This window comes from Acinonyx jubatus, chromosome F2, assembly GCF_027475565.1.
Source record: "Acinonyx jubatus isolate Ajub_Pintada_27869175 chromosome F2, VMU_Ajub_asm_v1.0, whole genome shotgun sequence".
In the NCBI taxonomy this organism is placed as follows: domain Eukaryota; kingdom Metazoa; phylum Chordata; class Mammalia; order Carnivora; family Felidae; genus Acinonyx; species Acinonyx jubatus.
Window position 1 is genome coordinate 49,758,117 of NC_069394.1, and position 1,153,433 is coordinate 50,911,549.

The following is a 1,153,433-nucleotide window of genomic DNA, read 5'->3' on the forward strand; positions in this document are numbered from 1 at the left end:
TACTGGGTGTTGTATGTAAGTAATGAATCACAGGAATCCATTCCTGAAGCCAAGACTACACTGTATGTTAGCTAACTTGACAAATAAATAAATAAATAAATAAATAAATAAATAAAATTACTTACCTAAAACTCAAAAAAAGAAAAACCATAAAGAAATATACTAGGACTGTATACCAAAGGATCGAAACCTTTTAAAATATTAGAAATATATTTTATTGAAGAGCTCATTAATATGAGAAAATAATAAGCATTCAACTACTTTGAGTTAAAAATTTTTGAGATTTTAACAAATAAAAATTAAGTAAAACCTATATTTAAGGAGTTATAGCAACATTTTTAATGTTTGGAGAATATTAAGGTTTGGAGGGACTGATGTTTCTTCACTGTTGTTGTAAAAGTTCATGGCCAGTTCTGTTTGCAATAGAGAGTTCTGTTTACTAATTTCAGAGTGGATGAAAAGTTCAGAGACTTTTACAACTGGAAGAGACTTTAGAAGTCATTCAGACACATAACTTCAGGAGGTTTAGCTCAGTGGTAGAGCATTTGACTACAGACACATAACTTGAAGTTTTCCAGGCAGATGCTTGTCTTATTTTTTCTTAAACACCTTCAGTGATGGAATATGTTCTACCTCCTGGGGCATCACATTTTATTTTACAGCTCTTGTTACTTCTTTCTTTCAATTTAGTCCAAATCTATATCTGTAATTTTCACCCCATTGCTCCCTTTTCTATCCTTTTCTAAATTACAGCTCAGATCTTCTCATTTTCTAGTGCCTATCCCCCTCTCCCCTCTTTCTGTTCTTTCCATTTGCTCCTTATGTAATTCTGGGTCCTTTTGTCATTATAATGGATTTTCACGGTATATCCTTCATTAAAAAAAAGTTTGTTCTTAATTGTATGGTTCCAAACCAAAGACAATGCTCAAAGAACTGTTAGTAAACCGTAGAATGAAACAGTGCTGTTATCTTTCTTCATCTATATACCATATTTTATGTAAATAATATATACAAAGACTGAATGTGATAATTTCATGCAAACATTGGAAGGACTACTTAAAAACTCTGGGCATTAAACATATATATTTGGGATTTGGGACTGGAAAAAGAGAAGATTAGTGGAATCAGAAAGTAAATTGTTGAAAAGCTTGAGAAAGAGGCTGCTGAGATGGGAAAGGTCTCCCTCGTATACCTACCCGAGTCTTGGGAAAATGTCTGTGAATGTGGTATTACTATTAACATCTCCCTGTGGAAAATGGAAGACATACAAACACTATGTGAGCCACACTGATACCTTGGGACATAGAGAATTAATTTTAATAAATCTGATTGTAGATGCCTCATTTTTTTGCATTTATAGCTGGCACTTGAAGGAATATTTTTCTAGTTTACATGCTTTTTAAAACAGTGATTGTTGGTGTTAGCAAATGTATTCCACCAAACCATTATAGATTCTGACAAGATATGAGGAAATTGTCATGAGAATCAACAATTTAAGAAAGCTGACTAAAATGCACACAAGTAACATTTATGCCAGTTTTTTTTTTTTAATTGTGACAAAATTCTGGAGCCAAGTTCTAATATGCTTTTGCTCATGGGATAAGTTTTGGATTACATCCTGTCACCAATTTAGCCAACTTACAAAATCTACTATCTATTCTTCCACAATATCTTTAAATTTGGAATAAGCCATTACCATGGGCTTCATGGAGATTAGTGTTCTAAGATCAAGCATAGTGCTTTCCTGCTCCAGTCAATTGGTCAACTGAAGTAAGTCTGCTATATAACACCATAACAGCTTAAGCACAGTTAGTTCACCAGGAGACAATATGGGCTTCACCACTGACGATGTGTCTGCAGAGTGCCTAGTGCAACAAGAATGCCCATGAATGGCAACAACTTGTTTCACCGTGTAAGTTTTCATCCTGAACCAACCAGGTCAAAGCAGACCTGACTCTGTTTTTGAGTTTGGTTTTGTTTTTCTCACATTGTTTACAAGTTTACTTGGCTTAAGGGGAAGATGCCCATCTTGATAAGAAGCTGAAAGGAGGACTCAAATCCTTGAAAGCAGGTATTGTCTATGATATTGAGGCATTTTCATGTAAATTCATTTGTGTGGTGTTGTGTTTAAGGCATGTCTGGAAGGCTGAAGGAGATGGTAAGAGACAATCTTGCAGATCTCTAGCTAGTACAATCTAAATCAGAGGAGTGGCCTCAGAAATGTTTATCTCAAATAACCATTCAAGTTTCATAGTATAAAATACATGAATGATGACAATACATTGTAAACATTGGAAGGAAAAATGTTTGTGGATCATTTGTTTTGTTGTTATTATTAGGTTTTGAAATGTATATATATATATACATACATATATATATACATATACACACGTATGTATGTATATATATATATGCACACACATATGTATATGTATGTATATATTTTATTTTTTTAATGTTTATTTTTGAGAGAGAGAAACAGGCAGACAGAGCATGAGTGGATGAGGGGCAGAGAGAGGGAGACACAGAATCTGAAGCAGGCTCTAGGCTCTGAGCCATCAGCACAGAGCCTAACATGAGGCTTGAACCATGATCCGTGAGATCATGACCTGAGCTGAAGTTGGACGCTTAATCGACTGAGCCATTCGAGAGCCCCTGAAATTTATATTTTTATGTGGAAACAATTTAATGAAAATATCTTTACCAATTACAAAATTATTTTCAAGATTTCCAAACACACAAAAGCAGAGAGCATAATAAAACCCATATACTCATTACTCAGCTTCAATAATTATCAACATTTTGTCATTCTGTTTCATTTATTCATTTCCTTCTCTTTTATTTTTCAAAATATTTTAAACACACACACACACATATATGAGAAGATATACATATACATATGTATATCAGATATACATATTTATCCTGTTATATATTAAGAAGATACACACAGATACAGATACACACATGCACAGTGTCTTCTTTAAAAAAATTTTTTTTTTACATTTATTTATTTTTGAGAGACAGAGAGAGACAGAGCACAAGTGGACAGGGGCAGAGAAAGAGGGAGACCCAGACTCCAAAGCAGGCTCCAGGCTCTGAGCTGTCAGCACAGAACCCGAGTGGGGCTAAACTCACAAACTGTGCGATCATGACCTGTGTTGAATTCAGACGCTTAACCAACTGAACCACCCAGGCTCCCCTCACAGTGTCTTCCTGAACGAGTATCAACATGTAGCACTTTTGCTTTGCTCTTGTTGACATGTATGGTTTACATATCTCACAAATTAAGGAACTGGGGACACTCTTAGGTAACATGCTTCTCTCTTCCCAGCCCCGATTCCACTCCTGCACTCCCTCTCACTGTGCTACCTAGGCTATCCTTGCCATGGCACCTGTGTCTTCACATGCAGGCATTCCGTCTGGGGACATAACAAGTCCCTTCTAGTTTATGCACCAACTAGGGTAGGGTCCCACTGACTGGTCCTTTACCTAAGGATCAAGTGTGGAGTTTGAAGAAAGTCAAACATTGGCTTAGAGAAGGAGGGCAACAATGAGAATTCAGAAGAAAGAGAAAGAAACAGATTTGTAATTATTTGCTGTTTGTGTTTGTGAAGGTTTCCTGAATGGAAATCTGGTTTAAATTGTACTTTAAAGGAAATCTATATAACATAGCCCCTTTGATTCTGAAATTTAATTAATCAATGACAATGAAATTTCCAAAGCTTTCAAAGAAATTTTTGAAATTAAGGCAAATGTAAAAAGGCTTTTATGTAAAATATTGTGATTTTACACTTATTCTGAAATTCCCTGTAGCTTATTGTGATATGGAAATTATAATACCGTTTTTTGTTCTGCTCCTTTGTTTCTTTTCCTATGATTAATGGCTTTACAGGGAGAGAAGTCTGTTTCATTTAAATCTTTTTTTTTAAGTTTATTTATTTATTTTGAGAGAGAGAAAGAGTGCAAGTGGGGGGAGGGCCGGAGAGAGAGAGAGAGGGAGAGAGAGAATTCCAATCAGGCTCCACGCTGTCAGCACAGAGCCCCATGTGGGGCTTGAACTCATGAACCGAGAGATTGTGTTCTTAGCCAAAACCAAGAGTCGGTTGCTTAACCAACTGAGCCACCCAGGCACTCTGGAAATGTTTCATTTAAAATTACTTTCTGTAGGGGTACCTGGGTGGCTCAGTTGGTCAAGTGTCCGACTTCGGCTTAGGTCATGATCTCACAGTTCGTGAGTTCCAGCCCCATGTGGGGCTCTGTGCTGACAGCTCAGAGCCTGGAGCCTGCTTCAGATTCTGTGTCTCCCTCTCTCTCTGCTCCTTCCCTGCTCATGCTCTGTCTCTCTCTGTCTCAAAAATAAATAAACGTTAAAAAAAATTACTTTCTGTAAATGGCATTAAATTTTATTTTGCAAATCATTCTGTTCCCACTCAGCTCTATTTTTGCAAAATTATCCTAAAGTTTCCCTGAAAAATCAAGTTAAAAAATTATAGGTACTTAATTAAAGATTATAGCTTAGTTTCATAAAGAATCCAGAAATGACAGGGGTGCCTGGGTGGCTCAGCCAGTTAAGTGGATGACTTTGGCTCAGTCTATGGTCTTGCGGTTTAGAGTTTGAGCCCTGCGTTGGCTCGATGCTGACAACTCAGAACCTGGAGCCTGCTACGGATTTGTGTCTCCCTTTCTCTCTGCCCCTCCCCCATTCTCGCTCTGCCTCTCTCTCTCTCAAAAATAAATAAGCAATAAAAAATGTAAACAATCCAGAAATGACAAGAGCATTTAACATTTTTCCCTGGTTTCTTCTCAAAAACCAATGTAACTTTTGAATTTTATGCATAAAGTTCCAAAATTATGTAATTTAAAAAATAGAGACTTTAGTATAAGGCATAGTAATCACAAAACACAAAATAGGAATAATCAGCATGCTCTTTACTAAGTGTGACATAAAACTCAATTAATAATACAGCAATACAATTGCTCTTCCCTACAAGTGCAGTTTAAATCAAAATTTTTGACTAATTATAGATTAGAGCTTATGCTTAATCATAAAAAAAATCAATATTTTTAAGCTGCATCTGCATTCAGAAAACTTTGATGTTTTTTCCATTATGATTTGTGACTCAGATTTTTCTCTTCTCACTAGTGCTTATTTAACGATTGTCTGTTATGTTCATCCCACCTCCACTGTCTGCTAGGAATCCTTCCCTAAATATTTCAGCTTTGAATGGTCTTCCCCTTTCTTGAATTCTTGTTGAAAATTAAAAATTTTGTCAAAACCAGCAGTTAGCACCTACTATTTAAAATTATTAATTAATTGTTTTATGTCTATTTTATGTGCCATTTACTTATAATCTCAGTGTTTCCATTTCTGAGAAAAACTAAACATTCATCATAAGAGAAATGTAGGACTCAACATAATACTGCTCGGTGGTTTTACAATATAACCTATCATTTAAAAGTCCCAATAATTTGGGTTAATTTTTAACACTTGAACTATGAAGCTTTAATCTTATAACCCAGTTTTAAGCACAATGAGTGAATAATTCTTAATATTAGGAATTCAGGAATTGTTGAATGTTATAGAACAATGAGTTACATACAATCAATTAACAATTCTTCCAGCAAATGAGTATAATCAAGACCCACAGGAATTTATCTTTTGAGTGGTAAATTCATTAAAAGGCAGCCTGTGTTCCCTTCATTGTTTTCAACAAATATATTTATTCAATTCCTGCCAGTAAAAATGATTTTTCCTTAAGTACTCTAATTAAAATTCTATTTAAGTACTTAATCCTTTTAACCTATAAACAATATACTTCCTTAATGTGTATTTGTACATTCAAATTATTCTTCAGTGTAATGTGGGGTTATATACTTTCCCGGTGTAGTTTGAAGTTTGCTTAGAAATAGTACATGTTTTGTCTATGGCAAGATTTCACATGAGTATAAGGCTTACACCCCAGTTAATCTGGAGGAATGTTTATCTTGAGTATGTCTGTTTTATTCACACATACATAGTTCCTTTTTTTCTTTGTCTGACAGATTATCTTTCTTATGAAAAATTTTAGTTTTTGATAAATGTAATTTAACCATTCTGTACCTCAGTTTCTTCATCTATCACGTGACAGTAACAGTGGTTCCTTCTTCATCAGATGTTGTTTGCATTACATGTATCTTATACTTATAAAGCACTCTAAGTGGAGTCTGGCACATGGTGAAGAAATGTAGCTATTATAACTGTTAGTTGTGGTGGCTGATGAAAGTGCTATCACAAAACAACACTAGTTGAAATAATGTGAAATAATCAATATGTCTGATTTTTACCTCTGTAGAATCTACAGTAATGAGTGGTCATTTTGCTGACATAGAATAACAACAATTTGGTGGGTTTTTTTCTGTCTGTTCCATGAGGACCTTTGAGTGAACTAAAAATTCAACCTTATATACAAAAGTATTTGCATTAAAGCACTATCAGGCAGCAAAAATTTCAGCAGGTGGAAATATATTAACAGCAGGAAATTATATTACATCTCACTTTTTTCATATATTTATATATTTTTATATCTTTTTCATTAAAATTTTTATTTCTCTCAATTTGTGGAATTATATCTCAAATAATTCAACATCCTGGTCCATCTGTTGATGCTATTGAATGAAAGGAACATTTTCTAGAGCTATTATACTGTGAACCAATCAGAGAGAGGCTGAGAAGTTATACTCTGGACTGAGAGTCAGTAATGCAATAATTTATTTTTAAAGGAATGAAGTTTCTTCACACGAGCAAAGAATCTTATATTGGGCCCCAGAAATATTCCATATAGAGTGAAAAGCCAAGATATCACGATTTTTTTTAAAAGAAAGGTCTATACTCATTAGGCTGTTTTACATGGACAACTTCTGTACAGTATAATCCAACTACTACTAATTGTAGTGAATGAGTGATTTAATTGCAAATGAAATAAATTATAAACAAAGATGGTATGTTTTTCTCCACCTAGGCTATCACATTCTTCATAATTGCCTTAAAATATTACAAGTTCTGCCTTAGGGAAGATTCACCCAAAAATTGTGTTATTGTATTAGGTTTGTGAATTTAGAAAATGTTAAATTGAGAAACTCCTTGACTCGTTACAGAATATGTTTGCTACCTCTCTTTTAGAGTTTATTATTGTGAATGGGAATGATATTTGCACATTAACCTATAGTTCTGACAATACAAATCAAGACGTGAAATGTCTTTATATTTGAAAAGTGTTTGTTTTTTAGACAGAAAACCAGGGAAAGAATGTACTGCTAATATGCCCATGCCTTCACAGTCCACTACTCTTAGCCAACCAAAAAAACACCTTCCTCCCAGAAAACCAAACCCCATATCTGTCAGGTCTAGACCAGTGTTTGGTTTAAGACTTATAATTTTCTTAACTCTCAAGTTAAGATTTCTTTGATTGTAAGAAATAGACTTCTAAAAAAATTTTTTTTAACGTTTATTTTTGAGACACAGAGAGAGACAGAGCATGAGCATGGGAGGTGCAGAGAGAAAGAGAGGGAGACACAGAATCCAAAGCAGGTTCCAGGCTCTGAGCTGTCAGCACAGAGCCCAACACAGAGCTTGAACCCACAGACTGTGAGATCATGACCTGAGCCAAAGTCGGACACTTAACTGACTGAGCCACCCAGGCGCCCCGTGAGGAATAGATTTCTAAATATAACTCCATAGATTGCCAATGCTTGCTATACTTGGAAACAAATTATTTTTTATTATTCCAAAAATAAAACAACTGCCAAAAACTGAGCAGTTGCTATCATTACATTCATTTAAAAGAATATGTCACAGACTTTGAAAGTAATTCTAAAAAGAATAGAAACAGCTTCAACAATAGAAGTGTTATCAAATTGTGTGTGGTGAGCTGAAAACATCATTCACTCCTGATTTGTGCATTTATATTCTACTTTATGGTCAAAAGGTTTGTGAGAGCTTAACACTTATTTGGAAATACAAGTTCTGATATTTAAAAAAAAATAGTCACACTTTATTATAATATTATCACACCTTTACTACAGGAATTTTTACCACTGTACATTAATAAGATAAGTACAACAAATTCTTTCAATATAGTATTCTTTCTACTTTTGTGTATGGATTTATTAATTTAAATGACAGTATTTTAAATTCTTTTGGGGGAGATAATTAGATGGAACAATTCATCTTTTTATTTGCTTGCTTTCTTCTAAGCCAAAATGGTACATTCATAGAAACATTACCTGTGAAAATCAGCATAGTTTCCTTGTTAAAATATTGTTTACCATAGCTTACTAATAAAGTTATTTAAAATAAAAGTTTTGGAAACAATCATACTTGACTTCAATCATGACTCAAAAATGTTCTTTCAGGAAATTCAGGGATTATGTGTTGCTGTAAAAGAAATTATTTTGTTCTATATTAGCAGTACTGAACTGGGTTTCTTGTTTTTCTGGAATCAGTAAGAGGAAAGCAGTGATTAATGAGCTTCTCAGCCTGCTCTTTGTGTCACCTGTGACACTGAAATAGTGCATTTGCCAAGTGTAAATTGTTATTTTCCTAAGCTCAATTATTAACATTAAATTTCTGTGAACGCTTCAAAGCAACTGAGGTAGGAAAGGGTCATAGTTGTCTGCTGTTTGCCAAATAATAAATGTGTATTTATTGACTAGTTTTAATAGGACACTAGTTTTTATTTACAAACTCCTCAAAATTTTAAAGAATTTATCAAAAGCTTGTGTGTATAGTGAGAAACACTTTTTTTCTTTCAATAAAATAAATATTTATTTATGGCACAAAAAGTGCCATCTCTTTAGAAGTGGATGTTTTTGCATTATTAGTAGGACAAATCACATCGTTAAAAGGTCAACTGATTATTGAATGAGTCCAGGGGGAACTGCATCACTGTAGGCTTACTGGGCTGGAAACATCTGGTGGGAAGTGAGACCCTGAACCCAGTGGGCTGGACCACTGAAAACTTAAGCAAATGCTTGATTCTGCATTAATGTGATAATTTGACTAATACCTGTAAACTTCAGGAGAATAGGGTGTCATTTTCACTCAGCACTGCATTCCAATACTCTAGTACAGTGTCTGACACATAATTAATACTTAACAAATGTTGAATGAATGCGATTGTGAGGAGATGAGACAGGAGCCAGATCACACCAGTCAGAGTGGCTAGTATCGAAAAGACAAGAAATAGAAGTGGGGAGCTAAGATGGTGGCATAGTAGGAGGATCCTAGCCTTGCCTGGTCCATCAAACACAGCCGGATACCTATCGAATCATTCTGAGTACCCAAGAAATCAACCTGAGGACTGACAGAACAAACTGCACAAGTAGAGGGAGAAAAGAGGACACATTGAGGAAGGTAGGAAGTGCGGAGATGTGGCTTGGGCGACAAACAGATCACCGATGCTGCCAAGGGAGCAAGCCTTGGTTGTGGAGAAAGGCGAGAGAGAGTGGAGCGCACAGGGCTACGCATAAGACCACTTCCCCAAAGTCACTGGCTGGGAAAACTAGAGGGGCTGATTGTCATGAGTTTTTGCCACCTGCAGGGCTCAAAGACTGGAGTTTTAGAGGTCCCTAGGCTTGGCTGGGATAGACACCTGAGGATGCTGCCCCACTGTTGGAGAGGAGGCAGGCAAACAACCCTCGGGCAGACTGCACCATCTGAGGACTGCCTAAGTCTCACGGGGAGAGACTGTTCATACTTTTTAGAATGCATCTGTGAGAGGTGGAATTGCCTCTCTTGAAACAAAAGAGCCAGTGGGCACCATTTTATCCCTATGCCACTCAGCATAGGTGCAGAGGCACCTGCTGAGGGTGGCTAACCCAGACACTTGCTGTTTAGACTGCTTTTCTTTAAATCCCACACCCTTGTTCTCTTGGGTGACTGCCTTTCTGAGTCAAACATGAATCAGTCCCAATGTAGCAAGACCCTTTCCCAGAGGACCAGTGCAGGTTCCTATTACAACAGGTCCCTGAAGTTCTGAATTTTTTTTTAATCAAAATATATTTATTTATTGTTTCAAGAATAGAATTTAGTAATTCATCACTTACATATGACACCCAATGCTCATCCCAACCAGTGTCCTCCTTAATGCCCCTCACCCCTTTAGCCTTTCTCCCCATCCAACACCCCAACAGCAACCTTCGGTTTGCTCTCTGTATTTAAGAGTGTCTTTTAAAACAAAATTTTAATGTTTATTTTTGATAGGGAGAGAGAGCATGAGTGAGGGAGGGGCAGAGAGCGAAGGAGACACAGAATCTGAAGCAGGCTCCAGGCTCTGAGCTGTCAGCACAGCTGACACGGGGCTTGAACTCACGAACCATGAGATCATGACCTGAGCCAAAGTCAGCTGTTCAATCTACTGAGTCACCCAGGCACCCCTGTATTTAAGAATGTCTTCTGGTTTGTCTCTCTCTCTGTTTTTATATTATTTTTGCTTCCCTTCCCTTATGCTTATCTGTTTTATACCTTAAATTCCACATATGAGTGAAATAATGTATTTTTCTTTCTCTGACTGACTTATTTCACTCAGCACAGTACACTCTAGTTCCATCCATGTTGTTGCAAATGGCAGGATTTCATTCTTTTTGATTACGAAGTAATATTCCATTGAATATATATACCACATCTTCTTTATAAATTTATTAGTCAATGGACATTTGAGTTCTTTCCATACTTTGGTTATTGTTGATAGTACTGCTAAAAATATTTGGGTGCATATGACCCTTTGAATCAGCATTTTTGTATCCTTTGGATAAAAACCTAGTAGTGTAATTGCTGGGTTGTAGTGGAGTTCTATTTTTAATTTTTTGAGGAACCTCCATATTGTTTTCCAGTGTGGCCTCATCAGTTTGCATTCCCACCAACAGTGCAAAAGGGTTCCATGTCCTTGCTAATATCTGTTGCTGCCTGAGTTGTTAAATTTAGCCATTTGACAGGTGTGAAGTGGTATCTCGTGTTTTTCACTTGTATTCCCCTGATGATGAATGGTGTTGAGCATTTTTTCATGTGTCTGTTAGCCATCTGGATGTCTTCTTTGGAAAAGTGTCTATTCATGCCTTTTGCCCATTTTGAAGCTTGGAATTTTAGAAGTCAGCAGGCCTGGCTGGTGTAGAGCCCAAGATGCTCTGTGCTTCTCCAGGCAGGCAAGCGACCTAGAGATAGACAGCATGAGATCAGCGATCTGAAAAACTTCTGTGACACACAGGGGAAGTTATTTGCTCCTCTGCAAATACTTTCGTGATAGCAACAAACATGGACTCCTGTTTCTGGGGACAAAGGAGCAGGTTGAACCCCACCTTCCCCCACACCTCAGCATATACAGTAAACAGAACAGCACCAACACTGGCTGTCTAACCTGCTGACACCAAGTCCCAACCTTCCCTGCACTCTGCTGGTACTGCTTTTTCTCAAACAAGTGTGCCTAAGGACCAGAGCAGTGAGCTGCTCCCCTGGAAGACCAGTACGGACCCCTGCTTGCACCACAACTGTTGACCATAGAGTTCTACAAAGCTTCAGCACTAGTGGAAATAACATCAGGTCTCTTTCAACAAGCAGACCAGAGCACACATAGTTAAAATTCACCACACTCTGGCCAAGGTCCAAAGACCCCCCACTGCAGGCAAGGATAAACGCTGCAGAAAACTGACCTAAAGGATATAGCAGTCGAAACACAGCAGCAGAGTGCATGTAGCACACACCAGAGACACTTCCTGAAGCGCCAGGCCCTGGACATTATAGGAACTCTTCTTCATAAGTCATTACTCTCAGGAGCAGGCAACATAATGGGCTTTTATTTTAAAAAAAATTTTTTAGGTTTTTATTTATTTTGAGAGATAAAGAACACAAGCAGGGGAGGGATAGAGAGAGAGGGGGACAGAGGATCTGAAGTGAGCTCCACACTGACAGACTGACAACAGGGAGCTGAACACGGGACTCAAACTCATGAACCATGAGGTCATGACCTGAGCCAAAGTTGAATGCTCAATGACTGAGCCACACAGGGGCCCCCATAACAGGCTTTTCTAACACACAGGAGAAGATGGAGACCTAGACAAAATGCCAAGACAGAGGAATTCATCCCCAAAATAAGAATAAAAAAAGGTCACAGCCAGGGATCTAATCGAAACAGACATCAGTAATATGCCTGATGAAGAATTTAAAGCAACAATCATAAGGATACCAGCTGGGCTTGAGAAAAACATGGAAGACAAGAGACCCTTACTGCAAAGATAAAAAGCTAAAAACCAATAAGACTAAAATCAAAAATGCAATAACTGAGATTTGAAATGACAAAATGTATAGTGACAAAATGGAAGAAGCAGAAGAATGAATAAGTGATATAGAAGATAGAATTATGGAAAATAATGAAGCTGAATACAAGAGAGAAAGAAAAATTTCGGATTATGTAAGTAGACTTACGTAACTCAGTGACTCCTTCAAACATAATAACATTTGTATCATAGGAGCTCCAGAGGAAGAGAGAATAAAGGGGACAGAAGGTTTATTTGAGGAAATTATAGCTGAAGACTTCCTTAATCTGGGCAAGGAAACAGACATCCAAATCCAGGAGGCATGGAGAACTCCCATCAAAATCAACAGAAGCAGGCTGACACCAAGACATATTGTAGTTAAATTTGCAAATTTAGTGATAAAGGAAAATTCTAAAAGTAGCAAGACAAAAGTCGTGCCTAACTTACAAAGACCTAGCCTAATAAGGTTAGCTGCAGATCTCTTCAGAGAAACTTGGCAAGCCAAAAGGGAGTGGCATGACATATTCAAAGTGCTGAATGGGAGAAATCTGCAGCCAAGAAAACTTTGTCTACCAAGGCTATTATTCAGAATAGAAAGATAAAAAGTTATCCAGACAAACAAAAACTAAAGGAGTTCCACTTATAGTGGAATCTAAGAAACAAAACAAAACAAAATAACAACAATCCCTGCCCCTGAAATGAACTTACAAATACAGAAAATAAACTGGTAGTTGCCAGATGGAAGGAGTATAGGGGAATGGGAAGAAATTCATTTTTAATTTTCTATTTTGTTTCCTGCTTACCTTTGTGACTTTGGAGGATGTTTCTCAAGGTCTTTTGTTGTGTCTCCGTCCCATTACTTCTTTTTCAGTTTTATTTTATTTATTTATTTTAAAAAAGTTTTTTAACGTTTATATTTTTGAAAGAAAATCACCCCCAGGGTGTGAGTGGGGGAGGGGCAGAGAGAGAGGGAGACACAGAATCCAAAGCAGGCTCCGGCCCTGAGCTGACAGCACAGAGCCCGACAAGGGCCTTGAACTCATAAAGTATGAGATCTGAGCCAAAGTTGTTTGCTTAACCCACTATGTCACCCAAACGCCTGCAGTTTTATTATTTTTTTAATGGAAATGATAATAATAGCAATTTTTTAGCAATATTTTTTATTTTTTAGCAATATTTTTAGCAATATTTATTATTTTAGCAATATTTTTAGCAATATTTTTTAGCAATATTTATTATTTTTTTAATGGAAATAATAGCAATAACCCTATAGGCAGTTGAGCTCAAGATTATAAATTGCTGTGTAATTATGAGTTGTTAGTCATATTACTATGAACTGAATAAAGCAACTCAGTTTATTGCTATTTTTATCGTGGTGTATTTTTATCGTGAAAGAAAGGAGGTTCCAAGTTGTCCTCTCTATTATTCTGCTTTGTCCTAGGTTATTTTTTTTCTTTTTTTTTTTGAGAGAGAGAGAGCGAGAGAGAGAGAGAGTGAGCATATGTGAGTGGGGGAGGGGCAGAAGGAGAGAGAGAATCTTAAGCAAGCTCCATGCCCACTCCAGAGCCAGACACGGGTCTAGATCCCACGACTCTGGGATCATGACCTGCACTGAAGTCAAGAGTCAGAAGCTCAACCAACTGAGCCACTTAGGCTCCCCTGTGTAAGGATATTTTTAAATAAATATATGGTGAATGACCGCCATATTTACCATACATACCATAGGGAACATAAAGGTGTATTGGAATATGAGAGGCAGTTTCATGTAATGAAAGAAACTGAGACATTAAAATCCTGGCTCTGCCACTTGGTTACACTGTGACCTCAGAAAAGTTACTTAGCTGATCTGAACCTCTGTTCTCTTATCTGCAAAAGGGATTAATAAATAAATGCTCACCTTACATGATTGATGTGAAGGTTAAGAGATGTTCATTGAGTCACAAAAACTGGTATATTGCACGTATTCATCAAAAACGAATAGTTATCAATTAGCTATTTCTGTTCCTTTTCCCTTCCCTACCCTGGATTCTGGTCCTAAGCTATGTGATCAAGCATATGTCACTTAAGTTTTTAGGCTTCATCTTGTCCATTTATAAAATGAGCATCTGGGGTAGGTGACTGCTAAAGTCCTTTGCATTCTTACATCTGGTGATTTCAGAAATGAGCAGTGTTTGCTTCGCAAACTTGCTTCAGCAAGACTTTCCCAGACATGTCCTGGAGATACTGGTCATGATTTAGTCTGCTATGGATATGAATAGATGCAGTTGTAATGGAACCCCAGGAATCTGAGGGCCAACAATGAAGGAAGCCAGACGGTCATGACAAAGGGAAGCACAAAGCATTAGAGGCACATTTCTTTACTTTATAAAGAGATTTGGTGCCACTTCTATGCAGAACACCTATAATTCATGGACATGACAACCCTGACACTATCACCTAAATCAGGGAAATCCTGTGAAATTCTCTTTCTCTTCTGCCTGCAGTGAGAGGGGTCAGAGTTTCACATGCCTCATTTATCTCAGCGTTTCCTACACTTTAAAACTTATTACCCAGCACCACTCTACAGATCAACAAATGCTCATTCCTTTGAATTAGTCTGGATGCCTAGGGCTGAGTACTCATTAGGAACCAACAAGAATGGTTACCTTCTCCAATGGACAGATTGCATCCAAAGTAAAGCAGACTTGAACAAGCATAGTGCATGCTTCTGGACAGGCATGTAGATCTGGAGGCAGCTGCATAGTGATGAAAGTTCCAAGTTCTTCTGTGACAAATGACATCGTTAGAAAATGGTGGTGTCTGTGCCTTATTATATGGATATTGCCAATGATTTTCCATCTTGTGCTCTGCATCCAATATTACTGACCTTTTAAATTCAAATTTCCTTGCCTTAGAACTTCCCATTGGCCACTTGATGGTATGTATAATGTATAATGGCATAAAAAGGACCCACAAAAAATCTAAGGCTATTGCTCATGTCATTATTGCTCTGGAAAATAAGTAAAATGTATGAATTTACAATATCACCATTACATTCAGACAAGAGGGACCCTGGCCCTGCTATGGTTTTCCATTGACTGTGATATTCTTAATGGGCCAAGGAGTCTATGGGGCTAGTGGGACATGCCTTTTCAACTCCTGCACCATTTCCCCATCTAGACCATGTTCTGGGTACCTGGGATCCTAGAATTCCATTCCCAATGTTGGACTTATGTGTGAAGTCCAAATTAATATTTTCCTCCAAATTTGGCCTCTGGAATGATTAATGATACTCTATTCTAAAGGGGAAATTGCATCAATGGTGGGGACATCCCTTGGTCCAAGGAGTGGCTAAGGAGTGGTTAGTTGCTGGATGAGAGATATAGATAGAGCTTGGATATAGATAGAGCTTGGATGTGTAAGTTGGGATAGAAATACCTGTGGCATGAGATTCCTCATGGTGAGGGACAAGTCAGGTCCAAGAAAGTAGTGGGGAAGGTGCCAGGGACAGGAGCTGAAGTGAGTGTTGATGTGGGGCTGACTTTCCCTACACCATCACATTCCTGGGTGGCATTTTGAGAAATCCAAGAACTGTGAAGGTAGGAGGATATAACACGCTTTATTTAAGAATTTATTGGCTTAATTTATAACTTTAAATATTTAGATGTGTGCCATGTGAGTCTATGTTGCTCCTGCTTCAAGCTCTCCAAATATTGAGAGGTCTGTTGGTCCTGTTTAGAAATTCATCCTTAGTGTGTAAATCGAGATACGATTCTTCAACTTTCTTGGCTGTCTCATACACTACTCCTGTTTCTTATTTGAAAAGAAATATGGAAACTCAAAGTTGGTTTCACAAGTTTTCATTTACCATTTGTTATGGTTATTGCCCTTGACTCCGAAGGGTTTCTCTAATGACCCTAGAAAGCAAATTTGTAGTGACATAGTTTATCTATTGAGCTAGTCAGAGGAATTGCAATATTGATTATTCCCAATTCCTAGACTTTGGGAAATATCGAAAGGATGTCTCACACTCAACTTTAATATTAATGCCTGAATATTAAATGCCTGGCTGCAGTCAGGGTCTATGGACCTGAGTCAGAGGATTTTAAACATTTAAGTTTCAACCTGATGGCTTTTCTCATACTGGGCCGCTGAAGAAAGGAGAGAATAAGAAAACTGGTTAAAGCACAAAGAAGGATTACTGGCTAACTTCAGAAAGATGCTAGAAAGTGATCAATTTTTATAGAATATATTTGAAAAATTTACAAAAAGTTAATAATAGTGTTGCTATCCAGAGTGGGAACATCTCTTTCAAAAACTCGTTATCCTGGAGTCTTGTACACCAACGCTTATGATTTCCTAAGTACAGTAATAGCAACACCTGTTTATATACCACTTGTCATTTGAGGCTCTCAGAATGGTAAATAGCTGCTGTTTGGAATCTGCCTGTAGTTTGAATATCAAAATGACGGTATAGTTCAGAACTTCATGGTTCACCTAAAGAATTTGTCTTGTTTACTATTTAAGTGCTCTAAGCTTCAATTTCATGGTAATGGAAACTAAAAGGAGAGATAACCTCTTCACCTATGAAGCTGCATTCCTGTCTGAACCATAAAAGGGTTCAAGAAAATCAAGGAGTGACAAGGTTTATGGTTGCTTTCATGTTCTGGGAATTGTTTAGTTTTAACAACTACGGAGAAGCTACTACTGTTAGGAATCAGAATATATTATTTTTTCTTACTTTGCCTAGTATTACTTATTTTTATAATTTGTTGGTCTCTGAATCTAGGAGAAAAGAAACTATCATAATATTTTCTCCTCAGAAACAATAATAATTAGTAGATATCTCAATAATTTATCCAGTTTTTTAAGATGAAAGTGATATATTGGTAGAGTGATTAGAATGATTATATTACTATCTTCAGGATAAGAGAAAAGGGAATTCTTCACCAAAAAGTAGAAATGAGAGGTGAGTGAGAAGAGGGCTGCCAGCAACTCCAAAATAAGCAAGCAATAACCTTTCATAAAAGATTACAAAAAAATCCTGCTTCATTGAACTTACCTATGTTCACCTTGTATTATCTAGTGGGTAATTTTCTCTGTGTGTGCACCCATAATTTTTTCTTTCTATAAATTTCATGAAATGAATGATTCATTTTTTAAAAAACTACATTGTCCAAAAACCAATGTACAAGAAGAAATAAAACTGACTGACTGCTATTATATTATACTATTTCAAAGCTTCTTTATGCATCTGCAAGATAGGTTACCAACTCAATTTTCAAAATAGTGTTAAAAAAAAGAAGGAGGTGAATGTTACCTATTGGTATAACAATAGCAAAAATTGAACAAAGACATTAATAATTATCACTGTAAATTCTTCACTGCAAAATGGAGTAAGAAATGACTACTGCTATCTAATTTTTTTCTTTTTCTTCAAATTATTATCTAAATTCTAGTTAGTTAACATTAGTGTAATATTGTTTTCAGGAGTAGAATTTAGTGATTCATCAGTTACATATAATACTCAGTGCTCAACACTACATGTGCCCTCCTTAATACCCATCACCCATTTAGCCCATTCCCTTCCCATCTCCCTCCATCACCCCTCAGTTTGTTCTCTATTGTAAAGAATCTCTTGTGGTTTGTTTACCTCCCTCTCTCTTTTTCCCCCTTCCCATATGTTCGTCTGTTTTGTTTCTTAAATTCCACATGAGTGAAATCATATATTTTTCCTTTTGTGACTTATTTTGCTTAGCATAATACTCTCTAGCTCCATCCACATGGTTGCAAATGGCAAGATTTTATTCTTTTTGATTGCTGAGTAATATTCCATTGTATATTCCATCCTATTTCTTCTTTATCCATTCATCAGTTGATGGACATCTGGGCTCTTTCCATAGTTTGGCTATTGTTGATAATGCTGCTATACGCATTGGGGTACATGTACCCCACCAAATCTGTATTTTTATATCCTTTGTGTAAATACCTAGTAGTGCAATCCTGGGTCATAGGGTAGTTCTATTTTTAACTTTTTGAGGAACCTCCATACTGTTTTCTAAAGTGGCTACACCAGTTTGCATTCCCACCAGCAATGTAAGAGGATTCCCCTTTCTCCTCATCCTTATCATTATCTGTTGCTTCCTGCATTGTTAATTTTAGCAATTCTGACAGGTGTGAAGTGGTATCTCATTGTGATTTTGATTTGTATTTGCCTAACAATGAGTGATGTTAAGCATCTTTTCATGTGTCTGTTAGCTATCTGGATTTCTTCTTTGGAAAAATGTCTATTCATGTCTTCTGCCCATTTTTAAACTAGATTATTTGTTTTTGAGTGTTGAGTTTGATAAGTTCTTTATAGATTTTGGATACTAACCCTTTATCAGATATGTATGTCATTTGCAAATATCTTCTCCCATTCCATAGGCTGCCTTTTAGTTTTGTTAATTGTTTCCTTTGCTGTGCAGAAGCTTTTTATCTTGATGAGGTCCCGATAGTTCATGTTTGCTTTTGTTTCCCTTGCCTCCAGAAACATGTCTAGTGAAAATTTTCTATGGCCAATTTCAAAGAGGTTGTTGCCTATGTTCCCCTCTAGGATTTTGATGGTTTCCTGTCTCACATTTAGGTCTTTCATCCATTTTAAATTTATATTTGTGTATGGTGTAGGAAAGTGGTTCAGTTTCATTCTTCTGCATGTTGCCATCTAGTTTTCCCAACACCATTTGTTGAAGAGGCAGTCTTTTTTCCGTTGGATATTCTTTCCTGCTTTGTTGAAGATTAGTTGACCATAAAGTTGTGGGTCAGTTTCTGGGTTTTGTACTCTATTCCATTGATCTACATCTCTGTTTTTGTGCCAGTACCATAGTGTCTTGATGACAGTAGCTTTGTAATATAGCCTGAAGTTCAGAATTGTGATGCCTCCAGCTTTGGTTTTCTTTTTCAAGATTGCTTTGGCTATTTGGGTTTTTTTGTGGTTCCATACAAATTCTAGGATTGTTTTTTATAGCTCTGTGAAAAATTCTGGGGGCATTTTGATAGGGATTGCATTAAATGTGTAGATTACTTTGGGTAGGAGAAACATTGTAACAATGTTTGTTCTTCTATTTGCTATCTAATTTTTCTAAAACAAATGTGGAATAAAATATAATAATGTAAGAAAGAGTTGACAGTAAGCTACAAAGAGGATGATCATATTCCCTTAAGTCTAACAGATCAAATATTTGATATATGAGTTACCCATACTTTGCCTGAGAATAGAATTTACATAGTTACAAGAATGTGGAAGGAAAACAAAAAATCCCATAGAAGTAATTCCATGTGGTTATTCCACATGGATGCTAAATTCTGTATTCCTGAGACTGTGGTTCCCTTACAACATAGCTTCGATGATGCTTTTTTTAACCACATGGATGCTAAATTCTGTATTCCTGAGACTGTGGTTCCCTTACAACATAGCTTCGATGATGCTTTTTTAGATGGGCAGAGCTGAGTTAATAGATTGTTCTAGAAGGATAAAAGGGCTCTTCAGATGTGGATCATGTTGCTCATTCTACTCTGTGGCCTTCTACAAACACCAAGGGTGGATGCATTTACAAGGTAAATACGTGAGGTGATGGTTGTGTTAGTTAACTTGGTAGGGGAATCCTTTCACAATGTACAGATAGGTCAAATAATCTTGTACACTTTAAATATCTTACAATTTTATTTGTCAATTGTATATCAATAAAGTAGAAAAAATTTTAAGAAGAAATAGCAAAATAGTAAAAACCTCTGTTCTTCTAATATAGGAGAATAAAACATTTTTCAAATAACGGAAAGATAGAAGAAAGAAAAAGAATGAGAGAGAAGGAAGGAAAAAGCAGAAAAGGGAACACAGAGGGAAATACAATATGGGCTGAGGAAAGGGGGACATTAAAGAGGGGGAGGGACGGGGTCTGTGTCCTTGACAATTGTACAGTTTTTGTGTAGTGGTGGCAGGAGGGTGATGTGAAATTGAGTGGAACATTGCTAACACTGGATGTCAGATGTGTCTCAGTGTCCTTGTGAGATGTGTGTCTGGTGGTGGTTTATGTATTCCTACACAGCTCGCTTCAGCTCTGTTCATTTTCCCTTATTCATCCAGTGGTTATTATTGTTGGAATAAATTCAGGTTTTCACAACAAGCATTAAAATAGAACTGGCTATATTTGTGTAGCTTTTTCAGATAATTGTGGGGTTTTTTTGATATTACACCAAAATTCAACAAGTGATACGTTCTTAAACGTTAGTTGCAATGTAGAATCTAAACTGTATTAATGAGCTTTTCATACTCTTTCATTGAAATCCATGGCCTATGTTGTATTCTGAATGGATATTTTTACCCATGAATGATTTTGTAACATCATTTTTTGGCCACTTGGAAAATGGTCCACTGAGTTATGCAGACTTCCACATAGTGACACATTTCATCATAAAACATTTAAAAATCACATTTTTGGGGGCACCTGGGCGGCTCAATTGGTTAAGCATCCAACTTCTGCTCAGATCATGATCTCACAATTTGGGGGTTTGAGCCCTGCATTGGGGTCTGTGCTGATTGCTCAGAGTCTGGAGCCTGCTTCACATTCTCTCTCTCTCTCTCTCTCTCTCTCTCTCTCTCTCTCTGTCCCTCCCCTGCTCACACACTCTCTCTCAAAAATAAATAAGCATTAAAAATAATAATAAACATTTTTTAAAAATCACAGTTGTTAACATCGCCACTAAGCTCATCAGAAACCTCATTATTAGAGAGCTATACAGTAACAGATCAAGTTTCCCCAAATTCTCAATATTTAATAAAATTATTTTACCATATCATCAAAAACATTCTGAAGTGAAATTGACTTTTTTTTTTTTTTCAAAGGGAGGGTGTGTGGAGGTGAAGAAAACAAGGACTGTTGGTTTAGCTTTAGACCCACTGCCTTATTCAGGCTAAGGTACCATCATTTTCATCCACATTCCTTTGTACCATCGAAGTGCAAATGTCAGCACAGTGAAATAGATCAATAATGTTTTAGTAGTTTTATGAAAATACTTTGACCTTACAATGCTTTTGGCCTGAAAGTGTCTCAGAGTTTGCAGATCATAATTTGGACTGAGCTTCTGTTCTGTACCAAAGGCTCTACTAGACCCATTCTTTACCTTTTATCATATATACAATTGGAAGAAACTCTGAAATTGCAACATTTCTTAAATAGCCTTAAATATCTACAGGAAATTTTCACGGCAGGTTCTAGGTCAGCTCTTTTCAATAAACTGTCTTGGAAAGTGGAAAGGAGGATAATAGAATATTTTTCTTCCAAATTAAAAAAATTATTTCTGGATTTTAAAAAGTTAATGTAGGAAAAATGTTATATATGCATATTTTTTATTTGATGTGAACACTGAATTTTAATGGCTTATAGAAAGTATTTCATTACACTGATGACTTGATCTGTTAGAGTTGATGTTTCAGAATGTTAGTTGTCTTATGGTCTGAGAAAGAGAGTCCTGAAATACCACTCTCTACCCCCACCCCAGGATCACTGGTTATAATGACAATGGACTTCCTAAGACATAGTGTATTGAAGCTGGAAAAAGTAGGAGAAAGTGCCCCAGGAATTCTTACACTTAGAAAGAGGAAAGACAGATGTTCCCCAGTGGCTCAGTTGGCTAAGTGTCTGACTCTGGCTTTAGGCTCAGGGCATGATCTCATGGTTTGTGATTTTGAGCTTTGTGATGACAGCATGGAGACTGCTTGGGATTCTCTCTCTCCGTTTATTCTCTCTGCCCCTCCCCCACTTGCATGTGTGCTCTCTCTACCTCTCTCTCAAAATAAATAAATAAACTTAAAAAAGAAAGAAGAAAGACATACATGAAAGAAAACATTTTAGTAGGCTTCACTAGGTGATCTGGTAACATCACTCTGAATAAGCTTAGCCCATATCTATCACTAGGAAAGCAGGATTGTCTCAGTTTCCATAGTTTGTCACAGAGGTTTGTATGGATGTTTGCTAAAAAGCTAGAACCTGGAAAAAAAATATGCCTTATGTTTTATCACAATGCAATGCATGTATTTGCCCCACATATACCTGATAGTTGTTGTTTAGTGCAGTTTTCTATACAGCCTCAATTCATTGATTAATTCCTGTCTCTTCTTTACACTGGCTGCTGGAGAATTAGAAAAGAGAGACAGAGAATAAGGATTTGAAGCATATAATGTTATCTTAATGCACATGGAACCACTGGTATAACACTGGCAAGAGACATTTTCAGTTGGAAATTAGAAAATTGGTATGCATGATTAGGTTTAACTGCAACAGAAAACACAAAAAAGCCCCATAAATAATAGTGGCTTAAATAAGATTGAAGTTTATTTCTTTCTCTCATAAAACAAGCCTGGAATTTGGCAATTCAGGACTGTACAGAGTGTTCATTATATCATCAGGCATCCTGGTTTTAATATTTCTGTTCTGCGCATCAGTATGTGGTTTTATCTTGAAGTTCACATCACATTTCAGGCAAGCAACAAAATAAAGAAATATTATCTCCTCCCTTTAGGGACATCCACATGGCATTTTTGGTAATATCTCATTGACCCAAACTTAATCACATGTTTTAATTACCTAGCTGCAAGGGGAGATGGAAAATTTTGTTTCTTAGCTGAACACATGGATATAAAGTTAATGTTGAATGAAATTAAAGTGACTATTTTTCTGTCACAGAAATAGTCTCTGCTTTTGTAAACAACCTAGTCTTTTTCATCCCAAATATTCAAATTGGTCATATTTTAAGTGTCAGGAAAAAATATCTTAACATTGCAATTTATAAGCAATAAAATCTCTCTCTCCAAAGCCCAGAATTTGAATTTAGAGCTGAATAATTGAACAGTTTTAAAACTTGAGGTCCACATAAATAGTAAACAGTTGAATTTTAATATTTGGGAAGAATGTCTGTGTACTATCCCCTTCTTCAGCCATGCAAGTCAAAACATATCTGTGGCTTTATGACAGCAGATTATACTTAAAATTCTATTAAATACTGCTTGAATATTAAAGGGAAATTTGAGAGATGCATTAAAGTTCTGATAAAACAATGTATCATCCCCTTGAATGTAGACTACTCCTGGAAAATGGAGGAACCAAAGTTGTTTTTCATCTGTGGTAACATTTGTTTTCTTGTTTTGATTGCATAGCCTTAGTACTAGAGAATCAATTTTTGGAAATGGTAATAAATATTGTTGATCAGACAAAAGGTACGAAATTGATTTCTTCCTTCCCTTTGAAAAGAAAAGTCTAATATCAAGATAAATGCTAACCCTAACTGCAAATGTAAATTACAAGGGAGCTTTAAATAATGAGTATTTTTATTAGAGTAGACTCAATTAAATTTTCTGGATGGTCTTTTAGGACAACAGGGTGACATCTACAAAGTCAAATTTATTTAAAAGCTTGTGGTAAAAGGAAGAGCAATTATTGAAAACCCAGAGAGAGTTGATGATCATTTTCTAGTAGGGACCATAGTCTGAAATGTTTTGGTGTCAATAGAAATGCTGAGAACAATAACATGAAACATAATACAGAATTAGGATGTTATTATCTGCAATCTATTTTTTCTAAAGAATTTATTAATGATACTAAGTGTACAAAAAATTTTACAATTTCATGTATGACCTTATTATAAGTACTTAAACATTACTTACAGGGTTCAATTCTCTCTCTCTCTCTCTCTCTCTCTCTCTCTCTCTCTGTCTCTGTATTGGCTTCATTTTTATAAAGACTCTCTGTGAGGCTGGAAAATGGCCAGCAGAGGCTTTGGCCTCACAAGACCCTCAAAGCTTCAGATCCTGGAGAAAATAAATATTTTTCCTAAGGCTCTGGGGAAATACCAGGGAGAACTCTGATTAGACATATCTAACGGAAGTCAGCCCTATCCCAACAAATGCGTGAATGAAGGGTATTTTCCCTAAGACAGCAATGTTGCATGCCTCTCTCTCTCTCTCTTTCATGCCCACACATATAGTGCACCAGGTCTACTATAAGTATATTTTATTTTAGTTTGTGAGAAAATAATATGCAGCCAATTTTGGAATTACTTTATAGCCATCAAGACGAGTGGAACATCATTAATCTTATCTTTTGAATATTCCAATAACTTTCTATACTCAGAAACGAATTGAGAATTAAGATAATAGTATTTCAATTTATTTGAGAAAATGACTCACTTTTAGGTCATTTTCTTTAATCTACCTAGTAATAAAAGCTTTACTTCAGGACTTCAGAAGTGCTGGAAGAAGGTAAAATTTACTTTGAATACTTCAGAAACTATAAAAATACTGTCTTTGAGTGTTCTCTATTGATTATATATGTAGATTACCTTTTTAAACTGCCTTTCTTATAAGGTATTAATTTGTGCTTGGAATATTTTATGTCCTTGGTAACTTGATTGATTTTGAACCAAGTGAGTAAAACATAGATTCTTCACTTAAGTAAAATTCAATAGAAAGGCTTTCACCTGACATCAATCAGCTTTTATTGAGGGTTTAATGTAATTGTCTTTGGTATAACATTTCATTTCATTAATAATGGAAGTAGGAGTATACTCCAGATCTTGAAATGAATTGTAATCAGAACTATGGATATGATTCCAGATCACGTTCGAGTATAAATTTATTTCAATTCCAGCTAACTTGATAAATGATCATGCCTTACATGTACACAATTCTATTTCCATTATATTTTTCCTCCCAACAACCTCAAGAAGTAGGTAAAATTATATTAGCATAAAACTTGACATAAGAAAGTTATCCACAGTGGTATGGAGCAGTTGAAAGGGGCCCGGACTTCATGGTGGATTGGGACACAAACAGTAGGGATGGGAGAGCTTGGGTTCATGGAAGGATAGGGCTAGGAACACAGAACACAGTTTCATATTCCAGAAAGAACTCGTCAGATGTATGGATTATGGTATAAAATCAAATGGCTGCTGCTGATTCTCCTATATGTTTAGTTCTCATCTGTGGGGTGAGAGTTCACCTGGCAGGAATGTGAGTGGCAGCACCTGTACTACAGAAGAATACTGGGTTTGGGAAGGAATAGACTAGGGTGTCCTCAAGGAAGAGTATGGGCTTATAATTACTGGGAGTACACCTGCAGAGATAGATAAACATACAATATATAGTGTAAGTCTGGTATAGGGTTCCAGCATATTTGTTTCAAAAGCCACAGAAATGATACACCTGGTCCATAGTGAGAACACCAGATAAGTCAAAGCTTAGTCTAGGGTAGTAGTATTTATGACTTATCTGGGAGCCACTGCCAGACTTAGAAAGCCAAGGCAGTGATGTAAAGTCCAAGAGATGAGGGAGGCCATACAGTTTTAAAAGAAAACAATAAAGAATTCCTTGTTTTTTGGGGGGTGGGTGCTGGCCATATATCACAACAATGAGTTCACCTGTCTGTAGGCATAAGGCTTTTTGAGACATGAGGACACAGTTGATACAGGAGCAGCAAAATATTAGTTCGAGGGTGGTGCAGAAATGCAGTGGTCAGCGATGGGCTCAAAAATTCAGACAAGCAGTTAGCTTTAGGAATATCTATCATGAGTAAGAGGGCCTCAACCACTTAAAGGATTAAAATACTTTTATTTTTTTTTGAGAGAGATAAATAGGAAGATAATAAGGAGATTATATATATGATCTACAGTACATAATAATATACAATATCTAATATCAAAAAGGGCAAGGGATATGAACAGATGATTCATAGGAAAAAACACTAATGAAAAAAAAATAAGAAAAGACCAAATTTTCTGATGTAGCAAAAGAAAGAATGAAAGAAAGAAAGAAAGAAAGAAAGAATGAAAGAAACGAAGGAAAGAAAGAAAGGAAGAAAGGAAGAAAAAGAGAGAGAAAGAAAGAAAATAGGCAGATAATTTTTTGAACCATCAAATTGGCAAAAATTAAAAAGTTATAGGATCTACATTAGGTTCCTCGGGCAGCTGTAACAAATTACCACCAACTGCATGGCTTAAAACAACATAAATTTATTCTCCTACAGACCAGAAGCTGCAATCAGTTTCACTGGATTAAAGTCAAGGCATTATCAGAGCTGGTTCCTTCTGGAGGTTCTAGAGGAGAATTTTGTTTCTAGCGTCTGGAGGCCACTTACAGTCCATCCTCACATCACCCCGATGTCTTGCTTTCATCATTACATCTACTTCTACACCAAGTCTTTCTTCTAAAGACATTTGTGATTATATTTGGGGCTGTGATTGTTCTGGGGGCCCATCCAGATAATCTAGAATAATTTCCTCAAGATACTTAACCTAATCAAAATCTATTTTTCACTTAAGGTAATATTTAACAGGTTCCAGGGATTAAGACCTGGTTCTTTGGAGGCCATTTCTCAGACAATCACAGCATCTATTGTTTGCAAGGTTGTGGGGAAATGTTTTTACAGACCAATATGGCAGTACCTAGCAGATGTCAGATATTTAGACTTTTGAGCCAGTAATTTAACTTCTAGAAATTTATCTCACAATAAAGGGTAGAGATATATATATAGAAGGATGGTTACACTTAGGTGTGAAAAAATGGAAAGCATTATAAATGCCCCTTATAATATTGCTTAAATTAATTATAGTATTTTTGTGTAATGGATGCACAATTGGAAGCACACTTTCACTGTAGAAAATTTGGAGAGTACAGAAAATGTGAAAACAGAAATAAAAAACGACTATGCTAATAGTTTAGAGAAAACCTTCCAGTGTTTCAAATGTGTATAGCACATAAAATTGTAACATAAGATTGAGAACCGATTATAAATTCTGCATTGTAACTTGCATTTAAAATATTTTGATTATGAAATACATACAGAACAGTATGGAAAATAAAATACATAGCCTGACATTATATCTCAGAGCAAGCACGTAGGTGATCACAAGGGTCATGAAATCTAACATTATCAGCTTTGGCAGTTCAGAAACCCTCTGAAGATTTCCTCCCAGCCCCAATCCTTCCCAAAGGTAGCCACTTTTTTAAATTTTATGGTGATGAGTTCTTTGATTTTCTTTGTAGTTTTATTATCTAAGTTTTATTGCCTAAGCATAATTACTAACACCAAAATTTAGTTTTCCCTGTTTTTGTATTTTATACATATAGAATAATTAGATATATGTTCTTCGTGTCTGGCTTTCTTCTCTTAAGCATGAATTTTTTGAGGTTTATTCACAGGCTATAGTCAACTTACTTTCATTTCTATGTTGTGTAAAGTTGTATGAATATATAACAACTTAGTCTATTTTATCATTGATGCAAATGTGGATTGCTTTCATTTTTTCTTGACTATTTAAAAAATAATTCTGTTACACTTCTCTTCTGTTAATTGGTGCTTTTGTCCTCTCTCAATCAAGAACTTTAGTATGCTTTAACTCCATGTATCCCTCTCCTGTCTTCTGTCCTATTCTTGCCTTCTTATTTTAATTCTCTTATATTTTAAACCTCTCAAGACATCTAAACATTTTTATACAGTCATTATTCATTTGGGTGTACCCACATACTTATTATTTTTATTTCATTTATTCCTTCTTGTATCTCTTTTTTGCTTAAATGTTATTTTTTTGCCTAAAGAATATCTTTTAATATTTTATTTAGTGTGGCTCAGCTAGTGGCAAATCATCTTAGTTTTATTTATCTGAAAATGTCATTTCATCTTAATTCTAAAAAATGAAATTTCATTATTAAAGATTTCTAGGTTAGTAGTCATCTTTCAGCACATTAAAAATTGCATTTCATTGTTTATTGAGGTTCACTAAATGTGTTGATAAATTAGAAGTCAATTTCACTTTTGCTCCTTTGAAGGTAATCTTTCTTTTCTTACCCTTAACATTTCTCCTTTTCTTTGTTTTCACCAGTTTTACTATATTGGACTAAATGAATAAGTAGATTTTAAACCCTGTCTAGTCTGGTTTGAGCTGCTCTAACAAAAATATGATAGACTGGATAGCTTAAACAACAAATATTTATTTCTCATAGTTCTGGAGGCCAGGAAGTCCAAAATCAAGGTGCCAGCTGATTTGGTGTCTGCTGAAGTCCTTCTTCCTGTTGCATAGATTACCATTTTCTCACTTGTCCTCATATAGTAGAAGGGGTGAGAGGGCTCTATGGGGGTCTCTTTTATAAGGATGCCTATCCTACTTGAGGACTCTGTCCTCATGACTTAATTATCTCCCAAATGCCCCGTTTCTTAATACCATCACAATGGGGGTTAGAATTTCAACATATGAACTTGGGAGGATATTCAGTCCATAGCAAACTCATTCACTGAGTTCTTAATTTTACATATTTTATTTTTGTTCTAGATATTCCAATGGTACTTTTTCAAATATGTGATGCCAGTTGTGTATATTTCTTAGTTATTTGCTATATTTACAATCTCTTAAAAATCTCTGTGAACATAGTATTTTATCTCCTCAACCAAAAGCATAATTAGCTACAAGACTGTGTTTAATAATTCCAATATCAGAAGCCCTTCTCCATTATCTTTTTTTTTTCTGTGCACTATTCTTCATGAACTCTTAACTCCTATATTATCTTAGAATATGTGTCAGACATTGTGTTTGCAAAAAGAAAATGTTTGTAGGAATAATTATTGAGACTTAGTATGTTACCTTTTCTCAAAGAGTTTTTCATTTGCCTCTATCTAGCATGCAGGGCACTAGTTATAGTTGATTCTCATTATTCACTGTGGTTATGTTTCATAAAGTTACTGTGAGCACTGAATTTGCAAATATGGAACCATTGCTCTTAGGTGAAACACAGATATAAGTTCCTGTGAGCCTCTGGTCACAACATTATCATCAACCAAACAATACCTAACCTTGTTTTATGTGTATTTTTATTTAAAGATACCTAGGGCGCCTGGGTGGCTCAGTCGGTTAAGCGTCCAACTTCAGCTCAGTTCACAATCTCGCAGTCTGTGAGTTCGAGCCCCGCGTCAGGCTCTGGGCTGATGGCTCAGAGCCTGGAGCCTGCTTCCGATTCTGTGTCTCCCTCTCTCTCTGCCCCTCCCCCGTTCATGCTCTGTCTCTCTCTGTCTCAAAAATAAATAAACTTAAAAAAAATAAATTAAATATACCTTAATTTTTACACACACACACACACACACACACATTTCTTTCAAATAACTAGTTATATGATCTTTGAATGATTAAAAGCCAGGGGCTTTGGCTTTGGAGGCTATTTGTATCATATAGGTTTATTTGCCAACATCCTTGCAGAATAAGCCAGTCTCATCAGCACTGAAAAACAGCCCTTCCATATAACCCTTTCCTGTCACACCTAGCAGATATTAAACAAATTCTACTGTAGTTTCCTGATCTGCAGAACTGTTTTGCTTATTATTTTAACATTTTTTACCTATAACGACTTTTGAAATGTGGAGACCAGCAGCAGCTGAAAAGAAGGGTTTAACATTTTTCTGATCCTGGGTTACATGACTATAAATTTCTGAGGCTAAAATTTTAGCCTCATGAGTATGCTCCTCAATATACTTTCCTTATGGTTGTCACCTCATGAATCTACAAATGTAGCCACTTTTCCATGGCTTCATCATACGTAACTTTAGCACCTTCCTCAGTGGCCTCATTTACAGATTGACAAATTTTCTCTTTCTTTTTCTGAACATAGTGTATTGCTGACTCACTAACATTGAACTCACAGCCAACAGCACTAGAACTCATGCCCAAATGAAACTTATCTAGCACACATATTTTCTACCTAAGACACATGACAGCCTTCTTGTGCTTAGGAACACTAGACAATACCTCAACACTCCACTTGGAGGCCATTTGTTTTTAAGTTTATTTATTTTGAGAGAAAGAGTACATACTCACACGCACTCATGTGTGTGTGCAAACAAAGGAGGAGCAGAGAAAGAGGGATAGAGAGAATCCCAAGCAAGCTCTGTGCTGTCAATGCAGAGCCTGATGCAAGGCTTGAACCCATGAACCATGAGATCATGACTTGAGCTGAAATCAAGAGTCAGATGCTTAACCAAATAAGTCACCCAGATGCTCCAGAGGCCATTTTCAGAAACAAAATCACCACTAAAAAGCACAAAATAGGAAAAATGTGAAACTAAGTAGACTGCGAAAAGGATACTTGCGGTATGAAAGCTGACATAGGAAGGCAGAACGTCACCTTATTTGACCTCAATTGGAAATATGTATGTTGAGTGACTCAAATTTTTTGCCACTGTGTGCATGTCCTCAAATGACCATGGAAATGCCATGAGTATTGATTTGGGGGTTGCAAATAAATTTTAGTGAATAGATGAATAATCAGGATTGACTTTATCTGGTATTTCCTAAAACCAGTTTCAGGAATTAAGATTTTTGTGTCACCCAGATGGCTAAAAGTTGGAATGCAGTCTTTGTGAAGGCAATTACTTCCAGTACACCCTTATTCCAGCAGTGTAACCTTTTGGGTTCCCAAACCAAAACATAGCTTTAAAATCCAACTTTCCCCCCACTAGCCCTGAGCTGTCAAGAACATTGCTCAGTCACCCAGTTACTTTTTCTAGATGTCTGTCAGCCTAAGGATAAAATATTCCAAGATTTCTTCTCTGAATTTGTCCAGTCCTATACCTTGTCCATGCTTTTAAATTTTATCATATCCTGATCATTTTTACATCATCATCATCAGATGACAACCTTTGAGATTGGATTCCAAGATCTTTTTAGCCTAAAACTTTGAAAAATGTACTATTATATTTTTATGAATTTGTTTTGTTAAAGCACAGGGATAGATCACACACTTGGGACTGATGGGAGTGTAGTTTCTTCTAAAGAGTATAGACATTTCAGTTTTCAGTTATTGTGGGAAGAGGTCAAGATAAGGTTTAACAGATGGGTTTGAGGTTGAAATGAAGCGAGGGGTCATTTTGCTCTGAGAAATGAAGTGTTACTGGTGATGTTTTTTTGGAGAAAGCAGTAAGCTGCTATTAGTCTTGAGCAGGAGATCAAGATTGAGGAAAATATTCACCTGGTAAGGAATCTAGGTTAAGCCTGGGCCTTGGCAGAAGTTGTAAGTTATTCCTTGTATTGACATACCTTTTATTATATCTTTAGCAACATGTTATTAAATGCAATAGCCTAGAATCAATTGTCCCATGGGGAATTATGGATGCATCCATTCAATTCCTGGTAGAAAGAAATACAGTTCTCTTCCTCTAACATCAGAGTATATTAGGCCTTGGTAACAGACAGCTATGACCAACATAGCGGCGGCCTCACAATAGCCATCTCCATTGGAGGTAGCATAACAAGTATATTCGTTTCCTAGGGCTGCCATAGCAAAGAACCCAAAACTGGGTAGCTTAAAACAACAGAAACTTATTGTTTCCCAATTCTAGAGGTTAGAAGTCCTAAATCAAAGTGTCAACAGGGCCTTGCTTCTCTTTCAGCTTCTCTGACAGCTCTACGGGAGAATCCTTCCTTCCCTCCTGGCTTCTGGTGTTCTCTAGCAATCCTTGGCATTCTTAGACTTGTAAACGCATTACTTGTGACACGTGGCTTTCTTCTTCCTGTGTGTCTTCACACCATCCTTCTAGTGTGTGGGTCCAAATTTCCCCTTTTTATGACCTCATCACGTTTACAGGTACTGTGGTTAGGACTGAAATGTATTTTTCTTAACAGGACACAATTCAATCCATAACAAAGAAGAATCCAAGAAAGAAGAATGTTAGGGATCTGATCCTGAACATGAGTGAAGCAGTGTCCTAGGAATGTTTTACATTCCTCATTGAGGCATCATTCTTGTAGGTTTATACTACATTGTAAAGTATCTTATAGCATAGGCAGTGTGGGGTATATATCAGGTAAGTTTCAGTCAAGGGAGCAGAGTACTGTAAGTTTTGGAATAAGATGTTTATTGTGGGGTTTGTATCAACACAACTGTAGGATCTGGGGAAAGAAAGGTCCAGAAAGGGACTTGGAAGTACAGGAAAGGAGTTGTTAACATGTTCATCTGAGAAATCTACCACATGTAGTCACCAAAGTGGAACTGAAAGGGAGAAGGTCTTGGGGAAATGCATGGGAAGCTGTTGCTTCTATTTGGCTCACCCCAGGTGTGTCTAAAGACAAGAAGTTGTTTTGGGCTTAGGACCACTGTCAGTGAGGAATATGAGCAATTAGAAAAAAGGATGGGGTGTGGAATGAAGGATAAAGTGGGACCTACTGGGACTACCTGCAACTGTGTGTCATCATGTCTGATTAGGAAGACTTTCACTCCCACATTCCAAAATTTGCCTGGGCAACTCTGTTGGCCAGTTCTAACCTAAAATATGTAGGGTGGGGGAATCCTAGAAACATAATTTTCCACTCTAACTACATGCCACAAGAGAAGGGCCGAGCTCTTCAGGGAGTCACAAACTGAACATGAAATAAATAAAAATTTATTACAAACTTAATGGAATTATAAGAAGGAGAGCTAGTGAAGTTGCACTAAACGGATTAGATTGTTTTATTTCAGACAAGGAAAGTTAATAACATGAGCTATATTCACATAAGACTTATGAGAAAGAGAGTAAGCATTGTCTATGACCTGGGTATAAAGACTAACTTTCCCTTTTGGAAACTGAATGCAAAATTTAGGAGAACCAAATCATGACTTAATGTATTGAGCCACTGACTAGCACAGTAAAGTTCAACATATATTTGTGTACAGATTTTTTTGTTTGAGTAAAGATGTTTAATCAGGTGCTCCCTTCTTCTCTTCCCTACTTTCTTTCCCTCAAAGACCAGGTCATCTGTATTAGCATTTTCCAGAGAAACAGAATCATTAGGATGTATATGTATATACATATTTGTTTATGTGTGTGTGTGTATATTGTGTGTAACAAAACTAGTAGAATATATGTAAATAAATCAAAAATAAATAAAATATAAATAATATAATATAAATATAAATAAATCATATCTATTATATTTATTAGGAGGAATTTGCCTTATGGCATTGTGGAGGCTGACAAGTTCTAAGATCTGTAGGGTGAGTCAGTAAGCTGGAGACCCAGGAGAGCCAATGGTGTGGTCCCAGTTTGAATCTGAAGGTCTGAGAACTAGAAGAAGCAATGGTATAGCTTTATCCAAAGGCCATCAAGATTGAGATTCAGGAAGCACAGGTGTTTTGATTATTTTAGAAGGCAGAAAAAAGCCAATGTCCCAGTTTGAAGACAGTGAGGTAGAAAGAATTTCCTTGCTTAAGTGAAGGGTCAACAATTTTGGTTTATTCAAGCCTTCAACTAATTGGATGAGGCCCACCCATTTTAGGGAGGTCAATCTAATTGGCTCAGTCTACGAATTCAAATGTTAATCCATCTAGAAACAGCCTCACAGACAAACCCAGAATAACGTTTAACCAAATATCTGAGCACCCTGTGGCCCAGTCAAATTGATACATTAAAATAACTATCACATCACTGTTCTCAAAAATTTTACAGGCTTGGGCTTACTCATGCCCTGGAAAGAGCCTCTGAGTACTTTTGTTATTATCTCAAATTAAGAGATTTAATTGTTTTTGCTTGTTTGTTTTGTTTGATTTTTTTCTATTTGAGTGTGTAAGAAAAAAACCCATATTAACCCAGGATTTCTCAATGGGAGGGGCTGTTTTTATCTCAAAGACATTTGGCAATGTCTGGAGACATTCTTGGTTATCACAGTGCTGAGAGTGTGAGGGGCTTGACCTTGTTGTCTAGATAGAAGGCCAGAGATGCATTAAACATCCTACAATGGACAGGGCAGCCCGATATAACAAAGAATGATCTGGCCCAAACTATCAACATTACCACTGTTGAGAATCCCTAAACTATAATCCAAGAAAGATTTAAATATCAACTTCAGTTTGGGACTACTTAGAAAGCTCTCTTTATTCACTGAATAAGCCCAAAAGTTGAAAGAATAGTTTCAGGAGCTAAAAATTAAAAAAAAAAAATTAGACTAAACAGGACATTTTTCAGCAGGGAAATATCCTGAAAAAGATGACCAGAGTCACTCAGATTTTTTAAAGATAAGTTTTCCTCCGAGGCATGGCTGACTTCTTTTCCAGGCTAGTTTACCAGCTCTTCATTCATTTGCTAAATATGAAAGCTGAGAGATTGTATCAGTGTTGAATAGAAACCGCTTTTCTCCTAAACCAGTGCTATAGAGGAAGGGATCCATTCATATCAATTTGGAAGGTAGTTGGAGCACATATGTGTACATTTTTAGCAATGATGATCCATGATTTTTCAAGCAATACTCAAATACCAAGCGTGTTCTAATGAGGTTATGTAATATTTCTGTTTTGTATTCTCCAAATGATTTCAGGAGTGAGGTGCTAGAACAATGGTCACTTCAGAGGACTGAATGCTATTCCTGGTGGTGTTTCTCATGGCAAGTTTTAAAAGAGGGTGTTTTGTGGGAATGCTGTCATGTTTCCCATCCACACTTTGTTTCACCAGCACCTATATCACCACACACATACCTACACACCAAGAGTAGTGCTTACATTGTGAATGTCTAGTATAGCAACGAAAATGGAACATAAGAACATTAATTTGTATAGCAAAAAGTTATCCCTTCTAGAAAAATAAGATATTTTAAAACCTTGTATTTTGGGAATGCAAAGCAGCTACTCCTTTCTTATGCAAGAAACTAGCTCATTAGAAAAGCTGGCCAATTTACTTTGTATGGCACAGGCAAACTTTTTTCTTGTCAGTTTGGAGGCTCTAATGACCTAATTTGATCAACAGGAGAGAAATCAAGGTTTTCATCTAAGTATTTTATTTATGCTAATAAAGATTTCTATTTTACATTTCATCTAGAATTTAAAGGTATTGTACTTGTGTTTTGATAGAACAGTGTCTTATTTATGTAAATGGTCGTATTGAAGCTTTCTATTCTTGGAATTGGAAATACAGCTAGGCAAGTCATAAAAATAGCAAAGCATTTATTTCAGAAAATACCCTGAATACAGTAATTGGTCACTAAAAAGATAAGGTTGTAATTATGGCTTTTCTGAGAAATGAGAACCTGAAGATTTTATAATGAGATCATTTCTAATATCTGGCAGGCTTCATTTTCACAAATTCTATTTTAATATACATATGGGTTATTTCATTCTAGGTTATTTTATTTCTACTATCTAGGGGACTATAGTCTTTCTTTCATCTGTGAAAGTGAATGTATAATTTCCTGATAAATTTAATATACTCTTTATATTATGGTGTTAGCCATGCAGAAAAGCACATAAATAACTGAAATATCTTCTCTCTAAAAGGAGACATGGTATTATAATTAGATCATTAACTGTAGTATAATTGTTTATATTTACAGAAGTTAAAAATAATGTATTTTTTCTTGGTCATGAACCTCTGGATTATATCTAGATAGAAGAAATTAGACTTCATAAAATTTTCTGACCATTTTGGTGAGAGATTTGTTTTTTCTCTGTTTTCTTGTATACATATTTAATTCCAATGAAGAGATGTTAATAGTTGTTCTTAGGTCACCTTTATGTGAGGCCATGCACTTTATGATGCATTTCCCCCATGAATTATTTACATTTTGGGGCTGAGTTGATGTGGAAATCATTCCTATAACATTTTTTTCTCCTTAACATTATTTTCTTGTTCTATTGGTGTAGTAGTTTATAGTGACAAGATTCAACTGGTGAAAGTAATTTGAAGCAAAAAAATCATTCCCTGAATCCTCAATGTATAGACACTTCTGAACAGGTTCAGCTGCTTTGGAACCCTTTGTTCTTTGTATATGCATCCTACTATGATTGTTGGATGTCAGAGCATCCTGGGTACCTTTATTTTCAAGATGCCATTATTTCTTTAAGTGAGAGAAAGCCTACTTAATTTTTTTAAATTTTTTCTTTTATAAATTTAAGTTTTAGGCAGTTAACATATAGTGCAATATTGGTTTCTGGAGTAGAATTCAGTGATTCATCATTTACATACAACACACAGTGCTCATAACAAGTGCCCTCCTTAGTATCCATTATCCATCTAGCCCATCTCCCACCCACCTTCCTCCATCAAACCCAGTTTGTTTTCTATTTCTCTTGTGGTTTGTTTCCCTCTATTCTCTTCCCTGCCCCCCTTCCCATATGTTCATCTTTTTGTCTTAAATTCCACATATGAGTGAAAGCATACTGTATTTGTCTTTCTCTGATTGATTTATTTTGCTTTGCATAATAAAGTCTAGTTCCATACATGTCATTGCAAATGGCAAGATTTCATTCTTTTTTGATGGCTGAGTAATATTGCATTGTGTGCTTGTGTGTGTGTGTGTGTGTGTGTGTGTGTGTGCGTGTGTGTGTGTACATGTGGATACCATATCTTTATCCACTCATCAGTCGATGGACATTTGGGCTCTTTGCATAGTTTGGCTATTGTTGATAATGCTGCTATAAACATTAGGGTGCATGTACCCCTTCATACCCTTTCAAATCTCTATTTTTATATCCTTTGTATAAATACCTACTAGTGCAATTGCTAGATTGTATGGTAGTTCTAGTTTTAGTTTTTTTGAGGAACCTCCATACTGTTCTCTAGAGTGGCTGTACCAGTTTACATTTCCACCAACACTGTAGGAGGGTTCCCCTTTCTCTGCAACGTCACCAACACTTGTTGTTTTTTGTGTTATTAATTTTAGCCATTCTTACAGGTGTGAGGTGGTATGTCATAATGGTTTTGATTTGTTCATCCCTGACAATGAGTGATATTGAGCATCTTTTCATGTGTCTGTTGGGCATCTGGATGTCTTCTTTAGAAAATGTCTATTCATGTCTTTTGCCCATTTCTTAACTGGATTGTATGTTTTCTTGGGTGTTGAGTTTGATAAGTTCTTTCTAGATTTTGGATACTAACCCGATGAAGGTTGGATACTGACCTGACTATTATTTGCAAATATCTTCTCCCATTCTGAAGATTGCCTTTTAGTTTTGTGGATTGTTTCCTTTGTTGTGCAGAAGCTTTTTATCTTGATGAGGTCCCAGTAGTTAATTTTTGCTTTTGTTTTCCTTGACTCCAGAGACATATCTAGTAGGAAGCTGAATGCAGCTGAGGTCAAAGAGGTTGCTGGGGCACCTGGGTGGCTCCGTTGGTTGAGTGTCTGACTCTTGATTTCACCTCAAGTCATAATCTCACACTTCCTGGGACCAAGCCATGCATCCAGCTGCATACTGACAGTGTAGAGCCTGCTTGGTGCTTGAGATTCTCTCTCTCTTCTCTCTCTGCCCCTCTCCCTGCTTGCTTTTGCTGCTCTTTCTCCCTAAAAAATAATGAACTAAAAAAAAAAAAAAGAGGTTGCTGCCTGTGTTCTCTTCTAGGATTTTGATGGTTTCCTGTCTTACGTTTAGGTCTTTCATCCAGTCTGAATTTATTTTTCAGTGTAATGCATGGAAGAGTTCTCTTACAGAAAAACCTTTCAAACATTTAAAAGTTGAGCTTTACCTTTAAGATGCCTCCTAAGTACATGTTTGATATGAGTTGGCTTTTACTATTGAAATAATGGAGAACCTAGCTGGCACTCTGAACTATGATATTTGAAGGTCTGCTAACAGCGTTTAATGTGACTGTCCAGAATCACTCAGTTCTAATGTATGCAAATCTGAAATTTTGCTAGATATTAATAATTACTTCTCACAAAGGTTTGCTAATTTACACACCAACCACAAATGGGTACTAGTCACTCCCAACATCAAGAGAACTTGGTGCCATCAAGTTCTTTTTCCCCACCCCCCAATATTAGTAAGAAGTGACAATTCCTTATTGTTTAATATTTATTTCCTAATTTAAAAAATATATTTTTTGACTATTCTGTATTTTTGTTGTTCTATGAATGGCATGTTCTTATGTTTTATCCTTTCTTTTTTTAATGTTTATTTATTTATTTTAAGAGAGAGAGGGTGTAAGCAGGGCAGAGGGGCAGAGGGAGAGAGAGAATCCCAAGCAGGCTCTGTGCTGGCAGTAGGGCTCAATCCCATGAACTGTGACATCATGACCTGAGCCAAAATCAAGAGTCAGATGCTTAACCAACTGAACCACCCAAGTGCCCCTGTTTTATCTTTTCTTAATATGAATTGTTGATCTTTTAGTTTTTGTTTTATGGGAACTCCCCACCCCCCACACAATTATATGGATTAAAAACTCATAAATTCATATAGTATGATTTACTTTTAATAATTGTCAGTGATTTTCATTTTTTATCTTCTTTTATTGCTTTGGTTTGAATTGCACAGTGCATATATAGAGGCTAGAGCCTCTGTGTAATATTGACTATGTGAGGACAGATGCTTGCTGTAGATTTTTGATAGATATTCCTTCTCAAGTTAAGATTCATTTTGATTCTCGGTGCTTGGGTGGCTCAGTTGGTTAAGTGTCTGCCTTTGGCTCAGTTTATGATCTTGCAGTTTGTGAGTTTGAGCCTTGGGTCTGGCTCTGTGCTAACAGCTCAGAGCCTGGAGCCTGCCTTCGGATTCTGTGTCTCCCCCTCTCTCTCTGCTTCTTCTCTGCTCAAGCTCTTGCTTTCTTTCTCTCTCAAAATAAAGAAATAATCTTAAAAGAAGAAAAGAAACATCTGTGTTTGATTACCACATCCTATCATTTCTTTGTTTTCTGTTTTATTACTTTATACTACCTTCAATATTTCATTCCTTCTACTTGGATTTAGTGCTTTGTTCTTTTTCTAAGTTCTTAAACCACTTTTGTAAATCAAAATTCTTTTTTTTTTCTTTGTGATCAATTTTATTGCCTCTGTATAAAAATCACATTGACACATCTTAGAGGATACTGACTTAAAAAAACTTGTTAAAAATCTCAGTATAACATACACTCATAAAAGCTGCACATACCAGAAGTATAAAGTGCAATGAATTTTCAGAAGGTAAATACATTCATGTTACTATCCATCCAGATCAAGAAACAGACATCTTCAACATTACACTGACTGCTTTTTTTTAAATTTTATTTTTTTTAAATTACATCCAAATTAGTTAGCATATAGTACAACAATGATTTCAGGAGTAAATTCCTTAATGCCCCTTACCCATTTAGCCCATCCCCCCTCCCACAACCCCTTCAGTAACCCTGTGTTTGTTCTCCATGTTTAAGAGTCTCTTCTGTTTTGTTCCCCTCCCTGTTTTTATATTATTTTTGTTTCCCTTCCCTTGTGTTCATCTGTTCTGTCTCTTAAAGTCCTCATATGATTGAAGTCATATGATATTTGTCTTTTTCTGACTGACTACTTTTGCTTAGCATAATACCCTCTAGTTGCATCCACATAGTTGCAAATGGCAAGATTTCATTCTTTTTGATTGCCGAGTAATACTCCATTGTATATATATACCACATCTTCTTTATCCATTCATCCATCAATGGACATTTGGGCTCTTTCCATACTTTGGCTATTGTTGATAGTGCTGCTATAAACATTGGGGTGCATGTGTCCCTTCGAAACAGCATACCTGTAATCCCTTGGATAAATACCTAGTAGTGCAATTGCCGGGTTGTAGAGTAATTCTATTTTTAATTTTTTGAGGAATCTCCATACTGTTTTCCAGAGTGGCTGCACCAGTTTGCATTCCCACCAGCAGTGCAAAAGAGATCCTCTTTCTCCACATCCGTGCCAACATCTGTTGTTGCCGGAGTTGTTAATGTTAGCCATTCTGCCAGGTGTCAGGTGATATCTCATTGTGGTTTTGATTTGTATTCCCCTGATGATGAGTGATGTTGAGAATTTTTTCATGTGTTGGTTGGCTATCTGGATGTCTTCTTTAGAGAAGTGTCTATTTATGTCTTTTGCCCATTTTTTCACTGGATTATTTGTTTTTTGGGTGTTGAGTTTGGCAAGTTCTTTATAGATTTGGATACTAACCCTTTACCTGATATGTCTTTTGCAAATATCTTCTCCCATTCTGTCAGTTGCCTTTTAGTTTTGCTGATTGTTTCCTTCACTGTGCAGAAGCTTTTTATTTTGATGAGGTCCCAGTAGTTCATTTTTGCTTTTGTTTCCCTTGCCTTCGGAGATGTGTTGAATAAGAAGTTGCTGTGGCCAAGATCAAAGAGGTTTCTGCCTGCTTTCTCCTCAAGGATTTTGATGGCTTCCTGTCTTACATTGAGGTCTTTCATCCATTTTGAGTTTATTTTTGTGTATGGTATAAGAAAGTGGTCCAGGTTCATTCTTCTGCCTGTTGCTGTCCAGTTTTCCCAGCACCACTTGCTGAAGAGACTGTCTTTATTCCATTGGATATTCTTTCCTGCTTTGTTAAAGATTAGTTGGCCATATATTGTGGGTCCATTTCTGGTTTCTCTATTCTGTTCCATTGATCTGTATGTTTTTGTGCCATGTAAATCATAATTCTTCATATTTGTTATATTTCAATATATACATTCAGGCCTATAAATCATCCTCTAAGTATTAATTTAGCTGGATTTTACAAGTAGTTCTAATTATTTAATAATACTATGTTTTTTTAACCTATGAGTTATTCACATGTATTTTATTATTTTTCTGATATATGAGCTTTGGGGGCCCACTTTTGATGTTACTTTCTAGTTGTACTATATTGTGTTATAAGAAAGTAGTTTTTTAGTATTTTTGTTGAGATTTGTTTTGTGGCCTAAGCCCTGGTCAGCTTTTAAATGTTTCAGGACTGCTTTCCAAGCATGCATCCTGATATTTTGGTGTAGACATATGCATATATATATATATATATATATATATATATATATATGTATATACTCACATATTACATGAGCCTTCTAAGTTATACTACTACTCCTTATTAATTTTTTATCTATATGATCTATCAATTACTTGTTTGTAGTGTAGGTTTAAACAAACCTCTCATTTTTATTGTAGATTGTCTAAATTCTCCTTATAATTCTGTCACTTACAAATACTTTGAAATTAGGTTATTGTGAATTTTTATATTTTTGGTGTATTGCTTCTTTCACCATGTATAATGACCTATTTATCTCCAATATTTCTCTCTGTTGAAAACAATTTTCCATGATATTAATATATCTTGTGTTACTTTACTTAGTACTTCTTCTACATATCTTTGTCATCTCATTACCAGTAATAATTTCTGTGTAATTATGTTTTACCACTAGTCTCTATAAAAAGAATTTAGCTGCATATTTTTCCTCTTCAGTTCTTGTTTGCTTTTTTTTTTAATGTTTATTTATTTTTGAGAGAGTGCAAGTAGAGAAAGGGCAAAGAGAGGGGGACAGAGGATCTGAAATGCCGACAGCAGCGAGCCCGATGTGGGGCTCAAACTCATGAACTGCAAGATCGTGACCTGAGCCAAAGTTGGATGCTCAACCGACTGAGCCACCCAGGTGCCCCTGCTTATTTTTCTTTTTAATGTATGCCACTAAGAACATACAAAGTCTAGATTATAAAGTCACCTGAAATGATTCTGCTAAATGGATGTTAATGTTATCAATTTAATATGCAGTTTATTTTGTTTCTTTAGTTAATTGTCACTTTTAGTAATTGTTTTATTTGATTAGTACTGTGTCTCTCTTCACCATCCTCTCATTTGGTTTGAACCAATGGTATTAGCTTTCTAAGTGTTCATCTTTTACTTAGAGGTATATTCAGATTTATTACTTAATTTATCAGTTGATTATATTCTTTGATGCCCACCATGATGTAATTGATGAATTATTTCCTCTCTGTACATATTTCCTCATTTTTTTGTTATTTTGTTATTTCTACATTCCCAAGTCATATGGCATTTATTTACCCCCTGTATTATTTATGTTTTCAAAAAATACTTTTTAGGTGTAACAAATTACCCTCAAAACTTAATCTAAGACAGGGACTCCTGGGTGGCTCAGTCGGTTAAGCATCTGACTCTTGGTTTCAGCTCAGCTCATGGTCTCGCAGCTTCATGGGTTCAAGCCCTGCCTCTGGCTCTGTGCTGATGGTGTGGACTCTGCTTGGGATTCTCTGTCTCCCTCTCTCTCTGTCCCTCCCCCACTTGCACTGTCTCTGTCTCTCTCAAAATAAATAAACTTCAAACAAATTGAGAAAAAAACTTAACCTAAGACGAATATTTATTGTATTAAGTAGTTTCTGAGGGTCAGCAGTCTACCAGTGCTTGGCTGAGTGATTCAAATGCAGGGTCTCTCATGAGGTTGAAGTTAAGCTGTTGGCTGGTGTGGTAGTCATCTGACAGCTTAACTGCAGCTGGAGGATATATTTCGTTTTTTTTTTTTTAAGTTTATTTTTGAGAGAGAGAGAGAGAGAGAGAAAGAGAGAGAACATCAGTGGGGGAGGGCAGAGAGAGAGGGAGAAACAGAATCCGAAGCAGGCTCCAGGCTCTGAGCTGTCAACACAGAGCCCAACGTGAGGCTCGAACTCACAGTGAGATCATGACCTGAGCCGAAGTCAGATGCTCAACCAACTAAGCCACCCAGGCGCCCCTGCTGGAGGGTATATTTCTGAGATGACTCACTCACGTGGCTGTTGGCAGGATGACTCACTTCACTGCTGGTGATTGACCTTGGGCCTCAGTTCTTTGTCATGTGAGCTTTTCTTCAGAGTTGCTTGAGTATCCTCACTACATGGCAGCTGAGTTCTCTCAGAGTGAGTGCTTCAACACAGAGCAAGAGGAAGCTTCAGTGTCTTCTATGACCTAATCTTGGAGTTGCATACCATTACTTGCATTTTTTATATTTGTTAGAAGCAAGTTACTATGTCCAGTTCACAACTGAGGGGAGGGGGAATTAGGCTATACCTCCAGAATAGAACAGTAGCAGAGAATTTGTAGGCATATTTAAAAACAAACAACCAACCAAGCAAACAAACAAACAAACAAAAACCTACTGTTCATCCCTTGGCCACAAAGTATTCTTGTCATATGCAAAACACACTTTCTCCTCCCAGAATTCTTAAGTGTTTCTTACCATTAACACATCACCTTGAAGGTCAAAATCTTGTCATTTAAATTAGCTCTAGGTACTTCTCAGGATCCTTGGGTACAGTTCCTTTGGTACATCTCCTTAAGTACAGTTCCTCTAGATCCGAATGCCTATGACTAAAGAGACAAGTTATCTTCCATCTCATGTACCAACTATATGATGGTAGGATAAGCATTAAGGTAACCTCTCAAATTCCTATTAAAAGAGAAGGGAATTGGTGATGAAAGGAGTCACTCATCTATAGCAATTATAAAAATTAAGCTGAGCAAATGTTGGCAATTTCTAGATTAAGACTCAGTTCTATTCCTGCTAGGAATAATATCCATGGCTCTTGGCTGCCCCTCTGGGAGGTTGGCTCCACCCTCTAAGTCATCCTCCTTTTCCAAGAATGGTGACTCATGTTCACAGCTGAAGAGTTTCTCAGCCATCTTCATGCCAGAATTCTGTGAGTCTAGAGACCTCTTTCATTATGTCTTATCTCTGTCCTTTTTATTCTAAGATGGAAGTGTTTCTGAAAATAGAATTCTATTTAAAACTCTGTGGGTTTCCTGTGAATCTTAATGGGGACTCACTCCATTAGATGAAAGCCATGCTCACAGTCTCTTCAGGATAAGCCTCCTACCCTCTCTCTTAACCTTCTGCTGAGAATGCTGAGGGATAAAGCTCTTAAGCCTCTTAGAAATGCAACTGTTAGGAGATGCGCCCCAGTGAGGCATATCCTTAGGCTCTTTAGAGTGCCTTTGTCTCACTGAATGGTACTCTTAAGCACCACCTTAAAGCTGTCTGCAGTCTAAAGAAATAATTTTAATAAAGATTGAAGCCATGCCTTGCTTCATCTTTAGACCAGGTTTTCCTGGCAGTGCCCTTGATTTCATCTTTACTTGGAAGCCATTTCTTAATTTTAGTATCATTTGTGATTTGGTAAGGCTGGGAATCTTCAAACTATCAAGTCTTGTGCTCACTTCGGCAGCACATATACAAACTATCAAGTCTTGACTCCTTTTAACAGTTATTCTTATTATTCTTTTCGCCTCACCTCTGTTCTTTCCCGTACTATTACAAACATCAAGAATAAACCAGCTTTAACATTACAATTAAACCTTTGTTATATCACCCAGTTCTTTAGGTACATTTTCTAATTTCTACATAGATACTGGTCACAGTAACACTAAACTTTCTGTTACTATATAATGAAGATTCCCCTTCCTTCAGTTTTCAGTAACATGTTCTTCACTTCCCTTTAAGGTCACATTAGAAGACTTTTCAAAGTATAGACATCTACCCATAGCCTGTTCAAGGCATTTTAGGCTTTCACTAACAGCCTTGTCAAAGTCTTTCCAGATTAGCCTACTGCCAAGTTTCAAAGCCACACCCATATTTTCATTAATTTCCCATGAGAACACCCCACTCACAGCTACAAAAATCTGTGTTTGCGGTCTCTGGCTATGTAACAATTTATCTAAAATGTAGTAACTTCAAACAATGAAAACTTATTATCCCATGCAGTTTCTGAAGTCTAGGAGTGGATTAACTCAGTGATTCTAGCTTTAGGTTTCTTAGAAGGTTACACTCAATGTACTGGCCAGGTGACTAAAGTCACCTGAAGGACTGACAAGAGCTGGAGTTTCGGCTTCAAAATGGCTCACTCACATGGCTTTTAGCAGAAGGCTCAATTCCTTATCTTGGAGACCTTTCCATAGAACTGCCTGAGTACCCTTATGACATGGTGGTTGGCAGTTGGTATTCCCCAGAGTGAGTGAGTCCTGAGAGAGAGAGAGAGAGAGAAAGCCATGCTTTTAAAAAATGGCCTAGTCTCCAAAATCATACACCATCATTTCTGCTTTTTGTTTTTTTCCATTTGTAAGGAGTCACTAAGTTCAGCCCTCACTCAACAAGAGGGGAATTAGGCTAGGCCTCTTGAAGGCAGGTGTATAAAAGAATTTTGGACATATTTTAAAGCCATCAATTCCCAACTTTGTTGTAGTCTTAGATCTATAGTTCAATAAATTCACTGCTCACCATCAGTTCTTTTTCTAAAGTTCCCCAATCATTTATTGGTTGAGCAATTTTTCATACTAAATCTTCCAGGACACATGGGTACAATATTTCCTAAGTTCTGCATTTTCCAAATGGTCTCATTACTGAAGGTCAGCTGGGCTAGATAAAAACTTGTACTTACGCTCATTGCCTTGAGTACCTTATAGATATCACTTGACTGTGCTTTGTGTACAATGTGTTTATGTGAAGGTTATGACAATCTAATTTTGTTTCTTTTATATAAGTGACTTGGATGTTCTTTTCTTTTGTTTGTTTTGCTTAGAGATTTTTCTTTAAATTTAAAGTATAATAATTTTATCAGTGTATGCCTCCGAGTTAACATTTTTATCAGTTTACCAAGTATACAGTATCTGCTTGCAATATATACACAGGGATATTTTTTATTTCTAGAAGTTTTCTTGAATTTTGAATTATGATATAAATACTTGCTGTGTTTATTGTTTTAGTTTTTTCATCAGGAAAAAAAATGCACATATTACATGTGTACATGATTGTTATGAGTTGAATTGTGTCCTCGCCCATCCCCACCCCCAAAAAAGATATGTTGGAGTCTTAACTCCCAATACCTTAAATATGACCCTATGTGGAAATAGAGTCATAGTATATGTAATTATTTAAGTTAATACCTTGCTAGAGTAGGTTGGGTCCCTAATCCAATGTGACTGGTGTTCCTTATAAGAAGATGGCTGTGTAAAGATAGAAATAGAAAGCTATGTGGCAATGAAAATAGAGATTGGAGGTATGTAGCTATAAGCTAAGGAACCACCAGAGATTGCATGCAAACTACCAGAAGCTAGGAAGAGGCAAGGAACAACTAAAGGTTTCAGAGGAAGCAGGGCCCTGCTGACACTTTGATTTTGGACTTCTAGCTTCCAAAACTGACAGACAACAAGTTTCTTTTGTTTTAAGCCACTCAGTCTGCAGTACTTTGGTATAGTCACCCTAGTAAACTACTATAACAATCTTCTTTGCCTGACTTTCACTTGTGCTATGTTCTCTCTGATTCTTTTTATTATTTGTTTCCTTTTTTTTTCTTCTGTGAGGATTCTTTCTGTCGCTATGTGAAGAGAAGTTTCTTTAGTATAAGATTCAGGATCCCCCTGATTTTTAGAATCCATCTTGTTTCAGTAGGACAATAAATACTACTATCATCTGCTTTCTTCCTTCCCTGTCACTTATCAGCAGGTGCTACCTCTAAACAATACTGACTCTGCCTTCCAAAGTGTGTCCCTCTACGCCCCAAGATGCAATCTCTGGAACCCTTCATTATAATTCCCCTTTGCCAGTGTTTGACACACCAGACATCAGACCTGCTTTCAGAAGTTTCTTTTCAGTGTAGAGCTCTTTTCTTTGGGAGACTTATCCTGCATTCCACCTCTGCCAAGACACCCCTACACAATTTTGTGTACCTCCTGATGGACTCCCCAAACTGCTCTGGTCTGGTGTCTGGGTACTTTTCTCCTTTTTCATATAAACTGGGGTTTGTGGGACTTTTCCTTTTAGTAACACTGTGAGTAGTGGTTATAAATGCTTTTAATTGGAAGTCTATTTATATGGACAGCTATGATTTGGAATCTGTATTACGTAGAAAATTTCAGTGAAGCTAAAACACTAGGTCTCCTAACTTAAAGGATCTGTATTCTCATTTGTTTGGAGTGTACACAATGACTGTCTTGGTTTCTTGAAAATAGGGATCATTGATGCTGTGACAGTTCTTTAATTTTATAAAGCCAATATGGATTCCACTTCTGTTTTATCAGTTCACAGGTTTTGAAAGTCATAGTGGAATTTATATCACCTGCATAAGATGCAGGGAAGTATGGGTTAAAATAAGAGTTCATAGGGGCACCTGGGTAGCTCAGTTGGGTAAGCATCCAACTCTTGGTTTCATCTCAGGTCATGATCTCATGGTTCGTGGGTTCAAGCCCTGCACTGGGCTCTGCACTGATAGAGTGGAACCTGCTTGAGATTCTCTATTACCCTGTCTCTCTTCCACTCCACTGTTCATGCTCTCTCTTTCTCCCCCCGCCCAAAATAAATAAACTTAAAAAAAAACTTAAAGAAATAAAATAAGGCTCATATTTGACAGAGACTAAGATCCTCAACTTCTTCAAGCTTCATTCCCCATACTTACAAAATGGTTTTATATTAGCTATTTGCATTATTGCTCTTAGTTCTATATTTGATAATTTAAGTGAGCATAATATTTTAGCCTGGAGCCTTGTATGTGAAAGGTATTCAAAAGTTGGTAGATGTTATTATTCAAAATAGTATTATACTCAGTGAACCAATGATATACACACTAGTTTGGCTTATTAGCCATTTTAGCATTCTGAAATTGATTTAAACCACAAAACTCTTTTGAAGTCTTGGAATATATCCACCTGTCAAAGGAGACTGAGAAGGTGATTAAAAAGCACTGGTTAGAAAAAGATACTTGCAAATACATTTTCTCACTTAGCTTAGAATGGCACATGCTGATACATTTTGTTTTGGCAGTCTTGATTTTTATAAAGGCTCAGATTAAAATGAAAACAATTGAATTGGAAACTTTGTATCATCCACTTCAGAGAATATTACAACAACTTCTGCTGTGGACACAAGTGCATTTAAAGGGAATATATACCCACATACATTGTTTATGTGATACTTGGAAAATAATATTATTTCCCTCACATGGAGCCTAAGGACCTTATTTAATTTTTTTATGAGAATTCAAAACTCATAAAGAGAACTGATGGTGTAGAAGACTGAACGTTTTTATTCTGTGGTAAACAGAGACAAGTTGACTTGCTACCCAGTTTTTATGTGAATATTCTGGTGTTACCATATTTGTTTCAACTATAATTTAAGGCAGTGCTTCCCAAACCTGGCTGTCTTTTAGAACTACCTAAAGAACTGTTTAAACAAACATATACCTTACAACTATAGGGCCAACTAATCTTTGACAAAGCAGGAAAGAATATCCAATGGAAAAAAGACAGTTTCTTCAACAGATGGTGTTGGGGAAACCGGACAGCATCATGCTGAAGAATGAAACTGGACCACTTTCTTACACCATACATGAAAATAAATTCAAAATGGATGAAAAATCTAAATATAGGAAACCATCAAAATCCTGAAGGAGAACACAGGCAACAATCTCTTTGACCTCAGCCATAGCTCCTTCTTATTAGACACGATGCCAGAGACAGGGGAAACAAAAGCAAAAATGAACAATTGAGGCTTCATCAAGATAAAAAGCTTCTTCACAGAGAAGGAAACAATCAACAAAACTAAAAGGCAGCCTACAGAATGGGAGAAAATATTTGCATGTCTGACAAAGGGTTAGTATCCAAAATGTAAAAGAACTTATCAAACTAACACTGAAAAACCAAATAATCCAGTTAAGAAATGGGCAGAAGACATGAATAGACATTTTTCCATAGAAGACATCCAGATGGCAAACAGACACATGAAAAGATACTCAACATCATTCATCCTCAGGGAAATACAAATCCAAACTACAATGAGATACCACCTCACACCTGTCAGAATGGCTAACATTAACAACACAAGAAAAAATAGGTGATAATGAGGATGTGGAGAAAGGGGAACCCTCTTACACTGCTAGTGGAAATGCAAACTGGTGCAGCCACTCTGTAAAACAGTATGGAGGATCCTCAATAAGCTAAAAATAGAACTGCCCTATGACCCAACAATTGTGCTGTTAGGTATGTACCCAAAGGATACAAAAATACAGATTTGAAGGGGACATGCAGCCCAATGTTTATAGCAGCATTACCAACAGTAGCCAAACTAAGGAAAGAGCTCAAGTGCCCATCGACTAATGAATGGATAAAGAAGATATGATATATATATACAATGGAATATTAGTCAGCCATCAAAAAGAATGAAATCTTGCCATTTGCAATGATGTGGATGGAGCTAGAGTGTATTATGCTAAGCGAAATAAGTCAGAGAAAGACAAATACCATATGATGTTACTCATATGTGGAATTTAAAAGACAAAACAGATGATCATATGAGAGGCAGAAAAAGAGAGGGACACAAGCCATGATACTCTTAATAACAGAGAATAAACTGAAGGTTGATGGAGGGAAATAGGTGAGGAATGGTTTTAAATGGTGATGTGTATTAAGAAAGGCACTTTCTATGATGAGCACTGAGTATTATATGTAGGTGATGAATCACTAAATTCTACTCCTGAAACCAATATTACACTATATGTTAACTAACTAGAATTTAAATTTGAAAAATAGTAAAAAAATAAGCACACATACCCCTGAGTATTTCCTACACCTACTGAAACATCCTCTATCTCTTACAAATCTCCTGAGGTGATTGATGAAATTGTAATTAGAGACATTTCAGATTAGTCTTTATTTCCTTGGATTTGAATTAAAATGACAAAAAAAAATAGGTTGTGTAGTTAGGGGTGTTAGAACAACATAGACTGCTGCTTTCCAAAGTGTGGTCCATGGATCAGTAGCTTCAGCCTCACATGAGAGCTTGTTAGAAATGCAGCATTTATGTCTAAAGCCATACCACCCTGAATGCAACCCATCTCATCTGATCTTGGAAGCTAAGCAGGGTTGGGCCTGGTTAGTACTTGGATGGGAGAAATGCAGAATTTGTGCCTTTCCTCAGATATGGTGTATAAAATATGCATCTTAACACAATCCCTAAGTGGTTCGTACATATACCAAAGTTCTAAAAACACCGACAGGAATTTTATAGAATAGGTTTTGAACTTTCTATCCAAAAACTGGACGTAAAACACTTATGAACCAGAATGGAGATGCAAGATCAAAGGGGGAAATATTGTTGGTTGTTCTATATACAACATGAAACCTTCACTGTAATTGCAATTATAAAATCCTAGTTCATTGTTTAGTCGGAAGCTAGAATTGAGTTCACCCACTACACTCATTATTTCCTTGTTGCTTATAAACATATGTGGTTAGGAAGGTGAAGGTCTCAGTTTGAATTGTATCTCATTCTTATCTCACTGATGTATGAAATATGTAATAGAGGTAGCAACAACTGCACAAAAGCAAAACCTAAAAGTGAAATACTTATCCTAGCCTCTGAGAAAAGATTGTGCAAAGTGGCACACTTTATTTGGTGAACAGTTTAATTTACTGATTTCTGCTAGGCTTTACTAATTAGCTCCACCTATCATCCGTGCCACACTGGCACTTCTCTCTTAAATTTCCATCTTGTCACAGCTGTGTTTTAGAATTATTTAATTTCTTTTTTCATTCTTCAAATCGTAATTCCTTGAGGGAAAGTTGTATTGTGTAGCTACAAATGTCCTCATCTGCCCCACCCCCCATTCCTAACATAATTCTTAACAGGGTGATGAGTAATTAGGGTGATCGCATATCTTGATTTAACTGGGGCAATTCTAGAATAAATCTGCTGTCCCACAGTAGTTATATATAGCATCCACTTTCACTTTCAGAAATGTCCTGGTTAGAACTATAAATTATATGGTCTTCCTGTCAGTAACGAAGATGAAACTGAGCTGTGCTTAATTTTAAGAAGACCCCTTCCTTCAGAGGAGCCTGAATAGCTGTTGCTACATCAGACTACTAACTTGCCCAGCATCCCTCCCGCTTACTCTATCGCCATTTCTTCCACCTTTCTTTGCGATAGCTATCTTTGATCAGTGTTAAAAAGCCAATGTTCAAAAGATCAGGAATGACTTGACAAACTTCTTTGGTGCTATAGTATACTAGAAATAATTCACTGTCTATTGTAGCCATTTAATTTTATTTGAATTTCTTTTTATGGTTTACTATTTTTAAATTCGATTGTATTATACATACTGTATGTTTTTTTCAGCTTTATTGAGGCATAACTAAAAAATAAGATTTTCAGGTATTTAAAGTGTACAATATGGTAATTTGATATACATGTACGGGTGTAAAATGATCCCCCCACTGAGTAAATTAACACATCCATCACCTAACATATAATTTTTGTTGTTGAGAACTTTAAGTTTTACTCTCTTACCAAATTTCAATGAGGAAATATAATGTTACCAACAATGATCACTATGTTATACATTACATCCTCAGACCTTATTCGTCTTATATTTAAAAATTTGTTTTGATGTTTATTATTTTTGAGAGAGAGAGACAGAGACAGAGAGATAGCAGGGGAGGGGCAGAAAGAGAGGGAGACACAGAATTGGAAGCAGCCTCCAGGCTCTGAGCTGTCAGCATACAGCCCGAAGCGGGGCTCAAACACACAGACTGCAAGGTCATGACCTGAGTTGAAGTTGGCCACTTAACCGTCTGAGCCACCCAGGCACCCCCCTTATATTTAAAAGTTTATATCCCTTTATCAGCCTATCCCTATTTTCCCCACCACCCCCCCCAGCCCCTGGGAATCAGTTTTCTACAAGTTTGACTTCTTCTTCTCCTTCTTCTCCTTCTTCTCCTTCTCCTCCTCCTTCTCCTTCTTCTTCATTATTATTATTATTTAGATTCCACATATAAGCAATGCCATGCAGTTTTTGTCTTTCTCTGTCTAGCTTATTTCACTCAGCATAATGCCCTCAAGATCCATCCATGTTGTCACAAATGGCAGTATTTTAAAATGCGAAATAATATTCCATCGTATATTTATATCGCAACATTTATCCATTCACCATTAATGGACATGCAGGTTGTTACCATTATCTTGGCTATTGTGAAAAATGCTGCAGTGAACATGGGAGTACAGATATCTCTTCAATAGACTGATCTTGTTTCCTTTGGGTGAATACCTGGAAGTGGAATTGCTGGCTCCCATGGTATTTCCATTTCTAATTTCTTGAGGGACCTCCATGCTATTTTCCATGTTGGCCGTACCAATTTTCATCGCCACCAATAGTAGACAGGAGTTTCCTTTTCTCCACATCCTTGCCAACATTTGTTATTTCTTGTCTTTTGGATGATAACCATACTAGCAAGCATGAGGTGATATCTCATTGTGGTTCTGATTAACATTTCCCTTATGATTTAGTGATGTTGACTGTCTTTTCATATACCTGTTAGTCATTTGTATCTCTTTGGAAAATATCTATTTAGATTCTTTGTCATTTATTTATTTGTTTGTTTTAAAATGTTTATTTATTTTGAGTGTGTGTGTGTGTGTGTGTGTGTGTGTGTGTGTGAGTGGAGGAGGGGCAGAGGGAGAGGGAGACAGAGATTTCCAAGCAGTCTCCATGCTGTCAGCACAGAGCCCAACCCAGGGCTCAATCTCACCAACCGTGAGATCATGACCTAAGCTGAAATCAGGAGTTGGACGTTACTCAGTTTTCAATTGGGTTACTTGTTTTTCACTATTGAGTGGTATCAGTTCCTTGTATGGGGGGGGGGGTGGGTATTAACCACAGATAATGTGGTTTGCAAATATTTTTTTTCACTCCATAAGTTGCCCTTTCATTTTGTTAATAATTTCTTTTACTGAGTAGAAGCTTTTTAGTTTGATGTAGTCCCATTTGTTTTAGTTTTTTTTGTTGCCTGTGCTTTTTGTAGTCTTACCCAAGAAATCATTGCCAAGACCAATGTCAAGGATGTTTTCTTCTACGTTTTCTGCTAAGAGTGTTATGGTTTCAGGCCTTATGTTAAAGTCTTTAATCCATTTTGAGTTGATTTTTGCATATGGTGTAAGATAAGGGTCAAACACAATTTGGAATTTATAGCTCTGATGACATCCATTAAATCTAGAGATCATGATGAGGTACAAATTCAGAGCTAAAGTTTTACCTAAACCTTAATTCATCTCATCTCTTTAAAGGCCTGGATTCTGTAATGGTCTTAATTCTGCCACTTTACCTTCTCCTTTTCTATTTGTACTTTCTCATCAACATGGCTAAGTCCCTTTAATTTTGGGGAAAAGTCCCTTATCCCTAAGATCCCCTCTCACTGAAACCCATGAATCAAGCCTTTTGAAAGTGAAGTCAGTGTTCACTGGATTTACTTTCTGATTTCCATAATTCTGGTTACTCCACTGATTACACTCTACCACATGTGATGTCCATTTTCCTCTCTTTCTTGTTATGATGCTATTGGCCTCATTTATATGTCCTGGGGACAGATGGACCTCAGTTCAAATACTGATTCCACAACTTGTTACCTGTTGACATTGGTCAAGTTGGCCTACTTTATCTTCTTGTAAAATGAGAAATACTTGCTTTTAGAGGCATGTTTTCAGGATTAAATAAACATAATATAGAAGAAAGCACATAACACATTGAATAATACTTTTTACTACTTCTTATTGCTTCCCCCCACTTTTTTTGAGTTTTTATCCCTTGGCTTTTAAGACACAATACTTAGCAAAGTCTCCTCTTACCCACTGCCTGCTTACTCCTCTGTTTTGTAATACTATCCTTTTTATAATTAAAAATTTTTTTCCTTAATGTTTATTTTATTTTTGAGACAGAGAGAGATAGAACATGAGCGAGGGAGGGGCAGGGAGAGAGGGAGACACAGAATCCGAAGCAGAGTCCAGGCTCTGAGATGTCAGCACACAGCCTGACGCGGGGCTCAAACTCATCAACTGCGAGATTATGACCTGAGCGGAAGTCGGATGCTCAACCGAGGCACCCAGGCACCCCTGTAATACTGTCCTTCACTTCAAATTCCTTGTTGGTTCTCTTTTCTTCTTCTCTTTATATTATTTCTGGGGGAATTCATCTGTCGCATGGTTTCCTTTACTATGTATATCCTCATCACCCATAGATTCTTATCACTAAGATAGATCAGTCTCTTGCAATCAGACTCAACTGGAAAATTCCACAGATATGTGGAGCTCAACATCTTCAAATCTGAATATTCTTTCCCCACATTTGACGCATTTTTATATTTCTTTATCTAGCTACTGGTACCACTATTCACTCAATCTTACAAGCCAGAAACCTGAGAGTCATCACACTTTATCTTCATTGGAATTTTTGTGTAACATGTTACTCACTCATCAGTTCTATATTTTAAATAATTCTCAAATCAATCCTTACTCTGTAGTAATTTAGCTCTCACTTGTCTCTTAACTGATCTTCCCGTCAGCCCCAGGCCATTGTAATCAGTGTTCCATATTATAGTCAGAATATTTATTTTAAAATACAAATCCCATTGTGCTAGCTTCTGTGTATAGGATTGTTTCAAACTTTTTTGCATGATATACAAGGCCTTCAGTGACCTTGCCTTTGCTTACTTCTTGAGTCCCATCTTCTAAAGCTTTCACCCCTACTCTCACACAATCATGTCAAACCACTGATAATTACAGAGACCCAATCTTTCTTCTCTGTGTGATTTTTTTTTTGTATGTGCCATCCATGTGCATGACAAAGCATCTACTTAGTGTCATTTAAGACCATGCATAAAGCCTAACTCTTTCTGAAGTCCTTCTCAAAAATCCAGATAAAATTGATCACTCCATCCTTTTGTTGTTACCCCAACATAAACCTATCTCTATTTCTTCCATAATAAATGTTTGAGGAATAGCAACATTCTTGTAATAAATTAAAAATGTCTTAACCCAATTGACTATTTTGAGTGGTGACACATATTTGGATGCATATATTCTGATATGCTTATTAAAAAATCCATTTCATTACTTTGTATTCAAAGCGTAAACACAACAAATATGTTATGGGACCCAAATTTGGAAAATTAACTGTTGCATCTTAGAGATTAATTTTATTTGTGGGAATATATTTTCTGTCATTAAATCAGAACTGAGCTCTGCAGTGTCTCTGTGTTTAGACTGTATATATAATAATGTAATGGGTGGTTGCCCATTCTAAAAAAATAGCATTCTCAGAAGAATATGATAACATCCTGCCAATTCTAGTTTATGACTTTTTTATAATATGTTATTTGGTAAAATGATTATAGGATGATTAATGATTTGTTAAATATTTTCTACAGTTGCCTAGTCAAAAGACTTGGGAGAATTAAGTTTGAAAAGTCTATCTCTTAAATTATTTGCTGGTTTTCAGTGAAGCAAATAAAGAAAAAGGCAACATGTATTTTACCTGTCAGAAATGTAAATCTCAAAAAAAAAAAAAAAAGAAATGTAAATCTCATAAGCTCAGCTGGAGCTATAAAATGCATTTTATCCTTCTCAGGCAGAAGTACACATAAGAAAATGATTTGAAATACTGAAAAATAATGGGCACTTGGTTTTTAATCTGGAAGTCTTTGATGCTTAATGACATATGGTAAATATAACTGAATGAATGAATGAATGAAAGAATGAATGAATAATAGGCCAAATAACTTTGCATATTTTCTATGTGTTTAAATCAGATTTATCCTTGAAAATTATATTAATTTTTAATAAAGTATTGAAATGCCATGGCACTTCAGTACAAACTCTGTTTTCTTTTTTGGTCATTAACTTTTTTTTTTTATATGCCCATACTAAGCTGGATGCTGAGGATACATAAAAGAATGAACAAAAAAAGTTCCCTGTTATCTAGAAGTTCACAATCTAGTGTGGGAAACAGAAGTATATACAAGTAATTAAGAGATGTTGTGATAAGAGCTCTGAAAGAAATATGTAGAAGGAATGGTAAGAACTCAGCGGGCTAATGTTCGGTGCCAGGCAAGTGGGGAAAGGAGATGGAGTCTCAAGGAGGCTTGCTTGGATGACCACCAAAAAAGGTTCATTGTATTCAAAACAAGATAGTGTGTATGTTTGGATTCATATGAAGTTAATTCTCAAATTTAATTTTTAATGCTAAGAAATTTTGTCTAAAGAGATTTTTTCCTCAATTAAAAAAAAAAGATTAAAAAAAAGCACAAACTTCTTGTGCACAGAAGACATCTGGCAACTCTGTGATGGGCCTTGGGAGCATCCATGCACTGTGTCACTCCTCACTCTGTGCCCCACTGTTCAGCTCTCCTGGGATGATGTCTGGGAGAAAGAGAGACTCAAATGTCCACTATAGAAGTTACAGGAACCTTCGCTCAGACTTTGGTGGAATGCCTCCTCCCTAAACCTTTTTGTTAATAATGGATTTTGCGTGTGTCTCATCATTAGCTTCTCCTTCTGTTTAAAATATATTCAGATATCTTTTACTTTGAAACTAAGCATATTTCACTGATGAATTTCCCCATTTCCTTTCTACATACTACACATTATTATAGCCATATAAGTAACATATTGCAGAATTAGACTTTTTCCTTTATTAGGAGTTGGAGCATACTGGAAAAGGCAATAATATTTCTAAGATAATACCAAGAAGATCATCTCTTCAGAAAACAAGGAATTAAAATATAGATGTTAATGCCATGAGAAGTACACAGATTAGTAGAAACACATGAATAGTTCACTGACAGATAGAAACTGAAATAGAAGTAGTAAGAAAGTGCTCTGGGGACATAGACAAGACATGATTTTTACTGTGTGGAGAAGTGGCAGGGAAAGCATAGAGAATAAGTGGCATTTGATTTGGGCTAAATAATATAAGTTTTAGGAGTAGAATTTAGTGATTCATCACTTACATATAACACCCAGTGCTCATCCCAACAAGTGCCCTCCTTAATGCCCATTATCCATTTAGCCCTTCACCCAACCCAACACCCCTCCAGCAACCCTCAGTTTGTTCTCTGTATTTAAGAGTCTCTTATGGTTTGCCTCCCTCTCTGTTTTTATCTTATTTTTCCTTCCCTTCCCTTATGTTCATCTGTTTTGTATCTTAAATTGTACATATGAGTGAGATCATATGGTATTTATCTTCCTCTGGCTGACTTATTTCACTTAGCATAATACCCTCCAGTTCCATCCATATTGTTGCAAGTGGCAAGATTTCATATATATATATATATATATATATATATATATATATATATATATATCACATCTTCTTTATCCATTTGTCAGTCAATGGACATTTGGGCTCTTTCCATAATTTGGCTATTGTTAATAGTGCTACTATTAACGTTGGGGTGCATGTGCCCCTTTGAATTAGAATTTTTATACCTTTTGGACAAATACCTAGTAGTGCAATTGCTGGGTCATAGGGTAGTTCTATTTTTAATTGTTTGAGTAACCTCCACATTGTTTTCCAGAGTGGCTGCACTAGTTTGCATTCCCACCAGCCGTGCAAGAGGGTTTCCCTTTCTCAGTATCCTCACCAACATCTGTTGTTGCCTGAGTTGTTAATGTTAGCCATTCTGATGGGTGTGAGGTGGTATCTCATTGTGGTTATGATTTGTATTTCTCTGATAATGAGTGATGTTGAGTATCTTTTCATGTGTCTGTTAGCCATGGATGTCTTCTTTGGAAAAGTGTCTGTTCGTGTCTTTTGCCTATTTCCTCACTGGATTGTTTTTGGGTTTTGAATTTGATAAGTTCTTTCTAGATTTTTGATACTAACCCCTTATCCAATATGCCATTTGCAAATATCTACTGTCATTCCATTGGTTGCTTTTTAGTTTTGTTGATTGTTTCCTTCATTGTGCAGAAACTTTTTATCTTGATGAGGTCCCAATAGTTCATTTTTGCTTTTGTTTCCCTTGCCTCTGGAGACATATCTAGTAAGAAGTTGCAACGGCTGAGGTCAAAGAGGTTGTTGCCCATTTTCTCCTATAGTATTCTGATAGATTCCTGTCTTACATTTAGGTCTTTCATTCACTTTGAGTTTATTTTTACGTATAGTGTAAGAGAGCAGTCCAGTTTCATTCTTCTGCATGTCATTGTCCAGTTTTCCCAACACCATTTGCTGAAGAGATGTCTTTTTTCCCCTGGATATTCTTTCCTGCTCTGTCGAAGATTAGGTGGCCATACATCTGTTGGCTCATTTCTGGGTTCTCTGTTCTGTTCCATTGATCTAAGTGTCTGTTCTTGTGCCAGTACCATACTGTTTTGATGACTACAACCTTGTAATGCTGCTTGAAGTCCAGAATTGTGATGCCTTCAGCTTTGGTTTTCTTTGTCAGGATTGCTTTGGCTATTTGGGGTCTTTTGTGGTTCCATAAAAATTTTAGAATTGTTCTAGCTCTGTGAAGAATGCTGGTGTTATTTTGATAGGGATTGCTTTGGGTAGTATTGACATTTTAACAATATTTGTTCTTCTGATCCATGAACATGGAATGTTTTTCCATTTCTTCGTGTCTTCTTCAATTTCTTTCATAAGCTTTCTATAGTTTTCAGCATACAGATCTTTTTACCTCTTTGGTGAGGTTTATTCCTAGGTATTTTATGGTTTTCAGTGCAATTGTAAATGGGATCGATTCATTGCTTTTTGTTTCTGTTGCTTCATTTTGGTGTGTAGAAATGCAACCAATTTCTGTACATCAATTTTATATCCTGCAACTTTGCCAAATTCATGTGTCAGTTCTAGCAGTTTCAAGTTTTGGGGTGGTGGTTTGCCCCATAACCTGAATTCTCTGATGAGCCTAGGAAAAGTTGTTGATTTGGAGTAGCTGTTTTTCTATTGTAAAGATGGGAGTGCTGACTACCAAGTTCTTCACATGTTAGAACTATAAACAGGAGTTCTCTAATCTCTTTTCTAAGAACTTCTCTAAACCAAAGTAATTTGATCTGTATGGAATTGGTTGAACTATTAGACTATCCTTTCTGAGTCTGAGTTATTAATCTCTCTTTATGTGACTGCCATGCAAATAATGTAAACAGTACAGCACATGTTTTTGTGTGTATGCATAGGCAGAATTTAATATTAGCTCTCAACATGTGAAATGTGCATGTCCCTTTGCTCAGTATTTTTCTCTATTCAGAGAATATTCAGTGATTCAAATTCAAGAACACTCTGCTGTGGAAGGGAGAGTTTTAATCATCATAGAAGGAATGGAAGTCACTACTCTTTGTCCTTTAGAATGTCAGCAGCATAAAGCAGTTCACTGTTGTGTTTTCAGCACCAGAACAGAGACTGACATCACAGAGACTGACATCACAGTACCTTATTCATCATCTTGGAGCTCCATTAAGGCTGGAAATTTGTCCATCACCTTGCTCAGTTGCTATTTCTTCAGTTGTTGTCATGCGGCTTCCATTAACTTGGCCACCATCTCCTCAATGCCATCTTCAGTCTCTGCCCATCAACCCGTCCAAGGATGTATCATTTTCCTCCTGGCCTTTACCATCTTTTGCCACTCTCCTAACCAAAACTGCAGTTGATGGAAGATTGAAGCACCCAGAACTTAGACTATATGTCTGTCAGTGAGTGGCCAAATGCAGCTGAATAACTAGCCAAATGTGGTGCATAAAGGCAGGGAAGAGAGGACATGATGGTGACAGAACAGAATGAAGGGTCAGTTCTGCCTCTGTTTCCCACTTCATATTTATGTTACCTTCATTTGAGATCCAACCAATATAGTTAATTAATTGGCAAAAAGGAAAGGTAGGCAGTTAGAAAGGTATTAAAATACCCTAAAAGACTGTTGGGAGAAAATTTTTCATGGTTTTTTGTTTTTTTGTTTGTTTGTTTGTTTGTTTGTTTATGGATGTCTTACAAGGAGAGTCTGTGTTCTGGACTACCTTTTAAGGGTGTTTTTGTAGGTGAATGGCCTTGGAAGATAGACATGGTTTGTCTCGAATTTCTGGAGCAAAGAGTGGACTTTCTTTCCAGTATAATAAAGATGGCTCCCTTAAGGGCAAAGGACAGGTGTACTTGCAACCCCTGTAAATATTTGGGTTCCCCAAACTTGCAGTTCCTTAGCTGTGACACAAGTGACTATGCATAGCATCCACCAGGGCCCCTACTTATTGCTCGAATGTAGAGGCAAAGGGAACTGACAAACATAAGCTTAAAACTCACGCTGCTTGTTCTGCCATAAGTAATAAAGTCCATTGTCCTTGACCCAGAAGTCTTCCGTCTACTGTCAGTATCAATAAAATGGTAACAAGTTAACTTATTAGAGTGAAACTTGAGACCTTTCACAGTTCGTGACAAAGGTGACTCATCCTGTCATTCCCCCCAAATAAGCTCCCTAATAAATTATGTTTTTATTAACTATATTAGCATTTTTCACTTTCAAAATGTATTTTGAATGCAGAATATTTTAAAATTCAAAGTCTATTGACCTCCTTACAGTTGAAATTAAGAAATATTATTAAATTTACTGCAAGTTTATTAACAATTTGATGTACATAGATAAAAGCACTTGAGCTAGTAAAGCAGGTAGCAATGACTTATTAATATTCAAAAACTCTGGGCTAATATAGTGATATAAATTGTTCTGTCTCTTTTCTTCCTTTCTGTAGTCATCTGAGTTACAGTTGATGATTCTAAGTCTATTTAGTGATTTAAAAGGAGAGATTTATTTTACCCTGGTATTACGTTGTTCTCCCCAGTGAATTGTTCAATTTTTTTTATTCATTTCAGAATATCTTCTATAACTCTATTCTAAATACATTTGCTTTTACATTATTTAAGATAAAATTAAGTATTTAATTTATTGAAGCACCTATCAGTTCTATGTAGGCTTGTTGACAAAAACTGATTTTTAAAAACTGGTTTTTATTAGCAAGAAAATAACTATATGAGAGTCAAGAATTTGGAGATAAAAGATACTTTATTCACTATGACATACAATGTTTCTTGTTATCATTTTCTTGTTTTGGTTTTTGGAATAAATATCTAATCTAAAACTCAAGGATATATTATTACTTAATAAAATTAATAAAAAAGGATACTTTTCAGACCTCAAACAGCATATGGATAGAAATAAAATCAAATGAATATCACACATTCGTATAGTTTTTACTATTTGCCATATTTACCAGATACTGATGAGGAAATTAAAGTACAGAACGGTCAAGCAACTTGTTCAATGTCACATAGCTCGGAAATGAACAGAGGAGTTCTGATTTTAGGGCCCATGTTCTTATCTATCTCACTGTGTTGCCTCTCTTAAATTTCATTCTGTTTCTACACAGAATCCAGAAACACAGAAATCCAACTTGTTTCTGTCTTTCCTTCACCCCCACATTAAATTATGATATTATTATTAACCACAATCTACTTCCCCTTCCTCTAAAAACTATATTTTCCTTCAGTTGTATACAGTGTCAAATAATTGAACACAAAACTGCAGAGGGTATATTCACACAAGACTTTAATAAAGATAAAGTATATGGGGGCGCCTGGGTGGCTCAGTCAGTTAAGCCTCCAACTTCAGCTCTGGTCATGACCTCATGGTTTGTGTGTTTGAGCCCTACATTGGGCTCTGTGGTGACAGCTCAGAACCTGGAGCCAGCTTTGGATTCTGTGTCTCCCTCTCTCTCTGCCCCTCCCCTGCTGGTGCTTTGTCTCTCTCTCTCTCTCTCAAAAATAAACATTTTAAAAAAAAGATGAAGGATATGTCATAGCAAGAGAAAGATAACATAGATAAATATCAGAGAGGTGTGAAACATCCAGGTACAGCTCACAGGGCTCTTTCTTTGCACAAGATGTGCTTCATCTTCAGACTGTGGGCCACCAAGAGAGTACAAGACATCTTGGTTTTAGGGGAACAAAGGCACAAGTTTACTGGGGGTATTTTACAAACCACTGGTCATATAGTTGGAGCCACTGGTCTTGTAGCTAAAACCAGACTGCATAGCTGCTTACACCCGGTGCAAACTATTAATATGTCTTTTAAAATAATATATTGCAAACTATTAATATATATATTTTTATAATATAGAATAGATCAAAGTTTTGTATAGTTTTCATTGATATGTATTTGAATTCACTTATCTTTTCTCCTGTCATGATTCATCTGCTGTTATTCCAATCCAATATATTTTTCATTTCCCACTTTGCATTTTTTTATTTATAGAAGTTTCATTTGGACATTTAAAAATATCTCCCATGTCTTTACTTGGCACATACAAATTTTTTCTAGCTTTTACAATACAATATAGTATAATATTATAATACATTACAATATAATAACAACCATAATGTTCTTGTCTACAAGTTCTATCACCTGTATCATTTTGGTTCAGTTTCATTTAATTAATTTTTCTCCTTACTATGGTCATGTATTCTATATTTTAAATGCCTGATGGTTGGTTCAATGCCAGAAAACAGTTTGGCCTTTTGACTTAGGTGGTACCAAGGCAGCATTTAGTGTAAGGTAATTCTTCCCTACTATTGAGCAAGATCCTTTTTAATACTGTAATGAACATTAAGTGAATTGTGAAGTTTTCCACCATGACTGCTTTCCACTATTCCTGGCACTATGAGATTTCCAGGCACTGTTCCCTTTGTGGGTGGTCCTTCTTTAAACTCAGGTATTTCCCTCATATGCAAGTACTGACCAGTACTCAACTCAGTGCTCAAGGAAGAACCTCTGATGGTCTCAGGAGTTCTCTCTCTGTGCAGCTCTTGCTTGTTCTGTACACTAACCTCTAAATAATAGCCATCTTGGCTTTCCTGAACGCCTAGCTCTATTTCTTCAATTCAGATAGACTAGCTCAGGGTTTTGACTGGGTTCCACCTCATTACCACCACCTAGAATCTATCTTCAGACAGTAAGCTGAGGCAATTGTAGGCTCACCTCATGTACTTCCTGTGTCTCAGGGACTACCGTCTTTCATTATCCAATGACTTGAAAACTGTTGTTTCATATATTTTGTCAGATTTTAATTCCAACCCATGTTAATCTTGGCTAGAAGCAGAAATCTATTCATTTTCAATAAACAATGTGGATGAGCTAAGACAGATTGTCTCAAAGAATTTTAGATTTCAAACAGCATATTTTAATGACTAATTAGTACAATTTATTACTTTCTTGACCAAAGGTCATTACCAGGGTCCAGGCTTCCCTGGAGACAAGCATAGATGTACCAGAGAGACCAAATGCAAGTTATCCTTATTTGCACACAGTTCTCTGGAAATGCCATTGTTGTAGACATGCATATGTTGCTCTGCTGCTTATCATCATCTCCTTTTTTGCCTGGCTAGTCTTGTCTAACTGTCCCATGCCAAACTGAGCTTGTACTACCACTATACCTCATTCGCTCTTGAATCATTGCATTACCGAGCTGTGTTATAATTATGTGTGTACATATCTATCTCCCTATCACCCTAGGATCCTCGCAGGCAAAGACTGTGTCCCTAAAGCATCAGTGCCTGATGGTCTTGGTGCTTCATAATAATACATTGAATGCAATAATGAATAGAATGAATGAATATTTGAATATAAGTTATTTTAACCAATAATTTAGCACAGAAATATTTGGAAATTAATGTTAGAACTGTTACATAGTATTTTTAAGCTGTTATATACAATCATGTTAAAATACCTGTATTGTACGGAAGAGTAGTTTTCATTCCATTTACTGTTACCAAATTGTTTTATAGTTTCAAGAAATCTGGCCTATAATCACCCTTACAGATACTTTGTATTTCAGAGACTGGACTGGCTGAATCTTCTCTGATGATTACTTCACATAAGATTCTTGTATATGAAGCATACAAGACAAGTGGACAAGTTAGATTTTATTATCATAGTGTTTGTGGTTTTGACAGACCGTAAATCTCTGAGGTGAAAAATAGGATTTTATTTTATAACTGAACATATTTTCGTTTGTCTTGACTCCGTATTTCTTCTTAGCAGTAGAAAAATTAATTTTCAACTCTCAGGTACTCAGTCCAGTCCAAAGGTTTTTCTGCCATATTTAAATATTATTATTTAAATCAGTTGGTCTCACAAATGTCTCCCAGATGGGATCTCTGTCTCCCAGATGGGATTCTGTTCCTCTGAATTGCATACAAACCAGGCAGAACATGTGTAGATAAGCCTTAGATAAGTTTGGGTGAGACGGAGTGGAGGAGACATGTCCAAGCCCTTGGACTTACTTGTTGCTGATTCCATGTGGCTTCAGATATCCATACAGTCTGTACTCTTGGCATGGGTAATATGTGATGCAGCTATGTTTGGTGACTTATGCATAATCTACTGCAGCTTTCTAACATGGAAGATTCTATGAAGCTTCCAACACAAAAGGAGCCCTTCCCTTCGCTTAGCGAGTTTGCCTTTTGATTTTAATTTGACTCAGCTAACGTCTTAGTTAGCTTGCAGCTAACGTCTACAGCTTCCTCTGATTAAGAAGAATGCTATGTTGACATTAGTTTCATTCGGAAGATGTTTCAAAAAGCTTGAAGAATGGAATAACTTTCTCCTGATCACAGATACTCCTGAACTTTTAAGAAGAGCCCACTGGGGACTGTCCCAGGAAAGGGTGAAAGTTGGGTTGGGTGGGAAAGGGAAAATAACAGGCTGCTTTGTTCTCCCACTCCCTTGGAATTCCTACTGTGGAATTTGTCTCCCTCTCCTGAAGTCATGTATTAGTGCATTCTATGAAAATACATACCTTTTCAGATCTTTCAGTTTTCTGTTCTCACACTTGTATTGGTATATGTGGACTGGAGCAGCTGCGTCTTTGAGCAAGTAACCAAAAGAAAGTGGTTAGAGCCCAGTCACTATTCTCAAAATATATGCTGGTCCAAGGCATATCGCTTGTCCTGAGGCAGGTGCAAAGAAGGAAAACAGAACATTTTGTACTATGATTCCTGTTATTAATCACTAAAATAAATAGCTCACGTATTATTTTGCTTCACAGTAGACCATTCCACAGTCAAGGCCTCACAGACTACTGTGTTCGAATTATGTGCCTAACCGTGGAAACTTCCAAGGAGTTACAAGACATTTTACTTCATTGTTCCCTAACAGTGGCTCAAATGGTCATTCAAGAATCCTGGGAGATCATAGAAATGAGTTGAATATTATTTAACTGAGTTGTCATGAGCCCTTCCCAGTTGTGCAGTGTTCTGTAATAAATTAGGGTTTTTCGGGAGTGAGAATTCAGACTGGCTCATCTCCCTTTGGCTACTTTTTTGCTTTAAGGTAGCAGCTGGAATTCTTTCCTGACAGATTTATTTCAGGTTATCAAACATTTATATCCTTAGCTCTTCTACTTCTTAGACATAGAAAGGAAAGCCCTTTTTCTAGAAATGAAATTGGAAAAAGTCCTTCTTATTTTCTTTTTGCTTGAGGCTATAGCTTGAATCCTGCTTTGAATCGCTTTTCAGTATTCTTTCATTAGGTAGGGATCTACATGCAACATGTGTTCAATAAATGCTCATTAAAAAAAAGAAAGCCTAGTTGCTCAATTTAAATTACATATGAAACATAAAAATGACAGTTCTATTGGCATATGAAAAAGAGGCACTTTAATATCTCATAACTATCCAAACTTTTGTATGGCGTCAACTTTTGTTGATTATATAGTGAAATAAGTGTCTAATCTAGTTCATTGTATGTGATGAATGAGCTTTACTAATGACATTGATAAGATAATAAATGGAGAATTTGACACAACTTAGTTTCAGAAACATTTTTCACACCTATAGCATTGAAATTATTGGTAGATTTTTGATAAGCCATGTTTTATTCACTGGGTCTGTGTCTCTATGAGAGGTTAGAATCAAGCGTGAAAGGAGACCTTCATCAGCATCTCAAGTAAAGTCACATATACAGTTTGTGTTTAAACTAGATATAAAGGAAGACAGTGAGTATGAGGTCCCGATAAGAGAGTTGAAATAACATCCCTGGACCTGTCACATATCAATCTGTGCACACACAAACCCAACTAGGATATGACTATTCCCTGGGAGCCAGGCTGTGTGCTTCTTCTCTCTTGGTGATTCATGTCTGGCAAGGGAGTGCTGTGCCAACACAAAAGTATCACCAGGGATTTTACTCATTAGTTTATGTCTCTGTCAACCTCTTTAGATTATAAATTCTTAAAAACTGAGATTTTTGTCTTTACCAGCCTTTGTGTCTGAAGGATACACTCAAAATTCATTCTGTACCTGAATGAATGAATGAATGAACAAACAATCGTAAACAGTGCTCACCTTAAATCCTAACGAAATGGGGTGTATATAAATGCATTTGTACAGGCATAGGTTTATTAAATGTAAGTGAGAGAGAGGGGGGAATATGATCACTGGCAGCTCCCAGATCAGAGAGAGGCTTTCTAACCAGAATAGTGTACAAATCATAATGGATATTATGTAAATAATTTTAAATATTTGTTTAATGCTGCTGAGAGAAAAAGAGACTACAGTGTGTTTGTTTTTGCCATGAGCATTTTGCCTACATGGAGGGAAATAGGGAAAGAGCAACTGAATGTCTATGTTGATTTCAGATTATTTTGGACCTTAAATGCTGGATCGAGTGTTTAGATACTGGCAAATCACCCAGGTTTTAAAATATGATGTAATTTTTTTTAAGCAAGGAAAGTGATGCTATCATATCTGTGCATCAGAGAGCTTTACATGGCAGGAATCTGTATTCTGTTTAATGGAGAAGGTTGCAGATTAATAAACTAAAAATGCACTGAAATGATAAAAGGCCTTTTTTTTTTTAAATGCCAGACTGAGTAACTTGCGTTGTGTTGCCGGTTAGTAGAGCAAGGTAAGGGAGAAAGTAATAAAGGTCAGTAAAATGCATTTGGTTTCTGGGAGTTTTTGATAATAATTTTGACACTTTTTAAAAGATAAAGCCTTTTGTATTAACCACAATGAACTAATGTCATTTGAATTGCTTTGAATCCTACAGTTGTCAAGAAGGCATTTAATGCATTAGTAAAAATAATTCAGGAAAGCTAAAAAGAAAGCCAGTCTTCTACATAGACTTAGGATAAATTGTAAAAGACAATGGCTACATAGTTTTTTACTATTTGTCTGTAAAGAATAGATGCTTTCAGCCTTAGAGCCTAACAAACAAAAATCATTAAAAAGTTAATAATACTTTCTTCCAAGTGTAAGGCTAAAACTAGAATTTTTAGGATATCTAAAATAACATAAACAGAACACAATGTGCAAAGAGAAATTATGACTCCAGAGAGGATTTGTACTTCAAAGATTCTTTCACTAGAACAGAAAATTGACAGCAAAGCTAACCTTAGAGAGATGCTCTTTTTGTTTGTTTGTTTGGAGGTGATCAGAGAGAAGTGAAGTTGAGGAGGATGAGTGACTCTAAATGGGACTTCTTTCTAAACTTTTAAAATGCATCTAGCTCAAATAGTAATGCTCTGCAACAAGGGAACAGAAAACGGTGAAATCCATGGATGGCTTTCTTCCAAGGGCTTTCAGCCTCAACTTGAAAAGGAGTTATACATTAGATTACTGGGGCATGGGAAAGACTTGTGGGCAGGATCATATTGAGAAGACATATCTTGGGCAGATTTCAGGTTATCTGGCATTTTATTTGTGACCAAAGTGGGGCAAATATATCTTTCACAGGACTCATCTTACCTGTAGACCTTCTCAGAGGTATATAACCTGGTTCTGTACCTGGGACAGGCTAATAATTTTGGACATTTTCTAATAGGTGATCATTAAGGATTTCTTTGACACAGTTACGTTCATGTGTGTGTACGTGTGTGTGTTTGTGTGTCTTGATGTGAAGGTGAATGAAAGAAGTATAGAAAAGGATATCTGGAGGTTGAACGCTCATTTAAATATTGCTTGCAAAAAACAAAAGATCTGAATTTGTAGAACTCCCCCTCTCCTTTGTTACTGGTATTACATGAGCCAAGAGGCATATCGTAGTAATTCTTCTAACTGCCGACAGTTCTCTTTCTAATACAAGTCATGGTAAATAAAATTTTGTCCTTCTTCCGTTTTCAATAAATCAAGTTAGCACATTTTATTGATTTTCACCTTATTGTCTTGACCCCTTAATTCAGCCCTGCATACCAATGTGTAAGATCTTTTTCTGCCCAAGACTTACCCTGAGTGTTGAATGGGCTCCAAGGGGAAATTAGGAAGTAGGAATTGGGTACTGAGGTTTGGTGAAAAATGCATCATCCAAGAAAGAGTATGAGCTGATGGGTAAGTGGTACTTTGCTATCTATATTAATTGGGCAACATTGATTGCTATGTCCCTAATTCCTGAGAGGGCTTTATTTCAAAAGTTTAGGATACTTGTAACAATTTATAATAAGGTGTTAAAGTCTGCTGATCATTCTTTCTGATAGGTCCCTTACTCCAATTGCACTGGTGTCATAAAATGACCATCTATGGGTTAAATATAAAGGCTTTTGTTTCAGTGAAACCAACATCTACTTCTAATACATTCATGAGGGACACCATAGGTATATCTTTCTATTTCAATCACCCAATTCCTCTGCTTTCTCCATTCTTGCCAGTAAAATTGCAGGAGGTTAGCCCCTTCACCGTCTTTGTTCCCAAATTATTGAAGGTTTTGTTCATTCCTTCAGTTTTTTATGATGTCTCTGTAGACGACTTCCAAAACAACACCTTCAGTCCTGGTCACTTTCATGATATTTAATCCACATGCTAGTTAATTTCATACTGGATGTATTGATGTGCTCTAAAATCCAACATGTCTAAAATTAAAAAAAATCTATTAATCTCTTCTTGATTCATCCATTTCTATAAACAACAGTACCATCTTCCAGTTAACAAGACTTGACTGATATATTCAAAGAGCAGGAAAGTATAAAGATAGAAGAAAAATCATATATAATCCCACATTTTCATCTTAGTTACTTTTTTATAATTTTGTGTATATAATTGCTATCCTTTTTTAATTCTAAATTTTCTACAATGTCATTAGACATTCTACATAATTATAATTTTAATGATTACACAATTTGTGAACGCTCTTGAAACATACTTAGATAGATTGTCAAATTCATTCTCAAAACACTTCCCAGTTAGTACTCCTACTAGAATTCTGTGGGAGTGCTTAAATATAAGAATTTAAGAGTTTAACCCCCACTGCCTGCTAACCACAACTGAATGTTAGTATATTTTAATATTTGTTATTTTTACAGTTGTTAAACAAAGTCTCAATGTTACTTTAATTTGCAATCTTATGTTTATTAGCTAGTCATTGCAGTATTGCACTTGTTATGCATTAGTCAGAAGAGATGACACAAACACATTGCTATGAAGTCCCAGTCTGGCCAAGGATACTGAATTTATCAGAAAAGAGATGGTTACACAAAGTAGAAGCAGATGTGATGTATCTCCATGCAGCTTTTTCATTAATCCTCATCTCCTATGGGGTGATGATTGTAGGGTTTTTCCGAAGGTATGAAAGAATCAGAACTATTATTTCACCAGTTTCTATTATACTCAGGATTATATCACCACTGCTAAAGAATTATACTAACAATGTTCCTGTCATGTCAATGTTCCTAACAATGTCAATGTATTGACAAATATCAAGCTCTCCTAGTTTCTGAGCCAAACACATCATTAGCAAGGCCATAGCCTCTTCCAGAAGGAGTCAGTGCTCAGGTGAATTGAAACGTGGTCTTTGCCTCCAGCTAGTTGATGTTCAAGAAAAGATTGTCAGGTTTTGTTAGTTATCTATTTATGCCATTTTCCCAAGTATCTATTGATGCGCTTGACATTTCTTAGCATTTCAATCTGTTTCTAAATTAAAGATATCAATTTTAATGTTCAAAACTTCTTATAGTTTGTTTGATATTATTAACTTAAGGACATTAATCTTTTTGTAATAAAATCTTTTCTCTTGTGAGTTCTTATTGCTTTTATGCATAGACCGTTCTTCATCCAAATAAGGGATAGTATAGTGTTAGTGAAGATCTTAAAAAGATTGACTCTAAAATATTGATTAAAATATTTACTCTAAAAGTAACTATTTAATTTATTGTGATGAGTAATGCAAGGAGTGGTATTACAGTTTACGTATTTTTAAAAGTGCCTAAATAATTGTCCCAGATATATTTATTAAATATTGTACCATTTTTATTGATATAATAAATGCTTTCATTAAATATTAAGTTCTTTCTTTCAGTCTTTATTTTTTAAATGTTTATTTATTTTTGAAAGAGAGAGTGCAAGCAGGGGAAGGATGGAGAGAGAGGGGGACCAAGGATCTGGGCTCTGCACTGAAAGCAGCAAGCCCAATGTGGAGCTGAACTCATGACTCTGAGATCATGATCAATCTAGGCAGGGCTCGAATCCAGGAACCACAAAATCATGACCTGAGACAAAGTCTCAACCGACTGAGCCACCCACGTGCCCAAATTTTAAGTTCTTTTTAAAAATGTTTATTTATTTATTTTGAGAGAGAGAGCAGGAGTAGGGAGAGGTAGAGAGAGAGTGAGAGAATGAAAGTGAGAGTGAGCGAGCAAGAGAATCCCAAGTAGGCTCTGTACTGTCAGCATGGAGCCCGACGCAGGGGCTCAAACCCATGAAGTACGAGATTATGACCTGAGCCAAAGTCAAAAGTTGAAGGTTTAACCGACTGAGCTACCCAGGTGCCCCTAAATATTAAGTTCTTATATATAAGCAGGGTGATCCATTAAAAAAGGTTAACTGCTGTTTTTTCTTTCTTTTCTTCTCTTTTATTTTGCTTTCTTTAAAAACATTTTTTTTAGTTTATTTATTTTGAGAGAGAGAATGAGTGAGCGGGGGAGGGTCAGAGAGAGAGGGAGAGAGAGAGAATCTCAAGCAGCCTCCGCACTGTCAGCACAGAGCCTGAGGTGGGACTCAAACTCACGAACAGTGAGAGCATGACCTGAGCTGAAATCCAGAGTTGGACGCATAACCAACTGAGCCACCCAGGCACCCCTTTCTCTTTGATTTCTTAACACTCTGGTTTAATTGTTATTGTAATGCAATGGCAAGTTTTTCTTTCTTCATTGCTTTCCTTCAAAATTCTTTTATTCATTATTAACTGTATTTGTTTTTTTTTTTTTTAATTTGATTTGTTATTGGTCCAGGTGGAATTTAGAATAAATAAGAGTTCCATTAGAATACAAGTTTCACTGACATTATCATTGCTTTCCTAGTATGTGCAAGGCGTGAGCTGGTTGTCGGATGATGAAAATCTAGACTAACATGCTGGTCTTCTCAAGACCTGTCATTTAGTCTAGAAGACAGGATGTAAAACAATAAACAGGTACACAAATTATGAATCAGGAAGTACGATGAAACATACAACCAAGATGTTTTGGTAAAGATTAATGGAGTCAGGGCAAAGGAAGGGGAGACCTGCATCAGAATGGTATTTACCCTTAAGCCTGGAAACTGGTGAGCAAGTGCATGCTGGCTTTACAAAGAGATGGAGGGAGAGCATTCTAGACAAGGAACTAGCAAAGGCAAAGCCCTAAAGTACAACAGAGCTCAGTGCATTGAAGAAACAGAAGAGGTAAGTGACCTCAGACATTAGAGCTTCATGGGCAATGACAAGGGCTTTGGATTTATTCTAGGCATTGAGATAGTATTGAGTTTTTAAATAAAGGTGTAGCAATTTATACTGACATTTTAAAAAGATGATATTTAGATTTCAGCTACAGGTAGAATAGAAACAAGGGAAAAAATTAGGAAGTGGTTTCTGGAATATTGGAGACAGACTTGAGAAAAGTAGAGGAATTCGGAGTATATTTGGAGGTAAAAACAACAAAATGTGGTAGATTGAGGATGGGAGTTGAGAGAGAAGAAATCTAAAATGACTCCTAGATTTCTTGGCTAAGTAAATGAGTAGGGAGATGTGCCACTGACAGAGATGGTACTCTAGAAATAGGATTCACTTTAGGTGGAAAAACAAGAGTTAAGTTTTGGCTTATGAGACATCCAAGTGAAAATGTCCAGTGAGAAGCTGGCTGTACAAAGAGAGAGGTCAGGACTGTAAATATACTTTTGGGACCCATCAGCATATAAAAGGGCATTAAAAGCCAAAGGAATGGATGAGAGCTTTGAAGCTTAGGGGAAAATGTATATTGAATTAATGTACAAAGAATTGGTTTATTTATAACTTCATACTTACCATCTAGGAACATCTTATATCTATTCATATATTCATACCTTTTATTCTATGAATAAAATTTTGTGGTGTGTGCTATATAGCTTTGTATATTTCTTATTGATTTTATTCCCAAGTATTTTAACATTATAAAATGCAACATTTTCATTCTATTTCCACAGTTATTATTTGTATATTACAAAGTTATGTAAGTTTTTACTTTTGTTGGAGATTTTAAAAATTGTAAAATTCATATTTGAGCCTAGTAGGGTTTCTTCCTACTTTCTTCAGCCAAGGAGGCTGATAATTACATCCTATCCAAACAAAAAAAAATGTTCTCATCCTTTCTAATGGTCACACTATTCATTTACATTTCTTCTTTATTGCACTAGCTCTGTCTTCTAGGATGAATTAGAAATATTAATTTAAGGGGCGCCTGGGTGGCTCAGTCGGTTAAGCGTCCGACTTTGGCTCAGGTCATGATCTCACAGTCTGTGGGTTCGAGCCCCGCATCAGGCTCTGTGCTGACAGCTCAGAGCCTGGAACCTGCCTCCAATTCTGTGTCTCCCTCTCTCTCTGCCCCTCCCCTGCTCGTGCTCTGTCTCTCTCTGTCGCAAAAATAAATAAAAACATTTTAAAAAAATTAAAAAAAAGAAATATTAATTTAAATAGACAGTATTTTTATTTTTAATGCAAGTTCAATTTCAGTATGAAGTAGAATGTTGTTTTAAGATGCATATTTGTGGGGGCGCCTAGGTGACTCAGTCGGTTGAGCATGTGACTTCAGCCTAGGTCATGATCTCGCCATTTGTGAGTTCAAGCCCCGCATCTGGCTCTGTGCTGACAGCTCAGAGGCTGGAGCCTGCTTCAGATTCTGTGTCTCCCTCTGTGTCTGCCCCTCCCCTGCTTACGCTCTGTCTCCCTCTGTCTTAAAAGTAAATAAGCATTAAAAAAAAATTAAGATGCATATGTGTGTGTGTGTGTGTTTGCATGTATGCACATGCACATGTGTACGTGTGTGTGTTTTGTCATAAAGCCCTACTTGGTCATGGGGCATATTTTATATTTTGTTTAATTTTTGCTAATATTTTGATTTATTTCAGATTTTTACATCTATATTAATGAGTCATCTGTATTAGCTTTTGGGGGTTACTTCTTTTGTCAAGTTTTTGTGTGAGAGTCATGGTAGTTTCATAAAATGCGTTGTATAGATTCATGTCTTTTTATGAGCTCTGAAGTGGATTACGTGGCAAGGAAATGAACTATTCTTTGAATATTTAATAGGTTACATGTATAAAACCTCTAAGCCTGAAGTTTCCTGGGGTGTTTATCCCTTTATTTTTAACTTCTTAATATTATTTTTCTTACGGCTGTCTTCAGGACAACATCACAGATTTTGATTGTTTTGCTACTCAATATGTTGGTTTAACATATCTTCATTTATTGTTTTTAATGGTATTTTATCACTCTGTGTTTAGGCATTAAAAAAAATACTTTGCTTCACTTTCTGTTGCTGCTTGCCTACCTCCATTCCTTCCTCCTTCCCTGCCTCCCTCCGTCCCCCTTCCTTTGTTTGTTCTATTCTTTCTGTCTATTTCTTCTTTCTCTTTTGGGGTGCAGACAATGCTTGATTCTGTTACCTTTGAGGATTTATGGGGTACATAATCTGTTTCTAATTCTATTAGTGATTACCTTTATATAAAATAGAGACTTGACACTTGTAAATTTCACCAAGGTTGAGGGTTTCAGATATATCCTGAGGATCTAGAAAAGTCCTTTTATCCTTTGAGGCACTTACGCTGTTTATATCTGCTGGTTGAAAGGGTAATTTAAAAAGTGCTCCTTGAACCACTTCCATCAGAGCTATAAGGAAAAGGACTTTGGCATAAACTGTTCTTTTTATTTTGTAATGTCTTTCTAAACTTTTTTATTCTTGATATCTTTATTCAGCTATTTCCTAACATTGTTCACTAGATTAAGTGCCATGAGAAAAAAAAATGTGTCTATGTCCACTACTGCATGCCCATTGTCACTATAGAACAGAGTAAGGGCTCAACAAATATTTGATGAGTGGATGAGCAAGTTTCTCTGTTCCGTTCATACCGGGCTATTCTCAGACCAAACTCACGTAGTTGTTTCTCAACCTGGAATGCAGGGATTTTTGGATTCTCTTCTTTATAGTTTATTCAGGACATAATAGCCCAAATGATTCTTCTAATCTTTGAGCTAGACCCTATCATTCCTGAGCTCACAATCTCCTGCTGTTTTCCCATCTAATGCAGCATAAAACCAGTGAACTCCGAATCACTTGTAAGGCTCTATGATCTGAAATCTTGGCATTTCTGTGGCTTCATCTATTTTTCTTTTCCTCATTTATTCCAGTCCGGCTATACTGGCCTCCTAGTTGTTCCTAAATGCACCAAGTACATTCCCACTTCAGGGGATTTACTTGCGGTCCCCTATGCTCAGGACATTTTTCCCATAAAAGGTGACAAGGCTCACATCCTCACCTACTCCACACCTTTGCCTGAATACCATCTTACCAAGGAGTCTTCCCTGATCAGCCTATTTAAAATACCCTCTTTCCTTCCCTGCTTTGCCTTTTCCTCTGTGTTCATCATCATTATCATCTGCAATACTTTACATTTGCCTGTCAATTGGCCTATGAGGCATTACCCCCCCACCCCTGCCCAGAAGAGTATAAGCTTTTCAAGGGCAAGAATTTCAGTCTTTATTATTTACAGCTGGACCCATATTGCCAGTAAAAATATTTGGCAGAGTTGGTACTAAATACAGAACCAATGAATGAATAAATGATCTCTCTTTACTTGGAAACTGGAGCTGACAATACCTATTTTTCAGTTTTCCTGTGTGCCACAGTGATAATGCATACACAGCTGTTAACTCGGCATATTGTGGTTGCTTAAGAAATCACAGCTTTTAAAACTTTTTATAATAAGGTAAAAACCCAGAACACACACTATTTCTTTTAATTCTCCAAACGTTTATGGAGAAGTAACCTGTTATCTACAAGGTACCATGCGTGCACGATATAAAGGTAGAGAAGGCGCAGTCCTTATTCTTACAGATGCAACAGAATAAACATGGGGACTATTTTGCATGCTCAGGTACCCCAAATTCTTGCCTGAATCATAATTAGATCCCTAGAGTGGTTCTAAATATCTCAAGGGCTGATAGGAAGACTTTTGAACAACAAATAAGAGATTCACTTATACATTCCTGCTCTCCCAAAATGCCTTTGAAACGCTAGAGTAGTGCATCTTTCTTTCTCGAAGTCATACTCTTTTCTAGGAATCTGCACATCTCTATAAAAGGTAGATCACAAACTTGCAGACTTCTGATGGATCCAAAGATCTAAATCTCTGCTTTTATATATGCTATTTATACAACTCACATCTCTGTATCATCAATATATATGTACATTTATATCTACCCATGTATAAACATTGAGATATAAATCACATACTTTCATTGTGGAATATTTTAAGTGTACAAAAAGACATAGAGAAAATATAACAAGTACCAGTGTAACTTATACTTTTATCAAACCTTAACATTTGATATTTACTTGATTCAAAATATTTGATTCAAATGTATTTCCTAATAAATTAAATATTATAGATGTTATTTAATACCCCCATTCTATTCTCCCTTCTTTTTCTCACTACAGATAATCCTAAATTTGTTGTTATTCATCCTTGTGAGTTTATTTTTGTAACTTCTACAACTATTAAATCCTGGATATAAATCACAGATATGGTTTCATTGACCTTCAGATTCATATTAAAACAAAACAAGACAAAAATAGGACATACCATTTAAAACTCTCGATGTCTACCTTCTCCTGAAAAACCAGGAAACCTGGCCAATCCAGGGCCATGTTTCTGGATCAGGCAGCCTGCTGGAACTAAGAAGTGGCTCTCTTCTCATCAGCACAGTGGCAATTAATGTATCCTGAGTGGCTTCTTGCCTGTTTCTTTCATTTATATTTATCAGGCCTTTATAGGTATTTGCATATGTGATTTCTGTTTTCTGAACTTTAACTCGTTTAAGATAGTTTCCTTCTTATCTTCTGCTTCATTTCTACCTCAACTTATTTTGTTGTGTATTTCTGCTTTGAAGTTTTGTTTAAAAGATGGAAGCAAAATGTGTCACATTGTCACCAGTGATTAGTTGACCTAACTTCACAAGCAGTGGGCCTATTTCCCCACAGTTTTCTTGAGCTGAATGCAGTGAGTAATGCTTCTTTTCTTTCCCCTAGCATTTCTATAATGGAACTGATGTTATTTAGAGTTAGAAGCCCACACTCCCTTTGTCGTCTCTTAGAAGCTCCCTTTTAAATTATTACACTAAATCTTCAGGGATTATAATCCCATATAATCTATACTTTGTTGATCTGGTATATATTTTATCCATATTTGTCATCAAAAGGAATTCTTAAGCCAGGAATGGGTAATGAATAAAGAGAAAGATCTATGATTTCATACTTCAAGTCCTGTGTGGAGAAAACTACGGCCAGTAACAAAGAATTGTACATTTTAATTATTCATTTTACTTTGAGAATAGTTAATGAACATCTGTGAAGGTACATACTCTCAATTTATGATAATGACTATTATAAATGCTACACTGTTTGTTGAACATTAAGGATAGATAAATGGAAATGAGAAAAATATCCACATGTGGATTCTATTTATTTTAATATAATTTATTGTCAAGTTAGCTAACATACAGTGTATACAGTGTGCTCTTTTGGGAGTAGATTCCCGTGATTCAACACTTACATAAGACATCTCGTGCTCATCCCAACAAGTGCCCTCCTCAATGCCCATCACCCATTTTCCCCACCCCCACAACCCTCTGTGCTCTGTAATTCTTAAAAGTCTCTTATGGTTTGCCTCCCTCTCTGTTTGTAACTATTTTTTTTTCTTTCCCTTCCCCCATGGCATTCTGTTATGTTTCTCAAATTCACCTGTTGATTCTCTTAATAGACAATGCCTGCAATACTGGGCATCAGATTATCTATCCCAGGCAAATGCATCTCTTTGGCAGCAAACCAAGAAATCATTCTGCTGATTTTATTCTCTTGTGGAACTGTATACAGTTTCTATTCAGCTTCAGAATCCAAGTGCAACAGTCGCAAATTCTCTAATACTCATTATGGCCACCAAAAAGAGTGCACCACAGGGGTGCCTAGGTGGCTCAGTTGGTTGAGTGGCCAACTCTTCATCTCTGCTCAGGTCATGATCCCAGGTTGTGGGATTGAGCCCCATGTTGGGCTCTGTGCTGAGTGTGGAGTCTGCTTGGGATTCTCCTTCTCTCTCCCTCTGCCCCTCTCTCCTGCTTGCTTTCTCTAAAAACAAAAAAATAAAAATAAAAAACTGCATACCACATTGTGATTTTCACATTTCCAGGAAAGGTAAGTACATTCCCGATCCAGATCCTAGGTTGTCGTGTGCAAATTTTTAATTTTTGCTTTCATAATTTTATTTTTTATTTACTTATTTTTTTTTGTTTTTTTTCACAATTTTAGTTTTAGATAACTTTTGCAGGATGGGATTATATAATTTTTCATTAGCTTATATTTGAAACACATAAAGAAAGTAGATAAATTACCATAAATAAATTAAAATACAAATATAAGAAAACATACCCAGGTGATTTTAGATTTTAGTTTCTTTGAAAAAAGGAGCCCTTAATTCCTCTAGGTGTCCTTGGTGACATTACATGTACATGTCTCTCTGCTTTTAATGAGGAGCTTCCAGTCATTCGCAGTGCGCTTGTCTGACAGCACAAATGCCTCTGGGGTAGCTTTGCTTTCTATCCTGAAATATTTTCCTAAAATTCCATGTTTGAGTGAAAAAAAAATTCCTTCTAGAAATGTAAACAAGGATGTGACTTCTGTCAAGAATTGAGGGCCCTCTGACTTTCTATTACATGGCAAATTAATGTGTTCTAGAATACCAGTCACTCCATGAAAAGCATGGGTATTTAAAACATATAACACACATATTAGTAAAGTCATGTCACTTTCATTATTGCACTAACTTTATGGCACTGCAGGGACATAAAAAGTCAAACTGAGTATTAAAACTAAGTGCACCCCAAAGGAAAGATACACACCAACTTTGTTTTAAAAGAAACAGTATTTATTAAGAAATTATATGCTGAATTCTCCTACAGTCTGTGAAGATGGTTTCTTCCATTTCCACAGCACAAGACAACAGCAAAGAGCATCTGGAAAACACTTGCAATGCTTGGGAATGGAGCGTTCCTAGTAATAGGAGATGCAATGAAGTGATATGTGCACTATTTAAACTTTTGGGAGCCAAAAACAAGACAATCTTTCCTTGCCAATATAGTTTTCACCTGTATTGGCACTAACCTGTCCAAGGGATCTCCTACTCACACTGAAGTACTGGGTAACAATTGGATCATTTCAGTTGAGTAGAGAATGCTCAATTTAATCACACATCAAAGCAACAGTCCTTTCACTATTGAATCACTGAAATACTTGCATTCTTTATTAATAAAAACGGTGCTTATGGAGGGCAGAAATATAACCTTTTCAAGTATTTTATCATTATGATCTAAAGTACTTTAAACTATAAATTAAAAATAAATTATAAAAACTAGCTTACGATGTATCTTTTCTTACATGACATTGTTGGAAATAAGCTTTAAACATAGAATTGCAATATCACCTGACTTTATATATGATCAACAGTAAAACATGCTAATCATAAAAATAGCTTTTACAAATATACATTTGTATACAGTGTCTCCCTTACCGTTCATAAATGTCCTTCACATTTTAAGACTTTAAAAGACTTAAAAAAAAACACAACATAATTAGCAAAGGGGAAAACACATTTACAATCTAAACCATAAAAACCTGACAATTATATAGCTTAGAACATAGAAGAAGTGGAATTTCTAAAATTGAACAATACTGTCCATTTTATTTATTTGGGTTTTTTTTTTTAAATAAATTGAACCAAAGAAGCTGCAATCCAGTAAGAAACCTCCTTTCACATTTCTGGGGGTTGTCACAGTTTCTCTTTTCTGTTCTCGTGGCATCATTCATTACTTCAGATCACTTTATCTGTAGAAACTGGGAAAAGAAAAAAAAAGTATTTTAAAATATTGAGATATATGCTTCGTTGTTGATAGCATACATATATATAAGTTAGGTTCTCAGGTGAAATCAGGAAATGATAAAAGATCTAGATGTTTAGGAAAAACACTTTTGAGAACTTTAGGTTCTTGGATCCTTTGTGGGAGGCAATGCTAAAATTATTTACATTTACAATATGTTATGAGTTTTAAAGATCCAGTCCATTTATTATTGCCCGAGATCAGCAATTATCTTCCAACCAGAGCCCTTGACCAGGTCAGAGGGCAGCCACTTGAAGTCTAGGCTAGGGGAAGAGATCTGAGTTGCTTTTGCATTTTTGCGGCTCCTCACCAGAGTGACCATGGGACACTTCCCCTGTAACAGGCTTTGAACAGTGTGGTCCCAAGCCTTATGCACCCGGGAAAAGAGAAAAAGCAATACAGATTTCTGATCTGAGATACACAATCTTGGTTATAAGAGAAGAAAGCTAGATGCAAGAAGGGCAGTGAAAGACCCATCGTACAGCCATGAGCCAGAAACACCACATAAGAGCCAAAATTTAATTGGTAGAAGAATTGAATTGAGAAATTGCATATGAATACGAAGATAAAATAATGCAAGATTTCAGTAGCGGGAAAAGGCATGCATTTGTCTTAGAATCCTATCAAGCTGAAGGTTTATATTTAGATAGAAAATATAATTATACTTATTATCCCATCAACCTCAAAGTTTTTGCAGTTAGATGGAAAATCTGTATATATGTTTTAAGAGACAAAGACAGGCAAATCAAGGTATCAATTTGGATGGGAGTTGCTGTTGAGAAAAACACTGTGTGTCAGTTGTCAGTCCTGGGGGAGCAAATACCACCCACCAGTAATCAATCTCAGCGAAGGACTCCAAGCATTTTTGTCCATTGTATTTTGGTATCAGAGTTGGTGAAGAAAACAAAACACAGTCAGCATTGGGTGGAGCAATGTTTTCCAGTTCCAGTAGTGTGCTTTGGTCCCTCATGGCTGGCGAGTCCCCAAGGCAGCTGATTCAGGACAACTGGCCTATACATAACTCTTCCTGGCTGCAGTAAGAGGGCCCTGAACTCTACCCCTTGGAGGCTGAAATACTGAAAGTTGTGTGTGACAATCATTAACATACACATTTAAGCAGAATACAGAAACACTCCTTGAATTTGAACCAGGAAAGATATTTTCATACAAGTGATAAAACTGACAGGCTTTGTGGCTCTCTGTTTCTTGGTAAGGAAGTACTGAAAGCCCAAGGCATGTTCTTATGTGGTGGAATGGGTATTGAAAGACCATAGGCACAGGCTGCCTTTCCCAACAGTTGCTGAATCCTACGAATACCCAGAGGTTAGGTAACTTGAACTTTCATTAAAATTTTGAAGCCTATACAATACAGAGATTATGAAAAAGACTGAGAATGGCAGTTGGGGTGGTGACAATTGCTCTGGATGTCTGTTGCTCCAGATCTCACCTGGCCAAGGTCCCTTGTTTGAAAGTATCAGTGAACTAGTATGGTATTTTCTCTTCCTTCATGAATATGCATTTGTCACTCTCAAAAACATACACATCTGAGTAATTTCAGTTTACTGGGATGTTTTCTTCCTTAGTGAGTACATATCTTAATTCTTGTTAGATATAGAATTAAACCAAAGTACTTGCAAGAGTAGAAATCATAGTACTAATGTTTTTGTGTTAAGAAAAAAATGTTTGAATATTTGAACTGCAAATACTTGTGTTATGTAAGAGAATTTAGCCTGTTAGTGTGCCAGTCCTGTGGTTTCAGTTCTAAATATGCTATTAAAAATTAATTGAGATATAGGATTTCAATTTTATGATTTCAAATCTTATGACCAAATCTAAAGTTTGTACATGTTATTGAAAAGTCTTAGGCCGTATCGATACATTGAATTCATCATATTTTAAGAATTATTTCATTCTCAGAAAGATATGTTAAACTACACAAATGAATTTTAAAAACTGTATAAAATATACTAAATTTACAAATGCCATTTACAGTGTCTGAATGCTATTTAATTAAGAAATCTGGAACAATCATTTTTCAGAGGACTTTCAGTACTTTGTAAACCTTGCTATACTTGATTGTAATAATAAAGGCCTAATAATTTTGATTTTAAAACTTTCATAAATCAAAAGACTAAGAATTAACAAAATATGTACCCTTAATAGTCTAGTCTCTCATCCAAAGCATTTGAAACTTACATCCTTTAAGGGCTAAGTACATTTTGATACTGTGATTCTCTCTCTCTTTTGCTCTTCTGCCCCATTTCCTCTTCCTTTCCTCCTCCTCCTCTTCTTCCTCATCCAGTCTATACTATATGCTTACTGATCACACATGCATGTGTTTTTAAAAATTAAATGTTACTCAAATGTGTTCTTCATGCAGTTCCTAGCAGTGTTCTCGTACATACAGTCAGTAAGTCTTTAAAGCACGACGTTTTGAACTTATGGTACAAAGCAGGTGTGCCATGAGTTGTGTGCTGTAAAGAAGTTTGGGGTGCCTTGGAGGCTCATTCAGTTAGGTGTCTGACTTTGGCTCAGGTCATGATCTCATGGTTTGTGAGTTTGATCCCCACATTGGGGGCTCTGTGCTGACAGAGAGATTCTCTCTCTCTCTGCACCCTCACCCCTCTTGTGCACACATTCTCTTTGCCTCAAAAAATAAACTTAAAAAAAGGAAGTTTTATACATTTTCTATATGCACATACCAAAAATGATCCATTATCAATGTGAAAATGAATATGTGAATAAATAAAATTAAGTTTAACCTGTAGAATGATGCTGACATGTGAACATAAGGCATAGTGGTTTTGGGTTTTGACTGATAACACTTGTGTTCAGGAAGGAACTAAAGCTCTTTCATTTATATGATTGCAGTTGCCCTCTTTCTTGTGAGGCCTTCATAGATCACTCTTATTACACATGCAAGATGCTAAAATGCCACAGCAGCTGTGTATGTGTTGAGTTTCTTCAGGTTAAGTCATGGCAGATAACATTCATTTAGTATATTCTTACACCATCCTGCTTGTCTCAAAAGAGGTAATGAGTGGTTGTTTGGAAACTATCCATTGTAAGAAGAGAAAAACAGCCTGCAGATTTTTTGTGCATATTCCATTATCACTAGTATGATTTCTCCTTGCCCCTTCTTTTGCCTCTTGATTGTGAATGATTACATAAAAATAATTATCCTGGCAAGAAGAAAAGGAGGTTTGAAAATAATTTACTAAAGTCTTACTTCCTTGCCATAAAGCTTCAAAGCATTTGCCCGTCCCTAGTACAAAACAAAAGCTCCATTAACTTTGCATTGTGAAGTGTTATTAACCATATGGATACAAGTCATGAATACAATTCTCCTTATCGAAAAACAGTGGCAAAATATATTCACTAAGCCTTCCATAGAGCTTCCAGTCTGATAAAAGGATTGCTGTTTACTTCTAAAGGCAGGGGAGAAAGGGCACAACTATGACATTCTTGTTTCCTTGTTCTCAAGAATGACAGTCACTTGAGCTGATTGGCTTACTATAATGTGAAACTAATTGTGCTTTCCTTCTCTTGAATAGTGGGTAATTTATCTAGTGGCTATATGGGAGTCTGGATGCTTTTAAAACAAATTATCCTGATGATGAATGCTTTTCCAACTCTCAATCTCTCCCATTTCTGAAAAACAAAAACAAAAGAGCCACTCTGATGGGCCTGAATTGTACTGAACCAAGCAATGTACTTCTACCTGACCAAGTTAAAAAGGAGAGTATTAATCTACAGGGAAAGCACATTTAATTTTAAACCTCATGAATATATATAATATATATATGTTTATGCATTTATTGATGTAAAATTGGTATATTTTGTATTGTAATATTTTGTATTGGTATATATTGTATTGTAATATAATAATACATTATATTAGTTGTACAACATAATACAACATAATAATTCAGTCTTTGTATATAAGGTGATCACAATTAGTCTAGTTATCATCTGTCACCATAGAATTGACTCCCTTTGCTCTTTTTACCTCCAAACCACCTTTCCCCCACTAAAAACCACCAATATATTCTCTGTATCTCTGAGTTTTCTTTTGTTTCTTTTTTGTTTTTAGATTCCAAATATAAGTGAGATCACATGCATGGTATTTGTCTTTCTGTCTTATTTCACTTAGCATAACACCCTCAAGGTCCACCCATGTTGTCTCAAATGGCAAGATTTCCTTCTTTTTTAATGGCTTAGTAGTATTGGATATATATACCATACCTTCTTCATTCATTCATCCATCCATGACACTAGGTTGTTTCCATTCTTGGCTATTGTAAATAATGCTGCAATGAACATAGGGGTGTATATATCTTTTCAAATTGGTGTTTTCATTTTCTTCAGATAAATATCTAGAGGTGATATAGCTAGATTGTATGGTAGGTCTATTTTAAATTTTTTCAGGAAACTCCATATTGTTTTCCACAATGGCTACACCAGTCTATATTCCCACCAACAGTGCATGAGGGTTCCCTTTCTCTACATCCTCTCCAGCATTTGTTCTGTTTGTTTTTGATAATAGCTATTCTGAAAGGGGTGAGGTGGTATCTCATTGTGATTCTAATTTGCATTTCCCTGATAATTAGTGATGCTGAACATCTTTATAAAGGTATAGTAATAGGTAGAATAAATACAGTTTACTAACAGTTCTACCAAAGAAAAATCACATTTTGGGGAACCTGGGTGGTTCAGTTGGTTAAGAGTCCGACTTTGGCTCAGGTCATGATCTTGCAACTTGTGGATTCAAGCCCCGCATTGGGCTCTATGCTGACAGCTCAGAGCCAGAAGCCTGCTTCAGATTCTGTGTTTCCCTCTCTTTGACCCTTGCCCCACTTATGCTATCTCTCTCTCTCAAAAATAAATAAACATTAAAAAAATTTAAAAATCACATTTTTAAAGAAGCCTTGTGACTTTTTTAGTGTCAGAAATGCCTCTGTTATCTTTCTAATTGAGATTTATAACTAATAAATAATGAAAGAAATATAGACAATTCATATTTTTTAGTTAGCATCCATAAAAGCAAAAAAGGTGAAAGAAAACATGTGGAAAATATAGGCTGTGTAACATTTTATAGAAAAGCATAGTCTAACAAGTAGGAGTTACCTAAATTTGTTGTCACCACCCATCATGTTTACTGAGTAACTGTTCAGCCATTCACTTTCTATAGACAATGTGAATACATTTGGCTTTTACAATTCAATTCAAATTTCTAAATAACATAAACATTCCTGGAAGCTACTGTACATTGTAAGTTAAAACTTGTTTTTTATTAATAAGCTCTTGGGGCCAGAATTGTATTATACTTTGCTAAAAGAATCACATCACAAAGACCATAAATGGCATGGAAACTAAGATGGCTACTCACTCACTGGGACGGCTACATGTGAAGGCAACTCCTCCATTATGTAGTTTTTGGAGGCTTAGTCTCCATTCCCGAGCTTATGGCCATTTAAGATCTAGGGGCTGGGGGATGCCGGAAACACAGGCAAAATCGAAAGTGTGGTAGCCCATCAGAAACTTGGAAATAAAGTAATTGGGTTGTCTTCTGAGATTTTTAACTCTAAAATCAAGACTTAAATGATCAGGGTAGAGAATATACAGGGTCACTTAAGAGAGGCAGAATTTTCTAAGTCTTTGAGTCTAGACTAGAACGTAAGTGAAATTTACTAAATCTGCCAAAGAAAAGTGTTGATCTGAGGGAGACTTGTTTGACATTGCAAGTACAGAAAAATAGGAGAGTGACTTCTTGGAGGGTAACTCAGTTGCACCCATTCGGGTGAAGGTGTTCTCCACAGAAGAAGGCATCCAAATCCTGGAAGTGAACCTAGACTATGGTGACAGATGTGGACACATCAGGCAATCTCAGAACATTCAATCAACTCTTTGCTCCAAATCCATGCTCCCCAGGCAAGACTTCTGATTATAATTTGTAACAGTATGCCCTTTGGAAGAGAATGCTCAGGCCAGAGGACACAAGACTGGCCTCCCTTTCAGTGATGGGAACCACCATAAATTCCTAAACAGATCTTCTGATATACCAGATTGGTTACTTCACATTTCTCTGAGGTATTGTTCTACTCCCAGCATGCTGACAAGTAAGTTCTGTGAGCCTGTGAAGCCACATACGGGTCCTTATGGATCTGTGTTGCTGCTATCTCTCCTAGTTTCCCAGTACTTGCCATACATATTTTAAGGTCTTTAATATAGGCAATATTTATACACTACATGTCAAGGAATATAGAATTTCATTGAACTTGAGCAATAAGAAATCAGAAATTACCTGACCCTCTCCTGTTATAATAGGTGAAGATACTAAGGCCCAGACAGTTTGAAAGGCACACCCAGGCAGTTGATAGAAACACTTACTAGACCCAGAATCTTGACTGCTATCCAGAATTCTTTTCCTTACGTGTTTGGTTCTCAAACTTTAATAGGCCTCAGAAGTGGCATAGTAAATTCAGATTGCCAAATTTCTGATTCGCTAATGCTATGGTCTGAATGTTTGTGTTTCCTCAAAATACATATGTTGAAATCCTAACCCCCAATGTGATGGTATTAGGAGGTAGAGTTTTTGGAAGGTGATTAGGTGATGAGGCCAGATCCCTCATAAATGGGATTAGTGTCCTTATAAAAGAAGTCCCAGTAGGCTCCCTTGCTTCTTCCACCATATGAAGACACAGCAAATGACTGCTTGCTTATAAACTAGGAAATGGGCTCCAAGCAGACACCTAACACTGCCATGATCTTGGACTTCCCAGCTGCCAGAACTCTGAGAAATACATGTTTGTTGTTTATAAGTTGCCTAGTCTGTAGTATTTTGTTATAGCAGTCTAAATGCACTAAGTCAGCTAGGTCTGGAACGAGGCCCAGGACGTCACATTTCTGATAAGTTTCTGAGTGATGCTGATTCACTTCGCTGTTGAGCAGCAGTCTTCTGTGAGTGGGCTGTTTGCCCTCCTATGTGTCCAACTGAGAGTAAGATCTCTGTTCTTTCCCCAAGGCTACTTCTTAGAATTATTTATTTGGCTGGCAATCCCGAGAAGTAAGGTAACTCCTCTCTGGAATGAGCCATGTAGTTCTGTAAGAAATCTTGTGTCTGGATAAAGAATAGACTTGCTTACTGCTTATTGGAAAGCTGGATTCTCTATACTCAAGATCTCTCTTTTGTAGGGCACTGTACTGCATGTAGGCTTTACCTGGCGGAGGCATCTTGGACTTCGGTCCTGAGCTTAGGAAACCAGGACAACTATCCTGATACTCCTATGTCTTTTGCTTTGAGTAGCAAAGTCTTTTGTCTTATCAGCATCCATGGAACTAGGGATGTTTAATTTACTAGCTTGAATAGTTATTTTGGTAAGAGTTCTCCTGCTTCAGTTCTCCTAAATACCATCAACCTTACTTAAGTTGGGTCAATTCTGTTAATTCTTTCTTCCTTTTTTAAAACTTTCTTAATGTTGATTTATTCATAAGAGAAAGAGAGAGAGAGAGCACAAGTGGGGGTGGGACAGAGAGAGAGGGGGACAGAAGAGTCAAAGCGGGCTCTGTGCTGACAGCAGAGAGCCTCATGTGTAGCTCCAACTCACAAACCATGAGACTGTGACCTGAGCCAAAGTTGAATGCTTAACTGACTGAGCCACCCAGGTGCCCCTAAGTTGGATCAATTCTTGATCAACTAGAGGGACTCTTAGCAAGTCACGACTCCACTGGCAAACCATCTTCTGGACGTCCTCACTTCTTTTCTCTCTCCATGCCACCTCCTCTCTCCTTACTTTTTTGCTTCTAATTCCTAACAGTTCATTTTTGAAATCCACGCCCATGATTCTGCCCGATAACTCCCATGTTTTTATCCTGTTCTCCATTTGTCTCCCAGTGTTCAAGAAATAAGTATGGCTAAGATACAAAAAAGGTCTTACATGTCTATAATGGATCACAAACATTCAAATAGGTACGCTTTGTTATTCCATAACCAAATAGAAAGATGAAAAGACTGGGGAAATCAGTTATTTGGTATAATATAATAGACTTAAGTTACTGCATGAGTAATGCTGTTTGATTTCCTTTTCTAAAACTGAAGGAAAATATAATACAATATTATAAAACCAGAATAAAATAAAAAATAATGTTAAAATAATTTAATTCTATGTACCAAATCCAAATACACTGTTATTCTACAAATATTATAAAGTGACTGCCAAGTTTTGCATCATTCATATTTTCATTTACTTTATGCGACTGACTTATAGAGAGAATATAAACAGTTTGATAGTGAAGTGACAAGAGTGTGGTAATTAATGTAAAAGTATAATTAGAAATGCCATCTTCTTTATGGATGCTTGGTGTTGGTTCATGGCTTACCATATGTGATTTAAAAAAACCCACTCTTTTCAGAGTTAAATGACATCGTTTCCTATAACTAAATATGGCTCTCTCTAACAAGGACATTAGAGTAGTAACAGTTTTTAACATCTACACGCAAAGAACATTTGTGTTTCTAGAGTGCATTTCATTTAGTTAGTATCACAAATAAAATGCTAATAACGCAAATAGCATGCGGTCTCTTGGATTCATTATAGGAATAATTTGTTTAGTGAAGCAAGATGCAACAATGTCAGGAGCCATATATTGTCTTATCCATTCTCGCTCCAAAGCATCAGAGAAGCAGAGTAGCAGAGTCGTTAATTAAGCAGGTGACCTAGGATTGTAGAGTGATCTTGTCTAACCTCCCAACCAGAGCAGCAGTGCCTTCCATGGTAATCACTGCTGATAGGTACGTAGCTTTGGCTTGTTTACTTTAGGGGATATAGAACTCGTTATCTCACAAGACATTTTGCTCCTTTTGTAGAAAATCGTGGCCAGAAAAGAATTTTCTATCTTGAGTCTAAATCTGCCAAATGGCTAGGTTATATATTGCGCCCAAATCTAAGGAGTGTGGTGACAAGTCAGGCAGGTAGATGGAATTTGAGCATTACAGAAGTACTAGGCGGCTCCCATCTGTGGGGCTATGGATTCAGGTCAGATATCCTAAGATGGCAGGAGAGAGGAAGGCAGAGATCTACTACAGGGGGGAAATGGATTGGTATTAGAACTTAAAAGCTGGTATCTGAAGAATGAGACTTTCTGGTTCTGATTTATTTATTCATTTGTTTTTGGGGACCCTGTTTGTTCCCAGAATAAAGGAATATCCGGTTATTAGAAAAAAGCTTAGAGCAACTGTAATAAGCTTACAGCAAGAGAAACAGCAAGAAGGTTTTAGAATCTGAGGCATTTGAATTACTTAGCTGAGGCTTCCTAAATTCATTCCACGTAGAGACTGGTTTGAGTTATTCTTAGAATCTGGGACTGGGCTAAATCTGTGGGCATGGGCCACAAATCATCATAATAACTCTTATTTGTATAGTGTATAGAAGTTTATAAAACACTTTTGATTTTCTTTATAAACCAGTGAGGTAGATTTTGGGGCAAGAATCATCCTTACGTTATTCATTAATTCTTGAATCAGAGAGTGAGTGTCTTGCCTGAATCAAACCCGGACTGTTTATTTAAGGTCAGTGTTTTCCTTAATATTCTATTCTGCCCAGTTGTGGGAAGGAGGAGAGTAGGGAAGCAGACTGGGTATATCATCAATTTTAGTACAGGTGATCTCAACTGGGATATGAAAGTACACTGGTGCCCTATGAGGAGTGGGAAAAAAGAGATGGAATTAATGGGAATGTACCAGGATTTGCACATAACTTACAACCTGCCTTTCCCTGATTTGTAGCAGATTTGCCTGGATTTTTTTTTTTAATTTCCATCTTGAACTAATTTAAAAGCCATTTTAATTAAAATTTTGCTTTAGTCATCATCTGTCTAAAGGAGAACATTTATGTTATAAAATACATTTGATTAAGAAAAAAGAACATTTAACTTTACAGTAAAATTATCTAATGTGAGTTACATAATTTTATTTAAAACATCTATGTAAAAAATTTAGTTAATACTGAAAAAAAGTTAATTATATTGCTAAATTTTATGATTTACCAGAACGTGGATATTCTGTTATACGTACATTAACACAGTAACATTTCTTTTTTTTCCCCCAAACTCTTCCCTGATACTTTCTGAACATAATTATGATTGTGTTTTGAGTATTCTGGGCTCACTGACAATCACATTTGACTAGCTGAATTGATAAATTATAGTAATTTTATTTGGCACATAACTTGTGTTTGGTCATGCATCAATTTCTGACTTCTCATGCTAATTATATAGTGTCTAACAACCGTTAGTGACTCCCAATGCTGGAAATGGCAATGATAGTTTTAGAATAATACTCCAAATTGTGTAAGTTAATTCCAGTGCTAGCTGCCAAGTGCTGATTAATGCTAAGATTATTATGAACTTTGAAATTTCATATATTTTACTCCTTTCTATAGTTCTTTGAGTAATTTGTTTTGCATCACAAGAAGAAATATTTTAGAAATCATTTTATGTCAAACAGAAAAATGGGATTTAAAATTGATTGATTTAGAGGTATAAATTAAAAAGCCCTTGGAAATTGTATAGTTAATTCCTGATCATTCAGAATAGCTGGGGGAAAGGCTGTCATGGCTATTTAACAATTCTCATTTAATTAAATTTACTGTATACACCAAACAGAATATAAAAAAAAATAGTTTCAACTTTAAAATTGAGTAAAATTAATCTGAGAGATCAAGTGACATAGTAAAGTGATGACATACTTAAGCTATTATTCTATTTTTTATCACCATATTTGAGAAATATAATTAAAAAAAATCTGAAGGCTTAAAGCTTTGGGATAGTTCCTAGTAATAGTATTACTAGAGTATTATCAAAATACTCTTAGCACTCAAATTAAGCTGGACAGAATAGAATCCTAGATGATTCAGAAGAGATTTCAGAATTTTGTAGTACCTAAAACTGTCATGATCATGAAAAATCCCAGAATTGTAATATAGATAGAAGGAATTAGAAATTGGGCTTTATCTGTTTTATGTGTGACTGATTATGTCATATCCTCTGTAGGTGACTTTTTAAAACTAGGTTTTGGATATCACCTTACTTATCTGTGTTTTCATTTTTTTTTATCGTAAGAGACTATAGAATTGAGAAACAGTGTCAGCTATGTGATTCTGTATGGATCAAGATAAACAACAGCTTGGATCATTTAATTCAATAAATTGATGAAGTAATTCAATATAAGTTGAGTTCTCTCCTAGAAGATTTCTATGAACAAATCATCCCCAAATCAAACTTTTTATTTGAAGAGGTTTTTTTCTTTGTAATTAAATTTCTCTAGCAAGTCACACTCAGTGGACCTGAAAGGATGCTGTGACATCATCTGTTCATGAGACTTAGCTGTAAAAATGCATGGAAGACTCATGATGACTACACTCTGTTGTGTGCTAAAGAGGAAGGGCCCTGGGTCTATGGGGCTCTCTGTCGTGTTATCTACACCTGGCGTTATTTTGCTGAGTAAACACCGTGTGGTATTACTTGGCACCTACATATAATGTATGCTACATCTGCACTGCATATCTGAAGCTATAAATTATTTCTATAGCATTTTACAGTCATCTTAATGAAGAGAAGTCAGAGGCACAAGGGAATAAAGTCACTTGCCCAGCGTCTTAATGAAGTGGTAAAAAAAATAAATCCAGCCCAGAATTATATTATTCTGCTCTTACTTGAGGGTCACATTAAGTAAATACTTGATGTGACATAAACATCACAGAATGGACGCCCCATGTCTGCAGGTAGGGCAACATGTTCTCCCAACAAATCTGCCTGTAAACACTTGGGGTGTTGGTGGGAGGTATTAGGGAAACAGTTAGGTGAAGTTTTAGGCAGAATGCTTCCACTGACTTTATTTGTTTGGGCCTTAGGAGCTGCATTTAGACTAATGGGATTTTGGTGGATAAGTGCTGGGAAGCTGATAGGGCAGGCACCTATGAAACTATTCTAAAAATCTCTGTTTTGCTGCAATAAATATGGGTAAGTGGAAAAGCACAGAGAATTCATTTTTGGGTCATAAAGAATTGCTTAATTTGTATTTACTTGTATATGTGTGCATAGCCATAATACATTTTAAATAAACTTTATTAATTTTTAAGGGTTGATAGACAATGATATTTTGTGATTAGATTGCTATATCTTTTTGTTGTCTCTCATTTACTGAACCCATTTAGGCTATGAAATGAAATAACCAATTTCATCACTTTATATGCCATAAGAAAATACCATACCTCACATAGAAAAAAATCAATTAAATAGCTGCACTTTTCCAACTTAATTTACTTCCAGATATAGTTACTCAATTTATGTTTACAGAGATGGCTTAAATAAAAATGTCCTTGCTTAGCATCAGTACATACAGAGATCAAATGTGGCCACAAATATCAGAAAAGAAAATGTATTTGTATTTTAAATTTTGAGACCCCTTAAAGTTATGGGTAAAATTTAAGAAAAATTGGACCTGTTTTTGCAGTTATTACTTCTCATATGACTATTCTGAAATTTCAAGCTATTTAAATTCATATTATTATTATTTTTCTTATAGTAAAGGTTAAGAACAATTTTTAAAAACAGACAACATTCAATACTTTTCACAAGAACAAAGATTGTTTTGGGGCGCTTGGGTGGCTCAGTCTGTTAAGCGTCCGACCTCAGGTCATGATCTCGCGGTTTGTGAGTTCGAGCCCCATGTCAGCTCTGTGCTGACAGCTCAGAGCCTGGAGCCCGCTTCAGATCTGTGACTCTCTCTCCCTCTGCCACTCCCCTGCTCATGCTGTTTTTCACAAAATAAATAAACATTAAAAAAGTTTTAGAAAATTTAAAAAAATTAAAAAGAAAAGAACCAAGATTGTTTCTCTTTAGCACACGGATACATTTCCGAGGAATGAGGTGCAGTCTAGGTGCTGAAAAGGTGAAGGTATGTATGTGATTTAAAAAAGAGCATTTTCAAATTATTAGATGAGCCACTAATTTTTGTGGGAAGGGAAGGTAACAGTTTTTTTGTCTTGAGCTATGAAAGCTATCTTACTTATATATAATAACACATGGCACCTATCACTGTATTTAACTATGAAATGTCTGTATGACTAATTGTGTTTTAGGGTACCTCCACTGATGTTAGATGATTTCTTTTGAGCTGTTAACTTCTTCCAGCCTCTGGGTTTTATGGGCTCACCAACAAAGTGAAAAAGGTAATTCTTCCTTGCTGATTTAGATGCATATTTATTTATCTTACATTCTCTTTATTTCTCTGATTGCTGAGGCTAGGACTTCCAGTACTATGTTAAATAACAATGGTGAGAGTGGACATCCCTGTCTTGTTCCTGATCATAGAGGAAAAGCTCTCAGTTTTTCCCCATTGAGGATGATATTAGCTGTGGGTGTTTATATACCAATAATGAAACAGTAGAAAGAGAAATCAAGGAATCAATCCCATTAACAATTGCACCAAAAACTAGAAGATACCTAGGAAAAAACCTAATCAAATAGGTAAAGATCTATACTTAGAAAACTATAGAATGCTTTTGAAAGAAATTTAAAATGATACAAAGAAATGTAAAATCATTCCATGCCCATGGAGAGGTAAACAAACATTGTTAAAATATCTATACTACCTGGAGCAATCTACACATTTAATGCAATCCTTATCAAACTCGCCATTAAAATTTTTCATAGAGCTAGAACAAAGAATCCTAAAATTTATATGAAAGCACACACACATACACACACACACACACAAACAAAACCACTGAATAGCCAAAACAATCTTGAAGGAGAAAAGCAAGAGTCATCACAATTCTGGACTTTAAGCTACATTGCAAAGCTGTAGTCACGAAGACAGTATGGTACTGGCATAAAAAGGGATACATAGATCAATGAAACAGAATAGAAAATCTGGAAATGAATCCATAACTATATGGACTAATCTTCGACAAAGCAGGAAAGAGTATCCAATGGGGAAAGGACAGTATTTTCAACAAATGTTGTCAGGAAACCCAGGCAGCAACATTTAGAAGAATGAAACTGGGCCACTTTCTTATGTCATACATAAAAGTGAACTCAAAATGGATAAAAGACCTAAATGTGAGACAGGAAACCATCAAAATCCTAGAGGAGAACACAGGCAGTAACCTCCTAAACATTGGCCATACCAACTTCTTACTAGATATGTCTCCTGAGGCAAGAGAAACAAAAGCAAAAATAAACTATCAAGGGGGAGCACCTGGGTGGCTCAGTCAGTTAAGTGTCTGACTCTTGATTTTGGCTCAGATCATGAGCTCACAGGTTCATGGGTTCGAGCCCTGCAATGGCTAACAGTGCAGAGCCTGTTTGGAATTCTGTCTCTCCCTCTCTCTTTCCCTTTGTTGCTTGCTCTCTATTTCTCTCTCAAAAAAAAAATAAACTTAAAAAAAATTCTAATCTCCCTCTCCTACTACCCTCCCCTGCTTGCAAGTGCACGTGCTCTCTAAATAAATAAATAAATAAATAAATAACTATTGAGACTTCATCATGATAAAAGGCTTCTGCACAGCAAAGGAAACAATGAACAAAACTACAAGGCAAACTTCAGAATGGGAGAAGATATTTGCAAATGACATACTGGATAAAGGGTTAGTATCTAAAATCTGTAAAGAACTTATCAAACTCAGCACCCAAAGAAAGAAATAATCCAGTTAAGAAATGGGCAGAAGACATGAATAGACACTTTTCCAAAGAAGACATTCAGATGGCTAACAGGCACATGAAAAGATGCTCAACTTCATTCATTATCAGGGAAATACAAATAAAAACTACCAAGAGATACCACCTTACACCTGTCAGAATGGCTAAAATTAGCAACACAGAAAACAACAAGTGTTGGCAAGGATGCAGAGAAAAGGGAACCCTCTTACACTGCTGATGGGAATGCAAACTGGTGCAGTCACTCTGGAAAACAGAGCTCCTCAAAAAGTTAAATATAAAAGCACCCTATGACTCAGCAATTGCACTACTAGGTATTTACACAAAGTATTTACAAAAATACTAACTCAAAAGGCACATGCACCCTGATGTTTATAGCAGCATTATCAACAATAGCCAAACTATGGAAAGAACCATAGTACCCATCAACTGATGAATGGATAAAGAAGATGTGGTATATATGTACCACATCATAACAAAAAGGATGAATATATATATACACACACACATATATATACACATATATATACATATATATACACACACCACACATTCTTTATATATATACATATATATACACACACATCTTCATATATAGAATATATATATGTATACATATACATAAATAGTGAAATGTTACTCAACCATCAAAAAGAATGAAATCTTGGGGCGCCTGGGTGCTCAGTCGGTTGAGCGTCCGACTTCGGTTCAGGTCATGATCTCACAGTTTGTGAGTTCGAGCCCTGCGTCAGGCTCTGTGCTGACAGCTCAGAGCCTGGAGCCTGCTTCTGATTCTGTGTCTCCCTCTCTCTCTGCCCCTCCCCTGCTCATGCTCCGTCTCTGTCTCTCTCTCTCTGTCAAAAGTAAACATTTTTTAAAAAAGAATGAAATCTTACCATTTGCAATCATGTAGATGGAGCTAGAGTGTGTTATGCTAAGTGAAATAAGTCAGTCAGAGAAAGACAAAGAAATACCATATGATTTCAATCCTGTGTTCAAAACAGATGAACATAGGAGAAGAGAAAAAAGAGAAAGAGGGAAGCAAACTATAAGAGACTCTTAACTGTAGAGAACCAACTGAGGGATGATGGAAGGATTGAGCAGCAGATGGGCTAAATGGGCGAAGGGCATTAAGGAGGGACTTGTTGGGATGAGCCCTGGGTGTTATATGTAAGTGATAAACCACTGAATTCTACACCTGAAACCAACTTTACCATACATGTTAACTAAATAAAATTTAAATAAAAACTTGACTTTAAAAATTAAATAAGTAAGTAAATAAATAAATAACAGCATGCGTTAGATAGCAGCAAGGTAAGGGCCAGCAGTGGGTAGTAACCCAGAGGGCCACCTCCTCCTGAGAGTCTCAGGGCTCTGGGGATATACCACATAAAAATGTTCTTTCATTTTTATCACTTCTGAGACATTAAACTCTGTAAAGTTCAAGGTACTTTTCTACTGTAATTTAACAAATCAATTTGCATGCAGGGTTTCTGCCAACTTCAGGTAGAAAATTGTGCAAAGCACATGACTGCAGGAGGGTGACGGCCAATCAGCATATCATCAGAGTTATCATCTCATCAAGCGTGAAGTGCAGGTCAGCACGACTGAGCTCCGTGCTCCCAGAGTGGTGCACAAACTGCTAAAGGCACCCAAGATAGTTAGGTGGGAAGGCGCGTTAAAAACTGACTCACATAGTGAGAAAATTACCCTTCTCAATGTTCTTTCTTTTGGTTTTCTGACTGCATTAATGATAAAGTGTCTGCTGGTGTAGTTCTTACATTTCTCTCTTTTTTTTAAACAAGATGTATACAGGGGGCGGTATTTGCGCTTGGGGGGCTCAGTTGGTTATGTGTCTGACTCGTGATTTTGGCTCAGGTCATGATATGGTGGTTTGTCAGTTCGAGGCCCACATCGGGGCCCACATCCGACAGTGCAGAGCCTGCTTGGCATTCTCTCTCTCCTCTCTCTCTGCCCTTCCCCTGTTTGTGCTCTCTCTCTCTCTCAAAATAAAAAATCAACTTGAGAAAAGTTAAAAAGAAATTACTGAGCTGAATTTAAAAATAAATGTTTTGTCTTTTCATCATATTTACCTTAAATATACTTCCTATTTATGAAAAAGGATACTTGGTTTTTCATTTACTGGAATGAACTGAAGTTTAGTTTTAAAGATACATTTACTTTAAGTAAAAAAAAAGGGAGTCAATTTGATTTAAAAATTAAGTTAAAAATACTATGAGTCATGTATAAATATGGAAAAAATCATAAAGGTTCAAACAAATTAAAAGTAATAAAATTCGTAAGCACTAATATGTGAAAATATCTAAGGGTGGTGGAATCTTACAGACCCTGGGTGAATCTTGATTCTGCCTTTCATTAACAGCATGACCTCGGAGAAATTACTTAGCCTTTCTAAAATCAGTTATTTGTAAAATATCTATCCCTAAATTCATGTTATACAACACAGGAAATTATGTATATGAAAAAACTCAGTGTTGTTCCTGGAAGGTAAAAAGTATTTTTCCCTTTACTCCTTTTTTTTTTTCAATTTGGAATGAAATAAAAATCTTCTCTTTCCTTCTGTGTGTATATGTGTATATGTGTATATGTGTGGGTGTGTGTATACCTTATATCCTATTTTCTCAGCTTTTCTGCTTTTTTAAAGATAGGCTATTTTCCCACATTTTTGAGACAACTAAGGCCCAAAGTGATTTCCCAACTTGTTTAATTCACACAGACTTATATGTTACTTCCAGTAGACCAGTAGACCACAGACTAGCAAAGTTTGCTTTTAGAAACTGTTACTGAACATTATTAAAATGTATTCCTAAAAATGTGGCAAGATAGGAAATATTAAATATGCATAAGGTATCCAGAATACTTATCAGGTTCCAGTTGATAAGAATTCTTATCAGGTTTCCAAAGGGCTGTACTTGCATTTCATCTCAGGCTACCCTGGAGCTGGTGATTTTTCCATGTTCAGAGCCGTTCTAAAGACAGTGAAGGGTTTATAAGGGAAGAGCCTTAACCATGGCTGATAGTGTGGCCTGGTTTGCACCTGTGAGAATTTTAATGTGTGGGGAATCAGCCAGACACAGTCCCTGACTGCTTTGGTCATAAAGGTACACAGTGCAGATGGGTGAGCTGGAAGATGTCTCTTTGCAACTCGAATACTGCCTGGATTAAAACTTCCGTGCATTCCATGAAATGCATTTTTTAAGCAATTAACTTCTCGAATGTGGGGAAAGAATTGTAAAAGGTCAGCATCATTTAAACGATTAATCTCTTTTCCATTGTGATCCTGTCTGTTGAGCTATGAATAAAACTGAAAAAAAAAAGTGCCACTTTTTCCTTTCTTTCAGTTTCTGATTTAATGAAGAGCTTTCATACCTTTTCCCATTTCTCCTTTCGCAGATTATTAGATTCAGTGTAGCTTGAGTAGGTATAACATTAGTTCCATCAGAAATACTGCTGTTAATGACTTTCTTAGCTTGCTCGAGTACAAGTTTCTTGCACTGATATTTATCAAAGAAGGTAGTCTTTTATCTATTCATTGATTTTTATTCTGAAGAGTTTTTAAAGTTCATTATGCTCAGTAACTTTAAAACTAGCTAGGAAAAAAAAAGATCTGTAAAGTCCTATGCATATAACACACTTGGTGATGGGTCAGCTGTATTTGGAGCACTAACAAAAATCTGAAACTTGAAAAAAAATTGGTAGTCATTTGGCAGATAAAATGCTCAGTCCACTAAGTTCAACAGCCTCTGGAAAAGGCAATGAGAGATCAGTATCTGTAATTAACTGACCCTTCCCCAAAACATCTATTAATCTATCCAGTAAATATAATGTTGGAAAATTGTCTTCTGTAATTTGAATTCTCTTTAAGACTTTGGATGAATGGACAATCTAAGATATAGCTTCTGATATTTTCATATTGAGTATTACTTGTGCTTAACATTTTATATTTAGAATAAAGAAACATAGCTAAGGGTTCCAATGTTTTCATAGATTCAGTATTATAGAAAATAGGAAGTATTACTAACATGCAGATCTGGAAAGAATACAATGCTAATAATTTTTTTTAAAATTTAGTATTACTGGGGCGCCTGGGTGGCGCAGTCGGTTAAGCGTCCGACTTCAGCCAGGTCACGATCTTGCGGTCCGTGAGTTCCAGCCCCGCGTCAGGCTCTGGGCTGATGGCTCAGAGCCTGGAGCCTGTTTCCGATTCTGTGTCTCCCTCACTCTCTGCCCCTCCCCTGTTCATGCTCTGTCTCTCTCTGTCCCAAAAATAAATAAACGTTGGAAAAAAAATTTTTTTTTTAAATTTAGTATTACTATAATGTTAGTGCCAGAAAATTCAAGGAATATATCACTGTTATGTCAGGAATCCTACATCTATTATTTAACAAGATGAATGGATAACTTCTATGTGCATTCTTTGAATATAGAGATAGGTAGGCAAAGTTTAAGACACTAATTTTCACCTGGCTAAACAAATGTGGTGAACACACTCACCTGAGCTGTTTGTGCTTCAGTGTCTGGAGTCTGTACTGACACAATTGTTCATAAAACAGTAAAGAGTGAAAAGGCCCCAGAGAATTTAACAGAATGTGCATCTAATATGCCATGGTGCACAAAGGCAACATTAGAAACCAGGGAGGTAATATAGACAAAGTGTGGCTTAAATTTTATGACCCTTATATTACCATGGTTACAGTGCCATTTTTTATAAATGCCATTTTAACCAACGCAATTTGTAGAATCTTTATGTCTCCCCCTAAACTGGAAGTAATTCTAGCTAAAATTATTCTTTGAAAGTCAAATGAAGCAAATCTACATCTACTAGGCAATCAGTGAATTATTTCTTTCTCGTGAGTGGCTTAGAGAAAAATGGAAACATTTTCAAACATAGGTAATCAGCTTTGCTAAGCATATGCATAAGTACAAGTGTTCATATATTACGGAATTATTTTCTTATAGAAATAAAATTCTTTTGCTTTCTTATTCATTACATTAATTGCTTAAATTATTTTTATTTCTTAAAAACACTGTGCAAATATTAGCATTTTACAATTTCACATATCAGGTGCCTGGGTGGCTCACTTGATTAAGGGTCCCTATTCTTGATTTCTGCTCAGGTCATGGTCTCACGTTTGTGAGATCAAGCCCTGGGTTGGGCTCTGTGCTAGACATGGAGCCTGCCTGAGATTTTCTCTCTCCTCCCTCTGCCCCTCCTCACTTTCATGCATCCTCTCTCCTTCTCAAAAAAAAAAAAAAATAATAATAAAATAAAATAAAACTTCACATATTATTTCAGCACTAATTTCCTTAAAGCTAGAGATTTAGAAAGCATTGGTAAACTAGTGGTAGTTAACAAAATTTACTTTTTACTTATATTCCTATTACTTATATACCCTTCATAGGCCCTATATTTAAAATATCATGTCTATTTTCTTCAGTGAATTCCAAATAGACCTTTTAACTGGCAAATTCAAATTTGAACAATGAAGGGGTACTTAAAAATGAACAACTGAGTAACAATTAATTTAATATTACAGTCACTGTATTAGCTTTACAGAATATATGCAGATTGAAGAATATGTTTTAGAATATAAATCCTTAACTAGAATGTAAGTTTCCATCTGAGAATGAGGCGCCCTCCACCCCCGAAAGAGGCATTTTCTCTCTTATTCACTGACTTGTAACTAGCACTTAGAATGGTGCCTGAGCATAATAATCACACAATTATAATAATTATAATAATCATTGATAAGTATTTGCTGGTTGCCTGAATAAAAATGGCATGAATGGAAAAACACATATGTTGCTAAACTGTTTCTGTTGCTTAAAACTCTTAACATCACTAGGACCCTCTTTGTAGTAGATTTTGCTCTTTGGAATTCTAGAATAATTTACAGGAAGAGAAATATTTGTTTACCTCTCAGAATCTTAGAAGAGTTTATTGATTTAATGTTGCTTGGCTAAACAACATCAGAATTGTGGTGTGGATTTTAGCCATCTGGCACAAAAATAGGCTTTCTGAACAAATCATATATGTGGGCTATTTTAAGAACCCTATGTTATTGATATGAATATGTAACATCTTACTCACCCTTAATAGAATTACTCTTAGGCAGCCAGAATATGACATGTCTACTCCATGGAACTCCCTATATGTGTTTGACTACTTGGATGGGAATCCCTATCCATAAATGATCTAGTCTCTGTGTTCAGATCAATTGTGAGGAGACCAAGATCCCATTGGTGAAGATTAGGAGATGGGAGTAGAGTGAGATCTAAAGACTAAACACAAAAATTTAGAATTTGTCAAGTGTGGTTATGTATGGCTAAGAAGTGGTAGACCAATCTTCTCTCTAAATGAGGTAATTATGTACCTTCTTTTATTCCTTGCCTAGTTCATTCTTCTTACTATACCTATAGAAATGAAAATAATTTCTTCAAAATTGAAATCAGTGTAACTTTTCTCAGAGATTTCAAATGGTTGTGTCAGGCTACAAACTCCTATCCTACAGTTCAACAGAGATTATCTCAAAAGAGTGCCTTGATGTATGACACAGATTGTTAATAAAATATGCTGGGGGTGGTGGTGCCTGGGTGGTTCACTTGGTTAAGTGTCTGACTCTTGATTTCGGCTCAGGTCATGATCTCACAGTTGTGAGATCAAGCCCTGAGTCGGACTCCACAATGTGGAGCCTGTTTGAGATTCTCTCTCTCTCTCTCTCTCTCTCTCTCTTTCTCTCTCTCTCCCCCTCTGCCCTTCTCCCCCGCTCATGTGCGCTTTCTCTCAAAATAAATAAACTGTAAAAAAATAATAAAATATGCTGAAATTTTAAGACAACAAAAGTTGTAAGGGATGTGTATAAACACTGTAATTTAATCATTTAAATGTTTTCCTTTCAAAGTTATTAAAATTTCCTAAAACTGGCACTTCATTAAATTTTGTTACTTGAGGGAAGAGATTAAGTTTGCCATACACATATACTTATAGCAGGGATTTTTATAAACATGATCTTATTTAATCCTTTCAATAACTTGCAAAAACTTCCTTTAACAGATGTTGAAGTAAGCCTCAGGGAGTCAATGATTTGCCTAAGGTCTTGTAGTTATTTAAAAGACTTGCCCATCTGAATCTAAAACCCAAATAACCCTTCTGAATTGCTAAACTTACATCTGGCACTTTGTAAGGGTAAATGGAAATGCTTTTCTCCATTTAAAAAGGCAAAAAGACCAACTTATCCTTGGCTTTTTTCTTAGAATGTCTCTTTGGAGGTCCAGTGAATCTAGATCTTTCCCTCTAACCTTTGACATAAAGATAAATCCCATTAGGGGCTTATCTCATTCTCTAATGTTTACAGTGTAGTGATAGCTCCAAAATCATGGGCCAAATAACCTCTAGGTATGTGATAATGTTGAATTTTACCTGAGCCGGAATCCTGAGAAACAGTGAAGGTTAAGAACAACACTCTTTGCTGTTGCCCCAGTCCACCCTTTGTGTGGAAAATGGTTTACTGCAAGGAACCATCCTTCCCCATTTGACTTAGGTAAGACTTATTGATGCCTACTTGTTTACCTATGACACAGTTAGACATAGACCCTCCAAATTCCCATTCTTGGTCTCATAAAAGATTAGCTGAACTGTTTTATCCCTGTTTGATCAATGAGAATAAAATGCTTGTTAATCAAACTTTGGTTAAGCTCCTCTTCTTCCAGGACTCTGAACTTTGGCCCACTATCAGCCTGAGACTGTATGCAACCCTTCTGGGCAGGGACCTTCTGGGAAAATAGGCTGGCCCCAGGGTAAAACATTACCTGATATATTATTCAGTTTGTCAACTTTTCACCCCATTTCCCCATATCCTGTTAGCTCTAGCTTTGTTTACTCTTCTCCAGAAAAGGAAAAACCCTTTTAGTTTAACTCTTGAGAAGCTTGCAGAGCTTATGGTCAAGGCTCTTTATTGTACTAGCCCCATCCTCCCTTGCAATGATCTTTTCAAGTAAAGCATTTACTTACTAAATTTATAATTGTTTTTAATTTGACATATGTAAAAGGTATCTCTGGATTGGGCTCTGAGACCTCTTAGGAGCTGTACAGGAGATTGTCACGAGGTTCGGCTTTTTGTCTCTAGGGGAGATAACTGTTCTGCTTTGCTGCGTAAAATGCATAAGATTTCATCCTAATGACCAAGACCTTAACATTCTCCCCAGCTTGACTAAACTTTAGATGGATTTCTTCCAGTCTAGAGGCTCCTGACCTTCATTTTCTTAGAGCATTTATTTTAGAGAACCTACATTTGCAAATTATTTTTCTGCCCCTTTGAGATGTAAATCTTCTCCCAGCTTCTTCCCAGTTTTACAATGTAGGTATTTCTTTCTCAAGGATCTGCAAGCCTTTCCTTTGAAATGTACTCATTGAGGAAGATAGCTCCCCCTATCTCCCAGTCTCTTTGAGAGTGTAGGCACCTAACTTAGACAAGTGACTATTAGCTAACATAGGTGGCCTAATCACCTTGATCAACCTTTGTACTAATGTCTTCTGGTACTTTCCACCAACTCACCCAGGCTTAAAAACTCTGCTGACTTTTGTTTCCAAAGAGTTGAGTTCAGTCTTTCTATTCCATTGCCATGGTCTTGAATAATGTCTTCTTTACCTGCTTAACTCCATCCAGTGCAATTTTTCTTTGGTATTAACATTGTGATCACTTTAGTCCTACCTTCTCTGCATATAAATCTGTGACTGCTTACTCAAAAATTCTATTTTCTGTTCTAAACTGGGAGGAAAGGGCCTTTTTGTTGGCAGGATTGTTTTATTTCTCCACAACTTTCATTACCAGCCTTTGAAATCTGACAGCTTTAATGCTTCAGATTGCACTATTTTCCTCTAGAACATTATGGCATTTCTAGAAAAGTAGCTCTTTTTCCTTGTTTTTGTATATTTAAGCTTATTTTTGGACTGCCTCTCATTTCTAAGACTTCAGAACCTTTCTATTCACTTCCTTTTTTGTTTGCCTTTTTTGTATAGATACTCTGGGATGGTGAAAATATTTTATTTTGTTTGGATCTATACTCTCGATTTATTACACTGCCTTTTAACATCATTAGAGGTCGTTTGGAAATTACATGTCTACCACAATAGTTCTAACATCTCAAAAGCCCTTAGCTCTAAAGCCTTCGCTTTTGAATTTGCTATTGACCATGATACAGCCCTAGCTGCATTTGGAACCACAACATCTATCATACTCATCTGGGCATAATTTAGTTTTGAATTCTCTGAAGTTTATTTTCTTATGAACTTGTGACTTTCAGCTTTTTGTGTACTTTCTGGGTTTAAAAATTGCAGATTGGGAATGAGAGAGAGGCTTATTTCTTGATTTGTTTTATAACTCGGTGTCCTAGCTTTGCTAACTAAATTCAGGTTACTTCAAATTTGCATTTTTATCACTCACAGGAGGTAATAATACAGAACCACTGAAAACCAACACAACAGTCAATACTGTTGTGTTGACTTTGATATGTTGGTTTTAAGTCTCCTTCTGTTGTTCCTCCTCAGTGCCTTTAAGATGCACAGAATGCTGCTTGAATGACCTAGTGACTAAGTTATAATGAAAATGGTTTGCTTCTCTGCTTTGTATAATAATCCTCTAAATCACAGAGGGCATGCATACAAAAGTAATATTTAGAACCCAATCTGATTAGAATACACAATAAAATGTGCTTGAAATAGGAGAAGACTCATAGTTTGGGTGAATCTGAGGACATATTCCTCTGTTTATCAAATATTCATTAACATTAACATGTGCTAAGCACCATACTAAGGAAAACGACAAAATAAAATAAGCCCTGGGAAATTCACAAATCAATAAGCCAGAAGGAATGGAAATCACTAATTACAATATAGCCAGTTAAAGTTGATGAGATATGTATGGAGTGTGGTCTAAAGAAAGAAGCAAACTCAAATGTGTCCAGGAAGGTTGGGGGCTTTGTTCAGGGATGGATTCATGAATTGTGACAATAGTCTTGAAGACACAAGATATGTTGATCAGCCAGACAAAGTGAGGAAGAGTATTCAAGTTAGAAGGAATAGCACATACACACAGTATGACGTAGTATGTCAAGGGCCATCAAATAATTCAGCATCCCTCTATCTTATCCACCTCATCCATCCTCCTGTGCCTTGTACCATATGCGAGAGGGATACAAAACCAAAAGAGACCATCTGGTCTGCAAGAGGCTTTAAGTTTAGTTGGAGAAAGAGACTTTTTAAAAAGTAATAGCAATGAACTGAGTGTTCTAATAGAAGTCTGTGTGAGCTGTGGAGAACATACTTAACTCTAACTGGGAGTATCAGGAAGGTTTCTAGAGGGCGTCATATTAGAGCTGAGTAATAAAAGTGGATGTTCACCAGTATGAGGAATAGAATGACATTCCAGGAAAGTTAATTCCTGCCCCTAAGCCTCACCCTGCAGGCCACCTATGTTCATTTAAATGCAATTTACAATATTGTACTTTTTTGTGCAAAGCATCTTTCACTTGGTGTAATTTCAGTAGTTTGTTCCATTTTGTTGCTGAGTAGTGTTCACTGTATGAATATATAACCACACTTTATATATCCACTTTCTGATTGATGGATTGTTTCTAGTTTTTGGATATTATGAGTAAAACTGCTAAAACATTCTCACACAAGTACTTTCTAGACATATATTTTCATTTCTCTTGAATGCTTAGGAGTTGAACTGCTGCCTCATTATATTGAGTTTTATAAGAAATTGCCAGACATTCCTAAATGGTTATTACATTGCGTCTTCCTAGAGAGTTGGAATGTTCCATATCTTTGCCAATATTTCACTACATCAGTCCATTTAGCTGTTCTGGAAGATGTGCAATATTACCTTTTAGTAGCTTTAACTTGTATTTTCCTGAAGACTAATGATTTTAAGTGAGTTTTCATGTGCTTACTTCTTTGGTGAAGTATCTGTTTGCCCTTCCTTCTTCATATACCATGTGCTCTATCTCAAGGCTTCTCCATTCTGGCTACACATTAAAACATCTTTGGACTTTTGCTTTGGCTCCATCCTGACTCTGATTTAGTTGTATAGCTTGAGGCCCCTGTCACTGGTATTTATAAAAAAGCATGCTTGATGATTCTATGTGCACCCAGGTTTGAAAACCTTATCGCTGTGGTCCAGTGGTTCTCAACTTTCTTAGGTATCCGAATCACCTGGAGGGCTTGTTAAAAACACAGATGGCTGAGATCCACTTCCAGAGTTTCTAATTCAGTGAGTCTGGGTTAGAGTCTGAGAATTTGCTTTTCTGAGAATTGGCATTTCTAACAAGTTTCCACATGATGTGATATTGCTGGTCCTGGAACGACCATGTGAGCACTGCTGCTTTAGCCAAACGAACCAACCCGACTTCTCAATAGACACCAGATTCTTGCAAGCCTTTCTTTGGTGTATTCTATTCTCTCGTTGATGTCCTATCTCTTTGTGTGACTTGCACACGCTTTTTCATTCCTTAAGAACCAGCATTAATGTCACAACCTTTCTGAAGTCTGCTCAGATTCATTTGCTCTATCATTTGTCTGCTACACTCTACTGTGATGACTCATGTGATAATAGTACTTATCACACTGTTTGGTTAACATCTATTTGTTCTGGCTGCAGTACTTCCCTCGTGTACCCATTGAGAGTGTTATAAGATCAGAAACCACTGCACCTTGTTCTTTGAATCTTTAGCCACGAACAATATCTGGCACATTACCGAGTTTCCACTATTTTATTTAAAGAATTTTTTTGGTTGTTGTGAGTAGCTGGATAACTAGTAGAAAATGTGACATATAAGGCTTCTCACATGCTGAAGATTCTTTAAAACTACAATTGACCATCTGTAATTAAATTGGCAGCCAGATCACAGGAGCCTGAGAGCAAATGTACAGCAACAACTCAAATGAAAGCCACATATCATCATAGGTTACAGTTAGCATTATCTTAAAAAAAGAAAAGAAAAGAAAAAGCATAAGAAGGGGACTTGAAAGGAATGACTTTGAATTGAACAAGCCAGCAAGTATAAAATCAAAGAAAAATTTAACAAGATGAAAGCAGAGTATGATTTTTCTCAGCATATTATATTTGTTTCCTGAAGGCTTTCTTATCAAATAAGAAGCTTTTTTTTAATAAATTGAATCTCCAGAGACTTTAAAAACACAAAGTTCCATATGAAGATTGTTGTTAGAAATGCTGTAATGTTTTATTGAAAGCTTCACTTGCAAAATGAGATGGTAATGATGATGGCAATGATAACAATAGCTGCAATTTACTAGCTCACCGTGTGCCAAAGAACTTTAACTCATGATGTTCATGAGTTATCTCATTTAATCATTACAAGATCCCTATAAGGTAGGTATTATTATTCCAATTTGACAGATGACAAAACAGGGGCTGAGAGAAGTTAAAGAGTTTGTTCAAGGTCAGTATTCAAACCCATTTTTGGGGAGGGTTACCAGATAAATTACAGGAAGCCCAGGTGAATTTGAATTTCAGACAAATAACAAACTGTTTTTTTTTTTTTTTTTGTTACAAGTATGCCTTGTGTAATACTTGGGGCATGATTACATTAGAAAATTATTCATTGTTTATTTGAAATTCAAATTTAAGTGGGTGTCCTGTATTCTTATTTGCTAAATCTGAAAACCCTGCTTTATTTCATGCCAGAAAAATTTGCATCAGACCCCTATGTTGCATTGTGCCCTAATTCTCTTATATAAAGTCCATTCCCAATTTACTTCCATGAAATTTATAGACCAAACTTCAAACATCAAGGCCCTTTACGATCTGGACTCCACCTTTCTGTTCTTCCATTCAGGGGAGTAACAAGTGTCAAGGCTCTAAGACAGGAGCTGAATGATGTGGGCCTGGAGGCCAGTGTGGCTGCCATGGAATGAGTGGGAGAGAAGTCAGAGCCAGATCAAAGGCTATGGAATGCAGGGCCGTGGAGATCACTGTGAGGACACATGTTTCTACTTTGAGTGAGGTAGGCAACTCTTGGGGTGTTTAAAACAGAATGACATGATCTGACTTAAGTTTTTTTTTTTAATGTTTTATTTTGTTTTGAGAGAGAGTGCAAGCCCAGGAGAGGCACAGAGAGAGGGACGGAGGGTCTGAAGTGGGCTTTGTGCTGATGACAGCAGTGAGCCAGACATGGAGCTTGAACTCAAGTGCAGCAAGATCATGACCTGAGCCGAAGTCAAAGGTTAACCGAATGAGCTACCCAGGCTCCCTGACCTGGCTTGAGTTTTAACAGGAGCATATGGACTGCTGTTTGGAGAATCACGCACAGAAGCAGGGATGTATAGCAGATATTCAGGCAGCAGCAGCTCAAGTGGCTGCTTTTCTTGACGGTGGGTTCAGGCTTCAACCTGTGTGACGCTGTGCTCTGTGTGACAGCTTCCAACTCGGAGCTGGGGAGAAGGGCATCATTCTCTCAGCTTTAACTTGGAACCTGGTGTTTCATCCTGAGACCTGAAGGGACACTACTGGCAGAGAACAATGTTCTCTCACAAGAGGGGACAGCAAAGGCTGTGGCAAGACTGCGCACTGAAGGGGAGAGCAGGTGGTGGACAGGCAGCAGGAGCACATATCATGTGTCTGAGCGTAAATGAGGCATTCCTAGGATCTCTTCCACCTCCAACTGGGAGAGACTTGGGGGTGGGGCTGGCAAGGTACTACAACTGTTCAGGGGTTCATATGAGGCTGAAGGACTTTTATTATTAGTCCTACTGTGACCTAATTTACAGCATACTTGGATACGCATGGAAAAAACGGGGTTAGCAAGATTAAATAAATGAAGTTCAAGGGGAAAAGAAAACACAAAGGGAGATGTGAAAGGATACAGTACCCTACAAAAAACCCACAAACACTTGGCAAATTTTTAACTGAATGTCTCTTTTGTGCCAGGCATGTGCTTTTTAGACATTACCTCATTTATTGCTCACAACAATCCTTGGTCTGGCATATATTATTACTAATCCCCTTTTATAGATGAAAAAAGGTTGAGGCCAGTGAGGATACAGGTAAGCAGCTTGTACAAAGTCATGAACTGTTTCTGTCAAACTTCAGGCAGAGTTTGCATGTTTTTTTTTCTTTTTTTAAAGTAATCTCTATGCCCAATGTGGGGCTCCAACTTATGACCCTGACAACAAGAGTTGCATGCTCTACTGACTGAGTCGGTCAGGCACCCAAGAGTTTGTGTTTTAAAAAAGTTTTAACATTTATTTATTTTTTGAGAGACAGAGAGACAGAACACCAGCGGGGAAGGGGCAGAGAAAGAGAGACACAGGATCTGAAACAGGCTCCAGACTCCCAGCTCTAAGCTATCAGCACAGAGCCCAACACGGGGCTCAAACCCACAAACCGTGAGATCATGATCTGAGCTGAAGTTGGACTCTTAACCGACTGAGCCGCCCAGGTGCCCCAAGAGTTTGTGTGTTTAAAAACAACTAAGCCATCAAGCCTCCTCTGGGGAGGGGTAAAAAGTTTATCCAAAGGAGCCAGGCAGAGTTCTTTAGCTAAAATAAAAATGACTGAAATAAAGAAAGATGCCAAGAAGAGAAAGTCTGAAAATCACTACAAGGAGCACTTATTACAGAGACCAAAGCTCCTGATGAGGCAGGATTCCAGGCTGGAGAGCCAGGATATAGATGTCCACCTGTCACAACTTTTGTCTCCTATCGAGCACTTAGCCATCTCCCATTTCTGTTGAGAAGAGCTGGCCAATTAGCTGTAGTGGCCCTGGTCATTCATATCTCAGCAGTAAGTCACCCAGGCCAGGTCACTTGCAGGACGCATGCACCATGATTGTTCATCTGATCCCTAACTCTGTCCAAATTATGGACTGACAGAATTCAAGACGAAGGTCTCAATGCTGCACTGAAATACAGGTCCAAATCAAACAGGTTAAGTAACCACTTTCTTGCTTCCTTGTGATAAATACCGCTAACTAATTCAGTTGACACTACCTTTGGGAGTGTGTCTTCCAAGTTCTTGCTGGTTCCCTAGCTAGCATTCAGCCCAAATGATGAAAATGAAAAGAGAGAGATGCATGGTTGATAAAAGGGAGCACCCAGGTGAAGGATTTCATTAGGAAAAAAATAAAAAGTTTCAAAAAGGAGACATTTTCAGTCTTGTTCATAAAGACTGAAAACATTGATCAGAGTGCTTTATGCATTTCAGTTTTTCAGGGGTGTATCAGAATGCTTGCTTAGAGGTCTCTTCAACTCTCGGGTTTGATTTGTGGTCCAAACCTTCTCCAATGTGCATAGAAATTCAATTTCTTAAAGCCTAGGTGACTTGCTGCTTAATTTAAATTTAATTTGAGTGCTTTGGTAAATGCCGAAAGATGTATTACAACGTAGTACTCAGCATGCATACCTAAGCATTACACAGTCTAGCTAGGTAATTCTACTGTGGATTCTTACTAGATTTACCTGATTTGATTGTATGTAGTCAGCAGAAGCAAAAGTAATTACAAGTAGATTTCAAAAGAGCTCAAATTCTCTAAAATCCATTTAAATGTTTGGTTTGTCTATAGTTTCCTTCGTGAATTGATGGTTTAGCTTTGTACTTTCAGACCTCAACCTGATAGAAGTACAGATTTCTGGGCTCTTTCCCAGATAATCCATATCAGCATTTTCAGAAAGCACCTTAGGTATTTGTATACAAGTCGACCAAGAACTTTGATTTGGAATACAACGAAGAGCTTCTCTAAGGTCCCTTGTCATATCTGACAGCTGTGTATCGTCCTGGGGTGTATATACATAGAAGCTTGGGTAGAGTTCATTAGCAAGGTACTGAGCACTTACTTTTCTATAGTATTTCCATTATGACACAGACTACTTTTATTTTGGATCATGTTATTTTATAAAAAAGGTGATTACAACTTTGGCAGATTTGAAAAAAATAAAAAGCTTGGAAGATAAACGTCTTATTTGGGAAGTTTCCAGTAGTTTTATAAAAAAATACATTCATAATCTATCTATCCATCCATCTGTCCACCCACCCACCTACCTACTTATCATATGAAGTATCTAATGCATATTGGATATTAAATATTTATTCTATAAAATGGTCTAGGAACAATGAAGGCTGATTTGAATATTTTTTCTACACATATACTGTTTTTTTTTACACATATTTTTTTCTACAACACATACTGTTGCTGTAATTTGGTACCCTTTGACATAAAGTTCCAATCTTACTCCTGCCAGAAGTCTTTCTGACCACTCCAGCTCTATGTGATTCCCCATTAATAAACTATATCTCTCATGTGGTTTCTTACCATAATATACTGCTTTAAAAAAAACACATCTGTAGCCCTTATCCTCAGTCAATTTGTAGACTTCTGGAGGGAAAAATTATGATGGTCCTTCTTTATTCCCATAGCAAAAAACTCTGTGCCATTCATTAGTGTTCAGTCAATAAATATTTGCAAATGGATTTATTCAGAAAGAGGAATACGGTAGTGTGGTAATGTATGTACAATGCATTAATAGAGTTCAATTTTAAATAAATTCAAATATTAATTTCTAAAAATTAATGAAATATATAGGCATAGATGATTATAGAATCACAAATTTTTAGCTTTGGCTGACTTCTCATCAATTATCAAGTACAAGTCTATTATTTTTTACATGAGGAAATTAGATTCTATAAGGCACTAAGCTACTTGAAAAAAAAGGAGCCATTTATGTGAACATTTCATTTCATACATAAAGCAATAGTTTTAGTTACCTTTGCATTTTTTGTAGCACCTCGTTCACACACAATAGGCACCAAATATCAGCTGACTGGATTGCTTCTTGGAAATCAGTTTCACTAACTGGATATTTAGAACTGGATGATGAATAGATAGCTCATGCCTTCAACTTCTCACATGCTTCACAAGGGATACCACCACCTACAGCTGCCCTATTAGCTTATTTTGCTGGATCTCCCTTGCCTCAGACAGAATGCTTGTTTCCTGTTCATTCCTGATTTTCTTTGAGCACCTGCCTGAGCATGTAGATTCTAGCTCTTCTTTCTAACTCCTACTGCGTATGCTAAAAACCTAATTATATTGTATCCTTGCTGAATCTGTAATAATATCTGCCTTTCTAAAAGAGAATATTTATGCTTTTATTTTCCTTTTTTGGGAGCCATGGATTATTTGGTTCATGTGATCTGGAAAGGAGAAAACAGTGGACACCAGATAGAGCAATTTTCTCTAGAGCAATCACTAGGAGGGACTCCCCAGTCTCCATTTAGATTGCTCACCTTCATTCATTGTTTTCCAAGTCTTGGAACCAAAGTGAGATGCTAGAGAAGGATTTAATTCTTCAGGACCCTAAGCTCCCACTTGTAACACAAGGGTTGAGGGAGAAAACCCTAGCATCTCCAGGCAGCAATAGGTCTAATCAGTTACTTTCTGTGTGTTTAGAGTATAAACCATACACCATGGTTTGGATTTATTCCCTTGGCTGCATGATCAACCCTTGCTCCTTCAGATGTGGTGTTCCTGGAACACAGACTCAGAGTAAAGATCAAACAATGGATTTTAGACATATCTGATATAATCTTACTATTTTGCTGATAAGAAAGTTGAGACTCAGAGAAGTTACTTGTTTAAGGTGATTCAGTTGGATTGGATAGTGATAGATCTGGGACTAAAACTGGCCATGCTGCCTCTTTCATGGCTGCTGACATTTGGTAACTGTCTTACTCCTTAACTTCTTTTACTTTATCTGGTATTTGAAGTGATCTCATGCTCAGGTAGATGACCGATTTTGCAGCTGAACCTCTAAGTTCCTTGAAAATTTCATATATGGTGACTTTTCCTCTGAGCCCACTTCCATCACAGTCTCCTATAGATATTCTTATCTCTTACTTGTCACATGTCTGAAATATCTCAGTCTCCAAGTACAATCATCACTTTTCTCATATGCATTTCATTAAGAGAGTTCAAGCACAAACTATAAATGTAAGTCAAAGGATGATAATCTCTGGAGAGTGAGGAGAGACAAGCATGACTTCCCTTTAAAGGAATAGGACTATTATTCCCTTTCTGCCTCTATTTTCTCCTTCTCAACCCTTTCCTGTGTTCCTGTCTTCCTTGCTCAGGTTCCCCAACATGATTCATCTAGTTATCTAGTCTTTACTAATGTCCTCAGTGCTCTTTATTTATTGTTTTTCTTTGCACTTATCTGACAAAAATCCAATTCTGAATATGTTGGCTTTCTCCCTGCTTCTATCAGGGCTGATGCAAGTCAATGGAGGAAATCCCACAGCTGGGCTGACCAATGTCTCTACAACAGTGTTTCTTAAAGTGTGGTCCCCAGACTGGTAACATCAGTATGATTTGGGAACTTGTTAGAAATGAAAGGCCCAGACTCACTCAGTCTACTGAATCAGAAACTCTTGAAATGAAATACAACAATATGTATTTTAACAAGTTTCCCAGGTAATCCTGATACACCATAAAGTTCAAAAAATACTACTGTATCAAATCTTTGTCTTTAACCTCAATTTGCTATTGGTACTAGCTGTTAATCTTTATATGTTTTCTACATCAGTGATCCTCTATGTTTTGCATACTAGCTTCTTTAAATCTCCATTTTCCTCAAATCTGTGGTCCTGCCTGTCTCTCCCCACTCTCCAGGGATCATCACCCTCTGGCTTATATAGTTTGTGCTTGAACTCCCTTAAACACCTGCCATCAAATCCTCAGACTTACTGCAGTTAGTTTCAGTGCAAGAGTGTTCATTTTCTTTGTGTTGAAGGCCAGCCCATACACCATACCTTTCCCTTCAGCATCAGGAACTTTTTCTCTTCATTCAAGTTCTCTCTCTCCACTGGCATCTTCCACCCAACCTCGGAGCTGTCAGCACAGAGTCTGACCCGGGGCTCGAACTCACGAGCTGCGAGATCATGAACTGAGCCGAAGTTGGATGCTTAACTGACTGAGCCACCCAGGTGCCTGGGGGGTTTTGATTTTAAGTGTCATAAAAAGCCCTGTAGGATTTTAAGCAAGGGAGCAACATTACCTGCTATATAGTTTATGAAGATTTTACCTTTCTTGTGTGGAGAATGGAGTGCATGGGCTAAACCAAGAAAATCTGTTCAGCTGTAGTGGAGATGTAACTAAATTTGGGTTATGATTTGGAGGTAGAGTTAATGGGAGAGGATGGAGAGAATCAAAGGTAATCCTAGTCTTTTTGTTTTTAACAACTATGTGGATAATGATGTTGTTAGACTGGAAAGGGTTAAGATGACTGGAAAAAAAAACAAGAATGTTTTGTTCATGTTGAGTTTCAATTGTTTATTGGAGATCTATGAGAAGATAGGCATATGAATGCTTGAGTTTAGAATTCTAGGAAGAGATCAGGGATAGAAATATAGATTTAGGAATCTTTGGCCTATAGATGACATTTGAAGCTCTAAGGAATCCTGGGAAAGTATGTAGAAAGAGAATGTAGCCTATGACAAAGTTCTGGGCTACTCTAATATTTAAAATGAGTAGTAGCCACTTGTATGGCTCAGTTGGTTAAGTGTCTGACTCTTGGTTTCAGCTCAGGTCATGATCTCACAGTTTGTGAGTTTGAGCACACATCAGCGTGCACTGACAGTGCACAGCCTGCTTGGGATTTCTCTCTCCCTCTCTCTCTCTCAAAAAAATATATATTATTAAATAAATATAAAATAAATAAATAAATAAATAAATATAAATTAAATATAAAGATAAATATAAAATATAACTTAAGTATAAATATAAAATATAAAATAAATAAATATAATTAATTATTAATTAAATATATAAAAAAAATATATATCATGGAAGTATGGAGTGAAAATTTCTAACATAAGAAAATGAGAATGAGCAATTGGTAAGGTAGGATATTTTCTTAGAATTCTCCTAATCAATTCTCAAATTCTGCTGAGAAGTAAATGAGAATAAGGACAGAGAGGTAACGAATGGAAATGGGAACATGGAGGGCTCCAGAGACCCTGGCAAGAGCAGTCACAATAGAATGGTGAAATCAAAAGTCTGATTAGAATGGGCTGAGGAAATTAAGTTATTGAATTAGAGTCTGGCCTGAGGAGAAGCTGAAAAAGTTGTTAAGTTCTTCATTCTAGTCCCTCTCAATAGACTTCTGAAATCAAAACCATTCAAAAAGTAACCAAAGCCCTTCAAACTGAGGCAGGCTTTTGGAGAAATAAGGGTGGTTATTAAAGACTCATATTTGAAAAGTTTAAATGAAGGTTCCATGCAATTTAAACAGAACTGGAATGTTAAAAAATCAATACAGAGCTCTATAAATGAAATTACTGACAGAGTGGTTACCATGCCAAAACAACGACCACCATGTCAAAATTAGTTAAGTAACAGTAAGTATTATTAACAAATTGGAATCTGATATTACCTGGGATAAGTCAAGTTTAATATGATCAGTCCACAGAGATATTTGAGAATTGGCAACACACACACACACACACACACACACACACACACTCACACTTGCCCTCTCATCATTTTTATTAGTCAATCCCTTTAAAATAGTATGTTTAGTTTCATGGATGATAAAATATGAGAGACCGCATCTTCATCAGCATAGATTTACCAAGTCCTTGGTGTGAGTATATAGGTAAGGACATCAGAAATGAGTAGTATGATTACAACGTTGGGAAAATAAAACACATAAAGAATCAAGTCTTGGCTAAATCCTTAGCTCATAAAAACTGGTTATCAAGCAGCACTAGCACTGATGATGGCAAACTGGCCATATACCAAGGGTCATCTTAGTCTGCAGACTGTAGAAACAACCGTTGGCCATACAACTAGTAAAGACAATTATCATCACTGAGTGATACTATTGAGTGAGAGAGGGAGCCATGTATCTTCCAGTAGATGGTCATTCATTGCCAGGATATTATATCCACATGTAGTTCACATATAATTGCACAAATGCAAGATTCCTTTTATGATGGAGCATCCAGAAGAGACAACCTTTCATTTGGAACTTCAAATATAACTAATCTCATATATAATATTTCAACTGTCCATTAACTTACTTGGTCATATTTTAAGTTGGCAGAAATGTATTGAGCACTTATTATGTGCAAAGCACTGTAGTGATGTTGCCTTACATATATGCATATAAGAAATAAATAACCCCCAGATATTTTATCCTTATTTTAGAATGAATGAGTGGCTGACATTCTGGTGCTGTTACCAAAGTGTGTGAACACCAAATGTTTAGTTCCTACCAGCTCATGACCCCCATCTTCATCGAAGTCCTCCTCTATCCCATCAGTCATCTCTTCTCCATCCGCATCTGGCCCTCCTTCAGCAGGCTCCTCTGTAGAGTGATCTGCATTCTCTGACACACATTCATCTTGGATCAGCTCTATACTCTCTTCCAATTGCTTCTTCTGAGCTTCTGGTGGGGGAGAAAGCAAATGACTACTACCTTGGGTTGCTCATGAGCCATTTGGATAAACCATGAAAAAACAGTCTATGAAAGGGTAAATTCTGTGTGAGGAGGATAAGGTAATATTATGTTCTGGTTGAATTTATTCAGTCATGTAAATTACGTGCCTAATCTGTGTGCATTTTCATGGAAGTATGTTTACTTTTAAATGGAATTAGCAAAAATTAGGAAATCTAGATGATACTAGTATATAAAGAAATAAATATTTACATAAATAGATGGATCTTTCCAGCTATATATATTCTTTTCTAATAGGGATATACTCTTAGAGGAAAAAATATAACAAAAACAGAGGGTAAAAATCACATAAAACATAGAACTTGTTCACTGAACGAGGGAAGATGAAGAAAGCTCATTGACAAGTTCAAACTTAATTGAAAAAGACAAAAATTCCCCAAGGAAAAAAAGTACAAAAGCACATGTGTTGTCTGAACATGTCTATGTGAACAATAATTTGAAATTTTAGAGTCTAGATTCTAGACTAGACTAGAGTCTGACAGATATGGTTAACTGCAGTGGTTACGAATAAAATTCTGGTGTTAGATTTAATAACTTTGTTATGCAAAGCCAAAGTGGTTAACCTTTCTTGTGCCTCAGTGTCTTCATCCATATAATTAGGATAACTACTTAACTTCCAGGGTTTGGAATAGTGTTTAGTAGAGTTATTTGCAAATAATAAGTGCTCAACAGATGAAGTTACATTCTACATTAACAGAATTCCCTACAATTACCAGGGTGTGCATGCTCCATTTACAGAAATTCACTCTGATGGGAATTATGCTGACAACATAATAAATATTTCCCCTAGTGGTTGGTTTTCATGAAAACATCAAGAAGCATTGGGTATTGAATAAATGAGATCAGTTACTGTACCTCCTTCTCTTAACTTATTCCCATGTATACATGGCTATCTCAAAAGCTGGGTGATTTTCACTCATTTCCATCATTGTAATTTTATCAGATAATTATCCCATTATTTGATTTGAATTTTAAGAGATGCTACCTTTTAAGCTTATATAGTTATATTTTTATGGCAATAAAGACAGTTTATAGAGCCAAATAAATTGAGGGGTGTTCATTCCTAGTCTTTTTCAAAATGTGAGTTAAAGAGAAAGTAAGCATTGATATACATATATTTTGACTCAGCACAAATCTTTTCAAATACAAGTAACATGTAAATCAAGAAACTGATAAAAATGATGTATAAATAAGCAGGTATCCTCTTCTATAAATTGTTTAAAATTGTAATAGTTACTTGTGTAAATACATGTGTTTTTGCAGTTTAATTCTCCAAATAATAAAGTTTATGTATTGAAAATAAGGCAGAAGGATAGGGTTGTGCTCTGGTCCTGCTGTCAGAGGACAGCATTCTAGTTCCAGCTTAGCTACTTGCCAGTGGAATCATGTGCATTGGGCCTGGCCACTCGGTCAGGTCCTTTAAATGTACTAGGTCAACCTTTCCTCATCTGTATAAAAGCTTTGATTAAAAAAAACCTACCTCTGGGGTTGGCTGTGAGGATTAACAGAGCTTCTATTTTGGAAATGTTTTGCATACTATGAAGGACTACATAAATGTGTACTGTTACATACAAAAAGGAGACTGTGTGCTCCTCACTGTGAAAGTGTCAGGATAACAACACCAGTAGGCATGGAACAAGAGGGCTGGTAAGATCAGGAATAACTGAGAAACTTGTGGGGCTGAGGCTCCATTTCAGAGGAGGAGAAGAGCTGGTAGGTCCAAAAAGGCTAAAAATAATTACTACAGGCATCTTAAAATGACAAAACCTAAGGTCTTTTTCTTCATTTACTTCCCATATACAGACACAGACTATACATTTCATGATGTTTTTCTATCAACTTGTCAGTTTTGTTTTTTTCCACAGATCAGCATAACTACTGTAGTGATGATGTAAATTCTGCTTTGAAAGCTACACTTTTTATCTTCATATATGTGAGTGTACTGATGAAAGCAAGTAGCTTAAATTCCTTCTTCTCTGATGTCTTATCTACATCACTTTTAGCATAGAAAGTCTTATGAAGACTTTAAAGTGATTATTGTAAAACTTAACCAAAAAGTTTAATTGGGAGAAGATTACTCAAGTTTCTGGATTAAAAGGAAGGCAAATCAGGCAAGAGACACAGACACAGACCATATGCTGAACTTAACTGTTACTGAAAATTGCTAGTTTTTATTCATCTCACCTTCTTTCCACCTATCACTGACCTCTGTAGTTCTTGACCTTTAACCTATCTACACATTCATGACCAGCACCAATGTAGAAAAAACTGTGATGGGCAGACTAGTTTGAGCACTGAAGTTTTGAATCTCTGCTGTTGATCACATCCCATGCTCTACCTGATAGCCTCTACTATGGCTGACCCTTTGGACAGCACAATGCATCTGGCAACTCTGGTTTCCATCCTTCAGCCTTTCTCCTTAGAGTGATTTTTGTGTTTATCATTTGACCCCTCCCTTTTTGCCACTCTAGGTTACCACTCGTTCAAAATACCACTGCTGTCATGACCTGGTGCGGATATTTCAGGACTGAGAGAGGAATGGGCATTTGGGATTGGACAATTATTATCCTATACAGTGAAAAATGTATCGTATAACTTTTCCTAAAGCCTGACTTTCTGGATTTTAGGTCATTATGTTTATTCTTTTGTCATAATACACAACTTAGGATTAATATTATTTTGGAAATTCATTTGGCTTGACATATACATTTCTTCTCTAATGATTTTCAGAAGTATTTGTTCTCTGGAAACCCTCGCTTTTAATGTTGAAAGTAATATTCTTATTTTCCCCCTCTAGAAAATTTTTGGCCAAAGAACCACAGAAGATTTTCAGAGAACCCATGTGGGATCAGAACTTAAAGATGCCTAGCTCTCATTTGGCTTTGTGTATCAATTTGTTGCAGTTATGTTTGAAATCCATGCTGACTCTCCTTATCTTCCTAAACTGAATGACATCCCTTCTTCCCTGATAACCAAAGCCCAAATCAAACATTGTCTTATAGTTAGTCTACTCTTGTCTTATCCTTCTCTCTGTGGTGTTTAAGTTTCTTTAATACTAGAGCTATTGCCTCAAAAGGTCATTGTCACACTCAAAGGGGATAATATAGATGTTTATCTTCTGTAAAGTGAAAAGTGCAATACAAGTCAGTTATCAAGAAATAGTTTGATTTGCTCTGTACCCCTTACTGAATGCCTTGTGTGTAGAAGAGATAATATAAGCTATTAGAAACGATATAGAATTTAAGATCCATAATTCTGTTAATTACTAATCCTATTAACTATAGCTTTCTTCCCTAAAAGAGGAGCATGAAAATAGCATCTTTCAGAGAGTTGTTGTGTACTCAGATGAGTGTTTTAAAATGTAAAGGCGACACAAACATGTTATCGTAACAGGCTCAAAAATGGTTATTGAGTTGAACCTGTATTATTGCTCTAGGCAAACAGTTTATGTCAAAATCGTTCATTACTATTGACCATTAAGCATCTGCATTACAAGGACAATTTGGGCTTTGACATGGTCCCTTCGTTTCTGTTTAGACAGACATAATGTTTTAAGTTAGTCTCTGCTTTTTCGTGTATGTTATACAACATACATGCAACTCCTCTGACAGCCAATTTCAAAGGCAATAGTGTTCAATGCAAAAAAAAAAACAAAAACAAAAACCTAGGACTCATCTTCATTCATCCATTAATTAAGTTGAAGGCTAAATGCATGGAAGACATTATCTGGTTTGAGAAAAAAAAACTTTAATTACAATGGCAGTCAATTCATAGCAGTTTAACAGAAATACAATCAACCTGTACTTCAGTAATACGTAGTCATCATAGATTTTTGTCATTACCTCATAAGAAATGTTATAATCGGTAAACAATGATAGGTTCCAGGAATAAAATCACACATGAAAGCACATCTTGTTTATTAAACTGTTGGTTCACAGTTTAACAAGCAGTTTTGATCCAGTAATTATTTTGTTGAAGTGGAAACAAAGCAGCTTGTTCTATTTTTTATGAGTAATTATCTAACTTTATTTCTCCTAGAAATGAGGAGTATTTTTTAGTTTATTCCTGCCTTTATAACATTTTCTTCACCTACATAATTATTTTTTCTGTTTATCACTTTTTCCTTTTTATTGTGAGTGTTGAGCGTATATGTACTATGTATGTGTGTGCACGCCCATTTATGTCTCTACCACTAAAGTTCTTTGGGGAAGAAACATTGTTATTCATCTTTGTAGCCCTGATGGTTCACTCAGAGCCTTACATGCAAATGAAATATCTGCTGAATATATTCATGAATTGTGATGGGACCAAAAAATGAAAATAAATGTGTGGGTGTCAAATTCTTTTCATAGAGTCAGAGTGATTGTTGAATTTGGCACCATGGTTGCAAAAAATATGAATCCACAGAGGTTAAAAGAAACATCCTTGTCACATTTTACATGAGAGTCCCATACCATTAAGTCAAATAAAATGTGGGGTCTAAGAGTTTCTTAGAAGATTGTTCCTTTTTACATGATAAGTCTTCAGGAGAAAAAATAAAATGTGAAGTGTGCAAGGACCTATGGGAGGATGGCTGCTTTGGAACACTGGCATCTTTTGGAGTCTCTGCTGAATTCTTTAAGTCTGAATGACAGGTTGGCCATAGGATTTCTTTGGTGGGCAGAGTGAATTTTAGATATTTTTTGAAAGAATGTATTAAGAACCAAAAATCTAGCAGCTATATGCCTAAAAGATATCTCTAATATTACATAAATAAGGATTTCAGGAGGAAAAAAAGGTTATGGCTCCAAGTTAGTGAGTGCTTACAAAGTACTGACCATGCAGCATGCATTAACCACAGGCCTTGAGACATCCTGCAAGGTAGGCCTCTTTATCATTTTCCAGGTGGAGAAAAAAAAGGTGCCTGTGGTCACACAGTTAATGAGTGCAAGTGTTCGAGTTCCTACTTAAGGTTTTCTGTTTCCATAGCCTGGGCTATTTCCTAATATATCTCTAGAAAAAGGCCTAATTTGATAGAGCTTTGAATCTCCTCAGTAACCAGATAATTTCAAATTAAAGAATGAAGAAGTCTGTTTGGTTAGGGACACATGCTCCAACTAAATAATGGTTATCAAAGGAAAAGAAGTACAAGTGCTAGTTAAGTACTTCTGTTTATGGGAATATGCCTCAGGCTTTAAAAAGCCACGAAAGAAAGGAATTTATATTAAATTTCAATCTTCATATTCAAAACATTTTTTGTATGTCTCATTTCTATTTCATAAGCGATATATGATATAGAAAACAAGTTAGAATTGTTGGGATATATATTCAAAGTATTTTCATTAAATTCAGTTTGCTGCATAGCTATTATCATTAATATAACTCTGAAAATTGGTTGAGTTGGCAATTAAGTTTTTTGATGGGCTGGCTTAATTGATAGCTAATTACTAGCTAAATTGTACTTAGCAGATGGTTGGAAAGAATGTTGATATAAAACAGTCACATTATTCATTAGAGTCAAGCTAGTATTCTATAACTATTGTTTTCGCATACCAGTATAAGCTGTATTTAAAAAAATTCTATATTACAACACCTGTATATAGTATGAATTTAACTCAAAGATTTCAATAAATGCTTTTTAAAAAGATACAACGTATTATGCATGGTATTAGTAATAATGACATAAATGAGCATAAAGAAAGTTTCATAGGATAATTGCTTTCACACTAAAATGTCAGTTACAGAAGTACATTCCTGGAGAAAATGATCTCAAAGTTGTTCTCATTGAGTACCCTGGATTGTTAAGGTCACCACAGACTCAATATAAATAATAAAAAAAAATATGTTTAGGTTTGAAAGAGACAGAGACAGAGTGCAATCCGGGGAGGGGCAGACAGAGAGAGGGAGACACAGAATCTGAAACAGGCTCCAGGCTCTGAGCTGTCAGCACAGAGCCTGACGCAGGGCTTGAACTCACAAACTGTGAGATCGTGACCTGAGCTGAAGTCAGATGCTTAACCAACTGAGCGACCGAGGCACCCCCAATATAAATAATTTTTAAAATTACAGACACATTGTGTTTATTTAAACCTCACAATTTTAAGGAATAGATATTAATTTCCCCCATTTTACTTTTTAAAAAATGTTTATTTATTTTTGAGAGAGAGAGAGTGTGTGTGTGAGCAAGTGAGGGTCAGAGAGAGAGGGAGACATAGAATCTGAAGCAGGTTCCAGGCTCTGAACTGTCAGCACATAGCCGGACATGGAACTCAAACTCACAAACTGCAAGATCATGACCTGAGCTGAAGTCAGATGCTTAACCAACTGAGCCACCCAGGCACCCCAATTTCCCCCATTTTATTTATTTATTTATTAAAAAATTTTTTTTAATGTTTATTTATTTTTGAGAGAGACAGACAGAGTGTGAGCGGGGGAGGGTCAGAGAGAGAGGGAGACACAGAATCTGAAGCAGGCTCCAGACTCTGAGCTCTCAGCTCAGAGCCCGATGTGGGGCTTGAACTCACAAACCGTGAGATGATGACCTGAGTGAAGTCAGATGCTTAACTGAATGAGCCACAAAGGCACCCCAACTCCTATTTTACAAATTTCAAAATTTATGAATACCAGGTACCACACAACTAGTAAGTTTTGGGATTGGATCTAGTTCTGTTTGATTCTTAAGTATGGGGCCTTATAGATGTCTTGCTAGTGTAAATCTATTTGCCACAAGGAGGATGAATTAAGGAGGAAGCAAACTAGAAGTGGGGTGACTGGCTACCAGGTGAGGCTTTGGAGGATGAAAATGTTCTAGCTGCTTTGTGGTGATGGTTGTACTGCTCAGTAACATACTAAGAAGTCATTGAATTACACTCTTGGAATGGGTGAGTTTTATGCCTATGTAATAAAGCTGGTAAAAAATAAGATGAGTTCATTAGAGCAAGTGAGAGATGAGGGCTTGGGTACAGGCAATAGCACTGGCAAAACAGAGAGAAGAGGTAAAAATATGCTAAGGTAACATTTTGCAACACTGGTTGTAGAAGGAACAGAAAATGTTAATTTGGCAATTTGATTCACAGGACTTATAGAGTGGTGATGTGACAGAGACTGGACACAGAGAGTATATTTAGATAAGAAAGTGGGGAAAAAGATTTCTATTTTGAAAGATGGTGATTATTACCAAGGACCTTAATGTATCCCTCAGCTCCCTCCTGACTATAGGCTCCAGACCTCTTTTTTCTTAGAGCATTTACTTTAGAAAACTTGGAATTGTAAAGTTTTTTTTATGCCCCTTTGAGATGTAAATCTTTTGCAACCTAGGCCTGTCTTTCTTAAAACCTAGAAGTCATCCCCTTGAAATGTAATCATCAAGAAAGATAGTCTCTGTGGGAGAGTAGAAGCTTATCTTCCATAACAGTCAATTAGCAAACACAGATGGCCCAGTCATACCAACCAACCTCTGTACTAATGTCCTCTAATACTTTTCCATTAGCTTACTCCAGCGTTTAAAAATTATCCTGCCTTTTGTTTTAGTAGCGTTCAATTTCCACCCCCTACTGCACTAGTCTTGACCCCTATTGCAATAGTCTAGAATAAAGTCTTCCTATGCCATGTTAATAAGTGTCCAGTGCAATTTTCTTTTACAGTTCCCTGAGGGATAGCCGTTGGAAATTCTGCAGTAAGCAAAGGGAAAGGTTTTGATCCAACTGCTAAAGACGAGTCATTTTCTTTTCACAACTTTAAATTTAGCTTCTTTAAAACACTTAATTTTTGTAGTTAAATATTTCCACAAGACTTGTTATGAAAAAGAGCAGTCTTCTGTTCCTACCTGCTCACCATTTTCAGCTCTTTTAAAGGCTTTCAACTCAGCTCATTCTTTTAAATATATGCCCTCATATTTCTAAATAGGTGTTTCTGTTGCTGTCTCTTGATCAGTCTTAGGCTTTACCTATTGATATCATACTTAGGAAGCTGAGGACTCAATTCTCTGTCATACAATCCCCACTTACGTCCCATCACTCTAGGGAGTTACACTGTAAATTAGATTAGATCAATGTTCTGTGTTTACTTAATTTTAAGTATGAAAATGCTTTGTGCAGCTAGGTTGTTAGTATATAACACATAATTTTTCTTTCTTGAACAGTATTATTTTCTTTGGTGTTAAAAAGTGCCTTGAACTTTTCATCTTATTTCGTTTTGTTTAATTCAGTTCCCTGTGTACAGATACATATTTGTGCCAACTTTAACTAGACCTGTAAATCTTGTTTCAAACCAATTCACTTACCTACCCGTTAGCCATTCTATCAATTTCATCTTGAAAAAATCTCTCCCGGAGCTTTTGAGTTGTTCGGATTTCGATTTCTTTCTGGGTCTGTTGCACAGCTCATATGCTAGACTCTCCTTTACCACCATCCTGTGATTCCCCTTGCTCTTGCCTCGGGATTTCCCTGCTTTGGGAAAGCCACGTTTCTCCTTTCTTGGTTTACCTGCTGGTTTTTGTGAACTACTTCCTCCGGTCCTTTTCAGGGGAAGAGTGAACTGGAGATACATTTTTTGATATTTATATATCTGCAAATGTCTTTACCCTCACATTTAATAGTTTGGGCATTAGGTACAGAATTGTAGCTTGTAAATGATCTTTCCTCAGAATTTTTAGGGTATGTTTTCATTGCCTCCTGGTTTTCAGTGTGGCTGTTGAGAAGCCTATTGGTATTCTGATTCCTGTTTCTTTATATGAAAACTGTTTTCTCTCCTTTCCGTCTCTCTGGAAGATGGTAGGACCTTCTCTTTGCCCTCATGCTCTGAAATATCACAATGAGATGCTTTGATGTGCATCTTTTCTCGTGCATTGTTTCAGGCATTCAGTGGGTTCTTTCAAACTGATTAATTAATGTTCTTCAGGTTTTTTCTTAAAAAGATTTTTTTTACATTTATTTATTTTTGAGAGACAGAGCACAAGTGGGGGAGAGGGGCAGAGAGAGGGAGACACAGAATCTGAAGCAGGCTCCAGGCTCTGAGCTGTCAGCACAGAGCCCGACGCGGGGCTCAAACCCACAAACCATGAGATCATGACCTGAGCCAGTCAGATGCTGAACCGACTGACCCACCCACATGTTCCCTTCAGGTTTTTTTCTAAAAATTTTTTTGATGATCTCCCCTCTTTCTTTCTGTAACCTTATTATTCAGATATTCATACAGTAATTTTCATATCCTTCCCCTCCTATTTTCCATATCTATTTTCTTCTTCAATTTTTTCTTCCAATACTGAATTATTTGTGCTATCACATGTTAATTTCTAAAAGCTCTTTTATCTGTCTTCTGAATACTCATTTTTAGTTTCATATTCTTATTTCATGAATGCAATATTTTCTCATTCTTTCTGAGTATGTTAATCAGTTTTTTTAACTTTTTCTTTTAAAGTTTTATTCTTTCTTCTGCACAATGTTTCATCCAAGTTTTCTTTTTTTCTCCCTTTTTTTATATCTCCTTTTCATGGTAAGTGTTTGCAATTATTGGGTGATGCTTGTCCATTCATTGAACAGTGAGGTAGTAAAATATCAATGGGCAGCTTTGTAAGCAAAAGGATATTGTTTTTGTAGGGTGATGTGGTTGACCATTTTCTTGTGTGACGCCTATGCCAGCATCTTTAAATCTTTCTTTTTCCATTCATCAGTTGATGGACATTTAGGCTCTTTCCATAATTTGGCTATTGTTGAGAGTGCTGCTATAAACATTGGGGTACAATGGAGTACTATGTGGCAATGAGAAAGAATGAAATATGGCCCTTTGTAGCAATGTGGATGGAACTGGAGAGTGTTATGCTAAATGAAATAAGCCATACAGAGAAAGACAGATACCATATGTTTTCACTCTTATGTGGATCCTGAGAAACTTGACAGAAACCCATGGGGGAGGGGAAGGAAAAAAAAAGAAAAAAAGAGGTTAGATTGGGAGAGAGCCAAAGCATAAGAGACTCTTAAAAACTGAGAACAAACTGAGGGTTGATGGGGGGTGGGAGGGAGAGGTGGGTGGGTGATGGGTATTGAGGAGGGCGCCTTTTGGGATGAGCACTGGGTGTTGTATGGAAACCAATTTGACAATAAATTTCATATATTGAAAAAAAATCTTTCTTTTTAGGATGCTCATCTCCCTAATTAAAACTTCTGGTGTCTTGCCAATAGTCTGGCAGCTGAGGGGGTAGAATGCTTGGAATTTCTACAGTAGTTGTGTAAACTTTCACTTCTCTCCTTGTCTTCAACTGCACTCAAATTTGTTGTTTACCAGCTTTGGGATCTGCTTTTTAGCTATTCTATAGGTAACTTCTCCAGATTTCTAGTGGGTCAGAGACAGTTGGGAATACAGAAATCTGATTCCTTAACAGACTTGCAGCCATGTATATACCTCCTTTTCTAGAGGAACATGATGTCTTTGATTTTCAGCCTTTTGGGATTTCTGTGGTTAAAATTAGACTTAGATTTCTAGGGTATGTATACTAACTCAGGTACCTTCTCCATCTGTTGTCCAGTTTCTAAAATTTTGTTCCCATTCTCTTTATGCCTAGAGGTTTTAAAATTTTTTTTTAAATTTTTAGAGATTTTTAACATCGCTAACTCTTCTAGAGATTTTTTAAAAATCCTACCATTTTAATGCAGTTTTAGGAGAGAACAGAGCTCCATTCATGTATTTAATTCAATATCTGTGACCAGAGACATCACCAGTTTAATCCAGTGTGTAAATGCTAGCAGTAAGGTATTCAGAACAGAAATAGCAGTCACGTTACAGGTGGCAGCAGTCACATCATAACTGGAGCAACATTTTCCATTCTGAGTACCTCAATCTGGGGTTGGCAAACCATACAATGACCAGACAAGAGAGACGACAATGGTGCCAGATGCAAAACCAAATTACACGGGTAGCAGATGAAAGAATTACTGACATCTGTCTAGGGAAAAGAAGGGCTCAAAGATGCCACGACAAAAGTTTGAATGCACCTAAGTGGCACATCTATGGGCCAATTATGTTGACTCTCCGTTCAAAGGTTGGGAGTGAGAAAATTATAGCTCTTTTAAAATATTTAATTGGCTGTTACATTCACAGTGGGTTGGACACTAAACTTGGTTTCAGGGGGCGTAAAACAGATAACCAGACTAAATGAGAGCAAAAGACCTTTTGGTTTGGTGCAGTAGAAGAAGAACTGACCGTAGGAGTCTGAGACGCTACTATCACTAGGGTCCAAGTAAATGACATTAATGTGTGAACTGGCTAAATAAAAATACTAGCATACTGAAAAGAGTATGCCATGTGTAAACTGATAGCAGTATTGGAAGATACTAACTTTTCAAAAGCAGTTATATATTTTTATATTTATTTGTAATATTATAATTCTTGGATATTAATTAATTAATAATTTATTTCTAAATGTTTATTTATTTATTTGGAGAGAGAGAGGAAGGGAGGGAGGGAGGAGGGGCAGAGAGAGAGAGAGTAGAGAGAGAATCCCAACCGGGCTCTGCACTACTCACGTGGAGCCGACGTGGGGCCTGAACTCACTAACTGTGAGATCATGACTTGAGTGGAGATCAAGAGTGGGATGCTTAACAGACTGAGCCACCCAGGAGCCCCTTGGATATTAATTTATTTTTAAAAATTCTGTTCCTTTTACCAAACATCTGGGCAGGATGAATTTTCCTGTGGGACCTGGTTTGTGGCCTCTCCAATGCTTAGGTCAAACTCTGGCTATTATCATTGGAATTGTCCCAGCACACTGGCTGGCCATGTATCAGGCATACCACTGAGAATAAAGCTGAATTAAATAATGTCTATTTGCCTTTTCACATCAGAGACTTTATACCTGAAGTTTGATTTTTTTTTTTTTTACATATAGGTACCTGTGGATTAATTGTGCCCATTATAGATATCCAGTCTCTAGTTTTCCTTCTCGCTTCTTTTATCCCTTTTGGTCATTTAACATCACTGTGCAGACCACATATAAATTGTGCCATTCATATGTGGCCATTTATATGTGGCTCTTTTAAAAGAATCATCTAGGAATGAGGCACAGTTGTAGGTTAAATTGATATGTGTTATTTGTTGTTTTCAATAATCTACATAGTCACTACATTCCAAAGTTATGTTAATTGAATTATTCAGTAGAAAAGAATAACATATGCATTATGGATTCATACTATTTGTAGCTGAAAAGTTGGGATTTATGTTTGAGGTCATAATCATTCCTCTAGTTTACATCTGAGGGGTTGAGACCTAGAGAAGTTAAATGACTTGCCAGGTTGTGCCTGGTACATACTACATGTTGGAAAGACTTAGAAAAGGAAGAGAAGACAGGACCATGTGCTCAGGAAGCTTACAATCTCAAAGAAAGAGACAGGATGCCATACAAATATCTACTAGTCAGTATACAGAATACAAAATCAAGTAATGGTACTTCATTACAATTATTCCTCATAGCTTAGAAATTCACTACAAAGAAGAAAAAAAATGATACTATGACTCGAATACTGTACAATCTCCATGTTGCGTGGTTTTCCCCATCTTTGGTTCATGATCTTCCATTTCCTGTCAGTATTTTATGCTGGAAACTTTCTTTTTTTTTCTTCAAAAGTTTTGGGTAATATTTATTTTTTATCTTTGAGAGAGAGAGACAAAGCACGAGCGGGGTAGGGGTAGAGAGTGAGGGAGACAGAATCTGAAGCAGGCTCCAGGCTCTGAGCGGACAGCACAGAGCCCAATGCGGGGCTCGAACCATGAACTGCAAGATCATGCCCTGAGCCCAAGTGGAATGTTTAACTGACTGAGCCACCCAGGCGCCCCTATGCTGGATACTTTCATTATCAAATAACTAAGACTGGGAATGGGAGATGTATGAAAGAGTAATAATGAAGAGTAAATGTTAGTTAGCCAGCAGATAAAATTAGTTTGCAACAGAGTAAGCATTAAAATGAGTGCTCCCTTAAATTTAGTAAGGAGATATGGAGTATTTTTTAAGAATTTTATCATATTTCTTGCCACTTTCTATAATCTAATCTTGAGTCTTTCCTTACAAGGAAAGACTTTTGTTTTCATAAAGAAAATATAGAAAGTAATCACCTTATCTCCATTAAATACAAATGCTGTTCAGGAGATAATTGCTAAGTGAATGAAATTACAAATTAAATAATTCCATTTTCTTCCTAACATGTTAAAGTAAGAAAGACATAAATATCAAAAGACTAAGCCTATCATTTTAAAAATAAATGTCTCATGACTGGGAAAGTTTAAACACGTACAAAAATAAGGTGACAGCCTCTCATGAAAAGAAAATGCAAGCTTTGAATTTTGGCGTTACATTTATAGATGATCTCCCAAGAAGATAAGTGAAAGGTATTATTCATTGCAGGAAACTGGAAGGTATAATATGATAGAATAAGGATCACATTTTTCTCTTTGAGGTGATTTATATTTAAATGAGTTCTCCATAATCCTTTAAACTGAAGTGCAAATTGGTTATCAAAGTCCTTTGCTGTAAGGGTTGTTTTACATAATAACGAATTTCACAAAAGTTCCTCAAAGGGAAATATTGATTTAGGCAACATCACAGGATAGTTCAGTCACAGAAACACTTTACATGCCATAGACAGCATATAAAAAAACTTCCTAAAATCTAAATTTCTCTATTAAGAACTGTAGGCTGTAGGCAGTGTTTGTTTGTTTGTTTTGTTTTTTTTTTTTCAAATAAATGCTCAGTAGTGTGATTACTGGATAATATGGAAGTTCTATTTTTTATCTTTTGAGGACCCTCCATACTGTTTTCCATAGTGGAAAGTTACAATCCTACCCATGGTGCACAAGGGTTCCGTTTTCTCCACATCCTCACCAGCACTTGTTGTTTCTTGCCTTTTTGATACTAGTCATTCTAACAAGTGTGATGTAATATTACTTTGTGGTCTCGGTTTGCATTTCCCTGGTGATTAGTGATGCTGAGCATCTTTTCATGCACCTGATGGCCATCTGTTTGTCTTCTTTAGAAAAATGTTCACTCAAATCTTTTGCCCATATCTTTTTATAGTAGAAAATATGCTGATAATAGAAATTTTTAATAAAAACAATTCTGTATTATCTATTTTTTCACATTCACATTGGTGAGAATCTGCCACATGCTAGGTATATGGCTCATGTTTTTAAAAAAATGGGTTGCGTGAAAACAGCAGGAAATGTTCTTTGCAGTTATATGCTTGTGTTAGTACCAATGCCAAACAGCTCTAATTACTGAGCCTTTACTCTGTGCTAATTACTGTGCCATATAAGTTACATGTGATATTTTATTTGTTTCTCACAAAGTGAGGTGGGAATTATTATCTTCATTCTATAAAGGAGAAGGCTCAGTCACTGGCATGTGAGAATCTGAACCAGAGTTTATATGTCTCATTCATTATGCTATACCACCAACTCACATCTGGCTTCTTTTCATTCTTGAGTCCTATATGGCTCATTGGCCGGAGGTAAAAGGTCTGGTCGTCACCCCAGTGGTACGGTGAATGAATAGGCAGGTTCCTCTTTGCTGTAGCTCAGGGGCTCCAGGATCCCCACCAGTTCTCATCAATTAAGAGTAATCCAGGTAGCGTCACATCAGTGAGATCCTGGGACCAGGCCCTGAGTGGAACCTGAGATTGAAACTACAAATGGGAAGGGCACTGGATTCACTCACGAGACCTGGGTTCGAGACCTAGGTCTATCACTCACTAGTTAGGTGACTATGGAAAAATCAATTTACCTCCCTGAATCTTTGTATTTTTGTCTCTGAAATGAGGAGGCTGGATTTGATCCATGGCTTTCAAAACTATATTTTTTATTTTTTAAAAAGTGAAGCTCTTTTAGAATATGAAGCCTTATGTTGAATCCCAATATTTAAAATAGATGCAGGTAGAACAAGGGCTGAATTTAGAGGAAGCAAGAATTCATCTACCTCCCGGGCCTCCTTCTAACCTTCATCTTATCTCCAGGGAGCCTCTGAGGCATGTGAGGCCTTGCATAACACGATGTGCACTCGCTCATCTCCAACTTTATCCCAGTTCTCATATTCTGTGATTTAAAAAATATCTGTAACCACATGACAAGGGCATTAGAATTGTATTAGAATACAAATAGGGTCAAGGCTGATAATTCAAAGGAGAGGGGAACATTAAGTTATAAGAGATATAATCAAATGACTTGGCCGTGGGTGGTCAGGGACATGCTCTTGATTTTGAGGATCCTGAAACTGGGTACTGAAGTTTTGCAGGGTTGTAGCAACGCAGGAGCTGGGCTTTATGATCACTGTTTTTGAAATCTGTTATATTTCTGCAGTTTGTTTATTTAAATATGAATATTATTTTAGTCTGACAGTGTTATTCCATTAATTGATTTTATTTTCTTAAAGTTGCTTGATATTGAGATATTGACTTGTAATTATGATATAATTATTATTATTACTATCAAAATATTTTTTCTTTTTAAAAAATGTGAATTTTAGACAAATTGGTTCATGTTCTCCAAACAGTAAAAACTTACATTGCATTGTTGCAACTCTTGGCTCAAAGACTTTATTCACATATCTGTATTAAACTGTTAAACTCAGCCAGTGTCCCGCCGGCCCTGAGCTGTCCCTGTGATTGACAGTGTTTCACTGGTTTAATTCCGACGTGTCTATGGCCACAGATCCTTTTCACTTACCTGCCTCCGCCTTCTGCTGCTTCTCAATTTTCTCCAGGCGCCCTAGCAAGGAGTCAATTTTCGTTTTGATCTGGGTTAATTCTTTCTTGATTGTCTGTAACTCATCTGACTTCACTGGAAAGGGGAAAAGGGAAAGAAAGCAATAGAACGTCAAATGTACCACGACTCATGGAAAACACAAGTCACAGGCACCCCATGTTTTCTCAAGACTATGTCAAATCACATAGGATACTTTTCAGTCTCATTGGTTTCTTGTTACTTCCAGTGATCCTAGAGTACCAGATGACATTGGGAATTACAGTGATTTTCAGTGACGTGAGCATTTGATATACTAGCATTTCATCTTTTCACTGATAGTTAGGCAAAGGGACAGAGTAACCCAGAAACAGCTTATCAAATAACTAAATGATACTAAACTCAGTTTTGGAAAGTAGTAGAGTTAATCTGCACTGTAAAATGGATTCAGCTTGAAGAATGATAAAATCATGACAGGTATGTTAATACTGCTTTGAGATCTATGTTGTAATACATATTTGAGAGGTCAATGACATTTTTAAATCTAGTTCCCTGGTATTTTATTGAAACCAGGATATAATACTTATCCTCTAAAGAAATGTTAGATGCTAGAGAACTCTAACAGAACTCTTGCCACTTCACCTACTCTTTTTTTTTTTTTTTTTTTAAAGTGAGGCAATGGGTTGTACATGCCCCCTTTTAAGCCGTGGGGCTGGAAGGAAGGAGATTCACTAAAGTTCCCACTGGTATTTAGCATGGTTTCAAAGAAAAACAAGTGGGGGGCCCTGGGGGGCTCAGTCGGTTAAGTTCAGGTCATGATCTCACGGTTAGAGAGTTCAAGCTCTGCGTCGGGCTCTGTGCTGACGGCTCAGAGCCTGGAGCCTGCTTCAGATTCTGTGTGTTCCTCTCTCTCTGCCCCTCCCCTGCTCGTGCTCTGTCTCTCTCTGTCTCTCTCTCAAAAAATAAACATTGAAACAATTTAAAAAAAACAAAGAAAAACAAGTAGGACTAACACAAGATTGGCAACCTTTCATTTTACCAAGTAAGATGTTAACAACAACAAACATCCTACTATCAACCTAATAATTATTTTGTAAAGAAAGGGCTTAAGAAAAGGACAATCGTTTCAATAAATATATTTATGTTTATGAAAAATTCATTGCAGCACTGTTCTTATTTTCTCCTTTTTCTGAGAACCATTGGAAAATTTGCCATGAACCCACAAGAACCAGAGTATTAAAGATTTCAAAGCTATCACTACAGAACATCTACATCTGCCTATGAACTTTCAGTAGGTGGGTTTTCAGGTAGCCATGCCTCAGCAAAGATGCTTCAAGATCTGGGGCACAGATCTTGATTTCAGCCTATTAATTCTTCTCTGTCACTTTTGCTTTCAAGTTTATGATGATCTCAGCTTGGATATTTCCGAGAAATTTTGGAAGAAACTGAGTGTTTAGTTTAATTCTTTAGTCTCCAGGAAAAAATTATAATTAATAAAAACTAAATGCAATCTATGCTTGCTTGGAATGGAGATATTTGTCAACTAAGATATATGAGATAATATACATGATAACTTATGCACCAATATACATTAATTGCTCAAAGGAAGAACAGATTATTTCCAATATAAAAATGAGAGAACATTTTCTATTATAAAATCAGACCTTTTTTTATAAAAAGAAGCTTTTTATTTATGATGTAAAGTAGTTTGCAAAATAAAAACTGCAAGAATCCAGGACCCTGTGGAGCGTTCCTATTATAAAGAACCAAACTGAAAGTAGAACACAGTTTAAAATAGAGAATTGCTCCTTATGTCAATTATTTCAGAGACATCAAAGTACCATTGTGGAACTGCAGCTAAATTTGAAAAACATCATCTGTCACAATTGCAAATTGATTCCACTTGGAAGAATGATTTTTATTTCCTTTGATGGAAGCATGTCATGTAGTTTTACTTAAACCTATCAAATTTAATAGAAAATATTTTATCTTATAGCATTAGATTTCAATGCAGTAGAAATGGGACTGTGGCTGGAAACTAATAGAATAGATGTTTTAGTAAGTAGAGCCACTTCTCAGCTCAGAAATGCAGTTGACTAATTTTAATTTATTTATATCCTTAGAAAATAAACAAAAAACCCACCAATGCCCCATTTTTTAGAAACTACATTACAAGCCACTAGAAATCTAGGCTCAGCAAGTAGGAACTTACCAGTGTCCAGGGAGTCAAGGCTGGCTTTAAGTCTGGAGTCAAGGCTGGCTTTAAGTCTAGACTCAAGTCTAGCACTGTAGGAACCCCTTTTAAGATCAAAGTCAGTCCATTATAAAATTTGAGTTTAATTAGTCCATGGTATTTAAGCTCAGAGGTAATAAGGATGTAATCTGGACAGGTTCTGTTTGCTTTTTCCTGTCTTTACCAGGAAATGCTGAACATTTCCAGCCTGTGCAAGTTGCTTGGCTTCAGTCTTGGAATGGCTAGCAGCAAAGGATCCTCAAGGCCTTGAAAAGCAAGGCTTCAAAATCGTTTTGGCTGCTTCTTGAGCAACTGGGAAAGCTGTTTTCTTATTGCATTTCAGTGCTATCCTTGGAAGAAGGCTGCCACTTACCTGGCCTAGTTGGTTATAGTCCTGTTTCTACCTTTCTTCAGTTGGATTCACAATCTATAGATTGGGTGTGGTTCTGTGCTAATGTGTCGGTTTCAGGATGGAGTTCCTGAGATGAGCCACCTCTATAGCTCATGTGATTCCCTCTCAAACTCTTCTCTGCCTTTTTTTCTTGGGGGGTGGGGTGGGCATGGGGCTCCTGTTAACCATTTCTCTGCTGCACCGCAGATTACATTAATCCCCTACTCCATCAAAATAGATGCATATTTTACAAGTATAGATTTCTAAACTTAAAAGTTTAAAATCTCTGCAACTTAGGTTTCTGATACTTTTCCAAAAAATAAAAATGAGTTCAGAATTAAGGGTCCAAAGTATTCCAGTTCATTTTCATTTCTTTTCACATCTTTTTTCCCCCTGTTCATTTTCTGCACACTCTCAATTGGGCTTCTGCCTTCAATTTGCCCAGTCTACTGCATAGTGCCTTCATAGTGATAGTTATAAGTCATAAACCTTTCCTACGGAACACTTCTACAGTGTCCCCATTTCTATAGGAAAAAGGCCAGAAACCCACACACATGTGCACAAACGCTATAAACTGGTATTCAGGGTCTGCTCCAAAGTATATTTCCAGCTATAGATTTCATTTCCTCTCAAAGCAAACTCTTCACTTGAACAGATAATCTTAGTGCTTACTCAAATAGTGCATGGGACCAGATAGACTCTAGTTCACCTCTATGTCCCTTTGGGAAGTCACTCGTAATCACTAGGATTCAGGTTCAACATCTGCAATTTCTGTTCTCTACTTTAGAGGCTTGTCATAAAAACCTAATGAGGTAATTCATATAAAGCACTTAGCACCATGCCCAGAACATCATCAAGCCCAGTAAATGGTAGTAGCAGAAGATACTATTTCTATGACTATTATTATTATTGCTATTATTATTATTTATATGTTTATCCCAGCAAAGACTCTCTGTATCCTGCAAATATATCTATTAAAATCCTATATGCCTTTTAGGGCTTCATTTAAGTCTTGCCTCTCCTGTGGATTCTTCTTTGAGTAATCCTCTGGAGGGTGCATCTCTCGTCTATAATTTATTTAGTGGCATCTCATAATTACCGCTAGACACATACTGTGTATTGATTTTTACTTAGTATGTACACTTTTCATATTAAATTGTGAGCTTCTTGAGAGTAAAGGCCTGATTAGACACTGAAGAATTTCAGGAGTCATGCTTTTGAGTATTTTCTGTGTTTTAATAAATTCCTTCTTCTCTTATTGACTGATGAAGCTCCTGATGCATACCATGAGGTCCTGGGCTTTGAAGTCTGTTTTCCATAATTAGAAAATGTATTAACAGGTTTCAGAAGAGATTGTAAATTATGTTAGTACCTACTGAAAACTTTGTCTTTTCATCATTAACCAGAACCATAAAAAATTATTCAGCCTGCAGATTAAGAAATTATTTTGATCTCTGACAAGGCAACATTTGAAAAAGAAGAAATTTTAGACAGCTGTTTGAAGAAGACATATTAATGGATTTATCACATCATAGGCTCTCAACAACCAAACTGTCTTGAATGGAGAGAAAGCATCCAATTCCTTCTTTTTCTTCCTTCCTTCCTTCCTTCCTTCCTTCCTTCCTTCTTCCCTCCTTCATTTCCTTCCTTTCTCTTTCTCTATTTCTTTTTTTCCCTTTTCTCTTTCTTTCGCTCTTTTTCTCCTTGCATGTTTAAAAGAATTTAACCCAGTGTCTTACACATGGGAAGAAATTAGCAAATTCCAGAAAATTTGTAGGTATGTGTATAAGTAGGTAGGGTCGCTGGATGCAATTTCAACCTAAATAACAAATCTTATTTAAAGCTTTGTGTATGTACCAGACAATAAATTGGAATTGAATGTCTAATGGAGAGATTGCAAGAAGTGCAAGAAGAAAATAAGCGTGGAAACATACTGTTTCTTAATCAGAAGCACTATGATAAAAGGATAAGCACACATAACTTTGGCCACCACACTTTTGCATTCTTCCCTAATTCCACCTTAATTCTTCGAAATCCATAATCCTCATTTTCAAAGATACATTGTATAGACCATAGTGTCTTTATTTTTAGGTAGAGTATTAGATTGTGAGAGTCAGGAGTATTTTTTATTAAGAATAATGCAGAATACTTTTAATCAACTTGCTGTTACATAACTGTTATGCAAAAGCAACCCAATGTAGACAAGTTAGGGGCTTGGGAAAATTAGAGCCAATTACTAAAGGTTATGAATTTTACAATTTAAACTTTATTGATTTGAGAATTTGAGAAAATTGCTTTACTTCCCAATCAGCTCCAAATTACCTTCCCTTGACTCTTTCTAATTAATTTAGGCTTGCCTTTCTAATTAATTTAGGCTCTACTCACAACTGTTCATTGTTTCTTGAATGTATCTTGTGTTTTTAGACATCTATAGCTATGTTTTTGTTGTTTTTATTTGTCTGCCCTACACTCTCATCTCCTCTACCTGGTAAATGCCATTTAATTTTTAAATCCTCAGCTCAAATGTTTCCTAGAGAGTAAAGTCATTATCAAACTTGATCCTCTTCTTTAATAAACTCATCCTCTTTCTTCAGATGACACTTTAAATGATCTGTTCTTTAAAAAAAATCTCTCTTGCTAGGGTGCCTGGGTGGCTCAGTGGGTTAAGCATCCGACATCTGCTCAGGTAATTATCTTGTGGTTTGTGAGTTCAAGCCCCACGTTGGGCTCTGTGCTGACAGATCAGAGCCTGATCTGCTTTGGATTCTATGTCTCCTTCTCTCTCTACCCCTCCCCTGTTCATACTCTGCCCCCCGCCCAAATAAACAAACATTAAAAAAATTAAAAATCTCTCTCCTTGACAAAAACAGGAACTGCTTTCATTTTTGACTCAAGTGTTGAACACATTTATTCAACAATATTCATGAAGATCTGTTATTATCTGGTTCGCTCCCAAGAGCTGGGGATATATTCATAAACAAGAGACAGAAGTCCGTGAAATGATGGAACATCCATCTAGCAGTGGAAGAAGACAACAAACAAATACATTTTATTTGTTTATGAATATAAGATGCATACAAGGGGGCGCCTGGGTGGCTCAGTTGGTTGAGCGTCCGGCTTCAGCTCAGGCTACGATCTCGTGGTCTGTGAGTTTGAGCCCCGCATTGGGCTCTGGGCTGATGGCTCAGAGCCTGGAGCCTACTTCCGATTCTGTGTCTCCCTCTCTCTCTGCCCCTCCCCCGTTTATGCTCTGTCTCTCTCTGCCTCAAAAATAAATAAATGTTAAAAAAAAATTTTTTTTTAAAAAGATGCATACAAGAAGTTAGGGAAGACCTGGCTAGGGAGTAAGTACATTTAAAATTGTTAATTTTTTTAATTTGCATATAAGTAACATACATTGTTATATTAGTTTCAGGTGTACAATATAATGATTCAAGAATTTTATACAGTACTCAATGCTCATCATGACAAGTGTACTCTTAGTCCCCTTTATCTATTCCACCCATCCCCCTATCCACCTCCCCTCTGGTGACCATCAGTGTGTTCTTTGTATTTAAGAATTTTTTTTGTTTGTTTTGGGGTGCCTGGGTGGCTCAGTTGGTTGAGCTTCCGACTTCGGCTCAGGTCATGATCATTAAAAAAAAAAAAAGAATTTTTTGTTTTGTTTTGTTTTTGTTTGTCTCTCTTTTTCTTTGTTCATTTTGTGGTACAGCCCCTCCCTAAGAAATGTGGTGAAAACCTCAAGACAAGGGAAAGCAACCTGGCTATGTGGGCAGGTGTGACCTTCCTCAGGACTCTGTAACATAGACCGTATGTTCAGACTGTATGTTACCATATACGGGAGACAAAGGATCAGAAATTATATAAAAGGCAACCCTCTGCTGAGCTTTGGGTTCAGCCTTTTGGGTCTTAGCCCACTGAGCCTGTACTGGCACGAATAAAGCTGCTTCCTGGAAAGAAAAGCATCGGTGTCTCGACTCTCTGTGTTTGACTCACTGCTACATTTCATGGGGGCTCACCTGGGAGGTGGGGATGGTGTTTCACCTCCCTTGTCGCTGGGGTGTGAATCTCGGGTCACCAGGAGAGGTGACCTCACCTGTCTCCAGCAGACCGCTCAATCAGTAGGAGACTAGCCACCCCTGGCATGCTGGGGCGAGGTCCCCAGATGAACAAAGGAACCTGGTGAGGCCCAGGAACCAGATCAGGGAGTACCACCCATCAGACTGGTAAGAATCTGGGTTTGTTTTGGTAGACCTGCCCCTAAGAGGCAGAAGGGGAGCCTGATCACCTCCCAGAGCTGCCTGAGTAGTTCCATAAGAAATGAAACCACAACTCTAAGGTGCTGGGAGCTGGGCAGTGGGTTGAAGTCACTGTGTGACTGTGTGTGAATGAGACAGACGAAAGATTTTGACCTGACCAATGGGATGAAGCTAGTGTTGAGTCCCGATCCATGGTTCCATGGTGACCTCATATGGCTTAGGGCAGCGCCACACTTCCTCTGGGGTCCCTGATCCGGGTCAGGGCTTGATACTGAACCCACTAATGCTAACAAGTGCCTGAAATATCTCTGAGAGGAGAGCAGCCGGAAATGGACAAAGGGAGTGTGTGTCCTCTCCAAATTAGTCCCTCCCTTCTCCCTTTTCCCTCTCTTGTGTATGAAAGTTGCCTGTTAGGGGGAGGAAATGGGTGGAAAACAGTAAACTGACTCCCCTAGAGTGTATGTTGAGGAATTTCAAAAAGGGATATTCAGGAGATTAGGGTGTGAAATTAACTCCTAGAAAGCTCCGGAAATTCTGTGAAATTGATTGACCATCATTTGGGGTGGGCTGGTCCTCTGAGGGCTCACTTGATAAAGAACTAGTTAAGTGCTCAGAGTCATTGTGGGGGATCCAGGCCACCCCACCCAATTTCCTTACATGGGTTGTTGGCAAGACCTGGTCCTATTCCACCTACCTTGGCTAAAAGTCTGTATTGAAGAGAACTGTAAAGTTATGACGGCTCATGTCACGGCTTCCTCCAAATGCCGGCCAAAAACTGAAAAACCATACTGTTGGGAGAGACTATGAGGGGACCCCACTGCCATATGCCCCACTGTACCCCTCATTGCCACCTGAGCCTCCAGCTGCCCTGGCGGCCAAAACCCCACCAGAGCCAGCCTCTAGTCTTGAGGCCTCTCTATCTCTAGCTCCACTGGCCTCTCCAGATGTGACTGGTTTGCCCAGACCACTGGTTCTAACCTCATACACCCCTCCTGGAAGGCGATTAGAAGATCAGGCCAGTGGAGACAGTCCCTTCTTGCAGCAACACTGGGGAGCCCTACAGATGCCACTGAGGGGAACTAGGGGACCTATTTATCAGGAAGGCTAGATCTGAGAAGGCCAGTGTGTTTTTCTGTACCAATCCTTTACCACTACAGACCTCCTAAATTGGAAGCACCAGACTCCCTCCTATATGGAGAAGCCCCATGCTGTGATTGAGCTAAAGCAGTCCATAATTCAAACCCATAAACCTACCTGGACAGACTGCTGCCAACTCCTCCTGACCCTCTTTGACACGGAGGAGCATTGCCGAATTATCCAGGCAGCCCTAAAATGGTTGGAGGAGAATGCCCCTGCTGCGATGCTAGACACTCAGGCTTATGCTTGGGCTCACCTGCCTGGGGAGGACCCTAAATGGAACCCAAATGACTCAAGTGTAGATGGAGGGCTCGCAAAGAGTGGACGGCATCAAGAAGCCCTTCTAAATGGCATGAAGGAATGGGGGAAGAGGACATGAATATGAGCAAAACATCAAAAGTGTTCCAGGGATCCAAGGAGAGCCTGAGCCAGTTCTATGAGAGACTATATGGGGCATTTCATCTCTACATCCCTTTTGATCCAGAGGCACCTGTCAACCAGCAGACAGTCAATGCAGCTTTCATAGGTCAGGCACAAGGGGACATCCGGCACAAGCTGCAAAAGCTAGAGAGTTTTGCTGGCATGAATGCCAGTCAGTTGCTGGAAGTAGCAACTAAGGTGTTTGTCAACCGTGACCAGGTGGGGTGGAGGGAAGAATGCCAGAAGATGCAGAAAAAGGTAGACTTGTTAGTTGCTGCCTTGATGGAGCAGTTGGAAAGCTCCCAGAAAGGTGCCCCACAGGGACAGGGCTGGGGCCAGAAAGGTATTGCAGGAAGGATCATCTCGCCCAGGATCAAAGTTAGGACGGAATCACTGTGCTCACTGTTGTCAGGAGGTCCACAGGAAAAATTAATGCACTCTGCAGCTGACTAATTCTCAGCAGGGCCCCAAACAGAAAGAAAGAGGCCATATGGCCCAGGGCCAGTACCAACCAGCATCACAACCTCATGGGGCCCCCGAAGATGATTTTGTGGGGCTAACTGCCATGGAGGACTATGAGGAGGACTAAGACAGAGTGGGCTCTATTTTGTTAGCCTGCCAAGAACCTATGGTCCAAATGAATGTGGGGGGCCAACCCATCAACTTCATGGGAGATACTGGGGTGGAACACCCGAGGTGACCCAACCCATGGGCCTCCTCTCACAGAGACAAGCCACCATTGTGGGGGCCATGGGCCGTTGGACATGCCATCCTGTCCTGCTTCCTTGGAGATGCAGGTTAGGTGGGCATGAAATCATCCATGAATTCCTGTACCTCCCTGACTGCCCCGTGGCTTTAATGGGTCGGGACCTGTTGGGAAAGCTGCAGGCCCAGATAACTTTCAACTCCCACAGACAAGCTGCTTTGACCCTACAAAAGCCAGAAGCAAAGATTATGACTCTCATGATTCCCCAAGGGGAACAATGGTGCCTCTACAGTCTCATGGAGGAGCTACAACAGGGACCTAAGCTTCCCTTCAGAGCACTAGGGGTGTGGGGTGAGGACAACTCACCAGAACTGGCCCAGAACATACCTCCAGTAATTGTAGAACTAAAGCCAGGGGCAGGGCCCATCTTCCAAAAATAATATTTCATCCTTTGTAAGGCACACATGGGAATACAGAAGCACCTGGAGAGACTTCTAAAATATGGGATCCTCCAACCCTGTCAGTCATCTTGGAACATGCCTCTCCTACCAGTCCAGAAGCTGGGCACCAGTGACTATTGGCCAATCCAAGATCTGTATGCAATAAGCCAGGCTGCTGTCACCCTGCACCTGATTGTCCTGAACCCATACACTCTCTTGGGTCTTATCCCTGCCGAAGCTGCCTTCTTCATATGACTAGACTTCAAGGATGCCTTCTTCTGCATCCTACTGGCCTCCCAGAGTCAACCGATCTTCACCTTCCAGTGGGAGAATCCTGAAAATGGTGACAAGGGCCAGGTGACTTGGACCAAATTGCCTCAAGGGTTCAAAAACTCCCCAATTATTTTTGGCACAGCAGTAGCCTCAGACCTAAGAGCCTTCCCAGTGGATCAAAATGGCTGTATTCTGCTTCAGTATGTAGATGATTTCCTGCTGGTTGGAAGGTCTCAAGAGGATTACGGCAGCTCCTTACCACCACCCCCCCCCCCCCCAACCATGGGACACTGGCTATAAGGTCTCAAGGAAAAGGCCTGAATCTGTCAAAAGAAAGTCAAGTACCTTGGCTTTCACCTCTCCCAGGGGCAGCACCAACTCGGCCTAGAGAGAAAACAAGCCGTTTGTTTAATCCTGGTCACGTTGACCCAACATCAGGTTCTGGAGTTTCTCAGGGCTGCAGGTTTCTGTAGAATCTAAATACCTAACTTCTCAGTCTTGGCAAAACCCCTTTATGAGACCACAAAGAGGGGAGAGCGGGAACCTCTGTTATGGGAGCAAGTACAGCAAAGGGCCTTTGAAGAGATCAAACGGGCCCTCACCAACATGCCTGGTCTGGGGCTCCCAGACATGTCCAAGCCCTTCTTCTTATATGTTCATGAGCATACTGGAGTCGCAATAGGAGTTGTAACCCAGATGTTGGGGTCATGCATCTCCCGGTGGCATATCTCTTCAAGCAGCTTGACTCTGTTGCCCAGATGATGAGATATCAGGGGATGCTATGTGAAAATCTGTGCATTCATCTAGAAGTAGTGCAGACCCTAAACCCTGCAACCCTACTGCCTGTGGGGCCAGGTCAACCAGAACATGACTGCACTGAAGTCATGGATGAGGTGTTCTCCAGCTGACCAGACTTGAGGGACATCCCCTCAAGGGCGTCCGATGCTGTGTGTTTCACTGACGGTAGCAGTTTTGTGAAAGAGGGAGAACATCTTACAGGGTACTCCATGGTGACCCTGAATTCTATTATATCAGCCAAACCCCTGCCAAGGGGGACTTTGGCACAGAAGGCAGAACTCATCGCATTAACCCCAGCCCTCCAACGGGTGGCAGGGATATGTGTTAATATACACACAGACTCTTAAGTATGCCATCACCACCCTCCACTGTACACGGGGCTTTATGTAAAGAGAAGGATCTAATAACCTCAGGAGGAAAAGACATAAAGTATGGTAAGGAAATCCTTGAACTCTTAGATGCTGTGTGGGCCCCTAAAAGAGTGGCAGTCATGCATTGATGCATGCATCAAGGGAAGACCCCATGGCTGCAAACCCTAAGGCAGACAGAGAGGCAAAGCTAGCAGCCTCCAAAGGAACAGTGGAATCAGCGGCTTTAACTGCTGCACTGTTCCCTAGTCCACTGGCAGAATGGGACCCTAATTACTCAGAACATGAGAGTACTTGGTTTAAGACTGAAAATGGAAGCTACCTCCCAGGTGGATGGGGGAAATTTGAAGATGGCTGAGTAGCAATTCCTGAGGCCCTGTCTCCAGCTTTTGTCAAGAAGTTCCATCAGGAAACACATACTACCGGGACAGCTCTCGAGACTATGTTGAGACAACATTTCTACATCCTTCGACTCTCCAGCATAGCCTGAGTAGTATGCTAGCAATATGAAATGTGTGCCTGGAATAACCCACATCAGGAACCCAAGGCCTACCCTAGGGTGCAGAGTGTTGGGGGAACCCCATTTGAAAATATCATGGTGGACTTCACTGAGCTTCCCCAGGTCCAAGCCTGTAAATATCTGTTGGTTTTTGTGTGCACTTTCTCAGGCTGGATGGAAACCTTCCTACTCGCATAGAAAAGGCACATGAAGTGGCCCAACTTCTTATAAAAGAAATCATTCCTTGATTTGGGATCCCTCTCACTATGGGATCAGATAACGGGCCAGCAATTGTGGCTGAGCTGGTGCAGCTGGTGGCAAAGGGGTTAAAGATCCCAAAGATCACCTGGAAGTTACACATGACATATTGACCCCAGAGCTCCGGGAAGGTGGAACGAATGAATGGAACCCTGAAGCTTCAATTAAGTAAACTATGTCAGGAAACCCACCTACACTGGGACCAGGCATTGCCAATCACCTTGTTAAGAATCAGGTGTAGCCCCAATCCCAAAGCAGACGGGATTCTGCCCTTATGAAATCCTTTATGGCTGCCCTCCCCCCATTATCAAGGGCATAAAGGAGGATCTAAATGAAATAGACAATCTAACCCTAAGGGAACAGATGCGGGCTCTTGACTCTACCCTAACCACCTTATGCCACTGGGTTAGGGAGCGATTAGCTGTGAGTCTGACCACAGACGCTCACCCCTCTAAACCAGGAGATGCTGTATGGGTGAAGGAGTGGAATGTCGAATCCCTAAAACCCCTCTGGAGGGGCCTGCTCACTGTCATTTTGTCCACCCCTACTGCAGTAAAGGTAGCTGAGGTGGGTCCCTGGATTCACCACAGCAGAGTGAAGTCGGCATTTTGAAACTGGGAGTGCGTCCCTGATCCATCAATGCCATGCAAGCTGACCATACGGAAGAAGCAATCTGCAATTCCAGAGGCTCTGGGAGACTGCAGCTCTGCTTTAGTCACTCCAGAAGCTGACTACACACAGCAGAAGTTTGAGGAATCAACGATCTGGTGGAACAAACACACTGTCCTTATTTTCTATATCTTTTTCCTTATGATGATGCACTGTCCTGCTTTGTTTCTTACTGTTCTTGTGATTCTTGCTCTACTTTTCACCATAGGATTGGCAGAGGCCACCCTGGCTGGTTGGAAGTGTGGTGAGAGATTTCTGTTAGCACTCACCTTCCCTTTGTGGATAGGATGCTTTGTTGGTATTGGTTGCTTCTAATCTGGTCCCCTTCTGTAGACCTCGATTCCTTATTAGGTGACCCATGTGGTCACATAACCAGATCAGGCCAGGAAGTCACTTGGATCTTACTATACCATGGCCACTTCTCATGCCAAGGAAAAGTCCTGGGGACTTGCAGACACAATAAGACCACCTATTCTATCTGCCAATGGAAGAGTCAATACACATGCTATGACCCATAATAAACCTCCAGTGAAGACTGGTTAGAAGTCTGATCCTACCAAGTGGGGGGCCTTGGTCAGCTGGACACAAATTGCTACCCCAAAATGACCAATGTCAATGCTGTTTGATGTATGTGTGGTTGTAGGTATTGGCCCAGAGGCATCTGTCATATGAAAAAAGTGGGCACTTGTCATAGAGGGCCCAAGGACTCTTGATATATACCATGTGGAGGGTTAGATTGGGAGAAGAAATACTGACTCAATGACAAATACATGTGTGAGGAAAACAGTTCACGTGCCTATACACGTGAGTTTTTATGCCCCAGCTGGAGCTGTGTTTCATGGGCTACTTGGAAAAAAGAAGGCAACAACAGCACTCCTTCAAAAGGGGGGGTGCTATATCAGGTTGTCAATCAAAGGCCTGTAACGCTGTTAATTTTACCATCATTAACCCAAATGGCAATGGGGCACCCAAATTGGCATCTGGATCTGTTGGCAAGGCAGAGACACAGGGACTATGCTATATTTCAAGAGAGTCACTACCCCCCATCCAACCATGTCCCATCAAGTCTTCCACTCCTTCTATGAAATAAGAAGTAGCCCCCTTCCCATTTCAGTCACAGCAAGGAACTTGTTTCTAGCCCTAGCAGAGACTATAGCTCAGACTCTGAAGATCTCTTCTTGCTGTGTATGTGGGGGAACTAACATGGGGGATCAAAGGCCATGGGAGGCTAGAGAATTAGATCCCTGTGAACCTTGTAACGAAACAAAATACCCCAGTCCTACTAATGGGGTTTGGCTCCTCAAAACCTAAATTATTGGGAAAAACTGCCTTCCCTGGTGGGGAAGAAAGTTCACCATCTCCATTGGAAGCTTAATGTACCTAGGCCAAAGATTTTAGACTCATCTGCCAAGGAAACCCAATGGTAAGGGTCCCCAGATCACATTGAGCCAGATCCCCACCCCTTGTCTAACTCCTCTCATCTCTGAGAGGCCTAGGACAATGTCCATGTGGCCATCGAATGGTGGGCCCCAGGTGGACTATACTGGATATGTGGAAGGACAGCCTATATAGTACTTCCCTCAGGCTGGTCAGGGTCTTGTCTGATAAGAACTATTCATCCATCTTACTTCCTGTTCCCACTTGTCAGAGGGGAACATTTGGGAGTCCAAGTGTATTGGGACAGGGAGAGTCAAAGGAAATGGTGTGCCCTACAAATTGGCAACTGGAAAGATGATGAATGGCCTCCTGAGTTATGTATAATCCAATATTACGGCCCTGCCACCTGGGCAGAGGATGGGTCCTGGGGCTACCGCACTCCCATTTACATGCTAAGGCACATAATCAAACAGTTGTAGAAATAATTACCAATGAAACCACCAAAGTTCTTAACTTACTAGCCAAGCAGCAAACCAAAATGCACAATGATATCTATCAAAATGGCTTGGCCTTAGATTCCTTGCTTGCTTCTGAGGGAGGTGTTTATGGAAAGTTTAACCTGAGCAACTGCTGCCTACAGACAGGAAATGGAGGAAAAGTCACAGAGGAGATGACAGATCGAATGAGAAAGGTTGCTCATGTCCCAGTCCAAACCTGGAAAGGTTGGGGCCCCAGGGAGTTATTTGGTGGATGATTTTCAACTCTCAGGGGATTCAAAACCCTCATGGGGATTATCCTCTTGAATTTTGGGAGCTTGCTTAATCCTACCTTGCCTAGGTCTCCTGGTTATGTCTGTCTCCATCTCATTGAGGTAATGGTCAAAAGGAAAATGGCCACACGTGATGATGTTATGGAAATATAAACTCTCAACCAAGATGATGTTCTTTAAACCAAAATAGGGGGTCTGAGCATCAAAGGGTGGAATGTGGTAGATCTCCTCCTTAAGGAATGTGGGGAAAACCTCAAGACAAGGGAAGGCAACCTGGCTATGTGCGCGTGACCTTCCTCATGACTCTGTAACATAGACCAACGAATCAGACTTATGTTACCATATATGGGAGACAAAGTGGCAAAAATTGTACAAAAGGCAACTCCCTGCTGAGCTAGGGGCTCAGCCTTTTGGGTCTTAGCCTGCTGAGCCTGTTTAGCCTGCTGGCATGAATAAAGCTGCTTCCTGGAAAGAAAAGGCTCTGTGTCCCGACTCTCTGTGTGTGATTCACTGCTACAATTTGTTTCTTAAATTCCACATTTGATGAGCATCATTCTGAGTCTGTGATGTGAAAAGACTTAAGGGGCAAAGGTAGAAGCAATGAGATCACTAAGGAGACTGTGGAAATAATTCAAGGGACAGATGGCAGACTGGATTGGACCAAGGAACTAGCAGTTGGGTGGTGAGAAGTAAATAGATTCTGCATATATTCTAAGGTTGAGAGGAAAGGATTTGTGGATCGATTGGAGATAAAGTGTAGGTGAAAGAGGAAAGTCAGAGAGAACTCCAAAATGTTTGGCTTAAAAAAACTGGAGGGACGGAATTGCCATTTATGAGGATAGGGGAAGACCTGGGGAGGTTCAGGCTGTAGGGGGATATCATAAGTTTTGCTTTAGACTTGTTAATTGTGAGATGCCTCTTAGTTTCCAAATACAAGTGATAAAGAGGCAGTTGGGTATATGAGTCTGGAGTTTATGGGAGAGATCAAAGGTAGAAAAATAAATTTGGGAGTAACCAGTTAGAGACAGTATTTTATTTTATTAAATAGGCTGAGTTTGCCCTAGTAGTTGAGAATATATACCTAATAGGTGTTTTAGAAGACATCAATAATGCTATCTGATGTGGGAAACAAAGGCAGAAGGAAATGGCAGATAAAATTAAATTTCCTTATAACCTTCAGCCCATTAACAAATACTTGAGGCTGGCAGAGTAAAACGTTTCTCCAGGAACTCCCTACTGTCTTAATGTTAATGCTTTGATAAAGGGAAAAACTGCTTTAGCCTGACAATAGCTAGGCCTCCAGTATCCTGTGAGTCTTCTTTAGTATGTTAAAATCCTTTTGGAACCTTCCCCTTGATTTTACATTCCAACTCCCAAGTATATAATTAGTGTCTCTTCACGTTCCTGAACAGCTTTTTCTGCCCATGGGTCCCATCCCTGTGCTTTAATAAAATCACCTTTTGCACCAAAGATGTCTCAAGAATTCTTTCTCGGCCATCATCTCCAAACCCCACCATTATTCCAAAAACCCCATCACTATTTTCATGGTGCAGCCACTCTGGAAAACAGTATGGAGGTTCCTCAAAAAGTTAAAAACAGAACTACCCTATGACCCAGGAATTGAACTGCTAGGTATTTACCCAAAGGCTACAAAAATACAGATTCGAAGGGGTATATGTGCCCCAATGTTTATAGCAGCATTATCAACAATAGCCAAATTATGGAAAGAGCCCAAATGTCCATTGGCTGATGAGTGGATAAACAAAATGTGGTATATATACAGAATGGAATATTACTCAGCCATAAAAAAATGAAATCTTGCATTTGCAATGGTGTGGATGGAGCTAGAATGTATTATGCTAAGTGAAATATGTCAGTCAGAGAAAGATAAATACCATATGATTTCATTCATATGTGGAATTTAAGAAACAAAATGGATGAATATAGGAGGAAGAAAAAAATAGAGACAGAGGCAAACCATGAAACAGACTCAACTATAGAGAACAAACCGAGGGTTGCTGGAGGGAATGTGGGTGGGAGGATGGGCTAATGGGTGATGGGTACTAAGGACGGCATTTGTGATGAACACTGGGCATTGTATGTAAGTGATGAATCACTAAATTCCACTCCTGAAACTAATATTATACTATATGTTAACTAACTAGAATTGAAATAAAAAACTTGAAACAAGCAAAATAATATTATCTTCAAAGGAAAAATGTCTTTCCCTCTTTTCCTTTACATAAATTTTACAACAAAACCCTGCAAAAGTACAGACAAAAGAAAACACACTGTCATAATAAGAAAATGTTTGGTTGTCCAGAGGCAATACTTTATTTTTCTATGAGTAATTATAGGACTTGAATTTAGAATTATTCTTCAAGATCAGCAAAATGATAAGTGAATAAAAATAAAGTTCCTAGAACAAATTACTTTGGCTTGCTTTTAGGCAAGAACAATACTAGAGAAGCTAGGAGTCAGGTTACATCATACAGATAATCTTAAATATTTTTCCTAAACCATCACTATAGTATTTTACTTTGGAAAAAAAAAAAAAAGAAGCCACATTAAATCATTTCAGACCTGCTCTCTCTAAAGAGTTCAATGATTTGGTGATAAATGTTATTACATTCTGATACAGTCAACAAGATAATGTTTGTGCCTTTTCCTGAGAGATGAGATATAATCCAAAAAGGAAATTAGGCATATGAGATGATACCATCTTTTTATATAAAAAGATGTGTGCAACTCTGATTTATGTGGTGAAAAATTTTCAATTTATTTTAGTCACCTGTGGGTCAAGTCTATTCAGGGACAAATAAAGAATCTTTAGTTAACTGTCTAGATCAGAGCTCTTAACAGAGGGTAATGACCTGCATGGGACATTTTGCAATGTCAGGAGACATTTTTGATTGTCACAGTTTAGAGAGGTGGCAGGCATCTTGTGGGCATCTGGTCTGCTAAACATTGTACAGCATACAGAATAGCCCCCCACACCACACCAAAGAATTATCTGATCAGAAATGTCAATAGTGTCAAGCCTTAGAAACCCTAGTCTAAATAATTATATACTCTCCTTCACCAACACCATGTTTATTAGGAACAATTTTGAAAATTTAAAAATGTTTGCAACCATGTGGACAATAATTAACAATAATTCACATTAATTTGTTTCTCTTTTTATTTTTTAAAAAATTTTTAAATGTTTTTATTTATCTTTGAAGGAGAGAGAGAGACAGAGCATGAGTGGGGGAGGAGCGAAGAGAGAGGGAGACACAGAATCTGAAGCGGGCTCCAGGCTCTGAGCTGTCAGCACTGAGCCAGATGCAGGGCTTGAATTCACCAACTGTGAGATCATGACCTGAACTGAAGCCGGATGCTCAAGCAGCTGAGCCACCCAGACGCTCCTGTTTCTCTTTTTATTTACCTTCCCCAGCCTTTGATAAATTACTTAAATATAAATAATAAGGGAATAACTATAATTTGCATAGAACTTAATTTATCAGTCATGTTTACATACACTACTTCATCAGTAAAGGAATTTGAGAACCTGACAATTTACATGACATTCTCGAAGTCATATAGTGACTTTGTGTAATGTAATAATCTGAACAGGATTCAGGCTCAAACCTAGGTCTTTTGACCATGAATTCTACACTCTTTATTGTGCCATGCAGCTTCATTTGATGGGAACTATATGATTGTCAGTTTTAGTTCTTTCTCTCACTATGCACTGAGAAACCGTGTTAATTTTAATTCAGTCAAATCCAGAAAAAATGAAGACCACTGGTTTCCATAAAGTGTATTTAAGAAATCTTTATCATTATCACTTCAATTTTTCTACTTCTGTTTCTGTTTGTCCCTTTCTTCTTATTCATATATTTGAAGCTAGTTGAACACGCAGAAGCTAATTTGCTACCTTTGTAAATAGTTTTCAAAAGTTAGACCCTAAAAAATTTTGCTACAATAAATCGAAGCAATTTGTGTAATTGTCCATTTATATGTGTAACTATAGTTTGGCAATTACCACATCCATGAATGGAATTTCCTAGAAAAAAGGAATTACCTATTTGTGCATATATGTGAGTCATAATACCTATGCCCACATACATCTACACTAATTCTTTCTATATGTTTTTAGAAAGGGAATATAAAATGGAAAATGAGTGCGTTTTTTAATTAAATTATTCTTCAAATACCTGCTGTGTGCACCCATGTATCTAGCACATCATTACCAGCTGCACTTGTGTCATCATCTTTATGATACGTATACAAAATATGCATTATGAAAATTGTTTTATGGGCTATACAAGTGAATGTTAGAGATGTTACATGTTTAAGACTGCCTAGCAATAACGTCTAATTCCTAACGCTTACCCTAACACTTAACCCTAAACTTAATACCCTGGGGAGGTCTCTGAAGTGCAGGATGCCAGGCACATTCTCTCACCCTGACCCTAAACCTAACACTGGCCTGAACCCAACCCAGAACCCTAGATCTGCATAAAAAACAAGGATGAAGTTGGGGTGCCTAGATGGCTCAGTCGATTAAGTGTCTGACTTCAGCTCAGGTCATGATCTCATGGTTTGAGAGTTTGAGCCCCGTGTCAGGCACTGTGCTGACAGCTCAGAGCCTGGAGCCTGCTTTGGATTCTATGTCTCCCTCTCTCTACCCCTTGTCTGCTCACACTGTGTCTGTCTCTATCTCTCAAAAATATATAAACATTAAAAAATTTTAAAAAATAAGGAAGATGCCGTATGTGTATATATGTATATACATATATATACACATATGTATACATACATATATATAATTGAATATAGAAAGTATGAAATCCTGCTATTTGTGATGACATGGATGGGGCTAAAGAGTATTATGCTCAGTGAAATAAGTCAGTCAGAGGAAGACACATACCATATGATATTTTAGTCATCTATGGAAATTAAGAAACAAAACAAATGAACAAAGGGAAAAAAAGAGAGAGAGAAAGAGAGGCAAACCATGAAACAGACTCTTAACTGCAGAGAACAAACTGACAGTTGCCAGAGGAGAGGTGGGTAGGGGGACGGGTTAAACAGATGATAGGGATTAAGGAGTGCACTTGCGATGAGCACTGGGGGTTGTATGGAAGTGTCAAATCATTATATTGTATATCTGAAATGAATATTATACTGTATGTTAACTGGAATGCAAATAAAAAATTAAAAAAAATTTTAAATCTATTTGTGGGGCATCTGGGTGGTTCAGTCAGTTAAGCGTCTGACTTCCACTCAGATCATGATCTCGAGGTTTGTGAGTTCGAGCCCCACATTAGGCTCTGTGCTGACAGTGTGGAGCCTGCTTGGGATTCTCTCTCTCTCCTCACTCTCTGCCCCTCCCCTGCTCATGCTTTCTCTCTCTCTCTCAAAATAAAGAAATATACTTAAAAATATCTATCTCCACATTCCTAAAACAAAAACAGAAGAAACTCAAAAATCTGCCTAGCAAAAAGGCAACAGAATCAAGTTTGGAGTAGGCTGCCTGACTCCAAGGCCATGCTTTATTTTTGTTTGTTTGATTCTTTCCCGCCCCTCTCCATGCCACGAGCTGCTCATCATAATAAACTGCCTCCTTAACCTCATGGAATTTATAATTAGTGGAGGAGGCAAACGTGTCAGCAAGTTAAAATAATACACATGAACGTGAAATATGTAAAATAGTGGAGGAATAAGTGAAATGTGCCTATTGGTTGATATTGAAGTTATCTCCTATTTTTTGGCCTCCCCCACCAGAATGTAAGAACCTGAAAACATGTTTATTTCATTCATGGAATATTAGTTTGGCAGTTATGTAGTCATGTAGTAGGTGCTGATGAATTGAACTTATGTCAACTATTGGGCAAAGACAACTAAAATTAGTTTTCGTGGGGCTAAAGGGCTGTGAAAATATTCATGAAAGTATGGGTCCCTGAACTGTGACTGGAAGGATGATTTGGATTTCAGCGAGCAAAAATGGTCTTCTAAGTAAAGGAGGTAGGAAGTCTTAAATTACAGAGCTTGAAAATGAGCATCAACATCTTGGTTTCCTTTAGACCCCGGAATATAGGCCAGCATTTGTCCCCTTGTTTTACTTGACTCAAAACTATCACTAATTTTCTCTGAGTTGTAGCATTTCTAAAGATGCAGTTCATAGTCAACTATGCAATATATGAAAAACAAAAAAATAAAGTGTGAAAGATAAAAATAATATTGGTGACAAATATTCCACACCTATGTAAGAGTATACCCTGTGCAATGCAAAAGTAACCTGAAGAATGAATTTGTGATCTATAGTGGAGAGAATAGATGTATATACAAATAACCATAACATGAAGCAACAGGCTTAAGTCCTGTAACAGGAAGACAAACAATTGGTTTGGCTTTATGATGATGCCTTTGTAGCACAGAGGGGTCCAAACTTATTTCATAAGAGTGGTCTTACCTGAGCTGGACCTTGAGAGCCCGGTAAAATTATTAATAATGATTATCTACATATAAGATAGATAACACAGTTGATAACGGATTTCTTGAGATAAAGGAAAGGGCATTCAGGTGGAGGTATATGAATATGTCTAAAACATTTAAATGAGTTCATTTAAGTGAGGGGAAGCATGGGGGCAAATTGGAAATGGAAGTAGCAGATCGGATATATCTTGAAAAGTCACTGAAGATTTTCCATTCTTATTAGGTAAATGGTAGCAATTTTGAGATTTGAGTGAGGAATCCTCAAACTATTTGATTTTGAATAATTCTGCAGTTGGGCATGGAATTAATGGGTTGGGGGACCACATAGAGCCAAGAAAACTAGTCAAGGATGAAGAATAGTCAAGGCTCTGCTTGTCAGCACCTGATCTAGGAAAAAGCAGCAGAAGAAACAGCAGAGGTAAAACATGTTATTAAGAGTTTTGATAGGATTTAATGCCCACAAACTTTTATAATCCCACAATGGAAAGATTAGACCCTTTCTGGAACTTTCAGTAGAGCAAAAAGAAAAACATAACTTGTATAGAAGACCTGAGAAAACCATCTCAAATGCCCACAATCTATATTGATATTAGGATTTTATCAAATGTTTTGCTATTTGCCTTTTTTTGTTGTTATATTAATGAGCCACATTAAAACCTGGTAAAAAAGCCCAGAGGAGATGCTCACAAATACATTTACTTATTTATTATAAATACACTATAATTATTTTGGTTGGGCTGCTTTGTATCTAAATATTGGGTTGTGATGTTAGCAGGGATTTATTACTGTTTATACAAAGTGCTAGTCTGTGTTCAGACAGAAAAGCCATGTGCATCTGAGAAATTCAGTTACGTTTACCAAGATGAGCTAAATGGGCCTGAATCCCATTTTCCTAAATTACTTAACTAAATAATATCCAAGAATTTGGCTCTTAAAATAAGAAAACATCAAAGGATATGCCAAGATCTCCATACTTTGTTTAGGTTTTGTATGCATATTACATTCATGTTATGGGCTGAATTCTGTCCCCTCTAAAATTTACATGTTGAAGTTCTAGCCCCCAGTACCTCAGAATGAGACCATATTTATAGATTGGGACCTTAAAGAGGTAATCAAGTTAAAACAAGGTCACTCGATCCAATATTCCCTACTCCAATATGATTAGTGTACTTATAAGAAGGAAATTGGGACTTGCACACACACAAAAAATGATGTAAAGACCCAGAGAAAGATGGCCACCTACAAGCCAAGGAGAGAGGGCTGACGTAGCAGCTTCCCCCACAGCCTCTGAAGAAACACTCACTACACCTTGATCTCCAACTTCTAGACCCAAGAACTGTGAGAAAATAGTTTTGCTTTTTAGGCCTTCCAGACTATAGTATTTTATTGTGGTAGCCCTAGCAGACAAATATAACCATCATATAAGTTTCCCAAACTATTGTGTTGATCAGGTATCACTTTGCTTAGTCTTTCCCTCAGCTTGGGATGAAATGCAAACTCTTCAATGTTGTCCACAGTTTTCCATTGTCCTGTTACCTAACTTTATCTTTTGTTTTGCTTAATTATTATATCTTCAGTTTCTTTTTTTTTTTTTTTTGAGTTTATTTATTTATTTTGTGAGAGACAGCACAAGCAGACAAGCCAGGAGGAGCAGAGAGCAAGAGGGAGTGAGAGAATCCCAAGCAGGCTCTGCACCGTCAGCACGGAGCCCGGCATGGGACTTGATCCCACGAACCAGTAGATCATGCTCTGAGCCAAAATCAAGAGTCAGACACTTAACCAACTGAGTCATTCAGGTGCCCCAATATCCTCAGTTTCTTAACTGACATATCTAGCAATAAATTTTTGCTTTAGATAATAATAATTAATAATAACTCCTATTATTATGGCTATTATAGTTTATTATTAAGATTTTTAGAATATGAGACACTCTCTAAGAGTTTCATGTGTGTTAGCTCATTTAATCCTCACAAAACCTTTACAGAGACGGCAATAAGATTATCATTTGTACTTCCCAAACTAAGGTACAACAAACAAAATATGTTGCCCCAAAACACACAGCTAGTAAATGGCAGAGCCACTGCTGGATTGCAGTTATAGCAATTTTATATCTCATACTTTTAACTATTATACTCTGTTATAATAATAATGATAGTAGTAGTAGTAATAATAATAATAAACCTCATTGAACATTGACTATGTGACGAGACATGTCCAAGAACTTTATAAGCATAAGTAACTTAATTCCCACAACAACCTAGTGGATACATAGTGTTGTTATTTCCATTTTCCAGACAGAAAACGGAGGCATATAGGGATTGAAAGATTTCCCCAAGGTGAAAAGTGAGTAGGTTGTCTAATAAAGATTCCACCCAAGGCAATTTGACAGCAAAACCTCTGCTCTTCTCCACCTAGGTACTGCGTCCTGGAAAATAAGAGTGTCTCTAACTCTATCTTTCCAAATCCACTTATCCATCTAAACTTAACTCAATATCCTCCCTTAAGCCTTCTCTAAACCCTCTGGCCAACAGTAATTTCGTTCCTTAAAACCTAAAAGCATAATAGGTCTTTTGGCCAAAATTATAGACGGATGGGGATGGTTAGTGATATTTTGCTGGATATTAAAATTGTGTCTCTGGTTGATGCTTTGTCTCCATATTTAAACAACATGCTTTTGAAGAAAACCCCCAACACAACACTTCCTTAGTCTTGGGGATAATTTCTCAACAACTATTTCTTAAATTTAAGTGAACTGTCTTTAATTTCCTGTTAGGTCCTTCAGGGCTTTTGTGTTAAATCTATCACCATTCTGTCATCAAAAGTACATGGAGAGGACCCCAAAGACATCAAAACTTACTGTGGTTTTTCTTGTCAGACATTAGAATTTAAATTATTTTAAAACTGATTTAATATTTTTTTTTCCAGAGGGCACACAATTTTCTACTAAGAAACTACAGCTATCGCTCATAAGTATTTATGTCTTCTTTTCGGCCAAATGCTTGTTAGCAACGTCATCTTTTTATCTTATTCCATGGGACAGGACAAACTGATTACAGTAGTTGGGGGATACACTCCAAGGCCCCCAGTGGAGGCTTGAAACTGCAGATAGTACTGACCCCTGTTATACTATGTCCTTTCCTATTCATTCACACCCATTGATAAAGCTTAATTTGTAAATTAGGCACAGTGAGAGATTAATAACAAATAGAACAATTATAATGATGTTCTCTAATAAAGTTACGTGGACATGTTCTCTTTCTCTTTCAAACTATCTTATTGTACTGTACTCATGCTTCTTGTGAGATGATAAAATGCCCATGTGAGAGAAGTGAGGGGAATGACGTAGGTGTTAGGCTACTATTGACCTTCTGATGAAACATCAGAAAGAAGAGCATCGGTGTCTGCACCCTGGGTGTCCATGGGTAACTGAAACTGTGGAAAGCGAAACCGCGGAGAAGGGGGGATAATTGTGGAGTTTTAGTTCAAGCTGATTTGCAAAGGGACAAATACCTAGCGGTAATTTAATTTTTTAAAAGAGCTATCTATTTTAAACACTTACCCATATTCAACTTTGGCACATTACAGTGTTAATATATTTTTTCCTTATGTGGTTTTTTTCTCCACAGCAGAGTTTAATCAGATTAAAATTATGAAATAAGAAAAGACAAGTTGTCCCAGCTATAACATTAATTTCCTCTTGTGTACTCGCCAAGTCATTAAATACTGGGAAACAGCTATTAATAAAAGAGCAAGATGTACCTCTGTAAATATTCATTCACTTAAGCCAATATTAACATAGCATATTTTACACTTCATTCGAATTTTTCATTTGTGATTTAAATTTGAAAACCATTGCTATTCCCAGGCACCAGGCTAATTATAAAAGTACTATTAATTAATGAATATTTATACACACACACACATATATAAAACACAGTCTGCCAATATGCTTTTAGAGAGAATGTGCAATTGTGATTTTAGTTGTGCTTGCTAGTGGATTATATATATATATTAGATTAGATATATCTCTATGTCTCTATATCTATATATATAGATAGATATAGAGATAGATATATCTATATATATATATAGATATAGACTAGATTCTATATATAGATATATATATAGATATATAGATTAGATTTTATATATATAGAGAGATTAGATTGTTTAGATTTGTATTTTACTAAAATAACACTAATCTGCAGTTAGTTTTTATGAATTAGCCTCTAAAAGTAAAGAAGTAAATGAAACACACATAAGATATTTGCTCCCGTTGTTAGTCTGTTGTTTTTCTATACTAATAATTTTATTAAAATTAATATAACTTGAGAATTAATATGTCCACAGTAAATTTCGGTTAAATATTTTATACAAAATATTTTCATCCCATAATTTATCTAATATTTCTACTTGTTACTTGTGCTCATCTTTCCAGAGTAACAAAGGTACTCTGGAATGCATAGTTCCAAATGATGCTAGAAATTAAAATACACTAAATTTATTTCAAAACATCTGTGGTTTATATTAAGAAGTATAGTTTCACTTAGTTTTCCCTGAAGACGATCACATCTGTCACAGGAAACCAGGAAGAGAAGAACAAATTAAACCAATGGTTCTACCACTGGATTTAAGAAGAGAGTCTTATCTTACACGTAGTTTAGTAACAAACCATGAAGTTAGTTTGGATTATTTTTCCAAGTAGCTGACTTCAGTGATTTGTTTTTCTACAAACTGCCTTTCAGTATTTATTTATCCCAATGTAAGAAGAAAAGTCAATAAATTTTTCAATACTTGGATATTAAGTAGAGGTAGAAACATGAGTATATTCTATGTTTGGGTGACTCAACTCCTAAAAAATAATATTAAATTAAATTCTAAAATAGGATTAATAAGTTATGGTTGATATGGAAACTGGAGGAACATCCATATATACCTAAGGCTTCATGTCTCCTGAAAGGAGGTGGAGGTTTAGGAACACAGCATTTGTACATGTGGGGGTGGGGGAAGGTATTAAGTACACACGTGTTTGGAAAAGGCCTTGCTTGCCTTTGCTAGAAGGCAGGGAAGAATGTTACTGACTGACCCCTGGGTTGGTGGGAGAGGAGAAAGGAGCTTCAGTAAATTCTCCTAGAGCGAACAGAAGATGACACGTAGCACCTTACAGTATTTAATCCTTGAAGAGTTTGAGAGTCCCATTGACTCCAGAGGCATTCCTTGAGGGGAGATGCATTGTTGGGTGTAGACAGCCTATCACATTGTACACCTGAGAACAAAGAGGCCTTCTCACGCGTCAAAAGAGAAGTCCAAGGTAACTACTAGTCAATTTTATAAAAAATTCTATTTTCTCTTAGCCCCTCACTGCCCATGAGACAAAAACAGCTTCATGTGCACAGATGTTGAGGAGTTCTGTAAGAAAGCAAACAATTAACAGAGCACAGCTTTTTCTGGGAGAAGAGGAAAACAGCTAGAACGGGTGGATACTGTGGATGCAAAAACAATGTTAGAAAATGTTGATAAAAATGCATGGCACCCTTAAACAGAAACACCTGACTTACGATGGTTCAACTTATGATTTTTTGACTTTATGAAGGTGCAAAAGCTATATATATTCAGTAGAAATTGTTTCTTGAATTCTGATTCTTGGTTTTTTCCTGAGGTGTGATAGGATACTCTCTCCTGATGAAGGACAACAGCTGTAAGCCATAGCTCCCAGTTGGCCAGGAAGGTAAACAATTGATACACTTACAACCATTCTGAACCCATTCAACCATTCTGTTTTTGACTTTCAGTACAATATTCAATACATTACACGACATATTGAACTTTATTACAAATAGGCCTTGTAGTAGATGATTTTGCTCAACTGTAGGCTAATGGAAGTGTTGTGAGCACATTTAAGGTGCGCTAGGTTAAGCTATGGTGGTCAGAAGGTTAGGTATGAAATGCATTTTCTAATTATGATATTTTCAATTTACCATGGATTAATCACCAGAAATGATAAGATGTTGGAATATTTTTAAAAATGTTGAAATAATGTACATCAGATGTTAGGGAGGAAAGGAAGCATAATGCAAAAATTCTAGATCAACTCAAAATATACATATGTGAGGGAAACAGACTTTTTTGGATGTGTATAGGTTCAGAAATTATGTTATTAATTTACCTGAGAAAATTACTTTATTTTTTTTAAAGTTTGTATTTATTTATTATGAGAGAGAGAGAGAGAGAGAGCGAGCAAAGGAGAGGCAAAGAGAGAGGAAGAGAGAGAGAGTCCCAAGCAGGCTGTTACTGTCAGCATGGAGCCCAGTGTAGGGCTCAAACTCACTCACTGTGAGATCATGAACTGAGCCAAAGTTGGACGTTTAACCCACTGAGCCACTCAGGCGCCCCCAAGAAAATTATTTTAGAAGCAACTTAAAAATTAAGAATTAAATGAGAACAGATGCAAATAATTAATCTTATAAAATTTTAAATTGAGTCCATTGGGTACAATACCCAAATTGTACCTAATGGGTAATAATGATGACAGACCCTGGGAATTGTCAAATAAGAATATTTGAAAAATAAAAGATGTATAATATATAAATATGTAACAGAAGCTGGGAACTCAACCTCCAATGTTTATGTATAAAACATGAGCTTTTTGGAGACAAGGGGTATAGAGGTAAGGTGGTCGGTGTAGAGTCAGTGAGGAAGGAAAAGCTTTCAAAAGTTCATGCTTGGATGGAAGGTAGTATAGCTACATTTTGACTTTAAGAGATTAATAGCTGAGTACAGATTTATCTATAACTTTTTAATATGTTAATATAACCATGAATAAACTGAAAGTCCAGGTAGAACATCCAAATTAAGGTCGTTATGATGGAAGAGATAAGAATTAAAAGAAAATTCATTAAGCAACATAAGGAAAGGTAAAAAAGAGGAAATGATAAATTATATACTTGAAATAAGGATGGAAGGAATATAATCCAATATACTAATTAATCCAATCAATGTAAAAGAATCAAATTTCCCTAACAAAGAATTTCATACTGTTTTCAAAATCAAAATTGAGATATGTTGGTTTTAGGAAATATACAAAAATAAAGTACAGTGTTATGGGTTGAACTATGTTCTCCCCAAAGATTTGCTGCAGTACCTGTGAATGTGACATTATTTGGAAATAGATCTCTGCAGATGTATCCAAGATGAAGTCATTTAGGGTAAGCCCTAATCCAATATGATTAGTGTCCTCACACGAAGAGAAGAGACACAGACACAAAGACACAGAGGAGGACACCAAAATACAGTGAAGGCAGAGATTTGAGTGGTGTGGCTCATCACAGAATGCCAAGGACTGCCGGCGTACCAGAAACTAAGAGCAAGAAATGGAACAGATCTGTCCTCTAGAAATTCCAGAGACAGGGCACAGCCCTGCTGACACCTTGATTTTAGATTTCCAGCCTCCAAATATCTGTTGTTTTAAACCATGCAGTTTATAATAATTTAAAACAGCTGCCCTAGGAAACTAATACACAAAGAAAGACCAAAATATAGGGGCACCTGGGTGGCTCAGTCTGCTGAGTGTCCAACTCTTGATTTTGGCTCAGGTCGTGATCTCAGGCTCCTGGGATCGAGCCCTGCATCGGGCTCCATGATGGGAGCCTGCTTGTGATTCTCTCTTTCTCTCTCTCTCTCTGTGCCTTTCCTCCCCTCTGTCTCTCTGCTCCTCTCCACCATTCATTTGCACTCTCTTTCTCAAATAATTAAAAATAAAATAAAATAAAATAAAATAAAATAAAATAAAATAAAATAAAATAAAATATAATAAATGGATGTATGGGGGAAATGTGAACCAAAAGAAAGCCTTAGCAGTAAAGGATAAAAGCATCAGACAAATCAGAATTAAAAGCTCAAAAATAGTAAATGGGATATTATATAAATGTAACAGTTATAATTCTCCAAGAGGTTATAGAGAGTCAGTACGGAAAAGGCCACAGACTCAAGAGATTATACTCTGGAACCAGATGCTCTAGAACCTGGCTGTAGTTCTTGGTTCTGTTATTGAATGGCTCTGTGGCTTTAGGGATATTACTTAACTTTTCTATGCCTCATTTTCCACATCTACAAAATGAGAATGATGATAATACTTCATTTATAGGGCACTTATAAGAAATGAATGAATATATGTAAAATTAATATTTTAAAATGAATTAACATATGCAAATTAATATATGTGTTAATGTAAGATTGAACAATAGTTGTTATAACCACCAAAAAAGTGTTAGCTATTATTCTTTTTCCTGTTACTAATGTAAAACACTATATAAAAACCACCCAAGCAACGTGGGATATAAAACCAAACCTCAAGAAAAGAAAAAACTTTATAAAGTCACTATCATGGTAGAGGAATTTAAATAATCACTCTCAGAATTTGACATAATTTTCCACAAAAGAGCAAGTCTAGAGAGGACTGGTTAATACGATCAACAAGGTAAAACACACACTCTGGTCTATACGAAAAGTAGAAAATATATTCTACATTTTATTTAGAACATCTGATTATTATGGAACCAAAAGAAGCTCTTATAAGATCTTCAAAAAAAGATTTTTATAATCCCCATGCTCTCTCCATGATCCAGGAAAACTAGAAATCAAAAAATAAAAATGCCAAAAAACAATGGAACAATGTCAATATTAAGATACCTACTTCCAAGCAACTTTCGGACACGACTCCTCTTCTCTGCAACAGTGAGGTGCATGGCAATCAAGTGGCTGAGTCCCACCTAGTTGTGTTTGCCCAAGAATGGCCACCAACTAGTGGTTCCAAACCATTAGTGGTAGCATCTCCTCAGGGAAGATTTAGAAATGTGTAATTGTATGTACAGTCATTACAAAGACTGAGGAGTACTACTGGCATTTAGGGTTTGGGGGTCAAGACTGCTAAAGTTCAACAAAGCTCAGAATACTCTTACACAGGGTAGAACTTCCATGATCAAAGTGCCAATAAAGCCCCCACTGACAAACACCGTTTTAAAAGTGACTACGAGGCAACAGTGACTGCAGATGCTTAAGATACGTGTATTTGAAATTAAATTAGTCTACGGCCATACCACCCTGAACGCGCCCGATCTCGTCTGACATTAAATTAGTATGACCATAGTAAAAAAGTCTTCTATAAAGCTAGCAGGCAATTCAAAGTTCAATTTTTTACAGCAAGAACCAAATTCAAGAACTTTCTTTGCTTTTGACAATAATATGAGAGCATATAAGACTCTGTTTAGAGATTGCTGCAGAAACTAATTTTTCTTTTATTACTAAGACTCAAAAAGAGTATTCATATTTATTCTCAGAATAGATAAATCGATAAATGAGTACATAGGGAACTGTAAATCAATTTAATTTGTTATTTAGATTATATTAGCTAAGTCAGATTCTGAGCAAAACACACTTGAGTCATTTACCAGAAGCATTAGTGCTTCTGGCAACTATGTTTTTCCACGTTCTCATGTAAAAAAATATTTCAACAATGTTCTTTCTTAGTACTTGTGATGGTACTAAGGTAAAAGCAATGTTCTTTTTTCTTTAATTTTTTTTAACGTTTATTTATTTTTGAGACAGAGAGAGACAGAGCGAGACAGAGCATGAACAGGGGAGGAGCAGAGAGAGAGGGAGACACAGAATCTGAAACAGGCTCCAGGCTCCGAGCTGTCAGCACAGAGCCTGACGTGGGGCTCGAACTCACGGACCGTGAGATCATAACCTGAGCCGAAGTCGGACGCCCAACCGACCAAGTCACCCAGGCGCCCCGGTAAAAGCAATGTTCTATAGTAGATGGGATGTGGGGAGGAAAATGAAGAGACATGGGTTCTAGTCTTCGCTACGTGATCTTCTCTATGTTTACCCATCAATTTAAAATTGGGATAATAGTATTTGCCTTACTTGTCTGAAGATGTTGGGATGCAGAACAACTACAAAGTCACCACAATGGCCTGCCACGCTACTCTGGAACTTTCCCTCTCCCTACCTCTCTCTTATTTCCAGCCTACATTTTCCCTCCCTCACGCTGCTGAGCCACATTGGTTTCTCTGGTGTTCCTTGACTGTTAACCTAAGGTCTCAACACCGATATTCCTCTGCCCACAATGCTCTGTCTCTGAGAGCTTCAGGCTCACCCCCCTCACTTCCCTCCTTGCATCAGGTCTCTGTTCTAATGCCACTTTTATCAGAGAGGTAGTCATACACCATCCTGTGAAACTTTCTCTTTTGCTTTATATCACTTTATCCTTTGACATAGCAGTGATCTGTGTAACATTTCGTATTCTAATTTGTTTGCTTACTGTCTGCCTCTTCTCTGCTACAAAGTAACCCCAAAGAATGCAAGAAATTTTCTTATCTTCTCTTCTGAATAATATTCTAATAACAAATTAAAGCTTTTCTGAATCCTTCTATATAAAAATTTAGCAGCGTGTTTAGTCAGAAAGCTTGTATCTCTACTTTTCACTAATTCATGTGAAGTTACATAAACCTTATTTTATTTTTTGTGTCATAATATATGCTTTCAGACACCATAATGATTTAGAATAATATGGCAAGTTACATTTTTAACATCTCTATTATATCATTTGCCTATCTTTATTATCCCAGTGCTCAAATATTCAAAGCATGCACTAATTTTGTATACTACTTCTCTGAAAGGTAGTATATGCACTCTCGTTTGAATTTTTTTTTTTCTTCCCTAAAAGCAACATGTTATATTTCAGGACTGTAATATGTCACAAACCAGATGGGCCGAAAGCATGTTATTTGCTCTGATAAAAGTTTTCAAATTGGTCCTGGGTTTTTGTTATTCATGCTTGTGTCTGTCTCCCCTACTGAAATGTAGCTTGATGGAAAGCCGAGTCCATTTCTCATCCATTATATATTTCCCTAATACTCTGTGCACAGCAGAAACTCCATGATTATTAATTTATTGTATATAGGCATTCATGCAAATGATGAGCAGCCCCTCCCTTTTTGAAACATAAGTAAAATAAGGAAGGTTACTTACATTTGGAGCCTGATGAAGATGACCCACTGACGGTAGATCTTGATCCCCCTTTCATGGAAAAGACTCCTTTACCCCTGCGAGTCGCTGTGACGGCCACTCTGGGACGCTTCAGTGGAATTACTGCACGTGGAGGTGGGGGCACACGCCCATGGTAATCAAATAACCTTCACAAAACACAAGCATGGCTGAAAGTTGGTTTATGCCTAAGTGTTCTATCAAACGTGTGAAATGATTAAGAAAATGGCCTTGTAAAAAGTGTCAGTAAATGTTTCTGTTATCGTTGTTCGCACACAGGTGTTTATTGGAAGTTTCGTTTTCACTGAAGAGATAGGACACTGATATAGTCTGTGCATTCTAGACATTAGAATCTGATCCTCCAATATGAACTCATCTTTAAAGTGTGACAGGTCAAGGAACTTTGCTCCAATGGTACCGTGCAATTTGTTGAAACTATGCTAAACTTTGTTCCTGAGTATTTCTTTGCTTCATTTAACAGATTTACCCTTCTTAGAATAGAAATCTTCCTCTTACACATCAACACTTATTAGCACAGTAGCTTGAAAAGAGGGAAAGATCATGCAGAATCAGGAACAAAGCAAAGGAAATTATTGTTCCATCATAACACAGCTCATCAGGAAAATCATTTTGAAGTAACTCTAGATTAAAGAGAACAGCTGTGAGAGACAAATCAACATGGTGCCATACCTGTCTCTAAGGACTTTTTATGTAAGAAAAGACTCCCCGGACTGTACAAACAAGGAGACTGAGTTTAAATAAAATGGCACCAGCAAGAGGACAAAATTTTGTTGCACATATTGTGGAAATATGTATTGGGATATCTTTTTATTATTCTGACCAGTTGCTAGACATGCAAATTGAGACTAGTGATATTTGTATAGTAAGCTGTTGAAAATTTCTCTAACCAAAAAAAAGTACCAACAAAAATCCTAGAAGCTTTTACCAAAAAGTGAAAAAATGATATTCACCACAATCAATGCATTTCCACTAAACAATGAAAGGAATAAAAGTATGAGAGTATTTACTCAATTTATATACATATGTAATGCATAGATTCAAAAACTTCATATTCTTCATACTGCATACTCAAAAAACAGCAAATTTTTACATACTTAGCACATCTGAGAAGTGTAAAAAGTCAGGGAAAAACATGAGGATGTATTAGTCATTCATTTACCAGTGAACAAGATGCGTTACTATTTATCCAATAGAATGGACTTAGAATGATCACTGATATTACTTTATTGTGATACCACTATATGGATTATATTCTCAAAACTGCTTTAAAACAGTCAGTAAGAATAATCTAATATGGAAGTCAGAAGTGAATTTCTATAATACGAAGGAAAAAATTTCTACAACAGGTTATTTTATAACATTACATCTTATTTACATATACAGACGAATCCCTTTTTAGAAAATAATATATGAAATATAATAAAAATTAAGGTAGGCGGGTGTCCGAATATTCACTCAGAAACATTGAAAACTCTGATACTATGGGGGCAAAAAAGTAGTATATAAACCACACTCGAAGCAGAACTTAGTCCTGTGAAGGTCTCCCGCATCAGACAGCTAAAGTGTTCAAAAACTATTTGGAAGCATGCTGGGGAGAAACTAAGAGATGTCTGGAAAGGAAAAGAAATGGAATGAGACAGAGTGCAAGAGAGGTGCCATCCTCTGTGAATAAGCAAAGTCCATTAGAACTGAAGAACCGCTAGCAAAGAATGGGTCATGGAGGTCAGCACATTATAGTTTACTTCAAAGGGAAGCGTCAGGGTGAAGCTGAAAAGGGTTATGCATATCATCCATACCACTGGGGGCTGGAAAATCAAAAGGGTCAACTAAGCCTGCCCCTCATTTCAATCACAAAACAAGGACCACATCACTTATTTATAAGTTGAATTCACAGAGCACCTGAAGCTAGTGAACCAAAATATGAAGGCACTTTTTAGGAGCTCTAACACCCAACACTGTCGAGGGGAAAAAATATGGCAATTGACTCATCTCTTCCAGGGTAGATGCTGCTGCTTCAGATGAGGGGCAGCCTGTTTTGGAAGGACCATCTCCCCTGGCCATGAAAGTGCAATTTAGCTGGTTCATTAATTAAGCTGATCTATAAATTGGGTTAAGAAAATTTCTAAAGCACAACTAAACTATGCAACAATGGAAGAACGCTATAATGAAAATGCAGGCCAAGTAAAGCCACCATAGTCACCACTACTCCAGTTACAACGTAGCTCAAGAATATTTTACAGGAAAGTGAAACAAATGATTATCACTATTTCTATTGCTTCCCCCGACCAAGGATTGCAAACCTTCCACTGTTGGCCAGGCCTAATCTCATGTGAGAAAACAGAGCTGCATTTGTTCATTGTATTTGTGACATACTTTTAGTATGTCACATACTCAGTATGTGTTTAGAAACATACTCAGTATGCGTGGTGCCCTTTGCCTTCAATTCCTATAAGAGCGTAACCCTTGATGAGTTGCTTCAAAGGGCAATAACTCCTTTCTCGTCAAGAAGTAGGGAAAGTTTTACCAATTCTTTCTGCCATTCTGATGGGAAGATGTGCAATATCAGAACTTAAATTTTGACAAGGGATATATAACAACAACAAATTTAACAACAACAACAAAAGCTAAAGAAGGGTACGGACACTTCACATGTCAGTATAATTTTGAATTTACAAAATTTAATGGAGCTGAGGAGTTTCTTAATTTTCATTGGCTACACTTGCTTTTTCAGAAATAAAAGGAAAGAAGACTGGATATTGTCCGAAGGCACAAAAACATAACAAGAGAAGGATGGGAAGTGGGGCAGATTTTCTAGGATTCAAGATGGGATGCAGGGGTTCTTCTAAATGCAGATGGAAGTAGGTGAAAGCTAACTCACTGGCTTTCTCATCAGAATTCTGTTTATAGCTAATCTAAGAAATTTTGCCTTTACAAGGTATTAGATTAGCAAATATTGTCGAGACCATGGAAATAGTCCACTTAGAATTACAGACTGACAGCAAAGATCGCAAATGCAAGAGAATTAAATAGAATCTAAATTTCAAAGGTCAGTTAAAAGCTTAAAACTTTTTCCTCTCACTTGTTTTGTTCCTTCAATTGTTAGAATTATTTACCCTCTCTTTTTCTTTAATCGTTCTTCAGTTTCCCTAATATGCATAGAATACTGTTTTCCCTCTAATATTTATTGGTCAAATAGATAATTATTTATAATGAAGCCAAACACATAATTTTTCCTTCTTCAATGTCTACCTTAAAATAAGAACCCTAAAAGACCTACTCTCGAGCAGTTAATAAAATAAATGTAACCAGATTTTAATAAAAACAACCCATTAATGAAATTTGAGGATTTAGTTTGCTTTATTTAATAAACATATCTACTTTTCATGTGGTCATTTCTTGTTTTGCATTTTGTTTGCTTTAATAGTATCTGAGATATGTAATTTTATTACCCAGTAAAAGATAAAAACTGGTGAAGAATCTTAATATTTATACACCCTATAAAAATAAACATAGCTTGTTTCTAAGAAGGATATAGATATTAGCTATTTAAAATTATCTGTGTGGGGTACCTGGGTGGCTCAGTGGGTTGAGCATCTGACTTTGGCTCAGGTCATGATCTCACAGTTCATGGGTTCGAGCCCCGCACCCAGCTCTGAGCTGACAGCTTGGAGCCTGCTTCAGATTCTCTGTCTCACTCTCTCTCTGCCCCTTTCCCACTCATGCTCTCTGCCTCTCAAAAATAAAGAAATGTAAATAAATAAATAAATAAATAAATAAACAAATAAATAAATAAATAATTAGTTGTGTTTTGGACAAAGGCAATTTAAAGGCATAGTGACATATAAAATGAATGTGATTTTGAATGTTTGTTTTAATTAAAACCTTGTTAGTATTAAGCTTTAATAGTAATAAAGCAGAATTTTTGAAAAAATACATGAAAAAAACATAACTCCCAACATCATACTCTAAAAGTACTATCATTTTCTAAATATTTTCCACAGGTATCCTTATTTTTCACATAGTTGAGAACCTAATCTATGCATGGTCATGTATTCTGGCTAATTCTCCTTGGTTTATATTAAAAACATTTCTCAAGCCTGGTATGTAGTCTTCCTAATGTTTATTTTAATTGCTGTGGTGCATTTTCTCAAGTAGACATACCATCTTCTAATAATTACCTGAGAAACTTTGACTTATGTTTATTTTTCACTAATGTGATTTTAAAATTTAAAAAAATGTAATATTTGCATAATATTTTGTCACTGAACACTAAATTTTAATTTTAGATAAGTTATTTAGATAGATAGTTTTCAAGAATTGGTAATTACCTGTTTTTTTTTTTTTCTAAATTTCCTTCATGAGAAGAGTTGTTTCATTTTAATTACTTGTGAATCAAAAGTTAATGTGGCTAATGCTAACAAAAATATGTGGTCTGGACTAAGGGCTCAAAAACTAGGCTGCCTAGAGTCAAAACCTGAGAACAAGTTCAGAGCCATGACCTCACTGGGGCTTTTTAGCATATGTGAAAATCAGTAACCAGAGCATCAGAGATCTTCCTCTGTGTCTTGATTCAACCTTAAACCCTCCTCTTCAGCCTGCTTAAGTTCTGATAGTTGTATAGTCTACAAAATCAGATTAAGGTGCCTCTTTATTTTTCAGAAGGGATATATTTGAAATCCACGTGAATGATTCTTATAGCTTATAGTTATATCTATTTTCTATACTGCTTGAACTACTCAAAATTCATAAAATCTGTCTATAATTTCCACCCGACTTCAAGTAAGCCTTTGGTTACAACTGAATCCACAGAGAATTTTCAAAGGCACGCTCCACTGGAGACCAGTAAATGAATAACTTCTGTTGTTTTTCTGTTATTGAAATTTTCTAAGATTGTCAGTGAAGTTGTCTCCCTGGGTCTGGGACATGATTTTAAAGGCAAGGTGGTTGATGGGGAACCTGGTGGCTCAGTCAGTTAAGCATCTGACTTCAGCTCAGGTCATGATCTCATAGTTGGTGAGTTTGAGCCCCGAATCCATAGGGCTCTACTCTGACAGCTCAGAGCCTGGGGCCAGTTTCAGATTCTGTATCTTCCTCTCTGTCCCTCCCCTGCTCATGCTCTGTCTCTCTCTCTTGAAAATAAATAAACATTAAAAAAAAAATTTTAAAGGCAAGGTGGTTGAAATCCTGAGTGGTCTTTTTTGCAATTTTTTTTTGCCTTATATTAATATAATCTTTATCTTTTGCACAACTCTGCTATCTGCTATATTTTGTATACAGCTTTGGGTAATGAAAAAGTTAATATATTCAAACAGCAGTTGTGAGGTTATAAGTGACTAAAATGATGCTCTTATTTAATGCTTATAATTCTGTAATGTGGCTATTGTTAGGTCATTTTGCCCATGAAGAAAAGTTGAAAAAAAAGTGATGAAGTGACTTGGCTAAGTTTAAACAGTCAGCACATGCACAACTAGGCCTGAAATTCATGCCTTCTTACTCCGAATCATACCCTTTGTCAAGTGTACCATGCTGTTACCTCCAAATATTTAAGTGGTATAATATTCTATTGGATGGTAATTTAAACTTGCATGATGAAACATACATTGCCTCTTGCTAATATGTTTTCCCAATATTTGAGAATATATACTGTGCTCTATAATCAATAACCTCAACAACTGCAACTTGAGGTGGAGTTTTTTCATTAACGACAACTGTAATAGCTTCTCTTCTGTTAAGATACACAAGGTCAAAATTGTGGCAGAGTTGAACAATGCCTATTTCACATCATTTAATATGTGTACATGTTTTTTATATGGTAAAGCACTTCAGGCATTTCTTTTCCTCTATTAACAGAAACTTACTCATCCTGGAGGTTATAAATGGCTCAGTATTGTTCCTGATACTACTGAAAAAGGATTGGATTAACACTGCTAATATCTCAGAAATGGAAAACATTCCTTGGGGGGAATTCAATATAATTTTAAATGTATGTATCTCTTTTCACTTAACTTGGAAGGGCATAAATATTTATCTTTAGTTTTAATACCATGTAATGTCCTTCATTTAGAGTCAGACTTGACCTTTTAGAAGAAAATGCCATCTAATGTTGTAAATTATTGAGCAATGCTTTGTGTAATATAAAAAAAGTTTAGGGGCGCCTGGGTGGCTCAGTCGGTTGAGTGTCTGACTTCAGCTCAGGTCATGATCTCACGGTCCGTAAGTTCGAGCCCTGTGTTGGGCTCTGTGCTGACAGCTCGGAGCCTGGAGCCTGCTTCGGATTCTGTGTCTCCCTCTCTCTGCCCCTACCTCACTCATGCTCTGTCTCTCTCTCTGTCAAAAATAAATAAACATTAAAAAAAATTTTTTTTTTAAGTTTAGAATAATCACTCAAGTCTATTATTTAGTGATAATCTTCATGATCCTCGTAGCCATGAACAGACACTCATTTAGTCTTTAGAAAAGTTACTGCTGGGCCAACGTATCAGAACAATGACAATACAATGGTGCTTTACATAAAGCGGTTTTCTAAGCTGAAACTATCTAAGGGTTGAAAATCCCCAGTCAAATTAAAATCCCCAAACCTGTCAGAAAACGGGTAACAGTAGGATGTGGATGTATGTCAGAGACTAAGCTATTATCTCTCAGCTTCAGACCCACCTTTAACCACAGTTGGAGTTGGGACTCTGCCAACTACATTTCCGTGGGGGCCAGCTGGCTCCTTGCTGGGCTTAGCCCACTCAGTTACTACTCAGATGACTTGAGTTTAAGTGACTTTGCAACACATGCAGGACAGTCCCTTCACCTTCCCTTAAGAAGGTCTAGGTTTCAAACCCCAAGTTCCCCCTCTGGGTTCAGATAAAGCAGCACCAGCTGAGCAGAGTTTCTGCTCTGTAACTCCCCTTTTCCACATTAAATTTTGATAATTCCCAACCTCATCCTCTGTTTTCCCAAACTTGGAGTTGGTAGCTGCTTCCTGTAGTGGCTAACTCCATTACACCACAGTGTTTTCTTTTTGCTTTTTCAGTTCCTTAATACCTAGTTAGAAAGTTTTTACATACAATTATCCCTGTTACATATAACTAAGTGATTTCTGTTTTCAGAACCAAAAACAAGGCCGCTTGGGGTTAAAGGAAATAGCTGAGGGTCCTCTCTCTGCAAGTAAGTGTGTTTAGCTCCAACCAGAATGCGCTGGGAGCAGGAAAAGGGAAAACCATAAAACAGAATAATCTGGAGTCATCACAATAGACTGTTTTGGACCAACTGACCCACCAGTTTATTTCTCACAGGGATGATGCTACATGAATATCAGTCAGAGAAATACATTCATCATTATTGTTAATGGTTACTGTTAACAATTATTAGTAGTTAACATTGATTGCACAGTAAAAATATACCAAGCATAATGCTGATCATTATACATATGTTGCTTCATTTAATCCTCAGAACAATCTTATGATGCAGAAATTAATTTCTTGCTCACATCGTGGATGAAACAACATATTTTGTAGTATTAAATAACTTGCCCAAGTTTGCACCACTAGTAAAAAGAGAAAAAAAAATTAACCACAAATTCAAGCAGAGTGTAATTTATGAGAGATTACTGTGGATAAAATTGTTAACACTTTGTAAGCTATTTATATTGTCCAGCCTCTCCATTCTGTTTTCCTTTCATGAGAATCTATTTTCACAGGGAACTCCTGACTCTATCCACTAGTGGCAAATGCTTATATCTTTCTTAGCCAAGTGTGAGAAATGGAAAATAAACTAATAAGAGCACAGATTGCTTAGACAGTTAGCAACACAACAATACTGATCTTTTGTGTACTTATAAGCCAAACAGGTTTTATATAAGACAAACAAATTATTTTGGGAATTGTTCAGGGTTAGCTTTTTTGTGTAGTGGAGAGCCATCTGAAAGCTTCAAGCTCTGTAACTATTTGGCTGATTAAGGCTCTTGCTCTGTGGCAGGTAAGGATAGATTTATCTATCATCTCTATCTCTATCTATCTATCTATCTATCTATCTATCTATTTATCTATCTATTTATCTATCATCTAGCTAATGATTTTTATTGAGTCATTTTAAGCAGAAATTCTTAAAAAAATTTTTTTTGACATTTATTCATTTTTGAGAGACACAGAGAGACAAAACATGAGTGGGGGAGGGGCAGAGAGAGGGAGACACAATCTGAAGCAGGCTCCAGGATTTGAGATATTAGCACAGAGCCCGATGTAGGGCTCGAACCCACGGACTGCGAGATCATGACCTGAACTGAAGTAGGATGCTTAACCGACTGAGCCACCCAGGTGCCCCTAAGCAGAAATTCTTTAAATGTAGAAGGATGCCACAAGATTGAAAACATTCGAGAGATTACAATTCTAAAAAAGTTCTATACTGACAGATTAAAACACAATGTACGTTAATTGAAAACTTTATTCATAGCAATTAGGAAATTGTTCTACATCCTGAAAAAAAGCTGTATTAGAAGATGTCTATAGCATTGTCAAAAACTAAAATTTTCAAATGGTATGCAGACTATTGAAATGTTATCTTTCCTTAATAGTGAATGGGGTTTTTTAATACTGCCAGAACTTCAGGTCATTTTTAGGACAAGTTATTATAAACTATTTAGTATTTAATATAAAATACTATATTTTATAGAAATTATAAAGATCCTTTGAGAAAATTATCATTTAAGATTCATATTTTGTCATAAAGGCATCACTAGTGAAATAACTTGCTTAACTAAGCAGTTGAACATAGTGGTTATGAAGGTATGATTGTGGATCCTATTTCCCTTTAGGTAAGGCTGTCTCCTTTTATTTAACTCTGAATTGTTCTCCTTCTGTTTTGCATATTCACACAGTCATTTATTGAATCTAAAGGAATAGTTTATGATTGTAGTTTTGTCATGAATTTACTCTATGATCTTGGGAAAACCAAAGTCTCTCTAAACAAAGGAGATGAATTAATACAAATTGGGTATCCACTATGCTTGAGCCTTAATGATAGTGCCCGAGGATACAATAATAAGAAAAACTGGGCATCTTTTCTGCCTTCATGGAGGAAGAGAGGCAGACATAAATCAAATACTGTCACCACAAAGAAACGCAACAGTAAAAACCAGAAGTGCTGTGAAGGAACAATACTGGGCACTGAGAGAGGCCCACAGAGGAACCTAATTTAGTCTGAGAGTGGTGTTCATGCTGAGATCTGAGGATGAAGTCAGGTTAACTAGATGGCAGAGGGAGGTATGAGGAGAAGGAGCAGCACAGAGGAAGGTGTTGGGGTGGGAGGGTCCATGGTGTTCTTGTGGAACTGAAAAAGGAGCCGTGTGGCTAGAGCAAAAAGAACAAGGCGCTCCCAAGGAATGGTGAAATTTCTTCCCTATTTAAAATGTCCATTACAAACTCTTATTCTAAATGCAAAACTATTTTGCATTTTTATACCTTGGCATTTTTTGTTATTTTGTTTGACTAGAAATTACAATTAACAGCATAAAAGATATTTACCTCGTTTGTGTGTGTGTGTGTGGTCTAACGACCTATGTACAGTCGGCCCTTGCTCTGTGTATCTCTGAATTTCCATGACCAATATTTAGTTAAATAACACCAGTCTCCACATAGCACAAATCAAATTTCAGTTACCACAATATGCTAACTGTGAGTAATTTCATACAGTCTGAACTTTGCTGCTAGTTTTTCAATCCACAAATCGCTGTAAATAACAGATGTGCATCACGATCAGTGATCAGTTACATCACTTCATTCAAAGTCCGTCTGGTTGTGGTGCATCTGTTATTCAGTTCACACACAGACAGTAACCGTGTAGTTGTATCGTCTCCTTGTTGCCCGTGACAAACCCATGTGGCACTTGACAAAAACGGACACTCCAAAGAGGAAATTGGTCAACAAAGATGAAAGTGCAGCCAAGAACAGAGGAAGGATAGCACTGGAAATGAAATAAAATTAGGTGTAATGGAGAAGTCGAGGAGGAATAGCTGAGTGAGGATTGCTGACGCTCTTCTATTGGAGAGACTCTAGATATCGAGCCTGGGGACCTTATTAAAGCAAACATATTGACATAAATGAGGAAAATTGTTGTCAAGTGGTAAAAAGGGATGAGGATGCCCCAGAAGAAGTGACACTCGCAAAAGAACTACACACTGAAGAACTCTCAGAGATGCTTCACAATACTGATATACTGCTGACGTTGGTCCAGCCTGAGAAAAGAATATGACAACTCACCAAGGCACAAGAGGTATGCTAGTTCCGTGCTGTAAGTTGTACGAGAAAGCAAGCACGGTTCAAACTACTTTTGACAGGTCTTTTTTACAAAGAAGTAAAACACGTTAATTCTCATTTTTTACTGTTTTAAATTATAGTGCACTTAAAGCTATTTTACTGTGTTTCCCTATTATTTATAACCAACAGTAGGAGAGTCTGTAATGTTTTTACATTTTTAGACCTCATGGAAAATTCTGTTTTTTCCACTGATTATTAACATCACTTGGTATGGTTTCCTTTATGGTCCAACACTACCATGCAGAGCAAGAACTGTCTGGTATTTAATTGAATCTAACCAATACAGCATTGCAATGTGTCAGATGAAAGCAGATGTATTTTGGAAGGTTGGAGTCATTTTCTGAGTTTACCAAACTCTCAGTCTTGAAGAATTCTAAGTCAACAAAAGAACCGGAAAACAGTATTGGTTAATTAAATTTTTTGGAATATTATTCAAATATTCAATAACTGAATTTTAGGCTTAAGAACCTCTGAAGTCCTAAAAGTCCAAAATGCACTAGGCTTCAGTAAGCACAATGAAAATAGGAAAATCTGCCTATATTATACTTTTTGGGACTTCAAAGAATTTTCTTTATTTCAAATATCAGTCAAGAATATCTAGGAATGAAATGCGCAAAACTGTTAAAAGATCATTTAAACCAAGAGGAAACAAGAATGAAAAATTTACATACCGATTGTAGAAATCTTCTCTGTAGTAATCATAGTCAAAGACATAACCACTAAGGAGGGAAACAAAAAATTAGTTGACACTTGCTCAACCACACTCATTCTGGCATAAAGTTATGAGGTTATTACTAGAAATTTGTTACTTTTTAAATACTTAGTTCTCAATGTAATTATGTTTCCAAAGGGTTTTACAAGACAATGTCCAATTGGATACAGTGCCATGTCAAATTATTGTATGTCTGGCAATACAAAGACTAACAATGGTATGCATGGTTTGGGATGGAAGATGAGAGCACGTAGCAAAACAAAATTTGTTAATATTTGTAATTAAATATGAATGAAGGCCTTTTTCCAGACCAGATACAACATAGTTATCATTTTCTTCCTAAGGTATGTACAAAAGAGGCTAAACAATGAAAGGCTTAATGACTCACTGACTATAAGAATGCTAAGTAGAAATGTCGTTTTTTAGAAATTTAGCATTTTTCATCCTATTTTTATTTAAAAAATTTTTAATTTCTTATTTTTTTTGAGAGAGGACAAGTATGCATAGGGGAAGGGCTGAGGGAGAGGGGGAGAGAGAATTGTAAGCAGGCTCCATTCCCAGCCCTGAGCCTGATGGGGGCTCCACGGGACCTCCACAATGACAACGATGTGGGTTCCATGCAGGGTTCAAGGTGAGGCTAGACTTGGGGCTCAATCTCATGACCATGAGATAATGGCCTGAGCTGAAACCAAGAGTAGAACGCTAAACTGACAAGCCACCCATGTGCCCTTTTATTTTCACTCTAAAAACCTATGATTCAATCTACAGAGAAAAAAATCCACCTTGGCTGAATCTTGCCAACAATACCTTAATATTTTAGAATACTTAAGTAGCAATAAGTATATTTCAGTGAAAAGATTAAGTTTCTTAAAGGAATACATCATAAAACTGCTCTAATCTACTTATATAAGTGTTGGAATTTACAAAGCCCTTTATATGCATTATTTTCTTTAATTTTAGTACTCAGAACAACTCGGTTGGATACTGTAACTAGAAGAAGCTAAGGTGCAAGGGACCTAAGTGACTTGCTCAAATTCTTTTTGCTAGTGAGTGATGGAGCTGAGACTGGAGAAGGCTCCTGAATCCATGTCTGAAGCATTTTTCCATCTCACTGTACAACCCTCCCCCACCTGCAAGAAATTTAAACTCATGATGAATGAAGTATCTATACTATAAGGGAATGATAATTTTTAACATTTATTTATTAAATTTTTATTGGCATGAAACATACATAACAAAATTTACCATTCTGACCATTTTAAGTATACGATTCAGTGACATTAAGTACATTCACAATGTTGTTTAAAGATCACACAATCCATTTCCAGGAATTTTTCATTATCCCCAAAAGAAATTCTGTACCCATTGAGCATCCTGTCGCTCCCCATCGCCCAGTCCCCTCAACCTCTGGTAACCTCATCCTACTTTCTGTCTCTGAATTTGCCTCTTTTAAGTACCTCATATAAGTGGAATCATACAATATCTGTCCTTCTTAGCCTGTTTTTTTCAGTTAGCATATTATTTTCAAGGTTTATCCCTATTGTACCACACATGAGAATTTCAATCATTTTTTTTTAAGTTTATTTATTTATGTTGAGAGAGACAGACAGACAGCACAAGCAGGAGTGGGGCAAAGAGAGAGGGAGATAGAGGATCTGAAGTGGGGTCGGTGCTGAGAGCAGAGAGTCCGATGCAAGACTCGAACTCATGAACCGCGAGATCATGACCTGAGCCAAAGTCAGACACTTGACTGAGCTGCCCAGGCACAAGAATTTCATTCCTTTTTATCACTGAATAATATAATACTGTGTGTACACACACACACATCACTTTTTGTTTACTCATCTGTTGATAGACATTTGAGGGGTTTCCACCTCTTGGCTGTTGTGAATAGGGTAGTATGAACACTTTGTGCAAGCATTTGTTAGAGTCCCTACTTTCATCCCTTTGGGATATATATAACTAGACTGGAATTGTTGGATCATAAAGTAATTTTATGTTTAACTTTCTGAGGAGCTACCATGAGACAGGCAAGTAATTTTATATTCCCCAGTTGATCCATTTAACAATCCTTTATTTTGTAACTATTTTTTTTTAATCAGGAAAATTGAAAGAACGTATTAAGAAGCACTTGTTATTCCTGGTTTTAGAGATAAAGGTGTTTATATCTTTTTACACTCATTGCATAGCGGGGAAAAGCTGGATATAGCATACCAGGCCTATTAGAGTTAGTTCTGCCTCTAACACTGTCTAATGGAACATGGTGAGTTTGAACTCAAGTTCTGAAACGCAAAGTGCAGATGTACTCTCAGTGAGTGTCTGGATGGAGGGCGATGGTCAGGCCAATGCTGCTGCATTGTTATGCAAAACAAGGAGGTCGTGGAGACTATTGTCTAAAGAGAAAAATAGCCACTTTCGTCTGACAGTCACAGATTGTTAAGGTAGTAGTGCTTTATGCTTCAGTTTGTTTTGCTGATTTTGCTGGTGTAGACACAACTATGATGTTAAGAGATTTTAAAGACCACCTATTGGCTACCACCAATCCCTACCGTGTAAAGTTCACCTCAAAACCTTTCTGATACAGCAGTGCATATGCCTCTTTCACTGCAATTTACTCGCTTCTGTGGAAACAAGGCATATGATGACGCTGGATCCAAACACGTGTCTGGAAGTCTCAAAGTTTAAAGTTATGCTACTTCGACTCACATTTGTCATGAGTAACCATCATATTTTCTTATGTTTATTTTTAAGAATATCTTGGTAGATCTGTAGTACTTACTCATCTTGTAACTGGAAGTTTGTATTCTTTGATTAATATCTTTCCATATCCTCTACCCACCCCCAACCCCCCAGTCTCTGGTAACCACCATTCTACTCTGTTTCTATGAGTTAGGCTTTTTCAGATTCCACATGTAAGTAGTATTACACACTATCCTTCTATGCCTGATTTATGTCACTTTGCATAATGCCCTCAAGGCCCATCCACGTTGTCTTCAAATGGCAGGATTTCCTTCTTTCTTATTGTTGAACACACACACACACACACACACACACACACACTACACCTTCTTTATTCATTTTTCTGTTGACGGACACATAAGAACTAACTAGTAATTGGGTGCCTGGGTGGCTCAGTCGTTAAGTATCTGACTTCAGTTCACGTTATGATTTCATGGTTCGTAAGTTCAAGTCCCACATCAGGTGAGCTCAATCCCCGCCTCAGATGAGCTTAAGCCCCACTTTGGGTAAAAAAAAAAATCCGTGAGCCCTGCTTCGGGCGAGCCCTTCTTCTCAGTCTCTCTCCCTCTCTCTCTCTCTCTCTCTCTCTCTCTGCCCCTCAGTCACTTGCGCCCTATCTCTCTCTCTCTCTCTCAAAAAAAAAAAAGGAGCTAGTAATTGTGTGATGTGATGGAGAAGTTGGCTAATGCTTGGTGGTAATCATTTTGCAATATATTAAGTGTATCCAATCAACACATTGTGTATACCTTAAACTTGCACAACATTATATGTCAATTATATTTCAATAAAGCTGGGAAAAAAGGAATATGCTGGTAGAATACAAATGTATGCATAAAAGCATTTGTGTTTATATAACACAAATGTGTTTATATATTGTGTTTATATAACACAAATGAGGTTCCCAACAGCCAAAGCACAGAAAAAAAGATTATCATTTTAAGAGACTTATCTAGATTTTGTTTAGAAACACAGCATCTGGAGAAGAAAACATATTACTTATTGAAGCCTTATTCTTTGTATTTTAACATACATAATGTTATTTAATCTTAACAACAATCTATAAGATGTAGAGTATTATTCCAGTTTTACAGGACGCTGAGGTCTAGAGAATATATATATATATATATATATATATATTTTTTTTTTTAAATATGAAATTTATTGTCAAATTGGTTTACATACAACACCCAGTGCTCATCCCAACAGGTGCCCTCCTCAGTACCCCTCACCCACCCTCCCCTCCCACCCATCCCCCATCAACCCTCAGTTTGTTCTCCGTTTTTAAGAGTCTCTTATGGTTTGGCTCCCTCCCTCTCTAACCTTGTTTGTTTCCTTCCCTACCCCATGGTCTTCTGTTAAGTTTCTCAGGATCCACATAGGAATGAAAACATATGGCATCTGTCTTTCTCTGTATGACTTATTTCACTTAGCATCACACTCTCCAGTTCCATCCACGTTGCTACAAAAGGCCATATTTCATAGAGAATATTAAATACCCTAGATAACACAAGTCAAGTATTCTAGTAAAGCATATTCATTCATGTGCTCATTTATCAAAATTTGATTAAGGACATGTGTGTCAGGAACTGTACTTGGCACTTAGGTTTAGAAGCAAACGGGTCACCTGCGTGGCTCAGTCAGTTAAGCGTCCGACTTCAGCTCAGGTCATGATGTCATGGTTCATGAGTTCAAGCCCTGCATCGGGCTCTGTGCTGACAGCTCAGATTTTAGAGCCTGTTTTAGATTCTGTGTCTCCCTCTCTCTCTGCTTCTCTCCCTCTCTCTCAAAAATAAAAAATAAACATTTAAAAAAAGAGAAGCAAGGTAGGAGCCTAACTTTGGTAAGCGCCAATTAGCAATCACAGATGACTTTATGATATTGATCCATCTCCCTTCTATTGCCACTAGCTCACCCTGCATCTCACAAACTCCCCTGCATCGTGTTTCAGCAGAACTGAGTTCAACCTCTGTCCTCTAGAGAGCCCTGAATACAGTCTTTCTGTGCCTGTCTAATTTGTGTGTTGCATTTTTTTTCTTTGATAGTGGTGGAGACAGATAAAGAAAACCATTTTACATTGGAAATACTCGGAAGTAAATGAATGGGATAGAGAAAGACAGAAGGGGAGAACTATTTAAAGAGATGAATCAAGCCTGGCCTCTCTGAGGGGGTGACATACAACTGGAGGCTTGAAGGATGAGAAAGGTCCTATGAAGAGCCAGAAGAGAAAAGGGACAGAGGGAACAGAAGGCACAAAAGGTACAGGTCAGGAAAAACCCTGATGGACTCAATGAAGCCAGAGGGTCAGTCCAGGGCTACTGTTATTACTCAGACAAGAACAGACAGTGTCCTCAGCAACACTGCAGCAGAAAACAGGGAGAGGGGTCAACAGGTTCAGGACACGTTTTGGAGGCAGACTCAAGTGGATTTCTCACTGAGTCAGTGTCAGAAACTGGGCAGACTCTGTTATCCTTTCTCAACCTGGGAAAGATTGGGAGGAAGAGGTTCTAGAGGAAAATCTTGAATTCAGTTTTGGACAAGATAGCATTTGGATGCTTCTGATTCAATCAAGAAACACGTTCATGGGTGATTGATGAGTCTTACTGAGGTGAACCCCAAAGAGAGGGCTTGCTGGGAAAGTGAGTCCAGGAGTTTTGAGCATGCTGATGGCAATAAGGCCATTAAAAAGGTGAGATCTTCAGGAGTGAGCATAGAGAGAGAGGAAATGGAGGTCGGTCTTGGGGATCGTAGAATTGTAGAGGTCAGGGAAGAGGAGTAAAAGCAAAATAGTTTGGTCAGATGTTGACAGGAGACAGAGTTTGAAACTATGAAAGCTCTGAGTCTGGGCCCCGGCTTGCCACTGACTTTGTATGACATTTGTGCTAGTTTGCTAGGGTGGCCATAACAAAACACCACACACTAGGAGGCTTAAAGAACAAAAATTTATTTTCTCACAATTCTGGGGGTTAGGAATTCAAGGTCAAGGTGTAAACAGGTTTGATTTCTTCTGAGGCCCCTTTAAAAAAATTTTTTTTACGTTTGTTTATTTTTGAAAGAGAGAGACAGAGAGACAGAGCATGAGTGGGGGGTGGGGGAGAGCAAGGAGAGACAGACTCCGAAGCAGGCTCTAGGCTCTGAGCTATCAGCACAGAGCCCGACATGGGGCTCAAACTCACGGACCAGGAGATCATGACCTGAGCTGAAGTTGGACACTTAACTGACTGAGACACCCAGGCACCCCAAGACCACTTTTTTTTTAAAGTTTATGTATTTTGAGAGAGAGAGAGAGAGAGTGAGTGTGAACTGGGGAGGGTCAGAGAGAAAAGGAGAGAGATGGGGGTAGGAGGGGCAGAAAGAAAGGGAGGAGAGAATGCTAAGAATGCTCCCCACACTGCCAGTGCAGGGCCCAATTCATGAATCTTGACATCATGACCTGAGCTGAGATCAAGAATTGGAAGCTTAATCTGAGCCACCGAAGCTCCTCATGAGGCCACTTTCTTTACTTGGCAGATGGCTACCTTCTTGTCTCTGCATGTGGTCGTCCCTCTGTCTGTGTTGTCTGAGTCCTAATTTCTTCTTCTTATAAGAATACCTGTCATATTGGATTAAGGTCCACCAATATGACCTCCTTTTAACTTTATCACTTCTTTAAAGACTACCTCCCAATATAGTCACATTTTGAGGGACTATGGATTAGGGTTTCAACAGGTGAATTTTGGGGGAATGAATTAGCTCATAGCAACATTGAACAATCTATTTAATCTTTGCAAACTGCAACTGCAAGATGGAGTAGCACAGTTTCTAGTGACAATTTTTAATCATTTTTCATAGAGCTGATATTTAAACCCAGGTTTATCTGTATCGGAAGTTGGTGATTTTTCTTATTGTGTCATGTTGCATTAGATATTTGTTAACTTAATAAACTTAATAATGGTAATGCTTTAGCATATATAACTATTTATCTTCAGATGTTCAAGAGAGCACTTTAAAGATTTATGAACATGATGATGAGAACACTTAAAGATATACAAATTCATCTTAATTTTTATATATGTCTCCTCTCTCTTTTTAAACTCCCCAAGTGCCAACTATGACATATGGACCAATTAATAGATATGCTATTAATGGGGATGACAATGATGATTCCACTCATGTGTCTCATACCATTAGGAAATACTTCAATAATTTAACAGCCTTCTGGAAGTTTAAAAATGCATGGGAAAAAAGAAATCATTTTTATTTTTCTTAGCTGCTGCTTAAATTATCTTGTCCAATCTGCTTATTTTTTGTTCATTCCTGACTGCTAAGACATATTTGCAAGAACAAGTGGTAGCTGAGCATCCTGACTGTTTGATTTCCAAGTCCCACCGTCTGCCATCAGGAACTCAATTTTACCTGTCAAAGTTCAAAATGAAATGAAATGCACAAACAGACCCGTCTTGGTAATCATGACAAGCCTGTTTTTGTCTTAATGGTTTGGGCTTTTAGCAGAAATGTCATGGCTGTAGTCGGTTCAGGTCATAGGCTGCAAAATGAAGCTGGCTTTCCAAGGAAGAAAAAGAGATGCAAAGAGGTGAAAAGAGATAACCACAGGGCAAGTCTGATTTGTGACAATTATGCTTCCCCAGTTTTCCTGCCACTAGCTCCTTATATTTTCTTTTCCCTTCCCCAGCTTTGTCTCTCTTAAAAATCCCTTCCTTTTCTTTCTGTGTGAAACTCTATTTGAAATTAGTTGTCAAAAAATGGCATTTCCAGAAGTCATGTTTAGGTTTTTAAGGTGTTTTATGTATTCTAGGATTTTATTGCCGGGAAAGACTTGTCTTTCAAGTTAAAAAAAGATAGTCTTTCCTTTCCTCATAAATGGTTACGTTCATGAGATAATTTTCTTTTCTCTTCCTTTTCCCTTTTTTTTCTGTTTTTTGTTTGTTTGTTTTTGTTTTTAAAGGTAGAAATTTTGCAACTTGCATTGTAGTAGCTTTGTATGACAATCTGGTTCTTAGTCCACTGAAAACAAAATGGTCACAAATTACATGTTTTAGGCAGTTTCTAAGAAGGAACTAAGTCCAGGAAGTGTCAAGGCTTCTGTTGTTTAAAGGCGTGGTCACTGGCAAGGGGTAGGTACTTGACTTTTAAAAAAGTGAAACAACAGTTTTGAATGTTTCACACAAATAAATAGTGCATTTTTTAAAATTTTTAAATCTGGTACACTTCTATGACTTTTATCCTACTTTTCAATGTGTACCTTTGTTCTACCTGCTCAGATTCCCTCAAAACTTAATGAGAAACTGGAATTAGTAATTGTTTAGAGTTGCACACTCACAATCTTTATTTTATTACTGAAGATTAAATGACACCAAATAGCTTCCCTGAAATTTAATTTAAACTTTTTCATTTATAGAAGAAGAAATCACAACTCATTAGGATTTGCAATATATGAGATCAATTTTATCTAATCCCTTTAAATTCATAAAACCAGCTTCCTCTGACTAGACTAATACACAAAAGTATTTCTTTTTATTTTCCATTGCAAAACTTCATTAAAATATAATCTGAAGAAAATGAATAAACTTCCTAGCACAAGGAGGGAGCTTTTTAATGGTTTCATTACAGACATCCTGCCAATAGTAACTACTACTGGAACCTTCTCAATTGCTATATCTGGCTTCCCAAATTAAATGGAATAATCAATTGCTGAGTATTTTAAGTCAGGCACGATATTGGGAGTTGTGAATAAGAATATCTGCAGAACATGGCTTCTAACTTCAAGGAATGTCAATCTAAGTGTAAGGGATTAGACAAATATACATATGAATATAATTTAAGCAGAATTTGAAAAAAATGCCAAAATAGAGATTAAAACTTCTATGAAGCTTATAGACAGAAGAAATAGGATGTGGTTGGTGGGACACAGATATCAAGCAAGGCTTTAGAAAAAGATGGCATTTGAATTGGTCTTTGTAAAGGTTAGGAATTTGACAAGTGAATGTTCAAAAGGAGGCCATTCCAGAAGGTCAAGAATTGGTGGTAGGAAAACATGGAATAAGTTTGTAAAACAGTGTGTTTTTTTATTACTCTATGTCATCAGCACAACTTTTCTTCAGAGTACCTGTGGAAGTCATCAATGCAGAGGTCATGATGTAGGCTAACTGACTGAATTTCCGGAGCATACTTCTCCATGGTTAAGATTGTTGGTATAAGTATCCTCAGAGGTACCTATAGGATCCTATTTCTAACTTGTCATCAAATCTGGTGTAGGTTTCCAAATGCCAGAGAATATACAGTTGAACAGATTTATAAACTTTGTCAAGATAATATGTATGTGGCCAAAAATCTGTCTATATTCTTTTAGGGAATACACAAAAATTTAATTTTACTTTGGAGTGTGTGTGTGTGTGTGTGTGTGTGTGTAATGGACAGACACACACACATACGTTAAAAATTCAAAAACAGTGAAAGAAGCTACTTAGTCTAAGTTTCAATGACAAAATACTTGATTTACTACCAAGGACTCTGGAATTGAGGGAGGAGGTGAGTGGGAACCTAAAGAATTGTGACACATTCATTGAGTTCCTTAATTGGGGATCAGACCTAGGAGCTTAGCAAGATGCAGTAACTAAGAAATTGAAAAGATTAAAACAATCCAGCCAGCTCAGGTATGAGTTCTGGTCTTTTAGACAATGGAGTCAAGTTCCTGTTTCACACACTTAATGGATAATTACTTTGATTAAAGCAGGTGAAGAGAGTGCATTCTGGGAACAAGAGAGAAAAAGGAGGGGAAAAAGAATTATTTTTCTGTGTTTTGGCTGAGTTAACACAGGGATTGGGATTTTGGAAGTATCTTCCTGAATGGGGTGTGCTTGCTGCTTTTTCTCTATGCCTGGTTCTGCTTACACATGAAATTCCAAAATTGTGTTTAGTTTTTGCTTTTGTATTCTGGTCTAGAATAAATGAAAAGAAAATTATTCTTTTTAATTAATAATTACTTGATAAAGCTATAATGAAATGAAAATTTACTTTTTTGCAAACAGCATGACATACCTGGTAAGAGAGCTATAACCGTGAAGGCAAGAGAATGAAGAATCTAGCTATTGACAAGGTCTGGCCTACAGATAAATAGTCTTGCCTGGACCACTGAAATGATCTCCAAACTGGTATTTCTGGTCCCAAGGATATCTACATCTCTGCCCATGATATACACTGCTAGTGACTTGAAAGCAACCTTTTTACAAAATATCAAAAATAAAGCAACAACAAAAGCTCTTCAATTATTCCCCGTGGCCTACAAGGTAATGTTCATACTCTTTAGTATTCAGTGTTCTCTGAAACACGGATCCTTCTTCAATATTCTCCAATAATTCATTCAACTACTCTTTCGACCATTTAGCATTTCTCAACACGTACTCTTGTGGCAGAGAAACATTCCTTGTGGCCATAGGGAGACATTCTTGTGTCACTACACAGTCTTCTGTATTATCCCAACTGGTTGCTCAACAGTTTCCAATTACAGGCTTTTGCTCAAACTCTCCATCTGTCAACATGTTATATCTTCTTTCAGCTGAATATTATCCATTCTTAAAGGCCAAACTCAACCCCACATCTTCCCCAAGTATAAAGTCTGTGGGGTTACACTGAATTCCATGTATTGTGCTATTCCTTGATTATAGTCTTTTTGAATTGACACTTAATTCTTGCTTGTCAGCTCTCTGCTTTTCCTGTCACTTAGCTAATCTATATAGATTTATTTCTGTTAGCCTTTCCCTTCACAAACCAATCTCTTTATTCCATTCATCATTCTTGTCTTCCTTCTTTGAACTTAATCTAATTTGTCTTAATTTCTTGACATGGAAGTTTCCAGAGTAAAATATTCCTGGTGGATTCATGTCAAAATCCTGTAGAGTATTATCTATCTCTTTGTTTTAACTGAATTCAGCCACAAATGTTCAGATTTCATTCTTACAGCTCCTTATGCATACTTCTATCTGACCATATCATATAAGAAGTGACCATCTATGAGTTTATTGCACTAGATTGTGAGCTCTGAAAAGGCAGAGTGTTTGCACTCATCCATTTGAAATATTTTGAATTGAATGTTATGTGTCTGTGACAATTTCTGCTATAATATGTATTGTTATTACTTTTGGTAGGAAAAAATGTCTATATTAAAATTTTCAAACACCTGAATATTAATATTAGTATGTTTAGACCATTACAATTGCTGTGTTGGGGCACCTGGGTGGCTCCGTCAGCTGAGCATCCGACTTCGGCTCAGGTCATGATCTCACAGTTTGTGAGTTCGAGCCCCACGTTGGGCCCTGTGCTGACAGTGCCCGGCCTGCTTCAGATACTCTGTCTCCCTCTCTCTGCCTCTCCCCCACTCGTGTGCATGCTTTCTCTCTCTCACTCTCTCAAAAATAAATAAACATTAAAAAATAAAACAATTGCTGTGTTGGATTAGACTTTTCTACCAACAATTTTTTTTTTATGTTTAATTACTTTTTGAGAGAGAGAACAAGCTGGGGAGGGGCAGACAGAGAGGGAGAGAGAGACAGAATCCCAATCGGGCTCAGCAATCTCAGCACAGAGCCCAATGGGGCTTGAACCCACGAATGGAGAGATCACGACATGAGCTAAAATCGAGAGTTGGTCGCTTAACCAACTGAACCACCCAGGCATCCTGAGACTTTTCTGCCAATAAATTGATATCTATTCTAGATCCACCTTTTTTTTTTTTTTTTTTTTTTTTTTGCTCTTGCTTTGTGATAATGGAGCTAGATTCTATAAACATCGCCCATTTGTCCGTTGGCACTATGTTAGGGTTTGTCAGAGGGCACTGGAGTAAAACCACAAGGCAAAGAAGAGGAAGCAGCTTCTTTTCCAGGTTTCCATAGGCTTTTCTCCTTGCTCATCTGGCACTGCTGTCGGCAGCATGTGGGAGAGCCAGTGATGCTCACTGGCACCCCAGCAGGAGGGTGCCTACCCATTATCCCAGGCCACCAACACCCCAACTGATTTCTCTGTCATACAGTAGGCTGCAGTCACACCATCTCTTATGGGGGGTGAATCTCAGCCTCAGAGAGAGAGGCTCTTCAAATTTCTTCCTTCTTTGGATACTCTCCCTCAGATTGTAATATAATCTGTACAAGAAGACTAGTGGGCATTAACTAAAGAGTAGTGTATTTAAAAAACTAGATAATAATTCCACTGGACTCTTACTTTTTAGACATCTCTGGGAATAGTTTAGCATATTTCAATAAAGTTTCATAAGGATATTAACCAACTGGAATGCATACAAATGAAAGAAATTAGGATGGCAATAAGTCTCAAAAAATGACTCTGTATGAAAAGGGTTGAATTAAATAAGGATGTTTGGTCTAGAGAAGAAAACCTTTGGGAAAGAAGGCAGCTAACTATTTAATTATTTGAAAGGTTGTCTAGTGACAGAGGCGTTGAATTTATTCATTGTGGGTCCAGAAGGCAAAATAAGTCTTAAAGGGTAGTAATTATAGGGAACAATGTTACTGCTAAATATAACAAAGAAATAGAATAATGAGTTCCGAATATCTTGAGTGTCTAGTAGTTTTGGCAAGAAAAGAGAATCAAAAAAAGAAAAATACCATGACAAAACACTGTATGATCTAGTATAACAGTGTAACAGATACATGTGCTTCAAGAAGAGCCTGAAAATCATTTGTTAGGGATTTTGTAGACAAGAGAATCAATGCATTACATAGTTCTGGGATATCTTCCAAGTTGAAATTTCATGATTTTATTAAATCAAATTACTTTGTTAAAATGTAACATTTAACTATTCACCTACAAGTCTTTGGAAACACGGTGACAGAAACAAGATTTTCTGCTTAGCACCAGTTCCAGTCTCTTTGACTTTTCTCAGTCAAACTTATGCAGAATTAAAGAAATCAAAATTGAACTTTCATATTATCTAGAAATAAATAAAAAGAACGTTTCTTCCAAAACCTATGGGACACACTAAAAACTAGACTCAGAAAAATATATACCTTAAACGTGTTCATTATTACAGACTAAACATGAAAAAGAAGAGAATTCAGTCTTAATCTTACTGGAGAAACAGCAACACGATAAGCCAAAGTAAACTAGGGAGAGGAAACTAATATCGGACTCAAGTCTGAAAATCTATCAGCATAATCTGGCACAAAAACAAATGAAAGGAGGAAAATATGATTTTCATCAGTAGATGCTAAAGAGGTATTTGATAAAGTTCAGAGGCATTCCTTACAATATACTCTAAGTAAAACAGTCCAAAAGAAAACTACATACATATGTGCCCCAAACAAGAAGGAATACTGAATGATTCTTCCATTCCTTATTGACTTGGTTTATACTCCGTCAATAACTACCCTCATGGGTACCATCATGTATAAACATAGCTTATTGTTGCAGTCTGTATTCTACTTTCACTGAATTGCCAGTTTTTATCCCTAAATTACACATTTGTAGAAGGGAGCATCTCCTTCATAATTACTATTCTTCAAGTTTTTTTTTTTTTATATATACTATTCTCAGCTCTAGATAAACTTTAGAAACATTGTCAGTTCTTCCCCACCTCTGTCATTTTTTTCCTAGTCTTTCTTGGCAAATCATTTTGTCCCTTCATGAAGTTTTCAGTTAAAGAACATGACTAAATGGCGGTTAAACATATATTTATAAATTAAGTTGATCCTTCTGATGCTGGTGTCCAGAATCAAAGCAAAGTTAGTAGCTATCTTTATAAAATTCTGTCTGGGTTTGGTACATGGTAAGACATATTATCTCTTGATGTCTTTCTGTTACCTTCACAAATAAAAGATGACATAGCTGAAGACAGAATTCTTGTTACAATCTTTTCCCTCAAAAATATCTGTTATTGACTTCCTAGTATAACATCACAGAGAAAACCGAGTCCAACTTTAGTTTTTCTCTTAAAGTTAGCTTTTTTTTTTTTTTTTTTTGGCATGGATACCAATAGCTTTGCTTACATTTCAAATTGTAAAAACCTCATTTATAAAATCAATAATTATATTTTATCTTTCATTGCTTACTCTTTCGTGCTCTGTAATATTATTTTCTGTGACAATATCTATTATTTCCAGATTAAACTCTATGAACTTACATCCATTTCTTTTTCCTTGTTCTCATTTTGCCACTTTCCTCTATTTTACTCAGGAAATGTTTATCATCTTTTTCCCTAATATCATTTATTGGCTCCCCCCCCCCCCAAGTGGGGTATCAAATGTGCCATTTACTTCTTCCTATGAGGCATTGTAACAAATCTGGAGTTCAGTTAAAGATCAGCTGATATTTTCTAGATTAGTCTCTTCTTACCATCTATGAATATTCTTTAGAGGCACTTTTGTTCTGAGCCTTACTGAGCTAAATTAACAGGCATTTTCTTTAATATTCTTCAGTTCTTAAATCTTTTGTTTTTACTTTTAAACTGAGATAAAATTGGTGTATAACATTGTATGAGTTTTAGGTGTACAGCATAATGATTTGATATATTGCAAAATGATGACCAAAATAAGTTTAGTTCACATCCATCACCACACATAATTACAAAATTGTTTTCCTTTGTGTTGAGAACTTTTAAGATCTTCTCTCTTAGCAACTTTCAAATATACAACACAGTAAAATTAACTATAATCACTTATGTTGCCAGGACTTACTTCTCTTATACCCGGAAGTGTGTGTATTTCAACCACATATTCATTTTGAACAGAATTAAATCTTACTCAGAGGCATGAGGTCCCTTTGAGACCTCACAATATTGCTGGGCTTACTTGTAGTGAGGAATTTTTTCATAAGCTGCCCAGCTTTTTTTTCTCATTAGTTCTTTTCTAAGTCAATATTCAGTGTTTACATTGTTATGACTACGTAAATATTATTTACCGTTGAGCAAATGTGATTACATTTCCTTCTTGTACAAATTGTTTACTTGGCCTTTGTGATGGCCTCATTTTTTATCCTTCCTGGAGTTCTCCATTGTCCTGCCGTAACCCGGACGGGTCCCCTCTGGGTCTGCTACAAAGCTACAATCTTGGTACTTTTCTTCACCAGCCACTGGGACCTTTTTCTTTTTTGTGTTAGATGTTCTTTTGGTTTTTGTTTGTTTGTTTTTTGTTTCTGTTTTTTGGTTCATCAATGATTCTGGTGGAATGAGCATGAGTAAATTTCTTAGAAAGGATCTGCTAATCCTTTGATTTCTGAAAATACAGTTGATTCTCATTATTCACGGATTCTGTATTTGTGAATCTGCAACGATTACTTATAGCCCTCAGATCAATACTTGTGTGCTTTTGTGGTCATTAACAGACATACCCAGAGTGGCAAAAAGTCTGAGTTCCGAGGCAGCACACACAGTTTCTTTGTTCAGATCTGACACTGCAGATAAGTATACTTTTGTGGTCTACTTATGCCACACTTTTTGCACTTTTGTGCTTTTCATTGGTGATTTTCCTGAGTGCAATGGCTCCTAAACAGTATGCCAAAGTGCTGCTTAGTGTTCCTAACCACAAAAGGCTGTGATGTGCCCTGGGAGAAAAGATGTGTGCCAAACAAGCTTGCTTTAGGCAAGAATTACAGTGCGGTTGGCCATGAGTTCAATGTTAATGAATCAATGATATGTAGGACATAAGCTATCTTTAATCAGGAACACACACAAAGCAAGGTTGTGTATGAATTGGTTAACAAAAATGTTGTGACCAGAGGCTCACGGGAACCTAATCCCCTATTTCCCTTAGGAGTAATGGTTCAGTACTTGCTGATGCAGTGGGTGGAGTGACTTTATAGAACCAAACTACCACAAAAATACAAGAGTCAAGTGGATCTTTTCCTTATCTTTCTTTATGATTGACTGACAAAGTGTTTGGGAGGAGTGACAGTCTGGATCTTCGGGTTGGATATCACTTGCAGAATTTGAGGGCATTACTTTGTTGTCTGTCATTTCCTAATGTTGAGAAATTTGATGTCATTTTGATTGTGGGTCTTTGTATGTGACTTTTATTCCTCTACTTGAAGGTTTAAGGTCTTCTCATCTACAGTAATTAAACTGCCTTAGTCTGGATCATCTGTCATTCTCTGTGTTGAAAATATTTCCTTTGAAAACTCCTGTGTTTCAGTTTTAGGACATTTTCTTGCATTAATTATTTGATAATGTCCTATTTTCTTATTGTGAAACAATTACTACTAGATATTGCTCTCTGAGAGTAAGCCTCTAATCATCTTTAAATCTTTACCATTTTCCAGCGCTTTGCCTTTGTGATCTTTTAAGTTTATATTCCAAACTTTCATTGAACTTTTCATTTCTGCTATGTTTTTAATTTCTAGGAATTTTTTTTGTTTTGTTTTGTTTTGAGATTTTTTTTGGTTTGTTTACTTTAGTTTAGTTTATACTCCTTATACTCCCTGTATTTTATACTCCTTATATTTCCTTTACTTTTGTGGAATTCTGATTTTCTCTGGGGTTTTCTTCCTGTCACGTTAGAGTATTTTCTCAAATATCCGGTGATCTTCAGATCACAATTCAGAGCATGGCACCAAAAACCTGGCTGGATGTTGGATGTGTGTGTGTGTGTGTGTGTGTGTGTGTGTGCATACATATGCAGGACTTGCTGACTGGAGGGTCTCACTGCGGTGTGATGGGGCAGGATCCTAGGGTTTACTGGGATTGTAAAATGTCAGTGTTACCAGATCTTCTGAGATGGCCAGTTTTCTCAGAAAAGATAAACTGCTAAGTCTTAATTAAAGAGAAATCTCATCCAGGTCTAATGTTGAAAAATAATGGCACTTTAAGGTTGCCCTAATTTTTCCATAGGCCATTAAGATGGTGGCAGGATTCCCCACCCCACCCCCTGCTCCCAACTGTGAAGCTAGAGCATGGGTTGGAGTGTTAGGAATTAATGTGATTTCTGGCACTCAGCAAACATTTCACATATATTAATTTTCTTCCTCATGGTAGAATATCTTGCAAAGCAAAGGGAGTCACCGAAGACCAGACAGGAGAACATAAACTCCTCTTTGAATGCATACATTTTTTAAATGAAGAAAATGAAAGAGAAGCAGATGGGAGGAGAAGAGGGGAGGAAGAGAAGGGTGAGGAGGTGAGAGAAGGATAATGGGAGGAGAGAGAGGAAAAAAGAGGGAAAGGAAGAGGAGGAGAGCGAGGAGGAAAGAAAAGAATAGCGAGAAGGAAGGAAGGGAAAGGAGGCAGGAGAGGGGGAAAAGGGGTGAGGGGAGCTGAAGAAAGGTTGAGCACAGGGTTTCTCAGTCTCCCGTGATGTGGTTACTGGTTAATTTGCCAGTTATGTCATTCAGTGTCTCTTCTAAGATACCCTTGGTGCAGCCAAATGGCACTCCTAGTTATCTCCAGGATAGAAACTAAGCCTGTCTGTGTCCCATCACGACTTTTTGTTTATAACCTGTCTTTCAAGAATTATCAAGTAATCCCTGACACCACAAAGATATGCTTATTTTTATTTTTTTCTCCTATAGCAGATTAGAGTTTCCAAGAAATGCCTTGTATTATAGATACAAGCTTCTTTGTGTTTATACACTTCATGAGATGACAAGGTCCTTAAAGGCAAAGACAGTCTTGTCCAAAACTTCTCAATTACTGTAGTGAAGGACCAGCTTTTTATTTTAAAAATTTCCCATCCATCACAGACTGATAATTTTATAAAACACAAAATCATACACTTAGATGTCAAAGCAGGATAAAAATGCTATAAAATGTTCTAAATGCTTTCTCTTCCTTTTTGTATTTTACTAGTCACACTGGTTAAAATCAGTTCATGGATTGGCACTGTTTTACTGAATCCACTATCTTGCTTTGATCCTGGAAATATGATTTGAGAAGAATTTTGTACAGAATAAATTAAATCACATCCAAATGTAATTAAATTGATATTCAGAAATAAAGATAAAGATCCTGGATTTGATTAGAATGAAATGGCATCATAATATCCACTTCCCGTTTTTAACTCTTGGTTTGTACTTTGAAGGTTTAAATGTTAAGCAGTTAGCAATGTTCTCAAAAACAATGCAAATTGCAGAAGTTTTTCAATCTACTCGACATTTAAGTCTAAATAATTTGGGGCCACCCTTCGTCTGTCATTGTCAAAAGTAAAGTTTCACCTTACTAAATTTTCCAGCAATGATAAGTTGGTGTTGCGATCTTTGTAGTATGGAAGAAAGCTCAATATTCAATCATACTAATAGGAAACTATTTCTGTCTAGTAGTCTGGTTTTAAAACAGAGTCTGACATTGTTATTACATAATATTTCACACATATACTCACAGTGGTCTTCACATAATGAATTTGCACTTAATGAAATTAGACAGCTATTCATTGAACAAAGGGCAGCAATGCTATCAAATTATTTCTTGTGAACTTCAAACTAACAATTGGTAACTGAAGCAAATAGGAATGAATGTTTGGATTTATTGGGAAGCCCCCTAATTTCTGACTCGGTGGTCTGACATGGGAATCTGGAGTGCTCAGCATGCCAGGGGTCTACTGAGATTCATTTTGGTCATCAAAGGCCCATGATTAAGGAACACATTTTTAAAATCACTTCTTTAGGGAGCCTCACTTTTTAAAAGGCTTTCAAGATTTTTAGTATCCGATAGGGCTGTAATATACACTTCACTGAAATACCACTAGCACGATAAGATAATTTAACCGAAATCTGGGAGAAATATCTCATCAAGTGTTTCATCTTTTTTATGCTTTTCATTGAAGCTAAGAGGAAGCGATAGTCCAGGTTGTCTACTGTTGAATTAAACCAGAGGCACTGTTATGTTATTTTGAAGTTGAATGTGGCCTGCAGGTTCTAATGGTTAAGTTCTGAATGTGGTCTAATGAAAATTTCACCAGAGAAATAATGTTTCTAAAGACATGAAACATTGGGGGTTGATTTTTCATTTTAATATCTACCTTAGTTGGCATCCCAAAATGAAGTTGTTTAATACATTTTTTTTTTTGCCCTGATTAGCTTCTAAAGTGTAAGCGATGCCTGGCTCTTGCTAATATTTGGCAGCTATCGATTTTACTGTGATAACTGATTTGTTCTGCAGAGTTAAGTAGGGAATCTTTTGAATCAGAAGTATTCTGCACTTTGAAAATGTCATTAAAAGTGTTGAAAAGGTCACATTTTGAGATTGATGAAATACAGATCAGTCATTCTTGGCTGGATGAACAGAATTTAATTGGGAAGCGAGGCTTTAAAACTTTTGCCAGCAGTTTCAGAATGCAAATCTGAGATTCACACTGCCTCTGGAAGGAATAAATAACTCTTTATGTACATGATTATTTTCCTGAATAATTAAAGCTATTGTGTGGATGTTCACGATGATTCAAATGAACGTGAAACCCAGAAGAGAGAATGAAGCATCAGTGTGCATGAAATTGACCGCTCTTTAAGCAAAAGCCCCAGCCTGGACTCCATTTTAAAATGGCTACCAATGTGCTTTGTGTCTTTATGGAGATTACATCACATCTCTGTGTCTTAGTTTTCCAGTATTAAAATAATTACAACATCTATTTTCTTTATATGAGAATCAGTATAGATGTATTGAAAAATAGGAAATAAAGGCTAATCAATAATTTGGACCCTTGAGGAAGGGGTCCAGGAAATTATTTAGGTAAGCAAGTATAATTCCACTGGAAAGCCCATTTCAGGTACCTTTATGCAGTTAAAAATAAGAAAAATTAATTAGCTTTCTTTCCTTGGATGTGGGTCGACTTTAATTTAATGAAATCAACACTTCACTTATTTTGAATATTTATTTCTTCTGAGTATTTTCAGGACAGATTTAAAAAGTAAATGAAACTAAGATCTTATTTCCAATTGAATCAATAGCACTATCTTCATGTAGTGTTTCTAAATATGAAACCTAAGTAATCCAAGCCATAATTTATATTTTATTCATATCTATATCCAATAAATTTATCTTTCATTGGTCAAACTATCTGCTTACCCTTTCCAATGTAGCCTGACACTTTAAAAACTCATGTTCTTCAAAGACAGTGCTGGTAGTAATAAGGAAATGGTAGTAATTGTGTAAGTTAATATACTTGTCAAAGCTCTGATTGTTTTAAATTTGATTCCATGATATCATTTAAGACTACTTCTTCTCATGAGTAAGATTTTATGTATGACAAGTTCAGTTATTTATTTTCTTATGTATGGGTATTTGATGTCTACAAATTCGTTTGGCTACTTTAAAATTGTATGAAATGAAGTGATCATAAATCCTTTGTAGACTTTAAAGGACTTCTCATTAGACTTGCCTTTTTAATGTAATTATAGGGTGAGGATTGCTATGACAAAGAGCTTAGAGGATACAGTAAGATTATTTAGCCAATATTACTTACGTTACAATTTTAACAGCATTTTTATCTTAAATGGACATCTAGCCTTTATGATATCAGATTCGTTATTGGGTTGAGTGGATTTAATGATTGAACAGGTGTTTCTCCTGTCTGTCTGTCTGTCTGTCTGTCTCTCACACACACACCAAATGACAGATTGACTTTTAAATACCTTAATTTATTATGATCAAATATCTCATCCAAATTCTGGGGTGGGGTGAGGTTACCTGAGATATATAATGATACCAATTCTCAAAGTAAAACTGATATGAACTGTGACATTTGGCTTAATGTGACACTTTATTATATGGATGAATTAGACACTAGTGGAAGTGCTGATAACACTCTTTTGAAATATCATCAGCTATAAAGTCCTGCACCACTGCTTTCTTTATAAGCAGAACTTAAATAAATCTATTTAATGATCCTATGTATTTTCTTCCCTCTAAGTAACACTATACTCCTGCCCTATATAATCTGCAATTACTTTCTTTTCCCTGAGGAGAACATTTCACTGAAGAAATAAAAGTCGTTTCAGTCACCATGAGTCTCTCTGCTTCCTAAGACATTTTCAAATGGTAAGGACTGAGGAAGACTCTTTTTGATGACTCTACTCTATTTTATCATTGGAGAGTAATGAATTCTTGCTCCTTAAAAATGTGTCCTGGAGCCCATGCATTCAAGACACCACTGTCAGGATATATACATACATGACCGATGACCCAATTTATTGGTGATACTGTACCTGTCATCACAGTGCAGTTTAAATGATTTTGACAAGTACAGAAGAGTGGCATTGACAGGTGCAGAAATAAATAATGGGTTTAAGCTTTCAAATGTTTTTACAGCATTTCCCTGAGTGGCAGGTTGATAAATTAAAATTACAGTTGTAGCATCAGACCTGAGAGCACAAGGCTTTAGATTACAAAAATAGCGCCGTGGAAACTTTGTGTACTCTCCAGAGAAGCAGCCTGGAGGGCCTAGGGAAAAAATGAAACAAGAGCGCTTGCTAAAGGAATCATTAATTTTGTGGTAGCACTGTCTGAGTCTAAACAAATAAAAAAAACAAGATTTTTAGAAGAGGAAAATTGGCTTCATCCCCTTATCCCTTTTTCCCTGGAGACTCACAGAAAATTGAAACCACACTATCAAAAGATAGGCATTGAGTCGCCATTCGTGGTTTCAGGATGTCAGATGGGTGTATTTTGAGCTTCGGGACAGATTCTTGTTAACCTTCCCTTAGTTTTGACGCTCCACCTGGACTTTAGCCTATCATACTGTCACCATGATCCCACAAAGTTCAGCTGAGAAACCCCTAAGACATCACTCCATCACTCACTGACTCTAATACTCTCAAAAATGTTATTTTCATCAGGCATTTCTGTTCCATCATTTTTTTGTTGTACACATCTTATTCAACGAAAATTGTATATATTTAAGGTATACAACATGACATCTTGATATACATACACACTGTGAAATGATTACCATAATGAAGCTGATGAACATATCCATAACATCACATAGTTATTTCTTTGTGTGATGAGAACACTTCAGACCTACCTTTTTTTTTATAGTGAATTTCAAGTATACAATATAACGTTATTAACTAAAGTCATTGTGTTCTAATTCTTATTCATTCTATATACCTGAAAACTCTGCCTCCCTAATTGTCCTATCCCCTGGCAACCATCATTCTACTCCCTGTTTCTGAGTTCAGTTACTTTAGTTTCCACCTATAAGTGAGATCATGCAGTATTTGTCTTTCTATGTCTGGCATCTGTAATGTCCTTCAGGTTATTCCACACTGTTGCAAATGGCAGAATTTCCTTCTTTTTAAAGGCTGGATAACATTCTATTATACAGAATTATGTAATATTTCATAAATACAATATTTTCTCTATCCATTTATCTGTTAATGGACACTTGGATGTTTCTATGTCTTGGCTATTGTAAATAATGCTACTATGAATATGGGGGATGCAGATATCTTTTCAAGTTAGTGTTTTCACTTCCTTTGGATAAATAGAAATGGAGCTGCTGAATCATAGGGTAGTCTTATTTTTATTTTTGGAGGAACCTCTACACTGTTCTCTGTAGTGGCTGCACCAGTTTACTTTCCCCCAACAGTGCACAAGGATTCCCTTTTCTCCAGGTTTTCACCAGCACTGGTAATCTTTTGTCTTTTTGATAAGAGTCCTCCTAACAGGCGCGAGGCGATTTCATTCTGCTCAAGTCATGATTGAGTCTTTTCAAGTCACGCCTGAACCACTACAACAGCTTTCTAGATGGCTCTACTATGAACTTTGGGAAACATCACTCTTTGGTTAAAAACAAAACAGACAAGCAAACATCCAATGATTCCGTTGACTCCACAGAATGAAAGGATACTCATCCTCTTCCCTCTCTCAATATTCTAGGCAATTTTTAACCTGACCTTGAGGATTAACTCAGGTCCTGCTTTTTGGCTAGAAAAATTTCCTGATAATCTGGCCATTTCTTCCAACTTCTCAGTTTTTATTTTTATTAAAATTTTTTAAGGTTTATTTTATTTTTGTGAGAGAGAGAGAGACAGAGCACAAGTGGGGGAGGGTCAGAGAGAGAGGCAGGCACAGAATCTGAAGCAGGCTCCAGGCTCTGAGCTGTCAGCACAGAGCCCAACATGAGGCTCGAACTCACAAACCAGGAGATCATGACCCGAGCCGAAGTTGGCGCTTAACCAACTGAGCCACGCAGGTGCCCCCAACTTCTCAGTTCTTAAGATTAACTCTTAATTCCTAAATGATTGGTGAACACCAATTACTTTACAGCAGTCATATAATTTTGTTTTGTGTTTTCATGCTTTACTGAAACCATACCTAAACTGGTGTTGCTTTCCTTTTTTCATGTTCCTCTCATTAAAGTTTTTAGTATTGTGAATGACATTTTCTATAAATCTAAGTACCCTCTGGAACTGTCTCCCTGTCTTCATGCTATTTTACTTTTTCTTGTCTATCTTCCTCAAAGATCTTCTGAGTATGGCAGTCCTTCATTTCTGTGCCGATTTCAGTCTCTTGTGAATTTCTATTCCCAGAATTCAACTGCATTACTAGGAAGTGAATATTCAGGCTTTGGGGATTCAATTAGTTAACATTTCTATCATTCAGTGGAACTTAACTCCTTTAGGAAAAAAAAAACTATTAATATAATTTTTTGTTGCACAGGATAGTGAAATAGTAATAGGTTATTTATTTTGCTGTTTACTAGGTGTCAGACACTGCTAAGCACTTTGCAATATTATTTCATTCAAGACAGTCCTAAGAGTTAGTGGAGAAGAGCTAAACAGATTGCCCAAGGTACCTAGCTAGGAAGTAACAGAATGGAATTCAAACCAAGGAAATCAAATTACAGAATTTAAGCTCTTAAAATAGGTCGCAAACAGTACATCAATGTATAGCATCTATTAGTAAATGTAAGGTGTCATACAAAACCCGGAAAAAAGTAAAATAGTGTAAATATTGGACCTAATAAGGGTGTCAAGATTTAATAATGTCTTCATAACAACAGCAGGAGTATACTGAAGATCCAAATTCAGTTCCAAGACCGGAAATAAAAGGGGGAATATCCCCCAAGAAAAACTATTAAAAAATATAGATGCTAGCAATTATGTGAGGATCAATTTTTGCTGTCTTGGCACTGTTCGCTTCCCCTTGTTTGGATTTAGTAGAATGGGAACACTCCACCTCAGGGCACACAGGAGACCGAGGATTGACTGGATCATGATTTGTTCACTCATTGAATAGAGAAAAATATGAGAATTTTATTATTTTTACCTTTGATGTGTTTTGAATGTGTCTCAGAGAAGCTTGAGAAGTAAAAATTCTGAGCTTTATCAATATCATTTTTTAAAATTATTCTGAGTTATTTAAATTATGCTAATAGAGTGAAAAGATTCTGAACTTTTAAAAGATTTTTTTACATATTTATTTATTTTAGAGAGAGAGAGAGAGAGACAGAGTGTGAGCAGGCAAGGAGCAGAGAGAGAGGGAGACACAGAATCTGAAGCAAGCTCGAGGCTCTGATCTGTCAGCACAGAGCCCAACAGGGGGCTCGAACCCACGAACTGAGAGATCATGACCTGAGCTGAAGTCGGACACTTAACCTACTGAGCCACCCAGGTGCCCCTGAAATTTTTTTTTTCACCCACGCAAAACATAATTCTCCTCAATAATAAAACCACTCATGCAAAAATTCATCAGCTGAAATATTGGTATGAACAAAAATTTCAATTCCAAAATACAACTGATTCATATTAAAAGTCTTCTTTTAAAAGGTCAACTTCATGCTGAAGAGGCAAGAAGAAATAATTCACATGGAAAATTTCATTTAATGCCTTGAGTATATTTTTAAAGTGGCTCAGTGTCTGCAAAGTGTCAACAGTCACTTGTGCTTGAAGAGAACTCATGCATTGTCTTGACACGCCCTTTTACACTGTGAATCTTAAACGTCAAATGAACAAAAGCTTCCTTTCCCTTCATCTGTATTTTTCATTAAAAAGCTGTAAAATCCTTTTTCAAGGCAACTGGTTTTACACTAAGATTTATATCTTAGAATCTTAATTGGGATGATCACTCAGTTCTTGTTCACTTTCCTAAATGCACACTTGATGCCTGTTTTCTCCCAGCTTATTTCCAAATTCAGAATCTATGTGATGCCACATAAAAGGAAACATTTGCCAGAAGAGTTTTCTTAATTGCTCTAAAATGTAACATTTTGAAGATGAGTAGAATATCAGATGCTTAGTACTCACTTGTTCAGCACTGCAAGCCTAAGCTCCACACTAAAAAACAAGTTTGCTTACCTGATTTTTTTTTACTATTGGGTGAGTGAGATGGGAGGTTTAATTTTTAAATCTATTATTTAAATTCATTTTGCTTAAAAAATAAATATATTTTATATTATATATTTATAATAAATTTATGTATGTAACATATATTACATACACAATATTTATAATGTAAAATATGAAACATTTTAATCATTTAATAAAATTATTTATTAAATATTTAAATGATATTATTTAATAATTTAAAGTTTAATATATTTCCATAGGTCTGGGACAACATCAAAATGAGTTTTTATGCATCTGAGCATAGGTAGTATGTTCTTTGTGTACCATGGAAGCTTCCATGGCATACCATCTGGTCTTTTTACACGTATCCTGGTCTGTGATGGGTGAACTCCAAGGCAGTTCTAGATCAATGTGCCCACCTCCACCATATGCATGGTGGACGGTCTTTCTGATGTCTCTTCTGCCTTCAAAGTCCCCAGACCCAGGCCAGAGACTCTTCAGTTCATAGTGGACATGTTCCACTTTGCTAATGACCTCAGAGACACAATCTATATCACCTGCCATCTGAAGGTCACTCTGGCTAAGTCCTGGACCAGCTAAACAAAGCCTATTCCTTCATGGAGTCCTCCAACAGGTGGTCCCGAGTCGAAGGCCCTGCTGATATCTGTCGTTGTGGTAACACAGGTAGCTGTGGCCTTCTGGGCTGCACGAGGAGGCTGTCCCACCTAGAGAGACGGCAGCACAAGGCCGCTTCCCAAAATCACAATTGCAGTCACGTGACTAAAGAAGCAGATATTTCGGCGGGGCCTCTGAACTTCCTGGGAAAGGCTGGTGATCATGGTATGGAGGGGTCAGTCTCTCCTCACACCTCTGTGATGTTGGGCATAGGGTTGGCCAGGGTGGTATCCCTGACTCTGGCTACCATTGTCCTGGGTTTGCCGGGAGGTATCACACTGCTTCCTTCCCTGTGATAAGCCCTGTGTCTACTTCCCAATAAAAGAAGAAAGTGAAGGAAAAAAAACCCAACTTTCCCAAACTGGGAAAGACTATGGGAAGTTATATTTCAAAGATTTTCTGAAAAAATTCCAGAGACTCTACATGTCTATAAGAGCAATCTGTGCATTCATGTAAGAGAAGGGGTGGGAGAATGAAACCATGATGTAGACAATGGTTTCCAGGCCTGCCTCGTCGGCCTTGGATCACACTGCATTTATTGGCTTCCCCTGGGTAAACAGAATCAGACTCTGGGATGAGCCTTCCTACCTGACTCTAAGCCAAAGTTTATTATTTTTTCCTGACATTATTTTATTAATAATTTACTGATGCATATGGGAGCGCCTGGGTGGCTCCGTCGGTTAAGCGTCCGACTTCGGCTCAGGTCATCACCTCGCGGTTTGTGAGTTCGAGCCCCGTGTCGGGCTCTGTGCGGACAGCTCGGAGCCTGGAGCCTGCTTCAGATTCTGTGTCTCCCTCTCTCTCTGCCCCTCCCCTGCTCGCACTCTGTCTCTGTCTCAAAAATAAATAAAACATTAAAAAAAATAATTTACTGATGCATATGAAAGAAAGCCCCTCTCATATCAATGTATAGTTGAAGGTCTGAGATCTGAGATTTCACTTAACTTCTATTCACAATTCCCTATTCTTTTTCCATAAGCAAATAATTCCTGCGTTATAACTTTCTTTGACAATTTTTTTCCATTGGTATATTCAGATTGAATTTATGTTGTGACATTTAAAAGTTTTATTTCATAAATACTGCAGCACATTTATGAAAGAGTTTTTTCCCTAGTTTATATTAAGAACAGATGCACATTAAAAATTTATCAATATTTGGTTCCATTTAAAAAATTTAAATAAAAATTACTAGTTTTCATCATTTAAATACAAAACAGTATCTGTGTTTATCTTGTTTGATAGTTTACTCCATTCACAGTTTTGTTTTGTTTTTTCCCCTCTCCATTATAAAAATGTTTTTTTGTTTCCACATGTAACCCAAAGCATGACCTGTTAAAGTGGAGTTTTATTCTCTGAACTATTTCTGAGCTCTCTGATGGATTCTTTGGAGCATTATATATGAGTATACCTTCCACATGTGTAATAAAACCGAATTTTTATGAGAAATTATGTGCCAAGAACAGTGTTAAATACTTGATCTAAATTACCTTACTTAATCACCATATCACAAATAAGGACCCAAAGCTTGGGAGTTTAAGTAATTGCCTAAACTAATACACATTGCTTGTAAGTGTCAGAGCCTATGAAAGCAAAAGCAACTTCTAGAAGACATATTAACAAGTGCTTTAAGACACTGGCAGACAATGGACAAGTATGCAATATTTAGCACTGATCTATTCATTAATATGATTTTTTTATTAAACAGAATTAAAATTAATGTGAGGTGTGCAGGGTCCTAGAAAAACTCACTGGTATAGACTTAAAGGTCAACTCATACCAAAGACCATATACTATGTATTATTCCTTTTGGTATGTGACTATGTTACAAGTCACAAATTTGAGTAATGGTTCTCGTATTAGACTACCTGTTGCCTAGTAGTCTCATAGTGTCCATTATGTTCACTATCATCTTATGCTCTTACCAACAAGGTCAGAAGACAGATCCATACAAACTTTGGACAATTTTATTTAAAATAATTTTCCTGGAGAAAAATGGAGAAGTTTAGCTATGTATTGAAATATCCAGTCAGCAGAACCATTTGGGTTGCATGTTCCGTTCCACTTTAAAGACCCATCTAAGGAACAGCAGCATCATTCTTCTTAACTGCCATGCCAATTTTCCCATTATGGGTATTTGCTGAGTTATATGTCATTCTTTTCTGGAAACTTTTTTTTCTAGGCTCTAATACAGAGTTTTAAACTCCTGATAAGTGTAATACAAAGATTACTTAGTCTGCCCTTGTAAAACAGAGGTATGAAGTAAAAAAACGAATTCCATCTCAAGGTAGGAGAACAGGAAATGCTGAAGAGAAACTGCATTAAGCGAGGCATGAAGAGAAGCTATTTCAGCCCTCTTGACTTGAGGGCAGGACACATATGCATTCAAAATAAAAGATTTCTTCAGGCTTAAAGATTTTTAACAATAGGAGCTGATGATCAATGAAGGAAAGAGGCATGCTCTAATGATTTTTTTTTTGGACCAGATCAACTTGACCTTTCATTTTTTCATGAAATCCTCCAATAAATGCATCTACTCCATTTTTCTCTCAGCATCTCTAACAATTATTTTGATTCTCATGATTCAAATGGGTTTCTCAAAAGCTCTTATGAGGAGGAGAAGGAGAAAAGGAACCATGTTGCTCAAGGAGTGACAGACATATTCAAGGACGGCAAACAAAGAAAATTAATATGATCATTTAAAAAATACACTCCCATCCCATGTTTCTGCTCATTAAGCTTGAGTATAGTGGCTGTTTATATGTGATTTTTTTCTCATCAACTATGGCATGTTTCCCTTTAAACTATCACATATTCTTGCACTTTTTGATACTTTACAACATCAACCACAATGCCGAGCATGCCAAAGTCCCCTAATGAGATATTTTAATATATTAATCAAAAGATCATTTGGTAGATCAATAAAAACAATTGGCTGATTCTTAACTAGCAAATTGCCTGGAAATAGTACATGTATATTCTTGTCAACAATACATTATTATTAGAACATGTACTCCAACTCAGAACACTACCAGAGAAGGCAAGTGTTGGTCTTACTCAATCTGCCTCATGGTTCCTTGGCTTTGCCTTCAGAGAAGCACCTGATTTCTCCAATGGAGAAATAAAAGTGAAATGGGAGAAAAGGAGAGAAGACAGTACAGACTTTGAACACAGATTTAGGAAAAAAAGGGAGAAGAAACAGTAGGGGTAGATAAGAGAAAACAGTGCAAAAATGAGAAGACGGACTAGGAACAGTGAAACTGTGGCTCAGGGGAATTTGTGAAACCAATCTGAGTGTATCTTTGCATGATGAGAATATAGAAAATTACCGTATACCTTTTTTGGCTTTTTTTAGAGGATACAGAATTTCATATGCATTCATTTGCTGAATTTCTGAGGTCATAAAACAGCCTACTGAGCATTTTAGTTAAATCTTTATAAAATGTAGATAGCAGTGTTGCTGAGGATATGACCCAATGATGTGGAATGACTCTGAATATGGAATTATGTGACTGAAAACACTATCCCAGAAGCCCTTGTTAAAAATCAATTAAAGAACTAAGATTTAAAATATTTAGACATGTACTCACCCAACAGACAGGAAAGGCTCCTTTGACTCAAGTCTGTGAAAAAATATAAAAAATTTACTTTAACATAGTAATTTGCTGTACACTTAAAAACTGTTTTCATATGAATCTGACAAAATTATTATACTTGTTTAGATGAAAATGTACACTTTAGCACTAATAAAAAGCTACAAATAATATATCAAGATCTAATCTTGACTAATTCAAATTCGGGCTGTCTTAATGCAGAGGCTAAATAAAATGAAAAACTGGAATGGGAATGTAGCATTAAATGATACATTAAAGTAATAATACTGTTAGTCTAATTCTGATTTGCACTCTCTATATCTACTTATTTCTTTTTTTAATAGGAATTTGTAGAAGTTTTGATATATCTATTTGTGGCTGTTGTAGTAGTAAAGACATTTATAATGTATTTGGTTACATACTGGCTGAGTAATTTGTTTTTAGTAAATACTCTGTAGCAAAGAAAGAAGCAGAGTGACATTCATGGTCATTTATGGGCAGGAGCAAGACTGGGGGGTGGGCTGAGGGGAAGTCAGATCAACAGATTAGAGTATTACTGCCTCCTCTGTGTCTCCTAAGAATCAGGTATTTTTGTACCTCCTAACATATTAAAAAAGAATTCTAATTCTGAAGCCTCCGATTAGCTGTGGCATCTTGAGCAAGCCACTTGAAAAGCTTTCTGGGGCTTACTTTTCTCACTATAAAATAGGCTAGTATTGTTTCCAGTTAATTTTCATATTTCACAAATTAATTGTATATTCTTTGCAAAAAGCAAATCAATCAGGAGAGTATACACTTCTAAATGTTCCCTGGTTGATAACTAAGGAGACCAGTGGTGGTTGTATATTGGCCACTTCGTTTTCATACAAGTTTCTTAACATAAGATTATCTGTTAAATAAAGACATTTTTATCTGAATTCTGGTGTTTAAGATCTTTAAAGAGCCTTCGTGTTTTAAAATATTTTATTTACATGTAAATAGCTGTGGGAAAATGGTAGGAAATTTAATCCTGTAACCAACACCACACAAGCTGACTACATATTGAAGTGGACAATTGAAAGGGCTTGTCATAGAATTAGGCCAAAATACTGTACTTTTATATGAACCTACACAATGAAGGCAATAATCACTTTTTGTCTCTATTTTGTTTTATGCTTATAAAAATAGTTTATTATAAATATGCCTTGTCCCACTTAATGGGCAGAGCTGACACAGCTCCCTGCCACTTGTCATGCTGCTTTAAGTGAACAATCATAGCCCGAAGGGCCTCTTTTAGGGAACAGGCACCCTAGCAATCCCTCTGGGCAGTGGCAGGTAGGGAAGCAGAGAAAACCAATAGATTGTTCTCAGAGTTTGGATGCATACATTTATGCAGCCTTTTCATTTTCTGAATTCTGATTTTATTCACACCTCCCTGGAAATTATTTGCCATGTTGTGTGTTTGTTGTTCCCATATATTTAAGATATGATTAAGCAAACAGAACTAAGGGGAAAAAGTTGAAGATAAATAATGAAATATATTTGGATATGCTTGTTTTATAAGACATGACCAGTGCTAAGTGATCAAAAGAAATTACCTGGAAGAAATGAGGGGGATTCTATGCAGTGTGATGCAGGGGACCATTTATTTACTTGTATCATCAACATCATGACAGTAATGATTTTCCATTACACTCTAATCAGCAATACTTAGTAAGTAGATAACATGTGGGTATTAAATGGGATCCCTTTAGCCAATAATTTCAGACTCACACCTGTCAGATCTTAGTGTATGTGTGTAATTTGCTTGTTTGAGGTGCTAGCCCACAGGCTCCTAGTTCCCCGTTCCTGCTCCCTCAGTGTCCCCTTGCTTCTCACGGCTCCCTGTTTCTAAGCGGCATTGAGGAATCCAGTAAAAGAAACACTTAAAATATCTGATTCCTCTCGTTTTCATCCTCCACATCTCAATGAGCAATGCACTGGCAATTTTTCCTTTATGTGACTTTCACATCCCTCTCTTCACTCTATTCCCAGGCTGGTTCTCATTATTTACCCCAGCCTAGCTGGTCTCTCCAAATGTAAATTCTTTGTTCACAGCTGCTGCGACTTCACACTGTTTCACACTAAAACCTCCTTCAGTGTCCCCACTCATATCATGCAGGCCTGGTGCTGTTTTCATTGAAGTTATCACAAACAACATGAAGAAAAGAAAGACCCACCATTTTGCCTTTCCCTGTGCAATTACCGAAACACTGAGTCAGAATGTGTTTGAAGTAGTATTTACTTATTGATTTTCTTTTTCTTTTTCTAAAGGCTTCAGACAAACGGTGGATTGGAGCATTGTAAGGACATATGTTGCCCCACCGGCACCCGTGGTTGATATGGTTAGTCTCACTGGCCGGTGAATTGTCTCCTTCTTTTACTTCAACTATTTCCTCCCAAATGTTCAATGGAAGAATTCAGGGGAAAATTCAAAATTTTCAAAGTGATACTGGATTGAGAGTTCTGACTGATGTTCTATAAACCAGGGATTGGTGAACTCTGTTCTACAGGCCAAATCCTGCTTACCACAAACCTGCAGCTTACCCGACGCGGGGCTCAAACTCACGGACCGCGAGATCATGACCTGAGCTGAAGTCAGCTGCTTAACCGGCTGAGCCACCCAGGCGCCCCACAAATTAGGAAAGACTTTTCCTGTTTTTGTAGAACCCACAAATTAGGAATGACTTTTATGCCGTTGACACACAATGTTACATTAGTTCTAGGTGTACAACATAGTGATTCAGCATCTCTACCAGTTGGGCCATGCTCACAAGTGTGCATTTTTCTTTTCTTTTTCTTTTTTTCTTTTTAACTTTTAAGTGTTTATTTATTTTTGAGAGACAGAGACAGACAGGGTGTCAGTGGGGGAGGGAGAGTGAGACGGAGACACAAAATCTGAAGCAGGCTCCAGGCTCTGAGCTGTCAGCACAGCAGGCCTCAAACCCTCGAACTGTGAGATCATGACCTGAGCCGAAGTCAGATGTTCAACCAACTGAGCCACCCAGGTGCCCACAAGTATGCATTTTTAGATGGCTGAAAAATATCAAAAAAGAATAGTACTTTTTGACACATGAAAATTATATGAACTTTCAAATTCCAGAGTCCATAAATAAAGTCAACTGAGACACAGTCACGCTTATTCATTTACATATTGTTTAAGGCTGCTTTTGTGCTATAGTAGCAAGTTGAGTAGTTGTAACAGAGACTGTACGTCCACAATTTGAAAATATTTACTCTATGGCCTTTATAGAAAAGGTATGTCAACCTGGGTGGCTCAGTCAGTAAGCGTCCGACTTCGGTTCAGGTCATGATCTCCCGGTCCGTGAGATTGAGCCCTTCGTCGGGCTGTGTGCTGACAGCTCAGAGCCCGGAGCCTGCTTCAGATTCTGTGTCCCCTCTCTCTCTGCCCCTCCCCCACTCACACTCTGAGAGAGAGAGAGCTCTCAAAAAAAAATAAAAACATTAAAAAAAAAGTTTTGCCAACCTATTAACTATATTGCTGAAAGAAACTGGAAACAACCTGTCAAAATAGGCACTCTTTATTTTAATATATATCAAAATATTCTCCCAGAATTACAAGTTCAGTATAATTTGAATTACCTTTCTACATCACCAAATCTCTGCACCTACTGCTGACAGATCAACTCTGCTACAATGCTATTTTCACGTCACCATATTTCTTGACAATTTTGATAACCATAGGAAGATGCCCAAACTTTTTAGTGTGTCATTCGAAAGCTTGTGAGAAACATGCCTCACGCTAACTTTCCATGTCGCTCTTTATCACTTCTCTTACCAACCACTTTATTCCAGGATATTTGTCTATTTGTGACTTAAACAAATCTCCTTGATGTCTTTAAGCATTCTTTTTCTGTACCAGAATACTAGTTTTTAATTCCTTTCCTTATGATCTATTTGTCTTATGAGTTTATCTAACTCCTTCATAAAGCTAATCCTGACACCTTCATCTTACAGGGACAGTCCTGTCACTAAGCTTCTATTACTTATTATCTCAATTACTATGACATATTCTCCGGACAATAGTCTTGGGTTAAAAGTCTAGCTTCTAGTTTCAAGATTGTAAGAATGTTAAACTTGCAAGTCTGCTTAGAGAAGAAGCTCATCAAAGTTCTGTGTTAAACCTTCCAATGGTCCAAGGGAGGTTCTGGCTGATGCTCCACCAGCTGAGCAGAAAGGAAAGATTATTGTCCATTAGTCATTCCAAGCCACTGAAAATGAACCCTAGGTACCTGGAGCCCCAAGCATTTTCAGTGGTGATACAGAGCAGGAAGTCTGTGGGGAGCCACCATCAGGCAATCCTATGCCATGTCTCATCCTCAAAATGATGGCACACTGTAGAGGGAGGTGATAACTGGCCCACACTGAACAATGCTCTGCTTTCTAACCAACTGCTTAGTCATGGTTTCATTACATAAAGTCAACTTCCCCAGCCTTGAGTTAATTCAGAGATGTATTTTTCATTCAATGTATCTTCTCATTAATTATATAGCCAACATCAGAAGCAACTTACAACATATCTTGTGAAGAGTATGAGATTATGTACTTAGAGCAACTAACACAGTTCCTGGCACAGAGTAGACTGTGATGGTCATGACCATGCCAAAGATAGGTTGTTAATTCTATGCGCTGAAACTGCCTGAAAATGTGAAAAGCTCACACTTGTGATTTTAGTCTTGAAAAGTGAAAAAAAAATGCAAAAGAAGGAAACTACCAGGAGAAATATCCCTTTGGAGAAAATTGTTTATCAGTGTAATCCTTAGAAACTTTTGATTACATTGTGATATGCCCAGAGAGAACTTTTCTGAGTTTTTTAAACAAGGTAATTGCTTTGTGAAGAAAAGGACTGGTTTTGTCTTTCCTAAGATTTACTTTTAACATGAGCTGGGTAGTGAATTTAATAATACTTCATTCAGGACTGGCTAGAATTAGGAGTATAATAAGATAAACAAACTATAGCCTTTGGAAAAATAGGCACAGTAAAGAAATAAAAATAGAATGCAAAGTGAAGATCAATATTTGGGGTTAACGGATTTATAACACTTTGTATTTAATAACAAAAAAATCTAAGCTGTATTTATTAAAGACCAGGTGTTATTAAAAATGCTTTATAAACACTGATTTATTTAAGCATCATGATATCCTCTGAGATAGATCTCATTTTACAGATGAGGAAACTGATACCCAAAGATGTTAAATGTTTTGCCTAAGGTCACACAGCTAACAGTGGCTAAGCTAGGATTTTAATTTAGGCATTCTGGTTCTAAACTTCATGTGCTCATGTCTCGCATTGTGCATTGTCTTTCATCAATTTATTTCCTTTGTTTTATTTTGCTTATATGTGCCTAACGGCATTATCACATTTCCTTTCTTTATAGTTTCTATACTCCACCGAGAAATCTTATCTGGTCTCACATGTTGTTGATATGCTGGATATTTCCAAACTTAAAAAAAAATTTTTTTAATGTTTATCTATTTTTGAGACAGAGAGAGACAGAGCATGAACAGGGGAGGGGCAGAGAGAGAGGGAGATAGAGAATCCGAAGCAGGCTCCAGGTTCCAAGCTGTCAGCATAGAGCCAGATGCAGGGCTTGAACTCATGGACCGTGAGATCATGACCTGAGCCAAAGTCGGATGCTTAACCGACTGAGCCACCCAGGCACCCCTGATATTTCCAAACTTTTGTCTTTAGTATTACTCTATTTATCCCTCTGTATCTGTCCACCATATATCTCCAATTGTAGATGCCTTCAACTTAACATGTTCCAAACAAAATTCATTGTCTGCCTCCCTCATTCTGTTCTTCTTCATCCTTAACTCAATGGCATAATCAGCCAATCAGATGACCAAACTAGAAAGATCATAATCTCTCTCTTCAACTCCCTTCCAATGGCACGCACTTTCAGTTGACCCTCTAGTTCTGCTGTTTCTACTGCCCAAAGTCCTCTTAGTTCTTTACTTACTTCTTAATTCTTATTATTACAGTTTAAATGATCATCAACCTTTATGTGAGCTATTAGAAAAACCTCCTCATTCACCTTCCTTCTTCAGTATTCTTTGGAATAGCTATATCTACTAGCAAAATCATCTTTCTAAAATAACTATCATGCAATATGATCATGTAATTCCCCTCATTACACATTTGTGAGTGCTTCCAGGAAATGTTTTCTCATAAAGCACCATTGGTTGGTTAGGAGTGCTTTATACTTGTTCTGATAGCACCCTGTAACACCTAATCATGATGTATTCAACATTCCTAGTATATTTGACAAGTCCCCTATTAAGACTGTATACTCCTTGAAAGTAGGAACTCACTGTATTTCAAGTACCTAGAGTCATTCCTACTTCATAGGAGGCTTGCAGGAATGATTTTTTCAAATGAACTTTCCCTGCCTCACTCCCGTACCCCTACTTCCAGGATTCACCTACACAGTAAAGTCCAAATCCTTTAATGTAAGTAAAAGTTTATTCAAAATCTTGTTCTAGTACCTTTCCAGCTTTGTCTTCTGCCACTTCAGCCTACAAATTCTATGCTCCAGCCAAGCTGAGCCAAATGCTCACCGTCAGGGTGGCATCTTGCTTTCTCACTCTCTGTGCTTGGGGAGATACTGTGTTTTTGCAGAAATAACTTCAACTACCTTGTTTTTGTAAAACTGGTGGGTTTTTTATGAGTCCAAAGTGACTCATAAGTATGGTCCCCTATGATATTTATATGGTTTTGCAGTAAAAATTGCCAAGAAGCAACACTATTTACCACCATCTGATCTATTCTATTTAGCAATGGCAACCCAAGCCTGACCTACATTTAAGATGGATGTTCCAAAGAGCTTAAGGACACAGTTCCTAGAATCAGTCAGCCTGATTCTAGTTCTGACATTAACATCTGGCTGTGTGGCCTTGAAAAAGTAAGGCGCTTTTCTTTATGCCTCAATGATCTCATCTGCAAAATGAGGTAATAATAAACTGAACTCTTAGGGCTGTTGTGAGAATTAGATAAGTAAGTAATGAAATAGATAACTAAATTAATTAGATAAATAAATAAATAAATAAATGGATAGGTAAATACTTAATAGATTTCTGCCATCATTGTTATTATTATTTTTTATCGCCAAGTGCTCAGATTGTTCCTGGATTCATAGCCAGTTAACAGATATAGGGAGTCCAGGCTGGGGAACAGGTTGGTGCAGCAGTTGTATAACAGCGGATCACGCGGGGCTATGTTGGTAAAGGTATGTAACAGATGGACATGTATGTCTGGAATGCAGGCAAGACTTCTGTGCTGGAAATACAGATTTGGGAGTCGTGTCATCAAAACAGAGTTAGCATAGGACATCGAGGGAGAGAATGGAGGCCCTCAGATAGAATGTGTACAATGGGAAGAAAAGGATCGAGGAGAGATACCTAGGCTCACTAACAGGCCTCTAGGTGTATAGATGCCAAGTTCAGAAAGGGACACCATGGTGGTCCGTGTCATTGTGAGTTAATGCTTAGCTAACAGATTGCTTATTATTTATGGAATGATTTGACATGCCATTTTATGAACAGCTTAATAGCATTTTTTGAATTATAGGAATCTTACTTTGATATTTAAAGTTTACATTTCATCATCAACCATTTGTAATCTAAACACATCTTCATGACATTTTCATCATTCCAAGGCCTTATGATTTAAACAGGCTTTTTTTTTTCAAGGTAAATGATTAAATTTGAGCAAAAGATGACGATTTTGATCAAAGATAAGCACTTGTAAACTGATTCATAGACGTCTTCCTTTACTGAACATTTTACATACTAAAATATAACACGATTCTATCAGTATTCTTAAAAATTCATCTACTGCCAGAAAATTAAAAAGCAAACAAGAGTCTTCTTTATGTAATAGGAGCAGGATACTCATAGGTGACTGTAGGTGAATTCTCTGACAGCCAGTAAAAATCAGAATCTGTGTGTAGTACTTACCTTGCCTCTTCTCCTCTCCTCACTTAAAGAGAAAAAACAGAAGCAAAAGCAGCCCAGGTTTTTGTGATGGCCCACCAGGGCTTAGGTGCCTAGAAGCTCTTGCCTGGGGAGCAATAAGCTTGTCAGGAAGGACACACTATATTGGTGCGTGGCATGAGAAGAAGCACTGGTCTGTACAGGCACCAACCTCCTCACCTCCCCCTGCCTGAGGAAGTCTGAGTACGACTCAACCTTGAGTGTCTTTGGTGGAACAGGAGTTCAAGACATTTTTGTCTCCGGACCATGAGCAGGCACTCACAGTGCATTCTCGGGCCAACCATAGCCTGTTCCCAGGTGTGGCTCTTAACCGGGGCGTAGTGTTGTAACAGATGCACAAGGATTATCCCAAGTATAGCCTTTTATGGTGTCCTGTCAACTGCACTGAGAAATCTGAGGCAAAGCAGGGCTCTGGGTGAGGCTGTGAGGGGATGGTCTGAGATGGCTAAGAGTGGGAGCAATCATTTCCTTAAAAGCTTCTATGCTCTAAAGCTGAGAGGTCAAATACGTTTTAATTTTTGTGTCAATTCTGACTAATTGATGGTGGCTGCTGGGAACAAGGTGTTGATAAGGATTCTAAAACCTATTCAGGCCTCTGGGTGTAAGAGGGTTGTAATTAACCTATGTCTGCCACAGAAACATAAAAGGAAAGGAGAAGAATGGTGTGCGAATATGTATTTACCAACTCTGTGCGAATAGAAGGTACAGAAATTTGCTCAAACTTATAAAAAGGAATAAAGAGGTATAAAGCCTGCAGTGGAACCCAGGTTTCTGGACGTAGAGTCCATATGGCAATGTGTACAAATAATAGTGTATACTTAATGCCTCATAACGATAATAGCTGATATTTTTAATTTGACATGCTATTCACCCCTGCAGTGAGATCTGTCTACAATGGATTCCATTTCTCTGGAGTAAAAAACAGCTTTCCCCTCAATTTCCTGTGATACCTTTTTACAAGGGCTTTCATGCTCAATTGAAATTTCTGCTTAGAGCTATCATCAGACCTCTTGGTAAGTTCATTTGCAGTTCCCACCATCTGTGCTCCTAACTCCAGGGACAGGTTAATGGATGGCTGTGGTATCAACCAAGAATCTCAGGGGCAGTTTTGGCACGCACGGTCCTGACTTTTGCCATTTTGTAAATTGAGGCTGCAAGGCTCATGTCCCCGCACAGGCTGCAGTGCAACTTCACAACGCTGCTGGGAGGATTGAGCTGCAGCGAGGGGAACGGACATGAGGTATAGAGAAGATCCTCAAGGCAAGAAAGATTAACTATTGGCAGATTCTCCTGGGAGGCTTGGAGAGCTTACTCCAATAGCCCAGGGGTAGGGCTAGAGGTAGGAGTAGTAAGATATTTGGCCAAGGCAGAGAGTATAGAGTCTCACCCTTGTTTTACTCTGATTCCAGAATTAACCTCACCACACCTCACACTGGAAAGGAGCGCATACGTGCATGGAGCTTTCTATTCAAATAAGAAAAAAATATTTTCTGAAAAGAGATATTTTCAGGGGCGCCTGGGAGGCTCAGTCAGTTAAGCGTCTGTCTTCAGGTCAGGTCACGATCTCAGGGTTCCTGAGTTTGAGCCCTACATTGGGCTCTCTGCTGTCAGCACAGAGCCTCTTTTGATACTCTGTCCCTCTCTTTTGCTGCCCCTCCCCTGTTGGTTCTCTCTCTCTCTCTCTCTCTCTCTCAAAAATAAGTAAGCTTAAAAAAAAAGAGAGAGATACTTGCAAATTCAGTTATTTTCATGTTGGATGATTTGCTTATCTCAGTTCCAAACCTAGGTAGTGAAAGGAAATAGATTTAAGGAAAACCAGCCATTGGCTGCTCATCTGTCTCTTTCAATGGTTTTATTTAGTTACTTGCTAATAACTATTAAACTGTGTGTCTGCCAAGAGCACGGACGGGGAAAGCAGGTAATCAGTCACAGAGTTATCCAGTTTCAAATCTCCATCCTCAGTCCTGCTTTTTTTGCAGCCTTATGATGTCATTTATCTTTCTACTCCATTTTAAATGAAGAGATCAGAGGCAATACAATGCTGTACAGTCTTTTGATTGCCTGTCAGAGTAAGTTGTACAGAGTGCGATTGCTGCTAAAAGACATAAAACACACCTTTGCAGGCCAGCCCCCCGCTGGTTGAGATGAGCAGTTGGCTTTTGTCTCACGTGCCTCCCTCAAGCCCTCCCTCCAGTCCCCATGCTTCCTCTGTGTCCCCCACTCTCACACCCATTCAGCTCCGAGATGCAGCCTCAGCGTCTCCTCTGCCTTCTCTTAGTAAAATGCTTGAAACCAATTCAACCCAAGCTGTAGCTGACGTCTGATACGGGCATGGGAAACAACAGTTCATCTCTGCATGTTCTGCTTAACTGTGTTGCTGCCCTCTTCCCAGTGACGAACTTGTCTTGCAGATTAATCTTCCTTCTCGGTACCCTCAACCTCTCTCAGACCCAGAGGTCCCTCCCTCGGATCTTTGAAAACATGAACTCCTGGCACCAAATTTCAGAATTTAATGGCCCAAATGCCACATGCTGACAAAATTGGGTGATGCCAATCATGTGCCTAGAGTACTTAATATTACCTCTTCCTGAATTGTGTAGAAAGCTCCACCTGACTGGCAGGGGTGCATCTTGGCATCATGTTAGTGTCCCTCTAACCCTGCAGCTAGAGCTCTTGTACAAAAGCTTGGGTTTATAATTCCAGGTCCCATCTGTTTCTGGGCTGCTCCCTGAGTCAACTATGCAGGACTGAGCCGAGACCCTAGACCTGGTCGATGTATCCTTTTTGGCTTCCAGCAGTCTCCACAGTGCTGAGTCTAGTTGTAAATCGTTAGTTACCATGAACACCGAAGAACATTTCACCCAACTGATTCCTTCTCCCTGAGGACTTCGTCGCCGAGTTTCATACCACTTGGTCAACCTCACCAGTTGTTTCTTTTGAGTCACCTTTGCTAGATCCTGACTTCAAATATCAGTGTGTTCTTGAGCTCAGTCCCTGGAATTATTCTCTTTTCTATCATTAATTACCCCTTTGGTGTTTGTTCTCATCCAGTCTCATGGTTCTGAATGCCAGCTACACAGTGATGAACCACAAATGTGCACATCCAGCTTAGACCTCTGCTTGAACTCCAGATTATGTATTCAACTGCTCACTTGACATTTTCACTTAGATATCTGATAGGTATCACCACCACTGTAACAAAGAACTAAACTCCTAATCTCTACTGCCTACCTTGGCCGACTTCGATCTCTGCCTTGAGTATTGCTCATCTCACTTAATTGTAATTTCATATGTTCAGATGCTCAGTCCAAAAACCATGGGGGTTTCCATGGTAGATAGTCTGTTCATTATCAATTTTTCCTTCCACCCATTAAGATGTGGAGTCTATGTCCCCTCATCTTATATGTGAACTGGCCTTATACCTTGCTCTTCTAAATATAACATGGCAGATGTAACACTGCGGAATTTCCAACCTAGGTTTTAAGAGGACAGGCAGCTTCTTCCTCCTTCTTGAACTCAGTCACTATGTAAAACTGATTACCCTGAGACCATGGTGCCATAATAAAGCCTAAGCTCACCACATGGAGAGACCATGTGGAGAAAGATGCTCAGTCACCACAGCTGTTCTAGCCAGCCCCAGCTGAAGCACCAGATGTGTAAGCACAGAAGCCATTTGGACATCACATAGAGCAGAACCGCTCGACCGAACCCATGCCAGATTGCCGAATATGACAAACAGTAAGTTTTTTAAGCCAGTAAATTTTCCCCAGCAGTAGATAATAATATCCTTGCCTTCGTTCCTTCCTTCTCTCACAATCCACATCCAATCTATAAGTTTGCTGGCTCCACTTTCAAAATATATCCACGATATAACTGTGTTTTCATCTCAGCGGTTACCACTTTGAATCATTATAATCTTTTGCGTGTTTCCCCACGTTCCTCCCTTGTTCTTTCATAACCTATTGTCAACAAAGAGCTAAAGACTTTTCAGAAATTTAAGGCTGCCATGGTAATCCTTTGTTTAAAATCTCCCAAAGGCTCTCCATTTCACTCAGAGTGAAAGCCAAAGTACTTGAGTGGTCTGCGAGGCTTTACAGGATTTGGCACCCTCACTTCATCTCTGCCTTCTCCTCTCACCTACTCCCGGCCCTCAGCTTTGCTCAATTCTACTCCAGAAACATTGGCTCTTTTGCTTTTTATTAATAGTTGGGTGTGCTTTTGCTTTAAGGACTTAGTGCTGATCATCCCTCTGCCCAGAATGCTTTCCCCTCAGGGGAAACCTTACCTGCTCCTCACCTTCTTCAAGTCTTTGCTGAAATATCACCTTCTCAGCTGGTCTTCACTCACCACCCTGTTCAAAGTCAGATCACTTCTCACCTTCCCACTCCTATCCCTCTTGCCTTCTTTTACTTTTTCCATAACACCTCCTGCTTTCTAACATAGAGCTTAACTTAATTATTGATTTTTCTTTATTATCATTTACCTCACACTTGAAGGTAAGGCCAAGGAGTTTGGTCCATTTTGTTAACTAATGTATACTCAGTGCCCTGGACATTGTTCAGTTGGTGCTTAATAATCGATAAACAACTGGATTAGTGATTCTATGTTTCCTTCTCCTCCACTAAATCTCACTGAGAATCTCCAATATAGGCTGAATTTGGTAAATCCATGAATCGGGTCTGTTTTCTTAAAAAAAAATTTTTTTAATGTTTATTTGTTTTTGAGAGAGCTAGAGAGAGACAGAGCACGAGTGGGGGAGGGGCAGAGAGAGAGGGAGACACAGAATCTGAAGCAGGCTCCAGGCTCTGAGCTCTCAACACAGAGCCCAACACAGGGCTCTAACTCACGAACCATGAGATCATGACCTGAGCTGAAGTCGGACCCACTGACCACTGAGCCACCCAGGCGCCCCTCAGTCAGGTCTGTTAATAGAGGCTTAGAGATAAGTTGTCCTTCCAGGCTGGAGATGGTGTGGTTCATTCAAATTGCTGATATCAGAAATTCTTCTCCAAGTCTCTATCATTTCTCAAAAGACTCTCAGGACTGACCCCATGTGAAGTCCTTCATTTCTCTTTACCAATTTGTGTTGGTAGACAATGTCTAAGTACTGTCTAATTACGAATTGTCTAATTACTGCCTGCCTGCATAAAGCTGTTCTTTCTTGCTTTTTGTTTATTCAGCATTACATTTTTAAAAATAATTATTTAATTTTTCAGTTAAGTGGATGCCTAATATTACTTACTTCTTTCATAATCTCTTTAAGTTTTTTCATGCCATGTGTTTCCACTTTTTTTGACCTAATTTAGCCCATCTTTTCAAATACTGGTTATGTAATTTTTCTTTCTAAACACTTTAAACATGAGATTCATTATCTTGAGTTTAGGTAGTAAAGAGTAAAAAAAATAAAAGGAGAAAAAGACAATCTTCAGCAAATCAAGAAATCAGCGGTTACAATTTGACTTCAATTCTTCTCGAATTCTCATAATATCATGTTAATGTCTCTACCCTGATGCTGTGAATAGTTTTGTTAAGAGTTGCTAAGCAGTCTGACTCCAAATGCTATTTTAGACCTGATTATCTGTTATCTGTGGGTCATCCTCTACCTCTTTTTCCCCTTCTTGATACATACACTCTGATACATTTACCATACTCAGACTCATTACCATTGGTTCTCCTGTACTCATTGATTCTCTCTGTTAAGAGTTTGGAACACAGAACTGTCCCCTCTTTTATTGTCATGTCCCATGCTCTCTATACGAAAGGACAAAACCTGGGCTTTATTCCAAACGATTCTGTTACTATTTGTAGCTCACATACACGATGCCCATTCAAAGCATTGACAGCAGCAAAGCGACTGAATTATAGCTTTAAATACGGAGGGACAGTTATTGTCTGGCAAGCGCCATTGTCTTACTACTGGCTCACTAATCTGTAGTCAGAAGAAATGCCATCACTACGCATTCCTGATTACTTATTTTATTGCATTACTTAAGGGCTCATAAATTTTGACTCTTCATTTTTGAAGATTCGATGACTTCAGCAGCTCTCCTTACACGCCCCCCGCGGTACACTGAGCTCCTAATCCCATCATGGCACTGACAGGCCACTTCCTGCAGTCAGCCCTGGCAGTTAACTGCTTCACCCCACTAGGCTGTGGGCCTGCGCTGAATGCTAATGAAGTTGCCTTTTTTAGAATACTAACTTTTCTAATAACCGCGGTAACTAAAGAAGTGTAGTTCCAAGGATGAAGGGTTATACCTATTGAATTGGTTTTTGTACAACAGCAAGCACAAAAAATCCTCATTGTTGCCTGTTGTGTGTGTTTGTGTGATGTTTACCATATACACTTGGAAAATCTGGCTTTTAAGTCTCTCTCTCTCTCTCTCTCTTTTTCTTTTGGTTATAAAATTCTCATTAAAGAAAATTTGCATTAGGTATTAAAGTTACAAGAAAAAAATCACTCATATCCTTCCTGTTCAAAGAAGTGCAGCTAATATTTGATCTTCATTTTTTTCTCTGCATGTTTGTTTCATTTATTAAATAGTTTTGGTTTTCTGCTTATATATGATGCTTTCATAATTATATGCTGTTTATATAATTTTGCTTTGCTGGTTTTTCTACTCAAATCTTAAATTTTTCCCGTGTCAGTATGAACAATTCATGAACATTCCATCTAATGGATGTGCCATACCCATTATTGTACAACATTTTGGCTGGATCAGTTTACTCAATATTTTAAATAAAACTGCAAAGAACATCTTAAGAATAATTTCACATATTTTTAGTTATTTAAATATTTAGAATTATTTTCTTAGATATACCTCTGGAAATGGAATTGCCTAGTCAAAAGATATGAATACTTTAAGATACTGGATGGGGTTTGAAGGAAAAACATGAATAAACTTGATAATAAAGCCTTTTGTTTCTGGATTCAAAAATAAACAGCAGAATACCAGAGTGCTAGAAATGGGAATCAACGAAGAAACGGTTTAACTCGATTCCTTCATGTTATAAAAAAGTTAGACTTAAAAGAGGTTGTATTGCTTATAATCACCTTGCTGGCATGGGCAGGTAGTAGCAGATACATGATGTGGTTGCAGGTTTCCTAAATTCCAACACAGTGCTCCTTCTAATGACCATGGATATCTTTTCAGAACTGAGTGATTCTGACATAGAAGCAGAAGATATTTCAAACAAATATTAAAGTGTAAACCATGAAACACTGCAGTTTCATTTGCAATGTAATATGTTTAACTCAGAGCAACCCCCTTGTCCTTTTATTCCACCATACACTAAACATAAATGAAGAGTGTTATCACTGTCTGGGTTTGGAAGAAAATCCCCTTGTACCCTAAGTATTCTGATATTTAACAATACCAATAAAGTTGAATTCTTAATTGTGCTATAATTCCATGAGAAAGAAATTTTGAAAGTTTAATAGAGTTAGTTTCCAAAAGAACACATTTTTGTGAGAAGCGTTCATCACACGTGGCTAACTCATGATCTAGTGAGACTATGCTGTCGTTTTTGCCCTCATCTTTCGAGGCATCGAAAAAAAGGGACATTTCAGGATTTGCTTTTTAGCACTTATAACTCAACTTGGGAGAATTATTCTTGCATTTAGTTTATGTAATTTTTATAAGAAAATTTGTGGACTGTTTTCTAATTAATATATTTAAAGCCAAACAAAGTTAATAAACTTATAAACTTCATTTTTTTTTTACAGTGCAAAACTTGTTCATAATTAAAACTTTAAAATATCTTTCTAGGGCCGCTTGGGTGGCTCAGTCGGTTAAGTATCTAACTCTTGATTTTGGCTCAGGTCAATCCTAGGATCATGGGATTAAGCCCCCTGTTGGGCTCCATGCTGAGTGTGGAGCTTGCTTAGGATTCTCTCTCTCTCTCTCTCTCTCTCTCTCTGCCCCTTTCCTCCACTCACACATGCTCTTTCTCTCTCAAATAAAAATAAAAAAATCTTTTTATAACAACATTTTCTATTAGTTTATAATTTGTGATAAGTATTCTCAAACTTTAATTGACCAGGAGAAAATACATTTTTATAAAGATAAAAAAATTACGTTTATAAAATACTTATACGTGATTTTAAAATCATTTACCTTATAAAAGTGAGAAAAGATGACAGAAGCCAACAAGCTGTTTGGCTTCTCATTACTTCAGTCCTATCCATCTAGATTGTGAATATTCATTTCATCTTTTCTCGTCTCCCCATTTTGTATGTACTCAGACTTTCTTCTACATTGTGACACTTCTCTTCTCACTATGTTTTTTCTTATTTACAAGATAAACGGTCCGTATGGTCACAAAGCATCCTTGCATGTGTGATGGGAATGCTATGGTAGAAGCCCTTGCACAGAGGAGCAGTAAGTGAGGTGGTACAGAGCACTAACTTCTCAGGAATGGACATAATATAAAGAAATTCCCATCAATCTTGACACAAGCAAGTCCATAAATATCACTCTCAATTGTACTTTAAGAAAAATGGGACAGGGGCACTTCACTGGCTTAGTTGATTGACTCTTGTTTTTGGCTCAGGTCATGATCTCACTGTTCATGGGTTAGAGCCCAGCATCAGGCTTTGTGCTGACAGTGCAGAGCTTGCTTGGGATTCTCTGTCTGTCTGCCTCTCTCTCTCTCTCTCTGCTTCTCCCCCTCTGTCTCTCTTAAAACAAATAATAAACTTAAAAAAAAAAGAAAAATGGGACAAAACCCTAGAAATTTAAAACTCCCTCTTTAAAATTAGGGAAAATATTTCCCTTCCCTTCTTTTTCTTTGGGCATTTAATTTAGAAAATTTGTCACTGCTTTGGGGAGAGGGGAAAGTGGGTGATGGGCATTGAGGAAGGCACTTGTTGGGATGAGCACTGGGTGTTGTATGTAAGCCAACTTGACAATAAATTATATTAAAAAAAAGAGTGGAAAAAAAAAGAAAATTTGTCATTGCAAAGGGGTTCTTCCTTCTTTGAAATGTATGTAAATTCCTTTGAAAACTAGATAGGTCTGTATGACCCAAGCATATCTTTTTTTGAGGACATGGGAGCCATCTCTTTGAAAGGTAAGCATCAAAAAGTATAGAACCTCTATCTTCCAGTTTGTGGGAGGGTAGGAATCTAACTCTGGTGTTCGTGGTTGCAAAACTACCTGTCATAAAGATATGAGAAGTTTAATTTTTGTCTGGATAAAGCCAACTGCCAATTAGTTAACACAGATGGTCACCCCAATTACAGATGACTTTATGATGAACTACGCATGACAAATGATGCTTTCAAGTCCTCTTACTTGAGGATTAGCTATTATCTATCTTGAGAACATGCATAGAATGGGTTATGTCTGCTTTGCTATATTAAAGGGTGAGATTTCTTTCTGTTTTTGTGAACTCTTAGCAGATTATCTGTGATGTGCATCACATTCTGGGTGTTCATTTAATAAGAAAAGTGTTTTCCTTCTTTACAACTATGTGGAAAAGATTTCTGGGTTGGGAAAAGATTTTTTTTTTAAACTACATTAACAACAGTGTAAAAGGAGGGTACCATTCCCACACTAAAGGTGTTTTACTTTTTGATTTATTTAAAAGTAGGACTTTAGACACATTTCAATTTCTTTTATGATCCTTCCATGTAGCCTTGGGGAAAAGGAAATATATCCTGGAATTTTGAACTTAATATGTAGATTGAGAAGGCAGATGAGACATGAGCCCTTGGTGGGCAAACAAAGCAAATAAATAACCCTTTGAAATGAAAAACAACCAATTTCAATTATCTTAGGTTGGAAGCTCAGGGACCCAAATTCTCTACCAAGGGCCATCCTCAAATAAAAGGTCACTAGATCTAAAGATAATGACCAAAAAATAAAATGATGAAAACATATGAAATCAGCACTGACAGTGAAGACATTCCATCTTGTGAACAAGAAAAACACTGTCTTTTGGAAGATAAAATCCAGAGAGCACCTTCCTCCCAGGCAGAGAGCACTTCTGCAGTGACCCAACAATGAGAGGTGACCACCATCCTCCTACGCTTTGTGGGGACCAGTGGTGCTTCTGCTGGTGCTCTAACTTTAATACCCCATTATGCAAAGCAAGAAGAGCACAAACATAGTAAGACACAAAGAGCATATAGCATAAAAGGCCATAACTCTTGTGTCCTGGTAAGGAGGCTTGGGTTCAACAGAAAATCCTGTCTTCACAAATGAAAGAAAGCAACTATTTCAGGACCCGTTGTAGCTTCTAAAGTACAGTAAATTGCAGCTAGAAGAAAAGAGTTGCATTTCTTCATTTGTACCTGCTAGCTGTGAGGAAGAGGTGAAATGTCAGCCCCTTCTATCCCATGCTAGGTTTCCCATTCCTTTTCCATTTCTCCCCATCCTAGAGGAGTGTTAAGTAACAGATCGAGGCACCTGAGTGAAAAGTTGGAAACAACAAAGCATTGTCTTTTTCTTCTGGTCCTTGGGGCTGCGTAAGTAAACTAAGTAGTCAGCCCCTCTTGCTTTCTGTCTCCTCCTCACATGCAGCTAATACGGGTGATGTGAATCCAGGCTGCTCTGTAAATCTAGCCATCTTGGAACATCACTGTTTTTGACTTTCATGCAATTTGTCGAAGGATGGTAAACTGCCTTGGGAGAAGCAGAAAAAAAGTCTGTGTTGTTATTGACAGACTTCATGAGGAAAGTACCATTAATTGAAAAATATTTCATGTGCATGAGTGTGTATGTGTGTGTTTATTGTATAACTAGTTCTGAGGGTAGTATCTACCAAGCTGTTTAGATACTTTCATATGTGATAAGTTTTTCTGAGAAGGGAGAGTTATGGAAAAAGTTTCTTATCACAAATTGGAGTACTTGCTTTTAATAGATGGTTACATAAATTATCATGCATCCCTTTTCTCTTTGACTGCCAGGAATCCCATAACTAAGTTCGATGCTCACTTGTAATACCTTATTATTGCATAAGTTTTCTAAGTATAATTTGCTTGATCCTATCTGCCACACCCCACCCAATTCCCACCTAAGTCTTGATTCTTATTATTAACCTCTTTTTAAAATTGGTTGCATGATTTTGCTTCCTTTGATTTTATCATAAGTTATCTGAAATCAAACAAATAGAATCATAGTCTTTCAAAAAGCCTTAGTTATGGATTCTCTAAGGAATTATACCATCTAGTCTCCCTTTACAGTTACTGTGTTCTTCCCATGGGCAAGAAGGTATTTATTCATGGATATTTATGCATTAAAAAATAACAAAAACACTGCAAACAGGCCATTCCTTCACCTAGCAGAAAACAGCCTGTAGCAGAACTATTTTAATGGGCATTATGCCCGTATTTCTATAACTGTTTTAAATTAAAAGGTTTATAACTTACATTTGTTTAATATTGAAATATGAGGGACATACTATAAATTAGCATAATCTTTTTCTCCCCCCAAAAGTATCTTTTTAGGCGGTTATAGAAACTGTTAACCTATTTAGCTGACTGTATGGATTTTAGCAACATCATCATAGCTCAAGGCTCCTTTAAAATAACTTCTTAAAATAATTGATCATAGACCTTTCTCTTTGAATAATCATAATAATGAGAATCACTAAAATTTGTAGAGCATCTATAACACTTCCAGTCCTTAAATATGTCATCGTTCAGGAAACTCTTATTCCTCCTTCAAGCAGATAAAGAAGCAAATGAAGAAGAGACGGAGTTCATGTCACTGAAATTGCTGAGCCAGTTTTAGGAGGCAGTCCTGTCTGACACCATTTCCACCAAACATACTCACGTAAAACATCTGCACAGTTTTAAGCCACCCACAAAGTGAGTACTGGGGACCTTTTCTGGTTCAACAGCATTTCATGTTCGCTTGAGAAGTGTGAATTGAAGAGAACTCACCTTCAATTACCCAGATATATATATATACTCAGCTTTGAGTTTTAGAAGTGGACTTTTTCTCTTGTGCATATCTGCGACCACACTTTTCCTTGCCAGTAATTTGATTGCCCAAGACTGAATCAGGAGCTAAAAGAGACTGCGATTGCTACATAGACCCAGAGACAACTTAATTTCAAGTTGAAGCTTGTAGGCATGTCAGTGCTGGGGCTTGTGTCCATTTTAAAAGGGCAAAGGCATCAGCACAGGGGGTGAGAGGAACAGTTCCCTGTCCTCCTCACATTCCATTTAAAAACCACAGAGTCCATTCCTAGATGGCTTTCCGCGTGGGCCCACCGGAGTAGGTAGGTGAAATGGAAGCCTTTACCAGTGCAAAGGGAGGCGCTGATACTGAAAGTATTAAGCTTCTGAAAATGTATGTGTATTATCCTTGATATTATAAAAGGAGACAGAAAATAAATAAAATAACCAATAGCTAACTGGTAAACATTCCTCAGCAAACAGAGCAAGTCAGTGAAGTGGAGATATCCAGGATGCTTTTCCTCCATATTGATTTTTTGCTATTTTGCATTAGGTGAAATTAGCCTCTATTGCTTTCATTTCATATGATTTCATTTCAAGGTCCTAGGGAACATTTTGGGTCACCTGAAGGTCCCTCTTCTCTATGTTGTGCCAGAGTGGCCATGAGGATGGTAACAGAACTCACGTAGGTCAAGTGGTAAACAAATCACCAGAGAGATTTTGCTGCAGAGTCACCTTACTTGGCCCAGACGCTGAAAGTGTTTTGGTCATTGAAAGTCCTATAATATAACCTGCATTCATGTTATCGCCATTAATTGTGGTGATCTTAAAATGGTAATACTATAGGTCATCCTAAGACAATCGTAAGGGAGCCTTAAAGTTACTTGCAGTGGCAATCTGGATGTCCATGGTTGTCTCTGTGAGGTGGGAAGGTTGCTAAGAAAGGCATCTGTATAATAACCACAAAGCCATATTTGGGAATGATACCTAGTAATATCCATGCAATGAATAGGATGACACTGTGTTTATGTGTCTCACTGCCTTGTGCTCCCTGTGACTGGGAGGGCTGCCTCTAGGTGAATGAAAACCTGTTCTTGGTCAGCTATGATAAGTAGTATCTTTGTTCTCTGGTTGTCAGTTTTACTCACATCAGAGAGGAAAGGTCTGTCTCCTTTACAAGCAGAAACAAAACCATCATACAATTATTCTCATTTAGCTATTATTTAGCATTAATTGGGACTTGGCATGCTGGGAAACTCACTTCCTGGGGGAGGATTTTATTGTAGAGCACCATAGATACTGTGTAATGTACATAGCACATTCGAAGCAGCAATTTATTAAAAGTCACAATATTTTCCCTAGAGAATGGATTTGCTATTCACCATTAGGACTAGGTCCAATATTTATGGAATGTTCACACATGATTAATTACGTTTCATTTACAAATAGCCTCTAATGGGAGACATTTTTATTACAAGTGCTATTTTAATGAATTGTCTATCTTTATGAATTCCTGTAGAAGACTGAAATAATTTCTTTTCCTTCCTTTCCCCAACCTTACCCCTGAGCCTGCTGGGGCTTCTCATGTCTTTCTTATGTCTTCTATCAGACTCATGTGATCATCCCCTCACTTGTCTAAGCTGGAAATCTTAGCCATATTTGTGACTCACTCATCCTTCCATCCCATTGCCAATTGCTCACCATATTCAAATGGCTCCTTGTTTTCTGTAGAATAAAAGCTGAATCTCCTTAATCTGATAAGCAGGCGTATTAAGATCCTGACAGCTTGAGCCCCATAGCATTCCAGTTATCCGTTCTTTGCCTTCACCAAGTAGACTATACTAGTTCTCACCATGAGATGCTCTTCTTTAATTAAGTGTCTATTCCCTGGTCACATTTTCTTTTGCCAGCATGCTCTCTTTTTCTTTGCCTATGAGTGAATGCCTGATTGCTCAGAAGTCAGATCAAACGTCACTCAGACTTCCTCCTCCCCTCCCCTTAGGCAGGATAAGTTACTCTCTCATTTGTTTTCTTATAGAACTGTATGTATACTTCATTTATGTTCCTTATTTGTGTGTACATTTAACTCATGAATACCACAGTAAATATTTTAAGGCTTTAGTATGTTTTTAAAATTTTTTGTGGCTTCCACATATACTGTGTTAATTCAGCACATGATAAATGCTTGGTGAAGGCTGTCTGGCTAAACTGAAAATCCTGTTAAAAGAAGTAACAAGGTTAAGGGCTTCTGGGTGGTTCAGTCGGTTAAGCGTCCAACTACAGCTCAGGTCATGATCTCATAGTTCTTGAGTTCGAGTCCCACATTGGGCTCTGTGCTGACAGCTCAGAGCCTGGAGCTTGCTTCGGATTCTGTGTCTCCTTCTCTCTCTGCCCCTCCCCAACTTGTGCTCTGTCTCTCTATGTCTCTCAATAAATAAATAAATGTAAAAAAATATAAAAAAGAAATAACAAGGTTATCCCTCAGTGTGTATTCCATGTAAATACTACTTTGCGGTTCATGACAGAGATGAAATGGATGCAGGTGAAGGAGAAAGTCTGATAGCAAATCATATACATCCCCAACAGGGTAAAGAGATCTGGAGACATAACAGTTTAGGGCATGACGGTAAATCAGAGGTTACCGAGAACCCGAAAAATAATTTATTTTTATTTAATTTTGCTTTCTCCTTGCCTTGTGGCCTTGGCATTTGCTATGTCATTTGCCTTGACAAGCAGTGACCACAGTGCCTAAACTATAGTAGACGCACAATAAATATGTCTTGTATGAATGAATGAACAAATAAACAAAGAAATGAAATTATTCCAGCTTTCTCATTTCATGGATAAGAGACCCAAAGTTACAAAGAACAGGAAAGCAGAAACAACCTCTTTTCAAGCTGCCACCATATGCCTTGCACTAAGATTAGGTGCTTTTGCCTCAACTATTCATTTTATCCTGTCAAGAAAATTCTACAAGTATTATGTGAGATAAAGAACCTGAAGCTCAAAATTTGTGCCCCATGATCACAGAGATTGGTTGTAACTCTGGTTTTTATACTGTGTAGTGTAGTCTTTCCTTTGCTACCTGCTGTCATGGTAATCATGGACAGTGTAAGTATTAGTTTTGCTGGGTAGGAATCTCTGCTTTTTATAATCTCTATGCTTAGATAGGGGCAGGTGACTAAATATGCGGAGCAGTGATCTGGCGGCAAGATCACTAGAATTGAAGGCTGAAAACCAGTGTTCAGTTCCTAATCTTGTTATCTTAGTTTGGGCGAGTCCTTTATTGTTTTGGAAACTTAGTTTTTTCATTTATAATACAAGGCTCATAATACAAACCTTGTGGACTTTTGTGGTGAACAGATAAATAGTGACTCTGAAAATACAGTGTGTCTACATAAAAAGGAGTTATTACTATTATTAAGCTTATGTAAGAATGAGAAAGTGTGTATAAAAGGGTGTTCTTAGACGTGCATCCCACTCTCTTTTGTTCCCTTTGTTACCTCTTTGTAATTTCAGTACAACCCAGCCTTCATTTGAGTAAACAGATGAAAACAGGATAAATAAGCATTTCTCCACCGATGTAATTTGTATACAATATATCAGATTAAATGAACTTCTGCTTTTGATTCTTTTCAATTCACAATTCAACGTAATTTAGTAATAGAGAAATAATAGTTAAAAAGACATCTGTTTCTTGTCACAAGCTTCTATTCTCATAAGAAAATCAAAACAGTCCAAGAACAGGGAAAATCAGAAAATCAACATCACTGCACAGTGGTAACTCTTTGATGAGAAAAAATTTAAAAAGCCACCGACAGTTTGTTTTGTTAATTATTAAAAATACGGCTTTTGAAATGTTCTACATTAGAGGCAGTTCTATACATACATTTAAAAATGAAGCTGATCACAAAAGAACTTGCATTTTTTAAGTTTTTTGTAAAGGTATCCTCTACCTTAAACAAGGTACAGAAAGTATCACTTCACTTTGGCTGGTGACTTCATTTTGGACCTTTAATACCAATATTGTCTTATGATCATTTATCAAATTTGTTAAGGCCTGTCCCTTTCCATTTTTATACAAATTTTTAAATTAAAATGAAGTAAATTCACATAGCTAAAATAATATGAGCAATTAAGACATATTTTCAATATCTGTTTTATGATTTTTAACGGTCATGCATTAGAGAGCCCTGGGGCATTAGCATGGATAAGACCTTGGCACTCATTTAATTCTGATCTTTTTTATTTCACAGCTTGGGAAATGAGGCTGTGAGTGGCTGAAAGAAGGAGATACGCTAGTTCTCAGAGAACCAAGATGAAAAAAACCAGCTCCAAGCTATCTTTTGAGTACTCTTCTTACTGTACTATGTTAGAATATAATCAATTTTGACAAGTAGAACTCAGTTCTCCTTTATCCAAATAATATCAGGTTAAAAAAGGGGGCCTTGCTCAACACTTACATTAGTTCTTTGGATGTGGATACTGATGGAATGAAGACACATATCTGGGAGACGACCAAATAAATTGGATGACAGGAGATCTCAATAGCTTGGAACAATTGGCCAAGTCTAACAAAAGGGGATTTAACAGAAATGCAAAATTGGCACTTAACAGTACAAAAACCAGTGGCAAAAGTTCATGAAGTGGGACATATGGCTTAGCAACAGAACATTTTTTTTTTTCGAAAGTCGCTATTAAAAAAATTTTTTTTAATGTTTTTATTTATGTATGTATTTACTTAAAATTTTTTAATGTTTATTTATTTTTGAGAGAGAGACACAAACACAGAGGGTGAGTGGGGGAGAGCAGAGAGAGAGGGAGACATAGAATCTGAAGCAGGTTTCAGGCTCTGAGTTGTCAGCACTGAGTCTGACGCTGGGCTCAAACCCATAAACTGCGAGATTATGATCTGAGTTGAAGTCAGACACATAACCGACTGAGCCACGTAGATTCCCGTTTTTACTTATTTTTGAGAGAAAGAGAGACAGAGAGTGAGCTGGGGAGGGGTAGAGAGAGAGGGAGACACAGGCCTCAGGCTCTGAGCTGTCAGCACAGAGCCTGACGCAGGGCTCAAACTTGTGAACCCTGAGATCATGACCCAGGCCAAAGTCAGGAGTTCAACCAACTGAGCCACCCAGGCACCCCCAAAAGTGGCTATTTTTAAAGAACTAAAAGTTCTGTGAGCTTACTCTTGTCCTCTTATCCAAATGAACTGAATTTTACTTAACATGATAGACGTTTATACAGAACAAAAGAGAGGCTAAATACAGTTTAATTTTATCTATCGAGCATTGAGATTATAAATGTGGACACTGATAAACTGGGGCAACAAGAGGGGAAAGACTGGAATGTTAAATTGACTCAGATCCAAGTATATTAGGAAAGGTTAAAGGTATTAAGTAGGTCTCTTTGGAGAAGGGAAGGACTACATTAGTTGTTTTAGAGAAATAGGGGTGAAATGAGCATATACTTTGTGACAAAAGAGGCTAAATGATCAGGCGGAAAGAACTCAAGGTATGGCATCAGACAGCATGAGTCTGAATATTGGTGCCATCATTCTTACAAGTTGTGGGACTTAGGGAAAGTCCCCAAGAAAATGTGTATCAGGGTCTTGATCCGTAAGATAAGAGCAGCAGTATCTACAATGCAGGATGGTTACGAAAATTAAATTAAATCAAACTCCATGAAAAATACCTACAGTACATGGCATGCAGTAGTCACAAGGTATTGTCCTTTCCAGCACGTTGGCAGGTAAAGTCATGAAAGATTTTTATTAGATTTTATTTGAGGAATATCTTGTAGAGGGGTTGTTTTAGTGGAGATGGGAAGGTTAGGTGTACAGATTCCTGCCAATCCTGGGTGTCATATCTATATGTTGATTGTCAGCATTTTATTGTACTTTATGCCAGGAAGGATTGTTCTTTAAAACATTTGATTCCTTATAAGGTTATGTTGCTTTTTAAAGTTGCAAGAAGTTTCCACTACTATATATCATAAAATTGCTTACTTACCTATAAAGTGCAGAAAGGGGCCTCTTGTTTCCAGGTTTTGGTCTGTATGGTTTGGGTTCTCCTGCCATGTTGATATCTAAAAGCAAAAAATAATATAGCACTGATTAGGAAAAATTAATCCACTTGAGAAAAATAAATGATGAGATTTTTTTTCCTTTCGCCATTTGCCTATACAAATGTTATATGCTATTCATTTATTCAACAAATATTTGCTGAGCATCTACTTTAGGCCAGGCACTGTTTGAGATATGTCATGTACCAAACAGGTTAGATTTATGCCTTTGTAAAACTAACCTTCTACTGGGAGGAGAAATAGATGGCAAACAACAACAACAGCAATGAAAACAAACAGAAAAATTCGTAACATATTAGAAAGCAATAAGTACTATGGAAAAAGACAATGTTGAATGAGGTAGAGAAATCAGGAATGCTTAGTAAAATGAATAAAGAATGAGATATCCTTCTTTTTTTGAATGTTTATCTATTTTGAGAGAGAGAGAGAGAGAGAGAGAGAGAGAGGAGAGAGAGAATCCCAAGCAGGTTTCATGCTGTCAGCATGGACCCCGACGTGGGGCTCAACCCCATGAACTGAGAGATCACAGCCTGAGCTGAAATCAAGCGTTGGACGCTTAATGCACTGAGCCACCCAGGTGCCCCCCAGATATCCTTCTCAACTGGGTTTTTGCCAGAAATGTCTCAGTTTGCATACACATTTGAATGGATCAGAGCTTTGTTCTTAAGAGGAATTAATTTAAATGATAATATCTTTCATCTATGTAGAAAAGGCGTGTAGAAGAGTGGAACTCTAGAGGATACCAGGCTTACTGAAGGAACAATACAACACACACACTCATAAACTAGAATGTGCAGTTATAGAGTTCCTGGGTAGTCAGAAGAAGAGAGTACAACTTTTGCCTTTGTGAACTAAAATCATGATAAAATCTCTGGGATAAGGCAATAAGATGCTTAAGTACCTGACAGAAGAGTATTTGCATACAACTGCCCAACCTCTGTCTTAAAGAAATGTGTGAAACAGTTAAGGGATTGGAAAGTTGGGTGACAAAGGTTTGGAAAATCACATAAAAACCAAGATTTAATAAAGTTAAAATTTCTAAATCATGATAAGAAGGAAAATCTATATCAAATATATCAAAATAATGTTTGGTTTTTTTGACATTATTTTGATAGAAAAAAAGGAGAATACTTCTCTTTCTTGTACAGTGGACTAAATACACTGGATTAGGGAGGAATGAGTGACCCGGCGGTGAAAACAACCAAAATTTCTAGATAAAATACAGCTGACCCTTCAACAACACTGGTGTGAACTGCACAGGTCCATTTATATGCAGATTTTTTTCAATAAATACAGTACAGTACTGTAAATGTATTTTCTCTTCCTTATGATTTTCTTAACATTCTCTTTTCTCTAGCTTACTTCTATTGTAAGAATACAGTAACAAGAATACATGAAACATACAATATATGTATTTATTGTTTATGTTATTGGTAAGGTTTCCAGTCAACAGTAGACTATTAGTAGTTGAGTTCTAGGGGGAGTCAAACATTATGTGTAAATTTTTGACTGCACAGGGGCTCAGTACCCCTACTCCCATGTTGTTCAAGAGTCAACTGTATAATATATCTCTTTTTTAAAAAATACAACATTGAGGGGCGCCTGGTTGGCTCAGTCGGTTAAGCATCTGACTTCGGCTCAGGTCATGATTTCACCATTCGTGAGTTTGAACACCACCTCAGGCTCTGTGCTGACAGCTCGGAGACTGGAGCCTGCTTCAGATTCTGTGTCTCCCTTTCTCTCTGCCCCTCCCCTGCTCATCCTTTGTCTCTGTCTCTCAAAAACGAATAAATGTTAAAAAAAAAAAACTTTTTTAAAAAGTACAACACTGAGCTAGTAAAAAAGTAAGGAGTTCATAGAAGCCTATGTCTGAGTCAAAGCAGGAAAGGAACTCAGATGGAATTGGAAGACTGGCTCTGGCTTAGTCCTTGAAGACACTTACTGAAACCAGAACTTGAGCTTTAGCTTTTATGTCCTTGTGAATTAGAGGGGACAGGGGACAGTGCCCACATTAAAGGGTATGAACCATATAATTACTGAATTCAATACCCATATGGGTTAAAATCTTTAACTAAGAAAAAAAGGAAACTTCATCCTTCTTCCTAATAAGGAATATCTACAAAAAATTCTCTAGTAAATGTCATAGTTAATAGTGAAATATTGGCTACATGTTCTTTAACATCAAGGTATTTGAGTACTTAATTAGCTAATTTTTATATTATGTCTACACCCAACATGGGGCTCAAACTTATGACCCTGAGATCTAGAGTCGCATGCTCTTCCAACTGGGTCAGCCAGGTGCCCCTCATGTCAAGAAATTTAGAAGGGTATTCACTAGTACCAATTCCGGATTTCATAGTGCATGAAGTAAGACAGGAAAACAGTACCAGAAATGGGAAGGAAGAAATTAAACTGTCATAACTGTTGATAATAACTGGGTCCACATAAAAACTCCAAAATATCCATGGACTATTACAATTAATAAGAGAGTTTAATAAACTTCTTGGGTTCAATGCCAATATACACAATTCAAATTCATATCTCTACACAGAAATGCATGTTTTAAAAATATAATTCTAAAAGATATCATTTGCATAGTATAAAAGTAAAGTACCTAGGGATAAATGCATTATAAAATTTTAAAGTTGTTTATAAGGAAAATTATATACCTATATTGGAAGATTTTATGGTTACCTCACATAAATAGAGAAATTAGAAAACTTGATATTTAACAAACATTTCAATTCTCCTGAAGTTGATTTATTGATTCCATATAATGTCAATAATATCACCAAACATTCTTTTTATATCTGTGTGGAGTTGGTAAGTTAATTCTGAGATTTACATGACAGAGTAAAAGGTCAAAATAACCACTTGGAAAAAAACCCAAAGGTGGCAAACTTGCCTTATGCAGACTTATTTTAAGCTACAGTAATTAAGACTATAGTATTTGTACAAAGATAGAAAATGAAACATTGCAACAGAGTAGAAAACTCCCAAACTGAAACACGCATATATGAATGTCTGAATTATGACAGAAATAACATAGCTGATCCGGGATTAAAGATAGGCTTCTGAGGCTGTAACAACTGATTACATTACTGCGAGGATAAATATGAACTTGAACCTCTACCTTACACTGTACGGAAAAATAATTAATTACTATCAGATTAAAACCCTAAATGTGACAGGCAAAAATATATAACTTTTTTTATTAAATTTTTTTTTAAGTTTTATTTTTCGTATTTGAGAGAGAGAGAGCGAGAGAGCGCATCAGCAGGGGAGGAGCAGAGAGATGGAGACAGAATCTGAAGCAGGTTCCAGGCTCTGAGCTGGTAGCACAGAGCCCAATGTGGGGCTCGAATTCATGAGCAGTGAGATCATGACCTGAGCTGAAGTTGGAAGCCTAACCGACTGAGCCACCCAGGCGCCTTCCCCCCTCCAAAATATATAACTTTTAAGAAGAAATACAGTAAAATATCCTTATGAGATCAGAGTATGAAAGGATAATCCTAAACCAGACATAAAAAGCACTAGCCTTAAAATACAAGATTGATAAACTCTACTACATTACAGTAAAATAAAAAGAATTTCTGCTCAGCAAAAGGCACAAAAAGACAATGCAAAGAAAGGCCACAAACTAGATGAAGAAATCCTTGACAAAGTATTTGTTTCTGGAATATATAAAGACTCATTTATATGAGTCAAACCACCAAATAGAAAATTCGGCAAAGCTCTGGATGAATGAGCATTTCCGTTGTACTCAACTTTTAAATACAAGATTTAATTGTGTCTTCAGGCCAACATGGCTTATTTGGACGCCAAGGCTCAGGTACTCATGACTCAAGAGCTGTTGGCCTTGAAGGGACCATGTAAATAAGGCAAATGACACCGTCACTGTAAAATCTGTGGTCAATGATGGAGAGACATCCTGAGGTTTTCTTCTCTAATTGTCACACATTGTGTGAGTTTCCCATAGGTAGGACTAGAAGAAAAATGACCGAGATTCAATTTTCTGCCATTCTTATAAAGATAGGGGCTTTGGAGTAAAATACCGAGGTACAGAAAATAAAGTGTTATTTCTTAAATTCCCAAATTTAGAAAGAGTCATACCAAATACTAATATTTAGAAATCCCATATTGTCTTCAAGAAGGGATATGGGTTTAATCATTCTCAACAAATTTTTTTTGAGATCATCCAAAATATCCTAGTTAAATTCCTACTTGTTTTACAGAAGTATCTATAAAGTTACCTCTATATCAAGAAGGTGGATTCTATTATCTGAGTATTAGAATTATATTCTTGTAGAGAGAGTCAGTAAAATTAGGTAAGCACCATTAAAAGGAGGTCTCTTGAAGTGTTTATGTTTGGGTACAATATACATTATACTGTGTGGAAGAACTCCCCCAAACCGTTTCCAGGCATAGGGATGAAGCAGAAGGGAGTGAAAGCCTTACCCACGGTTAGGAGATGACTGGAGACAGGAGACCTCCACAAGGAGGGAGATGGGTATCTGCATTTTGTCCTATGACATTATAAGCCTACGTAAGGACCAACTAAGAACAGACCCCATATTTATTTTGAAGTTTCAATATTTCAAGTTAGCATGAAAAAAATAGGTGGAAAAAATAAAAACTTACTCTAAACTTATTCTTCTAGAATTAACCTCGGAATCAAACAAACTGAAAAATATCCTGTTGGGCTAATAACTATATCTTTTCACAGTAAACTGCTTAAAAACATATTAAATGTTCTAAAAAATTTAATCAGTTTTCCTTGCTTCTTTATATTGAAGCTAAATAAGTGATGTCAAAATACCATGACAGAAACAACTATAAAGTTAGAGAACTGGAAAAAGTCAATGAGATGAACCTATTCTGGTTTGAGGTAAATGAGATGAGGCAAATGGAGACAGGTACCGTTCCAAAGTGTCATTCTCAGAAATGATATTCAAAACATGTAAATGCATTTCTTTGACCGATTTTTGTTAGTGTGCGACAAAAGATGATGGTAACAGCATTCTATTAGGTCATGCTTTATGACTCTTGGAAAGATACCTCTACTTCAACACCCAAACACTGCGATCCCCATTTTATGTTATTACATTGCTCCAATGGCACAGACTACTGACTGCCTCCCTTTGACTTTGGACTTTTATCCTGCACGGTGTTATTTATCCAACAGGTGTTCAGTGGGTCTGTCTACTGGTTGATTAAATTCATACAGACCAGAAGGTATATCCTTGCACAGGTTGTAGTGTGTCTAGCCAAACACACTGTCAGCACATTTCCTAAAGTGACATTTATTTGAACTATGTTTTGGAAGATGTTAACAGGTATATTGCCAAACAAATAAATCATGGTAACATAAGTTTTGTAAAAATGCTATAATTTATCTCTCTCTTGGATATTTGTAATGCATATGAAAGGATAAGATTCTGGAAAAAAAAGAAACATTCAGTTATGTTTAACTCAAGTGTGTGTGTGTGTGTGTGTGTGTGCGTGCATGTGTGTATGAACACAGAGTATATTTTGGATGACACACGTGTAAACATTCAGCAAAACGGTGTCCTCCCAGAACACAGGTTTATGAAATACACTGAAATATTTAGAAAACATTTTACATTTATTTTTTTGCCACGTTTCAATTTGGAATATCCTCAGGTGAAAATTTATTTTAATCTTTTCAACTGCGTATATTTACACTACTACAATAAATAGGCCCTTGCTACTTACCTCTACCACTAGTGATCCCTGTTGGCATCTTCCATTTCTAGAGGAATTTAACATTGACATTAAAGTGATGCCTAACATATTCCTGGGGCACCTGGGTGAGTGTCTGACTTTGGCTCAGTTCATGATCTCACAGTTCATGAGTTTGCGCCCCATGTCGGGCTCTGTGCTGACAGCTCAGAGCCTAGAGCCTGCTTTTGATTCTGTGTCTCCCTCTCTCTCTGGTCCTACCCCACTCATGCTCTGTCTCTCTCTCAAAAAAAAAACCCATTAAAAAATGAAAGTGATGTATAACTCATAGTATAATAAAGGTATATACATCATCAATAACATTTTTTAGATGGAAAAAAATAAAAGAAATATTTTTTCTAAAAGAATTACCTATAAGTAATATAATCTTGAGATTTTTTGTTTTGTTTCCTTTCCCAGTTTAAATAAAAGTTTAAATAATTCAGCCATGGCATATAGACTGCTCGGAAAACTCATTCAGAGCCTTTTATTGTTCACATTTAAAAGATTTAGGGATTCATTACTATTCCATTGAATAAAAATTCAGGAGATAAAGAAAATAGTCTGTTATGTTTGACAAGTGAATGCATGAAACCATACATTACCCTAGTATAAGCACCCTATCATTTACGAGTGTTTTTGCATTTATTAGTTTAGATCCTCAAAAAAATCCTGTGAAATAAGCAGAGCAGGAGTCGTTATTCCCACATCATGTACATAGATGTTTGAGGTACCGAGAAATTAAATGGCATTCGTAATAATATCGTTAGCTCAGTTCACTACAACTGTCTCTCTTATTGAGCATGGCCCATGTGCCAGGCACCGACTGATACCTTGCCCCTGTCCCGAGAGAGATGACTGTCTGAGAGTCAGCGGCAGCCTTGAGCCAGAGCTGCACCAGACCCACAGTCTAGCACTTTCCCACTATCACATTGCTCTTAACCGGATTTTGGATGTCACATTTTCTATGCCACTTAATGCTGGTTTGGCTGTGGAAAGTAGCATATAAAGTAATATTCTCAGGAATTTTGGCATCATGGTACAGGATGTATGATGAAAAGAATGCTGTAGGGAGCAATGGGGGAACCATGATCCACCCAATTGATTGCTTGAGATTTCTTGGCCAGGTAGGTTCACAACCCTGTGGTTTGATGGACTGCCTGGAAGTGTTTTTACTCTAAGGAAAAAAAAATGCGCCAGACTTGCAAATGCAAGTACAGCCTACCTTGTGCTCTAAAACATGGACATTTGAAGCATTTTAAGCTGAAAGCTGAAAGTGGAGCCAATAGGGTCAAAAGTACCTGGGTTTCTAATCTTGTTTTTTTTTTTTTTTTCCCCTTCACGGAATCAAAGCTAGTTTTAACACTTGAGAAATGTCCTTAATAGTATGTTAAAATATACACTGTTGTGGGAATGAAACTGTAGTCTAATTTTACTGGGTAGTCACTGAATTGTGACCATTTTAATGAGCCTTTGGACCTGGTTTCATAAATTAGTTCTGACGCAGCACTATGGCATGCTGGCCTCTGGTTATTAGAATACTAATGCGCAGATTGCTGGTTGGCCAGATTCCCATTTGTTACCAGAAAATATTCTATGCTCCCAGGCTCTGCCTGCAAGGACAAATACAAGTGGAAACTTGGACTTATTACTAATTGCTTGGTAAGTCTGATCACCATATGTGACTTAGGCAGATTCAAACTGTGTTTTCCTCAATGAAAACTGAAGTGAAAGAAGTGGGCATGTAGAGTTGATGCCTTTTTTTACTTACTGTCTATTGTGTTCAATGGTTATATTAAGAAGAAAATGAAAATGCCACAAATCATTCATTTTCATTGATCAAATAGTCATCAAACCTGCAGGATGCGCCAAATATGGGGTACATGTGTATGAACGCTGTGTTCTCTAGGATATCACAGAGAGAGAGACAAGCCAGCAGCTAACTACAGCAAATACGATAAACACCACAATAAAGAAGAATACTGTGTGCTTTGGGAACACGGTGCCCCACCTTCTATGGCTGAGAGTGCTCTTAAGGATCCATTCTTGGTGCATAAGGTGGTTTCCTTCAAAGACACCGGTTATAATGTTAGCTGTTTCGCTGACCCACATCAATCAGCAAACTCTTATGAAAGCCTCAGTTCTATCCATTAAGCTGTAGAGACCTGTTTCTGTTCTTTTGTTTGTTTTATTTTGCTTTTCTCATCCAAACTGCCACTGGCTACTCGTTAAAATACTTTTGATTTTCCTGAAGTGTAAGTGGCCATGAAATCTGAGGAAACTTTGTGGCATTGGTGCATATTTAATCAATGTCTAGTTTAATGTTATTTAGCAGAGAATACAAGCACATTTTCACATAGGTATGAAGCAATTTTTTTAATCAAATTTGAATTTACTTAATTCTTAAAACTTTTAACTTGCATCGTTTTGTCTCTATCACTTTATCTCTTATATTACCTTGAGTAAATTTTTTGAGGAAAGTTTTTCTATATTCTATGAATATCTCTAAAAATCTCTCCAAAGGTAAAAATGAAGGACTATATATGTTTTATTAAGAGACAAAGTCTCCAGAAACCAAATGAATCAAATCTAAAATGTGGACAATGTTCACCAGCAGCACCATGAATTTGTTTAGGACCTTGCGTAACAATTTTACAAACACACCTAATGACCTATTGGTATTAATAGTAGAGACAACTGTTGTGATAATAAGAACTACAAATACCTGGTAAAAAATAATCTTAGCCACATGTTCATTATCAGTTCATGGACTTAGCAGTATTAATTTCTTTGTATCCCAAGAGTTTATTTAGTTTCATACTTGAGGATAGAATGTTCCTTAAGGAAAGTAAAATTCAACCACAGGATCTGGATTAACAGTTTCCTTGAGAACACTCAGGTTTCCATCAGTGAAGTACAGCATATCTGAAGATTTGGGTATTGCTTCTCTCTGCTCCCTTCCTTTTGTAATCTTTCTCTTTTCATATATGTATAGATAAATTATTTTCTCAGGTCCTTTTTTGTGTTGACCTTGAATTCAGTGTCTAAAACACCAAAGCTACTGTGTTTAGAGTATTTTGTGATTCATAAATATAATGAAACACCAAAGCAAATGTTAGGTAGCTAAATGCATTTTATGTCGAGATTAGTATACAACTCTGATACTCCAAGTGTGGTTGGCAAACAGACAGCATCTGTATCCTGTAGGAACCTGTTTGAATTGCAGACTCCAGGATCTACCTCAGACCTAATGAACCAGACTGCATTTTAACAAGACAGCCAGGTAACTGCTGTGCACATTCAAGTTTGAGAAGCAATGGAATATAACATATTTAGCTTAAATCCCTTCCTTTAATTATTGAGGGCTTTACTTTTTTTAAAACTGTTTTGAAAAGAAGGTATTAAGAATTTGGAGCAGACAGCACCACTCATCATCAGGAAATGCAAATCAAAATGAGATATTACCTCACATCTGTCAGAATGGCTAAAATCAAAAATACAATAAACAACAAGTGTTGGTGAGGGTGGGGAAAAAAGGAACCCCTGTACACTGTCGGTGGGAATGCAAACTGGTACAGTCACTGTGGAAGAAAGTATGGGGGTTTCTCAAAAAATTAATAATAAAACTACCTTATGATCCAGTAATTCTACTGCTGGATATTTAGCTAAAGAACACAAAAACACTAATTCGAAAGGATATATGCACCCCCGTGTTTACTGCAGCATTATTTACAATAACTAAATTGGGGAAGCAGCCCAAGTGCTCACTGGCAGATGAGTGGATAAAGAAGAGGTGGTGTATAGATGCAATGGAGTATCACTCAGCTATAAAAAAGAATGAAATCTTGCCATTTGCAATAACATGGATGGATCTAGAGAGTATAACGCTAAGTGAAACAAGCCAGCTAGAGAAAAACAAATACCATATGATTTCATTCATATACGGAATTTAAGAAACAAAACAAACAAATGAAGAATAAAAGAGACAAATCAAAAAACAGATTCTTAACTATAGAGAAGAATCTGATGGTCGCCAGAGGGGAGATGGGTGGGGAATTGGTTGAAATAGGTGAAGGGGATTAAGGGTACACTTATCCTGATGGAATCGCTATATTGTACACCTGAAATTAATATAACATTGTAGGTTAACTACGCTGAAATTAAATTTAAAAAATTGTGAGTGGAAAAAATTAAGTATTGGGGTGTCTGGGTGGCTCAGTTGGTTAAGTGTCCGACTTCAGCTCAGGTCATGGTCTCACGATTCGTGAGTTCAAGCCCCGCGTTGGACTCTGTGCTGGCAGCTGAGAGCCTGGAGCCTGCTTCAGATTCTGTGTCTCCTTCTCTTTCTGCCCCACCCCCGCTTGTGCTCTGTCTCTCTCTGACTCTCAAAAGTGAATAAACGTTAAAAAAAAAAAACTTTAAAAAAAGAAAGAAAAAAAATTAAGCATTTAGGGAAGAAGCTTGAAAAATGCTTTTCTAAAGGCTTAGAATGGACGAATGGTATCTCAGTGTCATTTCTGATGATGATAATAGTTCCCAGCATTTGTATATCATTTAACATTTGATCACATTTTCACATACCTTAAAATTTTTTCACAATAAACTTGTGATGTGGGTCTTATTGCGGATTCCCATTTATACAAATTGAAGTTGAGAAAGTGTAAGTTCTTTGCATAAGACAGCATAGCTAATAGATAGTGGTGCCAAGATTCTGACTTCAGGTTCCCACTCAAAATATGCATCATGTTTTATAGATGAAGTTTGACTTTTCAATTAAAAACAAGGCTATCACTTTTGGCAATCCTTATAAAATTCAATGGCAAATTACTAAAATATTTCATAATTTCATTTATTAAAGAGATAAATTTTTCACAAAGTCTTCAGGAGCACATATAAAGTAGAAAACAATTAAGTTAAATCTTATTGCTAACATCCCATGAGAAAGTCAAACTTCAGAACTCCTTCCCTGAAAACTGAAGCCTGGAAGAGCCAGAAATCAAAGAAATACAAAGGACCTAACCTCCTTTACCAAAAGCAGGAGAGAGATTACCTGATATTTAGTAACAAAGCCAAACTAAAATAAAGACAAGAATGTGCAAGACTTAATCAGATCAAAATTCTTTTAGATATCGCAATGCAAAAATAGAGGATTTTTAAAAAATGTTTTATTTTTGAGACACAGTGCAAGCAGGAGAGGGGCAGAAGAAGAGGGAGACAAAGCATCCCATCAGTGCAGAGCCCAACCTCACAAACCATGAGATAATAACCTGCTTTGAAATCAACAGTTGGTTGCTTGCTTAACCGACTGAGCCACCCAGGCGCCCTCTGCCTCTATCATATCCTTTCCAGCCACATTGCCTCTCTTGCCCTTCACACCTCATATCCTACTACATTCCCTTACATTCTTCCCCTCCCACCATCCTGGTCTCCTGTTTCTCAGGCATTTCAGTTCTGTGCCTCTGCCTTTTGTGGCCTCCTTTCTCCCTAGATAATTCCATGGCTAATTCCCCTAATCCCATCAAATCTTTGCTCAAATGTCACCTTCTCACCTATTTAATGTGCAGCATTTCATTTCCTTAACACTTCTCACATTCACAATTCCTGTTACTTTGCTTGAATTTTTGTTTTCCAAAGGATTTATCACTTACTAATTTGTGATAAATCTATTTATGTATTATGCCGTTGTTTATTGCTAGATGATGCCCTTCTCCCCATGCTAAAATGTTGACTCCATGAAGCCAGGATCTTTGTTTTGTTCACAAATATATTCAAAGCACCTAGAATATTTGGCTAATAGATTGACCTAATAAGCGACTGCTGACTTAATGAATTAGTGAATGTTTTATCTGAACTTTCATGACGCAACATGGCTGTCAAAAGTAGAAATTGGAATCAAAAATAAGGTTATAGTTATGGTGACCATACAGGTTAGTATCTAAATGAGTCACTTTTGGGTGTCAATAGGGCATTAAAATTATTAAAATTATATTATTTTGAAAATTTACTTATTGATCAACAAACTGATTTATTATATCACTGGTTCTATAATGAGAGGTAATCAAAAATATTTTTTTAAATCCTTGATCTTCTATTACTTAAAAAATGTTTTTAACATAATTTATTGTCAAGTTAGCTAACGAATAGTTTATACAGTGTGATCTTGGTTTCGGGGGTAGATTCCCATGATTCATCACTTACATACAACACCCAGTGCTTGATTTTTTTAAATAAAGCAAAATTAAAACAAATTTAGGTTCACTATCTGAATATTAAACATAATATAAACTGAATAATTTTTCATGGTGCTTTGATCAGTTTATACTGTGTCATATTTTTCTGTAAAATGTATTTTCAATCATCTTATTTTAAATTTTTCATAAAATTTCACAAGTCTTCTTCAAAGGTGCATTTTATCATTAAGTTTATTCAAATTATTCCACTTTGTAAATATAATAATTTTAATTGAGAAAATGCTTCTATAGGTGGTCAGGAAGATAAGTGGAAAATATTCTTAATTCTATTTTTATGCTGATATGAGTAACTTTATGAGCCCAAATATTTTTATAGGTACTGTCTTTTTTTACTTCCATTTACAGATGACTTTTCTTGACACATTTTTATAAGATAAAAATTGTCAGAAATGTCTTAATATTCTTTTGAATGTCTCAGCAAAGGTAGATGCCATACAACCATGGGTATTCTCAATGTCATTTCATTTTTGTATAAAATAAAACTACCTAATTATAAATAGGACTTCATAAAAGGTAAAAAGACTTTTCCCTCAAGTTGCGATGTTTCAAAGAATTTTAACAGAAAAATTAAAATTAAATCTTGTATATCTCTAGAGCTGTCACTGTAATTTATTTACACCATTCATTGTTTCTGTAAGAATTAATTTGTCCCTTCATTTATGAGATTTGCTTTTAATAATCAAAATTCTTTATTAACTTCCAAATTTGAATCTTGCTGAACATTTTGATTAGAGATTTCCAACTAATTTTGAAAAAAATGTAAGAAAATTTAGAGTATTTACAAAGTAGTTCCTCAAAGGCTCAAACATCTGAAATTCAATCAATGAGAGGTAGCAGATAGAGATTTTGTAATAATATGCCAATATTCTTAGTTCAAAATAAGATTTATCACCAACATTTTTGTAGTTCTGACTGTATAAACATAAAAATATTTATAAAATGTGATACTTACAGGTCAGTCTGTATAAACCAGTAGAATATCATAGCTTGTTTGACGCAATTATGAATTATTTATATACAATAACCAATTCCAAGTACATTTCTGCTCCACAGCTTTCATAATTTACTAAGAACGTTATTTTTCCTACCATGTTGTGTTCTACTCAAATTTGTTTCATATTATTACTGAAAAAATCACATAATTTTATTTTCAATGTTGAATTTTTAAATTTACATTTACAATACCATTCACAAATAATGTCATCAATTTATAGGTTTCATTTAACAGTCAACAATAAGGGTTTTAATTCTAAAATAAACATTTAAAGACACCAGTAAATTAGCTTATGGCCTATTAAAATTTATGAAAAAGTAATTAATCATTGTTATTAAAAGGCTTTTGGAATAATTATTATGGCTAGAAATTGCCCATAAGTTGGGAAGCCAGTACAATGTGACTTTCAAAAAGAATTTTGAAAGAAGTTTCAAAATTTTTGAAAGTAGTTTCTTTCTGAAATTTTTATTTATTTTTTATTGAGATATAATTAACATATAGCATTATATTAGTTACAGATGTACACCATGTTGATTTAATATATGCATATATTATAAAATGATCATGACAATAGGTCTAGTTAACATCTGTCACCACACATTTTTATAATTATTTTCTTGAGATGAGAATTTCTAAGATTTATTCTCTTAGCAACTTTTAAATATAAAATACAGTACTATTATTTCTAATTGTCAAGCTGTACATTTACATCTTCATGACTTATTTATTTTATAATTAGAAGTTTGTACTTTTGACCACTTTGGTTCAATTCACTCACCCTGTATGCCATCCTGTTTCTGGCAACCAACCATCAATCTGTTTTCTGTACCTATGAGCTTGGTTGTTGAGTTGTGTTTTTTGTTTGGTTGTTTGTTTGTGTTTTTAGATCCTACATATATGTGGTATCATATAGTATTTGTCATTTCCTGTCTGACTTATTTCACTAAGTATAATGGCCTCAAGTTCCATCCATGTTATTAACAAATAGCAGGATTTCCTTCCTTTTTGTTTTTAATTTTATTTTAGAGACAGAGAGAGAGACAACATGAGTGGGGGAGTGGGGCAGAAGGAGAGAGAGAGAAAGAAAGAGACAGAGAGAGAGAGAGAGAGAGAGAGAGAGAGAGAGAGAGAATCTTTAAGTAGGCTCCACACTCAGGGCAGAGCCCTAAGCAACACTCTAGTCCCTGAACCATGAGATCATGACCTAAGCCAAAGTCAAGAGTCAGATACCTGACAAAGCCACCCAGGTGCCCCTTGATTTTTATCTCAAAAGAAATTCTTGATGTCTGAGTTAGACACCTGGCTCAGGGGCTCAGAGGTACAAATCACTTGTGGAGGGTCTAGAATATAATTTTAGAGACCTATTGCTTATTGGTGATTTATGAGCATTAAAAGAAAATATTAATATCACAGATATGTAGTGGCATTTAGTTAAAATATACTAGATTTTTCCTGAAGTACAAATTTCTGAACTATAAGCTAATCTGCACAATATCTATGCAATATCAAAACTGCTTTATCCGTTTTACAGAGAGTAAAACTTTAGGCAAGAGATATGAATAACTTGCATAAGGCCATGCGGCTAGTATTCTGGCAGAACTCACGTTCAAACTAGATTCTTTGTGACTCCAGAGGTACCTTCCTCAAACTACTCCAACTACCCAATTACCTTTTCCTGCTTCAAGGGTAGAAAATTTATCCTATTGCTCTTGGCAACCAGAAATGCCTAAGAAAAAGAAAGATAGAGATGTTTATCTCCATTGCATATTGAATGACTACTGCAGGCAGTTTGCCACTTGGGTTAGTGCTTATTAGCTTTTGATGAATATTCTGAAGAGATAGGATCTTGAATGTGTTGTATTTGGGGAAAAGGCAGATCCTAGGAGCATTATTTAATAGTGATTGATTACTAAGGTAGTTTAGAAAATATGTCTACACATTTCCTTCATACATGTAGGAAGCAGAATAATAGTCCCCCAAAGACACACAGAGCCTAATTCCCAGAACCTGTGCATATATTACGTTACATGACAAGATAAAATAAAGTGATTTTAAAATAGGGAGATTATCCAAGGTTATCCAGGTGGGCCCAGTGTAATCACAGTGGTCTTTAAATTCAGAAGTGGTAGGAAGAAGAGAAGGTCAGAGTGACACAATGTGAGAAGGACTCAGTTCACCAGTGTTGACTTCAGAGTTGGAAGAAGGGAGCCATAGGAAAAGGCACGTGGGGAAGCCTTTAAAAGCTAGGCAGGACAAGGGAACAGATTCTCCCCAAGTGTCCTCAGAAAGGAACACTGCCCAACTGACTCCTTTACTTTTACCGAGAGAGACCTATGTTGGACTTCTGAACTACAGAACTCTAAGATACTAAATTTGTATTGTTTTAATCCACTAAGTTTATGGTAATTTGTTACAACAGCAATAGAAAACTAACACAACACCCTCTCCTTCAAGAAGTAGAATGCGATACACCTCTGCTTGAGTGTGGGCTGGACTTGCTTCTAATCAATAGAATGTGTGACTCCCTTCTAAAGAACAGAACGTGGCAGAAAATGGTGTATCATTTTCTAGCTTAGGTTACAAAAAGACTATCTTCCACTTCGGGTACACCCTCCCTTTCTCTGGGACTTCTTCCTCATTCCGAAGGACCTGGGTGCCATGTCATCAGGCACCCTGTGGAGAGGCCACATAGTAGAAGAGCCAAGCCCTGCCAACAATCACATTGGTGAACTTGGAAGAGTATCCTTACCCAGTCAAACCTTTAGGCAGTTGTAGCCCTAACTGCAACTTGATAAGAGCCTTGTGTGAGACTCTAACCCAGAATCACCCAGGGAAGCTATGCTAAGATTTCCTGACCCACAGAAAGGGCACAATAATAAATGTTTGTTATTTTAGGCTATGAAGCTTTGGGAACTTGTTATCGGGTCATAGATAACTAATATAATTACTCTAAAGTTTGTATTTACCTATCAAAAGTGAAGAAATAAATAGAAAAGAAAAAAATGCTAATTAGATGAGTATCGCTCTTTCGATAAAGAAACTCTCATGTGAATGCACATATTTCATTGGAAAGTTGTGAGAAAGTCATCCAATGCTTTTAGCATAACAATGTACACACATAAAATCTGGCATTTCTATAAATATAATTTAGTCAACTTTTATTCAGATTATAAATCAAATTAAAACCTCAACGTTGAGAATGAAATTTCTCAAAACATTTTATTAAGAATACATCCATCCACTTTTACACATATTTTAGTGGATTAGAGCTGTCAAAACTACTCAGACCAACAAAGGCAATTAACCTCTAATTTTTTTCCTCTGTTCTTTCTTCTGTTTTGTTTTTCGCTGATCTATTAGTCTATACCTAATGGAACAAAGCAGGCCATAATTAATGGGCTTTCTTACTTTGCTATATAGAAATATTCTCTAGACTGCAATTTACAAAGTTCAATAACTTCCAACTGAATATATGCATGTGTGTATGTGTGTACACGCACATATATATCCATTAAACAAAGAAAATAACAATTTACTTTGTGATGCTTTTATGTTGAATTTCAGATAGAATATTATTATTAAAATGGAGCTTTTTTTTTCCTTTATGAGTGTAATTTGTCTTAGCTAGCCAAATATATATACTAGCCAGGCTAACCTTACTCCATGACAAGTAGCCAGGTTGTCTTCCCATCCTCTTTAAATTTTGCTAACATTCGGATAACAAATTCTGTACTCACAGCGTCTTTTTTTTTTTAATTTAAAAAAAAAATTTTTTTTTCAACGTTTATTTCTTTTTGGGACAGAGAGAGACAGAGCATGAACGGGGGAGGGGCAGAGAGAGAGGGAGACACAGAATTGGAAACAGGCTCCAGAGCCTGACACGGGGCTCGAACTCCGGGACCGCGAGATCGTGACCTGGCTGAAGTCGGACGCTTAACCGACTGCGCCACCCAGGCGCCCCTCACAGTGTCTTTTAAATGGAAGTGTTGGTTAATCAAATCCATTGCTCTTGCACTGCTAAAATATAATTCCCCATATCCAGCTTAAATATCGACTAGTGTATAAATCATTTCCATGTATGAATATAAAAGAGATACACAAACTGCACACTGGAGATTTTTTTTTTCCAGGAGGCTGAATGAATTTCCTTACTTAAATGTTACAGTAGGGAAAATAGTACTTTTAAATAAATCAGTGTCTGTTTTTATTTTCTCTGTGAAATCAGAACTAGTTTTACCTTCTTGAAACTAATTCCTAAGGAAATGTCTAGTGGATAGAGATTATGTGCTTTTATTTTGTGATGGCCTCCATTGCTCCAGTAATATTTTATACCACACCTGATCTGAGTTTAATTACCAGTGTATCATCCAAGAATTATGTTATCAAAATTATTTCCAAATTTTATTCTTATTCAGCAATCACAGATTAGGTCTATATTTCTACCTAAAGGATATAAAAGCCCTTTCCTCCTTAATTTAAATTCTCGTTAGTGTGTCAAGACATATATCATCACTGCTTAATTAAAAGGGGATGAGATACAGCATCACTGGAAATTTCAAATAAGAATGGTTGAGTTCAAAAACAAATGAGCAAAGGAAAAAAAAAAAAGAAAGAAAGTGAGAGAGGGAAGCAAACCAAAAGGCAGTCTCTTAACTATGGAGAACAAACCGATGGTCACCAGAAAGGAGGTGAGTGGGGGATAGGCTACATAGGTGATGGAGATTAAGCACAGCACTTGTGGTGAGCACTGGGTGTTGTTTATAAGTGTCGAATCACCACCATATTGTATGCCAGAAATTAATATTACACTGTATGTTAACTAACTGAATTTAAATAAAAACTTAAAAAATATAGAATGTTTGAGTTCATACTCATGGTCCCTAAATCAAGTGAAAAATTGGTAAAGAAGAAAAGTAATTTTTGTACATTTTAAAAAGAGAACAATAATTGTGATTTCATTCAGAGTTATCAAAATGTTCTTCCATTATGTAAAGGAAAATGTGCTCGTCTACAAATCCATTAGTTCTGCTAATGAAAAAATAGAAGAGCCTTTTAAAATATATCTACTCAAATGTCTTGGCCTCATATGTGAAGCTTATTAGATAATAGATCACAAGAAAGCATCATCAGCAATATGAATATTAAAATATGAATATAATTAATTATGCACAACTACTTCTTTCCTCAGATTGGGGCCCTAGGATTAGCAGGTGACACCGTATAAATTATTATATTAATAGTCCAGTTGTTGGGAGGCTAGACATGTGTTACTAGTGAGCTCCTAAAATGTACACATAAATATAACGGCATTACACCATCAATATTTATTAAGAAAGTGACAATTCTAATGCTGGCAAGGCAAACATTTCTTAATTATGGGTGTGGTTTGTAACTAGGATTTCACTCTCATCAGAATGTTTTAAGCATGTTTTAGCTTCTATGGGAAAGGGTAGGGGACTGCCACTGAGGGGCTGTTATGTGCGTTACAGGATTCTACTGAATTAGTCCCCATAATTGTATGTACTGACCTCATCTTTTCCTTTCATTTTGAGAGCCGCTTATCAATAAATTGTACCTCCTTACCTAAAATCCCTCTTCTTTGCTTTACTCTGTTTCTTTTCTACTTAGAAAAAAATAAGAGGCACTTGAAAACATTTTATAACGTCATATTTCAAATATTCCTATTGTCTTTTGGGGGGGTAGATTGTGGAAGCTTCAGGGGTAATAAAATCCATGGTATATTAGTCCAGATAATGTATATTCCTGATTCTTTATGGGTATACTACTGATCTCAAAAATTCAGAAAAATGTAGGTTGCCTCTATTTGTTTATCGCAACAAATCATAACACATTTTCTGTAAACCTTTTTGGAAAAGCCCAACTTAACCACAGCTCACATGATTTAGAACTCTGTCTTCAATACTTTTAGCTTAATGGCATTGTCAAATGTCAAGAACATTCAGTAAGAGGCTTTTTTTTTTTACAATATGCTATATTTTACCTTTTTTTATAATAGCTGTCAAGTCATAAAACATTTGCAGTGAAGAATGATTAAACTAAGTGGATTACAAATTCAGTCACAATATTGTAGAACTAGAATCTTCTTGGATTTCTACTGTGGCCACACAGTTCTATTATTACCTTTGTAATAATATTTACAACACTTGTGGTTCAATATTATAAAACAACATAAGACTGGCAGATTACTTTTCATATCTTACAGAGGCAATTTTATATAGACACAATACTCATACACTCATACTCTAATTCAACCGTGTTGCAAAATCTACCAGTTCGGTAGAAACAATTGTTTGCCAATTCTATCAAGAAAATATTTAAACATTTTAGTTTGACGTCACAAGACTGAACTGAAGTCCAGTTTATTTATGGTTATGGCATTTGTTAGACATGTGTACACAGTGATGGACTAAATATAAAGGAGGGACATTTAAGATTTAAAGTCCTTGCTACATACAACAGTGTCCTCCACAACTTGAGAAGGTGCTTCTGTTGACAGCATGTTATTCATGTGTGTACTTGGGACAGAAAAGACTGATATGGGGTCAACGATGATTTTCAGATATGTCTATAAAAAATACTGTTACTTGTTTTGAGAGACACAGCATTTGTTCATAGGAGATATGGTTGCTTCTTTATTTGTTGGGCCACACCAATATTTTATTCTGATCCATTCTCTGGTAACTTTATAGCATACTTATGTAGTTCTGCCATGTTCCAACAGCTCCTTCAAATTGCACATCTACCCTATGTCATCGTGACAATTAAACCTCAATGTCCCATGGTGCCTAAGCATCAATATATTCATAGCTGCTCTAGCACCAGGTTCTGGAGCTACGTGCCTGGGATCAAATTCTACCTCTAATACTCAATAGATTGGAAACTTGGAAAAATTACCTAACCTAATCCACCAAAAAAAAATGTACTACTTCATAGTGCTTTGGGGAGTAATTAAATGAATTAATACATATAAAACATTTGGAGAGAGCCTGGCATATAATGTAATCACTGATAGGCTGTTGTGGTTATTATTATTTTAAACCTTCCTCTCCTTCCTTCTCTTCCTCTTATTCTCCTTCTTGTCCTTCTCCTCCTTCTTGTTCTTACCATTATTGTCATCCACCTTTCTATGCTTACTGGCTGGTGCCATCTGTCTTCGTTACTCCTGATCTCTCTGTCCCTCATTCAATTAAAGAGGACTTGTCGGGATGGGAAGCGTTGACTTCTGGAGTTCATATTACTTGTGAATTATGTGCACTTTCCTTTCCTTTCATCATCACACTGAAAAGGGGGACAGATATACCTAATCGGAGAACATCTCTGAAGCCAAGGACAGGAGATCTTAAGAAAATCATTTTTTTTTAATGTTTACTTATTTATTTTGAGAAAAAGAGAGAGAGTGTGCAAGTGGGGCAGGGGCAGAGAGAGAGGGAGAGAATGAGAATCCTAAGCAGGCTCCATGCTCAGTGTGGAGCCTGATGCAGGGCTCAATCCCATGACCATGAGACCATGGCCTGAGCCAATATCAAGAGTCTGACACTCAAGTGACTGAGCCATCCTCAGAAAATCACTTATAAAGCATGAGGATTTTGACATGAAAGGAAGAATGGTATTCAGATTCACCATTGGATATCTAATTAATCACTAAGCTTGTTTGATTTTGCTGGGACTACCCGCAGAGGGGAAAGGAAACTGGGGAGAAGGTAGAGTGGGACAGTCAAGTAGAAAGGGGCAACAATCACCTATTCAAATACACAATTCAAATCCAGATTCTGCTTGGGCTCACCAACACATATGAGTTATCCATCATGAGTGGTTGGTATTTATTGATATAGGCTTGGGTAAAACTGCCTCAACATGGGGGCAAAAAGATGCATACATCAGAACATTATGGAGTGATTCTACTAATGGGGTATTAGACCAAAGACCTGGTCTCATCAGAAACCAAACTCTTTGTCAAGAGTGCCTGTTACCATACTTATCATAATCACATAAAATAGGCTAAAAAGAAGAATACTGTGGCCACAAAAGGACTAACACTTTTCTAAGGTCACATATGTAAGAAGACAATGTCTAGGGTCCTTTTGTCTCCTCTCCACATGAGTAAAGTAAGTGCAGGAAAGAAAGTGGGGACATCAAAGCAGGTGGATCACAGCCCCCCCCCCCCCCCCACCGGCTGGAATGGCTGGTTGACCATTTTCAACCGTGAGCACAAGGGCATCATTCTAGGGGTAACGTCATAGTAAAAAGGAAAGTGCCTCTGTCCCTACAAAGGCCACCACATCAGTCCTGGATAGATGTGTTCAGACTTCAACGTGTGAAAGTAATTTCTATCTTGTTAAAACCACTGCATTTTGTTATAGTTGCCTGATCTCTACCTAATATAGTATTGATAATGTATTTTTAAAAATAAGTCTTCTCAAACAAATTTTTAAAATGGGGGTCCCTGGGTGGCTCAGTCAGTTAAACATTTGACTCTTGATTTCGGCACAGGTCATGATCTCATGGTTCATGAGTTCAAGCCCCATATGGGGCTCTGTGCTGACAGTGCAGAGCCTACTTGGGATTCTCTGTTTCCACCTCTCTCTTCCCCTCCCTGCTCTCTCCCAAAGATAAATAAACAGTAAAAAAATTTAAAAATGAGTCTTCTCTTTAACTATTTAACCAACAGCTTATCTTAAGCATGTTGACTAAAAAGGCTTTTACTATATTGTAGATGCTATGTGATTATCTCCAAATGCCTTGTCTTTTCTAATTTATGTCCTGTGAATTTTTGCCTAAGTCAAAACTCAATTTCACTATCACTTCTTGTGGGCACTTTTCTCCTGACTTCCTGGTAAAGATCCTTTGTCTATGCTATTTGGCGTTACCTCTTTCATGCTGTATACAGCACAATACTTACTGTTAAGTTTGCCTAAGAGACTGTGCCTAAGAGTTTGTCAGCACATAGTAGGTGCTCCAAAATGGTGTGTAAAATAAATTAACACATGATTCAGAAGAAGGATAACAGATGCAGAATTGCATTTAAGGCAATGTGAGATGGCCACAAATCTACATTTGTTATAAGCACATGCATCAGACAGCAAGACCTGTTAAGAAACTATTAAAACAACATGTATGAAAAAGTAAAAAGGTTATAAACAATGGTGATGTCTAGGGTGAGAAACACTGCAAAAAGGTAATAATACTTACTTTTGTACAATTTCTATTATCAGTTACTGAAGAATTCTGTCTAGATTTCATTCTGCATTTCTTTGAACATTTGGCATATAATTTTTTTTTTAACTTCACTGCCTCACTTAACCAGTTATTAGACAATGGGGAGGTTAACTTATTGTGCAGTTCAATCCTCAGAGCATCCCTGCTACCATTACAGAGAATTATTTTTTCAGAAAGTAGCAAAAACAAAAATGATCAAGTTAATTGCAGAGAAGCAGATGTTAGGGCAACTGAGGATTGCCAAAGAAAGTAGAAAGAAGATGAAGGACGTAAAGGACAGAAAGGAAAACTGGGGGAAATGCCTGCTTATTGATATTTTGCCTTGGATCAAGACCTACGTCAAATCACAATCAATAGGGTAAATACTAACGTCTTGCGTTAAGAGCAATGTTTGGGGATTTTTGAATATGGTTACATACTTCGGTGGTATTAATCAACTATTAAACATTTGCATTCAAGCAGAAGCAGATTCCAGATTCTGATCACAGGATTAAACATTAGCATAGTTTGAAGTCAAGATGCAAAGACGATGTATTTGAAGTGATCCATTCATGTAGAATGCTAACACAAGAAAGAGATGTTTTCCTGTAAGCTACTTTTTTTTTTCCTGTAGTAGCTACTGGCTTCAAAAACTTTTGAGACAATATATTTCTCCCTTTGTTTTTTAAGTAACTCAAAGAATTTCAGATGTAGGAACATGGGTAGGATTATAATAGACCATCTTGACTCTAGAGATTTTTCAAAGAGTAAATAATAAAAGCCGGTTGGAACTAGATCTTCTCCCTTTTCATCTGAGCTGCTCTTCACCTGTCTTTCTCATTTTATATCCATATCACCCAACAACTATTCAAGCTCTACCATGATGACTGAAAAACCTCACATTTTATTTGACAATTAGGTAAACTGCACTTAACATTCCTACATCAGACCTACTGTTTTCACGTGTAAATAAACACTTGTGTTAATAAACGTCATTGCATTGTGGCCAAGGGTTAGGGGAAAAAAATGTATGAAAAGAATGCAGAATCCTTCCAGACAATAAGAAGATTAGATGAAAAGTCGGGTTACAGAGTTAGACCTTCCTACCCAATCAGCTAAAAAGAGTTTAAAGGGAATAAGACAAAATGAGAGAAAGTGATTCACTAAGTTGCAAAACTCATTCTCACCTGAAATATGTGCGCTTGGGTTTTATTTTTAACCAAGCATAGGGAATCCAACTTTGAGAAGAGTTTCAAGGTGTAACCTGGTTTAAACCTGAAAGAATGTAGGGTCCAAGGTTTCTTTTTGGTCTTAAATATGTGATGAAGAAATAAATGTTTATATCGTGATCTTAGACCGTGTCTCGATACGCTCAAAGCTTCACTAAAATTTCAGTTCTCTGTATTTTTTAATATTCATAGTTTTTCTACCTGATATAAAGTACTGTACCTATGCCAACTCAAATAGACAGTCATACGCTTGTGATAGCACTAGTATTTGTTCAAAAAATGTATTATTATGATGATTATTATTGTGTTATTTGAGTGACTTCCCGCATCCTATGAGAGGTGACTATTGCGTTTGGAGAGGATTCAAACTGTTATTGCAGATATGCAAGGGGAAAAAGAGCCAACTTTTAAATTTTGGTATCCAGAGTAAGATTTTTGGTATTGCAGCTAGAAAATAATCTTGAAAGTCTGGCTTTTGTTGAGAGATAAAAGGATTTTCTCTGTGCTTTTACTCTTTCTTACTAAATATTGAGACACCTTGCAGGCTCAATCTTAGGGTCTTCCATAGCCTGGAGTGGTGACTGCTTCCACTAATCTGCTTGAACTATGAGACTTGTTGCCTCTGGAAGAGGAATAACATGTATAAGAAGTCCAAGCCAAGAAAACACAGATGTGGAGACCATGTGCTTTTAGTTCGAAGACAGGGATAGAAGCAGGAGGTAGGCAATGAGATACGTACATCAGAAGTCCAATAACTGGTTGAAGAAGAAAACAAAATTACAGGGGTTTTGCCTAGTTTTGGTTTGCGATTCTGGAAGGAGAGGTCCCAGAAGATGCCTGGGAGGCAGAAATAAGAGATGCCTAATGTGAGGAAAATTCTGTGTGCCACCTAGCAAGTGGGAGCCTCGTGAAGAAAATTGGATAGTTGTAGAAAAATAAAGAAGCTCCATTTTCTTTGCACTAGTGAGCAGCAGACAGTAAATCTTGCAACTTACTTATAATATAATTCACATAATACAGTCAGTTCTCTTATAACACATATATGTTCTTAGAAACCACTGGACTATGCCACATTGCACAATAAAAACTACACGGTTTCTGGGAAATTTCAGGTTGATACACAGCACTCAAAAAATTCATCAGTGATACATTAAAAAAAGTATAAAACGGTAATAAAATAAAAAAATCATAATAAAAACGAAAGCACAGTTTTACACTTGCTGAACCATTAAGAAATCCATAAGCGTTACAGTAAACATGGCACTTTATCTTGAAAAAAGACATTTGCCTGTGCAAGTGGTCCTTGGAAAGGTTGCAGCTTTTGTGTTAATGTGAAGTGGAGGGAGGAGAGGGATCTGAAGTCATAAGGAAGGTTGTACATCAGATATGGATGGAGTAAGGTGACTGGTGAACTGAGACACTTGGTAGATGTTTCAGGTGTGTGTGTGTGTGTGTGTGTGCATGTATGTGGTATATGTGTATGTGTTTCAGGGTGTGTGTGCATACTCCTACGTGGTTACGTTCAGCTGGGTGTTTTCTACACTTAATTGTTTTTCCTAGATGAACTTATGTATAGGCAAACAGAAAATTTGCACTATGCTTAAATTAGCCCTTAGTATATCCATTACTTTGGAATACATTCACAGTTTCAAACAAGCACTATAGTAGAATTGCCTGTACCTTAAGGTTTTTATATCGTGATCTGTCATTCGTCATCTCTCAGGTTTGGAAAAGTTCTAAATCAGGAGTGCCATCCTAGATCTCTGCTTCTCCAACTGAACTGATTCACTGCAATGAGTATCACAAAACAAAAGGCGATTCTGAAACAGTTAGTGACTCTCCTTTAAAAAACCTTGAATAACCTTGATCTTTTTGAGAGTATTTTTTTTTAAGTTTACTTATTTATTTTGAGAGATAGAGGGAGAGCAAGAGGGGCAGAGAGAGGGAGAGAGAGAGAATCCCAATGCAGGGATGCAGGGCTCGAACTCACAAACTGTGAGATCATGACTGGTGCCAAAATCAAGAGTCAGACGCTTAACCCACTGAGCCACCAGGTGCCCTGTTTTTTGATTAGTTTAGATTGGCAATTTTCAAAGTGTGGGTCACAAATAATACTTGGCTGATATACACACTGAACTGCATGTGTGTATGTTTTTTAAGTGTATTCATTTATTTTGAGAGGGAGAGAGGAACAGTGCATGAGGGGGGAAGGGGCAGAGAGAAGGGAGAGAGAATTCCAAGCAAGCTCTGCACTGTCAGTGCTGAGCCCAACATGGAGCTCGATCTCATGAACTGTGAGATCATGACCATCAAGAGTCAGACGCTTAACTGACTGAGCCACCCAGGTGCCTCCTGACTTGTGTTTTTAATGAGACTGTTGTACAATGAAGTGGAATCTAGTTTCTTTTCCCACAAAGATCAGGCAGTTGGTGCTCTGGGTGCACAAGGATAAGTTCAAATTTGTCCCTTTGAAGTGTGGCTTCCTATTTTGCTTGAATGGGACCTAAAGAGAGAAAATCGATGGCAGGAGAGTGTCTGCCTCAATCCAGCAGCACTTTTAGGCAAAAACAAGGAGCACCTTGTTCGTTTGTGGGGATCACATAGTGGGGTTGAGACTACCTCCCTGGCCAGAGTAGGGACAAGAATCTTTGGAGTCAGGGTGATTGGGGAGCTTTGAGCTCAGAGTTATGGATATTGGTATTAAGTACATTCACACTGATGTACTCCAATCACCACCATCCATCTTTAAAACTTTTTTGTCTCCCCAAACTTAAACTCCATATGCATTAAAAGGCAACTCCCCATTCCCCCCTTGGGCCATCCTCTGACAACCACCATCCTATGTTTGTTTCTAGGAGTTTGACCATAAGTACCTCAGATAAGTGGAATCATACAATATTTATCCTGTTGTGACTGGTTTATTTCACTTAGCTTATGTCTTCAAGGTTCATCCATGTAAGAGAATGTGTCAGAATTTCTTTCCTTTTTTAGGACAGAATAATATTTCCCTTTCTAATTTCCTTTGATGTTGACCAAAAAACCACATATTTATTTCTGAATATCCTATGTCTTGGTCATTTTGTTGCAGCATTTAGGATACGTGTGTATTTGGTTGTTCTAATAAGCATCAAGCTATTCAGTTACCCCTCAGGCTTTTCTTGGTCAGATGAAGTGTTTCAGATTCTCTGGCACTAAGATCTATTCAGTAACTCTCCAGCTATGAATAAAATTGGTGACTAAAATGTTGGAACCCTTTTCTTAGACCAATATATCCTCAAATATTGAGCATAAATTGACAGTGTTTGCACTGGAGGCACTTGTAGGAGCTTGGCAGGGGAAGACAATCAGCAAGAATGCTAAACTGAATTTCCTTTTATATTCGGAGGCTCATTGTGGTCAAGTTCTGTTTCAAATGGAGGAATAAGGAGAACTCAAATGCAAACTGACCTCTGAAACAGAGGAAAGAATACGGAGTAAAAAACTTCTCCATTTAGCTTCATCCTGTGTCAAAGAATCACTATCTTATTTTAGAATGCTGTCATTTTAAAGCTTTGAAATGCTTTCTATAGAAATGACTACATTAATCCTGCAGCCAATTTGCCTGAAGTTAGCAAGTGTTACAGCCATCAAAAGTGCTACAAAAATAATTGAATACATTTTTAAAACTAGTAGATACTGTGACTGTAATTTATTTTCTTAGGATTGCCAGGAAAGAGCAGAAAAGAAAGAACTCCATCAGGCACCAAAAAAGGGATGGGTAAATTCAATAATGCCAAACTTAATGCTATTCAATGATCTTGCTTGGTCAATAAGTAGCATCAACTTCTGCTTTCAATTATTTTTTCCTTTAGGAGCACATAGAATTGAGGACAACTATCTGTTCTTTCCTGATTTAAACTATATGTGCACAAGTCAGCCTGATGGATAACCTAATCCGACTGCTGAAGGACAGACTGATTGTCTGTAACACTTCACCAGGACCAAGGTGTAATGGATTAACCCAGCAAAGATATTATTTTCCCTTGGGGGATGTTCCATTACACCTGCATTTCCTTGCTTTTAATGCTTGGTACACATCAAAATCATTGACCTGTAGGAATTGGTGTCTACGTCTCTCAATTTTCTCTAGATCTTTCTCACTCCCTGAAGCCACAGTTAGGACACAAGCAACTGAAGGCAGGGAGCTGAAAGAACCCGAAAAAGGAGGTAATCAATTATTTGGATGCATTCCTTCCCCCCTTTTTTTGCATATAGTTAACTTCTTAGGGTTAGCCTTTTAAAAAATACTTCTGTTCCAATTAACTATACTATACTATACTAATATTAACTATACTATACTATACTAATATTAACAATTTTTTTTCATTTATTGATCATGTATCTCATGTTCATAAGTGCATACTTTTTGCTAAGGACATCTCTCCGGAAAAAAATCAAACAATTTAATAATAGTTTGAAATGTGTCAAAAAAATTTAAAGCACTGTGTTATTTGAACGCTGACTTCTTCTGTCAGCAAAAACTGTTGCTATTATATATATAAACGCTAACCTATAGTCTGTGAGTGTATTGATGTTGTATTGGATATTTATCCATGAAATTCATAAGGCTGTAGACTAATGCCTGTTTAGAGCCTTGTCAGTGTTTCTCTATCTAAACTTGGAATGGATAAGGTTATCAAGCACATTTGAGCTCTTTAAAAAAGTAATCTTTATATGACAATTAAATTCTAGTTTGTATCTTTTCCATTTTTCTTTACCTTCTTTCATCTTTAGCCCCTCCCCCATTCCCCATCTACCTTCATAGATTCCTCTTTTGATTCTCTTTCCCTTGAACCTGAAAGTATGGCTTGGATATAATAGGTTAGTCTAATTTCCAAAACTTGGATAATATCGGCCCACATTTTTAGTTTGTTAGTGACTAAAAACATATGCAGTGTGGAAGGCTGTAAAAATTAAACCTTGTTAAACTAAATATTTTCTTCTGATAATGAGAGACTATGGGAAGGCTTATATGCTGTGGTGCAAATTCTCTTTCTTTTTAAAGTGACATTTTCTTCTGTGGTTACAGAGGCATTCTGGGGAACATGCCCCTGGAGGAGGCTACAACAGGCAGTGCCCCAGAGGGGCTAACAGTGCTGTCACCAATGTGCTTTCCACCTACTACACAAGACATGAGGTCTTTTCTTTTCCAGGCCTTTTTTTGAGTCTCATCCAGGGTATGGTACTCGAGTAGTACATGGCAGGGGAGTCAGATCCCTTTAAAATAACCATTCTCTCACATCCATTTTGGACACTATGACTTGGTAAACCATAACTTCTTTTCTTTTCTTTCTTTCTTTTTTAAACATTTTTTATTTATTTTTGAGAGATAGAGAGAGATAGTGTGTGAGCAGGGGACGGGCAGAGAGAGAGGGAGACACAGAATTTGAAGCAGGCTCCAGGCTCTGAGTTGTCAGAGTGGCTTGAACCTCTGAGCCTGGAACCGACATGGGACTCTTGAACACACAAACAGTGAGATCATGACCTGAGCCAAAGTTGGATGCTTAACCTACTGAGCCACCCAGGAACCCTATAACTTCTTTTCTGATGGCCCCTAACGAAAAAATATCCTCCCTCCTTCCTTATTTCTCTCCCTTTTTCCCTCATTTTTTTTTTTTTGCAAGACTCTTCAGGCCTCAGAGGATGTAATATATTAGTGTATAATCATGTTAGTAGCCCAAATAGGTGTCATCTGGCACTTCAGTTACATTAGGAACATAATCCTCTCATTACATACGCATTTCCAGGTACTTGTCATCACTGAACCATCTAGCTTAGACTAGGATAGCTTTCGATTACTGAAAGCTTGTGCCAGAATAATACAGAAACTTCTCAGCCATTTGGGGAGAGCCATCAACCTTACACACCAGACAATTCATTTTTGTGATTCATTTTTTTTAAGCTCTGGAGTTTTAATGCAAGTTCATAAATGTATTGATGTGTTTGGTGGATAGAAATGAAACCTTAAAATGTTCCCTTTAAATTACAGAGTTTCTTCTTAGCATAAATTATCCTCTGTCGCTTTTGCTCTGCAGCCAGTGAAGAGAGAACTTTGCTCCTCTTTTCTTCTTCTGACCTTAGCAATAACCCTCGGTACTCAGTCTTTTGTTCTTCTTTCTCAGAGCTCCATCCTGCAAAGAGTAACTAACTCTCCAAGTTTCAAAACAGTCTTCCCGCGGATGAATCTACATCTTTCAAAATCTTTCACTCAGCTTTTGAAGGCTTATGTTTCCAGAGGGACATTAAGCAGGTCTAAAGTATAATATAGAAAAAACTAAGCTGGGTATCTTTCTCCGCTAGACACTTTTTCTAACTGCTCTTTCCTAAGCACTATGGCACTTAGTACAATCATTGTTATATGAATATTTTATTGGCTACGAGTTCATCAAGAGAAGGAACCATATCTAATTTGACCATGTATCAACACCTGGCACAATGTCTGACATAGAGTAAGCAATCAATATATGTTTTCAATGAAAATATGTAATCTATTTGTACAAACTAGATCTGAAAATTAGTCTAGTTTTCTTGGAATTACACCCAAGCATTTCATATGGATATGTTCTTTACTTGATATGTGTAAAGTCTATGTATATTATATAAAAGTGTGAAATAACTGTTAGTTCTATAGGGAGATCTGCCAGATGTAGATGATTTGGGTTGAAAGGGGAAAAAAAAGGTCATAAGATATCTTCCTTAAAAGTCTGACTATTAATGGTACATTGGCTAGTGTTGAACAGTGTTGTATAAAGGTAAATATATGTCAATAAATATTTATTTTGTTTACAAATCTTATGAGTTAAGATTAAATTAAGCATTTATTTACCTTTAATTTACTGCAATGAAAAGTTAAGTGTAACTGCTAGTAGGAACTTAAATCGTTTTTCAGTGATTCTGAATTTTAAATATGGTTCCACCTGAATGTGTAGTCATTTAGACCACAGTATTTGGAACCAGACAGAAATTTCATGTCTTGGCTTTCTCACTATTACCTTTAAGCTACTTAACATCTTTAAGCCATAGTATCCTCATTTGTAAAATATGAAAGGCCTAGTATAGAACATGTCAAGTAAGAACTCTATACATGTAGCACTATTTTAGTAGTAATATTAGGGTCTTTCTTTCAAAATTTGCAGTAGGGCTGAATAGGATTTATAAAAAGAAACACATGAAATATTCCTTTTAAAAATGTTTTTGTAGGGGTTGGTGAATGGATAACATGATATCTATCATGAAGGAGATAACAATAAGAACAATAATTATTTAAAGATTTTTTAATGTTTATTTATTTTTGAGAGACAGAAACAAAAAGCGAGCACGGGAGGGTCAAGGAGAGAGGGAGACACAGGATCTGAAGCAGGTTCCAGGCTCTGAGCTGTGAGCTTGAGCACGGAGCCTGACATGGGGCTTGAACTCATGGACCACGAGATCCTGACCTGAGCTGAAGTCAGACGTTTAACTGACTGAGCCACCCAGGTGCCTCTGAACAATAATTATTTTACAGGTCAGGTAAAAGGGCTTTAGATAGAGCAAGCAACTCTGGAAACTCAAAGACAATCGAAGTGGTTGAATATTTTCTTAGAGGATATTTAATTCAGAATCAATAATCAAATTCAATTGTTAATTACATAAGAATTGACCGCTAAGCATGTTGGTTGGAGGAATTCTAGTTCAATGAAAATGGAAATGTTTACCTAACAAACTCATATATGACAATATGAAATATGATGAGACATTTCACAAATCTTATGCCTCAAATGCCTAAGCCATTCTTACATAATTTTCATGTTTATAGATATACATATAATATATATGATATATGTAATATTTGTATATTATATTGTGTTATCAGTCATAATTTACAACAGCATTTTTATACCAGTCTTCTCCAATGTGTTTAATTTGAAGTTAATTTATTTAATGTTGGTTTTTTCCATTTTTCTTGCTAGATATTTGGTGTAACTTATCATAATTACTTTACTGTAATATTTCCCATGCTACCCATGTTTTTACATTTATCTGTACCTTCAGCATTCACATAATGAATTCCTCATGCATCATTTTCCCCTATTTCATGGATAGTGCTGTTTTCATTTAGAAGAGACAAGATGCAGGGACTTAGATCAGACACTTCTTATGAGAATAATCAACATGTCTTTAGTGACTGACAAGAACAGAATATCACAAAACAACCGAATGCATTTTGGCATTCTAGGACTAAATCTATTGCTTCTACAATTCTATTTATATATACATATTGAATGACATAAACCTTTTTGCTCTTGCGGCTGGATATTTTTATCCATAATGCCCAAAGTATAGCTCTGTTATGCTATGCAATCTTAACATAAGGGAATAGAAAATGACAAATTTTTATAAGGCTATACCTTAAAAATGAAAGGCAGATTTATCTTTGGCATATTCTTTCAAGGTAAAACTAATAAATACAGAAACTATAGCCAAATGTATTGTTTTAGCCAATTTTAGTATTTTTAAAAAACGAATAAAGATCTCTTTTTTTCACTCCAAAAACTATTCCATTTAGTAAATTAGTTTGTCAGAGATTAAAATTAAGTGGTGATATGCACAATAGGAATAGAAAATGGAATTAACAATGAAAGCTATTCAAGGATAAGCAGAGATAAATCTGTCTGCCCATTTGCCGATTCAAATAGACTATGCAGAATTTGTATGTTACAATCTGTGTGCATAAATCATGCAGTTCATAAACAAAGAATAAGATTTATTTGTAACAATAATCCCAAATAAAATGATTGTGTATATTTTCCAACAAAAAATTTACTTTGTATGTAGGCCAAAATTCACATTTATTTTACATCAATAGCAAAAATTCATTCTGCCTTTTAAATATTTTTGTTAGTCTCCTTTGAACATTTAATCCAGAGACAGGTGACACCCTATGTACAGACAAATCATTCGCATCTCTGGACTTGTCTGTGCTGGGTGAGTGGTTTCAATGATGACTACTATTGATGCTCATTGTGGCCGATGCACAAGGCTAGGAAAGGATTTTACAAATATTTTCCTATCTGACAAAATAACCATATGATATAAATCCTGTCATCATTCCTAATATATAGATGAACAAACAGGCTTGTGGGGACAGGGAGGGATTCTAACTTTGGCCCACTTGATTCCAAGACTAGCACTTAAAAGCTCACACTAAAATTTAGGGCTTTTTAAAAAAAAATAAATAACACAGTATTATTTTTCCACTCTCCATCTTTAGGATCAACTTCATCTTTCTGCTTCCAGTGCTACCACTAATATTGTATACTTTTTATTGTATGTCCTCACATAAAGTATTATGCAGATAAACTCTACTTGATAAGGCAGATAGATTAGGGATAAAACCATGGAGTGTCAGAATGGAAAGGAATCCTATAGTTTTAGCCTAGTTTAATTTCTTTTTTTCTTTTTCAAGCTTTGCTTTAAATTCCAGTTAGTTAACATACAGTATAATATTAATTTCAGGTGTAGAACGTAGTGACTCATCACTTACATATACTACCCAGTGCTCAATACAACAGGTGCCCTCCTTAATGCCAATCACCCACCTAGCCCATCCCACCACCCACCTCCCTTCCAGCAATCCAGTTTGTTCTCTGTAGTTAAGAGTCTATTTTATGGTTTGTCGCTCTCTCCCCCCTCCCCTTGTTCATCTCTTTTGTTTCTTAAATTCCACATATGAGTGACATCATATGGGATTTGTCTTTCTCTGACTGACTTATTTCGCTTAGCATAATACTCTCTAGCTCTATCCATGTCATTGCACAAAGAAAGATTTCATTCTTTTTTATGGCTGAGTAATATTCCATTATATGTAATATATAATGGAATTAATATAATTAATTAATATAATATATAATGACATAATGGAATTTATATATATATAATATGATAGATATGTAATATTTTATATATATATATATATATATATATATATATATGCCACTGTGGGGAATAAGCTTAGGAATCCCTCGGGCTTACACTAATGGGTTAACAAGGCATAAAGAAGTACAAAGCCATAAAATGCTCACACCCAAGTTTGGGTAAACCAGATTGGCACCCCAAGAATAGGGGGGTGCAAAAGCACCCCAAAATAGAGAGGGGTGCAGAGCCCCCAGAATAGAGAAGGAGAGGCAAAGCCCTAATATAGGAACAGCCCCAAAGGTGCCCAATACATCGGTATATGAAATAAACAAGATTAGATATTCAGGGTGGAGGCACCCTCAATTTAGTCCTCTGGCAGAAAAGTTGCTTTCACAGGAGGATAGGGCCAATTTAGGTAAATTGGTGAATTGGACTCTGGACCACTGCGCTGCAGGCAGAGCAGCCCAGAGCGGAGATGGTTAACAAAAGAAAAGGTGCCTTGTCAACCCTGAGGTTATTTCCCCTACCTGTCTCATCCCTTAGGCTAGCTAAGATAAACAGAGGTGCTGCCTCATGTCCACTGTAAACAACCCTCCTCCCGACTGTCCAGTGCCTGCATTTTGTTTTGTATTAACCCAAACCTCTAACCCCGGATATCTTCAGGACCCCCTTTCCCACACATCCCCAAGTTAATGTTCACAGATTCATTGTCTCTTTTTGCATGTCCATCGCCCGTTTGTAAGTCTTCTGATCGAAATAAAAATGGGGCAAGGACCCTTATTCTGGGCTCTTGTCTTTTCCTGGACATTAGCCATTGCTCGCTTTCAATCCTGCATCCCGCTCTTTTGCTAGACAAGAGAGAACTTTAGACCCAGAGTCCACAACATGCCACTTCTTCATCCATTCATCAGTTGGTGGACATTTAGTCTCTTTCTGTAATTTGGCTATTGTTGATAATGCTGCTATAAACATCGAGGTGCACGTATCACTTCAAGTCAGTACTTTTGAATCTCTTGGATAAATACCTAGTACTGCAATTGCTGGATCTTAGGGTAGTTCTATTTTTAACTTTTCCAGGAACCTCCATACTATTTTCCAGAGTGACTGCACCAGTTTTCTAGCATCCTCTCCAGCAGTGCAAGAGACAACAGGTGTTGGCAAAGATGCAGAGAAAGGGGAACCCTCTTTCACTGTTTGTTTAATTTCTTGGTTTGGTAACATGAAGAAATTTTTTGTATGGTCTAGGTGAATGAGAAAATATATCCTGGGGATCTGAAACCTATAGATGACAGATGACAGGGGTACCTGGCAGGCTCAGTCAGTAAAGCATGTGTCTCTTGACCTTGGGGTTGTAAGTTTGAGCTCCACGTTGGGTGTAGAGATTACTTAGAAAGAAAATCTTAAAAAAAAATAAAGTTTTAGATGACAGATGACAGGATGAAAGCTGAGTATAACACTAGGTCTGTTGCCCTATATTTGCTTCCTGAGACATAAACTAGTGGTTCATTTGAATGTTCTTCATAATATCCTTTTGCCTGATAGCAGGAAGCATCAGCATGCCCCAAAGAAAACTTAATAAAATAGTGGGCCACTGTTTCCATTTTTGTTGGTTTTTCTGACTTTCCCCAAAACATATCTGAATCTGGGCCCCCAAAATGACCAGAATGAAAAGCATATCAATTTTTCAAAATAAGCATTTAAAAGTCAGGATTATAAAATTGGCTTTGTCAAGTAAATTATACATGTCACATCCTTTTAGGCATTACCGAAACATTAAATGTATTTTATTTTGATTTATGTATACTAAAAGACATTCCCCCTCAACAAACGTTCATTTTAGGATCTCTTATGTTTTTGCAGTATTACAGTTTTTTGTTTTGTTTTGTTTTGTTTTTAGTACTTCCTAGATGTTAAGAGCCCTACATGAATAATCTTACTCATTAGATTGTAACTATCCTTTTTTTCCCCCATGGGGAAAGCAAAGCTTATGGAGTTTAAGAAAGTTATCCATTTAGTAAATGGAGAGGCTAGTATTTAAACACAGACAGGGTTATTAATCATTCATGGTTCATTCAGCAAATATTTACTGAACTCCCACTTCATCTCGGGTACCAGTTTTAGGGATAAAACCTTGAACAAAACATGTGATTCCTTTCTCATGGCACTTCTAGACAAACAGGATGAACAGAAACTCAACAAAAAACACACTTGTGAATACATATTTACCAACAGAGGGGAGGATTACATAGGAAAAGCAGAGAGAGCTATGAAAGACTCTACAATGGAAGTCTTCTCTATGCTGGGCATCAAGGACAACTTCTGAAGAAGTTACATTTGACCTGAGGTCTGAAAGACTTGGTGTTAAATAAGGAAAGGATGCAGTGGGCGGTTGGGGATTTAGGAGCATCTTATGAAAGGGAACAGGTGAATGAAGTCTTAGCTTATTGAAGGATGGGAGGAAATGACATCAATGTGGCCGAGGCACAAGAGCTACATGGAAAATAGGCTGACAATCAGAGGTGGACATGCCTGCCTATAAAATACCTTCTAGATCATTGAAGGACTTTGCTCTTTTTTCTAAGGGTAATAGAAAGCCATTAAAGGTATCTTTTATTTATTTATTTATTTATTTATTTATTTATTTATTTATTTGTAGCTGAACATGAAGACTATATTTGCATTTTAAAAATATCACCCTGGCTAGAGTATTAAAAAGCAAATGGTATCCTGGAAAGAATGGATATGGGAGGCACTGTTTGGAAGGCTATTTCAGTAGGCCAAATACAAAGCATTAAATTTTTGCAGTAGGTAGGTCACTGTGAAGGTGGAGAGAAGTGGATGGGTTACAGAACAATTTAAGAGACAAAAACAATGAGATGAAAGATGGAGGGTACAGGAGGCGCCTGCAGGGCTCAGTTGGTTAAGCATCCAACTCTTGGTTTTGACTCAGGTCATGATCTCACGATTCGTGATTTTGAGCCCTGAAATGGCCTCTGTGCTTACAGAGTGGAGCCTGCTTGGGGGTCTCTCTCTCCCCCTCTCTCTGCCCCTTCCCCCACTTGTGCTTATTCTCTCTGTCTGTCTCTCAAAATAAATAAATAAACATGAAAACAATTTAAAAAGACGGAAGATACAGGAGTAAGAGATCTCAGGAGGATATACTGTTTGCATAATCCGTATGTATGCTGTTTCCCTGTACTCCAAAAGAGATTTTTTTAAAGCAGAATACCATACTCTATGCTCTCAGCTAAAATACTTCCTGAGCCTTATCCTTAAAAGAGGATTAACAACCCCATTCTGCTCACCACACAGTTATTGGGAAGCAGGTTTCAGCTTCATATCCTACAGGCTCTGTGGTCACAGGCAAGTCAGATTTTCCAAGTTTTCATGTCCCCTTCTACAAATTAAAGATGATAATAGTATCTAACACATAGGGTTGTCATAAAAAGTAAATCACATATTCCATGTGGCTTACTTGCTTACTTTTTGTCAAATGAGAGTTTTCAACCAATAAAAATGCTCCTGCTCCTCCCTCTCTCTTCCTCTTCTCTTCTGCCCCTGTTTCTTCTGTACGGACTCCTCCTGTACCATCTCCATTTTCTCCACCTCTTCCTCCACCCACCCACCATCATTAGCACCCTGCACCCTTCTCCTTTTCCCTCTTCTTATTCATTAATACACTCGTTCATTTATCTCAATGATTTTTTTCATTCCCTCCTGTTCCCATTCCCATTTCCCATTCCCATTTCTATTCCCATTACCACCACCAACTATTGGCCTTTATTATTTTATTCCTCTACTAACTAATGAACTGTGTCATTGCTTCCAGTCTTGCCACTTCAAATCATGTGATACACCCCTGTCAGATGAATGTTCCTTAACTGCTATTTTACATCATGTCCCATGGTCTTGCTCAGAACCTTTCAGAGCTCCTCACTGTTGGCATGTGGAATGGAAATATAGTGAGGAGTTGCGCCTTTGGAGTCAGAAGCTGTGTTTTGTTTGTTTATTTATTTATTTAATTTATTTATTTTGGTTCAGGCACTCACCAATCTAGGAGGCACTTCTTGTATGTCTCTAAGGCTTGACGTCCTCTTCTGTAAAGTGGAGATAGTAATTCCCTACAGGCTTTGAAGATCAGCTGAGTAATGCAGTCAGATGCTTAGAGCCAAGCCTCATACATCTTAGGACACACTCAGTAGTTGGTATCATTATCATTATGGAATGAATGTCATACTTTAAGCATACAACTCAAAATCTTCCCATCTGATGTCTGTTTATATTTACATCTGATAACCCTCTTCCCAGCAGAGCCATTCAACAGGAATGAGAAATAAATGTAACCCCTCTTCATTCTCAAAACACACTTACTACCTTCCAAGTCTCCTTTTCTGTTTCATTCTATACCTTTCTCCCTACTTCTAATTACCCACAGTCTACCTGTCCTTCAAGGTTTAAATACCATGGCAGAATCATCTTGTTTTCTCAAGACTGAAATGGAATTTTGTACACTACTTTGTGTTGTGTTTGTGTGAACTTCCTGAGAATAAAGACTTCCTCATGTACACTTACAACCCCTATAAGGCCTAGCAGGGTGCATTTTTCATTGAATAAATGTTTGCTAAATATGTGAATGGATTCAATGCTTATCACTTAAAAGCTGAAAGTAACTTGGGCAGGAGCCATGAAAAAGACTCGGTAAATATGACATGAACATGAAAAATTGAGCAAATCCTTGGAAATTGGCTCTCTTATACCATGGGCAAAAAATAGATTTTTTTCTGCATCATATACATGTATTTTGGATATTCTACATGGCATTGCATATTTTGTTTCTAAATACGGATTTAAGCCAATTTCTCTTTTATAAACATTGCTGTTAGAAATGGCATAGTGCTGTCTTATTTCTGTCTTTTTAAAGTCCAAATAGAGTTTAAATCATATATGTAGAGTTATGCAGTCCACAAAATGTCAAGTGACCTGTTAAGTAGTAACTAAAACACCTGTTTTGGAATTTCTCTGATTTTTCAGTGATTATCTGTAAAAGAGACATTACATAAGACTATACTTCCAAAAGGAAAACTTATATAGGTGGAATGTGGATCAATTATGTTAACAGTGAGCAGGTTTGTCTATGTATGTAGTTATTCAAAATAATGGTTATTTAAGGATTTCTTGATTTTATATATTCAAGTTGCCATAAGACCATTTTATGTATCTGGATTTACTTTTACAATAAAGAACTACTTTAGTTGTATTAAAATTTTGTGAAATGGTAATATTTTATTGTTTTATATCCAATGAAAATATAAACCTACTTGCTTATAAAGCATAATTATTTTCATAATCCTCATTTTAAATTTAAAAGAAACTGATGATTTCAAACTAAGATTGCTCAATACTATTAAATGTGTTTGCTACTCCTATATGCATCCAGGAAAAAAAACCATAAAATATATTTATGCAGGTTGTTTACAACTAGATTAAGCTTTTCATCATTTCTAATGTTTATGAGCAGAGTATATAGGAATCTGTATCATTCATTATGAGCTTCACGTATCTGGGTTCTGGCAGTTTTATTATCTCTCACAGTAACTCATATTTCTAAATTGAAGGACTCACAGACATATATTACATAATGTTCACACTCAACTAGAACACGGTGAATGTAAAATTACTGTTATTAAAAGAACTGGAAATTAAGTTTTTTAAAGAACCATCATTCTTTTATGTGTGAACAGATGTATTATCTACTAAAGGACATGACAACACTGCTTTGATTAAAGCATGCATCGAACTAATTAATCTACTTGAGTGGTCCATTCCAGTCTTATCAGAGTTCTTGTTGAATACTATCTTTTTTCCTTGGTAAACTGACTAGATTGATTGGATTCATTGTCCAAAGTAATTAACTACCATTATCACAAATCTAATTTCTACTGTAATGGGAAAAGAAACAAGTGTGGCCTATATCCATTCTTGGCTGGTCTTTTGTCATGACAATGTATCTTCCTATATTATTTAATGACTTTGGCAACTATATTATATCTAGAAAGAAAAAAAAAAAACAACTGTGCTTAAGCCACCTCCTGAAAGATGAAAGTGACATTTTTAATACAACACAATCGAATAACATTGGTCCTCGCATGATTAACAAATAGTACTGGCGTAGGCAGTGGGAAATTTATAGATACTCATTAAATACACACAATTAAAGTATATACATAACTACCTTATTTGCCATGAAACTTAGACCATGATAAAGAGCAGGTTGATCACATATCAAGTAAAAAAATGAATTAAACTATGTTTCATAATTAATAGATGATTGCGAAATGAAATATTCTCAGAGCTCATAATACTATTCCCATTATGAAAATAGCAGTAAAGTGTTCCATTGGGGAAGATTAATTAAACATTGTGAAATATACAGAGTACTTCTACTCCGAGTTTAATTATGGACTATTGATTTGAGAGCTACCTGGTGAAGTTCCAAGCACAAATTCCAGGGAAATGAGGAACTTGCCTATAAAATCTTAAACAACATAATGTGCATAGTGTGGGGGGAAATGATGGAATCAGGTACAAAGGGATACTTGAGAATTTTGGTTATTACATTGATAAAATGTGGAGGAGGATTATTTTTTTCCTCAGTTTTAGAATGATTTGTCAAGTAGCAGAGTAGAGGCCAAAACAAGTTGCTTTAGAAGTCCTCCTGTGGCCCTGGGCCAAAAGAGATAAAAGATGAATTCTAAATGAATGTCAAAGATGGAACTTCTTAAGTTTGCCAGAAATTGGAGTAGTAGGTCAAGGGCCTTGGACATTTTTCCTCTAACACAGATAAATAGATGACTAACTGAATGAAATCTTTAACAAATGTGCTTAGCACTCTGAAGTGGATATATGATGATGAATTATTTCTAATTTAAATACAAAGCCTAAATTTTATTTAACAATAGACCATGTAAAGTTTTTAAATTATGAATCTGGAATCATTATTAGATTAATAACCATAAATAGGAGTTCAAGTTTAACCTTTGTAGCCATGCACATTTTTAGAAACTGCAAAGAATATTATGGTTCCATCACGTACAATTTTATTAGAAAGGTAAATAAATGTGTTCTGATTTACCTATGTTACTAAGTGTAAGCAAAATAAGTCAAATATAGTAAAATATAAGATAAAAAGTAAAACCAAGGACTGCAAAATATTAATGAATGCATTGATTTATTCGTTCATTAAGTGCTCACTGAGATCCTAGCATGAATTGAGTACAGAGCCAGGGAAGGTGATTCAAAGATTAAAAAAAAATCTATTTAGTTATCATAGTTTACTGGAATAAGCTAAACAAAGAAGAAATATAATTTACAAGATGGTAATTACTTTAATAAAGAAAATAAAGGATGATGAGAAAGCATCTAAGAAAAAGTTATGAGAATGGTGAGTACAGAAAAAGTAGCTGTAAATAGGAAGAGGGACTGTTGCAATAATAAAAAGAACTACTTGAAAATTTATGTTAAATATAAGAGAAGAATATTGTGTGTATTGCCATTAAAACTTAACTTTTCGTAATGACTATTTTTTTTTAATGAATTAACTAGTGCTGAATAAGCTCCTACTCTTCCAAAGAAAGTGGGGAGGCACATTTATTGGTCATCATTTCTAATGGGCAATAAAATAAACCCATTCCTCCTCTACGAAATGAGAAAGTTAGGCTAGGTAACTCCACAGTCTTTTTGCTTGATTCTTTTTGTTTTTGTTATTAAAAAATTTTTTTTAATGTCTATTTTTTGGGGGAGAGAGAGAGAGAGAGAGAGAGCGAGAACAAGCAAGCAGGAGAGGGGCAGGGTGAGAGGGAGACAGAATCTGAAGCAGGCTCCAGGCCTGCTGACAGCCCAGAGCCCCATGCAGGCTGGAATCCACAAACCAAGATCATGACCAGAGCCAAAGTTGGATGCTTAACTGACTGAGCCACCCAGACATCCCATGTTTTTTGCTTGATTCTATGTCATTAGTGGGTTCCATTTATTAAAAAATGGAGCATAAAATAATATGAAAGTCCTGATAATTCTGTCTGACCTGATCCAGGTCTATGAACCACTGTGACTGTGATGTGCATGACAACTTTATTTCGAATTGGAAGTAAATCAGTAGTTAGTGGCCTGCACTTTCAGTGGAGGTATAAGATACATGCTTATTAAAAACAAAACAAAACAAAACAAACAAAACAAAACAAAACAAAACAGATGCCATGGCATACTGTCATCATAACTAGGTAAAACTGGAAAATTCCCTACTAATTCTACTCATAGCGGTACCTGAAACTATCCTCAGTCTTCCTCAATGAAAAGAAATCTTAGATTCTTAGATTCTTCCATGGTAATCAAAGGTTTTTTTAGAGAAATCTAGTCTCACTCATACTGATGCCTTGAGAGAGAAGACAACAGCATATTTTATTATTTCAATGTTTTTTAAATTATCTAAAATTTAACATGCCTGATAAAACGAAAACACTATAGGGAAAAATATTGAGACTAACTTCATATCCCGCTGTGAAGCAAGCCTTTTTTGAAATTGTAGATATTTTGTATTCTGTGAAATTCCAAGTGTATGAACTTGACATTTAATTCTAAAAAAGCTGATTTAATTTTACTGCCTTCATAAATTAAAATGAAAACAAATCATGCTTGTTCAAACACAGATGTGTTCTCTTCTGTATACAAAGGTGTCACAAGCAATATCACACAAATTATACATATATATAACATATACATAGATATGTAAAGTGAGTGATATATCCACTTTGAGACATTGCAGTTCTGATGGCTGTATAATGGCTTTAGCCTGATCTGTCTTCCCTCTTTCACAGTGTTTTCTTGGAACCAGCTCTTTCTTTGAAGGATGGTTGGGCAGGGTGACAACAGTGGTCTGTGATCCAGAGAGAAACCATCCACACCACAGAAAGCTCAAATCTCTGACCTTGGACTCATTAGCCTGGCACGCTAAACAACTCAGGTAAAAGCTTGAAATAAATTTATCAAGCACATAATATTTTGCCTTCAATTTTTTATTGAATTTCATATTGCTCCCTTAATAATTTTATCTTTTTTTCAATTACCAAGTCCAGAAGGTAAAATGGCTCCTCAGTAAAAATTCTTGGAAATCTCAATTATACTCAGAAAGGGAAAAAAAAAATGTATAGCATGGAGATCCTTTCAGAGTCCCTGCATTATCCTAATAGCTTCTCTTCAAATGTCCTATTCTAAGCTTTCATGTCAGAAATTTGCCAACGCTGAGAAAAAAGTTTGTGCTCTAACTATTCAGGTCAATTTAATGTTCAGTATTCATTATTGACACAGATTGTATATCCACATTTTAAGCACTGAAAGCCCTTGAGAGGGCTTTCACCCACAGTCACTTTAAATTCTTTGGAAACGAGGTCACTTTTAGTTACAATTCAAGAATGTCTAGTTAATACAACCACTGAGTAGAAAGAATTATGGACAGGACAAGAAAGAAGGGAATTTTAAAGTAGGCAGTGAAATGACTTTATATGACCATTCTAATTATATTCCCAAATTTTAAAGTGGTGTAACAAATTAGTGACATGGATTTATTACATAGGACATGAAGTCTTAACTTGCATATTTTCAGCCAGTATATCTTGGATTTGGTTCAAGTTACTCCTTATAGTCTATGTCTTTGTAATGTTGAGGGTCTGGAAAAAAATCAATCACTGACTTACTGCTGAGATTAATAGCTACAAATCTGAGGAGAAACAAACAAATTGTTCCTATAAGTGGTGCAAAATTGATTTAAGAAATAATGAAACCTAGCAGCAGAGCCAACCCTGGCTAGAAGGAAAAATGAGAAGGTAGAGAAACAAGTTTTAATTCTGAATGTGTTATCAGTCATAAGTCTTGAGTTCTCAAAACATAATGATATAAAAAAATCTGGAAGTTTTTAAAATTTTTTTATGTTTATTTATTTTTGACAGAGACACAGACAGACAGAGCATGAGTGGGGAGGGGCAGAGATAGAGAGAGACACAGAATCCGAAACAGGCTCCAGGCTCTGAGCTGTCAGCACAGAGCCCAACGTGGGGCTCGAACTCACAGACCACGAGATCATGACCTGAGCCGAAGTCGGACACTCAACCAACTGAGCCACCCAGGCACCCCTCTGGACATTTTATATTAACTAACAACTAGTATAGTTGCAATAGAAATGCTTGAGATTTCATGTCATTTCCAAATGTGCCTTAAATTTGGGGGGAAACACTGTTAAATTAGCCAAGACTTAAAGTGTTTTTGATTCCTTTTAATACTCCTTAAGAAATGAGTAAAATAGAGTGGTGAGTAGACAAAATCAAAAACAAAAAAAAACCCTCTAAAATCTGACACCAAAAAGGCCTTAGCACAGGAACATCATCCATGGACACTTATGAATATGAAAAGGCAAACAATATTTCATCAACAGAAATATCATAGTGATTTATTTTGGGGCAAATGACTGCAATTTCTACTTGCTAAAACAGGTACATATCTGTACCTGTTTAGATAGAAAGCTATCTATTCCTTTCATCCTTCAACAACTATTGACTGAAGGCTTTCTAGTGCCAGACCATGCTGGGGATACAGCAGTGAACAAAGAGGTCTGGTTTCTGTCTTCAAGAGCTAAGGCCAAATGACTGGGTACATTACAATTTATACACAGGGCACATGTAGGGTATAAAGGAAAACATAAAAAGATCAATTCTAGTAGCCTCTACTGGCCTCTACTCCTACACAAGGAGTTAGAAAAATGAATCAGTAGCAGGTGACTATCTAAGCTGGAACCTGAAGGAGAAGTAGTTAACTAAGAAAGGAGGGGAGAGTGCTCTAAACAGAAGAAGCAACATAAGGAGCTACTGATGAAAAGAATTCCTCAAACATCAGAAAGAAAATTCAGTATCACCTGCAAAGTGGGATGGCAAGAAATGAATCTACAAAGATGGCACCTGATCAAGAAATGCCTTGTAAGTTTTTTTAAAATAAAAAATTAAATAATGCTTTTTAAACATATGTTTTTATGCAATGATAGAAACATATCTTTCCTATAATAAAGTTTATATGGGAAAATAATATTAAGACTTTCACTTAATACTCATGTAAAAACTGACCCAGAATAACTGAAAGGAAAACCAGTAAAAATTTTAGTTTATAACACAAAGTGATGATGCTTACTTGCCAACTGAAGTTACCTCTAGACTTACTTGGTTTTTCAGGAAATTTGGCAAAGTTTATTAAAAGGAGAACAGGTCATGGGGATATATACAATACATACAACAAAATCTTAACTTCATAACTACTTTCCTGGATATCTCTATTATTTTACTTGTCTAGAAGGAAGACAATAAAATATCCCAGACATTACAACCAATAGAATTCTATAAATGCTAGTCATGACAAATAACCATAGGGAGAAGTTCATAATTTCTCTTAAGTCATATCATTTTATAATAGTCATAAAAAACTCAATAATGACTGAAAGCTATAAATGACTTCATAAAAAGTAACTTAAACTAACTTTATTGCCACATAAGTATGGTGATGGTAAGTATTTGTTATGAAGCTATACTGTTATTAAGTACATGAAAAGCTATATAGCAAGGTATAAAATGTCCACTAGAAAATCTTCAAGGACGAAGAATTGTTTTTCAGTCATATTTTAAGCATTGTTCTATACCAATGATTGGAATGCTAGCTCCAAAGATTAATGGGATATATTCATCATTGTAACATACGTTACATATTTCCAGATTTAGTGATCTGGTCCCAAACTGAAGTTATATTATCGTAACTGATGTGGTTACACTGAATAACAATATTTACAACATGTTTTTGGAAAAAAGAGTATTACAGTCTAATTTGTTTTTAGATACAAATTATCAAACTTTTATTCTATGCTGGAAAGGCAGACTTAAACCCCATTTTGCCATCCAGGTACCCTCTGTGAAGCTGCCGGTGGTAACAGAAGAGGGAAAGGCAAGTTTGTTGTTTTCATGTGGAGCCATAGGGAAACAGTGTTCCGGTTTTGGCTGCCTACCTTAGTAGAATTTAACGTTCTGTCTTTCTTTCCTTGGAAAGCCCTCAGAGAACATCCCCACTGTCCACATCAGGTGGATATAGGATCCTGAGGGCACCCAATGGCATTGGGTTAATCAGATTCTGTCCAGAGCACTCGGGAGTTACACACGAAACCCAAATCAGTCAGAAAATGTTGGCAACTGAAGTTATGAGGTAGCATGCCTTGACTAAGACAGGCAAAGAAGCACAATTCTGGGTCTGACTGATGAGGAGAATGCTTCCCTTCTCTTATTCCCCGGTCACTCCAGAAACCACAAAGACAGTGGAGAGCACCCCAAACTGTCGCTTTTGAGCAGAGAGCAACAATTCTCCCTCCAGCACCCCAGTCAGTACTTTTTCCTGGAAGAGGATCCATGTCTTAACCATGGCAGCGGTGAATTACAGCCAAAAGGACTGCCTTTCCTTCCAGAAAGTCTTATCAGAGGTCAAAGCATTGAACTGCTGGTAAAATGCTTAGCTCTGTCCAAAGAGGCAAGGGAACCGAAGCACAAAATAGTAGTTCCATCTGGACTCAAATTGGCAAGACAGAGCAGTCATTTATACCCAGAACTGTTTCTCTCGCAGAGCCTTTCCTTGGCCCCCAGGCATTCCTGAGGTCATTGAGCCCTCAATTCCAGGGAGGTCCTACAGCTGGAACTCAAGGCAGAACAGCTCAGGGCCAGGCACTAGTCCAGAAGTAAGAATCCTGGACCCTGGGTCTGGAGTGCCCTGCCACTACCTGTGTGACTCTCAGTGGATCTCTGAGCAGCTCCAGGCTTCAGATTTTCTTTCACCTGTGGAATATGTCCTACTCCTCACTGATATGTCAAGGTTTGGGATGTGTTCCCATCTGGACCTGTATAGCATTATAGAATTTCTTATATTAGGGAGGAATTATTTGGCTGTTTGTGTAAAGGAAACCCCAAATAAAGGGCTTAAGGGGGATCAAAGTTTCTTTCCCTCTGATATAAAAGTCTGGATGAAGGCACTTTAGGGCAGAGTAATGGCTCTTTGCTCCTTCCCAAACCAGGCTCTCCAGGTCACCTGCTCAGCCACTCTGAGGGCTTGGTTTTGAACCTCAGGGTCCAAGGTGAGCTATGACTATCATATTATTGCTCCCAGAGCAAGACTGAGGACATGGTAAGGTTCTATAGATACAACTGCTTCCTTTTAGAGATATTGCCCCAGATGTTGCACACATCCTTTTTCACACTTCACAGCTCAGCAGTTACCTGGCCACCAGAAAGCAGAGAAATGTGGCTACCAACCCAGGTAATTATTGATGATTCTATTACTGTGCAAGAAGGAGTGAATGATTATCCAGTCACTGCCACATTTTTTTTTTTCATTAAAATTTCTTTTTTAAAAAAAATTTTTAACGTTTTATTTATTTTTGAGACAGGGAGAGACAGAGCATGAACAGGGGAGGGTCAGAGATGGGGAGACACAGAATCTGAAACAGGCTCCAGGCTCCGAGCTGTCAGCACAGAGCCCGACACGGGGCTCGAACTCACGGACCGCGAGATCATGACCTGAGCCACCCAGGCGCCCCTTCATTAAACTTTCTACTCTATTGATTTTTTTTTCTAGGTTAGGGAATAGGTATGTACTTATTTGCCATTTTGTTAGTTGTTTTCTGGCCGATTTTGTAGCTCCTCTCTTTTATTTCTTCCCTAGTGGCTTCATGACTTTCTTTGGTGCTATGCTTAGATTCCTTTCTCATTTTCTTGTGTGAATTTACTGTAACTTTTTGCTTTGTGGTTACTGTGAGGTTCACATATATCATCCTCTGCACACAATGGTCTATTTTAAGTTGATAGCAACTTAAATGTGAACACATTCCAAACTCTGTATTCTCCCCTCCTCCCACGCCTTAAGTTTTTGACATCACATTTTTACCTCTTTTTGTTTTAGGTTTCCCTTAACTAACTATTGTAGTTATATTTTTACTACTTTCATCTTTTAATCTTCTTAGTAGCTTTATAAGTGATTAATCCACCACTTTTACTATATATTTACCTTTTTTTTTAGTGAGGCTTTTACTTTCATATGCTTTCTTGTAATTATTTACTGCCATTTGTTTTCAGCTTAAAGAAGTCTCCTAGTGTTTTTTATAAGGCTGGTTTAAGAGTGATAAACTCTTTTAGCTCTTACTTGTCTGAAAAACTCTTAACACTCCTTCAATTCTGAATGATCACCTTGCTGGGTAGCATATTCTTGATTAGAAGATTTTTTTTTTTCAGCACTTTCAATATATCATGCTACTACTCCCTTCTGGATGGCAACATTTCTGCTGAGAAATCTGCTGTTAGCTTCATGGGACTTCCTTTGCACTTAACACTGTTTTTCTCTTGCTGCTTTTAAGATTCTATCTTTAACTTTTGTGGTTTTATTTTATTATTATTTTTATAATATTGGCAAAATGTGGGCAACTGGAGTTATGAGGTTGCATGCCTTGACTAAGACAGACAAAGAAGTACAATTCTGGGTCTGACTGGTGAGAATGCTTCCCTTCCCTTTTTTCCTTGTCACTCCAGAAATCACAACGACAATGGAGAGCACCCCATTTAGCTTACTTATTCTTGAGAGAGAGACATGGTGTGAGTCAGGGATGGGCTGAAAGAGAGGGAGGCACAGAATCTGAAGCAGACTCCAGGCTCTGATCTGTCAGTACAGAGCCTGACATGGGGCTCAAACTCACAAACCGTGAGATCATAACCTGAGCTGAAGTCAGATGCTTAACCAATGGAGCCACCCAAGTGCCCTTAACTTTGGATGTCTTAATTGCAATGTGTCTTGGTGTGGCTCTCTTTGGGTTCCTGGACCCAAATTTATGTGTTCCTGGCCCTGGATGTCTGTTTCCTTCCTTAGGTTCTAAGAGTTTTCAGACATTATGTCTTCAAATATTTTTTCTGCCCCCTCTTCCCTTTCTTTTCCTTCTGGGATCCTTGTAATGAGAATGTTATTTCACTTGATGTTGTTTTAGTTATCTTCAATTTTTTAAAGTTCTTTTTTTGGGGTGCCTGGTGGCTCAGTTGGTTAAGTGCTGACGCTTGATTTCAGCTCAAGTCATGATCTTGTGGTTTGATTTCAAGCCCTGCACTGGTTCTGCGCTGACAGTGCAGAGCCTTCTTGGGATTCTTTCCCTCCCTCTCTCTCTGCCCATCCCCACTCGTGCTCTCTCTTTCTCTCTCTCTCAAAATAAATAAACTGAAAAAAATGATTTCTTCTTCATGCTGCTGGGTCTGGATGAGTTCCGTTGCTTTATCTTCCAGCTCACAAATCCCTACTTCTGTTTCATCTAGTCTGCTGCTGAACCCCTCCAGTGCATTTTTCAGTTCAGTTATTGTATTCTTCAACTCTGTGACTTTGTTATGTTTTCCATCTCTTTGTTGATGTCATCACTGTGTTCTTCTATTCTTCTGCTGAGTTTGGTGAGCATCTTTATGAACATGACTTTGAATTCTTTACTAGGTAGATTACTTATCTCCATATCATTTGGATCTTTTTCTGAAGATTTCTTCTTTTGTTTGGAACATATTTTTCTGTTTCCTCATTTTGCTTGACTGTTTGTTTCCATGTATTAAATGAAACAGTTATCTCTCTTAGTCTTGAAGGCATGACCTTGTATAGATGATGACCCTTCTCACGCAACCCTGCCCTAGCTCATGGGAACCTTTGTGATTGTCTAAACTGCCTGATTGATTCTTGATATACCCTCATTGTTGATGGTGTGCCAAGACTTGTTACTAAGTCAAGGGGAGGAATTTCATTATGTACCTAATTTCAGGCTGACTGGAAGCCAAGCCCTCAGGCAGCAGCTTTTAAGATATGAAAATATTTATAGTCCTGTGGATCTGCAATTGTAATACCTGTAGGCCTCCACACCAGGAGATCTGGATGTTTCCAGGGTGACAGTTGTCAAAATCAGGGCTCCAGGTGAGTATGTAAGCTCCTTTCTGAGAAGTCTTATTGGGTTGTAGCAAGGCCAAGGGTATGTGCAAGGATGGTGTCTTCCTGCTTATGTTCCCTGTGGTTGCCTCCTTAGCCTCTAGATGTGTGGGAAACTTGAAGCCTGTCCCTTAGGCTGAAGCTCCAGACTAAATAAACAGGCCATTTTCAGAGGAAGACAGCTTGTTTCAGTCTGCTGTCTGTGCAGTGCCTTGGAATTGGTGGCCTGCCAAGAGCTATCTTTCAGATTGTTATAGTCCTGTAGGGCTCTGGGACACCAGCCCTCTTCACCACCAGGGCCAAGTGATCCAGGGGTATCCTCTGTGTAGACCACACATACCTGCTGGCTTTAGTGAGGCAGCTGGAAAGTGTAGCGGGCCAGGCATATTCCTGAAGCCTTCCTAAAGCCAGTGGGAAAATGTCTTGTCTGCATGTGCTCACAGGCTTCAGCAATGCGGCAAGGAACAGCCCTGTCTGTGTATTTGATGGTGTTAGGCTATGAATGGAAGGATGATCTGACTCCTTGCACCACGTGTCTTAGCAAGGTGGTGGGGAAGTGTCCCAAGCACCTGTCTCCATGCTCTCCAGCCTCAGCAAGTGCCATGACCACTCACCTCACCTGTTCCAGCAAGGTGGTGAGAGGGTGATATGGCCATTCTCACCTACTTATGCTACTAAGCTATGTGGGGAGTGCAACAATGGCATCCACTAATACCTCCATCTCTGGAGAGCACCTCAATTGTCTACCCTCCCCCTGCCCCATGCCCAGCTGATGCCTCTATATCAGATCCAGCAAATGAATCTCCCTCACATATAATTTAGGTGTTTTTCAAACTGCTGGGTTTTTCCCCCCTTGGGTCTCAGGTAAAACAGGACAACATGTAAGCTCTCCACAAGAAATCTCAGTTTCCTATAGCATTTGGGGATGCTCAGACATTGGTTCCACTGCTTAGCCAAGGCAGATGGTCAGGAGCTCATCTTTCCGATATAGATCCCATGAGACGGTATAGATCTTTCTGATATAAGTCACACACTAGGCACCAAAACATTGCTTCTCTGGGAGAAGTGCCTGTCTGGTGAGATCTCTCCCTATTGTGTACTGCTGTGCTGGAGGTGGGGTTTTGTAAGGCCATGTCTCTGCCTCACTACCAGTCTCGATGCTGTCCTTTTATTCTTTGTTGTGGAGGGCATTGATCTAGTTTTCCAATCTTTTCCAGAAGGAAATGATCCATATGTAGCTGTAGGTGTGGGTATGTCTGTGAGAGGAGGGAAGTTCAGGATATTTCTTATGCCACCATCTTGGAGGACCCTTCAACAGATATTGATTATACTCTGCAACCTAAGTCAACATTGGCAAAAATTAATAATGCAGGCAACTTACTGAGAATTCTGGATCCCAAGCCCCTTCATCCTTTAACAGCCAGATAAGCAAGGCAAGTCTTACTTAATTGGGCTTGAAGTATATGGTAAATTAGTACAACTGTTGATTTAATTACTGTCAGTAGTAATCCAGGAGAAATGGTATTACTAACGATTCGTAGCTTCCCCAAACAACTAAATATGTTAGATGGCTGTTTCCATAGGACAAAAGCAACTCCAACTGATTTTAACCTGATGGACAACTGTTTTCAGTATAAATGAACTCGTTAACTTAGCATGATTCCAATTTCCAGAGACCCATTTCCACAAACGTAAAAGAAAATCTCAGCAACAAACATATTTATGAACTTCATGACACAATGTCTTAATATCTTGTTCCTGTGCTTGGTTACTCCTTTCTTAAATATCCAAGTAACAAAGAATATTTTTAAAGTATAATTTTAAATGATTTGTTTTTCTTTCAATTTCAAATAAATTGTCCCATTCGTTCAAGTCAAATCTTCTCTCAAAATCTAGCTTGGTTTGGAAAACTGGTCTGTTAATCTGAAAGTATTTCTCTCTAAATAGTGAATCAACAAACAAATTCTAGAAACCTTCATGTAGTATCATTGCTAAAGCTTCTTTGGGAGATTCTGTACCCATTAGTCAAATTTGGGGGTATCATCTTTGCTAGAAATGATCATTTGAAAAAGGCTAGATTTGTAAAAATAGTTCTGGGAGGACAAATTCAGGGCTAAGAAAAATTTTTTGACCACTTAAAATTTGAGTGGCCATTTTCCCCTTGCTACCTTAGCAAAACCAGAAGTGAAAAAGCAAATGAATTTTTCCTTGCATTCTAATTAAAAGTAAATTGTTTCTGATTTTGTGTGAGTGAATTTTTATTTGTGAGCCAACCTCTCATTAATTACTGACACTATAAATTAGATAGAATTAAATGTTCCAGGTAGTCTGTAATGCGTTTACACGTGCTGTATATTTTTGATATTTTATTTTATATTGCATTGTTATTATATAAAGTAAAATATCAAAAATATTATAAGCGCAGAGTATATGTAAATGATAAGTTATGGCTATATGCTGCACATTTCAAGACAAACTTGAGTTGAAAGATACTATTCAAGTATGAGAGGGAAAAAAGGTATGAAATAGTCAGATACCTACATGAACCCAGTAGAGGTGACTTCAAAGTCAAGATTCCCTTTGCCTGTGGAGCCTATTAAGAAGACAGATACTAGCAATTTGAAGAACAATGTGTGTTTATTTAAGGAAATACATCCAGCTGTTCCTCTAAGGCAGTTTCAAGTTCACTAGGGGTCAAAAGAATCATATAATATAAAATATAACACTTCCCAATGATAAGCAGCCGAGGGCATGAAGCATTACAAATATATATGCCACACTCTCTATAAGGAGTTTCACAAAATAGATGTGGATTTTATCTTTATTTTAAATATAAATGAAATTCTCAAGATAATATAAAGTCAATGATAAAAGACTATTAAGACCTTGAGTCAATATTAACACATATATAATGTAGCCTTATATAAGTAAAGGTGTCAGAAAGTCCATAATCAGAATGGGAGTGCAATTCAGTAAATAATGCCAAGAAGATCAATAACTATAAAAAGGAAAATGAATCAAAAGGTTATGCCAAACAATTTAGCTGTTCTAGACCAAAAAGTGTGTAACTACTCACAGTGAATTACTAAATCACTGCAGAGCACTTCGATTTTCTAAGTTCTGGAAACCTTTTTTTCTTTTGCGAAAAAGACGGCAAATGTATTCATATGTGAATATTTCATTTGCATATATATGTAAAACTTTTCCTCAGGATATTTTTTTCGTTTTTATAGGACTCAAAAAACAGGAATATTGGTCAAACAATATATTTTGCTTTATGAAGTTAATTTCTTTGTTTCCTCAGGGACGTATAAGTTTATTCTTTCACCCTGGTCAACACACATATTTCAATTTAACTTCTTGTGTTCAATTTCCTAGAGATTAGTATCAAAATTATAAATAACATTTGAAATTGGAATGGAAATTAAAAGTGCCATAGATTACTAGATTATTGCTTTTACATGTTCAGTTATAGCTCTACTACATAAATTATATTAGTCATGTGTAACAAAATGCTTAAAACAGTACCTGGCTATATGTAAGAATAAAATAGATGTCAAATGTTATTTTCATTGTTTTTGGTAGTATTATTAATTCATTTCTGCTGTCCCATTTTCTACTTGGATATGAGCAAAATTCTAATCATAAAATCATATGAAGTTAGAACTCAAATTTTTTTAATAAACATTTTATGTTTGGTAGGAGGTAGGCAATTTCTAAAATTCTGATGATCTTCAAAGCCATTTAGTAGAGAACATTTATGTGAACAACTGGGGACAGAGTCAATGTCATGGCTCTTTTGTAGGTCTAGATATAAATGCAGCACAGCTTCTCAGAAGAGAGAAGCTAAAAGAGTAGGGGAGGTAGGATAGCCAAGTTGTTTTCTGAAAGTAGAGAAGTTAAAAGAAAATGTACAAATGATCACCCTCTACAAAAGTGACCTCTGACTTTGTGGAGCACTGCAAAACACAAAACACATGGACCAGAGAGAGACAGAGACAGAGACAGAGAGAGAAAGGAAGAGAGGGAGGGAGAGGGAGAGAGTGAGTAAGTATCCCTCCAGGTGGAACCAGTCACAGGCTGGAGCCTGTAAAAGCAAAGCAAATTATTAAGGATGTGAGACAGACCAATATGTATTTGTATATAAGGTCAATCAGTATCAGGGGTGTTATTAGTCAGCTTTTGTACATCTCTGATCTTAAACTGGTAACTGTGGTCCCATTCGGCATGCAGAATCAAAGAATCCTGAATCTATCCATGCAGACATGATTCCACGAGGAATGTATAAAGTTACAAGTTCTCAATCCATATCAGTTACAGAATTCATATTAGAAACTTGAGAGAAAAAAGACTGGAGAAATTTCAGATGTCGGACCAGAATTCCAAACAAGCATCAACAATAGAGAAAAAAGGATTGAACTTAATAGTGTCCTCCAGAGAGCTTTACTTATCAAGCACAATTTATTTATTTACTCTTAGTGTAAACTGAAGGAATTTTTTGAAACGTAGATCATATGAATCTTCAAATGATTCTGTAATAAATAATGTCATCATTTGTGAATTAAGAGTCATGATTAATTTTATCTTCACAGTGATATAAGGTATCAATATAATATTTGTTTTAAATAAGACTCCATTTTTATCTTTGATATCCAGTTGGTAATAAAGAATTTCAAAAAATACTTAAAGATTTGTATGAGATAAAATGTAGTCATAAAGATGTATTCAACAGCTGAGACAACTCATGTTCCAATAATCGAACATCAAACCTATTATCCATCTTGACCACTGAGATGCCAATTCTACATCAATTAAGACTGGCAGGGGCGCCTGGGTGGTTCAGTCAGTTAAGAATCCGACTCTTGATCTTGGCTCAGGCCATGATCTCACGGTTTGAGCTTGAGCCCCGCATCAGGATCTGTGCTGACAGTGGAGAGCCTGCTTGGATTCTGTCTCTCCCTCTCTCTGCCCCTTCCCTGCTCGCTCTCTGGCCCTCTCTCAAAATAAATAAATAAACTTAAAAAGAAAACCTGCCAGCAGTCTTATTTCTTCCTGCAACTACTTTAAAAAGCCTTACAATTCTATGAAACTATGAACTTATTTTTTCTCATAGCATGATTTTAAAGATATAGAGAATTAATAACCCAAGGATATTTACAGGAAGATAAATCAGAGATATTCTTGTTCAAATAATTTTTCTGATGTCTATATGACCACAATTTGATTCTCCTTCAATTAACAATTGGATGTCTTGCCTAGTATGAAATGTAATGCTTTTTAAAATAACTTTTTTTTATCATTTTCATTTTAATAAAAGCAATGCAAGAGTCACTTAGAAGTATGGATAGTGTTTCTAAAAGTTAACATGCATTATATACAAATTCAGTTACAAATAAAAAATATGGTTTACTTTAATTCTGTGTCTTACTCCATCCATCCAATGCCTCAATGCTTTTTGGATCTATCTTTTCATTAACTCTCTATTGCCTCCTTTGTGGTCCTCTAATATCCCAGCTACCCCAGAAAATTTGCACATGTTATTTCTGCCTGGAACTCTCCAGGAAGAAGCAGAGTTTGTTCCCTCTTTTCCTTCAGGTCTGAGTAAATGTCATCTTAATCACAGTGGCTTTTCCTGACTACCCTATAGAAAATAGCAGCTCTCCAACCTACCTTCAAAAACTCCCCTTCCCTTTTGCTTGCACTATTTTTCACTATAGTGCTTAGCATCACACAGCATATTATGTACTTTTTTGTTTGTCACCTTTGTCTTGAACTTTGTTTTGCTCATTACTACAGCCATAGTACTAGAGCAGTGTCTCGAAAGTAATATAATGGGTGATCAATGAATGAGTTTCACACGATGGCTATGCATTATTATGGACAAAGCATTGCATCATGCTCTGAGAATACTTCAACAAGAACTAAAGTTACCTCACAAGAAAAACCTCAGATAGAACATAGGAAGTACAAATAAAATTATAAAATAGCATCTGAAAAGAGAGAAGAAAAGGATAAATTTGATGTGGAAACTGAAGAGACCTTCATGAAGGATTTGACATTTGAGTGAACCCTTGACTAGAGATGATTTCTACACATGAAGATGCTGGTGAGGACTATCCATCAACAGGAAGATGTATGGGCAAAAACACAGAGATAAGAGAATCTATAGTGAATTTTGTGGATAATTCAGTAGCCTGATAAAGGCTAGAACAAAGTGCTATAAAGGAAAAGTAGGCAGTGAGTGACAGTGATGTAAATATGTGTTTATAAGGTCATGTTTGTATTTCATTTACCAGTTCAGTGATTCCTAACATTTGGGGATATGAAAACACTTCTTCAAAACACTGAAACATGACAAAATCCCTATGTGATATAATTGGTTGAAAAATCATATAAAATATGTGGCATTAAAAGCCATTACAAATTTAGTACCATCTTTTCAATGCATTTTATTTAATTAAACATGTCACTTTAGAAGCAACAAAAATAGTATGTGTGTATATATGTTGTAAAAACATACATGGGAGATATACACATAGGTATATATATATATATATATATATATATATATATACACACACACACATATATATATATATACACTTTTTATCACCATTATACAGGCAATGGTTAATATTTATATGGATTTTAGGGCCTCTTGTAGTAAATCCATGGTCACATGGATTTGGAGCACATGAGCCCAGAGCCACAGTCTAGGCAACAAGAACCCATAAAATGAGTAGGAGAATTACATGATGAGGTCTATGTTGTGGAAACTCTGAGGGTTAGAGACTGAAGATACCTCAGAAAACATCTTCTGTGCACAGTCTGCTAACGTTATAGAAAAAGAAATTGCCACCCATAGAGATAATAGATATTGGCCAAGATTACAGGTAGAGGACTATGGCTAGTATTCAGGTTCCTGAAGTGATCTCATTAAGCATTTCCATAATGGGATGGATAAGATGGATAAGCACCCAAAAATATCACTAGTAATCAAAAATGAACATCTGTTCCTATCTGGTAAAATAAGATGAAATGTTACACACTTAAAATCAGATGTACACTGTTCTCTTTGCTGTGGTATGGGGGTTGTGGTATTTTCAAAATTCAGTATCTAATAGCATATGGATCCTACTCTAGTTTTTCTCTGAGTCTGTATTTAAAAAACACATTCATCTTCAAGAATTTATCTCTATGTCTCTTTCAAAAACTAAAACAATATGTTTGCTCAAGGTCATTTGGAACTTTGACAAGGGAGGTCGTAAGTATACATTGTTTTATACATACTATAACATTTTGAAAATTTAAACATAAACTGCACACCTCAAGATTGATATAGTATGCATGAAAAAAATTCCATGTCTAAACACTAAAGAACAAAGTTATTTACACTAATGATGATTCTTTCCTCCACCTAATGTGTAAAAACAGGTTTACATATATTAGAGTCCCTTAAAGTGGTTTATACCTGTCTGGCTCTGGCAAAATCAACGTTCGACTATGCGAACATTTTTTTATTACCACGCAACAAATTCTGTATCTAATTGAAAGTCATTATGCAGTTGTGCACAGGTAAGACCTGCTACCTGAATGAACACTGAAGCTGTTCCATTTTCCACAGTTACTGCTTCACCAGAAGCAAGGAAAAGAGTACCCTTCCCTCCCTTTCCTTCACCTCTGTAGGGAATTATAAATAACCAATTTAGACATGAGTGAGGAATGGATTTCAAAGTCCCCCATGAATTTTCAAAGGCTTAGTGTCATTTACACTTTAAAATATCTTTTACCAATATTCTGGCTCGCTCACTCCCTCTCTTCAAACCCCTAGCACAGCCACATGCACCTCGCCTATTCCTCTCACCAGGTCCTCTAAAAGAAAGTTGCATTATTTCCACTAAAGGATAGTACAGTAGGTCTTTAGGGAATGAGGAAATTAGAAAGTTTATTTATGTACTTTTTCAATTTTAAAGAAAATCATAAGAACACTTGCCTTCTTTCTCACATTGAGATTTTGTTAAGTGTGCAATTATTGCCTTAATTGGATTACAATTGCCTTGAGGCTAGTTTATGCCTTTTACATCATCAAACACACACACATAAAAGATATGATTGAAAATGGAAATGCACAGGATTTTGATGAAGGGATAATTCAATATTTTTATATACCCATTGGATAGCAAACAATTGCATTACTTTCCATTTTTTAAAATATTATTAGTGTAAGATAGAAATTCATTTAAGGATTCTATTTGCTTTTATTGCTAACCTTTCTATATACTTTAATTTTATTATATTCCTGCTCTCCAATATTTTATATGATTAGAATATAGAAACAGTTAATGCAGTATAATATAGCTAACAGATACAATTAAACATAAGTAATACATTCGATGTTTTTTTAAGTAAACCATTTAGTACACCCTACTGTGTTCATCCCTGTATAATTATACATCTTCTGACTTGTCTCATGTAATTCACAATTTCTTCCTGCTGCTTAATCGCAGACTTCAGCAGGCACATCTTAAAGGAGAGACTCAGTACAATTTGTCTATAATCTTTTATTTGCCATGTGCATTAAGGTGATGATTGCCTACATGGAAAAAAATGAGGGGGTGTATAAAGGATACAGGAGTAAAGGCACAGGACGGTGTTAAAGTACATGCATAATTTAGATTCATTCTTGTGGGAGGAAATCACAAGGAAATTAATCAGCAATGTATTTGTAGACTTTGCACCAATCATTTTTGTAAGAAACAAGTAACAGTTATCCTATGTTATTTCTCAGTCACAAGAAAGAGAGGCATCAAAAGGCACTCAGGCACAGAAAATCAAACTGGCAGTCCCGGCCCTCAGAGCTTTCTGTGGTGCATAAAACTTCTTTGAACAAGAGAAATGTTAGTGTTCCGGGCTCAGGTGGAAATAGACCCAAAACATTATCACACTAAAAAAATATTACATTTCTATCACATTTTGGCCTTTTGATAGAGTAAGTGTTGTCGATAGTCTTTCTGTATTTTATAATATTTAATAACGTCTAAAGACATCATAAGGAATAATGAAAAAGTACAGACTTCGACTAAAGAACAAGTTGTAGTTACCTGTCTAAGGTGGTAAACAGAGTCAGTGATCAGAAACCCTGGGCTGAATACGGGAAAATTTACTTTAGACAATAGGGAAGATGAAGTGGTAACGAAGTGAGCTTACTAGAAAGAGAGGTGATTGGAAAGCTTTTCATGGCAGGCGTATTGCTTTACCATAAAACACAGTTTTATTATAAGACTTTGGTTTTTAGCTAAACCTAGTGGCTTTCAGTAACATAACCGTCTTTGTTCTGGACTTTAGGCCAGGGTAACTGTGCTGCTCCTTTTCAGTCAGAATCAATTCCTTTGGGGTAGATTACAAATGACTCCTTTTAACCCTTTAAAGTGGTGCCTGTAGCGAATTATGTTCCAAATGTGCTCCGGACCAAGAAGTTTGGCAATGAACACCCTGTTACATATTCAGCTTGTCATTCACAATTAACTCTCTCCCTCTGTTCTGAACTGTTTTATTTCTCCCAAGAGTTATAATTGAAATTGGATAAATAAATAGAAGTTTTAGGCTAGCTTCCCAAACCTTTCAATAGACTTCTAGGAAAGGAAATCTACCACTTCTGGAAAGGAAAGGAAAAGAAAAAAGAAAGAGAGAGAACTATCCAGTGATCATGCCTGAATGAAGGCTGCTGAGCTAGACTGAAATTCCATTTGATCTGTTTCTCTGTTGATTTTGTAAACCTTTCCAAAGGTTTCCATAGTAACAAGTGAATTATCCCCTCTCCCCCCAACATTTTCCAAGCATGTAACAGGGATAGATAAAGGTTAGAGAGAAAAAAGCTACAATATTTTTTCTACTACCAGGATAGATCTGAAGAAGTCATGATTAGTCTTTTAAGGAATCAAGTATGTTTCTCCCACTACAGTCATATGAAAAAGTTGGGTCAGAATTTACTTACATCTCTGATGTCTGCGTTTGCTTCTGTACATGGTCATTCTGAAAAAATCCGACTTTCTAAGAAGTAATTGCTTTGACCACGGAGACAAAGAGACCGGTTGGGTTCCTGCTTTGCAGTAAGACTGTTGCTCACTGACAGAAGGTAACCAGCAATCACACAGTGAAAGCCAGGGTAATACCATTCTCATAAAATTACAGGGGAGATGCTACAGCCTGTAACTACTCTATCTAATGCAAATCTTCTAGAGGAAATTGTATTTCCTTCACCTCCCCCCAACTGGTATCAGTTAAGTTCTCTAATAATATCTGCACTATTAAAGTGCTGTGCTGGAAGCAATGTTGAATTAAGAACAGATTCGTGTATTTAGCAAGAACAGTAAAACTGAAAATATAAATAGGAAATATAAAAACCCATGTTTGATATTTATAGAAAGCAAAAACTATCCTTTGGGTTCATATGTCTTTCAGCCACCCTATAGTGCTTAGATGTGTATTTTATTTTTGAAACTCTACTAAATTCTTTGAGCTCTCAATGCACTTTGCATGTTCAATTATTAAAGCAATTATCACTTTTAGTTTGGTCTATTTCTCCAAACAGACTGCGTCTCAGGCAGTGCAAGAGTTGTAATATTTTTACATTATTTCCCCAGGCCTAGAATGGAAGGGGCACTCAATAGGGTCTCAGGCTCAGTGAGTGCCTACTATGTGCTAGGTATCCCCTATGTGCTATGTGCTATGTGTCCCCTCCTGAAAGGAGCTTTTGACGAATCTTTCCCCCGCCTTCATCCTTCCTGCCTCATTTTTGTCCTCAGACCTCTATTTTCACAGTATTGTGGGCATATCCTTATCTGAACACATTGCACACTGTCAACTGGGCAGCATGGAAGCTTTGTCTTCATACACCTTGTACTCTCTGTGCTGAGCACTGCCTGGCACCCAGCAGAAACTCAGGAGTGCTACCTCTCCCAACCACTCCAAAATTGTGTATGATTTCAAATCTCCTCCATGTGCTAATTAGGGTGTTTGAAAAGCAGATTTATTTAGGATACAGAGGATTTATCCACCAGTGAATAATTTCTATGTAATAAGACTTCCTGATTATACATTAAGCTTCATCCTCCAGCTAAAAGCAGAAGACATTTTCAACTGCCAAAATTCTTTTCCAGTGTTAACAAACTCAGTCTACTTATTGATAGGAGGAGATATCAACTCCATAATTCTTAGTAGAAGGATTGTTTCAATGTCAAGAATATTTTTATATTTAAGTGATTACTATATTTCATGATCACAGATATCAAGAATAGCATTTAAGCAGTTTTTTTTAAATAGTATTCCTGTCCAGTTTCTTGACTTTTGACTAACAAGCTGCAGTATTTAGTAAGATTCTTTGTCAAAGACCACTACGGTTGTATCTTCATATAAGAAATGGTCAGTTATGGAACACCAGGAGGATTTTCCTTGTGTTTTCTCTAATAGTGATATTAAAATTTTCAATAAACAGGCCTTTTCTTACTGAGATATAATACACCTTATATTCCACAGCCTTTACCTGCTTCTCTCCATAGCACTTTATAATCACCTGATATAGTCTGTATTTACTTGTTTTTCTGTCTCTGCCTATTAGAACGTTAGCTTTCAGAGAACAAGGCTTTCTTTTTTCAGAGATATATATCCACAGGGCATATCAGTGCCTGACATAAAGTAGGCTTTCGGTAAATACTTGCTGAATAAAGGGCTCTGTATAAACTAATTTAAATAATAAATACAATACAACTATAGATTATTTTCCAGTAAATTTGGACAATAGTCAAATTCATGCTAATTGACTAAATTTACTTTCTTACTTTATGCAAATACTAGTCATTTCATGTCTATCTTTTGGTCCTGAGTTCACTGTTTTGTATTATATTGTATAATATAATAATACAATCAAATTAGTAGTTTTTCTCTTTTCACATTGTTCTGTATTATCTGTAATTAATATCAATCTGAACAATTTTTGTAAAGACCATGTAACAATTTAATTAAATTCATGTACACACACCACAACTCCTGACCCAGCTTCACTCATCACACAGACACAGATACACATTAAAACAAGAATCCTGACTGACACTCATCAATGTTTGGTACACCTTTGCACTCTCAACCTTGTAACAGGGTTGACTTTCTTAGTTCTATGTAGGGATTTTCATCTTGTCAACTCTTTTCTTACATTACTTTTCTTACCACAGGGAATACAGAGACATCCATCCACTGTGTTTCATGCTTCAAACCATCAAAGTTGGGGACCTCAAATATTCCTGATGAATTAAGACCAACTTCATGAGTACCATGTTGCAGTACAGGTAGGAATATGAAGTGGCTGAGGGAGAGGAGAAGGTATTGGCTGGGAAACTTGCAGCCACAAGAACAGGGAGGAGGAATGTGGACACACGGAACAAAAAAAAAGCGGTAAAGAGAGAAGACAGGTCCAGGCATCTCATTCTTTCTTTCCTACACTCTTCAAGAATCCAGACTAAATGCAGTTGTTTTATCTTCAAAATCAGCTTTATGCCTATAATGTCAGAGGTCAAAAGGAGGAGCGCTTGCTTTATAAAACATCTCTCTGTTCCCTGCAACATAATTTCCTGTAATGGACTCAATCTTGATATTCCGTATTTACAATACAAATTTAATGTGTTGATAAATTGGGAAGGATGATTTATCATCTAAAATCAAACGATTCTATCAATGTCTTTCTTCTTTTCAGGGAAGGAACTATCTAAAAAATAAAAGTTCCTGGCAAAGTAAGGGAAGACACATTTTAACATAAAAGAATAACCAGAAGGAAAGAAGGAAGGAAGGAAAGGAGGGAGGGAGGGAGGGAGGAAAGAAGAGAGGGAGGGAGGAAGGAAACACAGAAAGAAAGGATGTGTGTATTGTGGGTGTGGGTGTGGGTGTGGGTTAGAAAGAGGAAAAGAAGTACTATGTGCTGGGTATAAAGCACCGTGCTGAGTACACATCATGTCTCATAATCTTTGCAATTCTATTACTTAGCTACCCCTACCTTCCTTTTAGGAATGAGTAAGCTTTCCCCAGATGAGGGCAGGTGCAGATAATATTCAGGGACACTGCATGACTTACGTAGTTGTGTTAAGATTATCTTATTATAAGATAGATATGATTTTAGGACTGAATAAGGGACAATGCACAGGGTAGCTGCTGGAAAAGACTTATGTAGACGTGTCATGATAATGTCACTAGTAATGTACTGAAATCAAGAAAATGATGTTTGCTGGAACTCGTCACACGGAATGAACACTGTGGTTTAATGACAGCTAACATTCATTTACGGAGTGCGCATTAGGTGTTAGGCTGTCTTCTCAGAGTTTTACAGGACTACTCACTGAATACCAAAAACAACCCTAGGATGGATTCCTCCTCCTCCTATTACTATTATTATTATAGTTGTTGTTGTTGTTTTTGCCCTTTTTGATGTTTAGCAAGGTAAGGCTGAGAGATTAAGTGTTCTGACTAAAGTCTCACAGAGAACAAGAGGTAATGCCCTGCTTTGAACTAGTTGATCTTTCTCTGAAGCCAATGCAGTATAACATGCCATGCATGTAAGGTTGAAGGGATACCTTTGGTAGCTGTTTGGGCAACAAGGGAGGGAGACCCACAGAGACATATTTCCATAGCAAACAGTGGTGTTTAAATTCTCAGAGGGGTGAATGCAGTTAACCGCAGGGCTTTGGCTGCTGGCAAGGACATCCACGTTCAGAAGCACAGTGGACTGCTCGGGACTTTTTCTCTTCTCTTTCTCTTTCTCATGTCACCTCACCCACCTTTCCTCTTGCTACCCCAGCCCTCATCCTTTCCTCCAAATAAGACACTGAAAGAAGATTTAAAGAACACCAAGAGTATCAAATTATTAGCCCATCCAGAGTTCTGATTTCCTTATCTGGTTTAAAAATTACAATATGTATGTAAGTGATGAATCACTAAATCCTACGCCCGAAACTACTATTACACGGTGCATTAACAAACTGGAATTTAAATAAGAACTTGGAAGGAAAAAATAAGTAACAATGATAATATGTGTTAATTTTGATAAAACTTTTAAGGATTTTATCAGACTTAGTATGTGAACTGTGCAGAAATATTTAACTTGAACTGCATGATATTTATATTTCGGAGAATTACTAGAACAATACAATGGTAAAACCAAAGAGGTGTAAGAAGTTAAGTTGCCAGAATTCCTCATTTACAGATGTCTGGTCTGAAACAGAGCGCTCTGACAAATTTGCCGGACTGGAAACCGAAGGGAACTGAGGGGCATGACCTCAAGCACCTTGAACCCTGTACTTGCAGCAGGGGCTTCAATCCAGGACTCCCGGAGTTAGCCTGGAGCTTCTCCCTCTGAACTCCCTACTCTGAAATTATTTCCTGAATTGATATGAGTGATACCTCAACTTTCCTTTGGTCAGTGTTTCTCAGGTTTTCACAGAAAGTTACCCACAATTCACCTTCTCTTTTGTCATTCTTGTCAGTCTACAGCACAATGTACAGATGAGGATCTTCTCTACCTGTCCCTCAGACACATCAGCTGTCCCTGTGGGAACTCTGCCTTTTCTCCCCTCAGATATGAGCTCTGCCTTCTTTATTAAGACATCTCCTTGCTGCTACAGTCTCTAAAAATCCTTTGCTCAGGTACTTTCATGGATAACATCCAAGCATTTTCAACCACAGCGCAATCACTGATCCATCTTTTCAACAATTTAAGAAAATATATCTGCATTCTCTGTACATGTCTATATCAAATGATTTGCTGTCTTGCCTAATGTTCTGGAACTGGATCCATATCTCTTTGCCCAGAGTCAAGTGCTCATCTGTTAGTGGATAATCTAAAAATAGCTATTAATTAAAATATTGAGTGGCTATCATGTTAAAAAATTTTCTTGTCATTTTACCTAGTACCTCCCTTTACTAATAGATTTACCACTGTTCTTTTTTTTTAATCAGAGAAAACCTAAAACTTCCTAATGTTTCATCCAAGTTTTCATTTGTAATATAGGTTCAAATGAATGGGAAAATTTCCAAAATGATGTTTCTCTATACTTGCCTGTTTGTACTTGACAAATAAGTCAATTGTAAATTCCTCAGTTTGGTTCATTAAATGTTTTTTATGTATCTGGAGAAGACTTTTCTAAGATTTTTTTGTAAACTAGAATAGGATTGTATTACTAAGGTTTTATCCATTTCTTTGGACCTTCTCCAGTTTCTTATGGTCTAATATCAAAAAAAATCTTTCAAATCAGTAAATTTTAAAAGTATTTTAATACTTGAAAGTATTCAACACAGTTAAATGTTTCTCTGTTATAACTCACCTTACAATTGATTTTATTTTTACTGAATCTCTTTAGTGGTAATTGTTTTTGAGAATCTTGGTTTTGCCTACTTCCTTTTCTGTATACAGTTTCCATTCCATCTTGTCTTAGTTTCATCAGTCTTTCCTTATAGCTTAAATCTGATTATTCAGCCTTAGTTTTACCTTCTTAGTGGTCTTCTTTTCCCATTCATATTTGAATAAATTTATTTGCATTTTCTCGAAGCTAGTGATATTCTATCTTTTTAATCACATCCTTTGGGTGGGCCCAAATATTTAATGGTTACTAAAAGATTTTTTTAAATTTTTTTAATGTTTCTTTATTATTATTTTTTTGAGAGACAGAAACAGAGCATGAGCAGGTGAGAGGCAGAGAGAGAGAGAGGACACAGAATCCAAAGCAGGCTCCAGGCTCTGAGCTGTCAGGGCAGAGCCCAATGCGAGGCTGGAACTCACAGACCATGAGATCATGATCTGAGCCGAAGTCAGACGCTTAACTGACTGAGCCACCCAGCTGCCCCACTAAAAGATTTTTTTTTAAGAAGACTAAAACATAAGCAATAAAATTAACCTTGAACTTCCTACAGATTGTAACTGGAAGTATGAAGTAAGGTATTTATGCCTGTGTAAATAGTTTATCTCACTTCAACATATTTTAACAAATGTTGACTGTTACTCACTAAAAATGTAGCAATCCTAGATCTAAAAAGTACAAAGTCTCAGAGGGGCGATAACCACATACAGGGTAATATGTCTGTAACAAATTACCTCACAGACCTATGAACACAATAATAGAGTTTACGGGACATGGGCATGGTGTGGAGGAATTGCCCTACCATGGTCCCTGGTGGTGTTTTATTGACGAAAAACACTTCCTCAGTAGCTTAAAACTCTGTCTCAGACCTAAGCATCTTCACTGTGTTCTGAGATGAAGGGATTCTTATGAGTTTATAAAGAATAAGAAATAATGGTGAGACATTGAAACATCCTTAAAATCATAATGGTTCCCATGATTGTGAACATAATGTGTAGAATTTCACTGTAACAGAATTTATAAAATAAGAATTATATATGCTTTATCATATCTATCTATCTATCTATCTATCTATCATCTGTCATCTATCTGTCTATCATTTCCTATTTACCCATTATCTTCCTATCTTAAAAACCATACAGTTGTAAGTTGTAGGGCCACCTAGCAAAACAATGTCCAGGGTGCTTAGAGGATGAACCATACTTCAGTGGCCAGACTCTAGTTAGGAAAGATCTTTAAAGAAGCAGAGTAGAAGGGCGCCTGGGTGGCGCCCAAAGCTTCCGACTTTGGCTCAGGTCATGATCTCATGGTTCATAGGTTCGAGCCCCGTGTCGGGCTCTGTACTGACAGCTCAGAGCCTGGAGTCTGCCTCGGATTCTGTGTCTTCCTCTCTCTCTGCCCCTCCCAGTTCATACTCTGTGTCTCTCTCTCAAAAAATAATAAAATATTTAAAATTAAAAAAAAAAAAGAAGCAGAGAAGATAAAGGGTAAGGGTGGTGACCAGCAGCGGCACCTGAGGCAGAGGAAGGCAAAATGTAGCAAATGTTCACGAGAAATAAAGTTCTAAATGCCCTCTTGCACAAATGTTTGATTCCCCAGCACATTGCCCTTCTCTTTTTCCAGTCAATTTTTATCTCAGTCAACTTCTTCCATCAAACTTGCCCTCTCTTCTTTCTTGCCTTTGAACAAGAGCATCTGGCCTTATCTTTCTATTCTATTTTTTCTTCTGCTGTATTTTATCTATATAAAATTATACTTTTTTGGATATATGTGGTAGTGGAGTATAAGCAAGGGGTAAGTCACCTCAAATTCTTATTGGTATGAGGCAGAGAATAAGTACATTATGCTAAAAAAGCCTGCCTCACAGGATTTAGCACTTTACTGTATGATTTTCTGCTTTGAAGAGTATACTACATTGTGGTTAGGACCAAACATTTTAATTTTATGTCATCACCTGTACAGTTGACCAACATTAGTTTCATAATGCAGGCAATATACATACATATGAGAAATTTTAACTGAAAACAGTTCATTGATTAATTCCAGAAGTCAAATGGAATCATATTTGACTTCTGTAATATTTATTACAGAATTAATTATTAAGTGATTAGTTAGTGCCAAAGATTTTACTTCTATTGTTTTATTTAATCTTGAAACAGCTATGTGAGAAAGGAATTGCTATCTCATTTTACAGGTAAGAAAACTGAAGGTCAAGTGAGGTTGAGTTCACAACGCTGGCAGAAAGTAGAGCTGAAATTTGTATCCAAGTTTGTGAACTGCAAAAGCCATGTCTAATCTATGATACCACTAACTTATATATTAAATGAAGAAATGTCAGGCAATAAAACCAAATTTAGAAAAAGCAGGGAACAGAGACCACCATCTAGGATTTTAATTCAGTTTAAATTGCTGGAATTACTGCTATCCTTTTGGAATATACACCTGCTTTTAATGTGTGAAACAATGGGAGAACAACTTTGATTCACAGAATTTCAATATGGAATACATTCTGATTCCCATCCCAGTACTTCAAATAAAGGATTCTAGAGATGCATGTACAAGGATTCGAAAGATATTTATGTAAAGGCAGCAGAGGAGCCTAATCAATGCATATGATATATATTTGTATTAACTTGAGATCCAGGAAGGATTTGGAGAATGTTCTTCAAGAAAATGAATCAAGTGGGTTAGAATGACTTGGAGAAAGTTTCCAATTAAAATTAGAGAAAATTAGGTCTGAAAGTTCAGTGTACACACACACGCACACACATACGCACACACGCACACACACCCTTGAAAATATTGGGCTAGACATTATGCTAGTTTTTTTGTGATTTAAAAATACAATATTTAAGATGGACAAAGATCAATACCAAGATGTATGATTGTTTATGGGCTTTTAAAACCTGCTAATTAAACATGACTTTCTATTATGGATCACATTCAGCCTATATTGATTTCTAATGATAACATCAAAATTGTTACTTCAAAATTTCTAATCATTTCCAACGTAAAATGTGCATAAAATATCTTAAGTATATTAATAGAGTTCATTTCAGCCTGTCTACAAAAGTGGTATACACAGCAGTCCTGTTCTCTTAATTTCTTTCCTGTTCATATTTAGCTATAATTATCACATTGATGAGCTACTTCAGCCTGCTGAGTTGAATAGATTGAATTTTCAGGTATAATTTAGCATTACATAGCCCAAGGGTATTTCAGGAATCCAGCTCCAATCCTCATTTTGTGTGTATTTGTGTCTGCTAAAGGGCTCAGAACCACCTGGATAGTCTTTGACCTCACATATGTGTTCAAAGACAACTATTTGAATAAACTCTGCATTTGCCATTACCAGCACAGCAGTATGTGAACAGTAAATATGTAAATGAAATTCATGATTCTCTTACTGTTATAAAAACCATTTTTAGATGTTTACTTAAATGGCCTCAGATACAGAAACAGGACTATGCATGGAAAAAGGAGTCTCAAATTTTATTTTCCAAACGCTTTCCTTTGGTTTGATGAACATTAAATCTCAAGTTATCTTTAAATCATGTCTTGGAAAGCTTCAGAAAACCCACCTGGACTGTGCAGTAAATACATAAATGAGTCATTAGGGGGCTCACAAAATATGAATACAAATACAGCATGTGAAAGGTGATTATTCAATTTCAAAAACCTTTGGTTCCCAACTTCTTTTTTTTAAAGTATTTATTTATTTTTGAGAGACAGGGAGAGAGAGCACAAGCAGGGGAAGGGCAGAGAGAAAGTGGGAGACAGAATCCAAAGCAGGTTCCAAGCTCTGAGCTGTCAGCACAGAGCTCGACCCAGGGCTTGAACTCACAAGCTGTGAGATCATGACCTGAGCCAAATTTGGAAGCTTAACCAGGTAAGCCACCCAGGCGCCCCTGGTTCCCGACTTCTAAGACTCCTCAAAGAAATGTTTGTAAGAAAGTAGCAATAGAGAAGGAACTGGGATTTCAGCTTATAACAACCTGATCTTGACTCAATGAGAAAAAACAATTGTCTTTTACCATTTTCTGGAAGACATTATGGTATGTATTTTCAGTAGCATAAATACCTATGTTTCCACCAGGATTAAATAGCAGATGTTTCTAACCCTACCAGGATTAGATTATATTTTTTTCTTATAAATTTAGGATTCTATGTATGATACCTCACTAAAACTAAATTAACTTTAATTTTTTTTTTGTTTATCCAATCCATATACTCAAATTGTGCCATGTGGATAAAGTGATGCTGAGTAAAGATAGACAATACAGCTATACAACTGTTTGTATAGTTTTTATTTTAGTGAAGACATTGAGTGATAACATAAAAAATATATTCTGAAAAATATATATATATTCTCTACGTTCAAAAATAGGTGCTCTAAAAGTAGATTTGTGGCCCTATGACAATGTGTATAAAAACAGCCCCTGACAGTAAGTCAGTCCATTCTTCTCTGAGATTCTGTGGAGGAGAGCTCAAAGAATAGTCACAGGTGGCCACAAGGTGTTGGTGAGAGATCTACCAAGGTTGGTGAAAAGCTTATAGAAATATGCGGTTGTATAAAGTGGATGACGATACATAATTGATATTCAATAAATAATGTTGAAGAAGTTATTCTTTTTTATTTTTAATTATTTTTAGTTTTTTAATTTTAATTTTTTAATTTTAGGAGGGAGAGAGCACGTAAGCAGGGCAGAGGGGCAGAGGGCAGAGGGGGAGAGAGAGAATCCCAAACAGTCTCCACTCTCAGTGCAGAGCCGGACGCAAGGCTCAATACCATGACCATGGGATCATGACCTGAGCCAAAATCAAGAGTCAGACACTCAGCTGACTGAGCCACTCAGACACCCCTGACAAAGTAATTCTTACATTAACTTTGTTACCAATTTATAATGACACTCCAAATAATTGTTCATTACTCAAATTAAGATGATAATAGTTAATAGAATTGCATGCCTCATTACTTCATTCCACAAATACTTATTAAGTATACACTGACACAAGATAGAAGGGGGCACAGGAAGACAAAATAACCATGGTCTTAATCTGAAATTTTATTTACTAATAGACATCATGTGAATCCAAAGATTTTTAAAAAGAGTATTTAATGAAAATACCAGTTAAAGTATTTGTTCATATCAATGAGGATAAATGAATATGGTACCAATACCTAAATGCTGATTTGAGTTTTGCAGGAGTGCAGTGAGTGGTGATAGAAGCTCATGTAATATGTCAGTAAGTATCTGACAAGAGCTAATTCCATGCAGATCACTGGGCAAGACATCTTGAGAAATTTCAGTGGAAACAAAGCAAATTATATCTATGCTGGAGAATATCATAGGAATGTAAGCCAAGATATAGGTATGCGGGCTGGTGTTCATGACCTGAGTGGGTTAATGGCAGCTGCCCAAATATCCTGAAGCAGCTGAAATAAATTGCTGAAAAATATGTGTAAAGGTCTGACACATTCTTAGAAATAATGGTTAACAAATATGACTTCAGAGAATGGTAATAAGAAAAATTTTATAATGAGAACACCAAATCAAGGCATTTCTGGTCAACTGTCATTCCACTTGACATTAATCAACATCTGACAAAATTAATTATTATCTTTCTCTTGAAAACCCTATTCCTTGGCTCTATGCTATTGCTGTTTTTTTTAATTTTCCTTACAAGTACAAAATTAATAACTGTAGATCAAACTTTGTAAAATGACAGACTCATATTCTTAAGTTGCTAAATATATTTAAAGCTCAAGATTTGCAGCCAGACTTGCTTATTTATTTAGATAGTTCTGCAACCCAGCTGCATGAGCTTGGGCAAGTTGCTTTACATATCTATACCACAGTTCCTTCATCTATAGAAGTTTCCTCATCCAGGGGCACCTGGGTGCCTTCGTCAGTTAAGTGTCTGACTCTTGACTTTGGCTCAGGTCACGATTTCATGGTCTGTGTTAGCTCAAGCCCAATATTGGGCTCTGTGTTGACAGCACAGAGCCTGCTTGGTAGTCTTTGTCTCCCTCTCTCTGCCTCTCAAAACTAACTAAATACACATTAAAAAAAAAAAAGACGTTTCCTCATATATAACATCCTCCCAGGATTATTGTAAGAATTAAATGAATGAATATATAAACAGTGCTTAGAACAGCGATTGGCATAAGCATTAGCTGTTCTTACTAAATATATCCATGTAGATGTCCAAAAGCCATATATATCAAATCCAGCATGTGCAAAAAATATGCTTCTTTCCCATTGTTTCTGGCCAGATCAAAATATATCATAAAACTATAATCCACTATATCTGTTTCATTTGTTCACTATATTCCTAGCAGCCAGCTCAGTGTCTGAAACATACTAGCTGCTCTACAAATATTTATAAATAAATGAAACATACTAGTTTTCTGGTTTTACTGCAACAAATTACCACAAACTTAGTCATTTAAAACAGCAAAAATTTATTCTTATAATTCAGAAAGTAAGAAGTTTAAAATAAGTCATTGGTCAGGCAACAGTCTTTCTGAAGAATTCAGATGAGAATCTGTTTGTCTTTTCCAACTTCCACAGTTTGCTTATCTTCCTTGGCTCATGATCTGGTCCACCTTAAAAGTATGTCACTACAACTACTGGTTCCATTGCCACATCTCCTTTTTCTTCCTTTGACCCTCTTGCCTCTCTTAAAGGATACTTGGACTTACCAATGGCCCATTCAGAAAATCCAAGATAATATCCACATTTTAAGATCCTTAATTTGATCATCACTGATCAAAATCCCTTTTGCCATATAAAATAATATATATATATATGTATATGTATATATATATGTGTGTGTGTGTGTGTGTATACACACACACACACACACACACACACACACAAAAGTTCTGGGGATTAAGATGTGGGTATCTTAAGAAAGTCATTATTCTCTCCATCACAGTCTGCACTCTGACTCCGAAAGAGTCGTGTCTATCCCATATACAAAAGTCTCAATACAGTAGAATAAAAACTCAAAGTTCAAAATCTCATCTTGTCACCTCAAAAGTCCAAAATCCAACTGGAAAAACTCCATTATGTCTCAAGGACTGGGAATAATCCCCCATGGATCTTGTTTCCTCCCTCCAGGACCATAGTTCTGCTCTTTGGGCCCATGGTTCCATCTTTTGGTCCTAGGCTCTGCCCTCAGAGTCATCCACAATTTTTCTTGACAATAGTGCATGTTTGTAGTAGAGGAGTTTTGTCAACTGTTTCTTGTCTGTAGAATTTTGTTGAGTCCAGCAGTCTTTTTATTTCTTCATTTATTTTTTTAAAAATATATATTTATTTTTGGAAGAGCACAAGCAGGAAGGGGCAAAGAGAGGGGGACATGGGATCCAAAGCAAGCTCTGCACTGACAGGCTGACAGCAGCAAGGCCAATGTGGAGCTCAAACTCACAAACCACCAGATTATGACCTGAGTTGAAGTTGGTCCCTCAACCAACTGAGCCACCCAGGTGCCCCAGCTGTTGTTTATTTTGTTCTTTCTTTGTCCCTTTCAGATCAAGATGGCAGTATTTCTGCTTGTATAACATCCTTAAGAACCCAGTGGTCTCCCATATATGGCATGGGGATTCACTCCATTAGACCAGAAGATCCTCCATAATCTTTGGGGGGAATCCTCTATTCCTGGATCCTGCCAAGATGGCAGAGAGGACCCATAAGACATATGCCTATCTCTTCAAAAACCCTCTGTATGACTGAACACACTTACCTTTCTATCCTTTCAAAGCATTAACAAAAGATTGGCCAGCCACACATCTCTGGAGCATGCTTTCCTGACAGTGAATATCCTTATTTTGGCATCTTTTGTAGTATGGATAGACTGAGAATTCCCAACATTATCAAATCCTGATTCCTTTTTAGTTAACAGTTATTTCCTGAATTTACCTCTTTCTCTTTACATTTTACAATAAATAGCAAGAAGAAATCAGGTCATACCTTCAATGCATTGCTTGTAAATTTCCTGAGCTAATATCCTAATTCATCACTTACCATGTAAATGCATTACATGTACCAGATAACAGTTCATCTGCTTTCCACAAAACTGTAGTAACAGTTAAGCGAGCTTTCTACCATTATATAACAAAGAAGCCCTTTTTCAATAACATGTTCCTCATTCCTTTTGAGTCCTCACCAGTATCTCCCAACTTAAACATTTAATGTACTTTCTATCAATGGTTTGCTTAGTATGAAGGTAAGTATTCTTTAAGGCAATGTAGATTTTCTCTATATTGCTCCTCACTTTTTTCTGTATCCTTAAACATTCATTTTCTACTAAAAGTTTGTTAAGCGCAATCTAATTTTTTGGATCATACTAAAAATTCCTCTAGCCCCTAGCCATTACCCAATTCCAAAACTACTTCCTGATTTTTAGATATCTGTTAGAGTTACAACCTACTTCTAGGTAAAAAAAAAATCTTTATTTGTTACATATTCCTGAGGATGCATATTATCATAATAATAGTGACTTAAAACAACACAAATTTACACCAAGATACATTATAGTTAAAATATCAAAAGTTAAAGATAAAGAGGAAATTTTAAATGGTAGAAAAAAACAACTTGTTACATACCAGGGGCTATCAGCAGATTCCTCAGCAGAAACTTCATAGGCCAGAAGGGTGATATATTTAAAGTACTGAAAGCAAAAAACTTGCAACTAAGAATTCTCTACCTGGCAAGGTTATCATGCAGAATTGAAGGACAGATAAAAGGCTTTCCAGAGAAACAAAAGCTAACAGAATTCATCACTATTAAACTGGCTTTAAAAGAAATGTTAAAGGGATTTTTAAACTTAAAAGAAGGGTCTCTAATTAGAAACAAGAAAATAGATGAAAGTAAAAATGTCACTGGAGTTAATTTAGCTTTCTAATATGAAGATTAAAAGACAAAAATAGTAAAACTAACTCTAACTACAATAATTAGTTAAGGGATACATAAAATAAAAAGATATAAAATATGACAACAAAAATATAAAATATCCCAAATAACAAAAGGCCAGGACTAGATAACTTCACTGGTGAATCCTATCAAACATTCAAAAAAGATTTAATACCTTGGCAAGCTCTTCCAAAAAACTGAAGAGATGGGAATGCCTCCAAACTTATTTTATAAGGCTAGTTGTTACCCTGATACTAAAACTGGACCAGACAGCACACACACACACACACACACACACACACACACACACACAGCCAATATTCCTGATGAACATAGATGCAAAAATCCTCAACAAAATATTAGCAAATGGGATTCAACAATATGTGAAGAGGATCAAATACAATGATCAAGTGGGAATTATTCCAGGGATGCAAGGATGGTTCAACTTCTACAAATTAATCATCATGATACACCACATTAGCAAAATAAGGGATGAAAACCAATGATCATCTCAATAAATACAGAAAAAGCATTTGACAAGATTCAACATCCATTTATGATAAAAAGTCTCAGCAAAGTCAGTACAGATGGAAAGTACCATAACATAATAAAGGCCATATACGACAAGCCCATAGCTAACATCTTATTCAATGGTGACAAGCTGAAAGTTTTTCCTTTAAGTTCAGGAATAAGACAAAGATGTCTACTCTCACCACTTTTATTCACCATAGTATTGGAAGTCCCAGCAAGAGTAATTATACAGCAAAAAGAAATAAAAGGCATCCATATTGGAGAGGAATAAGTAAAGCCATCATTGTTTGTGGGTGGTATAATTTTACCTATAGAAAACTCTACACAATCCACCAGAAAACCTTTAGAACTAACAAATGAATTCATAAAATTGAAGGTTACAAAATCAATATGCAAAATCTATTGTGTTTTTATATAATAATAATGAACTATGAGAAAAAACTTAACCTCATGTACATATGCATCAAAAAGAATAAAATATCAAAGAATACATTTATTTAATCAAGGAGGTGAAAGAACTTTACACTTAAAACTATAGGACATTGATGAAAGATATTGAAGAAGACACAAATAAATAGAAAGATATTCTGTGCTCATGGCTTGGAAGAATTAATATTGTTAACATTTCTATATTACTTGGGGCACCTGGGTGGCTCAGTCAGTTAAGTGTCCGACTTTGGCACAAGTAATGATCTCACAGTTTGTGGGTTCAAGCCCCACATCAAGCTCTGTGTTGACAGCTCAGAGCCTAGAGCCTGCTTCAGATTCTGTGTCTCCCTTTCTCTCTGCCCCTCCCCTGCTCATTCTCTCTCTCAAAAATAAACATTAAAAATTCTTTTAAACATGTCCATAATACTCAAAGCAATCTATAGATTCAATGCAATCCTTATCAAAATTCCAATGGCATTTTTTCACAGAAATAGAACAAACAATCCTAAAATTTGTATGAAGCCACAAAAGATTCCAAATAGCCAAAGCAATCTTGAGAAAAAAACAAAGCTGAAGTCATCATGCTTCCTAATTTCAAATTATATTACTAAGCTATAGTAATCAAAACAATATAGTATTGGTGTAAAACTTAACACAAAGATCAATAGAACAGAATAAAAAGCCCATAAATAAATCCATGAATACACGGTCAATTAATTTACAACAAGGAAGGCAAGAATTTGCAATGGGGAAAGGACAGTCTCTTTAATAAATGGTGTTGGGATAATGGATAGCCATAGGCAAAAGAGTGAAAGTAGACCACTATATTACACCATACACAAAAATTAACTCAACATGGATTAAAGACTTAAATGCAAACCTGAAGCCATAAAACTACTAGAAGAAAACAGGCAATAAATTCCTGGACACTGACCTTGGCAATGATTTTTTTGAACCTAATTCCAAAGGTAAGGGCAACAAAACCAAAAATGAACAAATGGGACTACATCCAAAGAAAAAGCTTCTTCACAGCAGAAGAAACCAACAACAAAATGAAAATGCTACCTGATTAATGGGAGAAGATATCTGCATATCATATATCTGATAAGAGGTTAATATCCAAAATATATAAAGCTCTTCTACAACCCAGTAACAAAAAACAAACAAACAAAAACAAAGAATCTAATTAAATAATGGACAAAGGATCTGAATAGACATTTTTTCCAAAGAAGACATAGAGGTGGCCAACAGGTACATGAAAAGATGCTCAACATCACTAATCAAAATCAAAATACACAAAATAAATCAAAATCACAATAAAATATCACCGCACACTTGTCAAAATGGATACTGTCAAAAAGACAAGAAACAAGTGTTGGTGAGAATTTGGAGAAAAGGGAACCCTAGTTCACTACCGGTGGGAATATAAATTATTGTTGCCACTATGGAGAATGGTATGGAGGTTCCTCAAAAAAGTTAAAAATAGAACTACCATAAGATCCATTAATTCTATTCCTGGGTATTTATCCAAAGGAAATAAAAACACTCATTTGAAAACATATATATACACCCCAATGCTTATTGCAACACTATTTACAATAGTCAAGATATGAAGACAATCTAAATGTCTACTGATGAATGAATGGATAAAGAAAATGTAATATATACACACACACACACACACACATATACACACACACACACACACACATACATATGTGCATATACACACATATACATATACACACACAATGGAATATTACTCAGTCATAAAAAAGAATGAAATCTTGCTATTTTTGACAACACAGATGAACTTTAATGAACAAACAAAACAAAACAAAACAAAACCAGGAGACACAGAGAACAGACTGATGGTTGCCAGGGGAGAGAGGTGTAGGGGAGTGGGCAAAACGGTAAAAGGTATTAAGAGGTATAAACTTTCAGTTATAAAATAAATAAATCTTGGAGATGTAATGTACAGCATGATGACTGTAGTCAATAATATTATATTCTATATTTGAAAGTAGTTAAGAGAGAAGATATTGAAAGTTCTAATCCTAAGGAAAAAAAGTGCAAGTCTGTGTAGTGATGGATGGTGGATCACTAGACCTATTGTGACTTACACTTTTGTAGTGTATACAAATCCCAAATCATGTTGTGCACCTGAAACTAATATACTATGTAAATTACACTATTATTTAAAAAATCCTGAATATGACGGACATGTGAGAATTCCCTGTAACAATAATTCACTGTAGTATGTACACTATAAAATCTACATTTAAAATTTTTTGTAACAAAAATTAGGAAAAAAAACCTACAAATTTATTTTCTTAATGGCTGTAAATCAAAGTATAAAGTTAAACTGTAGGTCATGTTGCATTCCATCTGGATGCTTCAGAGTAGAATCTGGGGAACCCATTTCCTTGCATCTCCTAGCTTCTAGAGGCTGCTGGCATTTCTTGACTTAATGGCCTCTTTGTCCATCTTCAAAGTACATTATTTCAACAGCTGGTTCCATTTTCATATCTCCTTTTGCTCACTTGTATCATGCTGCCTCCATTTCATAAGGGCCCTCATGATTACACGGACCCATCCAGATAATCCAGGATAACGTCTCCCCATCTGAAGATCCTTAACCACATTTGCAAAGTCTCTTTTCCACAGAAGTTAACATATTCAAAGGTTCTGGGGATTGGTACATGGACATCTTAAGGGGGACATTATTCTGTCTAACACTTTGAGTGAATGATACCCTATACGCAGGTTTCTTTGGCCACATTCTAGGGATCTTTCTCTCATAACTAGTCCTCTTATTACTCCTTAATCAACATACACTTCCTATGTACGTTGCCCCTCCCCATTCCTACTATTATGACTTTTTACCACTCAAACCTCTCTCACTCAGCTCCAATCTTTCCATTGGTCAATACAGAATGCCCTAACTTACTTACATTTTTAATTCCTTGCTTCCAGATGACAATGGAATAACATCTAAAGTTCTTAGCATGATGTTTATGATCTTCCAAACTCTGGCCTCAACTTTTCTTCTTTTATAGTCTTTGCTTCCCCCACCCTCCATAATATGGCAAAGGAACAGCTCTTGGTTGTTTTATAAACCTACCTGTCCATTAATAGCATTTGTTTATGATGTTTATTTTTTGAAAGGTCCTGCTACGTAACTCAAACAAAATATCTGTCCTGAGCTTTCTCCAGTACCCTCATTTTGGAGTTTGTTTTTCCTTGTTCTATACTCACATGATAATTTATTTATAATATTGGCCACAATCTACTACAACAAATTATAGTGATTTGTTTTATAATTAAAGTAAATATTTGTGTCTGCCTCTCCCATAAGATTAATTATGAGAATAGAGTCAGTTTCATGGGTAGCTTTATATCTCCTATAATGCCCAACACTCTGTACTTAGTGGGTGCTCAATAAAATGTTACATGAATTGTGAAATTGTAAATTGAGAAACAATCCATCAAGAGGCAAGCATATACAAAGTTGCTTAACAGTCATTATGTTGCAAAAAATAGTGTTTATTGTGGCTTAATACCATGAGGGAAAACTAAATAAATCACCAGTATCCTCTTTTGTGATTTTTAGGAAAATAATTCTCTACTCCTTTAGCTAAAGAAATGGCCATGATATACAATACTTCATGTTTTGAATAGACCAGATTCTCTCTCCCCCCACCTCTCTCTGTTTCTCTATCTCTCCCTCTCCCACTCCCCCCATCTTCCTCTTTCTCTATTTCTGTGTGTGTGTGTGTGTGCGTGTGTGTATGCGTGTGCTTGCATGCACTGTTATGACTTTTATATTTCTCCTCTATTCCTGTATGGGAGTAAATCAACTCAATGAAATCTAATAAGACAGAAGAACCCTGCACCTACTGATTTCACTAGTGCAGGGAAAATACAACCACATGGCATAATAAGCAAATGGGAAAAGGTAAATTACAACCACAAAGACTCACTATTTAGTAGTACAATGACATTCGTATTGCTTTTCTCGTGTAGACCCTAATGCTTATAATTACATGGAATATCTTTCTGGATTTAATAAAAGTAGAATATGGTATCTTAGAGTTTTCAAGAGTGGTGATGGAATTGAACTGACAACATTTATTTTTAGTTAACATTCCCTGTGATCATAGATGAGAAGGCCAAGATTAAACTCTAATTATAGAGGAGGATACAAATTGTTTATCCATTTAAAGTTTTGTTCCTTGTACAGAATGCTGACTATGCTCTTTTGTTACCAACTAGGAATCAGTTGCAGAAAACAGATTCACTTGTAGGTACTTTGTACAGAAAGGCATTTACTATAAGGCATTAAATAGCTTACAAGATCACTGAAAGGGATGAAGAAAGAGACTTAAATTTAGCTTTCATCAAAGCTCACTCAAAGCTACGCCGCAGAACTGAGCACCCAGATGAGCTGCCACCATTTCTCTTGGCTCAGGAAGTCACTTTCTGAGTAGAAAGTAGGCTCTAGAATCCTGCCACCATTGCCATTGTCACAACTAATCTGCCTTTAGGATTAGGAAACAATAGCTCGCTCCTAAACCACACTGTGCCTATTACAATAGAAATCAACAAAATAAATGACTCATGCTTGGCATTTTTGGTTTCCCAGTTTCCAAAGCAGAGCAAGTAAAACCAGGAAAAGGTTGGAATAGATGCCTGGTCATCATATTCATCATCTATGGTGAGTTGGAATATGAGAAATGTCATAATATGTTCATTTAATGCATTACTTTGCCTTAAATAGCATAAACTCAAAAAATTATGAAACTTCTATGAATAACAATAACATTTTAAAAATGAAAATCCTGTTATGTTTCTCTCCACTTACAATACTTAAGAGCATCCATTAAATGAATTAAATCCATGGGGATGGTACCAATGGATTGCACACAAGGTACAAGTTAGCCTCTGCTCATAAAAAAGTTTACACCTTCAGCTGGAAAGACAATGACTGAAAACATGACACCAAAAGCCCAGACTAGTACTTCTAGATCTAATAATCTACATGTAAAATTTATATTGAAAAATAACACATACAAGTTTTACAGAGGATAAATGTGGAGCTTGATACATTGTACAAAGTGAACACACTATGTAATCAGTACCAAGATCCAGCAACTGCCCTACTCTTACCTCTTCCCAGTCACCTCTTCTTCAAGTAAACACCATACCAACTAATAACATCATAAGTTAGTTGTTTTTGAACTTCATATAAATAGAACCATATGCTATGTACTCTTGTATTTGCCTTCTTGTGCTCAAAATTATGTTTGCGATATTTAAATGCGCTGATGGATACCAGAATATTCTATTCATTTTAATTACTTAAGAGCATTTCATTGTATCAATACACTACAATTTTTCTTGTACATTCTAATGTTGATGGACTTTAGGGTGGTTTCTAATTTGGAGCTACTAGAAATAACATATGAAAATACTTTTATAACTCTTTTGGTAAACATATGTATTTGTTTTTAGGGGGTATATATTTATATCTAGGAGTAGAATTACTAGTTCATTAGGTGATGTATCATCAGCCTTAATAGATGTGACCAAGACTTTGCTTTAATTATTGTAGCTATATAATATTTTCCAAAGTGCTTATATCCACTTTCACTCCCACCAGGAATTCAAGGGAGTTCTTGATGTTCCACATCCTTGCCAACGTTTGTCAGTACATTTATTTTAATCATTTTGGTGGGTGTGTACTGGGATATCACTATAGTTTTTAATTTGCATTTCCCTAGTGATTAATGAGGTTATAAACTATTGTGTTTTTTTTTTCATTTGTATATCCTGTCTTCTAAAGTGCTATTTCAAGTTTTCCTCCATTTCTCTGTTGAGTTTTCTTTTAAATTGATTTGTAGGACTCCTTTATAAATTCTGGATAGGAATTCTTTGTCAGATATATAGAAATACAGGTAGAGACAGATCAAATGATTTCTTCCATACTTTGGCTTGCTTTTCATTCTCTAGATGATATATTTGATAAATACAAGTTCTTATTTTTAATTAGGTCTATATTTTCATTTTTCCTGTTGTAGTTATTAATTTATGTTACCTTTAAGAAAATTTTGTGTTCACCAAGATAATGAAAATATGCTCCTATGATTACGCGTTGAAGTTTCATTATTTTCACACTTTGATCTCCAATATAACTGAAAAAATTTTTTGTATGATGTGAGGTGAGTGGGGCTCAGGTTATCATTTTTAAATGTTACACCAGACTTGCATTTCTAGAATAAACCCAATGTGATCATTATACGTTATCCTTTCTGTAGATCACTGCCTTTGACTTGCTAATATTTTCCTCTTGTTTAGATTTTTGGATTCATGCTCATGAAAAACTTGGACTGTATGTTCCCACTCCACTGATTTTAGCATCGCTTCTTTTGTATGTGCTTTTTTTTTTCTGAGTGGAATCTCCATTCCCTGCTTTTCCTCCAAGAGAGTTAGAGCCAGTCTCCTTTGTGGTTTTCATAGCACCTGGAACAGTCCTCAGTTAAAGGTCTCCCCACTTCCCCAGGAGAGTATAAGCAGAAAAAGAATATGCCAGTATTGGTGGTTTAGAAGGCGCACCATACATCTTTCCTGAATTAAATGGGGCTGTGCTTCATTCCTTAGGGACATAATCAGATAATTGCGAGATTTTAGTTTTCATTTTTGAATCGTATTGTACCCTTTCTCAATTCACACTCACTGCAAAAACTTGATGAAAATACACTGTTCTTACTAAAACGCACAATTTAATTTTCCTCCAGCAAAAAGATTTAGAGAGCCAAAACATAATCTATACTTTCAGCTAACCAGAGATGGCTAGAATGTCCCAGATTCGATCTCAAGAGAGACGTGCAGACAAAGAGAACCCTCCTTGTAATCCGGAATGCCATACTTTATGTGTGACAGAAACCAAAGTCCCTTCTGTTTTCCTTCAGTCACAGATCATCACAAGCATATTTCCCATTTCTACATCTTTTATAAAGTTATCCTGACAAACAATACAAAATGTTTGCATTGCAATAAAACTGAAGAAAGTAATTTTAACTTTTAGGTTTAATAAATACCAGCCATGTGGAAATTCTCCCAACAGTGCTTTAACCTGTCTGTAAAATGTTATAACTGTAAAATGCTTACAGATGCTAGATTTCTTTTCCTTTTAACCTCAAAAATCACTTTTATAAGGATAAGGATTTTGGCAATCACACCTTCAAGAGCAGTTATGTCATTTTTTTCCTCCTGTGGATTCACATTTCTCTTAGCTTCACTGATAAATTCATAAAAATATATGAAATAACAGATGCTATCTCCAAAAACAGAGTTCTCACAATCCAGCATTTTAGGCTTCACCATCTACTTTCTTTCTCTTCATTTTCCCACATTTATTTTAATTATTTAATATGTGGCTGTAGAACTTAGGCTGATTCCATCTTGCATATTATTTAAATGTGATGATGGCAGGCATTTTTAAAGTGCAATAGTTCTTTACATTAGCAATTTATAAGTTGCATCTTATCATTGGACATATATTCGGCTTTACCTGTACCCTGTTATTTTGTCCCCTAACCTTCTCAGATAATTGGATTTCAAGGTCTCTCCCAAATAAATTCTAAATTGACGAACATGGCATATTATTTAAAGCATAAAAGAAGTTTTATCCAAACTCGTCTTGCACTTCAAACATTCTTTCTACAGTTTGAAAAAAAACAGATAAAAACTATGAGGAATGAAGAAGTAGCTCATTTAATCAAGGGCACTCGGAAGAGCTGAATAAATGAAAAAGAGGTCTTTCTTATTTATCCATTTTAAAATTTGTTCTTTAATTCATCCCAATAGAACAGTAGAATTAACTTACACGAATTTATTATCTTTCTCATACTGTTCCCATCTTAGAGTACCAAAATGTGCAAAGTGAGTAAAGCGAATTGCGCGAAAGGGCAAGTGGGAGAATGGAAACAGGAAATAAGAATCAAAGGACTTACATAACTATCCTTCTGGAACAAGCGTCACTACAACTATCTTAGAGATTTCAGTGAAACATTTGCCCTCCAGATGTCATTGGAGAGCTAATAAATACCCAGACACTAAAATGCTACAGAATTTTTGCAGAAAATAAAAGCAGCATTTAGAACACTTCAGCAGCACACTTTATAGGACCCTAAAGGAAACAATGTACTACATGTAGTTTGAATAGGTTCAATGATTTTGTTGATTAAGCAGCACATTTTTCATTCTATCTCAAGTGACTGCTCCATCTAATAAAGATATTTGCCAATATAAAACAGAAAGTTATGGAAAACTTAGAGTGCAGTGTCCTCAAAGGATTTGACTCTAAAATAAATTTGATCATCCATGTGGAAAAACAAGGTCTGTGTCTGTCAGGAAATCAATTAACACAATCATTTGAGTGAATTAAATAATATTGTTGTTTTTCATTGAAGTATTTTTTCCCATTCAGTGTGCATCCCTCAGGAGTATTCTCAGTACAAATTCATAATATACAACACAGGAGGGAGCACTGGAAATTGTAGGATATGAACTGAAATGAAAAAGAAGCACAGACCCAAAGATCGTATTATGCATATGGCAGGTATTAAATAAGTGATTTTAATTGATATGACGGATCTATGTAATATAAGAACACATATTTTATTAACTTGTAATCAACTATGTTAAATTACACCCCTAGAAGCAATACTTCCTTGGCGGAATTAAAAATTCTAACATTAATTTTGGCTAACATGAACTTTAAATTTGTGATATTTCAGAATACAGACAAAATGAAGACATGATTATACCAGGATTAGAAATCATAAAGTTACCATTTTAGTCATTTCAAGTATGTGAGTTATGCTTGCTTATTTTTAGACCTGAAAGGACTATTTGTATATTCAGTTATTAGGAAGAAAGGCATAAAATGTGTACAATGTTGTCATGTTATCTGGTGAATTATACAAAAATAAAAGCACACGTATACAATGGAGATTTCAGATATCAAATGAAAGCAAATCATTTTCCCCCAAATAATACAAAATAAAGAATCAAGTGTGGGAAAAGGGGGGGGGGCAAAATTAGGATAATTCCCATGAGGAAAATAATATTTTTTAAAAAACCCAGGAAATGGGTTAATATGAGAAAATCACACGCCGGGCAGTTTGTAAAACATGACATTCTCTGTCACACCTCGTCCGCTCTATGTCTGACGTTTCTGTTTGTCTAGTTCCCTTCCCTCTTTTCCTGCTAGTACACACTTTTTATGTCTTAAGACTCACTTCACATGACACCACCTTTGTGGTGCTGTTCCCAACTGCTCTAGGCACAATTATACTCAGTTCTGTCACAATGATTGTTTTGAAAATGTAAACTTGTAACAAAGCATTTGGTACCAAGGGACAGTTTGGGATTGCGTATGTGCGATTTCCCCCATGAGAAACATGAGGTGAACGCAAAAAACAGCGCCAGCTGACTGGCAGCGAAAGGCAGCAACTCGAGCTGATGCACACCTCAAACACGCTATTGCAGGTCACTGGCCTAAGTCACATCCATGTGCATCTGCTACAACCTTCCCTCGGATTTCAGGTCACCGTCCTTCCTCTACCCTGCAGTAACACAACCACCACCACTCTTCTGATGCCGGAGCAAACTTCAGATTTTATATTGTGTCATTTATGTATTTCTTAACTATTAGTAAATATCAACAATGCTACCACCTGTATTAGGTTCTTACCACTAAAAAAAAAGTCAGTAACGCAATTTTTGAAAATCCAAACCTTGATTTTCTCATTAGCCTCGTAGCTTCATATTTCACAATTTTGCATAGCGTGTTGATTTGTAGAATAGCAAACATTGCGTCATAGCAGAACTGACTATACTCCTGTTAGTTGCTTCCTCTTCTGATTCAGTGGTACCTAGCGTATAAGGTTGCATTTATTTGTATGCTTACCTATTTTGTCCTCCATAATGTGTAAATGTGCTAAACTGGGAAATAATCAGGTACTTGGAAGAAGCTGCTGAGTATCATTATGGCTGGAAAGTCCTAAGTAGGGTAGTGAGGTGAGGCGCAGCAGTGTGGAAACAGGAGTTGGGTAAGTGCAGGGCAGAGACTGGACATTAGCCTCACCTGGTGGTCTGGAGTTGACGGGTGATACTGGAGATGGGAAAAAATGGACTGCTTTTTCTCTCTCAGCTCCAGTCAATCACCAAAATCCACTGATTTCACCCCATAACTACTCTCTCATTCCTTTTGACCATGTACCTTACCAGTTCTAGCTCAAGCCTTTATTATCTCTCCCTCTTTATTACTATAACAGCCTTTTTCTTTTTTTGCTGTAGACTGAATGTCTGTGATCCCCCCCACCAAATTCATATGCTCAAGCTTTAACGTCCAATGTGATGTTATTTGGAGATAGAATCATTGTGATGTAATTAAGGTCAGATGAGGTCATGACAGTGGGGGACTCATAATGGGATTAGTGCCTCTACAATAAGAGACACCAGAGAGCTCTCTCTCTCTCTCTCTCCCCCCTCTCCATGCTCAAGCACACAGTGACACAGTGTCCATCAAAAAGCCAAGGGAAGAGACCTTAAAATGACATCTACTTTGCTAGCACCTTGATTTTGGCCTTCTAAGCCTCCAGAACTGTGAGAGAATAAATTTGTTTAAGCCACCCAGTCTATAGTAAATTCTTTTGGTAGCCCTAACTAATACAATCTCATAAATACAAACTCTACCCTGATACGTGTTATAAGATTGTATATAAGATATGTATATAAGCTATGCAGAACTTTTGAAACTCTTAACTGGCTTACAAGCTTCTTGGATAAAATTTAAATATCTTAACATGTCATGTCAGTGCTTTCATGATTTTAGCTCTACATACCTCCCCAGACTAATCTCTTGCCAGGCCCAACCTCCCAAATGCCAAATTATCTGTTACTCCTAAAACACATGTCATATACTGTTTTCTCATCGATATCTGCTCACACAACTTCTCTGTTTACAATGTCATTTCTCTTCATCTGTATATTCAAATCTTCCAATTATCCTTTAGTAGTAGCTCAATCCTCAACTCCTTCAGAAAGCTTTGCCTCAAGCTAGTCTATGCTTTCATAATTCCTGCTGCGTATCTTCATCTTTTTAAATATTGGATTATAAGTTCCTTGAGGGCAGTGATTACCTTCCTTTTCCTAATTCCTTCTATGTTATCAGATATATAGTAGGTACTCAATAAATATTTATTGAAAAACACAAATGTGCTCCGTATAGTGATTTTGCTCAATATCATATACGTATTCAATAAATGACTTCTGTTGCCATTATTTCCTGTATGCACTAATGCTAGTTTAGCATTACGTTTCTTTAAGAAATGTGAAAATAACAAAAAAAAAAAGACTCAAGAAATAGCTCCATGTTGAAAGAGATTCAAGTACTTTTTCTGACCTTTTGTAGCCTCCTTTTAAATTCTTTATCACATACCTGTTGTTGGTTGTGTTAAAAAATGCTACACATTGTGTAAGACAGAGGAGGTCTGCGTATGGAAGGAAATTCATAAAGCTGACAATAGGCCACAATAATCAGGAGGTGTCCATTCTCACATAGACCACATTTTAAAAAAAGGTGAGAAAAGCAAGGTGGTCTTGCTTGTACAACTTATGGTATAGTTAAATTTGAAATTTGGAAATAATGATTTTGTTTTTTTCAGTTGGCTGATAAATTTGAGAGAAAAGTAGTATCATTTGACTTCACTCTGAAGAACACATTCTGAAAAATCTACAGCCCTAGCAATCCAAAGAAGTTCAACCTCCCATAAATGGAGAAATGGAAAGTGGTTTTATTTTCCACTTGCACTGTATGTGTTTATTTCTTGAAAAATACTATCTGAAGTGTCTAAAAGGAAAGTAGTTCAGGCTAATAATTTAGACTAGAAGTACATGTATTGAAGGCACACTGAAAATGTCATAAAAAAGTCATCTCATGCGGGAGCCAGGTTAGCCACTGCTATGTTTTCCTTAAAAACTGTTTTAACTGAGAAGGTAGCTGAAGTAATTGCATCTTTTATTTTCTTTTTTATTGCATGAAATATCAATAAATACTGCTGGTTTTAAGCATTTTCCATTCAGAAGCAATCTTGATGAATAATTTAATTAATACTTCAATTAGATATTTATTGTGATCATTAAGAAATAGGCAATTTATTTATTCTTGATACTACAAATTAGTATTTCCTAGTAAGTAATCTCTCCTTATTTTCACATACCATTACCATACTTCATTTTATTTCGTTTTAAGATTATTAGTAGTATCTTGACCAGGTTTCAATTGTTTATATCATCTCTAATCTATATTTAGTACTGTCTGAAAGTAACTGAACCATGTTATTCATAATGCATTTTACTAATGTAACAATTTTAAATCTTTATTAGTCTATTTAATAAGACTGATGAAGATCAAATTTTATTTTATCCAGGACATTCACAGCTAGAGAAAAAAAAGTTAAGCCTTTATGGCTGAATTTAAATGGCTCCACCTTGATGAAATCTTTCTGCTTCTGCATTTCCTTAATTCCTCATTTCATCCTTCAAAATGCAAAAGTGCACGACACTTATCTATGTATATGTAATCAAGCCTAAGCACCTGACAATATTTTGAGAGAATTACAACTTCTACATTCATTTTGTGTTCCCCCATGACTCCAAGCACAGAAAATCCTCAATAATCATTTGGTTGAAGCTTAACTATGGCATAACTAGCTCTTATTTAGCTTAGAATAATCTGTAACACTGTTTTAGGATCTGGTGCAGACCTTAAACTGTCATCTACTATTAATCATAACACATTGAAAGCCATGGAGAGAGATTCAGGTATCTCACGGATTTACTATAAAATCACTCTGTTCACGTGACTAAATGTTATTTGGGATATGGGATTTGGGATATGGTTTTGACTGCAACATCTTCATTAAAAAATAGTAAAAAATAGCATTATGCTTACAATTAAACATTGCACATTTACATGCAAGCCACAAACTAAGACCTGTTTCTGCCACTTGGACATCTACAACATCTCACAAACAATTTGGAGGAAGAAATGGAATGCACTCTAATATTACAGTATAAGCAACCCAAATTCAATATCCATATTTCCAGATCAGTGATTCATTCATTGACTTTGGGATTTCTGGATCAGAAAGACTCCAAAAGGGAAAATATTCTTTCAAGTAAGGACAATAAAAAATAGTATCTCCTATCACGATTGTTTCATAAAGAAAAGACCATCCAGTATGTATACACCACAATGTAAATGCATGGGTAGCATAGCATCTGTGGAAAGTGGCGAGCTAGAGGAGACAGACGTTTTCTCAGTGTCCATACCATGAAATATTAAGGAATTTTACAGTGAAAGACAAAGACTTTCAAAAGAAAAGAAATGTTTGAATCTGGCAATATTTGTATTTGAGGTATGAATATCATCAAATATTTGTTCCCTAAGTCAAATCAACCTCTAGGATTTCAATTCATAATTGAGTTTTGAAAACATTCCCCAAACTTTGGGTGGTAACTTTTGTAGTTATGAAGTGAATTTTAAACTAATATTTGGGGAATCAGGCACTTCCATTCAACTCCCCTATATCTTATTTTTAAGAGGTATTTTGTAAGCCTGTATTAAGATGAATTATTTAAAATCATTAGTGGGAAAACAACAGAATTGGTGAATTGGTTATATTTGAATACACATTTTAAAAAAAAAGAAATTGCTCAATGTGCTCTCTGAAGCCACCTATATTACCTGAAGTTATATTATAATTGAGAAATAAAAACATTTAACAAGTATATCTAAGATGGTTCATGGAAAAATGCAAGTCAGTTTTCAAATGAATATTTATACTGCTTGCAACTGGCATTATAATAAATTTGTTATAGATTTTATTTTTAAAAATTCTTCATTTTAGGGGCACCTGGGTAACTCAATCTGTTAAGTGTCCTACTCTTGATCTCAGTTCAGGTCATGATCTTGTGTTTTGTGGGTTAGGCTGCATCAGGCTCTGGGCTGATGGTGTGGAGTCTGCTTGGGATTCTCTCTCTCCCTCTCTCTCAGCCCCTCCCCTGCTCACTCTCTCTGTCTTTCTTGAAATGAATAAATAAGCTTAAAAAATAAAAATTCTTCATTTTAATTATTCAACGAAGCAGATTTATGTTTTAAGAACTTGGGGCACCTGAGTGGCTCAGTCAGTTGAGCTGACTCTTGATTTGGCTCATGTCAAAATGAGCCAAATGGTCGTGAAATAGAGCCCTGTGAGACAGAATCCCTGCTTGGAATCCATTCTCTGTCTCTGTCTCTGTCTCTCTCTCTCAATCTCTCTGTCTCTCAAAAACAAAAAAAAAAAGAACTCAAAACTACTTAAAAGTAGCTAGAACTGGGGCGCCTGGGTGGCTAAGTTGGTTGAGCGTCTGACTTCAGCTCAGGTCATGATCTCACAGCTCATCTGTGGGTTCAATCCCCATGTCGGGCTCTGTGCTGACAGCTCAGAGCCTAGAGCCTGCTTCAGATTCTGGGTCTGCTTCTCTCTCTCTGCCTCTCCCCAGCTTGTGCTCTGTGTGTCTCTTTCTCTCAAAAATAAATAAATATTAAAAAAATTTTAATACAAAAAGTAGGTAGCACTGAATTTTGTTTTCCTTTTTTTCCCCCTAAAAAATTGGCATGTACCTTCTTATAATCAAAATTTAAGTAAAAATAAGTAAGTTTAAATCTAGGGTACATATTTCGATCAATCTATATCATTTAAAGAACATCTTGTAAAATATTCTGCAATCATAGACTCCTTGCATTACTAAGCAAAGAACAGACCACGCTAACAAGGCAAACAGGGGTCATTTTGTTTAATGCATATTTATTGAGTACCAATTATATGCAAAAAAATATATATCCGCCAGGATTATTCAGTCTTGATGATATAATGATAAAACCTTTTTATTTTATTTATTTTTTAAATTTTTATAAGACTTTAATTTAAAAAAAATTTTAATATGAAATTTATTGTCAAATTGGATTCCATACAACACCCAGTGCTCATCCCAACATGTGCCCTCCTCAATGCCCATCACCCACTTTCCCCACCCTCCCACCCCCCATCAACCCTCAGCCCTCAGTTTATTCTCAGTTTTTAAGAGTCTCTTATGGTTTGCCTCCCTCCCTCTCTAACTTTTTCCCCCTTCCCCCTCCCCCATGGTCTTCTGTTAAGTTTCTCAGGATACACATAAAAGTGAAAATATATGGGATCTGTCATTCTCTGTATGACTTATTTCACTTAGCATAACACTCTCCAGCTCCATCCGCATTGCTACAAAAGGCCATATTTCATTCTTTCTCATTGCCAAGTAGTATTCCATTGTGTATATAAACCACAACTTCTTCATCCATTCATCAACTGATGGACATTTAGGCTCTTTCCATAATTTGGCTATTGTTGAAAATGCTGCTATAAACATTGGGGGATAAGTGCCCCTATGCATTAGCACACCTGTATCCCTTGGGTAAATTCCTAGCAGTGCTATTGCTGGGTCATAGGGTAGATCTATTTTCAATTTTTTGAGGAACCTCCACACTGTTTTCCAGAGCAGCTGCACCAGTTTGCATTCCCACCAACAGTGCAAGAGGGTTCCCGTTTCTCCACATCCTCTCCAGCATCTATAGTCTCCTGATCTGTTCATTTTAGTCACTCTGGCTGGTGTGAGGTGATATTTCAGTGTGATTTTGATTTGTATTTCCCTGATGAGGAACAACGTTGAGTATCTTTTCATGCGCCTGTTGGCCATCCGGATGTCTGCTTTAGAGAAGTGTCTACTCATGTCTTCTGCCCATTTCTTCACTGGATTATTTGTTTTTCGGATGTGGAGTTTGGTGAGTTATTTATAGATTTTGGATACTAGCCCTTTGTCTGATATGTCATTTGCAAATATCTTTTCCCATTCTGTCAGTTGCCTGTTGGTTTTGTTGATTGTTTCCTTTGCAGTGCAGAAGCTTTTCATCTTGATGAGGTCCCAATAGTTCCTTTCTGCTTTTAATTTCCTTGCCTTTAGAGATGTGTCAAGCAAGAAATTGCTGTGGCTGAGGTCAGAGAGGTTTTTTCCTTCTTTCTCCTCTAGGGTTTTGATGGTTTCCTGTCTCACATTCAGGTCCTTTATCCATTTTGAGTTTATTTTTATGACTAGTGTAAGAAAGTGGTCTAGTTTCATTCTTCTGCATGTTGCTGTCCAGTTCTCCCAACACCATTTGTTAAAGAGATTGTCTTCTTTCCATTGGATATTCTTTCCTGCTTTGTCAAAGATTAGTTGGCCATACTTTTGTGGGTCCAATTCTGGAGTTTCTATTCTATTCCATTGGTCTATGTGTCTGTTTTTGTGCCAATACCATGCTGTCTTGATGATTACAGCTTTGCAGTATAGGCTAAAGTCTGGGACTGTGATGCCTCCAGCTTTGGTCTTCTTCTTCAAAATTATTTTGGCTATTCGGGGTCTTTTGTGGTTCCATACAAATTTTAGGATTGCTTGTTTTAGCTTCGAGAAGAATGTTGGTGCAATTTTAATTTGGATTGCATTGAATGTGTAGATAGGTTTGGGTAATATTGACATTTTAACAATATTTATTCTTCCAATCCATGAGCACGGAATGTTTTTCCATTTCTTTGTATCGTCTTCAATTTCCTTCATAAGTTTTCTATAGTTTTCAGCATACAGGTCTTTTACCTCTTTGGTCAGGTTTATTCCTAGGTATTTTATGATTCTTGGTGCAATTGTGAATGGGATAAGTTTCTTATCTTTATCTTTATTTGTCTTTATTTCTTTATCTTTATTTGTCTTTGCCAATTTTGATGCCTTTGATTTCCTTCTGTTGTCTGATTGCTGATGCTAGAACTTCCAAAACTACCTTAAACAACAGCAGTGAGAGTGGACATCCCTGTCGTGTTCCTGATCTCAGGGAGAAAGCTCTCAGTTTTTCCCCACTGAAGATGATATTTGCAGTGGGCTTTTCATAAATGGCTTTTATGATGTTTAAGTATGTTCCTTCTATTCCGACTTTCTCAAGGGTTTTTATTAAGAAAGGATGCTGAATTTTGTCAAAGGCAAACAGGGGCCATTTTGTTTAATGCATATTTATTATTGAGTACCCATTATACGCAAAAAACATAGATCCACCAGGATTTTTCAGTCTTGATGATATAATGATAAAACCTTTTTAGTACTTACAAATTCCTGTTTAATGATCCCAACTGTACAATTTGGCCTGTGGAGGAAGTACAAAGAGCCAGAGAGAACAAGAGGAGAGAATATTTAGACTGATGTTGAAGAATATAGTAGGAATAGAGAGAGGCAGGGAATAGGAAATCCAGGCCTAAACCCAGCCCTCCTCTTGATCCAGCAGTACCCGCCTTTCTGAGTACTTCAGTGGAATCACCTGCAAATAAGAAACCCGAACTGTCAAACCTCTAAGTTCTCTCCCAATTCCTAAAATTCTATAATTCTTTTTTAATACCATAGTCAACTTTGTATAAAGTAAGATCTTTGAAAATTTGTCCAACAGAATTAGAGAAATACATTTCTAGAAACCAGAACTTCTTGGTGAGAATATATTATTAAAATTAATATTTTTTGAGTCGTCTCTTTAAGAAAGATGAGAACCCAGATGTTTCCTTCTTGATGCTCCTTCTAAAGGGAGAGTCCAATCAGAATTGTTAACTGGTTTGCAAGCATTGTGTTCAAAATGAGTTGAATGCTAAGGCAGAAAGTTATGAATAATTCCTTAAATGGTAAAAGCATGAAAACCACACAAAAGATCTTTCAAATCCTTTACGTGTCTTCTCAGGGGAAACAAGTTGGAACTAATCTTGAGCTGAGCATCCATAACCAGGATCCCAGGGGCAAATCAGTGCAAGAGTTGGAAGAAGATGGGATTTTCTTTTTTGGTCTGCAGGAAATAGTTAAAGAAGATGCCTTAAAATGAGAAAATTAAACCCTGCTGTGGAGGAACAGGCTCCCAAGAATTTTGATATCAAATAAGCAAGAGTCAGCACCAACTGCCTAGGGGTGTTTTGAGACTAAATTAAGAAAGATGAATATAAAAATAATGAAAGAACTAAGAATCACTTTCAATGCATGCTTTCAGTTTGCCAACCTCTCTATTTATAGAGATGCATTAAGAAGTAAAATATTTAAAGTCAGTGTTTGATGGAAAAGAAATGAAGTTGTGCTTATTTAATAATTACATAATTTTTAAAATAATTTGTCATTTACTAGTCTAATGTATGGAGCCAGGGGAAAAAATTAGATATACCTACTCTAATGGTGATGGAAACAGACCATTTACTTGAGGCCTGGACTGTAAAATGTGAACTGTCATGCTATATTGAAAGAGTCTTATAAATCCCTAACATTTATTTTACACATATGTGTGTTGATCATAAACATATCCAAAAGCATATGAGTGTTCCCAAATGGTAGAGCCCAAACGGCTTTGCCCAAGTATAGAGACTGATAATGCAAAAGTGGACAAGTACTATGTCACCTTCAGTTTAAAATACAGAGTCCAAGAGTGAGGAGCAGACCCTGTGAGATGGGACGGGCAGGGATGGTGTGACAAAACCAACACTAGATTGGGAGTCCTGGCTTCTACTCCCAGCTTTCTATCACCTACCTATCAGCTATTTACCACTAGCTGTAGGTGATACCTACACTGATTTACCACTGTATTATAACAGCTCCAAGGCAGGACCAAGTTTTTCTACTTTATTTCTTGTATATAGCATGCTACTAGGAACATCACAGTGATCTTAGAGTTGAAAGGGTAGTTGACCTGTATGCTTGCACTATAAAGTGCCTGAGTGGAAGTTTGGATATTATGCTGAGAAGACTGATTCTGGGCAGAAAGTATGTGAATGCATGAATGTGATGATTCTTTCCTTCAGATAAATGAATCAATGAGATGTTGAACAAATCACTTAACCTCAATCAATCCTCCTTTCACATAACTCATTTACTGGCATGTCTCTCTGATTCTCTGTTGTTTACTTCTTGACTTGTTTGCAAGTTCTTTAATACTGTTCTCTGTCTCACCGGCTCCTTCCTGAGCTCCAACTCTAGTTTGGTCTCACTCCATTATCAACCATGTTGTAATATCAATCATCATAAGCAAAATGACTTTGTCATCTTTCAATTCTCCCTCATATTCATTCACCATGATGACTGCTTTATCCATACAGTGTCTCAGGAATCTTCTCTATTTACTTCCCACTGTAATTGCCCAAGTTTAGAGAATAACTTTGTAAAGTGGCCTCCCTGCCTTAACAAACTGACCCAAAGGGTCTTCTCAGCATAATATTTGAACTTCTGCCCTGTATAAACTTGGCACTTAACACTGCAGCCACATGGATCAAATACCCTTTTAACTTTGAAATCACTGGGTCTTTACCCCTGCTGCTCTGTTTTTTTTTTAAAACAGCAGCCTGTATCTTCTTCTCCAACACCCCTCCTCTACACACAGCCCAGAGTTTTATTCCTTTCAAGACCTTTACTCAAAAGCTTCTTACACCATAAACACATCTTTCTTTCACTCAGGCAGAACTTATTAGTTCTTCCTCTGGGCTCTCACGGTAGCATTCAGCACTATTGAAATGACCTGAAGAGACCATGTGAAATAAAGTCTTAATCGTGTTGGAGTCCCCTACACCTAACACAATGACTATTCATTAAACATTTTCTGATCATCGTATACACTGACAGACACAGACTTCCATGGTAGGCATTGGTAGTAATTTATAAGATAATTGCCTGCTAGCATCACATGACTTTTCTTCATCTATGGAGGTAAGCCATGGGAGAAAGGTGACACAGAGCCTACAAATATTTACCTAAAAGTTAAAAACAGTAATGAGAAAGCTTAGGAAAGAATTCATGTCTCCAAGGCATGGTTTCTTCACAGAGCATCACCCAGTCCACAGCCTATGCGGAAATATCCACTCTTCCTAATTAATTCTCAGAGAAGCGCCACCATCGTTTGCAGTGTACTAGGTACAAGGTTTCAGAAGGGATCCTTACACAGCACTGCCCACTAAGGTACTTGGAAGGACTGGCTGATTCTGAGTGCGGATCAGGAAAGGTACAAGACAGGCCAGTTACATTCTATCATACCACAAACAGAGAAGCCATTAGAGATGATTCAGATCATGTCTAAAGTTGGAGCCAACTTGAACTGGTTCTCACCGATTAAAGTTGGAATGGTTTGAGGGGGAAAAAAAAAGGAATAGCTGTAATAGATTGAAAACATTAAATATTTAAAAACATGAGTTCATAGTGATAGTAGGTAAAACGCTTCATTAGTCACCTTTAAATGATACTAAAGAACCAACTCATTGTTTTGAAAACTGATAATCAAGCATTTATCTTGATTTTCTTATATCCACTGCCCTGCAGCATAAATCAGAGGAAGTTTCTTTTCACAGAAATACTACAGCAAATAAATTAAGAATGAATAACAGAAAATCAACATTTTGGAGTCCTTGATGAAATACTAGATTCAGGCAATGATTGTAAATGGCCCATAAATTCCAAAAAGAGGGACAGATAGCGTTAGTGTGTTGATGGAAGTACTCTAATACTATAAAGTATTCTTGTCAAGACTTGAACCTGAACCTGATCAAGTCTCTAGATTTAATAAGCAGTTTACAGGAAATACTTTGGAACAGGAAAGGTAGTGGAACAAGTATTTTGAAGACTCAGAAGATTAAAATTAAAAATTCAATCAGTCATTCATCCTGTTTTCTTCCACAAATGAGTTAAATAAAAAAGAGAGGGAGACCCCATCTCTCTGAATAAACCCACTTCACTTCTTCCCTTTCACCTGACTAACTTAAATTTATCTTCACAAATCAGCACTTAGCATTAGGGTTTATAATCAGATTATTTACCCATCTCTGTCAATAGATAGAGCAGAGACACAGACTTGTTAATTTTGTATTACTAGCCAGTTACCAGAGTGCCCAGTACACGGCACAGAACAGATGCTCAATAAATGTTTGCAGAATAAGTAAATGAATGAACTCCCAGCACCATCAACTTGCCATTTCTCTTAGTTTTATAACTCCTTTTTCCAACTTGTCTGATCTGGGAGTAGGGAGCTAGAGGTACCAAGGAAAGGCAAAATGGCAACAAAAAGGTTTTCACTGATTTCAGATAAAGGTTTGCAAAGCTTACCTTTTATCAGCATTCTCAATACCTGCTACACATAAATATCACATGGGGAAAATTTAAAAACACTTTCAGCTGGTCACATCTTTAGAGATTTTGATTCATTTGATTTTGGATGGGACCTAGGTATAAGATTTCTTTCTTTCTTTCTTTCTTTCTTTCTTTCTTTCTTTCTTTCTTTCTACTCTTGAGGAGATACAAGTGTGGGGCCAGCATGAAGAAATGCTTTGTATCTGTTTTTAATGCATTTTCCATCACACCCTCTCTCTCAAACTCTAACATCTCTTTGAGTAGAGAGTTCACTGTTAAGCCTCAGATCCTAGTCCAGAGCTTAGCTCACAGTGTTAGCGCTCATTCTCTCTCTCTCTCTCTCTCTCTCTCTGTGTGTGTGTGAACACATGCACACTCATTTCATATGTATGTTTTGTTCATGTGAATGAATATGAAAGCCCTTTTTCAAGAGACTGTCTTCACACTGGTGCTTCTCAGAAGTAAGTAATACAGGCCATGAAGCCAATAGAGAGAAAAATGGGTATTTCATAGCAGTGCAAAATGTGTTATGGTGGTGGATACATGCGCTAAAGCTAATTCCTAAAGCAAGAACAGAACCCCCACGGTTGGCAGAATCAAAGTTCTGTTATCTTTGCTTTATTGAGAAAACACACGCAGATCCAGTCTGTCGATGAGTGTGCCATTAAGGGGGCTGCTGGTTCTCAGCGTGCAAAGCCCAAACACATCTACATTCCAAAAAATACTAGATTAAGCAAAAACTGGTCCAGTATTGCTTTCCATTTCTTGTTACCAGATGGTTCTTTTCAGCATGATCTCTCATTTGATGTTATAAGAGAGCTGAAAAATAGCTTAAATCAGATGGCTTAATCAAGACCTGAGCTCTTTTTTATTTTTTACTATGTAAGGTTTCAAACATATGCAGAAATCAAGAGATTAGTGTAATGAATACCACAAACCCATCATCCAGCTTAAATAATTATCAGCTCAAAACAACTTTTTTTTTTTTATCTACTGTCCCACCCCAGGTTATTTTGAAACAAATCCATAGGTTATGTTTTCCATAAGTATTTCAGCGTGCACAACTAAAGAATATGATTTCTTTGTTTAAACAAAACTATAATACTATCTATCATAACATCTACAATTAATAGCATAATTTCTAAATATCGCCAAATTTCCAGGTAGTAGTCAAATTTCTTTGTCTCAAAAATATTTTTCTTTATACACTGTTCAAATAAAGATCCAAATAAGGTCTGTAAACTAATCACAGAGATAAAATGTATATTAGTGTAATTGTAGCATAAAGACCAGTTTACAGAAGGAAGTTCAGAAATGAAAGCACATTCCTATCATGAAAGGCATGATAAACCACGGGAAGGAGTTTGCACACTATCCTGAAAGCAACGAGAAACCACTGAAATATTTTAAGGATTGAGAGACATGTGTATATTTAAGAGGAAAGGAACTAAAAGTTGCTGGAAAAGAGATCACATATGGAATCATGGGTTTGAATAACTCACAAACTTCTTTGTTTTCTGTGGGAACTGAAATTGGAGGTCTTGTAAGATCATGAGGAAAGCAAGTTTTAAATCTGGATAACTACAAGCAGTATGGGTACACAAGAAGAGAACAAAATAAAAACCTGAACATGACCACACAGAGCTACTCCAGCTCAAGGAAAAGAGGGGAAAAAAAGTTTCGCAGGGTTCCTTCCATGCTGCCAGCCCAGATTATCTGGGAACAAAAAGAGCAAAGTCAAGAAATATAAGAGCATAAAATTAGGTGAAGTTCTCTGTTGTTTCTTAGAAAATGTATGTAATTAAAGAAAATATGTAAAAAAAAACAACTATTGCTATAAATGAAATCCATGCCTATCCATGCCTATAACAAAATCACTCATAAAGTCTAGAAATTAATCCCAAATGGCCCAAACAGTAAGAATTTATAGACTATATATATAAAATAAAGCTCATAAATAAGGCATTTTAGATGTATATGAATATATTAAACATTACATCCTGAAAATAAATATATACTTTCTTTTCAAGTTTTCTTGGGAGATATATTCAAAATCTGTTCTATAGTAAGTTTCAATTATAAATCCAGTGAATTCCTTAGTTTACAAATAATATATACGTGGTTCTCTGGTGACAATATCAAATAAAAAATGAAAAACCAAAATCCCCTTCAAAAAATATCCTCAAATAAAAACCTGGACGCTAAGGAAATGAAAAAACACAGTTATAGAATCTAAAATAGAATGATTAAAAAACACTGAGGGGGAGGATCTATAATATAAGTCAAAGTTGTCACCACAAGAAAATTCCTAGTTTTAAACACTATACATCTAAGTATGAAAATATAAATTAAGTGAATTAATTTGTAAGCTAAAAAAAAATAAAACTAAAATAAAATGAGCCTAATGAAACAGATGAGAAAAACTAATAAAGACAGAAATTAATGACATTTAAAAGGTACAAATACAGTATAACTAATACATAATTCCAGCATGTGGTTCTTTGAAAGAAATGATTAGATAAAATACTTAATAAACTAATTATGAAACAAAAAGAGAAATCACAAAGTTAGAAATATTAATGAAGAAATAATTAAAGAAAATAATTCTCCATGTTCTACTCTATTACTCTATGTACATAATTTGGAAAATTTACAACAGGCATCTTTTCTTCAGAAGAAATATTTAACCCAGATAGGCCAACTGTAGTAGAGCGAGTTAAGAAAGTTGTAAAAACACGGGCTTAGATTATTTCAAATGTACTACCAACCAAATTTCCATGGAACAGATGTTTCTGCTATTATTTAAACTGATCCAGAGCTTATGAAGATTAGATAAAACTTTAAAACTCCAAACCTCATTGAAACTAACACCTGATAAAGAGATAACCACACACACACACACACACACACACACACACACACCCCTGATAAAAACTACGAGTCAATCACACTTATGATGATTGAAGCCAAAATTCCAAACTATAACCTGAAATGAATATTTGACTAAATAGCCCCATGTATTTTATTCTTGGATAGACAAACTTGGCATTGTAAGGATACTGATTGTCCTGTGTGCATGTGTAAATCCTACATAATACTCCCTCCCCTCCAAAAGCAAGCAAACAATAAAACTCTGAATATTACTTTGGGAGACTTGAGAGGTGATCCACAGATCAAGAGGAAAGATAAACATGTACAAATATGATTCTGAGTGAATGAGGAGGGGGGCAGAAAGAAAAAGAATACTGAGTGGGAAAAGTCTTATCAGATTTTAAAACATATAAACACATTATAAAGCTATGATATATAAACTAGTTGATATGAGTGTTTATATGGATATATATATAAGTGAAAAGCTAGAGATAATTCAGGAATTGCTTCTAGATAATACAACTAATATTGTGAAAGTAATATTTTGTTTCAGTTTGGAAGAGATGTTTTATTGAAATAAATCATGTTGGGACAACTAAATTGACACAGAAAAATACCTTATTTCTAACTATAAAATATCTTCAAGTGGGTTGTGACTCACACATTAAGGATAAAAATATAAATATAATCGCAATTGCTCTAGAAGGAACATGTTATATTTTCTTCACAATCTTAGATTAAGAAAGGGCTTCCCAATGAGACACACAGAGGCAAACATCTTCAAAGTCTGATTAGTGTAATGCAATTGCATATGTAGACTACACAGTTTTTCCTAGGTATGATTTTTAACGTTATAAATAATAAAATGGTCACATTAAAGAAATAAACACAAATCAATAAGAATATATATTTTTACCCATCATATTGATAAAGGTAAAAAGTTTTATAATACATATTTTTAACAAAGGACAGAAGATGAAACAGATATTCTCATTCACTCTTTATGGGAATGAATATGGATTCAACATTTTTGGAAAACCTACAATGTGTCTACATGTTCCCTATTAGGTACTAGTTAAATATATTATGGACTCTTTATTCAACAGAATATTTTGGGATAAAAATAAGTTAATAAAGAAAAAAAATCTTCATAACAGAATGAGGTGCAGGCAAATACAATGATTATATGTATCTTTTTTAAGTTTCCTTCTATTTATTTATTTTTCTTAATATAATTTATTGTCAAATTGACTAACATACAATGTGACTATACGTATCTTGAAAGTGTATAGACAATTGTGCATAGACAATTTCTAAAAACAGGCACAAGAAACATAATATTTGAAAATATTTTGCATATATAAAAATCAGGAATTTAAATAGTATGAAAAGCTTATAAATAAAAGTAATGATTCTCTGCCTCACTACTCTCTACTTTTGGTATTGATCCTCAGTGACAATTAGTTTTTAACAGCTTAAAAAAGTTTGTCATTTGCGACAATCTGGATAGACCTTGAGGGTATTAGTATTATGCTAAGTGAAATACGTCAGACGGAGAAAGACACATACCATGTGATTTCACTCATGTGTGGAATCTAAAAAAACAAAACAAATGAATAAACAAAAGCAGAATCAGACTAACAGAGAACAAAGTGGTGGTTGCCAGAGGGACGGGGGTGGGGAGGTGGACAAAATGATTCAAGGGGTGTGGGAGATACAGGCTTCCAGTTATGGAATCAGTAAGTCATAGGAATAAAAGGCACAACATAAGGAACATAGTCAGTGGTATTGTAAAAGCATTTTATGGTGACAGATGGTAGCTACACTTGCTGGGTGCATAGCATGATGAAAGTTGTACACCTGAAATTACTGTGACATTGTGTGTCAACTGTACTCAAAAAATTAAAAAAAAGAAAGTGCTCCAGGTAGTTCCTTGCATTTCTCTAAATCATGTGATTCTATGGCTTCTCTCGATTTAGCTACTTTCCATTATGTCTTTTGATTTCCTTCTTTCATATTAAAATATAGGCCATTTATACGATCACTGCTTCTCACGTCCTTTCGATACACTCATGTCATTATTTTTATTTTTCTATAGTAGCAGGTAAATGTGAAAAATTTATTTCTCCACTTCTTGTCTCATTAATACAATGGTATTTATGTTCCCCCTTCACCTTGTTACCTTGTCAACCTTGCCCTCTCTGTCACTCCTCTCCACCTTTCATTCCCAAACAGTTATCTATAATTTTAAGTTTTGACTGTTGGTGCAGAAAGCAAATGCATTTGATCTTATGACCATCAATCTTCCGAATTTCAACATGTTTGATATAAAAGGTAAAAGCAATAAATAATGTTTATATTATCGTGACAACGTTAAGCCAAATGGCTAACTGTATTTCCTTTCTGGCAAAGTTTGCCTTGACCTCCCACCTCCTCCTACACCATTCTTGAAGACTTTATAGCCCTTTTTTCTTGTTCTTGGATTAGCAACCTCTGTCCGTGTCAAGTTGTTCTGATATCTCAAGCATATTGTGACACTGCTTAGGTCACCTGTAAGGAAGAACTTGCCTCAGCAGCTGGAAATGCGGACAGCAAGTGCTGCCTTTCCTCAGTGGACAGCCCTCATCAGATTGTCTCATGTGCAGAGAGCAGCGATGACCATTGCCACACCCTGCTGGGCTGGCGCCCCGCAGATGACTGATCCAGGCAATAGAATAAAAGATTTCCCATTTGTGGCCCAGTAGAGAACAATTCAGTCAGAGTTTCCCTCTCACTCAACCCAGTCCTGCTTCCTTCAACCCTTTTGAAAGGTGTTGATCCCAACAGCAGTCCTCAATAAACATCTCACATGCTAACTTCAATCTCAGAGTCCACTTCCCCAAGAACTCAACCTGCTGTTTTCACGTGACTGGCACCTTGGCCAGGAACCTGGAGATCATGCCAACAAAAAGGATGCCGGGACAACCTAAAGCCACTAGCCCTAAAAGGAAGTTCTCCAGGTGCCAATTCTCAGTCATCCCACTTGTAGTAAACGGTCTTCCCTAGAAACAAGTCTGAGTCAGCGTAGTAAGACCTCCTTTCACTCTTTTCCTACTGGACAGCGCTTATCTCTTGAGGGAGGCCACATCCTGCTGTGAAGGAGGCATAAAGTCGAAAGGAGAATCTGGTTCATACAAGACTGAGACACAGTCTGCTTTTTTTGTCCTGCCCCAGTGCACTCTTCTCCCAGTGCCGCCCCTTTTCAGTACCATGTCTGAACAACCCTTGACACAGGATATCCATTAATTTCAGTTTTCTATTTCTCTTACTTGGTTTGGACTGCTATAACAAAATGCCATACTTATAAACAACAGAAATGTATTTCTTATAGTTCTGGAAGCTGAAAGTCTGAGATCAGGGTACCAGGATGGTTGGTTCTGGTGAGAACTCTCTTGTGAGTTGCAGACTGTTGACTTTTTATTGAATCCTCACAAAGAGGGTGAAAGAGCTGTCTGGGGACCCAGTTCTTTCTGAGTTGTTGGAAATTTTTACCGTGACAGCACATTCTTTTGTTTTTCAGTAAAAGAAAACGAATTTGACAAATGGTAACACATTTAATAAGCAACTACTCTGTACTGTGCACTGCTCTAGATGGTTTTTGAGGTTACAAGAGATGGAGCGAAATTCAACATCAATTATACAATTCAAAAAAGAACTTGCCACTGAATCAGCAGAGCGGTCTGTGGTCTGTGGATTTGTCACTATATGCTAGATGTCTGTTGAAGCCTATAGATTTTTAGTATGCTTTAAAAGTATAGTGAAAACAATATTTTCAGCAGCTGAAATTTCTTGCGCTGTCATAATGTGGTCTCAGAAATAATTTTTATAGGGGCATCTGGATGGCTCAGTTGGTTAAGCGTTAGGTCATGATCTCACAATTCGTGGGTTTGACGCCCACACTGGGCTCTGTGCTGACAGTTCAGAGCCGGGAGCCTGCTTGGATTTTGTGTCTCCCTCTCTCTCTGCCCCTCCCCTGCTCATGCTCTGTCTCTCTCTCAAAAATGAATAAACATTAAAAAAAAAGAAACAATTTTTAACATTATGTAAAATCTGAATCAGCAGCTTAAAGTGAACTCGTGTTTGCCACATAAAACATTTTTCCATTCCATTTCCATTTCCATTGTCCTATGTATTTTAGAATAAGTTCAGCTATAAAATTATAATCAGAAGCAAGCAAAATGGACAAGAAACCTTCCAGGCTACTTCAGATATTAAATGAGAAAATAGTCCATTGATTCATCTCACATGGTTCCTTAAACCCAATGCATTTTAAGACATAATGAGTTTTACTCATTTTATATGCATTTAAAGCATATTTAAAATACACAGATAATGCTTTCTTTAATTGTCACCATTTTCCTATTTATGGGAAATCCACACTCAATTTTAGATACGTTTATTGTTTACATTCATTTTTCAAGTATATAATAGAATGTTGGGGCTTTAAGGGGTGGTGAAGAAAATAAAGGCACTGACACTTTGTGAATGCTTACTAGTTACCAAGCACTGTGAAGCTATTTTCTAGACTGCTGGTTTTCTTGCTATGAAATCAGAATACTAATATCTCTTCTCTTAGGGTCCAAATGAGGACTGAGTGTGTTTAACACACAGTATCCAATCAATGATATTATTTACCTTCACATTCCCATCTTCATGGATTAATTGAAATGAGATTGATCATATTCCTATGAATTGAAAAATCTATTTCAAGGAAACAACTATTTTTCAAGGGTGCCTGCAGAGTCACTGATTAATACTGCCTGTCAAATGAGAACCTCAATAATATCAGAAAGAAAGCTGTGTTGGGCTCCTGGATAGCAACTCTTTAAGGGCATACGGTGTAATTAAAAGGATATGAGGCTGGGTCCACAACACAGTGAAAACCAATCTTGCCCCTTTATATTTGGTTACATAGCAAATACGTCTCATTGCAATAAGAAGAGCAAAACAAAACAAAGAAAAAACACCTGACTTTGGTTTTTAACTCACCCCCCTACACTTTGGCAACTGTGAGAAAGAGGCAAATGATTTAACATCATATCCAGCTTGTGGCATCACATGAGATTGGGTAATATATATGCACATAAAGTGCTAACCATTGCTGGCTCTCAGTGATGGCGAATATCGTAAGAATAACCAAAAAGGGACGTTGTTCCAGTGGATCATACTGCTAATCTCTGAAAAATAATTCCAGCGGAAGTCAAAGCATCACCTTATCCAGGCTGAAATTCAGGACATTCATAATCTATTTCTTCCTTCTCTTGGTCAAAAAATATTTATTGAGGGTCTACAATATGCCAGATGCTATTCTACATACTGTAGTAATAGTGGTGAAAACCATAGACCCCCTGAAATGAAACAAAATAAAAACCTACTCTTGATGGGCTTATCTTTTAGAGGGGGATGATAAAGAATAAGGATAATAAGTAAGCTATGCAGTATGCTAGAAAGTGCAAGTTCTATGAAGATTAACATAGGGGGGAAATATAAGGTATGTGAAAATGGGGCAGTCACTATTTTAATTTTATTAAACAGGTCTCTACTAGGAAATGCCATTTGTGCAAAGACCTGAAGTAGAAGAGGAAGCAAGCCATGAGGATTTCAGAAGGAAAAGCAGTCCAAGTAAAGGGAATGGCAGTTGCAAAGTTTCTGTGGAAAAGAGAGTTTCCAGGAGAGCAAGAATGCTAAACATGGCTGGAGCAGAAGGAGCAAAAGAGAGAGTAGAATGAGATGAGGTCTGGGATGGGGGTGTGTGTGTGTGGCTACAGGACATTTAAGGACTTTGGTTTCATACCCAGTGTGCTTATATCTATGTATAGATAATGATTTTGATGACAATATTCTTAGAACTCTGTTGGCTAAAAAAATAAACTCTTTTGCTCTATATCATTAAAAAACAGCAACAGGGAGTAAAAGCACCTGAAAAAAGAGTATCCTGTATTAATAAATTTTACCCAGGGACACATTTTTTTTTCTAAAGAAAACTTGTTTTCAGAATGCAAAAATTTCTAGTATTAACCTCTGGTACCCACCCACAAGTTTCATACCCTGTTTGTTTTTAGCATTGGACTAATTGGTGTACCCAGTGATATTTATGCAAATGCGCTGTAGACACTAACTTGCGCAGATGTTCAGATTTTCCTTTTTATGGCACTGGTAGTAGAAACAACATTTCTTGCTTTCCAGTGAATCGATGCAATGTCTGAATTCTGATTAAATAATCCTGGTTTCTTGGTGTGATCTAGAGTGGCCATATAATTTATCATCTAAAATAGGACACTTTGGTGGAGGGCAAATGCTAAATTGGAAGGGCATAAATCTGAACTGTCCCAAACAACCAGAATATATGGGTCCCAGAGACAGATCGAACAACAGTTGTAGAGTTAAGCAGATCTAGAATTGAATCACTCCCTTTGTAGATTGAAACACACTCTGTAGGCTGTCTTAGACCCATAATGCAGAGTTATAAATCCCAGCCCAGTGTTGCTTGGGAGGATTTATTCAGATGAAAACACAAGCAGGTCCAGTACAGAGCCATTAGAGGAATGGGATCTAAGCAAACAAGGGAGGTAGGAAGAATTATGTTCAATTATTATAGAAACCATTGAAAGGGGATTATTATAGAACTTCATTGGGCTAAGTTACCCTAAGGCCATAGCAGTACAGAACTATCGTTACTCAGTGACCATCAGTGTAACCAGCGGTGGCTCTGAGCACCCTCTGGCATATGTAATAGTACAGTCCTTATTTCTTTTACTAAAATTGAAGTGATGGAATCATGAAATAGAGTATCCATAGTTGTACAACTATGAACAATGAACCTCATCACAGAAAATAATTTTTAAGTTTCCAGGTAGCAGATTGACTTAAAATGATAAGTTTTGATAACAAAAGTTTCTTTGGCAAATATTTAAAAATTTCCCCTCCTCTTAAAATTATAATACAATACTGTATCTACTTGCGGAAACACATTTGACACCAAATTGTCTTATACTTCAGATTCCTATGGGTAATCACAGGAGACTGGAATCTTTATGGGACACTCTAGGCTCTTGAGATATAATGACATGTTCAATTTTCATGTGAAATACAAATTTTAGTGTACCAGCAAAAGATTCCAAGATGCTTTCTATACAAAGACATCGAAATATTCTCATTTTCTGAAATTAAAGATATCCAGACCCTTTCTCTACTCTTTCAAATTGCCTTATCCAATCTGCTTGCTTTTATTTCACAAGCTTTTTCCACAGAATTTGACATGCTCCATCCCAACTACAATTGGCTCAATCCTACTTTGCTCCCTGAATCTACTTCAGTGGTTACCTTTATTTCATTTTAGTACTGAAATATCTATTTCTATTTTTAACTATCTTGCACACAAGTATACACAAATATATTTAAAACCCAATTAACTACATTAGATACATCTCAAATAACGCATGTAATATTTTTTACTAAATGAGCGATGATGCTTACCGTATGATTATAAAACACTGGAATTATTTTTTTCTCCTTTCTAACTCATTTGAACTTTATATACTGAAATGCTTCTTGAAGAGATTTTAAGTATCCATTTCTTCTATGGTACTGTGAAACTAACAAAAAGTTTTAGATTTTCCTTATGTTAATAATTCATCAAGTATGAGAAATGTGTAATATGGTCAGAGAAAAGAAGAATCCTCACACAAAAGATTATCTCCAACAAACTCATGTTTAGCTTTGCAGTGAGAACCTACCCTCTGGCACCATCTATTGACTGCATTGCTTTCCTTTCTCATCAAACCACATGCAAATCTGTAGTGAATGAATAAAACATAACTTTTCTTCCTCGTTTTTCATTACTGATGAGTAGCCTGAGCCATCGACACTGACAGTAGTTGATGCATTCAGATATGTCAGTAAATTTCATGCTGCGCCCTTGGAATCTGATCGTGCCTTCTCACCACTAATGAAAACTTGCTTTAATGTGTCTGCAGGAGTCCACCTCCACAGGTGCCCACCTCCACAGGTGATATTCATGCTGAAATGTCTAATCAGAGGCCAAAATAATCTTCTCCAGGATTAAATGAGTCTGTCAAATCTCTCTCTGTCTTTTTCTTCTAAGCATTATAATAAAGCTGGAGAACCACAGACAAAATCGTCTGTGGTGCTGGCTTTGAGCCTGAGCATTTAAAAGACAGCTGTGTGAAGAAGACCAGTGAGGTGTTACTCTTTAGTTAGATATTTGGACACACATCATTCAATTTAATATCATAAATAATATCCATTTCCAAATTACAGATGAGGAAACTCAGTGCAGAAAGATTAAACATCTTGAATTAGGCCCTCAACATTTTTCAGGTTTTCAATTCAAATGTCATTTTTTTAGTCTTTCCCTAGCTTTCTTGCCTAAAATTTAATGAGGACAAATTAAAGAGGACACTTCTTATCCTCTTTCACCGTTTAGTAATTATCACTATAATATATTTTACTTACATATCTTGTTTCTTGCCCTTCTCTCTCCACAGGATGTTAACTCCACAGGATGCTACCGAAATTTTAGCTGTTTTGCTCATGATTATCATCCTAGCACCAGAACAGTGCTGGCAAGAGTAGACACTTAATAAACATTCATTAATGAATGAAAGAGTAAATGAATGAATAGCTAGTCAGTGGTGAAACTAGGAATTGAATCCAGGACTCTCTACGAGCTCTTCCTATTGTCACAAGCTATGACACTTTAATCGTTTGCAAAACAAAAATATCTCCAATATCTCATATTCACTTAAGCCACAGAATAGAACAACGTTGTCTTCTCTTTCCACTTTTTCTGAATTAACCAGAACAAGGAAACATTTAAAGTGTTTCTCCATGACCACTCACTTCTCCAATTTTCAATAACATTTCTTTCATTGCTTTATGTACTAAGCATATGCTAGGAAAAGCTCCCTCTCTTTTTGGCATTCAGTTTATATGTGTATGTGTCACTATATAAATATCTGAATCTTTTGACACCTCTCTATACTGCCTTCTTGCAGGATACAAGGAAGGAGATCCACAGCCCAATGATGAGGACTTAAATGGAGTATCGTTCTAAAAAAAGATTCCTTCACTCATCTTTTTTTTTTCCCAGATCCTCCCAGGTGCTCATGATGAGAAAGCATGTACCTAATGAACTACAAGACAAAATAAGAGAGAGAAAAGTTTTCTATCTTTTTCAATGAATATAGTGACTAATTAGAAGCAAAGATATGAGAAAAAAGAAACTGAAAACACAAGAAGGCAAATTTTACAATCTCTGCTAGGTCACTTTAAAGAAACCCACACCCTTACCCAGTTTATTTCCAGCAAGAATTCTACAAAATTTATTTCAGTGTGGATGAAAGGGAAGAACATATCCCTTTGCTAAGGACACGGTATCATATGAGAAAGAAGAATCTATCCTAGTGTCAGTTATCAGAGAGTGAAGACCAAAGGCAAATACTCAGGTAGAGGAAAAACAGCTAGAAGAAAGGGCTTAGCCTACTTCTAAGGGCCCAATAGATTTTGTAGAGATAACATATCTACACTTCACTTGAATGGAGGTCTGGATTCAGGAAGGGGAGTCCTGAGGACAGGTAATCTTTATTCCATAACTCAGATGATCTACATGCCTAGACAGCCTTGGGGAATTTGCTTAACTGCGCCTCAATAGCTTCATCTCTATTTTTTTTTAATTCAAAAAAGTTTTATTTATTTAAATAATATCTACACCCAACATGGGGCTCGAACTCACAACCCCAAGATTGAGTTGCACGTTCCTTTGACTGAGCCAGCCAGATGTCCCTATCTTCATCTTTAAAGGAGGATTAATGATATCACATCTAGTTCTCAGGGTTGCTAAGAACTTAATGATTTAATATGGGTAAAGCACTGACATCAGATTCAGCACACACTGCACTATATAATGTTAGTGTTATGGTTTTTAGCAGTACGTATTTCATAGTTTCCTCTTTGCTTGAAATAAATCTTTGGTTTAGCTGTTGTATTGCTATATTTTTAAAATATCCCTTAGGTAAAGGATTGTCTATTTGTTTTGAATTCCATATTGAAAGGGTTCAGTACTTCCCTAGAATTTTGGTTGTGGTGATAGTGGAAACACATGACAGGTTCAAGGGAAAGGTGACTACGACAGAAGCTGTGTCCAAAAGTCTATACCGCTGCCATACTGGATTATTTTGCCAACACAAAATTGGAGATTTTGGCTTATAGTTTTATTATGGATCAATTTCATAAAACTCCTTATGAATACTAGCATTGTAGTGTGCAAGGGACACAAGGCATGGAGACAGATTTAGATTTGAATACCACCCCCTCAACTGTAATCCTTGGGGCAAGAAAATTCAGTCCTTACAAACACGTCCATCCCTTATTACTCTTTCCCCCCACATCCTTATCCAGATCCATGGTCCACTCCAATCCCCCTCATTTCTATTCTTCAAACATGCCAGACATGCTCACACTTCAGGACCTATGCTCTTTCCTCTACCTGAAATATTTCTGTCCCCAAATCCCTATGAATAACTTCCTAATCTCCTTTAAGTCTTTATTATAACTTACTCATTAAAATCTCTTCTCCTGACCCTATTTCAGATCTTGAAGATCTAGGGGTTTGGAAGACAATGGCTGCCTGAATTAAAATCTCTCCACCTACCTTCCCCTCAGAACCTATAAAACCAACAAGGAAAGCAAATAAAACCACAGATGATCCACACTTTCAGCAGCAGTAGGAAATAGAAAATGCAATAATAACCTTTACATTGTAAGTAGAAGAATAAAATTCGATTTCAGGCATTTCCACTGCCTGCCTTGCAAGCCCATGGGTGTAGAGAGGAAGAGAGAAGAGGCTTAAGAGACTCAGCTAAAAAGAGGAGAGGAGTGAAGATGACTGAGATAAAATGCAAATGAAACCATCAGTAAAGAGACAAAGTTCAATATCAAATGCCAAAATACTGAACACAGGTCGGGACTTGAAGTTATCAGCACTGGGCTAAGGAAAAATGAGTGGTAATGCAAGTGGCAAATACAGGGCATCATTGCTTCTGGGGAGAAGGGAGGAGTGTGATGAATTAAGAGAGGAGTCATAACTAGTATATATGGACATGCAGGAAAAGAAGGAAACAAGGGGAAACTTAAAGAAACAAACAAAAAAAAACCCCATCAATCTCTCCACTCACCACACTGCCATCAAAAACATGATTCATAAAAGAAGTTGCACAGATTAGGGAAGAACTAGGACAAGTGGGCATCCTTACATATGAGGGATACAGGAATAGAAAAGAGCAAACTATATCCATATAAAACTATTATGAAAAATCGGTAAAATTGCATCAAAGCATTTCAGTTGATGAAAACTCTCCCCACAAAACTAAAAAAACAATAACTGTAACACAATACATGAAACTGAATTAAATATCCCCAAACAACACGTTGGAAAATTTTAAAGGATATTTTGAGTTAGAATTACAAAATTGGGAGCAGAAATGGATAAAAAGATGAAGAAATAAAATGACAATTAACTGAACCCAGAAAAGAAACAAGAAACATAATCACAAATGAAGACCAGATTACATGATGTCCAAGGGAGAATGGATTCTAATGAAAATTTATCAAGGGTCTTGATGAAAGAGATAATCAACCAGAAAGAATGAAAATGATATAAAAAAGGAAAATGCAAGGGGTCAGAAAGTGAAATGGAAGAGGAACAAAGGATGTCCGACATTTGTATATATGGTGTCCTTGACTATGAAAATCAAAACCATAGAATAGAACTCATGTTTAAAACCATAGTCCAAGAAAACTTGCCAGAAAATGAAATAAAACCTGAATCTGTGTATTGAAAGGGCCAAGTAAGTATAAAGAAAAATCAAATTCAGACAAGCAACTTCAAGACCTATCTGAGTAAAACTATTGGACTTTAAAGAAAAATAACACATCCTCAGTACCTCCAGGCCAAGAGATGGCAAAGTACAAAGGCATGAGAAGTAGACAGGCAACCAGACTCTCTCTCTCAAATAAAAAAAAAAAATTACAGAACTAAGACAAGACTTGTTTCTATAGATTTACATAACTTAGTTCTTAAACTAAAAGTCTTAGTCATAGGTAGAAAAATAATATGGAAACATGATTATGCACTGACAAACAAAAGAAAGAAACAGAAAATGGAGGAGAGAAGAAAGTAGAATTGGTTCATTGGCTATTGTATCTCACCTGTATTAGGTAGGAGTCAAAAGATATCAAAACTGACAGAAGAGATACTAAAACATTTTAAAAAAGACTTTAAAAAAGGAATTAAGATCACTGTACAAGTATTAAAACAAAGGTAACCACCAGCATTAAAACAGAAATATTTACCAATTATAAAATATAGTAGAAGCAAATCAAAGAAACAAACAATATCAAAGAGAAAGGACACACAACACAGAGAACAAAATATAGTAAAAATAAGGTAACATTTTATATATATGTATATTATATATATAATATATGCATATTATATATATATAATATATATATATATATATAGTAACTACAGCAAAGGATAGTATGACAGAATTGAGATCCACCATATTAGTAAGGTCAATAAATTTGATTAGAGCATACCCATTTAATTTCAAAAATGGATTTTTCAAATTGACTGATAAGCAGAGCCAAACTCTATGCTATATACAAGAGATAAACCTGAAATATAGTGATTCAGAGGCTAAAAACCAAAGGAATGTGTAAGACAGGACGAAACCCAAGAATGCAGACATCGTACCCTGATGCCTGATGAAGTTCAATTTAAGCCAAAAACATTGAGGAAAGAATAAACGTCACAGTGCTGAAATTACCCTGCTATCACTCCAGCAATGCAGATCTCCTTACAACTGACCTACTTTTTCTTTTTTCCAAAGAACGTATGAACTTCTAATATATAATTTACTCAGTTATTATATGTATTAATAACTGAGTAAATTTACGACTATATGTCAGCCCATGAGGAAAAGAATTTTAGCTGTATTTTTAATTTGTATATGTCAAACTTTTAGAATAAAGCCTAATACACAGTAAATGCTCAATAAATAGTTGTTGAATGAATGAATAAATCTAATCGGTTTTTCTCACCTGTGTAATGGGAATAATATGCCCTTGCAGGCCACATATAAGAACAGAAGAAAATGCATATCTTCCAGCAAAGAGTCACTTGATGTTTGTGTACATTTAGTAATAGTAAATAATAATAATAATAACAATAATAATATCAATAAATAATAATAATACTGTCAAATCTAACTTTTGATGTTCTTAAGTACTTAGGAATATTGGTTTGAAAAGAGCAAAACTACTCTAGAGAAAATAAAAACTGAATTGATAGTCCTATCTGATTGTGGTTGTTTATACGAAATGTCTACAATTTGGTGCTCCAGTTTTCTCTATGATATCCATTCCTCATTGTTAGAAACACTGTTATATTGAGTAGTAGTAAAATTTAAGAAAAGAATAAATGCATCTTTCTCAATAGAGTTTTAGTTGCCATGGCATACATCATACTTCTATTCCTGCCTTTCATTTACCAACTCATCGTAAATTAATGAATTAATATAAGAACACATATGTGGTAAGCGACCATAAAATATATTAGTGACCAATACTGAGCCTTACAGTTCTCTTTTTGCCTCAACCATTTCCTTATTTTCATTGTGTGTACGTCTATGGAAGAGTAGAAGTATATATCATTTCAGCATGTTTAGGTGTGTCAGTACATTTAGGACCTTCAGTGACGTGAATTAGTGATAACTAAAATAACAAGTGAAAGAACACTTTTTCTGTCTCACAGGGAAGAATCACAGACTCATAGAATTCTGGAACTTGAAGTACAGAAACCATCAATATTATAATTCAATTTTTACCAAATATATCCATAGCTCTATGTATATTTGGGGGGTAAAGCAGGTTGACTGTATTCCTATTTTAATTTTCATATATGACACTAAACTCAAGCTCCACATGGATGAAGATAAGAAATAGCAGAATAGTTAGAAAGTCAGGACGTACAGCCATTCTGTTTGGGTGAAAAGGTGAGAAACAAGCTGTGAGGATGTTTTTCTTCAAGGAACACAGATATTATCTTATCCTTAAATAGATTTGAAGATGCACTTAAATACTGCTATATATTTTTTTCTTCTCCACACATTCTAAAAAAAATACATGCCACTCTGGCTGAAGGATTTTCTTTGTGCAAAAGAAACCAATTGAAAAAGAAAATGTGGAATAGCACCATTTGTCAACAAGATAAATACTTCTAAAAGATCCAAGAATCAATGGGTGGAAAAGGAGAGGAACATTTTGGTGACAATGAAAGGAGGAAGTGAGGTGCTATTCTTGTGGGAATGTTACACATACAGGCTGGCCAGATGGACAGAGCACATGGTGGTGCTGTGCTGCCACAGGGCACCCAACTGACAAAACCAAGGTGCCACAAGAGGAGAGCTCTGTTAGGGTTTCTTCTGGATACCTGGACACTTACAGATGGAAAGTGTGTATTTTCTTTTTTAATTTTAGAGAAAGCGAGAGAGCACGTGAGTGTGGGAGAGGGGCAGAGGGAGAGAGAGACAGAATCTTAAGCAGGTACTAAAGCAACTTGCTTGCACTTAACTAACTAGAGGAGAAACATGTTTCCACTTTGAATCTATGTGATCTTGAAAGGAGTCACTGATAATAGTCATAATTCTAAATTTAGGAGAGTACCTTACAGAAATTTCAGAGCAAATATCAGAATAATCCGTTTAGACAATACTACTAAGAAGGAAGTTGTTTCTTGGTGGACGTGTGCAAAAGTAAATTTTAGTAATATGATCAGATAATCCTAATCAGTAAGAAAGAAAAAACAGACGTTCTTAGGAAGGCGTGTGATACTACAGGACTCTCAAATCGACTCCTGTTGGAAAAGTACACTCTATATTATAAAAAGAGGTCAAATAAACTGGGAAGAATGGGATGGGATGAAAGAATTGAAAAAAAAAATGGTTATCTGAGAGTCTCAAGTCAGGAACAGGCAGAGGTTCAGAAAGCCAAGAGGTGGTTTTAATCATGTTCAGACTAATAAAGCCAGGGATGCAATAAATCCACAGATGGGGTCATATGGCATGAAGTTAACTGTTGAGAGTGAAGAAACTGTATTATCCCACTTCTTCATCTCTAGAACAGAAAACTAATAGTAACAGAAGCTAATTTATTGAATACCTATATTTCAGGTATCATGCTAAAAGCCTTATGTTGAATAAGGTCTCTCCTATATTTACCATGCCATTTTATTATATCTTGTAGATCTAAAAAAATATCAAATGACCCCCAAATTATTCACATCTAAGGACAAGGTGACATAATTTCACTTTATACGAAAAGACATACAGGCTTTGATGACCTTTATTTAAATCTCTCAACAGTGTATGCAATTGCTAAAAAGCTGAATACAATGTCAGTAGAACTGGGGTTTCCACAATAAGAGAGGTGATTATTGTGCTTGACACACTATACCAAGAAATGGCTAATAAGAGATCATTGTGCACATACAGCATATCCTGATAAAATTATCCAGGAAAACAAAAAGCCTGAAAACTCTGTCATGAAAGGAATAGCTTTTCTGTAAAAATAGTACCTAGAGGGCATGACAGCCACTAGAAAAAAAAATTGGAAAGGATGTAAAGCATAAGATAATTGGATTTATTTTATCTTCACCCAGAATAGCATATCAATGAAATATTCTTTCATGTTTTACTTTGTCTTCAGTAAATATGGGTAATAATATAACATACTTCCTCATAGAATTATTGTAAGAATTAAATGAGAAAACATATATAAAACATTTCACTTATTACTTAGCTCATTACTAATGTTCAAAAAACACCGATCTCAGTAAATAGGATGTATATTTCAAAATGGCAGAAATAAGGAATCATGACTACTTCCCATACCTTTACACCATCATTATCTGCCAAACAGTAGCTTCTCTCTAGTTACATAATTAATATATAGATCTGGACTTTTCAGGGTCAAAAATAAAACTGTAATTATAATTTATAGGGTTAAAAGCTTCAACTCAATAAGTGTAGTAGAACCAAGCTAAAGGAACATAGCGGTATACCATTTTCCCACCATTTGGGTATCATTAGAACAAATTCAAAGAAATTGGAGTAGTTATCAAATTTAATATGTTGACCTCCCCCAAATCCTTGGAGTTCTCTTCTCAACCTGTAATATACTCCACTATGGTTTCCCTCCTATCTCTTTGACCTTTCCTTCCAAAGTTTTTAGTGAATTGTTCACATTGTTTAAACTTAATTCCTAGGAGGTTCCCTGTTTTTGCATTTTATATTCACTCTATCTGGTGATGCCTGTATCTAATTCTATGTATTCAACCATAATTTACATGTGATGACTCCAAAAACTACATCTCAAGTTGATGAACTAAATGTCTAACCATTTGCTAAATTTGTAGTAGTACGCAGTATGTACTGGAATATTGTTTGACCATTATTAATCTAAAGCAAATACCTTCTAGGTCCTGTTAAGTACTTACAGGAAGCCAGGCATATGGTTGGTCATCCTCTTCCCATTTTATGCCATAATCCCAATTCCAGGCTCAACAAATGATACTATCTCAAACTAGAATGCATTTTGGAATTATTCCTAAGTATTGCTATTCTCACTGTTCTTGCTGAACGCATAACTGAATTCTATTATTATTACTCCAACTGATGTTTTTCAATCAGCCTCGGTCTTGATGGCTGAATTTCCCCAACACTATAGAACATGTCTTTTAATTATTTATAAAACCATATTCAGTAAATTTTTATCTTTACCCCCCCAAATCCTTTCCAGGTAGTTATAGGATTCTATTTTTATCTTTACCCCCCCCCCCAAATCCTTTCTAGGTAGTTATAGGATTCTTATTTTGGTAAAGAGACCTTACAAACACATTTGAGAGTGTTCTCAACTCAGAGGTGGTTCTCGGCCCTTGTATAAACCCTGTGGTTCGCTGTCACTGTTTGTGGTCACTTCTTTCTATAGCTGTTTGTCGTGGTACTGCATTCATCTTAGCGGATGCTGAATAATTTTATAGATACAAAGGACCCTTTGTTCAAGCCATGCTCATCCCTGTGATGTTTATTTCTATTCAACATGAACCCTTTAGAGTTTATTGACATGGAAGGAGATAGTCGAAAGGCCCAGTGAAAGGCCCAGCTTGCCATTCTTACTATTATTTATTCTATATCATCCCTAACTACTGACACTTTAGAATATTCTCATTGGGTCTGTTCCAAGTGGTTCCCACTCACTCTGGGTATAATTTATGGTCCTTGGAACTAGAAAGAACTGATGGTTGCCAGGCGAAACCAGATGACTAATTATTTAATCCCTTAACATATTTTTAAATCTATTACTAAGTAAGTCAGTACACTCTGACCTGAGTACTGAGCTTCTTACAGAGTTAGTCATGGTCTTTATGAGAATTGTTTTCAATGGTATTTTGAGACTTTCCCCTTTTTGCAGGTTCACAGTTATGTTCCTCATGGCAGAGGCTGCTGGAAATGTGACAACTAGAGAAGTAAAATCTTTAGTGCATTTGTTTGTTATTATTACCTATTATTACAGATGTCTTGTTTATTGTTGTATCCTCAGTGCTTGCACACAGAAAGTGCTAGAAAATTTTGCGGTCAATGAATACATGTATTGAGTATGGCAGGTTGTGTTATGAGCCACGGAGAATATAAAATTGAGTACATGTAGTATTTTGGCTCCAACAGCTCACAGTGTTATGGGGCAGACAAACATTTCATAAACAGCTATAAAAATTAAATAAATGACAAATCCTGAAGAATGACAGAGAGGGACAGATTTATTTAAACTGTGATATCTGAAAAGGCTTCATGGAAGGTATAGTGGGCCAGCTGGGTTTTCATCAATACATTACAGCCTTGGGAAGGCAGATATGAAGAGAGGGGGAGATACGGCTAGCAGACAGAGGATGTTGGTCGAAAGCATGGAGAAAGAGAAACAAATGAAGGGGATATGTTTAGGGGCAGCACATAAATCTATGTGACTAGAGGATGTTATATTATTTATATACGCACTTCTCATTTCTATTTGAAAATCATGCACAAAAAAGATCTAATAATAACAAATTATAATCTAACCTAATCTTGTGTCAGATTAAAAGTTGACAGTAGGCTGGATCTCCATCTCATCTGCAATCTTTCCAACTACAACTATGACGATGCCACTGACTAATGAGGTATTTTGGTAGGAACTGTGTTAAGTTATTTATATTCATTATATCATTTGACCGTGGGTCAACACTTCTTAGAATTGTTTTGAAGATGAGGCTTAAAATAGTTAAGTAATTGGGGTGCCTGGGTGGCTCAGTCAGTTGAGCATCCGACTTCGGCTCAGGTCATGATCTCACAGTTCACGGGTTCAGGTGCCACGTGAGGCTCCGTGCTGACAGCTCAGAGCCTGGAGCCTGCCTCTGCTTCTGTGTCTCCCTCTCTTTCTCTGCCCCTAACCCACTCTCATTCTGTCTCTGTCTCTCTCAAAAATAAATAAACATTAAAAAAAATTAAAAAAAATTAAAAATAAAATAGTTAATTAACTTGCTCCAAATCCAAACAATTGTAAGTGGGGGCTGTCTCTGACAGTTCTTACTGTAACAAATGCCACGATGCCTCTGTATTAACAGTAAAAACAGTGTGAGATGCACACATACTCATCTGCCTTAATTTGGAATGATTTGATCAGTAAATCTAGCATTTTTGCAAAAATAAGCTGTTTGCTATTCATTTCCCAAACATCACTTGAAATTTAATCTTTAGCTAGTATTGACTCATAGCCTGTTTTTAGGTTGTCATTGTTCTTGTTGGTATCCATGATGTATTACTATCCTCTCTTATGTTAAAAACAAATATTTTTACGCCCCCCAAAAATTTTATCTATGAAATTGATCAAGGCCTTGTTTTGTAAAGTTACTGTATTTCAATCAAATATCAAATACATTTATTTTATTTTTAAAATGCTTATTTATTATGAGAGTGCACATATGTGAGTGGGGGAGGACTGAGGGGAGGGGGGAGAGACAGAGACAGAGACAGAGACAGAAAGATTGAGAGAGAGACAGAGAGGGAGAGAGAATCCCAAGCAGGCTCTGTCTGTACTGTCAGCACAGAGATTGATGCAGGGCTTGATCTCATGACCATGGGATCATGACCTGAGCCAAAATCAAGATTTGGATGCTTAACTGAGCCATCCCAGAGCCACTCAAGTATATTTTAAAATGTGATTTTTGGGGTGCCTGGGTGGCTCAGTCAGTTGAGCGTCCTACTGCTGATTTTGGCTTAGATCTTAATCCCGGCATTGTGGGATAGAGCCCGGTGCCAGGCTCCAAGCTGAGCATGAAGCCTGTTTAATATTTTCTCTTTCCCCCTGCCCCTCCCTCCACCTTTCTCTCTAAAATAAAAATAGTAATAAAATAAAATATAATTTTTTATTGAAACAGCTATCTTTTGTATTTCAAATTGTGCAGCTAAAAATAAAGAACAAGGATAAACAACCAAAGAAAGAAAGATTCAGTCTCTACTTTATTTACCTGATGTGATACATAGTCATCCTCTAACATCCAAACTCTAGGGGTCATCAGTTTGTGATTTATCTAGGTATGAATTTTATTTCTAAAACAGACTATTTTGAAGTGATGCAAATATAGTTTATAGCATATGTCTAGAAAAGTGCATTAAAAGGAGATTCATTCCAAGCCCAGTCTCTAGGATTCTAACAACCACACTTAGTATTCAGGGAAAAGAAGTCCAGTTCTATCAGTTGTAGTGAAGATATTAATTATGCTATCTAAGTCTATGCGTAAACTCTCCACAATTTTATGACCCGAGGAAGTGCATCCATTTAGTGTTACTATCATAAAAATTTGTGAGATAGATATTTACACTGAAATCTATTCCATTTTGAATGGAAATGTGATACACATGGCATCAAGACATTACAGAGTTTTGCTCCCAAAATAGTACCATATTGAGTCAGTTACTTAATTAAGGCTACAGGAGTATGTGTAGTGGGAATTCAATGTCACTGAGATGAAAACACTGTGTGTTCCTCTGGGAAAAGCTTTCCTTCATTCTTATTCAAAATAATGCTTGTTTGGAGATATTCATAAGGCTTTCCACAAACTATCTTCTAAATAGTCTCTGTGCAGTACTTTACAAAATAATAGCATTTAACATTGCTTTTAGCTAGAGTAAGTCAAGGTCACTACTATACTGGAATATACTAAATGTCAAGTTCAGACAGAAAGATAAAGGGTAGATTGTGTGTGTATCTTTATATTATTATATAATATAAATATTATGTGATAGATGTAAATAAATATGAATCCTATTGTATTTTCAGTAATCAAAAAAGAAAATCATTTGGATATTGTTGAAATGCAGAGATGTTAAAAATATGTTAATCTAATTTGTCAACTTAGGGATGCTATCAGAAAAGGAAATGTGGTGTGAGAACTGTGATCTCATCGTCTTATGGTCACCACTTTTCTTCTAGAATGTTCCTAAAACCTTCTATGTCTTTTAGAATTTTACTTGGGATTAGTGTCAAGTTCATCAGTCTGGTGTTTATACAATAATTTTTTATTCCAGTAAGAACACATGAGATTAATCCTCAACATATTTTTAAGTGTACAATATAGTGTGGTTAATTATAAGCACAACATAGAACAGCAGATCTCTAGAGCTTAATCATCTTGTGTAACTAACTCTTTATCCCACTGAATAGAAACTCCCACTTTCCCCTTCCTTTAACCCCCAGCAACAGCCATTCTACCCTCTACTTCAATCTGTTTAGCTATTTTAAATTCTTCATCTTAGTAGAATTTTTCAGTATTTTACCTCTATGGATGATTTATTTCACTTAGCATAATGTCCTACAGGTTCATCCATGTGGCCATATATGGCAGGATGTCTTTTTTTAAAGCTGAATAATGTCCCATTGCATGTGTATGCCCGATTTTCTTCATGGATTCATCCATCAATGGATGTTTAAGTTATTGCCACATCTAGACTATCATGAATAATGCTGCAATCAACATGGGAATTTAAATATCTCTTTGAGATCTGGATTTAACTTCTTTTGGATAAACACCCAAGAATGGGATGCCAAATCATATGGTAGTTCTGTTTTTAATTCTTTAAGGAACCTCCATATGTTTTTAACAGTGGCTGTACCATTTTACATTCCCACCAACGATGTGTCAGGGTTCCAATTTCTCCACATATTTACCTACACTTGTTACATTTTGTTTGTTTGATAACACCCATCCTAACAGATGTGAGGTGATATCTCATTGTGGCTTTAGTTTGCCATTTTCCTGACTTATGAGTTGAGTACGTGTTGGTCATTTGTATGTCTTCTATGGAGAACTGTTTATTTAGGTCCTTTGCCTATTTTTGATTATTTGTTTATTAGTTGTTTTTCATTATTTTTTTTGTCACTCTTGCTGTTCTTGATTTGAAGGAATTCCTTATATATTTTCCATATTAGCCCTTATAAGATCCATGATTTATAAATATTTTCCCTCATTATTTCGGTTGCCTTTTTACTCTGTTGATTATTCCCTTTGCTGTACAGAAGCTTTTAAATTTGATGCATACTTGTTTATTTTTGCTGTTCTTGCCTGTGTTATTGGTGTCTCAGCCAGGAGATCCTTACGAAGACCAATGTCACGAAGCTTCTTATGTTTTCCTCTAAGAGTTTTACAGTTTCAGGTCTTATGTTTAAGTTTTTGATCCATTTTGAGTTCCATTTTGTGTATGGTATAAAATAAGGATCCAAATTCATTCATTTGCATATGGATATCCAATTTTCCCAACACTGTTTGTTGAAGACACGGACTATTCTTTTCCAATTGTGTTTTCTTGGAACTCTTGTTAAAGATGAGTTGACTGTATATGTGTGGGTTTATGTCTAGATTCTCTATTCTGTACAATTGGTTTATATGCCTGTCTTCCTTCCAGTAGCATTTCTATACCCTGACAAGAAACTATCTAAAAAAGAAATGAAGAAAGCAATCCCATTTGCAAAATGTCAAAAATAACAAATGTATAAGAATAAACTTGTGAAACAGTGAAAGACCTACACACTGAAGACTGCAAAACATTGATGAAAGAAATTAAAGGAGACAAAAGTAAATGGAAAGACATTCTATGTTCATGGATTGGAAGACTTAAAATTGTCAAAATGTCCATACTGCCCAAAGCAATGTACAAATGCAAGGCAATTCTTACTATAATTCCAATGACATTTTTTACACAAATAGAGAAAATAATTCTAAAATTCTTCTGGAACCACAAGGGACCCCAAATAGCTAAAACAGTCTGGAGAAAGAAGAGAGTTCCTTATTTCAAAATGTATTATAAAGCTACAGCAATTGAAACAGTATGCGATCAATTTTCATTTGAGCTATTGATAATACAAACATTTATATGTTTCAGACTTCTAATTCTATCCAAAACTCCTTGATTTTAAAAAAAAAGTCTAATCTCACGTGCAAGTTTTTCTTCCTGTATTACAGCATTTAATTCTTTGGAAATGCAGATAGATTTACTAAAATATTTACTTTTTTTCTGATAATATTTGTAGCTCTGCTCTCCTTTATAAATGTGTGTCATGTCTATGCTGCAATAGTCATTGAGCTAGGAACTAGGACTGTGGTAATTATCACTCTCATTTAACACTTTCCAGTTTATTATTATGCATAATACTGTTCCATCATCTGAACCTCGTTTTCACCAAGAAATATAAGCAAAACATTTTTACATCCCAATGACATTTTTTTTGTTTGCTTTAGGTTTACACTGTATGAATGTTCCAGAATTTGTTTAAGAAATCTGCTATTAATGTCCTTTTGTGTCAGATACTTATTCTACATCTCCCCCCACTTTTATTTAGTACACTGCTGGACTTTAGCCTTGAATGTTATAAATCGGGTGATCAAATGAAGTGGGGGGAGGATCATGGGAATGGAGTAGGAAAAGTATCAAATATTCTTCTTTAACATAGTGTTGTTGTTGTTGTTGTTTTAAACACTACCAGATTAAATTGAGGAAATGTTTCTAGCGTGTTTATTTTGTGAGGTTGGATCTACACCTCTCCTCAAGGGGTGCTATTGCCTTTGTCTTCCTTTGCGTGCTGCTGGATGAGGATGCTGTGTTTGGTGCTCTGGCAATGATTGCGCAACTATCAGGGACAAACCAAGAAAAAGTAGTCACACCTTAAAAGATGATCTTTCTGGAAACAATGCCTGTTCCTGACTTTTAACTGAGGTTAACTAGTCAACGGGAACTATTCTTCATTTCCTGACACCAACTATGCCTCTTGGGCCAATGCTACTTCATGACTTGATGGGGAAACAGTAAGTCCAAGAACCTAAAAACAGGACAATCATACATCTGCCCTCTTATATTACCTGTGGCGGTATCTTTTCTTCTTTTGATTTAGTATATATGAGAAAATAATTTAATCTATGGATTTATTTTTTATTGCCACAATAACAAATTGCCAAAACTCTGGCGCTTTAAAACAATGCAGACTTAAGTATCTCACACTTCTGTAGGTCAGAAGTCCAGGTGAGCCAGCCTTGCTCCTCTGCTCCAGGTTTCACAAGGCTAAAATCAGGGTGTCAGCTGGCCTAGGCTCAGGGGTCAAATCTGCTACCAGGCTCATCCAGATGGTTACCAGAATCCAGTAGCTTGTATTTATAGGACTGAGGTTCCTTCCATTCCTTGCTGGGTGTCAGCTGGAAGCCGCTCTCAGCTGCTCAAAGCCTCCTGCATCCCTCATTTTCATCTCTTGTATTTAAACCAGCAATGGTGCCTGGAGTCCTTCCCCCATTTCAGATGTCTCTGACTTCCCCTTCTGTTACATCAGTGCTTCCTCCATCCAGAGAGACTTTTCTGCAGTTTTCAAAAAAATTTTTTATGTTTATTCAGTTTTCAGAGAGAGAGAGAATGACACAGGGCGTGAGCGGGGGAGAGGCAGGGAGAGAGGGAGACAGGATCCGGAGCAGGTTCCAGGCTCCAAGCTGTCAGCACAGAGACTGATGCAGGGCTCAACCTCACGAAGCATGAAATCACGACCTGAGCCGAAGTCATACACTCAACAGATTGAGCCACCCAGGTGCCCCCAGAGAGTTCTCTGCTTTTAACAGCTCATGTAATTAAAAGGGACCCATGACGATATTCCAGGGTAATCTCCTTATCTTAAGGTCTCTAACTTAAATTACATCAGCAAAGACCCTTTGCCAGGGTTCACAGTAACTGATTCACAGGTTCTGGAAACTAGGATATAGACATGTTATGGAGTCATTTTCCCAGTCGCACCATCTATGAAAGGTATTTTGTAATCCCCAAAATGTTCAATGTTCCCGTTTAGCAGTCCCTTGACTTGACATGGAGTAGCTATTAACTCAGTAACTTAAAGTGGAAAATTTGAAGTATTCAAAAAATAAATCATGGAGGGGTGCCTGGGTGGTTCAGTCAGTGAAGCGTCAGACTTCCGCTCAGGTCATGATCTCACAGTTTGTGGGTTCGAGCCCTGCGCTGGGCTCTGTGCTGACAGCTCAGAGCCTGGAGCCTGCTTCAGATTTTGTGTCTCCCTCTCTCTGCCCCTTCCCCACTCATGCTCTGTCTCTCTCTGTCTCTCAAAAATGAATAAATGTTAAAAAAAATTAAAAAAAAATAAAGCGTGGAAACGTTTCATGACTGGCTAATACTCAGATGTTAGAGGTCCAAGCGTGTTGGTGATCACAGGCCCTTCAAACTGCCATGGGATGATGTGTATCAGTTCTAAGGTCACACTTATGATGATGGGTAAAGTTAACAAAATAGAATTTAATAAAACTTGTAAATTAAATACTGTTAAGTACCAAACAGAGCCTACAATTTTGGGTGAATTCTTTCATTAAATGGATTTTTCTTCAACAGGAAAAAAAAGGAATTTGCTATTTTTGAGGATTGCTAGGTCTCATTTATTATATTATAAAAACATTTCAATGAACATCCTTGTACGCTTGCTTTTTTCCCTAGGATGGACACCCAGAAATAGTTTCCAAGCCTAAGTGTATGCACATTTTTGAAGTATTTTTCCCACACTCTCTTAATTATTTCCTCTTTAATATTTTCCAACATGGAGGTAAAATACTGGAGCTCATTTTTATTTCCAGCCACTCAGCAAATGTTTATTCAGCATCTACTATCTAGATACAGGAAATATAGGGCTGAACGAAATAGACAAAAATTCCCGCCTTATTAGAGCACACGCACTAATAGAGCATGACAGACAATGGTAAAACAAATGTTACCTAGTATTAGAAGATGATATGTGCCACTGAGAAAAACCAGGGAAGGGATTAAGAAGTAACAGTAACAGACTAGATTTTTTGTGCAGTCATCTCCAGTAGATTATCATTCTGAGCTAAAGTCCTACACATCATCAAGTGCCCTGCTTTTCGCCGAGTCAATCAGCAATTGGGGTAATCAAGATGTCAATAATTGCAATTATATACCAGTTCCCTGATCTCAGAAAATTACCTTCCATATTTCTCTTACTGGCCAGTCCACTGAAATGGGAACCTTCACCATTCATATTTTTGTTCTTCTCTCTACTTTTGCCAAATGTCCTTCATCTTTCAATCTAAGATTGTGTGCTGTCATGTAAAATGCTATGTCTTTTCCATTAGGCGTCTCTCTCTCCCCCCTCTCTTCACACTTGGGGTTTTCTTTGGCATCTCCGAGCTAACTGATCCTCCCCATCTGCAGCTGACTCTTTCAACGTGTTTGTCAATAAAACTTCATAATCTTGCTTGTCATTTTCCATAGTGATTTCTTCAGAATGTAACTGCCATGTGGGCTGGCATATATATGTATATATGTATATATATGCGTATATGTGCATATGTACATATATACATATACGTGTATATGTACATATATACGTATATACATACACGTATACATATACACATATATACGTATACATATATACACGTATGCGTATATATATGTATACGTGTATATGTGTGTATATATATGTATACGTGTATATATGTATACGTGTATACGTATATGTATAGTATACATATATGTATATACACACGAAAGAACACCTACTTACTCTTTCAGTGAACATTAATAATGACCTATTATGTAGGATTTAAATGTGGTAGTGAGCAAAAGCTGTTGGTCTATCTTCAAAGGCATTTATACTATAACTAGGGAAGAAGACAAGTGCCAACAAAAGCAGGAAGTACTATAAAGAAAACAAACAATTATGTCTAGTGGAAATCGCAGTGGGTACGCAGTGGGTACTTTAGAACAGGAAGGCTGTTCTAAAGAGGTATTACTTAATTTGCAACTTGAAGGATGAGAAAGAGCCACAGGGAATGCATCTTAGTACATCCTGTGCTGGAAGGAAATGTTCTGTGAGCTGAGAAGATGCATCAAGGCTGGTGGCTGTAAAATAATGAGAAGAGGGAACAGCGACTTGAGATAAAGGAGAAGAGGTAAGTACCATTTATACCACACTAATCGGTTAGCAGTGAGGATTTTATTCTGTATCCAAAAGCCATTGAAGGGTTTTTGCTCATTAGGTGGCTTCATGTTTATATTTTTATAAAATTACTTTGAGCTTCTAGAGAATGGAGTGAAAAGATGGGGAAGAGAGAAAGACTTTGCACTAATTAGGAGGTTAACAGTGTAGTCTTAAGTGGATCAATTGCTGGCAATGGACACAGAAAGAAGTTAATTTAGCGGTTGTATAATTTGAAACAGGACTGACAAGGTATGCTAATGGACTGGAGAGGGTGTGGTGTTCAAGAGAAAGGGGAATCAGCTTTCTGACTTGAACAAATGAGAGGATGGATGATGGTACCATGATTCAATTTCAGCTGTAATATTATGAGCTTAGAGAAGAGGTCTGAGTTAGGGAAATAAAACTGTTACTTATGAGAATACAAAGTCCAAAGTGAAGGAGACAGGGAAAGGGACCTGAGAAAGAGTGGCCTGACATGTAGTAGGAAACCTCGGAGAAGACAATGTTTCAGGAAGAAAGAAACGTTATCTGTATCAGTGAGAGATTCTATGAGGAAAACCTAAAAATTATTCACTAAACTGTCAATCTGGCCAGTGGGTGAATTCAACAAGGCTTTCCCCCCACCACCCCACCCCCCACCCCCACCCCCACCCCGCAACCGAGAGCAAGGGAAGGACCTTAGGTGAGAATGAGTTAAGAATGAATGCATTACCACTGAGGCTTCCTCAAATGTCACTTACAAGAGGAGAATCAGAGACCCAAATTCTGAAAACTGGAAAAGTATCCCAGTCTAGGAGAGGGATTATTCCCAAAGAATTGTTCCACCTAAAAAACAAAAAGGGGAACTTTCGACCAGAGAGAGGAATGCTAAATTTTAAGATTTCAGAAGCCCTTTTTAGGTTATTCAATCCAGTCCAGAAATGCAAGAACCATCCTTCTATTGCTGCAATAATTTAAAAGCATTGTAACATACTTAGGATATAATATAGAGATACATTGTTAAAAAACAAGGGTAATGTAAATAGGAAGGTGAAAAGAGGTAATGATACTGATTTTTTACTTTGTCCAGAATCAGTCAGGTGTTTAAATTTTCCCTGGAATAGGGATTTGGTTGGTCCTTGAGCATCCCATGAAATAAAGCTTATGAAAACATAGCAAACTGTAAGGTGCTCACCAATACCAGTAGCTAAGGTATTATTTTATTCTAAAACATTACTGATAAAAGGTCAAAGGCTGATAAACTCAGATAATATATATTAAAACTGGCGGGGTTGCCTGGGTGGCTCAGTCAGCGTCCGACTTCAGCTCAAATCATGATCTAGCGTCCTTGGGTGCAAGCCCCATGTTGGACTCTGTGCTGACAGCTCAGAGCCTGGAGCCTGCTTTAGATTCTCTCTCTCTCTCTCTCTCTCTCTCTCTCTCTCTCTTCCCTTCCCCGACTTGCGCTCTCTCTCAAAAATAAATAAACATTAAAAAAATGTAAAACCTTGGCAGAAACATATATATAATAACTTGATAATATGTGTACAATCATTCTCCTATTTTAACTACATTCAAAACTTAATCCAGACTTGCAAAGTTTGTATTAAATTAATCATTATTAAACAGTACTATGTTCTCAGGGAGTTATATATTTATGCTTTTTCAGTGTCTTTTTAAGGAATTATTAAAATCAATATTCCTGAATTAATATTTTATAGCAATCTCAAATTTCATCTGAAATACTCTGTGGCTGGCATGAATACTCACTGAATTTCATTTTCCTTGTCAAACAGATCCTAAATTTTTAGAGGAATATTCTAGTAGTTTAAAGGTCTTTTATTCCATCTAATATTTACTTGGATAAATTTTAACAGAAACATCAGAATGAGGAAATGTGAAGAAAGGGCTCCATCGTGTGGCCAGAAACTAATACTACAGCAGCAGTAGAGAACGGAAGTCCATTTTCTGTGTTCCTTAGAGGGACAGAATTTTGCTGGCTAATCATTCAGAGGGTAAAACAAGGCAGAATTAACACAATGTAGGCACACAGATATAGCTGCCTGGTGGCAGCTTGGAATTTCCCCACGCAGCTCTAAGTCAGTATGTCCAACACTAACTTATGTTCTGTCCTCATGCACTAACTGAAGTGAATGACAAAAATCCTTCCAAGAGCTGTTTGTAATTCTTGATTCCACGTTCTCACCTCTTGATCCCATGTTCTCACTCTCTCCTTAATGCACTCAAGTTGAGAATACTCTCCCCATACTTTTCTAAAAGAACTATCAAGGTCAGTAATGATCTCAATATTAAGAGAACTGAATTCTGCTTACATTGGTGACTTACCACTGGGCAATAGGGAGACCCCACGAGTAAAATCTTTTTCAAAATACTAATTTAAGGGTTTATTAATTTCACAAACACATCTATCCTCACCACCAAACCTCCCATCCATAGCAAGGAATGCCTTTTAAAGTTGAATATGGGTAATAATTATTATTTCATGTGGTAAAATAATAGCTAGCTCAAAATGATGTTTCATACCTCTAGAATAATATAATCTGGTACATTAATGCTTTTCCTAATGAACAACTTGCTACCATTGAAGATTTAAACAATAAATAAAAGAACAAATCTAACACCATGTCATAGTTGAGGAATGAAACTGAACTAATATTTGAAGACAGAATAAAAGTAAGAGCAAGTTCTTTCTTCAAAGACACACTTAAATTTCTGTTAGAGCTATCACCATTATTAGCATTTGCTTGTTGAGAACTGTGCATATTGTAATTGACTTTTAGTTAGCCATAAGTAACTTGAGTTTAAAAAAATGTTTTTAATGTTTATTTTTGAGACAGAGAGAGAGAGAGAGAGAGAGAGAGAGCGCACAAGCAGGGGAGGGGCAAAGAGGGACGGAGACACAGAATCCAAAGCAGGCTCCAGGCTCTGAGCTCTGACCTGTCAGCACAGAGCCCAACATGGGGCTTGAACTCACAAACTGTGAGATCATGACCTGAGCCAAAGTCAGACTCTCAACCAACTGAGCCACCCAGGTGCCCCAGTAACTTGAATTTTTAGGCATTGTGATGTGTACTCTCCTTTAAAAAGACAAATCTATTTAAAATTTTACCCTGATTATGTCATAAAGCGAAGTGTCTAATTCTTATTTTTCATAAGACTTCAGATCTCATACAAACAAATCAATCCACTTAAAGTTTTTTCCACAGGTCACAACTTGGGATGTAAACCTCAAATCTTATTACTTGAAACATGGATGTCTATTTTTCAAATGAAAAAAGTATTTCTGCTTCCTTTTTTCCCCATTATTTTCTACATGGACTTTTCATGACCCACAGGACTTTATGTTGGGAGAGTCCATCCATATTGGTGTTTTGATCTTTCCCATAGGACAGTAAGGAAATTAGACAGGGACTTATTTTATGAACTTTAAAAGGGATTTTTCTAGAAAAATTATACTAATGCACATGAGATTGTGTTGAGCATATGACCTGACCCCTGGACACATTAACTCTAAGGACATTCTTCCTCTCCCACATCTGTTGCTGCCATTTTTTTCCCCTAGGAAATGATGACAACCCTGTAAAAATCAGCTCAGAGGTCAATGGCCCTGATTAAGTTCTAAAATTTCCAAAGTCTGAACGTAGTCTGGCCCCCCAAAATAATGAATGTTCACGTCTGAGACTGAATTCTGGGCTCAAGGAAAATCACTCTTGAGATTTATTTGACATTACCAATAAAGCAAACACTTCTATATTCTTCCTAGAATAAATTTTGAACAAGCCTTTCACGCTAAAATATAACTTAAGCTTTTCCCTTGCTTCTCTCTAGGATTACCACCCACTGCTCTCTCTGCTTCATGGCATCAAACACATCTTTCCTTTCATTCTTATAGCAACAAAGCTCCAATTTTCACACACTACTACTTTCACCTTGAATTCTTCTCTCCAAATTCTACTACTGATGCAATAATATTAATTCACCATGGCCTCTTCTGATTAATCCTATGAATTTAAGGTTCTAACTCAAACATTTAAATGAACTTATTGATGCTATTAACAATAATTATGCAGATATACCTTCAGGAATAGTAAATGGCTATGACTAGAGAAGCTTTTGCCAAGGGACCAAAGATGATTAATTTCACAGAAAAAGAACCTGAAAATAATGGTTGAATTAGCGCTCAGAGTTTTAGGGATTTACTCAGGGTTGACATTACATGTACCTGTAATAGTCATGCCTTGGTGGGGGCGGGATTTAGAACCCACACTTTCCAGTAATCCTCTTGGCTTCCTTAGGGTTACTGCCCACTATCGTCTAAATTAGTACAGCAAACAGTGACGTAATTAAAAACCCTTTGCTTTAGCAGTGAAATTGGTTTTACAAATTTGTGTGCTTTATGAAAGTTCTACAGTCAGGTTCTGGTAGAACCTATTGACTTCCAAGTAGTTGTAGATTGTTTAAACTAGCTACTACAACTTAATTTAAGTTTAAAAAATTTTTAGTGAGAGTGTAAGCAGTTAGTGTTCTTTTCTGGAACAAAGTAGCATATAAATTCATAGTGACATTGACAAGCTACTTGTGCAAAAGCCCACGCTAACCACTAACCACCTCTCTGGTTTTCCTTTACTTTTCTCTTTCTCTTTTTCTTTTAACATTTTTTACATTTATTTATTTTTGAGAGAGAGACAGACAGACCGACAGCACGAGCAGGGGAGGGGCAGAGAGGGAGGGAGACACAGAATCAGAAGCAGGCTCCAGGCTCCGAGCTGTGAGCACAGAGCCCGATGCGGGGCTCAAACCCACGAACTGTGAGATCATGACCTGAGCCAAAGTTGGATGCTTAACCGACTGAGCCACCCAGGTGCCCCTCTTTTTATTTTTCTAAAACATGTTTAAAAATATGACAGCAGAGAAAGAGGCAGTTGAAAGCTGATGCAGTTGGAAAATAAAAGCAAATAAGTGAAAAAGAATCCGTAACAGTTCTCCAGGACTAGTTAAATCAAGTGAAGTGAACTCAGTTTAATAAAAGAGTATAGGAAAAGAATAATAGTCAATCTTAGAAAATTTCCACAAAATATTACAAAGTACCTTAAAGTAAGAACTTCATAAGATGGTTCTACGTAAAAAGGAAATGTGATTATATTTATTTAATAAGATTTTTGAAACACCTATTAGCTTCCAGGCTCTGTGAGGAAGACTGAAAATATCATAGCACACAAGGAAAGGCATTGTGGCTTCTGCCTCTACTGATCGTACAGTAATTTATGCTGTCATTCTTCAAGGGCAGGCATCACAGAGATGCTGTTTTACCACGGCCAGGAAATACCATGTGCAACACATACTTAGCCTGCTCCTTACCCTCTAAAATATGTAAGTGTTTTCAAAAAAAAAAAAAAAAAGAAAGAAAGAAAATGAAAAAAGGAAAGAAGGGAAGAAAAATCTGGCCATGGACCTCCCTCTTTTACTAAAGCTTGCTCACTCTGAGTTTACAGCCATATGCAGAAATAAGAAGTCGAATTAAAGGCATCCGAGGTCCCTTCCAGATTTAAACATCTAAGAACCTATAAACAATTCTAGTGGTAAGCTAAGAAAACTATTCTTGAGGAAGATGGTAGAGGTAGCACCAGTGTCTACCTGGAGAGATGGGGAAGATGGAAAGAACAGGGACCATTACGTGCCTGATTCCATCTCTACGTGTTTTCCAGATTCTGCAAAGCAATCTCAAGTCAGGGAAGATCTGTGTTGCCTAGTGGCCTTTGTGATTTTATTGCTATAATTTTAGCACAAAATCTGAGAGTAGACAGACTTTTTCTATGTTCTTGTAAGATCAATTCTGACACCAACATTAATACCTGCATGGACGGTAACGCTAATACTAATATTAACAGCAACAGCCACAACTGAGTCCTTATTGTGTGCCCGGCACAGAGAGAGTATTTTAAATTTATTATCTTGGAAAATTCACCCTAACAAACAATAATGCTTATTATATCGATTCTATGTGGGAGGTGCTCCATTAATGGATCTCATTTTACATATGAGAACACTGAGGCTTAACAACCAAGTTAGCTTACAAGAGTTGGTAAACTGTAGAGCTATTAACTTGAAAGGGAAGACTTCTTAACTCAATATCCTATACAATGTAGTCCAAAGACGGAAGTTACCTGGTCGGCCTCAAATTCTGGAGCTGTTATAGTAGAAATAGCAAACTTTATATATGGCATCTCTCAAGGGTTTTGAAGCAAATTATTCTAAGTAAAACCTGCAGAGACTTCTGACCTCCAAATGATTCTGCGTAAATTAGGAAAATATTTGAGAGACCGTAAAACCTATAATGATACTAATATTTTGCTTGTGTAAGGCATTGTAAGTTTTTAAAAGGCTTTCTTTCCTGTATGTTATCGTATGGGGTCAACCAGAATTCTGTAAGTTGTAAGAACGGATACCACAAATATGATAAGATTAAGAAAATGAAGCTAAAGAAGTTAAGGAAGATCTCAAAAGAAAGAAGAATCTAAATTAGGTCAAGTAAATTCTATGAGCCAAGCACAGTAGGTGCGTGAACTTGAGAAAATCTCATGCGAGAGATAAGCATGGAAATCATTTATTTATAATGTATCGCTAAAATTAAAACAAAATTCATTTATAAAAGATATTTGCTCACCTCCCACTACTGCCAAGCACTTATGAAGAGCAGTAGCTAGATCCAGGAACAAGACAGACTTACAAGTCAGAGTGATTTCTGAACTGCTGCTCCCAGTGTGGAGGGCGGGTGCCAAGGTCCTATAACCTGGGCAGTGGCACAGACACTATGCTAAGAAAGACTTGATTAAATGCTCTGCAGTTCAGAAATGACTAACCAGGGGCCCCACACTTTCATTTTGCACCGGACCCTGCAAATTATGTAGTTGGCTCTGACCAAAAGCATTGGCATTGCTTGACGGGTTTGCAGAAACCAGATGTTCAGGCTCCACCCAGACCTCCTGAATGGGAATCTACATTGTAACAAGATCCCCAGGTGGCTGCTGTGCACACAAGTTTTGACAAGCCCTAATACAGACCGGAAGTTCTCGGGCAGACGGCAACTGGTCTACATCTTCCCTTTGTCCATTACTTTGTGAGTCTGAGCAGGTCATGGGCCTTCTCTAAGTCTCAGAATCTTCACTTGCAAGATCGAGAAAATAACAGTTGCTAAATTAAATAATACAGCAAGATAGTGCAGTGACAGGCACGTGGAAGTTATGGTAAATTTTAGCTTAGCAGTGCCATTATTATTACGTTACGGCTTCATTGCTTCGACTTTGCCGCTTCTATAAGTATTGGCAAAGATATTCAGGGGCGCCTGGGTGGCGGTAAGTGTTCCACTTCAGCTCAGGTCATGATCTCATGGTTTGTGAGTTCAAGCCCCACATCGGGCTCTCTCTCTGCTGTCAGCACAGCTTGGGATCCATCCTCTGTCTCCCTCTCTCTTTCCCCCTCTCCTTTGTGCTCTTTCTCTCTGTCTCTGTCTCTGTCTCTCTCTCTCTCTCTTTCTCAAAAGTAAATAAACAGTAAGAAAAGATATTCAGGGGCTTAAAATATTGCCTAACTTGCTCTCAAACGCATTGCCACTTACTTTGACGAATATTGTTTGTCTAATGCTAGCTGTATTTACAAATGAGTTTCTTCTCACGTCTTTTAGTAAGGTAGATCCCTTTTTCATTTTGAGATGGGTTGTAAGCAATTTCCGTGATTTCTCCACAAAGCATCAGTTGTCTCTGACAGCAGACCCCTGGAAACAAAGGCTGCCCAGTCCTGCTTACAACAAACCCACCTGAGAATGTGGGTAATTCCATCTGGGCCAACTAACTTGGGATCTTGAAGACTACAGCCTTGGAAGCTTATTATTTATTTTTCATTTTTGTTTTTGCTAATGATGCTTCTTTTGCTTTTTTGCTTCTAGCACGGGTTGGGTCAGGCAAAGTGTGAGAAGCATGGTTAGTGCTCTGCCAAAGGGTAAAGCAGGGCCATAAATGGGAGAAAAATGGACCCTGAGCTCAGAGACAGAAACGATATATACAGCCTGTCAGGGAGGAGAGTTCAGTGTAGGTCTGGAAAGTGATTCAGAAGGGAGTGAGGGAGTGATGAACGGTGCGAGGGCCTTGAAGCTCAGAGTGCTGGATGCCTGCTGCTCAGTGTAGGGTGACCTGGTCTCTGAAAAGCTCTCAGGAGGATCGGGTAAAATCTTCTGTGCCTTCTCCAGGGTAAATCTCACCTGACATCTCAGGCTTGCTTCTGATTTTTATTTATTTCTTATTTATTTTTATTTACTTTTTTTTTTTTTTGGAGGGGAGAGGGGAAAGAGAAGAGTCTAATTTTCGAGGCAGTGATCTAAGTCTGGACCTAGGTCCATCTACCAATGAGCCCTCTGTGGCTGTGAGCCAATTATTTCTCTTCTTTTATAGTCAGTTCCTGATCTGGAAAATGAGGAATGGGCTTACGGTGTTGTCTGCATTTTCTTCCAGGGTCAATTTTCCATAATTTACAGAGCTGGTAGTTCCCCTATTGTTAGTTACGCAGAATTCAAGTGTCTTTCCGAGATGTCCTTTGGAAACCTAATTTTTAAAAAAAATTTTTTTTGATGTTTATTTATTTTTGAGAGAGAGAGAGAGAGAGAGCATGAGCATGAGCATGAGTAGGGGAGAGTCAGATAGAGAGGAAGACACAGAATCTGAAACAGGCTCCAGGGTCTGAGCTGTCAGCACAGACCCCAATACGGGACTTGAACTCACGGGACTCGAACTCACGGACCTGAGCTGAAACAGGATGCTTAACCGACTGAGCCACCCAGGCACCCCTGGAAACCTAATTTTCAATAGTATTTTTATCCATATTTCTTTTACATTCCACAGTTAAGGAGTCACTGCTCTAGGGAGTATCTCTGCTCATTAAAATGAAGTTTCAATGCTTAAAAACTAACAATAACTGACAAGTTAGGAAGACTCTTTCATAACTTTTTTTGTGTCACACTAGTCAGTGGCTCAGTTAACTGTCTCTCTTTTTTATTATTTTCCAGACTTCTATAGTTGTGTTTACTGAGACCAGTTATCAGTTACTTCCATTGAACTGCTATCTGCTCCAGTTACTGTGTGACTTCCCGTAACTTACTTAACGTCTCCACGTCTAAATTTCCTCATCTAAAATGGCCATAATAATAGCAGCTCCTTCAGGAGATTGTTACGGGGATTTAGTTAATTAATAGACGCACAATACTTAAGAGTCAGTGTCTTGCACATGGCGAGTATTCAATAGGTTCTGCTGTTATCGTGATTATTATCATCAAAAGTCAAGAAAATATCACATGAGCTTTCTGCCAACATTTTGAGATTACATTCAGAATCAGTTACTTCTTCAAAGAATCAATAGCAAGTAAGAAGTTCAGGGATATGTATTTTTAAAGAAGTGTATCTTTTATGTTTCTGCTGTTTCCAACTAAGAGTTTACTGTACTAAAATTGATTTTTTTAAAGGATTCATTTTCAGTTCTTATGAAAATAGAGGCTTTAGGGTTTCAGACCGTAATTCTGTAAGACAAGCATAACTCTTCCCACTTTAAATCTTTTATATTGAAATTATGTGTTTACTCAGATATTTTATATTTTCTAGCATTTGATCAACTTCTTTACCTAAAGCAATTCATAAGCCCCTAATCTTTTCAAGAGCTTCCGCACTCCATGAACTTGGATCACAAGTAAACATGCTTTGCAACCAACCTTCAAAGGGAAGAGTGAACAGAATCCATTCTGCACAGTATATTTTACTACCATAACTAAATTATATTTACTGGAAAATACAAGCAATTTGCATGCAGTGACATTTTTTTTTTGTACAGTGTCACTGTGGATTCATAAGCATGCATTTTAAAGTGACATTAGCAATGCTATTCCAAGCATATTGAACAAAAGTGGTCTTACTCTTTTTATCCGTTGTTTATTCAGAGGACATTTAAATGATTTTTGTAATTTCCCCTTTTGCACCAAACCACACAGAACAGTACTCACAAGTAGCACAGACACATACATTTTCTGAAAGTTTCTAGATTGTTGTCATAAAAAGAAAATGAGATACTTCAAATAAAAGAATCATATTCTCTCAAAAAGAAATATTGAAGCCTATTAATTTTTAGAGTCCCTGCATGTTTCCCTTCTGAGATGGAGTAATAGATTGGATCTATTTCCTTTCTTGTAGCTACCTCCCCAGGCTGGTAATGGCTGTTTATTGGCTTTATAAAATGCATTAGTGGTCTTGTTCTGACTCATAGATAAGCACCGTACAGACTATTAAAAAGCCTACAAATGGGGGACTTTGAAACAGGGACTATGCCTTTTTGCTGTTATTCTGTGACATTTGCCATCCCTGGAACTGGTATGGCCAGGTATTCATGACTTGGGTACTACACGGATAACCACATGGGCCATTTTTGGTGCTGTTTTTTGTAACAACAACAACAACAACAAAACCCACTATTTTTAAGTCTCACAAATTACACCAAAGCCAGAGACAATAGATAAATAAATCCTAAATTCTTTTTACTACTAGAAAGAAACAAAAATTCCTCAAATAAAATCTTCTACATGGCAAGCCAGACAAAGCACTATCTGGGAGAAAAAAGTTCAGTGTCTGCTAGAAGACAGGCTAATAGTATTATTATGAAAAGAGTTCTTATTAGTAAGACAGCTGGACAAATACAAGTTTTTAAAAAATGGGAATGAGTAGAGGCACCTTGCTCAGTTGGTAGAACATGTGACTCTTGATCTCGGGGTTGTGAGGTCGAGCCTCAGGCTGAGTTGTAGTCAATACTTAAAATAAATAAATAAACTTAAAAAATGGGAATAGTCAATTTAATAAGAAATAAAGAAAGACACATAATCAAAAACATAAGAAAAATTGTTCAAGCTCAAAAATACAAATCTCACATTTTGTCTATCAGGATGATAGTACTTTGTATTACAGGCAATGGGAACTGACAAAGATGTGCCTATAACAGGAAAGTCTCTAAACTGTCCTCCACATGATAACATATCTACAGTATACAGAAAATATGCATATACTGAACTACTATATACACATACTTATGTATTTCTGCCTATGTCTCTCTATGCCTAATGTCTAATGATAATTGTTATAACAGCTATGTAGAGGGTGGCCACCTATCACCAGTGCTTGCTCAGGGCTTTCCTGGTTTTAAAACACAAAGTCCTGGGGTGCCTGGCTGGCTCACTCAGTAGAGCATGCGACTCTTGATCTCAGGGTCGTGAGTTTAAGCCCCATGGTGGGCATGGACCTTACTTAAAATAATAAAAAAATAAAAATAAAAAGAGGCCATATCATTTGACAATCAATCAATCAATCAATCACTCAATCAATCAAACACGAAGTCATACATTCTGGAAACTAGCTCAGTCCCAGAAAAACTAAGATGCGGTCACCCTAGGAAGAAAAAGTGTTGGCAAAATGGAAAAAAATGTGTATATCAGCATTATTATCTATAAAAATAATCACTTTACTGCTCTGATATACATAATAACTTCTAGGAAGTTAATGGCATTTTCTACACATCAAACCACAAGATATTTATTTACTAGAAAACGCTATGTGAATAAAATATTTCTAAAAAGCACTCGGTGGTATGTTCTTAAAAATATCACTTCCCATATTCTGCAAGTAGGATAACCTGTGATAAAACAACACCACAAATGTGGACATTAAAACCCACATGCCTATAAGAAATGGCATTCCGGTAGCCACAAGGCACCTAGTACCTAGATCATGGTTTCTGCTGCCATTCTCCATTAACAGGAAAAGCTCTTTGCAGAAACAGCTGAGGCCAGTACTGGGGCAGGTAACAGACAAGATGAGCCTGGAGCATCTTGGACTGTCAGGGAGTTAGGAGGTATCAAAAGAAACAAACACAACACAACACACACACATACACGTACACGCTGACGGGGATATGTCATAGAACACAGAAACCAAATGAAAGAGTTTCCAACGGTCAAAGCTGGAACAACGTGAGTAACAAAATTACTGTTGGATTATAACCTCCAAATAAAATAAGCATCCACGACTCAATACAAATACAGATAAACAGTTGAATAAACTTATAAATTCAGGAGAAAATCTACAATTACATTAGGTAGATACCTCACAATAGAGAAGGGAGGGCCTAACTCCCTACTCCTTAAGTGTGGGCTATGCATAATGATTTCCCTCCAAAGAATACAAAACACAGGGCAGTGGGGGAGAGTAGCTTTACAAGAAGAAGCCTGACAAACACTACTTCAGCCAGTTGATAAAGGTCAGCATCAACAGTTATAAATATGCTGATAGTATGTACCTTTGTATGATGTGATGAGAATAGCATTTTACATCTGTGGTCTTCCTTTCAAAAATCTATAACCATGGATGGGTGCCTGGGTGGCTCAGTTGGTTAAGCATCTGACTTCAGCTCAGGTCATGATCTCACAGCTTGTGAGTTAAAACCCTTCATCTAACTCTGTGCTGACAGCTGGGAGCCTGGAGCCTGCTTCAGATTCTGGGTCTCCCTCTTTCTCTGCCCACCCCCCCCCCCCCCCCCGCCACTCACACTCTGTCTCTCTCTCTCTAAAAAATAAACATTAAAAATTTAAAAAAAACTATAATTATGGTAAAAACATCAGACAAAATCCAATAGAAAGGCATCTTACAATATACATGATCAGTACTCTTCAAATCTATCAAGGTCGTCAAAAACAAGGAAAGTCTAAGAAAATGTCACAGCCAAAAGGATCCTAAAGAGATAAGGCAATAAAATGTAATGTGGTACCCTGGATGACATCCTGGAATAGGAAAAAGGCATTAGGTAAAAATTAAGGAAATCTGAATGACTTTGGTTAATAATAATGATCGATATTGGTTCGTTAATTGGAGCAAATACATCAGATGCTCATAAGAGGGGAAACTGTGCATGAGGGAGCTGGGATCATATGGCTACTCTGAAGTACCTGCTCAATCTTCTGTAAATCTAAAACCATTCCTGCAAAAATAGTCTATTGATAAACATCCAGTAGTCAATCCGGCACCAGTTACAGTGAATCTATACTCCAGCCAATATTCTTAACCATTCACACACCTCATGGGCTCAAGGGTTTGGATTTCAAAAGCTGAACAACAATCAGAAAGGAATTCTCATTTGCCAAGTTCCTAATACAACACGGCCTCAGTGATAGGAACTTTCACGTATGTCTTTATCTTTAATTCTTTAATACTATGAAGTAGATATGATTCCCATTTTACAGGTAAGGAAACTGAGGTTGAGAGGTTAAGCTGATTAAGGAGAAACTGTAAATGAAAATGCTGTTCAAATTTGAGCCCGACTCCTCCCACCACTCCGTGCCTCCAACAAATCCTAATTACATAGACTTCTTGAATGCACATAGTATGCTAAGACTGACACAATTGAGAAGTTTTTGCTAGCTTGAGGCAGAATAATAGGAAAGGTCACTGGACTCTGAGCTGAGATCCTGGTTTGAGGCTCCTCCTTTCACACACTAACTGTGAGATCTGGGGTAATGTTTCAACTATCCTGACTTCAGATTCCACACCTGTTTTCAAAAGGCCAATTAGATGGTACACCCCTTAAGTGGATGGGCTTGGTCTTAGGAAGCATATACTCCCAGCGCTCAATGAATGCCTGCCCCCTTGCAGAGAAGCAACCCCATCTCTGCTGACTTAAATGGAACTGAGGAATTATGGCAGAGCTAGGTCCCTGGTCAAAGCCTTCGAAAGACCTTTCAGAGGCAGCTTTGCAAAGAGGTGTTCAAGCAGCCAGAATTCAGAAAATTTGTATCATTCCTACAAAAACCTTGGGAACTTGTGAATTTAGGATATCGCAAACTTTATTTCCCTTTAAGAACCTCCTAAGAGTCTAACAGAATCATGCTCAAAGAAACAGAAATGACCCTGGATGGAACTATGAAACAACGGCTTAGAACACGAATGCCTGCAGCCCTGGGGAAGGCGGCAGGAGAGGCAGGTGAGGCAGGAGAGCAGACACGATTGCTCCAGCGACACTGGACTCAAGGGACAGCAGGATTGGGTGGCAGCAGAGCCCTCAGGGGCCCAGGGCGCTGACAAAACAGCAATGCTAACTCAGCCTGACCCTAACATTTGCAGGGGGAGGGGCGAGAGAGTAAAAAGAGGCGCTTCCGGGTGCTGGGCCCCTCTTTTCTCATCCTCGGCACAGTCCTGCATGAAGGGCTCAAGGCTTCATGGGAGGACACCTTGGCCCACATACCCAGGCTCCAGCCACAACCCCACAGCATCCACCAACAGCTGTCCCTGGGCCACCCGTCAGTCTGAGGGGTTCGTTATGACCTGAAGAATGAACCTGAAGGAGAGGATGTTGGGGCCAGCTTGGGGCCTTTGGATAGGGAATTGTGGAGTCTTGAGTATTGCGACTGTGGTTTAAAATGGTGCCATTCAACGTGTATCCATGCATGGTTGCTGTCTGTCAACTTTTCCTGAACTCAAGGGGATAGCTACAAAAATTAAGAGTAAAAGCTTAGCAACTTGAGAGCCACTTGCTAGAGTAATTTTAGGTCTGTTGAGGCTAAGAATAAAACACTTCAAGGCTTACAACTTATATATCTTTTAAAATGAATTTGAGATTTGCAGGAATTTATTTTTATAGTATGTTATCAAATTATGTATCCTTAACAGAGTGCGGGACAAAAATGAGCCCTTCCCTCTTCAGCATTTGGGAAACACCTGTTGAGAAGAAGGATATAGGTTGTAAGGGCACGCACCTTGGACCTACACGGTCCTCGCCAAGCGAGGACAGAGTGGATCTCTCTAAAGCTCAGGATCCAGGGCAGGTGAAACAGTTGTCCAAGCTGACTGAACGGCCCTGCTTTCCACAGTTTCAGAGTAGAGGACTGGAGCTTACATAGTGGGGGATTCTGTCAATGGGCTGTGGACATGGAGAAACCCATTTGTGAAAACTCTTGAATACGTGACCCGAGTTCAAATTTTAAATGAATAGAGGCTACTGAAATATCCTTTGTAAATCAGAAAATGTCTTAGCATAAAGAATGAATAGTATTAGTCAAATGTGTGTTTATGAATTGGTTTCCTCCATAACCATACTAAGGAAAAAGGTTTTAAACTGTAGGTCTTAATATGATACCCCCAAAACATTAGTTCTGGATCTAGTAAGTGTCCCAGAATTATACAACAGCAAATGTACAATGTCGTGCCTCTTAAAGAGATCTCTAGACTTCTTCAGAACAATTTGGATAGTGTGTTTGGCTATTGGCTGCACATCTTTAACTGCTGATTTAACATTACTCAATTTTGGCTGAGAAATTATATCACAGATACATATTTTCACCATTTGTATGGGTTTGATGTTATGTGTGTGTGTATATATATATATATATATATGTATACAATTATATTTCCTTAAAATTGGTCTGTCACCAATGTTTCAGTCTCTTAACATAAATTACTTTCATGCTTTTTACAAGGTGATTACCAGTCAGATACTCATTAACTAGGTGTATATTTAAATTAAAAAGAAGTGGCCTTAGGAGGCTTGTTTCTTTTAAATACACAATAAGTTTTATTTATAAAAAACCCTGAAAACAGACATATTTTCATAATCTTTGGTAAATGACATTTTAAGAGCAGGGACTGTTGAGGCTATGGATACATTTTTTTTTGCATTAATAAAAGAGTATCACAGGTTGGCCTCAATGTTATATGTGTTAGGGAAAAAGGAAAGGAAATTGTTAATTTCCCTTAGTATAGTGAGAAAAAGGATCCTGAATTGCACCCTTCTCAACACTTACGTAAATCATTCTATGGCTAAAGTACGTCATAGTTTCTAAAGTCTGCTCAGGTGTACGGAATTTGTCTCCTTTTATTCCCAAAAGAACTGCAACAGAGAGAGCAAAAGGACACCCAGTTTTCCACGGTCCAGGAACAGGAGACAAATGGTCAGCCAGTGACCTGGCCAGCATCCTTCCTCCACTGCTCAAAGGCTCCTTCTCCCTGAACTGTCATTTTGCTAAATCAATACAGAACTGATTTGTCTTTAACCTGGAACATCAGAGATGTATTTCTGCAATTTAAACATAAGTTTGAGGGTCTGAATTAATATTTAATTACTCTCCTTCCAAAATTGCCTTTATAAACGTTCCCAAATTTTAGTACTGAATTACCACAGTTCCTATCTGTACTCTGGCCAGAGACAGTCAAAGGAAATTAAGCAGTTAGTCTGTAAAAAGGTAACGCATATTGCTGCTTCTACAAATTCTACTTCTTTTTAGGAGGAAAAAGAGGGAAGAAAAGAGGAACAGAAGAAAAAAAAAATTAGGGAAGACAAAAGAAAGAACAAAAAAGAAGACACAGAAGTGCTGTTTTTGTTTTATTAAACTGAATTTAAAAAATGAAAATTAAAAATTAAAATTTATAAAAATTTAAAAAATCCAGTATAGAACTAAAAGGTAGCAGTCACATGCATGATACTTTAGATGTATCATCATTACACATGCGTGAGCACGCACACACACACACAAATACACCACTTCTGGAAAGAGAGCATTACTTTCTCAGCTTCCATAAACATTTTTATTGAAATAAAATGCTGATAAGTCATTAATACAGTTAGGCGCAAAGTTAGAACTTGATTCTGTGACGCCATATCTTTCCACTAAAGCACACTGAGTTTTTTCCTCTATATAGTTATAGACCTGAAACATACACACGTACGGTATATTGCTCTTTAGTGACTAGTCATATTTATACCCTTCTTGCAAAAAAGTGCACTATCACAAGACAACATCTATTAACTGTACAAAAACACAGGGCCATGTATAAGAATCCCTGGCTGTGCAAAGTTAGGTTGGATAAACATTTAGAAGCATATACCAACCACATTTGAATTATGTGCATTTAATGGAAAGACTCTTTACTTCTGCACAGAAAAACTTAAAACATATTGGTACCCTCGAGGGAGAATTAAAATGGTATGCAATTAATTTATTCAGTACTTCATATTAAGTTATTTTCTGTATACACAGAATGATACTAGGTTCCAAAGCTATGTTCTTGTGTTTTTTTAATTAAAACAACATTAAAAAACATCTTCAGTCTTTCTCAATTCCAAACTTTTAGGCACATGTGCAACCAAACACTGCATGTAGGAGCTGTTCTCAACAGCAAGGTCATTAGTACTTATGGCATGTTCCTGCTCAAATAATGGAAGGATTTTTTGCTGGCAACGATATATTCTATTTCCTATGATTAAATGTAAACTCTCCACCTCAGGTCAATTTGCAGAGAAATCTTTGTGAAAGATGGAAAGTAGCAGAAGCGTTTTAAAGAAAAGGAGGCTATCTGACATGTGTATGAGGGTGCAGGAGCATGATGGGGATAGGGAAGCACCCAAAACAAGTGAGGGTGATGAACAGCAGGGAGCAATGCAGAAGACGTGGGCCAATTTGTTTGCAAAAGCTACTGAAATCGTAATAACCTAATATGTACTGCGGAGGAGTTAGGAGAGGGTCAGGAGATAAAATGGACACAAGTGTGAGGCCAGCTTATACAGGAACTACTTTCAGAGGAATTAACTCCACAAAAAAGCTCTGGCTATCTAAGCTTCACTCCGGTAGGTTTAACCTGGCAGTTGGGGCATTTCAGGAGAAAGGTTGATGTCAACCGGCCATAAGCATCATAGTTCAGTGTTTTAGAGGAGGTCAGAATCCAGGGTGGTGTTCTTCCCCACTGGGGACACAGTGTGCTAGGTTACTGAGGCGGGACCTCATGCTGGCTGGGCCAACAGAATAGGGAATGAGAATAAGACCACCACATGATCTGAGTATTTACAGGGCTTGTCCCTAGCACAACAGGATCTAGGTTTGGAGCAAAATGACTAATAATGGATCCAATGTACTGAATGATACTGTGGCTACTGACACGGACCCACCTACCCTGGTTGGAATCACCTAAACAACTAAACAGGGCTGAGCCTGTATACTGGGAACATTAGCTGTGAGAGAATCTGCAGAAGGTAGAGAATGATAGGATTGAGGGGCAGGTTAACTATGATAAGGTGCAGTGAAGAGAGGGGATCTACTAGAGAAGAGTGAGCAGAGTAGGGGGTAAGTGGAATCTGTGTTAAGATGGCGATGGTTGCGCTGATAGTCCCTACCAAAAAGCGTTGTCAAGAGGATTAAATGTTACTTTTGTGGATTCCTTAGAATAGTGCCCAGTTCGTAGCCATATTAATGTTTGTAAATAAAAACAGAGAGATGATGGTCTTTGATTAGAACATAGAGATACACATGCCTGAAGTTGTGTACTAAGATGGAAATCCAAGTAAGAGGTATTGATTTAGTTCAAAGATAATGTTCTTTTATTGGAAATACTTAAATGAAACTTGTAAGGTAGGACTTTCCCTCTATTTAGCATTCAAAGGGAGGAGAGAGAGAGAGAGAGAGAGAGCATGCACTTAGGCTGAAAAGTTAAATGTTCTCCAAATCAATTTCTGAGACTTCCCTTGATTTACTTTATAATAAAAATTCACCTTTTCAAGGATAATGGGAGAGCTAGATCTTAGGAAGGTAATGGAACAAAAATTGTGTATGCAGGTAGAATGTTTGAAGAATCCAATTGTCCCAAGATATTTTTGGTAGTACCACATTTTCACCACATGGTGGCACCAAAGTGCTTTCCAAAGATTTACCTCTCTTCCTTTATACATTTCTTGCATTTGCTGTTTTCCTTCATCTATCACATATAATAAGTAAAAGCTACACAGCATTCTTTATCCTCTAAAAGCGAACAGGAAACCTGACAGTTAAGTTTCTCTCGGTAACAAATCCCGAATGTGACACATCGACGGATTTCAAATGGATGTGAGGTTAAGGTAAGGAATAAGAATAGATGGAAAACAACCCTATTAAGATGTGCTGCAATTTCAGAGACAATAACCTCTTAAAGAGTGTGTGGTAAGTCTCCTTGTATTTGAAATACACATGTGGAAACACCTTGAGTGCTTTGCAGAAATTCAAATTAGAAATATGCAGGAATTCTTTCAAGGAACTACAGTACACTCCCCTAGCAGATACAGTAAAATGGAATTATGTTTTTGGTGCTAGGGTACAGACAATCTCAGTGTATTTCACATCAATCTCACATCAACTATCAATTTGCACGTAAGGCACTTGGATCTACCGTACTGTGTGTTAACATGTGTCCTTCATGTAGGTAGAAAAGATTTAACATAAAAGTAGTTGACAAAACAAAAAGGCAGCCAAAATGGATACCCTGCATTGACAGACAATAAGCCTCATCTCACTTAGTGTATTTTTCCAACTTCCACACCTTACAAGCAACCCCAAATAAAATATTTGAATGAGCAGGATATGGAAACTCATTATTCATTGTTAGAGGTTCAAATAGATTAGAGTCATGCTATTAGGAGACGGGGACTATGTTTTATAAAAGGAGAAAAACATCCATCGTATTTCTAATTGGTCGGAGAAAACTTTGTGAAGGACGAAGGAGCTATGTATTAGCCCTCTCATCCAAATCACGGGCTCCATAAAGGTACTGGGCTCCAGGCTCTGCTATTATAAAGAGCAGGCAAATGAATAGAAAATGCCAGATGGGCACAGCTGTTATTTTAAAAAGCCTGGGAACGAGGGTCTAGAGAAGGATGGTGAGGTTTCCCTTAACCTGGGCTCAGGGCATGAGGCATTTTCCACAAAGGGACATTTTAGAAGACACCTGAATGAGGTGACAATGAGCCACAGAGACACCGGATTTAATCAAATCCTAACACCAAGAACATATCTGTAGCCTGTACGTGTGAATGCCCAAGTATGTCAGAAAGTGTTACTTCTTATTTCCAAGTCCAGTTTGCAAGACAGGAGCTTCACTGGTCTTTCAGGCAGCCAGGTTCCTGGTCACATCCCAGCTCCACAACATCATCCAGAGGCGATTTGGGTGACTTCCCACCCTCCCCTATGTTCCCTCTGCCCTAGAGAACAGAATGACAGCCCTCGCCTCACAGTGTGACTGAACCAAGTGAAATATCACACCAACAGCACAGACCTTTCTTCTCTCCTCTTTTATTCCTAATTCTTTTATATGTTTTAACCATCATACAGTTGGAGGAGGAGAATGTCTTTATTCATTCACCCAGTTGTCCAACAAGTGTTTGTTAGGTTCTAAGGAAACAGGGGACTCTGCTGGACATGGTTGTTTTAAGGATGAACGAGTTCCACTCTAAGCCTTTATAGGGAATTGAGTCTGATGCGGGAAGCAAACAAGAAGTCACATTAGATGTGATAATTACTATCAAAGTCATTCACAGTGTCAGATGAGAAGACAGAGGAGTACTTACTCCCGCTGTCCCAAAGGAATTTGAAAGAAGAGTAGAATTTCACCCGACACAGGGGAAAGAAGGAGGATTTTTACATAATCACCATCACCATCATCATCATCATCACCATCAATCTAAAGAAGTGGTAATAGAGAGTGTGCCACTTATTACTTTTTAAATGTTTATTTATTTTTGAGAGAGAAAGAGACAGAGTGCAAGCAGAGGAGGGGCAGAGAGGGAGACAGAATCTGAAGCAGGCTCCAGGCTCCGAGCTGTCAGCACAGAGCCTGATGCAGGGCTTGAACCCACGAACTGTGAGATCATGATCTGAGCCAAAGTCAGACGCTCAACTGACTGAGCCACTCAGGTGCCCCAAGAGTGTGTCACTTTTTGGGGGAATTTACAAATAGTTACTTTTAATACCATCCCTCCTACTACTTTTTCTCTTCCCTCATTGGCTTTCTGACACTTTCTAAAACCTGCTAGACTCTATCTCATTGAGACATTTATAATTTATGTTCCTTATGCTTAGGATATTCTTACCCTCAAGACTTCATGTGGTGGAGTCCTTCTCCTCTTGTAAGTCCCAGTTTAAATATTATCATTTCAGTGAGACCTTCTTAGACCACACAATACAAACTACTCTCCCCCATCATTGTTCTGAATGACAGAAATTTGTCTCTTTTAATGTCCTGATCACAAGCTGATATCGTTTTGTCAACTTTTTAAATTATCTGTCTCCCTTACTCCACTGTACGTGCAATGAGGGTCAGGAAAATTCTGTAATCCCAGATGTTACTGGTTCTCATGTATATCTTGTGCTTAGGAACTATTTATTTCTGTAGTGGATAATTGGAAATGAGTGAAAGAATTAGGACAACTAGAGAATAGATTAAAAAACTAAGCAGAGACGAGGAAATCCCATGTTAGAAGTTTGCACTAGATCTTAAAGCTCTGGAAAGTCCTTGTAGGATCTCAGTAGACAAATGGCACCAGTGCATTTTTAGTACAGAAAATCACTCTGCCAAGGATGTAGGGGAATTGATTGGAATGAGAAAGACTAGAGTCAGGGAGATCCACTAAGGGCCTGCCGTATTAATTCAGGTGAGAGATATTGCAAAAGCTTAGGCTAAGTTAGTAACTATAAGGATGGAATAAACATATTAAAGGTTATTGCAAATGGATAGAATTAGGTGTGTAACTGATATAAAGGGATAATGTAGAAAAAGTCTAAAAGGAATTCTGGATCTTTGACTTAGGCATTTGAGTAGACAAGAAAATAATACTTATATGGAAAAATGAGAAGTTTTGATATATTTAAGTCTGGAGGTTGGGGGAAAGGTCTAGGATGTAGACTGGGGAGTCAAATACATCAGGGCATTAAGGAACTTTTATGGAAACAATACATGGTTATCCGACAACAAGGAGAGGATGGGCTTACTTAGAGAAAGGGTATGCAGTGAGAAAATTAGAAGAAAATAATAGAACCTTGGGAATGACATCAGCATCATGGCTGCAAAAGACATCTCTTATTTTTGTCTCCCTTCAGCAGCAGTTCAGCATCCATCCATGGGCGAAAGTGTCCTTGTGGGAGCTGTGGGATCCAGTACACGTGCCAAGAGATCCAGGCGGACTCCCACACATCTGTGCATCAGGTAATAAGCATGGAGACCTCAGTTCTGGTGTGGACCCTGTAGTGGCCTGTGAACTGGCTCTAGTCCCTCTTAGTTACGGTCTGGGAGCCCCTGTCTTAGACAATTACCCATGGATGAGAGGGCCTTTGTGGAAGTCCTGGTTTCCAAAGAAGTTCCAGCATACCATTGGACCAAAAAATATGAGACCGTGAGAGGAGCACCTTGACTTTACCCACATCTCCCACACTACTCCCCTCCCTGCCTCAAGATGGCATGGCTCAGGGCCAAGGGAGGTATTTGCAGCCTGTGATTTCTCTCATGGGGAAAGTGAGAGCATGTGAATGAGACCCCAGCTTCCCCATTGGTGTGGGATGTTGCCAAAGAGGTTCGTTTCTCTTTGTACTCATCCAGAGTAATGAACCGTATGACTAGGCAGGAAAAGGCTGGGAGAGTGACACACAGGACTCCCAGAAGACATTAAAAAGATGTGGATCCAACTAACCACATTGTGGACTTCATCAAAAAGCCCAACCCCGAGCCACTGGGATCACCTCACATGCAACACATCCCAAATGGCCCACGGTCACCCCCAGCACTGCATGCACTTTACCCACACGATACTCTGCAGCCGGCTCCCTGTGCACTCTTCTGATGGCGGCGACAGAGTGAGCTTTGGCAGATGGCTAGTGAGCACACACACAAAACAAGCCTGAATCTGTGGAGCCAGAGAGAGACTACAAACTTGAGCTTAGTGCCACCTTTCATAGAACAAAAGGGAGGCTATCAGCACCCAGCCTGGTGATGCACTGCAGGATCAATAAAAGGCACACAAGCTTAAGGATCCTGCCACAAGAGGGGGTAAGGAGTGTGGAGAGAAGTGTATCCACAGATAGCCAGAAAAGGCCTCAGAAGCCCTAGTCCTAGGGCTGACGAAAGGCATTTCTGTCCCACAGAAAGGCAGTTAGTTACAAACGCCTGAAAGAGGTGTCTGCTACATCATATGCAAAGACAACAATGCCGAACTTCAAGAAACATGGAAAGTCAAGGACACATGACACATCAAAGGATCACAATAATCTTCCAATAAGTGATCCCTGAACATGGAGGTCTATAATATACCTGGTAAAGAATTCAAAATAGCTGTTTTAAGGAGCCTTAGTGAGCTATCAGGAAACACAGAAAGACAACTCAATGAAACCAGAAAAACAATACGTGGATAAAATGAAAAGTTTAACAGAGACAGAAATCATAAAAAAAAAAAAAAAAAGCATCAACCAGAAATTCTGGAGCTGAAGAATGCAATGAATGAAAAAAAATGCAAGAAAGAGTATCAGTAGAGGGGCGCCTGGGTGGCGCAGTCGGTTAAGCGTCCGACTTCAGCCAGGTCACGATCTCGCGGTCCGTGAGTTCGAGCCCCGCGTCAGGCTCTGGGCTGATGGCTCAGAGCCTGGAGCCTGTTTCAGATTCTGTGTCTCCCTCTCTCTCTGCCCCTCCCCCGTTCATGCTCTGTCTCTCTCTGTCCCCAAAATAAATAAACGTTGAAAAAAAAATTAAAAAAAAAAAGAAAGAGTATCAGTAGAAAAAATGATAAAGCAGAAAATGAATCTGTGAGGCAAAAGACAGGATCCTCGAAATTATCCTGTCAGAGGAGAACAAAGAAGGAAGAAGCCTCTATGATCGATGAGACAGATACCTTCAAAGAACTGATGTAGAAGTTACTGGAGTTCCAGAGGAGAAGAGAGAAAAAAAAGGTGCAGAAAACCGATTTAAAGAAATAATGGCTCAGGCCTTCCCAAATCTGGGGAGAAATTTGTAAATCTTTCAATAAATGGTGCAGGGAGAACTGGATAATCACATGCAGAAGAATGAAATTGGACCCCTTTTCTTAAACCACTCACAAACATTAACATTTTAATGTATTAAAAATTTAAACATTAGACCCAAAACCATAAAACTCCTAGAAGAAAACATCAGGGAAACACCTCCTTGACGTTGGTTTTGGGAACAATTTTTTGGATATAACACTGGAAGCACAAACAATAAAAGCAACAGAAACAAAATTTAGTAACTAGGACTACTAAAAGTCTTCTGCACAGCCAAAGAAACAATCAAAATGAAAAGCCAACCTACAGAGTGAAGGAAAATATTTACAAATCATATATCTGATGAAGGGTTAATATCCAAAGTACATAAAGAATTTATACAACTCAATAGCAAAACCACAAACAATTCAATGAAAAAATGAACAGAAGAAAGAAGTAAATAGACATTTTCCCGAAAAAGACACACAGATGGCCAAAAAGTACACGAAAAGAGGTTTACCAGGAAAATGCAAATGAAAGCCGCAGTGAGAGCTCACCTCACACCTGTCAGAATGGTTATCATCAAAAAGACAAGAGATAACTAGTACTGGTGAGGATGTGTCAAAAAAGGAGCTCTTGTACACTGTTGATGGGAATGTACATTGCTATAGCCATTATGGAAAATGGTATGGAGGTCCTCAAAAAAAATTAGGACCTCAAAAAAATTAGGAATAGAAGTACCACATGATTCAGAAATCCCACTTCCGTGTGTATATCAAAAGGCAATGAAATCACTATCTTGGAGAGGTATTTGCATCCCACCCCATGTTTATTGTAGCATTAGTGTAGATATGGAAGCAACCTAAGTGTCCATCAGTGGATAAATGGTTATGGCATATATATATATATATATATATATATATATATATATATATGGACATATATATATATGGCATATGCATATGGCAGACGATGGCATATATATAATATATACAATAAAATATTATTGAGTCATGAGAAGGAAGGAAATCCTGCCATTTGTAACAAGAATGGACCCTGTGGACATTATGCTACACGAAATTGTTCAGAGAAAGACAATACTGTATGATATTATTTATATGTGGAATCTAAGAAAAGCCATATTCACAGAAACAAACGAAAAGAACGGTGGTTGCCAAGTTGCTTAAACCAGCAGGGCATTATTTTTCTCACTTGGCTCCTAGTGATGGTCATCAATTTACCTGAGCCGAGGTCTATGGAACTCTGGTTTTTGTTTTTGGGTTTTTCTTCTTCTCATGTTGCAAGGTGGCAGCAGCCGCTGTGACCATTGCATCTGTGTTTAATGCCGGGAGACAGAGCAGAGTCGGCCTCACCTGACCTACTTAAAATCCTATCAGTAGATTGAGTTCTGTGCAGAAACTCTGAAAATCACTGCTTCAGGAAGGCTGGGGAGGTGGGTGTTTGGTTTTTCTAATCATCTCTAGTGGAAATATTCATCTGCCTTAGCACTGAAAACATTTTTGATTTTCCTCTTCTTTGTATTTTGTTTCTGTAAGCAATGTAGTTTATTGGTAAATACCATAGGTTTGGGGACAAGACAGACAGGCTCTACTCCTAACTACCTGTCAGACCAGAGGGCACAACTTTCTACAGGTCCAATTCCTTCCCTGCAAAATGGAGATACACCTTGTTATAAGATTAAGTGTAGAAAATACACACTGCAGGGGCTCCTGGATGGCTCAGTCAGTTAAACGTCGACTTCGGATCAGTTTTTCATGGTTCATGAGTTTGAGCCCTTCATCGGGCTCTCTGCTGTCAGCACAGAGCCTGCTTCAGATCTCTGCCTCCCTCTCAGTCTGCTGCTCCCCTGCTTCCACACGCATTCTACCTCTCTCTCTCTCTCTCTCTCTCTCTCTCTCTCTCTCTCAAAAATAAATAAACACTGGAGTGCCTGGGTGTCTCAGTCGGTTTAGCGTCCGACTTTGGCTCAGGTCATGATCCGGTGGTTCATGGGTTTGAACCCTGCACTGGGCTCAGTGCTGACAGCTCAGAGCCTGGAGCCTGCTTCGGATTCTGTCTCCCTCTTCCCATGACCTCCCCTGCTCATGCTCTATCTCTCTCTAAAAGGTAAACATAAACATTTATTTTAAATAAACATTAAAAAATTTTAAAAAGAAAATATACAATGCATTTTAGAGAATAATATACAGTAAAGAGATATAAGTGGTTTCAATATTAATAGGATCCTATCTATATGTATCAGATGCATTTATCTTATTCTCTGACTACATCTTAGCTCTGCCATGCCTAGTATGGAATCTTCTCCAGGGATGGAACTACATCTCAAACATCTTTGCATATTTAAGATTTCATATAACCTTGCTTTACATATTATAGGACATCACTAAATGTTTTCTGAACCTGTTGCTGAGTTTAAGTTCTCTATGATAATCAACAGCACCAGGATGCAAACTGTTGAACAAAAACACATACAGAATTAAATATAACACCTTTCCCAATGTAAGTGGGCCTTTCAACAGGCTCTGCTTGATGTTTATTTCTAATATCATGTTGTCAGTTTGTTCAGGATAGCAGAATCAGGTTCATTCCAATAATCAGGGTTTGCATTAAAAAAAAAGATTATGAAAGTAATTTTTTCAAATTCCCTCCTTATTCCTCTCAAACATATCCAAATCAGCTTGGCATAGGTCTGCTCCAACAGATGGGCTGTGCATGGAGCCCCAAAGGCCTGCAAATTCAGACTGTGAGATCTGAAAGGAAAGCAAATGTCAGCGATGAGGATCCTCCTAGGAAAACATTTTGCCTCAAATACCAACCTCTCTTTACCTATTAACTTCTTAAAGAGCAGCCCTTTCTACACAGTGTGCAAAAGCAAGAGCGTGTGCTCAGCAGGCAAATAACAGAGAGTGGATGGTTATAAGATAAACTAAGTCAGTCAAGCCAAGAGAAAAAGTCTAGCAGAAACCAAAAATGTGGAAACATAGCTGACAATCAGTCTATGATTTGTCTCTACAAAAGAACCAAATGCTTCAGTTCAGCTCAGCCTCTGGAGAGGTGTTACTGTTTCACATGAGTGAAAAAAAAAGTATTACATTTGATGAATACAGGATGAGCCCTACTTAAGGGATAGAGTATAATTAACGTGCAAACTAGCTGTTTTGTTTTTAGAGGAAACAAGCAAAATAATAAAACCGATATTAAAGCAAACTAGTAACAGCAAGTTTTAAAATTAAAAGTTTCAGGAATAAATAAGTCAAAAAGTGATAGAAAACGCAGTGAAAACCCACAAATATATGTGCTTAGGATATTACTCATCAATTTGGCGAAGACTGGCCACCTAAAAATTAGATTCAAAGCCGAAAGTGACCCCATCATCAAATTAGGTCAGGCTATGAGAACGAATGGGGTTGTACAGCCGATGACAGGAGAAATAATACATGTGTATCCTGCTAAACCCTAAACCAATTTCTCACCTCACTCTAGTAACAAAAGCAGAGTGTGCTTGGAACAGTTAATCTGAAGAAAAGCCTTTTTTTAAAAATATATATCTGAAGCCGAGCTTCCTGTGTTTAAGAAACACATACACATATATTTACAAGTAATTCAATCCGTCCAAACACTTATTTGAGGGGAGGGAGGCATATAAAAGGAATGAACCATAAAACATTTAAAACATTAGATTTTTTTCTAATTAGAGATATCAAAGGAAGTAATTCCTTTTTATGTTTTTTTTTAAAAAAAATGTTTATTTGTTTGGAGAGACAGCAAGCAGGGGAAGGGCAGCAAGAGAGAAGGAGAGAAAGAATCCCAAGCTGAAAAAATGCTGAGCATGGGGCTTGGTCTCATGACCCTGAGATCAACCTGAGTTGCAACCAAGAGTTGGATGCTTAACCAACTCAGCCACCGTGGTACCCCCCCCCTTTTATATTTCAATATTTAAAAGATAATTTTAATCACAACAGTAGGTTCAATACACATATCATCTTACATTTTTAAAATGACATTTCACTGGGGTACTTGGGTGGCTCAGTTGGTGAAGTGTCCAACTTTGGCTCAGGTCATGATCTTGTGGTTCGTGGGTTTAAGCCCTGCGTCAGGCTCTGTGCTCACAGCTCAGACCCTGGAGCCTGCTTCATATTCTGTCTCCCTCTCTCTCTCTGCCCCTCCTCACTCAATCTCTCTCTCTCTCTCTCAAAAATTAATAAACATTAAAAAAATTACATTTCACTAATATTTATCTATTTTTTAATGTTTATGTATTTATTCATTTACTTTTGAATAAGCATGCATACATGAGCGAGGGAGGGGTAGAGAGAGAGGGAGACAGAGAATCCCAAGCAGGCCTTGAGGCTGTCGACAGTGAGTCTGATGCAGAGCTCAAACTCACAAACTGTGACATCATGACCTGAGACGAAATCAAAAGTCAGACGCTTAACCAACTGAACCACCCAGGTGCCCTGACATTTCACTAATATTTAAATATGGATATATTTGCTGAGGTCACTTGGCTAACTTCTACAGGAGGAAGCAGTTTATTTTGCAATATAGTTTCTTGACTTAAAAATAAATACAAAGAATCATCTAGAAATTTAATGCTACCATAATAAATCTTTTCTTCTAGTCAAGATTATACATATAAAATATTTCACCTACATGAGGATTTAATATTCTCTATTTATAATCATAGTGCATTTATGAAATTTAAAAAAAATTTTTACATTTATTTATTTTGAGAGACAGAGAGAGACAGAGCACAAGTAAGGGCGGGGCAGAGATAGAAGGAGACAGAGAATCTGAAGCAGGCTCCAGGCTCTGAGCTGTCAGCACAGAGCCTGATGTGGGGCTTGAACCCATGAACTGTGAGATCCTGACCTGAGCTGAAGTCGGACGCTTAACCAACTGAGCCACCCAGGTGCTCCATGAAATTTTTAATGGCCAGCAATACATGGTAATAAGGGATAATGGCAAGCTAGGTCCTTTAAATATTTATTAAATGTGTTATCCATCCCTATGATAGAAAGTTACTTTTGCATATAAAGAAATTAGCTCAGGCTTATGTATTTCTTACTGCAATGCTTCCAAACCAAAAATTACATTTTTTTCATAAATAAAAATTAAATGTTTAAAATAATTTAATGCTATATTGTGTTATAGGATGATATTTTTAATAATTATATATAAAGTCCTGTTCTAAATCTAACAATTGTTAATTATATGTCAGGTATTTTAATTTACTCAACAAACAATAATTGAGTTAATATTAAGCGTGAGACACTGTGATATTCATGGGGGATAGAAAGGTAAACAAGACCCTTCTCCAGCCAATGGGCTTGTAATCCACACTTGCTATTTACGCACATGCAGAAGGCAATATCTGTAAAATAATGTGGTACTTAGGACAACAGAAGTTAGGGAGGACGCATCATTCTTGGGGGGAGAAGTCTAAGGAGACTCCCTAGAGGAGATGACCTCAGTACTCTTTCCAAAGGGATGAGAAACATTAAACTCTACAAAATGTAGAAGTATGGCATTCCAGGGAGGTAAGTGTAGGAACCCAGGCAAGGCACTATGACACAACAGCAGGTAACACTAAGAAGGAGCCTGAGGCTGGAGAAACATAGGGTGCAGATAACAGAGGTCTGTATGTCACATTCCGGAGCCTGGTCTTACCTTGCAGGTGATGGAGTATCACCTAAAGATTCTGAGCAGAGGAATGATGGGGTCATCTTTATGCTTTAGAGCATGGGTGGGCAAACTTTGTCTGCAAAGGGCCTGATAGTAAATATCTTAGACTTTGTGGATGCTCTGGTCCCTGTTACAAATACTCGACTCTGCTGTTGAAGCACAAAAACATCCACAGACAGTAAGCAAAGAAGTGTGGTTGTGTTTCAATACATGTCAATTTACAGACATTGAACTTCACGTAATTCCTGTTTTAAATAATATTTATTTATTTATTTATTTATTTATTTATTTATTTTGAGAGAGAGAGGGAGGAAGGGGCAGAGAGAGAGAGAGAGCAGGAGAGAGAACATCTCAAGCAGGCTCCTCATTGTCAGAGCAGAGCCCGATGTGGGGCTTTAATCCACAAACTGTGAGATCATGACTTGAGCCAAGATCAAGAGTCAGTCACTTAACTGACTGAGCCACCCAGGCGCCCCTATGTAATTTTCATGTGTCACAAAATAGTATTCTCCTTTGATTAAAAAGAAAGATTTAAAACTGCAAAAACCATCTTTTGCTTTGGGTCATCCAGAAGTAGATCCCGGCTTACAAGCTGTTGTTCACTCAGCCCTGCTTTAGAACTAATACTCTGGCCAGATCTATGGAGCATGAATTTGAATGAGACCAAGGCTAGAAGCATAGAGAGCTATGAAGAAGTTATTTTAGGCACTCACTATAAGAACTAGGTGAGTCTGGGCACCTGGGTGGCTCAGTTGGTTAAGCGTCTGACTTCGGCTTGGGTCATGGTCTCACAATTCGTGGATTCAAGCCCCACATCGGGTTCTGCGCTGACAGCCCGGAGCCTGGAACCTGCTATGGATTCTGTGTCTCCTCTCTCTGCCCTTCCCCCTCCCCCACTTGTGCTCTGTCTCTCTCAAAAAATAAACATTAAAAACATTTAAAAAATAAAATGAACTAGGTGAGTCTGAAAAGGATATTTATAGTAGAGATTGCAAAGAAAGGGGGAAATCAAGAATATTTGGGTAATAAATCAGCAGAATTTGGTAATTTAGAGATAAGCATAAAGGAAGTATTACAAAAACCATGCACGTTTCTGAAGTGAATGGCTGGATAGATGTGCTATTTCCAAATATGATGGAGAATTAGAAGAGGGTATAGTCTAGGGCACACAATGATAGATCCAGAGAAGTCTGAGAAACGTGAGTTGTGGAGATCAGACTTCATTCCGCTGGACGACCTAAAGCCATGTTTCACTACTATACACTAGCACGTTCTCTCTGCTTTTATACTTATGAATGCACTTCCCTGTCCTGGGAAACTTGCATTCTTTCAAATTTTCTTATTTCAGAGAAGCTGGTCTTTACAATGGTTCGTTTTCCTATTGAAGTTTATACTCATTAAGTCTGTAGCTTCTCATTTTCTATCTTACAATCGTTATATTACCTTTAGCTCTCATTCTGCTTCTTTAAGTAACCCTACCAATCTCTCCCATTCTGCTCTACTGATACCAGTAAGATTTCCTTTAGTTGCTATATACAAATCAAGTCCCAGGGAAGAAGCTAAGGCAAAAGCAAATCAAAGAAAATCGATGAAATAAAAAAAAAATGCTTGTAAACTCAAGGGTTCCTTTCCTCTATATTTCCCCAACTGGCTGATGCAGCAGTATCCAGGGGAATTGGGACCAGAAAACATTTGTCTGCAGGTATCAAAGAGCAGCTTGGAGAGAAACTAGACACGTTGGAGGAAAATAACCCGCTTCTGTGTCTTTAATGTGGGTTAGGTTGGCTTCACCGTTACCCTTGATCCCACCAGACTGTCTGGTCACACGGGCATCAGAAACAATAAAGCAATTAAGGCCGGTGAATGTAGGGTTACTTAAATCGGCACAAGGCATGAATTAACAAAAATGTAAGTGGAAAAAAGATTTTTTTTTTCTGTGCAGGATTGTTTCCCCTAATGCTGGAAAACGAAAGGCCCTGGCCCAGACGCTCCTGAGAATTTAGAATGAGGTGTCACAGAGGCACACATAATGAGACTTTGCCAGAGAGGAAACACATGGTCTTGAAATAACAGTGTCACTGAGAATAACAACACAATCGAAGGAGCTAAAATATGGATCAGTTGAAAAATAGTAAGTGATGTGAATACAAAGAACGCAAAACTGCCAACAGCAGTAATGAGGACAAATGGACAATGGAACACAACAGTAATTGCGCAGGGCCTGTTTGAAAGGGTCAGTATATTTGAGCTCACCCAAACACCCTGAGTTTTCCTCAGTCTTTATGCTGAGCCCACACAAACAGAATTGTGACTTAGGTGTCACAATTTGCATAGTTTTGTGGGTTTTTTGTCCATATGATAGTGAACTAATAGGATGTCTAGGAAATTATTAGCTGAGCAACTTCTCATGGGATGTATAAGAAATGTGTCATTTAAACTTTGGTGACCAGAAGAAGAGAATGAGTAGTTTGAGAAAAAGGATGTCTGAGTTTCTCCAACCCTGTAGGGTGACCCTGAAGATTCCAGCTGCTCAGTTTACATGGAAATTTTTCTATTCTGAAGGTGCAAGCCTTAAGCATTAGGTGCATAGTGCAAATCCCTCTTGCTTTGATTTCTTGGGGAAAAAAAACCCACAAAAATAAAACTTAAAAAAATTTTAATGGTTATATTATTTCAGAGAGAGAGAGACAGAGCGTGAGCAGCGGAGGGGCAGAGAGAGAGGGAGACACAGAATCCAAAGCAGGCTCCAAGCTTTGAGCTGTCAGCACAGAGGCTGATGCAGGGCTCAAACTCACAAACTGTAAGATCGTGACCTGAGTCAAAGTTGAATGCTTAACCGACTGAGCCACCCAGGCAATCCTAAAACTTCTGATTTTAATTTTGTTCCCTGTGATTTTCTAGCAGGGGGGAAAAACTGTTGCCAAAAGATGGGATTTTTCATGGCTCTTGCAGGTATGTTTCCTATTAATTGTCACCATTTACACAGCGGCTCCTTTTTAGAAAGCACAATTACAAACACTTTGTCTAACATTCACACCCATGAAAGTGCATGTTATCCACACTTTGAAGGGCTTACGGAGGTTAAGAAACTTATCCAAAGACACAAAACTTTATGAGCTGCTTCCAGGATTCAAACCTAGTTCTACTGAGCTCTAAAGCTGCATTCCAGTTACTCTACCCAGTAGTCCCACTGTAAGCCAATCACATAGCTTTCTGGTAGGCGCTCTAGTGCTTTGTGAGCTGCTCGTCCTGTGTCCAGTTAAGTCTGGGCACCAAACTCTGTAAATCAGATACCAACAATGCCCTTCTCATAATGAGTCAAGAGGTAAGACATTGAATCGCTTGTTCAAGGACATTTTCAAATCTTCATCAACATGGTTGAGTAATTTATGAACTTGGAAATATCATAATTTGGTGATTAAAAGTAATCTTTGGGGAATTATCATTTCTCCTGGAGTTTTTTCCTTTATCAGAGTTAGTAGAATGCACTGGTGTCCCAGTACCAATTCAATAGGGCTTACTTCCTACTTAGTGCTCTAGTTTGCATATTTAAATATGTGCACTGTTCATTTTGCTTGTGTGTGGGGAGGTTATATACCACAAAGCCAGTTAGCTCTAATGTCCATACTCTAACTTGTCAATGCTATAAAATGTTACTGGAGACCATTTCTTTTTCTCTCTCTCTTTAAAAGCAACCATGCTCTAAAAACTCAAGGTTAATAAAGGTATGACTGGAAGATCAATTTTCTAAATGGAGGTGGTTCATTCAGGCTGAAACCCCAACTTGATAGACTTCCCTAGTTTAAATACTCCATTAACGAAATAAATCAGTTTTATTTGAAGATTTCAATCTAGGATCAATAGTTGGAATCATTTAGGTTACAAAAAAAGTCTCACAACTGTTAACATGAAAATGTCTCCTCTTTTATGTTAGCCAAAAGCACATTTGGTTTTATCTGAAGTAATGATTGTGGCAGACAGAAGAAATAATGATTTGTGCTATTATAGTAAAATTTATTCTCTTAAAATTTTCAGGTTTTTTGTTGTTAGTACATATTTTTAAGTAAAGTAGAATGCTTCAGCTATTTGCTCCCCAAAGTTATTAATAGCAATATAAATATTCTGAATACTGAAAATGTTTTTACCAAATTATATTCCTAATACTTATAACTGGATTTTAATATAATCTTGTTTATATAACAAACCTTTTAAAGTTTCCACTCAGGACGAAAAAAGAACTTTTTTTTGTCTTAATTTTATAACTTGGTTTTTTTAGTACATCAACAAACATTAGGCAACATGACTATACTGCTCAAACTATCCTATTTTGTCTAATTTATTGTAGACTGTATCATGAATTTTCCCATTTCTGAAAAAAAGTTATTAAATGACCATAAGTATCTCAGAGATGTTAATGCTTTTTAGGTGTCAGATTGATTGACAGATGATACTGAATGTGGGCTGGAAAATAGAAGCCAGGTACATAAACCTAATGAGGATTGGGGTCAAACTATGGATGTAAAAGAAGCTAAGTAAAAAATGTGGAGATCTGTAAGAAGACATTGTGGGAGTTGACGTGGAAAGAGCTACAAAAGGCATTAAAATGGGCCCAAATGCTACCATTAATGAGATGGTGAGAAAAAAACAAACAACAGTGAGCTTTGAGGCACAGTCCCATGGAAGCTGAATAGAAACAAGGAGACAGGGAAGTTCTAAGAAGGAACTGTGCATATAATGGTGTGTTCAATCAGAAATGGGAGACTGGACTTGAATTTAGGCAGCTTTGAAGGAAGATGCTCACTTTGCAATGGAAAGATTAATCTCAAACCAAAGCAAAATATATATGTGGTGTTCCTCAAGGTCTCAGATGAAGAATGAATAAGCCGTTGTGGCCTCTGCTTTGTTTTTTCTTAACTTTTTAAAACATTATTTATTTGTGTTTGTTTTATTTTTTTTTTAAAGTTTATTTATTTTGAGAGAGAGAGAGCATGAGCAGGGTAGGGGCAGAGAGAGGCAGGAGAGAGAGAACCCTGATGCTGGGCTTGAACTCGGGAATTGTGAGATCATGACTTGAGCCGAAACCAACAGCCAGATGCTTAACTGACGGAGCCACCCAGATGCTCCTATTTATTTACTTTTTGAGAGAGAGTGTGTACACATGTGTGACTGGGAGAGGCGCAGAGGGAAAAAGAGAGAGAATCCCAAGCAGGCTCCATGCCCGTGTAGAGCCCATGGGAGGCTTGATCCCATGACTAGGAGGTCATGACCTCAACTGAAATCAAAAGTCAGACACTCAACCAACTGAATCACCCAGGCGTCCTGAGGTCTCTGCTTTAAATGAATCAATTTGGAGATGAAAAAATGCTATCTGTGAAATTATAAATGGTCTGTGCATAGAGGTTTACATTGGATATATAAAACCACAAATGGCTGATAGATCTGAAGCTTACCTTCTAACATGTCCATGATTTCTGCTCTGTGAGAAGGCGCATGGCTACACATTATTAAATAGGTTAAATGTCCATATTCTGTTTCCTATGATCCTCTATTAGAGGGTAAATACAAAAAGCGTGTGCCTTTACTAGAGAAAAGCCAACTGATAAGCTACCATGGATCTTTACTAGAAAAAGCCAACTGATAAGCTACCATAGATCTTTCAAAAGCTCTGTCCAAACAGAGAGCATGGTGTTTAGTGGCAGCCACAGTTTCTTCTGCAGGACTCTGATCTGGAGATTGGAGATGCATGGAGAAAGTTTATTGGTTGGTAGATCAAAAGCCACGGTCTTTAAGACACAACACAGATAACATTAAACAGCTGACAGTTTGTGTTGCAAAAACTATTATCAATCAGAAGTTATGAATGAGCAGAATTCATGAGGTAGAGAAAATCAGATATACAGAGGACAGTCTGAATTAAGTTGTTGATAAAGTAAGAATTATAGAGGCAGAAAGAACAAATTTGGACCCTTACCTCATACCACATACAAAAATTAACTTAAAGTGAATAAAGACCTAACCATAAGAATGAAAAGTTTAAACTCTTAGAAGAAAACATAGATGTAAATCTTCATGATCCTGGATTAGACAATGTTTCATTAAATATGGCACCTAAAGTACAAGTAACCAAAAAAAAAAAATAGATACACTGAAATTCATCAAAATTTAAAAATTTTGTGCTTTGAAGGACACCATCAAGGAAATGAAAAGCCGAGTCACAGAATGGGGGAAAATATTTATAAATCACATATCTGATTAAAGTAGGTATTTCTCCAAAGAAGATCTGCAAATAATAAGTGCATTAAAAAATGCTCATATCATTATCAGCCTTCAGAGAAACACAAATTCAAATATTAATGAGATAAGGCTTCTCATCTACTAGGTTGGCTATAATCACAGGCAGATAATAATAAATGTTGACCAGGATGTGGAGAAATTAGAACACTTATAAATTACTGGTGAACATTTAAAATGGTGCCACCTTGGAAAACAGTCTTACTATTCCTTCAAAGGTTAAACATAAAGTTACCATATGACTCAGCAATTCCATTTCTTTTTTTTTTTTAATGTTTATTTAGTTTTGAGAGAGAGTGAGAGAGAGAGAGAGAGAGAGAGAGAGAGAATGAGCAGGGGAGGGGCAGAGAGGGAGACACAAGCAATCCGAAGCAAGCTCCAGGCTCTGAACTGTCAGCACAGAGCCCATTGCATGCTCAAACCTACGAACCATAAGACCATGACCTGGGCCAAAGGCAAGAGTGGGACACTTAACTGACTGAACCACCCAGGCACCCCTCATTCCATTTTTTTTTACGTTTATTTTTGAGAGAAAGAGAGAGAGAGAGAGGCAGTGTGAGTGGGGGAGGGGCAGAGAGAGGGAGATACAGAATCAGAAGCAGGCTGCAGCTCTGAGCTGTCAGCACAGAGCCTGATGTGGGGTTCAAACTCATGAACTGTGAGATCATGACCTGAGCCAAAGTCAGATCCTTAACCGACTGAGCCACCCAGGTGCCCCTCAGCAATTCCATTTCTAAGTGTGTATCCAAGAGAAATGAAAAGCAATGTGTGCAAAAAACTTGTACATATATGTTCATAGCAACATTATTCATAATAGTCAAATAGCAGAAAAACCAAAATGCAAATCAACTGATGAATGAATAAATAAAATGTTATACATCCCCATGCTGTATCTTGTATGAAACTTTAAAATATTATGCTAAGGGAAAGAAACCCATTATAAAAGACTACACGTTATATGATTTCAATTATATGGAATGTCTAGAATAGGCAAATAAATACAGACAGAAAGTAGATTAGCTGATGCTTAGAACAGAGGGGATGGAGGTGGAATGGGGAGGGGGTCACTGCTAAAGGCCTGGGGATCTCTTTATTTGGGTGACGAAAATGTTCTAAAGTTGATCATGGTGACAGTTTCACAACTCTGTGAATATTAAAAAAATAGTTGAACTGTATATGTTAAACAAATGAATAGTATGGCATGTGAATTATATCTCCAAAAATGTTACCAAAAAAAAGCTGGATCCCATCAGTCTCTTAATGACTTTTTAGTGTCCACAAATTATAGCCATGCCCTTCCCTTGAACTCTGGCTGTGTAATACAAGGTACCTATCTTCCTCATTTCCACATTTTCCATTACAAGAAGTCATCCTTATTATCACATAAGTTTGTCTCCACTATATGAATTTATAACACACTAACAGAGTTCTTACCTGAAGATGTCTGCAATTTCACAGTCTACACTGTCTTAGTGTGTGTCATGAAGCTGTGCCATTGTGCAGAAAGATCATTAATAAAAATTAAAGGGAAGATCCCAAAGTCAAAGGAGCAGAAACCATTCCTCTCTTGAGTGTTAGAAGTGAATGTTTAGCAGAAAATATAGGATTATCTGGGGGGACAACCTGGTTCCAGTGAAGATTTTCTTATTTTTATATAATTTTAAAAATTTACTTAAAAACAATCAATGTGCTCGATATGTACTATAGGTATCTCTCTGGCCTTATTCCTTAACAAATTAAAATTTGAACATCCATAGAAAGGGTTAAGAGACTAGTCTAAGTTTCAATATTCATACTGTCAATGGCATCTACTACAAAATCAAGCGATCTTTCTCTAAAACCTATTAATTAATTGGAGGCAATTTTTCTTGTGTTTGTGACATGTGCTGGGCCCAGTCTCTCTCCTAATAGAAAACTGATATACCAGTGCACATACACGAAAGACCTTGAAACACACAGCAGTGCTTGTTAATACAGTTAAAACTATGAATTTCAAACAGTCTGTCTTTGTTTTTTCTGGTCCTGGAATTACAAACCCTGATTCAACCTTCAAGCGATACCTGTGAGGGGCTGAACTGTGTCTGCGAACACATTTGTATTTGATACAAATAAACCAGTTGAAGTCTTAACCCCTCGTACCTATTTGGAAACAGGGATTTTGCTGATGTGATTAGGTGAAAATAAAGTCATTAGAGGGAGCCCTAATCCAACATGACTGGTTGCCTTATAAGAAGAGACACAGGCACACAGGGAACATGCTCTGTGACAACAAGGCAGAGGGTGTAGCGATTCATCTACAAGCCAAGGAACACCAAGGTTTGCTGGCTGTCACCAGAGGCTCAGAATGAACCAATATTGTTGACACCTTAACGTCAGACTTCCAACCTCCAGAACTTTTAGGAAGTAAATTTTTATTCTTTTAAGCCACCCAGTTTGTGATACTTTGTCACAGCAGCCCTAGGACTATTGTCTTATTATACAGTGCCCACATGTGACACATCCTATATATAAAACAAATCCACTGTGGCCTCAACTTCTTTTTAAGGGAACCAATTTCACCTGGGAACCTGGAGATTTAGTAAAGATAGCACAGGGAAAGGTTTTTATTGTATAATTGTCACTTATGCGAACATTTGAAAGTAACAAAGTAAAAAAAAATTATAAACTTTTTATAATTTGTTTACAAATTTCATAGGGGGTATATGCTCCCTCTGTCCTTATCATACAAATCATTTAAGATTCAGAGACAAATTTTTATTTATGTGGTATGGTAAACAAAAGATATTTTTAGAAGCAGATGTTTTCTACAACCTCATGGTAGTAATAATCAGCCAGTTCTAAGAAGAGCAGAATTATTTTTTTTCCTTTGGGAATAATATAGGGTAATTTTAACAGAGCTTATGGTTATTTGGAAATAATATTTTGTAAGTCATAATTCTTAAAGTACTCCATTCTGTTCATTACCATATGGGCTGGATGCAAGTAGCATGAAAAAGCTCGTGGTTTGTTCGTCCTTTGTAGTCCAAGTAATCTGCTCAATGTATGGGAATCAAGGAGGACATCCTCACTCTGACACTACCAAGAGTCATGGCTGTTGGTGGAATGACATAATCCACAGTTTAACAAAGGAGACAAAAACAAAGATAAGAGGCTATAACACAAAATGATGACTGATATAGCAAAGCGTTTACAAAATACTGTTAGTAAAGAGGACATTTAAGCTAATAGTGTTGAGAATTTCAAGACAAACCTAAAGAAAAGGACATTTTATAAAGCTCTTAAAGAAGAAAGGTGCATTCCCTATGTCTCGAAGAAGAGAAACAGACCAACTTATTTTTCATATAACCCTGAGCAGCTGAGATAGGAGAGTATTTTGATTAAAGCCAAGAAAAAAGCTCTGATGCTATTCAAATGCACCCCATGGGTCCCAACTTAGGAAAACCCTGAAGAACCTTCAGAGGAAGAACGAGTTTTTATTAAAGTAGGTAAAATTTACAGAAATATTTTAAAAGACACTAAGGTATTCATTTAAGAGATGAATATAACTTTTGAAATTTTTAGATAATAGAGAAAATCAAGAGACCGACTTCGTTTTGTTTCAGCGCACACTTATTCATTGGCATAGATGTTGTATCACTGACTAAAATATAGTCCTCTCTAGCTACTAGTAATTTAGGGAGAGGAATAGGATATATCAGATATGTATCATCAATGATCTAATAACATAAGTCTCACATTTGTAACTACATTGACATGCAAAAGAAGCCATCTGAGCTTCTGTATAGTATATTCGCCACAAGGTCATTAATTATTTATATGCATGTGTACACACATACATATAAAACATCTATACCCACCTAAAATCAAAACATCTACGGTTACAACCTCAAAAGATGGATGTACTTTTTGTTAAAATAGGTAATTATTGATAAATATATCCCTCATATAAATTCTAAATTACCTCTCTGGTAACTTTCTTATTAAAGATATGAGAGACACTGCTATTGCTATCTTTCATGCTGAAAAAGACTTTCTAAACTACATTAAGTGTCTAAGGTAGTATCAGATATGTCTAGACTTTAGGAGACAATTGTGTTTACTATCTATTAACATTGGGTCAATTGGCCTTTACAAATGTGGGGCTCATTTCTGCATGTCAAGAGCTGTTCTCAGCAAAAACAGAATCTGCATTCCAGAACTCTAATTCTGTTTGATGCCTATAGTCTCTGTCATACCATATGCCCGTTCTTTAACCATAATCAAAATCTCAGAGTATCCAGGCTGTGGGAATCCTTAAAATGTTCAGTTTCAACCCCCTCCCTGCCATCGTCCCTACCTCCCTCTCTCTCTGTCACTCCCTTTCTCTCTGGTCCTCATCAATGATTTAGTTATCAAAGGTAAACTAGAGCCAGAAGTGTAGCAAGATTATTCATGAAAAATGCTCATATACCATGTCTGGATATTAGATATCTGTCATGATAATATGGAATACATTCATAATCATATATTTGTGTTCTAGTCCCTAGATCTTACTCAGTTGGTTAAAAAAAAAATGCATTAGGAAGATAGCAAAACTGAGCAGAACCACAGGCAATAGCAAATGAGGAACCTGAACAAAACTCCATATAAAGTTAAAGCTGGAAAATCATTAGAGAGCATATAGTCTAATCCTATTTTTAGAGGTGAGGAAATCGAGACCCAGGAAAGCAGAAATCATATGGTGCAATATGTGCAAGAAGCTGTGTTCAGTCCTTTGTATATATCGTATCATTTGATATGCATAACCATAGGTGTCGTCCCCATTAACAGGAGGAAATGGGGAGGACCAAACTGGAATGATTAAGTAACCACCTGTAATCAGCACAAAGAGTTAGGGGTAGACTCAGAATTCCACCCACCTCTCTTTTCACCAATGCCTGTGCTTAGCACTGACTTGTTACACTGAAAGAATAAAGGCCAGTCTGTAGGTTTCTGGAACCTCAGTCTAACCTTGAAATATACCCTTTTAACTTTTCTGAAATGGATATTCATTTCATTATTCTTACTTGAAATTAAAAGGGTACATACATGTATGTATGTATGTATTTTTAAGTACATTTAAAAATTTATTGTAAGCAGATGAAGTGTAAAAGCAGTCACATATGATGATGCAATGTGGAGTCTAATGTCGGTGCTGTTCCTGTAGTTTTAGAGATCACTAACAAAGCACATTTACCCAAAAAGCATGTCTCCGTGTTTCTCAAATATACTATAGGCTAAAAATGTGTATATGATATAAGGCAATGCTTATCTATTATTGGACAATATCTTTATTCTTTTTTGTAAATCAGAGAGTGATAAAGGCAGAAATAAATTTAATAACAAAAATATATTCTATTCTCCTTATGATTATTGAAACATTTTATGAAAATTATAATTTTAATACTTTGTCCTGATAAACACAGTAAGCTCAGTTCAACTAAAGTTATTGGCTCTTTCCTCTGTTCCAGATGCTATTGTGGGATAACATAACCTGTTATAATCACATATTTGATTTGGGGATCACTAATTACCTTTGTTCAATACTATTTAAAGGCCCACATTCAATTAAGAATTTCATTAATGAGGTTTGATGTTGATGATGACAAAAGATTCAGTGACATTAAAATTAGTGATTGTTTATAGCAAAAAGTTCAACGGAGTTTAAAGAAATTTAAACCATACATTTTAGATATCGTGAATAGTCATCTCTGTATCAATTTGCAAACTGCATCTATATACAGAGAAAGAAAGACACACAAAAAGAATGAAAGCCTTGGTTATTTCTGAGTAGAGTAAACACTGGTATTTTTAAAAAGAAACTTGCTATCTCCAAAACTTTAAAAGTTAAAAAGAGTTCTGTCCCTGTGTGTTTTCATGATATTATCTACTATCATCTTCCTATGGCTTTTAAATAGAATTGCTGTTTTGAAGTATGGAAACCAAGTAAATTACAGGAATGTTTACAGAGGACCTGAGTTTTATAGATAGTGCTTTTTCCTCTTTTCTTTTCTTTTTTTTTTTTTTTTAAGTCTCCCATCTTGGGTAGAATCACCAGACACCCTCCCCTACAAATACTCTGGTTAGCTGCTAACCAGTAAAATAAAAGCCAGAACACAGATGAACAAAGGTACAAAAGTAACAACTGAACAACAAAGGAGAAATAAACCATTGTGAAGGTATAATCAGAAGGGTCCTAACAATAAATAAAAGCCACAAAAATCGTGAAATTCAAGAGGTAGTCATGACAGATTCTAGTTTCAAATTATTTAACGATAATTCATAGTCTTGAGGTCACTTCTGACACATTGGATCTGTAAATTTCAGTTTCCATGATTTTTTTCACGTTCTTTTTCTCATCATTATCACACAGTGCTACACCAGTCTGGCTTAAATAGTGTCCTCTTTAACTCACAATGTAGAAGCATTCTGTGAATGATATTGTTGGGAGGCAATTCTCCACGGGTTTCTTGTGTTTCTGTGTGTCTTATGAGAGGTACTAACTGAACTTTCTTTGAACTATCTTTTCAAAGACCTTTGCATATAGCAAACAGCCTAGGAAGACAGGATCCTATTTTCTTCCTCTGGAGCAGGGGAAAACCAGCTTATAACTATTATAAAAAATTTGTGGCTCCCTAAGCAAGCTCCGGTTTCTGTCCTGTAATACAACCTCCCAGGCATTCATGCACAATCTTGGCTCATCTACCTTACTCCTCTGTGCTCTGATAGCTTGAGGAACTCACATATGCTGATTCTCATGCTCTTTGCTATACTGTGAGTAATAAAATCCTCTGACTCTAATCCAGGAGTCTTGGGTCTTCTGTTAACATTTATGAAATTGTGATATCCTCTGACCCAAGAATCTTGGGTGTTCGGATAGCATCCATAAAGCTGAGATAGGCTAACTTGTTAGCATGCAAGCTAGGTAAAACCTCAGACTCTTCACAATTCTTGAATGGTATCTCTCATTAAAATATCATTTTAACACTGTGGTAAATATTGCTCTTGTATGTTGTTCAAGAAAGTCCTATTATACGCTAATTTCATAATATGCCCAAATATTTTTGGTGTGCTTCTAGTTCAAGGCTTCTAGACCTCCTACAGGAGATAAGGATACAAGTAAAATTCGGTTACTAATATTACAGAACTTGTTGCATAAGAAAAAAAATCTAGAAATGAGCTACACACCTACATAAATACCTATACTTAATAAGACAGAATATACATGCCAATGAGAGAGTCGATGGGTCATATAAGTGAGAAAAAAGTACAATCCAGGAACTGTAGAGTTAATGATTTCTTCCAGATTTGATTGCAGATATGCCTTTTATATAGTCTACTTTCATGGCATATACAATGTTTGGAAGTATCCAAGAACACCAAAGAGAAGGCACTCACCACCTTGCAAAACACTAATTTCCATATTTGATAGCTGTGGTTGTTAACACATTATTTCTTGAATTAAAAACTGCCTAAGGAGAAATTCCATAGCCTCATCTGCCTACAGCTCTAATCTTCCTTCTGCAGAAGCCTCCTTCAAATGCTGTGTAATATTCTCACTCTCAATTGGGCTCTTATTCAGCCGTTCGTTTCTCAGTATATGTCTCCCTCTGCGACATTTGCACAAACGATCATTTAAGCCCAGATACACAAGTTTTCATATCCTCTGTTAAATTCTACTTTACTGATATCAACCTTGAATTCCATCTTATTGAAATAATTTTGAATCTTGATTCTGTGTTATGGCTATAGCAAGGCTACAACGTAATTTTAATGATAATAGGACATAACTACAAAAATTACTGAAAGAGCTTTGCAATTATATATTGAACCAATGATTATGCATAGGCTTAATGTTTGTTACCTATGAAGTTTAGCAAAGAGAAAAAAAATTGAAGTACAAAACCTCTGAACACCATTGAAGGGGTTTCATGTGATATTTCCCCTTGCTATTTTTAGGAGGATGATAGATTAATTATCTGACCTCTCTTTAGGGAAATGAACTAGGAAGATTGTGTGTTGCAAAATGTTCAGAGCAGAGGAATTAAACCACACAGTGTTCAGTGTTATTAATGATAATGTATGGCCACTGGAGCTAAGAAGCTTTCATATGTTCCCTTCATTTCTGTAAGTAATTAGATCCTTTCATTAGAACACAATCAATTTATCATGTTCAATGTACAGATAATATGATGATTGATGTCTTTGCCACCAGCTACATGATATAGAAATATTATATACGAATTTTTAATAATTTTCTAAAACAGAGTGTCTGAATTTATTTTATATTTATATGTTTCTTTTCCCTTTTGGCATTCTTATTGTTCCTCTCCTAAAATTTGACATAGATTGTTAATTTAAGTTTCCATTAGCTCTCGGGTTCTGACATTACCAGATATTATCAGCAGAATATGATAAATATAATAATTGGGCTTTTAGCTACGAATTAAAATAATAAAATACAAAGTATCTGTTTAAAAGTATTTTCCTGAACCTAATCTGATGTTCTAAAATATATTTTTTCACAATTATGTTCATTAATATTTCATAAACCATTATATATAAATTATGCACCTGTATATAAAATATATGCCATTTCTAAGTTTGTTGTAGAATTAATCTCATCTGAAGTTAGTAAACTTGTATTATTTTAACTAAATAATACAATAACTTGCTAATTGAACATAAAATTAGTGACATGGAAATTAAACATAATGTCTATAACTGGCATATTGGACAGGCTGAATCTAATAGGATACAATTAGAAAAAAAGCTTTATTTTTTCAAACCCATATGTTCAATATGCTTTTGGGGATTCCCTTTCAGATCCCTTGAAACACCTCCATAAGATTTTGTAGCTTTGTAGTCATTGTCAATGATTAGAATGAGTCCTATACTGGAGAGTGGGGAAAAGGACAAAAACAAAAACAACTCAAACAATTATTAATAATTCCAGTCCTAAGTAAATATAAATTTCACATTTACATCCAGTTAACTGTACTCTTCCCCCTTCATTTTGGGGTTGAACTTTGGGTCTGGAACCCCCAGTGGGGAAGGAAGTGGGACTTAGTCTTTAGCTCTCCAACTCTGTATTTTCCAGGGTCAGTGCAAGGAAAGGCAATTTAAGGCAGATGTGCAAAAAGCCTTTGTACTAATTTCTCTGTAGTTCTCACTTGGCTAGTGCTTGTTGACCATCACGCCATGCTCTCCACTATGGCACATCTAAAAACGCCAGCCTTTGCGTAGGGCACATTTGTGCCTTCTTCAGAGACACTGCCCAGAACATATTCCCTTTGCATAGGACTGCACAGTCCCTCAAATGTGCTATGTGTGCTCTAACACCCCACCCATCCCAGCAACCTCTCCCAGTGGCACACCTTACAGCTTCTTTCTGCCTCATTTAGTAGCTCTTATGTTCAAGTCATGTTGATCACTTGAATCATTTCATCCACTGCAAACTTATACGTTGTACATATTCTTTTTTTAATGTTTTTTTAAAACATGTTTATTTATTTTAGAGACAGAGAGAGACAGAGAGACAGAGGGTGAGCAGGAAGGGGCAGAGAGAGGGAGACACAGAATCCGAAGCAGGCTCCGGGCTCTGAGCTGTCTGCCCAGAGCCTGATGCAGGGCTCAAACTCACAAACTGCGAAATCATGACCTGAGCCGAAGTAGGAAGCTAACTGACTGAGCCATCCAGGTGCCCCTACATTGTACATATTCTGCAAATGCAGAAATACAGACCTTTTCCCTTATCCTGCCCCCCGCCCCCTCTTTTTTTTTTTAAACAAAACCAAGCTTGGAACAAAACCAAGGCATGGGAATCAGGTAATAGTCACTATGTTCATGTACATTCCTTAATGTCATGACCTGAGCCAAGCTCTTTCAAGAATTATCTTACTGAGTATCCCTCAAATGCAATGTTAGTTCTACACATTGCTGTAGCTGAGTACTTCATCAACTGAGGAGAATAATACTAGCCTGGACCTTCCAGAAGACCCCCAAATTTTAAAAGTATTCCCTTGGCTTAGAGGAGAAAGTATCAGTATCCTCCTGTGTGTGTGCGGCGCCGGGGGGGAGAAAGTGGGGTGGCGTCAATAGAAATAGAGGCGGGCATATGAAATCATACAATATTCTCCATGAAGCTGACAACTCTACTTCCATGGCTTTCCATGCCACCATTCTTTTGAATTTCTGGCCCTCTCTTATATGGGTGGAAGGAGAGTTAAAAGCTACTGAGCACATCTGTTGTCAGTTATTATGAATGTGTTTAGACATTCTTAGTAGACTGTAGACTATTCATCATCTGTTGTTTGATTATTGGAGTTCCAGCAATAATCTGAGACATCTAGAAGGTCCCATTCAATTGGTCCTTATATTTCATATAAGTACTTAATTTAAAATTTCAGTTAATAACTACAGCATGTTACAGTGTTTTCCCTAGAATATCCTTCATTTTGATTCTTAATCATAAAAGTTCTCCTACTGGAATAAGTTTGGAAATGCTGCATACTATATCTCTTTCCTGGGAGGTAAAAAAATTCCGAAAAGCGCTATAGAAAAAATATATACTTATTTAATTTTATTTACACATTTTTTATATAAGCTACTTATTTTTATTTATTATATCTTATGGAATAAGTACTGCTAGAACACCATCTGAGGAACAAGTATTTAAAAATAACATTTAAAAAGTAATATAATACTTCTGAAATTCAATGTGATCACTTTGAAGACAAAATGAATTGTAGGTTAAAGTCAGTTATCAAAGCCTTAAAACATGAGTGGTTCTCTAGGACTTATTATCTTGCCACTCCATCTCAAAGAAGCTTGCAACTTCAAGTAAATGTAGGAATTAACAGAAAATCTACTCTGATACTCTAACATTTAGCTGAAAAGGCTGTATTTCAGTTTTGCCATTAGAATGAATGAAGAAAAGATCCACTTTTAATGTATATTTATTCTATGACCCTATGTTCTATGAACAGATAAAATGCAACATCAAGTACAAATAAATTTGTATTTAACTGGGCTACATCCCTACTTTTTTCCTCCTTAAGCACGAGCATTGCTACTTGAAGCCTTTGCTGAAGTTACTGATTGTTGTGCTTAATGATACGTTTAGTGGCAATCCATTTTTCAGGCTTGGACAGCTGAGACACCAATGTTGCTCCTTAATCCAGACAAAGTGAACCAAAATGAGTCATATAATTTTCTTACAGCGATGTAAGAATCACAAAAATATATTATGTGGGACTCTAACAATACTGGGTCAAAACATGGGAAAGAACATGCCTCTTCAATAAGTCCAGAGCATTATCAGGCCATGAAATATGCTTATAAAAAATAAGGATATGAGATTAACCTTTCGCCCTAGGACCACCAGAAACCTGCAGTGGACAGTTTTTTAAAGAAAAGAAAACATTATTTAGTATTATTTTCTAGCTCAACTTTGCCATATTAGCTTAAGACCAAGCATTTAAATAGTTGCTTCTCTGGATAATAACCATCTGTAATTCAAATTATAGGTTCATTATACATTTATCAATACATCAAATGAGGGAAAGCTTCCTAATTTTCTAACAGATTGGATCTTAAGGCTTTATTTAGGGAATTATTAAGGAGACAGAATTTAGGCCTTGATTATGTCAGAACTGGATTTAAACTTCTGCTCTGTCGTCTTCGTTGTTCATCACAAATTCTTTTAAGTTGGTTTTCTCACGTGAAAGTGGAAATCGAACACCTCTAGGTTCTTAAAAGCTTAAATTTGGCTAGCACATGGTAGTTCTCAAAACAAGGCTGGTGCCGTATTGGAATCAGGAAAGTATTCTAAAAAGCACACGTGCTAAGGGATTCCACACCTTTCCTTTTTCCAACCTGACACTATATCTCAGCATTCAGCACCCTGGACTGCAAGTACCTACTACTTATGATGGGTATCTTGAAGATAGGGACCATTTCTTGTTCCTCCTTTGTTTCCAATATACAGCAGATTAATAGGTGCATTTGGCATGTGGTAATATAAAAATAGTAAGAATTTTCTGAATTAAGTCATGTGACAATGCAAACATTTAGATGTGTTTTGCTTATTTTCATGATTATTAAAGTATATTTAAATGAAGCATAAAACGTTCATCTGAAAATATTTTATACTACAGTGTGGACATGAAAAGCAATAGTTGTTCAATATATATACACATATATGTATATGCAATATGTGTGTGTGCATGTATTTACACTTAATGCAGACACACATTACTTGTATTTCCCTCATTAAAAAAACTTAGGTCTAGCACCTCCTTCCAGTGATACTAAATGCAGATTATCATCACTACTACGAATCAATAATATCCACTAATAATGTTGACAATTATATTCATTAATAAACATTTACTGAGCTCATGCAATGACTTTAGAATGTACACAGCACCAAATTAGACTTTTCCCACAGGGCTTTTATTCTAAATTAGACAGACCAGACACAAACATAGAGAATGAAGGTTAATGCATTCAGGGAAAGAATGAGTGACATCATGGCATATACATCAATACCTAATACTTAAAAGGAAAGTGAAAGATTCTAAATTGCTTAATGCAATTTCATCACCATTATTAAAAAAAATACCTGTAACAGCCATCAGGACTCAAGCACACATTCTGGGAGAAGGTTGACACAAATGTCTCAAGTCAAGGAAGGACCCTGAATACATTCATCACTGAACAACTAGTAAGGCAGAAACAAGGGCTGCATTATCCTAGATTCTGAGTAACATGGCATAGAACAGAGTTGCTCCGGGGATAGCTATTCATAAAAGGCTTTAAATGGAAGTGAAAAATCACCTTTCTAGCAGTGTCTTTATGATCCTAAGAAGATATAGGAGATGGAAAGACATGTGTTTTAGTGGATCTATTATCTCTCTGTGATCATTATTTCCTTTTTTTTTAACTCATGAATCTTTAACACAAGCTTTAATCAAGTTTCTTTTGCTTCTGCATATCTCAGTGATTACAAAATGATATTATTTCATGGGAAAAGAAACTTGAAAGAAATTACATTTAAATATTAATAACTTTTAAAAATAATAAATAACCAAAATGATTAAATCTCTATTAAATTAAATAATCCCTAAATATATTTATTAAATTTTAAATCTAGAAAGATATATATTTTTTAATTTTATTTATTTTTGAGAGAGAGACAGAGAGACAGAGCACAAGTGGAAGAAGGGCAGAGAGAGAGGGAGGTACAGAATCTGAAGCAGGCTCCAGGCTCTGAGCTGTCAGCCCAGAGCCCGATGCGGGGCTCGAACCCATGAACTGTGAGATCATGACCTGAGCTGAAGTCAGATGTTTAACTGACTGAGCCACCCAAGCGCCCCTTGAAAGATATTTAAGAAAGGTAAAAAAATTATGTGACTGTACTACATTTGTTTCCATATATTCCTCTGTATACGTTCTTCCATATAACCTGTTTTCATATGATCCAGATGTTTTGTAATTAACAATATATCCACTATCACTGAATATGTGAGTAAGCTTGACTTTGCAATCATGGGTTATAGTCAGACTCTGAATCTTTCTCACTGAATAACTACAGCTAGTAAGTTTACCATTCTAAGCCTGTTTTCTTGACTCTTTAGTAATAACTTATATCACAAGTTTTTGCAAGGATTTAGTAATACAAGAGATTTTAGCCTCCAATCAATGCTTGTCATCCAATACATACTATTTCATCAAAAATGTTGGTTTTATTTAGTAAGTTGTATAATTATTCAGGGATGTTTCCTTCACTCTACCAGAATTGTAAAACAATTTCATCATAAGATCTGAAAGTAAACAGGACGAAAGTTTACTACAGCTGAAAGATAGAGCTTTCATCAACTGATTTTATTACTCATATTCAGGAAATCAACAATTAGTTTGGAAAACCTTCCAAATCAACAATCTGGAAGCATTCTTAACCTAGCCACCCACAATTCTGATTTCAGTAAGAACACACGTAAAATGAAGAGCAAGAAGTCAATAATGTTATTTTATTTCATAAAGAAAGCATTGTTATTTGTTAGAAGACCAAGAAAATGTTGGACCAGTTTCACCAGATAAGTAGAACACAGGGACAAGGAAATCAAGGACCAAATCACTACCATTGATTCTGTTACTAAGGCAGCTCAGTGTCTTAGTGTGCAGATAGATGGAGTCAAGAAATAAATCAAGAATGTAATCAATTACTTAGGAGTAAAGGAAATTTAAATTAGTGTCTCATAGCATCCCAAACTACAGGTATCATTTAGTTATAAAAAGTATATATTTAATATTGGTAATTACAATGAGGCATAAATCTATAGCATATTTTATGAACTTATTTGTAGGTAATTGCCCTAATAGGTTCTAGACCACACTAACCCCTTATGGAGGGGTTGAGGACAAGTTCAAAGTCAGTTACTTTGTCAGCAGCTGAGAGGACTAGAACACAGCTTTCCTCATATCTACCTGGTGTTTTCACTGAACACCATCTAGATTTTTAAATAGTTTTCTTACCATCATCTGTGAACTATAAATAGGAGGATAATAGCAATGTTCGGGAAAATATTGAATATTTTTAGCAGCACAAATCACATGGGTCATGTGAAGAACTGACAGCCTAGAGAGCCTTTAACAAGTAAGTGCACTTGGTTTCAGTTACATTATAGAATGGGGAAAGAACTGTGGTTCACATGCCAGCCTGATATATCATTACCAAGATAGTATGATTCTTTGCGGATTTATGCCTTTACACTCTTCAGAAAATGAAAGTATAATTTGAACAAAAGGCCAAGTTAAATTTGCTGTAACAGTAGTTACCATTATGATTCAAGCATTCTTTGATATTTATTGGTTAACATTAACCAGTGATAATCACTGTGATACCACAGTGTGATAGCACTGTTGGAGTATGAAGTTATGGTTAACCATATACGAACAGCAAATCACCGGCAATTTGTTAGCCACTTAGGAAGGACTCAGATACACTGAAGTTTATAGATAGGGAAATCACAATGAAGCTTTGTGTGGAACTCTTTTCTTCTGTTTTACACTAAAATAAGTATCAGTAAAAAAAAAAAAGACACCTCATTATCCTAATTTTATATAATTGATTATAAACGCTTTAAGTGGCTGCCTGGTGATTATATCAATCTGGAAATTTACTTGGTCTGATTAGTTGTAGACTATTTCAAGAACACAAATAATCTGATGCAATAAAATATATCATAATTAAACTGTTACAGAATGTCCTCTATTGATTGGGATAGATAACTACTCCATAGTGTTGATTAAAAGTCTTTTCTCTGTGGAATAATCCATTGAGAAATTTGTCATAATGACAATTTCTGGACAAATTTTCATAAAATACATTGCTTACTGTATACCAGATACTATAATAAGCATTTTGCATGGATTATTCCATTTAATACTATTGATATCCTATAAAATGGGCTAATATTATCTTTAATAACAAAAGGGAAATAGATGTTTAGAGAATTCCAGTAACTTTTCTTTGTATACAATAAATCATCTTATTATTTATTTATGTATTTATTTATTTAAATTCAAGTTAGTTAACATAAAGTGTAGTATTGGTTTCAGTGATTCATCATTTACATCTAACACCCAGTGCTCATCCCAAGTAGTGTCCTCCTTAATGCCTATCACCCAGTTAGCCCATCCCCCCACCCACTGCCCCTCTAGTAACTTAAAGCGAGATTTGGAGCTGGAACTTAAACAAAGATTCATCATTATATTAATAGCTTTCTAAGACATTTAAACCTAACAGTTACTGAACACATAGTGTGCCAAGCCTCTGCAGAATACTTACCATGTTATCAGTTAATGCAGTTCTCACTACTCTATAAATTATATGTGCAACAAGGTGGTATTATGTCAGACTCTGGGCATACAGAAATTAAATCTCTGGTGAATCTCTGTGTACAGTGAGTGAACATCTGGAGTTAGAATAGATAGAGACCAAACATATTTCATATATCACACATAACTATGGATATGGGGAAACAAATCATCAGAAAGCAAAACTATATAGTGGTTTTAAAACATGTTCTCAAGTTCTCTGACACTCAAATGGAAAGGTGAGGTCTCTATCAACTCCTTTTGAATTTGGCTTGTCTGGAACTAATAGAAAGGAGAGGAAACGACACTGTGGTCTTTCTAAGGCTAATCCCTATAAGGCAATGCAACTTGGGTCCTACTTGCTGGAACACCTGCCCTTGGAGCCTTGAGCGCACATGGAAAAAGTCTAACCACAGAGTCACCATGCTGTGAGGCCAGGCGACACTGAGAAGCCACAAGCAGGTGCTTCGGCTGGCAGCTTTTGTCTTTGCAGTCTCCTGAATTAGGCACCAGATATATGAACGAACAAAGATTCCAGATGACTCTAGTTCCCAGACACTGAGCCGTTATGCAGAATTTGTGTATCAGCAACACATCACTCCTGCTCTGCCCTTTTAGATACTGACCACACAATCTGTGAGTATAATAAAGTAGTTGTCTTATGTTGATAAAATTTGGGGTAATCTGTTATGCAGTAACAGTAACTGGAACAATGCTTTTTAATAATTTTAACGATAGTCATAATGATAAGATATGCCTCTAACAGCAGAGATTCTTTAACTGTAACAGACCATTACCGAAAAGGACTTGAAAATATATTTTAGTGTGCAATATAGAGAATAAAATACATGGGCAATCAATTAATATTTCATTTATGGATTTCAAGCACATAATGAATGAATGAGTGGGATGAAGGTAAAATGATCTAAATCTGTGCTGTTCATGGTAGTCACTAGCCCCATGTGGCTATTGATTAAATTGAGATGTGTCTAAATGTGAAATACACACCAATTTGAAAACTTATTATGAAAAGAGATGTAAAAAAAAAACCCATTGATAATTTACATTGATTAACCACCCAAACACTATTTTGGACACTCTCTCAATAGTGTTTATATTGATTACCCATTGAAATGATAAAATTTGGCTAGTGGGTTAAATAAAATATCTCACAAAGTAATTTTCACCTGTGTCTTTTTATTTATTATTGTAACTTTGACTCCAAGAAAATTTAAAATTTAACTGTGTTTCAAGTGACATATTTATTGGACAGAACTAGCCTAAACTATTATTCTTTCTTAAACTATTAGATACTTACTAAATAAAGAAATAGAATAGAATCTAATTAATAGTCCTCATCTTGCCATAACTTCCTGCAATAATGAAAAGCAAGAAGACTGATTTTGGTTTTCCTAATGACTTCTATAACCCAAGTCACTAATATGTGAATTTTAATTGCTATCACTCTAAAATAGGGACAACAACAACAAAAAAGACTTGGTTTTAGAAACACACAGTAAAGCTAATGGAGTCACATTAGATACTGAATTTTATTAAAGCAAAGATGCTTTATTTACTATTTCTTTGTAACTATTTAAAATTCTCATTATTTTAAATTCTTTAATTTTACACTAAATAGCATGAATGAAAACTTTTCACATGTTTTATTTTCTCATTAACTTTAAATTTCTTTTCTCTCCGCTCTGACCTCTTACCAATGGAACTGATTTATATTTTCCTAGATTTTCACATCTCTGAAACCAGAGATCAGAGTGATAAAAATGTGATAAATAAAATGATCTTGAAATGGAATCGAAATATCTTAGGCACTGTTAAAAAACATATTAACATTTCAAACATAAGAAGATCTCAAGATTTTAGTTAAATTGTGGAAGTTTTTCTTTGAATGTTAAAATAGCTGTGCACATACAAATTAGTATACGTTTTAGCCTTTCTACCCCTCATCAAAACCCACGCACTCTAACTGCAGGCTGACTTCTTTTTTCTGGCAAATTGGGGCTTCCCTTTACCACTTGCCATCCGTTCCTCTGTCACTCTTAATTCCAGACTTCACTCTATCTGGCAGGCTGCTTGAGAGCTGCCACGGGTTTCATCTTAAAAGCCTGACATTTAGCCTTTTCTTCTCAGCTTCAGTCAATCAACTATTTGAACTTTGTGAATGTACCTTGCAAAATAGGTGGATAGTGTCAACCTGACTAAAAACTGTGAGACTGACTGTTTCCTTCCCTCGAGAAGTGTGTAATTATGCCAAATGCAACTGTTGGCTTGCTTGTCTGATGGCCTTTCCATCATGCGCTCTCCTCAGAAAGACCTGAACACTGTCAGATAACAGCTGTGTGAAGCGGTCGGTGTCACCTCTGGGAAAACACCTGTCAGCTTCCATGTACAGTCAAAAGTTCAGTGAACAAGAAGACAGTCAAGGAGGTGGAATTACAAAAAGAAAAACAGATGCTGGTAGACCAGAAATCAGATTGGCCAGGAGTTCTGCCAATGACCAAAAGTCGTCATGTTCTAGAACGGTATAAAAATCTGACTGAGATTTACAAATTCAAGTGCCTTCAGGAGCCAGGCAGGTAAAACGTATTTGTATTATTACTGCTACTAGTACTGTGAAAATCGTTGCTGGCTTGCTATATGCCAGGTATTATGTTAGGCAATATACAATATATTCATTTAACCTTCACACAAATGTTATGAAGGAGACACCATGATTCTCTACATTTTACAGATAAATAAACTAAAGCACTGAGTAATGTGCCCAAGGTCACACAGTAAACAAATGCGGGATTCAATTTCGAGCTGTCTACTACCAGAGACAGTGGCCTTAATCTCAAGCCATACTGCTCTTGGGAGTGGGGACACCTATGTAACCTGGAGAGCAAATGTATTACCTGAAGGCATTCAATTCTGATTACAAGAAGCAAATGCATCTGCAGTCCAATTCAGCTACTGATTTATCTACCATCACAGGCAAAATACAAGTTGGCACAATTTTTTCTAAATTCCAGCCATGTGTTCTCATATAATTTCAAATAAACATAAACATCTAGCTGTGCAACTAAATTTTACTGACAGTAATCAAAATGCATGCTTTAAAAAGTATTTCCTATAGTTATAACTACTTTACAGTATTCCTTAATCTTTAAATTCATTTCGTGTTTTTTGTATAGTTCTCAGGTAAAGAAAAAATTAACAAAGATTTTATGGCTTACGTAAATAAAGTTTCTCTCTTCTTCAGTCTAAAATGAAAGTTTTAATGAGTCTTTTTTTCAAACCAACAAATAAATGATCGAAGAAAAAATATACTGATTGTTGCTGATGGTATGTTATTTTATGATCAAATCTATGCCTGTGACACTTTACTTTTAATATTAACTATTGGATAAACTATTATGAAATATTCTTTTTTTATAATTAAGGCAGGGTGTGATAGGATAATCATTTACTTTGCATCCAGTATTTTGATTTCCAAAACCTGTAGTCATCAAAGTTGAAGCTGCCTTCAGTTACTTGCTGTCTCAGAAGCAAGGTTGCTGACATAACTTCTCGTAATTTTTTTATTCACTTAATTTTCTAGTATGGACTCTTGGATATGCAAGAGAGAATTCTCACCCATCATCTTGACCTGATTAATAAATAAAGAAGGGAATGTTCAAGTCTGTGTGCATTATGGCACAAATTGATGTACCTGTGCGTTTAGACCCAGCTTCTGCTGTATCAGCAAGACAAATCCCCAAAGAATGATCCTTTATTGACTGAACCGTCCTCCCCCATCTTGTGAGGAAGAATACTTTCCATGCTGCATTAGACAATTATTGACCAGTACTAATGTCTAAAAATGTAAAGTAAATTGCCTCATGGAAAAATGTATTCTCAAACTAAACGAAAGCAAAAACAATTGTACCCCTTCTGGGATTCTATGGAAAGAAGCCAGCCTTTCAAACTATCTTTAGTTACATTTGAAAGGAGTTCAAATATTTTTTTAAATATTTATTTATTTATTTAATTTATTTGAGAGAGAGAGTGAGAGTAGGGGAGGGGCAGACAGAGATGGAGACACAGAATCTGAAGCAGGCTCCAAGCTCTGAGCTGTCAGCATAGAGCCTGATGCGGGGCTCAAACTCACCAATCATGGTGAGATATGACCTGAGCGGAAGTCAGACGCTTAACCGACTGAGCTGCCCAGGCATCCCCTTTTTAAAGGAGTTTTAAGGGGCACCTGGGCGGCTCAGTCGGTTAAGCGTCCGACTTCGGCTCAGGTCATGATCTTGCAGTTCGTGAGTTCAGGCCCCACATCTGGCTCTGTGCTGACAGCTCAGAGCCTGGAGCCTGTTTCAGATTCTGTGTCTCCATGTCTCTCTGGCCCTTCCCCTCTCGAGGTCTGTCTCTCTCACTCTCTGTCTCTCAAAAATAAAAATAAACATTAAAAAAAATTAAAAAAAATAAAGTTGTTTTAAAATGAACTTTTCGTGTTTCATATAAAGGCATATATTTCAAATACAATATTTTGTATTTATATTTGATTATAAACAAACAATAGACACCTGTATTTAATTCTGACTTATAAATAAGAAACAGACAGATGAGATTTCAATGGGAGATTCAGTAACAAAATAAATAGAAATACTTTGAATAGAAAAGACTTTTAATTTCAATTGTAAAACAAGAATATAATGTCATTATTATAAACCACAGTCAATTTTTTCTTTTTCATTCACAAATCTGAGGTTGAAGACCTCTACATTATGAAGGGAGTGAAATGAAAATTAAAAAAAAACCTGTTATGACTATTGTGATACTGGGTGAAAATGGCCAGAATTTTCTTCATTCCTGAAACTTTTATATGTCACATAAATAAGGGTTCAATTACGGACACAAAAGAGAAGAATATGATGAGAATTCTTTTTTTAAATTTTTTAATGTTTATTTATACTTGAGAGAGAGAGAGGGGGAGAGAGAGAGAGAATAGGGGAGGGGCAGACAGAGAGAGAGACACAGAATCCAAAGCAGGCTGAACTGTCAGCACAGAGCCCAACACAGGGCTTGAACTCACAAACAGCGAGATCATGACCTCAGTCGAGGTCTGATGCTTAAGGGACTGAGCCACCCAGGTGGCCCCATGATTAGAATTCTTAATCAACTTTAGTCTGATGACAAAACAATGGAGACAAACCCAAAAATTTAGATTTGATGATGGTTTAAAAATGCAAGATAAAGCATCACTTAGTCCCATTTTCAGCCATGACAGAGTTACTAAAATCACCTTGCCCTAAAACCTGAACAATGTATGTGAAACAAACACGTTCAGACATTTAACAGCAGAAAACACAGGACAGAATACCCAGAAAAGGAAATGTGAAGTGAACTGGCTTTCTGCCAGGAGGCACTTGCTAGATCATTGCATAGGAAAGGTAGGCAAAGGATGCAGCTGAGCAGAGAGAGCAGGCTTTTTGAGTTGAGGAGGCAGAGATGTATGTGGGAGAGAATGGAGGTGGTTGGGATATCTAAGCATTGGAGACAATGGAGCTTTGTGGAGAAAGACATCCAGAAGTCTGCAAAGGGGTTTGCATGAGGTTGTTGCCATTCTAATGGGTGTGTAGTAGTATTTCATTGTTGTTTCAACTTGCATTTCCCTGATGATCACATATGACTTTGGTGAAGTGTTCGTTAAGGTCTCTGGCCATTTTTTAATCAGGTTGTTTGTTTTCAGCATGGACTTCAAAAGAGAGATTACAAACAAGCTAAAGATTTAAAGGAAAACATGAATATAATGAAGGGGAAATGAAAGGTATATTAAAAAGCCAAAGTGAACTTCTTTGGATTAAAAACCACAGTATCAGAAGTGAAGAACTTAATGGATGGAATTAATAGCTGACTGGAGACTACCTCCAAATTGATCAAGGAAGACACAGCAGTATCAAATAGCCAAATTGAATCACAGAGAAAAATAAATGGAAAAAAAAATTACAAGTACTTCAGAAACCTGATAAAAAATATCAAGATGTTTAAAATACATAAATTGGTGTTTAAGACAGAAGGGGAAAGCAGAAAGTATATTTGAAAAATATTCTAAATTTAATGGAACCAATAAACCTGTCAAAATCCTAAGCCAGATAAATTAAAAGATAGCCATACCAAAGCATATCCTAATCAAACTGCTGAAAACCAATGAAAAAGAGAAACTCTTAAAAGCAACTTGATGAAACAAGACTTTTTGTTTTATTTGCACATAGGAGCAAAGATCATCATAGCCTTTTCATCAGAAAATGTAATTAGAAATCAATGGAATGACATTTTGAAAGAGCAGTAAAAAACCTGTCAAGCTAAAAATTCTATATCCAGCAAAACTGTCCTTCAAGAATAAAGACAAAGTATTCAGACAACCAGCAGCCAAGAGATTGATTGCCAGCATATTTGTATGATGATTTTCAGTAGAAAGAAAAGGTCACCAGAAGGAAACCTGGGTCTACATATGGAAACAAAGAACACTGGAAATGGTAAATATGTGGATAAATACAAGATATTTGCCAATTTTTAAATTTCTTAATTGTGCGAAGCAAAACGTTTAAAACAAAAATATTACTAATATATAATGAGTTAATAATATATGTAAAGTGCAACATTAAAAAATAGCTAAATAAGGACAATAAGCGACATAGTGAAATTTGAAGGTAGATTTTTGGTGGTCCTACAAAGATAGGTTATATGTTAAGTGTTGGTCCTGCTTTGTCGCAGAAGTCCTGTTTTATGCCTTTCATACTGATATAATTATTGACGAGAACACTTTCACTCTCAAAGGAGCCCTAATTTTTAGAGAATATATTATATGATATCTCTAATGAAGTGAGACAATGTGCCAATATTTATGCCACAAATACTGGTTTAGAGCAATAGGTAAATCTGATGCCTGAGAATCTTCTAGGGAGCCTGTTAAAAATAGAGCTGTCTCCCCTCCCTCGACACTCTCCCCAATCCTAGTAAATCTGGGGCAGGACTTAGGCCTTTAAAAATTTAACATATTATTTGAAACAACTCAAATTTTGAGAATCCTCTATTGTAAAAAAAAAAAAAACTTTCAATTATTAAACCAATAGCAAACACCAATGTAAACATCTTGTGCAGAAATTAACACACTTTACCGCTACAAGGCTTTCAAGGGATCCTTATGGCCTAAGTTTTTCTTTCTAATATACTGTGTAGCCCAGAAAGATCTTGGAAGGCCTTTTTAACTAAACCACTAACATGCCTCTCAGTCCTATGGAAGTCATGAAGAAAAAAGTGAGGGCAAGTAATACTGTAGTTCATTTCTTATGCTGATAATTTGAATTACTCTAAGATGTGATTATGTCCATATTCAGTGAAAATGAAGAATGGAAAGAAGTTGTTCTGTGAGACGGGAGAAATTTAAAAAGGAACTGTAAATAAGACAATCATATTCAGATATATGAACACAGTCACTTTGAAAAACCTAACATAATCACAGACTTAAGAGTATGTTGGTTGTGTAAAACAGCATTAACTCTCTTATTTTGTTTTATTTTATTTTGTTTTATTTTACTTTACTTTTAAAAAATGTTTAATATATCAAAAGGCCTGCTTTAACGACATGCTAGTGCCACCTTAAAATAATCCCAATAACCCATCAGGAACATGCTCAAGTTGACCAGCCAACTCTTATTTCTAAACTTCTGTGTGTTTGCGTGTGTCTTTTAAATTGAAGCCAAGGGGCTCAGGTGATTGCTCCTTCCACATTGTGCATCCTCAGGTTACCCAAGTGGTGTCCATCTGTTCCCAAGAGTGGGCAGGGCACAGAAGCCCTGCAGTGGTGGTGAGGGAACAACAGACAGCCCCAGATAGCCAACTTTTTCAAGCACACCTCCCTCACCCCTGCTCAAAAGGAGATCCTTATTTCTAACCAGAGTATTCACTTCAAATTTTGGCTCCCAATGACCAGAATGTTTTTCCTACTTTAGGAAAACAAAACAAAACAAATAAACACACATATCTACACACACACACACACACACACACACACACACATATATACTTTTTTTACATTTAAATATAAAAATACTAATCTGCTTTGTGTTATAAATGGAGGACCAAGCAATAAGAACTTTTTCTTCTAAGGTAGGTCAATCCATCCTTCTGCTGAGCTTGTCTTCAGGTGAGGGCATTTAGTCCCGGGTAAGGGAAGCACTGTACCAGGAGGACAGGGGAATTTTCCTGCTTGGTTCTCTCCTAAGTCTCACTTTCAATAGAAAGCTGGTTATAACTTTATATGAAATGGAACTTCCCACCAAGAGAGGAAATCCTAACCTAATCCCAGAGTAAGTAACCCATCCCCCACTCCAGAACTCAGCTACCTCAAAGAAAAAGCTCTCCCCCTCCCTTCACAAATACTATGCTCTGTCCAGATAGCTATGCCTATTGGACAAACACACCTGATTAAAAGGAAACAGTGGTTATATCTCCCCATCCCCTCCCCACTAATGTACTAGACAGCTTCAGTAACAGGGAAAAAAGGGGGGGATGTAAAAAGATTAAGAACTTGACCCTTCTATCCTGATCAAAAGAAAGCAAGAGATGTTAACTGGGCATGAGGAATAAAAAAAGACCTTGATATTCTGACCCTTGAGTTACAGCTATTAGGACAGTCAAGAGAGGGCCAAACACGGAGGCAGGATGGAGAATTAGGGGTTTGATGGCTGCAAGTCTAGTCCACTAAGTTTTTGTACTGGAAGTGTTCATTGCCAGTTTCAACGAGAAGACACATGCGGATGAGGGCTCCTGTCACCAAAAAGAGGTCACAGCTGGCAGAGGGGCGATGGTCTTCAAAGTAACCTTTCTCCTGGCCAACAGTCCAGGGAATGTGGATGCTAGCACCTCGGTTGGCCACGCTGGCAGAAAAGTCATCAATGTTGGAGGTTTTGTGGAATCCTGTTAGGCGCTGGGCATTATCCAGGCCCCCCTTGGGATCATAGGCTTAGATGTGGTACTGGTGCCGCTTGCTCAGTTTCTCGATGGACCCCTCAATGTACTTCAGACCATTCTCCTCTCGCATGGCCTTGGTGCTGAAGTTGGTGTGGCAGCCGGCACCATTGCAATTCCCAGGAATGCGCTTAAGATCGAAGGTTGCTATCACTCCAAAGTCTTCACATACACGATGCAAGATGAAACAGGCCATCCAGAGACGATCTCCCACGTCGGTTCCTTCACAGTGTCCTATCTTGAATCCCACTGGGCAGGCATGACCTCAGCATTTGTCCCACCAATCTTGATGCTGGTGTATAAGCAGGCCTGGTAGTGAGCCTCCACAATGTCCCATGCCACAGTAGTGTATGGACCTTGGGGCCCAGGGAAGCCGTTGGAAGCCCAACCAAAAGGGGGCCCACCTGTGCCTATGAGAGTATATTCCTGCTCCATTCCAAACCAGGTGTGCTGATTGCTCACCATGTCCAGTATCTGTTTACAGGTATGCCTTAAATTGGGTCTCTGCAGGCTTTTGGTTGTACTTGAAGACTTCACAGAACACCAGCTGTTTGGGGTCCTTGCAGAAAGGGTCCCGAAATGCGGCAGCAGGGACAAGATACACGTCAGTGTTGGAGCCTTCAAACTGAAAAGTACTAAAGCCATCAAAATTCCACTGAGGCAACTCTTCTATATACTTGGGTTCACTTTCCAAGGTCCGGGTCTTGTAGCGCAGGCCTTCTCCAGCACCATCAATCCAAATGTACATAGCTTGGACTTTCTCGCCCTGAGGCAGGGACATGTACACCGGCTTGATGCCTTTGTTCATGTGGAGACTTGCAGAGGTGGCCATGGTGGAAGCTGTTCTGGGCTGCGAGCAGGCAGCAGGGCGGGTGGGCTGCGAGAGTGAGGTGTGGCGAGAAGAGGAGGCTGGGTGTACTGCTTAGATGCTCCGCTCTTCTCCCATTCTCAGCTCTCTCTTATTTTATTTATTTTTTTACTTTTTTTAACGTTTATTCATTTTTTTGAGAAACAGAATGAGTGGGGGAGGGGCAGAGAGAGAGAGAGGGAGACACAGAATCTGAAATAGGCTCCAGGCTCTGAGCTGTCAGCACAGAGCCCAATACAGAGCTTGAACCCACAAACTGTTAGATCATGGCCTGAGCCAAAGTCAGATGCTCAACCAACTGAGCCACCCAGGTGCCCCATTAACTCTCTTCTTGTAAAGAGATGGGGAAACTGAGGCCTAGTGAGTTTCAATAATTTAAATAACTCATCCAAAAAATAATAATTCTTGGTGCTAGAAAAAAATTATTTTGTTGCCTGGCTCTTATTTCAGTTTTTTTTTTCAACGTTTATTCATTTATTTTGAGAGAGAGTGACCGCTGAGTGGGGTAGCAACAGAGAGAGAGGGAGAGAGAATCCCAAGCAGCCTCCATGCTGCCAGCACAGAGCCTGACCTGGGGCTCTATCTCATGAACCAGGAGATCATGACTTAAGTTGAAATCAAGAGCTGGATGCTTAATCAACTGAGCTACCCAGGCACCCCTCAGTTTATTTTTAATCCCATATTACCCAGTAAAGTTTGGATTCTTTACTCTCAAGATGTACTGTCCAAGTCTGCCCCTTCAATAACTTGGATAATTGAACCTTAAAAGTCTGCGACCATCTGAAAAAAATCATATGAGTATGAAATCTCATTTAGTTACATTATTTCTGAATAGATATCCAGAGGGTCAAAATATGCTTTTATAGTACATGAATAAAATGGCTAGGGAAAGGAAAAGTGCCCACTGCTATATAATACATATGATGTACATGAAACCAAAAAGTAAATAGCTCTAACATACATAAAGAAATTTTTAAAATCTTTGGTTTTGCCATAGCTTTCTAAAATATTTAACCATTCACTGTTTAAATTCAGTTTCTAATTTGGGAACATATCTTACTCTTTGAGATTGTTTGTTTCTTTTGTAGTCCATACCCTGCCCCATCACTTTTTCATAGTGTAAATATTTTTGGGAGTTTGTCAGTTTTTTGTTCCAATGCAGCGAAATATCATCAGGACATAGTTTAAAAGTTCTCTTGTTGCAGAAGCACTTTCTCTGAAAAAGGTAAAGAATAAAGTGTATAGAATGAGAAAGTATGAAATTTTCTATGCAATTCAAGATCATCATTCTTTCTTCTAAAGACATCCAAATGGCCTACGGTCTAATGGCCTCTAGGAAAAAATACACACCATAATACTTCCATTATGGATGGATACTAGTAGCCAAATGGCTGAACTTTTGCTTGACCTAATTCAAACGAATTGGTTTTGTGTTCAACATATTAAAGCACAAGGCAATTAATCCCTTTCTTCTTAAGTTACTGGAGGGGGGGGATGGGATAAAGAAAAGAAGGAAACTAACAATTTTGTGCTGCTATATTTACTTTATACAAATTATTTTATTTAATCTTAATAATCCTTTGAGGTAAGTGGTAATACCACATTTTACAGATGAGGAAATTGAGGCAGCTCAGAATGGTTATGTAAATCGTTCAACATTCAGTATGAGTAAATAGCAAAGTTAAACTTTGAATCCAAATTAATGTGACTCTTAATCATTTCAGTGCACAATCTGGAAATAAGGCCTACTCAATAGTAACTTCAGGAAAATTCAGTAATTTGTCCTTAGAAGTAGCTGTGATATTTTCTAAGTATTTTCTGGGTATTAAAAAAAAACCACCTAGTCATAATCACTGCATGGTTTGTGTCAATGGAGCCCAAAATACCTGCTCCTGCAAATCACTTTACCTTCCAGAACTTCCTGAATCTGCCCAAACTTGATCTCTTTTATAGCATTTGCATTTCCTGACAGATTACTGCTGCCTATGCCCAACCTTCTGGCTGAGTCAGACAATGCCCATTTCATGCTGGGAAGCTCAGGCTGCCTGTAGACATGATACCTATGGTTAGAATTCAGTCTCTAGCAACGTCCCATAGCAAACCAGAGATGTTTATTAAAAGGAGAGTAATTATTTTTAGAAGATGGAACACATATATAGTCCAAAACCTAGAGGTCCACTTGCTAAAGTTCCATTCAGCAATCCTCTTTGCCATGGACACTTGAAGTATCATTATTGGATCTGCTACATCATGAGTTCTCTGTGGCAGGGAAATTTAAACTGCACCCTGAACTTGCTGTGGAGCCTTCTCTTTTTCTGGTCCCCACTCAACACTAGCAGCCTGTCACTTTGTAAATGGGTCAAAATTACACAAATGTGGTGTATGTAAATGGTCCACACCCTTTTGAAGAGGGAGTAGAGGGAGATTTCTGATGGGTACTTTCACCAGTGGTGAAAAAGAACCTTATTTCTTCCTCAAGGGGACTTGGCCTCCCCTTTAATCAAGGAACTCTGGATCTGTGAATTGACATAGGTCTGGAAATGGAGTGAGAAGTCATTGCTCACCATTGTGGAGACTTGAGTCAGGTTTATGGCTACCAGACCTAGAGCTTTTTCGGTTGCACAGACCAAGTGATATTCTCCTAGTCTGCCCATTTATTTTGCTAGGGACATGATAATCAATTACTACCTCCAAAGATCTTCAGGGGCGAAGGTATTCTGATGGCCTGTGGGTCTCTGCTGCCCTTTAAAATAGATGTTTCTACCTGTCTTTGGCAATCAAATGCTGCCACAGGATCCTGCTACTCTGAGATCCTATAATGCCCACTGAGATCAGGGTACCCATTTTAACAGTAGTGTGCTAGGTTGCATAATGTCTTCCCTTCCTCCCTGCAAAGATGTCCACATCTTAATATCAGAAATCTGTGAATATATTACATTACATAGTAAAATAGACCTTGTAGATATAGTTAAGGATCTTGAGATGGACAGATTATCCTGGATTGTCTGGGTAGGTCCAATGTAATCATAAGGGTCTTTTTAAGACATAGACAGGAGGTCAGAGGAAAGAGATACTACACTGTGTGTTGAATATAAAGAAAGGGACCATGAGCTGTCTCTAGAAGCTGAAAGAGACAAGAAGTAGATTTTCTTCTGGAAAAAGGAAGCAGCCCTGTGAACATCCTGGGTTTAGCCCTGTGAGACTTATTTCAGACTTCTGACTTCCAGAAATACAGTAGAATAAATTTATGTTGTTTTAAATTACTAAATCTCTGACAATTTGTTATAGCAGCAATGGTAAACTAATACAGATATCACTCTATAAAATAGTGCTTCTCAACCAGGATTAATTTTGTTCCCTCTAGGGAACAATCAGCAATATCTGGAGGCATTTTTGATTGTCATGATTCAGGGGAGGGTAATACTGGCATCTGGAATTCACAGAAAAGTCCCTCAAAACAAAGAATTATCCTCTCCAAAATGTCAATAGTACTAGATTAAAAATTCCTGCCCTGCATCATGCATGACTGTGAAAGGCAAGTAACCACTAAGTTTTTCAAGAATGTAGGTGTTCCCTCACTAATATATTTTTCAATGCCTCACTGAGGGCAATGTCTTTCAGACCTTCTCATGAAGCATAGTTGCACACAATAAATCCAGTCCAATGTTTCTTCTTCTTCTTTTTTTTAATGTTTATCTATTTCTGAGATAGAATGTGAGTGGGTTAGGGGCAGAGAGAGAGGGAGACACAGAATCTGAAGCAGGCTCCAGGCTCCGAGCTATCAGCACAGAACCCGACACAGGGCTCGAACTCATGAGCTGTGAGATCATGACCTGAACTAAAGTCGGACGCTCAACTGACTGAGCCACCCAGGCGCCCCCCAGTCCAACATTACTAAATCTCTAAGTCTTTGGTTTCCTTCCTCCATATCATACTGAAATAGCATGTCAGCTTCGTTAACTATAGGCTACTGTCATGGAGTCTAACTTTAAGCCAATGAACCACATAATCCTTCAGAACCATCTCCTACTGTACCAGCTAGTCCATTTAAAAACAGAATCTCCTTAATTGCTCCCATGACAAAAAAGAAATGCTATCATGTGATGTAATAGATATGTTACCTAACACCCTGTATCATATTGCATGTAACAAGTCAATGTTTTACACCTTGAAGTTATACAATGTTATATGTCAACTATATTTCAATAAAAATATTACAAGAAAAATTTAATTACCTCCCTAACCCTGAGTCTCCAGCAAATATACCCTTATCAATGAATTCAGCTAGATTTGGGTTTTTATTTCATTTGCCTTGGTCTAACATCCATAGACTCCTTTCCCATTCATTCCTTAGGTTTCAGTCAACATATTTGCAAAGACTTGGAATTCTTTCATGTGTAAGCTATTTCTTCCCGGGTAATTTTTATGTACCCATCCCTCTTGGAACATGATGAGATTCGATCTTAGTTACAGTTATAGGAAGTTTTGACATCCTCCTTCCACATGTTCACCCCAGATAAGGTTATCATAAGATTATCAAGCAGAAGGCTAGTCTCAGATACTGGAAGGAAAGCTACTTCTAATGGGATGGGAGTCTCAAAGTGATCTGGAGGCTCAAGAGTGTCAGTGTCATCAGCATTCAACAACACACGTACCCATCCCAATATTCAGAGTCCCATTCTTGATCAGTTAATGCCCTCCCTTTCATATGACAAATCTGCTGAGACTGAATTCAGTGAGCATTGTAATACAGATTTTTAGCAATATCAACCCTGCAGTTTCCAGAAATAAGATCTTAGTTTAGGGCTATATGGAACCTCTCTGATTCTCAGATAGTGATTTAAGTTGAGAGTTAACAGGTCTGAGCTTGTCATTTTCTCTTTGCTATTTCTCAAGTACACTCAAAAGAACCCATCCCACACCACAATCCTTGCAGTCATCCTCACAGTCAGATTGACCGCATGCAGTTCCACATGGGCTCCCAAGGCCCATCACAATCAACTACAGGCATTCACTCATGCATTAATTGCATACATATTTATTGAGATTTATTCTTTACTAGTTCTTTTTCTGGGAGTTGTTAAAGATTCTAACAACTTACCAGAATGTTTAATGTGTTCAATAAAAATTTGAGAACAGATTATTATTAAACAGATCTTTCTTCAACCCTTAATAATCTCTTATAATGCATTTGTATTTGTAACATTTATAAAATGTTTTTGTATATAGCCTAATCTTACTTAATCATAGGAAACTTCTTTAGAAACTATCAGGAGTTGGGGTGTCTAGGTGGCTCAGTCGACTAAGCATCTGACTCTTGATTTCAGCTCAGGTGATGACGTTGTGGTTGTGAGATTGAGCCCTGAATGTGGAGCCTGCTTAAGATTCTCTCTCTTTCCCTCTGCCCCTCCCCCTCTAAAAAAAAAAAAACAACAACAACAAGGAGAAAAAGAAACTAGCATGAGTTTAGTAAGACTAAATAATACTAAAATAAACATTTCCTGTTTTGATACTAGACATGGTACATAAGTTAAATGATACTGATCTTACAATTCTTTATTTTGGCAAGGAATTTCATAAACTTTCCTATGCCAGCCACATAGGCAACTTAGAGAAATTTGGCTATATAAACTTACAGGTTGGTGGATTTACAAGTCTTTGAAATTCTGCACTCAAGCAGTATTAATTATTTTATCATCATCTACATATATAGTTTATATAGGCCTGGAGAGAGATCTTCTAGGATATAACTTAACACTGTCCCATTCATTAGTCACCAGAAGGTAGGTGGCTGGAGTCTGGGAGAGGTTGCTAATAGAAAATAGAATAAAAATTTTAAAAGACATTTTTAAAGAGAGATCATAGAACAAAACTAACAAAATGAACATCAGCAGTGATAAAATATAAAGCCTTGATTTTACATTCAGATAAGTAAATTGCATTAACACAGTATGAAAGAGCACTTGCCTAATTGTATTTTATATGAAAAACACTTTAATATTTTTTGATTGAAAAATCATTACAATGTAAAATAAAAGCACTCCTAAGTAAGACATCCATTAAACTTGGATTGCATTAATATAAATGTGATAAATCACAGGTTGAAAGGTTTAGGTCCTAGGAACACCTTCCCTTCTAAGTTCAGACAATAATTGAAAAAGTCTATATATTTAAAGTCCTCACTGTTTACAAAAGTAACCAAAAATTTGAGGAGAAACCAGGCAAGGACAAGAAGGGAAACAATAAAAGGTTTAAAAACCATTCAAGAGAAAAATGTCAAAGGGCTTGGACTATTAGCAGAGAAAAACAAACAAACAAACAAACAAACAAACAAAAACAGCTGGGAGAATGACAGCAGTGTTCATCCATTTGGATGGACATTAAATGGATAAAGTGTTAGGCTTCTCTAAAGATGCAGATGGTGAGCTTAGGACTGTAGTAAACATCACAAAAATACAGAATTAAGTTTAGTCCAAAGATATATTCCACAATAATAATAGTCACTCTTGAAAGTGTTCAAAAGAAGCCAAATTACCATTTGTAACAGATACTATAAAGGGGCATTTGTATTTGTATAATGGGTATAAGATTGGGCTGTGGATATCTATGGCCTCTTGCTTTCTAAGATTCATTATTCTGAGTACATAGAGCACCTGCTAAAAGGAGATTTATAGCAAGAGATGATAGAGAAAGGCAGAACTACTTAACTTATATCTTTGGACCACTGTTTTCATCAAATATATTGACCTTAAGGCTGGAATTGATAGAACAAACATGGTTAGAAGACTTAAATCTGACAGAGGTAAGACAACTGTAAAATAATGCCCAGTCACCTGAAATTAGTTTATGTAATGACATTTTTTCTTTTTGTTCCATATAGATATATCTTCAACTTTCCCAGGAAAATTTTCAAAAACACTTGTACATACAGGTCAAAATCTAGGAACTTCTGAATTCATACTTAAATCTTTTTATATTGTTAAACTTATGGCCTTCAACATAAAAATAAAAAACAAGCAATTAACATAACATTTGGCAAAATCTATAGTAAAGTATATCTCCCAAATATATATAGAATCATGCTATTAAAATAAGCAACAGATTTATAATATCATAAGCCTTGAAAATGAAATAATAGAGAAGCATCCCTTTAAATTATTATCTTTAACCACAGTTTGAGGAAAAGCTTTATTTCTAGCAAAGCAATTTCCTGTACATAAAAACAACACAGAAAAGATCTAAGTTCACCACAACATATTGACCGCTGGGAATTAGGAGAAAAAAAAACTACTCAATTTAATCACTCAGGTTTTGCTTACACTAAATGCTTTAAATCTGTCCCAAACTACTGGTGTTTCTAAGATAAAGCACAGAGTTTTCCCTTAGGTTCCTCTGCACAAAATTGTTCCAAGAAAGTTGGATTAAATACAGAAAGAGTATACTCATCCATAAGCTTAACTATTTAAAAGATATCAAATTAAATGCATAATTATATTAATCATATGTAATTATTTTTCATTTCTAATATCCATTTCTATGAGATTATACTTAAGTTTTACATTTTAAGTCACTCAAGTTTGTTAATAACTGTGTGGGGTTGCTAGATAAAGTTGCTGTCATAATTATGATAACAATGGAGCAAGGAAAGCTTTCTGTTTATCCACTAGGCCCCATCCTTACCCCCAAATCCTTCCATGTGGTTAGGTGATCTATTGCAAATTTGTGGGTCAATAGATATGTTCAACATTCTTAGGTTTTCTCCAATAAAGACATCTCTTCTTGTCCTTTTTTTTTAAGTTTATTTGTTTGAGAGAGAGAGAGAGAGATGTATGTGCCTACATGAGTAGGGGAGGGGCAGAAAGAAAGTCCTGAGCGGGCTCCACTCTGTCAGTGCAGAGCCTGACACGGGGCTTGAAGCCACAAACCCTAAGATCATGACCTAAGCTGAAATCAAGAGTTGGAAGCTTAACAAACTGAGCCACCCAGATGCCCCTTCTTGTCTGTTTTTTGAGATATACATCTCCTGAAGTGGACTAGTGCCAAAACATGATGTGACCTTGACACAATTCTGCCAGAGGAATTTCCTATCCTTTTGGGACTGTGGCCTTGGAGAAACTGACTAAGTAGCTGGAAGGAGCAGAAACTCAGACGTGAGAATGCAGACTGACTCAGATCATTCACCATTAAACCATGATTCCCATTTTATAGCTGAGGAAATTGAGGCGTATATGAGGAAACTGTGATCATCTATTGTTACATCACATTGGCATGCATAGTCTATTTCCTAGAACCTCTTTTATGAGTTAAATGTAGTCTGTTAACTAGCCAAGTAAACCTTAGAAGACTTGTATCTAGAATATTAACAATCACATAGAATAAGCTACCATTTTTTAAGATTTTACTTTTAAGTAATCTCTACATACAACATGGGGCTTGAACCTACAGCCCTGAGATCAAGAGTCGCTTGCTCTTCTGACTCAGCCAGCCAAGCACATCACAGGCTACCATTTGAAAAGAAAATTTGAACTAGTCCATGAAAAATTTAGGATCATTTTTCAGATGTGCTCAAAGTAAACTTTCCAATGTATATTCAGAGATTCCAGCTACAAATATGACAAATTATCTTTTGCAGACAAGTCATCTGATAACTTACACTTCTAAAAATAGGAATTTTTTTGTTTTCTTTTTCCTATTAACGATGACTGATGAAAATATTTGCTTCTGCTCCAGAAGCCAAACAATAAGAAACCCCAAATTACCAGACAAGCTGTAAAAATATAGTGAAAACAATGTTCATCATGAATTCATAGTTTTATAATTTTGAAGATGTAAGTGATTATTAAATATTAAATGGCACTGATAGTAACATTGATGCTAAACATTCGCCTCTACTGTCAATGTAGAAGAAATTTAAGTAACTCTAACACAACCCTCTGACTCTTGAAATTAAATCTTCCTGTGTGATATTTCTGTCCTACTCAGGATAATTGAATTTTTACCTGCTGCTCTTGGGGGCATTTGTTTGATTGTTCGTTTGTTTGTTTTTCTTGTGAGCCTGTTTTCTTTTTTGTTTTTCTTTTTTTTTTATTTAAAAACAAAATCTTTTTTTTAACATTTATTCATTTTTAAGAGTGAAAGAGACAGAGCGTGAGTAGGGGGGTGGGGGCAGAAAGAGAGGGAGACAGAATCTGAAGCAGGCTCCAGGCTCTGAGCTGTCAACACAGAGCCTGATGCAGGGCTCAAACCTATGGACTGCGAAATCATGACTTGAGCTGAAGTCAGACGCTTAACCGACTGAGCCATGCAGGTGACCTGAGCCTATTTTCTTATGAGAGAATCAAGTCAAGATGCTATAGAAATAATCTGCACTTTCTGTTCCCATGTTCTAATAATGTACCAGCTGGCAAGGTACTAGTCCCCTACTGAAGGCATTAGGAAGTTTCTTGGCTACAAGGTCGCTGTTATCCTGTCCTTAGAACCAGGAGAGATCCAGCTCCCCTGTGTAGTTCATCTGTTATAAATGCATCATCGGGTAGGTACTCCTAGGATTACCCACGGACCAGTGACTGCAATTCCATTCCAGAGGCTACACTTCTCAGTGCGCCAAACTCTTTCCAGGCAGGCATTCAGACTCTCACATCCCAAGGACTCTGCCATAAACCACAGGTTCCTGTTTTGCACATATGGTGATTAAGGCCTGTGGCCAAGGCTTCTCTGCAGGGTATCCCCAGTGTCTGGTCACCTCAAGAGATTAGCATAATGCTTCTCTAACTACAATGTGCACAAAAATTACCCAGAGATTTTATTAAAACACAGATTCTGATTCAGTAGGTATCTATTTGAACCCATGTGTCTCCCAGGTAAGGTAGATGTTTCTGGTCTGCAGACCACATGTATAACAAGGAGTTAAGTTAAAGTAATTAGTAGTGATTTATAAAGAGAAAAGTGGCAAGGAGGTCTCTACTTTGTCTCTACCTTCTTCCTAAGTTTCCTTCTGCAACTCTTTAAGTGCCTGCCTGCCTGCCTGTGTCCCTCCACAAGGAGTAAGGTCTCTGGGTCACAAGTCTTGCTCACAGGTGCATGGTGGTCAATATCAAAGCTGAATACCTGAGAACCTTACCTATGAATTTCCTGTTAACCACCATTCACCCACTTGCCAGATCCCTAATTACAACAGGTTGGGATTCTTTTTTTTGTTTTTCTCCATAACATTTTGATATTATTCTTGGCTTCTTCAACTCCATTCTCCACTGAAGTTCTAGGTACTGACCTCTACAAATTTGCATAACCTGTCCTGATTGTTTGGGCCACATCTTAATATAAAACAGTAAGTTGACTTAGCATGCTGGTGCTGCCGCGGACATTTCAAGTAAGATGATCGACATGGACGCCTCAAGTATTTACCTACTTGTTTTTTAAAACAAAAAGTGTTACAAAACTAAATAATTAGCTGATAATCAATGCTATTTATCCTCTAAATATTGCTATATCCCAAAGCCTAGAATGTTCTCACATTCTAGAACAAATAGTTTGATTCCTTTCATCAACAAATGTATACTGGAAATATATTATGTGTCAAGTACTCTACAAAGTGATTATGATTTAACAGTCAGCAAGACAGGCATTGCTAGCAATAGTCTTTTTTTTTTTTTTACGTTTATTTATTTTTGAGAAACAGAGTGAGACAAAGCATGAGCAGGGGAGGGGCAGAGAGAGAAGGAGACACACAACCTGAAGCAGGCTGCAGGCTCTGAGCAAGCGGTCAGCTCAGAGCCTGATGCAGCACTTGAACCCACCAACTGTGAGATCATGATGAGCTGAAGTCGGACGCTCAACCGACTGAGCCATCCAGGTGCCCCAGCTAGCAATAGTCTTAATAGTCAGTATTGATTAGAGAGATTAAGAAATGTATTTTACCAGATAAACAGAATTCACTCAATTATATAATATGCATATAAATAGACTTTTGTTAAAGAGCACGTAAAGAAATTGCATAATTCTTTCTGCTTTGGAATGATTTGTAGATTACATTAGTATAAGTGTATTAGTAGAAATAGTAAATTGGTGAATCTGGAGTATATGTGCTGGTCATATGTGGAAGAAATAGGTTTTACTTCTGTTTTTGATGCCGTTAAAAATGGAGCACGTCAATGTCAGTGCTGAAGATAATTACAAGGGGGCAGAAAAGGCTGAGCAAGTTTTAACCCTGATGGTCAGCTACAACAAACTCTCTTTATACAAGTGACACTGCAATGAGTAAAACCATAGGCAAGTAAAATAAATGTCTACCATAATAGCTGGTGAACTTTCCTCTGGTGGAAGGAAATGGGCAAATTTGGGGGACCTGAAAAGCGGCCTTAGGAGAAGGCACAGAGGGTAAATATTGGTGCTGCCGAGGACTTGGGACTTGCAGAGCCTCTTGAGCACCATATGTGCCTGCGATGTGTCCTGTAGGTAAAGTTGTGGAGGCACAAACCAAATATGTCAGAATGGCCTTCCTTGTTCTGTCTTTCTGCTCTGCTATATTACTGAACCCTGCTGCTGAGAGATGGTACATACAGCTCATTCCCTTAGTGGCTTTTCTGAGTTGGTGGGAGTCACAGACAACGGTGCCAGGAGTAGTTTTTTACTGTTCTCCTTGCCTTTGCCTTTGGGGGTCAAGCCATTTGGGGCGGGGCCATAACATGTAAGTCAGAGAATCACTGGTGTATGTCATTGTGAAGCTTACAGTCTAAAACTTATACGATGTCTTTAGACATCCATATTGTAAACACCTGAGTTATTGCTAGGTCTAAAGGATGTCAAAATTACATTATACCTGCACCAGGAATGCAATATGTAAAGCCAACACCAGAAAATATATAAAATGATACTATTCTTTCATACTGCATGATTTGATTTCTAATAATCAAATAATAGGAGACAATAAAAAAATAGGACTAGTAGGTCAAAATGCAAACAAAGCTAAGGAAATGACCATGAGCAATCTTCTACAGGGCTTCTACTGAACATTAAATAACAAGTTATATCAGTTTTCTAAAATTGCCCAATTGATCAAAACCTAAACAAGGGTCACTCAAATGGAACTCTTCTAAGATGACTTTGTAAGAAAAGGAGCCTATTGAACTGAACAATGATGCAGAAATAGCTAATACTTTTTGAATGCTCAGTATGCACCAGTACCTAGCTAAATGTTTTACATGCGCATGACAGGTAAGTTTTAGATTCACCATTTTGCATATACAAGGAAGCAGACTTAGAGGCATACGGTTCATGAAGTCACATAACTAGTAAGTGGTGTGGTCAAGATTTTAATCCAACAGGGATTCAGGTGTGGCTACTGAGTTTACACATTTAATCACTAATGTAAGCAGAGTAGATTAACAAATACTTGCAAGTTATATTGGACTGTAGCCTCTGAAGCTTGGCATAGCTGTGGGTCTCTGTGAAATGTCAGTAGACAAAACCACCTTACATACTGAAATCAGAGAACCACTGTTGGGGGAAAGTCTGAAAGGCCTAGTAGAAAATATTTCATAGATACAGGCTTCAATACTTCAAAGTACTTGGAGGATTTTCTAATGACCTTAACAACATAGTTCCTTTAGCCATGAGCTTTGCAAAGAGAAACACAGAACGAAACACAATTTATATTTGCTAATGTCGTTTCTTTACTAGAGCCCATTACCTAGACATTATTCTTTCCATATTCTTTAACTACTCATACACACCTTGTTCTGTTTTAAAAATTAGATTGATTAGCTGACACTCATTTATCTTTAACTCTGGTATTTTCAGTGAGAGGTTTTCATTATATTTTTCACAGCACTGCCATTTACTGAAGAAAAAATGCAATAGCATGCAGTCTTAAATCCTGCTACGGTCAGGTCCTTGGTTTAAGAAGGATTAGATTTCCAGAGATTGACATTAATTGACACAATTCTTGATCTACTTACTGATCTAGGTGTTCAATAAAGACTTACTACAAAAAGAAAGGCAGAATCTTCTGAAAAATACAGAAAAACTTGCTATCGCACTTAAACCAAGAGATGATACCTTTGCTTTACAGGCACAAAATGTGGCAGGAAGGATTTAGTAATACAGAGATCCGGAGAACGAGAACAGCTAACTGATAAAAACCAACAGTTTTGAATCTAAAAGTTTTCAGACTGAGTTGAAACCCGCTCTTAGAATGTCTTTCCCCAATCAGACAAGCAGGGTGCTGGACTGCTTCTCTGTAACAGAACCCCTAGGCATCTGTGCCTATGATCTCTTCTCTTCTTGACTTTGAAATCCGCCCTCCAGTCTCAGTTGCCACAGATACCATATTTACCCTAATCCGAATTAACTGAACCAAAATTTTTTTGAATGTTGAATAAGCAGTGAGTCTCTCAGGAGAAGATAACTCTCTGTCAAAGAAACACACTACATTCAGGGGAAGAAAAGCATTGCTACAAACACTAATTATAATTAAGAAACTGAAATAGCAATGAAGAAAGGAATGAATGGTGATGATGGATTCCTTAATAAAAGTATCATTATACCCCATGCTATGGTGCTGCTGTTGTTGTATCATTCCTTCAGAATCTGTTATGTATCTATAAATTTATCTATGGCACTAGACAGTTTGTGCCTTTTGTTGCTGTTATTATTATTGTTATTATTATTATTTGTTGTTGTTGCTTGCTATTATTCAGCATCTGTTTTACCTTCTTTTGGTAATTTCTTCTTTTGAGAAATTGCCTCTTCTCCTCTTGTTTGTAGCTCAGCGGTAGCTTTATTCAAGGTGTATTGCCCTTCTCTACCCGGAGGTAGAGGGGTAACAAAACTTAGCATGTGGACACTCTCTCTTTAGAACCTGAATTGTGCATAAGAATGAAAACTGCAAATGTGCCCCCATGAGTCTAGAAAGCAGTCATACTTTTTACACATTGGAGCCATTTTGGGTTTATCATTTTCCATGCCTGGTCCTCCAATCCTTTCATGGTTGCAGTAAGTACTCACATAGCTGTTCAATAAATTCTATTTTTGCTTAAGTTAGTTATATTTCTTTCTGGCAACTTAAAAAACCCAAATACCTTGCTCACATGTGATTGGAGTTCAGTGTTCTCATTATGCCTCTACAGCTCCCTTTAAACTTATCACCCACCCCTGTTTGTCTCCCCACTGTCTCCTTCCCCCACCCCCAACTTCTTGCCCCTTCATAGCTGATCTGTGTTAGCTCCCTGTCCTGACCTGATTTTATCTATTTTCAATCTTGACCTTAGTCTGGTCACATCCTGAAATACCTAACTTTTTCCCTACCTTATATTCTGAAATAAGATGTCATTATCATTAACAGTATTTTTATCAGCCAGATATTTGCCTTATTACTCTTTATTCAGTAATTATATACTAAGTTTTCCCATTCTATTATATTACTCTTAATGCTCTCATTATTACCAATAGTCTAATCTAATAAGCTAACGTCAAAATCACTTACATGAAAAATGAATCAGCATGAACAGCAAATTTAATTCCATCAGAAATAAGTATTTTCCAAACTGCTGATGGGTTATAACAAAGGCTAGGTTAATGGCTTCGTAATTTTAAAAATAAATAAAGGACAAAAAGAGTCTCATGTCTGCCTTTTGAGATTATCCTTAGATAAATTTCATGGTTGTATAAGGAGGTTCAATAAAATTCTTATTTGCTTCTAAAAAAACTCCATGCCTACTTCCATAAGTACAATTGTTCCTATATGTCTTTATATTGTGCATTTGTTTGATTTCAAAATAATTCTTACATTAGATACTTATAAACTTGCTACAAAAAACACTTCATGCAAATTACTAATATGAAAATTAAAAAATACTGTTTTATCATCTTTTCACCAAATATAAAAAATATGGCTCAGTAATTCCAACAAAAATGTTAGATGAAGAACTACAGGAATGAGTACAAAGTGCTATTCTGGGTCTCTGTTAATGAACATTAATTTATTTTTCAGGAAAAAAAGATGATAATTATGTGGAAATGTGATTAATGTTTAGTGGGATTTTATTATGTTACTTAGGGCCTAAAGTTACTGTTGATTGCTATTGTGTTCCTTCACAGTGTTAGTCCAATGCAGAGGGTTAAGCCTAGTGACCTTCAAAGGGAAGAGAATGATGTGTTTCAGGGGCACTGAACTCAAAGCATAGTACACCAAGGGCAAAAATCAGAAAGTGCTAAAAGTAATTATAGAGGACAATCCTCACCGAAATTTACAGCACAGGTTGAAAAACTATATCCATAGTACCTAATTATCTCTGTAGGAGAACTTTCATCTCCAGCGACCAGAAATTTTAAATTCAAATTTTAGTATATATAGGTCAACATAAACCCAGGAAAAAAAAAACCTGATAATTGCAACACTGGGAAATACATTAAACTCATAGAAGTGATTTCAGCCAACAGAAATAGTGCAGAAGTCAGGCTAATAGAAATAGCAACTATCATTCCAAAACAAATTTTTAAAGACTTTCTTAAATGTAATACAAGAAATGCTCTAATCTACCACTAAAAGAAAAGCCCATAAACAAAATAACAAGATCAGTTCACAATTAGTGACTTTTCACCTTTTAAATGTCAGTTTTGCAGAGTCCGTATCTTTTCACAAGGAAACAACAGCCTCAAATGAATCATAAAGGTCAGTTGAAAGAAGAGAAAAAGGATTTGACGCATTTTTTCAATAGAAAAAGGTTTGGATCATTTGCAACCAAAGGGGATTTGGCCAGGAACACAGGTGCATTGGCTGGATTAATTTCAAGAAAGAGATTTCTATGCACGAAATTTCTGTATCTAGTATCATTTTGAAAAACAGTTTAAAATGAACACACCAAGAGTCTGGGGTATTTTATTCACAAAAATGCTCAAGTATTCCAGTAACAACCTGCACTATTCCAGGGAGAAGAGGAGGTTGTAATTATATGGTTAACGATATGATCCAGTGTAGGCATGTATCATTCTTATTCACACAGAGAATGCATACGCTCTAAGAATATATTTACTAATTATAGATTGTGATGTAAAGTGATCACCGTGATACAAAAGAAGTCACAAGAGTCCTTTTATTCCTCAGCCTTGCCACTTTCCCCCTCTGCTTTCAGACTCCTATCCTTCTATCCGGTAAGTACCGATTGCCCTGGGTCCACCCCAGGCCTGTACAATCATGGAGAAATTTACCTTGATAAACACATGCATGGGAGAACTTTGCTCACATCATGAGTAACTACTCCCAGTAATATTTGTAAAAACTGCCTACACAGAGAAAGCAATACTTAAACAAAATGAATGCATTTCTGTCACCTAATACCATAGGGAGGATATATTTTTTCATAGAAGCCCTTTTCTGGCATCTGGACAATCAAACTATGCTGAAAAAAACTATTCTATGTAAGATGAAAAAATATTTTTAGAACAACTTTCTGCTTTCCATATACATTAAAAAGAGCTTTGACAAGTTAGTTTTTTTTTTTTTAATTATAAAAATGCTACCAATTATCAATTTAGACCTGAGACTATTTCCTAGATGCTTGGTAAATGAATGTCTGCTTTCTCTAAATTATGCTGCATATCAACTAATACCCAAATATCAGTGGCTTTAATATTTAGTTCCCATTCAAATCTTATGCCAGTGGTGAGAGTTCTGCTGCCCTGCATGTTTCAGGCTGCCACAGAGGGTGGGTCTGCCCTAATGCCTTCTCAGTGAAGGAACAGCTGGCCCCAAGGCATGCTGTTGCCTTTTTTTCCTTAATGTTTGTTTGCTTGTTTAGATTTCTCTAAACTCTTTCGAGTGCATGCGTGCCTGAGCAGGTAGGGGTGGAGAGAGAATCACAAACAGGCTCCACATTGCTGCCAGTGCAGAGACCCACGGAGGAGGAGGCGGGGATAAGGGCTGGATCTCATGGACTGTGAGACAGTGAACTGAGCCTAATTCAATAGTCGGATGCTTAACCAATTGACCCACCCACGCGCCCTGACATGCTCTTGTCTTAAAGTGCAGGAATGGAAGCAGCAAAATCAAACTATGTGAGTGCATTTAAGGTTTCTCTTTAGAAGTACCATGTCCCCTTATGTTCTAAGGAGTCAAAGCAAATTTTATCAGCAATCCTGACAACAGGGTATAGAAATACTCTACCTCCAGAGGCTTCATAACAGGGTGTGGAAGGAGTCAAAACTTGAGACCAACGTTACAAAAATTACAGATGTAAATAATTTGTTAGGAATGTGATTAAACATTCAAGATATTTTCTTGTATTTTATAAGTCTCTCATGGTGGTCAGAAGCTCAGTCTTCTAGTCAAACAAACTTGATAAGACTCTAAACATGATGCTCATAAGTTTTGGTTTTGAGTAAACCCTCTCTGCCTCAGTTTTCCCATCTGAAAAATTAATTATATCTGTCTCACAGATTTATTCTAGGTATTTAATGAAGTACTTAATGTACAAATCTTGAATATCCTTTTAAAAGTTTTAAACTACTTATACATTAATATGATTTCCATCTCTCCCTCATCCATCATCTCTACACATCATAGCACTTTGCTTTAATTCTGAAAAGTACAGGCAATGTACAATTTAAATAGTCATTTTTAATACTATTTTGCATAAATCACTTTTGTCCTTAATCAAATAAAATGACCTTATTTTGTTTTTATCATTTGTCACATTGTCCCTGTGAATACATAAGATCTGAAAGCAATTAATCCGGGAAGGGAGTGAAAAATTCCATAAAAAAACATGCTGTAGAGGCAAGTCTAAGTGAATAGGTCATTTTAAGTTCTGATGGTCTTTCTAATGTTCATGATTTTTTACAAAAGCAAACTATCCAAAACAGTGAAGGTTATAAACACCATCCTTAACCTATTCTTTCTAGTTCAAGTCACTACATGTCATTATATTTCACTCTAACCTGTTAGCCAGTAGCTTGATTGTTATGGATATACTGGTGGGATATCTAAATGAAGAAAGTGTTACATAAGTTACAATGATCCTCATATACTTATGGGAGGATCTACATGTTTAGTCTGGGGCTGTTTCCCAAAGATAAGTGGCCACATTTTTTTCTTTTAAGTTTATTTATTTATTTATTTTGAGAGCTAGAGAGAATGGGTGCACAAGGAGCAGAGGGGCAGAGAGAGAGAGAGAATCCCAAGCAGGCTCTGCACCATCAGTTCAGAACCCTATGCGGGGCTCGAACTCATGAATCGAGGGATCATTACTAGAGCAGAAATCGGGAGTGGGATGCTTAACCAACTGAGCCACCCAGGCGCCTCAAGAGGCCACATTTTAGAAGCCAAAACTATTTCCAAGAAAACTAAAAGAAAGCTTAGAACATATTATTAAATGAAAATTTCTAACCAAAATCTTAGTATTACTTTTATTCATTTATATGTTTATTGATTAGGAAAATGGTACTAACCATTACCAGTTAGTGAAAGAGAAGGGAAATGTCTCTCCTCCAATGAATTTGTGGCGTGGAACAACCTACTGATGTTCCATAAATCCATCAAGAGTCCAACTAATGAACACGTACGCACAATGGGTATTTACTTAGCATCAGGGATGGCTTTGTATATACAGCAGACATTAGAAGTGATAAATAATTACAGGGGAGTAAACATATTATATAAAGTTAGGATCCAGAGATAGCATATAAAGGCAAAAAATGGTATTGACTCAAAATCATCCTTGAAAACTTCCTTAAACAGACCAAAAATATAGGACTCACATTATGAAGGATAACACATCACCATATTTGACTTTTTGTAACTAATAATTTATCAAAAATTCTACAGTGGGCCTAAAGAACACTTTTGACATTTACTTTTTATTTACTTGGATTTATCTAGAATTATTTATCTTAGGGAAACAAGGTACTGTTGTATATGAAGACCTGTTGCAAAGGAGTTAATAAAATAGGGGTGAAGATGATGTGATGGAGTTTTTGATAAGGAAATGGAATATGTTGTGGGTAAAAGGACACTTCTGAGACAGAAGAGCAAGACTCCCCCAAACTAGCAGGTGCTGAAGAAAACTACAGGTCAGAGGGCTTATAAGTTATAACTGGAACTATGTGTCTGGAATCTCTCTGACATTTGTTGATGGCCACCGATAATAATTACAATATAATTTGGAAAGCTTTATATTTTTGATTGTTTGGATTGTATTTATTTGCACAGATAAAGACACTTGGTACCTGGGCTTGTAATATTTTTTATTAACTTATAATAGAAACACAGGACAATAATTAACGCAGTCACCTTGATATTACTTGCTTTTCAGAAGATGTACACTCCCATTTGAGTGAATGCATTCTGGCTGTAAAGCAAAACACAATCAACTGCCAGAAATTGCAATATATTGTTACATTTCCAGTTTCTTAAATGTGTGATAGGCTAATTAACTTAAAGTGAAAAATACTGAGATGATTTCAGCTAATGATAAGACATTGTTGCCTACAATCACAAACAAATGTATTTCAGCCATGATTACTTAATTTTGCAAGGAACTTTGTTATTATAAAACTACTATTGCATCATGATAATCAAGTTTCTAAAAGAAATCTATTAAGTTTCAATTCAGTAAGAGAATAAAGAAACAGGAGAAAATAAAATTCTATTAAGAATGTGATTATGTCACATTAATTCTTTGCTTTAAAGGCTTTTTTTAGAGTTTAATTCAGTATTCTAAAGTATTTTAAAATAGTTTGTATATGGAGATGATTCCTGTCACAGCAAATGTTTCCATAACAGTAATTTTTCCCAGTTCATATCGCTAGGCTAATAATATATAGATATCTACTAACACAGATACATGTATAGAAAAAGAAATAGGCAGGAAAGGCCAAGAACATTAATTTTCTTAAAGGTCCACTGTCACCTATAGCTTGATTTTACTTGGGTTTATGACCTGATTTTCATTAAATTCTCATTCATTTTTTTTTTCAAGGCACAGGGGCCAGGAAACTACTAATTTTCATGGTGTTGTGAATTATCTCAAAAAGGTTACTTTTCACTCCTTTCAGAGATTACTAAATAATTTATTATATAATTTTTCAGGAAGACTTCTCATGCACAGTTGTGCTATTTCAACCTTGAAACAATGTGAAGTACATAGCCCAGTACCCAAAACACACCTCACTTAAGGAGTAAAGTGAGGCTCATTGTTGAGATCTTCAAGAAACTTCTTAGCACAAGTACATGCCATTGGCCTTTCTTCCGTGCTTGGCAGCAAGTAGAGCTGTTTTTACCTCAGCGAATTATTTCAGATTTGCTTGCTTTTCCTGAAATTGTTTAGAATTTGTGTGTTTTAACATTTAAATTTTGTAAAAGCACTAGTATATATTTCCTCATCCAGTTCATGTATGTATGTGTGCGTGTCTGTGGACGTATGTTTGTCTGTGTGACGATGTATATGTGTATGAACTCTTTTCTGCCTCATGCCTCCACACCCCTACCTCATTATCTTTAACCACTTTATTCATTAGCCACTTCTCTGTTACCACTCTGTGTTATGTTGAAGACTCTGAATATAATAATTTGCTTACTTCAAAAGGTACTTCTTACATATAATGATTTGATGGAAGTATTTTAAACATGAAGCTGCTGAATTGCATTGAATCAACATGAGCACTCCATTCCATGAAGCTGCAATGAAATGTCAACAGTTGGAATATGAAGAATCAAGTGGGTCTACTTGGAAGCCGAAGTTGAAACAAAGATCCAAAATCAGAGTAGCAGGTTAGAACAACAGCCAGGATTGTAGTGTTAAGGAAGGAACTATAGACATCAGAACACGACTGTTTGCATTTGCTTATAAATGGTGTTATTCTCATTGGTAAAACTGGGCTAGTTTGCTTATAAGAGCAGGGCGTGTATATGGGTAGGACCAAACTGGGAGATAGATGCACTAGTTAATCTCCAACAATGACCCCATTTTTGAAGAGCTACCACTGCTGCATCCCCATGCCTCAACTAGAGAAATACAGATCTCACTGTAGTTTACATAAGAAAACAACCAAAAAACGTTCTAAATTTAATTGTTAAGTAGAAACATTTTATTTCTATTTCCCAGAACTTTTCGGAAACCACATTGCTCCAGTTCTGTGCAACACTGGAGTGAGTTTCAAACTAGCTTTCTCTAACTTTTTTTCATTTTCTGTATCTAATAACCAAGTCATAGAACTTCTTCTCCTAAAAGTTTCTGGCAGAGTTACTCCTTCTACTTTATTCAACACTCTACTTTTGAACTCATCAAAATACACTAAAATTATATATATTTCTGTCATTCTGTAGCCTCCGGAAAAAATGTGAAGATCTGTAGTACCAAGGCAATGTTTTATTCCCTTTGTGGTTGGCATTGAAAGCAGAGGTGAGGATAAATGAATGATTAAATGATTCCTTTTCATTTACACAGTTACTATTTTGGTCCAACCATGGAAGAAATGACATGGGTTTATTTTAACAAATATTTATTCAGGACTGTGCATGAGCCTAAGACATGGGGATACAACCCTAAACAACCTAGACGTGGTCCTCTGTCCCCAACACTTTTCCTCTATCTTTCTATAATTATCTTTCCTTGCTCTCCAAGGTAATCATTCACTGCTATGATATACCTCTATGTATTATCCATTTCTGAATTTTTCCATACAGCTCTTTCTTGCTCAAGCTATTTCTCTTAACTAAAATGTTCTTACGTACAACTCTACCAAGTCATTAATTACTTAACATTTTAACTCAAAATCATCTTTTAGAGAGGAAAGGCCTTACTTAATTAACCCCACCTCAATTTCTTCTCTTACTTATACCATGCTTACCCAAAATGTTTATACAAATAATCTATTCATCCCAGAATTTGAGCTAGATCTGGAGTTAAACGATTCTGAGGTAGAAATTATACCTTATATCATTCTCATCATCAAGCCAGAGACAACTATCCTAACCATGTTTTTAAAAAATAGTTATTTTGTCAAATAGCTTTATGTCAAAAAAAGCTTAATATTTTTGTTATAATTATTTCAAAAAAGCTGATTTAATGTGCCATTTATATTCTCCACTAGGCTTTCTCTGGTATCAATCTAAATTCCAATAAGAAAACAAAAGAGGAAACTACAATAAATATAATTTATAATTACATATAATATAAATTAATATATATAATATAAATTAAGTTTATATTATAAATTAAATAATATAACTTATAATTCTATAATATAGATTAACATATATAATAAATAATATATAATATACATTAAATTTTAATAGAACTTTCATTTTAATAAAAATTTGAGTGATTTGCTGCAAAAACTGCCATATTCTCTTGATAGCGTCACCCTGGGTTTGTGTCTAAAAGTCAATAGCTTTGAAAATTCTTGTCTGTGTTTCACTTTCCTTGTTTTCCTTTTAGGTATTAGGCTATACTTATACCATGAGTGACAGTTATAGAACTAAGATTCCATTGCAATGGTAGAATTATTTTCTTACCTGGGAAAAGTTTTTGTTTCTATGTTTTTATGATATTCTATAGTTATTAAACAAAAAAGATGAAAGTTCACTACGAAATTTATAAAGCCTTTAATTTTGTAGTAAACTTTTGTTTTTTTTTAATAGAGTAAGAGGGAGAGAGAGAAAGCAAGCAAAGGATGGGGTGCAGAGGGAGAGAAGGAATGTTAATCAAGCTCCATGCTCAGCCCAGAGCATGACGCAAGGCTTGATCCCAGGACCCTGAGATCATGGTCTGAGCCACCCAGGTGTCACAGTAAACTTTATTTTTAATATTGAAGAAAACTTTTAGAATAATAGTATTTCTAGAAACTCTGTTTATAATTTTATGCTTCGAAAATAATGACTACTTTATGAATTTCTAAAGGAGTCATTACCATTATAATATAAACCCACTTTTTCTTTTACAAAGTATGGTAGAAAACGTATAATAAATGAAGCTTATATATTAAAAAAATAAACATTTTAACTAAGTCTACATAAGCAAGTATTTAAAAAAAATTTTTTTTACTGTTTTTATTTATTCTTGAGAGTGTGAGCAAGGGAGGGGCAGATGAGAGAGGGACATAGAATCCGAAACAGACTCCAGGCTCTGAGCAGTCAGCACAGAGCCCAACACGGGGCTTGAATTCACAAGCCATGAGTTCATGATCTGAGCCGAGGTCTGATGCTTAACCGACTGAGCCACTCAGGCACCCTTATATAAGCAAGTTTTTAAGTTAATTTTTCATGATTAAGTGATTCAACAAGAATGGTATGATACTATTTGAAATATGCCTATAAATATCTTCAATATTATGGAAGCAAATAATTTTGTCTATATATCTTGATTAAACTCTAACTGCTATGTTACCAGGACTATTCAATTTTTAGAAAATATCTTTATTATTTCCTGCAATTCTTCACTGGCATCTTTAGTGCTGAAAGAAATGAACTGCCCACCTAGTTTTTATAACTTGTGAAAATAATCTTCAAATGTGAAGCAGAAGAAAAAGGGGGCAGGAGAAAAAATTTATTGTCAAATAGACAAAAGCTGAGATAAATTTTTACTATCAGACCAATATTAATGAAATATTAAAAAGAATTCCTCAAAGAGAAACATGGAAAAGAAGGAAGGAAAGAGGAGTAGTAAGAAGGGTAAATATTCAGGTAAATATCAATCGTTACTGGCTACACAGAACAATAAAAATAAAATTTAATGATTCTTAAAATATATATAGAAAATGTATTCTGGGTATATGGTGGTGGCAGCATGGGTTTTTGGTCTCCACAAATACTTCCATTAAAGAGGACCAGAGCAACTAGATGAAAGCACAAATCCAAATACCACATGTACAATAAATTATCCGTAATGGTATTATATATATATATATATATATATATATATATATATATATATATACACACACACACACACACACACACACACACCACATTTAAAAAATATATAAATGTTCATTTAGTTTTTAGAAAGATACAGAGCACGAGTGGGGGAGGGGCAGGGAGTGACAGACACACAGAATCCAAAGCAGGCTCTAGGCTCTGAGCTGTCAGCACAGAGCCTGTTACAGGGCTCGAACTCACAGACCATGAGATCATGACCTGAGCTAAAGTCGGACGCTTAACAGACCGAGCCACCCAGGTTCGTTTTCTTTATCCATTTTCTTTATCTAGTCATCTATGGATGGGTATTGGGTTCTTTCTGTATCTTGGCTATCAGAAATAATGTTGCAGTGAACCTAGTGAACAAATAATCTCTTTGAGATCCTGATTTAAATTCTTTCAGATAAATACTCAGAAGTGGGATTGCCAGACTGCATGGTAATTCTATTTTTAAATTTTTGTGGGACCTCCACACGTTTTCTATAGTGACTGCACCATTTTACACTCCCACCAACGTATAGCAGGGTTTGAATTTTTCCACATCTTTGCCAACATTTGTTACTTTTTGCTTGTCTAGATTATTTTTTATAATAGCCATCTTAACAACTGTGAGATGATACCTCATTGTGGCTTTTACCAGCATTTCACTGATAATTAGTGATGTTGAGTACTTTTTCATATACCTAGTGGCCATAAATATAGGGGTTTTTTTTTGAAGAAATATCTATTCTAATCCTTTGTCCATGATTTGTCTTTTTGCTAATGAGTTACTAGAGATTCTTACATGTTTTGGATATTAACCCCTTATCTGGTAGATGGTTTGCAAGCATCTTCCCCAATTCCACAGGGTGCTTTTTCACTTCCTTGGATTGTTTCTTTTGTTGTGCAGAAGCTTTTTAGTTTGATATAGATGAACCCTGAAGACACTAGGCTAAGTGAAATAAGCCAGGCACAGAAGTACAAATACTGCATGAGTCCACTTAGATGAAGTATCTAAAATGGTCAGACCCAGAGAAGTGAAGAGTAGCATGGTGGTCGCCAAATGCAGGGGAATAGGGAAACGGGGAATTGTTGCTCAATGGGTGTGAAGTCTCTGGTATGCAAAACAAAGAACTTCTAGAGATCTGCAGTGCAGTAGTACTAATAATTAGCAGTATGGTATTGTGCACTTTAAAATATTTAAGAAAATAGATCTCATCTTAAGTATTCTTATAAGGGAAGGGAAGGGAAGGGAAGGGAAGGGAAGGGAAGGGAAGGGAAGAGAAGAGAAGAGAAGAGAAGAGAAGAGAAGAGAAGAGAAGAGAAGAGAAGAGAAGAGAAAAAAGGAAAGAAAAACATCACAAAAAATATAGGTAATTGGTGGAGGTGATGGATAGTTACCACCCTGATTATGGTGATGATATTACAGGTATATGCATATGTCCAAACTCAGCAAGATGTATTCATTATATACGGGCAATTTTTTGTGTATCAATCATACCTTAATAAAAACTAAAATAAAAAAATAAAAGTAATTCTTAATAGTCAAACATTGTAACTCGGTATCTATTTGGTGACAACCTCACAGAGAAGAATGACTCCAAGTGACTTTAAAAGTTTTCTGCAATTACCTAGTAGAATATTCTTCATGGGAAAACCATTAAAAATAAGAAAATATTAAACTGTTTTTGGAAATCATAATAATGTTGGTATTGGTGGTACTGATTTTATGAGACTCTTTTATGTATATTGAGGGATAATCAGATAAGTTATTATAAAATGTTGTTAAGATGTGAGATTTCTGGCACTGCTGAAGGAGATGTAGATGTAAGACTAATGAGGTTAACTAAAATTCCTATAGTCTTGATTTTAAATAGGAAGTATAACTATAAATGTGAAATTTTTTTTTCTTTAATGTCTATGTATATGTTTCTGTGTGTGTGTTTATGTATTTGTGTGTGTGTGTGTGTGTGTGTGTGTGTGTCTGTGTGTGTGCATCTCCTAGCTCTGACTCCTGAAACAACTGAGAAACAATAACAATTCAGTAGCATTGAGCCTCCGTAGCACCCAGAATGTTGGAATGAAGTAGCTTTTTCCAAGATACTATAAAGCTCTTTGGAGACTGGCTGATTCCCAGTTTGGGGCAGGGAATTATGATCCTGGAGCATTTTATTATCAGAATACAGGAAGTTATCAAAGACTAATCGAGTTATATAAAAATGACCTAGGAAACAATGTGAATATAGTGGTGTCACAAGGCAAAGTCGGGATAATTTGATCATTAATGAAGGTAACAACTGAAAGGGACTGGCAAATTATTAGCGACGCTCAATTCTTGAGCTCATCAAATTATTAAAAAAATTTTAGGGGTGCCTGACTGGCTCAGTCAGTAGAACATGTGACTCTTATTATCGGGGGTGTGAGTTTCAGCCCCACACTGGGTATAGTGCTTACTAAAAAATTTTTTTAACTAATTTTAACATTTAGAGAATGCTAGGGAATCACTTTACTCTTTTGAATACTCATATGAAGGGAAAGAATCAAGGAGTTATCCTATTTCTTTCCATACAATAGTAACTCAGCATAACCAAATACATAATGAAAGAAAATTCTCTTTTAGAATAATTCCAGCTGATAAGCAAAGAAAACAAAGGATAGGAAGCAGATTACCAAAATCATCATATCTGTCTACGTACCTATCTATATATATTCAGTAGCTGTTAGCATCACAAAAGAAAACAAGACAGTACTTTTTGATGGACATGCACAGAGTCACCCATGAAGAAATCTTTAAACATTTCCACCTAAATTTGACCAAGCTTCTAGATAGAATTAAAAAATTTCAGGAAATACAAGGAACAGAGAAGCATGTTAAACGATACCACAGGGTGCAATCACCAAATTGCAGAACTGCGAAACATTATAGGACAAATGATCCAATTTTTTTCAACATATAAAATGCAAATGGAGGTGGGGAATAGATTAGGAGAGGTTATAAATTAAGAGCCCTAGGGATATAACAATGAATCCCAGTCTCTGTCTCTCATTTGGATTCCAATTCAAATAAATCAATAAAAAGAAGTATAAGAGAGCAAATTCTGAAAAGAAGGAATTATTACTAGATTGATGTTAAGGGATTGTAGAATTACATTTGGTGATATCATGACCTTGTGGCTGTTTTCTTTTAAAAAAATTATATATATACGGAAATATTTGCAGATTAAATGACATGTCTGGGGATTTGCTGTAAAACAATCCAGGGAGTAGGAAGAAAATGGTAGAGATACAGAAAAAATTATATGGTTGTACAATGATGATTGCTAAATGGGGTCAGGCGTATATCTACTTCATTAGACTACTCTCTTCACTTTTATATATACCTGAAAATCTCCAAACTAAAAATGTAAGAAATCAAGCAAACTTTGTACAAAATTAAAATTCATGACAATTATAATACAAAAAGTGAGGGGTCAATGAATACAAACAAAGTATTGTATGAATTCAGGGTTATTTGGAAAGTAGTGTGAGGGACAATTTACATTAAACTAATATATCAAAGATATCTGTTGAAATATCCAAAGTAATGCTACAAAAATAGCAAAAGTATGTATAACATACAAGCAAATAGAATGGAAAATATAAAACAATAACAGATATTAAATAAAAAAGGCAAGAAAGAAAAATGAAAGCTACACAAGGAATAAATAGAAAAAAAGCAAACCTACAGATGTAATTTCAAACATATAAGTAATTAGATGTGAATTAAATTTCTAATAACAGATGAATTATTACAATTAAATAAAAAAGCTGTCAAACTGTATTTTTAAAAAGATTATATGTTGCTTACAAACGTTTTAAATATTAACACACAGAATCACTAAAATTAAAATGGTTGAAAAATGATATACTATGCAAACATTAATCAAAAGGAAGTGAGTTAATCTATATTGATTAGACAATGTTTTTCTGTAAGACAAAAATAATTACTAGACATAGAGATATATCATACTAAGAAAAGAATGAATCCATTAGAAAGATACAATTTCAAGTCCGCATTTACCGAATATTATTGTTTCAAATATGTAAAGCAAAAATTAAAAGAACTAAAAAGACAAAGAGATGAATCCATAATCATAATCCACTCTCTAAATAACTGATGGAAAAGAAGAGAAAAATCAATAATGATACAACAAATCAGAAATTCAATTAGTGATTTTTGCCTATTGGACACATACAGAAGGCTATGTAGAACAGCTGCAGCATATATGTATATATATGCTGTGTGTCAAGCACACAGGGAATGCTTATGAAAACTGATCATATACATGTAGAACAAAAAAAAAGGTCTCATTGAATTTTAATCAATTTATTCTCTAGTTATAATGAAATTAGGCTAAAGTGAATTATAAAAATTATAAATTCAGTAACAAACTTTCTAAATAACCAATAGGTCAAAGAACTATCAACGTGAATTAACAAATACTTATCAACTAATTGATTCTGAAAGTATGATGTGTTAAAATTTGGGGGATGAAGCTAAAGCTGTGCTCTGAGAGAATTACAGAATTAATGCATTTTTAGAAAACATGAAAGGCTGAAAATCAGTTACCTAAGTTTCATACATGAAGTTATAGAACAAGTAGCAAACTAAGCCAAAACAAGCAGAAGAAAAGAAATAATAAAGATAAGATTACAGAGTAATGAAACAAAAATAAAGGAGCAATGGAGAAAACACGCAAAGCCATAATTTGGTTATTTGAATAGATGACTAAACTAAGAAAGAAAGTTAAGGCAAAAATTATCAAGACTAGGATTAGCAAATAAAAAGATATCACTTAAAGATCCTAATGGCAATAAAATATGAGAATACTATGAAGAGCTTTATGCCAAAACATTTGAAAATGAGTATCAAATTAGCAAATCCCTTAGAAAACTTCTCCGTCTAAAACTGTCACAAGAATAATTTTAAAAAATCTGAATAGTCCTATGTCTATTAGAGCAATTGAATCTGTATTAAAGATCTGTCCATAAAACACTACCAACCCACCTGGCATTATTGGTGGATTCTCCAATATTTATAAAGAAATAACACCAATCATGTGCTAACTCATCCAGAGAACAGTAAAAGAAGGAACACTTCTCAGTTCATTTCACGAGGTCAGCATCTCCTCAAGAGCAAAACTGGTAAGAACCTAACAAAAAAAAAAACTGCGGGCCAATCTCTAAATATCTACCAAAACCAAAGAGGTTAAAAAAAAAGAAAACAAAATATGATGTTGCATTGATTTTAGGAGAAATTGAGTTAACATTAAAAGATCAACTGCAGTTCATCACATTAACAGAATAAAATAAAAATAAAGTATTAATTTCTACATAAACAAAAATATTGAATATAATCCAAAAAAATTAATAGCAAACTCGAAATATAAGAAATTCCTTCATTTGATGGGCAGTTTCCACAAAAATAAAATCTTATGGTAAATGATAATAGCAAAATATTGACAGCTTCCTCATGCAATGAGAAAAATATATCTGCTACCATTATTACTCTTCAATATTATTCTGGAGGTAGTAGCCAATGTAATGAGGCAAGGAAAGAAATGAATACATATTGGAAGATAAGAAATAAAACTACCATTATTTGCAAGAGACATGGTCATACACATGGAACATGCCCTTGAAAGCAAAGATAAATGACTCATTTATCAGAAGTAATAAATGAATTTAGAAGTTCTGTGAGTATATCAATAAATGTGCCAGTAATGAACAATTAAGAAATAAAATGTCTAAAATGGTACCATTTACAGTAGTATCAGTATCATTAACAGCATAATATCTATAGCATATATGTAATGCTATACATATATTGATATTAAATAAATTTCTACATATAATTACCTATAAATTATATTGTAAAATGACATATTGGATAAAGGGTTAGTATCTAAATCTATAAAGAACTTAACAAACTCAACACCCAGAAAACAAATAATCCAGTGAAGAAATGGGCAAAAGACATGAACATACACTTTTCCAAAGAAGACATCCAGATGGCTAACAGACAAATGAAAAGATGTTCAACATCACTCACCATCAGGGAAATACAAATCAAAACCACAAAATGATACCACCTCACAATTAATGGCTAAAATTAACAACTCAGGAAACAACAGTTGTTGATGAGGATGCAGAGAAAGGGGAACATTTTGCACTGCTGGAGGTAATGCAAACTGGTCCAATCACTCTGGAAAATAGTATGGAGGCTCTTCAAAAAAGTAAAAATAGAGCTACCCTATGACCAAGCAATTGCACTACTAGGTATTTTTCCAAAGGATACAGAAATGCTGATTTGAAGGGTCACATGCATCCCAATGTTCACAGTAGCCCTATCAACAGTGGCCAAATTATGGAAAGAGCCCAAATGTCCATCCACTGATGAAATGATAAAAAACGATAAAAATGATGTGGTGTGTATGTGTGTGTGTATAGTGTTGTATATATGTATATTTATAAGTCAGAGAAAGATAAATATCATATGATTTTACTCATATATGGAATTTAAGAAACAAAATAGATGAACATATAGGAAAAGAAGGAAAAATAAAATAAAAACAGAGAGGGAGGCAAGCTATATGAGACTCTTAAATACAGAGAACAAACTGAGGATTGCTGGAGGGATACGGGGTGAGGGGATGGGCTAAATGGGTGATCAGCATTAAGGAGGGCACTTGTTGGGATGAGCACTGGGTGTTATGTGTAAGTGATGAATCACCAAATTCTACTCCTGAAACCACTATTATACTATATGTTAACTAAGTTGGATTTAAATTAAATAATATATATTCTATATTATATATATAATGTATTTGTATACATGTAATATATATTGGTAATTATATATAATTTAATATATCACTTATTCTATGTCCAAACTGACATTTCTTGACAGTGAGGAAAGAACAGCTTCTTCAAAAAATGGAGTTAATTGGATATTCATGTGAAAATAATTGAATTTGTTCACTAACCTGCAGCACACAAAATATTCAATTCCAGAAGTATTAAAATTTAAATGTAAATGGTAAAATGAACAAACGAAAAGCCACTTAGAAGGAAACCTGAGAGTATGTCTTCATGACCATAGATGGAGTAGGCAATCACTTCTTCAACAAGACAGAAGAAGCACAAACCATCATGGATATGAAACCTTCTTGTGGACTTAAAGCCTATGCTCTCCTCACATATGAGGAAATCAGAGTGCAGAAAGTATAAACGTTTGTTGAGGCTCAACACCTCCAGAAAGCTGAAAATCTAGTATTAGGACTCCAATTTTCTGAATTCATTTTTATATAGTTTTGAGAACCATTATGCAATAAGACTTAATAGGATGCACTTTTACTTTTTCTGGTGTTTATGGCATTTTACAGGTGCTAGGCAATGTTTTAAGCATTTTACACATACTGATGCATTTAATCTTCACCACAACTCAATGAGATGGGTATTTTTATGATTATGTGTATTTTAGAGACAAAGGCACTGAGACCTTTAGTAACTTGCCCCAAATCACATGGCTAGTAAGTAAAAGCTAAGATGCTAACACAGGAAGCCTGAGTCCAGAGCCTGCACACTGAACCATAAGCTTTTACAAGCGTTGGAGGCTGCAATTTCAATTTCTCCTTTTTTAGTTTCAATTCAAATAAATTAGAAATTGCAGTGTCTAAAAATGTTCTTGAGGTTTAATATTCTGGTCTTTTGCCACCTATTTTTAGATGGTTTCCAAGCTCTTAAAATTCAAATCAACATTTTCTCAAAGCCTTTCTTCAAAAATTCTTACAATACTGTATATCCCTTTTAAAATTCATGTAGCACTTGATGTTGTACATTACAGCATGTTTTATCTTATAGTTTCCACCTTCTATAGTATGTTATTTCATGTGTGTATTTTATTCCATAACTGCAGTGATTAACTTATGATATTTTATCCTTTTATAGTACTTGATCTGCATTATTTTGTGCTTTATATTGTGTATTAGAATACTTCCCAAGAGCAGTCATCTATTTTGTTGTATTGTATTATTTTACAATATTTTATTTTATTTTGACATAGCCGTGTTTCCATGCCCCTTTAGAGCTTAATAGACAAATAGCTAACACAATTCCACACAGATAGTTGGAAGAATAAATGTTTGTGTTACATATAGTATTCTGAAATCAATTCACAAGTGACTTTCAGACATTTTATTAACAAGTTTGAAGTTAATTTGAGGTATTGTATTCTATCTATCATTATGCTCAGCTTTGCTCCAGGGAATAAGTTAGAACTAACAAGATGCTTCTAAGTGTCACTTAGGAGTTTCCAGTGATGGTCTTAGTGAAAAAATTGATGTGAACAGTATTTGCCACTGCTTTCACTGATTTAGGTTCAGTGACTGAGTCAAATAAATAATTTTAGAGGCATGAAGACAATTCCCCAGGCTTTCTGTCATCTGTGGGACCATGTATCTCCCTGGCCAACAGACCACCAGTTCATGGAAGTTTGCTAATTAGCATTTGTTTATAGCATATTAAGTAGCTCCATTTAATTACTAAAAACCCTATATGCATATTGTGCTTTGCAGTCCTCAGAGCATTCTTTTTAATACTTATCTGAGAACAGTGGAGGATGAGGATGAAGGTTTCAGAAGAGGGTTAGAACATCCCAAACAATTAGCAGATATTATATTATACTTTGGATAGTAGAGTAAGGATAACTTACAGTAATTTTAAAAAATGTTAGAAGGATGTGCCAAGACTTTTGTCTTCGGGAAAACATGGTTTCTTTAACAGCCACTACATTATAAGATTTCCTTAGATGTAAATGAGATGAATGAAACGAATTATCTAGCTTGTATGAAGGATGTTGGAAAGAAATTTTTAAATAATCTCTGAAAATTTGAGTGAAAATTACACATATGTAAAAATATTATTACTAAAGTCTACTGGTTTAGAGTGGCAACATATTTCTGCCAACCACAGAAAGAGTAAATCAAAATGAATTTCCTGAATATCATCTCATAAGTAATTCTTTACACCTCCAGTCACGTATACCATTCAAGACCCTTCATGGGCCTGTGAATAGGTTTTTGAAAAAAAATATAATGGCCATGTAAATATAACATTTGCAATTGATAATCACTTTGAATATCTGGGCAATATACTATTTTAGGGGAAATTGGCTGTTTAAAATACAAGGATATGTTGGCTATTTCTTTAGTGGAAAAAGAAAGCTGGAATGGCAAATAGTTTCCGGGGAAGAAAAACTCTAAGGTTTATAACTCAAATTTCAGCTAATTTGAAGGATTAATTTATGATACATACCCTGGGAAGTGAAAGCTTTGTCAAACTATCAAGTTGAGAATGTATGATGACACTGTTCTCGTTAGAAATTGAGACAAACACGAAAATTTTTTTCTTACTTGTTTATCGGAAGAAATAGTAATACGTTTATATAATGATGCCTTGCTAAAGTGTTCTTTAGTACTGGCGGCATTCTTTGGATGTTTTCTATGAGAGTTAGAAAGCCCCACAAGATCTGTGCACTTGTCAAAGGGTTTTGCAACAGACTGCACTGTGCAAAATGATTATTTGTACTCATCATGTCAGCCCAGGCCATCAATCTATCCTTATTAGACGTTCAGACATTGCATCTAAATTGTACCTAAAAGTATCTGCATGAGAATAATAGTTACCAAAATGAAGTAGAATAGATATAATGGTAGAACTAATGTATCTGAGAGAAAATATCACCTAGGAAGGCTGCAATTCTTTCTTTGTTTCACCAAGCTTTTAGTGGTACTGTTAAATAATAAATATTTGAACATCATCTGCGCATCTGAGTAGTCTCAGAACTGTTTTTCACTTAACATTTTTCCAAGGCTTTCTTTTTCTTCATAATTTTTAGTGGTGATCTGAAATGTTTGAATGGAAGGACTGAATGAAAACAAAAATCGCATCTCTAAAAGGCATTATATTCAAGATGTGAAGGGAAAGGACTTTAAAAAAAAAGTCTTTTTGTTGTTGTTTTATGCTTGAAATCAGTAAACCTATAAAATGTCAACTATACAGACAGATTGATTTGTTTCCAGTGTTTGTGTTTAAGGATTAAAACAAACTGGTGATATAAATGGTAAGCTATAGTCATGAACATAATTGCTATGAAAGGTACATACTGAGTTTTGTTTTCTGAATAACTGGAAAAGATGTGTTCTTATTATAAATTATGAATTATTTTCAAAATAATTCAAAACATTGTTTTCATGTAGTTTATTTTGACTAAAACTACTATAACATTTATGAATTAATGGAGTTTATTTTGTTACAATTGCTCTAAAGTAGTGATTATTAACCAGTAGTGATTTTGGCCCTCAGAGGACTTTTGATAGTATCTGGACACATTTTTGGTTGTCACTACTGGAAGGGGGTGCTACTGGCATCTAGTAGGTACAGAGAAATCAGAGATGCTGCTTAACATCTTATAACACAAAGGAATGGCCCCCAAAGTCCCAATGTTTCAATACTGCCAAGGTTAGGAAACACTGTTCTAAAGACATATATTGCTATGTAAAGTTCACCAAAAATTGCAAAACATGCATACAAACACCACGCTACTTAATGACAGATAATTATATTACAACAACAATAAATAAATATAAACCATTCAGTAAATAGCTTGTGACAATTACACTAACTCTGAGTATAGTCTGTATTCCCAGAGGACCTCACCCAAATCAATTTCCAGGCTAGAATAGAAAATTAATAATTGACAATTAAGTGAAGAAGTGAATGAACCTCCCAGGAGTGAGAAGAAATTAATGTGCATATTAAATAGTATGCCACATAATTAAACCATTAACAGCAAATCAAATAATAGTTAAGAAAGAAAAGATATTCTTTTGAAGCCAATCTTCATTACACTGAACACAGTGCTATATTTCTATACACTTGGTGTCATAAGTATGACATTCAAGACCCTTCACAGGCTGACATCAATCTTACCTCTCTCTACTCCTCTCCAGGAGACCACTTCTTCATCCACAGGGTGGGTCACTCACTTCTGCCCAAATTAGGACTCCAGGTACAATGTTTCATCCACCTGGAATTATTTCTCCATACCTCACCATGCTTTTAACACTGATCTTAAATTCTGCCTAACACTGATTTTAAATTTCTCCCTCCCTTGAGTCACCTCCTATCAGACCTGTAATCCGTTTAACTAATCTTTTGTTCTCAGCAATTACTGACACTACCATTATGGACTGCCTGCACCATCTATTCAAAATCTGTCTAGAATCTTACAGCCAAAAAAAAAAAAAAAAAAGGAGAGGACTTCTCTTAGTACTAGAAGCCACAATATCCATACACAAATTTTTTACCCCAAGGTGTATACCACATGCAGGTAAGGTTCTAAGCACTTAACAAACATATGAGTTCTGCGTTATAGTATGAACTAAGCACTACTATTTCTATTTTACAGAAGTAGATTCTTAGTGATTAACTTCTTCATGTTATTCAACTACATGCAGCAAAGAAGCTAACTGCTCACTAAAGATGGCCACCTGTCTATACGGCTGCTGGTGAGAATGGCTGCCCAGGCCCGCTTGTACCTAGCCATGTCAATGGCACATAAGCACCACTTCCAGGCTTGAACTACAAAACTGCCAAAGCATCATCCTCCCTCACTTTTCAATGGTCTGCTGATATGACTTCTTTCCAGGTCTATGGTAGTCACTCACTAAAAGAACTTCCTACGGCCTGGTCCCTGGATGAAAGAGAAGAACAGAGCCTCCTCCCCCAGCCCATCTCTTCTTCAGGGTACTGATTATTTCTATGTGAAGAAGAAATAAAGTTCTATTATGTTAACTATTGAAACGTCTGGGTTTACCTGATCCTGAGACCGGCATTCTTTAATTAACATACTATGCAATATTTGACCTGAGAAAGATCAAGTAAGTGGAGGAGTCTACCTTAAGTACAAATGTAGTAGATAATAAGGACAGTACGTTCAAGTCTGTCCAGAACCATCCTGGTTTATACCTGATTTCACAGCATGATCATTAATAGTACTTCTCACTCTCAGAATTAGCCTGGTTTAGATGGTAATATCTACAGTTACTGTACCGATATACTGATATGGAAAGAACTGATGGCAAGAATCAGGAGTGAAAATAATTAGGGTCATAATATGTTGAGCCTGATATCCTACACCACCACTTGTGTGATGTAAGGCAAGGTAATTTCTTTGAGCTTCAGCTCCTAGGCAGCAGAATAGGCATAAATACTCATATTACTTACCTCTCAGCATTGTTGTGAGGAAGAAAAGAAGAGAATCTGTGGTTAAAGAGGTTTGAGAATGATGCAGTACTGAACAAATATGTAGTAGCTATTAATAAGACAAAACTATGACAAGATGCCATTTTAGGGACTGTAGCAGAAGTTCCCCACAAATAAATCTTTCTTTAAACCAATATACCATTCACTATAACCTTTGCAAAAATATATGAGTTAACATCTGATGCTTATTAAAGACTAGAATATGTTTAGAAAAAAAATGAACCCGGTCTATTTAATAACTATCTTGGGGGTGTCTGACTTCAGAGAGACCATTGAATATCTAGTTGCCTTACAAGACGACCACTGTGTTTTCTCTCTACAGCAATCCCAATCTGTTAACTACTTGCTTTCCAGGGGACTTGCTGCTTCTCCTTCTCCTTCTTTATCCGCCTCCTCTCTTTCCTCCCTTTCCATTCTTTCTTTTCCTTCTTCCTTTCTGTCTCCATCTTCTTGTGTTGCTTTTTCAATGGAAGAAAAAGCCCTTTAGTGAAATTCATGTTCCTCCAATCATCCAAGCATTCATCCAACCCTTCACCATTTACCATGGAAGTATCAACACTCTGCTAAGTGCTAAGAAGTTTAATATAAACATAAATAGTCAAGGCTTTCAAGGTACTTAGCTTAAGAGGGGGAAGAAACAGATACCAGTTACAAAACAGTACATATGGAAACATAATTGAAAAGAAGATATGTGCTAGAAAGGGAAATAAAACATTCCCACTATGTTTGCGGGATCAAAGTAGGTTTCCTTAAAGTAATGATATTTAATCTGAGATGTGAAAGATGAATAGTTAAGTGAACGGAGTGAAGAAGTGGGGAATGAGGTGAGATGGTAGGGAACTTAGTAGGGAAGGACATTCGACACTGTCTCACATAGCATGTGCAAAGGTCCAGAGAAGGGAAAGAATATGAATTGTTTAAAGAACTGAGAGAAATCAATTTAGATAGAACACATGGGAGGGTGGTGATGTAACTGCAGATGAGTGAGAAATAAATCACAGAGGAACCTGTAGGCCACAGCAATGGTCTCAGTCTTTTTCCTGAGAACAATGAGAAATCATTCAAAGTTTTTATTAGAGGGTGACATCATGAGATTTGTACTTCAAAAAGATCACTCTGCATGCAAGATGGTAGCTGAGGATAAAACACATTTGAAATCCATCACTCCTAAGGCATGCTTCATAGACTGTTATAAGAAGTTGTCTGTGTTTTTCTTCTTTCCTCTTTCTTACTCACTACGGATCTCCAGGATCCTCCTTTCTACCACTGCATTTCCATTACTTCCTTCATGGTTAAGACTATCTACCAGATTTACTTTACTTTTTAATTTTTTTATTTAAAAATTTTTTAATGTTTATTTATTTTTGAGAGAGAGAGAGAGAGAGAGAACAAACAGAGAAGGGGCAGAGAGAAAGAGAGAGAGAGAGAGAGAGGAGAGAGAGACAGAATCTGAAGTGGGCTCCAGGCTCCAAGCTGACAGTACAGAGCCTGACACAGAGCTCGAACTCACAAACTGAGATCATGACCTGAGTTGAATCAGACACTTAACCGACTGGGCCACCCAGGCGTCCCATCCACCACATTTACTTTAAAATTAACGATGTATTCATCATGTTTCTTCTTTGAATTCCTTCAGCATTTGTAAGACATTTATAATATAATGAAATTAATTTAATTCTATCTTACATATTCTTTTTCTAAACTAGACTTTGCTCTTCACCAACAGAGACCTGTATTCAGGTTTCAGAGCAAGGATGATTTCTTTTTTTTTTTAATTTTTTTTTCAACGTTTTTTATTTATTTTTGGGACAGAGAGAGACAGAGCATGAACGGGGGAGGGGCAGAGAGAGAGGGAGACACAGAATCGGAAACAGGCTCCAGGCTCCGAGCCATCAGCCCAGAGCCTGACGCGGGGCTCGAACTCACGGACCGCAAAATCGTGACCTGGCTGAAGTCGGACGCTTAACCAACTGCGCCACCCAGGCGCCCCAACAAGGATGATTTCTATAGATAAATTATGTTTTTGCTTTGCATTCCTCCTACTATTAATTACTGACATCTTAAGTTCATATATTATTGTGTCTTTTGCAAGCATCATAAGAGTGAAATAATCTTAAAAAAATCACAAATGTTTATTTATAGTATGCATGTAATCAAGCCAGTGTAATCAGTAGAAATTTGCACTAATATAGACTTAGTCTCCAACCTCTGCATGATATTTTTGTACAAAAGAATGCTTTATGCACGACCTCTCATATAAAAATTGTCAGTATTAAACATTTAAAAAGTTTGTTTCAACTTTCGTAAAATGTGTTTGAGAGAAAAATCTGTGATGACCAAACTTAGATTAAAAAATGCAACAAATATTTCTAATATTAACAAAACTTAAAAGCCAAATTCATGAAATACTAAAGGAAGGTTATATTAGTATTTCACCTTTTTAAATTTAAATTTTATTGAACAACTAAACTGAGATACACTTTTATAAGGAGCTTTACCTTACAGAAAATGTGTTTTTTAACAAAAATTATTCAGAATAATTTCATAGCAGGATTCTGGTTTTTTAAGAATCCCAACGAATGTGAGCCAAAATGGAATCAATTGTTGTTTGCCACAGAAAGCTCAGCAATCCTCCATGACGTATCAGAGGCATGAATCCAGGGATAAAAAGGGGATATCCTTTTTATACTGTGGTACAAAAGACATGTGGAAGAACTAAACAAGTATAAAAGCAATTAAAGTTAAGTTACAGCCAAGTTTCCCTTTCTGTACAACACCCACAGGGTATGCTGTGATTAGTGTTTGGAAAGCAGCAATACCAACAATCCATCTCTCCACCCAGTTCATTTATTTGAAATCACTTAATGTGTTCAGTTATCATAGCTCCAAACATATGATTAAGGGTATTTATCGGCTAACTATGACCTGGGAATGAAGACACATCAATGGGGAAAAGAAGAGAGGTGATTGAAACATGTGTCACAGCCTGGGGACAGAACTCGGCATGGGGTCACAGAGCCCCAAAGTCTGAAGGAGTGAACTGTGAAATGAGAGACAAAGGCATAAACTTTAAAGAAAATTGCATGGAAATAGGAGAAGAAGGAAACATGTCTACCTCACAAGAAGTTCTGGTACATGCCTTGATCATAGGTTAAAAAAAAAAGAACAACTAGAGACATTGTTTACAGTTTGAGGAAGTAAGTATTTTTGTTTGTTTTTGCTTAATTGCTCTGGAGTAGTGAATATATTGAAGTCTAAACCCAAGGAAAAAAGTACTATGTCTTAGTTATTCATTTATTTGTTATATGCCTTTAAGGAAAATGACCTCAGGAAACAAACTTTGCATTCAATAAAAACATTTCTTGGGTTCATTAACATGTCGATAAAATGGATGGGTCACTGAACTATTTCTTGGCACTTTTCCCCTGTTATGGTATAGAATTTAGAAATCTCTGCCAACAATAAGTATAAAAAGTCCAAGAAAGAGAAGTTAATCAAGACTTTAGACTGTGACCTACTTTCAAAATTCAGATTAGAGTTCCAGTATTTTGAGCTCCAACTTCTCAGCACCCTTAGTTACTCTATGCATTGTAATTTTTAGGTTGGATTCAGCAACTTTTAAAATAAATTCTCATTTTACATGAACTTGAAAAGAATACAAAATATATACTATTTAGGATTTCAATTCAGAATTTGATGATGATTCCATGGTAAAAGTCCAAAGACACAGAAGGTTTAATAATACAGATATATGGAATTATTGGTCTTAAATCTTCAGGTGTACTAATGTAGTCAAGTGAGTAGAATTATCCTTCCTGGATCCATAATGGTTGACTTGCATCTGCTCTGAGGAACATTTCTATATTTTCCAATAGTTTTATTAAAGACAGACAATGAAACCTGGCAAGGTAGATAAAGTTTTCTCTGCTACTTAGCTGGGCAGATGGCCTTGGGTATAGAAGACATTAATATGGAAAGAAACTTAAGCGTAAAGATAAGATGCTTAAGCTCTCATAAATGATATTTTTAAATATTAGAATCAATAAAAGTATTTGCACACATGGCCTTCGAAGTCTGCAAATCAGTAGCATTGAATGGAGGTGACTTGAGGACTCTACAGCTAAGAAAGCAGTCATCCACTCTAGGAAGTTTAGATAGGCCAGGGTTAACTATAGCATAGAGCTGGGGGATGAAACAGCTATGTAGAAAGTAGATTAGATTTAGATTTTCAGAGGGCATATTTCTCCACAGATCCATCTTTAGCCAATATTCTTTACTCTATACATTTTCCTTGGGTCAGCTTACCCATTTCTATAGCTTCAACACCATTTATACTGGTGACATACAAATCTCTACTCAGTCCAAATCTCTCCTGTCAACTTGGACTTGTGTATCCAATGTACAGGTACTGTATACATAGGCTTCCATATCTTCAAGCATGCCCATCAACCTTAATACATCTATTCATTCCTGCACTCACTGTCTTACACAAAAAACTTTTTCCCTTAAGAAATCATTATCCATCTTCCTAGTGATCTCCAAGACTATCCAATAGAAAACTCAACCCATAAAATGGGAATCATTCTTGATTCTTCTATCTCTCATTGTCTCTGTCTCACTCACTGTACCAACTAGTTATTTAATCTTATTGATCCTACCTACCTTTCCTCATTTTTCCTTCTTCATTTCCATAATTTGAAACCTGAACTCTTTCAGCAGGCTCCTAGCACATGTTCCATTTCTAATTTTATGTCACCCTAATCCGTCTGTCAAACTGCTGATGGATTATTTTCTCAGTAAAAGACAATTCAGCCTACTACTTTCCAAGTTAGAATCTTTTCATGTCAAAACAGCCATTAATATTTACATTTAGTAAATGCCAGATTTCATCATATTCGTAGCTTATTGTCAGTTTAAGGACAACCTTATAACTTCCATAGAACTATAAATTCACATATTCTACAAAATGTTTAATTTTCCTGGTACTACTGATGTTTAATCTCTAATTTGTACATAAAGATATTTAAACATGTAGTTATATGAAAAAATTGCTTCTCTCTATAAGAAGGTATTTAAATATGTGTTGCTATCAAATAAAGTAATAAAGGTAACATACTAGCCCAGCAAGGCTTCATTACTATGAATTTTCTTCTTACTCTAAGAGAAAAAAGAATGCTTAGACAGGTTGTGGGTACATGAAGCTAATATCAATTTCATATGACAGTGGTCTATTATTTAATCCATAATCAATTCACTTCAAATTAAGTGCTCGTAGGGCTTGGTGGGGGCTACAATCATAAAGGGTTTATTTGAGAGTCCAAAAATTCAAGGAGCAGGTGATTTACTAAGCCTGCTTTCCCTTGTCACAAAAAAACAAAGGTATAATATTTAAAGGTAAAATATTAAAGGTAAATATTTAAAGGTTTAATATTTAAAGGTATATATAATGGATATACCTTCTGGAAAACTCAGAGTCTTCTTCAGGACTTGACTGGGGAACCAGCTTCCTATAGGGAACAACTGGAAAACCTGCCTGAATTTCTAGCAATATGGTTCAAGAAAAGGTGGGGGAAATTCAGACATTTGACCTGAAAAGCAGTTACTAGCTATTATAAAGCCTTTGCTTTGTATAAAAAGACATTCAGCTTAGACACAAATAGTGAAAGACCAGATTTCAACTGAAGGAAGAAAGTCTTTAACTTGGATTCAGGCAGAAAAGGTGATTACGGCTGATCAAGATATATGCTCCAGAGTTTAACCTGAGGACACAACAAAGAGAAGATCTGAGACAAATGATTAGAAATGAGAAATGATATCTTATTAGAAGTACAATTTAATTCTGTGCCTCTCAAAGCATAGTGATTTGGTGTCATCATTTTTTTTCTTTGGGTTTTCTAAGCAAGGCACACAATTTTCAGTATTGATGTTCTCTTCCTCCATTGCATTCTTCTCAAAAGGAGAGTAATCAACTGGGCAGTGGGGGAAAAAAAACCAGGACTCTGAAAAATTAGCTATTGTTCATTAGTAAGTGAATAGGATTTTTTTTTTTTTTTGAGAGAGAGAGAGTGTGAGTGCATGATTCGGGAGGAGTGGGGGGAAGAGGAGGGGCAAAGGGAAAGGGAGAGAGAAAATCTGAAGCAGGTTCAATGCCCAGCATGGAGCCAAACACGCCTGATCTCACAACTGGGAGATCCTGACCTCAGCCAAAATCAAGAATCAGACACTTAACTGACTAAGCCACCCAGGCTCCCTGGTGAATTGAACTTTTAATTGACCTTATAGTGATAATTAATTTTTTTAAATAATAATTAAGTACATTTCTACAAGTATGTACTAGCTTCATAACAGTCAGGATACAGACAATAAATGAGCATTTCTCTGACATTTGCTCGAATGAGGCCCTGAAATAAGAATTTCAAATTAGAGGGTGCCTGGCTGGCTCAGTTGATTAAAGCCTCTGACTTCAGCTCAGGTGGGTTCGTTCCCGGCTGGGGCTCTGTGCTGACAGCTCAGAGCCTGAAGCCTACTTTGGAGTCTGTGTCTCCCTCTCTCTCTGTGCCCCTCCGCACTCAGCTCTGTCTCTCAAAAAGGAATAAACGTTAAAAAAAATTCAACTTAGGAAAACAAAAATGGTCAGGAAATTCCCACTTCAAGGTAAGAAGTGGAATGGAGACATTAAGGAAAATACAAAGGAACAAATGAAAAACTTACCAATGTCTTTTGTAAAGCCTTACCTTTCTTTAAAATATTAAAAAATGAATTAGAGAAAGGTATAAAAACTCTATTCTTTGTGGTTACTCATTATAAGTGAGTCTATAGCAAGTACTTATGTAAAAATCCTTTTTTCCCTTCAAGATTATTACCTCAGACTTCACTCTTGTTTTATTGAATTTCTTGCCCTCCCCAATATTTTTCATAACTATAATTATGTGACTTGATAATACAATGTTCTTAACACTCTTCTAACTTGATTTGTCTATGCTTTTAGCTTGTTTCTTTTATATGTGCCTTCATCTTTAGGTCTGTGGACCTGAGAGAGGTACATGATAAATTATGTAATCCCAGATACCCAGATACAGATATATATATATATATATATATATATATATATATATATATATATAAAAATATAAAGTACAGTAATGAAACAGATCATGTAGGCAAGAGGGCAGAAGACTATCCTATTTTAGGTTGGTCAGGAAAAGCCTCTCCAGGGAAGGAAAATTTGAGTACAGCACACGATCAAGCAGGGAGCAATAAATTATTAGCAAAGACCTATCTTTTGAGCAGAAGGAATAGTAATTCCAAAGCCTCTGAGGCAGGAACAATCTTGGAACATTTGGGGCATATCAAGATCAGCATTACTGATGTGGTACAAGAAGGCAGAGAGGAGGAGATGAAGTTAAAGATGTGAGGCATTGGAGGTAAAGAATATAAATCTTACCCTGGGTAAGATGGAAAAGCATTAGGGTTTTAAGAGTATCATCACATGTACATTTTAAAGGGACACTGACCAGAGTGGAAAGAGGCAGACTGTTAGGTGGTTACTTCAGTAGTCCAGGTGAGATATAATGGTGGCCTGAATGGATGGCTATCAGTACCCATCTAAAAGGCAACTGGGTTTGGGATATATCAAAGGCATGAAACATGATGATGCGTTATATCTGGAGTATGGGGAGGATAGAGGAATCAGAGCTGACACCTCAGTTTTTGTCTGCAAAATTGGATTCAGTGAAGGTTCCATTTCTCTTGATGGAGAAGCCTGGGAATGAAGGAAGTTAAGGGTGTGAACAATCATGAGTTTTGTTCTGGGCATATAAAGCTGAGAGAAGATGTTGTGCAATCAATTTAAAATATGAATCTGGACAGGGTAAGAAACATACACTAAGGGATCACTGATGTATTAATTCTGCTTTTTCCTCATGTAGAAAAATAGATTGTGTAATTTTTATTTTTTAATCTGCATATTTACTACAATATAGTTCCTCCTAAATATTTGCATTTTACTTCAGACTGTAGTCTTTCCTTTGAAAAAAAACTGTAGTATTCCTTGGACTTTAGACAAATATCTGATTATTACACATGATTGAACAGGCATGATGTACAGGATTCCATAGTACATAAGAAAGACTGGCTTATATTCCTTTCCCAGTTCTCAAGATTGACTTCTGTTTGCTATTTTCTATTGCTCCTCCTCTAACAATAAAAACAGGAAATTAGGAAAATGTTAGCCCTCAGAGCAAAGGCTACAAAGCAGAGTTACTTTTTTCTTAACATAGTGTTTCCTGGAAGATGGAAACCATTTCAAGTCAAATAAAGTTACACATGATGCATATTTTTTATTTCCCTGGCCCTGTTAGGCTTGGTGGGGGCAACACGTACTGCAAAGCAGAACTGATCATATTTTGTAGAGAAAATAAGAACCATGTAAAACAATACGAAAACAAGAAAGTAATGTAAATTACAAATATGCAAACATTATAAATGGTTAAATAGGAGGTAGACACTATGGCAGGGCTGGCTTAATAGTAAAACTAAAAATACGCAGATATGTGCAAAGACTGGAGCACTAATGTGAGAACCATAACTGAGCGTGACTTACCAAGTGGCTGGCCGGCGATGATCCTGGCATTTTCTCCAGCCACTGCAGCTCTCGCGTGCCGCTCACTCATGTACTGTACGAACGCATAACCTTTGTGAACTGAGCATCCAACTATTTTTCCGTACTTTGAGAATATGGCTTCAATGTCAACTTTCTTGACAATGGCTGTATTTAGATTGCCGATGAAAACACGGGAGTTGATGGACTTGGGGTCATTCTTATTGGTGACATTGCTGGTCTGTGTTTTGCCAGTCATGGTTGGCTCACCTTGTTTTAATCCTTAAAGAAACAAACAAAAACAATCAAGAGGAAAATAATTAGATTGAATGGATACTACTGGTTTTTAACAATTTTTCAATAGTGTACCAGGTAACCTCAGATCCCTAATTATTACTGGTCTTCTTGAGAAGAAAATTTAGTAATATAAAAAGTGAACATTGCATTATAAAATGCAGTAAGAAAACACTATTAACTCTTAGCATATAGTCATAAATAAATTCCTGACTTATTTATTCCAAATTCAGGACTGAATAATGACTAAACCGTTTGTCATTTTTCTTTTAAGTCTCTCACTTTTTCAGAAGCAAGTTTGAGGAAGAATCCGCCTTTTATTGCTGAGAACATGCATTTTTAGTTCTACATTTTCTGTGAAAGGTACATATATTGGCTATTTCATTATCAGAACCCTTCTATCAGAAACTAACAATTCTTTGCACTAAATGCTGTAGAAGAGAAAAAGGGTTTAAAAATTAATTTAAACTTTCAACATAAGAAAAACATGACTATAGAAGTAAGGGATTTAACCAGAGTTAATTCCATAGCTTCTCTCTAACTGAACCAATATCATATGTTGCTTTAAAAAACAACAACAACAAAAAAGAAGGCAGCACATGTGGCTAGTTTTTATCAATGATCAGCAAATTAGTGGACTGGGTATCTGTGTTGAAATTTGTATTCTCAAACTCATTTTTAATTCATTAAACTAATGGTTCCTATGTTGCCTAAGGACTGCCAGTATTTCTAAAATTGTTTTCTGAGCTTGGCAGAGTATTTAATTGTGCTTAATTAAACTCAATGAAACTTTTATTTCTAAGCATTCCAGCACTTACAGATTTATTTTTTTAAGGTTTTAAACATTTATTCATTCATTCATTCATTTATTCAACAATATTTGTTAAGCACCTCTTTCCTTCCTTCCTCTCTCCTTCCTACCCTCCCTCCCTCCCTTCCTTTCTTTTCTGGATAAACATCTTCTTCTAAAGTGACTAACATTTTTAAAAAGTCAGTGTGGTAAAAATAAAATTTCAACAAGGATACAATCTCGGATACTGATGATCATTGTTAAATATTAGCTTATTAATACACTTTATCAGTGATATATTTTTATAGGAGTAATTTCTTTTAAAAACTTATAGCTATAAAAACAATTAATAAGTCCATCTTACTTTTTTATAATTTCAAATGACATTTTAAGTTGAGCATTAAAATGGTAGAAGTCTTAAAGGTATGTAATTGAATATGTCTGAAAACTGACTATACATTTAAGCCAGTTACTTCTGAGATCAAGAGCAACCAAATAACATAAAATGTTTCAAATTAAGTTGTTAATTATCTTGGATTATTAAAATTTTACTAAATATTGGACAGTCAATGTTGTATATATCTCTTTAAAATCAAGGTTGAGTTCATAAACATTTATTTATTCACATAAAAAGAGTATGGCATCCTTAAAAGCAAAGATTATATTGCTGCTGCCTTGTTTTGTTTCAGTTTAGCTAGATTTAAGTGGTTGCTTTATGAATTATTCAAGGTTAGGGTTGAAAGGAAGGAAAGCTGATGATTTTTTTTCCATTTTGCAATATGAGCTGTTACATACCTCAAGACAAACGCTTTGAGAATCAATTTTTAAAAAGAAAAATTAAGGTGTACATATATATTTTAAATAAATGTTTAGCTTTCTCATATAATTTAGTGTATTTTAATAACATTGAGAAGGAAAAACAAACTAAATATCCATTTTGGGGGCTTCAGAATCGATAGATTGTTATCTTTCTTACCACTCTAAGCCAACATCAATAATGCAATCCATAGCAATACTATTATTTTCTTTTTGCTCTTATGTGATCAATACTTTTAGCAATATCAGTTACTTTCAAGTAAAAACAATTACTATGGTTGATGTTTTATTTCCTGACAAGGGACAAGCTGGTTAAAATGCAAACTCAAGAACTGTGGGTTTAGGTCAGACCCATGGCTGACAGAGCCCAGTGGTCAAATTGAAGATGACGGCATAGCTGTACTCAACTTCTCACCGTAAATATCCGCATGCTCTCTCTGACTCTGTCCTTTTACTCTATGTAAATGACTCTCGAAACTGCAACTCCAAATTGCCAATCGTGTACTTCTACCTACGGACTCTTCATCACCTTAAAATCTGTATGTGTCTGTCTTCTCACACAAACATTACTTGTCTGTTTCTAGCAGTATTTAAAATGATACAGCTTTGTCACTGTGCTGTATATTAACATTTCAACATTCTCTGCAAAATCAAGTCTTCGTTCATAGTGTAATATTTAGCTGTACTTCTTCATTACATGAATCTTCAATCAGTTGAAGAAGGACTTCCACTTTCAGACATAATGTAATAACAGGAGATTATAAATTAACCTTCCTGATTCTAACTCCTGACTCTAAAACCAATCTAATATAGATGAAACAAACTGTTTTTGGACATTAAACCACAGTTACTGCAGGGGCCATGACATCTCAGAGAAAAGAAACATATTTTAGGTCATCGTTGCTGAGATACATGTGTATGTGTGCATGTGTGTGCAATTGAAAACACAGACAGCTATCTCACTGGGTTGAGGCAATAGATATCAGAGTTCAGGGAGTCTGAGGAGGCAGGAATTTTTGAGGCAGATTTCTAGAAAGAAGAGAGCTAAGACAGACAACTCCAGAAATAGGCTTAGAGATCCTTTAAATCTATGCTGGTTCCTAGAATATGCATGCAAAAGATGAGTGTCTATGAGGTTGGCTAAAAGTTATTGGAGGCTGTGAATTTCCAGACCCATAAAAGAATGAGTATCATTGCAGTTTCTACCAGCAACAGTGCAGTGTCAAACTGGCCCCTGGAGCATTAAGTTTAGACATCATAAGGGCTAGGCCTTAGTGATGGGGATAAATGATCCCTACAGTGAAAAGTACTCTGGGACCACCCTAATAAAACTTAAAAACAATCTTAAGATGTTCAAACTAAACGAAAAACAATTTAAATGTCTACCAGAGCAACGTGTAATACTTCTTTAAAAAAATAAAACTCAGATGCACTCAACATAAAATACAAAATCTTCAGCATCCAATCAAACATTTCTAAATATCTCACAAATCAGAAAATATGACCCATAACTAGGAGAAAAATTAGCGATATAAAAAAAAGAATCAAGGGGAATGTCTAAAGATGAAGATTATATCTAAAATAAATAATGTATGTATACATATACACAACACACACACACACACAAACACACTTAGTGGATATTACAGGTGATAAGAATCTGCAGAAGAACGGATTTGTGAATTTGAAGTTGTAGAAATAGTGAACATCCAAAGTGTGTCACAGAGATAAAACATTGAGAAAATAAGGGCCTCAGCGAGTCATATGATGCTATCGAGCTATTTAATATAATATACTTGGAGTCTCACAGGGGTAAAATGTGCAAAAGAATAATAGCCAAAAATCTTCCAAATTTGATGAAAAGTATATGATCCCACAGATTCAAGAATCTCACTGACTCCAATCAGAGTAAACACAGAGAAAGAAAACTACACCCAGACACATCAAATCAAATTATTGAAAACCACTGATAAAGAGAAAAAATCAGGGAGCTCTGAGGCACTGGAAAAATGCTTACATTGTAAGAAAAAAAAAACAGGAAAACAATAGGAGATGTTATTATAGCTACAAAAGAAATAACAAGAGAAAAATGATTTTTTTGGTGAAAATGAAATTAAATATAGAACTTGTCTCTTCATTTTTAAGCTAGAAGTTTGAATGGAGCTACTGTTAAGTGTTTATGAAGGGCTACTGTGTAATAAACTATAAATCACTGCTGCCCCACAGAACTTTCTGTAAAGATGGAAACATTCTATACCTGCACTATCCAAAAGGATAGTGAATAACTCTGCAACTTTTGAGGACCTAAAATGTTGCCAGTGAGATTGAAGTACCAAATTTTTAATTTTATTTAGTTAAAATTAAAGCAGTATTTTAGTGGGTTTCCATACCCAAAAAGGCTAACAGGACTCTGGTCTTTCAAAAATATAGAGTCAACAAAAATCAGAAATAATTTGTTTTATTTATGTATTATGGAGGCATTCTGGTCCCAGAAACTTACGAAAAATATGATGGTATTCGATATATTTCAGAAGAAGAAGAAGCAAAAATTCAAACAGTTGCCATAAGAAGACGAACATAAGAGTAAGATTTTCTTTCTGGAAATATCACACTAAGATGGTGAATGCTCTATAAAATCATAAAGAATGTGTTTAGAGTACTTAAAACCTTTTACTTATATTTGAAGAAGATTTTTACCCTTGGATCTAAAAAAGATACATTAATTATGAATTAAAGACAACATTAAAGTTTATTTTAGAGAAAAAAAAATTTGGAGCAGACAAGATTAAGAGGACAATAAATTCTATCCTCCTCTTGATTTCATGGTCCTGAATTTCCAATTTAAATTTTAGATTTATTCAGATATTCCTATTGAACAAAGAATGAAGAAAAAAAATAACAAGTTCAACAAGAAATACCCAGGTATTCAAGAAAGGCAGCTAACAATATTAATAATACTATATTCAAGAACCTGGGAAAAGATGAAAGGGATACAAAAATGAGTAAGAAAAAAATATCATGCCCTAAATGTTATAATCTGCTACAATCTAGAACTAGTACTCAGATAAGTTCTATAATATAAGGTTAAAACCTTGCAAATGCTGCAAGGTTTACAAACTAAAGTTGTAATTTCTGGGGGAAAAAAAGACTAGAGAAAACTTGAGGCAGAAGATATCTGGGGCACCTACGTGGCTCAGTTGGTTAAGAATCTGACTTCTCCCAGTTCATGAGTTGGAATAAACTTTTAAAAAAGAAGATATTTGAATTCATCATTAGAGGATATTACAAAATTCAAAGAGCATAGCTAATTTCTTAGCATGCACAAGAAGACAATTATTTTCCAAATACTTTTTAACTCATTTAAATGTACTTGAATATTTCTCCATTTAAAAAGTTGGTATAAAACTGCTTAGATTTATGACTACATAAAGGGAAAAAACTGAATTGAAATAAACTAATGTATTTAAACATCTCTTCTTAGATGAATAAATCAAAAGAATGTCCCCCCCAAAAGTCTGAATTTATTCTTTAGAAAACCATCCATAACTTAGGAAGGTATAACTTATGTCTACCAGGGCAGTGACAATCCTTCAATGGAATTCATAAAACTTCAAAAACACTGTCTTGTGAAATATCTTCAGATATCCACTTGCCACAGGACAATAAAGCATATGTGGTGATATCTCTACCATTCAATAAAGATAAATGTCATAATCATATGAATATTCAAATATTTTTTAACTTTTTTAACATTTATTTCTTTTTGAGAGACAGAGAGAGACAGAGTGCAAGTCGGGGGGCGCGGTGCAGAGAGAGAGGGAGACATAGATCTGAAGCAGGCTCCAGGCTCTGAGCTGTCAGCACAGATTCGGACACGGGGCTTGAATTCGAGAACTGCGAGATCAGGACATGAGCCCAAGTCGGATGCCAAACCGACTGAGCCTCCCAGGTGCCCCACGAATATTTGATTCTTAAATCTCAAAGTACTTCCTGAAAGAATCTAAAGGTGACTTTTAAAATGTTTTTTTTTAACGTTTATTTTATTTTTGAGACAGAGAAAGACAGAGCATGAACGGGGGAGGGTCAGAGAGAGGGAGACAGAATCTGAAGCAGGTTCCAGGCTCTGAGCCATCAGCCCAGAGCCCGATGCGGAGCTTGAACTCACAGACCGCGAGATCATGACCTGAGCCGAAGTCGGACGCTTAACCAACTGAGCCACCCAGGCGCCCCTAAAGGTGACTTTTTAAAAAAATGTTTTGTTTATTTTTGAGAGAACATGAGTGGGGGAGGGTCAGAGACAGAAGGGGATAGAGGATCTGAAGCGGGCTCTGTGCTGACAGCAGGAAGCCCCATGTGGGGCTCAAACTCACCAACCACCACATCATGACCTGAACCAGAGTCGGACACTCAACCAACTGAACCACCCAGGTGCCCCCAAAGGGCACCTTTCTTTTTAAAAGAAAATATTTTGGGAACATGTACACATGAAGGAAAATACAGTAAAACCTTGGATTGTGAGTATCTTGATCTCTGAATGTTCTTCAAGACGAACAAACATTTCTAATGAATTTTAACTTGGCAAATGAGTGAAGTCTTGCAATATGAGTAGTATGTGATGCCGAATGTCACATGATCACAACTGAGCCAATGGTTCTTGAAATTCACTTTGGTATACAAGTCCATGTTTCCAGAATGAATTATGCTCACTTAAGGCTTTACTGTATATCCATATGAAAGAAAAAAAAAGAAAAAAAAAACTTCCAACCTGAAGATATTTACTGTTAAAATTTTGTTGTATTTTCTTTGTCATTTCTTTCCAGTACTTAGGAGAAAATGAGGTGTAAATTACGAAAAAAAAACCACATCAAATCTGCATACAAAGTTCATTACTTATTTCAATACCCATTTTATTACACTGTTAAATAATTTTATTGGATATAACTTAAACAATCACAGAGTAATAATCTATACCATCATTTTCTTCATTCTCTTTCGCTTTCTTTATTAAGTTTATTTATTTATTTTGAGAGAGAAAGAGAGAGAACCAGGAGGGGAGGGGCAGAGAAGGAGCGGGACAGAGGATCAGAAGCTGGCTCTGTGCTGACAGCAGAGAGCCCACTGCGGGACTCAAACTCAGGAAACCTTTAATTATGACCTGAGCCAAAGTCGGACACTTAATCAACTGAGCCACCCAAATGCCCCCTTCATTCTCTTGATGAGCATTTAGCTTGTTTCCAATTTTTTCAGATCACAAATATATCTCAGATGAACACTTTGAGAAATTTAATAAGGATACATTGCAAATACTAAAATTCCTTGGTCAAATAGGAAAGAAAAAACTTTACTTGTAAATCCTCAGCTATTTTCTAGAACGGTTAAACACCTTTCTACTCCTACCTGTTACTGGTTGTTTTAACTCACTCAAAGCAATGTTGATGCCTTCTAGCTCTTCCCTAAGTACCACATTCTAAATATTTTCTGATTCATTAGGTTGAATAGGAAGAATGGGCAATCAGACCATAAGCTAAATAAGAGAGGGATATTCTCATCTCTGAAATGAAGTTTAAGAGCTTAGCTAGACTGGCACTAATAACAGAAATAGCATAACTCTCTTGTACTCAGAAAAAAATGAATTAGTGTTTGGAGCTTCCCAGGGATATCACCACACAAAGCCATTATTATTTAAAGATATAATAAAATCACTCTGATTTCCTTTGTTAAATGCACATTTCATAAGTCTACGTACTATATTTTAATATATGAATGTTTAGTACTGTTCAATATTTATTAAAAATTTAACTACTGAATATAAAAAAATTAAAAACACTATTAAAATATTGTATCCTTCAGCAGCCCTTCTATCTTAGTATTACAATTCAGTTGTTACAACTACGAGTAACATTCAGTGCAAAGGTGAAATTTTCTATTCATTAAGTTTTGAAAATATTAATTATATTCACATCAAGTATTCTTTATGCTTTTTTAAAACTATGTGCCTCAGACACTGTGTATAATATTGTGGCAGTAGCGCCCTCTAAGAACCAAGAAACCCAGTTTTCCTTTTCCCTTTTAACTACTAGTTTGTGTGTAAAAAAATGTAAACATATAAAACACTTTGCTTTCAATAAGAACTCACTGATAATAAAGGTGATACGATAAATTTCACAGAAAGTTGATTAATAGGAGGTATTTTAGGAATAAAAATGGTTTGAAAATGCTATTTAATGGGATATAGAAAGGCTTTAAAATGAAGCAAATGATAGTATTCCATTCCACAGTTCCAGGCAGAACATTAAAATTTAATGAAATTATTGTAAGCAATAGAAAAATAAAATTACTATAAAAATAAGAATTGCATTAATTTTATAAAGCAAACAATGTTAGCTAAAATATCTTAATAGCAGTGATTATATTTGAATAGAACCATTAACTACTAAGAAATAAATATTTTTAATCTGGAGATTAAGTGGTTGAGTTGAAAACAAAAACAAATAAATATATAGGTATATATAATGTAACAATTGTAGCTACAAAAAAGTTATTATTTTACGTTGGTGATTTTAACTATAAATTAGAAATCAAAGGATATTATTGAGTCAACATTTCAAACTTAGTTAAGAAATGGAAATATTAATCAACTTCTGTGTTAAACTGAATTAAAATCATTTTGGAAAATACAAATGAATAAATGATTGAAATTTTATAAATAAGGAGTAATAGTAATTGTTAAGCCATCTCTTGTGAAGCATTTAATGAGGTGCTATAGATCCAACCATTATTTAGCAGAGGTTATGGTCTAAAGAAACCACCAGGGAAATACAAATCAAAACCACACTGAGATACCACCTCACGACAGTCAGAGTGGCTACAATGAACAAATCAGGAGACTACAGATGCTGGCAAGGATGTGGAGAAACGGGAACCCTTTTGCACTGCTGGTGGGAATGCAAACTGGTGCAGCCACTCTGGAAAACTGTGGAGGTTCCTCAAAAAATTAAAAATAGATCTACCCTAAGACCCAGCAATAACACTGCTAGGAATTTACCCAAGGGATCCAGGAGTGCTGATGCATAGGGGCACTTGTACCCCAATGTTTATAGCAGTACTTTCAACAATAGCCAAATTATGGAAAGAGCCTAAATGTCCATCAACTGATGAATGGATAAAGAAATTGTGGTTTATAAATGCAATGGAATACTATGTGGAGATGAGAAAGAATGAAATATGGCCTTAGGTAGCAACATGGATGGAACTGGAGAGTGTTATGCTAAGTTTAATAAGTCATACAGAGAAAGATCCCATATGTTTTCACTCCTATGTAGACCCTGAGAAACTTAACAGAAGACCATGGGGGAGAGGAAGGAAAAAAAAGGTTAGAGAGGGAGGGAGCCAAACCATAAGAGACTCTTAAAAACTGAAAACAAACTGAGGGTTGATGGGGGGTGGGAGGGAGGGGACGGTGGGTGATGGGTATTGAGGAGGGCACCTGCTGGGATGAGCACTGGGTGTTGTATGGAAACCAATTTAACAATAAATTTCATATTAATAAAAAATAATAATAATTAAAAAAAAGAAACCATCACCTTAGTTCACGAGAGGTCAGACACATCCATGTGTAAATCATGATCAATCTGAAAGAGCACTGGTCAGGCCAGGCCAAGTATCAAGAAGTAAAGCAAGGAACAGATAATCAGTACAATTCCCTTCTTTCTTCACGCATTAATCAACTGGGGCTGCTATTAACAAAATCCCATAGTATGGGTGGTTTATAGAGCAGGTTATTTTTCACAGTTGTAAAGGTGAGAGTCCAAGCCAACTGGTTCAGTTCCTGGTAAGAGATCTCTTCCTGGTTTGCAGAAGGCTACCTTCTTGCTGTGTCTTCACATGGTAGAGAGAGAGCAAGCTCTGGCCTCTCTTTGTTTTCTTATAAGGATACTGATCCCATCATGGGAGCCCTACCTTCATGACCTCACCTAAAGCTATTTACTTCCCAGGGACCCCATCAAGTACCATCACATAAGGGGTTAGTGTTTCAACCATATGAATTTTGAGGGGACATAATTTAGTCCATAGAAGTTCACATTACCCAAGGGTAAGAATCTACTTGTGTTTGGAGTTTTCATGAAATGGAACAAACTTTCTTTGAGCCATTAGAGACATTGTGACTGGTGTTGCATCTATTATTTCAGGAATCATGTAAGCATTGTCTATTTGACAGATCCCTACATTCAATGTATAAGATTCCAATGAGTTTTTACAAATAAAATTAACTATCAGCTTTAAATTGAAACCAAGATTCAAAGAGATAAAACCACATGGTGATATAACTCAAAACTATTCACTTCATGGAGTTATCCTGAAGTATACTCATAACCTCTACAATATGAACAAATTGATATGAATCTATGAAATTTATTTCATGCAATGTTCTTAAAAGCTTTCTCCTCTGCAAAACAGAACCTTCAGTCCCACAAGTTGCCTAAGATACTGACTGTAATCATACTTTTAAGATAACTCCACTGGTCAACATGACCTAGGCAGAAGATTGCTTTGAGTTACATAGAGAAGTCAAAATAACAATAATTAGCCTCTTTCTACTTGACTAAGGAAAGTAAGTCAGTCTGGGACAGGACCTTTGTGATATGAGGGATACGTAGCACTGACTGGTATTTGAACCATTATCTGGCAGAGGGCTATGGATAATGAGGCACCATTACCTTGGTTTCTGACTGGCCAACAACATCCATGTAGAAACCATGGCCTATTTGAAAAGACCCCTTAGCGGGCTGCGACCATGAAGTCAGAACAAAGTATGGAACAAATAATCAGTGTCACTTCATTCATCACATACCCCTTCTTTTTTAATGTCTGTTGCAAACATTCTAAAAGAGGTTCCATTTAAGATAGTTTGAATTTTAAAAGATGGTCTATAAATTATTAAAACTATTTCAAAAGCAGTTATGCAACATGTACGCTACTCTACTTTATATTTACATGCACGTAGAACTTATTATATACCTGTCATTGGTTAAGTGCTTATTAAATGTTCACTCACTTACAGTAGTTAGGAGAGGGTTGTTTCTTTTTCCTTCATTTCCTCTGGGATCTGGAGTATTTCCAGAAAAGAATTCCAATTTACACAAGGAAGACACCAATCACAATAGTACCCAAGAGTTCTATATTGAAAAGACTGATAATCACTGTAACTATTCATGCTATACAGAAATGAATAGCCACAAACTGCTAAGACTTTGTCCGTGATTTATGTTAAGAATTATATTAACAATGCCAGGTAACACAGTCTCTTAGGAATGCCCAGAGATGGTTCTGGTAAATTTTTCCTCATACAGTTTCCCTGAAAAAATATAAAATAGAGTAGAATGCATATACCTTCATATTCACCTCCTTCTGAAGTCACACTATTATAAATGGTATGATATAGTTGACATTAATAAAATCTAAAAATGTAAATATGGACATTCAAAGTGAAAGCATCATAATATTCACTTATAATTGATGCATTATATCAAGACAGAAATGAAGAAACAGTAAGAGGATTGTTCTTGTGTATTCACTGGAACGAAACTCTGCTCTGTCCCCCATATTCCTCCACTGAATAAAACATCTTTCTCCATTTTGAACTCTCAGGTCACTTAAAGCTAAATTGCAGGAGATAAACACTGTCATGCCCACAGGAGAAATTCACTCACTCCTAGTTAACAGGTCCATTCCACTCTTGTCCTCTTTGTTCAAACTGTCAATCATGACAGCTCCCTCAGGAGTTAAATTCAGACCACTAAGTGATTTCATGTAGGCTACTAAACTGCCCGCAGAGATGAACAACTTTCAATCATTATTGATGCGGCTTTGGAAGACCAGCCCTAGAGTAAAAGGTTTTAAATCCCACAACCAATCCCCTGACATTTCTGTGCTCTCTTGAAATAACAAATAAATGCCCTACAGAGGTGCAATGGTGAACTGCCCTCCACAAACTTGAATGCTTTGAGCTGTATTAAGTAGCAATAAAAATGATAGAGTGAAAATGCCTACTGTATGTCTAGATCAGATAAAGTTCCTGTTTACAAATTCCTTAAACTCAACTGCTATGAATGCAGATGCAGCATCATAAATGATAGCATCTAGCAATCCATGTATTGCAAATAACTGATTCAGAGCATAATTTCTCTTTGGTGGAATAAATCCTGTCCCTATTGATGCAATAGTCTGTGACAATACACAAAATGTTCCAATTGTCTCCCACCCACAGCTACATAAGGCAGACTCTTCACATAACATTAGAAAATACCAGGAATGTGGAAGTTAAAAGTTATGGATGCCCTTTCTGAATAGAAGCTATAGGGTAATTATTAATTATCACCTATTTATAAACTTAGTGAAAGTTAAGCTTTGTTAAGATCTTATGCCACAAATAATAGCAAGGAGAGGGTAACTGTAGATATGAGATAACTATGCCACTTAAGTGGCTTAATTCCCCAGACATTTTTAGTCTTCACACAGACTTTCTATTAGGTTGTAAAACAGCATAATTAGCATAAATTGTCAGACTCAGGGAAGAAAACCACTTTCGTTTTTAAGAATGCTGGTGTTGGGATTTATTCCACAAGGATCATTAACAGTTATTAGACAAGTTCTATATTGTACTGTACAAATGATCTATAACATTTTTAAAAGCTGATTAAGAGTACACTTTTCACAATGAACACTGAGTATTGTATAGAATTGTTGCATCACTATCTTGTACACCTGAAACTAATGTAACACTATATGTTAACTACACTGGAGTTAAAACAAACTTTTTCAAAGTTCACCTTGTGAGTGGGTTTCATCCCATGAAAAGTAGCCAGCTCTGCCTCTTTCTAGATGAAAGAAACCAATGTAACCTCTGTGATGCTTAGTTTTCTAACTGATAACTTATCTGGAGCTGAATTTGGACTCTGGTTTCTACTGCTTTCCACCAGGTCTTTCCCAAAGTGCTTTTGCAGGGACCTCTGGATATATGACACAGATATGACACAGCTTCTAATAATAGTGTATCTGAGATCACTGTAATTTTGGAGTTAGCACGTGTTCTCCAAAGAGGTTCTTGTGAATCAGCATCCTGAAGAGGTTTTAATTAACAAGTGACACGTCACAGCCTTGGTTGATATTTATCTTACACTCATGGAGCAACTGTGACTCTACATGTACCTTGCCTTTAGTATTATGACCTAGTCCTAGAATATAAAGGCATATACATAATAGGATATCACAGAAGGTCTGGGGGTGTGGTCTATACATATACTTTCAGAAATGATTTTCAGGTTCCATCCATCCTCTCTTTGAGTGTTTGCTTTTGCAAGTGAAACCTACGACAGCTTGCAGAGGAACGAGGATGATTACCTGCCTCTAACCTTCCTCATCTATAACATGCATTTCATGTACTGAGGTAACAACATTCAGTGTTGGCAAGGGCTCTATTTAAACATTTGTTAGAAATTTCTGAGATACCGCTACAAATAATTCTTATAATTTCTGCTAAAAACAATGAGATAGTCTGTGGGGGTAATATTCCAGGAAGGTCAGAGACTGAGAGACTGAGCAATCCTACACAGACCAAAGCATTTATTCAGAAATATGATATATCGGGTTCGTATTAGCTTCCAAGCTGATGAGACAGATAGAAATTAAAATTCATATTGTAGACTGCACGCATATACTGATAGCAATGGTTTATGATTTACAAATGCCTATTCTATACCAACGTGACAGGACGTATGCCTCTCAGAACAAAATGAAAATTGGATCTGCAGCTGGGGAGAACTCCAGCCTGAATAGGGAGATGATCTATAGTCAGATATCCTCCTGGGCCCTGGATACCCAGGGAAGCTTATACATGAAAAGTAGAAAACAGTGCTGAGTCTCCTCTTTATACAGTCCTCTTTATACAGTCTTACTCTTTTATCGTTGCTTCACATTAAAGAGACCCTTAACCGTGGCTTGACATGAATTTGGGTTCAATAGAGTGGTCACTGAAGACTTCAAAGCAAATTTCACATACAGATTTTTTCTCAGAACATATTATTATTTAAAATACTTCAAACTATATTGCTGAGAGATCATGTAGGTTCAAAATATAAGCAACAAAATAGCTTTTTCAGGCTATCATTTCATTTAAGATATTTAAATCTCTGGTTAGTGAGTTATACAAAACCTTGCAAGGAGGGATAAACTTGTTCATTTGATTTTATAGAGAATTTTAGTGAAAAATACATAGAAACAAAGTGAACTACTTATGGCCTGTAACTATCCTCTCACGCAGCTTTTATTTTCTTACTAAACTAAATGCAAGGATGATGTATGTTAATATAAGTGTGTGTGTGTGTGTGTGTGTGTGTGTGTGTATACGTTTTAACACTGTTTTACATACTTTAGCTCAGGGCTTTGAACACAAGTGTTTAACTCTTGTTGATTTCATTTAAATTTGTAAATTAATATTTAGAAATGAATGAATGGGGGATAAATGTCTACTATTCTTTCTGTTTCTTACTGATATTATTAGTTTGAATTAAACATACATCTACACCAACACTACTCCTCCAACTCCCCAACCGGTAAATAACAATTAGATTTTTTAAAAATAATTTTGAGATAATTTTATAAAACAGTAGTAATTGGTAAATCCATTGTTTTCAATGATTACATGATGAATTTTATTGAGGGTCAAAATTCCTGACAGAAACAGCCAGAGACTTCAATGAAGGAGAAAATCTGACAGGTTAACATATGTAAAAGTCTCTGTCATATCTCATGGGGGAAAAATATGTTTTTTTTCCCTCCTTTGACATCTGAAAATTTATTCCATCCTGCATGTGTGTGTGTATATATATATATATATATATATATATGTATATATATATATACATATATATATGTATATATATATATATATATATACCATCTCTGTACATACATGATGTACAATCACTATCTTTGCATGTGTAGAATAAATAAATAAATAAATAAATAAATAAATAAATAAATAAATATTTGCAACTATATATTCCTAACCTTTCTGGCATGACCCACCATCTAAATCAAATAAAAAGGCCTATGCAAATTAAATATATATGTAAATCAAACAGGTTGAAATATACACTGGAAGGGATTATCATATTTCTCTAAAGAAGAGTCACAATTTTGAGAATCAAAGATTTATAAGAAATACTTTTTACTATTATTAATGGTATATATTTTTAAGCATCCTCACAATTTTTGTGAACAGTTTTGAAAGCAATGTGCCCACTACTGAATTAAGGGACATGAGATTCCATATTTGGAATGGATCTCATTATTTTTAAATGGCATATAAAGACATTTCTCTCTACAAAAACATTTTAGCATCCACGATACACAACAGATTCAAACAGGAAAGAAGAGCTATTTTTAAAATTGAATGGGGAGTGGTTCTCTCCATTGTATAAAAAGAAAGGTTGTTTTTACTAAAGTATAGTCAGAAATAATAGCTATCACTGTGTAGCTATTGTTTACTTGATAGCTGTGTAGTTTATTTGGTAGAATAAAATTGAATATCACTTAGGGTCATAAAAACAAACAGTAATGACCTCAGCTTTGCAAAGATTTATACAGAAAAACATAGGTATTATAACTACATAAGTAGGTTTTATGGGTTTGAGAGTCCAGAAGCCAAAATGATTTTTAAAAGGGTGCTGATATTTTCTTACCTATTGCATATTCAGCGGGCATTATTTGTAGTGTTATCTTATTATCTCTAAGTTCCCATAAAACACTTTACATATTAACTGCCACTTTTAGAGAACCATCTGCCAGAACTCTAAGGGCTCTCCGATGTAATTCCTCCTTTATAATGATACTAGCAACTGCAAAACCCTGTCTCTTTCTGGGGTGACCCACATCTGTAGGCCACGATCCACACATCACACAAAACTTGCTAAGAATGTGGGCCGAGGGCACATAATGCCTATCCTTAGACTGAGACAAAACTGATGTGTACTCTTAAATTTTAGAAACACTGGAGATCAGGGGCACCTGGGTGGCCCTCGATGTCAGCTCAGGTCTTGATCTCAGGGTAGAGGGTTTAAGCCCCACATTGGGCTCCATGCTGGGGGTGGAGCCTATTGTAAAAAAAAATTGGAGATCAAACTAAATGTAACATTCGAAAGATCTTAACTCATTAATAGTTCTTATCACTCTTCAATGAGAGAATATTCCTAAGTATGCTTTTATTTGCAGAAGAAGCATTGTACTTCCCTACTTTGTAAAGCTAAAGTGAGTCAGAAAACCTAAGTGAGTGTCACATATTGGTGTTTCTTATCTTGAAAGAAGGAGTTCATATTAGGTAACTTTTCATAAATATGAAGTTCCTTCCGTATTTTATGTTTTATCAGAAAATGAGTCTGTATTATTATGATTATCAACAAGAAAGTTAATTATAGAATATATGCATAATTTAAAAAAATAAAGCAATTGAAATCTTGTTTAAATGTAACAAGATATTACACTTCCTGATATAAAATCTCAAAGATGAGTGCTCAGGAAATATCCCCAAATCATGAGTTTGTGCACTAAGATTACAAACCATGGTTGAGTATCAGCAGCTACATCTCTGATAGACACTCACCTATTGTTAAATACTGTCTTCTGGCTGGTAAGTTACTTCCTCTAAAAGGCAATGGAAAAAATTAATCCTTAATATCTACAGTCATTACATGTGTCTTAAAATCTTAAAATAGGCATATTTTTAAAATGTCAGGGCTTAAATATGCTTTGCTTTGCACATGTAAACAGTGTGATAAACAAGGAAGAGACATAATCTAAATTGGGAGAATTGGTCAGAAATTATAACCTCTAAGCAGAGAAATGACAGTGAGAGGCCAGGTTCAAAGCTAAGACACGCCAACAACCAGAAGTATGAAAACGTTGTAGACTCCTGATAACCAAGAAGAGGAAAAGAAAGAGCAGCTAAGTACAAAACAAAATAAAACAAAACAAACAAGGGAACTATCAAGATTTTAGCTACACTCAATCCCCTGCCAGTTCTCCATTGGGTTAGGTTATTAACAGCTGCCCCTTGGTGGGCTCCAACATTTATCAGATGCTTTCCTAGATGGTTCATAAGTTATCACTGAACTATAGAGCAAGCAAGGCAGCTTTATCCACATTCTACAGACCAGGAAAATTATGCACACAGAGGCTAACCTGTCCAAGGGACACGACTATGCAATAATGGAATCTGGATTCAGACCAATGTCTGTCTTGATCCATTCCATCATGCTATTATTTCTTATGCGGTTGCACAACACATTTCAAAATTTCAATACTGGAGGATTAGACAAAGAATCAGAGCAACCCAATTGTGCTTAATCTAACTAAGTCTGTTCCTTCTCATTCTGAAAAGATCCTCTCCTTTGAAGCAATACACTGAAGTACTAACATCAACCCTAGTGATCCATACATCAAAAGATGTTTCCATCCAGGCAGACAAACCTTGTACCTCTTTAAACTGTAGCATTCAACACATTATATTGTTTTTAAAGTTTTTTCTTTCTCTAACTGAACACCTTTTATGATACAATATACATGTAATCAACACGGTATGTGTATTTCTTCTACAAGTAAGGCAAGCAAGTGTATAAGTGAAAAATATTTTTGGAATCCCAAATTTAGTTATTTAAGAAATATAGTCATTATCATGTTAATTTACATGTTCATGGATATTTATCCTACTTAAAAAATCTGGTTATAAGTAATCCTTAAATTCTACAAAACATATCTACCAAATTGAAAAGATTTATTTGAACTCCTTTATTATTATAATTTTTATAATCATCATCAGCCTGTTATAATAGGAGTAGCAGTAGCCTAAGAGTCATGATCTAAGGCAAATGCTTAATTTATTTGGATTCTTGATTTCCTATGAATAGAATGACTTATACTTTTTATGGGATAAAATCCAATCACAGGAAAAACTTCAAAAAATTCAGCTTTAAAAATATAGATTATTTGTACAGTACTTAGTATACAGTACAAATTAATGAATGTTAATCATCAACACATCTGTCACACTATAGTTCCTTTCAAGATTTTCTATTTAAGTTATATTTTGTATATTTATATAGCAATTCAAAGCTCACTTTGAATAGTTAATGCTTAACTATTATTATCTTATTGATTCTTATAATAACACCATAACATGGATGGGATTTGTACTATTGTTGTTGTTTACGGAGAAAGGCTAAAACGTCCAGTGATAATAATCATATACCAAAGGGTTAAGTCCCAGGCCAGCTAACACTTACTTCAGCTCTTACATTATACATCACTCCTCTTTGTGATTCATAATAACATAAACTATTAGATTAATTCAACCATTTTTTAAATTTTTTAAATGTTTATTTATTTTTGAAGGAGAGAGAGAAGAGCATGAGACTGGGAGGAGTGGATAGAGAGGGAGACACAGAATCCGAAGAAGGCTCCAGGTTTCCAGCTGTCAGCACAGAGTCCGATGCAGGGCTGGAACTCATGAACCATGAGATCATGACCTGAGCCGAAGTTGGACACTTAACCGACTGAGCCACCCAGGTGCCCCTCAATCATTATTATTGTAGTGAGGGTCTCAAGCACCTGGAAAAGTGTTTAACATTGCTCATGAATTAGAGGACGTTATTTTGTTCTCAAGGTATGTGAACTTGAACATCACATGCTATTAGAATTCTATTCTAAAGGATAATAATCTTAAAAAATAGTGTTTCTGAAGCACTGTAAGACCTTTTCATGTGTCTAACATGCCTTCCGTTAATTTTTTTTTCTGAATCATTTCCCTTTACGATGATAGCGACAAGAGCACATTGACTCCAATGCATCAAGCTAACAAGTGTTTATTTAAATTCTTTGACGCATAGTCTTAGAAATGCCAGTCATTAATCTACTGCCAGGTATCAACTGGTGAAATATGTCCTTAATTTTCCTTCTTCAGAAAGGGTTAGCATTGTACACAAGGCTGGCCAGAGCAAAAGCCTACAATTCTCTTAGCTAATTGTGAAATACACCATCATCAAGACCTAACAATTACTATGTGAAATATACTTTCAAACAAACTGCTTGTAATTGTCTACAATAGTATCTAAAGTTATTGGCTAGAGCTCACCTCTACAAATACAGGGTAAGACCTTCTTTGTGCCAAATACGCACCACACCCTGCCATTGAAGTTACGGTAAAATAAACCACTGTTGGCTATAAAGTCACTCGAGCTTATCTCCCGTGTCACAGAGCAACAAAAGGGGCAAACAGAAACCTATGTACTTAATGAGACCGGACAATCCATCTTTGATGGCGGTAAACTAATATACTTTGTACTTAGGCAGACCTTTTTATTTCCTCCTAATTGCAAGATACTAACCAGATGCCACAGCCTGAATTTTAGACTGGAAGCCTATTAGTTTATCTCACCCAACCACAATTTCTAAATATTGGTTCATTATAGAACTGCATACCTGAAGAATCCATTGTTAGATTTTGCTATCTGATAATTAAATAATTACTTTTAGAATAAGATGGAACACATACGGACCAATGATGCCTGTGTCTCACAAACTGAGAGTTATGAATTCAATTTTGTGAACCTGTAGTCAATAAGAATAAATCAGAACAGAATTTTTCTTACACTCAATTCTATTTCTAGATCTGATGGATAAATAGGCTTTGAGGATAGTATCCTAGTAATTCTGGAATGCTTTTGTTTAAGTAAAAGAGACAGGGCAGGAAAATGCAGAATAGAAGCAGCGGACAACAGTGCAAACTCCACCATTATTAATACACCAGCAAAATGAAAACAAAAACAAAAACAAAAACAAAAAACCTTAGTTCTATGGTATGTTCTAGACACATGTTTCAAAGCATAGTGATTTCCAGATAAATATCAGCTAGATGACAGCTTTTCTCTGATTACATAAGTACATACAATTTTTTTGTTAAATTGAACTCTGCCTTGTGACAGGTTTCAGATGTAGAAACTTATACTACCTTTGTTACCTTCAAAAGAGAGAAAAATATGTGATAACCTAAAAATTTAAAGAGTAGATTGATTTAAGCTGAAAGGATTCAATCTAAAAATGATATTTCAACCAGGTTAAATTTTACATGTATTCTAGCTCAAGTAATATATTTAAAGGCCACACACAGTGTAGGGTATCCTATAAATGTAGATTTTTTTTTTGTCTGTTGAATCATTTAAACCATATTTTTGGATAAAATACAAAGTAACTGGAATTACTCTACCGTGACCTAAGATTATTTTACTTAAATTTCAAAGCCATTTTATTTTATTATTATTTTTTTAATATGATTTTTATTGTTAAATTGGTTTCCATACAACACCCAGTTCAAAGCCATTTTTAATTCTAATGAGATTTAGAAAAACTAAATACAGCGCTTCCTTTTCCTAAGAATAACTATTGTTTCATTTAGCTAATTATATTTTCAAACCTGAAAAAATCTAGTATCCTTTGATTATTAGTGTTTTAGAAAACAGTAATATGAACTAGAAACTTTGTAATAATTAATGACAAAAATAAAATGTGGAAAAATCCAATCTTCCATGAATTAAATTATAGATATGGAGGCAATAACAGAATACTAAAATCATAGAATCTGAAATTAAGAGGGCTTGGTTCAAATGGCAGCACCATTTCCTAGCATCTATATGACCTTGAGAAAGTTAATTTTCCTCACCTTCATTAACTCTATCAGTAAAGTTGGGATAATGATATCACTTTTCTCATAAAACTGGAATAGAGATGAAGGCAATTATTATAATACCTGGGTACATAGTAAACACTTAAAATATTAGTGACAGCACAGTGATCTAGTTGGTACAACGATGGTCGTTAAGGAAGAATAATAATTATGCACATAAATAAACCAGAAATTCCAGAGAATAAAATCATTCTAATGTCATGGTTAATTTGTTCAGTATTGACTTTGTCATTGTTATCATTAAATAGTAATTATGGAGTTTTGTGTTATGATATGCTAACAAACATAAAGAAGATACAAAAACGTACAAAAACAAGCATTTAATAGTTACACATGAGTAAAAATAACAATGTAAATAAAAGTAGCCACTATATATTGAATGTCTCCATGTAAAATGTATTATTGTCAACATGTTTATGATCTTTATCTCTTTAAACCTACCACCTAATAACAATTGTTAAATTTTAATGTATTTTCCATGTATCTTTTTATTTATTGTATTTTGAGGTACCATTTAAAATTTTTTTAATGTTTTATTTATTTTTGAGACAGAGAGAGAAGAGCATGAACAGGGGAGGGGCAGAGAGAGAGGGAGACACAGAATCCAAAGCAGGCTCCAGGCTCTGAGCTGTCAGCACAGAGCCCAACGCGGGGCTTGAACTCACGAACTGTGAGATCATGACCTGAGCCGAAGTCAGATGCTTAACCGACTAAGCCACCCAGGCGCCCCTAGGTTACCATTTTAAAAATATTTCCAATCACATTCAATTTTAGATTTTTTTCATTTAATATTAAATCATCTAAAAATTTCTGAATTATTCTAGGCTCCTTTTTATTTATTTCCTTTCCTGAAAATATTTTTAACTGACAAAAGTAATAGAATTTATTGTTAGAATATAACAAAGTAAAACAATATTGAACAAGTATAAATACAAATTCATCTTTCCAAACCAATGCTAATACACCTCTCCTCTACGTCAATTAAAATGGGAATTATTTAATGTGTATTTGTCCATTTTGTTATAAGCATATACAAACATACAAAACATGTATAAGCATCTACAAATTCTTACTCATGGAATTGTTATCAGGAGGGAAGTGTTTCTGGAATTGTGGAGCCTAGATGAAACTGTTTTAGAACCAAGACAATGAAAAGGAATTGAGTCAAAGTCTGGTGCAGACTAATGGTGAATGGGAATCCCAGGATGCTGAAAAGAGGGAGGCAGCTGTATTGCCCATGGGCATACAGCATCTGACTCTCACTTCTGCCCTCAGATGGGCGTGAGTTGCTGTTGATACTAAATTTGTCTCATAAGACAGGAGAATCCAATACTTGTAACATTCTCATACGCAGCATGACATAGATTGATGATTAAAATTTTTCCTAACTGAATATTTATACATTGAGTGTAAAAGAGCACGTGTGTGGGTACAGCAATAATTAAACCTCTCTAGTCTCCTAGTTTGTGAAATTGAGGCCAAGGGAATATGATCTGAGGTACAGTGCCTCCACTCCTTATCTGTATTCACTTCTTATCTTAGACAAATTAAATCTGGAACTTAATATAGCTTTATTTGCTGTGTATGCATGTGTGTGTGTGTGTGTGTGTGTGTGTGTGTGTGTGTGTGTGTGTGTCTCTATACTCCATAACATGCCTAACACATTTGAGCTTCATATCATACATATTATTTGCAACTTGTTTTTGTTAAATAACTATAATATGCAAATACCTTCAGGCCAATACAGATAGAGATACTCATTCTCTTTAAATCATACATATTTCCTACAACAGATTGAAATAATCTGTTTAACCATTCCCTTATACTATTATCATGCAAACACTTCTTAATTTTTGCTATTGCAACCAGTATTCTAAAAGTACATGATAAAGTGTATGCTTAATATATTGGTTTTTCTTTCTGTAGAAAATTTATCAAAAGTGATTACTGGGTAAAATTATGTACATATTTTAATTTTTATTAAGTACTGTGATATTAACTTCCAAAATTATAATTCATAGCTTTCATAGTTCCACCAAAAACATACGAGGGTACCAATTTTCTCATTCCCACAACAGCATTAAATATTATTGTAAGTTTAGTTTCTACTAATCTTATGGGAAAATGGGTAGCTCATTATTATTTCCCTTTACATTTCTCTATAATAATTTTAACACCAGTTATATATTTATCATCCATTAACCTTTCCTCCTTTTTGAATTGCCTGTTGATATCATTTGTCTATTTTTTTAAAAACTGGGTTGATTGTATTTTCCTTATCAACTGTTAAGTGTCTTTGCATAATAAACATAGTAAGTCTTTATTTTACTTAAATTTACCTTCAAAATTCTTTTCCCCCTGTCTCTATGGTAACTTTCCTTAGCAAGGAATTATTATTCTTATGAAATCAATATATTTATCTTTTCATTTAAATTATTTGGGTTTCGTGCCTTGATTAATATACATTCTTATACGTTTCTAAAACTTCATTATTTAATCTTTCCTTCTGGATTTTAACAATCTTCTGGGAATTTTTGTTTATATTCACTATTTTTATAGGGTTAGAGGTAGAATTGATTTCTTGTCCAAATAACGTCAATACTACATATTAAGTATGCTATCATTTCTTCCAGGGAAAACAAATGGAGCCTCTTAACATACTAAATTCTCATTTACAATTTGATATTTCTCTAGAATTTTTATTCTAGTCAATAACATTTTCTTTAAGGCTGTGGCAACATTTATCATTATTCTGATGTTAAAATGGATCAATGGGTCAAATGATTCTGTAGTATTCTTACTTTTCAAATTTTTCTGTAAAATTAATTCTTCAAAATATACTCTAAATTACTTTGGCAGTTTCTTTAAAGAGTGGATCTTTTATACACATGTATCAAATCATCACATTGTACACCTGAAACTTACATAATGTTATGTCAATTGTATCTCAATAAAGCTGGAAAAAATGAATACTACACATCACTTTTAAAGATGGACACTTGAATTTCTTCCCTTTATGACTAGGAATGATCTCAGCATGTTCTCTATGGTCACTTTTATTCAGCATGTGACTGGAGATACCAACCAATTACATAAAACAAAATGATATACACACACACACACGCACACACACACAGAGTAAGTCTTTGATGGGACTTGAATTACGTATATAGACTGAAAAAAAAACATTTTAATATTGTCTTCCAAAAAACCAAAAATTTCCAAGCTATTTCTTAGTTAATTTTATGATATTCAGTAAAGTTAAACAATTTTTTGTGAATAACTTAACACATATAAAAGTATATAAATAATTTGTTTTTGTTTTTTACTCATGAGAAATTCATGTTTGTTTAAAAACATGTAAAAACTCAAAAAGTTATGGGTCACCTGGGTGGATCAGACACCGGTTGAGTGTCTGACTTTGGCTCACGATATGATCTAGTGGTTTGTGAGTGGAGCCCCGCACTGGGCTCGTTGCTATGAGTGCAGACCCCGCTTAGGATCCTCTGTCCCCCTCTCTCTCTGTCCAATCCCCACTGGTGTTCTCTCAAGAATAAATGAAAACAGTAAAAACTGAGAAAGTTAAAACACGCAGAAATAAAAATAACCTCAAGTGTATAATTGTCGTATTTCCATCTAATTTATTTTGTGATAACTTTTTACAAATAAAATTTTAATATGCTGTTTTTGAAACACTTTAATATTCTCTCATAGGAGTTTAATTAATATTGCACTTTAAGAGTTGCTTATTTTTCCCTATTACTAATATTAATTAAGTATACATCTTTGCAGCTTTTAATTTTTATCTTTACGATGGGTTCCTAGAATAAAAATGATTTGGCCAAAGGATGTATGGGATTTATAAACTTTCAACATGATGAGTGAAGCTACATCCCTTTTTTTTAAGTGTATTTATTTAGTTTGAGAGAGTCAGAGACAGTGCAAGTTGCAAATGCAGGGGGTGCAGAGAGAGAGTGAGACAGAGAATCCAAGCAGACTCCACCCTGTCAGCATGGAGCCTGACATGGGCTTGAACCCACAAAACTGTGGTATCATGACCTGAGCAGAAACCAGGAGTCAGACGTTTAACCAACTGAGCACCCAGGTGCCCCTGAGCGAAGTTACATATGATTTTTTTTTTTTACCCTAAGAACAGCCAATTACTCAGACACCATTTGCTGAACAATCATTTGTTTAGCTAATGGTCTACAATACATCCTATAGGATATGAGATATTCTTATACACATCAAAATTACATTAATTATTGTATGTAGAGAACTGTAAGTATGTCAACATATAATGGTGCTGCTCTTACTGCATTTCCTTCTGAGCACTATACAGAAATGTAACCACTTAATCTTAGATAAAAACTTTAGAATTATTTGTCATTTGCCAAATTATTTGAAAAATATTTTCCAACAATTTGGTAAATGACAAACAATCTGAATAAAAAATGGTCAGAGGACCTAAATAGACATTTTTTCAAAGAAGACATACAAATGGCCAACAGGCGCATTGGAAATATGCTCATCACTACTCATTAAGGGAATGCAAATCAAACCTACAATGATACAGTCAATTATACCAGTCAGAATGGCCAGGATCAAAACAAAAACAAAAACAAAAAAACAAGAAATGACAAGTGTTGGTGAGGATATGGACAAAAGGAAACTCTTGCGTATTTCTGGTGGGAATGTAATTTAGTGCAACCACTATGGAAAACAATATGAGGGTTCCTTAAAATATTAAAAATAGAAATATCATACAATTCAGTAATTCCACTGCTGGCTATTTACTCAGAGACAATGAAAACACTAATTCCAAAAGATACAGGCACAATTTGTTTTTTGCAGCATTAGTTGCAATAGCCAAGATATTAAAGCAACATAAATGTTGATCCATAGATGAATGGATAAAGAGGATGTGATGTATATCATATACATACAATGGAATTTTTCTCAGCCATAAAAAAAGAATGAGATCTTTCCATTTGTGACAACACAGAATGACCTAGAGTGTGTTATGCTAAGTGAAATAAGTCAGACTAAGAAAGTCAAATACCATATTATTTACTTACATGTGAAATATATACAAAAAAAGAAAACAACCAAAAACCAGATGCTGACTCATAAATACAGACACCAAACTGGTAGTTGCCAGAGGGGTGGGATTGGGGGGGTATTGGCTGAAAAAGGTGAGGTGGATTAAGATGTATAAACAAACTCCCACTTATAAAATAAATAACTCACAGAGATGAAAAGTACATCAGAGGGAATACTGTCAATAATATTATAATAACTTTGTATGGTAACAGATGGTAACTATACTTATTGCAGTGAGCACTGTGTTATGTATAGAACTGTCAAATCATTATGTTGTACACCTGAAATGTAACATTGTATGTCAACTATATTTCAATCAAAATTTTAAAAATTGGTATTTTGATTGGATTGCTATATAAACTACAAATTAATTTGGAAAAAACTCTATACCTTTACAATGGCCAATCTTACCTTTAGAAACAGGGCTGGTATATTTTCATTTGCTTAAGACTTTAAAATTTTTTTGAGTAAAATACTAGTATTTTTTTAATGCAGTTAACAGGTCCCAATCCTGGCTATATGAAATAACCACATAAGGAGTTTTTAAAAAATGACACCTATATGCTATCCCTCAAATTTTTATTTTATGAGTGACAGACAGGAATAGAAATGTAGGTCTAAAAATTGACGTAAGTATTCTGCACTGTGAAGGAAACAATCGACAACACTAAAAGTAGCAACATTTGGAATGGTAATAGATATTTGGAAATGACATAATTGATAAAGGGTTAGTATCCAAAATACATAAAGAACTCACCAAACTCAACACCAAAAAAAAAAAATGATCCAGTTAAAAAATGGGCAGAAGACATGAATAGACATTTTTTCCAAAGAAGACATCCAGATGGCCAATAGACACATGAAAAGATGCTCAACATCACTCGTCATCAGGGAAATACAAATCAAAACTACCATGAGCTATCATCTCACACCTGTCAGGATGGCTAAAATCAGTAACATAGGAAACAACAAATGATGCCCAGGATGTGGACCTCTTACACTGTTGGTGGGAATGTAAACTGGTGCAGCCACTCTGGAAATAGTATGGAAGTTCCTCAAAAGCTAAAAATAGAACTACCCTATGACCCAACAATTGCACTAGTAGGTATTTACCCAAAGGATACAAAAATACTGATCTGAAGGGGCACATGCACCCCAATGTTTATAGCAGCATTGTCAACAATAGCCTAATTATGGAAAGAGTCCCTCAAAGACTGATGAATGGATAAAGAAGGGGTGAGGTGTATGTGTGTATCTATATGTATGTGTGTGTGTACATATATATACATATGTATATTTATATGTGTGTGTGTGTGTGTATATATATATATATATATATATATAATTGAATATTACTCAGCCATTAAAAAGAATGAAATCTTGTCATTTGCAATGACACAAATGGACCTAGAGATTATTATGCTAAGCAAAACAAGTCAGACAAATACCATGTGATTTCACTCATATGTGGAATTTAAGAAACAAAACAGATGAACATAGGGTAAAAAGAAAAAAAAAGAGAGAAGCAAACCAGAAAACAGACTCTTAGCTATAGAGAACTATCTGAGGCTTGGTGGAGGGGAGGTACAAACGGGGATGGGTTAAATGAGTGATGGTTATCAAGGATGGCACATGTGATGAGCACTGGGTGTTATATGTAAGTGACGAATCTCTGAATTCTAAACATGAAACTAGTATTACACTGTATGTTGACTAACTGGAATTTAAAAACTTGAAAAAAACTAAAAATTGACACAGATCAAGAGATCAATATAATTGAATATTCTTGTACACTTATATTTAATCTAGTAGTTTTTCAGTCTCTATATTCTGGTTTTCATGTAGTCTACATGAAATTATCATTCTGGGGCACCTGGGTGGCTCAGTTGGTTAAGCATCCAACTCTCAGTTTCGGCTCAGGTCATGATCTCACAGCTTCGTGGGTTCGAGCCCCACGTTAGGCTCTGTGCTGGCAACGCAGAGCCTGCTTGGGATTCCCTCTCTCCCTCTCTAGCTGCCCTTCCCCCACTCATGTGTCTCCATCTCTCTTGAAATAAATAAACTTAAAAAAAGAAATCATTCTGAAGTATGTTTATGTCTTACTGCCTTGACCACGGACTTACAGAATAATGTTAAATAGTAAGAATTTTGATGATTTTGATTGGTATATCACCAAAGTTTCACAGTTTTATAAATAATTACATTGGCTAATAAATAAACTGTGTTCCTTTGTGACTACATATTGACATGACTCATTATTTCTAGTGTTCTAAATCATCTATAGAGAAAGTGATATTGGATGTGTAGCAACATTTGAAGGGCAAACAGTATGCCTTTTCTTTTTAATGTTTTCTACCTTTGGAGAGCAAAAGAAACATGATTTACATAATTGTATCTTATTAAAGTGCATCAGAAAATATACTAAAATTTTAGTACAGGTTTAGAACTTATCTCCTGGAAAACTGCATGTTTTGTAAAAACAGTGACATTTCTTACACACGCATAAAGCAGATTCAATGACTACAATAAATATGCCATATTTAAATGGCATTATAGATTATGAATTATATGTGACATTCAAGGTTATGAACGTGAATCTCAGAAGTACTAAAAGAAATGATCTGATCAAGTTTGACATCCAGAATTGAAGATTATTGTTTGATATCATCTTGTCATTCCAAATAATTATAATATATGTGAGGGAGGTTGTATATGCTCAACTTAGTCTTGTCAACAAAATTAATTATTTGACAGAACTAATTATTTTGAGAATCAAAATCCACTCAGGGGATAGAAATTGCACTTTTACATGCAAACCTAGTTCCCAGGCCACACTGCCAGAACATTCAAGATCACATTTAATTTCCATTAGTGAGGCCAGTCATTATTTTAATATGATTACACAGTGTTGTAAAAATGTCCTTTTTTTATGAAAAGCAATTAATTTTCATTTAGTAACATTTTGGATGCCAACTATTTAGAAGTGACTCCTCAGAATGCAGATTTTTCCACAAATAACCATATTAACCCTCAAATCAGTATTAGATTCAAGGCAAGGACAAACAATATAACACAAAGACCTGGATTTAATTGCCATCATTAATACCACATTAATGTGGAATATTCCCATTCATGCCAGGACATCAATACAAAAAAGAGGTTTTCCAGTTCCAGAGCTACAGAGTAAGATGTTAAACAGCAACACTTAAAAATAGTTCATTTAAAACATTTATCTATCTATCTATCTATCTATCTATGAATGAAATAAGCATGTGCAAATGTTTTTTTCATCAGATTTGATTACATACTGATTGTAGATGTTGTAAGTTATTCAGCCTTGATTATCAGTAAAGTTTACCAGATGTCAAGAAGTGAAAGGCCAGAAAAAAAGGTTGCAGAATAAATACTGCAACTCAAAAAGACTAAAAAGCAACCATTTGCAACATTTTGAAGATCAGGTTTCTTTAAATCATCATACTTTTCAGTTTTATAGAGAATTAAGTATAACATACATGGCAATAAATTTATACTATTTCAGATCATTCTGGATGTAGACGAAAAGAAATTATTTAAAATAATTTATTTATAAGCTCTCAAATCAAGAGGATACATTGTTTCTCAAGAAATGCCAATAGATTTTATGATCTCCCAATTAAGTCCAAGGTTAGGTCTTTTCCTTGAAAAAGGAAGGAACCACCATCATTTCTTCTTGATTGGCTTTGCCTTACCTGAGAGCTCTCTAAATCACACTGCAGGAGTACAACTCACAACAGATCCTTACTGCCTGTGTTCAGTGTTTTAAACAGGCGACTGCTTAACTGGTCAAAAGGTAGTAATGTGAGTAAATAAAATTTGCATAAGAAATAATTCTTAGATCTTATTAAAGATTTTCAATGTCTCCCACTTTATTTTGTCAGCTTTACTGAGTTATAATTGACTATATATATTTAAGATGTACAATTTGATATTTTGATATATATATACATTGTGAAATGATCTCCCTTGTATGTGGAATCTTAAATAGTCAAGCTCCTAGAAGCAGAGAGTAGAATGGTAGTTTCCAGATGCTGGATGGAGGGGGAAAAGGAAAGATGTTGGTCAAAGGGTACAAAGTTTCAGCTATTCGAGATGAATGAATTCTGGAGATCTAAAGAACAGTATGGTTCTATATTTAACAAGACTGTGCCATATACTTGAACTTTGCTAAGAGAGTAGATTAGCAAGCTCAGGGGGCAGGGGAGGTTGGAATAGGGGGTAATGGTTATGTGAGGTGATGAATATGTTAGCTTAATTGTGGTGATCATTCTGTTTCCTTAAGATTTGCTAATAAACCTCACAATTCACTAAATTTAATTTTTGCTCCTATTTTCTTTAAACCAATATTTTATTGAGAACAATAAAGAACATCTAGTTTAAAGAAGAGATTAAAAAAAATTCACTATAAGGTCCTCCACCACAACGTAAGATCACCTTAAGAAAGCTGATCTCAAAGACAGTTATAGCAGAGTCCTTTCTACCACAGGCAGTATGAAATTAAAAAGATTGGCAACGATGTCAATCGTTGATTTTCCTGCAGAATCACACTGCAGGAGCACAACTCACAACAGATGAAAATCTTCCTAAAGTTTGTAGGTGCTCAATGTATAAGACTGCAGCAATGGAAAGCACCAAGCATGAAAGAAGTCTTCTTGATATTTTTTTCCTACATATTCTGTAATTCGAAAAGGTAAATTGAAAATTTACTCTCAATCTTGGTTTCTTAGAAAAGATATTGTATTCTATCATTAAGCAAGTCTATTGAATACCCACCATGTGCCAAGATGTTAGTTGTCCTTTAGAGAGCCTTTTATATGTCTGGTATCATATAACGCTCTTAACATTTTAAAAAAATTTTTTTTCAACTTTTTTTATTTATTTTTGGGACAGAGAGAGACAGAGCATGAACGGGGGAGGGGCAGAGAGAGAGGGAGACACATAATCGGAAACAGGCTCCAGGCTCCGAGCCATCAGCCCAGAGCCTGACGCGGGGCTCGAACTCACAGACCGCGAGATCGTGACCTGGCTGAAGTCGGACGCTTAACCGACTGCGCCACCCAGGCGCCCCAACATTTTTAAATAATTACCTCAGTCAATCCTGATAACAATGTTTGGGATAAATACACAAGTTCTAACATATCAGGAAACTGAAACTCAGAGGTAAAGCAACCTGCTTAACATAGATCCCAGGTAGCGTTTGGTAGAAATGAGGTTCAAATCTAGGTCTGCACCATTCTAGAGGCTGTGCACTCAAACACAATACTCTACGGACAATCATCTTTGAAGGTCTTTACTCTTCTTCAGCTAATTTAATTAAATTCCATAAAGAGAACAAAAAAGGAAAGAAAGTTGCTTACATATTCTCCATATTGTATTTCTACCTTTTATTCACAAGACTGTTCCCACAGTAAATACTTAATAAAGTTTTGTCTAATGAAGCATGCATTAATAAAGTAGCATAAAAACAGGAAAACATCAGCAAAAAAATCTTTTATCCCTTGAATAAATAGGAGTTCACTAATCATAGCTTGGGAAAAGAAAAAACAATGGTGTTGGATATTTTCTGAACTCGTTCTTTTGGGATTGTAGAAAGTTTGTCTTACACCCTCAGGAAACAGAATATTCCAACTTTATAAGTATTGTGGCCATGGTTTGCTTTCACATCATTCGTAATATGTAATAGTCTGTTGAAAAGTATGTTATCATTACCCTATTCCAAAAGAATGTACTGAAAAAGGCAGTTCCATTTGGATATGAATAAGAACAAAATTTATAGAGCTGTATGAAGCTTTGATGATTAAACTCAAATGTGTATCAATTCCAGCATCTCTTACTTTCTCCACCTGAGGTTAAAAATATAATTAATGGGCATATTCAATACTAGCAAGGTGCATCTTGAGTGCTTCATTTGAGGTGCCATGTTAACAAGCCCTGAAAGGAGATCCATTAGCAGCTGCAATGAGGCTTTTTTCGTCAAAGTAGGTAATTAATGGGATTATGAATAATGGCTATTATTCGATTCAATCACAGAAAATGACACTGAATATGAAAAGAAGGACTTGATATTGCCCAATAAAGTAGTTAGAATTTTGAAAGAGCTAATCATATCATGGGAATAATACCCCAGGGTGATGATACTAAGTCTACAACACAGAAACTCAAGACAGCTTATTCATTTGGAGCATGGAACTCTTTTATGAATTTCTAATTTATAAATTTGGGTATTATATTAACTTTTATAGGTCACATGATAATCATGTGGCTCTTGGTGGTTAATAATTACAACTGAATTATGTTGACTGCCAGCAAATAGGAGACAGATGACTTCTTCACTAGTCAAAAATAAAAATAAAATTCACTCATTTCCTCTTCTGAAATTGTGTGTATGATATAAAGGAAAGAAAACATTGTTAATAATCCATTCAATGTCACCCCCACTTACATAATCTTAAGAGTTTGGTACATTATGAAAGGGTAGAAAGTTAACTTCCTTACACAAACCCCACTCTTTCCACTCTACACATGTACAAATCAGGAAAGAGTTGTTAAATCGATGAATTGATTTTGAGTCATCTAATAAATCACAGCTATTAGTAGGTATGGTCACCATGTGATGCAAGGAATAAACCCATACTTAGATCCCTGTTTTATGGACCTGACTAAGTTGGTTTGGGACTTACAAGAGGCCTTGTAGGTTCCCTCTCTCTTGTTCTGCCTCATGCATGTTTGAGAGTCGTTATCACAGAGACAAGTTTCTGTACCATGTGGTAGTACTTACCAGTTCTCTACGTACTACCAGAAGATAGTAGGGTCTCAAGATGTGAATGGAAGTTTTAATGGATGGTAAGAGGCTAAGTGGTATCATGGTCCAGTTTTTTCAGGGTTTTAATTAGAATACTGACCACTTGAGCAGCAATTATGAGGGCATTCTTGGGCTTTAACTATCTGTATACTTCATGTGCTTAGCCTCTTGAGGAATTCCAATGGAAATAAGAGGAAGATTTCTGTTTTTCTTTCATTTAAGGGCCATTATACGATGGAAAAATATTAAAACTGTCCTAACACTACAGTGATTAATTATAATAAATGCTGAAAAACAAGAGAAGTTTGAAGATAAAACAGCAATATTACCTTGGATCTGACTGAATGAGGTTTGAAATTTTCTTAGTCAGGGATGGAGGTATATATGCATATATGTATATATACATACTTAGAGGTATATTTATAGATATTTATATATAAAAATATAATCATAACTTTTTTCATAGATATAGGTAATCTAATGTTGCTTTACTAAGAGATTAGTTTTGAGAATTCTATTATATCTTGAAATGATTTATTTTTTAATTTTTTTTAACATTTATTTATTTTTGAGACAGAGAGAGACAGAGCATGAACGGGGGAGGGTCAGAGAGAGGGAGACACAGAATCTGAAACAGGCTCCAGGCTCTGAGCTGTCAGCACAGAGCCTGACACGGGGCTCGAACTCACAGACCGCGAGATCATGACCTGAGCTGAAGTGAGACGCTTAACCGACTGAGCCACCCAGGTGCCCCTATCTTGAAATGATTTAAATATATACTTTGTAGCTTCAGTTGCCTGGTTAGAGAATTGTGCCAATAAAGCCACAGTTATGAATTGATTATTACAGAAGCATCTAAACAAAACTAAAAGGGACAAGATCTTGTCCATCCTGTCAAACTTCCTTTTGGGGGAATCTACAGCATTCCAAATGTAGTCATCCAAACCACAACTGAGCACTTGGTGACAGTACTAACTGGCTTGCAAACGTTGGACCATGACCATATTTGATATTTCATAAATAACCAGTCCTTTCATACCTTGCTTGTTTGCATGGAAAAGAGACCTGGGTCTGAATGGCCCACTAGAAACTAATACCACAGCTAAACCTAAAATAACAAAATGAAAAGAAAAATGAATTCAGTGTAGTTTTTGTTTGTTTGTTTTTGTTTGGTGATTAATATCTCACTAACTGAAATCCTTTGTTTTACCATAAAGAACAACTTTTCTACTAGAAAAAGCAGATAGCAATCGATTAGTATGTACCTACATATGTCAGACATAGTGCTTTCCCTTATTATATCTCACCAAACCATACAAGATATTTCAGAAATGAACAGATGGAGACTCAGAGAAGTTCATGACTTTTTTGGAAGCCTATGATTATTGAGTAGTGAAGTAATCTAATTTCAAAGTCCATCTGTTATCTTTTGACTACAAAATACCAAATAGTAATTAGTAACTGGTAACTCAATGGTTTCCCCATCCTTCCCTGCTTCTTCTGAAGGGACAGACACCTTATGCACTTGCTTCTACTTATACTGGTGACAAAGAGACAAAAGTTGAAAATAGAAGAGAAAATACAAAGCTCTGCTTAATTTTAGGGTCGTAAAAAAGCAAGATAAAAAAAACGAGAATTACCTAAAATTTTCAGAGTGAAGCTAAGTGAAAATGAATGGTCAAAGAGATAGTTAAAACAATTTCCAAATGCCATATGTCTTACATGAATAAATTAGTTACCTTTCCCTAAAAACTTCCATATGCTAGATAAATGCAGAAAATTATGAAATTGCCTATTTTTATTTCAGGTATGTTTCTTTAAAATACCATCTTTTGATGAATATTTTTAAAACAAATTAAAAAATAGTGAGTGCTAAAAATGGAATTTTTTAAATCAACAGAGTTTTTAATAAACCATCACAAAATCAAAATGACACTTTTCAAATCGATGTCTCACAATATTTTACATCTCTCCCACATTGTTCCAGTTATCCGGAAGGAGGTGGAATCTGTGTTACCACTTTAGGTGCCTCTAACAAAGGCATATAAAGCATGCACATTTGCTAATTTTCAAGTCAAGGTTGTTTTTTTTTTAATAGAATTTTGTTCCCCAAGGAGAGGCTGAAGTGAAGATCTTAGTCTTTATTGTGCATGTCAAAGATGAATGTGTGTTGTGTTTACTCTAAGTAGGTGTTGAAATTATATAATAATTGGACCTCTCTGAGAGTTTGTAATCTATTAAAGGGCAAATATAACCATAAATACAAATATAACACAAGAAAATATTATGTGTAATGCCTTGTTAAAGATGTATCCATTCATTTATATAATATATACCTATTTGTATTATAAGCATTCATAGGAAGGAAAAACACAATATCCTCGTAGTATCCAATATACTTTATGGAGCCTGAGGCATTTGAATGGTGAGTTAAAGAGAAGGGATTTCAACAGATTAAAAAAACATGAACAGCTTCATAGAAAATTCAGTTTGATGAATACAATGCATCCATATAAAGAAGTAGCTTGGAGATCTGCTGAAAAGATAAATTAAGGTCAGACTGAAGATTTTAAATGCTAAGCAAAGGAGTTTGAATGTAATTTAGAGAGCAAGGAGGATTTATTGGGGGTTTTGTTTACTTTTGGAGCATGGATAGAATACAGTACAGAAATACCTGCAAAAATATTTTGTAATCAAATCTCTTAAAAGCTCTGCTGTACTACACTATTAAATTACATAATAAGTTTCTTAAGAGTGGTTGCTTCTAAGGGCAGAGGTTATTGTTCTGGATTTGGAAAGGAAAGTTACATTTCATTATGTATCATTTATTTTTATTTTTTTAAGCCATGAGTGTGTGTTATCTGCAAGTTAAAAGGTAAGGCAAATATATTTGAATCTTGCCTTCTCTCAAATTAATACTTTGTTTTTGTCAAGAAGTAATGTTAGAGTTCTAAAAAAAGTTGGTTGTTTATAGTTCTAAGTTAAATACTGAGTCTATAATAAAAACGTGTCTTGTAGAAAAATGCCTTATTTGTATGAAAAATTTTGCCTTTAAAAGTAAGATTATTTTTTATAGTTTTACAAAAAATAGCAAAATGATGTGGATCTAGGTAGTAAGAATAAAGAATTGAATCTAATGTTCCAATAGAGACACAGAACTGGAAAGAAATCTGTAAGTCCTATTGGACTACTTGCTTCTTTTTTTTTAATGTTTATTTATTTTGAGAGAGAGAGAGAGAACGAGTGGGAGAGGGGCAGAGACAGAGGGAGAGAGAATCCCAGGCAGGCTCCACGCTGTGAGCGCTGAGCCTGATGCAGGGCTCAGTCTCACAAACCCTGAGATGATGACCTGAGCCTAAATCAAGATTCACATGCTTAGCCAACTGCACCACCCAGGCACCCCTGGACTACTTGCTTTTTAACTGAGGAACTGATTCTACAGCATCCATGAGAGATCATCATCAAAATCGAAGACTACACACCACTAGAATGGCCAAAATCCAGAACACTAACAATACCAAATGCTGGTGAGAATATGGAGTATCAGAAATTCTCATTCATTGCTAGTGAAAAGGCAAAATGATACAGCTACTTTGGAAGACTGTTTGGTGGTTTCTTACAAAGCTAATCATACTCTTATCACACCAACCAGCTATTGTATTCCTTGATATTTACTCAAAGGAGTTGAAATTCTATGTTCACACAAAAATCTGCACATAGATATTTACAGCAGTTTTATTCATTATTTTCAAACGTGGAAGCAACCAAGGTCTTATAGTAAGTAAGTGGATCATAAACTGTGGAACATAACATAATGGAATATTACTCAACACTAAAAAGAACTGAGCTATCAAGTTATGAAAAGACACTGAGGCACCTTTAATTTTTTTGAACGTTTATTCATTTTTGAGAGAAAGACAGAGCATGAACAAGGGAGGGGCAGAGAGAGAGAGGGAAACACAGAATCCAAAGCAAGCTCCAGGCTCTGAGCTGTCAGCACAGAGCCTGACGCAGGGCTCAAACCTACCAACCATGAAATCATGACCTGAGCTGAAGTTGAACGCTTAACCAACTGAGCCACCCAGGCGCCCCCAGACATTGAGGCACCTTAAATGCATATTAGTAACTGAGAGAGGTCATCTGAAAAGGTCACATATTGTATGATTCCAACTATGTGACATTCTAAAAATGGCAAAACTCTAGAGGCAGTAAAAAGATCACTGTTTGCTAGGGGTTGAGAGGGTAGTGAACAGGCTGAGTCCACAGGGTTTTTTGAGCAGTGAAAATACTCTGTAGAACTATAATGATGGATGTCATTACACATTTGTCCAAACCCATAGAATGTACAACTCCAGGAGTGAACTGTAATGTAAACTATGGACTTGGGTAACTATAAATGAATCAATGTGGGCCATTAATAGTAACAAATATACCACACTTGTAGAACATGTTGATAATAGGGAAGATTATGCACGTTTTGGGACAAGGATATACGAAAATTTCTGTACCTTTCTCAATTCCACTGTGAACCTAAAACCACTCTAAATAAAACTGTCTTTAAAAAAAATATATAGACCAATTCTTACCATAGGTAAATATGTATTTTATAAGATTTTGAAACTCATTTTTTAAAAACATCCTTAGGTAGTAGGAAGATTTCTCCTGGAGGTTTCCCTTTGGTTCTTGTTAAGACAAGTAGTGACTCTGACAAAATGCTAGGGCCACTTTCCAGAGGCCCTCTTCTTACTCACTGAATCCAACAAACTCTCTTTTGAGACTTAGTACAAGACAAATTGATGGGCAGGCTCCGTGTGTAGAAAATTGGTGTTCTGCCATGTACAGGGAGAGTGACTTGCTTGCCCTGTGGGCCACACAGGAATGATGAGGACTGTGGCAGAGTGGCCCGAGATGAAGGGTCAACTCTTCCTGGCCCACAGGACAGAGTGGCAGCATTACAAACACCAATGTCATGATAATCTATGCACAGGGTACCCCTCCAGCAGAGCCATGCAGAGCCTACATGACCATACCTGGCAACCCTCCCCCTGAAAAGGTACACCTCTGAGTCTTCTTGGCTTGGTAAGAACTGCTCTGAGTTCTGTCCTATTCCTGAGCATGAAATCTGTCAAAAAGACCTGAAAGCCTAAAGGCTGCTCAATGGCGGACAGAGAACTTATGAGCTGGTACATTACCTGACAGCAGGAGATAGGGCTGCTCCTCCCTCTGTGTCCTGGTTTGTTACCACTTGAGACCTTCTATTCCCTTAACCTGTTCCAAGCATCATCAAAGACACAACTAACAAAGATTAACAAAATGCCTGAGACTTTAGAACTAGGGAAAGGGAAAACGGAATACTAGAATAAGAGGCTTCGAGTAAAGCAATACTGCTACAGGAGAAGGATAACAGCTTTTGTAGAGGGGGAAAAAAGGAAGGAAGGAAGCTGGGAGGGAGGGAGGAAGAAAGAGAAAAAAACAGGAAGTAAGGCAGGAAGGTGGGAAAAAAAAAAAAAACTATCCCCATAGTTTTGCCTTTTCCAGAACATCATATGGTTGGAAACAGACAATATGTAGCCTTTTCAGATTGTCTTCTTTCACCTAGTAATATGTACTTTAGTTTCCTCCATGTCTTTTTGTGCATGGAAGAAAGGAAAGAAGGATAAACTCCCTAAATAAAAAACCCAGCATAAAGACTAAAGAACTTCAGGAACTAAGAGACAAAATGTTGTTCACTCCTAAGAAGCAAAATATATCAGAAAACACATAAAAAGATAAAAATAATTAGGGGAAATAGAACAATGAGAAGGTCATGAAAATTCCAGGGGGAGAAAATGCAAATACAAGACATACTCGAAGGAAAAAACATGAACTCATAGAGAAGGGGCAGAACTCTGAAAGATGATAATTAATAATAATAATCATAATCATAATAAATTCCTAGTTTAAAGAAATGTTTAATTTTGCATCACAAAAAGGCTAGTTCCAGACAAGATTTTTTTTTCCAAAAAGTACACATAGGCATATCCTGGTAAAGTTCCAGAGAATATTTTGTGATATCTAGACAAAAATAAACAAAGTAACAAGGAAATAATCGTATAATGTAAGACTTACTTGGTTATATCCCAGGAAAGTAGAATATGGTAGTGAGAATACTAAAATGATTCTAAGTTTCAAACAGACATAAGATGTCATTAATAGTGGTTACTTGGGTTGGGGACAGGTAAGGTTATAAAGCACAAGGAAATGAGGAAAAGAAAAGTTAGTCACATTTTTAAGACTGTTTTTTAAAATCACATTGATGAAAATACCATACATGATATGATCCCACTTCCTCAACTGAATGTGTGGGAATATTTATAGAGTAAGCAATATGGAAGACAGTTAGCAAAAAGACTTTTTTATATTAGGACTTTAGAGTTTAAAATTTTTCCTACCTATACTTTTCATCATATCTTAAAATTATTATCATTCATTACTTATATAATATCAGAGGAGATGATAAAAGTATTCTTATTTTGGGGGAAAAAAAAGTTCTCCCAAGTCCCTCATAACTCTTCCCAGAGGTCTGCAGTTGTATTTACAAAGTACCATGAAATAAATGATATCCTTCCTCCATATGAAGGGTCTTTAAAAATATGAATGAATATTAGAATGTATTTGAATGTAAATTTAAATCCCTTTGGATGATCCCTCCAGGACTCTTTTACCTATGCTCTAGAAATCCTTATTCCCTTCGCAGAAATTGTCCACCATCTTTTGCCATTCTGAAACTTAAGTTTTGCTCTATAATTTATCCTCAGCCTACATTATGCTCAAATATTTTTCTTCCTAAAAAAATCTTCTTGGAAACATCCATTTCCTTCACATAATACATATGCATTCTCATTACAAATCCTCCTCCAGCCCCTGACTTCCTTTACCCCTTCCTCCCACAGTCAAATGTCTTAATTGATTTATCTCTTCTCATTGACTGTGTGTTCTTATTAATAAGACAGGTCAGACCTTCAGGGCCTAGAAGAAACATTACAACACCAGCTAAGGGCTGTGTGGTCCAGGAATTTTTCCAGGTAATACCTGTGAGGGAGATGTTAAATATTATTTTAGAAACAAGACCCTGTAGCCCACTTATTTCCATGGTGGGTACAGTTATTACCTTGGAAATGATCTTCTTTATAGGAGTTAACCAGGTGGCCCTCTAAGTCAGTCAAATGTATGGCAAGTAATCATCTTCCTGAGAATAGGGAGCAGGGAATAATCTTGACCTTCAACAGTCTGACTAACACTGCCCCAAACAATTGTCCTTTGGTAATAACAAGTGAATCTAATGGAGGAAATACCTCAAATTAAAGAGTCCAAGAAGCTTCCTGGGAAGAAAGAGGCCAAGGCTCAGAGGTTCACCCAGAGGAGACAAAAGCTTTATATTCAGGAGCAAGGGCAACAGTAGGACCCAGGGGCATTTGAAAATGGGAACCTCTTGGTCACTGGGTTCCCAAGTGTCCATCTATGTTCTTTACACTAAGAAAGCCTCCAAACCCATATCAACTCTGGAAGTTGATAAACCTCGAAAAGCTGGTATTAAGCTTTTTGCTCAAGTGTATAGGTGATGATTCATGCAATTAATTGGGCAAGAACAATATTCAAACAAATCAGTAGCAATGAACTTTGTGAAGCCGGCCATACAACTTATGATGAAAGAAAAAAAATCACATTTGTTGCAATCATTTCCAGATATGAAGTATTTGTACCATGAAAATAACTCTCTGTAAAGTGAAGTTATAATTCATCTCATGATAAATTATTTCGCTGTTACTCTACCTTGCACGGATGCTAACACTTCAATCATTCTTTCTCTATAAATGCTGTTTTGTTTCCAGTATTAATGCAAGTGCAGAGTAAATGTTTCAAAATCTCGTTCCATGGATATAAACATCTTTCCTCTGCTGACTTCACAGTCATGTTAAAAAACACTGTTGCCTCAGTAACACTTTTCTCTGATAGTAAATCACTTGCTGCATACATCCCAGCCAAACTAGATCAATTTTATTTGCTTTTGTTTCTTGTTAATATAATTCAATAAATAGGGTGCCTGGGTGGCTCTGTCAGTTAAGCATCCGACTTCAGCTCAGGTCATGATCTCATAGTTCCTAAGTTCGATCCCCATGTCAGGATCTGTGCTAACAGCTCAGAACCTGGAGCCTGTTTCAGATTCTGTGTCTCCCTCTCTCTCTCTCTCTGTTCCTCCCCCACTGATGCTCTGTCTCTCTCTCAAAAATAAACATAAAAAATTAAAAAATATATATGTCAATAAATAAATTCATTATAAAATTTAACACCCAAGTCTTGTACACAAATGTAATAAAGAAGTTCTTTGCCAACTTTTTCTGTAAAGGGACAGAGAGTAGAAAATTCAGTCTTTGGAGGCCATTTAATATCTCTTTCAATCCTTGATTCCGTCACTGAAGCTTAAAAGCAGCCATAGAGAATATGCAAATGAATGAGAATGACTGTGTTCAATAAAAATAAATCGTTATTTACAAAAACTAGTGGCCAAAAAAAAAAAAATTACAGACTGGACCTGTGAGCCATAGTTGTTGACCTCTGCCCTATATAAAAAGCTGGGAAATAGTGAAGAAATGGGCAGAAAACATGAATAGACACTTCTCTAAAGAAGACATCCAGATGGCCAACAGGCACATGAAAAGATGCTCAACGTTGCTCCTTATCAGGGAAATACAAATCAAAACCACACTCAGATATCACCTCACGCCAGTCAGAGTGGCCAAAATGAACAAATCAGGAGACTATAGATGCTGGAGGGGATGTGGAGAAACGGGAACCCTCTTGCACTGTTGGTGGGAATGCAAATTGGTGCAGCCGCTCTGGAAAACAGTGTGGAGGTTCCTCAGAAAATTAAAAATAGACCTACCCTATGACCCAGCCATAGCACTGCTAGGAATTTACCCAAGGGATCCAGGAGTACTGATGCATAGGGGCACTTGTACCCCAATGTTTATAGCAGCACTCTCAACAATAGCCAAATTATGGAAAGAGCCTAAATGTCCATCAACTGATGAATGCATAAAGAAATTGTGGTTTATATACACAATGGAGTACTATGTGGCAATGAGAAAGAATGAAATATGGCCCTTTGTAGTAACATGGATGGAACCGGAGAGTGTGATGCTAAGTGAAATAAGCCAAACAGAGAAAGACAGATACCATATGTTCACTCTTATGTGGATCCTGAGAAACTTAACAGAAACCCATGGGGGAGGGGAAGGAAAAAAAAAAGAGGTTAGAATGGGAGAGAGCCAAAGCATAAGAGACTCTTAAAAACTGAGAACAAACTGAGGGTTGATGGGGGGTGGGAGGGAGAGGAGGGTGAGTGATGGGTATTGAGGAGGGCACCTTTTGGGATGAGCACTGGGTGTTGTATGGAAACCAATTTGACAATAAATTTCATATATTTAAAAAAATAAAAAAAATTTAAAAAAGAATGGAATTGTCATTAACTGAGAGGATGAAGCCAGTAAAAGGAGCAACATTGGTGAGAAGATCAGAAATTCAGATTTGGATGTGTTCAGTATGATATGTCTACTGGCCCCTGCAAGTGGTGATGTCAAGCAAGTAGTTTAATATATGAGTTTGGAGTATGGGAGAGAAGTCTGGAGGATATAAAAACGTAATTGTTCCTAGATATAGAGAAAAATGAAATGCATTGGACTAAGTGAGGTCACCATGTAGAACTAAGGATGGAATTCTTAAGCACCCCAACATTAGGAAGTTAGGAGAAGAGGATAAATCAGCAAAGATGCCTCAGAGGGGGCAACCAGACAGGAAGAAGTCATCCATTCAATGTATGCAAAGCTACTTGATTTCAAGAGTAAGTCATTGCCTGAAAAAGTTGGTATATACAACTCAAAACATACATTCAAAAATACTATCCACTTTTAGTTATAATTATAATAATATTATATTTTAAGATCTACTTAGATGGATTAGCCTATCCAATTCACAGATTATTGAATGAACTAGTTAAACAATTAGTTCATTGCTTCATTGGAGCTCACCATGCTCCAAAATAACACTCACACATCACTTTAAATTCATGTTGATAATTAGGTTTTACTTGGTTTCATAATTTTGTTCCCATCTCATGAATAAACATGTTTGGGATTTTTATTGGTGTAGAATAAAAGAACTATCACATATATAAAAATATAAAAATAATTTGAGTTAATACTACAGATTAGCAAGATAATTCTTTCCTTTTAAAGTGCTCTCTCATTAGTCATGTTTAAGAGAAACAGTTCTACTAGACTACTCATCATTCCCTGTACACACCCTGACATTTCACACTTTCCTCCCTTGGCTTATGTTCTTTCCCGTGCCTGGTATCCTTCCACTTGATGAGTTATTTCTCTTCTGAATAGCACATCCAGAATTATTAACTTCCTCTTTGGATATCTTATAGCATTTTAAATATATCTGCATTATGCTGCAGTGGTACTTTACTAGATTGTATTCTATTTAATTGTTTATATATTTACTTTACCTTCAAGAACTCTAAGAAGATTGAAACCTTGTCTGTCCTGTTACAGCTTTTTAGCCTCTACTCTTATTCCTGGCAGAGAAGGCACTTGATAAATATTTGTTAAATGAATGAGTTTATTGATTGGTAAGGTGCTATCTGTTTCAAGAAAACCTGTCAACTCAATGAAAGTTTTTCTGGAAAGAGAAGCTGAATTCAACAGATGCCAATTTAAAAACACATCTTAATTTAAGAAATATTAAAATGGAAAAATTATTTACATCTCTGAATTGATGTAGTTCAGTAATGTCTATTCAAAAGGCAATCTAAACATTAAAACACAGACAATACATGAAATGAATAAATAAAAGAAGATATAAAATATTCCAAAGTAAAACCATATTCTATCTTGGAAGATGACACTGCATATAAAATCGGCAGGCTTTTGTTCAGAAATGGCTTTATATGCCAATCCCATCTGTTTTGCCTCTTAACAATTTTACAAAAATATAACAGCTTCTATCTCTCTGCCCTCACAGTTAGTCATCTCATGCTTTCATCAATTATTACATTCCCACCCTCCAGTTGATGATGTCCTTGCGTAGTTACATACAGGCAGAATTAAGCTTAAGGGCAAAGGAACATTATTTTGGTGATTTGCAATCATTTGTGTTACTCTTCAATCAAAACAAAATTGTTTAATGTTTATTTATTTTTGAAGGAGAGAGAGACAGAGTGTGAGTGGAGGAGGGGCGCAGAGAGAGAGACACAGAATCTAAAGCAGGTTCCAGGTTCTGAGCTGTCAGCACAGAGCCTCATGTGGGGCCAGAACTCACAAGCTGTGAGATCATGACCTGAGCCAAAGCCAGATGTTTAATTAACTGAGCTACCCAGATGCCCCTCATTTGTGTTATTATTAAACAGAAAGCAGAGGACTGTTAAACTGACATTAAAGTTTTCAGAGTATTGGCATCCTAAGACAGTTACCAATCAGTCACAGCCTCATGGTCTGATTGACCACAAGCACTCAGAGGTCTTCAGTGACTTCACAGGGTACACACTGCAAGAGTAATTAATAATCTACATCCCAAGAAGAAAATGAAGAAGAAAAAGTGTATGCCAACACCAGTGCTTGAAAATCTGATCTCTAACCTCCAAAGCAACAATTTTAAGGTCTACCTTGTTAGAGCATTAGCAAAGCATCATGCCATGGTAGGTAGGTATGTAAATTAAAGGAAAATAAGAACATTTAGAGGTATCCAATTAGAAAATGGAAGTAATTTTATCTTTATTTTAAATGCTAAACCTCTATATTAAATTTCATGTTGGTTTTATTCTAATTCTCTGGTTTATGTTGTCTCAGATCTTTTTAAAAAGTATACTGTACAGTAAAGAATCACAAAATTAGCAATTACAAAACGAGGTTAACTTAGACACAATACAGAAAAATAATATATTGCGTATATCACCAATCTAAGCACAAAATCAAAAGAGCTATTTTACCTGGGCAAACCTGCTGAAAACTTTTATTTACTAACAGTAAATCAGTGACCTACAAGTGTCATTTTTTTTCTGATAAAAGTGCAAATGCTATTAAACACCACTATTAAACATGGCACACCAAATTATTCTTATGATGCAATCCTTTTCATCATGAATGCTTTAGTGGAGATCATCCTATATCTACAAAAATGAAGGTGAAACAGACACACAGTTCCCTACAGCAATTTTAAAAATAAAGGCAAGTGCTGTGAAGCACTACTGAAAATATATTCCTTGATATGTACAACTCTTTGTTGTACAAAATCTATGCTCTGTTGGTCTCGTTTCATGAGTTAGCTCCTTGAGTGTAGCAATTACAGACTGATGGAGATTTTGAGGTTGCTAAAACTTGAATGGAACCTAAGAGTGGATACTTGGTGCTGAAGGGTACAGATAAAAAGTTCAATACTTAATAGTAAAAACCAAATCTATTCATCGAATCTCCATGAGAAAAAGTCACAAACAGAATAACACTGGTTGTGCTAAATAGTTATTATAACACTGGCTGTGCTAAATAGTTATTTGCCACAGATCATAGGATTAAAGATAGAAATAACTTGGTTACACGTAATTTTTTTTCTTTCTTTTTTTTTTTTTTATAATACTCCTGTAGAGTTTCTTCTTTTTTTAAATTTTTTTTTAACGTTTATTTATTTTTGAGAGGGAGAATGAATGGGGGAGGGTCAGAGAGAGGGAGGCACAGAATCCGAAACAGGCTCCAGGCTCTGAGCTGTCAGCACAGAGCCCGACGCGGGGCTCGAACTCACAGACCGCGAGATCATGACCTGAGCCGAAGTCGGTCGCTCAACCGACTGAGCCACCCAGGCGCCCCGTAATTTTTTTTTTTTCAAAAATTCTATCTTGGGGCACCTGGGTGGCTCAGTCAGTCAAGCATCTGACTCTTGATTTCATCTCAGGTCATGATTTTATGGTTCATGGGTTCGAGCCCCACATCAGGCCCTGTCCTCACTCTCTCTCTGCCCATCCCCAGCTTGCATTCTCTCTCAAAATAAATAAATTTTTAAAAATGCAATCTAATACGGGAAACTATCTTATCCTCATTTGGAAATTTAAGAAAAGGTGGGGGGGGGGGAAGATGTTATTCCTTAGTTCTCCATAACGTGATTCAATCAATTTATTCTTCTTTAATTTTGTGTATTTGTTAGTTTCAGTGGTTAAGTACTAAAATAAATCATAAACATTTATTAACTAAAGAAAATCCACTTATTAGTAAGCATACCAATTTTCCCTATAAAGTTGTGGATATGAGTTTCTAGAAAATATTAGAACATAGCTCCTTTTTAAAATTTCAGGGCTTCCACCCGCAACTTAAATTAGGTATTACTTACATGCATTAAAAATAAGACTTAAATATTCAATATTATGAGGATTGACAACTGTATACATTTATACAACACTGCTCAAGTAAGATATAAGGCATTTCTAACACCCTAGAATATTCTTTCATCTTTTTTTTTTTTTAATAGAAACCTCCAAGAAACTAGATCGTGACCAATATCTGGATTCTCAATGAGGAAGTATGAGATTCTTCCATGAAGTGTGTCCTAAAAAAACAAGACTAGATTCTGGTCCTTCTTATCTTTGTTAAGTCCATACTTTAGTCAACATTAAATGTTTGTTTACTCCGTATAGAAAAACAAAGCAGTTGTTGAATAGACCACTGCCTTTTTAAATCAAAGGAACAGTTTTACTTAATGGACTCATTTTGTTGATACTATATTTAGGCAAAGATTTTAAGTCCTAGAATCACGATTTTGGCTAATCCTCAGGTATTTACTATGATTTAAAGTGCATTAGAAATTATCTAAGGATATATAATTGTATTAGTTTCAAATTCAAGTATTAGTAAATTGAATAATGTGGTGAAAAATTCAGATTCTTAAAATTTTTCTTTAAACAATTAAGCACATTTTTGATAGAACTTGAAAATTCGCAAACGTATAAATAACCTAACTTGAATATTACTGGAAATTTGGATTAATCAAGTTATACTCAGGTATGTACGTATGTATGTATGTATGTATTTATGGAGGTCATTGACTATTTTTTTTATTTAATTAAAAAAAAAACAGTTCACTTATTTCTGTCCTTATTAATTCCCAAATTCCACATCTTCCCTTTTTTGTGGGGGGATCTATAAATTATTTTTTTTAATTTCAGTGTGTTGACACACAGCTTTACATTAGGTTTCAGGTGTAGAACACAGTGATTCAACTTCTCTATATGTTATGCTATGCTCACCAGAAGTGTAACTACCATATATCCACCACAATGCTACTGCAGTATTATTTACTATATATTCCCTATACTGTGCCTTTTATTCCCATGACTTGTTGATTTGATAACTGAAAGCTTGTATCTCCTACTCCCCTTCGTCTCTTTTGCCCATTCCTTAACCCCCTGCCCTCTGGCAGCCATCCATTTGGTCTATGTGTTTATAGGTCTGATTCTGCTTTTTGTTTATTTGTTTTGTTTTAGATTCCACATATAAGTGAAATCATACGGTATTTATTTGTCTTTCTCTGACTTATTTCACTTAGCATAATACCCCTTTAGGTCCATTCATGTTGCTGCAAATAGAAAAATCTCATTTTTAAAAATTATTTATGTTTATTTATTTTTGAGACAGAGAGAGACAGAGCATGAATGGGGGAGGGCAGAGAGAGACGGAGACACAGAATCGGAAGCAGGCTCCAGGTTCTGAGCCATCAGCCCAGAGCTGGACGTGGGGCTCGAACTCACGAACCGCGAGATCGTGACCTGAGCTGAAGTCGGACGCTTAACCGACTGAGCCACCCAGGAGCCCCCTCATATTTTTTTATAGCCGTGTAATATCCCTGTGTGTGTGTGTGTGTGTGTGTGTGTGTGTGTGTGCGCGCGCGCATGTGAGTGTGTATCATATCTTCTTTATCCACTCACCTGTATATGGACATTTAGGCTGCTTTCATAATTTGGCTATTGTAAATAATGCCACAATAAACACAGGAGTGCATTTATCTTTTCAAATTATTGTTTTTGTTATTTTGAGTAAATACCCAGTAGTGGGATTATTGGAGCATATGGTATTTATATTATTTAACATTTGAAGAACTTCCGTGTTTTCTACAGTGGTTGTACCAATTTACATTCCCATCAAAAGTGTAGAGAGTTCCTTTTTCTCCACAACCTTGCCAATACTTGTTATTTCTTTAGACAATCTTTTTAATTTCTCATTACACAAATTGGTTTTACTTTTCTAGGTCATCATACAAATAGAATGCTCTATTAACTCTTATCTCTCTAGCTTCTTATGCTTTGTATAATGTCTATAAAATGTTTCCATGTTGGTACATCTATCAGTATTTTCTTTCTTTTTTATTGTTGAGTATTTTGCTGTATGAATATATCACTATTTTTATTAATTCAATTTCAGCCATTCTCTTGGAGACATATATTTGGATTGTTTCCAGGCTTTGTTTATTATAAATAGGACTTTTGTGAACATTGATGAAAAACATCCTTATGGTAAGACTAAAAATAGGAATCTAATAAAGGACATATATGAAAAACCTACATTTTATATCACACATAATGGTGAAATATCAATCCTTATTTCCCTAAGAAACCAAAAAAAAAGAGGTCTTATATTACCAATTCTATTTCAAACACTGGAGTATCTAGCTAGCACAATACTCTAAGAAAAATAAATAAGAGGCATAAAGATTAGAAAGGAAGAAGTAAAACGGTCATTAATCACAGATAACATCCCTATTCATAGAAAATATCCTTCTAAATGTTACAAAACATCTAGAAAATTAATACTTCAATTTTGTAATATTATAGGATATAAGGTCAATATACAAAAAATGATTAAATTTCTATACTACCCAATGAACAACTGAAAAAGGAGATTTAGAAAAATACAATTTACAAAAGCCATATCTCTCCTTAAAAGCCACTTTATTGAGGTATAATTGACACAAAAATCTATAAAAATCTGTATATATTTAAGGCATATCATAATGAGTTTGGAAATAAGTATAATGAATAAAGAGAGTAGGAAGACACATTTAGATATGATGGAATGTTTATGGAACAAATAACTTCTTAAAAATGGATTGTTCTCAAATTCTAATTGTCCTTCCCTGGCCAAGACTTCTACACCTCCTCCTGTTGGAACACTGAGATCTATTTCTGCTCTTCATAATAGTTGGCATATATTCTGTAGCAAATATGCTCAGAGATCTATAAATTCAGATGATATTAAACATTACAATAATATAAAAAATTAAAGAAATATGGAAATATTCAACTTCCTTTAAACCTTCTTCACTGAATACTTTTATTTTACTAGCTCCTCACTTTATAAGACCATCCATCAGTTGCAGAAGAAACTAATTACAACCAATATTATTAAATCTACCTTGGGCACACTTTCATGGTTGTGCTTTATTGCTCAGAATCAGCACTCTGTAGGGATATAAAAGTCATTTCTGCTGTTACTGGTCCTTGTAACTTCTAGTAAGATCTCCAGAAAATGCCATCTCTTTTAAGACCAGTAAGGACACCACCAGTAAGAACTCCACCATTCTCCCGCTCTTTTGAACCCCTAGCCTATCACTACTTTTTTTTACTTTCTTCCCCCCATCTCCTCTTGAACTCATTTGCCTACATCCTCCAGAATTCCCTGTATATTTTTCTACAGAGTGGTTTCTCCTACCAAGGTTTTAAGTTGTTTTTCTAACTCTATCCAATTTAGGATGTGCACATAAGTCCTTAATTACAAAGCCAAAGGCAATCATTAAGGTGCATTCCTAAACAAAGACAGTTGTCTTCCTAAGGGAATCCTGTAGACAGACTTAAAGTAAGCATTTTTTTCCCTCACTGATGCAAGATCATTGTAAGTACAATGCACAAACTCAAGATCATTAACCCATTTTAGTTTCCTTTAGATACTGATGATGAGTCATAGTCATGAGTTATTCACAATTAAAGTGCACCTTTCTATTTTATCTTTTCCAGCTATTTTCAATGTTCCAATTTGGAATGTATGTTAGATGGATGGCCCTTAAGCAGTTCAAGATAATGTTGTTATTTATACAGCTTTAAATATAATTAATAATCAAAGCCTATTTATTTGAAAACAATAAGAGCTAGGCATCAAGAAGTTAGGCTCCCCAATCTACGAGTTCATATGTGTTAGACAATTAAACTAGAAAACATTGTTAAGTATTGCAAACAGGGCATATCCTAGGTGCTCAGTAAATATCTGTGAATTAATTGATATCAATTCCTTTGGAAACAAAAACAGTTCCCAGTATGTGTGTGCGCTCTTGCACTCTCCCTTCTCCCTTTCTCTCTCTCTCTCTCTCTCTCTCTCTCTCTCTCTATCTCTATCTCTATCTCCCTCCCTCCCTCCCTCCTCCTTCTCTCCCTCCCTCTTCAGTAAGATTAGTTCATAATGCTATTATGGATCAGTATGAATTTTTTTCAACTCAGCTCTGAATTCCAAATATCAAGATGCATTTTCCAACTTCAGTCACACTTAGTCTATAAAAACTGCTGGACATTAAATGATGCCCTCACCATCTGAAGTGGTTAATGTTTCCAAATTGTCAGCAGATTCAGTAATCTACTCTGAAAATACTGACCCAAATAGAAAACAGCTGGATTTTTACTAAGAGAATACGTTAGGATTATGATTAAAACACACATTGTCTTCAACATCTAGAAATTGGACTTGAGAGGGCAATAATATAAGCAGTAGCCAAGTAATCTGAAAAAGAGTAAGTGTACTTCATGCTGCATTACATTTCTTCTCTCAGGAATAATCATTCATTATACCAACAATATACTAGTTTCCAGAACAAAGACACTAAAAACTGTCAACTGATCAACTATCTTAAAGATATGAAACAAAATGGTTTGAAAATAACTACACTCATCGTTCCCAAAGTGCAACTAACCCTTAATTTCTGAATGTCAGGCAGTATTTAAATCTTAAACGTAGCTTCCAGTCATTCTAGGAAAATAAACCTGTACCTGCTTTGCAGTGAATAAAATGATTGTCCATACTTTCCTTTTAATATATAAATGTTTATGCTATGTTGTCCTCTTTGATTACAGTGTCTATGGGAGGAAGCATGAGATATTGATTTCTGCATTCAAAATAGGAACCTTATTTTAAGCATCCAATCATCATGTAATATTGGTATATAATGTTAATGGACAGTCAGGATCTCCAGGAAAAAGATGATACACATAATTGGGGGTAATTTAGGAGAGTTTAATAAAGGATCATTTACAAAAGTGTATGAGATTAAGGGGGATCCACAAGGGACATGCAGAGCTCTGTGTATAGTGTCTGAAGGGACATAGGGAGGCCGTGGGAACACAGCTTGCAGAGAGTATCTGAAGAAGAGAGCCTCAAGGCAGAAACTGTGCCAGAAAGAGAAAGAGAGAGAGAGAGAGAGAGAGAGAGAGAGAGAGATGGACAGCAGGAAAGCGCACATGAGAGAGGGCCAAGACTGTCCTGGTCAAACAGGTGCATGGTCACTTTAATTAGAAAGCTCATTAAAATAATATCAAGAGATTTTTTAAGGTTACAGAGGAACAGTTTTTTTTATTTATTTTTTTTAAATTTACATCCTAGTTATCATATAGTGCAACAATGATTTCAGGAGTAGATTCCTTAATGCCCTTCACCCATTTAGCCCATCCCTCCTCCCACAACCCTCCAGTAACCCTCTGTTTGTTCTCCACATTTAAAAGTCTCTTATGTTTTATCCCCGTCCTTGTTTTTATATTATTTTTGCTTCCCTTCCTTTATGTTCATCTGTTTTGTATCTTAAAGTCCTCATATGAGTGAAGTCATATGATATTTGTCTTTCTCTGACTAATTTCACTTAGCATAATACCCTCTAGTTGCATCCACGTAGTTGCAAATGGCCAGATTTCATTCTTTTGGATTGCTGAGTAATACTCCATTGTGTATATATACCACATCTTCTTTATCCATTCATCCATCAATGGACATTTGGGCTCTTTCCATACTTTGGCTATTGTTGATAGTGTTGCTATAAACATTGGAGTGAATGTGCCCCTTCAAAACAGGATACCTGTATCCCCTGGATAAATACCTAGTAGTGCAATTGCTGGGTCGTAAGGTAGTTCTATTTTTAATTTTTTGAGGAACCTCCATCCTGTTTTCCAGAATGGCTGCACCAGTTTGCATTCTCACCAGGAGTGCAAAAGTGATCCAGAGGAAGAGTTTTTATCCCTAAGGATTCTGATTTGTCTTATTAAGGATAAGGGCAAACATTTGTAACTTCAAAGGCAAAAATAGACAATTCCCAAAAGTAGGGATATTGATGGACTACTTAGCATTTTGGCTTGTGCAGAAAGTGGTTATCATAGAACCTGGATATTAAAGTTATTTTAAGTTATTTTCATTTAGACATTTAATTAGATTTCCTTTTCTATTCTCTTATGCCACTCAGTTGCTTCCCTCTGTCAGAGCACATCTTATACTGCTTTGTATTTTTAATTTATTCATCATTGTCTTTCCTCCATTTGGCAATCAATTTTCACCGTTGGAGGCAGTATTTTTACTACCTTAATCAGGATGTCTTTATGGTCTTTGTCAGTATATTCTGAGGGGAAATAGTGGTGGATTTTATTATGAAAAATAACTTACACACATATTAACATGCATAAAATCTTGGGTTTTTAAATCAAATTTGTAATTGACAACATTAATGTGTATTCTGTATTGACAAAGGTTTTAACTGATAATTGTTCACCAAGACTTCATGCTTCAAAGAGATGAGAAGGGAGTCTTAAAATAGTAAAAAGAAAAAAAAAGTTTTATCTGTGAAATTTTTTAAAAGTTCAATGAACATTTTAGTTGGAAACAATAAAAAATTAATGACAATTATTCCTCATCTATGAAAAAAAAGGATTTTTAATTCTTATATACTTGTACTTGCTTGGTCAGATACAATTACTGTTTAAGCCTATTTGACAGGTGTCATATCTTCCTCTGAATCCTGATGGGAGTTAAGGATATTGCTGATAGTCATTTTATAAGAAATAATGCAAGAAATATTGTCTTTGCTCTGAGAATCAAGATGAAATGCTAAAATCCCTTTCCATGAAGCTGTAATCCAATTCTTTCACTGAAATCCAACTTTCAAAAACTGCTTACTATTTTTGCCACTGCTGAAAGTGATTATGCCAGGGAACTGGAGGCCCCCATTATTAAATTTAGACATAGATAGAGAGTGTTTATGGTGAGAAAGACACAGGGTTAGATTCTGCAGAAGATACACAGTCTCCCCACACTAACAATGTAGTTAAAAAAATAGATGTGGATACGTGAGCAATGTAAAGAAATAGAAGGCCATGTGTGAGTTAGATTAAAATGACAAATACAGCCATCATGTAGACAATGAGAATAGCAAGAGTTGGGACTTAATCAGGAAAATAAAGTATAAGTACAATTTGTACCTTCCAAAGGGATAAGGGAATCAGAGAGAAGCAAAGAATGATTCCAAAGCTTTTATCACAACGTTTTACTCTGTGTATGGAATAGGAAGCCCTTCTGGTGTTCCTTTTATTGTCTATTATCTTTCTGAATCACCTCACCTTCCAAAACCATGGCTTAATATTCACCACGTGAAAATCAAATGCTGCAGAATTGGTTCTGCTACAGATGTATTTACACCTGAAGTCCAGGTGGAGATATGGCAGTTACCTACCAGATCTTTTCAAACTGAAAATGTTTCAAACTGATTTAAAACTTCGTTCTAAAGTTGTACTCCTTTCTTGCAGTTGCTACATCATCACATAGCTCCAAAATTTTCTCCAAATCAGTAGCACATCAGAAGCCTGGGAGAGCACAACAAATGTGTTTGCTCTGGTTCCGTGGATATCTTTGTAACTAGAGTAAATGCATTTGCGAAATGAAGCAAGGAGGGAATAAAGATACTGTTGTAGATAGATATGGGTTGGAAAAGATAGTAATGTGAGACAAGAACCTTCAGGTATTGGGGGAAATAAGACATTGGCTCAAAATCTTTAGAGATTATTATCGAGTAAACCTCTCTGTTAACCTCAGGGAAGAATGATAAAAGAGCTGAAGGAATAGCAATTTGATGAGATTTTTTAAAAGCCGAAGAGTAAAATACTTCAACTTTCCTGATTTTGATCTTTTTGGAAAGCAAGACCGATTTTCTACAAAAGAGTTAAGACATTGTGTATGGAGGTGGATGCTTGAAAAGTGTTTTCTGACTATTTAATAGGTTGATAAAAGTTTTATCTAGAAATAATTCAGTGTTAACTTTCCCTTGATAAACATAATCAATTGTACATATGAAATAGAATATCATTCCTGTCACATTCTCATCAGCATAGACTCGGACCACTCCATCCAGGTCAAAAATCTCCACCCCAGGCTCCTTTATGCCATTTACCTCTCCTCAGTGTCAATTACATTATGGACTGTTTCATATATTCATATGTCTCCCCTCACAACTACCTTGATCTCAGACTGTAAGATGCAGGAAGGCAGAGACTGTATCCATTGCTGTCCACCATTTCACTACTGACACACAGCAGTAACAAGTCAAATATTTGTTGAATGAATGCTTGTTATTAGCATAATCTTTCTGAGCTTTTAAACTGATTTATATTTTACCTTGTATAATTAACCTTAATGCCAAACTGAAAATCCTCTGTATTGTGACTCCTTTGACTAAATACTTAGTATTTCTATATATCATGCATTTAACCGAGAAGATGCCAACCTAATATACTTTCTTGAAAGTGTTTATTCATTAATGTAACTAACTGACTTGATCCACTTGAAAGTAATGAGACAACAGCAATTGTGGTGAGGTTTTTAAAAAATCCTAGAGACCCTGGGGTGCCTGGGTGGCTTAGTCGGTTACACATCCAACTTCAGCTCAGGTCATGATCTCATGGTCTGTGGGTTTGAGCCCCACATCAGGCTCTGTGCTGATGGCTCAAAGCTTGGAGCCTGCTTCGGATTCTATGCCTCCCTCTCTCTCTGCCCCTCCTCTGCTCACACTCTGTCTCTTTCTCTCTCCCAAAAAGTAAATAAACATTTTAAAAAATTTGAAAAAATCCTAGAGACCTTATCTCCAATAATTTCTTTAGCTACAAGGTACAAAAAAACCTGTTCTTTACCAGAAATTTCTTTTCACGCTAATTATCTAAATTACCAGCTAACAATTTATCACAATTCACAATTCTCATAAAAGAAACTGATTTTTCTATATGTCGAACCACTTCTCTATCTTTCTAGCTCTTCACTAAGCTAGAGCTTTTTGCCCTCAGAAATTTTATATTAGATACCTTTACAATCTGTCTAAACTCGTTTTATACATTTTTAAATGTTTTCAAAAAGCAGCCACCCTCGTATCAGTAGTTTTTCTATTTCCTTACTTCAAGGAAATATAACAGAGCACAGTGTATATCACAGTCATTACACAGGACTTAGTTTAAATGAACAAAGACGCTTCTAAAAATCAAAGTTTCCTCAGCAAGCAGCACTTGTAGGAAGAACATCTGCAGAATGTTCTGGAGATTGCCATCTGGAGAACGTCAAGTCCAGACTGGACTTGCCATCGTCAAAAATCAAGAAATCAAGATAAACTAAAACCAAGATAAAGCCTGAGAGATCATCATATACTACAATTGCAAAGGTACTTCATAAGTAGTAACTATGGAATTTGAAATTTCATTGGAGGAACTTATTCCACATATACAATCTTTTAAAGAGATAGAAAATGCACTGAGCACCATTCAATTTACTCGTAAATGTGCACTTACCCAATTTCCTGGTAATAACAATAGATTATTACTAATTAATGTACGTTGCTAGTGGGGAAAATGAATTAGAAATTTACTTTCCCTAAAGGATTCTTAGCACTTTTGTTAAAAGGGTTTTTTGTTTTGTTTTGTTTTGTTTTTCTCAAACAATTTCAAGGATTTCCAAACTTTTGGGCAAATAACAACAGTACTTTTTATGGGCACAAGCATGAAACTCCTGAAGTGGGTGACTGTCAGGTAAAATTCTGTTCCCAGGTGATTTAACCTTTCTACTTTGAAATAATCTCTAGCCAATAGTTGAAATTACTCCTAACTCTCCATTTCTTCCCCATTTTAAATATTGTAGTAAAGGTGGCTTCTGCAGTGGTGAAACTGGTAAACACCTAAAACTAACATAATATTGTGCGTCAATATTAAGAAAATTAAAGGAATTTATTATTTCTTTAATTAAAGAATAAATTAAAGAAATTTAGAATAAATTAAATTAAATAAATTAAAGAAAAATCTGTCTTTTATTTCATCCTACACCACATAATAAAGAGGATGTCATAATGAAGAAATTCTTAATGCACCAGAAATAATGACTCCTTGAATTAGAAGTCATTTTAAGTAGTAGGAAAAAGAATTTCATATTGATGAACCAAATTTTATTTTATTCTTTTAAGCAGAGATTTTTTAAATTAATTTTACTGTAATAGCTTAAAGGTGATAACATTATTTGTAATAATATTAATACCAATAACCTAAACAGTCCATAGAAAAGGAACTTCTTTGAATAATATGCAGGCTTCATGTGTTAGATCAATATAATAAATGTAAGATAAATAACGATTGTTTACAGCCTATAAATATATAAAATTTCATGTCTTGAAGTGGCAATGATTTCATAGAATAGGCTAAAGTGTTGAGATGTTCTCAATTTAAAATGATTTATAGTAGTTAATGTAAACTCAAAGGACACTCTTAAAAGAACTGTATACCAAATGAATACACACAGAAGAATTAAATACATAGAATGCTGGATATTATATTTAAAATACTTTATCATGTAATGATTAGTCTTCTAAAGAGCAAAAAGACTATATAAAGTGGAAAATTTCATTCTTTAAAACATTCAAAGTTTAAAAGACAGTTTAAAGACCTGTTATTAAAAGTAATAAATAAATATAATTTGCATTTGGGTATTTTGTACTAAATATTGCTAACTGCACATATTTACTTTCACAGTTTCACTTAGCTCTTGATAAAAGTATTTTAAGACTATTAAATGCTATTCTTATTATTCTTACTATTCTTACTAGCTTTTAAGATCTAAGGCATCCCTTCTAGCAGACTCAAATGTATTCTAACATTATTAACTTAACTGGATTATCTACTCAATGCAAAGCTTTTTCTTTGACATTCTTTGATTTTCAAGTGTAGAACTCAAATTAGACTCTTCTTATCACGATGAGCACTGAGTAATGTATAGAAGTGTTGACTCACCACACTGTACAGCTGAAACTAATGTATACACTGTATGTTTCTGATATTGGAGTTAAAATTAAAAAAACTTGTTAAAATAAGTTAGATTCTTCTGTTTTTAAATTTTAATGTTTATTTATTTATTTTTGAGAGAGAGATACAGAGTGCAAGCTGGGGAGGGTCAGAGAGAGAGGGAGGCACAGAATCCAAAGCAGTCTCCAGGCTCTGAACGGTCAGCACAGAGCCCAGATGTGTGGCTCAAACTCATAAACCACGAGAACTCATAAACCACGAGATCATGACCTGAGCCAAAGCCAGATGCTTAACCAACTGAGCCACCGAGGTGTCCCTCAATTAGATTCTTCTTAAGAACTTGTAGCATAAATATTACATTACACACTGACAGTGTAATTCTTTTTTTGTTTTTTAAATAAGCTCTATGCCCAGCCTGGGGCTTGAACTGACCAACGTGAGACCAAGAGCCACATACTCCACCAACTGTGCCAGCCAGATGCCCAGAGGGTTTTACTCTTAAAAAACTCCTGAATAAGGCATTTTCAAAAGGCAGAAGGGGACAAAAATAAATCAAGCTATTAATATACAGATTATTCTAAAAGAACCTGACCACTCCTCTCCTCCCACCTCTCCAGCCTCGTAGATGTGTACAAGAATGTACAGAACTACAAGATTTTAATTTAAAGCTTCCTAATTTGTTCCTTCATTTTGGGCTGAAAAAGGACAAAAGCTGTGACTCACCAAGGTCAGGGATTGTGGTATGTCATGAGAAGAATCTGCAGCACCATTTCAAAGACAATTCCATTAAAATACATCATTGAAAGTGTGGAAACTAGTAGGTAATCAACATAAAAGATTTTCTGAATAAAATAAAGTTTTTGGAGCTGTCAGAATAAAGGAGAGATTTGGGGATAGAATGTAGAAGTCAAAATATATTTTTCTTTCTCATCCAAGCTCTAAATAGTGGCCAGATTGATTCCACTAAATGATCAAACACATCTACTTTCTTTTCAGATTTGACCACACATGACAGGAAGGCTCCTCTCTGCCCTCCCCGCCTCACTTGCATGCCAATCTCTCTATGATTTGATCTCTTTCCAACTTATTGCTCCCAGTTCTTTTATGTATTTTTTGTATTCTAGTCGAATGGACTAGGTTCCAAAACACTGAATACTTTTCTTGACCTCTAAGATTTCATAGTTCTCTTTGCCTGGAATTCTCCTTGTGTCCCAAACTTACCGCTTCTTCAGCTCAATTTAAAGCCTTTCCCAAACTCAGAAATTAGCTCCACTTTTCTGAACTCCCTTGGGACTTTTATCTTCATCGTTCTTTTGCCATCGTTTTTCCCCTTGTGTTATTAAAACTTCATGTATTTATCTCTCTTAAAAGAGAAAATGAGGGACACCTCAGTGGCTCAGTTGGTTAAGGGTCTAACTCTTGATTTCGGTTCAGGTCATGATTTCAAGGTTGATTGGTTTGAGCCCCACATGGGGCTCTGCAGACGCGCGGAACCTGTTTGAGATTCTCTTCCCCCCCCCGCCCCGCCCCTCCACTACTCATGCTCGTACTCTCTCTCTCTCTCTCTCAAAAATAAATAAACTTAAAACAAAGACAATGTGAGGCAGCAAACCTTACACATAGAGATATTATGTAGCCAAAGACCCAAGAGGTTCTGAATGACTGAATAAATGGTAAATGATTTGAATTATCAAATGAAGGAATGAATTGGAAAAAGCTATTTTTCCAAGTCATATATACATGACTGCTCAGTAGAAAGAAATTAGCCAATCCAGGGTAAACTATTAGAATATTTTTTTAGAAAATTAAAGATTAAATTTAACTAAAGATTAAAGTACCAATCATTAATAAAGCCATAAAAGTGTTTCTACCGAGAAGTTTGCAATTCCATATAACAGACACACTAGTTTCTATGTGTAAGTCATTGTCCAAGTATTGCAATTCAGTATACTCCCCAAATTACGAGATTTATTTTATATAACTAATGTTCCCATAGTATTTTTTTAAACAGCCAAGTAGATACCTTACCAACTTTACCAATATAATTAATTTTATCTTTATAAAATCTGTTGAGAAAGGCTAGTACCTCCATTTTACAGATGCAGAAGTGATACTAACAAAAGTTAAGAAATTTGCCCAAAGTCACATTTAGGATATATAATGTCTATCCTGCATCTTTCAAATAGGTTTGCCCTATAAAATGCCTGTTTGTTTATTTTTGTAGAATGTTAGCCGTATTACAATCCTATGTGTCCAAATTTATGGTAATGTGGCATTTGGGAGACTGAGAAACTTCTAATCCTTGTTGTTATTATGTTTTACTTTAAAAAACTTTAAATAAAAAAACCTATGTTTTAAAATCCATATTTATTTTTACATCAATAACTTTTTGATATACTAATTCAACACATTTTTTTTTACCAGGTGTGGTATAATTTGATTTTCTATATAAAAAAACAATTTGGATATCAATTTACCTTTTAGGAGAAAACATACTTTCTGATACAACGCCTATGTTACTTATCCTAGTTTCACAAAAGAATCTCAAAGTCAAGAGGCAATGCCCCATGTTACAGAAAACTGACAATGATGAACTCACAGCAAGGAAACACCCTTTCTGAGACATCAACATGGTTTGATTTGAGGAGGTCTACCATGACATCTGCATTTCGGAGGGTGAGCTCCTTGTAAATGATCATGATTAACAACCAAAGCTTTCTATACTAACAAGCCAAGTTTGATTGTAATTCATTGGTGTGTAATCATCCCTCTAATGTATAATTATACACAATGACTAGTGAATTAGGAAAAACAACAACAAAAAAGGACATGGAATAACATTCAGCTTTCAAGAGGCAGGCTCTGGAACACAAGCTGGCATTCTGCTGGCGCACTGCTGGTGTATCATAAGAACTACTCCACAAGATCATTCAGAGAATTATTGGAAAAGTAAGTGGCATTCACATCTGATGTATCTCACAACAGGCCAGCAGGCCACGATGTCAGTAAAACATTAAATTGCCAGCGAGATTTCATGTTGCTACTAAAATCTGAAGCATGCAATTACTTTAATTTTATACCTTTCTTGTTCAGCTCAAAAAGGCTTTTTTTTGGCAACAGGAAAAAAACCCTCACAATCAGTCACACCTTGGCCTTTCAATCCCACATGTTTCAAGAAAACCACCTCCTGTTTTTAATTTCATCTCAAACCAGATGACTACAAACATTACAAAGTTATATTTCTTGAAACTATGCCCTTGGGAATTCAGTTTTCATCTGAAAAGAAAGACATAAGTATTTCCAAAATCCTGGTGCAGGGCTTAAGAGAACTATTAAAATGCTATTGTCTATATTTTATGCTAAGGATGTAGATCTTTATTCAATCAAGTGATTTAATTCAATCACGTCTTTTATAAAAAAAGATGATTTTAATTTTTTTCTTAAAATAGATTAATTGGATTTTAAGAAAATTAAAAAAAGTCTTCATATATCAAGAAAAAGGAACAAACTGCTGATAAATACAACAGCATGACCGAGTCTCAAAGAGTATGAGGAAAAGTGAAGGAAGCCACATTGGTGTGATTTTATTTATATAACATTCTGGAAAAGGCAAAACTATGGGCACAAAGTAGACTAGTAGTCGGAAAAGGTAGGCTACAAAGAGGCCAGTGGGAATAGGTGAGGTGATGGAATTGTTGTATACCAAGACTGTGGTAGTGTGTATGTAAGTCTATGAGTTGTCAAAGCCAAGAGAACTATACACTAAAAAGTGTGATTGTTATTGTATGTAAATGATTCCTCAGGGAACCTAACTTAAAAATTATTTTCACTGGGGCACCTGGGTAGCTCAGTCGGTTAAGCGTCTGGCTTTGGCCCAGGTCATGATCTTGTGGATCGTGAGTTCGAGCCCCACATCAGGTTCTGTACTGACAGCTCGGAGCCTGGAGCCTGCTTCAGATTCTGTGTCTCCCTTTCTCTCTGCCCCTGCCCTGCTCGTGCTCTGTCTCTCTCTCCCTCTCTCTCAAAAATAAAAATAAACATTAAGAAAATTTAACAAAACTATTTTCATTTATGTTTCCACATTAACTTCTCAAAACTCAATAGAAGATGGATGGGACAAGAATATTTATATCTTCATTATCTTAAAGAGGAGTAACTTGATGCTCAAAGAAGTTAAATGACTTACTTGTGGACAAGATGCTAATATGTACCAGATATATTCTAAGCCTGGGTCTTCCCAATGTCAAATCCCGTATTTTTCCTATTAGAGTACACTCCTTCTTTGTATACCCTAGAATAATGTTCAATTCAATTAAAATTAGTCAAGTAAAATTAGTCCCCTACTCTTACATTTCCTCCTCAAGGCATTTCCTATTGAGATTTTCCATACTTACAAAACAGTATTGAATATGACTGCCAGGCAAAAGTTAATTTCATAATGAATTTAATATAATGGTGCATTATGCCATTTTGGCAGCAAAAATACCAATGATTTAAGGCTTAATTAATTAGGGATGTAGTCCAGGTCACAGAGAATAAACAGACCATTGTGCATTTTATCAGATGGATGACTTCTAGAGAGATATGTTTATCTCTCAGTAAATAGTATTTTGAGAGAAGCACAAAAAATGAAATTTCACCCTGATATCAATATATCAATGTTATTAGGGATGTTTGAAAGAAAAGGACAGTGTTAAACTGATGCAAGGAGTGAGAAGCACTCTAATACATATAAAATTCAAAGATCTAAAAAAGGAAATGGATGTTTGTATATTGCTCAAGAGTATGGAGCCAAGATCTTGTAATTGTAGGCTACATAAAATACAACTTCTTGAATCAGTATCTGACAACAATGAGTATGCAATATGTGTTGAATGAATGAATTATAACTTGAGTTATTCAACACAAAGAAGGCTTGCTTTATGAGGTTGTCATCTACACTATGAGGATTTGCAGGGTTTCTATGGAAGAGTTTCCTCCATTGGACAGGTGGTTAGAAAGACACGAAAGATTTTTTTTTTTTTAACTATGGTATTGTGGGAGAAAAACCTGGAGTGAGAGTAGAGATGAGCTTGAATTCATGCAACTTGTGAGTGGGACTAAAAAGTAAGAAAATAGAAAAAAATACTAATTTTTTAAATGAAGGCTTTTAAACAAATGATACAGGAAAAACTAGATCCACATGCAAAAAAAAATGAATCTAAACACAGATCTTACACAAAAATTAATTCAAAATAGATCATAGACCTAAATGTAAAATTATGCAAAACTACACAATTCCTAGACAACAACATAGCTGGAAATCTAGTTTACTGATGACTTCTCAGATACAAAACTGAAATGTAAAATACAAGACTCTAGAATTCCTGGCTGATAACACGGTTTGAAAATCTAGGATTGGTGGTAATTTTCTAGATACAAAACTAATAGCATAGTACATGAAAGAAAAAAAATAGGTTGGACTTTTATTAAAAATAAAACTTCTGCTCTGGAAAAGGCTCTCTTCAGAAAATAGAATGATGAGTCACAAAATGTAAGAAAGTACTTCCAACATGTATATCTGAAAGATGATTGGTATCCAAACTACACAAAGAACTCTTACAACTCAATAATAAAAAAACAAATAATCTAATCTAAAAATGGGAAAACCTGAATAGTCACTTACCAAAGCAGATAGACAAATGACCAGTAAGAATGTGAAAAGACGTTCAACTTTATATGTCAACAGGGGATTGGAAATTAAAACAATAGTGATATACCACTACACAACTATTACAATAGCTAAAATCCAAAATACAGCACTAAATGCTAGCAAGGAAGTGAAGCAACAGGAACTTTTCTTTCATTGCTGGCAGGAACAGAAAATGGTGTTGTAATTGGGCAAATGTATTACTCGGGCAGTGAAAATATTCTATATGATACCATAATGGTAGATACCTGTCATTATACAATTGTCAAAACTCATAAAATATAAAACATAAAGAGAACCCTAATATAAACTATGGAGTTTAGTTAATATCAATATCAATATTGTTTCATCAGTCTAACAAATGTACCACCCTAATGCAAGATGCTAATAACAGGGAAGATGGGAAGGGGGGGAATAAAAACTTATATAATCTTAGTGCTTAGGCGTTAACAAAAGTTTCTAAAAACATTCAATTAAAGGATATTAGATACAAAGAATATAATTCAAATTATAACAGATGTACTAAATATAAACTTAAAAAATAATTATGTTGTGCCATCGACAAGTCTAATTTCTGCATTTGATCTCTTTCAGGACTATACATTTAATAGACTTGTGAATTAGCAAGTGAAAAAATAGATTGTTATTTCAAATTTTATTTTAAAATTTTACTAAAATTCCTAGCTTCCTACAAGACCAAGATTTTGCAGACACTGCACTTATAGGATATGCTCATTTATCTAAATGTCTAACGTAAGTTATTTCTTTATTGTCAATTATACTGAAGATGTAAAACAGAATGGCCATTCATTTTAGTTTTGAATTATGTGGGCCTTCTAACAATCTATATTATTCTTCATTAGATTTCTTTTGGAAGACTCATTCTTACAAAATTCTCTTAATTTATATCAGCGAATATATTTTATTTATGATAACATATAAAAGTTCTTAGTAGGTACATCTGTCAAGATTGGTCTTTTATTCAAATGAAAGATGTTATAGATCACACATTTATCTTTATTAAATTTTATTGCAAACTATCTAAAACATGGTTTCTATGTTTGAAAGGATAGAGTTTCAGGGATTATCTAAAAGTGTTTTTAAAAAATACTTTCCCCCTAGGTTCCTGGCTCAGTCAGCTGAATGTCCAACTCTTGATTATGGCTCAGGTCATGATCCTGGGGTTGTGGGATTGAGCCCGTGTTGGTTTCCACACTGAGTGTGGAGTTGGCTTGAGATTCAGTCTCTCTCTCTCTCTCTCTCTCTCTCTCTCACTCTCTCCCCTTCTCCCCTGCTTTCAGTCTCTCTCTAAAATAAAAAATAAGTTGGGACGCCTGGGTGGCTCAGTTGGTTAAGTGGCCAACTTCAGCTCGGGTCATGATCTCGCGGTCCATGAGTTCAAGCCCTGCATCAGGTTCTGTGCTGACAGCTCAGAGCCTGGAGCCTGTTTCAGATTCTGTGTCTCCCTCTCTCTGACCCTCCCCCCTTCGTGATCTGTCTCTCTCTGTCTCAAAAATAAACATTAAAAAAAATTAAATAAAAAATTAAATAAAAAATAAGAAATTGATAAAAAATAAAAAATACTTTCCCCTTCAGTAATGCAATCCATGGTACATTGCTCCAATTAAGCCATATGTAAATAATGTACATGCACTGAGATATATTCAAAATACACTTTACAAGAAGAGAATAAAAACTGCTTGTAATCCAATCCTGTAACCTGTTATATCCACTAAATATATATTGGAGTGTACGTTCTTATCATTTTACAATGCCTTTATTATGTACTTATATATACATATATATATATGTATGTGTGTGTATATATATATATATATATATATATATATATATATATATATATGTATGTATCATGTGTATGTGCATACATACACTTTTATAATTATTCCCCTGGCTGCAAGCTCATTATTTTGAATATATTTCTAGGTCACTAAAATAAAATTTTACTTTGTTTGTTTGTTTGAAGCCTAACACAGGGCTTGAACTCATGACCCTGAGATCAAGACCTGAGCTGAGATCAAGACTCAGATGCTTAACCTGCTGAACTACCCAAGCACCCCTAAGATTTTAAATTTATACTTAGATTTGTTACCTCAATAGTTTGGTTTTTAAAATTTTCAAATGATAATACATTTTTTTTTCTTTTTAATTTTTTTGTTTGAGTATACTTACCACGCAATGTTATATTAGTTTCAGATGTACAACATAATGATTCAACTTCTCTTTATACTATGTTCACAACTGTAGCTACCATCTGTCACCATATAACACTATTACAATGTCACTGACCACACTCCCTATTTTGTATCTTTTATTTCCATGACTTACTGATTTCATAACTGAAAGCCTGGATCTCCTACTCCCTTTCACCTGTTTTGCCCATCCCCCAACCCTTCTTCCCTCTGGCAACCATCAATTTGTTCTCTGTGTTTTATAGGTCTGATTCTGCTTTTTGTTTATTCATTTGTTTTGTTTATATAGATTCCACATATGAGTGAAATCATATCACATTTGTCTTTCTCAGTCTGTCTTATTCTATCCATACGGTTCAAAATTCAAACAGAATGAAGAGATAGATGATAAAATGGCTATGAAAGTTCTTTCTCCATTGCTGTCCCCCTCACCACCTGAATTCTCTTCTCACCAGCAACTAATGCTATTATTTTCTCATGAATTTATCTAAAAAATAACATACATATATATGTAAATACATGTATGGACTTCCCCACTTTTTATAAGATGGCATTGTACCACACACTCTGTTCTGATTTGTGCAAAGCAGTTCACATCAGTAAAGATTTTTCCCATTAGTTTTTATAGTTTCATAATATCTCATTTAATGGATGTAGTATCATGTGCCCAGGCAATTCCCTTCTGATTGGCACCTTATGTTACAAACAATGTGGCAACAAGTTCCTGTGCATTCTTGATTTTACATGTGTATAAATATATCTGCAGGGTACATTTTTAGAAGTTTCAATCAGGATTTCCTGATTGAGTGGCATTTGTATGTAAAACTGATGGACAAGGTCAAACTGCTTCCATAAAGGGTCAACCAATTTATACCTCCACAAATATTTTGATTTATCATAATTTATTTAAGCCATCCTCTGTTACTGCACTTCTAAGCTGTCTGCAGTCATTTGCTATTACTTCCAAGGCTCTCATGAACATCCCAGGTTGTTAATAATATTTGTATCATCCTAAATTATTTCCTGGTGAATAGATCCCAGATGAATAAATGATGGGATTCTTTAAGACTATTGATTCTTCAAATGAATTTTCACTGTGCTCTTTTACAAAATTATATCATTGTGTCTAATAGTTTTTCAGGTGAATCTCTTGAACTTTTCCACAATTCTTCCACCCTTAGAGTTTTAAACTCCAATAGTCAATACTTGCAACACACCCTTCTAACCTTTCAAGATTCTCATACCCTCACTCATTCTACATGCATTCTAGCCTATACAGCTTTACATATCCATCCATCTATCTGCCCCACTTTGCTTCACTCCCTCCTGGATTTAGTCAAGATCCCATAATTCATGATCTTGGCTGCTCTCCAAAATGCAACATCCTCACCCTTGTTCCTACCTCCTATATCTAGTAAAACCTAAATTTCAGATCCACCTAACAAAGAAATTTCTATGCTGTTGGGCTTAGCTGGCAGTGTTTTCTGGCCTTTCCTACAGACTTCCCAGCAAGGAGAAAAAGTATGCCACCCAGTGCCAAGACATACTAACGTGGTAGTTCTACACTGTGAAACAATCACTTCTTACAGTTTCCCCGGTCTGTTCTCTGTCCTATTTCCCCAGAGATGGTATTTTCAGTCTTCTACCACATTCCATAAACACACTATTCCACTCTCCTCTTCCTCACTCACAGGAGACGATTTCAGGAATTTATAGAGATAATAGTAGCCATTAAGGGTGGTGGGGATATCACCTCCCTTCTCTCCAGGCTTTCCCTCCCCTTGGTTAGAAACATCTTTGTTTCTTCAGTGCAAAAGGATGTAAGGCTGACATTGGCACTTCTGCTTAACTTCTTTGAATGACGCTACACTGTTTTTAGGATCAACACCTTAAAGTGACCTAAAGTGCTCTTGGTGATTTGAGCCTTTACTGTCTCATTTTTATGTCTCTTCGCTTCCATTTACAGCTTATACTCCCATGCAATTCCCTTTTGTCACATTTGCCCTTATCTCTTAATCACCTATTTGAAATTCATTTCCCTTTCCTTCCTGTTCACCAGCATGCTGCTGCTGCTGCTGCTGCTGCTTCTTCTTCTTCTTCTTCTTCTTCTTCTTCTTCTTCTTCTTCTTCTTCTTCTTCAGACTCAGCTTAGATGCAATAGTTTCTAGAAAATTTTCCTAGACCAGTCAGTCTTGGCTAGATGTCTCTTCTAGATGTCTCATGGACCCTTTTGCTAGACTTAAAAAAATTTTTTTAAGGTTTATTCATTTTTCAGAGACAGAGAGAGACAGAGCATGAGTAGGGGGTCATGAGTAGAGAGAGAGAGGGAGATACAGAATCCAAAGCAGGCTCCAGGCTCTGAGCTGTCAGCAAACTCACAGACTGCGAGATCATGACCTGAGCAGAAGTCTGATGCTTAACCGACTAAGCCACCCAGGTGCCCCAGTTAGACTTCAATCGTAGCATTTATCACACTATATACAATCACCTGTACATAGACATCTATTCCTTCAGCTTTTACATACAGAGTAGAAGCTTCATAAATATAAAATAATTAATGAATACACTGGCTTGTATTTGTTTGGCTTATTATCTTTTTTTAAAAAAAAATTTAGGTTTATTTATTTTTGAGAAAGAGAAAGAGAGGCAGAGAGAGAGAAGAAGACACAGAATCTGAAGCAGGCTCCAGGCTCTGAGCTATCAGCACAGAGCCCGACATGGGGCTCAAGCCCACAAACTGTGAGATCATGACCTGAGTTGAAGACGGACACTTAACCAACTGAGCCACCCAGGGTCCTGCGGCTTATCTTTTAAAACAATTTTTATATCTTACTCTCAGTATGTTTCAGAGTTTCTAATAACAAATGCTTTCAATTGAAAATATAATCAAATTAACTGATCACATGATTTTTGGTCACCAAAGAATTCTCTGTTCTCATGCTCTCTTACTTCATGTTAAGAAAAACATATATACTGCATTTGAGATGGAAGCTGACTTGCTAAAAATCATCTGCTTATAAGATAGCTTCATAAATAACCATTTATCAACACTAATGTTTTTTGATTTTATATTTTAAATGGTATAACATAAAATTCTGTATTTGTTTTTTCAAGGTAACAAAAATATTCTTTATGTAATACAACATTCTTCCTATCAATCATAAACTTAAGGTAGCATTACAAAGATGAGTACGTTCCAACTTTGACCTACCTTTACTTTTTTTTTAATTTTTTTAATGCTTATTTATTTTTAAGAGAGAGAGAGAGAGAATGAGTGGGAGAGGAACAGAGAGAGAGAGAGAGAGAGAGAGACACAGAATCCAAAGCAGGCTCCAGGCTCTGAGCTGTCAGCACAGAGCCCGACATGGGGCTCAAACCCAGGAACTGTGAGATCATGACCTGAGCCAAAGTCGGACACTTAACTGACTGAGCTACCCACATGACCCCCCCCACCTTTTCTTTTATAGGATATATAAAATACAATATATTTTATATATGTGAAATGCTTTTTTTCCTCCTCAAAACAAATACCTCATTGCATTTTTTTTCTTAAGAAGAAAAAAGGAAGGCTAACAGAGCAGCTCTATACTAGAAGAAAGCATAACACAGTGTCATGAGAAGCCAAATTTGGAAACAGAAATGAATTTCTGTCCCAAGATTCAAGACTTGATGTAATCAACACTAAAAATAAGAACAATTTTAGATTTGGAATAGAACCTTAACAATGTCCTCTAAAATGAGTTGCAAAAAGATTTAATTTTCCATCATGTTTGGGAATATAGAACTGTACTTTTTTGATCTTATGGTTTAACTAATATGGACATTTCTATAACTATCCATTCTGGATCAGGATATGAATATACAGGAGTATAAGTTATCATCTTTGACATTTGCAATATCATTTATATAGCCAAAAAATCAATTGTCACATGCAAGGAACTATTAAAATACAGTTGAAATTGATTATTTAAAGCAATTCAAACATTGTATCCTAATAAAGAATTAAGTTTAGGCTAACATGATATTAATTTATTTGGCTATAAAAATCAAATTTTGAGCAGATGTCTAAGGTTTTTTGCTTGTTTGTCTAGGGAGAGAGCATGTGAGCAGGGGAGAGAGGCAAGTGGGGGAGAAAGGAGGGGGGAGAAAGAGAGAGAGAGAATCCCAAACAGGCTCCACGCTCACCTCAGAATCCAATGTGGGGCTTGATGCCATGTCTCTGGGATCACAACCCGAGCTGAAATCAAGAGTTGAACGCTCAACCAACTGAGCCATCGAGGAGCCCCTAAGGTTTTTTATACTATTTATTATTTGACAGTTTAAAAACTACTTAATAAGAATCTGGTATATGGCAGACACTTCTTGGCACTGGGCTAAAAGTATAAATAAGATAGAATTCGATATCTTGTGGATGTCATTACGTAATTCAGAAGGCACTTAACTAAATAAGTTCAATACAATGTGGTTAAGAGGTTAATAATATAAGAGAGCAAAACAAGTCACAGAAACATCCAGGAAGGAATATGTAATGTTGTCTGACCTAAAATTCAGTTTGAAGGGGTAATTTAAGTTCTCTAGTTGAAGATGAATAGAAAGGGGACAGGTATGTGCAAATAACAAGACAGGCTTAGAAGAGTTTAAATTTTGGTTTCCAAATCAAATGCAGGTATCCATAAGCATTGTAAGTCAACCATCATCCATGATATATGTATTTAAAAGGGACAAATTAAGCTAGAATTACTTTTAGTTACTATTTATTGTTTCCAAGTGCCAGGCACTGTGATATGTATCTGACCTTTAACTTACTATATTACTCATTCTATCTGGAAGGTAAGATGGACAGCTGCATATCTCAGAAGCTTAAAGAAGTTAACTTTAGAGTGACAGAACAAATACACTCATCAGTCACATTTTCAACAGTAAAAATTTGAACAAAGCATTACATCTTACCTCTTGCCTTGCTAGTTACCACCCATAACCTCAAAATATAACCATTTATTCATTATTAATCAGTGCCTCCATAAATGATTTAAAGCAATACACTGCAGTCAAGACTCTTAAAGGATTTACTTTAAAAATATTTTTTCTTAAAAGATTGCATGACCGCTAACTTATTAAAGAATTGTCACTGCATTTTGGCATAATGTTGTGTTTGTTATCAATAAAAAATCAAAGAGTGAGATTAATGGTGAGATAAAAGGACATTAGGAATATGCAATAGCTGAGTGATCCCCATAAGTGGTGTAATGACGTAAGACAAGGCATAAAATATGAGACAATGCATATACACACACAAGCCACAAAGTTTTATAAATCTACAATGATGTCACACTACAGCAAAATTATAAAGTGATTCTGTTCTTGTAAAGAAATGTTTCTAAATGTTAGTAAGTCCTTTTTCTGGACTACTGCATAACAGCATGTCCTATGTAGTTAGAACTTCTCAGGACATTTGGTAAAGAGTGAAATGCCTAACGAGATAACAGTTAATTCAGGAAAGGAAAACGTTATCCATGAAAACCACTGCTGTCATCAAGGAGCATTTAAAAATTTAAAAGTGTACTCCAATGTTTATATTATCCATAGCAGCGTTTAGAAAAATACTGTGAAAATGACATCTTGTAATATCTCTTTATCTGCTCTATGAATTATTGCTACATAATTTAGGGATGGAAGAAAACAGCTTTTGCTGCTTTTATTAATGCAGAGCAAATAAAACTTCCAAACCCTGTATTACATTTATTCTTCAGAATGACAATTGGAATGGAAACTAAGATTCTAGAAGTGTTAAAGTTGTGCTTGGCTATGAAAAGGGAATAAAATAAGATTTTTTTAAAGATAAACATTTGCATTGTCAGTACAAAATAAAATAGAGATTTGCATTGTGAGTACAAATATAAAATAGAGATTCTGAATTTTAGATCAGCCCTTTTATTTTCTGATAGTTTTATAAACTCTGGGTATTGCAGAGAATGTATGGACGCTCAAAGCAATTCCTACAATTGAGCATCTATAGAGGGCAATTATGATAATTCACTATGAAATGTACTTTAATATCTTTGTCAGAGTCAAATACCTAAATGACAGAGAGTGAAATTGTTAAGAATTTTATGACTAATGTAACTGCACTTATTCTACGATGAAGTAACACAGACCAAAAGTTCCTATGATTCGATGTTAAGAAAAGACAGATTATTAATAACATGCTTTGCCCTTATGAATCTCAGTCACCTGTAAGTCATTGAGTATCTTTTCCATTTGTATATTCCTGGCTCATAATAGGATGCAATAAATATTGAATTAATGACTAGAAAGAGATTAATAAATACTTAGAGTATGCATGATAAGCAATAAATCATTCATCATTCTCTTTAGAACAAGGTCAACAATCCAACACCTTCAAAGATAGAATCAAGTCAGGGAATGAAGCTTAACAGGGAAGCATATGGGCTCTGCAGCCAGATGTCTAGGGTCAGAATTGTGATTGTGCCACTTACTAGTTGTCTGACCTCAAGAAAAGAATTAACCTCTCTAAATCTTAGCAACCTCTGGCTTCCTCTTTGGTATAACAGCGATAGCCAAGTTCAGATGGATGTTGTGTTAAATGAGTAAATAAATGTAAAGTGCTTATAAAAGCATAAGACTGGAGCTTGAAAGGTCATCTATTAATGTACCGAAAAACATGTGAGAACCTATAAGGGTCCAAACACCTGTGCTACGCAGGCTGGTGTAGCCCCTCACACAGTCTCTGTCTCGAGCCACCAAAACGAGCCAGAGAGACAACTGTATTTTACAACTGTGTACATTGTGCTCAAGAAAAGAGGAGACATATCTAAAACAGATTGAAAGAGGAGACAAGGTATACTTGAGTTCTAAAGGATGAGTAAGGAATACAAAGTTATCAGACAAAAGTGAGGTTGAGGTTAGGGACGTAAGCAGACGTAAGCAGAGGATGCAGACAAGTTGGAGCAGAGATGCCACTAGAATGAACTTAGGAAGTCAAACTATATTAACTGATCAGGCTAAACTCACATAAATTTTGGAGGGTTGACAAATTTCTAAGATTGCCAGCACAATGGTAAGACAGATGTGGAAATTTACATATAGAAGTTAACTTAAGGATGATTTCAGCTCAGTTAATTTAGAGCTCCTAAAAGCAAGAAATTGAGTAATTGAACTCATTTATTCATAGTTAAGTAAACAAGCAAATATAAGGAAGCTTTTGATATTTGATTGTCATAAAGGTTTCTGTGGCTGATTCTGTGTTCTGTCAGATTTAGGTTATCTCGTTTTTGACACTTAAATCCTGGATGACATAATTCTTTGATATGAAGAAAATGGTCCAGAATCCCATAAAATACTATATTTTCTCTACAAATACAAAAATGTGAGCAATGTGAGGTACTTGTTTGGGCAAAAATCAGTTCTTTTGGAAGATGGCTAAATCACAGATTTATTACATTTGAAATTGTTTTCCCTTGCTCTGGTTAAAGGTGTCTTCTTCTCTCATAATGTCCTCTTTTTTTCCTGTTGGAAAAAAATAATCCCACTCTTCTGGTTTGGTATTCCACAGTGAATGCCTTATCTTTTACACCAGACTCAAGGTCTGCCTTATCCAGTCCTAAAACCCTGAACAATTTCAATAACTGAAAAAGGGTTAACATGAAGGAAAGCACAGTCTGTTTTGAAGTGACATTAGCTGAACAATCAGGGAGGACCGATTAACTCAGTCAGAAATTTTACTCACATAATAAGCCTCTACTTCAGAATTGTTTCCTAATCAATATTCCCAAATTTGTTTGATGCTTGGCTCATTTTTTTCCCCTTGGCATGGCAGTGCATTTTATATTATACTATGTATAGCTTTCCCAATTGAATCCATATAAAATAACTTGTTTCAGATAATATGAATCTTTTACGCATTACTTTGGTCTTTCTGAAGTTGTGTATCCTCGTTTCTAGCAGAGCAAAAACCTGCTATACACAATTGCTGGCTTTTATTCATTAATAAAATAAAGATTTCCCGAGTATCTCCCACGTGCCTGGCACTGTGCTGGGAACAGGGATTCAGAAATGAATGAAATATAATCCAGTCTCTGAAAAGGCTATAACTCTATTATGAGAGAGAATTGAGGGATTAAAAAGGTACCAAAGACTAAATGTTAAGGAAGAGCTTCCTGAAGGATTAGATACATGAAGCAGTTCTTAAACTATATGGGAAAGAATATGCCATGTGAGGGAAGAAACAAACAGGTTCCATCAATGATTCAGCCAGTACATGTGGTCCAGTGAGTTGAATGATTACCAGTCCCAGGCCTCTGGGTCATGGTTTTAACTCCAGTTGCCATCTGGGATAAGGACATCAACTTGAACACCAGTCAGGCTGATTTGAAACGTGAGGTCCTTATCAAGTGCAGGAAAACACTATTTCCATCATCCCTGCCTCCACTTAAACCACTGGCCCTTAACCTGGCAAAGGTTTCAAGTTGTCTGTGAAGCCCGTGAAGTTATATACAGCAGTCTGTCTGTATGTGCAAACTTCTGGGGAGACCCCAAAAGCTCACACTGAGTTTTCATAAAGGTTTGCCCCACCTCCCTGTAAAAACAGGAACTTCTAATTATGTGTCTACCTGATCCTGGCTACCACCACCCCAATCTTGCACCTGTAGAATATGATTCTGTCTGGATAGGCATTCTCTCCATTCTGCCTTCCCTACCTGGAAGGAGTTCTCTATACATCTGGTAACCACCTGGCAGGAGCCTCACATCACAGTATATTCACTTTGTTTCTGGTAGAAGTATTAAACCTGCCCTGAGACCAGAATTACGCTGCTTTTGACAATGGAATTCTGGAACTACATGAAATCCATTTATTACATCTAATCCTAAGCGTGAGTTTGTACCCAAATCATAACCGCTGCCAGGCTTTTATGTTTAAGACTGAGTTAGCCTACAGCTGGGTTTGGCAAAAACAAACAAACAATTACAATGGTACAAGATTTTATTAAAGAGAGGGGTGCCTGTATGGCAGATCTCATGGTTCACGGGTTCGAGCCCCACATCAGACTCTGTGCTGACAGTGCAAAGCCTGCTTAGGATTCTCTTCCTCTCTCTGCCCCTCTTCTGCTTGTGCACTCTCTCTCTAAAAATAAATAGATTTTGCAAAAGAGAAAGGCAAAGTTTCACTTCCACCTAAAGCTCTAAAATGGTCTTTGTCTGCTTATACTTACATGCTCCCAAAGTACACAAGATTTTTTTTAAACAATGAAACTCATCTGAGATAATATTAATGAAACTAGCAGGCTTTTTAACTCATTTCTGAATAAGAGTTGCTCATGTCATTGACACTGTGCCCCTGAATAAGGACAATATCACCAACAGTCTGAGACAATTGTTCAAGACTGAATTAATTGTCCTTTCCTTTCTCTGGGCTGCGTTAGCACTTCTGAGTATATTTCTCTGACTGCAGTCTCTTGTTTTGACTATGTGTAGATTATATGTGTTCATTTATCCGTCCTGTTAGCTCTCATAGTCTCCATGGGTCTGGACTCTGTCTTGCTCTTGTTTACATTCCTTACCCTTAAAATGGATTCTTGGTATGCAGCTCAATCAACTTAACAGGATAAATACATTGTATGATAAAATGTTGCTTCCTTACCAATCATCATAACCATGTTCACGGCTCTCTCACTGTGTTACTTTTGTAGATATTATGCCTGAAATGGCAATTCAAAATAATCTCTAGTTTAGGAAACTCTGGATGTTGTACTTGCAAATAGCCAATAACTCCAATTGTATATGTACACACACCCTCACACACACACACACACACACACACACACCTCTGCGTGTGTAAAAATATTACTTATTCAAATAATGCAATATAATATCACATACCAAGGAATTAAGAGAATTATTAGCAGTTAGAAGTATCAAATTCTGTAATAGTCTAATTCTCCAAAAGATATGATGAGACGTAGTAGGTAATTCTGTATAGCACCTATTTGAAGCAGTATAAGATAAAGGTGGTCCCTTTAAATCAAATTTATAAGATCAGGAAATTGATTAACTTTCCTCTGAGGAAAAATGTCCAAAAATAATTGTTAAGTATATGCGCGTCTGGAAATGCAAAGAATAAAAATTTTTCTTTTGGATATTCTTATCTAATGACCTATTACATTTATATTTAGAAAAATAAAGGTCAAGAAAGAAGTGTAGAAAAACACTTGAAAAGTTCAATGCCAAATACAATGATAGTCTGTGAACAACACAATCCTGAGAGCCATGGCCGAACTTCTTGAACTCTTGAAGAAATTTTCAGCTGACTGAGACTCATATAAACACATGACCATATAGTATCTTCCTTCTAAACAGTGCTACCAAACACTGATTTATTTCAACATACCATATCTATATTAATAACCAATGTTTTCTTTGTTTTTTACCAGTGGGAGTAGAACCAAAGTAATTTCATAATACAAACAAAAAATACACTACTCAGCTTCATAACATTGGCAACAATCTAACCACAGTAAATTCTGTCTCTAACTTATTACTGATGCATTTATATACTTTATAACAGTCCATTTTATTTTAGGATATAAATAACTATTATTGAAATATGTGAAGAGGAATGAACAACAAATATGAAGACAGGTGATGGGCCTCAGACTCTTGCAGCATAAAACTCAGAGCTCTAGTTAGCAACTTAGGAAAAAAAAGAAGTGTCAACAACCAGCCAACTGTCACCCTGAACAAAGATGGAAAGGTCAATATGATGCTTTGATGGGTAGAAAGACTGCCTTATGGGTAAGAAACTTTTTAAAAAAATATATCTATAGAAAAAAGGAAGAATTGCACTGCCATATCTATGGGGAACCATTTATTAAATGGGTCAAGGAACACATATTTCAAGAAGGACTGTTGGCAATAAAGGGCATAGATTCAGCCTATAATAAACATCAGCCTGATTCTCACTGAAATAACACTGTCAGGGCTGCCCTTTAGAACACTGATCCAGCACTAGCAAATATCAGATACAAGAACAATATGGCAAGTAAAAACCATGGGTGATTTTTAATTGTATTACCAAAAAAAAAAAAGTACCAAATAGAAAACTAAAAGAAGTCAAGAGTCATTGCCAAACATTCTTAATTTTGAAATGCTAGCAAAAAACTCTTAGCCATAAGGCAAACGTGTCTGGTAGCATCAATTAATGTTAAAAGCACTCATTTTAATATATTAGGGTTGGCAAAACCAAATACTTAGTGAAATTGAAAAAATTTTGTTATTCCAAGCATTTCAATGCTCCCTCTCATTGCAAAAATTACCTAGTCCTAATTACAATGATCTTAAGGTTGCAATTTTTCTATCAGCTACTCAGAATTCACGTTTCATAATCCAAAATCTGAATAAGGCACTATTGAAATCAAATCCTAATTCATAGTATCGCTCAACGATTTGGCAAGTATGTCCACTATGTACACAAATAAAATAAATGTGATTAAATTGAAACTGTCATGTGAATTTCATTGTTCAATGTTGCCCTTGGGCTCCCAGCAATCATTTTGGAGTCATAAAATTTTTTTTGGCATACCATATCAACATTTCCCTCTCCCTCTCCCTGTCTTGGATTTACTTTCTTACCACTATCTGAATTTAAGAAATAACTTAAAGGTTGATGGGAACAATGAACCAAAAATAAATGCTGATAAAAGAAGACCAAATATTTAAAGACAATAACCATCATTTTACCACAAAACCCAGCTAGATTGCTGAAATACTGGAGGACTGAAAGTGGATTCAAGAGGGAACAGATCCAAGGCCACGATTCCCCCATAGGGGCTCACTTCTACTTTCTTTGGCTAGAATTAATCAACATCTACTCAAACAGGAAAAGGAGGAGATGATGTCAGAATTTTTCTAAGGTCTGATAGTTCTTGAATTGTTTGTGCACCACATAAACAGAACTCATGCCTGGAGTCGAAATGTATAAAAAGGGAAAGTAGATTATCAAATGCTCAATGTCTTTTTAGAACATGAAATTTGGCAGCTGTTAAATTGAGTCACTTGATAGAATCTTTAAAAAATTTTCACCCCTTTTGCCCACAAAATTGGAAAAATGAAGCATAATGAAACGGGACTTAATAAGATGTTATTTTCCTGCAGTTTAAAGTTAAATAAAATTCCATAAAGTGCCTAACTTTTGCATGAAATACATGTGGAAAAAATGCAAGGATTTTTTGCTCTTTTATAGGCCTTCAAAAAAGCAATTTAAAATTGAATAAAACAGAAAGATATTATCTGAACTGTAGGTATTGTGAAAATTGTGCTGCGAAAATTAAAATACTAGTTTGCACCGCAGCCATAAATTACTAAACTAATTATCTAGTAGCAGGCATAACTGAATCATTCAAAGGGGTAATTAGCAATCAGACATAATGAGTACTGCTTCTATTTCTTGTCATACTGTATTTAGCTTCCATGCAGCCTGGAGGAACTGAATTATTTCCTATCCTTCTCAGAGGGCATTACTGCTATATTGAGTGCATCAGCCCATATTATTACTCCCAGAAGTTTAATTCTTCACTGGACTGCACATTTCTGATTTCCCCCGTCAAAAGTTTCCCTGTTCTCCCAGGTTCTTTAAAAGCAGTCATCTCCTTAGTAATCATTTCTTAATATATATGTAAACTGCATAGGAACCAAATTGTGGATTTCCTTTGTTGGTTTTAATGAATTCTGATTTAGTAACTTAGGCTATCTCATTTTAAATGGTATTTTCTGGAGTAATACCCAAAGTTTTACTTATATGTATAAATTAAAATCCTGCAAAAATTTTCCTATGCCTTTTTAGACAAAATTACAAACAGTGCTCTAACTCATTCATTTGTTCACGTTTTCCTGAACACCTTCTGAAAGTTCAGACTCAAGCGTGCGTCCTGAGACATGAAAATGAGTAAGATATGGTCCCTGAATCACACATCACACAGTCTACTAAAGAGAGATACGTACTAGAATATTTGCATTAGATTGTGCTAAAGGAAAAAAATGAGGCAAATAAGAGCAACCATTTGTAATAACATGCTATCCTATGTCCCTTGCCTTCAGTGTCTCCTCAGATTACCGGCAAATTTAAAAGATTAGATGGAAGAATAAAATTGATAATGCAAGTCAATTAGGGGAGAGAGTTGATTTTTGAGGAAAAAAAATTAAAATTTAATGCAGTCCATTTTTTTATTCAGTTGAAATTTATTAAATACCCATGACATGAAAATGCATTGGTTCTGAACCTTAGCTTCAAAAAGCTAATGTTCCAAGTTACTGATCAGAAATTCTCAGGTGGAGCAGAGTTGGGGAGTCAGGGCTGGGAACCACTGCACGAAGGCCCCAAACAGTAAAAAGTGGCAAATCCGTTGCTCAGTCCCTCGGTTTAGCCAAAGAACGCACGGGGACATTTATGGTAGAAGACAGAATACAACTATAAAGGAAAGGGTTTTGAATAATGAGAAAGAGCTTTGCAAGCAGCACTCAAAGAAGATCTGATGCTTTTATTGTCCATAAACCATCAAGGAACACAGAATCCCTTTCTCTCTCTGCTGAGGAGGGTGCTAAGTGCTTCAAAGCCCACCACTTTTGCATTTGGGGAGAGGACTGCATCTTCTACAGTCCTGTTCTGTCTGAACTAAAACAGCAACGAATAAGAACAAAAAGAAAGACTGACAGAAATATAGACATAATTTAGGAGAAGCAAAGTTCTGTTCTTTAAGGACTTCTTTTTTAACATCATCATCAGAGATCATTCTGCCATTAGCATAGAAACAGTAAGACAAGGCAGAAAATTAAACAGTTCACAAGACCCCAATACCCCGGTTCCATTATTTGGATAGATTGGATCACACGTCTGCTGGATACTGGCATACTGTCATTACACTTAAAGAGACAAGTGGCCCATTATAGTGCTTCAAATTCTGAACATGTTTGGAAGAACACAGAGGGAAAGAAGAAGTCACCATGACTCCAGAATCCACGATGGAGCAAGCACAATACGAAAGCACTTTAAATGCAGAGACTAAGGGGCGCCTGGGTGGCGCAGTCGGTTAAGTGTCCGACTTCAGCCAGGTCACGATCTCGCGGTCCGTGGGTTCGAGCCCCGCGTCAGGCTCTGGGCTGATGGCTCGGAGCCTGGAGACTGTTTCCAATTCTGTGTCTCCCTCTCTCTCTGCCCCTCCCCCATTCATGCTCTGTCTCTCTCTGTCCCAAAAATAAAATTAAAAAAAAAAAAAAAAAAACGTTGAAAAAAAATGCAGAGACTAAGCATGCATGAAACTCCTATATCCCAAGATTCCCATCTGTGATGAGATTCTCAGTCCATGTTTCACCATAAGACAACCAACCGGCTCCACTGCTCACTGATGGATCAGACAGAAGCTTCAGGCTGTGAGAGGTGAGTCCCCAGACATTGACTGAAAGTACGAACCCCCAAGACTCAGGAAAGACATGCCAGGTGTTCTCCTTGCCTTCATTTTGGGCTTGTTACCTAACCAGGGTCAATGGTTCCCCAATTCACAGAGTTAGAGAGGCAATATCTGAAGTTATTTCCTGACTGCAGAAAAAAGCAGCAGCTTCTAGCAGGGCTTTTGTTAGGTGAGAACAAATTCTAGAGTGTGAATAATCCTGTGTGAAGGTTGTTCGTCATCTCTCTTCATAACCTGTGCGCTATGCAAGGAGCCAGAAACTGACTTGAGGCAAAAAAAATCTTTTTTTTAAATTAACATTATTTTTAACAAGCCAAATGGAAAATCTATGGATTGTTCATCAATTCAAATACCCGACAACCAAACCACAAAAGCCTTAAACTCTGCCTACCACACATATATACACACAGTCATCCACATGGACACAAACACAAAACCATAGAACACTTAGGATATAAAACTAGACAATGTAGTAGGGTAGATGAGCTGGAGGGTAGTCGGTAATAAATGGAAGGTCCCTCCTTCCACCTTCCTTCCTAGTAATTTACCTCTTGTAACAACCAAAAATTGATGTTGACTCTGGTTACTTATGTATAATCACATTTACATATTAAACCATACAAAATCCTTCTCTCAGTACAAAATGGTGCTTATCACAAAATTTTTGTATGTCTTACCACCACTACCCATGATATAAGGCACATTATAATGTATTTGCTTTCTTCGTGTCCTTCTCTGTGGAATCTTTTTTCCCCCCAGTATAGTTAACATACAGTGTTATATCAATTTCAGGTATACAATATAAGGATTCAGGAATTCCATACATTACTCAGTGCTCATTCACCTATTTCACCCATCACCCCATCTATCTCCCCTCTGATAACATCAGTTTGTTTTCTATAGTTAAGAGTCTGTTTTTTCTCTTGTCTCTTTTTTTTTCCTTTGTTTGGTTTTGTTTTGTTTCCTAAATCCCACATAAGAGTGAAATCATATGGTATTTGTCTTTCTTGGAATGACTTATTTCACTTAACATGATACCCTGTAGATACGTCCATGTTGTTGCAAATCTTAAAACAGTAGTCAACACAAAGGAGGCAAACCTCAGGTGTTCCTGAAGGAACAAAAACATGCAGGCATTTTTAGTTCTGGCTGTCTACATTAATATACATCCATATTCATCTTCTTTTTTCATCTCTCCTTGCACAATCTGAAGCAATTCTCTGTCCTAACATTCCCACAAAGGGTCTTCATCTAATTACTACATTGTAGTCATTCAATAAATATTATCGGTCTCACTGAAGAATGAATGAATGACAAGTGTGTTATTCACCAGGTTGTAGCCAACCACTGCTGTTGCTCATTCTTCGCTTGACCTACCTACTCTCTTAAATGAATCAGGACTTGGATAAAGTGTAGGGTAAAAGGGAAGATTGGTCTGGGGCCACAAAGTGTGGACCTGTGTATGCTCTGAGATACAAGTCAGAAATAAAAGGAAACCCAAGACAAAGCAAATCATCCATACAAGTATCACTCAAAAAAAGAGAGACACCCAGGAGAGGGATAAAAAGAGGAGAGCCAGGATCCAGGCAAGAGTGTTCCCAGCCAGAGTGCCTTCTGAGAAGGTAGAGAATGTGGCAGCTGCACCCTACAGGAGCCTGTGGCTCGACCCAAGTAGGGGCAGATGGTACACAAGTTCTCAGGGCAAAATGCAACACCAGTCACATAGGTAATGAAAAACAGCTACTGATATGTCAATTAGAGCCACAAATTGAAATGCCTCGGAGTCGCGCAAGTAACGTACCTGACTGAAGGAGGCTCGTGCAAGTAAATGTAGACTGACAGGACCCTGATGGGAAGAAAAGTTTGTGTCCTCAATTTTAAGTTTTTTACAGCCTACAGTTTATGACTCCAGAAAAAAACAAAAACAAAAACAAAAAAAAATGCCAGACTATTTTTGAATTACAGAAATTTAACAATGATAATAATATGAAATAATATGAGTGGGAGAGTAAAATTCCAGTTCTGGTTCCCATACTAACTTCCAGTATGGCATTGCCAAACTGGTTTAGTCTTTACGGAATCATGGAAGACAAAACTGGGATTCTAGCTTATTGATTATTCATCAGTAGGAAATGCTCCCTACGTGGCTCCACTCAGCTCCCCAGCATCATACTCCTCTGTGACTGCGCTTTGACAGCCCTCACTCCTGAGGTCTGCTATTCATACCCTGCTGCCACCAAAGTCCCTGTTCTGTCACTCCACAAACATAGCCTTAATAATTAATATTCAAGTGAGCCAAGGAAATCTGATATTTCCCACAGATATGGTCCTGCAGAGAATAAGTTGAAAAGCACGGATTTAGACTAATTACCTAATTATGCAGGTAACAAAATAGGTATTCCAAGAAAGAAAATGACTTGCCCAAGGCTATGTAGGTAGTTCATGACAGAGTCACAACTAAATTCAGTTCTTTTAATTCACAGCCTAGTATTAAGATGACCTTAAAAGACCCTTTCAGAGATATGTCCATAAATATAACTATTAAGGGTTTTTTTTCTCTCCTCTCCTCTCCTCTTCCCTCCCTCCCCTCTCGTCTTTCTTTCTTTCTTTCTTTCTTTCTTTCTTTCTTTCTTTCACTACACTCTTTCATGTATACACACACTAACACACAGGCACATAGACACATATAAGCATATAACTCTTTATTCTAAAAATGACTGTAAGGGGCACCTGGGTGGCTCAGTCGGTTAAGTGTTCAACTTTGGCTCAGGTCATGATCTCACAGCTTGTGAGTCTGAGCCTGCGTCAGGCTCTTTGCTGACAGCTCAGAGCCTGGAGCCTGATTCAGATTCTGTGTTTCCCTCTCTCTCTCTGCTCCTCCACTGTTTATGCTCTGTCTCTCTCTCCTTCAAAAAGAAATAAACATTAAAAAAATTAAAATGACTGTAATTTTATTCTTTCTTGGTTAGACCTTCTCATTGTGGGCATTTCCAATAGTCCAATATGCATGCTGCTTCCCTAAGGAATATAGAAACAATACACACAAAGAGTTTACAGAGCAAAACAGAGAAAAACCACACATTTTAGAAAGTACAAGCACAGCTATCAAACACGAGGAACACACAGAATATAAAGTTAATTGTGTGCATAGCTTGGAGGGACAGACAATTAAAATATTACAAGGACTAATTTAATTTCTCCAAAGAGGTTTCAAAAACATCTAACAGCACACATAAAATGCAGAAGAACAAAAGCCAAATTTGGTCTTTCCTCTTTTCTTTGACATTTTCAACACAACTTTGAAATTCAATATTTTAAAGTAGCATATACAGTTTTAAAACACATCAGAATAAATACTGATTGGATTCATCTTTTTCAAGAAACTGAAATAATTAATTATCAGAAAAAAGAGAAACATTAAATTATTAAATAATTGTATACATAACATTATTTGAAAACAAAAGGGCATAGATGTGTGATTTAGTTTGGCACAAAAACACACTTAGACTCATTGATTTTGTCACAAGAGGGAGCCCATGTTTTTCAATTAATTCAAACACATTGTGAATAAATGAAATGAAGATAATTTGAGCCTGATTAAATATGTAGCTATAAATTTTATAGCATAATCCATTATTGATAACAAAGTACAAATTAATATTAAAATTATCATCTCCTCTTCATTTCAGTTTATTTGGCTGAAAGATGAAAAAAATAACACTTAATGAATTATTTCCCAAATAAAACAAGATTTATGATATATAAGTGCAAAATAAGTCTGTACTACATATAGCTTTAATACAAAATTAAAACTTCAAATATATTGTTCGGGTAGTGTGCTAAAAAGGGTAGAGACCAGTCATTCTTGGTTCATAATTATGTACTAAATATCCTTCTAGATTATCTTAAATCTTTCTAGATCAGCTGGTGGGTGGATAGCAAACAAAAGGAAAATTACTGATTATCAAGTCATGTACCTTCCTGAAAGATACTTAACTTCCATCAAACTGTAACATCTGTAAACAGAAGGACGTTTAGCTATCTTCTAGCAGAGATTTAAGAATTAATGAGGTAGCCTGAAAACATTAGGAACTGGCATTTGGAAACTTAATAAAAATCAGTTTCCCTCCACACTTTGAGTAAATATTATACAAAGTTCCTTGATAATAAATATGTTTAAGTCTCTTTCATGAAAATAAACCCTTTCCTGATACCCAATTCCTTGCTACCCACTGACTTTCAGCACCTATTCTTTTTTAGTCTTAATTTCTCAAAAGATTAGCATCCATCGGCCACTATAATTCTTCACTCTACCAAAATCCCTTGCATTAACTTCCTGGTAAATTCAATCTACCAAAACTAAGGAACTTTTTTCAGTTTTTATTTTGCTAGGTCTTTTTGAAGCTTATCAGGCTTCTTCCTTCTTAAACTTACTTCTTTTCTCTGATTATTCTTTGTTTCTTCCATAAGCTCCTTTCTGATGATTGGTTATGTCCAGGGTTCAACCATGGACTCCCTGATTGTTTCATTTTATCTATGTCTCCAGAAATCTCATCTTCTTTCACAGTTTCACTACAACCTCTAGGAAGATAACACAGGTAGACAAATGGGTCTGCTAGAATGACCCATGGGTCTATCTAGCATACAAATCTAACCCATTTCTCTTTTTTGCCAAAAATTCTCCCAGTTTGTCTTGGCTGGCTCACTTATTGTTGGCTCATGTGGTGTTTGATATATATATATAATTTTAATTACTTATCTACAAAAAGGTAAGTAAGATAAAATATAAAATTCGACTTCTCTAGCTTCTGTTGCAAAACTAAAAAAAAAAAAAAATGAAACTACTGGCTTCCACCATCAGCAATGAAGCAGACCTACACAGCATGTTTGCTTAGGTGTGGTCCATTTCCCCCAGTTCACCAGCATCCTCACCATACTTTACCAAGTTGCTGGAATTGGAGGTCACTACTCATCATCAAATTTGAGTTATTTGATTTAGTAGGACAGAATTAAGGAGAAGGTAAAGCAGCTTTCATATCCAAGTCAATTACAAAAGTGGAAAAACAGAACTAAACACAGGGCTGTGCAATTCAAGAAAAATTCAAAGAAAGATGTTTTGTGTCCAAAGAATCAACTGTTAGGGGGTTAAGCCAACTGCTTCATTCAGTGTTGGCCTGGTTCTCATTGAGATTATGATCACAGAGCATAGCCTGAGCACCCACTCTGTTCCAGCAGGGAATGAAGGGTTTTGTATGCAGACATTGAGGGAATATACGTGAAGCTCCTTGTATCCTAAGATCTTCATCTGTGATGGGATTCTCACTCTATGTTTCACCACAAGGCAACCAACCAGCTGTGCCGATTTACTGATGGATCAGACAGAGGCTGCACATTATGAGAGGTAAGTTCCCAAACATTAACTGAAAATAAAAATACCAGGACATGCTAGTTGTTCTTGTCTTCATTTTGGGCTATTTAACTAACTAGCATTAATGATTCCCCAATTTATAGAGTCATAGAGGAAATATTCCTTGAAGTTATTTCCTTATTGTAGAAGATCCTCTAATGGTGCTTTATTAGGTGGTACCATTTGCTTCCTCTGCGATGTTAGGCCTCTCAGCGAACCTCCCTAACTATGGGTTTCTCTTCTTTAAAGGAGGGTATTAATGTCCATTTCATAAAAGTTGCAGGGAGAACTAACCACATACTGTAGTACAGGCATACCTTGTTTTATGACACTTTGCTTTACGGTGCTTCAAAGATATTGTTTCTTCTAACAAATTAAAGGTTTCTGGCAACCCTGCGTTGAATGGGTCTACTAGTGCCATTTTTCCCACAACCTTTGCTCATTTTGTCTTTGTGTCATGTTATGGTAATTCTCACAATATTCGAAAAAATTTCAATTTTGTATTTGTTATGATGATCTGTGATCAGTGATTTTTTTAATGTTTATTTTTGAGAGAGAGAAAGAGAGAGTGAGAGCAGAGTGTGAGTGGGGAAGGGGCAGAGAGAGAGGGAGACAGAATCTGAAGCAGGCTCCAGGCTCTGAGCTGACAGCACAGAGCCCGACGTGGGGCTCGAACCCGCAAACTGCGAGATCATGACCTGAGCCAAAGTCAGACACTTAACCGACTGAGCCACCCAGGGGGCCACTGTGATCAGCGATCTTTGATGTTACTATTGTAACTGCTTTGAAGTGCCACAAATTGCACCCATGCAAGATGGCAAACTTAATGGATTAGTGTGTGTGTCCTCACTGCCTCACTGACCAGCTATTCCCCTGTCACTCTCTCTCTCTTCAGGTCTCCCTATTCCCTGAGACACAACAATATTGAAACCAGGTCAATGAATAATGCTACAATGGCCTCTCAATGTTCAAGGAAAGGAAGAGTCAATCAATGCAGCAAACTTCATTGTTTTCTATTTGAAGAAATTGACACAGCCACCCCAACCTTCAGGAAGCACTACTCTAATCAGACAGTAGCCATCAATACTCCCTACCAGCAAAAAAATTGTGACTCGCTAAAAGCTCAGATAATGGTTAGCAGTTTTTAGCAATAAAGTACTTTTTTAACATTTATTTAATTTTGAGAGAAAGAGAGAGAGAAAGCATAAGCAGGGGAAGGGCAAAGAGAGAGGGAGACAGAATCCAAAACAGGCTGTCAGCACACAGCCCGACACGGGGCTTGAACCCAGGAACTGTGAGATCATGACCTGAGCCAAAGTCAGATGCTCAACCGACTGAGCCACCCAGGTGCCCCAGTATTTGATTTATTGCAGTGATAGGGAATTGAACACACAGTATTTCCAACATAGACCTGTAACGTAATAATGTTAGCCAGCATATACTAAGTACTTAACCATGTGTCCATGATCTTCTTATCTTTGTAAGTTTTAGCATAATTAGCCCTCACAGCAGCCTTATAAAGTATATGTATGGCCACCTCCCCTTACAGATGAGGAAACTTATGGGCAGAGAGGAAGGTCACACAGCAGAGGAGTCAGAACCAGTCCTAGAAGCCAGCATTTTGACTCCACAAACCCAAGTACTATACACTTGACCAAAATAATATCCGGACTCCCACTCGGTAAGCGGTAGGTTTTAGGCATGTCTGTTGCATGACACACAAGTTCCTTAATGACCAAACATTGGCTGTTTTCTGTCATTCCCTGCCTTGATCTTTGCAATACAAAAACATGCATAGAGTATCCACCTCCCAAGCCTACATGCAAACACGCAGCTCAGCACTTCTTGCCTCTGCAAATGCTCTCCTATAACAGGAAAGTCTCCTATTCATCTTTCAAAGTAGCCCAGAAATTACTGAGTCAACCTCTGTCTCTCCTTCTACAGGAGCTTCCATGGAAACTACCCCACCTTTGACAGGTAAGCATCTTGGAGTTAGGATCTTATTCAGTTTTATGTCCTCAGGGCATTTTATAGTTCTTGATATGTAGAAAGCAAGCAGAAATGTTGTCATATGAGGAATAAGGCAATGAACAAATAATACAAGCCTTATAAAGGTTTTGATACCGAGGAAAATAGATTCTATGCGCAGCATTTAAATTTGAGGCATTTAATTAGAATCAAATTGCAAGTGCTAAAATAAACTGATCCTCATTTAAAAGCAGAGTATCCATAAAATATTTTATCACTTAAATTTAGCCGTGTCATCACAATAATGTGTATTTATAGCTTTTTTTCATATTTATACAAAAAGAGTGTGGAAAAAATTTAAATTTAGAAGAGTTTGAAAAGTAAAACCACATAAGAGTAACAAACATCTCAAATGCATTTCTATAGCTTTTCCTACTTTTCTTTCTTTTTGCCTTCTTGCTGCTAATATCTACACATTCAGTGATATTCTCTTCTGTTTTAAATGGCAAGTGTTGGGGCATCTGGGTGGCTCAGTTGGTTAAGCACCCGACTCTTGACTTTGGCTCAAGCTATGATCTCATAGTTTGCGAGTTCGAGCCCCACATTGGGCTCTCAGCTGACAGCGCGGCGCCTGCTTGGGATTTGATCTCCCTCTTTCTCTGCCCCTCCCTCGCTTACTCTCTCTGTGTCTCTCAAGAACAAATAAACTTTAAAAGAAAATTTTAAATGGCAAATGTTTATAAAACAATTTTTTCCCTCATTTTAACTTAATGTTTACATTCAGTTCATTTTGAAGCAGTGTTCAGAGAAGCATATACCTATATCTGGCGATGAGAAAAACATTTGGGTGTATTTTGATCCTGACAACAATTTTCAAAGTTAGCTGGAAATTGCTATTTATGCCTTAGCATTTTAAGAACCCACACAAATGACTGCAGGAAAATTATAAGGACAAAAGTCAACACTTTAAGGACTCTAGTCACAGGCGAAATCTCATTTATCCTGAAAGGCCCCAATGCTTATCAGGTAATGTGAATTGTGAAGGGCCGTGAGGTGGGGGCCTGAATTCGAACACATTAAAAGAAAATACCAGAAAAATCTTATTTTTTGAATTCAAATAAACCCCTAAAATTTTATTAATATTCCGGATACTTAAATCATAATATGAAAGAATGCCAATTTAAGACGGCATAAATCTAAAGTTTTCTTCAGTGTGCACTGCTTTTTTTTCTCTTTTCTCGGTTTTTCTATTTTCTGCAGCTCACCATTCTACCTACTCCATAGATCTGATTATATTATTGTCCATGTTTAAGGGTTCTAAAACAAACTAGAAAAGAATAAATATTATTGCAGTTAGCTCAAAAATGAAGGTAATTTTGAATCTCCACATCAGATCCTTCAAAGCCCTCTTCTGCTCTATTGTCATGAACATCACAACCACTTTTGTAATCCGTATTGGCCAACTACAAAATTCACTCATTCAATTGCCAGACTGGACTATGGCCTCTCTCCTAAATACACCTATGCTTGAATTCAGGGGTCCACCTCAGCAACTCCGATAAATTATGAGCAACATGAAGACAGGGACATTTCTTATAAAAGTTTGACTTTTCAGAGATCTCACAGTGCCTTATAAAACCCATAGAAAATGAAGTTAAATAAAGCTTCTTCCCCTGAAAAGTCTGAAGAAAGGAGAAAATATAAAATTCTCTTAAAATGTATAAATTTGTAATTCCAACTTAGTTTGAAGACTGTTTTTTATATGCTTAAAGAAAAAATGCTTGAAGAAAAAATATTTTTTCTTACTTAAAAAAATCATCACATAGATAATTATAAGAATTTCAAAGCATGTAAACAAATAGACAAAGTCCTGATAATGCTAAGTTGATGATAAAAAACGTGGAGCAATTAAAACTCATTTACATTTAGTGAAAATGCAAAATGACAAAAGTATTTTAGAAAATTGTGTGTGTGTGTTTTAATGTCTATTTGTTTATTTTTAGAGAGAGAGAGAGAGCACAGGCAAAGTTGAGAGAGAGAAAGAGAGAGAATCCTAAGCAGGGTCTGTGCTGTCAGCACCAAGCCCGATGAGGGGTTCAAACTCACAAACCATGAGGTCGTAACCTGAGCCAAAATCAAGAGTCAGACGCCTAACTGACTGAGCTACCCAGGCACCCCAGAAAGTAGCGTTTTTTTATACTGTTAACATACACTCACCACATGACCCAGTCACCCCACTCTTAGAGATTTAAGCAAGTTAAATGAAACCTCTGTTCACCTAAAAGCCTATATGTACATATTTATAGTACCTTTGTTCATAATTGCTCAAAACTGGAAAAAACTCAAATATCCCTCAGTCAGGAATGTATAAACACACTGTGGCATATCCATAGAGTGGAATGCTACTCAACATAAAAAGGAAGGGACTCGGGGCGCCTGGGTGGTGCAGTCGGTTAAGCGTCCGACTTCAGCCAGGTCACGATCTCGCGGTCCGTGAGTTGGAGCCCCGCGTCAGGCTCTGGGCTGATGGCTCAGAGCCTGGAGCCTGTTTCCGATTCTGTGTCTCCCTCTCTCTGCCCCTCCCCCGTTCATGCTCTGTCTCTCTCTGTCCCAAAAATAAATAAACGTTGAAAAAAAAATTAAAAAAAAAAAGGAAGGGATTCTTGGGGCGCCTCGGTGGCTCAGTTGGTTAAGTGCCTGACTCTTGAGTTCAGCTTAGGTCATGATCTCTGGGTTGGTGAGTTAAAGACCCACATCCAGCTCTGTGCTTATATCCCAGAGCCTACTTTGGATCCTCTGTCTTCCTCTTTCTGTCCCTCCACCCAAACCCCCCCCCCAAAAAAAATAAATGTTAAAAAAGAAAAGGAAGGGACTTTTGATACATGGAACTAAATGAATCAATCTCAAACGTTAAGTGAAAGAAGAAGCAAGCCTTAAAAAAAGACTACATATGTAATACTATAAGGCCAGAAAATTGATTTGTCTTTGCCAGGGGCTTGCGAATAGAGTAAATTAATTATGAGAGTTGCTACATGAGAGTCGCTACATGAGAGTCAATACATACAAGTGCTTGCCATGTTCTGCTATGTTAGAAGGTGAGAGAGGGACAGTAAAGTATCCCTCAGACTGAGAAAGCACTTTGAGACTGAAAAACAAACAAAGCCACACCATAATTTACATAGTTTTATTTAGGGTAAAAACTGACAGGGGGATCAGATGAACAGCAGAGTGCTCTGCAAAGTCCAGAACTTAACCCACAGTCTTATACAGTGAAGGGTAGTTATCTAAAGTGGCACCATCTGTGTGTGCCAGAAAGGATATCAGAACAAGCCTTCCAGGATTCCAATCAGGGCATACATTAACCTCCATCGGACCTAGAGCTGGCAGTCCAGAGGGAGATCGATCATGGTGGAGTGGACACGAACAAGATGGAGGGCCAAAGATGGAATCAGTATTGTAAGCACTCCTACAAAGTACACTATTCAACCCCTCGAAAACACTCCTATATGAGTTTCATATCTAAAGATAGATATGAAACTATCTTTATCTCCTTTTCTCAGAAGACATGGAGGTTTAAAAAAGCCAGAATTTGAAGTCAGGCTCTTGCTGTTAATCAATTAACTATTCTGTCTCTCTCAGAGTAGGGACATATCAAAATTTTAGAAGTCATAAGAGAGAGATTACTGTGACCATTAACAAATACATTTTTTTAATCCTCAAAGAAAGTATGCATACAAAGGTATGAAAATAAATTTCGTTAGTGTTGGCCAACTGAATACTCCAATATTATTACCTACCTAAAACTCTAATATCGAAAATCACTTATATATGATATGTTGTAAATACTTTCTCTCATAAAATTTCAGAGTCAGTTACCATATTTTACTTTAATTATGATTTACAAACAAAAAATTATATAACTTAGAGATATTATGAATTAATAGTGATTCTATTATCTTACTGTACTGATTTAAAACTTATTTCTGAAAGTAATTATAACTGCACATATCATTATGCTTTACACTACATTAGAAAGTTTGAAATTTGGCCACTGAAGATTATTGGTATGCATGAGTGAAGGATTACCAAGTATAAATCCCACGTAGCCAATCAAATGATTTTTTAATTTCAAAGAAATCCAAATATTAACACATTTTCAAACACATTTATCTTAGGTGTGACCATAAGAATCTGACAAGTTATTAAATGTGGTTGAAGAAAATACTAGTACAGTTCTCTGTGTCTTATCATTAAAATCATAAACATGAATCAAATGGAAGCTATAATCAAAACAAAATCACATATATATGAAAAACAAGATACCAGTCCCAGTCTAGCCTCCATGGTGCAGAATGAAATAGGTGAAAGTTCTGAAATCAGAACTACAGATGACAAAAATAGCTTATAGGTACCAGAACCCCTCATAAAGGATGATATTAAAAAAATAAACTAAACCGACACTTACATCAACATGCACATTGAGACAGTCTTATAGCATGGTGCAACTGCTTGTACTATATGTAACCTAGGCTTGAAATTAGCATTTAATCAAGTTGGCCACCTCTAGACATATCCCCTATGTCATATAAAACAAGGACATCCTTACCAGGATAGTGTGGAGGACACATTACAGAAAAAAGAGCAAGTTGGAATAAAAATGACTCCTATTACTGCTGGAAGGACATTATTAATCCACACTTCAGAGAAGGAATCACCCTTTCTATCCAATCCTACATCTCCATGAGAAGGACGGCTCTAAGGGAGTGAGTCTGGGGGATACTGTGCAAAGAGGAAGTAGAAAAGACTGGCTCCTGGACTGAAAACACAGTTCAATGCCAAGTTTTCAGTAGTGAAGAAAAGACCAGTCCTAGAACTATGGACTAGTAGGTTTCAGGAAAGACAGGCTGACCTCAGTCTCTCTGGTGAGTATGATGGAAATATTCCTGAATAGTCTATTCCCGAGGAACAAAGAAAACGTAGGGTCTATGATATGCTGAGATAAAAACAGCAAGATCTAAGTAAAGCACGTCATATGACCCGATCTCATATTATGGGGGGCGGGGGGGGGAATAGTATAAAGTAATTACAGTACCTAACTAATTTATTTATATTAATGTACATATGTGTCTGGAGTCAATTAAAAATCCCATTTACAAAGAGACTTTATTCTATTTTCTCTGAAAATTCTGAAAAATACAAATTATTTCATATCCTTCTTTTCAGATAATGTCTGATGGGCATCAATATACTTACCACCATAAATCTGTACTCTGAGGAAAAAAAATTTCATCTAAGACTTGTAACATCTCTACTACTAAGAGTGATAATGTTATGTCTATACTAGGTATTTTTTAAAGAAGGGAATCACATCTCTTCTCACATACAGAAATAACTTTGAGTTACATATAGCTATGAATTCTAATATCTGTGTGGGCTACTAAGCTTTAGTACAGAGAGAAATAATCACAGATTCCTAGAATCACAGAATCCTAAACATCAAAGAATGTAAAAGCTTTCGTTTTCTAGCCATTTTTCTTACTCTTCAAAGTTCCTCAGATGGGAACTGTGCATCCTTTAAGAGACTAATATCCTTTCATTCCACCTAAAATCCAATTGGGGCAATTGAAGAGGTCATGTCATATTCTTGGAATAGCTGTATTAGTGTCTTCAGAATATCAGTTCATTTTCTTCCCATTCGTTACTTTCTAAATATTATTTCTTGACATATTAGAGATTACCACCATGAAATCAAAATACATATTTCCAGTGTCAGGTCAGGTATTTCAACAAAATAAACAACAAAAACAACATCTCAAATCTCTCAAATAAGTATACATGTTCTTTTCTTAACTTAAGAAAATTATCAGGTAAAGAAACAATTCTATTGTTAACATACTTTGACTCTTATTGGAATGGTACATTCATTTAAAAAAAATATGTTAGCTACCCATATAGATCCTACATTCAAATGTTTCACAGGGCTTTCTAGTTAGGTAGATCCTCAGCTAAAAATCTGTACAGACACAAGCTTTTTCCAACGTCTTCAGTTTTGAGCTGAATGGTGCCACCCATTCATGCATTAAAGACTTAACACCCAGGACTTCAAAATGGGACTACATTTGGAGACTAGGTCATCACAGAGGTAATTCAATTAAAATGAGGTCATTTGGGTGGTCCCTAATCCAGTATGATTGGTGTCCTTATGAAAAGAGGAAATGCAAGAACACAGAAGTTGTTCATCTATCAGCCAAGCAGAGAAGCCTAGGAAGAGAAACCAATCCTCCTGCCAACATGCTGATCTCAGAGTTCTGGCCTCCAGAACCGTGAGGCGATAAATTTCTGTTATTTTAGGCCACGCAGTCTGGTAGTTTGTTATGGCAGCCCTAGCAAACTAATATACCTTCCGGCAATGTTCTTGAGAACAGAAGACACCATTAAGCTGAACAATGGAGGTCCCCACGTACAAATACCTGACATGAACACCACAGATCGAAAAAAAAATTGTTCTTGTCATGATATAAAATTTAAAAAATATATATTTTGCACCATGTATATTCATCATCCTTTTTTAGGTGTTACATATTACACAGAAGTATAAAATATAATACCTTCACTGTAAGAATTTATGATCTAAACACAGACAGAAAGTAACATCTATGAAATAAAAATAAATACTACACGGCAGTTACAGACCTAAGTGCTCACCTGCGTGCTATCAATTATAAGTGCTATAGGAAGTATGAATGGCAAGTTCTGGGTACATTTGCTACTTGACTGAAAGGAAAAGAAACACCTACGTCTACAGAGATAAATATCTGTCTCCTGATGGAGTATACAAAATCCAAGGTTTTATAGAGTTTTAGCTTTAGAAAATGCTATATAGGAAGAGTTTGTTTGTTTTTAAAGATTTCCATAAACACAGATTCCTATGCTACTAAACTATAAAAAGATTAGACCAAATATTTACTGAGTGATTATTATACCTGACACTTTTCTCACAATTTTATGTAAATATCATTTAAGTATATTAGTTTACTGAAGTCACCTTAACAACAACAACAAAACTCCACAAACCAACAAATCTAGGGTGGCTTAAAACAACAGAAATTTATTGCCTCAGTTCTGGACGTTAGAAGTCCCAAATCAACATGTCAGCAGGGCCATGCTCCCTTTGAGACTCTGAGCCTCTGTTTTTCTCTTTTTGGCTTCCGGTGGTGAGCCACAATCTGCTTTGTAACTCCATTTCTGCCTCCACCTTCACACGGCATTTTCCCTTGTATGCTCACATCACCTTCTTATTAAAGACAGTTGTATTTGATTTGGGGTCCAATCTACTCCACTATGACATCATTTAAACTAACTATATCTGCAATGACCCCATTCCTAAATAAGGTCACATTCTGAGATACTGGGAATTAGGATTTCAACATGTCACTTTGGGAGACATGATTCAACATATAGTTCAACACAATTCAACTGGATAGATAGGTGATAGATGATAGTTTTTTTTAATAGATAGATTTTTAAAGAATTTTAGTGTGTTATAGGTGGTGGGTATAAGGTATATTATATTGGTCAAGTATATACAGTACTTTTATAACGGGAAAAGATAAGATAAAATAGGCAGACCTGAAGTCCTTGGGTGGGGAAAAACACATATTTTGGAACAATGCTGGGGGTGTCTGACCACAACAAACCCCCTCAGGCTGAAGGCTCCTCTTAAGAATGTAACAGACATCACCTACCCCTCTTCAAGGGTAGTTTCCCTCAGGAATTTGACATAAGACCTAGGAATGGCCATAGACCATCCCTCATACAATGGAAATGAGCCAATCAGGAATGGACAACCCAGAACCTAGAGTTATCCAGCCAATAAGGGTAGACCCTGAGAAGGAACAAGGGGGAAGGGGAGGGATGGAGAAGGGCTGACCAGAACCTTATAAAACAAGGACCCTTGCCTATAGTCCTTGGGCATTCATGTTCCAATGCCCCCTCTCTGTAAAGACATGTTTCCTAATATTCTTATTATACTCTAACAAACTTTTGCCTGCTGCTCATTTTGTGTCCACCTCTTCATTCTTTGAAGTGGCGAGACAACGAATCCCAGGTATTGTGGTAAAAAAAATCCCGGAACATTTCATTTTGTGGAACAAAAATGTCCGGCTTCCAACACTGTTTCTGACACTGTTTTTGCTGGGTTATCTACCCCTAGCGGATGGGTGCCCATCCGCTTCCTCATCTGCACAAGGAGTGGCCATATAGCCGTAGTTTATAAGGCTGCTGTGATGACTAATTATGCTAATGCCTGTAAAGATGAGAAGATCGTGGACATATTGTTAAGCACTCAGTATAAGCCAGCTACCCTTATTACATTACTATATTGGTAGGTTAATTCTCCCAGTCATTTTTATGAGCTGAGTGTTAATGTAATGCCCTACTTTATGGAAGAGAAACTCATACTCAGGGAGGGTAGCTGACAGGCCTAACATCACACAGGAAGTTAATGGGACATCTTGGAATCCAGCTGGGTGACTCTGAAGTTCCACACACTATCTGCCGTTGCGTGTTACCTCGATGGTGTGGCAGGCATTGTCCCATCTCAGGAGATAGTAAGAAATAAGTTACAGAAGGTTACGTTAGAGGAATATTTTCCACATCACCATAACATGCTTTGAAAGTTAGCAAGCCATTTACACATTTTTACCCATATATTCTAAATCTATCTAATGAGGAAATTTTAAAATAAGTAAGCTTGCAATATTAAAAAATTCAAAATGATTATTCATAATTTTATTTTAAAAAAGACATCCATGTCTTGTGTTGACATGGCTTTTTCCATAGCCAGATTATTTTTATTTTATAACCTCAGATTTTTTTTTGATAGATAAGAAAGCACAAGCATATTCTTTGAGAACAAGAGAAACTGTATTTGAATGTTTGCTTCAAATAAGTAACTCTCTAATGCTGGTTATTTATGCACCCGAACCCTGACCTGGAATGACAGTTCATAGATAAAACATGAAGCTTTTAATTTCTAAAAATTTCTTTTCTGAAAATCCTTTCATGAGATAAATTCAAATTTTACACTGGAGTAAACCACTGACATACACTGGTCTTCTCACAGTGGTTCTTATTGTCTCTATAAAAAGCTAGGTCTCAGGTGAAGAAGAAGAATGATTTTCTAGTCCTTACATATTACCACTTTGTAAGTGACTTTCTTTCCTCTCTTTGAACAAAAAGAAGACTTCATTTGCATTTGAACTCAACAACAGAGTATAGAAGTGAAAAGAATCTCCAGAAAGCAATGAATATTCCCCCAAGACAAAATTGTCTTCAAATATAACTAATGCTTAAAACATATGACTGCATGACAAAGGGATAGAAATGATTTTGAGTCACAGAACTGGATTGAAATCCTATCTATAGTGTCCCTGAGAAATTTTTTTATCACTATCTGGGTTTTCTATTCTCTCATTGTAAAAATAAGGAAAAGGTTATTGTGAAGAATACATTAAATTTATGATTAAGGTAACTAGTGAATTGTCTAGCACAAAGAATGCACTCAAAACATGTTCCTTCTGTGGCAAATCTAACAAGGGTAAGTGGAAATCTATGTTGTAAATCTCCGTGAAAACTGGGACAATTTGTTTAGTGAACTCTCCTAGGAATCTATGTTGTCTTTGGTTGTTTCCTCCTGCATTTTTTAGAGCAAAACCCTAAAATTTGGGGTGAGGACAATATATGTTATTTACCTGAAGGTAAATACCGAAGGTAATAGTTTTGCCCATGTTCATGACATATAAGAATAGTGGGTATGTACTGTTGAAAGGTACATGTGGCTAGGGCACATGTCTTACAATCTATTTGCCTGCGAATACAATGTTTTACTTACAAATTGTTATGGGAAATTTAACTGGAGATTTTAAGAGGCTAATAGTCAGCCTTCCCCCACCCCAACCTCAGATACCCAAGCCTCTCTTATCACATCAAAATAGTGTTTAAATGCTTGCTGTGCATCAGCCACTCTATTTACATGAAGGTTTGGGGACACAGATATCTTCTAACATTTAAGACTGGCAATTCAACTGCCTTAGAGGTACACATGTGAAACAAACTAAAAATAGAGATGTATACCTGTCCACATCTATTTTCCATACAGAAGTATAATGTAGCCTTTGGGGGAAAATGTTGTTGTCTTCTTTTCCTCTAAAAGCATTTAAAAGGTCTCATTTATTTCAGTCCTCATTTAGGATATTGGTCCAAAATGCACTGGGACTTTATTCAACAAAAGAATAAAGATCAAAACTACAGCTACAATATCAGGTTTTTAAAGATGTCAAATCTCAACAGCACTAAACCGGTTCTTCATTGTTCCTTATGTTATTCTTATTTTGTAAGTACTCAAACAGCCTGTGCAATTCTTCACTGCTTCTTTTCTGCAATGATTTCCTTTTCAATGATTTAAGCAGTCTATTCTCCAAAGCAATGCTCAGAAATCCAATTACCATTCCAACACCACGCTTTTGTAAGCCCGGAGCATTAAACCATAGAATATGCTTCCTCTTGCCCCTTCCTTACACCTCTCACTCAAGAACTCTGCATTTTCCTATCAAAAAAGGTTTTGGTTTTGTTTCGCTTTGCTAGGCTTTCTTTGGATAAGGAAAAGTGGCCATAAATTACCTTAAAACAAACAGAAAAAAAAAGTATAAATCCTTCATGTGGAAATAAGTCCAAGGGAATATATAAAAGAAGAAAAATTAAACAATAAGCTGTTTCTCGTTTAAAACAGTGTTTGTCTACCTTACCTTAAAGGTGGTTTATGGATTATAAATTGCAATGTATTAATAAGCGTAAGTAATTTCTTCTACATCTTACTTCTAGTTTGTCAGATAAATGAGGAAATTTAAAGTAGAGGGTCCCATGGTAATTATATAATAAAAGATAATTTCCTATTTATGTATGTTTTTGTTCTAAGTTCATTCATTTCACGAATATATTGTATGTGTGTTTCTATGTGAGCTTGTATGTGTGAGAAAATAAAGGATAGAAAATGATAGAGATATTATAGTAAAATTTCTAAGTTAATTTCTGGAAGCAATAGGAAAAGGCACTGACAAAAGGTCAAGGAAGGAGATAAATCTTTAATGAATTAAGGCTGACTAAATCCATTTAGAACAAGAACTCTGTGTTTAAGATTTCCTTTAACCATGAGCCATTTCTGACCAGCTGTACTCTAAAAAAGACAAAAGAATGTAAATCATCTAAACTCTAAATATGAACTGAAACCAATTTTTCAAAGCCCAAGTTAGAAGGAAGCCAAGACACGTGTGGAAGTGATGGAAATCTTCTGAACACAGAGTAAAAAGCCCTTATGATCAATGACCATCTGGCCACCTGGAAATCTTTTTAGTCTGACATTAGCTTTGGGAAAGAAAAATATGGTAAAATAATTGAGACTATAATTAATAAATGAAGAATTTATATATTCTATAGAACTCCTCGCAAAATAATGTCAATATTAACTTAAAATATATTGAACTGCTTTATGTGTGTATATATTTATATATGTTAATATATTGTATATTTATATGTATGCTTTTATATATATTTAAATACATACATACATATGTGTACATACAAAGTGGAGAGAAAACCTGGGAAGACAAGTAATAAATAAGGCTGAAGCACAGGATATGTAAGAGCAGAGAGCAGAAAATGACATTAAAGACTTGACTGTGAAAAGTCTTTTGTGTAAATATGTTGGGCATCATTCTGTAAGGTCAGTGTTACCTCAAAATAAGGTTTTTGGAACAGTGGCAATAGAGAAACACAGAGTGCTTAATTAAAATGCAAACTATGGGGACAAGCTCAGAATCTAAATTTGTAGAATGTATTCTAGAAATCATTATTTTTCCAAGTTCCCCAGATGCTTCTGGGGATGTTTACATTTGAGAACCTCTCCCAGATAAAGCATAACAGGGACACAGCATCATCGGTTCTGCTCTATACAAAGAAGACTGGAGTCAGTGAGAATAGACTAGAGAGGCTAAGGCAAAAAGCTGGAAGTCTAGTTGAGAGGCTATCCCAGTAGCTAAGGCAAATGATGATATATGGCCTTGTGTTAAAATGCTTTTTTGACACTAGGTCTTCTCCATGTACTCATGGTTCTTTTCCATTTTGAATTTCTGAGTCGATACCCCTTCTTTGGTTTTAACTTATTAAATGGGCCTTTAAAATTAGTAAAATGACCCTGAATCTCAGTTCAAGGACATATTTGGGGAGATTTTCAGCCAAAGATGAAGTAAAATGATATACTGGCTTTCTTTATACTTTGGGTAATATATGTACATGTTTTTCCTATATCCAGTGTCCCCAGAGACACCGCATAGATGTTGCAATGGTAGCAACCAAATCCAGATTAACTGTCACCTCAAGTTCTGTCAGTTACTGACAAGCACCACGCACACACACACACACGCACACACACACACACACACACACACAAACACACCTTGCTTCCTAACAACTGATGCTGCAATTAGATCCTACTGTTGGGCTGATCAAGTTTCTAGAGATCCTTTGGAGTGACAATGGTCCAATGGAGTTAGGATTAGATATCAACTTTGATAATTACCTGGAAAGAAAAGTTTAGAATTGTTTGCTACTTTGCAAAATTAGGCAAGGAGCTATTCGAAGAACATATAAAAGTTAATATCATAAATTTGTGTTAGTGGTTCTAATGGGCCTCTCACAATGGGACCAGAAAAGTAAATTATTAGATTCAGGCAGGTCTGAAAAACAATGGTATAGGAGCAGAACAGAGTAAAGGAGTTAAAAGGACTAGACAGACACTGAATTCCGGACAGAACAAAGGAAGCAAATTCAGAAATGATGACAAAGAGTAAGTTTGTAAAGCACAATGGAGTTAATAGACATTTGTACTAAAGGGGTCAAGGAAGTATAAGGGGCCCTAGTGATGGTGTAAATTATGGTCAACAGAAAAACAAGGAGGCACAAAGCAAAGTTGTCCATGAATCTATAAGAGGGCCAGAAGAGTAAGTAAAACAGCATGGCTGGTGAGCATTAGCCACAGAGAAGGGGGTGGGGGCTGGACTAAAAAGCTGGAAAATAGCAATGGGAATTGAGATGCTCACGATATCTTCTTTGCACCTCAACATTTCCACATGTGGAGATATCAGAAATCAGAAATCCTAGATGCCACCATGAAGGGCAGTGAAGGAAATGATGTATAAAGGAGAGACCCAGGTTGTACCTGACTCAAAAGAATGTTGGAAATTGTCAAGAAGACATATGCCTGTGTGGCTCAGTCGGTTAGGCGTCCAACTTCAACTCAGGTCATAATCTCACAGCTCGTGGGTTTGAGCCCTGTGTTAGGCTCTGTGCTGACAGCTCAGAGCCTGAAGTCTACTTCAGATTCTGTATCTCCCTCTCTCTCTGCCTCTCCCCCACTTGCACTCTGTCTCTCTTTCTCTCTCTCAAAAAAAAAAAAAAAACGAACATTAAAAAAAATTTTTAATAAGATTTTAAGGCAATGGAAGGGAGGCCTACTTAAGAATGAAGGAAGATGCAGGTGATAAAATGGAAAGGCTAAAAGATACTAGTAGTATGAGAGAGGTAAGGAGATGAAGGCGGCAAGTGCTTGGTTTCTGCAGGGAGACAGAAAGACATCGAATTCACTAAATTTTAATGGAATTACATCAAAACTAGAAAACTAAATTCAGGGTCCTACTTATATTGATGCGAATGTAGGTTTTAGTTAAGTACTAAATTTGGGGTTTATAGACTCAACTGAATTCTAGCAACAGAATGATTCATTTCTATTGGGGAAGGGAGACTTGGGATCAGAATTTTCCCTGTTCTAAAACTATTCTAGTTGGACACCAGCAGTTCTGGACAGCATGCAAATTAAGTTGTTATTAAGCATTTACAATAGTAACTAACACTTATTGAGTGTCTAATATGTGCCAAGGATTGTGCTGTGTTTCATAGAGATTACAAAATTTTATTCCCACAAGAAACCTATGACAAAAGCTTTACTATTACTTCCATTTCCTAGATGAAGAAGCAGATATATAGGAAGAGGTTAAATAATGTGCTCAAAAGTCCCACAATCAGTAAATCACAGAGTCGAAATTCAAACCCAACCATGTGACTCCAGACTCCATATTTTTAATCACCATGCTGTATGAGGATGTCTCTATCAGACACTATAGATCTTGTCAAGTGTGAGCACTTATGGGACTGTAATCAGAATATGGAGAGGTCAGCAATTACTTTGTGCCAGGAAAACTAAAGGATGCATCACACGATAAATTTCCATTCCTATATTTTCTTTAGACCGTTTGATCATTCCCCTGTTCAGCCACTTAGGGAAAAAAAAGAGGTCTTTATGTCTTCAAGAAGGTGCTTTTATTGCAAAAAAAAGAGATACAGAGAGATACATAGAGAGAGGGAGGGAAATAACAGAATGGAAAAAGAAAATTCTGGGCTTTTGATTTCCAAAAGCTGAGGTTCTGAGATAATCAACAGAATTTTTAAAACAGTGTTCGGATTTTAATATTCTACTAGTTGAAAAGTACTGGGAGTTGTCTGTAATAGGGAATAAAAGAAAGAATTGGAGAGGGGAGCTATATCAATATAAATATGAGATGTGTATCTAATGTGGAACCTTTGTTGTGCTCGTGTCCTCTCTCCTAAGGTAATGTTATGATATTTAAATGTCCAGCATAGAGGGAATCCCACCTCCTTCCTACTCAATTTGGTATGTGCCCTACTCAACTATGCAGTGAGAATAATAGAGATGACTATAGTCATGGCAATGAGGACTGTGAAAAACTTAGTCCACTCAGGAAAGTACACCATAGAGAAAAAAAACACAAGACAATGGAAGACTGAGTGTCTCCATGTGCTTTTATGACACTATGTCAACCTCTTAAATTTAGCTGCAACCCCAGAGAAAAATAGTGTCAACATCAAGAGAAATTAGCTCATGCTCTATAAGAAGGTGTTGCCAGCATGTTTTTTTCTATCTACCAAATACTGAGGATCCTAATTTTGACTTTTCAATTTCTACCCTCCAAAGAGGTCCTTGCCTTGTCAAAGTCGTTCTCGATTTCAGGCTTTGAGCAAGAAGAATCAGGAAGAACAGACTTACCTCATATTTTTGGAACATCAACAAAAGGACTTCAAGAGTCTCCAACAGTACTCCTAAAAATGTTCTTCCCACCGCCACCCCCATCTCCTAACCAATACACATATTACAGCTATTCCTACACTCTCTCAGAAGCCGCCTCAAATGCATCTTGTTTCCTCTTTTTTTGTTCTAGTTTTTGTACACTAATTACCTATCATTCAGCCAGACATAGCATAGATAATCTATAAATATTATTTCCACTTTGAAAAGGAATAAGAGAGAAAGAGAAGTAGTAAAAATGTTGGCTGGTTACTTGATAGCTTATTGCTCTATAGCAAGAAATTGTGCAAAACAGTATCAAAGAAGGCTGTGCTCTCCTAAAGTATGTATTCAAAAGAATTTTCTCTGTACTTGGTCTAAGAATTGAGTAAACAGTATTGACTTTCATTGTAGATAGGCAGGCCATAAAATTTATCATCCAAGCTAGAACACAGTTAAGAGTAAAAAGATGACTGCTAATACTTTAGTCTAGACAACTATAGCACCCAAATATTTATAGCAACATTATCAACAATAGCCAAATTATGGAAAAAGCCCAATGTCCATCAACTGATGAATGGATAAAGGAGATGCAGTACACACACACACACACACACACACACACACACACACACACACACACACTGGAATATTACTCAGCCACCAAAAAGAACGAAATGTTGCCATTTGGAACAACATGGATAGAGCTATAGAGTATTAGAGTGTTAAGTGAAATAAGTCAGTCAGAGAATGACAAATACCACATGATTTCACTCATATGTGGAATTTAAGAAACAAAACAGGGGCGCCTGGGTGGCTCAGTCAGTTGAGCAGCCAACTCTGGCTCATAGTCCGTGAGTTTGAGCCCCACGTCGGGCTCCATGCTGACGGCTCGGGGCCTGGAGCCTGCTTCAGATTATGTGTCCCCTCTCTCTCCGCCCCAACCCTGCTTGTGCTCTGTCTTTCTTTTTTTTTTTTAAATAAAAAAAGAGGGGCGCCTGGGTGGCTCAGTCGGTTAAGCGTCCAACTTCGGTTCAGGTAATGATCTCACAGTCCGTGAGTTCAAGCCCCGCGTCAGGCTCTGTGCTGACAGCTCAGAGCCTGGAGCCTGTTTCAGATTCTGGGTCTCCCTCTCTCTCTGACCCTCCCCCGTTCATGCTCTGTCTCTCTCTGTCTCAAAAATAAATAAACGTTAAAAAAAATTAAAAAAAAATTAAATAAAAAAAGAAACAAAACATAAATATAGGGGAAAAAAGAGACAGGCAAACCATAAAATAGACTCTTAATGATAGAGAACAAACTGAGGGTTGCCGGAGGGGAGGTGGGTACATGGATGGGTTAAATAGGTGGTGGGTATCAAGAAGGGTAATTGTGATGAGCACAGGGTATTATATATTAGTGACAAATCACTAAATTCAACACATGAAACTAATACTGCATTGTATGTTAACTAGCTGGAATTTAAATAAAAACTTGGAAAAAATAAGAAGAAATTACATTAAAGAAAAAAGGCTAAGTGCACACTGGGACTGTTACACTACGGCAAATTAGGTGAATGGTCACCTTGGTTTTTGAGGACCTTCAACAAAACTGAACTCTTACAAATTCAATACATTTCCTACACAGAGGTAGGAGTAATCCTGTAATAAAATATATGAAGGGCACCTGGGTAGCTCAGTTGGTTAAATGACTGACTCTTGATTTCAGCTCAGGTCATGGTCTCAACGTTCATGGGTTTGAGCCCTGCCTTGGGCCTTGCACTGACAGTGCAAAACCTGCTTGGGATTCTCTCTCTCCGTATCTCCCCTGCTCTCTCTTCCTCTCTCTCTCTCTCTCAAAAAATAAACAAAAATAATTTAAATATATGAAACATGGTTCCAGTTAATACTTACAAAAATCCACCTGCCACTTTCCCTTTTTTTCTTTTAGATCGTTAAGAATACCAAGTCTTTGCATTCATTCTTATCTCTTCATGCAACAACCATCACCTATCCTCTCTGCCTATTTGGAACTTGCTTAAAAGCCATCTTCTCAGGGAAGCCATACCTGCCCCTGGTCCTCCATCCAGCCCCACTCCTGCCACAGACCACATTGGCTCTCTTGGTTATTGCCCTTATCACAGGCCGAATTCTATTTTTATTTTCATAATATTTAACGTCAGTCTTTACCAGTAGTTCTTATGTGTAATGAGGACCATGAGGTATAATTTTATAACTATACAATGAGGTATAACTTTGTTTATCTTTGTATTGCCAGCTCCTAAGTTGCATTTTGGTTCACCAATAAATACTTAATAAATACTGACTCAATAAAAAGTTAAGTGGATAAATGAAGAATAGGAGTTTCTTTCATTATCAAAGGGGGATAATTACATAAGAAATCTCAAAGTGCCTATAAGCAGTAAACATATAGGATACAAAGATACCTAAGAAATTATTTAATTCATCTTTAAATGATACATAATCATTCACTTTTGCTGGCATTAAACAAGTCTGACATTGGTATCCTAGAGTATTAACAGGTATGTTAGTGGTAAAGCACTTTTTGAATAAATGAATAAATGAGAAGGAAGTGTGGTAATAACAGAATTGATGACTTTCTATAAATATACACACAAAAATTCTATACACACATATCAAAATTAAGTAAGTAATACTGCCATGGCAACAGAGTAATTTATGTTTGCTAATTATACAAAAATATTAATTTTTCGTGTCTAGATGTGGTCTGTACATAAGGCCACAGTACCTGTATGACACAGAGTAATTTAAGAATTTAGTCAGAATTTTAGAATTTTAGAATTTCAGCATGGGCTGCTGGATCCAGGCAAGAAAACTTTAAAAAAAATAGAGACAATATGATATAGTGAATGGTATCAATTGGCTTAAATCTGATTCCAGTTCTGCAAGTAAGAAATCATGTGAACCCTTATTACCTTTCTGGCAGACTACATGTGCAAAATAAATGTTTTCAGTGTTAATAGTCCATTACAATCACTTATGGACTTTTCTAAAGGTGTGGGCCTATTCCCGTGTCTCCAGAGCTCCAGGTGACCCAGGACAGTACAGGCATAAGGACGAGAAGTGACATAAGTGGTCCCATACTACTCTTCCTCAATATGACTCAGGCATATTCTGGCAGGTTCCAGCACAGATCTCTATGGTCTCTCCCACAACAATATTTTTATTATTTGGAGGGAAAATAAACACCAACAACCCATGAAGAAAAATGCAAAGAAATGAAAATGGCTTCCTTTTGGGTATTCAGATGTTCAGGAAACTTCACCTGTAGCAATAAAATGGCACCTGCACTTTTTAAAAACTATTAGATTGTTAATTATAATGTAAATGTTGATAGCTGAATCTTAAATGCATTTTCACATCAACTATGTTAAAAATCAGTTATTTGAAATACAATGAAATTATAGTGGAAGGCATAAAACATAGGAATAATAGAATATCTAAAGATGCTGTGTACAAGTCAACTGACACATTTGGTCTGCCTTTTCATTTACTTTCCTTCACCTGCCATTATAGAAACCAAAGATATTTAGTCATTTGAAACACAGATGTAAGTAAACTTTCTAAGCCACACTCAGATATGATAAGAGAGGCTATTTTTGGCAAACTTTCTTCTAGGAAATTCACATTAATGAACTATGAACAAAAAAGAAGTATGACCATCAGGAAGAGGCCAAAAGTGAATAAACATAGCAAAAATGTTATTGGCTTTTCAACAAAGATGACCATTGATAAAGATTTTATATTAACAGAGATGAAAATAATTTTCAAGAAAATTTACAAATTAATAAAACGTTATTAAGAGATTATGAGAAAATGATAAATCTCATGGGAGGCAAAAAGACATGAACATTGTGAGTCCGTTTTCTTTGGAATACACTAGAAATTCTGTTTAAGTATATGCTTTTATTAATTCATATTGAAAAAGATTTGAGGTTACATTAATTAAAAAAAAAACCTAGCATAGTGTATGTGATTTTCAGCAAATATAAAACCTCTCTGACCTATATGGCATTCAAAGAAAAATAAGGTTAGAAATGATAATATATGCCAGCAAGCACATTCTAGGCTACAGACTTAATGATGAAGGATTTGGTTCATGACTTAAAATAGGAAACAAGAAACTGATCTTGATTACATTAGGAGCTCCCTATAATAACATTCATTCTATATGTAAATCGTTTGCAAAATGAAGATTATCTAGTCAATTCAAGTAAAACCTTATGCATTTCTCCTTCACTTTGAGTAAAGCATAAGGTAAAAGTTGTAACAATTTGCACTTTTATGCATGTTCTAACTGAAGATTAACTGTGTTTGACAACTCTAAATATAAGGCTTTCTACAAGGAATACATTCCAGAGAAGCATTAAAAAATAAGGCAAAGTGAGAGAAATTCTGTCTTGTTATATGCAAAACGTATAGTGAAAGATATTGGAAGGATATTGTCTAACTAATTTAAGCTGCCCATTCAAAAGCATATGTAAATATACTGAATATAGGGGCACCTGGGTGGCTCAGACAGTTAAGTGTCTGACTCTTGGTTTCAGTTCAGGTCATGATCTCACAGTTTGTGAGTTTGAGCCCTGCATCCGGCTCTGTGCTGACAGCACAGAGCCTGCTTGGGATACTCCCTCTCTCTCTCTTTCTGCCCCTCCCTCGCTCTCTTTCTCTCAAAATAAATAAACTTTAAGAAATAGTTTAAATATACTGAATTTAGTATTTGATATAGCTGTGTCTGATAAGAGGAGGGAAGTACTTTTCCCTCTGTCTGGAAACATATAGTGTCCAGTCAGGATAATACCTTTTTTCCCCCAAGAAAACTGAATATATATATAATATAATATATATAATATATATATAATATTCATTTATAATTCTTTAATAAAGATGTTGCATAAGATATAAAGGTAAGTAAGAAACAGAAAACTGAAAAAATATTAAAACTTTAGAAAGTACCTAAATCTTTTTAAATTCCCAGAAGTTGCTCTTAGTGGTCTTAAAATAACCACTTTTAATTTAGGCTTGTAATTTTGACAACACATTTTGAAGAATTAGAAAAATTTCATTTCAGTCATGTATACAAGTATATACTTAGTACTGATAAAGTTATATATATTTATACATATATACATATAATTAATATTGGTATTATAAGAGCACTGAGAAAGGAATTATAGTAAATATTCATTTAAGAAAATCTTTATTAATCCTTTTTCTGTCTCTGTTGCATTCTTTCTTATTTTTTTTGTTTTGTTTCCTCTAAGGTGAACTTGCCATCTATCCCCCAAAGTCTGCAGGGCTTTGCTTTCATAACCTCCTGTTAAGCTCACCAATTACTGAGTACACCTTGGAATTTGGGGTCAAGTATTTTGACTTTGTACTATATGCCTCTACTTGTGCCCAACTGCTCACACCATCAACTCTAAGAGGAGCATATAGTTACTTAGGCCTTTAATGACAAAGTTTTCCCTACATGTCTAAATCTATTTTCTCTCTAAGGAACCAAGAAGATATCTACCTAATTGCTTTTAGCATAAAAGTTATTTGAGAGAGATTGCAGTTTACTTTTATCATTAATATAAAGGCTGAAATTAAAGGAAAAGGAATCTATAATTAGAAGCTTATTAAAGAAGTAAAAATGAGACCTTAGTTTCCCAACTACTGATAACATTTTACCATGTAAAAGCCTTTGGGATTAGCAATTCACTTGTAATATATAAATGAAACCCACAGTAAAATCTCCCTAGACCAAAATGTCTTCCTTTACTTAATAAGGTGTCCATATCAGAAGGAAAATCTAAGTGAATTTCCTGGTAAAGAACAGATAGAAGGCTTTGTCTTTTATAATATTCAGAAAATAAAACATTACTGCTATCAGAAAAAATAAAATAAAATTCTAGCGCATGCCTACTCATCCACAGGGTCTCAGACTTGCTTTATTTCCCAAATTTGATTACACCCCTTCCATCCACTTTCATTCCACTTAACGTAGTTTGCAGTTTTACTTGTATTTTTGTATTTATTTTATTAATACTTGTTCCTCTGTTGACTTCAATAAATTTTTAAATTTTTAATTGCCTTTGTACTATAAAACGAATCATGGCGATTAAGAATTAATAGGGTTTCAATAAATATTTGTTGAAATGATGAATGTTGAATAGAATCAAACTAGTAATTAACATTTTTTGAGTGCAAGCATATGTCAGGCACTTCAAAGCACTTTATACATGTTAATGGACTTCCTTTTTCCCATACTGGCAATAGATTCTCTGATAATCCTCAATTTACTAGGGCAAATTTACAGGGGCAGGTTTAAGTCTCTGGATATTTGTCACCCAGCTTGTAAAATGGCAGAGGTGAGATTTGAGCACAGGGAATCAAGGAGTCTGCCCCATTGGCTCCTAACCATTATTTTATGCAGTTATTTTTAGATATTAGAAGACATACGACAATTTCCAACAGTTGGAAAAATATCTTGTCTTCAAAGGCATGTAATTTTACTGGAAGATGGTATTTAAATAAATAACCCTGGTTGAATCTTCACCCACTATTTAATAGGGAAAAAGAGAAGTAACAGTTACCATTATTATGTGCCTGGCATTATGCTAAGTGCTTTACATGGATTATCTCATTTAGTCCTCCTGTTATGGGGGCCCCACTTGCCAAAGTAACTTACAGACAGACACTTGGTAGAAAACTGTTGATGGAATTGCTTGTTCTAAAGAACAAAAAACAGGAATAAAGTGAAAGGAGTTCAATGTTCCCCATATTGAGCAGTTGAGATCAGCTGGTCAGAGGGAGGGGTAACAGAAATGGTGTAGGGAAACTGAAGGGATCAGTGAAATATTGAAACAACATGAAGTCACCAAAAAATGAAAGTAAAAAGGAAGGAAGTAAGGAAGAAGGAGGGGAGGGAAGGAGGAAGGAAGGAAGGAAGGAAGGGAGGGAGGGAGGGAGGGAGGGAGGAAAGAAAGATAGGTAGATAGTGAAATAACCAGCCCATAGCTAATGTGAAGCTTCATGAACCCCCTCATCAGGAGGTTATTTTTTCCAATAATGCTCTGCATTTCAGGCCTGAGAGTGGAAAAGGCAGACAAGAGCATGAGAAAAAGTCAAGTATAAAATATTTGATTTGCTGATTTTGCAAGGAAGATATGTTTTTGGGAAAAAAATTCTGATTATTGCAAATTCCTGCCCATATGGTGTTTATTTCATTTTTAACAAAATTTTGGGGGAAAAACATGTTATCTTACTTTCTAAATCTAGAATAAGATCATTTATTAATCTTGGGTGCTTTTGAAAAAAGAAGTATCTTTCACTTTCGGTAAAAAAAAAAAAAAAAAAAAACTATAACACTGAAACAGGATTCTCCTAGAGTTTATTTCCCTTCTCATTTTATATGTATATCATAAGCTGGGAATTCAAGCAGAGAATAACCACAGTCTACTATTTCATTCTCCATAATATACCTTTTAAATTCTAACTTAAATAATTGTGTGATATTTTCTTTGAGACTCAAAAAGAAGACAATGATAAAATAGATGACTTTTCTCAAACATAGTAAATGGCTATTATTAAATCATTTTTTTAATTAATTTATAAAACGTTCAAGAAGTTAACATAGTATCGCCATAGTATGTTAAAAGGGTCATTTTATTTTGAAATTTGATCTCAACAATTAATTTAAAAAACTACATATTGCAAACAATGTCTTGCTATTTTAACTGGCTTATTGTTTACATGTTTATACTTGAAAAAAAGAAACCAAAAATAGAGGGCAAAGAAAAGAGTGTTCTGTTTTGTTGAAAAGAAATAGTGCAATGATGAGAGCTTATCTATTGTGTGCTTAATAGATGACAGAACATTCTTTGAAGTATTTACATTAAAACAGTAAATAAAATCATTTACCTATTCAAAGAAAATTATGCAGTCATTAATATTATAATTCCATTTTACATATTAGAACACTAAAAAGTAGGGTGGTTAGGGGAAACCACTAACAGGTCCATGTTTCACAATCTAGGGAGTGTTACAATTAAGATTTTAACCCCAGCTGTCTAGAAATTGTTCATATCATTTAATACCACCTCTCCTTTTGAGAACAAAAGAGAATGCTTAAACATATGTAAATTTTGGAGTAAATAAATTATCAGAACACTTTTTTTCCTGTTTAATGATTAAAAACCCGTGTCTGGCATATAGCAGGCACTGAAGGAATAATCAGTAATTTTATATAAAAATAATATTTAACTACTTCAAAAAATATCAATATAGATGTGGTTTTGCTCTTTTGTTTTCCAGAGACCATATTAATGGGAGATTCTGAGGTTCCTTGGCTTGGCCATTTCTCAGTTCAGTTCCACAGTAAAAGAATGACATGCACTTTGTTCTCCAGCCTTATAGAGTCATTAAAATATAAAAGAGATAGTCTGGACTGCAAGATGAAACTTCATGGAACACATACTTAATTCTTAATAGGTTCAAAACAGTGACTTTATGTTTGAAAAGAATGAACACAGATACCTGTTGTAACTGGATGATTTAGTTCTGGCCTTTAGACCTTCAGCTGAAGTGAATATCGTAGCAAGTGACAATCTTAGGTACAATATAGGGAAAGTGAAGGAGGGGACAAGTGTCATATCAATCACTCCTTATGAAAAAGTGTCATCAACGAGTAAGAATCATTAATCTATAGAAAATATTGTTTATTTTCACTGGACCTTAGATTTCTTAGTCTATAAAATAAGACTATATTAAATGAGCTCTATGACAACTCTCTCCTCTAAAATTCTATGATCCCAAACCTTAACATATGCAGCCCCGTGGAGGGACCATTCATCCCACTTTGCTTGAAACTATCCCACTTTCTGACCTGTTGCCCTTGAGGAATTATTAAAAGCATCCCTTCCTCTCAATACTATCTAGTTTAGATAATAAATTATTCACACTGTAGAGAAACAGAGATATATTAGTGTTAATTCTCACATATTTATCCTATAGTAGCTAGTATAATATTCAAATAATTTTGTATATATAATGAATAAAATAATGCATAATATACAAGAGTAAATGCAAAGAAACTGTAACAATCTGCCCTTATATACATTTAATACAATTTCTAATATTAAAATATTTGCTATTAAAGTTAGCTCATATAGGATTATACCTGATCTAGTGATGGGTAGACTTGGCTTTTAATCCTAATCATATACTCCCTTAGGGAAGTCAAACCTACATTTTTTTCCCCATAATATAATCAATATGGAATTATGCTGCTAGTTTTTCCATGTGAGGATGGCTATGGTTAATTATATCACTTTGCTAAACATTCAAGGGTGACATTATTCCAAACATTAATAGAAAAGTTTAATGCATGATTTAATAGTTTCTCTCTTTTCTCCTAGACAGTAATGCTATATGTGGGGTTGCTAGAATTAGCAAATAAAAATATAGGACGTTCAGTTAAATTTAAATTTAGATGAACACTGAATAAGTTCTGAGCACACATTATGTCCAAATATAGCATGGATGTCCGATATTTTATCTGGAAACACTACCTACATGAAATTATCATTCCTAGATTTCTTGACTGATCGTTACAAGTACTTTGAAAAGAACCAGATTATGTCCATGCCAGACATTGACTCTGTGCCCTTAAGTAATGTATGTAACCATATTAAGACACAGAATCCACATCGATAAAGTGACAACATTGGGCTCTAACTCACAGAGCTATGGAGAAGATTAAATGTGATGATGTGTCTACTCCATAGTAAAGACTATGAGTGATAATTATATTATTATTTTAAAGAAAGATACACAAAATATTTTTGTCATTTTTCCAGAATGAGTTTTAACAAACTCACCAAAATCCATATTCTCCTCTTTTTTTCTGGGTACCATAGCTGAAATATATTTCCCTGGTTTTCTTGCAATTGAGTATGGTTCCTCATAGCTGAGTCCCAGACATGAAATGCCAGAGAAAGTACTGTGCACCATTTCCAGGCCAGTATCATACAATTTTTTCATGAGTAGACTTTTTGTTGTTTACACTAGCTGGAATGGAGACTCCCTCCAACACCTACCAGGTCAACTTTGCAAGCCTTAGACTGTCAAATCAGACTAAAAAAAATCACAGATCTTATCCAATGTCAAGTTTTACTGATAATTTTTCGGAATAGCAATAATTATAAGGCAAGGCAAAGCAGAGTGAAGTCTAGGACCAAACGAGGACTCGCTCTTGCCCAGATTTAACATTAGTTTTTCATTTTTTATAGTTTATTTATTTTCAAAGAGAAAGAGAGTGTGTGTGTGCACAAGTGGGATAGGCAGAGAGAGACAGAGAGAGAGAGAGAGGCAGAGAGAGAGAGAGAGAGAGAGAGAGAGAGAGAGAGAGAGAGAGAGAATCCCAAGCAGGCTCCATGCTGTCAGTGCAGAGCCCACACAGGGCTGGAACTCACAAACTGAGATCACAACCTGAGCCAAAATCAAGAGTTAGACGCTTAACCTACTGAGGTGCTCAGGGTGCCCCTAACATGGGCTCTTAAGAGATAAATGCAGCCATCACTTATATAAAAGACAGTTTCTCTCATGAAACACCTCCCTTTTATATTTCAACTGATATGTAGTTTATATGACATCTTCCAGCAAAGCATGCTCCATAAATGTATAGATTTTCCTGCAATCCTGATTAGATCGGGAACATTTCATAGATTAAAAAAAATTCCCTGATGATAAATCATCAATATAGTGTTTTCCACGAGGCTGGCCACTAATCAGCCTATTTAAAGGAAATCAGACTTGTTCACCTTTCTTTCTTTTGGGGGATTCCCCCAGTGAGGTAGATTATTCATTACAGACCCGCTGCAAACCAATTCCTATCAAAAAGCCACGTGATGATGATGGAAGAGCCTCAACCTGCCTGGGTGTCTGGATGGAGGAGATCTGCTATGGGCTCCTATTTTACCCACCCTGTGATAGCACAATGAACCATGACATCAGGACCTGAGCAGAAACCAAGAGTCAGACATTTAATCACCCAGGAGCCCCACTTAAAATTTCATTTTCCTCTTAAAGTTGACTCTACATTCAGACTCCACATTTCTATCTAAAAATAGAACAACATAAGCAAACATACACACACACACACACACACACAGTGACAAAGACACAGGGAAGTTAATATATCAAGAGGCCAGTAAAATGCATGAGACACTAAATCTGTTCAGTCTTGAGTCAAGATATTTGCATTACCTCTGCGAATTATTTGTCTACTAACACAGTTTGCCACTGTTGATCATTGTTGAATGTGGGTGATAGTTACATAGGATTCCTTCAATCATTATCTTTACTTTCGAATGCTTTAAACTTACCAAAATAAAGTGGGTGGGGTTTTTTTTTTGTTTCTGTTTCTTTTTAAAAGTAACACTCCATTCGTGCTTTTTCATTCTTTGGAACTCTAGAACTATTAGCCATGAAGAGAGGCATCAAGCTGTGCAGTGTGTGCTCTTCCTGCCAACAGCTATGCTAACAATGAGAACCGAAACCACGAAAGGCATTTACCACTGAAAATATACAAAAAAATACATAAAATATATACAAATATACACTGAAGAAATATGTATATACTACAGAGATCAAGTTGTAACAACAATCTAATACACTATCTGAAAGAGCCACTAACTAGTGCTGAGCATTTATCATTTGTCAGACATTGTTTTGCATGCCATTCAAGCAATGCCTGATTTCACTTCCAAACAAAACCTATGCTGTGTGTGTTATTATCATACCTATTCTACAGAAAAGGAAATGGAGAAATAAAGGGGTTGCATAGCTCATCCAAGGCCACACAGCTTATATTCTGGTTCTAGAACACCCTTACATACAACATAGCTAAATACTGTATCAGTCTATGTAGTGGCCTCATTTAGAAATGTGCTGGAGATAACGTTAAAAAAAAAAAACTCTCGCAACTTAATAACAAACAGATAAATAACCCAATTAAAAATGTTCAAAGGAAACCCTTGCCCACTACCGGTGGGATTTTAAAATGGTACAACTGCTTTAAAGTTTGGTGGTCCTCAACAAGTTAAAAATAGAACTACCATATGATTCAGAAATCCCACTTCTGGGTATATACCCAAAAGAACTGAAAACAAGGTCTCAAATAGACATTTGCATACCCATGTTCTTAGAAGCACTACTCACAATAGCCAAAACACAGATGTTTATTAACAGATAAAAGGCTAAACAATGTGGTAAAAACGTATGCTGGAATGCCATGCCATGCTAACCCAGGATGAACCTTAGGATATCACACTAAGTGAAAGAAGCCAGTCACAAAAAAAAGACAAATGCTGTGTGATTCCACTTATATGAGGTATCTAAAGTAGTCACATTCATAGAAACAGAAAGTGGAATGGTGGTTACCAAAGACTGGCACGTGGGAGAAATCAGGAGCTGTTACCTAATGAATATAGAGTTTCAGTTTTGCAAGACAAAAAGTTCTGGAGATCTGTTTTATAGCAACACGAATATACTTGACACTACTTAACTGTAGAATTAAATAAAAATGGCTCAGAGGGCAAATCTTAATTATATATATATTTTATCAAAATGATTTTTGGTATGGCCAAAGGATCCAAATCAATGTTTTTCCAAAGAAGATATATACCTGGTCAATAAACATAAGAAGATGCTCAAAATCTTGATAGATTGTTAACTATCAGGGAGATGCAAATTATAGCCACAATGAGATACCACTCCATACCTACTAAGATGACTATAATAATAATTAAAAAAAGAGATAATAACAAGTATTATTAGGGATATGGAGAAATTGGAATCCTCATACACTTGTAATGAAAATGTAAAATGTTGCAGACACTTTGGAAAACAGTCTGGAAGTTCCTTCAAAAAGTTAAACAGAGGGGTGCCTGGGTGGCTCAGTCAGTTAAGTGTCTGGCTTCTGCTCAGGTCATGATCTCACAGTTCGTGGGTCTGAGCCCCACATCAGGCTCTCTAATGTCAGCACAGAACCCACTTTGGATTCTCTGTCCCTCTCTATCCCTCTCTCTTTCTCTGCGCCCCCCAAAATAAACATAAAAAAAGTTAAACAAAGTTACCATGCTATCCAGCAATTCCACTTCTAAATATACACTCAAGTAATAACATATGTTCACACAAAAACCTGTACACAAATGTTTATGGCAGCATTATATATAATAGCCAAAGATGAAAACAATCCAGATATCCATTATTTGATTAATGGATAAATAAAATATATTCGTACAATGTAGTTTAATTTTGTTTAGCAATAAAGAGAAATCAGTACTTAATTACTGTACTTAATTGTCAGTACTTAATTACTGATCCGTGCCACAATATGAATGAATCTTAAAACATTATGTTAAGTGAAAAAAGCCAGGCACAAAGGACAACATATTATATAATTCCATTTGTAGGAAATGTGTAGAAAAGACAACTCTGTAAAGACAGATTACAGAATAGTTGTGGGGGGTGAAAGGGATGGGGATGGGAATGGTTGGGGGATACCATAAAGGGTTTAGAATTTCTTTTTTTAGGGTAATGAAAATGACCTAAATTTGATTTTGGTGATAAATGTATAACTGTGAAATATTAAAAACATGGGATTACATATTTTAAATAAGTGAATTCCATATATGAATTATATGTGTTGGAGGAAGCTTTCAAAACTTAAAATAGAGAATAAAATAAAATTTGAAATGTATCTAATAACATTTAAGGAAAAGAATATAACCAATATTGTGGAAGAGGATGATTCTATTACCTATTCATACAATGAAGCACATATGTGTGTCTACACAGAGACAGAGAGAGAGAAAGAGAGAGACAGAAGAAATAATGTTGACAATATTCTTGTGTTATTACACAAGTTTTCTTCTCTGTTTTTAGATGTTCCAAAGTCCATTAAAATTATTCTGTCTGCACCAGCAAGCCTTTGAAGATTATATTTGAGAACTAGAAGCTTTGACAGTGTAATCACCCATCATCTCCTTTCAATGCCACAAAGGACAACTCCAGCAAATCCTGAATGCACAGGGTTCTATAATGCTTCTAGAAAGCACTGGTATTTTATTTATTTCAACATGCCTTAGACTCTAAGGCCATGGTAGTTGAAATGTTTCCTGATTACATAAACTTAAGTATTCAGTTTTGATGTTCCTGGGTAAGAGGTTGTATGCATATGTTTGTGTAAATGGTTTATTGAAAATGGTGATATTATATCAAAAGAAAATGCCCAGAAGTGCCACCTTTTATTTTCCACTTACCCAGCACTTTCCAATCCAGAATATATTTGAATACATTTACCTAACATTACATTCTCAAATGGTACTTAGTAAACCAAGAAAAAGGTAAGGGGATTTTTTTTTCATTTCTTTTCATCACCACCTCCACCCTTATCACCACCCCTACCTGACTTTATATTGCCAAACTGATTATGAGAATGGGAGTACAACCCAAGGTCACAAGAAGAAATATAACTGGACTTCCTAAATCCTAGGAATTCACACTCTAACTGGAAGAAATATAATAAGCACTTAGACACACATACATACGTAACACTTAGATAGACATACAGAATTCCAAAAGCATTAATTTAGTTATTCAACACTGACAGTATTTGTGTAGCCATTTAAGAATGCAGAAAAAGCAGCGGTGCCTGGGTGGCTCAGGCGGTTGATTGTCCAACTTCAGATCAGGTCATGATCTCGCAGTCAGTGAATTCAAGTCCCGCATCAGGCTCTGTGCTGACAGCTCAGAGCCTGGAGCCTGCTTCAGATTCTGTGTCTCCCTCTCTCTCTGCTCCTTCCCCACTCACACTCTGTCTCTCTCTGTCTCTCTCAAAGATGAATAAATGTTTAAAAAATTTTTAAAAAGAATGCAGAAAAAGCAATGTCCTAAAATACATTAACATATATCTGATAGTGCTTACTTAATACACTGTAGCCCAAATTTAGAATAAAATAGATGGTATAGCTAATTGAACCTTTAGTATTTTCTTTCCTTTTCTTTTAGGTCCTAAATGGTATGAAACCATCTTATTTCCTTCATATTTAGTAAAAACCTATAATCCTCTTGCATTGTTTTTCTAGCTTATAGCCATTACCCAGCAAGAATGAAAACACACGTGGATCATTAAACAGTAACTTAAAATCAATATCGTTTCAAATAATATCCTACAAAAATAGAATAGTATATTCAAAGAAACAATTCTATTCTCTTATTAACCTCAACTTTAACCTCAAACCCATCTTTAAAACTATAGCCCAAAGGAAATATGAATCTTTTGAGATGAGTTGAAAGTCTCAAAATGCCTGTGGGTTCCAGACTTAAGTCTTGGACATGATATTGGCAACAGCTGCTTTTAATACCAACATCTAGCAGGAGTCAAGTACTCATGTTTCTTAAAGCCAGGATCATCAGGCTGCAGGATAGTGTTGATTCCTTCATTGTGTTTGAACTAGGGCAGTGGGCCAATGATACCTGATCTTGTTTCAGGCAAGTTGGTAGGCAGTTGATCATATATTTAAAACTTTTTTTAGAGAAGCTCTGAAAGCTCCTTTTATTTCTAGAAGAAACTTTCTTACCACTGGGTAGTCTATATACTGAAATTTAAGTCATGGATTCAAGACACACCCAACAACAAGGAATTTTACAGATTAGGCAGTCTACTTTTAATGGAGCTCCTAACATGAATTAATAAAAAATAAGTAAAGTTAGGTTGAAATCTTAAGCTTATTTTATCTCAAGTAGCATGTTTATCATGGTAATGTTTTTGTGAGGATAAGTCATTCCTATTTCATTATTTATGATCTACTTCTCTATAGGAGAATCACTTTACTATAAATAAAACAAAACAACAGCCTTATCTCTTCACTATTTTCAAGGCCCTTTGCCAAACCTGATGTGAAAAGCAGAAATGGAAAAGCAAGCATCATTTTTCTCAAGTTGGCACTGGCTTTGGAGATGATCGAAGTTTGTATTCAAGAGAGAGATTACATAAGGGCCATCAAGAAGAAGGAAGATCTCTGAGCCTAAAGTAAAGTGAGAAGTTTACAAAATTGACTTTATAAAGGAGAAAAGATTTGAGCTGAACCTTAAAAAACAACCAGGATTTCGACAGAATAATTGGGAAAAGTGTTCAAGGGAGAAAGAGCATGAGCAAGCCAAGAATGAAAATCCTACTAGGTATATCAATTATACTGGAATTTAAAAATTTTTAAAGAAGAATGAAAATTCTAATCAGAAAGGTAACTAATTTTACTACAATGTTTTGCAAACTTCAAGGACACGATCCATTAAAATATTTCTCAGGGCACCTGGGTGTCTCAGTCGGTTAAGCCTCCGACTTCAGCTCAGGTCATGATCTCCCAGTTCATGGGTTCAAACCCTGCATCAGGCTCTGTGCTGGCAGCTCAGAGCCTAGAGCCTGCTTCGAATTCTGTGTCTCCCTCTCTCTCTGCCCTTCCCCTGCTCATACTCTGTCTCTGTCTCTCTCTCAAAAATAAACATACATTAAAAAAAATAATAATAAATAAATAAATAAATAAATAAATAAATAAATAAATATTTCTCACAAAGGGTGCTATTGACCTTTTACATGAGAATTTTTCCCATCTACAACAAGATATTTAACATCCTTGCCCTCTACCTACTAAATGTTAGTAACAAGGTCCCCTTTATTCTTTTAGTTATGAAGAAAACCCAAAATTCCCTCTTATGTTCTTAAATGCCTCCTAGTGGTAAATCTTCACTATATCCAACCACTGAGTCAAGAAATCTATGAAGTTCATTTTCTAATAGGATGGAAGGAAAGAAGGAAGGAAGGAAGGAAGAATGGAAGGAAGGAGGGAAGAGAGAAAGGATGGAAGGGCACTAAGTACATTGTAGCAGAAGGGGTTTAAGTAATAAAGGACCTTGTCATAACTGACTGCTGACCTGTTGAATTTTAGAGATGACAGAGTTCTGATTGAGCACAGAATTTCAGTGATTTTCAAGTTTCATATTTTATCAGCACATCCACTAAAAAAAAAGTTTAAAAATCACACACCCAGTTTCATGGAAATTAAAGACCAGAGAACTTACGTAATTTATCAAATTAAGAAGGTCTGCTATAACTAAAATGAGGTGCTATTACAGATTTTTGAGAAAGGACAGCTTAAGTAAATATAGCCAGAAATTGTTATTAATTCACAAAACTATATTTCCTTAAGTAATCAAATGGAAAACATTTCCCTACCTTTCTCTGTTGGCTGACATCTGAGCAATGAAAATCCCTTAGGGGAACTTGCACACTTAAAAAAGCTAATCGCACCTACACAGCTTTTCCATAGCTTTTTCTTACAGGATTTAAGCACCTTGTTTATCTTTAATTTTTATGTGTAATACTGACATACACTTCATCCCACGTCCCTTAAAAATGATCCATTTCTGCCTTACAGTATGGTTGATACAATCACAGACAAAATACAGAGCTGATTTAGAAGTTTTGCCACAGCTCCCTTCACCAGCTGCCATCACTCTCATATTCATGGCCATAAGACCACTAGTGCTATAGGCTAGATCTTAATACATTCTTCTAAAGCCTCTTCAGTTTATGTGACCTCCTCAGAACTCAACTTTTCCCTTGGCTTTTGAGTCTGAACATTCTTCTGATGTCAATATCTCCCCCAGACTCAGATAGGAAGCTCCTTCCTAGCTGGACAAAAGTCCTGACACCAGACAGACCACATGACTGGGTTAACAGGCAGGCATTTGGCATGAAAGGGCAATTGGACAATGCAGTTCTGTTCTCTGCACACTTATATTCCCTGATAAAACCTGAATAAGATGGAAGTGAATAAAGGAATAATTATGCATATAAATTAATATTTTTGAAAGCAATGTGGCTTTGTGTAGAGTTTCAAACCTGAGGCTGAAAGCTGAATACAGACCACAAATTTGTACAGGTTGCTTAGCGTATGGTTTAAATATAAATAAGTTTAAATGCATTCATTATACTGAGTGACATTATAAATCTATGTTCTTGGGGCGCCTGGGTGGCTCAGTCGGCTGAGCCTCCCACTTGAGCTCAGGTCATGATCTCACGGTTCCCGAGTTCGGGACCCATGTCAGACTCTGTGCTGACAGCTCAGAGCCTGGAGCCTGCTTTGGATTCTGTGTCTCCTTCTCTCTCTGCCCCTCCCCCTCTCACTCTCTGTCTCTCTCTATCAAAAATAAATAAACATAAAAAAAATTATAAATCTATGTCCTTACACATGTTTGAATTTGCAATCACTAGAAGAGTACTTAAAAGCATGGACTTTAAGGTCAGACAGATTCAAGACTGTGCTCTGCAAGAAACTTTCCAGCCGGAAGATGGGATGCTAACAGAAACTACTACATCATAGATGTATTGTGAGCATTAACATAGATAACGAATGTAAAGTCCCTAGCACACACTCTAACACATACTAATTGTTAAATATTAGTTCCTATTGTTCTTTAGTAAATGGAACTCCTGCTGCTAATAAAATCACGTTAGAGCACAGTACGTGAATAAAATGCTTTGCCTAAAAGCAGTACCACCTGAGCCTAATGTCACAAACATATTTTTATGTAGACTGCCTTAACAGAAACTGACATTAAGGAAGTGAATTTTAGCAGATGACAGAACTATAACAAGATTTCTTTGGAGTGGTTTTTAAATGGGCTACCATGCAACCAGTTCTGAACATGAGTTCCAAAGCAATGTAGTTTCCAGCCATGTGTTCCATATATCACTCTTTCAGGTAAGTAACTTCATGAACTAAGTGTTTAAAAATTAAAAATATAAGGCACAGAATCCAAGGGTGAGAGGACTACTATGAAAGAAGAAATCAGGCTTACCTTGAGTTTTATAAAAATGAAATGTTTCCTAGGTCCTCTTAGCTTTCACATTATTTGTCGAAAGAAGAACTCAAACTTACAACCTCATTTTATCCAAGAGAAACATGCAGGCTAAAGGGTTTTTTTGGTTTTTGGGGTTTTTTTTTGGTTGTTGTTTGGTATACAATACCTGAAAAATAATAGAGATTAATAATGCATTGGCAAGGTTAAATAAGAAAGGGAAACTTTACCTTGTAAAATCAAAAACTGTTCTGTAAACTGAGAAGTGGATTAGAATGTTCAGAGCGCTTGGGGACCAAGCATTCTGTAAAGTCTGATTTATACTACAAGCATCATAATGCCTACCTACTTCAGAATGACAAATAGTACCACGCTGAAGTCGCAAACAGCAGCCCCAGAGCGTTAACAGCAAATGTCTTCCATCTTAATAGCTGAGTCTGTGCCATTCTGTGCACTTAAAATTCTGAACATTTAACACTTCTTGTTGCATCTAAATCCAGATACAAAAACCTTCAAATCAAACTATTTACCTCAACTGAAATCTGCCTTGAATAATTCATAAGAAAGAAGAAAGATGGTAGGCAAGAAAGCCAAAGAGAGTTTTAATGAACTCTAGAGTTTCAAAAATAATGGCACAGAAGTTATTACAGCTTTTCTCCTCACTCTGGAAAACAGAGTATCAGTCACTCTAATACTGAATACTTCCAGAAAACAGAAGGAGCAATAAAAGGTTCAGCTTTCTGCTTGTCTGCAATTGATATACTAACAGCACCACACAGATTATTACCAGGGGAGGCTCTTTTTGAATGTGTGACAGTCGAGGAAGCATCTAAAGTATTCATATTCAAATGTTTTATTTTTATGCTGTTTCTTAAAATTCCAGTGGTATCTGGAGTCTCAGTTAAAAAGAAACTATGAAAATCAAGAAGTATAGTGGCTCTGGCCTATGTTACACCAGCACGGGCTTTCATGTGGCTCTTCTACCCTTGAAGACTTATTTGGCCTGATGGGCAGGGTTAGGGTTAGCAGCGATCCCACCTATGTTTCCCTGGAAATCATAAAAAAGGCCTCACATTCTCCTCTAATAGATAAGCATCTCTTCAGTGATTCATTTGGCGAATGAACCTAGGATTTTTATCAAATTGAAAAGAAAGAACAGAGGCTGTTTGAAGTGTTAGTGCTGTGTAGGTCTGTATTAGCCTCCAATTGCTGCTCTAACAAATTATCACCCTTGGTAACTTTTTTAAAACAACACAAATTTATTCTGTACAATTCTAGGGGTCAGAAGCCCAAATCAAGTCTTATTGGGGCTAAAATTAAGGCACAGACACTACTGCATTCCTTGTGGAGACACTGAGGAAAATTCCTTTCCTTGCCTTTTCCACCCTGGAGAGGCTGTCCACATGCCCTGGCTGGAGCCCTCTCCTCCATTTTCAAGCCTGTCATTCCAACCCCTGCTTCTCCATGCCATCTTCTTCCACCTTTGATCCTCTTGTTCTCCTCTTATAAGGACCCTGTGATTACACTGGACCCAACTGGATAATCCAGGATTATTTTCCATCTCAAGATCCTTAATTTAATCACATCAGCACAGTCTCTGTGCCATGTAAGGTAACCTATTCACAAGTGCTTGGAATTAGGAGGTAGAGGTCTTTAGGAGGCCATTATCTGTCTACAATTAGGTTGTAATATATTAAATGCTTAATGGAAATAAATGTACATATTAGGTAACAAACCCCATATGGCTCTATTATAAAGAAAAACAAAACAATCTCAGTAATTGTAACAGGACCAATTTTTTTTCAAAGTAATATTTTCTAAAACTATGTTTCATAGAACTCTAAAAAGCTTACTGACAAACTTTAAAAATACATATAATAAGTATATATACATTTCAGAGTTGCTACTCTCTGTTAATTAAGAATAATGGACGCACATCATGAGATATCACTTTATACCAGTTAGACTTGGCTGGTATCAAAAAGACAAGAAATCACAAGTGTTGGGGAGGATGTGAAAAAAAAGGAACACCTGTGTACTGCTGGTGGGAATGTATATTGGTAAACCCACTGTGAAAACCAGTAGGGGGTTCTTTGAAAAGTTAAAAATACAAATACCATATGATTCAGTAATTCCACTACTAAGTACTTAAGAAAATGAAAATGCTAATTCTAAAAGTAAATGTACCCCTATGTTATGGTATTATTTGCAATAGCCAAGATAAGGAAGCAACCTAAATGACCATTGATAGATAAATGGATAAAGAAGATGGGATATATAGAGACACAATTAAATATTACTCAGCCACAAAAAGGAATGAGATCTTGCCATTTGCAACAACATCAATGGACTTAAGAGAGTATTATGCTAAGTTAAGTAAGTCAAACAGAAAGACAAACACCATATGATTTCACTTGTATGTGGAATCTAAAAAACAAAAAACAAATCTATAAATACAGAGAATAAATAGGTGATTGCTAGAGGGGAGGTGAATGGGGAATGAGCAAAATGAGCGAAGAGGAGTAGGAAATACAGGTTTCCAGTATTGGAATGAGTAAGTGATGGGGACGAAAGGTACAGCATGGGGAATAGTCAATGGTATTGTAAGAGTCTTGTATGGCAACCGATGGTAGCTACAATTGTGGTGAGCATAGCATAGCGTATACAGTTGTCGAATCACTCACTGTCTTGTATACCTGAAACTAATGTAACACTGCAGTTCAAGTGTATTTCAATAAAAAAAGAGATAGAACTGGGCATTTAAAATATAGGTACAATCAAAATATCTACATCAAAGAAAGTGATTTCGTGTGTGTGTGCGTGTGTGTGTGTGTGTGTGTGTGTGTGTGTGTGTGTATTTGTCTGTTTGTTATTTCCCCTTCTGGTCTGCAAGTGCTTGGATACCCAGTACTTAGAACACAAATAATGTTTGCTGAATGGGTAAATTAATGAGTGAATGAATGAAATTATTTCAGATGGCCATATGTTAAAAGGCAAAAATCAACTTTATCATTCCAGATTTTTTAAAGTAAAATAACATTGCTGGTTGAAATATTAAATGTAGACCTGAGATTCAATCATTTTCTAAGAATCAGGGGCTCCTGGCTGGGTCAGTTGGTAGAGCATGCGGCTCTTGATCTAGGGGCTGTGAGTTTGAGTCCCATGTTGTGTGTAGAGAATACTTAAAAATAAATTCTTAAAAAAAAACTAACTACTATATAAATGCTTTTTTAGACAAGCCTCATTACAAATATATAATAGTATTTTTTAAGTCATTACACAAAAACTGAATAATAAATTTCAGGTATAGTGTAATCCATGCAAAAGGGAAAATAAATAAATAAATATTAATGGCATGGACATTCCATAATTATTGAACAGTTCTAAGAAGTTAGTTTTTAACTAGCACAATATTCATGAATGTCATTCTTGAAAATGATAGTTTACAAATGCTCTAATGATGATTTTCATGTTATTTAACTCTACTACCTTTCACAGAGATTGATCAAAATAGGCATGAAATTCAAACTGAAAGCAAAGTATAGGAATATAGTTTCGGTACCTCATGGCTCCTTTATATGTAACATTTAACATGTGTTAGATGATTTAGCAATAACATAATCAGGATACTTAGATAAAAATCACCACCTCTATCAGTGTACTATATTAATGCAAGTCTAAAAGCAACCCCTGAAGTTACACTGTAATTTACTCCCTTCTGCAAAGAAAAACATATTTCTTATCTTTTGAATAAAATATGTCACCAAACAAAAGCACTTAACAGACTGCCCAGATAGATGTTTTTCTTATAGTTATAAGTATGCAGTGTATATTGATATGCTATAATGAAATCTTTACCAGATATAAATATGATGCTTATTTATTGAAAATAAACCGATAAATATTTTGACTCTGAATTTTAATGACTTAATTAATAAGGAGATATACTTTCTTTGATAATTCACCATTAGCTGCAACGGATTTCCACAAAAAACATAATAAAAGGAAGTCCAAATACTATGTTTTTCCCTAAGTGAAATATTCTTACAGGTTCACAAAGAAATAGGAAGTACTATTTTTCAAAAACCAAAGCATTTTCTACATATTCTCCTTAAAAATCATAATGAAACTAAGTTCATTTTTAATTTGGTTCACAGATTAAGCACAAAATATATATTTTAATGGAAAGTTCAACTTTGTTTAATTCTGCTTGTTAAAGTAATACGTGTTTCTGGCAAAACATTCAGAAACACTGAAGATAAAAAGAAGAAAATAAAAATCATAACCCACAGACAACCACTGTTCATTTAATACATATTCTTTCAGACTGCTATCATAAGCCCATGTTTTTTATTGGGATATCAGTATTTTATATAATGATTTTTAAAACGTGTTTGATATATATACATAGACACATGCATACAGTGGAAATTTAGGTTTTATGTATTCTTTGTTTCTGTCTTCATTGTCATATTTTATTTCCACTGCAACTACAGCTGCATTTCCAACAAAAGATAGGATAAAATTTTAAAAATATAAATTTCTATGTATTTTACTAATGAATTTTTGGAGCGGTGTTAGTTTCAATAACTTGGAATTTGAAGTTGAAAATACTTGAGGATTCCTGTGACTAAATATTTATACTTGTTTTCTCTTTGTAAGAAGAAATGCCAATATAGTTAGTTCTAAAAACTCTTCAAAATAATCTGTAAATGAAATAATTTACCATTTACACCTGTTTTTCTTTAGATTACAATGGAAATTCAAATAAATGTCACTGTATTATTTTTCTATTGAAACACACTTAACACATTAAAAATATTAACATGATCACCAATATACCTTATAAATACTGAAGAAGTTAAAGTGAACATTGTCTCCTGAAGTAGAATCTAATAATAGAGAACATTCATATGAGGACAAATTATTTTATTTGAATGCGTTCTCTTTCCTTTTTGAAATTGTGAAGTAAAAATTCTTAGAATGAGAAATATCGATGATGAAATTCTTAAAAATTAAGCACACCAGCAAGAACATTACTTCATACACCTTTTCTCAGGGATGTAAGTTTAAGTGTATTAATTTTTTTTTAATTTTTTATTGAAGTAAAATTGACCTATAACATGATATTTAAAAATACTCATCTTAATTTATAGGTCAATGGCTAGAATATTCTTGCTTCTAAAATAAGTATTCAATTCTTAATATGATCATGTTTTAATTTGAAAGTTGGTTAAACAGTTTTAGAAGTAAGTGTGTTTTTAGTTGTAAATATACTCTTTTATTTAATTATTGCTTTGTTGTATAGAGATTAGTTATTTATCAATTAAAATACTTCTTTTGTGCTTTGACATTAACTTCTGCAAGAAATGTACTAACTGCTTACGGATTTGTTAGCGAGTTCTGAGAAAAATGTTTGAGCTTGTCACATGCAACTAGATTAGGTCCTAGATCAGGATGCTTTTGAATTAACTTGAGGTAAGAATAATATCTACGGATCATTTTCATTTGAAAATTTTCCCTCCTGATCATTGACTTGTTTTATGGTTATTCAGTTTTGTGTGATGACTTACAATCTAACAAGCATGTCAAGAAGAGAGGCTTGGGAGGCTTGTGGTCATGTTATATAAGGAACATATCTGGAGAGAAAGAAGCCCGGAATGTGCAGGGAGGGAAGAAAAGGAAGGCAGCACACACATTGTCTTCCGATGTAAATTAAAGGCAGGGCTAGCATTTGGAAATGAATAAGACTTGATTAGTAAGCCTCAAGTTTTTCAACAGGAAGAAGTTTCAGAGATGTAGATTTCAGGTCAGGAATAAGATTTGTACAAGGATGATAACAGAAATTCATTTATGGAACTTATTGAAAGCCTATTACTTGCCAGGTACCATGCTTGGAACTTTACATTCATTATTGTGTTTAATTTTCACAGCAACTTAATCACATATGCACTATTTTGTGGTGAGAGGACTAATTAATGCTTAATAAATGTTTAATTAATTCCCAGATGTATGACTAGTAAGTCGTAGAACCAGAAGTTAAACAAAAAGAGTCTGGTTATAAAACCCCATTCTTACATTTTTTTTTTTTTTTTTGTAAAATAAAAAAGATTAAAGCACTTGCTGGGTCATCTCTTGACGCATCAAGCCCAGATAGCTGAATCGACTAGGCTTCTGTGTGAAGTAGCTTTTAAGATGTCTGCTTCCTGGTATTGATGTCCTTGTTAATTCCTTTCTCGTGAGTAAGTTGTTCCTAACCGAGGGTATGTGGGCAATGTTGAGGAGATGTCATTCCTGTGAGTTATAAAAGATTGTGACTTCGATTTCCAAGCTGATTCTATCGGCCTCTCAGTGCACATTCGTTGATGGAGGAGGGGTCATATTGGAGAGGGTCACTTGCCAAGGAACTGAGAGTAGCTACCCATCAACGGCCAGCAAGTACTGAGGCCTAGGTTAACAGCACTCAATGCACTGTATTCTGCCAACAACAACTTTAGTGAGTTTGGAAGCAGACTTTTTACCAGTTGAGCTTCCATATGAGGAATCCCAGGCTTGGTGCACATTGTGATGGCACCCATGTAAGACAACCTGAAATAGAAGACCCAGGTAAGCCATCTGGATTTCTGACCTACAGAAACTGTGGTGGGATAAATGTGTTGTTTAAAGTCACTAAATTTCAGGGCAATTTGTTATACAGTAATAGATAACTAATACACTTCCCCAAGGCAAGGATTATGCTTTATTTGACTTCACTATCCAGCAACAAGCATAATTGCTCAAACACAGAAAGCAGTCCATTAATGTCAACTAAGTGAAGAGTGAATGAAGGAAAGAAGGATTAGATTAAATGATCTTTAAGATAATTTGAAACTTGAGATTTTATTATTCCACATGGAACATAATTATAGTAGTCTATTTACCATGGTCCTACTCACTTTATCAGAAAAAAAAAACATTACAAGTGAAATAGTCTAAATTCAATAATAAAGATTTTTTTTCCTCTTTCACTCCCCCAGGCTTATTGAAATATAATGTAGATACAAGAGATTCACTCATTATAATTAGATTACTTGATAAATTTAGGAAGTGAAAGATCTTCACATCAAGATATACGGCATTTTCAACTCCTGAAAAAGCTTCCTATTGCCCCTCTGCAATCAACCTTCTTCCCCTCGTACAACTACTCATCAGCCTTCCCTCACTATAGTTTCACATTTTCAAGAATCTCATATACAAAATATTGTTTTTAAGTGTTTAATGTGTGCTACACATCACTAGGTACAAAGATATCAGACTATATAAAACACTTGTAGCTGTCTTTATATTTTTGGTTTCCACTCATAATTTTATGTGTAAATCTCTTCAATAAATTCCCTCTACAAATAAATAATATTATCTATATGAAAAGGACTAAACTTTTCCAATGGTATTTTTACTAATCGATCTTTAATAAATTAACCTGACTGAGAGGACAGTTTACAAAATTTCTCAAAGATCCCTTTGATTTATCCAGATTTTCTTTCCCTGTGAACATTGAGAAAAAAAGAACTATTGTACTATATTAAGCTGTTCTTCAGTGGCCATTTATCAACACTTTTTTATTTAAAAGCTAAAAGAAAGTTGAGGCTATCGTGAAGCAGGAAAGGATTTTATTTAAAGTTAGAATTCTCTAGATTTTGCTACAACTTGGCTCTTTTAAATTGGTTCTTGCTGATTGAATTTTCAACTCTGACACAATCAGGCTTCTTTTGAAAGCTTGGTATTTCTCCTAGTTGCCTGTAAGAGACATGCAATCATCTAATAAAAATGCTAAAGACATTTCCTTGAATATAAGGGTTGATGATAGATGGAAGAATACCAGTGAGACATACACAATCAAAGCACTCCACAAAACTCAGCACTCATCACCATTTGCTAGGAGTAGTTGTATCAGCTGACTTTGAATTCCTGCAGTCTTTCATTTAACAAATATTTATTGAAATCTCACAATGGGCTAGGTACTGCTTTAGCTCTACCAAGTATTTATTTAACTGGCAGAAAATGACTAATAGTTACTAGCACAAATACAGGAGTCAATTAAGTTGGATAAGTGTTGATATGTCTACAGCATCAAAGCTCCATTTTACATTGTAAGTTATCTAAATAAATCCCCAAGAGTGCCAATGCTGTCTATCTCAACTTAGAGACGCCCTCTGGTAACCATTTACAATCGAACACTCACATACTGAAGTAAACAGTACAGTGAACAGAACAGTCAGTTTGGGACTACACTAATCTAGATGCAAATTAGGTTTGGACTTGCACTAAATAAGTTTAAGGGCCATAGGAAAAATAACCTGACTTCTAGAGTCACAGTTTCTTCAGATATAAATGGGTGCTGTATATATATAAAGATGCGGAGCAGGGTTCTCCCTGTTGCTTCAAACATTTCAGCAAAAGCACTACACTGAAAACAATAAAGGACTGTGAAGAGCAGCAGCTAGTACCTCTCCTGGGGTTTCCTAATAAGCAGCCAAACTGGCCCCTAACATGGCAAGTCCTCTGCCCTGTCAGAAACATAATTATGGAGTGCATTAAGAGAAAGTCAAGGAGGCAATGAGACGTTATCTTAGGGAGGGGTTTTGGCTTATCTCCTCTCATGCAGACACATTCTATACACATATCCAAGGGGACAGTGCTACAAGATCTAAGAGTAGTGAGTGCCACACTTCTGAGACAAAAGACCACGGAGTCCATTCTGACCACAGGTTGCCGAGCTGTGGAAATGAGCAAGCCAACTGCTGCAAGACCACTGTGATGAGAAGCAGCAGCAACAAGCTCACATGTGGTCCCGAGAGTTTGGAGGCACGTGCGAACACTGATGACTGCCCCTTTCTCTCCAGGAGAATTCAGAAAGATGGATGCCAGCTGCAACATCCACACAGGCAGAGCAAGAAGAGAGGACAGCAGACAGGCAGACACATCTACGTTCCATTACCCGGCATGCCAGCAATGCCTGCATTTCCTATTGACTCAGTGCATAGTGATCTGCCATCTTTATGGGATCCCACTGAGAAGAACCCCCTGCCAAAGTAAGAGAACCCTGGCGGAAGGCGGTTGTAGGATTGGCTGCCGTGTGCTAGAGCTGGGTGACGGCTAAAATGCTTATGTTGCTCGTCAGAAAGCTGGGGTTCCCAGATTGTGGTGGTATGGGGGGAAAGGCAGGACTCTAAAGAGCCTACCAGCACAGCCCACAAGGTGGCCAGCTCCTGCCAATGCCAGAGGTACTGGTTACTGAGAATGACTAGAAAAACCCCAGTCAAGTCGAAAACTATTTCACAAGGCAGAGCTAGAGCCAGTGTCAGGCCTCAGCTGAGGGAGAGGGAGACGTCGTGAATTTCATCTGAATTAAGAACAAACAGCCTAGAAATGTTAATAACGGAACATAAATTTTAATTATTGAAATTAACTTGTGTTCATAACTGATAGTCTGCAACTACGGCCCCTGCCTGGCACGTATCAAACTGCAGGGTCATAAGATTTGATAACATTGTTGAAGAGAAAAAGTAAAAGTGTGTTCTGCTTCTACTGGCTTTGAGTTCAGGCCATTGAATAAAATCATTACATAAGGATTACAGATAATACACGTTAAATGCCTACCATAGTACCTGGCACACAGAAAATGAGTTTAATAAATATGAGTTATTGTTAGTTTTATTACCATGTCTCTGGCACTGTTAGTTACTTTACTTATATACATTACCTCTAATCCTCCCGATAAATCTACAAGGTAGCTACTATTGTATTTATTTTATAGATGAAGAAAAAGAGGAAACAAGAATGAAAGAGGCAGTCTGTACCCTCGGAAGCTTAATCTAAGGGAACCAGTGTGGTACATTAATGATACTAATGGCTCAAACAGAGACTGCACAAGATGTCGTCGGAGGCCAACTCAGACCACACATAAGCTTTCCCAATGGATCTTTCCTCCAAAATTGGAGTCAGTTACCCAGTGAATATGCCCCCCAAATAGGAGTCAGTTACCCAATGCATCTGCCCCCCAAAATAGGAGTCAGTTACACATTGCATCTGCCCCCCAAAATAGGAGTCAGTTACCCAATGCATCTGCCCCCCAAAATAGGAGTCAGTTACCCAATGGATCTTTCCTCCAAAATAGAAGTCAGTACCCAATGGATCTGCCCCCCCAAATAGGAGGCAGTTACCCAATGGATCTGCCCCCCCAAAATAGGAGTCAGTTACCCAATGGATCTGGCCCAAAAAATAGAAGTCAGTAAAATAAGGGACAAGATTTCCAGATGATGGCTCTACAAGAGGTTCAGAATGGATGAAATATAGGAAGGAAAGAAGGGAACTGAGCTATAGGATGGCATGATATAACAGAAGGCCTTGTGACCCTCCTTTGTCATTTACTATGAAGACAAGAAAGGAAGTATTCACTGGTGGGTAGGGATCTCTGCATGGAACCCAGAAGTATGGTGTTGCCATATGACAGTCCTCCATTGCTGAATTAGGCAAACGCATGAGCTCTCTGACCTCTAATATCCTCATGTGCAATGCCCATTAAGGTCCTCATTGTTATTTTTTATTTTATTTTTTTTATGTTTATTTTTTTTGAAGGAGAGAGAGACAGAGCATGAATGGTGGAGGGGCAGAAAGAGAGAGGGAGACACAGAATCTGAAGCAGGGTCCAGGCTCTGAGCTGTCAGCACAGAGCCTAAAGAGGGGCTCAAACTCACAAACCGCGAAATCACGACCTGAGCCGAAGTCAGGCCCTGAACTGACTAAGCCACCCAGGCGCCCCAAGATCCTCATTTTTAAATAGAGTAAAGATAACACCTACCTGGTGGAGCTATACTGAAATGCTAAGTTAGGAAGTGCTACATATGTCTTAACATTATGAGCTCAAACACTGAAAGTGTTAGCCAACTCACCTTGATTTTAGTTAAAATAAACAATTAATTACATCACCGCCAATTAAATTCCTCTGCACTCTGATGCACAGTAAGCATCAAATAAATTTAAAAATACATTCTTTGTACTAGTCTAAGAATCTTCAGCTGGGTTTTTAAATTTCTATTTCTACTATAAATTCTAACAAAGGCAAAAGCAGAAAAACATGGCAGGAAAGTCAGGATGGATAAGGGCAAAGGCTAACTATGGAGGCTTCCCTTGAAGTTCCCAGAGTGGCAATAGTAATTACAGGTTTGGTGCTTCTTGCAATTATAGCAAATTCTCAAGTGTAGTGTTTCTCTCTCCACTATAAATCTGCAGCGACTCCGTGACCTAATCCAAGTATCAGAAAAGACCCAGCTCTGACAGCGTGCCCTCTTCCCTAAGTAGATGTTTGCGCTTCTTGTACAAGTGCCAAGAAAAAGAGAGAGAGAGAGAGAGAGAGAGAGAATTAACATTATCCAGGTGAAATGTTGATAATGAGGGAATTTTGTGAAGCAGCATAATGATACTGTGGGAAGAATGTGGCCTCTTGTCTCTGACACTAATGCCCTCCTGGATAGAGAGCATGATGGAACTGGCTACCAAACTTAGATGAAGTGGGTGAGCAGTCGAACTCAGGGCTAGCCACAGACCAGCTTATGGGAGCAGTCTGAAGGATGTCTGAGATTTATCTAATACCAAAGACTGGCCCTGACAGGTGCAGCTAGCACAGCCACAATGTAGAGGCCAAGGGGCTTCATTAACCTAAGAACTGTTTGGTCAAGTTCTGATACAAACAGGGTCAATCTTGAAAAAGAGCATGTGGAAGATTCCAGGAAATGGGTATCAAGACAGAAAGTTATGAAATAGTCCAGAACCATGTGGATATTCCTCCCACGACCTAGGAAGCTAGGAAGAAGCCCTTCGGAATGGCAAGCATCAGGGCTGTACTAATTTGATAAAAGGATAGAGAGACACATAGAGAAATTAAAAAAAAAATCAGAACTCTCTTTGGCACAACAGTTTTGGGGTTGGTGCCAGGCCTCGGTTCCAACCTGCACTAAATCCTGAGGCTGACAGGGCTATATTCTACACCTTCAATGCCTGGTTTGATCACTAGGCTGGACTGGTGCCAATGGGTAAAGCCCATGGCTGGTGCTTATCAGAGAATTCAAACTCACAGAGTGGGAAAAGATGAAGTTAGGGGAAAGGAGGATGAGATTGACAGTTAAGTTTTTATAGGATACTTTACCTGATGAAGTCATTTTATTGCACCCATGTAATACGGGGAAAAGGAAGCTATAAAATGAAAGAGATAGGAAAAAATTCTCAGAAGTATAATGGTCCTTGAAATGTGTATTAGTCTTCATCCAGAGTTCAAAGAATATCTATTATAGAAACAATATTATGCTTTCATGAAAATGCATTGTCGTTGATTAAAATAGAGTCCTGTGATAAAAATCTTGTGGGACATGCTCTACAGGAATTAGAAGAGTGACATGATAGATGAAAATTGTTTCAGGTTCATATGGAGGGCACTGTATAATCACGATGATGATAGCTTGCATTTGTAAAGGATTTTCGTTTTCAAAGAGCTTACATAACCGTCATCTCTTCTGATCCTTACAACAACCCTTGGAGCTAGGTAGGGCAAGAATTATCGGGGCGCCTGGGTGGCGCAGTCAGTTGAGCGTCCGACTTTAGCCAGGTCACGATCTCGCGGTCCGTGAGTTCAAGCCCCGCGTCAGGCTCTGGGCTGATGGCTCGGAGCCTGGAGCCTGTTTCTGATTCTCTGTCTCCCTCTCTCTCTGCCCCTCCCCCGTTCATGCTCTGTCTCTCTCTGTCCCAAAAATAAATAAAAACGTTGAAAAAGAATTATCATCCCCATTTTAAAGGAAAGGAAACTTTATATCTTTCTCAAATAGGTAATTCTGTGTTAAAATGATTATATAACATTTCACTCTTCTTGATATCTGCACTAGCCTACTGAAGTACTTAGGCATTTATAAAATAAATTACAAAAATGAGAGTTTCTGAAAACTAAATTTTGTAAGATGAAAATGTTCTAGAAGAAACAGGCGCAATTAAAAAGAACAAACTGTGTGAACATGTATGTATATTAGATACGAAAGGTGGCACAGAGAAATTTTTTGAATAATACAATTTAAGTAGCTTCCTTATGTTTGCAACATTTCCATTTAACTATCTGGCTACCATTTCAAGTTTCATGTGTCAAAAACTAACCCTCATCTCTCACTTTCCCTATCTCTAACTATGAAACATCCCAAATTTGACAAATTGGTTTTAGTTTGCCTCTTCCTTTTTACCTAACTGAAATCAACCACCCCATCTTTTTCCTGCCTTCATTCCTGCCGTCTCCACCATGCACTCAATTTCACACTGTATCTTGGTGTCTCCAATTATAAGCTACTGTGATATACCATTAGGTGATTCTTTTCCTCACAAAATATTCATTAGATTCTTATTTTTTGTCCTCTCTAAAGTAAAACCTACTTTACCTGCCTTTCAGAATCCTTTATTTTCAAGAAACAAATGCCACTCAATTTCCAAACATCCCAATTTCATATTTAATGAACCCTGGGTCCTCCTAGCCCCTCCAATGCTTTATGGTCTTTCCTTCCTCAAGCCCTTGATATCTTGGTTTTCATGTAGAAAGCAAAGTTTCCCTGTTTGTTGCAAATATTTCTTCTCTAAGCTTTACCCAACTATCACTTCTATGATTCTGGACCTCTGTGGAAGGCCCTCTTTTATGAATATCCACATAATGTCTTCTACTGATCCATATTCCTTAATCTGTATCTTCGGTTATACTGAAAACCTCTGACAGGAGGCAACATGTATTAATATTCCTGTGACACCCTTAGGTACCAAGTCATGATGACATATGGGTGGACCATTACATTAATAATTATATCAAAAAAAATTTTTAATCTGAAAACAAATGCATTCACTCATCCTAACCATGCATTATGTTAAGTGCTGAGAATATGATGGCGAATAAATAAACCTGCTGCTGGGGTGCCTGGGTGGCTCAGTCAGTTGAGCATCTGACTCTTGGTTTCGGCTCAGGTCATGATCTCATAGTTTCGTGAGTTCGAGCCCTGTGTTGTGGAGTTTGCTTGGGATTCTCTATCTCCTTCTCTTTATGCCCCTCCCCCACTTGTGCTGTCTCTTTCTCAAATAAAAATAAACTTAAAAACAAACAAACAAACAAAAAAACAACTGCTGCCTACCCTCACTGAGCTTGTGGTCTACTACCAGGGTGAAAATTAATAAATACCCTCAATGGGGAATTCTGACTGATTACCATCATTTAAAGTTACAAAAAAAATAAAATGAATAAATAAAAGAGGAGATTCAATCACTCTTTATTATGAAAGAAGCTCACAAATGAAATAACACCTTTTGCTTCATGAAGCATAAAGGGTTGATGAATATTGCTTTTCCCATATGGCAGCACAAGGACCATAAATGGTTCAACGTTACATGAAATATGAAGATTAGGAAAATGCCTGGCATTTCAAGTTGGCAGCTGGAGGCAAAATCATTTATAATTCAATGATATATATTTTCATATTCATCAAACACTGTATGCTTAACATTGCTTAATTTTTAAATAAAAATGAATTACAATTATCCTAATAAGAATATAAAATAGCTTGAAGAACTTTATATTTTTGGTTATTCACTAAAGGAACAAATAACTTATGTTAATTTCAGTTAATTCTTTAAATTTATACAGTAATATTGAATTTAACTGGCAAATGTCTGATAATCCAAGCCATCCTAGAACATTTCCTAGTTGATGCATTTTCTTTATGCATCAGTATGTCTAATGTACAGATTTTTGCAAGATGAAGACCTATTTGAGGATGTGAAACCATGGGAAAAAAAAATCAAAGACAGTCTTAAGAATAACTATTTCACAAGAGTTATGCCAGTCTATTTCAATTATAAAAAAACTTCACTACAGTATTCTTTTATCCTTGTGCTGGTTTAATGTTGGTAAAATATACTATATTTAATCCCTATTCCAAGTGTAAATATTTTAATGAGCACATGTTCATTTTGTTGTTCTTACAATTTTCCCCAATCATTACACAGACAAAAATGAAGAGTGAAGACATCTCTAATGCAAAAAAAAAAATTCTGTTGATATTAATTTGGTCATATAATCTATGATTTAGAGGCATTTAAAATCACATTAGACAAAGATTTTATCTCCAAACATCTATGGAATTTATGTAATCAATAGATCTTTAATGTTTTAAAAGATGATTTCTAGTTTTTTCCTATATACAAATTCACTAGTATTTAGAGAAGAGCAAGAAAAAAAAAGCCACAGAAATAATGATAAAGTAGGTAGAAAGAAAATGAAAGAAAAACAGTGTCACAGAAACTAACGAAGAAAATCAGATCAAGAAGGCATCAAGATTACATGGAATGAAGGATGGAAACTGGGTAATTGACTGAGAAATTAGGTCATAGGAAAACTTAGTCCAGTTTAGTAAATGAGGAGGAAGTTGAGGTCCTGACCCTTCAAGAGATCTGATGTAAATAAAAAAACAGCTGCCCACCTCAAGTGTAAATACGGGTTGAAGGAACTGCAGGGAACTAGGGCATATGCATATGATCTTTAAGACAGTGGGGAGATGGGGAAACAGAACAGGTGGAAGAGTTCAGGGAAGGAGACTGCTTTAAATTAGAAGGAGGACTGGAAGAAGGAAGAGATGCACATGTTCATTGTTAAGAGAGGAACAGGTTGAGAACAAGGTCAAATGCTGAGAAATGGGGAAACGGAAACAATTTTAAAAGGTCATACCAACAATTATAAAGCATGAAAATAGGAATGTAAAAAAATGATAAAGTGAGGGGCACTTGGGTGGCTCAGCCAGTAGAGCGTCCAACCTCAGCTCAGGTCATGAGTTTGAGCCCCCCACTGGGTTCACTGCGGTCAGCACAGAGCCCGCTTCAGATGCTTTCTCTCTCTGCCTCTCCCCTGCTCACGTTCTGTCTCTGTCTCTCAAAAATAAATAAATGTAATAAAATAAAATAAATGTAAACATAATACTTAATGGAGGCATTTAAAACTACTCTGATAAAACTAGGAATATAAAAAAGATCCATCCATCAAAATTTCTATTAATATTAAAATTGGTAAGGAAGAGAAAAAACTGTATTTGTAAACTAGAAGCGTGCTTACACATGAAAACCCAGAGAGTCAGGAAAATTATCAGAACTAATGAGGCCGCTGCAAGGATGCCTGATGTACTATCACCCTACAAAATCAGTAGGGTGCCTTTACACCAGAAATAAGTGATTCGAAGGAATAAGTTGGATAAAACCCCATCCCTTTCACAACAGCAACAAAATAATAAGGTTCCCAGGAATGTCCAATCAAAGATGTGCCAGCTGTCATTTGGAAATTCACAAAGTATTACGGAGGTACTTCAGCACACCAGAAAAAGAAGAACGTGAGTGTGGTATGCAATGTTGTTGGAGAAGTGCACTCACTATTGCAAATATGCCCATTGTTCCTGAATGTATCTACACGGACATCAATTTTAATCAAAACCTTAGCCAAGTTTCCCACAAAATGAGAGAATCTGATCCTAAAATTTATAAAAGAGTAGACTGCCAAGAGGAGTTGAAACACTTTTCAACTTGGAAGAAATGAAAGAAGTTAAGGCTCATTCCCTACCAAATATCCAAGATTAATTTTTAAAATTGTGGCAATAAATAAACAAACATAGCATACTGAGTTACATGGCGATGGACAAGCAGGTCACTGGAATAGATTAGAATCCATAGATGGATAAAAGATAGAGGAGAGAGAGTATATACATCAATATTTAGAGAGAAATACTATTTAATAATGGTAGTATTATAATCCAATATGGAAAGAAATGAGTTGTTAATAAACACTGCTGGAACAAGAAGTTATTATCCACACGGAAAATGGAATAGTAGATCCTGAATACGCTTCACACAGATACACACACATACACAAATCATAGTGGATTAAAGACCAAGATATAAACAGTAAAACTTTAAAAGTACAGAAAATATTTTAGGAGAATCTAACTTTAGTGGAGAAGGATACTTAAATGCTCTCATGAAGAGAAGAGAGGGCCTGGGTCTTGCCTTTTGTTTTGATGAATTCCCTTTACTTCTTGCTCATGGAAATCTTCCTGGCTTCTCGAGCTGGAATCTCCAGCTGGGATTCCTAATGGAATTTCGGGCTAATATATTACTGATTTGCTCAGTAGGCCTCACCTTGACTCCTAGTGGCTTTGGTGGACCTTCTGAAATCAACCACGTCTTTCATCAGCTCCTGCTAAAGCTACCCAGGCAGTCGGCTTCTGTAGGTGAAACTCCTCATGTTCAGTTATGGAGGCTTTGATGGAAGTACACTGCTTGCTAATGCACATATCACACCTCCCACCACAAAGCAAGCAGAAACTTCTACATCTCCCTAGGCCACTGAGGAAGGGCTAAGTTAGACCCCCCTCTTTTCTTAACATTTTGTGATACAAGTACTCTACTCTGTTTGAGCCCCTGCCATTAATGCCAACCTCTCCTATGCATCTGCAGTCTTCTCCCCAGTTTATAACAGGAGACACAAGTACCTGCAGCCGCCTTTGGCTTCCCCACACCCCTTTCCACTTACAGGATTTTAAACAGGAAGAGGCATGTACTTGGCTGCTGGCTTCTTTTTTTCCCTACGCTCTAACGGAGCAAAGCTCTCCTATTTTTCTTCCCATCTGATCTAAATTTATCTTACATCATCTGATCCCCATTCTTAGGGGCACGGAAGCCTCATGGCCTAGTGAACTCAGGTGGAAAGATTATCTTCTCTATAATCAAAATCCACCAGGGGGCTGACTCTTGATACAGAATATGGACAAGCAGGGACTAGACATTACCAATGAAGAAAACACATTGGCTTATATTTCAGACATATGATGCCTCATATATGTTTTAGAGGAAGAAGTTACATACGGATTGGAAGTGAGGAATGAGGGAGTCTATGAAACAGGCATTATTCTTTCCATTTTGTAGATGAGTAAGCCAGTGCTTTGGAGAAAAGAAGTAATAATCTGCACAACATCAAATGGAGCAAAATCAGAATTCTAACCAGAACTTGACAACAAAATGCATGTTTTCTATAGTAAAAAATTACCTGATACTTTGACGAGCATATGGACTACCAGCATTCAAATTTCTTATCGCTTGATGGAGTAATGGATGAAACGCAATTAGCTAAACATCTTATGACATCATGTTATTCATGAACATTCTCAACATAAACCTTCTAGCATTAATAAACCAGTATTAAAGCAAGTAAAAAGCAAGTAGATCTTGAAGGAAAGGATCATTTAAATGAAAATCTTTTCTTTTACAAGCTGGCATCTGTGGGAAATGTTTTAAATTATCATTTATTATGATATATTTATTATATTATCATTATCATATTTATTTAAAGTTGTATTTTTTATTATAGCTGATATCAGGAATATATATATAAATACACTATCAGAGTAATATGAATGCTAGGAAGTTTTACTTTTTTATTTACAAGTACTTGCGTGTATAGGTTTAATAACTATTGACCTCTCATGTATGGGAGTGAAAGTTGACAATTAGTCAAGGTGACATAAACCATTGTTTTTAAACCAGTGAAAAACACTTTAATCTAGTCCTAATTTGGTTACCTCTCTCATCACTGTAATTATCAACAATCAGCATAATTAAATAATCATTAGCCAATCCATGAGGATTACTAAAATTGTATCTTTCCCATGCCTCCTAGAGTGAGATTGCCCATGGAAGCAATTAGAATTTTCTTTTTTTCTTTCTTTTTTTCTTTTTCTTTCTTTCTTTCTTTCTTTCTTTCTTTCTTTCTTTCTTTCTTTCTTTCTTTTTTCTTTTTTTTTATGTCATGCTCAAATGTAAATTTCCTTGTTCACGTTGAAGCCTGATCTAAATGAGAAAGTGATTCGGGACATACTCACAGAGCATGGAGCTGAGTCTGAGAAAACAGTCAGCAACCAACAGCAGAACAGATACTGAAAAAACAGGCAGCTTCCAAGAGCAAAACTGAACTTGAAAGCCAAGTTCACAGACCACCAGCAGTTTGATGTAACAGGTCAAAAACTAGAAATACAGAGCCAGAGCACCTGATTTGGTATGTGGTAAGCACTCAACAAACGAACGAACAGTATGAATTCACCTGAAGCAAGAAAATGTGAGGCAAAAGGAATCATATCTTGTATTACAGCAAATTCAATGCAGGGTAAGGAGCCTTATTTTGCTCTGGAGATCAGTAAAAAAAAAAAAAAGCCAATGAGGGGCACCTGGGTGGCTCAGTGGCTCAGTAGGTTGAGCATTTGACTCTTGGGTTTCAGCTCAGGTCATGATCTCATGATTCGTGAGTTCGAACCTCACATCGGGCTCTGTGCTGGCAGCATGGAGCTGCTTGGGATTCTGTCTCCCTCTCTCTCTACCCCTTCCCCTGCTTTCTCTCTATCTCTCTCTCTCAGAATAAATAAAATAAACTTAAAAAAATCCAAATGAAGTGTCTCAAAAACAGAAGTTACCATCTAGACATGGCATGTCAGCTAGACCCTGTGGGTACTATGACTATCATAATTCTAGACTCTGCTCATAACTGTGAAAAGCTATGGTTTATGAGTAATGCATTTTCTTCATTTTATAAATAACTTACTCAGCCACAACCATAGTGAGATTTTACAAAGGCCAATTCTCCCAAACTCATTTATTCTTCTCAGAGGGATGCTGGGGTCTATGAAACTGAATGTTAAATGTACATATTTTATTTCTTCTCATATGTCTAAAAAGACACAAACTACTAAAGAAACAAATTAAACTCTCAGATGCACATTTATTTTCAAAAATAAGAATTTGTTTAATTCACAGACTGTATGTGTTAAGAGTTAAATGTGTCAAGACATGACCAATATCATTTGAATGCTTTGAGTTCAAAGCACCAGAGACAGTATTTAATGGCTGCCTTTAAGATATAACTTATTTAAATAACACTAAAATTTATTTTGCAGTTTAGAGAGAAATAAAGAGTTAAGGGATATAAGCACAAATATAATTACCTTGAAGGTAAAACTATTAAGTGCAAATCTATTTTTGATCTCAGTTGTTTCAAGATAATTAGGAAAAAAGCACAGTTCACCTTTTCAAATAAGAACTCCTCAAAATAACATGCTCTAGAAACAGGCTACCATAATGAACACTTCTTCAAAGGCACCAAGTGAATAGCATTACCTGTCAATAATCATCACTTTGTTAAATTTTGAAATAAAACATAGGAAGATACTCAACCACCATTTATTTCTTCTTCAAGATGGCGTACAGTGACAACTTTAGTAATATCAGTAATTATAATTTATTTCTATCTGGAAAACTTGGGGGGGCTCTGGGTTAAGCACAAGGTCAGCCAATGTTGGTTTATGGATTTGTCGTTTGCTTGGAAAGGTGTACATTTGCAACTCTTCACATGAAAATAATCCCGTTTCATTAGTTTCTAAGATGAGTGGGATATATCTGAGAAGTGGATGGATAAAATACAAGAATGTTTCAAGAAGCATTAGTATGGAAAAGGATTGCCTCAAATGTTCTAGAAAGCTGAAACTAAATCTATCCCTGAAGATGTAAGGTTCCACACTAACCTGAGAACAGAGGAGTACAAGTTCTTACTGCCTGAGACTGTTGTGAAAATAAAGTAAACCTCACTTAAAATGAAGTTGGGATAGAAAAACGGTAAGGAAGATGTGGTATATATGTACACACACACACACACACACACACACACACACACACACACTACGGAATATTATTCAGCCATAAAAAAGATGAGATCTTGTCATCTGCAATAACATGGATGGACCTAGAGAGTATTAGACTAAGTGAAATAAGTCAGAGAAAGACAAATACCATACAATTTCACTCATATGTGAAATCTAAAAATCAAAACAAATGAATAAACAAACAAAAAGTAAAATCAGACCTATAAATACAGAGAACAAACTGATGGTTGCCAATGGGAAGGGCAAGATGGATGAAGGGGAGTGGGAGATACAGGCTTCCAGTTATGGTATGAATCAGTCATGGGAATAAAAGGCACAGCAGAGGAAATACAGTCAATGATGTCGAAATAGCATTATATGGTGAAAGACGGTAGCTACACTTGTGGCGATCATAACACAACATAGAGAAGAGTTGAATCACTATGCTGTATACCTGACACTGATGTAACACTGCATTCCAATTATACTCGAATAAAAATATTTAAATAAATACATAAACCTTATTTTTAAAAAATGGATTTAGGAAGCTCTGAAGGGGGGTACTCTCATGCATGTACCACTCATCGCAGCCTGGAGAACCAGCAGAGAGGGAAGGTAAGAATTGTTGACAAAGAAGGCATTTTTCACATAGGAATTTCATCTCCCACTGTAAAGAAGAAGAGGCAAGATGCCTCTTTGCCTAGCAACAATACACTAACCACAACCTGCTGCCAACAAGAAACCGTCACAGCGTCAAAGTCTCTTGTTCATCTCCGGTGAAATTTTAAGACAACCCTCCTAATTTCCTTCTAAAACCTAATAAAAGCTGACCTTCCCTTTGTCTCTTTGGACTTGCCAGTGGTTTACCACAGCTTGCATGTCCCAAATTGCAATTCTTCTGTTATTCCCAAAGAAATTCAGTTTGTTAGTAAAATAACCAGCTGCCTTATTTTTAAGGTTGACAATATGAAAGGTGGTGTTACCTACAAAGAAAAATGGTTTGTGGAAAAACACGGTTGCTCTTAATGATGTCACCTCAAAACGTTTAGGCTGTTTGCCAAAGCAATATATGCACCTTCTCTTAATAACCCATTATGGATGTAACTATGCCATCCATTAATTTAAACTCTTCAAGATTCTACCTATTGTTCAGCCTGTGCCACATTTTGAGGGTCATGAGATCCACAAATTAACACACACTCTGTGTGTCACTGTGTCTTAAACTTGCTGCTCATGGGACTCACTTAAGGCATTTGATTCAAACTTCCAGGCCCTTTGATAAAGGGCACTTTAACATACCACTCATGAGACTTAAAAAGAAAGGGTCTAGAATCCATTGATGTATTCTTTCCTCACAAATGATTCTAGGATTTGGAAAATATGTCTGTGTTTAGCATATCAGTATTAGCTATAATTTCATTAACTATCTACTTCTTAATCCTAAAATACTACATTTTAGATTATTTTTGCATTCTTTCCTCATTTGAAAACCACTCTTTTCATTTCAGTGGCTCTTTTGCAGTTTTACTGTACTATTTTTTTTCCCATCTCTGAGGTCTAAGGCTGTTATAGTATTCCAAGCAGGGTAAACTGACTTGCTTGGATGCCTCTCCCCATTAGACAACTCTATTCTTAGCCAGGATCAATGATGCTGAAGACAGAATCCAGTTGGCCCCCAAGAACTTTAATCAGAAAGAAAGGAAGATGCCCTCAATGAATAAGAAATGAATAAATTCATGAAGATCAGAGTGAAGTGAATCTGCAGAAAGTTCTGTTCCAACCTTGGCCCATTTCTTCACTGATTTCGCTATTCTGTTGTATCCAAGTTCCATTAATTAAATTTCTTTTATTCTAGTCATTTGATGCTCAATTTTGACACCTTACCAAGTACCCTGCTTCCTCAACAGGAAAGGCAATGCCTTATATAGGCCACCCTCCCTATGACCTGGATTTCTGTCTTTGTCTTACTTTTTGTCATAGGCCCCAGTATGTACTTGTAATCGCCTCTGATGCAGGCAGCTAAGCAGTACTCTTCTGGACTTACACATATTGCCTGCTTCCAGAGAATTAGTTTATATTTGTCGACAATAACATTCATATACCATTTTTTTTTCACTCAGATCCACCTGAAATATTTCTGCCATACTTGGAAATCTATCTGCCGAATTATGAATTATGCTGGACACACACACACTCATCAAATCTTTTGTGAAAATGTAAAATAAACCTATCCTCAGCACTGAGCTTTAGTTCACATTTTTCTGTGCAAAGAAGTGCCTCTTTTATCCCTTGTTTCTTGCCTACAAGTCAATTCTCTACCCATGACAAAATAAGCCATCCTACAGTGACTTGATTTTAAGTGGTCTTTGGTGTGTGGCCTTAAATAAGGCTTCTTACAGCTGAAAATACATTATATACATTACATACATGGTAATTTTCCTTGTAAACACATTTACTTATTCCTTTAAAGGATTCTAGCAGCTTTCTCGTCTCTGAAACTGTTACTTTTCCTCAATCTACTGTTTGTTTTAGTACACCAGTTTGCAAGATAAAGTGCAAATCACTAGTCTTTTTTGGAGCCCTTTTGGCTGGCAGTCACATTGCTTAACCAGCCAGGACTCTGGTGCACTGACCACTGTACAGAATACTGGATACATTTTGGCTAAGGACTTCACATTTTACCTTTACATATTTTCAACACCCTTTGTTGGATTGTATTATCTTTATGAGCTATTTACATCTTCTTTAGCAAATTAAGTTGAATGTCCATTACCGTTTATTACAAAATTTATTAGCAAAGTGATTCAAGATCATAAGAAATGAATAGTCCTTGGTAAAGCATGTGGCATAAATTTGCATACTACTGTTGCCCCCTGTGCTCCATTTTCAGAAAAATGTGATCAAGTAATGTTCTCTATAGCTTCCTGTTACTGGCTTTAGTGTGTTCTATAAAAATAGCTTTCGGTCTTTGATTCAGTAAGGATTAAACTTCCACTGAATTATGCATAAAAGGCCTACTTCATTTTTTCATTGGAGAAGTATTTCTAAAACATTACTATGGGTTTCTTCCAGATTGTAAATAGTAAAAATATGGTTAAGCTATCATTTTAAACTTTAAGAAGCTCACAGTAATAAAGACTCATATGTTTAATTAGAGATTTGGCTCAAAGAGGGTATCAGGACAATTTGTATCCATTATAATATTTGGGTATTTTATGTGGGTTGTAGTCAAGATTCTTGATGATAAAGAATAGAAAGTTACTCCGGATATCTTGAGGAGAAAATGACTTAATGGATAGGTGATGGGTAGCTCAGAGAATCAACAGGAATGAGGGTGATTCTGTCTTGAACACGTTCAGAAATCAGAGGAAGCCTGCTGGGTATCCACAGCCAAGATGACCACACGAAGACTGTGTTTTCAAACTCTTCTGGTTCCTTTGCTCCCATGACCACTACTGTATGCAGCCTGCTGTTGCTGTTGCCACATGCAAAAAGATTTTAAACCATTCCTATTTCTCAAGGATATATCAGAATAAAAATAAACACCAGGAGGATGCTTATGATTGGGTGAGTGTAGCTCACTATCTTCCCCCCATCTGCCAGGATTCTCAGAAAACAAATAAGTGGCCCTTCTTTTTTTCCATAGTGGTAGATTCCAGTCATGGATGCTCACAGAGAGGGGTCCAGTAAGTTTTACTGGATGTTGTGGATCTGAAAAGGAATACTGGGCTTCCTCCACTACAATCAGGAGGTGGCAGGTCTCCACCGTTATTCTTCCTTTAATCCTAAAACCTCTTGTATGGTTCATATATAACTTACTTTAGTTTCTGCCACATACTTTAAGCATTTTGGGTTTTTCTGTTTGTTTTTTCTTTTTATGTTTTTAAAATTCATAGAAAAGACTTTTCTACTGCTAATCACAGCTTTCAGGTATCTTGTAAGCTGGATGCGTTCAGTGTCATTATCACCTTCCACAGCACTGAATTATCACTGACTGTGTTTTCAGAATTCACCAAAATTGAAATTTGCCAATTTTAATTTTTTTCAAGAATGTTGTCCATTGGTAAAAATATCTTCAAAAGGTGTAGCATAAGGAAGAGTTCTCCAAACTTCTGATGAACTTGAAGGGTTTTTTTTCACCTCTAGTGATTTTTTTATGTTATCAGACAGTGTTCCGAACTTAGCCTCTTTAGGATTTTGGATTTAAGTGTCCAGTAAGCTCACTTAAAGAAGATGTCAAAAATGTCCTCTATACATATATGTATGATTACTACAAATGTGTTCTCCATTTTTCCTACATTTGAGCTCCAGGGATCATACAGTACTTATATTTCTCTATAGTTGCTGTCACAATCATAAAAAAATCCAATATAGAGATATAATGAGAAAGTAGTAAGTTATAACTAGTTTTGTAATTTTTATTTTGTTTGGTTGGTTGGGGAAAAGAAGAATGGAAGGTATAAAATGCCAGTAAATGTCACTAAATACCTGACACTAAGAATCTCTAAATATCTCCCTTTTAGGATATTGTCCACAGATACATGTCATGGTGAGGTATAAAATAATATCAATGCCTGATATCACAAATTTTCTTAATTGGGTAATATTAAATACATCAATGCGTTTAGCCAAGCTCTTAGCACATAGTAAATATTGAATAATGAGAATTGAAAAGTTTCCTTTAACAGGGAAATAGAAGACAGTAGGTATAGAGATTCTGGAGACTTTTCAGAAACTACACATAATGCGAGATCAATGGGCTTCTCTGTGAGGAGGCGTGAGAGAAATGAATCATGAGGAAAAGAGAGTAGCACAATTAATCCTTATTCGCAACATCACGGACCAGATCGTGTTATTTAATCTTTCTGTACTAGCACATTTTGAGGGTTTTTACCCAGAAAATAATAATCACCTCATTAGTGAAACTGTCTTGCTCTCATTTCTCTGGAACAAGGCAAATCTGTGATCTCTGATAATCTGGTTTTCCATACCAATTGTCCCATCTAGCAACCCTCACTTCCTATCCCATGAAGTAAACAAATTGTATTGCCCTCATCCTTCTGCCAGGCTTCTGCAAGTTTGCGCATTTCCAGTACTGAAAATATTTCCGACCACCTTTCCATCTGAACTTTGTGCAATCATTCAAGTTCTAACACATAGAGCTAATCACCCACATCCAGCTATACAGAAGATTCTCCACTCATGTTCCTCTATAGCACACTTCCTGTTTCCCAGATTGTAACTTTCTTTGGTTTCCGTGTTCCTGTCTCTGTCCCTCACAAGACTCATGATTGGTACACGCTCAAACACAAAACACGACTTTGTGTGCGTGTGTGTGTAATGTCTCATATCCGAACTATTCTGAAAGTATAGTCACGTATTCATATACGTGAGAGTAAAAACTTCTGATTCTTGACAATCCTATTATTCCAGCAGTGGGTTCAGAAGACTAAGTAACTCATCTTCATCTTATTTACCTAAATTTAGTATTCATAACCAAGTTAAAAAAGTGGTATTTCCCTTTTATACAGTGAAACTAAATAATCACTGTTTTAAAATTTAATTTTTCAGGGGCGCCTGGGTGGCGCAGTCGGTTAAGCGTCCGGCTTCAGCCAGGTCACGATCTCGCGGTCCGTGAGTTCGAGCCCCGCGTCAGGCTCTGGGCTGATGACTCAGAGCCTGGAGCCTGTTTCCGATTCTGTGTCTCCCTCTCTCTCTGCCCCTCCCCCGTTCATGCTCTGTCTCTCTCTGTCCCAAAAATAAATAAACGTTGAAAAAAAACTTTTTTTTTAATTTATTTTTTCAATGCCCACTGGGAGAAATATTGAGTCACTCATCTTAGCAAAAGTATATATAAACATATACCCTTGGAAACAAAATGGTTGACAAAGACCAAAATTATTCAAAATTTGTGGGATTTTGTAAAGCATCACTGTTGGAATTTTATGTGTACCATTGCTGTTAATAAAATTTGAAATTGATGGAATTAAAATGAAAAAAGGCCAAATAAGACTCCCTGCTGAAATCATAGCTTGTGTTGAATGTTCAATATCTGAATGCCTCTAATCCTTTTGTTTTGAAACTGTGCCACCAAAATGATGTTCTATTTTAAACCATGATATTAATTGATTGAATGCTTAAATAGTTTTCTTTAGGAACAAAAAGACTCATTAGAATTTTTTTAATGGTTTGCTATAGGTTAATGTATCCTAATAGGAGAGCGCCTTCCTATAACTACTTAAACTAAAGCATTCTATGAGATATTGGTATTTTCTGTTCACTTGTAAGACTTATTTTCTTTGTTCTTTTATAATATGAAACTCAGCTAGTTTATTTGCAGTGTAAAAGATTCAAAATAATTATACTCTAGTAACACGCTTAAGGTGAAATCAAACTAGCGATTACGGGAGAAAGAAATCGTCCTGGATATGTTTCCATAGCCTACTCCCTTTCCCCAAATTCCCTTCATCTACCCTTTAATTCTAGATGAGCAGCTCTAAGGAAAGCAACAGAACAGGACTGGTGCGTGTCCCTTGTGGCACAAGCATTTCAATGCCAGTACTGGATCCCTCAGTTCCTTTTCTCCATGGTGACTAGGTGGCCATGCTCCCCAGATGGTGCAGGTAAAAGATGGTGGGACCGAGTCTATCTGGTCCATGGGTGACCATGTGAAGCTGAGCTCTCTGCAAACTCACTTAGATTTACTGTAAACCAGAAATAAACTTTTACTGTGCTAAGCAAAGGAGATTTCAGAATTAATTTGTCACCACAACACTACCTGTGATTAAACAGGAATGCCACTTAGAGATGGAGAACACTAATGGGCACCTGGCGTACTCTCCAGGACTCTAAGATAAATGAAAGTATTCAGATATCAAAATGAGTATTTGTAGCTCAACAAAAAATTTCCATTCTTGGTGAGGAATCTTTGATTTAAAACAATTGAAAACCAGCTCAAATTATTATAACTAAATGGACATACATTGGTTTGTTAAATCCACAGAAACCTGTTGGAAAGGAGAGGTTTGAAGATGGGATGCTTCAGGAGCAAGAACCAGGGGGTGAAATGTTGGCAAGGCACTCTTCATGTGTCATCACTGCATCTCCATACAGGTGCCCTTCATTCTCTCTCCATACAGCCAAACTCTTTCCACAAGCCAAGAAACATGGCTTCTGATGGTTCTCAGACCTCTGCCATAGAGAAAAAGTGAGAAACGTATTCACGCCTTTTTGCTCTAATTTAACAATCTCAAGGAAGAATATGATGGTCCACCCTAGAGTTAAATTTCCCCAGGTGGGCTAAGCAACTGTCCAGCAAAGGATGTGGCCTGTAGACACCATTAAGTTTCAATGAGAAATATATAGTTGAAATAGAAGCAAACCCAAAAGTTGTTTCCAAAGCAAGGGGGTTTCTGTTCAGACAAAACATCCATGTTCAAAATCCATTATGTGCATAGCTAAAATTAAAAAACAATTTTGTTTTCTCATTCATTTGAGGGCAAAAATGGACCTAGTCTGAACTAATCTGGCAAACAAATCTGGCATTAACCGGATGTGAAACTACTGCATTTATTAATTTTTTTAAACATCAAAGTTTTATTTTCTAAACAAAACATTCTACTTTTTTATTATTTTGATTTGTATTTTGATTTTATTTTTAAGTGTAATACATGTACATGGCAGAAATTCAAATGCAATGTTTACCTGTGAATGCTAAATACATTTCAATTAAAAATATTTGATTATGGGTTGCTGGCCAAATGATTCTGGGGTATTATACAAAACATGGTGTATGCATTATATTACTTTCCTATTTATAAATTCCAGAACATGTTTCTAAGGGTTTTAGAGAAGAGACTGTGTATTAGAATTATACTAGTACAAATATAAAATCCATAAAAATTAATTATGTTTACCATAATTTAAGAATACATGTGTATTATGCTCAGAGATCCATCTATATCTGCCTTTCTCTTTCTGAAAGAGACAGTGAAAGAGCATGTCTCCAAGTAGAGTCATAAACATTTGTGTTTCTTACACATTTAACTTCCTGATTTCAGCTACAAATTCTTTTTTTTTAACATGTATTTCTTCATTTAGAGGGGCAGGCAAGAAACGGAGAGAGAGAGCCCCAAGTAGGTTCCACCCTGTCAGTGCAAAGCCCGACACAGGGCTTGATCCCATGAACTGCGAGATCATGACCTAAGCCAAGATCAAGAGTTGGACGCTTAACCAACTGAGCCACCCAGGTGCCCCTCAGTTAAAAGTTCTTAACAAGAAAGTTAAATATGTCAAGAAACATCAACTCAGTGCAACTTGTGCATATAGTGCAAGTTTGTGACTTGTTGAAGTAGGGAGGGGTATGATAGAATCACACATATTAGAGACGAGAGTTACCTTAGAAATATTTAGGACATTTCCTCATTGCCACATGAGAAAATTGGAAAAGGAAGGAAAAATGTGACTTTCCCAAATAGCATGGATCTGGATCTAGAATTTTTTTTTAATTTTCAATCAGTGAAACATGTTTTTTTTTAATTCTAGCCCAGTATGGTAGGAGTCTTTTCAATATTAGTTATTTGCTTGGCTAAAAGATGAGATAAACCAAAAGGATAGGGGGAAATCATAATAAAATTCAAGTAGTCTGGAATGAGAGATGTATAGAAGTGTTATTTCTCATCAGGAGAAAAGTGTGGGAGAATTGTTATGTATGATAATGCAATTTGCTAAAATCAAAAGATTCTGAAAAATACTGGAGTACTTCTATGCTGATCCTAACCTTTTGACTTTTTAAGGCATCTGAAAAATGGTATTTTTTGACAGATGTAAATTATATTGAAAGATATGAAAAATTATGAAACATATAATGGTATTGTGAGAAAATGAAATACATTTCTCCCAAATTGCTATACAAGTGGCTTTATTTTCAAGAGAATTTCTTTTCTTTTTTAAAGAGAATTTCTATGCAGTGTTTCCCCCTAAACTCCACAATATAATTTGTGCCATTTTCTGTTGTAGATGACCTGAAAAGATTACTATGTGATGCCACAAATAATCTGTTTCCTGTTATTTCCCAATTTTCTCATCTTACTCTCCACCTTTGTGAAAATTTGCTTTCAAAATAGTTAAATCTAGGAGCTCCTGGGTGGCTCAGTTGGTTAAGCATCAGACTTCAGCTCAGGTCATGATCTCGCGATCCATGAGTTTGAGCCCCGCATCAGGCTCTGTGCTGACAGCTCAGAGCTTGGAGCCTGCTTCAGATTCTGTGACTCCCTCTCTCTCTGCCATCCCCAACTCCTACTATGTCTCTGTCTCTCAAAAATGAATAAATGGTAAAAAAAAATAAAAACAAAAAATAAATCTAGCTGTTATTATGGTGTGCATGGATATGGTGAATAGCATACCCAATGCAGGAACACAGCTGACTAACCAACCCCCAAGTTACTCCGGCCAGACATCTCATAAGCATCCTCTTCCATCTCTGATATCATTAGTTATCAAATTGTGTAAAAATTTCCCTTACCTCTGTCATTTTCACCCCAACCCCCATTCAGATCCTTATTCATTGTTGTTTGCAGTGTGTGTTTGCTTTATCTAACTGAACTAAAACCTTTGCTGTTTTAAGGTAGATTATACCAATTTCTCAGGCTTTACTTTGCTGGTTTGAAAATTATATCCACAAAAATTGAAACATTTGTCCTCTTGGATCACACTGCTTTTCAATGGCTCTACTGCTAGTCATTTTCATACTCCCTTTCAATTCTGGAGATGCCGCCTTCCTACATGTTCTGATGAGAGGTAGGGTCTTCCCTCTCACAACAGAACCTGAAAATTCCAGTTAACAGCTTTCTCTGACTCCGGATATCAGAGCATAAACATGTGACTCTAGTCACCAATTGCAAAACATCAAGTAGGACTATGACTCCAGAGCAGGTAATATAAATAATTAAGGGCAGTGAAGAACTGACTACAGCAGAAGCGTGGTGCGTGTCCACGTTACGTGCACGCTAACAGTGTCAGTGGGGGCCATGGGGGCTCCAATATCAGCAACAGGAACAATCTAGCCACTCTTTCAAAGGCATGATTGTACCAACCAGATGCCTTAGTTTCCTAACCATTTCTAAGTCTGTGGTTTTAGCCAATTTTCCAGCCTTTCATTCAATTCTATGAGCTAACCATTGTCTTCCAAAAATTTCCTTTTATGTTTAAAACCCATCATTGCTTTCCGTTGTTTGCCTCCAAGAACACTGATTAATATGTCAGTACTGAGTTAGCACACAAGCTCACTGACCCTTAAAGCTTAATTCTTCTTCCACTGTATGTACCTCACTGCTTTCTAAAGTCATTCACTTTCATGTTCTAGACACTGTCAATGGTAGGTTTCACTGCCCATAGTCTTTTTTTTTTAGTTGTTCAACTTTTTATTCATTTATTTATGATATAAGTTGGGTTATCACTACTGCTATCAATTTTTATATAAATAGATTATAGACCCCAGGTAGTATATTGACTTTCGTGGACAACATTAGTTTTGTAACATAGTAAATTTGCTTCATCCTACAGAAGAGGACTGATTTATAGGTTATTAATGCAATTTGACAAGAAAAAACAGGTAGTGTCTAGCTGGAAATGAGAAAAATACTGAATGAATATATGAGTGAAATATTTGTGTCTTCGATATATAAGAACGGACTAGTTGAACCTTATGTTAAGTACAAAATGTAGCATGTGTATAGGTCTCAGAACTCCCAGTTGTTTATTTTCATGACTGACTGGTAAGTAATTTACCATTGAAAGGAATACTAGGTAAATAATCAAAGGGTAGAAATTGGTCACTTCTTTTTTTTATTCATTCATTTACTTGTTCATCAGCAAACAGTTTCAATTTTTTTTTAAGGCTTATTCATTTCTCAGAGACAGAGACACAGAGCGTTGAGTGGAAGAGGGGCAGAGATAGAAGGAGAGAGAGAGACAGAATCTGAAACAGGCTCCAGGCTCTGAGCCGTCAGCACAGATCCCAATGCGGGGCTTGAACTCACAGACCACGAGATCATGACCTGAGCCAAAGTCGGACGCTTCGCCGACTGAGCCACCCAGGGACCCCATCATCAGCAAACAGTTTCAAAGCACTAACCTTGTGCCAGTTGTCATCCCTGGTTTATTACTTACTAAAGTTTAATAATGTCTGTCACTGCCAGAGGAGATTTGCACAATGAAATGCATGGGAGGGACCTGTAGCAAGTTAAAAAGAAATTCAAAACTATTTCCTAGAGCTGAAAGTAAGGTGTTCTCTGAATTTCTGTATCCCAGGTAGGGCAGACCTTTCTAAATCATACATTACTTTCACATAAAATGTGTTAATTTATTTTTCTGATGTAATACCTTAGCAACATTGGAAATGCTTCATCTGAACTAGAAAAAAAATGTGAATTAAGGAACAAGTATAGAATATACTTTCTTCATAAATATTGTTTGTAAAAAAGAAATGCAATGCGATGTTTTATAAGTTAGCATTCATGAAACGTAAGTCTCATCACAACATAATTTACACTAGCATAAATAAGTCTGAATCATTTACTCTTTCGTAACTTAATCATAATAGTAGATGACACTTTGTTTAATACCAAATCACAATCACACTTTTAGTTTTGTTAAAACCCTAATAATTTGTTAGTTGGGGGAAAAGAATAAGCCAAAGTTATGTATTAACACACTTCTCATTCTTCTTCCACCTTATATCAATACGTTGCAATAATGGACTTTTTCAGTAGGTCATATGCCACTTCACTGAAATATTAAAACAGGGGTGCCTGGGTGGCTCAATGGATTCATTGCTGACTCTTGATTTCGGCTCAGGTCATGATCTCAGTTTGTGAGTTCGAGCACCGCATCAGGCTCTGCACTGAGAGTACAGAGCCTGCTTGGGATTCTCTCTCTTTCCCTCTCTCTGCCCCTCCCCTGCTCATGCTCTCTCTCTCAAAATAAATAAATAAATAACTTAAAAATTATGAAATAATGAAACATTTTTATTTTACTTTCCACTACTAGGTTATTGTCAAAGCTGTCAGATGTCTGTATTGCTTAAGAACATCATTTGCTGGTCACAGTACAATCCACAATAATTGATTCCTTAATACAAGTCACATTGAGTGGACCTTATGTTCTTACAAAAGTAAACTCCATACTATGAAAATGGCAACCTTCACCACTTTCCCAGCCATGATGGCAAATGGTGTGTAGAAGTTCCCAACTGTAACCATACTAGGGGTGGGACAAGTAGTAACAGCATATACTTTTGTTGTTTTGTTTTGTTTTGTTTTGGTCTCTCCCTCTACCAATCTCTCTCACTCTCCATCTCCTTCCCCTTCCCTCCCGCCATCTCACTGAACGATGTTAGGTTAGGCAATGCTTACTCTATTTCTAGCACCCAGCCCTCACCATCCTTTTCAGTCTCATATTTGAGTTGCATGTCTAGCTCCCTGAAGGCACCTGAGCTTGAGAGCTGAGAGTTACTGCCTAATGAGATTACACATAAATTGTAGGGGAGCATACAGAACAGAAGAAAAGCTATACAAGACTCTCTTCCTGTCTTTTAGGAGCCAAGAATCCATTACTAAAAAAAAAAATACTACTATAGAATCTAAAACAGTGGTTCAAAGCTTCACTCCACATAGATATACCCAATGAACGGAGCACATTTACACCAGTATTGCTAACTTGCCATACTGTGATTTTTTAGCAGCAGCAGAATGAATTCTCTTCCTCTAAATCAAAATCTGTAATTAAAATCTCAGGGTGTTGGGAAGTAAAGAAACAGAAACAAACGTAAGCAGTTAGAAAATGTTCCCCCAAGTGATTCTTGGATACCTCCCCTATTCAACCGACTCTATGCTTCCCAACTCGTCCTCACACCTCCTATTGTGAATCACCAGTATGCAGAAATGGTGAAACAAAATCACAGTGCACAGAGCTGCTCTGTGAGGGAAATAATGCCAAAGGTCTCCCCTCTTCTCAAGGGTGGTTTGCACTGTACGAACTTAGCAAGGCTGAAACTTAATTTCCCAGGATTCTCTCTCCTGTGTGCTATTTATTTGAGACAGACAGAGAGACAGAGCACCAGTAGAGGGGGGGCAGAAAAAGAGAGGGAGACACAGAATCCGAAGCAGGCTCCAGGCTCTAAGCTGTCAGCACAGAGCCCGATGTAGGGCTTGACCCTATGAACCATGAGATCATGACCTGAACTGAAGTCAGACGCTTAACCGAATGAGCCACCCAGGTGCTCCCACAAATTATTTTGTAAAAAAAATAGTATTTATTTTGAGAGAGAGAGAAGACAGAGAGCGAGGGAGAGGGAGAATCTCAAGCAGGCTCTTCACTGTCAGCATGGAGCCCAACATGGAGCTCGATCTTACAAATGTAAGATCATGACCTGAGCCAAAACCAAGAGTCAGAAGCTTAACCGACTGAGCCACCCAGATGTCCCCACAAATTCTGATATGTGTACGTGTGTGTATGATACATATGCATGTATGTATATATGTATATCTCTGATATATATGTATATATCACATATATATTTCACATATAATATGAAAGTCTTCAGTGGCTCCCAATTCCTGTAGGAATTTCTAAACTGCTAAACTGCTATTACCAACTGCTATTACCAGAAAAGAGATCCCTGTAAAGGGAATAATTAGGGACACATGAGATACCGAGATGCCCGAAACCATTATGATCCCAATAAAACATCTGAACCTGATGTAAATCTTGGTGCCATCCTCTCTATAGCTAGCACCATGCCAAATTTGCTACTAACCATCCATATTCTAAGGAAAGTTTAACCATGATCAGGCACTCTAAGAACTAATAAACTAGGTCCTGGTTGCATCCTCTACCTCAGGCACTCTCTGGCATTTTGTGTATATTCAAGAAATATTTACTGAACGAATTGAAGGAATGAAGCAATAACTGACTGAACGAATGAAGTTTCCACCCACTGAAACTTCAACAGAATAACATTGATTCTCTACTGCATTTTCAGGCATCGTAATTGTTTGACTTTAAATACAACAACATGGAAGGTAAGAATTATTACCGAATTGTACAAATGAAGAAACAGAGATTAAGCATCTTGCTCAGAATCACACAGTGTGTGAGAATAAACTGTGTCTACCTCACCCCAAAGCTGGGGCTTGTTCTGTTACACCAGGCTGCCTATCAAAAGAACATTCTCTTTGGTGAAGCTTCACACAATCTACTCGACTTCTTCACCCATCCACCTCCCTTGAGAGTAGACTTCCAGTGCCAGTTTTCTTATCATTCTTTGTTTATTTGCTAGCTATTCTCAAACTGTCTTCGGCAGATTTAGAATGCCATCTGCCTCCAGCCTTTGACTCCTGCTTCCCCCAAATTTTGCCTCATGAGTATGACTCAGCTTGACCTGCTTCTGCTTTCCATTTTAAACCTAGCTAAGAATTACATCAAGGGATGAGAAAAAATAGTCATTGGCTTTTCAGGTGAGTTGTGGCTTTGCATTTCTTCTTCGATGTACTTAATATATGACTAGATTCACTGCGACTCTGATGCAGCCACGTCACCCTCTGTGGCAGCGAGCTCAGCTCTCTTGTCCCAGTTTCCTTTCCGTCCAATTTCTTCCAATGCTTCCCTAGTGCGTGTACTTGGGCTACTTCCCAACTTCCTGGTTCTCTGTGGCTCTGACCTGGGCACCTGCTGCCTCGTTTCCAGCACAGCCTGAGGCTTGAATATCGGAACGCTGGAACAAATTCCAGGTGGCTAGAACACCAAACTTGTGTAATTCTGATGGGATCTTTCACAAAAAGCGACGAATGGAGCTTATCACGTGTGGAACTAATTTCATTATTCAGACCAAAGGCACGGATCAGTATTTCACATGCATTTTCAAATCACAGTAAATACAATCTTCCTTCAACTCAGTGGCATAATAAGAATTCAAGATTTTCCAATAGTAGTGCTTCTACTAGGACCCAAATCATGTTATTCCTCTTAGAGGAGAGGAAATGCTAATCCACATCAAGAAACATTGCTTCTTAAAATGGCAAAACACTAGCATTTCATATTTTTCAGGGTTTTTTTTTTCTTTTTTGTATTTGAAAAGTTGTTGAATGTAAGGTAATATTTTGGCACTGATTCACTGTTAGAAAAAGCAGTCTGGAAACCTGACTCCCTGAAGAACACAAGTGAGAATTATCCAATTTTATTGTCCTCCACAGATTCATAGAATTGTTGGTGTGAAAAAACCATGGCAATGAATCTAATTCATCCCCACACTCAATGCCTGCAGGCATATCACATACGTCCCTAGAGAGATCGAAATGTATTCTATTTTTAAAGATTTCCAAAAATCCCACAACCTCACTCAATAAATCCTTGCAATGTGCAATTACTTTCCACACCAGGAAACATTTCTTTACATCTAACTAAAATCTCATATTCAATAGTATCTTTGTGCCCTCTGCTTCCTCTTGTCCTATTTGTAGTCAAGATTCAGAATGAATGCTTCCTGTACTGTCTTATTTATTGACCTTCAATCTTCTTTGGAATGAATAACTCATTAAAACTTGCTTGACCATTTCAGTGTCTCTTCCACTAGAAAGTTCCTGAATACTTCAACGACTTTTACAAGAAGGTTTTAAATGAATACACACTGTCTTATAAGATTCACAACACCATTTGTTGAGTTAATACAAAATATTCACTTTTACTGTCCAGCACAAGTGCTAAGATCCTGGGAGGATCTTAGAAAATATTTGGTAGTTGACAAGGGTATGATATGGGGTTTCAAAATTCTAGCAGTAGCTTCAACAACTAAACTCTAAAAAAAGATTAAATAGTATTCAAATAATATTCTTGTGCTCCATAGCAAGAAATGAATGCATACTACCTTTAACTGTATTTAATTTTCATTAGTTTAAATTTAATGAACCATATGTGGCTGGTGGCTAATGGATTGATTGCACAGTGCAGGTCTAGTAAATATACCTATAAAATTGTGTATTAGAGTTTTATTTGCAAATTATTCAATTTTAGGAAAGTGAGGTTTTTTTTCTTTCTTTTTTTTCTCTCAGAGCACACCTTGTTACTATAGGAATTAATTTAGATTAAAAGTGATCAGTTTAGGGGTGCCTGGGTGGCTCAGTCAGTTAAGTATCTGGGTTCAGCTCAGGTCATGATTTCACGGTTCATGTCTGTGTTGACAGCTCAGAGCCTGAAGCCTGCTTTGTATTCTCTGTCTCCCTCTCTCTCTGCCCCTCCCCTGCTCACGCTAGCTCCCTCTCTCTGAAAAATAAACATTAAAAAAATTTTTTTTAAGTGATCAGTTTATTACATGCAAACTGAGAGGGTCTGGTATTTATTTTATTATATAGTTATTTTCATGAAGTTAGTATTTTCAAAGTGATCAGACAAAATATGAAAATGTACAGTTATGATTATTAGCTATGACTAAAACACTTCTTTTTTAAACTAAAATAAAAGAAATGATTCCTGCAGATAGTTAAGGACCCTGACAATTTAAATATTAAATCCAAATAAGGGCACCTGGGTGGCTCAGTCAGTTAAGTGACTGACTCTTGGTTTTCAGCTCAGGTCATGATCTCATGGTTTCATGGGTTTGAGCCCCACATCGGGCTCCATGCTGACAGTGAGGAGCCTGCTTGGGATTCTCTGTCTTCCTCTCTCTCTGCCCCTCCCCCACTTGCACTGTCTCTGTCTCTCAGAATAAAATTTTAAAAAATATAGTAAATCCACATATAAATAAGTATAATAAATGTTTTCTTACTTTCCAACAGTAAATTTGACTCTTTGAATCTGCAAACAAATGATTGCTAATGCAGTAGCTAATTCAATTCTTTATTCTATTGACTTCACAAGGGTGTATGGTTAACTTAACAAATGTGGTTTATGCTGATTCAGTAGAAATCTATAAATCAATAGCATTAAATTATGGAAATTTTTGCCTGGATTTGTTTGCACTTTTAAAACCATTTTTCAAAACAATTTAAAGATTTTTATTTTATAATTCAGAATACTTCACCTCCATTCCCTTCCCCCCAAAATAAAATTAGGGTTATACATTGTGAAATAATGGGGAAAATAATATTCACTTTAATTTACATTTATTAAATTTGATTAATGTGGTTAAATAGATGTACATATATAAATTCACACAAACATTATATATACATTTTTTTTCATTTTTTCATTGTCAGATTCTATTTCTAGCATTCATGTATTTTTTTTTTTTTTTTGCCACCAGTCTAATCACCCAGTTCTTGGTCACCTTATAATTGAATTACTTCAACAAATTTGTATCTGTTCCCTTTAACCTAGCCCTTCTCCGACAAGATACCAAAAAAACTACTTCACATATAGCTCTTGCCTTACCACCCTCTTACCTACACCATTTCTGGAAGATTTTTCCATTTTTATCTCCTGAATCTTAGGACATAAAATCAACAATCTCCTCATTGTCTCATAGTTCAGAATTTTAAGCGCTTTTCAATTCCTCATTAACAAAGTTTCACCAGTACAAACAAACTATTGGAGTGCCTTATTTTCTCCAAATTTTTCTCAGCCTGAAACCCCAGATCAGTATCTTCATCACCACAGATCCATCATTTCCTTTCAGCCCCCTAAAAACTATGCTCAACATTTGCTAATCTATCATTCACTTTTCTCGTCTTTAATCTTTGGCTAATCAATCCTACCTTATAGTTCCCTTATCTCAAACCTCATAGCAATAAGCTACATAATTTCACATACTCATAGAGGCATATGCTTTGTGGTTTTATGCAACACCATGGCATTCACATTCATACACACACACAGTTATGTCTTCCTCCTGCCTAAAAGCTATAATTCTAGGGTATTCTACAAATTTCTTTATAAAATTCTATTCCCAAAATGTTTCATTTTTCCTTGATGAATTAATAAAATGACCATATCTCATCTACTCTAAATTTTAAAGGGATTAAGAAATTTTAAGTCTAATGACTTAAATAAAAAATTCAAAATAAAAAACAATTATAAAATATGATTCATCATGTTTAATTCCTTCTTCAACATTTTTTTAATTCACTACATGAAATTAGTTGACTTGGTGGAATAATTCTAATTTACCTTAAATGCAACATGTAATATGAGCAGCTTATAAGAACACTAATGTGTTTTGTAAAATTATTTTCCCTACTGTTATCAGGCTGTCTGTGAAGATAGAGAATCATATCAGAGCAAAAAATTCTTATTTCCTTCATGTGACATAGGAAAAAAAGTCATTTAAACTTTCATAAAGGTAACTTTCATTAGAGTAATTTTCTTTTGGTTTCTCAGTTAACCATTTTCCAGATTAACTACTTTTAACTTTGATTTCTAATGGGAAAATAGCCATTAGCAAAAAAAGTATAGCAAATTAGACTAGAATGAATAATTTTTTAAAAATCAAATCTCTTAAAAACTGAGAACAAACTGAAGGTTGATGGGGGGGTGGGAGGGAGGAGAGGGTGGGTGATGGGTATTGAGGAAGGCACCTTTTGGGATGAGCACTGGGTGTTGTATGGAAGCCAATTTGACAATAAATTTCATATATTGAAAAAAAAAATCAAATCTGGCTCATTCAATACAGGATGGTATACTATAAGCGCCAATAACTTAAAAGGAAACATCTTAAAATAATGACACATTTTTCTAGATATCCAAAAATACAAATTAAGAATTTCATTGCAGGTCCAGAAAAAAATGATTAAAAGTTTCTGCCTTTTTTTTTTTAATGTAGTTTGAAGTCACTCGCATTCATTTTCCCAGTGCCTAAGGGACTGAGAGAAAGATCTCCCAAGGAAACCTTAACCTTACAATTAGCGTTTTACTGGACTGAAATAATCAGACTCCTCAGGGCTAGACACAAAGGAATTAGTTCAAGGCAACCTTTAATTTAACTTTGTAGTGAATGTCTGTAAGAGCTATAGGCAGTGTGTGGGAATCTATGAGAGGACACTCAAAATCAGGGAAATCAATCTTTCTTTGCCTTCAACTGATCTTACATTTCTACTCTGATCTACAGTGTGTCGACTGCATTATTTTTCCTGGAAATTTACTTGTAACAATGACTAGAAGCACTACTGGCCTAAATGGGTGGGGTCCAGGAAGTGTCTTCCTGCCCTATCAGAGAATTGTTCTGCATTCCACTCACTCTTTAATGTGCCACCAGGATTACAACTAGCATCAAGAAAACTTCAGAGTTTGTTTTATTCACAGTGTTACCAAGAGTCGTTTAACATTTTAGAAAAGTGGACAGCAACACCACTCATTCTGTTTATGACACCAATAGAGCACGTATGTGTCAGTCTGCATCACCAATGCTGGGTTGTGGTGATATTCTCCATATTTATTACAGACATCATTTGCCCCATTATTCCATATACAGCTGCAAACAACCTCATGCCTCATTTTGAATCTGCTCTAACCATTTACATATTCCTTAATTTTTTTCTAATTTTATGACCAATAAAGCACTATCTGTTTTTTCTTGTGAGGTTATATAGGGAGGTAATTTATATTGTCTATGACTTTCATTTCAGATTTCTAAAGGGCCTTGGTGTCTAATAGAGTTAAGAACCACTGTTCTAAGCCAATTGTGATCGTCTCTTTCTCTTACCAAACGTTCAACATCCTTACCAGTTGGGGAAAGCTAAGGCAAAGGAGACCTATGAGGAAGTCTCCTGATGGTCTTGGGGGAAAATGTGTGCTTATTGCTTACTCTAAAAGTGAAAGGAAGAAGAGGACAGCTTGTGAATACTTTACATTTCCATCCTCACACCTTCAACAGGTACATGATGTTTGTTGTAGTCATTTTGTGACAATGAGGTAACAAAGCTTGGAATAAAAGGGCAAACGCCACTGAAGAAATGGACCACCTTGAACTATTCTCTCAATCTTCTTGATATGTGTGAGTAAGGGAGCTTACATGGTTTTAAATTACTCTTATTTGGATTTCATGCAACCTAAATCATATTTATGTGGTAAAAATTGAATTTAATACCTTACCTTCAAATCTGGTTGTCATCCATTATTTCATGCCATTATATCCCCAGAACTTTTATCACGACCCATCCCCCTGAGACATCTACTCAATCTTAAATACTGTTGATCTGACCTCATAAATATGTGACATCCATTTATATTTCTCATTTTCAAACTTCAATATCTTAAGTTAAATGACCATATCATTCTATCTGCACTTTTTGCTACAGCCTTCTAATTGGCCTCACTGAGTCTCTCTCATACTCTACCACGTTGTTTACCCATAAAAGACTTCCTTTTCTAAAACAAAAACAATTAATCATATTAGTCTTCTCAGAAAAAGCAGCTTCTTTTTACCGTAGAACAGATTCCCAAATCCTTAACCAGATGTATAACATGAACCCCATGATCTATACACCAGCCATGATGTTCCCCTTGCCTGAAAAATTGTACTCCCACCACCACCACCACCACACCACCACCCACACACACAAACTCACTTTTCATCCCTAAGTCATAGACTTTTTCAGGTAAAGTCAGCTTAAACCATCACTTCCCTGGAAAAGCCTTTTCTAACCCACAAATTCAGTCAGTCAGGAGTTACTCACTCTCACTGAACACTCTGACTTTCCTTCAAAATTAGTTTTTGTAGTTCTTAATGTAGTTCTGGCTTCTCCACTAAACTCAACAACATGAGGGTAGTTGATATGACATATTTGTCACTGTAGTCTAAGTTCCCTGCAGAGCCCCAAAGTCAAAGTGATCAAATGATACTGCTAGAATGAATAGAAGAATGAACTATTTAGTCCCTCCTATTCTGATTCAAGACAGAGCAAACAATTTTCCTAGGATAAACTTTGGCTCTCTCCCTAGATCTTCCTCAGGGAGGAAATCAACTAGGCATATCAAATAAAGAGTGTGGTCCTCTTAAAAACTCTATTTGCCAATATAAATTAATTATTCCGATCTACACACTGGCCTCACATAATTGTGATTAGTATGAGATAGAAGCACTCTTGGTATGCAGACAAAAATCAAGATTCATTACAAAGCTGAAGGCTTTTCCCTAGAAGGTAGTAAATTTCTCCAAGTAATGCCATCTTGTGAGGCCCTACTGGTGTAGCCTTCCAAAAGGACTATTAACCAAAAGTAAATTTAAATCTTGGACTCTCACTGTGATAAGGACAAAAATACCAAACTATAAATAGTTCTCCTCCTTCTGAGGAGGAGGACTCTTCTATTGCTCAGCTTGGTGCCAAGGACTCTGGTGCTGATTTAGGGATTTAACGCAGAGAAAAATTAGAAGAAGAAGCCTTGAGAGACAAAATTGATTTACACAAGAATGCATCACATGCCACAGAGGAAGAAAGTTAAGAATGTGGGAGAAGGGGGTCAAACTAGAATGACAAAGGCCTGGAGCTAAAGGTGGAATTTGGAAAACAGACAGAGGAGAAATTGAGTTAGCTGTGAACTCTCTTAGATGGATCTGACTCTGGAGAGAAAGAAAGGTAGGAAAAAGATTTCTTAGGAATTTCTTAGGATTTCTTGGTGTGTGGTCTATAATTTCAATCCCACTATACACACAATCACTGAGCAAAATCTTCTAAGAAGTGTCCGGAGTTTGTTTTATATTTTATTTTAAGGGAGATCATGCCTTAGGGAAGGAGTATAGGATTACAAAGTTTGTCCAATAAATTTAGTGAAATGCCTTCAGAAACTAGAAAATTCTAGCACACCATCTTCATTCAGGGTGGCTTTCAATAAGTTGAGTTAAAGGAAAAATTATCATATAAAATAGAATCCTTAACATTGCTTCCAATAATTTCTTCAGGTAGCCACAATAAATTCTCTTTTAAAGGACCCTGTAAAATATAAAGGTAAGAGTGGAAATAAGTGAAAAAGAGACTAAAAAAACAGTAGAAAAGATCAATGAAAGTAAGAGCTTTTTTTTTTTTAAAAGATAAACGACATAGACAAACCTTCTAAGCTCACTGAGAAAAAAAAATGAGAGAAGGTGCAAAGAAATAAAATGAGAAGTAAAGTGAAGACATTACAACTGGTATCACACAAATACAAAAGATTATAAGAGAATATTACAAACAATTAGGTACCAAAAATTTGGATAACTTAAAAGAAACAGGTAGATTCCTGGAAACAATACAACTTCACAAGGCTGACTCATGAAGAAATAGAAATTCTGAACAGATCAATGATGAGTAAAAGGGCCTAGAATGTACAAATGAGGAAGGGTAGTCTGTTCAATAAAGGATGATGGGAAAACTGGACAATCACATTAAAAAGAATGAAACTGGACCCCATCTTACATCATACACAAAAATCAACTCAAAGACTTGAACATAAGACTTAACTTGAACACAGGATCTACAAATGTAAAACTTCTAGAATAAAGTATAGGGAGGAAGCTACCTGACATTGGTTTTGGCAATGATTTTTTGGATTTGACACCAAAAGCAAAGGAAACGAAAGCAAAAATAAACATGTGGAACGACATGAAACTAAAAAGCTCCCAAACATCAAAGGAAACCATCAACCAACGAGAAGACAACCTATGGAGTGGAGGAGCTATCTGATAATCACATACTGAGTATTTAATACCCAAATTTACAAGGAACTCATACAACTCAAAGCAAAAAGAAAAATAATAGAACAAGTAACCCAATTAAAATACTGACTTAGGGTCTAAGTAGACATTTTTCTAAGAAAGACATAGAAATGACCTACAGATATCTGAAGAGGTGCTCAACATCACTAATCAGCAGGAAACTACAAATCAAAACTACAGGGAGGTATCACATCACCCTGTTAGGATATCTGTTATTAAAAAGGCAAGAGATACATGCTAATGAGGATGTGGAGAAAAAGAAACCCTTGCATACTCTTAGTGAGAATATAAACTCATATGGCCACTATGGAAAACAGTATGGAGGTTCCTTAAAAAAAAATATTGAAAATAGCACTACCATATGATCCAATAATCCTACTTCTGGATATAGATCTAAAGGAAATGAAATCATTAACTTAAAGAGACACACATACTCCCCTGTTTATAGCAGCATTATTCACAGTACCCAAGGTATGGCAACAACCTGTGAGCTGACAATTGAATGGATAAAGAAATGTGATAAACACACACACACACACACACACACACACACACACACACACACACAGAAATACTACTCAGCCTTCAAAAATAAGGACCAACTGGGCACCTGGGTGGCTCAGTCAGTTAAGTGTCCAACTCTTGGTTTTGGTTCAGGTCATGACTTTGCAGTTGATTGGTTCAAGCCCCGCATCAAGCTTTGTGCTGGCAGTGCAGAGCCTGCTTGCAATTCTCTCTCTCTCCCTCTCTCTCTGCCCCTCCCCTGCTCAGGCTCTCTCCCTCAAAATAAATAAATAAACTTAAAAAAAAAAAAAAAGGAAATCCAGTCATTTGCAACAACAAGAATGTACCTCGAGGCTATTATTCTAAGTAAAGCAAGCCAGACAGAGAGAGACAAATACTGCATGGGATCATTTATATGTGAAATCTAAAAATAGTAATAATAACAAGTTCAACTCATAGAAAAAGAGAGTAGAAATGTACTTGCCAGGGGATAAGGGATGGGGAAGTAGAGACAAGTAGATAAAAGGATACAAGCTCTCAGTTGTAAGATGAGCAAGATCTGAGGGTCATGTATAACATGATGAGTACAGTTGGTCACACTGGATTGTAAGACTGAAATTTGCTAAAAGAGAACTTAAATATTGGCACAAAAATAATAATAAAGGAAAATATGGGAGGTGATGGATTTGTTAATTTACTCAATGGGGGGGAATCTTACCTATCAATCAATCTATCTATAAAATCATCAAGTTGTACACTTTAAATATTATATGTATTTTTTCAAGTAAACCTCAGTAAAGCTAGAAAAATAAATAAGTCCTGACAAGAAGGCTGTAATAAATTTTATTTAAAAAAATTATAATTAACTCAGGCTTGTAAATAAAGACCTATACAAAACCACTTTGCCATGGGAAGTCATTTTCAGATTTTCAAAAAATAACCTAGGGTGTTTAATAACAAATACATCTGTGTTTGAAACTAAAAACCTCTTATACAAAATAATTATTCTGTAATATAATAGCTTTCAAAGATGAACTAAGATATTTTATTACACTATCAAATACAAATGAAAATATTTATATTTCATTTTAGATGAGTATTAAAAAAGAAATATTTACTCAGTACTGATAACCCCACTCAGAGGAACAACTTCTAGATGTCTAACAAATGCCTATGAATCTGTTCTTTTTAGGTGGTTGAAATATTATTTCTAAGTTAGAAAGTCAGTCAATGTTTAGTCTTACATGTTGCAACAAATCAGTGTGCCCTACAACTAATGAACGAATCATACTTTCTGAGTGATTCATTGATTTTTTGCAAATGTGCATTTCTAAAAGTAGAAATTTGATAAAAGTTCAGGCTACAGGGAAATGATGAACATTGTCACACCAGGAATCTATTTAAATGGAGGGATGGATTTTATGAAACTGTATGTCATATGTCTGTGCTGAAAAAGCATAAAAGAAGGAATACACTGGAGATACTGCTGTAGTAGTTGTCTGGGGGAGATATAAAAGGAAGTAAGACACACTTTCTGTCCCGCAGATGCATAAAATCTAGTAGGAGATGAAATGTGTGCACATATAATCAAGACAGTATGTTAAATGACTCATCAAAGTAGTGATAATAGCAAAACAACAGAAGCTCTATGAAGGTCCAGATTTGGTCTTTACATTCCTCAACATCTAGAAGAAAGCCTGGCACATAATAGGTGCTCAATAAATACTTGCTGAATCAACAACAGTTATAGGGAAGAACCGTGTATATACGTGTTAATATGAATGTGCCTATAAAATTATTTGTAATTGTAAACTCTTAACAGACTGGAATGGCTTGAATCAGCATGACAGTCTGGGCACTTTCAAATCCCTAGCTTCCCTGGCAAAGTCTGGGGATGGCCCAACAAGGAGACAAGGAGACTGCCACCTTACCTACCTTGAGTTTTTGTGAAATAGTTTGAATATTTTCCCGCTTAAAAGAGTTTACTTTTTTTTTCTTTTTTTTTGTAGAGCAGAAAAGGCATAGGTTTTGCAGCCATAGCTCAATGTTCAAATGCTAGTCCTGGCCCCTACCCAGTGGGCAACCAGTATGAAAATGGCTTAACCATTCCAACCTTGTCTATCTAATCCACAGGTGGCAATGAGAAATAATTGAGCATCAGCTGACAGCAGATTATTTGCCAAATAGTTTGCATTCAACAGATACTAGGACCCTGTCCATTTCCCTAGCGGTTTTTAAAAGCAGCCTAATGCCACGTTTAAACAAATTATCTAGTCTCCACCATCTGCTAGTTGTCTGGCTGGGGGGAAATGAATTAAACTGTCTGATCCTCAGTTTTCTCGTTTATAAAATGGGGATTAAACTGACACTCACCCACAGGTATAACAAAAGTACCAATTGGCCTTTCAAATACTCTAATATTCAAACTCACTGGGATTTTTGAAAATTTATTTCCTCTCAGTATTTATCATTTCTGTATCTCCTGTTGATTAGCTTTCATTATTAATTTCTTATTCCTCATTAATTTTGGTGAAATTCATATAAATGAAGTGAATATAATAAAAAAAAAAACAGTAATCTGCTGAAGGGGCCTCAGCCTTTTAGAAGATCTCATTACTTAAGAGTATAACCAGAGAAGGAACTAGATAAAACGAGGCCGTGGAGGATCTTTCTCTCTGGACTTAGCACAGGAGGATTCGTACTGCAAGCCCTGGAATAACAAATTGAAAGGAAACAACCTTTCCAGTATCTCTACTAACCAAGTAAGAATTAAATTTAAAAGATATTAGTACAAAACTTTCTTAACTGGAGGCTCTCCCTATCAACTTGCTTTAAGGTCAGGAGAGCAACGTTCTCTGCATCTCCCTCTCTACTGCAGAGTAGGAGTCAGAAATACACATTCATATGTCCATATAAAAATGAACAATTATTGCATGCTGTGAAATTAACTTCTCTAGGTCACCTTGCAAACTCTCACTCCCATCCCATTCGGTGTGTATGAACATAATTCTTTTTTTTCATAAACTGATAATATAACCAATGTATTTAAAATGCCAAAAGATTTATTATGAATGTATAAGCACAATGTGTATTTCAATATACTCTGCAATACCAAGTACTTTATAAACCTACTAATATATTCAAGGAGCAACCATATTACACCACTGATGGACAGTGACAAAGTAGAAATAAAAATCACCAATCTTAAGAAAACTAACTAGGACAAATGTTACCTAGTTAGGACAGATGTTACCTAGAGAAGAATTTCGGATTAATAACAGGAGAGTTTATCAAAGAGAGAACAATCCATAGATAAAGTGGGCTATATTAAAGAGTGGCTAGGTGGCTACATTCCAAGGATACGGTAGAGGTAAGTCCATTATCCACTGGACAGCAATGTAGTAGAAGGAAACTCAAGTCACCTCTGATAGGTGGAAAAGTCCCTTTGTATCATAGGATTTTTTTTAATGCTAAGTACAAATAACAGACTCAGCCACCTTTTAAAATGGATACCCTAATACAAAATTCACATTCAAAATAAATCACATTAAGAAATAGCCTGAAGGAGGGGCACCTGGATGGCTCAGCCGGTTAAGCATCCGACTCTGGCTCAGGTCATGATCTCAAGGTTTGTGGGTTCAAGCTCCGCATCAGACTCTGTGCTGAAGGCTCAGAGCCTGGAGCCTGCTTCGGATTCTGTGTCTCCTTCCCTCTTTATGTCACTCCCCTATTTGTGCTCTCTCTGTCTCTATCAAAAGTAAATAAATAAACATTAAAACATTTTTTTTAAAAAAGAAATAGCCTGAGGGGAAAAATGTGAATAAAACAACACAGTATTAAGACCATTTTAGAAAAGGAGTGTGGGAAAATGAATTCAGAGTTCAAGTTTCCTCTTAATTATCGCTCCATTTAGAACACTGTATTTTTTCCATTCTTTTATTTTTGTTTTTAAAAATTTTCTTCTTCCAAGTTTTTATTTAAATTCCAGTTAGTTAACATACATTGGAATATTAGTTTCAGGTGTAGGATTTAGCGATTCATCACATACACATGTAACACCCAGCGCTCATCACAAGTGCCATCCTTAATACCCATCTAGCCCATCCCCCTGCCCACCTCCCCTCCGGTAATCTTCAGTGTGTTCTCTATAGTTAAGAGAGTTTAGAACATTCTAAACAAAATTTCTACTTAATCAGATTCAAGGTGACAGAAAATTATTATTCAGTATTGCAACGGTTTTAATGGGTTATCATAAATACACATTTTACTTTAACATAACATCACATGATATTTAAAGTTTAAAGGAAGAGTAATCCAGACCAAGCAGAAGAGAATAAATTAGCATTACTTTTAATAAGTCTGTTTTGTTATTAACAATATGATTTCAAAAAATCATGCCATAATACAACACCGCCTCCCCTTACCCGCCTCCCCCCCCAAACCTCTACCCGTTACAAGGCGGTCCCAGGTCCATAGAGCCTTGGGTCATTTTCTATTCCAAAATAACTCCATTTTACCACCAAACAAAGAGAGCTGCTTTTCTGAGCAGAGAAAATAAGTCTTCTATTGATCCTTCTCCTTCAGTGTTCCAAATCCTCCCTTCTAATTACAGGGTTTTAGTCCCCACAAAGCCACTTGCCCCTAATTATTCTTAGCCACTTTCCCACCGGAGAGTTTTATTTGTGTTGTGCTTATTTAGCAATATTGTTACAATAATAATGAGAGGGGCCACTTGCCATTGTGAATGGTGCAGGACACTGATTAATTTGCCTTTGTGAAGTTTACTACTTCCCTGATTCTGAAGCAACGTACCCATGACATGCTTTTATTCACTTACTTACTTACTTACTTACTGGCTTATAGGCTTATTTATCTCATCTCCGGGGGAGCCCCAGGAAGACCAGTATAGAACTGAGTGAGCCACGGACAGTATATATATATATACAGATTTCAAAAGCACATTATAAAACCAAGAAAAATGAATGTAAAACTTGAATTCATAAGCAAATATTGGGAAACAAATCCCTTATTTTACAAAAAAAGCCTTGCAAAATAGCACTTAACCACAATTACTTCTGCAATAGTTTTGCAGTATAGCAAATGATTATTAAAGTTGGCAGGTGGGGCCTGATCTGTGTTTTGGATCACTATGAAATGGTTGCCCAGAAGAGATATTTGCGAGGAAGGGATATATGTGAGCAATGAAGCTGTAGGCTAGCCTTCTGTGGTGGGCATCATCATCCATGGGCCTGCACAATGTCTTTTGAAAAACCCTTTAGTGTTTAAAGTTATTTCAAAATATGAGTTTCACTATTCCAGTTCAGAAGCCCAAACTGAAATTCCTAGATTTCCTTACAGTTGGGAAGCAGGCAAGTGATCTCAGCTCCAAAAAATAATAATAATAAATGCAGAAATCAAGAGATACATGCATTTGAATAGGAATAAAGTCAAAAAGAAGCTTCAGCCTCTGTGCACAGTTTCAGGATTCTGCAGTGGTGTCTGGATACTCCTGGAGACATCATCAGAGGTAATAATGATCCAATGATGCAAGATCAAGTTCTCTGCTCAGACCTAACCTTACTGGGATGGTAGGCACCCCTCCCTTTTATTGCATAGTAGCCACTGGGCAAATGCTCTTACAAGGCCAGTCTTACAGCATGCTTCTAAGCTTATCTCCTGAAGACTTAGCCTCACTCAAGCTTGGTTTTCACATCAATGTTTCCCAAGCCCATGAATACTATGCACTACCAAATACCTTATAATTAAACCTCTGCTATTTAGAATCTGGAACCGTTGATTGCAATTAAGAACAATGACTGATTGATTGGAAACAAGACTGAATTGGGAGAGAAGATATCAGGGCAGACTCCAGAATCTGAAGATCTGGTAACTACATGGGATTGATCTGCTACCAGAGATGTCCATTCTTCTTTAGGAAGGTGTTAGAGCAGAAGCTCTAGGGAGTTTATGGTACCCAAAATCAAGTCAGAGGCTTTAGATCTCAGCTATTCTACTTGTTCATTTTCTCTTTTTTTTAATTAAATATTTATTTATTTTTGAGACAGAGAGAGACAGAGCATGAACAGGGGAGGGTCAGAGAGAGAGGGAGACACAGAATCTGAAGCAGGCTCCAGGCTCTGAGCCATCAGCCCAGAGCCTGACGCGGGGCTCGAACTCACGGACCACGAGATCGTGACCTGGCTGAAGTCGGACGCTTAACCGACTGTGCCACCCAGGCGCCCCTTGTTCATTTTCTTAAACTGTAATATGCAATGTTATTGTGAGAACTGGATATAATTTATGTAAAGTGATCAGCAGAGTTCTCAGTACAAGCTGTGGTTATACAGACAAGAAAAGGGCAACAGTATAGCTCTAATAAATCACCTAATTTGTGGATCTAGCCTCAGAGAGGAGCAGGTAGTAAGAGGAGCAGAGAGGAGCAGGTACTAAATAGAGTACCTGGAATCCTAGCAAAATATTTGTTTGAGGTCCTGGCTCCAGTTCTAGATGTATTCTGAAAATATGATCAAACTTGGGTAAGAAGACAAACCCAGGAGAAGTCAGGAAATACAGCCTTTGAATGGTTGCTTCTTGGACCTGGGAGTATCTAGAGACTAATCTCAGAAACAGCGGTATCAGGGCATAGAGTAGAAAATCTAAACCAATGGTGTTAAGCTGCTCTTCCCTAACCTGCCTGTGCCAGGGTTGCCTGAAAAACTGGGCAGGATTCACTCTGCAAGTGAGGACAACTTTAACCATAGGTAAGTGGGCCAGAAACGTCATAACTCCCCACTTGCCTTAATTTACACACACACATACACACAATGCAAACCTTTACTTGCAACTTTCTGTCATTGACCTGGAACCAGTAAACAAGTTTGTTCTCATTAAATATTTGTAAGATTGGATTAAATGTGTAAATTAAATACCTCTGAGAAGCTACTGGAACATGGTCTTCTTGTTATTTTGAGCTCTGCAAAAATGTTGAAAGTTGATAAAAGAGCAATAGCTCCTGATGGTTAGTTGCCTGGCATTGTGCAATGATTTGATCAGCGCTACCCAGACAATTCTGTATGTTATGTGGACAATTCACTGAGTAGAATAACCAGCTTTGTAAAGTTAGGCTCATGGCAATCTAGCCACCAAATGGCCTGGGAAGAATGGATGTCAGTGGGACATTCAATGAGTTCTTGCAAGAGGAGCTGAAATGGATCAACAATAAACAAAAGATATAGGAAAAATGCATATAAGACAATTTCAAGTTCAGTCATAGCATCAAACAGCAAAGTTGATCTTTGGGAATGCCACAGCCTTTGACAAGATGGCCTGACACAAAAATATCAAATGATGAGTTCTTTATTCAGAAGTAATTTTGGCATCAAAGCTTAAGAAGCCAAATCAGCAGACACTAACCACCTGCAGAGAAGCTAGAGTTGCCGATTCTGGTCAAAGCCAAGCAACACAAATGATAAGAGGACTAAAATACTGAGATGCAGTTTATGCAGACTTTTTCTGCTGAAACAATAGCCAATAGAGACCTATGCCTTTGCCTTGAGTAGGACAAAGGGAAACCTACAGATAAACAGTAGTTTTGGAGAAAAGAAGGATGAGTTAGATCAATTAAATAGGAGCAGATTCTAAGTTTTTAAATGTTTATTTATTTATTTTGGGAGAGAGAGATGGTGTGTGTGCACAAATAAGGAAGGGGCAGAGAGAGAAACCCAAGGAAACTCCGTCCTATCAGCACAGAGCCTGACACGGGTCTCGAACTCATGAACTGTGAGATCGTGACCTGGACCAAAATCAAGAGGGGGACGCTTAACCGACCAAGCCACCCAAGCACCCCAGGAACAGATTGTAATTAATCAAAAGGGACAGGATAGTCCACCCTATCGAAGATTAGGATGATTAGGATGATCAGGATGGCTGATCTCAAGCCTGGAATCAAAGATAATGCAGGAATAGATAGAAGAAAAAAGTGACCAATGGTTAGGGGAGGAAGGAGAAACCTTAAAGGTTAAAGATACCACAGACATGATGGGGTGGCAAAGAATGGCAGAGTATAGAAAGATGAAAGATGAAAAAATGAAAAAGAAATGGATAGGACAGGAAAGAAAAAAGCCAAGAGCTTACAGTTCTTAATAATAATAACATGGAGGGGGTAAAAAATACTACAGCAGTAAACATGTTCATTTCATAAAAATAGCTCATAAATGTCATTCTCGTAAATGTCAACTCCTTATTATAATTTCTATTTGTGTGGACTCATGTATTCTGACACGTTTGCTTTCAAGCCATGGACTGTATTTGCAAGTTTCCTATAAAATCAATATTTTGGCATAAAAATTCCAAGCCTGAAGGAACATTAGAAACTTTCATTTATCATTTTCCCCTAAAACAAGAATAACCATTCATTCATTTGTATAATCCATATTTGTTAAAGAACTACTATAATATGATGACATGTAACTATTTACAATAACATGATAAACAGTAATAATTTACAATACAAAAATCAACATGAGTAATAAAATTTTGTTTAAAAAAGGACAGCCTGTCAACCAATCATTGACACTATTATTTGAAGCATCTGAGGTTGTAAAATCATCTGAACTTGGCAAATCTAGTCAGATGCGGGAAGTCAATTTGTTTAAATATTTACATAAATATTTTTAATTTTTTAATGTTTATTTCTGAGAGATACAGAGTGTGAGCGGGGGAAGGGCAGAGAAGAAAGGGAGACACAAAATGCGAAGCAGGCTCCAGGCTCTGAGCTGTCAGCATAGAGCCCAATGCATGGATGGCTCAAACCCACAAACTGTGAGATCATGACCTGAGCCGAAGTCAGATGTTTAACCAACCCAGCCACCTAGGTGCCCCTATATGTTTTGTTTTTTAATTAAGCAGTGTGATATTTACGTACTACGTAAACATTCATTCAATACTTATTGTGGAGCCAGGCACCTCACGAAGGCCTGTGGCTACCAAGGGAGATATAATAGAACAGTTGCCTCTAACAAACTCCAGTCCAGGGTGGAAATACCCAAACCATTAAACCCTTGCATTCAGAGTAATTACGGATAAGTGGAATAGAAATAGAAATGCATAGAAGGTACAATGGTAGCCCTAAATAAGAAAAAATTAATTCAGGTTGGAAGGCTGAGAGAAAACTTCACAGAGAGAAAAGCGGGTAGTAACAGGTAAATGGGAGAGCTACACATAGTGCCTGCAGAGCATGCACCGTAATTATAATTGTATTAGTAATTATAATTAATATATTGTATCATTAACATATTAATTAATCGATTAATTAATACATTAATTACAATTATTAGCTAGCCTCACTAGCTTCTATAAAGCTCCCCAAAAGCAGGATTGGTCTTTCTGGTTCACTGATATTTAACACCACATCTAGCACAGTGCATGGCTCTCAGTTGGTGTCAAATTTCCAGTCATGGAGAAGTGAATGAATGTGCTTCCACATTCTAGAACATGGCAGGCGGACAGACAGGAAGAAGTGGGAATGAGAGGGAGATGCTGCAGGGTGTTTTAAAAGGGGGTTTTAGTAATGTTTGGAAACAGTTTAGACTACTTTGAAGGTGATATCCTTTCAACCGATTAAGTTCATTAACTACTTACAAAAGACAGGAAAACACTCACATATCCAAAAGATAATATTGAGTAAATATAAGGTATGTATGGATGGCTCAGGAAGAGACTGAGATAGACATCCATTAGTAGAGAAATTATGATAGTGTTTTATTTCACTTCTATGATGATGTTTTTCCAAACTGTCTTTGTGAGAAAAAGGCTAATATTTCCTAAAGAATACAAGTACCATTGTACTATTGATATAACAGGGTCTAGGTGCAGCTCCCTGAGTAACACTACTGAACAGGAAGCTCTAGCTGATGGCTCTCCACCACCCAGTATATCCCACAAACCTATTTTCAAATAATGTCTTCCAAATAATTTTAATAGAAACATAACGAGGCAAGTGTTACAGTGGGCAAACCACAACTGAGTTAGTACCAACATCTTGACACATTCCCCACCTGAGTCACTTACTCACTTATGTCACTGCCTGGCTCCTGAAAGTATTTAAGCATCCTACCCTACTTTAAAAAAATTTTTTTTAATGTTTATTTATTTTTGAGACAGAGAGAGACAGAGCGTGAGTGGGGGAGGGGCAGAGAGAGGGAGACACAGAATCTGAAACAGGCTCCAGGCTCTGAGCTGTCAGCACAGAGCCCAACGCGGGGCTTGAACCCAAGAACCGTGAGATCATGACCTGAGCCGAAGTCAGACACTTAACCGACTGAGCCCCCCAGGCGCCCCAGCATCCTACCCTACGTTAAACAAGTTAATCTTTTTTTTAAGGAAGAAAAAAAATTGCATAATTTAAAAGCATGGTTACAGAATATTTCTTTTGAAGAACAATCTAGTTCTCTAAATTTTATGGAACGAAAACTTTTTTTTTCCTGATTAACTGTCAGAATCATAAGCTTTTCTTAATAGGTTAATTTGTATTATACTCAATCATACACTCCTCTGTGAGATCACGGGATGCAAGTGCTGTAAAATTCAAACTGAAGAGGAAATAAATACCGCATCAAAGTCCCCTCCCACTGTGGCAAATGCCTACATAAAAAAAAAATGAAATTCCAGTTACATAAGATCACATTCTTATGATACACAATAACTTTAAGAAGTATGGGTCATTTTAACATGAAATTAGACACACTGGCAATTTTCCTAAACATGATCAATAAACCAATTGCCACGTTTCAGTGTAGGATCTATACAATGATATTTAACTTTTTATGTAAGTTGTTTTTGCTTTATTTTCAACAGTAAACAAAATCCCAAGTTACAGTTAGTCATCTGTTTGCATGCAGTTCTTTCAGAGAGGGGGCATTTAGAAAAGAAAAGTAAGTCCTTTAAATAAGAATATATTCCTTAATTCACTTACACCTTTAAATATTTCAATTATAAAATGTAAGACTGCTTGTTCTGTTTGGCCTTCCAGTTTCTCAATATTGTATTATTTAGATGATTCTTTGCTGAGCCAGGTAGACGAGGATCAATGTCAGGATTGATAAATGTATGTACTCTATTTGCTTTTCAGAGTGCAAGCAGGATGCATCCAATATTCCACGTGAGCACAGCAATGCTTATCTGCATTGCCGAAGGTCTGCCAAAGTCCCATAAATTGTAAGAAGCTGACAGAACTAATATTTCATACAACTGTGAATATAACTCGTTAATAGTATAAACCTACTGGCAGTAAATATCCTTCGTCCCTTTCTGTGAGAGGATTTTCCCATGAATTTTCATCAAGAGGTAACCTATAGAATTAAATCTTTAAAATACACCACTTTGATAGAAATTATTCTTCAATGCCAGACTCACAGCTCTGAATTTGTGATCCACTTCGAATGTAGAATGATTTCATTCTTTACTCCTGTGATCCTTACCAAATAATCAATGGCTAAACGTTTTGTATCAGTTTGCAGAATACTATGCATTAGAGAGATCTGCATACTTCCATTGTGACCCTTGTTTCAAATTCTGAACAGCAGAAAAGGCTAAAGGCCAAACTGGGTTTTTGCTTACCCACACATTATATACAGTAATTCTAGATGGGACAAAACACCTGCTTCATCAGATTCCCCCCACCCCAGGCCATTTCTTTTTCTGTACCATACTGATACACCAAAGAAAGCCAAAGCAAAGCACAACTTGACTAAACAAAATATTACCCAGGCACGCAGAAGTGACATGAGATGAATCTGCATTACCTTGGCTAGCTGGATCCCGCTGTACCACATTTAAGAGTAACTGACATATGAAGCCTAGGTCAACCATTTGTCTGTTCAGTAAGCAATTACAGAAACCCTTTGCTTATCCATCATCATTTGGAAATAAACACCTACTTCAGTGATTTCTCTAGATAATGGAAACTCACTCCTCTAAACACTGAAGCTTTTGGTTTGTTTAATTTTCACTTTATGTGAAATGTATTAAATATTTCTCTGTCATCTTGTGCTGATGCCTTCACAGATTAACATGTATAGGCCTGGGTATTCTCACACTAAATGATTTGGAAGGACTATGCTTTTTGAGATATATATAAAATACATTTTAAACAAGGTTTTGTAGCCTCACTCACTGTGAACGTATTGTTAACAATTTTTGCTACTGTAGATTTTCCTGGCTTGCAGTTGACTTCTCTCTCTTTTTTAAAGTGTATTTACTTATTTCGAAAGACAGAGAGAGAGAGTAGGGAAGGGACAGAGAGAGAGAAGGAGAGAGAGAATCCCAAGCAGGCTCTGCGCTGTCAGTATGGAGCCTGGTGTGGGACTCAAAATCACGAACCAGGACATCACGACCTGAGCCAAAACCAAGAGTCGGATGCTTAACCGACTGAACCACCCAGATGCCCTTCTTCTCTTTTTGTCTTTTTGTTACTTTCTGTGCAATGGTTTCCTGAGTAACAATAGAGTTCCCCCTAAGTAAATTATGTCAACTTTAATATGTGTATGTGTATTATGTTCAGATATCATTTGTCAGTTCAATCCAGTTAACAGTATTTTTGTCACCTGCATAATCATAATGATGACAACAATAGCTATGTGACATGCTCTGTATTAATTAATTTACATATGTAACTTAGTAAAGTCCTCATTACAATTGTATGAGGTATGACCTAGTCTTGTCTACCATATTTCACACATGAGAAAACTGAGAAAAAAGATGTTAAGTGAATTTTCCAGGTTCCCATAGACATTAGTGTTAAAAGCTGACTCCAAAGGCTGTCACCAAAGGCTGACTCCAAAAACTCTATTTTCAACAACTTTCAAATGATAGATATTTATTATTATGCTATAGTTATGTGAACAGTGACTTTAAGGTAAATGTAGTGTTTCTATAGAACAGTTTTCTTTACAACTGGTTTACATATCTACTAACCTCATTTATGTCTCACACAATCATCTCAATTTTAGAGCCAAGGGAAACTGGGCTCAAAGAGCCAGAATTTGAACACAGAATTTCTACATGTTAGCCTGCATGTTTAATCACGCAGGTTACTAAAGACTATGCGGCATAAATGTGTTTGAAGAAAATGGTAATGTTTAGTCCAGAAAAGCCAAGGCTTAGCAGAGACAGGATACTTGTCTCATCAACTAGTGACTTAATGGAGAAGCACAAGACTTGCATCAGGTCTTCTGCAAGCAGGACTTAGAAGCACCTGTAAGTTTCCTTGTCATTTCCTTGCGCTGATGGAGAAATTGTTTTCTAGTTTATCTAGGTTACACTCTTTTGGTGGTTCAAATTTATGCAGCTGACTAAGCTGCAATTTTGTTCACGTGGGCAAATGAGAAATCACAAGCCTCTGGACTGAGACTGATCCCAAATCAGTCTACCTTAGCCGGATTAACCCCACTTGACCCACCCTAGTTTTTTGGTATTTAGCTTCTGAGAATGTACCTTAATTATTTGTGAGCTCATCTACAACTTTTTAAAAGAGGTTTCTTAGATATTATTTAGAATTTTGAGGCTCCAGTGTTGGAAAGGATTTTGAGGTTACCAATTTTGACATATTTCTAGAAGCATCCAAGTGAAATTCCTTAGAAAACAGTCATCTTCTCTGAAAGCATAAGGTATCATCTTTATTATGTCTATTAGTGAGAGTCTTAATTATTATTATTGGAACTTTTCCTGAAGATCATTAATCAGTAGTCAGACAATGGGTTCGTCAGCACTGGACCTCTTTTTTTTCATGGAAATATTCTGTAGAATCCTGAAGTATAAAACAGATTAAAGAGTTGATTTGAAAGGCTGGCGGCAGCTGTACTAGCTCAGCTGTACAAGCTGCACACTGAGTTTCAGCCCCACTCAGAGTTTACAATATTATGCTTGTTTTAATAGAAGTCTTAATATATAATGTTACCCTGAAGAATGGGTTGAGTTAATATTGCAAATAATAATAATAATTTCCAAGATTTTTTTTATTCCAGTACCATAGCCAACTTTAGGTTCTTATACTGTTAAAAAATACTTCCTGATTAATTGATCTTAACATCTTAATTTTCTTGGATAATTCTTATTCTAGGAGTGGCCATGTTCCTAGTACAGTTACATTAATTTTGTTCTACCACTTAGTGAAAATAGTACTATATATCAAAGCACGACAATCTGCATTATGGTCCCCTCTGTGACTAATACTCATCTTTCAGTTAACTTCCCTCATGTATAAAACGAGAATAATGCATAAGCTTCCTATTTCACAGGATCTTTACAAAGATGAACACTTCAAAATATTCTTTAAAGTTTTTAGAAGCTGGAGGAATGTAAGATATCTTTTATTTTGTAAAAACAATTTAGGGGCACCTGGGTGGCTCAGTTGCTTAAGCATCCAACTTCAGCTCAGGTCATGATCTCATGGGTTTGAGCTCCTCACTGGACTCTGTGATGGCAGTGCAGAGCCTGTTTGGGAATCTCTCTCTCTCTCTCTCTCTCTCTCTCTCTCTCTCTGTCCCTCCCCTGCTTGTGCACTCTCTCTCTCTCAAAATAAATAAACAAATTTTGAGAAAAAAAATTTATATAAACAACAACAACGAAGACAGGTATTTCATATGAAAACACTTTAAGGAATCTGTAATTTTCTGGTGCACTCATTTACTATGTTAGCTAATTCATACTTCCATTTTTTTCTTTTAGCTGATTTGAGCTATAATAATTATCCAATGGAAAGCATATACATTATGGTACCTACCATGATGCTGAAATTTATTAAGCACCCTGTGAATGAGAGCCTTTATATTATCTCCTTTTAGAGGAAAGTTAATGATAAAACATAGAAAGAAAAAGAAGAAAGAGAAAATGCCATGTGCTTACATGGTGAGTTGAGTATCTTTTACCAGTTTTTACAAGGTGTATCACATTCCTATTTACAAAAGTAAGGAAACTGTCAGTTTGATGAAGTACAACTCACAATTCATTAGTGTTGAACACAGAAGAACTATTCCACATCAAAAAAGACTGCTAAAATATTCACAATTACCAGCTGCTCAGAAACCATTTTATATGGATAAAAAACATGTCACATTTAATTTATCAGATGCTTTCTACTGTCATACTTTTCTTTCGTTCAATGTACTGAAAAGTTATGAAAACAACTTTAGTCTCCACTCTAGCCATGTATAGACATTAAGAATAACACAAATCCATTATCTACCACAATATAATTGTATCTACATGGATGAATAATCTTCTGCAGCTTCTTTGCACTCAATTCTGAATTAACTATTCCTTTAAAGATATTTGAATACACAACATTCAGTATCTCTATTAGGAAACTACCATTTTAATATAAAGGAAAAAAAACCCACATTCATTCCTGAAGCTATATTCTTTGAATGAGCTGGCATTAATAGCCCCATTTCTGTAGTGACTACAATGGGAAACATCATCCAAAACATAATGCCATATTAATTTTCTAACAACACTGAAACGAATCAAATATGCACTCAAACACTGAAAATAAAATAGTCATAGTCTAGCTTTCCACTGTGTGTAATACTGTGAGGTAGGCTTCAAGTAAAAATGTAATAATTGAATTAACCCTTTTCAAAGATTATCAGACACCAGACCACAATCAATTGCTAACCCTGCTTTGAAAAGCCCAACAGCAATCCTACTAATGCAACCATAAACACGTGCAAACACACACACACACGTAAAAGGTATAATTATCAGCAAAATTAAAAAAAAGAGCAAACAATAATCCACGTGTAGGTTTCAGTCTTCTATATAATTCATTGTAAATTTAGTGGTGTTCAAACGAGTCTAGGGAGGGTTCTTCTCTCCCAGGCTCAGGTAAGTGTGCAGTGACTCAGCTTCTGCTCCACGGCACTGCACATGGTTCAGCCGTGGACCTCTTAAATGGGTGCCCTCACTTTCAGCTTTCAGTGTCAGCCTCAGTTATGGTTGTGGCTCTACTTAAATTACTAACAGAAGCTGTTTTGAAAACCGTGAAAAAGAGGGGCGTCTGGGTAGCTCAACTGGCTGAGTGTCTGACTTTGGCTCAGGTCATGATCTCATGGTTCATGAGTTCAAGCCCTGCAACGGGCTCTGTGCTGACAGCTCAGAGCCTGGAGCCTACTTCAGATTCTGTGTCTCCCCGTCTCTCTGCCCCTCCTCCGCTCACAGTCTGTATCTTTCTTCTTCTCTCTCTAAAAAATTAATAAACATTAAAAAAACTTAAAAACATGAAAAAGAAATAATGCTTGTTTCTTTAGGTTTTGTCATCTAAAGAAACATATACAAATTTCTTAGTAATTAGATTTGCTTGTCAAATTTTTAAATGATCCCCCAACCACTCTAAAAGATATTCGAGAACACTTAGGTTTATATACTTTAAAATTATCCTATCCTGTCACCTAAAGCATGCATAAAATGGAAATAAGGTCTTTCTCTGACATGAAATAAAATATTAATATCTATCCTTCCAATAAATTTATGCATACTTTGTTGCAAAAAGGGTATTTTTAAATGTCAGACTGTAAGCGAAGAAAAAGTGAAGAAATTCGAAGAAAGATAAAAGAAGGAAAGGAGAGTAATACAAGCCTGGATTGTAACTAGAGACAAAACATGTATCTTGCAGTTTTGCACATATTCTAGAGATGCACATCCATATTAGCTCCAGTGAGTACATTGGTTATCACAAGTGAGAAACATTCGATTGGAGTGTCCATCATATTAAAAAAAAATCTGCTACTAAGGTGAAATATAATTATTTTGGGAACAAAAGACTGAGAGAAAATTCTCCTGTAGTCTATGCAGAGAAGTCACTATAATGTAGAGAGCAGTGGAACCAATCTCTAAAATTACTAAAAGTCTCGCAGGACATTTTTACACTTTCACTTAAAGTGCACATACGTTGTATGCCACACTAGAACGGTTATTAGTCTTAGTGTTCTTACTCGTGTACAAGCATATCCCATTAGAAGGTTAAACTTCATGTTTGTTTTTCTGTCTAGGAAGACAGGAGCTACAATGGTTTACTTAATTGCCTTTGGAAGAACTAATCGCTATACCAGATGTTACATGGGCCTCTATCTCAATTTTTACTAAAGCCCCCCAAAGCAGTGAACTAGACAACAGGGCACGTACTTCCACATTCTGAAGTGCAATGTTCAACCATCTAGGCAGAACGAGCAAAGTGAGTGGCCAAATTGGGTCTCAAGACACTCAGGCCAGTACTCCGTATAGGTTAAAGAAGATTAGAAAAGATAGATGTCAGAAATATTAAACCACTCTTTTCTTTAGAGTAGTTGGAATGCCGTGTTTTTGTTTTCTTCTCTGCTCCCAATGGAGAAAGGAAGGGAGAGAATGACTTCCCTTCATCTCTAGTCAGGTGAGAGAGAATTCAATGAGACACACTGAAAGCTTAATATGTACCCCCTTGGAGTTTCGGGATTATGTTTCCCACTCACAGCCCCAAAATATTTTAAGAGAAACTTAATGCAATTGCCTGCTCAGCTACAGGGAAGCATAAGCAACTATATTAGAAACCAGCTATGATGGGTGCCTGGGTGGTTCAGTCGGTTAAGTGTCTGACTTCAACTCAGGTCATGATCTCCCGGTTCGTGAGTTCAAGCCCCGTGTCAGGCTCTGTGCTGACAGCTGAGAGCCTGGAGCCTGCTTCAGTTTCTGTGTTTCCCCCTCTCTCTGCCCCTTCCCTGCTCATGCGTGTGTACATGCTCTGTCTTGTTCTTTCTCTCTTTCAAAAATAAATAAACATTAAAAAAATAATAAATAAATAAATAAATAAATAAATAAATAAATAATAAAAGAAACCAGCTATGCTTCCAAATCAACAGAGAAGATTCTTTTTTCCATGGAGTAAACAAATGTCAGCCATGCAAAAACAATACTGGACTAAGATAACTTCATCCAGGACCAAGGAGTCATCAGAGAGAGAAGAAAGACATGTATTCACCACATTCAGTAGCTGGGAATATGTTCTAGATGGCCAGCAAGAGGAGAGATGTTGCTGTAGTCAGAAGCTCTAGTGAAGAATCTCTGAAGGCCATGGATATACCACATTAGAGTCTGCTCTGAAATCAGCAGGGCTTGAGGAAGGGCAATGCCAACCACAGCAATGGCAGTGAAGTATGGCTTTTGCTTCTGCTCACCCTACACCTTTCCCCACCGCTAACTCGAGGTAAGTCAAGAACAAGAGGCAGCTGGGTAAGGAAGAGGCAGTGACAAGAAGACTAAAGAAGAACAGAGAGGAGAGCAGAAAATGAGCTGACCTTGTGTCCCTTTCCCACTATCTGCATCCAGTCAAAAATAGACCTGAGCTGGATAAGAGGAAGCTGAACTTAGGAGAGGTTTGGAATTTTGACTGTAATGCAAATGGACTAGTGAATGCACTAATAGAACAAAATGTCAAACATTTTAGAATTTATTCTTCCTAATGCCTAAAATGTCAAGGTCAAGAAATACAGATAAGACTTGAGGAAATGTTCCAGATTAAGATAAAATACAGAGACATGACAACCAACTACAATGCATGATCCTGGACTAGATGGTAGATTTGGGGAAAAAAGCATAAGGCACATTAAAGGTAAAATTGATGAAATTTATATATAGACTGTGGACTAGCTAATAGTGTTGTACCAATGTTAAACTTCTCGATTTTTATAATTATACAATTATTTTATTATCATATAAGTTGTAAAAAGTTGACCCTTAAACAATGTGGGGGTTAGAGGTACTGACACCCCACATAGTTAGAAATCCATGTATAACTACTGACTCACCCAAAACTTAATGACCAACACCATACGGTTGACCAGAAGCATTACTGATAACATAAACAGTTCATTAACACATATTTTTGTATGTTACATGTATTATATACTATATTCCTACATAACGCAAGCTAGAGGAAAAGAAATGTTGTTAAGAAAATCATAAGGAAGGGGCGCGTGGGTGGCTCAGTATGTTGAGCGTCCAACTTCAGCTCAGGTCGTGATCTTGCAGTCTGTGGGTTTGAGCCCCGTGTCAGGCTCTGTGCTGACAGATTAGAGCCTGGAGCCTGCTTCGGATTCTGTGTCTCCCTCTCTCTCTGCCCCTCCCTCGCTCCCATTTGGTCTCTATCTGTCTCAAAAATAAATAAACATTAAAAAATTTTTAAAAAAGAAAATAATAAGGAAGAGAAAATACATTTATAGTACTGGACTGTAAAAAATCTGCATGTAAGTGGACCCACATAGATCAAACCCATGTTGTTCAAGGGTCAACAGTATATAATTTAATTTAGTATTAAATGTTAAATTAAGCTTTTAAATTAAAAATTAAGATACTATATATGTTAAATTATACTATTCTGTTTATAATTTTCTATTTATGTATGAGAAAATGTCCTTGTTCTTAGGAAGAATAAACCAAAGCATTTATATGTAAAAGAACACGATGTTCACAAATTACTCCCAATTAACTTTAAATTATATTATCTCAAAAATTTTAATATTAATATATGCATGTGGAGAGAGAGAATGATAAAGTAAATGAGAGAAAATGTAGACTGGTGATCCTAGGTAAAGGGCACATGAGATTCTTTGTATGAGATTTGCACCTTTCAAAGTGTGCAATCATATCAAAATAAAAAGTTACAAGGAAGTGAGGAAGGAGTACTATCTTCTTCTACCCTTTGTCTTCAAGTCTGCTACCAAAGAGGTTCAAGGTCAGGACCACAGATTCTCTACTCTAGGTTATGTTTCTCTAGATAGGATGATTAAAGGAAGGTTAACTTTCCTCAGGAAAGAAGTGTCACCCTAAAACAACAGATTTGGCTTTAAGGAGGGAGGAGCACGAGGAAAGTGTTTCTAGAGAAACGAAGATGATCACGTTGGGTTTGGGAATATGGGCCTGGGGGCTTCCTCTTTCCTTCTGTTTCTCCTTCTTTCTCCAATGTCTTATAATTCAGCTCAGTCTGCTTAAGGAAATACCATAGACTGGGTGGCATAAGCAACAGAAACCTATTTTCCCATACTTCCAGAGGCTAGGAGTCTAAGGTCAAGGTGTCAATGAGGTAGGTGTCATTCTGAGGTCTCTTCTCTTGGTTTGTAGTTGTCTACCACCTCACTATATGCTAACACGCTCCCTTCTTTGTGTCTGCGCATAGAAAGCAAGATCAAAAAAGCCCTCTGTCTCTTCCTGTAAGGGCACAAATCTCATCATGAGGATTTACCCTCATGACCTCATCTATCCCTGATTACCTCCCAAAGGCCCCAACTCCAAACACCATTGAATGATGGGTTAGGGCTTCAACATAAGAATTTTGAAGAAACAAAAACATTCAGTCTGTAACACCCAACAATATTCTATTCTTGGTTTCCTTAAAAAACAACAACAACAAAAACTCCTTTCCCAGGCTAACAGGAATCTTTGGAAGGAGTTAATGAAGTCAAACTAGACAGGGGAAATTACAAATAAATAACAAATATAAGATGCCCAGCCTTACTTATAAGCAGAAAAGGATCAAAAGCCAAACTAAACCAAACAAATGACAATAACAAAACACCAAGATACTTTGAAAAGATTTTTGCTTGGAAAGGGATGTTGTTATAATGCGTTATAAGGGGATATGGTATTAAAGATAAGTAAACAAACTCAGTAAAACATCCACAGAACATCTACTTAGGAAATGTTACTTTCTAATGACTCCTCCAAGACAAGTCAAAACTAAACTAAACAAGGAGACTTACAGTATAGCATTTGTGTTTGTTTGTTTCCTGTTACATCAGTTGAATAACAAGAAATGTCCTTCTAAATGTGCTATTCTGGAACAGCACATCTAAAAGCCATTCATTCTGATCTTTAATATTCATTATTTATTGAGCAAATGTTCACCACGAATCTATTATTTGCCACACTGTTCCTGGCTTGGAGAAACACCAGTGAAGGAGATAAACAAGTTCAGTTTTCCTGAGGTTTATATGTCAGTTGAGAGAAACAAAACGAGAGGAAGGAGAAGTGTACGTGGAGAGGAAACAGATTACAGAACAATAAAAGAATAACTGAACATTACAGTTCCAGATTTGCACTATGCAATACAGTACCACTGGCTACATGTGGCTCCCAAGCACCTGAAATATGGCAGATGTGACTGAGCAACTTCATTTTCAATTTCGTTTAATGTTAACAATTTCAAATTTAAGTAGTTACATGCGGCTACTGGCTACCATAATGGACAGCACAGTTCTAGACAATGCTAAGTGCTTAGAAGGTGGGAATATGTTGCAAAAAGGTTACATTTGAGTCTACTTCTAAATAAGATGGAAAAAAACCAGCTATTCAAACAACTGGGGTGTGATAATCCAGGAAGAGGGAAGAGTAAATACAAAGACCAAGAAGCAGAATGCACGAGTGAAGTGATGAATGAGTGTAAGAATTTGAAACAAGGCCCATGTGACTGAAAGCTTAATAGCAAAGGTAAGGGGGGGGGGGTGATCTAAAGTTGAAGAGGACTAGGCACCTTTATATATTTGTAATATTGGATTTTGTAGTAGAACTGAGAGGTTGGTGCAAACAAAACATGAATAATCTGAGTTCTATACTAATTTCAAAATCCTTAGCTCCAATAGGTTCCTGTCCAAAGAAAAAGAGCCAGGTTATTTTGGAATGCATCATAAACAATGTTCCTTTTGGCTTTCTCCGTAAGTGGAATAAATCTGATGAGAGATGGAAAAGGTATATTTTGTGTCAGTCTTCTTTTTATGTAGGAAATAACATAATGTTATGTTGTTAAGCTAGATCAATAATTTGGGGGGGCAGAGCAGTTAATTCTTTTTTAAAAAGAGTCTCACCAAAGAGGACCATTCTAGTAAAGTTAATAGAGGAAAGTATTAGCTATGACAGAAATTTATGGGATTGAGTGGTACTTGAAGTGTTCTAGAGACAGCACATTTTTATTTAGCATGAAGCTTAATCAACTGTGCTGTATGAAGGAGAGATCAGAGTGACAGCTTGTAGTCCACAAGTTCAAGGCAGCTGACTTTGGAATGTAAAGCTAGAGGAAAAAAATATGTTTCATTAGTCAGTGAGAAGCTGGAAATCTACACCCCACTCACGAAATTCATACCTCGAGGGATGGAATTCAAATCAAGTGGTTTGTCATAATTTCATTACCACAAACTAAGGATTCACCCTTATCTTACAAGAATGATGTATTATATATGACTCTATCCACACAATGATATTTTTGTAGCCAGCTTTTCTTTTAATATTGACCCCAGGTAACCACTTCTGATTTTTATTTTGCATGTGACGTCACTAACCTGAGAAGGACTTTTTTCAAATGTCATCTGTACCTCTTAATATATTTTAACAAATCAGAAATTAGAGGGTGTAAGTCTACATTTTCTGGATAGAGGTAAAACATTCAGTGAAAAGAGAAAGAGGGAAAACTTGTTCCTCAAGACAGGTGAGTTAGATTTGTTTTCTTTTGTTACTATGTTCCTTGAATAGAAAAGCTTAACTCTAATTCTGTAAGTCAAACCAGATTGGAGGACAGCTACATCAAAATGATGGTGAGAAAGGCATGTTTTATGTGGACTAGGGTATTATTTAGAAGGCAGTATAAGTAGAGAAAAGCTAATTAAAATATTCTATGATGATGGCCTCCAGGATGAAAACACTGTAAGAATTTCTTCTACATTTATCCCACATGCTACCATTCATCAATGTCAGATTATTTAAATATAAATCTAAAAGGAATTTTTCTATTGTGACTAATGCTTTCAACTGTAAAAGAATGGCCTAAAAATAATTTTCTTTCCTCAAAATCCCAATGCCCCCATTGTACCCAGAGCCAATGCAGAGATAATTAATTTTGCAAAAGGGTGGGTAGGGTAAGTCAAAGATTTCCCATATAGATAGATAGATAGATAGATAGATAGATAGATATAGATATCTATATCTATCTATTTAGATAGATATAAATATAGATATAGATATAGATATAGATATAGATATAGATATAGATATCTAGATATCCATGCATATAGCATGAAATTTAAAAAGCAGAATGTAGGTATTAAAATGAAAGCATATTCAACTTAATGGGGACCAAATGCTATCAGGAAATGAGATTTCCCCAATGTGAATATTAGAGAGTTGGCTAGCAGCTCCATTGAGGTAGACAATGATAGGGCAGATGGCTTCAACTTTCTACCTGCCAATATTGTTTTTTTCTGATGATCAAAAATATAAATGATTTAAAATGTTGACTATGGTGAGCTAAAGTGCTAAAATCTATTAAGAAAAAAAAAAAGAAAACACAGATTCCACAGAGTTAGTCCTTCTGGTCTAATTCTAAAAATGGCATTTATTATTGAGGTATATACTCCAGAGATTAACTAGATTCAGAAGTATGCAACCATTGACTTTTCCAAAGATAGCAATCACAGCTTCCAATTCCCACATAAGCTGTTGGACTCAACTGTAGAAAGTGAAACTCATCTGATCCAAGCCAGATCATGTCTGAACTTTTTATGGAAATAAAGGAGTCAGCAAGCTTTCTCGATCAAATCACCTGTATCAGGGAGGTGATCATTGTTGACCTAGCCATATAAAGAAGATAAGGAAAATTCCTATGATCTGCTATTAGGAAAATGAGCATAGACAACATATGGTCAAATGTCAAAAGACTTTCTATGATCCCCTCCTAATATTTTCCTATTTTAACGATTTTTAGTATGCATGCATTATTTTTTTCTTATTAGACTGAAAAGTTTCTGAGGATAGACTTTGTTTTTAATGCATGTTAATAGTGTTTATAATATCTAAAAGAGGGTATTTTATTTACAAGAAGACCACCAATATTTAAGGCCATGGATAACCTGTCAGGTTTTTACTGGGTACTTTTATTATAAGTTATCCGATACTCACGAAAGATTGATCAAACAATTAAAACAATTAAGTTAGGTGTCCAACATTAACACACAAAGCAAAGCTATGAATTGTTTACTTAAAATGTGAATCCAGGGGCACCTGGGTGGCTCAGTCTGTTGAGTGTCCGACTTCGGCTCAGGTCATGATCTCACTTCCATGACTTCAAGCACCTTGTCAGGCTCTGTGCTGACAGCTCAGAGCCTGGAGCCTACTTCGGATTCTGTGTCTCCCTCTCTCTGTGCCCCTCCCCTGCTCATGTTCTGTCTCTCTCTCTCTCTCTCTCTCAAAATAAATAAACATTAAAAAACATGTGAAGTCAAGGGGAAGGAGAAAATGGGGATTTATTAATCACTGGGCATAAAGTTTCAGGAAAGTAAGATGAATAAGTTCTAGAAATCTGCTGTAAAACACTGTACCTACAGCCAACAATAATGTATTATACACTTAAGTTTTGTTGACAGAACGGATTTCATGTTAAGTGTTCTTACCATAATAACTTTAAAAAAGATAACATTAATTCAAAGGTCGGTGACACTATTCTTCTGGAGGGAAAAGGAAAATAAAAGCAAAAGCAAAAATAAAAAAATAAGTAGCACATAATTAACCAAAGGCAAATAGAATCTAAGGTACCTATGATTACTCTGCTGTAAAATATTTAAGAGTGATTCTGTTTTCCTCTTCCCTTCTGGAAATTTTGTTCCTTAGCTCAGGAAGGTAGTAGAATACAGTCTGCTTTCGTGCCTAAGTGGCTTAAAATAACAGAGGACTGCTGATGTATTTTTAGGCAAATCACCCAGGGACCTTCTGCAAGATTTAATTGTCCGGTTCACTTCTGGATCTTAGTTTAGTTTCCAGGTCACCCCTCCTCCCCTCCGGCTCTTCTTTGAATCCAAAGAATGGCCTCTGGGGACTCATCTTTGCTGCCATTATCTGGGCATACTTCCATTTGAGTCTTTCTCAGCTCTCAGATCCTCTTTTAAAGGTCACTAGGAAGACAGACACAGCAGCCAGCAATAATAGGGAAGTATGTGGGAGTTTAAAAATAATAAACTTAGAGACATTTTAAGGGTAAGTCCTTAAAAACCTAAAAATTATTATCAATGGTGTTCAATAAATATGGAGTTAAGATTGCTTTTTATTAGCTTGTTCTTTCATTGACTGGTTGCTTGTTCCTCCCCTCCCCCCCCCCCCACCATAGGATCACACCTCCTATAATCTTTTAATTTCCATCTCTCAAGCTTTGAGTCTTCTCCTTCCCCTTTGTCTTGTCTTATCTTTGGTATCAGACTATACACCTATAAGTATGATAGGCACTGGACCAAACCCTGTATAATCCTTTCATTTCCCTCTCTCAAACTGGGGACTCTTTCCCTTCCCATGTGCCTGCTATATTTTCTTAATAATCAGACCCTGAAGATAAGACTTAAAAAAAAAAAAAGGTATGTGTTAGGCAACCAGACCCATAAGTCTCAAAACAAAAACAAAAAAACAAAAAACAAGTGAGATGACACTTCAAACTGACATTTTAATAAAATGCCCTTTTGTATTACACACACAAGTCATCGGCTTTTTCTTAACAAGGAAAAGCATTATTTGCGAAAGCCACATTGCCTACTCAAAATGTTAAAGGATGGGGCTATTAAGTGTAGACTTAAACAGCTTCACCTATTTTATGAACTTGATAACATAAACATGTAATTTCACATTATTTAAGATTTGAATGTACACCTATTTACTACAATGCATTACATAAACTTAAGGAATTATTAGGATTTGCAAAACGGTAATGGTGACTGAATCATCAAGAAGAGATGGAAGCTATGTGTTTGACTACAGAATATTATGCTTAATAAGTTGGGGCATGTATAGCACATTTTAGCATTTATTCAAACGTTGTTACTGATACAAAAAAATAAGACAGTGATAAAGCAGCAAACTCTATTTCTGCACTGCTTAGTTAGAGCTAAATTTACTTGTATGACAAACATTTTGGGAGAAATATAATTTGCATAGGCTTTTTAGATAGGGTTTTCTTTTTTCTTTTTAATTTTTTTTAATGATATTCTTTGAGAAACAGACAGTGAGCAGAGGGCGGGGGCAGAGAGAGGGGAGTCACAGAATCCTTAGCAGGCTCCAGGCTCCCAGCTGTCAGCACCGAGTCTGACACGGGGCTTGAACTCAGGAACCGTGAGATCATGACCTGAGCCAGTCTGACGCTTAACCAACTGAGCCCTCCAGGCACCCCAGGTTTTTCTTTTTTAGAAAGCCTTCCTTCATCTATGCTGTGGACTCACTATGAGCATAGTACTGACCCAAACTTAAGGGTGCATAACGAAGAACAACTTTTTATGAGGTAGAAAGAAGATGGCTTCAAGAAAAATGTGAAGTCTAAGTTCACAGAGTCTTCTAACCAGTCCAAAAGAGCAACTGCTTTAAAAGGTAACATTGGACTTGACTGAATCCAAATAAAATGAAGATTACCATAATAATTGGATGCTGCGGCTTCAGAGTTAACACATATCATAACTGTACAGGATAAGATGAATACTCTTCTTTCTGTGACTCAGACACACAAGCTCTGGGATTCTGATTTAACAGTACAGATCACAGACAGGTGTTACAAATACAACACCCCTACAAGTACAATGATGAATATTATGGTGACTAGCTGTCAGAATAGGTCCTAATAGATTATTGATATAAGCTCATTCTCGGCAGAGATGTTTTGGTGAGCCTGGATATCACCCTAGCCATCAAGATATGTTAGAATGTCTTATTTACATTTCTGGTAAATGGAATATATATGCACTATTCTTCCTGCTTAAAGAGAGTAAGTGTATAAATTCCTCAATAAAATGCAGTTTAAAATACCACTCTCTCTTCATCATTTTCAAGATAAAATACTATCTATTTTGCACAGCATACCATGCCCTCCATGGCCCTTCTCAGCAGGATTACATCCTACAACTTGTCCAAATGAATGTAACAGTTGAGTTTTACAGAACTTCTTGAAATTCCTCAAACAAACCACCATTTCTGTACCTTTGCCCACGCTATATCCTTTGCCATAAATGTTTAAAATGTTGGTTATTATTCCTTATGTTGATTTCATGCCTCAAGATTGGGTCAGCACTCACAGTTTGAAAAAAAAATATGATCAAGGGAGAGAGTATGAAAAGGGAAGTGAATCTTGGGTAGAGTTTTGTGAGATCCAAAATTTATCTCCTAGTTTGGGAAGAATGAACCTTCAAAGAGAGGCAAAATCCAAAAACATCAGAGGAAAATATAGGTATACTGTAAGGGAAGCAAAGACAAAAATATTTGAAAAAGAAACTATTACTTTTACTCCTCATTTATACTAGGTAAATAATAACCCATTTATGAGTTGGCATTCTGCCAACTCCCAGAGAATGATACCTTGGTTGTTTCTAGTTTATTCTCAGTATGAACGATGCTGTGATGAGCAGTGTTATGCATGCATTTTTATGCCCCTATTCTACTATATCCTTAGCATCAATTCTTATGTAATTACTAAAATGGGTAGGTAAACAGTGTAACACTTAAAATGTGGTATATACAGCCAAACCCATTTCCAGAAAGACTAAAAACTATACTCTTGTGAACAGAAGATTAGAGTGTTTGTCTTTATGTGCTTGTTACACTGGTAACTTGAGAGCTAATATTTTATTCACCTTTACTCTCCAATAAGTGGAAATACCAGTATTTTATTATGTTTTTAATATGCATTCCTTTTAATCCAGTGAGGTTGTGCATTTCTTCATATATTTATTTGCCATTTGTATCAACATTGCGAACTGAATGTGCACATTTTGTTTAATTTCTATTAAGAAATGAGTTTCTATTATTTTATTAGTTCTTTACATATTCGTAGTACACTTTTCTCTTATTTGCCAGTTTGTTTTTAATGTTTTAACTATGAAATAATGCTTTTTAAATAAGTCTTAAAAGGATTCATCCAACATTTTTTTTTCCAATAAGGCACAGTTTCACTAAAAACAAATTAAAGGCATGATACTAATCTATATCCTCACTATAAAAAACAAAAGTCAATTCTATAGCATGGTTGTCATTTAAAATCCAAGGGATATCATATTACCGTGAAGAATACAAGAGTTCTAACAGAATTTGCTTGTTGAATAATAGGCCACAGTGATGTATACTGCATTAATAAAAGAGAAAATATTTTTATTTAAATCAATGGAACAAAAAATTACATAAGGGACATTAAACCTAAAAACTTATTTAAAAAGTGGTAATATACGAAGCAAGCAAAATTGTAAGACTTCCTAGCTTAAGGCATTACCTTTCAAGTACACATTTGCCAAGGCAAGACATTTTTGTATCTACAAATATCACACTCCAAAGTGATTACTGTTGACATGTGAAATTAAAGCTCACAAAGGACAAAGGTAATGCAGTAGGCAGCAATTGTTTAAAGTATAATGTCTGTCAGCTTAATGTAGACTTAATGAATGATGCTCAGTGTGCATTAATACCATATGACAACTTCATGAAGAGCTCTTGAAAATTTTCAAGTGTAGGAAAACCTGGGGAAGGCTTGTCTTTGAAAGAAGTCACTCGGAAAACTGACAGATTTCTAGGTCTAGAGATGGTGAGCTAACCCAAATGCTCTTTGCAGTTGTTCGGGATTTGTCATGACCCAGAACTGCTTTATTATAACAGCTCCTATTGTGTTGGTATGACAATGAACGTACCCAAGATAATTCCCAGTAATTAACGTTACTGTGCAAGTTCTCAATGAGAGACAAACTCAAGTATTAATTAAAATAGCAACCAAAGCCCATCCACTTTTTTCAGTGTAAAAGTTCTGGTCCTTCTTAAAGCAAACTCTAATACCTTTTTGGTAAACTCTTTAATCTTTTTTTGAATTGCTTTCCCCAGTGGCAGTAAACAAGCTATTTATAGTGCATTATCTTCCAATTCCTTTGTATCCTAGTCTCTAAGCATAGTCTACATTAACAATAAAACAAAAACAAAGCAAAACAAAAAGTATTTTATCAAGATATCCAAATCAAATAAGTTGTTGTTCTACACTCTCATAAAAAAGCTCTCATTAATAGGTTTCTACTGCTTTACAACTTCAATAGAGAAATCACTGTCTACATCTCAGGGTTTGGCAGTATTTTTTTGTGAAGGGTGAGATAGAAAATATTTTAGGGGGTGCCTGGGTAGCTCAGTTGGTTAAGCATCAGACTCTTGATTTTGGTTCAGATCATGATCCCACAGTCCAGGGGATTGAGGCCTGTATCAGGCTCTGCACTGACAGTGCAAAGCCTGGTTGGGATTCTCTCTCTTTCCTCTCTCTCTGCCCCTCTCCTTCCCACACTCTCTACCACTCTCGAAATAAATAAATTTTGAAAAATAAAATATTTTAGATTTTGAACCCTACTGTATCTGTCACAACTACTCAACTCTGCAACTGTAGCAGGAAGGCAACATAACACTTCAGATAAACAAGTGTGTGTAACTGTGTTCCAATAAAACTGTATTTACAAAAACAGGTGGCAAGAAGGATTTGGCCCATAAACCCTAGTTTGTGGACCCTTCATCTATTTAATGAAATTCAAACATACACAGTCCTTCACATCACACCAAAAGGTAGTTCTAATGCCTCATCTCTTACCACTTCCTCTAATGCCAAATCTTCTCTCAAGTGTTTCTCAAGGCCCTTCTCATCCCAAACTGATTAATGACACCCATCCCTGAGCTGACATTACCTAGTAATGTACCGTAATGTACATTGTAATATACATTGTATTCCTATGCCTACCGCTTCTTTCACAACTACTTCTTAGAATCTTCACGTTAAAGATATTTCATTCATTTTTAAATCCTCTGCACCAAGCATATGATGGAAGCTCCACTAATTTTTTTTTTGAAATATAACTGAAGAAATCTTACTAACATCAGAGGTGGAGACTATTAGTTGCCTCTCAATATACATTAACACTTTGGTCCTTAGTATTAGACTCACAATTTAAGTCAAACTCATGGCTACTAGGAAAATAACAATTTAAAACTTCCCTTACAAGTTCTGTCCAATGGGATCAACACTGAAGTAATGTATGCAAATTCTGGGTCATGCCCTTAACAGAAAAGGTCATAGAATTTTATGCGAGAAAAAAAAAACAACACGTTTTTAATCACCCTCATTTCATTGTGTGATGATTGATTATATTTTTATCTTAAGTATACAAAATGATAACATTTTTACCTTAAGTACACAAAAACAAACTAAAGTAGTTATAATTAATATACTTAATGCCAATGTTTTGATCTAACACTATGTTTCTATAGAATTATGAAAATATTTTAATTGGCCTGGCATGTTATTTTAAAATACTCTTTGCTATTATGACATTATTTTAAAATAAAAACAGCTAAAAGTTCAAGGCATAAAGTAAAAAAGTAAAATTTGTAACTATCCACTTATTGTAGAGATTATTTCAATGAGGAAAGTTAAGCAATTAGCTAAGTGCAAAGAGAAAAGACTCTACTTTTATCTCTTAGAAAAAGAGTGAACAGTCCAATTAGGACAGTAAGTGGTCATTAGTAGAGAAGCAATCAGAAAGACTAGAATCTGATACAGTTTAAAATGGACCACAAGACACACATTACCTAAAACCGTATACTAAGGATAAGGCTCGTAAATAAACAGAATTTTCACTGAAATTCAGGCACCATAAGTGATACAATCATATGTAACACTACAATGTTTGCAATAATATACATACACTAAAATTGTTAATATGAAATAAATCTAGGAGTTTATAAGCATTAACTACTTCTTGTTTTTAAATAAACAAATGGCACAAATGTTTTTCTTGTTCGTACTTTTCCACAAGAGGCACAGACCAGAAGTTATCTGCTATCCATATAGGATGGTGCTAGCAAAGTAGAACCTTTGAGGGTCAAGAGGCAAGCCATGTTGGGATAGTAACTGGTTGATGTTGAAACAAATTATCTTCATCTCTAGCTCAGGACTAGAGGTGGATAAATGAAGAAGAATATACAGAAGGGTCAAATTTGGGTTCACATTTTCCAACTGTCAGTTCAGTGTTTGTTAGTTGTCAAGAACATGAAGAAGAGAACATTGCCACTACATGGCTAAAAGGAAGGAAGGTAAAAAGCCAGAGGAGTTGAAGATATCAAAGAACTACCAGCTCAAGATATTTCATCAGTGATGAAGAGTGATTCTATAGTCACTGCATGGTCTGTCAGGAGGACAGTGTAATTAATGAATTTATCCAGGAAAGCAGAAATCTTAAATCAGTGAGTGAAACTGACTAGGACATCAAGAATGGTGATTAAAAGAATACTTATTGTGTGACGACAATGAATAACAAAGGTAGTACCCGACAGCTGTAAGGTGCTCTCTCCCTGTAACAAGGAATCTATAAAAGTGGACCTGATGACCTCCCCTGAAAATTTCTATAGAAATAAGGACATAGGACTTGTAAAGGGTAACGTCACTCTTTTCCCAATAGCACAGCAAATCTTACGTCACAATGAGAAAGGTTATGAGAGGGGCACCTGGGTGGCTCAGTTGGTTAAGCATTCGAGTCCTGATTTCAGCTCAGGTCATGATCTCAGGGTTTGTGAGTTTGAGCCCCATGTCCAGCTCTGCATTGCAGGTGTGGGGCTTGTTTGAAATTCCCTCTCTCTGCCCATCCTGTACTGTCTCTGTCTCCAAATAAATTTAAAAAATACTTAAAAAAAGAAAGAAAGGTTATTGGAAAATTGGGTAGGGATGAACTATGTATACACAGTTTAATTCAAGCTTCACAGAATTAGAGTACTAGAGGTAATTTACAGTGCGGGAGGTACAGAGCATGACATATTTTGGAACGTTTTCTGATAAAAACATTATTATGGGTTATGCAGGAGGCAAATGTTAGTGACAGAATTCTGAATCTAGCAACTTCAGGACAAAGTTAGGAGGTAAACTGGCTATCACCAGTTGCCCCTAGTGAGAAATATCGCAGAAGTTCACCTTCACTGACCTGTAGGAGTACAGACAGCAGGGTCTAGAGAGAGGCATTAGTAATTCTGGAACAGTTAATACTAAATAATGTAAAAACAAAAGCTCATACCAGTAACCAAAACTTAATGTTTTTTACAAATAAAATATTTGTTGAAAAAATAATAGGGACTTGAAAAATTCCAAACGTAATACCATCCTTGTAATGAAATTCCACTGAATTGGTTCTCACTATATTGGAAATTTTAATATGTTTCAGGCACTCTTCAACAAAACTAGATGAAGTGAACTCTAAATAAGGGAACTGAGTCATGGAATGGTTAAGAAAGATCACTAGTAAATGGCTCATCAAAGTATCACTCAAAGTTCATCTTGTTTGAAATACAAACTGAAGTTAATGTTATCCACAGTGGAAGGAAGAAAGGGAGGAAGGGAAGAAGAGAGATATGTAGGAGTATTAACTATACATAATATTAAAACACTTGATTGATTGAACAGTAAAACCACCAAGATATTCAATAGTAAAATCATTAGTCTATAGTCAAACCACTGATCTACTAATTTTTAAAGCACTCAGTGAAATAGAAAGTCCTTTTAATTCATTAAATTCTTGTACAAAATATATTTATTTAATCTTGTATGCAATATTTTTATTATATATTTATGGCTTTTCCAAAAAACGTGGGGTATGTTTTACTATTTTAAAAGATAATGAAGGATTATAATTTATGTAGTATTTATTAAAAACAACTTCTATTTACAAAATATTTATTAAAGTATCCTTATTCACAATCCAGACACTAACATAAACATGTACACATACACACACACACACACACACTTCAAAATTCACTGCACCACAGTTCTATCGTTTCATATATGCTATTAACTATATTACATGATCCAACTACAGAACACCAGAGACTCAAAAAGAAAATATTTAAATGTTGATTACATAACTGCTGTAGTGACATTCCAATCTCTTTTAACACATTCTAGTATTCCAACCCTGTGATTACCAGAATAATTGCTGCACTGAGTCATATTGTAGCACTCGTCTATTGCAAGATGGCATGTTTAAAAATTTTAACTGACAAAACGCTTGTTTGATGATGGATGATGGAAATCAGAATACAAAAGAAACTCCCCTTTACAGTAAATCCCTGAAATTTAGTATGTGTGGTCACATAAACAGTCCCCCATTTTCCTCACTTGGTTTATTTGAAGATATTTAATTTAGAACTACATTTGAAGTGCTTTTACCTACTAACGTGCTGGTTTACTAATTTAACACTGTACACTGAATTGCAAAGAGGAAAACAGATTTTTATTTTTAAAAAAGAGCTCAGTTCTAGGCCAAAAAATAAAATGACTTTTTGTTAAGGTATATATGTTGAGATCAAAGGAAAATATTACTGAAAGTTCCAAGGGCAGCCTCTTTTAGAAACCTAGGCTGTCTAAAACCTTCTAACAAACTCTTTTAAATGTAAAGGAGTAAAAAAATGGAAATGCTTTTTTTTTTTATAGCTAGCTTGTTAGATGTAGGCCAAATTTATGATACAATGCGGCTTTATTATTTATGTGTTATATGAATAGTGCACTGCGTTCCTTTGTATAAAATACATTTAATTTTGCATGCAATATATTTAGGATATATTTATGAGCTTTTCCTAAAACTTGAGGCATGTTTTACTATTTTAAGTGATTATGAAGGCTTACAATTCATGTAACATTTGTTAAAACAACTTCGATTTATAAAACCCCAAGTTGGAGGAAACAAAGATGAATAAGTTATGGTCCTTGCCCTTAAGAATCATGCAATATACTGCAGTATATCTTTGCTTTGAGGAACATTATGTCACCGCTTAGAGGGGAAAAGACTTTCTGGTTTTAACCATCTCTTCTATCATGCTTCTATAACAATCCTGATCCCATTACCCAAGAATAACTGATACTTGGGACTTCTAGTTGTAGACAGAGGCACCAACTTTACTAAAACAGCCTTTTCACTACATTAAATAGTATGAAGTGATGTCTGTAGAGTACTGATGAACACATCCCTGAAAGTGCTTAACTGACCTGCAAAGTAAAACAAAATACATACCAAAGGGGAGGAAGAGCTGATTGCCAAGAAGGCTGGCTGCAGTCTGGGAGACTCGAGTCTGACTAGGAAAAGAACCCGGAAAAAATGGGAATACACTATCAAGGCACCAGTCATCCCGTAAAACAATTATGGATAAATGGATCCATTCTAGATTGAGCCATCCAATGCAACTTCACAAAAGGTCATCTTAACCACATATCAACAAAGTCAAGTCTTGGTTGAAGTAGGGTCTCTGGCTTTCAATCTTGGCTCTGTCACTTACAAATTATTGACCTTGAGTCTCTGTTTCTTCATCTGCAAATGATGATCAAAGGCCAAATCAGAATGTGTCAGAATTAAATGACATAATGTACGTACTGAGTTTGGCACAGAACCTGTACACATACAGCAAAAGCTCAGTAAGGGATAACTTATTATTTTTTCTCTTTTTCTAGTTTTCTTCACTTTTCTTCTGCCTATAATTTTTCTTCCTGCTAAAATTATTTCCAGGTGATTTTCATCCTCTATCATTTCTTCTCTTTCTCCATTTTATTCCTTCTTCCTGTCCTTTTATGGGCCCAGAATCTTGAACTATGGTGGAGAATGTTTCATGGGAGCTTGAGAAGAATGTGTACTCTGATGCTGTTGTAGGGAGAATTCTAAACTTGCTAGTTAGATCAAGTTGATAATGCTACTCAAGTCAGCTAATTCCTTACTGAATTTTTGTCTGTTTGATCTGTCAGTTACTGAAAGAGGGGTGTTAAACACTCCAACCATAACGGTGAATTTGTCTATTTTTTTCCTTTAATTTCTATCAGTTTTTCCATCACATATTTTGATACTCTGTTGTTAGGCAAAATGAAGTTAGGATTGTTATGTCTTTGCATAAAGTTGACCCCTTTGTCATCAAACAGTGACTCTCTTTACCCTTGATATAATTTTCCTTGTTCTGTCTGCTTTATCTGAAACTAAAATAGCTACTTCAGCTTTCTTTGAGCATGGTATCTCAATCTTACCTAGCCCTTTATATCCAAGTCTGTGCCTTGAAGCTCTTTCAGCTATGATCTTTACTTATGCGCACACACACACACACACACACACACACACACACACACATATATATATAGTACATATAAATATATAACCATATAGAAATATATACTATGTTACCTTATATAACTATATACATTACTATTGATATATTATAATATATATTACTCTATATTATTATTCATATGTTACATATATTGCTATATATTATTGCTATTGTTACTATATATTACTACATATGTTACTGTATATTACTGTATATATTAATATACATGTATGACTATAGTGGAGTTCAGATGGATGGTTGGTGGTCATGTATGAAGAACAGGAAGAGCTTATAATCTTATGATTAAGTCTCAGGTTTTCAGAGGCTCTATGCCCCTGGGCTGTGACTTTCAAAAGGGCTTTTTAGTTATCACCCAATCCAAATGACACAAGAAGACTAAAGGGGCTGTAGGGGGAGAAATCCCCTTGCAATTGGGATAAGGCTCTGGGAAGATCTTTTCTCCTGGAAAACAGGTCTTTGTCGTGGAGAATGCTCCGGACATATTTTACAATGATTACTCTTCCCCTCCCCCTTCTAGAACAATGAGAGGGTCTTTCTCAGTTCCTCAGGGAGCAAAATCCATGACAGTATGGGAATATCCTCTAACACTATACCCCTAAAGAGTTTTTCACAATCACATTACTCTGTTCCCTCTGGAAATTCATCAAAATTACCACTTTGGTGTTCCTTAACCAGTTTATGGCTCCAGTGGCTTCTGCTCCAGGTAAGCAGATTTTGGATATGCCTGTCTGGACTAGCCTATCTTTCTACATTTCAGCATGGTAGTTTGCCTTGACATCTCATTTCTCTGATGTGTCCAAGAAAAGTCACTGATTTTTTTTCAGTATGTTTGGCTTTTCTTGTAAGGGCAGGAATGAAAACTTCCGAGATCATTACCTGTCAAAATTAAAATCACAAGTCCCACTCCTGCTTTTAAATCTCTTCATTTCTTCTTTACTTTTCCAACAATTGTCTTTCTTCCCCCTTTTCTTTCTACTACTGTACCCAGAAAAGGCTTTTCATCACCATGCAAATAATAGTCTTCCTTAATAAATGACTTTTCATTAGCAAATTTATATATTTCAAAAAATGAAAAGAAGTTGAAAAATGTGCCATGGTAACTCATCAAATCTAAGTAAGAATTGCTGTCATGGAAAACTCCAGGGTACCAGTTTTTCTCTGACTCCTGTTAGTTCGTAAGTTAGTCAATAATCAGAGTTAGCTAATAATCACTTTGTAGAAAGTGACAAAAGCTTCCTGACAATTTTAGCTGGAACCATCAGGAATCTAAAAGCCTGTTTTAGTTTTCTAACTCCAGTTTACTTGAGTCAAACAAAAAATGGAGCATACAAAAGGCATTAGGAGAAGCCTTTATACCTACACCTTGGAACAATGTTTTTGTGTTCCGATATACAGCAGATACTAGGTAGCATTTGCTGAGTAAATGAATAAATGACTCCATTTCATTTTAACTTCAAACAACTACAAATAAATATTAAGGTCTGTATATTTGGTATTTACATTTAATTGTGTTATGTAGACAACATGTAAAATGTGTATGTATATAAATCTATAATTATATATGGAGTGCAACTTTTTAAAAAAATTTTAATGTTTATTTATTTAAGAGAGAGTGAGAGAAACAGAGCGTGAACTGGGGAGGGGCAGGGAGAGAGGGAGACACAGAATCCGAAGCAGGTTCCAGGCTCTGAGCTGTCAGCACAGAGCCTGACACAGGACTCGAACCCGTAAACCATGAGATCATGACCTGAGCTGAAGTTGTACACTTAAGCGACTGAGCTACCCAGGTGCCCCGGCGTGAGACTTTATTACAGTGAAATAAATTGAGGGTGATTTTGTGTGTGTGTGTGTGTGTGTGTGTGTGCGCATGTGTGTATACATACATGCATGTGTATGCATATACATATACACATACACACATATATATATGCATACATACCACATAACACATATATATAAATAGAGAAAAAGGGGGGAATGAAATGACAAACATGCATAGGGAAAACACCAAGTTTAGAATGCCCGTCATATCCCTACCTAGATTTCGTATTACTTTAGTAACACAAACCAACAGTTGGTATTATTTGCTTCATGAAAACCCTTCATGAAATATATAGTAAATCTGACGTCATTATTCTCATTTTGATAGATGTGCGTGCTTTCCTGTAAAATCACTACTACTGCAAAAATTTGGACTTTCAATTCCAAATGTTGAAATTAGAATGTGGAGAAATATCTACCCAGCTCATGTTTTAAAACAAAAAATATTTTACTTAAAAACTTATGTACACTGACACCATTTATGTATTTTAAGTATAATGCAAGGATTTTGCATATATATTTAAAAATAAGTTGTAGAATAAGAAAAAGAACAATACTAGTTATATAATTGAATTCCATTTTCACAAATTACTTTAGAGAATTTGTACCTTTTGAAAAAAAAATTCTTTTATGACTCACACAGTTCAAAAGATACATCTTCCCTGGAATTTAATAGGAACACATTCTAATATATTTAAGTGATGAAAGGATGGAAAAAAATATGTTTCTTCACCTCAAATAGCTCCATCTTTCCTAACTTCTTCTATGCATCAATGACTCAAACACTGTTAATAAAAGCTTTACTTACATTTGGAAAATACTGAAGCTTCCTAAAAGACCTCTTTTCTAGCTATGATTAAAGGAATGTGAAGTTAAAAAGACAACCAGCAAAGCACTTCTGAGCATGTCAGCTGATATCTGCAACAACCTTAAGAAGTTAAGGAAGCCCTCCCTCTTCCTTGTTAGCTCAGACAATGAAAAGGAACAACGGTTCAGTTCCCTCTTCTCAGCAGGAGAGAAGGTTATGCATTTGGTCAGCTATTCATAACATAAATGCAGTTTAGATTCTAATAGATGTATTAAAACTACTGTCACACCAAGGGCAAATTTGACCCTTTGTAAAAGTCAAACATTTCTTAAAAAAAAAAAAAACTTTACCGTCTACATTCACTATGAAGACAGTGAGTTCTATGACAAAATATTGAGAAATTCTTTCCAGCTGACTTAGTCTTACTTAGCATGAATAAATACAACGGTCCCTCCATTTTATATAGAAGTGGAATCAATCTATTTATTCTATAGATGTAGAATGGAGATGAACCTTCTTCAAGATCCCCTCAAACACTACGTTCCAGGTCCTGACACAACCACATAACTGGCTGAGACTCAGTCACAGGAAGAAGCTGATGTATACACCTGACCCTTGAACAACACAGGTTTGAACTGTGCAAGTCCACTTATACATAGACTTTTATCAATAAACACAGTAGTATTTTTTTAATGTTTATTTTATTACTGAGAGACAGAGACAGAGCACGAGCAGGGGAGGGTCAGAGAGAGGGAGACACAGAATCCGAAGCAGGCTCCAGGCTCTGAGCTGTCAGCACAGAGCCCAACGCAGGGCTCAAACTCACAGACCGCAAGATCATGACCTGAGCCGAAGGTGGACGTTCAACCGACTGAGCCACCCTACTACTACTGAGCCCCAACACAGTAGTATTTTAAATAGATTTTCTCTTCTTTAAGATTTTCTTAATAACATTTTTTTCTCTAACATATTATAAAAATACAGTATATAATACATACAACATACAAAATATGTGTTGTTTATGTTATGGGTAAGGCGTCTGGTCAACCGTTGGCTATTAACTACTAATGGAGAGTTGAAAGTTGAAAGTTAGACATGTAGGGTTTTTTTTAAGAATTTTTTATTTATTTTTGAGAGAGAGGAAGAGCCAGGGAGGGGGAGAGACAGAGAGAGTAGGACAGAGGATCTGAAGCAAGCTGACAACAGCAAGCCCAATGCAGGGCTCAAATTCAGGAACTGCGAGATCATGACCTGAACCGAAGTTGGACACTCAATCAATGGAGCCACCCAGGTGCCCCCAGACATGGGTTTTGACTGAATAGGGGTGGGAAAACACAAGGGTCAATTGTATTCAGATTCACTTAAAATAATCTTGGCTGAGTATCAATGCAGAGCGTGTTAAGCACTTTAATTCACTTAACTCTGTTAATGGCCATTCCTAAGCAAAAGGTTTATCCATATCAAAACGAATATGTGTTGGCAGGCCATTCTATATCCCCCTCCCCTGCCACAAAAAAAAAAAAAAAAAAAAACCTAAAAGAATTTAACAAGGAGTAAAATGTTAATGAGCCACCTTTCATTCATTTGATTCAAAATACATAAAATTTTACAGATAACAAAACTGATGCATTAGCACCATAACACCTCACTGTTAATTTGCCTATACTGTAAATATTATAATGGCAAAGATTGTATTTGTCCTATTCTCCACTCTATTCTTATCATGCTCCATATTGCCATTCAATTGCTGAGTATTTATTGGGACCTTTCTATATATGTGGCACTGTGCTAAGCAGCAAGGTTTTAATCAACAAATAAAACACCTGATGTTCGTTACCAAATGGCCAGTAATGTGGGAAAAAGAAAATTAAAGAAGTGTGCATGAAAAGAATTTATAAGTGTTATAATTGCTACAACACACACACACAACAACAACAACAACAACAACAACAACAACACCTACCACATGAAGTTTGCCACAGTTATAAAGTCAATGAAGATTTTAGGAGGATGTGATGAGGGATTTGAGTTGAAAGATATACAGGAAAGGAGGGGCAGTCAGAGAAAACAGCATGTGTAAATGGCCAGTGGCATAGTGATGTGAAGGGCAGTGATAGAAAACTACTATGGCTGGAAAACAGAGAATGAATAGCAGGCTAATACATTGTAGATGTAGGCAGAAAATTAAGCTGGTAACATTTAGTTCATATTAAGGATGTAGAACTTCATCCTAAAAACAACAGAAAAGATCTCCGTGCTGTTCCACAGAGCCACTTACTTGGTTTAATGCTCTGCTATTATCATATTAAAGTTTTAATAAATTTCAGGAAAAAGCTTTGCACCTTCATTTTGCACTAGGCCTAACAAATGACATAGCCAATCCTACTGCAGGGAGTTAATAGTGGATTAAGGTAGACATGTTTCATGGCTATCTTGGTTGTCTACACACACACACACACACTCACACTCACATACACACACACAAATGGTAACAGAGTAAACTGAAAATGGAGGGAAATGGTATTTAAGAAGAAAAAAGGTAAGTGCTGGTGACAGCTATAAATATTTAATAATTTCAATAATGATTGAAATAATAAAGAACAAAGAAAGGGAAAGAAGGAAGAAGAGGAAGGAAAGAAGAAAGGCAAAGCATAAAATAGTCAGTTTTCATGAAACCTAATATTGTGCTTTTCTAACCATGGCAAATTACATTTCACTTACCAAGAGAAAAAGCACAGCTCTGCTCGTGACGTCTTTCCTCAAAGATTTTCAATAATACAGCAGACACTGATAGTTGCCTAAACAAAACCTGTCCCCTTTCCTTGTCCTCCTTGCTAGCAGAGGCCTGCCTTCCTTCGGCTGAAACCCTTCTTTACAGGACCATGTGCTTTGGTAAGCTAGTCAGGACAAATCCATTCCCTTGGTTGGTTATCAGTGGGTGTGGCACAATTCCCACCAAGGATATGATGAGAAATGGGCTTGAGAACTTTCCTCATTGCTAAAGAAGCATGCAGAATGTCTCCTCCTGACCTCTTCCACTTGATCCCAGCACATGACCCTAGAATTAAGGCAGCCATCTTGACATCGTGAGGAAAGAGACAGTAAGCTCAGAGTAACAGGGAAGTAAGACGGTAAAAACTCACATTCAGCTGCTGAATTACAGAGCCTCTGAGCACCTACTTTGGAAATTCTAATGTCTAATGTGCAATCATAAAATTCCTTTCGTTTAATCCTACTAGATTTAATATCCTTGAGGTCAGAGGCTGTTTTATTCATCTTTACTTTGCCCCTAGCATGTAGCACAGTGTTTTCAGTCTCCTAGCTGTGGTTATGTTACGCAAGATGAGTTAATTTAGGATCTAAGGATTACGTGTAGCTAAAATATCACAAAATAATATTTGGTACTGATTTACGTGTGCTTCATTCCTGCTGTTCTACCTTCCATTTAACATGGGATCATTATGTCGAATAAGAAGTGGGTATTTTTGCTTCTATAAATCATAAAATCTAGCTTTGGAGTACATTGGAGAATACCTAACCTAATTAAATGAAATGTTATTAAATTTTAATTAACACGTGCTACTCAAAATTAATCAGATACATAACTAAAGTCATGCTAAATGGTCTCTCTCTGTCTCTCTCTGTCTCTCTCTGTCTCTCTCTCTCTCTCTCTCTCACACACACACACACAAATGAAGCTCTCTAGTAACTTCAAATTAAGTTTTATTTTGAAAGCGTTTACTATATTATTTTTTCTACTGAAATAGAGAGCCCCCTATCTGTGCTGACTTTTTACCTAGTCAGAATAGCAACTGAGAAAGATTCTACATGTAAAGAAGGATAGTCTCAGTCTCTTAAATTTCAAATTCTTGAGAAATGCTGAGCTTAAATCATTAAATTTATGGATGCAGAGTGAGAATAAAGATTTGAGCATGCTAATACAAAATATAAACAGATCCACCAGAAAAAAACTACAGTTAAATTTAACAGTGTTTAATCAGATAGGAGAAAGGATACAGGACAAAATGACAAATTACTAAGATTTTGCTTTTATTCTAACCGTACTTGCCAGAATGCATGTGTAATGGGTAAAAAAAAAAAAACCTTTCTTACTTTTCTAATTTTCTATATCAACTGATACAAATGTAAACACAAGTATTAATAACTTGGCAAAACTTATGGAACTAAAATAATCTACCTTTTTCATTTTTGAGCATAATACTACACAAATACTTTTTGAGAGAAGTCTAATAAGTTATTTAGAATACATGAAACATGGTTACAGAAGAGAACACCAACAGTACTTTTCCATGTCTTTCTTAGCCTGAATCTCTATAGATTGTAAATGTAAATTGCAAACCAGGCATTTGAACAGATTTAGGAGATGCCACAGAGGAAACTGATTAGTAACAGAAGTAATAATAATTTCTGAGCAATCAGAGTAAAGATGTCTTTGGTAAAGTCATGATAGAGACATGAGTTTAAACCGCTTTCTAGGGGTATGTGCGTGGCTCAGTCAGTTGAGTGTCTCACTCTTGATTTCAGTTCAGGTCATGATTGCAGGGTCCTGGGTTCAAGCCCTATGTTAGGCTCTCTACTGAGCATGGAATCAGCTTAAGATTCTCTCTCTCCCACTGCCCCTCTCCCCACTTGCATTCTCTCTCTCTAAAAAATAAAATAAGATAAAATTAAATTAAATTAAATTAAATTAAAATTAAAAAATAAGTTAAATAGCTTTCTAAATTGATTATCAGGGTCTAAGTTAACAAAAATTAAAGCACACTTTTTGTCATAGTTTTATATACACCAGTAATCACATGCATGTGCAATTTCCCAAACTGAAAATAATTTTATAAAATGCTAAGATTCTTTGTATTTTAGTCAAGTAACTGGACAGAACAGTATCACTTGTGTTAAAAGTTAAGTCTTACCCCAACTTTAATGAACTATTATTATCAAGGCAACCTATAATTTTCATTAAATTTAAAAATTCAGGAGATATTCTATATAATTTTAATATTTGTGTCTTTGATTCAGAAAAAAATTGCCAGACAGTAGGATAGCAGAATGTAAGCAATTTCTCACTCAGATTAAATATTCAGAATTGGCTATAAAGCATGCAGTCAGTGGGCTATTCTATGTCCTTGGGTTACGTTCCACAGATAGGCGACAGGAATCCTCATTGTTTCACAGGCAGTCTATTTAAGTAGGCTTAAATTAACAAGAAATTGGGCATCAATTAAAAACAATTTTAATTCAGCCAATTTTGACCAATATGCAGATTCCTCTGAAATCAATAATCTTCATTATTTTGTTTAAGGTAAGGCAATGCCATGGTTCAAAATTCAGGATGTACAAAAAAGGGACTTATTCAAAAGTCTCCTAACGTAAGATTCTCCCTCAGACCTGCAACCAAGTCTCTTTCCATGAGTTGCAAATTGTATCAGTCTCTTCCATATAAATTTAAGTATATATTCTTGCATATTCAACAAATATGTATAAATATTCCTTGCCCTCTTTTATACAAACAATTCTATATGGTTGGTATAAAACTAGTATACACACTTTTGGCATATCACTTAATATAACCCCACATCATTACTTAAAGACTTACTTAGTTCTTTTTAAAGGTGCCTATTGTTCTATAATGTGGACAAACAGAAGTTATTTAACCACTGTTCTCTTGTACATACACATACAGAAAAATTCTTAGATGGATTGTGTGGATAGAATGTAGTTTACTTTCTTCTCGCAGGACATTTAGTTTGTTTCCAATGTTAGCACAAGTAATATTAGGTAAATAAATTTTAATCTATATCCTGTTACACATATGAGAATGTACCTATGGGAAAAATCTTAGATGTGGATGGTAATTTCAGTAATGACTGCCAAAATGCTTTCCAGTTATACATCTGCTTCTCCAAAGCCACACACCAGAGAAAGGTTTTAAAGCCATTTGATATGCTTAAGACCTTTTTATTTTTGTGAACTCTTTGCTCGTATATTTAGCCTATTCTTCTATTAATTTATTCATCTTTCTCTTACCAAATCACATGAGCTATTTATATGTATCTTAGGAAAAATATATCACAGTCTGTCATTTTTGTCTTGCATTCTGCTTATTGCACCATGTCTTTTAAAAACAATTTTGGGGGGTACCTGGGTGGCTCAGTAGGTTAAACCTCTGACTTTTGATTTTGGCTTAGGTCATGATCTCACAGTTGATGGGTTAGAACCCTGAGTTGGGCTCTGCACTGACACAGCAGAACATGCACAGGATTCTCTCTCTCCTTGTCTCTGCCTCTCCCCACTTGCCAGTGTGTGCACCTGCGTGGTCTCTCTATCTCCAAATAAATAAATAAACATAAAAAAAATTTTTATGGGTGCCTGAGTGGCTCAGTCAGTTAAGCATCTGACTCTTGATTTCAGCTCAGATCATGATCTCATGGTCTTGAGATGGAGCCCTGCACTGAGTATGGAGCCTGCTTAAGATTCTCTCTCCCCCACTCCCTCTGTCCATGCCCTGCACTAAATAAATAAATAAATAAATAAAATTTTTAAAAAGTCTTTACATATTATTTTTTAATTGGGTTCAAGTTTTGTAGCATATTTACAAAAGCCTTATAACATTTATAGGTTATATATATATATATATATATATATATATATATATATATATAATAACTTTTCTTCTTTCTCTGGCTTATCTTTTCTTTTAATTATGTGTTAATTTTGCTCAAATCAGAATGTTGAGGGTTTAAGGTATTATATATCATTCCAAATTTAATTTTTTTCAGGCGGACACAAGATTGTGCCAACGTCATTCATTGTACAATCCACCAGATTTGAATATCATTTTTATTTTATAGTAAATTCCTACATGTATTTGCTCTATTTCTTTGTTTTATTTTTGCTATTGTTCCATCAGTCTCTACACATATATACAAAACTACATTTCTCAGATGACTGAAACTTTATAACAAATCTCCATATCTAGTAAAGCTAGTTTCCTCTTACTACTCTTCATTTTCAGACTTTTTCTTTTTGCTCTTCATTCTGTTTTTATTATTTAGAAATAATGTCATCAGTTACTAAAACAACCTCCATGGTATTTTACTGGGCTCATGGAATTTCAGAAATTTACAGCTAATCAGTCCTCTTTCGTAAATTCAATCTTACAAGTACATAGCATAACCTTCATATAGGTCTTGTACGTTTCTAGAGGTTTACGTACAGTATTGTGGTTTCACTAGTAGACTGAAAAGGAGTCTTTTCTACCATTCTATATTTTAAAAATCTTGTTTATGAATAGAAAATTTTATTTTATTGCTAAATTCCTTTATCATTTATAACAGTTTTTTGTTTATTTTTTGATATAGTTTTCATTTAACTGATCATTATTTGCAAAGATAATGATTGTATGCCTAGAAAACATTACAAAGAGATTAAAAGTATAATATATATCAATATATGTATCAAATACGTATGTGTACATATATGTATCAAATACTTATGTGTACATAATATATATCAATATATGTATCAAATACATATGTGTACATATATTTATATGTTAACATTTTTGCTTGTGTATGATCATTTCTCTTGTTATTTATTTGTTTATTCCCTTATGGTCACAGTACATTCTTCCATTTTTCTTATCAGGTGAGCCCGTTTTTCTTCTTTCAAAAAACCTAAGTATGAGATTCTCTTAAGAAGTTTGTTATTTATTTATTTATTTATTTATCTTTTGAGAGAGAAAGAGAGCATGATCAGGGGAAGGGCAGAGAGAGAGGAGAACAGAGAATCAAAGTGGCTCTGCACTTTTAGCACTAAGCCCAATGTGGGGCTTAAACCCACAAACTGTGAGATCAGGACCTGAGCCAAAGTCAGGGCATTCAACTGACTGAAATACCCAGGTGCTGCAGGAAGTTTTTTTGTTTTTGTTTTTGTTTTTGTTTTTTAATTTATTTATCCAGTTTAAGTAATCTCTACACCCAACACGGGGTTTGAACTCAAAACCCTAAGATCAAGTTGCACGCTTTTTCAACTGAGCCAGCCAGGCACCCTCTTCTTAAGAAGTTTTATTGTTTTTCTTTTAGCTTTTTCAATTCATCATTTTCTAATTTTACTTTTACTAATGTTTCCTGCTTCTCTTTAGACCCTTTTCTTTCATTAGTTAGGTGCTTAAGTTTTTGTGAATATATATGTTTAGGTCCGTGAATATGTCTGAGCTTTGCTGCCTCGATTCCAACAGTTTAGATTAGTAAGCATTTCTATTTTATTAACTTTCTAGAATATCTACAATGTTTTGTTACTTTTTCAAATGGGAGGTTTTTGCCGACTGGTTTTTGTTTTTAATACCAAAGTGGCCATAAACGCTTTAACATTATTAACTGCTTGTTTCAATGTGTTATTAGAGAATGCTTTCTACACTACTTGTACTTTGACTGACTGATTGAGACTCAGGCCATCTTTATACTTTAAGATGTTATCAATTCCTATTAATCTTCCCCTGACACTGAAAAGAAAGTATATTTGATCTTTTTAGGTTATAGCAGTACAGAAATGTTACATATTCTATATGAAGTATATATTTAATATGTTAAATATACAACTGTTTAATTTTATTATTTAGACAGTATTTATTTTTGTCATTGACTGAAATAGGTAAATTAAAGTTTTATTTATCATTGACTGAGATAGGTAATAACGTGACTCTGTTCTGTTTAATTCTATTTTCTTTGTGTTTTGCTTTTATCGATGTTTATGCTATACTGTTGTAGACAAAATAATTGTAATTGCTATACCTTCATTGTGTCATGTATACTTTAACATAATTGTATGTTAATTAGCAGTTATGGGCCTTAATTTAACATTTTATGATGTAGCGGTTATAACCCCTGATATATGTTTATTGTTATTTGTTTGTGTATCATTGCCAATGTTTTTATTCTCATGCTTATATTATCAATCTTAAGAATTGTTTTATTATAGAAGTTATCTGTTGCAGAAAGGACAAAATTGGGCTTTGATTTGTGATCAAATATAGCATTTTTCTTCTTTTAATAGTCATCCTAACCAAATATTTTTATCACAAATGCCTGTCTTGGTTCTGACATTTCAATTTAATATGTTCTGCCAATTTTAAGTCACATTTTTTTTCATATTTTAACATCTCTAAACTTTGGATACATTATTGAAATCCATGGGGGTCATTCAATAATCAGCCTCATACAACTGTTCTTGGTCAGTAGCAGTTGTTACAGCTTTACTGCCTGTATAAACCATCTGAAAAATACATGACTTCTCTGTTATGCTGGGCAACATGATGAGACACCTGCAGTCAACAAACCACTTGGGGAACATCTGACATTTGTCTGAAACCTTCTGTTGACCACATCAGGAAGAGACCTAGAAAGCGTCAGCATCCTACAAATGGCATGAAAATACCTGGGAGGGAGAGAAGACTGTTCTAGATTTTTAAAAGACTTGAGACATAATAATAACAAATCTCTTATCTTCTCATATATTCCATGAACTCTTGATCCTCTGTATTTGGTACTTGCTCATTCATGCATAAGATATTTGAATTTTTGGCAAGATGATCAATCTTCTTATCTGCTATGTGGCCACTTTATTTATTTGTTTAAATTTATTTATTTATTTTGAGAGAGAGAGAGAGAGAGGGAGGGAGAGAATCCCAAACAGGCTCTGCACGGTCAGCACAGAGCCCAACATGGGGCTTGAACTCACGAACCATGAGATTCATGACCTGAGCTGCAGTCAAGAGCTGGATGCTCAACCGACTGAGCCACATGGGTGCCCCATCCATATTTATTTTTTTAAGACTTTCTGTTTTCTGCCTTTTATGTTCTTTTGCTTTTTTTTCTTATAGAATCTTTGTATAGACCTTTTGTTGATTCCTCTCTGATTACTCATTCTTTCAGTTTCTGAGTTTTCCCTTACTGATCTGTTTATATGTGGTTTTGTGTTTAGGAAGGCTCAGAGTTATGATCTAAGATACATGGGATTTTTTTTTTACAACCCACAATTTGGGTTGAGGCTCAATTAACATTTACTTCTTAACAGCTAATAAATATAGGCAACTATTTTTTTTTCCACAACTTAAAAACTCCCTTAATTCCCCTGCCATGGACACAGACTTCTTCCTAAAAACATGGCTTGATGAATATTCTTTATTTATTCCAGCCCTCTGTGGGAAAGAAACTCTATTCTGGAAAGTTACTAACTCAAGCCAACACCCCATTCTTCCCTATTCAAATAAAGGATCTGGCTTTGTGACTCAGAATGCATCTTGCACCTTTGAAAAGTGAACTTGATAGGCCTTCGAACATGTGCAGCTCTGTAGTCCTCACTTCTCTTTTTTCCTCATTCACCTCCTTCCTCTTTACATGTATGGCAGGCCTTCTAACTTAGTGTCACCAAAAGTATAATTGGAAGTTTGTTTTCTAATCTCCTCCTGGCTTTGAGTCATTTCCAGACGAGAAAAGGAAAAGCTTGTTCTGAATGGCATTTTTAAAATATTACTGTAATCAGTCAAACATTTTAAACATATGTATGGTTGTGCATTTTTTTAAGTTTATTTATTTTGAGAGAGACAGAGAACGGGAGAAAGTGGGGGAGGGGTAGAGAGGGAGAGAGAGAATCCCAAGCAGGCTCCATGCTGTCAGCACAGAGCCTGATGTGGGGCTCAATCCCATGAAGCCATGAGATCCTGACCTGAGCCGAAATCAAGAGTAGGATGCTTAACTTAAAGTTTGGCTGTAAAGGGTGAAAACATATAAACTAGAATTGAGAATGGAAGGACAATTTTGTAGTCTTTGTTTAAGTTTCTGCTTGATCAGTTTAACTTTCAAGTGGAACACTGACTCTTCCTCAGCGAAGACTCATTTTTTGCACTTTCAGAGGTTTTAAAGCAAAGATGCCCATCCGTGTAGGCTTAGAGACTGATTTATCACACTATAGACCAGTGTGAAGTGTACCTATAAGTGGTTGAATAAAAAGGAAAGGACAAAAGGCAAGTCTAGCCTCCATACAAATGTGCAGAGGAATTTCTGACACTTCTTTCAGAGAAGGAAAAATACTGCTGGTACTCTCAGCACCTATGGATGGGAGCACTGGCCTGAGAAGGGCCAAGGCAGAACACGAGTATATCCACCACAACACCAGAACTTGACCTACACTTTTTAGCAGATGGTCTAAAAACACTTAGCCAGGTAGGCAGGGTCCTAGAACTAATAAAGCCAGCAGGCCCATCCAAATTCTAGCTTTAGAAATGATAGTTTTCTTTTTATCATTCATAATTGTCCCGAAAAACTCACCCAGTCAAAATGTTTGCTTAAGAAATCCAATTTGGGAAGAGTCAAAGATAAGATTTATTTTGAACACTGTTGGAATAATTTTTGCCATTCAAAAAGGTGAGTGCTTTCTGAAAATCTCTTTGCCTTAAGACATTAGAGCTCCATGCTCCTCTTCTGTTTTCTGTCCCGATATGTTATAGAATGCCTTTCTTCATTTCATATTAATATTTTACTCTCCCTTCAGTTTCCCAACCCAAATTATCCCACTGATGTCGAACTATTCAGCAAAGGAGATAGAACACTTCATGGAATGAATAATTACCATTATATTAAATTACCAGCCAGTGTGGTCTCCTTACTTTTAATGGAGGAAGAATGAAAACAGGATTAGAAGGTAGAATATAAGCATTTTAATAAACTATATGAAAATGACACATTATGAACCCAATTTATGCTCCTAAATTATTATCTATAAATAACAGAAAATATATAGATCTAATTCAAAGAAGTTGAAAAACACACAAATTTTTTTGTTTGTTTTTCATGCAATTTCTATTACTTTTCCTAAAAAAATTCACACAATTAAATCCAGAGTTTTTTTTCTAATTGCCCCATGTATATATATTCCACTAAATTAAAGCTTATTCATATTTCCTAAATAACTACATGTTTCATTTCTCCCAATTCCTGAACATATTGTTTCTTATTTTATGTAAATGAGCATCTGTTGCTGAATAAATATCAGCTAAATGACTAGAAGAATTATTAAAGGAAGGAGCTAGAGGTATAGGAGTCTTTTATTACTCCATGTTAAGAATTTTTAAATGAAAACAATTTACCCTGAAACAAAAAGCTGATTCAATTTTCACATGAGCAAATATTATATGCTTAATAAATACCGGTTATATGTTTGGATGAGTGGCACTTTTTTCCTCAATAGTTCATATATCTCCTAGCTTTTAAGCTGAAAACAGAAAACCTAGATCTGTCTTCTATTTTATCATCTCAATTTTTCACTCTGTTAGGTGCAAGTACTTTCCACAAATCAGCTCTGCAACTCATGTTTCCCAAAAGTCGTATGAAAAACAGTTTAAATTAAAAAATACTGTAACTTGGTCATAGAGCCTTTGTCACTAGTACATGAGAATTTCAAGATCAGGGGCGCCAAGGTGACACAGTCGGTTGAGCATCCGACTTCGGCTCAGCTCATGATCTCACGGTTCACGAGTTCAAGCCCCGTGTCAGGCTCTGTGCTGACAGCTCGGAGCCTGGAGCCTGCTTCAGATTCTGTGTCTCCCTCTCTCTCTGCCCCTCCTCCACTCGTTCTCTCTCTCTCTCTCCCTCTCTCTCTCTCTCTCTCAAAAATAAATAAACACTAAAAAAATTTCAAGATCAGAAACTGTTCATTAAGTTTACTGTATATCAAGTCTGCATCTGAAATTCTCTAGACTAAATGGTCTTATATCACTGTACATAATGCAAATTTCAATGTCATCACACATCTTTTACATTCTGCTTCCATTATCACACAATCCCATCTATTCTGATTTATTGTGATAAAATTAAGCAAAATAAGGCAGCAAGATGTCTAATAAAATGTATAGTTATGTTGAATAAGCAAAACAATCTTATGACTTTTCTTTATAAAAACTGGTGTGATTCTGAGAAGCAGAAAATGAGAACTCACTTCTTTTTAAAAATACAGCATAACATATTTGTGGGAATTCATTTCACATAGAACAGAGAAGAATAAGATTTAAAAGTGCTAGTGGTTTTGAACTGAGAGAATGGTTTCAAAGACACAGAGAGAAATCTTCAAAAAAGGTATCTCAAGTTAAAAAAATTGCTAGGTTAAGGTCTTCACTAATACCCCATTATATTAGTAGACAGTTGAACAGAAGTACAAAATTGATTTTGATTCAAAAATATAGCTGTAAAACTTGGAAAAGACATGATGACTTTTATATGCTATCAATGTATTTCTATAAAAAGTAGAAGTGTCAGAACTGAAATGTGCTCGATACACAGAGGCCAAAGAAATGTGTTGATTTCTGCTAACCTAAGATTCAGACGGAAACTGAAATATGCTTATAACCACAGATGTGTACATGTGAAATCTTTCTTCATTCAATGGACCAAAGAGAAAATAGTGTTATTCTGAAAAATCAAATAGAAATATTAAATTGTTAACTATTTTGCTCATGATTGAGTATCATAATTCAGGAGCTCTGCCACTGCTAAGTTTTAGTTTCCAGTCACACATTTCTGTGTTAAATTTCTTAGCATGGTTTAATGAAAGACTCCTAAATACCTACATCTCTCTCTGATTAGCTATCTTGGAAAACTAATTAAGTGATCAATAAACAGAAGGAGTATAAGTCAATAGAACCTCTGATAAGCATGCATGATCTTCAACCTACAACAAGACAATTGTCAGCAATTACAGGGGAAGCTATATCTTAAAGTTCATTAAAACACACTTGTAAAGCTATTAAATGTTATCTGGAAATGTTTTTTAGACTATAATGCAGTTCTTCATTACTAAATTTCAACCCACAAAGTTTTTTTTTAATCTTTTTTTTTACATTTTTTTTTTGAGAGAGACAGAGCATGAGCGGGGGAGGGGCAGAGGGAGAGGGAGACACAGAATCAGAAGTAGGCTCCAGGCTCCGAGCTGTCAGCACAGAGCCCGACATGGGGCTTGAACCCATGAACCGTGAGATCATGAGCTGAGTCGAAGTCGGACGCCCAACCGACTGAGCCACCCAGGCGCCCCACAAAGTTTATTTTTAAGCAAGGTAATAACAGTCAACACATTTTATCCAACTAATAATGTCCTCTGAATAACAACTATATTTTGTATCTATAATTTATTCATTAATTAATTTGTTGAGCTAACATTTATTTTACTTCTAATATGTGCCAAGTCCTGTGCTATTACAAAGACAGAAACATCCATATGTCACTCTACCAACCACTGGTCATACTGTAATAGAGAATAACTGAATTTATTATTAAAAGTAAAAATGTACGCTGAATGTTCCTTAACCTCAACAGAAGGTTGGAATCGATGAAACTACATTAGTATTAATATTCAATTTTTCTGTTTCATAGACTCTCTGTTATATAACCACAGGACTTTAGATTCTCCATCTCAAAGTCTTCCAAATTATTTCTGGGAGTTCCTCAGGTGTCCAAACAAGTTCTTGACCAGTCATTTCTCATTACTTTGCTCCAGCATCCTGATAATTGATCACTGCCTCGAAGAATTTGGAAGACTCCCTTTAGCCACGTGTCTCCTGTCAATGCTCTTTCTAGAACCCAGCATCCCCTCCCTCAGGTGTTGTCTTCTGTTGTCCAAAAGCTGTTCATCCTAAGAAGCCAAACATACTGACTTCACGTCACTGTGCCAGAGCCAGATTTTATTTTATATATGATTGGTGCAAACACTGCTAACCTGCACTCTGGCCACACACGGTCACCTGTATTACCAAAGCACTGATACCTGTGTTATCTAGTTCCTCATGGAAAAACACATTCTACTTTTATTTATGATCCTCCTTTATTTATTTTTTTTTCCTAAGTCTATGATCTGGTCATTAGAGCAGAGTCAAGAAACAGATTTCATATCTCTCCATCATCCCTGACACTCCCAAGGATCTGAACAAAAATTATCTATTTTCCAGAACTCCCAAACCCAGCCCATTCACATGGAACCTGTTCATTCATACCAATACCCTGGGGACCCACCAGACCCTACAGTCATTGTGCTATGCCACCTGCTGAGCTTCCTGTCTCAGTGCAAAGCATGTCCTTAAACTCCACTGTCAAAGGCTTCTATGTTACATTAATGAATTCTTCTCCCTTCTCTCCTATGTCCCCCATGTGATTCATAATTACACCCCCTCCAGACCCCACTGCCCTCCCCAACAGCCTTCCGTTTTCTAAAATCCTGCGCAGATATCTTCATAAAAATGCAAAGCTGCTTATCTCATTTTTCTGCCTACATATAACCATTAAATGGCTTTCCATTGATGTTATAGGATAGTCCAGGCCCCAGATTCCATTAAAGAAACTCTCAGATATATTTTATGATATGGCAAATGCAATGGATAAAATATTGGACCCGGATCCAGACTTAGAAAGGAATATGACAAGTTGCAAAGCAAAAGATGTATAAAGGCACAAGATGTGCACTTAGTAATATAAGCTATATGATGATAAGAGGAAGGCAAGTACTGTTCAAACTATAATTAAGTTATTTCAAGGAAATAAAACACTTGAAATCTCACTTCTTTTAATATTTTAAGTTACAGTATATTATATATGTTTTCAATTTTTTAATATCCTTTTACATTTACAATTTAGAATAAGATAATTTTTTGTGTTTTCACAAAAATTTTAAAGTAACAGAGGAATTGTAATTTCCCCCATGGATTATTAAAATCACTTCACATAATTTCAGCTGGCACAATCATTTCTGTGGTCTCACACTACCACACAAAGTACAAAATACCCGTACTCTCTTAATTCTAATCTTACAAAACATTAATCTTTAAAATTTTTCTTTTTTCCCCTTAATTTTTATTTATTTTTGAGAGAGAATGCAAGCGGGGAGGGACAGAGACAGACACAGAATCTGAAGCAGGCTCCAGGCTCTCAGCTGGCAGCACAGAGCCCCATGAGGCTCAAACCCATGAGCCGTGAGATCAGGACCTGAGCCAAAGTCAGATGCTTAACCGACTGAGCCAACAAGGCACTCCTGCAAAGTTTTTCAGTATCTTCCACACTATCATGTGCAGAACTGGTTGCTGATTTAGGCTTCCCACTACATGTACATGTACTCCGGAAAGGCAACAATGCCAACATTTCTAAGATTCCTTAGGCAACAGGTCAACTGTAATAATCAGCCGATTAACTGCATATTCATTTGGTTGTGCAATAGTGTGTGGGTGCCCCTACCGGATCATTACCCAACTGACTGATTTTTTTTTTTACGCAAGAAAAACTACTGATTATTTTAGATTTGGGAAGAATCAGATAAACTTGGGGCAGATTTAATGTTTCCTACAGGTTTCTTGAGTGGTGTACCTCTCAGTCAAACAAATGCAGAAGGATGTTTCCTTCTCTAGGGAATGGGAGACACAGGACTTTTTTGTGACTCAGCATGCCACTTCTTTGCATACAGAGCCCTGGAAACTGCATAGAATAATTATCATAAGGAGCCTGGGGCCTTACAAGGGAAGGCAAAGAGTAACATGGGGAACAGGATAAGGTGTCACAGCCTCAGGGAAGATGTATCCTGGGGCCTATGTGTGGGATTCAAAGCATTGTTCACTAAGATAATACTCTGGTTGCTTGGGAATGTTTTGGCTTTGAACTCTCTGATCTGAGTTTAGCATGAAAGAAATTTCCATGTTTTGAATAATTACTACTTCTGTATGAATCCTCCATTCAGCCAGTAGTAGGTGCTAAATTATGGTTTTGAGGATAATACACCTTCAAATTACTTGAAAGACCCATAAAGAGCGCATGCTTGTCATGCAAACACAACTTGATGAAAAAATCTACTTCACAGACCTTCTGGAGCCACCTACTCTTTTCCCCTCCCTGAGAACAAGACTACATTTTGACTACTCACCAGACCTAGCACTGTTCCCCACCTCAGCAGCTTCTCTCCATCAACTCTGAATTCTTCTGGCTGTAGCTGGAGAAGAAAGCACAGTTCATGCTACCACACTTCAGATACCCAGACGTCACTGACTGATTTTGTCCCAGAGACAGAGTCTCTCCTATCATCAGCAGGACCAAACAAGGTCAAATTCCAAACAAAACAAGAATTCTTAGACCCACAGGAGAGAACGTTAAATGGAATAGACTGCCTTTGCAGAGAATACTACTCAGCAATTGAATGTAGTGTGCACTTCTTATAAACTCCTTTGTGTAAACACAACTATGAATTTAACATGGCGATTTCATATATTATGCAAACTGTAATACAGGACAATGGCATTTATCAGGAGCAAAGAGAATATAGTCCAGCTACAAAGAGAGAACAAAAGCTGTTGGTTTACTCCTACACTCCGCTTGCACACTGAGAACCAAAACCATACTTTGCTGTCTTTAATGAAAACTCTCAACAAATTCTGACTTTAACTGGCCCCCATGCCAAGATGCTGTCAAAGCTTTGTGAGGCAGCATTCTCCCTTAAACAGATAAGCCAAAATTCAGCTTTGTCTTGTCTGCAGGTTCTGTTGCTAACGTTTGGACAGAGAGAGACCACGTATGGCAATAGAACTACGACACACCATCTCTTGAGCAGCCAGCTCAGAAGGGTCAAGACTTGGTCAGTGACTGGCAACTTCCCTGCTTTTTGGCCCTTCTTCTAACTCAGGACCGAGCAAAGAAAGCCAACTATGCCCTGGAATCCATGACAAAAGATTCCTCCCATTCTAGATTGCCCACCTCCAGTTTCCCATGCTAACAACTTCCATACGGAAACACTGACACCTTCCTGGATTCTGTATTACTCCTGTCTGCCTCTGAGTCTGCCAAACACAAGAGATGGTGGCTGACTCCATTGTTAGAACAAGCTTTGACTAAACAGCCTCTTTTTGTTCTCATTTTGGTGGCCCTCCTTGCTTCCCACAGGAGCCAGCTTTTGACAACAGGATTTGAAAAATACAGGAGAAGCTTTTAGAAGAATTGGCAGCATATTCTTCAGAACTACTAATTTTTCAATCAAGTTTTTAATAGAGATTGGGGCTTTCTCTGCCCATCCTAGAGTTTAAATGTCAGCTGAGCTCTGGATACTATTGATCTCATAATGAAACCAAAGATACCCATAAGCAAGCATTCCTGAACAACATAATGTAGTTCACATATAAAACTCGCTGTCAAATCCTGCTCCTTTTAGAAAAGTAACTGTCTTCTATATCTCTCATTTTTCATTATTTTGTTCAATACCTGGCTATCCAATCACAATTCACTTTTATCTCTTTTGGCACCACTTACAGTAATGCTACATAGTCAATTTATTATCTTTAAACCCTTCTTAAATGGCAATGACATTTTCTAAGTATCCAGTTTTTTAAAAGTTACCTAAACAAGTTAAAAAGTAAAATAAAAAGGATTACATACTTCTTTCTTCTAGGGAATGGAGATGGAAAAATACTCCACAACTCCTTACGCAAGGAGAGAAAACATACAATGTGCCTTCTAAGAGAGGCACATAATTTTTCTCAAGAGTGGATGACCACTCAGAAAAATAACATTACGGGTTGGTTTAAGTAAAAAATAAATATCAGAGCTTTCTGCAACAAGAAAAATAAGAGAACCGTTATGTATTATTCATACATAACAAAACGTGAAGAAACAAAGAAACACAAGAAAGAGAAATGGGAAGGTTTCTGCTTGGAGGGTGGGGATCATGAATGTAGGCAATTACTGCAGAGGGTGGGGAGATGAGGACCTCAATGTCTGGTGACAAATGACAGCCTGTGAGAAGTTCCAGGAGTGAAAAAGACTTTGAGACTATCAAGAATAATAATCTAATAATCAACTTGTTATTGTTTTCCATACTGTGTTATCCAAAATGGTTTAGAAAAACTGGGGCATGTGGATGGCTCAGTGGTTGAGCATCCGACTCTTGATTTTGGCTCAGGTCGTGATCTCATGGTGGTGAGATTGAGTCACGAGACAGGCTCCACCCTGGGCATGCAGCCTGCTTAAGATTCTCTCTCTTCCTCTCTCTCTCTCTCTCTCTGCCCCTTTCTGCTTCCCCTCCCTCCCCCCACTCACACTAGGGCAGATGTGCTTCGTTTCTCTCTCTCTCAAAAAATAAATGAATAAAAAATAAGAATAGAAAAACTGTGCTAAATTCAAGGGCTCTGTGATCGTGATTGATTTGGAAAACAAAGACAAAAGATGCCTGTGCTTACATCGACACAGAATATACAAAAGACATCAGAAGACTGAGAATTCAGTGGAAATGTGAAACTGGCCAAGAGGTTACTGGGAGAAATGTAGATGTCAAGTATTCCTATAGGTAATGTGGGAGAAATGCTGACTTTTCTATAATAACTTGGATGGAAACTTATCTAAATTTTACTACTCATTAAAGGAAGAATAACTTCAAGAGGCCAGAGGATTTAGGAACCCCTAGGCAGCTGACATTTAGGTGACATACGATTCTATAATTATAAATGTTAATTAATAGAGACTCACAATTGGGATTTGCTTTTTTTCTCTTTTCCTTTATTTCTTTTTGAATTTTCCTTTATTGGTGAGTTTATTGGTATTTATAGTTAATTATCTATTTTGCATTTTAAATCTAGAAGTAGTTTCCTTTCTAACCCTCTTTTCACTTTTTCTATTACCCTATTAAGTAAAAATACAATAATGAAGTAATTCTGAAAAGAAATTTATTAGCATTACCAATATTCAAAAGACAGGAACATGATACAGAAAGGGAGGACAGGAAAAAGAGCTATTTCACTGCAATCTGAGGCCAGGTTTGTTTGTGGGTTTTTTGTTTGTTTGCTTGCCTGTTTTTTTGTTTTTAAGTTTACTTATTTTGTGAGAGAGAGAAAAAGCAAGTGTGAGCAGGGGACGGGCAGAGAGAGCGGGAGAGAGAGAAACCCAAGTAGGCCATGAGCTGTCAGCACAGAGCCAGACCCTGGGCTCAATTCCACGAACCTGTGAGACCACGACCTGAGCCGAAAATCGAGTCAGATGCTTAACCAGCTGACCCAGGTGCCCCGAGGCCAGGTTTTTAAACTGTGTTTTCTCCGGCTAACAATCCAATGTTGGTAAGAAAAATCCTAGGCTCAAATTTTATTTCCAGCAATATGTGGAAAATACAAAAGTATCCATTTGTGACTTGGTAAGGTAGGGCTTTAGGGTAGAGAGAACACCAATTGCATGGACATATACATATATATGTATTAATATATACATATATTCCACAAACATAGCTAATATATAGTCCTCATATACACATTATATAATATATATAATCCCTATATTTGTAGATTACATATGTATTTTTCATTTTATTTCATTTGCTTTTTCAGAATTCAGCCACAGGAAATTTGAGATAATATCCTCCCTCATCTAAGCAACAACTCAGTAGAGAAAGTATCATTTATTATTAATTAACTCCCCTGAGACTCTACAAGGGTATGCCATTTTATTGGTTATGAATTGAGACAAAAAATGTCACTTTTACAAAGACAAGCCTTCTCCATTCAAATAAGCTCTCCTGAAACCAGACATCTTTTATGTTTAGAATAAGCAAATGTCCATTACTAATATACATGGCATAACATTTTACTAGTTTTAATAATTCTCAGTCACCAGTAGTATAAACCAGCCAACACAATGTCGGCTTTGGTTCTCTAACAACAGCTTAAAGTCAACATTTTTATAATTAATACTTGTTAGAGATAGAAATATAATTCAACTGATATTTCAGTTATGAAATTTATGAACATTATGAAATTTAAAATTCTGAAAACTTAAAGTTATTAAAATATAAAGAAGTTAAATTTAAAAGGTTAAAATTATAAAAACTTATATACTGTATTAAAGAATTTTGAAGATAAAAAAATTTATTCTGTGTATTGATTCTGTATTTATTCTACATATGCTTTAAGACCAGCCAAAATGGCCCTTGTTTCCCAAACCTCTATACATTTTTATCAAACATTTATTTAATACCTACCATGTGCCAGGTTCCCTGATAAACTCTGACAAGACCAAATTAAGCACAGAACAGTGTTTCACACAATGAATAGTGTTCCTTAAATTAGATTGGACTTCTGTCAGTGGTTGGCAGTTAGAAGATAATAAATTCTAGTTCATAAACTTTAGTTCCCCCTCCCGTTCCCTTATTTCACATTTTCTACCTTTATTGAAGTCTATGTTTAAACTCACTACATTGAAATTATATGCTTGTATGACTGCTTCCCCTAGAAGGAATTGTAGGGTTTTATTTCAGTATTTCAACCCTAACAAATAATGTCCCTTCCAGAATTGAGTAATTAATCAATTAATCAGAACAGGAAAGAGACCTGGAATATTAGAATTTAATGAACGTGTAGAGACGGGGACTCTTAAAAAGAGGAAAGTATATAAACAACAGGTGACGATGGATATTTAATATAACAAGTTGAAACATGTATGATACATATCTTGGTGTGCCCAGGTGTGGGTGGTTTGTTGCTGGGGGAGAGGTTGGGCAGCCACAGAGAGGATCTGTCTTTCTTAGCCATAGTTTTGATTGTCATTTAATGTATCCTATAAGATATTTACCCTCTCTTTCCTCCCTCCAACAAGCACTGATTGTCTTCCATGCAACAGAACTGTCAGTATCTAATATTTTCCTAAAGCTAAGACGTAGCCGTTCCTTTTGCCTAAAGCCAAAATGAAGGAAACATCCCCGAAATAGACATATTCTCTTCCACAGTAGTTCTTATTCATAACTAAGGAACCCACTGGAAACTGAGGTTTGAAATTTACAGGGAAAAACCAAATACTTTGATTTGTAGTTAGCTCTGGGTACACTGTACTGATTTTTCTCCTATTTATGAACCATTAGGCAGAATAACGCGGTGGTTTTCTCTTTAAAATAATACAAATACTATAAAACAAAAAGAAAAAGCTTCATGAAATGGCAATTCCCAACAAGGAATTGCAAATGGACAATAAATGTATTTTAAAGTTCAATCTCATGGGTAATTGAAAGTGTGGTATTTCATTTTTCACCTACAAATTGGCCAAAATAGAAATCAAAGCTGGAAACAGTCTCTCTTAACAGTTCCATGCTGGCACACATGTAGGAAAATGGAAGCACTGATACTCTACCAGTGAACGTATAAATTAAAAAAAATAATTCTGATGGCATTTTTCTAGTAGAAATCAAATGTTTTAAAAGCATTCTTGCACCCATCCAGCAATTCACAACTCTTAAGAACTAACATGACATGTACATTGATCAAAATAACCTTAACATTCTCTCAGTGTGACTAAACTTTAGAGAGACTTCTGACTCTAATCCCTAACCTCTTCCTTTTCTTAGGACTTTGGAAAACTTGCAGCTGTGAATTCTCTCTTTGCCCTTTGAGACCTAAACCTTTTTAAAAACCTTTTGCCAGCCTTACAATCCAGGCAGATCTTTCTCAAGGACCTGGGAACCATCTCTTTGAAATGTAAACGAAAGGGAGACAATGCCCCCTATCTTCCAGTTTCTGTGGAAGAATGGGAGTCTAACTTCTGCTGGTGCCTTGCCACAAATGATAAAACTACATCCTGTCACAAAGACTGGAGAAAGTTTACTTTGCTTCTGAGTAAAACCAACAGATGTAAACACAGATGGCCTCTGGTCTTCCTCTCACTCCAGCACTTAAAAGTCTTTCTGCCCTTTTTTTCGTAGAGTTGGATTCAGTTCTCTTCTGTCTCCGCTACTGTGATAGCTTTAAATAAAGTCAGCCTTGCCTGTTTAACTTTGCCCTGTGCAATTTTTTACTTGGAAACCATAAAAAATTATACATTCCTGAATTTATTAATGTGTGATTTGTGATATCAAGAAATTAAAATATTAAATGTTCAATGATACTAATTGTTTAAATAAATTATAAGTATTGGGAAGCAAATAAAATATATCAGAGAAAAGTATTTTCCTTTTATACATCTCCACACACCCCTTTTAGATGGGGAAGCAAAGAAATGATAAAATGAAAATATCTTGCATCGATTTCCATTCTTGGGGTTAATATCTTAGTTGGATAATTATGGCTTCATATAAGAGAATAAAATGCAGAACAATAAATATGCAACTAAAATACAAAAGGAGTGCAATGTGACATTACAAATCTTCCACAGACACAGAATTCCATGTAATTGATGAATGTGAGATTCTGCAACTATTTATATAGCAAACTAAGCCACTGAAAAATGAGGCCCTGTCACAGTTTGAACAGATAACAAGTGAAGAAGAGAGAATCAGCAATGATGACAGGACAGATGCTTTCAGTGATTTGAATATCCTAGGATTAAGAGATACAGTAGCACAATGGTCCTCAAACTTGGCTGCCCACTGGCATCACTGGGGAATGTTGAAAAAAAATACTGATGCCTTGGGGGTTGTGATTTAGGCGCTGGGGTTTTTTAAAGGTCCCAAATGTTTAGAATGTGCCAAAATACTGAGAATCATTGCTGTAACCAATACTCTTGGTGCTCTGCACACATCTCTCAGTACTCTGCTCTTTCACCTGACTTCCAACCTGAGACTCAGCCCACAGGTTTTATCTGCCCACTGGGGCTGGACTAATCTCCTTTTTCCTCTTATTTAAGATTACCAGCAGCCCTCCCTTTGCCTGGTTCTAAGATAACTGACATTTGATGGTAACGTGATTTGATCTCAGTATTCACAGAAGTCAGCAAAGTGAGGATTTCTCAGTCATCACAAGAAATCCGGGATCCAAGGTCATCCCTCAAGCCCAACAAAAATTTTTAATAATCCTCTACATCCCCTAATGACTCCATCACCCACCACTATCCAGCTCCTAAAACCACAAGATCTTCTAGAATTCAGGTTTAATTATCAGCAAAATTCTTGACCCACCCACATTCTTCCCTAAATATTCCCATCATCCTCTTACTCAAATTAAATCCTATCTGCCCCTGAGGGTGATGCTTCTCTTAAGCACTATTAAGGAGGCTGGTTTGTCTTCCATAGCCTGTGAAATAACGATTGGGTTTTCTTTTTTCTTTTTGCCACTTCCAGTCCATTTCCCTCCATTCTTCCTAAAAGCTCCTCTTCTAAATGTCATGTAACCAGATATCACCCATGACCCCTCATTTTCTGATTTATCTACCAATCACCTAGTTAATTCTCCTCTTTCCTGGAGGATTTCGGCTCATGGTTTATTGTCACTTTCTCCAGCACTAACTCAAAAATGTTGGTGATTCAATGATCTTGCCAATAACCTGTCCTCACGTCTCTTGACCTCCTCTTTTCCATAATGTGACCTCTACCCAAAGTCATCCACTCCCACCCTATCAGACCTTCCTCACATTTTACTTATCAGATTAAATCGTTTCGTCCATCATAATGATAACTTTTTTGCATATATCCCCAACTCCTTAACAACTCTCCTGCCTCATTGTACACACGTAGCAAAAGGTCAATCTTGGCTACATCTAACACTCCCCGTACCTTGTTTCTGCTTTCACGTAACCAAACATGGTGGGATGAAAAGACATATCTATGCCATCTCTGAGACCTCTATCTTTTCAGTTATGCCAGTCAAAAATATTCAAGTCACCCTTGATTTTGCTCTTTCTCTCACACCATAAATCCAATAATCAGCAAATCCTGCCAATGAAATCTTCATAATATATCTGGAATCTGATCATTCGTCACTACCCCACTGCTACTGCTGTGGTCTAAACCACCATCATTTCTCACCTTTATTATTTCAAAATCCTCCTCAGTGGTCTTGCTGCTTCCATCAACCTGGCACACATACGTATTCTCTTAAAATTTAAGTCAAATTGTGTTACTCTTCTACCCAAAACTGTCTTCAATAACTTCTATTCTCACTCAGGAAAAGAAAATCCTCAACACTGCATACAATTGCCCCTATTATTCTGTCTGACCTTATTTCCTATGACTGCTCTCCTTTTTTTAGTCCCCATCAGTCACACTGACCTCCTTGCGGTTCCTCCAACATGTTAGAAAAAGCTCTCACCCCAGAGCCTTTCCACTTGCTGTTCTTGAGGTTAGAACTGTCTTCCCAAGATATCCATATAACTCCTCCTCTTGCCTTCTTCAGTCCTGTATCAAATGTCATCTAAGTCACTACCTTTTCAAAATGGTAACCTCTTTCAACCCAGCACTCTTGCTCCCCATGCCATGCGCCATAGGATTTGTAAATATCCACCATATTACATGATTTATTTTTGTTTATTCATTATTTGTCTCCCACTGGTATGCTTGTCCTCAGGCTTAGTCCCACCGTCTTAAAAACATGAGGTAAAGCTCAGATCTCAATAATACTTTTTATCACCTAGTAATTAGCATTATTAAGTTAATGATAACTCTCAAGTCACAAGATATATTTATTATCTATTCTCTGGAATACACACACTTAAATAACTTTTTACATCTCTGAATGCATGTTAAGATTATTTTTTAATCGCAGCACTGAAATGCACCACTGTAGTTATCACTGGAATCATAGGTTTGATCAAAGTTCCTAGCTCCTCAGAGGTGCAAACCACAGCCATGTTTGGAATTTGAACAATATCCAAAATCTCATGGAGGCTAAATTATGTGCTAGAATTAAAAAAAAAAATAATAGACATATTAAGTTTTTGCTTTCCAACATCATATACAATTGTATTTCTCCCTTTTCATGTCTCCTTTCCTGTCTCTCTTCAACTCTCTGCTCCTTTGTATTTCACATTTTTATTTTATTTTTTTTCCAAAGAGAAAGGAATTCACCTGAATATTTCAGTTTAAATACAGACACCCAACCAGGCCTTGCATTGAATATGCTCCTAGCATAGAAGTGACACTAATTTTAGGTTTCCAAATTATTATGTCTTTCACTGTAATTAAAATAATTCAAAGTAGATATTTTAAGATAATGGAAAAAATACTAGTTATAATGAAAGAATTTGGCCCTATCTTTCGCCATTATGAGGTGTATGAAGGGTCTCTGTCAAATGAGTTTTAACCCATGCCTCTTCCAGCTAATGACTTCATAGCCTCCTTTAATCCAAAAATCTTTAAAGAATGCCCAGCCTGACTACAATAAGGCTAAATATGGTTAGTGATCTATGAATTCTTTATATTGAAAGTCTATCTTCCTGCAGAGTTCCCCTTGGACAATCCTCTTACAGAATGGCAAAAACATCAGTAAACAAGAAAAAATTGAAAACCACATAATTGGTCCTTAAATATTTCTAAGTGACTTACTTAAGAATCTAAACATTTCATTATTTAGCTAGACATGCACTGGCTTGTTAAACAAAACACCAATGTCACTATTATAAGAGAATAAAAATGAACTTTATATAGCCTAACATACATTTCTCTAGTGCTGAACTACAGATGACTTTAGAAGCTAAAAAACAATTGCTCAAACAGAGCAATTTTCTGCATTACTGCTTGACTTTCTGAGAATAACTAACCTTTCACATAATGGAAAACTGGAAGAAAATGGTATTACTAAATAAGATATTTTCACACCTGGTAATCTGGGGAAGGAAAAATGTTATGCCTATCATACTTTGCAGTATTTGCATCTGTTTAATTTATTGTTCTTTTTTTAGCTTATAAAACAAAATTACAGTGTGTATTACAAAATGATATCCTATTTTAGTTGATTTCTTTAATTTTCTGACCTCCAATTTCTTTTTATTTTTTTAATCATCTTGAAGTAACGCTCCATTTAATAAATATAATTGACACCTTTTATTATTCCACTAGAATATGTATTCACATCTGGGTATCTGTCATTTCAGTAACCGTAAGAATTACATGACATATCTGGGTATCTGTCATTTCAGTAACCATAAGAATTATGTGACATCATATATGCTCCAAGTCCCTCTCGCTCAGCAAATTTTGAATCTCTTAGATATGCTATCCCCTGTCCTTGCCTTGAGTAATCCCAGAATCCTTGGTGATAAGAAGAGCAATAAATCTGTAAGAGATGCTTTTAGCTACAAATAATAGAAAGTCTGACTAACTGTGGCATAAATCATAAGAGTATTAATTGATCACTAAAATTATGTCTGCTTCCAAGATTCATTCAGTGATTATATAAAGACCTAACCTCTTTTTATCAACTGCAACATCACGTTGGATTATCTTCCTCAGGTTAATTACATCTTGGTCACAAGACAGATGCTACCTCTCCAGGATCATGTCCTCAAGCCAATGTCCCCTGAACAAAGATGGAGCAAAGAAAAAAGCTTCCTTCTTTATAAGATAATTTCTTAATATGAGAGGGAACTTTTGCCTTTTTCTTTCTGTAACTCCTTTTAGGTGGTGTTGCTACCTACAAGCAGAGCAGGTGGATAACACAGACGTGCAAGTGTATGACTTTTGCTTACAACAACTTGACTCACATCAAGAGAAAAGGCAACAAGTCAGAAATACCCAGGGAAAGAATCCAACAGTAGGCTCAGGTTAATACTTTTACACATAACTCAAAATTTGCACATTGCTATCATATTCACTGTAACACAAATTCTTTCCAACTTGTTCCCTCAACTTTTTTTTCCAAAAAGGACTATCTGGAATACCAATGATTACACTTCTAATTACTGTTTACTATATTTCTAGGTGATATATTATGCTATGATGCTATTAAAAATAGGGAAGGGAGATGTCTGACTTCTATGCCAACCAAGAGTGAAATATGTAATTGACATATTGTAGTTGAATATTCTGCTCCATTTTGCCAAGTTTCAAGGGTTTTCTTGGTTCACTTCACTTTTGAAAACTAAAAAGTAATAAGCATTCTGTAATTTCTCCTTATGTATTCGATCTAACACATAAAGTAAGAGTGACCAATATACAGTCACCTGATTTTGGTGACTTCAAATATTTTATTCCTGTCTCTTGCTTGGATTTCTGCTCTTTAGCTATTAAAACAACATTCTCCTTTGATCAGTACAACGACTTCAATACAAATGGCAAAACAAATAAATAAACAGGACCATATAAATCATGGTTGAGTTTTTGAGTACTGGAAAGATGAACCTTTAAGTTATGACCCCCCTCCCATCTCCTGTTGCCTTTTTATTCCCAGCAGACCAAAAAGTTCACAATTTGAAAGGGACGACACCATAGGGTAAGGAGAAAGAAAAAAATAATAATACTGTTATTTACTTACTGTTCATGCATATATGCCTTAGAATTACTATATGCCAGCCATACTACTAAGCACTGGTCTATACTAGAGAACAAAGTGATAAGGTCCCTGACCTTGTGGAACTTACAATCTAGTGAGAAAGGGGGCTACCACTAATTTAACAAAGGCATACATATATAATGGAAATTTTCTCAGTGGTATACAGTGCATATATACCACATAGTACATATAGAGGAAAACAGAGGGAGCCTTTCAGATAAAATTCCTAGGAAGGAGGTCTCTCTGAGAATGTACTTCCTAAGAAAATCCCTGAAAGGTAAGAGGAAGCCGGATCCATACCAAACCAGGGTAAGAGATCTCCAAGGAGAAGAAACTTCATGCATAAATTCATGAGGTAGCGAAGAACAGGGCATGCTCAGAGAATTGAAAGGAAAGGATACTTCCGTGGCTGAAGCACAAAGTACACAGAGAAGACTGGAATTAAGAGGAAACAGAAAAAGAAGGCAGATGCTAGATGATGGCAGAGTTCAGAGTTTTGCTCAAGAAATGGGAAGTCACTTGACGCTATTGAAAAGGTGTAGGAGGAGAGAGTGAACTTATCAGAGTACAATATATATATCAGATAATTTTATTCATATGTATATTTCATATATATGTGCATATACATATATGATATTGCTCTTAATATTCTTGTATTTTCACCAACATTGATTAAAGAACAAAAGTTTGGGGCGGATCTTTAGGACAGACTAGCCCCTGATGAGTTTCCAAAAATGGTCTGATAATTCATACACAGTACTAGTCTGATGAAGAAAATTCTGGAAACAAAGGTAAAGAAAATATCAGGGGAATGCAGTTAAACAGCAAAACACTCAAGAGAGGACACCCTGGGTAGAGCTCTGTTTGGCTTAGAGTGCTAAATTCTTTCATTCACATGTTGTAACACCCTGCACTTTTTAAGTCATTTTGGGGATAAAAAATATATTTAAACAGCGTAGTGCTTGATAAGTGTGCAGATAATCAAATACCCCATTCCACTTTTCCCTGCAAGGGAAGATGATACTAAACACACACACACACACACACACACACACACACACACACACACACAGAGAGAGAGAAAGAGCGAGAGAGACAGAGCACAAAACCGATATGATTAAATCAGTAGCAGAAAACATCTGAAATAGCCTCGTGTTGGTTCATATATCTAGAATTCTCCAGGGATATTGAGGATATTCCTCAGCGTCCTGAGGGGTTTTAAGAAACTGCTCCATTTAGAGCTTCCACTACAAGTTGGGTCTTCAACTGGGATTGACACTTAGAAAGCAAGCCAGGGTCTAGACCTAGGAAAAATCTCCTTCTATGCGTGTTAACACCCTTTTCAGTGCTAATGAGAGTGCTGCATAGCTAACAGTGTGGACTTGCCCCTCACACAAATCTCTGTCTTGGTGATAACACACCTCCTCCTCATGCAAATCAAAGTGTGAAAACATAGGCTCACAACATCCCAGAGTTTTAAAGCTGGAAAACAAACCGAAGTGAAAAAAGCAGTTTGACTACTCTCCATGTTTTTACCTCATGGGATCACAACAAAACACGTTATCTCCTCCCAAAAGATTAGTTTTCATGCAGACTAACCACTTACGGGAAGGAACACACCGCTTCTCTTCCAGTTTGGGGGAAAAAAAAAATATATATATATACACACACACATATATATATGAAATTCAATCCAAGTTTTACCCCCAAAAATTGTATGGATCACCTATCCACACCAGTGCAATTCAGAGTCCTATGACTTCAAAGCTGAGATATGCTATTTTCAAGGAAGCATGATCACTACAAAGATGAAGTCAGGGTCTTTGAAATCGCATGAACCGTTATTTACTGTATCTGGTATTCATTATGTATATGGTGTTAAATCCAGAAATAAAAAGCTATTACCAAGTTTCTTATAATACTTCCAATGGAAACTTTCCATCTGCCTAGATTAGGAACATAAACATATTTTGTTATATTGTACGGCATTGCATATTCTGGTGTTTCAGGGAAAATAAGTCAATATATTACCTCTTGACTTTCAATGAAAATTTTAAAAATATCTCTAAATCAGTACTTTCTGTGTAGAAAGTTCAGCATATTGTTCTCTGCCACATGTGCAATTCCTATCTAGCGACATTAGAGATACTGTTGCCGAGATTTAATGTAAATAGTTTACTCTTGAAAGCTTTTCAAGGGCAAACAGAAAAGTAGTATTGTATATTCATGACTGAGACACAAATTTAATGTTGTAGTGAAGAGGAATCAGTAGACTCTATCTTCTCATATGTACTAACAATCTTTTCAGAGAAAGTCACTACAATGTGAATTCCTAACCTCATATAATTAATGAGAATTTCACTCACCAGTACCACTATCAAGGGTCCAAGATTTGTGTCTCCCTTCCACTCTCAAGGACCCTCAACAATGGTTGCTGGTGATGAGGAGATTGTAACTGCAACATATTATATGGCAATTTGATCAACTGTGATTCTGCTAAGAAAATGTGGCCAAATGCAAAGGAAATATTTTTTCACATTGAGTAGTTTACCACACACAAAAGCATGGAATATATATTCTTTCAGCATTTAAATCTCAGCTCAACTGTTAACACTTCAGGGAAATCACCCCTATCTGGAGGGTAAATCATTCTCCTTCTAAATCATTCTCTAAGGTAGCCTCACCCAGTGGGCTACAAAATGGCCCCAACCCAAGATGTCCATGGCCTATTCACAAGAATCTGTGAATGTTACCTTATATTTATGGCAAAAGGGATCTGCAGATGAGATTAAGGATTTTGAGATAAGAGATTATCCTGGATTATCCAGAGAGACCCCAAATACCCCAAATATAATCACAATGGTTCAAGTAAGAAGGAGCCAAGAAGTTTACAATCAGTAGTGGAAGATATGATGGAGGCAAGAGACTGGAGTGATGCAAAGGAGGGGACATGAAGCAAGGAATCCAGGGGAGTTCTAGAAGCCAAAAGAGGCAAGGAAACAGATACTCTCCTGAAGCCTCCAGATATAACACAGCCCTGCAAACACTTTGATTTTAGACTTCTGACCTCCAGAACTTTAAAAGAATAAACTTGCATTGTTTTAAGCCCCTAACAGCAAAAGGAAGTTAAAATACTTAATTGCATTTTCTCCACAGCACTTGCCCCTACCTGAAATTCTCTTATTTCTGGATTTTACTGTTTATTGAATTTCTCCCCAGATTTAAATATAAATTCCCTAATATAAGCTTAGAACTTATTTATCTTATTGGCTGCAGAAACTCCGGCACTAGGAAAAATGTCCTGAACATAACAAGTACCACATGAATATTGAAGGAGTAAGTAAGAGGTATAAAAAAAGACACAGAGGCAAACATCAAACCTTGTTCTTTTGATAATGGTGGTTTTCTTCACTATTATGTCAGCATCACCTTTATCTCTTAGGGAAAAGAAAATGGTGAGGACAAATTGCTGAGGATAAACATGTGTTTTAACATAAACTAGAATCTAGTACAGTAAAACCTTGGTTTGTGAGCATAACTTGTTCCAGAAACAAGCTTGTAATCCAAAACACATACACACAATCAAAGCGAATTTCATTCAGCATCACATACTACTTGTATAGCAAGACATCACTCGTTTATCAAGTTAAAATTTATTAGAAATCTTGGCTCGTCTTGTAGAACACACATGGAATAAGTTACTCACAATCCAAGGTTTTACTGTAACAGTAATTGCTTTATTGAAAAGTCCAAACTTTCCTGGGGTACAAATATCAAATCACTTTATTTTATTCTCTAACCACTACACTACTCTGTCCTTTCCCTAAAACATATCTACAGCAAATACAAATTTAGTCCAATTTAAACTTTAAATATCACACCTGATTTAACACTCACCTCTTCATTGTCCTGTGATTCTCCTTACATTCTCTTTCATTCCACTGCTGTCTACATATAAGGGCCTAAGGACTGAGTCAATAGGATGACCACAGCAGGGCTAATTCACACACCTAATTTTAATAAAGTTTCCAGAGGTATACTGAATGAATGTGTATGATTTTCAACTTTTTTTCTCAAGTTGCTTAACTTTAAAGTGAAGATAACAGCTTTATTTCCTTACCATGGAAAGAAGTTGTGAGATTCAAAAAGCAAAGGTTACAAGAAAGTACTTTGTAAAATGCAATGTAGTAAGGCTGTGGAAGCCAGAGTCAATTACAATATGGAAGGGAAGTCACATTTGCTGAGCCTCACTATGGTCCACAAAGATGCCTTCCACATGCAACAGCACTTAACCGTCCTGACAATGCAAGTGAGTATATAATAATTTGAGGCTCAAAGACAGTAAGAATCATGTCCGTATTCACACTGGCTAACATGAGGCAGATTTGGATTCAAAGTCAGTCTCCAGAGCTCTTCTTCCCAAAATATCATAAATTTTAACCAAGAAACAAACAAACAAAAAAACCCCAGCTTATTATCAATGGGTTCTTCTGACTTAAAGGTTATGATACAATATACAAATAACATATATAGATCACACAGTTATGTTTTGAGATTAAACACATAATGATGATCAATATGATTTCTTATACGCAAGTGTAGGCTAATGAGCTGTGACATGAATGGCACCATATTTTTTAAAGTAGATTGCTAAAGTAAACTTAATTTTTTTCCCTTTAGAACCAAAATATAAAGACTGTCTCAAAGCCACTGACACCTAGTTAACTCATCTCGAACATTATATCTGTAGAGAACTCGCTAAGAAATTAGAAAAACTGACTAGAGGATATTTTATCTTTCCACGGGTTATCCTTAAGAAAGAAAGGAATGTTCAATGAGAAAAATTACTGCTGATTTGGTAATTCAAACTGCTTGTATAAGAACTCTAATATTGGCATCCAACTTATGGATTCACCACTTCCCAATATGGTTATGAAATATTAGATTAGCAGGTCGTACTGGATTTAATCTGAACATTTGTTTAACATACTGAACAAATAGGCTGTTTTCAAGAACATGAGCTGTTTAGAGATGAAAATGACTTTTTGTTTTTACTTCCTAACATTCTTCCCTTCCTTTGAAAACCACTCCTCCTTGTACTCTATGGAGTACTGAGAGTGTTTGTTAGATATTCCATAGAATTATCGATAAAAATGTCTAAAAATAAAATATATTAGGTTTAAAGGTCAAAAGAAGTCTACTTATAACTTTCATAATGCTCATGTATTACACCACCTGCTAGGCTGTAGCTGGTTCAAGAGATGGTTCAAGAGAAACACCCTGAAGATCAATCACAAGACCTTGATCCTCAGGACACAAATGACTGATTCAGGGTGGACCCCTCACCCAAACCTGAGCCATAAGATAACATCTCTGGGATTTTTCATTTTGGGGGTAGAAATCTAAAGACTATCTCTTTAAAGACTATCTTTAAAGACTATCCTCTCATATGCCATATACTACAGAGAAAAGACAGAAAGACTCTTGACAGAGTTCCAGCCATATATACAGTTTTGTTTTCTAATTCTCTCTTCAAGAATATAGAAGTCTTTCTCTCAATAAAATCTCCAATTTGCCTATGATCATTTGAATTGGATTTTCATGACTTACAGGCATAAAATTATACAAAATTGTCAAGACCAAAGAATAGTCTCTCATGGTGTCAGCAAGTTTTATCAATGTTGGCTATGAGATTTAAGAAAAAGGTTTTGATTTGCTGTAGTGTTCAAAAAGGAAATCTTGAACTAAAAAAACCTGTGCTTTTATTTTTACTTTCTAGAATAAAAATTCCAATGTTTCTTCTTAGCTCCTAAGCTAAATACTACCTAAGAAGTAACCTCAGCTTTATAATACTGTATACTGATCACGCAGAGTACTAAATATTCACTGAATATACAGCTAAGCTCCCTGAAGTTAACCAAAGGAGAACATTTGTTTGTTTCCCCTCATATTAGGTTGCAAAGCAAAATAATAATAGTAAAAAAGTCATTAAAAACCAACTCTGGAAGGGAAAGAAGTAAAGATCATTTACGCAGACCTATCAATGGCTTCCTAAACTAAGGCATACACGTGCACCACCACCAACCCTCTACCACATTTGTTAAAATTTTTAAAAATTCATATTTCATTTTTATATTTGGGCAATCATTCTTGGTATTTGATCATGACGCTGGATTGGGGGGGGGGCTTCAGAACAGCTTGGTGGTTGAAAAATGTTTTTCCTGCTAATTGACTAATCACAAAGTGGGTGTAAGTTTTAGAATGAAAAAGAATAAACGAATAAGGAGGGAACAGTAAAGAGAGATAAAAAAGATGTCTCTTCTACGGTTACTTATTCCTAGTTCTCCTATGTTCCATCAGACTGATGTTAAATAAAAAAAGATAGTAATAAGGTACATGGGAGCATGATGCTTATGCTATTTAAGTAACCCTGTACCTCTCATTTCCACCACCCCCCAATTACCTCAAACAAAATATGTCTCCTGTCTCCATTCTTATCATTATATTGTCTGATTTTTTTCTTTCTTTCTTCTTTTTTTTTTTTAGGAGAGACAGAGAAAGAGAGAGCATACACAATTTGGGGAGAGGGGCGGAGGCAGAGAGAGAGAATCTTAAGCTCAACACAGGATTTGATCCTATAACCCTAGGATCATGATCTCTGCTGAAATCAAGAGTCAGGCACTCAATTGACTGAGCCACCTTGGCACCCCTATACTGTCTGATTTTTAATGAAAAGGATTTTGTTGTTCAATTGTCAACAAAAGAATCTTACACATACATTTTGCCCAGTCTTTCTTTGTATGAATTGTGTATTTTCACCATTGATGAAATTTCAAATGATGTCAGCAGCGAGAGTGAGGCTTTTCCCAAAACATAAACAAAACTGTATTTAGACCCTTGTGTAATACTATCCCCTTGAGTAGAATACAATGTGGCAGAGGTGAAAGGCTTGGCTTCTGAGATGAGTAACAAAACAACTATGGTTTCTACTTGGATGCTCTTGCTTGCTCTTAGCTTACTTGGTCTGAGGGAAGCCAGATGCCATATCATGAGTGGCCTTCTGAAGAGGCCCATGCGGCAAATACCTGGGCAACAGTCAAAGAGGACCTGAGGCCTGCCTAGGGCCACAATTGAGTAAGTTCCCTCAGGAAGACCTTGAGATGATTCGAGTGCAGCCCCATGAGTAGCTTTGAATCGAGGCACTCAGACTCTGGATTCCTGATCTACAAACACTGAGATAATACATGTTTGGTGTTTTAAGGTGCTAAGCTTTGATTATGTAGTAAAAGAAAACTAACATAAAAAGCAATAAATTTTCCCTCTGACTATATAAAACATTATGATTATCAAATTAATTTTCAGTGCAGAAAAATGTAAATCTACCATTGCTAGATTGAAAGGAATCAATCAAGCAAACACATGTAACTATCTGCATCTATATCTCCATATCTGTCTGTATCTATATCTCTATTTATGTCTGTGTCATCCATCTGAGGGGGTTGTTGGCCATGGAAAAAGCCATCCTGTCATGACGCAGAGTGAACAAGCTACTGTATTCTGATACCAGTAAATACCAACTTTATCTAATTAACTTCACTAGTTTTGAGTCTGTGCTTATCAAGTAATTTTCTGATTATAATATAGCTTAGGAGCCATTCACATAAGCTGAAATTACTGCCTGTTTTTTCCCAAAAATGTCAATGTATTTTCATGATGATTTATAAGTGAAATTGTCATTTCACCTGCGATGTATTCTGGCCCATGAGACAATGGAATTTCTCATCATGCTGATAAAATCAGGTTTCTCAGCCAGATGTTCTATCACAGGAAATTTACTGAGTTCATGAAAGCCACTCTGAAATTTTTCAGGTAGTAGCCTGATGGTCTTCTCTCCAGATGGGTGTTTTTGCCTTTAATATCTCTTTTTCAATTAACCAGATATGTACTTTTCCCACTAATAACAGAAAATAATCTTAAAATCATTTTGAGGGTAGCTTAATAAATTTAAACAGCTCCATCGAGCTAATTTAGTACCATAAAATTCACCCATTTTAAGTGCACAATTCAATTTTAGGACATTTATACAGTGGTGCAACAGTTATAATAATACCGTTTTAAAATGCTTTCATCACCTCAAAATTGCCTTGTGCTCATTTGCAGTCAGTTCTCACCTCCACCCCCATCATCGGGCAGTCACAGATATACCTTCTGTCTCTACAGCTTTGTCTTTCCTACAACTTCAAAATAAGTGAAATGATACAATGTGTAGTCTCTTGTGCTGGAGTCTTTCACTTAGCACAATATTTTGGATACTCATTTATGTTGTTGCATGCATCAATACATAGTTCATTCTATTTATTGCTGAAAAGTATCCATTTACTTACTCAAATAAATTGAAAACTTATATCCACACAAAAATCCACATATGAATGTTTTAGTAGCTTTATACGTAATTGTCAAAATTTAGAGGTAACCAAGATGTCCTTTAGTAGGTAAATGGATGAATCAATTGTGGCACATTCAAATAAAGGTAATAATATTCAGCCCTAAAAAGAAGTGACTTATCAAGCCATGAAAAGACACAGAGGGACCTTAAATGTATATTACTAAATGAAAGAAGATAATCTGAAAAAGTTACATACTGTAGGATGTTGACTAGGACATTCTAGACAAGGCAAAACTATAGTCAATAAATAGATCTGCTTTTGTCAGGGTGGGAGTAGGGGGAAAAGAGGTGAATAGGTGGAGCACAGAGGATTTTTAGGGCAGTGACATACCCTGTATGATATCATAATGGTGGATATATGATATTATGCATTTGTCTAAACCCATATAATGTGCAACACCAAGAGTGAACCCTTTGGTAATCTATGGACTTTGGATGATTAGGATATATCATTGTAGGTTCATTCTTGATAAAACAAAACAAAAATAAACAAACAAAAAAAAAAAACCCAAAACAGAAAAAGATGGTAATGGGAGAAGATATGCGTGTATGGGTGCCAAGAGTATATGGGAAATCTCTGTACCTTCCTCCCAGTTTTATGGTAAACCTAAAACTGCTCTTAAAAATCAAGCTTTTCTTTTTAAAAAAAAGTTCTGTAGAGATTTTGGAATATAAGAGCCTTATCAGATACACATTTCCCAAGTATTGTCTTCTTTTTATTTCTTATATTCTTGTTTTCTTATGTTGGTTTTTGAAGAGAAAACATTTATAATTTTGATAAAGTTCAATTTTATCATTTTTTATGTTTTATGTTTTGTTTTGTTTTTTGTTTTTGCCATACTGGAAAATCTCTGTCTAATCCCTAGATTACAAGGATTCTCTTCTATGTTTTCTGATACAGGCCTCATCGAGCCAAAATCAAGATGTCACATGGCAATGTATCTTTCTGTAGGCTCTGGAGGAGAATCCATTTCCCTGCCCATTCAGGTTGCTGAGAGAATTGAGTTCCATGTGATGGCAAACGTGAGGTCCCTGTTCCTGTCCTGGCTATAAGGTGAGGACTGATCCCAGCTTTTAGAGACCCCCCCCACCCTCCTCTCTTCCACCTGCCTTCCCCCGTCTTCACAACCAGTAATTCCAGTCAAGTCTCTCTCACAATTTGAACCTTTTCTCTTTCTGAACATGGCCTGAATAATTCTGCCTTTAGGAACTCTTGTGATTAGTTTATAAGTTTCATAATTTCTGTTTTTATATTACTTTAGTCTTTGAGTCTTTTAGATGCTAACGGGAATGGAATTCTTATTGATTTTTAATGCTATTTCTGGATTTTAGGTTTCTAGTTGTGTGTGTGTGTGTGTGTGTGTGTGTGTGTGTGTAGTCTGTGACCTAGTCTGACATAAAAATTTTTGAATAGAAAAATATATAGTTTCAACAATAATACAAACATACCAAAGAGACAACATTAAAGACATTTAACTGTAACCATGTGAAGTCTATAGCAAAAATTCATTTCTTATGACATAACAAATATCATAAGAAAAAAAATCTGTGTAATTTTTAAAACTGAGTAAGGAAAGCCATAATGAAGAAAGAAGGGATAACATCCCTAATCACATTGTGAATTTATGGCAGAATTTGAGAGTCAGCTCCATAAAACAGTGCTCACACTGGTATCCCATGAGATCCCTTGATCTACCTCTAAGTTAATTCATTCAAAGTAATTTGTTTGACTCAGACAGTAAAAATTACTTTTAAATATTAAACATGTTTATTTTCCGATCTTCAAAACTTTAAGAGATACAGAATGAATTTCTTCTACTTTCCCATTTTAAATACTAATAACAGAGAATGAAAATGTTGAAGAGTGCCTGGATGGCTCAGTCAGTTGAATGTCTGACTTTGGCTCAGGTCATGATCTCGCAGTTCATGGGTTTGAGCCCTGCTTCAGGCTCTGTGCGGACAGCTCAGAGCCAGGAGCCTGTTTGGGATTCTGTGTCTCCCTCTTTCTCTGCCCCTCCCCCACTCACATTGCCTCTTTCTCTCTCTCTCTCTAAAAAATAATAAATAAATAAATAAATAAATAAATAAATAAATAAATAAATAAGGGGCACCTGGGTGGCTCAGTCAGTTAAGTGTCTGACTTCGGTTCAGGTCATGATCTCACGGTTCGTGGATTCGAGCCCGGCATCGGGCTCTGTGCTGACAGCTCAGAGTTTGGATCCTGCTTCGGATTGTGTCTCCCTTTCTCTCTGCCCCTCCTCCTGCTTGCACTCTGTCTCTTTCCTTCTCTCTCTCAAAAATAAACAAGCATTAAAAAATTTTTTAAACGAATGAAAATGTTGCGTGAGACATTCTATGTGAATATTATAGCGTCAGTTTCATCCTTAGCCAGTACACTGCATAGTAATGTTTTATAGACAAATATGTGAAACTTATACACACAGATACACAGACACACACGAACCTCATGTTAGCCGGTCAGTTGAAACCAAGATAAAAAGGTCCCTCATGCTGTATTCCCTTGAACAAACCAAAATCCTTTTACAGCTCTTCAATACTAGCATCCTTCTCTTTCTTCTCTGAACAATTATTTTGAAAACCGATGTTTTGAAGTATTAAACTCTATTTTCAAAATCTCAACTATTAACCTCTATTCCAATCTCCATTTGCTTTTGTCGAATGCGAATCACCAAGAACCTTTCAAATAGCAGCTTTGAAATCTGTCATTTTGTGGTTAGTTCCAACATCGCACCACTCCCATTGACCATTATTTGTTCCATTTCTTCCTTCTCAGAGACACCAGTGCTCTATCTCCTGTAGTTGGCACAAAGCAAATGGTAGAGGAGCTTTTGGTATACACAGGCATAAAAGACAATCTGCTCTTTTGATTTGTTAAGAACTGGGTTCTCTCATGGTTCAACCTTTATATTGGTGAGTGTTCAACCCAGTCTTCCTATGATGCAATTCACATAAGTGCCAATGTCTGAGTCTGTGGTCTTTCTTCTACAACGGTATTATATTTTGGGAAGGGGGTGCAGAGGGACAAGAGGAGAAGGAGAGAGAGAATCTTAAGCAGGCTCTACACACAGCGTACAGCCTGACACAGAGCTCAGTCTCAAAACTGTGAGACCATGACCTGAGCCAAAATCAAGTCAGCTGCTTAACTGAGCCCCCCAGGCCCCTCAACAGTATTATAGTAAATAGTAATGACGAGGTATTCGCTATAGTGTGGCATTCTAACAATGAAATTATGCAACAGAAAAAAACTAGCTTATTTACATTCTTACCTTAAAAACTTTTGGAAATGATCAAGGTAAACATGTCTGCTACAATTTTAAAATATCAATGATCAAAAATATGTGCTTCAATTAAATGTCTACATTATTAACTTTCCAATAATACACTTAGAATTTGTTTCTATCATTCAACACATACTAACACATATTTCTCACAATAAATATTTCTAGAAATAGGAAAAAATATTGACCATAAATATACTATAGAATCACAAATGCTCAGTTGATGACCTTTCTTAAAATAATAGAATTGTTCGTACACATTAAATGTATTACTGGAGTCACTTAGATATTACTCAGCCATTGCTAATCAGCCTGAACTACTAATTAAACTTAATGGGATATATTTTCCTGTCATCCACAACATGTGGTTTATAATTCCTAAAGAAATTAAATTAGATATCAGAATTGAAATTGGAAGAACAGAAGGCGAAAACGAGCACTCTTAATTCAGACAACAATTAAATAATATATTTTGTAAGATGGAATCATTAAATAAGGACTAGAGGAAAAAAGCAACCTTTGGCTCCATCTGTATTCATGCCAGGCGACCTGCATCCCCACATCTGCCAGTCACTCCCACTAGGACTTCCGTTGAATTATGCAGTTGCTTACTAAAGCATTCAGTGTGTCACAGTATAAGGGGCCACCAGTCCATAAATTTCAAATTAATTAGTTTTTAATTTATCTGTATTCACCAATACACTCCTAGCCTCACTATGCAGTAGTCATTCTTTCCCATATTAATTATATCATTCCTACAGTGTAAAGTAACAAACGTGCTCTTGAGAGAGCTAAAGCATTTGGAGAAAGAATCAGTTCTAAACTCATAGGAATCACCTAAAAAGGAGCAACACACAGCAATATGATTCTGCCATTCGTGTTCAGTACTAATTACTTAGTACTCTTTCATCCTCTGGATTTATTATATGTAGTAGTGACAGTGTTATATTGACTTTTTTTAAATGTCCTTCATTTGACTGTACACGCTAATATATTAGTGTGTAACATTCAAGCTTTTTTTTTCTCCTCCCTGTTCAACAATATGCTTCCCTTGCCTTTGAAGAACTTAGATGCTAAAGAAAGTAGGGAACATTCATTAAGATGAAACCCAGCAAAGGACCCATCCTGTTTTCCCTCTTACTGGAAAAGGCTACAGCACATGACAGTTAGCAACACTTTGTTACAGAAACTGCATGGATGGACTGGACAAAACAACCATCCCAACAGAAAGGAGCCATCCTAAGGTGGCCTCTGTTCTGCATTTTTACTTCCAATTAACACTGAAAATTGTGGCTATACTGTAATAATTGCAGTTTTTTGTTAATCTGTAAAGGTTATTGTAAACTATTCCTATGGTTTAGTGAAACCCGGAAAGGAATTAAACTGCAAAGTAATAGGGGGTGCCTGGGTGGCTCAGTCTGTTAAGCGTCCGACTTCGGCTCAGGTCATGATCTCACGGTTTGTGAGTTCAAGCCCCGTGTCGGGCTCTGTGCTGACAGCTCAGAGCCTGGAGCCTGTTTCAGATTCTGGGTCTCCCTCTCTCCCTGCCCCTCCCCCGTTCATGCTCTGTCTCTCTCTGTCTCAAAAATAAATAAACATTAAAAAAAAGTTTTAAATAAAAAAATAAACTGCAAAGTAATATAATTACCTACTATTATATAAATAGCATATAAATATAAATAATGTGTTTATTATTACTGTTTCTCCTATTAATATTGTTTATTTTACTTTACTGGATTTTATATGAGGCCCAGTTTACTCCCAACAACTCTCTGAAAAACACTACTATTTGAACCTACACATTATACACTGGATCTCAAATTGCTTTTCTTCTTTTTCTTCTTTTTTCCTTTTCTTTTTTCTCTTTCTGTTCTTTTTTTTTTTTTTTTTGCAACAACTTGACACAACAGAGTTGTGTCTAATTTCAAGACATTTTCATCACTCCCAAACAAAACCCCATTTCCATTAGCTCTTGGTTTCCATTCCTCTTCACCCCCAGCCCCCTGGTAGCCCCTTATATAATCTTTCTCTCTCTATGGATTTGCATGTTCTGGATCTTCATATAAGAAGAATCAGGCAATATGAAGTTTTGTGACTGGCTTTTCAACTCAGTATGATGTTTTCAAGGTTCATCAATGGTGAAGCATGTATCGGTACTTCATTCCTTTTTTATTTTATATAATATTCCATTGCATAGATGCGTCACATTTTATTTATCCATGCATCAGTTGATACACATTTGAGTCATTACATCTTTACCTGTTATGAATAATGCTGCTATGGATATTCATGTACAAGCTTTTGGGTGAACATATGCTTTCATTTTTCATGAGTATACACCTAGGAGTGGGCATGCAGAGCCATATGGTAAATCGCATATTTTTAACATTTTGAGGAACTGCCAAGCTGTTTTCCAAGATGGCTGCCTCATTTCACATTCCCACCCACAACATACGAAGGTTCTAATTTCTCCACATCTTCGTCAACACTTATTGTTATCAGTCTTTTCAATTATAACCATCCTAATGGGTATTAAATGGTGTTTCATCGTGATGTTAGTCTCAATTGCTCTAGTGGCTATAGTTTACATTTCTCTCATTGCTAATGACATTGAACATCTTTCCCTATATGTACTGTCCATTTGTTTATCTTCTTGGAAGAAGTATTTATTCTTATCCTTTATTCATTTTTAAATTGGGTTCTTTGTCTTTTTATTTTAGAGTTGTAAGAAATTCTTTTTGGGTTCAATTTCACTTGTATTGAAGTAGTCTTTGGCGGCTTCTTCAGTGAAAGTCTCTTTGATGTTAGACTCCCTTTTTTGAAAATGTCTTTTTTTTTTCATCATTATCTTTGCTCTATCTTCTGGTGACAGTCTGTTACCCCTGGGTTGTGGAAACATTCCTGCAGGAATGTTTGCTTGCTTCTGCTGGTCCTAGGAGGTTTCAGGTGTTTCACTTTGAGATCTCCATGATGTTAAATCAGACTCCATATTCATGCATGGCCCACTTGAGGGGGAGACGGTGCTGTGGACTGAAATCACCAACAGAATCACCTTTCTTTTTCTTTTCTACTCAGAACCTGAAGAGATGACCAGCTTTCTTGGACAGAAGGCAGAATTTTTCCAAACCTCCTCTCACGAGGGGGTCCCAGATTTATGAAGGAGTCTCAGTTTTAGGTCCTTATCTCATGTGAACCCAGGCCATGTCTTTTCCCCTCTTCCTGCTAAAGTGATACTCTCAGGGACATCATATCATCGGTGCCTACTGTTCTGCCTGTGAGTTTCCACATCACTTCTTGAATCTTGAACTTTCCTATTATTGCTCTGGAGCTTACTTTGTATTATGCATTTCTGTGTGTTGCAACCTGAGAGAGTCATACACTACACACAGTATACATTGGATTACAGATCACTTTTAAGAGTGATGCCTCCCATGGAGGTGGTGACTGTGATTTATAAGTATATGGGTATGGCTGAAAAAAGCAGAATACCAAAGGCCTTCTAAATAGCCACAACAAATAAATGAAATGTTGTCATCAGTTTACAATTGCCACTATTTGAAGAACCTCTCAGTATTTCTGTCTCTTAATGCCAATCTCCTGAAGTATGTGCTAAAACAGAGGTATCCTAGTCCTGATGGTTTCATCTCATATATACGATTAGCCCTTCAGATCAGAGCTGCCAGAAATTATTTAAGTTGTTCTCAGGGATCCGTGTAGAAGTTTCCCCTCAACTCCTCATAGAAATCATTCTACTGCTTATACATTTTTTTAAATGACCTGCCGAAGTGGAGCAAGTCTGACACTGGTAAGTATTGAGGGTCATGGTAACAAGTCTTCAGTAAAATAAGATCAGCAACAGAGTAGACTATCACCTGACACTAAATCTGGTCTAGTCAAAGTTCTTGGAATTATCTCTACTCTGATTTCAACTGCAGTGACAGAGTTTATGTAAACCTTGGTGAAAAATAGATCTCAATTGTTCCACCTAAACTCTGAACCCTTTTGCTCCAAATAGGTGTGTAATAAGGTATCCTGTACCCGGTGCATAGATGTCAGTGAACATCTAGGGAACAAGCAAGTAATTTTTTTGGCTGCGGTTTTCTGGGTTTGCCATTTTGGAGACAAGGAGAAAGAGAGAGAGAGAGAGCAGAAAAGGGCCAGAGAGAAAGGGAGACAGAATTCAAAGCAGGCTCAAGGCTCTGAGCTGTCACCACAGATTCCGAAGCAGGGCTTGAACTCATGAACCGCAAGATCATGACCTGAGCAGAATCCAGACGCTTAACTGACTGAGCCGCCCAGGCGCCCCATATATTTTCAAATGGCACTCCAGAAATGAGAAAAAGAACCTAGCATAGCCAAGATGCGGGTGTCCAAAGCAGCGTCTGATTCACAGTAAATGCTCAGTAAGTGTTATGTGAAAGACAGCTTTGGGTGAGCACCCCTGGAAATGCAACACAAAGTAAGGAGTGGTGGCTACTTTCAAGGATCTTACAATTTTGTTAAGGAAGTGTAACAAAAATAGCTAATAATTAAAACATATCATACAATTTAAATAAGAGTGAAAGCCTAAAGATAAGCGACATTAGCCACTCTGTAATTAATTATTAATGTATGTTTTAAGTACTTCCTACAGTTTTCTGGAGTTCAGAATTTAGGAAACTTTAGACAACAGAGCTTAAAGGATTTAGAATTAGAGCTGGATATTTCCTGGGAGTCCCAGGAAAATACTCAAGGTGGTCCTAAAACCCATAGATTACCATGAAACCATTTTTCTTTTTTATGTGAAAGATGAAAAGAAGGGATTATGATCCTTTTCCTTTATCAAGATTGCCAAGCAAGATCACTCTGCCCTTTCCTGTAAGATTCCTGCAGATCTGCTCCAGGATTGAGTAATGAGCACATCTGCCGCTTAAGGCCGGCGTTCATCCTCCTTCCCAGTAGAAGTCCCTGCATACTGATTAAGGAGGCAGGGAGGTATCCCTTTGTTTCCACACCAACTCAGAGGATTGGCATTTACCTACTGAGGTCGTAATTTAATTTCACCAGGAGCTCTCAATCTCTCTCCCAGGTAAAGTACCGAGGGCAAAAAAAAAGTCAAAACACACCCCTTGCCAGAGGGCTAGCCTCATCTATCTGACCCAGCTTTGAAGTCTAGGATCATTTGATATTTGCAGAGTCCCACCTTTAGGACTAAAGATGAAAATGATAAGGGAAAAATCCTACGATTATTTGACACTACATTTGCTAGGGAAGAAAGGAAATAGAGTATCATTGGTCTTGTTCTCTTGGAGCTCTGAAGTTTCCTTTTCATTGTTTATCAAAAGAAGAGGTGCACAATCTATTCCAGAGACAAAGCATTTCCCAGAGACATTCGAGAGACACTGAACAAAAGAGGACTAGGGTCTGAATGGGCACAGTGTACTAGGGAGCACCCTGAAGGTGAGAGGAATGAAGCAAGCAAAATTCACACTGGCAAGAAACCAACAGGCATATTTAGGGGATTGTGAATGAGCCAAGTTGGCTGGTAAAGATGATTTCTGTAACAATATAATGGGATATGAGGCATGATAAATGGAAGTTGAAACTAGGCTGCCGAGTACCTTGAAAGCTATACTACAGAGGATCCTGCAAATGTCAAGGAACCATTTAAAGTTTCTGACTCAGGAAGCAACAAGATCAAAAGGAGTTTTAAAAGATAATTTTCTGGCTCTATCTAGGTGAGACTAGATGGGAAAGTTGAGAAAAAGGAGACTCATGGTGTTCGCAAATCAAGACACCATCATCACATCAGGGTGAGGATTGTGGGGAAAAAGAAAGGGAAGAAAGGAATGAATAGGTAGAAGTCTCTGAGTGGTACATTCCAAGGCTGGTTAACTACCTGGACGAGGGTGGTATCCATTAAAACCAAGGACAGTTATTGTCAGCTGCCTGAACCCTGAACTGACTGACAAAGCCACCAAAGCCCTCATACCTAAGACACCATGGATCAGAAAGAATGGAGACCTACCCGTCACCATTCATTCCTTCTCCTGACTTTATTATTCCTATGAGATGATGCTGGCCTGGGATAAGTTAACTGTCACAAGTGTAATTTCTCACACGTGCTCTCACAGATGACGTTTGAGCCTTTGTTGGTTATTCTTCCATCTTCTATGTCTTTTCTTCTTGGCCCAGTTTCCTCTCTGCGAATTCTCAACATTAAACTATTTACAGTGGCTTTGTCAAAGACTATTCCCAGATAACATTCATGTTTTCTTTAGGCTTGTTGGGTTTTAAATAAAGACTCCCCTAAATTATCCAAAGGAGAAAGAGGTGTGTTGGAAGAATATGTATGAATGGCAATGGGAACCGGAATTTGCAAGGGGGACTCTCCCTCCATCTCTATATCAAGGACTGTGAGTTCTCTGCTCTTCTCTGTACACCTGCTTGAATCGTACTCCTGACAACCTTCCTTGGGTAAATCCTGATTCCTTATTCTCCATTACTTTGATTTGTACTGAACCATCATGGACATTCAGCCCTGACTTACCTCATGATCTTTCAGCTACAGCTTTTGTCTATGTTGTTTTACTAGTACACAGTACAGAGAAAGAAACGGAGAAAATCTAATTGGCCACATCTATTTCTGAGCTAGGACAGAGTTTATATGTCATTATCTGACCCTGAGTTTGTATACCATAGGCTAACCTATGGGTTGGACACATTTAGGTCCAGAACTCACTTCTGCTATGAAGAGATGCAAAGAGAGATGAAGAGCGTTGCAAAACATACCATCATTTTGTTGGAGTGTATGCTGCTGTAGCAAATTACCACAAACCACACAAAATATCTTCTAGTTCTGTATTTTCGAAGTCTTACTGACACAGGTGTCACCAGGCGAAGATCAAGTTGCCCTACGGCCACATTCCTTTTTGGTGGCTCTAGGGGATCCAATTCTGTGCTTATTCAGGCTATCGAGAGAATTTACTTCCATGTGACAGCAGAACCGAGGTACCTGCTCCCTCTTCGACTGTTACGTGAGGACTCATCCTTCTTTTAGAGAGAACCCACCTTCAAGGTCCCTCCCCCATCTTCAAAGCCAGTAATGGTGAGGTAAGTCTCTCTCACAGTTTGAACCTTTCCTCTTCTTGACAAACTTCTGACCACAGCCAGAAAAGTTATATGCTTTTAAGGACTCACGCCATTAATTTGGAGCCACTCAGATAGTCCAGGTTTATTTCGCCATCTCAAAGTCCAAACACTTAATCATAATTGCAAAGGCCCTTTTGTGCATCAGGTAACATTCGCAGGTTCTGAGGATTAGTGTGAGACAACTTTAAGGTGCCAATATTTAGTTCCATGTATTAGTATTCTGCCGACCACAACCCCCAAATATCAAAGCCTACAAAGGGAGTTGTTTTCCCTTGGAAAGAGAAAAAAGATAGGGACAGGCAGACTTTACAAATACACCTAGTTCACGACAGCAGTTTTGCTCTCCCCAGTCTGGATCCATCCATTTCTATCCTTTAAAATTCAGCTGCAGTCCAATCTCCTCCAAAACTTTTTTTAAACAACTTGAGCTCATATTATTGCATCCTTTCTCAGACCGCATGTTAAATTCATGAGCAATGCCAGTTTTCCCCCATTATTCAAATTTATTAATTCAATCATCCATTCATTCCGTAACACTTACAGAGATTTTGTTAAAGGAACTCCTAACGGTATAACAGTTATAAATATGAATATATATCATTATTGACTTCAAGGAGCACATGTATTTTATGATCATTTATTTTGTTTCCTCAACAAAAATGCTAGATTCATGAAGGAAGAATCACACCTTTGGTTCTTTCACAGAATGCTAAGCCAAGGCACAATCAGTAAATACAAGAATGACCAACTGCTAAAAGTAAAAAAAAAATCACTTCAATACTACAGACATTTAAGCACAAACTAGTAATTTAAATTGCATTCAGAATGGGAGACTTGGCATTATTTACCACACATCATCTCATTTTTAAAGTACCTTGTCAGGTCATGATTACATAAAATTAATAGAACTTTACTATTTCTTAAAACAATTTTTCTGTCCTGTAAATCAATATATTTACTCCTATCAAAGGGAAGTTTCCTGTCAAAATATGTCAAGCGTGACTGACGACTGTCCTATGGTTATGAAGAATACACTGAAAACTTAGAGATAAATCAATAGGGAGTCACACACTATAATTTTAAAGAAAAAGCATTTAACACACAAGGCCAGTATTTAATGAAAACTTGTAAAACCCAAAGAAAGTCCACCCTTTTTCTGACTAACAATATTTATATTTAAAGTAACCTGTGGTTCATCAAAATACAGCTGGAGACATTAAACTTAGTTCAATCGTGAGGCTTCCATTTGTTATTGAAGAACTAAATAATAGTTGCTTCTAAACAGGTAGGTTTCAAACGAATTTGACCAGAACCCTCAGCTTGAGGCATATGTTACCCTGTGACCAACTACATATAAATGCATAATACTGAAACAAAGCTTTCATAAAATGTCTTCTCTTCATTACATGCCTATGTACTCTGCCATTTTCTATTCTAATGTATTTTACTCAATTCTATTCTAGTCTTTTAAAACTACAGCATGTAACCTAAAAAACTGATTTCATAACCGATTAATAGATCATCGATAGGATGGAAAACTACTGTTTCAAGCTGTTCTACACAATCCATCTAAGAACTTAGAAACACATTTTCTCATTATTAATTAAAACAATCTATGAAAAATAACTCACAGCTTTTACTTTTACAAAACAGAATAGGGTAATTTGCTAAATTATACTTAAATGTATTATCCATCATTATAAAAATATTATAGAAGCCAATAAATTATAGTTTTATTTACTTTTATTTATAGAAATGCTCAAGAAACAGATTTGAACTTTGTTTAATATTTATTATTTGGTGTCAGCAGAGAAAGAAACTTATAAATATTTGCTAAACACACTGTCTATTTTCAGTTTAGATTTGTAAATACTCTTAGCTCACAGGTAAACTGAAAATGTTATTTTGAGTCACCAGTGTGGATCAGAACAAACATTCTTACGCATACAAAAGCCACAACAAAAAAAAGTGCAGTATATTTTTCCACTAATAAAAGAATACAATTGACAGAATGAAATGTTAAATCAAAAAACCAGGCTTGAAACACTGAAATTAATAACATCTACAAATAGAACCTTATCAAAAACTTCTGATCTGGAACCATAACTCTCACAGTCACTGGTATCATGCAAATTTCTATCAACAGAAAAGAGGTGACTTGATTGCCATGAAAATATCCCAAGTATGTTAGTGACGAAGTAGAAGAATATTTTTTAAATATAGCTTTGAGTTCAACAAGTAATGAGACAGAATTTCCTGCTGAGTGTTTTATTACATATAGTCTATTTAGCCAGGAAATCAATTTATAAACATATATGGATTTTATTTTTTAAACTTACAAAAACTTGCATTAATACAATGAACTTCAAAAAGCAATCTATACATCTTGAAATCACTAAGATGGCTATTTTAATGCCCTGTCTTAACTAAAGCAATACAACACGTTAAAAACATGAAATTTTCAAGTATCAAATGCTTAGAAAACTAATAAATCCAGGTAGAATTAATGAAAACAAGCCCAGACATTTTGAACTTATATTATAGAACCCTATTTTAAGATTCCAAAATAGTATATAGAGAAAATTGAACTTCTGTGATATATTGATCAATAAGTAATACACGAAAGCTAATGCGACTCAGGACTTTTCTGAGATGACTTATAAACCAAATTCACTTATTAAAGAGTTTTACTTCAAAACCAATTTAAAATTTAATTTAATTCTATCTAAAAAAATTCATTAATCAATCCAAAACTAAGTAATATATTGTAATTATAATAATAACAAATGAATCTTTAGAAACGATTTCCTGTAGTTACACAAAAATTGGTGGGACTAGTCATATGTAAACAAAACTGAAGTGTCTTAAGGCAACACAAACAGTTAAATAATATATGGATGACAGAAATTTTCAATCCCAAAATTTTCATCTACTGTATGTTAAAATGTTTATCACACCACAAAATTACAAAAGTAACCAAATAGATAGTAAAACATAATCAGAAAATAGAATTATTGACAATTTGGTTTACTCTAAGAAAATCAGAATTATTAGGGTTTTTAATCATTACAAAGAGAAGAATTATTTCATATATATTTTTTTAAGTTTATGACTTATTTTGAGAGAGAGAGAGAGAGGGAGAACATGAGCACAAGCAGGGGAGAGGCAAAAAGAGGGAGAGAAAGAATCCCAAGCAGACTCTGCTCAGCATGGAGCTTGACGCAGGGCTCAATCATAAGCCCTGTGACAAGATCACAACCTAAGCCATAATCAAGAGTCCACCACTGAACCGACTGAGCCACTCACCCAAGAGCCCCAATTCACATAATTTTTAGGTGATTGTTCTGTGATCCTAACAAATATACAGTGTAATTCCAGAGCTTACTCGTTCTCTGCATGTTACTATTTACCTGGATGGTCACTGTAATGGGCTGCATACGACTATGGCCATCAACAGTCTTTCCCATTTACACATACCATTCCTACAATTGAGATGTGCAATTTCTCCACCCCTTTAATCTGAGCTGACCTTGTGAATTGCTCTAATCAACACCATGAGGCTGATTATTATATATGAAACGACATTCCTGGACTTCAGATTCAAGCAAGTCCTTAACAGGACTGGCAGCCTTCACTTCTCTCTCCGAACCCTCAGACCACCATGCTGTGAGATACCAATCTAGCCATCTGGACATGTCACATGGAGAATGAAGGGTGTCTGGCTGAAACCTCAACCCAACCACCAGCTGAATGTAGCTTCATAAATGATCACTTCTGAGATAGCAGAATCATGAGAAAAAAGAATTGCTATTGTGTTAAGCCACTAAGTTTCAGGATGATTTGTTACACAGGAATGGGAAAGTGAAACGATCAGTTTACTTTCCTCATATGGTCTTAACCCTTACTTCAGGAAATATCTAACTTCAAGCACAATCCTTCTTGTATAGCCGCCAGAACCCAGATAGAATATATTAAAATATAATGAGTTAACAGGTATGTGATATAATCCAAAACAACTCCTCTCCATCTCTTGCCTTTTCAGGGAATGCACTGAAGCCAGATATTTCTGCCAAATCTATCATGGACCTGAAACATCAAGGGCTTTGTCCTTGGGGTCCTAACATGGAAGGCAGTGTGTGTGCTCACATATCACACATCCAGACTTATATGAGACATGTTATCAATGTTTCCTCATAGGCACTGTTGTATATTACATGCTTTCCTGTTTTTGTCCTGGCTGTTCAGAACCATCTATAAATATGACAATTAGAAGTAGCATGAAAAGGATTAACAGTGGTTTGATCATTTTTTTAAAAAAATATGCATATATAAAGGCATAAGCAGGAAAAACATATTTTTAATGAATATCTGAATGACTAGGTGGAAGACAATACTCTAGTCTCAAATTTAATGCTGACAGAGTATCCCTATTCAAGTCGCTTAACTTCTTTATGCCTTATTTTACTGAACAATTAGAATGATAATACCTGTCCTGACATACATCACAGGAAATTTGTTCAAATAAATGAGATAATATATAAGAAGGCACTTTTGAAGACTACCCGAGAGAGTAGTTAATGACACATGAGAAAAATGTAAGGCATAGAATACAGGAGTTGGAGAAGAATTTAGAGGTCAGGCTATGCAACATCGCTTCCGCATTATCATTCACCTTGTGCTTGACCTACATTGTAAAGGCAGGTCATTTCATTTCCAGACAGCTCTAATTGTTAGTAATGAGTTTAAATAATCTGTGTCCTTGTCACTTCTGCTCTTTGGCCTTATTTCTTTCCTCCAGAGCACCACAGAACATTTCTATTCAACCCCCGATTCAATTCACTACAAAAGCATTTTGTCAGGAATTGAACTAAGACGTGGGCTCCAGATATGAACAACACATTAGTAAGACAAGGTTGTGCTCTGATATCTCTCACAGGCTAGCGGAGACATATAGATGACAATAAATTAATGTCCTTCAGTGTGGTAAGAGCTGACTGAAACTATAAGGATGAGGCAGAGACACAAAAAGAACACAAAAGAGGCAGTGGTCCACTCACCTAGGAACGTCAGGCAAGCTTGCACAGAGATGGCATCTCTACAACTGAGTCTTAAAAGACAATTATGGGAATAAGTTTGAGGAAATATTAACAAAGTGAATTTGTGAGGAAAGGTAAACATTAACAACTCAAGCATTTGCTAAAATGCTCCCATTATTTTCTTTTTAATTTTTTAAATTTATTCACTTATTTTGAGAGTGAGAGTAAGCGGGATAGGGGCAGAGTCCGGTGTGGGGCTCAAACTCACAAACTGTGAGATCATGACCTGAGCCAAATCGAGAGTTGGATGCTTAACTGAGCGAGCCACCCAAGTGCTCCACCTCAGTAAAAATTCTTTTTTTTTTAATTTTTTTTAACGTTTTATTTATTTTTGAGACAGGGAGAGACAGAGCATGAGCGGGGGAGGGTCAGAGAGAGAGGGAGACACAGAATCTGAAACAAGCTCCAGGCTCTGAGCTGTCAGCACACGGACAGTCAGAGTCCGTGTCAACTCACGGACAGTGAGATCGTGACCTGAGCCAAAGTCGGACGCTTAACCGACTGAGCCACCCAGGCGCCCCCCTCAGTAAAAATTCTTAAACAGTCTTTGTATGAACTTCATGGTATACAATTTACAAATCCACTCATCCCTCAAACTGGTATCATTTTTCTAAATGTTACAAATCTGAAGAAGAATGAAGAAGAAGAGGAAGAGAATTAACAAACCAAGACCTGGACACAAAATCATCTTTTGTTGAGACAACCCAATACTGCACATTGTTCATTGGGTGGAAAGCAGGGTAGAGGAAAGCAACAGAAAAAAACCAGCACTTGTGTATAAAAAATACCTAGTCTATCTTCCAACTAAGCCTTTTATAGGCTGACTTTCTGTCCTTTCAGTAGGGCTCCATTTATTTCAACCTAACTGTAGAACGTAGTATTTATTCCTCTAAATTGTCATTTTGTTTTCAGACACTGGTTCCACTCAAATGAGAATAACTGAATCCTGGGTTTTTCTTCATTATGGAAATTACTTACACCACTAATTTGTATGATATCTTAAATCCTAAAAAACCAATCCACTGTCTTTGTGCTCATCTGAATCATTGATTAAAAAAAATAGAAGAGGGCCCTAAGCAAATCTCACCATTTCGATCCTCTGCCATCTTGAAAATCTGGTAAACAACCTTGTGTGCATGTGGTTACCTCAGTGCCCATACTGCAGGGACCAAATAAGCTGGTGATTCTCAAATCAATGTCAATAGTCTCTAGCTGTGCTCTAAGTTCCAGAACTGTGTGTCTAGTTATCTTCCAAGATTTTCACATAAATATGCAACAAGGACTCTCAATGTTTCAAAACACCTCGTTATTTCCATTTATCCTTTAACCTGCCTTTCCCTTGGGGTGCCTGGGTGGCTCAGTCGGTTAAGCATCTGACTTCGGCTCAGGTCATGATCTCACGGTTCATGAGTTTGAACCCCGCATTGGGCTCTGTGCTGGCAGCTGACAGCCTGGAGCCTGCTTCGGATTCTGTGTCTCCCTCTCTCTCTGCCCCTCCCTGGCTTGTGCTCTGTCTCTCTCTCTCAAAAATAAATAAACACTAAAAAAAAAACAAAACAAAACAACCTGCCTTTTCCCTGTAATTATTTTACTTGCTTAAAAGCAGCCTCATCCTAATAGTATCATCCAGAGATGATGATTCATTAACTTTTGTCACAAAATAATGTGGTCCACAAATAATAATAAATTATAAAATATCCACAGTCCCATATCCTCAACAAACATTTCTTCCTATTGTACTGGGAAAATCAAACCTGTGCAAATTCAGGAAATGTACCTATCCAATCAGGAGAGCTTATGGAATCAGACAGAGGACACATGCTTTGGGTACGAGGTGAGCCTACTGCTTACTTGTCTGGAGTCACTATTAGCCAGCCAACAAGTGACCACAAACCAGGCATGATGTTATTTCTGACCTCGTATAAGAAGACATATGTTAGTATCATGATGATGATGATGTTGATGAAAATTTATAATACCAAAAGATTTGCCTGCTGTGAACTCTTAGGATTTTATGGCTGTACTTGGCATTTTGCAGTCCCATTAAATACTTAAGTGGGTCTTCATTTCTTCCAAGTGTCACTGCTCTAAGTATGACCCTTCAACTCCAGGTATAGCCTTTGGTAATTGGAATTTAAGTAGGCAAAAACAATGAAATCCTGCATAAATTTTCCTCTATAATTCTAAGATTCAATAATCTGTGACCTAATGTTCCATAAAGTAATTCAGGCTGAAAGCTGGGCTCCACCAACCACCTGAATGTTTTCCGATTACCTTTCCTGGCCAGGTTGTTCATACCATCTTTTTCTCAGCAAGTTTTCTTTATTTTATCAAGAATAATTTTTTGTTGTTGCTAAAAACAAAACTTTTTAATGGTACCTGGGTGGCTCAGTAGGTTAAGTGTCCAACTCTTGATTTCGGGTCATGGTCTCACAGTCCTGAGATCGAGCCCTGCATCAAGCTCTGCACTGGGCCTGGAGCCTTCTTAAGATTCTCTCCCTCTCCCTCTGTCCTCCCCTGCTTGTGCGCTCTCTCTCTCAAAAACAAAAACAAAACACACTTTTTAAAAAAGATCTATACTTTCCAAAAGTTTATATTCAGAGTCAAAAACCATTTAATAAACACCTACTGTGTTCTGATATTATCTCATTAAACCTGAAAAGAATCCCATAAACTAGATAATGTTAGATAGGTACAGAAGAAAGTGGGTAAGGTTATGGCTCAAGAAACAGAAGCCTGGTTCAATTCCTAGGCATGCATGCTATTCGTTGGGTAGATTACTTAACCTCTTTGTACTTCAGTTTCTTAATTTAGAGAGTGGGGATGACTGCACTGGTACCTACTCCCTGGAGTTTTCTGAGAAATAAATAAGTAATTCATTTAAGGCCTCTCATTTAAGGCCTCTAGAATAAGAAAAGTGAATTGAGACACACAGAGGTTAAGTCACTTGTTGAAAGCTATACAGTCAATTTGCAGCATATCCTGTTTCAGATACCTTTCTCTTACCCAACTCAGTCCATTTTCTCTACCACGGCTGCATGAAGAACCTATATTTTAACAGATGTAGACAAGATGGGACATCAAGTAGAGCCAAGATTACTCTAAAGATCCTCAGGACAGCTAGCATGACCTTCAGAAATGGTTTTCTGTCAGAGAATGTCTCTTAATATGAGTCACTCCCACTTTACTCTACAGGAGGCACTTTACCTGTTGTTAGAGTTAAGAACACACTTGACTTAATAAAAACTGTTACATGTTAAAACAAAGTCTTTTGCTGGCAAATAAAAGGTCTTTTTCAGAGGCCTGGTTAAGCGGCCGACTTTGGCTCAGGTCATGCTCTCACAGTTTGTGGGTTCCAGCCCCATGTCGGGCTCTGTGCTGACAGCTCAGAGCCTGGAGCCTACTTCAGATTCTGTCTCTCCCTCTCTCTCTGCCCCTCCCCCGCTCCTGCTCTGTCTCTCTCTCTCTCTCAAAATTAAATAAACATTAAAATTTTTTAAAAAAGTCTTTTTCAAAAATCAGAAATGTTCTTCTCTATGGAAGAACATATGCTTAGAGAAAAAAAAAACTGCAGATACTTTTGTGTACAACTCCACTCTCGCCTAGAACCTTTGATGATATTGTATTAATGCTAAGAACTACAACAGAAAATGTGGCACCCTGAAACAGCTGACAGATGTTGGCAAACAAGCCAACACATATTACCCTTCTCAACCTCAGAGATAATTATACCCTTCCCCAGTAAGTAATTAGACATCCCTTTGCAGTTCTGGCCTTTGGTGGACCTGTATAATTGTGGCAAATTGCTTCCTTTGCCATGACACTAGGTATTTCGTGATATTTAATGTGTGTCTTTCAAAATATTTTTAAATGAAAACTTACTCATGATGATAATTTTGTTAAGTGGTATCCTTATTTACGCTCCTAGTTATAAAAGGGGGAAAACCTTCTCATTTAGTCTACAGTGAAATTATGTGCAATACAGCGGTCCCCCTCTTATGGCAGGAGATATATGTTCCAAGACCCTCAGTGGATACCTAAAACCACAAACAGTACCACCAAATCCTATATATACTATGTTTTTTCTATACATGCATACCTGTGATAAAGTTTAACTTCTAAAGTAGGTACAGCAGGAGATTAACAATGATAATTAGAAAATAAAACAATTATAATAATATACTAAAAGTTATATGAATGTGGTCTCTCTCTCCCTCTCAAAATATATTATTATACTGCATTTTTCTTGTATTACTGCATTTTCTTTTTCTTGTGATGATGTGAGATGATAAAATGCCTATGTGTGAGACGAAGTGAGGTGAATGACGTAGGCATCGTGACATAGCATTAGGCTGCTGGATCATCTGATTCCAGACTGCTGTTGACTGAGGATAACTGAGACAACAGAAAGCGAAACCAGAGACACGAGGGAACTACTACTACATTTCACTCATTCATCCATTTCCACAAAACTGGTTTTGGAAAAGCTCAGCAGAATCTCTGGAAAACAACTCTGCATATGTGCATTAAGCACATGCAAAGCCATTTCAGATGTGACGTTACAATTATATTATTATTTCACTTTCCACATTTTCTTGAGTGTCTATGATTAGGCAATATTCCATAGATAGAAATATAAATAAGGCAACATTTCTCTATTAAGAAAGTTCCGGTGATGAAATAAGTCAACCCCCTAAGTCAGGATTTCAAAGATCTCTACCCACCAGTCCTAACAGAACTTTCCAGAATAACTTGCACTAACCTCCATCAATGACCTGAAGCATTAGTTAAACCTAGCTTCTTCTGAATTTTCAAATATATCCAACTTACACATTCCCATACATTTTCTCTAAAAGTTTTTCATATGCTTTTCCCAGTACTATCAACCTAAAGTCAACATATCTTTTAGCCTTATCTCAAATTATTCTCTATCATTACCACCAATCAGAAATAATCTCTTTTTCCAGCATTTTCAAATCACTTTTACATGACATGCCAACCTCTGCAGCCTAGTAATCTGGGTTTGGCAATTCTTACATAATATAAGGGAAAATGTGTGAAGGCAGACTCTATATCTAAATTTTTTGTCCTATACACAGTACCTTCCACATAGAAGGTATTCATTAAGTATATTTTAATTAAATTTAAAAAATAATAAAGACTTTCAGCTTTAAGCATGTATGATATCGTGGGGCGACTGGGTGGCTCAGTCGGTTGAGTGTCCAACTTCGGCTGGGGTCATGATCTCATGGTTCGTGACTTTGAGCCCCATATCAGGCTCTCTGCTGTGACTATGGAGCCTGCCTCAAATCCTCTGTCCCACTCTCTCTCTGCAGCTCCCCTGTTCGTAAGCTCTTTCTCTCAAAAATAAACGTTAAAAATTTTTTAAAGCATGCATCATTTTGTGATACAAAATTGATGTACTAAGCCTTTTTAATTTCATTTAGTACATACAAATACGCACACATACACACAAACACACACCTCAGAATTCCCACAGTATTGATATTCTAAAATTCAGGATACATTTTCAAAAGCCAAAGGCAGTTGGAGCTCCCAGGATTCATACTCAACCTAGGATAAAGGAGAATTAACCCATCTCTCCCCCATAGCATGTGGCACAAAGACTTCATTGATCACAGGGCCTGCAGACCACATGAACTCTTCTATAAGAGCTAGTTGAGACATTACATTAGTCAGGGTTCTCTAAAGCAACACAGTCTACACACACACACACACACACACACACGCGTGCACTCACACACACACGTGTGTGTGTGTGTGTGTGTGTGTGTGTGTGTGTGTGTGTGTATTCTGCCTTTTTGTTCTGTTGGGGCCCTCAACAGATTGGATAATGCTCATCCACACTGGGGAGGACCCTCTGCTTTACTGGGTTCACCAATTCAAATGCTAATCTTTTCCAGGAACACTTTCACAGATACACCCAGAAATAATGTTTTACCAAGTATCTGGGCATCCCTTAGTCCAGTCAAGGAAACATATAAAATTAAATCTGATCCCATGATGGGAACCAAATTTCAGCTTTATTTACACTCCCCCACCTGTACTTTTCTGTCCATCATTTGAGGGCAGGCTAGGCAAGCATTAGAGTTGCCTGAGTTGGAAAGGTACTCAAATTTGAACAAGTATATTCAATACTATGAATTAATCTTACATAATTAAAATTTAAAAATAGCTCATTGCTTTCAAAATAGAAACAACAGAAGATGAAATCAATTTAGCTTATGTTGATACTAAAAAGATAAATAATTTTCAACAAAGGGAAAAGAAACCTGGTCCACTGGAAATAGCAGAATCTCTGAAAACTTTGTAATTCTATGTTTATTAGAAGGTAGCATAGGTTGCAAATAAAATAACCAAACATTCCAGTTTCTCTGGACGTCCCCAGGATGTGAGACTTACAGTGCTAAAATCAGTAAAGTCTCAGACGAATCAGAACAAGCTGGTCATCCAAGTTACAAAAGAATGATCAATACGGGCTCCTGGGTGGCTCAGTCGGTTGAGCGTCCCTCTTCGGCTCAGGTCATGATCTCACTGCTTATGGGTTTAAGCCCTGCATCGGGCTCTGTGCTGATAGCTCAGAGCCTAGATCCTGCTTCAGATTCTGTGTCTCCCTCTCTCTCTGCCCCTCCCCCATTCAAGCACACACACTCTCTCTCTCATTCTTTCTCTCTCTCTCTCAAAAATAAACAAACATTAAAAAAAGAATCAGCAGTAATATTTTCATACATTCATGGATATTTATTCTCCAAAAGATGATATGGATTGGACTCAAGGGGACATGCAATGGCGTGCTGTACCCTGGACTGGAGAGTTGCACGAGGAAGAAATGGAACCATAAAAGTTAGGAATACTTTCTGTATAAATGATGTCAGAGGAAGAAATATTCCTTTCAATTATCTGGGTATAAATTCTACTTTATTCAGATAGTGGGTGAAAGATTTCTTAATTCGAGAGACCCTTAAAAAGCTTGCAAATACAAGATCCAAAGAGTATGGCTAAAACTTACCATAAACAACTTTTATAATTTAAGATCTAAGACAAGTACTGTAACAGCACTCAACAGGGCTCGATGGCAGAACAATCAGAATCTATCTTTCCCAAAGAATTACTTTTCAAATACCAGGCATAAAAACGCCTCTTTTCATTAAACAGTAAATAAAGTAATATGAGGCAACACATACACACACACACACACACACACACACACACGCACTTTTAAGGGCTGTGATACTGGTTGAGAGGTAAGTACATGTCAAATAAAATGCAGAGGAGATTAGGAGGGAAGTTTTATCAAATGTAAATAAAATGGAAAACTGAAATCATAATTTGAAGCAAAAGCAACAGGGTACTTATTCAGGAAACTAAATCCATAATGTAAATGACAAACTTCAGAGGATCTTCCAATAATGCAAGGGAAATAAAGATGTATAGAAAAAAATAAAAAATGGGGAGACTGATATTCTTAAAGAAAGGACATAACATGGGAATAACATTCAAAAACAAAATAACTCAGTTCAAAACTTGAGTTTGAAAACTGAAAGGATTATTTATTTCAACATAACTAAAGAAATCAACACAGCATATTCTTTTCTGTAAGGGATAGGGGTGGAAAATCCAGATAGAAAAAAGCAGGTCATGTACAACAGAAATGGTATTTGCCCAGATGTCCCCTCTTTACCACTAATCCATAAAAACTATTCAAGCAATGTCTATAGAAACACTATCCATATGTCAAATATGGCCTATAGTCATTTCTTTCACCGGCTCTGCATAAAAAAACAAAACAAAAGACTGAATATTAATTCAATGAACCTCTTCATTTTGCCATAGACCTTATCTATTATCTTACATTTGGCACCTTTATGATTTACTTTTTTTTGTTTATTTCGATTTTTTATTTAAATTCTAGTTAGTTAATATCTAGTGTAATATTGGTTTCAGGAGTAGAATTTAGTGATTCATCACTTACACATAAAACCCAGTGCTCATCACAACAAGTGCCCTCCTTAATACATATCATTCATTTAACCCATCCCCCCACCCACCTCCCCTCTAGCAACCCTCTTTTTGTCCTCTATAGTTAAGTCTCTCGGGTTTGATTGCACTTCTAGGTACTTACCCAAAAGATACAAAAATACTGATTCAAAGGGACATACACACTGCAATGTTTACAGCAGCATTATCGACAACAGTCAACTTATGGAAAGAGTCCAAGTGTCCAAACTGATGAATGGATGAAGAAGAAGTGGTATATATATGTATATATATATACGTATATATATATACACACACACACACATATACACACATATGTATATGTATACATATATATATATATACGTATATAGATATATACTTATATAATGAAATATTCTTTCCTGTGGCTGAATAATATTCGTGTGTGTGTGTGTGTGTGATCACATTTTGTTTATCCATTCATCTGTAGATGGACACTCTGGTAATTTCCGTATCTTGGTTACTGTGAACAATGCTGCAGTGAACGTGGAGGTACACATATCTCTTCAAGATCATGATAACATTTCTTTGGATATGTACCAGAAGTGGGACTGCTGGATCATACGGTAGTTCTATTTCTAATTTTTTGAAGAAATCTTGATATTATTTACCATAGTGGCCACACCAATTTATACTCCCACCAACAGTGCACAAGGGCAAAGTAATGATTTAAATGTTGCCCGCTTCAGTTTTCACAATTCTGTAAACAGAATATCTTCCCCATCTACATTTTTACAAGAGTATGGTGAAAGAAAAAAAAGGCACACTAGGTAAAAATGACTTGTAAACACTACCTAGAGCTTTCTTACCTGTCATGTTGCATACAGGAAATACTCTTTACACATTATTCCTTTTAGAAATTTTTAAAAGTATTTAATAATGGAGAATTAGGAGCAAACAGCTTTGCACAGAAAGTATAAAAAACATCTGGCATGCTAAAAGCAGAGTAGAAGTTGAAGAGGGAGATACTGCTCCATAGTATGACTTTAAAGTAGTTACCTCCTGATGTACCAAGGTTGGGAGTGAAAATAGGGCTGCATGGCACTGTAGCTTTCTCTTCATTTCACCATATTTTGCCTTTAACTTGCTGATAAATCTGTAGTAAAAGGCTCTAAGAAAGTATATGGCAGACTGTTTGAAAAGTCACCTTTTACAGTCACTAAGGAAAATCAGCCTGGACTAGAGTATTAAATTTTGCACATGGTTTTTAAAAGCAATTCAGCAGTATGTGCATACTATGCGTTTCCACTTTTTCTAGGCAAAATCCATACAATTCTATATTTCCATCTTGAAATTTCCTATAATTAATAAACTAAGTTTTGTCTGTAACAATAACAAATGGCCATTATTTCTCTGGGCTAATAGAAAAGGTCATTTCAAATTGGCACATGGCATTATCACACTAAGCCTGACTGTAGATTAAACAGAATATGTATGAAACATAAAGATAGGACACACCTGAAGTTCTGCTTTACACTAACTGCTCACTCAGCTCATCTGGATTTGGAGTTTAGCGAAATTTTTAAAATTCTGTACCAAGATATTAGCTGCCATTTGACCATCATTAAAACTTTTGAAAGCTAATGAGTCTGTTTCTCTAAAATTAAAGAGTGTATATATATATATATATATATATATATAATACATATATAAATATATACATGTATGTATATGTAGATATATATGTATATACATGTCTATAAGTATGTATATAAGTATATAAGTATATATACTTATATATATACTTATATATAAATATATATATATACAGCAGCTAATATAGATACATATCTATATATGTATATATATACATATATATGTAAGTATGTATATAAGTATATATATGTATATATATATATATAAGTACATATATATACATATATACATATATATTATACATATATAAATTGATTTTCAGTTTCCTTTCTATATAATCTTGACTGTTAAATGAAGTAAGATGTTGGGCTTTATAAATAAACTAATCTAAAATAGGAATAAAATAAAAAATTCTATACTAATATTATGTAAATTTTTGGACTAATTTCAACATATTTTCCCTACTATAAACAGTTTAGCTTTTTACATTTTCCTGTTACTTTGTTATTGATAGCTCAATTACGTATGTATAAAGAAAATAAACTGAACTGAAATATAATAATTAATACAGGAATTATTACTTTTAAAAAGTTTCGGGGCGCCTGGGTGGCACAGTCGGTTAAGCGTCCGACTTCAGCCAGGTCTCGATCTCGCGGTCCGTGAGTTCGAGCCCTGCGTCAGGCTCTGGGCTGATGGCCCAGAGCCTGGAGCCTGTTTCCGATTCTGTGTCTCCCTCTCTCTCTGCCCCTCCCCCGTTCATGCTCTGTCTCTCTCTGTCCCAAAAATAAATAAATGTTGAACAAAAAATTAAAAAAAAAAGTTTCTGGGAAGTTTTTTCAAGATTTATTAGGACCTTCTTCTAAATGCGGTATAGTACAGTGGAAAAGGCATACTCAAAGATATCAAGGATTCAGTCCTTTGAAACAATCTAATCGTATCTGTTGATTTCTAAAATTCAGGTTCTTTTATTATAAAATGCAGAGAAAATACTCAACTCCTTATCAATTGCAAGACTACAGGATTCCACATCTATCTTTTATCACATCCTCAAGTCTTTGTTTTTTGACCTTTAAAAATAATAGGACTGTATGGGGCACCTGGGTGGCTCAATCAGTTAAGCGTCCGATTTCACCTCAGGTCATGATCTTGTGGTCTGTGAGTTTGAGCCCCACGTCAGGCTCTGTGCTAACAGCTCAGAGCCTGGAGCTGCTTCGGATTCTGTCTCCCTCTCTCTGCCCCTCCCCCGATCACACTCTGTCTCTCTTCCTCAAAAATAAAAATTAACAATTTTTTTTAAAAAATAGGACTATAAAGTTAAAAGTTTCACTTAGTATCTTAGACATGTGTTAGTAAAGTTATAAATTTTAATAGTTTAATGATAATAGTTAAGTTGCTGGAATATATTAGAAAACTTTAAACGAAAGTTATTCTATGAGTTCCTCTCCACTGATATGGATCTCAGACAGATGAAGAATAAACATTTATATGATATCCTCTACCACTTCTGACTAATTGCAAAATTTAAATAAATCTTAATAAGTGTCAAACAACCATCTGACTACAATAAATGCTAGCAGGGCAAAGAAAGAACATAAGTCACTTTTTAGCACCTTTCTATTAATTCCTTCCCTCTGTTACCAAATAACACCAGTTTTTGAAGACATCTCCTTATATTTTTATATTCAGCTGTTTCACTATTGTCTGTACAGTTCACTGTTGTTCATCATGTTGTCCCTTTTATCACAATTAACAAATACTTTTGTTTAAAAGGTAGTCCCTCCATGACCATGAAATAAACAATATATAAAAAGAGAAGCATGATACAATGTGGTCTTTCTTTCTTTCTTTCTTTCTTTCTTTCTTTCTTTCTTTCTTTCTTTTTCTTTCCTCAGCCCCCTCTCTATTGATTCTCAATTCAAAATCATTAATAACATCATAACAAGAGAGAGGGCTGAGAGGAAAAATGTCTCCACAGCTCTCCAGTGCAAGTCTACAACCTGGAGAGACAGTTTTGGAGAATACAAGGTGACTAAGGATTGTGCACACGCAGACTGTATCAACAGCAAGAGAAGAGAGGATCAAATTATTGATGTTATCATTTTGGAGAAACAATATTAGAATGATCATTAATGATGTATGAATTCTGACAACCGAGAGCTCCTAGGTGCACTAAGAGAGATACGTCAGGTGTTATCCCCTGAGAAAGGCATGGCATTGTTTCCCTATCAGCAGATTATTTGATCCAGGCTTCATGCAGTTGCTGAGCAGACCATTACTGGCTAATCTTTACTTTTAATTACCCCCATGAGCCCTTGAATCGTTCTTCAAGCTGTCTGTGAGCCTAGACCTGGCCAATTCCTTTATGAGGATCCTGAAGAGATATCTCATAACACCCTGAGGTACTCAACCAAACTTGTCTCAGATATTTTAGTACCCGCCATATAAATCTTATTTTTCCCTCTTAGGTATATAAAAGTATCCCCTTAACAAATTACAAATGAAGCTACGTGTACTTTATCAATGATTTCTATTATTATTATGAATGATTATAATTTATTAGGTCAGTAGGTAATCTTAAACATAAAAATTATTTATATTTTGAAACTTTTCACTTCACAAAAGGTTTTCACAAAACATATTCATGTGACATAATAATACATAGAGGGATTGTTTCTATTTGAGTGTCAGTTTTGAGAGTTATGGGTTAATGCAAAGCTAGAATAGTCTGGTTCCCAGCATCTATTTTATTTACATAACTGAAATACTAGCACACTGTTTTTACTGTTATCTCTGCCTAAGTAGCAGAACTGTGAGCAGATGGTGAGCTGGTTCACTTAGTTTAGACATGTCTGGATTATTACACTTGAAGGGGTACTTTATTATAAGTCCTTGGAAAATAAAAGAAATTCTTTTTTTAGAATAAGCTTTAAAATAGAATGTAGAAGAACCAAAACTAAGGCATAGATTTATTTAACGATTCACTAACAATTAAAGCCTGCATTCTATCATATATCATGTTTTTCCAAGTTTGGGCCAAGTTTTTATATAAATTGCCTCATTAAATAATTGCAAAAATTTGCAGGAGTAACTCAAATAGAGTTAAATCTTTGATCCGCTAAGGGACACTACACGAATCTTGACATAAGCGCAGCGACATGCTGGGAGTATTGTACCAGTTATATGCATCTAATGAGCAATACATAAGTATTGGGACAAGCCAAAAGGGTCTAGGGTACTACAAAGTAAACATCAAAAAGGACATAATGGTCAGGTGAATGCTAAGGCACAACTGATGCACTTAAAGGCATGGTACACTTGCTCTTCTAATGGAGATAACTCCTTTGTACAACTACAGACACCCAATTAAGTTCTTGCAAACTTCGTTAAAGAAACTTGTATATTCTTCCTGGGATGTCTTTCCACACATGACCATCGGCACTTTGACAATCTCGCAAATCCTATAAAACATTTACTCGTATGCAGCTCGTGATGGATCTGAAAGTCAGATTTGCCCAGGTTCATGAAGCTTATATGCAGTAGAGCTGAGCCTTGGACACAGCAGGTCTCAGTCCAGAGCCTTCGCTGCCCACCATCATGCCTTCTGAGGGCCATAGACAACTCATGGCAATTAGAAAATAATGCTGGGGGATGATCAGCCTTTTTCCTTGAAGAGTGGGTAAGTTCTTCTACTCAGTGGTGATGAAAAGCATTCATCCAGGTCTCTCTTCCTCCAAGGCCAACTTTTTGGTCCACACTACCTAGACCACGGCAATAGTCCCCTGGTGGTTCATCCTCCATATTAACCTACTCACTACCTATCAGGTCCCCAAGCAGAAGCAGAGTTCAGCTTTGGGACCCATCCAGTTCTCCAACTTCATTTCAAATCACTTCCCCTGCATCAAGTTTGCTCCAGTCACAGTGGTGGCCTTCCTTCAGTTTTTGAACGTGCTAAGGTCTTTTCCATTACAACCTCTATGACAGCTCCCTCTTTCTTAACCTGGCAGGCTGTCCCTGGCTTTAGATCTCAGTTTCAGTGTCACCTCCTCAGTGAAACTTTTCCATTCTCTCAATCCAATATAGCTCTCCCCTGTATATCTCTTCTAAAGCGCCCTATTTCTTACATGGCATTTATGCTTTGCCGTCTTATATTTGTTTTGTTTCTCTTACTAACTTGCAGGTTTCTTGAAAATAAAGACCGCAAGTTCTGTTCACTAATGCAACCACCTTTGGTCTAAGCATAGTGCCTGGTGCAAAGACCATGTTTATATGATTAAAGGGTGGGGGGGAAGGATGGAAAGAAGGGAGAGAGAGAGAGGAGAAAAAGAAGGAGGAAGGTAAAGGAAAAGAAAAGTGGTGAAGGGGCTCATTTCTGAGTCCGTTCCAACTGTCTTCGCTGTTGTTCTTTACCTCTTCACCCTGATCCTTGCCTGTAACTTCAGGGCACTAAGCCTTCTTCGGTTTGTCCCTGCCAAGCTTAAACTGAATGAATGCTTGTCACTCTTACAAAAGCAGTTCTCTCTTAGGGTCACTGTCACCCTTTTGCCATCTCACTGTGGCTTCCGAACACCGACACGATACTAGAATATTTAGGTCTTGGTTTTCCGCACGCTCTTTTCTGTGACGCTCTCTGCATTTGCTTTCAAAGCTGCACTTTCTCTTTGTCAATTAGGATTCCTCCCAGGCTGTGCTTTAATTATTAAAAAGTTCTTCTTTGTAGTGAGGGTAAATCTGCCTCCCCATAACCTTTATTCATTGATCTGGGTTCTGCATTCTGGAGTGGTCTGAACCTCCATCCTCGTCACCCTACAGCACTCACTCCTTGAGATTATTTAAACATGGTATGGTGCATACCCTTGAGTCTACCCTTCTCCAGGCTAAACAGTTACTTTAATGTTAATAAACCTTGTTATGAAAATATGCCACCTAAAACTATTCAGGCATCTTAGACATGATGTTATATGCACATGGCCAAAGAGCTAGTGACAATGATAACAATAACACAACAGTAGCATGTGTGAAGATTTCCTCAGTACCTGATTTGCTCACTTCAAGCATTTGCTATTTGAAGCCTCCTTTCAATCAAAGTCCCCAAGCAGAATTTGTCAGTCTTGCCTTAAGGCCACCCATCTAAGAAGCCCAAATTCTTTCTACTTACTACACCGTGGTGAAATGATTTGTTTCTAATTAAGTGTGTCCTAATAGCATGTCTGAAGCTGCTAATTATTTTCCAATATCCATTCTCTTCTTCTTCCTTTCATTGAGGAAAATTTCTCAATGGGTCTTTTGTGTATCTGCACCTCTCACTAGCAGAGACACTGACTGTCCTTTATTCCTGATTCTAAGGATGTTTGTGCATCAAAGAACTTTGGGAGCTACAGATAGGGTCTTGCTCCCTCTGGAGCAAGGGTAGATTTGGTGCTGACCAAATAATCACTGGTCACTGGTGCTGACCAGTATAATAATAAAGAGCATGTTGTCCTCTGCTGCAAAGTTCCAGCAAGTTTGCTTGCAACCACTTGAAAAAAAAATGAGTTTTCCTAAGATTGGAGTCCTTCAGCTGTTATGTACACCCACTCCAAGCGTAGCATCTGCCTGAGTCACTCCATGTCTCCCTCCTCATTGGTCTTAAAGACATGTGACCTTGAAAACCCATGCAGCCTGCTGTGTCCTGAGTAATAAACTCTTCTGTCTCTGACTCAGGAGTCTTGTATCTTGTGCAATCATCCATGATAGCTTACACATCCAGTACAACCTCAGACCCTTCACAGTTCCTCACAAGTGCCAAGAAGTAGCCAGAACTTACCTTCAGATTTGAGTAAAGGAGATTTAGATGATTCCACCTCCCAACAATTGATTATTCCAGCTCAGCCCCAGATACTGTGATGGGAGAGACAACTGTGCTTTTTGTGCTTTCTGAATTCATGATCCACAAAACGGGAGAGGTAATAAATGATTTTTGGTTTAAGCCAATAGGTTGTGAAGGAACTGGGTTGGCAGCAAAGACAACAAAGACCTGGTAATGAGGCGCTGCCCTAACAAGAACATAAAGATGTATCAGCAAATGTGAGAGTGCATGGCAAGCGTAAAAGGCGCAAGAGTTCTGAAAACAATTCTGCTGGTGGAAGCTGGATGGCCTTCAGGATAGTTTAAATGAAAGTACAAAATCGATACTGAAAACCGAAGAAAGGAAACCCCTGTCCCGTAGGACAACTCTGGCTACTCACAGTCTGAGGAAATTTTGGCTATGTATTTGGATGAATGTAAAAGGGGAAAAAATAAAGTTGTGTATGTATATACACAGTTTGCTTGGTAAACAAAATTGCTGAAAGCACAGAATGTAAAAGGAATAATAAAGTCATCCCCCATGTTAAAAAGTTTGGAGTCCTGGGGTGCCAGAGTGACTCAGTTGGTTAACAGTCCAACTTCGGCGAACGTCACGATCTCACGGTTCTGGGTTTGAGCCCCGCGTCTGGCTCTGTGCTGACAACTCAGAGCCTGGAACCAGCTTCGGATTCTCTGTCTGCCCTCTCTGCCCCTCCCCCACTTGGGCTCTGTCTCTAAACAATAAACATTTTAAAAAGTTTGGAGTACTGAATTTTTATGTTCTTTCATTACTCCTGGGAACCAGCGGGAAAGGTACAAACTTTTGAGTCAAATGTCTTGGCTGAGTTATTTAACCTTTGTTGAATCTGGATGCCTTCATGTATAAAGTGGAATAACTTCACAGGGAAATATCCTGGGATGTTTATAAGAGATAGCAAGACCAAAATCCTTGCTTCTACTTCATTGAGGCAGGTTGAAAATACATATTTATTTATCTCCTGACTGTCCCCCAAATCACTAATTGGCAGTAAAGAACAAAGAGTTCATTAAACTACATGAACAAAATGAAAGGCACAACAAAAGAACCAGTAAGAGCATCACACCTATTTCAGATGATGTGAAGCTCTTAGAAGAATGACAACGGAGCCTGCAGAGCAGAGGCTGTCTGACTGCAGAGACAAATACAAAGAGAGGGAGACTGACTCATGTTGTCCCAGAACCACTAACTCAAGAGTGTGTGACTCCAACTTGTGCACAGGTAATGACCCCTCAGGCCACTGTACCATGTGAATGCAATCTTGCAAAGTGGGTTATCTTTGAGAAACTAAATCTAAGAGACCCCAGAGAGGAAGAAAATCAGCACAGCAAAGAGAAGAATAAGGCAAATTAGGCCATGAAGCAAACTGTGTGTGTGTGTGTGTGTGTGTGTGTGTGTGTGTGTGTGTGTGTGTAGAGGGTAGCAGGGGGCAGGTGGGAAGGATGAGTAATTAACTGAAATCTATGTATTTAACTATGGGACCCTTAGCTCTATTCCCCCACTGAGCTTTCAGAACATGGATAGAGAGGTGCATAACTTCATACAGAAACGTAGAGTACTCCACTCTGGAAAATCTGACGAGCCTCAGAGAAAAATTTTGTGGATACTGAAACTTTAAAGCCCTTCTAGATACAGAGTTTAGTCCAGATCACTCATCACCCTCTAAAAATCTCATCAGGTATCAAACCTCCCACACCTTCTGTTTATTCTCCAACCCTTCCCCAGGCATAGAGAGCCTTTAGTGCCATAGTGCCATACTTTTTTTTTCTTTTTTCTTTTTTTCTTTAAGTAGGCTTCACAGCCAGCATGCTGCGGGGTTTGAACCCATGACCTTGAGATCAAGACCTGAGCTGTGATCAGGAGTCAAATGCCTAACCGACCGAGCCACCTGGGAACCCCTAGTACCTTACTCTTAAATATGAACATAACCAGGGATTATCAGACATTTGAGGAAGCTTCAAACACAAAAAAAAAAAAAAAGACCAACAGAAGCAAGAAGAAACAAAACAAAACAAAACAAAACAAAACATGATGAAACAGACCACGAAGTGAAAGAAAAAATATTATAAGGAAATAACAGCATTTATACTGACAATGCATCTCAGCAGAAGTTGTGGAGATTATGTAAAGAAGGGGAAGACATTTGTGTTTGTGCATATATATATTCATGCACACGTGTATACACACACATGCAAGTGCACACACACACACACACACACACACACACACACACCTAACATCTGTTAATATACCAAGGTAAATATTGAAGGAATACTTAATGAAACTAAAAGTGCTTTTCCCTTTAAATACAGAGAGGTAGAGGGGTGGGGAATGTGTCTGCTATTTTTCTTTATAGGTCTATTACTACTATTTTTATTTTTAGGCTACGTGCATCTATTACTTAAATTTTTTAAATACACATTTTTTAAATATTCAATGCCGATCCTAAGATGTAACTGTTTCTCATATGTGAGCTTCTTTGCTCCACCCTTTCTATTGTTCTCTGCTAAGGCGAAAAGGCTGTACTTAGCTGGATAGAGTTTTAAAGTTACTGACTGAAACATTCCCATAAACGCCCAATTCGAGCTAGTCTTGCCATGAGAACATTGTTATTCATGGTGGTTAAAGTCTCAAGAGCTCTCTCCTCACTCAAAAACTCAAGAGCACTTGCTGTCTATTTTATTCATGTAGCAATGAATCATGTTATCACCTTATGACATTTCTTTTATCATCTTAAAGAATTAAGCTTCAGTAAAGAATGCATGTTCTCTAAAGACATTTATTTCTTTGTAACACTGCTACAGTTAGTAGGTCCTCAATAAGTATCTCTTGATTGGAACGGATTGTAGCAAAGAAGGACTTTCAATATTCCACATCTCAGGAAGTCAAGGTGGGGTCAAAATCAGCAAAACTTCAATTGACATTAATTATATATTTGGAAAAGACTCTAACACACCAGAGCAGAACTGAAAGGAATTCTAGATAAAACAATTTTCTGGAAGATCCAAATTTCACATTATTTAATTCTTAAAGATAAATAATCAAAAGTAAAATTATTTAATTTTATACAAACTTACAGTTACAAGATGAGTAAGTTCTTGGACCACTTTCTCACACCATACACAAAAGTAAACTCAAAATGGACTAAAAATCTAAATGTGAAACCTGAAACCATAACACTCCTAGAAGAGATCACAGGCAGTAATGTCTCTGACATTGGCTGTAGCAATATTTTTCTAGATATGACTCCTAAGGCAAAAAAAAAAAAAAAACTAAAGCAAAAATAAACTATTAGAACTGTATCAAAATAAAAAGCTTCTGTACAGCAGAGGAAATAATCAACAAAACTAAAAGTCAAACCTACTGAATGGGAGAAGATATTTGAAAATGATATATCTGATAAAGGGTCAGTAGCCAAAATATACAAAGAACTTATACAACTCCATACCAAAAAACCCACAAATAATCCAATTTTAACAGGGGCAGAAAGCATGAACAGACATTTTACCAGAGAAAACATACAGATGGCCAACAGACACATGAAAAGATGCTCAATATCACTAACCATGGGAGAAATAAATATCAAAACCACAATGAGGTATCATCTCACATCTGTCAGAATGGCTAAAATAAAAAACGCAAGAAACAGGTGTTGATGAGAATGTGGAGAAAAAGGAACCTCTGTTCACTGGGGCATCTAGGTGGCTCAGTTGGTTAATAGTCCGACTCTTGACTTGGTTCAGATCATGATCCCATGGTTCATGGGTTTGTGTCCTGTGTCGGGCTCTGTGCTCACTGTGTTGAGCCTGCTTGGGATTCTCTCTCACTCTCTGACCCTCCCCTGTTCTCTGTCTCTCTCTCTCAAAATAAGTAAATGAACTTAAAGAAAAAAAACACGGAACTCTCGTGCACTGCTGGTGGGAATACAAACTGATGCAGCCATTGTGGAAAACAGTATGGAGATTCCTCAAAAAATTAAAAATAGAAATACCATATGATCCACTAATTCCACTACAAAGTATTTACCCAAAGAATACAAAAACACTAATTCAAAAATACATATGCACCCCTATGTTTACTGTAGCATTACTTACAACAGCCAAGATACAGGAGCAACCCAAGTGTCCATCGGCAGATGAATGAATAAAGAAGATGTGGCATACATGTATATACAATGGAATATTACACAACCATAAAAAATGAAATCTTGCCATTTGCAGCAACATGGATAGAGCTAGAGAGTATAATGCTAAGTGAACTAAGTCAGTCAAAGACAAATACCTTATGATTTCATCTGCATGTGAAATTTAAGAGACCAAAAAAACAAAACAAAAGAAAAAAAAACAAAAAAAAATAGACTCTTAAATATAGAGAACAAACTGGTCATTATTAGAGGGGAGGTGAGTATGGGGATGACTGAAATAGGCAAAGGGATTAAGAGTACACTTACGTGATGAGCACTGAATAATGCATAGAATTGCTGGATCACTATATTGTAATACCTGAAATTAATATAACACTGTATGTATGTTAACTATACTGGAATTTTAAAAATAAATTAAAAATTAAATATCATAAAAAATAACATAAAAATAAAAATGAGTTCTGGGGATATAATGTGTAGCATGGTGATTAGTTAATAATACTCTTATATACTTGGAAGTTGCTAAGAGAATAGATTTCACCACAAAAAAGAAATGGTAATTAAGTGATATGATACAGGTGTTAGCTAACACTATGCTAGTAATCATTTTTCAATATGTAAGTGTATCAAATTAACAAGTATACAATAAACTTACACAATGTTATATGTCAATTACATCTAAAGAACGCTGGAATAGAAGATAGATAGATAGCTAGCTACACAAAATATCTTACAAATCATTAAGGGGATAAGTGGGTAAAAGCACAAAAGATAAAATTCACAAACTAAAAAGTAAGAGATGTTGCAAATTTTAAAAAGTTTGACAGAAAGGAAAAGATATTCCATGAAGGCAAATCACTCAAAAGTGGTAGTTCTTTTCACACAAGGAAACTGAGGCTTAAGGAAGTTACATAAGTTTCCCAGTTACTCATTTGTATCACTTATGGAAAAGATGTTGAAATGTGTTAAATCTGATCAATCTCTCTCTTATCATTACAGACCAAGTGATGATGTATTTCTGTTGGAGATAGGATACATAACATGTCATTTTATCACATAGACTAAGAAGATAAAAGTTATTATTTGATTGTGCTCTTAGAAGCATGAATCTTCTTTTTTTCTTTCAGATGAATCAAAAGACAAACGGATAAATGCGACAACCTGCCAAAATTAGGAAATGGCTGAGTGGAAAGGACTAATTAGCAATGACGAGATTCTTGAAAGTATATGAACAATTTAACTGTGGAATTTTTCCAATCATCCCAAATGCACTGAAAATTAGGGGAGTTATCTGGTTTACCTTGATATTTCTGTTTATAATTTGATACATGGAGAGATACAAAAAATAAAGATGTAATAGGGGTGCCCCCCAAAAGGAAACAAAGGCAAAGTCATAAAAAACACATCAGGATATTCCAGACAAACCAGACTGGAAAGCCAAGTATATATCAGTGCCACAATGGCTGCCCAGCTAAAAGTTTTATAGTCAACAGATGAAGCACAAAATGAAAGGAAGCTACTCTCCAGTATGTATTAGGAAGTGATTAAAAGTTTGAGTTGAATCATGACATTTCAAGCATTATCTTAGCAGCAGTTTTAGAATAAAGAGAAAGAGACAGACCAGTTGGAAAGTCACTGCATCATCAACACACAGGAGAGGCTAGAATCTCCAATGATGACGTTGGTGCATGTGGACTAAAAAGAATGGATGAAGGAATTACACTTGGTAAGTAGTGAGGGTGACTAACATAAAGAGAGTGAAAAGTCACCAGCATTTCAGTGTTTTGAGTTTTTATGATGGGAAGAGGGAGGTGGCATGGTGGAAGGACAAAGCAGTGACAGTAATTCCTTTTTTTTTTTTGTCTCAAAATTTCAAAACTCAATTGCTAATTATTCTAACTCTGCTCAGTTTCTAAACTAAAGGGGACAAAAGTTGGAGTGAGTTAGATGCTTTGAACCACTCAGCTAATGGATGTGGAGTTAGTCTAGCTACTCTACACTTCTGATACCATCATGACTGTACCCAGACACAAGACCTGTTACAGTATTGTCTCCACCAAATCCATCAGGTTTTTTCTTATAAAATGGAAAATTTTTTATTTTCCAAAATATGTCATAAATAAAAATACAAATGTGAAACTGAACAAAATCACTTATATCCTAATTGCCAAGAGATATCTGTATCTTTATATCTATATCTATAGATATCAAGGGATTTTCCATGTTGACAAATATTAATCTACTTGATTACTTTTAATGACTGTATTTTTATACTATATGGACTTTCTCTACTCCAGTCCTGAGAACAATGGAAGTTACTTCAAGTATTTTGATCTTATAAATGATTCTGTATAAAATATTTGGTTGTCTCCTCATAACGTGCATTTGAAAGGGATGGAAAGGCTACCTTAAGAGAGAGTTTGATGGACTTAATGATAATCCAACATGTATGGAAATATTGGCAGACATAAACATGCAAATTAAGTATATGAGAAATAACCAGAATTTTATAAATTTACTTATGAGCATATAGCCAAAGAATATTTTTAAGAACAACAAAAAATAAAATACTTAAAAATGTCCTCTAAGCCTCCTATATCTGAAAGAACCACATCTAATATCACCCTCAATGGGAAAAACTGAGAGCCTTTCCCCTATGGTCAAGAAGAAGGCAAGAATGCCTACTCTCACCATTACTATTTAACACAGTACTGGAAGTCTTAGCCTCAGTAATTAGACAACAAAAAGAAATAAATACAAATCAGCAAGGAAGAAGTCAAACTTCACTATTTACAGATGACATGATACTCTATAAAGAAAACCCGAAAGACTTAAAAATAATTACTAGAACTCATACATGAATTCAGCAAAGTCCCAGGATATAAAATCAATATGCAGAACTCTCTTGCATCTCTATACACCAGTAATGGAACAGAAGAGAAAGAAATCAAGGAATGGATCCCATTTGCAACTGAACCAAAATCAATAAGATACCTAGGAATAAACCTAACTAAAAAGATAAAATATCTGTACTCTGAAAACTACAGAAGACTTATGAAAGATATTGAAAAGGACACAAAGGAATGGAAAAGCATTCCAAGCTCATTGACTGGAAGGACAAACACTGTTAAAATGTCTATACTTCCTAAAGCAATCTACACATTTAATGCAATCACTATCAAAACACCACCAGCATTCTTCGCAGAGCTAGATCAAACAATCCTAAATTCTGTATGGAACCACAAAAGACCCTGAATAGCCAAAGCGATCCTGAAAAAGAAAAGCAAAACTGGAGGCATCACAATTCCAGATTTCAAGCTATATTATGAAGCTATAGTCATCAAAACAGTATGGTACTGGCACAAAACAGACACATAAGTTAATGGTACAGAACAGAAAACCCAGAAATAGACCCACAACAATACAGTCTACTCATCTTCAACAAAGCAGGAAAGGATATCCAGTGGAAAAAAGACCGTCCTTCAACAAATGGTGATGGGAAAGCTGGACAGGGACATGCAGAAAAATGAACCTGGACCACTTTCTTACACCATACACAAAAATAAACTCAAAATGAATGAAAGACTTAAATGTGAGACAGGAAACCATCAAAATCCTACAGGAAAACACACGCAGCAACCTCTTTGACCTCCACTGCAGCAACTTCTTACTAGATACATTGCCAGAGGCAAGGGGAACAAAAACAAAACTGAAGCACTGGGACCTCATCAAGATAAAAAGCTTCTGCACATCAAAGGAAATAATCAACAAAACTAAAAGGCAGCCTATGGAATGGGAGAAGATATTTGCAGAGCATTCATCTGATAAGGGGTTAATATCCAAAATCTATAAAGAACCTATCAAACTCAACACCCATAAAACAAACAACCCAGTTAAGAAATGGGCAGAAGAACCCCAATGTTTATAGCAGCACTATTAACAACAGCCAAAGTATGGAAAGAGACCAAATGCCCATTGATGGATGAATGGATAAAGAAGATGTGGTATATATATACAATGGAATATTACTTGGCAATCAAAAAGAATGAAATCCTGTCATTTGCAACTACATGGATGGAACTAGAGGGTATTATACTAAGCAAAATTAGTCAGAGAAAGACAAATGTCATAGGACTCCACTCACATGAGGACTTTAAGAGACAAAACAGATGAACATAAGGGAAGCAAAGCAAAAATAATATAAATACAGGGAGGGGGACAAAACATGAGACTCTTAAATATGGAGAACAAACAGAGGGTTACTGGAGAACCGGTTTGTGGGAGGGTGGATGGGCTAAATGGGTAAGGGGCTTAAGGAATCTACTCCTGAAATCATTGTTGCACCAGGTGCTAACTAACTTGGATGTAAATTATAAAAAATAAGTAATTTATAGAAAGAAGAAAAAAGAAATGGGCATAAGACATGAATAAACACTTTTCCAAAGAAGACATCCAGATGACACATGAAAAGAAGCTAACATCTCTCATCATCAGGGAAACACCTCACACCTGTCAGAATGGCTAAAATTAACAACACAAGAAACAATAGATGTTGGTAAGGATGCAGATAAGGGTGAGCCCTCTTATACTGTTGGTGGGAATGCAAACTGGTGCAGCCACTCTGGAAAACAGTGTGGAGGTTCCTCAAAAAACTAAAAATAGAGCTACCGTACGATCCAGCAATTGCACGATTAGGCATTTACCCAAAAGACACAAAAACATGACTTGAAGAAGTACATGCTTCCCAATGTTTATAGCACAATTATCAACAACAGCCAAACTATGGAGAGAGCCCAATGTCCATCAACTGATGATGGATAAAGAGGTGTGTGTGTGTGTGTGTGTGTGTGTGTACACACACACACACACACACACACACACACACCTACGAAATATTACTCAGTGATCAAAAAAATGAAATCCTGCCATTTGCAACAACATGGATGGAGCTAGAATGTGTTATGCTAAGTTAAAGAAGTCAATCAGAGAAAGACAAATATCATATGGTTTCACTGAGTGGAACTTAAGAAATAAAACAGATGAACATATGGGAAGGTAGGGGAAGAGAAGAGAGGGAAACAAAGCACAATAGACTCTTTTTTTTTAACGGTTATTTGATTCTTGAGAGAGAGAAAGACAGAGCGCGAGAGAGGTAGGGGCAGAGAAAGAGAGAGCCCGAGAATCCAAAGTAATTTACATATACTTCTTTCATGACTCTGAACATTTTCTCTTCAAGGACAGAGAACTATACATTTCAGATATTGTACCTACCAAGGAAACTGGAAGGATATAAATTTTTATAAATTTTTCCCAAGAAATGGCTAAATGACTGACTGAACATAATAATGTATGCACATTTGTCAAGTATGAATAAATGCATGAATAAATGAATGCATGAACAGCATGAGATGAAACTGAAGAAAAATCTAGGACCTAGATTAAGGGCCTTTTAGAGGACACACGAGAGGAGGGGGAAACCCACAGTATGGGAATGGCATATAACTTCTTACATATGTCTAGTGTTTCAGTGTATGTGTGTGTGCATGCACATGCGTGTACAAAATGTGTGTACAAAATGAAACTCTGGTAAGTCAGTTTTGTTTAATATCAAATGATGTGCCCTGCCCCACCACCATGATGCAAACACAGATGTTCCCTAACAGTTTTGGAGATTCTCTTCTAAATACTGATTTTCTTACCATTTCTAACTGCACACAAAAGCTGCAGGATTTTGTCAGTTGATGCCCTTTGTGTCCAATGTTAGTCTAATTGTCAAGAGTCTACCATTTATGCTAAAGTGTACTTAGATTAGCAGTGCTATCAAAATTCTTCTATGTTGTAATGCTGTATGTGCTCTCACACAGTTGAAAACTTCTACACCCAGGATGGAACTTAATTTCCTGAACTTGGCTCACTCTTGCCACTTCATTTCATAGCCCTCCTCCACCTTCATTTCCCCATACTATGCTATTTTCTCTAACTGGAACATTAACTACCACAATCACATTTGTCTTTTTTGTTTTGTGAACTTTTACTCATCCTTTATGTCTCAGATTAAATAACACTTGCAGGACAAAGAAGTTTTCACTGAACCCTCAAGAATGAGGGAGTGTCTCTTCAAATCACTCCCTTCAAACCTCTACATTGTGCTTATTGAAGCATTTATCTCACTGTATGATCTTATCTATTTACCAGTCTGTATTCTATGCTTAAATGCATGTTCCCTGTAGGCTAGAAAGGTGTCTTTTAACTTGTAGTGGCAGGCAGAAAGCAGTTCATTGATTAATATTTGATAAATGGACCCACAAATATCACATATCACAGTAATAATAATTGTAAAAGTCAAAGAGGAAAAATTGTTTTCTAAATCACTATTACAATAATGAAACTAATTTCTAAGACTTGATGCATGGTGCTTAATGACCCATAGCTATTGTAACCATAATTAATTCTTATCAAGTTTACATCATTCCTTAACAGTAATAGGGGAGTCAGGAGGAATATCTTCACAGAGGGTGATTCTGAAGTGACTAAAGAACTTTCAGATGAAAATACCAAAACCAAAAATTTATCAATAAAATTGAAAAGCTAGAATTGTGAAAAAGAAGATTACATAACTTCTGTTCAGTAAGAACTGACTGAATTATCATATTCTGGTTATACTTACAAACAAAAATATCTGTTGAATCCTCCCTCAATGAACTTTTGTATGAGCTTAGGCTAGCAAGAATTATAAACAAAGGTTTTAGAATGAGAGCACCTAGAACAGAGCTTTCAAATATTTTTTCAAACCTTTTCAAGAAATACATTTTTCTGGAGATCCAGTATAGACACATAACATATACATGTACACCTAACTGAATCAATTCTTCATGAAACAATATCTAACTTATTACATGCAAGGTGATTTATTTTCCAAAACAGTCCCTGTAGACATGCATGAATTATCATACTAGCTTAACGGACTTCTGAACAATAAATTCTCGCAGTTAAAATATTTAAGTTGGATGGTTTTATGTTTCCTTTACTTGTATTTTTTCTTTACTTATATTCTTTCCTTTACTTATATTCTTTATTTTGACTGATAAGTTGAGCAATAGTTGCTTTTTTAATGATCAATAAGAACAAATTGAATTAACAAGGAAGAATGAGGGTGTGAATGTTAAGACTGATACTCACCAAATACCTAAACAAAATATTAAGCTCTAATCTGAATAACTATGTGAATTTTACCAAGAGATAAAGATTGAGATCTTACCTGAAGGAATGCAGCATCTATCTCATCTAAATAAACAAGTAGTCGTACTTAGCCCACTATACATTAGTATCAAAATTATATTTTTGACATGCTATCTATAGTGATCAGCCCCCCTCCTCTTATTACCATTATGAAAAACCTATTCCTCATTTCCTTTGAGTATTTCATTCTTCCAAAAGCATACTGACTTTGCACATATAACAGGCATAGCCCCTGTGATAAAGACACAATGGAAAAAGAAGGGAGACGTGGTTTCTATCTTCATGGAACAGCAAGCTGATAACAGCCAGAAGACAAGCACACACAGTCTACATTGTGCTAAGTACTACAAAGAACATATTGATGATGCTGTAAGAGAGAAAAACAGGAGTGAAGGAAGACACAAGGTTCAAACCAAAGAAGTCCTCCTTGAGTAGGTGCAATAAAATCTGAGACATCAAAAGTGAAAAGAAATCCGTTGTGCAAAAAAATCTAAGGTCAGAATTTTCATGCAGAGAAATGGCCAAGAGTCTGGGAAGAAATAATGCTTCTTTAAGGAACTGAGAAAGATTCTGTGGCTGAAACATAATCAGCAAGAAGGAACAAGACAAGGTTGGAGAGATAAGCAGAAGCCAAATCAGGCAGGGCCTTGTAAGTCACCACAAGGAATTTGGATTTTGTTCTAAGTATAATGAAAAGCTGCTGAAGGGCTAAGCCAATGTGTGACATGATCTGATTTACATTTTTGAAAGATCACCTCTAAATGCTATGTAGAGAATGGATTAGAGAATGTAAACATGAAAGTCCAGTTAAGAGACTTTTTCAGTGAATCTAAGCTGGGAATGAAGTAACCTGGCCTAGGGTGGTGGCAATGGAGATGGGGCAAAACAGTGGAAAAATTCAAGATTCACTAAGAGAACCTATAAGACTTGCTCAGTATCAGAATAGAGGATAAAGGCAAAGAGAAGAATTAAGAATAACTTCTAGGGGGACAGGGGTGGGTAAAAATAACTTCTGACTATCTAGTTTGAGTAACTGGGTGGATGGTGATGCTATAAACTGAGACAGGGATGTTGAGAGGAAGGCAGGCACTTCCATAATATTTGTGGGTCCCAGGGCTAGGTCAGAAAGGAAGGTACACAAACCACCCGTCATCTGTCATTCATTCTATACGGTGTCGCTTAGCTTCCTCTTGCTTTTCTAGTTGTGAGTATTCCAAACTCTCACCACTATCCTTGCCCACACTACCTAGTCATCCTCCAGTGGCACCAAAGAGGCAAGCACTTTATCTGAACTTTGTCTCATTCTGAGTGACCACCCTTGAGCTAACCAGAAGAACCAGAGAGACAAGAGCTTATCAACATCCTCCCAACATAACCTACTGGCCAAAACAGCATTCCGTATTAAATTCTACACATCAAGAGAGAGACGGGAAGGGAAGGAGGGAGGGAGGCAAGGGAAGAGGGAGGGGGAAAGAAATAAAAAGAGGGAGAGAATGAGAAAGAGGACTCCTCCATCCTACTTATTCCCCCAATTCCCACCTCAAGTTGGAAGACACAACATTCTGTTAATGGGGCAATTCTCCAAGGTAGATGTAGCAGGCAGTGGATGCTACAGTAATGGATCCTCTGCTCTCAGGGTACTTGCGTTCCTGCAAGGCTCCCTTTCCATGTATTTCAGGTGTAAGTGTCAAGGACAATCACATCACCCTCAGCTCACAACCAAAGGCCTATCTTTTTTATAGCACCCCTCTCCCCCATCCCTTAACACGTGACTGTTACATAAGAAGCTACTTAGTTCTCAGTAGCATATGAACCTTAAGGGCCTCTTGTACATCAGGGACCATATTACTATCGGTCAAAGCGATTGAATCCATCTTTTCAATCAGTGAGGTTTTACTGAGTCCATAAAATATGCTATTCATAAATTTCCATGGTATGTGCTCCCCTTTCCTTATCTCCCAAAGTGAGATAAAGAAAATTGGTCTGCACATCTTTCACCAAGTTAAACATCACAGTCTTAAGGAAAACCTCCCAGAATCTTCTCATCAATAAGGTAAACCCATGTCTAGGCTTCTGTAACTCATGGCATTTACTTCCATTACAGCACTCAACACTCTGCATTTTAATTCAGAGTTGAGGATATATATTATTTGGTTCTGTATCTGTGGTTACCATATAAGTGTTCTTAAATATGTACAGCTGAATTAATAAAGTTAATTAGTGTGTTAATACAACATAGATCCAACAGACGATTGAACATGGTAGGTGTTATAATTTGGGTCCTTTGATTTACATGGATAAATTTCAACTTATACTTGAAATAGATTTATTTATTTTCCTTAAGTATCATAAGCATAATAATACTTACTCTGCATATTATTTGTAGTTTACAATGTACTATTCAGAAAATAAATAATCTCAAATGTTCCTCAAAAACTCATAGGCAGACTGGTATTAATGTACCCATTACAGAGGTGATTTAGCAATGCTCATTTACTCACCCCAGATCACAGGCACAGTCTACATTTACCTCAAATATTTATAATATTCATACTACACCTAAAACCAAAATGATTAGTTTAGATGAATTATAATTATACAAAAATAAGTACAGGCATATCTAATTTTATTGCACTTCTCACAGACTGTGATTTTACAAATCGAAGGTTTGTGGCAATACATCAAGGAAGTCTACCAATGCCATTTTTTCCAACAGTATTTTCTCACTTCGTGTTTCTCTGTTACATTGTGGTAATTCTTGCAATATTTAAAATGTTTTCATTAAATTTACACTTGTTCTGGTGATCTGTGACCACTGCTTAAGACTCACTAAAAGCTCAGATGATAGCCAGCATTTTTCAGCAATAAAGTATTTTTTAATTAAGGTATGTATATCATTTTTTAGAAATGATGCTATCACATACTTAATAGGCTACAATATAGTATAAACATAAATTTTATATGCTCTGGAAAATCGAAAAATTCATCTATGCACTTCATTGTTATACTCACTTTACTGCAATGGACTGGAACCAAATTCACACTATCTCCAGGGTAGGCCTATACTTAAGGTCATCTATAAAACATAGCAATTTGTCTGCTTTGTGTAAACAACAACAACAACAAGGCTGGCAGGTTCCAGGAAGAGGGGCTGCACCAGAATCTGAACAGCATTGACTTTATCCCTCCGGCTGCACTCCAGTTAATCTACATTCAAGCATATATAAAACAAGAACTGCTGTGTTTTTCTCACTTTAGTTTCAGATTTCCTTTTGTGTTGATGCAATAGTGGAAAACACATTTGTATCACTCTGGTACCCAGTAATAGCAGGTAAGATTCATTTAGCATTACTAGGAACATTTTACAATACCTTGTTCAATACAAGGTACTTGATTCCATTACCTTGTTCCTAAACACCCTCTTTAAGTTCCATTACATGTTGACAAAGCCTAGGTTTAGAGAAGAAACAGAACTTGCATAAGATTCCCCTGCTAGTAATCAATACAATAAGTATCTAAACTCAGTATTTCCCGAGTTTATGCACTTAAATGCCATTCTAAGCTGACTCCCCCCACCATCAAATTCTATTCCTTGTTACCTCCATTCCAGCGAAAATTCCTGAGTTATAACTACTTGTCCCTCTGTGAATATGAAAATAATTACTCACATTTCTCCTTCTCTTTGTGATATATATATATATACATACACACACACACATACACATATATATTTTTCTCTACTTTCTATTTCCCTATAAGATTAATTTATTTTTTAAATGTTGTTTATCATAGTACCAAAGTCTCCCAATGGAATTAATTAATGAATATTCTCTACTGCATTGTAATATGCAAAGTAATAAATGCTTTCTCAGATTAATAGCTGAAGCAAAACTAAGGTGGTTAATGAATCTCAAAGCCTATTTACTCTGAGGCAATAGTGATTATTGTTCTTTTACAGTCAACCATATCATTAGGAGGAAAAAGAAGAGAAATATATTTTACCTCACCTGAAAGTGTTGAAGATGGTGTTTCTATAAAGATTTCAGCAAGATACATTCTAACACCATATGATATAGACATATAGTATTTTTAAATGATAGTTTAGTGGGATTTACTAAGATAGTACAATTTAAATTAATAAATGAGTGTGTTTGAGAGACTTTTAATAAAGGGAACAAAAAATTTTAGTGATATTAATAATGAACTCCTAATCACTAATGTACAAATTCTATTTAATTTTTCCAGATTGTGGCTTACAGAAATTGTTCTTCTTTTTTGGTTTAATTGCATAAAACTCACTGCAGAAGGAACTCAATGAGTGGCTATTTTCATCACCTGGAGGAAATAAAATATTAGCCAATATGGAAATTGTTTCAAATAGCTATTATGTGTGCATAAAAATTATGTTCTTATGTAAAAATCAGGAAGACATTTGGAAGTGGGTTATATTTTTTCTTCTTTTTAGTATCATTTACCATAATCTTCAAGAAAGTATCATAAAACAATGTCAATCATTTCCGGTATGAACAACGTTTCTCAAAAATTAGTGTTACAAGAATATCTGCTTTCCAGCTGTAAATTTGTTAGGGACAAAAATACACCATATTTCAACATGCAGAGAAATACTGGCTTTTGATTCACAGTAAAATCATGCATGTTATATCAAGCCAAATCATTTAAAAATGTATTATACTTACACAGATGATAAAACAAATGATTAAATATATAAATTGGAAACAAACATGTTTCTGCAGTCTTAAAGAACTTTGATTGCATAATTGTTTATAACAGAGGCCACATTAATCTCTTAACGTAGTAACATAACATTTTCAAGAGATGAGTAATTGATATATTACCTAGTCACAATTAGCTACCTTGTTAGTAAGATTTGGGTAACCACATCAAAATTTTGCACTTAATGGGGCACCTGGGTGGCTCAGTCGGTTGAGCGTCCAACTTCAGCTCAGGTCATGATCTCAAGGCTCATGAATTCAAGCACCGCATCGGGCTCTGTACTGACAGTTCGAAGCCTGGAGCCTGCTTTGGATTCTGTGTCTCCCTCTCTCCCTGCCCCTCCCCTGAGCGCTCTCTCTTTCTGTTTCTGTCTCTGTCTCTGTCTCTCTCTCTCACAAATGAACATTAAAAAAATTTTTTTAATGTTGGGACATAAGGGTGTCCAATATTTCCAGAATACCATAGTCAAACATTGATTTAGATGACCAAGCTAAGATTATCAAGACATCCAAAAAATCAAATCATCGGTTTTGCCATAGCCAAAAATTAAAGGACCCCATTTTCTTTAGTTTTATATCATTCAGTCACAGGAAGGGTGTCTGACCCATCTCATGATAACTCTTTGCCTGTCTACATGTCCTTTGTTATCAACACTTTTTTTAGGAGAACAAGGATGGCAGTAATATTTTGTTTCCAATGTCCTTACCTCCTCACTCTTAGATCATGCTGTCTGTGTCAGAACCAGTTATAGCTACTACAACTTAAGAACTTCAAATATCAGAGATTCATTTTATTTCTTGTTCTTCACTTCGGCTCTGCTGCATCCTGCATCCCCATCCACTTCTCTTGAAAAAAAATATGCTTACTCTCCACACTTTCAGAAAAACAACACAGAAATATCTTCTTCATTTTTAAGTTACACTTACTATAAAGGGAGTGAAAATTAGCAAATGGGTCGTTAAATTGAAAAAAAATCTGTAAAGTACACAGTCTCAACTTTACTTGCCTATAGTTTTTATTTATGTTCACTGTAATTAACTCTGGGAGTGACTTTGACATCACATCATCCAAGAGTAGGCACTAAATTATCCAGCTTCCAGGATGGCTTGAAAATGTCACTGAATTATAATTCAAATGTGGGAGTTCTACTGTTAGTCTCTAAGAAGAGTTTAAAAAGAATTTCACTTGGTATTGTGCCTACTACATCAGCACATATTTGTTTTTTAGTATTCATCTATTTATTTACTTATTCATGAAAGAGTCACTTAACACCAACCATACACCAGGCAGAATGCTAGAAATTTGAATAAAGTCAATTATATGCCTTGAGGCTCAGAAATCATATGGTAGGTACAGAAGAGCCATTAAGTTGATTATTAGGTTTAGCTTCCACGGAGATGTGCACTGGTGTTGTGGGAGCCAAGAGAAGGGGCATCTGACTCAGGTCTGGACTCAGGAACATTCTCCAGAAGGAGTGAAATGTCACTAGAGTTCTAACCTTTAGGGTATGAAGGTCTTCCCTGATATCAGTCTGCGATATTTCCAAAAATTATTGCACCAAAGGATCCTTTGTGATAAAATTATCCTATTTCATAGAATCTTAGGCACATGTTTCAGTCACTTCTTAACATCTCTGAAAGAAAGCTATATTATATAAGTGAGGGTATACCATAGTTTAATTGAAAGCATTTTCCACATTATCAGTACATAAAATGATGCATCTGACATTCAAAGGTATGTTAAATTTGATAATATACAGGAAGCTATCATCCTGCAAGACAATGCTTAAGTAATGTTTCTACTGAAATATCATAACTAGCCCCAATTAGCTCCTTCCCCCACCCCCAATTATAAAGAATTGAACACAATCATCATCTCTATCAACTTGGAAAGTGGCTCAACAAAACTGTCTATGACCACTTTACCCACTTACAAGAAATAGCTGCAGCCTGCCCATAATTTTCACAAGTACTGAAATAAAATGTTATAGAATCTCTCTTCTAAAGAATCTAACTTTTTTTTTTACCAGAAAGCATGTTAATACAATGTTTAAATTATTGGGTAAGTGACTAGTTTATAGAACATCTGACTAGTTTCATCCTCAACCATCGTTTTACAGCCTGATTACACAGAGCGAATCAAAGACAGGCATGTTTATGAAAGACCAGGTAGTGAGACCACCTATCTTCAAGGATGATCTATTATAAACTCTTTACAAGCATTCTGCTTTTCAAGGGATCTGAGAAAGTCTATCACATACGGACCAAGTTATACAGGCCTGAAAAAAATATATGTGACTAAGCTATACAAGTGGTTTAAAAAACTTCTGCTCTCAACTTTCACTCAAAATTCTCTTCCTTAGTGTACCACTGACCTAGCTTTAAGTGTTAAATACACTCCAGGTTTTTAATATTGCATAAGTATCCTCTTTTGATGTCTATCTAATTTAAAATAATGTTGCGAGGAGCGCCTGGGTGGCTCAGTCGGTTGGGCCTCCGACTTCAGCTCAGGTCACGATCTCATGGTCCGTGAGTTCGAGCCCCGCGTCAGGCTCTGGGCTGATGGCTCAGAGACTGGAGCCTGCTTCCGATTCTGTGTCTCCCTCTCTCTCTGCCCCTCCCCCATTCATGCTCTGTCTCTCTCTGTCTCAAAAATAAAAAAAGTTAAAAAAATTTTTTTAAATAAAATAAAATAATGTTGCGAACACACACACTGAAGAATAATTTATTTCATATATATTTCATATTTATTGTATTTTAGATACTTTGAGATGTTTTTCAAATTGATTTTTAATATGAATTTTCTAAACTACTTTTATTTTATAAATTATAATAGTCTTTTTTCTAAAAGAAAATACTGGCCTTAACTGGCATAGTAGTTTCTAAAAACTAAGCTCACACAGCGAATTTAAACACAAAGTGTCCATGTCTGAAATGATTATTCACAGGGAAAGAAGAACACACTAAGTGGATCACAGTTCTGAAAGAGCTTACCTACGAAAGGTAAGATTTACATATTAATGAAACAGAAAGTTTGCATAAGCTCAGAAGCTAAGCTGTGCTCCTTGATGAGCAGGCTTCTATTTAAAAGGACTCTAACCCACTACAACTCTTTGTATTATCATTACAGATGTCAGTCTACTGGCAGCACATATAAGCTAGTTCCAATTTTATTTCTGGACAGACCCTAGCATACTGGTTATGAGACCAGTCATATCGGCTATACCACCTCTATCTGGAAAGTGAATTAGCTCAAATGGAAGAGTAAACAGAAGACTGATATTAGCACAATATAGAAATCATCCGGTTTCTATCTGCAGTGTTCAATTTAGTAGCCACCGGTCACATGTGGCTATTCAAATGTAAATAAATTAAAATTAATAAAATTAAAAATTCAGTTTCTCAGTCGCAGTATTCACATTTTAAGTGTTCATCAGCCACATGTGACTGTCGTAGTGAACAGGGCAGATACAGAAACACTTCCCTCATTGCAGAAATTTCATTGGATAGCAATGGTTTGTACTTAATTTTTCCCAAGAAGTTAGGGGTCTGTGCCGCCAAGGAGCAGCAAGAGAACACAACGTCCATTACCGCTGAAAGCAGCAATAATTTGGTTATGTGTTATGGCTCCTTCATCCTCTTGGCTCAAGTACTCAGTCTTCTAAGTGCTTATTTCATGCTCCCTGGTCTTCATGCATTTTGCTCCTCTCCATAACTTCACAGTGTTGTCCTTTCCTTATTCTTCCTTCCACCTGCCATCTTCGCCATTTCTTATGGTTAATTCTTACTATGTCCTATTGTTTCTTTATTAGGAAGTTTACATTTCCTTTTAACTCTGCGGAGATTTTTATTAAAATAATGCTATTTTTCTTCATGATCTGGTTACATAGACACAAGGAGATACACACCTAGGTCCATTTTCCCCATAGACTATACAAATTTCACTGAGTAGCTCAGCAAAACGTTAGATTTGTCAAAAACGTAGGTATCACATCATCCCCGAAGTGTCTGCACAGACTCTAGGAACAAAGTAGCCAGGGCTCAAATTCTGGATGCAGCATTGCTGCAAACTCAACATGTAAAACTGACTTCTACCTGAACAACAGGGGGATTACACTTGGATCACAGCATAATGAGGAGGAGGAAAGGTAAGGTGGTACCTTACAAAAAGCAAGTGTGAATGTGTGACATCGCTCACAAAAACTTATGTACTTTCACATGCCACTATCAATTCTGACTTCATAAGGCTTTGTGTGTGTGTGTGTGTGTGTGTGTGTAAGTACATGTCTTCATGTGCGAGAATACTTTAGTTTTCTTACACAAGTAGCTGGCAATCATTTCTTCTAGGGAGTATAAGGAGGAGGATGTACCTTTTAGTTTATAACTTTTTAGACCTTTTTTTTTTCTTGCCACACACAAGTATTATTCAAACGAGTCATTCTTAAAATGTTCTTTAAAGATCCTTTGTCTCTGCTCTTCTCTGCGTGCAGTGAGATGGATGAGTTAATGTGGGTAGTTTGACCCAGAAATCACAAAAGTCATCTGAACATCTTCATAGAATAAAGTAATGGCTGGTTTATGAATTAAAGATAAACAAGCCATTGTCTATAAGACAGGGAAAACCTATCTAAGATAGCAGCAAAAAAAAGAGCCACAGGCAGAAAAATAAAGATGCAAGTTGCAAAGGAGATGAATTAAGAAATATGGTCTGGGATTTTTTTCTATAAATAATTCAAGTTTCAATTTATCTGTTTTTGATATATTCACTCCCCTGAGATGAGTAGTATTTTTAATGTAAGACCATTTACACTATTTAGAATCAATAAATAATAAAGTGTAAATATTCTCTTTATAAACAGAAAGGATCCATCTGAGTGCTGATGACCATTTTGAAAAAATGTTATGAGGGGTAATGGCAGTTTTTGCATTTTATATGTCAAAAAATAATTATGGACATGCCATTTACTCAAGTAGTCTGATTTTTCCAGTAACACCAATAATATTAAACTTTGTATCATAGTTAGTTATACACTGAACTTTTTGAATCATGAATCAGATAAATAAATCAGTGCTTTTTAAACACTAAGTAATGAAGGACCAGTCTTCCCTCCCCCTTCCCTATCATGGCTGCTAAAATAAAACATAATAACTGGGAAAGCGTAATAAAACATGACACACAAAGAGAAAAGCCAAAATCTTCATCAGACTCAATAGGTAAAATCACACTGTTGCTTTGCTACTATAGAAACTCTTAAACGTTCAATCTCAGTTCCCATCTCCTGGCTGGGCCCAAAACAAACTTTGTGGAGTAACTGGGGTTCTCAGACCACTCTTTGAGGAGCACTGAGTTCATCACAACACATTTTTCTCCTGGAAAGGGACTAACATACAATTCAATAAAAAACGCCTCTAATAACTCTTGCCGTTTATGTGTATACACATAGACAAACACAAATATGAATGTATATGTTACCATAGCCATTATGGTAAATAATGCTAATTAAATTACCCCTTTCACAATATTTGAAAATTTTAACACATAGCTAAAAGGGCAAAATAAGTTTTATTGCATATTTTAGAAATATTCAGGTAGGGGCGCCTGGGTGGCTCAGTATGTTAAGCTTCCAACTCTTGGTTTCAGCTCAGATCATGACCTCACTGTTCATGGGTTCAAGCCTCACAATGGGCTCTGCATTGGCAGCGTGGAACCTACTTATGATTTTCCCTCTCCCTCTCTCTCTGCCCCTCCCATGCTCGCTTGCTCTCTCAAAATAAATAGATAAAACTTTTTAAATAATTTAGAAATATTCAGGTAAACAGGCTTTTTGGTAAATACGTTATTGCATTAATGCCAAATATGAAGATGCATGAAATGCAGTAATTCCTCTTTTTAGTTATAAAGATGATAAAGCACAAAGACACATAACATCTCAATCTATATATGTGCATCCAATTATGAAAAATGAAGTTTGACCATAACATGCATCCAATTATGAAAAATGAAGTTTGACCATAAAAACGTCAAAAATTCTGCTTATTTTATGTATATGAAACAATACAAATTTCTTACATGTAACTTGCCAATTTTCATTATTCAAAGTTGATTTACACGCTGATTACTTTGTCTTATCTTTTCCATCCAAGAGCAACAACTACAATACGACATAACTTAGCATATTCTGTAAATAACTGGCCTAAAATATGGGTCTAGGTTGTAGCAATTGATAACAATGATGCACCACAGCCACAGAAAATTAAGTCAGCTACAGACAAGCGAACTGCGGTAGTGTCAATAATTTAGAAATAAAAATAAAGAAATTTTAACAATAGAATTTTTTATTACACTGCATAGAACATATTTTTCATTCAACTTCCAGGAATGTTGTGAAAGGTCAATACTTTTACTTATAAGGGAATAATTCTTATATTAAAAAGGTATATTGAGGACATTTATGGTGTATACATTAATGGTTAATGTATATGTAACTGTCTATAGTGTATACATACTAATTTTGAACATTGAAATACATATTTTCAGGACAAAATCCAAATAAAAATATGCAATCATCGTACTTCTCAAATGTAATTAATGAGAAACATGAAATTCATGCTATGGATTTATTGTGAAAATGGTAAATATGGATTTATGAAAGTTGGCTTTTAATATGCATTTTGTGTGAATATTAAGTGATAACATTTATCTTGAATCAAAATACACAAAGATGTATAATTTCCTTCTGAGAAAAATACCTAGTGATTCCAAATAAAACAAATTTAAGAAAAATGAGGAGCCCTTAAATGGATTCTGATGCAAATTTTCAAGATAATATTCAATTTAAGCGTAAAATAACCTTTTTATTACATGCAGAAATCTATTTTCACACAATAAGGCAACTCCCAATTATATCCATATTCTGAGAATAACCCAAAAAGTAAGGAAAAGAGAACACAGATAATTCTTAATGGTTTTGGGGAGGAGGTGTGTTTGTTTGTTTTGTTTTGTTTTGTTTGAGAGGGAGAGAGACAGCGTGCAAGCGGGAGAAGGGCAGAGAGAGGCAGAGACACAGAATCCAGAGGAGGCCCCAGGCTCTGAGCTGTCAGCACAGAGCCTGACACGGGCCTCGAACTCACAAACCATGAGATCATAACCTGAGCTGAAGTCGGATCTTTAGCCAACTGACCCACCCAGGCAACCCTAGAACATGGATAATTCTTAAGGCAAATTATAAAGAACAATTTCTAGAGGTTAAAAGAAATCCACGTTGATAGCTTGAAGTAAATGGAGAACTTCATTACTTAATTACTACTGAAATGTCATTTGTGACATACCTAAATCTTCTTATGAAACTCTTCATAATAGGGGCACCTGGGTGCTTCAGTCTATTAAGCATCTGATCAGTTCAGGTCATGATCTCACAGTTCACGGGTTCAAGCCCCTCGTTGGGCTCTGTGCTGACCCTCAGAGCTTGGAGCCTGCTGGGGATTCTTTCTCTCCCTATCTCTCTCTTCCCCTTCCCTGCTCATGCTCTGTCTCTATCAAAAATAAACAATAAAAAAAATTTAAAAAAAAAAACCTCTTCATTATAAAACTTGCCAATAATACAGCTTGTTTCAAAATAAAAAGGGCAATTTTTATTTTTATTTATTTATTTTTTAAGTTTGTATTTATTTATTTTGAGAGAGAGTGAGCATGAGCAGGGGAGGAGCAGAGAGAAAGGGAGACAAAGAATCCCCAGCAGGCTTCACTCAGAGTAGAGCCCGAAACAGAGCTTGAACCCACAAATGGCAAGATCATGAATTTGGTCACTTAACCAACTGAGCCACACTGGTGACCCTGAAAAGGCAATTTTTAAAAATACATGTTGACGAGAATACTGATCTTTTTCAATATTCATAAATATTTTTAGTGAGACACTGAAATTATGTCTTGTTTCTCAGTGGGACTATTCCTATATGTATAGTTCTCACATTTCCTTCCCTCACTTTGCTACTTGTACCTACAGCTTCACACACTGCTACTAAGACCTTGTTTCTAAAAACCTGAAACTATTTCATCAAAATCTAGATGATGCAATAGCCTTTGCTTCTCCAGATCAAATGTGTGTTCTCATTCCAAGCCTCATATTCACTTGCCGGTGATTCTGTGCTACTCATTACACATCCCTATAATTAATTTCTTTGTTAATAGTTTTAGAAAACAACACCTGCCCCCAAAACACCTAATGTTATGGGAATTACAGCAACTTGCACCACATTGGAAATAGTTGTGAAAAAATATAATAAAGAAACAAAAGACAGTAATATCATTATGGCAGGACAGAAGACTGGAATAGCATTTTTCATCTTAAAAATACAATGTGAAATCGGGGTGCCTGGCTCAGTCGGTTAAGTGTCCGACCTCAGCTCATGTCATAATCTCAGGGTTCATGGGTTCGAGCCCCACATTGGGCTCTGTGCTGACAGCTCAGAGCCTGGAGCCTGCTTCTGATTCTATGTCTCCCTCTCTCTCTGCCCCTTCCCTACTCATGTTCTGTCTCTCTCTGTCTCTCAAAAATAAACAAACACTGAAAAAAAATCTTTAAAGTACAATGTGAAATAAAAGTTCTATTTACAGGAAAACCTATGATAATTCACAGAAAATATAATTTTTGCTCCACATTTATATTCAGAATTATTAACCTCTGCTAGAAATCCTCATGTAAATTAAATCTACATTTTATACTTAGAACTACATTTACATCCACATAAGGTTTCCTGAAAGACAGAATTCACAATGGTTAAGAACACAGAATCTTAAAGTGATGGATATGTTAATTATCTTGATTGTGGTAATCATTTTACAATGTATCATATATCAAAACATCAAGCTGAATAGCTTAAATACACATAATTTTTATATGTCAATGATAACTCAATAAAACTGTTAAGGAAAATAAAGTAAAAGAACACAGAATCTGGAATACAACTACCTGAGCTGCAATTCTGGCTTTGCCGCTCTGTGACCTGGGCTTACATTCTCTATACTTCAATTTCCTCACTAGTTACAGTGATTACTAAAGGTATTCATGCTTGCAATGTGCTTAGAATATTGCTTGGCAATAGACTAGTACTAAAGAAGTTTTTGATGATTTTATTGTTTTAAGTTTATTTTTTGCAGGGAGACAGAGAAACAGAGATGCAAAAAGAGAGAGAGAGAATCCCAAGCAGGATCCGCGGTATCAGTGCAGAGCCCAACACAGAACTTGATCTCAAGAACCATGAAATCCTGGCCTGAGCTGAAATCAAGAGTTGGACGCTTAACCGACTGAGCCATTCAGGTGACCTATTATAATTATTATTATTACACTCTCTTCATAGGTTTTTGCCTAGGGATGGTTCTCCAGCACCATGAATTCTCTCTTCTATATTCTAAATATATTTTCCTGGGGTTCTGATTGAGTGCAAAACATTTATACACAGCCACATCAAATCATAACACATCTTAGTGTCAGCCAACAAAGCAGTTTCCTGAATTTCATGGAATTCATCACCATTCATCAGTATATAATTTTGGATCAAGGTACAGGCAGTTAGTGGATTAACCCTGCAGCCAACTTCGAACATGGAACAGAGAGTTTCTTATTGCTTAGAGTGGGAAACTATGCATGCTAATCATTGACATTGTAATCTAATCACCAAATGATAAAAACATCATGGGAGGAAGCAAAATCTAAGTGCTGGATCTAATTATGTTACTATTCAGTAGCTTGATGGAGAAGATGGCAAGTTGCTGCAGTCATTTATACAACCAAACACTCAATAGACCATTTTGGGCCCCAGTCCAAACTGTGACTGGAAAGCTAGTAGCTATGCATTTCAAATCAAGATGAGTTGTTAGAGAATTAACTAAGGGGCTCCGGGAATTCTAATTCTAATGATCTTCGGGTAACAGCAATCCGGAAGTGGAGGCTGTGAGGATAAAATAGTATTGTTTGTGAGAAAAAAGTCAGGTGTAGAGTCAGACAGGCATATTTTCAAATCTCTGCTCTGCCATTTGCTAAAGGACACAGGCTAGTGACCTAAGTTTTCAGTTCCATCATCCATAAAGTGGAGATAATAAGACATCTATCTTTCAGGGATTGTATAAATACTAGAAATGACTACGTAATACCTGGTACACTGTTTGTATTCAAGAATTGGTGGGGCACCTGATGGCTCAGTCAGTTAACTATCCAACTCTTGATATCGGCTCAGGTCATGATCTCATGGTTCATGAGTTGAAGCCTTGCACTGCACCCTGTGCTGACAGTGAAGAGCCTGCTTGGGATTCTCTCTCTGTCCCCCTCTCTCTCTGCCCCTCCTCTGTTTGTTCTCTAAATAAATAAATAAATAAATAAATAAATAAATATTTATATTTATACTTATATTTATAAATAAATACAAATAAGCTTATTTATAAGTATATATATTTATGTATACATACATAAAAGTATTTATAAGAAAGTTGGTGTTGATCTTTATTGGTAATCATGAAATTGTAAAATACGTTAAGGAAGAAATCAACGTTTAACCATCAAGCACAATTGCATTATTATAATATTCTCCAGAATTATACAAATAACATGAAGATTATGCTAGATTATGCCTCACACACTGTAAGTACATAAAATTGGTTATGATCATGCTGCTGATGATACAATTTATGAAAACAGACTGAAGCAAATAATCCACGTACATGTGTCTCTCAAATAAGCATGACCGGTACAGAGTAATGTTTTAAAGAATTAAGACTGTGAAAATAAAATATAATAAAAAGGTTCAGCAAACTATAAAATAAAGTTTCAGTGGCCCATGACCTTACAACATGGATCCTTCCAATGAATAAGACAAAACATGTTCTATTATGAACATTTCTCTATTTTCTGCACTAGTAGAGGGAATGATCCAGAACAGCAGGTGATCTTCACTTCATTTCTATTTGGACTCTTTAATAAGTGCTTGTATATATTTTGTTTACATCATAGCATCCTTCTTGTGTTTTTGAAAGTTAATGAGACATTATTTGTATGAATGACCCACTAATTGAGGAAGAGAAGCTGCTTGTGCTGGCACATACACTATTGAGGCCAACAGTGATACAAGCAGGCTGCTAAAAACAAAAATAAAAAATAAAAAAAAAATCTAGCTTGAGAAATCTATAATGTATTGAATGCCAGTTACCAAAATGTTAAATATAAGACCTAAAGGCTTATCAGCTGTCAATGCAACAACTGTAAAGGCGATTTTAAAATTTGAAAAACAATTAAGTTACACACATATTTATTTATTTATGACCAGGTTTGTACAATTCTGAGACTATAAAACCAGACAGCTTATAAAGACATGGATTTCATTTTTTAAACATATCAGAATTTCTACCCTGATGTGTTTACTGTCAACCCAAAGTTGTCAGCATCAGAGATATACACTTATCCCAACAATGTTGTCACACTCCTCTTTAACAATTGCTTTTGTATGGATTTTGCCATATGAAAAAAGTAGCTGCATTAACTCATAACCACATTATATATGTTGTTAATAAAAAGTAAAGGAAATGACAAATGAAAGAAATCAGCATATTGTATAAACAATGATAGCTGCCTGTTCATAGTCATCGTACTGGAGTAGTTGCACATGTGCGTGTGCACACACACACATGTGCACACACTCACAGAGCTGGGGGTGGAAAGGTGAAGGGGCAGTACATCAGAATGCTAAATTTACTTTGTAATGTTTATGAATTACTTGATAGAACACTGGTGCCCACCCCAAAGGCACCTTAAAATAAACTGGAAACTTCTAATATGCTGATTTCCAAGCTCCTCCCTAAATCCCCATAAACCTGAGTCTCAAAGCTGCAATCAGAGCACTGAAATTTTTATCTAACACCCAGATGCTTCCAAATTGGATGTAAGGGCCACCCATCATTTATTAAACACATTGTCATGTGGTGGTTCAGTTTATTAAAGGTGATGCTGACAGCAGCCATTAGAGTTAGATGTTACCATCCCCACTTTGCAGATGACAAGAGGAAACTTTTAGAGGTAGAGGCAAAGCTAGTATTTGAGTCCAGATCTCTCACATTCAAAAGGTGTGTTTTCTTACAACACACCAGACTTAAACCAAAAAGCTTTCAGAGAGTTTTATAACTGGGGCCAAAAAGTGGCCAGTGAAAGGAATCTCACAAAGAGCCAGAAGTTACATTTTGTCTGGTCAGCAGTAGTGTTGTTTTGAATGTTTTGAAAACTGCATGGGAACCAGCTGGATATCAGGGAATATCAAAAAGACAATACCTCCCGAAAAATAAGGAGGAGGCTCCTTATTATATATTATATGGATAGCCTTCTTTGAGGAGTATACTTGCAAAACTTGTTAACTTAAATGTTTAATGTTTTTCTTTATTATTGTTATTATTATTATTTATGTGTTTAGGTGTGTATGTATATAAGCTTCTCCAGTTCACAATCGTACCTCCCACAAGGATGGCAGCTTCGTGTAGCCAGTACAATTTTCCAGCTAAATGGCCTCCTTCCTTCTTATTTATCTTTTACCCTGGGATCCTAGATACAATAGGGTTCCTGTTTAGACAAGGCTGCTACTCTGAGGTAGTCATGTTAGAGAACCCTCTCATATCACAGAGAGGCAATTTCAGCCTTGTTTGTGACCTCTGCTTTAAAACTTTCTTATTTGGGGGCACCTGAGTGGCTCAGTCAGTTAAGTGTCCAACTTCGGCTCAGGTCATGATCTCACAGTTCGTGGGTTTGAGCAGCACGTCGGGCTCTGCACTGACAGCTCACAGCCTGGAGCCTGCTTCTGATTCTGTGTCACCTATCTCTCTCTCTGCCCCTTCCCCGCTCATGTTCTGTCTCTCTCTGTATCAAAAATAAAGATAAACTTTGAAAAAAATTAAAAACAAAAAAGAACTAATTATAGGGGCACCTGTGTGGCTCAGGGGGTTAAACATCTGACTTCAGTTCAGGTCATGATCTGGCAGCTTGTGAGTTCAAGTCCCGAGTCAGGCTCTGCACTGATAGCTCAGAGCCTAGAGCCTGCTTCAGATTCTGTGCCTCCCTCTCTCTCTGCTCCTCCCCCACTCGTGCTCTGTCTCTGTGTCTCTCTCTCTTTCAAAAATAAATACACATTAAAAACAGTTATATATTATTTAAACCTAGTAACACTGTGAACACTGTTTTTGCTTACTAAAATCATGTCTTCAGAGTAAGTTATTTTTGGAAATGACTACAGAAATAATCACATAAGCTTTATGAAGAAATTTGAGACAGGAGTTGAACATATGGCATGCACCAAAAAGATACGTTTAAGAATTCACCAAATATTTTTTAAAAAGCAAAATGTCAAAGTGGTACTTTGGGGAACATACTATGGTGAGACAATATTTCAGCAAAAGCAAACAAAAAACAAAGAAAAAGAAAAGTAACTTGATTTAGGTAAAACTGATGTTAATCAGAGATATGTAAACATACTTGCAGAACCTGCAGGCAGTAAGAACAGGCACATTTACAATGCAAGTTTGTAGGCATTCAACATAAACCAATGGAGTCAAAATGTGTCTCTCTGTAAATAAGAAAAAAAATTTAAGACCTTATTCCATTGTTTACTTTAAGACAATCATAGAATATTGTTTACAGATTTTAATCCATCAGTATTCTCCAGATATTTTCATCTGAAAAGAAAAAAAATATTTTGTGCTCCTCTTTCCTTATTATTTCTTTTAGAGCTATAATTTTTAGAGCTATAATTCTGTCTGTCAATAAAATGCTTCTGGGGTGCCTGTGTGGCTCAGTTGGTTAAGCATCCAACTTCGGCTCAGGACATGATCTCCTGGTCTGTGGGTTCAAGTCCCGCATGGGGCTCTGTGCTGATAGCTGGGAGCCTGGGGCCTATTTCCGAGTCTGTGTCCCTCTCTCTCTCTGCCTTTCCCCAACTCACACACTCTCTCTCTCTCTCAAAAATAAACATTAAAAAAAAATAGGCCACAGACTACTTTGAGCAGCATCATTTTTTACTATTGCCATCAACAATATGAAGGCAGAAAACCCTCATTAAACCCAAGAGTAAGTGAAAGAAAAGCATTTGAAAACTTCCATTAAAATTAGTTTAGAATAATCTGCTGAGAAAATCATTATTTTCTTCCTGTACTTTTCACAACTGTGCTGTGACTCACACAACAGACAAAAAACAAAAATGAAAACAAACAAAAAACTGAACACCAAATGGTTCTAGTTCTTTCCTGCAAACTTAGGTCATCCTGGCAACTCTGGAGGACTCAAAAGGAGGCTACGTATGTACAGCTTCTCTTCTCTAGAAAAGATTCACAGCACCAGGCACTCTTCTTATGGAACTTATGGCCCAGTTCACCTGAGTGACAAATGATAAATGGCATAAGCATCCTTCTGATTTCCAATGGTTTCTGTTTCAAAAGAATTAACATTTCTTTGTTATGTTGTCGGAAATAAATTAATTTACAACTGCAAAAAGTACTGATATCTACTCCTTTCCCATGTAATACTGTTTTTATTTTATATGTTTTGAGTAACTTCCACATGTGAGTGACGTATTACTAAAAAGTATTATTTGTGCTGGTAAGCAACCAGAATACTCAAAAATCAGTACACATGTATGTGGTGGAACTATTAAGAAATCATTATAACATTAAACTTTAAATTTTAAGCGGTCTGGAAATTTTTTAATTAGAAGTTCACACTGTTATTGCCCATGCAAGAAAAATATTCTACGAAATGCAACTGCATAACCTATTTCCTAGTGGTTCCAAAGTAATCATGAAAGGTATGTAAAAACTGCTCATGAAAATACCTTAAATAGATTATACACTACTTACATGTGATTTGCTTTTTTTTATCCTAAGTCCAACACGTTTTTTTTAATATGAAATTTATTGTCAAATTGGTTTCCATACAACACCCAGTGCTCATCCCAACAGGTGTCCTCTTCAATACCCATCACCCACCCTCCATCCCCATCAACCCGCAGTTTGTTCTCAGTTTTTAAGAGTCACTTATGGTTTGGATGCCTCCCTCTCTAACTTTTTTTTTTCCTTCCCCTCCCCCATGGTCTTCTGTTAAGTTTCTCAAGATCCACATAAGAGTCAAAACATGGCATCTGTCTTTCTCTGTATGACTTATTTCACTTAGCATAACACTCTCCAGTTCCATCCACATTGCTACAAAAGGCCGTATTTCATTCTTTCTCATTGCCAAGTAGTATTCCATTGTGTATATAAACCACAATTTCTTTATCCATCCAACACAGTTTTTCTACCAAGGTTGGACAAGAAGACAAATTCCTTGAATAATGGATAACTGCTCAGCTTGTGTTTTCACTAAATATATAACCAAAAAATCTATGAATTAATGTAAGTGAAAAGTGCACATAATGCTACAACACTGCACTAAAACAAACACAGAAAGATGTAAGTATGGGAATAAACATTATTTGAAATAAAAATCAAAAGAAAATGCAAAGAGAATCAACTAAAATATTCACAATGGGGTATAGCAAACTATACTGTGAAATTCTACACTGCCATTAAAATTATATTGCAAATGATAGTCGATGACAGTGTGTTTAAAGTTTATTGTTAAGTGAAAAGTGTTTACTATACATAATATTATGAGAAGTATATTATTAAGTGAAAAGTTTTTACTAGACATATTATGTAGTATACACATAAACATTTATATGTATTATGTATAATTTATACAAGTATACAATTACTGATGTTTACTAGAAATTATATCATTACTTATTTAAACAAAACTGAAAAAAATATATACCCTACAGTATGAATAAGAAGGAAGATGCAATTTTGAATCTTCTCACTAGTGTCTGATTAAAATTTCAACATCAATACTATCACAACAACAATGCTTCCTTTCAAGACTTTTTGGGCATTTTTCATTTTGATTTCATTTTTTAGAAAATATACATTTTGAGAATATATGCATCAATTTAGCTATTTGGAAGAATTCATCTAATGAAGTGTAAAATTAAAAATTTAGATTTTCAGAATGAATAATATTCTGTATCAATTAAAGGAAATCATAAGGCCAAACCATTTATTTTCACTTGTAACAAAATCTAAACCTATCTTCTTTCCTAGGTATACTGTAAACCTAATCAGACATTATGGGATTTCAATACAGATATGATTAAGCTGCTTCTCCTTTACCAGAGAAAGATCAAAAACAACTAAGGATTAATCTCTAAGTGAAGATCAGACAGACCAATATAATGCTCACTAGATAAGTAAAAATACCAAATTCACAATAATATTTTGCCATGAAGGAAAAAGGGATGACTGGCTCGTTACTAATTTGAAATAAATTTGTTTTGCAATTACACATCTGAATCAAAACCATGGCACATTCAGTCAAAACCTCAGAACCCAAAAACCTGGAATTAGCATGCTTTGAGTGTTTCCAACTCCCTTCAGGGGTATCAAAAACAAGAAATCTATCTTATAGTAAAATTTATTTAAATTAATAATGTCACGCATGCCTCTTTTAGGGACAAAGCAACATGGCATCAAAAAGAATGGGCAAAAAAGAATGAGAGCTACTCCTCTAATTTGATTCTATATGGCAGATACCTAATGCCATTTCTTGAGAAATGAATTCCCTCCCCTACCCACTCACACACATTCATGTGGTCATATCCCTCTCAATCACCCAAGAACACACCTTGGAAGACCTGTAAAGGGTATACTGACCTAGGCTTACCTGTGAAACAACCAAAAAATGAGAGATGATGGATCAACACTCAATGTTCATATTTCCCCATCAAATTCCTGATGACTCACAAGTTTTAGCCAAAGATACTAACTCACTTTAATCTTGGAGGTTACACAAATTATTTAATATTCTATAAACTTGTGGTGTTCTTTTCAAATAATGTGTCATTCTATATATAGTCATCTAAAACTGGTTTGACTTTATTCACTAAATTATGAGTAATACTTTGTGAGTGGAATTACATACAGAAATTAATCTTCTGATTTCATACAAAATCAGAAACCATTTTAACCCTGAACTTTATTTTTACCTCTTAGGGAATTTATCACTATCTGCCTCTTCTCCATTGAAATTTCCATTCTCATACATCATAGAGTATCTCATGACACACAGAATGGTGAAAAAGCAAATTGTCAGGAAATATATTTACTGGACAAATATTATTATTCCTTAGCCAACTGACCATACTTTGAGATCGCTTTTTAGCAGGAATGAACTTCAAAAGATTTCAATTTAGATTCTTAATAAAAAGTGAAGGCTAAAATTGAGACAATCAGAGAGTATTTCAAAGTATATCTTGGCTAATCTCTGGTAAATGCAAAACATCAAAAAATTGTAAAACATGACATCGTCCTGAGACTTCTGAACCCTCCAGATACTAGACAGCTACGAGCACACATGGCTATTGAGCACTTTAACCTTGGCTAGTTCTGTGCTCTAAATGTAAAATGCACATTGGATTTCAAAGACTTAACACCAAAAAAAGTAGAAAATTAAAAAAATACTTTTATACTGATTACATGTTGAAATGATCATTTTTTATAAAATTACATAAAATATAAAGTTACATAAACATATTATGAAAATTAATTTCACCTGTTTCTTTCTACTTCTGAATGGGTCTTCTAAAAAATTTAAAGTTACACAAGGTGGCTGGCTTTCAGCGGGGCAGTACTGATCTAGGGACTGTCTCCCCCGTACTGTTGCTGGCCTCCTCCTCTATTCCCCACTTCTCCCTTCTTTTTTCTGTTATTTTCTTTTCTACAATTGCGACAATGTCAGGAGGGAGGTCTGGAATAAGGAAGGAAGATCTAGCAATCCTGAAATAAAAACTACAACCATGATGGAATATGCTAAGAAATTAAATAAAACAGAAATTATGTTCATACGACTGGTTCACTAATCTAAATTATTAATAAAACGACAGCTAACTCTTGAACAACATAGGGGTTAGGGGCACAGACTCCTGTGCAGTTGAACTTCTGTGTATGACTTCTGACTCTCCAAAAACTTAACAACAACAACACAACAACAAATCCGCATATAAGTGGACCTGCACAGTTCAAACCTGTGTTTTTTAAGGGTCAACTGTATATTGCTGTCCACCTAAAACATCTAAATGCATTGATATTTCTGAACTCATTTTATATGTTTTATAACATTTAAGAGTTTCTAATAAGGTATTTTTATTTGAAATTTTGAGTAATCTCAATATAGTTCAAAATAAAATTCATTTTCCCAAACAATGAACTCTACTTTAGTGAACAAATCATTTATGAATACAAAGTCATACACTCCTATCAATTGTACCTCTTTATTGCTGATCTCTTTTTTCTTCAAAAGTCTATCATTCCTTTTCATCTCCCAATTTCCTTTCCAGATGGCCGTCTCTAAATCTTTTTGTTATACTGTTCTTTTCCTTGGCCCTTTTACTTTTCCCGCTATACATTTCCCCTGTATGAGCTCAGGCTCACGTATTCCTAACTACAGACACAGTATCAAGAGAGTAATGTCATATTTCCCAATGGGAGGGCCTTGCAAAGTCACTGCAAGTAAGAAGAGAGAGGCACTGCTTTCCAAGTTTTTCAGGTGCCTTAATAATTGAAGTAACTAGGGGCGCCTGGGTGGCTCAGTCCGTTAAGCGTCTAACTCTGGCTCAGGTCATGATCTCACAGTTCATGGATTCAAGTCCCACTTTGGACTCAGTGCAGAGCCTGCTTGGGATTCTCTCTCTCTCTTTCTCTGCCCCTCCCCTGCTCTCTCTCTCTCTCTCAAAATAAATAAATCTCAGTAACTATAAGTAATCATCTGTAATTTTCTTAATTCTGATGACTTCATCGCTGTCACTTTTTACTTGGCACCGTTTCCTTCAAGTAGATTTGTCAGTTCATGAGGATACGTTCAGTGTCTTCTGTTCTTAGGCTTTTTTTTTTTTAAATCTCCTAAACCTCACTTAGATGCCACAGATTCTCAATAAATAGTGGTAGAATGAATGAACAAATGTTTAAAATCTCACAATTGCCTAGCTCCGAATGAAAGCATTGTGTTTTTTAAGCTTCCATATATAGGGAGCTGAGGTGAGTGTGTATTTTGTTAGACAAATGTCACTGACCTGATGATATACAAATCAAATATCTCTTTTTCTCCATTTTTAAAATAAGGCATGGAGGTGTAAGTGTGGAACAAAAAGGCTTGTGCTCAGATCTTTCGTCAGACATTTGACAGCAATTTTGACACGTCATCTGTCTGATCTTCTATTTCTTCCCAAATATTACTATCTGGGATAATAATATATTCTTCCAGGGTGTAACAAAGATGAGGTACAATAGGACTAAGCACTTAGCAGTGAGTCTGAACCCACAAGGAATGATCTATAAATGGAATGAGGTTGTAGCTGCTGCAGCCACGTAACTAGCAGTAACAACAGCTATTGTCTATCTACATAACTGGACTTCTGACTTAAAGAAAAAGGTTCAACTAGACAACAAAATATATTAACAAACACGCTGTACCTTCTTTTAAATCTGAATCATTTACTGTTATGTTTAGAAAGTATTTCATTGTAGCATCCTATATTCCTTACAAAATTGAACTTTGGGTTGCAATAACCATTGTAGGGTTTATTTCTGTGTTACCTGAATATTCCAATCAAATATAATCAAGATAAATGCAAACATTGCTTACCTACAGCTCTCTTCTTAAAGTTCCAAAAGAGAGGACTAAAATCCTACACAAATGAAAAAAAATCCTTGAAGGCATCAATTGTCTATAAACCTCTAGAAACGTCTCTGATACTTTTTATCACGTTTTAAAGTTTTCCTTTCCACCTTTTTCCCTGTCTGCAATTATGGTTTAAAAAAAAAAAACCTTCTCTAGGGGTGCCTGGGTGGCTCAGTCTGTTAAGCATCTGACTGGCTCAGATCATGATCTCCCCATTAGGGAGTTCAAGCTCCGTGTTGGGCTCTGTGCTGACAGCTCAGAGCCTGGAGCCTGCTTCAGAATCTGTGTCTCCCTCTCTCTCTGCCCCTCCCCTGCTTGCGCTTTGTCTGTGTCTCTCAAAAAAATAAACATCAAAAAAATTTTTTTTAATCTTTCTCTAAATTACATTTTAACACTCAGCCTCTCCTCACAACACTTTAACTTCTCAGTATCAGCAGCATCTGCCTTAGTTAGCCACATGCCTTCCCAAACTCTAAAATGTGTTCATCATTGGACTCTGCTCCACTTTCAAAATCTGGAAGAATATTCTTCTCTGACTAAAGACATCCATCCTTACAAATTTCTCATTCCATTAAAAATAGTAAACTTGCTATTAGTTTTCATTCTGACCTCAGGCTCTCAATTCTTACCTGTTCTTAGTTTATTCATCTCCTGGAGGTGCTCTTGCCCCCCTACCCAGCCCAGATGTATGGCCCTTCTGTTCTACAACATACTACCTCTAGAAAGCCCAGCTCTGTGTTTTGCATCATGCGTGCCTTGCTAATCTTCTAACCAAGCAAACCTCAGTTGTTTGCTAGACCCATTCAGATTACAGACTAAGTACTGCTCAAGAAAGTGATGCAATTGTGTTGACTAAAATGTGAGGAATTGTTAATTTTGCCAACTTCCTCCTTACGGGTCTAGATTCTTTTTACAGACCTCTTGCATATTCTCTACTACATTCCCCAAGCTCCTATCCCCATATCCGTTCATCTGAACCTATGACCTCGCACTTACCTGAGAAGACTACAGTCACCATTACATGCCAAACTCCTGGCAAACAGGCTCCTTATTAGTCTTATTACTACTGAATCCCCATCCTGCAGTACAGGGCTACACCAATAAGGAATTCCTTACTTAACTAATAAACTGACTCAATTTCTTTCCTTTTCTAAGATGTGAACATCTTCTTATGCTAGTACTGATCACACTGACCTCCTTAGGACAGTCTGAAACTTGCTCCTGAAAATTACCATCCCACCTCCTCCTTATACTTCCATCCCTTCTTGCCAGGGGATTCCAACCCGAAAAAAGTAAATATGCAAAGTTTCTTTTATTCTGGCTTAAAAATATACTCTTCATTCAATAATATCACTCCCTTGAGTACTATTTCAGTCCCACAATTAGCCTTAAACTTCATTCACTTGTTGGTTTCGTGTCTTCAAGACCCTATATGACCTCAAACATGGGCAATTGGCCTTCTTTCTGCTTCTATTTAACTGTAATATACATATTTTTTGTCAATGACAACTAATAGACTTTTCAACATTTTAAGTGAAAGAAAAATCAAACAGATAATTTGAAAGAATACTATGAAATCTGCATAATCACTCCTTGCATTCAAAAATTTCAAAAATGATAGGGCACCTGGGTGGCTCTTTGTTGGTTAAGCTTCTGACTCCTGATTTTGGCTCAGGTTATGAGTTCACAGTTGGTGAGATCCATCCTGGCAGTGAAAATATTGCTTGGGATTCTCTCTCCCTCTCTCTCTGCCCCTCCCCTGCTCGTGCACACAGTCTCTCTTTATCTCTCTTTCAAAAATAAACTTAAAAAAAATTAACAAATGATTTGTTACACATGCACACCACACATTTCATGACGATGCATGAATGTATGGCACTCATCACTAAATAATGCGGCATGAGTCTCATAATGTCATTTATCTAGCTTATATATAATTTTTCCCAATTCTACCAAGATTTGAGCCTGTTTGTTGTTGTTGCTGTTTTAACTAGGATCAAATACAGCTTTATGCACTGCATCTGTTTATCTTTCACTCTCTTCTAATCTAGAAAACTCCCCCTACCATAGTGTGACTTCGGAAGAAACTAGGCCACATATCTAGTATGGTTTTTGGGGGTTTTTTGTGTGTTTCTTTTAAGTTGGCTTCATGCCCAGTGCAGAACCCAACTCGGGACCCAGCTCAAGACCTGAGCTGAAATCAAGAGTCAGTCACTTAACCAACTGAACCACCCAGACGCCCCTGGAATGTTTGATGCAGAATACTAAACCTAGGAAATTTGTCTGATTATCTCTTCATGGTTTAGTTTAACCTGCTCCTCTTTCCCTGTATTTTTCTGTAAACTGAAATTTAGGTTTAAACAGGTTTATTAGATTCAGCTTAAACATTCTAGCAATAATATTTCACAAATGGGGCCAGAAAGAGACTTAATATTGCATCCATCAGAAGGCTTGTGGTATCAGGCTATTAATGAAGCTAGGTTTGATCACTTATTTAAAAAGACAACTGCTAGATGCAATTAAGAAGTGATACTTGAGGGGCGCCTGGGTGGCTCAGTTGGTTAAGCGTCCGACTTCAGCTCAGGTCACGATCTCGCGGTCCGTGAGTTCAAGCCCCGTGTCGGGCTCTGGGCTGATGGCTCAGAGCCTGGAGCCTGTTTCCAATTCTGTGTCTCTCTCTCTCTCTGCCCCTCCCCCGTTCATGCTGTGTCTCTGTCTCAAAAATAAATAAACGTTAAAAAAAAAAGAAGTGATACTTGAGCACCATGAGAATATGTTTGCCCAACATACATTTATCTAATGATTTTAGCGCCTGTTGATGATTCCTGACTCATTTATTTCAATGGGAGTTATATACATAGTAATTTTCTATTTCTAGCATTTCTTACATGAATCAACTCACATTATTTTATACAGAACTGGTCCCTCATCAACTAAAGAAGAGTTCCTCCTTAGAAAAACAGGCTAACCATTTCTTTCCATTTGATTATTGTCAGCATTGTTTCTTTTTTTTTTTTTTCAAGAGTTTCACTATGGACTTACGGATTTTACTTCACTGAATGTTTTTTAATGTTTATTTGAGAGAGAGATAGTGAGAGAGCACATGTGTGTATAAGCAGGGGAGGGGCAGAGAGAGAGAGAGAGAGAGAAAGAATCCTGAGCAGGGTCTGTGCCATCATTGCAGAGCCCAATGCAGGGCTTGATCTCACAAACCATGAGATCATGACCTGAGCCAAAATCAAGAGTTAGATGCTTAACCAACTAAGTCACCCAGGTGCCGCTCATTCAATGTTGTACAATCCGTTACAGTCACTCTTATTGGAGTAGACCACTGAGAAGACAAGACAGTTGGTTAACCCTCAAGCTGGACCCACGCAGTCAGAGGCTCCTTACCTCCTCCCGTCCTTGAGATGTACATTCCACACACTGTTCCTACACTAGGAGTCATTTCAAGTATACAGTCTTAAGAGAATAATGTGTTGTTGAGCCCATCTGGACTGGATCTACTAAGACCTATACATAAACTTTTAAGATTCTGGTGGATAAATGCAGAAATCGACTTGTCTTGCGGCCACCCAATGTAAGTTCTCTTCTTATTAAAACTGTCACAATCTAGACAAATGTGCCTCTTGCTTCAGTTTCTCCTTACCCTCTGAGTAAAGGAGCCAGTTTCAAATTTCACCCAGAAAAAAAAAAAAAACCTGAGGTTGCAAACCAACAACACCTGATGTTCAATTTTTTTTTATTTTTTTTTAACGTTTATTTATTTTTGAGACAGAGAGAGACAGAGCATGAACAGGGGAGGGGCAGAGAGAGAGGGAGACACAGAATCTGAAACAGGCTCCAGGCTCTGAGCTGTCAGCACAGAGCCCGACGCGGGGCTTGAACTCACGGACCGTGAGATCATGACCTGAGCCAAAGTCAGACGCTTAACCGACCAAGCCACCCAGGTGCCCCACCTGATGTTCAAATTTATTGGAATTCGGCAACTGGAAAGCCCTTCAAGCAGGCTCTCATCTATAGTTACAGTTTATAAATAAAGCTGATACAATCTTACTCATCTTTGGACATTTCCTTACTTTCTGGCACAATGAGATATCCCAGGATCATCTTGTACTTTTTCTGCCCAGACTTAGAAGCAGCCAATTCTCTAAAAAGCTCTGGTCCTCTTGAGTAGGAAATGGGATTTAGAAACCATAATTTGTGCACTAAATGTGCTCATTGCTGCTGGAGAGACATTGTTTAGAAGCCTCTTCAGGAGACAGAGCTAATGAATATATTTATTTTTAAAAGCTTTATAGTATAATTTAACATATGATAGGTTAGTCCCCTCTTTGCTCTCATTTTTGGTATTTATCCTGGATACCCTTGCATTTTTATTTTTCTATATCTAATTCAAAATCAATGTATCTACTTCTAGGAACTTTTTACTGGTCTTTCTATTGAGTTTGTTTTACACACACACACACACACACACTCACAAACACACATACACAAACACAAGTCACATACAATCTTGGGAACTGATCTCTTCATGATGCTGTCACATCGTATCCAGGATATTATATTTGTTCATTTATTTCTTTTTTAAAATTAATGGATTTTAACCACAGATTTAAGGACCTTCTCCTCAAGCCTCACCCTCCTTTAAGTCTATTCAGCATTAGCCCTGCTGAACAACACTTCTTTACAGACACACGCGCGCACGCACACACACACGTAAGCTTCAGTGGGTATTCTCCTCTTCCTCTTTTTTTTAAATTTTAACCAGACCCTTTAGCATACACTCAGAAAAATTGCAGGTGCTTCCCAAATTTTTGCCTTTGGAGAAGTTATTCCCTTCTAAAGTTTTAGTGTAGATAATTTTTTTTACTATCTATTTCTAGCTTTCAGTGTGTTTTCTAACTTTAGAGCTGAATTTCATTGCACATTGGTCATTTTATCCAAGAGTTAATATTGGAACTTCAAATCAGTGATATGTCCAAAGCTGAACCATTCTCCACCAAGTCAGGTTCTCCTCTAGGTATTTTAATTTTCTGGTTTTGTTTTATACCACTAGTTTTCAAGTTATCCAGATTCCAAAACCCAAAGTTGGGTTTTGAGAATCCTTCTGGCCTTGGCCTTCAAATCCACTATTTTTATGGACTTGCAGATTTACCATTACCTTTGCAATCCATTTTCTCACATTCATTCACACTGCCTTCACTGTGGTTTATGTTTTCCATTCTTTATTGAAAAATATTCACTTTTTTAAGTTCCAAGTAAACTATTTAATAATGGAAGATCTTTCACACATCTGAAGAGGCAATTAAAAACAGTATCCTAAAATAACATCTGGCAGTTATATGTGTTTTATGTTATTAACAAATAGATTAAATGAGCTTGAAAAAAAATGTCACATCCAAATATGTGTAACAGTGAAATTCTGAGGTGAAGATGATGTTGATAGTGAAATGTTGGTAGACAGAAGAGACACCTATATTTATAGATTTGCTGTGTTATGGAAATCAGTAGTTCTGTTTTACTTGTGCAAAAGACTAATTTTCCACTTCACACTGCAAAACCCTTGAGTAGAAATTACATTTTAAACTTAGTAAGTCAGTATTTGTTGAGTTTTTTCCCCAGGTCCTCTGCAAAGCCCCACAGACATAGAACCATCTAATTCTGTCCTGATCACAGAACCACAAGTTTCCATGACTGGGTTCTCTTCAGAAAATCCTAGAGTTGTGGAAAGATATGTGATGCTATGGTTACTTAAAGGTCCTTTCAGGACCAGTAAATATCTCTGTGTAAATGGTGCCATTTTCTATTATTTCTGGCCACAGCACTCACTACTGAAAGTGACTACAGTAATTTTAAAATATGTACCAAGAATAGAGACCAGTTGTTTTAGATTAGCTAAAACAAAACAAACTCCTCTCTGCAAATGGAACATCCCTATACAGAAGGAGGGACATAATGGTGTCAATTCAGACATTCCTCTCACTTGTGCCTTTACTCCCTGTGAGGCTTTAAGGAAGTTACATGTAAGTCTCAGTTTCCTCAATATAAAATAATGATATTACTTACTCACAGAAGAACAAATGAACTGCATTCATTTGACACATCAATAAATGTTAGTCTTAACTCTTCTCACCATCTCATCTTGATTAATGAAAACGTTGACTCTCCCTACTCCAATATGCTCCAACTTCCCAACTGACTCAAAAATATGTGGTTCCTTTTATAATTTAGCATCTGACTATCAAAATGTGTATCTATACACATGGATTCTGTATGAATGCAATTAATGTCCGCAATTAAAGTTTATTTTTTTTAATTTTTTTTTAAAGAGTTTGTTGAGATTTTTTTTTAATTTTTTTTTCAACGTTTATTTATTTTTGGGACAGAGAGAGACACAGCATGAACGGGGGAGGGGCAGAGAGAGAGGGAGGCACAGAATCGGAAACAGGCTCCAGGCTCTGAGCCATCAGCCCAGAGCCCGACGCGGGGCTCGAACTCCCGGACCGCGAGATCGTGACCTGGCTGAAGTCGGACGCTTAGCCGACTGCGCCACCCAGGCGCCCCCGCAATTAAAGTTTAAACAAAATATTCAGCTATATTATTCAGAGCAAAATATATAGAAAGATAAATTTATAAGTTAGCTGTAACTTTACATATTTATGCAAATAAAGTTTCTAATTTTCCCTTATTATGAGGCTGCTTAGTGATGCATTCCATTGCATCTTTCAGAAAATCAGGACAGGGTTCCCATGTTCTCCACCATAATTCTCTCCATTTAGATTTATATATGGCCCAAGAAATAAATCTTACAGCCATGACCCCAGCTGAAGTGTCTGCAAGGACAGTCCAGAACACATTTATCCTAAACACTAACTAAAGTTCTCCCATTGCCTTCTCTGAAACTTGGAATGGATAGAAAATGAAATCAGCACCTCTATATACTCCAGATTTCAGCCCCAGAAAACAGCAAGATAATGCAAAACAAACAAAAAGCTTTAAATTTACAAGAGAATTACAAAAACACAAAATCAATTAACCATAATGTAAGTTTGCTATTTAACAGAAGTCTAACAAAACAAATGAACAGCAACAACAAAAAAATGCCCCAATATTTTCTTAAAAATCTAAAAGCTATGAGAATAACCAAAAGTAGTAGAGGTTGTCAATGGCTGGATATATCTCTTCTACAGACCAAAATTAAATAATAAAAATAAAAATGATAAATATTATATTTCTATAAAACTTGCTAAATGTGGACTAGCTTTGTGTGCATACAGAAATCACTTATTAACTAAATTTTATTTAATAATTATCCTCAAAATCAAAGTGTAGTGAAAGTAATTGTCATTATCGTCATCAATGTGAAAGTTTATGTTGCCACAGCCAATTACTATGGAGGACTTTATTATATTTTAAAACATCACACAGAATTATGAAAATGGGATTAAAAAAATAAGTTTATTTTATTTATTTTGAGAGAGAGAGAGAGAGCACACACACATGGGAGGGGCAGAGAGAGGGAAAAGGAGAGAGAGAGAATCCTAAGCAAGCTCTACACTGTCAGCAAGACCGGAGGCAGGGCTCAAACCCATGAACCATGAGATCATGACCTGACCTGAAATCAAGAGTCAGACGCTTAGCTGACTGAGCCACCCAAGCATCCCAAAAATGGGATTTTAAAGGCACATTTGCAGTTCACTAGAAGTAGCAAATAATAATAATATGAAAGAATAAGAAAACAATAACAATAACTTCAGAGCAGTGAGGAATTTTTTAAATTAGTTTTTAATTACATTCCAGAGCTCCATAAACAAGTTTCAGGAATAAAATTCATCACGATTGCAGTCTTTATGCACAAAATGGAATTCTCTTAATGGCAATGTGATAAAAGAAGTGAAGAAATAACTGGATTTTAAAATCACAGCTTATCATTTAAAAATAAGAGTTTTCAAAAGTCAGACAGAATATATAAATTAAATTGAAATAACATGTTTTCTTCAATTTCCTTCTCATCATGCAAACAATTCTAAATATCTGCTTCTCTTCTACTTCCAGTGTAGAGTTTTATGTGATTCGCTGCACTGTATAATTGCTTACAATACCAGCAAACAGTAAAGAAATCCAGACCATACTCTTACTCAAGAGGAATGCTTTCAAGAATGTAACAAACACTGGAGCTTTTCACACACTTCATACCATATAAGCTCAATTAAAAAATGACTACTTTACCTAAGAAACAGTTATTCACATAGCACATGGTTCTTTTGACTAAGAAAATACAATATTTTTGGTATATGTATATGCATTACTTTTGTAGTTCATTATTTTTTAGTCTAAAGGCATCATTTGTTTGCATAAATACAGTAGCTCTTCTAACCAACAGCTTTTCATAATAATTAGAGAAAATGAACTATCTTCTTTTTAAAAGCAGTATAACTTTTGTGGTTAAGAATATAAAAAGTGCCTTTATAAATATGTTTGAAACTTTCCCCCCATCTACATAACATCACTACGGTGTGGCTGCTTCATGAACACTAAAAAAAAAAAAAAAATCAGTGTGCTCCTTGCTTGCCTTTAATCATGTAAGGATAACTATAAAAGGAAAAAAATAAATGTTTATTTTTAATTATGAAAACTCTATTCAAAAATTTTTGGACAAACCACACACTCAAGACAACACTCCAAAGGGGGGTTTCTTTACAATGTTCAAGACTGGAACAGAAACTGTAAAATTAATTCAACAATCCAGGATTTTTCAAGAATGTCCAAATTCTGGCATCCCACAGAAAAGTTCTAGGAAATGTAACAGGCTATTTTACCTTTGTGATGATTTCTTTGCCAAGATACAAATAATAAAATACTCGAGGTCAGCTAATGGTCCAATAACCAATTTAATTTATGTGTCTTCCTACCCTCACCCATCATCTTTACTTCCCAAGCCCTTTCTCCTTGCAAAATATTTTTTTTTCCTCTCAGAAAGCAGTGGAAAATAATCTGGATGATTAAGTTGATCAGAATCCAGGTGGATTGCTTACTAAATGGAAGAACAATATTATTTTTCCATGAGAAGCCAGTAGGCGGTGCTAACTCTAGGATACTACATTCAAAGATTTTAAACCAAAACACACATAAAATAGGTGATCAGTTTAAAGAGTTGTACACTTCCCAGTATGATTCATGAAAGAGGAAATTTCAAAAATTTTCATGTCATAGAATTTAACATAAATATGAAATTTAATGAACTATGGTTATTAAATAAATGAAAACCTAACATGATTTAAAGGTTCTTAATATGATCCTTAGTTACAGAATGCAAAGCACAACTACGTATTTGTTCCACATTAAAATCCTGTGGCCATCTTCTTCTGCCCCATTATAGTGTCAATCTCATTTGTAAACATCCTACATACAGTACAGTACAAGCTCTGCCCCCATCTTTTGACCCTATAGCCCCCACCTTAGGGCAGCAATGAAAATTCTGGTTTGATTATTCAAGTTTTTTTCTTTTTCACTCACTGTTTCTCTCATTCAAAATAACTTAATGATTTACAGTACATACAACCTAAGAAATATTGTACACGTGCATTAGCTTGCATTTTTAAATGAACGAGCACTTCTATTTATATACATTATAACAGCGATAAAATAACACAGAATGTTGAAGTGGCTTTTTAAATGTTTTGTTTGCTATTTAAACCATATGGAAGACTATATTTTAGTAATGTACTCGCCACACACACACACACACACACACACACACACACGCCAAAATGTAAAGCTTAGTAACATAATATTTGTGTCACATCTTAGAACTATACCCTTCATGATATCAAGTCTGATAGTCCACAGACAAGATATGAGCTATCTTGCTTATATAAATGCAACAGGACTTTCTTAACAGAAAAAGCTACCCTGAGTATAAAAATAACTCACACTGCAACTTCCAAAGACCAGTAAGAGAGCACTGTGAATTTTTTAAAAAAAGCTTTCTAGACATTGCAATAAATGTTATTCTTCTACAGATAAATGATCATTTGTACTCATAACTTTTTCACCACAGAGAGTAAATAAATATAATCATAAAACTTTCATTCCACCAACTGAGATTACAGACTTCAAAATATTTGCTTTAAAAGCCACAAAAGTGTATGTAATTAACCCATTTTTATGGGCCCTTTTGTACTGTGGAATTAGTTTTGTCTATAGATAACCTAGAAGAAAACTTAGTCATAGAAGTAAAAAGTTATTTCATTTACTTTAGATTTACTTTAACAGAATTCAAATTATATACACATAACAAATTTAAGGCTGAATTTTTCATTTAAGGGGGGGAAAAGAACATCAAAGCTTAAAAGTCAAATCATTTAAATAATAGTTACCCTCCAGATTTTAAGATTTAAAGTATGACAAGAAATTTGTGTGGACAGCAAGTTTTCCAGCAGATTCTGTCACTGTGCTTAAGTGCAGAAAAGGTTTTTTATTACCAACTGGTACATCTCCAAAAAGCAGTGCTAGATGATACTAGAAATAAGTAACAGAAATAAGTAAAATATCTTAAACTCCACAGAATACCTTCAACACTGAGTACTGTAATGCTACCAATACACCGAAATCACACCATCACCAGCCCCTACCCTTTGCCCTGTGCCCAGTTCTCAGGGGAAAACCTCTGGAACCACTATCAGGTGGTTAAAAATAGGAAAAACACTGTCCCTTTAAAACTTAAGTAAAAGGCTATTTTGTACCTTAGGGGTGTAGTCTAATTATTCAAACTAACAGTCCCGTCCTCAACATTAAACCCAACTGACCATCACTGAAAGTAACTATTTCCCCATCCCCTGGAAGACGCCAGAGAGCACTTAAAACCAAAGCAACACAACCAGATAAGAAAAGATCCAAAGACAACACCACTAAGAAAGCAAAACCCTTCGGAACAGACAAAACGGGCTGGGAAAGACCTACTGCGTTGTTTACTCAAGCCAAAGAGGAGGAGTAGGAGTTGAGCTTGCTGGGGCTGGGGCCATCCTCAGGGATCTGGAAATGTCTCGAGCTCCCGGCCCGCGTGGCCAGGAGCCAGCCCCCTTTGGAAGATGCTGCCCCTGCCGCTTCTCCCCACGTCTCCCGCGCGCTCCGAGGGGCCCCCCCAGCCGGCCCGCGCCGCGTCCTCGGCCCTCGCCCCTCCTGCTCTGCAAGTGGCCCTCGGAGAACTTACAGGGCCCGCGTCCCCAGCCGGCGCCGGCGGCGGCGCAGACACCGCCCGCGGCGGAGATGACCTGGGCGCAGCCGGGGGAGGGACTGTATTTTGCGCACATCCAAAAACGATCCCGAGGCAGGGAACGGACTTTGGCTTTCCCTAGCTCCCGGCACGGCTTTCCCCACCGCGGGCTCGGACACTGCCCAAGACGCGCGCGCGCGCGTACACACACATACACACGCGCGCACACACACACACACACACACACACACACACACACACACACACAGCTTCCTTTGCCAGGACCAGTGTTGCCATTGCAAACCCGGGAAACGCCTCCAAAGGGACCAAGTACCTGCTCTCTGCGAGCTGCTCAGCTGTTCACTTCATCCTCCGTTGACAAGGAAACCAAACCGCACTTCATTTTTTTTTTTCCAGAAAAACCTTCCACTGCCATCATTTGAAAATTGATTTACGGGGAAGGAAGGGGAAGGAAGAAGGGATAATATATAGATATCAGGATATCTATCATAAAATTATCTCGGTTTTTAAAAAATTCAAATGTGCAAAAGTCATAGTTAATATAAAGGAGGAAAAAAGTATTTTGCTTAAAAATTATCCCAGTAACCAGCTGCAAGAAAAGTTTCATGTTATCAATGGGTGTCAAAAACAGGAGGGAAAAAACGAATTTGTTCTCACCGGCTTCCAAAAACGGCACAAAAAATAGAAAATTAATGCCTTTGCTCAGTGGTTTGTACCAGTATTGCAAAGCCACAAACTTGTAAACACTGCCGTAAAATCCCACCTATACAAAAATCTTATCAGAAAAAGAGTATGCAAAAAAAAAGAGTTAGAAACATGCTTTTTATTTTTACAAAGAAAAAAAAATAGGCACCATACTTCACATCGCTTTTTCCATAAAACCAGTTGCATATTTTGCTGGACTTGGGAGTCGCTCCCGGCGGGCACGGTCGCCACGGACTCCCAGACACAGCGCCTTGTCTACAGAACCATCGCATGCTAGAAAAACTTGGATTCAGGAAAAGGCTCAAAACCATGCTCCTCCAGCTTTCCCAAATATAAACAATAATCAAAGAAGTGGAAAAAGAAGAAGAAGAAAAACAAAAAAACAAAAAACAAAAAAAAGGACAAAAAAAAAAGAATAGGACAAGAATGCCACTGAGAAGGTACTCACCGAGCGGGAGTAAAATGTTGGAATAAAAATGAGATTTAGTATAAAATACAGTATGGCGGTGGAAGAAGGAATGGAGCGCGTTTTTTTCTCTCAGTCTCTGCCTCAGGCACTGACACGTGACTCGGAGCAGGGCTGACTTGCAGGCAGCCGGGAAGGACCGAGGCTGCGAGGGGGGAAGCCCCACGGAGCCCAACTCCGGCGGCGAGGCGGCGGCGGTGGCGACTGGGAGCCCGGCGCCTGAGAGCGGCAGCACCAGTGGCGGCGGCAGCGGCAGCTCCCGGCGAGGCTGCCTCCGCTGTGAGCCCAGACGAGCAGGTGCCCCTCACGCTGAGGCTGAGCACACGCACACGCACACGCAAGACAGGCAGGGCGCCGGGGAGAGGGGGAGCGGAGCGGGGTTGGGCCGGAGGCGCGCAGCTGCCGCCGCCTGTGCCGCCGCTGCCGCTATTACTGCTGCTGTTTCTTCTGCTGCTGCCGCTGCTGCCGCTGCTCCCGCTGCTCCCGCTGCTCCCCGCCGCCGCCGCCGCCTCCTCCGATGGGGAGCGCGTGTTCTGGGGCAGCCCTGGGCGTGCTGATACAACGCCCAAGAGGAGGTGAACAACTTGCTGCTCACCTCAAAGTTGTTGCTTGCCACTTCCTTATGCATTCATCTATTTTTTTTTTATTTGAAGGTAGTTACCTGGAGAGAGATCCCACCCCTTTCTCTCCCGAAGTTTCACTATTAAAACCCTATGTAACTCATTCATTATTTTTTTCCTCCCTGAGTGCCCATTTCTCATCCCTCCTAAGCTGCCTTTGCCTCTGCTGTTCCTTTCCCCTAGATCTGCGCTTCCCCCTCGCGGTTCTCAGGGAACCTGGCGCGGCGCGATACTGGGGGCGTTGTCGCGGGCAAAGCCACCGTCAATCTTTATTGCCATCAGAACGGACAGCATCTCTTCTGCCGTCACCAGAGAAGAATGTTTGCAGTTTGAAAGACAAAACAAAATCTCTCGTTTAGGAAACCCCGTTCCAGGTTTCTTTCTGCAGGTTGCAGAGCAATGGGTGGGGGCATGGGTGTCGTTAATTTATTCATTCGTGGACCAAGCATTGTTTGCTTCGTCTGCCTGTGCGCGCGTGCTTCCAAGCTCCTCCGTGCTCCATGGCAGAGGCTCCTGCCTGACTCTTGCTCAAGTTGTGGGCTGGGGCTGGAAGTCAAAGGAGAGGTTCAAGGGAAACAAGTGAGTCCATTGTGTAAGTGCTCTCTGGGAGGGAGTGAGCACTTGGCGGTCGAGAGGGGGAGACGTGCACCAGAAGTGAGGCGGTGGCGCAGCCCGCGGGAGCCCAGGTGGCTGAGCCGTTGATTCTGAAGGTGAGGGTGAGAGAGAGATTTCTCTCTCCACCTAGCAGCTGGCTTAGGGAACCTATCGCCAGAACAAAGATTCCATCCACCAATTGCTGGTTGCACTGGGATTCTTCTATTGCTGCCTGTTGAAGAATCGGCTTTCTGGGCGCTGGAGCACATGTACTTTCTACATTTGTGTGCAATACTAACATCAGGACCATCTCCCTATGGCTGCTTTGAATCTGGGTTGTGTGGAATTAATTGGCATCTCTATGTTTGAGAATGAACAATTAACACAGTTCCGCAGTTCACAGATTGCTGCCCCTGATCTTTATCTCAGTGTTTCTAATGTTGACATTTAAGATAAAATGCCTCCATCAGAGATGATCTAACCTGGACAATTCTGAAAATTAAGTACACATCCATTATAGAGAGCTTCAACTGCAAATATGTTTCTCAAACATTCTGGTCAGAATTCATTGACCAAATAAAGTATTAATCCACAATTTAAATAAAAGGGATTTAAAATAACCATTAAAATGTCATTAAATATTTATTTTGGTGAGTTGCCAACTCTACACCCACTTATTATACATACATTACAGTAAGGATTGCTGATTAGAAATGCTGGAAAAGATGAATGCATCAAGGTGGATTTGCTAACTTCAGAAACCTCATTGATTTCTATTGGGAAATCATAGGATTTTACGCTGAACAATACAGACCAAATGTGCTTTTCACTGTAAAACATGTTGGGCGTCTTCTTTTTTTTTTTTTTTTTTTAATAAGATCTCTTCACATGTGGTCTTTTTCTTCTCTGAGTCATGAATTGCTTTTGTCTACCAGTAAAACTTAGTTTGCTACATTTTCCAAATGTTTTCTTCCATATCAAAAAGTATCTGATTCTAAAAATTTAAGAAGAAAATGCTATTTTAATGCATATTTTCCCTTACATATATCACAGCAGTGAGAAACTTCATTTTAAAGATGAGTTCTGAAACTTTCAAGTAGCCTGGGCAAAGCCTAGGTTTGGAAGAGTTATGCAAGAAGAACTTTGAAAAACAAGCTGTTTAGAATTGCACTGCAGTAATGGCCTCCAGCCAATCACAGTGATTGTCAGGCTTTTATTATTCAATAAAATGACTCCCCTTTATGTTGAATGCAGTTCTGCTGAAGAAAAAGCAAGACATCAATATCTTCCCTGCACATTTCCCATTTGCTTACATAATTACAGTATGGTGCTCAAAATATTCCACTTATTTTATTTCCATGTGCCATTCTCATCTCCTAGGCTGCATCACCATATGAAAACCAACAGCATACAAAGTTAGATTAAGAGAATTAGTATTTATTGAGCAAAGCTTCTCATTTAGTTTTTGTAACTGCTCCATAATGTTGATATTATACTCATTTTACAGATTAGGAAAATGAAGTCAGGGCATTAAAGTAATTTGCCGAGGATCCCATGGTTATTACATATTACAAGTGTGATTCAACCAACATTTTATCTGGTTTTACAGCTATAATAAAATATTTCAAAATAAAACATGAAAGATAGTAAATATTTTCAAATACTGGTACTAATATTAACACATGCATAAATTTCTAAATAAAGTAGGTGAATATAAAACAAACCTGTGGGGATTAATTTGACTATATTATTCACCACAAATCACAGTAGTACACACTATTTTCATTCATTTTGTTAATTCTATAAAGCACAAGGAGAAGAAGCAAACCTTCAAAGGAAGAGATTAAGAGGTTACTTTTTTCCTTTAACAAAATCTGTATACAAGATGTGGTCATGTACTTCCTGGCTACATTCTCAGGAGTTAACTACAGAAACTTAGGCAAAGTTGCAATTGTGAGCTGTTCCTTTTTATCCCTGTTCTGTGCAGCACATGACATGTTCAGTGTTCCGCACCATTTGTTAGTTTTCATTGATTACTGATCTGACAATCGTTCATTCTAAAGAGGATATAAAACATGTCAGTTTATAAATTTGTAAGCTGCAAATCCAAAATATCTCTTTAGATTTGAAGAGTTAAAGATGAAAATGTGGTAATCCTAGAGACAAAAATAAGCCTCTGAATAGGTATTAAAGGTTAAAAGTATTAAGTTAATTTTAAAACACTTTATCATGTATTGATATAATAGAAGCATACAAGAAGCCTGAAAAAACGAGAAGGAAAGGGATTTATGCAAAACAAAATACAAGTTGGAAATATCCTATAAAGGAAAAATACGTGCCATTTAATAACACTGATTATATTTTACATGCTTCACATATGTACTGTTATAAAATCCTCATAGTCAGAAACTGAGATTCTAAAAGACTCAAAGACAGAAGACAACAACAGAACAACAAGGTGCTTTCATATCCAGTAAGACAGCTAGACCATGCAACAAAAAAGTAATTTTAATGACAAAGTTCCATCATACAGCTAAGAATTTGAGAAAATGATGGTGGATGGGAGGAAACTATAGGAGAGCAAGAGGGATGGGGAGGAGGATGAATAGAAAGAAAGGAAGATAGGAAGCAAAGAGAGAGAAGTAGGAAAGGAAGTTGTAAGACCAAGAGCCCTGGGTGGGAGGCCTGGAAAAATCTCCAAAAAAATATATGAGAAATATAAGACAAGTGCAAACACTGGACAGATTTAGGTCTTACAGATGAGTCCTAAAAAACTTGTGACAAAAAGTACATTCGAAAAATATTACAGACTTTACAATATGTTTCTTTAGCACAACTAAATGTTGCCTGAAAACTCTAGAAAACCATCTTGCTGAAGTTAACGGAACTATGTACCTGAGGAAGTCATATTTTTAAAAAGAAAGAGGATCAGAAAGAGCAATTTTCATTTGTGTTTAAAAATTAAGAGATATATTTATCCTAATGATTCTGACTGGTAAGAGAAGACAATATGATTTCATTGGAAAATTAATTTTGCCTAAGGAGAACTAAATAAAGACGAATGACAGAAAACCAACATTTTAGTATCAACCCACAAGATCTTAGACTCATAGGTATGAAGTAGCTCCTTTACATACAGTGATATTGTGGAGTTATAGTTGTGATTCTCCTGTTTATTTTTTTCTCTTTGTTTACTGGCTTTAATTTTTTTAACCTGGGGTTTAGAGACAATAGGGATTTAAGTATCAATATTAACTTAATTGTCTGGATTTTTTTTTCTTTGAGGTAAGGATTATTCATTTGTTACTTGTTTAGAGATTCATCAAAGGATGAATGCATGAGATTCATTGGTTATTGTCAGGTCTTGGGCTCCTGTCAATAAAAAGCACTTGGTGTTACCATGAAATTTAGTAAGTTAATTATTTCTATTAATACAAAGCTTACATTTTGAAAACAAAATTTCATAGTAATGAAATTAAGATTTTTCAAGAGACAGATAAGTACAATAGAATCATTTTTTGTTGACAAATCATACAACATACTCTACAAGCCTCTACTATAGTGTTGAACACGTGAATAATCAATATTTGCTAATGTACATCTTTTGCACTAACAATGTATGAATAGGCATTTGTTCAAAACTGATTATACAAAATACATACAATGTGTGGTATGCATAATTCTGTATTTTCCAGATTCTGTATTTGGTCTTATTAAAAAAGTAAATAGTTTGGGGATACCTGGGTGGCTCAGTTGGTTAAGTGTCCGACTTTGGTTCAGGTCATGATCTCACAGTTCATGAGTTCGAGCCTCGCATCAGGCTCTAGGCTGACAGCTCAGAGCCTAGATCCTGCTTCGGATTCTGTGTGTCTCTCTCTGCCCCTACCCTGCTCATGCTCTGTCTCTGTCTCTTTCAAAAATAAATTTTAAAAAACATTTAAAATTTTTTAAAAAATTGTTTGCTTTTATATAACCTTTCTCTTTTATATTTTTAATTTCCTCTGATATTCTCTCCTCTCTTGTTTATTTCTGTCTCAGACCTCAGATCTCTTCTATCTTCCTAACATATTCATAGCATATGTGTGGGGCAGGATTAGGGCATATTAACACATTAATTCCTTGACTTTTGCTTTTACTAAATTTATGGAAATCTTTTGTACTAGCAAATGTGTGAATAGACATTTGATTAAAAAATGAATTTGGAAAATAGTCAATTATGTATGTGATATGTATATATATGTATATTACCCAGATTCCTTTTTTCCCCAATGGATGTCTCCCTCCTCAATGTTGAGAGGGGTCAAAAAAACATGTTAAATTCTGAAAGGATCAGAGCTCTTGGCTGTTTGGCTTCAGGGAAGTAAATTATTTGTTATTTTATTCATTTAAAGCTCCCAAGAAAACAAGAGCAAAGATCAAACACAGGCTTTCCAAATAAAAATATAATGATCTACTAGTAGGCCACTGGGCAAAATATGAATATTTCAAACTACAAACATAAATACACAAGCATTCCAGTTAGGCCTCACATCAGAGAAAAGCAGCACACCATTTATTACAAGTACTCACATATCCTTGCATGAGTGCCAGGCTCAGACGCATTTATCTTTACAAATTACATAAAATCACATGAAGGACTTTTCTCTATTGTCACCTAACTATAAAAAGATTTCATTAAAATTTGATATACATCATTTTTTGCTTGCTTTCAAAGAGAATTAGTAGCTGACTTTTTTCAAAAAAAAAAAAAAAAAGAAACAGAATATTTTATTAGTAGTCCCTAAACAACTCTGTGCAAAACCCAGGAGATAACAAACGTATGTAAATTCCAGAAAAAAATTAATCCGTAAACTTGGTACTTGTTTTTATCACAATTAAAAATTAGTCTGTCATTATTTTGTTATTTGTTCAACAGGACATAGAACATGTTTTAAAGCTTATAAGAAGAAATCAAGAAACATTCTTCAAATATTAACTGAGGAACAATTAGTTTTAAAGGCTATTATTACAATATTAAAGTACACTAAATGAAAGTTAATAAAGAGAAAGCAAGTCTAGCAAATTAAAATTTAAAGAGTTGATTGAAGAATATACTACTTTGGGGGCACCTGGGTAGCTCAGTCAGTTGGGTGGCCAACTTCAACTCAGGTCATGATTTTGCAGCCCATGAGTTCGAGCCCCGCGTCGGGGCTCTGTGCTGACAGCTCAGAGACTGGAGCCTGCTTCAGAATCTGTGTCTCCCTCTCTCTCTACCCCTCCCCCACTCACAATCTGTCTCTCTTTCTCTCAAAAATAAATAAATAAATAAATAAATACATAAATAAATAAATAAATAAATATTTTTTTTTAAAGAACATACTACTTTTGAGGGGAAGGAGGGACTTTATACATAAAATTTTGTCAAAAAGTAAAACATCTCCTAATTTTCTTTCAGCAACATAGTAGGAACAGACAAAGTTTCTATTGCTTAATAAAATGTTTCTGGAATTGAGTATAGTTACTGATAAAGCTAGAATCTTTTCTGCTCAGGATAGAGATCATTGTAAGAATCCTGAAACATAATACATCATAATTTTACATTGACTTGAATGTTATTTATAATGTATTTTTCTTGTCATCAATAAAAATCTGGTGGTTATGACAAGTATAACACTCACATAGGTCAACAGGTTAGGTAGGCAGATCGACTATTAAAACTTACACAATTTACTCATTCACATCCTATAAGCTGATAAGCTGTATACAAGTTATTTTTTTAAAGTTTATTTTGTGTGAGAGAGAGAGAGAGAGAGAGAGAGAGAGAGAGACAGGGGGAGGGGCAGAGACCAAGAGAGAAAGAGAGGGAATGCCAAACAGTCTCAGCACTGTCAGCACAGAGCTTGATGCAGGTTTCAATCCCACCAACTGTGAGATCATGACCTGAGCCGTAATAAAGAGTCAGATGATCAACTGATGGAGCCACGTAGGCACCTCAAGCTGCGTACAATTTAAATAATGATTATAAAAATATTCATTTGCTCTAATGGAAAAAAATTATTCTGTTACTTTGGTATTCTAAAATATATGGGTATGTGGATATTTGCAAATAATCCATCAACATGTAGAATTACTTTGTAACCTGTTCAAGCAATGTTAGGGATGCATAACAAGTAACGATTGATGAAATAATCTTATAGCTGAAACTTTCTTAATGTGACTCTGAAAATGTTCTCAAAGAAATCTATGCTTTAGCTCACTTCTCCAGGAGACACTGACAATATGGATCATAAAAGACACCCAAAAATTTCAGGTAGCACTTGGGTGGCTCAATTGGTTAAGCATCCAACTTTGGCTTAGGTTATGATCTCATAGGTGGTGACTTTCAAGCTTCACATCAGGCTCTGTGCTGACAGCTCAGAGCCTGGAGCCTGCCTCAGATTCTGTGTCTCCCTCTCTCTCTCTGTCTGCCCCTCCCCCACTTGTGCTCTGTCTCTGTCTCCCTCAAAAATAAACACTAAAAAAAACCCCATCAGAATTGGATTTCTTTATTCAGTCTCAAGTTTAACTAAAATGGAATCAACGTATATCAAATGTAAAGATTCTCGATATTTTAAATTCAGACTAAAACAGAAACTAAATCTTTGTTTACTGATCTTATTTCATTCATTTGAATTGTTTTAAAAAAGCATGATTTTAAGATAGATTTTTTTCATAACATAAAATTTCCTTAAAAGTTGGAGAGAAATCAATGCACCAAGCACATACCATGAGTAAATTTCCTTAACAAAGGATAAATTTCCCTCCGAACCTTTGTTCTCATTGACTGATCAAGGAAATACACAGGTTCATCAGGAAGGGTTAACTTTATTTTAATGCTGAAATCTCAAAGGAGTTTATTTCTTTCTATCTGTGTAATGATGCTTTTGTAATAAAAACAATAATTTTCACATAAATACTTTATATTAATTTTCTAACATTAAAGTGAAAGCATATCTGTAGGAATCCATTTATTTCTATGCTCTAACCACAAAGGGTTAGGTTTTTGAGAACCTGGAGTTAATGTGTCTCCTACACATTCATAAATATCAGCTTTTCAAACAAGCCTTTCCCAAGTACTGGGTTATAGTCAGATTACGGTTGAATTCTTTGACAAGTTACTGGGGTGCTGATAGAGGGTGTTGCTGAATAGATATCCATATGCTTTAGATACCAGGTGTTCAGACAGTAGAAATGATATTCTCTGTGAAAATTCCCAGCCTGATATGTATCTTTCACACAGGTGGAGAGCAAGTCCACTTCTCCAAAGTGTGATGAAAGGTATGTACCAGTCGATGGGTACAACTTTTTTGCTTTGAAGAAAGCACAGGGTGATTTAGCTATTTACCCAGAATCCTGCCAAGAAGAGAAATCAAAGAAGAGCAACAAGGCCTGAACTTTTTAAGGACAATTATGTCAATAAACAGCCCAAACAAAAAAAATCTATGATTTTTAATAGAGCTGCATTGTAAAGGATCTTCCAGGATGTTGAGCTTAAAAGGCATTCCCGGAAGTGTCCAAATCCACACGCCTACTGAATGAGATTATTATCATTATCCTTTTAACAATGCAAGATGACTGTCCCAAATAGCAATTCAACAACATTATGAAACGTTTATTTCTGGTAATAATTACCCAAGACTAGATCACTTTTATAGATGTTGCTAATTTGTGCCCCACTAAAATGCTGGGGAGGAAAAAAATTTCTGAGACAAGTGTACCATCATTATGTATTCATTTATTTTTTGCTCATCTATGTGTTTCTTTTGAAACCACCACAGAAATGTAAAGACGGATAGAAATTAAGATGTACACCCTGGTGCTTCAGCAAGGCTTGGCTTTAAACTGAACAAATTTTTCCCTTCCTCATCCTTGAAGCTCCCCCATCCCCTTCACTTGTTTTTCTGTAGAATCCTTTGTTCCACGAACTTAGTATCAATATTGACATCTCGCTGACCTCAATGTATACTTAATAGGGAGGTTCAGATGGCCAGCACCAGGGCTAGTCTTGAGACTACCTTGAAGACATGACTAACACAGCTGGCAACATGTAGCAGATTCCTATCAAAACTGCCCAGATCCTTTGTTTTCCTATAAAACTCTTCAGCCTTTAACCCAGCGTGGGCTCGCAGTCTTGGAGGCGTTAAACTACAGCCTCCTCTGCCTGGCAAAATAATGAACTAGCTTTCTTCTTTATACCCAAGCTCTGTCTTCACGTTATATATTTTGGCTCTGGAGCACAGAGGTCAGTTTTCAAGAACACTTCCAGTCATGCAAGTAAGTTTTATTTCAGACATGCAATGCTGTCTACACTGTGCTCAATGCTGGGAAGATAAAGAGGAACAGTTGTTATGCCCTGTGTCTCTAGATGAAGAATGTCCAATCACAGCTGTGTGGCCTCTTACAAATCCTACCTATGCTGCTGCTCGTTTGCTATCTCTCTCTCTTTCTGTCTCTCTTTCCCATTTTCCACTTTAAGAATTTGATTCTCCCATTCAACTGAAGTCCTTTACACCTCACTGCTCTTTTCTCTCAGCAACAATCTTATCTCCTACATTACAGTTATAGCCAAGCTAAACATTGTAGAATAATTTGGAGTTTTCAGGGGCACCTGGGTGGCTCAGTCGGTTAAGCGTCTGACTTCGGCTCAGGTCATGATCTTGCAGTTTGTGAGTTCCAGCGTTGCGTCCGGCTCTGTGCTGGCAGCTGAAAGCCTGGTGCCTGCTTCAGTTTCTGTGTCTCCTTCTCTCTCTGCCCCTCCCCCACTTGCGTTCTCTTTCTCTCTCTCCATCTCTCTCTCTCAAAAATAAATAAACATTTAAAAAATTTTTTAAAAGAATAATTTGGAGTTTTCAAAGGTAGGAGGAAGTATAGAGAAGGCAGGTGAGAGCAGGTGAGGGAGAAGGGGAAAGAGAGATGGGAAGATGTCTGTGTGAAAGATCCAAGTGAAAATCTCCATTGTATAATTGGAAATACTTATCTGCAGCTCAAGAGAATGATCTAAACTAGAGCTAATAAATATGGATAAAATCAGTTAAAGTTATAATGACCATATGGCATAGATATTATTGGTATCCTCATTTTACAGATGAGGAAAGTGATATATAGAGAGATGATGTGATTTGCCCACGGTTACACACTATTCTGCAGAGTCAGAATTCACATTCCGGCAGTGTTACTTCAAGCTCTTAACAAGCTCTCAAGGAGCATCAACATTTAAGAAGACTACAAGGGAGCTGTCAGAAGGAATGGAAACCAGGAGACTTCCAAGAAGGCAAGAGTGACAAGAGAGGCAGAGGTTGATGAATTTTGTATTGAATCAGTTGATATAAAAGAAAAGCTTTAGAAAGATTCTAAAAATATCTCATTAGCGTGAACTGTGTAATCAGAACACTATAGCTGCTTGCTGGTGCCCATGCTTGAGAAGGAAAACCTCACTAGTGTTGTTTAGAGAGGTCATGGCGAGGTCATGACTGCTGGTTGATCCTTGAGTTAGATGGGAGTGTCCTTACCCCTCCCCTGTAGTTTGAAATGTACATTCCACACTCCATTCCCACACTAGGAGCTATTTTAAGAATGCAGCCTTGAGAAGGTAATGTGTTATTGAGACCACCTGGACTGTACTCATGGCTGAATGCTGTTAAGGCTTCTATATAAACTTAAGATTCTAGCAAGCAGGTGCAGAGATCTACTCAGTTTGCAGCTGCGGGAGACAAGCCTCCTATGTCGGTTCCCTTGCTTATTAAACCCACCGCCTACCAATCTGGCTTGACCCTTTCTTCCATCCCTACTTGGCTTCTGTGTATGGGAGCAGTTTCGTGTTTCACCTAGAGAAACTCCTAAGTTTGTGAACTAAGAAGTGTGGTGACAATGGCATCAGAAAGGTGTTAAGGGGACTCTTAAACTGACTTTGCAGCCTGATTTTGGAAGATTGAAAATAAAAGAGCAAGATAATGCGATGCCACCTATTTCCTAGAAAACGGAGGTATCGTTTTAAAACAAAATTTAGGGGAATAAGCTGGTGTTGGGAAAAGTTATACATTAGTTTGAGGGCGTATTGTGCTAGAAGTGACAAAGATATACAAATGGAGTTACTCAACAGATAAAAAGTAAATTTCTCAGTAGTCTCTTCAGAGACTTAAGAGTAATTGGCATAGATTGGCACAGATTTTTGAAGCTCTTTGATTGGATGAGTTCTCCAAAGGAAATACCTCAAGGGATCACAGGGACTGAAGTTCCAGTGGTCTAGAGTTAAAGACAAGAGGAAGAGAAGGGGTATATGGAAAAAAAGCTGCTAGAAACCTTAAGAAGGAGCATGGGTAAGTCAATAATTTTTTTTCAAAATTTTCTTTGTTCAAATATTGTCAACTTCATATAAAGATGTTCTTACCACATTTCTTTGATTATAAGAAGGATATTTTCACATGTTAATATATTTTAATTGGCTTATACTTGACACCAGATGTATACCCTTAATACAGAGGGTTTTTCCCACCATTCTTTTAAAATGTTTTTTTAATGCTTATTTATTTATTTTTTGTGTGTGTGAGAGAAAGAGAAATCAAACAGGGGAGGGGCAAAAAGAGAGGGAGACAGGGAATGCAGGGCTCGAACCCAGGAACCCTGAGATCATGACCTGAGCCAAAACCAAGAGTTGGATGCTTAACCGACTGAGCCACCCAGGCACTTCTCCCCATTCTTGAGAAGCTTTTCTAAAATGATGTTGCATCTTCTATTTTATAGTATCTTAGAATTTAAAAACCTATTTTACTGGTAGTCACAGACTTTCATTTATGATTTTTAGATATTTTATTACTGTAAAAAAGAGAGATTACATGTTAACTCAGCCTATGTAAAGAGTGGGAGGACATAACATATTTGGGAATTTAAGGTGCATTAATAATCCAGTGGTGGGATGCGAGTATGGATGCTAAGGGTCAGAAGAATAAGCTTGTTGTTTTTATGCCCCACTTTCCTGCTATGCAAATATCTAGGAGCATTAAAGAGATGACATACAGGTATCTGCTACATACATTGTTAATACTGCCTACATTTACAGTGTGGACAAGTGATGAGGAATAATAATTATAATGAAGCAGTTTTAAACAGGTTGAGGAAGAATTAGCCATAAGGAAGATACTGCTGAGATGCTTATGAAGGCTATGGAGTTGTCCCTTGTGATGTGCTTTGTCAGGCAGAACTAATTATCTGTGGATGATAAGAGAAAATATGGTGAAAAACAGCAGCCATTTCCCATAGCGGGAGTATCCATTTAAAACCCAACAACTCCCTGAACCATGAGATAATTGAAACAGTACCAAAGCTGGCAAGAATAACAAGGCCTGTAAGTGGTGGGGGCAGGCAGTGAAAATAACTTCAAACACATCTCAGAAAAATTAAATTTTATTTCCACCGATCGACATTATCCAATTAGAAAAAGAAGAGCATTATTAAATGTACCCAAAGTAAGATTTCTAACCAGAAAATTAATTTACCTTGCCCCCATGATCTGATGGCATGATACGTCTCTCGACTTCATACTTTGCAGTTTTTAACATGAAAGCAAACTTTACAGATTTTTTAGCATGTTTTTTCTATGTGTTCAGCTACCAAAATTAATATTTAAGGGTCTTTAATAAATGTGAGGGACTTTAATAAATGAGATTTTATAAATCTCTTAATAAAAGAGATGCTACCTAAGAAAACGTAAATATTTTAACCAAACTTTCAGACTCTGTGTCAAAAATGAAGTTATTTTTGAACTTGGATTCAGTTAATAGCAGCAAAGAATGATTTACAGGCTTGATGGCTGACAGTTCTGTCTCACACTGCCCGGCTTCAACATCCCAAAATTTCCAGGGCTGGCACATTGTTTCAAGAAGTCTTCAAGACCCAACATCTACGGGTCCATCCTGCTGTACTTAGACCTCGACTTTCTTTATCCTGGGACCAAGAAGGCTTCTCCAACCCCGGGCATCACAGCTGTGTTCTGGTCGGGAGAAAGTAAAAAGACAAAAAGGTAAGGTACCCAGAAACTTGACTATGTTTAATTAGCACTTTAAGGAAATCAGAGTTTTATTAGAAAAAGAGGAAGAATACATAGCATTAAAGCAACTAGTACTGTTTGTAACTGTACGAATCTGATATCTGAAATTAAGAGAAATAAGAGAACAAGAATTCTGTATCTTCTAGACTTTGCGGGCACTGCAATAGTGGTACTAATACTTGTGTATTCGATAAAGGAGTAGTCTGAAAATTGCAGAAAATTTACGGGCAGAATTTTTAAAAAATTCAGCAGAATTGCTGCTGGAAGCATTTTTGGAGTCAAACAAGAAATAAGAAAGGTAATAAAAAATGGATATTTGAACTTCATCAATTTATTTTCTCTGTGTTTTATATTGATTTTCTGTCACAAAGGATAATCAGAAGTTAATTATAAATGGAAACTGTGATGAACTAGGTTACTGACAGAAAAGACTGAATATTTCTATTATAAGTATTAGAGAAAATAGGATTTTTTCCTGTAAATTGAAAATAATGATGAGATATAAATAAGGCTTTTATGTGTTTTGTTTTATATGTTCATTTCTTTGTTCCTGCTGAATTCCTAGAAAAGGATAGTGTAAGTTCTAATGAACTTCATTGCTATTCATGTATTCTTTTCTTTTCTGCTGCCTATCTCCGCATCTCTTCAAAAAGGCAGCATATTCTTTGAGTTTATAATGACACCAATACCTAAATGCAACCTGCAAGTAGCAATATAAAACCAACTTAAAATCAGGAGATTTCACAAATAACTTATTTATAAAGGGAATTTTTTAAAAAGCAAGAATGCACATGCTAAGGAAATATTGAATTTACCAAAATATTCGCAAACAATAATAACATTAGCATATTAAAAAGGAATAATGATTAGAGCATAAACTTGCTGATGCTGACTAACATTATAATTGTAACAGGTCACGTAATTTCCTAAAACAGGTAAATGTACTCTTCTCAAATATGATGTTTATTTATCAAGAAAGAAAATTATTTCTACCCCCTTTTATTGGAAACTAATTATCAAAATATTTAAGGTAAAATATATGGATATAAAAGGATAATTATAAACTTTCCTGTGTTATGGAAACAAAATAAAACTGTCTAATAAAAAAATCTTTATTGTGAAAAGAGTCAAATTTTCCAGCCAATCTTTGAAAAGTAACACAGGTTTTGTAATTCAATTTTTATCCATTAAAATGTCTATGTAGTGATTTTAAACACAATTTCTTTCTTTTAGTAGACTAGCATTTATAATTTATGGTATTTTCTACAGTATTTGCATGACGATGCTGAAAATTAGTCAGATATCAAAATTTTGGTAAAATCAAGGGCATAAATTACGCTGGCACCATTTTAAAGATACCTTATGATCAAACTGGGTCCATAATGACAATTACTAATGCAAAAATCATTTTTTGTGGTTCTCTAAATGAGCTATTTTAAAGCTGTACCTAGTTTTTGGCTTTTAGGTATTTGTAATAGACAGCAGCCCAAACAAATTTTATGCATACATGTATAACTTTAGGGTGAGGAAATCCTACACACTTAAGAGGCACATCTTGGCAGAGAAGAATGTTGAATATATGCAAAGGGATTCTTCCTAACTTACGTGAACTGAAAAAATGAAGCTGATTGAGTAGTTGCCTAGAAAGAGAACAGAGCAAAAAGGAGTCAGTTTATGTGTGGTTAGAAGGGAGTCAAAGTATAGGAAGGAAGGGAGGTGGGGAAGGAAAGAAGGAAGAAAGGAGGGAGGGAGAAAGGAAGGAAAGAAAGAAAATTCCTGCCTGAGGTGGGGGGTGGGGGGAAGCAACTATTACAATATTTTTAGATTTTGTTTCGTTTCATTAAAAAAAAAATAACTGTTATGGGGATGGATCGATCCAGTGCAGTTTGGAGAAGTGATAGGAAATATGATCTTTCAATGATGCAAGTTTAGTGAATTTTTATATTTAGAAGTTATACTGGGAGTGGGGAGTGTATGCCCCCTTTTTAGTGGCAGAATTCACTGAGAAGTAAACTTCAGGGAATTGCTTGATTGACATTTGGGAATTTGGGAGGTGAAATGAACTGAAGTGTGGGCCAAAACATCACAAATGGTCGGTGTAATAACTGAACAAAATTGTCTGGCTTGGGAGTCTGCAGTCAAAACAGGTTATTTCTTTTGTATCTCTTTCCTTGTCTTAAGGTTTACTCCTTGTCTTTTTATTCCAAACTATAGACATATTTACAGACCCAAATTCAATTAAAATCACATTCTAATGCTTCCCTTCAATCGTACTAGCAAACAACGATTTCTTCTTTTGCTGAATCCATTATACTTACAGTTTGGTTGACTTTCACAATATTTTTTGAAATTCAGTAAACCACAGTTTGAAGTAAATCCCCAGCTCTTTACTTTGGAGTATGCTTCATAGAGTTCCCCATGTAAGATGCATCTCAATTATAAAATAGCACCTACAAATTAAAGCTCCTGCCCTTTTGAGTTTTAACTTGGGCTTCATGTTTGGAAATAGTGCTTTTCTCTGCCCAAGCTATCTAATCAGTATGTCAGGTCTGCTGCAGTGAGCACCCAGCCGGGGCTCTCGTACTTCTATTTCCACTACTCTGAGCACCATTGTGATCCTTACGAGTTACCACCTGGGTACCCCAAAATGAATTCCATGAATGCCACGTAGCCTGTACGTTAAACTACAAACCTACTCTCCATTCAGACATTCTCATCTTATACAAAAATAGTACAAAAATATATTTTATATGCACCATTCATTTTGGGTATCTACTATGTAATTCTGTTTGATTTACCTCCTTAATGTGTGTGTGAGAGAGAGAGAAAAAAGTCTGTGTTACCTTTCTAGCTAGATCCTGAAGCCATTGAGAACAGATGAGTACTAAATACCCTGCATTATGTCACACATAATATTATTGGCTAGAGTAAAAAATAAACATAGTATCACAGTTGACAGTAAGCTGAGAGATGGAGTCTGAAACGTAGTGTTCTGCTTTATTGGAATTAATCCTTGGCATTATTTGGGTATTCTTTAAACCTCTGGCACTGCGCACACGTGCTCACACACACACACACACACACACACACACACACACACACTTTAGTTATTTAAACTTGCTAAGGCATCAGTCATACTCACTAATGGAAAGCACACCAAGGTCACACATGTTGATGACCACCTTTAACAGGATGATATGCATGTTGTCTACCAGCATGGGATTCTGTCAGTCTCATGCATTGCACAAAATTGGAATAAATGCTTGTCTAATAAATATTTTGGCCGAGTGATCCTTTAGAACAAAGGTAAGGAAGGGATCCATCATGTTGAGTTAGCCTGATGTTGTTGGTGAAAGTGGTTCAGACTCCTAAAGACCTCACCAGCAGCTCTGTTTTGCTGGTACATAGAGTAGCAGTTCTTACTTCTTTGATATTCTATCAGAGAGGGCTGTTCAAATGCACATGATGCTCCCCAGAGTTACCAGCTTACTAAGATTAAGCACAGCCTTACTCCTCCTCTCAAGAAAGTCTATTGCCATAGAAACAAGAAAAACGCTGTTTTATGAATATGTTAGAAAATGTAACTTATCAAACATGTAAATCATTTGCATTTTTCAGGATTTTATTAGTAGTAGCAAATTGTAGCCTCAAAAAATGAATGTATCACACCAAATCTTTGCTACCCAGCAGTTAAGGACAACTGCCTAAAGAAACAACATTGCGTTTTGATCATTGGGTTTTCCTTAAAGTGCTATTATATTGATTCTGTGATCACTCTTCTATCAGGATAACCATGATACTTTCACATTGATATTTACTTTTGGAATTCATTTTTCAGTAGTTTAAGTAAACCTTGAGAGACCTCTTCTGAGGTCATCTTTGCTCTAGCACCTGCCACGGTGCTAATAAAAAATTAGAAGATTGGTGTAATCATGATGTTTTATTTATATATGCTTTTATCACATGTCAGCCTTGTGCCAAATGCTCAAACAATGATAATGAAAACAAAACAAAAACAAAACATAGGGCCTTGTTTTCTTTTCTTTTCTTTTCTTTTCTTTTCTTTTCTTTTCTTTTCTTTTCTTTTCTTTTCTTTTTTTCCCTGTCTGATGGTATAGGGTATATATGTAGAAGAATAATAAAAGTCTGAAGAACATTGTAACAAGGCTTTGTGGCCTCATGTTAGAGGATGGTTTTGAGGAGGCAAAATCAGAGACAGTGAGACTTTCAGTAGTGCGTGTGAGAACTGGTAAAGACTGGAACTAGACCAGAAGGAGGGAAGGCAAAGCAACACAAAAGAGAAAGTTGATCGGATAATCTTTTATGAGGTAAAATGAACAGCTCTTGATTATCGAGTAGGAAGCAGAATGAGAGCCATGGAAGGGACTAGAATGACTCCGGAGACTGGGGATTGACTGGTGACCAATAGTGGTATTAATGGAGTTTCGGTGAAGGGTAACCAATTCAGTGAGGGAAAGGTGAACTCAGTGTTGGAATGCTTAATTCGAGGCACCTTTGGAATTTAGCCATTCATATTCATCAGGCATTTGGAATCAGGGCAAAGGTCTGGGTACAATTTGGGAGCCAGCAGCATACACATGGTAGTGCAAGACACAAAAATTGATGAAATCCTTCTCATAGCTTGTAGAATGAGAACTGTAGGGATTGTGGATTTAAAAAATGCCAACGTTTGAGGGGCAAGCAGAGAAAAAACTGAAAGAACGGATGGTATTAGAAGGCAAATGAAGGGAGTGAAGATTTTCAAAAGTGACTAGTCCACACAGCACCTAGATATTGGTTTCTAATACCATTCTCTAGTCAAAGGAACCAGGACTCCTTGAAGAAATAACTGATTTTAGGGCTATGGCAGGGAGCACACAAGTGATCCTGGAACATCTTATAGTCCCAAAAAGGAAGTGCTAAAACACACACACTCACACACACGTACACACGCACACAAAAAACAAAAACAAAAACAGGTAACGAAACAAAATCCCACAACACATGGATAATATTAAGTCAAAGGAACACAGAAATCAACTGAAAAAGTCCCCCAGTAGCCAATGATAGAAAAAATTGACCAATAAAATAAATAGTATTGGCTTATAACCCAGAGTATATAGTAAATATCCACAAGTCCGTATTGATATAATTAAATGATTGAATATGTAAATAAATGCAGGCAAACAGATAAAAATCTCCCATACAGATTAATTCCAAATAATTTATGTAGATACACTTTCTTCAAGGAAGGAGAGCATAAGTCCCCACTCCTTAAGTGCAGGCTGCTAGTAGTATTTTCTTCTCAAAAGTATAACACAGAGAGGAGCAAAAGAGTAGCTTTGTAGTAAAGAAAGCTTACAAACACTACCTCAGCCCAGTGGTCAAGGTTAACGTCAACAGTGATAAGGCATTTTGATAGCATGTATCCTTATTTTGATGTGATGAGAATAATATTTTGCCTATGGTATTCCTCTCTATATTTCTAAACTGCAATCTAACCTTGAGAAAAGGGTTGCATTCTATAATGTATCTGAGCAGTACTCTCCAAAACTGTCAAGATCATCAAAGGCAAGAAAAAGTCCTTAACAGGGAAAAGATAAACATTGCTAATATGTTTAATGCAACGTGAAGAGTATATAATAAGCAAGTAATCAAAAATGTGAACTTCTCTTTCCCTCTCCTCCTTGCTCTCTTCCTTCCTCTTATTACTGACGTTTAACAAACAGAAGTCTCTCTTGCAAATGTGGTTGTGTACATCTGCTTATTTGAAGATTTAAGGCTGCAGCCTTTCAAAACATTTCTCTTAAGTTCATACCTGTGTAACCCTCTCCCAGCACATCTTTATTTATTCTTGTCACATCTCAACTATAGATTAATTCAAGAAAACTGGAAAATAAGATCTCATCTGTAATAACAAATCTGAGATGGTCTCAGACAGAACAGTTTCTTATAACTTCCAAGGAGTTGAGATAAATCAAAGCAATTGAGAATGCTTACAGCTTTAGAACTGTCCCACCCATGAGACATGGTGTGTGGCAGAGATTAACTCCTAACCTTATAAAAAGTGATTCTTCCTGGATTTTCTGGACAAAATCTTTTTAGCGATAATCTCTCCCTTAAGATCACCCTTCCCTTTTAAGAAGTGATTATTCCAGGAGAATAAATACAGGAAGCTGAGGTCAGCTGTATATCTTGTAAGATACTTGTCTAGAGCAAAGGTCTTGGTATCTTGTGATGTAGAAACCCTGGGAAGCAGGCAAAATTGACTTGAGTATCCCTTTACCTCTTTTATTTCCCCTGTTAATGCTTCTGTATATCAGTTGGCTTTTTATGCCTGCCTATTTATGTAGCCAAAGCCTCTCATTGAATCTGACCACTCAGACCTGCTTTTCCTCAGCTGGTGGTGCATACTCTACCCACTTTCCCTGTCAACAGCAAAATTATCTCTCTTTGGTCTCATTCCTTCATACTTCTTATTTTGTTATTGTGTTACTAGTTCCTCTGCCATGTAACACATGTAGCAGGGGAGTCAACAAATAACATTGTAAGTAAAGGGCAATTCCCCAAGTAGGAATCTGAAGCCACTAGTCATTAGAGAAGGGTGAAAATTTCATGTATGTGTTGAAAATTTTCAGCTCCAGGTCAGAGCACAAAGTAGCTTCTAGGTAGGTTTTGGGGGGTGTTTATGTGGACCATATACATGAGATGTCCATCATGAAAAATTTTACATATATATTGTTTCATTGAATGTATATAATTCTTCCTTGTGTACATGTAGTATGTGTAAAGTTGCTTATTTGAAAATTTAAGGCTGGAGCCTTCCAAAATATCTCTCTTGACTTCCAATAGATATGCAAAAGAAGGGGAAATATATATGTGTATATATATATATATATATATATATATATATATAATGTATGTATATTTAATATATATTTATTTATATATTATATATATTTAATACATATATTTTTTTAAGCAGAGTTCTTGAATGAATTCAAGATGAGTGTTAAAAACCAAAAGCAATGGGATTCAAGCCTTAACATTTTTAGAATCACAGAGAAATACTCAATTTTTTGTGTGAGATTTGTGGGAAATAATGTTGATCATTTGAACAACAAGGCTTGCTTACATTTCACATATTCGAAGTATAAGTCAACAAAAATAGATTCCGCAACATGTTATGGACATAGCACTGAAATTGCAGGTAATTTAGTCAGTGGAGAATGAACACTAAGCACAAAGTATGTAACACATCCCACTAGAACTCCACAAGTTCAAAGCCGATGCTAGATGGCTAGGTCATCCAGGAACATAATCACTTACATTACTTAGAAAGGTAGAGGGTGAGTGGCTGTAACAAAAAGATTGGGGAAAAAAATACAGTGGTTTAAGTAAGATGAGAGTTCATTTCCCTTTCGCTTGAAGTGTCAGGCATATCCAGGTTGGCAGGAATGTCTACTTCACAAGATCATTGTGAGACCCAGGTTCTCTTTCTGTTTGGTTTGCCCATTCATCATCATTGCTCTAGTCCTCTGGGTCTACAGTGCATCACTGACACTTCTGTGTCCCAGCCCAGAGGAAAGGAAAGACAAGAAGACTTCCAGGACAAGCTATTTGCTTTTAAGCAAGTAAGGCAGAAATCTCACACATATTTTGTGCTCATGTCCCGTTGGTGAGAACCCGATCACATGGCCACAGTGTAAATACTGAACTTTGCTTCATATGATGAAAAGCTGATGTGTTACCTTCATCTTAAGGAATTGAATGCAATGAAAATAACAATATCCCATTATGTTTTTTAAGAGAGAAAATAAAAACATATCTATTGATCAAGGCATGTTGTACTCATTCACTAAATACCAGGCTTCTTCCTTTCTCCAGGTGATTTGGTCAGACCTAGCAATCTAGGATTTATCTGGTAAATCCATCATCTGTGGTATCTACTCGAGATACCAAAACTCAAAGTTTCTATGGGCTCAAAGAGAGCAACACTGGTAAATAAATCAGGACTGAGAAACAAAGGATTCACTGAGCAGTGCAGTAATTTTATGCTTTTTAGAAAATCATTCTATCCTGTGTTTTTAATTTCTAACCGAAGAGGATTATATTGTTATGTCATATTATATTACGCTACATTATATTATATTATATTATATTATATTATATTATATTATATTATATTTATTATATTATATTTATTATATTATTTTGGATTAGACCGTTCCAAATTCCCATAGCTCAGGATCCCTTTAGAAAATGTTGCACATTCACCTGACACTTGCCTGACATTTGCCTCCATTATACTTAAGTGCTCATAGATTTATCACTCATGATACTCAAAAGAAATGCTCTGCTGTATAATTTGGATTTCAGTTTACCTTCTACATACTTTATATCATTGCAGTTGTCTTACTATGACATATTGCAATAAACATGCTGCTAATGAAATGCATATTTTACATTATGGTTCTAAGAAAGGTGAAAAAGTCCTCTTTTTCAATATTTAACTGTTGAATGCTATGGAAGATGATCATGGTTATAGCTATTATACAAATCCCTAGGGAAATCCTGGTAAACATTAAAAGAATCAAATTCTAGGTATGCAGTTACTACTGTCCAAAGATTTCATAAGAAAACATGGCTGAAAGATGTTGTCTGTTTAGTCTATAAAATTGTAATGAAATTATAATAGTAAGTTTAACATCATTAGAAAATAAATTATTTTTCATGTTTCTTTCTGCATTCTCTAGTTAAGATTTGCATGTGAGGGACCTGAAGCACAGGAATAACCTATGAGAGAGTCATTAGTAACAACTATATCCAGACATCACCTTGGGTGATCCAAAATCATGCAAAGATTTAGGCAACATTAAGTGGCTGGTATTAGGGAACTCTATAGAGAAGAAGGCCTCACCTGTTTCAGCATAAACAGGCTCCAAAAAACCATGGCATTATGAGTAATAATAATGTTACTACCTTTTTCTCATGATAGGAGATGCGAAATTAGCTAGTAATGATACCTTTGACAATAAAGAACAGGAAGAAATGGTTTCTAGGCATAAACAGGGGCTAAACACCAGGAAAGAGACTTATGAAGGACATTCAACAGGAGATTCCTTATAATGTGCCACTTTGGCATGCAGATTATTTTGAGCTCAAGACAATGAAGGCCCAAAAGACTAATGAAGAGCTTTTTTACCTTCCTTTTAACTACCGCTCAGAATTTAGATAGAGGGCCTGGTCCAGGAAGAGAGCTATCAGCAGAGATAACTACAAACAGTATGGGCTAGGTTGTGGGATGCTGTGGGAGGTTGGCAGGGCCCGTTTGTTCAAAGTCCCTTCTGTGTCCCATTGTTTCTGCCTGGCATGGCAAACACTTGTTTACCAAACATTCATTTACTCTTCCCATCTCTTTTTCTTTCTTTCTTTCTTTCTTTCTTTCTTTCTTTCTTTCTTTCTTTCTTTCTTTCTTTCTTTCTTTCTTTCTTAATGTTTAGTTTTGAGAGAGCGATAGAGAGTGTGAGCAGGGGAGGGGCAGAGAAGGAGACATAGAACACTAAACAGGCTACAGGCTCCACGCTGTCAGCACAGGGACCCACGCAGGGCTCCCAACTCACAAACTGCAAGATCATGACCTGAGCTGAAGTCTGACACTTAGCCGACTGAGCCACTCAGGTGCCCCCGTCTTTCTTTTAAAGCCCCAAACCACTACCCCCTTCTCCTTAGCTCAGGATGGCATATAAGCCTTAATTGTCTGACTAACTTTAAGACTCTCATGTCTTTGTGGGGCTCCTGTACATAGAAATTCAGTTTGCTTTTCTCCTGTTACTCTGTCTTATGTCAATTTAATAACAGACCAACCAACAGAACCTAGAAGGGTAGAGGAAAAAATTTTCTTCCCCTATACTTACAGGTACTGATTGAACAGTGAACAAATATGCAATCCTTTTTTCTACCCACTGATTTAAATATTGATACATAGTTTTATATCATATAGACACATGAGTTTTGTATTACATATTTTAATTAAATTGGTTATATTGGAAGGGCCCCACAAAAATTTTTCCCCAGGGCCCTACATATTTTACAGGGAGCACTGCCTTCTAAAATATTGAGAGATAGAGAAAAAATAGATATTAAGAAGTTTTTGTATATTATGAGAGAAGTTTTGTATATTATGTAAAATATTTTGTGTATTTTTCTTTTGGTACCCCTTTGAGAAACTTCAGTCATGATTTAAATTGTTATTCTGCCTGTCAGATCAATATTTCTTTTATGAGCAATACCAGTTTCACAAATGAGAAAATACAGATGGAAAAAGCGATAATCCAGAGATTACCTAGTAATAGAGCTGAGGTTTGAGCCAAGTTGTATCTGACTCCAAAAGTCAGTCTCTTCAATACAACACAACTTGTTCTTCATCTGGTGAGGGAATCTTTCAGGCTGTCCAATTTTTGTGATAGTAACACTTAGACTCATCTGATTCCTCTTGTGTTACCATGGTATCAAAACAATCTCACTTTAATTTGATTACTTAAATACTCTTTACTAATAAAGAATAAACTGGCTAGGATTATCTGATCAGATATTCCCAGTAATTGTCTTATACATCATAATTTGCTTGCTGTGGGTTTGATTGGGTGAATACATTCTCAGAAGTCAGACGATTGCCTGAAAATGACATAGTTAACTAAGTTTCTCTCTGCAAATATTGAGGATTAGAGTCTACCACACTTATCCCCTCTGACATTTCTAACTCCTCAGGATGTAAGTTATCAGTATGTAAGCATCTACTGATCTTTCATCATCTTAATTTCAACATAAGTAGTACCTGTCAGTCTCTGGCCCATATGTGAATCAATAAATATATATTAAATGGATGAATGAATGACTATCTGAATAGTTTTGCATCCATACTGACTTAAGATGAGGTGATTATTGAGTCATTTTAATAACCTAAACTATCTTCCAGATGTTATCATATCCAAAAATTAAAAGTTTTAAAGTTAATATTCTGATAAAACTATAAAGATTCAGTAGAAAGTAAATTAATAAAATATATTATTATGGTACATAAAATTGTAAAAATATTATTCACAAGAAAATATGTATCTTAGCTGTATGCAATAATCTTTTTAATCAAAATCCTCTGATATATCACTGCTCAAAGACAATATAAAAATTGATGCTGTGGAGAAAATCTGACACAAGAAAACCATATAGATACATACTATAGTTTATTTATAAAAAAATTTGAATTAAGCATTGCATTCCTTTGTTTAGTAAATGCTTAACAGTTGATACAATAAAATTTAAAAATCATGCAACCTAATATTAATAAAGAAATACAAAAAGGAATAGATTTTTTTTTTTATTTAATTGGATGTATTCCAGACAAGCCAGCTTGGGGGAGGCAGGTCATGGGATCTGGCTTTCATTTGTTAAAGAATCATTTTATTTTTCAAAGATGTTGGTGGGTAATCAGGGAGACAGGTCAAAGCCCTAGTTGATCCATAGGGTAGACTGATCAATGGAAAAGCACAATGGGCCGGAAATGAGCATTGTTTCTACCAGTAATGATGATCTAATTTATAACAATAAAAAAAGAATGTATATGCTATTATCAGAAGTCGTATCTCTCCTAGAATGAGTAAGGAAGAAGGTAAAGGGAATTAGCTCTGTGCAAGAGGTTTATATTTAGAATTTGGTCAAATGAAAACCATGCTCAATTCAGTCTGTATCTCTTTAGGCCAATGCTGTTCCTAACCACAGTAATACTGAGTGGCGGTTTGACACTGAACCATTAATATTCTCAGGCGCTTTCAAAAATTCTATTTTATTACAATGTATCCTATACAGGAACCAGAATAATCAGCCAGTAGTCACTCCAATAAAAATTCAGAGAGTGAATTAATTGATGGATAAAGCATTTTGCAACTGGCATCATAATGGTTACTTGATTTATTTATACCATTCAACCTTTAGAATATTAATTACCTAGCCTTCTTAGGTAGATGTCTAATTGAAATGATGAAAATGTTCTATCTCTTAGCTTTTAAACACTTGAAACTGATTGATACATTTCTTACCTCTCTGTATATTTCTTCACATTTGATAAAGTACAAATATATAATAATGAAATTGAAAACAATTCCTGGTTAATAGGTAGAGACTTCCTGCTATATGAAACATTGGTTGTGAATCAATTATTTATGTCACCTGACTTAATACCATCCTGATAACAGATATGTGTTTTCTTAGATAACTGGTGCTGGGGCAATAAAATTAAAAAACAAAATCTGCTCCTAACCCAGACAATTCTCCATAAAAGTAACAAAGAAATAAAACAGTTTTTTCATTGTTTTTCTTTTCACCTGGCACTTCCACTGTTCTGAAAGAATTGAAGTGAAAATAGCATCCAAGAGAAACAAGAAGAATTATCAGTGAAAAGTGATGCCTTTATAAGAATAAAATGCTTTTTGTCAAGGGCGCTTGGGTGGCTCAGTTGGTTAAATGCCCAACTCTTGCTTTAGGCTCAGGTCATGATCCCATGGCTGGTTATGGAGCCATAGAGCCCCGAGTCTGGGTCTGCAATGACAGCAAGGAGACTGCTTGAGATTTTTCCACCTCCTCGCTCTCTGCCCCTCCCGCACTCATGGTTGTTCTCTCTCTCTCTGTCTCTCTCTCTCTCTCTCCCAAAATCAATAAACTTAAACAATGTTTGTCATAAAAAAGCAAGTTTATTATGCAGTGAACATTAAATCAGAAAATGATGTTCATCATAGGTAATCTGCTAAATGTCTGCAAAAACAGAAAGAAATCTCTTTTCTATAGCCAGATAGAACCTATTCCATACTTGTTCTCAGAATAAACAATAACTAGTCCTCAAGTAAAAGGACTTGAGAGCACTGTTACCATGCATAGTTCATCCTAGATTCCCCAGGTAATTGGGGTGACTAGGTTAGCTAACTGACTTTATCTAAAAGAGAAACAAACTTCTCAGATCTTTATGGCAGGAATTAGTTTTGCAACTTAGAGCAAGATACTCAACAAAGTTAGCTTTCTAACCCCTTCATAGAAATGGGACAAAGGGGTACTATCCTATGATGTTTACGTTTCAAAGAGGTGGCTCTCAGGTCCTTGCGCAAGACTTTCTTGGATCCTAAAGCTGACAAAAGGCCTATCTAGTTTCAAAAGAATTTATATACATTCAAAGACAGGAAAAGGTACTGAAAAGTTTTTTACAGTAAGTGCTCTAAGAAAAAGAAAGGGAAGCAAATCTTTTCCTTTATTTTCAACAGGGAGAGTCAAGCTTCTTATTTTTAATTTGTATTTGTCCTCACACTGGGCATATATTGTTTTCTTTCAGGATTACCTTGCTGATGGCAATAAATTCAGAGCATAATGAATGCCATAATTTCTTCCTTGGAATATCCTCATTTCTCTGTTTATTTCCTATTTAGTATCATCCTAGTGTTATTGAATTAGAATACCCAGTAGCTTTGCTTTTAATAAGCCGTTTATTTCGGGGCAACTTGGTACTTTGAACCATACTTTGTATGAACCACATACATACATACATAATACACATATTACATATATAAAAAATATATACGTAATAATATATATTTCTAAATCTCTGTGGGTAATGAAGAAGTCTCATGCTAGAGGACCTTAATATCTCAGGGTATCTGACTTGAGCTTTTCTAATCACCACAGTAAGCATTTTCTTTATAAACACTCTTATTTTTGATAAATGGGATTATTTTATAATTGGGATTGGTGGTACAATCAGAAGCTTAGGAAGAAGACAGACTTCCTAAACCTGAATTTACTCAATCTTAAAAATGGAATTTTAAATGGCTACTTTGAATAGAACAGTTACTTGGTGCCAGGCATAATTCTAAGCAATTTCTATATAGTAACACTTTAATCCTTAAAACAAATATACCCAGTAGATACTACTGTTATTATTCTTTTTTTACAGAAAGGAAACAGAGGGTTTTAGCCACTTTCCCACTTTCCCAAGCTCACATAGTTAACTAGCTCCAACACTGGAATTTTGGCTCTGTGTCCCAATTTTTAGTAGGTACTATGTTTTACCCACCTTACAGGATGATGTAATAAAGAGGTAAATTAGATGATGTGCCTAGTGTGATGCTCAGCACAAAATAAGCACTCAGCAAATATGACCCTCTATTGCTGTTTTGTGGTTCATCGGTTGTTGCCCTTTTTCTTTGTTAACTTCAAAAAGCCTTCATTCAACCTGTTCTACAGGCAATATTAACACATAAGTGCAGAATCTTAAGGTTGGGAAATTTTGAGTATTTTGATATTTTTAGTTTTTTAATATTACAAACTTTTTTGAAGTTAACAAGGATTGAATGTAAAACCTATCTACATATGGAGACTGAGTGTGGTTTGGGGTTTTCTGATCCTAATAATTCTTTTGTTCATTTATTCATTGATTCAGTCAATAGGTATCTGTTGAGTGCCTACTAAATTCTAGACACTATGCTCCATGAGGAGTCCACACTTAAAAGATTTTGAGAATTAATGAGTATTAGAAGTTCAAGGCCCAAAGAGATTCAAAACTATTATTAGAGCTTAATCTTCAAAGAAAATTAGCATGAGCCACACAGAAGACTCAAAACCTTTTGAATCTGCCCTGTCATCTTTCTCTAAGTGATTTGTCCAGATTAGCTGTTACTGTTTCCTCAAAGCAAAATAGACTTGAATGACCCAAGATTTTCATTAATAGTTGTCTTCCCTTCCCTTCCCTTCCCTTCCCTTCCCTTCCCTTCCCTTCCCTTCCCTTCCCTTTTCTTTTCTTTTCTTTTCTTTTCTTTTCTTTTCTTTTCTTTTCTTTTCTTTTCTTTTCTTTTCTTTTCTGTTCCTTTCTTTTGTCTCAGCTAATTGCTTTTAGAGTACCTCTCCATCTGAGATAGTCTTAGTTAATATTTTAAGATTCTGATAAAAAACCTTAGCTTCCTTTCAGAAAACTCAAAGCCCATAAAAGCAAAATGATGAACTTCTGAATGGTGGAAGCAAGAAGTCTGATATGATAAAAATGTTCAAATTTGAATAATTAATAATAAACATAATTATACCCTTGAAAGTTTCTTTTGTGCTTCTCACATTGGGGTCAGTTCTTTCTACCATCACCAGTGGTAGGTGCAGGTGTGGGAATCCTGTTGAGTAAGCATAACAGGATTTGGGTGGTTTGGTTTCAAATTCCAGCTTTGCCTCTTATTATGTGATTTAGGGCAATTTACTCAATCTCTTTACATCTCAGCTTCCACATCTGGAAAATGGGTTGATATTGTAGGGGAGGAATAATAATTTTCCCTCTACCCTTCTAAGTTCTTATCTGAGATCCCCAATAATAAAAGACAGGTTAACCAGGAAAAAAATCAGAAGTTTAATAACATATATACTTCCTGTGTATATGGGAGATTCATGGGAGATAACACAGGAAAATAACTTGCCTGAAATGACCCAAGCTACCACCTTAAATATCATCTCAAGTTAGAGACAAAAGATGTTGGGGGTGGGGAGCCGGTTATGCGAGGTTATCAGATAAAACACAGCAAACAAGGGTAAGGTTATCATGTAGATTTGGGTCCTTGCTTTCTCCACTGATAAGAGTTTCTAGAGCTTTATAATCATCTTGGTATAGAGAGGAAGACACCTTTACACGTTGAGATTGTCCTTACAAATGTAAAAGTCTCTTACAAAAGAGTAACTAATACTAGTTTTCAGAGCTTCTCCTAAGTTTGCTTTTTCTTAAATATAACCAGCTCAAGACAGTCCTTATTCCAAAAAGACATATTTTGAAGTGGCAAATGCTGCTCCCCTTTAATATTATTATGCGCTTCAAATTTTAGCTGTATTAGTCAGGTAAAGAATGTAAAGCAATTATTAAATACTAACTGTGAGTGTTAAGTGAGAAAATTAATTCATAAGTGCTCAGTAAATCATGAGCCCAATAAAATTCTAAGATTCTATAAGGCAAAGGCTTTCTGTCTTTCTTTCCATATCCCCCTTTGCACTATTTCAATATAGCTACTGGAATGATCCTGTTAAATTAAGTAAGAGCAAAATATACACATCCTCACCTTGATCTATCCTCACCGTGATCCTTACCTGGTCTGCATTCCATTTGCTCTCTGACCTCATTTCCTTCTACTGTCTCCTTTGCTTTCTCTGCTCGGGTCATACGAACTCAGGACCTTCTTGCTATTCTTGGAGCAGGAAAGGTACAACCTGTACCCTCCCACCCCCCTACCCCCCTACCCCCCAAAGCCTACACATCTGATGTACTGATGTTTCCTCTTTGAGAACACCTTGTGACCTATTCATTTCAAAGCTTGCTCCTTACTTTCTTGAGTTCTTTACTCATATGTCACTTTCTTTTTTGAGCTTTCTGTAACCAACCTATTAAAAATGACAATTCGCCTCCCAACACTTCCTAGTCTTCTTGAAGGCTTTGCTTTCCTCCATTAATACTTATTACTACTTAATATATGCTAGAATATACTTATTTATGCTATTTATTATTGATTTCCCCCACTAGAATACAAACGTTATGAGGGCAGGGATTTATGTCTGTTTTGCTGAAGACACAGGAAGAGTCTAGTATTCACAAGACCCTCGATAATCACAAGATAGTATAAATTGTCCAATCTAAAAAAACTAGGCACTTATAATTGTTACAGTATGGATAAAAGAAGTAATGTGGATCAGAATCTGTAGGATGGTATTATAATGGGGGAGACATGAATTGTAACTTAAGATGATTTGTGCAACTGAGGCAATGAGAGAGAAACCAGTTGGGAAAAATATAAAGTTATATCATCATCTATTATTTTGTTTTTTTACCATTTATTTTAGGTAATCGATGCCTAGATATTTAACCAGCATGCCAGATATTGTCATTGATCTTAGCCAGTTTGCTATATCATACAATATCATACGATCCAGTACCTCACATTTTCTATTAACCAGAAATGTCCCATAATATGTAAATGTGATAAACTAATAGTGTCCTTTAAATCCCAAGGAATGGTTCAGTCTGAGAAACCCTTCAAGAAAGATCCTATACATTTATAGGTAACAATTAAGTTCTAATTTTAAATTAAGCAGTAGCCACATCACTTGAGAATGCTATGGACTTCTGCTACCTTGCCCATTAACTAAGTTAGGTTAAATTAAATTAAATTGAATTAAAAATTTGAGAAACTGCAGAAAGGGTTCTCTTTGCATTTGTTAAATGAAATGTGGATCTGTTTTGAATAATGGGAGAGTATCTTTAGTTTTGTAGAGCTCTGATTCATACAAAAATTATTTGAGTGTTTTTCTGTACTGTATTCTCTGAAATACCATTTACCAATTTGTGACATCCCCATCTTATTTCAAAAGTATTTATGTCTAAAGAAAATTGTGGCCCATAAAAATGATCTTCCGTAGTGGTGCCTGGGTGGCTCAGTTGGTTAAGCATCTGACTCTTGATTTCTGCTCAGGTCATGAACTCATGGTTCGTGAGATCAAGAGTTGTATCAGGCACTGCAGTAAATCGTGGAGCCTACTTGGGATTCTCTCTTCCCAGCTCTTTCTGCCCTTCCCCTGCTTGTGTTCTCTCTTCATTCTGTCTCTCAAAATAAAGAAATAAACTTAAAAAAATGATCTCTCCTAAATAAATATATGGTATAGAATATAAAAAAACCACTGAGCTTTTGATTTCACTAATTCTATTTTTCTTGCTTACATCTAGGTCTTGGATGACTCAAATGAAATGCTATTATTATTCTTAGACAGTTTCATTGCTATCAGCTATACTTTGCATTTTACTCAGTGACTTACATTTTCTGTGGCATCTCCAAATGATATTTACCTTTGATAGAATGTGGTAAAAATATATTCTTACTGAAATAAACTAATTACATTTGTTTCAGATACCTTTCGGAACCTACACTCTGAAGCAGTCTATGCATTTGTGTCTTTGTTTTGATTGTTGTAAACTTAAGGTTTTCTCTAAGTAAATTAGTGAGAAGCCCAGAAATATTTATTAAGAGTTTATCTCATTAAAAGTAGCTAAGGGAGTTTAACAAATTATTTTCAATGTTAATTCATTTCAATCTTTCCTATTAACATGCAACCTGAAAATTTTATCATTTTGTGAATTAATCAGTATGATTGAGGGCCCATACAATTGCTTATCTTTAATGTAAAATGCTTTAAATTTGTTTTCATTTGTAGAAGTAATCACACATTTACCAGCATCTATGAGGGCAGGAATTATATCTAATTTATTCTCCTACAAGACTATTTAACCATGTCAAGTCCACAGTAGTTGCTCAGCAAGTATTTGTTAATTAAATCATTAATAATCATATAACTAAATTTTCTGTAATTGTTTGCTAATTTTTTTAATGTTTATTATTTTTGAGAGAGAGAGAGACAGAGAGACAGAGAGCAAGCAGGGGAGGGGCAGAGAGAGAGGGAGACACAGAAACAGAAGCAGGCTCCAGGCTCTGAGCTGTCAGCAGAGAGCCTGACGTGGGGCTCGAGCTCACAGACCACAAGATCATGACCTGAGCTGAAGTTGGCTGCTCAACCAACTGAGCTACCCAGGAGCCCCAATTGTTTGCTGTTTTAAAAAGAATTGCAGTATGAAAAAAAGCATAATATCAGATACAGTATTATCATCAAGACACCTACAGTTTGATAATTGTTTCAAATTTTTTAAACTTTTAATTTTCCCTGAGATATCCTATAATATTTTTTCTTTTTCATTTCCATATGTTCTGGTACTAAGTTCAACTCAGACAAACCAATAGGGTGGAGTAGATTGGATGCAGAGAGGGCAAACCTGAATTGACATGTGTGTGGATGGACCCCTTTTCTGACTGATGTTACTTGGAGCTAATCTGGAGCTATGCATTGGTTTCCTTTGGCTGATCCTAGTTAAGACCTGTGGTGCTAATGTCCATACATATCAGCATTTTTGCTCTAAAATTCCAACTCAGTATTCCAACTGAGTCGATAAATTGTGTGGTCATTCTATCAATGATTCCCTCTTTCCACAATGACCAGCCTGCCATCCAAATTTTCAAAGTTCCCACCCCTGACTACCTAAAAATGTGTAGGGAGATTTAGAAAGCAGACTCCCACTTGAGAAATTCTAAAATTAAGTGTAAACAAACACAAAACTCATGCAAACTACTATTCCTAAATTTTTTGAAGAAATGAGCTCACAGAGCAGTGCCTGAGATCTAATTCATGTATTTTAGAATTAATTCAGAAGCTTTAGTCCAAATGTATCAGATGCTTCATGTCAAGCACCAGCAGTAGCAATGCTATTAGCATCATAATGAAGGACACAATGACACATTAGATACCAAAAGAATGGCTTATATTTTTCCTCTCACAAAATTACACAAGTTGGCAAACATCTAAATTTGTATTGAAAACTTCACTTCTTTTAGCGGTAGCTGGATATTGCCCCAACTCTACTTTTCCTTAATTTGCAAAATATTCCCAGTACACACATATCTGGGCATAGGTACAAGTTTTAAATATTATAGTCACGTCCTTAAAATAATTTATCTTTTTGTGACAATTTTGATTTATGCATGATATAAGTGACTGTTATGGCCTTTTGATACTTAAAACTTTATTTTATCTAAGCAATCAGAATAGCAAATATGTTATTCAAACCAACCAATCTCATTTTGGCAGAAAGGAAACTGTAAGCTGTAAATTCTGACTGCCTAGTTTTTAATGTTCTATTTGATCAACATGAAGACATAAGGATCATTCAGGATTTGATGCATTTTTTTTTCAAACATGTACCTTAATGGATGAAGGATATGTTTTAGATTTGAACAGATCTGGGCTTGAATCTCAACTCAGTCAATTACTAGCTTTGTGAGTTGGGGAAGTTATTTGGTCTTTTTCATCTTCATTATCTTTGTTTGTAAAATGAAGATAACAATGCTCCCTTTCAGGCAATTACAGGATTACGTGAGATGATGCACTTGATGTGTCCAGCACAGTGCCTGGCACATGAGAAGGGCTTACCCTTTCCTCCTTTTGTCCCTCAACAAAATTACCAACACTTTGAAGGAAAAAACTGTATTTATTATTTTTTGTCACATCTCTTTCTTACTCGTCTATCCCAAAGTGCCACATACATGGTACTTAATAAATATATACTACATTTATTTAATAATTTCTAGAACTTGACTTTAAACCTGGCATCTCTTAAGGTTTGTCTGATAATACCTATCACTTTCCTGTACTCTAAATCTCATCCTCTCCAGTCTCTTCCTGCGATCTCATTTCGCAAATACTGCCCCTTTCATCTTCACTTTCAATCCATCTATACACTAGCACTGTTCTTTTAGCAAGTAAATATGTTCAAACTAATATTTCCAATCTAAAGAAGAAGACAATGGCGATGACTCCCTCTAGTCTACATTCTAATCTAGGACTCCAGTGTTCTTCTTGCTCTAGAACCAAGCTCTGAGAAACATGCTCTTTGCAATGACAATTGACATTCTTACCTTGGCTTTGTCACCAACCATTTTCCCCTCCAGCCTTAGCAACTGGTCTCTGACTTACTCTTCAGTATTTTTTCTCTCCCCAAAAGCACAATAGCCTACTATTTACCAGATCCAGAGATACTTACCAGTCTTTATCCTGCTTTGCCTCTTGATTTCTCTATTGGTTTGACTTCTTCATATGTAATGCTGAACCTAAGAGTCAGAAGTAAAATCCAACATTCCATTCATTAGTTAAACCAACCAGCTATAGAGGAAAAACAAATGTGAATTTGCTTGATTACTGCACTTTCATCTGTTATAATTGTATATTTCCTTAAATTAATGTTGTAAATTAGGGGTGCCAGGGTGGCTCAGTAGGTTAAATGGGTGACTCTTGATTTCAGCTGAGGTCATAGTCTCATGGTTTGTGGGATTGAGCCCCATGTGGGGTTCTTTTTTTTTTTAATTTTTTTTTAATGTTTATTTATTTTTGAGACAGGGACAGAGCATGAACAGGGGAGGGGCAGAGAGAGAGGGAGACACAGAATCTGAAATGGGCTCCAGGCTCTGAGCTGTCAGCACAGAGCCCGACGCGGGGCTCTAACTCACAGACCGTGAGATCATGACCTGAGCCGAAGTCGGACACTTAACCGACTGAGCCACCCAGCGCCCCCCCCCCCATGTGGGGTTCTGAGCTGACAGCATGGAGCCTTCTTGGGATTCTCTCTCTCAATCTCTAGTATGCATGTGTGCTCTCTCTATAAAATAAATAAATAAACATTAAAAAAATTAACATTGTCATTTAAACTAGTCTCTTTTTTTTTAAGTTTATCTATTTTGAGAGACACATAGACAACATGAGTGAGGGGGTGGGGGGAGACAGAGAGTCCCAAGCAGGCTCCATGCTGTCAGCATGAAGCCCGATGTGGGGCTCATCCATGGAACAGTGAGATTATGACCTGAGCCTAAAGCAAGAATCGGACGCTTAACAAACTGAACCACCCAAGTACCCCTAAACTATTTTTAATTTAAGCAGGGGATTCTAGATGTTTTCTATTGATCCTGATTATTCAATATTAGTTATCTTCCTTGACAAATATATAAACAGCATTTTAAAATATTTTTGGAAAATTATGCATAAAGTTATTTGATACTATCATAAATTTACCATTCAATGTTAGTATTATGTATTTTATGAAAATTGTTCTCCTTCCTAAGTGATTGCTTTTGTTTATTCAGTCAGATCTATTAAACCAAAGAAAATGATGAGAATTTTCCTTAAATGTATACCAAAGAAATCTCTTAGAGGTATAATTGTCACTAGGAGAGTTGTTTATTTGAAAAAAGACTAGTGTCATTCTGAAGGGAGAGTAGGAGCTGACTCGAGAGAGGGCTGAGGAGCAAAGAGGGTGATGGATGTTGCAGCAGGCACTCATACTCTGAGGCAGATGGGAGCATGGGGCTTTTTAGGAACTGAAAGAAAGTTCATGTATAAACCAGGAGAAGTTAAGTAAGGAATAGGTTTTGACAGGCCTTTGGAGAATTTAGAGATTTAGGTCTTTATCTTTAAAGTAATGAAAATCCTCAGTAATACCTTAAGCTTGATGGTGGTGGGATGAGGGAATTAGATGAATTTTATAAAAACATCACTTTGGCTGCGGATTGGAAGGGAACAAGAATGAGTGCAAAAAGGCTGCAGGGGCTACCATAGTTGTCCAGGAAAGAGATTATAATAGGTATGAAGACTATTAGTATGGAAAAATATAAGGCATTTAGAAAGTAAAACTGAACATGGAAAGAGGTGGTAAATGTTTGTATAAAGGGTTATTAAGGTAAGAACTGTATGAAGTATCCCTTCAAAATATTTAATTGAGCAGCTACAGTACATAGTTGAATAAGTAATGTGAAGGGAACCAGGTTGAGATCAGAGAGAACACTTAAATCAAGACTTTTGGTGGGAGTAGGGATGGCAAAGTTTGAGACTATAAGGTGGATAGGGAGAGGAGGATATTGGAAGCAACGCAAATCTCCCATTTGTATCTACTCCTCCATGCCATATGCTTCCCAATAACTTCCCCAAATGCTCCTGAAGTGTCTTCTTTCTTCATTTCTGGTGACCCATCCGGAACACTGGAACTGTTGTACATTTGCTGTGATACTGCTATTGCCTGCTTAATTGTGCAGGAGGAAATTATGTCCTTTCATTCCCATGGCAGCATTCCAAGAGATTATATGTGTGTAATAGACTTTACTGAGGATTAGAGTATGTTTGTGTATGTACACAACACATACATCCGGTTATTTAGGGCCCATTGTATTAAGGATCATCCTTAGCATGTCTTCACAGACCATTCTTTGAACCACCCTTTAGGAAATCTCCATACACAAAGTAGTGTATAGTCAACTTGACTTCATTTTAGTGATTGACCATTATTCATCATTGTGTGCTTTTCTTGTATGTTTAATATTGACATTCAAAACCTGAAATAAAAAAAATGATAGGAAATTCCAAATGATTGACTTGTTATTAGTCACTCAAATAGTCAATCAATTAACCAAGCAGAAAAAGTATTTAGTCTTAATTTATGCAAAGCATTACATTAGAAAGCATTGGGTACGAAAAAGCAGACTCACTCAAGAAACATTTAATGTAATCAAATACATGAAACACATCTATATATGCACTTGGGAAATAATCCACTTATTTTTCAGCTATTTTTTAGACCTATACTCTTGTCTGGGAACTGTTAGTCCTTCACATATGTCAATTCTAATCCTCTCAAGGTACTATATTTGTATCCTCATTTATATAGGAGGGAACTAAAGCTCAGAGTTGTGATGATAGAAAGTTAATTTTCATTATTAAGAAATTAATTCCTTCCTAGAATAACATGCATATAATAGTAAATGGTATCTTGAATAGGTAGTAAGTTGGAATGCAGAAAACTTCAAAAAAGGAAAGCATGCAATGGTTGCAGCCACTGTGGAAAACAGTATGGAGGTTCATCAAAAAATTAAAAATGAAATTAGCATATGACCCCCACTAATGCCACTACTGGATCTTTACCTAAAGAAAAAAAACATTAATTTGGAAAGATATATATATATCTGGAAACAGCTCAAGTGTCCACCCATAGATGAGTGAGTAAAGTAGAACTGGTGTATGTGTGTGTGCATGTGTGTGTGTGTGTATACATGTGTATAGGTGTGTGTGTGTGTGTGTGTGTGTGTGTGTGTATGCGCATATATACCTACAATGGAATATTTCTCAGCCATTAAAAAGGAATGAAATCTTGGGGCGCCTGGGTGGCTCAGTCGGTTGGGCATCCGACTTCAGCTCAGGTCATGATCTCACGGTTTGTGGGTTCGAGCCCTGCATCGGGCTCTGTGCTGACAGCTCAGAGCCTGGAGCCTGTTTCAGATGCTGTGTCTCCCTCTCTATCTGCCCCTCCCCCACTCATGCTCTGTCTCTCTCTCTCTCTGTCAAAAATAAGTAAACATTAAAAAAAAAAAAGAATGAAATCTTGTCATTTACAACAACATGGATGTACCTAGCAGGTATAATGCTAAGTGAAATTAAGTGAGATAAGTCAGTCAGAGAAAGAGAAATATTATATTATTTAATTCATATGTGGAATTTAGGAAACAAAGCAAATGAATAAACAAAAACAACAACAACGAAAGAGACAGACAAAAACCAAACTATTAAATACAGAGAAACAAACTGGTGGCTGCCAGGGGCTAGGTGAGGGGGTAGGGGAAATAGATAAAGGGGTAAGAGTAGTCTTGCCTTGACAAGCACTGAGAAATGTATATAATTGTTGAGTCATTACATTTTACATCTGAAACTAATAGACTGTATTAATTATACTTGAAAAAACTTGATAACATACAGAACTTCTTGAAAAAAATTAAGTTAGAAAGGTAAAAAAAACACTAAAATTTAAATGAAAAATAAATCTGATATTGTGATGGCAATACTTTTTAAAACATAAATTATGTGGACAAATTTTTGGAAAAAGTGTTACTTTCTAAAATCGATTAAAAAAGAATAGAGATTTGGGGCACGTGGGTGGCTCAATTGGTTAAACATCTGACTCTTGATTTTGGCTCAGGTCATGATTTCACAGTTCTTGAGTTTGAGTCCCAAGTCAAGCTCTGCACTGACAGCACAGAGCCTGCGTGGGATTCTCTTTCTCTGTCTCTCTCTCTCTCTGTCCCTCCCCTGCTCATGCTCTCTCTCTCTCTCTCAAAAATAAATAAAAACTTTTTTAAAGTAAGAATAGAAATTCAACTAGAATCATAAAATTATGTAAATTTCCTAAAATTTTTAGGAAAATTTCTTGTTTTGAAATTAAGTTTTTAAGATTTTTGAACATGATATGGTTCATGATATAGTTTGTTTTTATAACATTGCCAGTAAATAAATACATAGTATTTTAATTGCATGACTTCAACTACAGAACATTTGACCTCATAATCATTAAAGAAATGTAATGAGTATTTATAAAATTTACCATAAACAACATGTTAGGACTAGTTTAAATACATACTTAAGAAAAACAGATAATTGCAGCCTTGTACATGTTTAGAGAAAAAACAAAACAAAACAAAATAAAACAGAAGCTCTCTTCAAGTTTTTTATGACACAAGTTTTACCTTGCTACAAAAATAGAAAGTAACCATATGAAAATGAAACTTTATAGTGGAATCTCTATTGTGTACATGTTGAGAACAACTTAAAAATATTAGCAAACCAAATCTAGTAATTTAACAGTGCAACTAAATTGGTTTACTCTAGACATGCAAGCTAGTTCAACATTAGAAAATATGTAGATGTAATTTATTGCATTTATAAATTAAAGGTAAAACTACGATCATCCCAACAGATGCATAATCATTCATGAATTAAAACAAAAACATACTTAGCAACATAGGAATAGAACTATAAGGTGAGAACATTTGGAGAAAAAATTAACGTTTAACAGTAAAATATCAAAAGCATTTATCTTTTAAATAAAGAATAAGACAAGGATACTCACTGTCCTGATTTCTATTCAATATTGTTGTACAAGGATCAGCAGGACAAAAGGAAAGGAAAAGACATACTGTTTTGAAAAAGAAACAAAGACACCAACAGTCACAGATCTATGATTTACAACACAGAAGCCCCAAAGGATCTACAGCATTAATAAGAGAGATTAGGAAAGTTGCTAGATATTAAATGAATTCTATGGCATTCCTCTACATCAGAAAATAAAAGAAACTTCTATTTAAAAAAATATCATCAAGATATCTGGGTGACTCAGTTGGTTAGGTGTCCAACTTCAACTCAGGTCATGATATCATAGTTTGTGGGTTTGAGCCCCAAGTTAGGCTCTGTGCTGACAGCTCAGAGCCTGGAGCCTGCTTCAGATTCTGTGTCTTCCTCTCTCTCTGCATCTCTACTGCTTGTGCTCTGTCTCTCTGTGTCTCTCACAAATGAATAATTTTAAAAAAAATTAAAAATATGTATATTATCTGAGTACAACCAAATTATAAGGTACTAAAAATAAATCTCACAAGATATGTAAAAGTTTTTCCTCAGAAAATCTTAACACTTTACTGAAAGACATTTAGCCACCTTAATAAATTCCATTATATGCAAGGAGGGGAAGATCCAGGAATGTAAAGGTATACATTCTCCAACAAACAATAAAAGATTCATGCAATTCCAATTAAGATTTCCACAAATTATTCTCATGGAACTTCACAAGCCTATTTTTAGATAGATAAGAACAATTAAAGAGCAAGATAGACAAGACCATTTTGAAGGACATTTTGTGATACTTCACCTAACAGATAATGAGATTTGATAGAAATCTCTAGAAATGAAGGTAGTATGATATTGTTACAGCGAAGAAAATAGTAGAGATGCAAATGCAAATATATATGGTGTTCATTTATGAGAGAGATTGAAAATGAAAGAGATAGTTTTTAATGACTGCAGAAAGAAAAACTAGTTAAGCATCTTGTAGGGGCCAAGGGCAAGCTGCCCCAAGATGGGCCACTTTAGCATAAAGATTATTTTGAGTTAAAAGTAATCAAAACTTAGCAGATGCAGGAAAAGCCCTCTGCCTCCCCCTCAACTGCCTAAATTTACATTGGAAAGGAGAGCCTATGCCAGGAAGAGAGCTATTAAGAGAGACTCCCCATTATCTTAAGAAACTTATTCACATCATAGGGCAATCTTTGTTTTAGGGAACATGTCCTTTCATCTTCTTGCTAATGGTCTTCTCCCCTTTGTATCTTCAGACCCCTCCCCTCTCCTTAGCTCATTTAAGCTTCATGTTGCCTCATTGTGTTTGGAATTTCATGTCTGTGTCGATTCCCCATATGTGCATCTATTAAATTTGATTTTCTCATATTAATCTCTTTTGTATTAATTTGATTCCAAGTCTAGCTAGAAGGACCATAGGTCAGAAGCAGGTCTTCCTCCCTGACAATATGAACATCAAAAGAGATAAAGGAAGAGAAAAATAATACAAAAATAAATGCTTTACACACACACACACACACACACACACACGCACACACACTAAGTTTTATGAAGAAAAATAAATCAGTAAGGGGTCAAAGAGTGACAACAAGAAGGTACTAGTTAAATAAGGTTCCCAGGGAATGCTTCTATGAGCAGTGAACTGAAATAGGGAACGAATTATGCAGATATCACCAGAAACATGAAGTGTGAAGGACGTGAGGGAGAAGTGTTTTAGACAAGCTCAAGGCACAGCAGGAAAGCAGAGGCAGAATGAGACAGAGAGAAAGTAGTAGAAGATGAGGACAGAGGTAAGTGCTGAGTGTACCAATCATATAAGGCCTTGAAAGTTCTGGAAGAATTTTGGACTTATTCTGAAAAAGAAGAGAACAAATTGATGGGTTTGAAGGAGATCTGACTTAGATTTTTTTTTCAAAGTTTTCAAAGTTTCATTTGGTAAAATGCATATAACATAAAATTTACACTCCTAACAAATTTTAAGTCTACAGTTCCATAGTGTTAAGTATATTCACATTGTGGTACAGCCAATCTTTAGAACCTTTTCATCTTGCAAAGATGAATGTCTATTCCCATTAAACAACAACTCTTCACTTCCCTCTCCAGCTCCTGGTAGCCATCATCTACTTTCTGTTTCTATGAGTTTGACTTCTCAGGATATTTCATGTAAATGGAATCATACAGCATTTGTCTTTTTGTGACTGGCTTATTTCATTTAGCATGTCCTCAAGGTTCATCTTGTAGCTTGTGTTAGAATTCCCCTCTTTTATAAGACTGAATAATACTCCACTGTTTCTATATCACATTTTTAAATCTATTTATCTATTGATGAACATTTGGACAATAAGCTTCCATCTACTGGCTCTTGTGAATAATGTTGTTTGAACATGGATATACACATATCTCTTTGAGACTCTTTCAATTCTTTTGGATATATATCCAGAAAAGAAGTTTCTGGATCTGATCTGATTTCTTTTAAAAGCAATATTTCAGTTGTTGCATGTCAGGAAGACAAGGTGAAAGCAGGGAGACCAGTAAGAGGGGCTTATCCCCAAATCCAAGAGAGTGATGAAGCTCTCTTGGGCTAAAACTATAATGGTGCAGATGGTGGTAAAATGGTCAAATTCTGGTAAGCCAACTGAATGTGCTTCTGTATTAGAAGAGGGGTCTGAGAGAAAGGAGTTGTTGATCACTCTAAAGGTTTTGGCTTGACCAATAGGAAAGGAGGCAAGAAACGGAGATTATTAGGGGAGATTTGCTTTAGAGTGTAGGGATGGATGATCAAGAGCATGGTTTGATAGTCAAGTGGGCATATTTAGTAGTGAATTCTATATTTTTCTATACTTGAAGGTAGAACTAAAGACAAAAGATACAAATTGGAGAATTGCCATCAGTGTGTAGATGGTATTCTAATCAGGAGACTGGATGAAGTCCCCTAGTGAGTGAGTATAGATGGAGACAAGATGTTCTTAGACTGAGCCCTGGGGCTAGCTGACAGAGATTGAGAGGAGAATAATCTGGCCTGAGAACGAGAGCAGAAAGAGCAGTGAAGGAGGTGAGACATAAGGTGAGTGGTAGGTCTTGAGAGTCCAATGAAGAAAAATTTAATTAAAGAGGTAGTAATGAAACCTGTCCAAAGCTGCTGACTTCAAAGGTAGTTAACAAAAGAAAAAGTAAAAATGATCATTAAAAACATGAAAATATATTATTTGTACTCAATTAAAAGAAATACAATTTTAAACTACATTGGAAAACAGTTTATTACCTATTGGGTTGGTAAACATCCAAAATTTTGACCACATTGCCTGATGAGGAAGCTGTGAGGAAATAAGCACTCTCATATATATCTAGTGGGAATGAAAGATGTTCAGACCTGTATGAAGAAAATTGAACAATAATTAGAAACATTCCAGTTACATGAAGGAATCTACTCTAAAAGCGCCCGGGGAAATATGTATAAAATGTGACTCTTGACTAATTTTCAGTGCCATTAAAGTAACAACAGCAACAGCAACAACAAAAATCCATGACTATAACTGAAAAAAAAAATCCGAGAGGAAGCTAATCTATTTAAGAAGACCTGGGGTGTTTGGGTGTCTCAGTCCGTTGTCTGACTTCAGCTCGGGTCATGATCTCACAGTTCATGAGTTAGGGCCCTGTGTCGGGCTCTGTGTTGACAGCTTAGAGCCTGGAGCCTGCTTCGACTTCTGTGTTTCCCTCTCTCTCTCTGCCCCTCCCCTGCCTGTGCTCTATCTCTCTCTTTCTCTCAAAAATAAATAAGCTTTTTAAAAAATTAAAAAAAAATAAAGGAGACATTAAAAAAAAAAACAAAACTAAATTCCAAATTCAGTGTGCTGACCTTGTCTGGATCCTCCTTAAAATAAAGTAAGTATACAAACACATTTTTGAGATAATTGAGGAAATTTAGTTATGGACTGGATATTGTTTCAATTTACTGTTAATTTTGTTACTATTCTTTCTGTTAAATGTGATAATATATTTTTTGGATTTCACAGGAAAATGTTGATAGTTTTAGAAGCACATACTTAAGTAGATGGTGATAAAATACCATAATTTCGGGGAATTTGCTTTAACAAATTTCATCTTCATGAGTTGTAAGTGCTTCAGCAAATGAAAAAAGGAAAATGTGACAAAATCTTGATGATGGTTGGGTTTTGAGTGATAGGTAAGGTGTGTGGTTTGAATACGTAAGGACTTTAGGATTATGTCTTCCAGATTTATCCATGTTTACTATATGTGGCAGGATTTCCTTCTTTTTAAAGATTAAATAATATGTATATACCACATTTTCTTTATTGATTCATCTATTGATGGGTACTTAAGTTGTTTCCATGTCTTGACTATTGTCAATAATATTGTAGTGAACACGGTAGCACAGATAACTCTTCAAGGTTCTGCTTTCACTTCCTTTGGATACTACTCAGAAGTAGGATTGATGGATCATATGGTAGTTCTCTTTAATGTTTGAGGAAACTCCATACATACAGCAGATGAACCATTTTACATTTCCTCCGATAGTGTACAAGTAACAGAAGGACAAATACTGCATGATTCCACCTTTATGAGGTATCCAGAATAGTCAAACTCATACAAAAGGGAGAGGGAAAAGGGGAGTTGCCATTCAACTATATGAAGTTTCAGTTATGCAAGACAAATACTAGAGATGTGATGTACAAACTTATGCCTGTAGTGGAAATATTGTACTGGGCACTTAAAAATCTGTTGAGAATAGATTGATCCCATGTTAAATGTTCTTACTACAAAACAAACAAAAAATATGTAAAAAATTGTAAGGGCTATATGGGGCTTTATTGTATTATTCTTCTTACTCTCCCATATGTGTGAAAATTAATAACAATTTTTAAAGCTGCTGATATTACGTAATAAGAGTAAAAATTAACTGTTGGAATTGGCATCGCAATGGTAACCTTCACAAGAATTGTTTCACTAGCCAGAGAGGGATAAAATCCTGGTTTGTATAGGTACAAAAGAAATTAGGTCAAGAGGAATTATCAGTAGGGACTGTGGATGAGTCTTTGGAAGAATAGTGTGGTGGGGACCAAAATAATGGAGAATGATATGTCAGATAAAATTTTGTTTTTTAAAAATGTTGATTTCAACACGTTTTGATGAAATCAGGTTATGTTATCCCCATAAGAAAGCATTATTGTAAGTTCTTTCGAAAACATGTAATTAGGGTGAATGGGGTTAGAGAAATTGAAAAAAAACCCAAAACTTTTGTGTTTATCTCAAAATGGGAATGGTCTTACCAAAGAGAGCAAATGCCTGAAACCTCTTAGGTAAAATGCTGTCATCCCTGGACACTTGGGTGTACCAATGTCTCTACTGGCTATTCTTTTTCTAGTTTTCTATAGGTTACTAATCCTTTTCTATTTGATACATTTTTTCTTTAAATGTAGGAGTACATTCAATTTTGTCAAGGAATGTCTTGACCTTGGAGTACTGTTTCTTAGGGAGACTTTACATAACTCTTCTATGGACCATTATGAGTTAATCTCAACTTTAACTCTCCAACGTTGATATTAGTTTCTTTAAAAATAATGGCACCATAGTGACTTAGTGCTTTTGTCCCCCCTGTTATGTATGTATGTATGTATGTATGTATGTATGTATGTATGCATTTAAGTAGGCTCCATGCCCAATATGGAACTTGAACTCATGACCCTGAGATTAAGACTCACACACTCTACCAACTGAGACAGCCAGGCACCCCAGTGATTTACTATCTCAAGAAGGCCTTATTCTATCCCTTGTATATAAATAACAAATAAAATTGGGTAACAAATTTTACTAGGCAACACCTCAAAATGTAAATGAGCAGAATTGAAAGTCATCAGACTAAATATATTAACTGTGGAATATAACTAATATTTAAACTTGAATTAAATATTACACTATTGCATGTTTTTTCATGATGCTCTCTTGTCAAGAAAATGTTAAGAATAGATTTGGTAATTTTAAGTTTCTTCTTTTGGTGATTAAAAGATTCAACTTAACTATAGTTTCCTCCCTGAAATTCCAAAGTTAAATAAAAATATTTAAATATGGAATGAAAAATCAGTAAAGGTACAAAGAATTTACACAGATGGAACAATATAGAGAAAGTAAAAATCCCTGAGTTAGGGAAATAATTATTCCTGAATGTACTTCACTTGTTTGTATTTTATCTCCCTTTTCGTCATTCTAAAAATAGAATTGCTTCTTATGCTTGCTCTTGCCATGCCTTTCATATTAAAAGGTAGTTTCATAATTATTTTATTTTAAACAACAGAATACTATTTGGGTAAGACACCCTCTTCCAGAATGACCGCAATGAAAACCAGTGTTCATTTTGAATGAGACCATCAGTTGTAATTAAAAAAAAAAAATCAAAGGAATTTAGCAAGTTTGAATATTTTTTCCTGAAGTGTCAATATCTCCATTGCAAATAGGTGCATAGTGTTTCAATTAAGTTCCTTAAACAACACTTGATAGAAATGTTGTGGAATTTATTATAATATAATAGGTGGTTTATATTTTGAGAGCATGTACCCACATTTGTAAGACAAATTTTTCAAAAGATGGTTTTAATATTATATATGTGGGATCAGATCTCCAGAGGCAGTCAGTCCTAACTTGAAAAGGTGCTATTTTTCACAACACAGATAGAAGTGAAGATGATGTATTCTTAAAAATGTGTTAGGTGGCCTTAAAAATTGCCCTGATTTTGACAAAGCCTGTGACACGAAAGATGCATTTGCAAAGATTGACTACAATGTTTAATGAAATGTAGCAGTAGGAAAAAAATATTTTAAAATGAATATATTTTAATATAATTTTAATAATTGTGATGAACAGTTATGCAGACTTTTGTATTTGATTTGTCCCCTGGTGACCTGCACTTCTCAAAGTCTTCATCATCTCAGGAATTACAGTCTTCATTTTTATAATTGCTCAGGTCTTAGACCTTGGTGTGGTCTTGAAATGTCTCTTTCTTTCACACCCTACATCTATCACAAAAGCCCACTGACTGTACATTCAAGAGATACTTGGAATCCATTTTTATGCTTATGCATGTCCCGGTGTCCACCAGATCTTACCCAGATCACTGACAGGCTCTCACCTGGCCTCCCTGCTTTTACTTTTACTCTTCCCCTAATAATTTAATGTAACATAGCAGCCAGAGTGATCCTTCCAAAACAGAAGTCGGGTCATACTAATTCCCTGCTCAAAATAACTCTACGAATTGTTTTTCTCAGAGAAAAGCCAAACTGTTAGAAATGGTCTACAAAACCCTTCATGTTCTGGCCAACCTCTAAGCCATCTGTCCATGGCCTGATACACTTACCCTCACTTTCAAAGCTGCAGCCAGAAAGACCTCTTTACTTTTTCTCAATACAACAAACATAATTCTACCTATGGAACTTGCACTTTGCTATTCCCTCTGTCAAAAACGTTCTTTCTCAGAAACCCAATTTATTCTCTCCTTCGTTAATTATATCTCTGATCAAGTGTCTTGTTATTAGAACCAACTTCTCTGACAATCTTATAGGAAAATGGTATATTGTACATTCCTAGAATTAGCCAATTATCCAAGTAGCCCAGATTCCTTCTAGCAGGAGATGGTATTTAAAGATCACACTTGGGAGAAAGGATTGCTATTCCTAATAGGTTGATCATTGTTACTTGAATTTTCCAGTGAACAGCATTAGAAAATATGTGTGTGTGCTCTATCTATCTATCTATCTATCTATCTATCATCTATCACCTATCTATCATCTATGTATCTGTCATCTATCTGTCTATCTATCACCTATCACCTATCTATCACCTATCTATCTATCATCTATCATCTCTCTACATAAATATAGACATGTATGAAGAAAACTTAGATAAATATTTTAAAAATAAGATATCTGATTTTGCATGAAACTTGTATTCATATTCAGTAAAACATAACCTTTCCTTTTTTTATATGTTTATCTCCTCTCCCCCACATTGAATTGCCTAAATTGTAAGGTTACTAGGGTTTATAAAATTAGAATTGTTGATTTTATCCTACATTACACACACAGCTTCTTTAGAATAATAATACCAACATTAGCACCAATTTAGTTTAAAAAAGAGCTTTTTTCAAATGCTCTACTCATTCTCTTCTATTTATTCACAGATGTATTATACCCATTGTCAGAACATGCTGCCAGTACATTCTATACTCTCTTCTTTATGTCCTCCATTAATTTTGATTCTATAGATAAATCACTAATCTGTAATCTTCACCACCAGTTCTTAGGACAAATTCTTTGCAGTCATTTTCGTTGTCTGAAGCTCATTATTTAGTAAATTTTAAGTTAAGACTCATCAGAAAAACATGCCCTAAGACCCTGCATGCTGATGACAAATTTTCTGCAAACTTTATACTTGAAATTAATCTTGACTAGATATAAAATTATTGTAATTTCTTTTGACTTATAAAATGTTTTTATTTTTTTTTAATCTTCTATTTCCCTTAAAATACTGCCTGGTTATTTGCTCTTCTCATTCTATATTTTAGACGTATTTGTTTTAAGCTTCTACTTCTTCCCTGATCCTATCACCCCATTTCTGAGTTATATTGTTCTTCCATATTGAAAAAATTTTTTTTACATTTTTATTTATTTTTGAGAGAGAGAGACAGACCCCAAGTGGGGGAGGGGCAGAGATAGAAGGAGACCGAATCCGAAGCAGGCTCCAGGCTCCAGGCTGTCAGCACAGAGCCCGACGCTGGGCTCAAACCCAGGAACTGTGAGATCATGACTTGAGCAAAAGTCGAACGCTTACCCGACTGAACCACCCAGGCGCTCCCTGTTCTTTCATATTTTAAATGACTTTTGTTTCATCTTTTTATCCATTTTGATGTACTGATGTTTTGTGGCCATTTCCTCTGACCTGCCTTCATTGTATGGATGTTATTTATTCTGTGTCTTAGTCTCTCTTTGTTTCTTTAAAAAAATGTTTTTAATGCTTATTTATTTTTGAGACAGAGAGAGACAGAGCGTGAGCAGGGTAGGGGCAAAGAGAGAGGGAGACACAGAATCTGAAGCAGGCTCCAGGCTCTGGGCTGTCAGTACAGACGCGGGGCTCAAACCCATGAAACGCAGGATGGGTGTCATTTTGGTTGTATTTATGTTTATGAAATTAATTTCATTAAACTTTAAGATAGCATTTCTAACTTGGATCGAAATTTCTCTCTTCTGTTGTTTTTATGAAGAGTTGAAGTATATAGCAATTTATGTCATGAGAACTCCTGAATTCATGATTCTCTCCTTCAGTTTATTCTATCTTCTTTATTCTGTCTCCTTTTTTTTGCCTCTGTTGTTTTTATTTTGAGTTTTAGTCATAGACATTTCTCCTGAGCACGGATTATTGTCATAGAAAAGAGATTAGTTCCAAGAGTTTATAGGGTACAGAATGCTCTGCATCTTTGCACTTATCCGAAACCCCTTGTTCTCTTATCCAAGGCACCTTGTTCTCTCTCAGTCATACGCACGCCCAGTTTTGCTGCCATTCTCGAACTGATTTGCTGAGCTTTCATATAAGCTGTGGGTTATTTTCCTGTTGTCAAGTTTTATCAGATGCCCTTTTGCTTCGTTCTCCCATTGTCATGCAAAGATTAGGTATCAGGGGTCCATTCTCCATCTGCTTGCATTTTGGTAATCATGAGAGTGTTAATTTTCTTTCTGTACATATTGTCTGTGCCTTTTTGTTTGACTATCCTCATTGCTCAGTATGTTTGTCTGCCCTCTTTCCAGAATTCTCCTCTCACTTGAATAAACTGAATCAACTTTACATGATATCAAAATTATGAAGAGAAAGAAAAGAATGAAAAACATCTAGAAAAAATATGATTTTTTTCCAAAAGTTGTGTAATTATGGATATTTGTGAACGTCTCATTTCTTGATAGATATTGTTTAATCATAAAATGTCACCAGCCGAAAGATTGAAATACGTTTGCCCCCTTATATGGGAAACAAAGTTAAACATCTAGGTTATCTCCACTACTGTTCAACTACTGGCCTATTTTTATTCCTGTATTTGCATATTCTTGAGGTGGAGGAGGGGCTAATTTTGTTGTGAAGTTTGAGAGAACAATAGAATGCTTGCGCAGTGCCTTTCTGTCTTCAACATATGAATTTTAGGGGGATACAATTCAGTTCAAATTACCTGCCTTTCATGGCGACTACATGGATAAATTTCACAAGGACAGGTATTGCCTTATTTATCCTACAACTACCAGCACCAGTCTCTGTGTGACTAGGGACATTGTTTTCTGGGAGATACATACCATCTTCATTCCAATTACAATGATATATATATACACACACACACACACACACACACACACACACATATATGTATACACATATATATACATATATATGTATATATGTATATATATGTGTGTATATATATGTATATATATTTAGGCTATCATATATCCCCTACTGTCCTAAAATTTACTTTTTGTGCTGTGGCTTTACAGATAAGAACTATATTCACATTTATCTTTTGGAAGTTATATATAACTTTCCATCACTGCATGGGAAGAAAACTCATCAAAATGCAAAATAGCCAAATAGAGCTGAAAATAAATATGACCAAATCACACCTACCAAAAGAACAAAATTCCAAGAAGGGCATTTAACGAAAACCTGAAACTAAGATAAAGCTTAGTGGTTCATTCATTATATAGTAGTAACAAACATTAAAGATAAATAAATATGGTACAATTAGTGGAGAGCATCTTAATGGTAACTTTTCATTAGAATGTCCTATTCTAATTATTTTCATGCAGTTTAAAACCCTGCCTGCTTTGCTTGGTACATTTCATAGAATGTTGTTAAATGATGTTGCAGATTTCCCTAAATTTCTAATACAACAGAAAATCTGGATAACGTTCATCATATTAGACAACATGAAAGTAAAGGCTGAATGAAATATTGAAACAAGTAGAATAATAGAGAGTACTTATGTTTCCTAACCAAGCCTGTAACATGATTTCAGTAATTTAGGTTGATTTCCTTAAAGATTGACTTTTCAAAATTATCTAATTTCTGTGTAAATTCTCTGAGCATTTAGTGCTACTGAGAGATACACAGTTTGTGATGATTTTAATACTTTAAAACATTTAAAATCATGCTAGATTAAAATTATGAAATATGATGTGCAAACATAGGGATGACTTTCTTATTTTTACCTCATTCAAAATTTGCCAATATTTTTGGAATGCAGTTTCTGGTACTGTATCATTTTTTTTTATTAAAGTCCAATAATTATTTGGGTTATTTGATTTATTTTAATATACTTACTTGTAGGCAATGCATCATCTATTCCTCCTCCCTCCCCCTAAACTGTATTTCCTACACTGTTTCTACACTTATTCTGGGAGGCCATCCAACCAGTCGAGTAATTCAGACACTTAGAGTCATTCTTCAGGTTTTCTTTCCCTTACCTGCTGTATTCAGTTGGCCAAACTGTTTTGTAGATGTTTCTTATGAAATATTTCTTATTTTTCTCACACTTTTCTCTAGCCATTATCTATAATTTCATCATTATATTTTATCTCTGGATTATAGAAAGGAATTACCATTATTCTCACTTCTGTGCCTCCTATATTCATCTTAATCTAGCTGCCTCCCTCATTGTGGGCAGGGGGATCTTTCTAAAATGTAAATGGTCATATTAATCTTCTGATTTGAGCCACCTATAGGTCCTCTTTATAATAACATGAAGTTACATTTATTAGGTTGGCATAAAACACTATGCAAAATCCAGTATTTGTCTACAATTCCAGTCCCATTCATCAGTTTTCTCTTCCTCTTATCCTGTAGAAAGCCATGTTTAGTTCTCGGAGAATATACTTATGTCTTTGTACATGCTCTATTAAGCTGGACATCCTTTCTTCCTCTGATTGACCTCGATTCCATTTGTCCTTTAAGTTCTATATTAACTTTTTTGTCTGCTTTGAAGACTTGCCCTATCATGCTAGCCAATGTCAGATGGTTTATAGTATTTGTCATACCAACTTAGTTTGAGTTTTTTAATTCCATCTCCTGAGTTCTACCAGCTCATGCTTTTTTTTATTTCTGTTATCCTAGCATATTACCTCTGAATTCTTATTTCCCTGCTTTGGTATTTTGGTTTGTAAATTTATTTGTTGTATTAGTTTGTATGTCCATGATTATATTATGGGCATAGTTTTTATTTACTGCGTGAAGAGATTTTTCTGGATAAAGTTTTTTACGTGCCATCTGTTTTTCCTGTTTCCTTTCGTCATGGGAACATCTTGCATTTCCCTTTGGTTTCTTTACAATTATTATTTACCTTCCTTTGAGATGCGTTATTTCTGAGCTGAGATGCTTATATGGAGAAGGGGATAAAGTTTAGTTTCAAGCTGGTGAGAATTCTGTGTGACATAGATCATGTGTGCATGTCTATGTGTGTGTGAGGGAGGGAGGGAGGGAGAGAGAGAGAGAGAGAGAGAGGTAGAGAGGGAGAAAGAGAGATAAGGGAGAGGGAAAGAGAGGGAGAGATCTTTTAGTCTTCACTCCTCTCCATGCAACAGAGGTTGGACGCCATAGATATGCTTACAGTGCATCTTTACCAAGTCTTACTTACAAACTTCTTTCTGAAAATCTGACTTGTCTGTTGGGTGGCTTTGGGTTGTTCTAAACAAGGAGTTATTTGCCACTAGGTGTGTGCCACTCTCCTCCGAGTAGGATTCTTAACCCCATTGTCTGATGTCAGCAGCAATGGGCCATCCTCTCTTAATGTCTTGTGACATTTCTTTTTGGTTTTGATTGCTATCGTGGTCCAGGAATGTAAGTATCTCTTAATTTCATAGCAGATGATATTTGGGTTTTTCATCCTTGCTCTTCTAATCAATTTTAAGTTCTATCTGAGAAGGGAAGTGGGTGATGCCATCTCTCTCTGCTATATTAAAATAAAAGTGAATTCACTATACTAAAATATTAATTTCAAAAGGATTTGATTTTACAGACTAAGCATCTTGAGGATAGGAAACTTTATATAATATGATTATATATATATATATATTTTTTTTTTCTCACCCTCATTGCATGGTCTAGCTCCTGCTACCCTGCAGAGTTTAATGTGCAGTAACTGATGCATGAGCTTACACAAGTCGAAAGGATGGTGGTAGTGCTACAAGTGAAAGCCATTACAGCCAAAGGACAAACATTGCAGCATGGATACTAATTAAAAAGTGTATGGCATCTGGGAATCAGTTTATTTTGTGAGATTTATTTAACTGTAATTTTGCATTTTTTCATTTTCCCAACTTTAAGAATAACATTTTTTTTAAGTTTGAAGCTTTTTTTAAAGCCTTCAAGTCATTCAACCCTAGGACCACACAGTTCCTTTTCCCAGGCAGACTTCCTTAAGTACCGACTTTCAAAAGCATATTTGCCACATGTTGTCTCTGTCCCTTTCTGAGCTTTTAGAGGAAAGTGTATGTTTTCATCTGTGATATTAAGATACAAAAAGTCCTCCGTTGTCCTGAGTGTTAGCAACCCTTTGATGAACTGGTAATAAATTATATTTCTAGGTTCAAAGTGTCTGTAACACGTGTGTCTTTTCTGTGGGGTTTTTTGATATTATCATGGGCACTATAGCATATTGGTTAAGAGCCAGGGCTCTGAAATCAGACATTCCTGGTTTTAAATTCAGACTCCCCACATCCTATTGAACTTATGCATGGTTTTAACCACTCGGTATTAGTTACCTTATTTAAAAAAGGAGAATAATAATCCCTATTTTGTAGTGTTGTCTGTATTATTCTTGCATGTAAATGTTAAACACCAAGGTTAAAATATGCTTCCCTAATTCATACTACCTGAAACTTATTTATTATTGGCACTTTAGTAATCTTTCATTCAGAAGTGATTTTTAAACTCAGGGGTTAGTTAATTATACAAAATGTAATCAAGGCTGCTGAGATTTATTGCTAATAATAATGCCTTACTCTTTCTCCTCAAATTCTTAGGGGCTCTGTTCATTCAGACATTCTGTTCCAGCTACTCTCAGTACCAAAGCTTCTGGGCAATGCCAGTCTCACATCGAGTCATTTCTCCACAGTACAAAACAGTTGTATTTTTTGACGTTGAACAAGATAGATGGAAAACATGAAATAAGTGAATTTATAATTAGACACATATTTCTGTTTTCATGATCAGATACCTTTTAAACTTTAAAGCCCAATATAATGGTATGCTAAGAAGTTTATTACAAATAAATTTTTCCTATTGCCGTTCATCAAAAATAAGTGGCTATATGTTACAAATAAATATACCTATTATAAAATTGTTTAAACATATATGTTAACAATATGACATATATAAACATATTTTCTATTGAGATCATTTATTCATGTTCTTTTAATGATGCTATTTCCACCAAATTTAGATCTAAACATATAATGTGTAAAAATGGCATAACACATTTGCCAGCTTGAAAAAAGTTCACAACTTATTATATTTTTAAATGTTTAATTGAAGTGTAACATACATATAGGAAAAGACACATATCATAGCTCTACAGCTTGATGAATATTGACAAACTATATATTCCCATGTAACTAGTATCTGGATTAAGAAAGAACATTACTAGCACACCAAACCCCCCATTGTATCTCTTTCCAGTCATTGACCCTATTCAAGAGTTACTATGTACTGACCTCTAACCTCCTAGATTAGTTCTAACCCCCTTTGAACTTTAAATACAAGGACTCCCTATAGTATGTATTATTTCACACTAACTTAATTCCCTCAATATTATGTTTCTGAGATTCAACCATATTTTGTCTATTTTTTTTTCATTCTCATTGCTGTATATAAGTACATCATGTCAGTACACTTCATTTATTTACCTTTTAAGCTGTTGATAGGCATTTGGGTAGTTTCTACCAAGGAATATTACGAATTGTATTGCTATGAATATTTTAGCAGAAGTCTTGAGGTCAGCATATGAACTGATATCTGTTTGAATATAAAGTAGAACTGGAATTGCCAAATCATGAGGTGAGTACGTATCCAGCTTTAGGACATACTACTATACAGGTTTACCGATGTGAATGTACCATGATAAGGATTTCTCCATTGGGTCCTTGTGCCCTCTTGACTGAGGAGTCAGAATCATTTCATAGTGCTTCTAAAATCTTTGAGCTTCAAAGGGAAAAATGAAGTTTCTTATCTTTTTCCTCCTCAGAGTCCATGCAAAACGTTTTCCTTCTTCTCCAGAAATGCATCTCAAAGGATACTGACAGTGAAAGTCCCTGAGGACACATAACTGATGTTATTACGTTTTCCTCAGAACAATAGGTGCATGCTTGCCTTGCATTATCATAACTAAGATGCTTCTTCAAACATTTCTTCACAGTTCATAGAAAATAACTTGAAAGGTGGCAGTATATATATAATCTCCAGATATCCAGGTAGATAAACAAGCCTCTGGCAACTTTTAATTGGCATTTTTACAGAAGTTCTGCCTACCCAGGCACCCAGATATAGATGGAAATAACTGATCTGTTGGAATTCGCCCAGACTATATTTATGCTTGTTTTATTCAGCGAATATCCAGGAGTAGTATTCAGTGTATCTCCATAGAATGTGCCAGCTTGATATTATTTATGAATTTCAAAAATTCAGAACAATAATATGGCCAAAAATAAAAAAGATTACTTAAAATTTTAGATGTGCAATTCTATTTCAAATTTCTCCAGGAATAAATTACTGTTATTCTATGCCAATGGAAGTGTTTGCTCTTAAATAAAGTTTCCATGAGGTTACATCATACCCTCTCTCACTAAAAATACTAGCAGAGGAGAATGAACTGTGGATAATAACATATACCAATGCATTTATAGGAATTACTTATATAGGGATTAGGAATATGGTTCATTCCTTCATTGACATGTTCTGCTTTGGCATTTCACCTCATACTAGCCAATGAAGCCATACTCTTACTTTTGTGCAGGAATCAATGAGGTTTTCAGTTTCCTTTATTTGCTTCAATCAGAAACTCATCCTACATGAAAGGATATTGTTCTCTCTTGCCCTCTACCCTGCTCCCATCTCTCTCTTACTTTTCCAGGGCATTGAGTGGTTGTGTGTTTGATTTTAAAGAGACTTTCTTACTGCATCCAATTAAGAGCTGTGCTGTCGATCAAATGATTGATATTGCTTTGGCTAGGTGTTGACAGTATCATAGAAAGTACTATATTAGATATAAGTTTAGAATATTCTGAGTTATATATATTAGAGAAGATATTTAGTAATTTTATGATACAAAATATCAGGCAATTCTCTTAACTGAAGCAAAATCACAATTATCAATTGCATAAGAGACAATGGGGTCTACAAAACAGAGAGGCCATTGATCTGGATACTGTACAGACTAGAAGTAGGATAGAGTTGGGACCTTAGGCTGGGCAAAATTAAGTTCCAGAAGGCAGGTATCACAAATACGTAGATGGTAAGGTTTAATTTAAGATTCACAAAATCCTGATATATAGGTATGAATAATGAGGAATTTTCTCTCATTATAAAATAAATTTTTTATTGAAGTAAGTCATATATATGTATATAAGTCATATATATGTCATATATATATACATACATATACATATGCATATATATACATACACACATATATGACTTATGTGAATTAAGTCATATATATATGACTTACATATAGGTCATATATATCTTACACACACAAAATCAATGAGACTCCACAAAATGAACACACATGAAACCAATATCTAAAGGAATTTTCAGAACAATTAGCACCCACAAAACCATTCCAGTGTTCCCTTTCAGTCACCACCAGCCCACTACCTTGACTTGGAGCATAGTATATTAGTTTCATGTGTTTTGAATTTCATACAATTGAATCATCCAGTAGGTACTCTTTAAAAAAATTTTTTTAATGTTTATTTATTTTTGAGAGAGAGAGAGACAGAGCACAAGCAGGGGAGGGGCAGAGAGAGAGGGAGACACAGAATCCAAAGCAGGCTTTAGGCTCTGAGCTGTCAGCACAGAGCCTGTTACAGGGCTCGAACTCACAGACCACGAGATCATGATCTGAGCTGCAGTCGGAAGCTTAACTGAGCCACTCAGGCAGTGCAGTAGGTACTCTTTATTGACTAATTATGCTTAACGTTATATTTGTGAAATACTTCTGAATATTTTGCATTTGCAAGTCATTCATTATTGTTGCTGTATCATAATCATTATATGAGTTTGTTAAACTTGTCTTTTCAAAGGTTGGAACTGTTTGGGCCCATTACAAAGAATGCCTTTATGAACATTCTTTTTCATAAAAATGTAAACGTATTAACACATTTATGTTGAGTACATGCCCAGAAGTGGAATTGTTGGCTATACGGTATTGACTTTTATGGATGGTGTGGAGCAGGGACCAAGATCGATTGTTTTCCACATTGGTCTACAACTGATTCAACATCATTAATGAAAAGAGCATGCTTTACTCAATGTATTTCAGGATTGCCTTTGTCACACATCACATGGCCATATGTATGGGGGTCTGTTTCACTGTTGTTTTTGCTATTTCTTATGCGGACATGTTACTTCTCTGTTAGTTGATCCATAGTTGTCATCGGTCTTCATGTTAGATATGCCAGTAGGGTGTTAATACAATTTCTGAAACAGTTAAGAGCCCTTGAGAAAATTGTACCTGGCGAATCATAAGCTAATCCTTTGGTAAAGACATTTCATAAAAATAAATTAGACTAGGTAGGGCCTGGGTGGCTCAGTTGGTTAAACGCCTGACTTCAGCTCAGGTCGTGATCTCACCATCCATGGGTTCAAGCCCCGCATTAGGCTCTATGCTGACAGTTCAGAACCTGGAGCCTGCTTTGGATTCTGTGTCTCCCTCCATCCCTGCCCCTTCCTTGCTCGTGCTGTCTCGCTGTCTCTCTCTCTCTCTCTCTCTCTCTCTCTCTCTCTCTCTCTCTCTCTCAAAAATAAGATAAAACATTAAAAAATTAAAAAACAAAGAAAATTAGACTAGTTAGAATCAGTATTAAACTAGATTTTCCTCCCCCCAAATGCATGTTGTTTACAAAATCACAGTCTCTTTGTAAGACTGGTTAGGCTCCTCTCAAGTGGATAGGTTTTCCAAAGGGACCCCGAAATTATTGACATCTTCTATAAAATTGCTTAAGAATTTTTATCAGAAATACTAATTATTTTCCAGAAGAGAAAATAGATCATATCAACCATCAGAGACCAGTTTCAGGACAATTTGCTTTCTTCTAAATATTTTTATAGCAGACACCTATACATGCTCAATTGCAGACTCCTGGATAGAAATATATTCCTAGATTCTGAAATTGTAGACAGGCTAATTTTTTTCCTCTTCAGTTTAACATTAATCTTCAACCCAGTCATATAAAAGAGGATTAAAAATTTTATAATTTCTTTTCCTCCTCCTTTTCATTAGACTGGCTGCAAAGCTCATGATTCAAACCAGTTAGAATGATATTGAAGGATTTTTATCCATATGTTCAACATTTTCTAATATTTCAGCCAGATATGAATTTAACAATCTGGCTCTGAATTTTCCATAAACAAAAATAATTCATATGAGGAAAATAAATAATCAGCAATAGGTAAATATTTTGTCCAACTCACTGTTATTTCATAGTCACTATCATTTAAAAATATCATGTGAAAATAAGTCAAAAAGAGTGGGAGAAAAATGACTTTTCTGATCCTTACAACTTACTACTAAGAATTCTACCATGCCTAATGAGAAATTTTAATCTGTGAAAGGATTGTTTTGAGGTGTTATTAGTAACATCTGTTTATATATTCATTTATTTTAAAAGCCCATTTTATGGGGTAGTGATTGGACCCTAGGTAGGTACTCTGTATCTCCTTCCAAAATAAAAGGCATCATATTAAACAAAGATACTAAGTTTGCTTTAAAACTTCTTTACATTTTCTTATGATAAAGGTAAAGTCAAAATGAAATATCTTTCAAAAAACCAATAAAGCAGTACATTTATTTCTATACTGCAGTTTTTTTTTTTTTTTTGATATGTGTACTATTAGCATGATTTTTACAATTGAACTGGTGCAAACAGAGAGTAAATCAGTACTATAATCTCCAAACATGCTCCCTGGGTCTTGCATCTAAAACCATCTGGACACTATGACAGCATTCTATTTATTACATACAAAAGCCTGGATCCTGCTGATGCATAAACAGTAATTAAACACACAAGCCAACCATGCATGCCAGATCGGCGAGAACTATCCTTTGAGTATCTTAGAATTTCCATGCCAATGAGCTTATTGAGAAATTGGCTGGTGATTAAAGATTAATGATTTATGGTTGCAAGTGAGGTTCATTTGGTGCTTACTGAAATATGTTTGACAGCATCTTTATGATTTTTCTAGAATCCATAGTCTTAGAGGTAATTATTCTTAAGAAAATGGCTCAATATTAAACATGAGCTTAAGATGCCATCATACAAAATCTTATACCTTCTTTCATAGGCAAGTTTACCTTTCTATGCCTTTAAGTATAATTCTTAAATTTTGGACAGAAGAACTATTTACAATGTTTATTTTCTAACTTTGCTTCTGTAATTCATATCTTCTCTGCCTGATCGCAGCCCGTGCTTAAAGCCTAGTGGACATGATGGATGAAAAAGAATTATAATCGAGGCATTTACAAAGAATCTTGGTTTTACCTTTGGTTAAGCAGCATTTTACTTTTTAAAAATGTTTAGGTTTTTCAGAATTTGTTTATTCCCATGAGAAAGCAGGTGTTGGGGAGAATTATTTGGTGAAGTGTTAAATAAGTTGATGCAGTTAAGTCTGAGGGGGGAGGAGGCTCACAACCTATGTTTCAGAGTAGAATAGATTCTTGAGTGCTACACCCTTAGAGCTGTTGGAATCTGTTAATTCCCTCATACCAATGTAACATATAATTTCCTTTATAAATGCTGTAAAGTATAACTGAAAATATGACTGACCTCTTCATAACCTTAATGGTTCTATAAATACAGAACTAAAGTAATTTATAAAGCTGTTAAAATTAATTCTGCCATTAAAATAAACTCCATAGTACATTACATTATTACTGGAGTAACCTAATCCTGAACTTCTCTGAGTCAGCAAAATGAATCAATGGTGATGAATGATGATTACTGCTGAGCAGTGCATGGATTAAATGCTTGCCTGGTCAAGAAGGCACTTTCTTCCAATACAAACAGGCTTGTCTTCATTGACTACTTTTTTTCTGGACTATGGACCTTCCGCTCTGTGAAGATGTTTGGCTTGGGAGGTTAAGCCTTAGCAGGCACATATTTGGCAAACGCTGCTTCCCCTGTTAATTTTTTCTTCAAATTCTCAGCATCAGCTTTTACTCATGGCCCTATCTTGTTCATTGGCAATGTTTGTGCAGTTTCCTGGGTTTGACCTGAATTGCATTTTCTTTAAGAGGTAGGGGTGTGCTGTGAATAGCCTTAAAACATAGGTTGGTAATTTTTAAATTCTCTCAGGTTTTACCTCTACATTGATGTGACAAGAATTGCCCCAGTTTCTCTACTCAGCATAGGATAAATGTAAAAATATCTTAGGTAAGGTCTGCAACCGAGTTAGAGTTTCTGCCACTTTGTTTAACCAAGACTTCTATTTTCTTAATGATATCCGTAACCTTTGAAACTCCATTGTTTTGTCTGTTGTTTCTGCTCCAACTCTATTAGGTGTTTTTTTTTTTTTTCTGGGCCCTATTTTTCACAGTAAAAAAGAATTAGTGCTTCCCTAGAGACACCAGAGAAGAGTCTGCCAGTAAATAAAATGTGCGGAGATGCAGATGCATTCACTAAATGACTCACTCCCAACCCAAACTCACAGTGCCACCATTCAAATTTCTGCTTTGGCAAAATTTTCAACAATTATGTGACCTAGACCTTCATGGTGACTGTCCAGTTGTTGAAAGCAGAAATACTAAATCTCCAAATCACAGGGCTTACTGTGCAGTCTGAAATAGTAATTTGAAACTATTCCAGAAAGAAAAAGAGAAAAACAAATGAAAGAAGGCAGTGAGAAATACTCAAGAGCACGAATGGTTTCCATATGGAAACCATGTAGGCTGCCAAATCAAACTCATTCAAACACTTTTGTATTAAGTACCAATAAAATGGAAAGTAAGAAATTAATACTTACAGTCTAGGTAGAGAACCCCTACATAAAGCTTGATCTAAACAATGAAATGGACTATGCCAGTCCAGGATTGAACTAATGATTTGGATAAATAAGATATAAGAAATAAAAAAAGTGAAGACAATTTAGTAAGCAATACAATCCAAGTCAATAAAATTCTCAGAGGGAATGTTGGTAAAATATATTAGCAGCCTTAAAAATATTCATGTGTTTTGACCCCAAAATTTATTTTCAAGGAATTTCTTCTTAGAAATCATGGACACTATACAAATTTTGACTAAAATGATGAATACAAAGGGATCTTTGAATATCAAAGAAAATTGCAAATAATATAAATGACGAACAATAGGTAGTCATTCAAATATTGTCAAAAGTATTTCATAATATGGGGGAAATAACAATGATAACTGGAAGAGTGGGTTACAAAATATGCTGCATGATTTTATCTGTGTTGAATATAGGTGACAGGGACAAAAGATTAAAATTTATAAATAGCCCACTGTCTATTAGAGCTGAGTCCCTAAAATGGTGTTTAACATTTTTTTTACATTTTATTTTGCAAACTGGCATAGGGATGCATTATAGGAGATGCCGAGTGAATGAGAAGATAAGGCTCCCCAAGAATGTGCATGTATCTACACTGAATGTGTGTGGGGAGGCTAGATACCCCATATTTTAAGATAAGAAGAGAGTAATAGGGCCGATTGCAGTTTTATGAGTTGAAGAGAATGGAAGGAGAAAATTTAGTGGAATGAAGTCTTATTGATAAGATGACTAAAAGGCCTGCAGGAAAGCTCTATAGTCCTTGCCAAGGTTATTTGGAGTTGGACTCATTTTTTTGTAGTTGTAAGAAAGTGTTGAACCTGGTCATAAGGTGCCCCAGTTTTATTTAAACCAGTCCACCGCCTATATACATTGTGAATACTGGCCAATTCCTGGGTGCATTTTTATTGTCTATGTTCGTGGTTTGTATTCTTAAGTTAAAATAAGTCTGTGGCCCAAACTCTTCTTGAAACTTGCAATTATTTTTGTCTTTAAAATATAGCCAAAGAAAAATGATGTTGATTGATCACAATCTGGTAAGACTAATGCTAGATATTTAATGGACATTCGAAAGATTTCAATTTCCTCTTTCTCTTAGCTTTTAATTTATGAATAAAATATGCTCGTTAATCTTATGGAACGGTGTGCATTTGGGCATAGATAACAGAAGAGAAACTTAATAGCATATACTAAGTAAATCATGTTTTTTTCTTCTAACACTATATTTTTATTTAAAAAATCTGATCCAAAAGGTCAACTCCTTCTTGGAGAAGTGGTTGAAATATTTTTGTAAGTAGCCTATTCTAATTGAGAACCAGATGTATAAGTCTGCAGTGTGTTTGTATTGTTTGGATTGACCGACTGGATTGGTGTCTCAACTCTTGGTCCAAGATTTGCTTTTACAGGATGGCCTCTCCTAAAACTCTTAAAACAAATCAATTATTCAGAATGCTAAATAGAGGACAAAGTCATGAGTGTCCTTGACTTTATTTTATTTCTTGTGACATTTTTCATTAACCTATTGTGAAAAATATATATAACCAAATGTATATCTTTTCATTAAAAGTAGCTTTTTATCTGGGTTTAGTGAAGCAATGCTGATCAGAGAAGCCATCATGCTCTCCCGAGCTCTGGATGTTGCAGGTGACTGATTAAACATTGGTGTCTAAACAAGTTAGGTTCCTATTCCCATATCCCAGATTCAAGTAACAAATTTTTTCCTTTAACTGTTTTATGTATTTTTTAGGAATATATTATTTGCAAAAAGGATTCAATGACTTAAAAGTAAAAAACCAAAAACCCAATACACTGTCCTAGTGCTAACATTAAGGCTACTAGCCTAAATTATAGTACACGGCAGCATTTTCTGCTTGAATTATTCTTGGATGAGAAACTCTTTCAGACATTAATTGCTTAAAAAATTTTTTTGTACATACTGTTTTATATTTTCCCACTGCTCTATAATAAGCATGCATCATAATCCAAAAATAAAACTTGAAAAAATGTCCCTCAGCTAAGGTAGCAGAAAACCCCTTCCTCACAGTAAGGACAGTCTTGAAAAGGGGGAATAAATGGTTTTGACTTCTCAGTTGCTCAGTTTGTCTTCTATACCCTATGACATTGTACAGACTCCCTGTCAGTTTGGGTCTGTTTTTCGTTTGTTTGTTTTGGCCCTTTGGGCTAGGCTGGGTAATCCCTTTGGCAGCTGACATATTATCTCTTTACATGTGAGAAAATAAATTTAAGACAAGTGTACATTTTGAAAAATTTTCTTAAGTATTTATTTTTGAGAGAGGCAGAGTATATGCAGGGGAGGGGCAGGGAGCGAGGGAGACACAGAATAGGAAGCAGGCTTCAGGCTCTGAGCTGTCAACCCAGAGCCTGACACAGGGCTTGGAACTCACGAATCTGGAGATCATGACCTGAGCCAAAGTCAGATGCTTAACCGACTGAGCCACCCAGGCACCCCAAGACAAGTATACTTTTCACCTCTTCCTCCTCCATCAGTACCACACTGGTCCATAGCTCTGCCATTTCTCTTGTTTTTTTTTTTTTTTTTTTTTTTTTTTCTTACCATCGCTCTCCTGCAGTATTGAAATAACCTACTCACTGGTTTCCCTTCTCCTTTGACCTCACAATCTATTCTTAACAGACCTGCCAGAATGATGCTCTAAAAAAAAAAAAAAAAGAAATCAGATTCTGTCAACCAATGCTCAGAAACTGCCAGGAGTCTCCCATCTCAATCATAGTAAAAGTCTAATGTCTCTATACCACTCTTATCCTCTCCCCAGTATATTTCTAGTCTCCTAGCTTGTCTCCATCATGCTGGGAGTGTTCCCACTGAGGACTTTTGAACATACTGCTTCCTTCCTAGAAATGCTCTTCCCTTAGAAATTCCCATGACTTGTGCTCTCACTTCATCCAAATATTTGTTCAAATACCACTTTCAAAGAGAGGCTTAGCTTAACCACTCTATTTAAAAAATTACAGTTTTTACTCCTGTATTCCTTATCCCATTCTCTTTTTGTCTCTATGTAGTAATTATCAATTTCTAGCAAAATATATCTTACTTATTTTTGTATTGTTTCTGTCCCACCATAGTATAGTTTCCATGGGCACAAGATTTTTTTGACTGTTTTGTTCACTAATATATCCCCATGTCGAAGTAAAATGATTCTCAGATAATATTGGATAAATAAATGTTAAGGATTTATTCAGATCATTAATGGAATGACTATCAGGGTGGTAAAACTGGCAAAACTTTTGAGAAACCAAGTATTTTAGGCACTGAAGGAGGAATAATATTAATAGCTGAGAAACAAAACTTGTTAATGTATTATAGGACACTATAATAATAAAGTTAGGGTTACATTTCTATCAGGAAACAAATCATTTGTGTTTCTGCTAAACAAAAATCTACACATACGAAGTAATTTCATAGCATCTGAGCTGTAGTCAACAGTAAATAGTAGGTCAAACAAAGGCATGTTCACCTAGATAAAGAAATAATCCTGGAGTGTGACTGTTAAACAATATGCTCCAATATAACCTTGAAAGGGCAGGCCATTTTTCTTAAAATTTGAGTGTCCAGAAGAGTGATCACCATGTATAGTATGTACTCAATAAATCAATAAAGAAGGCAAAAATGTCTGGCTGGAATGATATGAAAATCAGCATGGAATTGCTGTTTTCCTCCCAAAATATGATATAGCTAAACATGGATTTTGTATCCAGTGAAAGAATCAGACTCAAAATTACTTTGCAATTAAGGACAATTATGCATGTTGAAGTGTATTTTGACTACCTCCCTCCCTTCTGAGTGTTGGGTATACTTCATGACCGCTTCTAAATAATAGAGTATGAAAAGTGGAAATTAAATTACAGCAGAGAAACTTGGCAAACATTACCATGGCCAAGTGACCAACATGAACATTATTGGTGATAAGTCATGGTGATAACACGTACTCTTCTTAGGCTGTGAGAAGAGCATTTCACTTCCATGATATTCTTCCTAAAAGTCTTACATGCTAGGCTCACCTTGAGAAAAAAAACAGACAAACCCAAATTGACAGTGTACAAAATACCTCACTGGTAGTCAAGAAACTGTCATGAAAAACAAGGAAAATCTGAGGAATCATCACAGGCCAGAGGAGACTAAAGAAACATGAGTAAGAAATGTATTGTGGTGTCCTGGATGCCATCCTGGGACAGAGCAAGATTAGTGGGAAAAACTAGTGAAATCTTAGCTGAACTAGTAGTAATATGCCAATGTTACTTTCTTAGTTTTTCCAACGTGTCTGGGTAGCGTAAGATATTAACGACAGGGGTCGTCACCACCACCCCCCTCTGAATTAAGGGGGACAAGGGAATTTGTTTTCCAGATTTTCTGAGAATCTAAATCTAATCTAAAATTTTAAAGCAAAGTTTATTAAAAATGTGCTCTGACATCCCTAGACACTTACCTCAATTTACTAGAAAGCAAAGGAAAAGAGGTAGAGAGGAAGAAATAAAAAAGGAATCAATGCTTGAAGGAAACATTTCAGAAAATTTTAAATATATATTTTTTATTACCAAGTTATAAATCAGGGTAAGACTGCCTTGTGTCCTCACATCTTTCCATCAGATTTCCAGTCTTTTAGCATATGCTCATTAGTGTTTCATCCTGGAGGAAGAAAATCGCCTTCTTAACATATGTTAAACAGAAAATTAAAAAAAATAAAAGACCTTGTTTTCCAAAAAACCAAGAAAATTTCATTGCCAAACCGTGGAGCACTGGTTTGAGATGATTCCTCTCTTCAGAAGCATTCTACTCACAGAATGTAATTGTTATTATTTGGATATTTTAGGGATTATTTCAGCAAATTAGGCATGAATGCTCAAGATAATTGTTTCAATTATCCATTCCTCTCTGTTCATATATGTATATTGTGCTTGGTTTTGTTTTACTTCACTTTTGTTTGGTATCCTAAGTACCAGAATCATTATGCAAACCTTAAGAAATATTTAGAATCTTTATATGCTCTTATCTATTTTCAAACCACAAGAAATACCCATCAGGTTAATCAGTACAGTGTGTGTGTGTGTGTGTGTGTGTGTGTGTGTGTGTGTGTGTGTGAAGTGTGTGTGAAGTGTGTGTGAAATGTGTGTGTGAAGTGTGGTGGAGAATATTATATTTTGACTTCATGGAATCAATTAACTAATTTGTGCCCTTTACTCTTTATTGTATTAGCTTATTAAAATTAAGTATGTTGATAAGGGTTGATTTATTATTTTTATTTTTAAATCATTTATTTTTTATAATTTACATTCAAGTTAGTACATGGTGCAACAATGATTTCAGGAGTAGATTCCTTAAGCCCTTATCCGTTTAGCCTATGCCCTTCTCCCCCAACCCCTCCAGTAACCCTCTGTTTTCTATATTTAAGAGTCTTTTATTTTTTGTCCCCCTCCCTGTTTATATATATCTATATCTATAGATCTATATCTAATCTATATCTAAATCTATATCTATATCTAATCTATATTTGTATCTATATATCATCTATCTATATCTATATCTATATCTATATCTATATCTATATCTATATCTATATATCTATATCTATATCTATATCATCTATCTATATCATCTATATCATCTACCACATCTTCTTTATCCATTCATCCATCAATGGACATCTGGGCTCTTTCCATGCTTTGGCTATTGTTGATAGTACTGCTAGAAACATTGGGGTGCATGTGTCCCTTCAAAACAGCATACCTGTATCCCTTGGATAAATAGTAGTGCAATTGCTGGGTTGTAGGGTAGTTCTATTTTTAATTTTTTGAGGAACCTCCAGCCTGTTTTCCAGAGTGGCTGCACCAGTTTGCATTCCCACCAGCAATGCAAAAGAGATCCTCTTTCTCCATATTCTCGCCAACATCTCTTGTTGCCTGAGTTGTTAATGTTAACCATTCTGACAGGTGTGAGGTGATATCTCAGTATGGTTTTGATTTGTATTTCCTGGATGATGAGTAATGTTGATTATTTTTTCATGTGTTTGTTGGCCATCTGGATGTCTTCTTTGGAGAAGCATCTATTCATGTCTTCTGCCCCTTTCTTCACTGGATTGTTTGTTTTTTGGGTATTGAGTTTGATAAGTTCTCTATAGATTTTGGATACGAACCCTTTATCTGATATGTTGTTTGCAAATATCTTCTCCCATTCTGTTGGTTGCCTTTCAGTTTTGCTGATTATTTCCTTTGCTGTTTAGAAGCTTTTTATTTTGATGAGGTCCCAATAGTTATTTTTTCCTTTTGTTTCCCTTGTCTCCTGAGACGTGTTGAATAAGACGTTGCTCTGGTTAAGGTCAAAGAGGTTTTTGCCTGCTTTCTCCCCAAGGATTTTGATGGTTTCCTGTCTGTTTAGGTCTTTCATCCATTTTTGAGTTTATTTTTGTGTATGGTGTAAGAAAGTGGTACAGGTTCATTTTTCTGCATGTCACTGTCCAGTTTTCCCAGCACCCACTTGGTGAAGAGACTGTCTTTATTCCATTGGATATTCTTTCCAGCTTTGTCAAAGATTAGTTGGCCATAGGATTGTGGGTACATTTCTGGGTTCTCTAATCTGTTCCATTGATCTGAATGTTTGTTTTTGTGCCAATACCATACTGTCTTCATGATGACAGCTTTGTAATGCAGCTTAAAGTCTGGGATTGTGATGCCTCCTGCTTTGGTTTTCTTTTTCAAGATTGCTTTGGCTATTCTGGGTCTTTGCTGGTTCCATACAAATTTTAGGGTTATTTTTTTTAGCTCTGTGAAGAATGCTGGTGTTATTTGGATAGGTATTGCACTAAATATGTAGATTGCTTTGGGTGGTATTGACATTTTAGCAATATTTGTTCTTCCTATATAGGAGTATGGAATATTCCATTTTTTTGTATTTTCAGTTTCTTTCATTAGCTTTCTATAGCTTTCAGTGTACAGATTTTTCACCTCTTTGGTTAGATTAATTCCTAGGTATTTTATGAGTTTTGGTGCAATAGTAAATGGGATCGAATCCTTGATTTCTCTATCTGTTGCTTCATTATTGATGTATAGGAATGCAACAGATTTCTGGGCGTTGATTTTGTATCATGCAACTTAGCTGAATTCATGGATAAGTTCTGGCAGTTTTTTGGTGTAAACTTTGAGTTTTCCATATAGAGTATCATATAGAGTGAAACTTTGACCTTCTCCTGGCTGATTTGGATGTCTTTTATTTCTTTGTGTTGTCTGATTGCAGAGGCTAAGACCTCCAATACTATGTTGAATAACAATGGTGAGAGTGGACATCCCTGTCTCCTTCCTGATCTTAGGGGGAAAGCTCTCAGTTTTTCACCATTGACGATGATATTAGTGGTGGGTTTTTCATATATGGCTTTTGTGATCTCGAGGTATGATCTTTCTATCCCTACTTTCTTGAGGGTTTTTATCAAGAAAGGATGCTGTATTTTGTCAAATGCTTTCTCTGCATCTATTGAGAGGATCATGTGGTTCTTGTCCTTTTTTTTTTATTGATGTGATTGATTGTTTTGCGGATATTGAACCAGTTCTGCATCCCAGGTATAAATCCCAGTTGTTCGTGGTGAATAACTTTTTTAATGTATTGTTGGATACGGTTGGCTAATATCTTGTTGATGATTTTTGCGTCCATGTTCATCAGGGAAATTGGTCTATAATTCTCCTTGTTAGTGGGGTGTTTGGTTTTGAAATCAAGGTAATGCTGACTTCATAGAGTTTGTAAGTTTTCCTTCCATTTCTATTTTTTGGAACAGCTTCAAGAAAATAAGTGTTAACTCTTCTTTAAATGTTTGGTAGAATTCCCCTGGAAGGCCATCTGGCTCTGGAGTCTTGTTTTTTTGGGAGATTTTTTTTACTAATTCGATTTCTTTACTGGTTATGTGTCTGTTCAAATTTTCTATTACTTCCTGTTTCAGTTTTGGTAGTTTATATGTGTCTAGGAATTTGTCCATTTCTTCCAGATTGCCCATTTTATTGGCGTATAATTGCTCATAATATTCTTTTATTATTGCTTTTATTTCTGCTGTGTTGGTTATGATCTCTCCTATTTCATTCTTGATTTTATTTATTTGGGTTCTTTCCTTTTTCTTTGATCAAATTGGCTAAGGGTTTATCAGTTTTGTTAATTCCTTCAAAAAACCTATTTCTGGCTTTATTGATCTGTTCTACCATTGTTTTGGTTTCGATAGCATTGACTTCTGCTCTAATCTTTATTATTTCCTGTCTTAATGCTGGTTTTGGTTTTTATTTGCTGTTTTTTTCCAGCTCTTCAAGGTGTAAGGTTAAGTTGTGTATCTGAGACCTTTCATCCTTCTTTAGGAAGGCCTGGATTTCTATATACTTCCTCTTATGACTGCTTTTGCTGTGTCCCAGAGATTTTGGGTTGTGGTTTATCATTTTCATTGGCTTCCATGTAGTTTTTAATTTACTCTGTAACTTCTTGGTTAGCTCATTCATTCCTTAGTAGGATGGTCTTTAGTCTCCAAGTATTTGTTACCTTTTCCACATTTTTTCTTATATTTGATTTTGAGTTTCATAGCACTATGGTCTGAAAATATGCACAGTATGATCTTGATCTTTTTGTACTTGTTGAGGGCTGATTTGTGTCCCAGTATGTGATCTATTCTGGAGAATGTTTCATGTACACTGGAGAAGAATGTGTATATCACTGCTTTAGGATGAAATGTTCTGAATATATCTGTTAAGTCCATCTCGTCTAGTGTGTCATTCAAAGCCATTGTTTCCTTGTTGATTTTCTGTTTAGATGATCTGTCCATTGTTGTCAGTGGGTTGTTGAAGTCTCCTTCTATTATGGCATTATTATCAATGAGTTTCTTTATGTTTATGATGAATTGATTTACATATTTGGGTGCTCACATTTGGAGCATATATGTTTACAATTTTTGGATATTCTTGGTCGATAGACCCCTTGATTATGATATAATGCCCTTCTTCATCTCTTGTTACAGTCTTTATTTTAAAGTCTACATTGTCTGATATACGAATGGGTACTCCAGCTTTCTTTTGTCAGTGATTAGCATGATAGATGGTTCTCCATCCCCTTACTTTCAATCTGAAGGTGTCTTTAGGTCTAAAGTGGGTCTCTTGTAAACAGCATATAGATGCATCTTGTTTTCTTATCCATTCTGTTACTCTGTGTCTTTTAATTAGAGCATTTAGTCCATTGACGTTTACAGTGAGTACTGAAAGATATGAATTTATTGCCATTATGTTGCCTGTAGAGTTGGAGTTTTCTGGTGGTATTATCTGGTCCTTTGTAATCTTTGTTGTTTTTGGTCTTTTCTTTTTTCATGTTTTCTCCCTCAGAGATTCCCCCTTAAAATTTCTTGCAGAGCTTTTTTAGTGGTCAAGAACTTCTTTAATTTTGTCTGAGAAACTTTTAATCTCTACTTCTATTTTGAAAGATAGCCTTGCTGGATAAAGAATTCTTGGTTGCATATTTTTCTGATTCAGCACATGGAATATATCCTGCCACTCCTTTATGGCCTGCCAAGTTTCTTTGGTAGGTTTGCTGCAAACCTGATCTGTCTTCCCTTGTAGGTTAAGGACTTTTTTTCCTTTGCTGCTTTCATGATTCTTTCCTTGCCTGAGTATTTTGTGAAATAGACTATGATAGCCTTGTTGATGGTTGGTTTTTGTTGAATCTAAAAGGAGTCCTCTGTGCTTCCTGGATTTTGATGTCTGTGTCTTTCCCCAGATTAGGAAAGTTTTCTGCTATGATTTGCTCACCAACCCCTTCTACCCTCTTTTCTCTCTCTTCATCCTCTGGGACCCCTATGATTCAGATGTTGTTCCTTTTTAATGAGTCACTGATTTCTCTAATTCTTAAATCGTACTCTTTTGTCTCAGTCTTCCTTTTTTTCCCCTGATTTATTCATTGTTCTCCACAAGTTTGTCCTCTACATTGCTGATTTGCTGCACTGCTTCATCCATACTTGCCGCTGTGGTATCTATTTTAGATTGCAGCTTAGTTATAGCAATTTTTTTTTCAACCTGACTAGCTTTTATCTACACACAAAGAGATTCTAATCTGTTTTCAACCCTAGCTAGTATTCTTATTATCAAGATTCTGAATTCTGATTCAGACATCTTGCTTATATCTGTCTTGCTTAAGTCCCTGGCTGTCACTTCTTCCTGATCTTTCTTTTAGGGTAAATTCCTTTGTTTCATCATTTTGAAGGAAGAAAAAGAATTAATAAGGAAAAAAAATTAAACATTTAAAAACAACACAAAAATCAAATAAAGATGTTAGATCCTAGGTGTGTTCTGGTCTGTTTGTTGAAAGGAGCTTGATAGATTAGAAAAAGAAAAATGGAAGAGAAGAAGAAAAAAAAGCAAAATGTTTGAAATTTTAAAAGAATAAATACAATGCAATATAATAAAATGAAATGATGGAAGTAAAAAAATAGAATTTGAAACATTTACAAAAAGTAAAAATATAGTAGAAAAAAATAAGGAACAATATTTTTAATAGAAATGGAAAATAATAATAATTTTTTTCTCTTTCTGTAATCAAGAATAAGAAAAGAAAAAAATTGAATAGATGGACCAGCAAACAGACTGAAGTATGATTGAAATTATATGTGTTTCCCCTAGAAGTCGAACTATGAAGCACTTTATAGTCCATAAACTAAGCAGGTAGAGAGACTTGTGATGCTCCCTCAAGAGCGAGGTTGGCCCAGTTGGGTGGCACTTAGTGTAATGGCTCCATTCTCTCACTGGATGGCGCTGCTTAGCTTACTGGGGTGGATTGTGGTGGTGCTTGTAGGTGTGTATGCGCATATGCGGGAGAGGAGAAAAATGGCATCACCCAGCTACCCAGTGTCTATTATCAGAACTCTGTGCTCTCCCTGATCAGCATTTGCACACTGTTCCTTTGTCTCCACCTTCCATTCACTCCCCTTTTTACACTGTCTGTGACCAAGCCAAAAGCCTGCCAGGCAGCACCTCCCTCCTGAGTTTTATCTCAGATGCATCTACATTTCCCAACCTCTCACTTCTGAGTGACTGAGGCTTTGACCCATTCAGACCTTCTGGGGGAGGATCTCACTGAGCAATGACCCACCCCCAGGAACGTTCAGGAGATCAGGAAGAGCATTTCTTTAGACAAGTTGATACAGTGCTGTGATATGATCTCTTTCCCCAGTCCCATGGGGATGAGCGGTTTGCTGACTAATCACTATAAGTGTGAGAGTTAACCTATGTCTTTTGGAGTTTGTGAGGCAAAGTCAACAAATGTCTGAATTTTTCTTAGAACCAAACAGGACTGAAGGTAAGAGTGGCAGAAGGAGCCACCATAGTGGAGTATAGGCTCTGTGGGAATTAGCTTGCTTGCACTGATGGTGGTCCCAAAGTGCATGAAGCCTCAAAACCAGATGTGCAATATAGCCCTGGTAAAGTGAGGTGACAGATGCAGACCCTGACAGGGAATCTTAAGTGGCAACTCAAAGAGGAGGCAGCGGCAGTCAGTATCACCCAGCAAGGAAAGCTGCTAAGAGAACAAAGTCTGGTCAGATCACAGGAAACAAAAACCAGATCAGATTGACACTAGTCAAGCATAACTTTTTTTCTCCCTCCCCTCCATCTGTCCCTTCTATCCTCCTCTTTGGCTTTGGGGAAGTTAGAAGATGCCTGAAGAGCAGGAGTGAGGAGCTAACTACAAGGAGGGAGAAATGAAGCTAAGAATGCTTTCAACCTGCTAGCCTGAAGCATATCCAAGGGAGCAGACTTTTTATCTTTAAATGAAGTTGGGAGTTTTCCTCTCCTCCCCTCCCTTCCATAATCCTTCTTTCTCTTTAACATTCCTTAACTGACTTTACTTTCAAAATCAAAGGCCTGGAGATAAAAGATTTTGAATCTAAAATGGAAATTTACTTTTAAATGAAAGCTGGAGTTTATTTATTTTTGTTATATAGGACTGGGTATGCCAATCATTGAACCTGGAGACCTTTTTTATTATCTGAGAATGAGTGGAAAAGCTATTGGGTTTGCGCTGGATCCCATCCAGGGACAAGGGGTAAACTTGTCCCACAGAAAGGGTTTGAATGGGCAAAGGGAGAAAATAAAGTTTTCTAAATCCTCCTGCCAATTCTACTCATTCATCATACTAATTACAACTCTATGCAGTATGTTCTACTTGGTTATTATTTGGAATTGGTTTTGTTCCTCTTCAATTCAGTATTCTATAGAAATGCCATGTTTAATTTTGATCTTTTGGTACAATTGCCTGAACATGTTTTTATCTTGTATATTATGTACCCAATGCAGTTTTCAATGAATAAACTGTTCCTTAAAGACTTCTAAAACCTTATTTTGCTCTACTTGTGCCTTATGCACACAACAGTTGTATTATACAATTGTGTATTCAAAATCTGAGGTTTATTCCTATAGGGTAGTGATTTTGAAAATGTGTTCTTTTTTTTTTTTTTTTTTTTTTTTTGCTTTCTTTGCAACACTGCATTGATAGTTTTTTCACTAACTGCTGCCAGCATGATGTCTGCCCTTTAGCCAGGGTAAGCTTTGGGCTTTGGATACTTAATTTTTTATTTTTTTCCTTTCTTTTCTGTCATTGTTCACAGACTCTTCTCAAAGATTTGGAATACTTTAATACCTATTCAACTCAATAATACTTCTATAGACTAGAGCCTGCTTGGTATCAATATTCTCAGTTCTAATTTCATTGCTCTTTTCATACTTCAGGAAAGTGATTTTTGGACTGTGGCCCAGGCGCAGGGTTACTATTATGGGATGGGCAGCTTATGAGGGTTGCCCCATTCTTACTTTAACAGGGGCCTCTCACCTTTTGCCTGTTTTGTGTTTTTAGTCACCAGGTATAATTCCTTTGAGGAAGATGTCCACAAAATAGATTTTGGAATCATTTCTTTATTTTTTTTACAGATTTTATTAAATTTATTACTAATCTCTACACCCAGTGTGGGGTTTGAAACTACAACCCCCAAATCAAGAGTCCCATGTTCCATAGACTGAGCTAGTCAGGCGCCCGGAAAATCATTTCTTTACAAGAGTAGTTTGAACACTTCATCGAGTTACTTTTTCTTTTGCCTTTCAAAATTTGCTAAGTATTAAATAATACTTTGTAGTTTCCTTTAACTTCAAGATGTTTCATTATCAAAACTTTTGCTATTTTTTGATATTTCTTCATAGAATTTTTAATGGCTAAATCAGCCTTGTCATTTAATGAAAGAAAAAATCTTTTATCTTCATTTAAAAAATATTGTACCAATGATTCCTTCAACTACTTTAATTGTATTTAAAAGATATGACCAAATTGACTTCATTATATTCCTTTAAAATGTAATTCTGTACATCATTTTATATTTTCATACTATAAGAGTAATACACACTCACTCTGGGGAAAGTAGGGAAAATATAGAAAAGAAAAAAAGATTGTTCACAATCCTATAGCTTTGAGAAAAACCACTATTAATATTTTAGTGTATAATCTAGTGTTTTATTTAAGTGTTCAAAAAGTGTTACTATACTGTGTTTAAAACATTGAATTTTGCTCTTTGATTTTAACTTAACATTTAAAAACTTCACTGAGCTTCATGTTAGGAAAAATTGTTCTCATTTTTATATTTTTGTGTATTGACCCTCAATAGAAAAGTACCTATCTGTCATTTTATAAGCGTTATTATTTTTTAAATGCAAAAATTCTACAGAAATGATGAAAAGCACTGTCCTTTTGATGTGTTTTTACTATGTTAATAAGTGGTTTTAGCAATTATAATAAAATCTCCATAGTATTTCACTGTTTGAAAAGTCTGTCATATAGTCATGTAGAGAATTTATATATATACTCCTAGTAAATACAAATTCTATCATTTATATGTTTACACATACACTGAATTTTTAAATATGTTTATAATTATATCTGTAATTCTTTTTGCCTTCATAACAACATAGTCCTGTTCCAGTCACAGTTTTTTAATACACTGTTATTGACACAGACACAGACAGTGTGGCATTTTGCTCAGGAAAAAATAGTAGATAAAAATGGTAGCGTGTAGATATTTTAGGCATAAATTGTATTCTAAAGGCTGGTACTGCCCAAAAAAAAAAAAAAGAGGCAAAAGGCAAGGTGTTCACATGACAGTATAAGCCCAGGTACAGTTTAATAAACAAGAACCAAGAAGTATCTGATTTGGAGAAATTATCTATTGGAAGATTTGGTAATGAGTAGGTAGTGGGAGGATTATAAAAAAAAAGAGCCAGGCCATGATAGGACGTCTGTCTAAATAAGGTGAATAACAAAAGCAAAAATAAAGCTCCGTGAAATGTCATGAGCCAGAATGTGAGAAAATTAAATTTGACACATCACCATTGACCTGGGTGGAATGGAGTAGACACATACTATGTCCCCAGTACTTTGGGACTTTCAGGGACCCAGCCTACTGCTTTAAGTGCCTATTATTAAAGAAGGTCAAGTGTAAGTCATGAGTTCCTTTTCTCTCAAGCAAATGGAAAGACAAGCAATTTCTACACATAAGATACTTTGCTGGATGTTGACTCAGTGGTTTGCTGGAGCCAGTAAGAAGGCAGTTGTGGGCATCCTTCCCTGTGTTCAGTATATCCAACTGTACATCTGACTTCATGTTCAGCAATATGTTGGTAGCTTACGATTTTCTCTGTGGTGGTAATGTTTATACAATGAGAATTAGCAAACACTACAATCAGGCCTTTTGATTCCTTTCCTTTTTTTCTTTCTTTTCCTTTCTTTCCCAGAGGTCTGGTTCATTACCATACCATTGTGCTGCATCTTATATGTTAAATATTCATTTTCTGGACGGGGAAGTACATTCAGGGGACAGCTGAATAGGATTGAGATGAAGCAAGCTCTAAAACCCCAGGGCAAATTTCCAGTAAGTTCAAATATTGTGACACCACAGGGACTTCAATGCTAGTCAATGAGCTATGGAGACGACTTTCCCAACAAAATCTGTATCTCAGCCCTTACTTTTTACCAGCCCATTTATTCTTGTTTCTGCAATCCCACATTGCCCTGTACAGTTAATAATTCTGGAATTCCAGGGAGGTCTGTTTACAGGCAGCTCATCTCTACCTGTCTATCTATCTATTTATCTATCTATCTACCTATCATTTAAGTTTCTTTCTGTCTTAATGTTTATCTCTCCATATTCTTTAAAATCAATGGAAAGTTCAACAAAAAGTAATAAAAATGCTTACTGATAAGGAGAAGGAAATAGAAAGTTGGATGGATGGGGACAGAGATGAAAGCAAGATTTCCATGATTTGTACCGTTGTACAGTTCCGACTATGGAAATATGTCAACATTTTGCTCAGATATAAACAAAGTAAAATAAAAAAGGGTAAATAAAATACATTAATTTTAAAACAGACTGAAAACAAGGAACCTAACTATGTAAAGACTTATGAAGGGTCTGAGACCGTTGCTAAGATAGCCCCGTGGGTCTTTTTCTAATAGTTGTTTTTTATTGTTGAGTTTAAGAGTTCTTTATATATTTTGGGTAATAGTCTTTTATCAGATGTACTTTTGCAAATACTTTCTCCCAATATGTGGCTGTTTTCTCATTATTTTGACATCTTTTTTTTTCAAAGCAGAAGTATTTAATTTTAATTAAATCCAATTTACACATTATTTCTTCTGTGACTTTTGCATTTGATGTTGTATCTAAAAAGTCAGTGCCATACCCCAGGTTCACCTATGTTTTTTCCTATGTCATTTTCTAAAGTTTTATAGTTTTGTGTTTTTCATTTAAGTCTGTGATCCATTTTGTGTTAATTTTTGTCACAGGTATAAGATTTGTGTCTAGATTCTTTTCTTTTAATTAATTAATTAATTAATTAATTAATTTTTTTGCATGTGGATGTTCAGTTGTTCCAACATCATGTGCTGAAAAGAATGTTTGCTCTGTTGTATTGCCTTTGCTCCTTTATCAAATATTTATGTGGATATATTTCTGGGCTCTTTGCTGTATTCCATTGAACTACTTGCCTTGTCTTTCACCAGTTATACACTGTCTTAATGACTGCAGCTTTATAGTAAGTTTTGAAGTCATTAATGTCAGTCCTCCAATTGTGTTTTTAACCTTCAATACTGTTTTTTGTATTCTGGGTCTTTTGCCTCTCCAAATAAAGATTAGAACCAGTTAATTGATCCCCACAAAATAACTCCCTGGGATTTTGATTGGGATTGCATTGATTCTATAGATCAAATACCAATTTATGTTAATAATTCTAAGCAACTAGTAGTAGATAGGAGCATCCACAAGCTGATAAAAGACATCTCTCTCTCTCTCTTTGGTTTTGTCCTTTTTATTATTTTATTAGATGTAATTTGTTTTATTTTATTTAAGGATTTTTGTGTCAATGTTCATAAGGAAAAATGGTCTGTAGTTTTCTTCTTGTAAGGTCTGTGATTTTGGTACCAGTGCAAGGCTGGCCTCATGAAATGAGTATTAAATGTGTGTTTAAAAAAAATTACATTTATTTATTTTTGAGAGACAGAGAGAGACAGGGCGCAAGCTGGGGAGGGGCAGAGAGAGAGGGAGACACAGAATCCGAAGCAGGCTCCAGGTTCTGAGCCATCAGCACATAGCCCGATGCGGGGCTCAAACCCACAAACTGTGAGATCATGACCTGAGCTGAAGTTGGTTGCCTAATCAACTGAGCCACCCAGGCGCCCCTGAAATGTGTTTTTAATCTATTTCTCAGAAATAATATAAAATTATTTCTTAAATATTTGGTATAATTTCCCAATGAAACCTGTTGGGCCTGAAATTTTGTTTTTAATAAATATTTTTTTACTATAAATTCAACTTTTAAAGATAAATATAGGGGTATACAGGGTATTTACACTTCTGAAATAAACTTAGATTTGTCTTTCAAGCAATATGATACATACATGTTGAATTGATTGGCATTAAGTTGTTCATAAAATATCCCTATTATCCATTTAATGTATAGAGTCTGTAGTAATATTTTCTCTCTCATTCCTAATATTGGTGACTTGCATATGATATCTTTATTTTAAATGTTTTTAATGTTTATTTTTGAGAGAGAAAGAGACAGAGCATGAGTTGGGGAGGGGCAACGAGAAAAGAGAGAGAGAGACAAAGAATCTGAGGCAGGCTCCAGGCTCTGAGCTGACAGCACAGAGCCCTATGAGGGGCTTGAACTCACCAACAGTGAGATCATGATCTGATACCAAGTCGACGCTTAATGGACTGAGCCACCCAGGCGCCTTTTTTAAATTTATTTTATTTTTTTTTTAATTTTCATTTTTAATGTTTATTTTTGAGAGAGAAAGAAGCAGAGCTTGAGCAGGGGAGGGGCAGAGACAAAGATTGATCTCTTTATTTTTTTAATACATCAAGTTAGACTGTTCTTTCACTGTAATTTCTTACCTGATCATGGATTCTTTAGAACTGTGTTCAACTGTGTTTTCTAAACATTGCAGATTGTTCTATTTATTTTCTGGAATATTATTGTATTTTTAAAATTATATCTTAACGCCAGTGTGCTCAGACAACATACTTTGAATGATTTCAATCTTTTAAATTTATTGAGATTCACCTCATGCCTGGAATATGGCCTATCTTGTGAATGTTACAGGTCACTTGAAAATGATGACCATGGGGCGCCTGGGTGGCGCAGTCGGTTAAGCGTCCGACTTCAGGCAGGTCACCATCTCGCGGTCCGTGACGAGCCCCGCGTCAGGCTCTGGGCTGATGGCTCGGGGCCTGGAGCCTGTTTCCGATTCTCTGTCTCCCTCTCTCTCTGCCCCTCCCCCGTTCATGCTCTGTCTCTCTCTGTCCCAAAAATAAATAAAAACGTTGAAAAAAAAATTTATTAAAAAAAAAAAAAAGAAAATGATGACCATGATTGTTTTCAGTGCTGGTTTTTTAAATGTTAATTAGGATAACTTGATTGGTTGTGGTTTTACATAATCTGCAGCATATTAATTACCTGTATGTTTGCTTCTATTATCCACCAGCTCTTGAATGCTCTATTTTGTTGCTGTTTTACTTTTTTTTCCTCTTTGTTTCAGTTTGGATAATTTTCATTTATTATTTTTTCCATTCACTAATTCTTTCCTCCACTTCACTAATCCTTTCCTCCACTCTGTCAAGTGCCATTTATTCATCAAAAGGATTCTTAATTTCTTATATAGTGTTTTCATTTCTAGCATTTCCTGCTAATGTCCTATGTAAGTTTCCATCTCTATGTTCAAATTCCTCATTTATCATGCAGATTTTTCACCTGGTACCTTACATGATTTAACATGTTAATTACAATTACATTAAAGTATTCATATAACATTTTTAACATTTTGGTTTGTCTCGGGGTCTACTTTTTTGTTGTTTGTTTTATTTGTTTTGCTTTACTCTCTTCTCTTCCTGGCCATGGATTATACCATGGCTTTGCTTTTGTGAATGTCTAAAATTTTTGATGGGATGCTAAACATTGTAAGTAAAAGGATCACAGAGGCTGAGGTAAATAATATTTACATTGAGAAATACACACCCCTGTTCCTTTTTCTTACCATCCGTGAGAGAGGATCAGTGTTGTGTCTGCCAATCTGAGCTTGAGGTAAATGGGTTTGTGATTGCTAAAGTTATTTTCAGTGCACAAGAGGCTTCAGATTGCTTCAGTTTTGTGCTACTGTTACCTTGTGCAGAAAGTGAAGCTTGAAAGCCCATTGAATCTGTGCCTCCCTGGTAGTCTGTTCAGCGTTCTCGCTCTTCTCACAGTGGTAGCAGAATTTAGTGTTACGTCGGTTCAACGTACTGGATCTAAGCTGTGCATTTTCCTCCATTCCTCCCCTTCCATGCAGTAGGTGTGGTAGCAGAACCCTTCAGTGTATTGCATATTGATCAGTGTGGGATGGGGGATGGAGACACAAGTTTCCTGCACACCCCCTGGTAGGTCTTATGTCACATTTAAGTAGACATAAATAAAATTGTAACTTCTCTAAATTTTACTTATGATTAACTTAGTGAGATAATGATTGCTGGATGGTATATTGAAAATAGCTCGAGACATATTCCTAATGCCTGGGCTTCTACATTGCTTAAATTATCCTCACTTTTTAAAATGGAGTTCTCATTAAAGTGCTTGTTTTCTTAAAAAGCTTATGGAGTATAATTTTTATAAACAATTAGGGCAATGAAGAGGAACAAAATCAGCCAACAATGCCATGTTTTCAAACACTAGTCTAATGAAAAATCTCAAATGATTTTATTGACAAGAATTCTGGAGGTATTAGAGCTTGCTTCATAAACTGAAGTTAAATTTATAGTGCCAATGAATAAATGAAATTCCCAGTTGATAAGCAATTATCATAAGGGGAAAAAGCCACTGCAATAAGTGCCAGTTGGCAAGTGGCACCCTTGTTGGCAGTCTCTGTCGATGCTACAGACTGAATCAACATCCTTGCTGAACTATCATCTCACCCATAGAGGTGTTCTGTGTACAACATGGTTGACACATTTTTTAGGAGAGTACTGGAATGCTCTTTTGCTATGCCTATTGTTTCTATTCTGTGAAAACACAAGGAAAAATAGAGAGGATTTCACTTAATTAAAATATATTTTGTGTTTAGAAACCCTTGCATGTCTACTTTCCCAAATTTCATTGACATGTCTGATATGTTGTAAAATGTGAACATTATTAAAAACATAGGTTTATATATATATATATATATATGTATATATATACACATACATAACATATATACACACAAATATATAACATATATATACATTTATATAACACACACACACACATATATATATATATATGTATGTATATAAACATATATTTACTTGCCCAGAAATCCTAGGCTAAACTAATGCCAAAATTTCAGGAGCAAATGTTTATTTTACTGATGTTAAATCAGTTTGAGTTGCTAAACTATAGACAGCAGTCCCCTTGCAAAACAATGACAGAAAAGCCTGCAGCAGGAGGAAGTTTTAGAAACAAGTGAAGTCTGACCCAAATGGAAAGATTCTAACCATAGAACAGCTGAGCTGCATATTTGTAATATTGTGGGGGCAGTTTCTAGAATAATAGGTGTTTCCACAAAAGAAGGGGCAAAAGAACTTAACCTCTTAGTAGGTAAACTGAACTCCAAACTGACTTAGTGAACTCAAAAGAAACACTTTTACTGCGGTGAGTTGACATGTTTACTTGTTTGATATAAAGACAGTAACAGAAGGAGAAAGCTGCTTTTTTTTTTTTTTAACTAAGAATAAACATGCCATTCTCAGATGGTTCCTTCCCAAGATGCATTTGACACCATCCATGCTTTATGTGGGTCAGAACATTGTGGCCAGTCCTCATATCTGCTCTTTGTACATGGAGATAGCTGTATTCGTTAACATTGAGTAGATATTTGTAGAAAGAACTTGAATCTTAATGACATCATTTGTGATTGCTTCCTGTATCTATATATACAAAATAATTAATATCATCTGTTTTTTACTTAGAAGTATCTTTTTACTTAATATCTTTTAACTTTTATATAAACATAAGATGAATAGATAGAAAATTAAGTACACAAGTATACCAGGAAAAAAGAGCTAAATATATATAAAATATAATGGTAATGAAAAGTAATTTTTTAGAGTGATAAGAATTTTCCTAACTCTGTGCTTATGTAATCATCGGTTTTCTACAGAAACAACAAAAAGTGTATGATTATTGTCATTCTATTTTAGAATTTTTTTATTCAATAATTTGTTAAAACATTTTTTTCATGACGATATTACATTCCCACAGAGGCACTTTATTGTTTGCACAATATTGTATTTTATGTCTGTATTACATTTTATTAAATACTTCTTCGATTATATGTATATGTATTTGAATATTTGTAAATAATGGGATGGATACTTCTTTAGCTGAATTTTTGTGTATGTCACTTCTTTGAGCTAAATTTTAAAATAGATGCAAAATATAACATGAAATATTGAGTCTATATTAAAACTTTGAAGGTTACTAAAATGTCTTAAGTTGGCTGATACTTGGATACTCCCTTTTCTCTGTCTCTTTCAAATTTACCCTTTAAATTATTGGTATTAAAGTTATATATATATTGTACATAATATTTCAAATGTGAAGGTCTTAAGAGCATGTACCATGTAACTTTCGTCTTTTATACATAACACAGTATTTGATGCATTGAAAGCTGACAATTATGTACAGTTATGTATTTAAGTATCATATCTGGGAAATTAAACTACTTTGATTTATAAGAGAAAGTTAATGAATTATTGTTAGGATAAAAAATATTGTTTTAAGATAAAAATGAATTGTTAAGATAAAAAAGAAAATCTGACCTAGCTCTCTCATCCTGATTATGGTCGCATATTTGAAGAATTTGAAAGCTAAAAAAAGTTAAGTTTTACTCAAGGTCTTAAAAACCAAGCAAGGTAAGATATGATCTTGGCCACTTAGTAGCGGGAGAACAAAATTGTTCTGAACATGAAGATATCCCAAATATACGAAATTCTTTATAATTTAACTTATTTCAAGTAACACTTTTAAAATGTGCCCATATATATATATATATATATATATATATATATATGTATGTATATATATGTGTGTATATATGTATATATATATGTATATGTGTGTGTGTGTGTGTGTGTGTGTGTGTGTGTATATATATATATATAGTACTTATTTATTTTGAGAGAGTGTGTGTGAATAGGGGAAAGGCAGAGAAGGATAGGGAGAGAGAGAGAGTCCTAAGCAGGCTCTCTACTGCCAGCGCAGAGCCTGATGTGGATATCTAACTCAGAACCCATGAGATCACTATGTAAGCTAAAATCAAGAGTTGGGCACTTAACTGATTGAGCCACCCAGCCCCCGCAATGTGCTATTATTTTTCTTTTTTCTTGGTAGTGTATATTGTCATAGATATTGATTCAGGTTACATTGAAAAGGTAGATATAGTTTATCATATACTAACTCACCTTAGTGAAGATTTTTTGAACATCTACCATATGCAGGATGTTAGGTATTTTGGGACTTCTCTTAAGACGAATAAGCTGTAGCTTGTCAAAGTCATTTTAATATATTTTAAAAAGTAGAAGAAGCCACAAAATTATAAGGTAGATTTTAATAGAGAGGTAAAAAGAAATACCATCATGAATTACAAGAAAAAGTGATTAGCTTGGTTAGGAGATTAGGATACATTTCAAGTAAGAAGGATCATTCGTGTTAAAGAATGGTTCATACTCTGAGAACAAATAAGAGTGAAGACAGGGTTGCCAGATAAAATATAGGCCTCTCAGTTAGTTCCATTTCAGAGAATCAGCTTATTTTAGCATAAGCATGTCCCATGCAACATATGAGATGTACTTATAGTTCTTGCAAAAGCTATTTATCTGAAATTCAAATTCAACTGGAATTGTTTTGGAAAAAACACATTATTCAATGTTGACACAGAGACGCAATGCTGATAAATGAGTAGCGTCAAAGGAGCTATGTTCAGGTCTTGGATCCAACACTGACTAGTTGAATGATGTTGAACAAATTGAGAAACATCTCAGTTGTGTCTCAGTGTTGTTCTTCATTAATGTGAATAATAATTATGAACCTCCTTGTCTCACATAGTTTTGAACATCCTGGGATGGGGTATATAACCGTATTTGGTGAGTGATGGAAGAATTGTAAACTTAAATTACCATCAGGACCATAGTGTGAGCAGGAGGAATAGGGACACACTCTTGAGTAGAATTTGATTTCTAAATTTAAAATAGAGAACTTAAATAAAGTTTATAGTAAGCTTATAGTAAGACATGATATGTAACATTTTTTGACAGTTGGTATTACATAGGCACCGGCCAAGCAGAATAGGTACAATAAATAAGCAGATTCTTTTCTTCTTTTTCACACTGACCTGTCTTGTGATAGGCCCGACTTTCTGTTTAGTGTGTAAGTACCAGAAATTAAATGCAAGAAAAAGGAAGAGTTAAAAGGTTGTTTGAAATTTACCATCATGACTAATAGCACTTTATCACTCTCCCCAAACTCTCACTGGTAACTTGTAAACAGAATTTGTGTTTTCTTCTCTTGATTACAAAAATATACATTTGTAACGAAAATTCACAAATATGTAAAAGAAAAAAGACTTGTTTAATCCGGAAATAGAAACACTGATAAAATTCCCAATCATTTAAACCTGTGAGAATTGACATCTTAACAACAGCAACAACTATACACAACACACATTATATTAAAATCTCCTACAAGTTAATTGAATAGAAGATTGTAAACAATCAGTTGAAAAATGGGCAAAGGATATGAACAAGAATTAGAAGTAAAAATGGCTAATGACTATATTGCCACTTGTTGAAACTTATTAAACATATATAAAAGTGAAATAAAAAAGTTTATGTTAAGTTCAGAGACTATATGAAGAAATAATAATATCTTTGTTGTTAAATATATTGGAGAATGGGCAATCCCTTATCTTGATGATAGGGCAAATTAATGCATGATTTTTGGAGAATAATTTGAAGTAGCTAAAAAAAGAGTACAAACCCAAATAGTTGATAATATGAGAATCTATTTCATAAGAAAAAAAACCCTCGCACAGACATATTTATAAGAATATTCTCTGTAACATTATTGGTAATAGTGAAGAAAATTGGGTATAGCCTAAATGTCCATTATAAAGGAATATCAAAATTAATTATGGCACATTATATATTATCATGGCATGAAGATAATAAACACTGATACAGATCTGTATGTGTTAATCAAAAAGGTGATTGTGAGTTCTTTTACATAAAAATCTTTATTGATACATATATATCAAGATATATCAAGATATATTATGTCATATATTATATATAATATCACATGACATTCTAAATATTATATTACAGGTATATATATATATATATATACACACATATATATATATATATATATATATATATATACACACATATATATATATATATATATATATATGACCATTCCTTGATTTAAATATCAAAAGTGTGTGTATATGTATGTGTGTATATGCATTTCTGTGTGATGTACATGAGTGTTTATACAGGTAAAGTAAAATGCCTTCTGGGGCTGGAAATGGAGGAAGTGAGGTCCTAAAATTATGAGGATAAAGAGAAAAATACCTCCTGGAGGCAATGAAAACAGAGTCTTAAAAATGTGACATCTTTTCCAATAGATGTGTGAATGGGACAGAATGAGAAAGAGAACATTATCAAAGAAGACTGAAGTTTCATGTTTTGACTTCTATAGAAATAAGGATATCTGAGGCTATAAAGAAAAGCTATTGAGTTTTGAAAAATAAATAGGTTTATGTTAATGTGTGTGTAGCTCTAAAACGAATAACTGACACTAGAGCTTTGGGTTGGAAAGCCATCTTCATAGAAATTACAGGCATATGAACTGATAAGTTTGCATAGAGTGGGGAGAGAATGTTGAATACAAAAGACAAAGGAACTTAAGGGATTGTGAAATGCAAGAAAGTCAAAAGTTTGAAAGCTAGAAAACCAATCATATTTATCATTTCCTACTGCTACTTTCTCCCAGCAAGTAAAATTATGATCTTGCTGATGGCGTTTCCCTTATTAGAATGCAGAATCTCTTTGAAGCTTAGTAATGCATGCGGGCTACCATGCTTAATGTTGCCAACCAGTCCAGAATGTTTACAGTATTTTGAAAACACTAAGACCTGGATATCATAGTCCTCATTATTTTACATCAATTGGTACATTGTCTCAGTTTATGTGTGTGTGTATTGACTACCTGATACTGAACCCTTCAATTATGAAAGTGTAATTTATATATCATACTTATCTTACATGGCTTAGTCAAGGTTTAATATGTATGTAATTAATAAACTAAAAAGAAGAAAACACCATCTTGTGGCAACTTCTTCAAATTACCATTGGGCTTTAAAGACATAATCCAACCACTTAAATGGCCCAGCTAAGCAATTGCTTCTACAGTAAATTTCAGTATTGTATATTTTGTGAAACCATATAAGAATAATGATGATCTGAATTAAGGATCATCAATAAGTACAGACAGGAAAACACAGATGCTTAAGAAATAGTTATTGAACATATTGAAAAAATATCAGGTTGAATTTCAAGTGTCCATTGTGGGTGACTGTTAGGGTCTCTAATTAAACTAGAGAATATTAAAAAAAAAAAGGTGATAAAACCTTGTACAGGTTTTCTGAGACATAGTCAGCTGGAATTATTGTAGAAAACCAAAGAGAAATGTCCAGCTAACTGTTGGATCCTGAGCAGGCAGAGTTGGGGTCTGGGCTGAGGTTGGAAATGGAACAGTAGATGTCATGGCCATCAACTTCAGTCACCAGAGGAGTTGGTGAGATCGGAGTGAGAGTTTATAAGATAAAAATAGAGGAAAACATACTGTATAAAGCGTGGACAGTAGAAAAGCCATAATCTAATATTAGCCGGAGAGGGACTATTTGGAGCAAACTCAAACATTATACATTATACCTAATATTATTTATTTCATACTTTGCCTGCTCTTTGAGATTGAAAACGTTTTATCTGTTATTATACTCTATGATAATCAGTAGGTTCAGAGTCTAGCCCTGTTTGTGTCTAAACCTGTTGCTTAACAATTGTCTTTTTATGGTTAGTAGAGTGATTTGCTAGGCATTCCAGCAAAGACTATTATTTCATGCATATGTTTATTATATTTCTTACTTTAAAGGAAACCTTAGCATTAAATTTCTGTAATATCAAATTTTTTTATTGTGTCCACATTAAAATTAAATCACAGAATTTAGAAATTTATGACTTCACATAAAACATACCTGCTTGCTGCGTCTTACTTAATGTCATAATACAAAAGTACACCCACAGCAAGTGAGCTGCTCCAACATACTGATCCAAAAAAATTTTGCTGTTCAACAAAGATATCTATAGATGATATCTTTACAAAAAAAAAAAAAACACAAACAAACAAAAGAGAGAGAGAGAGAGTAGTTTCACAATCCCTCAAAGGAGATAATGTGTGTGGAAGCAAGCGCCTATGATAGTACCTCCTGAATAGAGGGGATTAAATTATATTTAAAACTGGCATATTACCATCATTTCACAAAAATTCCAAATTGCACAAGATTTTATAAATATCCCACAGACATGCAATTTTTTTTATTTTTATTTTTTCATAAGGTCTACAGCCCAGTAGTGACAACTGGTGCCAGGATTGTTCTGTCCCCATTCCATATAATTCAGTAGTTTGCCTTATGAACAGTGAATTTATGACTAGAGAATATGATTTAATGTTTCCACATTCAACAGCAGTTGTCATTTTCAATCAACTTGAGTGTATAAAAACTTCATATATCTTGAATTGTTTTGAAAATAACGAAATTAGCTTTGTTAAACAAAACTCCAGGTCGCAAAGGACTTCCTCCATAGAGAACTCAGTTTCAAACACACTTATTTTCCATGGGACAGTTTCTAAGGCCATTCTCTACTCTTTTGATTAAAAAGAGTCATTTTGATTAAAGCTATCACTTTTCAACCACTATTTAACCAGGACTGGTTGTTTATTCCTTCAAATTGTCCAGATTATTAATTTATCATATAAATAAAAAATACCCATTCCTTCACCCCACCCCTCCATCCAAATATCAAGACCGCTGCATGCATCCATGAGTAGAATCTTTGTGACTAAGCCATTGCACACTTTATCTTCATAAAGTAAAAAGCTGAATTTTTTGTTACTGTTGTAAAGATATTCTTGACCTTGAAAGAGTCTGGTAATAATGATAATTATGATAGTAGTCTATCTGGCACCGATCTGGGACCTGTGTATGCTCTGCCTATAACTCTACAGTATCTTGAGAAGTAGATCATAATAAGCTCCTGTTAAAGATGATGACTGAGAGTCAGAGATGGGACGTGACTTGTACTAAATCATATAATTAGTAACAAGGAGAACAGATAGGGAAGTAGAATTTTCTCTTCTCAAACCGAAGTCCTGGGTCAAAATAGTACAAAGATGGTAATTTTTTCCATGTTTTCTTCTTAATAGATGTGATTATTGAATTAGGGGACCAAGCAGCCAATTTAGCCAGAAATTCCAAATATTTGAAAGTTCTGAATCATGCCTGTATACCTTTCTCATTAATGACATGTAAATTGTTTTTGCAAGTCCCTGTCTTAGAGAAAAAAACAATATGGGTTATTGTGTATTCTGAAGTGTGGACTCTCTTAAATTTTTACCTTTCTACTCACACATCAGGAGTTCTGGGGAAACTGCATACTTCATGTAAATTTTCCTGTTAGCATGACTGCTACTGTATTTTCAAGTAAATTCAAGCAAAAGAGTGGGAAATTCAAAGACTACCCGATGAAGTTTTTTTACCAGCTGCTGGAGGCTGGCTAGGAGGATTACAATTAGGAAGGAACCGTTGCACTATAGCTGACCCCACAACAATACAAGATGATAAAGGAAACCAAGGACTACAATAACTCAAACATCTGCATAATTTTAGCTACTATACAAACAATTGGACTGCAGTGTCTTTGTTTGTGAACAGAGAAAAGACACAGAATCCTGACTGGAATGAGATGAAATGCTGAGTTTATCAAAGTAAGAGCCCTGCTTCAGAGATTTGTTACATTGTACTCACCTAGTGATACTGCAAAAAGTTGAACATTTATTTCAAATGAGTTTGCCTCCACCTTTTAATAAAACATGAACACTGTGTGCCCTTTTCATTAATTTTTTCCAAAAGGGTGAGATAATGCAATAGGATAAAGTGAAATGTAAAACTACCCAAAGTTTAATTAAAATGCTTCAAAAGGAGAACTTTATTAATATTTAACTTTTCTCTTCTAGTAAAGATTCCTAGCACATTGAAAACATTTCAACCAAGAGTGAAAAGAACTCATTATTCCCAAACTCATGATAATTATGTATTTAAAATATAGCATTTGCCATATCATATAGTAGGTGATGGTTTGGATCATAGAATTTACATTAAAATTATATGTGTAAATATATTTGCAAAGTAATTAACTGGTTTTCCTCCAAGTCAGGGCTAAGTAGGCCATTGGAAAGCTAAAAAGGAATGCAGAAATAGGCATATGAAAGAGCACATTAGATCAGGCATGTGAAAGGCCCCGATTCTCCATTCCCCACCATATCCGTGATCTTCCGTGTGCGCCTTGCAGTTCACATCCCACCACCACCACAAATCTAGATTGGCTGGCGACTGACTTTGTTCCATGGGATGTATTTAGATGTTATGCCAGCAGATGTGATGCAAAAGGAGACTTGGAAATACATTTGTGCATTTCCACTTGTCTTTTGTTCCTTTGCTCATGCAAAAGAACATGCCTGAGCTAGTCCATTGGGTAATGAAAGATACGTGGAACAGAGACAGATTGTGCAGGTTTTCAGCTGAAGACATCTGTGAATGAGATGTGGCAAGGTCTCAGAACCACAGAAGCATGAATGAGAGTAGTCAAGATCAGTTGAACCCAATCCAACTCAGTGGAATTCTGTAAATGCATGAGGCAAATACATGTTTATTGTTTTATGTCATTGATGTATTTTGGTTGTCTGTTACTCGAACATTATTGCGGCAATAAATAATACACCTACCTTATGCATTAAGAAACAAAATAAAACCCATCTTGAGGTATTTCCAAATGAAACCATGTGCTGTGGGGAGGAGATAGCATTTGTAGCAGATAAGAATTAACTGATCTTCTGATTGAGGGGACTGTCCTCTGTCTCTTCCCACCATATCCACTTTTCTTTGAAACCATGGATGTTTTTTGCTTTGGGGGAAAAATAAGAAATGAGGATAGCTTTATCAGTACCTACACCTATCCTGAAATGATTTATTACTGAATTACCCCTTCAAGTGTGTGTGTGTGTGTGTGTGTGTGTGTGTGTGTGTACACGCGGGTGAACATGTATAGGTAGTCTGCCCCAGAAACACTCATACTTAAGTCAAGTAAAAGAGATACAGGGAAAGGTCAAAGAAAAATTGCACCATACAATTTAAATAGGAAGGAAGACTTTATTCAATGCTATTTGAATAAGGGAGATTGAATTCAGATCTGCTGAAACGAAAGATGAGAGAGTATTTAAAAACTGGAGTGAGCTGGTGGAAAAGTGTTGGAGGACATCAGTGTGAATATCAGGTCCATGTGATCAGGCCATCTGTATTTGTCAATTGGCATGGTCTTGATCAAAGTTAGATACCAACCTTCTCACAGAGACTGGGAGACAGGGATATCTTTCTTGATAGTTATACTTGAGAAGGATGACTCCCATGTCCTTGAGAAAGACATTCCTGGGATGTAAAAGTGGCAAGGGGCTGGGAGAAGGTTTACATCTCAATGGGGCAGAAAGAAAATTTATAATTGCAAGTTTTCTAAAGTTAGTGCTCTAAGAAAAGGGAGGTCTCGGGCCTATCATCAGGACAAAAACCTGTCTAAAGTGTAGTCAGGCTGAGAGGAATGTTAAGGCTGTCTTGGCTAGAAATAATGTTGGAAGGAGAATGGGAAATTCATATTAAGCTACATTCATCTGTCTTTTTCAATTTGGGTATACTTAGTCTCTCTGTTCCTTCTTCTCTTTGCAAATTAACTATGTTCTATTTGGCATAGAATGACTTTTTCTGGTCATTCAACATTTCTAAAATGTACCAGGAACATAAGCTAGAATATATAATTTTTATTCATCGAGAACTGACACTGGTCCTGAGTCTATGTGTACTGGTGAGTCTTGTTGTTTGTGACAGTCAAGTTTTATAAAGTCACCACAAACACTGAATTAGTGAATAGGAGCCATTGTTCTTAGAGACAATGCTAGAATAGATTTCTGTGAGCCTCTGGTCACATTTTCACCAATCAATACATTATCTTGTTTTATGTGCATTTCTACTTAAAATGACTTATTTAATATATGTTAAAGTCACAGCACTTTTTTCACTATTTAACTTGCAAAAAATAAGTATCTCACAAAATGTAAAGAAAAGAGAATTCTGATGTAATCCTAAATAAAACAAGTTAATAGTGGGAATACTATTGACCCGTACAGAAATTTAGGAGGAAGATGTGTTTAATTCAGACTGATATATCTAATAAAATGAATACTTAAATTTCTCCTATATTAGTCATATTCCTTTCCAAATAGAAAACCGTTAGTTGTAAGATTCAATTAAAAGTTACTTTACCATATGTCTGGCAAGAGGTACCAATATAGCATGTGCCTTAGCCTAACTCTGTGTTAAGCAAAAATTCTTTGTATTTATTGTAAATGATTCCAAATTGGTCCTGCTCTGGATTGACATTGTAATCAAACTGACCTATAAAAATAATAGAATTTCAAAGTCTGGGAGAGACCGTATTCCTCATTGTTTCATCATATATAGCTACTACCCTAAGTTTAGTCATAAATGTTTGCCATTGCCAAAACTATTGCGGACCTGAAAATACATGGAAATCAGGGCACACATTAAATGAAGCACACTTAGTCCTGTTCTAAAATATGAGTCACATAACATAACTGAAAATGTTCCTCTATTCTCATGAGGGATTACCTTGAACAGTATTAAAAAATTAATGTTTTATGGTTTTATTTTATTTTTTGAGAGATAGAGACAGAGTATGAGCAGGGGAGGGGCAGAGAGAGGGAATCCAAAGGAGGCTCCAGGCTCTGAGCTGTCAGCACAGAGCCGGATGTGGGGCTCGGTCCCACAAATGGAGATCATGACCTGAGCCAAAGTCGGATGCTCAACTGACTGAGCCACCCAGGTGCTCCTGGAACAATATTTTCATATATGTCATATTTTCAGTGTGGCAGGGGGCAAAATTGTTATAACTCTTATAGGATCATCTACCAAATAGGTTTTTTGATAGCAAAGGCGTGATAAAGTTCAAAATAAAAACAAACAAAAAAAAAACACACCAAAAGTTGCTGTTCCTTTGAGCCCTAATACATACATTTTAAATAAATGAAAACAAAATTTCAAAGCTAAAAGGAAGAAACGATTCACAAATAGATAATTTTATCCCCAGAAGTAGGTAAGATAGCTTACCTGCAAGTGTAAAACAAATGCTTTTAAAGAAATTTGCCTCTGAGCTTTAAGTTTGCTTTTAAAATCATGATTGAGGAAGCATTTCCAATGAGTCAGGCATCTAACAGTGATCTTTTAGTTGTGCCCAAGCAGGAATAATCACAACATACTTAGTCTGGTCTTTGCAAAGTGTCTGTTGGTGGGACAAACAGATGGACTGATTTTGGCATATAGTAATGGTGACACCTTTAAATTCACATAATTCAAGAAATTTTGCAATTGTAGATGGTGATTCAGGAGTTATCAGGGATCGTTTCAACTTTGTACCTAGAATATGTCCAAGTTATTTACAGAGTATATGATTTGATTGTAAAATGTCTAGGTAGAATTGACACATCCATTATGATTATGGTTTGAAAAAATATTAATATTCATTGTATTTTAACTAGAACATCAAATCAGAAAGGAATAAACCAACATGTATACATATACACACACACAGTCATACATACTATGTATGCATATATATGTATTAAGAAACAAAATAATTTCTTTAAAAACTATAATACACATGGAAATAAGATATGTGACTTTGCAAATGTCTATGTATTTTGTGGATCAATGAAAAATTTTTGAGACTCAGGAAATATTATTCTATGTGTTCTCATTGTTTTTCACCTTATGTATGATATAACCTAAAGCCATTATATGTATTATCATTTAGCAGGGATTATACATCAGGCAAGCCAAATATGGCCTGCCACCTTTTTCAGTAAAGAGAGCTAAGACCTGTTTATATTTCTTGATATAGTACTTTTTTAGATTTTTAGATATTAATTTACAAAAATTAAGACTTTTGTGAAAATAATATAAAAATCGGATTTCAGTGTCCATTAGTGAAGTTTTATTGGAATATATCCACAGTCATTCATCTACATGTAGCATAAGTGTGCTTTTATGCTAAAATGACAGAAATGACTTGGGAAAAATACTTTATGACTCAAAAAGTAGAAGATATTTACTAGCTGGCCCCTTGAAGAAAAGTGTGTTGACTCATGTTATACATGATAACACATAGAAATAATATAATTAAAACAAGCTTTTATTTTACCTCAGGTTATTACAAGTGAACACGCATGCTCTCCCACCTTGATCCATTCAGAAATGGAAACAAATAACCAGGGAGCTGGGAGCAAGCAGGTGGATAGAGAGTGGAAGAAGTCAGTATTGATTCAAACCCCTTTTTCTCTTTAAAAAAGCATAAGAGTTTTCTAGGATAATTCATCTAAAAGAAAGGAAGAAAAAGACAGAGAAAGAAAAAAAAAGGGGGGAATGTCCTGTAAGAATAGAATATTTGACTTTCACTATCTTCAAGTGAGACAATTTAAGGTTCCTGTGGTTATGTCACTTGATGGCAGAGAATTTGAATGAATTACTTCTGAAAGTAAGTAGTTTCCAGACTGCTGAAAATGTGTCATGCGTTTCACACTATGGATGACTGGTCAATTAACTTGGTGGAGATGAAATTTCATACATGCAGCCTTAGAAATTTCATATGTAGCTATGTAGTTACTTCAAAGATAGTTTTCTTCTCCTGTGAAAATCCTAGTGGCAGCATACCTATGTAGTAAGGACAACTGCTAAGCCGGGAAAAGGAAAGTAATGTGAATAATCAATTTGTCAAGAACATGTAAATAAAAATGTTATTTTACTTATCTCATAGACCCAGAGCTTATTTATTAATAATTTCTCTGAGCTTAAAAAATGAAAATGTTCAGCTAGAGCTGGAAGTCTTTCTACCTTCCTTACAAAATCTCAACTTTCACAGGTGTTAATGAAAGAGATGTAAGTGTATGGAAAAGGGAATAGGCACTGAATTATTTATAAAGGTGAGCAATAAAGAAGTGTAAAGAACTGGGTGCCTCAGAACATGGTGGTGAAATATGGATCTTTTTTTTTTTTATGACACCTGATTAGAGCTCTGACTAATAGGCCCCCGTAATCATCACATTAAACCAGTTCCTGTACCAGAATGCATATGTAAATTTGTAGTCAGAATGACTAATTTATTTTATTCCATATGAATAGCTTTTGGTTACATTATGTTTAAATTTTACTTTGGAAACAAGCACACGTGGCACATTACAGCAGACATATAGTATATATCGAGAAGCAAAAGATATATGCATTCCTAAAATTGTCAACCTTTATATTACGTACAATCTTATGAATACTTAAACAAACATTCTCAACTCATTCTTGGTTAACAAGGTAATGTGACAGAGAAGAAGAAGCCACAGGTTAGGGATCCTCCGGCAACTGTAGATCAGTGCATATGGTACATCATTACCAGGCTGATTTTAATGGGGTTTTAGAGCTTTAAATTTCACATCACAGTTGGTGCCGATATACATTTTACTGTTATTGCCTTCCCCTTGCCAAATAAAGATAATTGACGATTTTAGTGATTTTGAGATTTCAAAGCCATGCCTATATTTAACTTTAATTTCTACTTTTGCGTTATCTTCATTTATTCCCAAATCCAGTTCGTGTGGGTAACTGTTAAACATTTAAATGGAACACACAGGAATTCAGCCTTCAATTCATTTTAATTTTTTTTCATTTTTTTCTCAGACTGGACTGTCCAATCTAATAGCTTTTTGGAAATTAGATATATTTATATAATATGTACATATAATGCATACATATATACATATATATAATTCTTTAATATATATAATAACAATATTATGAGTTCTAAATTCTAAAATTTCATTACAATCTTTATGGCAGACTGTGTTAGTTCGTATGAAATAATTTAAGGAATAAAGTTATTAAAGCAACAAATTTTTGTTTCTGTCTTCCAGTTTGTACAAATCATAATAATTTCTATCTTTGTGGAACTCCTAAGAGGTGTACATTTAATATGATCTATTTAATACAAAATTACATACTATTACAAATGTGTTTCAAATTACTTATATGTGTCTCCATGATGCTTCCATAATGACACTGTAATTTACTTAAGGACCAAGAGTATGTATCACAACACTTTTATATTTCTTACAGCAAATGACACGATACCTGGCATCTAACATTTTCTCCAGGAAGTTCTACTAGAAAGGGAAAGGATCAAAGAAAGGCATCAAGCCCCACTCTGACCTTTCCATTTGAAATAGCAGAATCTCTGGACTCTAAGTGGAGCACATTTCACCTGAACTTCAGAAGTAGTTTCTCACTGTGACAAATGGAGACGAAAGGGCTGACCATTGTTTGAATAAGGGTATGAGTTAGAAAAACAATTCCTTTTGGATAATTTTCTCCACTTAGTTTTGAAATCACCATAAAATCAAATCAGGCAATATTTTGTGGGGTGGGCTGCAGGTTCTGTGTTTCGTGAGTTCACGGGGAAAGAAGTGACACAAAGGAGCCACGCTGACTTTGAGATGAAATGGGGGCTACCTTTGTGAACCACAAACCTGTGTCTTGAATTCTGTCACCTTATTTCATGTCACTTCAGTTTTTAACAGCATGTTTAAGGGATTAGGAATCAACCTGCAAGAAATAACCTTCCTTAAGAGTTGTGTTTATTTGTAAGGAATTTAATACAATTAAGTTATAAAATCAATGTATAATTAGAATGATATTAAACATTTTATGAAATGAATAATTAGACATTCTGGAAGTAGTCAAAATTTGTATGCCATTTAAAAAAGTTCCTGGGGCACCTGGTGTCTTAGTCAGTTAAGCATCAGATTCTCAGTTTTGGTTCAGGTCATGATCTCATGGTTTCATGAGTTTGAGACCCCTGTTGGGCTCTGCTGTCAGTGAAAAGCCTGCTTGGGATTTTCTTCTTCCTCTCTCTCTGCCCTTCCCCCAATCACACTATCTCTGTCTCTCTCTAAATAAGTAAATAAACTTAAAAAAATAAATAAAAAATAAAAAATTAGCATTAGCAATATCAATATTACTTTACCTTATGCACGACATAATCATAGATATTTGACCTCAAAGTGATGTAAACATATATTTGCTATAGAAGATGGAGTATCATTTATCTACCCTGAAGTCATTCTCACTTCTTCCTTCTCAGCAGAAACTTGCCTTATAAAGATATCCCCTACTCCTTCCTTCCATCCCAACTCCCCTTTTCTACTGCCAATCCTAACCCAGCCTTAGGGAAAGCTAATATCACTCTGGACCGGGTTCTGTAATGAGTGTGTGAACTGCTTCAGTCCCATGACATGTGAGAACATGTGTAAGATATTTGGGAAGTTTTTCCACACCCTAAAAAGGAAGACATAGAAAACAACAGTATTTATTTTTCCTTTGGGTTTTACTGAGTTATGAATGAATGTGCCATTTCCAATAGCAATGACCTTCTTGCTACAGCTGTGAGAATGAAGCCATATGGTGAATGATGGAGCAGAAGGATGAAAAACTGACCTTCTCATTGAGTCACTGCATCAACTGATCTTTATTTTGTTTTTGACCTGAGCTGTCAGCACAGAGCCCAATGTGGGGCTTAAACCCACGAACCATGAGATCATGATCTGAGCTGAAGTTGGACGCTTAACTGACTGAGCCAACCAGGTGCCCCAGCTGATCTTTATTTTTTTTAATGTTTATTTTTATTTGTGTATGTGTGTGTGTGTGAGAGAGAGAGAGACAGAGAGACAGAGAGACAGGCAGAGAGGCAGAGAGTGAGGGATACACAGAATCCAAAGTAGAGTCCAGGCTCTGAGCTGTCAGCACAGAGCACAATGCAGGGCTTGAACCACGAACTGTGAGATCATGACCTGTACTGTGAGATCATGATCTGAGCCAAAGTAGGACGCTCAACCAACTGATCAACCAGGCCCCCAACCAGGCGCCCCAGCATAAACTGATCTTTAGACCACTTCTCATTCACCACAGACACATTTTTCTGGATTTCCTGCAAAGTAAAAAATACATTTTCTTATTAAGCCAGTCTGTGTGAAGTCGTTCAGTTATTTGCAGCTGAAATACATCCTAATTGATGCCCCAGCAACTTGAGCAGCTCTTGAGAATTTGTTAGAGATGCTCATTAAATAATAATAATAACTGTCTTTGAGGTCTTACCGCTTGCTAGGCATGGCTTCACATATTTTAATTGTGTTATCTCAATAATTTTCCCACCAACACACAAAAGCTGAGAGATAGGTATTATTTTTATTAGCCACATTTTATAAAGAGACAACCTGGGACTTATATTTGGAAGATAGTGACAGAATCAGGATTTGAACTGAGTGTTTGGCTTTAGGGCTTGAATTATGCTGGCTCTCTAGAAAGTTATATATTCTAAGAACAGATGCAAAGTCTCATTGAGGTCTATAAATCATTTCAGATATCGAATTTGCAAGTCTAAAACAAAAAAAAGAATTCATTGAGTAGGTAGAGTTTGAGTTAGAGTCATAAAGAGAAGGGGAGGTTAAAACAACCAGGATATAGTAAGAAAGGTATCTCAGGCTCAGGTGAAAGGGTGAACAACAAAGGTGGAAGTGAACTTGTCACCCTTCTTTGAGAAATGTAGGTTGTGGTGCCCAGATTCATGAGAGGATTAGAGAGAAAAAAGGCTGGCAAGAAAGGTAGATAATATGGTAGAGAGATTAATGCCTCCCCTCCTGCAAGGTATGCACATCATAATCTCTGAAATCTGTAAATATATTATTTTACATGCAAAAGGGAGTTTGCAGGTGTGAGAAAGTTTAGAGACCTTGAAATGGGGATTTATTCTGGATAAATCTCAGGGTGGGCCCAATTTAATCACAAGAGCCCTCAAAATCAGGGAAGTGTCTCCTGCCGGAAGAGTGGAGAGATGAAGCAGAAAAGGGGGTCAGAGATTCGAAGTGTAAGAAAGACTCAACTTGCCATTATGTGCTTAGAGGATGGAGAAGGTAGCCATGAGCCAAAGAATGCAGATGGCCTCAATGGACTAAGAACAACCCCTTACCTGACAGGCAGCAAAGAAACAGGGGCCTGAATTCCTAGAACGAAATTCTGTCAACAATCTGAATGAATTTGGGATGGAATTCATCTCCAGAGCCTACAGGAAGGAACACACACCTGCCCACACCTTGAATTTGGCCTGTACAACCCGCAGCAAAGAACTGGCCGAGTTCTACTATTCCAGATCTCTGACCTGCAATGCTAGAAGATAATAAATATGCCTTGTGTTTTTTTTAATCACTAAATTTGTGGTAACGTTTTATAGGCAGCAACTGAAAACTAGAAGAGACACTAAGCAGGTAGGAGACTGAGCCAAAGCCAATATAACAAAACATAAAACTAAAGCTTCCTGTATGACGTTCTCCAGGAAACTAGTTCTTTTAAGTAAAACATGGAATTAAACAAAGTTAGCAAAATATTTGTTTGACTTCTTGCATTTTTAATTTGGTCAGGAAATGCTAAGATGAAGGCTCAAGCCGAAAAATATGTGGTGCTTTTAAGACTCACTTAGGTTGAAGTTACCTTGGATTTATTGTAAATGGCTGATATAATCCATCCTACTATAAATACATTCAATTAAACATTTATTTAAAAATTAAACTATATTTCATCTACTAATTTATTAATATGATATTTAAATTTATTTTTCAAGTTATCTGATTATTTTCCTAGATCTGCATTTTCCTTTTTTTCTCATATTTTCATTCTCCCTCTTTCTTACCTTTATTTTATTCATTATTTCACCTGATCTCAGCAAAAAGGCCAAGAAGCGATATATTTATTATTTCATAAAACACTTTTGCTATTAACATTTTTTAAAGAAGGTAGAAAGTTTGTTTTTGCCATTTATAAACATGTAAAATATTTTTTTTGCCATTTATAAACATGGAAAATACTGCAGTTATCATGGGGTGATATTCTACAATTTCTAAGTAGATATGTATTGAGTATTTCAGGCTTACAGAATTGTATGGCAGTAATACAGCACTAAGGTGTAAGATTTAATATGATTGCTCAAGAGTTTCTGATGAAAAATAATTAGAGCTTGAGTCGTACTGAAATGAGTGAATATTTCCTTCTGGCTGAGCTTTCAACACATTTTTATACATGTATGCTAGGGGAAAATTTTAAATGAATTATTAGATAAGACTAAAGAGTCGCAACAGAGAATCATCCAAGTAATGAATAAAATGATGTCATGCATGAATGCACAGAAGAAGCAATAAAAATTTATTAGGGAAGCATACCAAAAATCAATAGCAATATAATTTTTATCTGTCAATGTGAGAAATAATTTCAAGCATTAAATGGCTTAATAAGACAGTAGGTTGATATTACCAATCATACATTTTTATGCATACAGGCTAAATAATGCTGAATTATATGTTTTTAAAGTTTCTAATGAAAACACCAGGAAAAATGAGCTTTTAATATAATTTCCATGCACTATATATGCTAAAAAAATACAATCTGTTGTAACTCAAGCATTTCTCTTATTTTATGTCTTGTATCTTTCACATTGATATTATCAACTAATTCATATATTGGAAATTAAAAACCATTTTTCTCTGTTTCCTTCTTTTTCTCTTTTTGGTTTGTTAATTTTCCCATAAACTCCTTTCTGCCTAATTAATGCAAAATTTTTTGCCACTGATACAAATAAGAAATATTAGGCAATGAAATGAAGCATTAGTGCTGAATGTAGTCCAGATCATAAAACATATATAGTAAGTCTCAATCTTGTTCTTACATTCTCAAATGGTTGCTTCTGAGTATTGTCAATATTTCTATAAGGTGTGGACATATAGATAAAACCTTTATAAAATGGTACCTCTGCAACACAAAATACAAGTTATAGAATTGATTAAAAAATTCAAACTGTTTTGTTTTAATCATAGATATAAAATTTAGCTCAGATAAAAGTTGATATAGTAATTTATATAACATAAATTTTGACATAATTTTTACACAGTTTCTTGCCAAAAAATAACGTGAAGATTGCAAACTCATTAGTTCACTAGATGTAAGGAATGGCACACTTTGCAAAAATCACAGAGGGCTTCACAGCATTAATAATCATGTCTTTTCTCACAAGAGCTTTTATTGATGCACATTTATTTCACGTAGTTTGGTTGTAATAAGTATCAGAAATCGCTGGTAAAATTAAATATAGATATTTGCAAATAGACATGATACTATACTATTTTTTGTAGTCCATATGTAAATATTTCCAGTAGTTGTGGTTTGTTCCCTACTCTAACCTTCATTTTCATTTTCATTTTCAATAAAATGTAGCATCGTTGATAATTGTATCTGTTCTCCTCCTGTATATCTTCATTTTCTTCCTTTTCACCACCCTGCTCCCTCCACACATATATAGACAGCCCCACTCCTAGACTCTATGAAGATGCATTGGTTTGTAGTTAGGTCTCAACCTGAAGTAGAAGTAATGCTTCCTGCCAGCACCTCCTCCACACCCTGAGGAAAATCAAGGTTCCGATGTGATGGGATTTGGTGGAGAATGGGACAAAAAGGGTGTAGCATATGTCTAAGCTCTGAAACTTGCTTACATACAATGGACCAGGTATCAGGAGACATTTACAATGTCTTAAGTTTGGTAAAATCGAGGCTTGATGTGGAAAGGCCTTTTAACACTAAATTAGAAGCAAAATGATTTCACTTACTATTTTTCTTCTAGTTATTCTGAGGTACAAGGTAGTGAAAGGTGGAAGTGTTCAGATGGTGAGGGGTGATGAATCATGGAAAAGAACTGGCCCAGAAACAGATGTCAGCATTTGGAGAGGTAAGCAATTAGACCCTGATTGAGCAACAACCACTCCGGGATGATTCAGAGACCAAAGCCAGCCTTGAAAATTGAAAAGAGCAACTTATTGTGCAAAAGTAAAGTAGAATGAGTAAGAAAATAATCTCAAAGTTACTGCTTACATTTTTAATTATCATCATATTTATTAGATCATTTATATGGATCATATTTTAAATACTCATCCATTTGAAAAACAGCTTTTCTGTTGAGAAAAAGCAAAATGGTCTCTGTTAAACTGGATCATTGGTTTTCTCTGCCGTCTCTAAAATGGTGTATAATTATAATGTTTTACAGTTTTGAACTTAAAATTTGTGAGCTGTGGAGACATATTTGAGCTGCAGTCAGAATCCTGGATGGGATGGGCTGCTGGGCTGCTTTTCTCCATTTGCTATCTAGATCCATTGTCTGTCTTTTTCAATAGTGAGCTGTGTCCCGGATGCTTACCTTCTTGGACTGCAATATCTGAATATCTTTGGCCTTGTTTCTAGTAAGTTTCAGGGAATAGGGGGCGAAATGAAGAGACTATAGGACAGAAGGAGAAAGAGACCTAGGTATTTCTTCTCTATTTCCTTTCTCCCTGATCTGGCAGTAGCTGAACACGTCTCTGATGACAGCTCCAGCTGGAATGCTCTTTCTGCTTCATCTTCATTATCCCTGGGTTCTGATAACACTCTTTCCTTTTCTTTCTCTTTGAAACCAAGGGATGGCGAAGGCTTACCAATCAAATTATTAGTACCCTAGAGCCAAAACACTTGTTGGATCCTCTAACTTGCTTTCATGTCTCCAGTTTCCTTGCAATTCCATCAGAATGTGCCTCTGTTTTTCACCAGAAGTATGACTGATACAGGTGAGGGCATTGCTGGCTGATAGGAATGTATTAAATGAGGGGGGAAATGTCACAGGATATTACAGCTCTAAAGTAACTGATGAAGGCTTTGTGACTGATGTGGGATTATACCTATATTTTAAGGTTAGCTGGTTTAGTATATAAGATAGTAAGATAGTTAGGAAATTGGTTTCAGAGGAACCAACTAAAACAAGAAAAGAAAAACAGAACAGGAAAAAAGAAAGGAAGCTAGAAAAACTAGAATAGTCAAAACAATTTTGAATAAGAAGAATAAAGTTGGATGATTCACATCATCTGATTTTAAGAGTTGCTATAAGGCTATAGTAATTAAAACTATGTGGTATTGCTGAAAGGATTGGACCACTGATCAATGAAACAGAAAGGGACTTCACAAATAGGCCCACATATATATGGTCACTTGGTTTTTTTTTACAAAACTATGAAGACAATTCTATGGAGAAAGAATAGTGTTGTCAAGAAGTGGTATTAGGGGGTTCCTGGGTGGTTCAGTCAGCGTAGAGTCTGACTCTTAATTTTGGCTCAGTTCATGATCCCAGGGTTGTGGGATTGAGCCCTGCATTGGGCTCCACACTGAGCGTGGAGCCTGCTTAAGATTCTCTCCTTCTCTCCCTCTGCTCCTCTCTCCCATTTACATGGTCTCTCTCAAAACAAAAGAAAACAAAAAGCAAACAAAAAAAACCCAAGTGGTATTAGACTAATTAGGCATCTATTTGTAAAATAATGAACATTAACCCATATTCACACCATATAAAATAATTTAAAAAATTAATCATAGACCTCAGTATAAATTCCCAAACTATAAACTTTTAGGAAAAAGACAGTAAGTTTATAACCATGGTTTTAGGAAAAGTTACTTAAATACAATACCAAAAGCACAATTTGTTCAAAACAAGGAAAAATTGATTTCATAAAAAATAATACTTTTTGTTTTGCAAAAGACTCTTCTAAGAAAAACAAAAACACCTGGCTGGGAGAAAATATTTGCAAGATAAATCTGGAAAGGAAGCTGCATTCAGAATACAAAAAGAACTCTCAAAACTAAGAAAGACAGCAAACCGATTTAACAGTTGGGCAAAAGATATGAACAGACACTTCACAAAAGACAATATACAGATGGCAAAGAAGCTAAGAAAATACACTCATCATCGTTAATCACTGGGGGAATGCAAACTAATCACAGTCAGATGCACTGTACCTTCATAGAATGGCTAAAATCAAAGACACTGCCAGTAACAAGTGCTAGCAAGGATGTGGAGCAACTGAAACTTTCACACATTGTAGGAATCCAAAATAGGACACCCACAGTGCATAATAGCTGGCCAAGTTTTTGTAAAGTTAAATGTGCACTCGTCATGTGACTCAGTAATCCCATTCTTGGGTATTTATATGAGAGAAATAAAGACTTGTGCTCAAGAAGGACATGGATATTTATGATCACTTTACTCATAATAGCCCCAAACTGGAAGTCACTCAAGTGTCCTTCTATTGTGACTGGATAAAAAACGAGTACCTCTGTGCAGTGGAACACTACTCCATAATACAAAAGAATTATCTACTGATATGTGCAAAGGAAGTGTGTGCCATTCGTGATGCTAAGTGAAAGAAACCACTATAGTATTTATACAGTATTTAAATAGTATTCTTGGAAATACAAACTACAGGGACAGAAGAGATATTTGGTGTATGGGGAAGGACATGGCTAAAAGGATTTTGAGGGAAATTTTTGTAGTAAATAATACAGTTCTACATATTGATTGTAGTGCTGATTACACAACTAGATGTGTTTGCCAAAAGTCATAGAAACTTGCAGTAGAAAACAGTGTATTTTATTGTAGTGAATTCTACATTAATAAGCCTTTAAATAAGAAGTAAACATAGACTTTTTGGCAGATAGGGAGAAAATCGGTTTGGCAAGAACCAAGAGTTTATATTCAAAGAGGTAATGCTGACATGGTCTGTTCAGAGTATAATGAAACATATTAAATGTTTCACTTGGGGAAGATCTATTTATTAGTGAAGGATAATATTGTATTAGCTTTTTGGTCAACCAACCCAAATATTTCTATTGATATTGGTTCTCTAGTCAACTCAAGCACAATTACATAACTTGTTTTTCTACATGATTGACCTGTTTTTAAGAACTTAATTGCATGCTTTATTTAATATTTATATTTTGGATCTTCTTGGTTTTGGTTTTGGACTGTTATCTCAAATAGTAAATACGCATATAATTATAAATCTGCTATTAAATATATTGTTTATTTTCTTGCACTTTTGATAATCTTCATATAAGGCAAGTAAAGCTTATGGATCTTTATCTTAGACCATACTCATATTTTCCCCATTGCCTTAAACATTTCTTTCGGTAGTTGGTTTGTTTAAATCAAGATACAAATCTACACATTTCGTGTATTTCTGTGTGTGTGTGTGTGTGTGTGTGTGCATATGTGCATAATTCTTTTTCATTCTATAACAGTATTTCACAATTAGTGCTTTTTAAATTTTGGCCCATCAAACTTTTGGAAAAGCCAGGTTATTTAGACTATGGAATATTCTACTTACTAGATTTGGTTGAGTGTCCTTTGTAGTATCATTTAACTCATTCCTTTTTCACAGCTGGTAGCTTCTATAAACAGAGACCTAGAGGCTTGGTAGATTTGGGTTGGCTCTTTTAGACTTCCTTCAGAGAATTGAATTTCCATCTTCTGCCAAGGTGGGTAGGTGCCATCACCCACCTGCTTGGTGTGATGAGAGGTGGCCTAAATGCTTCTTTAAACAGACTTCTGTCAGCCCACCTACTGGTATTGCAGTTTCAATTCCTATTTTCAGGAAGCCCTGTTGCCGCCTGCTTCTAGGTCTATTACAAATTATGCAGAATAAATTTATCCTCTGCTTTCCCCATATTACTAGCTTCAGATACAGTTTTTTGTTTCTTAAATTAGTTCCCACATATTCTTCTGCCCGCAGATTCTAAACTTTTGTGCTATTGTCTCTTTGATCAGTGTATTTGACCTGGTAGGTTAATGTCTTCAGAAAAAACAAACAAACAAACAAAAAAAAAAACGTTAAAGCTTGGTTTTAGAAGAGAACATACTTACATGTGTGCTTTTGATCCATCATATTTAACTGTTTTTAGAGTAGGTATTGTGTCTTTATTGATGGGAAAATACAAAAATATTTTTGTTGCTCTCAGAGACAGTGATACAATCTGTTAAAGTTTAAAGGAAAAACACTGCATGAGGTAAATATGCTTCAGGAAAAGACTGTGGTCAGATTGCCAAGAAGCCTCACGTGTCATCATCTTACACCGCAGGTGGGGAATTTGCTTTATCTGGCCCTTGCATCTTCAGGTTTACAATATTTATGTTTTTATCACAGTGAGTGTGGATCTATCTCTTATTTATGTATTCATACATGCAATGAATTACCATACATCACAGAGTGGACTCAACGTATACATCACAAAGAATAATATGTAAAATCAGGTTGCCAATTGCCAGTTTCCAAAAAGAAATGGAGCTATTGTGTGAACATGCATATTTATAGGAACACGGCCAGAACAATAACCCTTTAAGCAGATTTACATTGGAAGCCAAATTATACATAGAAGTTTGCTGAAGCAGGACGGGAAAGTTGTATGATCCAGATATTTATTGGCATCTGAGTATCAGAGGACTAGATTTGCCAAAGGACCTGGTGTGATTGAGTTACTGGCAGGGAAGCCATCGCCTTTGGACAGGGCTTCAATGGGCCCTGCCAAAACATGCTCTCCAGTGCTTATTTTGTATGTACTTCTACTGCTAACACATCCCCTTGAAAAAAAAGAAAAAACATTTCAGATTGACCCTGGACCTTTTTTTTCATATTTTAATGTGGCTTTGCTTATTTCTTCAATGATATAATGCCTCTTTTATACTTAGAATCTTAGACGCCAACTTTACACCCAACTTATTAGCAGGATCCCTATTTTGCCCTTCATACTCACTAGCATTTATCGTGAATTATTAGATGATTCTACTCTATACATTATAATATTTTTATTTCTGTGTAAAACAATTTAAATTTTATCTCTCAAACCAAATTAAACAGGAAATTATTCTTAAGTTTATTTAGTTATTTTTGAGAGAGATAGAGAGCTAGGGAGGGGCAGAGAGAGAAAGAGAGAGAGAGAGAGAGAGAGAGAGAGAGAGAGAATCCCCAGCAGGCCCCACTCTGTCAGTGCAGAGCCCTACGTGGGGCTCAATCTCATGAACCATGAGATCCTGACCTGAGCCAAAATCAAGTTGGGCACTTAACTAACAGCCACCCAGGCACAGGAAATTATTTAAAAATATTTTGCATAATTCATTTATCATGCTTACCAGCCATGATGAAAATATACACAAACATTAAGTATGTGATTTAAATTTACTTCTCATTTTTAATAATGGAAAATGTGAAGTAGATACACATAAAATATGTTATAATTTACTGTAATACATTTTAAGCATCAAATTAAAAAAATTTTAATCAATATCACAGCTTTTATTAAAACAATCCCAAGAAATGGGAAAAGAAGTATTATCAAGGGAAATCTTCGCATTAATTAGTTTTTGCTTTTAAAAATATAAGAAAAAATAACTGAATGATTCATGAAGTAGAGGTTGGAGGATGAAAGTGAAACTTTGTCCTTGAGGTAATATTCTCAAAAACTTGCTCAAATTAGGCAAAAACAAACCTGATGATTTTAAGTCTCTGCTCCTTATAAGATTTTAATTTAATACTTGTTATCACATGAAAAACAAAACACATATTGAAAAATTAATTTACAAATGTTGTAATATCATTGGCTTTACTAGGTAGGTTTATCTTGGTTTCTATAATTAGATTTATGTATAGGTAATCAAGAGATTCCAGTCACAGGTGCAGCTTCATATTCTCACATCTGGTATAACTACATCAAGCTCTTTTTAGCTTAGGAATCAAGAGTCACAGAAGCCAAGAGATTTCTGCTGCTGCTTCAGTTTGGATTCACAAAGTTAAGAGTCTAACATTGGAAAAAGAACTCCTAACCACTCTTTGCCATAAGCAGAAGGGTTTTCTGGAGACGAAAATTAAAGAACAAAATTAAAACTATGTTATTCGAACTTTTAAAAGATAGAGAATTCTATGGGGCTCTTTGGTGGCTCAGTCGGTTAAATGTCCGACTTCAGCTCAGGTCATGATCTCACAGTCCGTGAGTTCGAGCCTTGCATCAGGCTCTGTGCTGACAGCTCAGAGCCTGGAGCCTGCTTCGGATTCTGTGTGTTCCTCTCTCTCTGACACTCCCCTGCTCATGCTTTCTCTTTCTCTCTCTCTCTCTCAAAAATAAACATTTAAAAAAATTAAAAAAATAGAACATAGAGAATTCCAGTAAGTGTGAAATTCATGCTATGAATTATATCTGAAATAAAGGACCAAAGTAGCTTTAAGTATCAGAGAAAGAAGAAACAGCAACCAAGGATGGGAGGTAAGAGATGGAGGCGTACCATCGAAGGGCAGTCAAGTTAAAGAATAGACTTTATCTAATTGCAAGAGAAAGTATTTGGGATGCATAGGAGATCATTGGAAAATAATATTTAAAAAACCCCTCATCATCTGGTATAGTTTGGAGCTCAGTGTCCAAAATTTCAAAAAGAAATGTATCCATAAATGAATCCAAGATACATAGTCACATGAGCTTTGATAACACAGTAAATTTTAGCATTCTTTATGTGTTGTAAGGAAAACTAATCACAGAGAGGAATGAACTGTGTTTTTTTGTTAAAACACTGAAAGATTATGAAGTTCTGTATGAATGAGGGGTTTGCAAGTGAAATTAAATTTATTGAAAAATTTTATTATATATTATGTGAGAGATACCACTATTAAAATGGATCCTTTAGTCATATTCAATGTAGCAGATATTAAATGATTTTTTAAAAATTAAACCTCTGGCAAATTTTGATAGTATATTTTATTTTTATCCTGATTGCCAGTTTTTCCCCACACATGTGAGATTGATCAAGCTGTTCACAATAAATGACAAGGGTCAGATACTATGTAGTGAGTAGAAGGATCACACTTTCTAAATCAAGGTTTCAGTAACTAACTCCTTTTTGTATTATTTTGAATAAATAAGATGTCTGTATTTCAGAGGCTGAATGAAATATGTAAACTTTGAAAAGACCATAAGTATATTAATACATTGGGTTTAATGCATTTCAGAGTAAAATAAAATAAAAAAAACGAGAAATGTTTTTCTGGATTAAGGGTTTGAACATATGTATCGACTTTTTAAAAAGTGTTCCATTTCTAGAAAAGTTTCCTTTTCTAGCATTGGTTTTGGCCTTGGTCATCTATTATTGTCTCATTTGATTTATTTTCACTGATTAATTAATTGACTCACCAAACATCTATGACATGCCTATTTGGGTTTGTGAGGGATATAAAGAAGATGTAAGAGGTATAATGATGTATACAAAGTCTCTATTGTCAAGAAGTTTACTCACGGTAGTTTGCATGAGAGATAGGTATCCAAAGGTGTGTGTGTGTGTGTGTGTGTGTGTGTGTGTGCGCGCGCGCGTGTGTGTGTGTGTTAAAGTGGGAAGGTAAGGCGTGCAGAAAAGCTGTTATACCAATGACTCTGACTTCAACAAAAGGATTTAGTTTTAAATGAACAAGTCAACTCCAGATACAGTTATATCACATGAAATACACATTTGGACAATATCAGAACCATTAAAATATATTACATACTTAACCTGTAGGTAGAGATGAATAAAAGAGTAGAGACCATTTTTCACTTTAAGAACAAATTCAATGATTTTCTGTAATTTTAGAACAAAGGCTTGGTAACATTTCTTAATGCTTTTCTTTCTGTGATATTTCCCAATAGAGTAGATTATTCCCACATTTGCAATCTTTTGGGGGGAAATGAGTTTTCAATGACTGTTGTGAAATGAATTGCCTTTTGTCTCACTCTTTGTTTTCTCATCTGGAATGAGTTTCTATTGAATATTTGGTATATTATTAAAGATACTGATGGGAAATGGTGGGGAGCCATCACTTCAGGAAAAAACTGGAAGGTCACTGCTTCAGGGAGATGCTTTTGCACAGCTCCAGGGAGATGCTTAAAATATTTCACTGACTTCTTGTCCCTGAAAGAAAATAAAAATATGATAGAAATCAGGAAAGAGCAATACAGGAGAAGTAGCTGGAGGGATTGAAGTTAAGAAGAAAAATTAAAATAATTGAATATGCATAGTTTGATGAAACAACTCAGAAGACTATGGCAGCTGAGTACAAATATCTGTGCTCTTAAAGGAGATAATTCTTTTTTAATGTTTATTTATTTTTGAGAGAGAGAGATAGAGAGAGAGAGAGAGAGAGAGAGAGACAGAGAGAGAGACAGCACATAAGCAGGAGAGGGTCAGAGAGAGATGGAGACACAGAATCCCAAGCAGCTCCAGGTTCTCTGAGCTGACAGCAAGCACAGACCCCGACTGGATGGAAGTCATGAACTGGGAGATTGACCTGAGCCTAAGTTAGGTGCTTAACTGACTGAGCCACCCAGGCGCCCCTTAAAGGAAACAATTCTTAATGGTGGTTTATAGGCATTATGAAGTGGAGTAGTTGTAGATTCATAAAAAAGCAAATTTAAATTCAATATTAGTGAATATTTTAAAAGCGAAGTGTACCAGTTTGAGGAAAAGAAAAATATTCCTTGGGGAACATCTTGAGTTATTCCAAAAGAAGGAGGAACAGAACAGAATAAGCTGTTGGCTGTTTTCAGTGAAAGCGGAAGATGAGCATTAGTCTGGGGAGAATTTATTTTCTCTTTGGTTTGATTGTTAGTAAATTTAAATTAGCATCAATTGAGGACAACTTTTGAATGCCCAAAAGATAATAATATGTAAGTATTTGGAGGCTATCAGAGTTTTAAAAATTTTTTACCACCAGAATGATCGGTGGTAAGAAAAATCCTCATATAGAGGAGCAACCTAATTATAATTCAATACAATCAAATCTTGATCATGTATTGTAATGCATTTGAATATAGAGGGTGTTGTGTCAATCATAAATGATTTTTAAACCTCATTCTAACAGCTATATTCAAGCTCTATCACACTGTTCTGGTGCTGTTAAAAAGGAGCCAATTAACTGATGGATATTTTATCTCTTTTTATTTCTCTGCTCACCCACTGGGGTAGTGTTGGATGAGTAATGAAATTGCCAAAGTAGAAGATATCCTGAGGAATGAGAAGAAGAAACAACAGGTCAAATGCTCCACAAAGCAGACAATTACACTTAATAACTTAGAGGTGGTTGTGGTTCATTACTACTCACAAGGGACATTTCCTAAGAAAAGAGAAGCTAGTGATACTTTTAAAATAGAAAAAAGTACACTACTCCTTGTAAGTCAAATTGTGTAATATCGCACTATCTTATAGGTACTGGCATGTGCTAACATCTGGAAAAATTAGTATTCCCAAAGAACAAGTTAAGCTAGCAAATTTACTGCTTGGTGAATTTTTATTTACCAGTGAGCAGTAATATGAACTTATAATTTTAATGCAAAATATAAGTTGAACATATTCTTTTAAAAATCTTCAGCTACCTCTTGGATATAGTTTTATGATTATAGAGGCAGAAAATCATCTCTTTCCAGGAGAAATGTTAATGTCTTCTCATGTACTCTCATAAGGGTGGCTCTAAGTGCAATCATGGAATCATAGAAGCACTGAGTGAGGAATGGAGAGATGAGGGCATGGAATCCATTCCTCTACCTGCAGCATGGTTTGGCCTGAACTACCCCAGACAAAGAGGCAGATAGCTACTTAAACATTTCAGGGCACCTGGGTGGCTTAGTCAGTTGAGCGACCAACTCTTGATTTTGGCACAGGTTATGATCCCAGGGTCTTGGGATCAAGCCCCACATGGGGCTCTGCACTGAGCATGGAGTCTGCTTAAGATTTTCTCTTTCTTTCCCTCTGCTTCTCTCCCAACTCGTGCTCTCTCTCTCTCTCTCTCTCTCTAAAACAAAACAAAAAAAATTAAAAGATTTTCAACATGTGAGAGTCCATCTCTCCTTCAATGACCTCTTCTGACGTTACAAACTAGAGCTATTCTTGTTCTACTTTTTGTGAAAGTAAAGAACAGCTTCCAGTTATTCTCTATGTAATAATTATTTGTATACTTGGGGACAGTCTAGTTTATCTAACAACATTTTCTTTGATGGTGACAGCAGGACGTGTCTTTGAGATTGGAAAGGGTCTCTTATTGTCCCTACTTCCTTTCACTTCCATATACTACTAAGCCCGAAATGACAATTCTTGTTTTGGCTGTTTGTAGTCATTTTGACTACAGGTTTATCCAGTGTCTTTGTCTCTTGGGAATGACTACAAACTAAATTTGTAGGCTTGCTCAGGAATTCTGCAACCCCCAAGGGAGATGATTACACCTGAGACTATACCACCCCAGGGAAGTAGATTAAATACCAGAGATCTCTAGATGTAATATCTCTCATGTGGGTTTTATTTGCGGATGTCTGAAAAATAATTCAGCAAAAAATTTTAAGAACTACCCTTATAGATCTTTAATAATGTATTAGGCACTGCCCTAAACTTTATGTGATTTATCTTATTTAATTATATTTATGATCCTTTGATTTAGATATCTTTATTTCCATTTTTAAACAGGAAGAAACTTGGGTTTGCCCAAGTTTACACAGCTAGTTATATGTTGAATGCAGCTGTCAAAATTCTGCCACTTTAATACAAAGTGCTCATGGTCTTCTGGTTCTACTAAGGAGGCAGTATTCAGCATTTCTAATTCACAGAAATGGCTGAAGCAGAACATATCCATTCATGGGTGAGTAAGGAAGCAGGCCTTTAGCTTATAGACTGCAGTGTGGTAACGACTCAAATAGCAATCAATTGATAAAACTCACTCATGAAATTTTTCTTCAAACACTTGATTGGTGAGTGAGAATAAAGGCCTTTGATAAACAATTATATAGACCAATCTCCGCATAGGATGAGAATTAATAAAAAGCAATCCAGAAGAAGGAATAGACCTATGATGAAGATCTGTGTCTTCAGTTACGTCTAGCATTTATATCCTAGCTTCAGTAATAGATCCTGTGTCATTGGTTAAGTATGTAATACTTATGTAATTGGTTAAGTATATAATCCTAAATTAACTCTGCAAAAATGTGTGTTGTTCCTATTTCAATGAACCTTTTTGATAATCCTATACGGTCTAAAATGAAATACTTTTTCTAGATAGAATGATGGATAGATAGGTGGATGATAGAAACCAGGTTTTGGAAGGACAGCATAATGACAATTTTTGTCAAGGGCCTGGTACCATTGAATGAGTGAAACCATAGCCTTTCTTTGAAGCTTTATTATCAGCATTTATTTATACAAGTGTTTTAGGCCTTATCAAAACCAAGATTTATTTACTTCTCTAGGTTTGACTTACTTAAGTAATTAGGTAATATTTCAGGACCTTGGAAAGTTCCTAGTCCTCCCAACCCAATGGTCCGTTTATTCATGATCTAACATGATATTAAGACCATTCTTTTAGATTTTTCTCAAATTACACTTGCCCAGTGACCCTCCTCTACATTTTAACTTTTCAGTTTTTAACTGTACATTTATCACCTTCTCATATTGTGTATGTGTGTTTACTTATACATATACAGATTATAAAATAAATAGTATATTAATTGTCACTATCACTAGAATATAAGTTCCACAGGCCAAGGATAATTGTTTTCTTTGTCTACTCTTATATTTCTAGTTTCAAGAATAATGCTTGGCACATAGTAGTCCCTCAATAAATACTTATGAACGAGTAAGTCAATGGCCACTCATTGTCTGCACTAATTTCAGCTCTCCTCCTAAAAGATTATTATGATTATGATTATGATTTACAAGAGAAGGAAAATAAACTTATTGATTTGTGCTTACCACTGGGCAACTACTTCCAAAGGGGTAAATATTCTGACTCATTTTATTGACATTATTTTATGAAATAATGTATGCAGCTTAACATAAAAGAAGACTTTGAGATAGTCCAGTGAGCATATCCTTTTCTGTTTATATTATTTATATGAAAACATCATGTAGACAGTTTGTAAAGAAGCAATTTTGCCAAAAGTCTTTTTGTAGGTATAATTGTTTTAAGTGGTATGATCCTTACAGCTATCCTGTGACATCTGTTCTGTTCTTGCTCCAAGTTTAAATACCTTGTACAATATTACTCCTTAGTATAAAGTAAGTGAGTTAGCTATCTGACTGGAGTTGTCTGGCTTGAGTCTCTTCTTGTCTACTATACTGTTTTGCATTATAATTTACTTTTTCTGAAGATGGAGGGGAAGTTAATTGCATGAGTTAACTTGGGAAAGAGAGTGTGTCCTGTCTCTTTTAGTCCCATACAGGGGAATTTCACCAAAAGTCTTCCAGAACCCTGAGCTACAAGTCAAACTGGCAGAGGTGCATGTTCATCTGTAGAAATTCTGATGTTAGTCATCAGGTCAACTGAAAGTACTCCAAGTTCTCAGCCTAAGAAAAGTACCAATTTTACACCAGAATGCTTTAAGTTGATTGGTTTATGTTTATGTAAAAATAAATATAGGTATATACCAATTACTAAGGAGTAAAAACAAGAGATTAGGGTCAATGCCAGATGTTCCCTAGTAACACAAACACAAAACAAAATGCTCCTGTGTCAATTCTGAGGGTTGTCCAGGAGTCATATAAAATGCCAAGGCCAGCAGGTAAAACTTGTGTTTTACAAAGTCACAGATCTTTATTTAATTATTCTTTTAAATGTTTATTGATTTTGAAATAGAAAGAGAGAGAGAGAGAGAGAGAGAGAGCGAGCAAGTGAGAACACTAGTGGGGGAAGAGCAGAGAGATAGGGAGAATTCCGAGCAGGCTCCAAGCTGTATGTGCAGAGCCCATAGTGGGACTCGAACTCACAGACCATGAGATCATGACCTGAGCTGAAGCCAAAAGTCAGATGCTTAACTGACTGAGCCACCCAGGTGCCCTACAAAGTGCCAGATCTTTAGATATCCACTTTTAATGGTGAAGACTTTTAAATAAATGTATTAGAGACACTTGGTTACAAATTAACAAGGTTATAGACAATCTGCAAGTATGCTAAATGCGTCTTTGAAAATTCACTGAGGTTTTTAAGATAACATAAAATCGTGGGCTTTTACTTGGACTCTGCTATTGATTAGTGAGCTGCTTGTGCTGAAACATCCACATAGTAATTAGTATGTACTCTAATTAGTTCAACCTTTTTCTGCCTCCTCTCTTCTTTTGAGGATTCCTTAGCAATACAGGAGGTTAAGAGGTTGTAAATGTAAAACCCTGTATAATTTTGTTATCATTAAGTGTGTTTGATTCAATTACAGCCTGAAAAGGAATATGGTGATTCCCTTAGCTTTTTCCCTATTACTTTAAGGCTTAATTATGTTTATATATTTCAGGTTTAAATGATAACACATTACTTAGCTGGTTTATTTTGTGTAAATATATTTTTTACTATGATAGAAACAGTTTAAGGGGGGACTTCAGGTAAAATGACATCTCTTTAGAAATTTCTTTCTTAGCCTGAACCAACTGTCACTTAACATACCTATGAGGCTAGAATGAGGAATAAAAACTTCTAACAGCACTACCCAGGAAGTTTTTTGATAGTCAACAGATTGGCAAAATCTGAGATTTTCTTTTCTACTAACTATAGAATTTCTGGTGCTGAGATGACTTCTGAAATTGATGCATGTGTGTTTTGCCACTTGAAATGTGACAAATCCAACTTTGAAGATAAGTACAGATAAGCAGTATCTGCTGTATGCTATATTGGCCTTGTTTCAAAGATTCTTCCAGCAAGTCCTGTCTAAGAAGTCAAATACCTATTATGTTAGTATTGCTTGAATAAGAACCCAAAGTATGGTTTCCTGAGCCCAAATTACATTAGCTCCTCATTTCCTGGTTCATGTGGATGACTGGAAAAGAAAGAAAGAAAGAAAGAAAGAAAGAAAGAAAGAAAGAAAGAAAGAAAGAAAGGAAGGAAGGAAAGAAGGAAGGAAGGAAGGAAGGAAGGAAGGAAGGAAGGAAGGAAGAAAGAAAGAAAGAAAGAAAGAAAGAAAGAAAGAAAGAAAGAAAGAAAAGGGGAACTGACTGGAAAAGAAAGAAGAAAGAAAGAAAGAAAGAAAGAAAGAAAGAAAGAAAGAAAGAAAGAAAGAAAGAAAGAAAGAAAGAAAAGGGGAACTGACAGTGAATCACCACATCCTACTTCAAGTAGCAAAATTCCATACATGCAGGTTTTAGATGGCTGGGTGTGTCATGGAGGGCAAAGAAAAAGACCTGGTAACAATGCATAGTTGGTATATTGTATTGTCCATCCATTTGCTGTAAGGGAGATTCAGTCAGAGCAGGTAAACACTCCAGCAGAGCTGGAGTAGAGGCAACACCCTTGGGTGCTGCAGAATGGCTGAGTTCTTTCCAAGCAACCTGCCCTAAGCATGTAGACCTCACAAGAATATTTTTACTCTCATGAAGTGGATCTAGGGTGAGATAAACAGAAATTCATATTGCTGTTTATTGGTGGACCCCTATCTGGACAAATATCTTCTAATTTGAGGAAGAAAAAATACTGTGTCCTATTATCAGAAGCTACAAAATGAAATTAAAAGCTTATCGTGAAGATTTAGAGGAAGAACAAGTCTCATATTATAGGTACATCTTAGAGACGCAAAATTTTAAGAAGATATTTTGTGTTTTTTATGGGTTAGGAAGACATTGCTTCTGTGAAACCAAAGCAAAAATTAGAAGCTATATGGAAAATACACACTAAGAAGAATATTGGCAAGGATAGATTTCAAAGTCAGTGGCAAAGATGAAAAGAGGTGAAATAAATTAAAATAAAAAAAAGAAAAAAACCCCAAGATGCATAGAATTATCAAAATCAATATTAGAGGATTTATTGGGTATTATTGATTCCATGGAAAAGAGATCACTAATTAGGTGACAAACCTGAGAACATTTTCCGATTTAGAGAGAAAACATGTAGAAATAAACTTAATGAGTGATAGTGATTAACATGGAAATACAAATTACAGGCTAACTAGGAAGAATCCAAAGCAAGAACAATAGGCAATTGTTTTTACAAAAATTTGAAAACTAAAAACAAACTGTAGATCCTATAAGCATTCAAAATATGTGAATTAAAAAGAAATACAAATTAAGCTCATCTTAAGCTTCTCTCATGCTATACTAAATTCCTAAAGCAATGAAGTAACACTATCCAGCTTTCAGAGAAAATACTGTCAACCAAAAATGTTATACATAGCCAATTTCACTCCTAATTAGCATAATGGAGAAATATATGCTAATAACATGCAATAACTTAGAAAAGATGCCTACTGAACATTCATTTTTGAACAAAAAGATATGTTAAAAGCAATCACTTTAAAGGTAAAATTAAAAATATTAAAAATAAATAGAATAAAAATGATTATTTACTGAGTGAATGCTAAAGGCATTGTTCTTACTTTTCTCATATTAATTGAACCCACAAAAATAACACAAATCTAGAATCATCTTTATTTTTGTAAATAAAATAATCAAGGTAGAGTTAGTTGCATAACTGGCTGGGCTCATGTTACTTAAGAGCCAGGATCACGTTTAGGCAGCTTGGCTTCATGACCTCTGTCATTCTTCTATGCTGCCTCAAGAGTATGGTGCAGTGCCAATGATGGTGGCATGTACCACTGAAATTAGATGCATACAAGCCTTTGCAGAACATTTTCCTTATATATTTATACGTTATTCAAATATTAAAAAATAATTGAAAACAACCTTGAAAGTAATAATTTTGACTAGAGGCTAATCCTTTTGTTGAAATCCTTTGTGTGTAGGTATACATGTGTATGTGTAACTTGGTTTAAAATATTTTCTTTTTTAAAGTTTATTTATTTTGAGAGAGAGCGAGTGAGTGAGCATGAGTGGGGGGGAGGCAGAGACGATGGGAGAGAAGGAATCTCAAGTAGGCTCTCCACTGCCAGCACAGAGCCTGACATGGGACTTGATCTCATGAAGCTTGAGATCATGACCTGAGCTGAAATCAAGAGTTGGACACTGAACCAACTGAGCCATTCAGGGACCCCTAAAACTTTATAAAAGTATACATGAACACTACCTCAGTGTTAAAAGCATACTGCAGTTGGGGAAGTTCCCAAGACGATCCTTAGTCAGTGAGTCATTAGTGGGACTCTCAGAACTCAGTAAAGCCGTTATAGTCATGGATACAGTAAGTATACATGGATAGCGTGAGGATACAGATTAAAATCAGAATAGGAAAAAGGTATTAATTACAATGTCCAGGAGAGACCAGGAGCAAGCTTCCCGGTTCAAGACGTACACAGTCTTGATAAGGAGAGTTAATCGTTTACTGCACACATACTAATAATACATTAATTGATGACTTAAAGAGTGAAAATCCCCTTTTACCATTCTCTTGTTGATGCCATTAGGTCATTTGCAGATTAAAAAAAAAAAAAAAGTCTTTTGATAGTATAAGCAATGCCTGAATGTCCTGGTATGTAGTTTTTTGTTTTGTTGAGTCTTAAGTGGTGAGCTGGAACAAAGGGTATATACACATGCAAACTTTGGGTTGACATTCGGCAGGATTTGGGGTTGACATTTCTTTATGATTTGATAAATTGAGTCTTCTGAAGCAGGATCACAGTTTTTCCATTTTTTCATGTATTCTTTACCATAACTTTTAATAATTTTTTACATGAGTAAGGAATATTAAATCTTTCACTCTCTCATTTCTTATAAATTTGACCTTTACCCTTTACATTTTATAATTATTTATCTTTATTTTACTGATGTAAGAAAATGACTTCTTTCTGATGTTGATCTTAAAAGCAATGATTTTAACTCTTTTATTACTTCTAATAATTTCCAGTTAGTTTTTATTTATTTATTTTCTAAGAGCACAGATATAGTATTTACACATAGTAATGGTGCATTTTCTTCTTTTTATTTATTTATACATCTGTAGTTACTTTTTTCTTTTTTCTTCTTTCTTTCTTTCTTTCTTTCTTTCTTTCTTTCTTTCTTTCTTTCTTTTTTCTTTCTTTCCTTTCTTCCTCTTAAGCTCTATATTCAACGTGGGGCTTGAACTCACAACCATAAAATCAAGAGTTGCCTGCTTTACAGACTGAGTCAGCCAGATGCTCCAACTTTTTGTTTTACATCGTACTTTTCTTGCCTTATTACATTGGGTTGACCTTTAAGCAATATATACTGGTGGCTACATTTATCTTTGCCCCTGATTTGTAAGTGATTGCTTCATATTAACTACATTATTTGCCATAGTTTTCTACTGGGAAGCCTTAATCAAGATAAAGATCTTTCCTCCTTTTTCACATTTATTCAATTTTCTTCTACCATGCACAGTTGTTAAATTTTTGTCTAAAGCTTTACTGTGTCATCAAGATGTTTATATATTTTCTTCTTCCTTAAAACTATAGAGTAGTGATATTTGATACTGATTTCCTAAAACAGAATTTTCCTTCTCTGGAATGGAATATAGTTGTAATATGCTATAGTATTTTGTTTGGTGTTATTTTGTATTTATGGTGTGACCCTGTTACTTATGAAATGTTTTTAAAACCTGATAATAATGAAAAGTGATTTAAAATAAAAGCAAACATTTGTGAACAAGCAAAGAAAGCAAAATCCATTTTAGAAAACATAGATAGCAAAAGCAAATTTATGATTTATAAATAATAAAATAAGGCGGCAGGAGTTGAGCCAATTAGATAAATTATGTAAGTTTAAATGATAGATTTCTTATGTTAGAAGGCAGAAAATTTCCTGTTGATTTAAATAATCCACCTCAAGATGCTTAGAGAGACTCTTCAAAAATAAAACAGATGACATTATGAATAAAAGATAGGTAGCAAATTATTAGATGAAGAAAATATATAATAAAATCATCCTAAGAGCAATAACCTTCATATTTGACCACTTTATATGTATACGGTGGTTTACAAATATTACCTTCGTTGGTTCGCACAACCGTCTCCTAACTAGGTAGGATTATTATTATTTTATAAATAAAGAAGCTGAGGTTTAGCAGAATAAAGTAACTTGTTAAGGGCAGAAGAGTATGTGGACTGGCTAAGTTTAAAACTTGGGGCTATTTAGGTCAAAGCTCATGTTCTTCTCTCTTCTTACTATCTTATATTGGGCTGCCATAGCAAAACACCACAGACTTGGTGGTTTAAACAATAGAAATTTATTTCTCACAGCTTTGGAGTCTGGGAAGTCTATGATCAAAGTTCTGCCTGATTTCTCGGAATGCTTGGGGTTGAGGGGGAGGGTGAGTGAGAGAGGAGAGAACAAGAGATTGGGAGGGAGGGAGATGACTCTTCTTGTAAGGATACTAATCCCAGAATGAGGGCCCTACTCTCATGATCTCATCTAAACCTACTTATATCCTGAAGACCCCATCTCCAAATACTATTGCCATGAGGTTGGGGCTTTAATGTGTGAATTTTGAGGGGATACAAACATGCAGTCCATAACATTAGCCTATATTGATAATCAATATCACTATTTAGAAACTCAAGATTGCATTTTGGATTTGAGGAAACAGGACAAAGCATGGAGTCATAATGTCAAGTTAATGTAGACATTAATGCAGTTTGGGGCACTAGATTTGGGAAAGAAAAAGGTACAGAAGAAAGACAACTTAGTACATTTTCAGGCAACAGATGTTGTATGGACTTAATTTTATCTTTGGGTAACTAAAAATGATTGGATCCATGCCATAGGCATGAATAATAAAGAGTAAAATTATTTTGATATGCATAGTTTATGTACAGACACCATGGCTCAATATGCCAATCCTTGGTCTCATGAATAGAATATATTTTTAGATGTAACTATAGCTTTCATATACTTCTTGCTATTTGAATTATAATTCCATTTCCTTGGAAACTGGGCACTGGAGTTTTCAAGTATTCTACTCTTATCAAAAATTTCTAAGTTACTATTTTACTATAGAAATTATTTTAGCTAATCCATTTTTAAAAATAATTTAAACAGGTTTTTCAATAGTTTGTTTAAATTTAGCAATAGATTCAAAAAATAATGCATTCGTCATTTAATATCATATATTTCAGTTTTACATTACAGCCATTTTAAGTGTGTATCGACACTATAAAATGCGGGCTCAGTAACACCAAAAGGCCTCAGAGGCATCTGATTCAGCACAATGAGAATTCTCTCTGACTGTTTACATTGGCAGTTTCCATCTCCTTCAAAGTAATATTGGAATCTCATTTTTTTTCAGATGATAAATCATTGCAGTATCAGAATGTTTATATAGCATGAATTATTTCATTCTTCAGGTAAAAGGGAAAATGACAATATTTTTATTGCATCAGTATGGAGCATGGAACTAATTGTCATGAAGGCTGATTTAAGAAATGCTCCTATTTAAAATACATTTAAAGTGACTTTGCAGTCTAAGCTGTAAACAAGAAATTACCAGAATACAGGAGGCCAATATGACTATTTTAGCTATCTCAATAATTGATTTGAATGGCTGCTGCTAATGCAATTGTGCAAACATCAACATCTATCACTGGGACAGTCCACAGGATTAGATTGGCAACACCATATCAGGTTGTACAGTTTGTGCTGTGTGTTTGTCTGTTGTATATACACATTATATAGCTTACTTGCTGTCATCAAATATGGAGTTCATTGTGATAATCTGAGTTTTTGACAAGTAACAATCTCATGTTTAATTATTCTTCCAATGGCAGAATTTGGGAAGGGGGCCAGATTTTTCAAATATAGAGTTATCAGTCTAATATCTATCTATAGGAAGACATTCTAAACTCAAAATATATTTGTTGTAGTTTTGATGACTGATTTAATATTCGTCAATAAAAATGCAGACTTACTAAATTAAAATAAAATCAGATAATACCATCTGGTACCATGGCAGCAATTAAAAACATGTTTATATCATAAATAATTTTATTTTTTAAATAAAAGGGGAGAAAATTCTAACATTTTATTGCTTTGCAGTGTTTCATGCATACAGTGTTTCAAATGCCATGAAGCTTGGGTGAAGAAAAAAATAAGATTATTAATAGAACTGGAGTACTTTATATTTTGTAAGATATGGAAGTTAAAATGTCACAAACTACACGATTGTGATGACAAATGTTTATTTGCAGCATCATTTTCCCATGTAAAGTGTCATAGCGTAGAGATGCTATACGAGGTAGGAAAATACTGAGCACAAATCTTATTGGATTTCATGCATTTGAGGACTTACTTTATGTATTTTCATTTTCCAAATTGTGTTTCACAGAACATAACTGCTACAAGAAGTTCTGTAAAAAAATAATCTATGGTCAAATAATGTTGGAAACACCACAATCCCTGTCCTTATCTTGGAAGATCATAAGGAATGTTAACATATTAAAGGCTCTGAGAATTACTATAATGAAAACCTTGTAGGTTCAATGACTGATTCTCAAACTTATTTAATTATTGTATACTTTTAAAGTATAGTGTTACATAAACACAAATGTAGGACATGCTTTGGAAATGCTAATATAAAGAATAATCCTATTGTTTTCTAGGATATGAAAATAGTAGATATTAATATTTATAAGCATAAAAATCATGACTGGAAGGGGTATTAAAAATGAGAAATTATAACCTTATGTTAGGTTCTAGAATCTTTCCTTCAGCTTGCAGTCAGATAGTCTTCCAGCATATTCTTTGAAGTTTCCTGTGTAGCTCAACTCAGTTACTCCATGGTATCTGCCTTTGCTATTCATGCACAGCTCTGATCCTTAGTTAGGTTGCTTCTTTTTTTTTTAAGGAATGGAATAAAGAACAAGTCGACTTTCATCCTTTTAATTTTTTGTAATGTTTATTTATTTTTGAGAGAAAGAGAGTGACAGTGGGGAAGGGGAAGAAAGAGAGGGAGACAGAGAATCTGAAGCAGGCTCTGCACTGTCAGTGCAAAGCCCAGCACGGGGCTGGAACTCACGAACCATGAGATCATGACCTGGACCAAAGTCGGACATTCAGCTGACTGAGCCACCCAGGTGCCCCAGTTAGGTTGTTTCTGTTATTGCATTGAATATACCTCTGCATTGCTTTCTCTGGCCCTAATCGTACTCCCTATTCAGAGGTGTTGGTGATCTAGGAGATATATTATCCAGATAGTAGGTTGGTCATGATTCTCACCTTTTTTTGGTTAGGGAGTTGAGCTAGAAAAGCCCTATCAAAGATGAAGTAGTACATTATATGAGAAGCTTATTTGGTCCATCCTTGTTGAAAAGAGGCTAACAGGAATCAGAGAATGCTCCCTAGTGGAAGAGAAGAGATGGCTTCTCCCAAATTCATGTTGGATAGGGAGAACAGGGAGTGTTTCTATAGCCTCAGGCAGGAGGCTCTCTAGATTGAAACTTTAATGTTCTTATTAATCAGTTGGTGATGTTAGTAAAATGCAGATTACTGGTGTGGGGTTAGGTCCAAGATTCTGAATTTGTAAAATTCTTTTATGTGATGCCAGCATGATGGGTCCTCTGACCTCACTTAGAGCAGCCAAGTTCTAGAAGATCTGCAATGTTTCCTGGCTTAACTAGATAAGAATCTCCTCAGTCAAGGAGGTTAATGCAGAATTTTCCAAATTCTTCATAGAAATCATATAGAGGTTCTTCTTACAAATATGGATTCCTACTTCTCTTATATACTAAATTAAATAATACTTTTTAGGGAAAAAGCCCAGAATTTTATTTTTTTTTTAATTTTTAGTAAATACGTCAGGTGGTTCTTACTTTTATCAAGTTTGCAAAACATATAGTTAATGCAACGATTTTCCGAGTTGATCTTCGGACTACAGTCAAAGTGATCACATTAGGAGATGTCCTCCTGAGGATCTTATTGGAAATTAGCTTGGATAACCTCACGAAATGCCATGATTCAAATCTCTCTGAGACCCTAGTGCACACCCGTTTGTGAATCTCTGATTATGGGTGCTACTCTTTGATGTGAATAAAGAGATATTCTCCAGACCTTTTAGAAGGTGTTGAATATCCTAGCCTGCCCACATTCACCCAAGTAAGATTGCTTGAAAGCATTGCCCCTCTGAGGTCAGTGTGGTTATGACAGTGGTAGTGAAAGGATAGTGAGAAAAGGCTCCCTAGGGAGAGTTCCGCCTTTACCAACCTCCATTAATCTGAGAGGTTTGCGTATAAGGATATAAGAATGGCACAGGCAAAGTTTCTTTTGTTAGCAAGTCCAGCCACCTAGCTGAGTTTAGAGCAGAATTTTATTCACAGGAACTAGTAAGGATCGGGAAGTAATTCCAAGGTAGGAAATGAAACTTCTTGGTATATTTGAAAAAACATGTACTTTTTGAGTTGGATAGACTTTGTGTTCAATGATAATAGCACAACTAATAATAGCTAATTGTTATTCGGTGCTTACTGTGAACCAGGCAGTGCTCTAGGTGCTACACGTCTATTTTCATGATCTTACACAAAGTGACTTTACCCATCTACATTCATTTAGTCTCCTATTTTGGTTTCCAAACCATCATTTTATCCGTCTCGTGCAAAAAAAAAAAATTATTTTCTACAAAAACCATAGCAAGTGATTTCATCTTCAATGTCAGTGGCTTCTGTGCCCCTGTAAATGCAGTTTCATAATCTTTTCTTTTTCAGTTGGCCCTTTCCTCCATTTCATCTGATCTACCTTTTCCACATCATGGACCTGGAGCTGTTCCATTTTGGATACTTCTATACACCATAACTCACTGTTAGGCCTAACTTGTATATGTTAACCTCAAATATGCCCTTTTGTATATGTCCTTTCACCTATAACTATGGTTTTGTGATTCCTGTAATTTTGTCCAGTCTATCTGGACATTTTTGGCTTCTTTTCTTAATAAACCTGGTCCTTGTTTGTCACTGTCACTATGTCTCAGCCGATTCCTCTGTTCCATATCATTAGGCCTCACCATTCCTAGAAAATCCTACAATCTTCTCCTCCTCTCTGGTTGGTCAGCTGAATACCAAAAAAGAAACCTGAAAGACCAGGTGGAATGGTTCAGTTATCTATTGGTGGTGGGGGGTCAGTTTTCACAGGGCTGTGAATACACCCATCAATCCTTTCATTTATTCCCAATCTTATATCCCTGGAACATTACTCGCAGGAATGAATCCAGAGCAGCATTGCTATCCTGAAAACTCTAACAAAAGGTTCTTAGGTCTGCCTGTATTTATGAGTCACCTAGAGAGATTTATATTCTGATACTCAGGCACACACCAGAGGAAATAAATAAGAATCTGAGGGATGGCCCAAGTAATATTGTGTTAAAAGAATCTTCCAAGCTGATTCCAACATGAAGCCATGGCTGAAGCCACTGCTGTAGTGTGGTTCCCAGTGCTTCTGTTTTCAGTAGAAAGATGTCATCTTCTCATCTTTTCAAAGATATTGAGACTATCACACTTGAATTCCCTTTGTTTCTTTCCCTCATCTTCCTGTAAATTTACACATATCAACACTCATTCTAACCCCTTTCTGTTTCAGAGATGAGATCCTTGGTTGTGTCCACGCCTGATTCCCCCACCTTTGTTCTTGAAAGCATTTATTCTTAGTCTGTCAGTCTGTCCTCTCCCTCTTTATCTGTTTCTGACTTTCTACATGTTTTCTGACTTTCTGTTTCTGTCTGTATGCCTCTCTCTATTTCCATACCGCCTTGTGTCTTTCTCTATGGCTTTGTACTTGTATATGTGGTGCTCTGCAGGTGTGTTTTCTTTTTCTTTATGGCTCTCTATCTCTTTTTCTGTTTTTCTGTCTTCCTGTGTCTCTTTCTCTCTCTGTTTCTCTGTTTCTCTATCTCTGTACTTCCTTCTCTGTATGTTTCTTTTTTTTAAATTTTTTTCACGTTTCTTTAGTTTTCAGAGAGAGAGAGAGAGAGAGAGAGAGAGAAAGCAGGGAAGAGGCAGAGAGAGAGGGAGAGGGAGAATCCCAAGCTGACAGCACAGATCCCAATGTGGGGCTCAATCCCACAAACTGGGAGATCATGACCTGAGCTGAAATCAGGAGTTGGACGCTTAACCAACTGAGCTACCCAGGTGCCCTTCTCTCTGTTTCTGTCTCTTTTTCCCTCTCATCTCTCTCTCCCTCTCCAACCCCCATACCATCACTGCCCCTGTATCTGTCTCTATCTCCTTATCTACCTCTGTCTTTCCAATCTTTATCTATTAGCTCCTTTTCCTAAGCCTGCATGTATATTCATATCTCTCCCATTAAAAAAATACAACCATTACATGATTCCAAGTGTCACTCTACTTCATTCTCCCCTAAAATTCAAAAAGAATAACCTAACATGATGACTATTTACATTTCGTACTTCCATCTACTTCTCAATAAATTTCAATCTGGGTTATATCTTACCACACCACTAAAACTTTTCTCATTTTGTTCGTCAGTGACTTTCCATTATTAAACCTAAGAGATACGTGTGCTCATTAGTTCAAGTGGTAATTTAATTCTCTGGGAAATTTGACCATGTTAAACAATCTTTTCTAATGTTTTTTTTTTTCTTTCTTCTTTTGGCTTCCAATGACGTAATTTTTATGATAATTGGTTTTCATTTTTTTTTTTGTCTCTTATTTTTACGTCTTACCCTTACATATTGGTGTTTCCTAGATACGGTAGATTAAAAAAATATGTCAACAATATTTTGCAGCTCTTTCCCAAAAGTGGTTGAGTCTATTTCCCTAAGCCAATCTGAGCTAGCCTTGTGTCTTGCTTATACCAAGAGAATGTGGTGGAAATGACATTGTTGATACTGGAGCCTAGGCCTCAAGAGGCTTTACAGGGTCAACGTTTGCTGTCTTGAAATACGGAGAAGCAGTCTATGATAAAAGATTGCACAGAAATGGAACCCAGAGGCTCCAGGTGTGTCCCCTAAGACCAGTCTCCAGGAGATCTGTATGTTAAATGCAGCCACATGAATGAGAGCAGGCAAGATTGCCAGAAGAATAATTTAATTAACCCACAGGGATTTGAAAAGTATCTTATCATTTTAGTTTCAATCAATTAGGTTTGGGGATGGTTTTACATGTAGCAATAAGGAAAAGATACAGAATTTCTACTGTTGCTAATTTCTCTCCACATTCTTAAGCTATTCCAGAATCGCCTTTCAATGTTCTAACTACATTTTTAATGTTTATGACCTACAGTGTGATTTTTTTCAGCTCTAACCTGTCTTGAATGTCCCAAAGAAATCAGTCCAAATTTTAATTGAAATCAGTAATTGAATGTCCCATAATTACCTCTAACTCAAAACATCTAAAAATTGGACAAATACCATATGCTTTCTAAATTGTTTCTAGAACCACTATCCACCCAGTTATCCAACCCTAAAACCTGTGAGTTATTTTCTCTAGTCCTGTTTTTCCTCAAAATCCTCATCTAATAAATCTCCTAGTGTAAATCTAAGCTACTAAATATTTACTAGATAGCTAGCTTTTTCCATTGTTGTTGGTTCTTACCACCCAGACATTTGCCATCTCTTGCCTGGTATTTCACTAATAACTGTTGATTGGTTTCTTGGGCTTCAGCTTCAGGCCTCCTTGAATTTTTCCTACACAGTAATGTTACTAAAGTAAACATATGAGTATGTGTCTGCTTTCCAGTTCATCTATCAAATCAAATTAAATCTTTTAGTGTGGCACACAGAATTCTCCTACTTGACCCCTAACAACCCATACAGCCTTACCATGTCCATGTCTTGTGTCTATGACATTTTTTTATGAGAAACATTAAACTATATAAATATACATACATATGATGAAGTTTCAAAGATTTAAAAAAATTAATGCTTATTTATTTTTGAGAGAGAGAGAGAGAGAGAGAGAGAGAGAGAGAGAGAGAATGAGTGGGGGAGGGGCAGAGAGAGACAGGGAGACACAGAATCCGAAGCAGGCTCTAGGCTCCGACCTGTCAGCTCGAACTTGATGCAGGGCTTGAACCCACCTGAGCTGTAGTCAGAAGCTTAGCCCACTGAGCCACCCAGGCGCCCCCCCAAAGATTTTTTTTAATAACACCTTTTTTGGGGAAGGACAAAGGTGGGAAGATATTTTTGTTCATTTGCTTTAGGCTTACACAGCCTCCAAGATAAAACTCAGAAATTACCTTCCCCAAAGTCCTGCAGGCTGGGTGAGGACGATGGCTTCTGCATTTTGCTATAATATTGTGTGCATATTTCTATCATAGAAGTAGCCCCACTGTATTGGGAGTATTTGACTTCCCATCTGTCTCCCTAAATCTATTGGCTCTTTGAGCATAATTAGCACCTTTTTTTCCCCCACAATTTCCAACATTATGCTCATTGCCTGATTTAGAGGTAACTCCATATGTGTTTAACTTTTATTTTGAACTCATTTTTTTCAGCCATGCTGTGTGGTTAGTAATATGACTTCATACCATTATTGCAAAGTATAATTGCCTAGTGCAGAGTAGATGTGAAGTAAAATGGAAAAGCTATTAGTTCTTTTGTCTTCCCATTGAAGAAAGAACACTAGCGACTGGAGCAAAAAGGGAAAAATTAGACACCAGGATGCCTGGATATAAGCATGAGTTATATGTTATAAAAAGAATATTAAGGATGAAATATGTATAACTTCTTGGGTATCATATGTTGTTCTTTCTGAGAAACTAGGCAAATAGAAGCAGGTTCTTTGGATACTCCACTAAGTTTTGTACATGTTTCCTAATGTGCTTGCAGGCCTGGTTTATCAAGATTCAATATTCTACATAAGTTGGGTAAAGCTGAATTAGGAAGGGACCAACATAGGTTGTACCAGATCATATACTTTTTAGTTATTAGAAATGTTCCTGTCCTTGCTTCACTTACATGCAGTATCTTTATATTTGCCTTGTTGTATTTAACTCAGAATGCCTATCTCTCAAGGTACTTTTGATTTTGATTCTTGAAAGGCAAATAACATGATCATTTATAAGGAGGGACATACTTGGGTCTGGAGATAATATAAAAGTTAGACATTTTGCAGTTGCTTTTGTTTTGTTTAGTGATTCTGACTAATGAATTTGGGATGTCAAATAGCATTTAAAAATGGGGGAAATATTTAGATTTATCAAGGTAGGTGTCATAGACTGAACGTGTATGTTTTCCTCTCCCCAGTTCATAAGCTGTCATCCTAACCCCAATGTGATGGTGTTAGGACGTAGGGCTTTAGAGGGTCAATAAGGTCAAGATGATGGGGTCCTCATGAATGTGCTTTATCTCTTTATAAAAGAAACCTCAGAGAGCTCCCTTACTCTATTTTCCTCACTATATGAAGATACAACAACAACAACAACAAAAAAAACAGGTCTACAATCTGGAAGAGGGCCCTCATCAGAAAAGTGCCATGTTAACACTGTGATCTCAGACTTTCCAACCTTCAGAACCGTGAAGGAGAAATTTCTGCTGTTTATAAGTTCTTCAGTCTGTGGTATTCTGTTATAGTAACCTGAACTGACTTAAAAAACAATTGCTTAAAACAAGTTGAGAAACATTATTTTACATATGTGTCATAGGTTCTTAGAAGAATCTAGAAAAGAAGCAGTTAAAGGGAGAAGCAAGGAAACCTGGAAATGAAGGGACCATACTGAATAAGTTTTTAAAACTCAGGATAAGTTAAAACAATAATGAGAAAATAATATGGAATAATTAACGCAGATACTTTAAGATGATAGAAAGGAAAAACTTACTAAGATGTCTTATGTTGGGGAATTGAATAAATGAGTAATAGTATAAAAATCTGTATAATATTTTAAAATCTCTTGAGATTTCATTCAGACCCATTTGTTACTTAGAAGTGTGTTGTTTAGAGGTGCCTGGGTGGCTCAGTTTATTAAGCTGCTGACTTCGGCTTAGGTCACAATCTCATGGTTCCTGAGTTTGAGCCCCACATTGGGCTGTCTGCTGTCAGCACAGAGCTTGTTTTGGATCCTTTATCACTCCCTCCCTCCACCCCTCCCCCATGTGTGCACGCGCTCTCTCTCTCAAACATAGATAATATACAACAACAAGGAGAAGTGTGTGGTTTAATTTTTCACATATTTGGTATTTTCCATTTATCTTTCTGTTATTGAGGTCTGGTTTAATTCCATTGTGTTCTGAGAGCAGACATTGACTTTTATTTTATTACATTTGTTGAGTTATGTGAGTCTTATGCTCAGAATATGTTCCATCTCGGTGAATGTCCCACGAGGGCTTGAGAAGAATCTGTATTCTGCTGTCGTTTGATGAAATACTCTATACTGTGGATTATATTCAAGTGGCATCGTTGAGTTTATTTCCTTACTGATTTTGTGTCTGCTGGGTCTATCCATTTCTGATAGACGGGTGTTGAGGTCTCCAACTCTTATGGTGTATTCATCTATTTCTTTTTGCAATTCTATTAGTTTTTGGCTATCACAGAAGGACGTTCTGTTAGGTACATGAGCATTAAGGACTGTTACGGTTTTTTGTTTGTTTTTTTGTTTGAGAATCTATTCCTTTATCATTACAAACATTTTACATATCATTTTTTTAACCTTGATAACTTCCCTTGCTTTAAAATCTGGTGTCTGAAATGAATATACCTATTTCTACTTTCTTTTGATTCAGACTAATGTGGTGTATTTTTCTCCATCCATTTACATTTTAATCCCTGTAAACAATGCCCCCCCTTTTTCTTGGGGTGAAATCTATCTATTTACTTTTAATCTGTATGTGTCTTTTCATTGAATGCGTCATTCTTATAGACAACATATATTTGGGTCTTGTTTTTGATACATTCTGAGAAACTGTGTCTTTTAAATGGTGAATTTATACCATTGATGTTCTAAGTGACTATTGGTACAGTTGAAATAATATCTACCATATTTGTTACTGTTTTTTGTTTCCTTTGTTCATATTATTGTATTCTACTTTTTTTCTGCCCTTTTATTTTCATTTGATCATTCTGTGTAATTTTATTCTCTCTCTCCTTTCTTAGCATAGCAGTTTTACTTTTTCATTTTAGTAACTGCTCTGTAGTTTACAATATCCATTTATATCTAATTCATGTCCAAACTCAAATAATACTTTCTATTTTGTGGGTAGTGTAAGTGCCTTATAATAAGAAAGTAATCTTAGTTCCTTCTTCTCCACCCTTGAAATATTACTGTCATTAATTTCACTTATATATTACCATTATAAGAATATGCATTCACATGCACATAAGCATGCATAATCAAATACAACGATGGTATTATTATTTTGAACTAACCCTTATCTATTACTTCAATTAAGAATAAGAAAAGTAAAAGTTTTATTTGACTTTCACTTATTCTTTCCTTGATGCTTTTCCTTACTTTATGTGTATCTGAGATTCTGACCATATCATTTTCTTTCTCTCTAAAGAAATTTTTAAAACTTTTCCTGCAAGGCAGGTCTACTGGCTACAAATTTCCTCAATTTTTATTTATCTCAAAAATATTTCCCCTTTATTTTTGAAGGATAATTTTCTGTGTATGGATTAGTAGTTTTTTTTTCTCAATACTTAAAGTATTTTACTCAACTTTCTTTTCACCTGCATAATTTCTAAAGAGAAGTTGGAAGTTATGTTTACTTTGTATATTTAAGATCTATTTTTGCTTTTCTCTTCTTGAGGAATTTTTCTTCATCTTTCATTTTCCGTAGTTTGAAAACAATATGCCTAGATTTTTGTTTGATTGTTTTTTTTTGTTTGTTTTTTGTTTTTTGTTTTTTGTTTTTTTTGGCATTTCTCCTATTTGGTATTCTCTGAGCTTCTTGGATCTGTGGTTTGGTGTTTAACATTAATTTGGTAAAATTCTCAGCTGTTATTGTTTCAAATATTTCTTCTGTTTCTTCTTTCTTTCTTTCTTTTTTGATATTGTCATTATGCATATGCTATGTTTTTGACATTGCCCCACAGTTATTAGATATTCTGTTCTCTTTTACAGTTTTTGTTTTCATTGCTTTTCAGTTTTGGACATTCTGTTGAGAAATCCTCAAGCTTAGAGATTCTTTCCTCAGCCATGCCCAATCTACTAATAAATCCATCAAAGGAATTCTTCATTTCACTTACCTGTTTTTGATCTCTAGCATATTTAAAAATTTTTTAAATGTTTATTTACTTTTGAGAGAGAGAGAGAGATGGAGCACGAATGGGGGACAGGCAGGAAGAGAGGGAGACACAGAATCTGAAGCAGGTTCCAGTCTCTGAGCCATCAGCACAGAGCCAGACATGGGGCTCTGTGCCGAGAACCGTGAGATCATGAACTGAGCTGAAGTTGAACGCTTAACTGACTGAGCCACCCAGGTGCCCCTCTAGCATATTTTTTAAATTTCTTTCTTAGGATTTCTATGTCTCTGAATACATTGCCCATCTGTTCATACATGCTATTTATCCACTAGAACCCTTAGCATATTAATCATAGACGTTTCAACTTTTGGATCTGAATATTCCAACATCCCTGCCATGTCTGGTTCTGATGCTTTCTGTGTTTGTTAAAATTGTGTTTTTGTCTTTTGGTGTGCCTTGTTATTTTTTCTTGATATCTTAACAGGATGTGCTGACTGAAAGGAGCTGCTGTAAATAGGTCTTTGGTAATGTGGTGGTAAGGTGTTAGGAGAGAGGAAGCAACTTATAGTCAGACTTTCAGAGGACTGTGAACTTCAAAAGTGTTTCTCAGTGTTTTTTCCCTCTTAGGTGGGACAGAATGGCTGTAGTGGGTTGGGTTGTGTATTTTCCTTTCCCTATGTCAGTTGTGCTCTCATAATGCCTTAGCAGGGTTAGACTCTGATTTTATCTGAAAGCAGGCCTTGTTTAGAAGAACAAAGGAGTCTGGCATACTTCAGAAAGGTAACATTCCCCTTAACCTGGCTGAAAGCACAAGGGGATATTTCTCCCATATTTCCTTAGGGATTCTATTCTAATTCTTGGAGGTAAATCTCATAATATTGTAGGGAGTCCTGATGACTGGGTTCCCAGGTCTTCTTAACCCTCAGACTTGTCCATACTGAAGCTCTAGCAACTGACCAGTTACGATTCTGGTTTTCCTATCCCAGCATTAGCTGTTTTTGCCATTTCAACTCATAAATCATTTCTCTGGTAAGCCATGATTTTATGTATTTTTTGTCTCTCTCCAATGTTGGCGGCAGTGTTTTCCCCTCTAAGGATCCAAGAGAGTTGTTGATTTTTGACTCTGTTCAGATTTTTCCATGTTGTTAAGATGGAGTGGTGACTTCCAGGCTTCTTACATGTGGAACTGGAAATCAGAAGTCTTTCCTTATCTTTTTATTGAACAGGACGTGATCAGGAACAGAGTACTGTGGTTATCCATGCAAAGACTTCTTTAGCTTGATCAGACAAATTGTATCAATTAATCTTCTTGCTACTAGATTGTTTAACTACTTTCTAATCAACATAATTACCATGTCCATACTCTTCTATATATAATTTTATAAATACATCATTAGAAAACTTATCAAGTGCTATATATAATTCCAATTACATGCTAAACACTTTTTATTCCTTATCTAGTAATCTCCTTAAAAAGAGAAATTATTTTGGTCAAGCATGACAGTTCATTTATTCAGTTAAGTTAAATTGTTGTTGAATATCTGATATTTACTTTCAGTGATAGATACTGGCAATATCAAAATTTGGTCCTTGCCCTCTATTATATACAATTATATACAAAGCAATTGCTCCTGGGAAAAACATTCTAAACTTAAAAATAACCAACCAGTATTTTTCCTCATTGTAGAATAATGGCAAATCAGGCAATATGATTACTTCAATTAAACTTGGGAAATAAAAACAATCTATGTGATAGTAACAAAGATCAAATATTATTGTGTTATATGTATGCACATGCATACACACACAGAGGGACACAAAAAAGATAAGGAGTGTTACTGGTGGAGAATGAACAGTCATGTTGATTTTGACAAAGAGTAGGGGTGAGTAGAGCATCTTAGATTTATCTTGTTGATTACTGACCAATGATCACCAAGCATTATGTTGTTTTCCCTATAAGGATTTGATTATAAACTATTCCAAAAATAAAAATAGATTGGCAGTGTGGTATAATGCATTCAGCTACTCACCTCATGTCAACAGATTTGTATTAATTTTTTTGGTAAAAATGTTGGTCAAATTCTAATTTTTGCATTTCTCTTACCATCTGTGAGTCCTCAACGTTCATAAAGAAAGCGTTATGATAGTCCTAAGTAATTATCTGTAACTTTAACATTTACTTAAAATGCTGGTTCAGGGGTGCCTGGGTGGCTCAGTTGATTAAGCTTCCAACTTCAGCTTAAGTCATGATCTCGCGGTTCATGGGTTCAAGCCCTACATCAGGCTCTGTGCTGACAGCTCAGAGCCTGGAGGCTGCTTTGGATTTTGTGTCTCCCTCTCTTCTGTCCCTCCCCTTCTTGCAAACTGTCTCTCTCTATCTCTCAAAAATAAACATTAAAAAATTTATTAAAAAACACCACTAGTTCATAGTTTTTAACTTTTAAGAATATTCTGTCACTACATTGAGACTGGGAAAAGTGTAATTATTTAATTAAATATATTGTATGTCTTTTAAATATTTAATTTTATAATTCTGTACATTTTGTCATCTTTTATCATGGGATTTGAATTTGACATAGGACATTGAGAGGTAAACAAAAATAACTAGATAAATTGAGAAATAAAATTTATGATTCCAACAAAAAAATCTTATACTCATAATCAGACACACATGTAATTTTTTTATAAAGAATATGTACAGGGAAACCTGACTACAGTATGAAACATCAAAGAACACAGGATATGATCAACATTTTATTTGATATTATTTTAATAACTTGTATGCATTTGTTTGCATCAGATGTACAGTAGAATTTCTGCTTCTGATTTTACTTTAAAATTAAATTCTCATATCATTCTGATCATCAAAATAGTTATCAATTTTCTTTACTTTAAAGATTTATGTTAGATATTTTGTAAGTCAAGAAGAATTTTAAATCTAATAATACTCGTGCTAAATAAATATATTCAGTTATCTTTCATTAAATGTGTTCTAATTGGTTTCCTACTTAGTAGATCTTTCAATCTATGAAAACTGTTTTCTGTGTGTAATTACCCTTAGGATTTATTTTTACGCAAAATGTAAGTGCTTCTTTTGTGCATCTTTCTCCTTAATGGTTCCCTAGTTACAAATGTTATCAAATCATTGCCCTTTAAACAACCCTGGAATTCTTGGCAACTCTCCAACCTAATTTTGAACGTTTTAATTATTTTCTAATAAGCAAGAGGGCCATAGTCTCAAAGTATAAGGCAATATGGGTTCTACATCTAAAATATGCTCCAGTGAGGCAGCTAAACATGAAGTTGGGGCCACCAATAGTGCACAAAAAGCTACCAAAGCAGAAGATACCAAAGTGGAAAAGGGCAACAGCTTCTTTTTGGAAGGCAGAACCCATGTTCAATTGGTTTTCTCTTAAGACACCTAGGATAGGAAGATGGCGGCGTAGGAGGACGCTGGGCTCACCACACGTCCTTCTGATCACTTAGATTCCACCTACACCTGCCTAAATAACCCAGAAAACCACCAGAAGACTAGGAGAATGCCCATTCCGGAGCCAAATGCAGACATGAGGCCCATAGAAGAGGGTGGAAGGGCGAGAGGCAGTGCCCCCTACACGGACTGGCGGGAGGGAGCTGGGGGGAGGGGCGGCCTGCCGGCCAAGCAGAGCCCCCGAGTGTGGCTTGCAAAAGCGGAGGGGCCGGATGGAGTGTGTTCTGACAGCAAGCAGGACTTGACATCTGGAAGGTTATAAGCTAACAGCTCTGCTCGAGACCGGGAGGGCTGGAGGACAACGGGAGGGAGAGTTGTTGAGCCCGGGACGACAGAGCTCAGCTTGGTGGGGAACAAAGGCACTCGCCAGCGCCATCTCCCTCGCCCATCCCCCAGCCAAAACCCCAAAGGGAACCAGTTCCTGCCAGGGAACTTTCTTGCACCACGCAAAAACCCAACACTGTGCTTCTGCGGATCCATCCCTCTGGGGTGGTCTGATTCTCTCCAGGTGCAGCAGGGCCCCTCCCGAAGCGGATCTCCAAAGGAAAAGTGAGCTGAGCCTGCCCCTCCCGCCCCCGTGCACCTTGCCGATCCACCCCAGCTGAGACACCAGATCCCCAGCATAAGTCTGGCAGTGTGCAAGTAGCCCAGATGGGCCACGCCACCCCACAGTGAATCGTGCCCCTAGGAGAGGGGAAGAGAAGGCACACACCAGTTTGACTGTGGCCACAGCGGTGGGCTGGTGGCAGACTTCAGGTCTGACTGTGGCCCCGCCCACCAATGCAAGTTATTCAAGACAGCACAGAGGAAGTGCCCTACAGTCCCGCACCACTCCAGGGACTATCCAAAATGACGATATTGAAAATTCCCCTCAAAAAAACAGGGAATAACAGGAAATAACAACAGCTAACCAACTGATCAAAAACGATTTAAACAATATAACAGGAAGTGAATTTGGAATAGTAGTCATAAAATTAATCACTGGGCTTGAAAACAGTATAAAGGACCGCAGAGAATCTATTGCTACAGAGATCAAGGGACTAAGGAACAGCCAGGAGGAACTAAAAAATGCTATTAATGAGCTGCAAAATAAAATGGAGACAACCCCGGCTCGGATTGAAGAGGCAGAGGAGAGAATAGGTGAACTAGAAGATAAAATTATGGAAAAAGAAGAAGCTGAGAAAAAGAGAGAAAAAAAAAATCCAGGAATATGAGGGGAAAATTAGAGAACTAAGTGATGCACTAAAGAGAAATAATATAGGCATAATTGGTATTCCAGAGGAGGAAGAGAGAGGGAAAGGTGCTGAAGGGGTACTTGAAGAAATAATAGCTGAGAACTTCCCTGATCTGGGGAAGGAAAAAGGCATTGAAATCCAAGAGGCACAGAGAACTCCCTTCGGACATAACTTGAATCAATCTTCTGCACGACATATCATAGTGAAACTGGCAAAATACAAGGATAAAGAGAAAATTCTGAAAGCAGCTAGAGATAAACGTGCTCTAACATATAAAGGAGACCTATAAGACTCGTGACTGATCTCTCTTTTGAAACTTGGCAGGCCAGAAAGGATTGGCATGAGATCTTCAATGTGTTGAACAGAAAAAATATGCAGCCGAGAATCCTTTATCCAGCAAGTCTGTCCTTTAGAATAGAAGGAGAGATAAAGGTCTTCCCAAACAAACAAAAACTGAAGGAATTTGTCACCACTAAACCAGCCCTACAAGAGATCCTAAGGGGGATCCTGTGAGACAAAGTACCAGAGACATCGCTACAAGCATGAAACCTATGGACATCACAATGACTCTAAACCCATATCTTTCTATAATAACACTGAATGTAAATGGACTAAATGCGCCAACCAAAAGACATAGGGTATCAGAATGGATAAACAAAACAAGACCCATCTGTTTGCTGTCTACAAGAGACTCATCTTAGACCTGAGGACACCTTTAGATTGAGAGTGAGGGGATGGAGAACTATTTATCATGCTACTGGAAGCCAAAAGAAAGCTGGAGTAGCCATACTTATATCAGACAAACTAGACTTTAAATTAAAGGCTGTAACAAGAGATGAAGAAGGGCATTATATAATAATCACAGGGTCTATCCATCAGGACGAGCTAACAGTTATAAATGTCTATGCGCCGATACAGGAGCCCCCAAATATATAAAACAATTACTCATAAACATAAGCAACCTTATTGATAAGAATGTGGTAATTGCAGGGGACTTTAACACCCCACTTACAGAAATGGATAGATCATCTAGACACACGGTCAATAAAGAAACAAGGGCCCTGAACGAGACATTGGATCAGATGGACTTGACAGATATATTTAGAACTCTGCATCCCAAAGCAACAGAATATACTTTCTTCTCAAGTGCACATGGAACATTCTCCAAGATAGATCATGTACTGGGTCACAAAACAGCCCTTCATAAGTTTACAAGAATTGAAATTAAACCATGCATACTTTCAGACCACAATGCTATGAAGCTTGAAATCAACCACAGAAAAAAGTCTGGAAAACCTCCAAAAGCATGGAGGTTAAAGAACACCCTACTAACGAATGACTGGGTCAACCAGGCAATTAGAGAAGAAATTAAAAAATATATGGAAACAAACGAAAATGAAAATACAACAATCCAAATGCTTTGGGATGCAGCGAAGGCAGTCCTGAGAGGAAAATACATTGCAATCCAGGCCTATCTCAAGAAACAAGAAAAATCCCAAATACAAAATCTAACAGCACATCTAAAGGAAATAGAAGCAGAACAGCAAAGACAGCTTAAACCCAGCAGAAGAAGAGAAATAATAAAGATCAGAGCAGAAATAAACAATATAGAATCTAAAAAAACTGTAGAGCAGATCAATGAAACCAAGAGTTGGTTTTTTAAGAAATAAACAAAATTGATAAACCTCTAGCCAGGCTTCTCAAAAACAAAAGGGAGATGACACAAATAGATAAAATCATGAATGAAAATGGAATTGTTACAACCAATCCCTCAGAGATACAAGCAATTATCAGGGAATACTATGAAAATTATATGCCAACAAATTGGACAACCTGGAAGAAATGGACAAATTCCTAAACACCCACACACTTCCAAAACTCAATCAGGAGGAAATAGAAAGCTTGAACAGACCCATAACCAGCGAAGAAATTGAATCAGTCATCAAAAATCTCCCAACAGATAAGAGTCCAGGACCAGATGGCTTCCCAGGGGAGTTCTACCAGATGTTTAAAGCAGAGATAATACCTATCCTTCTCAAGCTATTCCAAAAAATAGAAAGGGAAGGAAAACTTCCAGACTCATTGTATGAAGCCAGTATTACTTTGATTCCTAAACCAGACAGAGACCCAGTAAAAAAAGAGAACTACAGGCCAATATCCCTGATGAATATGGATGCAAAAATTCTCAATAAGATACTAGCAAATTGAATTCAACAGCATATAAAAAGAATTATTCACCATGATCAAGTGGGATTCATTCCTGGGATGCAGGGCTGGTTCAACATTTGCAAATCAATCAACGTGATACATCACATTAATAAAAGAAAAGATAAGAACCATATGATCCTGTCAATTGATGCAGAAAAGGCCTTTGACAAAATTCAGCATCGTTTCTTAATAAAAACCCTCGAGAAAGTCGGGATAGAAGAAACATACTTAAACATCATAAAAGCCATTTATGAAAAGCCCACAGCTAACATCATCCTCAAAGGGGAAAAACTGAGAGCTTTTTCCCTGAGATCAGGAGCACGACAGGGATGTCCACTCTCACTGCTGTTGTTTAACGTAGTGTTGGAAGTGCTAGCATCAGCAATCAGACAACAAAAGGAAATCAAAGGCATCAACATTGGCAAAGATGAAGTTAAGCTTTCACTTTTTGCAGATGACATGGTATTATACATGGAAAATCCGAAAGACTCCACCAAAAGTCTGCTAGAACTGATACATGAATTGAGCAAAGTTGCAGGATACAAAATCAATGTACAGAAATCAGTTGCATTCTTATACACTAATAATGGAGCAACAGAAGGACAAAAAAAGAAACGGATCCCATTCACAATTGCACAAAGAAGCCTAAAATACCTAGGAATAAATGTAACCAAAGATGTAAAAGATCTGTATGCTGAAAACTATAGAAAGCTTATGAAGGAAATTGAAGAAGATATGAAGAAATGGAAAAACATTCTGTGCTCATGGGTCAGAAGAATAAATATTGTCAAAATGTCAACTACCCAAAGTTATCTACACATTCAATGCAATCCCAATCAAAATGGCACCAGCATTCTTCTCGAAACTAGAACAAGCAATCCTAAAATTCATATGGAACCACAAAAGGCCCCGAATAGCCAAAGTAATTTTGGAGAAGACCAAAGCAGGAGGCATCACAATCCCAGACTTTAGCCTCTACTACAAACTGTCATCATCAAGACAGCATGGTATTGGCACAAAAACAGACACATAGACCAATGGAATAGAATAGAAACCCCAGGACTAAACCCACAAACGTATGGCCAACTAATCTTTGACAAAGCAGGAAAGAACATCCAATGGAAAAAAGACAGTCTCTTTAACAAATGGTCCTGGCAGAACTGGACAGCAACATGCAGAAGGTTGAAACTAGACCACTTTCTCACACCATTCATAAAAATAAAGTCAAAATGGATTAAGGACCTGATTGTGAGACAGGAAACCATCAAAACCCTAGAGGAGAAAGCAGGAAAAGACCTCTCTGACCTCAGCCGTAGCAATCTGTTACTCGACACATCCCCAAAGGCAAGGGAATTAAAAGCAAAAATGAATTACTGGACCTTATGAAGATAAAAAGCTTCTGCACAGCAAAGGAAACAACCAACAAAACTAAAAGGCAACCGACGGAATGGGAAAAGATATTTGCAAATGACATATCGGACAAGGGGCTAGTATCCAAAATCTATAGAGAGCTCACCAAACTCCACACCCGAAAAACAAATAACCCAGTGAAGAAATGGGCAGAAAACATGAATAGACACTTCTCTAAAGAAGACATCCGGATGGCCAACAGGCACATGAAAAGATACTCAACGTCACTCCTCATCAGGGAAATACAAATCAAAACCACACTCAGATATCACCTCATGCCAGTCAGAGTGGCCAAAATGAACAAATCAGGAGACTATAGATGCTGGAGGGGATGTGGAGAAACGGGAACCCTCTTGCACTGTTGGTGGGAGTGCAAACTGGTGCAGCCGCTCTGGAGAACAGTGTGGAGGTTCCTCAAAAAATTAAAAATAGACCTACCCTATGACCCAGCAGTAGCACTGCTAGGAATTTACCCAAGGGATCCAGGAGTGCTGATGCATAGGGGCACTTGTACCCCAATGTTTATAGCAGCACTCTCAACAATAGCCAAATTTGGAAAGAGCCTAAATGATGAATGGATAAAGAAATTGTGGTTTATATACACAATGGAGTGCTACGTGGCATGAGAAAGAATGAAATATGGCCCTTTGTAGCCACGTGGATGGAACTGGAGAGTGTGATGCTAAGTGAAATAAGCCATACAGAGAAAGACAGATACCCTATGTTTTCACTCTTAGGTGGATCCTAAAACTTATCAGGAACCCATGGGGGAGGGGAAGGGAAAAAAAAGAGAGAGAGGTTAGAGTGGGAGAGAGCCAAAGCATAAGAGACTCTTAGAAACTGAGAACAAACTGAGGGCTGATGAGGGGTGGGAGGGAGGGGAGGGGAGCTGATGGGTATTGAGGAGGGCATCTTTTGGGATGAGCACTGGGTGTTGTATGGAAACCGATTTGACAATAAATTTCATGTATTTAAAAAAAAAAGCAATGGGATGCATTACAGGAGTGGAACCAAGTTAAGAAATATTCTAGTCTTATAAGAAAGCTGATATTATTGTGGTCAAACTATTCCCAGAAGGAGACATTATCTTCTTATTCTTAATCAAGAAATAAAGCTTCCTTTTGATCTAAAGGGAGACACCATCTCTATTTTCCAAAGCTGTTTCCTATACAGTCTTGAATAGTCTGAAATAAAAGCTGATTCCAGATGTATAGAAATGCCATGGAGAATTTTCTTTTACACCATTAAGAGAGTGTAGAAAGAAGCCCAACAATGGGAGAAAATATTGCAAATTCATATAACCTAAGAAATCAAAACATAAATAACCCTTGCAAATCAGTTAAGACCGTTTTCAAAAATAGAACAAAACATTAACAAGAATGTGTTTAAAAAGATATACGAGGGATATAGGCAGAAGGCATATAACCTTGTCACTGCTTTTAGCGATGCTATAACATAGATTCCAAGCACTTGGCGGGTATGGGACTTTTTCTGGGAGAAAGGACATCAGACACAGAGTGGAGAATCTTCTCACGGGAGAGTGGGTCCCTGTGCTGCCTGTGCTGCTGTTCTTTAATATTTCGAGTTTTGAATCCCAGCTCTGCGCCAAAGAAAAAATACAGAACCATGGTGCAGGGCAAGCTGGCCACCCCGGTTATCCTATGAGAGCTGCCTGAAGAGCAGGGGATGTGACATCCCCTGTCCAAGAGCTTGGGAGATAGCCCAAGCTCCTAGGATATAATAATTTTTAAAACACTCTGTAGATTGTTATCTGATTGCTTACTCCCCTTTAATTTGTAAATTGATTTAATCTGGGCTCTCAAGAGACACAGTGATTTTCTGAACCATCAGTGCAATTACCTATGGAAGTTTGAAATAGTTTATGAAATGACATTGCTTAAAGAAGGCATTCTTTGAAAATTAAATGAGGTCAAGATAACAATCATAACAATCATATAATGATGGTAGAATGTAAGGTCCATTACTTAAAACATTTGGGTAAAATAATATCAGGTACAATAGGAACAGAATTGACCATATATGTAAAAACACTTAGTGTAAAAAATTTTTTCCTGATGTTCATTGTTGGGTAATAAGAATAACAAATATATGAAAATTATGACTTTAAATATTTGGAAAAATCACACAATTTTTAAAGGTTGAGAGTAATTACTATCAGTATTGGTTATATGGTATAGTGTCACTGCAATATATGAATGCACATGCATTTGTTAGTTTCACCGGGAACATCATTTGATATTAGTAATCAGATACTCTAGCTAGTGTTTTTCAAAATTAGAACTTCATTACTTGAACATTTATGAAGCACTTGACCTTTAACTAGTTAACATTTTTAAGCACTGCAAATTATTTATTTATTTATTTATTTATTTATTTATTTATTTATTTATTTATTAGAGAAAGAGAGCACAAGTGGGGGAGAGGGGCAGAGAGAGAATCTTAAGCAGGCTACATGCTCAGGATGAAGCCTGAGGCAGGGTTTGAGCCCATGACCTGGCATCATGACCTGAGCCGAAATCAAGAGTCAGTTGCTCAACCAACTGAACTACCCAGGCGCTCCTAAATTTTTTAATTAATATAGAACATGGAATATTTTGACATCATAATTGTATAATTATGTTATTAATTTTGATATGTTGAAGTTTCATGAAAATTATTATTTTAATTATAATTAAATTTATTTTAAATTTAGTTTCAATTTTAGTAAAAAACAATGATGGTCATTTTTATAAAATAATGGAATGCTTTTATTAACCATTTACTTTTTACTTTCTATTTCCAAAGCTTCCTCTTTTCTTTCTTTTTTTATTATTAATATTTTTTTTTATTTTAGAGAGAGTACAAGTAGGGGAGAGGGAAAAAAGGAGAGAGGGAAAGAATCTGAATCCCCACAGAGCCTTATGTCGGGCATAATCCCACATTCTTGGGATCATGACCTGAGCCAAAATCAAGAGACCCTGGGACCTTTTGGCTGTTGTGAATATCGCCTGTATAAACGTGGGTGGACAAATGTTTGTTTGAGTCACCTCTCAATTCTTGGGAGTAGAGAATAAGAAGTGGAATTGCTGGATCATGTGGTAATTCTATGTGTAATTTTTTGAGGGACTGCCATTCTGTTTTCCACATAGGCCAAACCAATACATTTCCTCCAGCAACGAATACAGAGGCCTCTCATTTCTCCACGTTCTCGCTAACATTTGTTACTTACTTTTTTTTTTTTTTTAACACATTCATCCTAATGGGTATGAGGTGGTATGGGATAATTTTGAATATGATTCTATTCATTCTATTGCTAACAAATATAAAGCTATAAAATCCAAAATGAGTAGTAGATAGACATAAAATCATTTAAGCAATTAAAAGAAAAAATTTAAATCAACCAAAGTTTTTGCACAAAATATCTGGGACTAGGTTGAAGACATCTGTATTATTTCTGTGTCATATATTAACACATTATTGCTGTGTAATTGTTGTTGCATAATATTTCACATGAGGCTTCTATTTATGAATAAAAATAGAAAATGATGGGGCAGAGGATTTAGAAGTAGTTTAGATTGAAAATGGAATTGTGGTGGGTCTTTTCACATATATGTCCAACAGGATCTGCTATTGCACATGTCCTTTGTAATGTAACATGTATCTTCTCCTGTCAAGTAAGTAGGTAATCACTTTCCTTGGGTCCAGAATAGTTTCTCCAGCTGACCAAAGACTCTCCAAGTAAAATATTGCTACTCAGTAAGGTTTACATCTGTTTTATGTCCATTAGCCCCTTTAAGATCTCAGAAAAATCTGAGGGGTGTCTGGGAGGCTCGGTCAGTTGAGCATCCGATTTCGGCTCAGGTCATGATCTTGCAGTTCGTGAGCTTGAGCTCTGCATCAGGCTTGCTCCTCTCAGCTCATAGCCTGCTTCAAATCTTCTGTCCCTCTCTCTCTTTGTCCCTCCCCTGCTTTTGCTCTCTCTCTCTCTCTCAAAAATAAATAAGTAAACATTAAAAAAGTGATGTCAGAAAAATTTCAGATGGTTCCCTGTAGACCTTCTCAGCTAGACATAAGGACTTCTGAGAATCTGGATGACATTTTCCCAAATTATTCTCACATGTACAAAATAGAACTCTGCCTTGGGGAAATTAATAGATATTGTTTTTAGTGAATGAAGTGAATCATAATAGTATTTATAGAAAAATCTACAAATTTTTAAGAGCCCTGTACTGTCTAAAATACCACCTGACTGGCTAAAAGGAACAGAGGTAGTTCAAAATGCAAACAGCTCCAAATTTCTAAGGAAAAGAAGCAGGCTGAGAGAACTATTCACTGTGCATACTAGCTATTTCTTCTAGGAAAGGAGAGATGACTGAAGCAAAGGCAAAAACCTTTGAAAAACGATGGATTAGGGGCCAGACCCACAATCTACTTGACTTTCAAGTAGGGGGGATGGTAACGTGTGTCCAACTATATTTAGAGTTGCCATGGACCTATGACAAATCGCTGCTTTCTTTAAAATGCAAGTGTCTGTTGCGATTATTTTATCTGTGCTTCATCAGTGTGTGTTGCAGGCAAACGATCTGCCTTTTTATTTCACATGTCTCTGGATCAAGAGCAACTGAACCCAAGCAGCTGCATCCAGGAAACCTCAGGCACATATGGACATAATTTAGATAATGACATTCTGGATTTTGAGGCAATGCCTTCAGGGTATCAGACTTCTGGAGGAGGGAGGGGTGCATTTTGAATGCCTATAAATTGCTGTGGCCAGAGGGTAGACAATGGTAGAATTTGTCCAAAGATGTGCACACCTATCCCTCTTGCCCAGCGTGGCTGTTTGCTATGTGAATTTGCTACTCCTCCCATTAATGAGTGGAATGTACTTCCCTTCCCTTTAAATTTATGCAGGCCTTGTATCTTGTTTCTACCAACAGAATACAGTACAAAGGATATTGTGTAATTGTTGGCTTTATTATTTAAGAGACCTTGCAGCTTCCATTTTCACCCTTTCATTTTTAGTCAGGCTGCCCACCATGTAAAGAAACTTCAGGTAGGCTTCTTAAGGAGGATAGGTTCTTGGAGAGTGGGGAGGCAGAGAGAGAGATGGGGAGGAGGTGGGGAGATTGATGGACTGATTATGTCCAGGAGAACCTAGAGACCGCAGCCAACTCTTAGCTGAAAGTAGCTGCATGAGTGACTTCAGTGGAAACCATGTGAAGTAAAAAAGTAGAACTTGTCGACTAAATACAGCTAAATTTTGGAGTGGTTTTTTATACAGCAAGAGATAACTGAAAAAAGATTTGTTTATCTTAATCTTTGGAAGAGATGGTGGGGGTGGTGGGAACATATGTCTTCTTTTATTTATGGCTTATATTTTCCAAAATAGAAATATTTTCACTTCTGGATGAGAGTAGAAATTTTATGGGCAGTATTATGGAGAAGATTTAAAAGCATCCTTGTACTATGGCATAGTGAACTTCCTTCCTTCTTTATTTAGTTTTAGCAGCAAATTAGCAAATTGACTGCTAAACTTACTGTAGTAATTTCTTTGGAATAGCATCCACATCCTTTTCTTTATTAGTATACTGATGATTATTCCATTGCTGTTGCTTAATTCAGGCTCTAAGGACCCAAGAAATTCAATTTTTTTTGGAACCAGAACTAAATATTGTTGTTTTTGCCAGCTTTTAATTTGATATATAAAAGATTATAAAATGTTTTAAAATAACAAGTTAATGTGACACCTTATCAGTCTTAAACTGCAAATTTCCAATAGCCATCCATCTATTCCTAAAGTAATAAATGATTTAAAAATCACAGGATTATAATTGGCACAGGAACTCAGTGAAATGGAATAGCTTTCCTTACTACATGAAATCCAAAGTTGTTTCATTGGACATGGATCAAACTGTTATTTCAGGATAAAAGGGAAATTCTAGTGAAATCTAAAAGATAAATTGCAGGAAATATAACTATACCGTTTTTTTTCTCATAATATCTATTTACTTAACCCAGATTGAATTAGCTTCTTTATCTTTTTAAAATTTGATCACATATTAACTTACTGGATATGCTCATCAAGAGAAGTTAAAAGATACTGACAATTTCATAGATTGTCAAATCTCATTTTAGAAGATTCCTTTAGTTAATGTTGATTTGATATTATGAGTCAAAAATATTTCTCTTTTGGGTTGCTACATTTTAATTTAAGATGTATATAATCTCTTTAGGCATCTTTAAAATCTCTTCTAAATGATAATGATTATATACCAAATTGTATTTGGTATTATATACCAAAATAGAACCATAACATGAAGGCTTGTAGATGTTTCACATTCTCATGGGTCTTTTAAAAATGAAAGGATAGATTGTTAATTTTTTTAGTTTATTCATTTTGAGAGAGAGAGAGAGAGAGACAAGGAGAACAGTTGAGGGAGGGGTAGAGAGAAAGAAAGATAGAGAATCCCAAGGAGGTTCCACACTGTCAGCACAGAGCCCAATGCAGGGCTTGAACCCACGAACCTTGAGATCATGACCTGAGCCAAAACCAAGAGTCAGATGCTTAACAAACTGAGCCACCCAGGCACACCAATTATTAGTTTAGAGAAAAAACCTAGAAGTTGTCTTTTTTGAACTTTATTTTCTATTATTTAATTTATTATCAATAAAAGATTAATATCTCAGGGTGACTGGGTGGCTCAGTCTGTTTCGCGGCCGACTTTGGCTCAGGTCATGATCTTGTGGTTTGTGAGTTCGAGCCCCGTATTGGGCTCTGTGCTGAGAGCTCAGAGCCTGGAGCCTGCTTTGGATTCTGTCTCCCTCTCTCTCTGACCCTCCCCCGCTCACACTCTGTGTGTGTGTGTGTGTGTGTGTGTGTGTGTGTGTGTGTAAAATAAACATTAAAAAAAGCATTAATATCTAAAGGGGTCATATGGTTTCCTACCACTTTTCAACATCAAAAGTCTTCATTCCTATGTAGTAGGAAAAACATTGCCCCTCAACACATCATCTGGTGCTCACTAAATCGAATCTCTGTAAGTTAAAAAATTTTTTTTGATGTTTATTTATTTTTGAGAGAGACAGAGACAGAATACGAGTGGGTTGGGGCAGAGGGAGAAGGAGGCACAGAATCTGAAGCAGGCTGCAGGCTCCGAGCTGTCAGCACAGAACCTGACTCGGGGCTCGAACTCACGAGCTGTGAGATCATGACCCGAGCTAAAGTCGGACGTTCAACCGACTGAGCCACCCAGGCGACCCATGTAAGTTAAATTTTAGTTATTATGTATGCGTTAATTTTTAAATACATTTTTTTTCAACGTTTATTTATTTCTTTTGGGACAGAGAGAGACAGAGCATGAACGGGGGAGGGGCAGAGAGAGAGGGAGACACAGAATCGGAAACAGGCTCCAGGCTCTGAGCCATCAGCCCAGAGCCTGACGCGGGGCTGGAACTCAAGGACCGCGAGATCGTGACCTGGCTGAAGTCGGACGCTTAACCGACTGCGCCACCCAGGCGCCCCTTAAATACATTTTTGATCTTCCTACAGTGCTTAAGTGTGACTAGAAGAAATTGAACTGGACTAAAAGATAAAGTCTCAATGATGTTGCTATTTGAATGGTAATTATAATTATATTATCAAGTTTAGACAAAAGACATCATCCTCTCAGAGAAGGTAAACATAGCCAATACATTATAGGGTAGGGTGTTTCATTACTGTACTTTTTGAAAGAGGTATTATTATAAAAGCTAATTAAGCCTGGGTGGCACCCCAAGCTTCTGACTCTTGATCTCAGCTTAGGTCTTGATCTCAAGGTCACGAGTTCTCAGGGTCTCAGAGTCATGGGTGTGAGGCCTACTTAAAAAAAAAATAATGAAGAAATACCCTTAAACAAATGCTGACTGTAGCTATAATATAAAAATATAGTAAATATAACTAAACTATACCTAAGTATAACTTAAAATGAGAGCCAGGAAAAAATAAAATTTCACTAAAGATGAAGTGATGTCAGAAAGACAAAGGAGGAGGTTAGAGATGAGAAAAGTAGTATTATCCCTATAAACAAAGCAAATTAAATAATGTAGGCTGAGCATCACCAGAATAAAGAAAATTCTCAGTTTTGATGTAATGTTGGAAAGAGCCAAAGAAGGGAGTACTTCTCAAATCTGTTTGAATGATAGGCAGTCCTAGTAATCCTTGGGCACCGCCGTCAAAATAGATGTATTTTTTTCTAGCATGTGAAAATGGAGTTCTTTCACTGTTATGAAATATGACTATATTAAATAGTCAGATAAATTCATGACCTAAAGAATATGTTTAAGAAAAAATCACTAGCTTTCATCCAAGCCTGCTGAATGGATCCAATTTTTCCATGAATATTTACTTGCTTTTTGTTCATTCTCTTTTGCCATCTGCTAGAACTTGCTATAAGGAAAGTGGCAGAACTCATCAATGCTTAAGACAAAAATTTAAATAGAAAAAACTTAAAATTGAGGATATTCTCTTCAATAAATATTTTCCCTGTGGTTTACAAAGAGGCTCATTATTAGAGGTATTATCAAAATAAATTAAGTGTTCCACATCTTTTGGTTTTTACCCACTGGCTAGATAACACAAGAACTCCTCAATTAACATACAAAATTCAGCAAATATTCAAATTAATTTGCAACAGCTAATTATATTTTAAAATTATATGAAAAATTCTTTGACTTTTAATAAATACTGTATGAGTACTGTAATCAAATGGAGTTGAATTTACATCCTAGCTTTTTTATTAAATGTTCTTGGATGATTATTTAATCTCTCTGAGATTCTGTTTCCTCATCTATACAATTATCATATTAATGCTGATTCTCATGAATTTTGTCATGATCAAATGAGTTGAGGTAGTAGTAGCCTATAGGTTTATATAAACTCAGCAAATATCAAATCCTGAAAATGATTTGCAAATTTTTACCAAAAACTCTATCATAACCATAATCTCAAGAATTATTCTTTCTGAGTTGGAACTATTACTAAATCATAATATCTTTATGATAGTTTTCCTTTGATACATATTAGGAAGCATTCAGATACTTTCATTTCCTAATACCCAGTATAATTTTACTATCTAGAATCAGTAATACATTGATATTGGTCATATGTTCAATTGGACAATAAATATTTACTAGTTTTAATTTTGTACCAGATACAAGGTTTTGGCCCTGTAATCACAAATATCATTCAATTGGATGCAACTTTCCCAGAAGTTTAGTAATTTAACACATTCCCTTCCTCAGCCCTCATTGCCCAGTTATTTTGCTAGTCCTCTGTATTATTATTTCCTGCTTTGTAGAAGATTAGTTGGCCATATATTTGTGGGTCTATTTCTGGTTTCTCCATTCTCTTCCATTGATCTATATGTCTGTTTTCATGCAAGTGACATACTGTCTTGATGACTACAGCTTTGAAATTATAGTTTGAAATCCCGAATTGTGATGCCTCCAGTTTTTTGTTTTTTTGTTTTTTGGTTTTTTTTCAGGATTGCTTTGGCAATTTGCGGTCTTTTTTTTGTTCCATAAAAAATTTTAGGATTGTCTATTCTAGTTCTGTGAAGAACGCTGGTGGTAGTTTGAGAGGGATTGCATTACATGTGTACATGATTTTGAGTAGTATAGACATTTTAACAATATTTTTTATTCCAATCCAAGAGCATGGAATGCTTTTCCATTTCTTTGTGTCCTCTTCAATCTCTTTCATCAGTGTTCTATAGTTTTCAGAGAACAGATCCTTTCCTCTTTAGTTATGGTTATTCCTAGGTATCTTATTGTTTTGGGTGTAATTGTAAATGAGATTGATTCCTTGTTTTTTTTTTTTTTTTTGTTGTTGTTGTTGTTGCTTTGTTATTGGTGTGTTATAGAAATGCAACAGATTTCTGCATGTTGATTTTATATCCTGCAACTTGGCTGAATTCATCTGTGAGTTCTAGCAATTTTTTGACAGAGGTTTTTGGGTTTTTGACATAGAGTGTAATGTCACCTGCAAATAGTGAAAGTTTGACGTCTTTCTTGCTGACTTGGATGCCTTTTATTTCTTTCTGTTGTCTAATTACTGAGGCCAGGACTTCCAGTACTATTTAAAAATAACAATGGTGAGAGTGGACATCCTTGTCTTTTTCTTGACTGAAGAGAAAAAAAACTCTCCATTTTTTCCTGTTGATGATATTAATTGTGGGTCTTTCATATGTGGCCTTTATGATATTGTGGTATGTTCCTTCTATCTCTACTTTGTTGAGGATTTTTATCCAGAAAGGATGCTGTATTTTGTCAAATGTTTTTTCTATATCTGTTGACAGAATCATATGGTTCTTATCCTTTCTTTAATGTGGCATAACACATTTGATTGATTTGCAAATATTGAATAAGCTCTGCAGTCCAGGAATAAATCACACAGGATCATGTATATTTTAATATACTGTTGATTTGATTTGCTAGTACCTTGTTGAGAATTTTTACATCCAGTGTCATCAGAGATATTGGCCTGTAATTCCTTTGTAGTGGGGTCTTCATCTGGTTTTGGAATCAAGGAAGTGCTAGCTTCATAGAATGAGTTTGGAAGATTTTCTTCCACTTCTATGTCTTGGAACAGTTGGAGAAGGATAGGTATTAACTCTTCTTTAAATGTCTGGTAGAATTTTCCTGGGAAGGCATGTGGCCCAGGGCTCTTGTTTGTTGGGAGATTTTTGACTGCTGATTCAATTCCCTTGCTGGTTATGAATCTGTCCAAATTTTCTATTTCTTCCCATTTCAGTTGTGGTAGTCTGTATGTTTCTAGGAATTTGTCCATTCCTTCCAGACTGCCCAATTTGTTGGCATATAATTTTTCATAGTATTCTCTTATAATTGTTTGTATTTCTGTGGCGTTAACTGTGATCTCTCTTCTTTCATTCGTGATTTTGTCTATTTGGGTCCTTTCTCTTTTCTTTTTGATATGTCTAGCTAGGGGTTTATCAATTTTGTTTATTCTTTCAAAGAACCAGCTCTTGGATTCATTGATCTTTTCTACTGGTTTGTTTTGTTATATCGTTTGTTTCTGCTCTAATTTTTATTATTTCTATTCTCCTGCTGGCCTTAAGCTTTATTTACATTTCCTTTTATAGGTCCTATAGGTGTAAGGTTATATTTGGGAACTTTCTTGTATCTTGAGGTAGGCCTGCATTGCAATATACTTTCCTCTTAGGATTGACTTTGCTGAATCTGAAAGCGTTTTTGACTGTCATATTTTCATTTTCATTTTCTTCCATGTATTTTTAATTTCTTATTTAGCTTCCTGGTAACCCATTCATTTTTTTTAATGTACTTTAAGACAATTTTATTTATTTGTTTTGAGAAAGGGAGAGAGGGCATTGGGGGAGAGAGAGAAGGATAGAGGGAGAGAGAGACAATCCCAAGCAGGCTCTGCAGTGTAAGCATGAAGCCTGATGCATGGCTTGAACCCATGAACCATGAGATCATCACATTAGCCAAATCAAGAGTCAGTCACTTAACCAACTGAGTCGCCCAGGTGCCCCTAACCCATTCATACTTTAGTAGAATATTCTTTAACTTCCATGTATTTGAGGGCTTTCCAATTTTTTTCTTGTGGTTGACTTCAACTTTCATAGCATGGTGATCTGAGAATATGCATGGATGATCTTGATCGTTTTGTACATATTGAGTGCTGATTTGTGACCCAGTATGTGACATATTCTGGAGAATGTTCCACATGTACTCAAGAAGAGTGTGTATTCTGCTGCCCTGGATGAAATGTTCTGAGTATATATGTTAAGTCCATCTGGTCCAGTGTGTCATTTAAAGCCATTGTTTCCTTTGCTGATTTTCTGCTTAAATGAATTGTCCATTGTTGTAAATGGGGTGTCGAAGTCCCCTACTATTATTGTATTATTATCAATGGGTTTATTTATGTTTGTTATTAACTGATTTCTATATTTGGGTGTTCAAGTTGAGGGCATAAATATTTACAATTGTTAGATCTTGATGGATAGATTCCTTAATTTTGATATAATGGCCTTCTTCATCTCTTGTTACTGTCTTTAGTTTAAAATCTAGTTAGTCTGATATAAGTATGGCTACTCTGGCTTTCTTTTCACATTAATTAGCATGATAGATGGTTCTCTATCCCTTCATTTTCAATCTGCAGGTATCTTTACGTCTAAAATGAGTCTCTTGTAGGTAGCATACAGATGAGTCTTGTTTTTTAATCCATTCTGATACCTTACATCTTTTGATTGGAGCATTTAGTCCATTTGCATTTAGAATGATTATTGAAAGATATGAATCTACTGCCATTGTGTTACCTGTAGAGCTGGTGTTTGTGGTGGTGTTCTCTGGTCTTTTATATTCTTTGTTGCTTTGGTCTCCTGTTGTTGTTGTTGTTGTTGTTGTTGTTGTTGTTGTTTTCCCACTCAAAGAATCCCCCTTAAGATTTCTTCCAGGGCTGTTTTAATGGTCATGAGCTCTTTTAGTTTTTGTTGTCTGGGAAACTCTATCTCTCCTTCTAATCTGAATGACAGCCTTGCTGGATAAAGAATTCTTGGCTGCATATTTTTCCCATTCAGCACATTGATATTTCCTGCCACTCCCTTCTGGCCTGCCAAGTTTCAGTGGACAGGTCTGCTGCTAACCTTATGTGTCTTTCCTTGTAGGTTAAGGACTTTTTGTCCCTAGCTGCTTTTAGAATTCTATCTTCATCTTTGTAGTTTGCAAGTTTCATTATGATATGTCCTGGTGTTGCCCTGTTTTTGTTGAATTTGAGGTGAGTTCTCTATGCCTCTCTGAGTTGAATGCCTGTTTCCTTCACCAGATTAGGGAAGTTCTCAGCTATAATTTGTTCAAATAAACCTTTTGTCCCTTTCTCCTGTTCTTCTTCCTCTGGGACTACTATGATAAGGATATCGTTTTGTTTTATGGAATCATTGAGTTCCCTAAGTCTCCCTTTGTGATCTAGTAGTTTCCCCCCGCCCCCTCTTTTCAGCTTCATTATTTTCCATAATTTTAGCTTTTGTACTACCTATTCTCTCCTCTGCTTTTTCAGTCCTCTTTGTAACTGTATCCAGTGGATATTGCATCTCATTATAGCATTTTTTATTTCAGCAAGACTAGTTTTTAGGTCTTTGATCTCTGGAGCACAGGTTTCTCTAATGTCTTTTATTCATTTTTTCAAGCCAAGCTAGTAGTCTTATGACTGTGGTTCTAAATTCTTGTTTAGATGTATTGTTTATATCTGTTTTGCTTATATCTGGTTGTGATTTCTTCTTGGTAATTCTTTTGGGGAGAATTCCTTTGTTTTGTCATTTTGGCTAAGTTTCAGTATTTTGTGTGTTTTAAAAGTTTGTTATGTTTCCTGTACCTGAGAGTAATGCTATAATAAAAAGAGGTCATACACTGTCCAGGACCTGACACTTCTGGAAGAGTTTCTGGTGTATGCTGTGTGCACTCTTCTGTTGCTTTTTGGCTGTTCTTTCCCACTTGTCAGTCCTTTGCAGAGCTCCTCCTTCCTTGCAGTGGGGAGTGTTTGGACCTTTGACCAGGTGTGCTTTGACTTGTTAGTTCAGATAAGCCTGGAAAAAAAAGATAGGGAAGAAAAATATTGATTCCTCCCAAAAAAGAGAAAAGGAAAAGGAATGAAAAAAAATCACACAGACAATAAAAAAAACTATAAGCATGACTCCAAAGAAAAAGAAAGAAAAAAAAAGAGAAAAAAGAAAGGAATAGAAAAGAAAAAAAAAAAGAAAGAAACCTGATTTCTACCCTCCCACCCAAAGAGAAAAGGAAATGAAAAAACAAACAAACTAATAAACAAAAAACTGTGAGCCTGATTCCTAAAGATGAAAAGAGAAAAGAAAAATAAAAGTAAGTCTGGTCCTATTTCAACCAGAACTGCAGGTGTCGTTTTGAAGCACTCTCTTTTCAGTACACTTGGTGCATGTGGGTGCTGCCTGTGCTGGCCTTCTGGATGAGAGGCCTGCTCCATTGGCTCAGAGCCAATCTTGCCCTAGTAAATAAGCAGTTGCTGGGCAGAGGGGGACGGGATTTGGTGTAAGCTTTCTGCCTCCCTTGGGGACCTCAGTGTTGCTCTCTGAAGTGCCACTGTGTTGGTATTTGGGGGGAAATGGCTATCTCCCAAGCTCTTGGACAAGGGATGTCACATCCCCTGCTCTTCAGGCAGCTCTCATAGGATAACCGGGGTGGCCAGCTTGCCCTGCACCATGGTTCTGTATTTTTTCTTTGGCGCAGAGCTGGGATTCAAAACTCGAAATATTAAAGAACAGCAGCACAGGCAGCACAGGGACCCACTCTCCCGTGAGAAGATTCTCCACTCTGTGTCTGATGTCCTTTCTCCCAGAAAAAGTCCCATACCCGCCAAGTGCTTGGAATCTATGTTATAGCATCGCTAAAAGCAGTGACAAGGTTATATGCCTTCTGCCTATATCCCTCGTATATCTTTTTAAACACATTCTTGTTAATGTTTTGTTCTATTTTTGAAAACGGTCTTAACTGATTTGCAAGGGTTATTTATGTTTTGATTTCTTAGGTTATATGAATTTGCAATATTTTCTCCCATTGTTGGGCTTCTTTCTACACTCTCTTAATGGTGTAAAAGAAAATTCTCCATGGCATTTCTATACATCTGGAATCAGCTTTTATTTCAGACTATTCAAGACTGTATAGGAAACAGCTTTGGAAAATAGAGATGGTGTCTCCCTTTAGATCAAAAGGAAGCTTTATTTCTTGATTAAGAATAAGAAGATAATGTCTCCTTCTGGGAATAGTTTGACCACAATAATATCAGCTTTCTTATAAGACTAGAATATTTCTTAACTTGGTTCCACTCCTGTAATGCATCCCATTGCTTTTTTTTTTTAAATACATGAAATTTATTGTCAAATCGGTTTCCATACAACACCCAGTGCTCATCCCAAAAGATGCCCTCCTCAATACCCATCAGCTCCCCTCCCCTCCCTCCCACCCCTCATCAGCCCTCAGTTTGTTCTCAGTTTCTAAGAGTCTCTTATGCTTTGGCTCTCTCCCACTCTAACCTCTCTCTCTTTTTTTTCCCTTCCCCTCCCCCATGGGTTCCTGATAAGTTTTAGGATCCACCTAAGAGTGAAAACATAGGGTATCTGTCTTTCTCTGTATGGCTTATTTCACTTAGCATCACACTCTCCAGTTCCATCCACGTGGCTACAAAGGGCCATATATCATTCTTTCTCATTGCCATGTAGTACTCCATTGTGTATATAAACCACAATTTCTTTATCCATTCATCAGTTGATGGACATTTAGGCTCTTTCCAAATTTGGCTATTGTTGAGAGTGCTGCTATAAACATTGGGGTACAAGTGCCCCTATGCATCAGCACTCCTGGATCCCTTGGGTAAATTCCTAGCAGTGCTACTGCTGGGTCATAGGGTAGGTCTATTTTTAATTTTTTGAGGAACCTCCACACTGTTCTCCAGAGCGGCTGCACCAGTTTGCACTCCCACCAACAGTGCAAGAGGGTTCCCGTTTCTCCACATCCCCTCCAGCATCTATAGTCTCCTGATTTGTTCATTTTGGCCACTCTGACTGGCATGAGGTGGTATCTGAGTGTGGTTTTGATTTGTATTTCCCTGATGAGGAGTGACGTTGAGTATCTTTTCATGTGCCTGTTGGCCATCCGGATGTCTTCTTTAGAGAAGTGTCTATTCATGTTTTCTGCCCATTTCTTCACTGGGTTATTTGTTTTTCGGGTGTGGAGTTTGGTGAGCTCTTTATAGATTTTGGATACTAGCCCTTTGTCCTATATGTCATTTGCAAATATATTTTCCCATTCCGTTGGTTGCCATTTAGCTTTGTTGATTGTTTCCTTTGCTGTGCGGAAGCTTTTTATACCGTTGCTTTTTCAGGCGTCTCCTAGTGAGTCACATTGTTCATTGGACATTGGGGATTAGGGAGCCAATACAGGTGATACTGTGCTATCTGTTGCTATTGTGCTGGGTAGTAAACTGTCCTTTGTATTTGACCCGGTAGCTTTTGCCTTCTGTAAGTATCCTTACATCTCTAATAAATTTTTTTTAATTTTTTTTATTTTTGGGACAGAGAGAGACAGAGCATGAATGGGGGAGGGGCAGAGAGAGAGGGAGACACAGAATCGGAAACAGGCTCCAGGCTCCGAGCCATCAGCCCAGAGCCTGACGCGGGGCTCGAACTCACGGACCGCGAGATCGTGACCTGGCTGAAGTCGGACGCTTAACCGACTGCACCACCCAGGCGCCCCTCTAATAATTTTTAATTTATATATTTTGAGACCATGTTAATTAGTATATTTTACATTGAATATCTTCTGGGTTGATTGGTTCTTATGTTGTTTTAAAATACACTTCTTTATCTCTCATAATGTCTGTTATGTTGTCTGCTTTGTCTAATATTTGTATCAGCATATAGTTGATTCTTTTTAATCAAACATGATTTAAAAATGTTTAATGTTTATTTATTTTTGAGAGAGAGAGAGAGACCGCATAAGCGGGGGAGGGGCAGTAGGAGAGGGAGACATGGAATCCAAAAGTCTCCAGGCTTTGAGCCCTCAGCACAGAGCCCCATGCATGGCTCAAACTCATGAGCCATGAGATCATGACCTGAGCCGAAGTTTGACACTTACCTGAGTGAGCCACCCAGGTGTTCCCAAACATGATTTTTTAAAAACTTTGGTACATTTGTTTTGTTACACTGAATGTACACATTGATGAATTTGTATTTATATCTACTATCTATTTCTTTTTTGTTTGTTTGAAATTCTTTTTTCTGCCTTTTTGTCTTCTTTTCAGTTTTTCAAGGTTGTTATGTCCTTGTTTCAGCAATCCAGTCTGAAAATTTTTATTTTTTAGTTTATATAGTGAGTGTATTTTCCCCTCAATTTGTGTTTAAATCTACCATCTGATTATTTGTGCTATATTTTTCCACCAGCTTTATATTTCCTTTTTTTTTTTCATTTCGTTAATTCTTGGGATAAAATTAAGCATTTTTTATATTCATCCTCTCTCATCATGTTTGTAAAATATTGTTTGAGTGGTTTACATGAGAAATTACTATATGTATTATTGATTTATCAAAGCCTGATTTAACTTAATGCTTTTAACGCTCCCTTGACAATGCAGGGACTTTAAAACATTTTAATTCCATTTATCGCCTCCTGAGTTGTCTGCCCTTTGTCATTTACTTTAATTATTCATAATTTTAAATGCACTCAAGACAGTAATGTTGTTACATGTAATCAGTATTCATTTAGATGTATCTACATATTTAATTTTTTAACTCTTTATTTCTTTCTGAACTCCGGCTTTCACATAAGATCATTTTCCCTCCACCTTAAGTATTTTTTAAGTATTTTCATTAGTGTGGATCTGATGGTGATACATTTTCCTAAGTTTTATATATTTGAAAAGGTCTTTACCTTCATTTGAAAAGCATATTTCCCCTGTAAATAACATTCTATTTCAGTGCATTTTTCTCAAATGTATCATCTTCTGCTCTTATTATTTCGATAGAAAGGTCACCTGCCTGTCAGTTCTATTGCTCTTATTTTAGGTAATGGGTCCATTTTTTTCTTCTTTCTTGCTTTTAAGATTTTATTTCTTTTTTAATCTTTGTTTATCCTATGATTTGCCTCAGGGTTGTTTTATTTCTATTTATTTTGCATAAGCTTCATTGCACTTTTTGAATCTGTGTTTAATGTACTTAATCAGCTTTGAAAGATTATTTGCTTTGTTCTTTCAAATATTGCTATGTACTCTCCTCTTTGACTTTCCATCTGAGACACTATGTACATGTTATGTTAGGCATTTTAACATATCCCATTTGTCTCTTAAGTGCTTTCGTGTATTTTCCATCTTTTCTCCCCTACCCCATTTCTCTCTCTGTGCTTTAGTCTGGATCTAATTAACTATCTTCCACTTCATTAATTTTTTTTTTTTCTTTTTTGGGGGTGGTGGCTAATCTGCCATTAAACTTATCTCTTGTATTATTCTTTTATTTTTTTTAACGTTTATTTATTTTTGAGAGACAGAGAGAGACAAAATGTGAGTGGGGGAGGGGCAGAGAGAGAGGGAGTCACAGAACCCGAAGGAGGTTCCAGGCTCCCAGCTGTCAGCATAGAGCCCGATGCAGGTCTCGAACCCACAAACTGCGAGATCATGACCAGAGCCACCAAAGTCAGACGTTTAACCAACTGAGCCACCCACGCTCCCCTATTGTATTCTTTATTTTAGTTATGATATTTTCAGATCTGTAATTTCTATTTGTATTCCTTTTATATACTCTTTTGTTGATACGTTATACCTTCTCTGGTTCCTTCAACATATTGTAATTATATTGTAATTATAAATGGTGTATCTGATATTCTAATAACTGGATCAACTTTGAATTTCTATAATCAGTTTCTGTTATATATTTTCTCTCTCTTCCCTGTCACCTTTAATCCTCTACTGAGTCCTCTATTGGTTTTAACTGACAAACTAGATTATTTTCAAGGTCCTCATCTTTGGGATCCTCAACTCCACATTTTATCTTTCAAACGTGTGGGTTTGCCAAAAGTCTGTCAGTTTCACAGCCATAACTAAGACAAAGGCAAATGTTCATATTAAAGTCAATAATTGAGGTAATTCAGTGACAGGTTTTCGTCTGTAAGGGATGTTTTATTCCCTGTTTGTCTTTACTCCTTTGGGGGACCCATCTTAAACCCAGGGCTCATCACCAAAGTGCCTGTACCTTGGTGGGTCCTGAACTCCAACTTTTGCTTTTGCAGTTCTGTGAGATGGCCACACGCACTGCCCAGACTCTCAAATGCCCATTCTGCCATTTGTAGATTGGCAAATGCTTTGAGAGAAAATGTCACACCAAGTATTGGTTTAATAAATTTGCACTCACTTCTCTTCAGGATCTTGGCATTTTGGGATATGGCTAAGTTGGCTTTCTCTGACACCTTCAATCAGATAACCTCTAGTTTTTTTAAATTTTTGTTGATGGGATTGATCAAAGGAAAGTTAATTTACCTTAGTTAAAAACCCTTATATTTAACACTAATAATATTGTGAAAATAATATCTTAATTTCCTTATAAAGTTTTGCTTTTCTTATTTTGTTTTTGAATTAAATCTGGAGAATATGTTTTACATGGTGTTTGTATATACTTTAATCTCTTTTCATATGGACCTACAATTAAACAAGCACAATGTATTATATAGTTTATTTTTTTTCCACTGGTATGTAATGCTTCATCTGTCACACACAAAGTTTTCATTAAGGTGTGGTTTTTGCATCTGTTTTTTTATTTGGTTTAATTAATCTAATTATCTCTTACACACTTTTTGAAATACTATGTCTTGTCTTGAAATACAGTAGAGACAAATTTTGTTCTTAAAACTCTGTTGGCTTTTATTGGCTCTGTTATATAAAATTTAGGCAGATCTTTTCAAATTTTGTGGGAAACACTGAATTTTATTGAATTGTACTGAAATGATAGTATAATCTTCAGAGAATCTAAGATAGTGAATAATCTATAAACATTGTAGAAAATTTACCATTTATTTTATTTAATGAATGTAAACAGTTTTGCTCATGATCTCATGCTTAATTTTTCTTAGACTTACTATTAGGTAACACTTTTAAAATCAGATCTGTTTTCCATTTTGAGTTCATTTTTGCGTATGACAAGAGGAAGGGGTCTAACTTTATTTTACATGTTAATATCCATTTTCCTAGCATCACTTGTTGAAGACTATTCTTTCTGATTGAATTTTCTTGAGACTGTTATCAAAATTGAAGTGGCCATTAATGTAAGATTTTATTTTGGAACTCTTTAGTTCTATTCCATATATATGTCAGCACCACATATTCTTAGTTACTGTAGATTTATTGTAAGTTTTCAAATTGAGAAGTGTGAGTCCTCCAACTTTATTCTTTTTCAATACCATTTGGCTTCTTAAAGATCATTTTTCATTTCCATATAAGTTTGAGGATCAGTTTGTCATTTTCTGCAAAACAAAAGCAAAAAACAACCAAAAAAACCTCTTGGGATATTGTGCTTACTTTATAAATCAAATTGGGAAATATTACCATTTTAACAATATTACGTTTCTAAAAATTTTTATTTCAATGTTTTTATTTATTTTTGGGACAGAGAGAGACAGAGCATGAACGGGGGAGGGGCAGAGAGAGAGGGAGACACAGAATCGGAAACAGGCTCCAGGCTCTGAGCCATCAGCCCAGAGCCTGACGCGGGGCTCGAACTCACGGACCGCGAGATCGTGACCTGGCTGAAGTCGGACGCTTAACCGACTGCGCCACCCAGGCGCCCCATAACAATATTACGTTTCTAGATCCATGAACATAGGCTTTCTACTTCTTTAAGTCTTTAATCTCCTTCAGCAATGTATTATGGTTTGCAGGTCATAAACTTTGGATCTGTTAAGTTTATTCCTAAATACTTTATTTCTGGCTGCCATTGTAAATGGAATTGCTTCTTGATTTCATTTTGTGATTGCTCATTTATTGTGTGTAGAAATACAACTGACTTTTAAATATTGATCTATTGATCTTCTCTTCTGTATCCCTGATGAACTTTTTTTATTCTAAAAGTTCTCAGTGAGTCTGTAGGTATTTTATATATAAGATCATATTATCTGTAAATAAAGATAGTGTTATTAACCCCATTCCAGAAAGATATTATTATTTGCACTTTGGGTAGAAAACAATGAGAATTATAGGGCTCATATGTGTGTGAACAAGTGGCACAACTGAATATGGATGTGACTCTGTGAGACCAGATTACTTCTATTTTATGAATCTCTAGCATGATACTAAGAAGAAATACTATAATCCAATAAGGTACATAAAAAGAATGTCACCCTTGAAAAAGAGTACATGTATTTTCCACTGTAAAACCTTTCTTCAGTCATTCATAATTTGGTTAAATTTGTAGCACCTTTATGATGCTAGAGTAGAGGGTACACATCACCCATAGCCATTTCTCCTATCACTCTTATTAAACAACAATTCTCCATTCCCATCTTCTGCCAATCCCTGGCAACCACCCTTCTACTATCTGTCCTTATTAATTTGATTCTTCTAGGTACTTCATATAAATGGAATATGCGGTATTTGTCTTTTTGCAACTGGTTTATTTTACATAGCATAATGACCTCAAGGTTTACCCATGTTGTATCATGTATCATAGTTTCCTTTTTTTTTTAAAGCTGAGCGACATTCCATGACATGTATGTATTACATTTTATTCCTTGAACACTTAAGTTGCTTTCACTTCTTGGTTATTGTCAATAACATTGCTATGAACATGGGTATACAAATGTTTCTTTCAGATGGTACTTTATATTCTTTTGGGTAAATATTTAGAAGTGGTATTGTTATATGGTAATTATATTAAAGACTATTGTAACAGTGCATTATATAGGGAAGAGACTTGGTCATTCAAGATGCAACAATGTTTTCTTTAGTTCCAAAGCAAGGAGCCGTACTTTGGGGTAGGATTCTTCTATAATGTTATATAAATGTTATATAATACTGAGAGATATGAAATTTTAAAAAAATATTTATTCTTTTAACCTAATGTATTTAACTACATTTCAGTAGAGCACCTCATGGACAAATATGTCTTAACATACATGATGAGGGCCTTGACGGAGGTGATGTTTGTAATCTTTCTACTCAGGGCTTAGGAAAACTGCATTAGATGATGAGTAAGTATTTGCTGAAGTAATGAATGACAAATGGACGTAAAACATGAAATGATAACTGCTAAAGTGTCAGACAACATGATTGTTGAAAGGAAAGTTAATAAAGTTAACTACCACATAGTACTATTCCTACCATATAGTACTATTCTTGGCCAATTCTTTTTTAGTTAGTGATTATATGACAAATGTGACAACATATCTTTTATGAAAAATTAATATCCATTTGTGAGCAAAAACCATGTTATTACCACAAACTGTATAGTGAAAATATATTAAAGAATAATAAGATCTTTCATTGTATTAACAAAAATATTTGAATTATTGACCAAAACAAAAACTACTAAAGAATCATTAGTGTAATCAGAAACATATCTTCAGGAAACATGTTGGGCTCAGATGCATTTGTAGATCCAGAAGTACATTCCACTGACACGTTCATTTAAGACTAGATACATACAAAACTAAAGCATACTTTTCTTTAACTTTGTGTGTGGAGTGGACTTATTATTCTTTTACAGTTTTACAAGGAAAGCCAAATCAATAGCTTTGTTATCTTCATGAACAGAGAAATCTGTATGCCATAGTTACCAAAATTTCAAAAGAATTTCTCTACTGAAATCTGCAGTACAGTATGAAGAGACTGTATTTTCTTTGGGCAAAGATTGTTTCTCTAAGGAGTTCTTTTTGCATATTTTGGAGTGTTGTTCCATAGAAAGCACACAAGTATATCTGAAAGCTTATTATGTTCTGACTGTAGCCCATCCATTACTACCTTTGTGAATTTATAAAATAAAAGGGAAGTATATGATCTTTGTTGTTGCCTTAAAACTGTATTCCAATTGTCTTATTTGTATGATGTGCAGCATACATATATTTCATGCACATGTGTGGGTATGTGTGTGTGTGTGTGTGTTACTCAAAGATTGACTGGTGAGACTATAGAATGGATATTTTCATTGCACAAGTATAAACAGACTTCCCAAACAATAGTGTTTTGTGCTGGGAATCAACGCTGATAGAAACCTGTGTCCTTGCTCTCCTTTTTTGCCCTTCGGTTTGGCACTTATCATATCTCCCTTTTTTTCTACCTCAAAAAGAATCTTAAGGGCTGCTGATCAGGGAAAAGACATCCAAAGAAGACCAGAAGGACACAAGGCTCTGGTGCTAGATATTTAACAGTGCTTCAGCTATAGTTCCTTAACTTCTATACATGTTAGGAAGGTTTAAAAAATATTATATTATGTAAAATGTGATATATTAAGAACAAATACCAATGAATATGTTTAGATACACTCACAACAGTTAACATCATGGTGTAATGTTAAAGTAGGGTGAAATGTTATAAACTATGAGGAAAAATAATGATTTATTTAAAAGAAAATCACAATATTGGTTACATTTAAATATTGAGAAATCATAAGTAATAGTAATAATGGAAATTTAGAATGTAAAGAAAACATCAAGAAACTTTCGTCACACTTACAAATAAACTGCTTTCTTTTCCCCACATTCTTCTGCAGGCCTAAGGCATAGCTGTAGGCAGCATTATAATTGTGGTGATATTGCATTTATTTGTTTTTTCTGAGAGAAGTGGGGAGGAAAGGAAGGAGTCACTTTTAACATAGTATTTTGAATAATCTTAAAACTTTAAAAATTACTTTAAAAAAATTTTAGTGTTTATGTATTTTTGAGAGAGAGAGAGAGACAGACAGAGACAGAGCATGAGTGGGGGAGGGGCAGAGACAGAGGGAGACACAATCTGAAGAAGGCTGCAGGCTCTGAACTGTCAGCACAGAGCCTCATGCGGGGCTCAAAACCACGGCACTTCAAGATCATGACCTGAGCCAAAGTGGTACGCTTAACCGACTGAGCCACCCAGGTGTCCCTAAAATTACTTTCTGATTTAAAAAATCAAGCTACATGCTAGCCTGTTAATCTAACAAAAAGAAAGTATAATGGAAAAACATGATCACAATTGTTATTGATAGTATCACCCTGTTGGTATTTATTTAATTCCCATGACCATTTGACTGCAGCCTGAGCATGAGCATAAACTTTGTAGCTTCACAATTGATATTGATCCTGGAAAGACCAATTTAGCTACAGCGGTTTGTACTGACTACTAAAATAGCTGAAATGCCTGTACTAGTCATGATTCTGGTTGATTTGACCTCTGCATTGGCATGAAAATGATGAGCTCTTCAGTGTTTTTGAAATAAAGAAATCCAATCACATCTTTATGTTTTGGGATAATAAAACATAATATTTTAAATATTAGTCACATTTTAGTTCTCAATTGCCACTTTAACTGCATTACTTTTTTTTTGGTCATAATTTCTATTATACAATGATAATATGATTATCAGTCTAGTCTCATGAAAATGCTAACATGAGCTGAAATTCTAACTCTTTATTTGGAAAATTTTAATGTTAGAAGACCCTCTTGGTATATATGTACTTCTTGTCATGTGCATGGTTGGGGACTGATCATTCTTTCAGGATTTATGTGAATAAGAAAAGCTCTTCTACATGAAAATCTGTGCTTGATGGTGGGGATCCTAAAAATGTCAGGTCTTGCCTGATGCTGAGGCTTTTAAAAATGGTGATCATTATTCTTTTGCCCTGTCTACCCCAGGAAGCTTTTCAGCTGAGTTAGAACTCTTCAGGAAGTGGAAAGAGTAACAAGCTTTAATATCCCAGAAGGATGATATAGAAAAGAATATAAATAAAGCTGGAGGAATCTAAGGCTAAAGATCTTATGGAGCTTCAAGATGCCATATTATCAACATGATTACAAGTCCAAAATGATCATCGTTTCAGTAAAATTTTGAAACCTTTCTGAAAACTTAATAACTTTTTTTCCCATTTCCTAGTAATGTGTAACTATAAAAACCTTTCAAGAAATACTAAATTAGTGCTAGAGATTAGCTGGGTATTGCCTACAGTTTCACAGCCTTTCTTGGGGAAGTGCTCAGCTTTTAGCTATAGATAAATAATAAAACTCTGTACTGCATGGGTGAAGCAAAAATGATAAGACCCTCTGCCCACCTTGAACAAAAATACGTAAGTCTAGGAAGAAAAGAGGAAGGAGATAACTGTAAAAATAAACAAAAAGCAAAGAATGCATTGGCAGTGAAATTGCAAAATGAGAGGGTAGCAAATCATAACCTCAAGAAAATTTTGCCAGATACAAAATGCTTCAGACAAATTGGTGAGACACTAAGAGTTTATGCATGATTTCCTTTCCTGGGAAATAATTACAGGTTTTCAGGAAGGAAATTGAAGAAAGTTTGGCATGTCCTATCAACATTCCCTGTTTGGGAGAAAATAATGAAAGATGCATGGGTATACCATAAAAGAAATGAGATATGTCATACACTTAGTTCCTTCCCTCCCCATGAAGAAACAGCATTTAATGGTTCTAGACATTTTTCTCTAAGCCAGTTTCTTAAAAGTGGCAGGGATTTACTCCAGCATGAGACAGTTCTGCCTAGTCTTGGAGAGCCAGGTCTAGAGGCAAGAGTACACCACTGAGAAGGTGGCCCATTTGGGCTATTTCCAAAAGGGAGGAGACAAAGCACAAAGAAACTACACTCAACCTCACTAAAAATGACTTTGGTCCATGGGAATTTTGGTACATGGCATCATATTTCCAATGTCATTACATTTGCATTAAGGAAGAGCATCAAAGTGAAACTATTCAAACATAAAAAATAGTTCAGAATTGCACGGATGTAAAAACATTAATATTTAAAAAATTTATCACCAATACTTGCTTAAAATAATATTGAAATAATTATTTTGGATAGCAGTAATGATAATGATATAGCTGGGTACACATTTTAAAAAAATGTACAAGATTTACACAAAGAATGAACACATACTATTCTACCAAACATTTTATTGAGCTTTTGACATGTAACTAGTACAACTGAAAAAACAACTTTAAATTGTATTTAAATTTGAATAGCCCCTCAAGGCTAGTTGCTACCATACTGAACAGTATAATTATACAGTTGTAATTGAAATGTAGGCCTTTCCACATATGAAAAGGAAAAGAGTTAAACGTCAAAATTTTCAAGAAATCTGGCCATATGCACCACGTTTTCCAAGTATTTTCTCTATTACATAAATATTCCACATGTAACTTTTTACTGTGAGAAAACAGCATTGAGTTCATCACCACTAATCTGGCCTTATGAGAAATGTTAAAGGGATTTATTTAAGTGAGAAAGAAAAGGCCATAATTAGAAGTAAGATCACTATGTTGCACACTTGAAACTAATACAACGTTGTATGTCAACTATACTTTAATAATAATTTTTTTAATTAAGAAAAAGAAAATAGTATAGTAAATACAAAAAACGTGTACATAAAATGTTTATTGAATTAAAAAAATGGAGATTATATAAATGCCTAAAAGTCAAGAAAAAGTTAAATGGATTTGGTGCAGTAAGTTACCATGTTCTCCACATAACATAACTTAATGTTGCTTCTGTTTTGTGGTCACTGTCCTCTGGAGTTTCAGATACAATGAGACATAATAATTAAGGAGCAGTATGATCAATGCCTGTAAAAATTCTATTATCCCTTATCTTGTTCTGGAGACCACTCTGCTATTACAACTTCTCAGTGAATTTTAGTTCTGTATGAATGGCTCATCATACTCATATTTCATATTGATTTTACTAATTACTGAAACTCTTAAGCTTTTTTTCCCAGACACAATAAAGCAGTTAAGTTTTGAATCTCATGCATGCCATAACACTAAATTGAAATTTCATTTCTAATTTTCCACTGTAAAATTATAAACTCACCAAAAGATGAGAATATTTCTTAGCCAGTAGTGTTTAGCAGACAAGAATTAGCCAAACAATAAATATGTATTGAATTAAATAAATGGCCTCTATTCCATTGGGGACCTGCCCACTGAAATGGGGCAAAATATTTCTTAAAGTTTGAAAAGTTAGTTCCTTAAAGTTTTTCTGTTGTCGATGAGTGATCGATCAAATTTCTGATCGAGTCATTGCCCAATTCTGAATATTAGTCTATGTATCTATCATCAGCTCTTCTTGGCATTTTGTTTTAATAATTCAATGATGATTATAAGTACATAAATTACTCAAAAATAAATAAGACCAGGATTATATAAACTTGAGTAATTGCAAAGTTTGATAAGCTATCCTGATAACTTACCACTAATCACTTGTACATTTTTATTGGGGAAGCCATAAATCACCCAACCAAATTTTATTCTTTGTTACTTAACCAATAGATTATGCATTACTAGGATAATGTATCTCTTACAAGCTTTTTTTTTCTTTTTTCTATGGAAATATTTGTGGAAAATGAGTTTAATTTTAAATTTTTAAAAATGTTTGTTTTTGAGAGAGAGAGAGAGAGACAGAGTGTGAGTGGGGTAAGAGCGTAGGGAGAGGGAGACCCACAATCTGAAGAGGGCTCCAGGCTCTGAGCTGTCAGCACAAGAGCCCCATGCGGGGCTCAAACCCATGAACTGCGAGGTCATAACCTGAGTCAAAGTCAGACGCTGAACTGACTGAGCCACCCAGGTGCCTCAAAATGAGTTTAATTTTAGATTTAAGAATACTTCACTTTTCAAAAAATCTACTGATATTTTAATGGCACAGGCATCATATTTGTAACAACATAGAATTTATCAGAAAAATACGGGGTGTTTCACATGGGAAAAACACAAGAAACAAACCAAAATTAAAATGTAAGAAAACAGAAAGGAAACCAGTTGAATTAGTTTAGAACAGCTGTTACTGAACATAGAACAGAGAAAGCTCCTTCTGAGGGAGATTTAGCCTATTTCTTTAATCTCTTTTTTTTTCTTTATTTATATATTTTTCAACAACAGATGGATTAGAACTAGCTGAGTCCCCACACATGAATGTTTTATATAGGTATGTGGTGCTTATTTTGGCTAGGTATGGCTGAGTACTTTTTATTTCACCTGCCAGGTGTCCTTTAAAGTGACTTTTAAGATTGGCTTTTAGGTTGTCCTATTCTTGCCTGTAATCGGAATCTGGAGTCATGAAAGGAAAAAAATATCATTCCTTTGAAATTCAGTCTTGTTCTTGAACTACTGTTTGAAACATGTGGTTACCAGAAAGTTATGCTCTTGGCGGGGTCTTACTTTTTTTAAGTTTTAAGTATTAACTCTAAAAGCCAGCATTACCGCTTCATATAAATTAGGTTGCTGCAAGTGTGTCTGCGATTTTCCTTCTAAATGTACATTTTTTGGTCACAAATGCAGCCAATATTTTGTATTTTCCAAACAGCCTGTTTTAAAGTGAATTCCTTTACAAGTAATTTTTATAATCTTATAAATTTATAAACTTTTATAAATATCTTGAGGGGATGAACAGACCTTATAATAATATTGTCTTGCGTAATCATTACTTGAAAGACCGCTTCCTACATATTATTTATTTACTGGAATTTCTCTACATTTGGAAGAGACTTATCCTATCTTTGGATAAGTCTGTCTTTATAACCATAGTTCTGTTTGGATTTTAACTGTGAGCATTCTAGACCCAAACTGCTTGAGTTCAAATCCCAAATCAAATACCTACTTGCTGTGTGAGCTTGAGCAAATCATATAACCTCACGTTGCTCATAATGTGCAAAATTGGGGTAATATTCATACCTACCTCATAAGATTGTCTAAAGATTTATCTATCTATCTATCATCTATCATCTATCTATCTTTATAGATTGTCTAGAGATTTAAAGTAGTTACATATGTCGTGGACTTAGGAGGATTCCTGGTGATACTAAATACTTTCCATGTTAGCTATTATTAGCAGTGCCAATCAAATATAATAATAATTATTATTAAACCCATTATTATTTAAGACCATACTGTTTCATCAAAAGTGACTCATCATCCATTTTATTGCACTTTTAGGGTTCCTCATAAGGCAATCTTTCATGCAATCCTGTCTACAAGTATGTTGCTTCTTTTTTGTTTTTCTGATTATGATGTTGATAGTCAAAAGTATGTATATCTCTTTCTACCCAACTTTCTTCCTTAGCTTCTCATTTGGCATTTAATGTGGAGAAAAGGAAGGGATCAATAGAAATTGAAGGGAAACATCTGGAAATCTTCTTTTGATGTAGCTGAAAATTGATAGCCTTTATCTATAGAATCATTGGCTATAAAATCAAATGTACTTCTTTGCCTATGTAATCAAATGCATTAATGCATTTAGCATACAGTAGATATATTCTAAATCATAATAGAGTAACAGGAATGGTATTAAATCTTCCTTAAAAAAATTTTTTTTCAGTCGGTGGTCCACAAATCTCAGCATGCTCTTGAGTTGGCCTCACACAGAGCGAGTCTAGCCCTTCCTAATAGCTGCTCTTTACTAATATTTCTACAAATCATTTTCTAGCAGTAGTGGTCTGCTCACCTGGTTTAACTGGGGTGGTCTGTATTTGCATTTATTTTCCTGGTGTGAATGTTAATAGTGTCCCTTTTTTTTTCTCAAAAGTGTCCGAGTTAGGATGATACTTATTTAGTTGTTCTAGTCAAAGACAGATCTCCAAATTACTAACTTCCTCCTTTATCATGACTTACTAGGAAGGGCTGGCAAGGTTTTTTTTTTATATTTCTCTAGCTGAATTTAACAATTTTAAATATTTTTTTCATGATTTTTTTCTTCCCAGTACTTGTGAACCAATGTCATTTTCTTATTTTACTACAGTGCTGTCTGAGTACTTTGCAAAGATCTCTTCCTTATTATCTACAGGAAAGAGCATCAATATTCCAAATCTAGCTTTCTGGATATATACACATTTAAAAATACACCTACAAATACTGGCGATATTTGGCACTGGTTTGGATACTGTTCAGTTCTTGCAATAGTCTTAAGATAGTCTTGCAAATATTTTCCCTTGGAAACTAGTGATGTAGATTTGATGCTGTCATTTTAAAATTATGATATTTTCTGGGGCCTCTGAGTGGTTCACTCGGTTGCGTACCCTACTTTGGCTCAGGTCATGATCTCACAGTTTTTGATTTCGAGCTCCAGATTGGGCTCTCTGCTGTCAGTGCAGAACCTGCTTTGGATCCTCTGACCCCTTCTCTCTCTCTCTCACTCTCTCAAAAAATAAATAAACATAAAAATAATAAAATAAAATTATGATATTTTCATCATAGATGTATATCTAGGAATTTTTGGAGTAAGAGTATTTTCCTAGTTTGCTAAATGATAGATTTGAAGATTTACTTTCTAATTATAACTTTAAAAACATTTAAAGATGAATCAATTAATCATAATAGGATCAATTTCTTATGTTTTCATGAAATTGTCACAGAAAATATTAGAGTAGGCCTTTTCTGTCTAAAAAATGGCAGAACTCAGTAATTATTAAAATAGGAGACAACCGCAGTGGCAAAATTAAATAAGCCAGGTTTGTTAATTAAGAACGTAAGTTTTATGTCAGTTTATTTTAATAGTTAAAATAATTGAGGAATGATGTTATAAAAAAGACTGAAGCTATGCCACTGGAAGCGATAAAATTTTAATAGTACCAAAAATTAAAAAAGTTAAAACTAGTACTAAGACCAAAGAATGGGAAATCTGTTTGATTTTATCATAATGGTTCTGTTGAACACTTGCAGAATTGGTTTTAGGGGAGACATTAATTTTTTTTCTACCTTGTAGTTTGAAATGACTTCATCATTTAGTCATGTGATGATCATTCTTTCATAAGATGCATTCAAAAGAGGTAGGTATTGCAAAAATATCAGAACCAATCATGGAGTGTGCAGTCCAAAACACAGCTGTTTCAGCTTTCATGCCCAGCTCTTGTAATGATAGGGAATGTCTGAATTCTACTCCCTAAACAATGAGTATGCATTTAAGATTTAGGCACAGATTGAAGGTAGTGGGCAAATTGTGGGCAAATTGATCACTTCACATGTTCATAAAGAAAATATATCAATGACTATGTTAAGTTAGCGATATTTATAGATTTAGCATTAAGCAAACACAATAGTCTCCACCTAGTTAGTCATTCCAAGTAGACAAGACTCAAAGTGACAGAAGGAGGTAGAGTCTATATCTGAACTTAAAATATACAGCCCAGGAGAACATCCTGTCAAATATAAGATGACAGATAATTTCTCTTCCACCAAGTGCATGAAGTAATGAGTTTAAATCTGACTGAAATAGGACCATATCCCAAAATAGTTATAAAATCTGTAACAAGAAATAAGGGCAGAGATAATATAGGATACCTGCTACGTAAGGGAGAATTGGATCTATAATGTTATACTAATGAACTACTAAATCTCTCCCTTATTTTTAAAGGATTAATTTCATAGATATATACCTGTAGATTTATGTTTTGCTTAACCACGAAGAGAATAATTTTGAAAAGAAATACCAGAAAAGGATTCAAAATATTTATCGCATGTCTCAAATGTCTCCCAAAAGAAAGGGTACCCACAATGAAGAGCCTTTTCAGTCACCATATATAAATGATTCTTTTTAAATATAATATTTCTGTATATTTAGTTGATTTTTTTCTATTTTTACTTCATTTTAAAATACAATTATTTGTATTCAAGCTGTGCATCATGATGATTTGATATACATATACATAATGAAATGATTACTACAGTCAAGCTAATTAACATTTTCATCTCCTCACTTGTTACCACTGTGTGTGTATGTATTTATGTGTGTGTGTGTGTGCGTTTGTGTGGTGAAAGCCCCTAAGATCTAGTATCTTACCATATTTCCACTATATGATCCAGTATTATTAACTCAGTCAACAGGTTTTACATTGAATCTCTAGAACTTACTTAATAGAATTTTAATGACACTTAGCTTTTATGCCAATAAGTATCAGGTCCTTATTGTTAGGAAAGCTCCTAAAAGGGCCATTACGTAAATCTGTATGAGGAAAATTTATTATACTTTTGTTTTTTGATAAGTAATGAGTTCACATTATGAGATAAGCTACAATACAGTAAATATAAAAATCTTAGCTATACAAATCTAGAGAATTTTTGTTTAGCATGAACTCACTTCCTTCCCACTAGGCGCCTATTTGAGCCTTATTCAGAAAAGAGAGCAAGAATATTTCTCTTCTGCTTTCATTTGGATCCTGTTCTTCCTTAATCATGCTGGTTTGGTCTCATTCTTGTCCTTTTTTTTATTCCATGTTGGCCTGTGTCCATTCATCTTGAGATGACACTCTCCTCATATTAGATTTGATAGATTATTTGGGGAGTTCTCAGTGTCTCCAGTTGTAATTTCTCAATATTTAGAAATTTGGGGTTCGAGTATTCATTGGTTGTATTTGTTTAGCAATAGTTTATTATTTCTATTTGCCTTTTAAAAACAGAGCCATGAAATCGCTAGAGGTTAGGAAGATGCAGGCTGTCAACCAACATGTGCATTTTAATTATGTGTGCTGCAGCTGTTTGGGAATGCATTCATCGGTAGGCTTCACCATTGTCTGAGGGCTAAGTAATTTGGCATTTGTTGTAGAGAAGACAGTATCTGACGTGAGTGGTATTTAAGGGATCTTCACCCATTATGAAATATAAAACAATGAAAATAAAACCCAATCCACTTTGTTTATTTCTTATGGCAGTTATAAACCTCTTTTTAATGTAGCAACATGTAGCTTTAACATTATTTGCCATCTCTAGTTGCATAAATTAGGGTCTCTTTGTATTTAATATGTTTACCATAATTAACTCCTGGAAGCAAAATTGGTCATTAGAGATCAGAAGAACAGAGTGAATCAGCTGCCACTTTTCTTAACACAGACTTAATAATCGCAACCATTAATTGAGTACCAGATATATGATAGAACTTATTCAGCTATTATGTCTAATCTTAAGAACATTTTTGCAAGATTTCTATTATTCTTGTTTAATGTGTAAGGGAACCGAGCATCAGAATGATTACGTGACTTTAACTCCCTAATTGATTAAATGAACATCTATTGATCACCTACTATCAGTTATCTTGTTTGTATTGGACATGTTGCCAGCTGTGAGGTATATATATAGTAGTGGAACGAACAGGCATGTCCTTTGCCCTTGTGGAGCGTAAAGGATGACATACTGTTTGGTAACATCAGGAAGACTGAGCTGGCAGTCCTGCCCTGCTGTTTTCTACTTGTGTGCCATTAGCTAGCTGTGTGCCACTTTCCGGTTGTGGAAATTCATAGGCGGCTAAATTTCTTGTTTAATAATCATCAGTTTACTTTATGTAAGGATTACAGTAATGTTTGCATTATAGAGTTTTTATGAGGCTTTACTAGGTTAATAATAAGTGATAGTTGTTTAATAACATGATGAGCATTCTAGTGCTCAATAAAAATTATATTAATGCATTTTAGAAAATCTTATACAGTGTCAGAGACCATGAAACCTAGGTACTGCATGGATGTTATTCCTAAAGCCAAATTATGTTCCAAGACGGATGCCAACTTTGGTAGTTTCATGTATATTTCAACCAGCCGGAAGAATAGAAGAAGCTCATGGTCTCTGCTTATAAGGACATGTCTTGAAGGTTTTAAGGCACTTTTGCTCAAACCAAGTAGTCAGGAGTTAGTCAAGTGGCCGGCACTTAACTGAAGGCGACCAAATGGCAAAGTGTCTGAAGCTTGCCTCTATTTGCAAGTGAACTGTTTAGCCTGCTATAGTTTCATTGGTGCTGGCAGAAGCTATGTGGTTCTAGGGGAAAGGCAAAGGACTGTATTACACACAGCAGAGGAGGCAGCAGGAGCTTTATGTATGCTTCGGTTCCCCTCACTCCTCACTTCCATGGGGGAATACACCTGTGGGCCCACATAGATGCCATGCACACACTGGATCTGTGTCACAGCCGTGGAACCCTGTGCGAAAGACACCCCAGCCGTATAAGGGCATGTATAGAAAACTTGTTCAAACTTTGCCCCCAGAGGGAATACATTCCCTTTATTTTCTGGGTGGGAAACATATCTGTCTGTTGCCTTGGAGAGAGAGCCTATGTCTGTCTTCCAAGGCTATATGCTACACAAACATCTTTGAAATGAGAGCCTGGAACAAACAATGTGCAGAAACATGGGAGACCTGTGAACTGTCTCCTAATGTATTCTGGGGAATGATGTGCTCAAATCGAAATCAGGGAGGTCAGATTAATGGAAAGGAAGAATTGGAAAATAGTTACTGGGGAAAGCTGATGGCAAATGCCGTATCCCATCAGGCTTTACCGTGAGGTTTAAATCATGTCCCTACCACTCTGTTTCAGAGAAACCGATCTTGTCATCATATGCATTCCTAGTCCTCTGCATCAGTCTTTATTTCATTTTCTTAACTTGGAATTTCAATCTAGGGAACATGTACTGAACACCTGCCAAGTTACCAGCATCATGTTAGGTCTAGGAAAATCATAATACTAAATGAAATGTAGGCTCATCTTTCTGTGGCGGTGCAACTTGGCCAACACAGTTTGCTCAGTGACACAATTATAAATTATCTTAATTGTGGTCTTTCCAATTCTGGACTATCCCTGTCGCTGCTTGACTTCTTTGTCATTTGGCTGTTGGCCATTTTTACAGTCAAGATCTACACGCCTCATTTCTAATTTTGTTTTCAAACTGCATTGAATGTGCCACCTCCTGCTGAAATCCATTCTTATCTCTGCCTGCTTCTGACTAAGTTTGGACAAACCTAGCCCTTTTACATGTGTAACTGAATCAGCTGCCTATGGCATCAGAGGAAGGGGGTTGTAGGTTCCATTTGAAAAAGGTTTAAATATTGAATACCATTTCTTTCATGTGCATTTATGGACTTCATTTTGTATTTAATATTTAACTTATTGACAAAAATCTTGTTTCCCTGTCTGTATCATGTGCTATACATTCTGGTTTCCATTCCTTTTCCTAGATGACATGTTATGGCTTTAACCTTTTCTGTGGAAATAGCTTACTGCTTCTGACTGGGTTCTGCTTCTGCCTGTTACTGCTCTGCTGACCACACCGGCTCACAGCCTTTTGGAGTTTTGAAAAAGTAACCAATAATGAGGAATAATGTGAGAACCTTTTACCTGCTCCCCTCCATTTCTCTTTTCAAGTTTTACACTTTCCAAAGAAGATAAGCAACAGACGAATGCCATACGGATATCTAGTAGACAAAAACTTGAAGGTAGACTTAGCATTTCAGAGAAAAAGCAAACTCTTTGAAATATTTTTGACAGACCCGGAATATGAATATCCAAGAGAAAGATAAGGCTATAGCTGTGGGCTTTTTGGGACATGGGCTATTGGGAGTAAGTTCACCAGGTCTAGAAATGAGTGTGTGTTATGATCACTGGGAGGGAAGTGAGGCTTCCCCCTCTATTCTCTTTACCATTAGCTTCAAGCATCTCTCACGCTGAGGCCTAGAGTGGGGCTTCGAGCTGTATGCGTCATAAAAGAACATGGAACTGGAAAGGAAATGGAAGCCTTAATTTACTGCAGTAGGCAAAAAACTTTCAGTTTGTTTGCTCTCCAGTTGCCAAAGTAATTTTGTTGTAACTACATGTGTAAGTAAATAAATTAGACATGGTCATCATTAAAAATAAAAGGAGTTATGCTGGGATTGTCATGTCACTCATTGAAAGAAGATCTATGTGCTTTTGAAACAAGGTATGTTGTCAAGAAGTTTATTATTAAGAATAAACTACAGGAATAATAATAATAAAAAAACTATAGGAATGAGTACAACCTATGGGCAACCAGCTAGAATAGTTTTTCACTGGGGATTGAAACAATGGAAGTCAAGGATTGCTCTGAAATTTTTATTGATTGGCTGTCATTTGTAAAAAGGAGAAAGCAAGTCACAAAACATGACTCACTGAGGGAATATTAAGGACAGATTTTGTGTGTTAATAGTTTGTGGCTTAAAACCAGTTGAATCAGTGGTTTAAAAACACTATGTGTGTTACTGGATCTATAACACATGTTTGGAGAAGGGAGATGTACATTCTCAAAACTGATCCCAGATACCTTGCATTTAAAAAAAATTAAAAAAATAATCTTTATTTATTTTTGAGAGAGAGAGAGAGACAGACAGAGCATGAGCAGGGGGCAGGGGGGTGGGCAGAGAGAGAGCAAGACACAGAATCTGAAGCAGACTCCAGGCTCTGAACTGTCAGCACAGAGCCCGACGTGGGGCTCAAACTCACGGACTGAGAGATCATGACCTGAGCCAAAGTTGGAAGACCAACTGAGCCACCCAGCCATTCCTAAAAAAAAAAAAAAAAAAAAAAAAAAAAAAAAAATTAATGTTTATTTATTTTTGAGAGAGAAACAGGACCTGAGCAGGGGAGGGGCAGAGAGAGAGGGAGACACAGAATCCGAAGCAGGTTTCAGGCTTTGAGTTGTCAGCACAGAGCCCGATGTGGGGCTGGAACTCCCAAACTGCAAGATCATGACCTGAGCCAAGGTTGGATGCTCAACCGACTGAGCCACCCAGGTGTCTGAATATCTTGGATTTTAGAGAGAAAAATAGTTTTTTCTTTGGGACTAGAAGTTTTCTTGTTCCAGATTGCCTGATACTCTATAACTTTTGTAAGCTTACTGAACCACCTCTCCCATGCGAACACATGCTCCCCTTAGTGGGAGCATCAGGCACTGGGCAATAGACTCAATCTAATGGCTCTGAGAATTTGAACCACTCTCAGTCACACTAATTTTTGTTTTTGTTTAATTTGGGTTAGAGAAGGCTGCAGTTAATTTCCCTTTAGGTTTAAGTAAAAAGTTGCCTTGGTAAGCTTTTGGCTGGTGGTTATTATTTTGCATTTTTAAATTTATAATTATATTTAAAACTAAAGCATGTATATTAATATGTCTCATAAAAGTCAGACAAACTGAAACCTTTTTTCCCCAGTAACCAAAGCATGTTTCAAAATAAAGATACTAAGGACATTATTGAAATAGAAGTATTCACTTAATGACACCAAATTTAAAAGTGGATTTTTGTTGCAGTTTTACGTAATGGTTATAGGATAATTAGATAATTTTAGAATTGAAATTTTGAGGCATTAAACATATTAATAATAATTTCTTAAGACTTTTTAACTGAGATATTATTGTATGTTGCTATAATGTCTACGCATTTAGGGCCCACACATTATATATCCTTCTTTGGATAACTTACAGTATGTTGGTTAATTTCTGATCACTGCAGTCTTTTTTACATGTAATGTCTATCACTTTAACTATTAAGTTTCAATATGATTAAAACTGGACCCAATCTTAATCTATGATTTATCCATGTTACCACATTATCCCATTACTGAGATAATTATTTCATTTCTAGTCGCTAGTCAGGGGTAGATATATAAATTCTTAGCTAAAGGGTAGAAATTAGATTGTTCATTTTATTTACTTAATATTTCTACTAATTAAGCAAGTTCCTTCTTTGAAATCCTTTGAGGGAATACCCACAAGGAAATTCACTCCAAATGACATTTCATCTACAAAATTAATTTAATAACTTTCTCCTCTAGTAAAAAGACTGTGCCAAAGACAAAAATCCAAAATTACTTTTTCATTGGCATACAAAGATTCTTCATGTTGACAGGGCATTGGCTCAGGAGACTTGAAGCAGAGAAGATATTTATTTTAGTCTGCATTAGCACCCATTTTTAATCACTCTTGATTAACCCATGAGTGGTGAACCTCTGTAATTCTTTGATTGATCAAAAGCACCTCCAGCTAGGGCTAGATGGATAAGCTAGATCCAATAAAGCCATACTCTTCCTTGGAAGGTTTAAATCCAGTGATGGCCCAATGACTTTCCTAGAGCAATGTTGTATATATTTCTGTTCACTACCACTAATCATACAGTTACACCATGAAAGAGAAGTGAGCTTTTGTCTCTAGAGAAATATTTGTAGACTTATAAGCATTGTGTTATCATGCCAGTCCATTTGAGTCAGCATTACTGACACAAACAATGTACTAGCATTTTGGGCTCTGAGTTTTTTCTCCCTCCCTCCCCATCTTACTCTCCTTTCCTTCCTTCCTTCCTTCCTTCCTCCCTCCCTCCCTCCCTCCCTCCCTTCCTTCCTTCCTTCCTTCCTTCCTTCCTTCCTTCCTTCCTCCCTTCCTTCCTCCTTCCCTTTCTCCCCACCACTTCCTATCTCTCTCTTTTTCTCCCTCCCTTGCTCTTTCTCTCCCTCTCTTCTTTCATTTTTCTTTGCCATATAAAACAAACAAAATAACCATTCATTCAAAAATATTTCTCAAACATTTACTATGTTTCGTGGAAGGCACTGGAGATGCACCAATAAATACAATATGGCACTTCCTGTGTACAGTGTAGTGGGGAAGAAAAACAAATTAAACAATTATAAGATATTCATTTTTCTTATCCACCCAGTGACTATTATTTACTACATAATAATTTAGGCCCTTTGTAAGTGTTAATGTACTAGCTGGATATAAGAAAGAAGCCCATTGTGCTGTTCTCGTGTTGATAGTAGACTCATAATTCTACAGGGACACTTATTTAAGGATAACACAATTCCTGCCTTAATAGCAAGCCTTCAACAATGGCAATGTGGCAGTACATGGCCACTATTTTGGTTTCGTCAGAGCTATGTTCCACTCCACAGCATGATCTTCAACTAAACCCTTATGCTATCTTCCAATTGTATATCTATATAAGAGAGACCAGGAGCTTTATTTCTGAAAGCCCAGTATTCAGACTTTTGCTTGGCTTGATAGCCAGCTAGAACGAAAATAATTCTCAGAAGCACCTCAAAAACAGTTCTACTGAAAAATAACTCCTAAGGCCTGTGTGGAAGTGTGACTAAAAAATCCAGAGCACTATTTACATTTTAATTTTACTGAGATGTATATTAAATATAAGGATCCTAAAACACTATTTACCAGGTATGGTGAGGTGGAGTAGGTATCTGGACAATATAGATATTCTGTCTGAACCATTCATGCTGAAATGTTTTTTTGTTTTTCTTTCAATGGAAGAGAAATTTTCTCAAAGTAGGTAAATTTTATTAACTTTCAATTTCACTTTGCTTACTTAGGTATAGCTGTGCTTCTAATACCCTGACAGTTTTGGGAGGGCAACATCATATCTTCCTTTTATTAATTTTTTAACTTTTAGCATGACAGCCCTTTTCCACAAGGAGAATATTTAATAAAAATATATTCTTCTGACTCCAAAATCTAAGAAGTCAAGTGTAGCAAAAGGTAAAAAGAGTCAGCTGTTCCAGACACCTTACTAATTTGTGTGCTGTCACTTGCTTCTATTACTTCTTCAGGATTTCAGCATGCACTAAACTAGCAAGGCAAAAAAAAATACAGCATCTGGGCATTCAACCAAAGCCCACATGCTGTCATTAAAACTGAACCACCTTGCGAAAAAGATTTGCTTAAATGATTTTTTTTTTCCTAGTGCAGGTGCCTAAATTTGTCAAGCTGTCTTTTTAGTTTGGTTGATTATTTTGGCTCTTGAAAACTTATTTATAACAATATGTACAATCATTAACAGTGTTAGGTCACATATTTATTGTGTTTTTTTTTTCACAAGGTAGAAACAAAGTGTCCTTACTGAATGAGGTGATCACACTTTTCTACTGAATTGACCTCTTTAGTATAACTTATGTAACAGTTTCATAATGATTATTCCTTCTTGTTCTTTAAGCTTAACCATGAAACCAATTTTCTTAAGGGGGAGAAAAAAGTAATCAGTAAAACTGTACATCTGCCAACTGTGTATGAGCTAAATTTCTTTTCCAATTAAAACGCAATGCCTCTTACATTTCTTCAGATGAGAAAAGTGTTGGGAATAAGCGCCACGTACAAGTAAAATTGAGAAAATATGACTTAATTACCAAGGCATTTTCCACCCTGAGAATCCTTACTTAGTGTCAGAAACCAATAGAATGATGACATATTATATTTTATATTAGAATAAATATTAACACACTAATACTTCAGGTCTTCTTAGTGCAAAACATAGATCAACTTCTGGGACAGTGGTGTTGGGAGAGAAATTGAGAGAGAGAGAGAGAGAGAGGAGAGACTTCTTCCTACAGAATTATAAGTGTTTGTTGTGCACTCCCCACCCACCCCAAAGTTTTCAGACATTCACTTTTGTGAACTTTAACTTCTCAGGTCACTGTCTCTTACTTAGAAGAAATACTCTATTGCTTTGTAATGCTACAAAAATTGTATTATGTTGCTTAAAAATCTTAATGAAATCTTACTGACAATTTAACAATTTTAGGAGTTCATGTTAAGATGAAATTCCTTAGACTGATTTATATGCTATTTTCATCACTAGAAAATAAGTCCCCCGTCACTGTTATAGGTGGACATAACCTATTTGGAGAATCATTCTCTGCTTTTAATGTTTGATATACTTTATTTTTTGACTTTGTAGAAATGAGTGACTAACAATACTGTATTCTAATTAAGTGAAATTCCAAAGGGAAGCCCATGGATGAAATGAATGCTCGAGGCTTTAGTGCCTTATCCATTTTTAATAATCCTCTAGGCAGTATCTATTTTCTCTGTTTTCATACCCTTCTTTATGCCACTCTTCCACTTTGTAAATCTTATTTAAGGAAATAGCTACCCTTTTGGTTACAAAGGATCTTGTAATAATCACTCAGTAGTGCTACTGTGATGTATTCCTTCTGTCTTATTCTCTTGAATTACTGATGAATTTTTTAGGACTTAATCAGCTTTTTCTTAGTTTGTCTATTTGACTACATATGAAGAAACACTGCTACTTAACTGCACAATTAAGTTATAGTTTTCATTATAATGCATCTTTTCATATTCTTAAATGCAACAAGTAATGGGATTTATATTGTTTTTATTCAGAAAAAATTATCATTACAGTTCCCATTTGTTTCATAATTATCTCATTCTTGTTTTTTTTAACTACACATTTCTGTCATTTATGATTTATTGAACATGCTGCTCATTTGAGATTCACAAAGAATTAAAATGAATCAGTAAAATTTGGAAATGTTAATCTTTTACAATTAGTAAATAGTTTACAAAGAGAAAAACTACAGTTTTCTATTTACTCTGAATCATTCTAGAACATCATAAACAACTTAATATTTTAGGGCCAAAAATAAAATCATTTTCAATGTAAAAGTACAGACCTGTCTCTTTACTATTCTTTGTTGACTGTAGTATGTGATTCTTAATTTGAATTGGAGACACTTTTCTACCATGTTCTTCTTAGGATTTTAGTTTTTGAAAAGGCAGAACAAGCACAAGTAAAATTAAGGAAAACTTTTCTGCCATTTTTTTGTCTTATGGACATGATTTTGTTATCCCTAACATAATGAAAGCCAATAAAAGGTCACAAAGAATATGAAGCAAGTGTGCCTGCTGACTATATATTCTACATAGTCTTATCTGTGTCCTCTGCAACACAAAAGATGCTGTATGTATCCTTACACTAGGGTTCTGTGATTAGTGTGATAAGTGAATCTTCTGTCTCATGCTGTTATTTCAGGAAAAACAAGATTTTCACTTTATTATAAAGAACCTCAAATAATAGCTAGTCATTTCCCCTGGAGTGACCATGGATGTAGGTTGGTGACAATACCGTTTGAGAAATCTGGGTGACAATAGAAATAGGAGAACTGGGAAAAGATGTGAACAGTGGAAGCAAAGTTGATGGTGAAGAACACGTTTCCAACCCTTTAACAGTTTTAATGGGATCTACCATGGATCACATCATGCCTGTGTCTCTTGAACCACTAGTTTATCAATGCTAACAGATTGTGGGCGAGACAGAGAACTTTTCTACAAGACTGCCTTCTGTAAGGCAGGTTCTCCTTCCTAGCTCTGTAGCTTCCCACCCGAGTGCTTTTGTTGTCTTTTGCTTAATATCTCTATGAGTTCAAACCTTCCTCTACTAAGTGGTAATACTGAGAGTACCTACCTCATGAAGTTTGAAAGGGCTGAATAAGATAATACATGCATAGTTCCTAGCAAATAGAGGACCTTGAGATTATTGCTTAATATATGGATCCAAATTAGAAAGAAATGGTCTTTTGTTATATTTCAGATTAAGGAGAGAAAATAACAAAATTCCACAAGAAACTATAATAGCACTATCAGCCCAGAATTTACACCATGGTTTCTTCTTTCTTTTCTTTCTTTTTTTTTCTTGTCTTCTTTTCTTCTTTTCCTTTCCTTTCCTTTCTTTGCCTTTTTTCTTTCCTTCCTTCCTTCCTTCCTTTCTTATTATTGTTTATTTGTTTACTATGCCTGTATGTGCTGAATTCTTTTTCTTTTCCTTTTATTTTATACAGAGTGTGTGAGTGGGGGAGGGGGCAGAGGGAGAAAGAGAGAGGGAGAATCTTAAGTAGGCTCCATGCTCAGCCTACACCCCAGTGAGGGCTTGATCCCATGACCCAAACTGAGCCAAAATCAAGTTGGATGCTCAACCAACTGAGCCACCCAGGCACCCTGTGCTGAATTTTTGAAGACAAGACATGTTAGTAATATTTTTAAAAAAATAAAATACTAATATTTAGATAAAATCTTGGAAGCATAAATAAATATTTGCAAATATTCTATTTTGAGCTAAGTTGCATTTTACATTTTACAAAAAGCTGTATATACACATATACATATGTGTATTTACATATGCCTGCATGTCGATAGATACCTCTACAAACTTTCTTTTACTAACTGGATTTACTAATTATGTATACTTTTATGAATTTCATTTCTTTATAATATATACTGCTTACATAAGATGTACTTAAATATAGTAAAAGAGGAAATCAGGGATCAAAGAGGAGAGAAAAGAGTATGGATAGCAGATTAAGAGTACAGGTATTTCAGTGCAGATTTGGGAAATATAAAGGAGAGCAAAAAAGTGCACCTAGGATTTAGAAATATTAGAATTCAGTGTACCTTTGGTTCAAAGATCCTACTATGAGAATTCTAGAGGATCCTTAGAGCACATTCTTCCTGTCTTCCTCCCCTGCACTCTCTACTCCTCTCTAAGGGTAAGGCAGTACCAGAGGTAATTAACTGCTCTACTTAAAAGGAAGGGGGTTGCTCAAAGAAGAAGTTAAAGGGAAGTTAAATAGTACTTTGAGATAAAATATGAACAAAATAAAGAAACAATATACCAAAACCTATGGAAAATAGGTAAAAGAGTGTTTGGAAGTAAATTTTTGGCTTTAGGCATCTATATTAGAAAAGAAGAGAGATCTTCAAGCAACAACCTAAACTTCTAACTTAAGATAATATAAATGGAAGCAAACTAAACTCATAACAAGTAGAAGAAAGGGAAAAAAATTAAGAGCAGAAATTAATGAAAGAGGGAATGAATGAACAATAGCATTTTAAAAACCCAAAAAGTTGTTTTTTAAGAAGATTTAAAAATTTGACAATCTTTATATAGACTGTCCAAGGAAAAAGATAGAAGACTCAAACTATGAATATCAGGAATGAAAAGGGAGAGATTACTGCCAGCCATGCAGATTTAACAAGGATTATAATACTATAAACAGCTGGGTAGCAACTACTTAGATGACTCAAATGAAAAGGACAAATTCCTAGGAAGACTACTAAACTACTAAAATGTACTCAAGGTGAAAGAGAGTATTTGAATAGACTTATAAAAGATATTGAGTTAGGAATTAGAAAACTTTCACAAAGAGAAGCCCAGGCCCAGATGGCTTATCTGCTAAATTCCACTAAACATTTACATAAGAATTTCTTCCAATTTTTCTTATACACCTCAAAAAAGTAAAATAGAAAGGAACACTTCCTAACTCATTCTATGAGGCCAATGTCTTTAATGTCAAACCGTTTCAAATTCTATCTGTAAAGCTACAGTATTCAAAGCAATGTGATTCTTTCATAACACTTAGACATATAGACCAATGAGATAGAATTGGGAATTTAGAAACAAGCCCTTCTACTTATACTTAATGGGTGCCACGATAATTTAATAGGCAAATAATTCAACAAATTATATTGTTCCTGGATATATGTATATCTACATATATGTAGATATGTATATCTACATATACATACATACACATATATGTAGATATGTATGTATGTAGATACATGTATGTAGATACATGTATGTATGTAGATATATACACAAAATAATTAAGTGGGACCCTTTCTCACACTGTGCATAATAATTATAGAAAAATGAATCACAGACCTAAATGTAAAGGTTTAAATCTATAAAACTCTTAGAAGAAAATATAACAGTCAATTTTTGTGACTGGATTCGGCAAATCCTTCTTAGATACGGCACCAGAAGTTCAAACAAATGAAGTAACAATAGATAAATTGATCTTTATAAAAATTTTAAAGTTTTGTGCTTCTAAGGACACATCTAGAAAATATAAAGGCAATGTAAACAATAGGAGAAAATATTTGCAAATCATATGTCTTATACAGAAAGATTTTATAAAGAACTCCTACAACTCAATGGTAAAATACAAACAAACCTATTAAAAATAGGAAGGAGACTTAATATACATATCTCCAGAGAAGATTTACAAATGGCCAATAAGCATACAGAGTGTTCTATGTTATTAGCTATCAAGGAATGTAAATGAAAACCACAATGAGGTACCATTATATTGGCTTATTATCCATTATAATGGCTGTAATAGTACGAAAAAAAAACCACACCAAACAAACAAACACAGGATAAATGTTGGTGAGAACATTGCACGTGGGAATGTAAAGTAGTGCAATTGCTTTGGAAAACAGCCTGGCAATTCCTTGAAAAGTTCAATAGTTACCATTTGACCCAGCAATTCCAGCAAATTTGAGAGAAATGAGAACTTCTGTCCACAGAAAAACTGATACACGAATGTTCCTACCAGCATTATTCATTACAGTCAAGCAGACACAACCCAAATGTCCATCTGTTAATGTACTGATAAACAAAATCTGGCATGTCTATATGATGGAATATTATCCAGCAATTAAAAGGAATGAAGTACTGACACCTTTCAACATGGATGAATCTTGAAAAAATGATACTATACTAAAAGAAAAGCCAGATATTGTATGATTCCACTGATATGAAATGCCCAGAACAGACAAATCTTCAGAGACAGGAAGTAGGTGAGTATTTGCCAAGGTCTGACAGTGGAGGGTAGAGAATGGGAGAGATTGCTAATAGGTATGAAGTTTCTTTATAGGGAGACAAAAATGTTTGAAAATTAGACTGTGAAGATGGTAGCACAACTCTCAAGCTGCCAAAAAACACTGAATTGTAATCTTTAGATGCCTCAATTTTATGGTATGGGAATGATATCTCAATAAGTCTGTTAAAAATATATAATGATTAAATTTCCAAAGAATATTCTATTTTTTTCTTCACCATGTAAAATCACTGAAAACAGTAGGAAAGTATCATATTCTAATTTCATTGCTAAGCTTTCCCTCAAATAAAATGTAAGAACCATAGAACACTGCATAGAAGAAAACATATGTGTTGTCTGATGACTCACAAAGAAATTCTTTGTGCATTATTTTTCTATTCTCCAGTGATAAAATTACTGTGGAAACTCTGATGTTATCTTACTTTTCACATAGAAATGGAGTTACACTGACTTAAAATGGCAAGAAAAGCCAGGAAAACAAATGAAGATATTTTCACTTAGAGGCTGGGTATAAGGCTAGCTGCTTGATTATTGGATCAAGGATTTGTTGCTGTTCCCATTGTGTTCTGAGTCTTTAAAAGAAGAAAGCTACCTATTTTTTGTTTGTTTGTTTGGTGGATTCTTTTTTTTTAATTTTTAATTTTTAATTTTTTAAACGTTTTTATTTATTTTTGAATGAGAGAGAGACAGAGTGTGAGAAGGGGAGGGGGTCAGAGAGAGAGGGAGACACAGAATCTGAAGCAGGCTCCGGGCCCTGAGATGTCAACAAAGAGCCCGATGTGGGGCTCGAAAATACGAATGCCAGATCATGACCTGAGCTGAAATGGCCGCTTAACTGACTGAGCCACCCAGACGCCCCTTGTTTGGTGCATTCTTGAGAAGGAAACAAGGACATTGATCCTCCAACTCTGGGTGGCATTATTCTAATGAGTGCTGACTGTTTTCCTGTGCCAACTTTCACCTTGAGAGGGTGCATTATGGGACCTAAATATGCTTTACTAAAAAAGCTGTTACTTTGGGAAGTCAACCATGGGACTCTAGACTTATGTTAGTGCTGAGAGATGGGAATGTTCCCCGCCCCCCCCCGCCCCCAAGAAACCTTGAGGTTTGTGCATGGATGTAGGTGGTGAGAAATTAGAGTATCACTGTGTGCTCCTGCTTAAGCAGTACCAAGCTTCCATGGTGACATCATATAACAGGGACATTGGCTTTGGGGGGAGACTCAGACTTGAGGGCTCACTCTGCTACTTAGGTATGGTGGCTGCTCTATTCTTCCTGGCTCTTTGCTGCTATTACAGTGTGTGTGATGTCAGCTAGGTAATCGTTAAAATGTCTGAGTGCTGACTGTGTTTATACTCAAAGTTTGTGAAGATATTCACACCAGTTATATGAACAAAAAAGTATTTTAAAAGTTGAATTTAAATAAAATAATGGATGAAAACTAGGTTGCAAGGAGTGGGTAACTATTTTAGCCAGAGGGAGTTTAAAAGGCATTATTCTCTCCTTATTGGACACAAAACCTATTTGAAATTTCACTTCTACTATTAATCATGTTCTTTTTCATCTTCTTTGTGTGATATAAAGATAGACAATGACTTAGTTTCACCTTGATCAATAATAATGCAAAATTGGCTTTAGCATGCAATGAATGTAGACTATATTTAGAGGGGTTAAACCACTGCTCTTTGTTCTCAGGAGATATGTTGAACAAGAAAGAAGGGCAATTTATTTTGACTTTTTAATTTTCTTTTTAGAAACTTTGAGTTCTTTCATTCTTATATAAGTGCTTCCTTATTCAGTGAAATCTAATAAATAACCTTTATTTAGGTATTTGGGCAGTTCCAAAAGGATGTTTTAGTGATAACCTTGAAAATCTTTCTACAGAAAGCAATGTAATAAAAAAATGGAAAAAATGATGTGGGCAAGTTCTTGAAACCATAAGGGTATGTAGAAACAAAGCAAGAATTTATAAAAGTTACTGACAAATAAGTCTCTATAACTTAAGAACTAATTATTTTGTCTAAATTTTTCCATGCAGTTTTTTATTCCTACTTCTATCATGCGTAAGCTCTTTACATGTAGTATTTTCAACTTAGGAAAACTGAAATAGGAAGAGGATGCATAAGTTGATACATTTCCTTGGTAAAAGTCTCAATTGAAGTAGATCTAGTTTACAATATGATGGCTAATAATACTCTCAATAATACTATATTGTATACTAGAAATTTCCTGAGAGATTTCAGGTGCTCTCATCATAGTGACAGGTAAATATGTGAAGGCTTGGAATGTTAATTAGCTGGACTGTAGTAATCACTTTACTACATGTATGTATATCAGAACATCACATATGTATATAAATGTATGTATAACTTCTATTGAAAAAATAATTTTTAGAGCCACCTGGCTGGCTTAGTCAGTTGAACATCCAACTTTTTTTCTTAAAAATTTTTTAATGTTTTTTATTTTTGAGAGAGACAGAGAATGAGTGGGGGCAGAGAGAGAGGGAGACACAGAATCCCAAGCAGGCTCCAGGCTCCAGGTTCTGAGCTGTCAGCACAAAGCAGGAAGCAGGGCTCGAATCCATGAACCATGAGATCATGGCCTGAGCTGAAGTCAGATGTTTAACTGACTGAGTGACCCAGGTGACCTGAATGTTTAACTCTTGATTTCGGCTCAGGTCATGATCTCATGGTTGGTAGTTTGACCGCCACGTCGGGCTGTGAGCTGGCAACAGAGTCTGCCCCTCTCTCTCCCTCTCTCTGCTCCTGCTCTGCTAACTTTATCAATCAATCAATAAAAATTTTTTAAAATAAAAATGAAAAAAGAAAAAAAGATAAAAATTATTGAAGAAATTAGTGAGGGAACTGTTGAACCAATTGCTAACAAAAGTTCATATTATGTAGTAAATACAAATTATAAGATGCCTGAGATATTACAGGAAATTTGGGTTGAACAATTTTGTTGTTATCAAATGATTTAAACATGTATAAAACATTTCTATGGATGTGCAGATTTTTGACAAAATCCACCCAAACTTAAAGTGAATCGTAGTCAAAACTGGAAAATAGTCACAACCACTATCAACTGCTGAGGTAGAGTTTAAACTTGAACAACATAGACTTCCAATTATAAGCAAATACATTAATGTAGCTATAACAGTACATTAATATAAATGTACTGTATTTTTCTCACTCAGATACACAAGTGAATCAGAATGAGAGTCTGAAAAAATGACTTTGAGTTTGATCTAGTCAAAAAAGTTTCACTACTTTCAGTATTTTAAATATTTTAGAATTTACATGTTTTAGAATTCCTTATAACTAATCTTTTTAAAAAGTTTTCTTAAAATATAACTCACTATGCAGTTCACCCATGTGCAGTTTACAATTCAGTGGTACTTAGTACCTTAACTGAGTTGTGTATGCAACACTACAATCACTTTTAAAACATTTTCATCCCCTCCAAACTCCATCGCACACCTATTAGCAGTCACTCCCTATTTCACCCCAATCCTTCTAGACATAGAAACACTAAACTACTATCTGTCTCAAAAAATGCCTATGCTAAACATTTCATATTGGAGGAATTATAGAATACATGGCATTTTATGACTAGTTCCTTTCATTTAGCATAATATTCCCAAGTTTTATCTATGCTGTACCGTGTATTAGTGCTTCATTCTTTATGAATAGATAATATTCCATTGTATCCATTCCAGATAACTGATTAATCTTCCTCTAGCTTCTGCCGTATTTCACTCTTTACCTTTATGAAAAAATTTTAGATAAGAGCCTATTTCTTTTTTTTAAGAGCCTATTTTCTTGATCTTGATTTTCTCCTTTCATTTATTTAATACATTGATACACAGTCTTCTTTTCCAATATTTCACTAAAACTATCCTTATGAAGGGGAGTATTATTCTTCCTGTTGCAAAATCTTGTGGTTTTCTTTCTTCCTTCCTTCCTTCCTTCCTTGCTTCCTTCCTTTCTTTCCTCTCTTGCTTTCTTGCTCTTTCTTTCTTTCTTTCTTTTGTTTTTTCTTTTTTTTTTTTTTTTTGTTTAAACATTTATTTTTGAGAGAGAGAGAGACAGTGCGAGCGGGGGAGGTGCAGAAAGAGAGGGAGACACAGAATCCAAAGCAGGCTCTAGGCTCTGAGCTGTCAGCACAGAGCCCCATGTGGGGCTCGAACTCACAAACTGCAAGATCATGACCTGAGACAAGGAAGTCAGACCCCTAACTGACTGAGCCACCCAGGTGCCTGTGTGATCTTTTCTTTTTTATATTTACATATAAAACTTTTCTATATCCCCCTTTAATATTCTTTACCGTTGATATAATTTGGAACGATCCTGAGAGATGGAGTCTACTTTTCTGAAATAGTTTGGTAATACCATATTTGATATCAGATGTAAGGAAACACAGTTAAGTAATTTCACATTTGAGTGCCAGTTCCCAGAATATTCCTCATTGCCCACACTAAAGTCTAAATTTATATTTTCAGTTTTTAGCCATAGTTTGCACTTTTAAAGGGTCCCCGAAATTGGGTACATTTTCCTCCAGAAAACCACACACTAAATAAAGCTGTTTCAGCTGCAAATTACCTTTCATGAATGAATGAATACACTCTTTTGAGTGAATGAACACCATAGAAAACCAAATTTCTGAGTAAGACTATTTGCTTTAAACAGGATGCAAGCATTGCTATCAAATTACATATGTATAGACAATATTTTTTCATAACTAATTAATTTTTCTATAGTTAACATTTTAATCTTAGTAGGGGTCAGTGCCTGATTTTTCCTTTATAGATGGTTTCCAATGAAGAGATGAGTTTCTGTTTCATTATCTTAAAAATTATATCATTTCATAGCTAAAGATTAATGAATTCAGTTTTATATCTCAAAAGGTCATAAGTCTATTCAGTACTAACATTGATTTTTCCATGATCTGGACTCTACAGATATTTTAAACTCGCATATTTCTTTTCTATGACTTTATAGAATGCATGGAGCATTGATATATTATTTGCAATATATATATATATATATGTGTGTGTGTGTATATATATATATATTTTTTTTTTTTTGAGAAAGGGAGCATTAGTGGAGAGGGGCAGGAGAAAGAAAGAGAATCTTAATCAGGCTCCATGTTCAGCATGGAGCCCAATGTGGGGTTCGATCACTTGACTCTGGGATCATGACCTGAGATGAAATCAAGAGTTTGGTGCTCAACCGACTGAACCACACAGGCACCCTGTTATTTGCAATATTAATTTCATTTTGACATGGAATAAAATACTATTGAAATGATAATGCTTTCTGTTAAGGAAAAAATGAAGCAGTGAAATGCAAAAGATTTTAGTCATGTTACAAGAGAGAAAAATAGTTAAAAATTTTTAAATACTGAAATTTTAATATCCAATAAAATTGTAAAGCCATGCATATGTTGAAAACGAATTTCAGGGACAGTTGTTGATTTTTTTTTCTTCCAAGTCTGTTTTATACTGGTAAATAAAAGAGGGGGTTTGACAGTACATTATCTGCATTCAAATAACAGTCTTCTCAACTCTTAGCTATTTAATTCATTTTGCCAATTTAATTGATGACTATCTTCCTAAGACTTTTAATTTTTAAAATAGGAAGACAAGCACTTGTGTTATTGTTATTTTTAAAGTTAAGCCATACAAATAGTTTAAAATGAGTATCTTCAGGGAAAAGCAACATACACATAGCTACAACATACACATATACATGTGCCTGCATATATAATTTAAAAAGAATAATTTGATCCAACTATCTCTCAACTTTTCTTAAAAATGTTAGAACTCCTATACAATAAACCAAGTGAGACCCTATGAAACTCTTTAATAGATTTGTCTCCTGAAATCTTGAACCTGGAAAATGAGCCAACAGACGGTTTAAATGAGTATATGATCTAAAGAAAACTGTCGCCTTTCCTTTTTAAAAACATTTTTTAATGTTTTGTTTTTGTTTTTGTATTTTGAGAGAGGGGAGAGGGGCAGAGAGACAGAGAGAGAGAGAGAGAGAGAGAGAGAGAGAGAGAGAGAGAGAGAGAGAAGGAATCTGAAACCAACTCCAGGTTCTGAGCTGTCAGTACAGAGCCAGACCTGGGGCTTGAACTCACTAACTGTGAGATCGTGACCTGAGCCAAATTTGGACGCCCAACCGACTGAGCCACCCAGGCGCCCCTCCTTCCTTTTTAACATTTAATTTTCCTTTTGCTGTTTTTGAAGATCAAGCATTTGAGAGTTCTGCCATCCCATTTTCTGATGCGGACATTTATATGCATGATGCATTTCATTTTTTAATCTTAAACTTGCTGTTCCTCTTCCCTAGTTGTCTTCCCTTGAATTATTTTGCCTTTGTCTTTCCCGAAAGAGATAGCTATTTTATCTTTGCTTCTACACCTTATGGCTTTCACGTGTTCTTATATTCACTTTCTTTAGCATATTCTGTTTTACTCTATTGCTGTTAAGCTTAAAGCACACTCATTCCTCAAAGGCTGATGAATAGCTGGAGGAATTGAAGAAGAGAGGAAATTCTTTAATGACATCTTTAACAAATGTTGACGTTCACCCAAGGTTAAGAAAAACAAAACACTTTTTTTTCCTTGTAGAAAAAATATTCCTATAATTGTTATGCAAAATATTAACTTTCTAATATCATTTATATATTTTCAATTATAGAAATTAGTATTTAAGAAATAGAAATTAATATTTAAAGATTAATGCTAAATCTGTACAGAGTGTATAGAACCTTGAAGTAAGTAAAGTAAGTCAGGAGTACCACATACTCTAGTAAGTATAGGCCTTGTTCTCAGCGAACACTTAATTAAAATACAGGCCCCCTTGTATTCGTTTTGTTAGATGAATGTCATTAAATTAAAATTACTAAAGTTCAACAGTACAGAACTTAATAGCATATATAGATTGTATAGAACAATCTGTTAGACAAAATCAGCAAGTTAATACCTGTTTCTTGAATAACAGAAACCTTTGTGGAAGTGGCACTTCATCTTATATTGCCTTTTAAATAATCTCAACAGTAAATTTTGTGTGATGAAATGATGGCTTGTGTACTTATTTCTATGGCCTGCACGGTGCCCAAATTTTTCCCAAGAATTCTCTTTCGCTAAAGGAAAGGTTTTCCTTAAGATCCAGGAAGAGTCTCAAACCTAGTATCTCAGAAGACAACATTAGCAGGAACATTATATGAGTCAATGCCTTCTTGGGAGAAAATCTAGAGTAAGTTTATATTTTGTAAAACAAAAAGCTAAATAAACATAATGTCGGAAAAGACAGTCTAGGCTGTTTTTAAAATATTTGATTGATAGTCTTTCATACTGGGTTAAACATTTCTTGAGGACAGGTATTAAATCTGCCCATTAAATACAGTTAGTTCTCAGTAACTGTTGAATTAATGAATACATGAATAAGAAATTAAATATATGTGTAACCACAATGCCTGTTATGAAGGAATCAATAAGCTGTATCCCTTACTGCTAAAAAATCTTCAAATTCTACATTCAAACTGTTCGAAAGCAAGGAGTAGAGAATGGAGCTGAGCTCTAATGATCTCTGTGGGAACTATGGTATAATATATTTAAATCCTTAGTTTTGGTGATTGACTGAAACATGTACTTATGCTGAAACATATCTACTCAAAATTCAAGAGTACAAATCTACTTTTGAAGAATACTGGCCATGGTAGAAATTGCATTCTTCATTTGAATCTACAACAATTTTAGCATGTTATTCAGTGTATATCCTTGAAATTCAAACCTTAGTGGAAGTTTTTGTGGAAATTTACAAAAACAAAAACAAAAACAAAAAACAAAAAACAAAAAAACCTTTCTCCAATCTCACCTAAAGAACTTGATGCACGATCTTTAGTATCTTATTAATGGATCCTGCATTTTTTTCTTAATTACACTTATAATAGCTAATAATAACAATTGGTCATCATTACTACACATTAGCCACCTGCATTATCTATTTAAAGCTATACATTAATCCTTCCCAGGACATTACAGTTATGGTTTTCACATAACTCAAGTGTCAGTTGCCTGAGTGTCTTGGGTGCTGCTTTTCAGGTAATAGTCACTTTTACTGCCTTGACTTTCCATTTTATAGCTGTCATCCTACGCTATTTCTGAAGAGGGTGGGAGTGGGGTTCCGATGGTGACAGACCACCTACGCTTTCAAATTCATGTTGAATCTTATCTCTCTTCTCTCACATAACATGACTTTTCTTTTACCTCTTTCTCACTGATTCCCCTAAAGCAGCACTCTCAGATGATACCTGTGTGCAGCAGGATTTTACTGAATGCATCAGGGAGAAGCAAAGGAGAGATTTCTTCCCAGAACTACAAATAATTTAAAATTGATCACTAGACATGCCTGTTCTGCAAAGTCCTTCTGTCCTCCTTATCCCCAGCAATTTCTCACCAGCCACTGTTCTCTCCAGGCTCCATGCCCCTGTCAAGGTTCTGTGCCTTCTCTCCATTTCCCTCTGACTTTGTTTCTTTTTCTCCTTTTCAAGACTTTCTTCCTATCATCTATCATGTAAAGGAAATAAATACTTCTTATTTTGCTTTTGCTTGATTCTTTTCAAGGTCTCCCTGCACCGGAGTTTATATATCTATAATCTAGATGTCTTATTCAAGATGTGGGGTTTAATAAAGTAAGGTTCTTACTTGGGGAAAATGCTGCCATTATTTTTTAAAATATATATTTCTTCCATTTTAACATGATCAAATTACTGCTTAAGGCTAAACAGCCAGTAAGTGGCAAGGGGGGATTTGAACCAGGCAGTTCCCCATACTTAGTGCATGTCTGTGAAAGTGCTCATCCTTGATACGTAATAGTGGCAGACGCCTGGCAACTTGAAAGCTAATCTTTCAGCTTTATGTCTAACAAAGATGGACTAAAAATTCGCCTCATCTTGACTAAATTTTACACAGGTTTCTTCCTGACTGTAGGCTCCTGATCTCCCTTTCCTTAGAACACTTACTTTAATAAATTTCAGTTATAAATTCTTCTCTGTCCTTTTGTGATACAAATCTTCCAGTTCTTTGGCAGTTTTATATCCTAGGAATGTCTTTCTCAAGGATCTGATCTCAAGGAACTTAAGATCAAGGATCTTAAGGATCCCATTAAAAGGTAATCATTGAAGGAGAGAATGTCCATCTCCCTTTCTCCCAGTCTCTGTGAGTGTAGGAGTCTAACTTTGATAAGTGATAATTAGCAAACACAGAAGGACTAATCACATCGATGAGCCTCCCACTTAGTCTCCAGTACTTTTCCACTAGCTCATCCAGTGCTGAAATCTCTTCTGCCTTTTGTTTCTGTAGAGTTGAATTCAATCTCTCTTCCCTATTGCAATATTCTTGAATGAAGTATCCCTTATCTGTTTAACTCTCTAAGGTGCATTTTTCTTGGACTTGTGTCATGCCCAAATATTTGTGCACTGAGTTGGAGGCACATGCCTGATATCACAAACCCCTTCAAATGGTTTTTTGTTCCTTGAAAATTGTACTGCGGTTGTAAAAGTGTTCTATTGGTTAGCCAGGTCAAAGCTACTCTCCTGTTCTTGCTGTGGAGAGGACACCCTGTGGGGATTGTGTTTTTAAATGAACCTGAATAGGTCTTTCTTTGGCTAAACTACCACATGACAAGATGTCATTATTAAGACATGGGTGAGGACAAATATGGCTGCCTTTTAATTAACTAACGAGTTAATTTAATGGCTCCTTTTTAAAAGGAGGATTCACACGCATGACACTTAGGTTAGGTTACAAACTGCTCACATGCTTACCAAGTTATTTGTTTGGAGTTTTCAAGTAATTCATGCTGCATTTACCAAGTATTCAATTTTCATTTTTTTTTGTAAAATTGAATCTGTGACCTAATAGGTTATAAATTAACTTTTATAAAGAATTATCTATGCTGGATTCTCTCAGATAAGGGTGCTGAATGCTTTCTTTATAAACTAAAATATAAACCATAACAATCTCTATTATCCAGACAGTTCTGAGATGGCTTCTGACAGCAGCAACAAAAACAAGAAAAACATTCTCCTTTTCTTTTGAATTAAATCTATTTCTGGAGATCTGCTTTCTGAATGGAATAAAGCTATCAATCTATCAGTTTATCCATATGTAATTTTGCTCTCAATGTCAGTGTCAGGCAATACAATCCAAAGCTCTCTGCTGATGGTTTCTTTAGCAAAACCTTTGTCTACCTGCAGTGCTAATCTCTAGTTTAAAATTCAGGATGAGATCTATTTTGTTTGTTTGTTTGTTTTTTCCTTCCTTCCTTTTTCCCACTCTCTATTTTTATTTTAACCACGTGATGGAAAAATATAACTAATCCTGTATGGCAGCATGCCTTAATACCTACTTAGTTTCGATCAGCCTCTTTGAAATCATGTTTCACAGCAGTCTTATTTAATTTCTGAAAATGATTTTAGTCCCCTGATTAGTGAATCCCCCAATACCAGAATGTAATATAGAATCTAGCTTTATCACTGTATGTGTATATGTGTATAGTTGTGTCTCGTTTTGTGTATTGCTAGTTATCTATCTGTAGAACAATATACACATATGAAGATAAGTATATTTATATTTATTTTCATATAATATGGATTGACTTGTGTGAATCATTATTAAATAATCTTTAGAAGTATTTTGTAAACATGAACCTGAATTGCTTCATAAAATATAACTGTTTATTTTCAGTGTTTTTAAATACTAACGTATACTTTAAAGTCATTTAATTTTAATAAAATTTGATGTGCTGATATCATATCCTTTTAATATCTTAATCACTCTATATCAGACACTGTATCAGGGGCTAAAGTTTCCAAGGCAAGTAGAACATGTTCTTATCCTTGAGGCCTAATAGTGGTGTTTCTTCACCCTGTGTGCATCTTAAATCACTTGGAGAGCTATAAAACCTTATGGGCCCCATCCTAGGAGATGGTGATTGGCTTAATTTTAAAAGCTCTCTAAAATTTTTAATATGTATCCACTATTAGATCCATTATCTTATAGTGTCTGAGGGGAGACTGGAATACACATAAACAGATACTCAGCACCATGTGGTAGGAACATTGAATAGACTTGCACAGGAACTCTGGGAAATGCAGAAGGTGAGAAGAAACCACTGGACTTGTGTTGTGGGATGTCTGTTGGGGGAGAGGGGCAGAGAGGAAAGTGGCACCATGATTCCTGAGGTGAAGTTTGAACATAGAACTGTTCAAGCAGTGGAGGGAACAGTGGGAAGGAGTGCGAAGCATCAAGGGAAGGAAATGCAGAAAGAGAAGAATATCTACAAAAGGATCATATAACAGCAGCCTGGTATGTAAGAACTACTTACCCCTTACCATTCAACAACCCTCACGTGTACATCCGGGAGTTCCAGGCATGGAACTAGACTAGAGATCAATGACAGTCATAAGTCTTGCACTAGTTTTTAAAAAAACATTTATTTATTTTTGAGAGAGAGAGCCTGAGAAGGAGAGCAGCAGAGAGAGGGAGACAGAGGATCCAAAGCAGACTCTGCAATGTCAGAGCAGAGCCCAATGTGGGGCTCAAACTCACAAAATGTGAGATCATGACCTGAGCCAAAGTTGGATGCTTAACCACTCAGCCACCCAGGATCCCCTAAACCTTACACTATTTTATAATGCATGTTCAAATCCACATTTAACAAAGAGAAAAATAGGGTAAAGGAAGAAACACAGTAAGGTTCTAAGCACTCAGTTTTGAGAGCTGCCTATATAGATATCCGTTATGTAATCCTAATCTACACTGGTGATCATCAAGAAAAGGAAAGATGCTACAGCCTGATTATAGTCATGCATGGAAATACTGGTTTTGATATACTATAGACGACATAATTCCTTAAGCATGTATAAAATGAAAACAAACTCCTTCCTTAATAATTTGACTTTCTTATTCCAAAAGAAGGCTGAAAAAAGTATTAACCCCCCTAGCAAATGAAACATAATTGTCAAAGACATGTAATGTTCCAGGCACTCTAGATCAATCTTGATCTGTAAGGCTGAGTCATATATTTTGCCAAAGTATTTTTCTTCCATTCCAGTAAGGTCAGTTAAATCATCACTGGTTTTACTGTTACCCTTTTAAAAATCATTATTGAAAAATGGGCATTACCAGATCAGTGTGAAAGAAAGAAAATATATTTTCTTTCTTCCCTCCTCAGATGCTATCAAGATGGTATTAATGCAATAAAAAGGATTTAAATTCACAATGCCAAAGAAAAGGGGTTGATGACCAAGAAATAAAAAAAAAAAATCAACATTCCTAAGATATACCAAAGGAAAATGAGGAATAGTTACTGTTGAAATCAAAGCTGCAAGCTAGGATAAGTGAGTAGGAGGCTATAGCCAAGGGGATAGCAGAAACTTTTGTGGATCCTGGGTGGGGGAGGGGGGGTTGGCATGCCAAGTAAAGAATGGGAATGAAGGGTGCCTGGGTGGCTCAGTTGGTTAAGTGTCTGACTGTTTTGGCTCAGGTTATGATCTCACTGTTCATGAGATCTATCCCTGAGTTGGACTCTGTGTTGACAGTGTGGAGCCTATTTGGGATTCTCTCTCTCTCTCTCTCTCTCTCTCTCTCTCTCTCTCCCTCCCCACCCCGCTCACATACTTTCTCTCTCTCTCTCTCTCTCTCTCTCTCTCTCTCTCTCTCTCTCTAAGTAAATAAATATTAAAAAAGAATGGGAATGAAAATGAGGTAGGGGGTTAATTATAAATCAATAGGTGGAATGATTGACCTTTCTCCATTCGAGACATTTAACACCACTCACTCATCACTAAATAAACGGAATGAACTCTTTAATGAAAACTAAGGTGATTAGTATGGACATGAGAGCCTCGGGACATTTTTGTTTTAGAGTCCCAAATTGTGAGGTCCTCATCCTCTTGAGAATAAGAGTCACACTCAGAAATCACACTCCGCTTTTATTGTCTCATTCTTAAGACTGATGATCACCAGGTTTTAGGCAAAAATTTGTAAAATGAAAGAACCCAGTGTATTCAAGCATACAAGATAACTTTCGTGTAGTAGTGCTAATTTAGGGACCTAAGGACATTTTTTTAATGCAAAATTTAAATTTGTAGCATTGAAGAGATTGAGGAAGATATTGTGTCTTCAATAAACAAAACAAAACAAAACAAAACAAAAATCAGAGTAAGATGCAACAGCAATGGAATGATTAGAACACAAGGAAGAATAATTTGAAATGTATTAAACAACAAAAATTCCACTAAGTAAATTTCAAGATCATTTAGCTTTATTCAATGATTCGTGAATTGGGCAGAATTGGGCAGCATCCTACTGGGCAATAGGAAGGAGCTCTGCCAAGGTATAGAGAAGCGAAGGTTCTTAGAGGCAGAAAGGGGGTATAAAAGGAAATTATCAGAAAGAATTCACTGTTTCAGTCAAGATCGCCCTCCTAAGGGGAACGGAATAGGTCTATGGAGTGGATTATCTCAGAGCTGACCAAGTAATCTCAGTTTGACTGGTTAAATTACGTTCCTGGGAGAGGGTGAAGATGCAGTTAGGTTAGGTATTGGGTCTCACTTTGTTATGGGGCTTAACACAGTGACTCCATTTGGGACCCTTGTCTCCTTTTTAACAAATGTTAAGTGTGGGTGTTGAAATACAATTCAATGGAATGTTTGGAAGATAAGGAAAAGGAAATATTTCAGAAATATATATATGACAAAGGAAATCAGGAAATATTATTAGAAAATTAGAAATATAGATTATTAAAGCAGGAGGTGTATTTTCCAACTAAATTGGTATCTGAGAAAGAAAAAAAATAGAGAAAACAAATGGAGAAATTGTCAAAGAAATAATGCAGGGAATTTTCCACACTGAAGAGCACAGTGCTTTAGATTCAAAGACCTATTTGCATGAAAACACTCATTCACGAGATTGGGAAAGTCAGGAACACCAAGGCTAAACAGAATATTCTAAGGGTGCCTTGGTGGCTCAGATGGTTATGCATCCTACTATAGCTCGGGTAATCATCCCAAGGTTCATGAGTTTAAGCCCTGTGTCTGGCTCTGTGCTGAGAGCTCAGAGCCTGGAGCCCTCTTTGGATTCAATGTCTCCCTCTCTCTCTGCTCCACCCCCATTCATGCTCTCTCTCTCTCTCTCTCTCCACCTCTCTCTCTCTCTCTCTCTCTCTCTCCACCTCTCTCTCTCTCTCTCTCTAAAATAAACAAACATATTTTAAAAAATAAAGAGAAGATTCTAAAACTCCACAGTGAAGATCCTCTGGGTAACTCAGTTGGTTGAACATCCATGTCTTCATTTCCACTCAGGTCATATTCCCAGCATTGTGGGATCAAGCCCTGAGTTGAGCACCTCACTGAGCATTTAGCCTGCTTAAGTTTCAATGTCTCTCTTCTTCTGTCCCTTTCCCCAGCTTTCTCTCTTTCTATCTCTCTCTCTAAAATTAAAAAAAAATAATTCCAGAGTGAGAAAGCAAACAAGTCAGAAAGAAAACAGTTCACCTACAAATAAAGGAAATAAATTGCCTGACTTCAAAATTTCAGCAAGAACAGAGGATTTGGGAGGACAGTGAAGAATGCTTCCAGGGTGACTGGCTGGCTCAGTCAGTAGAGCAGTAGACTCTATCTCTGAGTTGTGAGCTCAAGTCCCATGTTGGGTGTGGGGTCTACTTAAAGAAATAAGAATGCTTTCAAAGTTCTTTTCTTTTCTACTGCTAATTCTGTACCTGGAGAAACTGTCAATTGACTGTGAAGATTGAGTGGAGACTCTTTAGACATTTAAGAAATCATAATGTTTATTTGTTATGCATCCTATTTAGCATGTTATTTTAAGAGGTACTTCAGCTAAATGAAGGATTAAACAAAAACTTAAAAATAGATTTAAACCAGTTAAACAATGAAGGAAAGTCCAGAATGAAAGGGGTACACACGTTTAAATGTCAAGATTGAGCCCAAACTGAGGCATGTAGATGGCTCAGTGGGTTGAGCATCTGACTCTTGATACCAGCTGAGGTCTTGATCTCACAGTTGTGGAATCGAGCCCCACACTGGGCTCTGTGCTGAGCATGGAGCCTGCTTAGGATTCTCTCTTTCCCTCCCTCCTCCCCCTCAAAACAAATAAATAAACAATAAAAAAAAAGATTTAGCCAAAAAGAAAAGAAATGCACTGGGAAGATGATGTCCATAGATATGTATTTTTTATGTTTCAAAGTTTTTTTTTTAATTTTTAATGTTTATTTTTGAGAGAGAGAGAGATACAGAGTGCAAGCAGGGGAGGGACAGAGAGAGAGAAGACACAGAATCTGAAGCAGGCTCCAGGCTCTGAGCTGTCAGCACAGGGCCCAACGTGGGGCTCGAACCCATGATCCATGAGATCATGACCTGAGCGATGTCGGACACTTAATCGACTGAGCCACACAGGTCCTCAAGTTTTTATGTTTCAAGTTTGTATTTAAATAGCATTTAGTTGACATACAGTGTAATATCTGTTTCAGGAGTAGAATTTAGTGATTCATCACTTATATATAACACCCATTGATTATTACAACAAGTGCTGTCCTTAATATCCCATAAGGAACTTACCAAACTCACATCTCAAAAACAAATAATCCAGTGAAATGGGCAGAGGTAATGAATAGACATTTATCCAAAGAAGACATAGAGATGGCTAACAGATGCATGAAAAGATGGTCAACATCACTCATCATCAGGGAAATAACAAATCAAAACCATGATGAGATACCACCTCACACCTGTCAGAAAGGCTAAAATCAACAACACAAGAAATAGCAGGTGTTGGTGAGGATGCAGAGAAAGGGGAACCCTCTTGCACCATTGGAGGGAATGCAAACTGGTGCAGCCACTCTGGAGAACAGTATGGAGGTTCCTCAAAAAGTTCAAAATAGAAGTACCCTATGACCTACCAATTGCACTACTATGTGTTTACTCAAAGAATACAAAAATACTGATTTGAAGGGACTCATGAACCGTGATGTTTACAGCAGCATCATCAATGATAGCCAAATTGTGGTAAGAGCCCAATGTCCATTGACTGAGGAATGCATAATGAAGATGCCGTATGTGTACAATGGAATATTACTCCGCCATAAAATAGAATGACACCTTACCATTTGCAATAATGTGGATGCAGCTAGGATGTCCATGGGTTCAGATAGCATAATGGTGGAGTTTGAAATTACAGAATACATGAAAAAAGCAAACAGATTGTTTTTATAAATGCAATTAGTAACATCAAGAAAAAGAAAACCTTCCAAGAACTGAATTGTAACATTACAATATTACAATTGTAATTACAATTAAGTAATAATTACAATTATCAACATTACAATAATCAATATTTTATACTCATAACACCATGAAAATGCATTCATTTCAAATGTTAAAATTGGGAATGCTTGGGTGGCTCAGTCGGTTAAGCATCCAAATTCGGCTACGGTCACGATCTCACGGTTCATGAGTTTGAGCCTTGCATCAGGCTTTGTGCTGACAGCGCAGAGCCTGGAGCCTACTTCGGGTTCTGTGTCTCTGTCTCTCTGCTCCTCCCTTGCTTAGGCTCTATCTCTCAAAAAATAAAAATAAACATTAAAAATTCAAAAGATGTTAAAAACAATTGAAAGTCGAAGAACAGAGAATGCAATTTTACTGAGTTAATGGGATCAATTTTCACAATATGAAAGTAAAAGTATCCATGACAGAATTGGATAGTAAAAGGAGAAACAAGAAGGAAAATTGGAAGGGTATTAATATCCATATCTTGATATTTTAATGCTTAGTGTTACTAATACTATAACTATTCTATGGAATTAGAAATAAAAAATATAAATAACATCATTTAAACATACCAAACTTAAGCAATAAGGCATCTAAATTTTGTGATGTAATTATGCTAAACGATATGTTAAATGTATGCTAAACAATAATTGGGTAAATGATAAACTGGCTTAGGTCAAATACACCATAACCAAAAAAGCCAACTGCATTTACTACACATTGATAAAGGAAAAAAGAATAGCAACATAAATATGTTATTTAAAAATATGGGAGTAATCACCGGTGGAAACAGTGAGAGATGAACATGTCAGGGATGAGGCAAGATAATGCTAAATTTGATTTTTAACAATCTTATTGGGTTTTAACACAAATTTATATATTAATTTAATAAACAGATACAAGTTGAAAAATACAAATTTAGATGTATCTCTACAGTCATGAAATTTATTAAGGTAGTCAAGCTCCACTCTCCAGCAATTATTTTCTGATGGTAACCAGATGGCTGCCACCATAGGGAATAACTGACAGCTAATGATTTTGCAACCCTTTTAAAAATCTAATAAAATTCATGCTCAGTTTATTTGATCCTCATTATTCTGACTACACCTTACTCATATTTAGAACACTTACTGATTTCTAAGTATATTATAACTCCATTGCCTTTTAAAATTTTTTATATAAGTATAATTAACATACAGTGTTATATTAGTTTCAGGTGGACAATACAATGATTCAAGAATTCTATATTGCTCCATAATCATCAACATAAATGTTAATCCCCTTTATTTCTCAGCTGTTTTTTTTTTTTTGTCTTTTCCCCTATCTTCTATAATACATCAGAATGTGCTCACAGTCTTGATAACGCACTCTTGGAATTATGTAATATTCCTGATATAATTTTCTCCTCATTCTTCATAAACCTGTTTTTAGTTTCTTTTCTGTCTCTTCAATTGAGTTCTTTTTAGTCTTTTTATTTCCCCACAGGTACTAACATTTTTATTTTATTTTATTTTATTATTTTATTTTACATTTTTTGCTGTTTTTAATTTATTTTTTTAAATTTACATCCAAGTCAGTTGGCATATAGTGCACCAATGATTTCAGGAGTAGATTCCTTGATTCCCCTTACCCATTTAGCCAATCCCACCTCCCATAACCCTTGAGGTACCTTCTGTTTGTTCTCCATATTTAAGAGTCTCTTATGTTTCATTCCCCTCCTTGTTTTTATATTACTTTTGCTTCCTTTCCCTTATGTTAATCTGTTTTGTATCTTAAGGTCCTCATATGAGTGAAGTCATATGATTTTTGGCTTTCTATGACTGACTAATTTCACTTAGCATAATACACTCCAGTTACATCCACGTAGCTGCAAGTGGCAAGATTTCATTCTTTTTGATTGCTGAGTAATACTCCATTGTATATATATACCACATTTTCTTTCTTTTTTTTTTAAATTTTTTTAACGTTTTTTTTTTATTTTTTTTTATTTTTGAGACAGGGAGAGACGGAGCATGAACAGGGGAGGGTCAGGGAGAGGGAGACACAGAATCTGAAACAGGCTCCAGGCTCTGAGCTGTCAGCACAGAGCCCGATGCGGGGCTCAAACTCACGGATCGCGAGATCACGACCTGAGCTGAAGTCAGCTGCTTAACCGACTGAGCCACCCAGGTGCCCCTGTATACCACATTTTGTTTATCCATTCATCCTTCGAGGGACATTTGGGCTCTTTCCATACTTTGGCTATTGGTGATAGTGCTGCTACAAACATGGGGGTGCATGTGCCCCTTTGAAACAGCATCCCTGTATCCCTTGGATAAATATCTAGTAGTGCAATTGCTGGGTCGTAGGGTAGTTCTATTTTTAACTTTTTGAGGAATCTCCACACTGTTTTCCAGAGTGGCTACACTAGTTTGCATTCCCACCAGTAGTGCAAGAGATCCACTTTCTCTGCATCCTTGCCAACATCTATTGTTGCCTGAGTTCTTAATGTTAGCCATTCTGACAGGTGTCAGGTGATAACTCAATGTGGTTTTGATTTGTATTTCCCAGATGATGAGTGATGTTGAGCATTTTTTCATGTGTTGGTTGGCCCTCTGGGTGGCTGTCTGGCCATTTTTTTTTCTGGGTGTTGATTTTGATAAATTATTTATAGATTTTGGATACTAACCCTTTATCTGATATGTCATTTGCAAATATCTTCTCCCATTCTGTCGGTTGCCTTTTAGTTTTGCTGATTTTTTCCTTCACTCTGAAGAAGCTTTTTATTTTGATGAGGTTCCAATAGTTAATTTTTGCTTTTGTTTCCCTTACCTCCAAAGATGTGTTAAGTAATAATTTGCTTCGGCCAAGGTCAAAGAGACTTTTGCCTGCTTTCTCCTCAGGGATTTTGATGACTTCTTGTCTTACGTTTAGGTGTTTCATCCATTTTGAGTTTATTTTTGTTAATGGTCTAAGAAAGTGGTCCAGGTTCATTTTTCTGCATGTCTGCTGTCCAGTTTTCCCAGAACCACTTGCTGAAGAGACTGTCTTTATTCCATTGGATATTCTTTCCTGATTTATCAAAAATTAGTTGCCCATATGTTTGTGATCAATTTCGGGGTTCTCTATTCTTTTCCATTGATCTCAGTGTCTGTTTTTGTTGATTTTATACCTTACAACTTTGAAGAATTCATGGATAAATTCTAGCAGTTTTTTGATAGAATCTTTCAGGTTTTCCATATAGAGTACCATGTCACCTGCGAAGAGTGAAAGCTTGACCTCCTCTTGGCCGATTTGGATGCCTTTTATCTCTTTGTGTTGTCTGATTTTTGAGGTTAAGACTTCCAATAATATGTTGAATAACAGTGGCAAGAGTGGACATCCCTGTCTTGTTCCTGACTTTAGGGGGAAAGCTTTCAGTTTTTCCCCATTGAGGATGATATTAGCGGTGGGTCTTTCATATATGGCTTTTGTGATCTTGAGGTATCATCCTTCTATCCCTATTTCTTAAGGGTTTTTATCAAGAAAGGATGCTGTATTTTGTCAAATGCTTTCTCTGCATCCATTGAGAGGATCATGTGGTTCTTGCCCTTTCTTTTACTGATGTGATGAATCACATTGTTTTGCAGATATTGAATCAACCCTGCATCCCAGGTGTAAATCCCACTTGGTCATGGTAAATAATTTTTTTATGTATTGTTGGATCCGGTTGGCTGATATCTGGTTGAAGATTTTTGCATCCATGTGCATCAGGGAAATTGGTATAGAGGTCTCCATTTTAGTGGGGTCTTTGTCTGGTTTTGGAATAAAGATAATATTGGTTTCTTATAATGAATTTGGAAGTTTCCCTTCCATTTCTATTTTTGAAACAGCTTCAAGACAATAGGTGTTAACTCTTCTTTAAATGTTCGGTAGAATTCCCCTGGAAAGCCATCTGTCCCTGGACTCTTGTTTTTTGGGAGATTTTTGATTAAAATTCAATTGCTTTATTGGTTTTGGGTCTGTTCAAATTTTCTATTACTTCCTATTTCAGTTTTGATACTTTATATGTTTCTAGGAATTTATCCACTTCTTCCAGATTGCCCAGTTTATTGGTGTAGAATTGCTCATAATATTCTCTTATTATTGTTTGTATTTCTGAAGTGTTGCTTGTGATCTCTCCTCTTCCATTCTTGATTTTATTTATTTGTATCCTTTCCTTTTTCTTTTTGATCAAACTGGCTAGTGATTTTTCAATTTTGTTAATTCTTTCAAAGAACCATCTTCTTGTTTCATTGATCTGTTCTACTGTTTTTTTTTTTGTTTTGTTTTGTTTTGTTTTGTTTTGTTTTGGTTTGGTTTCTATAGCATTCATTTCTGCTCTAATCTTCATTATTTCCTGTCTTCTGCTGGTTTTAGTTTTATTTGCTGTTCTTTTTCCAGTTCTTTAAGGTTTAAGGTTAGGTTGTGTACCTGAGACGTTTCTTTGTCCTTTAGGAAAGCCTGGATTGCTATATATTTCCCTCTTATGACTGCGTTTGCTGCATCCCAGAAATTTTGGACTGCGGTGTTATCATTTTCATTGGCTTCCATGTACCTTTTAATTTCCTCTTTAACTTCTCGGTTGGCCCCATTCATTCTTTAGTAGGATGTTCTTTAGTTTCCAAGTATTTGTTACATTTCCACATGTTTTCTTGTGGTTGATTTTGAGTTTCATAGCATTGTGGTCTGAAAATATGCACGGTATGATCTTGATCTTTTTATACTTGTTGAGGGCTGATTTTTGTCCCAGTATGTGATCTGTTCTGGAGAACGTTCCATGTGCACTGGAGAAGAATGTGTATTCCACTGCTTTAGGATGAAATGTTCTGAATATATCTGTTAAGTCCATCTGGTCCAGTGTGTCATTCAAAGCCATTGTTTATGTGTTGATTTTCTGTTTAGATGATCTGTCCATTGTTAAAGTGGGGTATTGAAGTCCCCTACTATTATGGGATTATTATTATTGAGTTTCTTTATGTTTGTGATGAATTGATTTACATATTAGGGTGCTCTCACATTTGGAGCATAAATGTTTACAATTGTTAGATCTTATTTTTGGGTAAACCCCTTAATTATGATATAATGCCCTTCTTCATCTCTTGGTACAGTATTTTAAAGTCTAGATTGTCTGATATAAGTATGGCTACTCCAGCTTTCTTTTGGTGAGCATTATCATGATAGATGGTTTTCTGTTCCCTTACTTTCAATCTGTCTTTAGGTCTAAAGTGAGTCTCTTGTAAACAGCATATAAATAGATCTTGTTTTCTTATCCATTCTGTTACCCTATGTCTTTTGTTTGAAGCATGTAGTCCATTGACGTTTAGAGTGAGTACTGAAGGATAGGAATTTATTGCCATTATGATGCCTGCAGAGTTGGAGTTTCTGGTGGTATTCTCTGGTCCTTTCTAGTCTTTGTTGTTTTTTTTTTCCCCATGTTTTCTCCCCCCAGAGAGTCCCTCTTAAAATTTCTTGCAGGGCTGGTTTAGTGGTCAAGAATTCCTTTAATTTTTGTTTCTCTAGGAAAGTTTTTATCTCTCCTTCTATTTTGAATGACAGCCTTGCTGGATAATGAATTCGTGGCTGCATATTTTTCCAAGTCAGCACATTGAATATATCCCGCCACTCCTTCCTGGCCTGCCAAGTTTCTGGGGATAGGTCTGCTGCAACCCTGATCTGTCTTCCCTGTAGTTTAAGGACTTTTTTTCCCTTGCTGCTTTCATGATTCTTTCCTTGTCAAACTGTGAATTTGGCAAAATGGTATGCCTTGTTGATGGTTGGTTTTTGTTGAATCTAACTGGAGCCTTCTGTGCTTCATGGATTTTGATGTCTGTGTCTTTCCCCAGGTTAGGAAAGTTTTCTGCAATGATTTGCTCACATACCCCTTTAACCCCTTTTTCTCTCTCCTCATCTTCTGGGACTCCTGTGATTCTGATGTTGTTCCTTTTTCATGAGTCACTGATTTTCTAATTCTTAAATCGTGCTGTTTTGTCTTAGCCCCCCTCTTTTTTCTGCTTCATTATTTTCCATAATTTTGTCCTCGATATCACCAGTTCCCTGCTCTGCCTCATCCATCTTTGCCACCATTGCATCCATTCAAGATTGCAGCTCAGTTTTAGCATTTTTTATTGCATCCTGACTAGCCTTTACTTCTTTTGTCTCCACAGAAAGGGATTCTAATCTATTTTCAACCCCAGCTAGTATTCTTATTATCATTATTCTAAATTCTGGTTCAGCTGTTTTACTTGTATCTGTGTTGGTTAAATCCCTGGCTGTCATTTCTTCTTGCTCTTTCTTTTGGGGTGAATTCCCTTGTTTCATCATTTTGAAGGAAGAGAAGGAATTAATAAGGTAAAAAAAAATTATAAAATTTAAAACAACACACACAAAAAATCAAATAAATAATGCTAGATTCTAGGTGTGTTTTGGTCTGGTTGTTGAAAGGAGCTTGATAGGTTAGAGAATAAAGGGGAATGAAACAACAAGAAAACGTTTGAAAATTTGAAAAAAGGATGAATAGAAAGAAATAGGAAAAAAATGAAATGATGGAAGTAAAATATAATTTGAAAAATATACAAAAAAGTAAAATATAGTAGGAAAAAATTAAAGAAAAATATTTTGAATAAAAATTGAATATAAAAATAAATTTTTTCTCTTTCTGTATTCAAGAAAAAGAAAAGAAACGGAAAAGAAAAGAAAATTGAATATATGGACCAGCGAACAGACTGAAATACAATGGAGATTACATTGTTTTCCCCTAGAAGTCAACCTGTGAAGTGCTTTATTGTCCTTAGTAAACTAAGCAGTCGGAAAGACTTGTGGTGTTTCTATAGAGGGAGGTTGGCCCAACTGGGCAGGGCTTAGTGTAATGGCTTCGTTCTCCACAAGATGGCGCTACTTAGCTTACTCGGGTGGATTGCTGTGCTTGTAGGTGTGTATGTGCATGGGAATGAGGGGTGAAAATGGCGTCACCCAGCTACCCAGTCTCTGTTCTACCCAGAACTCTGTTCTCCCCAATCAGCAATCGCACACCTGTTCTTTGTCTCTGGCTTCTGTCCACTCCCATCATTTACACTGCCCATGACCAAGTCATCAGGTTGCCAGTCGGCACCTGCCTCCTGAGTTTTATCTGAGATGTGGCTGTGTTTCCCAGCCCCTCACTTCTGATGGCCCACAGATTTGACCTGCTCAGACCTTCTGGTGGAGGGTCTCACCGGGCAATGGCCAGTGCTGGTGGCATCCAGGAACATTTGCTGGACCGTGCTGCTACTGATGCCTAGAGACTGTGGCTGGGTGCCAGCCCACCCCAGAAAAAGTTCACGCAATCATGTAGCAGCAGCGTTTCAGGGACTATGGTAAGTCACAACACCCATCTGTCACCAGACTTCCCCCTTAAAGTCCTTGTTCCAGCACTAGTGAATGTGGCTTTTCTCTGGTGTCTGCTGAGATCAGGTGGCCACACAGCCATTACAAAATGTCCTTCCAGCAGTGGAACCTCTTCTCCCCATTTGGCCCAAGGACCACTTAGACCCCACTCTGCTCCTGGGAATTCACCCTTCTCACCAGAGCACTGCCAGGTATTGAGCTGCGGAGTTTCAGACTCTGTACTCCCCCTGTTTATAGAGTCTTAATGGAATTTAAACCCTCTCCTTTCTCCCTTTTTTATTCAGTCCCTGTGGTTGTTTCCACTTTTCAACTTTCTCTGCAGCTACTTTTGGGTTGGGGTGCTTCTCCTGTACCCCTCCCCCTTCACCCAGTCTATGGCCTCTTTCCACAGGCAAAAACAGCTCCCTGCCGTTGGTGGCTTCTCTCTCCCCCACTTCATCTCTCTGCACTGTGCACCTGCTGACTTCTGTGGTTCAGGTCGTGCAGATTGTTGTGTTAACCCTCAAATCAGTTTTCTAGGTGTGCAGGATGGTTTAGTGTTGATCTGACTGTATTTCATGGACACGAGATGCAAAAAAACTTCCATGCAAGTTCTCTTCCTAGTCTTTATCAAATATCTCCAGCTCTCTCTTTCTTCATGTACCCCTTTGGTGTTCACTTCTATACATGATTCTGTATAATGACTCCAAAAACTTTATTTAAAGTCTGACTTTTCAAAGTTATTCTTAATGTATAAAATTAAATTGTACACTTTTATTTGAATAACACATTAACATCATAAACTCAAAGTGTCATGAACTTAAAACCATTCTTCCTCTACCTGCCCCATTCCATCAGTCTACTGTTTCACTTGAAATACACTTGTTACATTTTTGTTTTACCACTATTCAGGAAGAACAACACTCTGCAGGTGATTATTGGGTTTACCTTCTTTACTGATTTTTTTTTTTTTTGGTCACTAAACCTTCTTGATCCCTCTTGTTCAATAATGTCAGAATAAAATCTCCTTTAACCTTCATATTGGTTTAGATGTCACCCCCTTTATAAAAACCTGAAGTAGTCTCCTTACCTTTCATTCTTCCTCCTTACAGATGATCTGTCTTAGCTAAACTAGATCTTTGAGTTTCTCTAAAAATGTGATGGTCATTTTATTTTCAAGTTTTTCCTTCCAAAAAAGCTGTTATCTCTTTACTTCATTTGTCTATATCCTACCCAATCTTTAAATACAACTTGATTCCGTTCCCTCCATAAAATCTTACTCTTCCTGTACTTGGAGATTGCTTACTCCTTTGAAATTTGTAGAATTTTCTATCATACCAAGTACTTGACATTGAAACTGCTCTATGTCTTAAGTAATAACATTTCTTTCCCCTTGAACAGTGATTTTTTCCTACCCACAGATACTAGGGATTTCTTAAGGACAAAATCTATCATAACCCCTTCAAATTCCTAGCATTTAACATTGTGTCCTATACATATTATATTCTCACAGTATATTTTTTGATGAGAGAAATAAAAAAATCTTTGAAAAATACATTTTGCCATTTTTTCCACATCATTTATACATTTAGAGAACTATAATAATGCACTAACTTTTTATGGAAAAATGATTTTATCACATATTGTATCATCATGTACTAAGATAAAAAATATTAACACATATACCTTACTGATTATGAGATGCTGATTATGCATTAGCTGATTAAGATGTTCTAAAAATATCCCTGTAGGAACTATGACTTTTACCATATATCCATGGATTATATTTTTAGGTTAGCAAAACAACATGTATTATTAAAAAATATATCTTTCTAGGTTTCCACTGAAAATAATGGCTGGTGATCATTTAAATTTTCTTGTTTTCTCTCTGTAAATATTGTTTAATTATTTGTTTTATGGGATGCGTGTGTTAGGTATTTAGCCAAGTTTTGTTTAGTAAAAATGATGTTGGCTTGGGAATATGTGGGTAACATTCAAATAAGATTTTTTAAAAAGTCAAGTAAACAATCAAAAAGAATGGGAAGACATATGGAGGAAAATAGTTATCTGTATCTTTTTCATGCCAAAATTCTCCATAGAGCTATGATCAGCTGACTATCAAACTTAAGAGAGATGAAACTGGAAAGTGGTGTATACATCTTGATATTCTATCTGTGTTCTTCCCAAGGCTGAGTCCTTATTTCACATCTGGAAGGGATAATTCCCTCTCAGAATACTGGATTTTGATTACTTCATGCATTTGTAATTCAGCTTAGTTCATGTTGCAATTAATAAATAACCCTAGAATCTTATTGTCTTGTAACAAGTATTTGTTTTTCACTCATATTACATACTGATCCATGCTTTCTGTAGTAGTGCTACTCATAGCTGCATTCTAAGTCCTCAGCTGTTAGAGCAGTCTACGTAGGCTGGTGCTTTTATTTGTGACAGAAGGAAAAGGAAACGTGGTAGTACCACATGATGGATCTTTAAGCTTCTGCTTAGAAATGATGTGTGTCGCTTGTACTCATTCCAATAACTAAAGCAAATTCATGACCCATCATCCACTGGGAAAGGACAATAAATAATTTGAGCGAAAATATATTTTCCCACAATTTATTCTCACCATCACACATATTCATTTACCTTCCTTCTGCATAGAAAACATCCCCACTTCCTTCCCAAGGGAGATAACTTAAAAGTCTCATCCATCACAGCACAAGCATAAAGTCCAAGGTCTCAGGATGGTCTCTACATTGGTTTTGGTTGTGGATTCTCCTGACCTAGAGATTTATGAACTAAAATGACAAGTTATGTCATCTGGACACTCAATTTATAATGCTGGGAAGGTACCTGCAATAAATATTCTTATTAAAATAGGGAAGAATGGGGCACCTGGGTGACTCAGTCAGTTGGATGTCCAACTCTTGATCTTGGTTCAGCTCATGATCTGGTGGTTCGTGAGTTTGAGCCCCGCATTGGGCTCTGCACTGACAGTGTGGAGCCTGTTCGGGATGCTGTCTCTCCCTCTCTCTCTCTCTCTCTGCCCTCCCCCCACCCTCTCTCTTTCTCTCAAAAATAAATGAATAAACATGTTAAAAAGTAAAAAAATAAATAAATAAAAGAGGGAAGAATGGGCAATGTCGTGGAGTCATCTATTTGTTACATATCCAGTGAAGTCCAACTGTGGATCAGTTCCATGTGTTTTCACTTTGAGTCAGGTAGATGGATTAGTCTCTGGGTGGGCATTCTTGAGTTCTGGGAAGAAAGAGTAAAGAGGAGGTTGGAAACACAATGACTCTTAAGGTTCTTCTTGGGAACACACTCATAACTGCCACTCACATTTTATTGCTCAAGGAAAGCCACATAGGCAAAACCGACTTCAAGAGCTCAGGAATAGGTACAACATATTTTGAAAAATAATGCAGTCTCTCATTCAATTGGCCTAAGGCTAATACAAGTACAAGTTCAGAGGGAGATCTGTGTATATGGATCTGTTAAATACACACACCATAGAAAGAGCAAGAATGTCTTCAGTTTTTCAATATAGTATATGATGGAGACTAGTTTCCTTTCAGTAGGGAGAAATATTTACAAATATATCAATTTTTCCCTAGCTATCTCTTCATGAATTCCTGGCTTCTTTGATACATGTGATGATTAAAGAATAATATCTTTGCCAAGGTGATATGCCTCCATTATTTATAATTTCTTTATATTATCTACTTCAGAATCAGCTAATTGTAGTCCAACCTCATCTCTCATTTCCTGTCTTCCTTCACTGAGAAGTTTGCATATACAATACAGAAGAAAATATATTGAATAAAATGTATTGAATAAAACATTGCTTTCCAAAGTAAGTTTTGATCAAATAAACTCAAGTTGTGTTTTTATGTTGATTTTACTTCTAATGTTTGTGATCATGTCAGGAACAGGGAGGAATGGAACAAGAACATGTAGAAATGGGAATTTTAGTGAATGTTTTTGAGATTTGAGAAGTTCACATGCAATGACAGAGGATTGCTCTGAGTTCTCCTGACTACATTTTCTGTAATACTAATCAATAATCTGTCCGAAAAACAATAGGGTAAGAATAATTGATATTAACTGAGTATTCAGTCATTCAGATATCATAACGAACTACTTTCTAGACTCACCAGTAGCTGAAATGGCAGGAGTCACTCTGTGACAGTTCTGCTGTCCTATTTGTAGCTTCACTTTTGGTCTCTAAAAGCAGTATCTACTCAAAGTGAAACTAAATGATTTGGTCTTAAAATACAATATATTTCAAATGTATAAACCAGTTTGGGTAACAAGTATTCTTAGAGTGCAAGACCATTATGATAATTTCAAAAATATCAGTAGCCAATGTTAGCTAAAGATGTTTGTTTGACAATGCTAACATGTTTTGGGAAGCATCTAATTTATCTTTAAAGAGATCAGCTATTATTTACCTTGTCATTGAGTTGCTATTTGGGATGAAAGTGAACTATAAAAAACATTCTACAAATGCAGAGAATAAAACTCAATAGAGAAATTGTAATACAATGTGTTATGAAAGCTTCATGCTATGTATTATGTAAAATGGAGTCATTAGGTCTGGTGCCACAGAGGAAGATAGATTTTTTTTTTTTTTGGTCCATTATCATCACTTTGTGATTGCATTACTAGGTTTGTTTTCTCTGTAAACCACAACTACCTCAAGAAAAAGAATTAAACAATAAAGAAATTATTTTCTCTTTCTTTATAAATACATTTCCTCCTGTTTATAATAGTGACATAAAGAGCATTGTAACCAAAATTAGAATTCTCATTTGTTTTAATCACACATGAAACTTTTTAATTAAAATTTACCACATTCAAAATCATTAAGACAGCTTCATGACATTTCAGATTTTCTGAACATAAAGTAATTTATTTAGAAATCGACAATAAATTAACTACAAGAAAAAGTATATATGCTTGGAAATAATAAAAACAAACACTTCTAAATAACTCATTAATTAAAAACACTGAAATCAGAAATATTTAAGTAGATAGTTATTAAACTATCACATATCAATGTGACTGAAGCTTCTAAAGTGGTACTTGAGGAAAAATGTAGAATATTGAATATTCACATAAAAAATAAAGGTTGAATATTAATAAGCTAAACATTTAGTTAAGGAATAAGAAAAAAACAACAGAGAAAATAAAAGAACATAAAATAAATGAAATAATAGACATAAATATTAATGAAGTTAGAAACAGACATACTATAGAATGTATACACCAAACCAGAGGTTGGTTTTTGAAAGAACGAATGAAAGACATTGCTAGCTCAAATTAATCAGGGGAAATAATAAGCAAGAGAATAAGATTACAAATAACTTATTTAAGGGACAAAAAGGGGAAGAATTTTACATGTGTGAGAAAGTAAACATGTATTTAGGTTATGAATAATTTTATGACAATAAAGTTGAAATTTTACATGTAATGCATAATTCCATAGGGAAAGTAAATTTCAAAAGCCATCTGAAGTTGAAATAGAATTAAAGAAAAGTTATATAACAATCAAATTAAATATGGAGTTCAAAATATTTCCTCAAAAAAACCCTAACTTCAGATAGCTTTGTAGGTGTGTTACTCTAAAAATTGGTATCTTATATATTTCCTACTTTTACAGTCTCCTCCAGGTAATAGAAAAGAGGGAACACCTGTCTCTTTGTATGATGCTGAATTTGAAGTCAGAGATCAGGACAGAAAATGAAATTATAAACCAATCTCAATGATAAACATAGATGCAAAATTCCTGAACAGTAGATTTAAGAAAAGACAATCACATTAAATATATGTAACAAATATAAGATTCTGCTACATTTCAGAAGGGCTAAAAACATGAAAAATGCATATCTTAGAATCTAAACAATATAACATTTAATATTGGCAAGTTCTATGCAAAACTGCATTGAGAGAAAAGGAGGATACATAGCAGTGTTCCAAATGATATCATTTTATATGTAGATAACCCAAGAAGGCTAATTAAAAGACCATGTGAGTTAAGGAGGTACCAGTAAAGATGAAAATATATATTTGTAAAAATATAAACACCTACAATGAGTAACTATTACTCAGCTGATACAATTACATTTAAAATGCATTCATTCAATTTATATACTATGCCATGATTATTTATCCATACATTCTATATGATACAATGCATTGTTAATCATTCATGAAGAATTAGATTTGATCCCATATAACTCAACAAAATCACCACAAGTCAGTGGAATCGATCTTTATGTATTTGGTGTTATCTTCCTTTAAAGAGCAATAAACATTTCCGTACTACATATGTTTAAAATTGTTATATAATAGTGTGACTGTAAAAAACAAATATATACCAGACTTGTAATAGAAGTTAACTTTACACCACAACAATGTGTTATGTTTTAGAACTAAAGGATTATCTTCAAGATAAGAAAGTAAAATATTTGCAGTTGAATATGGTCATAACCAAAACCCAACTGCATGTGCATACAATGACTGGAAAAATAGCCACATTTTAAAAAGCATTTCTGAGTTGTAAATTTGCCCAACTCTTCTTTTATAACTAATACTTTTAGATTTGAGTTTTAATTTCCTTTTCTTTGGTATGGGGTCACTGGAAATTTATGAAAAAGGAATGAAACTATCAGGTTATTAAAAATAGGATATTTTTTACAAATTTCTATAAAATTAAACATAGACTATGCCAAATTCCATATTATTTGTCAGAAGTCATATAATTCAGTGCAAACGCAGAGAGAATAAATTTGAGATGATTTAGGCAATAACAAGTCATATATGCCCAAATAAAAATATAAAATCTTAAGGATTAGTTCATCAAATAGATGAGCTTAGGAAAATTCATTATAGAAACCAATGATTTTCATAAGTAACATTCACATGAATATTCTAGTTTTTCAGTTTGACACAACTTTGGGCACAGATCCTATACAATTTTTTATTTTTATTTTTTGGCAGTAACATCATTGTGAATAAAATGTACTAATTTATTTTAACAGTCGTAATAAGGGAAGTGCAATTACCTTGTACAATTTTGATGAGTTGTTTAGGAAGAAAATCAAAATACATAAAATGTTCCAGAAATTTAGTACTTTGTTGTATTCAAGGACATAAATATAATAAATGTATTATAAATTTATTTTGAACAAGGTATTTATGCAGTGGAAAATATTTTGAAAATATGTTCTAGGAGACTCCTATTTGTTACCTATTAAGTGATGATTTTTTCCCTTAAATTTTGTGCTGTCTTGGCATTTTAGAGGAAGTGTTATAAATATTCTTTAATGGGAAGTAATTACTAAGTTATACTAAGTAAATGACTTATACAGTGGATGACATAATAGGAGGGAAAAGCCATAGGATTTAGAACTATTAAATTTTATTTGCCCTTATTCTATTTCTTAAATCATTCTCTTTATAGACATTTATGTGTTGGTATCATGGTTTCTCCATCTTTATCTTTTGTTATCATAACAAAATCTTTTGTCTCTGAGATATTTTCATTTACACTGAGGTGTGACTCATAAAAGATATCTTTCCTAAGAATAAGTGTCATGTAACCAAATAACTTCGAGTTGGAGATATACTGGAAATATATATTTTGAGGACTAAAATTTCTATGCTGTTGAGTTTCAAAGGTGTTTTAATTCCATCTTGACAATTCAACATGAGTTAACATAGAATAGAATCTTGCAAGTAGCTCTGGTAATTATCAGATATCTTTATGTCTCTGTCTTTGCATAGCTCCCCACTCCCTGCCCCATTCCAAAAAATTAAAGGATCATTGTGCCTATGGTTTGGCACAGTGAACATCCAGTGTATTGAAAACAAGTCATGATTTCATGGTAAATGTACTTTGTATAATTTTAGGTTAAATTGCAGAGATTCCACACACAATCTATTTACAGCATAATGAGCAAATATCAACACGGAGTTGTCATTGAATTAATTTATATTTTGATTTAATTTGACATGTTGGGAGCCAAGTCTCAACACATGTTACCTTGTAATACATTAAGCAGTGTCAACGGAATCTAAATGTAATTTTATAAAATTACGAAAAACCTTGACTACGTATGAGAACTTAAATACTGGTGCAATTATCCCATTTTGGGTTCAGTGACAAATTAAAGCTGACAAAGTAGAAACGAAATTAACATACTTTGAAATGGAAACATGTTCACTCTAATGGATTAATTTCTACTTTCACCTGCCATCTTTCTGTTTCAGCAATAATAAGGGGGAAAAAAACTTAATGAAGTTAGATGAACCTGTAAACTTCAATACAAAGTGAGTTCACTGATGTGATTATGGCTTCATGATTTCCTCTGTTAGAAGGCTTGGTTTTTAAAGATACGTACATTTTCGTTGAGGATTCTTTATAGATCAGAATCTCATCTAGAGCCTCAATTCGGCAATGGCATAAAATGTATCACATTTAGCTACTCTCCATTTTCATCTAAAGACATTTTTTCTCTGTGTACAGGGCTAAAATAATATTGACTTCTTGCATTCTATTTGTGTCTCAAATTGACCCACTTTGTGTCTAAGGAAAAAGTTTTAAACAGGAGATTTTTATACCTCTAATTTTCATATTTAGAAAATAGATGATATAGTATTAATAATTTATTGAAGTTTCACGGGACATTCATTTTTCTGGGAACATTATTTATTATTAGAAACACCCTAGTATATTTCAAAACAGGAAAATCCACATATCAAAAATTTTAAATTATTTTAATATTTGACTCGATCTATTATTAAAATTGGAACTTAGTTCCCACTTCATTAGCAAATTATTTTTTGTAATGCTACACACCTTATTTAATTGCCATTAATGCCACAGACATCTAAAAGTGCTACTAGGAAAAAGGAATGCGACAATTAAGCTCTAGCATGTCCCTTATCCCAATGCCATAGTTGCTAAAATGTGAAACAATGCACCTTGGATTCCAGATCCTTAGTCTTATGGTTTGTTGCTCTCTACCTGTGAGGACATGGATGTGACATGATGCCTCGGGCCAGTGTTGCCCACGGAGCTGACAGCAGCTGGTCCTGAAGCAGGTGCAGTAAACACTAGTAAATGAACCAGCATTGGCCTTTGAACACCCATGTCCCCACCTACGGCTTGTTGCTTCCCCCACCAGGCCTTGGGCAAGGGGCTGTTGAGGCATCCAGCAGCCAGGCCTTGCTCCTGAGTGAGGGACACCCTCTGTGGTAGGCAGAAGGACAAACGGCCTGTCCCATGAGTTATTTCCTGGGACCCCAGTGAGCCACAATGAGGACAAGGCTCTGTGCTGGCCTGTGGTGTCCTCCAGGGCAGGGAGAGGCAGGTGGGAGCACAGCAGCACAGCAGCCTCTACATCAAACCAGCTGGGACCCCAAGCTGCTTAGAGGCCTCAGATGAAGGATGGGGAGCTGGATGTGACAGACACCCTCCTCTCTGGTCAGACTCAAGCCTTACCTGGCCCAGGTAGAGGCTTGACTTCCTCCCCCACTTGCTCAGGCAATGCCCACTAGGGAAGGTTGCTGTCCCTAAATTGGTGCTCAGTCTTGCCAGATGAATGGCTGTGTGTTCAGAGCCTGCTTGTACCAGTGAGGCACGACCCACCTAAGACCCAGAGGGAAGACAACCAGGCAGAGCAGGCCTATCTGGGAGAGAGCAGCCGTCAGGGGCACAGATTTTAAGAGAGAGCATGTGCCTTCTTTGCACTTTCTTTCTCTTCTGCCTTCTGAATGCAAATGACAATGGGTCTTTAATGGATAAATAGAACAGAACAAGAGCTCAGCCTCTATTGTTTTTGGTCTCTTATGTAGCTCTTAAAAATAGAGAACTTTGTACTGGGTGTAGGGGGTGTTGCCATAACAAAACTAAAAGATGTGATATTTATTTAGTTGGTGGGCAATTTGGAAAAAAAAAATGTTTTTTTAAGTTTAGAAAGTGAGACAGTCCTGTCAAGCTGCGATAAACATTTGATAAAACTGTCATATGACCTAACTTAGAAGACAAAGCAAGAATGTATTGAGTCTTCAGATCTATGGGAAATGGCTGAAAAAAGTAGGTCACCATCTGTTGACTGCTGCCTACAGCTTTTGGCAAGATATTATAGGAGACGAGGTTAGGTGGGAATGATACATTTGTAAAGAGAGGGAAGAAAGATGGAGGCCAGAAAATGGAGGCTCTACAGAGTTTGGAAAACCTAAGCTCATTATTCTCAGATGGCTTCAGGGAATTGCTACTAATACGTTTAGAGAAAGAACCAACAGCAGATCAGGGTTCAAAATATATATATTCAAAATACACACACACACACACACACACACACACACACACACACACACACACACACGGTAGGACTACTACCAATGCCTAATTAAGGAATTTGGTTGTGTCACTAGCACACAGAACATTCTGGAAACAAAATGCATCATTGGAGAAGTACTAAGCTTTTGAGGGAATTTTATTGCCAAATAAAATGAGCTTTGCCTAAAAAGCTTGTGACTGTTCAGATTTTAAATCTATACTTATGTAACCAAACTCCCACCAGCAAAAGAGAATTAGAAAAGCAGTATGATCCTCCAGGATATATATCCACATGCTCCTTTCAGATATGACCATGGGGTATCATGGGCAAGAAAGAGAGGGCAAAGTCGAAAGTCAAAGGACATGTAAAAGCCCAGAGTAGTAACAGGGGTTACATGTCATTGTAAATAGCTTGAATTTTACTCCAAGTGAAATGGGAATATTTGCAGGATTTTGAGCTTAGCAGTGAAATGATCTCAGTCAAAATGTTAACTCTTTTGGAGGGGTTACTCTGGCTCGTGCATTGAGAAAAGGCTATAGGTGGCAACATAGACACAGTGAGATTGTTTAAGAAGTTATTGAAATACTGTAGATGGTAGATGGTGGTGGGTTAGACCAGGTTCAGATGAGTAGAAGTGATGAGAAATGCTGGGATTCTATATTTTTTCTGGTAGAATCAAACAAACATTTTCTTGTTTGGATGTGGGGTGTGAAAGTGAAAAATATCAAGGATTTTTTTTTTGCCCTTTGCAGTTTGAAGGATGAAGTTCTCAACTGCTGAGCTGGGGGAAACAGAAGACATTAGGAGGAGCAGGTTCATGATGGGAGAACATGAGTTAAATTTTGGACATGTTAAGTTTGAGATATACATTGTGTATCCAAGAGCAAATACACACTATGTATTCCTTCTTGAATAAAAAGTAGCTGGAGTTCTTGAGAAAATTCTGAGTTAGATAGTTTTGGGAGTTGCCATCAAATATCATATATAAAACCATACAAAGGACTGAGGATTACAGATATAGAAGACAGTAGATTAAGGGGTGGGTCCTGGACAATTCTAACAGTAAGAGGTCAAAGAGAAGAAAACAGTGTAGGAGATTGAGAAAGAATAGCCAATTAGGTAGGAACACATTCAAGAGAGTATGGAATCCTAAAAGCCACATGAAGAAAGTTCATTAGGGAGAAGGGATGTGTTACTGATGCCAAGAACTGCTAAAAGGCCAAGTAAAATAATGTCTAGGAATACACATGCCTAGGAATAATGTCTAGGATACACCTTTTCCAGTAGTGTATCTGTGTGGCTATATTCTTTCCAGTGGAACATGAACAGAAGTCTGGTGGTTACTGCTCCATCAGGGCTTTTAAGAGAATGCCTATGTTTCAACCTTAGTGTTCTTTTTTTAAAAATATGATGCAAAAGATAATGTTCATCTTTATCTTTTGGGGAGATAAAGATCTTTTGGGGAGGCTGACCCTCCCCAAATGGAAGAAGCCTGGGTCCCTGAATCAACATATGGAAGAAAGGCACAAACAAATCTACAATAGCTGTCCTGAACTGTTATGTCAGCAAGCAATAAAATTCTTTAACGATTATATTTTCAGAATCAACTTTTAGCTATTTAGGCTACCCTAAGTAATGAAGTAAGTTAGCATAACTAACTCAATTTCTTCATCCACAAAGAATAGTACAACCTTCACCACTTAGTAAGATGGTCATTTATTGACATGTTTGCACACAGTTTTACATGTTTAAATAAGGAAATCAGTGCCTACTCTAATCTGTTTTAGATAAGATTAATGGCTACCTAGAGATCAATAAATTGCTTGTAAGGAACACTAAAATTCCATTCGATGATTCTACACTGCTTAATGATTTAAAAAAGTAATAAATCAAAGTTATGAGTGGGTTTAACAAGATCATATATGATCTATCTGAGCTGCTTTCTTTTACTTTCTCTCATATTTTGTTTCCAATATGCCTTTTCTCTATTTTTACTTGATTTTTTTGGCTTGTTTTCTATATCATCGATCTTCTCTTTTATGTTTTTCTCACTCTTTCTCCTCATTCGTTTTTACTTTTCCATTCCTTTTCCTTGTTTTTATCGCTTGTTTCCCTACTATTTCACCTCGATCTTGTTTTGATACACAAGAAACAACAGAACCATCCCAGGTTCATGACTGAAATGCAGGTAGAGTATACACTGATTTGTTTTGGGTAGCCTACAACAGAAGATAGAGGCAATCAACCAAAGCAGCAGCTACCTACATATATTGTTGTTACAGTTTTATGGAATGAAGGGCCCCTGCTGATTTAGAACAGATTCCTTCCTTATTCTGTTTGAGTATTCATGCTGAAACCTAATAAATATATCTTACCAGAAGGTCTGGTAATTTCCCCTTACACATATGTAGAAAAACAAAAATATTTTTAAGGTAGATGTTATTTGTTTTGCGGTGTCTCCCAAGACATCACTGTCCTGAAAAGAGTAAGATTATGAAAAGTCACTCTCACATCCTGAAAGGAAAAAAAGAGCTGTTTTAGCTCTAAGATTTCAGATGTTTGGCCATTTGCTGCTTCTGATTTTCACTTTACCTTGTACCTCCTAATTCCACACTCTTCCTGCAGTATTATTTTATTCTCCTGCAATGAAGAGCTATTTGTTTGCTTCAACCAGTACCTGTTGCAAACTTACTATGTGCCACTCTGCCAAGTGGAGGGATACTAAGATTTCTTAAATTCAGCTCAGAGGAGGTTGTGGATAAAGACATAATTAGAAAATGCAGTAGGTACCTAATTTGTGAATACAGAGGAGGTATTCAGGAAAGGGTTTCAGGCTTTAATATGATGGAGTTTATTTATTGCTGTATTATTTGTACCCCTAATTACTCTCAAAGCATCTCTTGATGTCTTAATACTTGCTGACCATTCCCTGAATGTCTAAAGTTGAAATATTTTTACAGAACCTCAATTCTGCACACCCTTAAATACTTTCAGTCTTTGGAACCTACTTACTCCAAAGTAAGAACAAGTAGACACTTGTTTTTTGAGAGTTCTTGGTTTTGAGTCTCTTCTTGCAATTCGCTACACCTCTGAATTGCTAGTCATGTGACAAGTATCCTGTTTATAAGTGTTTCGTGTAGGAAGAGGGTTCATGTAGCTCCTTTTTTCCCCTGTTTCTTCTGTGAATCTGTTTCATTGCCCAAATGATTTGGGCAAATATTAAAAACACAGTCTCCACTACCTAGTTTACTGGTAGAACCTGGAATTGATTCAGCCATCTTATTTAACAGAGAAGCTGGCCTAATTCTTCAACTTTGATGAAGCAAAATAAATATGCTGAATTATCTCTCAAATTAATATTTAAAAAGATGCTTCTACCTTTCTTTAATCTCTTTGTTCTTACTTTCTTTTGCCATCTCCTTGTAATATTGGCCTGTAATTGTCTTCCCTTACAATGTTCTTGTCTGGCTTTGGTATTGGGGTAATGCTGGTCATGTGAAATAGTTTAGAAGTATTCCTTCTTCTATGTTTTGGAAGAGTTTGAGAAGGACTGGTATTAATTTTTCTTTAAACGTTTGGTAGAATTCACCCGTGAAGCCATTGGGTTCTTTTATTTGTTGGGACTTTGTGATTACTGATTCAATATCCTTACTAGTAATTGTTCTGTCCAGATTTTCTCTTTTTCCATCATTCAGTCATAGTAGGTTGTATGTTGCCAGGAATTCATCCATTTCTTCTAGATTATTTAATTTGTTATATGATTGTTCATAAAAGTCTATGATCCTCAGTATTTCTTTTGCTTTAATACTTATTTATTTATTTTGAGGTGGGAGGGGCAGAGACAGAGAGGGAGAGAAAGAATCCCAAGAGAGAATCCAAGCTGTCAGCACAGAGCCCACTGCAGGGCTTGGTCTCACAAACTGTGAGATCATGATCTGAGCCAAAATCAAGAGTTAGATGCTTAACTGACTGAGCTACTCAGGCACCCTATGATCCTTAGTATTTCTGCATTATCAAGCATAATGTGTCCTTTTTCATTTTTCATTTTATTTATATGAGATTTCTCTATCTTTTTTTCTCATTCTAGCTCTAGGTCATTTGTCTTTCTAAACAAAAACAAAAACAAAAGGAAACAGCTCTTAATTTCATTGATCTCTTCTATTTTTTTTGGTCTGTTTCACTGTATTTCTCTTTGATCTTTGTTATTCCCTTCCTTCTGCTAAATGTGACCTTAGTTTGTTTTTCTTTTCCTAATTCCTTGAGCTGCAAAGTTAGGTTTTTTATTTGTGATGCTTCTTTTTTTCATCATAAAGACATTACCACAAAATTCTCTTTTTAAACTGCTTTTGCTATATTCTGTAAACTTTGGTATGTTAGGTTTCCATTTTAATTTGTCTCAAGAGATTTTTTTTTTTTGCCTTTTAATTTCTTCTTTGACCCATTAGCTCTTTTGGAACATGCTGCCTAATCTCCAAATATTTGTGAATTTTCCAGTTTTCATCTTGTAAATAATTTCTAATGTCATATTATTGTGATTGAAAAAGATGCTTGAGATGATTTGAATCTTCTTAATTTATTAAGACTTGTTTTATGGCCTAACATATGATCGATTCTGGAGAATGTTTCATGTTCACTTGAAAATGATGTGTAGGGGTACCTGGGTGGCTTAGTCGGTTCAGCATCCAACTTCAGCTCAGGTCATGATCTCACAGTCTGTGCCAACATCGGGCTCTGTGCTGACAGCTTGGAGCCTGGAACCTGCTTCAGATCCTGTGTCTCCCTCTCTCTCTGCTCCTCCCCCACTCACGATCTGTCTCTCATAAATAAATGTTTAAAAAATTAAAAAGAAAAGAATGTTTATTGTTTGGATGCTGCATTGAATATTATGTATATATCTGTTAGGCCCATCTAGTGTCATGTATAGTTTAAGTCCAATGTTTCTGTATTGATTTTCTGTCTGGAAGATCTATCCATTATTGAAAGTGGAGTATTGAAATCCCCTACTATGATGGTTTTGCTGTCTGTTTCTCCCTTCAGCTTGTCAGTATTTGTCCTGTATATATTAAGGTGTTCTAATGTAGGGTATATAAATATTTAAATGTATTCTACCCTCCTGTTGTAATGACCCCTTTATTATTATATAATGGCCTCCTTTGTCTCTTGTTAAAGTTTTTGGCTTAAAGTCTATTTTGTCTCATATAAATAATGCACCACACATGTTTACTTCCAGAGAGATACTGGTGATCTGGCTTTATTGGTGAAGTGAGTCAGATGGATACTGTGGGGGAAGCACCCACCAACTTGCTCAGTCTCTGGGGAGGATTGTAGCCAGCCCCTACATAAATACTAAATTAGAAATTAGAACCTTAGGCAGCAGCTCATAAGTATGTAGTCAAACCTCTTTTAGGGAAATAACTAGGAAATGGTCATTTTTGCCTGTTCCTTATGAACTGAACTTTGGGGAGATAGCCACAGCAAATATTTGCAGACCTGTTAAGAAATGCTTCTTTGTTATAGTCCCTTGGGTCTCATGGATGCAATGCTATTGGCTGTCAGAGAAATATGTTTTGGAGACCCAACCCTTGGATGAGAATTTTAGAAGTTGGGCTGCTAGATGTGTGGTCCAAACTCTTTGGTCCTCATGCTGAAACTATGAGTTGTGAATTCCTCTTGGCTGTATGGTGCTGTGCTGGGTATGGGGTTTATGGTGAGAGTGTGTATCAGCCTTTTCTATCTCTTCAATGTGGATGTTTTCTCATTTACTTGATATGTAGGAATCACTCAGTTTCTGTATTTCTTTCAGATATCATTGTTCCATGTGTAGCTATATATTCAGTGTGTCTGTAGAAGGAAGGAGGTTCAGGAGTCTTCATGTCCCACCATCTTGGTCCTTCCTCTCACCATATACTTTTAAATGTATATATTTATTATTCATTTCATCCTCATAATACAACAGTCATCTATTTACAGAAGAGGAAACTGACATTCTTGTCTCAAATTATTCTATCTGTGATTGAAATGTGAAGATTTGATCCTAAGATATGTGATTTCAAATTCTTAATTACTATGAAAGCATTGAAAGCATTGAAGCTTTTCAATGTACTAAGAACAGAGAGAGAGGAAGGACACTTCCTTCCCTGGATTAGTTATGTCAACGACCTTGTCCATCAATGGAAGGAAAGGTATCACAATCAACTGTATTTCCTACCCAGCATATATGTTATAAATACCTATGTGAAATAATAATGTTCAATTATCTAAGCAGGCAAGAAGTAGATAACTCATTTCTTTTCTTCCATAGCATTGCAGGCTTCTATGAATATGACTGCCAAAAATTATAGAGGTCTTACCAAACTTAGGTGTTGTAGAATCAGGACCAGGACAAGGTGTGGAAGCAAAGAATGTAAGGAAAAATGCAGAACAACTTCCAACATAGCAAACTCAACCCCAGTTAAAAAATAACAACTAACAAAAAGTATATAAAACACATACTTCCCTTTGAACTTGGAAATGCCAAATAGTTTTTCATTATGGAGTAACAAATTTAACTTGAATTGTTGAAACTTGATTTAATGGCATACGGATCCATGATGAGGCAGATGTATTTCATGACAATGTTTATCACATGCACCATATCCTTGTTATTCAAGGTTGTCTGTGAATGCAGTAGTAGTATAAACCTTACCTGAGAGCTTGTAAGAAAGACAAATAAATACTGTTTGCAACTGAGCCTTACTGAATCGAAATTTGCATTTCAACCAGATTCACAGGTTATGGGATTTCACATTCATGTTTATATGCACAATAAAGAAAAGAAGTCATGTTAATTTTTTATCACAGATCCTATGCCTTCTAAACTATAAATCCTAATGTACAGTTTCTAGCTATATTGTTCACACCACTCTTTCTGCCTATAATGTAAGTCTTCCCCTTATTTTATTGATGGATTTCACTCATCTCATAAAGCCTAGATTCAAAATTTCCTCCTTGGGAAGCCATTTGGGACTCTGGTCAAAGTCAGTTGTTCTCTTGTTTATGTGTCTACAAAATTTAGTATAGGTAGCTTTAGCAATGTGATTGCATTTCGTTGTGATTACTTACATTTTCATCTTCTATCCCAAGAAATTATTCCACTTTTGAAGATCTTGATATTATAGTTGCTTTCCTGGAGCTTAGTACAATTAAATGGTGGTCAGTATATAGTTTTAGATGTAAATTAATGAATATTTTCTTTTTTAAAAACATACATTTTAATATGTAGTTATTAATTTTCCTATAACTGAGATGTGATTTAATTGATTATTCTATTATTTCTTCAACACACATGTTATTTATAAATAAGGATTTCTGGTAGGAGATTAAGTTTTGTTCTATTATTTAATGAAACCACATGATTTTAACTTTACTTTGAAGGAACAGGACATAAATTAGGTGATTTTGTGTTTACTTTGGAGACATTTGTGTTTTGCTACAGATGTGGCTAGTGCATATCTTCTAAAGTACATAGACCATAGGCTTGGGTAAGTAATTCAGACATCACTGATAAGTATTAAAATAGAAAGTGAGGGATTTACATCTTCTTTCCCCATAACCTTAGTTCTGTACCCAAAAGGTAACTATTAACAGTTTGGTGTGTATCCTTCCTCACTTTTTTTACATGCACTGATAAATGTAAGTCATATACAAGATGTTATTATTACTGAAATAGTTGTGCTTATTTTTACATCTCTGTGATACATTTCTCCAAGTCTTATGTTTGTCTTTTGCATTTTAAGAGCATTTTTTGCAATATGGAATTCTAAAATTTTTAGGTATTAAATTATGTTAATGTTTATTTTTATGTCATCTGGTCTTATTTTTTTGTGTCTTTGGTTCTGACTGACAAAGCTTTACCACACTGGACTGTATTGACAGGGATGGTATCTGTTTTATTTAATACTCATTTAAAATCGCCTAGTAAAGGTGCTGGCACATAAGGAGGACTTTGTAGATGTTCTGCACTGACTGGATCTACATTTTTAATAAATGAGTTTCACCAATTGAGTTCACTTTAAATTCTACACCAAATCTCACTCTTTTAAATTCCATGGCGTCTTGAAATATTAAGAACACTTGGAATGATTAAGCAAAACCTCTATAATTAAGGTAAGTTTTATTATCCATCATTTTGAAAATTATATCTTAATCCATGTCAGAACAAACTTATCCTTCAGGCTTTGAAAGCTTGATTCTGTTCTGAGTGAGCTTATTATCAGAGTTCTTAAACGACAGGCCAGATGCCTACACAAGACTATTTACAGCATAACTCTCGTGCTGTGAAATAAATGATAATGTAAGACTGATTTCATTTTCTTGCATTTGCTAATTTTTAAGGAAACCCATATTTTTTAAATATAAGAGGATTAGTAGCTAATGCTATTATTGAAACATAATATGAAAACCAATAGCTATCATTTAAACTAAATGATTGTTAAATTATTATATAAATATTACTTAACCATAAACCTTTATTTTTAACCACTGCTGAATATCATGATACATTGCTCTAATTGTCTACTACTGTTGAAGGTGAGCACCCCTACTCAATGGTAAATAGAGGGTAGGTTTGGGGTTGTGTAGGAAGTATGGGAAAAAATTCTCTCTACCAACTAGAAAATTTTCCCATCCCTACTTATTATTCTGAAATTATTCTTTTTGTGTTTTTAGAGAGTTCAGTATACCATTTCCCATTATTCACATTCAGAGGTATGATATTATTAAACTGCTACATGTTGCTGCTACCACACTCGGCAGGCTCCATATATGCCAGCTCATTAATCTTTACTACAAACGTAAGTGATAAGCGTTTCCATATCATTTGACATTTGAAGAAACTGATGTTTGAAGGTATTAGGCAACTTGCCCAAGGTTACATGGTGAGTAAACAGAAGACCTGGGAGTGAAACTCAACTCGGTTTCATTGCAAAATCCATGCTCTTTGCTTTATACTCCCATGAGTTTCTGTTCTCCCTGTAGTGGTGCATTTAGTTCTTTGCAAATGCAGAATCAAGACAGCTCTGGGGTTTTTGAAGTGGCTACTTGCGACATAGGCTGTGGAGTGGAACAGGGTTGATGCACAGGAGGAGACCCAGTGATGTGTGGTAGAATCTAGTGTGGTGAATAATGTGAAGTCTTTCCACCTCAAAGCCATAAACTTGTAATCAAACAAAGAGAAAAAAAATGACATATTGGTTGGGAATTAATTCCTATTGTTTAATTTATTGAGTCCTGCAACAAGTTGTTGTGGGCATTTATCTAACAAGATTAAATAATCTAAGCAATTTGAGCCAACAAAGAAGCAGAGGTTGTGAATAAAGATATTAGAAAGTGCTATAATCTCATAGGGTTTGAAACTGGATTTGAAACAAGATTTCCTAAATAATTAAGATTCCAGGAAGCCCCAATATGTTTTTATATCACATGTAACAGCATATATTTGCCTCTAGAGAGAAAGAAAAGCGACGAGATCATTCCGTAAGCAATGAGTATTGACTGAGTATCTATTAAGCTATAGCATTGTGTTAAGTTCTGGAGTTGAGTGGTGACTGAGATGGGCACAGGTCCAGGGCTCATAGTACTAAGTCAGATGAAATGAGGAAAAAGAAAATGATAGTAACTGTAATAAGAGTGCAACTGTAGAGTTCTCTCAGAACACGGCACATTTCTTCTGTTGTAAGAAGCCAAAAAGTGTCTGATACATTGTTGATTTAATAACATTCAAAACTTTTGGAGTATAGAGAAAGTACTACTTTGAATGCACATGTCATTTGGAAGATAAGTCTAGATTTCAGTGATGTTTGTGTCTAAGAATTGAGGGCATCAGGGACGACTTCCATGGGAATTGATATTTAATTGGAGACAACGGATGAGTACAAGCTAAGGGGGCAAAGCGTTGAGGAAGGAATGTAGCAGGTAGAAGCAATGATTTAGGTAATATTCCTAAGGCCAAAAGGCAGTGAATTCACTGGCACCAAAGGACAGGCACTGGTCATCAGTAGAAATTCCAGGTAAGGCTGACTAGCATGAGGGCTCAGTATATAAAAGTCTTATAATTCATGACATGGATTTCAGACCCAATCCACCGAAAGGTTTCAAGGAGGGGGATGACATGATCTAACATCTGTTAAAAAATATTCCTGTCCCTATTGTGAAGAAAAAAATGCACTGGGACAAAAATTAGTGCCGGGAAATATCAATTAGGACAGCATTATAGCTGTCCCAGGGAGAGTAGATTGTATGCCAACTGTGTTGTAGGGTTACAGAAATTAGACACATCTAAAATACACAAAGGAATTTGAATCCTCTTGGGAAGAACTTCCTGAGTGAAAGATTTGTTAGACAGTATCTAAAATACATAAAGGATTCTGAATCAGCTATGGAAGAAATGTCTCAGTGAAAGTTATGTTAGACAATAGATTCATCTATAGGAATGTTGGAAAATCCCTCTCTGCTGAGTGCTTTACAAACCACACTGTGTAGAAAGCAGCTGGCCAGCCTAGTGCACCGATCTCTGTAGAGCTCTGCATCAATAAGTGAATATACCCCACACTTTGTGCAACCAGCACTGTTTTGGTTGATGGGAAGAAAAACAAAATACAGAAAATAAAATCAATCACTATATCTTGTTGATTTCTATAATATAGGAGTTGAAAAAACAAAAACAAAAAACAAAATAAATTTTGAACAAGAATGGTTGCAATGTTAAGGAGTACAGGATTAAATTGGGCATTGAAATAACAGGTTTTAAAGAGGCTTATGCAATGTTTGAGGCATTCTGCATGGGAACAACCATCTGAGCAAAAGAAGAGTAGATAACAACTGGTTTGTGAGTAAGACAGTAACTTGATGTGATTGCAGCAAAAGTTATATAATTGGACATTGATGTTGGTGCCACATAAAATCATTTGCATGGTCACAAAGACCTATAAATTCTGCTTCCAGAATATCTCTCAAATCCATACTTTCTTCTAAATGTACTCTTCTAAATTGCATAAATGATCATAGTTTTCTTTCCCCCACTTATTTTAGGACAAAGTCTCTTTTCTCCTGATATGACTATGAGACCCATGACTTACCTCTTGCTTACCTGTCTGGCTTCATCTATCACCCCACCATGCCTCTTTCTCTTTTTCACTATAAATGCTTTAGCCAGAAAGCATTTCTGTCCTCTTTTAAGACATGCCAAGTTCTCTCTCATCTGTCAAATGTTGCACCTGACTTTCGTTCCTTCTCCCTGAATCTTCCAATCCCTTACTACCATTTCATCTTCATTTAGACATCACTTCCTCCAGAAACTACTCTTTTCCATGAACACTTGAGACTAAGTTTACAGCTTCTTCCCTTGTAATACCTTGCTTTCTAGTCATACCTTAGCACTTTCAGCCTGAATTGCACTTGCTTGAATTCATATTTGAGCCCTCCACTAAAGCACAGCAACAAAAATAAACCCTATAGACTTCTGCATGTACAACACTGCCTTATGTTTTCGGTGTCTGCAATAATACAGTGCATTCAACAGATGATGAATACCTATCAGTTGAATGGATGATCGTCTGAGTGGTAATCTTTGTTGAAAAGGGAGGTGTTGACTTAGTTTCTTGGAGAGCTCCTTACAAGAGGTTTGAACTGTGAATTGAACAGGTTTCAAAATTTTTTAAAAATCACAGGAGCCAGTACTTTTAGGCCAAATCGACTTATGGCTGACTTTTATATGGCCTGTGAGCAAAGAATGGATTTTACATTTTTAAAGAGTTGGGGAAAAACAGAATGAAACTTTTTATGGCCCACAAGTCCTAGAATATTTACTATATCTGTTTACTACCTGGCTCTTTACAGAAGTAGTTTACTGACCCCTGTTCTATAGAAGTAGATAACATGCCACCTTTGTAAATGTTCTCTAGAATAATGATGATATTGATGTACTTTTAAAAATATTTGGCTACTTGTATTCCTGAATCATTATTGCTCTTCCTGTCAGTGTTATGATATAGCTGCTGCTTTTAAAAAATCCTTTTACTGAAATTATTTCTCGTTTATTTATATTAGCTTTTCAGAAAACAGGAAGGTGAACTGGATTACTTCTTTTATCTCTTTTTGGGCTGATATGATATTTTTTGATATGATTTTATAATAATATGGCCAAGTTTAAACTCTGAAGGCTTGCTGTAATAAAAACGGGGGAAAGAAAGAAAATGGGAAATGGCACTTCTTAAATTTGCTTTTTCCATAAATTAACCTATTTTATTTTCAACACAATGCATGGACCAAATAATAGTACAGTTGTTTGCTATTACCTTTCTAGTTCATCCAATACAGTTCCTTGCACATCATAATTATCAAATAAATGACTGATGAATGAATGAGTGAATGGATGAATGAATGAACGAATGACCTAGATGGGATACTTTGGTTCAGAGAGGTTAAGAAACTTGGCCTTAGTCACATAACTAATAAGTGATGTATTTGAATGATTTGACTTAGGGCTTCTCTTCAAACCGGTAACACTTTTGTGGTGTTTGAATATGGATGTCTTTTATTGTAAGGTTTTCTTAAGGAGCATGACAAGTATGCTATGTTCAATTATTCCTAATATGAATATGTTATATTTATTGATGAGGCCAATGTTATAAGATCTCTACATAAACATATTAATTTAAAATTGCACAGAATCATACAGAGCAGATAATATTATCACCCCAATTGTAGAAACCAGCAATGGAGGCAGAGAGGAATAAGACATTGCCTCAAATCAACTGTGAGCCAAGTCTTGATATGAACCAGCTTCTTTTGTCAGAGCTCTCATCCACAGTAGTATGCAAATGATACTTAACTTTAGTGTATACATACACTTACTGTTTTGTGTCTAGCACTATGCTAGGTAATGTTTGCCTAATGATTAGCCTTCCTTCATAACCGTAGTGTAGGTCAGCATAATTTTCCTCTTTTGGAAGCTGTGCAATGAGTTTATTTGTAAATCAATACAAATTCTATGGAGGATGAAATTGAAACTTAGAGGTTAAGTCATGTATTTACAAAAGGATATTAGTATGAGTAAAGTGGATTTTCAGAGTCGTGATCTCTAGGAATCTTCTTAAAGAAATATACTATATCTTTTTCTCACATTAACCTCATGCAGTGAGTTACTAAATTAGAGATAGTTAGAAATATGATTCTTCCATTTGCTGTTTTCAACTTGATGACAAAATATACATTCGATAAGTAATAAGGTATGCAATATTTGAAGAGTGCACAGTTTCAAAGTGATGGCAGGTAACTAACCAGTTACTTTCACCAAAAGTCATTTTAATTTTTTAATGAATGATAAAACCAGTTATGTAGCAGAATACACTTATTTTAGCACTGAGGAAGTTGTTTGGTGATATCAGAGATATACAACAATAAATTACAGAGATATAAATATTTTATACCATTTGTGAAGGTATGTGCAGACCTATTTTATGCAGTGACTACATATCTAGATTAGAAAAACACATAGTAAAATGTACCTGGGCTGGATTTCTGAGTACAGATCTTACATAGAAGAAGTGCATTTATATTCCTATCCCCAGAAAACCACCAGGAGTCTGGTAAAGGGATTTTTAAGAGACATAAATCAATAAGGTCAAAATAAGGGAGATAAAAGAAAACAACAATAAAATTATGGAAGCAAAACCTCAGTCAAAAATGTGGTCCCTGAGTTACAAGAAATAACAAAGCAGTATCTTCAGGTGGCAAGGTGCAAGCTAAAAAGTGACCTGATTCATTCCACAGAATCTTTAAAAGTTTCAGATGTTAGTGGCATTAACCTATTTTTGAAATTGAGATTATTGTCTGGAAGACTGAATAAGGAACAACAAGACATGAAAATAGCCTCTTTAGCTTTTATCCATTCTATATGAATAGATAAACAAAATGTGGCATATTCAGATAATAGAATATAATTAGGCAATAAAAAATAATGAAGCACTGTTACATGCTACAGCATTAGTCTGGAAACATTATGCTAAGTGAAAGAAGCCAGTCACAAAAGACCAGATACTGTATGATTTCACTGATATGAAATGTGCAAAATAGATAAATCTATAGAGACAGAAAGCAGATTAATATTTGCCAAGGGCTCAGTGTGGTGAACAAAAGCAATGGAAAGTAATTGCTAAAGGGTATGGGGTTTCCATTGCGGGAGACAAAAATGTTTTAAATTTAGATTGTAATAGATGAGCAATTCTGTGAACATGGTAAAAATATTGATTTTTAAGCTTTGGGTGGTTAATAATAAAGGTATTCAAATTATATCTCACTAAAGCTGTTAATAACACAAAACAAAAAGCCTGAGCATTTGTTCTATGGAGAAGGTAAAGCAAAGAATCTTTGAACTAAGAAGAATTAGGTACATTTGAAGGTAGGAAATCATGTTGAAAATAAAGGATCAAGTGAATATTTATATACTGAATTCCAGTACTTTCCAACCTTTTCAGTAACTTAGGTCTGAGAACACTGACATCAAATTGTGTGGTCTCCTGAGACCTCTGGGGATCTGATCTGGTCCAAAGGAAATACCTACAGGTAGGAACATCAGGGATTCTCCAAACACTGATCAACCAGATGGCCTTAGAGTAAAGACTAAAGTGATCAAGTCACATTCACCCCATACATTCAAAACTCCCCATTAGCTTTTAATTAACAGACTTAAAAAATGAGTAGACAACCGAGAATCCCAAAGAGTTAAGAAAAGCCCTGACAAATGCACAGGGAAAAAGAAACAAGCAAACAAACTAATCAAGACAAAGATCGTGCAGGGTTAAAAAAAACAAAAAAACAAAAAACAAAACACAAAACTATCACTAATATCTTTGGAGAAATAAGAAAATATGTTGTATCCATCAAACTCATACATGAATTCAATTAAAAATCATATTGGAAATTAAAAACATGAAAGTAGAAATGAAAAATTCACGAATAGTAGTAAACAAAGTGTAGAAGAAATCTTCCAGGAATTAAAAGAAAAAAATCTCAAATAGACAATATGGAAAATTTAAGGGCATTTAGAGAATCCATCAAGAGCCTTATTATATGAATCAAATAAGCAGAGAAAATCATCATTAAAGTCATTCAAGAAAACATTCTAGAACTGACGGACAGTGAGGATAAATGCTTGTACACAGGGGGTCACTGAAGTAAAAGGGATGAAAAACAAGAGTTAAAGATACAAAGACCAATGCTCAAAACCATTATTTCAGGTAGCTGATGAGCATGGGCAGTGGATTCAGTGCATGAGAGAGCATGCCTAGAATTTGTTGGATGGCAGAAAAGGGAGGATGGGAAGCAGTGGAAATAAAAATAACTTGTCTTGGTGGAGCTGACCCCTGGGGCCTTGAGATAAGAGGAGAATTTGGGGGAAGATAAGCAAAGCAAAAACAAAACAAAAGAGTCTCTACTAAAGAAAAATGCATGGGAGGCAGTCACCAAAGGACAGCTAAATTTTTAAGACAAAAGGTGAAGGGAATTCTTGAGGGCACTTGAAAAGACTTGAGTGGAAAGAAAGGAACTGGAGGACTGGGGGAGATTATGGGATGTGCCAAACTTCACAGAGATATATGTTGAAATGCTAAAGGATGATTTGGTGAGCCTAGAACTTCTCCTATAATTGAGGTAAACTAAACTCTGAGCTATAATTTTGATAGTTTCTTAGAGAAAAGTGAGCAAACAGTTGCTGTGGTGATATGGGATATTTTCTTCAGTGATTTTTGGGTACCCAATCACAGAGATATGTACATGATTCTATGGCACTGCTGGAGCCCCTATGCCATAAAGTTTCGTGCACAATTATGACCATATTTAGGGAAGCATAAGGCTAATAATTCTGCCTTTTGTCCCTTTCTACTCAATTACAACCTACTTTCCCTCTGTTAGGAACATTGTCTGTATTGAGAATATTAATTCCATCTGTGTATTTTCTTGCTGTACTCCAAAGTACAATAAGGTGCTCAGTACAAAATAAGTACTAAAAGGTCTCAGTACAATACAATGCCAGTGGTAAAAATGACCTGGAAATTACTTTTTTTTAAAGATTTCTTTAGACTCCTTTTTTTTTGTTTATTTTATTTTTGGGACAGAGAGAGACAGAGCATGAACGGGGGAGGGGCCGAGAGAGAGGGAGACACAGAATCGGAAACAGACTCCAGGCTCTGAGCCATCAGCCCAGAGCCTGACGCGGGGCTCGAACTCACGGACCGCGAGATCGTGACCTGGCTGAAGTCGGACGCTTAACCGACTGCGCCACCCAGGCGCCCCTAGACTCCTTTTTAAAAAAAAAGTTTATTTATTTTGAGAAAGAGAGAGACAGACAGACAGACAGACAGACAGACAGACAGACTGACAGACAATGCAAGCAGGGGAAGGGCAGAGGGAGAGGGAGGGAGAGAATCCTAAGCAGGTTCCATGCTCAGCGTGGAGCCTGACGCAGGGTTCAGTCTCACAACCCTGAGATCATGACCTGAGCTGAAATCAAGAATCAGTGGCTTAATTAAATGAGCCACCCAGGCACCACAGAAAATTACTTTTGAAGATATGAGTCATATATATATACACACACACACACACATATATATATATACACACACACATACACACACACATATACATATATGTATATAGTATTTGGCAAAAAATTCATAATTTTATATAGAATTATGGAATTAGATGGGATTTTGTGGTGTCTTCAATTCTGAATTTTTCAAATAAGGATTCCAATGACTCTAAGGAACATCTACATATTTGGTAGGCAAGGTGGAAATAATTACTTGACAGAAGCAGATGCATGATAAAGGAAAACAAATAAGCAGAACAATACAGTATTCCAGTAAATAATCAAAGATGACTCCATGGAATAATGATCATACTTTATAATTCATGCAGATGAGGCCAATAACTGGGGTGAGATTAAAAATAGGGGAAAAACTGTTGGGAGTCAGAACTTGAATTTTGATTACCAAATAATGTACAGAAACTAATTACATTGGAAAATAGTATATTCATTTAATAATTATTTTGAACTTATAGTGTTTTATTCTTAAATCACTAAATATGAGTTTTTTATTTCCCAAGCAAAATAGTCTCTTAAAAATAGGAATATATGTCCTAGTTATTTTAGGGCTCCTTAAATTCAGAAAGAGAGAGAGAGAGAGAGAGAGAGAGAGAGCGCTCATGTAAGCAGGGGAGGGGCAGAAAAATTCAAGATATTTGAATGTATTTGCCAGTAATTTTGCTGCTCATTTAATTGTTAATCATTAAAGACATATTTATTGAACATATGTGTTAGGTAGTAGAAATAGATGGAAAGATAGACTATTTTATGTTTTGTCCTCATGGATCTTAGTTATGAAAATAAAATTATATTGTTTGAGGTTTTAAATATGAGGAAGAATCAAGCTGATTTTGAAGACCAAATTTCTATAATTTATTTTTTATTTTATCTCATTTTAATTTTGATTTTTGATCTATGAAATTTGGCTCAAATTTCATTGTCTATCAATAGTTAAAATTAGATTTTTTTCAATAAACAACAGCATTTTGCCTTGGATCAAGCTGTTCATTTAATTCCTTATGATTGTGGAAATTCTAACTACGAATAAGATAAATCGCAATACTACTTGGACAAACTATTGCCACGTTTGTAAAGCAGAAGGGAAAAGCAAGTTATACCTGTGCTTGAAATACTCATGACAAGAGAATGTAAAATAAACATGAAGTTATTAAACTCTTATGACTTGAGGAAAAGGATTATAGTTGTAAAGAACAAACTTTGCAGATAAAGTATATATAACCATCTTGAAAATGTTGTGTTTATATAATGATTTTATAATTGTTGATAAAACTTGTAAAACTTGAAAAATAGAGAATAGCACAAAAAGAAAAAAGTTGTGATTCTTCAAACCTGTCATAGTCATTGAATATATTTTTCTGTTTTTATTTGAGCATATTTTAGTAAATGTATATGTGAGTATAGTTATGCATACTTTACATAAGTGTAAACGTATTTAGTTAATATCCTGAAGTGTTCAATAGATTTATATGAATATTTTTAAAATCATTAATACGTTAATATATTTAAAATGATTACATACTATTCCATTTTGTAGCTATATCTAATATGTCTGTCATTCTTGGGAATCTATCCAATGTGATTATTGCAGGCATATTCACAATATTATGCAAAATTTGTTCTTAGCCTTTTGATTCAAGGATGATGTCATATGCTGTATTTCTTTGTGTGTGTGTGTGTATTTGAAACTGATGGCCAAAAGGAGGTTATGCATGTGCTCTTGATCTTATCTGTGCAGTCACTAATTACATTAAGACTGGCTGTATTTCTGAGAATGAGTATTTCCTATCAGTTGCACAGAGAATAAACTCATCTCTGATCTATCTTTGATTCTTTTCTTATCAGAGGTTATACATATATGTCCATCCAGTATTATTGCTTCAGTCATCATTTCTGAAATATTTTATTAAGTGACCATCCCCTCTAGTTAGAGCATATTTTTAGATGTGGAAGTTGGAAAGGGTAGCGATCTACTTAATTCTCTCCAGGAAGATCTCAGACCCTTAGCCCTGGCAGAGTGAGCAGGTGAAAAACCCGGAGCCTGTGGTTCTATGGATAGTTCTGAGTTTAAATCTCTTCAGAGTCACTATCTATTGACACTGAGCAGTTCATCTGATGTCTTTAAAATCAGTTCCATCCACTGTAAAATCCACATATCCACAGGTAGCTTTGTAGAAAGCACTATAAAAACAGTCATTGTAATTCCTTTATAACAAAGACTGACACATAGAAGAGACGCAACAAGTGGTGATAATTATGTTCAGTGTGATTAGGATCTATAGGGATTAGGCCTACTTTCTGGAACTCACCATCAGATCAGTTACAGATGAGAGACCATAAGAGGATACTGTAGAAAGACAAATGGTTCCCTGTGAGGATGGCAATGAAATCTATGACTGTGTCATTTTATAGCAATATCACTCTTCCTCTAAACTCACTCAACAGCAAATCAGTGAGACAGACAATTTTAATTATATGGGCCCCAAGGAAGGTAATAAATGGTTGTTCACAAACACTCCCAGTGATTTTCATGAGATAAAAATAAATCTGTGGAACTGGACTTCTGCTTTTTTGGATGGCTCTCACAGATGGGCAGTTGATTAGGATACACCAGTCAGCAAAGGCTAATAGTCTTCAAGTGAAGCTGTGGGGACCTCCCTTAGAGGGTAATGAAGCCCACTGGGGTGCTTCACACCCGCATGTGTCAGAAATATGTATCTTCACTTACGATAAAACATATCTGTCTAGTACTACTAAACATAAAGGGATATGCATTCATTTACTGTCACTATGGATTTTTAAAATTTCCTAAAATTTTCTTTAAAATTAGGAGGGAGAGAAATAAAATGAATATTTTCTCTATTTCTACTAAGAATTTGATCATTGATGAGTTTGTGCAGTAAGCTTTCACTGATGCAGCTACTTTATAATAACACATGTGGGGCTCCTGGGTGGCTCTGTCGGTTAAGTGTCCGACCTCAGCTCAGGTCCTGATCGCACAGTTCATGGGCTTGAGCCCTGCATTGAGCTCCATGCATTGAGCTCAGGGCCGGGAGCCTGCTTCAGATTCTGTGTCTCCCTCCCTCTCTGTCTCTCCCTGCTCACACTCTGTGTCTCTCACAAAAAAGAAAAAATATATATATATATCTCATATTATATATATATATATATACATATATATATCTCATATTATATATATATATAATATGATACATAATAACATGCAATTAGAATTAAGAAGAGGGATTTTTAAAGTAAACATATGTATGGATATATACCTTTTTATTCCAATTTAGTAAATTAGGCACATGCAAATATTTTAAAAACAAGATTTCTTTTAAAAAGAAATCAAAGTTTTCAGCTTTAGTTACCTAAAGACCATTAGTTTTCATTTAATTAAAATAGATTAACAAGCTAGTAATAGCTCAGATAATGGAAAACACAGAAATCACATTCCTTCTTTTTTCTTGTTATGGCTTGTGTATGATAAAGCAAGTGTTTATCTCTAATTCCAGAGTAACACTGCTAGTTCAAATAGCAAAAGGAAACTAAAAAAAGCTAAATGTTTTCTTCAAACTAATTGCACTTTCAACCAAACAATCCCTCAGGTTAATAGTGAAAGAGGCAAAATTTACATGAACAGCTAATGTTTTGCTATCAAAGGTATGGAAATTTTTGTGTATATATGTATACATGCATATACTTTGTGCATATAGAACTATAAAAGAAAGGCTTGCTCATATAAATAGAATTCTTTCGTTTTGAGCCACTAAGGTCTAATTTATTATTATTTGCATGAAAGTTGGCTGATAATTGACTTTTGCACAATGTAAGAAGATAGGTAGTACCCAAATATATTGTTTATATTAATAATGTAACAAAAATATTGATGTTTAAAGTAAAAACTGTTTCAAAGCCCTAAATATTGTAGATGCTACCTTTATTATACAGAATTCAAATTTTAATTATAAGCTAGTAACTTTTTTTACTAAAAATTTTTCCAAGATGTTTTATTAAATCCAAGAAGTTTATCTGTATATTATTTTTTTTCAATATATGAAATTTATTGTCAAATTGGTTTCCATACTACACCCAGTGCTCATCCCAAAAGGTACCCTCCTCAATACCCATCCCCCACCCTCCCCTCCCTCCCACCCCCCATCAACCCTCAGTTTGTTCTCAGTTTTTAAGAATCTCTTATGCTTTGGCTCTCTCCCACTCAAACCTCTTTTTTTTTTCTCCTTCCCCTCCCCCATGGGTTTCTGTTAAGTGTCTCAGGATCCACACAAGAAACATATGGTATCTGTCTTTCTCTGTATGGCTTATTTCACTTAGCATCACACTCTCCAGTTCCATCCATGTGGCTACAAAGGGCCATATTTCATTCTTTCTCATTGCCACGTAGTACTCCATTGTGTATATAAACCACAATTTCTTTATCCATTCATCAGTTGATGGACATTTAGGCTCTTTCCACAATTTGGCTGTTGTTGAGAGTGCTGCTATAAACATTGGGGTACAAGTGCCCCTATGCATCAGCACTCCTGGATCCCTTGGGTAAATTCCTAGCAGTGCTACTGCTGGGTCATAGGGTAGGTCTATTTTTAATTTTCTGAGGAACCTCCACACTGTTTTCCAGAGTGGCTGCACCAGTTTGCATTCCCACCAACAGTGCAAGAGGGTTCCCGTTTCTCCACATCCTCGCCAGCATCTATAGTCTCCTGATTTGTTCATTTTGGCCCCTCTGACTGGCGTGAGGTTATATCTGAGTGTGGTTTTGATTTGTATTTCCCTAATGAGGAGTGACGTTGAGCATCTTTTCATGTGCCTGTTGGCCATCCGGATGTCTTCTTTAGAGAAGTGTCTATTCATGTTTTCTGCCCATTTCTTCACTGGGTTATTTGTTTTTCGGGTGTGGAGTTTGGTGAGCTCTTTATAGATTTTGGATACTAGCCCTTTGTCCGATATGTCATTTGCAAATATCTTTTCCCATTCCGTTGGTTGCCTTTTAGTTTTGTTGGTTGTATCCTTTACTGTGCAGAAGCTTTTTATCTTCATAAGGTCCCAGTAATTCATTTTTGCTTTTAATTCCCTTGCCTTTGGGGATGTGTCGAGTAACAGATTGCTACGGCTGAGGTCAGAGAGGTCTTTTCCTGCTTTCTCCTCTAGGGTTTTGATGGTTTCCTGTCTCACATTCAGGTCTTTTATCCATTTTGAGTTTATTTTTGTGAATGGTGTCAGAAAGTGGTCTAGTTTCAACCTTCTGCATGTTGCTGTCCAGTTCTCCCAGCACAATTTGTTAAAGAGACTGTCTTTTTTCCATTGGATGTTCTTTCCTGCTTTGTCAAAGATTAGTTGGCCATATGTTTGTGGGTCTAGTTCTGGGGTTCTATTCTATTCCATTGGTCTATGTGTCTGTTTTTGTGCCAATACCATGCTGTCTTGATGATGACAGCTTTGTAGTAGAGGCTAAAGTCTGGGATTGTGATGCTTCCTGCTTTGGTCTTCTTCTTCAAAATTACTTTGGCTATTCGGGGCCTTTTGTGTTTCCATATGAATTTTAGAATTGCTTGTTCTAATTTGAGAAGAATGCAGGTGCAATTTTGATTGAGATTGCATTGAATGTTTAGATAGCTTTGGGTAGTATTGATATTTTGAAAATATTTATTCTTCCAATCCATGAGCAGGGAATGTCTTTCCATTTCTTCATATCTTCTTCAATTAACCGTCATAAGCTTTCTATAGTTTTCAGCATACAGATCTTTTACATCTTTGGTTACATTTATTCCTAGGTATTTTATGCTTCTTGGTGCAATTGTGAATGGGATCAATTTCTTTATTTGTCTTTCTGTTGCTTCACTGTTAGTGTATAAGAATGCAACTGATTTCTGTACATTGATTTTGTATCCTGCAACTTTGCTGAATTCATGTATCATTTCTAGCAGACTTTTGGTGGAGTCAGTCGGGTTTTCCATGCATAATATCATGTCATCTGCAAAAAGCGAAAGCTTGACTTCATCTTTGCCAATTTGGATGCCTTTGATTTCCTTTTGTTGTCTGATTGCTGATGCTAGAACTTCCAACACTATGTTAAACAACAGCGGTGAGAGTGGGCATCCCTGTCATGTTCCTGATCTCAGGGAAAAACCTCTCAGTTTTTCCCCATTGAGGATGATGTTAGCTGTGGGCTTTTCATAAATGGCTTTTATGATGTTTAAGTATGTTCCTTCTATCCCGACTTTCTCGAGGGTTTTTATTAAGAAAGGATGCTGTATTTTGTCAAATACTTTTTCTGCATCAATTGACAGGATCATATGGTTCTTATCTTTTCTTTCATTAATGTGATGTATCACGTTGATTGATTTGCAAATGTTGAACCAGCCCTGCATCCCAGGAATGAATCCCACTTGATCATGGTGAATAATTCTTTTTATATGCTGTTGAATTCAATTTGCTAGTATCTTATTGACAATTTTTGCATCCATATTCATCAGGGATATTGGCCTGTAGTTCTCTTTTTTTACTGGGTCTCTGTCTGGTTTAGGAATCAAAGTAATACTGGCTTCATAGAATGAGTCTGGAAGTTTTCCTTCCCTTTCTATTTCTTGGAATAGTTTGAGAAGGATAGGTATTATCTCTGCTTTAAACGTCTGGTAGAACTCCCCTGGGAAGCCATCTGGTCCTGAACTCTTATATGTTGGTAGATTTTTGATAACCGATTCAATTTCTTTGCTGGTTATGGGTCTGTTCAAGCTTTCTACTTACTCCTGATTGAGTTTTGGAAGAGTGTGGTTGTTTAGGAATTTGTCCATTTCTTCCAGGTTGTTCAATTTGTCGGCATATAATTTTTCATAGTATTCCCTGATAATTGTTTGTATCTCTGAAGGATTGGCTGTAATAATTCCATTTTCATTCATGATTTTATCTATTTGGGTCATCTCCCTTTTCTTTTTGAGAAGCCTGGCTAGAGGTTTGTCAATTTTGTGTATTTTTTCAAAAAACCAACTCTTGGTTTCGTTGATCTGCTCTACAGTTTTTTTAGATTCTATATTGTTTATTTCTGCTCTGATCTTTATTATTTCTCTTTTTCTGCTGGGTTTAGGCTGCCTTTGCTGTTCTGCTTCTATTTCCTTTAGGTGTGCTGTTAGATTTTGTATTTGGGATCTTTCTTGTTTCTTGAGATAGGCCTGGATTGCAATGTATTTTCCTCTCAGGACTGCCTTCGCTGCATCCCAAAGTATTTGGATTGTTGTATTTTCATTTTCGTTTGTTTCCATATACTTTTTAATTTCTTCTCTAATTGCCTGGTTGACCCACTCATTCTTTAGTAGGGTGTTCTTTAACCTCCATGCTTTTGGAGGTTTTCCAGACTTTTTCCTGTGGTTGATTTCAAGCTTCATGGCATGTGGTCTGAAAGTATGCATGGTATAATTTCAATTCTTGTATAGTTATGAAGGGCTGTTTTGTGACCCAGTATATGATCTATCTTGGAGAATGTTCCATGTGCACTCGAGAAGAAAGTATATTCTGTTGCTTTGGGATGCAGAGTTCTAAATATATCTGTCAAGTCCATCTGATCCAATGTGTCATTCAGGGCCCTTGTTTCTTTATTGACCGTGTGTCTAGATGATCTATCTATTTCTGTAAGTGGAGTGTTAAAGTCCCCTGCAATTACCACATTCTTATCAATAAGGTTGTTTATGTTTGTGAGTAATTGTTTTATATACTTGGGGGCTCTGGTATTCGGCGCATAGACATTTATAATTGTTAGCTCTTCCTGATGGATAGACCCTGTGATTATTATATAATGCCCTTCTTCATCTCTTGTTACAGCCTTTAATTTAAAGTCTAGTTTGTCTGATATAAGTATGGCTACTCCAGCTTTCTTTTGGCTTCCAGTAGCATGATAAATAGTTCTCCATCCCCTCACTCTCAATCTAAAGGTGTCCTAAGATCTAAAATGAGTCTCTTGTAGACAGCAAATAGATGGGTCTTGTTTTTTTATCCATTCTGATACACTATGTCTTTTGGTTGGCACATTTAATCCATTTACATTCAGTGTTATTATAGAAAGATACGGGTTTAGAGTCATTGTGATGTCTGTATGTTTTATGCTTGTAGCGATGTCTCTGGTACTTTGTCTCACAGGATCCCCCTTAGGATCTCTTGTAGGGCTGGTTTAGTGGTGACAAATTCCTTCAGTTTTTGTTTGTTTGGGAAGATCTTTATCACTCCTTCTATTCTAAATGACAGACTTGCTGGATAAAGGATTCTCGGCTGCATATTTTTCCTGTTCAATACATTGAAGATCTCGTGCCAATCCTTTCTGGCCTGCCAAGTTTCAGTAGAGAGATCAGTCACGAGTCCTAGGTCTCCCTTTATAAGTTGGGGCACGTTTATCCCTTGCTGCTTTCAGAATTTTGTCTTTATCCTTGTATTTTGCCAGTTTCACTATGATATGTTGTGCAGAAGATCGATTCAAGTTACGTCTGAAGGGAGTTCTCTGTGCCTCTTGGATTTCAATGCCTTTTTCCTTCCCCAGTTCAGGGAAGTTCTCAGCTATTATTTCTTCAAGTACCCCTTCAGCACCTTTCCCTCTCTCTTCCTCCTCTGGGATACCAATTATGCGTATATTATTTCTTTTTAGTGTATCACTTAGTTCTCTAATTTTCCCCTCATACTCCTGGATTTTTTTATCTCTCTTTTTCTCAGTTTCCTCTTTTTCCATAACTTTATCTTCTAGTTCACCTATTCTCTCCTCTGCCTCTTCAATCCGAGCCGTCATGGTTTCCATTTTGTTTTGCATTTCGTTTAAAGCGTTTTTCAGCTCCCCCTGACTGTTCCTTAGTCCCTTGATCTCTGTAGCAAGAGATTCTCTGCTGTCCTCTATACTGTTTTCAAGCCCAGCGATTAATTTTATGACTATTATTCTAAATTCACTTTCTGTTATATTATTTAAATCCTTTGTGATCAGTTCATGAGCTGTTTTTATTTCCTAGAGATTCTTCTGAGGGGAATTCTTCCATTTGGTCATTTTGGATAGTCCCTGGAGTGGTGCGACCTGCAGGGCGCTTCCCCTGTGCTGTGGTGTATAACTGGAGCTGGTGGGCGGAGTCGCAGTCAGACCTGAAGTCTGCCCCCAGCCCACTGCGGGGGCCACAGTCAGACTGGTGTGTGCCTTCTCTTCTCCTCTCCTAGGGGCAGGATTCACTGTGGGGTGGCGTGGCCCGTCTGGGCTACTTGCACACTGCCAGGCTTGTGGTGCTGGGGATCTGGCATATTAGCTGGAGTGGGTAGGCAAGGTGCACGGGGGCAGGAGGGGCAGGCTTAGCTCGCTTCTCCTTCGGTGATCCACCTCAGGAGGGGCCCTGTGGCAGCGGGAGGGAGTCAGATCCGCTGCCGGAGGTTTGGCTCCACAGAAGCACCGCGTTGGGTGTTTGCGCGGAGCGAGCAAGTTCCCTGGCAGGAACTGGTTCCCTTTGGGATTTTGGCTGGGGGATGGGCGGGGGATGGTGGGTTTGTTCCCCACCAAACTGAGCTCTGTCGTCCGGGGGCTCAGCAGCTCTCCCTCCCTTTGTCCTCCAGCCTTCCCGCTTTCCGAGCAGAGCTGTTAACTTATGACCTCCCAGATGCTAAGGAAGTCCCGCTTGCTGTTGGAACACACTCCGTCCGGCCCCTCCGCTTTTGCCAGCCAGACTTGGGGCCTCTGCTTGGCCGGCGGGCCGCCCCTCAGCCCCGGCTCCCTCCCGCCAGTCCGTGGAGTGCGTACCGCCTCTCCGCCCTTCCTACCCTCTTCCGTGGGCCTTTCGTCTGCGCTTGGCTCCGGAGACTCCGTTCTGCTAGTTTCTGGTGGTTTTCTGGGTTAGTTAGGCAGGTGTAGGTGGAATCTAAGTGATCAGCAGGATGTGCGGTGAGCCCAGTGCCCTCCTACGCCGCCATCTTCCAGTCCCTCCTATCTGTATATTAAATATGTAGGAGTGTCTATTATGTGTTAGTGATATTTTTTTTTAATTTTATTTTCTATGTTTTTAAATTTACATCCAAATTGGTTAGCATATAGTGCAACAATGATTTCAGGAGTAGATTCCTTAGTGCCCCTTACCCATTTAGCCCATCGCCCCTCCCACAACCCCTCCAGTAATCCTCAGTTTGTTCTCCATATTTATGAGTCTCTTCTTTTTTGTCCCCCTCCCTGTTTTTTTTTTTAATTTTAATGTTTATTTATTTTTGAGACAGAGACAGAGCATAAATGGGGGAGGGCCAGAGAGAGAGGGAGACACAGAATCTGAAACAGGCTCCAGGCTCTGAGCTGTCAGCACAGAGCCTGACGTGGGCCCAAAATCATGGACCGTGAGATCATGACCTGAGCCGAAGTCGGATGCCTATCCAACTGAGCCACCCAGGCATCCCTCTCCCTGTTTTTATATTATTTTTGTTTCCCTTCCCTTATGTTCATCTGTTTTGTCTCTTAAAGTCTTCATATGAGTGAAGTCATATGATTTTTGTGTTTCTCTGACTAATTTCATTTAGCATAATACCCTCCAGTTCCATCTATATAGTTGCAAATGGCAAGATGTCATTCTTTTTGATTGCCGAGTAATACTCCGTTGTATATATATACCACATCTTCTTTATGCATTCATCCATCGATGGACATTTGGTCTCTTTCCATACTTTGGCTATTGTTGATAGTGCTGCTATAAACATGGGGGTGCATGTATCTCTTCAAAACAGCACACCTGTATCCTGTGGATAAATGCCTAGTAGTGCAATTGCTGGGTCATAGGGTAGTTCTATTTTTAGTTTTTTGAGGAACCTCCATACTGTTTTCCAGAGTGGCTGCACCAGCTTGCATTCCCACCAACAATGCAAAAGAGATCCTCTTTCTCCGCATTCTCTCCAACATCTGTCGTTGCCTGAGTTGGTAATGTTAGCCATTCTGACAGATGTCAGGTGGTATCTCATTGTGGTTTTGATTTGTATCTCCCTGATGGTGAGTGATGTTGAGCATTTTTTCATGTGTCAGCTGGCCACCCTGATGTCTTCTTTCGAAAAGTTTCTATTCATGTCTTTTGCCCCTTTCTTCACTGGATTATTTGTTTTTTGGGTGTTGAGTTTGATAAGTTCTTTATAGATTTTGGATCCTAACCCTTTATCTGATATGCCATTTGCAAATATCTTCTACCATTCTGTTGGCTGCCTTTTAGTTTTGCTGATTGTTTCCTTTGCTATGCAGAAGCTTTTTATTTTGATGAGGTCTCAGTAGTTCATTTTTGCTTTTGTTTTCCGTGCCTCTGGAGACATGATGAGTAAGAAGTTGCTGCAGCCAAGAGCAAAGAGGTTTTTGCCTGCTTCCTCCTCAAGGATTTTGATGGCTTCCTGTCTTATATTTAGGTCTTTCATCCATTTGAGTTCATTTTTGTGTATGATGTAAGAAAGTGGTCCAGGTTCATTCTTCTGCATGTCGCTGTCCAGTTTTCCCAGCACCACTTGCTGAAGAGACTGTCTTTATTCCATTGGATATTCTTTCCTACTTTGTCAAAGATTAGTTGGCCATACATTAGTAGGTCCATTTCTGGGTTCTCTATTCTGTTCCATTGAGCTGAGTGTCTGTTCTTGTGCCAGTACCATACTGTCTTGAAGATTACAGCTTTTTAGTTTAGCTTTGGTTTTCTTTTTCAAGGTTGCTTTGGCTATTCTGGGTCTTTACTGGTTCCATACAAACTTTAGGGTTGTTTTTCCTAGCTGTGTGAAGAATTCTGGTGTTATTTGGATAGGTATTGCACTGAATATGTAGATTGCTTTGGGTAGTATTGACATTTTAGCAATATTTGTTCTTCCTATACAGGAGCATGGAATATTCCATTTTTGTGCGTGTTTTCAGTTTCTTTCATTAGCTTTCTATAGCCTCAGTGTACAGATTTTTCACCTCTTTGGTTAGATTAATTCCTAGGTATTTTATGAGTTTTGGTGCAATAGTAAATGGGATCGAATCCTTGATTTCTCTATCTGTTGCTTGATTATTGGTGTATAGGAATGCAACAGATTTCTGGGCATTGATTTTGTATCATGCAACTTTGCTGAATTCATGGATTAGTTCTGGCAGTTTTTTGGTGTAATCTTTGAGTTTTCCATATAGAGTATCATGTCATTTGCGAAGAGTGAAAGTTTGACCTCCTCCTGGCCGATTTGGATGCCTTTTATTTCTTTGTGTTGTCTGATTGCAGAGGCTAAGACTTCCAATACTATGTTGAATAACAGTGGCGAGAGTGGACATCCCTGTCTTCTTCCTGACCTTAGGGGGAAAACTCTCAGTTTCTCCCCATTGATGATGATATTAGTGGTCGGTTTTTCATATACGGCTTTTATGATCTCGAGGTATGATCTTTCTATCCCTCCTTTCTTGAGGGTTCTTATAAAGAAAGGATGCTGTATTTTGTCAAATGCTTTCTCTGCATCTATTGAGAGGATCATGTGGTTCTTGCCCTTTCTTTTATTGATGTGATGAATCACAGTGTTTTGTGGATATTGAACCAACCCTGCATCCCAGGTATAAATCCCACTTGGTCGTGGGGAATAATTGTTTTTGTTTGTTTGTTTGTTTTTTTTTTTTTGTATGTATCATTGGATCCGGTTGGCTTATATCTGGTTGAGGATTTTTGCATCCGTGTGAATCAGGGAAATTGGTATAGAGCTCTCCTTTGTAGTGGGGTCTTTGTCTGGTTTTGGAATCAAGGTAATGATGGCTTCTTATGAGTTTGCAAGTTTCCCTTCCATTTCTATTTTTAGAACAGCTTCAAGAGAATAAGTGTTAACACTTTCTAAATGTTTGGTAGAATTCCGTTGGAAAGACATCTGGCCCTTGGTCTTGTTTTTTGGGAGATTTTTAATTACTAATTCGATTTCTTTACTGGTTATGGGTCTGTTCAAATTTTCTATTACTTCCTATTTCAGTTTTGGTAGTTTATATGTTTAAAGAATTTGTCCATTTCCTCCAGATTGCCTAGTTTATTGGTGCAGAATTGCTCATAATATTCTCTTATTATTGTTTGTATTTGTGCTGTGTTGGTTGCAATCTCTCCTCTTCCATTCTTGATTTTATTTATTTGTGTCCTTTCCTTTTTCTTTTTGATCAAACTGGCTAGTGGTTTTTCAATTTCAATTCTTTTAAAGAACCAGCTTCTGGTTTCATCGATCTGTTCTACTGGGTTTTGTTTTGTTTTGTTTTATTTTGTTTTGATTTTTGGTTTTGATAGCATTGATTTCCGCTCTAATCTTTATTATTTCTGGTCTTCTGCTGGCTTTGGGTTTTATTTGCTGTTCTTTTTCCAGTACTTTAAGGAATAAGGTTAGGTTGTGTATCTAAGATCTTTCTTCCTTCTTTAGGAAGGCCTGGATTGCTATATAATTTCCTCTTATGACTGCCTTTGCTGCATCCCAGAGGTTTTGGGTTGTGGTGTTATCATTTTCAGTGACTTCCATATACTTTTTTAATTTCCTCTTTAACTGCTTGGTTAGCCCATTCATTCTTTATTAGGATGTTCTTCAGCCTCCAAGTATTTGTTACCTTTCCAAATTTTTTCTTGTGGTTGATTTCAAGTTTCATAGCATTGTGGTCTGAAAATACGCACAGAATGTTCTTGATCATTTTGTACTTACTTAGGGCTGATTTGTGTCCCAGTATATGGTCTATTCTGGAGAACGTTCCATGTGCACGGGACCAGAATGTATATTCTGCTGCTTTAAGATGAAATGTTCTGAATATATCCGTTAAGACCATCTGGTCCAGTGTGACATTCAAAACTATTGTTTCCTTGTTGAATTTTTGATTAGATGATCTGTCCATTGCTGTGAGTGGGGTGTTGAAATCTCCTTCTATTATGGTATTACTATTGATGAGATTCTTTATGTTTGTGATTAATTGATTTATATATTTGGGTGCCACCACATTTGGCGCATAAATGTTTACAATTGTTAGGTCTTCTTGGTGGATAGACCCCTTGATTATGATATAATGCCCTTCTGCATCTCTTGATACAGTCTTTATTTTAAAGTCTAGATTGTCTGATATAAGTATGGCTACTCCAGCTTTCTTTTGTTGACCATTAGCATGATAGATGGTTCTCCATCTCCTTATTTTCAATCTGAAGGTGTCTTTAGGTCTAAAGTGGGTCTCTTGTAAACAGCATGTAGATGGATCTTGTTTTCTTATCCATTCTGTTACCCTATGTCTTTGGATTGGAGCATTGAGTCCACTGATGTTTAGAGTGAGTACTGAAAGATGTGAATTTATTGCCATTATGATGCTTGTAGAGTTGGAGTTTCTGGAGGTTTTCTCTGGTCCTTTCTAGTCTTTGTTGCTTTTGGTCTCTCTCACTCATTTTTTTTTTCTCTCCTGAGAGAGTCCCCCTTAAAATTTCTTGCAGGGCTGGTTTAGTGGTCACAAACTCCTTTAATTTTTATTTGTCTGGGAAACTTTTAATCTCCCCTTCTATTTCGAAAGACAGCCTTACTAGATAAAGAATTCTTGGCTGCATGTTTTTCTGATTCAGCCCATTGAATACATCCCGCCACTCCTTCCTGGCCTGCCAAGTTTCCGTGGATAGGTCTGCTGCAAGCCTGATCTGTCTTCCCTTGTAGGTTAGGGACTTTTTTTCCCTTGCTGCTTTCATGATTGTCTCCTTGCCTGAGTATTTTGTGAATTTGACTATGATATGCCTTGTTGATGGTCGGTTTTTGTTGAATCTAATGGGAGTCCTCTGTGATTCCTGGATTTTGATGTGTGTGTCTTTCCCCAGGTTAGGAACGTTTTCTGCTATGATTTGCTCACATAACCCTTCTACCCCTGTTTCTCTCTCTTCCTCTTCTGGGACCCCTATGATTCTGATGTTGTTCCTTTTTAATGAGTCACTGATTTCTCTAATTCTTAAATCGTACTCTTTTGCCTTCATCTCCCTCTTTTTTTCTGCTTCATTATTCTCTATAAGTTTGTCCTCTGTATTGCTGATTCTCTGTTCTGCCTCATCCATCCTTGTCGCTGCTGCATCCATCTGTGATTGCAGCTCAGTTAAAGCATTTTTAATTTCATTCTGGCTATTTTTTACTTCTTTTATCTCTGCAGAAAGGGATTCTAATCTATTTTTGACTCCAGCTAGTATTCTTATTATCGTGATTCTAAATTCTGGTTCAGACATCTTGCTTGTATCTGTGTTGGTTAAATCCCTGGCTGCCATTTTTTTGTGCTCTTTCTTTTGGGTGAATTCCTTCATTTTGTCATTTTGAAGGGAGAAAAGGAATTAATGAGGTAGAAATATTAAAATTAAAAATAATTTAAATTTAAAAAAATTAAAATTAAGAAATTAAAAACACACACACACACAAAATTGAATAAATGATGCTAGCTCCTAGGTGTATTTTGGTCTAGGTGTTGAAAGCGGTTTGACAGATTAGAGAAAAAAAGGGGGGGGTAAAAAGGAAATTGTTTGAGGATTTGAAAAAATGAATACACTGAAGTAAATTAAATTGAGATGATGGGAGTAAAATAGAATTTGAAAAAATTTACACAAAAGTAATGAATATAGTAGAAAACAATTAAAGAAAAAAATTTTAAAAACAAATTAAAAGTAAAAATGAATTTTTCTCTTCCTGTATTCAAGGAAAAAAATGACAAACAGAAAAAAGAGGGAAAAAAGGAAATCGCTAGAAAATTTGCAAAAGGGAATGCACTGTAGTAGACTAAAATAAAATGATGGAAGTAAAATAGAATTTGAAAAAATTTACATAAAAGCAAAAAATATAGTAAAAATTAAATAAAAATATTTTTAATAGAAATTGAAAGTGAAAATGAAGTTTTTCTCTTTCTGCTTCCAAGAAAAAGAACAAAAATGAAAAAGAGATAAAAGAAAAAGAAAAAAAGGAATTCGTTTGGAACTTTGAAAGAGTGAATACACTGAAGTTGACTTAACATAAAATGATGGAAGTAAAATAGAATTTGAAAAAATTTACACAAAAATAAAAAATATAGTTAAAACATTAAAGAAAAATATTTTTAATAAAATTTAAAGGAAAAATGAATTTTTTCTCTTTCTGTATTCAAGGAAAAGAAAATAAGTGAAAAAGAAAAAAAAAGAAAGAAAATTGAATAGATGGACCTGTGAACAGATTGAAATAGGACTGAAATTACTTCGTTTTCCTGTAGAAGTCAGACTATGAAGTTCTTTCTAGGGCATGAACTAAGCAGGTTGTGAGACTTGTGTTGTTGAAGAGCAAGGTTGGCACAGTTGGGCGGGGCTCAGTGTAATGGCACCATTCTCCACTAGATGGCGCTGCTAGCCTACTGGGGTAGAATGTTGTGGTGCTTGTAGGTGTGTATGCCTATGCGCAGGAGCGGTGAAAATGCCATCACCCAGCTACCCAGTCTCTAGTATCAGAACTCTGTTCTCCCCAATCAGCAATCACATACCCATCCTCTGTCTTCAGCTTTTGTCCACTCCCCGCTTTTTCACTGTCCATTACCAAGCCCCAGACAGCACCTTTCTCCCGGGTATGGTCTCAGATGCGGCTGTTTTCCCCGGCCCCTTACTTCTAAAGGACTGTGGCTTTGACCCATTCTGCCCCTCTGCAGGAGGGTCTCACCGAACAATGGTCGAATGTTGGCTGCACCCAGGAACGCTGCACCCCAGAACGTTCCTGCTGCTGCCGGAGCCCCAAGACTGTGGCCGGGTGCCAGCCCACCCCAGAAAAAGTTCGGGAGATAGTGTAGTAGCAGCTTTTTAGGGATTATGGAAAATTACAACATATATCTGGCACCAGGTTTCACCCTTAATGACCTTGTTCCAGCACCAGTGAATGTGGGTCTGCTGGGACCAGGTGGCTTCAACAGTCTCTACCAAATGTCCTTCAGCAGTGGAACCACTTTTCCCCCTGTGTCCCAAGAACCTCCCTTACCCCACTCTGCTCCTAGAGATTTGCCGTTCCCACCAGGGCACCACCAGGTAACAAGCTGCAGAGTTGCAGACTTTGCTCTCCCCTTGTTTACAGTCTTAATGGAATGTAAACCTCTCCTTTCTCCTTTCTCTCTTTTTAGTTTAGTCCCTGCAGCTGTTTCCAATTTTCCACTTTCTCTCCAGCTGCTTTTGGGGAGGGGTGCTTTTCCCGTATTCTTCCCACCCCCCCCCCCCACCTCTGTCCTCTGCCCACAAAACCACCTCCCTGCCCACTGCGGCTTCTTGCTCCCCAAGTTCAGCTCTCCGTGCCACGTACCTGCTGAATTCTGTGGTTCAGGTTGTGCAGATTGTCGTGTTCATCCTCCAATCAGTTTTCTAGGTGTGTAGGATGGTTTAGTGTTGGTCTGGCTGTATTTCATGGACGCGAGACACACAAAAAATGTCCATGCTGTTCTGCCATCTTGGCTCCTCCCTGTCAGTGACTTTTTTAAGTGACAAAAATTAAAATAGTGTCTGGCATATAAAAATACCTATCATTTATTTGGCATATAGTATTTTAAACTTTTCATCCACTGTTAATGTAGTGGCATTGTTAAAAATTAGTGGCAGCAGGGCAAGTAGTTAAGCATATGAGTGTTAATGCATGAATTTTAACGTGGGTTTTCCCCTTGCTAGATATGAAACCTTGTTTTTGGCATCTCTGTGCCTTATTTTTCTCATCTATGCAATGGAGGAAAAAATGCCACTTATGTTTTCAGGTTGTTATCAAAATTAAATAAACTAATATATGTAAAATATTTTTAGACATATCTGGGGCACTTTAATTTTTCATATATTCATAAATGGTAGGAATAATTAATCCTGAATCCTAAATACTGGGCTAATTTTTTGCTACGCCTGATTCCATGAGATCACTTTAAATCAGTTTCAAGTGACTAGTCACAAATCTCACAGCCAGTAAGTATCAGAGCTAGGAATTAAATGCTGATCTGTCAGCTTCTAAATCTAAAACTCCATTCCTATAACATCAAATGTTCCCAAGTTCTGTACCTATTAGGACCACTTTTTTCTTTTTCTGTTTAAGTGAAAATACTCAAACTTCTTTCCAGGTCTTTGAGAAATTCTGAAGCATTGCTAATACATGTGAAAAATACTACCAAGGAGGAAGTTGGGGAGTCTTATATTCCTTTGGCTGCTCTCAATGTTTACTGTAATTTATCTGTTTACTTTTCTATTCCGGTTTCCACTCATCACATAATTGATTGGGTACTCTCTCAGTTTTTTTTTTTTTGTAATTCACAGTTTTTATTTCTTTTGAAATGAAATTTTCTAAGGTCCTTAGAAAAACAAGAAAGATTGGTCTTGGGACATGGGATGCACAGAGCCAAGAAAATAATAGGAAATGACTTAAAAATAAATGTTAGACATACTTATTTTTTAGTTTTTTCTTACATTTTTTGGTGAACCAGTGTTACAGGATCTTCCATTTAAAAAAATTGTCTCCTCCCCTGAAACCTATCTCCCATCTTCCATATATTTTCTGTGAGATACTCAATTACACTTTTTCCTAGAAGCCATATGAATACTCTTGAATCAGCAAACAATACCTTTTTTTCTTTTAGATATATTATATGAAATCAAAAACATAATCTAAGAGGACATTGGATTAGGTCGGGTGTGTGTATGTACTTAATCATCTTAAATCCTATTTCTTATATCTGGCAAAGATAAGGAGTTAGAGAACAGGTAGCTTAATTCTTATAAAAACTATACAATTTTCTAATTTGCTACATAGAAACACCTAAGGTTCTCTGAAAGTATTAAGCATTCTGGATATTATACCAATAATATTTAGACTTCACAGCACTTGCTAATGAATTCTTCATAAATCATTTTACTCTATCTAGATAGACTGAATGATATGGCTTCATTTGGTTTGTAATAATAAATGAAAGGGAAAAATCTTATTTTCCTATTCTTTGATAATTCTAGAATAATGTATTTAAAATTTAAAAGAACATTTCTCAACAACTAGACTCAATTAAATCACTACTTGGGAGGAAAAAAAGAAAGGTGTTAATGTGATTTTTTTATTTTTCTAAATAGGAGCAATGGAATATTTTTAACGTATATACCTTTATTTTAAAAAATGCATAGCTTTTTGCAATGATCTCCAAACTCTTGTAAATCTCTCTGCTTCTTAAAGGAATCTAACACATAAGAGAATTATTTATTCAAGTTTCTTTGCCTCACCTTCTTTCAAAACCTGGAAGTTCAGGGAGTAACATTATATTTCTTTCCAAGTGTGTATTGCAAAGGGCATTTTATTAAAATATAACATAGGCAGATTTTGAATTCAGGAACATGGATGATTGAGTTACATACTATCTAGTGATTTTTAGTCAGCTGCTGAGGAGCTTATTTTCAAAATTTAATCTGAAAAATAACTATTTGCTTGATCATACAAAAATGCATTGATAATGTGGCAACAAGCATGCCCTTGATTCAAGATATCTAAATTGTTTCACTTTAGGACAGTTTTATTTATTTAAAAAATTTTTTTAATGCTTATTTATTTTTGAGAGAGACAGAGAAGAATGTGAGTAGGTTAGGGGCAGAGGAGAGAGGGAGACACAGAATCCACAGCAGGCTTCAGGCTCTGAGCTGTCAGCACAGAGCCCAATGTAGGACTCGAACTCATGAGCTGTGACATCATGACCTGAGTCAAAGTCGGACGCCGAACCGACTGAGCCACGCAGGTGCCCCTCACTTTAGGAGTTTTAAAATTGTGTGTGTTTGTGTGCTCACATGTGTTTTTCCTAGGACAGTACAATGTACAAATGTGTGAGCTCATGGTTGGTGATGGGATAGAAAAATGATTCAAACATTCTGCCCCAGGAGCTAAATTAGTGAAGTCACTAAATATGTATCTAGAGAATATTCACTGAAGGCAGTCCACAAGCAATGTTCAATACACTGTAAATTTATTTTACAGTAGAATAGAAGTGGCAAAGGATTCTACCTAGATTGAATGTCAGCTCTATTTTTCACTCGCCGGATGAAATTTCCTTAACATCTTCCTTATCTATGACATCAAATATTCATCCTTATACAGCAAGGATTTTAACAATGACAAGAGAAATATTAATTTTGTTATTAATTTCCATGAAGATAATTTGTTTTTATTGCCAAACTTGTTGAGAGATTTTCAGGCGCTGTGTTGTTTTATACATGATGTATAGCATACATACATAAAATGGAAATTCTAATTGTTCAACTCCATGAAGTTTTACAAATTGAAAACATCAGTGTAATATGCACCTAGATCAAGAAACAGAATATTACCAAAGACCCAGAAGGTCTTAGGCGACACCTTCCGACACCTTATCACTAACCCTACTCCCTGCAAGGGTACCCAATATCTCGATTTCCAACACCACAAATTTGTTTCATCTGTTTTTCTTTTATGCATTTAAATCCTGTCAATAGCACTGAAATATAAACACAGTTAATTCCTTTCACATACCCTTAAGCATTGATGAAATCCAAGGAAATTCTTTTTTATGGAACACTATGGGAATGTTTCTTGGAAAATTGATTCACTGACAGGACTGTTGGATTGAAATTAAAAAACAAAACAATGAGCTTGTGTCTGAACATGACTCTGTTACTTGCCAACACTGGAATTCTGAAGAATTTATTATTCCCAATTTTCTCTTTTCTTAATGAGATTATTATAAACATTAAAGAACATGTGGAAGAACTTAGTCAACTATAAAGTACTTTACAAATCTAAGACAGCAGTAGCGGCAGTAGTAGAAACAAAGAAAAAAATGAGAAATAGCATTGGGCAAGCTGGTGAGTAGGGTATGTCCAGGAAATGGCAAAAATGCTATGATGAGGCTGCATTATAGTGCTGGATACATGGTAAAGAGATTAATTGTGAAAAAAAAAACAAATTAAAATGTAGTTCAGAAACATATGGAGTCAATCTTTTCTCAACGTGTAGTATAGCTTGAATACAAAACAGAAACATAAAATATAAAATTACTCTTATTTACTTTTTTAAAGCAATGATTAAAGCCACTGTTTCGAAATTTAGGCACGGTGAACATTTTTAGGAATTTGAAACCAAAATTAATTTTAACTTTTTTTTAGCCTCTGGAATTTAGAATGTGAAAGATACTATAATTCATACTAGTGGGAAGAGAGACCTCTGAACTACTTTATTCTTTTTGAAGAGGCTAGCATGAGAGAGAATTGAGATAAGGAAAGCTCATTCTACCAGTTTTTCTGTGACCACTGAAATCCATATAGCTTGGTGATCAGGAAGTAAATTTAATTCCAAAGGACCATAGGATTAGAACTGAAGTGTGCATAGGAATCACTTTGGTGGCTTATTAACAGGCAGGTCCTGAGCCCAATACTTCATTATGCCTCTGAAGGGAAATAAGTGATTTAGATAAAGGTATTCCAGGAACTCCATATCCTGATTCTTATTTTAGAGGTCAAAGTACCTGAAAAAAATTGCAACTTGGGCTAATAGTTGGGTAGGTGAATGGGTGGACAAAAAGGAAAGCATGGTAGAACTTGGGAAAGGAAAAGAGGGTACAAAAATGGGTGTTTAAGAGAACCAGGAGACAGTGTACAAGTAAAGGTGTCGAACCCGAGAAAGGTAGCAAAATGTGAGAATCACACTAGAAAGGGGACATGTCAGGGGAAGAGTTGCTTCAGAAGAATACAATCAAAGTAGTTTAGGAAAGATAGCATTTGGAAGACCATGGGGGGAAAGTTCTAATACTGTAGTAAATGGCACTTGAGAAATGTAAAATAAATCTATAAATGTTCTGATTTATACACCAGAAAATGATAGAAGAGTAAGATGCATTCCAAAGGCACTGTGTTGGCATTCATGCCTAGAGAATGCACTAACACTGAGGCTGATACAGGGCTTGTGGGCCTGGAATGCATTCAGTAACAAAGAAACAAACATATGCAAAATATGAATACAAAATTAGGTATGCACTTGTATATTTATATATAATGAGAAAGAATGACAAATTAAAAAATTTAAAAGCTGACAAGCACATAATTTAGAACAGTACAATATAATAATAACCATAGCAATTGTCCAGCATATATTGATAATATTCTTACTAATTTATTTTATTTCTAAATGTAGTTACTTTGTCAAATGACAATTGTCTAATATTGTTTATTTGAAGAATAGAAAGATTATATGTTCTTTCACCCATCATTATTTATTGAATTATTATTATTGTCATTATTACTATTGAAAATTTTCAGTAAGCCTCTTTCAGCTTCACAATGTCTTATCATTGATATTGCTAGGAGAAGTTGAATATTTTGCCAGGGGAAATTTCCAGAGAATAGCAGGCCTTTTATCTCTTTTGGGTCCTGACACTTTGTTCTTCAAGAGCTCCATTTTGCCAGATCTATTGTGCTTTTCAGTTTTGAGGCTTTGGAGAGAGAATCCATGCATGGTGCCATGGTTCTGAATGAAACTGGGACCATGGCCGTCTCTCTACCAAAATCAGTGAGCAGAGTGAGATCTTCAGCCAACTTCTGCTGGGATTCAAGCATCTTGATTCTCCATGAGGTCTTTAAGGTGCAGATTGTTGCTGGCAGTGGGTGAATACTGGCCTACAACCTGGAAACCACTACCTGGGCTGGATAGGCCCCCATCTGGGACAGCAGCTGTGTCTTCCCCAGTTTCTTGGAGGACAACTCCCCCATTCTGGGAAAAGGCCCATACAAGTGAAGTTTCCAGAAACTTAAACTTTATTGCTTTCACAGAAATCTTGCCTCTGATTTAAACCCCAGATAAGAAAAGAGCAGAAAACATCTCTGTCTTTCTCTGACTAACTTATTTCACTTAGCATAATACCCTCCAGTTCCATCCATGTTATTGCAAATGGCAAGATTTCATTCTTTTTCTTGCCGAGTAGATATTCCATTGTGTGTGTGTGTGTGTGTGTGTGTGTGTATCACATCTTTATCCATTCATCAGTTGATGTACCTATGTAGAATTGAGAAATTTAACAGAATACCATGGGGGAAGGGAAAGAAAAAATAGTTACAAATAGAGAGGGATTTAAACAATAAGGGACTTTTAAATAGAAAGAATAAACTGAGGGTGGAAAGGGGGGCAGGGAAAATAGGTGATGGGCATTGAGGAAGACACTTGTTGGGGAAAAAAATATCAAAGGGTACCTTGGCGACTCAGTTCATAAGCATCCAACTCTTTTTAAAAAATTTTTTTAACATTTATTCATTTTTGAGTGACAGAGAGAGACAGAGCATGAGTGGGGAAGGGGCAGGGAGAGAGGGAGACACAGAATCCGAAGCAGGCTACAGGCTCTGAGCCATCAGCACAGAGCCTGATGCGGGGCTCGAACCCACGAACTGCGAGGTCATGACCTGAGCCGAAGTCGTACACTCAGCAGACTGAGCCACCCAGGCGCCCCATACATATGCAACTCTTGATCACAAATCAGGTCTTGATCTCAGGGTCGTGAGTTCAAACCCCTTTGGGGTCCATGCTGGGTGTGGAGTCTGCTTAAAAAATGAAAATAAAACTATATCAAATATTTTTTAATATAATTTATTGTCAAGTTAGCTAATATACAGTGTAAACAGTGTGCTCTTGGCTTCCTGAGTAGATTCCCATGATTCATTGCTTATATACAACACCCAGTGCTCATCCCAACAAGTGCCCTCCTCAATACCCATCACCCATTTCCCCTCACCCCTGGCCCCTCCATCAGCCCTCAGTTAGTTCTCTGTATTTAAGAGTCTCTTATGGTTTGCCTGCCTCTCTGTTTGAATTTTTTTTTCTCCTTCCCTTCCCTCATGGTCTTCTGTTAAGTTTTTCAAATTCCACATATGAGTGAAAACATGTATCTGTCTTTCTCTGACTGACTTATTTCTCTTAGCATAATACCCTTCAGCTCCATCCACATTGTTGTAAATGGCCAGATTTCATTCTTTCTCATTGCCAAGTAGTATTCCTTTGTGTATATAAACCACATCTTCTTTATCCTTTTATCAGTTGATGGGCCTTTGGGCTCTTTCCATCATTTGGCTACTGTTGATAGCACTGTTGTAAACTTTGGGGTACATGTGCCCCTATGAATCAGCACTCCTGTATCCTTTGGATAAATACCTAGTAGTGCTATTACTAGGTCATAGGGTAATTTTATTTTTAATTTTTTGAGGAAACTCCACACTGTTTTCCAGAATGGCTGCACTGGTTTGCATTCCCACCAATAGTGCAAGAGGGTTTCCATTTCTCCACATCCTCGCCAGCGTCTGTTGTTTCCTGAATTGTTAATTTTAGCCACACTGACTGGTGTGAGCTGGTATCTCAGTGTGGTTTTGATTTGCATTTACCAGATGAGGAGCAATGTTGAGCATCTTTTCATGTGTCTGTTGGCCATCTTGATGTCTTCTTTGGAAAAGTGTCTATTCATGTCTTCGGACCATAATCTTCATTGAATTATGTGAATTATGTGTTTTCTGGGTGCGGAGTTTGGTAAATTCTTTATAGATTTTGGATACTAACCCTTGAAACAATATGTTATTTGCAAATATCTTCTCTCATTCCATTGGTTGCCTTTTAGTTTTGTTGATGTTTCCTTTGCCATGCAGAACCTTTTGATCTTGTTAAGGTCCCAATAGTTCATTTTTTATTTTATTCCCCTTGCTTTCAGAGACGTGTTGAGTAGGAAGTTGCTGTGGCTGAGGTCAAAGAGGTTGTTGCCTGTTTTCTCCCCTAGGGTTTTGATGGTTTCTTGTCTCACATTAAGGTATTTCATCCATTTTGAGTTTATTTTTGTGTATGGTGTAAGAAAGTGGTCTAGTTTCATTCTTCCGCATGTTGCTGTCCAGTTCTCCCCGCACCATTTGCTAAAGACACTGTCTTTTTTTGTCCCATTGGGTATTCTTTCCTGCTTTGTCAAAGATTAGTCGGCCATACATTTGTGGGTCCAATTTTGGGTTCTCTATTTTATTAAGTTGGTCTAATGTGTCTGTCTTTGTGCCAATACCATACTGTCTTGATGATTATACCTTTGTAGTAGAAGCTAAAGTCTGGGAATGTGATGTCTCCTGCTTTGATTTTCTTCTTCAATATTACTTGGCTATTCGGGGTCTTTTGTGGTTCCATACAAATTTTAGGATTGTTCTAGCTCTGAGAAGAATGCCAATGCAGTTTTCATTGGGATTGCATTGAATGTGCAGATTGCTTTGGGTAGTATTGAAATTTTAACAATATTTGTTCTGCCAATCCATGAGCATGGAATGCTTTCCCATTTATTTGTATCTTCTTCAATTTCTTTTGTAAGTTTTCTATAGTTTTCAGCATACAGATATTTTATATTTTGGTTAGGTTTATTCTTAGGTATTTTATGGTTCTTAGTGCAATTGTAAATGGGATCAATTTCTTCATTTCTCTTTCTGTTGCTTCACTATTGGTGTATAGAAATGCAACCAATTTCTGTACAGTGATTTTGTATCCCGTGACTTTGCTGAATTCATGTATCAGTTCTAGTAACTTTTTGGTGGAGTCTTTCGGGTTTTCCATGTAGAGTATCATGTCATCTGTGAAAAGTGAAAGTTTGACTTTTTCTTTGCCAATTTGGATGCCTTTTATTCCATTTTGTTGTCTGATTGCTGAGGCTAGGCCTTCCAACACTATGTTAAACAACAGTGGTGAGAGTGGACATCCTTGTCATGTTCCTGATCTCGGGAGGAAAGCTCTTAGTTTTTCTCTATTGAAGATGACATTAGCTGGTGGCCTTTCATATATGGCTTTTATGATGTTAAGGTATGTTCCTTTTATACCGACTTTCTTAGGGGCTTTTATTAAGAAAGGATGCTGTATTTTGTCAAATGCTTTTTTCTGTATCTATTGACAGGATCATATGGTTCTTACCTTTTCTTCTATTAATGTGATGTATCACATTGGTTGATTTGTGAATATTGAACAAGTTCTGCAGCCCAGGAATAAATCCCACCTTATCACGGTGAATAATTCTTTTAATAAACTATTGAATTCGACTTCCTAGGATCTTGTTGAGATTTTTGCATCCATGTTCATCAGGGATATTGGCCTGTAGTTCTCCTTTTTAGTAGGGTGTCTGTATTGGGAATCACGGTAATGCTGGCTTCATAGAATGAGTCCAGAAGCTTTCCTTCGGTTTCTGTTTTTTGGAACAGTTTGAGAAGAATAGGTGTTAACTCTGCTTTAAATGTCTGGTAGAATATGTTTTCACTCTTATGTGGATCCTGAGAAACTTAACAGAAACCCATGGGGGAGGGGAAGAAACAAAAAAAGAGGTTAGAGTGGGAGAAAGCCAAAGCATAAGAGACTCTTAAAAACTGAGAACAAACTGAGGGTTGATGGGGGGTGGGAGGGAGGGGAGGGTGGGTGATGGGTATTGAGGAGGGCACCTTTTGGGATGAGCACTGGGTGTTGTATGGAAACCAATTTGACAATAAATTTCATATATTGAAAAAAAAAATGTCTGGTAGAATTCCCCTGGGAAGCCATCTGGCCCAGGACTCTTTATTTGTTGGGAGATTTTTGATAACTGATTCAATTTATTTGCTGGTTTGGGTCTGATCAAATTCTCTATTTCCTCCCATTTGAGTTTTGGTAGTATAGGGGTGTCTAGAAATTTATCCATTTCTTCCAGGTTGTCTAGTTTGTTGGCATATATTTTTTCATAATATTCTCTAATAATTGCTTGTATTTCTGTGGTGTTGGTTATGATCTCTCCTTTTTCATTTGTGTTTTTATCTATTTGGGTTCTCTCTCTTTTCTTTTTGAGAAGTCTGGATAGGGGTTTATCAATTTTGTTTATTCTTTCAAAAAACCATCTCTTAGATTCATTGATCTGTTCTGTTTTTTGGGGATTCTATACTGTTTATTTCGGCTCTAATCTTTATTATTTCTCTTCTTCTGCCAGTTGTTTTTGGAGGGAGGGCAGTTCTTTGTTGCTCTGCTTCTAGTTCCTTTAGATGTGAGGTTGGGTTTTGTATTGTGAATTTTTCCTGTTTCTTGAGACAGGCCTGAATTGCAATATATTTTCCTGTTAGGGCTGCCTTTGCTGCATCCCAAAGGGTTTGTACTGTTGTATTTTCAATTTCATTTGCTTCCATATATTTCTTATTTCTTCATGCCTGGTTGACCCATTCATTCTTCAGCAGGATGTTCTTTAACCTCCAGGCATTTGGAGGCTTTCCAAATTTTTTCTTGTGGTTGATTTCAGGATTCATAGTGTTGTGATCTGAAAATACACCTGGTATGATCTCAATTCTTTTATAGTTATTGAGGGCTGTGTTGTGACCCAGTGTGTAATCTATTTTGGAGAATTTCATGTGCACTTGAGAAGAGTGTGCATTCTGTTGCTTTTGGATGAAAGTTCTGAATATATTTGTCAGGTCCATCTGGTCAAGTGTATCATTCAAAGCCATTGAATCTTTATTGATTTTTCTGTCTAGATGATCTGTCTATTGTTGTAAGTGGACTATTAACATCACCTAGAATTACTGTATTATTATCAAGAAGATTGCTTATGTTTGCGATTGATTTTTATATTTAGGTCTACAACATTGAGGGCAAAAACATTTACAATTGTTAGCTCTTCTTGATAGATAGACCCCTTAATTATTATATAATGCCTGTATTCATCTCTTGTTAGTCTTTAGTTTAAAATCTAATTTGTCTGATATAAATATGGCTACTCCAGCTCTTTTTGACTTCCAGTAGCATGATAGATGGTTCTTCATCCACTCACTTTCAATATGCAGGTGTCCTTATGTGTAAAATGACTCTCTTGTGGGCAGCATATAGATGGATCTTGTTTTTTTAATCTATTCTGATACCCTATGTCTTTTGATTGGGGCATTTAGTCCATATACATTCAGAGTGATTTTTGAAAGATATGGATTTAGTGTCATTGTGTTATCTGTAGGTTTTGTGCTTGTGGTGATGTCTCTGGTCCTTTGTAGTCTTTGCATCATTCCACTAACTGAGTTCCCCTTAGGATCTCCTGCAGGGCTGATTTAGTGGTTATGAATTCCTTCAGTTTTTGTTTATCTGGGAAAGTCTTTATCTCTCCTTCTATTCTGAATGACAGCCTTGCTGGATAAAGGATTCTTGGCTGCATGTTTTCCCTATTCATCACATTGAATATTTCCTTCCACTCTTTTCTGGTCTGCCAAGTTTCAGGGGACAGGTTTGCTACTACCCTTATTTGTCTACCCTAATAGGTTAAAGTCTGTTTGTTCCTAGCTACTTTCAGGATTCTTTCTTTATCTTTGTATTTTGCCAGTTTCACTATGATATGCAAAGGTGAAGAGCTATTCTTGTTGATTCTGAAGGGAGTTCTCTGTGTCTCCTGGATTTGGATGTCTGCTTACTTCCCCAGATTAGGGAAGTTCTCAGCTATAATTTGTTCAAGCAAACCTTCTTCCCCTTTCTCTCTCTCTGCTTCTTCTGGAACTCTTATGATATGATTATTATTAAGTTTCATTGAATCAATTAGTTCTCTAACTCTTCCCTCGTGGTCTAGTATTCTCTTATCTCTCTTTTTCTCAGCTTCATCATTCTGCATAATTTTATCTTCTATTTCACTTATTCTCCCCTTTGCTTCCTCCATCCTTGCTGTCACTTCATCTAGTTTATTTTCCATTTCATTTACAGTATTCCTTGATTTACTGTGACTATTTCTTAGGTCCTTGATCTGTACAGCAATAGATTCTCTGCTGTCTCCTATGATTTTTTCAAGCACAGCTATTAATTTCATGACTATTATTCTAAATTCTTGATCACATATATTGTTTATGTCTGTTTTGAGCAATTCTCTAGCTGTCATTTCTTCCTAGAATTTTCTTTTGAGGATAATTCTTCTGTTTTATGATTTTGTCTAGATTTCTACCCTTTACATGTATTAATAGCTTGTTTTATGTCCAACATCTGCTAACACTACTGTATTAAATACCTATACCTATTAAATAGCCTATATACTGTCTAAGGCTGGATTTTCAGGAGGTGTTTCTGGAGTATGTTGTGTGCTCTCTGTTGTGACTCTGGTTGCTTTATCTCCCTACTTGTATTGGTGGTTTGGACCCTTCTACCAGGTGTGCTTTGATTTGTTCATTGAAATAACCACGGAAAAAAATTAAAAGGGGGGTGGTGTTGGAGGAAGCCTTCTCCCATACAAAGAGAGAAATGATGAAGGTAGGGAAAAAGAAAAAAAAATTGACCATGCAGAGAACCAGAGAAACTATACACCTTAATCCAGAGAGAGAGAGAGAGAGAGAGAGAGAGAGAGAGAGAGGAAAATAAAGAAGTAGATAGAGAAGAGGTGTAAAAAGAATAGATTAAAAATGTCTGCTTAAACAAACCAACAACCAGAATAGAGAAGGGAAGAAATAAGAGGAAGAAAAGAAAGAAAAACAAATATATATGTAGTTGACCAAGAATCAAGTCAGAAAATGCAAAACTGATGGTGACTTGGAACTGGTGGCTGAGCTAGTCTGGAGCAGGGCCCCTCTGGTTTGCTTAGTGTCAGTCTTGCTCAGTAGATATGCAGTTATAGGCATGGAGAGTCAGGGTTTGGTGTAAGTGGTCCTGCCTCCACTATGGGCCAGTTGTCCTGTTCTCTGAAGTCCCACCTTGTCTGTGATAGGGAAAAAATGGTGACACCCCAGACTGAGTGTCCCAAACCACACTGTTCAGGCAGTCCTCACAGCACTGCATGGGCATGACTGGGCCGGTTTGTTCTACTCACAGTCTCCCCTGCCTCCCTGGTGCTCAGCTGGGATTCAAATCCTGATGTCTTAAAGGATCCTGCTCTGTGTGTTCTGCTTCTGTGGTAGTGCCATTCTGCCCAGCTGATGAAGGGCCTGTGGCTGGCAGGCACCTGCACAGTCTTTTGTCCTTGGTGTGGCTATATACCTTCTCCCCACAGCACTCAAGGGATTGGACTTCTCTCCCACTGAGCTAGCTATCCAGCCCAGGGCTGGCTCCCCCTCCCTTCCAGGCACATGCACAGGGCAGCAGGCCCCAATCCAGAGGAAGTCCCGCAACCCTGGATCATGACTCCAAAAGCTGTTTGCAAGTTAGTAATTGGCTCTCTCTCCATTTTTTCCATTCCCCAGTCCACGGTCCAGAGAGGTTTTTCTCTTGTCCAAATAAAATCCTACAGTTCCACAGACTCTGTTACTCTTCCTTTTGTCTTTCCACAGAAGGGGATGCCTCCCATTCGTGCCTATTCCACCAATTTTATTTCTCCCAATTCGCAGTCACACACCTATGGTCCACCAAGTTGTCCCTGTGGGCCCCTGGAGATGTTTCTGTCACTCTGTAGCCCGGATTCCTGGAATTCCAAGTCTTCTGGCTTCAATACTGCTGTGTTTGAGGGACAAGGGAAATTTGGGCTTCCCTACTTCTCTGCCATGTTGACTCCTCCAAACTGTATTAAAGCTTAAAAAATAGAAAAGAATGGAAGTCAGTTTTGGACAGTTACTGCCTGTACGCTTATACTTATATCTAGTCAGCCATTTAGTAAAAATTGAGTCGTAGGTTTTCCAAAGTTGGAGTTTGGTATTTTCTAAAGAAAATATTGGTTTTAAATACTGGATTGAATCCCTTGGGAGTAATTGGTGTGTCACACATTCCCAAATCTCAAGAGTCCGCAGAGGTCACCTATTTCCTGGACTCATGATCAGATATGGAAGGGATATCAATGTTTAGGGTATTCTGCCCTACTAGGTGTCTTTTAGAATACAGCATTAAAATCCCTTTTCTAGGTACAGAGACTTAGAGTTCATTCTGGTTCCAGGAGAAATATAATTTACATGACTGTTTCCAACCACTGACTAGCATAGACTCATGGAATAAAAACCTATTTATCATTATCATATCAAAACCTAAAAATACAGATATAGTTCCTGTCATCAAAAGACTATATAATTTACTTCAAAATGAAGCCAGGCTAACTAAACTGTTATTCTGAATGGTGTGCACCATGTTTTCCCCCCACATACACACACTTTGTATAGCTAGCTGACAAGTAAAATGACATATTTAAATGTCTTACAGTTGCATTGTATCACATTCTATTTTCTGAGAACTTTTAGAAAGTTGTTCCTCAACTTTGTGTTCTAGATTATAGGTTATCATAATCACTACTAATGATTTGTTCCATTGATTGAACCACTTAAGGAACTCTGCCAGTAAAATGATGAGCATTTTTTAGGGGATAATCTATGGAATAATTGAAGTCTTTAGAAAAACTGACTGTGAGTAATAATTCTAATTGTATTTGACTGACAGAAGGAACGCCTCGTGATGAATTGGTGCAGGATCTAAAGCAATAGTTATCATTAATCTGATTTTTCCATCTTTACCAAAGTCAAAATAAAATTATATTGTTGGAAGAATGAAGAATAGAGAAATAATAGCTTGGATATCTGAAAGGTATACTGCCATTAAAGAACAAAAACTATTCTGAAGTCTTGGACATTGTGATCTCAATATCTATGTTTCATGTGGGGACTGGACCTTTGATCAGCAGTTTTGCCAAAAAGTATTTTAGGTGGTATGTGTGGGGGGGGGGGTGTAGGGAAACTGAGAGAGTTCAACTGGCAAATGATCACAGTCTTCATCAGCATCTGTTTCCCCACCCACTTAAAGCTGCCTTTCCATAGCCATGTCTTCTCAAAATAAACATGAGGCTTTAAATTAAGATTCATGTACTTGCTATGCAGATTTGGAATCAAGACAAGTCCTCTAACCCCTGCCTTCCAACTATATTCCCACATTTCCTTCCACTAAGGTTCTACTATATAGAAATTCTGGTGTTACTACCTCTGTTCATTTCATTTTACAAAAGAGGAGTTTGTTATATGGTATTCTTTGAGTAGAAAGATAATAATTGAACTTTTCATTACTAACTCTTAGAGACTTATAAAGACAGTTGCATTGTTCCATATCAAGATTGTTGTTATACAAGATTATAAATTCTCAATGTTTATCATACAACAATACCTTATACTTATAAAACTCAATTGTACTTACATATTTTGCATTTATCTTATTTTGAACAGCACAAGAGCGTAATGCATTATATGCACTCATTTCCTGTTTCATTCATAGATGAGAAGCTTTAAAGTCAAAATGGTTAAAGACAGCCAACAGTGGTCAAATTTGGAGTCTTAGAACTCCAAGTACAGGGTGCTATCACCACACTGAACTCGTAGGAGTCATTTCTGTTCTCTAATTTCTTCCACTTAAGTTGTCTCTTAATCTTCACCTCTTGTTTTGATTTTTCTTATTTTTTTCTTCTCTCATACCTATGACCTAGTTTATATTTCACTTCTAAGAAAAACTTCTCAAAACAGGGAAACAAAGAGAAATCAAAATAAATAATTACAATTTCCAAACATATTGGTGATATCATATATAGTATAAAAGAGTGTTTTTCTTTGGGGTATTTGTTACTCTCTCTTTGTAACAGACATTTCAGAATATTGAAGTCATGTCTCCGAGTTGCCCTTGTCTTATCCAATGAAGTTATCTTCTTTCCCAGGAGTCATGCCCATTTTGCAAGCTGATTTAATGATTTTGGTATGAATAGTGTTGAAAGTGACAATGTGCCATCCTGTTGGTTGCAAAGAGGTCATCAAAAATATAGATGGTAAGGGGCAATCAATACATCTCTATTATACACAAATGGAAGGGACGTGTTTAAGACAGCAGTTGTATCATCCACAGGTGCTTATATATTCTCAAAGCAGTTGTCTTTCAGTGAGTCAATTTTTAATGGGGTTAAGGCCTTATTTTAAAAGTGTTTGGCCGGTCTATAACTTTTCCAAACATCGTTATGTCATTTCTCATTTGTGAAGTTCTCTCTCAGAATAAGTGCCTAGAGTAACATCTGTTTAAAAAAATCTATTTTTAAAAAGAAGTTTGTAATATAAAAGTTGAAATTTTATTGAAGTGGAAATTAATAGTCATCAATTAAAATAAAATATTGGTTTTCAAAAATAGTAAGCACATTAATTAAAGAACATAAGTTAAAAAAACTCCTTATACTCAAGAGTAATAAAAATAAACCCTTTCTGTAAGACACTTAATAATTGGATAGGAGTGAAAAATGGGTTGTTGGGAATTGAGTATGGGTTCTTTCAAGCTGGATAATGACAATGCTGATGTGAAACTAACTCAAGCTTTTCACCAGAGCTTGACACCCTAGCATTAACAGCCCCAGGGCCTCAGCTGTTCTTGCTGAGACTTACTATAGTTACCTGCCATACCTGAATTTCACTGGCATTCCACGACACTTCTATTTTAATATAGTAATGTTGATCCATTGACAGTAATTTTTAGCTCTGTGTTGAAAAACTTGCACCAGCAATTACAGATCAGATTGACCTGTCTTAAACTTATCTATGCATTCTTGAATTTTCACCTTGCAATTTATCGTTTCTTAACATTTGATTGGTGTATAATTGGCAGATAATTAATGAAATATATTTAAGGTGTAACATTTGATAAGTTTTCACATATACGCACCTATAAAGTCAACATCATGATCAAGCTAATGACAAATCTATTACCTCCAAAAGATTACTATCCCTTTTTGAAATCCTTCCCAGCTTCTCTCAGTCAGAACACCACCTGCCCCTTTAGCAATCACTAATCTGCTTTCTGTCACTTTGTGTTTACACGGTTTAGATGTTTACATAATGGTAATCATAAAATAGTTACTCTTTCTTGCCTAGATTATTTCACTCAGAATTGTTTTCAGTGTTGTTTGTGTTTATAAATTGATCAACAATACATTCCTTTATATTTCTGAGCATGAGTTTGTCACATTTTAGTCCATTAACCTGTTGATAGACATTTGAACTTTACTCAGTTTTTTGTTATTACATACGAAGCTTCTATGAAAATTTATGTCAAGTCTTTGCAAGAACATCTACTTTCTTGGATAAATATCTAGGAGTGTAGTATCTGGATTATATGATAGTTTAATGTTTATAATTAAAAAAAATTACCAAACTCAGTCTGTTTTCCAAAGTGATTGTGCTATTTTGCATTCCCATCAGTAGTGTATAAGAGCTTCATTTGCTCTATATCTTTGCCATGAGTTGATATATTCAATATTTTTATTTTTTATTAATTTTTAATGTTTATTTATTTTTGAGAGCGAGAGACAGAGACAGAGTGCAAGTGGGGAAGGGGCAGAGAAAGAAGGGGGACACCAAATCTGAAGCAGTCTGCAGGTTCTGAGCTGTCAGCCCAGAGCCCCATGCGAGGCTCGAACTTGTGAACCATGAGATCATGATCTGAGCCCGAGTCGGTCGCTTAACTGACTGAGCCACCCCGTGCCACTGACCTCACATTTTTTTTTAAATGTATAAACATTTAGGATCATCAGATGTTCTTGGAAGGCTGAAATTTCGTTCTGTAATTTTCTTCATTACTCTTGTTCATTTGCTTTGCACTGTAGCCATTTTTATCTGGTATTAATACTATTACTTCTCCTTTTCTTTCTTTTTTTTTTACTTCTAATTTTATATAAAAAGTAATGTTTGTATGATATGTCTCTTCTTTTTTGTTCTTTTAATCTACCTGTGTGATATCTTTATATTTGACATGTGTTTCTTATTTTTTTTTAATTTTTTTTAACATTTATTTATTTTTGAGACAGAGAGAGAGAGAGCGCATGAACAGGGGAGGGTCAGAGAAAGAGGGAGGAGACACAGAATCTGAAACAGGCTCCAGGCTCTGAGCTGTCAGCACAGAGCCCGACACAGGGCTCGAACCCACAGACCGCGAGATCATGACCTGAGCCGAAGTCCGACGCTTAACCGACTGAGCCACCCAGGCGCCCCTGACATGTGTTTCTTAAAGACAGCATATAGTTGGGTTATTTAAAAAAAAACATATAGTCTGTAGATATTTTTAATTAGCATATTTAAACTCTTTTTATTTAAAGCAATTATTGATATATTAGGGATTATTTCATCATTTTATTATTTGTTTCTGTCTGTTCCACTTGTTTCACTGAAATGCTTCTGTGATAGCAGTTTTAAAATATCTGTCAGATAATCCTAACATCTGAGTCATCTTGTGTCTGATGGTATTGATTATATATGATATATGATGCTATCAGAAAAAAAAACCCAGTAGTTACAAAAAAACCCCGAAATTTGTTTCTCAAGTCTTAAATTCATTAGTTAATCTAACTTTCTCTTCCTACTTTTCATAATCCTTAAATTATCTGTGCTGGTATGTCGTCACTTAGTGAGTAGAAGCAGGGAAATAGGTTTATACTATCTTGTCACTAAAGTAGATCTTCTTAAAAAATCAAGTATATTTATTTATACTATATGGAATTGCCTACTTTTGGAAGTCGCTTTGTGAAAAAATACTTAACTATTTACACAGGAATGGGAAAAATCATTAGTGTTCGTATATTCATTCCTCCTTACCTCTGTCCACCAGTGTAGCTATTCAAGGAAAATGCGTAATAAAGTAGAATACTGTGGCATAGATATGGTTCCTGATTCAGGAGTCATCATTTAATTACTGTAGGACTTTAGGAGAATTACTTAGCTTCTCATGATGTTTTTTTTATTTTGTAATGGGCAATGGAAATGGCATTATTTTGTATTCCTCAATATTTTTTCCATTTCTTATACTTTTTGTCATACAATCAGAATATCTGCATGCTCCTTGCTTTATAGAATATTTAATCTAATTTAATCCACTACAGCATGAGGCTTTTTTCAAGTCTTCTGCTCAAAGCTTCTAAGAAAGACAAGCCAGTCTTTTTATGGCTGGATGTGATCAAGGAGCATGTGAACCCAGCTGCCTCTTTCAATCATTCTGCAATCATAAGGAGAGCCATATTTAGGATAAAACCTATATTATGAACAAAAAATAGAAAGAACACAGACCATTAAGAACATTGATGAAGTACTGAATCAAACAGCCTAAAGCCTGTCCTTTTTCTGGAAACTTCAACTGTAATATACTATTTTTTAATATTAGTTAAGGCAGTTGGAGTTGAGTGATACAACTTGAAGTATCCTAAGTAATGTAGAAAATAATAAATCCTGACTTATATAGGATGGTGAAAAACAAATGAAAGAATGAATGTTGAATGCATAGTACAACCTCAGGCACGTAGAAGGAGTTTAGTAACTGAAGTTAATTATTTTAGATCTTTTGGAGATCGAGATTGGAGTGAAGGAGATTAATCCTGTATGGAACATGACAACTCAAGTTTTTGGATGAAAGAATATATTACTCTAATAGCTATTTCCCCTTCTTTGTACTGTCGAAAAGTTAAGCACATTAATTTGCCCATTTGAATATTGAGCCTGACAGGTATAGCTTTAAACTACTGTAAGACAGAGGCCTGCCAGTTCCCAAGGTTTCATTTCAAACAATATCGTTTGTTACTGTTGAAGTTCACTGAAAGCCTCTAACTTATAATTTCTTAATCGAGGATTGTTACTTGTCCATCAATTTTGTTTAAAAATAAACATTTCATAATCTAGGAATTACTTTTAAATTTGTCACTATTAAAAAAGCATAAAAACTTAATGAAGTTTTATTACAGAAAATATGGTTGGGGTGCCTGGGTGGCTCTGTTGGTTAAGCCTCTGACTTCAGCTCAGGTGATGATCTCACAGTTGGATAGTCTGAGCCCTGCATCGGGCTCTGTGCTGACAGCTCGGAGTCCAGAGCCTGCTTCGGATTCTGTGTCTCCCCCTCTCTCTGCCCCTCCCTGTCTGTCTCTGTCTCTTTCAAAAATAAACATCAAAAACATTAAAAAAAGAAAATTTGGTAATAATGTGTGTGTGTGTGTGTATTATCACATTATGATTATATGATCTAAAAAGAAATATATTAGTAAACTTGGATGCACCAAAAAAACCTTAAATGTTTGTAACTAGATTCATACATTGTTTCTTCAAGTGTAGATTGCTAGTAAATACTTATACTTTACCAGATATAGACTGATATATTGTTGAAAGTTCGTGTACTATCTCCATGCTTTTCTCATATATCTTTGTTATGATGAGACTTTAAAACAATGGCTGGGTCCAGAGATGTAACTGATTTTGTGGTGAGCCAAGTTAGTCAAAATTACCACAATCATTGATCCCAGAATTTCTGGAACATTTTAATTCAAAATTTAAATGTCTCTGAATAAAATTTATCAAATATATTAACATTGTACATATTAACAATGCATTTACAAATTTGCATAAGCAAACCTAAGACTCAATCAGTACTTGTTGACTAATTTGATTTTCTATGGCAAAAATTACTTTCATAATAGACAGATACTGCAGTTTAAAAATTACTGGAAGAAGACACAAAGGTTAAACTTATACGCTCATTTAGTTGTACAGGACCAATTTTATATAAACCATTTCTACATTAGCAAGATTGTAAGATAGAACCTATTGTCCTTCTGGTTTTGATTCCTAGGTTATTGTGCAGAAAGATGTCAAAATCTGGAGATATACGTCTACTAAAAGTGTAGAAATGAGCATTATCTTCTTAATGTCATCAATGTTCTTGGTTTCACTCTATATTTCCCAATTTGGCTTGCAAAATTCTGTTGAAATAGGTTTTAGGACATAAAGAGGTATGAATTTAGTCAAAATTCTGTCCTCAAGAACTCAGGTGTTATATCGCATGAAGAACATCTGCTAAGCCAGCTGTTGTCACCATTTAAGTTCAAGCTGTTGCCAAGAAGCATTTTCCCCCAACCGTTTTATTTGTTCATTTGGGGGGAATAATCAGGGACTCAGTGCCAAGGCTAGATGTGATTATTACAGTCAAGAGTGATTTGGTGGGCCTCAAGTGGGCCGTCATATCTTTGCAAATCGAATGGTCTGAACTGCTTCCAGGACATATTGGAGTGTGCTTGATAGATACACTGAATGGCACTGTTAGCAGTGATGGTGGAAGATTTTGCTTTAGTGAAGGGGAATGTAGACTCCGTGCTGAGACCTGCTGTAAGTGTAGTCATTTAACCAGAACGAAGTACCTGTTTTGCCCTGGACTCAGGTAGTAGAGCCAAGAGTCTGACCTAGGCAGTCAAAACGAATTGCAGGTTGAGCATGAGATTCAGTTAATTTTGGCAGTGTAAAGAAACACCCACATTATCTAGGTCAGCTGTCTCCATTTTCTTTTCTCAGGATAATTGTTAAACTCTGCTTTCTAGCAACAGAAGAAAAGATTTGAGATATGACAGTAGTTTGATTTAGTTGTAAAGATTAAATAGGTGTTCAAATATCAGTGAGAATTATCTCCAATTATTCAGCAAGAGAATGAGGTCAGAAACATAAAATTATTTCTCTTGTCCTTTGCCTGACAAATATACCTCTAATTAGAAGAAAGCAGTGATTTTTATGTACTTCATGTATATTTGCCTCAGGCAATCACAAACCTCTGAATTGACCTGTCCATCAAGAGAAAAGAGAGCTGAACTAGATGTTAAACACAGTATGCTCAACTTTTAAAACTGTGATACAAGCAAGATTTCACCAAGGAGAGGAAAAACATTAAGTGCTTTTTAAAAATGCTGTTACCTCATGCTAGCTAGGGAGGAAAGAAGCCACCAGATAAAATGACTTGTATGTCAATGATTTTGCAGAAATACCTATTTAAAATGTTTATGTGGATACTTTGCAGAGTTAAATGCCTTACTTTTTAAGACGAAATGCATTTTACACTCCCGTGGCTATGTCTGTAAAGGAGCACATCCCAGGAGCACAGGTTTGCTCTTCTCTGGCATTAGGTGGGCTTCTCTGGAAAAGTTAAAAAGCACGGCAGTCTACCTGGATGCTGTGATTCAGACATAGCAGAGAATATGAGTGTACTTGTGCTGGGTTTCAGCTGGGGTAAACAGCAACGTTAGTTGTTTAGCAACTTTAGCGTGTGTGTTGAATTATTCAAAAATTAAAAGATTTGACAAAGTATCTTAATTAAAGAACTGATAAATCGTGAATTTTAATCTTCAGAACAGTGCCATCAAAGAAGCACTAAGTCCTAATTCCTTGGAAACATTGGGATAGTTCTGTGTCCTTCTCCATTTATAAGAATTATCACTTGACCATGATCTGCTTTTCCTACACATTGTTTCTGTCAATTACCTTTCTGATGACAATGTCTCCTTTCTTCTCCCCTCTTTTACACCTTGAATTCACCAAATAATTCACATCTTACCTCAAATCATGAAAGCTTCCTGTCTTCAACTTGGCTGAAGTCAGATTTAGAAAGTTTTTAGATGTCCACTCAGGAGTTTGGAATTTACTTTTATGTGAAGGGGAACAATAAAAGAGTTTTTGACCAAAGGTTAAGTAGCAAAATTCTGTCCTAAGACTTAATCATCAATCAAATCATCATCAAATTTATCATCAATAAAAGCTATAACGTATATTCTTTATATAGCAAAATATGCTGCAGAAAACTTGGCACATTTCTTAAATTGGCTTCTGGAACCTTGGTAAAATGTGTAAAGATGGACTAAGTGAGCATTAGAATACTTCCCAATGAGAACCAGTCAATTTGGAAAATGATAGGGAAAGTGGAAAAAAAGAGACGCAGCAAAGCATTAGCGAACTGTGCCTTGCTAGGTGTCTTAACGTGCTGAGAGAGTTCTTTGACTTGGTGAAATGAAAAAACACAGGAAATGGGACAAGGCCAGAAGCTTATGTGAGCTGTTCCCCTCTCTCTGCCTCTTCCACCTGGCACAGAGTTTGACCTCCAAATAAGAAGTCCTGGGTATTAGGGAAAGATTTAGCCTCAGTTTGTGAGAAGCAGATGTTTGAGTGTCACAGTGATATTTTACAGCACTTTGACACAGTCCATTTCTGTAGCTCCTGTCTATTGCAAGCCTGTGATGAAAAGGAGATCAGGGTATGGGGGCAGGTGGCCTGGCACTAAGAACGTTGTGTCCACATTAGCAGCAGAATGCATGGATGTCTTGGGATGGCCTGGGAACTTGTGTAGTCAATGTTAAAGCAGTCATGCAAAAAGTAGATAATCACAGAATTTTCCTATAGTCCAAGAATTTTCTCCATATTTTTGAAGTACAGAAAAGGAATATGAGAAGACTGGGTACAGAATTTGTTTTCAATTATCAACACCTTAAATATTCTACTTTAAACTAATGTATTAGGAAGTGTCTATTACATCTATGTTTGAAGTACCAGAACAGAGATTTAAAAAGGATAGGGTACTAGTTCTGAAGGATGTATTTTTTATTGGGTTGTTTTCATGACACCCCCTCCCCCACTGCCTTTGAAAGCTTAAGAGGCAAATCCATAGACACAGAAACAAATAATTTCTCTTTACCCATGGAGTCAGATACTACAGGCAAAATTTAAATACAAAGATGTCTGAGAACTATTGAGCAAAACCAGGGTATCGGTGAACATTTTAACACAGAGTTTTTAGTTTTTTATGTGTTCAGGTATTTGGAAAGTCAAGTCTGCAAGAAGTGCTAGGTTGGTGATTAGGGAGAAGAAGAAGTAATTGGCAAGAATGATTTCTTAAATATTTCCTTACATAAAGGGATGAAATTTGTTACTACATTCTTAGGTAAAGAACACAGAAAGATGGCTAATTTGGGAATAGGAAGAGAAAGAGAAAACAGCAGTTCAGATTTGGGCATGTTGACTTTGCATTATATATAAAATTATCCAAACAAATGTTAGCAAAAGGCATTTGAATGAGTAGGTCTGAGGCTTAAAGGAATGTCCTGGGATGTAATATAACTTTAGGGTCCTCTAGGTCTAGAGTTAATTGAGAAAAGGTACTAAGACTTGAAGAACTTCCATAATGAATATCTGATAAGTGGAAGAAAGAGCCATTTGGAATGAGAGACTAAGTAGCCAGAGAAGTCAGACTTTAATTTTTTTTAATCTTTATTTATTTTTGAGAGAGAGAGAGAGAGAAAACAAGGGGTGGGAGGGGCAGAGAGAGAGAAAGGCACAGAATCTGAAGCAGGCTCCAGCCTCTGAGCTGTCAGCACAGAACCCAATGTGGGGCTTGAACTCATGAACTGTGAGATGATGACCTGAGCCGAAGTCGGATTGTTAACAGACTGAGCCACCCAGGCCCCCCTGATTTTAACATTTGAAATCAATGCAGACTTTAATTAAAAGAGTGTACCTTCACAGAAACCAAGAAGGGAAGGTTTTTCAACAACGATATCATAAACAGTGTAAGAAGCTACTGAGTGCTTATAAGCAAGAATTAAAACAATGTCCTTGGTTTTTCACAATATATAGGGCATTGGTGACTTCACCAAAATCTTCTCTGTGGAGTGGTGGGGGCAGATGATGTATCAGTATCGCTTATGAACTGTGAAGAATTGAATACAATCAAGGCGACATTTTCAAGATCATATGCTCAAAGGGGTGGTGTAAAAAGGAAAATAAAATGTTACCTAGAGAAAGATGAAGGATATGGAAGGAAGGGACATTTTTTCACTTGTTTTATCTTGTTTTTATGTGAGGAAATTGAAAAAAACACTAAGTTTGATAAAAAAAATCTAGTTAAGTCAGATAAAGCATGTAAGAGAAGGAAGGATAATGAAGATACGAAATTCTTGAAAGTTGGGCAGTGTGGGATCCAAAACATAAACTAGGGCAAAATCAGAGAAAGAATGCTTATTTTTGTTTTTGTGTTTTGAGAGAGAGAGTGGAGCAGCGGAGGGGCAAAGAGAATTTCAGGCGGGTTCCACATCCAGCAGGGAGCCAGATGAAGTGTATTCAACATGTGGCTCGATCTCACAACTGTGAAACCAGCAGTCCCAAGTGTAACTGACTGAGCCAACCACATGCCCTGAAAGAGTGCTTGTTCTAATTATTACGTCTTGTGTTTAAACCTTCAGTCTGAAGAAGTCTGGAGAAATGTAGGGAAAACTTTATTTTTAGAGGTGCTTTTTGTTTTTATTTTCCCTTACTTATTTTCCTGAGTTTAGATATTGAATTTATGGAAGTATATTGGTGGGGTAGAAATATCATGCCATTTAATCCAGTTGCTTCCAAATTTAGCTACTTATGTGATCTCTGCTAAATTATGCAATCTCTCGAAGCCTCAGTTTTCTCATCGTATATTTAAGAAAATTGCATCATATTAGAGGCTTTAAACTGAAGATGAATGAAATAATGGAATGGAAAACTTAATGGTGTTTTTTGCACATTGTAAGAACTCAAATAATCTTAATTCCTTTCTTCCTTTAGTTTGATGAAAAATTAAAAATTTAGGTTCAGGGTCGAAGTTAGAACATAAGCTCTCTACATAGCTTTAAAGATTGGCTTGTGTCTTGTCTCAACAGCCATGAAGAGTTCTAATGTCCTTTCTCATTTTACCAAGGGAGCAACTATAGTTTGGTCAACCACATGTTAGGTAACTATACTGACAATGAAGGGTCTTCCTCCATGGCCAACTCCATGAATTCCTCTTTCTGATAACTAATGGCCAAACAAGCAATGGTAGATCTTTTGGAAAGTGATAGATTTAGCTCTGCTTTTCAATATAGGTTTTCTCTTAATGCAAAGCTCACCCAGTAGGGCCTTTGCACTGGCTTCCAAAACCATACTGTTTAATGTTAAGAACTCAAGTAGCCACACATTATACGTTCTATGCCATGAAACTGCCTTTTTTTTTTTAAGTTTATTTATTTGGTAGAGATAAAGTAGGGGAGGGGCAGAGGGAATCCCAAGCAGACTCAGCACTGTCAGAATGGAGCCTGATGTAGGGTTTGAACTCAACGAACTGTGAAATCATGACCAGAACCCTGAGCCGACATAGGACAACTAACCAACTGAGCCAACCAGGTGCCCTGCCACCCATGGAACGTACTGCACTTTAAGAATATTTGTCTTGATTATAGTGATTTATTTGGGTTTTAGAATCAAACTACCTGCATTAGGTTGCTGCTTCAAGTACTACTATGTGCCCTTTGGCAAGTTCTCAAAAGTATTTGTATTCCAGTTCCCTCATTGATAGAACGGGGATAATAGCATAGACTTATTTTGCTGATTAAATGAGATACTATATCCAAAACCCTTAGAGTAGTCTGCTTATGGTAAATGCTCATTAAATATAAGCTAGCCATTCTTGGTGTTCTGAAGTCTTAACTGTTTCCTAATTGCATTAATTTTCATACTTTTCATTAAAAAAATTGGCTTTGCTTTTACTGAAACCAAGCTTTGCAAGCAGATTTCAGTTTAGAGACATGGTATGCTGTTAATATCCCTAGTCCAAACTGCTATTCCAGAGTAAGGAGACTTAAGTTCAGAGAATAAACCTGGAAATCCTTAAACTAGAGTGGAATTGGAGTGAAGGCTCCCTTTTTCTTTGTTGATGGATGAACAGAAAGGACAAGAAAATAAAAAAGAAAGAAAGAGAATCAAAAAGAAAAAGTTAATTTAATTTTTAAATATCTTACTCTTTTTATTATTTATATCTTATAAAGAATTTTATAGTTTAATAACATATCTCTTTATATTATGGAAAAATGAGTATGCATAGTAGTTTGTGATGAAGGTTAATATTTTAAAGCATATTTGGGAAATCTTATAAACAAAAGAATCACACTTGGTTATTGGATGTGTTTCAGGAAGGTTAAGAAACATTGTGACACTTAGCAAATGCATGTTTATTTGGAACAAAAGGCAAGGACTGTGCACAGTCCGCAAGTGGAACTGTAGGGGAAAAAAGATGGTATTTGGAAAAAAGGGAAATAAATTTTGGTAAAAGATTTGATATGTTGACGTGATAGTGTTTGATCTTTGGGGAAGGAGATTATGAGCCCTATCCTTACTTATATTCTTGATAAGCAAAGGACTGTTTTATTTTCTGGAAATTTGAAGAAACTGTTTCTTGAACTTTCCACAACAGAAAATGTCCCATAATTAACCACGCACTTCTTCCAATGAAAAAGCAAGACAGCACTTTAAAACGCAGAGAGTTTGAAGAAAAGGAGCTGGGTGAAACACACTAACACAATTCTGGAATAAGTTAGCACTGCAATGTGAAATTACACAAGTGAGGCATGTGGCGTTTTGGATGTTTTCTACACAAAAATTCAGGAAGAGTTATAAAGAATACGTGATCTTTGTTTTTCTCATCAAACCTCTGTGACTAGGCTAAGTTAAACTAGAATCATAGTTCATATTTTATTGCCCTTTACTTCTCTCCTCAAGGTTATGTTTTCCATTCCCTAGTCATTTATTTTATATTGTCTAGTTCTCTGTATATGTATGTTTAGGTTGAAGTTTGCTCTATATGTATTTCCTTGTACAACATGTCAGTCTAGGGACTGAGAATGTCTGTCTGTCTATCTATCTATCTATGTATCAATTATCTATCTAACGATCTATGTGTCTATCATCTATCTATGAATCTATCTAATCATCTAATCTAACATCTCAAGGAATGTTTGTAATTTAAATAAAACCTGATATAAATATTAGTAACTATTTTTACCGAAACAAAGACATTACTCTTGCCAAATTCTTTTTTTAATTCTTTTTTTCCCCTTAAATGTTTATTTTGAGAGGGGAGAGAGAGGCAGAGAGAGAGAGAGAGAGAGAGGGAGAGAGAACACTAAGCAGGCTCTGCACTGTCAGATCTCATGAACTATGAGATCATGACCTAAGCCTAAACCAAGACTAGGATGCTTAACCGCCTGAGCCACTTAGGAGCCTGAATTGCCAAATTCTTAATAACTTTTTGGTCATTGTTTATTTCTTGATCAACCTACATTTATTGAAGAAAGGGAATGTCTTCATTTGAAAGATTGATAAGTATCTCTGTAGATCAATATTTCCTAATAGATATTCCTAATAAATACACAAAAACAAAATAAGAATATATGGAGAAATAATTTCTGAAAATGCTTGGTAACGAGAAGGAAAATTGGATTCCTAACTATATAACTTTACTGAGCTCTTTGTCTCCTTATGTGCTGTGAATATGAAATATTTTAAAAACACATATGACCTGGGGCGCCTGGGTGGCTCAGTTGGTTAAGCGTCCGACTTCAGCTCAGGTCACGATCTTGCGGTCCGGTACGTGAGTTCGAGCCCTGCCTCGGCTCTGTGCTGACAGCTCAGAGCCTGGAGCCTGCTTCTGATTCTGTGTCTCCCTCTCTCTCTGCCCTCCCCATTCATGCTCTGTCTCTCTCTGTCTCAAAAATAAATAAAAAACGTTAAAAAAAATTAAAAACACATATGACCAAAGGATCTTTCTAAGACAGGTTTTGCAAGAAAATGGTTGTCAAGTACTGAAACCTATCTCTTCACAGTCCCATATTTTGAAGTATATAATATTATAGTACTGAACTTCTCTTAGATATTTATATGTGACTTTTGCGACATGGTTTCATTTGTAAAATTAAGGTCTTGAGGAGATGAATTCTAAGATGTCTATGTTCCTTGTATCATAGATATTCTATGATTATATAATCTTATATTAAACATCATCATGATAAATTTATTCTGCAGTGTAAAGGATAAATAGTTCATTTTTCTCTGGTAAACTCCATTTTACAAGAAAAAACCATACAGGTTGCAGGTTTTTTCTTTTTTTTAAGTTTATCTATTTATTCTGAGACATAGAGAGAGAGTAGGGGAGGGGCAGAGAGAGAGGGAGAGAGAGAATCCCAAGCAGGCTCCACACTGACAGTGCAGGGCTCAAACTCACATGGTAAGATCATGACCTCAGCTGAAGTTGGATGCTTAACCCTCTGAGCCAGCTAGGCTCCCCTAGGTTGCAGTGTTTTCATCCAAGTAAAACTAATAACATTTTCTACTCAGAAAAACAAATGCATCCTTCAATCTCCCAAGATGTATCTTTCACCAAGTTTTTTGTCCTCCATATGGATGCTCTATAGGCCTATGCTACTGTCATACATGTCACGGTTTTTATAGTCTATATGCAAATTACTGGATCTGGAATGGAGCTAGAGAGCATTTTACTTTATTTATTTACACTCTATAATGGATATATTATTGTACCCAAGTAAAAAGTTTATGCAATCATGAACAGAAAGGTGTGGCAGAAAAAGCATTGACCAGGTCTAAGTGTTATAAAAGATAATTAACTTAACAACTTTGAGTCTTAAATTTCATCACTGTAAAATGAAAGGATAAATCTCTACCTTTTCAGTTTTACAGTAGAGTGAATATATAGTTTATCAGCCAAATGCAAAGTTATTTATTTATTTATTTATTTATTTATTTATTTATTTACTTATTTATTATTTTTTTACATTGAAACAACTTACCAGCACTTTTATTCAACCTTAGAAAACACGTGAACCACCTCAAATATTATGGCTTAGTTAGTAAAGCATGTGACTCTTGATCTTGGGGTTTTTAGTTTGAGCCCCACATTGGGTGTAGAGATTACTTATAAATAACAAAATGTTTTAGAAAATAAAGTAAGTTCATTGAACTCTACCACAGTTAGATTTTAACAATTTTCAGGTTTTGTGCAAAATAAAATCACATATGTAAAAATAAATTTTCTTTAGATACAAATTTTGTTTTCTTGATTTGTAAAATCTGATTTTTTACTAGTGAGCTATACATATCTAGGCATGTAGGATACTTGTGTTTAATAATCAAAACATTGTGTTCCCAGACCACATTAGCAGCACATAGATCATTGAAAAATACCAGTTCCTTTTCTTCTTTTTAAATTCATAATAAAAACATTTATAGAAAAATAACAAATATTTATAGACCTTTTTTTGGTCCCAGGACAGTTACAATATTTTATTTTTAGCTTTATTTGGATGAAATGGTACATTATTAATAATTACACCAAGTTAGCAGTTATAATCAAATCTGCTTTGGGCAGACTGGAATGTGTGGTTACTTTTCCTAATGACCAGGGTCAAATGAAATAATGTGTGACAGAAGATTTAGAGTTTCAGTAGTTGTATGAATACAGGGTAAAAAGAAATCTTACTACACAGTTGTGCTTCTGATGAAGAGACAGAGAGATAGTTGGGCTATTTCCAACTTATAAATGAATGATCAGGCTTACGGCAGAGTTACTAATTACCCAGACTTGTACTAGGAGGAGGCTGCAAGACTAGAAAGTTGCAGCATTGCTGATTATTATTAGATTAGTGCTCTGAGTGCTTTAATGACTGGCTAATTACTTGAGCTAACTCCCTATGTGGTGGTAGAAAAACAAATGTTATTCCTAATGTAAGGGAACCTGTATCTGGCTTTTGTACTATAGCTGAGAAAACAAATTATGTTTTCATTACTTTTCAAGGTTTTTTTCTCAGATTAAGCTATATTTAAAAATTGATGGATAGGTCCCCATGTCTACAAATGTTTAGGATATTTGTTATTTTATCTTTTATTGTTTCACCAGAAAATATTTTATACAATATTAGATTTTATTGACCTGTAGTAGACATGTGTACAATAGAAATATCCACATTTAAGCACTAAAGAATAGCACAGTTGCCTTTCCAATGTAAATTGCTTGTAGTCTTTACTGAATTATGAGGAAAGTGGGAGATCTGGTCTGAATTACTATGTAAGATGAAAATGTTAAATATTTGGTGTCCCATATTATATTCATGCATTCTGAAAACAAGATATTTGATGTAAACTTTATATTTGAAATGAAACTTACATATTTGATATAAAGCTTTCTAAGCTGTTTGGCGGTATTAAAATGGCATTTCAGACACATACATTTTTTTGGTCCTAACATTCACTTAAATATGTCATCCAAACAGGGACTATTTATTGCATGGGGGTGAGAATACTATGAACACACAGATCAGTGCTGAGATTGTGAAATCCATTTCATCATTGTTTACTCCAGCAATCTAACCAAAGTAATTTTTCAACACATCTTATTAGTCTAGATATGAACCTCAGGCCCTGCAGTAAGCTATTTGTGATTAATTTATGCAGCTACTCAGTTCCATTTCCTATTAATAATGTTTTTATCATATAACTGTATTCAAGGGCTTAGCATTTTATCTGATTTATAAATGCATTTAACACATTTTGCTGATGCAAGTTTTAATGTATTTAATAAAATGGTCTACAAACTTCATTATTGTGTAAATTTCACAGATAACTGAGACTATATCATCTATCTAGGTCATACTCTAAACAATTTATAACAATTTTTAATGTTTTATTTTGATGCCTTTGGAATGTGGAATGAAGAATTTGAAATAAGCCTGAGGCAGCTTAGGTGGCATACTTATTTTGTGGGGTACTTTTCCAATTCCAAGAGAGATTCCATGCACATAGAACTCCCTTTGAAGCCTAAATTTTAAATAGATCTGTATATACTATGGGCCATTTTTCCTTCTGAAATAAAAATATGAACAGGATAAAATTAATCAGGTTTAGATTTTTCCTCCACAGCATTTAAGTTACAGTGGATTTCTACTCTAACATTTTGAACTTTTCTTGCTTTAATATCAAATTTATTTCCTTAACACATGTTCTTTATCTGAGAACAGCTTATATAAGTTAGAGCTATTAAGTAAGAGGCAAGATTTGCATCCATGAGATTTTGACTGTATTCCATATAATATTAACATTTCTGTAATTAATTGAAAATGAAAAAAATATTTTCCAATTGCTCTTGCAACACAGTACATAGTCATAAGGAATGCTAAAGCAAAAGAAAATTGGGACACCTGGGTGGCTCAGTCAGTTGAGTGTGACTTCAGCTCAGGTCATGATCTAACAATTTGTGAGTCTGAGCCCTGCGTTGGGCTCTGTGCTGACATCTTGGAGCCTGGAGCCTGCTTCAAATTCTGTGTCTCCCTCTCTCTACCCCTCCCATGCGTGTGCTCTGTCTCTCTCTCTGTCTCTCTTTCAAAAATAAATAAGCATTTAAAAAAAAGAAAAAAAGAGAAAATATATGGTATTTCCATACAGGTACCATGTTAGTCAGAGGAAAGCTGATGGCCTCAACTCTGTGTGAGTCAGCCCACAAAAAAGGGGAGGAAGGAATAAAATAGAGAGGTCTTCACTCAACCCCCTTACTCCATCCGAGGCCTGTTACTCTCAGTGAAGCAGATTTCTGACTTCTCTGTAGAGTTTATAGGAGAGTTAAAAAAGAGCTTATAAATAAAGTCTGATTTAGGAGTTAGAGAAACTCTTAGCTTGTAGAAACATTACTGTAGTTTGTTTGTAGAAACAAACTCTCAGCTTGTAGAATATTACAATGTTCATTACTCTTACCATTTTACATTTATTTTTTAATTCTAAAAGTAGAAGTAATACATGTTCATTTTATATCTTGAAAAGGTGCAAATATTTTAAAGAAAAATGTTAAGTGTCTCTCCCTCAGGTCGTTTTAATATTAATAGCTTTATGGTGTCTACCTAGGCCTTTATCCATACACATATATGGGGTTTATTGCTTTTTAAGAAAAATGTAATAATTACTTTGACTCTTAATTTTCTTATTTAAAATGTATCATGGTCATCTTTCCAAATTAAGATACACTTCTAACTCATTCTTTTTTAATAACTGCATTAACACCCTCAATATGATCCCACCGTAATGTATATAACTGTTCCCTCGTAGAAAGGGATTCTGATTATTTTCTGTTATTTTGCCATTACAGTTAATGCTGCAGCATTCTGTAGCTACTGGTACTTTTGTTTGAAAAGATTATATTTTCAGGAGTTGCTGGTGAAGATTACATTTATTTTTAGTTTTAATGTGCAGTCAGATTGCTTTTTGTACAAGTTAGGCTCCCAGCATAGAGCACTGACACATGAAAGTTATCAAATGTGAGAAGAATTTTATAAAGAGACCAATTACAAAAGAGTGGGCAGGATTTAGGGATACAATCCACTAATGCTAATAACACTAAGGAATTACCACTTCTAGACCAGAAGGCTCTAGAGGAAGAGGGAACGTGTGAAGAAGACTGCCCTACGGGAGTTGCAGCCTTCCTCATGGAAGCAGTCAGCCAATAGAGATTCTGACAAAAGGGGCATGGTAACATACACAGGATGACTTCAGTCTTCTTCCTTTTTCTCATCTTCTGCTGGGATTCCATCATTGGCTGAAAACAACTAGAAATTCAAGGGTCAAGGATGTAGTTAGTATAACTTTTACAGGCCGGTTTCCCAGGAGCTCAAAGAAGGATGGGAAAAAGGGGAGAATGGAATGGAAAATAGCCCCTGCAACACTCATTTCCATTCCTTAGTGTTGGTCTTTCCCTTGGGTGCAAATAAAATGTTTGTTCTTTCACCATAGAGACCATGAAAATCCTGTCAACACCATATCACTCTAAGGGTGGAATCAGTTAACAAAGAGAAGATACCCATCATTTTGTTGAAATATGTTAGAGAAATTCTTACCTTTTCAGAATCTACACCTTGCAATTTTTTTAAATTTTCCAATCTGATGGAAAATTACAAATTTCATTTATAAATTTGCAAGTACCTTTATTCTGTTGAACATATTTTCAAATGATTTTTGGCTATTTATATTTCCTTACTTATGAACTATCTGTTCATATGTGACAGATTTTGTTGTAGGCAGTGGGATCCAGTGAACAAAATAGGCAAAAAATCCTACCTTTGTGAAAATAATATTCTAGACTTCAGAGATAGTAAATGAATGAGTATAACATATGGTGTATCAGGTTGTGAAACCTATTGCAGGAGAGAAGATGAAAAATGCAGGATATTTGGGGAAATGCAATTTAAATGGGGTATTCAGAAAATGTTCTTAGAGAAGGCAAGGAAAGTCCCAAGGATCTAAGATAGGGAGTGATGTGTGTAGCTTGGGAAGGAAGTTCCAAACTGAGGGAAGAGCAAGCACAAATTCCCCCTGGTGAGCATTTCTGACTGACAGTTAAACTTGAAGGGAGTCTGTATTGGGTGCATAGTGAGAGTAGGTGAGAAAGGTAGAAAAAAGGATCAAGAAATTGTGGTGGAAGATGGATCACACACGGCCCAGGGGGTCATTATAAGGGTTTTTGTTTTTATTCTGAGTGAAATGGGAGTCATTAGAAAGATCTAAGTTGACAAGTGACAGGATCTAACTCATTTTTAAAGAACTACCCTGGCTGCCAAATTGATAATATAATTTTAGCCATTTAGGGGAGAGGATTGGTGGTAAAGGCAGAACCAAAAGATAACTTTGGAGACTAGTTCAGTAATCCAGGAAAGAGATGATAGTGGCTTGCATTGAGGTGGCAGTGGAGGATAAGAAAATGGTTGAATTCTGGGTGTATTTGAAGGTATATAAGGAGTTGTTGATGTTACATACATATTCTAAAATACAGTATAAAGGAGGTAGTCTAGCTTTGTTGTGAGTTGGAAGCCAATAATAAAGTAAATAGTAATTTACCTGTATTTTTCAATATGGCAAAATAAGTATTTTCTGTTTTTTTAATGTATTTTTATTTATTTTTGAGAGAGAGAGCGTGAGCAGGGGAGGGGCAGAGAGAGACACACGCACAGAATCTGAAGGAGGCATCAGGCTCTGAGCTGTCAGCACAGAGCCCGACATAGGGTTCGAAACCATGAAATGGGAGATCATGACCTGAGCTGAAGTCGGACGCTTAACTGACTGAGCCACCCCGGCACCCCAGTATTTTCCAGTTTTTTAAAGGTGAACAATGTAGAGGATGTTAAAATGGGGAAAAAAGTTAAAGATCTTAAGTCTTTATATATTTACATATTCTATAAAAGGAATCCTGCTTTAAAAATGTCATTTTAGGGGCGCCTGAGTTGCTCGGTCGGTTAAGCGTCCGACTTCGGCTCAGGTCATGAACTCACGGTCCGTGAGTTCGACCCCACGTCGGGCTCTATGCTGACAGCTCAGAGCCTGGAGCCTGTTTCAGATTCTGTGTCTCCCTCTCTCTTTGCCCCTCCCCTGTTCATGCTCTGTCTCTCTCTGTCTCAAAAATAAATAAACGTTAAAAAAAAATTTAAAAAAAATGTCGTTTTAATAATGACAAATATCATACCCCTCAGTCCTCACTCACATATTGCCTCTTTGTAACTGAATATGGATAATCTTTACAAAGCCCTATGTTTTACAAAAACTGTTGTCATTTATCACAAAACAGTTATTTTATATCACAGATATTTTTTTTTGATTTGGGCTTACATTATGTTTGCATCTAAGGAGTATTGCATTATTGTATAGCCTGCGATATAAAACACATTTTAAAAAATGTTGAGGTCGGGGGCACCTGAATGGCTCCATCAGTTAAGTGTCCGATTCTTGATTTTGGCTCAGGTCATGATCTCATGGTTCATGGGTCTGTGCCCCAGTTAGGGCTCCATACTGATCATGCGGAGCCTGCTTGGGATTCTCTCTCTCCCTTTCGCTCTCTGCTCCTCCCCTGCTGGCATACTCTCTCTCAAAATAAATAAATAAACTTAAAAAAAAATATTGAGTTCATCTAATAGCCACCAATGAATTACTGATGGCCAAGAAGACTTAAGACTTTGTTGTTGTTTAGGCACATCAAAACATTAGAGAAAAAAAGCCACTAATATAATTAGCATCTTCAACAAACATTTTAAAACTATTTTAATATCCTTAAAAACCTATTACAAAAGCAAAAATTCCAGTACCAATTATAGCAAGGGGTCATATTTTTCCTTTGTAGTATAAAAATTAGTCTAAAGCCGGCTTGGTCATTAATAATTCAATAGCATATTGATCCTCTTTAATTTTTAGTACCTATATGTGCATATATATATTTACATTTTAAAATTATTAAATTATAATATTTGTTTTGATTTTATTTGTTCAATAGTGTCTTAAGTTTGAAGATATCAAGTTAGAGCTGATAAGACTTGGCAATGAGGTGGTCTTTGGAAAGTAATATAAAGATAGTTTGATAACAATAGAGAATGAAACATGAACTAAGAACAACAACAAATACCCAAGGAAGAATGGGAAGGGTGGGAAATGAAACAGAAGAACATGTGCATTTCCGAAGCTTAGAGATGATTTTGCAGGCAAAGAAAATGTTAATCATGTGGTAATTGTTCAATCTTTTAAGCCATGATTCTTTGGAGGTGCTATTTTCGCTTCCAAGTTAAAGAATTAATTTGGAAGGCTCACAATAGAACTAAATGCATTTACAATCAAAGTATTTCACAGCATAATGGAAGCTTCAAAAACAGTCTATATACCTTATTCCATGGAACTTGCTAAAGAGATTTTTAAGAAACTTGACCACAAGTTTGACTTCGGTGTCATTTGAAACTATTTTCAAATATAACTGAATGAAATAGCATGTTGAAGAAAATAAGACATCAAAAGGAAATATTTAACTGAATATTTAGCAGGATGTAATTATTTTTTCCCCTTTAGATCAGCCATTAAGTGTCAACATGTGCAGGGTTTAAGCTAGTGAGAATGACCAGAGCTAAATTTCCTAGTGCTTATCCTCTATAGGATGCAATAGGGTTGCTGAACACATGGGGACTGCTTGTTTGAAAAACATTGGAAATACATTTTTATTTGTAAATCCAAACACACAGTAAAGTTAGTCCACTATGTTTCTGGCTTTGTATCACTTCTGCCGAGAGCTGCTCTGTGTGCTATCAAATAAATAAACATTTCCCACTTGGGGCAGAATTCTGAAGCCAGATTACACCAAGGCCAAGCGCTATTGAATGATAACTTAAGAGTCAACAAGACTAACATAATTTATCTCTTCAACTTGGGCAGTTTAAAATATATTCACATAGTGACATCACCAGAAATATATCTGAAAGATTCTCAGACCTTGCAACAATGCATTCAGACAATGAGTCAAGAGTAGTAAGGTGTCACTCAGTGGCTCCAATATTTTTTATCCCCTCAAACCAGAGTTAGTATTTTTCTAGCTGCTTGTGTTCCCCAGATTTGCTTTAATCCAAGTGACTTTAAAAGTTGGCTGATATATTCTTACATTATACACTAGCACGAACTCACAATAGGAAAAGAACAATAGAGAACTCATTATGATTAATTTCTATACTTTTTACCAAATTTATCATCCAGTGAAAGAAATAGACTGAGTTGGGAGTATAGATTCTAACCCAATACATGGAACTATAGAACTGTCCTATGTGGAAGCCACTAGGCACATGTGACAATACAAATTTCAGTCAATTTTTTAAAATAAAAAATTCTCTTCCTCAGTCATACAAGCCACAATTCAAGCTTTCAGTAGTCATATGTGACTAGTGGCCACTATATTGAACAGGGCAGATATAGAATATCCATGAATTTAAGGAAATCCTTTTGGGCGGTATTGCTAGAATCGTGAGTACGCAGACCAGGGTTGTGTTCTTTACCCTTCCTCTACTCTGCAATGCCTGATTTACTAGAGATGCGGTTGATCAAGGTGACTGGATCATGTTGTACTCATGCCTTAACTGAGCATTTCAAAGCCATTTTCTGGTGCCAAGAATTAAATCTCCGGACTTTATCATCTATTCTAAATTACTACTTTCTTTTTTTTTTTTTCAATATATGAACTTTATTGTCAAATTGGTTTCCATACAACACCCAGTGCTCATCCCAAAAGGCGCCCTCCTCAATGCTCATCACCACTTTCCCCTCCCTCCCACCCCCCATCAACCCTCAGTTTGTTCTCAGTTTTTAAGAGTCTCTTATGCTTTGGCTCTCTCCCACTCTAACCTCTTTTTTTTCTTTTTTTTTTTCCCTTCCCCTCCCCCATGGGTTTCTGTTAAGTTTCTCAGGATCCACATAAGAGTGAAAACATATGGTATCTGTCTTTCTCTGTATGGATTATTTCTCTTAGCATCACACTCTCCAGTTCCATCCATGTTGCTACAAAGGGCCATATTTCATTTTTTCTCATTGCCACGTAGTACTCCATTGTGTATATAAACCACAATTTCTTTATGCATTCATCAGTTGATGGACATTTAGGCTCTTTCCACAATTTGGCTATTGTTGAGAGTGCTGCTATAAACTACTTTCAAGCCATTTCTTAACTAGGAGATCATTGCAGTTTGTACTTACAGGTGGCTGGATTTTTTTTATTCCTTTAATTTAACTGTGTGCCTAATACAATGTTTTCCGAAGTCTGAAATGAAAGACTTAACATATATTCATTTTGGCTCTAAAAACTTTGGAGAAGTGTGGCCTTGTGTGGTATTGCCAGTTATTGATTATCCGGTTGTAGAAATTTTATTAATGCTTCATTCTATATCCAATTGGATATGGGTCAGTCTGAAATTGGTTATATAGAAATTACTTAATTTGGGGGCATCACTGTTCATTATGTGTCTCAGTTCACAATTGTAGATACAGTTTTTCTCATTTTAAAAATTGCAACCAATGCTGAAATTTGTTTCCTTGAGAAATAAAAAAAACAATATTTTCTCCCACTAGTGGAATAAAAGAGAATGAAATGTTTCAATATTCTGGCTTAAGTCTAGAAGGTAAAACATATTTTTAATATCAAATGTGAATGAACCTCATGGAAAAGATATTTGAAGCTTGATCCCTACCATGAAAAAAGATATATTATTGAATTTCAAGAGTAGGGAAATAGAGTTGTACAATTAGTTATTATGATATAAAACTTGTGTTTTAAATATTTCAGACTCTTAATTTCTTTCCATGTTTGATTTTAAATACTTTCAATCATATATGTATTTATAAATTATGTTTTATAAATAATGTCTTAAACATCCATGTAAGCATAAATGCCTGATGGATTGGAGTAAGTAGATTTTTAAAAGTAAGATGTTATTTTATGTATTCAGAACATTTATCTCCGTGTGTGTGTGTGTGTGTGTGATTAACTATAAAACATTATATATGCATGAGGAGACTTAGAAATTCCACGAATGAAAATGAAAGCAATCACCTGTTATCTGCTAAAGATATCTATCATAGGGGCCCCTGGGTGGCTCATTCGGTTGAGCGTCCGACTGGCTCAGGTCATGACCTCGCAGTTTGTGAGTTTGAGTCCCGTGCTGGGCTCTGTGCTGACAGCTCAGAGCCTGGAGCCTGCTTCAAATTCTGTGTCTCCTCTCTCTCTGCCCCTGCCCCACTCATGCTCTGTCTTTCCTTCTGTCAAAAATAAGTAAACATTAAAAAAATTATAAAGTTATCTATCATATATTATGATATCTATCATATATTTACACACATGGGTAAATATATGTTTGTATGTATTTAGGTATACAAATTAACTTTAAAATACAAAGAGGTCAGGGCACCTGGGTGGCTCAGTCGGCTCAGCACCTGAGTCTTGATTTTGGCATAAGTCATCATCTTATGGCTCATGAGTTCGAGCCCCTCAAAGGGCTCTGTGCTGCCAGCACAAGAAAAGAATTTTAAACATTAAAAAAAACCCACAATGAGGTCATACTTTGTCTTTCATTTTGTATTACTTAATCCATTTGAAATCACTGTTTTTCATATAATATCTTATGTAAAATCTTTGATGCTATTAAATATCTCCTATGATAAAATTTAAAATAGATGTATGTTCCTTCAGTGTACAGTGGAAGGAGAAAAAACAACCAAGAACATTATTTCATGCATTTATTAAAGTGTACCAATCTGAGAAGCTGCAAGATGAATGTTCTGGAGAAATGAGGAGTTTATAGACTTTATAAGACACATTGGTAATGGTCAAAGCTGCATTGGCTGTGGGAGAGGATGTTGGGCTAGTAAGACAATGATCAGCGTGTACCAGTCATTGGTGGTCTATTTGGGTTTAACAAGAGAGGTGGAGAAGAACAATGGGGGAATAAGACCTTGTAAGGATAAGAGAGGGAAATTTGTAGTCCTTGGGGATCTTTCACAATGTATATACCATAATTTACTTAATCAAAACAGTAATCAAGCCACTACTGTGGATATATTTTCCTCATTTAAAAAATTAAAACCAATGTTTAAATGAATTTTCTAGCTAAGGCTTTGTACCTTCTACAGATTGTATTAGGCTTTATTTATAAAAAATAAATATTCATAGGAATGTGACCTGGGTCAAACAGGTATACTGTTTTTTAATACATTACGTGCCCCTCCCCTGTTTTTTTGTACAGATTGGTGCTAATAGCCTCTTTTTTGCTTATTATGTTTGCTAAAACTAATTATTTGATAGCCTTTGTTTTTCAAAGATTCCCAAACACTTTTTTTGTGTTATTACTAGTGTATGCAGGGTCCTGTGAGGCAGATATATTATACTAGCTGCCCAGGTTTTCCACACCTTCTTATTTTTATGCCATTTGCTAATGTCCTCTCGTACTGACTCAGCTTGTATATGTGACTTGTATTGGTCAATATTATAGTTCACAAACTTGAGTGAAACAGACTAGAAAAACTCTTGTACATTTTGCTTTGTATTCCCTCACTGTGGTTGCCATGGGAAATAGCTAGGCTAGGCTGTCAAAATAATATGACAGGTGCATATAGAGGAGATTATAATGACACATTTGAGGCCATTCTAGACCCAGCGGCATCCAGCTGACCTACCAGTTGACCAAAGACCCATGAGCCAGCTCTGCTGAGATGAGTCATGCCAGGCCTTTGGCAGAATCACCCAGCTGACCTATAGATTTATAGGCAGAAAGGAACATTTATTAGCATATGCCATGGAAATTTGTGGTTGTTTATTTATGCAGCATTATTATGATAACAGATAAGTGATACACTAGCCAAATTCAAAGCCAATCAATGTCACTCTTGCTACATTTTACTAGACATTCTATATTTTTCTTGAAATCTTTATCTCATATTGTATAGACTAGTGTTCTTTCTGTAAGACTAACAGTAATGGATTCTCCAGATTTATTTCTATTCTCCCAAAAAACTCCATTCTGGAAATAAATCAAATTCCAGTAAAAGTATTATTAACATTTGATGTTTAAATTTGGATTTCTCTTTTCAAAAATACTAGAAATTGTGCTTTTCATTTTTTCAAATTTATTTTTATTTTATGTTTATTTATATTTATATGTATTTTATTTTAATGTATTGGTGTTTGTGTTTATTTTGTGTTTATTTAATTTTTACTTGGCGTAATTAGTGATAATTTTATATATTTCTTTATATATATCACAAATATAATTTGGTAGTTTCAATGCTTGTCTTCTATTTTTCAAACTCCTCAAATTCATTATCTGAATTCTATATACTTGTGCACTCCCTCATTCTGCGACCTGACTCTTCCATGCAATTCAAATGTTCTACCAAAGAAAGCCAGCTTTCTAATTCTCAAATCCAAAGTGTTCATTTTGGTTGGTTTTCCTCTCTATGTGACTCGACAGAGCTCTCCACTCTCTGGGTGAATTTCTCTTGCTTTTTCATCCCATGGCATCATTCTCTCATGTCCTCACTGTCTTACTTCACCTTTACGATGATATCTTTTCTGTTCTCTTCTTCTTTATCTAACCATTACTTATTTTCCTCCAGCATTTTGTCTTGGGTGTTCCACCTGAACTCTGAATGCAATTTCATAGCTTCCTCTGACTTTCCCGCCTATATCCTGATTATTCTTAAATCAAAATCTCTATCCCAGGGATTAAGTCTGAGCTCTAAACTAATCATTCAAGGGTCAAAATGAAGTTTACACTTCCTTTCGACCTGATCCATTTCTTTATATTTCCTACCTAAGTGAATGGCATCTCTAGCAGCTCTCTGACCTAAAAGAGATACTCAGAAGACATTGCAAACTACCCCCTCTCTTTTCATCTCCACATCCGATTAAGGAGCCCTGTGTATCCAAAACATGCAGTGTATCTTCTATATGCCTCTTCTTTATGAGAGCGTCTACCTTAACTTTCCCCTAATAATTCCCATTTAAATTATTTAAAGAGTTGCCATCTACTTCTCCTCCTACAGTCTTGAAGCTTTTCAAACCAACCTTCAAAATTTGCCAGATTTATCTTTCTAATATACATATTTGAGCATGCGATTCCACACTTAAACTTGATTTCTCTGTGACTGTCAAATATCTAAATTATAACATTCAAATTTTTATACTGACATAAAAAATAATCAACTGAAATTTGAGTAACACAACAAACTAAATATGCATATGCATGACCACCTTCTTTCTATTCTCCCACCCAGGGTGTATATACATGAGTGTAATGTGTGTGTGTGTGTGTGTGTGTGTGTGTGTGTGTGTGTGAGAGAGAGAGAGAGAGAGAGAGAGAGAGAGAGAGAGACAGAGACAGAAACAGAGAAACAGAGAGACAGAGACAAAGAGAAAGAGATAGTTAGAGAGAGAAAGTCTTAACAATGCTAGAAAACCCGAAAGTCTCCTATATTAAAGTATGTGGGCTTTCTGGAAGATGAATGAAAGATGACATCAGATACATACAATAAAAATTCCAGTGGAATTTTTCAAATCTGCAGGAGAATGCTGCAAAACGTTAAAGATGATTATAGGACAACTCTGTTTCTGGTGGAGTAAACTTCAGGTGCAAAGGGATCCAGAAGCAAACACAAGAGGAATTAATTGAAGCATTGCCTTAAGAGAAGCTGCATCAATCTGATTCCAATGTTTATGCTTTTAATAAAAAAGATATTTCTGGAAGTAACAAGGCAATACAATGCTACTTTTAAAATAGAATCTCCACTTACTATTAAAAACTACAGTATGGATCAGTTGAAGCTCATGCTAGAAATAAAATAGAACACTGCAGCTATATATAAATATATCCTCCTAATATATAAGCCAAGTGTAGTTTATCCTCATTGCTAAACTCTGATGAAATTGTGCAGTTGATCTAATCTTGTAATTGGTTGCAAAGTTGAAATAACTGGATCTGATATTCTGAAGACCAGTTTACTTTGGCTATTTAACACTGAGGTTGACCTCTGCATATATTAACTGAACACATAAACTTGGCAAAAAGGCAAAATTTCATTTAAGAAATAGGAAAAAATACCCTCACATAAGCAAGTAGATAATGAGTAGACATTTGAAATCTTTTTTGCACATTGGTAATTACCCTTCTCCCCGATGAAATGATCCTGTTCTGTAATGTATAAAATATTTGAGTGTCTGCTAAGCTTTTGCCAGTACTTCATTGTTTATTAATTTTCTACATTTTATAACACCCCACTCTGGTGTATGAGACACACACACATAAACACACACACAAATACACACATTGACTAACCTAACCAGAATCATTTTCTTTTTTTTTAATTGTTTTTAAATATTTATTTTTGAGAGAGACAGAGCATGAGCGGGGAGGGGCAGAGAGAGAGGGAGACATAGAATCTGAAGCAGGCTCCAGGCTCTGAGCTGTCAGCACAGAGCCTGATGTGGGGTTTGAACTCATGGACCGTGAGATCATGAACTGAGCCAAAGTCTGGCACTTATTTGGGCACCCAAGTGCCCGGAGAATAATTTTCTGTTTCTTGTAACCAAGTATATTAGTATCCTGATCTCAGAAAAAAACTTTTCACCTACATGAAAGTAATGATGGGTCAAATAGAATGACTTATTCCTGGAGGCAAAAGCCAATCTTAAAATTGAATGAAATATTTAATTTAACTATTATTTGTTAAAAATTAAATACTACTATATCTCTGATATAGTAAGCAGCATTGATCTGTTCTTTTTTTTTTTTGATATAGCAATATCATTCAAACTAGTTACTTGACAAAATATAAGATTTAAAGAGTAAGAGTGTGTACTATGTATGTACTTTGTGGTATCTTAGGGACTATTTCTTTCCTGCTTCTGAATCTGTTGAACTAATTCAAAAGAAGCTCTTTTGATGAGCTCTGTGGGATATAGAGCAAATAGGACACTGGAGCTGTTGTTTTTTACCCCAGGTAAACATTGTTTTAGCATCAGCTGAAAACTATCTTAAGAATAGTTGAAGAACATGCTCAACATGAAGGCCTCCCATCCTAGTGAGATTTTCTCATTAATATGACAGTTTGACTCAGCGTAAATGGAAAAAAAAATATCTTACTTCTGTCTCTATAGCCAATGCATGTAATTAGGGTGGTATGGAAGTGTTTAATTGTGAATGTCAAAACACAACAGGAATCCTGCAGAACCAAATTTCATCCTAAGCGAATCTATCCCTACAAGGTGTAACAAAATGTGGAAATTTCACACTCTGGCCAAAACAAAAGTTTTGGAACATGATTTCCACTCTTGAAATTTAACCAACTTTTTTACATAATCAATCCTAATGTGAAAGAAAATAAATGTGGGCTGTTTTATTTAGAGGCATAAAAGGTTAAATGCCACTCAAGTTGAATCCAATTATTAAGTTTTTCCTGGATATTTATACTAGTAAACTTAATGTAAATTCATATTCCTGTAGGTTTGTAATCTTAGGAAAACAGAGAAACAGATATCCTATATACTAAATAATGTAATTACTTAGCATAACAGATCTTTTAAAGAATGTACATGTCTAACTATCTTGAAATAAAATTCAAAAATCAGGAAGATTTTATTTTTGTCATTTTAATATGTGGAAGAAATTTTCACTTAAAAGTGATATATTTACGGGGTGCCTGCGTGGCTCAGTCGGTTAAGCATCCCACTTTTGGTTTTGGCTCCAGTCATGATCTCATGGTTCCGTGGGTTCGAGCCCCACGTTGGGCTCTGTGCTGGCAGCATGGATCCTGCTTGGGATTCTCTCTCTCTCCCTCTCTCTCTCTGCCCTTCCCCCCACTCACACTGTCTCTGTCTCTCTCAAAATAAATAAATAAACTTTAAAAAAGTGATATATGCGAAGAGGAAACAAAAAATACTTTTACCATGGCAGAATATAAACATTTACTCCATCTGTTTATGAATGACTTTTAGTTCTATACTCTTGTTTGCTTGATGTTTCATAATTAAAATTAAAATATGATGTTTAATATATAATACAACACATTATGATAAATATATACAAGCTTCAAACTCTTATTATTACTTTTAATATTGTTATTACTCTTTGATTCACATTAATAAATATAAATGTGTGTGTTAGAAAATGTAATTTAGTAATGCAATTTCTGAATTGGAGGAACAAGCAAAAAATTTTAAATACTACTAATAATATAAGATTCAAGGAAATCATTTTTTAAAAGAAATTGAGCTATAAATGGGGCACCTGAGTGGCTCAGTCGGTTAGGTGTCCAACTTCAGCTCAGGTTATGATCTTGCGGTTAGTGAATTTGAGTCCCGCAATGGGCTCTGTGCTGACGGTTCAGAGCTGGATCCTGCTTCGGACTCTGTGTCTCCCTCTCTCTGCTCCTCCTCACTCGCAATCTGTCTGTCTGTCTGTCGCTCAAAAATAAGTGCACATTAAGAAAATTTAAAAAAAGTAAAATATTGAGGTATAATTGAAATATAACATTATATTAGCTTCAGGTGTATGACATAATGATCTGATGTTTGCATATTGCAATATATGCAAAGTAATCGCCACAATAGGTCTAGTTAGCATCTGTCACCATACATAGTTATAATTATTTTCTTGTGATGAGATCTTTTAAGAAGTCATATTTAACTTGTAATTTTGCTGCTGAAAGATATATTGAAGATACAGAAAAAATGTTTCATACAGAATGAAGGCTAAGAGACATGTTTTCAGGAATTTTCGTGCTAAGAGTTAGATATGTAAAATACATAAAGATTAGATTGCCGAATACTAAGAAGTATAGTCATTAACTGTTATAGGATACAACACACCTATTTCAAAAGATGTGTCTGGGCCTTTACTCACAAAACTCTAGTCTATTGTGGATTCTTCAGTCACTAATGTGATACCCCCCTCAATGAGTCTTTATAAAGCCATCATTTACTAATTAGTCCACCTACAAAATAATTAGGTACGGCAGGGGGTTGTTAGTTCCCCATTTTACAGATGAGGAAGCAAAGGTAAGAAAGGTTAAGATAACATGCCACAGGCCCCAGTTAATGATGGTCCATTATACTTACTAGTGTTGTTCTCTGGACCTTGAAGCACTAGATTGAATAGTTAAACCTCTTAATTTTACCGTGCAGTTGGTAAAGGAAAGGTACAATTATCCTTAGTTTACCTTTATGGAGAATGAACTGCTTTCTCATAAATGGTTTGCCCAAGGTATTTGGCAGAGTTTAGAATTAGGCTCAACTTTTTCATTCACGAAAGTTATTTTTTGTCTTGTATCAGCATAATACATTTTGCTAAACAAAGTCTTAGAATTTAGAGGCAAATAAAAACATTTTTGATATCTTGTTCTGATATTCAACCATTACAAAACACTTTCTTCCAGCATTTTCAAAGAACAAATCACTTTTTTAAACAGTGTCACCTCAAACTGTCACAACTTGCAAGAAATATATAACCAGATGTCTTAGTCTCCATGAGCTGCTGTAACAGAATACCACAATCTCGGTGGCTTCTAACAACAAAAAGTTATTCCTTGTAGTTCTTTAGGCTGTGAAGTCCAAATCTAGGTGCTGGCAGTTTTGGTATCTGGTGAGAGCCTACTACCGGGTTCACAGACAGCTGCCTTCTTCCATTGTGTCCTCAAATGTTGGAAGAGAGAGGGATCTCTCTGGAAGTGTTTTCCAAAGAGCACTAATTTCATTCATGATGGCCTCATCTTCATGGCCTGATCACCTTCCAAAGCTCTTACCTTCTAATACCTTCATTGGGGATTAGGTTTTACTATATGAATTTTGGGTGGGGCAACACATATTACCAGAGACAGAATATTGGCTTAAATATTTGAGAAATGCTATGAGCAGCCTGTATGAAGCATTTACGTATAACACTGATGTTGATTATACATCTTATCTCTACTACTGATTGCCCATGATGAAAATTTATTATATATTAATCAAAATATTTTTAAAATATACACAATGGCTGTGAGTAGCCACATGAATATCTCTTCTTTAGTCATTAACTCTAATTTTTAGTTCTATGTCTTTGGGCATTGTTGAGAGAAGTTATTCACTAAATGTAGAGAATATATAAATGCTTTAGGAATGGCAATTGATTTCTACTTAAAGAACATTAAAGAAAAAGACTTTTCATAGGTTAACTAAAATATCAAAACGACAAAAAAATCATACATTTTTAGAGCTAGAATAAATCAAGACTTCTTTTTCATTCCTCTTTTTAAAATTAGAATATTGAAAATTTGAAAAATGATGTGTTCAAGATTGCACACTTAGAGCTAGAAACATATAGGGTTTCCAATCTTCCAATTCAGTACCTTTTCAGGTCAAATAAAAGTAAAGCCTAATGAATACAATACCCAGGCAAATTGAATGATGATTTGTCTAATAAGGCATATATATTAACCAGCTTGCTCTGAACTGAAGCAAGTTTTAAATCCATCACAAAGCAGTAAAAAGTTTCCCAACTCTCAAAGAGTGATGTTAATATAATCAGAACCAAATACGTAAATACCTTTCCATTGGCCTTCTTTTTCAAATATCCTTACTATTTTTTTCATTTTTTCATTTTTTTAAATTTTTTATCACCCAGCGCTCATCACAAGTGCACTCCTTAATCCCCATCACCATCTTTCACTCATATACCCATTCACCTCCCTTCTGCTAACAATCAGTTTGTTCTCTGTGGCTAAGAATCTGTTTCTTGCTTTGTGTCTCCTCTTTCTTTCTTTTTTCCTTCTGCTCGTTTGTTTTGTTTATTAAGTTCCATATATGAGTGAAATCCTATGGTGTTTGTCTTTCTCTTACTGACTTATTTCACTCAACATTTTACTCTCTAGCTCTAGGCATGTCATTGCAAACGTCAAGATTTCATTTTTCATAGAATAATATTCCATATGTGTGTGTGTGTGTGTGTGGGTGTGTGTGTGTATCACCTCTTTTTTTATCCATTCATCTCTCAGTGGACACATAGTCTGTTTCCATAATTTGGTTATTGTAGATAATGTAGGCCATGAAGGTATTATAAATGTATCTATTGTAGATAATTCTGATATAAACCTCAGGGTGCATATATCCCCTTGAATTAGTATTTTTGTATTCTTTGGGTTAATATCTAGTAGTGCAATTGCTGGATTGTTTGTTGTAGCTCTGTGAAAAATGTTATTGGTATTTTTATATGGATTGTATTAAATGTGTAGATTGCTTTGGGTAGTGCAGACAATTTAATGATATTTGTGCTTCTGATCCATGAATGGAAAGTCTTTCCATTTCTTTGTGTCATCCTCAATTTCTTTTGTAAGTATTTTATAGTTTTCAGAGTACAGGTATTTCATCTTTGGGGTTATATTTATTCCTAAGTATCTTATTATTTTTTATTCAGTTGTAAATAGATTATTTTCTTAATTTCTCTCTCTGCTGCTTCATTATTTGGTGTATAGAAATACAACAGATTTCTGTAGATTGATTTTATTACTAAATTCATTTATCAGTTCTATCAGATTTTTGGTGGAGTCTTTTGGATGTGTATATATAAAATCATGTAATTAACAAATAATGAAAGTTTTACTTCTTCCTTACTAATTTGGATGCCTTTTATTTCTTTTTGTTGTCTGATTGCTGCGACAAGGACTTCCAGTACTGCATTGAGTAAAAGTGGTGAGATTGGCCATCTTTCTCTCCATCCTTAGGGGAAAGGATTTCAGTTTTTTTCCACTGAAGATAATGTTAACCTTAGGTTTTTCATAGTTGTCCTTTCTTATGTTGAGGTATGTTCCTTCTAAACTTATTTTGTTAAGGGTTTTTACTGTGAATGGATATTGTACTTTGTCACATGCTTTTTCTGCTTCATTTGCAATGATCATATGATTCTTATCCTTACCCTTAGTGATGTGCTGTATCACATTGATTAATTTGTGAATATTACATTACCCTTCCAATCCTGGAATAAATTCTACTTCATCATGGTGAATGATTTTTTTTAATGTACTGTTGGATTCGTTTCACTAATATTTTGTTGAGGACTTTTACATCACGTTTATCAGTGATAATGGCCTATAGTTCTCTTTTTGTGTGGTGTCTTCATCTGGTTTTGGTATTAGGATAATGCTGGCCTCATAGAATGAATTTGGAAGTTTTCCTTCCTTTTTATTTTTTTTGGAATAGTTTGAGAAGAATAGGAATTAACTCTTCTTTAAATGTTTGGTAGAATTCCCCTGAGAAGCCATCTGTCTTGGAATATTTTTTGGCTGGGATTTTTTTTATTACTGATTCAATTTCTTGGCTGACAATTGGTCTGTTCAAATGTTCTATTTTCAAATATCCTTATATTCTGCATTTGAAATCTTACATTCAGTAGTTAAGTAACATCACACATACTCAAAATTTTGAACTGAGTTTTGACTTTCTCCTTACTGTGGTAGCTCATGGTGCCAAGGTCAACTACCAAGTCCTCTCAGTTCTGTCTCCAAAATATGTCTCAAAATGCTTGTCAATCGCTTGGTCATCCCTAGGGTCATTTTTTGAGGGAGTATTCTATTACCTTTCATGCTGGTTAATGCAAATAAATTTAATCTAGACTTTTCCTGTATCCTCCCTAGAGTCTACAATTTTTATATTGCCCAAAAAGTGATCTTCTAAGTACAATAATGTTAACCTTCATTAGTATATTTCATAGTGGCCTATTAATAATGGAATTAATAACTTCTCTTCCTCAAACATGCCAACTAGGTCCCTGCTTAAGAACCTCTTGTATTTGCTCTTCTCCTCCCTAGAATATTCTTTGCACCATATGTTCTTATGAATGGCTCCTTCTCATTTTTAAGGTCTTTCTAAGCAATACTGTTCTGATTGCCCTATCCCATGACTGATTCAATCTTTATAGCACTCAGTATCTGAGATAATCCTTTTTTTTAATTTGCTTATTGTTCATCAGTCCAAACTAGCATGCAAACCTCACAAGAGTAAATATCTATCTTGATCATTGCTTGATTCATAAAGCCTTCAACAGCAATTTGGATCTCAAAAAAAAATGTTTTAAATAAGTACCAGAAATAGTGGATTTATGCTCAAGAAACTTATTATTTGATAATTACTTATTTTTTTCAGATATATCAACCATTTCTCCTTTATATGTACTTCAAGGGCCTTCCGTTCCAACTAATTATGATTCCAGCCTGTGCCAAGCCTCATGTAAGATTATTTCATAATCCAGAAGTTTGCAAACATCACTGACTTGTAGATTTGTGCGTTATTGAGTCCATTTATTAAAATGGCCTCTATCCATGCTCCTCAGTACTGAATCCCCCTAAGATTCTGATTCAGAAGTATTTAGATCTCTATATGAAATTCCCAAGTGACAAAAATGTACTGTCTAGTTTGGGAGCCAGCTCCTTACCTGTTCCTTCTTTATCAGAACAAAATAATTAATCCCTTTATTCCAGACTTGGATGTTATATCTTTGCTGAAATATTTCACATTCGTATCCTTAAGTAATTCCTCCCAATCTAAGGCCATACAACCCTCAGCTTATCTCTTTGATGGTTCTAATAAACTCTTTTTACTGTGATGATTAAGTATATAATACATGTACAGTGATTAGAACATTTTTTTAGCATTTGGCCACACATTTATTTGGTGCGTCTCTACTTTCTATGTATTTACAAATTTAAAATCCAATTTTCATTTTTTCTGTTATAGTCTTCATAACTGATACATACACATACATATGTGATGCATGATATGATGGAAAACAAACACAAATGTATATACACAGAAACATATTACAGGAACATGTTAAAATGAAACCATTCCAAGCAGAGATCATTGCATAAGAAGACAAAACTCAAATTAAACAAATCTTGGAACAATTCTCGATATATAGTAAGTCTCTGTTAACCACTATATATTATGATTATTATCACAGCTATATTTCTTGTTTTACCTCTCGCTTCCTTCCAAGAAAGCCATCTGCTACCCACATACACTGTTATGCATTTATACTAGATAGCATTTCTTGAAAGACAAAGTTTTCTCGTTTGTTGGTTAATTTTATTTAAATCAGTATTTCCTGCAGGTCACAGTATGATACCTTTCACTAAAAAGAATATTATTGAATATGTGATATAGAAAAAATAAGAAGAAACAGGAAAGGATGGAAATAAGAATAAAAAGATGGAAGATAAAAGAATGGAAGGAGAAAGGAATAGAATGGAAAAAAGAAGGAAAGAATTTTTAAGAAAGGAAGGCTTATATGATTGTTGAGTAACAATGACCATTTCCTTACAGAGCTGGACATGGAATATACATTATTTTTATATAAATTTAAAATACATTCTCTCTTATTTATAAGCCTCTATGAAAACAGATGGGGAATATTTGGGGCTGGTCTCATGATGTGTTTAAGAGTGAGCATAATTCACCAATTCCCGGCTACTGTTCCAGTGTCACTATTTCTGTTCATATATGCCACTCTTTTTGGGGATCTCCATTAGGTAGCTGAAGAGTGGGCTAGTGTAGATAATCTATTGTACTTTAGCTTCTATACATGATACAAATTAAAATAATACAATGAGTACTTTAGTACTGTAGCTCACTGTCCCTGAATGACAATATTAATAAGAGTCTGAGACAGCAACAAAAAATGAAGTAAGTGCTTGGAACATGTGTAATGTATGGAATGACACAGATAATAGGTCGGGCACCACTCAAGAGTTTGAAAGGTCTAAATGTAAAAATAAAGGCAGAGATATAAATTTACTGACTTCATCTCTTGCACCACTCAAAATGCCTGACAGAAGACACCAGTAAGCTGAGAATGACAACGACACAAAATGGTAACTATGCCAGTCATGCCGAATAGGTCATATCAAGTTTCAGATAGGTAAGGACAATGCTTGCCAGTATATAAAGTGACATGCATGCACAATTGACAGGTGGATGCTACAAATACAAGGGAGAGAAGGAGTAAACAAGGAAATAGTCCCTGGGAGGCTCATTTGTATTCCTCCAGGACACTGTTTAGGATAAATTATTTCTTTTTTGACACTAAACCAGTGGATGTGGATGATCCAATGCAGTCACTTAATAGTACACAATTTCACATAAGGGATTTGCTAAATTTTAAGTTTTTGCAGATAAAAAATGAAAAAGATCAAACATTAATTGTGTGTTTCCTCTGTGTCAAGCCCTAGACTTGCTGATGAATGTATAAATAAATAAATAAATAAATAAATAAATAAATAGATGCAGTGTCTTTGAGTTCAGAGAGTTGGAACTAGAAGGGAAATTAAGAAACTGAAAAACAAATCAAGAATGAAGTTAGTTAAAACAAAAGTATATTAAATATACTGTGCCTGCACAGAAGGGAGACTAACATCTTTGACATAGGGTCAATTCCGACACTATTTTCTGAGGAAGATGACATATGTCTCTCACTGTCAAGAGCTGTGCACCCATAAACAACTAACTCTTACCTAATTACTTAAACATTGTATCAGCAAAATTGACAACACTCCATGGAAACCTGGAAGAGAATGCTTGCCTGAGTTTTAGGAGGGTAATATTTTATCTAAACTTGAAAGATGTCTCAGTTTATGATGTGGAAAAGTGGGTGAAGCATCTCAGAGGCAGGAGGTAATGGTGTCAGAGGCCCACATATAAAGCTTATTTAAGAAACAACCAATAATTAGAGTCAGTCAAAGATATTTGCAGATGGGATGACTGATGGTGTGAGATGCTACAGGATCGATTTGGGAAGTAAGTTGAGCAAGATACTGATGGATTTGTTGGCCATGCTGAGCAAATGGGAGTTAACACTGTAGGGTTTGGGGGTAAAGATCAAAGATAATGAAGTAGGACAACTGCATTTTTACAACGTATTTTACACTTTAATCATAAATTAAAGGGGAAAACCAATTAGGAGGGTATTATACTATGCCATGGTAAGAAAACTGAGAGCAAGCCATATAGCAAACATATATGTGTGTGTGTGTGTGTGTGTGTGTGTGTGTGTGTACACATATGTGTACATACATAATTAGTATTTAGAATATATATGTGTATAAGTAGTATGTATATGTATATAATTAATATCTTGTTATAGGTTCCAAATATTCTTTTTAAGTTTTATTTACCTTAAGTAATTTAACACCTTAGAAGGTCTATATAATTTCTTCCTCTTTCTATAATGCAGAAAGTGAGGTCTAAGCTTTGGTGACTAATATATGATGAACACAGGATTTAATTGATACTGCTTTTGACAAAGAATTTTTTTCCTGCTCACAGGAGATAATCCTAGATGAGAATATGCAAAGAAGAAAGGGATAGTGGCAAGTGTATTAAATACAGTATTTAGGGTTGGGTGCACACATTCATTTTTCAGACCACTAGGGCACCATTTAGTGTGATGCAGTAAATTAGAAAAACTCAACTTAATACCAAGGAGTGTCATAGATACTGGAAATTATGAATCTCCAAAGGATCATAAAACCCTGAGCTAGAGAAAATGTTAAAATGTAATATAGTCTGTTCTCAACTTCTACTAAGATTGACTGAACATAAAATTCCTCTAAGAGATGGGTTCAGTCCACATGTGCTGTAAACCTAAGGCTCTGAGCTCTGAAAGAATTCTGAAAGCATGGAAAAGGATTCAGTGACAAGGTGGCCTGATCCCTCATCCTGAGAAGATCACTAGGAATCAGGCTGACTATAGGTTAATGTATTTAACATATTTTGCAGGTGTGAAATGCAATCAGATGCTCAAATTTTTTCAGTCTCACCTTCCTTCTTCATTACCTCTTTTTTGTTTAATTAAAAACATTAATTGTTTAATTTTCTTCTAGGAGTAACAGACTATTCCCCTGCTTTGCTCATTCATCCATAAACATATCTTTAAGAGGGGAAAAAGGGGAGAAAGAAAAAACTAAACCATGGTCTAGAGCTAAATCAAGGGCTTTTATGTGGAATGTTTACAAAAAACCACTCTTAGCATGATCACAATTATTGTAAGAAGAAAGCGGTGTAGGATAGCAGAGAGAGATAAAACTCCCTTTGGGTGCCACCTCTATCACTTCTCTGAAACTCACCACTCATAATCCCCAATAATATGCAGGAAAACACTCCTGTCTTCTTACAAACTTGTACTAAGTGTCAAATGAAACAATTCTATAAAAGAACTTTGGGAACTAACCAGTAACTTGACACACAAAGAGACTGTTCAAGGAGCAGCCCATCATTATGTAATGACCACTGCTCACTTAGTCTACCCTTGGGGGTATAGCATATTCTTGCCTGCAGCTGTCACCTGGATTCAGAATGTGTTGGTTATTGATGCACAAATAAATATTGTGCATAAGATTTAAAATGCTAAAAGAACGGATTGGTTAGTAGAACATTACTAAATCCATTCCATTAATATTAGCAAAAGTACTGGAAATCTAATATGAAAATATGCCATAAATTAAAATCCCTATTTAGTAATATATCAATACAATTTTTTGAAGTTCAATAATAAGCAAACTTAAGCTCTTATAAAAGAATCAGAATGGTGGTTACTTCTGAAAGATATACACTGGAAAAATTAACAATAAAGCTTCTGGGATAAAGGAAACGTTTTCTATCTTGAACTGGGAAGTGGTCTAACTGGTATATACAAAGGTAAAAATTCATTGAGAAATACCTTTAAAGTATGTGAATTTTACTGCATGTAAATTATATGCCAATAACACCTTTGTCCAGGTTCTATTCTTACCACATACTTCTTACACTACATTACAATGATTTAGAGATCTTTTTCTGTGTCCCATTCTAGTTGGCCTCCTGATGGTGACGATCACGTAGGAGAACTGAGTGTTTCTTTGGAAAAAATAATGACTTTTGTCAGTGTTCAGTATCTGAGCACAGCGCCTTTAAGTTCATTCTTATTTCAAGAACTACTACATCCATGTTGCTGCCAAACATAAATGTACCTTAGTGCTACTTGAGGAAGTCAGTTCTGCTCCAGTGAACTTGTAGAAAGGGATTGCTAAAACTACTTCTGGTCACTTTTGATTTGCAAATTGTCTCTATCTCTGCTTTGAGTTGTGAGAGTAACAGCCATCACTGCATTAAATTTTATGCATCCGTAAGATGCTCTCAGAATAGTTGTGCTCTTCTGAGCTCTACTGTCTAGCACAGTGTTGGTATAAAATATATACAATTAATATTTGATAAATAAAAGTCCGGAAAGATGATTTACTTGCTATATCTCCATATAATTGTGCTACCTTCTTGTTTATTTACATCTGGCAGCTAAGGCATCTGTCGACACATATTATCACTTTTGTTGAAGTTATGTTTTTCAATAAAACATGATCCTGAATTTATGTCACTCAAAAATACACAGGGATTTTCTTAACAGAAATTCTTCCCAGGGCTCTTTTTTTCCAATCTGGCCCAAAGCAAAAGGAAAAAATTAGAGTGATTATATTTTCACTGACTTTGTTCATAACAACGAGAACAATTTTCCTGCAATGTTCTGGAATGAAACACTACTTAATCTAAAATAAGTTAGGTGATGAATTGTTAGTTAACATCCTCCATTAAAAATAACATGTTTTCTATACATTCCAAGATTTAAGTGATGTCAACACATTTTAAAACATTAAAACGGAAATAAAATTCATAACCAAGAAAGCAGAAATGATTCCATCTCTCCTGTTTTAAGTTACAGTAGTCCTAATGTCTTTAACTGTAATGAGAATTTCCCCTCTCATGCCTTTAGTTATAATAATGATAATTATTTGATTCTCAAAGTTATACAGGGGTGAATTAATTAATATTTGTAAAGCATGTTGAATATAAAAAATCAAATTAAATAGCAAGCAAAGTTGAAAACTTCACTTCCTGTTACTGGCTACAGGTAACATCTCTACAATGTGGCATTGTCTATACAGCAAAGTTTTCATATCCACATGCTCTCTCCTCAACTCTTTCTCATTTTACATTTAGGAAAACAACTAGAAAAAATTAAAAAGACAGGAGAAGCAGAGTTTATACAAATTGGTTCTAAATTTAAGCAAGAAGTAGCAAGACTGTAAAAGGCACAGCAAGTGGTGAAAATCTCTTAGATTTCTAGTAGTATAATATTCTTATTGGCTCTGGAACTTGTAATTTACATTTTCATTCATTCATTTTTCCTTCAAGGAGGAAAGGATTTAGAAGGGGATGACAGACAAGTTAACAGATAATTACCAGACATTGTGATAAGTGCTTTCATGGAGAGAAGCAATTTGAAGTGCTATTTAGTTTAGCAAATTGCTCTCATACATATCTTACCATCTGATGCTCAAGGTAACATTCTGAGTAGGTAGAGTACATATTACCCATAGTGTCCCCATTTTACAGTTGAAAGAAGCTGAGATTCAATGAGTTTAAATTAATTTTCCTGGAATCATACAATAAAAATTATTGCAATTGGGATTTAAACCAGATCTGACTTCTCATGTTGTGGTGTATCCAGTGGATAGATCTATACTGGTTAATACTCCTTAACCAGTATCATCTCGGGCTTTAAATATCCATTCGAGTGTCTCATAACTCTGAGTACAAAGATTATTTTGTGGGAGGAATAGTAATCTAGGTAGAAAACGTAGTCTTAAAAAAAGGAAGCTATAATAACAATAATAGTATAATGGGTAGAAAAGAATTGGCAAGACTGTTCTCCTGGGATCTAGTTAATACTACAAAGATCTTGATTCAATACCATTATCAAACAAAGTGTGTAAGACATAGCCATGTGTTTATGGAAGCTTTTAAAGCATATAAGAAACAGAGTGGAGAAATGATATATTTAATTCATGTAGGACAAGAATATTAAAGTAAATATTACAGCCAAAATTAATTGAACAAAGTATCTGTTTATGGAAAAAAAAAACCTTTGAGGTGCTACTGAAGACGAATTTGGGATCTATTATAGAAAAATCCATAAAGCTTTCAAACAAATACATAGCTGAAGTAAAAGTAAAAAGAGATGCTACATTTTATTGGCGGAAAATAGAACACAAATTCTAGAAAGACCATTGTTTCACTGATTAGAAATCTTCTAAATATGGCACAGAAGGTATCTCAATACTATAAATCTCATTACTCTTCTTTTTCCTCCTTAATAACTTTCAGGCTAAAATACCTTTGAAGGAGAGGCGTAAAGTTTAGGGATGAAGTCTCCCCATTTTTCCGTTAGATATTAATGTGTGTATACAACTTTTTGGGACTTAAGATATTTTTATTTTATGAAAGTCCGGATGATTAAATGAGTTTGGAAACTTTCTGTTGCATCTTGGGGTGATTATGCAGAATATTAACCTCAATGGTGAGAGATTTAATTGTTAGAAATGCGTGTTATCCATGATCTAAATTAAGGTTCTTATTAACAAGAGGATTTTAAAGGAAAATTCAGAATGGAACGCTGTATTAAATCGTGGAAAAACCTAATACTTGTTGGTGTTTACTCTGGGGCAGGCACTGTGCCAGGCTCTTTACTTATCTCATTTAATTCTCCCACAATAGCTGTGAAACAGGACACTAGTTAGGGTTCTTAGTAGACAGCAACAGAGTTGGACACTGGCCAATTTAACAGAAACGGAATTTATTATGAGAACGTAGGGTGTCATAGAGTCCCTGGGAAGTTCAAAGAACAAGGCTCACAAAACAAGCATAACCAAAGGGGACTGGGGAGGCAGACATGGCCGCATTCTTAATACAAAGTAAGTCTGGAGAGAATGAGGAGACCCAGAGCTCAGACCACTGCATTGCCAGCAGGGAGCACTGGGCTCATTCATCGCTTTGTTGCCATTTTGACTCTGCAAACTTAATTTGTTTGTCAGTGGCCTGAGGGAACTTTTGAGAGGGGTTGATATATGAAAATGAAGTCATCAGTAAAGGTGCAGGTTTACTTACAAGAATGCAAATAAAAACTGGCCTTAAGCCTGAAATCACACTTCATATAGTCCAAATACTAACCTGTGGCCATTTTGTTAGGAGATCACAAGTAAAAGTAACATAACTTTACATCTAAAAAATACTAATATGCCTAAATGGCCGAGTTGGAATGATTGAAAGAAGGAAGATGTTTAAATATGATGACATTTGAAAAGAATATGTGGCTTGTTAAAATGCAAAATGTGTCTTCATAAAATTGTTCATCATGTTATTCCTGTATTTACAAAACCACCTCTTTAGCATTTATCTATAGCTGTGAAGCAACTTAAATGTAAAATGCAATGATGCAGTTTTCACTTCAATACATATTATATGTGATAGAATATATATTTAATATATATTATAAGATAAATTATATAGGTATATTTTATATATTTGATATATTTTGGTAAAATATATTCCACATGGGCTATGGCAAATCTCAATAACTTAAGGCTTATATTTTGATTGTTTTGCATCATTTCCTTGCTTTAAGGATGTCTTATTTGGTAGAAAATGTACCTGTGTCTAGTTTAGACACAGTGAAGAAGCATAAGTAGAGGACAATTGCATCCCCAAATGCTTTGAAATGACAGTAAAAATTGTGTCAGTGCTACTTAGAGCATCATTTCAGAACCAGAGTTTGCAAAATACAACAAAAAATATTAGAGCTTTTCCAGAAACCAAGAAAACTCAGTTTTCCCTTCATTTTCCAGCCTGGGCTCACTAGGTATTATACTTTGGTATTCAAGAAAAGAGTGATAATGGAAGCTATACAATTTGCTGATACTTGTGTTACTTATTTAAGAAATCAGTTGCTGAAAAACTAAGCTATTTAATCTTCTCCAACCCAGTGGGTGTATATATTGCTGGCAGAGAGGGTACACATGTGCTAAGAAGCCCTTGCAAAGAACACAGACTAGATTCATGCAAAACTATGTGTGATATTTTTCCTCTATCCCTAATTAGCTGAAAAAACTTTAAGTTTTAGTGCCCAATGGTAATAAGGGGGAAATTGAAGGCAATACATGCAGCAGATATAGTAGCAAATGAGATATGCTTGTAAAGTCCTCAGGCAATGCCAGTTATATGAAAGAGCAAGTATCAACTCTTTTAACGTGTTCAACTCTTTCTCGGTCTGTGCTGAAGGTAATCTGTTGGAGTTTTAACTGTTAAATTTGTGGAGTGAGCATGTGGGTCTGGTTAATTTTCCTTGTCATTTAAGGGAAAGAGAGTGTCTGAAAGAGGTTATAAATAATAGGGAGAGAAAAGGAAGGAATGCCTACCATTCTGCCATTCTGTTGAGTGGCCGGTACAGGATCCCCTTTCCAAGCCGGTACTGAGGGGTAAGAGTGGACTATTGAAAAAGCAGTAAACAGAAATAGCACTGGAGTGAAGGATGTCCAGTTTCTCAAAAATGTCCAAACTGATGATTATAGATTTTAGCCAAGGAACATGTTGTAAGAGGAAAATGAGGTTAGTATGAATGTTCAGAATATTTTTTGCCTTTTTGAACTGCTATCAATTAATCATTCTTGGTTGTAAAAATATCTCTTTTAGAAAGATGTTGCTAGTAGCTCCAGGAATTTTTCTTTTCCTTCAATATCATAGCTACTCATCTTGTAACTAAATATTTGTTGCGTTTACTATTTTGTTCATTAAAATTGAAGAACAATGATTAAAGTTGGATGAAGAATATATTCCATATATTCATGATATAACTTCTTATATCATACTCGGGGATACTAATGCTAATTAGAGTCTAATACTGTTACTCTTGAGCAAAGGGTAAACTATAAGTCAGTGAGAGTAATAGAGGGAGATGTACCTCCAGATGTATTAATGGCCTCCTAAAATCCTCTCTTCCATAAAATCAAAAAGAACACTGGAAAGTTTTAAAAAAATCAACGTTGTTAGAAATCTGGAACTTAACCAATGGCCTGAAAAACTTGGAATACAGTTTATTTGAGAAAACACCTGATTCTCAGTAAGAACAGCGAGCTTTGTGATATTTAGCTCTTGAAAATCAGCAGCTCTGCAATCACAGTGAACACCAGCAGCTAGTGGACCCTGGAGGGGCCAGATGGGTCTGGAGCAACAAAAAATGCCCCATTCCTGGAAAACTGTCATGATTTGACCTTTCGGGCAACTCTCATGAAAAACCTTATTCACAGGGCTTGTCTTTATTTTGCCTGACTGAAATCTTGCTCAGTGAGGAAAGACCTTTCCCCAAAGCTTTTCATTTAACAATGGCTGCCTGTGGCAGTGATACCAGTTGGAGCAAACAAGAGGATTGCCAGAAAGCTACACAGGAAAATCTGCAGAGAAAAATGTCCATATGGGCCTCGCAAAGCTCCAGCATATTTATGGAGATCTGGAAGGCCATGCACATGTGCAGGGTTGTGTGCATGACCAAGAAAGACCTTAGAAGTAAATACTTTACTTCTGACTGACAGTGAGGCTAAGCTGCCAGAGTGATGAAGGCATGCCTCCATGTGCACACAGCATTTCTCAACGAAAGGTAGGAAACTTTCAAAGCAATTAAGGAAATCTAATCATTAATGGACCACTAAGCTAACTGAGAAGAGACTTCAGTGGTCACACACCATATAAAATACTGATTTTGTAGTATTAGTTCCACAAAGTCACTAAATCAGCAACAAGTAATCCAAGGGGGCTGGCAGGGCAGATTTTATATCCAGAATTTTCACATTATATTGTTTAAAATATCCAGTTTTCCACTCAAAATATCAAGACGCAAAAATAAACAGGATAATGTGGCCATCCATAGAAAACAAAAACAGTGAATAGAAACAATTCCTGAAGTTGGGTAGTACTCTGAAGCAAGCTAAATCTAAAGAAATCTCTGCCAGAGTCAGTCTAAAATGTCATTCTTGGCGTGCCTGGGTGGCTTGGTTGGTTAAGCATCTGACTCTTGATTTCGGCGCAGGTCATGATCTCACTGTTCATGAGATGGAACCCTGTATCAGGCTCTTTGCTTACAGTGTGGAGCCTGCTTGGGATTCTCTTTCTTCCTCTGCCCCTCGCCCGCTTGTGCGTGTACATGTGCGCGCGTGCTCTCTCTCTCTCTCTCTTATAATAAATAAGTAAACATGAAAAAAAGTCAATCTAAAATGCATATTTTGGGGGGATGAACATTTGCTTTAGGTGGTGTTTAAATGCTCAATTAGAATTTTAAATATATTTGAAAATAAAAATACCAATCAGGTATTTGTACCGTGTTGCTTAGAATTGATAGTTATTATTAACTGACCGACTAGCTTCTAACTATGTAATGACTTAAGCAATAAAAATTAAATATTGTTTTTTCTAAAAATACAACTACTGGGACTATGATGTGAGGAATGTAAACATAAGAATATAATAATTTATAGTGAAAAATTAGAACAAAATTTCAGTTGCTATCAGTACCTCTATTTATCCAATTTTAAGTATATTTCTTCGACCTATATGTTATTTCATTGATGCAGGTTTTTTTTTTTTAATTTAGATTACAGTTAATACTTGTATCAACATTAAATTAGATACCATTTGCTTTATCTCCTTATCTCGTTATAAGTTAAGTACTTTTAAAATATACAGTTTAAGTACCTTTGAAATACACCTATGGACACTGGATAATACTATAAAGTGATGTTAGGAGGAATAGATATCCTACCTCACAATGTACTATAAGAATTCCTCAAAGTTATCATTTCTATGTTTTTTTGAAATTTTCAAGGAAACATGATCAATACAAAGAAAGTTTGTTTTTAGCATAAGAGACTCTTAAAAACTGAGAACAAACTGAGGGTTGATGGGGGGTGGGAGGGAGGGGAGGGTGGGTGATGGGTATTGAGGAGGGCACCTTTTGGGATGAGCACTGGGTGTTGTATGGAAACCAATCTGACAATACATTTCATATATTGAAAAAAAAGAAAGTTTGTTTTTGTTGATTCAAAGGCAATCAAGGTTGTACGTATGTAGTTTTAAAAGTCTTCATCTCAGTGTCACTAATCTTTAAAAATTACAGTTTTGCACAATATTCTTCTGTTATTTATGTTTGTCTTAGAATATAAAGAAATCAGTATGCAGTTTCATGAACAGAAAGTGAGATGAAGACTTCAACATGATATAAAATGATTGTGAATCTATTGCACTAGGTGAAGACATGTTTTGATACGATTTATGTCATAGGGTCAATTAACTAGACCAGTAATGCAAAGTTTTTGCTGTTTTTCTTTGGATTTGTTTTATACAGACCTTTGAGTACATACACCCGAATAATTTGATAGAATCCAAGACTTTGCATTTTGACAATGTCCTGGGGAAATGCATTAAAGATCTTGGAAAAACACTCCAACTGGCTCTGTAGAGAATAGAGTAAAAGTAATAGATGTCTGTATGTGGACTAAGAATGAAGGACATTTGATAAAAGGAAGAGGGCTGCTGAGAAGATGTAATCTCTTTTAGGAAGGTTCCAGGTACAGCCAATATTAGTATGACATGATTAAGAGACAAAGTGGCAAGAGCAATGACCTGGAGGATTGTTCTCTATGCATCTACAAGGACATATTCATGATTGAAACAAGTAATCTCAATTCTGGGGCTTGGAACAGATATGGTAGTTCAGACCTATGTGGGAGGTCAAAAGAAGAAAGAACTGGCCCATCATGGTTAATCTTATATCTCATACAAATTGAATAATTTGGGCATCCAAAGACAAAAAAGGTACATTCTAGGAATTTTGCTAGAAGGACTAGAGTCAATTTTGAAGATACAGATAGATAATAAGACTTAGAGTATACATAAATAAGGGGTGCCTGGTTGGCTCAGTCAGTTCAGTATCTGACTTGGCTCAGGTCATGACCTCACCATTTGTGAGTCTGAGCCCCTCATTGGGCTCTCTGCTGTCAGCACAGAGCCTGCTTTGGATCCTCTGTCCCCTCTCTCTCTGCCCCTCCTCTGCTCGTTCTCTCTCTCTCTCTCTCTCAAATAAAAAAAAAACTTAGAAAATACATAAATAATATGAATAAGACAGAGACAGTTTTGAAGTAAATTTTAAATTACATGTTTAAAACCTTTTCTCCTGAAATTGTAGGGCCCTGAGAAATGTGTTTCTCTTTTCCTTCTCTTTGAGAAATAAAAATTTAATACAGCTGCCTGTCTCAGACAATTTTCATATAGCTTATCTGTGAATGTTATAAACACATACATCAGGATAATTTAGCTTTCTTACATTTTTGGCAAAATAATCTTTGAATAGCAATTCTATGATAAGCAATTTAATAAGTATAGTGGGGCCTATAAAACATCTAACAAATAGCAATTCTTGTTTTTAAGGAGCCACTAAATTAGGTATAATAACAACCATCTATGGAAAATTGAAATAACAAAATACAACAAAATTAGATAACAATCTAATGGGTACTACAAATGCAAAATGCTGTACTCCTTCAAAGAGAGCAACTTACTGTATCTCAATGGCCAGATCAAATTCACAAAGAACTTCCGTGTTGAGCTACTCTTGAATTAGCTAAGCAGTAGAGAGTGGTGCAAGTATTCCAAGTAAATGAAAAATACAAAGTGAAAGATAATAAGATAATAATGTTTAATGAATAGTAAATACAGTAACTTTAATTAAGGAATTTAAAGATGAGATTAGTGAATGATGAAATTAGATAAGATTGTTAAAGTGAATGGATGCCAGCCTAACTTTTCAGGTAAGGTTACATAATATGTGGAACCTAGGGAAAAATTAAAATGTGGAGATATTTGTTAAAATATATTAAGAATTTCAAGATAGTGACAACAGATCACTAAACCAAACATGGAGTCCTTCTAAGCATGAATTCACAGGTCCATAAGATGGCTCTGAAAGGAGTTTAATCTTCCTTTAAAAGGCAATGGAAGTGTTAATACCTCTTTGAGATCCTGATTGTAATTCCCCTTTGTCAATATCCAAGATGTGGAAACAAATTAAACGTCCATCAATGATCAATGGATTAAGAAAATGTTGATACATATAATGGGATACTATTCAGCCTTAAAAAAGAAGGAAATCTCTGCAATATGCAACAACATGGATGAATCTTGACGATGTTATACCAAATGAAATAAGCCAGTCACAGAAAAACAAATAGTTCATGATTCCGCTGTATGAGGTTTCTAAAATAGTCAACTTACAGAATCTTATAGAATCAGAGTGGATTGATGGTTGTCAAGAGCTGGGGTAGGGGGAGGAGAAAATGAGGAGTTACTAATTAGTAAATAAAATTTACAGAAAAATTCAATCAAGCAAGATGAATAAGCTCTAGAAATCTGCTGTACAATGTTGTACTTATAGTCAACAATAAAAAATGTACACTTAAAACTTTAAGAACTTAGATCTCATGTTAAGTGTTCTTTCCACATTTAAATCAAGAAAATGTAGCATTGACAAATTAAATGAATAAATAAACAAATGAAAGACTACAAAGAAGTTCTGAAGAGATTTTATTAGGAAGAGAACATGATAAATACAGTGACTTATGAAAATGCCCTGGTAGCAAGTTGCAGCTGAATTATATAAAGGCAAGAGAAACTTGAGGTAGGTGGGTAGTAAATACAGTATTCCAGAAATGTGCATCCATGAACTTGGTCCTCAACAGAAATAGAAGGAAGACATTTTCAAGAAGTAAAATTTGAGTAGGCTTAAAGGATTTCAGACATACTTGTCTGAGAGAATGGTTTGAAACTGTCCTGGGATTTAAACCATTTGTTTTAGGTAACCTTATATTGAGTAATGGCAGGGGAACCATGTGGAGACAGCCACTAGTCAACAATGAATAATAGATTAAGGACTGGAGTGCAGGAGATAAATCGGTGTGTGAAATTTGAAAGATGACAAAAACAGTACAGTAGGCTAATATTAACGATACTATCACTGATGTAGCATATCATTCTTGAAGATCCTAGTAGTCAAGTATTAACCTATCTCGTTTGCTGATTTCACATTTCTCCTCTGAAGAGTTAGCAATTTCTTGACAGACCAATGATTAAAACGTCAATGGAAAAATAGTTGTATGTGGCAAGACATTATTTAATAAATTGCAATTATTTAATTGCATAGTCCAAAATACCATCCTAAGCCTCTTTACCTGTCTTATCTCTTTTAATATCCTCAACATCCTTATTGGATATTCGCTATTTTGATTTCAGTTTTAACGATTAATAAACTGAAGCATAGGTAAGCTATGTTTATTGATTACTATATTTAAAATTTTTTAATGTTTACTTGTTTTTGAGAGAGAGAGAGAGAGAGAGAGAGAGAGAGTGAGAGCCAGCGAGCAGGGGAGGGGCAGAGAGAGAGGCAGACACAGAATCCCAAGCAGGCTCCAGACTCAGCTGTCAGCAAGAGCTGACGCAGGGCTTGAACTCACGAACAGCAAGATTATGATCTGAGCTGAAGTTTGACTCTTAGCTGACTGAGCTACCCAGGTACCCCTATTGATTATTTAGAGACTATTGAGTGATTATCATGTACCACTCACTGTTCCAGGTGCTATCTAACATATAGATATGCAGGGATAATTAAGACCATCAGTGACCCTATTATTGCAAGGCTTATATGAAAATATCAGTACTAATAAGTTATATGAAGAAAATAAAAATGTTGAAAGGATGATGGAAGAAAAACTGTATACTTTAGATTAACTGTTATGAAAAACACTTGTTGAACGTTATATAGTTAATTAATGTAAACTAGGGTTTGAACTCAGTTACACGAGGGTAGAGATTTTTGCCTTTCTTTTTTACTGCTGCTTTGACAGCATATCACTTGAATGTTTGTTGAATAAAATGAGTAATAGCTAATATGTATTGGTGGTACGTTATTCATTGTACAAAATTATTTCCATTATATTTAAAAATATTTATAAGTTTAATATTATTCTTATTTTAAGGGTTTTGAATCTGCTGTTTACTCAGTAAAATAACTGGTTCAGGTTTATATTATGGCTGTGTAGTGGTTGATATTTGAATATGTCTCCCTAAAAGTCTAAAAATAGGGAAAAAGTCTTGGGGCTTCTGGGTGGCTCAGTCCGACTTCGGCTTAGGTCATGATCTCACAGTTTGTGAGTTTGAGTTCCATGTTGGGTTCTGTGCTGACAGCTCAGGAGCCTGGTGCCTGCTTTGGATTCTGTGTCTCCCTCTCTCTCTGCCCTCCACCATTCGTGCTCTGTCTCTCAAAAACAAACATTAAATTTTTTTAAAATAAAAATAAAAATAGAAGCATCTCACTGATGAGCATTTGCAGTGAACTTCTTTATTCCTCCTTGGGTTTGGGGATATTGCCATTGTGTGAGTCTTGATGGGAGGATGTGGGAAAAGATTCTTGTCTCTTAGAATCTGGATGTTTACCTAAATTAGTCCCCAGGACAGGTACCCCGAGAAAAGGAATTCTGTACTTCTTAAATGCATTAATCTATCAATCAATGAAAAAAGAAATTACAAAGCTGTGAAATGCCTAAATCTAAAGTTACCACCCATGTGATAGCATAAATTAAGAGTAAAAATGCTTTTTCTTTCTTTCAAATGACATTTTGCTAATGGTACAGCATTAAATTTTTAATGATTTTGGAGTTTGATGATGCCTATGCGTGCCTCAAAAACTAGGATATAATTTGAATGTTGGGCTCATTCTGGCTCTTGTCATATGAAATAACAATGGATAAATCCTAAAGTAATCTGCTCTGGTGATTAAGTTGGGAAAATAAACAGAAATTTCAAATCATGCTTTGTTTTCTCTATGATAGATATTTAAAAACTTTAGCATATTTATAATAAAAATCGAATCTAATATGCAACTCTCAAAACCAATATGATTTCCATGTCTGAATAATATAAAACTGTTTTTCATTTTACCATGAGATGTAATATACATGGTCTGATGTCTTAGTAGTGATTATAATTATATCTTATGTAATCAAAGCAAAGTTAGAAAATCTGTTGACATGTCAGCCTACAGTCAGGAAGTGCTTCAAGGTTGGCTGGAGATAAATTATCTTTAAGCGCAAGGATCAGTTGATGGTAACAAAATAACTTATCTTCCATATTATTGTGAGCCCCTCATTAAGCATGCTGTAAAGAAAGACCACAAATCTGGCAAGCCAGGATAGATCAGTATGCTGTCCCACATCAATTTATATAGTAATTTGGCTTGCTGCAACACTGAAGATATCCATCAGTTGCTTTCTAAGAGGAAATGCATCAAAGTATTTTTTTGATTTTCTTTTGACTTAACAATAAAGTACTCATTTTTCCATAACACACTGAATGTACTTATTCTCCAAATTCCAAAACTTTTCATAGAGAAGATACATCGCAAAAGAGGCTAATGCATTCTCTTTGATTTGTATCAGAAGATAGCTCACACATGACTTCCCTAGCCTATGACTTATTCAGCTTCTTCCATGGTGCTGGCAACTCTCAAAATTAATTCAATACGTATCTGTTGAATTCTTTACGTGCCACATTGAGTTGTTGGCACTGGGAATACAGTGGTGAACAAAACTGATTACCATTTCTGTTCTCATGGAGACTCCTTGTCATGGAAAATCTATAGCCAAACTAATTTTTCTATTCATATTAAATTCTTACATACTCTCTGCCTACTTTAATTTCTCAAGTGGCCTATTGATTTTTTTTTAAGTCCTAGGACTCTATGTACAAACATATTTGAAGGCTATTGCAAATGAACTAACAAGTTCAAAGTGGCAAATGTAAATAGAAATGGGCGATGGTGAAAGATAGGTAATTAATCTCACTCATTCAAACATCCAAAGATGAACCAGAATATATTCAAAATATGGTGTCAACCTCTCACTTTATTTTACTTGTATTAAAATTCAAAGAAAAAAAAACCTGTCCGCTAGCATGTTTATTTATAGTTCTAGGATAAGACTAGGTGGAACCAAGGTAATCTATCACCTTATTTTTATTGCCTGTGATCACTGCTTTTTTTATGATTCTCTTTTTTCATGATTTCTCTTACATTGCAACTCAGGAAACTGCAAATGATGAATGATAGTATTCACAATTAAGCTATTAAGCAACATAGTCTTATAATAATATAAAGATATATTACAAAGCAAGTCCCAAGTAAGAAGTTGTGGAGGTTCATTTTTCAATTCTCTTTTGTGACAATTGTATAAAGACCCCGTATTGACCTAATTCTAAGCTTATATTTACTAAAGTCACCACTTATAATGGTTATTGAATGTGATTTTCATTTTGTCCCTAACATCTACTTCTGAAAGATTTTCAATTACTTTTAAACAGTTTTATAAATGCAAGCCAAATGTAGGTTTGATTTATAAAATTTAAAATTAACATTTCTAATACTTTATAAGTGCTTTAAAGTATTTTGAGAACACCATTATATCATTAGCTTGGGAATGGAAGGGAAAAGAGTTTAATTTTGCCTATTTCATTCCTAATGTGTATTTTTGTCCATGAGTTTTCACATTTTCTAGCAGGTTTTATTTAGTATTGCACTCATGAAGTACTCATTCATGAAGTGATCCAAAGATATTTTATGAGCATCTACTATGAGCTAGACAATGTTCTGATTTCTGAGGAGTGAAATTAAAGTTCAACAAAGTTTTTGATTTCACTACAGAGGATGTAAAATAAGCAGTAAAGATAAATATGTTAGAGTAAACACTAAAAGCAGTGATAGCAGGTACAAGAGATATTTAACCCATTTTATATATCCCTTTATTTCATACCAACATATTCTAAGCACCAACCCATGCTCAATCTGTTTTTTATAGATTTATCTGTCACTTGGCAAAGAGCATATCCTTTGGATGAAGTGGATACATTCTGCTTTAATGTCATAGTAATCAATATCATCCAAAATATATGTCTTAATTTATGTGTATGTTATAACATAAATTAATATAAAGATGAGTGCATTGTTATGTTAATGAATATATATGCATATATATTCACCGCACATGTGCACATGTATATACCGTTGACCCTTGAACAACATGGGTTTGAACTGGGCAGGTCCACATACATGTGAATTTTTTGTGATAAATACAGTACAGCATTATAAATGTATTTTCTCTTATGATATGTTTAGTAACATTTTTTTCTCTAGCTTACTTTATTGTAAGAACATAGTCTATAATACATATAATATGAAAAATATATGTTAATTGACTGTTTATATTATAGTAAGGCTTCTGTCTACAGTAGGCTGTCATTAAGTTTTGGGAAGTGAAAAGTTACATGAAGATTTTCCACTGCATGGGATTTGACAGTGCTAACCCCCACATTGTTCAAAGATCAACTCTATCTATCTATCAATCATCTATCTATCTATCTATCTATCTACCTGTCTATCTATATCCATCATCTCTCTATCATCTATATATTATCTATCTATATCTATCTATCTATGTATCTATCTATCTATGTATCTATCTATCTATGTATCATCTATCTATCTATCTATCATCTATCATCTATCTATCTATACACATACATAAACACACACTCCCGAAATCACAGAAGTTTATTTAAAGTAAATTTCTAGCGTCAAAAAGAAAAATGAGGTGACCTACCTAATAGCTGTGAAACTTCACGTAAAACAGTGAGTCCAATGCTCTGGTTAACAAAAATAAGGCAGTTTAATAGAATAACAGGGTAATCATAATCAATCATTGAAGCAACATGCTTGGTAGCTTTTAAATACTTGCATGAATGAATGAATGAATGAATTTTTAGAGATTTATGTAGTTGCTGTTTATTTCTTTTTTTTAATGTTTATTTATTTTGAGAGAGAGAGTGCGAGCATGAGAGGGGGAGGGGCAGAGGCAGAGAGAGAGCGAGAGCGAGAGAGAGAGAGAGAGAGAGAGAGAAAATCCCAAGCAGGCTTCATGCCCAGCAAGAGCCTGACATGGGGCTCAAAATCCAGAACCATGAGATCATGACTAGAGGCTGAAATCAAGAATCAGACGATTAACCAACTGAGCCACCCAGGCACCCCTCTGTAGTTGCTCTTTAAATAAGTTAAATTTGAAAGCTTTAATGAACATTTTTTTATGATACATATATATATTTTTTAGCTTACTGATAAAAACTTTTTTCACATCTGATTGGCTGTAAATTCATCTGGAATAAAAGGATTGATATGTTGACTAAAATTGTATTGGTTTCTAACTGAAAGGAAACAAGAAAATTTAGAACACATTTCAAAGTCAAATAAAAATTTTCTGTCTGATTCCTTCCACCTGTTGATTTCAGAAACCATATGTCCTTGGATTTTAAGTATTTTTTTCTTTTTGCTTTTGTTTCTGTTTTGGTAGCTCCTGTGTAGTTACAGGCACTCAGATCACCACCCCAAACAGTTCATACCAATTTTCTATGACAAGGGCTATTAACTCTGTGTGAGTGAATTATCCTTTAAAATATACACAGTTTTGTATATCCATTTTTCTTGCAAGAAGTTATTATTTCATTTTATAAATGATTAATTATTAATAAAGCTAAAAAGTGAGTTTATTTTGACAAAGTTATGTGTTTGGGGAGGGGTGTTGGAATTTGGATGATCCAGGATGAGAGGGTCTCACATTCGTCAAGCAAGAAAATTAAGTGATCAAGTGTGGATAAGACTTAAATTTCCCCAGTTTAGTCAAAAATGAAAGATACACTCTAGTGTGACTAATGAACATTAAAATGTGATTCCAAAGTTTGGTTTCTCTTTCAAATATCACTTTTTTTAATCACTTGCCCTTGCAAGTCTTACAGAAAAAAAATAAGTCAACATAGTATAAAAATATTTACATTTATTTGACATAGGCATGATTTTTAAAAACAAGTGACTACCTCATAACTAGATGGCTCTTTTTAAGAAGGCGTTCCATAGGTATAATTTTCTTTCATATTTAAAAGAAGCTCAGTTATATTTTGCTTTATTATTTTCCCACATAAAATTATGGTCAATTACTGCTTGTTGGCTAAATGATGTTTCATATAGTTTTTAAAGATACTTGAAAAATTAATAGATACTAATTATTTTCAACACAGAAACTCATTTGAAATAGTTAATATTACTTGCATAACAGGTACTTAGTATAGGTTGTTGATAATGACAGACATGGAAAGAACATTTTTCATTACGTTTATTATTGGGTTAAAGTTCAACATCAAGTTTCTTTTTTTTTAAAGACTGAATAAGTGAGTACCTATTTTAATATTGAAAGCTAGAGAAAATCAAGCTGCTTCTAGTATTTAATTCAAATCTGACTTCCCAAATTTAGCATTTGTGTTCCCCAAATTTAATCGAATATTTTTGTAGTCCATTATCACTTAAGGTGTATAGAAGCTGGAGTATAGAAAACTTCACAGTAGTTTCTATTATAGCATTTTTGGCTAAGATTAAACAGGAAAAACCTGGAGCTTCGATGTATAACTTGAAAATTTGAATTTTTTCATAGCAGATTTTAATCCAAAGAATTTTGAATAAAATCTAATTCATTATGGGACTCTTTCGAACTTCATTTCTATAAAAAAGTGCATCATTGTTTATTTTATCCAAACTTAAGAAGCTATGCTTTGTGGAAAGAATCTTGATTTTGAACAAGGGATAAAAGGGAAAGCTAGAAATTTAGAGACACACAATATTCCTTATTATAAGATTATCAAACCATAACTTGGGAGACTTCTTAGGCATAGGATGGGATTTTATTTTTGTTTTTACATAACATAGTATTTCCCACTTGCCATGAAACAGAAAGTCCAGAAGATTCCACATTTACTTTTAAAGAATTTTAGGCTACAATAAAACACATGATATTTCACTAAAGTTGAAGTTTGTCATTACTCAGTAGACATTTTCATTGCTGAAGCTTCCATCACTCAGTCTGGTTAATACCTTGGTAATCCTCTATATAGATGTACAAGACCTTTAGACTTAAGATGATCCAGTTGTCAGTGTTAAGCTCATAGAAATTACTCAGCACTCAATTACAACTCATTTAAGTGCAAGCAGTCACATAACTGTCCATCATCTAGATTAAGATCCACATAACTATGAAATACAACTGAAACAATTACACTTCTAAAAAATGATTCTGCTAGAATTCATCACAATATTCTGATTCTTTATCATGTGCTATTCAATGACATGTATTGATATTGGGATGACCCCATTAATTATAGTGACAGAGTAATGGATAATGGTTGTATTACACTATCCCTCATGGCTATGGAGGAAAGCTAAGTATCACTTTCAATCCCTTTTACACTGAGTATTAGAATAACATAAGGATTAAAAGCTGAACACTAGTATAATTGTCATGATTTTCTATCTAAATCCTTTCAATCTGAAGAAGACAATGTTTGGACCTATAGTGTTTTGGGACAGTAATCTACCAGGATAATGAAATCACTGAATCTGAATCATCTTTCCTCATGTGTCAAGGAGTAGGATGTTTCTATTTAAGCTTTAGAGTAAAAGTAACCATGCATTCCTGCTAAAGGAAAAAAAATAATTTTTTCAGTGTATGTAAAAGATTATTTCCAAATGCAGGTATGCAGCACACTAACATATTTAGGTAGGCTAGAGAATTATGTTGTTATGTCTTAAATCTACATGAACTATGAGTATGTAATTATCATAATGACAGCTTTAGCCACCTATTCTACAAAATGTTTACAAATGAGGAAGTAGGCAATAATTTATTTTTATTTTTTTGACAGATGCATAAAAATATTTTATGTTTTTATTTTTATTGAAAACATAGTATTTATCTGCTTTTCACTATTTTAAGATAAAAAACCTTCATTATTATCCCTGCATTCTTTATAAAAATGTTATAAACATTTAGGAGCCATTTATAAATCAACAAATATTTACAAAATTTCAGACTTGTTTGAAATGTAAACCCTTGAGGTTTTATAAGCCCGTCAGGGAGACTGTAAAATAGTGGTTTTTTTTTTCTTTTGAATTATCATAGTACATTGATTTTTCTAAACTCCAATAATAGTTAAATCCTCCACAAATATCTGGAAATTTAAGCAGAAAAATATAAATTTGTTCCATTCACGTCTCTAGGAAGTGCAAAAGTAGGAATTGTAACTTAGATCTGACTGGCCTAAAGTCTGAGCAGTTAGTGTAATGCCTTGTGCTCGGTAGTCCCTCAATAAATGACAAGTCTTGGTGATTTCCTTTCCATGTTTAAGTTTTGTCTCCTGAGAGACATAACAGAGATTAGTAAAAACTACTTGAAACTGTTTTAGTTAGCTTTCCAAATGTAAGTGCACAATAAAATGTAGTTATATTAATTCATTATCAATGGCCCTGGTACTATTTATTCATTTCATTGAACAAATGGTTATTTTTGTACCTATAATATCCCAGGCTTGGTATGTGCTTACTGACTTTTAAAATTTGGGTTAACTGTGTGTTCATATGTGTATTTCTATCCATCTATCATCTATCTTTTCTACTCTTCCATCCGTAGTTTATTTTCCGTTATTAATATTACTTTCTTTTCACCAAATACTCTTCAATTTCTCAGTACTGAATACTATCCTCTTTTTTCCTAAAACTCTTCTATAGTGCTACCCAGCTCTCTTTATATAATAAGATTCTGAAACATCCACCAAAAGGCAATCATAAACCAAAATGCCAATATTATGTAAAAAAACATCATAACCCTCCTCTTAGGAATCATAATCCTTTTTTTTTTTAAGTTTATTTTTGAAAGAGTGACGGGGTCGGGGGAGGAACAGAGGGAAAGGGGAGAGAATCCCAAGCAGACTCCATGCTGCCAGTGGGAGCCCAATATGGGGCTCAATCTCATGAACTGTGATCTCATGACCCGAGCCAAAATCAAGAGTCAGTCACTTAATGGACTGAGACACTCAGGCTCCCCAGTAATCATAATCATTTTTACTCCTCTCATAAAATCTCCTATAAAATACATGCATGTAAAAAAATAACATGGAAAGAGGAAACATTATTATGATGGAGATATATTTCCAGACAAATTTTTTAAACATTAAAAATTGTATTGTTTTTACAATGGTGAGAAGGTCAGTTAGGAAGAAGTTACATTAATCCATGTAAGAAGGATGAAGGACTGAAGTGCAACAATAAAAATAATAATGGAGCACTGCTAGCTCAGACCAAAACAAAACAAAACAAAGCAAAGCAAAACAAAACAAAACAAAACCCAAGAAACAAAAACTGCCTCTCAGCCCAGTCTTTAAAACCCCTCCTGCCTTTTTTTCATCAGAGTTAAATTCAGACTTTAATTCTGGCCCCTCGTCCCTATTGCAATAGCCTTGAATAAAGCTTTCCTGGTCTGCTTAACTTTGTCCAGTGAAATTTTTGCTTTGGCAGGCCATTGGACAGGTCCTTCCACTGGGGAAGAGTTATCTGGAGTTGGGCACGTGTTTCCGGGAATTTATGTGGGCTTTGCATTTATGCATCTTTATGGATGATGTAGAGAGGATTACTGGGAATAGAAACCACAGCTACTAAAGAGTAATTTTGTGAAGTAAAACATTGATGATCACTGAAAGAGAACTTGGCAGCTGGTATCCAAATTCCCCAGCCGTTTTTGTGGTCAGTATCCTTTGAATACTAGGACTTGCTACAGTAGCAATTGCAAGGTACAGAATAAATGGTATATCTTGACAAAACGATAATTTTACCCCTCTATAGTTACATCTTAGTTTTTTGTTCGTTTTGTTTTATTTGCCTGTTTGTTTACGTTATTGTATATATGCACCACAATTTTTTGCACTGTCTCTCCTAGTTATGGCATGAACTCTCTGGGCTACAGGTTTGTCTCTCCATTGCAGCAACTTTCTTGACCAATGCTAATGCTTGTCGACCCAGGTCTATGGAATTCATTTCTTTACACCAATACTATGTCATATAGGACTAGAGAGATAAGGATAAGCCTTCCTGGATTAGCTCCTGTATTTGTTATCTAATGTTGAATAACAAATTGCTACCAATTTAGTGGCTTAAAACAACACATGTTTATCTCATAGTTATGGTAGTTAGGGATCCAGACATGACTTAGTTGAGTCTACATCTTCAGGATAGTTCATAAAGATGAAATCAAGTGTTAACCAAGGTTGGGCCCCATCTGAAGGCCAGACCAAGGAAGGATAGCTGTCAAGCCTTCATGGCTGTGAACAGAATTGCAGTTTCTCAAGGGCCATTGGAATGAGGCATCAGTTTCTAGTAGGCTATTTGCTAGAGGATACACTCCAATGTGGACACCACCCAGTGTGAGATTTCCCAACTTGGTGACTTACTTTATCAATGACCGGAAGCAAGAGAGTAGCTTCAGGTATAAAGGTCTCAAAGTAATGACAATATTTCTTAAAATATCTTTAATATGTGATACTGTAATTAGTTTCCTTATCACTGTAATTATGACAATATTACCTCATTCACAGGATTGTTTCTAGGAAAAATGAGGCAATATAAAATACAAAAAAAACTAGACGAATATACTGTTATTATTGTCATTAGCCACCCTTTTTTGATGGGAAAATATTTTAAGACAAGAGTAGAAAGACAGTGTGTGGATAGACATAGACAAATTAATAAGAAAAAAGTTAAAATGCCTTTTCAGGTTTTCTATGGAAGTTCTGAGATATACCTAGGAATTTGTTTTTATTCACGTATGGTGAGGCCAACAGATCAGGAGACAACTATCACTGAAAAGGGTCACATGGTCAAGCACCAGGGTAGGTCAGGAGGCAAAAGAAAGGTAGGGAAAGTATGGACAGCAGTCTTTTTTGCGGTTTTCTCTGGAGGGAATGGAGGAGGGTAAGGAAGCTGAGAAGGTTTAGAATTGTCTAGTTTCAAGAATTCCAGCAGACTCTGGGTTGTAGGGGTTGTCCCTGTTCACCCAGTATCTGACTGCGGGGTGATTTGGGGCAGGGGACAGTGCTCTGCACTGCAGGAGTCTTGTAGAAAGAGACAGGTTAGGGTATTGACTCAGGATTAGCTAGTTTGCATATCAAAGACTGACTCACAGACAAGCTGCTTGCTCTGTCTATGAATTCACTAACTCTGGGAGGTTAAGTCCCACCCTGGATGTGAAGTGTCCTAAGATGTCAAGGAACCATAAAATATAGAAAAAAAAATGCTTACTACACCCTATTATTAATATGCTGTTTTCATAACTTTGGTAGTTTAGTTTTAATGCAATAATATAAAGGAATATAAAGGATTTATATTCAGTTGATGAGAATAGCAAAGCAGTTTAAATAGGAAAGTCTAACTACCTGGATTTGAATGATAATTTTGCCACTATTTCACCCCTAAAAGTCAGTGCCCCTATTTGTATAATGGGAATAATAATAGTTTTCATTTGATATATGTTTTAACATATTAAATTTTTTTTAATGTTTATTTATTTTTGAGAGAGAGAGACACACACAGAATTCAAAGCAGGATTCAGGTTCTGAGCTGTCAGCACAGAGCTGGTTGCCGGACTTGAACCCACGAACCACGAGATCATGACCTGAGCCGAAGTTGGATGCTTAACCGATTGAGCCATGCAGGCATCCCTGTTTTAACATATTTTAACATTAAATATGATAATGCATATTAAATAATTAACCCAGTATCTGGCACATAGTGAATCTTCAGTAGATACTAATTATTATCTTATTGCTAACAATTTTGTTAATTTCCAAGTCCCAGGACTGCTGTTGAAAATTTTCCACATTCATTATCTTTCTGTCTTGGCATAGAACAATATAAATATATAGTAGAATGGGATTTTACTTGGAAAAAAATCAGAAATGGAAAATAAAAATAGAAATTAAAAAGTTATTATAAGAAACGATGTGGGCAAGACAGAGAGAAAATCACAGAAGTTGGATGGATGAATGTGGATGGCCACTTTGTCTGGGACCTCTTTACCCATCTTGCCTACTCATCCTTTTCCCCACAGAGTTTGTGAGCCTGCTTCGCATCATATGTCTCCATCTCTTAATCCTATCTGTATGCCTCCTTCCAGATGTATGAATCCCATGATTTTTCAGCTCCTTCATGATATCCAGGCTGAGGACAGATGTAAAAATCATGATAATCATACTCTGCATCTCTAATTAGCACGTTACCAGTAGCAATTAACAGTGTTGAAGGCAGGAAATGTCATAAAATGTTGAACTGTTCTGGTGATGGGTAAGACTTCGTTTTTAAATGAGACTCCTTTTTTGTGTTTTGGTTTTAAGTGGGTTTAGTCAATCTGGTGATGGCATTTTGTTTTTCCCCCTGTGTTGTAGTTTCCACTTTCTGAGGATGAGCAGAGTGCCAGACTCTTAAAGCTTCTGTATCCAGAATGCCAAGAACATTATGATCAATTTGCCATTTGATTTCCATTGAAATTATTATAAATGAGAAAGGTTTAGTCCCCAATTCTTGCTGCACTTGTGGATACTTTTTTAGTTAATTGGGAATTAGGACCTTTTGCCCTTGAACCCCTCCATTTCTTCCCCTACTACTTCAAGCCATTTTAAACACACTAACACTTAACACATATTCCCTTTAACAGAAACTCAAAGTGTCTTTGGCTTTATTCCTTTTATAATTGTTTTTTATATTTTCTCCTCCCTGTTCCAGGGCCCCATCCATATCCAGGGTGTGCTGTGAGTGAGGTGTGTGTTTGGAGAGCAGGAAGGAAAACTGTGACCACCTGCTGGATAGACTTTTTACCTGCTGCTCTTCTGATTATTTGCGCTGGGATGAGGCAGCTCTTAAAAAGATCTAAGATTAAGGCTGTTCAGAGGGAAACTGAACTTGGTATCTAGACAACACAGGAGAGAATCGATGAATTACCGACTCTACTTACCTCACCTCCGGTCTTTAAAATGTATTGTATCTGGCAAGTCTTTCCCCTCATCTGTCTCAGTAGAGCAGAAAGCCAACTGAGATTTTTGATCCTAGAGATAGCGTCTTCATGGGCTTTCTATCATATATTTGTTGACAGCCTCCTGTTGTGCAATTTCCTCTCACTCCAGAGATTTCTCTGGTTCTCATTTAGGAAGAAAAAAATTTAGAAAAATGAAAAGCTGCTTCACCATCCCAGCTTTCTTTTTGGTAGTAGGAGAGAAAAAGACTCAGGAAAACTGGTACTGAAGGAGGGCAGCGAAAGCTAACAGGTGGGCACAGGTCAGGGTGGGCAGGGGTAGTAGTGCAGAGTGATCCCGTGGCAGTGCTGACTTGCAGCCAACATTACATAAATCCTAGATGCAAGCATCAGCCACCCCTCCACCCACATATGGCACCTAAATCTTACGATGTGTTTAATAACTCTTGGTCCTTCCCATTCCTCTCCATTCCCATCCTTACATAATCTTTACATGGCATCTACATTAAACTTCCAAAGCACATTTCTGGTAATAACATTCACTTTGTGACACACAAACTTTCTGAAAGTTTACATTCTCTGATAAACCATCTGAACTTCGCAGTTTAACATCAAAGATCCAACCCTAATTGACATTAATACATTCCTTCCTCATTTCCTTGATACTTCTCTCTCTTCTGTCTTCTCTCCTTTTTCTTTTCTATGGCTTTGTTTCTCTTCATGCTTATATTATTCTCTCTCCAAGACCTAAAATACATTCTTTAGTGTTTTCATATATTAATCTATTGAAGCCACATAATATTAAGAGACAGATGTTATTTTACTCCATTTTTAGATAAGAAAACTGATATTTAAGAAGTTTAAATATATTGTCCAGTATAATTCCAAAGTAAAGCTTTCACTAGTATTCCCACTAGTTATTTATAAGTGTACCCTTAAGAATCGCTAAATTCAATGTTATTGGATACCATGTACATCTAAGGACTGATACTTTGCTAGGTAGTTGGATATACGTATCTCAATTTCAAAGGAAATGCTTGAACTACAAATACAAACTCTGGAGCTAACCATGGAACAGGAAGAGATCAAGTATGGTTAATGTAGATATAAAATAATGGAGATATTAAATCCAGAGGCAATATTGCCCAGGTGACAGAATATTGCTTTTTGAATTCTGTATGTATTTCTTAACTATTAGTGTAACCTTGGATATGGTACTTACTTCACCAAAAATTAAATTGTGAGACACAGCACACTGTAATTGTTAAGAGCGTAGGTTTCAACCTCTGCCACTATGTGAAGGTGAACAAGTGTTTACATTTTATAAATATTACTTTTTCATCTACAAATGAAAATAATTAGTTACAGCTATTTCAGAAGGTTCTTTTGAGTTTTTATATAAACTAATATTTGTGGCATCTACTAAATCTTGTATGTTTTAAACTTTTTCTGCTGTCTAAAATGCAGTTGGTAATAGGGACACCTGGGTTGCTCAGTTGGTTAAGCGTCCGACTTCTGTTCAGGTCATGATCTCACAGTTTGTGAGTTCAAACCCTGCCTCAGGCTCTGTGCTGACAGGTCAGAGCCTGGAGCCTGCTTCAGATTCTGTATCTCCCTCTCTCTTCCCCTCCCTCACTCATACTCTGTCTCTCAAAAATAAATAAAACATTAAAAAAATTAACAATAAAAAATAAAATAAAATAAAATGCAGTCGGTAATAGTACCTTCCCCTTAGTTTTAAGAATTAAATGAGGTAAAGTACTTGTAAGTACTAAATAAATATAAGCTCTTTTTTAAAAAAACTTTCATCATCCAGGTGACCATGCTAGGCATAACAGATACACTTTTAACTTATTATATTCTTTTACATAAAAATGAATAACTGTAGCTTTGTGTAAATGAATATTTAATTGTTTTCTTACTTCAAGATTTATTTTTTTTACAACTCCCGATAGGCATATGGACATGGCTTAAAAACAAAGACACTTTTTTTTCAAAGGATGCATTTTTAATATCTTTTTATCTTGCCATGAACTTCAGTATATGTTTATTTTCTTTATTCTTTCAATAGAATCACTCAGATATTGGAATGAAGTTTGTTCTGGTTGATGCATTATTCATTTAAAATGTCCCATATATGATAAAATATTGAATTAAAAATATTGTAGACCTTTCACTTTTCCTTTTATAAATCTAACATTTTAAAATAAATACTCCCATCTTTCCCCACAAGTGGTCCCCATTGCTAAGTTGCAGATATGGTTACATTAAATGTCATCTTCTACACACTTAAATTTGGTAATTATAATAGTCTTTTCCCAAATTGGATAAATGTTTAACTTCGAAACACTTTGGATGACTTCTCTGAGTCTCCTGTGCACATTATTAATGTTTTTTTTTATAGTTTGTGTATATTATTTTAATTGGAAAGCATTTTCTTTCCAAGGATTTTTTTTTATCCAAACTGTGACTAAAGTCATTAGCCTTTATGGCTCTTACTGGCCTTCCTAGCACAGAACAATATTTCTTTACAACTGACAAGGGAAACTACTTAGTTGTCTAGAGACATCTATGAGTTTTCATTACTCAGTACTAACCTAGATGCATACTCTCTAAGTGAAACTCTAGGAAATGTCATTATATTCCTGAATAGATAACATTGTAATCAAAGGCTGCCAAGCAATTCCCAGGAGATTTGCAAAGAAATACCTTGAAACGAACGGTATTGTTAAGCAGTGCAACTCCATGGGTTTAGCCCACAAAGTGCATACTTTCTGTGCAGTTTGCAGAGTGTGAGCAGTTCTGCCCTTGCCTAGGCATGATTATCAGTGCAGGAATTGCCACTGGAAGCATATAGGAATTGAGAACTGGAAAATTCCCAGAGGGGAATTGAGAATATTGGAAATCTAGAGAAGAGAAAACTGCGATTACTGCTTCTGTCTACCTCCAGGTCTTCCTTGGCAGAGTTAAGAGGCACATCTGATTCTGCAAATCTACCAGTATTTCTGAAAAACAAGAGCAGCTGTTAGATTGAAGATACAAACTCTTCCAAAATGTCTGATGTGGTGGTCATAGCACTCCACAGAGGGGATTAGTACAGAAAAATTGGATTTGTGTGTTCAAGACTCCATATCCACAGTTTCTCCCCCAAAGTAGCTTTTGGAAATGTGAATAATAAATGGATTATAAAAGTTAATGATAAAATGTCAGAAACAATAGAAAGATGGGAGGGGTTTGGAAATATGGCAATAAAGTTGGATGGGTACATACGGATTCTTTTGATACCAGCACTTGGGGAGATAATGCAGGTGTAATGGAAAGAACATGAACATGAGGGAAAAAAACCTCCTATATTGTCTTTGACCTGTCACTAATCTAGCTGTGTGACACTTCTGTTTCACAGTGGCCTTTCTAAAAATCAAGATGATTATTAAATGTAGTTCCAACTGTGCTCCTTAAACTTTCAGGATTAGAGGATATGATTCTGGGAAGATCAGAGTATGTTAATATTCTGAAAATAGAGGTCACATTTTATTTTTCTACCCACAATAACTCCTTTTATAACTGCTGTAACCCAGGTGAACAGCAGTTTATCAAAGAGCTCTTTTTCTCATATCATAATGCCCTTCACAGTGGACACATTCCCTTTTTTTTTTAAAAAAAAATAATGTTTATTTATTTTGAGAGAGAGAGAGAGAAGTTGGGGCAGGGGCAGAGAGAGAGGGAGCGAGAGAGAATCCCACAGGTTCCACACTGCCAGCTCAGAGTCTGGACACGGAGCTTGATCCCACGAACTGTGAGAGCATAACCTGAGCCAATATCAGGAGTCAGACACTTAGCCAACCAAGCCACTGAGGCACCCCAGAAGCATTTTCTTTCTTAACCTAGTTCCTAGAATATGCTAAATGTCCAATAAACCACTCCATCCCTATTTGGTAGTATATAGATATATTCACAGTTTATAATTTAGTGCAAAATAAAATATGTGTGCTCCTTCCCATATACCTTTATACAAAATGCAAAGTGAATTTTCAATCAATATAGGTTCTGCCTGATATTGAAGGAAGGAAAGATTTACTAATTATATTAATTATGGTAATTATATTAATTAATATTAATACTAATTATACTAATTATGGTAATTATATTAATACTATTGATAATGGCAAAAATAATAATAATGACATTTAAACTTTTACAATTGTCCAAAAACTAAACTGTTTTTCAACACTACCTTACTCGTTTCTCAAAATAAACTTAAGTAGTTCTTTTTTTTAAGTTGTATTTATTTAAGTAATTTCTACTCCTCACGTGGGGCTCAAACTCAAGAACCCGAGATCAAGATTTGCATGCTCTTCTGACTGAGCCAGCCAGGCACTCCAAATAGTGTTTCCCCGCCCCCCGCCCCTCTTTTTATACACCTTTTGCTTCCATTTCCGGAAACAGGCTTAGAGAAGTAAAATTCCTTCTCCAAGATTACACAGCCAGGAAGTGGTGATGCCAAAATGTGAACCAGGATCTTTGTTTCCAAACCGATATTGCACATGTCCCAATTAATCTAGTATCAGCCTTGTTTAAACTGAGAATCTTCATAAATAAATAGGCAACTATGTAGTTATATATTACACATATATATTTCTTTTTCTTTTTTTTTTACATATATATACATTTTCTAAATTAGGATTGGGATACTTATTACCTCTAATTAAAACAACAAATAAAAGTAGCCAAGCCAGACCAATTAATCTAATGAAACTTGCAGCTTTATTTTCAATCAGTATTCTTTTTGACAACACAGATTTTTATCTACTTCTGAGATAAATTCAATGATTGAATTTTTGAAAGTAGTCTTAGGTCTTTGTAGATATTGGCGTATCAGATGTAACTGCATGATGTTACTATATAGTTTTTGAGTGCTTGTTATATGCTAAGTACTTTAAATTTTTACATATATAGTGTTATTTAATCTAATAGCAAGCCTAAGTGCTCAACACTATTATTCTTCTGAAAATGATTTTACCGAGTCTCAGAAGACTCAGTAGAAAGTCTTTCTTTCAGAAGAAAAGTCTGAAAGACTCTCAGTCTTTCTCTCAGAAGAAAATTAAATTATGCAAATGTGCCCAGTTGATAGAGAACTGAGGTACCTCAGATTCAAACTCATTGATTATTATTTCTAAAGTTTGTTTCCTTTCTATATATGAAGTATCTTTAAAAGACCTCATACATATAGTTACTTGTATATTTTATGTTAATTGAGTTGTGGTTAGTAAACACAAGACTTGCTTAATGGCACCAATTTATGGTCAGTTTTCATAGATGTTCCATAGGTGGTTGAAAATATCTATCATATTATTACTAATGGTCATTTGCTCATGTTGTTCATATATTATTATTGCTATTATTTTTGCATGAACTATTAATTACTGAAAGAGTTGTTGACCGACAAAATCAATACTCACCTTGATCTTTATCATCATCAAAATTTCCAACTTTTGGTGGTTTCACTACCAAATGTTTTGCTCTGTTTTTTTTTTTTTTTATTTAGCCACATTGATATTGTTCATGCTAGATTATGAGCACTCATGACATAGGAAATGCAATTATTTGATTAGTTTTAAAAGCTACTTACATAGTACTTTATTAAGTACTTCATTTATAATTTTTTTTCTTAATTCGTCTTCTCTAATCTATCCATGGTTGACAATTTCTTATAATTCAGGTGTCTGTTGAAATGCCGCCTCCTCAGATAATTCTCCTGACTGTCCAGTCTTATAATATTCATCTAAAACTCTACTGCATCATTCTACTTTAGGAAGAAAGAGAGAAAGAAAGAAAGAAAGAAAGAAAGAAAGAAAGAAAGAAAGAAAGAAAGAAAGAAAGAAAGAAAGAAAGAAAGAAAGGGAGGAAGAAAGAAAGAAAGAAAGAAAGGGAGGAAGAAAGAAAGAAAGAAAAGATAGTTCTTTTTCCTGAGGAGTTCTTATTATCTGAAAATATTTTGCTTTGCTTTATTTTTTTGTTTTTATCTGAATCCTTCCACTAGAGTACAAACTATGTCAGAAGAAAGACTTGTCATTCTATTCACCATGGTGTCCCCAGAATCTAGAACAATGAACATAATAGTGTTTGGTAAATTTTTGATGAACAAATAATGTCAAATAATTCTGAATCTGATTTTCTTCAGATAATACTTTCAAAACTGAAGAGGAGAATGTGGTTATGTATTTACTTACTAATTTTATTCTCACAAGACCAATCCAGATTCATCATCACCTTCGTTTTTCCTTTGTATTTCTATTTCTTCCTTTCATTTTGTGCTTTGTTTCTTTGCCCTCTTTCCCTATTTGTTTTTTTTCTTTCTTTATTTTCCCCTCCAATTTTTATGTGGAGACTGGATTTTTCTGAGTCTGGCTGATCAAACTCATTGTAATTCCTAATGTCTAACAGTCAGTGGACTTTGCAAAGGAAAAAATTAAAATGGTAAACTCAGTAGCTCAAGGTCAGATATTAATGTTCATTCATATGTATAGGCACTGTAGATGCAAATGATGGTGTTGGGTTTTTCTGAGAGTATCAGTGTGAGCTTTTATTGTTCTGTTATTATGAAGATAAGTCATCATGGGGATCAACCTATGCTTTGCATTTACTTTAATAAGTTTCTTTATTGTTGCCCAGACACATCTATCAGCATAGAATACAAGCCACTGCTCCCTTAATCTTCCATTCAGGAAATGAGTGTGCCTCAATGAAATATTAATACCTTTTCCTTTCAGCTTTGAAGATATGACCTATTTTTGTCAATTGTTTTCTTCTAATTGCTGTTAATAACAAAAGAGTCTGTTTATTAAAATAACAAGGACATGCAAGTAGGAGCTCTGGTTATTAGTGACACGCCAGTATTGAATTTGACATTGTTTTGGACTGGTGGAGAAGACATTAAGTAGGATAATGAAACAATAAATTACAACACAAAAACAGTGTGTGTGCTAAGACTAAAGTCCAGGGCAATTCAACACAAATTGATTATACATTTAGTCTGACCCCTGAGAAGTAAGTGAGGTTGTATGCCTAGGTTGACAGAAATTTTGCCTATGCATATGAGTAAATTTCCATAACAGTAATTGTTTCAAGTTATGTGGTTACTAATCATAGAGGACTTCTCATTAGCGTGTAAGATAGCTTCATTAGCAAATTTGCTCATTCAGCGGATAGCTATTAATTACTTATATCACAACAGGCTATGTTTTAAGCTCTAGAAAAATAGTGGTAAACTATCCAAGGTTCCTGTTCTCATGGAGGATGGAAGATGTGGTAAAAATGAAACAAAAATATTATCACTTCAAACTGCAATAATGACTTCGCAAAATGGGTATATATGATGGGTGCTGTTAAAATTATTTTAGTTGGAGTGGTCAGCAAGAGCTTATGTGAAGAGGGGACCTTTGAGATCAGATATGAGGAATGTGGCAACTCTGCAAAGCTCCAGAGAAGAGCATCTGCAGTGAAGGGAATAAGGTACAAAGTCAGTGGTATTCCTGGAATACAAAGAAGACACACATGACTGGAGTATTTAGATTGCAAAGGGAAAAATAATAAGAAATGAAGCTGGAGAGAGAAGTGGGCACCAGGTTCTGTAATATTTTAAAAAATGAATTTATTATAGCTTTTTAAACAAGCAATTGCATATTTCAATCATGGGAGTGAAATGATCTTATGCACTTTTGAAGTTTTATTTTTACGATCATGCTGCCTATTGTGTGGAGAGTAGATTATAATGTGATAACTGTGGCAATGGACAGGTCAGTTGTGAGGAGATTTTGGTTGTGTGAATGAAAAACAGTGTTGGTCTGGAATGGTGGGAAGAAGTGTAAACGGTGAGAAATGGTCAGGTTGATAAAACCAAACAAAATGAACGGTGGATGGCACATGTGGAGGAAGAAAGAAGGTAATCAAGATTGACCACAGCCATTACAAAATAAGAAAACTGACGCAGATTTAAATTACGTAGTTTAAACTCAATAGATATAAACTTGATGTGTACCTTAATTTAGGTACTAAACATTTTCTATAAATGTTAATATCTTGGTGACTATTGAAACTTTTATTCTGTGATCCCAGGAACAGATTTTGATAAACACTAGATATATTTAATTTGAAGAAAATTTGAAAATCTTTGTAGCCCATATTTTTTATCCTGTCACACACAAACACACGCACACACACACACACACACGCACACACACAAATATAAAAATTTTGTATATACATATATAAAATTTAAGTCTTGAGTAGCTTTAAAAAAACATACCAGAACCCCTTATGTTGAGAATTAATGGTAAATATAAAATATTGAAGATTTATCAACCTAAGTGATCAGTAACTCTTTTGTAATTTTATGTGACATTTTATTTTATACTGAAAAAGGAAACACTGGAGCACTGAAAAAAATCAATAATGAACATTAATTGAAGGGTTCTGTAAGAAAAGAGGTTAAGATGGGCTTTTTAAAGTTCATTTATCAGAGGACAAATGAGGAAAAGACTTTATCTTATGTAGTAATCTGTATAGAACATATCTAATAGGACTAATTCACAGATGATAACACTTGTCGATAATGGTCTGGCTCACTTAAAAAATGATTAAATACTTGGTAGATCCTAACATTTAATACCTCCATTACACATTTTTCTTTAAGGAGCCAAATACCTCTATGTCTCCAGATATTCTTGGAATTTACCTGAATAATTTGTCCTATGCTTGTGCAATTGATATTGCTTGATTTTCATTTCCTTTGAATTGTGATCACCATAATTCACTTTTCTGGCAAAAAGTAATACTTTATTTCCCCATCGGTGTTAATAAGAGCAAATCTTTGCAAGAAGCATATTTTGATTAAAGATTGAGCTCTTTGCAGCCCTCTTCATTTTAAAATTCAATGTTGTTAATCTACAATTCTTCCCTGTGGTATTTTTTATTAACACTACAAACTGGCACTCAAATCACTTTTTCTTAAACTGCGAAGACATATGGTGGTTTTAATAAATGGATTTTTAAAAGTGTGTTAATCTTTATAATGTACGATGAAATATTTCTTCTATAACTACTCCATTCTTTGTATATTATTCTAATAACAAAAGTTAGAGCAAATTCATTTTTATAAATCTAGATTTGTATAATTATTTTATATAGAGTAGTAATATTAACTATCTCGTTGATATAATGCCAATTATGTCAGAAATGAAAAGTCTATTGGGAAAAACCTGAAAATATCTAGAGTAAAACTAATGTGTTTTTGATATAAGAGCAAAATAGTATTTGTAGACATTTCTTTTTAAATAAAAATCCAGATGAAAGCAAATATCCTTTCTCGTATGTCTCCTCTTGCCTCTGAAATACAGCTTGGCTTAAAATAGGGAAACAGGAGATACAGTGCACGGAGATGTGTTGACATTCAAGTAATTGCTGCAGAGGAGTTTTGGAGAAAGCTTTTATAAGTAGTAGAATAAATAAAAAATCATCTAAACTTTTATTGTCATCTACTGTTTTATACACACGATCTACTCCAATGTAGCTTTTCCTCAATTATTACACAAATACACTGTGCTAAACTCCGTGCTAGGTGTTGGGAATACAAAGCTGAACTAGAAGGGAATATATCTGACCCTCATGGATTTTACATTCTCGTGGACAGGAAAAGGAAACACTTAAGCAAATAAAAAGATAAATAATAAGGATTTCTAACCAGGAATAATAGAGATTAATAATGGCTAGAACTACTTTGGATAAGTGTTCACAGAAGTTTACTTGAAAAGAAAAGTATTTAAAATGAGCTCTTCAGGAAAAAAAAAAAAAGGACTTGGCCATGAATACTTGAGATCAATTCAGGTGAAATTTTTTTATAGGAAAATGAAAGAATGTGGTAAAATTAAACAAAACAAAATATGCTACATTTGGCCTTAATTATTGTGAGACTTATCTGAAAAGATTATTTTAGAAGAATGTTTATGAACTTAGCAAATAATTTAAAGTTCTTGCAAAAAAGTGTAAAGTATATGTGAACTATTAACCTAAGAAAAAAAAGTATGTTCACTGTTTTTAGCCAAAATGTACTTGGCTAAAGGAGTCAAATAAATCTTTGTCTTTTCAACGAATGGCTTTACAAGTTGGCAATACCTAGGTGACACAGCAACCTAATGCTAACACTTTGTGGTTAGTTTGACAAGGTCATACATTGTGTGTGTGTGTGTGTGTGTGTGTGTGTGTGTGTGTGTGTGTAATTTTCTAAACCATTAGATATTTCTACTTTTCATAAAATTATTTCTTTAAAATTTTCCTGGTTATAATGGAAAATAAAGATTGTCAAGCAATAAAAAAGGTAGAAAGAAGTGAAAACATCTTTTAGAAACCAATCCAGAGTCATTATTGTTAATACTTTTTGTTTATTCTTACTGATTTATTTCTTAATAAAATATGAATATGCTAATTTATTCCATAATCTACTACTATTCTCTTAAAAATATAATCCACACTGTTAAGTCAAATTATGTAACATGTCACATTGTATACGCACGATAGTTTATTTTCTTTTGAATGGGCATTTAGCTTTTAAAATTTTTTAATGATTGTAAACAATGCAGGATGCAATATTCTTGTTATATAAACAAATTCATTTATATCTAATCATCCCTTCTGACAAATTTCTGTATATGATATTTTCACTCAAAACACCCCCATATTTTATCTATGGCAAACTGTCCTTTAAAAACAAATATTTTTGCCTGTTTATCTTCTAATCAGAAGAGAATATTACTGTATTTATAATGAAGTAATTAACCTATATATTCACTTTGCCAGCATTAGAGGTGAACAATGTACTTTTTAAAATTGGAAGCTCTTTACAACACCCAGTGCTCATCCCAACAGGTGCCCTCCTCAGTACCCATCACCCACCCTCCTCTCCCTCCCATCCCCCATCAACCCTCAGTTCTCAGTTTTTAAGTCTCTTATGGTTTGGCTCCCTCCCTCTCTAACTTTTTTTTTTTCCCTTCCCCTCCCCCATGGTCTTCTGTTAAGTTTCTCAGGATCCATATATGAGTGAAAACATATGGTATCTGTCTTTCTTTTCCTGACTTATTTCACTTAACATAACACTCTCCAGCTCCATCCATTTTGCTACAAAAGGCTATATTTCATTCTTTCTCATTGCCAAGTAGTATTCCATTGTGTATATAAACCACAACAACCAATTTGACAATAAATTTCATATTAAAAAAATAAATAAATAAAATTAAAAAAAATAAATGTAAAAAAAAGAAAGTAAAATTGTATGTTCTTAAAAAGTTTTTAAAATGTTAATGCTTAAACTTGAACATCTTTACCTGGTCTGTCATTACTTCCATATATTTTTTAAATATAATTTTTAAATATAAATTTTTTAAAAATAAAATTTTTAAAATATATTTTCTAAATATATAAATTTTTTAAATATAAATTTTTTAAATATAATTTATTGTCAGATTGGTTTCCATACAACACCCAGTGCTCATCCCAACAGGTGCCCTCCTCAATGCCTATCACCCACTTTCCCCTCTCCCCCACCTCCCATTAACCCTCAGTTTGTTCTCTGTATTCAAGAGTCTCTTATGGTTTGCTTCCCTCCCTCTCTGTTTGTAACTTTTTCCCCCTTCCCCTCCCCTATGGTCTTCTGTTAAGTTTCTCAAGATCCACATATGAGTGAAAACATATGGTATCTGTCTTTCTCTGACTGACTTATTTCACTTAGCATAATACTCTCCAGTTCTATCCACATTGCTTCAAATGACAGGATTTCATTCTTTCTCATTGCCAATAGTATTCCATTGTATGTTTATTTATTTTTTTCTTTTTTCTTTTATTTATTTTAAATATGAAATTTATTATCAAATTGGTTTCCATACAACACCCAGTGCTCATCCCAACAGGTGCTCCTCAATGCCCATCACCCACCCTCTCCTCCCTCCCACCCCCCATCAACCCTCAGTTTGTCCTCAGTTTTTAACAGTCTCTTATGTTTTGGCTCCCTCCCTTTCTAACCTTTTTTTCCCCTTCCCCTCCCTCATGGTCTTCTGTTAAGTTTCTCAGGATCCACATAAGAGTGAAAACATATGGTATGTCTTTCTCTGTATGACTTATATCACCTAGCATAACACTCTCCAGTTCCATCCATGTTGCTACAAAAGGCCATATTTCATTCTTTCTCATTGCCACGTAGTATTCCATTGTGTATATAAACCACAATTTCTTTATCCATTCATCAGTTGATGGACATTTAGGCTCTTTCCACAATTTGGCTATTATTGAAAGTGCTGCTATAAACACTGGGGTACAAGTGCCCCTATGCATCAGTACTCCTGTATCCCTTGGGTAAATTCCTAGCAGTGCTATTGCTGGGTCATAGGGTAGATCTATTTTTAATTTTCCAGTTATACTGAGTTATACTAAGTCAATAATCTTACAAAATTTTTTTAAGTAGTTATTTGTCATCTGTTTTACTTTCAGTGAAAATTTGAGAGTTTTTTATGTGCTAGCTCCTTCCATTTGTGTTCATACTATCTAGATGAATTAGACAAAATTCCTGGTCCACCCTACCCATATATAGTAGGTTTAATGGTGGCATCCCAGAAAGATATTTACATCTTCCAATTCCCAGTATCTTTGCATGTATTCATATTTTGAAAGAGGGTTTTTTTACAGATATAATTAAGTTAGTGATCTCCAAATAACACCATCTTGCATTAACTAGATAGGGCCTAAATCCAATGACAAGTGACTTTATAAAAGAAAGACAGAGGGATATGTGACACAAACAGAAGGGGAAAAGATAGACTAAGGAGGAGGCAATATTAAGAGGCACAAATTGAAGCTATGCAGAATGACCAGTGCTGGCAAAGTCAGGGAAGTATTTTCCCCAGAGCCTTTAGAAGGAACAGAGCCCTGCTGACACCTTGATTTTGTATAAAAGTCTTTGAAAATTGTTCAAGAATAATTTTCTGTTGCTTTAAGCCACTGAGTTTGTGTTACATTGTTGCAGCAGCCCCAGGAAACTAATATAGGCACAGTTACAATTCTCATAAAGCTCAGTGTAGTGAAGGAGTCACAGATATATACACAAAAATTGAATATGATGTATCACTCTGAAACACTTTTTGAAAACACTACCTTTGAAACAGAGAGACTGAGTTCACTTTCCTTTCTTCTAATTCACTGCTTTTAAAAAAACCTGCCTGTGCTTCAATTTTCTCATCTGTATAATGAGAAACAGTTCCTTAGGTTGTGACTGGTAGAGGAGTTGGTTTTTGCATTGCTCATATGCTCATAATCTCAGGAATGAGGGTGGTATTGTCCATTATTTAACAACTTTATCAATCAAGCACACATGTGGAGAAATAAAGAATGTATGCAGTTTTACTTCACATTAAGTTTAAATTGTATTTCCCAAATTATAATGAGTCAACAAGAGGGTCAATGTGGGGATTATCCATTAACATTAGGAGATCCTTTATTGTTTTTGACCTCTTACTCCCATCTCTGGCTTCTCAGTGGATGTAGGTCCATCATGGTGGGCTTCTTGGATTCTATCTTTTGTCTATAACCTCCATATGAATCCTCGTTATTTGTTCTCTTAGTGTTTTGGTCACTACCATTTGTCCACTTGCCCATGTTTCTCCTGGCTCTCATGGTAGGATAAAGGAATTTCCTTAAAATTCATTATTATCATCACTACTTATCACATCTCTCATACTTAATATGCTAAAAGTATCTCTATATTTCCCTCAGCCAAGAATTGCTAAATCATATGCCATGTATTTTCCTAGGAAGTTGGATTGGCTTTTGATGATAAACATCACACATGTGCATGCACATGCATACACACACACGTGCACACACAATACCTTGCCAAGAAATAAAGCAGTTATTGCAGTGCCTTGCACATAATATAAGCTTAAATGTAAGAATTTTGTTCAAATGTAGTTAGAGAATATTACAATATAAGCATATTTGAAGTGTGTGACTTTTTAAAAGTGATAGAAGTTGTTTTGCTTGTGAATTTAAGTACATTTTCAACCTCCAGTTAATCTCCACAATGGATAATTTTCTTGGCTTCTGTTTGTGGTTTGACTCTTTTTCCAAATATGATCAATAAATGATTCAGTTCCCAAAATGATGAAACTTCTTTTAGCGAAGTTTGAAAACTGCAGAAATTTTCAAGGAACTTGATTTTGATGCACAAAATTGATGAAAAACTACTCTGCAAAAAACTCAATTTCAAAACGTAAAAGTGTTCCTGGGCTTATTGATTTGAACTGTATCTTCATGCTGCGATGCCACTTTTTTTTTTAAACAAACTTTCTAATTTGTTTCTCTGTATATGGAAGAAACATAAAGTATGAAGAATTCATTTTAGAAGTTTAATAATATAATATTACTAAAATTATAGCAAGTTGCTAACTTAGTGAAACCCTTAAGAAAGTGAAGAGATAGTAAGTCATCAATTGGATATTTATTAATATAGTAGTAAGGTTATCTTTACTTAGATATAATAAGTAAAGAGATAAGACATTCAATTTTGAATAAAACTTAATGCAAGCCAATACTAAAAAGAATACATTATTTTAACATAGTATTTTCATAATATTTTAGTTAATATACCTTTTCATGGAGGACTTTCCTGACAGTTTAACAAATTGCATGAACAAGACCTGGCCCTGCCTGGATTTTGAGTCATTGCATATCAAATATTCAGCAACTCTGTGAAGGTGTTCTATCACAACACTTCAGGATATTCTTAAACCCTCAGTATCCTCCTGTGTAACTTAGTAGTGGAGTAGGTAGAATTTTTGTTAATACCCATAAATTCAGGATTAGCGCAGGGCAGAATATTACACTCTAAGATAGGACAAAAAGGAATGGAGTCTCCTTCACAGTAAGCAGCCAGATGGATGGATCTCAGAACATTAGTTTTAATAAGAAGTAAGTGATGAAGGATAAAAATTCCTGAACGTTGTCTTGCCTGGTGTTACTTTACAAGTAGATTGAAGGCTGCTCTAGGGCACAATAAGAAAGTTGCAAAAGGAAAGTAGTAGTGAAACCAAAGTTACAGTTAATCCATATCTTTAGTCTAATAGTTCTGCTTCAGTGTGCCCTTATGCTTAGTATAAATGACTGTACTTCTCCAGGTCATAGTTTTTATACAGTATGCTAATTCACAGTATTCAAGATTCCCTTCTTTCCTTCCTTCCTTCCTTCCTTCCTTCCTTCCTTCCTTCCTTCCTTCCTCCCTCCTTTCCTTCCTTTCTTCCTCCTTTCCTTCCTTCCTTCCTCCCTTCCCCCTTCTTCCTTCCTTTCTCTCTCTCCTTTCTTTTCTTTCTTTCTTTCTTTCTTTCTTTCTTTCTTTCTTTCTTTCTTTCTTTCTTTCTTTCTTTCTTTCTTTCTTTCTTTCACATATTTTTCAGGTGTCCACAATGTGACTAGAAGGTATTTAACTAAATGTCAGTGACACAAAGATATGTAAGAAAGTCTTTGTTCTGAAGGAGCTTTTATTCTAGTCAGTCAATATTAAAATAAAAGTCTGCTCAGAGAGCTAAGGTAGCAAAACTGTTGGGTAGGAGTTCTTATGGAAAGATAGAATTCAATGTCAAGGTAGTTAATTTTTATACAGTGATTTTCATACAATATTTTAATCCTTATACATGGTTTTCATTCTTTGGCAACTTATATGAAGAAATACTTCCATTTTAAAGGCGAATGGACATATGTAACTGTAGCAGAGCCAAAATACTAACATTTAATTATTGGAAAACAAACAATCCAAAGGGACTTAGTCTAGTGCAGTGTCCTATAAGTTTTAAAGCACATTACCACTGAATAAACAATGGGAGTTTCTAAACTCTAGTGAAACATTAAAGGGCTTAATATTCAGTATACATTTTTCATTTTATTTTTCTAATTTCATTAACTCAACACTCAAAGTAAAATTTCTGTTTATAATAACAGTCAAACATAATGAGAAAAAATTAGATCAAAGAGAAATATATTCCAAAGTCTATAGTATGCTACACTGGAAATTTTTATCTTTAAATAAAACAATAATCCAATTTTAGAAATAACTGCAATGTGGAATGAGAAATTATTAATGATTTATTTAGTGAGTAAAATAATAAATCCTCCGCTGTTATTGGATGATAGCATTTATTCAAATTATGTCATAGTAGTTCCCCATTTTCTTTTGAAAATATAATGGAGTTATCGTAATATGCTAATAACAGAGCTAAAAGTTTATACTTTTCTTAAGATGAAAACCACCTAAATTAAGCAAAACAAGCAATAATGCTGTGTTGAAAATGTATTTGACCAGAGTCTCATATATTTAATTTGTAGAATGGAACGGTATCAACTATTTCTAAAATTTGTTAGGAAGATTTTAAGAAAGGATATTTGTGATGTGCCCTAGCACACAATAGATGTTCACTGAATGCAGGAAGCTGATTCTTCCTAAACTCCTACTAATTTTGATAGCCACACATGCTATTCCAATGTTCTCCATAAGGATAATATGTTTTGCTCACCTTAATAAATAATGGCTTTTTATAATTGTTGCAAAGGATATAAAGAATAATTATGTTTAATTATTATTAGCATTTTATATTTCCATACTTTATTCATGATTTGTACCTTTTTTCCTATAATTCAGGTAATTATTTAATAATAATTATCTACAGAATCTAGTTGGGAGAGTGTTATCTATTATGACATATTGGCTAGATTTGACAACTTGCTGTCACTGTGTAAGCCAATGAAGATGGGCCACAATATTTGTTGAAGAGTTTCAAATCATGACATTTTTTCTAGTAAAAACTAAGCCTTCTAGTCTTAGATTTCAGCCAATCTGTTTTCTTTTGGGCAAATGAGTTAGATTTCTAGTGGGTGTAACTAAATAGATAAATCAGGAAGTTCTGCTTTGGAAGTCTGACAACCTTACATTCTAGTATAGTATAGTAATGAACCATAGAAATATAGCCCAGTTTCCACGTGTAATCATGCAATATAATTGCTATTAAAATGCTTCTCAATAAGAAAGTTTATCTCATTCATGCCCATGCATCTCTATTAGTATATATCTTTTTTTTGAGATTTTCCATATAATTTTATTATTTTTTTAATTTAATTTACTTTTTACATTTACATTCAAGTTAGTATATAGTAAAACAATGATTTCAGGAGTAGATTCCTTAATGCCTCTTACCCATTTAGCCCATCCCCCCTCCCACAACCCCTCCAATAATCCTCAGTTTGTTCTCCATATTCATGAGTCTCTTCTCTTTTGTCCCCCTCCCTGTTTTTATATTATTTTTGTTTCCCTCTCCTTATGTTCATCTGTTTTGTATCTTAAATTCCTCATATGAGTGAAGTCATATGATATTTGTCTTTCAATGACTGACTAATTTCACTTAGCGTAAGACCCTCTATTTCCATCCACATAGTTGCAAATGGCAAGATTTCATTCTTTGTGATTGTGATTGCCGAGTAATACTCCATTGTATATATATACCACATCTTCTTTATCCATTCATCCATCGACGGACATGTCATGGGGGTGCATGTGTCCCTTCAAAACAGCATACCTCTATCCCTTGGATAAATACCTAGGAGTGCAATTGCTGGGTGGTAGGGTAGTTCTATTTTTAATTTCTTGAGGAACCTCCATACTGTTTTCCAGAGTGGCTGCACCAGTTTGCATTCCCATCAGCAGTGCAAAAGACATCCTCTTTCTCCGCATCCTTGCCAACATCTGTTGTTGCCTGAGTTGTTAATGTTAGCCATTCTGACAAGTGTGAGATGATAACTCATTGTGGTTTTGATTTTTATTTCCCACATGATGAGTGATGTTGAGCATTTTTTCATGTGTCAGTTGGCCATCTGGATGTCTTCTTTGGAAAAGTGTCTATTCCTGTCTTTTTCCCATTTCTTCACAGGACTATTTGTTTTTTTGGGTGTTGAGTTTGATAAGTTCTTTATAGATTTTGGATACTAACCCTTTATCCGATATGTCATTTGCAAATATCTTCTCCCATTCTGTCAGTTGCCTTTTAGTTTTACTGATTGTTTCCTTCGCTGTGCAGAAGGTTTTTATTTTGATGAGGTCCCAAAATTTCATTTTTGCTTTTGTTTTCCTTGCCTCCAGAGACATGATGAGTAGGAAGTTGCTGCGGCCAAGGTCAAAGAAGTTTTTGCCTGCTTTCTCCTCGAGGATTTTGATAGCTTCCTGTCTTACATTTAGGTCTTTCATCCATTTTGAGTTTATTTTTGTGTATGGTGTAAGAAAGTGGTCCAGTTTCATTTTTCTGCATGTCTGCTGTCCAGTTTTCCCAGCAACACTTGCTGAAGAGATTGTCTTTATTCCACTGGATAGTCTTTCCTGCTTTGTCAAAGATTAGTTGGCCATACATTTGTGGGTCCATTTCTGGGTTCTCTATTCTGTTCCATTGATCTGAGTGTCTCTTCTTGTGCCAGTACCATACTGTCTTCATGATTACAGCTTTGTAGTGCAGCTTGAAGTCTGGAATTGTGATGCCTCCTGCTTTGGTTTTCTTTTTTGAGATTGCTTTGGCTATTCAGGGTCTTTTCTGGTTCCATAAAAATTTTAGGATTGTTTGTTCTAGCTCTGTGAAGAATTCTGGTGTTATTTTGATACGTATTGCATTGAATATGTTGATTACTTTGGGTAGTATTGACATTTTAAAAATATTTGTTCTTCCCATCCAAGAGTAGGGAATAGTTTTCCATTTGTGTGTGTGTGTGTCTTCTTCAATTTCTTTCATAAGCTTTCTCAGGTTTTCAGTTTGTAGATTTTTCACCTCTTTGGTTAGATTTATTCCTAGGTATTTTATGGGTTTTGGTGCAATTGTAAATGAGATTGATTCCTTGATTTTTCTTTCTGCTGCTTCATTGTTGGTGTATAGGATGCAACTGATTTCTGTGCATTGATTTTATATCCTGTGACTTTGCTGAATTCATGGATCATTTCTAGCAGTTACTTCATGGAATCTTTTGGGTTTTCCATATAGAGTATCATGTCACCTGAGAAAAGTGAAAGTTTGACCTCCTCTTGGCCAATTTAGATGCCTTTTATCTCTTTGTGTTGTCTGATTGCTGTAGCTAAGACTTCCAACACTATGTTGAATAACAATGGCGAGAATGGACATCTCTGTCTTGTTCCTGACCTTAGGGGGAAAGCTCTCAGCTATTCCCCATTGAGCATGATATTAGTGGCAGGTCTTTCATATATGGCTTTTATTATCTGAGGTATGATCCTTTATCATCTCTACTTTCTTAAGGGTTTTTATCAAGAAAGGATGCTGTATTTTGTCAAATGCGTTCTCTGCATCTATTGAGAGGATCATGTGGTTCTTGTCCATTCTTTTAATAATGTTATGTATCACATTGATTGTTTTGCGGATATTGAATCAGCCCTGCATCCCAGGTATGAATCCTACTTGGTCGTCGCGAAAATTTTTTTTAATGTATTGTTGGATCCGGTTGGCTATTATCTTATTGAAGATTATTGTGTCCATGTTCATCAGGGAAATTGGTATATAGTTCTCCTTTTTAGTGGGGTCTCTGTCAGGTTTTGTAATCAAGGTAATGCTGGCTTCATACAAAGAGGTTGGAAGTTTCCCTTATATTTCCATTTTTTTTTTTTTTTTTGGAACAGCTTCAAGGGAATGGGTGTTAACTCTTCTTTAAATGTTTGGTAGAATTCCCCTGGAAAGCCATCTGGCCTTGGACTCTTGTTTTTCGGGAGATTTTTAATTACTAATTTGATTTCTTTACTAGTTATGGATCTGTTCAAATTTTTTATTTCTTCCTGTTTCAGTTTTGGTAGTGTATATGTTTCTAGGAATTTGTCCATTTCTTCCTGATTGCCCATTTTATTGGTGTATAATTGCTCATAATATTCTATTATTGTTTGTATTTCAGCTGTGTTAGTTGTGATCTCTCTTCTTTCATTCTTGATTTTATTTATTTGGGTTCTTTCCTTTTTCTTTGTGATCAAACTGGCTATTGGTTTATCAATTTCGTTAATTCTTTCAAAGAAACAGCTTCTGGTTTCATTGATCTGATCTAGTATTTTTTTTTAGTTTCGGTAGCATTGATTTCTGCTCTAATCTTTACTATTTCCTGTCTTCTGCTTGTTTTAGGTGTTATTTTCTGATTTTTTTCAGCTCTTTAACGTGGAAAGTTAGGTTGTGTATCTGAGAACTCTCCCCCTTTAGGAATGCCTGGATTGCTGTATAGTTCCCTCTTATGACCGCCTTTGCTGTGGTCCAGAGGTTTGGGGTTGTGGTGTTATCATTTTCATTGACTTCCATATACTTATCAATTTCCTCTTTAACTTCTTGGTTAGTACATTCATTTTTTAGTAGGAAGTTCTTTAGTCTCCAAATATTTGTTACCTTTCCAAATTTTTTCTTGTAGTTGATTTCGAGTTTCATAGAGTTGTGGTCTGAGAACATGTATGGTATGATCTTGAACTTTTTGTACTTGTTGAGGGCTGATTTGTGTCCCTGTATGTGATCTGTTTTGGAGGATGTTCCATGTGCACTGGAGAAGAATGTGTATTCACTGCTTTGGGATGAAGTGTTCTGGATATATGTTAAGTCCATCTGATCCACTGTGTCATTCAAAGCCATTGTTTCCTTGTTGACTTTCTGATTAGATGATTTGTCCATTGTTGTAAGTGGGGTGTTGAAGTCTCCTACTATTATGGTATTATCATCAATGAGTTTCTGTATGATTTTGATGAATTGATTTATATATTTGGGTGCTCTCACATTTGGCACGTAAATGTTTACAATTTTTGTTTACAAAAATGTTTACAATGTTTACAATTTGGCACATAAAGGTTTTCTTGGTGGATAAACCCCTTAATTGTGATATAATGCCCTTCTTCATCTCTTGTTACAGTCTTTATTTTAAAGTCTAGATTTTCTGATATAAGTATGGCTACTCTGGCTTTCTTTTGTTGACCATTAGCATGATAGATGGTTCTCCATCCCCTTATTTTCAGTCTCAAGGTGTCTAGATCTAAAGTGGGTCTCTTGTAAACAGCATGTAGATGGATATTGTTTTCTTATCCTTTCTGTTACCCTCTGTCTTTTGATTGGAGCATTTAGTCCATTGACGTTTAGAGTAAGTAGTGAAAAATATGAATTTATTGCCATTATGTTGCCTGTAGAGTTGGAGTTTCTCTTGTGTTCTTTGGCCCTTTCTAATCTTTATTGCTTTTGCTTTTTCCCCCTCTTTTCTCCCCTCAGAGAGTCCCCCTTATAATTTCTTGCAAGACTGGTTTAATAGTCACGAAATCCTTTAATTTTTGTTTGTCTGGGAAACTTTTTATCTCTCCTTCTATTTTGCATGATAGCTTCGCTAGTAAATGAATTCTTGGCTGCATATTTTTCCAATTCAGCACATTGGATATAGCCTGCCACTCCTTTCTGGCCTGCTAAGTTTTGTGGATTGGTCTTTTGCAAACTTGATCTGTCTTCCCTTGTGGGTTAAGGACTTTTTTTCCCTTGCTGCTTTCATGATTCTTTCCTGGCCCGAGTATTTTGTGAATTTGACTATCATATACCTTGTTGATGGCTGGTTTTTGTTGACTCTAATTGGAGCCCTCTGTACTTTTTGGATTTTGATTCTTTGTCTTTCCCTGGTTAGGAAAATTTTCCGCTATGATTTGCTCACACAACCCTTCTACCCCTTTTTCTGTCTCTTCAACTTCTGGGACCCCTATGATTCTGATGTTGTTGCTTTTTAATGAGTCACTAATTTATCTAATCCTTTAATTGTGGTCTTTTGCCTTAGTCTCCCTCTTTTTTTCTGCTTCATTATTCTCCATAAGTTTGTCTTCTATGTCACTAATTCACTGCTCTGCCTCATCCATCTTTGCTGCCATGGCATCCATTCAAGATTGCAGCTCAGTTATAGCATTTTTTATTTCATCCTTACTAATTTTAACTTCTTTTATCTCCACAGAATGGGATTCTAATCTATTTTCAACCCCAGCTAGTATTCTTATTATCGTGATTCTAAATTCTGGTTCAAACATCTTGCTTATATCTGTGTTGAACAAGTCCCTGGCTATCATTTCTTCCTGCTTTTTTCTTGGGGTGAATTCCTTTGTTTCATCATTTTGACGGAAGAAAAGGAATTAATAAGGTAAAAATAAATTTAAAATTAAAAAATTAAAAAAACAACACACGCAGACACACACACACACACACACACACACACACACACAATCAAATAAATGATGTTATTTCCCAGGTGTGTTTTGGTCTGGTTGATGAAAAGAGTTTGAAAGATTGGAGAAAAAAGGGAAAAACAAAAACAAAAACGTTTGAAAATTTGAAAAAATTAATAAAATGAAATAGAATAAAATGAAATGTTGGAAGTAAAATAGAATTTGAAAATTTTCCAAAAAATAAAAAAATATAGTAGAACAAAATAAGGGAAAATATTTTTAATAAAAATTGAAAATAAAAATAAATTTTTTCTCTTTCTGTATTCAAGAAAGAGAAAAGAAATGAAAAAAAAAGAAAAAAAAAGTGAATAGATGGACCAGAGAACAGTCTGAAATAGGATTGTAATTGTATTGTTTTCCCCTAGAAGTCAAACTGTGAAGCACTTTATAGTCTGAAAACTAAACATGCAGAGAGACTTATGGTGTTCCTGAAAAACGTGGTCACCCAGTGGGCGGGGCTTAGTGTAATGGCTAGGTGCTCCACTAGAAGGTGCTGCTTAGTTCACTGGGGTAGATTGTTGTGCTGCTTGTAGGTGTGTATATGCATGTGCGGGAGGGGTGAAAATGGCATCACCCAGCTACCCAGTCTCTAGTATCAGAACTCTATTCTCCCCAATTAGCAATTGTGTAGCAGCAGTTTCAGGGGTTATAGAAAATCACAACACATATATGGCATCAGGTTTCACCTTTGACATCCTTATTCCAGCACCAATGAATGTGTTTGTTCTCTGGGGTCTGCTGGGAACTTTGCCTGTGAAGTGGCCACACAGCCTCTGAAAAAATGTCCTCCCAGCAGGGGAGCCGGCTTTCTGCGTGTGGCCTGAGGGCCCCTGCACCTCACTCTGTGCTCCCAGGGGATTCGTCCTTCTCACCAGAGCTCTGCCTGGTAATGAGTTGCAGAATTTCAGACTCTGAACTCTCCTTGTTTATAAAGTCTTGGTGTAATTTAAGCCCTCTACTTTCTCCCTTTTTTGTTCAGACCCTGAGACTGTTTCCACTTTTCCATTTTCTATCCAGCTGCTTTTGGACGGTGCTTTCCTGTACTCCACCCCCCCCCATCTCCATCCTCTCTCTGCAGGCAAAAACACATCCCTGCCCTCAGCAACTTCTCTCTCCCCCAGTTCATGTCTCCACACCACAGACATGCTGAGTTCTGTAGTTCAAGTTGTGCAGATTGTTGTGTTAATCCTCAGATCAGGTTTCTAGGTGTGCAGGATGGTTTGGTGTTGATCTGGCTGTATTTCATGGATGTGAGATGCAAAAAACAAACAAACAAACAAACAAACAAACAAACAAAAACCCCTCCATTAGTACATGTCTTAAATGGCTGACTAGAATCTCCAAAGTGTTGATTGTCTTCCTTTTAAACAGCAAACTTTGTGCAAGGTTTTGATGTAAGGATGTAGAAATCTGGCTCATATGTAAAGTAACAGATTTCACATATGTATTATTCTTTTTCTACTTCTACTGATGGGTTTTGCAGCTATATTATTATAGTCAATATTTTAAATTTTCTAAGAAAATAAATATCAGAATACCATGTTTGTGTGTGTGTGTGTGTATGTTGTGTGTATGTGTGTGTGTGTGGCTTTTGGAGATTCAACAACAGCCTTGACTTTGAGTGTGAGAATGCATGTTCGGATTAGTAATATGCTTTGCAGTTATGTTTTCAAGAGCATACTGAGTGGTCAAGCAGTCAATTGTAAAAACATGAAGATGTTGATACTAAGCTTTCTTCTTTACTTCTTTTACTACTGTTGTATATAATTTCTTAATTTTAGTTTTATATTATGAATATTTACAAGCATACAAAGAGACAAAAAATACAATGAACTTCCCTGTACTATTAGTAAGCATGAATAAACATCAGCACTGGCTACATTTTCATATATGTTTTCCAAGACCCATAAGTTCCCTTTGAGAATCAATTAAAAGACTGCTTCTTTGATTTTTAAATCAATTATTCTATCCCTAGACTTGGAACCAATCTTGGCATCCAAGGAAAAATGAATTGGCACAACATGGCCAGCCAGTATTTGTGACTTCAGGTGTCAGCACATTAGCTATACACACTGAACAATAATTATGCTCCTTTGGAGCATAGAGCATCTAGAATCTGTGCCCTTTTTTAGTTTAAATGAAAATTGCATCTGCTAACAGTAAGGAGCTATGACTTTCTCATGAACTAGTATAGATTTTATAATACCATAGTCATTTGTATAAATCTTTGAATACAAATATTCTTTTGTCACAATTTTGGTTTACTAACATACTGCTGCAAAAAGTCATTACTTACATGATTCTTAAGTGTAAAATTCAAGGATATTCTTGATGAGACCTATCTTTTTGCTTCTTGCTTGAAATAAGTTAATGGCCTATAACTAAAAATAGTAAATGTAGAAGATTTTAAGTGCATCAGAATTTCAAAATCCAAGTAAGTGTTTCTCTTAAGTGATTATCTTTATTTTATTTATTTATTTATTTATTTATTTATTTATTTATTTATTTTTATTTTAGAGACAGACAAGCAGAAGGAGAGAGAAAAGAGAACAAGCGAGCCTGAGTGGGGGTTAAGGGGAGCAAAGGGAGAGAGACAACCTTTTTTTTAAAGTTTATTTATTTTTGGTAGAGACAGAGTGAGGGAATGAGCTGGGGAAGGGCAGAGAAAGAGGGAGACACAGAATCTGTGGCAGCTACAGGCTCCAAGCTGTCAGCACAGAGCTTGACACGGGGCTCGAACTCACGAACTGTGAGATCATGACCTGGGCCGAAGTTAGATGCTTAACTGACTGAGCCACCCAGGCATGCCAAGAGAGAGACAGTCTTAAGCAGGCTCCATGCTCAGTGCAGAGCCTGAAGTGGAGCTCGATCCCATGACCCTGGGATCATGGCCTGCACCAAATTCAAAAGCCAGATCCTCAACTGACTGAGCCACCCAGGCACCCCTTGAGTGATTATTTTAAGGCACAATATATTTATAATAATCGTGTTGTCATCTTTAAAGGTGTAATTGAAATGTTCATTTTAGAATAATCTGAAATTTTCCTTTCCTTTTTCTTGAAAAAATTAATGATATCTTTGGTGTGACAATACTCCTTCATAGTTAAACCTAGTATGTGCTGAATGAAAGTTACAACTATCACAATGTTGATCTCAATCATCTATTTCTCTGACTTGGTTGGCCATGTAAGAAACTCCTAAATAATGGACAGTACCCCGGTAGGAGATAACAGAGTTCAGAATTTTCTAATTTGAGCAAAGAGATTTGTTAAGAGAGATGCATATCTCACATAAATATTATATGCACTGGCAATATGGTGTCTAGGAAATGCTCTTGGAGTATTTATTAAAATAAAGTAACTAGTTAAGGCTTCAATGAGACCACAATGTTTAAGCCAGAACATGAAGAAAATGAAAGAACTAGCTATGCAGCTATCTGTGAGATGACTGCTCAAGGGAGAGTACACTGAGTGAGTAGAGCATGTCAGAGTATCTTAAAGCTTACAGAGATACCAGTAAGCTCCAGTGATGTGAATCAGGTGGATGAGGGTTGCACCTGAAGTTGGCAAGCCAATGGAGATCATGGAGATTATTTCTATTACTGGTTTTACTGTGTAGAAAAAGGGAAGCTGTGGAATAGATTAAAAAGAGGGGAAAGATGAAACAAAGAGACCAAAGAGCAAACTAATAAGCCAGAAAAGGGATGATGTATTTAGCTAAGTTCTGAGAAGAGATTTGAGTTAGAATAAACAAGATTGGCTGATTAATTGAATGTGGAGTGTGACAGAAGAGAAACAATCAATGATGCATTTGGGCTGAGCAGAGGAGGAGGAGGTTGTGTTTACTAATGGGGAATATAGTTGGATTAACAGACTTTTTCAGAAGGCTAAGGTAGAAGATCAAGGCCTCTCTTTTAGTGTTATCTTTGTATTTATATGTATATATACATTAATATTTTATATTTCTTCATGTAGAAATGTTGGTAGACTGTTGAACATATGACCCTGGAATTAAAGGGAATGATTGAGAATATAGGTATAAGATTGAAATTTATCAGCAAATTACTTATGTCCATGACATAAATTGGCTGAAATTACTAAGAGACTAAAAATATATGGATAAAGAAGAACAACGAATTTCTTTCAGCACTATGGACAACTAAGCATTCCAATGGATGGTTCTGTAGAAAACTAGACCCTGAAAAAAGAAGACTCTGAGATAAAGTTACATCAGACAAATTATTAGTGGAGCTACCCTTTTGTGGTCATTATCCTGTCTTCCTTTTTATCTCCCTTTCACTTTCCTACTTGGTCTCTCTGTCTCTCTGCCTCTCTGTCTCCTGGTCTCTCTCTCTCTCTCTCTGTCTCTCTGTCTCTCTCTGCCTCTCTGTCTCTCTCTGTCTCTCTCTCTCTTTCACACACACACACACACACACACACACACACAGAGAGCGAAATGAGATCAAAGAGAGAAAAAGCTTGGGTCTGGGCACAGGAGAAGGAACCAGTTTTCAAGAGGAGAGGTTGCATGAGGATACATACTGATAGCCACTGCAAGGAAATAGATCATTCAGCCAGGTCAGTGTGGTGAGAGGCAGCCTCAACTCTGTGCTGGACTTGTACCTTCATGGAGGTTCTGAAGTGGTCCCATGGCAGGTGGCACCTGATACTAAGCATAAGAAGCAGAAATAATCCTCTATGGAAAAATGCATGTCCAAACTCCATATTAAGTCTACTAGACTCACCTAGTCTAGATCAAGAATAGACCCTAGAAGCAAAGATCATTCAACATATGAAAAAAAACCAGGTAAATATGTCTAAGAGTCAATAGAAAAAAACAAATAATAGATATGAACCTCTAGGATTGTAGATCCCAGAACTACCTGCTACATAATATAGAATATATATGTATAAAATGATTAAACAATTAAGTAGAACCAATCTCACATATGACTAATCAACAAAAGCCTATTACAAATGAATATATACACACAGAAACACATTTATCTCTATATGTATATAATACAAATCTCTATATGTTTACAATACAAATATCTCTATATGTATACAGTAAAAATTATAATTATTGAAGACATAATAATAGGTTAATCTTCAAACTAAACATAGCCCAAAAGTGAATTAGTGAAAGGGAAAATAAATTTTAAACTGAAAAAGCCACCTGGAAACTCCAAATGAGGCAACAAGGTGAAAAATATGGAATAATAATTGGGAGGTATTTAAGATTGGATGTGAAGGTCTAACATTTTTAACTAGAAGATTGGGAAAGAAAAAAATAGAACAAGCTTAGGTAACAATTGATAAACATTTTCTAAAACAATGAAAAACCTAAATTTACAGAAAAAATAATTCTAGGATAAATACAGATAAATTAAAAAAAATAATGTTTATATTTGAGAGAGGAGAGACAGAACACGAGCAGGTGAGGGGCAGAAAGAGGAAGACACAGAATCTGAGGCAGGCTCCTGGCTCTGGGTGATAGCACAGAGCCCCAGGCAGGGCTGAACCCAGGAACCATGAGATCATGACCTGAGCCAAAGTCAGACGCTTAACTGACTGAGCCACCCAGGCGCCCCCAAAATAAATTTCAACCCAAACACATCTTATTGAATCCACAGAATGCCAAGTAAAATAAGTTTATTTTAAAGAAGTCAGAGACAAATGACATCATCTAAATCCCATAGAGGTCCCTACTTTTCAAAAGTTCTCATTATGCCACTTTTTACAAAAGACCTACAGTAACACCTGATTTGGTAACCAAAAGAATCCAAAGGGGATTTTTGCTTTTGTGAAAAAGGCAGCAAAAAAAGCAAAAATAGCGTTTGGTGTTGTTTTGCTTTATTTTGTTCCGTTTTGTTTTGTTTTTGCAGCAGGCCATGGTAGAGACACTGTGCACCCCAAGCAGTTAGAGTGGCACACCAGGGTCCTTTCCTGAGAACCACACTCTGCATCTCAGCGTTAAGCTATCATAGCTTCAACTGTGCCCGTGAGCATCTGTGCTGTATCTCAGTTTATTTTGTGTTTCCCTTAGCAGGACATTCTTACGCTACTGGAAAAGCCTAGGAGAAATTACTCAAAAATTTTCCTGTGTAAATTAACAGTAATTACTTTCTGCTTTAACCACTTAGGCTTACATAAGGTGTCATAGGAACGCTTTAACTTTCAGATATAAAGGGAAACCTATGTATCAGTTATGCAGTTCCAGAATATGTTATTTGAGAAGTTTTTGCATGCAATCAATTATGACATTGATCAAATTCCTTAGTTGCAGTGAAGAACATCTAGTCTAGTTTGAGCAGAAATGGATTTAAGATATATAGAGAATTGCAGGCATGCCTGAAGAAATGGCCTCAGAGCTGAGCTTTTTGGAATGACACAAAGATCCACAATACAGAATGTTGCTCACCCAAGGTAATGACTGCTTCTTCTATAATCAAGAATCTGCCAGCGCAGAAAGCTGCGTCCAGAGCACCCAGGTCCAGAACCACTTTGCCTCTGTCACAATCTGCACCAGGAGAAAATATGCATCCCATACTTTGCATTTTTTTTAAGTTCATTCAGTCATGAAGCAAAGTCTCATTCAAGTGCATTAAATTGCCGGAAGCATAATCATATATCTGTACTGCAGAAACAAAAAAAAAAGCTAGAAAACAGAATTATTTTTATTTTACATTTTACATTAGGATTTATACTATGGGAAACTCAATATCAACAAGTTTTGGGTTTTCATTTCCATCCCCTCTTTCTCTAGTCACTCCATTTGGGACTTGCTAGCTAAATGCTCGGTGAGGGTGACCTTACACAAAGGAAGAAGGCTGTTGTTCCCTCAACAAATGTGTGATTAACTCTCACTCTTACTAGATTTTTTCAGCTGCATAGATTTTCCAAAGCAAGGTACAAAGGAAGGAAATTGATTATGTTTCTGTGGCTTGTACATTGGCTTTGAGGGTTGTTACAGTAAAAGACCTCAGACTTTACAGAAATTGAAGAATTAGAAAAGAGATTGTAATTAAGGCATATAACTTGGATATATAGATGGATATATAGATATATAACTATATATATAGATATATAACTTGATATAGATATATATAGATATATAACTTGGATATATAGATATATAGATGATACATATATATGTAATCAACTGGAGAATATTTTAAAAGGGAGCCTGATGGTGAAAAGACCTGAGTTTATTTTACTTTTCTTCTTTTCATGATTTATAACCTTGGGAATATAATTTTGATTGAAGCTTTTTTTTTTTTATTTTTTGGAAAGTAGACAACAGATAAAATCGAGAGATAGGTATAAGACTGGCTACTGTTTGCAATATAAGTTTTACTCAGTGACTATTTCCTGAACTCGTACTATTTGGCTGCCCTTTTACTAGATGCTGAGGGTGGAATTGGGAATAAGGCAGTTCCTGTGGGTAAAGATGGAAGATACATTCAGGATGAAGGTAGAATAATGAAAAAAAAGATTCTGAGATGCCAAGTCATGAGACATGTACTTGCAATCCGATGAAGGATGCAGTTCAGCATCTGCATAGTAATAGCACACATAGGTCTGTAAAAGTAGGTTGTAACCATTTTGTGCAGGGCAAATGCCAGTTCGAAGGATCTGCAGCGAATCTGGAGTATTATAGGAACCTCTGCAGGCCTTTTGAACAGAGAATAATGTGACCTATGCTACTTTATAAGAAGATTATATTAAGATTTCTTAATCTAATAATGTCTGAGAGGTACAAAGGATATGTATTTCTAAAGTGCTATAATAGGTATAATCTTTTTTTTTTATACACATAAACTCCTAATGCCAGATAGGTGAAAAAACAATTTTTTTTGCCACTTTACTGTTAGGAGGTTATCAGTTTTGTAAGGTCATTGAGTTCATGACACAAATCTATATTTTAAGGTAGCTGTGAGATCATATTTAAAAAATATATTTTGTAGGATTTTTTAAATCTTAAGGAGGTCAAACTGTATTTTCTTTTGAGTAGCTCAATGCTGCAGATCCTCTTGGAACATTAATTTAAAATCCACTGCAGGAAAACAGGCTTAAAGGTGTATAGGGGGAAGAAAACGTTTCCCTTCTTCCCTTCTTGATTGTTTGGCTGGTCTAATACTTAAATTGACATAAGACAGCTTAACAGGAGAAAAAACTAAATATTGTACGTACAGCAACTCATAAAAATGTGAGACTCAAAGAAGTGAATAAAGCAGTCAGCTTTTATATCTTTTAGGCAAAGAAATAAATTTGTGAAGAATTGACAAGACAAAGAAGTTTGGGCTTAGGGTAGTAAATTAGTGAAGTAACAAGATTTGTTTATATAGTATTCTTGGCCCTGAATTTCCTATCTCTGCTGATAAGGATGTTTCCTGATACAGGGAATGTATCCTTCACATGAGAGATTTATTTTCTGCATTCAGGGGCACAGAAGAGAGTCATGGTGTCCTTTTTGCACTGGCTGTTTCTTAGGAAACTTTAATTTAAAATAATCAATATGCCAAAGGGGCATATTTGGGACAGCCTTCCCTGAACTCTATCTATGTCAACAGAGGCTTACAGATTATATGATCCACAAGCAGTAAAATAGATCTGCTAGTTTGGGGGGTTTCAAAATACATGAAGGAGTCTTCCTCCAAATAACAGTTATTAAAGCTAAATGTGCTGTGTTTACAAACGCTTGTTTTTAAATTGGTTTTGCTCATCCACAGTGACTATATTAGGTTTAAACTACTGTGAAATTATGAAATTAACTTTACTAATCGTATTTGTAGAAAAGATTTTCAATGCAGAAAAGTAAGGTCAAAAGGTCAATTTTTTTGGCTTAGATTTCAGTTGTTATTAGTGAAGCATAACTGGATTTCTGTTTACTTGAATCACATTTCCATGAACAGAAATTGCTTTATAACAGAATCATTCATGTAATTATGCAGAAATCAGGAGGACATTAGACAATTGGATCTTGAGCAAGAGTATTATTTTTTGAGTTGTGCTATCCCAGGAAAGGTCAAAAACTGAATCATCCTTCAGGTATGTTATAGTATGTGTAGGAAGGTATTTATGTATGTATTTAAATATTTAAATATGTATTTAAATATCTTTGTGGCATCAAGCAGGGATTACATTGACTTTTTGTGTGTGTGTGTGTTCTAAATGTTAGATGAGTAGATGTATAAATTAAAAACATTGAAAGCCTCTGAGAGGCTAACAGTGACACCATGGGGAAAGACTAAAATAATTCTGTTATTTAGACCTAGAGTCCCGCTTCTATGCTGGTTTAAAAAACAAAAACAAAACAAAAACAACAGTTACAAGTTTCAGCCCGGTACTCATAATCTATTGATTATAGAATCAGTCATCTGATAGACAGTGAGGAGAAGCCAAGTCCTCTAATTTATACTCTTAGTTTAGAATGCCACGGCTAGGTGTGCCATTGTCCCTGGAGTGCTTCTGCCTTTCATGACATTTCTTATTAAAGCGGAAATATTTTGAAAATTATTTGTTTCCTCATCTACTTTATTGTCATCACTTCTTTTTTAGTTGATGTGACAAAAAAATGTCCTTGTCGTATAAGAAAACAATGAACATGTTTGGTACCTTTTTGTTTTTTGTTTCTAACATATATTTATGATTACAATAATGGAATATTCTGAATTAATATGTAATGTTTTTTCTCCCTTTTTGGCAAATGCTTTCCTTTATGCAATCCTTTGACTATTAATAATTGACCATGGGTGATGCCCTACGGAACAGAGAAACTCAGTTTGAAAGTTGTGTGAAATTACTGTCTTTGAGCTCCAAAACTGTATGGAAATGCAACTTGGATTTTAATTGCAAGAGCTATACAATTGCAATGATTTCTAAACTATTTATTTTTCAGTGAGTTTGGCCTTGACTACCAAATAAAAGTTTAGCAAACTCTGTTGCCTAAATCACAAAGTGTACAGAAATGCAAGATGATACAAAGAGGTTTCCTCTCATGCAGAAAAAAGTGTAGAATATTACTGAGTTAGGGATGGAAACTTTGAAGAGGATTGAAAAAGAAAGCATGAGAATTTAGCTGTTAGTTTGGGTAGGAAGCACTGCCTCCTGCCTTTTTCTTTATTATGGAATTCTTAGAGAGGATGCTGAAGGTTCTATAACAGCAGAAATTCCAGAATAGTTTAGGAGGTCACAAGAAATTAGTAGACTCATGCCTCGCTTTTTAGTGTGAGCCAGGACATTTAAATATGAACAGCTACTTAAACATGACACATAAGCAGAAGAGTAACAAAGACTTAGTAAGATATCTAGGAAGATGGGACTTGGGCAATGTCAAGGAAGGGTGTGTGTTACAGTGAGATATTGGCAAAGAAGTTAAAAGCTCTTAATCTCTAAGGAAGAATCAGAAATAGTCAGACTAGAACATCTATAGTCAGTAAGACAGGAGCAGAAAACCTGGGTCTGGTAGCCAAAGGACATATATTGAATATACACATCAGCAGAGACTCCAAATGCACTCCTAGGAGCGCTGGAAGAGGGAAGCTGCTTCTACCAGATGCCAGCAGACAAAAGATGACTAGAGATGTAACAATGCATTTTCAATGCCTGTCCCTTCATAGTTTAGAAAATCACTGATCACAAGAAATGGTAAGCAGTGAGGGAAAGAGTTCTGCATTTTGATCAAGTCTTATCCAAGAGAGACAGAATGGGAAAGATTTAAAGTTTTAAACATAAACACAAAGAGGAATGGAAAACTAGATTATAGTTAGTATATCATGATAAAGTTAATGTTTGCATATTTGATTTTTGTGAACTATCAAACTGTGAAGTAGGTTTGCTACATCAACAACCTTACAAATCTATGTCTTCATAATATATCTGTGGGGGAGAATATAGAATATAGACTTAAATGGAAAAATATGTTTTTATTTAGGTTGGTACAAATAGTTATATCATCATATTTATTAAACCTGAGCTGCTATAACACACACACACACACACACACACACACACACACACACACACCAAATTCAGTGTTTCTTAAGTAACCGTAATTTGTTTACCATCTTTTGTATTTTTGTTATCCATATGTTAATTCCTACCACTCATTTTATTTAATTGATTTAATATTTTGTTTATGCTTATGTTTAAAACATTACATCCTTAATTATTCTAATTCAAAGAAATTACATAAATTAAATCTTTAGTATCACTGGTAGTTAATTTGTTTTTATTTGTACATATTATAAACATTATTGTTGAAAGGATGATAAATTTTACATAACACCCCAAATTATAACTAATACCATCTAATATCCCTCAATAAATTTTGGAAAGCATTGATTTCATTAATAATCAAGTGGAAAAAATCAAATGAAAGTCTATTTAAGGATCTTTTATTAAGTATTTATTGTTAAGGTAACATTTAGGATTTTTTGGTGGGGAAGGGAAACATCATTGCTCATTGGGATTAGTTTCTCCTTACATGACATTTAGCATCCCTGACTTCTACTTACCAAATTCCAGGATCATTGTGAAATCCATCTCCTGATTATTTCTAACCACTTCCCAGTACATTTTGGTGCCAACAGTCTTTATATAAAGGATATGTACTCACTCTTAAATTAAAAATAAATCTTTAATTAACTCAGTCTATTATTACAGCAAGCTTGATGGCTTATAAAAATATCAGAATTGGGGGAAATCATTTTGAAAGAAAAAAATTAGTAGGACAAGATGGCACATCAAGAATATCTATTTGTAGTTAAGATACAGAAGACATTAGGAAGTATGAAGCCAACTGAACTGAAAAATAAAGGAATTATATTTTTACATCATTTAAGTACAAATACATTTAGGCTTGTGAAATAGAAATGGACTGTGCCTTATTTTTTTTTAAGTAGGCCCAACATGAGGTTTGAAACCAGACGCCAGGATCAAGAGTTGCATGCTCTAGTGACTGAGTCACACATGTACCCTTAAAAAGAATGAAGTATTTACATCAAAGAGCAAGTCAATTTCTTTCTAGACTCTGTCATGCTTTGGGATGAGGTTACAAAGAAATTGTGAGACCAATTTAATTCTTTGCATGTAAATATCCATTTTCCCAACACTATTTATTGAAGAGACTGTCTCCTCCCTATTTCATATTCTTGGAACTCTTGCTGAAGATCAGTTGATCATATATGTGTAGGTTTATTTTTGTCTCTTTATTAGGTTCTGTTGGCCTATGTGTTTGTTTTTATACAACTACCATACTCTTTTGATTACTGTAGCTTTGTATTATAGTTTTAAATCAGGAAGTGTGATACCTCCAGCTTTGTTCTTTTTCTTCAAAATTGCTTTTACTATTTGGAGCCTTTAGACATTCTATAGGAGTTTTAGGATTGTTTTTCTATTTCTGTGATCATTTTGTTAGCTGTGGGCATTTCATATGAGGCTTTTATTGTGTTGAAGTAAGTTCCTTCTATACCTAATTTTTTGACAGTGTTTATCATGAAATAGTATTGAATTTTTTCAAAAACCCTTTCTACATCTAATGACATCATGTGTTTTATATCCTTAATTTGGTTAACATGGTATATCACACTGATTGATTTGTTTATGTTGATCTATGCTTGCATGTCAGGGGTTAAATTCACCCAGTCATGGTATATGATCCTTCTGATGTGCAGTTGAATTCAGTTTGCTAACATTTTGTTGAGGATTTTTGCATCTATATTCACCATCAAGGATGTTGGCCTGTAGTTTTCTTTTTCCATGGTATCTTTGGTTTTGTTATCAGAGTGATACAGGTCGCATACAATGAGTTTGGGAGTATTCCTTCTTCTAATTTTAGAAGAGTTTAAGAAGGATTAATATCAATGCTTTTGAAATGTTTGGTAGAATTAACCTGTGAGGCCATCTAGTCCTGAGCTTTTCTTTGTTGGGAAGTTGTTGATTACTGATTCAACCTCCTTATTTGCTACTGGTCCATTCAAAGTTTCCATTTTTCTTGATTCAGTCTTGCCAGGTTGTAAATTTCTATCTTATACCATGCACAAAAGTCAACTCAAAATGGACTAAAGACTTAAATAAAGACCTGACACCAGAAAACTCCAAAAAGAAAACATAGGGGGAAAGCTTTTTGACTTTAGCCTTGGCAATGATTTCTTGGACATAACCTAAAAGCACAGGACACAAAAGCATAAATAGCCAAATAGGATTATATCAAACTAAAAAGCTTTTGCACATCAAAGGTAAAAACAACAAAGTGAAAAGGCAACTTTTGGAATGGAAGAAAATATTCGCAAACCATGTATCTAATAAAATATTAATATCCAGAATATATAAGAAACTCTTACAGCTCAACATCAAAAAAGAAGAAAAAAATTTAAATGGGCAAAGGACCTGAATATATACATTTCTCCAAAGAAAACATACAAGTAACTAACAAGTACATGAAAAGATGCATTACTAATTATTAGGTAAAAGCCAATTAAAATCACAATGAGATACCACCTTATACCTGTTAGAATGGATATTATCAAAAAACCAAAAGATAGCAAGTGTTAGTGAAGATGTGAAAAATGAGAATACTTGTACACTTTTAGTAAATATGTCATTGGTGCAGCCAGCATAGAAAACAATATGGAGTTGTCTCAAAAAATTAAAAATAAACTACTATACAATTAAGCCACCCCCCTTCTTTTGTATCCAAAGGAATTGGAATAAAGATCTCAAAAATGGATCTGCATTCTCATGTCCATTGCAAAACAATTCACGCCAACCAAGCTAGAAGGCAACATAAATGTTCACTGACAGGTGAATAAATATAGAAAATGTGGTATTTGTATAAAATGGGATATTATTCAGTTTTAAAAAGAAGGAAATCCTGCAATTTGTGGCAACATGGGTGAACCTAGAGACATTATGTTAAATAGAATAAACCAGGTGGAGAACAATTACTACATGATTATGCACTTATATGAGGAACCTAAAATAGTCAAACTCACAGAAGTAGAAAGTAGAATAGTGATTACCAGGCATTGTAAGGAGCGGGGATGGGGAAGTTGCTCATAGAAGGGTACAAATTTTCAGTTATGCAAGATGAATAAGTCTGAAACATGTACTGTATGTCATAGTGCCTATAGTTGACAATACCTTATTGTATACTTAAAAATTTTCTAAGAGGATAGTTCTTGTATTAAGTGTTCTTATCAATAGTAATAATAATAATAATAAGCAACTTTGGCTGTGATGAATATGTTTATGGAATTATAGTGGTGGTGTTTTCATAGATGCATACTTAAGTCCAAACTCATCAAATTGTATGCCCTAAATATATACAATTTTTCTTTTCTAATGTTTATTTATTTTTGAGAGAAAGAGTGTGAGAGAGAGAATGGAGGAGGGGCAAAGAGAGAGGGGGACAGAAGATCCGAAGCGGGCTCTGTGGTAACAACAGACATCCCGATGCAGGGCTTGAACTCACGAACCATGAGATCATGATCAGACACAAAGTCAAAAGCTTAACTGACTGAGCTATCCAGGCACCCCATATACAATTTGTTTAAATGTCTATTATATACCTCAGTAGGATGGTTAGAAAAATAAATCACTAGATAAATGGAAACTAATGACCCTCTGTGTTTAGATAATTTACCTCAGCATGTACTGTTTCTCGTAAGAATGCTGATCTCAGAAAGATAAATACATTTCATCAAAAGCTTTTAGGCTCTCAAGTCAAGTTACCTTGTTTTTGAAATTACTCTTTGTTCTTGAAATGAGATCCAGGAATCAATAAAATCCACAAATATTTATTTCTGTGAATTATAAAGTCTGTAAGAATATATATTATATTCCACTGTCATACAGTGGACCCATTTTTGTAAGTATGCAATATTTAAAAATAATAGGACAAGAGCATCTATAGAATCTGAGCAAAACAAGTCATTTTAAAGTCCTCGGTTTGAAGTTCTTACCTCTATTATTTATAGTGATATTATGAAAATTTATATTGATATAAATCATTTTGTAAAAAATATATTAAGGAGTACTGATATAATTAGTTTAATGTAATATAATTTGCTTCAATTTACCAATTCTTAGATTACATTGAAATGTGAATTTATCAAAATGTAAGTAATTATATAAATAATTGAATTCGAGAATTTATAATTATTTTTGGTTTGTTAGGAATAATTTTATTATATATGGTAATAAATACATTGAGAAATCTTATTAAACCATCTATTTTATTAAAAATATTATGGTAAAAAGTAATTGACAAGAGTTCTTCAAGAAATCATTTTCAAAAAAGTATATAACTCACATATAGAATTCATTTATAAACTAACAATTAAAAAGTGAATAAAAAATTCCAAGGAGGAAAAATACAATTATTGATGCAGAAAGAATTTGAAAAAAAATATTGAACGATACAAATCATCAGGAAGTGTCCCAGACATATTTAGATAAGTTCTCTTATTCCTTCAAACAATTTTATGAAGTGAGAATTATTATCTATCTTCATGTTACATATTTTAACCGAGACCCAAAGAGCTTGGGTTGCTTAACGTCAGCAATGCCATAGTCTCTCCTTTTTCACCCAGTAAAATCTGCATATCTTCAATTTCTCAGAAGCCCAAGGTAGTCTCTGGACTAATTCAACTTTGCTTCATTCTAAACGACAGAAATAAATGACTCTTCAATTCTTTTCTAAATAAATATACAAGTAGAGTTTAGACATATCATATTTAGAGTATAATCAAGAAAATTATTGCAACTGCTTCTTTGCATCTATGTTCTATGTCAAGATTTATATTGTTTGACTCAAATTTAACCTTAAAATTAAAGAGTTATGTTAAGGAGAGATGAAGCTAAAATTGGCAGCAGCTGTAGGTGGAGAGTCGACTGTGAATTTGATAGGTTCTGCTGTACATTAAGGAAGAATAATGCTAATTTTCCGGAAGCACCTTGGAGCAAGTTACTACAGTGGTAGAGATGAACATTGTTCCCATTTGAGTGGGAAAAAGAGATTTTCAAGACATGGAGCCTAGCGGACAACGTTATTTTTCTTAATTTTCTTTTAGAAAGGAATTAGAAGAGAGAAAAACATAAAAGGATGCTTTGTTTTCACTGGATCAAAAAACATATCCACCAAGTAAAGATTATATGAATTAAACCAGATACTGTCTTAATAATTCGTAATTCATACTTATGAGAATTTTAATATTGTTTAATAAATGCTGTCAGTCAAGTCCATTATCTTCTGCTGCTAAAGAACCTGTCTGCTCTTTGGATCTTACTTGCCTTCTCCTAAAGTTGAAGGGCTGGATTTAATGAGTTTAAAGGTTCTTCCACTGTGTTCATTCCATGATTCTGTGTTTGTTTTCAATTTTTTACAGAATAGGTTTTATTTTTTTAGTTAAAAATGTTTTATTTATTTTTGAGCAAGAGAGAGAGTGAGAGAGAGAGGGAGAGAGAGAGCGTGAGAGAGCAGGGGAGGGGCAGAGAGAGAGGGAGACCCATAATCTGAAGCAGGATCCAGGCTCTGAGCTGTCAGCACAGAGCCCAATGCAGGGCTTCAGCCCATGAACCATGAGATCATGACCTGAGCCAAAGTCAGAGGCTTAATTGACTGACCCACCCAGGCACCCCTAGAATAGCTTTTAAATGGCAAATAATCATAAACCACAGTGTTTTTGCAGTATTAAAAGTTAATTTGGTCTTTTTAGAAATAAATATGAGAACACAAATATTTGCTAGTTATGGGTCTCCTTATTTTTTATGTTAGTTTAGGAGGTTAGGTTTATGAAAAAATTGTCTTATCAACCAAGGAAATTAACTGTCTTACTGTTAAAATATGATTCTAAAACCAAACTGGTTAGACTATAAATAATTTTTTCCTAATGTACAACTATATGAAAACATTAAAATGTGTATACTTAAAACTAATCATTTATGGATTCTCTTTTTTCTAACATATATATTTTTAACTTAGTCATGAAATTGTGGCATTTTCTAGTAAGTATAAAGATATTGAAAATGGAAACTTTTAATTTACTGGAGGAGTTTGCATCATACTAGATTAATATCAAAAATTTTATCATAGTATCTTTCAAAATAAATTAAAAACTGAAGTGAAAATATTGTGTGCTATATGTTTCTTGTTCTTCTATCAACTTAAACAAGTTTTCTTGGGCTAGAAATCAATTTAGTTCAACCATTTCCACGTTCTTGTTTGAAATTTTTTAAAAAATTGTATATGTTGCAGACTGATTTGAATGCATATTGGAATTTCTTCTTAAACCTGAGTTGAGTCTCTAAAGCTCTCACTGACATGATAGCCTATGCAATAGCTGTGCTGACTTCACAGTCCCATTATGTAAATAAGGTAATACATCTATTTATGCCCCTCAGAATGTGACTAAAATCTGCAAAGAAATATGGCACAGTGGAATGTGCTTGGAAAATTTTTATGGAGCTTTTTATGTCCAGTTATCAAACTCTGCCAACTAATTACACTGAGAAGGGAAATAAAAACACCCCTCCCTCACATTGTGTGTAGCTCACAAAATAAAACACAGAAGGAAGATAGCTATTTACTTTTATAAAATATGTTACTTCAATTCAGTTATATTTAAAGCAAAAAATGATTATTTTAGCATGCATGTTTTCAGGAAAGAGTTGCATCAATCAAATTGTCTTTGGTCTATGTAATTCTGCACATTTCCCGTCAAACTATTATAGTGAAATATATGACTTCAGGGACCTAATCATAAAGCAATTTTACTTTGGTTTCCCATTCTTCCTTTACGTAGATACAGGGAGCTCCTTTTTCCACTGCCACTGAATAAAAATGTAGAAAACTCTATTCCTATGACTTCAATTATCACATTTTTCCCCCTGAATACAAACTGTATTTACTTTTCAAATTCCCAGTGCCATGTCAAAATCAAACTTTGAACTTGATTCAAAGTCAATATACCTTTCCACCCCCACCTGTCGCTTAGAATGCATGTAATGGGAAATCTGTAGTAAATGAATACAGTTGGCTTCTTCTCCTAAGCTGCCATTTTGGTAACAGTTGTTTTAAATCCACATCTATCACCAAGTTTGGAGTGGAGGGGTGGGGGGAAAGATAAACAGAAATACTTTTATGATTGGTAATGTTGTGAGCTGGCATCACACTTTTAGAGCTGGGCAGATTGTAAAAAGAATATTCTCTCACTGATGTTTTCATAGGGTCCTTGGATAATCTATGGGTATTTTGGACAGTATCTTATGTACAGTTCTCTGGCTGCAGATGGTGCTCTTTCTTTCAAATCTTCTGTTACCATCTCTTTCTCAGATTCTGCAACATGGTAATTCCCTTTGCTCCTCTAGGTAGCCTTCTTGGAAAGAAACAAAATATGCTTGAGCCAATTTTCACTCAGTGATAACATGTCACCCAAATCTGGTCTATAGGAAAAAGTCATCTGCTAATTCCTACACAGGATAATGCATACAAAAAGAATAGCATCATTCAGTGGTAAAAGTATGACAACTTCAAAGTTTTATTGAATGCAGAATAAAAAGCAGGTAAATGTACAGAGAAAAATGCAATTAGTATGTTGGGAATTGCATTAGTTTATTGCTGTGTAATTAATTATGTAAAAACTCAGTGGATTAAAGCAGTAAATATTTATTATTTATCTCATAGTTTCTGTGGGTCAAGGATTCGGAAGCAGCTGAGCTGGGTATTTCTAGCTTGAGTAATCTCATGATACGCAGTTTAGATGCAACCATAACCAGGATAATTTAGATGCAATTATCTGTAGGCTTGACATTGTTTGGAAGATCTGCCTCTAAATGACTCACTTGTGCAATATGGGCTAATTTTCACCTAACATATCTCATGACATGCTCTTGTCCTCACTCGGAAAGACAGAACGCCCATGCCTTTTATGAGCTCAAAAGTCACACGTCACCATTTCTGTAATATCCTATTTGTTACACAAGTTAGTTCTATGTAATGTGAGAGGAACTGCTAATGGTTATGTATATCAGGAAGCAGAAATCGTCGAGGATCTCTTGGAGCTGGATACCACAGAAATGCAGTCGCAAATATCCTATTTCATCTGAAGAAAAGAGTGAAATGTGACTTGAGCTCTATTTAGCTAAAGCTTTCCATTTCTTATCCCCGTAACCAAATAATCAACCAACAAACCAATCAACCAAAAACCTTCAAATAAATTTAAGGTGAGAAACAAAAAGCATATAAAGCCATTTTCCCCCTCTCAATATCTGTTAGGTATGGTACAATGAAATAAAAGATACTCAGGTAACAATAAAAACATTGACGTTTTGCTAGAAAATATTGATATTCAGAACATCAAAATTAAAAGTTAAAAATCGAAGTTGCTAAGAGAGTAGATATTAAAAGTTCACATCACAAGAAAAATAATTTAACTATATAGGGAGATGGATGTTAACCAAACTTACGTGAATCATGTTGTAACCTGAAATTAATATAATGTCATATGTCAATTATATCTCAATTTTAAAAATACTAAAAAAATAAATGTTCAGAATTATTTTCTATATGGAAGACCAAAGTAAAATTGAAAATGCAATACAAAATCCAAGACATCAATATTTTTAGAGACTCCATTTCTCTATTAAGCTATTATGGAGTACCGAATATACTATTTTGAAATCTCGATCACTACATTTTCGGGAGGAGGATGGAACTAAAGTAGGTTCCATCAGTTTGTACTTCAGTGGGTGTGGGTAGAAGACTAATGAAAACAAAAGTGAAGAACTTAGTTTGCCAAGATCTCACCTCCTCAGTTTGTTTTCTCCTTCCTGGGCCCTTGATTTCTGTAACAAACTACTTTACTCAGTCTTACCTGACTGAGTTCTTCTTCATGCAATGTGAGCATGAATAAACTTCCACCTTATTTTCCCCTTCCTTCCTCCCCGCCTCCCTCCCTCCCTCCTTTCTTTCTTCCTTCCCTCCTTCCTTCCTTCCTTCCTTCCTTCCTTCCTTCCTTCCTTTCCTTTCCTTCTTTTTCTTTTCTTTCTTTCCTTTTTAAAAATTATTTATTTATTTATTTATTTATTTATTTATTTATTTATTTTAGATATAAAGCATGAACAGGGGAGAGGGGCAGAGGGAGGGAGAGTGAGAATCTCAAATAGGTCCCAAACTCAGTGCAGAGCCCTATGTGGGGCTCGATCCCACATCCCTGGGATCATGATGTGAGCTGAAATCAACAGTCGGACACTCAACAGTCAGATGCTCAAGTGCCCCCACCTTATTTTCTTTAAAAATCCAAGCTGTGCTGTAATCACTGAAAATAGTGATGGCCGGAATGAACTGGAAGGTTCATGTTGTAGATGATAGAGCTGCCCAACTGGTGAAGATGCCTGAAGTAAATCCTGCAGCAGATGCAACCCAACCCAGGAGGGTCTGTCACATGAGTGCAAAATAAACTTCTACCTTGTTTGAGCCAATGCATTTTGGGTATGTTTACATTGTGGCTAAGATTAACTATAAGTAATTTAGAAACATGAATGGAAAAGGAGGAAAATACCACAAAGTGACTGATCCAAAGGAGCAGAACAGGAGAGGTGAAAGAGTAGGGCTCAAACCTAATAACTCCTTTTCCACAGATAATTCTTAAAGTTCCTTAAAAAGAGGAATGGGAGTAATTTTGTTCCCACATTTATTTAAAGACGACCATCAAATTGAAATTCCTGAATTACTTATTTGATTCTGTCACTCTATATATTTTCAGAGTACCCCCTGGCCTATATAAAAACCACATGTCTTAGGACAGGGGTCTTAAACTAGTATCTGAACTTTTATTTTATGTTATCAGTGCTTTTAGGGGGGGAATGAGGTATCATCATCACAGACTGTATCACTGCTATTGTCATAAACAGGCTTATTTACACCCTTGTATTATATACGTGGCCCCAATGATCCCTGAAGTTTGTGGCCTCTCCTAAACCTTCCTTACTCTGCTCCTGCCAAAGTAAAGGTAGGCTTTGAACCATCTCATCATACTGGCTCAGTTCATGGTATTCCCTCTCTCCCTCCTTCTGAATTCCCAAGCTTTAAGGGACAGGTCAGTTTCATACTTCACGTCAACTTTTCCAGAAAACTCCTGATTAATAATCTCTCCTTACAGTGGATTCTTGGAATACTTTATTTTTCCTTGTGATACCTATTAATTGTATATCAGTTGATCATTAACATGTCTTAACTCATCTACTATACAATATGTTCATAAGGATCTTACTATTGTGCTACCACAGGGTTCAGGACAACATACAATCAATATATTATCAATTATTTAATTAACTTTATTAATGAAGTATTGATTTAAAATTCTTCTAAGGTAATACGAGAGTGTATCAATCAAAAATATTGCAAGAAACAGAAATATATTCTGGCTGATTAATTTAAAGGTAACTAATTAAATAGTATTATGTAGCTGAGAAACTAGAGAACCAAGTTCATGCAATTATGGTAGAACAAAGGGAAACAAAAGGACAGTGTGTTTATAATTCCTGTTTGGGATACTCATGCCTCCATGGCAGAGGAATAATAGGCTTTGCTGTTTGCTGCAACAAGACAGTGATTCTTTTGGGAAATTAAGCTGATTGTAGCTGACACTCCAATTCTTGATTCTTTGTGGCACTATATATTTTTTGTCTCTAG

General features: G+C 36.0%; 1 protein-coding gene and 1 pseudogene across 9 annotated transcripts; both read right to left on the minus strand.

The window, feature by feature from the left end:
* Nucleotides 1-76,713: 76,713 nt before the first annotated feature.
* RALYL (RALY RNA binding protein like) lies at nt 76,714-781,188 on the minus strand. Of its 9 annotated transcripts, XM_027064302.2 has the most exons (10): nt 780,400-780,510; nt 779,560-779,648; nt 461,670-461,948; nt 229,558-229,633; nt 203,599-203,631; nt 174,342-174,389; nt 163,334-163,497; nt 131,208-131,321; nt 115,285-115,457; nt 76,952-79,211 (listed from the first exon to the last, which is right to left on the minus strand). In XM_027064302.2, the coding sequence occupies exons 3-10, from the start codon at nt 461,923-461,925 to the stop codon at nt 79,194-79,196; spliced, it is 882 nt and encodes a 293-aa protein (XP_026920103.1). In that variant the 5' UTR covers nt 461,926-461,948; nt 779,560-779,648; nt 780,400-780,510; the 3' UTR covers nt 76,952-79,193. The 9 variants fall into 9 exon arrangements, with proteins under 9 accessions (XP_026920108.1, XP_014935972.2, XP_026920107.1 ...); XM_027064306.2 differs by lacking the exons at nt 779,560-779,648; nt 780,400-780,510 and adding an exon at nt 781,013-781,188 and having other exon boundaries at nt 76,951-79,211; XM_027064304.2 differs by lacking the exons at nt 779,560-779,648; nt 780,400-780,510 and adding an exon at nt 779,223-779,524 and having other exon boundaries at nt 76,951-79,211.
* On the minus strand, nt 411,189-423,329 carry LOC128312862 (glutamine synthetase-like; annotated as a pseudogene).
* Nucleotides 781,189-1,153,433: the final 372,245 nt, after the last annotated feature.

Bases quoted from the DNA above. Each gene is read 5' to 3' on its own strand.
- RALYL (XM_027064306.2), bottom strand. From the start codon at position 461,925: ATGACTGGCAAAACACAGACCAGCAATGTCACCAATAAGAATGACCCC. The intron at 174,390-203,598 runs GTGAGTACATGT...TTCCCTCCTTAG, and splicing joins GAGCCTTTCCTGTCTGTTGG to TGGTTATGTCTTTGACTATG. The intron at 131,322-163,333 runs GTAAGTAACCTT...TCCCCTTTCCAG, and splicing joins ATCTTCATCAGGCTCCAAAT to TGAAGTCAGATGAGTTACAG.